The sequence below is a fragment of the Lissotriton helveticus genome, chromosome 10, assembly GCF_964261635.1.
Source record: "Lissotriton helveticus chromosome 10, aLisHel1.1, whole genome shotgun sequence".
Classification (NCBI taxonomy): domain Eukaryota; kingdom Metazoa; phylum Chordata; class Amphibia; order Caudata; family Salamandridae; genus Lissotriton; species Lissotriton helveticus.
In genome coordinates, this window is record NC_136071.1 from 857,473,250 (window position 1) to 858,364,690 (window position 891,441).

General features: G+C 46.0%; 1 protein-coding gene and 1 long non-coding RNA gene across 11 annotated transcripts; both read left to right on the forward strand.

Annotated features, from left to right (window-relative positions):
• Nucleotides 1-33,085: 33,085 nt before the first annotated feature.
• TAX1BP1 (Tax1 binding protein 1) lies at nt 33,086-735,122 on the forward strand. 10 transcript variants are annotated; one of them, XM_078663483.1, is made up of 19 exons: nt 33,113-33,247; nt 81,710-81,893; nt 221,517-221,619; nt 281,582-281,769; nt 300,662-300,820; nt 355,931-356,079; nt 356,168-356,258; nt 380,438-380,623; nt 413,718-413,972; nt 421,509-421,763; nt 425,866-426,015; nt 462,657-462,750; nt 486,121-486,239; nt 496,475-496,597; nt 583,399-583,585; nt 641,981-642,022; nt 642,563-642,711; nt 714,139-714,224; nt 733,535-735,122. In XM_078663483.1, the coding sequence occupies exons 2-19, from the start codon at nt 81,717-81,719 to the stop codon at nt 733,734-733,736; spliced, it is 2,715 nt and encodes a 904-aa protein (XP_078519609.1). In that variant the 5' UTR covers nt 33,113-33,247; nt 81,710-81,716; the 3' UTR covers nt 733,737-735,122. The 10 variants fall into 10 exon arrangements, with proteins under 10 accessions (XP_078519618.1, XP_078519609.1, XP_078519610.1 ...); XM_078663484.1 differs by having other exon boundaries at nt 583,402-583,585; XM_078663485.1 differs by lacking the exon at nt 641,981-642,022.
• Nucleotides 735,123-789,601: 54,479 nt separating this feature from the next.
• LOC144785523 (uncharacterized) lies at nt 789,602-813,024 on the forward strand. The gene is made up of 3 exons (XR_013601939.1): nt 789,602-789,717; nt 789,823-789,893; nt 812,885-813,024. It is a non-coding gene; the product is annotated as an uncharacterized LOC144785523 (long non-coding RNA).
• Nucleotides 813,025-891,441: the final 78,417 nt, after the last annotated feature.

Sequence of the window (891,441 nt, forward strand, 5' to 3'; positions counted from 1 at the left end):
CCCAACAACGAACAGGAAAAGACCAACGCATCAATGACACCGGGGACAACGAAGAAACTGAGAAGACGTCGTTGACATGTGAGAAAGGCAAAGATGGAAAATCTCAAGAGCAAACACAAAGAACAAGCACGTGGTTGCTGAACAACTTCTCGGATGAAACAATGCCAAAGACAAGTCGACGAAGGCGCCCGGAGAATCGTTTTAAAGACAACCCTGAGTCACCGAACAACGCATCACGGCCCACTTATTTCAGACATCCAGCACCCGATACTCCCTCAAAGGAACGCTTCAAAAGGAGTATGGCCAGGAACTCCTCTGATTCAGAGAGCGCGTCCGTTCGATCCTGGAAGTCGACAAAAGACTTCTCTGACCTAGAAAACACGTTTATGGCCAGGAACTCCTCTGGTTCAGAGAGCACGTCTGTCCGATCCTGGAAGTCGACAAGAGACTTCTCTGACCCAGAGGGTTCGTCTGTTCAATCCCGTGAGTTGACCGAGTCATGGTCCCGACAACAGTCATGGCGTCAACCACCCAAACGCACCATGGAACCAAAGGACATCCTTCACGTCAAGAGCAACACGTCACACACTAAGGACTCTGAATACTCTGTCATGTCACAAGACAATCTGTCATGTCAGTCACAAGTACATCTGGACATAGATCAGACACCGTCACCCTTGAAGGGGTCCGCGAGGCTGACCCAAAGGACCTACAAAAAGAAAACAGAGACACTGGACCTTAGTCACCAGATGGGAAGGGACCAGCCATCCACTCCGCAAAGAAAACCGGACATGTCGGCAGAGAGAGATCATCAGATGAGAGAGAAACATGCCTATGCACAGATAGCCCACGAGCTCGCCAGACAACCCGAGGCCGTGAACAAGTTATCGAGCCACACCGTACTGTCTGGTATGTATGACCCTGGATTGGAGAGCAGTGTTGCCCTCGACTGGACAAGACGAAAGGAAGTAAAAGTAGATGCTGGTGCTCAGAAGAGGACCCGAACATTATCCACTCATGAAAACGATCGAGCATCTGAACCAACCGTTACACCGCAGGAAGGAAACATGATGACTGCGGAGTGTGAGAGTAAACAGTTCAAACGCAACATGGTCAGGAATACCCTGATCCAGACAACAGAAAGACTGACCAAAGCCAAGCCCACCACTGATTCGACACTACTGAGGTTTGAAGAACCGACTGTCCGCCGACCAGTGTGGTGGATTGAAGAATTGCGAACACTGAAGACATTAAGCTCATTTTGTTAAGAAAGGGGGAGATGTAATATAGTTGACAGTCTAGTAGCCGGGGTGGGCGGAGCTAGGTGGGCTGAGGGGAAGAGGAGGAGTCAGTACAGGATGAGGGCAGTTAGAGTAGGGACAGGGCAGGAGCAAGAAGCAGTGAATAAAGCTCTGAGTTATATAACAAGAAGTGTCTGTATTTATTGTAGCAGGATGCTACAATGACGTGGCGGTAAAGTTGGCCCCGGGCGTTTTAAAAACAAGCCCGGTTTCGCCTAGCCTCCACGTCAATCAGGGGGTAGAGAGCATTGTCACCCCTCCCTAGCCTGTGACGAGTTGGAAAAGGTGTGGCCGGCGGGAAGACCAAAAATCGAGTCTGTGCAGACATGACTTGTTGTGTGCTTCCTGCACGAGCTTGTTCATTGTGGAGTTGGATGCCATTTTACCAGTAGTACAAGTGTGTCTGTAGTGTTCACACAGTCGGACACAAGAATGATTCACTGTAGTACTGGCAGCTTGTGAGCAAGACCCCGTATGTAAAGGAGTCGCAGGCAGTTCACCAGGTAAGGACCTGTAATTTTCCAGTGGGGCAGAGTGTATGTATGCTAAGTGCTTTGTGGAGCTCATGTGCGTCCAAGCTGCACAGGCTGAATGGATCGGGACCCCGTCTAGTACCGCCGAACTCCAGCTGGTGTCAGACTATCAATTACTGGCTCTGAGGTCCGGATGCACTTCCTTGTAGTTTTGGGACCGGGCTCATCTCAAGCACCGTTCGCCTCAGCAGGTTTTGACACAGGTACCAACCGGTTCTTGGCCTCCCCTTTGAGCACGTCTCATGCAGGCCTAGGAGTCCGGTAGGCAGCAATCCCCAGCAGGCCAGACCATTATTTGGACCAGGGCCAACTGCCCTTCGATTGCCACTGTGAGGTCACAGACCACGGGTGCACCCTTGTAGCAGTGTGCACTCGCTGCTCCGGGTTAATAAATCCAGGTGCAGCATTTCAAGCTCCTCACTTTAGGTCAAAGGGGAGGGTGTGACCCTGGAGATGCCTAAGGATAATGGAGGGATGATGTTTACTTTACAAGGTGCATCCGTTTGCCCGTTCCTTGTGGATACCTCAGCTGCACGTGACGGATCCTGCTGTAACCTTCACAACACAGCCTGGCTGCGGCTTTTGGCTTGTCCTTGTTACGTTACTTGCAATAATGAAAAGTCTTCATTTCGAGAGCTTGAATGTTTTCCGCTCTCTATAACGTCTGCAAGAATAAGTGTAGCAGGCCAATTGTACATTGCATTGGCATAACAGGTGCAGCTACTTATGGAGAAAATCTTAATCACTCCAAGTCCCTGTCCTCCTCGTTGCAGCCCTTAGAAGTGAGCCTGAGACAGAAAAGGCACAGACCTCTCCGAGCTCAAAACTGAAAGCTACCTGATCAACACCCCCAACATGGTACACTTTCTTTTCCTGTTCCATAAAGCTGGGGTTGATCCACATCACTACTAGTAAATACAAATATTAACATACTATCTTTTTTTCTGCTCTTCTCTGAACTTTGAGGCATAAGGCAGGGAAGGTAGACATACAACAAGGAAGACTATGACTCCGAGTGATGAAGATTATCGTTAAATAATTCTGGCTTTACCTCATCATCTGTCATACTCATCACAGCCCTTACAAAGGAGCATATACACAAGCAAAAAGTCACAAAAATAATGACACAGACTAAAAATGTAATTTTTGAAATGCTACACCACAGTGTGCTTCATTGATAACAAAAACTATAAAATTCGGTGAAATAAAAAAGAATTAGGAATTTTGAACTGAAGCTAAAACTATAGTCATAGCTTATAATGAGTAATAAAGGTAGTTGAAGAGGCCCAGGTTGCAGCTGCACAAATGTCCTCTAAAGGTAGCTTCTTTGAAAGCTGCCCAAGAAGTGGGCACGCTCCTAGTACAGTGGGCTTGAACCACAGAAGGAAGAGAAATACCGGCCTAAATAGAACCAATTATTGTATTATTTATGGTGTGTGTGCGTGTGTGTGTTTGCCTGTGTGTGTGTGTGTGTGAGAGAGAGAGAGTGTGGAGAGAGAAAAATTATATTTTTTCAGTGATATGTATGCTTCATCACGGTAGGGGTTCTAGTGTCAAAGTACACAAAGACTGCTTTTTGTATTTGTTATACTGCATGTTAATTTTAAGGTGTTTTAATAACTACGTGTTTTCCACAGAATAATGTTTATTGAAAACAGTATGTGAAACACTGGACAGTGGGGTTTTATTGCAATTAGTAACAATAGCAACGTGTTCAGTTAGGATAGTCACAAGGTGGATTTTTTCTGATTACTTTATGAGACACCCATCTGTAGTAGATGGAGCATTTCTGGCAGGCCTTTGTCACCTCAAATATGCTTGAAAAGGCACCATTTGTCACTCTTTTTTTTTTTTTTTTCTCTGGGGAGAACCCCGGTAGGTTGTTCGGGTTCGCTCGCTGCACTCGCTCACCCCAGTGCAGTATGGCAATTATTTTACGCCCCCATCACTTTCAAATGTCACCAGCCGCCACTGCCCATCAGTATGTGTCCCTCGAGAGGGTGAAATTCTGGCAAACCTTCTAGAGAGCGGATCAAGGGGGTCAGAGCATGACTTAGCTGAAGGTATTTATATAAGTGTGCACAGTGGAGATGATATTCTGTGTGCAACTGTTGGACCCGTGCATTATATCGCCTGAGGTTGAGACACCAATAAGATCCCATGCCCGGAAACCTGGGAGCGCAGTGACTGGTCGTAGATAGGTTCCATGCCTCAGAGGGGATGTCCATATCAGGCGCCCAGCCCAACCCATCTTCTTCACTTTGTGGCGCCAAAGTTGTATGATGACTCTACAAGCTGGGGGTAGATGTTCATAGTTGAGAAAACCCAGGATGGGGGTATTATCCATCGCGAGTCTTTCTACTGTGTACGCTGGGTCTGTGTGTGAGCCGTACCACCACTCATTTATATTCAGCAGATGGAATGCTGCATAATATGTATATATATATATATATATATATATATATATATATATATATATATATATATATATATATATATCGCTGCTGCTATCCCGCCACAGTATGTCGTTTGAGTGCAAGTTCGTAATGCGATGCAAACGGCACCTCCACCCCATAGTTGAGAAGTGGGTTTACCTGGGCAAACCAAGCCTGTGCAATGGTGTATGGCAAATTTTGGAGCCTGTAAAGAATACGTGGTAGAGAGACCATTTTAAAGATTACTGACCGCCCAAACAGAGACAGAGTTAGGGGCAACCATCTCCTTGTCTCTTCCAGGAGATGTGATAAAAGTAGGTTGATATTATGCAACTACGATATTGTTGGATTTGGTGAAATGTACACCCCAAGGTATTGGAAGCCCGCATTTGCCTGGGACAGTTGTGATGCCAATGTACCATGCCCCTGGTTGCCGCACACTGGGAACAACACCGATTTCGCTGGGTTCGTTCCGAGGCCAGAGGTTTCCCCAAATGCGTGGAGTATCTGGGGTATTCGTGGGCCAGAGAATCCGGGATCAGTTAGGAAGAACAGCAAATCATCTGCCTATAACGCAATCCTGTCAGACCTGTCTGCTGTCCAGTCGTATCCCCTAACCAAAGGGTCCCGCCTCACCACGCCACCAGTGGCTCTATTGCTAGCATAAATAATAGCGGGAAAGTAGGCATCCTTGTCTAGTACCCCGACGAATTGGAAATTGTCCCCGCTACCCGCACTGAAGCCGAGAGCTCTGTATATAATAACTGTTTATAGGACAGAAAGCGTGGGCTAAAGTTGAGGGCCCGGAGCAGCTGGAAATAGATAAGTCCAACTTAAGGCGGCACAATTTTGGGGCTTTCGCAATGGCGTTATGGACTCGCCGGATATTATGACAGGTGGAGCACTGTGGCATAAAGCCGGCCTGGTTGGGTGGACAAGCTCATGAATGCATGTGCGAAGGTGGTCAGCAAGAACTTTGCCCAGCAATTTAGATTTGAACCTCAAGAGGCACATTGGGCAATAGGATGACGGCTCTTCCAGCGGACGTCCTGGTTTAAGGAACACCACAATTTTGGCATGGCACCAGTTGTGGGGTAGAATATGTTGTTTTAAGGCTTCGTTGAGTGCTGCCAGGAGGTGTGAACCTAACTGGGACATATGAGAGTGGCAAAATTCACTTGGAAATCCAGGACCGGGTGCGCAGCAAGGGTGTATGTTCGACAAGGCTGTACCGAGCTCTTCTACCGAGCATCCAACTGCTCGCGTATAGGATCAGGTAGCTTTTGGGTGGTATACCTCTTAGGAATTCCCATATTAGCTTGCTTGATATGAGTTTCTTCTGGGCATATAGGGATGTATAATAGGAAGCAAACGCTTGAGCCACCATGCCAGGGGTAGTGCATAGGATTCCTTCTGCGTTTCGCAGCACAGACAACGGGGCTGGGGACAGCGTAGCTTGACTAAGGCGGTGTAGCATCTTACTCGACTTATCACCCCATTGATAAATTCTGTGTTGAGTCGCTAACCATAGCTCCCAGGCTTCGTTGGTAAGGTGTTGGTGTAGCTGCTGCTGTGCTTGGAGGAGGGAGCGCTGTGACGCTGGGCCTTTGTCCTCCATCACCTCATCTTCCAGAGCCCGCTGCTGATTTTCAAGGGCCACCACTTGGGCTAGGTGGCTGTGTTTTTCACCTGCACGATAACTGATATCTACGCCATGGACTATGGGCTTGAGGGCTTCCCACAATATTATACTGGAAGTGGCGGTTGCTATGTTGGGTGTCAGATAATCTGTGATTGCCTGCCGGAGGGCAGTTTGATAAACAGGGTCGCGTAAATGCCAGGGTGAAATTTGCTATCTGAACGGGGGTTTGTTTGGCCCAATAATTAATTTGAGGGTGACCGGTGAATAGTCTGAGAGACTTCTGGGGAGGATGGAAACTGACAAAGCCCTGTCAATGTACCTGCGTGGAAGAAAGAAGTAATCTAGCCTGATCGAGATCCATGTACTGCAGAGAGGAAGGTGAAGCCTAGCTCAGGTGGGTAGTATGTGCGCCATGCAGCAGCCCACCCCAGGGTAGCGACCAGGTGGTGTAGTTTTGACTCTCCCACTTGGGCGCTGTGGCCTGTCTCCTTCCAGCGATCTATGGGTTCCATGATGTTGACCAATTGCCACCCATAACCGTTAGACCGGAGTTCCCTCCAAAGTCGTTTAATTCTGTCTACAAAAGTATGGTCCAGTGGAGGGGAGTGTAGAAGCTACCTATTGTCAATGTTTCCCCATGCAGTGTGCCTGTCGCTATAGTGTAGCATCCACCTGGGTCTGACCATAGTTTGCACATAATGTAAGGGATCCTACGGTGTATAAGGATGGCCGTGACACGTGATCCACGAGCAAACCCTGAGTGGTACACTTTGTCGTAGCCGAAACGGGCCAGGCATGGGGCTTTGTTTCCCAGCAGGCGAGTTTCTTGTAGTAGGAGATTGTTGGCCTCAAGTCGCTTGGCCAGCCTAAGGACAGCACCTCTTTTAATTTTATCAAATCCACCCCCGGACACTCCAGGTTAAAATATTAAGCCCTCCAGGCAGGGAATTAATATTGTTCGTAGCCATCTATCCCTTAGAGAGGATCCCAGAGGGAGTGAGCGTGTGAAAATGCAATGAAGTCACTGTGTCCGTGCCTAAATTAAAATAGCTCTTGCACTAGAATGCCTAATGCCCCACCCCTCCTCCCCCCACCCCAATACTTCCACCAACAAGGAGTATCTGTCGCGGTCGGAGGGTACCCAAGGCCCCAACGGGGGACCTCAAGGTGCCTCCACCAATGGTACCCCAAATTCCTAAAGTACTTAACCATGATTGTTCAGGGTGTGCAGTGAGCATTGAGCCTAGAAGCACAAGCCAGCATTGCACCACAGATGAACCATGATCATCAACAACAGTGATTGCCTGTGTTCTGAGCCACGGATGGGGAAGCAGTGATGTCCCAACTGCTTTCACGACTCATTACCCTGCGTCTGGGAGCGCCAGTTAGACCTCGATCTGTGCCATCTTTTAGAGGTGACCTTTTTCGGGCAATTTCTGCAGATACTCTTTGAGGAATCAAATTCCAGAAGTGGCGTGGTATGTGGTCTGAGATGGACCGCCTCGTCAGCCCACTCGAAGATTGCCTCCGGTGTGTCAAAGAAGAGGGACTTAGAGTCATAAATGATTCTCATGCGGGCTGGATATAGCAGGATATATTGGATGTTAGGTTCTCTTAGTCTCCGCTTATCTGCGGTGAAGGATTGAAGTTGTTGTTGAACTAGACGGGTTTAGTCAGGAAAAATCGTGATAGAGTTCGAGTTGTAGAGCAACTTGTCCCTGTGGTTTCGCGCAAATTGAAGGATGGTGTCTCGGTCAATATAGTTAAACAGTTTAGCTTTGATAGGCCTGGGGCATTCCCCCAGAGGGGGCTTCCTTGTCAATGCCCGGTGGACTGTTTCCACAACGAAACAGGGGGACAATGAGTCCTCAGCAGGAGGGATTTCACCTCACTGATCTTCGTGTCCAGTGGGCCTGGGTGATCGCAGACAGCAGGCCTGCATTGTCAGGGATGGAGCATCCGCTGTCTGCATTACTGGTGCTGACAGGGACCATAATAAATTGGTCCAGCGTGCTTTGCTTTGTAGTGGGGCCTGATGGTTTGTCCTTCGTCATAGTGGCTGAGAGGGCCTGGGTCTACATGTACACTGCTCCCTCACTCTCTGTCTGCCTCCAACCCGTATGGTTATCTCGCAGGCTTTTTCTTGGGGTGTCCCACCTCCTCTGGTGTTTTTCTATAGGGGTATACACTTGAGCTACTGTGGGCTGGGCCTCACGGATCCAGACCATCTAGGCCGCAAGCTGCACCAGGCCTAGCCTGACCACTTCTGCATCAGGGGGAGCCTGCAAAGTAGGCCCCCTAATGGGACCAGACTCGCCGGACCCACAGCCCACAGCCGTCCCCGCGCGGTCACTGTCCTCTGAGGGCGCCTTGGCCACTGACCCTCAAAGATGCCAGGGGATGGGCCGGGGCTCACTGATCCCGCAAGAGACCGACGTGGGTCGAAGGGCCCCTAAGCATGAGACAGCCCCAAGGTCTGCACCAAGTGTCCGGGATCCCTCCGCACCCCGACGCCTCAGGAGAGGAGGGGAGTACCACACCGTGTGCCTACCTTGCAGTGCTGGCAAAATCCAGGAGGCAGGTCAGGCTCTGCCCGAGGCTCCGGGAAAACCAGCGGCCCGAACCACCAGCATGCCCAGCTAAGGATTGTAGCAAGATGGTGCAGCCAGCGGGAACAACCGCTCCCCCTGATCAGGACTCCAGGGGTCACCGCCAAGAGGCCACTGCAATTGGGCCGCCGAACTGTCTCCCGCAGCCCCCGGAGGCGTCGCTGGGGCCACGGAGAGAACCCAATTGTGTACCGTACTCCTGGCTGCATTGGGTGGTGATCTCACCAAGCCGCATCCCGGCCCCTACCCACGTCCTCCATCGTGCCCTCGGGAACACACGGGCAACGACTGCGTGCCGCGGACCCACCCCGGAGAGACAGGATACCGTGGCCCTCTCTGGGCCCAAGTCCTTGGGCTCCAGTGACCCGCTGTGGGGCGTAGCACTCCGGATAACCACGGGCCTCACCTACGGCCAAAGTGCCCGCTCCCGCTAGGCTCCGCTGGTTGGCCCGGGCCCTGACCTTGAGGCCACAGCTTCTTCTCCACAGGCCTGGGGTCGCATTGTCCTGGAGATGGGCGCCACACCGGAGTCGGATCCGCAGCCAGCGCTCAGCTGTACAGATCGTTGTGTCCTGGTTCATCTGGGAAGATTTACGGCGGATTACAAAGGATTTTGGGCTTGGGCTGTCGGAGCTCTGCTAAGCTGCGTCCGCCATGATGAGTGTCCAAGCAGCACCCCCTCCGCCCAGTCTGAGTTTTTAACAGGCCATATCCTTTAAGGCTGTCATCTTAGAGTGTATGAGGGTTATTTAAAGAAAAATAAGTTTTTCCTTACCCACTTCTAGGAAAGCAGTGCCATAGTGAGGAGTAGCATTGCCCAGCACATCTTATACAATACTTTAGGTGGGATACCTTTTTGTATATATATATCCTTTAAGGGCCTTGGGGTGGTATTGATGGAGCAAGGTCTCGAGGGAAAAGAGCCTTGCTCGGCGCAATCCACTTGTTTAACTCACTAACAAGTTATTAATAAAGTTTCATGAAAACTAATACGCATTACATGAACATGTGGGAAAGTGAAGCTTTCGTATGCATGCATTAACGCGAATAACACTGAAGTAGGACTAATACTGCTTTAAAACGGGAAATCTGTTTTGCGCATGCGTCAACTACATCTACATAGAATGACAATGTAATGCTTGGAGGGAAAAGCTTGCGCATGAGCAGAAGCTTCTATAATGTAGTCTTGGAGGCTGATGTGATTGGCACCTGCTTATCTGAAATAAAAACAAGCGGTTTTACTATTGCTAACGCGGGGAAAAGTAATAATAATAAAATGGGATAGAGCAGAGGTGGGTGGTATACAGCGCAAACAGTTTATTTGAGAAATTAGCATTTGTCTTCTGACTTTTATTATTAGTGTGTATTTGGGCCTTTCTCGTATAATAATAATAATACAGAGTTTTATAAAGCGCGTGCAGTTACCTCGGCGGAGGTGTCCCGGCGCTAGGTGAACAGGACAGGCAGGCGCCTGAATGTGGAGAATAACGAGCTTTCAGTTACTCAAAAGAGCCACGTTTTCAGTAACTTCCTAAATATATAACTGAACTGAACTGGGCGACGCGATGTCCGCGCATGCTCCTAGGAAGGGAACCATGAAATGATGATAGCATGTTTTAAATAAAAGCCAAGGACGAGAAGACATCTGTGAGAAACATGATCGTGCAGAGTTCAACTGTGAAGAGTTGTGTTCATGAATAAAGTTTATGTGTTGCAAAATAGATACAATTAGTATGTGAGAATAATATGTATGAATATAAAGTAAGGGGATGGGTTTATGTACAAAGACTGAACTGATTTTTGACATGTTAGCATGGTGTGATGAAGATCCCCCCCTTGCCTGGTCAAATCAAATCTCATACTTTCCCGATATTGACATTTTAGTGGGTGGGACATGGAAAAATTAAAGGTATAATTAGGTTAACTTTAGTTGTTAGTTAGTTAGAAGATGATGCTGGGAGATGCTGGAGTTGCTAATGGAGAGCTGGAGAGACTGAAGGAGGTCAGAGCAGGGTGGAAGGAGCTGAATGCAGAACCTGAAACAGAACTTTCTATCCTGATCCAATTGGGTTAGATTTAAAGATTTGCTGAAGAAACTCGAGGAGGCAGAGAGGGGTGCAGTGCAACCGTCTGTATTTTAGAGAGGTCAACTGTCCTGTCCCGATCCTGTCCTGAAGCCTTTGATCTATCCAAGGGGACCCTTACCAGCCATTTGGCCAGGGGGTTGGTCTTCCAAACCATCCTTGGTAATTATAATTTCCGTTATTTTGCTATTGTTCTTTACCTTGTCTTCCTATCCTCTCTCATTAAGCATTGATTATTGCATGAGTCCGAAGCAAAATGAATTGTGTCTGTTAAATTGAATTTTCTCTCCAATGAATGTTGGTGAATGCACTGTATTTGAGATTGTTCACATGCACCTGAAATTTTAGATAACATTTTTAAACTTTTCCCAGAGTCTGTGGTTATTTAATATCAGGTATATAAAGCTAGATTTATGGTATTTGTCACCATCAACTAGTTCAACTAATGGTCCATCGACCAGAGGAAAGAAATTTTTGATCTGTGAAGGGTTAGTTAAGGATGAAAATAGAGGAATCCTAACAGTTAGTGAAAATTATAAACTCGACCACCCCAGGGGTTTACGCACTGTGAGTTTATGGGCCCAGGTGAGTGTATGGTAGTGGAGTATCTGTTGTTGGTGAACCGCTGGATCAGTATTGTTTGCAACTTTTTACTATGCAAGTCTTTCACTCATTCATTCAACCATGCTCCCTTGCAACCTCACAGAAATCATAGATCTTTTCTTCTTCCAACCAATTGTTTGGAGTCAAATCACAGTCCCTCTGTCTGAGGAGTAAAACAGTGAGATGGACAGCAGTATGCCTATACTTTGGATGTCAAGATGAGCTGATGGCATATAAGCCACACAATTACATCTGGATTCTGAAGTTAAGTGCAGTTGTGGACAGAGTCTAATAAGGTGGTTTTATTCGAATTTCATTCCATTCTATTATTTTCTTAAACTTTACTATTAATATCCACTTTGTGTATTTTCGGATGCCATTATATTGTGTTAAAACAATTCCTTTACTTTTTCTTGACCACTTTAACACAAAGAGCGATTAGGTGTTTTATAACTGGGAAATGGGAATTAGTTGGTGATCAGGCGTAAGTTTAATTCAATTAAACATGGCATATATGATATGTATTTTAAAAGATTTGAAAGGGAATGTGGTGTACAGGCTCAAATGCCCACCACAAACAATAAGGACTACAGATTAAAGTGATTGGCCGTATAGTTTGTTATCTGATTTGGTCTAATTTACATGTTCCTCTTGAGCCCCATCACATCATATGGTCTCGACAGGAAGGCAGACATTCTGTGAACTGCAGGTTATGTTTGAAATGCTTCAGCTGTGATAAGTTTCTTGGTACTCTGTGCTCTTTGCACTATTTGGAAGTAGGTTTGGGATAGGCTAGGACAGCCCTGCGTTGTTGGCCAGGGAAGAAAAAGGTTAAGTACCTATTCACACACCAAAATAAATCCTTCTTTTTATTTTTTAAAACATCTTTTAATTGATTTTGCACAAGTTAGATACATCCGATATATACACAACTGAGCGCGCAGGGGAAACGTCTTTTGGATGAAGCCAGAATTACGCTGTGCCAACGTAGTGGCGGCAATAGTACGAACGCAATATTAGCTCGAATTTATGCAGCACGCAAGTCGTAACAAGGACTAGCTTTTAGGGGGGTGCATTGGTGAAATGGCGATGGATTTAAAGTCCAACACCTCCCTACTGTTGCGCAGACTGGAGTTGAAATAGCAAATTAAACAATTCCAACATCTGCCATGACCCTAAGGCAAGTTGTTAAAACAACTTGCGTGCTGATAAACTGCATCATAAAGATGCATTCGTACAAAAGACGACGTTCAGAACACATGCGTCCTAAACACATGCAGAATACCGTCATACATTTGTGTGCAAGACAGCAACTATCTGACTGACTGAGCCAGTGATGTAACCTTGCAGCATATTGGATGTGAACATAAAGTCCCCCCCCCCAACTCCCCCCCCCCCCGGATCCAAACCACACTTAACAATGCGTCCCTTATCAGTCAGGTCCCACCCTCTTGTTGCCACGGCTCAAAACTTGTCTGCGTGAGTTCAAATTTCATCATACATGGAAAGGCGAGGATTTTTGACTCTGTGGAGGATGATACCTTGATATTGACACCATCCAGCCCAGATTTTATCATTTTTAAGTGGGCAACCCATGGCTTTGTAGATAGGATTTTCCAGGCTCATGCAGCGTTCCAGCCCAGCCTTTCATTGCTCCAAGGATGGAGGGTCACCATACTTCCATGCCCTGGCAAATGTTCTTTTTCGCTATCACTAGATATCCCTGGGTAGCGGACATCAGTGATTTCAGGTACTGCATGTCACCCCGGGGCCAAGGGTGGTGAGGCCCCGCCGTGCAGGGCTCCATAGCCGGAAGGATGTGCTGTGTTCCTCAGCTCCCAGGACCTGTGAGAGGAGGGGTGAGAGGGGGAGAGATGCAGTATGTGCGGCCGCACCTGCAGCCCACGTGGCTCCAGGATCCCAGGCACACGCTGAACCCTAAGGGGCTTCCCAGGCGTGGGCTCCTGATTGGAGATAAGGGCCGATGCCCACCAGCGCCTAATGGCTTCAGGAGGGCCCCCCCTTGCTGTAGTGCTGCACCAGTGTACTCAGGCCACCCGGCTTGTGGGGAGACGCTGATGCCTCTTATTGGCCACCCTGGTCTTGCAGCCTCATGGGGAGAGCCGACCTGCACCCTCTGGCACACGTTGATCCGTACGGGCCTCCCAGGCAGATCCTCTCCAGTGGAGTTAAGGGCTGACGCACGCTAGTGCCAGATGGTGATGGGAGGCCCCATCCCGTCGTAGTGCTGCACCAGTGTCTTTGGGCCCCAGGCACGCTGGATAATGCAGATGCTTCCTACGGGCCCGCAGCCCCTCAGCATTAGCCACCCAGATCCCGCGACCACACGTGGGAGAGCCAACTCACCCATCCCAGCATTAACCACTACGCACTGCCAAGGCCTTGCAACAATGGCGTCCACCGGAACCGTGCCCGACAGGGAATCAAATCCACCCCCGTGTCTCTCCCTGCCAATGTGGGCATGTTGGCCCTTTGTGGGCTCTCCTGGACTGGGTTGTGACTGGATTTCGGCAGAGTAACGGCAGAGGTCCCAGATGACCATCCCCCATTCTCACCGTCCTGACCACACCTAAAAGTAATCGTTCTTGGAATTCGGCATGGTCAAACACAAATCAGCAGGTGTTCTGTCTCCTAGGTATCCCCCATAGCAGCATGGTTTGAAATGCATGACACATTCCAGCGTCTCCGGAAAACCCCTATACCATGAGATGTAAAGACCCAGATGTCACACTGACTTGAAATTGATTGAGATGGCTCATCAAGACTGCTGGAAACAATGGGAGAGGGATTTGAAAATCCCAGGAAAGTTCAGAAGGGAGACACCAGGACTATATATTTGCCCGTTGTCTCCTTGTTGCCTTTCCCAGCAAATTAATCTGCTTTAACTGAAATGCCCCTCATCAGCCAGAAATTCTTGGCAAATTCTGCCAACATCCTGGACCTTGTACCACCTAGATGGTTTACATAATGCATAGCGGACACATTTTCAAGAGGACAGAGCTGACAACCTGGTCTGTCGTTAAGGACCTTAATGCACAGGAACCCACCAACAGTTCCAAGCAGTTTGTGTGGAGGCCCAGCTCCCTGTCTGACTACTATCCACCTGTGGTAATACTACACAGTGGGCACCCACCTCAGCCCAAATGCCTGGTGTCTGACTTTACCACCATGGTTGATGACATGTGGAAACCACCAGAGAATAATTGGCCGAGCCTCTTCTGGGAGATGTGCCACCACCAAATAAGTAAGGCCTTTCCAAAGGTGAGAGGCTTTTAACCTCTGCAATGTTCTGTAGTGGAATGTTCCCAGAAATACTGCTTGAACTGACAATGCCAAACGGTCAACAATCCCCGGAAAGTTCCTGAGTGAGACTCTATCTATCCCCAGGAGTCTTCTAGGTAAACATTCATCTTCAATCTTCTGGAACTGAGAAAATAGCTGACTTCTCCAGCATGGTCAAGTGTAAAGGGGCTACTGAAAGTACAAAGGGCAGAGCCTTGGCCCTCCAAAAGAAACTGAAGAAACTTCCTGTGGGGTGGAAATATCCACACCATAAATCCAAACTGACAATCTTGTTATTTTCCAAAAGGATGGTTTACAAAGTTATATACCCTCCGTCTTGAAGTGATAGAGATTAACCACACATTGATTCCCTCAGGGTGATCAATGGTCACAACCCATTATCTTTCATTTCCATCACAAAAAGATTGTTGATAAACCACTAGGGGTGCATTCTCTTTCTGACTATAGCACCTTTGGGCTCCAGGTTGGTGACATCCTTGTCAACCAACCTCCTCCTCTGAAGAGAAAACTAAGGGCCAATGATTCCTACTTTGATTCAGAAACCGAAATAGCACTATGTGAAAAGTATGCACCATTTGGAGTATCAAGGAATCTCGATCTGAAGATCCACCATCTATGAAGAAACATTGCCAAACAACTTTTCAGTTTTAGATGGGGAAAATGGATAGTACTCACCTTGTAACATCCATTATTTCTAAAACCGCTGCTGCGCCCCTATCCGTGGAATGCACCTTGGACTGGAACATCCTTCAAATCAGTGAGGCTCCACCCACTGATTAATCTGCCTGGAGCCATGGGCTTCTGGGAGCCTCAGAAGCCTGCTGGGCATGATGAGTGCCCCTCTTTCTCTCCAAGCTCTGGCAAAAACCTAGGACAGTGTTCTTTCTTTAGGGATGATTCTTCCTGGTCAAGAGAGTTAAAAGTGGCCACAAACGTCACTTATTCTCGGTTTAACATGTTTTATTGAGATTCAAGTAGTATTCCAAACAGCGTTTGTATATCCAGTACCCCCAAGCTAGTTACACCAGTGAGACTAGCAGGTCAGGTCAAGCACTGTTTAATCGTGTTCTCTCCTTCCCCAACCCCATACTGCCCTATGATACAACTCCATCTCAGACCTCTCAATCTATCTTCAATTCCCCCTGTCTTAGTATCACACAGCCTATGAATCTACCTATCGTAAAAAAGATTAACATTCAATCTATAACCCTAACTGTAACCGAACAATACTGGCAGCTTTGGCTTGATGTCTCTTGAGTATTCCTGCCTGAAAAAAACCCATCCTGCCCATTTCCTCTATACTCACAGAGTGTAGCTCCCCACTGGAAGTTTCTGCCTAAATCTCTCCCCATTCAACGCTACATGCTTCCACTGCCCTGGTATCTCTTGTTTTATTTAAAAACGGAACTGATTGGTCAGTTGGCAAATAATGTTTTCATATACGCCATGTTCGACATTTATTGAATCCAGGTTTCAATCTTTGGGCATTTATTTGTCCTCAATGGCCTGTGTATGCATTTTTAGACAACTGCTATTGTAGTCACAATCCATCTTTTTCTTGGAAATGTGATCTTTGGATAGAATGAGGTGTCATGTAATGATCTTGCTTCTCTGTCATGGGACTTATGCTTTCTATTTTTTTTCATTTTTATCCACACTTCCACCCAAAAATGTTGTACTCTGTCACAATCATTTTGGGCACATCTCCAACATTCTACCATAAGGTAAAGTTCTGCCGCTTGAGAGACCAATATCATCTGTATGGAATTTTAAAGTATCTCAACTTCAATCAGGCTTACCTCAAGTACTTATCATGAGTCTGTTATAGGTCGAACCAGTCTTCCTCTGTAATTGACTAGTAGTCTCCATGACCAACCGTTTCTTAAATGTGAGTCCAATGAATCTGAGAAGAATCTGTGAGTTTGGTTACCCGTGATAAGAACCCCGTATCCGTACACTTCCATTTCCGCACAAAAGGGCTCTCACATGTACCCTACTATCAACCTTCAATTTCTAAAGTATGTGATACCATGCGTATGTCATTGTGTGAATAAGGGAGGATCTGGCTTGGCAGTTCGGGCTGGACTGTTCCTATGAAAAGCAGGGTCAAGACTGATTTGCATATGGGTGGGTCTAAACTGGGGTGGCATGGTGAGCACATGAATGATGGATTTAACCCAGATCTCTTGACTGGGGGTGAATGTTTAATTTGTTCTGCATTCTGTCCATCATTTGTGTGTCTTTTGATAGGGATATGTAGCAGCAAACTTGCAAATATGTTATTAAACCATGGAGCCACATTCATTTTAATTATCTGTACCCTTGCCAAAGTGGAATCCCCAGGACACCAGAGTCGCCTTCCCAAAGGCAACGTCACGCAACTTCGGGTAAACTTTGATGAGGTGAAAGTGCCTCCTTTTTGTATATTTTGCACAATTAGCCATCCCAAGGAATTACAAGGGTCATTGTGCACAGCCTGACTGGCACTCCTGTGAAATGGGCTGGCTTGATGACTTGGCCTCCTCGGCCACGTATAGAATGGTAGTACTACTGAATATCTACACCAACGCCATTGTGGTACAAGAATATAGAGGACTGAATATCGAGGGACAAAATATCAAATAGTAAGTACATATAGGGAAGTATAGATTTACAATTCTTTACTCTTTCAGCCGCATTGAAAAAATACCATGCTCTCTGTAAAGTAGCACGAGCCGATTACGTCTCCCATACTATTCTGGGGGCGAAGAATTGTTCTTGTACGCTATTTTCCATGGTGAAAAAGCTAGCAGGTTCAGGGACGCAAACTAGTTCGCCTGTTCTTGACGAATTACAATGTAATTTGCTTGCTAACTTTTTTATAACTAAAGTCGAACAAATCCATCATACTTTAGGAGGAACTAGTGTTATAAGGCTGGCTTTGCCCGATCTTGCTTTGGCACCTACTGTAGAACATCTTCGGTTAAAATTAGAGAAATGGGCTCCTTTAGACATTGGGTCTTTTACTAAAATCTTAGGGAGCATTAAATCAGGCTCTCCGTGTGACCCCATTCCAGCAGCAGCACTCTTACAAATGGAACAGCCTGCCATAAGAGTTGTCATGGAGCTATTGAATGCCTCTCTCAGCGAAGCAGAGGTGCCTGCTATCTGGAAGCATGCAATGGTTCTACCCCTGCTGAAGAAGCCAAATGCGGACCCTGCTATCCCGACCAATTTTATGCCGATATCCTTGCTCCCGGTGTTTTCCAAAGTTTTGGAAAAACATGTAAATGTCCAGTTGTCTATGTTTGTGGAGTCTTCTAACTTTCTGCACACTTCCCAATTGGGCTTTAGAGCAGGGTTCTCTACTGAGCCTACATTGTTGGGCGTCACAGAGATGCTACGCCATCGGTTGGACGCAGGTGATGCAGTGGCCCTTATACTATTAGACCTAAGCGCCCCGTTCGATACGGTTTCTCACACCATATTAATAAAGTCTTTACAGGCATTGGGTATTACTGGATTGGTGCTTAGCTGGCTGTCTTCCTTCTTATTGGAAGGATCATTCCAAGTTTTTTCCACTAAGGCAACCTCAAAGTCATACACTTCCCTGTTTGGGGTGCCACAGGGCTCAATTTTGAGCCCACTCTTTTTTAACATATATGTGCAACCCCTGGCAGTGATTGCTGAGGAAGCAGGGTTGGCACTTTTTTCATATGCCGATGATACTCAAATCATCTTTTCTTTATCGGCTGATAAGAGATTGAATCCCTCTGCTCTGCAATTGGGCTTGCGTAATATTGCAGAGCGGATGCAATTGAATTTGCTGAAGCTCAATGGAGATAAGACGGAGGTGATTATTTTTGAAAAAAATTCTGAACACTGGGCCCTCAAACATTGGCCAGCTGAAATGGGGCCTCTACCCACGCCCTCCTCTCAGGTCCGCAATCTAGGCTTTATCATTGACAGTAAATTGTCAATGAAACAACAGGCGGTCCAAACTGCAGCCACCTGTTTTACCATCTTAAAATGGTTAAAAAAATCATTTGGATGCTCCCTGTTGACACCCAGTTGACGGTAGTCCAGGCACTTGTAACATCTCGCCTGGACTATGGTAACGTCCTTTTTCTGGGCTCAAACAGGGATGTATTGCGCAAGCTTCAGGTGGTGCAGAATTCTGCTGCCAGATTGCTGCTTGGACTTCCTAGAATGTCCAGTACGGCTAATGCCCTGAGAGAGCTACATTTGCTTAAGGTGGAACAGCGAACCAAATTTAAAGCCCTGTGTTATATGTTCAGAATTAAGATTGGCTCAGCTCCGAAATACCTACAAGATCTGGTACGTCCTTACCTTCCTTCTCGCCTGCTTCGTTTTTTCTTAGGAGAGAATTTCGTTGTGCCCAGGAATAAATTAACAAGAATGGGAGGTCGTTCCTTTTTTTTTCTTGGGCCAACGTTGTGGAATTCTCTACCTGATGCGATGCGGAAGGAGAAGCTTTATCCCAATTTCCGCAAGCAATTAAAAACGTGGCTGTTCATTCAACAATTCTAAGTTCAGATCTCTAGAGTCTCTTTCTGGCCTTTGCTGGGAAACCCTTGGTTGGGTAGCTGTGCGCATTAGAAAAATACATTAAATTGAATTAAATTAAATTAAATCTACGTACTTTAAACATATATGTACCAAGTAGGTTCATATACATGTGGAATTAGGTATAGAAAATCTAGATTAATTTACCTGCTGATATTTTATTTTTGATATTCTCTCCATCAACACTGTTGTTTCGATATTCAGGGGGGCACATCATCTAGAATCCTTCTAAGGGGGTCTTAAATGTCTAGGAGCTTTTCCTGTGATGATTTCAAAGAATAACTGCATCTCTTTTTTTAAGTGTTAACAAATGTTTCAGGAAAGGTTAACATTTTCCGATAAATTTCTGTAGTGATAATAACCTTGTTATGCAATACCGGAAAAGGAGATTCTACCCTCAGCTGATCCCTAGCCTCCTTCTCCAGAAGCTTCCGTAGTATGTTGTGTAGACTACTAGCAACATTTGTTGCCAGGCCCCAGTCAGCGGAACAGGGTGGAAAATCAACTGTGGCTCAAACTAGCCCTTACCACCCAATGCCCTCAATTGGCCTCCTGGGATGTCTGCTCTTCTGCAGCATTATTGGCCCAGAGAAAGCTACCACAACCTATCCCGATCTCCTTCTGGGTAAGACTTCCATGTGGACACCGCCTTAATCCCCCCATTAATTTCCAGGGCGTCCTCCATATAAGGGGAATCGTTTGAGGCTACTCAGGAGTCTACTTCCAGCTGGATTACTGCTTAAAGGAGGAGAGGCGTTTGTCACTCAGTAGTCATCCCTGCCCCAACCAAAGAACTCTGTTGGGCTGAGAGCGACATATAGCACTATCACTTTATGGTGCAGTGGTTTAGCATACAAAATTTGCCTGTGCACCTATGTACAACCTAATACAAGCCCGTAACAAGTCACAAATCACATTTACAAACCGTTATGCATATACGCATGAATAGAATGCCATTAATCACAATGCTCTTTTCTGTTCTTTTCCTCTGAGCCTGATGTTAGTGGAGGCTGGCATGCCTCGTGGGTGGCGGGCCAGTTGCGGGGCGGTCTCAGGAGGCGGAGGGTCGCGCAAGAGAGTTAGGGGGGTCGCAATTGCGGGAGGGTGCGCACAATTTAAAAAAAACTACTTACCTTGCCGCTGGGTCCCGCGTTTCTGCTCCTCAACAAACAAAAGGCACAGCCAGGCCCCACTGAACAATCACAATGCTGCAATCCGGCATTGTGATGGGTAGACACCCAGGCTCCCCTGACCAATCACAACTCTGCAATGCAGCGCTGTGATTGGTTTTGAGCATCCTGGTTCGACGCTCAACCAGGGAATGGGCGTCTGGGCATGTTCTCCGTGCAGGCTGTAATGCAGCCAGCATGGAGAATGGGGAAAGTGAAAAGAAGGTAGAGGCTACGCACTCCGCAGTTGTATATGTGAATTAAGTTGTGGTGTGCACCAGGGATATCACTCCCCGACAAGGTGTGGTAATCAAGAAATAGTTAGCGGCACTTGAGATAAGTGCCGTCTCTCTGAGCACAACCAATGGACGTAAAAACGTTCAGAAGAATTGTAATCAAACTTCAAGAGGATATGATTTTCATCATAATTTATTCCATGTTCTTTTCTCAGGAAATGATTTGCATCGTATTGCTGATTGTTAATTTAACATCCTTCAATTTCCCAAAACTGTTCGAAAACATCATTGAGGATTCACCCAATGCATTTCGGACTATGAAAGTCCTTCGTCAGGGGTAATCTGAAAATAATGTAGAGAAAATATATGTAGGATCTTATCAAGTGTCTAATAGCACAAACATATTCCAAGATAACAAATAAGTTGATAGATATCGTGCTGCTTGGTGCTGCATATTGATAGTTGACATACGTCAAAGACACTACAGATTTTTTACAGCACATCAGCAACATCACTTTTGAAGAAGAAGATCTCATCTGGCTTTGCTCTATTGATGTTAAATCACTCTACACCAGCATACCGCATGACTTAGGTATGGAAGCCATTGAGAATATGTTACTGCACTCTGACTTGGACACTGACTTACAAATCTTCATAATGCAACTTATACATTTTACACTCTACCAAAGCTACTTCCAATGGGAGGGCCAGCACTATGTACAGTTGTCCGGCACCTCTATGGGCAACTGTGCCGCGCCGGTCTACGCTAATGCATTCATGAAATATTTCGAGGAAAACAACATCCTGAACCTCAACTCTTGGAAGACACATGCCAGGATGTTCCTAAGATACATTGATGACATCTTTGTCTTGTGGCATGGAGATTATGAATCTCTGAATAACGCATTACGATTATTGAACAACATTAATGATCGCATTCAATTCACCCATGAGTCAAGTCGAGATTCCATCACCTTCCTGGATGTCAAAATTACCCGTGTTAAAAATCATCTTGAAACTGACCTCTATAGGAAATCTACCGATAAGAACAACACTTTGCATTACAAATCTTTTCATCAGACAGTTTTGAAAAATCATTTACCGTTCTCTCAATTGCTTCGGGTGAAACGGATTGTATCTGATACCACTATGTATGAACAACAGGCCACCACTATGATCAGACGGTTTGAACAAAGGGGTTATCCTCAAAACATTCTAAAAAACGCCAAGGAACGTTGTGACAAACTGAGTCGTCAAGAGACACTGATCTGTAGAAACAGAGACACTAGTAAAAGACCGGTGGTCGTATCTAAATATTCAGTCAACTCTAAAGCATTCAAAACATCTATACTTAAACACTGGTCAATCATTGATACTGAACCTGATTTCAAGCATATCTTTCAAGGTCCACCTTTATTTGCCTACAGCAGAGGTCACAACCTTAAAGAAATCATCACCAAACCCTTATGAACAACTTCCACTATCTATAAGGGCAATCAACCTTGTTTAAATTGTAAAAACTGTAACAATCTCATTAGAGGGCCAGTTATGAAACACCCCATGAAAGGTACTGACATCAAACTCAAACTCAATGCCACATGTGATACTGAAAATGTGGTGTACATCATCAAATGTCCTTGTGGATTGATCTATACTGGAAAAACGTCACGCAAGTTGAAGACACAAATTAATGAACACAAAAGAAACATCAGGACACAAAATCTCAGATCTTCTGTGGCAGCTCACTTCAATGAACTAAGACATAATATCAGTCAATTACGTTTTGCTGCTGTTGAAGTGGTGCCTAAGCGCGATGGCAGGGACAATAACAACTTTCTTTTACAAAGGGAAAATCACTGGATAAAATTCTTGCAATCTTTCAAACCACTGGGTTTAAATGAACGGATGGAATTTTTATGTTATCTATGAAATGATGAATTGCCTGTATTTCTTTATACTTGCTGCTTATATATGCTGCTTATATTTGATTTACTGTTTTATATTAGTTCTCTTCCTTTTTATATGTGAAAATAGCTGTAATCACGTTCTAATCACTTTTCGTTTGCTTCACTTTCCTATACACACTGTTACAAGATGGCCACCACCAAACCTATCCTCTTTTCATATCTACTTCTCTAGTCTGTTCTCTTTTTTCACTATTTATCGAACACGAACACACACTTCGGTGTGAGGAGAGTCTAACGGCGTTTACATGCTGTTCGTCGTGAACCTAACAGTAAGTCTGTCTGATAGTGGTTAACTTTTCTATTCAACTAACAGCACTTCGTCGCATGGTATATCCCGCTCTTTCCAACTACAGTAACGTTTTTTTCCATGTTCGGTACAGCTTTCTAATTGGTATAACTTCCGGCACATTTTCCAACGTCTGACTATTTTCCCAGCAACCACGACTCCTGCATCTTTTTCATTCACGTTTCCCCCCCCCACTTTCTATTAACACTCACTGAACAAGAAAAATCTGTTCTACAAAAAGGCACTTCTTTTGTTTCCACCAGCCATACCAACGAACTTGAGTTGGAGATAAGTCTATTTAAATTTATGCGCAATTTACGACTCAGACATTACTTTGAAAACATTCTACCAGTGACAGAAAGTGATCAAGAAGATCAACTCAAAGGCTTACGAAGCAAGAGCACTTTGATTGCACCTATCAGCCATAAGTCATTCGACATCTTCGAAAATCTTATAAAGACCGAAATTGCAGGCTTTAACTACCAACGCAACTCCAGACACAATAACATGACAAATAAAGAGTTTTCCATACTGAATAATTTGGCTAAGAATACTGCAATCACCTATCAATGCGCTGACAAGGGAGGAGCGCTGGTCCTAATGGACACTGATTTCTACAGAAGTCAAGTGAATGAACATCTTTCTGATTACAACACATATCAAGCTATTCAGTATAATCCGACCAAACAATTTACTGAAATTTTAATCAACATTCTGTCTACAGCACATGAGAATGGCACCATTAATCAGAAGACTGTCAAGTTTTTGACCCCAAAGAATCCCAGAACTCTCAGCATGTATATGCTGCCCAAGATTCACAAATGTTTGACACATCCACCATTCAGGCCAATTGTTTCAACCCGCGGAAGCATTCATGAATCTACAGGAAAACTTATAGACGGGTACTTACAACCCTTTGTTCAACAATCACGCACATACGTCAAAGACACTACAGATTTTTTACAGCACATCAGCAACATCACTTTTGAAGAAGAAGATCTCATCTGGCTTTGCTCTATTGATGTTAAATCACTCTACACCAGCATACCGCATGACTTAGGTATGGAAGCCATTGAGAATATGTTACTGCACTCTGACTTGGACACTGACTTACAAATCTTCATAATGCAACTTATACATTTTACACTCTACCAAAGCTACTTCCAATGGGAGGGCCAGCACTATGTACAGTTGTCCGGCACCTCTATGGGCAACTGTGCCGCGCCGGTCTACGCTAATGCATTCATGAAGTATTTCGAGGAAAACAACATCCTGAACCTCAACTCTTGGAAGACACATGCCAGGATGTTCCTAAGATACATTGATGACATCTTTGTCTTGTGGCATGGAGATTATGAATCTCTGAATAACGCATTACGATTATTGAACAACATTAATGATCGCATTCAATTCACCCATGAGTCAAGTCGAGATTCCATCACCTTCCTAGATGTCAAAATTACCCGTGTTAAAAATCATCTTGAAACTGACCTCTATAGGAAATTTACCGATAAGAACAACACTTTGCATTACAAATCTTTTCATCAGACAGCCTTGAAAAATCATTTACCGTTCTCTCAATTGCTTCGGGTGAAATGGATTGTATCTGATACCACTAAGTATGAACAACAGGCCACAACTATGATCAGACGGTTTGAACAAAGGGGTTATCCTCAAAACATTCTAAAAAACGCCAAGGAACGTTGTGACAAACTGAGTCGTCAAGAGACACTGATCTGTAGAAACAGAGACACTAGTAAAAGACCGGTGGTCGTATCTAAATATTCAGTCAACTCTAAAGCATTCAAAACATCTATACTTACACTGGTCAATCATTGATACTGAACCTGATTTCAAGCATATCTTTCAAGGTCCACCTTTATTTGCCTACAGCAGAGGTCACAACCTTAAAGAAATCATCACCAAACCCTTATCAACAACTTCCACTATCTATAAGGGCAATCAACCTTGTTTAAATTGTAAAAACTGTAATAATCTCATTAGAGGACCAGTTATGAAACACCCCATGAAAGGTACTGACATCAAACTCAAACTCAATGCCACATGTGATACTGAAAATGTGGTGTACATCATCAAATGTCCGTGTGGATTGATCTATACTGAAAAAGCGTCACGCAAGTTGAAGACACAAATTAATGAACACAAAAGCAACACCAGGACACAAAATCTCAAATCTTCTGTGGCAGCTCACTTCAATGAACTAAGACATAATATCAGTCAATTACGTTTTGCTGCTGTTGAAGTGGTGCCTAAGTGCGATGACAGGGACAATAACAACTTTCTTTTACAAAGGGAAAATCACTGCATAAAATTCTTGCAATCTTTCAAACCACTGGGTTTAAATGATCGGATGGAATTGTTATGTTATCTATGAAATGATGAATTGCCTGTATTTCTTTATACTTGCTGCTTATATATGCTGCTTATATTTGATTTACTGTTTTATATTAGTTCTCTTCCTTTTTATATGTGAAAATAGCTGTAATCACGTTCTAATCACTTTTCGTTTGCTTCACTTTCCTATACACACTGTTACAAGATGGTCACCACCAAACCTATCCTCTTTTCATATCTACTTCTCTAGTCTGTTCTCTATTTTCACTATTTATCGAACATGAACACACACTTCGGTGTGAGGAGAGTCTAACGGCGTTTACATGCTGTTCGTCGTGAACCTAACAGTAAGTCTGTCTGATAGTGGTTAACTTTTCTATTCAACTAACCGCACTTCGTCGCATGGTATATCCCGCTCTTTCCAACTACAGTCACGTTTTTTTCCATGTTCGGTACAGCTTTCTAATCGGTATAACTTCCGGCACATTTTCCAACGTCTGACTATTTTCCCAGCAACCACGATTCCTGCATCTTTTTCATTCACGTTTCCCCCCCCTACTTTCTATTAACTAGAACCACTCGATATCTATTCTTGATTCACATGGTGAACTTCTGGTATATTTGGGTCGCGTTTTCATTGACTATCGTTTGCTTATCTGTTTTCCGTTTATTTTTGCCTTCACTTGGTTTGTTGTTCACCCATGAGGGGTAATCTCATTCACTTGATTACTGTGGTTGAATCAACTATCAATATGCAGCACCAAGCAGCACGATATCTATCAACTTATTTGTTATCTTGGAATATGTTTGTGCTATTAGACACTTGATAAGATCCTACAAATATTTTCTCTACATTATTTTCAGATTACCCCTGACGAAGGACTTTCATAGTCCGAAATGCATTGGGTGAATCCTCAATGATGTTTTCGAACAGTTTTGGGAAATTGAAGGATGTTAAATTAACAATCAGCAATACGATGCAAATCATTTCCTGAGAAAAGAACATGGAATAAATTATGATGAAAATCATATCCTCTTGAAGTTTGATTACAATTCTTCTGAACGTTTTAACGTCCATTGGTTGTGCTCAGAGAGACGGCACTTATCTCAAGTGGCGCTAACTATTTCTTGATTACCACACCTTGTCGGGGAGTGATATCCCTGGTGCACACCACAACTTAATTCACATCTACAACTGCGGAGTGCGTAGCCTCTACCTTCTTTTCACTTTCCCCATTCTCCATGCTGGCTGCATTACAGCCTGCACGGAGAACATGCCCAGACCCCCATTCCCTGGTTGAGCGTCGAACCAGGATGCTCAAAACCAATCACAGCGCTGCATTGCAGAGTTGTGATTGGTCAGGGGAGCCTGGGTGTCTACCCATCACAATGCCGGATTGCAGCATTGTGATTGTTCAGTGGGGCCTGGCTGTGCCTTTTGTTTGTTGAGGAGCAGAAACGCGGGACCCAGCGGCAAGGTAAGTAGTTTTTTTTAAATTGTGCGCACCCTCCCGCAATTGCGACCCACCTAACTCCCTTGCGCGACCCTCCGCCTCCTGAGACCGCCCCGCAACTGGCCCGCCACCCACGAGGCATGCCAGCCTCCACTAACATCAGGCTCAGAGGAAAAGAACAGAAAAGAGCATTGTGATTAATGGCATTCTATTCATGCGTATATGCATAACGGTTTGTAAATGTGATTTGTGACTTGTTACGGGCTTGTATTAGGTTGTACATAGGTGCACAGGCAAATTTTGTATGCTAAACCACTGCACCATAAAGTGATAGTGCTGTATGTCGCTCTCAGCCCAACAGAGTTCTTTGGTTGGGGCAGGGATGACTACTGAGTGACATTTTGGGAAATTGAAGGATGTTAAATTAACAATCAGCAATACGATGCAAATCATTTCCTGTGAAAGAACATGAAATAAATTATGATGAAAATCATATCCTCTTGAAGTTTGATTACAATTCTTCTGAACGTTTTTACGTCCATTGGTTGTGCTCAGAGAGACGAATGGGGAAAGTGCCCATGACTGGTTTTAGCGGCCCGAACGGGTCGACCAAACATTCATTGCGCACTTACGAGTGGGCAAACCACTCCTCCTATGCCCTGCTCCGAGAGAAGGGCAGCCCCGCCCACCCATCCGCCCTCAAAGTAGCAGCACAAACATAAAATGCTAATAACTGAAGGTTATTGTCATTTTATTTCTCTACTTCTTGCACTGCTTGAAAGCAGTGGGGCGACGCTCCTCTGCCATAGCGGAGGAGCCACCACTACTGATGTTCAATGCCGAGACAGTTGATCCCAGGTTGACAATGGAAAATCACACTTAGGCAGGCATCTAGAAATAAAGCCCCATTCCATTTGCACTTGGCATCAGAAAGTCTTTGCATCACAAAAAAAAATACACGAGAACACCTGATACTTACCTTGCTGCTGAGCAGTGAAGAAAGAGGAATCACTTCACAATTGTTCATGTGTTTTGGAGTGTGTTAGGCCTCTGATTCCTTCAAGCTCAGGTATGCTCCATTGGTGTTCATGGGAAATGTAGCTTTTTCATGTTATAAAAGGCTGCTGAGTAGTAAAAAAACAAATGCATAATCTGAGCTTCTGGATCCTAGCATAAAGTTCTCAAGAACAGGATGTTAAGGTACTTAACACAACAGCTCTGGAAGGCTTCACCAATGACAATACAGTGCATTACTAATCTGTGTTAACATTGCATCTCCTTCGAATAAAAAAGGGCAGAACAGGATGGGTCCTCACTCACAGCAGGCTAATTGTCACAACTAGTCAAAAGAATTAGCATCTGATCTGCATATGTGACTTGGTTTAGACCTCTGCCTTCCAGCAAGCAACTCATGGGAGGTGTAAACGTTTCAAGAAGCTATCTCGCCACAGTGGTAGCTATCATCCAGAGCTCTTAAGTTTACAAGACCCATGCATGAACAGCTCATCCAGAACAGGATTTGTTTCTTTATATTCTGGGAATTATAGTTCTTTTACTTGCCATTAAATTGGGGCTACAGGTCTCAGAATTCAAAGGAAAATTCTGATCTGGATGAGCTACTCAGACATGGACCTGGGAAGCTTGAAAGTCTCTGGTGTAGGAGTGAGCTAGAAAAGTAGAGGGAGGGAGATGTGGAAAATGAGTTGTCCAATGTCCTCAAACAGGGAAACCATAATACACCTCGCAAGTTTCCCTGGTCCATGTGTACATACGGTACATAAAAGGTGATAAGAGGAATGCTTGCAAATAGTTTAACCACTAGCAATTGCTCAGGATAGTATTCCAACCCTTTGTTTTTGCCCATTGTGCCACTCTAGGCAAAGAACTGCCTTATGCAAATCAATACTGACCCTGCTTCTCATTGGAAGAGGTGTGGCACAGCGGCAAGGGTGCCTGACTCCGGACCATGTGGTGCACGGTTTGATCCCCGGTGCCGGCGGCAGGTTAGCCCAGCACCATGTGACTCCGGCAATAGCTTGCTTAATCTTCCTGACGGCACCCAGCGCCGGGACACCTCTCCGGAGGTAGCTATGCGCTTTAGAAATGCTGGTATTGGAATAGCCCATTCACCAGAGCCCCTCTCCATAGGGGAACACATGCATCCCCAGACCGTTTTCAGCCTTATGAGGCTTGGGTTGAATGTGCTCCAGTTCGTAGGGGACTAGGATTCACAGTTCAGGCTGCACTGTTCCAAGTGAAGCAGGATAAAGGTAGATTTGCATATGCTGGGGCATCATTGGCAAACAACAATGGTTGGAATGCTATTCCAGCGATTGCCAGTGGTTACACTATTTGCAAGTATTACTCCCATCACTTTTTGTGTGTCTCATGTAATACTAATGGCCAAGGGTATGCCCAAATGTAGGTCGGGTGCCTACTTTGCCACTGAAACCAAGCTGCACCCGAATGAAGAAGTCCAACCAGGCACAAACCACCTTTGGTTGCTTGTGTTCCCGTTTGGAAAGACCAGGCTAGACAGTTCCCGTTGGAGTATGAATAAGTTTGATTTGTACACATTTGGGTCTCATCTGAGGTGGCATCGTGGGCAAAAAAAATAATTGGTTGAAATGCTGCCCCGAACAATTGCCAGTGTTTAGACTATTTGCAAGCATCCCTCACATTATTTTTTGTGTGCTTGATGTCACGCTCTATGTGGCCATGGGTATGCCCACACATGGATCTGTGCTCTCGTTGCAACTGAAACCTAGCTGAAGAGGTCCAACTATACCAAAACAGGTCTTGGGTTGCTTGTGTTCTGCTTTGGAGATAACCTGGTGTGTCAGTTAGGGATGGAATGTACGGACTGGAGCAGGTTTATGGCTGAGGGGTCTAATCTAAGGTGGCATGTGGGCAAGAAACTATGGGATGGAATTCTACCCAGAGCGATTGCCATTGGTTAGGCTATTTGCAGGCATTCCTTTCATCACTTTTTGTGTGTTTGATCCATGTGTACATAACTCATTTCGTCCAGCTTGTTTCTTTGTATTCCTGGGTTTGTCTCTCTGATTTTAGCTCTACTTATCGAGGCACTGATTTTAGCTCTACTTATCGAGGCACTTACCTGGATGGGTGTAGCGCTGCTTTCTGCCTTTGTTCTACTTTTGTGAGGTTCTTGAGTTGTTTCATTAATTTCACATTTATTTAGAATTCTTATTCTTACAATTATGTCACTTTCTGTGTTATGATTGCTGTAAAACGTTGTACAATCATTACCGAGGCACATCTTTGGCAGACAGTCATGTTTTGTTTCATTGTCTTTTCTGTGTAGTGCCACTATTCGTTTGAAGATCGTTTTTGTGGAAATATGTTGGTCTAAATGGTGTGACCACAGTGCAAAGGTATGGCTATGTAGCGTGGTTTGGCGGTTTTTCACTTTTGTATTTGTTTATTTCTTGTTTTCCCATTGAGCCACCTTGGGAATGTCCTAAATTTGTCGTTTGGGTTTTCCCTTTTAGAAAACGTTCTGGTCCTGATGAGAACTCCATAAAATGTAGGAGTTCGAAACGCGTCGACCGACCTGACTTGCCTTAAGTTGGACAGTACTCTCTTGTCAAATTCCATTTAATACCACTCTGAATTTGAGAATTAGTGAAGTTAATTCTCGTTGCATTGAATTCAAATAGCTGCATAATTCATGTAATTCATTCTATTCGTGTAGCAACTTGTAGATATTTTTTTGACAGGAGTTTATATTGTTTTTTGTGTACATAGGTATGTGAGATGTATGAATGTGTTTGGTAGGATGTGCTTTATATAAATATTGTATATATGTAAACCCATTGTGTTGTTTTTTTGAAAAATTTGTACATGCAAAAAAAAGTGTTCTAAAAATCAAAAATTGAATGCATACTAGTGTTAAAGAAATAAAATAACTAGTGACGTTAGTAAAATCACGGACCGGTATGTTTTATTCGTAGTGGGACTGTTATTAATTACGTTGAATAACAGGTTCAGTATTGGCCCTTCTTTTGTTTTTCTTGTAAAACGTTGTGTGACATCACTTCCTGTGATCAGTGGTTGAAGTGGGAGGGATCTGAGGGGCACAACATGCACATACTTTTTAATTTAAGAAATATAGATCCCCTGCTTTTTGTGCAAAGATGAGCATTCCAGGCAGTTAATATCAAGAGCTGAAATGCTTTAGATGAAGTTTAAGGCAGGGTGTCTGCTGTGTGGTGAAACGGAGGGAGGCGCAGACAGCCAAACAAACCTTTCTGCCTGGGTGCCTGCTTCTCTGACAGAAATGTAAATGTGCACAACTGGTCAGTCTGCAAATGTAAAGGGTGCTTAGAAGCCAGTATTGGTTTTAATTGATGGAATCACTTGAAGCTTCCTGATAACACTGATTTATTCTTTTTGAGCGTTATACAAAGGAAGGTACCAACTGAACTGTGAAGTGTGTACTTTTAAAAGACAAGTAAAAAAAAATGGTCCTACATACAGTGTTGGTATTACTAAAATCTATATGTTTGATGCACTTTTTAATCTTAAATCTTTTTGCACATTTTTAAGCCACCTATCTTATACTCTGTGTAATGCAAGTTTAAAATAATGACATATATTGACAATGCTTTCTATCACAGACTGGGACCTCGTAGCACTAGACATACATCAGTCATTATTCTCCACTGCGCCAACCAGGCTTCAACTCTGTGGCTCTCTGGCTACAGACACAGACCTCTGTAGTGCATTGACAAATAGAGTTTTCATGATGTACAATAGTCCATTTCCCGCTGATTAACTTAAGTTGCATTTATTTTTCAGTTAAGCTGTGCCTTGTTTTATATGTAGTTACCCGAAGATGAAAGACTGAAAACAAGTTACAGAATATTTTATTTTCTTAGTCACTCCTTGGACCCCGCCCTTACACTCACTCATCCCGCCCCTCTTTACGCACAGCATCAAAGTTCTCAGATACATATTTTTTTTAATGCACTTCGACCACTGCCTGTTGGCACGCCACTGTATTAACCCACTGACAGTGCAGCTCAGATCATCCATTAGGAACATTCTTAAACTATATTTCATTGCCCCACGATTGAGCGAGATCAGCAACTAAAACAAAACGATGTCGACATGTCCTTCCGTTCTGTTTCCTTCATCTGGATTGTGAAAGGGACAGGAAGGAGTCTGTACGTGACGCTGTTACTCTACGGAGGCAGGCCCGAGCACCACCGGGGGGACTCCTGTCGTTGGCATAATGGGGGTGCACTGGGAAGCGGATGGAAGCCCTCACCCACCCCAGGCCCCCAGAGTTCACTCCTCATCGGAGTGGCCTGTCCCGCCATGGATAGGGGGCGCAGACAATCCCCCGGAGGTGCCCCCACCCAGGAGTCTAAGCGCAAGTCCCCGCTTCCAGGACTGGAGGCGCGAGGACAGCTGAGCCCGGCCTTCTTTCAGCCCTTCTACCCCTGTGTGCCCCCTCTCCAACAACTTCTGTTGCAGTCAAACAAAGTGCTGCTGCAGCCGGGCAAGAGCGAGCATCCCAGAGAACTTTTCCCAGGTATGGGGCACGGGAACCACGACCGGCTGATTCTGATTGTCGTCGACGTTACTCCAGTGGACCCGAGCCTACACGCCTCCTCTCCCTTCCTGACTTTGATTTTTGAATCATGTACCCCCTGACTTCTTTTGGCACTCTAATTCATACTCACTGGGTCACTCTCATGGACTTTTGTCCTACCCGTCATTTTGCTGCTGTTCTCTGCCGCTTTTCTCTGGACCCTGACCCGCCATCTTGTCCATTCCCTTGTCCTTTACCCTTTTCCCTCATGTCCCACTTGACGATCCTGATTTGCCTTTTCTCCATACCCTTGTATCCCTACCACCCTCCCGTGGTGCTGTGACTGCATGCCCCCTCCGACCCCACTTAATGGAACTCTGCTCTCCTGGTTTTTTGGGTCTTGACCTGAGAAAATCTACTATTTGTATATATGTGTATATAGAGATAACTCTAACCACTAGTATATGTAGTAGACCTGTACTCTCTACCATTCCTATGTGACTCTTAGAGTATATCCATTTGTATCTCTTCCTTGTGTGACTTTACAACTTGTACATTTGCAATTGTTTCTGTTTGTATCTTTTATGTAACGCATGTAAACCTAAATCCTTATGTTTTGCAACTGGTTCTTATGTAAAGCTCTCTGACACCTTCTGGTAAAGTTTGCGCTATATAAAATCGCATTAAATAAAATAAAATAAAAAATAAATAAATTGTGCGTGAGCGAGAGCACATCCACTAACGGGAAAACTGACGTTTACATTCTTTCTTACGAGCTAAAAGTATTAATTAAAAAAATGCCAGTCCTCTCGTCCATGGACAGTTTGTTCCTCGATCATTGTAAACCGCATTACTGGAGAAGGATAACACGCTCTGCCACATTCACCCTTGAAGGTCCCGCCTACATCTGAAAAAAAGGTGCTCCTACGTCATAAGGGGGATTGCCGTGTTGTTTGATGCTGTAAACCTTGGTTTCCAAGCTGGACAGGAAGTGACGTTCTAGTCAGCTGGGTATGCGGAAGTGCGGGTGTTGTTGATCTGCGTCACTGTGTCCACGGCTGCACCGGACCTGTCGACCTTGCCGGAACTCTTAGCCTTCAGCCTGAGGTCCGGCCGAGGGGTGAGTGAGACGAACCGTTAACTCATGAAATATGGTGCTGTGCGAAGCTTGGGTGGGAGCATAATTTCTGTTTTAGCTGAGGGGGCGGGTCCTGGCAGGTGAGATTCCGCTGTCAGCTCCTGTCTTGCTGCTCTTTCTTGACAGCTGCATTGTGACCTCACTCACTACGCAATACACAGAAGAAATCGCTAACCAGACCCACATCCTCCCGGTTCTGGGATCTTCTGCCGGGCTTCAGATTGCTACGCTCCCCATCGAAGACCAGCTCGCCATTCGTCTTCGGTAAAGCTTGCCGACTACTGCGTAGAGCCAGCACTGCGGCGTGGTGTTTGAACCCTGCTCACGTGGCAATGTTTGGAGGTTTAATGGCCCACCCCTGCAAATATAGATTAATGTATAGAATCTAGCATAAAAAAGCAATTTAAGTGACGTAATGGTTACAAAACGTAACCCCCCCCCGAATCTGACAGTTATGTTTCCCTAAACAAATGTAACTCGAAACCCCTTTGCGTTGCTCATGCATGGTCGAACTCTTCATGTCACACATGACCTAATCAGTGACTTCATAACCACCCAATGTAACTAATGTGCTAAGCGAATATCACATTTCGTTCAAGACATCCGTGGGTGACAAGGTTATAAGCACATCCTAAATGCCTTTTTTTAACGGATGCTACAGCGATAACTAAACAGTCGACATTGCTGACTCTAATATATAGATACATATAAACACCCACCTTCCTTTGAGTGACTCAGCTGTGCTTCAACAGCCGCGCACTTAGCGCCTCCTCCAACACTCAGGACCGATCACAGCAGTCTGTACGTGTTCAACGCTTGGCTAACCGCCCCTCCATTACACCGCGAGCCAAAAATATTCAGTCCACTGTCGTATTACAGCTGATAACTGCATTGCTGTGTACATGTTTAGTTAAGCAACATATACTATGGTTTGCAATAATTGTGCCTTTAGCAGTAGGTAGTTTCGCTTTTGCTGAGAAGTTTTCCTACTTAAGCTGCAGCGCGCACTGTTGCGTTCACACAGCTCTATATTGATTGGCATACCAATCGTTTCTTGGTGCGCGATAGCCATATTAGGTTGGCGATATACGCATCCCCTTCAGATGTTTCTATCAAAGAATGGTTGTTTCATGTCTCAGCGCGCACTGTTGCATTCACACAGCTCTATATTGATTGGCATACCAATCGTTTCTTGGTGCGCGATAGCCATATTAGGTTGGCGATATAAGCATCCCCTTCAGATGTTTCTATCAAAGAATGGTTGTTTCATGTCTTCGAGTTGGCTAGCGAGTACTTGTGTAGAACGTGCTGCGTTGTTATGGTGGTCAATGAACATTTTGAGTCATTTCGAAAATGTCGGTGAGTGTTTATTTGTTTTCGGTTAAAGAGACCGGCAGTTTCACTATTGGAAGTACTCCAGGGACATTCCTGGATAGAATCACCAGTCTAAGACTGTTGAGATGGTCGGTCTTTTTACTCTTAACGACATTGGGTTGATTCAGCAATTTGTTTCTTTCGGTGCGCAGATATGTGATGTGATGGAGCTTTCAATATATATTTTTTCTGTTTTGTCATAAGTGTCATTGAAGCTCATGACATTTAGATCCAATATCGGGTCTTAGGCATACAGTGTCTTTCATTTATCTCTTTGTTCCAAATAGTATCATGCCTTACTGGAGAAAAATATGTAAGGGAGATGACGCCTGGGTGTTCTGATTTACCAATCCTAAACATGCCACGTATCTAGTTGTATGATTTTACACACCTCTCTGGATGTGAAAAGGACATCATAATCGACAATCTAACGTCCAAAGCACTTTCTTTTTAGGTCTCTCCTACTAGGTAGTGCAAGCCGTATAGCTGCGAAAGAGCTCTAACCGGCTTACCAAGAACTTCTAGTTGGGCTTACAACCTGCCTATTACTTACGACTTGACTTTTTAAAAATTGTTTTTATCATTTGCTTTCTTCGTATTCAATGGCTTGCCTGTCTTTTCTAGTATTTGCCCATCCACTTTACCATCCTTTTGAGTAGATTGCTTGTATCGTTCCAATGCTTTCCTTTAGGGCGCTAGCTACTTTTTTCCCTGTTTCTTTAGGCACTCCTTGAGTGTTTGTGTGTTTTTCTAGCTCTCTCCCCTATGTGCTTCTCTCCTACCAAATAGTTGCCTCACACTTTATACCTTTCTCTCTGTCGCATATGCTGTTTTTATTTTATTCCCCAGGGTTTGTTTTGTGGATAAGATTTCAATTATACTTGAACAAACAGGACAAACCCTTTACCTACCTCTTATTATTATTGGTGTCGTGCCCAGAGAAATCGAAGCTAGGTGATTTCGTTATTAACACCTATGCTTGGTTATAGCTAAACTTACTCTGTCCACTCGAAAGTAACAATACCACAAACTAAGTGAAAGAGTGCCTGCAACAGAAGATGGTGATTTCAAAGATAATGTAAACATTTACAAAACAAGTGTGTATGTCTCTGGGTTGAATGAAAGTTTGTTATATGAAGATAGATTAAGCAAAACGACTGGTGTCTGCAGTTCTAAGAGTCATGAGGCATTGACCCAAATTGTGCTTGTCTATTGGTTTTGTCTAGGGTTGTCCAAACGAACCTCTCTACTTTCAACAAGGAAATCCTGATTTTCAGAATGATGATTTCCATATAGAGGTCTGCTTACTCGTCTAGAGCAAACAATGCACATGGTGGACTTTTCCACTGCAGTAAAATTAGGATAGGGGTCGGGCTGCGGTTTGGGATGGTTACGCAAGGGTTCTGGAAACCCCTATAAAGTCATAACCTTTTGAGATTCACACAAATTGGGCAAGTTTCCCTCTCTGGGGACATTTGTAAATGTGCATAAGCCAAATATTAGTGTGTTTTTATAGATTAAAAAGCTGAATGTACCATTCAAAGTTATGAAAGTGATCTATCGAAAAAAAAACCTTTGTGCTATGTAATGCTTGGCAGATGTCATCCCATATCTTAATAATTGTTTTGTAAATATTTAATGCTTATTTAAATATTTAGGATTATAGTATTTGAAGAAACGTTTAATGCCAGTGAGGGACCCATTTGTGATTGGTTTCCTTGTACCTACCTGAAATTGATTTGAGGTTGGGCAGTGAATATCCTTCAACTGGTGTTAGCAGGCTCATGCACTTGCATTTGATTTCTAATATGGAGCTAACTGTAAAACACCTGCATTTGCAGAGGCACACTGGCGAGGATTGCTTCGAATAAATATAGAAATGTATGAGGAATTGTAATAAAAATTTGTAGGAAAGTGCCCTTTTTAGATGGTCACCCCCCCAACCACATTTTGCTCTAGATGCTGTGGTTTTACAACTGAAAGTGCCCTAGGACCTGCTAACCAGCTCCCAGTAGCAGTGCTCTTTTTCTCAAAACGTATTGTGAATTGGTACTCCCAGGTGGCAAAAGTCTTTAACCCCCTTTTGTAAGTCCCTAGTATATGTTACCAGTGGCGCATAGGGCAAGGGTGTTAAAGGGGTCACCAGGGCTGCAGCACTATTTGCACCACCCTGAGTGGCCAGAGGCAAAGTAAAGTCTGCAGGGTTGCTACCGCAGCCTGCACAAGCTGCTTCTCTGCTTGAGTTCGACTCTGCACGCACCATGTGTGACAGCCCCCTCACTGCCTTGATATATGTATGTCACCCCTAAAGTAGGCCTCCTAAAGTCCAGGAGGCGGGGTGCATTATATCTATGGTGAAGGCATATATGTTGAGACATATGCACCTCTACAGTAACCTTTAAGTTTACTGTAAGTGAACGGCAGTCCATAGGTTAACATGGACTGGCTACCTGACAAAACAGATAGCGAGCTCCACAATGGTATTACCAAATTTAGTCATGTTTGGTATCAGGTGGCGAATTAGGTATTCAGGAGGCGTACCCTCCTTCCCCCAAAGGCTGGCCACACCTTGAGGGTGGGCTAGTGGGTCTGTACAGCAGAGGATGGCTCGTGCCATCTTGAAAATTCCTACAATAGTGGGTTCTAGGTAGTTCAATGAAATAACCCCCCTTATATGGTCACCTTAGTGGCAGATTAGCTGCAGGACTAGTAGCCTATTAGCTACTAGCCTTCACAACCCCCAAACACCCCCTAAATCCAGGATGTAAGGGGCACCACTGACACTGGATCTCCAGATCTGCTCTGAAGAAGAAAAGGGTTAGAAATGGGGGTCTGTAGTTGGCCGGTTGTTACCCTGTTGAACTAGGGACCCTTCTTCCTAGTCAGGATAAGGGAGTTACACTTTTAAGATAACCCCTGCTCACCCCCTTGGTAGATTGGCATGAGCAGTCAGGCTTATATCAGAGGCGGTTTGTAAAGCATTTGCCCATAACTAGCAGTAATACAGTGAAAACACTACAAAAGGACACCACACCAGTTTTAGAAAAATAGCCAATATTTATTTGTGTAAAACAAAAACCAAAACAATAAAAAGCCAACATACAATTATTTAAAATACTCATAAAGCAAAAATAGACTTTAAAAACAGTTCCTTGAAGTCCATAGCACTGTCCAGGGCTATCATGGCTCTGTGTACCAACAAATCCAACAGTTCTGGCTTACTGCGGCGTCGCGGGCCAGCTACAGTGTCAGGAAGACCTGCAAAACAGAACCGTTAAAAATGTAGGGCGTCTGGGACATGGCGGTCAGATCAGATGAGCTTGTCGGTAGGCGTCTGTTCCGGGCCCTTGAAGTTGCACGTGTTGCAGGTCGAACTCCATTTGGTTGAAGTCGGGAGTGCTGGTGGGTGTCGGGGCTGTGGTTTGAAGTGCAGCGGTGTGGTGTGCGGTATCGAAATTTATATAAATAAGAGTTCTATTTTTATAAATTGGTGTCTGATTTCTTTCGAGTCGTGTCAATTGCTTATCGTCAATGTTGGTACTGTAAAATGCTTTACACATGTTACTCTAAGTAAGCCTGTCTGCTCTTTGCCACTCTACCAGTACAGGATTACTAGCATGAATCTGAGATCCACTTTTGGGTATTTTATCAATATTTCATGGTATGGCCTCCCAGCCATACCACACAACGTTAATACCTTGGGGTTTCAGCGGTAGGATATAAAGCTTGTGTTTTGCAGTACCAATTGACTTTAAGTATATATTTTTTTGTGCACAAAGAAATCCCCAAAATTGTCTTTAGAAAGCTTTTATTTTTTTTAGGTTTTTCTAAAAAAAGTTTTGTTTAAATTGTTAGGGCCCTGTGTAGACCCCCATTCCAATAGCACATGTTCAAGTTCCAGTATAAGATAAGTGTTTTAAAAGTTCCTCGTAATTTTTAATAAGATCTCAACTTCCTATATAAAGTAAGCACAATGGAGGGTGGACAGATTCTCGATATGCCCATCTTCACTTTCAAGATAAATGACTTAGGAGCACTATGCAAGTTAGAGGCATTAGTTTTAGATCTACTGCCAAAAAGGAGGACCTCAAGAAGGCACTCAGTGCCTACAAGGAAGAAAAGGACAAGGAGAGTCATACCTCTGAGGTCGAGATAGAGGAAGAGGTTGACCTCCTAGCCAAAATGGACAATAAGGAAGAAGGTGAAGACCAAATGTCTGCACCCTTCCCCAGACCCCCGCTTCACCAGTGGGAAGTGACCGAAGTCACTCTATTGCACCCTCTAATGGAGAGGTTATAGGACATCTCAAGGACAAGCTTGCCCAAATCTCCTTGGAGGAGAGAACGCTTGAACTAGAGGAAAGGAGACTAGCCCTTGAGATAAGAAGGTTTAAGTTGGTCCGATTTCCCAAAGATGGTGGCAGCAATTAAAATGGGGAAAAATGAGTCTTTTGAGCCCCCAAGATCCCCAAAGGGATTATCCCCAAGTGCAGTGATGGAGACAACATTGATAAATGGTTTGCAGCTTTTTGAAAGGGCTTACAAAATGAGAGGAGTAGGTTGTCAAAACTTTGAGCTCTCTACTTTGTGACGTATTCTCAGTGAAGGGCAGAGATAGACTTCTAACCCTTAATAAGGATATAGCTGAATCCTACCAGCTCATGAAATATACCCTCGTAGAAGAGTTTGGACTCACCACAGGAGTACAGTGTCAACTTTAGAGAGCCTCAGAAAGGCCAAATCAAACCTTTGGTAGACTTTGTTGACTCTTCAATCAAGGCACTAGAGGACTGGATAAAAGGTAATAAGGAGGACACTTATGAAGGGCTGCATAATATGTCGATGAAAGGCACACCCTAATTGAAGTAGAGGGTCTGAGGGATGCAGGTGCTAGTGTCGGTATGGTGGCAGCCAAACTGTATTCCCCAGACCAAATGATCCCTGGTATTAGTCACAAGGTTACCAATGCTGACAAACTAGGCTTCATCCAAATGGCTTTGGTGAACTTAGAGTGGGGAGGTGTTATTGGCCAGAAGAAGGTGGTTGTGTATCTTGCCATACCTGTAGAGTGTCTATTAACAATGATATGGAGACTTCTGCATAGGCAGAAGTAGAAAAGAGGGCTCATGCAAAAATGATGGGTTTCCTTGAATGGGTGTGTGACCACTAGGGCACAGGCTGTACGTCAAGGTAGTCCAGAAGAATTGGAGCTTGAAATTATGGCCCGAAACTTCAGAAACAAGAGGAAGGGCAAGAAGACTGGTGACACAGCTTCTAAGAGGTCACAGGATCAGGGAGAGAAATCTTCCCAGGGAGATGCCATGATGCCTCAGGAGGAAACTGCAGCTAGGATCTTGGGCCTAACCTGCCAGAGCTTCTTGGTGCAGGGGGACCCTTCAGAGAAGACCTGTGCCTAGAGCAAAATAGATTCCCTACTTTTGAGGGCCTAAGGCAGCAAGCTGCCAGGCAGAAGAGATGTTAGTGGCACTCACAGGGGTTATTGGGAGGATTGGCTCCTGTATACTGAGGCGAGGTACTCAAAACCAGGGCCATCCAGGAGAGTGGTGGTTCCTTATAGTATACAGAGAGTTGATCGTAACTTTAGCCATAACATCTCCATTATGAGACATCTGGGGCAAACCAGGACCTGGGACAAGTTGGTTGGCCATTTTTATTGGCCCCAGATGTCTGAGGCCAATAAAAATCGAGAAAGTAAACTAGTTTTGTTGCTCCTTTGCGACTTGCCATGCCAGTGGTAAGACAGACATAAAACCAAGGGCTCCCTTAATCCCACTACCAGTGATTGAGATTCTCTTTGAGAGGGAGGGATTAGCATGGTTGGTCCCCTTGACCCTCCCACTGCATCTGGAAACAGTTTTATTCTAGTGGTAGTGGACCATGCCACTAGTTGTCCCGAGGCAATTCCCCCTCAGGACTGCAACTGCTTCTGGTTGGCATCTTCACCAGGGTTGGGTTTCCTAAGGACACTGGTGCTAGAGGGACACACATTATGTCTGAATACCTAAAAGCTATGTGGGATGAATGTGGAGTGAGTTATACATTCACTTCCCCCTACTAGCCACATACTAATGGCTTTGTGGAGAGATTCTACAGGACCATTAAGGGCCTGATCATGGGACTCCTAGTGAAGCTCAGAAGGAGATTAGATGTTCTGGTACCATGCCTCCTATTCGTATACATAGAGGTGCCTCAGAAGGCGATTGACTTTAGCTCTAAGTCTAGTTAGGTAGGATGGGAGAAGCCTCTCAAACAACCCAAACAAGACATAGATTATGTGCTAGGGCCTACACTCACGCATGGCAGAGTACATGAAGAAAGCAAATAAGAATTTGCAAGCCAGCCAGGAACTTGTCAAGTACTGGTATGACCAGAAGTCAGCCATGGTTGAGTACCAACCAGGTCAGTTGGTGTGGGTGTTAGAGCCTGCAAGTGGACTGGTACTAACCCCATTTTGGGGACAAGGGGGGGGGGGGGGTCACCTCTCTGGGCACTCCCAGGCGTCCTCACAGAGTACTCCACGTGAACCGCCTAAACCCTCACCAAAACAGGGCTGACCATATTGATGGTCAGTGATACAGGACAGGAGGAGGAAAGTAAACCCCTCCCTGACCTGTTATAAACCACCTCACAAGATGGTACAGCAGTGGCTGTAGTCCTGTCTGACACTCTTGCTGTACATCAGCAGACTGACTGCTGGCAAGCCCTCAACCAGTTTACAGAGATCTTTTCCTTGTCCCCTAGACAGACAGTCTGGTGTACCTATGATGTGGACACTGGGGACTGCCTCACTGTCAAGAACAAGATTTATGGACCTCCGGACCACATTAAGGCTAGCATCAAAGCTGAAGTAAACTAGATGCTAGTGCTAGGGTTGGTGCAACCTTCTGACAGTCCCTGGGTCATCACAGTGGTACTGGTCCCCAAACCTCACTCAAATGGTGGGAAACATGAGATTACATTTTGTGTGGATTACAGAGGGTTCAATGCAGGAACCAAGACCGATACTCACGCCATACCAAAAGCAGACAAGCCTATTGATAAACTAGAGGCAGACAATTTTCTCATTTCCTTAGATTTGACATCGGGGTATTGGCAAATTGGTCTGACCCAGGGAGCCAAGGAGAGATCTGCATTCTCCACCTCAGGGAGACACTTTCAATTTAAAGTGATGCCTTTTGGATTAAAGAATGCACCTGCCCCTTTTCAAAGGTTGGTGAATCGAGTTCTGTCAGCCCTGAATGACCTTAGTGCAGCATATCTGGACGATATTGTTGTCTTTAGTTCCACCTTGGAGGATCAACTGGTCCACCTGAGAGAAGATTTGCTGGCCTTGCAGCAGGCAGGCCTCTCAATCAAGGCCATTAAGTGCCAAATTGGGCACGTTACTGTTGTCTACTTTGGCCAACTTGTAGGTGGAGGCCCATTTTTAGATAGTTAACCCAACTTTTCGGTCTAGATGCTGTGGTTATAGAACTGAAAGTGCACTAGGACCTGCTAGCCAGGCCCCTGTGCCAGTGCTCTTTCCCTCAAAAGGTAGTGTGAATTGATACACCCAACTGGCAAGATGCTTTAACCCCACCCCTTGTAAGTCCCTGGTGTATATAGTACCAGTGGTACCCAGGGCAAGGATGTTAAAGGGGTCACCAAGGCTGCAGGACTATGTGTGCTACCCTGAGTGGGCTGAGTAAAAGTAAAGACTGCAGGGTTGCTCCTGCAGCCTGCATGACCAACTTGCCTGCTCGATTCTGACACTGCACTCACCATGTGTGACAGTCCCTCACTGCCTTTTTATATATGTCACCCGTAAAGTAGGCCTCCTAAAGCCAGAAAGCAGATTGCATTATTTCAATGGTGAAGGCATATATGTTCAATCATATATACCTATACAGTAACCTTGCCATTTAAGTGTACTGTAAGTGAACGGTGGTCCATACGTTAACGTGGACTGACTACCGGACAAAACCAAGATAGCCAGCTCCATGACGGTACCACAGAATTTAGTTGTGTTTGATATGAAACACTGTGCTTTTTCACCCCTGACAGAATTCTTGAGTCGAGAGTGAGCTGGCATGCACCCAGGTGGCACCCTTAGAGGGTGCCCACCGAGATACTGAGTTCCCTTGTGCCTCGGTGAACTTTCAGAGCCATTTGCCGCCAAGGCAGAAGTCTGACCTCCTGCTGGTGAGTGCTATCACTCCCAGGGGACGTGAGACAAAAGGCCTGGGCAGGAAGGAGGTCACACTTCCGCCCATCCAAGATTGCTAGTAAAAGGCTCTTCAGGGTGGTGAGCCTCAAAGGCTTCACCACCTCCGATATGTAAGTGATTTGTCTTCCACGGGAAATACGCCCCTCCTGCCTCCAGGCACTCGTGCTTGTGAGCAGACGGGAAATTAGGTATTCATGAGGCATACACCCCCCTGCCCCCAAGGACTAGCCACACATTTAGGGTAGGCTAGTGGGTCTGTACAGCCAAGGATGGCCTGTGCCATCCTGGAAAACTCTTAAAATGGGTTCTGCGTAATTTCAAAATGACAGCCAGCAGTGGTGTTTCTGGACAGCACCGGTCAAATATCCCAGTCTTATCCTATAGTTCTCTTATGCCCACTCCTGGAGTTCTGACTGCCCACAAAACGTAATCATTGGTAAATGCTTTCACAATATTAGGAGGGCAAACTAATTTCCTTGTTCACATTGAACTTTCCAATTCAAATTGCATGTATCTCTAATCACGCTTTTGTTTTCAATTACTTTCCATATCTCATTTCTCAATTAATTTTCCTACGTTGGTGTCTTTATCCATAAAGTTCTTTTTTATTAAGTATCCAAATCAATCACACTTAAAACAGACCCAGCCAACACAGTTCATCCCTTAAAGGGACTTCATCAGGGCCTAAACAATTAAAACATTTTTTGAATACTTTTCACTTGTAAAAATAATAACCAGATTGTTGATTTTAATATTACATTTTCTACATTTTTCGTTTTTTTGTGTGTGATTTCTAATCTGACATAAAACCACTTCCATTTGAAGGAGGGTATTGATCAACCTTTCTGTACCACCTCTTGTCAGGTATACAGACTAATATTTACTCACCATCCACAACAATTAAATTGATCTGTGTATTTCTTAGACCAAAAGACACCACCTTTCTAAAGAGTGATTGCAGTTACCAAGTGCATATTACCAGACTAACACCTCTGGTACTCCTTAAATGCACATACAAGAAGATCACTACTTTACTTACAATTTGATTTATCTTCTTTCTCAAAATTCTTCTTTTCTATTTGTTCCCCGTTTAAATGTTTGGGCTCCTACTGTCAAGAAAACAGTGTCATGTGTCAAGCCTATAGCCTTTCCATCTCTTCCTCTTGTTTATTAAGTTAAGTTTCTCCTTCTCCTGATGCAGTGTTAGTGAACCATTCCCTGATTAATTTCCAACCCCTACAACAGAGTAAACCTATATTCCGGGCAGTGCTAGAATTCCCCTTTTCTCATATTCTGAATCCTTTCTCCAACATATCAGTACATTATACCAGTATCATCCTATACAGTGCCTTCAGACCCCCTTTCTCCCCTTCTGGTCTTTGTTTTCCCCAGATGGATTTTCCTCCGATTGTGTGCATGCTGACATATTGCTGAACCAAGTAGAAATGTCAGTATGTGCAATTCATAGTTGATTTTTTGTTGTTGAGAATTTCGCTGTGCCATCAGCGAATGCTGCCAGCGGACATTGTCGTCCATATGCTAAGAACAGAGAAATAAAGCGATTCTATTTCAACCTGAGTTTGACAGATTTTCTATAGAGAGAAGAAGAAACTTTGATGAAATGATCCCTGACAAATGCGTCAACTAATAGGATGAATCTCGTCAATGGTCAGGTCTAGTTTCAAGACAACTTATGGCATCTGGTATATGCGCATATTTTAAAGTGAATGGAAAAAAGCTCTTGGTGCATGAAAGATGCCAAGACTGAGATTCTAGCAGTAGGGGATACTGAGCCTGATGAACTACCATTTGACTGACCCTTAGGCATTGGTACCCCCACTTGACTTGGTAAAAATAGAAATCTGAGATTTCTTGCTGATGCTGCTCCTACTCTAGCACCCTAAGTCAACAGAGGGGCAAACGTTGTATCCATACAGCTATCTCTCCCTTATACATAACATTCTGTTCTGCACACTTTACATAGTCCCGCTGATGAAAGCCAGTGTCCTGGCATGCTTTGACCACGGTCATATCTTCTATCTTCGTCTTGTCAATAAACTAATTGCAAGGGTCCGAAGACATCAACACCAGGAAGCCAGAATGTACCTTAACCTCTGTAAGCATACCTCCATCAAACTTACCTTATAAAGTATTCCATTGGCTCCCAGTTGATGCCTGAATTGCATTTTTGCTTAGTGAACTAACCTTAACCGCATGCGTGCGGGCGGAATTCCGCCCGTACGCTGAGTTTTTTAAAATCGCATGTTACGTGACGAGCTGGGCTCGTCATGAGCGTGCGAGGAGGCTACCTCATGACGAGCCCAGCTCGTCATCAGCGTCGAAGGGGTTAAAGCATTCTGGAGCAAAGGTCCTCCATTCCTGCAGAAAGTGACACTTTAGTATATCTCAGCCAGAGTAATCCACTCATTGTCCGCCTATCTGGTTAACCAGCCGTTATTCAAAACAAGATGAAATGAATCACGGAGGCAGTTCTCTAGACTCTGGAAGCAATCTAGAACCACTTTCAGGAAACATTTGAAAATTAAACTGTTCAGACTGGCCTTTAACTGAACTCAACACTGAAGAGCAATCACAAGTGAAGCAAGATTCAGACCTAGTCTAGCTGCCCTGTTCGATTGGAATTAAAATTTCGTTCCTATCGATAAGCTGTATCAGCTCATGGGAGCAACTGAAAGGCGACAGACATGCAGTACTTTATGAAACCTTTTATTTATTTATTTAATTTATAATTTGGTTTATTGGTGTTAATACAAACAGTACAACCACACAATAGATTGACGAAGTAGATCTCTACCCAGTATATGAAGTGTGTTTTACAACCTGCATCAGTTAAGGACACTGATAAATATAGATACATTTCCACCAAAAACATATTTAGCACAGTTTCATTTTACTCGTTCCATTTGACCCAGCCACATGCCCCATACCCTTTCAGGTTTCCTTGGGCAGCTCCTCGTTTCATAAGCTGTTTTCTCTTGAATTGTACACCAATCCAAACCCTTGTGCCACTGTGGGGGTCGTGTTTCCATTTGGTAGCTATATCTCAATACCCTAAACTTGAAAACAAACATAGAATCCATGAAATATGGTGGACTGCAATTTGTGTCTCCAAACGGCTGGGCCTGGTTAGAGGTCTGGCCAGTAGTTAGTACGCGCTGCTCAAAGGCGGTTCCCTCTTTCCCCCGCTAAGCATTTAAAAGATTAGCAAGGGGTCCCATACTGCAGTTAAGTTCAATCCAATGTGATGTCTGGAGCATCAGTGTGGGCAGTCTGGGCTTGGGCGACTGTCCTCCTTAGTGAGTTCATCCTGGCCTGCCTGCTTTTCTTGTGCCATCGTGTGGGGGCAAAGGCCTTTCTGTGATCTTGGGACCTGCTGCCTTCAGTGGCTGTGCCGAGTAGTGGTATATAATTTTTTTTTTTAAGGACGTCCTCTGAAATGTCAAAAACTCAACAAGCCGAAACCAGAATTCTAATTTGATGCAGTTTGTCTTCCAAGCGAAATACGAGGTGGAATGTGGGTTTCCGCTATGTCTTTACTTCTGAAGTAGTCCGTGGCAGGCTTGAAGTCTCTATGCTTCTAGAGGGTCATCATGTTCCGGATTGTAGATTTTGCTTGGAACTATTGTTTCCTGTATATTTTGCCTGCTCTTTGTAAAGCGCTCTGATACCGCTGGGTCTAGCCAGTGCTATATAAAACCTTACAAATAAATAAATGGAGCGGTCCCGGAAGAGTGCTAATTTATGACCCTGGAATACAACGGGTTGAATGCACTGCCCTCCGAAGGATATATTCCTTGAGTTGAAAAATGGTGACACAAGCTAGGATGACTGCAGGTCTCTCCAGGACGACCCACTCTAAGAACCCCTGTCCAGTTGAATGCTGGTCTCCAAGCCTGGGCCAAAGACGTGACTGAAAAGGGCCTTCATGAAGCTGGCAATGTCCGTTCCCTTCTGCCGCCTGTTGCACTCCCCTTTATCCAGCTATTGTTCCTGCTTGAGTGGCTATTCAGGTCTTCTGTGTGCACCTGAAGGGCTGCCTGTTGTTCCTAGAGACGTAGTACTTCTTGGTGGAGTTGTTGTAGTTACTCGCCTTGTGTGATTTTTGTTGTCTTCTCGTGTGCACACTGTCGCCCAGCACCGTCCGGTCTTGCTTTACTTTTCGTAGATCATGGAAGAGCTTGTGTTTAACCTTTTGAAGGTTCTTGCGGTAAAAAAATCAAATAGTCACTCCATAAACAGTCAAATGAGGGGTGTGGTGTCGTCCCAGGGGTCTTTTACATGGAGGGACTCTGCCTGGTCGATCCCTCATTTGAGGTCGTTTTGCAGAGCGTGTGAGCATGTCTCGCAGGTTGTGGTCTTTCTTGCTTTTAGACACAGCCATCATGGACGTGGCAAGCAGCTGACCCAAACACATGTCTTCAAGACGAGAGGTATCCCCGTGTCCCACAGGATTCATGGCACAATGCTGTGCAAATATGCTGCTGCCCCAGAGATCAAAGGGGAGAGGGGGATCTTATCTCGGTTGTCTCTTCAGTGGCCGGTCATAGCCGCTGGCCAGTAGCTATATCAAGGGAGGTCACTCTGCACAAGCACATCCGTATGGCAGATTATAAAGGTAGCAGGCACAGGCCGTATGTAGTGCTCATAGATGCTGTCTGTCAGTAATGCTGTCCGTCCCTCATCGACCAGGCCGCACCACTGAATGCCACCGGCCCTCCTAATTGGGTCCCCTGGAGTCGCGCATTAGTAAGTTTGGTCTAGGAACAGGCAGCCGCTGAGTGAGAATGTAGAAGGTGTGTCGCACATCAGGTGCAGCTGGGTGGCACCGCTCATCGTTCTGGCCGTTCAATGCTGTCTGAAGGGCACTGAATCCACACTTAGTGGTGATGGGTCGGGTGGTCCCCCTCCCTACAGCTCAGCTAGGCTGAAAGACAGTCTTGTTGCCATGCAGGCTGTGTCTAGATTATTAACTGCAGTGCTACTTGCGTCTGCCATCTTGAATATCTCGCTGCCGAAGAGTGGCTATATTGGGGCCTACCTCTCCTGTCCGCGGCTGTCTCCGTCTTGTTGAGCCTGACGGTAAATTCTGGGCACCTTAACATGCCAGTTACTGTGTTTCTGGCCCCACTATTCCCTTCATGGGCAACAATCTCTGTGGTGGGCGGGCGGAGGACAGCAAGGAATCTCTCACAAGGCTGCCATCTTGGCCACACCTGAGTACTTTAGAGAATGTTACTGTTTCCTATTTTAATGGGCCTTAAGTGTTAATCTCAGAAGAACGGTTGTCTTTCTCAGCCTTGGCTTGCTTTAGACTTATTGCCTCTCCGTCGCTGCATGTTTCACCGAGCTACCCACTGTCAGAAAACACTCTTTTCTGACATTATCTTCGAGTTGACAGAAAAAGTGAAAAATTGCTACTTTATCCACTAATGTGCCACTAGAGAGGCAGAGCCCTAAGAATTTATTGTTGTTGTTCCACTTCTTAGTGTGCCCTCAAGGGTACGGACATCTAACGTTAAATGAATTTAAAGGGACATGGTGTATAGTACTCCAGTAAGCCGTGCTTTTACATGAGCAATTGGTGGAACCAAAGTAGGTTACAGCTACCCATTATATTGTCACATTTAGAGATGTCATCTGCAATATGTCATAAAAATATCAGGCCCATGGAGTAGCACACATTTTTAACATGCTGGAACAATGGAACCTGTTCATCTCAGACCTTTCTAGCATCTTTCTGTGTTTCTATTCAGGGACCCAAATAGGGTTTTATCAAAGGTAGAGATCCAGTACAATAGGGGGCAAAAAATGCACAGTGGTCAATCCCTTTTACACATAAATCACAAAAGTGGAAATGAAAGGAGAGAGGGGTACTAAGCACTTTAGATAGTGGTTCCATACTCACAACCACTAAAGTTTTGTCTCACAAAATGTTAGTGCTAGAGATGTGCAGTTGTACACTGTTCATGCAGCCGAGATGCTGCACGCCTTACATATCTTATTAAAGTTGCCCAAACCAATGGAGGCAGATGCTTCAACATTTCTATACCTCTGTCTGTTGAGACCATTCCCCGGTAGCTGAGACGCGGATCCCTGAATAGCCCAACTGTGTAGTTTGCTAAAGTTGGTATGTATTGAGAAACATACTGTTTTTTTATTGTTCCGTCAGTCCAACTACACAAATCTTACACTTGCAGAAATTAATGACACATTATTTCCATGCATTGTCTGCATAATGGAGCAGTGGCATTGATATACCACCTAGCATAGTAACATCTACTGAAAGTTTCCTTAAAACACAATCTAAAGTGTTAGTAAAAGCTATTCAAATGAACCGGCTCGGAGAGCACAACCCTGCTATAACCTCTTTAATATTATGAGGACATTAGTTACCTTCCAATCTGGACTGTAGTTTATATGTGCACCAATATAGTATTACCACTGTTTGCCTGAACCTTGGTAGATTCCAAGATGTAATAACCCTTTAATGAGTTTTCCACGGTAGACCTCATCAAAGGCACTGCTGTACAGAGAACATTTCTTAAGATGGAAATACTTCAGAGTAATTAACTTGCAGGCTAAATGTCTGATCAATTGCGCCGACCTTTGTGAGAAACCCCGCCTGAGCATTATTTAGTACTTTTGGTCGGTTAGTCGCAACTGGTGTCTGGTAAGGGTTAACTTGCTGAAAATTATCCCCAATGATTCTGAAGACAGATAGGGTGTGGTATTTTCCTGCATTTAACACCTGTTGAGTAGGGCTTTGGGACAACCAGAACAAGAGGTTTCCTGTGAACACGGTTGAAATTCCTACATTGGTTAGTTCAGACGTGTTGTATACATTTCATTTGGGATTTTTTTTATATGGGATGAATAGCGAATATATATTTTATTCTTAAATCTTTACAGTATGAGTGACTAACACTAGCAGGAGAGCAAGTTGGGTAGTGTCGGAAGGCATTTTCTAATTATACTGTAATTGTGCTCATATATTGCTGTTCATAACCTGACAAAATCCTGAAGAGAATTTGTGGACAGTTAGCACACTACTATGTGGGAGTGTTATGGATGGAAGAGTGTTCATTTATCAAGTAGCGTGTATAAGTGGTAATTCGATGTCGTGCCTGAGAAAAGGAGTGTGAGCCTGGACTCATTAGATGCTAGCTGGTGATGTGAATAGAGGTACTCTGAATTGGGGCCCTTAAAGATGATAAATATTCTGCCGAAGGACTGCCATTCTAGAGTTTGGATAGTTCTAAACTTAAGCGGGTTCCCTCGGAGTGTGGTGAGCCTTTGGAGCGTTCTGAGTACTGCTAACACTGTGCTGCGAGGGACTGCCAGCAGAGTGGGCTGGTGAGATGTGGGGTGCGATGTAGCACATGCAGCAAAAACAACACGCAGCTGACGTTGCAAAACTTCACTTGCCACAGCAACACGCAGAGCTCCATAAAAGGGTGAGCTTACTCGGCTACGAAGAGTATCCTGCATTGAAACATGCTGAAAGAGATCTATCATATTACCTTATAGTCAGGCTGCTTAGAACAGATGTTCAGTATATAGCCATTACTGCAATAAACCATCCTGAGGTATCTATCCTCCTTGTCCAATAAGTTAGTAATCCGTATTTAAGAGCTTGTTATAGACGGCATTTGGAGCTAGAACAAGTTGCCGACACTTTGCTGCACGATGCTTATGTACAATCGGCAATATTACCACAACTAACAATGAATCAAAAGACCGATCTAGACAACGCGTTTCAGATTGAGTGAGATCAACCTTGCTGTCGATCATTTAGCTACTGGTAAATCACTGGCCAGCGATGGCCTTCCTATAGAATACTATAAAAGCTTCTGAAACAAATTAACACAATGCCTATTAGATTTACATTTATCAACTGGAGATAAGGCTATGCTTCCTGCTATGACTAAAGTAGAGATCATTACAGTACTTCCAGAAGCAGGTCAGGGCACGTGGGATACGACGACCTCCAAACTACCCCTTTCAAAACAAAATTTGAACTAAAGGCTGCTCATTGTGATGCAGTTGGTGACATTTCGCCTAGAAAAAAGGTGGCCGCAGAACCACAGAGAAGGGCGTGGCCCCACCATGCCCTGGGCACCTCTCCTGTCAAGTCTCTTGAAGGCGGTAAAACCAGGGACATTACTCGGAAACCTAACTGCATCAGCCATGGGGTGACGACCCTCATGGAAGTCCAATGGGGCTTGGGGCCGGCCCCGTAAGTGCCCTGCATGCCACACTACAGCTGTCCATCCTCATCAGGTGCCACGGAGGCTGAGCGGGGGTCACATACCAGACGATGCATGGTGCCCCTTCGTAGCGGATGATCTGTGAATCAGAACTGGCCACATGTTTGCTTGGGCATCTGCTCCCCTCAGTCACCCTGCAGTAGAGACCCCCTTCTGACCCACGACCGCTGAGTTGCGGACCTTGCTTCCATGGTAAGTGCTGCATGCTCCACTCTTTAGACTCACTCGAATTGGCCCTGCTCTGTGCCCCTCCACCTATGAAGACTGTGAAGCAGCAGACCACCCTTACAGATTCCCACAAGGAGGAAGCACTACGGTGCAGCTGTCAGGTGACTCTCCGCATATTACCCATAAATGGGCGAACACGCCATACTCCCCAATTGCGGTCCGGAGGGAGAGGGTTGTGACTCATACTCTGACCACACTTAGTCTGCCATTCACCTAAGCCTGCCATTCACCACAGCCTCGCTAAACCTTGGCAGGCGGTGCATGTGGGGGTCAAGACAAGTGGGACCAGGTCCGCGTACCCACACCTCCACTAATATTTCGGACTGCTCTGGGCGAGGACCCCGATATGGAAGAGCAGAGGAGTTTGACTAGTCGGCAATAACCGAACAATTTTGATGCGACAGCACCCGATTCGTACAAGGGGGACCCCTATAAGCACAGACCATGGGACTTTCAGTCGTCCTGGGCCCTAGACACGGAAATACCTTTTTGCAGCCATGGTAACGCAGTGGTACCGAAGAACTCCACCTTTTAGGACATGCTTACCAAAGCCATGTCAAAAAACTCAGATCTGACCAGCGAAGATGCGCTGAATGATTGCACTCCCCACAAGGTGCTCGCCCTGAAGTCCAGCATGTGGGACGCCCCCATTACCATTATCCGAGTGTGCATGGAATCCCTGTTTGTCAAATAAGAGAAGATATCGTGGCTCTCCCTGACAAAATTACCTCTGATATCAAAGAAGTAAAAAACAGATGTTGCGGAGATGGGACAACTTGTGACCACCTTATAGAATAACAATGATGCCAAAGAGAAGGACCTCAACAATTACCAGGTGAGCCCCTGGAACTCCAGTACACAGAGTCACAAATACATCTAGAAGACCAGGTCAACCCCTCGCGTCGCTCAAATAGCAAGGGGTCCCACTACTGGCGGATTTAGGAGATTTAGAAGGTTATGTTAGCCGACTCTTTCTCCCTATCCTCCCACAACTGGAGGTGAAAGACCTAGTCCTTGACCTAACTCACAGAGAGGGAAGGCGACCTGCTGCAACAGATTCCACGCAGGACAGTGTCACCTGCATCCACCACTACAGAAAGGAAGAAGCCATCATGGGGGCAGCACGCAACCACTGTCCAAACCTAAAGCCAGGGCGGTCTTGGGCTTGACCAGCACTCTGGAGGAAGAGACCTGGCCCACTCTATCACGAGAATCACTGACACGACAGACCTCCCTTCCCCATCCAGTAGTTAGGTTCCCCTGCCCTCCTATGCCTGGACTATCCGATATCCTGAACGATATGCCACTAGACAGGGCTAGGGAACACAGCAGGCTGATGACCCCCCCTCCACACTCTCCATAGGCCAATCTCCACATGCCACAAGGGGTATGATTAGAATACTTAGCCTTAGTGTCGATGGCCTAACACATCCACTAAGTGCCTGGTGCTTTTATCCCTGCCCTGCACCTATGAATGTGATATTTTCCTCCAACAGGAGATGCACCTTCTGAAGAAGGATTGGGGCGGCAAAAATCCTGCAGGTTTGACAGACAATACTGCTCCTCAGGACCAGGCAAGAGAGTGGATGTGGGCGATCATGCTAGCTACTAAATACCAGGGAAACGTCACCCAAACACAGGCAGAGACGAGAGGAAGACTCCTCTCAGGACATATCTCCGTACATTTCTACACTCTAAGACTTGCCACACTATATGCTCTAATCGACCATCCACAGCAATTTTTACTCCATGCCATAGGCCTAGTTACCACATCCATTGATGCCGACCGTGTAATAGTGGCAGATTTTAAGCTTGTGCTCAATACCAAGCTGGTCAGATCGACCCAAAGAGTGGGACAAAGTGCAGCTTTTACACCAGAAGTGCTGCCCTGGCTAACTGAAACTAAACTAACTGACGTCTGGCAATCGCAGCACTCTGCTGATAGGACATGCACCTTTTTCTCTGTGGCACATCAGACATATGCCCATATCGACTACTTTCTGGCTTCACGCTATATTTTGGTGGCCAATGTGCAAACGGACACATGTTTCTATGATCTCTCCGGCCATTCCTCCATCATTGTCTCCTTTCAGATCCGAGGACTGACAACACCTTGCCGGACCTGGTGCCTTAACAATAAACTCCTAATATACAATGACACTGTAAATGAGATTAAGGAGGCGATCCAACACTTCCTCTGTGACCGCAGTATCCCAGGTCCCCCCATCTCCCTATTACGGGATACATTGAAAGCATCTCTTAGAGGCTCTTTCATAGCTATCTCGTCCTGTCTCATTAAATTGAGAAGGGAGAAACGTGCCTCCCTGGAAGACTGAATATGAGATCTTGAGAGAGTCCACAAGCAGCCTAGCGCCCATAGAGTGTGATGACAGCTGACCCTGGCCAGATATGCACTAACGTGAGCACAAGAAGGTTTGGGTCCTAACAACTGGCCAGCCTGGACCTCAATACTTGAAAAAACAGAACAGAAAGGCTTGCCAGGAAATTTTTGAATCCTATTTGTAACCCCCACAGCCCAAAAGTACTGCGTGGTCAAGCTGAATCTTTAGCAAAACATTTAATGGTTTTACCTTCAAATTACAAAATTCTAACATACATGACGTCCAAAAAGAAAACACTGTCGTGAAACAGCCAGGTCAAATGCAAAAACGAACATTTGTGTGCACAATAGGTCCAGAAATTACAGACATGATTATTACATCATCAACAAATTACATGACACCAAAAAACAGTTTAGAATACAATACAAACATATCACATAGATTAAAAATTGGAAAATATTCAACATATAAGACACAAGCCAGTCCTATAAACTGAAACACCAGTGGAGAGGCGGAATTAGAGGTGGAACAACTGCCTGCCTGTCTCACAAAACCTGTGACTGAGGAAGTGTATCTGGTTGCACGCAAGGGCCCACACATGTAGGATTATTCATTCCTTCTCCAGCCGGTTCCTTAACATACAGTGTGCAGCTACACAAGGAATGTGAACTTTGTCATCTCTCCTGGGCGCACCGCGCTGCGGGCGCTTTTCCGTTGGACAATTTACTACGTGATCCAGAACTACTGTTCCACAGTTTCATCTCTTTCCTGCCACCCCCAATGTTCGAGGTGCAGTGAAGATTGTATCCAGTCCCCGTCCTGAGGAGAACCGTCAATCATCTTGGTTCGAAACGCGTTGACCCCCAGCCTGTGCTAAAATAGAGAGGTACAGCTAGGGATTAAAATAATCCTACATGTGTGGGCCCTTGCGTGCAACCAGATACACTTCCTCAGTCACAGGTTTTGTGAGACAGGCAGGCAGTTGTTCCACCTCTAATTCCGCCTGTCCACTGGTGTTTCAGTTTATAGGACTGGCTTGTGTCTTATATGTTGAATATTTTCCAATTTTTAATCTATGTGATATGTTTGTATTGTATTCTAAACTGTTTTTTGGTGTCATGTAATTTGTTGATGATGTAATAATCATGTCTGTAATTTCTGGACCTATTGTGCACACAAATGTTCGTTTTTGCATTTGACTTGGCTGTTTCACGACAGTGTTTTCTTTTTGGACGTCATGTATGTTCGAATTTTGTAATTTGAAGGTAAAACCATTAAATGTTTTGCTAAAGATTCAGCTTGACCACGCAGTACTTTTGGGCTGTGGGGGTTACAAATAGGATTCAAAAATTTCCTGGCAAGCCTTTCTGTTCTGTTTTTTCAGATATGCACTAGGCGGAGTATGCCCTTCTCCGCATGAAACAAAAATATTACGCTGGGGGAGGAAAACAAAGCGGGGTGACTTATTGTCCACAAATTGCAGGTCATGACCCACAAGACTAGAATAACAGAAATGTACCCAGAAGAAGGAAGTAAGGTCTACACAAATAAGGACATTGCACACGCCTTTGAACGTTTCTATGCAGACCTCTACACCTCCAATCCCACCACCACTTCTGAGAGCACCGTTTATCTTGATGATACTTATATTTCACGTCTGCCATCCTCAAAGGCATTTTTATTGGCGGCTGATATCCCCCAAGATGAAATTCTCTCTACTATAAATCACCTACAGGCCGGTCAAGTGCCCGGTTTAGATTGATTTACGCCTAGTTTTTCAAAACCTTTGGCGCCCAGCTGCCCCCCCACCCCCCTTCTCACTCCCCTCTATAACCAAACCAGGGGAGGATCCCATGAAATGCTTGTCATTGTTTGTGTGGTTTGACACCCCTCCCATATCCTCCACACTCCCTACCCAAACCTCCTCCACTCTTCTCTCTTCCCCACCCTACCCTATTATTATTTTATTAAAGGAGTTTGTAAAGCGCCTGGTGACGCCTCCCGGCGTGTCCCCGCGCTGTGGAGAGAGAGTGTAGGAGGAGGGACAGAGATAGATACCACTAAAGAGTAAATAGATGGGTTTTCAGCAGTTTTCTAAAAGATTTCTCATTTGTTTCTAGTCTGATGTTCGTGGGGAGGATGTTCCACTTCTTGGCTGCCAAAGTGCGAAAGGACCTACCTCCCATTCTAGCTTTTTAGGGAGCAGTGTTTTGAGCAGGCCCATACCTTTCGATCTGAGAGATCTGTTGGGCTCATACAGTAATGCCAGATCGGATAGGTAGGAGGGGGCTTTTTGGTGAATGATCCTGTGGCATCAGAGGAGTGCTTTGAATAGTATCCTCTTGCTAATGGGCAGCCAGTGGAGGGTGGCCAGGGACGGTTTGGAGGGAGCTCTGCGGGGAAGTCTGAGCACTAGGCGAGCTGCTGAGTTCTGCAAGACTTGTAATCTTCTGATGTTTTTTGCGGACGCGCCCAGTAGCAGCACGTTTCCATAATCTATTTGGGAGGTGATAAGTGCCTGAGTCATGGTGCGCCTGGAGTTTAGTGGGAGCAAATCCAGGGTACGATTGAGGGTTTTCATGACTCCGAAGCACTTACCTACTGTTTTTTTGACATGGCTGTCAAAGGAGAGCTTGTTGTCTATCCAGACACCTAAATTTTTTGCTTCCTGGTTGAGAGTGGGTAAGGGACCCAGACATGTGGGCCACCACTCTTTAGTCCATTTTGTGTCATTTCCACCTATTATAAGTACCTCCGTTTTTGTGCCATTTAATTTAAGGCAATGTTCAGTCATCCATGCGGCAAGCTTGCACATGCAGGATTTAAAATTATCGGCCTCAACGGAGGGAGCTTGGGACAAGGAGATTAGAAGTTGAGTATCGTCTGCGTAAGAGACAAGCTCTACGCCGAACGATTGTACCACTTCTGCCAGAGGTGCCATGTATAAGTTAAACAGGGTGGGACTCAGGGCAGAGCCCTGAGGTACCCCCTGTTCTAGCGCCATACTGTCCGAGAGAAAAGTCCCTCTTTGGACCTGGAAGCTCCTGTTGGTAAGAAAGGCCTTCAGCCATCCCAGCGCCTCTTTGGTGACCCCCGCTCTGTTTAGACACTGTAGCAAGATGGAATGTGCTACAGTGTCAAACGCGGCACTGAGGTCCAGCATGATGAGAGCCATCATCCGCTCCTTCCCGTAAAGTTTCAGTTGCTCTCAGGAGGGCTGTCTCAGTAGAGAAGCTCGATCTGAAACCTGACTGCGATATATGAAAAGCGTTCTGGGCTTCAAGATGGGCCATAAGCTGGACATTGGCTACTTTCTCTGCTAATTTTGCTAGATAGGGTAGCAGGGAGATTGGGCGTAAGTTCTCCAGTATATCCTGACTCATATTAGGCTTTTTTTTTATTGGAAGCACTATGGCTTGTTTCCATTCAGTTGGTAAGCAGGCTGTTGAAAAGGATACTTGAAGCATGTGTCTAAAATGGGGCTCTAACACCGAGATGGTCTCAGATGGTCCCTACCCTACCCTTCCCTACCCAGGGGTATTTCGCTACTTCCAACTACAGCACTGTTTTATCAGGCAAGTGACAAAACATCTTTATCGTACAGTCCAAACCACTTTGAATACCTACATAAAAAATTGTTAGAGGTGAAGGTTGCTACTTTAGGGAAGTGCAGTCTTCCATAATTGTATTGTAAGTATAATGGGGTTTGGAATGAGCCAGAGAGTGGAGGTAGAAGGAGAGGTATAGGGTGAAATATAGGGCAGTGCATTGTAGATCACATGGCTAAAACACATTCGCAAAGACAATATCTCTTGCATAGGCAAGACCTATTGGATTTGCCAATGCTTGTTTTAATTTAACATATATATCAATCCAACAGTATTTATAGCGCTGTTAAAGACTCTGGCACTACGAATCCCATAACCCTATGCACAGTCTCAATGAAGCAGCCCAATCAGGGTGTGCAATCGAGGATAATAAGGAAGGATCCGTGACCAGACCGCGCCCTTTACCGCCGGAGCCTCTGAGGAAGAAGTCAAGCACTTCGAAACGCGTCGGGCATAGACGGCGGGATAGCTGTTCAAGGGACTGCTTTGCCGGTGTTGTCCATACCTAATAAAAGGCTTCAGCTCAGCATTGCTGTTTGAGTGCTTCTTTCCTGTGGGCACCTTTGGAGCGTGAATATATATTTATATATCAGTAGTGGATAGGTCTTTCAAATGAGGTGGACTGATAAACAGTAATGCGTTTATGAAGAAGTTGACACCTCTGCATAGGTCTTCAGTGGGCAAGGCAGAGGCTTTAAATCACCCTCTGGTGACGGAACAGCATTTCCTGGAGTGAAGGTGATAATCATACTCCCAAGTGAGAGAATATATGCTCTCCAGTCCAGACCGGTATGGCAGGAGATCAACACATTATGCAACTAGCTATAATATATGCTCAGAGGAGTCCACCCTTAACCTAAAGGGGCCAGGCTTAAGGAATGGGTGTTATGCAGCCGATCATGGGAAATGCTCTGAGGCAGCGGTTCTTAATCAGCAGGCCGCAGACCAACTCATTCCCATGGGGTCCACGCGGGCTAGAGTGCCTAGCGCTATCCCACACTGTCTCCAGCCACCGAAGGCATTCGGATTGTCTCATTAGTGCCCCTGCGGACATTTACGTCACACAAGGATTGTGAATGGCAGTGCAGGGTTGGCTGGAGTGAACAAATTAGGTCAAACATCATTAAGCCTTATGTATGCCAGGGTGATCAGTCTTGTTTTGCTGTCTGTGCACATTTCATTTACTTGTCCGCTCCGACTGTGCAGTCCGAGGCGAGTCGCGGGGCACTGTTCATTGGCTCGAAACTCGTGCTGCTGTCTCTTGATCAGCAACGAACAGACCCACTTGTTCTGCCTTCCAGTACTAGCCACGCCTCTCCCACACACAGGACAGCAGTGACTCCCTTGTTTTGTTTTGAGGCTGAGCTCAGGGCCTGGGCAAGCGGACACTTTTGTATTCCATATGGACTGTGTCCTGCAGTGTGACCCCTCATCCTCTGCAGCCTTGTGGTCTCATCAAGTAAGTTTTAATTGAGATCTGGCGAAACTGGGGCCAAAGGTCAGTAGTAACATTTAATCAATATGAAATCATTCCTGTCAGTGAGAAAGCTCTTTTTAGATTTCTCACGTTTTACTTCATTTACTTCCTTTTAAGATTATTTGATTTTTTCCAGCACGTTTTTTTCCTGTAATTTTTTTTCATACTGAATATTATATTGTGCTTGTTGTGGCCTGGGTCGTTCGTGAGTGTCTCTGTGTTCATGTAGTGGGTGGGTCTGTCTAACTGTAAGTAAGAGGTTTGGCGTTGAAGGCAGTGCAAGTTTCTCTAACTGCCTACTGCCTATCTGTGGGTCATTAAGGTTTTCCTAGTACTTCAATATTCAATCCTTGGCCTCCGCAGTATGCCCAGAGCTATGCTGGCATGTGCCAATTGTGATTTTATATGAAAGTGTGTGAAGGAGGTATATATCACTTGGGGGTGTAGGGAGCAACCAATAGGAATGAGAAATTAGGAATAGAACAAGCAATTTAGGAATGCGCATAGGAATTCAGCCAACTGTTAGCAGTCATATTGTCCTAGGAGCGACATGGAGCAACCAATATGAATGGATAATTGTAAAGTTAACCATTGGGTGTATCGAGAAGTGGCAGGAAGTGACCTATCGGAATGGTAAATGTGTTCACTAAATAGGTGGAGTGACCTACAGATGAGGCAGCGACGTGTAGAGGCAGCAATAAGAAGAGAAAACCGCAGGATGAATTTATAGAGATTGGAGGCAGAACGGTAAAGCAAGTCAAGGTACAAAGCATGGAAATGTAAACCGAACACCGGGGAAGGGTGGAGACAATAATCAGAACTGCAGACGAGAAGAACTCTTGCATGGCGAATAGTTTTGGGAGGTGCACCTCCTCGATGCACTTCCTCTTCTCTGCCTCCTCTAACTGTATGATGCCCGTATGAAAAGGCATTCTGCGTAATAATGCAGAGAGAAAGCTACTCCAGTCAGGGGTTTACCCCTTCTGCACTTATTTGCTCCACAGAAAGAACTTCTTTTAAAATAAGCTTTTGCAATGCAATAGGTCTCGCATTATGATTGAGCTATTGGTCTTGTAAATGACAATTTTTTTATTTATGTGTTGTTTTTGAAAATAGCTAAATGAATAGCTTTGTCATTTACAATGCCAATAGTTATAACTTTCGCAAATGTGACACCTATAGCATTTGTAATGCAACATGTTTTGTATTTACGTGACTTAGATGTATTGATATTACAAATAACAATGGCTTTTAGTTTTTTAAATAATTAATACTTAAATAAAAGTGATTGTAATTTATAATGGCAATCGCTTAAACTTTTGTAAATAACTTTTGTGAAGATTATGTTCAGTGTATTTTATTGTTTTGAAAATCCAAGAACAGAAGTAAAATATTAACATCTTTTTGTGACATTTGTAATAATGCTTGAAACATTGAGAGAACATATTTGAACCAGTTGTTGTTGAATGGTTACACAGATTGATGCTGTGATGGCGCGGAGTGATGTTGTGGTGGCGCTGAGTGATGTTGTGGTGGCGCTGAGTGATGTTGTGGTGGCGCTGAGTGATGTTGTGGTGGCGCTGAGTGGTGTTGTGGTGGCGCTGAGTGGTGGTGTGGTGGCGCTGAGTGGTGGTGTGGTGGCGCTGAGTGGTGGTGTGGTGGCGCTGAGAGATGCTGTGGTGGCGCTGAGAGATGCTGTGGTGGTGCTGAGTGGTGGTGCTGAGTGGTGGTGCTGAGTGGTGGTGCTGAGTGGTGGTGCAGAGTGGTGGTGCTGCTGTGGTGGTGCAGAGTGGGGCAGAGTGATGCTGTGGTGGTGCAGAGTGGGGCAGAGTGATGCTGTGGTGGTGCAGAGTGATGCTGTGGTGGTGCTGAGATGCTGTGGCGGTGCTGAGTGATGATGTGGTGGCTGTAAGTTACCCGAAGTTACTTAGTGGAAGAGGTTATCTCTAATCTGATTTATTGTTGCCCATTAGCCGGGTACTTGACAAGCAGAACAATTGACACTGTTTTTAAGATCTGGCCTAGAGACCGCTTTACCTCTCTTTTTATCCTCATATATAGGAAAACCTCATACATAAATCGTAAATACGTGTATACAACTAGGAACGTGAGGGTCAAGGGAGGAATGCAGGACAGAGGATGGGATGGTGTGGCAGTGGGTGTGAAAAAAAGCAAACCGAAACAGCTGGGAGGAAGGGAACCAACACAAGCGATGGAGCAGCAATGGCAGGAGCGAATTAAATTTAACATCGCTAATTAACAAATAAAGAAGTGCAGGTAAAGGAGAAAATCAAACCATTGTGACTTGTACAGGTCACTTCTACAACAACCATACTTCTCTCCCTATTGCCTTGTCAGAGCCCAAGCCACAAAAATAAAAGTTCAGAAGAAAGGCTACTTACATCATGTCTATCGTCAGCATCCAAGTGTCTCTCGGCTGCTCCTCCCGCACCCGTGTGCCGGACGGACCTCTCTGAACTAAGTAATTTGAAACATGACTTACTATTGTGAATCCATATGCCAGCATAAATGTTTGCTTATCCTGGGCCCAAGAATTCCATTTCCAGGTGGATCCCTCTTCACCAACTTAAAATTAGATACACAACCGAAGTTATGAACCTGTTACATTTTTTTTTTGTTTTTTTTTTTTTTAAGTTTCAAAAACCTTTATTGAGCATGTTGGCATGGTACATCAATGCAATAAAGTCAAGTTGGTATACGTTATATTATGTTACAGAATAGTGGCATCTTCCCATGCAGAGCAGTGCTGAGCAATGAACAAATAAACAAAGGAACATCTCATAAGTAACTTCACCCGCCCTTCCACTTCCCCTCCCCGACATAGTAATCTAATACAGTAATCGAAAGTCCGAAGTAGTCCTGGAGCATTGTAGATGAGTCCTAAAGCTACAGTTGAAAAGAAAGGGACCCTCACCATCTAAACAGAGCAATCATGCATGATATAACAGTGGGCACAACTTCCAAATGACTTCCTAGATAGCGGCCCAGGGGGTGACCCCAGTCATATATTCAGGCACAGCAGTGGCAATACAGTTAAATCATAATACGTCGGCGGGTAATTACGGAATGCATGCAAAGGAGGGCATTATCTATCCTGTATTGGAGGTGATGTTGCAGTGTCTGTGCTCTCCACAACTTGGTCAGTGTCCTCTCCTATTCTCAGCTGGAGGAGATATGCCGTGAAGGGAGCCCATATGTCTTTTGGCTGGGAATTAGGGGGTAGGAGTTCTGCATAGTCGTGTAAGCCCTCTTGCCAGGTAGACAGGGAGCGAATCCAACACTTAAATTTGGGGGCATGCCCTCTACCCCAGCGGCACGCTATTAATGGCTTAGCAAGTAATAGACTGAGGGCCAGGAATTGTTTGTGTTTGGTAATCACGGATTGCGTCAATCCCAACAGTGCTTGGAGCGGACATGGGGTAAGAGCTACGCCTAGCATTTGTGTGAGGCCAGCAAAGACTTGTTCCCAAAAACTGGCAATCCGGGGGCAGGACCAAGCTAGGTGTGCCATCAGTGCCAGCGGCGCCACAGCGTAGGCAGCAGTCTGTGTCACGCAAGTGAAGTCTTTTTAGCCTAGCAGGTGTGTGATATAATCTATGAAGAAATTTATAGTGTAGAAGTCGTAATCTATTATTGCTTGTAATCACCTGTGTTTGAATGCAGCTGCTGTCCCACTGTTCGTCTGTCAGTGTTGACTCAAGGTCTTTATCCCATTCTGCTCTGGCCCTAATGAGGGTGGTTCCAGATGCGGCCTGCACATGTTTGTAAAGCATGGATATTACGTGTTTTGGGGTGTCCGGCTGAACTATGGCGTGAAGCGGAGCAAACGTGTCCGGTTCAGTAGGGAAGGAAGGAGTAAGGGCCCGGACATTTTGCCTTAATCTAGTAAACAAAAAGGTATCCATGCAGGACGGGGACATTTCCCCCCAAAATTGGTCCATTGTGCGGAAGGTACCCTGCACGTACAGGTCGCCCCAGCAACAAATTTTAAGTTTCCGGAGCAGGTTGTGACAGATGACTTCGCAGGTGACCTGCAGTCTCGGGTCATTCAATAAAGGCAGATTGGGTGAATATACAAATGGGCTATCAAAAGCCCTCACAAGGCGATTCCAGGCCTGTACCGTGCAGTCTACAGTGGAGGGGTCCCGGCTTCTTTGGCTCACCGTGGTGTGTATATAGCCAGTTGGAACTAAGGGGGCCATATAGCCGTCCTCAACTGCCAAGTGTGCCATATAGGGGGGTGGGTGATACCAGTAGACGGCGAAGTGCGCCTGTGCAGTCATAATATAGTTCAAAGTTGGGCACATCGAATCTGCCTAGGTGAAAGGGAAGCATGAGGGTATCGAGGCTGATGCGCGCCTGTTTCCCACCCCAAATCAATTGCGAGATCTGAGGGAGCGGAAGAAAAAAGTGCCTGGGTTATACGGGATGTTTACAAAAAGATATAACAGTTTGGGCAGAATATTCATCTTAATTAAGGCAATGCGGCCTGCCATGGAGAGGGGGAGGTGCAGCCACTTAGTGACGTTGTCCGTTATTTTGTCAAGTGTAGTGCCATAGTTGGCAGGCATCAGTGCCTCCTTATCCCTATGGATGTGGATGCTGAGATACTTCAGGTCGTCTTGTTCCCACACTAATGGGTAGTCTAGCTGGAATGGGTGTGTTCTGTCTGTAAGCGGAAAAATCGCAGATTTGGCCCAGTTAATTTGTACTCCGGCAATCCCCCCGAATTTTGTTATTTCACGCAGGATTGGATTTAAATTATCACAGGGTTTTTCAATATAGAGTGTGAGGTCGTCTGCATAAAGCGAGACGAGGAGTGGTCGGGAGTTATAAGTGAGGGAGCGATGGTTATGTTTTTGCCGGAGCGTTGCGGCTAGGGGTTCGATCGCTATAGCAAATAGGATGGGGGACAGTGGGCAGCCCTGGCGGGTGCCTCTCTGGACAGTGAACGGGGTCGACCTGGCCCCATTGAGGAGCACAGTAGCTGTAGGTTGATAGATCAATTTCACGCAGTCCAGGAAACTGAAGGGCAGCCCTATGCGTTGTAACGTGCCAAGCAGGTAATCCCATTCTAAGGAATCGAACGCCTTGGTGGCGTCAAGCAACACCGCCACGGCGTCGCATTTAGGGTTAAGGTCTTGAAGCACAGCGTGAAGAGTACGGAGGTTATGGGATGTAGCACGATTAGGCACAAACCCAGCTTGATCAGGAAGAACCAGGTGCTCCATGAGTAAGTTGAGCCGCGTAGCTAACACTTTGGCAAGGATCTTGGTGTCGCAATTTAAAAGTGATAGTGGGCGATAGGAGTCGCAGTGTGAGGGGGGCTTACCTGGTTTGAGCAGGGAAGTGATAAGGGCCTCGCGCATGGTGTGGGGGAGACTACCTTCTTCCAGAGCGGCATAGTACACCTGTTTATGTATGGGGGCCAAAATGGGGGCAAAGAGTTTATGAAAATCGATGGGGAGGCCATCTGAGCCAGGGGCTTTACCCGAGCGCATGCTCATAATAGCCTCGGTAATTTCTTCTAGTTCTAATTCAGCGTGGAGAAATTTCTGCTGCGCATTACCCAACCATGCTAGCGCGACATCATCAAAGTATGTGGGGAGATCAAGGGGTTCTGTTCTATGCGAGGAATAACGTTTCTGGTAGTGGTCCCGGAAGGTATGAAGTATGTCGGGAAGATTCTTATAAGTACCGCCACAGTCATCTTGTATTTCAGTAACATAGTTAGTGAATCTAGGGGGCTTAACCGCGTTCGCCAAGGCTTTGCCTGGCCTGTCCCCTTCCCCATATATACAGGCCAAATGCGGGCGTCCTAACAATTTGCTCTCTCTGTCAGCTAGTTGCATGTACTCAGTTTACTACGCATGTGCATATGAGCCTCTAGGTCCATAGGGGTGCGATCGATGGACCTCTCCAAGTCTCGCAACTCTACCTCTAGTTTATGCAAGTCAGTGCGCAATGCCCGTAAAACACCACCTCCCTTAGCAATACACCAGCCTCTGACTGTTACCTTGAAGGCCTCCCAAACAGTGACAATACTATCTACAGACGAAATATTGCGCTCGAAAAAATCCCGGATGTCCTGTTCCAATTCGGCCTTAAAAGCAGGGTCCCGAAGATGTGCCGGATTGAGACGCCATGACAGAAAGGGAGAGCTATCCAGGGGGAGTTGTATTTCCAAAAGGACTGGCGAGTGGTCAGAAAAAGTGCGGGCAAGGTGTGTTGCGTGTCGCAGCCAACGGGCTAGGCCAGCCGAGACAAAAACATAATCTAAGCGCGCCCAGGTGGAGTATTAGGTAGAGTAGTGTGTGCCTTCTCGCAATGCAGGGTGTTTGTATCGCCATGCTTCCGTCAAGTGATTATCGACTACCATATCGTTAAGCGTGGTACGTGTGTTGGTATAGTGGGAGGGGAGTGGACGAGATCTGTCAAGCATCGGCTGCAGCGCCGTATTAAAATCTCCGCCCAAAATAATGTGTGTAATTCCCAATGTCTGTATCTTGCTCCAAAGTGTCAACAAACTGGAGGGGTTATCTACATTGGGGCCATAGAAGTTAGCAAAGAGAACGTCATGTGAGTACAGGCGCCCCCATACCAGACAAAACCTGCCTTCTCGCTCAGTTTCAAACCCCGTGGGCGTAAAGGCCACTCCCTTTTTTTATCAGAATTGCAACCCCTCTAGCATAATTAGAATAAGGCGAGAAGGTGCGGCTGGAAGCTCATCTGGATGCGAATTGTGGAGCGTGCCCAGGAGCCAGGTGTGTTTCCTGTAGAAGAGCCACATTTATGTCATGCCTGTCTAGATATCCCAAAATCTGTCTTCGTTTTCTAGGGTCATTGAGGCCACTAACATTCCAGGAAGCTAATCTAATGGTCTGGTTTGCCTCAGGTCGGGTCATAGTGGACATGTGGGTATGTAGTGTGAAACAATAGGCAGGGTAGTGGCAAACGGTAAAATGAATAAGCAGTTGAAGGAAAAGTGCCCCAAGGTATGTACTGCCAGTAGAAACATTGATACTTCGGACCAATTACCACAGTTCTTCCCCCCTCCCCCCACTCCCACATTGGCAGCCCCAACTTGCCAGGAAAAAGCACCCCCCCCTCAAACAATACTCTGAGTATTAGCACCCAGCCGTAACAGTTCCAAACAGTAACAATCATTAGTTCTCAGTGGGTAATGCCCTCAAATGTGGGGGGCCACTAGGGGCTCCCGCCCGTGTCACTCCATCTCCTTATTTTACCCATCCACAACCTCCTGTGTCACAGGGGTCGGAATGACGGGACGGAGGTGAGCGGCCGGGAAACAATAAGAGCCTTCAAGTCAATAGGAACGTTATACATCACCAGTCAGTTGGTCGTCTGCATGTCATCAGGAGAGAGACCCCAGAGTGAGGTTGATGTTGCATGGAAGCAGCGACTCAGGAAGGTTCAGACAAGGGTGAATGGGAGCGCGAGCGGCGCCGGGCAGCTGCATCACGCAGCAGATCATCCTCATGATCTGCTGTCGCGCTTTAAATATTCCTCGGCTTGTTGGGGCGTCAAAAAAATGTGTTGGCGGCCCCTGTGGTGAATCCGTGGCTTCGCGGGGTAGAGCATCGCGTACTGGATACTGCGAGTTTGGAGCTGTTTCTTTAACGTGAGGAATTTCCGCCGAGCATCTTGCACCGCTTGGGTGAAATCCGGATAAAATGACAACATTGTATTTCCGAAGCGCACTTCACCTTTCTCTCTCGCCAGGCGTAGCAGGGTATCCCGGTCGCGGTAATGAAGGAATTTCATGATGATCGGCCGTGGTGTCGCTCCCGGAGGAGGTTTGGGCGCCAGGGAGCGATGAGCACGCTCAATAACCAATTGTGCCGAGAAAGACTCGCGTCCGAAGAGATCACTTAATAGGCGTTCCATGTAGTCTTCCAATCGTCCGGTGTTGGTGGATTCCGCCAGGCCTAGCATACGGACGTTGTTTCTTCGAGAGCGCGCCTCCAACTCCTCGTTCTTTTCAGCTATGACCCTCAATAGTTTATCCATTTGTGCCATTTGTTTTTGATTAGAGGTAGCGCCATCCTCTAGATCAGAGACTCTTTGTTCAGCTTCTTTAAGGCGATTTTCGTGTCCATCCAATTTTGCCACTACATTATCTAGCCTATGGTTCATTGAGTCAATTTTGGAATCAATTGAGGTGAGGCTTTGTTGCATGGTGACAAGGAGGGTTTTCCAGCTGTCCTCCTTGTTTCGGGCGGATCGTCGTCGCTCTGGGTTTTAGAGTTGGCGCTCGTCGTCTTGCGTCCATCGAACAGTAGTTTGGACTGTCTGGGTTCCGTTTTGCCCATTGCGGCTGATCGGGCGGCGCAGGGGCGCGGCGAAGTAGGGGAGAGGGAGGCCCGCGCACCACCACCCAGTTGTTTGCGCAGTTCCAGTTCGAGAATGTAGTGGGTAGAGGTACTCCCAAGCTAGGTCCTTTGGGCGGCGACAGCGCAGCACTCTCCCAGCCTCCTTGCTAGTGAGGGGAACAGATGGGGAGGGGGGGCAGATCCCCGAACGGCCCCCCCACAACGTCCCCCTCCAATTAATGCGGTCAGTTCCAGCGCCACTCACGGCCCCCCGCCGACGCACCGCCGGCAGCGCGAGCGACCATGCGAGTATGTGCCACACAGGAGGATATCCAGGGACAGTGCAGAGCAGCGTATCTCAAGATCTAAATGATAGCGGCCAGGCAAGACCAGGCCCGCCCACGGCGCCCCACAGATCCAATACAGCAGGGGGTACTGCGCTGTCAGTTTAGGCTAGGCCCGCGAGTACGTTCATAGGCCGTCTCCAAAATAGGGGCTACAAGTATGTATGTATGTGGGGAAGGCGGCCCAACGGGATAGTGCCGTCCGCAGACAATGGGCTGGACAGGAGATGGTGTCCAAGACAGTCACAGGCAGGTACAGCGAGGAGAAGCGCAGGGACCTGGGTAATGCATGGGTATGGAGGGCGATGGTCAAATCTTCTTTCGCCTCAGCGCCCGCGGCGCCACACGTAGTTCAGTGTTCACCGCCCCCACACAGCTAGGCCCCCACCACTGCTAGGGCGACAATGGGCGTTGCCTCGGGCCTGCAGGTTCTTCCCACGTCGCCAGGAGAAGCCAGGAGCTGCCGACGGGGAGCGGGGGGGGCCCAGAGTCCTACCAGCAGGCGTCCAGCGCCTCAGGACCGGGGGGGGGGGTCCGCACATCCAGCGAGGAAGCGCCTCTACCGAGGCCGAGGGTCGCGAGCAGCGTCGGATCCGCTTTGTGCAGCGGCCTGCAGGGCCGTGCAGCACCGGTCTCACGTAGGTCCCCAGTCCGTTCGGCAGGTCCGCTAGCACAGCCACCTTCTACCGCGGCAATTTCGCCCGCCGATTGCGGGCACGCCATAACAGCTACCGGCTCAGGATTTTCACCCAGGAGCAGCTCGGTCTCACCAACACGTCGGTGGCGGTTGTGGACACAATTAGAAGGCAGGATGGGGTTCATGATGGTATTTTATCCCCGGCAGGGCGAGAGCTCTACACTAGAGCGGCCATGTCGGTCCAGCGCCACCTAGCGCCCCCCATGAACCTGTTACTACTGGCATTTTCTGTTACAGTTTGCTGGAAAAAGGCCACCTCAGTGCAATTGCTTCAATGGGAGCACACAGACTTCAACTCCTACAAGGCAAATAGGTTGTCAAATAGAAGGGGCTGGAACATGGTCTCCAACCAACACAGACCGAGGTGGTAACTCACCTTTGTACGGAGCTTTGAAGCATGGATTTGTACTATTTTTGTTTATTAGAATGGCAGAAGGGAGAAGTTCCGTGCTCCTATCCTGTCAACAAATGCTCCTGAAAAATAGCATAAAATTGACACTTATAATTCTCTTCTAAACGGTGCTTCATAGCGCATCACTCTCGGTTCTAATTTTATATTGCTTTTCTGGGTAACAGTACATGACAAATGTTGTGTTGGGACCCTCCTCACACTTAGCTGGACTCTGCCTTGATCCTAGCTTTTTAGTGATTTTCCATCTTGAGAAAGCGTTGTGAAGGAGCTGCAGGGAGCTATGTAGACCCCCACCAGTACACTAAAAATAAAAGACACTGTTTGCAGTAGTGCAAAAAGGGACACGAGTGGCTCGTAGGCACTTCAAAGAAACCGGTACTTCTGTTAACCCCTTCGACGCTGATGACGAGCTGGGCTCGTCATGGCGTAGCCTCCTCGCACGCTCATGACGAGCCTAGCTCGTCACGTAACATGCGATTAAAAAAATCTCAGCGTACGAGCGGAATTCCGCCCGCACGCATGCGGTTAAAAAATGACTCTACCGACCCCCTACCCCCCCAAAAAAAGAGCGAAAACACGAGAGGCTTCGAAGACTGGGAGCAGCAACATGAAGGAGATGCGGGGAAGTACGGTAGGAGAGAGGATCGTACAATTCATGCAGACACACATGGTTGGAGAGAGCATGTCAAGCCGATCCTTGAGCAGAGATAGCTTATCAACACAGCTGCCCTCAGTTCTGGTTTTCACATCCTTTTGAGAGCATTGCATTGTGTGCGAACCGCGACAAACAAAAGAAAGGCGGCCACCATCTAGACAAAGCGCTGTGAAGTAGCTATGTAGCACTGAGTAACCCCAGTCATAAGTAAAATAAAAATAAAAGTGACAGTGTGCGGTAGCGCAAAAAGGGAGGTGAGAGGCCCGTAGGCACTAGGTAGCAGCCGGCACTCCTGTTAAAAAAAAATTAAAAAGACCACTAACCCCTCAAAACAAGCATAGTTTCTGCTTATTTACCTCATGTAACTAACAGCGATTGACAAAGGCAATGGTCCTGGCTTGTTGTAGGTATGATTCTACTTTTTGTATCATATATGTGTATGCAGTGACCGAAACAGCAAAATATAAGTTGGGCGGCACACTATGCTAAGCACAGATTTTTAGTTTAAGTTTGTAAGCCACGCCACCAATTACATTAGCCACGCCCCCTTGAGTGACGACCCCCCCCCAGTTCTTTCATCCCCCTTAAAGCTCCACGTACAGGTGTGAATAGTAAGACTCCAACCAGCAAAATGAGTTGGTTGTGGGGGCACTTTCAGATGCGAAGCATTCTAAGGCCTGATGTCTAAGCTACGTGCACTTAATACCGCCATACAGCTGTTAGGCCAGGCGGTGAACACGCGTAAGTAAGCCAGTCAGTTTACATAGGGACGCAGGTAATGGGCGCAAGACCGAGTGAACAGATCGCGCCTCATCCTCGGATATCTTTTGCAGAGTTTTTAGTTTCAGCTCCATTGAATACCATTTGCGAGCTTGAGATAGTGGCAGAGAAATCCACCAGGAAGGGCAGGGCTGCGGTTTACGTCAGTACAACTACAGGGGGCCTGGACATGGTCAATTAAGGCCATGTCAGGGCTAGACCTGGCGTGCGTTTCCTCCACAGTGGTTCGCGCCTGTTCCCTCCATATTTAAACTGTCCATACACAGACTGAGACAATGATTTATGGACGTGCTAACAATAATTTGGAGGAAAGTAAACTTATGGGACGCTAACCTGGGCTTGCCTGCACCTGGAGCGTATGATAATGAGAGTCAAGTTTGGTCACCTCTAAACTGACTGACGTGTGAATTCAGCAGCAGGCAGCAGCGGATTGAGCCGTGCGGAGTCAGGCATGCCAATGATTGGGGAGCGGGGGGGAACATTCATCGCTGTTAAGCTCCGACAGGGAAAGGTTACCAGTCGGGCGAAGGAGTTTAGATTGAACTGCTAAATCATTACACCCGAAGGGCAGATAAATAAGCATTGGCGGCTGCAAAATAAAATAAACAAGCCCTCACCCAAAGGAAAACAAGCTCTTGGCATTGCTGTCGGGGGGGGGGGGGAGGAGAAATGCGAGACACGGCCTAGCGGCCGTGAAAAGTGTGAAGCAGGGGGCGGGGGAGCTGATCCCTTTGAAGTGAAGCTCTCGGAGGCAGGCGGCTCGGGGAGCAAATGGTAAGCGCATGCCCGAGCACATGCACTCTACGTAATCCGCCTGGTGGTTTCAGAGCTTGTTTTGCCCTCAATACTCTCGTCCTATTATCGCTTGCACGATTAATAGGACGAGACCTAAAAATGCTTCACTAGGAAACTGACTCAGACACAACTTCTTCCTTTAACTCAGTCATTACCACGTCTATTTGATTATCGCAAAAATGCTTTCTAGTGTGGATCGTTGCATTGTTTTCTATGTGGATAACTTCTGTCTGTTATTGACCATGACCTTAACGTGTTCGGAAGGTTGGCAGGATTTTGTCTAGATTATGGAGCAGAAACTGTGAGTTGGCAAAAGTCCTGCTTAGATCAACTTATAATAAAGTGGTCAATTTAATGTGAGGTATTTCATTGCAATGATATTTTAATAAATGGCAACATGTTTTTACTCTGAATCAATTGTCAAAATTGAATATTCGGCCATCTTTTATCTTTGCAGGTGGAAAGTCCCTAGTTTAGACCTTTCTGTAGCCGTCCTTGTGTCCATCCTGTAAGATCTGACAAACACATTTTGTTCAGCTTTAAATCTGGATCCTAGAAGGTTTTGGCGCTCTTTAAGAAGACTTATTAAGACTGTGATAATTTTACAGGTTAAATTATGTTCTTTTGAATTTGTATAGATTATTGATGAGAAGTTCTTATCAAAGTTATTGAAGTTTTACCTCATTTGTTTTTTCTTTATTTATCATAAAAACCCTTTTATTGCGTTTATAAACTTGTGGTGTGAGAAACTGCGCAAAATATTGAGTGACTTGAAATGGCGTGATAATACAAAGCCCTGCACCTCAAAGCTTCTTAAAATGCGAAGGGCATCATTACGATGTCAGGTGGACATTGTTGCGGTCTCAAAACCAAAAGACCTCTGGTCGGCGGTCCCGACACCGCAGTTACAATGCGACCGCAGCACAAACGCCCTTGGAGAAATGGGAGCTTCTGTTAATCCCTGCACTGTATGGCAGGCACCCACAAGGTGCAGGGATTGACAGGAGGGCACTCACCCCCCCCTCCGGTCCCCAACTGGAGACCACTGAGGGATAGAGGCCCCCAAAATCGCTTTCCGACAGGATTTTTATGTCGGAAAGCCCGACATGAAAAGCCTGTCGGCAAGCGATATCATAATCCTGATGGTAGAAACACTGTCCATAGGGGATTATGTAAGGTTTCCCACTGGCCTATGGGTTCCTTGAGCCCGTCGGAAGCCAGTCCATGTCGGTTGGTAAGCCCAGGCCCGGACTGGCCGTTGCAGGCACCGGGCAATCCCCCGGTCGGCTGCGAGGGTGGGGGCCGGTTTTGGGCCCCAGGGGGCCGGTTTTGTTACAGGGTCGTTTTTTGCAGCATAGCTGCAAAAACGGCACTGTAACAAAATCGGCCGAAAACCGGCCCCGGCAAAGAGCGCGGTCGCACCCCCCAACCCCCTGGGGAAGGGGGGGCCGGCCGAGCACTTTGCCAGGGCCGGTTTCGGTTCCCAGTCCGGCCCTGGGTAAGCCTCCGACGAGCAGTCGAAGGTTCACCAACCGACCTCGTAATCGGAACCAGTATGTATTGACGTTTGTTTAAAAAGATAAAAACCCTGAAACTTTTCTATTTTACTGGCGATTTTGAAGATTTAAATGTTTATCATTTCCCCTCAGGAGCTGCAAACTTGTCTAACGTGACCCAAATTTGCATACTGTATGTTGAAAGGTCTAAGCATCCTTGAACTAACTATCTTATGATATTTTAAATGGCAATAAAAATCTTTGGAACAGGAAGATTCAAATATCTAAATTAACATTTGCTCTCCTCTTGTGCGAAATCGAGAACTGGTAAAAGTACGACGCTTAAATGCTGTTTGCACCTAAGAAGGACTGATGAAGCTGTTTGTTGTGAGTGGAATTATTTATCTAGCCATACATTGGAACCACTTGGACTTATTGTTATTGACCATTAAAAGTGTGTTGCAGTTAACGTTCGGGAGGCACTTGCATCGTAATAAGTTGTTGGTGTTGAAGAACATGCAAGTATATATATTGACGATGTATGACGTAGGTTCTTATAATCGGCTGTTTCTGAAATATGTGCTTTTGGTGAAACTTTTTTTACGTCTTTGGGCCTCATGTCGAACGTGTTAAATGATAAGGGGATAAAACATCACAGGGAAATTTCTTTGATGCCTGCCCGTTAGTGTTACTTCCGGTGGTTTTACATTCATAATCAGGGTTTAGCACGTTGAATTCAGGAATAACATGTGGTTGTGCTTTTACAAAATGGTAAAACGGCTTGCAGTTAACATTTCTGACCTGTTTTCCGCATACAGATTCCTCTAAGTAGTACCTGGAGAGCTTTGCCTGGGGAAGAAACAACTATTTCATGCAGAATTTGCACGTGATTTTCAATTTGAAATCCGGATCGAACACAGATTGTACCCTATGCGGGATGAACTCTTTCTTTTCCTGCCTTCCACCCCAGTTGTTAGATCTCGCCGACACAGTGCATGTGCTGTGCTGCAAGGCTTACAACCTGCCCACAGTGGCTTACAGCAAGCCCACAGCATACCATTGGCTGTAGGCTTCCCTTCCTTTCTTGTGTTCGCTCCTTCCTGGAGCATGGACAAGTACATGTGTTCTTCCTCGTCTTAATTCTTTCTCATCTTTTTCCAGCACAAAATATATTTTTTTAATTTTAGAAGTGTTTTGGTTTATAAGTATTCCTGGAAAAGCAATGTGATTTACTACTTTTAACACTGGCATACAGCTTCTTATTTTTGTTGCTTTCACCCTATGTGCCATCTGTCAATGCTTTAGTGATATTGAAATACCACTCTGGCACATTAAATTATGCTCTCTAATTGAAAAACAAGGTTGACAAATGCTTTAAAAAAATGTGCTCTTATTTTGAAGAATGCTTTTAAAAGATGCACTTTTATTTTACATTGGGTTTCTTTGCTTTGAAAAATGCACTTATATTTTACATTGGATTTATTTATTTACAATTAATCAATTCATGTACACTGCACGTCTTTCCAGCAATTTCAAATTTTCAGATGTTTTATGCTTCTTATTTGTTTTTTTCACCCGATCTGCTGTCTCTATTCATGCTTTAGTTACCTACACCCACAACTGTACTACCGTACGCTACTCCACATCTCGCAACCCTACGATGCTACACAGCACTCTGTGCCGTGCCACTCCACGTCACTGTACTCTACGTCACTTGACGCCACTCCACTCCACTCCAGTGTACGCCTCTCTACTTTATGCCACTCTTGTGCACTCTACGCCACTGTATGCCACTCCGTCACTCCACTCTACATCACGCCACTCTCCTCTGCTACTCCACTAACTTTTAGCCATGCAGCACTAACTTTTAGCCATGCTGCAGGACAATATGGTTAAACGACCTTGACAAAGGCAATAGCTCTCTCCTATGTGAGACCTGTTGGCTTTGCCAATGCTTGTTAGTTATAGATGACTCAGGCAAACTGATGCAATGTATATTGTTCAAAGAGCAAGGTGTGGTTATTAAATAAAAATAAAGTCTATTTTTAGAAGAAGGAAGGTAGTATAGCAATTTTAAAACCATAAACAGACAGTGCAGAGATAATCGAAGCACGCAACAACGTTCGTTAGGCTGAAAAGATAAAAATATTCTGTCGAGGGAAGTAAGAAAACCCACAAATAAAGAAACCCATATCCGCAAAGCGTATAGTTGGAACACTGACTTGAGCATTGATTAGGATTACATTAGTATGCTTGTAATAGCAGTGGCTGTAGTTGATACGGAAACAACGGTTTACAGTGTTTTAGTGTATTATGCCTACTTTTGATGATTACCTTTTCCGATTGCTAGTAACAGGCATTCATAAACAGTGCTTCCTTTAGAAGGAGCAATCACTTTGTAGTGTCTTATCGGCAGACCTGTAAGGAGAGGACGCAGACAAGGGATTCTTAAGTGTATGTTACTGTGCGCTGCTGAAGTCTGACGGTGCACACCCTGTGCAACACATTCTTGTCCACCCTGTCAACTCTAACAGCAGAAGTGTCCATCCCGCTCCTTCCCTGAACTTTGCACTTCTGCTTGGGCGCACCCTTCTGTTAAACCCAAGATAATAAGGCTCGTCTAAGCTTAGTGTACGTGCATATGTTTTTATAGACGTTTCGCACGCATGATCTCCACACTCCTGTACCAGATCTATTGATCTGTATTTCTTTAGAAACATCTTACTCATTGAGGTATGATCGGCACGATGAGATGTCTGTGTACTTCACAACATTTATGGTAGAGAAATTTGTTGGAAACCGTCTTGATTACAAAGTCACCGTAGTCTGAATTTTAAATGTATTTATTATCTTGTAAATATATTTATTGGTCCAACAATGACAAAACAGGTTGCAGTATATTCACTGCAGTGGAAGAGTGGGTGAGTTTGGAGCACACAAATCGGGCCAGGTGACTGTGTAACATGTCGATTATTACACCTGGCAGAAACAATGTATCCTACAACATCGAAAGCACAGCCTCCGAAGTACTTCCAATAACAGTTTTAAAATAGCAAGATCATGGATCGGTATAATGAGGTGTGGGACAGTACACACCATTCATTCAAATTTTATTTATTTACTTATTTATATCGCGAGCACCTGGCCGCATGGACAGTGGGGTGCTTTATAGAATACCTGGTAACCATACATTGAACAAAGAAGGTAGATTAACGGGGAAAACATGGCCAGGATGGGTTTAGAGAGAAAAGAGTCCAAGAGCAAGAAAGTATAGATGATCTCTGTATAGGTGGTTTTCCAACTGAAGTGGAGAAGCTCCTCCGGTCTTCAAACAGGTTGTTCCAAATTCTAGGGGCCAACATGAGAGGGCCTGGTTTTTAGTCTTGGATTTTGGTTTTGTTTCAGAATTTCCACTATCATTTGAACTTGGTTCCTGGTATTTCTCCTACCTCTGGAGGCCTGTGTTTGTTATTCATGTAGGTGTGTGGCTTTTGGTGCAGGACCTTATGGGTGGTGCAGGCAAGCAGCGATGTATAGGATGTTCCAGAGAGGGGTGAGAATACCCTTTCAGGTGTCTGCAAGTAGATCACTGCCATTATCAAGATGAGATGATACTGGGGCATGAGCCATGGCTCTGAGCTATTCGGAGGGATGGAGTGTTTAATTTGCCCGAGGTGGTGAAGTTGGATTGGATATGTGTTTTGCAATGAAACTGCTATGGTTAAGGGTGAATCCTAAAGATTTAGCACAGAGTACTGGTGTTGGTCAGGGGCGTAACACAGGCCCCCGCAGCCCACGCAGTGCGGGGGGGTCCGAAGCTCCAGGGGCCCCCTCGGCACTGCACTCTGTCAGGAGAGCTCCTAATTGAGCCCGGAGGGGACCCCTCTACATACCTTGCAGGGAGGCCCCCTCAATTTTCGTTACGCCAGTGGTGTTGGTGTGAAGCCATCTCAGTTTGGTTCTGAAACCAGTGGTGGACTCGGGAAGGAGTGTTCCATGTGTAGCAGGAGGAATACAGTTGAAGAGGTGGTTAGGTATAAGTGACAAAGTGCTCATCCATTTTGTTAGGTTTTCCATGAGCAGTTTGAGAGTCGAGATGTCTGAAGGGTTCGATAATTTAGTTACTAAAGTATATTTGGGAGTTGTTGGTGTATTGAATAGAAATTCTCTGTGTGTGAAGCATAGTACCAAGGCTTTCCATGTAGAGGTCAAATAGAAGCGATCACAGGATATATCCTTGATGTACACAGGAAAAAACTGGAAGAGAACGGGATCTGAATGTCAGTTTTCACCAGCTATGATGCGGAAGTGATCAAGGATTGGATCTATTTCAGGACTGTGCCTTTTACTTCCGTTCTTGAAAGGAGTATTTGTAGGGGGTTCTGTGGTTTATTGCGTTGAATGCTGCTGACAAGTAGAGCAGCACTAACACATGGGCTATTCCTTCATCCATAGGACATCACCAACAAATCGAAAGATGGCAATTTCTGTGAAGCATTAGAGTGGAGCTCAGATTGGCAGGCATTTAAGAGGTTGTTGTTTGAGGTATGATTGAGCAGTTGACTGGCTACAGCTTTTTCTAAAACCTTTCTCACCATAGACAATGCGGATACTGGTCTCATGTTCTGAAAGGCAGTGGAGTCCTGATGAGGTCTTTTCAATAGTGGGTTGATCTAGCAAACTTTGAGGACAGATGTTTGCTTATACACCTTCCCTAAGAGATAAGTTGATGGTCTTCAGGAAGAGGAAGGTGCCATTTTCCCGCTCTCAAGGATGTTCTTGTGACAGGTCGGAAGGGTAAGGAGTACCTTCAAGGGAATTTTTTTTAACAAAATTGTATTATTTCGTAGAGATTGCGAGGATAATTGAATGAACCTCTAAAGGAATGAATCCCCAGTCTTATTCACTAGTAACCTAAGACAATGCACATTATTACAAAAACATGAAGCAAACATAAACAAATATACATAAACACAGGTGTATAGAAAAATATTAAATTTATCAGTCAATAAAAAAGGCAATCAATTATGCAATACAAATATAGATGAAAGAGGAGGCCTACAGGTACAAAGATTCTACATAAACATATAACTCTGTAGATCCTGGTTGAGCCTGTCCTAAAACACCATATAATCAACAGATGGAGAAGGACAAGGCGCTGGTCGATGTTTCGGTCTCTTAAGTACTAATCTGTGAGGCCATCTTCAGGACAGTTGGTATTTGTATTTGCCCTAATGTAATCTCTCTGGCAAAAGCTGTTATTTTGATGGTCAGATGTTGCAAAAATGATGTATCGATTGGTATACCGTAGCCTCAAGCGCAGTCTGTGATGGTTTCACCTACAGGGAATTTTAAGGAATATACCAGTCGTAAACGTGGTTTTGAGCGGCAGATCTTAAATTCGACACATCGGGGGTACCGACATGGGTCTTGGCTATATGGCACGAGGATCAGTCATCTTGTTTTGCAAACTTTATGTGGTGCGGCGGCCTGAAAACAGCTATACGGACGGATTGCACTCTTAAATTTTGTAGCAGTTATCAAAACCGTCGCAACACAGTTGGCTCCAGCAAATGATTAGCAGCGAGTGGTACACGGCAACTCACTGAAGTTTAAATCAAGGCACCTTATCATTTGTGTCCACGACAAGGTACTCCATTAACCACTTGGGAGCTAGTAAACAAACCTCCCCAGTGCTGCGCTGTCCATTATCCAGTGCTGAACTGGACGTCCAGCGGTCGCACGCAGCACTGGGGAGGTAGTGCCCGTGACGACCGTTGGCCGACGGCAGCACTTAAGGGGTTAACCAGCAGGCCATAGGAGTTGGCCACGCCCACTTGGGCGATAAAAACCTGAACTGATGCCGTCGCCGTGATTAGCATTCACGCAGATGCCCGTAGCCCATGAAGAAGTGCTTTTCAGCACGAAACGCATTGGGCAGGACTTTTAATTGATGCTGGGCACTTCCACTGTTTGAATACTGCATCTTTCCAATAAAGATTTGGCGATATCAACTCACCTGTGTGGGCTCTCTCGATCCAGGCAGGTGAGGAGATATATAATGTCAAATCAGAAAAAGCTAAATGTGGGTTAACAGTCTAGTCTATTTTTTTATGGAAACAAACAAGGGATCTTTGCACTCTGTTATTTTAAATAGACAGTTTAGACGGTGGGACTCTATGGTCCAGTTTAAGACATTCGCCGAAACGCGTCAACCGTCCTGTTGTTTTTTGCACATGGCGTTAGAGAAAAAATAAAAATAATTTAAAGAGACTTGCCGTGCTGTGGAATCCCTCTGTGCTGTGGATACTCTGGAGCGGACCTTGCTGAGCTGTTCTGAAGATATATATATATATATATTCCATGAACGGACCACCACGCAGCAGTGATAGATTCTTTTCAGTGCATGTTTATTCTTCCATCATCAGCATGACGCGTTTTGACCGGGTTGCCCTGGTCTTGATCACATGACATGTCAAGACCAAAACTGTGATTAAATACGGTTGCACTTAAAATAGGATCCTCCCATTACACTCATAGAATTGAACAACAGACTATTCTCGCAAAGAGATGTTTCTGGGTAGAACCTATTATAACAAACAATTTTACAATTCAAATTGTTCCTAATGGTAATCATTCAAATATTTCAAGGTTGTTAAAACTAGGTTATATCTCTTAAAAATGAAGAATTATGGTTAAATGCATAACCGCAATACTGGGCAAGTGCCTCAAAACGAAATGGTCTTACTATCACCATAATATTGAGATACCATGATAACATAATCACTGAAATTGCTAAGTCTGTTGAAAGAGCAAAAGTGCTTAGTGCATATTAATGTGTCACAAAAAATTAAAATGAAAAAAGTGCATACCAATAAAATAAATACAACTCTACTATTAAATACATAAGTAGCTTGCATATTCATAATAAGTAAATTAATGAAGCAGGTGACAAGGGCGTCAATAGTACATATATTCACTATAATATAGAGTGCTAAGTGCAATATTACTTCATGAAGCCAGAATCCATCAGATCATAAAGTGCAATCGCCGTATCGGGTCTGAAACACTAAATAAGTTAGACACACTCGATTTGAAATAAATATGTGCAAAAACACCTCAGTTAGACCATAAAATGATCAGAACGCACATAATTCAACATGTAGAACCATAAGTAAAAAGAATAAATAAATGCTAAAATCATGCACAACATTTACCAGAATCCCACACTCCACAGACACCAAATAAAAACCAGTAAAACCAGAAATCTAGTAAAACCAGTAAAAATCCGATAAAAGTAAAGCAAAAAATCCCGATAAAAGTAATTCATACATAAAAAAAGCATTTATCAAAAAATTCATAATACAGGAAATAGCAGCATAGAGTCTGAACCTAACTTTATAGAAAATTGTCCAAGTCTTCTCCAGTGTTCAAACCATTTGGCATTTTAGTATCTAGTTGTAAAATATACTGGCTCCCTAGTTATCGCAGCTTTTTCTCGCTATTGCCCCCTCTTATTGATCTGGGGACCGCGTCAATTACAAAATAACTTAGATCTTTTAAATTATTCTGATGAACTAATTTAAAATGACGTGCCACTGGATAACTAGAGTCGGAATTTACAATAGCACTTAAATGCTGTAAAATACGATTATAAACCTGGAGCTTGGTACTACCTATGTACTTTAATTGACACGTGCATTCTAATACACAGACGCATGGTCAGTCTTGCAGGTAAATAGTCCTTTGATTCTGCACGGGGTTGAGGAAAAAGCATCAAGGAATTCCTGTTTATTTATACCAAATTTACATGCCCTACCGGAACTACATTTGTAGAACGCTGTTCTGTTGGACAGCCAATTTCCTGTGTCATATACTTCTGGACTGGTTTTTACTAGGGCATCCCTCATTAAGGGTGCCCTTCTGAAAGTAATGGCTGGTTGAACATCCAATTCAGGGGCAAGCGTGATGTCAGACTTCAAAATTGGCCAGTTCTTATTTATAATTTTACTAACCTGCTTTTCAGGACAACTAAAAGTGGTTATAAGTCTGACCACTGACTTCTCGGTTTTAGAATTCCTTGTTTCACTAGATGTTGTACACTCCTCTTCATTGATTACTGTCAATTCGCTTTTCTTATTGTGTATTTTACACAGAGCTTTCTGTAGATCATCCATTTTATAGCCCCTTGCTAAAAACCTCTGCACAGAATCATTTAAACAATCAGTTAGGTCGTTCTCATTACTGTAAATCCTTTTTATCCTTACGAACTCCCCGTAGGGGATGCTCTTAGCAAGGTGTCTGGGATGGGTGATGCTAGCATGCAGCGTCAAATTCCCGGCAGTAGCCGTCCTGTGCAATTTAGTATGAACAATGTTATTACTAACATATATCTCAATATTGAGGAATTTGACTTTTTCTTTACTTATGGTAGCTGTGAATTCCAAATTCAAGTTGTTGTTATTGATCACATCAACAAAGTTTTGTGCGGACTCACTGGATCCCTGCCATATTACGTACACATAGTCTATAAACCGCCACCACCTGACAATGTTATCCATAAATAAGTCACCATGGGTCATGTCTCTCCCACCAGCCCTCATGCAAACACGCATAGCTGGGGAGAAACTTGCCCCCATAGTCACACCCCGGAGTTGTTGGTGCACCTCCTTGTTAAAGAAGAAGTAGTTATTTGTCAAACATATTTCGATCATTTTTAACAACATTTTGTTATGTTTGTTAAACCTCACATCTCTGTTGGAAACAACCCGTTGTACAGCCTTTAATCCATTATCATGATTGATGCTCGTATACAGGGAGCATATGTCCATAACTATGAAACAGTATTCTTCACTCCAGGTGACCTCTCTCTGCTTGCTCAAGAAATGGCCAGTATCTCTGATATACGAAGGGAGGCATTCCACATAATCTCTAAGAAAGAAATCCACATATTTTGACATGCACTCTAATAACCCACGCTGTGCAGAAATTATCGGTCGACCTGGCACAGGACTAGTTTGCTTATGTACTTTCAGAATAAAGTACAATGTTGGGGTGATCAGTCTTTAGGAAATTATATTCATCTTTATTAATAAGGCCTTCCCTCTTCCAATGCGCCAACTCCTTAAATACTTGATCTTTTACCAATTGTAGCTCATTGAATGAAGCTTTCATATAGTACAAGGGGTCACTTAGGTGTCTGATTAGCCTCCTTCAGATAAGCATATATAGCACGATATTGCCCCCTTTATTCACTATTACGTTGTTATATAATTAATGTAACTACAAGTGCCGTGCTTGCTGTATTTGTGCATGACTTGTTATGCAGTTGTATCAGAATTACATATATATATATTTTCTTATTACAGATCTGTTATGGCAGAGTTGCAAGACCTATCATCTCCAGATGACGCAATGCAGACCTCCAATTTCGCACATGTGATTTTTCAGAGCGTTGCAAAAAGTTATCTTCCTCACACTCAGCTTGAATGCCACTACACTTTGACTCCTAATATCCAGCCAAACCAAAAAGATTGGGTTGGTATTTTCAAGGTAAGGCGATTGTGTATTCATGTAATTTGTGATTTGAAGTCAAAGAAGTATTGCGTGATCACCGTTTTTGAGCGGTATGATTTTATACGAATGTTATGTTTGTAAAAATCATATTTCCAAATAATGATTTTTTGACATCTGTAAGAAAACTGTTCTGGTTTTCTTTTAAAGTGTATGTCGTAAAAAATGGCATGCATAAATAAACGAATGAAAAAACGCACATGACAGCTGAATGTTCGAGAGAGCAGAAAGGTGATAGAATCCTTGTGATGACGAAATTGCTCGGTGTTAAAGATACTGGAACAATAAGAGCAATCATTTTGTTCTTGAGAGGTGTTGGTGGTCGAATATCGTATTGAGTGAAAGCATAGGACAGACAAAGGAGCTGGCTATTGTTTAATATCAGACTGCTTCGCTGGGGGTCCCTGAAAATGTGAATGATTGATGTCACTTATACACTCCTGCACTGATCTTGTCGATCTTTAAATCTGCACTTTGTATAGAGCTTCAGTAACCTTGTGAGAACTATGCATTTCTTTCATGGTTCTTCACTCTGGGATGACCTTATTTGTTATATTTTGTCTTTGCACTTTTGTCTTAATATTTTTTTTTTTTAAATATATTTTTTATTAGACTTTGGATGACACACATTATACATTCTGCAGTTTGTTTACTCCACAAACTAAAGTTCATCATAGTATTACTGTACAAGCATTTACAGAAAGAATAAAAAGAGAAAGCAATTACGACCAGACCGTTGTACTTCGAATCTTCCAAGATCCCCCTCTTTTAAACCAAATTTAAAATTTGACTTTTTTTTTACCCTTTTTTTTTTTACTCCTCGAGCTCTCCCTACCCTTCCCTTCCTAGCATATATGGGTTTCTCCAAATTATATGCAGCTATTAAGTTTGCCAACCAGATTTGCATCAGCGGGGGCGTCTTGTCAAGCCAAGCCCTTGCTAAAGTTAATCTGTAGACTGCCATAACAAGAAACATAAACTCGGTCTGTGCAATATTACTTCCGTCTGGTCCAATTCCCAACAGAATCCAGATAGGGATTAAAGTTATCTGTATCCCTAATGACCTATCCAGGAACCCCTCTATATCTTTAATTAAAGTATGAAGTTGTGGACAGGTGGCGAACATGTGAACAATGTCTGCTTCAGGGGAATTACATCTGGGACAAGTCGTCCCCTCAGAGCCCCCCCAATTAGCAATCCTAGCTGGCGTGTGGTAGAGTGAATACAAGGTCTTATAGTGTTGGGATTGCAGGGGAGCTGAACACAAGATAGTACGGCCGAGATCCAATGACTCCTGGAAGGCTTTAGGTTCGGCCCCTAGTTTCTCTACCCACTTACTCCTATATTTATCCATGTCATCCGGTTTGCCCCTTGCTAAGAACGCATATGCTGAGCTTATCGTAGACTCTCCACCGGTAGTTATATTCTCCATGAAGTCGTTACAAGTGTACCCTACTGGGCCCCCCTGTTTGTTATTCAAGAAGCTACTTAAGTAGTACTTAAGTAGGTACTTAAAAAAATCTTTTCTGTCTATGCCATATCTAATTACAAGATCCCCAAACTGTACTATTCCCTCAGAATTCCTTAAATCTCCAATCTGCGTAATTCCTTTGACCTCCCAAGCAGGTCATTACTAAATCAGAGAAGATTTCTGGAGGAAAGGATTTATTGTTGTATAATTTAATATACCTGTTGTATCTACCCATGCCTGTCTTTTTCAAAAAGGCATTCCATATTTTACGGGCTGCACTAATAGTCTTTGACTGTTTCCTTCTAAAATAACCTAACTCAGTGTGATACAAAAAACAATTTTCTGCCTCCTGCCCTAAAACTACTGCATATATTTCCGTGGACAAAGTTGTTATTTTCTGTAGGATGCCCCCCCCCTCCAATCAATCCCTGCATGTATTGCAGTGCAGCCGATAAATAGTACAGCCTAAAATCTGGCGCGCCCCAACCACCTCTTTCTCTTGGTAAAGACATAAATCTATATGCCCTCCGAGTTCTTCCATGAGCCCATATAAACCTGTTTAAAATGCCTTCCAACGTATTAAACCATTTGGCTTAAAAAAAAAGTGGAATCGATCTAAATAAATAAAGAAATTTAGGTAAGATCACCATTTTCACAACATTGGTGCAGCCTACCAAAGAAAGATGCAAATTATTCATCCTCTCTAAGTCTTTTGTAACTTTAGCCAGTAACGGAGCAATATTGATCTCGACCACAGTATCCAAGTTCGCGGAAATTAAAATCCCCAAATATGTTGCTGAACTCACCACCCTGCTGTCAATACTCCTAGTGAAGTGATTCCTAACGATTTGATTCTTGGACTTGTTTAGACTATAGCCCGAGACTTGGCCAAACAGATGAGCCTCTGTTTCCACCCCCCTGATAGCTGTGTCTGGGTCCGGGGTTAGTACAGCCACATCGTCAGCGTAAGCTAAAAATTTAACTGAGTAGCCATTCAGATTCATTGGTGGAATCCCTTCATTTCGTTCGAGTCTTCGCAGTAGTGGCTCAAGGTATAATGCAAAAAGCAATGGGGATGATGGGCACCCTAGCCTCGTCCCCCGTAGAATTTTAACTGCCTCTGAGTGCCCCCTATTCACTCTGATCTTTGCAGTTGGATCCTTATACAAGGCTTGTATGGCTGTTATAAAGCCTTCACCTATGCCACTCCACCTCAGAACTGCCCAAAGGAATTCCCAGGCGACCCTATCAAAGGCCTTTTCGGCGTCTAAAAAGAGTGCCGCTATAGGATCGCCCAGGACCCCTGCAGCATTAAACATAGTAACTACCATTATGACATGCTGGGCCGTACCCTTACCAGGTATGAAGCCGTGTTGTGATGGGCATACCAGCTGTTCAATACACCCTGCAAGCCTTTTTGCTAACATTTTTGAATATAATTTGACGTCTGAATTAATCAGGGTAATAGGTCTGTATGAACAAGGAAGTGTTGGAGGCTTCCCTTTTTTTGCCATAACAATAATATCCGCACCACCCCAGGACTCTGGAGGTAAATCACCCCGTTGTGTGTGTTGCATAATATCAAACATGTCGGCCAACATTACATTTTGGAACAGTTTATAAAATTCAACCGGAATTTGGTCTGGCCCAGCTGCTTTCCCTGAGGGGAGGCTACCCAAAGCCCCAGTAAGCTCCTCCAATGACAATGGGGCATCTAAAATCTCCTTCTCCTCAAAGAGACAAAGAAGGGAGAAGAATATCGCTAAGATATCTATCTATCTCGCCCTGGCTCCTTACATCCCCTAGGGAATATAATTCATCATAAAATTTCCTGAAAACTTCTCTTATCTGGTCTGGATCTGTAACACAAACCCCCTGTGGATCGAGGATCTCCTTTATGTCAGTTGCAGCTGAACGCTGCCTGGTTCGCACTGCCAGGATATGACCAACTCTCTCACTCAGTTCGTACGCGTCCTGCTTTTTAACTAGATAGCTCTCAGCTGCTTTCCTACTGAAACCTTCTATAGCATCCCCTTTGACGGCTATGATTTTAAGCAAGAAGGACTCCAGTGAGATGTTCTGTCTTATAGCTGCGGCTAAGTTTCCTTCTTCTATGATTAACCTTTGCCGAATTTCTTTGATTTTAAATCTTTCCCTTTCTTGTCTTGCCAACACGTAGCTCCTCATTTCCCCTCTTATGCCTGCTTTGAAGCAGTCCCAAACCACCCCTGGAGGTGCCGAGCCTCTATTTGTATCCCCAAAAAACTTTATCCAAGCTTCCATATGTTTCTGGTAAACCCCATCTTTTAATAAGATACGTTCAAAAGTCCACTGCGTGTTCCTGCACTGAACCGTAGGGATATATTAAATGTTAACACCAGAGGGCTGTGGTCTGAGAGAATCCTAGGTTGTTTTTCGATTTGGACACCAGGAATTAAAGATTTAGAAATTAAAAAGTAATCTAATCTAACCAAAATTTTGTGGGGGGCGGAGAAAAAGGTACTACCATCCAAAAAAGGATGTAGCTTCACCCACGGGTCAGCTAAAGAATTGTGCTGAGCCATATTGGCTAGTGCGCTATATGTCTTTTTCTTTCTCCCTGCATATCTCCCCCCGGTTCAGTAAAAGAACTTTCTGGGTCATGAATGTTGAAGTCCCCACAACATACAGTGGGCTCTGGCCACTGAGCAAGTTCAGAATCAATAAACTGCCACACATCAGGGTCATCATCAGTGGAGGCATATATAGTAACCAAAGTAAAACTCACCCCTTTAAAGCATATTTCCTCTATAACCCACCTACCCCATTGGTCCTTCTTTTTCCTACGAACCACCAGATCCTTATTCCTCCCCAGGATTGCCACCCCTCTAGTCCTGGTTCCTTGTTTACTGGCTGCTAATACTGCAAACCCCATCTGATCCAAAAGGTATACCTGCGTTGCCTGAATGTGAGATTAATATTTTTTTCTACATTGCAACATAAAAGTGTGAAACTTTTTTGTGTTGTGCCTGAGTGACAACAATGGTGCTCTTGTCTGGGGCTGAGGGCCTATCAGTATATTTGAGTAGGTTGTGTGAGTGACAGGCATGTACATTAGAATTATGGTTGGGATGAAACTTTTACATAGCTATATAGTCCGATTGACAACAGAGTGTGTGTGTATATGCACCAAACAAGCACTGGCAAAGCCAATAGGTCTTGGCAATGCGAGAGCTATTGGCTTTTTTAATTGTCTTTCCGCCATGTTGTACAGCGGCGTCATAGCGCTTCTTTGCCTGACTTTCAGCCATGTTGAACAGCAGCCATGCTAACAGATATTGTCAAAGCCTATTGCCCTCGCATTGCACTTTTAAAATCTGTTTTAGCCACATTGCAAAGCATCTGCGCTGCTGTACAGCATAGCTACAAAACATTGCCAAAGCCAGTAGCTCTCATAAGTAAGGCCTATTGGCTTTGCCAATGTTAGTTGAGTACTGGGGCTTATTCTTCATCATCAGACATTGACCCAGAGCAGGAGCGACAAAGTCGGAACAGGAAAAAAGGAGAAAGAAAGATATAAAAACCGTGACTAAATGAGAAAGCGGAGATGAAAAAGAACCTAGAGAGTAAGATAAAGGGGTAGGAAATGTGGAGGTGTAAGAAAAAGATATAAAACGAGATTTAAAGGAGGCATTCTTGGTATCCGGTTCCCCAGAATTCTGCAGCGGTAGCATTGGCCTTCTGAAAAGAAAAACAATATTGGCCCCTCAAATTGTTATTTATTTCTGTATGTACTTATTTATATATTTACACGTTAACACCGTACTCGGATACATTTTTTATTTATGTCCATCGTCCTTCTTGCCCTTTCCTTTCTCTAGTAAAGCAGCATTCCCCGCATTTGGTTTGAAAGCCACGTACAGCCATTTGCTATGAATTTAACCTCTAGTACAGCCTGTTTGTTCCCAGCAGCCTGTTCATGATGGTTATCTCTGTAAACTGGGCTCTGCAACTGAAAGCGGATCCTTGGCAACACCTTATCTTAGAAGCACAAGAAAGAGTTGGGAAGCCTCATTTCGCCAAGGATTGAGATGCTTCGAAGATAATTCTTTGACCCAGATGTGTAAATATTGTTGTACAGTTTTCTGATCTATTGCCTAGGAGTTGCTTTGCACACATTACAATAGTCCCACATCGCAGAGTCCTACCAAGCTTCTGTCATTATTGAAATGTAGAAAGCAGCGTGTGCATAATTCTTGAAGCCTAGTGTGGTTTGAACTTCAAAGTTAATTGAGGCAGTATACTTACAAACAATGTACTTTACGTATTAACACAAACCTTTGAGACGATACTGACTTTTTTTTTCCCATTCTTTTTTATTGGTTGCCGGTTAAAACGTTCAATCATACGGTTACAGAGTAGTATATTGTTGTCGAAATTACTCTTCACATTACACTTGATTTTCCTTTTAAAGAAACATAGTTACTTCTGTGATAGTATGTTAAGTTAAGTGACATAGTTCCACACCCTTTGATTCAACTGGAGTCCGATTCTGGCTCACTCATCGGTGGAGTACAGATGTTCCCTCTATAGATTGCTGACTTTCGTTTACTTGTTTTGCAGCGTTACCACCTGTGTGAACATTGAAGCTTAAAGCAATTTTACTGTGCATTACAAAAAAATGCAGTAAAAGTGTCGGGATTAGGGAGTGAGGCTAAAAACAGACATGCATGAAAGATTTCTCAGGGTGGGAGAGTAGCTTGTGTGAAGAGGGCCCGGAGGTGACAAGTCAACTCTTGGTTTCAGTTATGTTAAGTTTGCGCTATATTAAAAAGAAAAAAATGCCAGAAACTGCAGTGTTCACAGATAAGTGGGTGGGGGAGTTAATGAAACGGGCATTGGGCAGTTGGGGGTTTAGAAATAATGGACTGGGGCAGAAGGGAAAACACAGGCACTCATATGGAGTGCTGAAACCCACCCAAAAAAGTAGCTCAAAAAAAGGGAGCAATTGAAGGACACAAGTACTTGGTCCATGCTCTAGTGAAGGGCCAAACACAATAACAGGACATGACACAGGCCTGCCATGACAAACCAGAACAAAGGAAATTAGAATGACGTTGAAGTATACCAATGATAAGCTATGGGCGGGCTGTAAGCCCACTGTTTGTAAACATGCTTTGTCTAGCTGAGACCTAAAAAGGGGGCAGGGGATAATCTGACAAAACCTAGTAATCTACATTACATATGCACAAGGCATAGAAGCCATGATGCCGATCAATCACACAATCAAACATTTGTAAAGCGCAGCAAATCACCCGTGAGAGTCTCAAGGCGCTGGAGATGTTGGCTGCTGCGAAGTGGGTTGTTCATTCAAACATCCAGATCTTGAGTTCTCTCCTGAATTGTTAGAGTGACCGTACAATCCTGAGGTGCAGGGAAATCTTTTTCCATGCCTTGGCTTCCAGGTGCGAGAAGGAGCTTCGTCCTCTGTTGGTTAAGCGGATCCATGGGGTGTCGGTGAGAGAGAGGAAACCAGATCAAAGGTGTCTAATAAGTTGGTGGAAGGTGAGGCATTTGTTTATGTATGCTGGTCCCTCATTGTTCAGGACCTTGTAAGTGTGGGTCAGCATATTGAACTGTTATCTCTTCTGGATTGGGAGCCAGTGTAGTTTCTTAATGCGCAGTGTGATATAGGTCCTTCTAGGGTGGTCGAGGATGAGTCTAGCTGCTGAGTTATATATTGTCTGGAGTCTATTCAGGAGGTGTGCTGTGATGCCCAATTAGAGTCCGTTTCCGCAATCCATCCTGCTGGTGATGAGGACCTGCGTGACGGTCCTTCTGGTGTTGACTGGGAGCTACCTGAAGATCTTGTGGAGCCTGCGAAGGGTTTGGAAGCAGGCAGATGAGACTGTTGATTTCATCCTTCATAGATAGCTTTCTGTCCAAGATCATGCTGAGGTTGCGGGCATGCTCTGTTTGGCAGGGCCCAGTTCTATGGGCCACCTCGCTTCGTTACATGGTGAGGTGTTTTTCCCCCAAGATGAGTACTTTTGTCTTGTCCTTGCTGAGTTTGAGGCAGTTGTCCTTCATCCAGTCAGCAATATTCATCATGCCAAATAGGCAAGAATGGGAGCTGGTGACATGAGCAGTAGCCATACATCTTTTATTTTTTTAAGTTGTGGGTGCTGTTGTACAAATATACCTCGTGAACAAGCACAGAAATGAAAGGGGGATCAAGCGTGGCACCTTGAATCAAACCACACATTGTTTAAAAGGCCCAGATTTCAGTTACTCCTTCTAAGCTGCAAGAGGTCAAACCTTTGAGCAAGGATTTGTGCCCCATGTTAGTCTCATGCTCCTAAAGGTAAACAAGCATCACCTGTTGGTACCTTGAGATGAACATCATCCAGTTAATACTACTAGTTCATTGCACCATTCTTGCAAAGCTCAAATATGGAGTTGCATGTAGGATAGGAGTTGTATGTGAGAGAAGTGGTAGAGTGAATTCATCCTGCTGAAGTGGAGCAGTGTTCCGTTAATGCGAAACCTTATGCTTTTTCTTTACCAACAGACTACAGCAGATTGCCTGTGGCAGCTGATGCAGATTGAGTTGGTCAGTGTTCTTTGCACAGAGGCCGAAATTCCAAGTTGTGTGCTATTTAAGGCCTTCTGTAATTACCAGGTGCATTAAATAACCCACCCTTCATTATTTGTTTGTGGGTTAAATCCAACAGAATTTAACAGGTGAAAACGTTCCGGTATTTACCTTAACCTTGTTTTTGCGTTTTACTGCTCCAGATTATCTTCTGAATCATAGGGAGTGGAATAAATAGCACCTGTTCCTTTGAATAACTCATAATCGGGACCATTGTGTGTAATTGTCAGTCTAAAGTACACTTTCAGTATTTCTATGTAAATAATGTTTTGTCTGGTTCTTGAGACATTTTTAGGTCTCGCGACCTGCGGTGCACTGCCTAGCAGTGCTCACGCAAGTCGCGTGAGCTTTAGTAGGTAAAAACGGGGAATGTGAGCTGACCCAGAATCGCACATGCTCGTGCATGTGCGTTTCCTTTTCAGCTCCCCCATTGGCCTTTGCCTGCGTCTTATTGTAAAAGACTGCACGCAATTGGCCCGAAGCACGCGCATAGTTCCTCCCATGGCCTATTGGTGTCTATTACGCGCACCAAGCGCGTAATAGACACCAGTAGGCTGTGGGAGGAGCTATGATTGTGCCCACACAGGCGTGACGTGTGCGTCACTTGTTTAAAGTGCCTCTCAGAAGGGGAGTACCCTCTAAGCTCCAGAAAAAGTAAGATGAGCCCTTTCAAGTTGGCACTTTCATACTGCTGCCGACTGCTTTCGTGTACTTCTCCACTGCGTGATTTCAACTTGGTATAGCTTCTTTTTAGGTATGCTTTACGGTGGCATTTGTTCGTTTATACATGATGCGGGGCACATTATAGTCACATAAATGCTCCAGGTGGCACATGCTTTACACTAACCTTCAATAGATCTGGTAACGCAGCATTTTCCGCTGGAGCCTTTCCTCCACACAACCAGGCGACCTTACCCGTTATTAGTTACTGTCAGACACCTTACGGCTGACACAGGCTGATGAAAGCAAAACCATATTTCTCTTTTTTTCGTTGTTTCCTTTCTTTTATCACATTGCTTGCTAGTTTTACGTTTTCTCTGTTAAAGGTGCTTATTCTCTTTGCATTTTCATTGCCTGGGTTCTGCATTTCAATTGGTGCGCCATGTTCACATATATAGCTACACATTTACAGCTCTCTACTTTGAATCTGTTACTGCAAACCAGTAAATGTTTGCAGTGATACGAGTCTATATTTAAAAAATATGTGCATCAATGAACATTTACTCATATCTTCCACCCCAAAAAAGCACTAATTAAGGACTGTGTTCAAAGTTATCTACTCCTATGCCATTGTTCTGTCTCAGCAAAATTCACAATAAAGTTGTTGTGTATCGAGTGAATCCCTTCAATTTTAACCTAATTTTTCCACACTGTGAGGTGTGACTTATTTCTGCACTTCACTTTTTGCCCCTTTATACCACTTACACTTTTCTTTGGACACCTTTCTGTTAGGGCGTAATGACCGCCAATGATGATAACAATGGGCTCATCTGGTGAGTACCTACCAGTGGCCCGCTCGGTGGTATGCCTGTGAGGGGTCATTTTGCCCTTTTCACTTTTTTACATTAAATAATTTATGAATGGGACTGAAACAGTTGAGAGTGTTAAGCCTATGAGTTCCCGATACCCTAAAAAACTGTCAACAAAGTGTGGGAAAGGGTTTTTATGGTATACATATATAAATACTACTGAACAGAGTACAATGAAGGTTATGTAGAAAACTACAAACCTTCAAGTGGACTACAATAAGGAGATACGATAGACTAGGTTCTCCGTAGTCCTAGGATCCTGGTCGTTTTGTGTATAACTCTTTGAGTGGAGGGCCACCAGGGTTCTTTTCCCTCTTTGCTCCATTTTGAATTTATGGATCTGGCCCAACCAGCTTTAGTGTCGTTTATCTCTCCCTCCTACTTTTAAAATGCAGGGCCTGAATTCATGGTCCCTGCCTTCCTATAACTGCTGCCAGCCTCTGTCTCATAGCTCAACATAGCATTTGCAATTCAAAAGGTCTTGCGTTTGCTAACGTTTGAGCTATTGGCATTGTAAATGACAATGTCTTTTATTTATGTGTTTTGAAAACGTGCAAGCGGTGATGAAAACATGCACTTTGTACTTATTGTCCTAGCTTACGAGTAGCAAAGCTTGCAGTAACTGTGCATCTTCTACTGCCATCCTTGCTTCTCGTAAGTAAGGACTATAAGTACCAAGTGCGTGTATATGCACCACTTGCAAGTTTTCAAAACACATAAATAAAAGGCATTGTAATTTACAACGCCAATAGCTCAAACTCTCACAAAATGCGAGACCTATTGCATTGCAAATGCTTGTTACTTTTTTTGCTGTATGCGTTGGCAAATGCGCCACTAGGGGCAAAGTATTGCCTTATAATATAAAGAAGGGTAGGTTGGAGAGGGGGCAGATGAGCCACATTCTTCTCATGCCAAGTCATCATTTCACAAAATAGATTGCTATAGAATGTTTTTGATTGTTGCCTATCGACCTGTATAAGGCGGATAGGGCATTATGGGGCCCGGTCCTGACCAAAGTTTTTGTGCGGCTGTTATGGAAAGCACCCCACCTACATGGAGGGAATCAGTAATCATCCAAATCTATAAAAAGGGAGATAGGTCCGAGGCGAAAAATTACCGACCTATTTCCCTTTTAGATTCATCCCTCAAGATAATGAGTCTGGTGCTGTTGGCCAGGTTAGAGGAATGGGCTGAGGATAGTGGAGTCCTCGCGTGTTCCCAATTTGGGTTCCGAAAGGGGCTCGGAACTATTGAACAATGCATAAATCTAGATCTCATAATAGGGAAGTATACACGTGCCAAGCAGGGTTCGGTCTACCTCTGCTTCGCAGATCTAAGCAGCGCGTTCGATTTGGTAGATCACTCCCTACTATGGTCGACCCTATTAGAACAAGGTGCCCCTGCTGAGATCATCTATTTCCTGGCGAGATTGTATTCCAAGTTATCTGCTTGTATAAGGTACGACCAAGGGGGTGAATGTACTGATAGTATTAGAGTTAATTTAGGCATAAGACAAGGTTGCGTACTTGCACCTCTTCTTATTTTTCTCTTTTTATTAACGCAATTGACGCAGAGCTTAAGTTGGTTAACTCTGATGCCCCTGAAATAGATGGTCAGCCCATTCCGATTTTGTTGTATGCTGACGATTCTGTACTTTTATCACGATCCCCCTGCGGCTTGCAGAGACTAATGGACAGGTTTGCGGGTTTTATTAAGGATAGGAAATTAAAGATTAATAATACTAAAACTTCTACTATGTCATGCAGAAACAAAATGAGGAAGTTGAGATCCTTTTTTTATTGAAGGCCAAAAGATAGAAAATAAAAAAAAATTCTGCTACTTAGGTATAACTTTTAGCAGTAACGGTATGTGGTCTCGAGAGATAACCAATGTCAAAAGCCAAGATGTCTAAAAGTGCTTATGGAATATCTAAATTTGCAATTAAGATGGGGGACCGTCGTTTATACGACATGTTGTGTATATATGTCGTCATAGATGTGTCTCAATCGCACTTTATGGTTCTGGTGTATGGGGGCATTGCCGTCATGTGGATTTTCAAGTTGAGGAAAATTGTTTTATAAAAAAATTGTTATGTCTGCCAGCATCAGCTTCCACTGAGATAACACACCAGGAGGTGGGGTTAGAGTATTTGTCAGATCTACTTAGTTTAAGACCACTGATGGCCTGGAGAGCAATTTGGCTGAAGGAAGAAACCAGCTTTACAAGAAGTATCATTGGTGACTGCCTTCGCTTAGATAAAAGCTCACAGATCCCGTGGATCAACTATGTTGTGTCAACTGCCAGGGATCTACTTAATATAAATATCTCGGATGATCCCGCCAGTTTATCTGACATCCCCAAGAGAGAGCTTAAGTGTATCTATCTGAGGAAGAAAGTTCAAGTACGTAGAGACGCTAACATGTTGATAACGATCCCTCAGTATTATTATTCCAACATGGTTACAATTGGTTTTCAGAATTACTTAAAGGTAGTTACTAGACCATCGCATCGGTTTGTCCTCACTAGACTAAGGCTTGGCATTGTACACCATCTGGTGGCATTCCCTCTTATGAAAAGCCATCCCTCTATACTTTGCCCATGTGATGGAATTACGAAACAGAGTATTGTTCATTTTCTATTTATTTGTGACCTCTTCCTACATCTCCGCATTGCTTATTTAAAACCTCTATTTAAAAAAAATGCAGTAACAACGGTGAAAGCGGCTATGAGGTTATTGTTTTCCTTAGAGGAACCAGATACACATAACATATTTGTTTTTTCACTGCAACCTACATCTTGAAATCAATAGCTACTAGAAAAAGCATGGTCTTTTAACCTTCCCGTAGCCCTATTGTTACATGAATTTGCACTGTATCCGCATTCTCGCAACCTCTACTGCTTTTTATTAGCGACATTATGTTAGAATCTATGGATGGATACTATATATATATATATATATATATATATATATAATCATGTGCTTTTATGATTGTTTTTTTTTTAATAATCGAATAAAGTTTTGAAACTGAACTGATTGTTGCAGTGCTGTCATGATCACGAGGCAGCATACAGCCCCCAACCCTCACCTTTCCAGGTTGCGCCTGGCACGTATGAATGTAGCAGGGACTACATCTCCCATAAGGCCAAGAGACATGTTGCAGGCCGACAGGAAGGAGCACACTCCTATTTAAGTCCCGCCTCCGGAGGAAACGGCGCTTGACAAACTGCCTGCGGAGCTAGTACCTGTTTGCCGTTGTTGTGCTTCGTTTCCCGGGGGACCGGCCATTAGCGTTTCTACCCGGAATTGAGGGACGCGTTACCTTGATGCGCAAAGGCGCTTTCTGAGCTTGCAAGCAGTTTTCCTTCGTTCGCGGTTATTTCCGCGGAACCAAGGGAGAGCCGCGTCTCTGTTCCCAGGAGCAGAACAGGGGACGCCGACACTTTCGCGCTGGTTGGGAGTGTGTTGTTTAACCTCCCGACGAGCGGACCCGTGTTTCCACGGAAGCACCTCCATCCCGTGTCCCGGTTCTGGAACCGAACCGAGGGACTTGTAACTGACTATCAATGGTTTTTTCCTTACTTTTATCCCGGATTTGCTGGTGAAACCCAGGACCTGGCAAGCCCCCCTTTCTGGTGAAGTCGCTCCGGAGACAGGAGCAACTGGAGAGGCGGAGACGGCGTATGTCAGTGTTCTTCTCACCCCACGCCCAGTCCAGCGCACTACGGCACCTTCCTCACAAGACTCTCAGCCGGGACCATTTACCGTAAGTGTAGACGGGGTGGGTTTTTCTGTGCAGGAGGGGTGAGTGATTGCGGTGCTATTCATTTCTGTTCTTGTTCTCCTATGCAGGGGTCCCAGAGGGAGGATAGAAAAGGTCTTCTCTTCCTGTGACGGAACAGGCTACTTTATTATTTTGTCCCATTCCCCTTTTCCCTCGAATACTCCACTACCCATAGTGCGTGGTTACATTGTGGTGTGTGTAGTGTTTAGGGGACATTGGGAACTACTCTTCACGGCGTCGTTCCTGCTGGCTGTTCTAGAGGTTAGTGGCTTAGTATTGTTGGTGCTACTGACACCTGACAGATTGTCAAGCCCAAGTTACTAGCCAGCCCGAGCGATGGATACTAATGCAGTACTCCCCTCGCTCTTAGAAAGTTTTAATGCCTTACAGCATGAGGTCCAATCCTCTAGACTAGAAAACCAAGAACTCAGGAAAGAGATGGGTACCATTAGGAGAGAGGTGGCGGGTATCTCTAGACAAGGAGGCAGATCCTATATCCGAGAGGCGACCCTACCCCCTCCTTCTCATGCCACCCAGCCCTCCAACGTCACTCCTCCAGACGGAGGTTTCTTTACTCCCAGTCCCCATGCCCAGATAGCTGCAGGACCCGTTCCTACGGTGCATGTTCTCCAGCACTCCGGAATACCATTGGCCCCTCCTGAGAGGTTCTACAGGGATCCAAAGAAATTTGAAACATTTCTGAATCAGTGCCGCCTACATTTCTTGTGCAAACCTTCCGTATTTCAAGATGAAGCAACCAAAACTGCGTTTATGATGTCGTATTTGGGTGGAAATGCGGCGAGTTGGTCCATTCCTCTAATGGAACGCAATGACCCTGTATTACAGAATTTTGCAGGATTTTGCCTTGAGATGAGAAAACTGTTTGATCGCAAGTCACACATGCTAACCTTAGACCGAGAGTTATTAACCCTTCATCAGGGGTCTCAAGACCTACTATCGTACATCACCACCTTCAACCGTCTAGTTGTAGAATCTGACTGGCCTCCAGCAAAAAGGACTTCCCTTTTTTATCAAGGGCTGCGGGGGGAACTAAAGGATGTGCTCTCACAGGTTGTGCAACTGCCACAGACTTGTGAAGAAATGATAGATCTCACGGTGCAACTGGATCACCGTTTACTCTAACGGAAGGGCAACCGATCTAAAGCTGACGTTCGTTTTTTGCCTTCTAGACCTAGAACAAATCAAGAAGAACCCACAAAACAGAGCGACAAATCTGAACCCATGCAGATCGGGGGAATCCGGGGCCCCCTGATGGCTGAAGAGCGAGACAAAAGAAGGAAAATGATGCTCTGTATGTATTGCGGAAAGGCAGGCCATTTTATCAAGGACTGTCGAGCTCGAGCCCAAGTACCTAACCAAAAACCGAAGCAACAAGGGCAGGCCGTTGTCAGAGGATTTGAGGGGTCTGGAAACGAACAGGCTTGAGCCAGGGGGAGGTCACTGGTTCAATAGGCGCCTGGACAACGATCTCTTCAGTGATAGCAAACACCCTCCAGAGCACAGCAGCCCATCTCACTGTGGAAGTGCGGTTCTATCCAGATGAGACTCATCAAATCATGGTAGCTGCCTTGATAGACTCCGGAGCAACCGGCAATTTCATTGACCAAGCATACTCTCGATTGATAGGTGTGGAATGGCAGAAGAAGAAAGCCCCCACTCAAGTCCACGCCGTAGATGGAAAAACCCTCACATCGGGACCTGTCTGGTATCACACGGTCCCTCTCCGTATGAAGTTGGGTGAACGGCATTATGAATCTATCCAATTCGATGTCATAGACGCCCCGCAGTTCCGGTTAATATTGGGCATGCCATGGCTCATAGTACATAATCCTACTATCAGATGGGCCTAGCGCTCAGTACAGATGGACTCTTTGTACTGTCTCGAACATTGTACACCTAAGAGGAAGGTAATGGAGAAACCACATGAAGTCAACAGGGCCGTCTGCCTAGCCACTGCTTGCCCCCCATTGGAATCCTGCAGCACGACCCTCTTGCCCGGAGAATACGAGGAATATCGATCGGTGTTCGATAAACAATTGGCTACGCAACTACCCCCTCATCGGGCATACGATTGCAGAATAGAGCTGACCCCTGGAGCAGAAATACCTTGTAGCAGGGTATATGCTTTAACGGAACCGGAAACGTGATATCTCCGTAATTATATTGATGAAAACCTTGCCTCCGGTTTCATCCGACATTCCTCCTCGCCGGCTTCTTCGCCCCTCTTTTTCATCTCGAAGAAGGACTGTGATGAACTTCGCACCTGCATCGACTATCGGGCCATTAATCGTATCACGATCAAAAATCGATACCCATTACCCTTGATTCCGGTTTTACTAGATCAACTGAAAGGGAGCAAGTACTTCACGAAACTGGACTTACGCGGAGCCTACCATTTAGTGAGAGTGAAACAAGGGGACGAATGGAAGACCGCCTTCAGAACCAAATTCGGACTCTATGAATACAGAGTGATGCCATTCGGACTCTGTAACGCCCCCGCGGCGTTTCAGTACTTCATGGATGAAGTGCTGAGAGGACTGCTTGAGACAATCTGCATTGTCTACATCGACGATATTCTAATCTACTCCACCACTCTTCTTGAACATGTACAGCATGTAAAGACCGTACTAGAACGTCTCCGACTCCATTCCCTATATGCCAAATTGGAAAAATGCTTGTTCCACGTCCGAGAAATAGCCTTCCTGGGGTACATCATAAACTAGGACGGATTCTAAATGGAAAAAGGCAAGGTGGAGGCGATAACCTGCTGGAAAACACCTTCCAATGTCAGAGCTGTCCAGTGTTTCTTGGGATTCGCGAATTATTACCGGCGCTTTATTAAAGACTTTTCACGAATCATCCAACCCATCTCAAGCCTTCTCAGAAAAAACACCCCTTATGTATGGGGAAAAGAAGCCGCGAGGGCCTTCGAGACACTCAAGGAACGATTCACACAAGCACCAATCCTACGACATCCAGACACTCAATTGCCTTTCATCTTAGCAACAGATGCTTCCCAGTACGCACTTGGAGGAGTGCTCTCCCAAAGACATCCATCCACGGGGCAACTCCACCCAGTAGCCTATTTTTCAAAAAAGCTGACTCCTAGCGAGATAAATTATTCCATATCCGACAAGGAGCTACTCGCAATAAAGAGGGCATGCGAAGAATGGAGACATTACCTTCTTGGGGCTCGTCACGTGGTTGAAATCTACACAGACCACAGAAACTTGCTATTCCTAAGGACAGCAAAGGCGTTGACACCTCGGCAATTGAGATGGACGTTATTCTTTGCCGACTACGATTTTGTAATCAAGCCAGACCGGGACCCCAAAACGGTAAGGCGGAAGCCTTGTCGCGGAACGAAAATGTTCACGAAACAGACCAGGGAGAAAGCACTGACATACCCTCTATATTGCCTGCATCATGTTTTCCTGGATTACAGCTAGCGTTGATCGAGTCCCATGAATTCTTGGACGACCTAAAGGTGGCGATCTCAGACCTAGACAGCGATGCCTGGATTCAAGAGGATCCTGAATCCCGCACTAAAAAGGAAGACCTGCTATACCAGGCGCATGCATTATATGTCCCACACTCCGCTCTCCAGAAAAAGGTGTTGGCATGGGCTCATGACTCTAACTTGGGAGGACACTTGGGACGGATTAAAACCATCGCCACCATAGAACGCTCATTCTGGTGGCCATCGCTGCGAAGGGATGTGGAGAAGTATTTACAGACCTGTGCAGTATGTGCACAAGGAAAGGCAAGCCATGCAAGACCAACAGGACTTTTGCACCCTCTCCCCATTCCTCCTAGGCCATGGCACACCGTTTCTATGGACTTTATTGTAGAGATGCCGCCATGTGAAGGGTTCACCACTATCTTAGTCGTTGTGGATCACTTATCTAAAATGGGCCATTTCATACCACTCAAAAGATTACCCACGTCCGCAGAGCTAGCGCTTGTATTTCTCCAGAGCATTGTACGATTACATGGAATACCAAACGTCATAATCACGGACAGAGGGTCGCAATTCATATCCCGTTTCTGGAAGGCAGTGTGCAAATCCATGTCCATTGAAGCTAAACTATCTAGCAGTTATCACCCCCAGACAGACGGAAAAACGGAACGCCTAAACCAAACCCTGGAGCAGTATCTTTGTTGCTTTTCCCTACAGAACGCCACCGATTGGTATCCGATGTTATGGGCTGCAGAATTCACATACAACAACTCTGAACACAGTACGTTAGGGTGCTCCCCTTTCTTTTGTGTCAACGGATTCCACCCTAACATACTCCCTTTTGAATGGTCTATACAGTCTCGTCTGCCAAGTGTCTGTGAACACCATGCTCACCTTAAGGCGGTATTGACGGATGCAAGGCGGCATTTGCTAACTGCCCAACGCTCTCAAAAGCAGCAAGCAGATAGGAAGAGGAATCCTGAACCCACCTACCAAGTAGGGGACAAAGTCTGGTTAAGCACATAAAATCTGCCTCTGAAAGGCGTGAACAAACTGAAACCCCGATATGTGGGCCCCTATGGAATTGAGGAAGTCATCAACCCTGTAGCAATGCGACTGTCCTTGCCCGTTTCCTGGCGCATCCATCCTGTTTTTCATGTCTCTCTTTCTCCCATGCCCTGTAAGCACTAGGTTACCTGTTCGTCCTACACCCATCGAGGTAGAGGGGTGGGATGAGTACGAAGTTCAGTCCCTCCTAGACTCCAGATTAGTGCGGGGAAGGGTCCAATACCTGGTGGACTGGAAAGGGTTCGGGGTGAAGGATAGAACCTGGGAACCTGTAGAGAACCTCCATTGTCCCGAACTGTTAGAGGAGTTCCATTCCACCCACCCGGGGAAGCCAGGTCGACCACCGAGTCGGCGGTCCTTGAGAGGGGGTTCTGTCATGATCACGAGGCAGCATACAGCCCCCAACCCTCACCTTTCCAGGTTGCGCCTGACAAGTATGAATGTAGCAGGGACTACATCTCCCATAAGGCCAAGAGACATGTTGCAGGCCGACAGGAAGGAGCACACTCCTATTTAAGTCCCGCCTCCGGAGGAAACGGCGCTTGACAAACTGCCTGCGGAGCTAGTACCTGTTTGCCGTTGTTGTGCTTCGTTTCCCGGGGGACCGGCCATTAGCGTTTCTACCCGGAATTGAGGGATACGTTACCTTGATGCGCAAAGGCGCTTTCTGAGCTTGCAAGCAGTTTTCCTTCGTTCGCGGTTATTTCCGCGGAACCAAGGGAGAGCCGCGACTCTGTTCCCAGGAGCAGAACAGGGGACGCCGACACTTTCGCGCTGGTTGGGAGCGTGTTGTTTAACCTCCCGACGAGCGGACCCGTGTTTCCACGGAAGCACCTCCATCCCTTGTCCCGGTTCTGGAACCGAACCGAGGGACTTGTAACTGACTATCAATGGTTTTTTCCTTACTTTTATCCCGGATTTGCTGGTGAAACCCAGGACCTGGCAAGCCCCCCTTTCTGGTGAAGTCGCTCCGGAGACAGGAGCAACTGGAGAGGCGGAGACGGCGTATGTCAGTGTTCTTCTCGCCCCACGCCCAGCCCAGCGCACTACGGCACCTTCCTCACAAGACTCTCAGCCGGGACCATTTACCGTAAGTGTAGACGGAGTGGGTTTTTCTCTGCAGGAGGGGTGAGTGATTGCGGTGCTATTCATTTCTGTTCTTGTTCTCCTATGCAGGGGTCCCAGAGGGAGGATAGAAAAGTTCTTCTCTTCCTGTGACGGAACAGGCTACTTTATTATTTTGTCCCATTCCCCTTTTCCCTCGAATACTCCACTACCCATAGTGCGTGGTTACATTGTGGTGTGTGTAGTGTTTAGGGGACTTTGGGAACTACTCTTCACGGCGTCGTTCCTGCTGGCTGTTCTAGAGGTTAGTGGCTTAGTATTGTTGGCGCTACTGACACCTGACAAGTGCTCTCTTCTGTAAGAGAAAGGCACTTGTTTTTTTTTTTTTTTGCTATTGTGAATGTAATTGCTATGTAATCACATTTTTTAGGTCTCGCCTGCAGACCGTGCATGCGCTGTCGCTTGGTGGCGGTATATTGTTCCTTTAAAAAAAACCAAAAAATAAAAAGTATCTTTTTGCCAGTACATTATTTACCATTGGTTGTCTTCTTATCACTCTCATTTACTTGATCCTCATTGGTCAGCACCTGCAGGCATTCCTTCCTCTTCATATGTCCGTCACTTTGATGGAGCATGGACTAAGTACAAATTAAAGTCTTTATTGGTGTCCTTCCGCTGCTCAAGCGCGTATTGAGTTACTTTTTTTTGTTCTTGCCCATTCGTCGATGCTGCTCGTCTTCGATGCTTCCTATTGTTGGCTTACTCCGTTGTTGCTAGTTCCCTATCCCCCTTTTTGTTTTTTCTTGCCTCTGTCCCGCGGGGTTTGTTGCCTGCCCCACCCCCTGCATTTTGTGCTGTTTGTTGGTTGTCCCCCACACGTTCGATTGCTTGCACCCCTATCCTGTGGTAATTCTTGCTTACCCAGGGCGTCCCATGTTCTTTGTTGTTGGCTATAAATCATTCACAAAGCCAATAGGTTTCACATATGTGAGACCTATTGGCTTTGCGTTCTCTTCACAACTCAATTGCTGTAGATGGCGTAATTAAAGTATAGTTCTGGTTTACAGCATTTCTTCTCTTCAAAAGGCCTAATACATTGAGCAGTTTCTATTTCTTGTTCCATCTTACTCCTCCCTTAAGTTGTGTGTGACTTTCTCCCAGTCTCAGTGGAAGAAATTTCGGAGGCCTAGGCATAATTTCAGTTTACTGTGCAGGTGTTCAACTTTCCCTTACGAACAAAGACAATTTTCTATTCCGGTGTTCATCTTTCCCCTACCAACAAATTCTTTTCAAAGCCATTTATTGAAGTTTGTCGCCCTCTTGTGGTTAATTATGGTGTAAGGCACCTGCCTGCAGTGGCCTCGGTGTAGCCTCAACTATGCATACTCGTGGATTTGCTGATGTAAGACGCGGAGAAAGAAAGGTTTGTGAATTGGTTCTAAAGTCTGCCAAAGAATGCATTTTGCGAGTGTGGACTAAGCCCTCTCAGCTTCCAGTTGCCAAAATGTTTCCATTGTGCTTGGTCCTTTCATTTGCCAAAATAAACTTAGATAAGATAGTATAAAACCTAAAAAAGAAAATGTCAAGCTGCAGATTATTTAATTTGCACTTTTCAGAAAGCAACTATCATCTGTGATCAAATATGGATCAAAGGTCCTCCAGTATGCACAGGGAGGGTTCGTGGTTCCGGATCCTCCATTGTATTTCCTGGTAATGCAGGCGCAATTTGCCCACCACTGGTTTCATCCTGACGGCAGAATACCTTACACGAAAACGGACAAAGAGCTAGCTGCCCGACACCTTTGGCATCCCTACTCCCAAGGGGAATCCCCCTTGATGCCCATGACATTCAGCCTTTGGCTACCGCGTGCTGGGCTAGGTGCAAACTGAATAGTTTGTATGGATCTGGTCCTCTTTATTCGCCCACTCTTCCGCTTGCCAATAACACCTACCTGCCGTTGACAACTGACAGAGGAGTGCTGGGCACTTTTGCCAAACTGGGGCTTGACACCTTAGGTTCCTTGTTCCCGGACGGTCGGGCACGTAAGCTGTTTGACTTAACACAACTTCCTGGGCTTACCAGTGTGGATACTCTTAATGTTGCTCGACTCCATGGGACACTTCGTGTCACATTCTTGACTTACCCTGCCCCTCATGACGACTTCCCCACACTCACCCTCCAGATATCACTGGATCGCATTTGATCACAAAACTATACAAAGCATGCATGGCACTTAGGACGGGGCGAGCCGGCGGGGCGCATCAACGGTGGGAATCTGATATTGGACGTCCCCTGTTGGATAAAGAAGGGGCCTACTGTTTGGAGCAAACACATAGGGTATCTCCTAACCATGGACACAAGTTACTCCTTTTTAAATTCATTCACAGAATTTATGTGACGCCGGTTCAACTGGCCAAATTTGACCCCTCTAAGACAACGAACTGCCCCAAAGTGCAACGCCCCGGACGCTGGCTTTGCTCACGTGTCCTGGTCCTGCCCCCAGGTCCTCCCTTACTTGCAGGAGATATTTGCAGTATTATCTCAAATATTAGAGACCCCATTGGTTCCCTCTCCTGAATTGGGTCTGCTGGGGATGGTTCATCGACTCAATCTATGCTATCGATGCTTTACAGTGATTGCCCTACTGCTTGCGAAACGCGAGATAGCACTCTCTGTGGGGTTATAGGGCTCGTCCAACTAAGGCGGCCTGGCTCAGGAGCATGGCGTATTGTAATTTCTCCAGTATTGGGGTGTCTTTCATAGATTCACATGCTTGAATATTCCCCGTCGTCGGAGTGGGAGTCCCACGGTACATAAAATAGCAATAAATACTAAAAAATGATATGCTTGTAAAACATAATACATGCATTAGACACTAAAAGTAGTTGCCAATACCAAATCCTAATTCCTATAAGGAATACATGGCAATAGAAAAAACTACATGTAACATATCCTTGTCATTATGTTAGTCCAAACTACAGCCAATCGGGCGCAAGCACCCCTCCAGAACCTTCTCCTCAGAGCTCAGTGCCTCAGATTTTCTACCGCACGTCGTGTGAAGGGAGTCTCCCTGAGCTCTGCTCAGGTTTTTTCCTCTACAACTTCAGTTTCCAGTGAATTCAGCTATGTCTTCAAGTAAGAAGTCTTTATTTAGACCTTGTTCTTCTTGTGGGAAGTTAAGACTTTATTCTGAAGACCCCCACAAGAAGTGTATTTACTGTCTCTACCCGGACAATGAGGCTAGCAAGTGTAAGATTTGTAGAACCTTCTCCACTAAGACTCTTAAGGATAGAGAAGGTCGCCTCCTCATCTGGTTGCAAAGGTTAAAAGACCAAGATACAGCTCTTTCCGACTCCGAAAGGCTGGTGTCAGGAACTTCAAAGGCTGCCTCCAAACGTAGCTGTGTACATGACCTGCCTTCCCCTGTTCTGAAGAAAAAGAAACTGTCACTTGAAAAGGCTCCTGTGGTGTCCTACTCCTGCTACGCCTACGAGATTCCACTCTCAGGCATCTGCAGCTTCTTCTTCCCATGTTTCTGTCAAAGAACATGTAAAATCATCGATGGGAGCGTCGAAGGTTTCTCCAACGACGAAATCTGCCGTCTCCAGCTCGTCGACTGTGACCCTGATGATGACTTCAGCTTCTGGCTCGTCGACGTCTTCTATGTCTACGAAGGTGGGCATTAACTTGAAGACTATCTCGTCGACGATACCTATTGCCTCGTCGTCGTAAGAAGATTCCTTCGTCGACGGCCAGATCTTTGTCGACGAAGATTGCTAAGAAAGCTTCACCATCAACAATCGCTTCGGGGACGGCAACCCCATCGACGACGACTCCGTCGACGGCAACCCAATCGACGACGACTCAGTCGACAGCAAGCCCATCGACCGCGGTCCCGTCGACGACGACCGCCCCGTCGATGACGGCCCCGTCGACGACATCTTTATTGAAGCCAGCTTCGTTGACGGCTATACCGTCACCAGTACCTACCCCGACGACGACCTCGTTGACGACGATGCCATCCTCATTTGTTTCAATGCCACTGGTGCCGCTTCCATCATCGGAGTCTTCTTCAAAAGCTGACCCGTTGCAACAGCGTCGACAGGTCTTTGTGAACCAGATTTCCGTTCCGAGTGCTATGCAACCTCCGTCACCCTTGTTTGCCATGGGTTCTGAACAAGACTCTGAGTCCGAGGAGGATGTCTATGATCATTTTCGGGGGCAAAAGAGAAGGCTTGGGTCCTGTCACTGGCTGGCCTGGGCCACTCAAATTTATTAAACAGAAACAATGACCAGACAGGTTTTGTTTCACTCTATACCATGCCTAGCCGAAAAATTCTAGGTGGGACGACTTCTTTGATTTAGTCATTTATACTTTATAAAAACTTTTTTTTTAGATCATTTGATATATCATAGAGAAAGAACAATTGTCACACAGTTATTAACACATAGACATTCAAAAAATGATACAAAATACGCAAAATCAATGTAATACATTCCTATACACACCAAATAGACAACTGTACAATGCCCCAAATTACTTCACTCTATGGCACCAGTCCTTAATATTGCATATATACAAAGACAAGCAGACATTAAATGCATTGCGAGAGCCTGCTTGTCTAACTGAGCCAGAGACTGTTCTTCACATTGGGGTCAAAATTCTAGGGGAAGTATGCATGGTATTTTTTTTTTGATGCCCTAGAAGCGCCCCTTCTTTTTTGCTCAAGCTCAGAGTCACTGGAAGTGGCCGTCACTGTGGAAGATAGTAATGGGATCGGTATCCTTACGGATATACTCTACTAGTATCTTCAATTACCTGTTATCAACTTCTCCGGCCATCAAAGTGGCCGAAGAAGTTGATAACAGGTAATTGAAGATACTAGTAGAGTAGTCTGAGAGTAAGAGATTATCAGTAAGGTTCTCAAATATTGACACCAATCCCATTACTATCTTCCACAGTGACGGCCACTTCCAGTCCGTGTCCTGAGGAGAACCCGTAAATAATAGAGTGGTTCGAAACGCGTTGACTCTGAGCTCAAGCAAAAAAGAAGGGGCGCTTCTAGGGCATCAAAAAATATACCACGCATACTTCCCTTAGAAGTTTGACCCCAATGTGAAGAACAGTCTATGGCTCAGTTAGACAAGCAGGCTCTCGCAATGTATTTAATGTCCGCATGTCTTTGTATATATGCAATATTAAGGACTGGTGCCTTAGAATGAAGTAATTTGGGGCATAGTACAGTTGTCTATTTGGTGTGTACAGGAATTTATTACATGTATTTTGTATCATTTTTTTAATGTCTTTATGTGTTAATAACTGTGTGACAATTGTTCTTTCTCTATGATATATCAAATGAGCTAAAAAAAAAAGTTTTTATAAAGTATAAATGACTAAATCAAAGAAGTCGTCCCACCTAGAATTATTTTGCTAGGCGTGGTATAGTATGATCATTTTCGGGCGGCACGTAGCCCGTCTGAGTTGGTCATTAAATGCCAGGGCTATGGCGAAGATCAATATTTTCAACAAGAACAGTGTTCCAACCAAGTCCAAGCAGCGACTTTACCTCTGTCACTCATCTCTAACCTCCAACACATGTTGGATGACTATAACAGGCGTTTCCCACCGTCTCCCCAGGTTTCATTGGGGTCACATGTGCCTACACCTGCTGTGACTCCTGCTACTGCTCCACTATCACAGCCAGTAGCGCCTTCGCCTCAAGTTCAGACTTCAGTGCGGATACACACTACAGTGTATCATGATGATGATGATGATGATGTCCATCAAGACAGAGAAGATGGTGAAGTTCGGGATGATGATGATGATGATGACGATGGTCATATGGCGGAGTGGGACAACTATCAAATTCAGACCTCATCCCCGCCTCCTGTAGTACCAGGGGATTCACCTCCCGTGGACATTGCTAGCTTCCATCAGCTCATGGATAGAGCGACTCAACGCTTCAAGTTGCCTAGAGTCCAAAGAGAGGAGGACTGTTTTCTATACGACTTCAAAAGTCAGCCGCTTAAGCAGATCCATACTGTCCCCATCATTGGTTTCATCTGGAGTGAGGGGGTCAAGTTGATGGTGACGCCGAATTCTATCCCGGCGCAACTACCTCACTTAGAGAAAAAGTACAAGGCACCACAGGGCTCTCCAGCTTGCCTGATTGCACAGCCCAAGCCTGATTCTGTGGTTACTCAGGCGGCTCAACGTCGCTCCAAGAACCCAGCTTCTACCACCACGGCTCCTCCTGATCGGGAAGGTCGCCGTCTGAACGCCATTGGGCGTAAGTTCTCTACAATGGCCTCTACTATGGTGAGAGCAGCAAATTCTTTGGCCATATTGGGGCGCTACGACCATCAGATGTGGTCTGACATGTCTGCTTTTGTAGCCCTCATCCCGGAATCCTCCAAGGCGGAGGCTTTAAAGATCCTTCAAGTGGGGAGAGAGAATGTCTGAGGAAATCATTGACTGTGCAGTAGACATCACTTGCACAGGTTTCCGTCAGCTCGCAGGAGCAGCTGTTTTGCAACGCCAGGGATGGTTTCGTTCGACCTCGTTTCGCCAGGAAGTTCAGGCGAAGATCCAGGATATGCCGTACGACGGCGAATCCCTTTTTGGAGCACATGTGGATGAGGCACTCCAAACAATAAAAAAGGACACTGACACTGCTCGTTCTTTGGGCAATTTACAATTCAGGAAGCAGCCCTCTCGGGGTTGCGTGAGGACGTGGCACCTCCTCCACTTTTCGCGGTGGTTCCTCTCAATATCGCTCCTACAACCAAGGATCTCAGCGTTACTCTTCCCAACCACAACAATCTTCCCGTCAGCAATCTTCAAAGTCCTATCGAGGAAAGTCCTCATATAGAGGCTCCGCCTCCAAAAAACAATGACTTGCTTTCACCAAAAAAAGGTTGGATGTCGAATCTCCATGTTCTCCTCTCAATGGTCCTTAATCACCTCAGACCGTTGGGTGCTGGACATTGTAGCAAAGGGCCATGCTCTGGAGTTCGTCAAATTACCTCCTCCCACAACTCCATCCGGCCCACCTCCAACCCACCTCAAAGAACTTTTCAAACAAATACGAATAATGATCCAAAAAGTTGCCATCGAGGTGGTTCCTAAGTCTCAAAGAGGAATGGGATTCTATTCCCGTTTTTTCCTAATCCTCAAGAAAACAGGAGATTGGCGCCCGATACTGGATTTGCGCGCACTAAACAAGTATGTCCAGTGCCAATCCTTCCGCATGCTGACGCTCTTGGAGATCTTGCGTCTTCTCTCCAAAGAAGACTACATGACAACAATCGACCTTCAGGACGCCTATTTTCACGTGCCGATTCTTCCAAGACATCGGAAGTATCTGCGATTCCGAGTGGGACGCAGAGATTTTCAGTTCCGGGTGTTGCCTTTCGGCCTACGCTCCGCCCCTCGGGTCTTCACAAAAGTTTTGGCTCCAGTAGTGGTTTATCTGCGCCTGCAGGGCGTCTAAATTTTTCCATACCTGGACGATTGCCTCATAAAGTCACAATCTCGCAGCCAGCTGTCTCGGGATACACAACTCTGTCAGGAGGTCTTTCGCTCCCTCGGTCTCTCCATCAATACCGAGAAGTCGCAGGTCTGCCCAGCTCTCTGCAGAGACTTTCTAGGCGCCACTCTCGATACATCTCTAGCCAATGCTTTCGTGTCTCAGGAGCGCCAATTGAAGATTCTTCGCCTCGTGGCTCTTATCTGTTCAAAACAGTCTGTTTCAGTCCGCATCTTAGTCATTTCTAGGGATGGCGTCATCATGCATCTCTCTGATCCCAAACTGCAGGCTAAAGACTCGCCCTGTCCAAGAGGAGTTGGACAGTCAATGGCGTCAGGTCACCGGCTCTTTCAACGACCTGATCTGGGTAACTACTCGTATGAAGGCAGCTCTCAAGTGGTGGGCGCAACAGTCCAACATTGCACAAAGGGCTTCATTCCTCTCCCGCGCTTCAGAATTCGTTCTGACCACGGACGCCTCCCTGGACGGCTGGGGCGCGCACCTTCTAGGTCTATAGGTAAAGGGCAAGTGGACACCGCCTCAGCGCTCTTGGCATATCATCAGGCTGGAGTTAATGGCCATTTTTCTGGCTCTCAAATCCTTCCATCGTCTGATTGAAGGAGAAACGGTACTGATTCAAACGGATAACACAACCAGCATGCACTATGTCAACAAACCGGGTGGAACCAAATCTCCTCTCCTGTCTCGGCTGGCTCAGACGATCTGGGATTGGGCACTCAATCACCAGATTACCCTGACTGCAGTCCACCTACCCGGCATCTTCAACATCCTAGCGGATTCCCTCAGCAGATCCACATCTTCAACCCACGAGTGGGAGTTACATCAGCCAACGCTCAAATCAGTTTTTCAGCGGTGGTGTTGACTGCCATTGGATCTCTTTGCAACTCCGGAGAACCGGAAATGCCCGTCTTACTCAAGTTGGTATCCCCACCTCGGATCGTGCGGGAATGCCCTTTTGAGGAACTGGTGCGGTCTATTCGCCTACGCTTTTCCTCTGATTCCATTAGTGCCTCGTGTGTTATGGAAAATGCGGAGGCAACCTTGCCACATTCTCCTGATCGCTCCCAGATGGCCTCGACAAGCGTGGTTCTCGGAGCTGCTCCTCCTCTCGCAGTGCAAGCCCATCCTGCTGCATCCTCGAACAGACCTTCTAACAATGGACAAGGGTCAGATTTGTCATCCGGACCCCTCCTCTCTGAAATTATCGGCATGGAACCTGAGCACCTTGAATTTGCCCTTTTGAGTATTTCACCAGAATTCAGAGACATTCTTGCTCAAGCTCCGTCTACAGTTAAAATTTACAAGCTCAAGTGGAAAAGATTCTGTCATTGGTGCGCTGTTAACAATATCCATCCGATCCATTCCACACCGGCTCAGCTGCTGCCGTTCTTCCTTCAACTGGCTCAGTCTGGTCTTTCCCATTCAACTTTAAAGGTTTTCTTGGCGGCACTTTCTCGTTTCCGCCAGGACGGCTCCACCTCGCTCTGCTCTTCCAGACTTATCCGCCAATTCTTCAAAGGATTGCTCAGAAAATTCCCCGCCTATTTGACGTCCTCCTCCTACTTGGCACCTCAATGTTGTTTTGGCACAATTAATGAAGGCACCATTCGAACCGATCCACAAAGCGGATTTAAAGTTTCTCACCTGGAAGGTAGCCCTTCTACTGGCTTTAACCTCCTCACGTCGAGTAAGTGATATCCATGCCTTCACCATTAAGCCTCCTTTCCTCCAATTCAAATCAGACTGTGTAATGCTTCGGACCAACCCAGCATTTCTGCCTAAAGTGCCCACTGATTTTCACATTAATGAACCTATTTTCTTAAAAACGTTCTTTCCTAATCCTCAATCCCCGGCAGAACAGCGTCTACATTCTTTGGACATTAAGAGATGCCTTAAATTTTATATCTCCAGGACGGCACCTTTTCGTAGGTCCGATCAACTGTTCATTGCCTACAGCCGCATGTGCAAGGGACGTCCTGTTACCAAGCCAACAATAGCTCGTTGGATTTCTTCAGCAATCGCCTTCTGCCATCAGAAAGCAGGCAGGCCTCTTCAAACCACAGCGAGGGCTCATTCCACCACGGCGATGTCCTCTTCTGCTGCCCTCTTCGCTGGTGTACCGCTCCATCAGATTTGCCGAGCAGCCACGTGGTCCAGCAGGCACACTTTCACAAAACACTACTGCCTGGAAGCCATCGATGACGCTGATACTGCAGTGGGACAGGCAGTGCTTCGCAATCTTTTTAACTAAGGTGAGCCTCTGTCTTACCTCCACCTTTCTTTATGGTTTTCATGTAGCCGTTGTGAATATTTCTATTGCTTGCTATGTCTCATGAGCATTACATGCATGGTGTCAGCTGCACTCCAGCTACTACTGCTCACTATTCTATTCAAGCATGTGAATCTATGAAAGACACCCCAATACTGGAGAAGAACAATTGTTACTTACCTGTAAACAGGTGGTTCTTCAGTATTGGTGTCTTTCATAGATTCACATGCGACCCACCCTCCTCCCCTCAGAGGCTCATTTCTCCTCATAGACTCTGTGGTCACTTCTGGCTACGAAAATCTGAGGCACTGAGCTCTGAGGAGAAGGTTCTGGAGGGGTGCTTGCGCCTGATTGGCTGTAGTTTGGACTAACATATTGACAAGGATATGTTACATGTAGTTTTTTCTATTGCCATGTATTCCTATGTAGGAATTAGGATTTGATATTGGCAACTACTTTTAGTGTCTAATTTATGTATTATGTTTTACAAGCATATACTTTTTAGGTCGAGCAGACGTACGCTCAATGCGTGAGCATTGAGAGAGTCTGCTTCAGACCTAATGTTGCCCGTTATTGGGAGAGTGGACACCAATCTGACACGAGCGTTTCCTTCGCGGATTTCACCGCGGGAGCGCGCGTCTCACCCGCGCATGCGCAGAGTAACTCAGCATTTTTTTTTTTTTTATTTCCCAGCCCCGAACCGAATCAGGTATCAGAGCGCTTCACATATAGGCAGCCCCCACCCCTCTGCATGCGCACACACAGGCGAGTGCATGCACACGCAGGCACACGGCAGACACTCGCTCACACACCCCCCTCCCCCACAGTCACACACACGCACTCCAGACACATACACACGCGCGTGACCCCCATCCCCACCACTTACCGGGCTCTTTCGGCGTGTTCAGTGTCTCATCGCTCCACTTCTTCCTCGGCGGCGGCGGCTGTGGCGGCGGGTGGGACTTCCTGCTGGATTGCAGGCCCCGCCCCCGTCTCAGGCAAAAGTGCCTGACTTCCGTTTTTTTTTGTAAAGCACTCCATGAAACTCCATATGTTTTTACTCTCAACCCTGTGCTGCTAACCCCACATCAAACACATACCTCCTTCATTACTTCCCCGTTATATGCCCTTCCATTTCATCTCTATCCCTTGTTTTCATTCCGTATTAATTTTATGTAACTTTTTTGAGGGCCCAGCTGTTGCCAATTGCTGTCAGACCCGAACAAGAAACTTCACGCATCTCTGTTGCCCCCTTGTTTCCTGTGGTGCCGACGCAGTGAGGGGAACGGCCAGCGCTCATTTGCGCCAGCAGCCCCTGTGCCTACAACGCCCAAGGGGCTTCGCGAGGCGCACTTTGCACACGTCAGAGGAGGGCGCCGGAGGCCTTTGAAGCCGGCGCCCCTCAGAGGCTGGAAGAGCTCGGGGTGCTGAAACCAAGGTACTGTCGATAACATTATTTTTTCTTTTCGCGTGCGTGTTCACTTTTAATGCACTATGCCCCCACCTCGCAGAGGAAGCATCCCATCGCCTCACAGGTCACACAGACACGATTCCACACGCACCTTCACTGTACTCGCGTCTTTTTTTTTCTCTTTGCGTGCTTCTACACTTTTAATGCACTATGCCCCCACCTCGCAGAGGAAGCATCCCATCACCTCACAGCTCACACAGGCACGATTCCACACGCAAATCTCGCATGCGCCCCTCCCTCCACCGCATATGCCTCAATACCTCCGTTCCTTTTAAACGCCACCCCCCTCCTCTCCCTGAGACACCAGAGCAGAGAGAATGGGCGTCTAAGACGCTCCAGGGTAAACAGCAAGTCGAGGAACAATAAAAGTGGGCCTGTGTGCAAGGGAAACTGGGTTATGTGGCAGGCTCTGCAGGTATATGTAATGACAAGGGGTGCATAAAAGGTTGCTGAAGAGATGAGGCTAACGTGGCACCTCCCGACCCTCCTCCCCCCTCCAATAGTAGAAGTTTCAGTGCCTGCGTCAGTTACCCAACCGTCATCACCAATAGAAAGAGGACAATGTTACGAGGCAATGGCTTGGCTTCCGAGTTTCTCATTTTTGTGCCTTCAAATGTGCTCAAGGGCAGCGCGGGCGCTAATTGGTTCTCATTACTGCTGCACCTATAACTACATGTGCTGCTGGCTTAGGCTTGTTCACATTTCTTCCTTCTTTTCACAATGCCTAAGTCTATTTCTTTTCACCTTTTTTCCCTCCCTGCTCTCTTGCTTCCACTTTTCCTTCCCACAATCTCCATTCCCTCGCACTCCTGCACTGTTATGTTTCAGCTGTACATTTCTCGGGTCCAAGTTTTTAGTTACAACTGTGATGCTAATTCTGTTTCAGATGCAAACTCCCAAACCCCTCCCCTCTTCCCTCTCAGCGGCGTGACTTCCATTCGTACAGCAGGTGCAGTGGCACGGGTACCTAGAGACCCGAGGGGCCCGTTGAGCCCTGATTATTGCTGTATTTTATAATTGAAACAGCAACCAGGGTGGCCCATTGCTTGCACTAGGCCCATGACACGCTGGCTACGCTACTGCCACTCACAATTTAGGGTGCAAATCACATCTTAAATATTTGCTCCCAGGATTTGCTGCTAGAAAACCGGCTACAAATCACGGGAGTAAACTGCACGAAATTTCATTTTTTTGCACCCTCCATTAGAAGAAATATTGCCTGACTGGTTTATATGTATGTTTATGTAATTGTTTTGACTGCCAACGTGTGGCACTTTATCCTCTGCAGAGGGTTTAAGACACTGTAAGCAGACGGAATTTCAGAAAATAAATGTCATAGACCAGACCAGCACCACCATCTCAGCTTGACTCCGCACCACCTCAGCATCACTGATCACGGCACCATTTTAACACCACAGCATCAACACAGCACAGCACCACCTTTGCATCAGTACAACACCTATCGCAGCACCTCCCCAGCATCTGCACAGCATCACTTCAGCACCAGTTAGCGTCACTCATCACCACTGCAGCAACACCACCTGAGCTTCACTCACCAGCACCTGGGCACGACCACAACAACAGCATCACTTCAGCATCACTCAGGCCCAGCGCAGCACCACCCCAGCACAGTACCACCTCAGTATCACTCAGCACCAGGACAGCACCACCTGAGCACCACCGCAACACCAATGCATCAGTGCAGCAATACCTCAGCACCGTTTCTGCATCTGCGCAGCACCACTTCAACACCAGTCACGGTCACTCAGGACCACTTCAGCAGCACCAACTAAACATCACTCAGCAGCAGCTGAGCACTACTACAACCATCAGCACAACACCACCTCAACATTATTCAGCCCCAGCGCAGCACCATCTTAGCACCAGCGCAGCACTACCTCAGCACTAGCACAACACCACCTCAGCACCAACACAACCTCAACATTAGTGCGGCACCAGCACAGCATCACTCAGCACCAGCATCTCCTTAGCATCACTCAACACCACCACCTCAGCATCACTCTGCACCACCTCAGCATCATTGAACAACACCTCAGTATCACTCCGCACCACATGAGCACCACCTCCGCACAAGCACACCACCACCTAAGCACTACTTCAATTTAACTCTGCATGATCTGAGCACCAGCACAGCACTACCTTGGCATTAGTGCAGCACTGCCACCTCTGCATCACCGTAGCACCAGCACAGCATCACTCAGCACCAGCGCAGAATCTCCTCAGCATCACTCACCACCACAGCACCACCTCTGTATCAGCACAGCACCACCTCTGCATCAGTGCACCACCAGCAAAGCACCAACTCAGTACCAGCGCAGCCCCATCACAGCATCAGCGTTGCACTACCTCAGCACAACTTCAGCATTAGCGCATCACTCAGCACCATGTCAGTTTAACTCAGCATCACCTGAGTATCAGCATAGCATTATCTCAGCAACAGGAAAGACATACTGGAAGACAGTGTATATATTAATTTTCTTTTAATAGGGTGGTTCCTTTTTACATAATGTTTACTTGTTTACTGTATGTATGTAAAGCGCTCTGATACCTACGGGTCAAGCTAGCGCTATATAAAACTTTTAAAATAAAAATAAATAAATAAAAATTGTAAATGACAAAGCTATTAATTTCGCTATTCTCAAAACCAACACATAAATTAAAAAATTGTCATTTACAATGCCAATAGCTCAAACTTTCCTAATGCGAGACCTATTGCATTGCAAATGCTTCTTTAGTATTTATTGCTATTTTATGTACCGTGGGACTCCCACTCCGACGACGGGGAATATTCAAGCATGTGAATCTATGAAAGACACCAATACTGGAGACCCACCTGTTTACAGGTAAGTAACAATTGTTCATCCAATCCGAGATTTACGCCTCGCTCCTGCCTCCATCCTCCAGACCTCGTGACATTTGGTGCATTTATCGCACATTCCTAAAATGGTCACTTTGCACTTCGCAGACCGGTTCTGCCTCGCCAACTCCTCCCACGGGCTGAGAGGGCGAGCGGTGGACTTCTGGTTGCGTCGATCTATGTTTTTTTTTTTTCTTTGGATGTGTTTATAGTTGTTTTGGGGTTTTCTTTCTGATGTCATCACCCTATATTCAACTCGCTTTCTGGACCTGATACTAAGAACTGTGTTTAGGGAAATTGCAAAGCTGTTTTATTCTGGGGAGATGCCAGAATTGCCGACCTTGGAACTGGGGATCCAGGTTCGAGTCTCTGCATTGGCTCAACATCATGTGATTCAGGGCAAATCACTTAATCTCCCCGTGCCTAAACAATTTGTGATCTTGTGAAAAGTACTCTAGCCCAGTTCCCACTATATAAAACTGCAAAAATATCTCCATGAAACAATTTACTATTCTCATGATTGATGGATTTCAGCCCTGTTGACTATTAATTGAGTTGCAGTTTAGAAAAAGTGTATCATTTTTGTTCATTTTGTGATTGTATAATTTCGAGGGTAGATTTGCACTTGACAAAGCCAGTGGCTCTCTTGTAGGCGGGTCTTATTGGTTTTCCCAATACTTCGTTTATTTAAAATAATGTGCATACCACTGGCGCTTTGTTCCCCTTTATGCAGTCCTGTCCTTTATTGCCGATATAGAATTTGTTTCCCTCACTCTGCACACTTGAAGGGTATCTGTGTGCATGCTTCTCCCTGTGTCTTCAGGGTCCATGGAGTATGTACTGGGCAGGGTCTGGACGAATCCGGTTAGATGCAGGCCACCGACATGCCTTTTTATATGCTGCTACACACCGCTTTAATTTTTGGAAAGACCTCCTGTCCGAAAAGTTCACAACACACACCTGATAATGAAGAAAGCCTCTAGGCAGGCGCCTTCAGCCATTGGCTTACCTGGGTAAGTCCCCTTCAGGCATAGGCTCGATGGGCTGTGCCCTCCCTTCGTGTTTTGGATTACCCATAGCACTGAAGGGACATGTACATTTTCTGTAGTTATTTATAGGTTAAATTGCTGAATAGTGTAAAAAGTACCTTAAGTTGTTAAAAGAGCGGTTTTGTAAAACGTTGTTGTCGTGCTGCTTTGGGTGCTGATTGCATGATGCGTTTTTGGAAGCACAAAAATATTTTTAGTGTTTGAAGCTGCAACTTTTTTTTGATAAGCAAATTTGATTGTTTTCAAACACATGAAACATGTCAGCAAATGGACGGAAATCCTCAAAACAATTACGATCATGTAGGCTATGCATCTCGCGGAAGCTGCAACTTCAAACTCCCAACATACCAAGACACAGTGGAAAAAATACCTTTCATGGTCATTCAGAACTCTCGTTGAATGAAAAAGGTTATGTCCCTGTTCTAAATTTGCTGCTTATCGAATATGATGACGTGGCAGTCTTGGATGACGAAGAGTATTTTCTGTTAATTTCCTATGTATTACTGATTGTGCTTGGCTCCTTAGTCATCCTCTCTTGCCATTCAGAGAATTCATAGTCTTCTCTGATACCTGCAGACTCTTCTCTGATACCTGCAGACTTGCTTATTTAAATGTAGAGCGTCCAGCACCTTTGGAGCTGGAATTGGGAGGCTTAGTGCTCACTTCGCTGCAGGGCCATCCTCTACTTCCATGGACAGTGGCCTGTGGCTTCTGTACTCCCTGGGCTGCTTCTTTGACATGCATAGCGCTTCAGATTCCTCCCCTGAGACAGCCCCTCCCTTTATTTCTAACCCCGAAAGTGGAAACCTCATCCTTCTTAGCAGTCACAAGTTTCAGGGACTGCAGGGAGCAGTTTGCCTTCTTTGCCTGAAAAGAGTTTGGTTTTATGCCCAGATGTGATAAGTTCTAGAAATCCGGTAAATGTGCCCAACCCTTTTTTTTTCTTTTTTTAACTACCAGCACATTTTTCCAAAGACCCACTGTTAGTGGAAATTCCACCCTCTCCTCACCTCACACCCAACCTGAGGTCCCCAGTTACTTTAATTTATTTACGTTTTTCATGTAGTGCTCCTGCACCAAAGGTATAATGCACTTTATATGTGAACAAAGGAACAACTGCTTGGAGATAGTGCTGTTGCCACTAGTGGCATTGCTTGGGCATGTGCATGACCTCCCTAAATCCAGACGACGTTTTGTTGCTATGGCGCTTTTACTTGCTAAACGCGACTGGCACTTAAATGGGCCATTAAAATAGCTCCTACTCTGAAGGCATGGCTCCTAAGTATGCCATTTTGCAATACCACTAGTGACACAGACACATATGCACAGCTACAGCCGCCAACATCTAGGCCAGTTGACATAAGGCAGCCATTCCAGATGTATCTGTTAAATGAGAAGGAGAGAGACACTATTTCAACACCGAACCCCCTACACTTATAGCCCGCCCACTGTTGGCCGGGTTCCTTCCGATCGTCACTGGGTCCTTGATATCATGTTAGTCAGGCAATGCGAATATGGGACACTGAGCCTCTTCTGCAATAGTACTTGGCATTAAACTGTTCAATGATGTACATTATGATTATTGTTAACTCTGTAACGAACTTTGCTACGCATAATTGCCTGTCTGCCACACCGACTTTGATCTGCATGATCTATACGATGTATATACTGGCTATGGTCACTCTATTTTACTTTTTATATGAAGAACTGCTATTGATGATTGTAATCCTAAATGCATTCTTTTAATTTGGAAAAATCAATACAATTTTTTTTTTTAAATCAATGGAACAACTGCTTAGAAATAGATGCGAAACAAAAATAAGTTACATTAACGGAGGTTGGTACGCAATGGGACCTAGAGTGAAGTGGTTCAGTTTGTGGGTTTTGCTGGATTTGGTATCTCAGTCTAGAGCTGGGACAATCCGAAGAATTGAGTTTTTAGTAGTCTCCGGAAATAGTGGTGTAGTTTGGAATTAGTGTACTCTCTCACCGTAATCCTATTGCCTATCCCCTTACTGCATGAAATAATTATGTTTTGGTATGTCCTCCCCAGAGATTACTCCGGTGTAGCATAGTGATGTTTCCCATTTTGCCATCTTTTGCTATTTAATTTCAACACCAAATGCATTGTGCCCTGGGCTAATGTCATAAAAATCTCAAAAACTGTCTTAGATCGAGTTGTGCCTGTATTAACTGAGGTTTGGAGAGAGCAGTTTAATTTTGTACTACCTCAGGTAGTCCACGCATTGGTCCTTGCCAAATTGTCTCCTGCGTAGGTTGAACTACTTGAACACCTATTATGAATCTGCTTTCCAGTGTCCTGCAATCAGTCTTTTTCTACTGGGTAACACTGCCCTTTCTTTCGCCACAGAGGATTCTGGGTAAAGTAATTCGGCGTCATTTGCACATAGAGAGGTAAGTAGTAAGTCCCCTCTTCGGTGCAAGGTGATACTTTGTGTCTAATACAATGTTAATAATACAGCAGTGTGCAATTTTGTGTGTACGTCATGTCACATAGGGCTCTCCCCACTAAGGCCTGTTCAGTTTAAGCCCCATTGTTTAACTGATCATCTCTGTGCCATATTCCCATACAGATATCTGGCAGGGTACCTTACAATATCTTGAGTACTAGTCTCGGCCCTTTTTCCCTGCCAGGCTACCTTAATCAAATCTGCCTTTAGGACCTTCAACACTATTGTATAAATTATAAGTTGGAGAACTTGGAAAGCATTGTGGAGTGCCATGTTCCTCTTTAGGATGACCATTGCCCCCAACCACAAGGCAAACTGATCGAGCTGCTCCCTTAAGTCTTACCTTATTTGCTTCAGAACTACGGGTATTTTCACATTTACAATTCTGTTGAAGCCCACTGTAGAAAATAATCCTAAATTATTTCACTAAGGAGGTGTCCTGTTAGCACTGAGACATTTAATTCAGATTAATTTATTTCTCACCCGTACTTTTGAGAGCAAAGGATTCAAACTTCATAATGTAGGCCCATCACCCTAGTGTGGTCTTTAGGTATGAATAGATCTTTCAGGATCTCTCATAATCACAATCATGTTTCACACAAACATTAATATAAGGGATTGAATAATACCACTAGAAATCATTTTTTTTAAAACTATGTAAGCTCTTAAAATGAACTTTCTTGTGGGATTTAGTCAGCCTTAAAACATCACTTATGATATATTCCCTTAAAATCAAGTTCATTAGGTCATTCTTATAATTTCCTGACAACTCAAATTTTGTATGAAATCTAAACATATATTGTGCAAAATAATATTCCCGCAGATTGGGAAGGGCTAGGCCAACTTCCTCCACATCTCTATATAAAGTTCTAAGTGGTAATCTGGCACTTTTAGTCTGCCAAATAAAAGACGAAAACATAGATTCAACAACTTTAAAAAAGGCAGTCATCAGAGCACACTTTATTGCAGAAAAGAGACCACTAAACAGAGGTAAAATCTTAATTTTTTATCAATGCCACCCATATTCCATTACACAAACAGCACTTTAGGTTTCAATAACAATGGAGAGAAATTTAACTCAAACAACTTTTTAGTTTTGGATGTATAGCTAATACCCAAATAGACCTCTGGTTGATTGGGCATGCAACTGGAAAAGTCTGGGAGCAAAATATCCGCCTCACTATTAGATAAAATGACTTCAGTTTTCATTTTATTAATTCTGTAACCTCCAAGCCCCTGAAACATATGAAAAATCTCAGTCTTTCCTGTCTAATCTTCCTAGTATGTAAGAACAGCATTATATCGCCCACATAGAGCTTTATTGTATCAATCTGCGCTATAGAGGGGCGTAGTGTAGTCACCAGTGGTTCGATGAAAAAGGCAAAGAGGACAGGACAACCCTGTCTAGTTCCACGTAATACTCGTACCATTCCTGACGCATTAATAATTATCTTTGCCTCTGCACTCTTATACATTTTCTGTATCAATCTTGTGATCGGGAAGGGTATCTTAAATGTCTCTTAGATGCTAAAAAGAGTCTCCCAGGTCATGAGATCGAAAGCCTTCTCGGCGTCCAATAGAAAAATTGCGGCAAGTATTTAATTTACAGATTAATAATCAAGCGCTTCAGCCAGATAGTGCGTGTTTGTCTTGTACTGTCACCCTATGATAGAGCCAATCTAATTGTAATGTACCAATTTAGAGGCTATGCCAATAAATCTGTTTGCAACCGGTACATAATTATTTTATAATCCAAATTCAATAATGTTGTCGGTCGATATGAATTTGGATCCTCCACATCCTTCCCTTTTTTTAAAAATCAGAAAGCTGACCACTTTACCTAAATTAAGAGTGTGGGATAGGGCCTCCCTCTAAAATAAAATTGGCTACTAGAAGCATATATTCTATTAAAATATCTAAAAATGTCTTTATAAAAATTTGGTGGAAAACCATTGGGGCCACAGACCTTATACTGTTTGGCAAACTGCGAACCACCTCTAGCAACTCTTCCTTAGAAAAGGTACTAATTTTAATTTACCGCCTCGCTTCTGAAAGTGTGGGCATATTTAGCCCCCCATGAATCCCTCCAATGTATCTTTAGCAACTACCTGAATATCACTGTAGATCCGATATAATGTTCAAGAAAGATTTAATTTATCTTTCCCAGTTCCTTACTGCGTAACCCTGTTACAGGACATTTTCAAGGAGTGTATAGCATTTTTAACTGATTTTTCTTGGGCTTGCCAAGCCATAAACTTCATGGCATAATTATTCTCTTCATAGATCTTCTACATATAAGCTGTGTTGTTTACATATCACTTGGCATAATAAGAATCGCTCAGCGCATGTTGCTTTCTCGAGCACCATTCTGTTCTCTTCCTTCTATTGCTGGGAAAGGTTATCATGTGCTTCTTTCACAAGTTTTTCCAAAGCCCATTTTTGCTCTATAGCTTTCCTACTGGCTACCACGTCTAGCTATCAACTGTCCCCGTAGATACACCTTTAATGCATCCCAAACTATATTTGATGGAGCCAACCCATGGTTTCTAATCAAGAACTCTTGAATACAATCCTTACATACTCTAACCCAGTTCTCCTCTTGCACATATAGCTTATTAAAATCCCAACTCTTAACTTGGGGCTTTTGCCTCTCATTAACAATAGCCAAATCGTCACAGTTTTATTCCCCATCTATGTTTATCCTGATTTTAATCACTAAACGTTCTATGGTCGGGATAGGAAGCATGAGCGAGAGCAGACAGTTCCCATTCACAAATGAATCTCCTCTGCTTAGTAGCCATTTATTGTTACCTTGCTGTTGGTGTTTTTTAACGTACATGAACCTGTCAATGAATTGAAAGCTTGGATTGCACCAATGCAGGTTTTTTTCCTAACATCCCGAGGCTTATCTTCTGAAATGCCTTATTGGAATCTTCAAGGCTTTTTGTTGATCTGTTGGACCAAATGTACCAGATTTTGTATGCTGTCTAATGTCATCCTTCATCTGTCAATTTAGCCTGATCATCAATCAGCATAGAAAGGAGCAGCTAAATACTGGAAACCAGATTCTTTATAAAGATGTTGGTATCCATATTGAGGAACACAGTGAGCTTTATTTAAAAGGCTAGCTTCTGGTCTGCCTCGTGTTTTGCATTTACCACTGCTTCAGCACTAAATTAAGATGGCTTAACCTCTTCCATGCTCATGACGAGCTCAGCTCGTCATGAGGCACGGTTGAGCTGCACTCATGACGAGCTGAGATCGTCACAGCCGTTGGAACGTTCGCACGCAGGGATAATTACCCCGCTGTGCTGAACGTCGGGAAAACGGGTGCGGTTGTAATGAGTGCAGCTGCACTGTGCCTCATGACGAGCCGAGCTCCTCCAAGCACAGCGGCGCCGCGCGCGGCCCCTCTCCCCCCGCAGCGAAGGGGTTAACAACGTTTGTATGGCTAAACAAATTAAATAAGGATATCAACAGGTCTACCACTATATTCACAAAGGTTTTGCAAAGCTGCTAGTGAAGCTGTCTGTTCTGGGGCCTTGCTCTACCAGTATATTCACAAAGGTTTTGCAAAGCTGCAAGTGAAGCTGTCTGTTCTGGGGCCTTGCTGGACTTAAGTGTCTGAATCGCCTCCACTTCCTTATCCAGGTCAGTCTCTCACCAGGGATGTCAGTTGTTTAGGGATAACTTAGGAATTCTAGCTTGTCCAAGTAACCACATTTCCGCTCCAGGATTTCTCCATCTGACGAGTAAGGATCCGCATAGAACCCCCTTCAAAAGTCTGCTTTACTTTTTTCTCCAGTGATTGGTGCACTGTTTTATCCCCCACTAATGATCTTCCTTGATTGAGCACCGTTGGTACCCTGTCTAACTGCACATTAGATTGTTTTTCATCTGGGAAACAGGGTTACTTTTCTAGTGCAGCCTGCATTGGCATTCTTGTTTTCCTTATTTTGGAGGCAATCAGTTTACCTCCTACCATTGCCTGGAGATTGTTCCACGTCATGGGACGTGTCATAAAAACAGATACTTGCCTGTATGATGTATGCCCTGTTGATAAAGTATTTAAGTACATAGTTATCTAACCTTCATGGTTTTCATTTCCAGCAGTGCTTGTAATATGCTGTCACTGTGACTTGATCTGAATACAACTATCAGTTCATTGTCGCAATGATGGGCAGTTCTCATCAAGCTATTCAGGAAATCTATTTTTTCTCTCCTCTTATATGATCCATAAACACAAAAAAAATTGTGAAGCTGTAATGGTTAGTATGGTATGTCTTCCAAACATCTACCAATCCATGGGCCTGACTTAGTTTGGCAGATGCGTACTCTGTCGCAAACGTGATGGGTATCTCATCCTACATATTACAAGTGCTTTGTATTCTAAAGCACTTTTAATAATTCAGACAGGATATCCATCCCCTTTTAGCCAGAATACCTGCCACCAAACATCAGGCCCCATTCTTTTGGAGTTTTTTTAAAGTCCTCTTTTTGAATTTCCTTAAATGCTACTTAAGTTCATGATCCACCTTGTTAGGTGCCTGGCACTTGACCAAAATGTCCAGTCAGAACTAACTGTTATTCAACATCTCCCAACAAAGTCCTTTTAATCTTCTAAACAAACTGATGTTGATTCTGATTAGGTGCATAAATGTTTTCCACCGTCACCTCCCCAAATCTCTCCTTCAGTGAGACGAACTTGCCCTCCCTATCCAGAACATTTGAAATTGAGTCCCTGTGTACCATCATGCCCACTCTGCTAGTGGGTGTTCTTGGCCTCTCATCTATTCCCAACAGATAGATTCTTGATTTCCTGTTGGAGAAGCTGTCTCCCCTTGCGTAACATCAGGTATCTTCTACCTTATTAAAGAAGATACATCCTGCTCTGTTATGCCCAGGAATTTACATTTTTGAAGTTCAGCTTTTTGTAACTGAATATTTGTTACTTCTAGAATTTAATATTGCCCAGTGTACTAGACGGTTAAGTGTATGTGCATTGTGAATGCTTTGCTTCCTGCCAAGAACAAAATGCATACAACACTAAAAATGGTAGCAAATAAGAGCTAAGGGCTATGAATTCTAACTTTCCCGCCTTTTATGGATCGCACCAACTCCTGATTTACAGTTTGGCAGAGAGTGTACTCTGACGCAACATTGACTTAGTACCATTGCTGATAGTACCCTTGTTAAAAAGGGTCAGGCAGATCAGGTCGATTACCCCTTTTCAAGATTTGCCCGGCGCTAGCCGCCTCTCGCCCAACTCACGGTTACCAAATAAAGAGGCAGGCGCTGGAGACAGAAGGCAGGAAACAGGAGTTTATTCCGATGGAGCAGAACACGTCAAATCAGACAACAGGGTATCTTCTCGAGGTGCTCTAACCGCATCTCTGAGGCCTGGCCTCTTATACACAAGTTTATGGCTTGATTACATTTATGACATCAGTGGTATTGCTTTGAAGTACAAAAAAGGCATCTCTGGAATCCCCGGTTCAGACCCGTTCTCACACATATCTACAGTAGGGGTCCCCACCCAAATCTCAGCATGATGGCTATCGCGCAGCTGGACATTCCTCTGGGAACAGGAATGCGGGCGATCGGTCGGATCTAAGGGTGTGGAGGCATTGATTAATCCCCGCTCCTTTGATGTGAGGCGAGGTCTTACTGGAGGGGGCAATAAACCGTATCTGTTGGGCTAGGTGATGGCCTGGGATCAGGCCGGACAATCGGGCAGGGAGGAAGAGGTTATCAAAAGGGCCTGTTCTATGAATGAGATGAAAGAGGGAGGGGGTTCAGCATGGGATGTGGCCCGGGGACAGGGTCGCGCAGGAGGTGCGTTTATGGCCCAAGCAGGAGAGGCCGGGGGCTGTCGGGGCGCGGGGGGGTGCTTGCGAGGCCGGGGAGTGAGGGGGAGAGAGAGGCGCAGGCTATTGGCAGTGGGCAGAGAGACCATGGCAATCAAAATGGCTGCTGCTTACGTGCACGTATGGATTTGAAAAGGACAAGATGGCGCCGATAATGTTTACGCCATAATCCAGATTCTAACAGTCCTCCCTTTTCAACATATCTAGCCAGCTTGTCAATTTATATCTATCCCCATTATATTACGTATTTCGATATCATACAAAGCTTTCATGCGTTCAGCTTCGAAGTTCGGAGTCCTAGGGCAAATACAGTTAGCAAACAGTGAGCACAGAGGCGGCAAGCATTGAATACCCAGGCAGAGTCCACAAATTACGACGATTGGTATCAGTACGATCATGAACAACCTCCATCCCCAGTCTTTTACAGCACTCCAGAACCAACTCCCAAGTGACCATCCGTCTTGTTCCTGATGAACTTCTGAGGAGAGTCTGTGGAGGTGTTCAATGGCTTTGTAGACTGATGGCGAATTGTCTGGTATGTAGGTACAACAGCTGGACCCGATGATACGGCATGCTCCTCCACGGTCCGCCAGAACCACATCTAGAACAAGGCGGTTTTGAAGAGCCACCAGACGGACCGCTTGAAGCTCGGCTGTTTGTGAGGATGCCAGCTGTAATGTTCATCGTTGTTTCGACTGCCTGGGACAAATGCCGAATGGCACAACTGTTCACCATCGGACCCCAAAGTGGAACAAGTCCCTTTATTGCATCCAAGAATTGTGCTCCAGTGGAGTCGGCCTGCTCAATGTCCTTTGCTCGTTTTTGTCGGTGATGGTTTGCCGGAGCCACATAGGTCGGAGGAAGGATGAAGGCAATGTAGCAGGTACCTCCCCAGCCCTTTGGGAGCCAGGTGTAGGCTTTTGTACCGCAGACGAAGTACATGTTTGGAGAGGTGACAAAAGAGGGTGGGTCGGTTGAGTCCAAAGTTCTGGTGATGCGGCAAGCGCTGTGGCCCACCAGTTGTGTCCCATTGCCTGTGATGCATACAAGGCCCGAGACACTGACGACAGATAGGGCCACAGTCAGGGTGGCAGCCGTTCGTTTCCGGAGGTAGGAGAAGGTGGGTGTGGCTGGATTGTTGAATACTTGCATCTCCACCTTTCTTTGGCGGGGATGTCCATGTGAACAGAAGCATTGGAGGATAGAGGGCAGAAGGGAGCAGCAGTCCTTCCGGTTTTGTTCAGCCAGACCCCATGATAAAAGTGCGACATAGTTCTGCTGGAAGTGGCATTGTCTCTGTAGCTCTCTTGCAAGAGGATCAGCCAAGCAAGGCAGGAACCATGAACAGAGAAAGGTGAAGGGATGAAGGGGATGGAATGTCCGGTGGCATGTGGTATCAACCCACAGATCCAGCAATTCGTGGCATTGGCAGCAAGGTTGTGTTGGTGCAGCAACTGTACGAAGGAGTTGTTCCATAACTCCTTACGCCTTTCTTGGATTTGAGGTGAAAGAGAGACCAGGTAGTGTTCTTTCATGGTGGTAGGCTGTGCAGTCGTTAGAAATGTCTTATGAGCCGGTGCTTTCTCTTTGACGATCCAGAAGGTAGTCATGAGGAGGAGGCAAAAGAGAAGAGCGATAAAAAGAGCAATAGTCTTTGAGCTGTGCAACCTGTCAGTTTTCGGGTTTCTGTAGTGGGTCTTCGGATGTCCGGTTGCTTCCATCATCTTCGTATCGGGCGCTTCCATCATCTTCAAGGTGCTCGGTAGTGGGCAGAACCACAAACTTCGTTTCGCTTCTCTCCTGGCGACCTTAGTAGCGTTAGGCCACGGCTCTGAGAATATAAACTTAGTCAGTGGTCTACTTAGCCGAAGCTCCCTCCTTTCGTCGCAGGTTGTACCCTTCTCTGGATGGCACAGTGGGGTCGGGAAATGTTGCCAGTTCGAGCGTGTCTGTTTCCGGGTAGCAGCTCAGGGATGGTCGATCTTTGTTCAGGAGCTCTTCTTGCGTGGTCACGTCTTCGGTTGTTGTCAGATTCGACGAGATCTTCTTGCAGTGGTGTGCGTGCAGCCAATTGCGCTTTCCCTCCACTCGAAGAGCTGTTCGGGTGGTGATCAAAACTTGCCAGGGGCCCGTCCAGCGGGGTTCCAGACTCTTCTCCCGCTGGAAGTTCCGAATTAGGACGAAATCTCCAGGCTGGATGGTATGTCCGGGGCCCCTGGAAGCATCGGGGATGGCTTGCAGCACCTGATGATGAATAACAGACAGCGTTTTAGTTAGGTTATACAGATAGTCAGACATGAATAGATGTCGGTTTGGGTGCAGACCAGATACTCATGGGTCGGCCAAAAACGACCTCGTAAGGGGTCAAGTGGTGTTTGGTGGGGGTGGAACGCATTGACAGCAATGCCAGGGGAAGAGCGTCTGGCCATTTTAGTCCTGTGGTAGCCACTATTTTCGCCAGTTTTAGTTTCAATGTGGCGTTGTGTCGCTCAACCAGTCCAGCAGATTGGGGGTGAAAAACTGCGTGGAATTTCTGTCGTACCCCCAGCCCCTTCAGGATAAGCTGGATAACCTCGGCTACGAAATGGGGGCCATTGTCACTCCATAAAATACGACAAAGGCCGTAGCGAGGGAAGAACTCTTTCAGTAGTACTTTTGCAGTGGCAATGGCAGTGTTGTCACGCGTCGGGTAGGCTTCCACCCACTTGCTAAAAGCGCATACAACAACAAGTACATACTTCAGTCCTTGACATCTCTCTAACTGGATATAGTCCATCTGTAGGACTTCAAATGGATGGTTGGGGACCCCAAACCCTCCCCGGGGTACGACAGTTCCTTTCCCAGGGTTGTGTTGCAGGCAGACTAGACATTGCTGGACTAATTGTTTGGCTGAGTCTGCAATTTTGTCGTTATGCCAAACTCGGGAGACAAGTTCGGTCATGGGGGCAGATCCTATGTGTGCAGGGGAGTGAGCCATAGTCAGTATGGGGATCAGGTACGAGTTGGGTAGCAACCATTCGTTAGTGTCCTTTGTCCGCCAGCAGCCTTCATCGTCTTTCAATCCCACCCGTGCCCATTCAGTCAATTCGTGTGGTGAGCTGGCCATCTGGATGTCCCTAATAGTCTCCCTAGCGACGTCCATTTTTAGGTTTTGCCTGTCAAACTGCGCAAGCAGCGTTTCGCCGAGGCAAAATCTAATGTTAGAACAGTATCGGGGACTTGAACACGCCCCTTCTTCCATTGGCTAGCCCCATAAATGGAGGCTAGCCATAGGAAGACATCGTTGTCAATCACTTTTTCCCAGTCAGAACGCGAATCGTGGGCGTTTCTGACTCTTTTTTTAAGTCCCGCCCTCCCTCCCGTTGTCCTGCCTTCTCCCTCCCGCCCGCCCACTGTCCGTGCCTCCTCCCTCCCGCCCGCCCACTGTCTGTGTTCGATCCCGTTGTCCTGCCTTCTCCCTCCCGCCCGCCCGCCCACTGTCCGTGCCTCCTTCCTCCCGCCCGCCCACTGTCTGTGTTCGATGCTGTGAGGAAGGCCCTGCCAAGCTGCCCAGGTACAGACTCGGCTGTCATAGCCGGGGGGGGGGGGGTCGGAGACAACTTGGGGCTCTTGGTGGGGGTGACGCAGTGGACAGGCAGGGTGGAGGGGATATCGAGAGAAAGGGAGGGCGGTCGTGATGAAGGCAAGGACGGCGAGGAGTTTATGGAGAGCGGTGTAGGGGGTTCGAGTGATACCGGGGCTGGAGGGAGAGCAACGGGGGCGAACACCGACGTGTTAGGTTTATTTAACTTTAATAAGCGCTGCGCACGCTAGGCACACTGTGCTAGTTTTCTTCTCTGTGTTTCTCTGACAGAGTCCTGCAGGCAGACTAATGTCTGCAGCCCTTTAGTGATCGCAGCACCGCACTGCCCAGACCGTTTTGCCTCTTTCAGCTCTCTACTTCCCCTGGGGGGAACATGCCCGCTGCAGCCCACCTTTGATCACTCCTCAGGACTCAGTGCGCTCCCCACCGCCCGTGAGCGCTGCCGCCGCCTCTCTGCGCAAGCCCAGCGATGACCAGCATCTTTCACACCCTAGTTTTGGACATGCCCTCCACACAGATGACCTCCAGCAACTACCACAGCCTTCACAAGCCGCAGGAGCTGCCCACGCTACTGGTGTCTACTGCCGTGGACAGCAGCTACTACATCAACCAGCAGCACTGTGAGGGCGGTGGCTCCCCCGTTTGGGCAGCTGGGCTCCTACCAGTACCACCCCGGCGGTCTGAGCTCCGTTCCCTACCCGGCCAAGCCCTACGAGATGGGCTACAGCAGAACTTACATCTCCTACGGACGCTACGGGACGAGCCCGCCCCCGCCAACAACGAGCCAGGTGAGTGCGCCAGGAAGTGCCCGGAGACCTCTGAACTCAAGCCTGAGGCTGGCCCACTCTCACAGGGCCACGGATACCCTGCATTTCTAGTTAAAGAAACTGTCCCAAGCCCCGTGCATACGCTGCACGTCGGGGTCTGACCCATGCGCTAGATTACGTGTCTGCACTGCACCGTGGCCCCCTTACCCCAGATCCCAAATGTACTCCCATGCCCCGGAACACCAGAGTACTCTGCGTGTCTGTGCTTCACCCACATTTCCAGACCCCACGCTGATTCAGGACCTCTGTCCGACCCACCCTCCTGTTCCTATGTTTTACTCTCCATCTGTCCGATTTAGCCACCCAGACGGCAGTTCAGTCTGCTTATTAAATTGGCCTACATTCCCCGAATCCTCTGTAATCGACCCGCCTCCGACATGGTCTGTCTCTGGGCCATTGAGCCGTCATGCTGTAAAGTATTAACTGCGTGCATGTGTTAAGAGCAATATATCATGCATGCACAAGTTACTGCATTCCAAGCCTGCACTGAATACCTGTAATACCCCTAATCCAGGGTATTCCACATGCCCTTTGTAACTCTGTTACTCCAGCCTTGCCTTTGTTAATCCACTGTCTATTCTGCATGCCTTTGTTAATTACTCTGTCGCCCGGTATATTTTGCATACCGGTGCTACGCCATCCATGCATATATTATTACCCACCCCCAGTCAAGCAGGCATGACCGTGTAATCCCTCCATGCCTGTTATCCCGACCAGAGTCTATCCCGCATGTCTGTGGGGCCCCAGCCATGTCTCCGTTTCACCTGCTAAAGTCCAAAGTTGTGGATTGAGCCTGTCTGTCTCCTAGGAGATTCTGAACAGGAGCAAGCAGCTGCCCAAACCCCACCCCCAGGCCAGCAGACCATTGGCTATTCAGCTACCAGGCAAGTCTGAGCCCTCCTCTCACACCTGCCCAGGCCCCTGAAGGCCTTGCTGGGTGCACCCCAAATCATTCTCCTCCATCTTGTGAGTTGCAGCCCACATGTGCCCCAGATTGCTTTGAGCAGAGTCCAGGAAGTGGTAAGAAGACAGACTAGTGCTGTCTCTTCCCAAGACAAAAAGTTGTTTAAAAAACGATTTTCACTTTCTGTGTTTACTGTCTATGCCTGTGGTTGTTACAGTTAAAAATTGTAGTTTTATCCTGCCTGTAATTGCATATTTTATCACCTGTGTTGTGTTTGAAATGTGTGGGTTTCACTGCCCATGATTGCCTTCATTTAGTGTGTTGAATTGTGGGATTTGCAGTCCAACCTCTGTAGTTTGTCCCTCTAATTCCTTGCTGACAAATCTGTTTTCCCTCCAAATTTCTCCTTTGCTCTGTGCTTAGGCCTGTGTGCTCAAACAGTGCACCCCCCACCACCATTTTGTGTTCACAAGCCAGTGAGGCCAGCCCCCCTGCCCCCCCCCCCCCCTAGCTACAGGGATTTTTTACATCAGAGGGTGCTTCTGTGAGCTGTATTTACTGGGGCCTGTGCACTTCGTTTTTTGGCCAGCAGGGGGAGTAAAGCTTTATTCAAACAGTATTGTTAGATTTCGAGTTAGTGAAGCCTTTACCTGCTAAAGTCCAAAGTTGTGGATTGAGCCTGTCTGTCTCCTAGGAGATTCTGAACAGGAGCAAGCAGCTTCCAACTCCCTGGCCAGCAAACCTTGTCTGAGGTTGCTGGGACCTTATATGGTGTGCTGGTGGTTGGCACATGTGTACACTGATTGGTGGTTGTATCTGGTGTTTCTATTGGGTTAGGGTTAATGTCCTCATTGTTTGGGTATTTGAGGGTTCTGACTGGTTTCTCGGTCTGTGATTCAATCATTGCAGGGTTGGGACTAGGGCTAGGGTTCGGATTTCTATAGGAAGTAGGGACTAGGGCTTCCTATGTTATTGGTTGTTGGGAGTAGGGTGGGACTAGGGCTAGGGTTAGACCTTCAATTGGAAGTAGCTATTTAGTGCTTGTGGTGTGATTGGTTGTTGGACCAGGTGTGGGACTAAGAGTAGGGTTAGGCTTGCTATTGGAAGTAGGGACTAGAGCTACCTGTACCATTGGCTGCTTGGACTTGGATTGGGACTAGTGGTAGGGCTAGGGCCTTTACTGGACGTAGAGATCAGGGTTTTTGAACTGATTGGGTGCTTGGACTAGGGTTAAGATTGGCTGCAAGGTCCTGGTCTCCTATTGGTTCTAGAAGTTAGGGCTAATGTTGTGATTGGATAATGTTTGGGCTAGGGTTCCCATTGGCTGAAGGGGTCACCTGATTACTAGGGCTACAAAAAAGGCGAGGCTTAGGGCGTCTCAGCCCGGGCGTCGAGGCTAAGGGTGGAGAGGACAAGGGTAGTTGCCTGTTCGAGACTGATCGGGACTAGGGACAGAAATGCTGCCCTTTTTCTCATAAAAAAAAAAAAAACCTTCACTCTTTTATCCCTCCACTATCCTTTTTTTCTATAAAAATTAACAGACTAACATGTTCACTTCTCAAATTCCATGTTCCATATTCAACTATACTAATATACTGCCCAAATAACTGAATAACATATCTACTACTCAAATTACTTCATATTTATACTATACTAATTTTCAACACTAATCCTTTATGGATTCCGGAGTGGCGTGCTACTCGCCAAAAAGCGCTTCAACACCCATCAGGGGTAACAAGTGCTATATGAATGCAAATCTTTCTTCTCCTTTTATCCATCCGCAATCCTTCTCACTCCAAGTAACAGACTAATATACACCACTGAAATTACCTCATATTTCATCTATCCTTCTGCTATAATTCCAAATCCAAATAACTGACTAACCTATCCACCACTTAAAATGTACTTGCATGTTTCACTATACTAATTCAACACTAATCCTCTGTGGGTCCCGGAGTAGCGTGCTACCCGCTGAAAAAGCGCTTCGACGCCTCGTCAGGGGTAGTAAGCGCTATATAAATGCAATTACAATACAATGCACAGTCTCACTTTCTGTGCTCACCTCCCCCCGCCCCCTCCAATCAGTCCGCAGGCTTCAGCACGGCCAGGCGGACAAGAGGGAGCCAGAGCTGTGCCGCAGCCTCCTTCAGAGCAGGGGCACTGCTGTCTGTGCCTGTCCTGCTCTTTGCAGCTTCCCTGGCCGTGGACTGGCTCTGGTCTCCGGGGAGAAGGGCAGCTCTGAGGTCTTTCCGTCACCTTTAAGTTTCTAGCAGCGAGGCGCCCTCACGCTTGTTTGTTTTCAGTCTCCTGTCTCCCTCTCCTGCTCCTTCACCTCACTCTCTCTGATGTCACTCCCCCCTCTCAATCAGTCAGTACTTTGCAAAACTAATACACGTTCTGTCATTGTTTTCTTGTGATGAACTTAACTGCTGCTGTCACAAGTAATCAGCTCCCTGTATTCCAACCCTTGCCACTGGTCTGCGGCCCCCACTGCTCTCAGAACAGACCTCACTAAAGATCTAGGATCAGCTCCTCCCCGGCCCTCCCTGCTTCAGTCTGTGGAGCGGAAAAGTTGAAATGGTAAAGGGGTGTGCTGGTTGTGCTGTCTCATGTCCCTCGGCTCTCTCTGCCATTGCCCGCCCTGGCTCTGAGAAGGAAAGCAGCTTTTTTCACCCTCTCTACTTGAGGTAAAGCAGCCAAACTGCATACTCGCAGCAGCTGTGAAATAAACCGTTCTTGCAGGGAAACATTACAAATGCAATAGGTTTCGCCTTTCATTAAGTTAAAGCCATTTGCTTTGCTATACAATGCCATCAGCAAAGCAAATGGCTTTAACTTTTATCAAAGGCGAGATCTATTGCATTTTCACTGCAATAGTATGTATTGTATATTTTACCACATGGTTCGCAGAAGGCGGAAGTGCGAGGCCCCGCCGCCTGCTCTCGTTAGGCTCTCACAGTCTTGGCTGTACACTGTAATCATTTTTTTTGTTGCAGTTTTATATAACGCGAACTCCACCTGAAAGTATCGGAGCGCTTTACACGAGCACCAGTTACATTACATAAGGACACGTTCCTTTTTAGTAGGGACGGGGAGATTAAGTGATTTGCCCAGAACACAGGATGTTGAGCGGACGCCAAGACTCGAGCCTGGTGGTAGAGGTGTGGCGCAGTGGCCAGGGTGCCAGGGTGCCTGACTCCAGACCATGGGGTTCAGGGTCCGCTACCCACGACAGGTTAGCCCAGTGAGACTCTGGGCAATAGCTCGCTCAATCTTCCCGTGGGCCCCCAGCGCCAGGGCACCTCTCCGGAGGTAGCTGTGCGCTTTACAAATGCTGGTATTTCATTTCTCCAGTTCAAAAGGCGGCAGCTCTTGCCCTTACGCCACCTCAGTGCTACTAGGAGCAGCTCCTCTACTGTGGGGAAAGCCAGCGGGCTGTTATTAAGTCTGTTAGAAGCTTCGTCTGGGAGGGAGTGTGAGAGCCACGGAAGGAGGCTGAGGTTGATCCGTGATCCTATGAGAGAGAGCGACAAAAGTGGCTGAGGTGGATTTAAGTGGTACCCGTGAATAGAGCTAGAGACCTCACTGCTAAAGTCCCGGCGAATTCACATAAAAGAAAACACCACTGTAAGAGGTGCCCTCAGCAGGGAAGGCTACCACTGAATGGGCATACCCTGTCCCTATACAAGCTGCAGGCACTGCGGGAAGCGCTTTAATTTCTGAAACACTCAGGTCAGCACATTCTTATGTGGTGCGAGTCTGGCTTCCAAAATTTCCTCCAGCGCCTAGAGGCGGCCCAGCTAACAACACTCGCTATATTCCTGTACCGTACCATTTACTTAAGCAGCGTGTCGCTTTCTGATGGTATGCTACTTGTAATACCATGAGTTGCCTCTTATAGCAACTTATTACAGCTGAACTCTGAGTCACAAATAAATGCCGGCCTCCGTAGCTGGCACAGGCTGCTAAAAGTGGACCCCTGGGAACAATAAGGCATGTAGATCACACATATAAAAGAAAGAGGAGAAGGAACAGAGAGATAGTTAAATGTCTAGACATATAGGCATCAGGACATCAATTGAAGTCATATATATCAAATGTATTACCCAGTCAGTAACCTGTTACTAACATAACATAATAACAGTTGGCTTATACCCTGCCAAACCAGATTTGACCTATCTTGTCAGAAATTTGCAAACAATTAAGCTATTGACATTGTAAATGACAATGCCATTTATTTATCTGTTTTCAAAAGCAACACATAAATACACAATTTGTCATTTACAATGCCAATAGCTCTAACTTTGTCAAAGGCGAAACCGTTGCATTGTAAATGCTTTGTTCAGCTTGTGACCTAGTCACGTACATGTGAGTCGTCGTCCTATTTTCGGCTGTGGTTCGAGCAGTGATGTCGGCCAGTGCGTTTCCCTGTCCTATGATGTCTGTCACCTTTCTTTGTGCTTGGCATTTGATTACGGCCAGTTGTTTGGGGAGGAGAACTGCTTCAGTCAGAGCGGAGACTAGATCTCTGTGTAGGATGGGTGTGCCATGAGATGTCAGAAATCCCCTCTCCTTCCATAGGAGCCCAAAATGATGAACCACCCCGAAGGCATACTGGCTGTCCGTGTAAATGTTTGCTGTCGTTCCTTTTGCTAGGATGCATGCTCGTGTGAGGGCAATCAGTTCTGCCGCCTGTGCGGATCGTTGCGTGATGCGGGCGGTTTCGACTACAGTTCGGGCTGTGGTAACTGCATAGGCAGCTGAGGTGGTGCCGTCGGGGAGCTTGATGCAGGAGCCGTCCACCCACAGCTCTCCATCGGGGTTTGGGAAGGCAGTGTCTCGGAGGTCGACTCTACTCCTAGTCTGTTCGTCCATGAGGGTCACACAGTCATGTATAGGGGGGACATCTGGATCGTTGTCGGGCAGTGGCAGCAAGGTGGCTGGGTTCAGTGTGGTGCATCTTTTTAGCGTGATGTGGGGTGCAAGCAGAGTCAGTTCGTACCCAGTCAATCGTGCGCTAGTCAGGTGTTGAGTCTTAGTCTGGTTCAGGAGGGTGTCAACAGCGTGGGGTACTAACACCGTGAGTGAATTCGAGAGTACGATCCCCTCACTTTGCCTGATAGAGACAGCAGCGGCAGCTACGGCTCGAAGGCAGGCAGGCAAGGCTCTCGCTACGGGGTCAAGGGTGGCAGAGAAATAGGCACATGGTCGTTGCTTGGGGCCAATGGCTTGAGTCAGGCCAGACAAAGCGCACCCCTCCCTTTCGTGAGTGTAGAGAGAGAAGGGCTTGGTGTAATCGGGGGTTCCTAGGACTGGTGCAGAACAAAGGGCGTCTCGAAGTTCTTTGAAGGAAGATTGGCATTCGGGGGTCCAAGGGAGTGGGAAGGGGACATCTTTGGCTAGTAGGGAAAGTAGTGGCTTTACAATGAGGCTGAAATTTGGCAACCACTGCCGGCAGAAGGAGGTGAGGCCTACCAGGGAGCGGACTTGTTTCTGGGTCTTTGGGACAGGGGTTTCTAGAATAGCCTGAATTCGATCGGGTGTGAGTTTTCTCCCTTCTTTGGACAAGAGGTGGCCTAGGTAAGTGACTTGAGGTTGGCAGAATTGCAACTTCTTCTTGGAGACCTTGTGGCCGTTTTCCGCGAGGAAGTGCAGGAGTTGGATGGTGGCTGTGACTGCGAGTGGAGTGGTGTCGGCCGCCAAAAGGATATCATCGACGTACTGTATCAATACCACTCCATCCGGCAACTGGACTGCATCCAGCTGTCTCTTGAGGGCCTGACTGTAGATGCTTGGACTTTCAGTGGAGCCCTGGGGTGCTCTACAAAATCTATATGAGCGGGATTTTAAAGTGAAGCCGAAAAGGTAGCGGCTGTCTGAGTGGATGGGGATGGAGAAAAATGCGTTCTTGAGATCGATTACCGTGAAGGTGGTGGCAGTGGAAGGAATCAGTCAGAATGGTGGTGATGTCTGAGACTACAGGGTACTGAGGTACGACTACTTTGTTGACTTCTCGTAGGTCGATGATGAAGCGGTACGCTTTTTCATCTCCCTCACCCTGCTTCTTTACAATGGGTAGGATAGGGCTGTTGCAAACATTGCTAACTACTTCTTCTACCACTCCTGCGTCTACCAGGGACTGGATGATTTTTACCAATGCCTTCTCGCCTTCGGGCGATATCCGATACTGTGGGAGTTTTGGGAGCACTGCGTCCTGTCGAACAGTTATGTGTACAGGGTCTATCATCATGCGTCCTACGTCCGAGTCAGTCTTTGCCCATAGGTACAGAGGTAGGGTGTCGAGTAAGGACAAGTCAGCGTCAGTGATGGAAAACATGCGTTGTGTGTGACAAGATCTGAGCAGCGTTGGGTTGTCGTACAGGATGACTCGAACTCCGTCTTGTGAACACCTAATAGTAGCTCGAAAATGTTTCAACAAGTCAAGTCCCATAATAGCGTCGGGGGTGTTGGAGGAGAGCAAAAACATCGTGTTAGTAGTGTTATTGTCCAAGTTAAAAGAGATCGGTGTGGACAAGGGATTAGTGGAGGGCGTTCCATCAAAACCTTTTGATGTCACATGTGAGCCAGACAAGGGTGCCCTGGGAATCAATCGTTTAGACAACGCGCTACGTGTTGCACCAGTATCTACCAGAAATGGAGACTTCGTACCTAGGACCTTAGCGGTGACATAAGGACCTTGCTGGTCAACATAGAGCTCGACTGGATCCCTTCCTTGCCCTTGGCAGTCCTATGCAAAGTCGTGGGCATTGTCGCAGTCAGACTGTTGGCACTGATTCTGTCGGGGACGGTCAAACATGTTCGGTCTGCCAGGTCTGTCATTGTTGGTGTCGTTTGTGTGCCCTCGTCCCTGTCCTCTATTCCTCGGCCCGCCCGCTACGTCTCTCGTGTCTTTATTTCTGAGTGCTTCTTGCAGCGCTGGACATTGAGATTTCCAATGACCAAATCCTTTGCAAAACGCACACTGGTTCTCATCGAGGTCTGTTCGTGGAGCGCCGGGTGCGGGTGTGCGGTCTCTAGGGGGTGGATTTCTAAGAGCATTCGACTGGTAGTTCCCTCTATACTGTTCCCTTCCTTTAGTCACCCCTTGCAACTGAGCAATCATTACCCTCTCTTTCAAGTCCTTTTTCTTTTTCTCAGTCGCTTGATCGTTCTCGTTCTTTTGTCGCTCATAGTATTGAGCCATCTGAAGGATAGCTGCGGGCTTGGAGGCCGCCCAACTACTCTCGCTAGTCTGTAGTTTCTGCGAGACTTCTGGTGTCAGGCCTTTCACATAGTTCTGGACAAACAAGTGATGTCCGGTTGCAGTGGTCATGTCCTGGCCGCTGTAATCGGAGAACACCGTTTCAAACCGGGAGAAGTATTCTGATACGTCTTCCTGGGGTTTCTGGCGACAGGCCGTTACTACCGACCAGTCCACCTTCCTTTCTGGGACTAAGGTTTTTAATTTCTGCACGATCTTATCTGGTAGGTCTAGAATGGCTTTCATAGGTTTCTGTCCCGGCTCTCGCTGTTTGTCTACATCACCGAGTTGTATCCAGGTATGTCCGAACAGCTCAAGGTGGTCGACTTTCCGGATTTGCTTCCACACATCAGCTGGCAGACATAACCCGAAAAACAAATCGATATCAGCTAGGGTCATAATCGTTGAACCCAAAGCGGTGGCTAATTCTGTATAGAAGGCTGTGGGGTTCTTTCGCAGATCAGGCAAGGACTTTCGGAAAGTCAGGATGTCTTGCCGATCCCATGGTTGGTAAACCCAGTTGTAAACTACCCTCCCTCTCGCATCTTGGTGGTTAATATCGTCGTGTGTTCCCTGTCCTCGTGTGGGGACCCAATAGGGAGCGGCCTCCTTTATGGGCATCATAGTGTCAATTTTTTCTACTCTGGCTTCAGTCGCTGCAGGAGTCGTGGTGTTAGTCTCTGGTTTCAGTTCCGTGAGGTGGCGGAAAACTTCAAGCGTACGCGTGAAGAGGTTCGCCACATCACACTCGCCTCCATCTCCGACATCAATTTTCCTATACAGAGTCGTTAGGTTTTCAGGGCCTTTTCCTTGGTATCGGTCCTCGTAGGCATTAAGGGTGTGATAACAAAGGCGTACGACAAAGTGTCGTCTGTGGCTATTGGCATATGTATTGTACATATCCGTTACATAATCTTCACTTTCCTTTCGCACCACCAGTGTCTTTACAATCTTATCGATCCCAGCTCGTTCGTCCTTACTTAATCTATTCGATCTCGCGGGGTCTTTCCTCCCCGCTTCGGGATCACCTGAAGTTGCTGCTTGTGCTGCGCTGAGTGCAAGGGGTTCGGTCGGCGCAGAGGCCGTGAGGACCGAGGCTCCGGCACTACTCTTGCCTGTCGTTGGGGGTTGCGGGTGCTGTGCTAAGGGTTGGGAAGGGGCATATGGAGGGGGCATGTAGATGATCGGGGGACCTAGTAGTAAATCATCGTTCGTTCGCTGTTTCGAAGGTAGCTCGGGGTAAAGTGGAGAGGGTGTCCTGACGGACATTGGCCCGATGATTCGGAATCTTGTTTTAGCTTGGTTTCCTCTCTTTCTTTTATTTCTTCCTTCAATTTGTTAGCGGCTAGGTGAGCTGCTTTGCGTAATTCCTTTTCTAATCTGACCTCATTTCTCTTTTTCCGTTGTTCTGTTTCTTTGCGCCACATGCCGAAGCTATCGAGCATAGTGGGTGTTGTCTTATTGTTATAAAGGGCTGTTCCCAGTGCGTTTATTTTATCGTTATCAAAGGATCCTATCAGTGGCCACTGATTTTCCCGATCCTTTCTCGTGTATTTATGCCACAGCTTACTATAAGCCACGGCGACTAGTCCATATTTAGTAAACATGTCCTTATTAGGGGTGCCCTCCAGTGGAGCCGGATGGTTCACCTCTAATAAGCGGTCCGGGCTGAACCAACTACCAACAAACTGGGCGAAGACAGGCATGACGGGTTACAAAGGGGACAAAAGTCTGCACTACCTATCCTTCACTATCCGCAAAGACTAAACAGAGTATTGCGACCCTGTGCTTATTTGTGAATAGAGAATAACCCAAAGAGAACCAATCCCGAACGATCAATGTTCGGATAAACAATCAATCAAATGAGGGATAAAAATAGGCACGACGGATTACAATGGGGGCAAAAGCCTGCGTTACCTATCCTTCACTATCTGCAAAGACTAAACAGAGTATTGCGACTCTGTGCTTGTTTGCAAATAGAGAATGATCCAAAGAGAACCAATTCCAAAACAGTAACTGCTTGGATAACAATCAATCAAATGGAGAGGGAAGCAGGCACGACGGATTACAACGGGGGCAAAGGCCTGCGTTACCTACCCTTCACTATCTGCAAAGAGAGAATACTCCTATTCTTCCCTGTTTGCAGACAGAGAATCTCTCAGAAACAATCAAATGAGTAATACTAGTATTTTCAAACAATCAAACAATCAATTCGCAATTCGTCGTGTTACACGACCTTACCCGGACCGCATGGACGGTTTCTCGTCTTCCGCTTCCAGCGCCCGATCGTCCTCTATTCTCCGTAATTGCTGTGGCACTCCTGATGGTTCCCAGTCAGGACCGTAGATCACTCGAGAGAGGTCTGCTCAGAACCGGTGAAGTTCGGATGATCGGCTGCCAGACGAGGGTCTATCGAGCAGGAGCTCTTCCCGATCGTTGCAGTTGTTCACACTGTCGTCGGGACCTCTCCCACTGGATCCACGTGTCGCTGATGGGCCCCACGTTTGGGACGCCAATTGTTAGGTGCGTTTATGGCCCAAGCAGGAGAGACCGGGGGCTGTCGGGGCGCGGGGGGGTGCTTGCGAGGCCGGGGAGTGAGGGGGAGAGAGAGGCGCAGGCTATTGGCAGTGGGCAGAGAGACCATGGCAATCAAAATGGCTGCTTACGTGCACGTATGGATTTGAAAAGGACAAGATGGCGCCGATAATGTTTACGCCATAATCCAGATTCTAACACCCTTACTGCCAAGCTGTTCGTCCGCTCATCTCATTTAGAAACAGGCAGACCAAAAGCATGTCGACCATGGAGCCTGCACCGGTTCTGTTAGCGACCTACTCCGACTTGAGGCCAATGGATTACATGCTGTCGGAGGTTAGCCATCACAACACCCACCCTATTTAAAGTAGGTGGACAGATGGCATTTTTTGTTCTGTCACCGTCGCCTCCAGGATCTAGCTCATCTCCACCAACCCCTCACATCCCAAATTCTAACAAGGTTACTCCCTGATCCGTTGCAAGTGTGCTTAAACTCCAGTTACGGCATCATTGATATATGGAATGATGGCATGTTGAAACACTAGGATCTACCCAAGCCACTTCCAAAGAAGAAACTGTTTTAATCCGTGTTCTTTATCTTACCTTCATTTCTTAACGCTGACCAGTCTAGAAGAAAAAATTCCTCAAATATCTCACTTAGTTGCATATTAGTTAACTTCCTGGTGAGATGCCAGAGACTAGTAGGTGACATCTCTCATCGATTCTAGGGTCCTTCCTTTCTTGGCTTCTTGCCCTACCTCCTTGGTGCCCATTGTCCAAGGGTGTTTCCGAAACAGGATTGAGTCTGTATCCTTTGTGTCTAGATGGAGCTTTCAGAGGCTGACCCTCAAGGTGGTCCCATGCAACTTCCTCTCTTCACCAGCAGTGCTGGAGTTTCCAGACTAAAATGTCTGTAATATGCTTCAGGGGTGTTCTTTTCGGTAATGTAATCTGAGCGAGGTCTTCTAGTGCACTGGCCATTCTATTCTGAAAGAACAGCTGTTACTCTTTCCTAGCCTATCTTGTCAGAAATTCTCTCTAATGGTACATGTTTTTTGTGCTTTTTTTAAATTACGACACACGTCGGTCACAGGTCCTTGTTTCTTTTGGGGCTGACAGTGGTTCCTCTATTCCCACGTCATCGACCTCCTTGATGGTTTGAATTTGGGCTGATAGTGCCGATAATTCATTAATATTAGTAGTTCTTCTGCCTCCATTAAATTCCTCATCGTTATGATGCGACACCTGGTCCTGTTTTACAAGTCCAAGTGCTTCAAATTTGTGTTCAGCATGCAGGCTTTTGCTTGGCCAGAATTCCGTTTGGAAAGAGCTTGCTTCCACTGTAGATTGTATTGTCTAGCTGCATTTTGCTTTTAGTTTGTTATTGCTTCCATGCTGTGTTTTTCACTACCTCTAGTTCTAACTTGAATGTTCTTTTCTATTTTGCCTGCACCTCCGGTATAGGATGCTTTCTGATTATCTCTATTGAGTGCAGAGTCGAGCTTCTTTGTTGTCATGTTCTTCAGCTTGGTGGTGCCTAGTGGAGCATTTTTTTGTTAATGATGTTGGTTACGTATAGGTATTTATTAATTTTGTTGTGGGTGTTCTGTTTGTCCCTCTGCTTCACTCACGCGGTGGTTGATCACCCACCAAGCCTGCAGCTTCATTCGAATGTTCTTCAAGGTGCGGCTTCCTTACTTAGGAGAGTTGTCTGTAGGCTTATGACCAATAGTCTCATCACAGTTCAACCACTCTAAGTCGAAATTTCATTTGGAGCACCCTCTGGTATGATTGTTTGCCATATCATTATGGATTCCAGCATGAACACACCTGAAGTTCTGTATCGACACCATGTGCTTTGGGTAACGGGGTGAGGGCACATCAACCATACTAGGGTCATACATTTTTTCAGGTCCGAGAGCTCCCCCTATAAATATTCATGAGGTGTTACATTCCTATTGATGATGATTGGGCCGGGATGGTGGCCCCTGGTGTGGAGGGCAATGAAAAGTTTTGCCCTTGGTGACAAGAGGGATCAAAGCTTGTGATCCCACATCTCAAATCATTTACTGGGCAGTACTATCACAATCCAGCATTCCACTAAGAGGGCACTCAGGCACTCTGCTGGAGCAATGTTGTATGCTTCATCTGGATAGGATTGAGCGGATGCTGGCCAAAAAACTCTAGGTCCATGTCTAATGTGAGTGAACATCCACATCCCTCACAAGCATCAACCGCTGAGATAGATTCATTCACCATTTAAACCACCTTTGTGTATTTTTGCACCATTCAGCCATCCTATAAGAGTTCATGGAGGCACTTCTTTTGACTTTGGCTGCATGACTGTACCCCTTCATTAAAGAGCTCTAATTTTTAATTTGCAAGGGTGAGATGGCCATTGGTCCATTACATTATTTTTTAAAAATGTTTTTCCATGTACCATTGCCATTGGTAAAAAGGACTTTTCTGTAATCTGTTGCCCTACTGATTCCTTCCTTCTGTACTGCTATAACATGAATTTGCAGTTGCAGCTTTCAGAAATGCTTTCAACACACAGGAAAACATATACAACCGTTTCAAGGGTGACTTAATGTTGGAAAATGTTTATAAATGCACACAAACTTGCACGGTTGTGGTTGTCCCCAAACATTGAAGGGCATCCTGACCCTGGAACAGCCACAAACGCCTCTGGAGCTGGAGATACGCATGTGCATTATTACACTATTGTGGAGTGACATTGTGCATGAGTGAATCGAACTGAGTGCAAGTTACTTTTGGTGAATGCCGTGCACTCAAGACATGTGTGTGTTAAAGTTCAGTTTATTCGTGCAGATAACTTTGAGTTTCGTCATCCAGATCTAAATAGACACATTTAAACTTGCCGGTGGTTATTCTGAGAATCTGGACCTTTGTTGGACAGGCCTTCCACTCTAGAGACCTCACTAAACAGTGACATTCAAAACTTTCTGGTGATGGCATAAAAGTAGTGTGTATTAAAACACTTGAAGGAATACATCCTAGCATTTTCTCTGGTGGCTGAAAATTTACAGAGGAACAAAACCTGGTCACTTCTGTGCCTTTTCTTGGCTGTTTGTTTGTCAGCTGCACAGATCAGTTGTATTATAAGCACTTTTTTTTACGTCATTGGGACTCTGAAAAAGATCCTTCCTTACATTCCATTGGAACTGCACCAGACAGTCAATATCGCCCTTGTTACTTCACGGTTGGACTACTGCAATGCACGTTACCCTAACATCAATAGATCCTCTCTAAACAAACTTCGGGTCATACAGAATGCTTCAGCTCACCTTATTCTGAACATCTCCAATCGGCACTAGGTTAGAAACTGGATTTGTTCCCTTCATTGGCTCCCTATCAGGAGGCGAATTTCTTTCAAGGCCCTATGCTTAGTTTTTAATGCTCTTCATCACAAGGGCCCCATTCAAAAGAGTGCTCTTTTTCATTGGTAGATCAGTTAGGTTATCATGGTGTAAAAAACTCCGGATCCCTAGATTTCAGAAGACTAGTTTGGGTGTGCGCTCCTTTTCTGTAGCCGCCGCTAAACGATGGAACACTCTGCCTATCTATATCTCAGAAGCAGATTCTCTTATGTCCTTTAAAAAACATCTGAAAATCTGCTCTTTTCATTTTTGAAACCTTTATTCTTAGTGCGTTGCTTTTGCTGAGTCATCTGTCCCGCTATAGTGCTTTTGCACCTTCCAGCTTTAGTACGTTCTATAAATTATATCCTATCCTAACTTGTCATGGAAATTCCACACTATCTTGTTACTATGCATGTGAAAGAAAACCTTGCACCTGCATAGTAAAAAGTCAACAAAACAAAAAAACTTGCTCACTGTTACCCTTTCTAGGGATGGGGGAACAAAAAAAAAAAGAAATATCTATTGCAGAAGAGGAAGCTACACTGAGCTTCTCCCCCCAGTGGAAACCGTGAGTGCTGCCTTATCCCAAGCTGTCAACACATACCTGATGGCCACCTGCTCTCTTCCCTCTCGGCGACTTTCCTGCTTGGCCTGACTATCCGCTTCCTCCTCCCCCCCCCCCCCCATCCCCATCTCATTCACCACTCCTGCTTGCTCTCAGCCGACACTTTGGTCTGCACTTCTCCCCATCTGCACTTCTCCCCATGACCACCAGAAGTGCTCCTGTCTACACCACCATCCTCTTGGAAGCACTGATGGTTAGCTAGAGCTAGCCATGTGAGGGTGGGGGATGGCAGTCTGGAGCAGCAGCAACGCAAGAATTAGGCTAGGCGAGTTAAACAAAAGGTAAATGTACTATTGGAAAAAAAGTTTATGCTGTGTGTGGGCGTGCACGCAAATGTTTGTGCACTCGGATTTGGACTGTGGTCGCATACAAGAGGGGTGTGTGAGTGTTTTACTCACTGCACACTATGCTAAAGTGCTAGCCCCAGTAAAATGGTGGTAACTTATTACAACTTGTGGGCACTCATGTGATGCTGTTCATTGACCACCCTGGTAAAATGGTGTCCCTGGCACGGTGGTAGTAATTCTTGGCACTTTGTAGACATCCTTTGCCCACCTCTTCTTTTAAAAAAAATAAAATAAACATTTGTCCATTGCATAATATAGTTGTATCATTTCTTTTTGGCAACGATACAACTATAATCACCTATATCTTGGTGTGTATTTTTCTTCCTTTATGAACATCCTATGACAGATGATATCTAGCTGTTCCAAGGAGCCGATGGCTCGGCTGGCCGTCTCGAGGTACCGATGGATAGAGCGGTGCCTCCCCCTATTCCTGAGCTGTTGCCAGGTGAGGTGAGGTAGCTTCCTTGTAACAGCTAGATATCATCTGTCATAGGATGTTCATAAAGGAAGAAAAATACTCACCAAGATATAGGTGATTATGGTTGTATTGTGGCCAACCATTTTTTTACATGATAATTGAAAGTATTGTTTTTTCACATCATTTACTTTTGACTCCGTTGCAGTAGCAAATCTTGGGTGGGTCCTGATGAAAGCACGGATAGACTATTGACCTCATGTGCTGAAACATGTTGACCACTACAATATTCTAGATAGTTATTTGTTGACACTATCTTTTTTGCACTGTTTTTAATTTGAATTATGGGATACATCAATAAAGTTTAGGTCTCTCATAACTCAATTTTAACTTCATGTTTCACCCAAGCACTGCAATTAGTTCCCACACAGAAAAATCACTCTCATCTGGTAGGATCTGAAAACAACCAAACTAAAACATCCTCTGGCTCCCTATCACTGTGATAAGGTTATAGCCCTTAGAGCCACCAGTGTGGTCTAAAAAGAGGACACCCAGATGATGAAGCATGTCACCAGGTTTGGTGAGTGATGGGAATCCGTAATTTTCTTCTAGATTTTTTCTTTCCCAGGTCTTGTGACGCTGGTCTCAGTGTGGTCTCTTACAGATTTTTGCAGGCTGTAGAATATTCAATCTAGACCCGTGGATACTTCAGGTGTGTGATGATTGATATTTCGGGGCAAGGTATCCATGCTGGTCTTTGAAAATGTTTTGTATTTTTTTTTCTACAATAGATCTACCCACGGCCGGAAGTTGCTCCTGAACCCGGTTTTTAAGAGCACGTGTCTCATGAAAGGCCAGTGGACCATATCAAATGCCTTTTCGGCATTGAGCGATAGGAGTGTCCAAGGCCTGTCTCCCCTTTTAGTCAAGTCCATCCAGTATTCCAGTCTACGCAGATTAAGGGAGGGGGAACGTTTGGGCATAAAGCCCGACTGGTCCTTGTGAATCAATGATGTGATAACAGTCAACAGTTGAGTGGCAAGTATAGAAGCTGCGACCTTCGTCTCAATGTTTAGAAACGAGATTGGATGGTAGGACTCAGTCTTCTGGGGCTTTACCGGGTTTTGGTATGACCACCACCGTGGCCTGACAAAGATCTGTGGATAGCGTTCCCTCCTCTTTGGCCGCCAGAAGCATTCGTAAGATGTATGGGGTCAGCAGACTATTATTCCATTTGAAAAACTCTCCAGGTAGCCCGTTGGGACCCAGGGTTTTTCCTGATTTTTGCTTGTCTATAGCTGCCTGTACCTCTTCAAGAGTGAACTCTGCTGCCAGGGCATTGGTGTCTTCTTGGCTCAGGGTGGGCATTTCAATTTTGCTAAGATAACTGCTTATATCACCCTCATCAGCTGTTGTCTTTGCCTGATATAAGTTGGTATAATATCGCTCGAGCGTTCCTGCTATGTCTGCTCCAGTGGTATGTTGTGTATCTGCGTCCACTATCTGGCCAACCCAGTTTGCCTCCCTTTCCGTCCGGCTCAGCCATGCTAGGAGTTTCCCTGCTCGGTCACCTGACTCAGAGTCTGTGCTGCGTTGCCTGTATTTGTGACTGGACCTCTCTGTCAACCAGCGCTCTAAGTTGCCTGCTGGTGACCTCCAACGGCCTAAGTGAGATCTCCTCGTTTTCAGGGGTAATATTGTGTTCTAGGTCGATAAGTTGGCTTTCCAAGGTTTCAATCTGAAAAACTTCTGCTCTACGTTTCCTCGCTATCGTATCCTGCAGCCTACCTTGAAGAACAACCTTGTTGGCCTCCCAAAGGGTGACCGCGAAGGAAACTGAGCTGTCATTCTCTTGGAAGAACAGTTCGGTTTCTCATTTAATAACCTCCATCACTGGCTCATCACGGAGCTCCCATGCACTTAGCCGCCATTTCGACGGTTCTTCACATGGAGTCCCTCCTACACGTAACGTTAGCGGTGAGTGATCAGAAATGCCTCTAGCCAGGTACTCTACTTCCTCTACTGTCCGTATTTCCCTCACTGGAGCGAATAAGTTATCAAGTCTAGAAAAGGTCTTATGTGCCCCCGAGAAATAGTAGTAGGTACGTTCTAGTGTATGATACCTACGCCATAAAACTATTAGCCCCATTGAGCTCACAAATTCAGCCAGCTGGGTAGGGACATGGGTCCCCGTCGTCATTTTGGACCGGTCTCTCCTCTGCCCTATGACATCATTAAAATCGTCACCAATGACGTGAGTTGGGGTATCCAAGTCCAACAATATAATAGCAACTGCGCCTAGCGTTTGGGATTGCAGTTTTGGCGGAGCATATATGCTAACTAGGGTGATCTCCCTCCTTCCCCACACACCCTGAACAGCGGCATATGTACTGTTGGGATCTATCTAGGATGTAGTTATATGAAATGGCAAGGTTTTCCTGATCAGGATAGCCACCCCATGAGCCCCCAGTGAGAATCCGGCATGCGCCAGTGTGAAATATGTCCCCCTACCTATGAACATACACTGTGTGCCATAGAGATGGGTTTCTTGTAGGAGGCCCACATCGGGCCTGATCTTCTTAAGATACTAATTAACTAAACCTCTCTTGATTTTGCTACCCAAACCGTTGACATTCCAAGTCATAACTGTATAAGGTAAGTCAGCCATTGTGTGTTTGGTGTTGACACCGTAGGAGTCTACCTCTCCCCCTCCCCCCCCCACCCCATCCCACCTTTCCTAGTCCCTTATTATGAGATGCCCTGCTGCTGTCTAACTTAAAAACAAATTGAATCTTTAAACTAACAATGTCCCTCGCCCCAATCCTGACCCCTACCCCACTTTCTCCCGCACTGTACGCTCATCCCCTGAAGTGTCAACGTGACAACTCTGCGTATGTGTCAATCGAGAAGTCTGTTGATCGCACCCCTCACCTCCCCCCTAACTCTTAATTGATATCAAACCACTGAAGGATATACGGTGACAGAGAGAAATGTGTTCAGTCTCTCTAAAACTAGGCCCGCCTGGGGGGCAGGCCTCCTTGCTGGCAGTCCTGTGGAATACTAGATTACGATATGAACACTATCGGCACCATCTTGTCCGAACCTAAGCCCGTATGAGCGCGTAAGCGGCAGCCATCTTAGACATCATGGCCACTTTGTACATAGCCGATCGCCTGCACGTCTCCCTGACCTCGCTATCATACCCCGCGCGCTGGCAGCCCTCAAGCACACATGCTAGAACCATAGAACATCCTCAGCGCGACCCTGCCTCCGGAGTCACTTCCCGTGCCGAACCCACACGCCCTTTCATCCCTCGCGCTCGAACAGACCCTTTTGATTACCTCTTCTCCTGCACCTGGTTGTGCGATCCGATCCCAGGCCATAACCAACCCCTGCGGATACAGTTTATTGCCCCCGTACAGTAGGATCTCGCCTCCCATCAAAGGAGCCGGAATTAATCAATGCCACAACCCAATGAGATCCGACCGATTGCTCGTATTTCAGCTCCTGCCGGAATGCCCAGCTGCGCGATAGCCATCACCTATTGAGATTGGGGTGGGGGACATTTACTGTGTGAATATGTGTGGGAAGAAGCCTAAAGCGGGGATTCAAGAAATGGTTAACGTACATCAAAGTAATGTCAGGAATGTGTTACACTGCAATAAAGAGTTAAGATTGTGTATAAAAGGCCAGGCCGCAAAGATGCAGATAGAGCACCTCGAGACGACACTCTGCTTGTCCGATCAGGCGTGTTTTCCTTCGAAGAAATAAACCAGTTTCCTGCTTTCCAGTGTCCAGCTCCCGCCTCTTTATTTGATAAATTACCAAATGAATCAGAGGTGACTAACGCCAAGCAGTGCTTGAGGATATCTGGGGAAAATCAGCTTATTCTACAATTGGCGTCCCTACGCGGGGCCCATCGGCGACACGTGGGTCCAGTGAGAGAGGTCCTAACGACGGAGTGAACGACTGCAACGATCGGGAAGAGCTCCTGCCCGAAAGACCCTCGCCCGGCAGCCGATCATCCGACCTTCACCGGTTCTGAACGGACCTCTCTCGAGTGATCTACGGTCCTGACTGGGATCCCACAGGAGTGTTACGGCAATAACGGAGAATAGAGGACGATCGGGCGCTGGAAGTGTAAGACGAGAAACAGTCCATACGGTCCGGGTAAGGTCGTGCAGCACGACTGTTTTTGATTCTTTGATTGATTGATTGTTTGGAAAATACTAGTATTACTCATTGATTGGTTCGTTTAGCCTCCGTTGCTAATCGATATATTGGTTCTTTTTTTAGATATTCTCTGTTTGCAAACAACGAAGAATAGAAATATTCTGTCTAGTCTTTGCAGGTAGTGAAGGATAGGTAGTGCGGACCTTTGTCCACCATTATTTGAGATCTTCACTTGTCCGATATACGTCATGCCTATCTTCTCCCCACTGATTGGTAATTGGTTTAACCCGGATCGTTTATTAGAGGTAGATCATTCAGCTCCACTGGAAGGCACCCCTAATAAGGACATGTATGTTAGATATGGACTAGTCGCCGTAGCTTACAGTAAACTATGGCCTAAAAATACTAAGAAAGATCGAGAAAGTCAGTGGTTACTGATGGGATCTTTTGACCTCCCCAAAATCGAAGCGCTAGAGATAGCCCTTTGCAAAAATAAAACCACGCCAACCATGCTTGATCATCTCGGCATGTGGCGAAAAGAAGCAACGCAACGTAAGAAGAGAGACGAAGCAAAGATCTATAAAGAGCTACGAAAAGCAGCTCACTTAGCTGGTAAAAAGTTAAGAAGAACGAGAATCTGAAACCTCAGGCCAATGCCCTGTCAGAACACCCTCAGCGCTTTACCCTGAGCTCCCATCGAAGCAAAGGACGGACTATGATTTACTCTTAGGTCCCCCAATCATCTATATGCCTCCTCCTTATGCCCCTACCCATCCCTTAGTACAGCACCTAGAACCCCAGAACTTAACTGAAGGTAGCGCCAGGGCCTCGGTACCCACGGCCTCCGCGCCGACCGAGCCTCTCGTGCTAAACACCTCGTCAGAAGGCACCGCAGAAAAGGTCGAAACCAAAGAGAAAGAGCCAGCGAGAATTCCCCGTTTGAGCAAAACTGAACGGGCCGGCATCGAGAAAATAGTTAAGACCTTAGTTGATAGGAAAGAAGCCGAAGAATATATAACAGACACGTGTAACTCTTATGCTGGCAATTACAAACGACATTTTGTTGTGCGTTTTTGTTACTTCACCCTCACAGCGTGCGAAGAAAAATACAACAATGTAGGGCCTGACCGACTCATGACTCTATATAGAAAGGTGGACACAGGGGACGAGAGTGAATGCGACGTAGCAGAACTCTTCTCCTAAACTTTAGAAGCCTTCCGCCACCTCATAGAAGAGGGACGAACAGTCAAAAGCGCCACCCCTGTAGTAGTCAAACCCCCGATAGAAAACTAGACAACATGATGCCCATAAATGATGCTGCCCCCTACTGGGTTCCCCCAAGAGGACAGGGAACTCATGACGACATAAATCATCAGGACGCCAAAGGAAGAGTAGTATACAACTGGTTGTATCAACCCTGGGATAGACAGGACATCCTGACGTCCCGCAAATCCTTGCCGGACTTGCGAAAGAATCCCACAGCGTTCTATACGGAAATGGGTACCGCTTTAGGATCGACAATCATGACCCTTGCCGATATTGATTTATTCTTTGGGCTATGCCTGTCAGCTGATGTGTGGAAGCAAATCCGGAAAGTCGACCACACTGATCTGCTTGGACATACCTGGGAACAACTCGACATCCTAGATAAGCAACGAAACCCTGGACAGAAACCCCTGAAAACCAAACTAGACCTCCCAGATAAGATCGTACAAAAAGTAAAGACCCTAATCCCCAAGAAAAAGGTAGACTGGTCTATAGTAACAGCTTGCCGCCAGAAACCCCAAGAAGACTTCTCCGAATACTTCTCCCGGTTCGAAACGGTGTTCTCCGATTACAGTGGACAGGACATGACCACTACAACCGGACATCACTTGTTTGTATAGAATTACGTTAAAGGTCTATTACCGGAAGTTTCGCAGAAATTGCAAACTAGTGAAAGCAGTTGGGTTGCCTCAAAGCCCGCGGCCATCCTCCAAATGGCCCAGTATTACGAACACCACAAGAATGAAAGCGATAGAGCTTCTGAAAGTAAAAAGAAAGATTTAAAGGAACGAGTTATGATAGCTCAATTACAAGGCGTGAATGTAGGGAAAGAGCAATACAAGGGAGGTTATCAACAGAATACTCCTAGAACTCCACCGCCCAGAAACAATGCACCCGCACCCTATGCTGGACGTAGAGACTTAAGCGAGAACCAATGTGCATTTTGTAAAGAGTACGGACATTGGAAGTCTCAATGCCCGGTCCTGTCAGACATGAATAGGAACAAAGAGACAAGGGAACTAGCGAATGGACCGAGAAATAGAGGACGTGGACGAGGGTATGCAAACGACGCTTGTGACGAAAGGCCAGGTAGAACGAATACATTTGACCGTCCCCGACAGAATCAGTACCAGCAATCTGACTGCGACAACGCATACGACTTTGCATAGGACTGCCAAGGGCAAAGGAGGGATCCAGTCGAGCTCTATGATGACCAGCAAAGCCCTTATGTTACCGCAAAGGTCCTAGGCATGAAGTCTCCATTTCTGGTAGACACGGGAGCAACACGTAGTGCATTATCCAAACGACTGATTCCAAGGGCACCCTTGTCTGGCTCACACGTGACATCAATAGGATTTGATGGTACGCCCTCCACCAACCCCTTGTCCAAACCGATCCCTTTTGACCTTGAAAACAATATCACTGATACGACATTCCTCCTCTCCTCCAATACCCCAGACGCCATTATGGGTCTTGACTTGCCGAAGCATTTTCAAGCAACTATCAGGTGTTCGCCCCAGATGGAGTCCGAGTCATCCTATATGACAACCCCAGCCTACTCAGATCTTGCCCTTCCCGACACATGTATCCCATTACTGACGCAGACATGTCCCTACTTGATACTTTACCCTCGCACTTATGGGCGAAAGCTGACTCAGATGTAGGACGAATGATGATAGACCCAGTGCATGTGACTGTATGACAGGACGCGACCCTACCCCAGTACAAGATATCACCAGAAGGCGAGAAAGCACTGATTGAAATAATACAGTCGCTAGTAGACGCAGGAGTAGTAGAAGAAGTAGTAAGCAATATCTGCAACAGCCCAATTCTGCCGATCATCAAAAGGCAAGGAGAGGGAGATGAGAAAGCGTACCGCTTCATTATCGACCTACGAGAGATCAACAAGATAGTCGTGCCACAATACTTGTAGTCTCTGACATCACCATCATCCTGACCCTGATCCCGTCCACCGCCACCCCTTTCACCGTCATTGACCTCAAAAATGCCTTCTTCTCCATACCCATTCACCCAGACCGATGCTACCTCTTCGGATCCCACTCGTATAGATTTTGTAGAGCACCCCAGGGGTACACCGAAAGCCCGAGTATCTATAGCCAGGCGCTCAAAAGACAGCTAGATGCAGTTCAGTTACCGGACGGAGCGGTGTTGATACAGTATGTCGATGATATCCTTTTATCAGCCGACACCACTCCACTTGCAGTCACAGCCACCATCCAGCTCCTACACTTTCTTGCAGAGAATGGTCACAAAGTTTCCCGAAAGAAGTTGCAGTTTTGTAAATCCCAAGTGACATATCTAGGACACCTCTTATCAAAGGAAGGGAGGAAACTCACGCCTGACAGAATCCAGACTATCCTAGACACTCCCATCCCTAAGAGCCAGAAGCAAGTCCGCTCTCTGGTAGGCCTCACCTCATTCTGCCGACAGTGGTTGCCGAACTTTAGTCTCATTGTTAAGCCCCTACTTTCCCTTCTAGCCAAAGATGTTCCCTTTCCCCTCCCTTGGACCCCTGAATGCCAGACCTCTTTCAAAGAATTGCGAGACGCCCTTTATTCGGCACCCGTTCTAGGAACCCCAGACTACTCCAAACCATTCTCCCTTTTCACACACGAAAGAGAGGGATGTGCATTATCTGTCCTGAACAATTGATTGGCCCCAAACAGCGCCCTTGCGCTTATTTCTCAGCCACTCTTGACCCCGTAGCCAGAGCATTACCAGCTTGCCTACGAGCTGTTGCAGCCGCAGCAGTTTCGATACGACAGAGTGAAGGAATTGTGCTTTCCAACCCCCTTACAGTATTAGTACCCCATGCTGTTGACACCCTCCTGAATCAGACCAGGACCCAGCACCTGACTAGTGCACGACTGACCGGATACGAGTTGACTCTATTGGCACTGCACATTACCCTGAAACGATGCACTACTCTGAACCCGGCTACATTGTTACCACTGCCTGAAAACGACCCTAATGTAACTCCCCTACATGACTGTGTGACCCTTACTGACGAACAGACCAAGAGTAGAATAGACCTCTGAGACACTGCCTTCCCAGAACCTTACGGAGAACTATGGGTAGATGATTCATGCATCAAACTCCCCGACGGCACCAGCTCAGCTGCATATGCCGTCACCACAGCCCGAACCATTATTGAAACCGCCCGCATTGCCCAGCGATCCGCACAGGCGGCAGAACTGATTGCCCTCACACGAGCATGTATTTTAGCAGCAGGGACAGCAGTAAACATTTACACGGACAGCCAGTATGCCTTCGCGGTAGTTCACTATTTTGGGCTCCTATGGAGAGAAAGGGAATTCCTGACCTCACACGGCACACCGATCTTACATGGAGATCTAGTCTCCGCCCTGACCGAAGCAGTCCTCCTCCCCAAACAGCTAGCAGTAATCAAATGCCAAGCACATAAGAAAGTAACGGACATTATAGGACAGGGAAATGCACTAGCTGACATCACTGCCCGAGCCACATCTGAAAACAGAACGACGACACGAATGTATGTGACCAGGTCACAAGCAGAGAAATGGACAGACGCTAGGACCACTATAAGAGATATCCAACTGACGAGTACACCACACGAACTGACTGAATGGTCTTGGGTGGGACTAAAAGACGATGAAGGCTGCTGGAGGACAAAAGACAAAGACAAGTGGCTGCTACCCAACGCGTATCTGATCCCTATATTGACCATGGCACACTTACCCGCACACATAGGATCCGCTCCCATGGCCGAACTGATTACTAGAGTATGGCATAATGACAGGATAGCAGATTCAGCAAAACGCCTAGTTCAACAATGCATGGTAGGCCTACAACACAATCCAGGGAAAGGGAAGGGTTTGGGGTCCCTGACCATCCCTTTGAAATCCTCCAAATGGATTACATTCAGTTAGAAAGGTGCCATGGTCTGAAATACGTCCTAGTTATTGTGTGCGCATTCAGAAAATGGGTGGAAGCTTACCCCACTCGCGACAATACCGCCACCGGTAGTGCAAAGGTGTTGTTGAAAGAGTTTTTCCCAAGCTATGGCCTTTGTAGAATTTTATGGAGCGACAATGGCCCCCACTTCATCGCCGAAGTTATCCAACTCATGTTGAAAGGGTTGGGAGTAAAACAAAAGTTCCACGCAGTTTTCCACCCCCAATCTGCGGGCCTGGTAGAAAGACACAACGCCCCACAGAAGCTAAAACTAGCAAAGATAGTTGCCACCACAGGACTGAGATGGCCCCCACTGGCATTGCTATCAATGCGCACCACCCCAACCAGACACCACTTGACTCCGTACGAGGTTGTCTTTGGCTGGCCAATGAACATTTGGGCCGCGCCGAAGCCAACCTCCATCCATGATGTCCCGGACATTCTAATGTCTGATTACCTGCATAATCTTACCAAAGAACTAACTGTTATCCACCAACAGGTGCAGCAAGCCATACCAGACGCAGCCAGGGGCCCCGGACATGACATCAAACCTGGAGAGTATGTCTTAATCTGGAATTTTCAGAGATCGAAGAGTCTGGAACCCAGGTGGACGGGCCCCTGGCAAGTCTTGATCACCACCCGAACTGCACTTTGAGTGGAAGGAAAGAAGAATTGGCTCCATGCGCACCACTGCAAAAGGATATCATAAACCCTGACAACAAACGAAAACGTGGGCACCCAAGAAGAGCTCCTGACCAAAGACCGACCAGCCCTGAGTTGTTACCCAGTATCAGAGACACTCGAATTGGCAGAATTTCCCGATCCCACTGTGCCATCCAGAAAAGGGTACAACTTGCGACGAAAGGAGAGTGCTTCGGCAAAGCAGACCACTAACTGAGTCAAAAATCTCAGAGCGGTAGCTAACACTACAAAGGCTACCAGGAGAGACGCCAGACAAAGTATGTGGTCCTGCCAGTCACCGAACCTCTTGAAGGTGATGTAAGATCCCGGACGACCGAAGACCCACCGCAAAGACCCCAAGACTGCCGAGCTGCATAGCACAAAGACAATTGTACTTTTCGTTTCATCCCTCCTCAACCTCTTGCTAATGTTCACAGTTTGGATCTTGGAAGAAAGTGCTCCCGCTCACAAGACAGTGATACCCACTATGCAGCCCACCACCAAGAAAGAACATTATCTGGTCTCACTGTCACCCCATCTCCGAGAACGAACAACTCCTTTGTACAACTGCTGCATCAACACAACCTTGCTGCCAATGCCACGAACTGTTGGATCTGTGGGCTGCTACCACATGCAACCGAACATTCTATTCCCTTCATCCCTTCACCTTTCTCCGTCCATGGATCCTGCCTTGCTGTTTAATGCTCCTGCAAGAGAGCTACAAAGACAATACTACATCTGATGGAACAATCACACAGTTCTACAATGAGTTCTGGCTGAACAAAACTGGAAAAACCTCTGCTCCCTTTTGCCCTCTGACCTCAAACACAACCTTTCAAATGAACATTCCGGAAAAAGAACAAATCGAAATGCAAGTGTTCAACAACCCAGCCAGACTCACCTTCTCATAACTGCGAAAACGGACTGCTGAAACTCTGACTGTGGCCCTATCTGTGGTGAACGTCTCAGGCATTGTTTGCATTGAGGGCCATGGGACGAAAATCGTGGGCCACAGCTCCTGCCCCATAAAAAGGACTCTGAACACTGCTGATCCCCCTTCATTTGTTGCATCACCAAATATGTACTTTGTCTGCGGTACAAAAGCTTACACGTGGCTCCCAAAAGACTGGGGGGGGCACCTGCTACATTGCCTTTGTCCCTCCTCCAACGTACGTAGCACCAGCAAGCCATCACAGACAGAAACGCTCAAAGGCCTCAGAGCAAGCAGACTCCACCGCATCACAGTTCCTCGATGCAGCATTAGGACTCATCCCTCTCTGGGGTCCGATGGCAAACAGTCGAGCCATCCGACATCTGACCCAAGCAATCGAAACAGCATTGAACATCACAGCCGGCATCCTCACAAACAACACAGCTGAGCTACAGGCGGCTCTACAGAACCGTCTTGTTTTAGACGTGGTACTAGCCGATCGTGGAGGAGCATGCCGCATCATCGGTGCCAGCTGCTGCACCTTCGTAACAGATAATTCACCTTCCGTTTATAAAGCTATCGAACACCTTCACCGACTGGCATCAGAGATCCACCAAGAGCAAGAAGGCTGGACACTTGGGAGCTGGTTTTGGAACACTTTGAAAGACTGGGGTTGGAAACTATTGATGATAATATTGGTGCCAGTTTTCATATGTGGTTGTTGCCTGGGGATACAATGCATACCGCCCATGTGCTCTCTTTTTATGAACTCTATTTGCCCTAAGACTTTGGACACTAAATTTGAAAATATGAAAACATTATATGACATAGAGATACGAAATATGATGGACATTGATGTAAATTGACAAGTTGGCTAGGATACGTTCAAAGGGAGGACTAGATTACGATATGAACACTACGACGCCATCTTGTCCGAACCTAAGTCCATACGAGCGCGTAAGCGGCAGCCATCTTAGACACCATGGCCACTTAGTACATAGCCGATCGCCTGCACGTCTCCCTGACCTCGCTATCATCCTCCGCGCGCTGGCAGCCGCCAAGTACACATGCTAGAACCATAAAGCATCCTCCGCGCGACCCTGCCCCGGAGTCACGTTCCGTGCCGAACCCACACGCCCTTTCATCCCTCGCGCTCGAACAGACCCCTTTGATAACCTCTTCCCCTGCACCTGGTTGTGCGATCCGATCCCATGCCATAACCAACCCCTGCGGATACAGTTTATTGCCCCCGTACAGTAGGATCTCGCCTCCCATCAAAGGAGCCGGAATTAATGAATGCCACAACCCCATGAGATCCGACCGATTGCGCGTATTTCAGCTCCTGCCGGAATGCCCAGCTGCGCGATAGCCATCACCTATTGAGATTGGGGTGGGGGACATTTACTGTGTGAATATGTGTGGGAAGAAGCCTAAAGCGGGGATTCCAGAAATGGTTAACGTACATCAAAGTAATGTCAGGAATGTGTTAAACTGCAATAAAGAGTTAAGATTGTGTATAAAAGGCCAGGCCGCAGAGATGCAGATAGAGCACCTCGATACGACACTCTGCTTGTCCGATCAGACGTGTTTTCCTTCGAAGAATTAAACCCGTTTCCTTCTTTCCAGTGTCCAGCCTAGCCTCTTTATTTGATAAATTACCGAATGAATTAGAGGCGACTAACACCAAGCAGTGCTTCAGGATATCTGGGGAAAATCTGCTTATTCTACAGTCCTTTGCCTGTCTACTCCTGTTGCACGCCTTTGGTTCAGTCCTTTTCACCATCCTCATCTTGTTGCAATTGAGGATCATTGTCTTTCCCCTGAATCTCGACTCCAGACTCCTCCGTGATGTTGATGACCTTGAGTAGGCGATGATCACTATCCGTGTCAACCAGAGAATCTTTGTCGGAGTGAACCGTCTGTGCACTGTCTCCCTGATTTGAATCTCCGTCCGTGTCTCTGGTTTGTCTAGTCCCATCTTCCGAGGTCACCCTCCTTCTCCTATACAGGGTATTCTGCAGCGTGTCTCCGCCCGGCTTCTTAAGTTTCCCTGTCCGTCACCTCTTCAATTTTATCCTCTGCGGTCTAGGTTCTCATCTGGGAAGTGTCTCTCTGAGCGTGCCTCTGCCTCGCCCGTGTCCAGTCTCAGCCTAGGCATTTCTTCAATCCATGCCCATGCTTCTTTGGGCATTTGAAAAAAGTAGGCGGAGCCCTGAAAGATTACCTTTAGTTTAGCCGGAAAAAGAAGCATGTATTGAAGTTTCATGGCTCGTAGTTGCTTTTCACCGAGTCGAAGGTTCTCCGTATTTTCTGCACCTCCCTTGAATAGTCGGGAAAAATCATAATATTGGCATTGGCCAGTTTGAGTTCACCTATTTTCCTCGCCTCTCTGAGGATTATATCACGATCTTGGTAATTCAAGAATTTTGCGATTAGTGGGCCCGGTGGGCCCCCAGAGGAGGCCTCACATTAGGCATCCTGTGTGCCTGTTCAATGATAAAGCAGGTGGAGAACTGTGCCCCTAGGAGAATTTCTCGCAACCACGTCGCCTGAAAGGTGATTGGGTCGGATACTTCCTGCCCTTCTGTTATCCCAATGAAGCGGAGGTTATTTCTTCAGGCTCTGTTTTCAGCGTTGTCCACCCTCCAAGCCATTTCGCGCATATCAGCTTGTAGTTCTTTAATGTCTTTTGGGAATTTATGCGCCGTATCCTCCACTTCTGAGATGCGTGTTTCCGCTTGTGTTACTTGGCCTGCAATATTGCGGACATCCTGCCTTAGGAGAGTCACTTCCGATCTAATCTCATCCATCTTGCCATCAATGGCCTCCCTAGAGGCGTGGATCACGTGAAGGATAGCCGTATTGTCTGGTGGGTCTACCGTCTCCTTGCCCTAGTCGGCCTGCGGCAGAGCGCCTTCGTGTACTTCTCCATTTTAAGTTGTTACTGTGTCCTGGGTTCTTTTTTCCTCGCCATCAGGAGAACCAGATATGGTGGGTCTTGCCCTCAGGGTGGGGGGGACGAGCCAGAACTACCCTAGTCCGCACTGAGTGGATGAACCACTGACCCACACAAAGCACCGGCGTTCCAATGTGGTCACTCCCGGGCTAAGCTGGTTGTGGGGGCCCAGGCTTGTTTCAGGTTGACACGGAATATTCCCCAACATGTCTTGCAGTTTCTAGCCGCTTGCTCATCACTCAAGCCATGCCTTTCTTGTCCATGGTATGCATCGCAGCACAGGCAGCGCAGGAGCCTACACCTCTTGCCTGTGACTACCGCATCCCGCTATGTCCTGTTCGCCACTTGGGCCCCACAGCCTTCCTCCTCCACGCCCTCATGCAGGGCCACAACTGTCCAGTCACCTCCGAGCGATCTGGCCGTGGGTCCTTTCTCTGTTAGCTTCGCTTGTTTTGAATTATGGAGCCCCCTCCTCCCCGGCCTCACCAATGTCGTGGGTTATCGTGTCAGATATCTTCGCCCCAGTCGTCGGGTAGGGGTCAATGACATGGGCACCCTCAGACCCTCTCTCATCTGTGGTAAGTAATTATGGCTGTTTGGCCATATCCCGTACCGGCCCTCCCACAGGGGCCAGCCAACAGCCTCCGTCACAAAGAGGTCTCCTTCAGTCCACTATGCAACTGTGGAGGCATCACAGAAATGTCGCTTTTGGTATGGGTGAGCAACGTTTCTGTAGTTTCACTAGCATTGGGGCTCTGTAACTTCAGGCGTGGGGCCCTTACTTCCCTCAGTCACTCCCCATCCGCCCACGCAGCCCTGGATCGAATTAGCGGGCTGCAGTCACATCTTCCATCACAACGGGGGGCATCGACCCTCTGGATCGCCTTGTCTCTGCGCTTGTAGCCCCTCAAGGACCCACTGCCACAGACTCCGCAACGGTCGCTCTTTGGATTGGGAGGCCCACCTCCAGTCCAGTGCATAAGGCATCAACGGCCCACTCTCAAACCAAGTGTGCCGATGATATCATCATTCCCCTCCATTCGCATTCCTCGTCAGGGTGTCCTCACGGAGTCGGGCCCCTACTGGCAGGTATTATGTATCAATTGTTTACTCCGGTGAGGGGGTGGGGGGAAGCGGGAAGACTCAACTCACCCAGCCCAACTACAGTGACGCAGTTCGCTTTGGCCTCCGGTGCGTCTCCATCACCGTCCCCCATGGTCTGTCCCTCCAATGCGTCAGCTTGGGAAGCAGCACCGGAGAATCCTTCAAATCGGGGTTTTCACCAGGCAGCAATCTCTTTCCTGCACACAGTTTTCTGCCGGTCCCCGCGTAGCACCTCCTGACTGGTGTTGTGCCACGAACAGGCGGCGTTGGCGGCGTCTGCTCGTTCGACAGCTGTGTAGTTTCAATCCTCCGTAAGCCTGGATCAGCAGTTGAGCATCCTCCACAGCAGAGCCAAGGCGGCAGGGATGATTAATGTATTAGACAATTTGTCGATGGTGCCTAATAAAGCAGGATAACACTCTGGATTAATGATGGGCGGCCTGTCCTCCGTGGAGGCGAGTGTGTCTATTCAGCCATGCTGCTGGCCGCGCCCTCCCCAATTGTTTCATTTCTTGGCAACTTGTGAGCATCCATGACTTGATACCCAACGCTGGTAAAATTCTTGTCCTGGCATATTGGTTGTTATTTTTGGTAACATTTAGGTATCCAGGGCCTGGCCCTAATTAACACCCTGTTAAAGTGCTGGCCCTTGTATATAGGTAGTATTGCCATATTGTGTGCAACCATTGTATGATGGTGCCCATCTTGGCTCAACGCCGGCCCTGACTGAACAGTAGTAATTGTTGACATATTGTGCGCATTACATGCACTGTAGCGCCCACCAGTATCGTAATGGAGATCCTGGCAGTATTGTGGTAGTTCTTGGCTTATTGTAGACATCCTTTGGAGATGCTGCCCAAGTGTGGCAAACAGTCAACATTGCACATTGGTGGTAATTCTCGACAGAGGGCATTCAGCACTGCCATAATATTGGGTCAACCACTATAGTGGTTGTGGGACTTGGCCCTTTCCCCAGAAATGTTTTGCTTTTTACCCCTTTTAATTTAGAATGCCCCTATTGAAACAACATTGTGTAGGCCTTGTGTAGTGGAGAAAGGCCTGTGTAGTGTAAAACTAGTGTTAAAGTACAGGTACTTCCTACCCCTAACATGGCCGCCACTGACCTCTGCTGCTGCAGCGAGGTCTACGTTGGCGCATTCTAGTAGCCAGGGGCTGGCTGGAACCCTCAGGCAATGTATCCATCTTAGCCTGCCAGCCTGCCCATAGGTAGAGTGGTGGAACCTCCTGGAAGCCTCTGGAACCTTCTGGAAGAGGTGAGGTGACACCAACTGCCACTACCAACTGTCAACTGGCACTATAAAAGGAGAGGGAGGGAAACTTTCCTGTCAGAGACTGAGGGGAGACCTGGGGAAGAGCCTACGCAGGAGGATAGGCAGTGAGGGTCAGGACAGGGTCTTATGATACTGGAAGAGACAGGGCCTAGGTGTTGCCTTTCAAGTGTTGAGGTATCCTGTACCCCCCCTCTGATCTAGCCCCGCAGAAGGGAACCCCCAGGGACCACTTGAGGGGATTGGCTGAGGAGATCTAACACCGGCCATCAACTTAACCCGCTTCAAGGAAACAAGGAACCAACTGCTATTCACAAGGGCGCCAGAACATAAAGCGCCAAGAAGAGACTGAATCACCACAGGACATTTGAAGAACCACCCAGGTATTGGCGCTGTGTTGCTCCCTGTGCCCCCTGACGCCATCTGGGATCCCTCTTTCTGGTTTGCCACGGACGTGTGGTCTGTCCTGTTGGTTCTACTGAACTACATGTTCTGCCTGAGCTGCGTTTAGCTCTCCCTGACTAAACTACCTGTACTGCCAGGCGCTGAACTGAATTATTATTGGGACTGCTGTCCTGCTGCATTCCTAGCTAGAACCCTTAGAAAGCGCTAAAGACTGCCTGTGCCTATAAAGCACTGTGATCTGTGCCTGGACTGCTGTGATCAGCCTCCTTGCGAAGCGCTGTGGTTCTGGAGACTTTTGTGTCTGCTCAGCGCTGTGGTGAATGCCTGCTGTGAACCGTGCTGGGAAAGCGCTTCGAAGTAAACTGCCAAGCGCCTCTGCTGCCCCTGGTGAAGCGCTGTATCCCCGACTGCCATCCTGTCAGGAACTACCGCTAATGCCCGGTGTGCTCCCAGGCGCTAGATCGCCCCACAGCTGTGCTACTGTGAAGCGCTGTCGAGCACCTTGCCGACTGTCCCCAGAGCGCTTACCTCAGGCGCCTTGGAATTTCCTCATGCCGGTACTGTAGCGCCGGCATCTTGACCCCCTCGCAGCGGCCCCCGGATGCCAGGAGAGGGCCGCCGAAATTACACGGGAGGAGTAGGCCACATTAAGCCTTGAGGCCTGGAACGCACACCATGTGACGAGGGTGCCGCATCAAGTACCGCGCCCCTGCCTAGCCCGCTCCTGATTGACTTCCTGCCCTGAGCCCTCCGTGCGAGGACCCGCACCCGGGAAGGAGGGGGAACCTAGAATCACCGCGGAGGAGAGGAGCCTCCTCCGACTTGCCCCCACGGGTTTCCTGCTGCCTCGCGACCGGCGCTGGTGCTAACAGCTCCTACCTGCACCTCGCCCGGTCGAGTGAGGCCCCCGAGGAATGCGCAAGGGCCCGGAAGGGCCGAACAATAAGGTAACTCCCTAGGGGAGGCGGGTGGAAGGCCGGAAGAGGCCCCGAGTTCACCCCTCCCCTGGGAAAGCTGTGACTGGGTCCCGTTGGCCCCCCTCCCAAGAGCCTCGAGGGTGGCGAGGCCTTACCGGAGCCTACACCACTGGGGGCCCGGATTTATAAAAGTTATCCCCCGACTAAGGGAGGAGATATTAATAAGAAGACCAGTTGGAATGAAATGTTGGTCATTGCCAAAGAATGTGTTGGTTACATATTTTAGGGAATGCTTGTGCTAGCCTAATGGAAGGTTCTGTTCTGGCATACTAAGATGGGGCCTGGGTTCTAATGACCTGTACATACCTAATTGAATGCCGGTTACTGTAGCCTTATACATGGTTTGTTTTTGACTAAATGAAATGATCAGTTTTAGCCTGGTGCATGGGTTATCCCAGCTAACTGAGGTGCTCACCTGTGCTAGTGGCCCCACTAATTAATGGCTAATGCAGGTGTAGGCCTACAGGTAATGTACATTGGCCCCATTCAATGTTTAGAAGCCCCCCCCTTTGGTGGAAGGGAGGGGAAAGAAAGTGCCTACAGGCCTACTGGGCCTTTGAACTGTGCCAGGAGTCTATTTTTAGCCCTGCTGAACTGCCTATCGAGACCCTTTATATTAGAAAGGCCATGGGGGGAGATATCATATACTCAGTAGCCCCAGGATATGTGTGAAGTGCTCAGGCCAAGTGCATACATTCAATGTAATGCAGATTTTCTACAAATGTATGGGTCTCCTTGCCTGCTGAGTACTGGAATGGGAGTAATCCTCTAATGAGAAATTGATTCCTAATTGAGGAACTGGTTATTGTTATCTAAAGGAAATGGGGGGCCCTACCTAGTGAATTGGGGTCCAAGTTCTAATGGGATGTTTACCCAGTGAGGTGTTTACCTAAAAAGATGCCCGTTCTTGCTATATAAAATGCCTATGCTTGATTTCTAGGGTAATGTTGATTCCTGATTAGGGAAGGGTTGCTCCTATTTCCCTGAAGTGTTTACTCCTGATTAAGGAGAGGTTTACCTTGGTTAACTAACTGTTCTACATAAGGAAATGTTTAGACTTGCATAGGAGGATGTTGGCTAAGTGCCTACAGGGGTATGATGCAATATTCTTCTTGATTGAGGAAAGGTTGACCCTGCAAAAGGGGATGGCTGAAGGGTTTACTTCAGTTACTGAGCTGTTTACTCCAGCCTCATGAAATGTTTTACTCTTGCTTCACAGAAGGTGGTATGTCAATCTAGGCTACGGCTAAGGGAATGTGTTACATTTACTGAAAGATTGTTTATGCCTAATCCAAGTCTTTTAAGCGCAGGCTTGCCTGTTAAAATGGTTAAACCTACCCACGAGGTTGTTTATTCCTAATGAAATGTTTACTTCCACGTAGTGCTATATTTATTAGAAGCCTACAGTGATTTATTTACATGTTGCTGTTCTGAAACGCTCCGCTTTGCTTGGGTAGTAATAAGTAGAAACCTACTGTTATTTATTGAAATGCTTTCTGTTGTAAAACGCTCACCCTTGCTTGGTGAGAGGTGGGTAAAAAGCCCACAGGGCTAATAGAATGACCTATCATTTTGGTTGTCTCTTTAAAGTATTTGATGCAGGTGCTGACCAGGGGCAAGGCATAGGTCAGGCCTGTGTTTTAAAAAAAAATTATTTATCCAATATTTATTCAACTGAAGTTTAATGCCAAGTGTTGACACACAGGTATCTGAAAAAAGAGCTATGAAGCTAATTTTATGATGAATTCCTAATACCCTGATCCTGCTCTGATCCTGCTCTATCTTAATAAAGTTGACTTGAGTTTTTACACAAGCTCACTGGAGTGGTGTCACTAATTGCGTGCCCATGTTTCTGTCTCAGTGGTTGCGTGTGCTGTATGGTCGCTTTACACATAAGCTTTCGGATGCCTACCCGCTCGTGCCATGCTACCCTTGGGAAGCTGGTGACCCCAGTTCCAACAGTGGTCATTCATGATATATTGTTAGCACGCATGGCTTGATAATGCCCACCATAGCATAACACTGGTCCTGGCTTACTAGTGCATATAATACCTGGCTAATTGTGACCAGCCAGGTTGTAAATACATCAAAGTTCAAGTGGTGTAACATTAGCCCCTGCAGCACCCTCTGTGCAGGGGCCCGAGATCCAGGGGACCCCTTCTAGCATGGGCGGCTGGCCCTTGGGTGTGGGGGGAGCAGAACCTCCATATACTAAGCGAAGGGGGCACCCTCAAGTTTCGTTGCACCATTGAGAAGACTCATAGAGGAAAGGAACCACTGCAAGTGAGTTTATGCAATTGACGCTTATGTACATGCTTAGCCATTCGCTCTCCAAAATCTTGGGCAGATACCTTTGCCAATATATGAATTTTGGGGAGAGGTTCGGACAAGGTAAAACCTATTGGGTTTGTAAACGCAGGTTTTGTCAATGGTAATGTTTTTTGGGTCCCCTGATAGCCATGGACATGCAGGGATTAATATTACGTAACTGCAATTCTAATTTTGTTGAACCAAAGTTCTTTCTAATATATTTGAAAATCTGTTTTCCAGACTCCTAAAAAGGACACCGCTGTTTCCATAGTTGAATTTCCAGTAAACGTTGTTGGAATAATTTTTGCTGTTAATTTTCGAGATACAAACTTTTAAAATATGCTACACCAGTATGATGTGAATTCACGACCTGTGGGTAACGTTACTGTAACGTGCGCTCCGGTCTGATGTATGGCATGATCATTGGTGTAAATGACTAACTTTATTCGCACCCCTGTAGTTCTTTATTCCAATTAAGAGCTTTTCTTCTGAGTGTTGTTAATAGAGGGGTGACAGACGTTTCTAAAGCTTAGTAGTGTTAACGTAAGATAAAAGGATGTAAGCGTTTGGTACTAAAAATAAGGCATTTTAATTGTGTTGACTCTCTTAATGATTTTGTAAAACACGTCATTAAACTTGTTTAAAAATGCCAGATGTGTTAGTGGGTGTTTGGTGACTATTTGGTGTTGCAGCAGAGTGGAGGCTGTAGGTGCTCCTAATAACAATTATATATTTGGAATTAAGTTTATTGTGCCACTGAGAGATTTTTTTATTACCTTTTTATAAAAAGTTTTGTATAATTTCTGAACTACTGCTCAGTTAATAAAGCCTCCATTGAAAGTATGCTTGGTATTAGAAACTAAAATAAACCATTTGTGGAGCCTACATTACGTCCCAAAAACATTTTTTTGTTTTCTGCTCTCATCCAATAACGAAAGTAGACACTCTTATATATTCACACATTTTGAAAGATCCTTTTCATAGGTAATTTCCACTTATACGGCCTTTGGAAAACTTACAGGACCTATTACCTGATCCAACAAAACATTTTATCTCGGTCCATTCTTACACTGTGAGATCACTTTTTAAAGGTGTTCTGATCACATGAAAGTTGCCATCAATTTTAAATAATGCTTATATATCAAAACAACGGTCCATGGAAGACATGGCTTGGCAGTTCGAACTGGACTGGTTCGGGCTGTACTGTTCCCATGAGGCACAGGGTCAGACTGATTTGTATATAGCCATGTCTGAAATGGGGTGGCTGAGTGGGCTAAAGAATGGTGATGGATTAAACCCAGATCAGTTGACTGGGGGTGAGTGTTTGATATGCTCAAACGCTCCGTCCATCATCCCCTTTTGTATCGCTATATATCAAAACAAGGCATTAAAACGGTTATTGTTCAGGGTGAGGAGTGCTTAATTTCAGCCGGTGGTTTCAGGATCTCCGCACCGGCACTTTTCATGAGACCAGTTAGGGACACCTTCATTTATGGGGAGATTAAATGGTCGGCCCAGAATCACAGGTTGTTGATCCGATGCCAAGACTCTAACTTGGTTCCATAGCTCGGAAGTCTGCAGCTCTGGCCATTACGCCACATCTTCTTTCATGGTTAGTAATTGGTTCTGTTTTAGGCAGTGCTAACAGGAGAAATGGTCTGGTGCAAGCTGCCTCCTGACGAGAGCCCTGGCGCTTATTTTTTTTTTACAAATAAACCACTGGTGATGAGGAACTCAAACGGTAACACAAATGTTAATTAACACCATTTTGCAAAAAGTGCTAATGCGAAATACAATGTTAATTAATGTCACCAGAAATAAAAGACTCTAACCACGTGCAACTGTTAGAAAATCTGAGTGCTCCCTGGTGAAACCGACTTAAATCACAAACAACTTAAGACACAATCTTAAAAAAAGAAAATTACAAATCCGGAATCAATAAGAGTAACTGATATGGATGGATGTGTGTGATTCATGTCTCATAACTCAAACAATAAAAGCTACGAGGAACAGTAAATGCTATAAGAAACAAGCCATCTCAAGTTTATCATTAGACCATTAGATAAAAGACTATCAAAGTTTTGTATCCAAAATGTTTCCATTTGGGACTAGACTGTGTGTTGGTTTCGGAGCTGGCTATAATGACTTACAGAATTGAAAAAAGTAGCTGTGCGATATTGTGATTATGATCCAAACAATGTGCAGCCACGCAAGAGTTCTTATTTTTGTTTCGGATCATGCTTTTGTGTTCTATAATTTCCACTTTTATTTTTCTTTATGTTTTCCCCACATACATCAAGTCACACAGGCATTTGATGGCATATGTTAGATTTTGTGTGTTGCAAGCAACCCGACGTGTCTCAATTTGATAAGTTGTCTTGTTTTAGTATGCAATGCAGTCCTGTCCACAATTACATTGCTACAGTGAATACAGCTTAGAAATGTTTTCATTTCTTTGTGAGACATGGAACTGACTGGTTTGGTGGAAGACCATATCTCTTTATGGTGTTTGGTATGCAAGTGTGCAAAAATAGGTTTATTGTGAAAAAGACATTTGAAATCTGTCTTTTACTGAAGGAATTCCTAGCGTTGATTGATGATACTTATTAATAATGTAGATTTTATGGAAACGTTTGATACAAAGTCTTTATGCAATGATTTGTCGTTGTTTTTGTGCTGCAATAAAATTGAACGATCCATAGTTTGTACTCGTAACAGTGAGTTCAATACATGATTACCTTGCTGACTGAAATGGATTTTGTATGCTGACATGGTCTGGGTGCAAGCTTCTTCATCTGGGGTGATTCTTTTAATACGTATAAACTGTGAAAACAGTACATGTTGTTTTAATAATGGAAAGTGGAAAGTGCTGAAAAGTAGAGTGCTATTCCGGTCTGTAGGTTTCCTGTATACGATCGTTGACAAGCCTTTTGACGTTAGATCAAGTAAGTTGAACATTCAAGTATGGTGATTATGTGCATAAATTGTATCCTGGAATTTTTCTGGTTTAGTTCCATGATTTGATGCACCATGTCAGAAAGATGTCATCAATGTATCTGAGGTAAATAACAGAATTCTCCTGTCAGGTTTTGGAAGCATAGATGTATTGATACACAAATATGGCCATAAAAATATTGGCACAATTTGGGCCCCGAGAAAAGCCCATCGAACTGCCATTCTTCTGTAAATAAAAAGTATTTAAAAAATGGTCCTTCCAAAGAAAATAACTGTGGAATGAGCCAATGTGAAAACGTTCCAAAATGAGAACCTTATTGGCAGGAATCTCGTCTTGTAGCAGGGCCCATTCTACAGACTCTATTCTATTCCCTCATCATGTATATAAAGTGTTGTGTTGTCAATGGTGCTTAACCACCAGGAATTAGGATCTGTAATCAAAAGATGTCAATTTTTAAGAATGCAGTTGTGTCTTGAATGTACAGGTTCCAATTTTGGACCACTGATTGTAAAAATGTGTCCAGATATTTGTCTAAGGGTTCATGTAGAGAACCATACCCAAACACGATTGGTCTGAATGGAGGACCCAAGGCATTTTTGTGCGTCTTATGTATCATGTTGTGCCTGGGTCTACGAGGGAATTCTGTAAATAAAAATCATTTTGTGTTGTTGATCTAACCATATTAAAGTGCTTTATCCAAAATTAATTTCACGGTTATGACAAATTCCGTGGCAGGAGTTTGGTCAAGAGGAACGCATGTATTGTCATCCGGCACATGTAATGTGACTTTCTCCTCATAGTATACCCGGCTCATTACAACCAGAGCTCCCCATTTGTTAGCCAGCTGAAATGCCAGATTCTTGTTACGAGCCAATGCCAACAAAATGCCTTGTTCTTTTTGGGTTATATTCTTTTTTTTTTTTTATCTGTTGATTCAAAGCACAGATATACAGCATAACGTGGACGACATATTACAATCTTTAAGATAAAAGATCCTACACAAAATCATTAATCATAGGTGCCCCTCACATCCTTCCTCATGTCTCCCCTGTCGACGCATCTCCATTTCCACCGTTGGCGACACGCAAAGGGTCTCCCCTGTACTTGTTCCACTTTGACCATTTCATGTCCCACTTCATGGGGCATCCCCGAGCCCTGTAAACCTCCGTCTCCGCCAGCATGCACCTGTCCATTTCTGCCATCCAAAGGGCAGTGCGGGGCAGGGTTACGCTCCCCCATCCCATGCGGGTTCTCTCTTTGCTAGCGTGTATCCCAACGTAGTGAACTGTTCAACTTCAGTCAGGTCAGAGGCCTCCCAGATATTCAAAAGTCCCAGTTGTGGGGTCAGATTAATAGTTTTCCCCAGGGCTGTGCACATACGGGTCGTGGCACCCTCCCACAAGGGCTGTACCATGGGGCAGGACCACAATGTGTGGTAGAATGTGGCTTGTTGATCACAACCCGCACACAGCGATCGTCGGGTCTAGACCCTATCCTTGCTAGGACGGTCCCTGTCATGTATGATCGGTGGAGTAGCCTAAGTTGAATTAGTTTAAATCTTTGGGTGATGGCCGCTGCGCATGGGGACATCAGCGCCGCCTGCCAGTCTTCGTCGTCTATGGGTCCTACCTCGCTTTGCCACCTCTCCCTAAGCTTCGGGAAGTCGTCCGGTAAATTGTTACTCAGTTTCTTATATGTCAAGGATATAGTCTTTGAGTCAAGCGGTCCATCGAGCAGGCGGTCCTCTAGGGGTGATGACTCTGGGATGTCTTTCGGAGAAGGGAACGCAGTCTGCTGCGCATGTCTAATTGCATGTATCTATACGCCGCCCCTTGTGTGAATTGATATTGGTGCTGGAGCTCGGTAAAGGTCTTTATCGCCCCCTTTTTAACCAAACCTTTGACTGTGGATATCCCAAGCAAATCGGACTTATCAAAACCAGGTTGGTAACCCAGCAGCCCCAGTTGTGGAGTAAACCATAGTGGTGTGGCCAGTGAAAGAGTGCCTGTCAAGGCCAATCGGGAGGTCACTATTTGCCAAATGTCTAATGTGTGTTTGGTCGGGCTGAAGAACTTCCCCTTTTTTTCTTGCCTGTGGCATACAGGGCACCAAGGTATCCAGATCGATCGGTTTGATATCTGTCGAGGGAATACGCCGGGTCATTTGGGGGACGGTAAATCCAGTGATTGACGGTCACCAATTGGGCCGCCCAATAATATTGCTGTATGTCAGGAAGGGTGATGCCACCATCGTACCAGCTTTTTGTCAGTTTCTGCCAAGCAATCCTAGGGGCCCTACCATCCCACAGCAACGTGCAAACCTCCCCGTTAATCGCTGTAAAATACGAGTCTGATACTCTGTAGGGACAGTTTTGTAGCACATAGAGAAAGCGAGGGAGGGCAAGCATCTTGAAGAGTGCCGCCCTTTCGACCAGTGTCACGGGCAAGGTCCGCCAGTGCTTCACGTCTGCTCGTGGCCTAGCTAAATGGGGGGGCCAAGTTGGAACTATAAAAACAGGCAGGGTCTGAGGTAATAAAAATCCCCAGGTAGCAGAAACCGTCCTCCGCGACTGTTATAGTACATTCCGTCGGAAGACTGGGCACATCACCACGCAGCGTGAACAATATTGACTTATGCCAATATTGACTTATGCCAATTAATTGCATACCCCGAGTATTTCCCAAAGTTCGTAAAGATATCTAGAACCACCCTGATCGATCTGTATGGGGATGCTAGATAGAGCTGGATGTCGTCCGCATATAATGATATGTGGTCTTCAACATCCGCTGCACAGCGCATTCTGCGCACCATCACGTCTCTACGTGCCCAGGCCGCCAGTGGCTCCAGCACAAGGGCAAAAATCAGCGGGGATAACAGGCACCCTTGCCTCGTTCCCCTGCGCAGTTCGAATGTCCTTTAAGTAAACCCGTTGACTCTCACCTGTCCCAGTACACCGGTGTACAGCAGCTTTACCCAGGCTACGTATTTAGGCCCTAATCCCACCCTGTTGAGCACTTCAAATAGGTAGGGCCATTCTATGGAATCAAACGCCATAGAGGCATCGAGGGATAGAACCGCTGCGTCTTCTTTAATGTATTGTCTGCCAGCCATTACATTGTGGAGACGGCGCAGATTAAGGGCTGTGTTGCGCCCCGGCATAAAGCCGGACTGGTCTGGGTGAACCAATGAAGAGATAACTGTCACCAATCTGTTAGCCAGGACTTTTTCCAATATCTTGGTCTCCACGTTAGTCAACGAGATTGGCCTGTAGGAGCTGCAATTCTCCAGAGGCTTTCTTTATTTGTGAATAACCACTATAGTGGCCATGCGCTGATCCAGCTGTAACATTCTCTCCTCCAGCCCCTCCTCATACATAGCCCTTAAATGTGGTATAGTTAGGGAGGCGGTGGCTTTCAAGAATTCTACTGGGATGCCGTTTGGCCACATCGCCTTTCCTGATTTCAGCTGACCCAGAGCCCTACGAATTTCTTCATTTGTTATCTCTTGCTCCAGGGCGTCTCTATCCGCCTCTTAGAGACTAGGCACATCACTGTCCTGGAGGAGTTGGCGAGAGTCTTCCGCTGTGTAGCTCGTAGAGGGGGAGTAGACCATTTCGTAATAGTCAGCAAATTCTCCCGCCACCTCCCCCGGGTGTACCACCGTGTTACCCGCCGGTGTCATCAGTTTGTGCACCCATCTGGAGCCCTGTTCCCGCCTCTCTAGCCACGCTAGCATCTTACCTGCCCTGCCCCCAAGCTCGTATACCCTATGTTGAGTTGAACGGGACTTAGCCACCATCCGTTCCCTGGTTTGTATCCTGTATTCGTCTTGTTTCAGGAGGATCCTATGGCTTAGGGCAGGCGAGGGGCCTTGTGAATGTTTCGCGTTCTAGTTCAAGAAGGTCGGATTCTAATTTAGTCAGGAGTTCATATTTTTTCGCGATATAGCCCGTCTTTAACGACAGGGCTTGACCCTTGAGCACCACCTTAAATGCCTCCCAGAGTGTTTGTGTGGAGGTGACTGAGCCCACGTTTTCAGTAATGTTCTGTTTGGGTGCGGAGTTCGCCCCTTATATCTGGGATGTGTAGGAGCCATGGGTTAATGACTATAGTGGGGCGAGGTTGCCGCTCCCAAAGTGTATACTCCATCAAAACCGGGGAATGATCCGAGATCCCCCTCGGTAAAACCCTATACTGGACGAAGTTACCAATCTCAGACATTTGTGTAAGAAAATAATCAAAGCGCGAGAGGCTCCGGTGGGCGCCGGAAAAGAAAGTAAACAATTTATCGGTTGGTTGAAGTATGTGACCTACGTCTGCCAGAGCGAACGCCTGCGCAAAGTCCGCCATGAGGTCATTGGCCGTGTCTTTTGACCTGGGGGGTGGCGAAACACGGTGTCGTCTAGAGTCATATTGTAATCTCCCCCATGATCAGAGTGCCCTCCTGAAGTCCCGTCAGTTTAACACCCTGGTCTTCAGTGCTGTTTTGCCCATAGCAGGCGGTCTTAACGCAGAGTTCAATACATGTTCAGGATAACCTCGCTGACTGAACAGTTTTTTTTTATGCCAACATGGTCTGGGTGCAAACTTCTTTATCTGCGGTGAATCTTTTAATACATATTCACTGTTAAAGTGGTAAATGTTGTTTTAATGATGGAGGGTAGAAACTGCTGAAAAGTAGTGTTATTGCAGTCCGAAGGTTTCCTGTATACTCTAGTTAGGGTTACTCATAGTTAATTCCAGATATATTTTTCAAAGAATGTCTGTTGAAAAATTGGTACAGAGAACAATTCCACATCCGCCCCCTCACTCTCCAATAATTTGAGCCTCCCTTTCTTGATTTCCTGGTCTAGGGGAAACACAGGGTTTCCTACCTTAGCTGCCCACATAAGGGCTTGCCTGATCATCTGTTTGTAGGTTATAGTGACCACTGCCTTGTGTTCTGTGAAAAGAAACTCAGTGGGACGGTAGGTGTGCCTTAGAGGCATTACAAGCCTGGGAAAAATTCGGTAACACAGATAAGGCCCTTTTATCCCCACCCTCCTAGCCTGGTCGGGACCAGAGGACATTCAAAACAAACTCCAGATTTTGCAAAGTCGTGGTGTATAAAACATAAGCATCCCATTTTTGCAGAGCAAATGTCAGATTGTCTTGGCCCATCGTATTTTGGTCTACCCTGGCCAAGGGTGGCTTTTTTCTTTGTTTTTTTTTTCTTCTTCACTTTATGAGCTTGCTTATGGACCAGTAGGGATGTTTGGTGCCCAACCTTGCTTTCTACCTACAGTGGCCACGGGCTATAGGGCAGAGGGGTTTGTACACTTACCCCTACGCTATTAACACCTTTGACGCTACTGACGGAACTGTTCCGTCACGCCCCTCGGGTGGGCTGGGCTCATGACAGAACGGTTCCGTCACGGCCCGGCGGGTTTCATTAAGCGGGCGGGGCCGTGACGGAACCGTTCCGTCATGAGCACAGCTCACCCGCGAGCCGTGACTGAACGGTTCTGTCACCAGCGCAGGTGAGCCGCGCTCGCGACCGTAGCGCTGCGGCGGAATAGCCGCCGCAGCGAAGGAGCCAAGCGGCTGGAGAGGGGTTTTGTTGCACCACTTCTCAACACATCATCAGATCCATTGGGGTTGGATTATGCTATGTTTCATGAATATAGTTCTAAACAGAGGCATTGAACAAAACCACAAACACACGGGGTTGAATTCATGCAGTGGGATAGAATAATAATAAATATACCTTGCAAGTATAGAGCCTGTGGCCTTCCTCTTAAAAGAGTACAAAACGATGGATTTAGGAGTGATTAAAGAGTAATTTATTTTCATGCTAGTTAAGGTAATAATATGAAGGTTGATTTGTGCACTATAATAAGTGTGTGATTATGTCGATTAACTTTTTTTTAAATAAACATGTTTTATTATGCTAGATATGTTTTCACTGGCGCAGCATACATGTATAGATTTGTTTTGGTTATTCCTGCTGTGCGGGTGCTGGATAGTCATACAAAGGAAGCAAGATAATTTGTTCGGGTCCATCACATTTCCTCCCATTTCATCGCTCGTTAACAAACCTGGTGTAACGTTCCGATTAGTGTGCTTAGCAAGCCACTAAGGTTTGGAACTGAGCTATATAGGAAAGATCAAGGTCTGTCTGGTTTCTTGTACATTACACCATTTATTATCTTTCACAGAGCGTCCAGGTGAAGTCACAAACCCTATTTGGCAGCTGCCAGTATGTTTAGAAATTGAGACAAAGCGCGTTTTACTTCAAACTTAAGTCAAGAATGATCATTTTGAGGTTTCCTCCACTTGTACATTCTAATACGAAAGACTAGTACTTTTTGCACTTTTAATATTGTGCTATCGCATTCTGGGTTACATGCTGCTTGAATCCGTATCATCTACCTGCAGCTAAACAGACGAAATGGAAGGCTGCATTTTGTGTTTGCACCAGCAAGGAAGATGCGCAAGCTGCAGTTTGATTTGTCTTATGAACCCTACGCTGGTAGTTTATCTTGGATGTTCTACGCGATTTTCTACGAACATGTAATTTGTCTTTTTTGCTTCTTTCAAAAACGAATTTCCCTTTGAGTACGTCTTCGATTTTTTTTTATTTGATCTGCCCTGCATCATCAGCCGCATGTACTGAATGAATTGAGCACCATTGCAGACAACCACCGGAGTCACTAGTGACGGAAATGAAAGGGTTCACTAATACATGCTTGCTAGCAATCCAATTCTGTCTGGGGGCTAGAACAATTGAAGTTTACCTGAAGTCAGGAGCAGCAGATGGGAACAGATAGGGAAAGGAGCATATATGGTAGAGGAAAATTCACAGAATACATTGACCAAACACACCAAACCTGAGAAAATGGATTTGAAACATTGCTACATATTGAATCCCTCTACTTGTCTTTTTAAACAAGTGCAGGGGTATGCATTAGCCATAAATGACACAAACACATGGTAGCCATGGTGCATTGGAATAACAGTCTATGAATATGACCAATATCTAGTTGTCTCAGCATATTCTAGTGTGCCAAACGTGGCCATGTGTCAGGCTCCCTGTTACATTGCTCACTGGGTTGGCTTCCATTTGTTGCTTGGTAGGTGGGATTCTGTACGCTAATGTTACTCAGCCCACTGTTTTCAGATCACTGATGGTTTTTCTGCAGTCTAGACATATATAGCATTGTTCATTTTTCAGCCGGCTGTTACATTGCAGTTCCTCTGCAAAGCAGTCATGTGGGCTGTTGGCTGTGCTTTTTATGCACTTAGGGCCAGATGTAGGTAAATCTTATTTTCCGATTCTTAAATACCGAGTCATACCGAATCGGTATTTCAGAATCGGAAAATGAGATGTAGATAAAAAATCGGTAACAATTACCGAATCGAATCAGTCGGTAATCGTAATCGGTATTTACCGAGTCGGAATATACCTACTCGGTAAAATCCGAATCGGTAAAACCCAAACTTACCAACGGTTCCATGGCCCATAGGAATGAATGTGTAGTCCCGACTCGGAAAATACCGAGTCGGAAAAAACCGACTCGGTATTTACCGAGTCGGTAATATCCGACTCAGATTTTTAAACTGACAAACATGTGAGCCTGTGAACCAATCAGGTACTCCAACCACACCCAAATCCAAAGCCACTGGGGAACTAACCAATCAGATCCAAGCACCACACTCCAGTACCTGGGACAGGCCACGCCCATGCAGGTGCAGAAACCAACAGTCAGGAGAGCAGGAGGACAGAGTGTGGAGCTGCCTTCCCTGAGTCAAACAACACAGCAAGATGGAGAGCCAGGAGGCACAGAGGGATGCTGCAGAGCGCAAAAGGAAGCAGAAGTTCAGCCAGGAAGAACTGCAGGTGCTAATTTCCGAGGTAGTAAGACATTGCAGCAAAATTTTCGGGAAGCAATCTCTGCATGTAGCAGAATCTATCAAACGCAGCACCTGGTTGGAAATACAAGGCAAGGTAAATGCCATTGGTGTCACCCACCGTGACCTTGAAGATCTGAAAAAACGGTGGTATGACATCCACATTATCACAAAGAAAAAACTTGCTGCCCACCGCAAGGAAAGTGCTGCAACAGGGGGAGGAAGGAACAGAGCCCCTAGACTCAGCGACATCGAGGAGATGGTGGCATCCACCCTTGAGAAGGAATGCATTCACGCATCGGAGACGCTGACAGCTCAGCAAGAGGCGCAAAGAAACAAGGTAAGATGCAAGTACATTGTCATTTACTCATTTACCTATTCCCCTCACAGGACAAATCAGACTCCACAACAGGTTTAACTAATGTCTTGCAATGCATCCTGGGAAATGTAGTCATGTGTAGATACCTCTGAGCAGTCAGCATGCATTGCAGCAAGGGGAGCAACAGACAACTAGCATAGGCAAATGAGAGACAGGCAAAAGTGCAATAAAAGTGTGTTTTATCATGAGACACAGGTGAACAACTCCACTGACACAATGACCATGTCTGTCCACAGGAGAGTCAATGCGCAGCACAGCAGAGGTTAGAGAGAAGAGGAGGGAAGGAGCCGGACCAAGCACATCACACGGAGGGAAGGACCAAGAGCAGGCAGCCCTGATACCTGAGGAGGCATCAGCACAAAATCCACAATCCCCTCTCCTATTTGGTAGTCAGGACACAGGAGCGGCTGAACAATCACCCACCCCCACAACACCATCCCCAGTGCTGGGAAGGGTAAGGTGCCATGATGTGCCCCTTCGCAGAATACTGGAAACATCGTCGGAGGAGGAGGTGGAGGGTGACACACAGGACAGAGGCAACACCGAGCAGCAGCCCACTCCCAGAGTAACACGGGCCAGTGTCCGAGGGCGACGGCCACGGGAGGCAGAGGATGTGCGTGAAGTTCAGGGTGTCTTCTGCGGACTGGAGGCCACCATGGTGAAAGTGCAGCGCCTGCAGGCAAAAGCGATGATGGGGGTTTAGAGGCAGGCACGCACAACAAATAACAAGCTGGATGCAGTAGGCAAGGGCATAGGGGAAATGGCAGAAAGCATGCAATCTATGGCGTCAGGAATATCTGATATTACACAGTGCATGACTGTCCTGTGTGACAAGTTGGACAGGGACCATTTAGAGAGACGCAAGGCCCGTGTGGATGTGCGTCAGCAAACAAAGGCCCTGAACAGGTTTGCCACTGCTACCACTGTGCTGTGCAGACGGTCAGTGACGATGCAGGATGCCATAGTGCGGTGCTGCAACAATTTATCAGAAGGTATGGCCAGGATGACCTCTGCTATGGAGCTTGTGCTCGCGCATCAGACTGGCACTGGAGGCGACACTTGTGCTTTGGAAAGCGAGGGGTCCACCAGCAGGAGTGGTGCAAGCACTCCTGTGCAAGACTTACGGAGGAGTGGCAGGCGTCGGGGAAGTGTTACAGGCCACAGTGAGAACATTGATTCACAGCCACAGCAGCCCCGCCCTGTGGTCCGTGGCCACAAGCAATGACTTTGCCCTCCACCCGAGGCTGTAGTCACGGTGGTGTTAACCGTGACAACACACTCATGGAGTGTTTGATATTGTGAGCCCAATGTGAGCTATCAATGCTGTGGCGTAGTGAAAATTAAACTACTTACACAAAGTTACATTCATGCCTGTGTCTCTTTACTCACTCAGAAATATTGTTGTGTAACCTCTTCCCGTCTCAGTCTCCCATCTGTAGCTGCTGCTGCCACCGTAGCATGGGGCTCTGCCTCCTCTGGGTCGTCATCAATGTCCTCATGATATGTGATCTCCACCTCTGTGCCTTTCTTGGTGGCGAGATTATGTAACATTGCACAGGTCGCTATGATCTTGCAGCAGATTAAAGGGGTGTACTGCCGTGCCCCTCCACTCTTGTGGAGGCAGCGAAACCTGCTCTTAAGGAGTCTAAATGTGCGCTCCACTACGTTTCGTGTAGATCTGTGAGCCACATTGTAGCGCCTTTCACTCCTGGTGGATGGGTTGAGGTAGGGAGTGAGCACAAAGACCGCAGGGCATATGCACTGTCGCCTAGGGGGGAGAAAGAATGACATTAATTGCATGTACATGAGACGTAGATCTGCTGTGAGTGTCATGGTGTGTCAATGTGAATTACCTAGCAGGTATCCATTTCCAAATTCTCCGGCAAGTAGGCGTGTGTATATTTCACTATTCTGGAATATATATGAATCATGGGTACTTCCGGGGAACTTGGGAACGATGTCTGTGATGAGATTCCCTGCGTTACATATGACCTGGACGTTGATGGAGTGCGTCGACTTGCGGTTTCGGTATATGTGCTCTGTGGCTGCAGGTGGACAGAGTGGGACGTGGGTACCATCGATGCAGCCTATCACTTGAGGGAAGTGTGCCAGGTGATCGAAGTCTGTCTTGGTTTTGGCTAAATCTGCTGGTGTTGCAGGGAATGAAATGTAATGCCCCATCCTCTGCATCATTGCGTCGAGAAACCTCCTGAAGAAGCGGGACAGGCAGCCCTGGGACACACCACCGACTGCAGCTATCACACTCTGGTAGCTCCCAGAGGCCAGCAGGTGTAGGCTACATAGCACCTGGACATGGGGTGGGATGGCGTGGACCCTGGGAGTTGGGTGCTCCAGGAGTGGTTGTAGGTCCCTGATCAAGTCCTTGATGGTTTGGGGATGTAGCCTGTACTTCTGGAGTATTTCAGGCTGTGTCAGTTGGAACAGTGTTATCCTCTGCCTGTACACTTGTTCCTCCCTTTGCCATTCTCTCTCTCCTGCTGCCTGTAGTCTTTGCCGTCTTGCTATGACGTAAAAAGCCGCCATTATGGTTCCAGAGGTGCATTTTGGGTCTCTTTTTATGGCCCTCCCCTGGTTACCACCTGCATTCAATCCATGGTAAATACCGACTCTTAAATACCGAATTTCTGCAAAATCGGTATTTTTGGGCTTTCCTACATCTCCATGGCCTGTTTTTACCGTTTCTTATTTACCGATTCGGAAAATAAGAATTCGGTATATTAGGATTCGGTAGATTCCGCCTCGGTAATTTACCGATTCATATTTACCGAGTCGGTATTATTCCGACTCATATTTTCCGATTCGGTAAATATTGGGCTCCTACATCTCATTTCATGGATTCCGGTCGGTAACGGCCGATTTTACCGATTTTCGGCCGTTACCGACCGGTAAATGCCTACCTACATCTGGCCCTTAGTGTTGGAATCTAATTCAGAGCGAATAGCCATTTTGGTCAAGCCATTCTTTGAATTCTATTTGGTGAAAACTTCAAACTGTTTTGTCGCTAGAATTCTCTTGCCCTTGTGTGTTGGGACGTTTGCAATATTTCCACTGTAATGGATAAAAGGAGGGTGTAGCCAATACATAGTAATAAGTATGAGTTGTATACTATCGTGACTATTGCACTCCTAGCTCTCAAGCCTCTCTTCCTTCAGATGGCCCACCCACAACTCCATTTCTTTCTTTTTACATTGGTTTAGATAAGGAGGAAATATAGTGCTTTTGTGAATAGCTGAGGGTCTCTCTCCCTCACATGGTGCTGTACATGCACTTGGGCTCCCAATGTGTTTAATGTATTCTGCCAAAAAGTGCTTCCGTCGTGTTGGGCAGAATGTCTGAGGAGACTCGAAGAGGCAGTAGGACACAGTAGAATAGTTACTACAATGAGTAATGTGTACTGCTTTGTGTTAGCTTAATTCATAACAAATTCTTATCTCTAACAACAGAAGTCTTACTTTCAAGAACCACGGTCCTTAGTAAAATAGGGATCTGCTTTCTGGATAGACAAAGGAATATAATGAATGTATAGCACCTTTTCCAGGTTCCTACTTGAGTTCCAAATACCTAACCAACTACCAGACAGTCCCAGATGTTCAGGGTCTCCCTCAGTGCTCCCTGAAGCCACCTGCGACCAATCACATAGTTCACATCTACAATCACCAAAAGGGTCACCACTGGCTTCATTTGACCTCTGGTTGCTATATTGACCCCCAGAAGTCTTTATTCTTGTTGGTTTACAGTGCTTTCAGGCATAGCAGTTCTCCCGGCACACCGCGACAGGCACCAGGTTCCGAAATAGCATGCCAAGAAAATGCTGCACCTGCCACACCATAGTGGCTGTTTATTGTTTCTTTTCTTGTGCCATGCAGCAAAGCGTTGGGAATGCGCTACCACTGGCTAAAAAAGCCAATAGATCCCAACAGCAAGACAATTCTTGATTTTGTTTGATCAGTGGTATGTGGCACATTTCCAGCTGCCTCAGAAAGAATGCATATGGGATTGTGAAGCCATCCTTCTATACAAAAGACTTTCTAAAGTAATTCTAAATGCATCCTGTCCAAGTCATTGTGCAGCGAAACGTGTCAGTTAGATGTGCATGGCTGTTTCGTTACTTCCTTTTCCTATATTTTCTGTGTGAGCCTCAGTTGAGGCTTTGTTGCTCATTATCAGGTTTAAAATACAATCGCTGTTATGCTCATGCCTATTCCATATCTGCTGTCAATGTGAGTATCCAGCGTGCTAATCTTGAAAATCCTATCATCTCAACAGATTTCTCTTTTGTAAAACACTTCAGTGTTTGCACAGTATTCCAAATCGCAATTATGCCCAATTGGAGAGGAAGGGGAAAGGCATGGTTTGGCTTGTTTTATACCATTGGTTTAGACTGTTCTACGAATAGGATACGCTGTGGTTATAGTTTTTGTGGAAAGGATTTTAGGAAGTATATCTATTTTTACATTCCACCAACTTCCTTTGTATGAAAATTGATTGGTGTGTGAACATTTTGCAACAGTTATGTGTTGTGACTAGGCCGGTTGAATTTTAATGACGTCTGCATAGTTGGTGTAATTTTGATAATTTCACATAAGCAAAATTATGGTGAGAAATGTTTACACAAGATGTACCGTTCAGGTAATTTTCGAATGTAAGTGACTTTTCGGGGAGATTCTTTTTTCCTTTGTGAGCCATTCAGATAAATTTAACCCCTTCTGTGCTGATGACGAGCTCAGCTCGTCATGAGGTTTACCTGTCGTGCGCTCATGACGAGCTGAGCTCGTCATGAACCGCAGGGTTTTAAAAACTTCAGCGCGCAGCGGGAAAACCCGCCGCGCGCATGTCGTTAAAGCACAAAACTACAAATCTGAATGCGAACAACAATGTTTTGAACGTGTACAGCAGTTCATTTAACGTGGGTGGTCAACAGACATTTCAGGTAGACCTTTTATCGGAGCTGATAGTTAAGGTAATTTTTTAATGCAAAACTACAATTTGTAACGCAAGTGGCAGTGTATTGAACGTGAGTAACCTTAAATCAACTTGAAATTACTTTTTTGAGTAAGATCTTTACCCGAACTGAATTTTTGTGTACTCATTTTGAGTGTGATATGCATTTTACGCAAGATTCATCATTTTATGTCATTGCTGTAATTTTGTGTAATTACGCTACAACAAATTACTCAGGTTTGCACACCTCTAGTTGTGACTGGAGTTTTTCCTAGCAAGGAATTGTGGGCTCTGCTACAGCTTGAAAAAGGTGTAATATCAGAAAAAATTGGATCAATTGCCCTGTTGGTTTGAGGGCATCCAGATAAAGTGGTAGTTATTTACCTGTGCAGCAGTGATCTACAAATAGATGTCAGTAAACAACCCAAGAAATCTGCTTACAAGTGATAACACTTTTTCAAAATTTCTAGTGTTTTTTGTTGTTGTCATTTTTATTAATTAAATTATGTAAATACGTGTCTTGTAAGAGGGGCAATGATGTTTAGTGGGTATATTACTTGCATGCTGCAGACCTTAGTTACATTGCCAAATGTATCACTTGACCAGATAATAGTTTTGCGCACCAGGACTGTCCAAATTGCACATCCCACCCTGGCTCCTCAACGCAACCTGTTTTCTGTTATCATTTTGTATCTGATAGAGACTTCTAGCCAGAGGTTTCTTAACTTAGAATTATCCCCAGACATCAGACCTGATCCAGAAATGTTTTCCTGAGCAGTACTCCTGCACACCGGTAGGTGGCTGCGTTCGCCTAAACTTTTTTGACTTTTGTCGAAGTCTTTTTGAGGTTTTCCTCATGGTGTACCAGGATGTCATCTAAGAAGACCGGCTACAAACCCTGTGGCGCCTTTCACAGATCGATGTCGGTGAATGAGCCACCTCTGGTACCTAGAGCGTGACCATGAACCAAAGGCCTGAGCCAATTGCAGCACCATGAACCCGAAAGCCGTGAGGGAGCGATCCCTCAAGCTCCTGGCGGTTCAACGTGCGACACTACAGCGATCGAGGTCCTAGTCGAGAAGAAGGTCCTGGGAGTGGTTGCATAGTCCAAGATCCTTGTTGCACTCAAACGTTATCGTGTCATTGTACCATTGTACATGAGTACCATTGAGTTGGGTAACAACAAACATCTCTTATTCAGCGCCAAGATCCCATAGTGGTGAACGTGCGCTTTACAAATACACATGTTATGTTATTCAAGTTGAGCCAGGGCCTGGGCCTGGGCTGTCCCTGCTCCCAGCTGTCTCTTTGGAGACCAGGCAAATTCAGTGCTGGAGCATTTTAAGGACAGCAGGGCTACCACCAGTTCCTTAGGTCTTTCCATGGCCCCTCAGCACCACAATCTGCCTTTTTCTGATTTCGTGGCCATGGAAGGGGTTTCCAGCCTCTTCTGTATCCCCACCAGCCACTTCACTGCCCAAACTACTCAGCCTCTGCAGGGCCATGGATGCAGTACATACAGGTCCAGTGGCTCAGGGAGCCAGATGTAGGGGCAGTCCCTACACCCCCTGGCAGTCAGTCTCCAAACCCTCCTAATCTGCCATCTTACCATCATGGGTATCCAGTGGGCAGCAGGATTCGCTATCACGTCCCACTGGCGGTCCATAACATTGGACATGAGGGTTTTGCAGATCGCCCAAAGGGGCTACTCCCTCCCCTTTGTGACTACACCTCCCCCATGCTACCAACTTGCGACAGGCTGACAAAGGATCACCTATCTCTTGTCTGCCAGGAAGTGACGGCCCTCTTGGCCAAGGACACCATAGAGAGGGTGCAGATGCCAGACGTAGGTTGTGGATGCTAGTCCCTCTACTTTCTGATGCCCCGAAAGGACTGAGCTCTTCTTCCTATCCTAGACCTGTGCCCTCTCAATTTCTACCGCAAGAAGGAGAAGTTCAAAATGTTCATGCTAGCTCAGGTCCTGTTTGCCTTCGACCTGGGAGACTGGATTAGGAGTGTTGGATTTGCAGGACACAATCTGTCATATCCCCATCCTGTCTGTCCACAGGCGTTACCTGCAGTTCACAGTAGGCCACACGCATTTTCAGTTCACCGTGCACACCTTTGCCCTCAATAGTGCCCTTCTGGTGTTCACCAAGGCGATGGCGGTGGTTGGGACCTCATTAGCTGTGATCAGCGTGCCAGTCTTTCCCTATCTCGTTGAAGGTGAGCTCAACCCCAGGCTGGGGTTCACTATCATCATACCAAAGTCACATCTGACTCCTTCTCAAACGCCCCCTTTGATCGCAGTCGCTCTGGACACTGTGCAGTTCTGTGCTTATCCTCCTGAATGGCGAGTCTAGGATATTCAGGCTGATACCTATGGTTCAGCCTCTATCCTGTTATGTTATGTTATGTTAAAAGAATTTGTTACCGCGCACGGACACCAATTGGTTTCATGGCGCTCACAGACAAAGCAGAGATGGAAGGCAGTGAGGTTTATTCATAGGCTAACTGGAAGAGGTGGGTTTTAAGAAGTTTACGAAAGGTGATGTAATCGGGACAAAGTCGAATAGTAAGGGGAAGGGAGTTCCAGGTTGAAGGGGCAAGAAAAGAGAAGCAGGAGCCGCCATGTTTTTTCTGTTGAAATCTGGGGACAATTAGGAGGTTGTGGGCGGAAGACCGAAGATTCCTAATAGGAATGTGACGCTTAAGGCTGAGGGAGGTGAAAGCAGGAGCCAGAGCAAGGAGTGACTTAAAGACAGTACAGCCCATCTTGAAAATGCAACGAGAGGCAACCGGGAGCCAATGCAATCTCCTCAGTAGGGGCGAGACATGTTGGTGTTTAGGCTGCTGGAAGACCAGTCTGGCCGCCTGGTTTTGCACCAGCTGGAGCCGATGAAGATGGTAAGCAGGAATACCCACATACAGGGAGTTGGCATAGTCAATACGAGAGGTGACAAGGGCCATGATGACAAGTGTAAGAGCCTCTGTAGTGAGGAACCTTCGAATTTTACAAATTCTGCGCAGGTGGTAGAAGCAGGCAGAAGTGACGGTGTTGATATGAGGTCTCATAGATAGGTCACTAGAGATAGTAACACCAAGGCTCCTCACAGAATTGACGGGACAGGGTGGGGGGCCAAGAGCTTGGGGCCAAAAACTGGAGCTCCAGGGGTTAGAGGACCCTCCTGTCAATACCAACTCCGTCTTGCTGGGGTTGAGCTTCAGCTGGCTGAAATGCATCCACTCAGAAATGGTAAGCGTAGTGGATTGAAAGTTGGTACAAGAAGAGAGAGATGAGTCAATAGGGAAAATTAACTGTAAGTCATCCGCGTAGTTGAAAATAGTGACAGGGGTGTGACGAAGAGAAGCTAGGATGGGTTGCATATAAAGATTGAACAAAAGAGGCGAAAGAGCAGAACCCTGGGGGACACCACAGGTTAGTGAAGAATGGGGAGCAGAGAAGGTGGATAGATGAACTGATTGGGAACGCTGGTGCAAGAAGGAACCGATCCAAGTTAAGGCCAAGCCCTGGATGCCCGCGTTTCCGACACGGTCGATCAAGATGGCGTGATCGACCGTGTCGAAAGCAGCCGACAGATCTAATAGGACCAGGGCTTGGGCCAGGTTCTTATCAGCCCCCTGTCTCAGCGCATCCATTACAGCCACGATGACAGCTTCCGTTGAGTGGGCCGGTCTAAAACCGGCCTGCTGGTCGTCAAGGAAGTGGGATGTTTCAATGAAAGCGCTGAGGCAGCGGGTGACATAGGTTTCCAACACCTTCCCCAAATAGGGGAGGAGGGAGATCGGCCGGTAGTTGCTTAGGACAGATGGATCAGCACCTGGCTTTTTGAGTATAGGAACAACAACTGCTTGTTTGAAAGCATCAGGGACAGAGCCGGTGGCGAGTGAGTGATTAAGAAGGGCTAGCGGGGGACCTGGACAGGCCAAGAAGGCGGCTTTCAAAATTTGAGGGGGACAACAGTCATTGGGAGAGCCAGAACTGACCACATGTAGTAAAGAGGTGAATTCACACTGAGAGATGGGGGGGGAATTCGTACAAACGGCAAGGGTTCGTGGAGGGTAGAGAACAGACATTGGCTGAGGAAGGGGAGGGAATGTTATTTTTGATGGTGATAATCTTATCGATAAAAAATGAATTACGGGAATCACAGAGAGCCTGTGAGGGTTGGGGTTGTGCAGTAATACGGTCAGGAAGGGAAAGTTCTTCTACGATTGAAAAAATGTCCTTAGTTTTAGAGGCTGAGCTGGGAGAAATAAAAAGATTTAGCCGATAAAATCGATTTTTTGTACAGTTTTAATAGATCAGTATAAGTCGTTTTTAGTAGAGGATCATAGTTACGTCTCCACCGGCGCTCAGCTTGTCTAAGGGCTAATTTGTCCAGTTTAAGTTGTTCAGTAAACCAGCGCTGAGCGTCATGCGGGCGTTTGGATTTGATGGTTCTCATCGGGGCGACCACATCGCTCGCTTGTATCAGCCATTGATCGGGGGTGGCTGTTTGCGTGTTAATCTCAGTAGTGTCACTGGGAATTGTAGTAAGCAGAATGGAATGAAAATGAGAGATATCGGCACGCTTCCAGTTACGTGCCATGAAATTGGTAACTGGTGAGGGACGGGTGGATGAAATGTATTTTAGTGAAAAAGAAATAAAAAAGTGATCCGACCAGGTACAAGGATAGACTAAGGGAGGGGAGATGTCGAGATTGGCCATCCAAACTTGGTCAAGAATGTGACCTTTGATGTGAGTAGCTACTGAAATGTGCTGCTGGCAATTCTGGCCATATAGTAGGTCTGTAAATTCAACCGACAGACTACTTTCCCGGGAGTCCAATGGCCAGTAGTTGAAATCGCCTATAATCGGGATTCTGGCAGAATTGATAACTAACCGGGAAATGAGGTCACCGAATTGTGAGGAGAAAAGAGGCATATTGTCAGGAGGACGATAAACAAGGACACAAATAAAAGAACATTTGGGAGAGATAAATTTCAACGTGAGGATGTCGGAGTTTGGAATGGAGGTAGTTACCAAATTTGTGAAACGGAATTGGGAGCGGATGATGGCAGCAACCCCCCCACCCATTCTCCCCGCCACCCTGTTGGACTGTAGGATATAATATCCCAAGGGGATAGCAGCGAGGATGTCGGGGGTGGAGTCCTCGTTTAGCCAGGTTTCAGAAAGGAGAAGGATATCAATATTGCTATTGTCTAACAGTTGAAAAACTTTGAGTTGATGCTTGGGGAGCGAGCGAGTGTTGAGATAGACAATAGAAATAAGATGGGATACTAGCGAACTATCCACAGGGGACGGGGTAACAGTGTTGTTACGAGGGATGGGAGTAGGCACATTTGCAAGGTTAGGGTGGGAACGGTGAGGTGTCCAGATGCCACAAGCTTGGGCTATACCAACAGTGTAGGGGTCGAGAGGCATAGGGTGTTGAAGGGAGTGTAATTCCTGGGAAGAGTACATGAGGCGGCGGACATTATGCGTGGCTGCTGGACGCGGCCGGCCGCGGACGGGCGCAGACGGGCTTAACTTTGGCGCAACTTCAGCGCGAAGTCGGCGCTCCCGCTGCGCTCGTCCGCAGCGCTTCCGCCAGGAAGTTATGTGAGCCACTAGATCGCTAACCTGCAAGGTGGAGAGGCAGGGCGGAAGTGGTGTAAGAGCAGGAAGTGGCGCTCGGTTGAACGACCCTCCGCACAAACGGCACAATGCCGGGGCGGAACGGGGTCAAGAGCGTGAGGAGGCAGGTAAGAGAGTTGCCAGCCCGGTGCCCAGTAACAAGTAACACAAAACACTTTGCGCAAATAATGTCAATTTCAATTTAAAAAATGCAGCTAGTAGCTAGTAGTCAGCTAAATGAATAAGTTAAAAACAGCAGTAGCGCAATCACACACCCGTAGCCTGAATCGCCACGTTTGTCTGAATGGGGAGGCCAGTTTTCGCGCTAAAATAGATGAAAGACTGCAGCCACTAGACCGCTAACCTGCAAGGTGGAGAGGCAGGGCGGAAGTGGTGTAAGAGCAGGAAGTGGCGCTCGGTTGAACGACCCTCCGCACAAACTGAATTTCGATGGGACTGACTCTGAGACTGCTGGCCTTCATGACCTCCTGCATCCTGCTAGTGATGCATGCCTGCTAGCATATGCAGGCTCTGCAGTGGGACCTGAAGTTCCAGTGGGAACTGCATCAAGGGAATCTCCTCTACATGGTATAGATCTCGGAGGGAACTGCAAAAGACCTGCATTGGTGGCTTTCAAACCGCGATTGGGTCAGGGGCAGACCCCTTTCCCAACCAGATCTGACTGTAGTGACAGATGCGTCACTCCAGGGATGGGATGGCCATCTGGGAGTTGTTGAGATCAGAGGAATCTGGTCTCTAGGGAAATCTGGACTCCACATCAACCTGTTGGAGCACCGAGTGATCTGATTGGCATTGAAATCCTTTCTACCCTCCAACAAGGGAAGGCTAGTGCTAGTGCTCATGGACAACACCGGCGCCATGTTGTACTGCAACAAACAGAGCGGAGGAGAGTCGTGGACACTTTGTCAAGAGGCTCTGCATCTCTAGACATGGCTGGAGCAGCAGGGCATATCCCTGGTGGTGCAACATCTGGTGGGATCTCCTTCATCTGCCCTAGCATTAATAGCTGAAGCAAACTAGTGGATCACGAATGGCATCTCCATCGGGAGGTGGTGAAAGGTCTCTTTCAGCAGTGGGGAGAGCCTTGGTTAGATCTGTTCGCCACTGCCGAGAACACACAATGTCTGCAGTTCTGCGCACTGGAGTTTCTTAGGCAGCTCTATCGCTCGGAGACTCATTTCATCTTGAGTGGAGCTTAGACCTCATATACACCTTTCCGCCCATACCACTCCTGCCCAGAGTTAAGAAGATCTGGAATGACCGGGCTCAAGTCATCCTTTTGGTTCCGTACTGGGCACAGAGAGTTTGGTATCTGAGCTGTTGAGCATGGCCATCAATCCTTTTACCAGGCTGCCCCTTCAGGAAGATCTTCTGTCACTGTAGCAGGGGAGGATCCTCCACCCGAACCTGCCAACTCTTCACCTTGTTGCGTGGAGAATGAGTGGAAATATCTGACAGCTTTTGACCTTCCTCCTGAAGTCTGTAACCTTATCTTGACATCCAGGCATCCTTCCACCAAGACAGTATTAGGGAAAATGTGAGGCATTGAGTACAGAAAGGCAGATCGATCCTCTTTCAGCCTCCTTTTCACAAGTCCTTCTCTTCATTCTATTTTTTGCCCGTTAGGGCTCTGGACACTTTCAAGGGCTATCTTTCTGATATTTCAGCTTTTCCGCAGTTGCCTGACCAGCCAGCCCTCTTCAAATATTGTAAATAGATTTTTGAAAGGTTTGCAACTTTCCCTCTTCATTTTGCCTCAGTGGCAGCTCAATCTTGTCCTCACTTTCCTTATGTGTGCTCCATTGGCGCCTTTGCACAATTTTCCTCTTAGGCACTCCAGCAAGATGGCCTTTTATGTGGCGATAACATCTGCATGGAGTGTCTGCATGCTTCAGGCTTTATCATCCAATTCTTGAACGTCTACCCAGACAAACTGGTGCTACGTACAAGAGCTTCCTTTCTACCGAAAGTGGTCACTTCCTTTCACATGGGCCAATCCATCACTATGCCTTCTTTTAATGCTCAGCCGCTTCTTTCCAAGGAAGAGGAGTGACTTAACAGGCTGGACCCAAAATGAGTGCTGTTGTTCTACCTTGCTCGCATACGAGAGTTCCGGGTGGATGACCAACTCTTCGTGGGGAATGTCCGAGCAAAGAAAGGGCAGGCTGCGCAGAAGTGGACCATCTCCAGATAGATCATGCTCTGTATCGAGATATGCTATGCAATGGCTATGAAACAACCCACTGATGGTTTGCGTGCTCACTCCACTAGAGCGAAAGCTGCAACCACTGCTTTAGCACGGGAGTTCCAGTCCTGGGCATCTGCCAGGCAGCAATGTGGGTCTCCTTGCACACGTTCACAAAGGACTGCTGCCTGGACATCCGGGCTGGCGAGATGGGCATTTTGCCTGTTCGGTTCTGCGGGATTTCCTCCTATGAAATTGATCCGCAGATCCACCTCTGGGGAGGGTATTTCGTGGGTATCTATTCTAAGGTAAAGAAACTGCGTCTAGAAGTCTATCAGATGAACAAGTTACCTACCTTCGCTTACGCCTTATCTGGTAGATAATCTGTCTAGCCTCAGATTCCTTACCGACCCACCTATCCTCCCAACTCTGCAAACTGATTTCGAGGAATAGGATAGGGTTGTTATCCTTTCAGGGCCCTAGTTTGTCCACACCACTGGTCAGTGTTCTTCGTGGCTCCGTGCTCCTGGCTTGGTAAAAGAAAGACGTCAGAGTGCTGGGGTGGTGCATATATAAATGGCACTGCGCATGTCGCTTCCAGCGCAGTCGATGCCACACAGAGCCGAACAATACCACCTACTGGCACACAGGGGTACTGCTCACGAGAAAAAAAACGGATCCAGTCTGACGCTTGGGGATACTTCTAAGTTAAAGGAGTCTGCAGCTAGATAGTCTCTACCAGCAGATAAGGCGTTACTGAAGGTGAGTGACTTATTCAATTGGCCCCACATACTGTGGTTTTGCGTAGGCTGCGCTTGCGCGGTCTCTTCGAGACATGCTGTATTCAGGAGAAGTGCAAAAACAACAATTGATGGACAGAAAGCAGGACAATGTCGTACATTCACCCCAGTACAGAGATCTGGGCCTAAATCCATTGTTTTTTTGCTCACCATGCCATTCCAGTTTGGACCCAGCCATATACAAATCAGTCTTGACCCTGCGCCCAATGGGAATAGTCCAGCCAGAACTGCCAGGCCTGGTCCTCCCTTTACTGGAAACCAGCTTCCTATGACCGGTTTCGGGCTTTCAGCCCTCATCTACCAGGATGAAGGAAGAAAGGAAGGGGTCCTAAGACTTAGAGCAACACAATTTACAAAAACATTCCATTATATTAAATCAATTCAAAGAAGCAAAGCTATTCAATGCAAAAGAAATTTAATTCAAAATTTGCATATATATCCTGTTCAATGGATTAGAACTTGTAAGCTTTGACAGAGAGGTACCGGAGAGTGATGGCACGTTAACAACTGCTTGGCGTTCGAAGTAAATATTTTTTTGAGGAATACACGACGGATTTGCGGGCGGATTCTAGACGTCCCAAGAAAGCAGTTAACAGTACAGAGGATCCAGTCTTTCTTCCTTGATAGCCCTCATCTATTGAAGGCTTTATCCTTTATTCCTCCCACCTGATAGAAGCCACCATGCCTTAAGGAGAAGCGGTAACTTCGAAGTTTCGCTCTCTCTTCATGCGTTAACGGTTTGGGTTACTCGATGCTGAACCCAATAGGACTGCCAAAATAAGCTGAAGGTTTTTTGGAATCTCGTCTTTAGGCTGCCCAACCTACTGTGAAAGAAAATTTATTGGAATCAACCAAGAGCAGACTCTGTAGAGGCTAATAGACGATAGCCATACGCTGTACAAACAACCTGACTATTTACGGCCACAAATCTCTTCCGGACCTGATAATCCATCTTGAAGTAGTTCCCACTTCCCTCGCCCTTGGCGATAGGCTGCCCAACCTACTGTGAAAGAAAATTTTATTGGAATCAGCTAAGAGCAGACTCTGTAGAGGCTAATAGACGACAGTCATACGCTGTACAAACAACCTGACCATCTACGGCCACAAATCTCTTCCGGACCTGGTAATCCATCTTGAAGTAGTTCCCACTTCTCTCGCCCCTGGCGATAGGAGGTTGCCCGCCCACAACTTCTTTGTCCTGATGAAGACCCATTTGTAAGGAAAAGACTAGTTTCGGGTCGAAACGTAGACGACTACGCACCAACGACCAACTCCTGTCCCAATATAGACACTGATCGCCTTAAGGGAGTTAGGCTCCTTCTACTTGAACAAATTTGGACTCTCCATGAGCCTTGTGATGTGGCCTTTATTCTAAGGGACCACCCATATGTACTTGTTTGAATAACAATAAGATTTGTCACTGAATGACTCAGATCACTTTTATCCTATTCCCGACACTCCCTTCACTGCACCCCTCCCTGTTGTGAATGTGGGCACAAATATATTCGAAAATGTGTTTATTGCCTTACAAGTTCTAATCCATTGAACAGGATATATATGCAAATTTTGAATTAAATTTCTTTTGCATTGAATAGCTTTGCTTCTTTGAATTGATTTAATATAATGGAATGTTTTTGTAAATTGTGTTGCTCTAAGTCTTAGGACCCCTTCCTTTCATTCTAATAGTTACCCAGGTCCTCAATGACTATTCTGGGTTTAACCCATTGTTTATAAACACTCATCTACCAGGATGGCTTGACTCCAGGATTCAGGATAAGAGCATGAAGCTCTGCCCACTTTCCGCCCGTCTTTTTAATTAGCTCCTGTCCCTGTCCTTGGTAAATGGTGGCTTTTCATTGGTCAATATGCTTAGCAGTCCCTCCTCAGTACCGCCTTTTCTCTCCTTGTAACCTCCCATGAGGACACACCCTGTCACATGTGTTGTTACTCAATAGCTTATAATTACAGCCTCCAAACAATATTTTCTTAAAGGGCTTTCTCCTACCTGGAAACGCTCTCCCTCAATGGTGTATTCTTTTTTTTATTTAACTAGCACGGCACTCCTCTGCACTAATAATGCCGGCTGCGCTCTCCTTTTGTTCCTTGTGATCGCTGAAAGCGGCTGCATGTCTTATTTAAAATGTATTAACTTTTTTTTTTTTTTACGATGGTAGCACCCTCGCCTTAGCTTTAAACATAGTAAGCTAAAACGTAGAAATAAAACGTGCATTTTGTTTTCTATTTCTTTACTTGTGAGGCAATTGCGGCACCCGCCTTTAGCTGACGATGCTTCAAGCCTAAGCCCGGGTACCACCATTGTAACAAAAGTAAACAAATAGAGAAAAAAAAGCGTGCAGCTGCCATTTTTTTCCCCGTGTTTGCTTACTTTTGTTACAATCGCGGCACCCACGCTTTAGCTTTAAACATCTTAAGCTAAAGCCCGGGTGCCGCAATTGCTTCAAAAGTAAAGAAAAAAAATGTTTTCTATTGCTTTACTTTTGAAGCAATCAGGGCACCCACGCTTTAGCTTATGATATTTACAGCTAAAGCGGGAGTGCCACAAAGGTCTTATTTTTGCAAAAGTCTGACCTATTGGCATTGTAAATGACAATGCCTTTTATGTGTTTAGAAAATCTGCAAGCGGAGTTTACGCACCACTTGCAGGATTTCAAAGCACATAAATAAAAGGCATTATCATTTACAATGCCAATAGCTCAAATTCTCGCAAATACGAGACCTATTGCATTGCAAATGCTTGTTTTTTTTTTGCAGTGTTCCGTAGTGTGAACTTGGCCCACTTTACATGAGTACCAGTTTATTTTTTTTATTTTTTTATTTTATTTTATGCGTTTTTATATAGCGCGGACTTTACCCTAAAGGTGTCAGAGCGCTTCACAATAGGAGCAGTAGTGAAATGAGGAACAATTACAAGAGCATGTTACAACAACAAATGTTACGTTACAAAAGGCAATAGTGACAATTGTGCATGTATCAAGAGCAAACAAAATACAAGAGGTAGCAAACGGTACGTTACAAGAGGAAAAATTGACATGTGTGCAAGTTACACAACTGTACAAAGTACAAGTAGAGGTACAATACTGCACTAAATGGCAGATACTCAAAACACAAGAACAAACGTTGCGTTACATGAGGCAATGGTGGCAAATGTGCATGTATCAAAAGCAAACAAAATACAAGAGGTCGCAAACAATACATTACAAGAGGGAAAGTGACGTGTGCATGTTACAAAGGAGTACAAAACACAGGTAGAAGTATAATACTGCAATAAATGGCAGACTCTCAAACCACAAGAGCACATTGAGAAGGCACTTCTATAGTCATGTGACCGCCAGAGGGCGACGCGACCCTACACCGCCCACCTACACATGGATGGTGAGGCCATGACGGGTCACCTTCACGCACTTTTATTTATTTATTTATTTTATTTATGCATTTTTATATAGCGCGGACTTTACCCGAAGGCGTCAGAGCGCTTCACATTAGGAACAGAGATGAAACATAATGAGAAACATTACAAAAGAACAGATTGCAAAAACATACGTTACTTACATAAGGTAATAGTGACAATTGTGAGCAAACAAAATACATGAGGTAATAAAAACTGTGAGCAACCAAAAATACATGAGGTAGTAAAGGTAATAGTGACAATCGTGAGCAAACAAAATACTTGAGTAAAAATTGTGAGCAACCAAAAATACATGAGGTAGTCAAAAGTGCACAAGAGGAGTTGAAAGTGACAAGTGTGCAGTTATAAGAGAAAACAGAGTATAATTTGAGATATAGTACTGCAATAAGTGCTAGACACTCAGGCACAGGAACAAGCGTTACGTGGGCAAGGTGGCACTTGTGCAAGTATCAAAGGTAAAAACATGTGAGAGGTAGCAGCCATGTGTTGCAAGGGCAGAGTGGTGTGTGCATGTTACAAAAGGGCACCGAACACCAGTACATGGAAAATACTGCAAAAAGGCAGACCCTCCAATCACAGGCATACACTGGGAAGGCACTTCCATGGTCATGAAAAGTAGAAATTTTCAGTAGTGGGAAGTCTTCCTCACAAATAGCAAGAGGACGTGAATTACTTTTGGAGGTGTCTCTGGAGGAGGAGAACTTTGAGGTCCCTTTTGAAGGCCTGGGAGGAGGCGGTGGTCCGGAGCTGAGGTGGAAAGGAGTTCCAGATTCTCACTGCGTTGCCTGAAAAGGATTGGGCCATTGTTCTTTCCTTCTTGAAAGTGGGAGGTTCAAGCAGTAGATTCTCCGCATTGCGTGAAAGTCTAGAGCCACCAGAGAGTTTCAGTTTATTCGCCAGGTAGCGGGGAGATGAGGAGTGCAAGGCTTTGTGGGTAATGCAGGAAGTCTTGTAGATAGCTCTAGCCTCGAAGGGAAGCCAGCGGAGGGTGGATAACATCGGTGTGATGTGATCGCTTCTTTTGGCCCCATAAATGAAACGAGCTGCTGAATGGAAGACAGACTTAAGTGGGGACAGGTGAGATTTGGGGAGGCCAGTAAGAAGAGAATTGCAGTAGTCTAGTCTAGAGAGGACCAGCGATTGCACCAGGGTTATAAGGTCCTGCTCCGGGAAGAAGCGACGGATTCCACAAAGAAGGCGCAGTTGGTAGCGAGCAGATTTTGCAATAGAGTTGATGTGGGGAGTTAGATTGAGTTTTTTGTCTAGAATGACACCAAGGGATTTTGCACTGTCGACAATGATGGGTTTATTGTTTAGTAGATTCATCTGATCCATCCATGATTGAACCGGGGGAGGAGAGAGTGAGGAGGAGAAGAGGAGGAATTCAGTTTTGGAGGGATTCAGAATCAATTGATGAGTTGACATCCAGTTTTGAATGGAGTCAAGAGTAGATCTTAGGATGGAGAGATCATGAGTGGAGGCAACCTTGAGGTAGAGTTGAGTGTCGTCTGCATAGAGATGATAGTGGATCCCAGATTTGCTTAGGAGGTTTCCCAGTGGTTCTAAGTAGAGATTGAACAATGTTGGTGCTAGTATCGAACCTTGGGGAACACCTTGACCCACCGCCACAGGAGAAGAGAGACTGTTCGCTATTTTGATCATTTGAGATCTGTCAGAGAGGAAGGATGCAAACCATTTAAGCACAGTGCCCTCCATGCCCATTCTCTGTTGAAGAATATTGAGGAGGGTGTTGTGATTAACAGTGTCGAAGGCTGCGGAAAGGTCGAGGAGAATTAGCAGACAGGACCCCCCTGAGTCGAGTATCCTCAGCGCATCATCAACCACTTGTAGAAGGGCTGTTTCAGTGCTGCAGTTTTGGATGAAACCGGACTGACAATTGTCAAGAAGATCATTGTCGTTGATATGACGAGAGAGTTGTTTTGCTACACATCTTTCTGTGATCTTCGCAAGAAAGGGAAGGTTAGTGATGGGGCGGAAGTTGTTGAGGTCATTCGCATCAGCAGTGGGCTTTTTAAGCAGAGGGGTGACCTGCCCAGTTTTGAAGGAGACAGGAAGGGAGCCTTGCCAGAGGGAGAGGTTGATCAGGGTAGTCCAATAGGAAAGGGAATGGGTATAGAAGTCAAAGGCAATGGCACTGGGGATAGGGTCAGGAGAATGGTTGGAGGGCTTTGTTTCGCGTATGCACTTGAGAAGGGCATCTTCGGATATGGGGTCAAAGCTCTGCCAGATGGCTAAGGATTTGCGCTCCTCTGGAGGTGTAGGATGAGCAACCTGATCCACAAGTGCTTTCACTTTTCCATCGAAGAAAACAGCGAAATCCGCTGCTCTCTTTGAAGAATCCTCCACCTTAGAGGTTGGGGGAGAGCAGCTCGGAGTCTTGATGAGATCGAATAGTTTTTTGGGTCTATTTTTGGCGTAGTCAAGGAGGGTTTTGAAGTGCGTCGCTTTCTCAAGGAAGATGTGTTTGTGGTACTTGGATCTTGCTGTGCGAAGCATGGCTAAATTGTCATTGGAGGGCAATTGCCTCCATTGCTTCTCCAGGAATCTTAGCTGCTTCCTTTCATCATAAAGGGATTTGTTGTACCAAGGTGCTGAGGGAGTGGGCCTTATCCTTTTGCTTTTGAGTGGAGCGACGTTAGTAATTTCAGCTGCAAGAACTGTGAGGCATTGGGAGGTGAGATCGTCAACAGCTATGTTCTGGTCTAGCCTTGGAAGAGATAGCAAGGCTGATTCACAGAGGGGACCGATATATCTGTTTTTGGCATCACGGAACCAGGAGATGGCCCTCTTGGGTTGGCCAAGAGTTATAGAGTGTGAAAGTTGAAGGGAGAAAGGGATGAGGTGGTGGTCAGACCAGTCTACATGAATTGGGGTAGTAGTAGAAAGCATGCCTGCTTTAGAAATAACAAGGTCCAGGATTGCGCCTTTGGAGTGGGTTGACTCAGTGCAGTGTTGGATAAGATCATTTGCAGAGAGGAAGGTGGCCAGTGAGTTCGCAGAGGAGTCTTGCGGTGCGCCCCAGTGGAGATTGAAGTCACCCACGATGGTCTGATTGTCACTTTGAGAGTATTGGTTGCTGATGAAGTCTTTGAGATCTTCTATAATGAAGAGCCACTACGAGGCGGGTGGTAAATGATATGGAATCTGAGCGGTGAACGGTGTTGCAATTGAAGTTCAAGAGAAAGGCATTCAAAGGTGTGGGGGGAGCTGATAGGAGACGCCTTAAGTTGGAGGGCGTTTCTGAAGATGACTGCAACACCTCCCCCCGTGTTTTCAGTTCTGTCATTCCTAAATATAGAGTAACCTGTGGGTATTAGGAGATCAAAAATAGCGTGAGAGGTAACTTTGAACCAGGTCTCTGTGAGGAAGAGCATGTCAAGATTGTGAAGGGTGATTGTGTCGGAGATTTCAAGTTTGTGTTTTACTGCAGATCTGCAGTTGTGAAGCATACAGCGCAGCTCTGTCAAGACTGTTTTGGTGACGGGGGCACTTGGGCTCTGAAGAGTGATCGGGATATTGTACATTTGCGGGGGTGCTCGGGAGGGTTTAGGTGGACGCTTTGTTCTGACAGAGGTGATGGTCGGAATGGTGTAGACAGTGGGGTTGCTAGGGTATGCCTGTTGAAGAAGGGTGGCGTTCAAGGGCTTGTGCGAGTTAACGACGTTTGCAGACGAAAGGTTGAGCTTGGCTGTGTTGGGGTGAGGGGGCGAGGTGCAACTCCGGGGAAGTTGGGAGGGAGTAGAGGTGCATGGAGGGGTGGAGATCTTAGAGCATAGAAGTGAAATGGCAGCTGTAAGCTGGGAGATGGAGGTGATCAGGGAGCCTAGCGTATTTTCCAGTGAGAAAGAGGCAGAACATGGAAGGTTGGGTGGCTCGATTGAAATAAGGGGGGGGGGGGAATTGGTGGTGGAAGGCAGGGAGAGGTGGGGGGACAGGAGGTGGGTCGGGGGGTGGGGTTCACAGGTGGGGAAAGGTGGAGGTTGGGAGCGGGAGTAGGTGAATTGGGGGTTAAGGGAGAGTTGTCATTGTTGGTGTTGCCAGAGGGAGAGGAATTAAGGATACATTTAGAGGGAGAAAGGTGCGAAACACGTCGGTAGGGAAGAAGGAGGGGGAGGCCTGTGTGGCATCATGGGAATGTAGGACGTTTGGGAGGAAAAGAGGAGCAGTGGTTGCGGAGGTTCTGTCCGTTAGGAGAGGTAGCAGTGAGGGAGCTGTCATCTGGCAGAGTGAGGGGGGTTGAGAGAGAGGGAAATTGAGGAGGGGAAGTGGTTCTGCTGGGCCCGAGGAAGGGAGATGGACGGGGTTACTAGGAGGGGAAAGGGGGTAGTGCGGCAGAACTGGAGGAGTAGGAGGGAGGAGAGAGATGCAGTGGGAATGTGGCAAAAACGGGGTGAGTGACGAGGGGATGAAGGGTTGTAGAGGAGGGATGGAAGGAGGGCTAAGGGGAGCATAGGGAAAGTTAATTGGGGGAGAGTGTTGGAGGAGAGGTGGACTAAAGAGGGGGGTGATAGGAAGAAGTATGGGGGAGGAGAAGAAGGGGGTGATGGGAAGAAGTATGGGGGAGGACAAGAGATTGGAGTACCATGATAGTGCAGATGGGACGAGGAGCGTGTTAGCTAGTGGTAAGGCTGAAGTAATGTGGGAGGGTACATACTGTGGGGGGGGGAGGAATAGGAGATGAGGTAATTTGGGGGGGGGAGGGAAGAGGGCCGACCTGCGCTTCTCGAGAGTGCAGCCAACTGGAGTGAGGTGGGGTCGGCGGAGGAGAAAGGGAGTAATGGGTGGAGCTGGAAGGAGAGTCAAAGGGAAGCCCGGTTGCAGGGAGGGGGAGTAAGGAGGGGAAGAGGTGGTCAAAGAGTGAGAGGCAGGAGTCTTTGCCTTGGATCATGACAGTACCGTTGTTATAGAGTGAGATAGTGAGGTAGCCATTGAAGCACCCAGAGGGGGAAATTCTTAGTTGTTTTCCATATGGGATAGAGGAGGAGGAGGTGACGTTAAGGGAATTGTAAAAACTGTTGGACAGTTACATTACACGGGGTCAGATACATTTAAAAAAAAAAATTTTTAAGGCACAGGAAAGTTAAGTGATTTGCTCAGAATCAAGGGTCGTTGAACCCGCGCCGGGACTCGAACCTGGATTTCCAGTTCCAGATACGGCAGCTCTGGCTGCAACGCCCCATCCTCTCCACATCCGTTTAATGTTTGCCCTTATTAAAAACAATCTGGGACGTTTACCGCTATTCCTTGTATTTAGGCCTGTACTATATCACATTCCTAAAATGTTTAAATTGTGTTACAGTTGGCTTTTAAAAGATTTAATAAGCGATACCAATGAGAGATTCTCGAGTGACTATGTTGTAATGTGGTCATTGGACGGTTGTGAACTATTTCCTTTCGGTAGCGTGGTTCTTTGCAGGCTTTTATGTGATGCTTTCGTTGGGGTATTTGAGCAGAGAAAGAAGCAGGGCGACATTGCAAAAGCTAACACCCACATTAAAGCTTCTTTTATTTTTGAATGGCTTAAGAGAAGATTAAAATAGTATGTATGTGTTCAGGTTGTCAAGTGTGTAAACCAGTAGAAAAGAAGTAAGTCTGCCTTTGATGTCGCGTAAAATTTATAAGAGTCGTGCGATTTTCACGTGAGAGGAATGTCAGTGTGGTCTTTGTGATTTAAAACAAGCATTCGAAAGTAGTCTTTTACTATTAAGCCATAAATGGTGGAAGTATTGTGAAGGGAAAAGGGATCAACACTTCTGCCCTCTGGGCAGTGTTAATGGGGAATCTTTCCTTTTTTTTGTCTCTGCCTGATAATTGGTAGGCAATAAGAAACATCTCTAATGAGTAGTGTTACAGTTTGAAACGTATTGTTTGCATGCACTAGTTTGGTTATGGTGTAAAAGAAAAGGGTTTCTTGAAAAAAATACGTCTTATTGTGCGTTTTGTAAGCACAAACAAAGATGGTATGAGTTACTCGTCCTGTTGCATGGTTTCATGTATTTAACAGAGCCTGTTCTTGTCTTAGCCCATTGTAAATAGAAGATATCTTTTGGCGCTTACTCGCTAGCGCTGGACACCAGCAGCGAACATCTTCATGGGTGGCATGTCTGCATCTGGACCCCCTACTTGTAGCGCGAGTATTTACAGGCACCCACTTCATTAAAACTGAAGGCTGCAGAAATTCCAACTAGCTACATCTCAACTCCTCAACGTTCCTTTATGTTTTGTTTTGACTGTGTACAAGTGTTACCAACACAGAATTGTTTTTCTTGTTAACAAAATTCAACGTACTTCACAATTAATGACAAAGAGTTTCCTACGATATTTTCTTGAACGCTTTTTTGGGATTGCAAACTTTTCCTAACTTGGTGCATCCTAAAAAAGTGTTTTGTTTGTATTTGCACCAGTTTTGTTTTTTTCCAAAAATATATATACATATATTTTTCTCAGAGTGGCTAATACTGTGGATAGTGAAAGCCACCGTGTGGCATTGTATTACGATGCATACATCATCAGTACAGTTATTTCCAATGCCTAATTTGTAAAAAATAAAAATCAGTGCCATGGCCCTCGCCGGGCCACTTCATCTTGCACCTCCCAATGCCCCTGGCAGGGTTGCCACTAACAGTACAAATACAACTACTAAGCATCACATTCCTCTAAGTGTGACAGTGTGGACTACGAAAAGTCCCCAAAGCTATGATAATGGTTTGGACTGAGGGTATCAGTCATTTTTAATGTATATTGATTTAATAAGGAATTGTTGTTGTGCACTTCAAACAGCGCCACCTTGTCGCAGACTGTCATAAGTGCTGGTATTGACAATTAAGCGCCGGGGCTGAGCACCGGAAACCACCGGCTCAAATTAAGCTTTAAGAGTGCTTAATTTGAGCCAGTGGCTGCAGTTGGGGCCGACAGGCACTCATTTTTGGGAACAGCACTTACTTTTTCTCATCAGATTTTGATCCGGATGAAGAGAGAGAAAGCTCACAAAAGGAGGAAAGGAGGAGAAAGAGAAAAAAACAGTGACGAAGGGAGAAAGCAGAGATTAAAAAGAACCTGCACGAGTGAAATAAAGAGAGTGAATGGTGGTGATAAAAAAGAGGCATGGAGTATAGAGTCTTTATATTCTGCAATCCAGATATGTCAGCGCCAGCTGCAGGCTTCTGAGAAAACGTGGGCACTACCACTTATTATTTTACAATTAAGAACAGGTCATATGCCTGAAAATGGACCTCCCGGTGCACGACACCACTAACATTCACCTTAGCATATTAATTGAAAGCTCAATCGGAGACTTGAGTTTAAAAGTTAAAACTGACTTGATTGGGTTATGCTGAACAGATGGGTAATAATGCTCCAGTGAGAACACCACATTGCAGTAAGAAGTGACTCATAGCTATGGCTCTCCTCCTTTGATTCAGCCCAATGTTAAGTCTATTTTAATATTCCCCTGGAGTTTCAGCAGTCCTACAGTATGCCTACCGTTATTGTGTGTGCTGTTTTGGGTAGTCTGTTTGCCACCTTAGTGTTGTATCTCAAGCTCGAGTTAGTTAAAGATTTCACAGCCCTCTATTGTCTTCTATAGCAGTGTGCTTTCACACTCCTCTAACTTCCTAGTTTCTGATTTTCAGTTAATTTGGCAAGGTTCCTTCTCTGCTTTCCAACTCATCGATGTTTTCCTTTTTACTAACATGGTGGCGAGGTCTCCAACCTTATTAGGAAATAGATTCAGTAAACAGGCTGCTGGTATTTGCCCCATTTGTCTACCTGTGGGTTTCTTTAGAGTCAGGAGCACTTCCCTCCATTATGGTTCCAAGCTAGGAAAATCCCAGATGTTGTGGAAAAGCCCTGCACTGTCATCCCTACATCTAGGACATGTTACTTACTGCAACTGCAGTGTCGTACTTGTGTAAATGTTGCTAGGCATGACGTATGCCTTTGCACAGTGTTGAACTGTTTGAAATGAGCATTCCTAAATACCGTGGGGGGCTGAGCATTTAAGATCCTACCTCAGTCTCTTCGTCTGCCATAGGATTTCCAGTGCCAGTTTCCCATTTGACTCCTAGGTCATGTAGTATACAGTTTGATTCCTCTTGGAGTACTCCGAACATTAGTGACACTGTTCGCCTCTCCTTCCATGTGCAAAGTAGCTGCTGCTCCGTATGTGGGAGCCTCTAATTTTGATTATCACTTCCACACTCTTCTCACTGTCGCATCTAGATAACTGTAACCGAAACTGTCCCCCACGAGTGTCCTACTTTTGTATAGATCGCCATCTAGAGCTATCACAAAGTTTTTGCACAGTCCTGTGTCTCGTGCCCTCCTTGGATTGGGGACACTGTCTCCCTATCTGTAGAATTTCAGGTGTATATGGTGTCAGTTTGTTGGTTCGTTGAAGCTCTCCCACCCAGCAATGCCGCAGGACCCCAACCTGTCAAGGCATGGCTTCCGTTCTACCCCAAGCCAAAGGAGGATTTGCATTGTTTTCCTCAACTTTGAGGTCCAGGTACCAAATTTAGCATCATTCCATTCTATTCTCCGACTGCCATGTGTTGGAGGTCTGCCTCCTAGAAATTAGTGCGATTTTTACTTGTACACTGTTGTTTCCTAAAGTTGCCTTCATTTTGTCACATCGACTTATAACACACATTTGCATTAGTGACACTTGGGTTTGTTTCTTGGAAACATTGACCCAGCTAATGAGAACTTCGTATGAACACCATCTCACTGTTATCTGTGGAATACAAACTATGGCAGCCTGATCACTATCTCGGCCCAAGGCAAGAATTCATTTTTCTATATTCAACCTTTTGTTTCCCAAATATTATCAAAGGAGACACTTGTGTGAAATTGAGGGCTTTCACCCAGCAGCTGACTGACATCTCCGTGAGGGCCGTCCAGTTCGTGATTAAGATAGGGTCCTACACTCATACCCATCAGGTAAAGGGGTTAGATCATCAAGAAGGCGGTTTCTTGACAGACCATACATTTACACCCTAGTCACGTAGGTTAGAGTTTGCATCATAGGAGCCGCTAGACTGGTATAATACTGTATCTGAATGCATATATAGCTTATCTCAACACGATTGTGGAACTCTTTGTTTTTTTCACTGTCTTGACACCTATTTTAACTTTTGTCTGCCTCTGTCTGTTGATCATGACAGCACATATTTTCTATACAATAATAACTGCGGTTCAATAAATATTGAAAAACTTCCCTTCGTGTATTCTTTGTATATTTCTCGGAGTGGAAGAGATCACATGTATTTGAGTGAAAGGTTCTAGATCTGTCACCACGGTTCCAGAGGGAACAGGCTTGTCATGTTCAGTAGTTGCCAGGACAGTTCCTTCCTTGTCTACGTGGGGGGGGGGGGGGGGCGCTAATGGTGGCACTGAGAGTTAGCGGGTACAAGGAAAGACATACCCTGCAGGGATGAATGGATTCAGTCTAGCACCATTCTAAGTTTATGACTTCGACAAACGTGCAATTCCTACTGATTAGTGATAACTACACAACACCACCTAACTGTCTAATGCAGCTACGCAATTGGATAGAACGACTTACAGTCCGGGAAAACGCCTCCTCCCTCAAATGGCAGCAGTCCAAGTTTACTCCATGCCACCCTTTGTTTTCCTGAGCCCCACATGAATGTCAACTAACACTAGATCCAGTTCCAGAGAGGACCCCCATGGGAACCTTAACTGTTAGGCCGAAAAGTAGTAGAATTTCCTCGGGAGCCTGACAATTTTGCATAAGGCAATCCTCCCTGTCACGGATAGAGGCATTGTCCTCCCGAAAGCTACACTTTCTCTTGAGGCTGCTATCTCCATTTTGATATTCCCATCAACTAAGTGGGACTCAGAATTAGATTTGCACTCCCAGGTAACAAAATGTGTTGGGTTTAAACTTCAGTCTTTGGTATACCATTCTGCTCATACCCCAGTTTATGAGGAATTTGTAAGATTTATTCCACTACAGTCAGTGCCCTGATGTCTCGCCAATGTCTGCTTGTGCCTTCATAGTATGGTCAAAGTCAGTGTGCACATCTTTAAAAGAAAACATTTTATCTGCATAAAGCGTGACGCTGCGTGTTTGCCCATGTGTCAGCTTGCCTGTTCTTCAGAGACTTGTTTAACATTATAAAAGCAAATCCCTCCACCAACCCCTTCCAGTTCTGAAAGGTAACAGCCTTCACTCTGGCTCAAAAGACATAATAGTCTTTGAGTCCAAACTTATCCCTTATTTATGCAATGTGTTTTGACAGTGGAGGGGTTAATTTTTAAGTTATTCTACACACTGGGTCTGCCGGTTGCACCCAAGCATCCAGGAAAGATTTAAGCCACCTCCATCTCCCGGTCACAGCCTCCGGTTGAATGAATGTTAGCATTTGTCATTATTAGCAGCCCAAGCTCAGGTTGTGGATCATCAGATTTGGTCATCTACCGATCTTACGGTCATTGTCATCAGTGCCCCTCCCTTTCTGTGAATATTGTTGAGTCCTGTTCTTTATTTGAGACATCTCCAGATGTCTATTGTGCCCTTCAATGCAGTTTTTTCTCATAGTCCTGTCGCAGGTGACACCACCGGTTCCCTTTCTTTTGTTCTTTTTGTTTCAATTGTTCCCTTGCCTGAGACCTTTTGATCCTGGGTCTGTTTGGTCATCATTGCCACTGATGACTAGCAGCATCAAACATTTCGGCCCAGGCGTCTTCTGGTTTAGCGAAAAAGTGTTTATCATGATCCACGATCACCTTGAATTAGGTAGGATCGATCCGTGCATATTTCACATTCAGTTCTCTGCACTTTACTGCCAGGAATTACACTGTTTTATGTTCCATGGTTGACATGGAATCCAGGAAAATCATGATCATGCTGTTTTCCAATATGTAATTGCCATTCTCTCTTGCTTTTTTGAGAATAAGAACACTATATTTCAATACTCTGGCCACTAGGTGCCTCGAAGGCGCTCTGGGTGTTTGGTGGTTTCAGTGGCACTCAGTTAATTCTTTCCAGTATATAAAATAGACATACCTATCGCGCCTTTGATTGTACCAGCCACGTCAGAGCCGTTTATGCTCTCCTGCATTTCTAGTTTTCTGATATTGTTCCATCAGTTTCTGTCTTCTGAGTCTTATGCTCTGTTTCCAAGTTTGAAGCTCTGTGAGGTCTGGCATCTGTTTTTACAGGTCTTCTATTACCCGTTTAATTTTCCCACGCCAAGAAGTTCCAAATGGCAATCTGGACCCCAGCTACATCTCCGCCTCCCCTCTACAAAGGAGCACACATTACACACTCATGGCAAAGACTAATATCCTTACATGGAATGTGAGGAGTATGCACACGCCCTCTCACAGATACTCTATATACTCGTACCTCCAACGTAGACACACAAAATAGCCTTTCTACAGGAAACACACCTCACCCAGATGGAAGCTGACCACCTCTGCAAACGCTGGAGGGGACAAGTGTATAGCACTAACTACTCCTCCCAGGCACAAGGGGCATTATTATGGATAAAGGTTCCGTACGTGGGAAAGGAAGTGAACATAGACCCTGAGGGTAGATATGTATTTTTAAAAGGCAAACTGAACGGGCAAACAATCCTCATGGGCTCCATATACGCTCCGAATGTGGAGCAAGCTTAATTCCTTAGAAAGCTCTCCGGAGTGCTGGTCAGATGGAGTGGGCTCCCATGACTTATAGGGATGGATTTCAACTCTGTATTAGTTGTAGACCTAGATGGGTCATACCCACCTCCAATGTGAACCACACAGCATCCAACACACAGGCCCTGTCAGTATGGCTGACACACTGATCCCCACATGAGAGCTTCAACCTGCAGCACTAGAAGATCAAGCGTTTTGCTCCTCCCTAGGGACTGCAATACTAGAACACTTCGAGACAAATGACCAATCCACAGGAGACACCCTTTTAAAATTGGATGCCTTTAAAGTGACCTTAAGAGGACAATGCCTGGGAGCTACATGGAGCATACGCAAAACTGAATGTTGTGCTTAGTAAAGTAGAGTGACAGCTTCTAAGCCAGGAGACGAATGAGTTGGCAGGTAGTAGAGACATGAGGCGCCTGGACGAATTACAGGCTGAACATGCGGATCTGCTAGAACGGCTCCGTTGTCACAACTATGCAGCACACTCTGCACGCGTACATGCAACTGCAGATCGGGCGGGCAACACGTTAGCGCGGCTCCTGCACCAAGAACAAACTTGCCAGCGCAGGTTATATACTCGCAACATGAAAAACACGCATCAGTGACCCGTCACTACACTACACTTTATCAATATGTGGGCAATGCAGAGGAAGGAACTCTAGCTATGTTCTTAGACACTGTGTACCTACCAGAAACAACGTTGGAGCAGATGGGAACTGCTAAGTGAACCTATAACACCGGAGGAAATCCGAAGTGCGATATCAGCACTAGCAAATGGGAAAACGCCTGGCCCAGACTGGTTCCCTGCAGAATTCTATAAGGCATATGCCACATCATTGATGCCTCAATTGCATGCCTTGTGCACCACAGCTCTGAGCGAGCAGAGGCTCCGCCTGTCCATACGAAAGGCGAACCTGGTGTTACTGCCCAAGCCCGACAAATATCCTATAGATATGGGATCATACAGGCCTCTAGCCCTTCTCAATGTTGACTACAATATATTGGCGAGGATTCTGGCTGACAGGCTTGCGCAGGTGGTCCCCACCCTGGGCCACTCAGACCAGAATGGATTTGTGCCCTCCTGGAGCACCTCACTAAGCCTGAGCCGTTTCTTCAAAGTTGCACTTACTCAGTAACTCATTGGCTACACTCAAGATGCTTAATATTAAATCTTGAGAAAGCGTTTGACTCTCTGAAGTGGCAATTTATATTTGCCTATTTGGCGAGATGTAACATGGGAGACAAATTAATACGCATGGTGCGATTACTATATACCGTGCTATTGGTTCGAGTAAAAACACATGCCCCTACATATCCGACCCAGTCCAGGTGAAGAGAGGTACCAGGCAGGGATGCCCACTATCTCCCATGTTCTTCTCACTGGCAATAGAACCGATGACGGAGGCAATACGCACCAGGGTGAGGGATAACCTCGCACTAGAGGATGGCACACACACAATATCCCTGTATGCAGATTATTTATTATTGTACATGAGAGACACCAGCCAAATCCCCCAACAGCTAGAGCGCACACTAGGAGACTTTGCCTCTATATCGTAGCTGAAGGTTAACACCTCCAAGTCCTGTCTCTACCCTTTTTAGTGAATAAATGCGGGGACCCGGGCTACGTCCTCAATGAGGTGCGTATGCTTTGGAGTGCAGATACATTCCTCTACCTAGGAATTCGGATATACAAGAGCCCAGTGCATATATTAGATAGCAACTTCGACAGAGCCCTGGCCGCTGTCTGCTCTCAGATGATATACTGGAGCACGCTCCCACTTTTGGTAACAGGCATGGCGACCCTCAAAAAATAGTGATCTTGCCTCGGTTCTTATATTGCTTCGCAAACCTGTTGCTATCCCTCCTTCCTTCTTCCGCCCACTGAAAAAACGATTAAAGACTGAATATGGGGAAACTCAGGCATCGCGTGGCAATGAACAAACTTTATCTACCCACAGATCAAGGAGGCCTGGCGGTCCCAAATTTAGAGCAATGCTACTTGGCTGCACAACTGCAGTGGGTTGCTAGATGGTTGGCTGACCACCATAAGGAGACACTGCGACCACACAACCGCCCCTATCCCTTTCAGAATTTACAGGATTATTTCACTCTTGTGCAAAAACGAATCCATCAGAGTCGCTGCTGCTTAGCGTAGGGTATAGATGCTACTGCAGAATGCTCTATATTACCCGTAAAATCTCTCCATACGCACCTGCTTTTTCACTGGAGGGAACACCCAGAGGCAGCGCAGCCACCACAGCTGCTGTATTACAGAGCTGGCGGGAAGCCGGAATACAGGATGTGGAGATCTGTACAGAGAGGGCGCACTGATCCCATACACATTAGTACAGTAAGAGAACTTGTCCCCAGGTCGGTTTCTGCTTCATCGCTCACTACTGGCTGCTCTCTCCGCCAGATGGGGCGATTTAGCCATTGAACCAGTAACCCACCTTACCATACAATATATAGTTGTTATGGGGCTGGGGGCACTTTATTAAATGGTTTGCTGCCTCGCTAAGGTACCACACAGCAATTAACCTAACTCTGCTACATCATCGCTGGGAAGGAGATATGGGCAACCAATTTACAAACTCTTAACGGTGCTCAGTCCTATCAAGCCTGGTATAAACCTCCAGGAATGCACACCTGCGTCAATTTCAATTTTATATCACACACAGAGCGTAGTTCACGCCTGCAAAGACCCATCAGTACTTTAAGAGCTGAGACGCCGCATGTCCCAGATGTTCACTTATTGACGTAGACCTGCTACATTTGCTATGGAGATGCCCTGTCCTGCTTGAATATTTGAAGGAGGTGTCAGACACACTGTCTCAATGTACAGATCGAGTCCTCCCAACTGAATGGCACACGTACATCCTGCACCGAAGCAACATAGTAACCTCCAGGTTCATAAACTTGGGGATGGCAGTGGTGAATAGGCTGATCACCAAGAAGTGGAATGCCCCTGACCTCCCTCGCATTAAAACTTGAAAACGCTCGCTGCTCACATGGGCCAGAGCGGAGAGTTTCGCACCCCACCGTGAAGACACTTTAGGTGTCTGCAAGGTCCCTCTCGCCACCAGCTGGGGCGCGATACTGGATGCACTACCACACATTCACATTATTAGTATGCCGTCCCTAAACCCAGTCAAGACTACACCCTAAAGGCACACACTAAAGGAGACAGGGAACACAGGGAAAGACATGGAGTCAAGATAGCAAACCATGTGTAAACCCACAACCCGATCCACAACATGTTCTGAACTAACGTCAAAATACTTGCCAGCCGCGCCAAAATAATGGATATATCATTTTAGGGAACCAAGCGCAAGCTCTGTTGTTAGGATACACAACCTGTTACAGTTTAATTTGTCCCTGTTTCGTTGGGAACAGCCGCCACAGATAGTAAGAAACTAGATACAACACGACATCTCTATTGACACATAGCGCACACCTGGACAATACTGAATACTTATTAGCCAACGACCAATTATATAATTTGTCGTTTGCAAGAGATGTTGTACTGCATCCATTATTGCTGAGAGCTCAGTTATCAATTATTTGTAATATTGGTAGCTGTTTAAATACTGTTGACACATTCATCAAATGCTCTCTGTAATATGCAACTACAAAATGCAAAAAGTCTGAATAATTGTACAACCCATGAAAATATGAAATATAATAAAACAGATTAAAAAAACAAAAAAGAGACAGGTTGATGGCCACCGTATTGATTTTGTGCTCTGGGGCGTCTCTTGTATTGATTACATTTTTGTGGGGTCTCACATTGTTTCTGGGTTTTTAAGTAGCTTTTAAGTTAGTAATTTCAGTAGTTAGCTGTATTGCTGAATCCTTGGTGTTCAGCGCTCTCCCCATTCAGGCTTCTTCTCACACTGCCTGCATTTATTCAGTGTGAAACAGGCTATTGGCTTGATGCTTAATTGATGAGTGTCTTGGGTGTTCTCCATCCACTCTTCTGTGCCTAACCGATCATAATCAATGTATTGGTGGAGGCTTATGACACATAATGCTCGCATCTTATCTGGCAGCAGCAGGTAGGTAGTGGCCTCTCAGTTCCTGAGGCACCATTGCTGCACCATCTCAATTTTGTGCCCTTCAGCACTCATTCACGACTCCTCTTATAGTGCCTCTTTCAGGAGGCTGTTAAAAGCAATGGAAGATGTGCTATATAACAGTTCTGCGACAAGACATGCCCATTTAATGAAATCTACATTACTGTCTGAATTAATAAACCTAAATATGATTCATTAGATATACCCATTCTTTCCGTTGCTCCATTTTTGCTTGCTTTGTCATTTTAGGTCTATTTTAGGGGAAGCGTTAAGATTTGTTGACTAGTCTCACGTATTTTTTTAATTTTAAAGCATGTTTGTATTGCCATTTTGTATTAAACAGTATCACATACAAAACTTTGGCTTTGTTTCAGTTACAGTTACCACTTTACAGGGTTACGGCAGAATGTACATCCTAGGGTTCTCAAAGTGTGTGTCTAACTCTTTGTTTATACATTAGTTTACACCAAAGTACATCTTGGTCTTGTGTCATGATCACAAATAAGCAACTATCTATTCCGCTATGTAATTTGCATTCTGTTCAGCCACTGTTTGGTAGGCAGCGGCCATCCCCACTTCGTCGTCTTATTATTCTTCATGCCTGTGGAAAGAAGAAAAAAACAATAACTTCAATGTAAAACTAAAACTTCTGCAGGAGGGTGGAACGTGCATGTAAGTGTATGTATCTTACTTGGGGAATCAAATTGCAGTGCCTTGTCATGGGCACCTTAGTGCGTTGGGAGGGCTATCAAATGATCTTAATGTCCTGACTAGACTCGCGTAATAAATCATAAATACCTGCATATATGCATTCGCAGAGGGGTCTGTGTTCACCTCTCTTCGTCCCTTGGTCTGTTCAGATCTTTCACGGTTTGCTTTTGCCCAATGTAGCATACAGCATGAGGCAGTTGGTCAGCCCACTATAGCTATTGGATCTTTTGCGCTGTGTGAGACTGCTGCTTACCTGATCACGTGCACTTCCACCTATAGTGAAAGGCACTTCAGTGGCATGCACTGAAGGAAGTGATCCAATTAGGGTCACCGGGTCACTTGCGACCACCTCTCAGCCTTCCATACAAATGAAGAGTCGGTCAGACAGTAGAGAGTACAAACCAAAGACCTTTATTGAAAGTACACTCGAGTGGAGGCTGGTCTGACCAACATGTTACATCCTGTATTATAGTTCTGTATTGCTCTTTTAATGTATGTTGCCCTTTTAATTGGAGTGTGTACATTCAATCTATGGCACATGCACTGCTGTTGTGATGACATCACTTGGATTGTGCTTGGGGCATTCTTGATCTGGACCTGAGCTGATACAGATGTACTGTGCTCCTTGGAATAAAGTGGATTTTCTACATTTCTACTTTTCCTGTATTTATTGCTGGAATTTTACATTGGCGACGAGGGAAACCTGTACCTGCTACACCATGGAGAATTTTGCACAACATCCTTTGATTGCTGCAGAGGGACTGACTTCGGTCAACATGACAATGCATAAAGTACATTTCCAATACCCCTAAAGACACGCCCAGACTGAAATTTTCCAGTTAGTAGCTAGTGAACAAAGGAGATACAGAAGGATGGGTTGCAATCCTGGGACCGGGCACACATTATCTTGCAGTCAAGGTTACTCTGCCTGCTCTTGCCGCTCTGAGCGGTGGGGGCAGGCCGATCAAGCCCGAAAGTTATGCGATAATAAGAACACAGGAAAACTCAACCTTGGAGAAACGCACGCACAGAGAATACATTGGCAGGTGTTTTTTGGTTAGGTAGACACAAAATGAGACAGAAGTTGGTTTCGATCATTGCTCATATTGGCGGCTAAATACAAAATGGCGCAGCAAATACTAACTTAAGTCATACATGGCTTAGAGAATTCGGCAAAAGCATTTTTCCAGTCCAACAGACCCTTCTTTTAGCATTAGCTAAGCATTTTGTTACTGCCTAGAACAAATAACATCATAGATGAAGGGATACATATCATCACCGCAAGCTAATAGGGGCATTATCAATACTCACAAATGCCTTTGTCTATTGACATGAGATCTTGTATATTCTGCATCAACATGGTAGTTGTCTTAGTGTCTGGTACTAGAACCTTCGGTTTGGTTGTTAGTCTTTACACAATGAGCACAGCAAGCAGAGAGACAATGTATGCATAGGCAACAGGTGAAAATTATACCAGCAACTACAGCCAGGGAAATAAGAACTTCCAACCCCAGGACGCGAACAGGCCCCAGAACTATCCAGAAATATTCCAAGTGCCATTCTCCTGATGTATGTCGGATGAGAGTCTATATAATTTCTATTTGTCAGCATGCACATTAGGTGGCAGGTCAGGTATGTATACGCAACAACTACTGCCAATGACGCGACAAGCCCCACCCCAATCAGCACGGATCCTGTTTTGTAAGACAACAAGCCTCCTAGCCTGGAGTTCAGCTGTAATATTTGTCAAAATTCCAGCTACTGTATTACTGACCCCTTCTACAACTCTTGTGAGCCGAAGAATGTTAAGGCTATTGGACATAATACCCTTCATGGCATCTGTAAGTTTCTGCAAAAAGGTTTAATACCCTTCATGGCATTTGTAAGTTGCTGCAAAGTGGTGTCTGTATCTTCTGTGTTAATAACCCTTCTGATTCGGGAGAGGTATGTACTCCTACGCTGCAATTGATGGTCCTTATGGTAATTGGACGGTGATATATACAATGGAGGAAGAAGGAAAGAGAGGTAACATGTACCTGATTATCCCCATGGAAGCCAAACATAAGCTTAAGACCCACAAACAAAATAAACACTATGTGATGGGAGCAAAGGCGGGCTACTAATCATACTCAATGTAGATGTGTAATTGCAATTGCTCTCTCCTACTTTTCACTTCTCTATTCCCTGGACACCAAAACCAGCTGTGGTGTTGACTACCAACACCTGCATCGCCTCTTCCTTAGTTATATTACGCATTTGAAATGATTGGAAATATTCAGTGGCATTGAGCCCTTGAAAGCCAACATTTCATTTTGAAGCCATGTTTTGTTTCGTACTTTACCTTCTCATACACATTCAAACAAGCCGATGGGGACAATGTAGCCGGTGTCCCTTGTCTTCCGGACCCAGTGGAATTAAATCCTTGGTGGAAACATATATATACTACCACTGTGCGAGAATCCGCTGATCTCATATTCATATTAGAAGTATGAAAGTGATAATGCGCCATAGTAAGCAGTTCAAACCACCCCTCACAACTTCCCAGATAGGATAATGGCTTTGATGACAGGATATCACTCTTATGTGTAACTGAGGGGAGTAAACCACAGATCCACCAATTAGTAGCATTAGACGTATCATGGGCCTGATGCAACAGTTGCAAAAATACGTTGTCTACATATGTTTTGCGATGTTCCCCTTTGTGAGGGGTCAAAGTAACAAACATGTGTTCGGGGGGGGGGAGGGGGGTAGGGAACAAGCGTTGTACCAACCAGGGAATGTACTGTGTATTTCTCCTCCAGGAACCATGCTACTCCAAGTACCGTTATTAAGAAAATCACTACGATCACTACAAAAACTATTTTGCTCTTTATGGACTAACTAGACTCATCCCGCTCTAAACACGGTGCTGCTAATGGCTGTTCCTCCAGAGTAATGGGTCGGCCAAATGGATACATTGTGGAACCAAGAAGGAAGAATGCAAGAAAACCAGGGGCAAAAGGCAAATGTTCCCAGAGTCCGTTAGAGCCTCGCTGGCAGACTCCTATTGTTCATCAACGTTGGCGCTGTTGAGCACCGGCAGTGGAGCTGTTGGACCAGCTCTTGAAGATAATCCCACATTGTACAGGATAAAGTACCCCCCTCCAGGGGAGCACATTTTAGCTACCCTGTCCAGTGTCCGAACAATGCACCAATATCGCCTCGCCCTATGCTACTGTTGCCTGACTTGTCGAGTCCATCCCTGCTACTCTGACTTTTCCTTTGGTGCACTGTTCCTCTTTGGGAGCGCAAATTCTACCTAACTGCTCCAGGCACAGAGGGGTCAGGGAAAAGGGGTCAGACACAGAGGGGCCAGCAGAAGATGACTCTGGGATTACCTTAATCTACGGGGGCACTGCTGCATTTAGGACCTCGTCATTCTCTGCCTCTGTTTGGGTCCACGTGAGTTGGGCATCCGAAAAGGGGGTGAACCGTGGGACTCTCTCCGAGTCCCCGATGCCCTCATTGACCCACTGATCGTAGAGTAAGGGCAGAGGCACTTTGCGGCAATTTTGCAATGAATCCAGTTCTTTCGGTCAGCGACCTTCACAGCGATGCAGGTAGAGAGGAGCAAAAGGGCTGGCCCCTTCCACCTCGGCTCCATACAGACCGGATGTCGTGGCCTGGTCCCTCAGGTACTGGTGAGAGATGTTCCTGGATCTGTTGGTGAATAGAACGCATACAAATAGTCTACCAACAGAGGATATTCAATTTCAGAAAATCGGCGAGGTCGAGGCATGCCCCAAACGTTTGCCAGGCTCCCAAACATGACCTTGTCGGGTGATAATCCTGTCCTAGAATGGGCTGTCGTTCTTGTAGATGAAAGGGTTAATGGTAAAACATCTGGCCACTGCAACCCTGTGCTCTCCAGAATCTTTGCCAATTTCAGTTTTGAGAGTACCATTGTACTTCTCAACCAAAACTGCTGACTGGGGGGGATTTGCAGCATGGAATTTCTGTTTGATATGTTGTCCCTCACACACCAACTGAATCACTTTAGCATTGAAGTGACTTCCATTGTCCCTTCAAATCAAACGGGGCAAGCCGAAGCGAGGAAAAACTCCTTCAGTAGTACCTTCGCAGTCGCTATGGCTGCGTTTTCTTTTGTGGGTAAGCCTCAACCCATTTACTGAATGCACAAACCACCACACTCACATATTTCAAACTGTTGACTCGATTCATCTCTATGTAATCTAATTGGAGGCCCTCAAAAGGGAAAGTAAGGGGTGCGAAATTGCCAGGTGGCTTAGGGGTACCCTTTCCAGGATTGTGCATCATACACACCATACAATATTTGACCAAATGGGCAGCTGTCTTCCGGATGTTATCATTTTGCCATACAGGGTCTAACCACTTACAAATACCTTTAGCACTGATATGAGCTGGCCAGTGCACCATGGTGACTAAGGGGAGAACATATGCATCTGGCAGCATCCATCTCTGTTTTCCTGACTTATCAGTCCAACTCCCATCCTCATCCACACGTGCTGTGCTTTCCTGCCATACCACTGACTCCTCAATAGTTGCCTCACTCTGTATCTCCATGACTCTTTCCAGTGTATCCTCAAACATGGTAACCTCGGGCACCCACCTAGCAGGACTTGCTACAAACATCTTTTTCATCTTCGTTCGGGCCGTCTCATTAGCTGTCTGATCTGCAAATGCATTCCCTTTACCCACATTCTCAGTAATTGCCTTTTGGGCGCTGCAATTCACTAGCCCTAATTTCTTGGGGAGTGTCAAAGCCGACAAAAGCCTATATATAAGGGGGCCATGTTGTATCTTCACCCCATGGGAGGTGAGAAATCCTCTCTCTGCCCAGAACCGTCCAAAATTATGGGCGACTCCAAATGCGTATTGACTGTCAGTATAGATATTGACAGCCAAACCCTCACTCAACTCACAGGCTCGTATAAGGGCTACGAGTTCTGCTGCTTGGGTTGACTGATAGGGAACTCGTGACATCTCCACTACCGTGTGCAGTGTTGTGATCGCATATGTAGCAGTTGTAGTGCCATCTGGTAACTTAAAACAAGAGCCATCAACATATAGTTCCCCTTGGGGGTCAGATAAGGGAACATCAGTCAGGTCTACCCGTCCTTTCGTTTCTTGATCTGTCCGGAAGATGCAATCATGTATGTCAATTTCCTCGCTCTCAGAAGGAAGGGATAATAACGTGGCTGGGTTCAATGTGACACATCTTTTGATCGTAACGTGGTGCAAAAAGAGTTAGCTTATAACGGGTCAGATGCGCGTTGGTGAGGTGCTGCGCCTTAGTCTTATTCAAAAGGGTCTCCACAGCCTGGGGCACCATAAGTGTAAGGTCAGTATCAAGTACAAGCCCTGCCAATTGTCTTATAGAGACCGCCACAGCCGCGACCGCTCTCAGACGGCACAGGAGGGCTCCTAGATAGCAGAAAAATAAGCAAACCTCCAAAGCCCTGTGTTAAGAAAGCGCCCAGCTAGCCGTTTTGTGTAGGTACAGCACTAACTGCTTCATATAATCAGGCATACCAAGCACAGGAGCAGAGCAAAGTGCAACTTTTAATTGCTCAAAAGACTACTGACATTCATGCGTCCAGGACCTTTAGTGGTTAGTGCTAGCAGAGGCTTTATTAATAACGAGTAGTTAGGGAGCCATTGACGACAATAGGAAGTAATACCAATGAAAGTGCGCACCTCCCTCTGAGTTTTGAGGATAAGCATTTTAACAATGGTACTGATGCGTTCTGGGGTCAATCGCCTACCCTCCTTGAACAGTAGGTGACCTGAGTAAGTGACCTCCTTTCGACAATATTGAAATTTGGAAAGGGACACTTTATGTCCATGTCAAGCCAAATTCAGCAATAATTTAACCGCACTGTCTTTGCAACCCTTTTCAGTGTTGGAAACAATGAGAAGGTACTCTACATATTGGAGTAATACATTACCTAAGGGAAGCGTAAGGGAGTCCACTTGGGCTTTTAAAGCCTGACTATATATACTTCGGCTCTCAGTATAGCCCTGAGGAGCTCGACAGAATGTAAAGCTCCTACCATCTAGTGTAAAACCGAACAAATACCTGCTGTCTGGGTCTTTGGAATGCTAAAGAATACGATTTTGAGATCAATGGCAGAAAAGTATTTGGCAGTAGAAGGAATCATCATCAAGAGAGCAGCAATGTCAGGAACCACTGGAAACTGGGGAACTGCTATCTTGTTAATCTTGCGCAAGGCAATAACAAAGCGATAAACATCAACATTATCATCGGAGGAACCCGAAGGTGCCCTCTTAAGAATAAGAAGAATAGGACTATTGCACACATTAGCTGTTGTCTCTTCAACCACTCCCGACTTAATCAAATCCTGTATTATTTCCAACAAGGCTCGCTCCCCTGCTTGCAGCATTTTATATTGGGGAATACGAGGCAAAATAGCATTGTCTTTAACTTTGATTGAGACAGGGAGTATCTGCAATAGTCCTACTTCCTTGTCACCTGTTTCCCACAACATGTGTGGCACCTTCTTAAATTCAACGGGAGGGGCGCATCTTTGGACAGGCACGGTTTAGCGCTTGCTACATTGGGTCCATTGTCATATAAACACCTTCCAGGGAACAATACATGGTAGCATGCAACTTCTTTAATAAATCCAAGTCCATCAAATTTTCTCTGCAAGTAGATGTCAACAAAAATGGTGAATCCACAGTGTAATGAACTATAGTCCGCGTAAGAGGCTTGGAGATGGGCCTTACAACCGGTACGCCAGAAAAGCCTACCGAAACATTATTATGGCCCAACAGAGCTGCCCCGGGGACCATTGAGTGGGAAATAGAGCTATTCATTGCACCTTTATCCACCAAAAATTCCTTAGCCGAGCCATGCAAATGTGCTGTAAGATAAGGATCGCGCTAATATACAGGTATCTGAACTGGTCCCTTGCTCCGTCCCCGGCTGTCCTAGCTGTGGGACATCGCTGTCACCTCGTCCATATCATAGTCATTGTGATAGTACTGACCGCTGTCATCGAAGTAGTTACTGTTTGGACGATTCTGTAAGGCTGCGCCAGGCTGGGCTTGGTCCTGTCCACTAGCTCCACATCCCCGTCCACGAGAACCTCGTCCTCTAGAGGCCGCGACTTTCTGCAACAACACTGGACACTTGCTAGGCCAGTGTCCCTCCTCCTTACAATACGCACACTGATTTTGCCCTACAGGCGTAGTGTTCCGGCTAGTACGAGGAAGCTGTCTGTCTGAATCACCGAGTCCTCTACCATTCCCCCTAGAAGCCTGCTGTAACAACACCTTCGTCTTCAAGTCTTTATGCTTTTTCTCCACCTTCTCCTCGTTCTCCCTGTGCTCATAATACTCAATATTACAGAATGGGAGGAAGTAGTCCAGGTACTCTCCGAAGCCTGTAACCTAGTCGCAATCTCAGGAAGCAAGTTCGTAACAAATCTACTGACAAACAATCGGACGCCTCCCTCCACGACAAATCCTGTCCGCTAAAATCCCCATATACCTGTCCAAAATGAGTGAAAAAGTCAGACACATTCCTCTTTCTTCTGATGACATGCCGTTAACTTGTCCCAATCTACCCTTCTTAGTGGAATGAGAGAGGTCATATAAGTAATAATTCGACCAGGCAAAGCTAGTATCTCAACCTTAGGCTTCTCACCAGGCTTCCATTCTTGGTCCCATGCTTTAATCTGATCTCAGGTACCACCCAACATCGTGGTCCTGTGTGTGCACCTGCCCCCAGATATCAACGGAAATCAGTAAACCAAAGAACATTTCAATATCTGCAAGCATCATCACAGTTGATGAAGCACCCTCAGTCAATTCTTTATAATGTGCAGTTGAATTTTTCCTAGGGTTGGGTAGCTGAGTCTTAAGGAACAAAACCTCACTCCTTTTCCATGGAGTATAAACCCATTGTTCTTGGAACCGGTCTTCCACCTGTGGTCTGGTAACATTATCATGCTGATCCCGCAGCTCAGGTATTTCAGGGTGATATATGGAATGCACTTCCCTCATCGGAAACTGTGATACTGTCTTTGGACTATTTCAAGCAGTCTATTTCGATACGCGACCAGTGTCGTGACATTACTAAAAACCTCAGCAGGTGCCATACCAGAAGCGCACACATGATCCCTAATATCGTAAATAATTTGGGATGCCACTTCATTGAAACACTGCTACCACAGTCCAATCAAAGTTGCTGACATGTGCTTGAGGGCATACTGCTACACAAACGGCTCATAATCTTTCATCACACTCCTCACATCCTCCACACTGTAAATGGGGTTTTGAGCCCACTGAGCTGCTTGATTAGCCACCAGCTTTTTCTTAGCTTCCCCCACATCAGATCGTATCAACATCCATCCTAACCGGTCCTTGAATTTTGTCCAGTCCCTATTCTCAGGGCCACGTACTGGTGTCTCAAGATTCTGTAACATCGGGAGGATAGGGAAAAACAGTGGGAGTAATAACGGAGATACTGGGCAATCACATCGCAACCTGCTGGGTCATGGGTGTAAGAGCTGGGGAAAGGGATACTGAAGCAACAGCCGTTGCCGAAGTGTTGACAGTCATGGTTGCCACAGACGGCGATGACACAGAAAGGACAGGAGGTGCTGTGGCCAAGGCAGATGGAGCAACAGTAGCAGAGACAGAGACAACCGAAGCAGAAGAACCGGGTAGCTGGGGCTGCAGTGGAAGTATGGGGTATACCCTCTGTGGGGCATACGGAGGCGGGGGTCAAACATCCAGCAATTTCTCCACAAAGGCATCATTCTCTTCTCGGGCAACATAAGACTTTTCACATTGCAATCTAAACTTCCTATCTGCACACTCTATTCCCTTTTCCATTTTCTCTCTATCATGCGCTAAAGCTTTCTGAGTCAATGTCTGCATTCTTCCCTTCCGGGCTTCTTTCTTTGCTTTCATTCATCTCTGTTTAGCTTCCTGTTGCCACGTTCTGAGGGAATCAAACATCGACTGCCTACTCCTGTTCGCATACAATTTATCCTGTAGAAAATACATTTTCTGTTCATCAGTAGTGCCCGTCAATGGCCTCTGCTACTCTGTATTGTCCCTCGTATATTTGTGCCTTAATGAACTAAACATAATAGAGCCAAGGCCATGTTTTACATACATGTCGAAATTCGGGGCTCCTTCCGGGTGTGCTGGCAAACTTCAGCAGAACAACAGCGACAGCCTAAGCACAGGAACCGCCTAAAACACAGCATTTTCAAAAGAAAATAAGCTCAGTATTCATACTAAGCAGATATTTGCAAATACCTTTATCAAAAACCGTTCTCAAATTTATCAAATACAAATCAAAAATGGTACCATGTTCATAAATAAATCAAACCAATTCAAGTGCTTGTCCAAAAACGGTCCTCCGACCGTGCCAAATACAAATCAAAATGCCACCATATCCACAAAGAACCAAGGCAAACTCAACTGGTGTTCACAGGTCAAACGAAGTTATTATTCACTGCCAACTCTACGGACCAAACGGTCCGATCCAAGGGTTTCGCCTTTCAGGACCCCAGTCGGGATGATCACTGGATGAGGCGCCGCCCGGTCAGACAGATGGGGCAGTTGCGAGTACAAGACTCTCTTCTGCAGAGATCCCCGGTCCGCACGTCTGACCCGACATGGTCCGACCTTTTCGCCCGTCCGCGGGCGAGGATGGGTCATCCAATGCAGTCCCTGTTTGGGCGCCAACTGAAGGAAGTGACCCGATTAGGGTCACCGGGTCACTCGTGACCACCTCTCAGACTTCCATACAAATGAAGAGTTGGTCAGACAGTGGAGTATACAAACCCAAGACATTTGTTGGAAGTACACTCAAGTGGAGCCCGGTCTGACCAGCCTCCTGAGATTGCTGCAGAGGGACTGACTTCGGTCAACATGACAATGCATAAAGTACATTTCCAATACCCCTAAAGACACGCCCATACTGGAATTTTCCAGTTAGTAGCTGGTGAACAAAGGAGATACAGAAGGATGGGTTGCAGTCCTGGGACCGGGCACACATTATCTTGGCTTATCTAGTCAGAAAGATATGCGATAATAAAAACGGTCTATTAATTAGCACAGGAAAACTCAACCTTGGAGAAATTCACGAACAAAGAATACATTGGCAGCTGTTTTGCGATGAGGCAGACACAAAGTGAGACAGAAGTTAGTTTCGATCATTGTTCAAAATGGCGCAGCAAATGCTAACTTAAGTCGTACATGGCTTAGAGAATTCGGCAAAAGCATTTTTACCAGTTCAACAGACTCTTCTTTTAGCATTAGCTAAGCATTTTCTTACTGCCTAGAACAAATAACATCATAGATGAAGGGATACATATCATCACTGCAAGCTAATAGGGGCAGTATCAATACTCACAAATGCCTTTGTCTATTGACATGAGATATTGTATATTCTGCATCATCATGGTAGTTGTCTTAGTGTCTGTCAGTGCATAGAGAATTCGGCAAACTTATTTTTTCCAGTCCAACACATGGCTGGTGGCCCAGTGCTTTTTATCAACGCATTTTTCTATATATTTTTTAACTTAAAAAAAATATATATTTTAAGCATACTTAATTGTTTAAATTACGCCTTCAGATTACAGTAATGCAAACCTAATGGTACTTTTTCTTTATACCAACAATTTCAAGTGTATGGTCTCTGTTTAGGCATCAGCATGTTTCTTTTTTTGCTATTATATTTGTGACATGCTTGCAGTAAAAAAAAGAAATCTCAAAAATAGCCACCCAAATACCCTTACTCGCCCTAAAAATACCCTTATGAACCAAAATACTCTTACCCACCCTAAAAATACCCTTACGACCCAATACATACATATATTCTTTATTTCTCTCTCTCTCTCTCTCTATATATATATATATATATATATATATATATATATATATATATATATATATATATATATCTCACAGCTACAAACATCCACGAACCGACTGTTCGTAAGGAAAGCAGCACACGCAGGGGGTGGTTCCACGAAGATTTTATTTGGGAACTTTACAGCATACGACGCGTTTCGCCAGAGGGCTTCGTCAAGATTACGGCTATTACGGCCTCCTTCTACGTAATAACTTTAGGATTGATATCCTCACTGTTGTATAAAACCTCACCTTACGTTCCCCTCCCTTGTTGTCACAGTCTCGTATGCTATGTGTGACTTTCAACTATGCTGAGTTGAACCTGAGCTGTCTCTCCACTGACCACTGTTTATCTCTACTGACTTGTTGCCCTCACGCACACATGCTACTCTGATTTTTAATAAAAGCGAACAGTGGCACAAGTTCAGACCAGACATCGCACTTGTTTCTTTATGTTTAGGGCTCCCAATTTTATGGTATTTCATTTTTCAACATTTTCGTCTGCATTTATCCATATTTATTTTTTGCTAATTTTATCGTTATCCATTTATTTTGGGTTTTGTGGAAAAATTAAGCTGAAATTAGTATATTTCCACATTTATTTAACCGATACATATGCACTAATGCTTGAATGTCTGCCAGGTTTCAGTGCTGTGAACACCAGAAGAAGATAAATCAGTGCACTTATATGAAAATATGCAAATTTCAGTATCAACCTTGTGCATATCTACTGCTGTTAAAGCTTCTTTACTAAAGTTCCTTTCTTTTTTAACCCCTTTATCTATCAATCCACACATCTATTGGCCTGGCAGTCATGGCAGACAGTATTTAGAATTACTCAAAAAGCAACCCACTTTCCGGTTTTATACACATTTAAAAACTAATACAGACAAGAAAATGCAGGCTTTTTGTCTGTATTTATCTGTAAAAATTAGTAAAAACGGAAAACAGCCGTATTTATGTTGTCTGACGTAGCAAGGCGACTGCTAATTTTTGAATGATGTTTGTTGCCAGTGCTATTATAAGTATTGGGGCCGAGTAGTGTTAATTATCAGCAATTTAAACGTGGGAACCTAACGATCAGGGAATGAGTCAGGGGTCGCAGTTGTTATTGACACATGCCATGCTTTGTGTACTTATAAAGGTTTGTCTGAGAAGAGACTTGGAAATCCCTTGTTATTGAGTGCGAAGTCCATGTCCGTGGCTGTACCCAATCACAGCTTGCTTGTCCTTCTCTAACAGAGGAAATGAAAGTAACAAAGTATGTGTCTTCCCATCTGGGCCTAAACGAAAGCTTGCGTTTTGTCGTTCACCCCTTTGACTCACAAAAAGCGATGCTGTCATTATGACCGTGGACGCAACTGCCTAAGTCTGCTTCTTAAAAGGTACATAGTTCTCGTCTGATAAACTAATGTTTTTTTTTTTTTACAGGTTGGGTGGAGTACTGCTCGGGATTACTACACTTTTTTATGGTCGCCTTTGCCTGAAAACTACGTAGCAGAGTCCACAGTGAACTGTGTGCTGTCTTTTCAAGGTAAGAACAGCAGATTTATGATTATGTGCATGATTATGTGCATAAAGTGTGAGGCTCAGCGGCTTTCGAGTGAGATTTATTTCTCACTCCACATTGACCCATGTGTGGTGAGTTCAAGGGACTGACAAATGGATAATTCGAGTACATTTGTACGAAGATCAGGTGGTAGGTGGCAGATTTATCAGTTGCCTGCCAACCAACCATTTAGCTAGCACCTGTTGTGAAAGATCGTCACCCTTACTTCTACCAAATGAGGGCCTACGTTAAAGTCGAAATACACGTTTTCTTGACAATATGATGACTTAGTTATAGTGACACACACATTTTTTATTTGCTTGTTTGCTTTTAAGACTCCCCAGTTGTTTTCCTCGATTCTGGCTTTTGAACAGAGACTTTGTGGTCCAGAATGTTGGAAACAAACCTGTGTGAAGCCCTAGTAAATTTGAGGCAAAAACCCCCCCAAAACAAAACGCACCTGACGTTTGCACATTTTTTGGAATGGGTTTATAGGGCATGTGAATATACGTTTACAGTACAAATGCTCGGTTTTCTGATTATTTAGTCTCAACAGTTTAGCACCTTCCATGCTCATGACGAGGTCAGCACGTCATGAGCCACGGTGCTCCGGTACGCATGACGAGCTGAGCTCGTCATGACCTTCAGAACGCTCGCATGCTGTGCGAATGCGAATTCCCCTGCTGTGCGAGCGTTCTAAAGAAACGGGTGTGGTCATGACGAGCTCAGCTCGTCATGAGGAGCACATGAGCACGGGGGCTGTGCGCACCCCCCCCCCCCCCCCCCCCCAGCACAGCGGGGGAATGTGCCCACCAGGGAAGGGGTTAAAAAAGGTATTATCATAAACTAGGCTTTCCTATACTTTGTAAATCATTGACATAAGTCTTAGGTTTTACCTCAATGCAAATAGGATGAATCTTTTTTCTGGAGTTGATCTTTCAGCCTAGTTTCTTTCTTTTCCCTAATTCGTAAGTGTTAATAGGACTAGTGCTATTAGTTCTATTTTGCGTTCACCTTTTAACCAGACCATTTATTGTGTCTGGCCTCTGAACTATAATGTCAAGTTGTTTTGCAGCATGAGTTTTTGTATACATTCACATACATTGTGCGGTTTGGTACATGGGTACCTCTTTTTCAGTTCTCCCCAAAAGCCAACAAAACTGTTGAATATAAACAATATATGCTAATGTAATGAGAATACTTAAGGGTTTCGGCTGTGTCATCCTTGATGCACATGCATCCACAGACTGAATTTTCTTTCATTAGGATTGATTTCAGGTAACTTAACTGGAATTTACATTGGAAGACCTTGAAGAGAGTTAAAGGTCAACATAATACAAACCTTATGTGACTTGGTTCTTAAAGAGCAGGTTGTATGAAATATTGCAGATATTGACTAATTTCAACTTTTATTTAACCTTTTCTTCATTGTTCCATAGATAACTAGCATCCTTTGTTCCTTAGCATTCAAAACAGCTTCACAAAGGTTACAAATGATCTTTTAGTCCAACACCTGGCCCTCTCTATGGTCTGTACATGAGGAAAGTAAGAGGCAAACTTTATTCATTCTTACCCAAGTTCTGAGCATCACCATCTCCCACCACCCTAACCCCGCTTTGAAAACATGAACACTTGTACATCAACAAGTTGAGAGTTATGAATTAATTTAAATAGCAAAACTTCACAGAGAAAAGGAAACGGCATAACAACGATTCCTAAATACAATTTGGTTGTATTCAACACATTAACAAATTACCTACCATTTTTTATAAAATCTAGTCCGGGATCCTGCTTGCCCAGATACTCATCCATCCGAAAACAATCACAATACTCTAGCACTCCTATATTCATTGTTCTCCCCCCATTTATTTTCACCGGGTGTACATAACATGTGTTATTCATACAGGGTATTAATTGGTGGATATTCTAAGAAACGTCTGCACCATTTTTTTTTTTAAAACCCATTTTTATTTGCCAATTCTCATATGTTACGCAGGGCTCTGCACACCAGAATCATCTGCCAAAGCAAACCAAATATAGCCATGACAGCAAACGACTTTTTGCAGGAACAACAACACAGTGCATATGGGTAATTAACGAATTTGCACCCCACTCCCAACTCCCTCCCACTTCCTCCCCCCAAAAGATACGTCTGCAGCATTTTAGTGAATCCAAGATTTTCAGTTTGCTCATGATATATGGGATAACAGATAATTATATCCTCTAAGAAGGAAGAGTAAGTGATTTACAATAACCCTGTAGGTATGAAATCATAGAAAGTATACCTTTCCTAGCATTTGTGAAGCGACATTTCAATTCTGTTTTGGACACAGAGGCTAGGATTACACATTAACCTTCCTTTTGTTACTCCGAAACATTTGAAAGCCAAAACAGAAAAAATGCTGACGAAAGAGTATAACTACCAGCAGATTCCATTGCCCACTTCTTACAGACAAATAAGTCTATCTCATAATGTGTTTGAGCCGAGCACTTCCTCTTCTTCATGCAAAGTCAGCCAAGCTTTCAAAGGAGCCAGAAATGTACTTCTACGTTTTAGGGCTTTCCTAGGCAGCACTTGCGCTGTCTCTTCGAGACATGCTGTATTTAGGATATGGGCATTAAGCTCCACCCACTTTCCGCCAATCTTTTTAATTGGATTGTGTCACTACCCTTTGGAAATGGTGACTTTTTAGGTCGAGCCTATCCCATTCCGCAGGAATTGATAGGGGAGAATTTTAGTGGGCAAAAAAGTTCTCAAACCATCGGGCGGATTTCAAACAGTTCACGTGAAATCACGTGAACACAACCACGCGCATTTCCCCACATCAAAGCCATCAGCCTCCCTCCCACAGGCTTCCCCAGCGTGCGCAGTGCGCGCTGGCCTCACTCTCCCCCCGCCCCTAAATGCTTGCACTTTCACGGCCGCCAGGCCGTGAGCTACATCAAAGGGTTCCGCTGCCCCGCCCCCTGCTTCACGGCTGCTTCTCATTTCTGCCCGTCATCACATCATCAGCCTCCCTCCCACAGGCAGCTTGTTTTTAAAGAAGACTTGTTATCCGAGCTTCCTTGTTGTGAACCATTTTTTCCTGATTGTCTGCTTCTTTCGATGTTCTCTTCATATGGTGTTATAGTGCGTTGTGCACAGATCTCCGCACTGGGAACTCCGGGATGTTTTTTGCAGATCTGTGTTCGGGACCGTGTTTTAAATATTGCTGCTATGTCCATTTAATGCCAGTTGCTTTAAAAAGTTCAGAAACCGAAATGTATCATTGCTTTTGGTGGCACTGCAAGAGCCTAAATGCTCGTTGCGGACCCCCCCACCTTTCCCCCTCCCACGGTGTAACCCCTATTTACTCCTCCCGCCCATAATCATAGCCCGAAGGGCTCCTCACACTATGGCCGCCGTGTACTGCTTCTCATCAGCGGGTCTCTTCAGAGAAGCTTAGGGCGCCATCGCTTCCCATGCAATCTATTTCTCTTGTACCCGCTAATTGTATTCTCTTCCCAGGACAGTCACCAATATGGTGTACCCAGTGTGTCATGGGCCCTACTGCAGGGAAGGACATGGCCCCCGGCTTCTGTTTGTAATATTAAATCCAGCAATAATCAGGGCTATCGTAATTAAAAGCAGAGGCCAGCTTGAGTACCCTCCCTGCCGGCTCTTTCCCGGCTCCCCCGAAACACGTAAAAGGCCAAACTCCAGATTTGCATTTGCAGCAGGCTGAGAAGGAGGGCCCTGCGTGAGTCTTTCTGACCCTGTCACCCCCTCTAGATCCAAGCAGCATACATTTAAATCAGACTTAATTACATCAGAAATCAGCTTCTCTCCCCTGAACATCGTAGGCAGTAACATTAACAGCCACCCCCTTCCTTATATGCAAAACCGGGATCACAGGCAGCTTTAGTCAATGGACCTCACCTTACTTAACTACATTTTGCTCCAGTTATATTAACTGTTCTCACAGGGCTCTGAGTCCACACCACAGAACTGAGCTCAGACTCCTAGCACACACCTCTTGGAATGCAACACACACCCCGAAGAAATCACTCACAAGCAGGAAACATCACTCGCGGACTGTACCATTCTGCACAGTCAGATCTCGTGACCAAATTAAACTCAATGTAACCGTTTAAACTACATGAAAACAAAGAGCTTAAAAAAATAGATTTTTCATCTTGCACTTATTAAACGAGTGTCAAAGAGAATCTAAGCGGAAGCAAAGTTCAACTGACTTGCGGGAACTGTTTTTTTCTTCTACTAGTTTGTTTGACTCGAAAGTTTCTTAAAACCGGGCACGATGTAGCGCCATCTGGTGGTCAAGTTGATGCTCCACGTGTTTTACTCGTACATGTTTTCTACAAGATTTTTGTTCCTCATAAATCCGATTTGCTTCTTCTACAATCAAATTCACCCGATTACTTTGGCAGCGTGTAGTTTAATAACGTATGCTCCCATTGCCATATTAGAAATACTTGCACTGGTGCAAAATATAGAGTAACGCCATTATTTTTTTCTTTGTAATATGATAGAAAACTGCACATACTCAAGACCATAATACAATAATATATTTTGTACCAGGTCAAAAGGAAGGCTATTGACAGAGTAGGTAGCCACCACATCCACCACCAACAAGTCCACGACAACCACCACCATGTCCACCACCACCACATCCACCACCACCACATCCACCACCACTACGTCCACCACCACTACGTCCACCAAGCCCACCACCACATCCACCACATCCACCATCACCACCACAAAGTCCACCACGACCACATCCCCCACCACCACCGCGTTCACCATCACCGCGTCCACCATGTCCACCACACCCACCACCACCACCACCTCCACCACCACCACCACGTCCACCACCACCACGTCCACCACCTCCACGTCCACAATCGCCACCTCCACCACCACCACCACATCCACCGTATCCACCACCACTACATCCACCACCACTACATTCACCACCACTACGTCCACCACCACCATGTCCACCACCAAAAAAAACAACACCCACCTCCACCACCACCCACCACCACCACCATGTCCACCACCATTACCACTACCACCACATCCACCACCACATCCACCACCACCACGTCCACCACGTCCACCACCACCACCACCACCACCACCACCTCCACGTCCACGTCCACCACCACCATGTCCACCACATCCACCACCAAGTCCACCACCACGGCCACCACGTCCACCACGAGGCCACCTCACTTATCATCCTCACTCTATCTATCTATCGCCCTCACTCTATCTATCTGTCGCACTCACTCTGTCTATCTGTTGCCCTCACTCTGTCTATATGTTGCCCTCACTCTATCCATCACCCTCACTCTATCTATCTATCTATCTATCTATCTATCCATCTATCGCCCTCACTCTATCTATCCATCTATCGCCCTCACTCTATCTATCCATCTATCGCCCTCACTAAATCTATCCATCTATCGCCCTCACTCTATCTATCTATTTATCTATCGCCCTCACTCTATTTATCTATCGCCCTCTATCTATCTATCTATCTATCTATCTATCTATCTGTCTATCTATCTATCTATCTATCTATCTATCTATCTCTCGCCCTCACTCTATCTAGCTATCGCCCTCACTCTATCTAGCTATCGCCCTCACTCTATCTAGCTATCGCCCTCACTCTATCTAGCTATCGCCCTCACTCTATCTAGCTATCGCCCTCACTCTATCTAGCTATCGCCCTCCCTCCCTCTATTTATCGCTCTCACTCTATCTATCTATCTTACTGACTCTATCGCACCACCACAGTATCACTCAACACCACCACAGCATCAATCAGGGGCACCACAACATCACTATGCGCTACCACCGCATCACTGAACGCCACAGCATCACTCGTGGCCACCACAACATCACTCAGCACCACCACAGCATCAATCTGTGCAACCATTCAACAACAACTGGTTCAAATATGTTCTCTCAATGTTTCAAGCTTTATTACTAATGTCACAAAAAGATGATAATATTTCACTTCTGTTCTTGGATTTTCGTCACAATAAAATACACTGAACATAATCTTCACAAAAGTTATTTACAAAAGTTTAACCTATTGCCATTATAAATTACAATAGCTTTTATTTAAGTATTAATTATTTTAAAAAATGTAAAGCCATTGTTATTTGTAATATCAATACATCGAAGTCACGTAAATACAACACATATTGCATTACAAATGCTATAGGTGTCACATTTACGAAAGTTAAAACTATTGGCATTGTAAATGACAAAGCTATTCATTTTTATGTTTTCAAAGCCAACACATATTAAAAAAAAAAAATGTCATTTACAATACCAATAGCTCACACTTTCCTAATGCGAGACCTATTGCATTACAAATGCTTGTTATTGGTTGATATGCTTAGTAGTACCTTCTTAGTACCGCCTTTTCTCTCATTGTGACCTCCAATAGGAACTGAAGGTAACCATGCTTGCTCCCTCTCCCGGGCTGCAGCTGGCTCCTCCTATTCCCGTTCGTTCCCTCTCTTAGGCTTTAGCTGCTTCTCCCTCAGCTTCAATAATGGCGGATCCGCAACTCACCAAAATCTTTTTTTTTTTTTTTAAATTACATTTTTTATGCAGCATGGCACGCCAAGCTTGATATTCATGGTGGCCGTGGCCTTTTTTTTTTTCATTTTACTTGCATTTGACTTTCAATAATGGCGGCCGCGCAACTTCCTTCTAGCACAGCTCGCCCAAATGCTTTTTGTTTAAAAAAAAAATTATATTGTTCATGCTTCAAATTGGCAGTCCGCCTTTGGTTGTGTAGTGTAGCTCCTATTTTCCCAATAGGCTCTGCGCATTGGAATAATACCTACAGCAGTAAAGGCCTAGACCAGACGTTAACTAGGTCTACTACTGTCGATACTAGACTTAATTTTTGGGTTTGCCAGCGTAGCTCAGAGTTCGCTAGAAACTTTCTCGAATGTTCAAGGAGGAATTAACTTCCCTGATTAGACAAGAAGGGATTTAGTTTCTGACAACCATAGAACATGACAACTTTGCTCTCCCCTAATCAAGAGTCAATCTCGAGAGTCGTGTGAGCACAAGGCAATTATTTTACTCAGTCAGTACGTGCATTCTTAGTCTCATCAGAATGTAGAGAAAAGGAAGAGACGGGCGTGTTCAATAAAAAGGTGTTATTTATTGATCAGTCTCTTTTCTCATACATGAGAAATGGATGGATATTATTGCAATACTTATATTTAAGTAAAGTGCATACATTAAAAGCAATAGTATAAAATAATACTGTAAAAACATTGATATGGTTTCTGAGCCATATGATGTTTAAAATGATTAAAATATATTTACATACACATATACATTTGACTAAACGTACTCAACTGGTGTTTCTAAATATGCCTACCCCGTGTACCTGACCTAAGTCTAATGCGTGGGCGGGAATAGAAAGTTACAGTTTAAGTTAAGTTTGTTTTTTTCCAAGTGAATAACTAAAGAATTCTCTGTGAGGGGTTATTCAGTTCTGTACCTGGAAGTTAGGATGAATGAGGAATGGTATCTCTTTCTCTGCTCTCGATATTCCAGGCTGCCTGCGAGGGCTGCCCAGAAGCGCCGGTGCTGGGTCTCTCGGCTTGAGATAGCAGCGCGTCTCTCAGCGCGTCAGGAAGGCGGGGCTGCTGCCAGCGGGGTCTGCTTCTGCTCTCGGCTTCGGCAAGTATGGCTGCTCCGTCTTGTCACCACGCGTGTGTTTGCATAGGGCAAGATCGGCAATATTTATACCTTAAAGGTGCCGAGATTGACGTAAGGATGGACATAGATACGTCAATAAAGATGTCATACGACTTGCTCGTTAGCACATTCTTTACTAAAGTTCTCTGCGAAATCAAAACAATGGCCGCACGGATTTTCCAGGTTGTCATAGGTTTGATTTGTTATGAGAACGTCGTATGCCTTATCAGGGGCTGGAGGAATGTCGCTTGTCTAATTAGATCTCAAGCGTTATGACCTAATCAGATAACACGTTCCTGTGCCGTAGTGTGACTGCGTCAGATAACGGTATCTGCATCATGGGGGCTGTTCTTGCCTCATGGGCTGACTGTTAGTTAACTTGATAGTTAGTTTAACCAGAATAGGGTCAGGAATAGGGGGATCGATTCAGAACCTATAGGAATACATGACACCCACTCCACGCTAACTATGGTCATATTTACTAATCTATGCATAGTATAACATAGTACAACATACTATAGAGAATAGTGTATACCTTACCACCCCAAAATACATAAATGCATTTTGAAATTTTCAAATATACTGAAAAATTGCAGTCATATATATTGTATGCACTTAAGCTATGAATTAAATGCAAAAGTAAACACGCATTTGTATGCATTATTGCTAATTTGGTATTTGAGAAATACACATGAAATGGCTCTTAATATAGCTATACAGAAAGGAAGTTCGAGACCATCTCATCACATAATAAAATATTTGTGAACATCCCAGCGGGCAACTAAAGTTTATAAAGTATCTAAAAATAGAAATCTTAGTTCTCTAGGAATAGTTTCTTACTTTAAGCAGAAGATAAGTGTCCCGAAAAATTTGTGAAAAATAATTTGGGGCTGCTAAAAAATTGTTGTCCGTGAACTGGTGGGAAGAATTGTTCATGTGACTTTATTTTTAAAGTTGAAGGCCGAATTCAGGGAACGCCGTGTGCGAGCTTGCTCAAAAGTCTCTATGTCTGTTCTGGAGAGAACATCATATCATTCAGGCTTTCGAAAAAACTGTCAACAGCTTCATGGGAAAGTTCCACTAAGTCGGAAATAGGGGTAACCATGCATTCGTGCGCATGATTATCTGCATTGACATTCTGATTCGCATTGCTGACAGAAGGTCGTACCTGTTCGATGCTGCTTTCATCTTGAACTTCACTACTCCTCAATCGCAGTGGTGAAGATTCCAGGAATGCCGTCATCAGGATTGGCAGCCTTTGAGGGCAGCACAAAGCGTGAACCTTGGTAGGAACCAACAGTGTATCTGCATCCACTGGCGCATCCGATTGTAGCGTCAGACAGGTGTCTAACACGCATTCTTCTCCGCATAGCAGACACCTTAGTACAGGTAAAACACACCTTTGCCACATTGGTCGAAATGATAGAAACCAAGTCATATTTAGGTCTCTAAGCCGGGAGAGTCCCAGGATTTTTGATATCCGGTCCCGGTATCCAATGGCTAGGATCGTATCTTCCATTGTCGCGAGAGTTTGATCTGTGACATGGGTTGCCATAACGGAAAATAAGGACTAAGAATAGGATTCCTGCAATTAGTCCCAGGATCAGGGGAAGTCCGCCAAAAATCGAATGGACGAAATCTGGAAAAATACCCAGTATGGCTTTGAATGGTGTTAATGCCATCGAAAATACTGTCTTAAATACCTTTGAGACCAGTGGTATCAGAAATATTTAAGATTTTGCTCAGGATTTCCGCGAAATGTACGGGGGAATTAGTTGATAATAATGTATGTATCTCTGCAGTCGTCCTTGCGACTTGTAGATCATACGTTTCTTTTGATGACGTGAGCCTTGTAGGCGTCTGAAGAAGCACTGTTTTCATTCTGCTTAAAGTATCTATTCGAATAGAAGTAATTTTCAAACTGGGCCATGCCCTTGCCTCCCTGTCTGGAAAGGAGCTGGGGAATAAAGAACGTCCACAGCACTTGACCTTCGCCGTCGTAGTGACTAGATAAGGAGTCCCGGGCATAAGACTACAACATCTGCGGTCTACAATAAGAATGTAACTCCCATTATAGAGTCTTTGAAAGAATGGTTCTATTTCAGTTGCAGGTGCGCCTTGCTGGTGACATGAAAGGTTGTATGAATTCCCTTCACAGGCTCCGTGCAAACTAATACCGTTACACAGAAGCGTGCCGCTTAGTGACATAGCACAATTGTTGCCACTAAGAAACACTTTCTGTCCTTTATTACTGACACATGCATGTGAATAGGGCAGGTTCCAAGTTGTTTTAAGGTACCCCTTTCCCAATTTCTCGTACATGCCAGCCTGTATATATTTTTGGCAGTATTGAAACCTGAAGGTTGAGATTGGAATATTTATGATTCCGTGGATTATCCATTCACTGACAGGTCGTTCTGACATTGTCATTGGTAATCTTTCTAGTTTTTCAATGCTCAAGATTGTATAATCAGCACCCTTTTGAGCCATACCGATTTGTCTATCAGTAAGGTTAAAGATTTGGAATAGTGACGTTGTGTTGATTAAACGCCAAGGCACGTAGCCTGAACGCAGATTTTGTAACGTCCAGCCAAGCTGTACAATAGAACGCAATTGTGACTGACCATGTTGTAATAACAGTAAGTCTTGCGATAATATATCGATTGCTGAAGACACAATGCTGTCCAATGAAAAAATTCTGGAGGACAGAGTCATTAACCCATTGTCCACTACAGAAAGTGATTTTTCCAAATTAATACGGTCAATTTCCCGTATTCTTTCTGCTGTCTCAATTTGAGTAACCTTCCAGGCCTCATTGTATGCTGCATATACAGAGGCTGCTATGAAACGCTTTTGACGCTGTTTGCGTGGTCCCAGAATGAAATCACGCAAGTCAGCACCATCAGTAAGTAAAGTTAGGTGTTGCTTAATTTCAGGCAGTGTGGAAGTTTGTAGCCACTGAAGGCATAATTTGCCCACACTGTAGGTTGTTATTATCCCTGGGTGATGTCTTTGGGGATATCTAGGGTCTGGCCTGGTCATTTTGAAACCCTGTGTTTTATTCAGGAATCTATCTTGACAGTTATTTGTATCTGTGGGCCAGATCAACCATTGTTTCCAATCAGGATGTGTTCTGTTTTGGTTTAGTATATGGTTTACGTCTATCTTTTCATCTGTATCAGAGCTATTGCTAAACATTGTTGGCTTTGGAATAGACGGTTTAATTAAATCTTTGATTTTGGCTAAGCCAAGACAGGTGGTTTGTTGAACAGTGTCATTTAAAAATATCATTTGTTCTGGGATCATGCAGGCTCTAAACAAAGCTTCTATACCCTGTACTTGCCATTCTTTTGTACCCCAAACACTTTTCAAATCAACATTTTTGTCCCAATAATCAAATCCAAATGTATTCATTTTTTCAAAGAATGAATCTGAATATATCAATTTTGTGTTGGTTATCATGGTTTTCATCCCTGTCTTGTTTGACAATTTATAATAAAATGTTTCAGCATTACTTGTGTTAAAACCTGAAAAATATGAATATTTGTCGTAAACAGTTCCTGAGCTCCCTTTTGGAGGTGTTGCACAATGTTCCCATTGATTATAACTTAAAACATTTCTAGGTTGTGCAGATTTATGTAAAAAATGGTTACCATAATGGTTATAGCAATACATACTATCATAATTTGTAGAACCTTGCAAATAATCATGTTTTGTAAATTTAGCAGACATTACTAAGTCAGACATCATGTTGTTAATACTTTCGAAGTCCCAATCATCAGCAAATGAGTTTGGTTTTGCAAAGTCACTCAAGGAGATCTTGATTTGGTGTGGATATTTCAGGATCTCGACCGGACCATAAATTTCATAGTCAGTGTTGTCCCAGGCTACCCCACCAGGTATAGGATTGGCTGTGAAGTTGGCTGAAGAAAGTTCTCTTTTCTCGACGTGTGAAGATGTGTGTGGTTTGAGGACCAAGTTGATGTTCTGACTTGCTGTGTCCATTTTAGCATATTTTCCCTCAATGAAGCGTCCCAAAGTAAATACCATGATGAGCCAAAGTATGAGGATAAATGCACCAAAACCCACCCAAAATTCAATCCATGGAGAAACCAGATATGTTTCTTTCAGATGTTTCAAAAGTTCCTTCGCTTTGTCTTTAAAGGATTTTGATGATGGCTGTGTCTTTGATTCACTGAAGCCGTCAGAGGAATCATCGAAGTTGATGAAGTAACCGGATGCAGTTCTGTCAATTGTTCCAATTGGTTCATGATTTCTGTTTTTTGCATTTTCACTTGGTACTTCAGTATAGATTGGTGTGTCTCTGCTAAATGTCTTTATTTGGGTTTTCAGAGGTCTGAGTTCTATTGCATTGTTGCATAGTCCTTCTTGTTCTTTTTTAGGCGTTTCGAATGTGATGAGCCTTTTTGTTAGGACCTCTGTGCTGGTAGCAAACTTTGGTGTTCTGCTACTTATTGGGAGTCCACTTGGCCTACTGTTTGTTATCGGCCACATGTTGTGGTTTTACCAGGTCGATGGATACAACTCGGTTCTCCTTTTTACCAGCAAGTGGCGGTAGTACAACTGATCTTGTCCCGTTGACAGACAAGACAGGAACTGCTTTTCTGTAAGAAGGCCCAAATTCCTTCTTTACCGCGATCTTTTCCCTGACTAGATCCCCGACTTTTGGAATCCAGACAGGTCTTGCTGGGACAGGTGGTGATTCTTCAGTGGTCGTTGGCTGTTGTTTCAACTGTATGTTGCTCAGGTCTTTTCTTGTTTTGTTTAAGTCCTGCAAAATAGCCAAACGGTCTTTGACATCAAAGCTTTTTTCTTTAACCACTGAAGTCTGACTATCAAGGTCAGAGATCAACATCCTAGTTCCAAATAATAATTCGTACGGACTGAATCCCTTCAGAGAATTTCTTGGCAAGTTATTTAGACTACGTTGGACACTTATTAGATGTTTGACCCACCCAGCTCCCGAACCTAATACCTTTGCCGTTATAGATTGCTTTATGTCACGGTTTTTTCTTTCAACAATTCCGTTCCCCTCAGGGTGAAATGGACAAGAGTACCGCAATTGCACGCCCATGCTGACCATGGCCTCCTTATAAGCCCGAGAGCTAAAAGCAGGACCATTGTCCGAATGCAGCATGCCAATTGCGTATGTGCCGATAAAGACTCGCAAATCTTTTATAACAGGTCTGGCGTCAGCCGTTCGCTGGGGCCACATCCATATGAATCTCGTGCATGAGTCCACTGCGACCAAGATATATTTATAGTTACCATCCCTTTGTAAGGGACCGCAGTGGTCTAGGTAAACACAGGCTAATGGTTTATCCGAGATTAGAAGGGGCGTCTGCGCTGGACGTCTCACCGTTGATACTTTCATTTTTTGACATATTTCACATGCTAGAACATAGTTCCTCGTTTGTCTTCCCATTTGTGGCCACCAGTATCTCTGTTTTAATAATGATACTGTGGCTGAGACGCCAGCATGGATAGAAGCAAGCCCTTCGTGTGCCGCTATTATTAGTCCTAACCTATGTTCCATGTTTGGAATTGCCCTATCCCCCACTCCAGGGATTTGAGCAAAAGGAACATTGTTTGCATCAGTTATGTATGAGTATTTTACTGGAAAGCCTTTAGGGAGTGGTTCTATCGAATCCTTTTCTGAAGCGCTGACAGCTTGTAATATTTCGCTGTCTATTTTTGTTTTTGACCTGGTGACGGCAGCTACGGAAGCCGTTTGCACAGCTGCCTTCGCGGCCTCATCAGCCAATGAATTCCCTGCAACGTGAACGCCATCACGTTGATGACTCAGTGTATGTATCACGTGAGTCTTTGGTAGTTCTTTTTGCAAAAGAGCTATTTGTTCCCAGAGCAGTTTCTGCTTTATTGGTGCATCTGTGTCATCTTTGTAACCGTTCTGAATCCATGTCTTCAAATCCTTGTTATATGCTTTGACGCAGTAATATGAATCTGACACTATAAGTGTCGGGAATTCGCGATCCGCATTATCTAGCGCCATTTTCAAAGCTATTATTTCAGTTTGTAGTTCTGAATTAGTTTCTACTGAGTGTGATTTTGTTAATAGAGGTCTTAGTTTACCTCCGCGCCACACTTCTTTTGTAATCTCACATGTGGGGTTGTATGCATGGTCTCCCCAAACGGAGGGTTGAGCATGTCCGTCTGTATAGATTACACAGGCGTAATGTCGTAGAGGCAGAATGTCGATTGGCAGAGGATACGTCTTTTCATATTTTAGATTTTTTAATTCTTCTAGTTCTTTAGAAAATTGTCAACCAGGCTATACTTGATAATTCATATCCTACGTATAAGACCGTTAAATGGGCAATTCTGGATTTTTTAAAGTTGAATTTGTAACCCTCTGCTGCGAACCCAAGTATTATGGTGTTCACTCTTTTCAAGTGAGTATCCAAGTCATCATCTGTTAAGTAAATGTCATCGACATAAGATAATGCTTCATCATCATATAGTTGTAGTAATTCTGTTACTCTCGCTGAGAATACCCCCGGGCTGTTCTTGTACCCCTGGGCTAACCGACAGAATTGCTTTTGAGTGCCATTTACTGAGAATGCAGTTAAAGATCTGCTCTCTGGTGCTATGTTTTGACAAAAGAATCCATTGGAGATGTCCAAGGTTGTTTTGTATTTTTTGCGCACTATGTTATTCATTAGTGCAGCACTGTGTGAGTTTTGCACTGCAAAGGTTTTGCAACATGTGTTAAGGTGTCGGTAATCCAAAACTAGACGATATGAATTGTCTGGTTTGGAGACCGGAAACAAAGGATTGTTCATTTGTGAGGTGCAAGTTTCAATCACCCCCTGGTATTCTAGCTGATCTAGTATTTCATTTACCTGTTTTTTAGCTTCTTGCTTAATTGGGTACTGCCTTTGTGCAGTAGGTTGTGATTTTAACTGGATTTTGTGAGGAGGGGAGTCCTCATCCCATCCTACATGATTTTTATATAAAGCAGGTGCTAAGGCCACTGCCCACTTTCTAGCAAGTGTGTATTTTTTATGAATCGGGATTTGATTCGAGAAGGCAGGCATAATTACTTCTTCGCCATGAGGGCACTCCCTGACAAACTCTGGTGGCCAGTCTTTTTCAGCTAGAAGGATGTCATAACCCTTTGAGAGGTTATCCCAAAATAGTCCCCTTATTTTCCTAGTCTTATCTCCCTCTATACGTAATGTTATCTCGTATATCTTGTGGGGCTTGCTAACTCTGGTGTCTGCAGTTTCCACTTGAAGGTATTCATTCGTGTCCACTGTCTCCAGATGATTCATAAGGACTTTGCGAGCTATGCTCACCTCTGCTGCGCTGTCTAGCATTGTCTGAGCCCACTCTCCGTTTTTCAGTTGTGTCCTCAGTATTCTCGGCATTTCTAACTACCTTGATACTGGCTACCTTCTTTTTTGGAAATTGTAATTTCTTTTTTAGCTGAGCAGGTTCCTTGTCTTTGGACTTGGCGTGCTCTTCTGATCGTCCTCTTCTTTCCGATTTCTGCGAGGAAGTCTGAAAAGATTGAGAGGGACGTGTATCAATGTCTTGATATCTATCAGGTTTTTTAATATTATCCCTATTTCTAAGGTTATATCTATTCCCAGAGGGGTCGCTCTGTGGTGACCTTTGTCTTTGGTTTGGAGATTTCTCTCTTCGCCTGGGAGACCTCCCTCGGGACTGGAATTTCTTTTCTTTAGGATTGGATTGTTTGTTTTCATCCCAGTTCTTTTTTGGTGAATTATTATTAAAAAATATTTTTTCTGGACTTGTAGTCAGTTGCGGTTTTACTGGTATTCCACCTAGACTATCTCTGCCTAGTTCTTCATAGGATTTTTCTATGATTCTGGCAATTTCAGCTGGTTGGTCTGCTATATCTGTCTCTTTTAACCTCTGGCGGATCGCCACGTTTGCTGCCTCACCTTTTATGTTGGCTAATAATATAGCCGAGACCTGCTTGAAGTCTTTTAGTAATTTCATACCAAGAGTTAAAGCAGGTTCTGGACCGTATTCATCTTGAATTTGTTTTAGCACATCTGGTATTACCGAAATGGATGGAACACCGTGCGTTTTTGTGTAGATGGAAGCAAAGACTGTACCCCAAGTGTCACAGTCCTCAATGTGTGGTGCGATTCCCATTGGGAGACATATAGTCAGAATCCTGTGTTTTTCTAATGGGGTGGTGTCAGGAAACACCGCCTCTATTTGGGTAATTTTCTGTGCCAACCAGAATGGTATCTGTTCCCGTTTAGCTGGAACTTTACCTAGGCAGGATTGGATGTTCTGTGGTGTAATTTTATTTGTGTTCCCCTGGTGAGGGGTCAGCTGTGGAAGTTTAATCGCTGGCTGAATTGTTGAAGTCCGCATTACATACTGAACTAATTGTCTATGAATTTTTAGTAGTTGTTTTAGCTGTATTAACAGCTCTGCTGCAGGCATTCTTTCGATGTCTGGATGTGGTGTGTATCCGGCTAAGACCGGCCACGTTGCTCCTGGTCTTCCTAAAGGACCGAGCCTTGTAATGTGATTGTTATGTTTTAGGGCGCCATCAAATAAGAGCAAATGCTCTTGGAATTTGAGTGGTACTTCCACCTCCTCGAAAGGAGTGTACGTTTCAGGAGGTTCCTCTACTTTGTAATAGTGGAAGTACTTTGTTACAGCATTTGCTGCTGGAAAATGTATCCATGAATAGTATACCTCTGTCTGCCGATATTCGTGTGCCTCTATTACGAATATGACTGTGCCACCTCTAGGTGTCAGTCCATTTTCTATAAGTTTTAAGGTTATAGATCTCCTTTTAATGACCGGAATGAGGGTTATATTCGGGTCTGCTGCTTGCATGGTAGCATCAGCATCTGCGAGTTCAGTTGCTAATCTAACTGCCTCTCTTTCATCATCACTCTCTGCCATTTTACAGACAGGATGGTATTATGTTTGTTTGCAGATCAGGTTTCTTTATGGAAACAGAGATTAGATGCACAATATTTTGGGAATGTTTTTATCCTTCAACGTTGACTATACCAAGAACCATACATAGGAGTTCCCTCCTGCGAGGTTTTGGAGTATATTACCTTTCACCCACTCCAGACGTCTTTGGAGTATTTGGGAAAAGGGGTCTGAGTGAGAAAGCACGACTGAGTTACTCTAAATGTCTTACGTTAGTTTTATCGCCCTTTCCAAACGCGTTGGGCGCCATGTAGTGTAGCTCCTATTTTCCCAATAGGCTCTGCGCATTGGAATAATACCTACAGCAGTAAAGGCCTAGACCAGACATTAACTAGGTCTACTACTGTCGATACTAGACTTAATTTTTGGGTTTGCCAGCGTAGCTCAGAGTTCGCTAGAAACTTTCTCGAATGTTCAAGGAGGAATTAACTTCCCTGATTAGACAAGAAGGGATTTAGTTTCTGACAACCATAGAACATGACAACTTTGCTCTCCCCTAATCAAGAGTCAATCTCGAGAGTCGTGTGAGCACAAGGCAATTATTTTACTCAGTCAGTACGTGCATTCTTAGTCTCATCAGAATGTAGAGAAAAGGAAGAGACGGGCGTGTTCAATAAAAAGGTGTTATTTATTGATCAGTCTCTTTTCTCATACATGAGAAATGGATGGATATTATTGCAATACTTATAGTTAAGTAAAGTGCATACATTAAAAGCAATAGTATAAAATAATACTGTAAAAACATTGATATGGTTTCTGAGCCATATGATGTTTAAAATGATTAAAATATATTTACATACACATATACATTTGACTAAACGTACTCAACTGGTGTTTCTAAATACGCCTACCCCGTGTACCTGACCTAAGTCTAATGCGTGGGCGGGAATAGAAAGTTACAGTTTAAGTTAAGTTTGTTTTTTACCAAGTGAATAACTAAAGAATTCTAGGATGAATGAGGAATGGTATCTCTTTCTCTGCTCTCGATATTCCAGGCTGCCTGCGAGGGCTGCCCAGAAGCGCCGGTGCTGGGTCTCTCGGCTTGAGATAGCAGCGCGTCTCTCAGCGCGTCAGGAAGGCGGGGCTGCTGCCAGCGGGGTCTGCTTCTGCTCTCGGCTTCGGCAAGTATGGCTGCTCCGTCTTGTCACCACGCGTGTGTTTGCATAGGGCAAGATCGGCAATATTTATACCTTAAAGGTGCCGAGATTGACGTAAGGATGGACATAGATACGTCAATAAAGATGTCATACGACTTGCTCGTTAGCACATTCTTTACTAAAGTTCTCTGCGAAATCAAAACAATGGCCGCACGGATTTTCCAGGTTGTCATAGGTTTGATTTGTTATGAGAACGTCGTATGCCTTATCAGGGGCTGGAGGAATGTCGCTTGTCTAATTAGATCTCAAGCGTTATGACCTAATCAGATAACACGTTCCTGTGCCGTAGTGTGACTGCGTCAGATAACGGTATCTGCATCATGGGGGCTGTTCTTGCCTCATGGGCAGACTGTTAGTTAACTTGATAGTTAGTTTAACCAGAATAGGGTCAGGAATAGGGGGATCGATTCAGAACCTATAGGAATACATGACAGTTGTGGGGTGGGCTTCGTGTGTCCTTAAGCTGCGTCCGAGGCAGACACACTTGTTTAAATATTTTGGCACAGCAAACTCTGTCTGATAGATTTTATCTATGTGATGTAATGAACAACTTTTTCCTCATTGGGCATTGATAGTAAATGTTGCATGCTGGGGACTAAACTACCTCCATTTTATCACTTTGCCTTCGCATCCATCTTTCATATACCCACTTGTGTTAAACAGCAGGAGCCAAGCACTGCCACTGACCAGGCTCACAAGATCAGCGTCACAGACTGCTTTGGGTGTCTTCCCATTGTCTTTTCTTTTCTGTCGGCCGAGGGGGTTAAATCCATGCAACCTACGTGTCTGCCCTTTGGCTTTTCTTTTCTGTGGGTGGAGGAGGTTAACTCCATGCAACCTACGTTAGTGGGGTTTGTTTATAGTCTCTGGTGCACAGCAGGTTATTTGCAGACTCGTTGCGCTTTATAAAATAGATATCATGAAACATTAAGCTAATCCAGAGGATAGATTTTTTTGTTGTTTAATTTGCTTTCACTTTAACTATGGCAGCCAAGTGCCTCTGTCTATGCGTGGCTTACCATTGTAAAACACACTAGTCACTTCACGGGCGCCATTCGCTCAACTTTTACATACATAGCACCCTCTTTCTAAACAATGGTTTTCAGTTGTTTCAGTTTTACTGCTGCCACATTTTGTGGGTCGGGGGCAGGAGGTGGGAGGTTGATCCTCCTTGCCCTTTACCTGCCCCTACCACATTGGTGCCGCCCGTGCCCCTCTCTCCCCTGGGTTTTCACTTGTTGCTGATAGGGTGCAGTCTCGTACTTGGACAACACTAATTGAGGCAGGTGGCTCTCACTGAATCTAGAATCAAAAAGAGGGGGACTAGGAGCCAGATTAAGGTCCAGTACCTGTGCTCCTCACTATAATTGACACACGTAATCAGTGTGCCTACTTGTTCCTATGTGGAGAGGGTATAGAAATAGTTAACGAAAAGGTGTGGTTGGACTATATGGTTCTTGGGGGATCTTCCATATTTGGAAGTATTGCCCTCACACACCCTTGTGGGTTTCATGCTTCATCATCGGGCATTTTGCTCCTTGTGGGTCCCACGCTACAATGCCCCACTGACCCCGCGAGAGGGCTCTTTGTCGGACATCTTTTCTTGTATCAGCCGTGACAGTGCATGCTGGTGTGTGGGGTATAATGTGTATGGTGGAGAGTGTGATCTTAAAATTACCTAAAGGAGATTACATTTTATTCAGAGACCCTTCTGTAAGGTAAAAAACTAAAATGCGGTAGTGTGCGCAAGGTTATGCTACGCCACTACTCATTGAGTGTGTTGTACTGAACTATTGTGGTTTCACTATTCAGGTCGACATGTTTCATACTATGTTGGTCCAGTACTGGATCCCTAGTGTTTCTTCAGGACCAAAAAATATGTTCCCTACCTCTGAATTAGGGTGGGTTTCTAGAGTCTTAATAAACTCAATCCCTGGTAGTTACAGTAAATCCTAGGTATCTATGTCATGCTTCCCCCATTATGAATCCATAAATCAACCCCAGGCAGGCAGGACGAGGGGTAGGGGATGGGTTGCTAACCGCGCATGGAACTTAACCGCAATAATCTCACGGTTGACCTAAGGCACATTATGGCCTATGAGTAGGGGTTGATTTATGGTATTTCTGCTGTACGTAGCTCAGGTTATTCCGTTTTAAGGTATGTATTTTGTTGTGTTGATGTAACTAAGAAGGGAGATTCAAAGCATTTACCATCAATGTGACAGAAATACAAGCCATGTGAGATGTCATAAACTTGTAGTGTGTGTATTAATGTATGGAATTGTTTCTTGGGTAACAATTTAATGGCGGTTTTCATTTAATGGAATTTGCTTATTCATGCATGTGGTATTTGTCTTTAAATTCGTTCAGTTTCCTATTTAATCTCGCCAACTTGTTCTTGAAAGCAAAGCACAGTCCCACACATCTTTAGTTTTCTTATTGTACGTTTGTCAGAGGACTCCAGCTTTACATGTGCTCTACTAGTTCATGACAAGTTATGAATCATACAGAATATAATTTTGCTTCCAAGTAGGTTCTGTAGGGTTGGTCGTTTGACGCCTGACTTGTTTAATAATACAGACCTCTGTATCCTGTGGATGCTTAGCACAGCGGTATCTCAAGGATTTCCATCATATTTTTTTGTTCTCTTTATATAGGTGTGTGCTTAGCCAGGATGAATGGTACAGGCTGTCTAAAAGAGTTGTGGTTGCCAGGGCTTCTAGGCAGAACATTGGTTTAATGGTGTCATGTGCTTCTTTTGCTTCCAAACGGATTGTTCCCAGTGGTAATTCCATATTATTGGTCATGTAGACAATGCTGCTAGTTGCTTCTCTGGTCCCAGTGGTAATTTTCAGTCTTAGTCCTCTACTCAGTACTGCTAGCTGCTTCTCTGGTCCTATTGATAATTCCTCATTCTAAGTCCTCTAGTCAGTGCTGCTAGCTGTTTCTCTGGTCCAGTCAGTAACTGCCCCATTCTAAGTCTTCTACGCAGTGCTGCAGCTGTGTCTCTGTTCCCAGGTGTAATTCCTCATTCTAAGTCCTTGAAACTGTGCTGTTTCTCTGGTCTCATCGGTAATTCCCCAATTCTAAGTCCTCTAGACAGTGTTACTAGTTGCTTCTTTTGTCTCAGTGGTAATTCCTTGTTCTAAGTCCCCCAGACAGTGCTGCAGCTGCGTCTCTGCTCCCAGCGGTAATTCCTCATTCTGAGTCCTCTAGCCAGTGCTGGTAGCTGCATCTTTGGTTCCGTCAGTAAGTCCCTCATTCTAAGTCCTCTAGGCAGTTCTGCAGCTGCTTCTCTGTTCCCAGTGGTAATTCCCCATTCTTAGTCCTCTACATAGTTGCGCATCTGTGTCTATGTTCATATATCCACTACATTCCAAACCAAAACAGATAAGTAAAAGACTGTCTTTTACAAGGCCAATAGCTCGAAGTCACAAAAATGTGAGACCTTTCGCATTGCAAATACTTGTTATCTGTTCCTGTCAAAACAAAACATCCATTACACTACTCTTCCTCAAGTTATGTGGCCTACGTTTAGTCTCCATTTTAGCTTTTCATTTTTAACTTCGCATTATTTTGTAGTGGCGGTTTGCACATGCTTTTCCGTCTTATGAAAATGTCCTTTGCATGCATTTCTTTTAGATAGGCACTGTCGCCCCGTAGTCTGCACATTTAGTTCCAGGATCATACATTTCAGAATATTTGATTTATTTTCTGTGCTCGTAGGAGATTACTTCTCTGCTGCAATCTAATTAACACATTGTACTGCACCTCTGGCACTGTGTGATAAGTTTGCCGCCTTATTATAAAAAAAATCATCCATGCTGTAGTCCGTGAGAGGTTCTCTTCATGCCAGGCTCGCCATGGAATCTTGTGGTGACCGGTAACGGGTATGCAATTCAACTATCCCCGAATTTCATCCTGAGAAGGAAGATAGCCATGCATAAGACGTGGGCAAGCTTGCATGCTTGAGACAGGATTCATTCCTTGATGTACTAAGGCTGGCTTCCTGATCTTCAAAACCAAGGTATGGGATTAGGTCATTCCAATAAGCTGGCAGGCGGAAAGAGTACTCCCGACATGCTATCTTTAGCATAGAAATGTTAGGACTAGACTGGAGTAATGTTAGCAACATTATGAACAATTAACATGGTTGAATTGTTTGTGTTTTTCACCATTATAATTATGCTTATTGCAATGATGTCTCATCTGTTTCATAATCGCTTTTCATGATATTTTTTTCAAAGATTAGAGCATTTCAATAAATATTTGAAAAATGCAATCCTATTTCTTTTCTTTGTGACACTTTGGGCATGCACGAGTGACAAATGAAAGGGTAAATTGTTTCCACGATTTCCTTGTGAATCTGAGAGCCATGTTCTAAGTTACTGACAACATCTACAACTCTGTAAATTTAAGAGTTTAGATGCAGTACTGTGAGATATCCAAACAGACCAACATTTACTGATTATATGGTAAGACTCAGTCGCTGTATTATGACGTTTTGTTGTTCTAATACACACTACCAATTTAATTTACAGTCATAAATATATCAATATCACATATATTTTACTTGATGCATCACACCCTATTTTAGAATAATGCTGAAGATAAACATTTAATGTTTATCCCCTGCGAATTACGACATCCATGGATGAGTGTTCAGTAAGGCCCGTTATTTGCAGGTGGACTAATTTTCATCTGTTAATTCTTAGGGGAATTGAAACTTTCTTTCCCAAATTTCAGGAAGGTTTATATTATATGACAGGACTTTCTATCCAGGGGTTTCCTTATTCTGGAAATTACATAAAAGGCCACTTTTCCTGCCAGGGCCCATCTGAAGATTGGGGAAGTAGATGTCTAAGGGCTCTAGCATACCTAACTCCCAAGCCTTTTCCTCGTTTCCCAGGTTGGGGATCATCCCTATATGGTGTTTTATGGTCCGACACTGGTCGACCAATACAGTGTATTTGAGACTCCACTCAACAGTCTAATCATCCATAGTGGCTATATAATCTGCTCTCTTGTTGGGGTGAATGACATCTGGAGAGATTAGCAGTGGGACTGCAGAGGGTTACTTCATATCAGTCTGAGAGGAGGGTGGAAAGTGCCCTATATGCAAGTTCTTTTGGAAGGCTTACTTGAGCCACCTGATAGAACAATTGCACCCTGGATCATCCTTCCTCTTATTTATTTCTAAGACTACCTGCCAAACATTGTAGCACTCTGATTCTGCAAGCCTTTTTGGGGACATTCTAAAAGTTTCCCTGGGAATGCATTCCACCCATTGCTTACCATTGGCTTTGTGGTTTGTAACTCACATTTGCTTGCTTCCTATTTGCTGGCTTTATTTGGTCGCAGCCTGCCAGACAGTTCATGTGTCTGGTTTGCTAAAGACATCTTGGGGACATTCAGAAAGTTGATCTAAGAATGCATTTTGCCCATTTCTTACCATTGGATTTGTGGTTTGTAACTCACATTTTCTGACTTTTTTTTTGTCCTCATCTCACCTTGTCAAGTCGTTGTGGATCTTATACAGCCTTATACTCTATCTGGGCACCACAAGGCTTCCCACATTCACTTGGGTCGCCTGACCTTCCCCTTTTAGTACGGCGACATGGTGTAATCATTGGACCAACTAGATAAGTCTTAGATTTCGTCCCCAACTCATTAGAGGATGCCAGATGTTAGTTAGCTTATCCTCTACAGCCTCATACTCCAGCCGGGCCATGGCGAAAGCTGCTTTGAGCCAGTCCTCTCTTTTCGGGGGAAGGGGGTCTTTCCATCTCCTGCAGATTTCTCTCCTTGCCAATAGGATCATATATAGCAGCAGACCTTTATCTTGCCGTGAAGCAGTCTGACAGAATAGGCCGTTGTCCTCAAATAGGATCAGGGGGAGATTTACCTCCACTCTGGTCTTGAAAATTCCCGACAGAGTTTCCCCAACCCCTTCCCAAAAGAGTTCCAGCACTGTAGATTCACAAAAGATATGAATGTCATTTGCTAATGGGGTATGACATCTTGGACATTTGGGTGGAGGTGTTGGAGCGAATTTTGCTATTTTATAGGGCGTATAGTAGAGTCTATTGATGACGAAAAGGTGGTTCTTTTTAAAAGCAGCAAAGATGGGTCAAAGAGGGTCTCGGCCTGCATTTCCATGGGGGATTGACTCCATACCGCTTCTGAGGGTGGGATGCCAAAATCTTCAGTTTTCAATACATGGTTATACCAGATCGATATTTCCTTCTTAACTGGTTGGGTGGATTGACACAACCTCTCAATTTCTCCACTTCCTTTTATCTCACCCTGCCCTGCTCTGCGGCTGACCAGGAAACTATCTGAAGGTATTTAAATCTTGATAGTCCGATCCCTACCTTTGCCCTTGAATATTCCCATGGATATATCTCATCATCGTGAATCAATTCTGACCACGTAGTGATCCCAGCCCTCTTTATTGGCACCGCTAGGGTATCTCTTAGACATTCCGGGGTTCCGGGCGAGTCTCAAATAGGAGCAAGATCTGAATAGTAGCCGATCCCCCAGCTAATCCTTACCCTATACCACACCTCCAGGGCTGCCCTTAGAACCTTCAGGCGTACCCGCTTGAAAAATCTCGGGGAGCCAAATTTGTACCGGAAGGCCTCTCCTCCGCCACCTCCTTCTGCTCTCACCATCACACCCAACACACTGCCCCAGGTTGACCCATCTGGTTTAATGTGTAGCATCCGAACACTCTTAAACTGAAATGCTACTACATACAGGTTGATGTCGGAAAGAGCCAGCCCTCCTTTAAGCAGTCTACGTCTAAGCTTTTTCCAGGTCAAACGAACCCCTTTGTCCCCCCATACAAAGCTTCCTATCCTGCTCTGCGCCTTACTTATGTTCTTTTTTGGGAAGGGTAGAGGTATGGTAGAAAATAGATAGGTAAGCTTGGGGAGAATGACCATTTTCACAAGGTTGATTTTACCATAGATGGTTAATGGAAGATTCCTCCATCTGCTGAATAGACGGTCAATTTCTCTGGTAACCCTATTTAGGTTTAGCTGGGGAATTCTGTCCAAATCCTTCACAATATAAATTCCTAAGCACCTGAAATCAGAGCTCACTATGCCCCTCCATTGATCCAAATTCCAGCACATGACCTCCGTTTTTGATCCGTTGACCTCATAGCCTGACATAGACCCGAATTCTACCAGCAACTCCGCAATCTGAGGTATCGCCGCAACTGGATCGCTTGTATATAGGATCAAGTCATCTGCATATAAGGCCAATTTAGAACTATAGGTCTCGGACTGGAATGGAACAATTGATTCTTTTAACCATATAGCTTGAGTTAAGGGTTCGATATATAGGTTAAATAATAGCGGGGAGATAGGGCACCCCTGTCTAGTTCCACGCTGTATGCTGAGGCTGGATGTTAATAAGCCATTGAAGAGGATCCGCGCAGAGGCACCTTTGTAGCAATTTTGTAAAGTCTGAATGAATACGGGGCCAAACCCCATTTTCTCCAAAACTGCCCAAAGATACACCCAGCAGACTCTATCGAGCGCCTTAGCTGCGTCCAATGTGACCACAGCCAAGGGATCCGATCTTTGTATAGCTAGATCTATGTTCCCAATCAGGAGGTGAGTCTGATCTTCAATATGCCTTCCTGCCACGAACCCCTTCTGGTCTGTATGAATCAGCCTAGGAGCCAGTTTGGCCAATCTCCCAGCTAGAACACCCATAAAGATCTTATAATCGGCATTCAGCAAGGAGATTGGCCGGTAAGAGTCTGCCCGTAAGGGGTCCATGCCTGGCTTCAGGATCAAAACTATTAATGCCTCTTTCCATGAGTTGGGCACTCTCCCTAGAGGGGAATAGACTGAATTAAAGATTGTTTCCAGCATAGGGGACAATTCTTCTGCTAGATGTTTATACACTTCACTCGGAAGTGAATCCGAACCTGCAGCTTTTTTATTTTTTGATTTCTTAATCTGCTCAGTTATCTCGTCCAGGGTGATGGGGGCATCTAGACTGATCCTGCCCTCCTCAGACAATGTTGGTAAAGTTTTGTCCCTCAGCCATATATGTATATTTTCAGGGGATGGAGCAGTGTTTTCTTTATATAAATCTGTGAAGAGTGAGAGGAGGCAGGTCTGCATATCCTCATCTTTGCTCGATATGTCTCCATTGCTATTTACGATTTAGTTCTTTATTATCGTTTTTAGTTCGATCTACTCTGGCTTTCCACGCCAGTAATGCTCCAGCCTTCTCCCCATACTCAAAATTTTCCATATTCCTGGAATCCCATTGGGCTTTACATTTTGCTTCTAGTTTTCCCCTATACTGCTGTCTTGCTTCATCCAATTCCTGCAGATTTTGCAAAAGTGATTGAGTCCTCACTATTCAGGCTAAATCTGTCTAGTTCTAACTGCCTAATTTTCCCCTCAATGTCCTTCAACATCTCAGCCTCTGCCCTGTTCTTGGAGCAGATGATACCGTGCAATCTTTCCCTTAAACAGGCCTTGTAGGCATCCCAGATAAAATCCCAAGTTGAAGACCCGATATTTTGTGGAAAGAATTCTAGAGAATGACTTAATGGATTCAATTACTTCTGTATCAAGAAGCATTGTTCTTTTCAACGTCCATCTGGACTGTACCTGCAAACTTCTGCTCAAGAGGACAAACTGCAGGGGAGCGTGGTCTGAAAGATGGCTAGGTTTGACAAGTATTTCCTTGATGTTAACAAGAGATTGCCTATCTATGAAGACATAATCTAACCCGGAAGAGTGCCCGAATTTCTTGATGTAAAATGTGAAACCCTGTCGGGAACCTTCTTTAGCTCTCCAGACATCCACTAAATCTAAATCATGAATCCGATTTAATAACGTTCGACGAATCTTAGGGGCCCCTATATAGTGGCTCACATTAGACCTATCGTTTATGGGGTTCAAGAATACATTAAAATCTCCCGCAAGGATGTACGGTGGAGACTCCAACGTCAACATTGATTGTAATTTAAGCAAATATGAGGCATCATAAATGTTGGGGCCATAGAATGAAGCACAAGTTATGTCTACTTTATTTAATGTCATTTTGACAACTAACCATCTCCCTGATATATCTGTTAGAATCCCCTTGATAGAACAAGAAATGCCTTGTTTCACCAGTAGTGCTACCCCTCTACTATGTGAAGTCTGATGAGACACAGTGAAGTATTTTATCCAATGTACTTTGGAGAAAATTAGCCGACTTTCTATCAGACTGAGATGGGTCTCCTGCAATAGACAAATTTGAGCACTCAACAGTTCCAGATACTTAAGGATTAATCTCTGTCTGCGAGGGCACCTCATACCATTAACGTTTCAGGAGATAAAGGTCATCTGTCTCCCCCTTAATGCTTGGTCCCCTGACATCTCTTCAGTTGCCTGCACTTCTTATATTTCTGGCTATGATGAGATGAGGTTATTTTTTCTTTTTTTCCCCCCTATGCCCCCCACCCGGGTGACCCCACCACCCCCCCCCCGAAGATCCCAGTGCCTATACCCCTTTACCCCATGAGGAACCCTCCCTTCCAATAGGCAAGCCTATTTGACTCTACCCCCCTCCTAGGATGCAGAAGGTTTTATAAATTATGTACCTGCGGCTATGCAAACTTAAATACTATATAGTCTACGAATGCGAAGTTCCTGGCCTCACTGTTTCGATCGCTTAGGTTAGAAGTACCACTCCACTACCTCTTCACTCCCTGTTCCTCCCTGATTTTCCGGATTTGATCAGATACATATGGTTGTTCCACATCACCCGGAGATGAGCAGGAAATTTTAGCTGAGACTTAGCCCCCAGTCCATTCAACTCTTCCATTCTTTTCCCTAACTCCCACTGTTTAGTCGCTGTTACATGGGAGATATCAGACCTGAATTTAAAGGTGAAAGGATTGGAGCTATTGAATACGATTGACTTTTCCTTCAGGGCCAAAGATAAGATCTGTTCCTTTACCGAGTAGGTCAAAAAATTGAGCAAAATCTTCCTTGGTTTCTGTCTAGCTGGATTTCGTCTAAAGGGGTCCCGATGTACCCTTTGAATTTCTCGGCTAAATCAATATCGTTGACTCATTTTAGGACGGTTCCCATCAACAGCGAAATCACATATCCCTTCAAGTCCGCTCCTTCAAGAGACTCAGGGACGTTTAGCAATTTTAGGTTATTCCGCCGAGAGTAGTTTTCCAGATGTTCGACATCTTCTTTTAGCTCTTTATTTTGTACACTTAGTCTCGCTACTTTATCTTCTGTAGTTCGAATAGAGTCCCGCATCTTCGGGATTTCCTTTTCCAGAGCTTCTGTTCTTAAAGTCACGTTGTCTAGTCTTTTAGCTAGCACTTCGCAGGAAGCCTGAATTGCCGCCTGATTTGCTTCAGAGGTTAAGAATCTACTTGTCATCTCTGCCTGATTGGATTCTGAGATGGTGAATCTGCTGGTTATTTCCTCCTTCATAGCCAGGAGGATGTCTGCTAAAGTGGATGATGTCAAGTCTAATTTACTGACATCCGATTTGCAAGAGCTTACCAGAGTTGTTGTTAATGGAGGCTCAGCAGAGATGTTATCTTCACTTTCTGCATCCACTGATGCTTCCTTTGATGCTCCTTGTTTTTCCTGCTCTTCTGTGGATGGTTGGGCTGTAGGGCGAGATTCAGTGACGCTAATTGTCAGAGCTGAATATTTATTTGATAGGTTTACGTCTGAGCGTATCATGAGGAGAACATCCACTGCTTCGGTTTCACTTGATGCTTTTATATCTGCTCCGCTCACTGATTTCATTTTATTACCGGGGCTACTCGTGTAAAAAATAGTGGATTTCCCCCTCTCCGCTTTTAGTTGTATGGGCTTTGTTGGGGCTGTAGGCGCTATTTGAGATGTTGAGGTACTGCTGGTAGCCATAACCTTATAATAGGTCTTATGTGAGGCTGTTACTTTTATCTGGGGTGACGTACACTTCTTGGCTTTCCCCTTCCTTCTATTGACACCAGCGTCACTCTTTTTTGCACTAACCTCAACTCCCTCGTTTGATTTACAGGCTTTAGATTTGCCCTTTCTGTTGCTGACTCTAACCTCGGAGATGGGGGGTGATGCACAAGGTGGATATAATGATTTATCCCGTAGGGGGTCTAAAACCAATGTAGCTCGGAGGGAGTATCGATTAAATTTGATGTTCTGTGCCTGAGCTGGAACCTTTTTTTTTTTAATGTCCCATCTGCTGCTAATTTTGCGACCTCCTGACCAGCTATATCAGCAAGTTTAGCACTGGCACCATCCATCCATCTGGCTATACCCCCGGGGTGGCTTTCTTCACTTTTTAAATCAATAAAACTCTCTGCATATAAGGGGCTTCGGGGTGTACTTTTCAATAAATATTTCTTTGTGTTTACTGCCTACCTTCCCTGCAGCGTTGGCCTCGAAATCTCCCTTTGAGCCCTCAGCTCTGTCTTTCCCCCGCTAGACTCACACCACCTCTTTCTCCCCCCTTGCTGATTCCTTCACTCACGGCCCGGAATAGGAACAGGATCACAGCCGAGTCGCGTATCCTCCGTGCCAGAGCCGCCTCCGCCCACCACGTACACAAGCCGCGTTCTCCGAAGCCGCTGCCGCCGCCGTGACTGTCCACCTCAATCTCTGCAGACCTCCCGATGCTCCCGACGCCCAGTAAGTTAACCAGGCTCATATCTTAATAGCGATATAGAGGAATCTCCGCAATCGTCCGTGTTTTAACAGCTATCCGCATGCAGACATTCGTTTTAGTCTTTTCACATTCTGCTTCTTAGGAGGCGGGGGACCGAGCCGCGGCCTCTCAGCTCACGGTCGCCATGTTCCTCCCAAAAACATCCTGACTCTGTTTATTGTCTTTATTTGAATTAGGCTGTCCAGCTTGATTTAGTTTTTTCTGTTGCCCCAACTTTTTTTTAATTGTATTCTTCTGCGAACTCGCTTTCTGTAAACAGGCCTTTAAATCTTGTTCTTATCTCGTCATATTTGCTGTGCATTCAAATACAGAGGTCCAATGTCTTCCAGGGAGCTTGGTGTTTATTTTTCTTTCACTGACTTCAAAGTGAGAGGATTTATGTGACAGTTGTTATCTGCGGTTCAGTGTCAGCCAAGAGCACTTTCAGTTTGCCGTGCTTCCATTCCGCCTTACCAGCGCTTCTCGGGTGTTCACAAAAGTGATGGCGGTGGTTGCATTTCATCTATGGAGTCAGGAATTCAAGGCTTTCCCTTCCACGACGATAGGCTGTTGAAGGAGGGCTCACCCCCAGACGGTCATCTCCCACCTTCCGACTACGGCAAACCTCCTGCACTAAATCAGGTTCACTATTTACGTCCCTAAATCACACCTGACTTCTTCTCAGATGCTCCCTTTCTTCTGAGCTGTTCTGGAGACAGTGCAGTTTAGGCCTATCCTCCAGAGCCACGAGTCCAGGATATTCAGGCTATGATACAGATGTTTTGGCCTTAATCCTGGATTTTGGGGAGACCAACTCTGAGGTTGCTGGGCCTCTTGACCTACTACATCCTTCTTATGTCGCACGGATTTTGGCATATGAGTGCTCTGGAGTGGGACCTAAAGTTTCAGTGTAGTAAGTTACAATGGGGTAACCCAGTATTCCTTAGAACCTGGGCAATTTTACAATAAAGCAACAATGGTCCTGTCTGGTTCGAAACTCTTAGCACATTCTACTTAATAGTTAATAGTTCATTTCTTTTCAACGACTATACGAGTAAATCATTGCCACAAATGCCAAAAATTAATTTAAATGAATAAACAAATCCAAACCATGTTGGGTATCTTCAGGTTATTTTATATGAATTTTCTTGCATTCATAAATACCCTTCTTTGCATTTTAAAGAACAGTTCAAATATTCCAAACGGCGCAACAGATTGTGAGAATAGTGAAGTTCAAGTGCTCAGTGATATATCGTGCAGTGATAGAATCGTGGCTTATATACAGTGTTTGAAAGTAGGGGAGGTTTTGGTCAAGCAAATTTTCATTCATTGGTATGGACTGTGGGCCACATCCGTTGGCTATTCCACAGAGTCTCTATTGCTGATCCAAATATTTTTGTCAACGTTTCAACCCAGTTACGGCCCTGTTTGTGGGTCACCGCGGGTCTACATCAGGACTGTGGGGCAGGGAAGGTAGAGTCTGGTGTGCCGCTTCTGGGTGGCCCCACGATTCTATCACTGCACGATATATCACTGAGCACTTGAACTTCACTATTCTCACAATCTGTTGCGCTGTTTGGAATATTTGAACTGTTCTTTAAAATGCAAAGAAGGGTATTTATGAATGCAAGAAAATTCATATAAAATAACCTGAAGATGCCCAACATGGTTTGGATTTGTTTATTCATTTAAATAAATTTTTGGCGTTTGTCGCAATGATTTACTCGTTTAGTCGTTGAAAAGAAATGAACTATTAATTATTAAGTAGAATGTGCTAAGAATCTTGTTTCAAACCCGACAGGACCATTGTTGCTTTACTCTAAAGTTTCAGTGGGCATAGCATTGGGAATCCCTCCAACATGGTCCAGGTCTAGCAGGGAACTTTAAAAGACCTGCAGTGGTGGCTAATAAACTGTAATTGGTTCAGTGGCAGGTCCCTCTCCCTTCGCCAACCAAAGCAGACTATATTGACAGATGTGTCTCTTCTGGGCTGGAAAGTCCACCAGGGAGACATGGAGATAAGAGGACTCTGGTCTAAAAGGGCTCCAACAGGTAGATCTGGAATCCACTGTTCGATTCAGTTGGCATTGAAGGCCTTTCTCAATGCCAACTGATGAACCGATGTTCACGGACAACACCACCACTATGTGGTATTGCAACAAACATGACTGGGTGGAGTTGTGGACTCTTTGTCAAGTGGCACGTTGCCTCTGGACATGGCTGGAACGTCGGGGCAGATCCCTTATGGTTCAATACCTGGCAGGCTTTCTGAAAACCAGGGTGGACAAACTCAGCTGTCGATGCCTAGCGGATCACAAATGGCGTCTCCATCCGGTGGTGGCATAAGGTCTCTTCCCAGAATGGGGAGATCCTATCTTAGATCTGTTCGCCTCGGTTGAGAATGCACATTGTCAGCAGTTTTGCGCGCTGGAGTTTCTAATGCTACTCTTGTTCCGAGACGCTTTTCGTCGCAAGCGGAGCTCAGACCTCCTGTATGCCTTTTTACCAATACCATCACATAAAGTACCTAAGGTTCGACTACATCTTATGTAGACCCTGACTCTATCTTAGTCCATGGAACTCAACATCTTCCTCAACTTAGACAATGGACACAGCCATTTTCTCTGATTAATGCAGAGTCCTTGTCATGTCTGCCTTTCTACACAGATGTTGCCAAACCGTATCTTTCTAAGAACTGTGATATTGCCAGGTTCTTTGATTAATGACCTAGATAAAACATTTATGGCAATATTTATATGGGTCATATGTCTCCTCCTAATTATGTCAAGTTTACTAAGATCACATAGACATATAACCAAAATAATGTTGTCTGAATTCACATCTGTTAGCCTTCTATGTCCATAAGGAGACGTCAGAAACGCATACTTTGATGCCCATAATCTGTCAAGCATTCCTAAATTTGTCAGAAATTAAAATCACTGATAAAATTTAGGATATAAGAACTGTCACTTGACCACTTGTCAGAAGAGGTCCTTCGCCCAGATGATCGCATGAGATTCTGCCATAGACTATCTCGTCTACTGCCAGTACACTTCACACTTTTTTGTTGATACATCTCACCTGAAGCTGATAAAGCCACATCCCAGAGGAAGACTGACTGACTGCTACAGCAGTGGCTGTTTGCCCTTCACGGGAAACACTGTCTTCACGCCTCCACCGATAAAGACAGCCTTTGCTTTCCACAAGGTATGCAGTGCGCCTTTTCCACTGAGAATCTGTAGACCACTAGTTTCACTGCTTTCATGCTCTCATAGTATGACGCTTAGAAGTAGGCATTAGGGTGTTCGGTTCTAGATAACATTTTAAATTACATTTTAACAGTGTTGGAAATGTCCCCCTTGTTCTAGTTATTTATAAGGTGCTAGTTGCTGTTTTTATAATACGCTGTGCAGTTGATTTAGATGTACTGAGAAACAGATTGTTCCTGGAGTAATAAATACTTTGAACATAAATGTGTTCATTCTTCTCAGTACAATGTGTGTGATACTGTGAATAACAAAACATGGGTTTTTGCTGTTTTCACGGTGCACCTGATCCCTTTATGGGATTGTTAATAACCCAAATGCAATCCCTCTTTATCAATTACACATTGAGTAGTGTTTGCGGGGCTTCAGTAGTTAGTCTTTCACATTTATTGTGGTGTAGTGAACCAAGTTCACCCTTGTCACCCATGTGTGGGAAAACACCCCTTGTTGAGTTATGCCAAAGTCGTAACTTGTGCAACAACCACTCCTGCCCAGAGTTCTCAGGAAGATCAGGAACGATAAGGCCCAAGTCATTCTTGTGGCTCCATAATGGTCATGGAGAGTCTGGTATTCCGAGCGGTTGAGCATGGATCCTCTGATAAGGATGCCTCTTCTGTTTCAGCAGCAGGGCAGGGTTCAGCACCCGAACCTGAAAACACTCCGTCTTTATGCATGGAGATTGAGCAGCTACAGTTGACTTCTTTCGACCTTCCGCCTGAAGTCTGAATGTTACCTTTGCAGCCATGCGTCCTTCCACAAAATGGTAAACCCCTCTGAATGGAGTCAATTTATGGCATGGTGTCCAGACATACACGTTGACCCTATTTCTGCACCCCTTTCCCTGGTTCTCTTCTTCATTCTTACATTAGCCCAACAGGGCTCTGCTTTGTGCATGTTGAAGGACTATCTTTCTGCCATCTCGGCATTTCTGCGGTTGCCAGATCAGCCATCCCTTTTCAAATCCCTATTGTACATACGTTTTTGAAAGGTTTTCAACACGTTCCCACCTGCACCCTTCATTGTGCCACAGTGGGACCCTAATTTAGTTCTCACGTTTCTGATGCTTGCTCCTTTCGAGCCTGTGCATAACTGGCCACTCCGGCTTCTTACAAAAAAAACAGCCTTCTTACTGGCAATAAAGTCTGTCCGGAGGGTAAATAAACTACAGGGAATTTCAGCACATCCTCCGTACCTTACCATCTGTCCAGAAAAACTGGTCCTTTGCACTAGAGCATCCTTCCTACTGCAGGTGGTCACCTCCTTTCATGTAGGCCAGTCCATCACTCTGCCTACCTTCTACGCTACGTCTCACCCCTCTAAAGATGAGGAGAGACTCCATTGGCTGGACCCAAAATGAGCATTGTCGTTCTACCTTTACCACACAAAAGAGTTCCGGGTGGATGATTAACTCTTAGTAGGATACTTCAAAGTCAAGAAAGGGAATGCAGTACAGAAGTGGACCATCTTACGATGGATAGTATTCTGCATCAAGATTTTCTATTTATTGACCAAGAAGCTACCTCCTGAAGGCTTGCGAGCTCATTTTACCAGAGCCAAGGCTGCGACCACTGCTTTATCTTGCGGAGTGCCTGCCCTGGATATTTGTCAGGCATCAACGTAGACTTAATTGCACACGTTTATGAAGCACTACTGCCTGGACAGTCAGGTCTGGCGTGACAGTCACTTTGCCCATTCGGTCCTACCGGACTTTGTAGTCTAATCTGTACCGCAGTCCCACCTCCTGGAAGTATTGCTTGTGTATCTATTCTTAAATAAGGAATCTGTGGCTAGAAGTCTCTATCAGATGAACAAGTTAGTTTCCGTAACACCTTATCTGGTAGAGATTCTGTCTAGCCGCAGATTTCTTACCGACACACCCATCCTCCCGCTCTGCGGACAGATTTCGAAGTTTAGGGTTGTTTTCCCTTTTAAGGGCCCTAATGAATACACAGTGGTCATTGTTCTTAGTGGCTCCGCACTTTTGGTGTTTAAAGTCACAAAAAGAAATTGACGTCCGCGCGCTTGAGTGACAGCTATATAATCACCGCGCACATCAGTTCCGGTGCGCACAACGACAATGATACCACGCGGAGGCAAACAATGCCACCTACCGGAGTGCACTGGTATTACTTGGGAAAGATTTCCCGATTCAGTTTGATGACGGGTTTATTCTAAGGTAAGAAATCTGCGGCTAGATAGTTTCTACCAGATGATGCGTTGCCAAAAGTGAGTAACTTGTTCTTTGGATCGTCAAGCTGTGGGGCAAGCTGGGTGTCATCTGCACAGGTCATAATTGTGAAGCCACATGATCCAAAGAGGTGGGCTAGGTGGTGAAAAATAGATATTAAATAACGTATGACTCATTGTGAATACTTGTGAAACCCCCTGCTGCACATCCTGAATGAGGACTGAAACTGAAACATTCACACAGCTTGGCAGCTGTCCTCTAGGTATGATCTTATCCAGGCCAGGGTACATCCTTAATACCTGCTTCATGCAGTCTCAACAACAGGATGTCACGGGAGATAGTATTGAAGGCTGCAGAGAGAGTCAGAAAAATCAGAGCTGCTCTGCTGCCTTTGTCCAGCATTCATCGTATATTTTTAGTCATAAAGAGTTGTGCTGTTTAAGTGTTAGAGCAGACTTCTTCAATCTGTGGGGCGCGCCCCCCTGGGGGGGCGCGCCGTCATCTCAGGGGGGGCGCCACTTCACTTGAAACCTCACCTTTGTTTTCGAATGTACCACATAGACTCGAAAGTATGTATGTTTACTTCCTGCATTTCTTCCCCATTTCAAATGGGGATTTTAGATTGGCTAACTCCTGCACCGCAGCCAATCAGCACTTAGTAACGCCATCACTGATCAAGTTACACAAATGAAGAGGACAGCATTTCAGATGGCAGGAAGTGCCGCGAGACCAGGAGCATAAATCTCATGAATTCTTTAACTTTTTGGGTAGTGTGGCGTTTCTTCACTCCTCCGTTTGCTGACTTTTACTTCCTTAGGTTGCTGTCCTGTCGAGGTTATCTTGGTCTGGAATTTGCATTTTGCTTCCTCGCGGTGAAGAATTCTTCTGCTGATGCAGTGGAGTTCTCCTGCTGGCGTTGGAAGATTTAAACCACCAGTTTATCTGCAGTGTGTGTGAAGATATTCTTTGGATGCAACCATTCTTTAAATGTTTTTTAAGTCAGGGCAGAGGTGGATGGTGAGGAGGCTGGGGTGGGGTTGGGGAAACAGGGAAATCGAAGACACACGATGTTAGTTTTAACTATTGCACCGGGACACGACGTGCTCATACTTTTGAAATGTAAAGAAACCTCCCTGGGGGTTTCAGCCAGGCCTGCCAGGAACAGAGGCGTGCTTCTAATCTGGGAGGCTTGCAAATGTCTTTTCGGTATCCCGTTTTTTTCAAGGTATTGTGAGCAGAAACTGCAATATGTGTCTGTTTCTGTACACATGTTATTTTTTTCTCGATGGAGTAGGATGCATCAAGTAAAATTGATGTGAGGAGAGGGAAGCTTGGAGCGAATGTCTGCCCACCTTAGTAAGGTTACCAGGAAACTCTAGTGCTCCTGTCTTCAGCATTTTTAAAAAAAATCAAATCTATTTAGGAAAGGCCTGTGGCACTCCAGACCTTCTTCTTCCTCGCTCTCACACACTTCTGCCTTGGACTTTTCTTTTACAAATCAGCAATGGAACAACTAATCCGGACCCAGTCTGCACTACAGCTCCCAGAATACATCATGCAGTTAATTAAAGTGAGCTGAGCAGCGCTGGTCACACCGAGTCACCTGGCAGGAAATATTGAAATGCTTCTTGTTAAGGCCTAACTATAGTAATTCGATTTATCCAGCCTCAGTGTATTGTGCTGTGCCCTTGCTACCAGAGTGTGTTTGTGTTAATTAGCAAATGCCTTCTTGGCAGCGCACGATTAGGCAACTGCCTACAGTCCGTGGGTGCCAGGTGTAAAGTGTGTCACATTACAGCACATTCAGTTACTCACTGTGCTAAGGTGACACAGATCAGACCTCCATTGCCCCGGTGCAGGAACAGAGTGTAAATCATGATCTACTGTTACACTGACTTGCTATGCTATGAAAATGTGCTTTTGCTGGCACAGTCATGTTGATCAAATGGGTGCAATTCCAGATATTTGTTTCCCTCATCTTCACTGCTTGAGTTTGCTCGTGAGAAAGTGTCACTCATAGTCATTGAAATGTCACTCCCAATTACACTGAAATTATAAAAATGTCACACATAGCAATCTGAAACCTTTGCACACCTATTGAGAGCAAGGTAATTTAAAGAAAATTGCAATGGGGCATGACGTGCCCATACTTCTGTAGTGTAAAGAAACATCTTTGGGGGTTTGGGCAAGGCCGATAGGAACTGAGCAAAGGAGAAAGAAACTTTGTGTGCCCAAATATAGATTAACAAAAACCTGGAGCACGGCGCCTTCTCCTGTTCAAAGAGATTTTCATTTTTACATTATTACAAAAACTCATATCCAAATGGGAATCACCAATTCACTCTTGGTCAGCCACATATTACCAGACAAAAGAACAACACAAGAGAGCAAAGACATTTTATTTTTAGGAAGTAAAGCAAGAGTGCCTCATCCTCACGGAATCTGTACGCACAGCACAATTGCTATCAAAACTCTCTTGCCTTTTAGCTCTTCCTATTTATGTGAGATTGGGTTCTCGGCGCTTGCGATATTAAAGACTAAGTACAGTTCAAGACTGGATGTGGAGCACAACCTGAGGATGGCTGTCGCGAAAATCCATCCACAGATTGACCGTCTCTGTGGCAAAAAAACAGGCACACCCGTCACATTAATGTTGATGGTGTTATAATCAATCTATGTCGTGTAAAACGAAGCATCCTAGTAAAAACAATTTGCGCACATTTTATCTTGGAAAATTGTGTTTTGAGCTATGTAATAAGCCTTTGTCATTTAACCACACCCACTAAACACTCTTATTGTGTTGAACATTATTTGCCGATATGGCCGGGATATGCGGGTGGCGGTCGAATATGTAGTGTACTAGATTCCCGAAATTTCTGTCAGGTGGTGGGGGGGCCCGACATTTAAAAAAATTCAGCTGGGGGGGCTCAACCTACAAAAGTTTGAAGTCCTCTGTGTTGGAGTGAGTTGGATCTAACAATTCTATTTGTTGATAAAGTCCGATAATTAACCATTCATATTTTTTTCAAGCACTTTGATGGGGATTGGGAACAGTAAAATTGGGCGATAATTATTCTATAACCCTGAACCTTGGATCTGCTATACAGGAGTAGCTATTACTTGCTTTCAGGACTGTGGAACTGTTGCATAAAGAACATTTAATGGTAGCCAGTTTATCTGGGGTTAGATCCATAATTCGTACCGAACAATTTTCCATAGGTACTCCAGATTTTACTGATGAAAGCAAAGATTTTGAGTTCTCAGGTGTCAACTGATAAAACATGGCTAGACGTAAGCCAGAGTGAGAGGACATGGTTCAGTTTGTGGAGTCCCAAGCTCTCGGGTATAAACTTAACCGCATCGCTGCGGCGGCTATTCCGCCGCAGCGCTAAGGGGGCGGGGGGGCCGCGCGGCGCGCCCATGCTGGTGACGGAACCGCTCCGTCACCAGCCGCGGTTGAGCTGTGCTCATGACGAAGCGGTTCCGTCATGGCCCCGCCCGCTTAATAGAACGCGCCGCGCAGGCGCGAAATCAGCGCTGCGCAGGCGCGTCGGGCGGGCCATGACGGGAACCGCTCCATCATCAGCACAGCGCCACCGCAGCTGATGACGGAGCGGTTCCGTCATCAGCACGGAAAGGGTTAAGGAGGTCTTGACTTTAAAAGACAGGCATATGGATGACATTTTATTCAGAAAGAAGTCTGCTATTCAGGCGCACTGCTCCTGCAAAGGCTGATGTGAAGACTTAACACAAGTTAGATTAATAATACTTGAAATGGAATGGTGCAGTGGGAAGGTCCTCCTATCCAAATAATCATTCAAACAGTCTTTATAAATATTCCTTTTTATTTCGTATTTAGATTTAATTCCTCATATGAAATCCATGCATATACATAAAACATCCAGCTAACGAGTTTCGTTCAAAGTATCCAACTTGAACTTCATCAGGGCTGTGAACAACGTATACAATATAAATGTACAGACAAGACCACAAATAAAACAGAAAAACTGTTCTTAATAAACAATAAAGCACAAAGCACATAACTGGCACAACTGAAATAATCCTAATATAATACCACATCAAAAACACCAGCAGAACGAGACACAGATTATGCCAGCAACAATAATACAGCATTGCAAATAGCACTATTGTTTTAAGGAGATCCCACTTTACCCCATGTATATAAAAACACAATATACATAATACAGAAAAGAAGGATCACATAAAATAACATAGCAATAGCAACAGGACACAGCTAAAACTATATGACAGTCCCAACTACACAGTAATGCTTGGTTTGCCCCAATAGGATACTTTGTACACCAATAATAACAAAAAGGTGGGGGGGGGGCCAAGGGAATTTAAAGACCAAGCAAAGACACGTTCCCTAACTTGAATATATAACACAAAAGTGTCAATGGGTCTTATAGGTGGAAGTCTACAAACATCATATTCAACCTAACTGTCCTGTGGCATCCTACCTATAAACCGTGAAAGCCAAGAAAAACTTTAAGGTACCCTGATCTTGATGTGATCTAAAAGGATACCCATCAGTCACCACACGGAACCGCCCTTCATCATTTGGGATTCCTTATAGACCAACCACTTGGAACTCTACCGGAAAATAGGGAAGCTCAGCTGTAATTACCTCCACTAAAACTGGTAGTTACCAGTAAGGTCTAAGTATGGATGGTACTAGCTTGTAAGTGGATGTGTGACTGACTTGCAGTGCATGTGAAAAGAAATAGTGAATAGTGCTGAAAGTAAAATTGGGTGAGGGAGCAATGTAAAATTGTTATTCTGTGTTCTGCTCACTCCTCCAATGTTAAAAAAAGCAGCAAAAGGCAGTCTTAACAAATGGCTACCTGGATGGAAAGGGTGGTCGACATGTTTCAGCAAGAGTATTGGACATCTGTGTCCATTGCCTTCATCAGAACCTAAATATAAATTGTGCTACTGCAATGTGAAAGTGCAAGAATAGATAAGGTAAAGTGACTGCATGGATGTCATGCTACGACAAGGAAAAAGATCACCTGATTTCCTAGGTGTTTTCTTAACCTGTTGCGGTTATGCCTGCATGTCACTGGTAGGAAGACAAAAAACAGACAAACAGTAGGTATAAACACAAAGCACAGTAGTACACATATCAATATGTAATTAGTAAACATACTCTCCTTAAACAAGAATGTTTGTTGCGAAAATAAATTTCGCTATCGGTTTCATACATGAAGGCACACAGTTGTTATTCCTACATGTGATACAAATACTCCATCTTACATTTGTAATTGCTTCCTATCAAATGAACAGTATACAAACCAGTGAAAATACCACATCCATATTAGTTAGTAAATCAATGTTTCAAGGCTATATCAAACATCTAGAGTGTGGTTAGCCCTCTGCCTATACTAACGCTTGTCCTTGTCGATTGTTTGATAGTAATGCATAATGACGAGGAGAGATACGCGTCTCGTCCAGAACTCCATTTGCGTGATAGTCAAGGTTGACCACTATCACATGTAGGTAAAGAATAGTTCTGTCATGTCTCACACCAACTGGTATGAGTAGTTAGATTCCAGTTTTGGTGAGACCGACGGAGGAAAAGAAGCCACCCAGCCGCACAGCGTAAAAACGCCATGCGTGTACTAAAGGTCACCCAGCCGAACATCGTGAAAACGCCATGCGTGTGCTAAAAGCTAGCGTGTAGCAAAAGGATATTACTGCCGGTAGCTAACAAACTTTGATCTCTGTAAGGGATAGGAACTATTCACAGCAGAGAAACGGACTCACCTCTCTGTCGGTAGGAGGGTGTGCCGGCTACCAGGGCTCGCGGCCACGTGCCTCCCTTACCGCCCCGGACGTCCTCTCCTCACCCGTGCGGCGCAGCCGGTCCCCGTGTCTGCCTCGGGCAGCTCCGCACCGGCCGTGTCGCAGGACCCCCAGGGGGCTGATGTGCCCCTCGATCTTCTCCTGCAGGGCCACTGCCATGGGAACTCACGGGGCAGATCTCCTTTCCTGGATATGTCGGCCAGCTACACCCACGGGGCTCGCTGAACTCCATGCCCCGGCTCCACTGTCCAGCATTAGGCCACCCTTCGCAGGGACCCCATCTCCGGTCTCCGGTCACACCAGGCAGCGGAAACTCCTGCGGATTGTCACTGCAGGCGCTCATACGTCTCCCCCAGGGCTTCAGGCATGCAGAGGGAGTCAGGATAAATTCAGGATAAACATCGGGCTGGACGGAGCACAGCTCACACACATCCGCCAGCATGGCTTGCCTAGCCACGCCCCGTGTCGTCCATTTTTACTCCCAGGTACTTTACAGTCCTGACTGCTGCCTGGGGAGGAGACATGTCTTGGTGCCACAATTGTTTCTAGGCGTCCAACGGGGTGGAGCTGAAAAAGCTGAATTCGTACTTGTCTGTATTAAATTTCCGATGATTATGTTTGAACCAGGCAAAAGTTTCTTTCAGACACTTGTTGATCTTCTCCCCTTTACTGGTGAACAGCAGTTTCGTGTCGTTGGCGCACGATATTATTGTGACCTAGTTCTCTTCAGCCCGGGTAGCCAGGGGGGCCATGTACAGATTAAAAAGTACAGAGCCCTGTGGCACACCCACACCTGTCACCGCAGGTATCCCTCACCTCTTGGTCCTTAGATATTGCCGGCCGGTTCCATCCGCTCTCCCTCTGGCAGATTCTCTGGGGCAGTCCGATCTTTCGTCCGTTAGCCAGGGGAATGTATCTTCCCCCCGATGTCAGGGAGGCTTCACCTCGCTACCGACCTCGTATGGAACCCAATAGTACGGGCACTCTGTTTGTCTCCACGATCGGCGGCAGCCGCCATCCTGGGTGCTTGTCCGCATTTTCACATCCACCTTATGATCCCTCGTAAACTTCTTTTTCAGCCGATATACCAGCAAGCCAGATCCCCTGTATTGTGTGGGACGCCGGGGGGGGGCAGGCAGAACCCCCGGGTCGGGTTAAATCCATAGGATGGCACTGAATGGAGATCAGCCGGCAGGAGCTACTAGAGGATGCGTCCTAGCCATCAGCTGTTGATCACGCCCCCAAGGCACGCCTCCCTCTTGCTAACGTTAGTTACTTTCTTTCCGCACCTCTAGATGTAGATTCATGTTTTTCAGAGACACTGTACCTCAACTTTTTTCAGTGTGCAAGGGGTTTCACCCCCAAAACCTATGGGTTTCAAGCCTGTAGGGACAGTTGCAAACAAATGTCTACAGATCCCCATCAGGTATGCTTGTGGTGCCGGGGTCGAGCCGCAACTCCAAGGCCTGCACCAATAGTGCATCGATTAACTGGAAGGCAATTAAGGAACACAAGGCGAAACTCTACATCGAAAAGCATAAAAAGACTCCACGTCGAGGCCGTTCCAAATCGTAGTCTGCTTCCAAGGTTCATTCCCAGTCTAGTTTCTGGCGTTGTCTGAGCCACTTGAGAGATCAGTCTTCCTCGCGCTCCAAATCTTCAGGTAAATCAAAATAAGAAACACAAGAATTTGATGAGGGATTCTGTTTCCTCATGCCACTTGCAGGAGTGTCAGCACTCTTCTTGATCTCGTTCCCGAATTGAGCTTCTGGGGCTGAATTTCACCTTCCCAGTTCCATGTACTGGCTCTTAAGATCCCTACAGACTCTCTCTGGTACCCCAAGAAGCCGCCAAGCCCTGCATCTGGTGTACCGCCAACAGGATGACCCTTGGAGCCATTTGGACCCTCCGAGCCCATCTTGCCTCTAGCCCCACTGTTGACCCGGCTTTTGGCCCACCAGAGACCTGTGCTCGCCCCCCGTTCCTCAATGTCTATGCAGACTATTCACCCTGGTGGAAGAGCTGCACCGATCCGAAGTCGCACCCGAATCATCTACCAGAGGTTCCTCTTCCTCCATTGTACAATTTTACATTCTAGACCCTCTGGTATGAAGTCCATTTTGCACTCCCTCTTTGGAACCGATTCTAGTCACTATGACTAGGGTGATGAGCTTGCTCAGTCTGACGATGATGACAGTCGGTGCAAGGATTTACAGGAAGCTAGTGGCCTCGATAACTCTCCAGAGCCTGTTCTTTTAATTTTTTTTATCCTCCTGGGCATGCCACAGAGGAATCTGCTTTCTACGCTTTGTTATGCATAGGGCAGCCGAAGTTCTCGACCTCCAGCTCCCCACCATGTAGGTAAAAACAAATATTCCTACTGAGATCCTGCAGCCAGCACATACTTCTGTTGAGCCTCTTCTCGTCTTTTATGAGGCACTGCTAACACTTTATTAGAGGTCCTGGCCAAACCTTGCTCTGGTCCCCCTGTTAATCAACAGATTGCCAGGTGCCATTGTCCTGTTCCTGGCGACTCTGCTTTCCTGTTGGAGCACCATTCACCCGACAGCCATGTGGTTATGTTATGTTAAAGTTTATAGAGCGATCAAATCACCCTGGGGCATCACGGCGCTATCTAGGCAGAGATACACCTTTGGGGAAGACGTACAAATAATCCAGCCGAATTACTAGAACAGTTATGCTTTCAGCTGTTTCCTGGAGACATTGTAGCTTGTAATTTTACGAAGCTCCTGCGGAAGTTGGTTCCAGTACCTTGGCGCTAGAAATGAAAAGGCTCTACCTCCCGTACGGGTCAGCCGAATTCGGGGAATCTGTAAAAGATCCTGGGCACTAGATCTGAGATTCCTACAAGGGGAGTATTTCTGTAGTTTTTTCCGCAAATACAGAGGGCCTCTTTCATTCAAAGCATTGTGCGTCCGGCAACAAATCTTAAAGAAAGACCTTTTCTTTACTGACAGCCAATGCAGTTCCTTCAACAGGGGAGCTGAAGGTGAACCTGCCGGTTGGTTTAAAATCATTCTGGCTGCCGTATTTTGAACTACTTGGAGTTTAGCCAGTAGTGTCTCTTCAACTTCCGCCAACAGGGTATTCCCGTAGTCCAGGCGGCTAGTTACCATTGCCTGTACTAGTGTTCTCCGATGGGGGACGGGTATATAGGGTAGAATTTTTCTCAGAAGACGAAGGGCGTAATAACACAAGCTTATCATGGCCGAAACATGATCTTTCATGTTCAGGACCCGGTCAAGCTTTAGCCCCAGGTTTTTTACTGTCAATTTAGGAGACTGAGCAGGTCCCAACTGAGTCGGCCAGCAGTCTTCTAACCAGACGTCTATGGCTTTCCCCATAAGCATCACCTCGGTTTTTTCCGGGTTCAAGTGGAGACCATTAGCTGTCATCCAGTCGGAGATGGCAAGCATACCGGTGGCAAAACGGGCTTTGTCGAGTGTTGGGTTCGGACCGATGGTAAATATAAGCTGCGTATCATCAGCGTAAGAGATGATCTCGAAACCCAGCTGCTCGACATCCTTGCCAATGGAGCCATATATAAATTAAAGAGAGTTGGGCTTGCTTAAGCAAGAGCCCTGCGGAACTCCCCTGTCAAGGTGTCTTTTTTCAGAGGTGTAAGGTCCCATTATCACCGTTTTGGTTCTCTCAGACAGAAAGTGGTTAAGCCACTTAAGTGCCACCCCCTTGATACCCGAGGCTACAAATCTCTCCGCCAGTCTAGAATACGAGATGGTATCAAAGGCTGCGGAGAGATCTAGGAGGATCAGAATTGCTGAGCCCCCCGTATCAATAGTCAGTCTGAGAGAATCAGTCACTGCCAGGATTGCAGTCTCTGTACTAAAGCCTGGCCTAAACCCTGACTGTGAAGGTTCCAAAAGATGATTGTCTTCCAAGTAGGTACTTAGTTATCGATTAATAATACCTTCCAAGATTTTGCTCAACAAAGGTAGCAGAGAGATGGGCCGGTAATTACCAAGAATTAAAGGGTCCGCCATGGGTTTTTTCAAAATGGGGCGCACAAATTCCTCCTTCCATATCACTGGAATAGTACCCGTATGGATTGAAAGATTAAAGATGCCTCTAACGATTGGGGCACAACAGGTTGCTAGAAGTGCCATTGTTTTCGGCGGACAAGGATCTCAGGATGACCCAGATTTGGCCGTTGCCAAACCTTTCATGACCTCCTCAGTAGTTATTGTTGTGAAGCTACTAAGGAAGCACACTACATTCTCATTCTGCTTCTCTGGTGTGCTGGAGGCTGACACATCAAATGGGGCTGATGGAGGGAAATTCTCGTAGTTTTTTTAGATTTTGTTATGAAAATAGTGTGCTAAAGAGTTTCATAGTTCCTGTGATTACATCAGGTCTGGACTACAATCTATCGGGGATACAAATTCGAGCACTATCTCAAACAGTGATTTTGAAGAGTTACTGGCATTTTCGATGTGGGTAATAATAAACTTGCCTCCATGAGTTGTTCCAATCGGAACGCGTTTGCTACCACTTTCCCTAATAGGGAATCTCAGCAAGTAGAAGCATTCTGCAAGAGGTTCTTTTCCTCCAACAGCCTACCAATCCACTCTGTCAACATCAGCTGCTTCTTGGGGCGCTACTCCCATGCCCTTTAGGATTCAATAGCGAGAATTCTACCTGATGTGCCCGATGACCTACGCCCTGTCCTCGTTCAAGCAATTTGGGATGGTTTGTTGTGTCTTGGACACCGCTGATTCCATCGGTTAACTATTTGCACCAGTGATGCCATTCGCTGCCATTCGTGGCTGCGATCAACTGAGCTCTCTGGCAAAGTCCAATCCTACCTGATGGACATACCCTTTGATGGGAAGTGGCAGTTCAAGGACAAGGCTAATAATGCTCATGAATGATTTAACACCTTCGATGCGGTGCATTTTCCCGCTGTGCGCTGGAAAATTCAAAAACCGCGGTTCATGACGAGCTCAGCTCGTCATGAGTGTACAAGAGGTGTACTTCATGACGAGCTGAGCTCGTCATGAGCGTCGAAGGTGTTAAAGAGAGTAGAGCTTCCACTCGCTCTCTGGGCCTCACCGCCCCTCCTCGTCAACAGCACCAGATTCATGCCCCTTTCATGGTTTTGGCCAAGGCACCCCTTCCTGCCAGACTGTCCAATCTCCCCCCAGGGGACCCAGCAATTTCACTGTTGTGACCAAGGTACCCATGCGGCCATGGTGAGCGTGGGTACCCACCCCTAAAACCCCATCTTTTATACCTCTTTATGGTGCCCTTGACAGAGCTCAACCACCCAGTGGGAGGCGAAATCCAGCGATTCTTTTAGAGTTGACAGGCAGTCACTTCGGACAAGTAGTTCCTGCAGATAGATCACAGGAGATATATATTCTCCTGTTCATTTCTTTCACGCCAAACGTTTCACCGTTCCCACCCCGCACTCCCCAGCGAGTGACGGTGAACCATCTCTCCATTTTGCGGGAGAAAGTGCAAGCTCTTTTGGCCAAAGAGACTGTAGAGAGGGTGACAATGCCAGTGTCATGTTGTCACATTTAGGCCAGGGCAGGAACACCACCATTTTACTTGCTCACATTTAAACTTCACATCTTTTATTGAATGTTGACACTTGACACACCTTTTGCTGGGCACCTGTATGGATAGTGCTCCCTGAAATAACTTTGCTTACATTTACACATCTTCGTAGGCACATTGTCAGAGCCTTGAAAATTCTGTACAAAAGCTAAAGTTCACTGCGCAAAATGATGTTGTTTATTATTTTTCACTCAATGACCGCTTTGTCAGGGTAGAATCTATAATGGCAGCCTAACTGGGACTTTGGCATGGCAGCATGGGTGATGTTTGTTATATAAACAACATTACTACTTTGTTTAGTTAGAGGAGCAGTGTGAAGTTGCCCCATGCTGGAATTCTAGCCCAGTTGATTCCTGTTTACCTCTTGCGAGGGCTGAAACCCAGCTTTCCTCCAAGAATGGCTCTCTGATGACACCCACAGGTAACGGGGAGTTAGATCATCCTACAGGGATTCACCCACCCTAGGCATACTAGGATAGGTTGCGCCAGATAGGAGTAAAAAATATACCAGTACTTGTATGCAGCATATATTATCGGTATCAGCACAATGATTTAAATTGTTTATCTTCCTCACCATTCTCATAATACTGATCACACTATTCTGTTTCCTTCTATTGATTATTGCAGTGCACTTATTTTACACAAGAATCATAATGCGTCAATAAATATTGAACCACCATGTTGTGTATTTCTTGTGTATCTCTTTGGGCATGCATGAGTTTCCCAACCAGAAGGTTCTAGATCTGTTACCACGATTTTCTTGGGGAGTCAGGGTTGTCATGTTCTGAGGTTGCACATTCCACCTGTTACCTTATTTGGTTAGGGGTACAGTTGATGCATTGTGAGCTAGCAGGACTAATGCCAACATATCCTTTTGATGTACGTAGAATCAGTCTTGCACAGTTTTGACACTTATGTTGTCCAACAAACACACAGTTTTACTGAGAAAGTATAATCCATATGACAGTGGTTGTTATTCCTGCTACTTTCTGGTGCCCAAGAAGGGTGAAGGCCTTCGGCCTATATTCGAACTGTGCCCTCTCAACACCTTTCTTTGAAAGGAGACATCCAAGATGCTTACACTGGCCCACGTCTTGGCTGCCCTTGGAGACTGGATGGTGGCGTTACATCCGCAGGACGCCTATTTCCATATTCCCATCTTGCCTTCTCATCGATGCTACCTGCATTTCGTGGTGGAACTGGTTCATTGCTAGTTCGCTGTGCTCCCCTTTCATCTCACCAGTGCCCCTTGTTTGTTCACGAAAGGGATGGAAGTGGTGGCACCTCATCTCCGTAGTTCTTGGCTACCAGTCTTCCACTACATGGACGACCCAGGCAGTCGTCATTTACCTCCAGACTATGGTGAACCTCCTTTTATCTCTGGGGTTCACTATCAAAGTGCCAAAGTTTCACCTGACTCGTTCTCAGATGCTTCTCTTCATCAGAGTCATTCTAGAGTCCAGGACAGTCAGACTATGATCACGATCCTCTGTCCTAATTTCAGTGAGGCTACTGGGACTGATGGCCTCCTGCATCCTGGCGGTCGAGCACCCCAGGTGGCATATGTGGACTCTACCATGGGATCTGATGTCCCTGTGGGCCTAACATTTAGAGGACCTCTCTGACCATTTTCAGATTTTGGGGGAGACTGCAAAAGATCAGCATTGGTGATTGCTAGACCGCGATTGTATAAGCAGCAGACCCCTCTCCCTTTCCCGCTGACAGTGGTAACTGATGTATCACTTTTGGGTTGGGGCGAACATCTGAGAGAGGTGGAGATCAGAGGCCTGTGGTGTCTGACGGAGGTCTGCATCCACATCGACCTTCTGGAGCGGAGGGAATTCCACTTGGCTTTGAAAGCCTTCCTGCTGTTCATCAAAGGGAGGCTGGTACAGATGCTCACTGACAACACCACTGCCATTTGGTATTGCAATAAATGGGGTGGGGTGGGGTGGGGTCGCGGACACTGTTCCAGGAAGCCATGTGCCTCTGAAAATGGCTGTACCACCGAGGAATTTTCCTGGTGGTGAATCACCTGACAGGATCTTTGAATGCCAGGGTGCACGAGCCAGCTGTCGGCACCTGGTGGATCACGAATGGCAGTTAAACCAGGCGGTGGCATAAGGTCCCTTCCACGAATTGCGAGAGCCTTGGCTCAATCTGTTTGTCACTGCCAAGAATGCTCAATGTCAGGATTTCGTCAGATTAACTTTCCAAGGAATCTCTCCCTCTGAGACACATTCTGCCTTGAAGGGAACTCTGGACTCCTGCAGGCATTCCTGCAAATACCACTCATGCACAGGTTTCAAAGAAGATCAAAAAAGACCAGGCCCAAGTCATCCTAGTGGTTACAGATTGGGCACGGAAAGAATGGTGTCCAGAACTCCTGAGCTTAAGCATATGTCCTCCAATCAGGCTGCCCAACCGAGAGGACCTACTGTCGCAGCAATAAGGCATGGTTGTGCACCTAGGCCTTGCAATCTCCACCTTCCTGCTTGGTGATTGAGGGGCGACACCTAAACACCTTGGACCTTCTTCCGGAGGTGATTGATGTCATCTTGGCAGCCAGGCGTCCCTCAACAAAATCTATGTTGTTGGACAGATTTGTGGCTTAGTTTGGCATACACCAGATTGACACCTACTCTCCTTTAGGCTAAGTTATCTGACATTCCGATGTTTGTTCTGTTTGTTGCATAGCAAAGCTTTGCTTTAGGAATGGTTAAGGGTTATCTTTTAGCCCTTTCGGCCTTCTTACGTTTGCCATATCAGCCCTCATTGTTTAAGTCCTCAGTTGTGATGCGATTTCTGTAAAGGCTTCAACATATCTTTCACCCTTTTCCCTTTGTCATGCCCCAGTGGGATCTGTGCATCAAGATATGCTATGCATTGACAAAGAAGCAGCCACTGTGAGGACTGCATGCTCATTTTACCAGGTCTAAAGCTGCTACCACTACATTAACATGCAGAGTCCCTGTCCTAGACATTTTTCAAGCAGTTACATGGGCGTCCCTCCATACGATCACGAAGTACTATTGCCTGACTATTCAGGTTCGTTGAGTTGAGTATTTTGCCCACTTGGTCCTGCAAGACTTTCTGGTTAGAGTCCATGCACAGACCCACCTCCCAAATAAGTACTGCTTTGGTATGTATTTATCAGTTGAGGAATCTGCGGCTAGAAGTCAGAAAAACAAGTTACTTATCTTTGGTAACGCTCTTTCTGATAGCGACTTTATCTATCTACCACTGACTCCTCACCGATCTTCCAATCCTCCCCGTTCTGTGGTTGACCTTTATCTATTAATGAGATCCCAATTCTAGGAATCTGCACACAGTCTACCTGTTTGCTTTTGGGACTCTGCCTCTGGGGCTGCGGTCAGTCTCGGAGGCAACTGACGTCTGCATGCGGGAGTGGGACCTGTATAGGCCCTGTATGTCATTTCCGGAGCGAAATAGCATCTGTGCAGAACCACAAGGTGCCATCTTCTGGTGCGGAGATACACTGCCGGAAATTTGTGTGATCTAGTTTGACGCCTAAGAATATTCAAAAGGTGAGGAATCTGCTGCTAGATCGTCTCAACCACAAAGAGCGTTACCAAAGGTAACTTACTTGTTCTACAATACTGTCTTTTCCAAATGCTTTTGTTTCTTTGGTTAATCTCTTTACTAGTCCCTCCTTCATACTGTCTTTTCTCCTGTTGTACCCTCCCATCAGGACTGCCCCTGTTACATGTGTTGTTACTCAGGATCTGTTATTTACAGTTTGTGAGCACTATTTTCCTGTATATCTGAGCAAAGCAGCGGGTCACACTCACTTCACCTTTAACAATGGCGGGCATACCTTTTTTTTCTTTTCTTATGTGTGGCTCGCCAAACTTTTTGAAGCAGACTGGCATGCCCTCTTGATCTGGAACAATGGTGGTTGTGCGCTTTTCGTATAGGGCGGCTCACCCAATTCCTTTTTTTTTTAAATTAGATTTTTTTTTATGCTCCGTGGCACGATGCACTTGATCTTTATGGCTGCTGTGCGCCTTACTTTCTTTTACTGTCTATCTCTGAGCAAAGCAGCGCATCACGCCAGTTTAACCTTTAAGTATGGCGGACATGCCTTTTTTTAGTATTGTTATGCGCGGCTCGCCAAACTTTTTCAAGCACACTTGCATGCCGCGTTTGAGCTGGAACAATGGTGGCCGCGCACCTTTCTTATAACGCGGCTTGCCAATCGTTTATTTTATAAATTATACTTTGTTATGCAGCGCGGCACACTGTGCTTGATCTTCATGGCGCCACACACAACGGATGCAACCGCATTTTCTCAAGATGGCGGCTCTTCTCGGCAGACCAGTAGTTCAACAAGGGCATTATGGATAATAAATGCCCAGAGGCATGAACATTACTCAACCAAAGTTATGCACATCAGGTAACTTGGACTGCGTTCTTTGGAGGCGCATGAAAACTGTGTTTGCTCAGACCCCAAGGATACCATTTTATTTTCCATGGGGGAGGGCATTACTCTGGGGATTAGCTAAACTAATGCCTTTTGCAGTGAAATGAAAGGGGCTCGTAATGGCGTTAAAGCAGACTGAGACTTCAAGCCCAACAATGTCCCCTGATGCATTGGAAGAAAACCCTAGTCTTCAGTTTCACTTTGGGGGAGGACAGACAAAAGGAACGTTTTGCGTATACAACTAAAGGCTAACCGGTTGGTTTAGCCATTCAAACAACATTTTAACAACCGTACCTTTTTATATATTTAACAACAAGGGGTGGTGATGGACAGAGTTTCTGAATTAAGCAGAATACTCTCACCCAGTCAAGAGATCAGGGCTAGATCCAACACCGTTTTTTAGCTCACTGCATCATCCCAGTTCAGAACCTGGCTATATGCAAATTAGTCTGTTCCTGTCCCAGTGCATGATGGGAACAGGGCAAACCAAACTATCAGTTCTGAACTGGGATGGTGCAGTGAGCTAAAAAACGGTGATGGATCAAGCCCTGATCTTTTGACTGGGTAGGAGTGTTCTGCTTAATTCAGATGCTCTGTCCATCACCACCCCCTTTTCTGAATCGTTTTGGCCACTATAGGAGTGGAAGGGTATGCTCAGACATGAGTCCCTTGCTCACTGCACCATCAGGATTCAAGCAAGCCGGGCCGAAGACGGCTGTAATGCCAGAAACCGGTCCCCGGAAGCTTGTTTCCTTTCCAGTAAAGAATTGGCTTGGTAGTTTGGTCTGCCCTGTTCCCATGATGCACTGGGCCAGGGACAGACTAATTTGCATGTAGCCAGGTTCTGAACTGGGATGGTGCAGTGAGCTAAAAAACGGTGATGGATCAAGCCCTGATCTTTTGACTGGGTAGGAGTGTTCTGCTTAATTCAGATGCTCTGTCCATCACCACCCCCTTTTCTGAATCGTTTTGGCCACTATAGGAGTGGAAGGGTATGCTCAGACATGAGTCCCTTGCTCACTGCACCATCAGGATTCAAGCAAGCCGGGCCGAAGACGGCTGTAATGCCAGAAACCGGTCCCCGGAAGCTTGTTTCCTTTCCAGTAAAGAATTGGCTTGGTAGTTTGGTCTGCCCTGTTCCCATGATGCACTGGGCCAGGGACAGACTAATTTGCATGTAGCCAGGTTCTGAACTGGGATGGTGCAGTGAGCTAAAAAACGGTGATGGATCAAGCCCTGATCTTTTGACTGGGTAGGAGTGTTCTGCTTAATTCAGATGCTCTGTCCATCACCACCCCCTTTTCTGAATCGTTTTGGCCACTATAGGAGTGGAAGGGTATGCTCAGACATGAGTCCCTTGCTCACTGCACCATCAGGATTCAAGCAAGCCGGGCCGAAGACGGCTGTAATGCCAGAAACCGGTCCCCGGAAGCTTGTTTCCTTGTCAGTAAAGAATTGGCTTGGTAGTTTGGTCTGCCCTGTTCCCATGATGCACTGGGCCAGGGACAGACTAATTTGCATGTAGCCAGGTTCTGAACTGGGATGGTGCAGTGAGCTAAAAAACGGTGATGGATCAAGCCCTGATCTTTTGACTGGGTAGGAGTGTTCTGCTTAATTCAGATGCTCTGTCCATCACCACCCCCTTTTCTGAATCGTTTTGGCCACTATAGGAGTGGAAGGGTATGCTCAGACATGAGTCCCTTGCTCACTGCACCATCAGGATTCAAGCAAGCCGGGCCGAAGACGGCTGTAATGCCAGAAACCGGTCCCCGGAAGCTTGTTTCCTTTCCAGTAAAGAATTGGCTTGGTAGTTTGGTCTGCCCTGTTCCCATGATGCACTGGGCCAGGGACAGACTAATTTGCATGTAGCCAGGTTCTGAACTGGGATGGTGCAGTGAGCTAAAAAACGGTGATGGATCAAGCCCTGATCTTTTGACTGGGTAGGAGTGTTCTGCTTAATTCAGATGCACTGTCCATCACCACCCCCTTTTCTGAATCATTACCTTTAATATATTCACCCACCCCTGAGGCTCTAAACCCCTCTACTCCTGTTATTTTATCCACCTCCACATAAACCAGCACGGCTGCTTCCGACCCAGGGCTGCCTCCTAACTCTTTCACAATGCACTCCTCCCCCTCCCAACTTGTCTGCTATGTTAGTTTGCTTGCTCTGAGTTTCTAATCTCCATTAGACATCCTCTCTGGAGTGTTCTTTCTGTCCGTCCTACTTCCCTACCAGCCCGCCCGTGCACCAGCTTCATCCCAGAAGCCATGCTAGCTCCACCGCGGGGTGTCTGTCTGCGCCAATGGCACTCTGGACTAACTCTGCTGCAACCTGTGCTGTCATGACTCCAGCACCAGCTTCTAAACTTTTGAACAAGAAAGGGACCTCCCAGTTTCTCAGCGCCATCTTCATTGTCCACCACACCGTCCAACAACTGTCTGTTGGCCGTCTGTGATCCAGGTGCTTTACCCCAACACTAGGTGCCCAATCCGTCCTGTGCACCTCCACAAAACCTTCCCCCTCCATGTGCTGCTCTGACTACTTCAGTTCCCCTGCCCATCTCTCCGGATATTTTGCTTTTTTCACCAATCTTCTGGGAGTGGGGAGTGTCCTTCAGCTTCCATCCTCTCTGCCCCTCATCAGTCAGTTCTCACTTCTCGCCCTAAGTGGGATGGGTACGCCCAGACGTGGGTCCCTTGTTCACTGTGCCACTGGATTCAAGCTAGCCTAGCTGAAGAAGGGTGACATACCGGGAAACCGGTCCCCGGGTGCTCGTTTCCGGTCCAGGAAGGACCTGGCCTGGCAGTTCGGTCTGGACTGTTTCCATAGGGCACGGGGTCAAGACTGATTTGCATATGGCTGGGTCCAAACTGGGGTGGCGTAGTGGGCAAAAGAACGATGGATTTAACCCAGATCTTTTGACTGGGGAGAATGTATGCATTGTTAGCATTCCGTCCATTTTGTTTGCTGTAACACTTTCTGCCCTAAGTGGGATGGGTATGCCCAGACATGGGTCACTTGCTCACTGTTCCACTGGATTCAAGCTAGCCTGGCTGGAGAAGGGTGACACACCCTGAAACCGGTCCCAGGATGCTTGTTTCCGGTCCAGGGAGGACCTGGCCTAGCAGTTCGGTCTGGACTGTTCGCATGGGAAACAGGGTCAAGACTGATTTGCATATGGCTGGGTCCAACTTGGGGTGGCGTAGTGGGCAAAAGAACGATGGATTTAACCCAGATCTTTTGACTGGGGGAGAATGTTAGCATTGTCAGCATTCCGTCCATCATTTGTTTGCCATAACACTCATCAGTCAGTGGCACCATGCCACCAGTCCTGCCCCAAAGTGGTGGGCCCCCCCCCTCCTGAGGTGCCCACACCCTCCCTTGCATCCTTCCTGCTCACAGCAATTCAATATGCAATTCTTCTATTTTACCAGGAATATGCAGTGTTTACCTGACATGGTAAATACTGCACTCTGTTGTTTTCTTTTTTAGTTCTCTCCTAGGCAGCGATTGTGCTATCTCTTCGACATGCTGTATTCAGGTATGGACTTTAAGCTCCGCCCACTTTCCACCCATCTTTTTAATTTGCTCCTGTTACTCTCCTTTTAAATGGTGGCTTTTAATTGGTTAATAGTGTTAGTAGTCCCTCCTTAGTACCGCCTTTCCTCTTGTTGAAACCTCCCATGAGGACTGACCCTGTTACCTATGTTGTTACTCCGTATGTTGCATCTACAGTTTCTGAGCACTATTTTAGTAATGAGTTTCTCCTAGCTGCTGTTGCAGGCAGGACACATCCTTGTACTTCTGGAACCCACCCTGCGGTTTTACTACACGGTAACGCTGCGCTCGACCCTTCATCTTTAACAATGCCGTCCGCACCTTTCTTTGTGTGTGAGCAGCTCGAAAACTCTATTTTTTTATAAAAATTTTAAGTAGCGCAGCACACCCTTCATTTTAAACAATGGCTGCTGCGCTGCTCGTGCCTCTATTTTTTCATTATTCATTTTTTAGGCAGCACGGCATGCCTTCTAATCACCAACACAGACAGCCAAGCATTGCTTTTCTTCTGGGCGGTTTGTCGAACTCTATTTTTTCAATAACCTACTTTTTTTTAAAATAGCGCAGCACATCTCCTTTAATATTAAACCATGGCGACTGCGTTGCTCAAACAACTCTATTTTCTCATCATTCTAATTTTTTTTGTAAGCAGCCTCCCAATCACCAACAATGGCCCCAGAGTGTGCTCAAGCGAATGACGGGACCCTTTTGTCACATTATACTTTTTGAAAACTTCTGAATCACGCAAAGGATCATTTAAAAAATGAACACGATTTGTAGCATACTCCAGAAGCTCACCGGCAAAAAGAAAAACTTTAACATTCGGAGAGAGGATGTGGCCTAACAGCTAGGGTGGTCAATCTCATATCTGGGGAACCGAGTTCGAGTCTCAGCAATGACGCTCAACATCCAGTGATTCTGGGCAAATCACTTGATCTACCCGTGCCAAAATGAACGTGTCCTTGTGTAACACAACTGGTGCTCATGTACAGCACTCTGATACCTGATACCTTCGGGCCAAGTTTGCGCTATGTAAAACTCCGGCAAGAAAAAATCTGTTTGCTGTTTCTATGGCTGGTCGTCTTTTCATCACAATGGACTCATCTGTTGGGGTTTATTAAAGGGGAAGAGTGGCATGCTTACTGTACAAGGAGACACTGCGTCCCCTCCCCGCAATAAACGATGCTCCTCGCCCTTAAAACTTCCCTCGTAGTCAGCAAGTTTACCACATGCAACCCTAGTTTCTAATACATCTCAAACACCAGACCCAGATATTTACTGCACTTAACACACACACCACTCATCAGATGCCCACGGAATTATTAAAAGTGATCTCCGACACATTTCTTGAAACACACCACTGTCATTCCTAAACTTCATGCTTATTTGCTTACCATCTTTAGCCTGCTTCAAAGGATTTTGTGTTCATTGGTGGATCCTTAAGGCTGTCGCACTGTTTGGTGCACCTTTAATTTGATGCACAGCATGTTTGTGAGAGATAATGGCGGTGAGCCAAATTGCTTCGTTTACCCAGTGTTAGTGACAGGCAGCAGTGAAAGCACTACTCGTACCACCTCTGCTTTCCACGGTTTCCTCTCCATCCCCTTTCCTTCCTATCTCTTTAGAAAGTTTAAATAATCAGTCTCCTGCAAACATAAAAACTTAACTAAAAAACATTATCTTTCTGCAACGCAGATAGTTTTCTAGCTTTCACTAATGCGAGACCTTTTACATTGTAAATGCTTGTTTCTCTCTATCTCCGGACTGCAGACTGCAATCTTGGTAACACAATCCACACAAATACACTCCACACCATGCCACATAATTCAAATCACCATCATTTCACTCCATGCCACACAATTCAGCTCTACACATTTCCGTTCCACACCACACAATTCAACAACAACCCACATAATTCAATTCAAGAACACATTTACACAACACACTACATACATCCAATCCTTATCATAAAATTCCACATCATGCCACAAAAGTCAACTGTACATCACATAAACTCCACTACATACCACTCCACAACACACAATACCATTCCACATAATTGCACTCCATGACACCCAATCCCACTCCACATAATTCCAGTACACCCAATACCACAAAATTACTACACATATAATTCCACTGCACACTATGCCAAATAATTCCACTACACAAATCCACTTCTCTCCAACCCACATAATTCCACTCCACATACATCCACTCCAAACCAAAACACGGGTAAAAGACATTGTCATTTACAATGTCTTTTACCCGTGGTTTGTTTTGGACTAGGGGCGGGGCTAAGCATGTAGAGGGAGGCGAGCCCCGGAGCTCCTCCGCGGTCGCCCTCCACAAACATCGATCCTGGCCAGCAATCCTGGAATCCAGCGCCACAGTCTGCGCATGAAGGTCCGGTGCCCCTTTTAAGAGGGTCGACGGAGCCTAGAAGGGCCTAGAAGGGCCGAAAATTGGGGTTCTTACCTCTCTCCCTGCTCGTGAGATCTGCAGGCGACAAGATGGCGCCCGCGACTGTCGAGGCTGGCGTCAGGCAGTAAGGGGACCCTTCGAGGCTGGCGGCAGCACTGGGGAAGCTGGAACCCAGCCGCTGGGACCGGAAGAAAGACGGCTGCTCCCGTTCACGATAGCGGTGAGGAGGTATCGCATGCCGGCGGGCGGAGGCCACCCAGCGACATCTGTTTCCCCCCAGCTGCCTGACCCTAAGATGGCGGCGCCCGGGACAGGACGGACTTTTGCCATTTAGCGCGAAATCTCCTGCTGAGGGCCCTACGAGATCCCCACTAAGGACGGCGGAGGCCCCCGCATCGCCCTGGACCCAGCACCAAGACCAGAACGAGGTCAGAAATGGGAAAAGCAGCCGAACCAACACGGACCCAGACGAACATCATTCTGCCTGACCCCCAAATGGCGCCCAAGTTGGGTCACCGCACGGAAAAAACATCTCTGTATTCCCTATCTGCCTTGGAGATAGAGGGGATTAAAGCACACATCCTCCCTCCACAGGACTTACAGGGTTAACCAATCCTGCTATTTCCACGCATTAGAATTAAGATGGAAAAATTGTGCTGGGGGAATTTATGGCCTTGAGAAAATCTTTCAAAACAACGAGGTTTCCTGAAGTTTGTCACGTGACATGACCAGTGCGAGCCACCTAAATCCATAATACTAGACTATCATCAAGCGCGGAGAGAAACTTGGAGACAGAGAGCTCACTTGGTTGCTGCTGGGATTGAGACCTCCGTCATGACTTCAAACAAAGTAGTTGTAAAGGGACAGCTGAAATTCCAGGAGCCTAGTCCCGACAGTTCGACGATTTCGAAGGGCTGGAAGAGGTCCCCCGCTACACGGCGGAGGAGGGCACTGGACATTCCAGGAGCCTAGTCCCGACAGCTCGACGACTTCGGAGGGCTGGAAGTGGTCCCCCGCTACACGGCGGAGGAGGGCACTGGACATCGAATGCTGTCTTATTTAAAGTGCTTTGATAACCTAATCGGTTCAAGTTACTGAAATGTGCAACGTAACTGATTCTATGTAAACTGCTGTGTTAACATGTAACGAAACTGGTGCTATGTAAAGCGCTCTGATAACCTAATCGGTTCAAGTTCGCGCTATAGAAAACTCTAAAAATAAATAAATAAATAAATAAACAATAGCTCTAACAAATACGAGACCTATTACATTGCAAATGCTTCTTTTTTATTGGAAGAAGTGTGCGGTCACAGAACAGTAGGACACTTGCTGTTGTCTACAATTTTGGCATATCACTATGAAGACGTTGTGATTAGCCTTAGTTTGACAGTAACTGGGTATTCTGTGTAATGGAAACTAGTAGTGTATCGATACAAAGCAAATCTCCCTGGGTCACCAGCTTTCGAAAATGTCTGGGGTTGGTCAGAATCCATGGGTACTTGCCGACATAGACCTAAATCCCGAAGCCATCTCCATAGTGATTTCCTCGGAATTTTTCACCTGACAAAGCCTTTCAATATTTGAATTATTGGGCCGATGCTTTGCCTGTAAATGTGGGCTTCATTTCTATTGGTAATCATGTGGCAATGTAGGATGGTAGGACGTCTGATATTATGTGAGTTTTGAAAATTATTAGACAATGCATTTTAAGTGAGTGGCCGCAAAAATACGATTTGCACGATTTCATGGTTCCTCAAAGTATTCCAGCATTTTCGTTGGTTCAGGGGACGCCTTTGCCTGTACTCATTATGATAGTTTTGTTTAATGAAACCTGGACTAATTCACATGAATGGCCACATGTCGAGTTTATAATTTAATATTTTTCACAAATGATTTGCTTTCGGGGTTTCTCTCCACCTATGAAAATGCAAAAATAATTTTGAAGAAATATATATTTTTTTCCCCCGCAACCCGTTTCTGAAAGCTGGCAAGAAGGTAGAACAGCAAACCTTTTGATTGCTGGTTTTGGAAAAGCAAACTTCATTCACTTGTTTGCACGCCTAAAATGAAATGTTGCCGTGTCTTGGCTGTTTTTTCAAACCCCTTCAGAGTAAATCACGAGTATCGTCATAATTACAAATATGTGGGGGGAAAAGGTCAGACATTTGGACTGGATATCATTTGTGGAAAAAAAACTTTATAAAGTCTTAATGGATGCTTGCCCTAAATTTGAAAAAAAAACTGGCATGCTCTGGAAAGAAAAGTCACACTTCAAGTTAATGAAAATGCCCATGATGAAGCAGGATTGCAAGTAACTTTTTCGTTGTTAATGTTCTTGCAATTCCTGTTATGTTAGTAAATAGTTGATCTTTCGGTAGCACACTGCTTGCAGTAAACTGATTGCTCTTTATTGTTGATAAATCACTTCGTACCAGAAACATTTTAAAAGCTTTGTGCTACTAACAACCTAAGTTTACTATTTTGATGTGCGTTGCAATATGGTGCAGCTACTATCTGTCACGAGGCCCTCACCACAATTATTCCAGAACTCCCGTAAGCATAGTAATTTGTCTAGTCATATAACGTTAAAGCCACCACCTTGCATTTGTGAGTAGAACCTTCAGAGTAAGCATAGTAATTTGTCTAGTGCAAGAATGGTTTGTTTGTATACAAGTGATGTTATCCAGATGTACTAAGAACTAGGAGTAGTCCGTTTTTGATAAAACTAGTTTCTGTCAGTAGTCATTTTTTCGATTTAAATTCACACAAAATAGCTATATAGATGATGTGACAGATTTGACCACAGGACCATGATGAATTGTCGTCCGTTTTGAAAAATCCTGGTATCTACCCTATACCAGTTTTTTACAGGGTAGTATTTTCTTGTTAAGGAAAGCTAAGATCATCTGATTCTATAACATTATTTTCGTAGCCTTCTGAATACAAGTAAAGATTGGTTTGATTTCTGAACACCAAATTTGCATAATTCAGTGTTACATGCATAATATAAAAATTCTACAAGTTGCTGTGTGATATTTAATATAATATATTTTGTTTGTAAGGCTATTACCTTCCAAATGACGATGGAGAATTTTACCAGTTCTGCTACGTTACTCATAAGGGTGAAATTCGTGGAGCAAGCACACCATTCCAGTTTCGTACATCCTCACCTATAGAAGAGCTGCTCACGATGGAAGATGAAGGGCAATCCGACATGTTGGTGGTGACTACAAAAACTGCATTACTTGAGGTTGGTGTGACATACTATATGGTATAGAGCTCAAATTAGTAAGTGGGTTGCACTGCAAGGTTAAAAAGCACCACTCTTCTTAATACGCAACTTTAGTAATATTGAAATAGGTTAACACAAGATTAAAAAAACTGAAACCAAGTTAGCAGGCTCCATTTTGAGGAACTTGTAATAAGATGCCATGTTTAGCTCCTTGAGTCAGTCAAATAGGATTTTTCTAGGCTTGCATTTTGATAAATAAATATGACTTACTTCCCCACCCCTTAGCTAAATCTTGTTTTCACTTTTAGAGGCAGTGAAAATAGGGAGTGAACTCAGGCTTCTGAACTGCTTCTTTACTGCCAGGACATCCACCTCCATCCATACTCTCATGCCGGCCTGGTGAACAGGGGAGCACGTCACACGATGCTGTCCTGAGAGTGGGGCATGGGCAAGTGGTAGAGTTGGGCTGGCAGGGAGTCTATGAGTTCTCTCAGATACAAACATCCCTTGTCTTTGACTGCATCACTATTAATCGTATTGTTGGAATTGGTTTTTATGAAATCACGGACAATCTTTGATATATGCTTTTATGATAAAATGTCGAATAAAGCTTTACAAAAAATAAACGACTGCATCACTTGATGCAGACCTGCCTGTGCCAAGGTGAATGAGGGTAACAAGACTGCCATGAGAAAGTCTTTGTTGCAGACTTGGGCATTATGTATCTTCAGAGGACCCCAAAAACCTAAGAAATCTTCTCAAATGAGATGCTGTGGTGGTTGAGCGCTGTTATTTTTTTTTAAATAGGAGTGTCCATTTTAAAGTGAGGAAAGACAACTTGTCCAAGGTTTTTTTCAATATTAGGGGTCCAGGTCAACCAAATGTGGAGTTCAAGCAACAGACAAAATTAGGTAAGTGTATTTGACAAAGTCATCCAGCCTGTCTAATTCCCAAATTAGCTAATTGTGTCATTTCTTTTTCAGACAAGCATATAGCATTGTTTCTTTTTCAAGGGATTATCGTATTGCCAGAGGCCTAAAGTCAGACGTTCCATGCACACCTCCAACACATAACTTTTAACATCCTTTGAACTACCTGCAAACATTCAGTTTCTTTTGCTATATCAGCACTGCCATGAAGTAAGTGATATCGTTTCCTCGGTCCCGGTATTTGCTTTGCTATTTAAGTACCTATAAAAGTCAGGACACTTAGAAGGATTTACAAATATAATAATTAACATTAGAGGAGTAACCGTGCGCATTACAAAAAAAAAATCAGTTGCATCACTTTAAAGCTTTTCTCATTCATAAACCAATCTGCATTTCATTGAAATAATGTGGTAGTGACTGGCTACTCTGTGAACTACTTGAATGCAGAATAAGGATGTAGCTTTAACAATAAAAGTTTATTTAAAACCACTCTCCTAATGTTTTGCTCCACTGAAGACTTGTTATTTTGTTTGATCCCCTTGTTGTGTGAGCTCTCTCTTTAAGTAAAAGGGCCTTTTTCCGATTTTGTTCTTTTTCCTGTTCTTTTGGATTCTTTAACCGTGACAGTTTCATAGCTTTTTTTTGTGTAAGGGTTTGTGTTTTCATATTTTTAACGTTTTGCATTTGTGATCTTGGTTTACTCTCCTGATCATTTTCTTGATACCTCTGTTTTCCCATTTAGTACTTCCTTCTTTGTGAGTGATAAATGTTACATTAAGAACTTTTTTTGCATCTGAATTGCCTGCCGTTTCTCATGTAATCGATTTGATGACTAGGCTAGTGAAGCGGTTACCCTCTGACTTTTAGACTCCTTGTAAAAAGCACACAAAAAACCCCCCAAAAAATCCAATATGTATTGTTTGACTCTTGGGCATTTTAAATGGTAGGGTATTGCAACCAACATAAGTTGAGTCACTGATAGCATTGGGACTGTTTAAATTCACAATAAAGTGCATACCAGCGATAGGTTTTGTAATGATGTAGACTCCGATGCAGCATAAGAGCAGGAACATACTGAGCTTAGAATGCTTGAGCCTTGCTCTAAATGTGATTTGGCCCGGTTCAGATGAGAGAATTGGAACTAAGTAGGTTTCAGTCTAGAACCTAAAGTTGCAAAGAGTTTACTTTTTGATACAAAGCTGCAAGCTTGGTACTACTAATTTATTTGTGCATTCTCAGCTGGCTCCCTCGCTAGTTATGTTTGAAGGGTTTTTAGCCGGCATTTGGTCTAGGAGTGGTGACTAACATACATCCATGTCGCATTCTATTGCCCTAGCCAGATAATTACCAATTGCCTGCACTGGCAGGCACCATTGCAAAATGCTTTTCCATCATTTTCTCTTTTTCATAGATTCACATCCTTGAATCTTCACCGCAGTCGAGCTAGAAGTCGTATGGTAACATTACCAAAACATTAATAATGTTCATCAGCCATTGCAATCCTTCACACTTGCACTATGAAAACTAAGAGATTGTGACATCTAGGGGATGTGATCCTTACTGTGCTCCCACCTCTTTGGTTGAAGTTTAGTATTTTGAAAATGGGGTGCGATGGGTACTTAGGTGACAATGTATAGACTAGGAATAGTTGGCTATCAACTTCGTTCTAGTTGGCTGTGAAACTGTTGATGAAGTTGTCTAGGTCCTTCTTTGTTGATCTTCTGTCTCTTCTGAAAATGGCAAGGCATCTTCTTTCTCATCATAATCCTGCCATTTTAACTTTAACTTCGTAGGACTGTAGGCTGGACCACATGGACTCTCAGTTCAAAAAATCTTTATTCATTGCAAGCAAGTTGGCCATAAAAAATGCAAAATTAATGATTTAAAAACCTTCAATAGAAAGATCAAAACAATTCAAGACAGATATAAAAAATGGGCTAAGCATTCTTTAAACAGTGGCTAGTAGAAAAGTCCCAGTCCTCGGTTCGTAGTAAGGGAGTATAATACATGACTTAGTCCTACCACAATCATAGGTAAATATAGCAATACAAAGATTTAGAAACACTCAGTTACATAAACAGCAGATTTAAGGGACAACCGTAAACTCTGCTTTGTGGTTTGTAGGAAAGATCGTTCTAGGTGGTATGCCTTCAGCTCATCATGTGCTTCTAAAATACAATAAAAGTGCATCAAATAGACATGGTCCATGTTAACTAAAAGATGATGCTTTTCCTAATACGAACTGCATCCCATATAAATGAGGCAATACTAAAACATAGAAAAGAGTCTGTCAGGGCGCACAGAAACTTTAGGGTAGCCTTGTGATCCCTGATATAATTTGGGATAAAAAGTGGTTTCAAGTAAAATCTCCAGAACCCATCATAAAAACTACAAAATAGAATAATGTGCTTAGTGCTCTGCTTTGAAGTGACATCCCTTGGGCATGGGATCATGCCACTAGGTTGTTGCTTCATAACTGGAAACCACAGGAACCCTGGTACCAACCACAGGGACAGTATCCTTTTTTAGAGGACACTCAGTGGAGACGGCCCAGAGGCAGGGGACGCAACTGGAACAGAGGACCCAGACGAGGACCGATTCCCCAACAACAAACATGGGATAACACCGAGGTCAGAACATGAAACAAGTCCGTTTCCAACCAGAGAACCACGGCGAGATCAGTACCAGACGAAAAACCTACAGATGGTAGGCCGAATAATTCCCATCATCAACCTCTCAAACCATACTTTAACAGAGGATGAAACAAAGAACCTATCAAAGGGTTTATTATTTGTACCAACTTCATTCCCGAATCGTTTCAATGTCAAAGCGGAGCTACATAGATTTTTCCGCAAAGTACGCCTGCGACATTTCTACAGAGACTCACCCTCACAGCTACCAACATCCACCACAGGACTAAGACCACCATCTACGTGCCACCAAGCTATAAGATGTCACACAAGATCCTGGCATTTGAGAGTGTAGTAGCTCGAGATATCCTCAAGGCTTGCATATCCAAGTCCTATGTCCAACAGAACATATCTAAAGGAGAACGTGCTGCCCTTAACAAACTCAAGGAGAACAAGACCATAGTTATAAAACCGGCGGACAAGGGTGGAGCCATTGTGATTCAGAATATCGAGGACTACAAAGATGAGATTAACTCACAACTCGGCGATGGCATCAGCTACAAAGGTGTTCCTAATGATCCAACCCAAGAAGTAAGAAGACTCATACATAACATAACCACAGAAGGCAAAGAAGGAGGCTTCATATCCGATCATGAGTACAACTATCTGAATAATGCTCAACCACGCACCCCTAACATCTACACACTCCCCAAGGTGCATTAAAATATGGAGAAACCGCCAGGAAGACTGATCATTTCTGGATGTGGCTCCCTCCTTGAACCTGTGTGTAAGTACGTGGACTTTTTCTTAAAGCCCTTGGCAGAAGGAAAGACAACTTACCTTCGTGACACAATGGAAGTCATCAACATGGTGGATGGTATGGACTTTAACCCACAAACACAAATATTGGCCACCCTTGATATCACGTCATTATACACCAGTATGCCACAGCAAGAAGCCTTGATGACTATCAAAAAAGCACTGGATACCAGACCTCAACCTACTGAGGTACCTACAGAGTTCATAGTGAAACTCATTGAGGTGGCAATGATGCATAATTTCTTCACCTTCCAGAATAAGTTCCATATCCAAACGAAAGGTGTAGCGATGGGGGCAGCCTTCGCTCCCCATCTAGCCATTCTCTATATGAGCGACTTTGAGGAACACCACATTCTGTCTGACAGGAACCCTTACAAGATGAACATCAACAAATGGCGGAGGTACATTGATGATATCCTCCTGATATGGACAGGGGATGATGCAGATCTGAGGTCTTTCTATGAATGGTTAAACACATGCTCTAAGGACATCAAATTCACGATCACTTCCAATAGAGACGCCATAGACTTCTTAGACATCTCAATGAAGGCATCTGAGAACCATCTGTACACCACTCTGTATAGGAAACCCGCAGAAAGGAACTCCCTATTGAGATACACTAGTCATCACAACAGGAGCCTCAGGGATAACCTTCCGCTTGGGCAGTTCCTGCGCATCCGCAGGACCTGCTCATGGCAAGAGGACTACTTTAGGGAGTCTGATGACCTAATCAATCGATTACTGGAGAGAGGGTATCCTAAGAGACTTGTCACTCGTGCGAGAAAAAGAGCTTGGTACCAGAACCGTGAGACGTTACTTACACCCAAACCAACCAAACAGAACACCAACAGAATGATCTGTGTTACAATGTACTGTACACAAAGTAACAAATTCAAAAAAATAAAGTAGGCATACCAGACCCACCGATGCACGCATTTAAAAAGGCAAAAAATGTACGAGACTATGTTGTGCGTTCCCTACTGGCTACTCCACCCAACCCCACGATCCAATCGATGTGGAATCTTCCAAATATAGTGGGCCATTTCAAGTGTTCCCATTGCAAGGCCTGTGAAATGACAATAGAAACAAAGAAGTTCACATACAGGAACCATGAGATCACAATGAAGTCACATAGCAACTGCAACTCTAAGGACGTCATATACGCAATTTTGTGTCCCTGCGCACTAGTACATGTGGGACAAACCCAACAGAAAGTTAAAAGTAAAATACTGCAACACTGCAGCCGCATTCGATGTGGTACTCCAGACGCACCCCTTGTATCAGTAGAACTGCCCTGCTGTACTGTCTGACTTCCATTGGCTGGTGGTATTTCATGCCACATTACGCCCGCAAGTATGGGGGCCAGATAACGTAGTTGTGGCCTCATTTACATACAAACGGCCTCATATTAAGAGCCCGTCCATGATGACTGTGTTTTGACTCTTTTTAGGATTTGTAGATGGTTATTTCTCGCTTTCAACTGTGGATTTCCACCTTCGATATTAGCTCAGTCTAGAATTAGACTTTGTTTTCATTTCAGCGAATTAGGGATTACTCCCAGGACCTGCGAGCACACCACGCCACAGGTTTTCCTACTTCCAGGAGAATTTCATCCTGTTGCACACTTACCAGCCACTTCAATTCATTTGGAGTAAGTATTGATTCTGTCCATTCACACAGTTTCTGAACCAATTATGATTTATATCCTACTCAAGGCCCATTTGTTTCCCTCCTTTTCGCTAGGAGCGACTTGATACAGCCCTACAGCAACTTCGAATACGGAGGATTGACACATTCCCCCCCCCATTTTTTAACCACACGTAGGTATTCATGCCTCATTGAGTTTTTGAAACACACGCCACTGTATATACATTCCCTCACACATCGTTTGTCTTTCACAGGTGCTCCCCCAGTCCTGATGGAGACCCCACCACAAGGACTACTACTTATCCTGTAATTAGGGGTCGAAACGTCGACTACTATCTGTATACAAACTCTAGCGACACCTAATAAGATAAACTCAGGGACCTGTAGAGTTATGTATTATAATGGGAACGTTTTGATCATATTGGAAAACGTATACAGCGAATCATGTTGATGCATATATGTCACCACTACTTTTCCTTGTCCCCTACTGGCACATGAACACCTTATCCCTATCTTTCCTTCCTTCCATGTCATCTCGAGCACTGTATATACTAAAGAATTTTCTGCATTCTTGTCCGAATGAGCATATGTAAGACTCATACTTTTAGATGCTTTGATTTGTACTACATCTGATATATTTCTGAACAATACACAGGATTCAGAAGTGGATCTAATGACCACATCTCTATGTGTTGTGTGTTTCTTGTAAATATATGTTTAGCTGCTCATACTGCCGCGACCACATTGTTTAATACTGTCATAACTGGAAAGGCAACTAAAAAGTGCAATATTCCCAACCGCAGCCTAGTTAAAACAAATTGCGATTCTCCTATTTACATGACCATAGAATCTGGATTTCATTAAAGACACAGAGGCTAGCATTATGCTTACATCTTTTAATGCAGACCAAGCAGCCGCATATGTCACAAAGTAAAAAGTTTATATTAGAACATTAGCAACCAAACAATAGCAGTAAGAACTAGGCAATCAGCCTCTTTTAAATGTGGAGAAAAGGCGAAAGGAAATGTCCAAAGAGTATCCATGAAGTATAACACAATTCCATAACTTGAATGAAGATAAAGGAACCAAACGAATTCAATATCTGAAGAACAGGAGTAAACTTCAAGATCTGTAGATCAGGAGCCATGAAAATGAACTCATGAGAGGTTATCTGAAAGAAAAAAAAGGGGGTGTAAATGAAACCAGAAATACAAGCAAGAAGGATACATTTTGCAATGGGACATAAGAGTAAAAGAGTATGCGCAATCAAATAAACATACCAAATAAACATATCATGAGATTAAAATAGAAGCACAATAAATCAAATACAACCACCCAAGGGATGGGTGGGAGGGATAATGCTAGCCTCTGTGTCTTTAATGAAATCCAGATTCTCTGGTCATGTAAATAGGAGAATCGCAATTTCATTACAAGACCGGAGGCTACCATTATGCTTGTTGGTAGTCATGTAGAACAACATCAGACATATGGGTAATACGTTTACAATAGTGATGAGCAAAGGTACTGGAATTAGACCAATCAGCAGCTTTAAGAATGTCTTCCAACTTACCACCGGACCAGAAAGACTTACTGGCCATAGCACGTCTGATGGAATGTGGTTTAAAGAGATCCAGATTGACACCTGCAAGCCCCATAACAGTTTTAACCCATCTTGCTATCGAGGTGGAAGAAATACCTTTGTGAGGCTTAACAAAGTCAAGTCAGAAAATTTATATAGCGCGCTACATACCCAGAGGGTCTCAAGGCGCTTGAAGAGGGGAGGGGAATTACTGGTCAAATATCCATGTTTTAAGTTCCTTTCTGAATGCTAGGTGGTTCTGAGTGAGGCGAAGGTGAGTGGGAAGTGAGTTCCATGTTTTAGCTGCCAGGTAGGAAAAGGATCTACCTCCCATGGTGGTTTTGTTGATGCGAGGTACAGTGGCCAGGGCTTGGTTGGATGATCGTAGCTGGCGTGAGGGGGTGTAGAAGGACAGTCTTGCGTTGAGGCATTCTGGTCCGGTTTCGTAGAGTGCCTTGTGTGCGTGGGTTAGGAGCCGGAAAGTGATTCTCTTATTGACGGGAAGCCAGTGGAGGTCTTTCAGGTGACCAGAGATGTGATTGTTGCGCGGGATGTCTAATATGAGCCTGGCTGAAGCGTTCTGGATTCGTTGGAGTTTTTTCTGGAGTTTAGCGGTAGTACCGGCGTAGAGGGTGTTTCCATAGTCCAGTCGGCTCGTGACCAGAGCGTGGGTGACCGTTTTCCTAGTTTCGGTGGGGATCCAACGAAATGTTTTTTTTGAGCATGCGAAGAATGTTGAAGCAGGATGAGGAGACGGCGTTGACTTGTCTGTTCATTGAAAGTGAGGAATCCAGGATGACGCCCAGGTTCCGTGCGTGGTCTGTCGGGATGGGTGCTTTTCCAAGGGCTACTGGCCACCAAGAGTCGTCCCATGCGGAGGGGGAGGTACCTAAGATGAGGACTTCTGTTTTATCTGAGTTCAGTTTCAGACGGCTGTGTTTCATCCATTCGGCTACTTCTTTCATACCTTCGTGTAGGTTAGTTTTGGCGGTTCTAGGGTCATTGGTGAGTGATAGGATCAGTTGAGTGTCATCCGCGTAGGAGATGATGTTAAGGTTGTGTTGGCGGGCGATGGCCGCGAGGGGGCTCATGTATACGTTGAAAAGGGTGGGGCTGAGTGAAGATCCTTGTGGTACGCCGCAAATGACTTCAGTGGCCTCTGACTTGAATGGTGGAAGGCGGACTCTCTGGGTTCTTCCGGTGAGGAACGAGGTGATCCATTCTAGTGCTTTTCCTTGGATTCCGATGTTTCTGAGGCGCTGTAGAAGGGTGCTATGGCAGACTGTGTCGAAGGCTGCGGAGAGGTCGAGGAGGATGAGGGCGACTGTGTCTCCATTGTCCAGTAGAGTTCGAATGTCGTCTGTTGCTGCGATGAGGGCGGTCTCAGTGCTGTGTTTTGCTCGGAAGCCGGACTGTGAGGAGTCGAGGGATTTGTTGGCTTCGAGGAAGGCGGCGAGCTGGTTGTTGACGGCTTTCTCGATGACTTTGGCCGGGAATGGAAGGAGCGAGATGGGGCGGTAATTTTTGAGTTCGGTGGGGTCCGCTGTGGGTTTTTTCAGAAGGGCGCTGAGTTCAGCGTGTTTCCAGCTTTCCGGGAAGATGGCGGAGTTGAAGGAGCAGTTGATGACGTCTCGGAGGTGCGGTGCTATGATGGAGTCTGCTTTGTTGAAGATGTAGTGAGGGCATGGGTCTGTGGGGGATCCTGAGTGGATGGAGTTCATCAGGCGGATGGTGTCCTCAGTGGAGATTGGGTTCCAGTCATTAAGGATGTTCGAGGGGGGTGAAGGTCCAGCAGATGGTTGGGTGGGTTGGTCTCCGGGTTGGTCGTCGAAGCTGTTGTGGATGTCTGCAATTTTGTTGTGGAAGAATGAAGCTAGGGAGTCGCAGAGGGCTTGAGAAGGGGTGATGTCGTTAGAGTTGGCCGAGGGATTGGTAAATTCCTTGACGATGTTGAAAAGTTCCTTGCTGTTGTGGGCGTTGTTATCTAGTCGGTCCTTGAAGGCGGTTTTCTTGGCCTTTCGGATCAGTTGGTGGTGTATGCGGGTGGCGTTTTTGAAGGCGTCCTTGGTATTGGTGGTTGGGTCTTTTTTCCAGGCCTTCTCAAGGGAGCGGCAGAGTTTCTTGGATTTCTTAAGATCTTCGTTGAACCATGAGGTCTTCTTGCTGCCAGATTTGCTTTGTCGTTTTTTCAGTGGTGCTAGGATGTCGGCGCTGTTGGATAACCATAGGGTGAGGTTGTTGGCGGCTTGGTCGGGGTTTGAGGAGTGGGCTGGGGGGTTTAGAAGAAGCGATGAGGAGATCTGGTCGATGGTGATTTTGTTCCAGTTTCTTTGCAGAGTTGGTTGGGGGTGGTTGTTGGGTTTGGGCTTGTTGTAGGTAAAGTGAACGCAGCTGTGGTCAGTCCAGAGGAGAGCCGTAGTGTGGCTGAAGGAGACATGGTTGCTGGAGGTGAAGATAGGGTCGAGAGTGTGACCTGCGATGTGGGTGGGGGAAGTGACCAGTTGTTTAAGTCCGAGGTTGGCGAGGTTGTCCAAAAGGGCGGTGGAGTTGCGGTCGTTGTTATTTTCAAGGTGAAAATTGAGGTCTCCCAGAAGGATGTAATCTTTGGAGGGGAGCGCGTGTGGAGTGATGAAGTCCGTGATGTCCTCACTAAATTGTGCGCGGGGTCCTGGTGGCCTGTAAAGGAGGGTGCCTCTGAGTGTGGTATTGGGGTCGGTGTGGATCTGGAAGTGAAGGTGTTCAGAGTTGGCGAGATTGACGTCAGAGCTGGTTGAGATGTGGATGGATTTCTTGTGGACGATAGCGATTCCTCCTCCTGTGTGGCCGGTACGGTCCTTGCGTATGATCTTATAATTTTCTGGGATGGCAATGGTTATGTCTGGGGCGGAGGAGGCGTTCATACATGTTTCTGTTAGGAAGGCGATGTCCGGAGAGATGGTGTCTAGTAGATTCCATAGGTCAATGGCGTGCCTGTGGACCGATCGGGTGTTGAGCAAGATGCATTGTAGGTGGTTGGGGTCGGGAATCTGTGGTGTGATCGTGGCGGAATTGTTGACGGTGCTGGTGAATTTGCAGGAGTAGCATGAGAAAGGTCCATGGGTGTGTCCAGGAGCGGCTTGGACGCAGTTGCGGTAGCGGCCGGGGTTAAAGGCTAGGAGGGTGGTGGCATCGTAGGTAACGCGGGAGGGCTGGGCAATGCGAGGGCCAGGGGGTCTGGCGCTGGGCGCGGTCCAGGCGTGGACGGGCGTAGACGGGCTTACCTTTGGCGCACCTTCGGCGCGGATGGGGCGCGAACGCTGCGCGTCAACGCTGCGCGCGGGAACAACTGTCATATATGGATGGGGGAGGGGCGAGGGCGGCTCAGCTGGGAGGCGGGGCGGGCTACCGAGGACAACAACAACAATCAAAATGGAGGCGGAGGGGGGAGAACAGACGAGCGCTTGGAGCAAATGCGCAAACAGAGTCAAAGCAACAGTTTAAAATTAGCAAAGTACAAATAAGGCAAAGCGGCAACCAGGCAGACAGCAGGCAATAATGATTAGGCACTTTAGGATCGCAAAGCAGCACAACGATACCGGATGTCTCGAGGGACACTGGGGAGCGACCACTCAGAGGAGATAAGTAATTGATTAACACCAGAAGGACGAAGAGAATTCATTCTCAGATCATATTCTTTCATGCAGTGGACACCACAAAGTTTATTACACATGTCAAATCGTGGGTAAGAAATAGTATTAGACATAGTTTTGGTTCTTTTATGTAAATCAAATCTGACCCCAAACATATCATAGGATCTATATGAAATATCCAGAGCTTTAACATCAGAAACTCTTCTACATGAAATTAAACAAAGAAGAGTTGCCAATTTCAACGAAAGGTTCTTTCTATTCAAAAGAGTTCTCAGGCCAGAAACAGAAAAGGTCAAGAACCAACTTAACACCCCAAACGCATTGATATCTAGGTTTTGGAGGTCTCCTAATTCTTACACTCTTTAGAATTCTACAAATAGGATTTTTACCTACCGTCTTATTGTTGACAAGGGAATGACCTGCAGAAATGGCAGACCTATAACAGTTGATAGATCTGTAACTCAGACCTCTATCAAATTGCTCTCCAAGAAAATTAACTGTATCAACGATAGGTGCCTCCACGGGATCCAGGTCCCTCTCCAAGCACCAACGTAACCATACCTTCCAAATGTTGTTGTACCGGTAATGTGTTCCGGGGGCCCATGACTCTCCGAGGAGAGCAGAAGCTGTTGACGAAAGTCTTGCGAGATGGTTAGATCTCCTGACACCTTCCAGGCAAGAAGGTTCAAACTCCCTGTCTGAACGAGAGGGTGAATTCGACCGTCTACGTCTGTAAGGAGGTCTAAGAGTGAAGGAATCAGGAACGGGAGATCGTAAGTTAGTTTCAAAGTAGTAGGGAACCATGCTTGGGACGGCCAAAATGGAGTTATCAAAACGATTGAAGAGCGCTGTTGTCTCACCTTCTGAAGTACTCTCTGGATCATTGCAAATGGAGGGAAGGCATAACCAACGATCCCTTCCCAAGATTGGAGAAAGGCGTTCACCGCTAGAGCACCCGGATCGGACATCCAGCTGTAATAATTTTCCAGTTGGAATGTCAGTCTGCTGGCAAAAAGGTCTATTTGGAAGGACCCCAGAAATGATTGAGGGAATTGAAGACAGAAGTGTTGAGTTTCCAATCGCTGTAGTCTATGAGGAACCTCGAATTCCAATCTGCACATAGGTTGGATTTTCCCGGAAGATATTCTGCTCTGAGAGAGATCTTGTGTTCCAGGCAGAATATCCAAAGTTTCTTGGCCAGGTTTGAGAGGTCCTCCGATTTGGTGCCACCCAAGCGTTTTATGTAGGCAACAGCGGACATGTTGTCCATTTTCAGAATGACTGACCTGCCTTGAAGAGAGTGCTTGAAACTCATTAGAGCATAGAGCCCTGCGGTCAACTCCAGATAATTGATGTGTTGAAAGGATTCTTCCTGAGACCAGATCCCACCAGTGTTTTGATCTTGGAGACGAGCACCCCAGCCATGAAGGCTCGCGTCTGATTCCAAAATAAAATCTGGTGCTGAACCGAAGATCGCCCTGCCATTCCATGCGTCCAAATTGTCTAACCACCAATTCAGTTCTGAGACGGCCTCCTGGTTTAGAGAAACGCGGTCTCTGTACCAGAGACCTGACCTGAGAGCTTTTGCTTTTATTCTTTGAAGGGCTCGATAATTTAAGGGGTCCGGAAAGATAGCCTGAATGGAAGAGGAGAGAAGGCCCAAGAGTCTGGCTAGTTCTCTCAAGGAGAGATTTTGTTGCTTCAGGACGTGTTTTATCTCTTTCCTGATTTTTGAAATTTTCTTTGGAGGGAGAAGGAGAAGGCAATTCCTTGTGTCTACGGTGAAACCGAGGAATTCCATCGTTTTTGAGGGGGAAAGTATGTATTTTTCCTTGTTTATGATAAAACCCAAGCTTTCTAGAAGGTCTACAACAGTCTTGAGATCTTGAATGATCTGATCGTAATCTTGAGACAGTATAAGGATGTCGTCTAGATAAATGATGAGACGAATATCTTTTTCTCTTCGAGATGAGGTGACTGCCCTCATCACCTTGGTGAAACACCAAGGGGCTGAGGAGAGGCCGAAAGGAAGGGCCTGGAATTGGTAAAGACGGTTCTTCCAAATAAACTGAAGAAAAGGTTGATGAACCTTGGCCATGGGGATGGTAAAGTAGGCATCTTTCAGATCCAATTTGACTAACCAGTCCCCTTCTAATAAGAGGTCTCTGAGAAGATGGATTCCCTCCATCTTGAAATGTCTGTAAACAAGGTATTTGTTGAGTTCCCTGAGGTTTATGACAGGTCTCCAACCTTTGTCCTTCTTTTCTACGAGAAAAAGAGTGCTTACAAACCTCAGAAATTCCATAGGGACCTCTATAATAGCACCTTTTTGGAGCATTGAGGAAATTTCTTCCTCTAATATTTTTTCCTGATCCAAAGTAAGTGGAATTGCCTTCGGAAGTGAGTTCTGAACTGGGGTTTGAGAGAAATCCACTTAAAAACCGACTACGGTATTTAGAACCCAAGGATCTTGAGTGATAAATTTCCAGTTATGTTATGTTATGGCCACACTTTTTGAGTGCACGGCTACCCCAAGGGGTGTCCCGGCGCTTTAGCAAAGAGGCCTGAAGAAAACCCAGAAAACCCAGAGGCAGATACACTATAGACGCACTGATTATACAGAGAAGAGGACGGTCTTCAGCTCCCTCCTAAAGGCCAGAAGGTTATTAGCCTTACGTAGGGAAAGAGGGAGCTCTTTCCAAAATCGAGCTGCCATATACTGAAACGACCGACCTCCCATCCGCACTCGTTTGACCACAGGCACCTCCACTTTAGCCAGATCAGCTGATCTTAATTTCCTCTGTGGAACATAGAAAGCAATACGCTTCCTGAGGTAATCGGGGCCAGTAAAGTGGAGGGCTTTAAACGCCAGCGTAAGAATTTTGAACCTGATTCTGCTGGGCATTGGTAGCCAATGCAGCCTGACCCGCAGCAAAGAGGCACTGACTCTTCTCGGTAGGCCAAAGATAGCTCTGGCCGCCGAGTTTTGGACAATTTGCAATCTGGACACAAGATATTTAGGCAGTCCTGCAAAAAGTGTGTTTGCATAGTCCAGACGCGATCCCACAAGCGCTTGAACAATGTTCTTGCGATATGGCAGGGAGAGGAGTGGGAGAAATTTCCTCAGCATCTTGAGGATGCCGAAGCATTTCCCAGCTAATCCCGTAATGTGTGGACGAAAAGAAAGATCGTCGTCAAACACAACTCCAAGATTTTTTACTTGGGAGGAAGATTTCTCAGGTGGAAACATGTCCAGGGGCCACCACGACTTCCAGCCAGGGTTAGGGGCACAGCCGAAAAAAAGCAACTCGGTTGTGGTAAAAGAACTTCAGTCTCCCTCCCACTCTTGGATTCGAAGAAAGGGGAGGGGGAGGAGTACTCACTTTGAGGGTTGGCGTCGGCAGAAGCTCCTCTCGCTCTGAATCCTCTCGAACGAAAGCCTCTTCCTCTCGGGGGATAGAATTGAGGTTGGCTGGGGGGTTGGTATCCTCTTCCGCCATAACCCCTGGATCTAGAATAGGGCCGTCGGTTGAAGCGGCCGAAAGATTGGCCCCTTCTTCCGGCCCTTCCAAAAAGGTTATTTGAATTGAACACCTTCCTCATGTTTTGATGGGCCTTATCCAAGGCGGTAAAGGTATTGACATATTTGCCAAGGCTTTTAATCAAATCCTCACCAAAGAGAAGACCTTTCGGGTTAAGAGAAGGTTCCTTGTCAGCCAAATCGCTTAGTTTAGGGCTAATTCTGGTTAAAACTACTCTTCTCCTCTCAGAGTTGAGCCCTGAATTAGCATTGCCCAACAAGACTAGAGCTCTCTGACTCCAACCACGAATTGAAAGGGTGTCAAGAGGGGAGTCGTTGAGGTAGCTTTCTTCTGCTGCGTCAATTATCTTAGTTAAGGGACCCAGGATGTCCAAAACTTTATCTTGGCATATTTTAAGGGATCTTTCCAGCCCTTTTTGAGGGTCCCTGCCGAGCTTAAAGAGATAGGTAATCAGCTCAGGGTCGAGATTTGGGGTCTGGCAAACTCTACCCTCTATAGAAGGTCTGGAGCATTCCTCTCTCAAAAGATTGTGAGTCTCCCTCTCCAATGGGTTTCTGAGCCACTTAGTGATAAACTTACAAACGTGGTCATGGGGGGTCCATTCAGAACTTCTAGGATGTTTAATATTAAGAGGGGAAAACAGTTCTTCACCCAAGGGGTCCATAATACTATCCTTTGAAGATGACGGAACGTCACCACCAAAGAGAAGGGAGTCAATGTCTTGATCATTTTCATCTAGATGAAGGATATACTCATCCTGAAATTCTGAGGTATCATCATTTACGGTGAGATCATCGTTAGTATCATTCGGAGCACTTTGATAATATGTGTCGTGGGGATACCCATAACTTTTGTGCCGCCAAGGACACCTTTAGATTTTGTGCCGCTAGGGACACCTGAGGCAAGCGAGGTGAAATTACCTCCAGTGAATCTCGAGGTGCTAGAACCTCCCGTGCTCTCTGGGGTGAAATCAATATTATTTGTCTTTTTATGCCTCTTACCCCTTATTTCAGCGTTCTCATCCTCGAGGTCAATGTCATAAAAGTAATCCCTTCCGGAGGGAATGACCTCTTAGAAGACATGACCTGGGAAAGTGTAGAGAACATGCAAGATCTCATTTCTTTATGTATAAGATTCCTGATAGACTCATCATTAAGATCAGAATCTGGTGCGTTAGACTGATCTGAGTCGGAATCAGACATGAGTAAAATAAATATTAAAATATGATGCCTTAAAGATCATAATTAAATTATTATAAATATATATATATTTTTTTATATATTACATTTTTTTTAAATAATTTTGTAAAATATTTTGATGCATTTTAATATATAAATAATACTCCCTTTTTTTTATTTTTTATAATTTATATAGTAAGGGTGGAGTGGGGAGGGTCCAGTAGGACAAAGAGGCTCTCAAATATTGTCAAAAATATATGTGCTAGCTTTAAAAGGTGTCACCTTGTAAATCGGGGGAAAAAAGCGAAGAGGCACACTAACTGTCAGCTGATCGGACGTGAGCAACTGAAAGATCGTGCTCGAGCGTCCGACCAGCTTAATTCTCCAAGTCAGGATGAGGAAAGTTCCTTGGCAACGTGCGTGACGCGGGCGTTGCCAAGGTGAATTCCTCAAATGGAGCACTGAAGGAAAACAGAGGAGTCGCGAGCGGTAAGGAAAAGCAAATTAAATTAAAATTGACAATGTCAAAGTGTACGGGGGAGAGGAGCCTGAGGTGGCGAACCTCTCCATCTCTCCCCCGGGCGTGACGTCAACACTGCGGTTAATTAACTCCGGTAGTAGGGAGGGGGGTGGGGAAAACGAGGACTACGCTACGCCGATCTCCGTAAATTGGAGATCGCTAGTGCAACGCGGATTGTAAAAGAGATCCCCGTAGTTCAAAAAGGCGAAGAAGTCTAGTAATGAAGAGCCAAACGTAATATTATTAGCATAAACGGTAAGGAAATACCGATAAAGCATCACAGAGCCAATAGCAGTGTACAATTTAAATCATAAATAACGAGCTAATAGCAATGTACAATATAAATCACAAATAACGGCTGTAAATAAAAAACATAGAATATCTAAAATAGTTAAGCAAGGAGTGAAAGGGATAATGAACTTATCAGCTTGGAGCTGCATTTAAAAGAGGCTGATTGCCTAGTTCTTACTGCTATTGTTTGGTTGCTAATGTTCTAATATGGAATTTTTTACTTTGTGACATATGCAGCTGCTTGGTCTGCATTAAAAGATGTAAGCATAATGGTAGCCTCCGGTCTTGTAATGAAATCAGTGCAGGGAATGTGAGACCGTAGACATATACGATTGGAGACGTCCCCAAATGATATCGACCTATATAAGGCTAGCTTAGTTTGGGAACCATAGTTTGCTCTGATTCCTAAGCAACTTGGGGATGGACAGAACAGGAAAGTGCCTGATTAGCTGAAATCCAGCTGAAATGTGAACACTCAGATACGTTTAGTTTATTTTCGACTTAATGGTATTACGGGGGATCTAGACACCCACGAAGCATGGTCTCCATTGGAAAGGGGATTCCTTACATATACCTACATATGCTAGACCTGTGGGGGCAGTACATCAGGCTCTCAGACCATTTTTTTAACATTCATGTTCAGTACTCCATATGTTCATGCTGCAAACGAACAACACAAACCCTGTGGTTCATCCGATAAAACAAGGAAAGGAGGGATTCAGACTTCACACCCAACAAGCTCAGGTAATGTTACTTTGTCTCCGGTGAGGAACACACCTCTTGGCTGTTTGTTACAAGTCTGTAGAATACAAAGGGAAATAAATTAGGCTTCCATATTGTAGATCAGAACAATTGGGTCTTTAAAATGACGCATTTTCAGTCCTTTTCTTCTGTTGGGGCAATCAGGGATCGATCCTTTCTTTACAAAAAGAATTGTCAACTGCCACAGTTACACTTCCAGGTTCACAGAACCTCGATGTTTGGTGAATGTGTTTCAGAACTGGATTGTGATGCTTCTTTTATATTTTCTGCCGATCCATCAGCATCCAGAATTGATGGCCAAGTACAAGCCAGCAATTTTAAGATTATTCTGATAGCCATAGACTTGACAGTAGTGGCACCTCAACCATTTTCAGATGCCCATTAAGCCACAAATGAGGCTTTTATACTGACCAGATACGCTGGCCAGGATGCTAGTAGTTCTCTTGCATTTAAGGCATTTTCTTTTGCTATTACTGCTTAATGTGAATCTCCTTTACAGGCACCTTTTTCATGATGCGTGTGATGAAAATGTTCTGGTAGACTTCAGGAAGCTATACCCTCCAGTTAGGAAACAATCTCCTTGTGAATTGAATATTGCCCCCTTACAGTGAATTGGTAATGCTAACTCTTAATATCTTATTTGTTTTTTTCCCTTGAATCCTACAACTCTGATGGAAAGGTGTTTACGTAACTTGATAATAATTAAGACTTCTTTGTTTTTATTATCTATCAATCACTAATCTTACTCCCAAAGATAACTAGTTTTTTGTTAATTATAAAGAGTAGAGAGGTAAAGCTTATTTCAAGCAGGCTGTAGCAAGATGGATAGTCTCTTGTATTGTCACATTATGAAAAAAGCTAATCGCTCTTTACAAGATAAGCTGAGACACAGGCCACTGACCAATCTGAAGCTGGGTAGGGCTTTCTATAATAAAAAAAAGTCTGGGCTCGAGGGCTGCCTTGGTTACAGATGACTGACGTAGACTAATGCTCAGTTGATTCTGTAGGAACAGAAAGGCATGGCTAAGCTTGTTTGGCTCAGATGGAGTAAAGATACGCCAGTAGCAGTTTTCTGAACCTTCAAGATTACTGATGCTGCTGAATTGTAGCTTTTATTGTGAGAACAATGCAGTTCTTGGTTGCTATAAATCACCTGACTAACAGAGGCACAGAAGAGTCTATCCTTTGCTCCAGAAGACTAACTGGGCAGTACTTCCGTCTGCTTGTGATGTCTAGCTTGGAGTGCTTAAAGTAGCCCAGAAAACATTGTACATTTTAACCAACCTTATTTTCTCCTGCAGAGTTTCTTCATATTGTGCTTGTTGCTGTACCTGTTAGAATTGTAGATTCGAAACACTCATTTTTACTTCCAAACTAACTCTAGATAAGAATGGAGAAGACCCTCAAAGAAAAAGAAGAGCTATTGAAGTTAACCGCTGTTCTGGAGAAAGAAACTGCACAACTAAGGCAGCAAGTTGAGAGACTGGAGAATGAACTTCTTCACGAGAAGGACAAATACAGCCAGCTACAAAATGAACACAAGGTGAGTTGTAATTATGATTGTCTCTTGTAATTTGTCACCCTGCAAATTATCATATAATCCTCGAAATTCTTTAAAGTATATTTGTGTCCTTTGCATTTTTTCTGCCTTATTGAACATTTCAGCTTTAATGTTTTCGTTGCATGCACAAAACATAGCCTATTCCTCCACATTGATAATTAAATTCAGTGTCGAAGATGTTCGTAGAATCAATGCCCCTTTTAGGCATTGCTTACAATTCGAGTGATTCTCAAGGTGATGGACCAACGAAGCTTAAGAAATGGAGAAAATGAAGCATGTTGATTTCATTGAAGTTGACAAGGGCATTGATTCATATAATCCCCTTAAAAATAAAGAAACATGCATACTTTTGCTCAAACCTTTCACCTCGGATGGGTGTGGCAGTCCACCTGGCCATGCTGGAAGTATGGCTGTGGAGCGAAATGTATGATTTTGCTGTTGCAGATATTTAGATGGAGACCAGCTCAGTTATTGTGCTTGTATCTCAGTGAAGGCCTTGGTGTTGTTGAATATCGGACCTTATGAGTGTTCTGCTACCCAAAGTCCCCGAACCCCTAACTCCCTTCCCAGGGCTGTAAATAGTGTGTCTTGTACTCTACCAGCAGGGGCTGTTTTAAGAAGGCATAAAATAACTGTGCCTCATGGCTCGGCAGTTAGAGGTAGAAAAGAGGGAAGATGTATAAGCCGGATATGTGATTTACACCCAGGGCCCCCCGCTCCCAGACCTGGAGAGAAGGTCCGGGGCTACCATTAATGAGCTGTCTTATAGACGTTCTGTATTGAGGAGGGAGACTGACATCATTCTAGGCCCACAATAGGAGGTAGGAGAGGAATCATTTGATGTATATTCTGCCTGCGTGCTCGTATGGAATGGATTCAGTAAAATGTGACTGTGCCCTGATATCAGCCTGACCATGTTATTTTTTGGAGAAGAACGTTCTATTATCGCCCAGGTAGGGAGTACACACAGGTATTGTTATGGCTACTTGTTTGTCCTCCAAGGCTATATTCATGGTGGATGGGATGTCCTCCTAAAGTATCTGGCTGTATAGAGGCACTATAAAGGGATGCCTCAAGTCCTCTCCTCCCCCTCTCCATTGTAGATGTTTCTAGTCGAAACGCTGACAAATATCATTAAATCAGATATACCAATGAGTCATTTGGTTTGTGAATGCTGAAAACAAAGTTTCGAAATTTGTACGCAATATGTTTTCTCATTAAGAACCTCATAACTTTTTCCCGGCCCTGATGAAGAGGTTTATTCATTACAACTCATTGGTAGGCTTTAAAATCAATGTTGGATAGGTCAATGTTGGATAGATCTAATGGACTGACCTCGCAACTTTTGACTCTTTCCAATTATTTAGACGTTTTTGAAGAAAATGCTGAACACATTAAAAAAAATTGGATAGTTCCCTGCTCTTGACAGCATAGGTTTAGTCCTAATGAGTCTGAAACTTGAGTCTATTGTAGAACTAGATAAGAACATGGAAATGTATTTGTCCACTTTTACTGACAGTGAAAATGGTCCTAGGCAGACTTAAGAATGCATGCCCTCTAGACTGGGGGCCTTGCCATTGTTTTAGCATGGGATTTAAGCAGGTACCCTGTCAGAACTGAAGTTCTCTGTGTATGGATTACGTAGGGTAACCACCAGTCAAAATGTTTTTTTTTAAATAATGTATTTAAGGGAAGGTTGTTGGCAGGTGAAGGTGTCAAAGGTAAAGGGGATGACCAAGGAAAGTTGGTTTGAGATTTTGACAGAACTGCAACCACTTTATGGTAATTTTACACATTTGGAACATTAACCCCTCAAAACGAGCCCCCTCTAGTCACAAGTTAGAAAATAAAATACTTATGTTGGTCTGCAGCATAGTTTAGGATCTCAGTTAAAGAAAATACCACGAGCTGCTCCCTTACTGAAACATGGAATTTACCTACAGTTTCAACAACTACAGCTTCAAAGTTTGTATATTTGACAGAAACTGAGGAATGATATTGCAATCCTAAATAATTCCACTTTATGCTAGAGCTATCCTTGCGTGGACTTAATACTGGTGTGTCTTTTACCCTTAATCAGGGTTCCTGTTAAACAGGCCACAACAGTAGATATGTTTTAACTTGCTCATAATGAATTGGAGCGACTGTTCACATATGAGCCACCCTTGCCCCAGCTCCAACTCCTCCTCCTCATACAGTGTGTGCTGGTTTCCAGATCCTCCACTAGTGTCCCCACATGGGTATGTGCTGACACATTCTTGTTCAGCTCTCGTGCACACCTGTACCTTTGTTCCCTCGTTGTGGCTTTCGATTTCAATGAAGGAACCTTCTAATTCTTCTTTCTAGGTAGAAAGTGAAGATTTCCACATAATCTCCAAGTCTCTATTGAGCTTTTTGCCTGTAACCAGTGCTAGTCCAAGGCCCTCTAGGCCTTTCTTGGGTTGTTTTTACCAACAGGGCGTGTAGACAGTTTCACTAGGTCCTTGGACCCAGTGTAACCTCCATGGTTTAAATACTGAGTTTCCCTACTGGTTCATCACAATTTGTGTTTTGCAAGCAATATCCTATTCAGATTTCATGCAGATGTGGATGTGCACACTATGAAGACAGATGCCTACACCTTTCATTTGCTAGGACATGAGATGAAGAAATAATATCCTCCACTACATCGTAATCAATGCGTTCATCATTCCTACGGACAGCAGACATTTCAGTAGCAGTAACCGAAGCCTGTGTTCTATGACAGGTCACCTTCAAGGGGGAGAGGAGACCCCCAGCTCTCAAAAGTAAAGCCTCCTCAACAATGAAAAAATACTTCTGTATCCTTACTGTCAACACCACAGGAGGGATCATTGCCAATTACATGGAGGATGCCAAAAGCATCAAAAGACCAATGGGTTATTTGTTGTGCAAATTCTCCAAGCGTTTCCACTTCGACCTTCTTCTACATGAAGCCTTCTAACTCCACTGTGCCACAAAAACCTAAAAAATGTTTGAGGCACATCCGATTGCGAATTAAATGCTAAACAAATTAGTTCAGTGCTACCTTGTGCTACCACAGAACAGTTCAGTGCTACCTTGTGCTACCAAAGAGCTGCGGCTCTGAAGTTCGCTCTGGATGTGTGCAATAGATCTACAAGACACACATTATCACATTTGAGTTGTTTACAAACAGACAATACAGACGAGTTACAGTGCAGAAACAGACAATACAGACGAGTTACAGTGCAGAAACTGAATTTCCTACTAAAGTTTTACCAATTCACCTAAAGTCAACCAATTAATCTTCTGCATGTATGTGGTAGTATTATCAATGCTTATCAGTATAAGAGTAATGTGTGCCTTACTTTAAGCAGACACCTGATTGCTTAAGACCCGACCATGAGAGAGGTCATGAATATCTTTAAATTAAATTTATATTAAGACGCCCATGGCTAATTTCATTGTGTCAAATCCAAAATAAGCATCACATTGCTTAATGAATGCACATGAAAAGAGATCAAATCATTTAGAAAGAATTTGTAAATGTATCTTCTCGGCTATAAAAAGGAATTGTTATTTGGGATGGTCAAGCATTAGGAATAGGGGCCAATGCAGTGATGATATTTCAATAATGGTCAACTTCCTTGACTTGACTTGCAGTTAATTCAGACAAGAAAGAGTCAAGGAGCTTCTCTGTTAAGTTTGACCTATGTTATCAGATCGAGCTCCGACTTATGTAATTGACTTGAGACTTATAGTGGCCACACTGATCTTCCATATATATGCATCTGCCTGGTGGGGTCCACATTTTCTTCAATAATGGGAATCAGAAGCATATCATCCCTTCTTAATCATGTTTCACTCACTGGATGGAGGAGAAACCTTTTTCTTTGATCTTTGTAGAGGGAACAGAAAGGAGAAATGTTGAACTTTCATCAGCCTCTGTTGGTGCAAGTATAAGTAATCTTGGAGGATGGCCAGTCATTTTTAGTTTTAGCTAACATGATAAAGGGAAACTTGCTATGGTGTTCTGATTTAAGATGCATGGTTGTGGGTGGATGTCTGTTGTGGAAATCATCTTCCAAGCTATTGCTTTTTCCATGGGGCCTTGGTTCATTTTTAGTGATTTTCCACCATTTAGCCCTTCTTTATTGGCCTTGATAGTTCTTGAGGGAGTCATCAGTTGAGGTGGCTGAAATGTTCTCCTTAATTATAAATAATATATAATACTAATAATGTTCTGAGCTGCTATGAAAGCATCTTCTGAGAAAGTATGTCAAGGTTTCAGACCTCAGTGAAAGCTTAGCTGAGTATGGAGCTGCACTTCTATTTCCACAAATCTGAAGTATCCAAGTTGCAAATGTTTCGCTACCCAGAAGCATGGTTTAAAACAAAAATAAAAAAGCAGCCTTTTTTTGAATAAGCGATTGTGTTCTCACCTGGAGTGACATATGTTTATGCACATCAAGTTTCATCCAACTGTAGATACGACCTAGTCTTTTTTTCTGTTCAAGGGATTCTTCCCTTTCATAGTGCCATTTTGAGGCTGCATGTGAGACCTTTGCAAACTACTCAAAGGAACAATGGATTTACCACTCAGATAGCGTGGATAAATCGTAATCTTTGAAATTATTCCTCTGGTGGATGAAGGATGACAACATGATGAGATTAATATCTTTGCAACATCCTCTCTGATCTGTGACTTGCATTCCCTACCATGGGTAAGAGTGCTATTTGGTAAACTGCAGATCTAGGGCGTTGTTCCTCAAAGTATTCCTAATATAAATAGACCAGAGCTCGGTGTTCAGCTCCTTGTCACTGGCTTAATTCCTGAGTAACTCCCCACAACAGTACACTTTCTCGGAGTACAAAACAAACAAACTTATACTTTAAACAGAGTCTCAGAAATGTAAGAGCTTGGTCCACCACAAATAACATTGTAGCCCTAAGCTTGTTCCTTTCCTTGAAACATTGGAAAGATTTATGCTTACCTGCCACAAAAGAAAATTCCCAAAACTGTGTCATGGTACTGTGGCCTGGATTTCTTTACTTTGTCATATTGTATTGTTGCATTTGTATAGCGCTTACTACCGCTATAGGTGGCGCTGAAGTGCTTACCCACATGGATAGCAATCTACACTGTGGGGGTGTGTGGTTGGGGGGTGTTTTTTGTTTTGATCCTATATGGAAAGTGTTTTCATGTTGTTCATGATGACCACCAAGGTGCTGTGAAACAGTGTCTGGTGGTGTGATGCTTGAGGGTATGTGAAAGGTAAAACACAGATTATAAATATATTAAGGACCAGCCAGCTTAGCCACAGGGATAGCAGAGAAGGTCCATTAATGCATACAGGGACATGCGCAAACTTTTTACTCGTGTGTACCCTCATTGTGGTGTGATTCTCCCCGTATTGTAGCGCCTCACCTGTTCATTGCTTGATTTAATAAGCTTTTAAACTTGTGTGCACCCTCACCCCCATTGTTGCGTGATTCTCCCCGCATTGTACCGCCTCACTTTGATCCTCTTCCCCGGTACCCCGGTGTCCCAGCTTGACTCGCTAAGCCTTGTCACCTTCGCCCCCACTTCCTTCGCTACCCGGGCCACCGTCAGCTGAGCATTGACGCTGAGTCGGCAGGTCCCCGGCAGGCGAAGCAACATAGCGGCCATATTGGACGGGGGAGGAAGCGTTCTGACACGGTCTAGTTGCCGCATAAAAAGGAACGGTCATGCCTACGCGCAGCGGACGCGCATGGCGGACGCGCCAGAACCGCGCTGGAGTCGTGCCAGAGTCCTGCCCGTCTGCGCCGGTCCGCGATCATGCCGCGGCTGTAACCAGAAACTCTGGTAGGACCCACAGCGGACCCTTAACTAACATCTTATACAGTAAGGAGACGCTGCTTAACCTACAACCGAGCCGCTGCACCCTTGAGGACTCACCACAACTAGACTTAATTACACCTCCCTATCCGTGTCTCCCACGTTCCTTGGGAAAAGATATAGGAAAGCTGGACACTTATGGCCCCCTCCTTAAGGCACCCGTCCAGCCCGCTTCAGCCCACAGAAATCTCAGGCTAAAAGCATGATTGATCAATTGCCGCTCCCTGGTCAAACACTCTCTTGACATTGCCCAGACTTTGATGGACAACAAGTGGGATCTTCTCTTCTTGACGGAAACCTGGCTCGGAGAGGAATCCAACCCTGCCTTGTGTTTGGCCATTCCTCTGGACTATAACATCCTCTGTGCCAATAGGCAGAGCCATAGCCATGGCGGAGGGGTAGCCGTCATTTACAGGACACAGTGGACTATCTCTTCCTTTCCCTACATTAAAATTGAATCCATAGAAGCTCTTCCATTCTTTATTAAACTGGCCCCTAACATTACATATTTCGGCCCGCTAGTATACCGTCCCCCAAAATCCAAGCCTTCCTTCCTCCCAGTTCTCCTGGACTTTGTGCTCCAAGCAAGCTCTCGTTATGCTAATTTCACCTTGCTTGGTGACTTTAATATTCACGCGGAGGACGCCTCTGATCCGATTAGTTCCAACTTTTTAGCCACCTTAAATGATGGCGGTTTAACCCAACTGGTCTTTCACCCCACTCATAAGGCCGGACATACACTTGATCTTATATGTTCCAATATCCCCGATACCCTCACTAGTGAACCCTACCCAGTAATTTGGTCTGACCAGTTTTTTTATCCCCTTTGCCATTTCCCTCCATCATCAGAACAGACCTATACTTCCGGCCAAGACGGTCGGCCGAAACTGGAGTAAGATCTCCCTGGACAAGATCGCTACCCAACTCTCTGCCTCCCCCCCCCATGGAAGGCCCCGATCTAGACACTAGGCTCTCCAATTTTAACAGTTGGATATCTACCGCCATTGACTGCATTGCCCCTATCAAACCTATAAAAACCTTCCGAGCAGCCCCCTCGGCACCATGGTACTTTTATGAACTACATCAGATTAAATCCTCCTGCAAACAGTTGGAGCGCCAATGGAGACTTTCTTACGCCCTAGATAGTAAAAACAAATATAAACAAGCTTTAAAAAACTACCGGAAGAAAATAATTGATCACAAAAGAAATTACTTGGAGGACAAAATAAATAAAGCACAAGGCTCTACAAGAGAAATCTTTATACGGTAAGAGCCTTTACTGATCCCATGGCCCTCAAACGCCAATCTCCGGTATCCCAATCCCTTTGCACCCGGCTTTCCAATTACTTCGAGGAGAAAATTGCCTCTATTTATAACACTTTCCTCAATAAGAATTATTCAGCCACCACTGACAATCTTGATGTCCCTTCTGATCCCCATCTGGTATTTTCTGATTTTGCAGAGATCAACCTTGATCGCTCCTTGATGGAACTCCTGAAATTCAGATCTGGTTCCCCAGACGACCCATGGCCCGCCAAGCAGTACAAAGCTTTGGCTCCACTCCTCAATCCCACACTAAACGGCATCTGGAACGATTCTCTAAAGACAGGCATCTATCCTGATGCTTGGAAACATGCCAAGTTGGTCCCTATTTTAAAAAAGGCCAACGCAGACCCGGAGGAACCAGCAAATTATAGACCCATCTCCTTACTGCCTGCCCCGGCTAAGGTCCTTGAAAAGCTGGTGCAGCAGCAGCTAGCATGCTTCCTTGAAACCCATGATCTTTTCCATGACTCTCAACATGGGTTCAGACCAGGCCACAGCACAGAGTCCGCCTTGATTGAGATGGCTGACTCTGTGCGGTGGAGGCTGGACGGGGGATCGAGGGCGGTGTTGGTGCTGCTGGACTTGTCGGCAGCATTCAACACCGTCTCTCACCCAGTCCTGCTTGATAGTCTCCTGTCTAAAGGTATCCAAGGCAAGGCACTGGACTGGTTGTCCTCATTCCTTTCAAATCGGACACAGGCAGTTTTCACCCCCCCCCCCCCCCCCCCCCTACACCTCTGACAGTCGCCCGCTCAAGTGGGGAGTCCCTCAAGGTTCCTCACTGAGCCCCTTATTATTTAATGTTTACTTTTCCCCTCTTGCTGAATTCATATCCCAGTCAGGAATAAAGCCACCTCTTACGCTGATGATATTCAGCTTTTATTTTCCTACGATACCCCCACTCACTCCACGTTCGACCCACTAAAAAACTGCCTAAGAAATATTGCCCGTTGGGTGGACGATAACTTCCTGCGCCTAAACGCTGGGAAAACAGAGGTCCTTTTCTTCCACCAACACTCCCCGCTAGACTCTAACCTCTGGTGGCCCCTCGATCTGAGCCTTCCCCCCTTCCCTAAGGAATCAGTGAAAAACCTAGGGGTGAGATGGGACTCCCACCTTTCATTCCACAATCAAGTGCAGACCGTGTCCGCCGCTTGTTTCTCAAAGATCCGGATGATAAAGAAATTCATTAACTTCCTTCCATGCAACACCAGGAAAACCATAGTGCAGGCATTAATAACTTCACACCTGGACTATGCTAATGGCCTGTACTTAGGGCTCGCCTCCGGATTGTGTCACCGACTGCAGACAGTCCAGAATGCGGCAGTCCGACTGGTCTGTGGTGTCTCTCTCCGAGAACACATTTCTCCTCACCGTCGTAGACTCCACTGGCTTCCCATACAAAAAAGGGCCGAGTTTAAGGCCCTCACCCTGGCTCATCGCGCTATCAAGGGGACAGGCTCTGCCTACCTTTCTTCTTGTCTCCGCCCCTATAGCAACGCCAGACACCTCCGGTCCAACTCAAATAATCTGATTGCTACCCCGAGGTTCAGAAAGGTACGCTCAGGAGGAAAAACATTCCAGGTATGCGCCTCCTCTCAATGGAATAAACTTCCTCTCTCCCTCCGGATGATTCAGGAAGAGATGCCCTTCCGGAAAGCACTGAAGACTTTCCTCTTTTGTTAAGAATCACTGTTGTTCGAGACAGCACACCAGCAGAAGCGCCGGGACACCCCGTTGGGGTAGCTGTGCGCTATATAAAACACACTCAATAAATAAATAAATGCGCAGGGCAGAGATGCTGTTGAATGACTAAAAGGCTACCGAAAGGGAAAGAATGGGAATTTGTGATGTAAGTGGTAGCAATGCAGCATTTTATTTATATATTTATTTTTAAAGGCAGGGACACTCTCTTCTCCAGGATTGCGGTGTCTTTCATAGATTCACATGCTTGAATATTATTAATGAATTTTGAATCGCGCGTGGTTACCCTTGGGCATCCCAGCGCTTATCCAGAGAGAGCAGACATAACCGAGACAACTCGTTAAGCAGGGAACAGGTGAGTCTTTAGGAGTTTGCGGAATCGTAGTGTGCCAGTTTCCGAACGCAAGGCAAGCGGAAGAGAATTCCACAAGACTGCCACGTTGACGGAGAATCTTCTACCGCCAGTCCTGGCCTTTCTTACTCTCGCAACTTGCAGGAGATGTTGATGGTCTGAGCGAAGGGCACGGGGGGCCTTGTAAGATTGAACCATACCCCGGAGGATGGGTGGCCCTTTCCCCTGCAAGATTTTGTGGGCCAGGCAGAGTGCCTTAAACTTCACCCTCTCTCTGACAGGGAGCCAGTGAAGCGCCTTCAGCGCCGGACGGGCTGATTGCCGCCTGGGGAGGTCTGTCAGAAGCCTGGCAGCAGCATTTTGTACTTGCTGCAATTTGCTCAGGGTTGATTCTGGCGCCCCCAGAAACAGCGCATTGCTGTAATCCAGCCGAGAGATGACAAGGCCCTGGATTAATAGCCTCCTGGAGGCCATCGGGAGGAGGGGTAGGATCTTCCGGGCAGACCGGAACAAGCCAAAGCACACGCCTGCGTTTTTTTTTGGCGTGTGACTTAAAAGAGAGGTCCTGCTCCAGCCACACCCCCAAGCTCTTAATCTCCTGTTTAGGGATAGGTGGCACTCCCAAACAGCTAGGCCAGCTACTTAAAGGCAGGGAAGGAGGGGAGTTCCCCAACATCATCAGTTCGGTTTTGGAACCGTTGAGTTTAAGTGCTGAATTGCACATCCAGGTAAAAATCTTAGCCAGGCATGCATGCAGCTGGTCGGGTTGATTCGCCGGCTGGGGGAGCCCTACCACCAGTTGGGTGTCATCAGCGTAGCTGATGATCTTAATACCCAGTGGAAGTACCACACTCTCCAGTGGGGCCATGTAAATGTTGAACAATGTAGGGCTCAACGATGAGCCCTGTGGCACACCACACTGGAGAGGGACTTCTCGTGACCTTCCCAAACCTCGAACGTGCGATCTTCTAAGAAGGACGCGAGCCATTTCAGGGCCGTCCCGGAGAACCCCACCCCCGACAGCCGCTGGAGTAGCACCTGATGGTTTACGGTGTCGAATGCCGCACTGAGGTCCAGGAGGATCACTGCCACCGATCCCCCTGAATCCAAAATGCTCCTGGCATTCTCCACGACTGCCAGCAGGGCGGTGTCCGTCCCCTGACCAGGGCGGAAACCCGTCTGAGAGTCACCCAGAAGAGAGTTGGATTCCAGAAAGCCCGATAGACGCCTATTCACGAGTTTTTCCGCCACCTTGCTAAGGCCGGGAAGTAAAGAAATAGGCCTGAAGTTCGCAAGGTCGGCGGGGTCTAGGCTGGGCTTCTTCAGGAGGGCCTTGACTACCGCTCCTTTCCAACTAAGGGGCACCACGCCTTGAGTGAAGGATAGATTTATAAGATCCGTCACTGGGCCACCGATAGTAGAAGCTACCTGCTTCAGATATTTCATCGGGCCGGGTCTCTCGGAGACCCGCTCTTCACAGAAGCCAGGGCCCCGAGAACTTCGTCCACCGTGATTGGTCCGAAGGAGACCAGCTCCACCGTCCTCATCCCGGGCCAAGACCCAAGGTTACCAGCGGCGGATGTCTCCTGGACCGACCAAGGAAGAGATGCCAAGATGTTCTCTATCTTCAATTTGAAAAAAGAGGCCAATTCTGAGCATTTCTCATGTGGGTTGTCGTGAGTAACTGGAGGTTCCGGGGTTTTCAGAAGTTCTCTGATGACCTTAAAAGACTCTTTCGAAGAGTTGGAAGAAAGACCTATTCTCTCCTCGAAGAACACCGCTTTCGCTGCCCGGATGGCAGATTTATAGGCTTTAAGAGCCACCCGATATTCCCTCCGGCTCACTTCGCCCCAGTCCTTCCTCCAGATCCGCTCCCGCCTCTTGCAGCCCTTCCTCAGTGTTCTAAGCTCTGGCGTGTACCAGGGGGCTGATCCCACTCTCCTGCCCCTAGTAAGTAATCTTTTCTTAGGGAGGATAGTGTCTAGCGAGTTTGTCAGTCAGGTATTTACATGCTCATCAGCTACTGACGGGTCAAGGCCGAGGATGGGACGGGACGCCTTCAAATGTACCGCCCAGGTATCCACTGAGAGCCTAGACCAGGCTCTTTCCACCGTGAATACCCTGGGTGCAAATGCCACTGGGACATCGTATTGCCACCGTGCCGGAATCATGAAATGGTCTGTTCAGGGCAGAGCCAGCGCGGGCATAACTTTGAGGCAGTCTGAGTTTGAGAAAATGGGATCGAGCAAGTGTCCCTTACCGTGCGTTGCACCCGAATTGACCAGGTTTATCCCAAATACTTTGAGATCGCGCTGCAGATCGACTCCCAAGGAGTTGTGAGGGTCGTCGAAATGGATGTTAAAGTCACCCAATGCCACGAAATAGGCAGTGGAAGAGGCAAGGAGCGCAACCGTTTCAAGAAAGGAATTAGGGAAGTTGCCCATAGTCCCAGGTGGACGGTAAACGAGGAGGCCAGTCAAGGACGCAGTGGGCGACAAGCGTAGAGAGAACTGACAGCTCTCGCAATCGCTCATCCCGCCATCCTGAACCTTACAGGTTAAGGTGTCCCTGTAAATGATAGCAATTCCGCCTCCCCGCCCCAGTGGTCTGTCTAGATGAAATATGAGAAAGCCCGGTGGAAGTGCCCTGACCATATCCGGGCCGGAGCAGGAGGAGATCCAAGTCTCTGTAAGGAACAGTACGTCCAACTCATGGTCGAGAATAAGGGAATTGATTTCAGTCGCATGACTAGGGAGGGACCGGCAATTCAGCAAGGCCATTGATAACGCACATTTATCCCTGGCCATTTCCTGACCCGAACTACAGGCCCCACAAGACAGAAACGGTTGTCCTCTATCGTGAGCAAATCTACATGAGGCAAAATGCGAAGACCGCCAAAACATGAGTTCCTCCTTCGTGTACCTTATACAGGCTGCGTATGGATCCAGTGAGTCGGACAAGGGGACCAGCCCTAAGCCCGTCTGGGCCCGGATGGGCACAGACGGGCTGAACTCTGGCGTAACTCCGGCGTCAGTCCGGCGTGGCCGCTGCGCGTGGCCGCTGCGCGTGGCCGCTACGCGTCAGCATGGCTGCCTATATGCTCGCCTAGCGAGTAGAAAGAGGACTTGAGCACACAATCAAACCCACTCACCCAATATGGCCGCCACGAATCAGGGGCAGAGGACCCGCAAAGAGCGGTGTATTACACGATTATAGTGCAAGTATGATGGTGGTATTGGGAGTGGACAAAGCCAAGCTGCTAAGAACAGGGGGTAAGTGCCAAAAATAATATTTAAAACAAGCGACAAAACGGGGAGTTAAAAGCAAGGAGCTGCCAAATACAAGTGCTCCAGGTATGGCGCTAACGCTGAGATGGAGCGCGCTGCCAAGTTTGCCTGCCTATATGCTCGCCTAGCGAGTAGAAAGAGGACTTGAGCACACAATCAAACCCACTCACACAATATGGCCGCCACGAATCAGGGGCAGAGGACCCGCAAAGAGCGGTGTATTACACGATTATAGTGCAAGTATGATGGTGGTATTGGGAGTGGACAAAGCCAAGCTGCTAAGAACAGGGGGTAAGTGCCAAAAATAATATTTAAAACAAGCGACAAAACGGGGAGTTAAAAGCAAGGAGCTGCCAAATACAAGTGCTCCAGGTATGGCGCCAACGCTGAGATGGAGCGCGCTGCCAAGTTTGCCTGCCTATATGCTCGCCTAGCGAGTAGAAAGAGGACTTGAGCACACAATCAAACCCACTCACACAATATGGCCGCCACGAATCAGGGGCAGAGGACCCGCAAAGAGCGGTGTATTACACGATTATAGTGCAAGTATGATGGTGGTATTGGGAGTGGACAAAGCCAAGCTGCTAAGAACAGGGGGTAAGTGCCAAAAATAATATTTAAAACAAGCGACAAAACGGGGAGTTAAAAGCAAGGAGCTGCCAAATACAAGTGCTCCAGGTATGGCGCTAACGCTGAGATGGAGCGCGCTGCCAAGTTTGCCTGCCTATATGCTCGCCTACCGAGTAGAAAGAGGACTTGAGCACACAATCAAACCCACTCACCCAATATGGCCGCCACGAATCAGGGGCAGAGGACCCGCAAAGAGCGGTGTATTACACGATTATAGTGCAAGTATGATGGTGGTATTGGGAGTGGACAAAGCCAAGCTGCTAAGAACAGGGGGTAAGTGCCAAAAATAATATTTAAAACCAGCGACAAAACGGGGAGTTAAAAGCAAGGAGCTGCCAAATACAAGTGCTCCAGGGAGTCCCACAGTACATAACATAGCAATGTAGCCATAACACAAGCATATATACATAAAGAAAGCACAAACCATAGAGTATTCTCTAGATAGACAACCTATCACTTCTATGATATATCATAGTCATTATGCTTCGGTCCAAATTCCGGCCAATCTGGCGTCAGCACCCTCTTAGAATGTTCTCCCCAGAGGCTCAGGCCCTCAGATTTTCTACCGCACGTCGTGTGAAGGGAGTTCCCTGAGCTCTGCTCAGTTTTCTTCTCATTTCTTCTCAGAAATACAATTTCATGATGTCTACCACCAAGAAGTCCCTCTCCAGACACTATGGAACCTGTGGAAAACAGAGACTTCATTCTGAAGATCCTCATAAAAAGTGCATATATTGCCTATATCCTGAACACCAAGTTAAGGATTATAAGATATGTAGAACCTTCTCTCAGTAGACTCTAAAAGACAGAGAAGGGCGTCTCCTTCTGTGACTACAGAAGTTGAAGACTTCAGAGAACCCTCTCTCAGATGTGGAGAGTGTGTCTTCCGTCAAGACTTCTTCATCTTTGAAGAGAACCAGTGAATATCAGTAGGTGTCTCCAAAACCTAAAGTGGTGAAGAAACATCAAATGGATAAACCTTCAACTTCAAGAGGGGTGAGTTCTCCCCCCCCTTAGAGTCTTACTGCACCTGTTACGCCCTCGAGATCTGACTCTCAGGCATCAAAGACTCCATCTACGCAGTTTTTACCTCAGAAACTGCTCATCTCGTCGACAAGCTCGTCGTCGCTTCCTCCATCGACGAGAGCTGCCGTCATTGCGTCTATGTTGACGACTTCAACATCTTCATCTATGAAGCCGGCTATGATCATGTTGTCGGCATCTTTACCGTCTACGTTAGTATCTGTTAAGGTGAGGCCTATTTCGTCTACGGTGCCTTTGACCTCGTCGATAGTGTCAAGCAAGCAGAAAAAGAAGAAGATTTAGTAAACGCATTCTTCGTCGTCGACGGTGGCTTTGTCGGCGGTGGCTTCGACGACTGTAACAACTGTTTCCAAGGATTTAGTACCATTGAAATCTTCAAGTTCTCTACTTCAGCGGCGACCCCCTTCTTTGGATACACTAATGCCAATTCAAACTCCTTCTCAACCTCCAGCTGAGTTATTTTCTTCAGATTCTGAAGATAATGATAGATTCCGGGCTGCTTGCAGTCCCTCTGAACTTCTTATAAAATGTCAGGACTCTGATGAGAATGAAGACGTAGAGGAAGAAGAAGGAGATTATTCAACTTGTGCCACGCAACCTGAGCCAGAACCTCTCATAGCACAGATGCCTTTAACACTCATTTCAAATCTACAACTCATGCTGGATGATTACTACCGCTGTTTTCCGAGTTCAGAACAGGCCTCCCCTGCACCTCAAACACCTATTCAGCCTCTTCCTACTAAAGACCCATTAATCACACCTTCTGCGTTGACGGCCAAGAATCAGCATCAAGATACTCCTCAGGTTATAGAGGAGGATAATGACGATGATAATGATGATGACTAAGACAGAAAAGAGGGTGAGCTGGACGACAGATCCATTCTTTCTGAATGGGACAACTACCGGATTCAAACGCCATCTCCTACTCCAGCTCCTCTGGATTCTCCACCAGTAGACGTAGGTAGTTTTCATTTACTCATGGAAAGAGCGGCACAAAGATTCCAACTTCCTATGACAACAACAGAAGAAGATTGTTTCTTATATGATTTTAAAGAACAGCCTCAAAAACAAGTGCGTTCTATTCCCATCTTCGATTTTATTTGGCAAGAAGGGCTCAAAATCATGCAAAACCCCAATTCAATCCCAGCTATTCTGCCGAGGCTGGATAAAAAGTACAAGACGCCTACAAATACACCTGCTTGTCTAATTTCTCAAACAAAGCCTGGTAACGCTCTTTTCGAGTGGTGGCCGCAAAGTTATGGAACTCCCTCTGTGGAAAAGTAAATTTTGCCATGTTATATGTGCCTACGTGTTCCCCATGTTATGTTATATGTGCATGATCGATATGCATGTATCCCCTTCTGATCGATTAAAGACGCAATTACAGTTGTGTCCATCTCCTGTATGTCAGTTTCCAGTCCTCGTGAATACAACGAATATCAGGCCTATGTAAAGCTACGTTGCCACGTTTCACAGTGTGCACGTTAATTCATTGAATTGTCCCCGTTTCTAGGCCTCAAAAGGGCCCGGACTCAGATTCAGCTCCTGTCTCCTGAACCCTCTCCGAGGAGCGATACAGCCCCCACCTGCATCCCTGACCTTTAGCTTACTTCTTGCCACGCAGTGCCCGGCTCGGCCTGGCTCTGCCTCCCAGTCTGCCAAGAATATGTTATGTTTCTAGTTATCAGTCCAACCCTCCTTCTCTGCATTCCTAAGCTACTGAATCGCATCAATAGTTTCCATCATGGTCTAGCCTTTATGTCTCCATGAAAGAGAAATACTGTATTAATGTTCATAGAATATTCCTCACACACGCACTACATGTAGAATAATGCATGCACCAGTCTTAAAGTCTATTAGCCTTTGCCCTGATAACTTTTGGATTCTATCAACATGTACTATAAACACCAGATACCAGATATGCCTGAGTACATGTCACTCTGACAGTCCAGACTTTAGTCTCCTCTTCTAGCGCAGAAGTCATAGCCCCCAGTTTTTCCTGGTAACACGTCATTGTCAGTTTGCGCGCACCACTAGGTTAGAGGTCCCAGCTGCTCAGGTAGCCCCCTCCATGTTTCCGCCCCATTTATGACATATTCTGTTACGTTTGCATCACATGTCTATGTATACGCCCTGTACACGCCTTCTTGTTACATCATGTTGCCCTTATCTTTCGCGACTGCTACAAACCCCGCCTACTGCTACGCCTACTATATTGAATGCAATGTATTCTGTTAAACTATAAATATTGTGCACTGTTATTAAAAGTTAGCCTATTCCTGCCCCCGGCAGCTGCCATCCTATTCCCGTACAGGCTGTCCTGTTCCTGTCCTTTATGCTTGATTAAAGCCTGTCAACTCCAGCTACCTCGAATCTTGACTCTTATTTATTGAGCTACCTGTTTATTGATTATAGTCAAAAATAGATCCGGTAATTAATTATTTATTTACCACATAATGGCGCCCGAATAGGGACTTGCCCTTTCCCCACGCGCCGGAGAAGCCACGCAGGCCCCCTGATCCTCTGCAGCCGTGACGGAACCATACCGGCCACGTGCAGATATTTCTGCTTCAAGTATCCCTCAGGCCCACGGAGGAGACGGAGGTTGCGGTCCAGCATCCAGACGAGGCGGTGGAGGAACGCGGCGAGTCCCGACCAGAGCCCAAGCCAAGAGTCCAAGGTCCGAGGTATCCGGAGGCCCACCTGTAATGTAACTGAAGTCCGAAGTTCGTCCGTCCGTCGTCGTAGCAGTCCAGTCCAGTCCGAGGCCTTCCGTTCTTGCTGCCCGGTGAGTACCGTTGCTGGGGTAGTATCTAGACAGGGTCAATTAATTTGTCTCTGGTCCGTGGGTTTGGGTACACAGATCCAACACGAAGTGTCCACCTAGGTGGATGCGGGTCCTGACGTGTCTCTTTATGGGACCGGTAAGTTTCGTACTGTTTTAGCAGTGCATCTAGTCATTCCAGTAAGTTCTGTTCTCGAGAAATTCATGTATTCTGTTTTCAGTATTCCAGGTAATATTCTGTCCGAACTGTTGTTTTAAATGTTATTTCATGTGTTTTCAATGTCGTGGTATGAGTGATTTGTTTTCTTAAGTTATTATTGTGTTTATCGTGTATTGTATTGTGTCCAGATTCCAGTCTAAGTTATGCCTCTGTTCACGAAGTTACGTCAGTTAAAAACCAGAAAAGGTCTGCTCGAGGAAGCAGTTCCTGTCCCGCCTAGGGACAGTCCAGGTCATTTTATGTATCATAAGCATGGCATAAGTGCCATATTATATCTAGACTTATGGGTAGAGTACACCAAAGAATTAGAGGAAAAATATAGATGGCCCGTATCAGGTACGTGGGATGCCGAGTGCATCATGCGAGTAGAAGAAGTATTATGGAAAAAGAAAGCCAGACAGTCCCAGAAAGATGCCATCGAGTTATGGCGCAAAGAATCTCATAAAAGAACCGAAAAAGAAATCAGAAAGTCAGAATTAAGTAGAGAATCCTCAGAAAGAGCCCAAGAAAGGGAATTAATCGAAATAGGTGAACGAGTTAAAGCCGAACAGTCAGACAGACAGAGAAATGCCCTCATTAAGGGTATGTATCCTCTTCTTGCCGAGGGCTTGCCAAAAGCAACCCAGGAAGCACCATGTAATTTTCCGCCGCCATTAGTTCCGATTAAGCTACGTCACAAACCGACCGCAGCTGATATTTTTCTCTCGTCCTATTTGGACGACACAGTCCCAGAATATGCAAATCCTGTTCCGCCAGCTCCTGTAAATAATGTAATTCCTGTTCCTCCAGCCACCGGGGCACCTGTTACAGCACCTGTTACGGTACCCCCGGTCCAGCCCGTAGTACAAGTACCCGCTACATCGGTCACTCTGCCAGCACGAAGAGTATCGGTCGACGATTCCAGTTTAGGGGCCGCGGGGGGAGGTCCTCCTGGTACCCCGCCGCCACACAAACGTGTAACATTAGTCGAGTTACATGAACGTGCATTACAGCGTACGCCCAAATATCAGTCCGTTGCAGATATCAAACGAGCTCTCACCGAATGCCGTTATGATCCAGTCCCAGGCGATGATAATATGGTTATATATTCATTGCGTGTAAGACGGGTGACCGAGTATTTGGACACCCTACCGAATATGAAAGAAGATCTAGACAGAATATATCGTTTCATCCGTACAGGAGAAGACCCAGAAAGTATTGGCGAAATCATGTCTCTAAGGAAAGCTGAGACTCAGCTCATGCTATTAAAATTTTTAATCAATTGTTTAATAAGGGAACAAGATTGTCCGACTAAAGATCCGATCGAAATGAGAGTTCTGACAAAGTGGAGTGATCATATAGCCGAGGGAAGACACAAGACACTCAGTAGTATAGACAGTATGTACAAGAAAATTCGTAAGGAAATAATAAGGTTACACGAGAAACGCAAAGCAGCACAAGTAAGCGAGAAAGAAGACAACACTGATACTGAAGAGGTAGACGACGAGAATCCCACCAGAAAAGCGTATGTAGGTAGAACTAGACTTCCCGACCGACATTCACACCTAGAACACAAGAAAGTTTTTCACCTTCCAGCACTAGAACAAGAGAATCTTGAGCAAGTATTTCAAGCTACCGATCACATTCTGAAATCACGAATCGGTTATAGTGAACTTAGTACCATGCATGAACAAGAACTAGCCCGATCAGCAGTCCGATGGGCTACTGATTCTACCACTTTTCCAGACGAAATAGTGGCACAAATGTTTCTGAAACTGCCCCCAGCCGAGCAGCGACTGGTGGGTATGTATATGATCCAGCACCTCATCACACTGTATGAGGGTCAGCATTCTGATCCAGGTCCGTTACATGATGTTCTGAACGAGTTACTCCAATATAGATGGAGAGGTTTAGGTACCGATTTAATTAGTATCATTCTAGAACAGCGCCACAAATATAGAACGTTTCTGAATCCACATTTTGTTCATGTCTCACCTCCAGAAAGTAAATCATTTTACATAGATAGACAGCATCCGTTACGAGAAGTACACCCAGTTAGGACAGCGGGTGGTGAAATGCAACGAGTATTTGTTTACACCCCTATCACAAAAATGGAACTCTTAGAGATGAAGAAATTAATTCCCTGTCACGACAAAGACCCAGCAGGGTTCCATCGAGAATTAAAAGACATGCTCCGTATGGGAGAATACACGTATCCAGATATCATTAAAATGTTAAAGGTCCTGTTGCCCGCAGGGGTATATGAAAAACTCAAGGAAAAAGAATGGGAGGTGGGAGAGAAAAAGATTGATTGGACAGCTTTAGAAGCTGAAGATAAAATACGAGTACCAGGTACCGGTCTTGGGGACAAATGTAAAGAATTGCCCGAGTTATTGATTCAAGTTTTGCCAAGGTTACTAGCCACGAAAAAGGAAGATTGGGATGCAATCTCAGCATGTAAACAGAAACAGGATGAAGACACTAGTGATTTTTATTCTAGATTTGAGAAATGTTTTATTATCAACAGTGGTTTGAAGACAAGTAGCGAGTCATACCCTCATCTTTTCGTTACTAAACTAGTCGAGAATTCAAGTCCACAAGTTAAAAATTGAGTTTTGAAAGTCGAAAGTAGTTGGCAAGCTAATACTCCGTCACAAATGCTTCAAATGCTCCAGTATCACCAGAATAGAATCAGGGAAGAGCAAGAACACGAAAGGAGACGTATGAAAGACACGAAAATGAAAGTACTAGTTGCACAATCTGTTCCACAAGACAGTCAGAAGAGGGGTCCGAATCAAGCCAGTCATCCTGCAGCTCCCGTTAAAGGGACATGCAATTATTGTAAACAGCCAGGTCATTTTATAAACGAGTGTGCAGTTCTGAAACACAACATAGCTACTGGTAAAACTAAAGAAAGACCACGTCCGCCTAGACAAGAACAAGTTTCACAGACTTCTCAGTCACCCCAGAATGCACAACAGACAGTTCCAGCACCGCAGCCTATCGCTGCAACACAGCATGTTACACAGCAGATGTACCAGTATGCCCAGACAGAGTATCCAGAGTATCAACAGTATTCATGAAACAGCCTAGAGAGGGAGGTAGGCTTGCCTCTCATCGAGATACCTGTAGATCAAGAGGGTCCCTATGTACACAGTCAAGTATTAGGGAAAGACAGAAAGTTTCTGATTGATACAGGGGCAAGTAGGACTACTATCAGTCATGACGAGGTTCCAGGAGCTCCGCTCTCAGGCTCTAAAAATGTTTCCCTTGGATTTTCAGGAAAACCGATTGTTAATGAGATTTCAAAACCAGTTTCCCTAGAAGTAGGTCCATTGTCCCGAATTACTGATTTGTTACTTACGAAGTCATGTCCAGAAAATTTGTTAGGAATTAAAACATTGAAAGAATTAGGTGCAGTTATTTGCTGCTCTCCAGAAGGAATCCGATTGTTTTTAAGAGACTTTAAAGGTCACTATGTATTACGTGATTTTGATCCAAGATTACTAAATGTACCGCAGCATTTATGGGCGCAAGGTCCAACTGATGTAGGTTTTATGCAAATCACACCCCATCGTGTGACCCTCAAGCAAGGTATAGTCTTGCCACGAATCAGACAGTACAGATTGCCACCTGAGGCTGTAGCAGCCTTATCCAAAATTATTGACGAGCTCATTGCTCAAGGAGTGGTTGTAGAAACTGACTCCAATGTATGTAATTCTCCTATCATTCCAGTCATGAAACGTACTGATCCAAATGCACCTCCAGTATATCGATTAGTGATTGACCTTCGAGAACTTAATAAATGTATCATACCCCAGTATCCAGTAGTCCCAGATATTTCTTCCCTATTGACAGCCATTGATTCTGAAGCTACATTTTTTACTGTTATCGACCTCAAGAATGCATTTTTCAGTGTCCCCATTCATCCAGACAGCCAGTACCTTTTTGGTTTTTGTTTAAATGGAAGGAGCTATAAATTCACACGAGCTCCTCAAGGTTTCACAGAAAGTCCTAGTATTTACAGTCAAGCACTTAAGAGACAACTAGACAATATTCACATGCCAACAGACACTGCCCTGCTCCAGTATGTCGATGATCTACTGATCACAGCCCGTTCTGAACGTGACTGCGAGCGAGCGTCACTTACAGTTCTGTATTTCTTAGCCGAGATGGGGCACAAGGTGTCCCCTTCCAAATTACAATTCTGTGTCCAGCAAGTGATCTACTTAGGCCACTTACTGTCCAAGTGGGGTAGGCAGTTGACACCAGACCGTATCCAGTTAATAGCGAGTCTTCCACAGCCCAAGACACAGAAGGAGGTATGTGCTTTTATTGGCCTCACTTCTTACTGCAGACAATGGATTCCTCAGTATGCATTTCTAGCCAAGCCATTGATACAGTTGACACAGGAGGCAGCCGTATCGACTGTCCTCCCTTGGACCCAGGAACATACACTTGTTTTTAATGAATTAAAGAAAGCCTTATGCCAAGCACCCGTTCTAGCTACACCGAACTACAGTAAGCCTTTTACACTTTTTGTCATAGAACGTGATGGTACTGCATTATCTGTTCTCACACAAGATCAAGCAGGACAGTACAAGCCCTGTGCTTATTTTTCTAGCACATTAGATCCAGTAGCCCAGGCTCTGCCTGCGTGCCTTAAGTCAGTTGCAGCCACAGCTCTAGCAATCAGACAAAGTGATTCCATAGTATTAGGACACTCCCTGACAGTACAAGTTCCACACTCCGTGGAAGTTCTTTTAAACCGAACACAGACTCAGCACTTGACAATTGCACGTTTAACAGGTTATGAACTGACACTGTTCCAGCCACATATAGAAATCAGACGCTGCAACGTTTTAAATCCTGCTACACTGTTACCGTCAGTTACTTCAAATCCTGCCACACATGACTGTGTGGAAGTTGTTAACACTATGACTAAGCCAAGACAAGACCTGACAGATATTGCATTACCTAATCCCGACCTGACACTTTATGTGGACGGTTCATGTATGAGAACTAGTACAGGAGAACTAGTAGCCGCGTATGCAGTGACCACTGAAACTGAAGTTATTGAAACACACCGTATTGACACCCTGTCTGCTCAAGCAGCAGAGCTAGTTGCTCTGACCCAAGCCTGCATACGTGCCAAGAACCTGAAAGTAAACATATACACAGATTCACGTTACGCATTCGGAGTTGTACACGACTTCGGAGTGCTCTGGCAGGAGAGAGGTTTCATGACTTCTCATGGAACCAAGATTCAGCATGGTCTCCTCATTCAAGCTCTGTTAGATGCAATACATTTACCGACAGCTATCGCTATCATGAAGTGCAAAGCACATACGAAAGTTACTGACATCATTTCCCAAGGTAACGATCTAGCAGATCGAACAGCCAAGCTTACAGCTCAGACTCCAGACATTCCAGTTAACAAGACACAGACATCCATTCCAGAACAGACTACTTGTATGACAGTTAAGGACCCTACACAAGATGTCATAGACATACAGTTACATGCTACTCCTGAAGAAATCAAGAAATGGTCCGAACAAGGAGGGGTCCAGACAGATCAGGGATGGTTGACGAAGGGAAAAGCCACATGGTTTCTCCCCGACTCTATGGTTCAAGTCATTATTAATACCGCACATAGTCCAGCACATCTAGGAGAAAAAGCTATGTTAGACAGTATTCAGAACCTTTGGTTCAACAAGCACTTACGAGCTGCAGCCAAGCAGAAAGTCCGTACTTGTATGATATGTTGCCAGTTCAATCCAGGTAAAAGTGTCCCGGTGGAACAAGGTGGATTCCAACCTCCTGACCACCCTTTTGAAGTCCTCCAGATGGATTATATTCAGATGGAGCGATGTCGAGGTTTCAAGTATGTCCTCGTAGTCGTATGCGCTTTGTCCAGGTGGACAGAAGCATATCCAGTTCCAGATTATACAGCCGCGACCACTGCCAAGCAGTTGGTTCGTGAATTCTTTCCCCGCTATGAACTCCCTAGGGTCGTGTATTCTGATAACGGCCAGCCATTCTCATCCGAGTTAATGAAACATGTTTCCCTCTTGTTAGGGTACCAGTGGAAGTTCCATTGTGTGCGCCATCCTGAAGCAGCCGGTCTCGTAGAGAGACATAATCAGACCCTGAAAATCCGTATTGCCAAGACATGTAAAGAGAAAGGTGTAGACTGGCTAGTTGCCCTGCCAGTTGCTTTATTCTTCATGAGGATGGTTGCACATTCCAGATCAGGTCTGTCCCCTTATGAGGTCGTATTCGGCCGCCCCCCAAATATGTGGGGTACACCTAGACCCCGCAGTATTACAGATGTTTCCAGTAATATGTTGACAGATTACCTAGCTTCCTTGATGTCTGCCCTACACTCTTGTCGTTCACAGGTTGCCGCCGCATTCCCAGACAATACCGAAGTGAAACCGCATGAGGTCATTCCAGGCGACCTCGTCCTTGTAAGGAACTTTGATCGTTCAAGTCCGCTGGAGCCTCGTTGGAAAGAGCCGCGACTTGTCCTCCTGACCACCCGCACGGCCGTGAAGTTGGAAGGCCGCAAGGGGTGGGTCCATCTGTCCCATATAAAGAAATTTCATGGACTACCAGACAAGACCTTTTCTAAGAACTGTTCCATTTCTAAAGACTGCCTGAAACCAGACTTTGATCTGAATCCTGAACTGAAAGTTCCTCTGTTAGAGAAAACTCCTCAACAGGAGTATAAGTTAAAGCTCCGGTCTAGTAAAATAAGTCAGCCAGTTTAATTGTCTAAGTCCCTCTCGGGTGAAACGGTTAGACAGGTATCTGACATGTATGAGATAGACCCCCATAGTGAGAGAGTTAGTCAAAACTCTATACGATGTATCGTTTTTCTAAGTTTCTTATTGTTTCTAAGTTTGATGGTTACCTGCACAAGTTATGCATTACATTTATGTTTTCCAAGTTCACATGTAAATAAGTTTTCTAATGCTACAGTAGAGCACACATTTAGTGATCTGCCTCCTCACGAGTTATCCTATCGTCTTGCTATGAGAAATAATACATTTATAAGAATGTTACACTATTCACACCAGACCAGCAATGCCACTAATTGTTGGGTGTGTGGTCGACTCCCCCCTTTCCAGACACCGAAGGGAGTTCTGCCACTATTTCCTTATCCGTTTTCATATAATGGTTCGTGTGGAGCATGGTCCACGTTAACGTCATCCTCCAATGATATGTCTCTTCTGAACAGAACATGTTTCCCAGACAAGCAAGGTCTCTCCCATAGAACAGGGTTAGATCTAGAGAATGAAGTTTATAATTTAGGTAATTATTCTTCGAATTTTATGGTCCTGAATGTTCAGTCTGATACTACTCCAGATTTACCTGCTATTTCAGTACTACCAGTTAAAGGCGAATTATGTGTCAGAAAGAATGGTTCCGCACATGTAGGACATAGTGATTGTACTACTACTGTCGAGTATAGTGACAGTGGGACATCTATTTTCAAAGCTTCACGTCATTCTTATTTTGTTTGTGGTCAGACCGCATATGTTCGTCTGCCCCTCGATTGGGATGGAACATGTTATATTGCCTTCTTACTGCCACCAGTTTTTCTAGCCCCATCTGATTATCACAGAAACACACATCTAGTACACGTCAGACATAGAAGGGAGATCGAGTCCCCAATTGTCGATCAAACTGAAACTACTCTAGAACAGTATCAAGACTTTAATAAAGGTTTCTTCTTCTTTATAGGACCTGTCCAGAATAGTAAGTTAATATGTAGGTTAACCAGAACCCTTGAAGCAGTAGTGAATGAGACTACTTCTGCTCTGAGATTTGTCGTGCTCCAAAATCGTCTCGTTCTTGACGTCATACTGTCCGATAGAGGAGGAGCATGTAGAGTCATCGGATCTAGTTGCTGCATTTTCATTCCTAATAACGCGCCGTCTGTTTATTCAGCTATAACCAGACTTCATAAAATTGCCCATCAGTTACACCAGAATCCAGGCACCTGGACATGGTCCGGTTGGCTCTGGAGTATCATATCTGCCTGGGGATGGAAAGTATTGTCATTCCTAGGTATTGCAGTAATGATCATATTCAGTTGCTGCCTCTGTATACAATGTGGCCCTGCGATTTGCGGCATGTGCGCTACCTCTTGTATTCCTAGTCCTAAATCCCGTTCCATGACAATTCGAGACGAGCAAATGATGCTATATGAAATGATAGATGGTATCATGAATATAGATGTTTCCTGATGGAAACGTAGGGCACAAGGAGGGAATGTGGAAAAGTAAATTTTGCCATGTTGTATGTGCCTACGTGTTCCCCATGTTATGTTATATGTGCATGATCGATATGCATGTATCCCCTTCTGATCGATTAAAGACGCAATTACAGTTGTGTCCATCTCCTGTATGTCAGTTTCCAGTCCTCGTGAATACAACGAATATCAGGCCTATGTAAAGCTACGTTGCCACGTTTCACAGTGTGCACGTTAATTCATTGAATTGTCCCCGTTTCTAGGCCTCAAAAGGGCCCGGACTCAGATTCAGCTCCTGTCTCCTGAACCCTCTCCGAGGAGCGATACAGCCCCCACCTGCATCCCTGACCTTTAGCTTACTTCTTGCCACGCAGTGCCCGGCTCGGCCTGGCTCTGCCTCCCAGTCTGCCAAGAATATGTTATGTTTCTAGTTATCAGTCCAACCCTCCTTCTCTGCATTCCTAAGCTACTGAATCGCATCAATAGTTTCCGTCATGGTCTAGCCTTTATGTCTCCATGAAAGAGAAATACTGTATTAATGTTCATAGAATATTCCTCACACACGCACTACATGTAGAATAATGCATGCACCAGTCTTAAAGTCTATTAGCCTTTGCCCTGATAACTTTTGGATTCTATCAACATGTACTATAAACACCAGATACCAGATATGCCTGAGTACATGCCACTCTGACACTCCAGACTTTAGTCTCCTCTTCTAGCGCAGAAGTCATAGCCCCCAGTTTTTCCTGGTAACACGTCATTGTCAGTTTGCGCGCACCACTAGGTTAGAGGTCCCAGCTGCTCAGGTAGCCCCCTCCATGTTTCCGCCCCATTTATGACATATTCTGTTACGTTTGCATCACATGTCTATGTATACGCCCTGTACACGCCTTCTTGTTACATCATGTTGCCCTTATCTTTCGCGACTGCTACAAACCCCGCCTACTGCTACGCCTACTATATTGAATGCAATGTATTCTGTTTAACTATAAATATTGTGCACTGTTATTAAAAGTTAGCCTATTCCTGCCCCCGGCAGCTGCCATCCTATTCCCGTACAGGCTGTCCTGTTCCTGTCCTTTATGCTTGATTAAAGCCTGTCAACTCCAGCTACCTCGAATCTTGACTCTTATTTATTGAGCTACCTGTTTATTGATTATAGTCAAAAATAGATCCGGTAATTAATTATTTATTTACCACACCTCCCTGCTGAGATCCAGGCAATTGACAACCTACTACAGTTCAGGCGGGCAATTAAAACCTTTCTGTTTGCCTAAATGTCTGAATGAGTCTGCTCTTTTTTTAGATGTTGTGTTGTGTTTACCTTCTCAGCGCGCCAGGACGCCCCTTTGCTGGGGCAGCTGTGCGCGATACAAAAAACAAATAACATAACATAACATTATTACAAAGGCAGCACAACGACTGTCTAGAAATCCTTCATCTCCGATATCTGCACCACCTCACCGAGAAGGTAGACGCCTTGATGCTATAGGCAAAAAGTTTTCTACTATGGCGGCAACTACAGTTCAAGAGGCCAATTCAATGGCTATCCTTGCTTGTTACGACCGGCAAATGTGGTCGGACATTTCCTCTCTAGTAGAAATAATACCAGAATCTTCTAAAGCAGAGGCGTAGAAAATTCTTCATGAAGGAGAGAAGGTTTCTTCTGAAATGATTGATTGTTCTATAGATGTGTCTTCCATTGGTTTCTGCCTTTTGGCTGGTGCTGCAGTTCTCAGGAGACAGGGTTGGCTAAAGGCCACGTCTTTTCGTCAAGCGGTGCAGACGAAAATATTAGACATGCCTTACGATGGCGAATCTTTGTTTGGCCAACATATCGACGATGCCCTTCAAACAATAAAGAAAGACACCGACACTGCCCGTGCTCTCGACACTCTCCAATTTAAAAAACAAACTTTCCGAGGTGCAAGAGGTCGTGGATCCTCATCTTTCTTTCGAGGAAATTTCAGTCAGTATAAACAAGGGCAACAACGTTACTCCTCCCAGGGTCAGCAATCGTACAGGCAACAGCACTTTTCGTCCTATAGGCAATACAGAGGTAAATCCTCTTACAGAGGAAAGACTCTTTAAAAAAACAATTACTTTCACCGCTCACCATCCCTAACTCCGCCCGATTGTTCAAGGGTTGGAGGCCGAATCTCCCACTTTTACTCAAAATGGTCAGTGATTACTACAGATCAATGTGTTCTGGATATTGTACGCAGAGGACATGCAATGGAGTTTCTAAAGATTCCTCCCAATTCTCCACCAAAAGGTCCACCTCCTGCCCACCTGAAAGAACTTTTAAACCAACTCACAATTCTACTAAGAAAAGGTGCGATCGAAGTGGTACCAAAACTACAAAGGGGCAGGGGTTTTTATTCAAGGTTCTTCCTCATACAGAAAAAGTCGGGAGAATGGCTCCCTATCCTGGACCTACGTGCCCTGAACAAATACATCAAAAAGCAAACGTTTCGCATGTTGTCCCTTCAGGAGGTACTTCCTTTGCTATCTCAACGAGAGTATATAGCAACTTTGGATCTCCAAGATGATATTTTCATCTTCCAATTCTGCGGAGACACAGAAGATTTCTCAGATTCAGAGTAGCCGGGAAGGACTTTCAATTCAAAGCTCTTCCATTCGGTTTCGTTCCGCCCGCCCCCCCGTGTGTTCACCAACACCAAAGTCCTCGCACCGGTGGCAGCTTACCTTCGCCTGAAAGGAGTGCAAATCTTCCCATATCTAGACGACTGCCTGCTGAAGGCACGGTCATTCGAACTGGCTTCCAAACGCACCAATCTGCAGGTCCCTCTTTCAGACCCTGGGCCTTACATTCAACATGGAAAAGTCTAATTTTCTCCCTGCTCAAAACAGACTGTTCTTGGAAGCCATTCTAGACAGCAAGGTAGCAAAAGCTTTTGTGTCGCACGAAAGACGTCTGCGTCTTAGCAACTTAGCAGCCTACCTCCTATTAGAAGAGTCCACTTCTGCCGGACAGTTGAAATCTTTCCTAGGGATGTGGTCCTCTTGCATCCCTATTGTCCCTCACTGCCGGCCTAAAATGAGACCTATTCAGGAGGAGTTGGACAAACAATGGGCTCAAGTTTCCAGAACCTTCAACGATATAGTCAGAGTCACATCTCGATTGAAAAAAGGTCTCTTGTGGTGGACTCTCGAGAAGAACGTCTCTTCAGTTTGTCTATTCCTAATGGATGCTCCAAGTTTCACTCACAACAGATGCATCCCTAGAAGGCTGGGGTGCACATCTTCAGGGGCTAACAGTAAGGAGAAAGTGGAACATTCAGCAAAAGACCTGGCGCATCAATCTACTAGAGTTGCTGGCCATTTTTCTTGCACTAAAATCTTTCCGTTCCATCATACAGCGAGCATCAGTGTTGGTTCGAACGGACAACACAACGTGCATGCACTACATAAACAAACAAGGAGGTACAAGGTCCATCCTACTGTCCCATCAGGCTCAGCAGATTTGGGATTGGGCGATTCAACATCAGGTCGTCCGTTCAGCAGTGCACGTTCCGGGAGTGTCAAACAATCTTGCGGATTCACTGAGCAGGTCATCCACAACCAATCACAAGTGGGAATTACATCAACCCACACTGGATCACATTTTTCAAGTATGGGGGCCTCCGAATCTGGATCTGTTCGCAACACACCAGAACCGCAAATGCCTGTTCTATGCAAGTTGGCTTCCCCAACCAGAGTCATGCGAAAATGCCTTTTTGATGAATTGGTCGAAAATATATGCCTACCCTTTTCCACCAATACCACCAATACCTCTAGTTCCCATAGTTCTTCGAAAAATGAGGAAGGAACCCTATCACATTATTCTAGTAGCTCCCAGATGGCCTCGACAAGTCTGGTTCACAGAACTCCTGCTTCTGTCACAGTGCGACCCGATCATTCTTCGCCCTCTTCCGAATCTTCTAACCATGGATCAGGGCCAAGTTTGTCATCCCGACCCAGCATCTCTGCGCTTAGCGGCTTGGAACCTGAGAACTATGAATTTCTGAATTTGGACATTCCTTCAGATTGTAGAGAGGTCCTGGCAAACATGAGAGCAGCTTCAACTGTGAAGACATACAAACTCAAATGGAAAAGATTTTATCTATGGTGCAATGATGCCCAAGTACATCCTATACATTCTGCTCCGGAGCAACTTTTGCCTTTCTTTTTACACTTTTTACACTTTGCAAAGTCGGGCCTCTAGTTTTCTATCTTAAAAGTCTTTCTAGCAGCAATCTCACGGTTCAGTCAAAATGGCTCTAACTCTCTTTACTCTTCCAGAGTCATTCATCAATTTTTTAGAGGTCTTTTTCGGATGTTTCCTCCAATTCGTCAACCACCTCCTCCTTGGCATTTGAACATTGTATTGGCACAACTAATGAACACCCGTTTGAGCCAATTCATATGGTCGATCTTAAATACATTACTTGGAAAACGTCTCTACTTTTGGCTCTCACTTCCTCATGTCGTGTCAGTAACATACAGACGTTTGCTGCTAAACCGCCTTTTCTTCAGTTTACCAAGGACTCTGTCTTGCTCCGCATCAATCCATCCTTTATCCCCAAGGTGCCATCGGACTTCCACCTCAATGAACCAGTTGTTTTAAGGTCATTTTTTCCTAATCCTCAAACACCACCTCATTCTTTAGATATTAAGAGGTGTCTAAAATTCTCCCTTCAAAGGACTGCTACTATCTGTAAGAGTGACCCGCTTTTTGTGGCCTGCAGGCGGATGCGAAAAGGACACCCAGTCACCAAACAAACAATAGCACGCTGGATATCTACTGCGATTGCTTTTTGCCATCAGCAAACAGGAAAATCACTTACTGCAACTGTTCGAACGCATTCTACTAGAAAGGTCTCCTCTTTTACAGCACTGTTTGCTGGTGTGCCTCTTCATCACATCTGCAGAGCTGCAACATGGTCCAGCAGGCACACCTTTATGAGACATTAGTGTCTGGATGCTGCTGACAACGCTAACTCAGCCGTGGGACAATTTTGTGCTACGAAATCTTTTTAAATAAGGCGAGCCTCTGTTGCTTCCCTCCTCCTGTATACAAGGTACTTGTTTTCTTTAATTATTATTATTAATTTAATTATTATATTAGTATTATTATGATTATTATTATGTTGTTGAATAATAAGTACCTTACTCCACTGCTGACTATTCTTATTCAAGCATGTGAATCTATGAAAGACACCCCAATACTGGAGAAGAACAAAAATTACTTACCTGTAAACTGTGGTTCTCCAGTATTGGTGTCTTTCATAGATTCACATGCGACCCACCCTCCTCCCCTCAGAGTCTCTCTCTCTCTTTATCTCTTGGCTCTATATTACTCTTTTGCTTAGAAAATCTGAGGGCCTGAGCCTCTGGTGAGAACATTCTAAGAGGGTGCTGACGCCTGATTGGCCGTAATTTGGACCAAAACATAATGACTATGATATATCATAGAAGTGATATGTTGTCTATCTAGGGAACACTCTATGGTTTTTGCTTTCTTTATTTATATATGCTTGTGTTATGGCTACATTGCTATGTTATGTACCGTGGGACTCCCACTTCGATGACGGGGAATATTCAAGCATGTGAATCTATGAAAGACAACAATACTGGAGAACCACAGTTTACAGGCAAGTAACTTTTTTCCTTCTGCTGAATAAATACATCCCATGGAGTCAGAAGTATGTTGAAGAACAATCCAGGCTGGCAAGATGAAGATAAATGTCATACATTTTAAAGACCTACATTACACCTTGGTCGAAGGAAGCCACATGTTTGAGCAGGGGTTGATGCCCCAAACTAATCTCTGGCACTCACAGGCGAATAATCACAAGTGGGATGAGCCCTAGTTGGGGGTCATACCTCAGACCGTAGCTAGGTAGGCATGCTGACCATGCGAGGGTAAGATCAATGCAGTTGACTAGGTTGCAGCTTTGACAGCTCAAAAGTGAATTGGCTTGCCTTGTTTTGCCCTCCTGTCTTCACCCCTCCATGCTCACCCAAAACTTTTCTTGGATCCCAGAGACCATTGTTCTTTCTGTTTTACACAATAAGGCACCCTCCCAACCTTCTCGAAATATCAGATCAGAGCAACTTTCACTGTTAAGAATCAGTGGCATTTAAGGATAAAAAGGCAATTTGCTGAAAACAGACTTAACCTGCTTCCAATATTTCGACTAGGACATCAGCATGCCAACAATTTGGTAGTTTTGAATCTTAGCCCAGCTGTTATCTGACCTGACTTATGAAAAACACTTTTTATAGATGCCTCAACAAGCTAACATCCCCAGAACTCCTTTGTCTAGCCCATTCCCACTCTAACCCTCTCCCCGCGCTTATTAACTCTGCTCTCACCTCGAGCCAGAACTAAAACAATAATAGCAAATGAGTGTAATTTCCTGTCTTGCACAACTCCAATTCAACACCTCTGAGTGCTGGTTCCAGCCTGCATGGTGTGTTGATTTGATTTTGCTGGGTACTGCAGCTTTGGTCTACTCTGGGAGTGCAGAGACTTTGGCTGCCTTGTTTGCCAAAATGTGATGGCTGTATTTTGGTCCTTCTTCACTAAACTTCCTTTAAACTTCCAAGGTCTTTCACTGTGATAGAAACATGAAGCACTATGAGGTCATAATAATGACAGAGTGTGCACTATATCTGTGGTAATTAACCTCATCTCCTGCTGTTGTGGAAGGAAATGTCTTACCTCATCAAGCAATTTGCTCTTCGCTCCCTAATTTGTAAAAGGTGCATTTTTGGAAAGAGTTATTTCTAAATGCACTGATCTATAGAAGACATTCTTGTAAGCAGTCACTAGTGGAATGTGTTTTCTAAACATGCCAATTTTAATCGTTTAGAGTTGTATTCCCCTACCTATGGAAAAAAGAATATTTTGGATCATCAGATTATATGCTACTACACTGTAGCAGTCTCCAGTCTTGATCGGCTCCATTGGTAAAACATGAGTCTCGTTTAAATGTATACTGGTTATAAAAACGATAACATTTGGCGTTTCCTGTTGCTCTTTTAAACAGGTCTGTTGATATTTAGCTGGTTATGCCGAAGTGAATGTAGCCATCATAACTAGTAATATTCCAGTAAGATGTTTCATACTCTCACATGCTTCAATCATTCTCAGTCATTGGTCATGGAATCTCCAGTAATTTAAAACAGCAGTGAACATTGTTAAGGTGGTCATTGGCCCAACAACAATGTCTGTTTAGTTGTCAATCAACTCAGACTTCAGGCTATGAGTTAGAAGTGCTTACTAATTTATTTACCATAAGGGCCCCCATAGTTAACATTTTTTACTGCATATTCTAAGCAGACAATGTCTATCTACTGTATGTGACATATATTGGACCCTAAATAATAGCTCTGCTCAAGTCATGCTCACATGGTGGGCAAATAGGATTTATCAATCAGTGCATTTATTGACTTCATCTGTCTCAAGTCATTCCCTTGTAACATCTGCAAGATTTGTCCCTCTAAAACACATATACAGAAGGAAAGTATGCTAGCTTTTTTTCTTCCAAAAAGGAGAATGTAAATGTAAATGTACAGGAATTTATATAGCGCAAATCACCAAGCGGTTTCTAAGCGCTTGCTTAGGGAACCCGTCCTGGTATTCCCCTGTGAGATAACCCCGGCAGGGTATCCGCAAGGTGAAAGCCAGGCATCCCGCCGCGAGGGGCCGTTGTGGAGATTGAGCAAGCTATTGCCCAAAGTCGCAGAGTGTGAACCCGTGAATCGAGTAGGCACCGGAGCGAGAATTGTCGAGTCCATGGACATTTTAGGACTCAAGACCCCACCGAGCCGGGAATTGAACCCTGGTCCTGGGCTGAGCTCTGCTTCCAGGTCTGCCTCCTCTAACCAGTGAGCCACACTTCTCCACTAAAAGAAAGAGAAAGTTCTTCTCTAAAACTAGATGCCCCTTGACTGGGGATAATTCTGTGGAAAGTGCGTCTCCAATTACTTCTGGGAAGGTGGTACAAAACCTGGAGCATATTGAGCTCCTTTAACTTCAACACTGATGTTCCTGCATCTGCCTCCACTAGAGGGAAAACTAAGCCTTCTCCGGAAAAGGAATTAAAGAGAAGGAGAAGAAAAGCCTGAACAGAATTTGTCATTAAAATCTAGCTCACTGCTTCACTGACCGCTCCACTGACATCCGGTTACCACTCCCAACTTAACAATTATCAAAGATCCATGCAGAGATGGCTATGAAACCATTGTCAATGACCTATGTACATCTGTCTCGCTTGCGAAGTCCTCCAGTCACTTTCCATTGTCTAAGAAGATTCCATTGATGACGGTACAGTATAGTCGCGAATATCATTTCCAACTAATTCACTGATGTGTCCAAGAACCCATTGGCAGCACACCTCTCCTCATCGTAGACAACAACCACATCATATACGGTAATAATACCATTGATGACCCAGTAACAACAACAGACTTGCCTCCTTTACTGTCCTTGCTACACCACCAACCTATTCCCAGTCACCAGTGAAGATCTCTGCTCATTTAACTTATCTTGGACAATGAGCATATGGCAGACATCCGCAAACAACATCAAGCATCAGATATGGCATATAGTGCTGTGCAATCCGATTCAAGCTACATCCCAGAATATGAAGAAGCTCTCCAAAAAGGAGGAAGGAGATACCAACTACCAGTAACGCTATGATTATTATGAGCCCCAAACTATTTCATCTAAAAGCTGCCCATGAGAGTAGGGCTCGACTTGCAAATTCAGGCATCACTACATTGAACCTACCATAATGCAGGTGCCACTTTATGACCACGGTGCAGTAAATGATGAAAGTATTCCAAAAAAGTATTTCTCTACAGCAACCTCTTTTCCCCTTCTCAGGGCCCTCTTGCTGGACTGATGCCCCCCAAAACCCTTAACTGCAAGGACCTTTACCACCAAGGATAATGGCCATGCCCACGGTGTGGAAGAACAGCGAGACTTCATCTTAACATAAGAATGAAGACCAACCCCACTTCATTCCACATCCTCCTCAAAATAACTAAACTCTTCATTGGACAACTTGGCCTACTTTAACATGCAGCAAAGTTTACCCTTCCCTTCCAATTCTTTGGTTGAGATGTAGTTTTTCTTGTACGACTTCAAGAAGCAACCAAGAAAGACTCAGAAGTCTATCCCTTTCCTAGATCATATCTGAAAATAAGGTTTCTTTCTCCTGCAGATGCCAGCTGTGGTACAAGAATTAGTGCTGCTCCCATAAAATATATACAGGGCTCCTGACTCCGCACATTTAATTGGCCATTGTAAGCAAGACTCTCTTATTGCAGCAGGTGCTCAGAGGTGCTCAGAAAATATAATGGTGTCCTCCACCCCTCTGGATGGAGATGGGAGGCATATTAATAGTTTAGGCTGCAGCGTTGAGTTTTATGGCTGTGACTTTTATAAAGGCAGAAAATTCACTCACCATCCTAGGCCAATATGACCGCAAAATGTGGCATTATATCTCACCTCTTATAGACTTAAATCCTCAAGGCAATAGACTAAGACCATAATGAGGAAAAAGGCTAACATTTCAGCTTTTTGTCATTGATGCAGCAATGGGTTATTGAATGCTGCTTTTCGTCAGCCTGCAGAAGCAGTGGTTCTTAGGAGATAGTGTTGGCTCAGGTCCACCTTTTTCCACCCTGAAGTGCAGGCAAAGGTCCTTGATATACCTTACGATGTAGACAACTTATTTGGAAAACATGTAGACGATGCCTTTCAAAGCAATAAAACTCATATGGAAGTCTTGCTAGGAGCCCAGAATTAGACATGCTCCTTCCATTTCCGTTCATGGCTCCAGGCGCACTTCCAAGCCTACAGTGGAGATTGCAACCAATGTGGGAGACTGTGTTGAAAGTTCCTCCCAGCCAGACAGTCTGGTAGCGATCAGGGTTACTCATCCAGCAGCGGCGAAGGGTGACAAGACTTTAACAAACCAGCATTAAAAAGAGAAGCGCCGCTTAACCCTGCTTCCAAGATGCAACAAAAAGAATGAGTTGCCAACAGTGCCACCCATGCGAACTGCCATATCCAAGATGCAACAAAGAGAATGAGTTGCCAACAGTGCCACCCATGCGAACTGCCATATAGTTGTAGGTGAAGAATTTCCTTTTTTTGCCTCCACATGGACACAAATTACCATGGATTGCTAGGTGCTCCAAGCTGTAGTCCACACGTTGGAATTCCTGGAAAGACTTCCCAATCATACAGCCAGGAAAGAGCTCCTTCTGCTCCTGCAGGTGTTCCTCCTTCTCAAAACACTGATACAAAATGTGCCTAATCTTAAAGAAATCTGGGCTTCTATTTCAGTTTTTCTTGCTCAAGAAGATCTATCCTTGGTCTCTGCAAACTAAACAAGTTTCCCCCCCAAAAAACAAAAAAAAATTCTGATGGTCTCCTTACAGGAATTCCTCCAGTTTGTTCAGAAAGGGGAGTACCTTACCTCTCTGGACTTGGAGGATATCTTCTTCCATGCCCCTTTAGAGACACATCTCAGGCAGTACCTCTTGTTCTCTGATATAGGGAGCACTTCCAATTTAGAGCCCTCTCATTTGGCGTACAATCCATCACCCAAATATTCACAAAGTGTTTCGCCTCCATAGCACCCTTTCTATGCAGCAAGGGTCACCTTGTACCCATGCTTGGTTGACTGGCTCGTCAAGGCTTCTTAGTAGGAAGAAGCTCTTGTTCCTACAAGTGCATGCGTCCTCCTTTTCCATTACCTGGGTCTGACACTAAATGTGCCAAGGATTTCCATCTGTTCAAAGACACGACATAAGTTTGTAGGAGCAACCCTTGACAAGCAACTTAGCAAAGCCTATTCCTCAATGGAAAAGGTTGAAATACTCTGGGCACTGGCGAGGAAAATCTGTCGCAGTCACTCAAATTCATTCAGGACCTACTTATCATTACTGGGCCTGATATTACCTTGCATGGGACTAGTACCTTTTATCCGGCTCCAAATGAGTCTGAATCAGCTGCAGCTTGTCCAACAATGACGACAGTCAACAAAATACTTTAAAGACACTTTAGTGAGTGATCTCAGTTACAGTTCTGCTATGGTGGATATTCCTAGATGCCCTGAAACTGGGCCTTCTGTTTCAACCCACCACGTCCATTAGGACTGCCAATGATCAGTCGAAGTCTTAGATGCTAATATGCATCAGCTGTCTACAAGAGGCCCCTGGTTGGACAGGGACAAATCGCTTCATATGAACATTTTGGAGCTAAGGGCCATCATGCTAGGACTACAAGCATTCATGCTGCGAATAGTGGTCCAAACCTTCCCGGTCAGAACAGAGTACGTGACCTTGAAGTACTACATTGTCAAGCAGAGAGAAATGAGGTCTTGCTTCCTGTCAGAGGAGTGGCAAATGCTGTGGGACAGTGCTGGTTTCTGGTCCAGGGAGGACCTGGCTTGGCAGTTCGGGCTGGACTGTTCCCATAAGGAACATGGTCAAGACTGATTTGCATATAGCAGGGCCCAAACTGGGGTGGTGTAGTGAGCTAAAGAATGATGGATTGAACCCAGATTCTTGTGAATGGGGGTGAATGTTTGCATTGTCCAGCATTTCGTCCATCAATTGTTTCTTTTGCATAGCAAACTGGGTGTACATTATCTTGGAACACTTTATAAGAGTTCAAAACTGTGCAAAAGATGTACTCAGTTATGCTGTTAGACTGCCACAAATGGGAACCTTACCAGCAGGGTTGGCTCCTCCACAGTGGCGAAGGAGCATCGCCCCAGTGGCTCCGAGCCAGCAGATGAAAAATAAAACGAGTACCTATGATCATTTTATTTTTAATTTGCTGTGCAGAGAGGGGCGGGACAAGGGCATGGGAGAAGTGCTAGGAGCACTTTTAAATGTGTATGTTTTTTTGGACGGCCTTGTCAGGCAGGCCAAACATACATGCACACTTAGGTGTCTTTGGTGTACTGAACAGCCGTGTTGGAGAAACAGCACAAACTACCTGGTCTGAGCAGAGGGTTGTCGGCCCGCTTAGGCCAATCCCTGCGCTGCTCTCATACTGCTGCTCTCATTAGAATCCCCCACGCTGAGAGCATCGTGGGAATTCGAATGCTGCCCCTATGCCAGCTGGGACCTGGAATACCGAGGCTCCATGCAGGAGGCGGCCGGCAGCTCCAGATAAGTGTTAAAAAAAGTTTGTATTATTAAACCCCCCTTTCCTCACACTCTCCAACCTCCCGCGCTCCGCGCACTCACTCCACCCGCTCACCACCCCTTCATTGTTTCGGCTGTCACTGCTCACCAGAAACCAGGTGCATTATGTCTTCCAAACATGGGGTCATCTAACTCCAGAACTATGTGTCGCCCTGCAGAATAAGAAATACCTGTACTACACCAGGAAGTACTGGCAAGTGGGGTCCTAGTGCAATGGGTTTTTGAGAACATGGTTAAACTTCTTTGCCTATACCTTTCTTTCTTTGAAGCTCTTTCCCAAAGTGCTGTGAATGGCGAAGACTGTACACTTTGCACTGATACGGTTTGCCCCAGTGTGGTTGTTTTGGTACAGCAACATTTTGAGACTGTCACAATACCCACCAATACAGTTCAAGAACCACTTCGAGCTTCTCTGCACACACAATCGAACAGGTCCTCCACCCTAACCTGAAATTACTACCTGACAGTTTGATTCCTGACGACGTAAGGTTCGGCCTCCTTGACATTCCTGTGGACTGCAGGGGAAATGCTCGCGCAAGAACAGGCTCCTGCTACAATGCTCACTTGTATATTAAGTGGAAGCGCTATTGTCAGGTGTGTGGATAAATGGCTTAACCCCATCTGATCCAGCCCCATCATTTATTGCTGTATGTACTGCCCCTTGCCTAAGAAGGTCTCCAATATTCTTTTGTCAGTGTTCACTTCCTGCAGTACTAAAATGTAATAAGAGAAACAGTGGTTCATCATTATATTCCCAGAGGATGATCAAATTCATGAAGGACCTTTTTGGGCTTTTCCACCGTTTGCACACCCTCCAGTACCAAGGGATTTGAATACGGTGATTAGTCAGCTGATGCAGACTCCGTTTGAACCGATCAGTAGAGAATATCTCAAACTCCTCTCATGGAAAACTGTGTTACTTCTAGCTCTCACTTCAGCAGTGAGTTGGAGCGCTTCAAGCTTTCACCACGGAAGAATATTTGCTTCGAAAAAGACAGTCACCTTGTGCACCATCCCTAGGTACATGCCGGAAGTCCTCTCAAAACTTTCACCTTAACAAACGTTTCATTCTCTTCTTTTTTTTTTTTTTTAGAGATACTTCCATGTCGGCAGAAAGATCTTACATCAATTGGATGTGCACAGATTAATGAGTGTCTAAAGGAAACATGACCAAAAACATTTGTATTTCTGGCTCGTTTGTTGTCTTTTTTGGACACCCCTTCAGGAGCCGCTCACAATCTAAGTAGGGATTTGGCTGTTGACTGTTAGCCAGCATCACTTTCTCGCACATTAATGCTGAGCACTGGCTTTAAAACTGAGCGAGGTTGCATTCCATGAGAAGCATGGTAACTACAATTGGTCTCTACTCAGGGATACCTCTCTTGAATATTTCCCACGCAGCTTTGAGGAAAAGCAGTAACACTTTGACCAAACACTACTGCGTGGTCCTGAATGCAGCAGCCAACACTTCAGTGGATCAAGCAGTCCTACACAGTCTGTTTCTATAAAGGTGAGCCTGCTTTCCACTTTAATCTATTTTAATGAAGTGCTTGGTCTTCTGATTCAAGCATATGAACCTTTGAAAGATTCAATGCTGGAGAAGAAATTTGTTTCCTGTTCTTCAGCATTGGCCAATTTCAAAGATTCACATGCGACCCTCCCTCCTGCCCAGTCCTACATTCACTCCCTGTTATGTATATTCTTCGTCCTTGTGCTATGAAGTCTGAACACAGGTGGCCTCTAGGGGGAGTAGAGAGCACAGCAGAGTGTCATCAGAAGTGTGGGTGTTTTCAAATGAGGAGGGTGTGCTACCAAACCGACACTGTTGTTGGGCCTATTGCCATTCATAGATCCTAGCGCTACTGCACTCAGTTTGTCAGACCTCTGAACACGCTAGTAGCATTTAGAAACTACAAGCGTGCAACTTTACTTTAATTTTAATCGTCGCTTTTAAAACTGTTGTTTTTCACATTGATTGCACTCAGCATACCTGGCATACTCTTGCACTCATTTTCGCCGTACTTAGACGGCCACAGCCGATCTCAGGGCTGATTGACCGAGCATTCAGGGACAACATCGGCGGCCATATTGAGTGAGGGGCTAGAGCGGTGAGAGCGCTCTAGTGGCCGGTACTTAAGGAAACCTCCGCCCTCCGCGCTAGCGGTCGCGTTTGCGGACGCGCCTCATCAGCGCCTGAGTCAGCCCGTCTGCGCCCGTCCGCGCCTCTGACGTGTATTAGGGCCATGGTTCCAGTGACCGACACAACACAGCTATTTCCCACAAGCAATACCATAGCCCCCATTTATATTAAGTACACATCTACCTTTATGAAGGCTTTACAACCGCCAAGATAACCCTCCTGCAGGATGCTTACACTGGGAGGGGAGTCAGACACTTTTCAAAATTGTCAACTACACATCAATCCAGTAGGAATAAAAGCCACCTTGCTAAATCCCTCCAAAAAACTTGCGTTACCAAAATTAAAGCCCTTTTTATTCCTTAGTCTTAACAGTCGCTCCCTACCGATGCACAAAACTGAAATATTCAATTTACTAATGGATGAAACACCGGATGCACTATTTTTAACAGAGACCTGGCTTAAGGAAAGCTCAGGGCCAGATATAGCCATGGCACTTCCAAACACATATGCCATTATAAGATGAGATCGCGATAAAAAACCTGGGGGTGGAATCGCCATTATCTTTAAAAAAACATACAGCTGCGAATTGATACCACTCAGTTGGGATGGCTGTGAAGCTGCAATTTTTAAACTCTCACTGGCCCCCAATTTTACTTTCTCAGGAGCCCTCCTTTATCGAACCCCAGGGTCAGCGTCCAAATGGCTGACTAACCTTCTAGACCTCATGGGACCACTTGTTATGAAAACTGCGAATTTCACAATCCTGGGGGACACTAATTTACATCTTGAGGATGAGGACTGTTCTCTGGCAAAAAACCTGATTGGTGACCTAGCATCTCTGAACCTGATTCTGAGAAACTCAGGACCAACACATCGTGCAGGCCACCTGTTAGATCCCATATTTTCTTCCCTTAATAACATCACTATATACCCTGCTCTGCCCCTGCCCTGGACAGACCATTACTTGGTTAAATGTACATTTCAAGGTGATATAACTAATAAAGATAACATGCATACACCTTTCGAGTACATAAGGAAATGGAAGCAATTAGACACGGACAGTCTCAATGCTCTCCTAGAAGAACACAGTCCATGCACCAAGTCTTCAGTTCAACAGCTTTCTTCTACAGTTCAGAAATGGCTCTTAGAAGCCATCGACCTTATCTTACCTAAAACAAAGTTAAAACAAAATTCACATCGTTGCCCTGCCCCCTGGTTTAATGAAACCTTAAAACAAGAAAAAACCAGATGTAAGAACCTAGAGAGACAATGGAGAAGGATCTACTCTCTTGAAGATAAGGATAAATATAAAACACAGCTAACAAAATATCAAAAGATGTGTAGCACAGCCAGAGCAGATTTCGTCAATACTAAAATCACGAATGCCTTGGATCAATCTAGAACACTTTTTAAATTGGTGAAGGAGTTGGCGGGCTCCAACACGTCACAACCCCCACCGGAACTCAATAAAACACAATGTGACCTTTTGGCCACCTTCTTTATTAATAAAGTTGACTTAATTCATCAAGACGTCAACCAAGATCCCAATAACCACTTTCCAGTCACTTCAGCCATAACTAATAATGCACTTTCCAAACCCATCAATGACATATATATGTCAGATTGCTCCACTTCATCAAATGCATCGATCGCTATTCTTGCAGAATGGCCTCTCTTGAACCCTGACATGGTTCAGAATTTGCTGAAGACAATTAAATCAGGCTCACCTAAAGACCCGCTGCCATGCACGGTTTTAAGGTTGCTCAGTGGCAATGTTTTTGAAACCATCACTGATCTTCTGAACTCATCGCTGACTGAAGCAACTGTACCCAGTGAATGGAAACACGCTATGATCCATCCTCTTTTAAAGAAAGCCGGAGCTGACCCTAATTTGCCATCCAATTTTCGCCCTATTTCATTGCTTTGCCTTTGACAAAATATTAGAAAAGCACGTCCACCGTTGCCTCACTGATTTTATCACCACTCACGACCTACTACCTTCCCATCAGTCGGGATTCCGTTCAGGATTCTCCACCGAGACCACCCTGTTGGGCGTCACCGAAAACATCCGCCGTTTGGTTGATCAGGGCGAAACAGTAGCATTTGTGCTGCTTGACCTCAGCGCGGCGTTCGACACCGTGTCGCACGTGGTCCTCGCCCAGACACTCCATTCCATAGGCATCAGGGGCGCGGCTCTCGAATGGATAAAATCATTACTGAAAGACCGCACATTTCAAATTTTTTCACAAACCGCCTGTTCTGATATCATGTCATTCAAACATGGAGTACCACAGGGCTCTACTCTTAGCCCGTTACTCTTTAATGTTTACATGAGCCCCTTAGCAAAAATAGTGGAGGAAACAGGACTGCTTATGTTTTCGTATGCAGACGACTCCCAGCTGCTTTTCTCTCTTACACTCCGAGGTTGGGTCTTCCTATTATGTTGATTTTCTCCTCCCCTTTTTCATTAGTTGTTTGTCATCTGGGACTACAGTTGGGTTGTGGGTTTCCTTTGGAACTATTGGATGCCTTTGGTTTGGGTGCTTTTGCTGCGGTTTTCTTTTATCTTTGCACCCCCGCGGGGCTCACTTGGGTCTCATTTGAGTATTATTTATTCCCTTGAGGAGTTATGTGGTTTTGAGCACTGTTCCTTTGGGCACGAGTGGCACTGCACTTCTACAGACGGGTGAGAGAATATACATGGCTTTGTTTCACGTAATTAATTGTGTTTTATTTAATGTTATTGTAGTACCCTTGTCCTGATGATGCCATAAAGACTCCAGTGGCTGAAACGCGACCGCGACAGCGTCGACACCCTTGTGATTTGGAGTCCCTATTTAGTTTATCTTTATTTGTATAGTCAGGCGCCTTATACAAAAAAGAGCGTTGAGAGAAGTTACATCTCAGGCGTAGTGGGATCTCCATTATAGAGTTATATCACTCGAATTTAGGAGTGTATATAGAGTGTGATAGGTCATTATTTGAGATCTATCTATGGGTACACGTTTTGTATATATTTGTAATGTATGGATTGTATTTGTGATTTGTATATAATGCATTGTTATGTGTGTATATAGTGAATTTGCTTTCTCTTTATACATATTTGTGTTGCGCCATTCCCCTTTTTGTACTCGTTTATATGTCCTCTGAATTTTGTAAAGTGATTGGTTATATATTTAGTTATATAGAACAGGATAATTAATTTTTTCATGTTCTAAAATTATAAATTGAATTTATCCCTCAATACTATTTTGTTCTACTTTTTCATCCTTTGATGCTCCTTGTCCAGGTATGGGAGGGTAATGTGGACATAACCCCTGTTTTTGCTCCACATTTCTCTCTTACATCAGCTGACTCGAACACTTCCTCCTCGCTACAGCTCGGACTCAGTAAAATCTCAGAATGGATGAACACATTTTTTTTTAAATTGAACAGCGGTAAAACGGAACTAATTTTGCTGGGAAAGAACAAAGGGCTATGGGGCCCTCAACATTGGCCATCTGATATGGGTACCCCCCCACCCCTGTTACACATGCTCGCAATTTGGGCGTCATCATTGATGACTCGCTCAATTTACACAAACAAGCGGTGAAAACTTCGGCTACCTGTTTCACCATACTTAAATGGTTAAAGAAGATCTGCTGGATGCTACCCGAAAACACCAAAAACACTGTTGTCAATGCTCTAGTAACATCAAGGCTTGACTACGGAAACGTTCTGTATCTGGGGGCAAATAAGATCACAGTCCGTAGATTACAGACAATTCAGAACGCAGCAGCAAGATTATTATGAAAAATTCCCTTTGCGAAGCCCACTACAAAATACATAAGAAAGCTCCACTGGTTAAAGGTCGAGAACCGAGTTAAATTTAAATCTCTATGCTTCATGCACCGAATTTTCACCAATAACGCCCCCAAATACTTGCAAAATCTAGTGCGTCCCTATCGTCCCACCAGATCTCTTCGATCCTCTATGGCTAATCTTTTCGAAATTCCAAAGTTTAGATTGTCACGCATGGGTGGCAGGTCCTTTTCATTCCTTGGACCATCACTTTGGAATTCAATGCCGCTGACATTACGATCGGAGCTGAGCTATGTCAAGTTTAGGAAAGCCTTAAAGACCTGGCTATTCGACATCTAGCAGGCTATAGCCCACTATTATTGGATCTGTTGCGCCGGGAAACCCTTTGTTGGGTAGCTGTGCGCCCTATAAATGTAATTCATAATAATAATAATAATAAATAATAACACTATACTGCTGTTTAAAGGTACTGAGTTTCCCCAAACTGATGATGGAGTATGTTTAAAACATGTGAATCTAAGAAAGTACCACGTCTGTAGAACTGGAGTTACAGGTAAGTAATACATTTCTTTTTTCAATTAAAAAACTACGTTTGGAGTAATATTGCTACTATTTCTTAGTGGACCTGTTGCACTAAATATTTACCCTTTTACTCCTTTCATTAGGGGCAGGGAGTATAGATGCAGTGTGGAAATTTGAATAAGTCATAGAGAGGCGTGGCTAGAGCACTTCCATCTCTTTCTCCCAGCTATTCACAGTGCTGTCCTGACGACTCTTAATCAGTTTTCTGCACCATTTGGTCAGCTTTTTTTATTTTAGCTTATTTAGTGTCTGTGACATTGACTTTGATTTTGCATTTATTGACTTCACACCTTTCAAGGATTCAATTAATAAAAAATGTAGGCCTTTGTGAAGTAGTTGTTCTTGTTGTAGTTTTTCATGTCTTTTCGGTCCTTTACCACCCTCTAGTGGTTAATGCAGCACTCGCATAACCTTGCAATAGAGTGAAAAAATAACTTGGCGGAACTTACTTTTTACCAGCCCAGCTTTGGAAAGTAAATCTTTTCTCCGCTTGTTTTATTATTATTCAAAGCTTTTTTTCTATCCGGTTTCGGTCATGTAAAACACCAGCATAAATAAAAGCACGGACAGATTTATTAAGTTAATAACGTTGTTCCTGTAACCGACCTGACAATTATTATGTTTTACAGTTAAGTGTGGAGTGCATTCATTCACAAAGATTTATCCTTGCTGCGTGTACAATTCTAAACTCGGTAGCATCGTCATAAATAGAACTGGTGTAATGACAAGCTACTGCACTAGTAGTTCTTAATCGGTGCCAGCCACATGTCAAGTATTCATTTAATTGTACTTCAGTGCTGCGGATTTGAGGAAGACGTTCTTATGGCGAACATATGGCAGAAAACGTATTTTTTTGTTGCTTTCACTCGTGTGGGTTAAACGACCAAACAATTAAAGTGAGTTAATCTTGCTCTGTCAACACCTATATTTTTTGGTATGTGTATAGGCAGGCAGGCAGGCAACATTCCTAATGAATTTGGCGTGAACAGCAGGAAACTACATTAATAACTTAAAGGTTATGTATACTATCCTCTAACTCCTCCACCTCTTGTTAATGCCTTACTCGATACATATCTCCGACCTCATTTCCGATCATTTGCCTCACCTGCCTGCTATCACTGTGGCTTGGTTTGACCATACCGCTATGCCTTATCGAACCGGTGACCCGACTCACCCTCCAACCGCTGCAACCCGCCAAAGAATGGGAAGCTTGGTAGAAGGGACGGTGTGGCCTTGATACACCATCATCCATTCTTTGGCCATTGGTCTGATCTATCGAGCACATCAAGCCCCTGTTATTCACGGTGGGCCCTAGTGGACCCGCATCTCCAATGTGTTCGGCGATTACAGTCCCCTTAACAAAAGTCTCTCTACTTTTCTTTCGAACGTCACTGGTGATCCCCATCATACATTTTTCCCTTACATTTAAGCCTGACTCCGAGTTCTCTGAGGAGGTTATTCAATTCAAAGTGAGAAACAAATTGGCAGGTGACAACTGTTGCAGGGCACCTTGGCAATACAGAGTGAGCCAGAAGTTTATCTATAGTCTGAGATATTAGGAAACACTGGCGAATGTTTCGTAAAGATGGGAATGATGCTATCATGCTTGGGATATGGAGGTATTGATTAATCTGGCGATAGGTGGCAGAAGTGAAGAACTCAAGCCAACAACTTTAGCCTTGCAAACATTCCAGGTTGAGCAGCATTTTTGAAGGGGACCATGATTTTCTTAATGTTACCCCTGCTGCTCGTGTAAAAGCAGGACCATGTTGGATAGGACGGTGCTGGTGCCGTCTTCATGTCCTGCTGGGGAGAAAGGCCTCCAATGAGAGCTGTGATTTTGTTGATAAGGAAGGATTAGAAATTGTCACAAAGGTTATTGAAACTCTCCAACATGCTTGCTGTTAGTTTGGCTGGGGTATGAAATCATTGTTTGGTCGAGTTGTCAGTCTGAGGAGTATGCTTTTTGGTTACTTGAGTGCACTTCATGTGCAGATTGATCAGATTGCATTTTATTGTAATTGCATTCTATAGCATGTAATACCCCCTGACGAGGCACCGATGCACATTATTGGATGGGCAGCACATAAACCAGAGCTGGGTTGGGGAGGTGTACGGGGATGGAGCTACAGTGCTTGTATGGAGGAATGTTCAACTCATTGGAGTGTGTATTCTGTGTGAATCATGCTGATTGATCATTGTGCTCTTATCTCCGCTCACAGAGCCGTAGCATATTCTGTCAGGAAGAGAAGTGTGGATGCTATTGGTACAGCTGTGTCAGATATCTATAACTCCTCTCTGGACAGTGTTGTGCTCCAGAATGCTCGGAAGCATGCCATTATAGGCCCTTTATTGTAAAAAGCAGTGTTACACCCAGAGCAGACGGTTAACTAGAGACACATTTCACTGCTTCCAGAGGTTAGTAAAGTTTTGAAGAAAGTGATGAATAGATATCTCTCTGAATTCCTGGAAGTAAACAACATTTTGCATCCTACTCAAACGGGTTCCCGGCAGAGCTGTAACAAGGAAACCACATTATTAAGGGCCACAGAGGACCTAAAACAGGTCTTGGATCAGGGTGGATCGGCTGCTGTTATTCTCCTAGATTTAAGCGCAACCTTTGACACAGTCTCACACCCTATTCTTCTTCGCAGACTGGAAAACTTTGGCATTATCAGCAGCACATTAAAGTGGCTATCATCCTTATCTAATAAAAAATTTCAAGTCAGCGAAGGGCCATTTCCCTCCAAGAAGCATTACTTGAAGTGTGGGGTTCCGCAGGCCTCCTTACTCAACCCCACACTTTTTAATGTATACGTCATCTATTATCAGATATTATATACCCTATTGCTTTACTATCATCTTGCTGACGATACCCAGATTATCGTCTCGCTTTCTCCCGATGGTGAGCTGACATCCCAGAAACTAAACAGTTGCTTAGAACAAGTCACCAATGGAATGGCAGCAAACTATCTTAAATTGAAGGGGGAGAAAACTGAAGTCCTGTTAGTTGGCAACAATTCACCACTAAGAGACCAACTTACCTGCCTCAACAAAATTCGGGCTTCTCGCAGTTCCAAGAATCAAGATGGCCAGAGGTGGCGACCTCTTTTTCATACCTAGCTTCGAAACTTTGAAACTCCCTGGCTACTAGTCTGAGACTGAATGATAATTTGTCAAACTTTAGAGAGCATCTGAAAACTTAGTTGTTGACTTAATTGGTTAGAGCTTCAGCAGGGTTGGCTAGCTCTAGGAAGCCTGTTTTTGTGTAGTCATGCAGTCAATAAATGCTGTAATAATAATAATAATAATAATAATAATAATGTATGCCCCATCAACAGCCCAACCCACAAAACAGTTCAATTTGCAGTGGCAGTGGTATCTGTGACCCCCCTGATCCATGCCACTTAAAGGCAATATCTCCTATTCCTTTGGTGCCCACTGCACTTTTTTGAACCGAGAATGCTCCTTTGTTCTTATCTGTGAAAATCTCCTGATCAAGACTGTTGAATATCTACGTAGGAGGATAGGCGATCATTCTCCAATTCAGCTTACAGTGAGTGGATGCTTTGGGTCTTAGGCAGGTGGAAGCCGAATGCTTAGAACTTTGACTGCTTCTCATTTCATTGAGGAAAATGAGCGCACAGTTAACTTGCACTCCCCTCAGTGGGAACCAGTACTTGTGAGGCCAGATGCTGTTTAGTGTCTCATCGGAAATACTGGATTTAAATCGGGAGATTTAAAAATCACAGAAAGGATTGAAACCACTGCATGTGTACAATGAATAAATGTTCGCTGTATTGTTCAAAGGACATACACAGGAATATCGCATGGGATGTCACCAAGAAACTAGTAGCTGTGAGAAAGAAATTATTCTAAGTATTGAGCAAGGCTGGAAGCTTTTCCCGTGGTTCCCAAGAGTGAAAAAGACTGCACAATGGAAAGGGACTGTGACTGACCTATGTAGTATGATTGGCTGTGCTCAAAGGAAAGCCAGAGTATCTGTCATACTATAGGGAACTGCACATGTTCATCCTGTTGGATGATGATACCCTCATGAATCTATTTTTGGGAACGTTTTGATCTTACAAGTTGCAAGAAACGACACATTGTGAGTTGATGAGATAATCAGTGGAGGGGTTTGCATCCTCCCTTACGTAGCTTGAATCATCAAGTACAGTTCCTGACCTGCCACTCGCATTGTTTAAATACCTCTAGTGCCTGCTCAGTTCTAAACTCCTACAGCTATTTAAAATGGCCCATTCTGAGATTATCCTTTTGCCTGATCTGTAATTGTGTTTCTGCACAAACCTGGTAAACCATTGACAGTTGTCAATTATATCAGTCATTATCCCCCTCTTAAATGTAGACTGCAAATGTCTTGTCAAAATACTTCAAAATAAAATCTTACCTACAGTCTCCTCCTTGATCCTCCCTGACCAATCTGCTGTTATATGCTGAAGATCAGCACACCTGAATATCTGCAGGCGGTACAACTGTTTAGTTGTTGCAGAAATACTTGAAGTTCCTGTGGCAATATTGTCACTTGACACCGAGATGTAGTTTGACTACATAGCATGGATCTTCCTCTTGGAATCTTACAAAAGATGGTCTTCGGCCTTATGTTGATCTCCTGGTTCACCCGCCTATATCGGGAGGACAAAAAGTATTGTATTAGAATGATTCTGGTTGAGGAGAGGTATGAGGCTGGGTAGTTTTCTCACCTCAATGATTTTTGTATTGGCAATGTAGCACCTGGGCTGCTGGTTTCAAATACATATACTAGTCAATGGAATTTGTTAGGGCAGCAGCAGAGAGGACCTAAAATCTTTGCATGCAGGTGATAGCTTTGTGTTTATCGCTGATCTTATGGGCCACACTACCATAGCAATTTACGATGTTTGTTGAATTATGATCTTTTATCATACTTAAACTGAACTAAATCTGGCTTGTTTCTCTGGCAACTCGCATCTACTGTTTTCCTGGTGAAATATCATGTCTATATTGCAGAGTTGGGCTTCCGATACTTTGGTGTAAGGTTCATCATGTAGTGTGACAGATTCAGAGTAAACTCATGGTGCCACTGAACAGATTTAATGGCTAGATGATATTACGTGGCAAACCCTGATTGGTCCTGGGCTGGACCACACTTTTTAGAATGAACTGCCCTTTACCTTTCCTGTACACCTTACAGTATAATAAGTTGGTCCCTATTGATTAACTTCCAACAGATCATTGCTGCACTAAGGGTTATGCTTCTGGGGCCATAGCAATCCACATGTTTTTTCACAACTTTACAGTGGTTGGTATTTCAAGGAGCCATTTTGATTCCTTACCTGCACTATGACTGATGGGCAGCTCATTTATTGTACATTAGTAATTTGGCATATTTGTCACCAAGGGAGCCCTTAATATGCCATGGAAATCCACACGTAACTTCCTTGGCTTTATGGGGGATGGTGCTAACATTTTGCACCAGCCCATAAAAAGAGTACTTAAGGCTTGTGCTGCAGCAACAAAACCAGTGGACTGAATAAATAAGGGAACCAAGCTGGCCTCCTTTTGAGCTTGATCTATGTGAGCGAGGTTAGGGAACATGGTGACCTGAATTACCCACTTGCGTGATATGAGGTAGAAAACCAGATTGAAAACATTCTTTGAAATGTTGACAGAACATGACCTGGCCAAGCATGGGCATTTTTGGTACTTCCAAAATACAGGTATGAAAGGAACAAAAAACACACCCATGCTCCAATAGAGGCTTTGGCCCCCATTAATTGAACACGTTGCATTTGTTCTGCACACCAGGAATCAATTGCTCATGAGACTTGACACAATGCACTTTTCCGTTCCAGGGAGGCAGCCATCAATTTCAGCTTTAAGCTCCTCTAAATTAATATTTTACTCAAAAGTATACTGCCACAAATTGAATCTTTGCAAGTAGACTTACTGATAACCGCTCATGTACACTCCACACCACAAATGCTTGCACTTTCAATCACATAACATGGGGCTTGGGTGATCTGATCTTTCTGAGAAGGGGTGCACATGGAACTGATTACCATTTTATAAGTTGATGTAGAATTCATTGTCCATGTGGAGGTACTAGAAATAATGGGTGATGTTTCTGGAAAAGTGTAAATCAAACCTGTTCACCTTTGACCGGATGCTGGCAAGAAGAGATATTCTCTGGTAATGTGGTCGTTCCAGGCCTTCTGGGGCTAAGAGATGGGATGGTGTATGGCATTGGGAAAATCTTGGTATCAGGTCAAGAAATTCTCCAAGAAGTCGGAAAGACTTTGGGGACCTATCTTTATAGGAGACAAATGTTGACAAATGGCATTGTTTTGCCAGAGAGGAGTTTGGGATCAGGAATGTATTATGAAATCTTTAGTTATGACTTCTTCAGTGATAATGATACAGAATAATTGTTATTAACTATCAGTTTTCTTTTAATTATGAATACATTTGTTGTTTTGATTACACTGCTAACATGCCTCACAGTAAAAAAAAGAATCCTTATGAGTTCTACCTGCATACATCTCGCCAAGGTGCTGCATCCTCCTTCCAGGGCAATGTAAAAGCCTGCTCTGCTGTTGTGGCCCCCTCACACCATGCTGTCTTTTTTTTTAAAACATTTTTTTTATTCCACAGTGAATTCTAACCTAATTTCTTATTCTTCTAAGGAGTTTTTGAAGAATGAACATTTAACCATACATCAGTACTCATGTAAATGTTTAATGTGTATACCGTGATTAAAGCGACATGGCATGACAATTAATTGAACGAAGGCTGATTTCATGTGATGCATCACAGGATGGAGGCCCTAAGGCTTGGAGAGATGCTCACATAAAGGGCTGTTTTGTTTAGTGATTTTTGTCTTTGCTGTTGTGGAGTGGTGTTCTGAAACAATTGTGAAGAATGGAGAATAATGACTAGAAGTGCCTGAAACACTGTGTAGGTAATTTTACATTCCCCCTTCGCAAGCATTTATTTTTTTTTATTTTGAAAGTTTTATATAGCGCGAACAAGATCTTTGCAGATATCAGAGCGCTTTACAAAGCCGGGAATACCAACAAGAGAGTGGAATTAAACATATTAAGTGGGAAGGGTAGGTACGTGAGGGATCAAAGTAGTACAACACATCAATAATACAAATATTACAGTTGAATGTGTACATAGATAGTCAGTAGCGACAATAATGCAGGTGAAATACATAGTCATAGAGTTCGGACAGAGTAATACAGGTCGGTGCAGAGTCTTTCCAGCTCCATGCTAATAGGTCAAGTGTATTTGGCCATAAGAATAGCTTTTACTTATTTCTTAAAAAGTGTGATGGAGGAGATGAGCCTAGTTTCAGGAGGGAGTGAGTTCCAGATCCTGGGTGCCATTCCTGAGAAAGAGCGTTTATACGTTTTTTCCTTCCGGAATCTTCGAGGTTTTAGCAGAAGATTGTTTGTGCCTCTAGTGTTTCTAGAGCCGCCAGAGATTGACAGCTTCTGAGTGAGGTATCCGGGAGAGCTCAGATGTAGGGCCTTGTGTGTCATGCAGGCGATTTTCAAATGTATTCTGGCTTCAAAAGGCAGCCAGTCCAGTGTTTTCAGGTCGGGGGTGATGTGCGAGTGTTTTTTTGATCCAGTGATGAGTCTGGCTGCAGCGTTTAGAGAGGCTCTTAGTGGTGCAGTGGTGGTTAACGGGAGACCGCAGAGGGCGGTGCTGCCGTATTCAATTCGTGGGATTACTAGTGCTTGTACTGCAGTTTGGAAGTCTTTGGCTGGTAGGAAGGGTTTCAATTTCCTCAGGGTATTGATTTGGAAGTTCGCTCCCTTAGTAGCCTTGCTGATATGATGCTGCATGTTGAGGTTGGAGTCGAGAGTTATGCCTAGGGATTTTGCTGAGTCCACTATGATGGGTTGGATATTGAGTGCAGTTAACTGTTTAAGCCAGGTTTGCGTGGTGGAGATCTACGCTGGAGGTGAGATCAGCAGGAATTCTGTTTTCAGAGCATTGAGTTTGAGATGATTATCAGCAAGCCAGGATTGGGTGCTTCTGATCGTTGAGTTCAGTAGTAAGATGTCATTGGGGGATTGTAAATTGAGATATAGTTGGGTGTCATCTGCGTACATGTGAAAAAGTACATTGGATGCTTGAAGCAAGGTGGTGAGAGGTTCCATAACTAGGTTGAACAAAGTTGGTGATAGTGAAGATCCTTGGGGGATGCCTAACGAAACAGGTATTGGAGAGGACATCAGGTTGTTACTCTTGAATTTCTGCAACCTGTTGTGTAAAAAGGAGGTGAACCACTTGAGAACAGTCCCAGAAAGACCCATTCTTGTGCTCAAAAGATCGAGTAACTTCTCATGTTTAACAGTGTCGAATGCTGAAGAGAGATCAAGAAGGATGAGGAGGCAGGTATCACCTCGATCTAGGATTTGAAGGGCGTCGTCAATTATGTGAGTCATAGCAGTTTCAGTGCTGTGTCCTGCTCGGAAGCCTGATTGATGAGGGTTGAGGGGATCAAACAGATCAATGTGTTTAGTCAGTTGTAGTTGTGCGCATTTTTCCAGTAATTTGGCGAGAGTTGGAATATTGGTAATGGGACGGTAGTTGTTTAGGTCAGATGGGTCGGCAGTAGGTTTCTTTAGCAAAGGTGCGACTTGTCCAACTTTGAGGGAGTCAGGGATGGTTCCTTCTTGGAGCGAGCTGTTGATGATTTTAGTCCAGAGAGGAAGGAGCAGTGGGGTGAAGTCTTTGACAGCGTTAGCCGGGAGGGGATCCGTGAGGTGATTGGAAGGTTTCAAAGTGCTGAGCAGTTTGCCTATTTCTTCTTCGGAGTAGGTTTCAAAGGTTGACTATGTTGCATTGTTTTTAGGTTCGTTGGGTGTTATGCAGTTGAGTGTGTTGTGGAGTCTTGCGTCAGCGCGGAGATCATTCTTTATGTTGTCAGTTTTTTGGGTAAAGAAAGCGGCGAAGTCTTCACAGGAGGGTGCTTCGTGCAAAGTACTGAGAGGTTGGGGTTGTTCCTTGGCTTGTGTTCTGATTAACTCAAACAGTTTTCTAGGACAATTTTTTGCTTGGTCGAGCTGGAGGCTGAAGAAGTTTGCTTTTGAGCGCTTTATTTTCCTGAAGTAGGCGTTTCTCTTTTTCTTCAGGGTTTTCAGGTGCAGTGCAGAGGGAGCTGCCCTCCAGGTGCGCTCTGCCATTCGCATGGCTCGTCTATCTTCATTGAGACTCCCGTCGTACCATGGATTGGAGCTTTTAGTGGAGACTCTTTTTAGCTGCATGGGCGCCGCCTCATTAATTATTGAGGTCACGGCGTTAAGATAGTGGTCAGTCAGGGATTGGACATCTGTAACGCCCGTAGGCGGGAGTAGGAGGTCGCGACTGTTCGGGGGTATGGAGGATGGGTTGAATTTTTTCAGGTCTCTTTTCCAGACTTTAGGTCTGGGGGGTTGAACCGAGTTGAGTTTGACTTTTTCATTGATGTGGAATGTGACAATATGGTGGTCTGACCAGTCACAGGGTTGAATAGACTCAAGTTGAGTAGCGTCCTCTTTGGCGATGATAAGGTCGAGGATAGAGCCTTTCTCGTGGGTCGGGCTGTTGCATAATTGTGTGAGGTCCAGGGCGCTGAGGATGCTTTTAAGACTATTTACCACCGCATCATTGAGATCGTTCCAATGGAGGTTGAAGTCACCCAGGTATATTTGGGTGAGCTGTCGTCCGGCGTTGGTTGAAATCAAGTCCATCATTGGTTGGGCGAAGATGAGGTGGTCTCTGGGAGGGTGGTAAATGCTATGAAGAGAGCATATCGGTTTGCCATCACTGATGATATCGAGGCAGATGTATTCGTAGGAAGTTGAAGAGGGTGGGGACAGCGCAGAGACTTTCAGAACAGAAAGGCTGTTCCTGTAAATGGATGCGATTCCGCCCCCTATCTTGCCAGACCTGTCAAGCCTAATGATGTGGTAGTTAGGGGGGACCAGAATGTCCATTATAGGTGTAGATGATTCGGTTAGCCAGGTTTCAGTCAGGATGATTAGGTCAAGGTCCAATTTTATGATGAGATCAGCGATGGCGGAGGAGTGTTTAGAAGCCGATCTGCAGTTTAGGAGAGTGCATTTGAGACGGGGTGTGTCGGGGGAGGAGGAGGGTACTAGAGAGAGGGGGACTTTTCTAAGGTTATTCGGGACAGATATTCTGTTGTTAAGAGTGGAGGGTCTACAGGGATTTGAGTGTATTGTGGGAATGGGGAGGTGCGGGGCGGTTGTGAGGTTTAGGGGAGCTGTGTCGTAGGAGCGGAGGAGGGAGAGAGTGTCGAGGTCCGAGAGAGGGTTGCATGTACGACGTGGGCGATCGTTGCGATTGTGGGCAGGGATCGCGGTCCAGTGAGTGCGGCGGTTGTGCTTGTTGCGATTGTGGGCATGGATCGCGGTCCAGTGTGAGGGACGTGGCTTAGGAGCGTCGATAGGACGGGAGGGGAGCAAGTTGAGAGGGGGGGTGGTGGTGAGTGAGGTGAGTCTAGGGGGTGTGGTGAGTAGCTCTTTGATGGTGTGCATGTCTTCTTTTATGGTGTGAATTTCTTCTTTGAGTTGTAGGAGGGAGGACATAATCTTGTCCAGCGTGGGGTAAGTATTAGTGCTGGGGGTGGAAGTCATGGGTGAGTGGCTGACCTGGGGCTTATCGTGCGGGTGGGGGGGAGGGTTGGTGTTCATGCAGGGCTCCGTGTTGTTGTCGTCGTAGCATGAAAACATAATTGGTTTGCTTTGTATTTGGGTTATGGTGAAAATGACATGTAGTTAGATAGTAAAATGTGGTTCAAGTGAATGGTTATGCATTGCTTCTTTCCAGGCTAACAATGTTGTTTCTGTTTAAGGTTTTGTTTCAAACATCAGAAACCTTTAAAAATGAGAACGAAGAACTGAAACTGAAGTTTGGGGAGACTAATTCCAAAGTCCTCCAACTTGAAGAGGATATTATGACTGTTACTCAGAAAGCGATCACAAAAGAAACTGAATTGGACAGGTATGTCTTTGCCTTTCACAACTTGTCTTTTAAAACAAAGACAGCTGTTTCCTTTTTCATCACTGAACACCATGTAATCTTTCTATAGCCTTAAAGACAAGCTGAAGAAAGCCTTACTTGAAAAGGAACAATTAGAATGTCAGTTGAAGATTGAGAAGGATGAAAAGGATCTTTATAAGGTAATCCCATCTCTTCACAGTGTTTTATCCTTGATCACCAAAACTAATAGTCTTGCAACCAATACTTAAATGAATTATTGAGGTTTTAAATTGTTGAGAATTCTTTCATTTAAAGTCATTTAATCTAAAGACCAGAGCCGGGGGGCGTGGCTTGCTAGGCTGCGGAATGGCCGCTCTGTGAGCGAGCTCCCCCGGCCGAGACATCATCCTACAGCAATCCGGTCATCCTGAGGGGCGAAACGCTGCAATTTTAATCGACCTGTGAGCATTGGTATAGCTGCAATCTCTGGGGGAAATCTCGGCCATCTCCACGGCCAGTCTGCGGAGCTGTCTGACCTGGGAGTCGGTGACCCGAGATCGGCGCTCGGCTGCGGAGCCTGTGTGTGACGAGCCCCTTCAATTGAGCCCGGGGGTCTGCAGCGGGCCTACAGGCGAGGCGTACTTGTGCGGCGAGATCGGGAGGTGACAACTGGAGTGCCAGCGCTCTGCCTTCACAGCGGCCTCTCGGTGAGAACTCTGCACCACTATACTGTGCTAGCTGTTTTGCGGGGCTGCTGCATCGGGGCTCCCTGGACGCGGCCGATCGGGCGGCTGTGGCATTTCGGCCCGGAATTGGAGGTGAGGAGGCTGCTCCGCGTCTCCGAGTGAAGAGCGGCGATAGTGCCCACGGAGAATTCGGGGCGGCGGCAGATTGTAGTCGGCCTTGCAATCGCCGCCCGGAGCTAGCCCTGTGCGGTCCCTTGGCGCCCTGGGCAGTGTAGGGCGCCATTTGGCTCCGCTGGGCACCATTTTGTTGAAGCCTGGTCGGCGCCGAAGAGGGTGTTGCGGTCTGCTCTGCACCTGGTCGGGGGGCATCAACGTGCTCACAGTGAGTATTGCTGGCCGCTGGATGCTTTGCTGGATCGGTGTGCGCAGCTGACGACCTGCGTTCTGACTACACTGGCCACCAAGTACTTTGCTCTGGGCTGCGCATCGTACCTCGAGGGCCTGGTAGGGCCTTGGTGATCTACTGCAGGCGGCTGCGGGGTGGCCTGCCCTCCCCTACATGGCGTTGCTACTGCAGCGGGGAGATAGTCTGCATTATAGAGGTTTGGGGGATTGGCCCGCATTCACCCAGAACTGCTGTCGCTTTTTCTCCAGTGGAGCCTATCGGGTCACTGGTTGCAGCATTGGCCGGTGACTTATCAACGCATAGGTGCGGCGCTGACACCTGCGCAGGGATAGAGGCCCGGGGTTGCTGGTCTGTTGAGGTGCGATCCTGCTGTGTCCTTTAGGTATCTGCAGGTGACGTTGCGCTATCCTGGTCATGGGTAAGCCAGACACCAAACAACCTAAATTAAACTTTGAGCAACGCTGTTCCACCAGACATGTGGATTCTGACTCTGAACAATTGGCAGGTGGTGCAACCGGGGGCCAACAGGGCGATCAAGGTGAGGACATTCGTTCCCTCATGCTAGAAATGCGCTCGAGTCTGCGCACTATCGATGCCAAGTTGGATAATCTAACATCTTAGATGGAGTCGGTGAAAACCCGAGTTGGAGTCCACGAACACAGGCTAGATATCATAGAGAATAAGCAGTCAGATTTTCATGACTTCCAAGTGGACACCAAGGACCAATTATCGCAAATGGATCGTCTCCTATCAGTGATCAGGGCCAAGAACAAGGATTTAGAGGCCAGATCGCGCCGGAACAATTTGCGCATTACGAGGATTCCAGAGATGACAGCGATTACGTAAATGGAGTCCTTTGTTACGGACTTACTGCGAGATCTTTGCTGCGCATCTATCGCCGGTGTTCGCGGTGGAAAGGGCTCACCGCACCCTAGGGGCGAAGCCATCAGTTGGAGCCTCTCCACGGCCTATTTTGGCCAGACTACTGAATTACCAGGACCGGGATGCGATTCTGCGTCAGGCACGTGCTATGGGGACAATAGCGCACCAGGGTAACCAGATCGCATTCTACCCAGACTTCACCCCTGCGGTCCAAGCGACTCAACGTGAATTTCTACCGGCCAAAAGGATCCTACTCCAGGCACAGATCCCCTATTCTTTCCTTTACCCTGCCAAACTTAAAGTATCGCATGATGGCTCATCGCATTTTTCACGGACGACAAATCTGCCCTGAAATTTGCCAGACGTGTGGGAGGAAGGCACGGCAAATCCAGCCCCAGACCTGACACAGCCGCCTCTCTGCAGCTAAGTGACAATGACTGATAGTTCAATATCAGGCTGGGTTTATCATTAATGCATGGCAAATTGTCCTCATTCTTCACAAACTGTATTGTAGCTCCTACTTTCTTGTAACTCAATCACAGGCTGGCCCTCTGTGCGTTGGTAAAGGTTATGTTATCTGGGAGATATGTCGTTTCTGAATTTCATTTACATTGGCCCATGTTTGATGCTCGGCTGTGTTAAATCGTTGCCGATACTGCACTTTATCATTTTTTGAGTTCTCCCTTTTACTCATTCCTTTTCAAATGTTGTAGAGCATGCTAGGCCAGTTGCTTGCTCTGTTGTTTTATAAATGGCTGACTAAGTGTGTTATTGTTTAAATGCCTCTTCAGGCTAAGTCCTATTGTACCTCACCCGAGATGTGTTTCTGCCTTATTGAATTGCAGGTTTTTTGTCCCTTGCAGTATCTCGGCCACCTTGCTACGGTAGGGAAGATGGCCAGCTCTCTTTCGTCTCCATGGGAAATTTCCCTCTAACATGTTGGGTGCTGTTCTTTGGGTGGGGGGGTCATGCTTCAACCTGTTTGGGGGGTTGAGGTGGGGGGGATCTGGGGTGGTAGTTTACTGTTGCTTTAGTGCATTGCCATGTGAAGTAATCCCGATTGCTGTAGAGATGGAGACGCGCATTCCATGGTCAGGGTGCAACATTGGTACATTTATGTTTCCACAGCCACACACGTGACACAAGTAAATTGCCTAACGTGGAACATTCAGGGCCTGAACGACAACAGGAAAGCTAGGCTGGTACATGCATACCTCACCAGACACAATATTGATCTCTGCTTATTGCAAGAGACACACCTTAGATCTCAATCCTCTAGAAAACTCCAACACAGACACTTGGGGCAGAGTCTATGAGTCAGTCTATTCTAACTACTCTAGGGGAGTGGCGGTGTTGATAAAGAGAGGCTTAGATTGGAGAGAAAAGGAGCTTCACACTGATCCAGAATGTGGCTCTGTTATATTGTTGGGACACCTAGGTGGCAATCTGGTATCCATTGTGGCGGTCTATGGTCCTAATACTGATTCCCCCGATTTTTTTCATGATCATTGGGCTAAAGTCAGAGCTACTGGCTGTACCAATGTGCTATGGGGGGGGGGTGACTTTAATGCCATCCTTAACGATGACCTTGACAGACAGGGTACAGCACGGTCGCATCACCCGGGGTTCCAGTAGGGCGTTAAATGCTTTCCTTGACGATGGATATATGGTAGACATCTGGCGTCTCCGCAATCCGCTGACCAAAGAGGGCACATGTTTCTCTGAACATCACCAAGCCTCGTCCTGTTTGGAATTTTGGTTACTGTCTAGAGACATGGCTAGCTGGGTGATTGACGCTAAACATCTGTCAAGGACCATCTCTGACCATTCACCCTGTTTGCTGACACTATCACTCCCTGGCACCATTCGAGGTCCGTTCTCCTGGAGACTCCCACGGCACGCGCTTTTAGACGAGGCATTTAAGGAGGAGATTTGCTCAGATATAGAAGACTATTTCATGAGCAACACGTGTTCTGTGACTTCTGAGGCTTCTCTGTGGGAAGCATTTAAGGTGGTTATAAGGGGACAATGTATATCCAGACAAGCGGGAGTGCTTAAGGCAATAAGAAATACTCTATCCACCTTAGAGTTACAAATTAAACACTTAGAAAGGAGAATTACCATGGAAGGCGATCTTGATCTCCTGGGTGAACTTAAGGTAAAACTGCTGGAATATGAGGAAGAGGCTCAGAGGGAAGTGAAATTCTTGGGGAAATATGCAGAGGCATGTCGATACGGTGAGGGGGATAGGCCCGGGCGCACCCTGGCTAGCATGCTTCTACCCCCTCGCTCTATGGCTTATGTCCCTGAATTGGTTGATAAAGAGGGACGCACGGTCAGAGGGCCCCTCTCTATACTGGAGGAGTTTTCTTCCTTTTATGCCCACCTATACACTTCTACACAAACTACCTGTCCAGAGGGACTACAGGAGTTCTTAGACTCCCTGGCCTTGGTCTAGTTCAATGACCTTCACAGAGAATACATGCACCTACCCTTCACTGTCGAGGATGTCACAGATGTCATCAATAGCCTACCCCTTGATAAAGCCCCTGGCCCTGACGGCCTGACGACTGCTTTCTATAAAGCGTACGTGGAGATACTGACTCCTAGCGGTCTACGGGGAAGAGCATGACACTGGTATACTTCCGCTCTCCATGCGCGAAGCAATTATTGTCACCTTGCTAAAGCCAGGGAAGCCAGACACCAATCTAGACTCTTATAGGCCACTGTCACTCATCAACGTCGATGTAACGATTCTGGCGAAACTGATAGCGAACAGGCTGCAGCCTTTGCTACCTATTATCGCCCTACCCGATCAATCGGGGTTTATCCCCGGGAGATCAACCTCACATAACCTTAGAACGATCTTCTCTGCCCTGCATTACTTACATCCTGATGTGCAAGCTGCTGCGGTATTCTTAGATGCGACAAAGGCCTTCGATTCGCTTGAATGGTCGTACTTTTTAAAAAAAAATCTTTTTATTAAACACAGAAAAATTATAATACACTTACAAAAAATACACTGGACTGCCACTCATGCACAATAAGCCTGTACATATCCATTTAAAAAGGCTCAACAGTGATTACTACACTCGGGTTCAGGGATCCTCCAGCACTTCAGGGTCTTCCAATGCTACTGGGGGGCGCATATATCACCCCTATAAACATTCCAGGGCCCCCAAATCTTGCCCCATTTCTTGGGCCTCCCCCTTGCCACATACACCGCCCGCTCTCTAAACATGCACCAATCCAAATCCTCCATCCATTTCCCGACTGTCGGAGGCTGAATCGCCCCCTACAACTGAGCTATATTCCATTTCGCAATACTACATGCCAACATGACCCACATCTTTCCACGGGACGGGAGATCGGTCGGGTCCCAAACATTCAGGAGGCAACGCCACGCCTCCAACTCAAAACCCACTCCCCACACCTCCCGCACCTTGGCATGAATAGCAGACCAGTACCCCCGGATGAGGGCACAGTCCCACAACACATGAAAAAACGTTCCAGACTCACCACACCCTCTCCTGCACTCCCCACTCACGGCCAAACCCATTCGCACCAACCGTGGGCCAGTCACATAACAGCGGTGGAGGATCTTTAATTGAACCAGTCGGATCCTCATCTGGATGGCAACGACCCTCGGAGAGGCCACGGCCTCCCTCCAGTCCTCATCATCTAGGATCAATCCATCCGCCATCCACTGGTCCCATAGTGCCACCAAGGGGTCCTCCGTGTGATTAACTAGTTTTTTATAAATCAGGGAGATCGTTTTCGTCGGGAGATGACCATCCAACACTCGATCCTCCAACGGGGAGGCCTCCGGGAGCGTCGCGTCTAAGAATGCTATAAGCGAAGTTCGAGGAGAGGACAAATACAACAAAATATCATCAGCATACAGCGATATCTTGTCTTCCCAGTCGGGTGTCCATCGGAGCCCCCTGATCGATCTGTCCCAATGGACCCAGGCCGCGAGCGGCTCGAGCACCAATGCAAAGAGCAGCGGGGAGGGAGGACAGCCCTGTCTGGTGCCTCTCCCCAGCGCAAAATCTGCCGACCTGTGATTATTAACAACTACTCGGGCCAGCGGACCAGAATATAGAAGGCGGACCCAAGAGACAAACTCCGAGCCTATGCCCATCTTGCCCAGGACGGCAAAAAGATAGGGCCATTCCACTCTATCAAAGGCCATAGTGGCGTCCAAAGATAACAAAATCGTCGGCTTGTGTATCTGCGAAGCCCCTCCGAGTAACCCATGCAACCTGCGCAAGTTAAGAGCTGTATTCCGGCGGGGCATAAAGCCTGACTGTTCTGGATGAATCCGCATCGTGATAACCTTTACCAGGCAGTTCGCCAACAGTTTCGCCAAGATTTTAGGTTCCGCATTTAACAAGGAGATTGGCCTATATGAGGAACACTCGGTCTTCAGCTTACCTTCCTTATGGAGGACTATGATATTTGAAACACGCTGATCATACGGAAGCCGACCTCTTTCCCTACTCTCCACAAACATGCCCTTGATGAAAGGAGCTAACCTATTCGCATTAACTTTGTAGAGCTCAACAGAGAGCCCATTGGGGCCTGGCGCTTTTTGCCCGAACGAACCCCTCTAATCGCCTGTGCCATCTCATCATTAGTAAGGGGAGAGTCAAGGAAGTCCTTGTCCTCGACCGAAAGAATGGGCATCGGGATATCCCTGATCATATCCGCATTCTCGGCCTCCGAGTAGTGACATTCAGCTGAGTAAACTTTCTCATAATATCTGATTCCACCCTGTCAACCTCAGCGCGCCCCTCCTTTTTCTTTCCCGAAATATACGAAAGGAGCTCCCCTCTGAGGACAGTTTTGTAAGCTTCCCATTGGGAGCACTCTGATTCCACAGAGTCTACGTTCTCCTGAAAATACCTATCGGCGACACGCACGATCTCCTTCTTTGCCACTGGATCCCGGAACCTCCAAGCACTTATTGGTGCAACCCGGACCACATCATGCCCACCAAGATCTAAACGGAGCCAAACAGGTGAGTGATCCGAGACCCCCCTGGCCAAGTGCCGCACCTCCCGGAGCCACGCCGCCTGGGCCGCTGGCACCAGGACGTAGTCTATTCTGGAAAGGGATTTGTGCGCTGACGAGACATGCATATATTGAGAATCACCGGGTTCTTAAGCCTCCATCCATCCACCAGACCTGTAGTGCCCACAAAATCGACCAACCACCTCTGGGAGGACAACAACTCACGAGCCGGGCATCTATCAACATTCCCATCCATGACTGCATTAAAATCCCCACCAACTACCAACAATCCAACAGGCAATGACAAAAAGATCTTGCACAAATCATGGAATGTGTCCGTCTGAAGGGCCGGAGGAACATAAACAGACACAAAAGTCACAGTTCTCCCCTCCCACAATCCAGAGACGCCAGCATACCTCCCCCTATTATCGATCCATGTGGCCTGTATGGCCTGTGGGAAGGCATTCTTGATCAAAATCCCGACCCCTCGTGACCCAGTCGTAAAACCAGCGTGTGCTACCAACTTATAGCCCCCTCTGTGGAGAGCCAGACACCGCCTTCCCATAAGGTGAGTTTCCTGCAGTAACATCATGTCCGGGGAATGCCTTCGAATCAATTGGCCAACCATACCCCTCTTGATCTTATCTCCCAATCTATTGATATTCCAATTTAGTGCGGAGATCCCCACCGCCCCTTTAACGGAGGACATTTGTAAAAACAAAAGCAAACAACGTAACTCAGTGGCTCCCAGTGTAACAAAAATTTACATACAAAAATACAATAACCAACCCCTAGTCCCCCCCCAACCCCCCTCCCTGCACCCCTGCATACAGCTTGCGCTCATCCCCAACTAGCAGTGTGCCTGTCACCCCCAACTAGCTACGAAAATCTAAAAGTAGAACACCAAGGAGGGCCTACAGACCGACCCGCCCACCACCCACCCACTGGATCCATAAATGTACTGGCACTTCATAATTACTCAACGAAATCTCTGACAGAAATTTTACCCAATTTCCAAGCACCAGTCACCCGGAAAACACACCCCTAGCAACTATCCACCGCCCCATGCTAAGCCCCACTCCACCACTTCATTGTTCCTCGGCCTCCTCTCGATCAGTAGACTCCTGGTCCGGGCGCTGGAATGTATCCAGCCAGTCTGCCGCCACCTCAGGATTTGGTCGTACTTATTTAAAATTTTGGAACGTATGGCGTTCGGTCCTTTGTTGCTTCAGTGGATTAAATTGTTCTACACAGCACCACTTGCCAGAGTGAGATTAAACAACATGGTGTCCGATCCCTTCCCGGTAACGCGGGGCACGAGACAGGGGTGTCCACTTTTGCCCTTGTTGTTCGTTATCGCTATGGAGCCCTTAGCTGCGCGCATTAGACAACACCACACAGATAAGGGTATAGGCTTTAGCGCGCGCAGCCTGCTGATTTCACTATATGCGGACAACGTCACATTGTATATTATCAACCCTGAACGGAACCTTGATATAGTGTTGCGAGAGTTATTAGGTTTGGCGGGCTCTCCGGAGTGTCCATAAATTGGGCAAAGTCTGTGATTTTTCCCTTGACCGATAACACCAAGGTAGTGGACTCGGACTTTCCATTAAAATGGGAACAGGAACAGGTGAAATACTTGGGAGTCTGGATTAGCAGGAACACTCAAGATATGTGGAATTTGAACTATGGCAGAACCATAGACTGACTGGAGGGTAAAGTTGCCTTATGGACCAAACTCTATTTATCACTTGCCAGTAAAATTGCATTGGTAAAAATTATCGTTTTGCCAAAATTTTTATATCTTTTTGTAAACTTACCGCTTATACTCACTGGTCAGTTCTTCAAAACACTACAATCTTTATTGATAGCTTTGGTTTGGGCGAATGGTCAAGCGAGGGTGTCGTGGGACATTTTATCGCTTCCAACTGCTCAGGGCGGGCGGGGCGCACCAGATATGAGATTGTATGCGTTAGGTGCGCAGGCACAATTCCTGCATTACTGGGTGCATCTGACGCCTTTCCAACCTCACGTGGCAGTGGAGGCGGATGCAGTGGCGCCTGTTCCTCTCAATGTGGCCATTTATCAGCCCTCTAGGAGTCCTAAGGAGGACATTGACACAACGGAGACCTTGAGGTGGGCCTGGGACGGATTGCGAAGAAGAGCGGGTGGAGAGGTTCTGTATGCCCCCTCTATTCCCCTTGCACAAAATCCCATGCAGCCCAATATGCTCAGGGCGGGCTGGGCGCACCAGATATGAGATTGTATGCATTAGGTGCGCAGGCACAATTCCTGCATTACTGGGTGCATCCGACGCCTTTCCAACCTCACGTGGCTGTGGAGGCGGATGCAGTGGCGCCTGTTCCTCTCAATGTGGCCATTTATCAGCCCTCTAGGAGTCCTAAGGAGGACATTGACACAACGGAGACCTTGAGGTGGGCCTGGGACGGATTGCGAAGAAGAGCGGGTGGAGAGGTTCTGTATGCCCCCTCTATTCCCCTTGCACAAAATCCCATGCAGCCCAATATTTAAGGAGCGTTGGGTGGCAAGGTAGCAAAACGGTTGTCTCTGTACACATTTGCAGACTTGACCCAGAGGGGTCGTTTAGAGGCCCTCCAGTTGCAGCAGAAGGTCAAACAGTGCCATTTAGTGAGACTTTCTTGTATCATAAACTTAAGTCTGCTTGTAAGACATTGCAGAGTGAATTCCCCTCTCAGCCTACTCCATTAAACGCTCTGGAAAGCCTTCTGCGTTCTACATCCTCACGCAAGCTCATCACCAGACTGTACACGACCATGCAACATGACACCCCAGTGGCTACCTCTCATGCTCGTCAGAAATGGGTAGCCGATATAGCGCACCCCTTTCAAATGACCAATTGGCGTATTGTTGTGCTCAGATGACCGAGTTATCGCCGAAATATAAGCTCAGACTTATTCATTTCAAGTTCTTACATCGCTATTATAGAACACCTGTTGGTTTACATAAGATGGGGCTAAGGGAGGAGGACTGTTGCTAGCGATGCGGGGCGGTTGCAGCCTCCTTTTTGCACATGGCATGGGACTGTCCGGTCATCTCTGACTATTGGGCTGGGATATTCGAGGCTATAAATCAGATCTTGGAGGCTGCACTGATCCCTACCCCTCTATTAGGATTGTTGGGATATGTTAAAGACACGCATGATAAAAAACGTAAACTACACGCACTGCTGCTTCTTTTTGCTTAACGGCAAATAGCTCTGCTATGGGGTAGCAAGAGGAAATAGACTATTAAGAATTGGATCAGGGAGGTTACATATGGGCAAACACAGCTAGCTACATTTTGGGAATTGATGCCGCCAGCCTCTAGGCCTAAAGACCTCTGGGGGCCATTTAAAGACTTGGTCCGAGGTCAGACGAGCAACACAGATGCGGTAGACAACTCTGACAATGGAGTTGGCTTAAATTAAAGGTATTATGATTACAAGGGCACATACAACAATTACTGTGATATATTCTGGTATTTGGTATCCATTGTGGGGGGGGGGGCGTGACTATTGTCGTGGCATTCGTGCTGCGGGAGGTACAACTACTTGTAAATGACCATGGTTTTTCTGTTTGTTGTTTTCTTATGAGATCTGGAAAAATTTCACTGTCTTCTGTAATTTTCTTTACTTTGGATGATTCGGCTTATTTGGCAAATGCACTGTTTTCTTGTTTTTCTAATTTTATGATTGTTTTTAATTTTTCTCCTTTATATGTACTGTAATTGTACTATTCTGAAACTAAATAAAATAAAAATAATTAAAAAAAAGACCAGAGCCCAACATAACTTTATATAAAGTTTGGCAAAGTAGTTATATTTAAAACTTTTTTTATCTTTTGGTGAACAAGCTAATATTTGGGAGTATGGTTGTTTCTCTTCTTTTGAAGAAGGCATTGTTGACAGTTTTGGCTGGAAAATGCATTTATGACTTTAGATTATTATTTCTGTAAAGGTAGACCTTTTGGTCTCAACCATAATATAGTTGTTTGCCATTAGACAATAAAAAAACCAACTTGACTGAGCACCTCTGGTGTTTACATTTTGCCTCATGTACCTCTATAGGGCACATCGACGTGTTTATTTACTTATTGATGTATTATAGTGCTTTTACCCAATGCTTTTGAAATACAGTAACCAAAACGATATAATGCGTAGTAATGAAGAATAATCTCAAAAGATAAACCGGAGTACCCTCACTCTGCTACAGTGAGCAAGTGTTCAGTTAAAAGTTTTCCAAAAGCATATAGTGTTGGAGCTGAGTTACTATCAATAGTAGGATTGTTACAGAGATGTGGTGCAAGGAGTGTGAAAAAATATAGGCATAAAGAGGCACAAAGAGGGAAATGTACATAAAGACCGAATTATATGCCAGTTAAGAAAGCAAGAAAATTAATATAACAAGATTATGTTGTGGCAAGTTGAGTGTAGAACTTTCATTAGTATGATAGTCAAGACAAATGAGAAGGCTGATACAAAAATCTTTAATAAACTGAAACAGAGTAAGAGGATATTTAGGAAGACTGTTGTGAAGTGAAGATGAGTAGTTGATGCGAGAAAAAACCTGGTATTGAAGGTGCAGTTTAAGAGAAGATATATAAAGAAAATATTTTATTTCGTGCATATTAGATGAATGATTGTGACCATTCTTAACCAGGATTAAGAAGAGTTTTGGAAAATTCAGTGGAGTCGAAGATGATTTCAAGATTTCTTGCTGAGGGAGGACACAGGATAGGAATCAAGGAAAAGTGAATAGAAGATAGTAGGTAGCTAAGCAGTTTCGGCAGCAAGTAAAAAAAGAATCTCAGTTTCCTTAAGGTTACATATTAGGAAATGCAGTGGCATTCAGTTTTCAACAGCAGACAGACGTTGATTTAATTACTAATAGAATCAGAAGAGGCACACAATGGGAAATGGCTCTGAGAATCATCAGGTGTGAAATAATTTAAAAGGAAGAGATAATAGAAGCTAAAGGAATATTAGCGATGGAAACAGTTTGACTTTATATTTAGTAAAAGAATATAGCATTTTCAGTCCCCAGGCCAATAATCTGTAAACTCCCCCAAGCATTTGAATGAGGGTGTATACTCTGCCTGGATATCTTGGTCACACCTTGAACTAGGATAGTTCTGGTAAGCATTATTTATCAGGGGAGATTAGTCTTTTTAATACAACATTGTAAGACTTGTGCAGAATTTGCTTCTGCTTTGTGTATTTTGACTCTTGTTTAATTTGTGGCAGTCCAGTGATGTGGATGATCACTCTGTGTCTTGCTCTCATATCTATTGGTTTTAGATGGTACTATTTTTTTAATCTCCCATTGTAATGCCTGCAGTTGCACTGTAATTGATTTAAACTAGTCCACATGGACTGCCCTCTTTTGTAGCAAATATATTGTCCGCCAGTGTAGCAAAAACTCACACAAATAATGGCTGCAGTGTACAGCAATCTCTTAATGTGACCGGATGTTAAACCTCCAAGATAATTTTGCTTCAGCTAGGTCTGAAAGCTTAAATGAACCAAAGTAAACAGAGGGAATGAGTTTCTGGAAAAATATATTCTGTATTTGTAAACCCAGCACAAGTACAAGACAAGCATGAGGGAAAATTGAATTAAGGAAGCATACATAGGAATAAAAATGCAAACTCAATTTGCAACCCAACCTCGCTGAGCACTTGTTGGATCCAAGACAGCGCAGGCCAGGGACTTCACGGAAGCACAGAATATATCCTCCCTGGTAAAAGACCAAGTAAGCCTCTCCACCCTGCAGAAGGGCCTGATTTTAAATTTGGGTCGATTTGGGACGTTGTATGTCTTTTCCACTCTATTAAGAATGTATATAAACCCGTACACTCCAAATAGATCAGGTTGGGCATTCTCCTCTATTAGGCATATGTCCCACCACCCTTTCACTCTATATTTGGTTCTAGGTTACACCCCCTGGTATGTCCACCATACTACCTTAGCAATGCCTCCCTAATGGAGTCCCCAGACCATGATTGTTGCATCGTAGAATCTTTATTGCTAGTCATAGACATTACAATAGTTCCCCCAGTGTGTGCAGGCCCCCCCCAAACACTTTTTGTGCAATATATGACTGAGAGGGTGAAGAGTCCATTGTGGCCAACTTCAGAGCATCACTCTCAAAGAGCCACTTCAATCAATCAATATTTTCCTCATTTTTTGTCTGTTTAGTAGGTAAATAAATAAACCTCTTCTCAAAAAGTGTCTCGTGACACCTAAAGCATAGCCTCACATCTAATATGTCTAAATAAATAGGAGGGGGCAATCTGGCACCCTAATCATTCGAGTCAATAGATCTCCATATCCTATGATCCCCTTGTACTGGCATTTACCTCACAGTCAGTTCTTTTTTGTTCTTATGTGAATGGAATCCTGGAATGCATTGTGTGTTTTTAACACTCATTTTCTAGAAATTGTCTCTCAGACTGCATATCTTTTTAATGCCACTAAATGCCTTTGATGCCTTGAAAGTGTGTGTTGTTTTTCCATCCATTTCCTGGGATTCTTCTTGTCATCGTGCCTTCACTATTCCTGCTGTTCACATCCTGTGGAAACAAGAAGGTTGCTACTGATCCACTCCATAAAGGAATGTGAATTTTGAAGAAGAAAAGTTGCAATGAGGCTTCCAGGGAACATCCTGTTGCCACGGGCACAGTGCTTGCATCTACGAAGATCTCCCACAGAGGGAGAACCCGGAAGAGAGGGCTTTGAAGGGAAGAAAAGCAAAAACATCACCACTGCTATTGATGTTGATGTCAACCACAGGGGCTGTTTATGACTTCAGCGTCTATGAAAGCTTCAGTTTCAACTTGCTTTATGTCAAGAACAGGCTTTCTTTCTACCTTGAAGGATCAATATCAACATGAAGCACTACTGTATGATGTCACCGTGGATCCACTCAGCATCACCTCATCATTTGATGTGGCTATAACGCTGTTGATCCATGAATCGCGCAACACAAATAGACATTGAGCTAACCACCTGAGACAGCTTTTACTCCCAAGACCTGGTTGAGGCATTCTTCCCCTGATCAATCTCCTCAGCCACTGTGACCTCCACATTTCCTCACCCCATTGGAGGATCTTGTTCAGCTACCGGTACAGCCTATAAATCTGCCAGCACTCTCTAGAATGAATTCTAGGCAGGCACCCTTAAACTCCTAGGAGATTTCAGCCTCCTCAAGCACCTCCTCCTCCATTGTGGTATGTTGATCTACCACATACTAGCTCTCCCTCTCATTATCCACCTACCTCTTTTACAAATAAGAGATTCATTGTCTTCCTACACACCTATTTCTTTGATGGGATCTCCTTCAGGGTTCTCCCCGGTGGACGACATAATTTTCCATGATGCTTTCTCAAGAGGTGTTCTGAAGCTGACCATCCTATGGAAACTCCATAGGCATCAGTCACTGTTAAAATGGAGAACTTGGAAAACCAGAGCTTCATCCCGTCCTCTTCTCAGTTTGGTGCCAGGCTTGATAGAAATGGTGGAAGACAAATCCTTATCCCTCCTATGGTGACAGCAGTTACTCTTTGCTCACCAAAGAAATATTACCTTGCACAGCATGATGCCGACTTTCTAAACACAGCTCCAAGCCAGGTTCTGTGATCTTTTGACAGTAAGAACAAGTTACACATATGCCCCAGTCATTGGCAGCTTCTTATATGGAAAGTCAGAGAATTGACACTGCAGGCAAGAAAATGTGCACAATTTCATCCCCCTGCTTCGCCCTACCTACCTGCCGTGAGGGCAACGGCTTGATCATCATCACAGTACAGTCCAGCGCCGTGAGGGGAACGCCAGCCACGCAAAGCAGCTCAGCTCCACCGGGGCAAAGAACTCCAACCCCCAGGTGCCCCGGCGGCCGAGTCGCGTCCCTGACGCTACCTTCGCGCCTGGAGGCGCCTGAAAAACAAGGAGCGCCGAGCGTTCAGGGTCCCCCTGCTTCGCCCTACCTACCTGCCGTGAGGGCAACGGCTCGATCATCATCACAGTACAGTCCAGCGCCGTGAGGGGAACGGCAGCCACGCAAAGCAGCTCAGCTCCACCGGGGCAAAGAACTCCAACCCCCAGGTGCCCCGGCGGCCGAGTCGCGTCCCTGACGCTACCTTCGCGCCTGGAGGCGCCTGAAAAACAAGGAGCGCCGAGCGCTCAGGGTCCCCCTGCTTCGCCCTACCTACCTGCCGTGAGGGCAACGGCTCGATCATCATCACAGTACAGTCCAGCGCCGTGAGGGGAACGGCAGCCACGCAAAGCAGCTCAGCTCCACCGGGGCAAAGAACTCCAACCCCCAGGAGCCCCGGCGGCCGAGTCGCGTCCCTGACGCTACCTTCGTGCCTGGAGGCGCCTGAAAAACAAGGAACACCTCTCGCAACGCGAGTCGCGCGCGGGAGCGCCCGGGGCGAAGCCCGGGCAAAGGGCGGGCCCTCAGAGGACCCGAGGAGGACGGGACGGGCCACCCCCCTTGTAACTTCAGTCAAAAGAGGTACAGTGCACACACTTTATTATAACTTTGTTTGCAACATCACTATTTCCACGGTGATTATGCCCTCTAAGAGGGGAACAAGCCCAGCTGCGCAGGGGTGCCATGTGGTACAAATGCACCAAACGCTTACTTCAAGCTCCCGGCCTACTGTGCATGTCACAGATATAATCTGTCCTTGCTACTCCCCATCCAGTACGCTATCTCCCCCACTAAATTCCCCAAGAATGCATAACCTGTCCCCATTGTATGAACTAAACACCCTATGCAAAACAAAGTATGTCAGTGTGGACCCACCCCCTGTCGCCAAAGGCACCCGCACTACAAATATTAAAGGCTCTACACAGGAAACCCCCTTTCCTATGAATAAAGTCAACACACAAGCCTCTGTACTTTCATGGTTGTTACCTGCCAATAGAGAGCACGATGAGGTCAATGCCGAAAGGACTCAATCCAATGCTTATACACCAAGTATAAGCCCCACTTTGCCTGTTCATAACCTCCCTACCACCATGGAGACTGATGTCAAACTGGATGATTCAATATCCCATTCCCAGATCTTTCTTTTGACTCAGATTGAACAACTTGTTAAAACCATCATTTCCCCACTAACAGAAAAAATAAACGCTATAGGGGAAAGGCTCTTGGGTCTCGAGAACAAAATCACGGCTATCCTGAAACCCATCAATAATTCTGTAACATCGAACCGATCCCAGCCAACCACCACTCTTCCAACAGCTAAACTAACTGCCATCCTCAAAAGAAAGCAAGGTACCCCACAATCCCCTACAATTCCTTTTTTAACTACTTCCAAAGCTTCTTTCAAACCTACTATATCAAGCCCCACAGAGGTCAAGACAGGACACAATGTACCATACATACACCTCCCGCCAGAAGCCGCGCCATACGTGTCCGTCCTCTCAGGAGTACCACCACTTGCCCTGGGAAAAGTTGAAAGACAGCAGGACCTAATGAACAAAGTAATATTCTGGATGGGAAGAAATAGACCCCTACCACCGGACAAAGACGGCGGAATCCTGAGTGTGAGAAGGGTGGGCTGGTTGGGCCCTCTACCAAAAAACATCTCAGGGGACTTGGTATTGGTCAGATTTTGGAACCGAAACATTGCACCATATTTAAGATCTTGTCCAGCCCGAGAAGGGGATGGCCCAATACAGATTTGGGACCTACATGATTTTTATCCCTGTATGCCAAATATTTCCCGGTTTGGAACAACAATAGCAAAGAATAGGAAATCCAAGTGAAGTAAAATATCCCTTTTTTGGTTTCATGACGCTCATGGTTACAGTTTGCAGATATTGCACCTTAAAATTGTAACAATTGAAATTGTTTTAATTTGGTCGACTTTCACACTTGTTTTTAATTGAATGTGCATAAGTAAGCATTTCTTGTATTAATTGTGATTATGATTTGATGTATTCGCTGTGCTTTTATGATTTTACGTGAAAATCGAATAAAGCTATATTTACTTACTTACTTACTCATCCATAGCGCTAAATATTAAGAGTTCTACTGAATTGGTTGGTCGATTGTCAGATTTGAGATGACATTGCGTTTTTTTCCAAAGGACCTGCTGAAACAGCACAGAGAAGGTGTGAAAGAGTTAGCTCGCTTCTGAAGGACGTCTGCCTTCACACCTATTTATTTGTGCTGCAGCAAATTCAGCTGAGTTGGGAAACAGTCTTTACAAACCGGGCTAAGCCACATGTGCCATTTCCATGCAAGCAGAACAACGCTTGCCTCAACCACGCATATGCCTCAACCACGCATATGCCTCAACCACGCATATGCCTCAACCACACATATGTCTTTATCATGCATATGCCTTTACCATGCAAATGCATGGTAAATAAAGGCAGTTAGCGGTCTAGCATTGCTGCGAGTGGGTGGGGGTATGGAAGACTTCATGCAGTCAGTGGATGGCTTGGTGACTACTTTTTTATGTTTTATTTAGGTTTCAGAGCAGGGAGAGGAGCCATGTTTAGGGCTGGGGAGGTTTTAAGACTCTGGCGAGGGACCTGGGTTTGGAGTAGTTAGGCCAGGGCCTGGATTTTAAGGTTCAGGGTGGGGGGAAAGGGGCAGTTCTTGGAGCTGGGTGCTGGTGTAGTTATTAGGGCTGGGTTTTAGGACTCGGAGCGGGGGAAGGGGCAGACTTCAGGGCTAAGGGCAGTTTTAGGGCTCAGGGTCAGGGGTCGGGTAGTTTTTAGGGCTGGGGCGGGTTGATTGCAGTGATGGGGCTGAGTTTTAGGCCTCGGGGAGGAGGGGGCTGGTATGTGACCTTTACTACGCATATACCTTTACCAATCAGGCCTACACCGAATATTTGTTGTAAAGGCATGCATGGTAAAGGCATTCTTGGTAAAGGAATGCATGGCTGAGAAGCATTCATTGTTGCGACTGTTTTTGAGGCACCCGTGGTTTAGCCATGCATGCTTCTGTCATACAACCAGCTGAGTTGGCAAGCAATTTACTGCCATTAAATCAACTTACGCTATAGGTCATGGTGACGTCGGACTTTGTTAAATCCAGATGCACTGTTAAAAATCTTAAATCTTCCTATTTCTGGCTCTTCCTTGTATGGTCCTCATTCAGAGGAAAAAATAAGGCCTGGAAGTGGTTTCAGATACTGGTGTTTGTTTACCTGGGAGGTTGGAACTGTAGTAGAAAAGTGTCAGACAAAAGAAAAGGTATTTGCAAAACTTTATTTTTTGTGAGGCGGATTAGGAGGAATGTAGTGAGGCAACCACAGCCCAGCAGGAAAGCATTGCTGCTATCTGGAGGGGACTAGGTCTGGAAAGAGAATGGAAATGCCTCCAGGTTAGTGACAAGTGCTGTATGTGCACTTTCAAACTTTCTATGTGCAGCACAAAGGCAGTGTCTGCCCGGGCGCCTGCGCGTGCACATTAGAGGGAACTTGGCTCCCAACATTTCTGAAAATTGGTTACCAGGGTCGAAATGAGGCACAAATTCACCAGTCTCAGCACAAAATTATCAAATGGTAGAGGCTCCCATTGAGTCAAGGAAGAAGAAATCCAGCACTAGTTTCAATAGGAAATATAGTAGAGATGATCGCCAGAGTGAAGGATAAAAAAGAGCCCATTCCTAACTTGCAAACAACAACTTTTTATACTGTCTGGTTCTAGATTATTTTTCATTAGCATACAGGGAAATACAAACTTTATTTTGCTATGTATGTTCTTCATACAGAATGTGCATGCTTCACTCATTATGAATTTAAAAGTAATTTCTTGAAAATATAATAATGTGTCTAAAGGTTAAAACAACAAAATATTGTCCTATTGTCACTACTGTGAAGGGCCTTGCTGCTAAAGCTAAACATTTTCATTAGTCACCAACATGTCTGGAAGCATTAGTATTTCTACACAACCTTCTTGCACTTAACATTCTAATCGATTGTAAAACAACTTTACCAGTCTGTGCACTTGTTTTACTTGTATCCCATCCTAAACACAATTTCATGGCCTCTTCACAAGTAGATACTTGGTGCATTTCAAGATAAGCCCAGAAAACCTTTTTTTAGATACATAAAGCTTTGAAAGCTGGTATTGATTCGAGCAATGTTTTGTCTAGTTGACAATCTGAATAAGTATTTTGCCTTGTCAAGTATACGCGTAACACAATAGATTAATTTGTTCAAGCGGAACCTTCAGTCTAACATTCAAGAACAAATACTCTTCAGGAGTCAAAGAACCATAACCTTCTCTTGGGCGTGAGCAGATTTTAAGTTTCAAAAATTTTTTTTGATCATAATTAAAGCTTTGTTGATATATTAATTTTGTTTTACTATCATTTAACTAATTTTATCACTGTAATCAGTATTCCAGTTTGATAGCAAACTATAGTTTGACAAACCTCTATTGTAATCAAGCCTTGTAGGAGTTGTAATTCCCTGAAACTCCTTGCAGATTAAAGCAGCTAAAGTGTTGGTAGTGCTAGACCCATATTTATTTTCGGACATAATGAAGACCCATCCTTTTGCTTAGAGAATGCGTGAATGCCCAATCCCAATTCAAGCCTCATAAAGCATTGAGGGATTAAAAGGATTGCTGAACAGTAATTTCTGTACTCTGTTGCACTACACATAATAAAATGTTTAGCAACATTTTGTGCAAAGGCAAATGAACAATATAGTAGCGATCTTTGCTTCAAAGACTTTCAAAAGTAGTCGTTTGTCATTATACTGACATCAAGTGTGTTGCAATCTCTGCAGTCAAATTGGTATCTGATGTAGTACATTTATGTAATCTACATATGCTAAAATACAGATGTGTGATTCTAAAATGTGAGTCTCTCCATCCATACATCTAAATCCAGATTTCTGAGTGAAACCGCATATTAATCCTAAGAATAACAAATCTAGGACCCGTTTTATTAATATCTATCACAGTATAGATGTGCCTACACAAGTGCCAGCCTCTCTGTAGTCAACAAAACAGTGCAGCTTCTGAAGGGCAGACATGAAATAGATTGACATAGAAAATAAAACTGTCTGTGGTTGACATGCCCTTGAGAAAACTGGTTTGAATCAATCCCTTTTTGCTTCAGTTAAATCTTCCTGCTCTAATAAAAGGGCTTTTGTAAAGTTTGTCGCCAAAAGCTGTTGCCTTCAAAAGATAGGATTTAGTTTCATTAATAAAACAGGAATCCCATTCGGATAGGGTAATTTGGAATTTCTTGCTTACTTTATTAGCGCTCCAAATCATCGACCATCCAGTACCATCCATACCTCAGGGCACAAAAGCATTACCATTACCATTTATGAAAATGGAAACATGCCTGTTCAAAGCTAAAACGTAACAAATGTTTGTTTGATGCAAAGGGCAAAATATGTACATAGACATTTACATAGATTTTTACAAAGATTTTCTGAAAAGATGCACAAAAGTAATTGGAGCCTCCATTTTGCAATGTTTCATACCAAAACTACTGTATACAATAACATCTAGAACAAAACTACTGTATACAGTAAAATCAAGAAAAATCTTAGTCAAAATTACTTTTCATCTTACAAAGTTCATCCAGGAATTCAGCCATTGAAGCAGGATATAGCACTCATGAACAGTTGATGTAGAAAGATAAGACAAAGACTGGTGTGAAACAAGGATGCCTTTCAGCGCTTCCCAGCATTTACCTGAGTGACCTGCAAGAAATACTGACTAGCGCTCCTTGGGATTTCTCAAAAATAAACTTGAAAATTGCAATGCTTGTACACGGAGATTAACCTGACATAACGAATAGATAGAGTTCCATGCAGCACCTTCTGACTCCCGCAGAAACAGAAATTGTAATAATAACTATATAACGTTCAAATAAGAAAAAAGTTAAGAAACTAGCATAGGGAATACTAATCAAAACTGCAAAAGTAAACAGTAAAATACTTCAAATACAAACCACTGAACAAAGTCAGCTCCTTCACATATGTGCAGGCTTAGCTTTATGTCCTCCAGCACCTGTTCACTTTCAATAGGCTAAGATTTGTAATGAAGGGAATTGGTTGAACGTTTGCCCTTTCTTTTTGTACAGGTAGATTCACTCATTTGGCAATAACAAGGAAGGCAAAAGTGGAATCTGTATTATCAAGCAGAGTTGAGGGCTTTTGAAAACTATCTAAAAATGCTGATTCTCCAGAAGCACAGTGTGAAGGAAACTGGCATATCTCCCCAAGTCAACTCCTACACTGACCCTGCTACAGTGAAACTCTATTAGCTTGTTTCCGGTCCAGGGAAGGCATGGCTTGGCAGTTCGGGCTGGACTGTTCCCATGAACAGGGTCAGACTGATTTGCATATGGCCATGTCTGAACTGGGGTGGCAGAGTGGGCTAAAGAATGGTGATGGATTAAACCCAGATCAGTTGACTGGGGGTGAGTGCTTGTATTGTCAACACTCCGTCCATCATTTCCTTTGGTTTTGCTTTGTTCGCCAGAAGTTGGCAGGGTATGCTCAGACATGAGTCCCTTGCTCACTTTGCCACTGGATTCAAGCAAGCCCGGCTGAAGACGGCTGCAATGCCAGAAACCGGTCCTGGGAAGATTGTTTCCGGTCCAGGGAAGGCATGGCTTGGCAGTTCGGACTGGACTGTTCCCATGAGGAACAGGGTCAGACTGATTTGCATATGGCCATGTCTGAACTGGGGTGGCAGAGTGGGCTAAAGAATGGTGATGGATTAAACCCAGATCAGTTGACTGGGGGTGAGTGCTTGTATTGTCAATGCTCCGTCCATCATTTCCTTTGGTTTTACTCTATTAGCTTAAGACATGCTTTTAAAAGAACTTGCTGTGAGAGTGGAAATTTTAATTGACAAGTGTACAATGGAGCAAGTTGCCTCCAAGGTGTTAAGCTTCTTTACAGCATATATAAAAGAGGAAGCCATGTGCATGAACCTGCAGATCAATTAGTTCATTTAAACAAACAATGAAACAATGGTAATTCATTCATTCAAACTAAGAAGATCTTAAATAAAACATTTGATACTTCAGGATGTTTGGACGGGCAAGAGCAAATTAAAAAGCCTCAAGGAGTATCACAGTGTGCAACCGGTGTGCTTCTGAAGGAACTTCAGCGATATCAATCTCTCACCTTTGAGTACCCCAAATACAGGAAAGGCTTTGCTCTAGCAGGATCCACCATTATCCAAACCTTAACATAAACCAAAACAAAATGTAATGATAGAAGAGAATGGACTGGTCATCAAGGGGAGAATTTGCAAAACGTTCTATACTTCTTGGTCAGTGGGTGGCTGCCTTTTTGTAGGACATCAGATGGTGAGAAATCAAACTTTCTTTGAAGTGGCTGTACACTACAACCAATATATTTTTAATAGAAATCCATAAGTAATTCAATAAGTATAATGATGCAGACAAAATTCCTCTGTAAACCAGGGCTGATTCACAAAGAGAACAGTGACCAAGATATTAGAGAAAAGTCTATAAAACACAATATGATTTGTCCATCAGTGAGTCCCAACAAAAACACAAAAACAAATGTCATGCCTTTTATGCCAAAAACATGTTTTGCACGAGTAGAGGTGTTACCTTAATGGAGCAGAAAAATATTTCCCTTTGTGGCTCATAGTCCATGCAGAATTTGTGTGCGCTATTTTCACGCCAATGTGCTAGTAAGTTAGATTATATAGAGTATGACTAACTCTGGTCATGATTGTATAAAGATAAAGATATCCCAAACTACAGCCATTCGAGATGCATTGTTTAAAGAGTATAGTGTTTATTCTGAGCTTCAGAAGCCCAAACAGAGGTCTACAACTATCTTCTTTAACTCAAGGCAAAACTGTATTATGTTATTTTATCTGATACCCCAGTCTCATTACCTTTGTTACAATCTTCAGATTTCACAGTATGCAAGGTTTTTTCCAATCCATTTTCTTCAATCATTTCTTTCCGTTGTAAAATGTTTTTAGCCAACTAAAGGTTAATTTATCTCTGTGTTACCCAAGAGCAATTTCTCACTTATGATTTGAGCATTCACCCTCCTGAATCAATACATTTACTTAACTCATAGCAAGGATTGTGGCATTTCTTGCTACCCGTTTAGTCAACCACTACATTTATTCAAATCCACTCTCTAAGAAGGCCCAAATAGAATTTTAAGTTAAATAGAGCACCCATTGATGTCCACTAAAGACTGATATGCACTTGATATATTTGGGAAGTTTTTCTTTCTTTTACTTAAATTTCCTTTTCCTTTGTATTAGAGTATGCTCCTTTACCTCTGTTTGGGAGGAAAGAGAGACTGAAAGTGTCTGTTTAGATAACAGTCCAAACAAACTTTGGAGCAAACCTAACTTTCCAAACAGTATAAACATACATCATTAATTGTACCAGCCTTGGTGTGTCATCCAAAGGCACGTAAGCAAACCCAAGTTTCTGTATTTGAGAGGGGAAACAGTGTTTCTGTTTCATTTGGAAATTACATCATAGCCCACGTGTGGCCCCCCGACCAATCTTGCATGTTGCATAAGTTCCAAAAGGGAGTGAAAAGCCAGGTATGTCTGAATGAGTTACTCATTACATGGGTCTACATTGGCAGCTATGAATCTGTACATGACAACTTTTCTAAGGTTTAAGTAAGGCTTGCAAGATGATTGACCTTTTGGATCCTACTTCTAGATTAGAGGCACTCATTGGGAAAAGTTATTTGACTTTGCCCTCATGCTTACATGACTTTTATTGCACCACCTAGTTTGAAGGATGCACTTGCTATTCAGTTCAGCATTTTTTGAATTTTAATGAAGGTCCCATGATGAAGAGAGAAAATAAACTACTTTACTACACTCCTATTTGCCAGTCATTTATATTTTTTCAATTGTCTGCTAAACTTGGAAAACCAGACTTTGTAGTGTGGTTGTGACAGGGTTTTGTGGAGTGGGAACTTGTGCTTTCTGGTAGTGTGGATGTGAGGTGGTATATTTGATTTGGTAATTGGTTGAGCAGGACAAGTAGTATGCATGTTTGGTGGCTGTAATATGGCAGTTTATTGGGTCTGTGGGAACAGGTGTTGACTGTGTAACTGTATATAGCACATGGGTGTTAGTCCTTTAAGTTAGGTAGTGTATGTTGGTGAATTGTTTTGTGTGGGCTGATGTAATGTGGCAGGGTTCACTTGTTATGTGAGTGTGTGTTTCATGTAGCATGTAATGCTTGCATCTGGCCTATATGCTTTTTTTAACCTTCCCCTGCATATTCTGGTTTTTCTCATGCATTTTACTCCTAAACCTAGAAGAGACCTGGTTATCCAGTATTATGTCCTTCTGTTTAATTATTCTGATTGTCTACTGACAATTTGAATTATTGTTGCAGGTTCATTTGAAAAATACAGAAATCGAAAATACAAAGTTGATCACAGAGGTTCAGACACTAAAGACTATGGATGCTAATAGAGAAAATATGATAACTCACTACAAAGAGGAGGTTGGCAGACTCCAAATGTGCATGGCTGACAAGGAAAAGCTTCAGAGAGACATAATACTGAATTCCTCAAACAAGGTAATGTAGGTATAACACCACCTGCTATCATCATGAGCTTTCTGGATACTTTACAGCATTTTTATACATGATTTGCAACATGGTTGGGTTCCAATATTGTGACATAGTTTATAACAACTGTTTTTACAACAATGCCAGCATTATCTAATGTGAAACGAGAGCAACGTGTGTATGTTGTACTGCAGTAGTATTCAACTCTGATTGTTTATTATCTTGGACACCCCACATTTGCTTAAGGGCTTTATTATTGAATCCAACATTCAGAGTTCAGTTCAATTGCTTATTGCTGGACACAAGATGGAGAAGAGGGCTTTGCTTCCCTTAGATTGAATATGTGTGCAGCAATATAAAGTGTTTTAATTTCAGAGTCTTCCAATCATCGTAGCCTCCTTATCAAAGAATTCAGGACCAGATTTTAGTGCTTCAGTTGGCTATGCTCAGCCTTTGAGACCCTTTTATTGAACTTGTAGCAGAATGGATTAGGAGACGCATTGTAAGTAAAAGTCATCCTTGTGGGTCCAGCTATTAGTCATGTCCGATAAAAAGCAAACCACCAAAGTGTGGTTCAATTAAGGCACCTAGGCCAGCAAGTCTCATTTTCCACCAACGTGCTTTTTAATTTATGAACTTGCAGGTGTGGTCTTTAAAACCGCACTAATGAGATTGTTCTCCTCTAATGTCTTCCTAACTCTAGTGCACACATCCCAGAATTCAGCTGAAAGAGGGCTCAGTTTTGACGTTATCCTGCAATAACGCCTCACAAACTTTTATTTAAAAAAAACATTTTGGGTTGCACCTAATACTCATACATTGATTATGTACCCTATTAAAAAAATCTTCAGTTAAAATTTTCAAAAGGAACACTATGAACTATTTAATTTTGGAGCCAATCTTCATTGTCTCCACAATTGAATACTTTGCAGTTTTCCTTTTGTGTTACATTTTCTTTTATTCATATTTTACATATCCAGTCAATGCATTTCTTTCCCAGCAACAGAACCTCTTCAGGGCTATTTAAAACTCCTGTATCAGCTATGATTCATATTTCTTCTTTAAAACATCAGATATCTATAGTGTTGTGTTTACCCACTTCCAGTCAGTATCAATATTTCAAAACTTTGCCAGTTACCAAATGTGTTATATACAGGCTATGGTTAGCCTTATTTACAGCTTGGATACACATGTAGGTGGTGTTCCACCACCATGGGATCGAACACCTACACACTTTTCTTTTTATGCAAGGAGTGTAGTCCAGCGAAGGCAGTCTACTCAACATTATTCTGCTGCTCAAGTAGATTTACTAGGCATCAAGGTATTTCTTTTGCATCAGCTAACACTTCAGGGTCCTTAGAAAATAAGCAAGGAATTGGCTTGTCGGTCCCGCTATTGTGGTTGGAACTAGATCTATGAAGCCCATTGCTAAGCTATCACATCTCCTTGGTCTTTGTCTGGTGGGACTCAAAACATAGGGATGAACAAACTTCCCAAATTTCCTCATGAACCTTGTGCGGGCCCCCACACCAGTGGTGTCAGATTGGATCATAAGCAAATTGGGACCATAACACATTAGATAATGCAGCACATAAGTATACTGCATGGGCAGACTTGATGGCTTTCTCACAGTTGCCATATTTCTGGAATGTTAAGGTGTATTTTTGTGTCCTTGTCCACTTCCCCTTATACTAAAAGGGATTCACAACCTCTAGCAAAGCATCCCATGCAAAGGGTGCAGAGTTGTAGATCAGACCTGGTTCTCCAATGTCTTGCGCTTGGCTGTGGTTCTGATCTTGCAACACAGTGGGTATGAATCTTTCTTTGCCAGTACAATCTACATGTTAAATGTTTCCTTTCTGATGCTGTACAATACACCCACCAAAACATTGTCGTTGACAACTTCGCAACCATGCAAACAGTATTAATCAGCTTTGCTTTACTTTTCATATTGTACATTGAGACAAAGTAACCAGTCCTTCCCCCGCCTCTGCTACAATTGCTCTCTAATATGAATTTGCCATTAATACTAAAGTTGATGTTTACCCATTTGTTTGTCCATGATTTCTGCTGAGCTTTGAAGTATTTGATGGAACATTTTGTTCGTTTATTTCACATTTCCCCTTTAAAGGGAAGAGCATGCATACAAGGTTAGACTGGCCTATGGGTCACTCTGCAGTGGTAGAATGGTGGGTCTGATAGGTCAATGTATCAACCACTTTTTAAACAATGTGTGGGCTTGTTTTATGTTCTGGTGGGCCGTTTGTTTCCTCTCATTTACACTAACACTGCCGGCAGTAATCACGAATGGCATTCAATCTCTCATACCTTGAAAAATACCTATAGAGTATGTCTTTACAAGTTCAAGACTTTTTAGTATGTCTTTGCGCCAACGCAGCCACTCTGTTGGTGGCAGGATTAAGCACCACCTGCCCCAATTGCACGCCATAACTTCAGATTAGTGGGCGATTCATATTGTCTGGTAGGGTTCACTTTTCCTTTTACGGGAACCCCGCCGTCCCAGCCACCGCCCTCAGATTGGCTGACGGAGGATCACATCTCCTTATTACGCCAAGTATAGGCAATTTTGCCCGAAGGAGCCATTGAGAGGGTGCCAGCCTAAGAAGTATTTTATTTTGATTTATTTATTTTTAAGGTTTTATTTAGCCCAGACATAACTATGGCGGGTATCAGAGCGCTTTACAAGCAGATATAGCAAATACAACTCAAATTATAGACAGAAACGAAAATTGATTATGATACGAACACATCATACAAAGAGTGACAGCATGTAAACATAGTTCATGTGAACTTGGACAGGAGAATAGCTTTCACTTCTTTTTTGAACAATAGAGTGGAGGGATTCCGTCTGGTTTCAGGGGGTAATGCATTTCAAATCTTATGGGCAATCCCCAAGAAGGCCCGGTTGTATGTCTTCTTCTCAGAAAATAGTTGTGGTTTTAATAGAAAGTTATTCACGCTTCTGGAGTATCTATTGCCACAAGATAGTACCAGTTTCTGTGCCAGGTAGCTCGGAGCATTGTGGTGAATAGCCTTGTGTGTCATGCTTGCGATTTTCAGTTGAACTCTAGCCAGAGGCGTAGCTGGAGCTTGTGGCGCCCGGGGCTATCCCTCAGATTGCTGCCCCTGGGGAGAGGGGTGAGGGGATTGGAGGGGTGCTGGGGGAAAAGGACCGAGAGACACGTAGTATCGCCGCTAATAGTTACCTCGATCATGCAAGTCACATGCACATACATGACACGGTCCAAGGCTACACAGTTTAATACACCAGTGACCGGCAGTACAAAGAAGAACACACAGACTGCCACCCTGCAGGATTTCAGGAAGGACCTAAAAACATGGTTATTCAATTAACATGCCTCAGCAGCACCGCCCCCATGCCCCAGTGCCTAGATACCCTCACAGGTGATAAGTAGTGTATGCAAATGATGTTTGTTTGATTGATTGACACCCGATTTCCACACATCGCTTGTGCGCTATATTAGTTTTATCTGTAAATCCGTATGTCTTTGCAAGTTAAGTGACCCCTTCAATGGAGATTGTGCTGTCTATAAATGACAATGCGCGAACACACCATGCTTTAATGATATATGCGCAACATTGTGAGTTCAGTGATGAAGCATTGATGGCAGTGACACCACTCTGAAAATTATTCGAGCACCACTGGGTGTTCCCAATCCTTGGTTATTTCTCTTGGTTATTACCGTCTCTGAAAATGCTCCGACGTCATCCTGAACATTTCTTTGTAAATATGTATGATTATTATTTGAAATCATTTCTCACATTTTTTTTGTAAAAAAAAAACTGTAGAGTACTTTGTCGTCTGCGTGTGGTATACAATTTTAAATAAAGAAATAAAAACTTAGTAATTACCAGCATTCACAGGGTTCTATACTTTATGGAATGTTCTCCAACACCCCACTGTACACCATGTCTACGTTTCTGCAGTTGCAGGGCAATGCCTGCAATGTTCAGCTCATGGTTTGTGCACGTGGAGGCGCAGCTGGCACCGGATGTACAGCTAACAGCAGGCCGGGCATAAAGGAAGGAAGAGTTAGTCACATCTGAACTAGGGAATGGTGGAGTGAAAAAGGTGGGAGTGGCGCACCCCCGCCCCCCACCTTCCCGCCAGTCTTGTGCCGCTGTTGGGAAGGCTTGGACTGCTTGATCTGCCATCTGTCCCTCTTCTCTCGCTGCTGTTCTCTCACAGAGGATGAAGAGCCCCCTAGTCTCCGTTATGCTACGATCCTCGACCTCATCCAGCAGCCGGCTTGCTCAGGCCTAGTCCAAGAATACTCCCCCCTTACCACCATAGCTGCCAAGGTTTCAGAATGCTATGTGTGACATTTTCATAATTTCAGTGTGATTATGAGTGGCATTTCCACAAATAGGAGTGACACTTTATAGCAAGCAAATCAAGCAATGAAGACAAGGGAAACATATAAATATTAGAAATTACACCCATTTAAGCACAGCTGCTAATGTTTCAAATTGCTTATGTGTGAAATTGTTATAGATTCAGTGGATTTATGAGAGACATTCAGTGAATAAATGTGTGATACTTAAAGTGACTCTTTCTTGCAACCAAAATTATGCAATGAAGTCCATGGAAACAGACAACAATTGGAAATCACACTCATTTGTGCAACAAGAAAGTCAAACTCTGCAGCAGGTGCTTTAAAAGCTATTATTTAATTTTGAAATAATCAGCACCCTACACCCCGACCTCCGCTCCAGGTGCGGGTGAACCACAAGTAAGAAAGGGATCTCTGTCACAAAAGCAGAAACCCACTGTGCTATCCACATACAATAAAGTTCTGTAATGGTGGCAGACTTTCTTTATATCAGGCATATTAACGCTCTGCACTAGTTATGGTGAGAGTGAAAACTGCCAGTAGAGAAAACTGTGACCTCTCTCCAATGGGAGCATTAATCACAGGACTTATCAGTGACTTCCACTTAGCAAGTCTCTTAGTGCTGCAAAATTAAAGCCTGCTGGTTCGTACTATCAAGCACGGATATTAAATCCTTTGAACTAATAAATCAGTGGGCAGCAGGGTTGGCCCGCCTAGTTTGATGCAGTTAGACATTTCTGATTGTCCATCTCTGCATTGATGTCGTAAATCAGCTGAATGCAGTGTCGGTAATGTACCTCCAGCCCTTCTGGGCTTGCTCAAACGAACAGAAACAGACACGCACACAAAGGATGTGACAGGATGGGGGTAAAATATGTTGCATTCCCTTTTAGTCTTGTGGTTTAGGATCAGAAATTTAAATCGATTAGTCAGTGTCAGCCCTGGCTCTTTCAAAGAGTTATTACATCTGGTAAAAGAAAAGATAACAGGCTCACCGGAATCTGAAGTTTTCTGCAGTACGTCGGTGTTCTGCAGAGGTAACACACGCTCCTCACATTTGCAGTTGGCTGTGACGGTCTTGCGCACCTCGGCCCGGTGACGTCAGGCGTAGCTGTAGTCAGTGAGTGACTGACCCGCCTACCTTGTTGTGTGAACAATTGCAAGCAGGTGAGCTTGCTTTCACTTCAAACGGGGGCGCGGGCACAGCACTGGTGGCCCATTGCGGCGGCCTTTATAATTTATTTGGGGACACTCACTGAGTGTCCCCAAATAAATTATAAAGGCCTCCTCAACAGGCCACCAGTGCCATGCGCGCGCCTCCCCCAAAACAGTGCCGCCTTGGGCGGTCCGCCCCCCTAGCTACGCCACTGACTCTAGCTTCAAAAGGTAACCATTTGAGGGCTCCTAAGTCTGGGGAGATATGGCAGTTTCTTTTGGAGCCAGTGATGAGTCTGGCAGCTGAGGTGATTGAGGCTTTTAGGGTGCTGCCTTCGATCTTGGTAGCCCACAAAGGGTAGCACTCCCATATTCAATTCTGGGGAGTACTAGAGTTTGAACAGCAAGTTTGAGGTCATTTGGGGGAGGAAGGGTTTGAGTTTTCTTAGGATGTTCATTTGACAAGTTGCTCCTTTTGTTGCGCTGCTAATGTGTTTCTGCATGTTAAAGTTTTTGTCGAGGGTAATTCCCAATGATTTAACAGAGTCCATGATAAGAGGTTGGCAGTTGAGTGCTGTGCGGTGCTTCAGCCAGACACTGATGATGGTCGATTGATTGGGGGGAGCTATAAGGAGGAATTCTGCTTTGAGGTCGTTTAGTTTCAGATGATTTTCAGCTAACCAGGTCTGGGTTTTTTGAAGCTTTATGTTGAGCAATTTGATGTCTTCTGGTGAGTGGATTTTTAGGTAGATTTGTGTATCGTCCGCGTACATGTGATATTGAACATTAGAGGAGTGGAAGATATCGGTGAGTGGTTCCATGAATCAATTGAAGACAGTAGGAGAGAGGCAAGATCCTTGCCGAAGTCCTAAAGTGACTAGGACGGGATTAGATAAGGATTGATTAGTCTTGAATCTTTGTGCTCTATTATGCAGGAATGAGGTGAACCATTTTAGGACTGACCCCGATAATCGATTCTGTGCTTCAGGAGGTTTAGAAGGTTGTCATGCTGGACTATATCGAAAGCTAACAATAGGTCGAGCAAGATTAACAGACAGGCTTCATTTTGATCCAGAATTTTTAGAGCGTCATCAATTATGTGGGTCATGGCTGTTTCAGTGCTGTGCCCAGTTCGAAAACCGGATTGGTATTGATCTAGCAGGTTGAAATGATCAATGTGTCTGCAGAGCTGTGTGTGAACACATTTTTCTAGTAGTTTGGCCAACGTAGGAATGTTCGATATTGGGCAATAGATATTTAGGTCCGCCGGATCGGACGTTGGCTTTTTTAGGATGGGGCACACCTGCCCAGATTTAAGGTTATCTAGTATGATTTCTTGCTGGAGAGAGGTGTTTATAATCTTAGTCCACATAGGCAGTGACAGAGGGATGAAGTCTTTTAAATGGCTAGCGGGGAGGGGGTCAGTGAAATGGTTGGATGGGTTCAGAGAAGTGAGCATTTTTGCTATTGCATCTTCACTGTATGAGGTGAAGGAGACCCAAGAAGCATTTTTTTTGAGGTAAACTTAGAAGCTCATATGAGTAGGGTTTCTGGGGGTTCCGGCAAAGAGTCACGAAGAAGGTCCACCACATATGAGCAAATCTCTTCCCCCTCCACCGCCTCGAGTACCCCTAAAATGCATAGGTTATTCCTACGCTGGCGATTTTCGAACTCCTCCAGTTTCCATCTGACATCTGCCAGCTCAGCTTCATGAGATTCAACCGGTTCTTGGTTCATAGTGATCTCTGATTCATTAGAAACAATTCTCCATTCCAGTTCAGTCAGTCGGTCCCCAAATGTACTACAGGTCCTGGTCAATTTACGCACCACCCCTTGTACCTTACGTAAGGCCGCTTGAGCTTTGAGTAGGGTTCCTGGGGGTGGGGGAAGGGGTTTCCATGTGAATGCCAGAATGGGTTGTTAAGTCATTGAGTTGGTCCGCTTTTATGTTTTCTGTCTTCAGCATGAAGAAGGCTGTAAATTCTTCGCAATTGGGTAGGGAATCTGAGCTGGATTGGGGGGTTGAGGTATGTCCTTCGATTGTGATTTGATTAGTTCAAATAATTTTTGGGGCCGTTTTTTGGCTTGGTCCAGTTGATTACTGGAGAATATTGTCTTTGATGATCTAATCTTTCTGTAGTAGGAGTTTCTTCTTGCTCTGAACCACTTGAGGTGACCTGAGGAAGTAGTTGACCTCCATCTTCGTTCGATTAATCGTCAGGGATCTTCTGTCCTTGTTAAGTCTATCATCGTCACCCATCCTGAGATGTTTCCTCGCGATGTGACGCGATGGCTTGGAGAATAGTGTCCAGGGTTGGAGCAGCTGGGTCTAGGTGTACCGGGTGATCAGGTTGTTGTACTGAGTTTGCCAAACAAGAGGAGTTAGTAAGCTGGTTAGTTGGGGTATAGTCCCAGGCCAAATCCATTGCCCCATTGTGGCTCTTCTTCCTTTGCAAAACAGTTTTTAGTGTGAGCCCAGGATCTTCTGTTTTTTTCCCCACTTCCACTCCCATCAGTCAAACAAGAAGCAGTATCATCGGACCATTCAGCTTCATCAGAGAAGGAAAAAAAGTCACTGGGGTCCTTCTCTAGCTCCAGGTCAATGTTATTTTTATTAATCTTATTAGCATGACCGGTGTTTATTACTGTATTGGGGTCATTCATTACTAATTGAGGTGTTTGTGAGCTGAACTACATAAAGCATGTGACTGAGCAGCCCCCCCAGATTTAGTCCCAATATCCATGTTTGCCCCCCTCCCCCCCGAATCTCCCCTGCCGGCGTCAATGTCTTTCATCAGGGGGGAAATTGTGGAAGCATACCTTAATTTGTCCTAGTATCAGCCTCCCAAAGGTCCCTCACACTCAAATCTGGCATTGGTAACGAGCTGTTGTCTTCTCCGACCCCCGCCGGGGTAAGCGCTCCAGGGACATGAGTGCCATCAGATAGCGTGCCCACAACACCAGGGCACTCGTCCACAGTCAGCACGGCCACAGCGGTAGTTACTCCATCGATGTCTCCAGTCTTGCTCTCCCCTTCCTGACCCGGAAGCAATCTCGCCAGGGTCTACCGCAATAGATCCGTCACTGAGGGGCCGGTCATACTCCCCTTCCGTGCAGCAGCGCCTCCACGTTTCGGCGTCTTGAAGACCGACGCGGCCCCCTCCGCAGCTCCTCCGCTTGTCTTGTTTCCCGGCTCGATGATCTCTCGCTGTGCCAGCCTCGCTGCTCTTGCCTTGGCAGCCGCCGATGCTGCAGCGATCTTAGGAGCCATGAATGCGTCAGCCCTAGCACAAACTGCAAAGTGAGTTTTAGTACCGGCTCCTTTTGCTTTGGGGTACTCCTTCCACAGGCAGCGAAGAACAGCGAGGCCAATTACGGTGCCTAATGTTAGTAATTGACTTCTAGCCAGTTTTGCTTCTTCCGGGCAGTGTACCGTTATCATTTCCACTCCTCTGCTCTGCTTTCTTCTTTCTTGATGTGGCTCAAGTTTGTTAACTGTTAGCCCAGCATAATCGGCACATTTGTGTTTTCCTTTGAGAGCTCTGGTCAGCGTGTGCATTGCGGTTTCACACAACCGCCATCTTGCCCCCTCGCCTGTCCTGCAGGAAGGCATAAAATGAAACTAGCCGAACAGTTGCGTAACATATTGGTGAACATTATGAGTGATGACCAAGTTAAACCGCCAAGACACATTAATGGAGATTTATACTTGTTTTATGCCGTCTGTTCTTTACCCTTATGTTTAACTGTCTCAGGAAAACTTTTTAATGAGTATTTAAAATTATTTGTATGTTCTTGAAACTGTTCTTATGCAAATTGCTCTATTGCGGTATTTAACAGTCCGTAACAGTTCATCTGTAATGCGCTGAGATGCCAATACGATCTTATGTTTGAAATATAAAACTGCAACAATAAAATAAATACATACATAAGTCAGTTAAAAGACCCAGATATTGATCTTCCACGTGTCGCCGGCTTCAATAAAGCATTTTATAAGTATAAACACTTTTGTTAGTAGAAAGATGATAGCGCACTTTCTTTTTTTTACTTTATTTATCATTATTTTGACATATGCAGTCAATGTTATCTTAATAGATGTTCCTGCTGAAATACATTAACAGTTCCATTCAGAAGACACTATCATCTATATTTGTACAGAGAAATAAAATAAGAAAAACACAAAGTTTCGATGTATGACCATCACATGTTAATCTTTGTTCTAGCCACTTTTTACAATAGAAATCACGTCTCCCACCACCTAATGAACATTATGCAATGAAAAATGTGCAGTTGATAACTCAAGTTGGTGTGAGCAGTGGGGCTGTAAATGATAGTTGAAGCCATGGCCGACCCACCACCAAGATTAATAAGACAAGTGAGCAACTTATTTGTTTTACTTGCGGTACCGTTAATTAAGAATAAGGAAACCAAGACAATGACTACAGTGATGAACAGTATAGACTAGCAAACGTATTCTGTAGGAATGCCTTTTCAAACTACTCGTCTGTCTTAGAATTGGTGTCCAAGAATTGCACATTATGATAAATATAGACAGTACGGACTTGCTTGATTTATATATATATATATATATATGTGTGTGTGTGTGTATGTATATATATATATATATATATATATATATATATATATATATATATATATATATATATATATATTACCTACTGGCAGTCGCCAGTGGGTATATATAGTTAGGATTTTTTTGAATAGGGATTTCTGAAAATTCTATGTTGAATAACTTTGGCGTTGATGAACGGAATTGGCTGAAATGTTCAGGAAAATGGCACATTTTGTTTCTGAGCGTCCCCTGAAAGTTTGGGGGGGGGGGGGGTTGCGTCAAGCGGGGGCCGAGAAAAAAGGGGGTCCCAAAACGTGTTTTTAACATTGAGTTTTCCATAGGGCGGTTGGACTCACTTTTAGCTCGAACGGCTGAATGGATTTCCACAAAACTTGGCAAAATTGTAGGGACTGGTAGCCCGATGTGCCTTTGCTATGTCTCAAGATATATGCTCCAGTGGTTTTTACGAAAATTAACTTTGAAAAATATATATTGGGCTACATTGGGCTATATATATGTTAGAGCCCAATGTAGCCCAATGTAGCCCAATGTAGCCCAAAGATGGCCACCAGAGACAAAAAAAAACAAATGTAGCCCAAATATCAGCCAGATGTAGCCCAACTATAGCCCAATGACAGAATGTCCCAGAGTGTTCTAAAGAACAACTAGAACGCTAACAGTCTTACTTATGACAAAAGTATGGCACACCTGAAGTCATCTTGATTGGAATAAAGTGGTAACACTTAATACATTTAATTTGAAAAGGAACAAAATGAGGGGTTTCATTTTGCCATAGAAATGTTATATATATATATATATATATATATATATATTACCTACTGGCGGTCGCCAGTAGGTATATATAGTTAGGATTTTTTTGAATAGGGATTTCTGAAAATTCTATGTTGAATAACTTTGGCGTTGATGGACGGAATTGGCTGAAATTTTCAGGAAAATTGCACATTCTGTTTCTGAGCGTCCCATGAAAGTTTGGGGGGGTTTCGTCAAGCGGGGGCCGAGAAAAAAGGGGGGTCCCAAAACGTGTTTTTAACATTGAGTTTTCCATAGAGCGGTTGGACTCACTTTTAGCTCGAACGGCTGAATGGATTTCTATGAAACCTGGCAAAATTGTAGAGACTGTTTGCCCGATGTGCCTTTGCTAGGTCTCAAGATATGTGCTCCAGTGGATTTTGCGAAATTAACGTTAAAAAAAATATATATATCTGTGACAGCGTCCCGGTTGTTGTGTTGTGTGGGTGATGTAAGTACCAACATGTAGGTACCAATGAAGAGTCTAAAATTCAATGTACACCGTCTCCTCTGTAGATATTTTGTATGTTCTAATATGGGTTATTTAAATGTAAATGTGTGGAAAAGCACTTCATGCTTTAAAGCAATTGTATTTTTGAACTGATTGTTCTTTCCTCTTAGTCCTCCTCTTTGGTTTTTTTTCCCCACACTCTTCTTCAGCATGATAGTTGATAAATTCGTTCCCTCAAAAAATTTAAATACATAAAAAAATTATATTAAATACATATAAAATATATTTTTCCTTTAAAAGAAGAATACATTTTACAGCTTTTGATATTTGCTATTAAAAAACCATTCAAATTCACTGAAAAAACCATAGGTTATAGACCATATATAGTTAGGAATTAGCATTTACAAAACCTTGAAAATTCACTGAAAAAAACATAGGTTATAGACCGTATATAGTTAGGAATTAGCATTTACAAAACCTTATTTTACTCACACAAAACCATTGAAATTCGCATATATAGTTAGTTGCACTAACTATATATCGCGCACCCGCAATCCACTGCTGATCATGTCACATATTACATCATTCATGACATGGTCAGTGACATCACTGATGACATCACTGATGACATCTCAAATGACATCGCTGATGACATCACTGATGACAACATCCAGTGACTGTATGTTTCTGTAAAGTTAAAATATGTCTTACATATTGAAGAATGAGTGGATGTATACGTGTCTGGATGAAGGATTTAGTAGGTGCATGACTGACTGTATGAGTGAGTGATTAAATGTGTCTCACTGAGTGCATGGGTTAGTGACTAAACTGTCTTAATGTGTGCATCATTATGTCTGTTCTGTAAACTGCTGCATGTGTTGATCAGTAGCTATATGAGTAACTATATGGGTTATTGATTGGTTGCCCAAGTATTTGTATGGGAGACTGAGTGTGTGTGTGGGTGGCTGGGAGGTGTATGACTCTGTGCATAGATGTGTGAGCAGTTGATTCACTAGATGTATGGGTTCAAAAGTGCATGTGGAAACAGCTGTATGGGCGGTTGACTGTGTGCATGAGTGTATTGGTGAGTGAATGGATATCTCAGTGCTACATGTCAAAGTAAGTACATATGTAAAACACAGTACATGTGAGAGTTGACATATATAAATAACTGTGCATAAGAGCCAGTGAATGTGTGAGTGGCTGTATGGATCATTGTGAACTTGTATCAGGGATTGTATAAGAGAGTAAATATGTGTTAGTATATGTTTGAATAAGTAAGGTGTCTATAACTGTATAGTTGAGGAAATGGAGGTGTGATTGATTCTTTGCATGACTGACTAGGTGTTTGAGTAACTCCATGGATGAGTGACAGTCTGTGAGTGTCTGTTTACACTGAGTGTATCTAAGGTTATATTAGAGTCTGAAGAGGTTCATCGTATTATCACATGAATGATGTCATCAGTGATGTGATCAGTAATGTCAAATGAGATGTCATCAGTGATGTCATCAGTGATGTCATCAGTGATGTCATCAGTGATGTCATCAGTGATGTCATCAGTGATGTCATCAGTGATGTCATCAGTGATGTCATTTGAGATGTCATCGGTGATGTCATCAGTGATGTCATTTGAGATGTCATCAGTGATGTCATTAGTGATGTCATTTGAGATGTCATCAGTGATGTCATCAGTGATGTCACTGACCATGTCATGAATGATGTAATATGTGACATGATCAGCAGTGGATTGCGGGTGCGCGATATATAGTTAGTGCAACTAACTATATATGCGAATTTCAATGGTTTTGTGTGAGTAAAATAAGGTTTTGTAAATGCTAATTCCTAACAATATATGGTCTATAACCTATGGTTTCTTCAGTGAATATATATATATATATATATATATATATATATATATATATATATATATATATATATATATATATATATATATATATATAAAATAATAATAATACTTCTCCCTATTTTTATTGTTGGCAGGAAATGATCTGAACCTACATTGAATTTGTTACACTGGACATGCACGACTTCGGAAATGGAAGTCCCAATGATGGAGTATTATTTGCTCATGCAAGAGACGTTGAAGACTATTTGCCAATGTATTCCTTCCCCAAATAAAGTTTGGAAGACATCCTACTTTATCCAAACAAAACCTCAAAACACTTCTGATGTCACAGCTATAAAAGTTGCTTTCTATTATATAGGGATGAAAGACACAACACCTGGTAGTTAATTAATTCAGCGAGTCGTTCCAATTTAGGGAGGAGTATTAATGAAGAACAAGTTACTTACATTTGGCAACACCTTAACTGGTAGAGACTATCTAGCCACAGATTCCTTACCTTATAATATTCCCTCAGGCGTCAAGACCGGATCTGGAAAATCTTGAACACTAACACTGCATGCCAGTAGGTGGCACCAAATAGTATCACATGTGTCACGCCAGATGTGATGTGCGCGGTGCCGATATAGGTGCAACCCCTGAGTGTTCACCTCAGTTTCTAAGTGACTGCTTCCACAGCAGAAGCACAGATATAAACTAAGGTGCTGTGATTAGAGTGCCAAAACTACGGGCTGACAGGACCTCTGTAGGTGGAGAAGTTCCGTTCTCAGATCAGGAAGGATTAATAAGGAATCTGCAGCTAGATAAGAGTCTACGGGATAAGTGTTTTACTGACAGTAACTTGCTCATCTGATAGAGACTAGCCGCAGATTCCTTACCTTAAAATAGATACCAAAACAATCCCTCCCCGGAGGTGGGCCTGCGAACTGACTCAAACCAAAAAGCCCTGGAGGGCCCAACGGGGCCCTGACTGTAGAAGCAGTACCATTTAGTAAATGTTTTCAGAGAAGCCCACATAGCAGCCTGACGGATGTCCAGGACAGAACTGGGTGAGCTAACACAGTGGTCACAGTTTTGGCTCTGCAAGAATGAGCCAGCAAGCCCTCAGGAGTTTACTTCTTGGCCAGTGCGTAGCCGATCTTAATGCAGAGTAAAATACATCTACACTGCTTTCCCTTTCTTTGTACAGGTGAACCCCATAAGGAGCTGATCGCCTACACGATGTTCTTTGGTGCAATTGAGTCAGAAGGGCAACACTCTTTTTGGGTCCAGACGGTGGAGTCCCGCTGCCTCTTTGGAGTGGGGTGGAGGAGCAAAAAAGGTTGGCAGTGTGATGCTTTGGCCAACATGGAAAGGTGTCCCCACCTTCAGTAAAAAAAAAAAAAAAGAGAACAGTGCAGAGAACCAGTTGATATGGGAAGAAGCTCGTGTATGGAGGCTGAACAGACAGAACCTGTTGGTCGTTGACCCAACTGGCAGATGGGATGGCCACCAAGAAAATGGCCGATGTGATGGCCACCAAGAAGATTGTTTTGAATGTCACAAGCTGGAGAGGATAACTATGCATGAGTTTGAAAGGGGAAGATGTCTTGGAGATCAAAACCAAATTAAGATCCAATTGAGGCATAATGAAGGCTTGGGAGAGAACACATGTTGAAGATCTTTCATGAAACGTGTCCGAACAGGTGACTGGAACGGGGAGTTGATCTGGCAACCACATCAAAGCCAATATTGGTGAAAGATGCCTCTTAACTGTGCCCAGAGCAAGTACTTGCCGGGCTAAGGACAAATTAAACAATAACACTGCAGACAAGGGTGCAGATAGTGGAGCAAGATGTTTGTCGGCACACCAAACCTGAAACCTGTCCCACCGGCAGACATATACGGTGTTTGTTGATGGACACTTGGCAGCCAATATGACATTACATACCTTGGGATAAAGGTCGAATACCCGCAACTGACGCCGCTCAGTCTCCAGGTATGAAGGTAGAGTGTGCCCAGATTTGAGTGCAGAACCCTACCCTGTTAATGTGACTGGGGATCCTCCCGAAAGGTCAGCCTGAATGAAGGACAAATTCTCATGCTAAGGAGTTCTGGATACCATACCCTCCTCGTCTAATCCGGAACCCCCACGATGAATTGGCCCGAATGGTTGCGATCTTCTAGATAATCCGATAGAAGAGAGGTATTGGCAGAAAGGCATATAGGAGTCCTGTATTCCAATCTAATCAGAATGAGTCTACAGGCGAGAGCAGATTTGGAAACTCTGATGTGCAGAAGTGCTGACATTGTGCGTTCTCATCGGTGGGGAATAGATAGTCATGTTCTCCCTAGTCCTAAAACAGACCATGAGTGAACTTCAGATGCTGCTACCATTGGTGGTCCACAAGGCATCGACTGCTGAGTTTGTCTACCCTGGCATTTAGAGATCCTGCCAGAGGCTGCACGGCCAGGAAAATGTACTGATATTCCAGCCGTGTCCAGAGACACAGTTTCCTGGCACAGGGGTCCACAACCCCCACCCCCTCCTTTTTGTTGCAGTACCATATGGCAGCGATTTTGTTCATTAACACCCGGACGAGCTTCCCTTTGAAGAAGTAGGAAAGCTTTCAATACCAAGCGAATCTATCTCAGTTCCAGAAGATAGATGTGGAGCGGAGTCTCTGCTAGAAATTAGAGGCCTCTGATCTCCACCTCTCTCAGATGGCCACCCCATCCTAAAAGCAATGTATTGGCCACCATTGTCAGTTCTGGGTGGGGAAGGGAGAGTGGTCTGCCACTGACTCAATTTCTGTTCAGTAGCCACCAATGCAGATCTTGTGCAGTCTCCTCAGATATCTGGACCAGGTCTGAGCGATTCCCCTGATGTTGCGCCCACTGAGATCCTCACATCCCACTGTAGAGCATGCATGTGCCACCTGGCATGTTTCACTAGCAAGAATGCAGAAGGCCATCAAGCCCAGCTGCCTTAGAGTCAGTCTGACTGAGATCCAAGATCAAGGCGGAAACATCGGGAATATAGCCCAAATGTCCAAGAGTCTCAAATACAGTGGAAAAGGACAGACCTGTACAGTGGCTAGCATGGCTCCAATGAAAGCCAGTGTCTGAGAAGGAGTAAGATGTGACTCTAGCACATTGATAGTGAACTTGAGTGAATTCAGGAGATCTACTGTACTCTGGAGGTGGGTGACTACTCCCTGTGGCGAGCCTGCCTGCAGCAGCAAGTTATCAAGGTAGGGGGAAGACTGGAACTCCCGACCTCAGAAGATATGTGTGCTGCAAACCACTGCCATCACTTTCATTAACCCCCGAGGGGCACTGATTCAGCCAAAGAGTAGCACAGCAAATACACTGAAAATGCTCCTGGCCTACTGTGAACCACAAGTAGCGCGCAGATGGACCTGTAGGATGGGGATATGAAAATAGGTGCCCTGCAGATCCAGCACTACCTATCAGTTTCCAGAGATAAGCGCAGACAGAACCTGACGGGGTGTAGGCATCTTGAATTTCTCCTTCTCCAGGAACCTACTGAGCAGGCGCAGGCGCGGGTCTAGGAGAGGGCTGAGGCATCCGTTTGTATTGGGCACCAGAAAATAGCAGGAGTAACTACCACAACCTACTTGCAGAAAGACATGCAGCTGACATAGTCAACCTCATCCTCACTCATGAACCTGAACTGCTAATTCGGACAGAAACATGGTTAAACGAATCATCCTCGCCCAGCCTCGACATATTGTTGCCCCCAAACTACAACATCATCTAACTAGACAGAATGGATAGGCCTGGAGGAGGAATCACTTGCATACATCGGTCCAACCTTTCAGTGAATTGCTCCCATTCACCGGTTCTATCTTCTTGTGAATACTTGTGCCTAGAAATCAAGAATAACAACAAACCAGTGTGTACATTGCACACTTTTTACCACACCCCAGGAATAACCTCACCTTTATTGAACATCTCATGGACATTGTTTCTACCAATATGGGACAACAAAATAAACAAATATTCCTTGAAGACCTCAACCTCCATTGGAATGACCTCAATGACTCAGCAGTCAATAGCCTCAAATCTTTCCTCTCAGACCTCGACCTCACCCAGATTTGTAGCACCCCCACACATGATAAAGATCAATTCTAGACTTAATCCTCTCCAAAGCGGAAGCCACCCAGCTGGTAACGATCCTTCCCTGTGATTGGTCTGACCATCAGAGCATCACTTTGCTAATCAATGAAGCAATAAAACCTTTCAGTACTCAACCCCAGAGACCCAAAATCTGGAAGAGAAATCTAAAAAATGTAGATGCAGAACTAATAACAAATTCCTGTCCCAACATCCTGTTGCCCCCTGAAGGTCTAACGGATGTACAAGATCTGACTGATCACTACTTCTGTTCCATAAACAAGGTCCTAGACAAAGTTGCTTCACTACAATGGAAAAGAACCTCTACAAAAGACTCCAAACCATGGTACGATGGTAGACTTAACAAGGACAGAAGATCCCTGACGATTAATCGAACGAAGATGGAGGTCAACTCCTTCCTCATGTCACCTCAAGTGGTTCAGAGCAAGGAGAAACTCCTACTACAGAAAGATTAGACAATCAAAGACAATATTTTCCAGTAATCAACTGGACCAAGCCAAAAAAACGGCAACAAAAATTATTTGAACAAATCAAATCACAATCGAAGGACGTACCTCAACCCCCCCAATCCAACTCCGATTCCCTACCTAATTGCGAAGAATTTACCTCCTTCTTCATGCTGAAGACAGAAAACATAAAAGCGGACCAACTCAATGACTTAACAACCCATTCTGGCATTCACATGGAAACCCCTTCCCCCACCCCCAGGAACCCTACTCAAAGCTCAAGCGGCCTTACGTAAGGTACAAGGGTGGTGCGTAAATTGACCAGGACCTGTAGTACATTTGGGGACCGACTGACTGAACTGTAATCGAGAATTGTTTCTAATGAATCAAAGATCACTATGAACCAAGACCGGTTGAATCTCATGAAGCTGAGCTGGCAGATGTCAGATGGAAACTGGAGGAGTTCGCAAATCGCCAGCGTAGGAATAACTTGCGCATTTTAGGGGTCCTCGAGGCGGTGGAGGGGGAAGACATTTGCTCATATGTGGTGTACCTTCTTCGTGACTCTTTGCAGGAACTTTCTAGCTGGAATTGGGCTGCTGAAGTTCAGCGTGTCCACCACGTGCCCTTCACTCTAAAACAACCAACGAAAACCGGGGCATATCCCTGTGGCATTCTTGTGTTTTTTGGCAATTTTCTGCTCCGCCAGGCGTTTTTTGAGAAAGCCAGACCTGAGGCTAAGCGCACCAGAAATGGGGTTTCTTATTTTGTGCGCCCAGATTTTTGCCACTCCACCGTCGAATGGCAGTGGAGGCTGCGCCAGCTAATTAAGTCATTTCAAGACAAAAAAGCGCACGTCTATCTTAACAACCCAGCTCGGCTTAAAGTGATTGATGGGGGTCAAACAAAATTCTTCCTCTCCGAAATAAAGGCCAAAGAATATCTCGATGGGTTAAATTAGATTAAGCTAGGACTAGCAAATATTGAAGGGAGAAAAGATGAAGAAAGAAAAGACATACAACAAAGCATGAGAAGCTATATAGGAAACTGTGTAGCCCGGTATTTGTATGTATATATATATATGAGTAGTTCGCCATTTGTATGTATATATATGTAAGATGTTTGACTGAGCTCTGGTCATGTGTTGCATGCTCATCACAAACAGACGCTAATGGATTCTGTATGCCTCACAATGGGTGCGGGGGGGGGGAGGTTGGGAAGGGTTGGGGAATTGTGGTGGGAGGGCAGGGGGTAAAAGCGGAAAGAAAAAAAAACAACTCCAATAATAATACTGATATAGTAACCGATACAATTAAATGGATAATTCTGCCAAAAGATACACAAAAGGCACGAGATGTCTGGAAAGCTTGTCAGGGTTTGGGATTAGGGTGGCAGGCTCTCTGAAACTAACTAATAAACTGTAATGGGGAAGATAACAATTTGCTTGTGGAACGTGGCAGGTCTTAATGATAGGAGTAAGAGAGACCGTCTATGTGAAATAATTAAACAAAACTCCGCGGATATAATTTGTCTCCATTTGCCCTGGGATAAAAACGATTTGTTAAAAGTTGGGGCTACAATTTGCTTGCCTGTACCACACAAACGTCGAATACTCGTGGGGTAGCTATTCTAGCCAAAATACCCTTAGGACAAGCTATACGTAAGGCAGTGGACACCCTTGGGAGGTGGGTTATCATAGAATTGGCATTGGGTATAACTATTTGTTCAGTTTACGGTTCAAACCAAGATGACCCATAAATATTTGAAGATCTTTAATTGGAGCTTGCCACTTGGTCAAGATCGCTGTTTTTTTGTGGTGATCTTAATATTTCCTTGGGATCTACATTTAGGAAACGGAGCCAGGAAATATATTCAGGCCGCAAACCAAGGGTATTTAGAGCTATCAGCCAACTTAGAGATAGTTACGATCTTGTGGATATTTGGGATGCTAAAAATCAATTCGATCCTGGGTACACGTACTTTTCACAGCCTCACAACAAATATGTCAGAATAGATTATATATTAGTGACAAGGGACCTGGCTAACCAAGCAGAAGTTATTAAATGTCCTAAAATAATCTCAGACCATAATTCCCTAATTCTTACAATTAACATAATCCGTTTTACAAGGCAACGCTCAAAATGGACATTCAATAGGAAGCTTTTGGTAAATAGAGATTATATAAACTTTATAACTGCTTGAGTCCAAGGCTATTTCGATATGAATCAATTTAGTTGTTTGGGACTGTTTTAAAGCTGCCCTTAGGGGGGAGACAATTAGCTATGTGGCTAGAATAAAAAAACAGCATGATAAGAAAAATTATCTATTGGTGCAAGATCTGGCTAGAGCAGAGGAAGAACATGTTGCATCAATAGCTCGGGGTGAAGATGGAATACATACTATGCGCCGAATACTGGTCCTAAAACAGACCTAAACAGCGGGGTGACCCAGAAAGCTGCGGAAACTTTTCAGTCCCACCAAAGTAGTATCTATGAAAATGGAGAGAGGGTGAGTAAGCAGTTGGCTTTGCGCACGCGACAGAAGATTTCTTATAACACGATTACTTCTATTAAAGCAAAAGCTCAGGAATATACAAAACCAGAGGATATTGTCGAAGTATTTCAACATTACTACCAAAAGCTCTACCAAAGTGATACTATAGCTGATTCAGATGAAATTAGACATTTTTTAAGGGAATTTGTAACTGACACTGGGTGGAGTAAGGTCATAGATACTATAACTGGACTAGGAAGGACTTGGAAAAAGAGATTAGTATTGCAGAGCTGCAATTAGGCCTATCTGGTCTGGCTTCTGGGAAAGCAGCTGGCCCCGACAAAATCCCCTTAGAACTTTATAAAATACTAGGAGAACAAATACTACCTTTCCTATTGGGTCTGTTTGTTGGGATACAATGGAGCAGCACTCCACCAGAATCGTAGAAAGAGACTAATATAATTATTTTTCCTAAAAAGGGCAAATCTGCCGAGCTTCCACCATCGTACCGTCCTATTTCGCTGATCAATTCTGACTCTAAGCTTTACGCAAAGATCTTGGCTCATCGGCTCGGGAGGGTCATCGAACATTTGGTCTCCCCCTGGCAGTATGGTTTCATCCCTGGTAAGGGTACAACGGATAATACCCGTAGCGTTATCTCGCTCTTCGATATCATGTCTGGGACAGGGGGCCAGATGTCGATGTTCCTCCTAGATGCTGAGAAAGCTTTTGATCGGGTGTCATGGGAACTTCTCTGGGGTGTGCTTGAGTCTATTCATTTTGAGACTGGACTTATTAAATCGATCAGAGCAATGTATCAAGAACCAAGAGCTAAGCTCCAAGTAATGGGTATTGAATCTCATCCAATTATTATATCGAGAGGAACAAGGCAGGGATGCCCCTGCTCCCCGATAACGCTTGCTCTGTACATCAACAATCTGATTATTAAACTATTACAGACCCAGGGGAAAAAAACAATCAGTGTCGGTGCGTATGAAACAAAAATACTCACTTATGCCGATGATGTGGCAGTATTAATACCAAACCCCGCTGAGGCAATTGCAGAAATAGAGATTATTACCTAGTCATTAGGTCATTACTCTGAATACTCTCTTAATAGAGATAAAATGATTGTTTTATGCACCGATAACATTTACTATGATGATCCTAGAAAAGCAGAACAAACCACGTATCTTGGGGTATGTCTAAGCCCAAGGGTCGAAAACATTAACATATTGAACTATGAACCCCTAATGAGGGACATAAGAAAATATCTTACAAGAGTTAATAGTTTGCATTTATCAATCATTGGTAGGGGAAAGTTTCTAAAAATGAATGTACTCCCTAGGGTACTATATTTGTTTCGAGCTATTCCCTGAATTATAGAAGATAATATTATTAAAACACTTGAATCACAAATGTCTAATTTTGTCTGGCAATACGGAAAAATTAGGAGGTCTTTGAAATATTTATATTTACCACAAAACAGGGCTGGCCTAGAGATCCCCAATATGATGTTATACTATTGGGCTGCTCTTCTCCATCAAATGGTACCACTTTTTAATACAACGGCTGCTACTGAGAATACAGAGGTCATGGAAATACCATCTATCTATGAATTATCAATTGGAAAGAAAGCCCAAGGGCTCCTGCTGAGACAACCAGAGCCAAGCTACTATAAAAAAGTTAAATTCAAAGTTATCAGTAGTGCTTGGAAAATTCGGAGGAGGGTTTCTAGATATATGGCAATCCCAAAATGTAATAGATATACCCCTTCGTGGCATTCTTATCTATTGCCTGTACAGGCTAACGACTTTGCTAAAAAATGGGAAAGCGTGGGGATTACAACAATATGGGACTTTTGGGGAGGGGAGTCAATTACCAGGTTTTTGAGTTTACAGAGAAATTTTGAAATTTCTAATAATGACTATTTTAAATGTATTCAGTTAATACTATTCTTATCTTAAAAACTCCGGAATTACATTGGAAAAGATCCCATTCTTTGATATTATAAGTAAAAATTCAACTAGAATTGGAACAATATATGGCTTGCTTCTTGAAAAGCTTCAAGATGACCTGGAACATACAGAGTCATCATGGGCTGGTAAACTTGCTAACCCCAATGTTGATATTGACATGAGCCTATTTTTAACATCACGGTTACTCTTAACTTCTAACTTAAAAGCCCAGCTGTATAAGACCATCTTTAATTTGTACTATACCCCTGCTAACCTGTATGCATGGGGTAAAAGAATAAACGATGAGTGCCCCAGGTGCGGAGCGGGCCCAGAAATTAACAACACTTAAAAAGATGCTGTCAGAATTTTGGGAGGAGGTGTTCGGGCATAAGGTGGCGGAATCGCCTACTTTTCTTATTCTTGGCTATGATAGCACTCTGGGGCTTAGTACAGAGGAGGAATCATGTCTTTTTGTGGGAACAGCAGTTTATAGAATAATACTTGCAGCTCGCTGGAAGGATGTTATGTTATGTTAAATGTATTTTTTGAGCGCACAGCTACCCCAGCAAAGGGGTGTCCTGGATCCACCAAGTTTTCAAATGTGGCTAGCACGATTTTTGTGGGTGTCTAATCAAGAAAAAGCCATAAACTCTACTAGAGGGAGACATCCTAGAATACGTGGCAGTAAGATCTGATCTCCAATTGCGGCCTGGAGTAGGGATGTAAGAAGGGTACAAGAAAAATCGCTCCCGCTATAATATGTATATTATTGACGTCTCGTAATGTAATGAATGAATGTAATGAATTGTGTACTCTTTGTTAATTGTCTTTGCTTTTCTCTATAATTGTAAAATCCTAGAATTAATGCCTTTTTGCTAGCTTTATTAATCATGAAGATATTTATATATTTATTTACTGACATATATCTCTATTTTTCTATATGTAATAATTGGAGTTGTTTAATAAAAAAAAGGGTAAAAAACAGACCGCATAAAACAAGTATTAACCTCCATTAATGTGCCTTGGTGGTTTTACATGGTCATCACTCATAATGTTCACCAATAGGTTACGCAACTGTTCGGCTAGTTTGATTTTATGCCTTCCTGCAGGACATCTTTTTCTAGCGGAGTTCAAGTTTGCCATCTCCAGTGGCAAAGCCCAGCATCATTCATTGTACCACTTGAATTCCCAGCACTATTTCCTTGTCTTGGACTGTCCACTCCTCAATGATCTCCTCGTTGTTGCAGATGGTGAACTGCAAGTGCCAGGGGATGATGAGTGCCTTTTTTTATCACCGTCTGTGTTGCTAAACCGCTCCAGAATGTCAGCAGTTGTGTACTCCAGGACTGTGGCCAGATAGACTGGAGCTCCAGTAGCTTCCCTTCTGGAACCACCTGTGTACATTGCCCACAAATAATCTCAGTCCAGCTCAGGAAGAGTCTTAGAGTGCACCTTCCCTCCTTGCTTATCATGTCTAAACATGGCAACCACTGCAAGAACTCTCATTGGGATAATGCAGATAATAATGATCAAATTACTTACATCTGCACATCTCAAATTACTTACATCTGTACTAGAGCCTACAGATTATTGTTCTTCAACAGGCTGTGCATGGAGGATACTTAGCATTTTTTTTTGTAGTGATACTGATTTAAAAATTATTATTTTCGAACAAAAACATGTTCAACATAGTGATTATAATGATCATACAATTACAGATATATATTCTGTACTTCAGCTATTTTCCAGAACCACCATTCCGTCTCCCTAAACCAGCTATTATTCTAATTAAAGTAAACCAGTTCAAGCATAATGCAATAATGAAGAGTCATGTTGTGATAAGGCTGGGCACAAACCATATATTTAACAGGATACAACATATTACATGATGTTGAATTCGGTTTGGTTTCATTTTATATTGTTTCTTTTCTGTTAACTCACTCGAGGTAAATTATGTCATGTCTTATGCCTTTCAAGAATGTTCATTAGTTCTTCTTTGGGATATCTTGTTAGATGACCAGAATTTGGCAATGTCTAGACCTGCTATGCGGTTCTTCACATGTCCGGATGTAGGGTGTGACTGATAGCTAGACAAGCCCCTCTGAGTCTGTTTATCTTTTTAAGTATTACATGGTTTTTTTTTAAAACAGATTTTTATTGAGTTTTGGTCAAACATCGTACAGCCATGCATCATAAACGGGTCTTCAGCACCGTAGCCCTTGCCAGGATAAAATCAACATTAGCCCGCATCCCCTGTACCTTAACAATTCTCCTTCCCCCCTCCCCCTCTATCCCCACCCCCCTTGTCAGTGTGCCCCCTACCGCCTTCCCCATAAAGTGGCATAAACCTTTGTGCAATAGCGCCCAACTCCTTCTAAGACACTCACAGTTGCAGCCCTCAGCCTGTTGAAGATCCAGTAAAAGTGCAAAATATAGCATGGTACCTTAGCGGTCTTTCGTTCCCTTTCAACAAGAGTGCGTAAACCCTCACATGCACCAGGGTGTGTGGACCTAGCTGGATGCGCCTCCCGTGTGTACCCCCGCAGTCGCCGCCCTAGACTCCATCGTCTGACTCGCCGGCGCATCCATCTTGTCTCCCCTACTAGTCTCCACCATTGATTGAAGGTCCCCCACCAGCGCACCCCACGCCCTGGCCGCATCTAGCGCTTTGTCATTAGAAGTGCGTCTGGCTAGCTGTATCCTAAGAGTCCCTTCACTACTCGCCCATTGTTGGAAACTCCCCCGCCACCTCAGGAAGCTGGGGCCCCCCTGGACTTCCAGTGCATTGTGAGCTCTCTCTTGGCCATAATCAACCCCAGGTCAAGGAATTTACTTGTAATTTTTGTGGCTGGTGTGTGCGGGAACCAGAGTAAGAGGCAAGCCCCCATACTCATGTCAACTTGACGTCCCGTAACCTCATTCAAGCAAGTCATGACATCAGTCCAGTATGTACCGAGCCCTGCGCAGGACCAAAACATATGGCCAAAGTCAGCTCCCTCTGCGTTACAACGAGGGCACACTGAATGTGCTCCCCCGAAGACCTGCTGAATTTTAACCGGCGTCAAATAAGCCCTGTGGAGCGTGAAGTACTGGACCAGCTGAAACCGAACATTGCGCGTGCCCTTCCAGGCCCGTCGCACGAGCTGAGGCCAGGTCGCCTCCAGTATCTGCCGGTCGAGGTCTCCCTCCCAGCGCTCCCGCAGCCTATCCAGGGGCGGCGGTCCATCCAATGCCATTCTCCTGTACAGGCAGGTGATAGCCTTGAAAGTGCCAGCGGCCATCATGATGTTTTGGCAACCCAATGACGTGGGGGGTTCCGCCAGACCCAACTTCCAGTGCTTCTGGATACCAAAGCCGCATGTAGCAAAAAGTCACCCCTCGGCAAATCAAAGGTGTCTTGCAGTTCGTGGAACTGCAACAGAGTACCATCTCTATACAAGTCCCCTATCATGTGGACCCCACGTTCCTCCCAGGTGGCCAGCGCTGACCAATCCCCGCCATGGGGGAGGGCAGTGCACATGCCCAAAGGGTTCTCCGGGGCATACGGGGTGGGAAATCCCGCCCGTTTCTGGCTACGCAGCCAGCATTGGCGAAGGGTACGCTCCTCGAGAGTGAGCTGGTCCAGCTGAAGCCTCTGCTGGAGCACTATGAAGGACAAGACACGGCGCTGAATAATTCTGCCCTGTGGGCCGTCTGGGCCACTAAACTCCCGCGCCACCACCTGCGTGAGCCATTGCAGCTGTGCCGCCAGATAGTACCATTCAAAATCCGGTACCTCCTTCCTCACGCGATCTGAACAGGGTGTTCAAAGCTACACGTCTCCTGCCGGAGCCCCAGATGAACCCTATCACCATCGACCGCAGCATCCTGAAGAAGGAAATCGGAATCCACACCGGCAGTGTGCGAAAAAAATAAAGCAGTCGTGGGAGGGCCACCATCTTCAACAGCGCTATTCTTCCGGCCACTGGCAATGGCGGCAATGGTGGCCGTCTGAAATGTGTCCTCCCGCACAGTCATCATTGGTTGCCAAAAATCTTGGTGTTAAACTGGACAATAAGCTTTCATTGAGAGCTCATGTCCTTGGTCTGGCCGGCACCTGTTTCGGCATTTTGAAGATGCTCCGCAAGTTCCTTCCACTGCTTTCTGCGGAGCATAGGCGGATTACCGTGCAGGCGCTTATTGGATCCAGGTTGGATTACGCCAACACCCTCTTTCTCGGCCTCCCTGACTATCTAGTCCAGCACCTGCAGGTGGCACAAAACTCTGCTGCCCGTGCCATCTTTGGCCTGCATAGGCGAGCACGAGCTTCTGGGCTGCTGCAAACGCTGCACTGGTTGCCCATCCGGAAGCGGATTATGTTTAAATCCCTGACGCTGATGCACAAAGCATTGTTTGGCTCAGGGGCCGGGTACCTACGGCGCAGGTTGGCCTTCTATCGCCCAGTCCGCTCACTGCGGTCTGAATCTCTTTTTACTGCCGTGGTTCCGCGTGTGAGGAAGGCCCGCACTGGGGGCCACTCCTTCAGCTGCAAGGCACCCCAGTTGTGGAATTCTCTTCCACTGGCGCTACACAGCACCCCCAATCTGCTTCAGTTGAGGAAGAGCTTGAAGACTTGGCTTTTTAATCTCTAGTTTCTTTCTGGTGGGTCTTTTCTGTTTCTTGTATCTGTTTTTCCCTGTTATGTTATTCTACATTGAGCTGCCTGTGGAAAGCGCCGGGACACTCTTTTAGAGTAGCCGTGCGCTATATAAACTTATTTTAACATAACATAACATAACATAACACTGACAGTGGGAGGGTACGCCAAAACCCCATACTGCCTCTAATGCCCCTCAACGCTCTGCCCACATTTCCCTCATATAGGAGCGAGTGGGTGTGGTAAATATAGACACCAAGGTACGGTAAGCACTCCGATTCCCAGCGCAGTCCCTCCAGCTCCGTGGGCTGGGCGCTACGTGATGTCAATGGGAATAAACAGGTCTTGGACCAGTTAACACGCAGCCCTGACAATTCGCCAAACTCCCGAAGGAGGGCCCGTACACCTCGCACCGAAGCCTCCATGTCGGCCAAGTATAGTAAGAGGTCGTCGGCAAACATGGAGATGTAATGCGGATCGCCGCGCAGCAGCACCCCCCATAACATCGCCCCTGCCGGGCTCGTGCTGCCAGAGGCTCGATCGCCAACGCGCAAAGAGGAGCGGGGACAAGGAGCAACCCTGTCGGGTGCCTCTTTCCACCAAGCATGCCGCAGATATTGAACGGCCCGTACGGACACTGGCAGTAGCGGAGTCATACAGCAGCTGCGTCCAGCGGACGAAATCACCCCCTAACCCGAACCGACGAAGCACACGAAACAGATACGACCACCCAACGCTATCGAATGCTTTTTCGATATCCATCGACAGCACGGCCGCGCCCGAGGGACCCTCCCCCTCTACTTCCATGACCCGTATCAGTCGCCGTATGCATGTCGAGGTGTTCCGCGTGGGAATGAAGCTCGACTGATCCGGGTGCACCAGAGTACACATATGCATGGTCAGCCGCGTGGCCAAGATCCTACTCAGCACCTTATAGTCCACAGTGAGCATCGAGAGCGGACGGTAAGCAGTCCTTGCGGTAGGCAGTCCACCCTTCTTCAGTAACGACACTATGATCACCTCTCTGGCCGACGGTGGCAGCCTGCCCAGCTCCCAGGCCTCGCCATACACCCAATGTAATTGAGGTGCTAGGAGGTCAATGTACGAGGCGTAGAACTCGACCGGCACCCCCCGGCGTCTTCTTTCTGGCCATGTGCTTAACCGCTGCTCTAATCTCCCCCAAGGATATAGCAGCGCCCAGTGCATTCCCCTGTTCTGAGTCTAACTGCGGTAACTGCGCCTCATCCAAGAAGGCATCCAGCCCAGCCGGAGGTACCTTCAGCCTGCTCCAGTAGAGCTCCGCGTAATAAGCCAGAAACTGATCGTTAATCTCTTTCTGCGAGTGAACCAGGTCCCCCGTGGGTGTAGCCAGTGATAGTATCGGCGTACCCCTAGTTTGTGGGTTGGCCAGCCATGCCAACAACGTGCCTACCCAGTCTCCCTCAGCGTGCGCCCGGACCATGTACTCTCTATAGTCAAGGCAGCGAAGCCTCTCAACTTGAGTGGCTACCCACTCCTGAGCCGCTAGCACTTCCTCCCTACTGCCCCCCTCTATATGACTAGCCTTCTCCACCTGCCGCAGTGAGGCCTCCTCCCGTCCTATATCACCTAGCAAATTCCGACGCGCCCCCGCTGTGGACGAGAGGCACACACCTCGCACCACCACTTTAAAGGCGTCCCACTCATGCTCCCTGGTGGTCGCGGAACCCGCGTTCTCCTGAAAGTAATGCTCTATGCCCTCCCGCACCTCCGCGTTAAACACCGGGTCCTCCAGTGCCAGCGGATTCAGTCTCCATGTGGGAACCGACTGCCGCTGTCTCGACCAGAGGACCGTGAGCAAGCAAGCGTTATGATCCGAGATAGTCCTCGCTAGGTATTCGCTGCTACGTGTGAGTTCCTGGGCCCCAGGTGTACAAAGCACAGTGTCAAGGCGCACGTGAAGGTCATGGGGTGCAGAGTAAAACGAATAATCCCTGTCAGCAGGGTGATGTGTCCGCCAGGTATCTAAGAGGTCCCATTTTTCCTGCCAATTCTTCCGTGCCCTGGCCACCCTGCGCACCACTGATTGCGCCAGTGGGGGATGGGAACGATCCATCTCCTCGTCTACCACCGAATTAAAGTCCCCCCTCCCCCCTCCCCCCCATAAACACTGTGCCCACCAACAGGGATGCCAGCCTCCCCGACAGCGCCGAGAAGAACGCAGCCTGATCAGAGTTTGGGACATAGACACTGCAAAGCGTAACGTCCCGGCCATCGAGACGCCCCAGCACAGCCACAAACCTCCCGTCTGAGTCCACCATCGTCGTCATGGGTTGAAAGGGGACACCTGCGCGCACCCATACCAGCGCCCCCCTAGCATAAGCGGAGTAGGTGGTATAGAAGAGTTGCCCCCTCCATCGCCGCTGCAGCGCCTGCCCTTCCACTTGAGTTAAATGTGTTTCCTGTAAAAAGGCCACCTGGATCCCCCTGCGGACCAAATATGCATGCACCTTATACCGCTTCCTCATGGAGTTGAGCCCCCGCACAATCCAGGTAATACATTTCAATTCGAGTCTAGCCGCCATCAGTAGGCCTATAGCGGAGTCCAATCCCACACAATCCTAGCGGCACACTGACAATCCCCTTTAACGTGTAACAGCCCCAACCAACTCCCAACCCACCCTCCCCCAGAACAGGTGCCAAACAGTTGTTACCCATCCAAACCCTGCCCCCGTCAACGAGGGAAACTCTGGTAACTACCAGAGACTCACAAGCTATGTGAGGTAGAGGGGGTGACTCCACACCAGCCAGGCAGGACAGCAAGAGACCCACCACACCGTGATAGGCCGATCCCGCCCATGATAGCCTCCTCCCCCCAGCAGCGCCTCGACCCATTTGAGTTCTCAGTCCGCCAGAGCCCTCTCACTCCCCAGCAATACCCCTTCAAGACAGAAGAAGGCGTTCCTCCCAGCGCCCCAAGAAGCGGTCCCCCAGTGTCCCCCACAATGTCAACACCACAGGCCGAGCATGCCCCCTTACTGTACTTCGCTCAGCATCCTGAGTATCATTCGTCCATCAGTCCATCGGCCGTCTGTGGTGTAACCTGAGGCAGCTCTGCAGGATCCTTCTCCGAACCCCCATCAGAGCCTCCAAAGTCCGCCTCATCAGAGCCCAGCCGGGAGCCCGAGTCCACCAATGGGGCCTCCGTCACCTCTCCAGAGATAACCGACACCGCCTGCAGGGCAGCCTGCCTCTCCAGCTCCGTCTGTGATTCCGACGGGGACCTCCTGTTCTGTACACGTCTCCGGTTGCGCCTACTCCTGCGCGGTTTCGGTCGCTCCTCTGTCGCCTCTGCCCAGTTGCCAGCGCCGTCTTTGCCCGCTCGGTACCGTTCCAGCCATTGCCAAGCGCCATCCGGCGTGTCACAAAACGTCGCCACTCCATCCACCAACACTTTCAAGCATGCCGGAAACAGTAAGGAGTACTGTACCCCTTCATCACGAAGGGCCCTCTTGACCGCCATGAAGGAGAAGCGGCTACGTTGGACCTCCTGGGAGTAATCGGGGAAGAGAGACACCGATGCGTTGTCCACCTTATACGGGCCAGCCGACCTAGCTTGTCGCAGGATGATGTCCCGGTCCCTGAAATGCAGCAGGCGCGCAACCACCGGCCGAGGGGGGCACCTTTCCAGGTGCTGCACTCTGCGCAGTAAGTCCTCCATCGTGGCATCCGCTGCTTTCTGGGCCAGCTCTAGCGTCTCCAGCACCAGCTCCGCAGACTTGACCCGATCAGCGAGCTTGTCGTGGTCCGCCTTCAGGAGGCCTAGGCCTGTTGATACCTGCGTAATGTCCTGCCGCAGCGCTTCTCTAGTGTCCCCTATGGCCTTAAGGATCTGGTCCATTTGCTGCTGTTGTAGCCCCGCATTCTGGCCCTCCGTCGAGCTCTGTCCTTGTACCTCCGGTAGGTCCTCAGTCTGGTCGGCTGGTGCCGCCCCTGCTCCCTTTCGCGGTTTCCCCATGGCGCAGCCCCGGGTTTCGTCAAGCATGCCGGGCGCCAAAAGCCAACCTCGCGATGCTCTCCGGAACTGCAATAGGAACCGTGCTCCCCGTAGTCCCGTCCAGTCAATTTCCCAGGACCGTGGCTTGGGGGGCCGCCCGCGTAAGAAGGTCCGGGCACCAGCCCACGCTCCAAATGACACCGCGGGCTTATTGGTACCTGCCGCTCCAATGGGGGCACCACTCGCCAGCCTCAGCGCTCTCCGACGAGGTCTACCAGGGGCATACAGCAATCATAGCTTCTCGTCGAGTGCAGGGAAATCCGGCCGGTGGACTCCGTATCCGGGGGGGGCTCAGTGCGGCCCCAAGTCACTCTCCCCTGTGTGCAGCCAGCCGTGGGGGCAACTCCGTGTCCGCGGGCCAGCACCGCTACCATGGGACGCCCAGAGTCCAGAGCCCCGTGGTGCAGGAACCAAGGCACTACCGTCGTTGCCAACACCAGGTAATGAATGGGGCACCCCTGGCCAGGTCCTGCTCAGCCCGCGGGCACACCAGCCGCCAATCCTGCAGCTCACCAGCGGTGACCCCAGCAGGCCGAGCACCACACACCGCTCCTTAGCAACTTCTCCCGAGCCGGGGCCTGTGTCACAGTCCCGGGCCGCGCCGCGCCTCCAGCAGCACAGCTAGCTGGCTGTCAGGCAGCGCCACTCCCCGTAGCAAGCGGCGCCTGTCGGATCCGCTCCAGGCGTCGCCCCCCTCCGGCAATCGGGCCGCGCCGCTGCCCGGGCGCGATGGTGTCGCAGCACAACTCACCGGACCCCTCCTCTCATGACCATCGACCACTATTCAGCTGCCACGGTGTTTCGCGGGCGCCAGTGCAGGGCGCCCGCGTCTACAATTGCCAGAGGGCCGTCTTCGGGCCGGCACCAGTTCCGCTAGTCTGCGGCGGGTCGGGTCTCCAGGCGGCTCCTCACAAATCGAGGCCGGGGATCAGGCAGCTGGGGTAGGCCTCCGGCAAGATGGTTGATCGCCTCAGGCGGGGCCTCCCTCTGGTCTCCGGGCTCGTTGCTCCCGAGGCGCTCTCCCCGCACACAACTGCCGCCGAGGTGCTCCACAACCCCTAGGCACCACGCTGGGTCGTCGGCGCCGCCGGGGAAGGCCTTAGACAGGATAAACGCCGAGATCGGCCCGGAGCTCAGGGCTCAGGCGTCCATGCTCGGCGGAGTTCAAGCCACGCCCCCTCTTTAAGTATTACATGTTATAGACCTTATGGGTCTCGGATGACTCTTTCCTTTACCAAAATGTGTGCAGCTGATCATGTAGTCTAGCCATTATTTATTTATAAGAGACGACTTTATACATTTCCCGCATCCAGGAGACCATTGTAGGGCTGCCTCCTGATCTTTACAGGTACTTAGAGCATTAACATCCGGAGATTAATCTATTCTTCATTGTGACTTTTAGACCAGATAAATGTGTGTGTTTACTTGAGAAATAAAGTGATGTAAAAGTTGAGGGTATCATGTTAAGTGAGCAATTTCATTCCTAGAATAATTGTGATGAAGGTTGGTTGATGTAGAGAATCAACCGTGGAATAGATCTGTTATAGTTACCAGACTGGTTAAGATATGTTCCATATGGGTATGAGTCGGGATCAGCTGTATTAGTATATGATTGGTTCATGCTTCTGGTGACCCTGTCAAACTAAAAGCTGTGGCTATTATGCTTCAAGCCATTCTTATTCGTTTTGATATGTACATTCAATTATTTTCTTATTTTACTAATTGGTATGTTCAATCAGTAGAAATGGTAACTATAATTTTTAGGTAGTCTTTGCAAATTTAGTTGGTGGTCTGAATCTTGCCCTTTAAAAAGAGGTGCCAGTTTAACAAAAGTCACCTCAGGTGTTCCAGATAGGCTCCACATTTGGCTATCTAACAACATGGAATGAGCTAACTTCACTCCCTTTCTGGATCACTTGGGCAAGGCAGGGTTGATGCTCATTGGTTTGGCAGTGTGGGACCATTCACTGCCCACTAGTACTATGCAATCAGTATGACATTTGTAGTACTTGGATTTGAGGGTAGTCACTCGAACGCTCTCTGTAAGTAAATAATTGTAATTTATTTGAAAGGTTAGCTTGTTTTTAAATCTCAAAGTATCAGAGTTATTTTGGATAGTAAATATAATCCTGTTATACCTTTTTCCAATTTGGCTATCTTTCAGGAGGAGGCCACATTTTTAAAGGAACAGCTTCGAAGAGCTGAGGAACAAATTCAAGCGAACAGACAGGAAGCAATATTAATGTCCAGGGAACTCAGTGATGTAGTAAATATGCGAGACAAAACAATGTCTAATCTCCATAGTGCTCGTTTGGAAAATGAAAAGACTAACAACCAGCTAGCTGAGGCTGTGGCTGCGCTCAAGTCACAGGAGCTGCAGTTTCACAAGAGTAAACTGGCCTTAGTAAAACAGGCACAGGTAAACCACATAATGAAATAAGTGTTTAAGATTTGCTAATGTCATAAATAGAAGTTAGCGTTCTGTTATTCTTGCATCGTACTCATACATTGGACCCTTGTTCCTAGGTAGTTTCATTTGAAGGTATGACTGAAAAGTTTGTTTTTCTGAACCTAAGCTCTTAGTTTGAGGTCAAAGATGTTCCAGGTCCTTGCATGCCCACATGTCTGTCACCATGTTTCATTATCTTGCAGGATCATTGGTTGATCCAATGGGAAGAAGTTGGGCTTAGCTCTAGTAGGAAAGTAGCAAGTGTTGGGTTCTGCAGGTATTCAGGACCTTTGTTACAGTTAGTTTTGTGGATGGTACATAAGAACTCACATTTAATCCTCGCCTCTTCAGGGAAAAACAGAGCGCTTTAAGAGCTTTGTGAGCTTTAGGAATCTTCTTGCTACTTTTTTCTGACGTTTTTGGAGTATGGCAGTGCGTTTCTTGAGCAGATTAGAGGAGCTAAAGCTGCAGTGGTGTAAGCATGTCAGGAAGAGGGCTCTGGTCAGTCTGATGTTGTTATCAGTGTGAAGGAGTGGAAGAATGATTTATGGAAGGGAAGTATAATTATACCCTTTACCACAGTGCACAACATTGATTATAGGGTGAGGACATACAAAGGTAAATTTTGTGTCAAATTTCCAACTTCTGATGAAGTCAATGGAGGGGTTTTAAGGTTTGTGGGAGCGGCAACAGTGATGTGTTAGACTTAGGATCCCTAATCAATATGATTGCTGTCTTGGGTTCATCGATGCACAGGAAGATCTCCTTTATCCAGTGGTACTAATGCTCCATACAGATGAATGTGTCAGTTGGATTCTGTTTTCCTTTCCAGAAGTTGAGCAAGATTAAAGTATGTGTTTCTCCTTCAGTGGCAGAATAGAACATTGGTTCAATGCTTCTTGCAACTGTTTCGTTCAGGAAATTCCCTGCCTTTTATGGGAGATCCCTCATCATTTTCATCCTCATCTTTCCTCCTTCTCGCATGCAAGCATCTTGATGAACAAAGTAGCTTCCCTCCTGGCTAAAGGGGCATTGGATATTGCTCCTGCTGTTCATAGGGGGTGATGGAGGGGGATGGGGGGACCATACCATGTCTTGGAGTTAATTCCTAAATAAGTTCTTCAAAGTGCTCACTCCTATGCAGGTTTTGGTTATGTTGAAATAACAGAGTTGGGTGGTCTCTTTGGGCATTCAGGACTCGTATTTCTAAGTTTCTGTTGAAAAGCCACAGAATCTGTTTCATGTTTACTGTGCGAGAGATGCAGTTCTGTGTTCACTTCCATTTTATTTGGCCTGACCATATTGCTAGAGTCTTTAGAAAGCTGATACAGGTTGGGTTTTAATGTGCACTGCAGCCACATACATATTTTTCTATATCTGATCAACTTGTTTTTAAAAGCCCCCTGCAATGAGATTTCGCGGATAAAAACTTTGTTGCTACAACAATTTATTTGTTCAATCTTGGGTTTTTAGCGAACAACAGAAGCTATTCCAAATGCTTACTAAGGAACTTCTTTACATAGGAGGTGAACTCAACTGTACTAAACACATGGCAGATCCCTTGATGGAGAGTCAGTACTCTGTTTATCTAATGGTCTCCAGATTTTCGTTTAAGTCCTAGCAGAAAGTATAAACTGCCTTAAAGTTGTTGGGGCTCATGGCTTCATATTCCAATGGGACTTGACATCTGAGTGGAAACAGTGTCACTGCAATCTGACGGACATCATTTATATTTATCATGCACTTGCTTATTGTCTACAGTGAAGACTCCTTTGCTTGAATCTTCTGGAAGGTGAACTATTTTGGGCTCCTATCCTTGGGTGACCCTGACAATGGACTCCACCCTAGAAGCTTGGGGTGTCCACCACAGACCTCTGTCAGTTAAGACACCATTGTCACTGAGTTATAATTCCAAATCATCCTTTTGGGATTTTGAGCTATAAGGTTGTCTTTACACGTGTTTCTGTCTCAAGTGCTTAGATGTCAAGTCCAGGTCTTCATATACAACAGCCCAATTTATTTCCTGAATGGTGGCTTTCCTTGTATCAGTAATTTAGCAAGGTTTGTCAGTAACCTCCAAGGTCTTTCTTCTCTTTTGTTCCTTTCACTACATTATCAAGGGACAAACTCTGAATTAAGCCATTTATTTCCCAGAAGGTAGCCTCTGAATTTCCTGTTCCCAATTAATTTCCCATAGCGCTTTCTTTGCTGCGTCTCATCCTTCGAGGTTGTGGAAACATTGCATAATTTAGACCCCAATAGGATATTAGACATTGTATTCACAAGACTCCATGTTTCATTATTAAAAGCAATCTTTTTGTAAGTTTTCTTGGTGCTAAACTAGAACATGGTCTCAGAAAACAGATGTTTGCTAGGTGGGTTTTGTTGTCAAGCAGGCAATGCTACAAGTAAGCAGACCTGAATCCCCCTGAGGGTTTTGAAGTCCACTCTTTCAAGAGGATTATGGCCACCTATATCCTTTTAAGGGTGGTTTTAGTTTATTCGAGTAGCTTACTAGCTCAGTATCTTCTTTCTGAAAGGATTATTGCCTTAATGCAAAGGGCTGTAATTTGGTAGGGTGATGTTCCAGTTCTTATGAGCATACCTGAAGACCTCAATCCTCCTGAGTTAGATTCTCTCATCGGTTGTGGCTGGACAGATTGAGGGGGATTGGGGTGAGGGGGTAAAGCTCTTGAGTGGATCCATAGCTTCCTATCGGGACGTACACAGAGCATCCAGTTGGGGTCATTTGTATCTGAGACAATAGGGGTAGATAGGGGTGTCCCGCAGGGCTCAGTATTGAGCCCGACCCTGTTCAGTGCCTATGTGACACCTTTGGCAGACATTATCAGAAGCCATGGATTCGAAACCATCTCCTATGCGGACGACACGCAGCTAATCGTCCCCATTGAGGAAGACATTATGTCGACCCAACGGAAATTTAGAAGCTGCATATCTAGTATCGCTGTCTGGATGAGGAGGAATTTTCTACAACTTAACTCCTCAAAAACAGTAATTTTGCTTTTCGGAAAGGTGGTGACAATTTGGTCCCCTGAGTGGTGGCCACCCAAACTAGGGGAGGCTCCTCCACCCACAAGATGGGCCAAGAATCTGGGTGTAAGGATAGATGATGAATTATCTATGGAGGAACAGGTCAAGATAGTATCCGGCATGTGTTTTGGCACAATGAGGATGCTCAGAATTATTTTTTCCTGGATCCCTCTGTCGGCGAGGAAAACCCTTGTCCAGTCACTCATTGTGAATCGGCTGGACTACGGCAACTCGCTGCTGGTGGGTGCCAGGGAGGATCTACTAATACGCCTACAGGTAGTGCAGAACACCGCAGACCGTCTTGCCTTAAACAAACCGGCACGGACTCCGTCTGCCCCTTTGTTGAACCAGTTACACTGGCTACCGGTGAGGAAATGAGCTATCTTTAAGATGCTCGTTGTTGCCTTTAAATCATTACAGGGGAAGGACCTGTGTACCTCGGTAATAAACTCAGATGGTATCAACCGGCACGACAATTAAGATCTAGTAATGCCAACCTCCTGTGCACTCAAAGGATACAGAGGGCAAGAAAGGGCGGTAGAGCCTTTTGTCATCTGGCCCCTAGGCACTGGAATAAACTGCCAACAAACATCAGGGCCTGCAGTGAGCTTCCCAGTATTAAAAAACTCCTAAAGGCATGGCTGTTTTAGATGGTCGTGTCCGCCATATCTTCTCCTACAGTGCCGAGAGATCCCCTCGAGGATGATTTGTCTGCGCTTAATAAGTTCACAAAGTAAAGTAAAGATTCTATGTTGGTGGTTAAAAAACAAGCTTCTGTTTTAGCTAGTATCCATTTAAAGGAAAAGTAACTTATCCTCGGTAACATTCTTTCTGATGGATGTGGCAGCTCCCACAGTTACTTGATATCCTCTTCCTTACCCTTTTGAGTATGTATGTGGTCTTTTCTGTATTCTTTTTGGCTACTTCACACCCTGTCCTGCCTTTGGGATATGAAAAATGGATGAAGAGTATGTCACCTGTATGTGTGGCCTTTTTTTATAAGGCTGTTGTATCACTTCTTGAGAGGTTAAAATGTGCCATCTATCAACCAGGATAGCCGCTGGTGACTTGGCATTTTTAAACTTTTCCCGGAACCTGTCTTGCACCTGAGAAAAAGGTTCAACGGTGTGGAATCTGCAGCAGCTGTTCCTTTTGAACAGAAAGAACGTTGCTAAATGTAAGGAGCATGCTTTCTCTCTGTTTTCCACCCCTTTTTGTTTAGCCATTTCTTCCCTGTCTCATAGCTTGCATCTCAAAGACCAGTTATCAAATGGATAGCATCCTTCCTCTCCGGAAGAACTCAATCAGTTAGGCTTACACCTTTCATATCCGAACCAAGTACCTATTGTCTAGAGTCCCACAGGGGTCATCACACAGCCCCACACTATTTCAACATGTACAAGACTCCTCTCACTAACACCATTAGATCCCACAGAATCAACAACTCCTACCTTGATGACAGCCAGCTCATTTTTCCCCTCTCAGATGACATGGTCTCCACCAAGCCAAACTTCAAGCAATGCATGACTAGTGTGGCCAATTGGATGAAAGAAAGCTATCTCAAGCTCAACACCAAGGAGACTGAAGTGCTGATCTTCAAATAAGAGCTCACCTGGGGACTCCACCTGGTGGCCCGCCGAAGTTGAACCCACCTAAACCGACCAAGCTAGGAACGCAGGTCTCATCATGGACACCAACCTCACCATGAAGTCCCAGGTCAACTGTGTTACCTCCTCATGCCTTCACATGCTCTGCATGTTATGTAAAATCTTCAACTGGCTCCCAATGGACACCAGACATACCATCACGCAGGCCCTATTCACAAGCAGATTGGACTACAGCAAAGCACTCTAAGCCAGCATCTCAATCCATCTTCTTCCCAGACTTCAAACCATCCAAAGCGCCGCCGCCAGACTTGTCCTCAATCTCCCAGGCTGAACTCACACCACACCACTCCTCAGGGAGATCTACCAACTCCCCATCCAGAAGCACTGCCACTTCAAACTTCTCACACACCCATTCAAGTTACTATACAACATGGGACCCACATTCCTCAATCACTGGACTACACTTCCACCAACCCACCAGACAACTTCGCTCAGCCTTACCCTCACTCACACACACATACACACCTCGTATCCACAGAATCAGAACGGGAGGTTGATCATTCTCCTATCAAACTGCCACATATTGGAACAAGCTCCCCTAACACACCAGGGGCGCCTTCTCACTTCTTGAATTCCACAACAAGCTAAAGGCATAGCTTTTCAATTAGTCATCTTGCAGTACTATCGAGGTTGCCTATACTCAGGCCCAACCTCTCCACACGCCTACATTCATGTACTTGGCACCTGAATACCCTCACGAGTGACAACCAGCACTCTACAAATCCTCCTTATATTACATTACACAAGTTTAACTATAGCAGCTGCGCTATAATTCTGCATCAGTAGAGTATCACCGTAGACTTTGGTACAAGAGCTACATAAGCACACAACATCAAAACAGTAAGACAGTAGTTCTGTTAACACTCCACATTCTTCCAGTGCTACCTTAATGTAGGTATTTGATGTGGCAAACTGCGTACACATAAGGTAAAGTATATCTGAATTAAGATAGGGATATCAACATGGATGCATTCCTTCAGTGAGTAACGCTGCCCATGGGCTCCAAGATTATTAAAATATTTCTGGCCAATAATGACTCATTGTCTTTGCTGTATCCTTGATTCTTCTGTTTATTGTCCGAAGCATGATACCACCAGAAATTAAACACGAGGGGGTTATACAGCTTCTCAAAATTCCCATTTTTGACAACTCTTGACCTATTTGGATATTTATTTATTTATTTATTTATTTATTTATGGCTCTTATAAAGCGCACAGCTACCTCCATCGGAGGTGTCCCGGCGCTAAAAAACTGTCAACAGAGATAAGAGGAGCATATCTAAGATGAGGAGAATAGCCAAGTTTTCAGGCGGCTACGAAATAGTACTTCAGATGAGGCAAATCTGAGGTCCAGGGGGAGCCCGTTCCAGTGTTTCGCAGCAAGGACAGCAAAAGCTCTGCCGCCCATTCGAGCGCGGCGGAAGCGTGGCACCACCATAAGGCGTAGACTGTTGGAACGTAGGTCTCTCACTGAATGAGATAATGTGAGTCTCCTTCTCAGGTAATCTGGGCCAGTACCGTTGAGAGCACGGAAAACAAGAGTGAGTATTTTAAACTTAATCCGAGAGGCTATGGGAAGCCAATGGAGCTTTTTGCGAAACGTAGAAATAGAATGTCGGAAAGGGATGTTGCCAATCAGTCTTGCTGCCGCGTTTTGAACTACTTGCAGGCGTTCAATTTGGTACAGAGGAGCCCCCGCATAGAGACTGTTGGCATAGTCCAAATGGGACGTTATTAGCGCCTGCGTGACTGTTCTGCGCGCATCCATTGGCAGGAATGGGAAAAAATTTTTCATCATTTTTAGCTTACCAAAACAGGCAGCCGTGACCTTATTAATTTGCGGGCCGCAGGAGAGCGTGTCATCAAACTGGAATCCCAAATTACGGTACAGAACACTGCTGTCTGTTTAACTTAAATTCAGAGAACAGCAGTCTTCTGGATGATCTTCTAGTAGGGTATTCTATCCATTACTGGCTGAGTTTCCATCCTTCCGGCATTGGACTATATTTGTCACACTATGTAGGCAGTGTAAGTGCCCAGATACTTCCGGATGTTCATTTCACTTGACATCATCAATTATACCATCCTGTTGTATGATTTACATACTGTAGGGAGTTGTGACTCTGCCTGCAACTGGTTTCTGTGTTGAGTGTTTAGCAGAATCCACTTTTTCATAGAGTTTGATAGGATTACTCAAATCTTTATGCATGAGACAACATCATTACAAGCTGCAAACCGATTTTGACAGGTAAATAACAGTTTGCTTCTTTGCATTCGCTACCTCTGGAGTCTAGGAATCATTTGAAATTAGTTAACAAGGTTATAGTGTTGATGCTGCCATTGCATTTCTCCTGTCAGATGGTGCTTTCTCCAGTTTCTTGCATAACAAGATGAAGTACCTTGGGCATCATCTGATTCCTAGAGTCTGTGAGGCAGTGACTATGCTGCATGCTTTCTCTGTGGTATCGATGTGTGTTTGGAGTGCCTCTTCTGTAATTTATGCTCTCCTCCCTTCCTATTAAGCTCCAGATAGGATCTAAAAGATATTCTAAATCGGCCTAGATGGCATACCGTCTAAATTTGTTTCTTGAATTTACTGTAGTAAGTGTATGTTTTTGAAACCTTCTCAGTGCTTTTATTTTATTCCATGTCATGTGACATTGTAGTCACTTTATTAAAATAACTTACAGCAAATAAATGCTTAAAATGGGTGATTTGTTTTTAAATGTGAAACATACATTTTTTTTTGTCTAGTAAATGTAATATGGGTGTGTCTTGATGTATTTCAGGAGGATGCTACTTTTTTAAAAGAGCAACTTCGGAGAGCTGAGGAGCAGATTCAAGGGAGCAGACAGGAGTCTGTTTTAATGGCCAGGGAGCTCAGTGACGTAGTAAATATGCGAGATAAAACAATGTCTGATCTTCATATTGCTCGTTTGGAAAATGACAAGGTGAAAAAGCAGCTAGCTGAGGCTGTGGCTGAGCTTAAGTCACGGGAGATCCAGGTTGCAAAAAGTAAACTAGCTGTATTGAAACAGGAAAAGGTAAATAACGTAACCAGATTGCTACTTTGTGGGAAGCAAATTTTCTGTGTCAGCGAGGGAAACGTGCCCCAGCTATTTTTTCATATAGCATTCACCCTCATAACAACCATTCCTGTTCACTTGAACCTCAGCATGTTAGTGTTCTACTATTTGATTCAGTCGGCTTCTGCCCCTAGACAAACCATATATTTTGGTACCAACCTAAGTGATTTTGATATAAATTGTGATGTGGTGTCTCCTCTTCTCTCCTTCCCTCCCCTACCCTCCCTCTGGCCCAATGTTATCCTATTGGGTAACACATGTATTGCATTCAGGCACTTCACAGTGACTTATGGGACCAATCTCCTAGACTTAAGGTGAGTATGGGGCAAGGTTCAAGGCCACACCAATTGGCCACCTCTGGAGGCTCTAGGGTGTCCAGGTGCATAAGTGTGTTACATGGTCAGGTGCCCAGTGTTAGTGAATGGGGATCGGTCCTGCAGGCTGCAGGTTTGGATTGGGTAACCAGTCATGCTGAACCAACAAGGGGGCTCAGGTGCTCTTGCTTCGGGACGTGGGGACACTTTCAGTCCACTTCCACTCAGACACGGGGCAACAGGTGCAGAGGTGTCTTGAGGAGTCTGGTTTTTCACAGCTGAGCCATTTGCGGTCAGGGGAGGCTGCACAAAGAGGCTGAAGGCCGCGTTAAGAAGTCCCCTCCAAGCAAACCCAAGGTGGGCTTCTTCTCCGGAGTGCTGGAGGACCATACTCGCACAGTTTGCCCACTTAAACTCTGACTTAGAGTGATGGGTGCAGTGATGCTAGTGGTGTTAGGTTTATGCGTTCCAAAGTACTCCTAGTTCTTTCTTTGGTACCTGCAGGGTGCAGCGAACCAGTTCCGCTGCTCCACAGGAGTTTCTGAGTCCAGGCAGAAATCTTTTGGAGGTACATCAGGTTACAGGGTGAGTCGACCTTGGCGCAATCGTCGGAAACAGCGAACAGCAGGGTTAGTGCCAAATCCGTGGGTCATTCCACAGTTCTTGCTTGTCAGTCCTTTTTCTTTTCGGTCGCCAGGGTCTGATTTCCTGGTACCAGGGACTCTTCTAAGTACTAGATTTAAGGGCATTAGGGGAGTTTAGGTAAGTAGCCATAGGGCTACTTACCCCTGAGGTCACTACACCCCTATATGCCTTGACTCACCTTTCGATATGATGGAGGTTGGAGATTACGCAGAATGCTGCTACTCAGCTTTTTATGAATTTCCCCAGACATCAATCTGCTAAAATTGTCCAAAAGGACCTACACTGGCTCCCATTCGAGCATAAAATCCAGTTGAAGACCGTTTGCATTTTGCACAAGTCACTCTACAAGAAAGTTCCTGTCCTATTAAGATCACTAGCCACTTCCAACATTCCTGGAAGGTGACTTAGATCTTCCTCAGCACACTTATTGTAGGACCCTAAATTTAGCAAATCTCGTTGGGGTGGCCTTTCATGTTCATATCACGCCCCCAAACTTTGGAACACTCTTAACCCATAATTACGTTTGCTTTCCAATGAGCTATCATTCCGTAAGGCCCTGCAAATGTGGCTTTATAGTAACTAGTCCTGTCTGAGAGCTTATTAATATGATGACTGTTCTAGCGCTGGGAGCCCTTCGTGTAGCTATGCGCTAGATTAGACTTAGAATCGAATAGAACTTCCTATGGGAAGTGGGCATCACCCTGTCTCAGAATTCTTAAGTTTGCCATCACAAAGATGGCATTCTGTTTTTCGTATTTATTTGCGGTAGCTCACCTTAGGGGTGGAACTAGCCTGAAGGTGAACACGCCTCTCTGACTACTAATTTTCTCACCTGTCCAGGCGCCAAATGGGCCCTGGATATCCTCTCCTGCGAGGGAAACCAGATTTCCATACCAAAGTTGCTGGGCTCTTTGAAGCTCCCTGCTTTGGAATGCTAATTTGCAGATTGTGCTGTGGGAGGGGGTGTAAATACCATCTGCCAGAGCCTACTCAGAGCAAAGGCCCTCATGCCTGGGGGTCAGAAACTTGTCTGTGGTGGCAGACTGGCTAGGACCACTCAGTCAGCATACTAGTAGTTGGTAGGTTTCAGAGGGCACCTCTAAGTTGCCCTCTGAGTGCATGTATTTATAAATCCATAACTGGAATCCGTGTGGGATTATTCATATCAGATGTTTCATACCAAACATCTCTAGTTTCAGTGAAGCCATCATGTACCTGGGGAACTCGTTTTTGACCAGGGTCCATCACATGTATTTAAAATGGCTTCCCTATTTACTTGTACTGGCAGTAATGAACTGGCCAGCACAGGGACATTTCTGCTCATGCAGATATGTCCACACGTGTAATTTGATGCACCCAGCCTTAGTGCTCTAAGGCCTGCCATAGGTGTGTAAATATTCCATGCAGTGCTAGGGGACATGGTATGGCCTCTTTAGTACCTGTGCCCTAGGTACTACTTACTAGGGACTTAGTGTTGCTAAAGGCCTGGACTCTTGGGTATCAAGTGACCAGTTGTTTTGGAAAAGGAACACTAGCACTGGGGACCTGATTAGTAGGAGCTCAGTGCTCTTCAGTCCGGGTTGCATCAAATACCAGGCATAATGTTGAGGCCCTGCCTTCAACACAAACTCAATTTCCTACAAATAGACCCATGCTTCAGTTATGATTGCCCGCTATGACTTTGAAATTGGGAGTGGCATCATAGAGTACCCCTATATGGACATAATAGATATGTTATTATGTCTGTTTGCATGTGGTAGAGATTTCTGCTGAGTGGAGGTTATTATGTTATGTCAAGTCATATAGGTTTGGGGAGTGCACGATCACCCAGGAGTGTATCCTGGCGCTGAGCAGGTGTGGACCTAGCCAAGCCTAGGGCCTAGTGGAAATTCTTGACTAGCTAGGTCTTCCGATCCATGTAGAAGTCAAGAAGGAGGAGGCTCTTATGTGCAGTGGCAGGTCGTTTCATGCTTTAGGAGTGATGTAAAAGGCTCACGCTCCGAATCTGTTTTTCTGTATGTGTGAGGTGTGTGCAAGCACACTGACAAGCTGAGGTGTCTCAAAGGTTTGTGAAAGTAAATGTGTTTAAGATATGCTGTGCCACTGTTATGTAGTGCCTTGAAAGTGTTGGTAAGGAGTATGGATTGTGTTAGTTTGTGTATGGGGAGCCAATGAAGCTCTTTCAGGTGTGGTGTGACGTGTTTTTGTTGATCTCGGCTTAAAGGGTGTTCCCATAGTCCTTCGTGCTGGTTACCAGGGCGTGCATGACAGTTTTCCTGGTGTTGATTGGGAATGATTAGAAAAGCTTCCTCCACATTTTCAGGGTATGGAAGCATGAGGGGGTGATGGTGTTGATTTGGGGGAGGGAGAGAGGGTCATTTGCGTTTGCTGTCGATGAGATGACCATTCCGAGGCTCTTGGCATTGTCAGTCCTAGCTCTGTTGACCACCTGGTGGAGTCCTAGGATGCAGTGCTTTTTCTGAGGATCACGATTTCAGTCTTTGGGTTTGTTTGATTGATTTCGCATGTATCCAGCAACATGGTTATTTTTTTGCTGGAGCCTCCTTACTGCCCAGTTCTCTCTAAATGCTGCATTACGGCTAATAAATGAAGCTGAGTATGTCGCACACATTTTCAGCTAAACATAAAATGTAATGGACCTACATGAAAAATGTAGCTGTGTCCTGATTACTCAAATGTTTCTTTGGGAACAAAGTAAAACCATTATAATTAAGTCATGTAATGTATGGTTCATCGATTGAAAGTGTCAATTAAGTTGGGTCCATGCTTTGTGAACTACTTTCATTTTCAGTCTTTCATTGCTGAAATACTGTACTGTATTGATTGCTTGACAGCTTCCTCTGGTTCACTGTACTGTTCTTTTAATCATTTGATTGCTGCAGAAGCATTCTAACTTACAGCATGCCCCTCATGTGCTATTTTGATCAGTTGCTGTGCTACTTTTGTCTGTTTTCAGTTTCTTACATGACCCCTGTTGTCTGTGAATAAAACCTCTGAGCCACACTTCAGTTATGTTGTAGATCCAAAACATTTTTTTTGTATAAATCTGAGTATACATAGAGTGCCTCTTTTTTTTCCAGGAAACCGTAAACTCCTTAGTGGAGCAGGAGTTGCGCAGGGAAGTTGAGGACCTGAAACTTCGGCTTCAGATGGCTGCAGACCATTACAAGGAAAAGTTTAAAGAGTGCCAAAAGCTCCAGAAGCAAGTTGTGAAACTCTCAGAGCAGTCGGTAATTATGATGTGAATTCCTTTCAAGGAGCAATATGCCCTATCTTTCCACTGACAATGTTCGAATGCTATCTCTGAGATGAATAAAGGTTAAAGAATAGCATAATTGTAATTTGTTTTGCTGAAACAAATGCTCTATAATGGATCTTCATTATTGTTTAGAATCACTCACTAGCATCACCGTGTACTAGATCCTGGAACACTCTTGATAACAAGCAGGCCAACAGGTCTGGTGGCCTTATCAATTCATTGCTTATTTTATTTTAGGAGGGGGGGTTGGGAGGGGTGTTGATTAGTGTGTGTGTGTGTGTGTGTGTGTGTGTGTGTGTACACACTCACTCACTCATTCGTTCATTCCATGGGAGTGAACAGAACAGAATTGCTGCATGTGCAGATTACCTTCTTGTTAAGGAGCAGAATGAAACCAGTGACATTAGCTAGTGGGCTGACCTATTTGCCCATCCTTTATACTGTAGTGGGCTGAAGAAAGTTGTGAATGACGTAAAAGACCATTGATTAAGAGGTCTGGCTGAAATCCCCAATGAGTGTATTGTGTGAATATAATTTTAGTAAAACCAAAACGTCTTGGCGCTAGACTTAAAGAGCGAAACACCTTCCCTCAAAAAAAAACCAAAAAACGAACACATCGGTTATGTAAAAGTAACATTTGCTTCAATTGTTAGGTCTGAAGTTTAAGATTTTTTCATTTTACTAACATTATATGTATGATATACTTATAGGAACTTTCAGCCATCTGTTGGTCTCTTATTGTGTCATTCACACTTTTATCCTCACACTACAACATACAGATAGGGACAGTGAGTTAGCCCACTACAGCCATTTGCTACCCCCATTGTCGGTGACTGCATTTTACCTTTTTACAAGGAGCACACTCACACCCAAAGTATTTACCTAAAGTGCCTGAGTGTAATATTGCAAAGTATGCTTTTTTTAAGCCAAAATATTTTTTTCTCGTAAGCAGTGTTTTTTTTAATTTTATTTTTTTAGATTGATTAGAGTGCAGCTGCGGGCCCAACAATATCTTTGCAAAAAACAATGCAAAACAAGCACTGACAAAGCAAAAATACCAGCGGCCACACCTATTGGCTTCCCCAGTGCTTGGTATCTTTGAATATACCTCTATAAGAACCCATTACAGATTTTACAAAAGGAGTTCAAAACCCATATAGAATTGTTGCTGCCCAAAACTCTGATTTGAAATTAAGTCTTCCCTAAGACCTTCTTGCTCATAGTGAACAGCACATTGAGAGACCCAGAATTATTTCATGTCCTTTTAATATGATCTCTTAATACAGGCCTAAATTCAATGATCTTTGGGAATTTACCTAGTATATTCTCCTGTTTTGCATGCTATTACATCTAAGATACCATAAAGAGGCTATTCCACTACTATTACCCAGACCCATCCGTCCCAATACTGTTTCTTTATACCCCTTGTCAGCAAAGGCCTTAACATCGGTAGAAGCCTATGTCAATGGTTATAGACTCACTGAAGCTCTTCGTGTCCACAATGGCAACTTGTCTGCAAGATTGTTTTAAGAGGTAGTTTTTGACCGGCAGAGATTAACATTATTCAGGAGGGTGCATTGAACTTTGCAGGCGATAGGAATATGCCTTTTAGGCAGGCCTTGATGAAGTTCCCATGATAGAATGCCTTGCTTCACTTGGGTAGTTTTCACATCTCACTACATTGCTCTAATCACTGAGGAGCATCACAGTTGAGTATAAATCCAAGAGTTCCCACCCAAAGGATTACACCATGGATTATGCAGCCTGAGTGCTTTGTTCAGGACATGCCACATTATAGTACCTTTGTACCTCCAAGGAACAGGACTATGGACTATGCAAATGCTGTCTATATGGGGGCCCCAGCAGGTCCTATAAAAATTCTGCAATCGGTGCAGAATTGTGCAGCTCGTCTGCTGATGAAAATCCCTAAGCGATGCTCGGCAAAGGCCTCTCTTCGGTCGCTTCATTGGTTACCAATCCAGGAGAGGATTATGTTTAAAACCTTGTGCTTGGCGCATAAGTCCATCCATAATGCCGGCCCTACCTTACTCGGCCCCCTGTTTCGTCGCCATCAATCGGTGAGACATCTAAGATCTAACCAGCGAAATCCGCTGGTAGTACCCAGGGTGAAGTTAGCCCGGATGGGCGGTCGCCAGCTTTCCTTCCTAGCGGCCAAGGGATGGAACAAACTCCCAGATAACATCAGGCATGAAACTAACCATCTTGCTTTCAGGAAGCGTCTAAAGACATTTTTGTTTCAATAATGTCTCTTCACGTCTCTTACAGCGCTGGGATGCACGAGGGTAGCCATGCGCTTTACAAGAAAGTATTCATTCATGTATTCATTCAACAGCTCAACTGGCAGATGACAAAGCTAAACACTTACTGGCTTACATAGTAACAAGGATGTCTGGTCCCATAGAGTTACACCATAGCTCAATGGCAATCTACACCAATTGACGCCTATGGATCTTCAGTAGACTTTTGCAGATGAAATACTCCATAAAAACATGTTTGATGTCCCATATTACATGCGCTATAGACTATAATGCACTTCTAATACAACGGACAGGATCTTCGCCGCACTTGTGATGCAGTATCCCATCTAGCAAACTCTAAATAATGCCTAATGTCTGCTGAGTGCAACTCATGTAGCCAACCATCTAACTAGATTGCATGCAGGGTACAGCTTTCTGATGACAGTGGTGCCAGAGAAGCATGCAGCAAAATTCCAGAGCCCCTGAGGATTCAAGTTCTCCCCGACAAATGAGTTTCAGGCAATATGTGACAACATACTGTAGCTGATTAATTCAAACTGTCAATATTCTATAAAGGTGCAATTAGTAAAAAAATCAAATTGTCCTTGGCTCAGGTAATCCTTTGGACTTCAAACATCCTTTTTTGACTAGTTCAAAAGCAATTGATTCATATGCATATGAAATTAAGACTTGAGAGACTTGCATTATTGTAGCCATGAAGCTTGTGTAGATCACCTAAGATTGAAAGAGGGCCATAGTTGGAAGAGTCCAAGAACAATAGGCAGTCAGGATTTTCTGGACCGGACTAATTCATGGCACCAGATTAATTGAGTTTCCTTATAATTTATCCTTAAAAAGAAATCCGTCATGAAATTTGAGATGCATTCTGTCCCAACATAAGGGACCTCACTGTCCTGTATTATTTAATGCCCCTTCTCCTTACACTGTCGGCTGTTTAGCTGAGTGAAGTGAAATGAGGGTTTGAGAGAACCTTATGCTTGTTATTCAACCTCTGCTTCGGCAAGAGTTTTGTTTCAGTAAGGTCTAAATTCCTGTTTACTAAGAGTTTACTTACATTTTCGAAAAATATGTTTGTAAATGTGCACAGCAGGGAAACTCCTTCAAACAGACTTCAATATCAAGAACACTTCCTATAATGGATTGTAATCTATCGGCTATCTATCATTGCTTTTCAAGTTATGCGTTCAGTGAAAGCTTCTGCATCCTTCAAGGACATTGCCATATAATTTGGTAGCTTCAGAGCATAATTTAATGTTGTCGCTGTGTCATTTAGAAATGCCACTCCCTGGAAGGGCTCTCTCTGTTAGATTTTTTAAAATGTTACCGCATGTTCATATTATCACCCCCAGGCTGGCTGCTGTTTCTGTTTAGTAATGAGTGAGGTATTGCAGATTACTATTAGCATTGTAAGAAACCTACTTGTTAATGGCAATTAACAGACATTGGAACCCCCCCTTCTTGTTTTTTTCTGTGATTCACACTGGGATGTGTACAGGACGAGTGTCGTCTTTCGTTTGTGTTTTCTTTTGTTATCTAAAACCCCAAAGTAGGTATTCAGAAGTAAAAGGAAATGAATGATGTGGAAGAAATTATGTATCTGATAGAGACTGTTAGTTGTAGATTCCTTACCTTAGAATTTCTCCCAGGTGTCAATCTAGATCCGGACGTTTTTTCTTCAGTAGTACCCCTGCGTGTCGTTAAATGGAGTCGGTCCGCTCCGCGTCTGTTGTCGACGTTGTGGGCTCCAGGAGGACATGGCTGGACCTACATAGCCCATGCATGCTGATGTCCGTTCTTTCTTTTGCCACGCCAGCGTAGCGCAGATCCAGAGAGACCTACTCCTAGCTACGTTTTGGCTAAATTGTTTTGTCTTTTTGTCAACATCATTTTCGAGTCAGTTCTCTCTTTTTCCATGCCACCCTTGCGATCTGGAGAGCTCGCCCCTCAGTCATTTTTTTACTAAACTTTTTTGACTTTTGTCGACTTCTTTTTGAGTCTTCTGACTCCCCGTGCACGAGGGATGTCACACCAACGGACCGGATTCAAGCCGTGCGTGGCCTGTAACTGCCTGATGTTTGTTGCAGACCCCCACCTCATGTGCCTCTGGTATCTGGAGCATGACCACGACCTGCAGTCATGCTCCGACTGCTGGGCCATGAACCCAAAATTTTTGTTGCGTGACTGGTCCCGAAAGCTATTGGAGGCCCAGCAGTCGGCTCCGCGTAATTCGAGGTTCCATTCGAGGGGAAGGTCACAGATCCACCATCACCACTCTTCTTTAAAGTCTTCAAGATCTTCGGGTAAGTCGAAGCACCAGAAGAAGGCGAAGAAGCAGCATCGATCTTCGCCTTCTCCCTGCCAGTCGGCTAACACGACACGAGACCCGGAGTGTCGTTGCTCTCCAGCTCTGTCTTCGGAGCCTGTTCCAGGGACGGCTCCACATTACCCTCCATTTTCCGGTGCTGGAGAGTCCCCTGCCCAGCTTTGAGCTTTTTACAAAGCGTTTCATGACATTTTTGGGCAGCCCGACTCCGCCGGCACTCCTTAGGGCCTCGCGGTCTCGGTTGAGGGTCCTGGGACTTCGAGGCCGACAGCTTCAGCCCCGGTGGGCCCCCAAGGATCCAGGCCTGGATCCAGATTGATGCCGGTCACCATCACAGTATCTTCCCCGGTGCCGATCCCTACAACGACGCCCCGGCGCCGGTCGTGCCACCGACCAGTGCCGACCCCAGCCTCACCCCTGACTTGGACCTGGTGCCGGACCGACGTCGCAACTGGCGCCGGACGGCACTTTTGTGCCACTGTTCATCTTTCATTCCCTGCAGGCCTGATTTGCTGCCAGGAGATTGTGAGGAGGACTGGGAGGGGTCTGTAGATCCTTTAGCTGACCAACTTGAGGAGCCGGACTGGCGGGAGGAACTGGGTGACACCAGTGGTCTGGATACCTCCCCAGACCTTGGCAAGCTTTCTCCCCCTACCGTGGCTACGGAGGAGGGAGCGTCTTATGCAGTGGTGTTGCGTAGAGCAGCTGAGGACTTGGGCCTGGAGCTTCCTACAGTGGCAGTCGGGACTAACCTTCCGACAGAGGAACTTCAACCTGCAGCAACTTCTTCCAAACCCCTGCTGCCTTTCAATGAAGCCTTCACGGATGTCCTTCTGGGCACTTGGTCCAAGCCCAGCACAGGGGCCCTTGTGGATAGAACGATTGCCCGGCGCCAATGCCCAGCCCCAGGTTACCCACTTTTCCTCTCCCAACACCCAACCCCTGAGAGCTTGGTGGTCCAAGCCTCGTCCTCTAAGGGCACATTCCTTACTGCTCCCCTAGATAGGGAATCCAAGAAGCTGGACCATCTTGGGAAGAAGTTTTCTTCTGCCAGCTTAGCGCTGCGGACAAAGAATACTGCATGCCTCTTGAGCCATTATTCCCATACGATGTGGGATACGGTGGCGCAATGCTGCCCCAAGAATACTGCATGCCTCTTGAGCCATTATTCCCATACGATGTGGGATACGGTGGCGCAATGCTGCCCCAGTCTCCGGAGGAGGCCCAGGCCGTTCTCTCCTGTGCAGTGGCTGAGGTTAGAGACTCAGCAAAATTCACAATCCATTGTGGGCCGGATACCGCCGATTCACTGGGCAGAACGGTTTCCACATCAGTAGCCCTGAGGCGCTACGCCTGGTTGAGGACGTCTGTTTTTTTCTGGGGATGTCTAATCCACACTGCTAGACATGCCCTTTGATGGGCGTCACCTTTTTGGTGATAAGGCAGACTCTGCACCTGAGTGCATGAAGCACTCTAGGGCTACGGCCTGATCCTTGGACCTCGCGGCGACCTCTTGCCCCATGCAGTCTGCTTTTCGCAGATCTGGAGACCAGTGGGCGGGCCAGTTAACCCATAACCTCCCTGCAGCAGCCTCCAAGCACTCCTAGTCCTACTCCTAGTCCAACCTTTCATGGCCACAGAGGCCAGTGGGCAGAAGGATTCGCCCACTGGCAAACCATCATGTCCGACAGGTGGGTTTTGCAAATAGTCCGAAGGGGCTACTACCTCCCCTTCAAGATTACCCCTCCTTACATGCCACCATCCTTTTGTCGCATGTCGGAGAATCACTTGTCCCTTCTCTGCCAGGAAGTTGCAGCTCTCTCTGCCCCAAGGGAGCTATCAAACTGGTCCCTGTGCCAGAAGTAGGTAGTGGTTGTTACTCCCACTACTTTCTGGTACCCAAGTAGGACAAAGGCCTGCGTCCTATCTTAGATCTCAGGGCCCTCAACCGCTTCCTCTGGAAGGAGAAGTTCAAGATGCTCACGTTGGCTCAGGTCTTGTCTGCCCTCAACCCAAAAGACGGGATGGTAGCATTGGACTTGCAGGACGCATATTTCTGTATCCCTGTTCTGCCAGCCTACAGGCGTTACCTACAGTTCACGGTAGGCCACGAGCATTTTCAGTTCACAGTGCTCGTTTTCGGCCTTACATTAACACCTCCAGACTACTGCGGACCTCCTGTATTCGCTGGGGTGCACTATCAACGTGTCACACCTGACTCCCTCTCAGAAGCTCCTTTTTATCGCAGCTGTCTGGATACGGCACAGTTTTGGAATGATCCACTCGAACAGCGAGTCCGGGATATTCGGGCTATGATACTGATGTTTCAGTCTCTAGCCCGGATTTCGGTGAGTATGACTCTGCAGCTGTTGGGCCTTATGACCTCCTGAATCCTGCTGGTGGATCATGCCAAGTGGCATATGCAGGCTCTGCAGTGGGATCTGAAGTTCCAGTGGGCACAGCAGCATCTGGGTAATCTCTGCGACCTTGTCTAGATCTCGTTCGGTACTGAACACCAATCGCAGTGGTGGTTGACGAACCAACAGTGGGTCAGGGGCAGATTTCTCTCCCTTCCCCAACCAGAGGTGACAGTGATGACTGATGCGTCACTCCTGGGAAGGGGTGGCCGCCTGGGAGAGGCGGAGATCAGAGGACTCTGGTCTCCGGTGAAGTCCGGACTCCACATCAACCTTTTGGAGCTCCGGGCGATTAGTCTGTCCGTCATCTTGGCAGCCAGGCATCCCTCCACTAAGACGGTATACGCCTGTAGATGGAACAAGTTTGTGGGATGGTGCACAGCAAAGGCTGTGGATCCCCTCTCTGCCCCTCTTTCTGAGGTTCTCTTGTTCATCCGTTCTTTAGTCCAGCAGGGCTCTGCATTGGGCACTCTTAAAGGCTACCTTTCGGCCATATATGCCTTTCTTCGCCTTCCTGATCAGCCTGCTCTTTTCAAGTCCCCTATTGTAAATAGATTTCTAAAGGGCATTACTCATCTCTTTCCTTCTTCTCCCTTCATAATGCCCCCATGGGACTTCAATCTTGTCCTCACTTACCGAATGTGTGCTCCCTATGAGCCACTACATACATGTCCTCTTCACTCCTTACTTTGAAGACTGCCTTCCTGCTCGCCGTCACCTCTGCTCGCTAGGTGAGTGAGCTTCAGGCTCTGTCCTCAAAGCCTCCTTTCCTTGCAGTTCATCCGGACAAAATGGACCTTCGCTCTAGGCCCTCTTTTCTACCCAAAGTGTTTACCTCTTTCCACATAGGCCAGACCATCACTTTGCCCACCTTTTTCCCACCCGCACACTTCCAAAGAGGAGGAGAGACTCCACCGTCTGGACCCAAAATGTGCACTGTCCTTCTACCTTGACTGCACTAAATATTTCCAGGTGGACGATCAACTCTTCGTTGGTTATGTGATGTGCCAAGAAGGGTGTGGCTGTACAAAAACGTACCATCTCTAGATGGGTTGTCCTATGCATTAAAATTTGCAACTCGTTAGAGAAAAAGGAACCTCCAATGTGACTACGCTCCCATTCTACCAAGGCGACTGCAGCCACTACTGCTTGGGGTGTGGAATCCCGCTCATTGGCATCTGCCAGGCAGCCACATGGGCATCTTTGCACACGTTCACCAAAAATTATTGCCTGGATAGCCAAGTTCGGAGAGGCTGCTATTTTGGCCGTTCTGTTCTCCAGGACGTTCTGGTGTGAACTTGGTTTGCAGACCCACCTCCGGGGTTGACATTGCTGGGGTATCAATTCTAAGGTAAGGAATCTATAACTAATAGTCTCTTTCACATGAACAAGTTACTTACCTTTTGAAAATGATATATCTGTAAGAGACATATGTTAGGTATAGATTCCTTACCGTCCCACCCATGCTCTTCGTTCTGCAAACTGACTTCTATTAAAAGGGACTCCTTTTCAGGGCCCTAGTTTTGTGTACCAGTGGTCAGTGTCTTGCATGGCTCTGTGCTTCTGGCATGTAAAGTTGTGTCAGAACTGACGTCAGCATGCAGGGGTGGCATCTAAATAGACACCGCAACGTCATCCCAACGATAATGACGCAGACAATGGGGGCTGAGTCGACCGACACCACCTAACGACACGCAGGGTTACTGCTAGAGAAAATATTCTCCAGACCCAGTCTGAAGCCTGGGGTCATTCTAAGGTAAGGAATCTATAACTAATATAGGTCTCTTACAGATATATTTTTACCGAAGGTAAGTAAATTGTTCGATTATACCTCTCTGATCGGCCTTGTATGCATCCCACACAATGATCTGATTACAACTGTTCAGATTATAGCTAAAGAATTCACTAGAATTTCCTTTCAGTATCTGGAGTATTTTTTTCTTTAGCTAATATTTGTATGTTGAGTGTCCATCTTCAACAAACAAATTGTATTTGAAATTTTAGTTGCATCTTTACTAAAGCATGGTCCGAGATAAGAGCAGTAATATGCATTACCTCTGCTAGTTTTATCTTTCAATTCTAATAAAAAGTGTTCTATCATGTAGAAGTGACTATACTTCTTACAGAAAAAAGTGTAACCTCTCTGCCCCTCCTCCTCTCTACATCAGATGACTTTGCATCTTTTGGGGAGTTTACAGGAGGACATTTGGTCTTCTTGACCAACCCTGTATTAAAGTCTCCTACCACTAAAATTGATGCTTTACAATTAGCTAATTCTATGAATAAGTATCTCAGTGAGCTTGGATCGTGTACTTTCAAACCATAAAACCCTGCAAACACAATGTCTATATTGGCCACCTTAATTTTTGCAATAACCCAACTACCCATCAAATCGACAAATGCATGCTCAACATCAATATTTAAGCCCCCTTTTGTTACATTGCCTTTGTTGAACATGTCTGCTCGATGCATATTACATGCTGAATCCACCTTTCATTACTCAACACAGCCTTGCTTTCTTGGTTAGTAAGGTGTGTCTCCTGAAGCTTTATTACACAAGCTTCACATTCTTAAATTTTCAAGTATTAACCTCTGCCTCCCCCTACCTTGTAACACTTTCACATTCCATGTTAAAAAACTGTATTTATTTGTGATTGGATATCGTCATTAGTTTTAATTCTTTGTTCATATCGGTTTTTGCAATCAGTGCGTGAGGTTTGATGACTAAACAAAATTGGAATATGGAGCCAGAATTGGATGCCGGTCCGCAGGTCCTCCACCTGGAAACTCACTAAAGTGCTAAACGGGAGGAAAATGATCTTAGCGAGCCATCAAAATACCTGTGGAAGGACAGGAAGATTGTATTCCACCTGTAAAACCCCAATGCTCAAGGGGGGAAGCATAATAAAGATGGTGGAGGTTGTGTGTGGCGAGTTGAAAGGTGTACGGCTCTTGCACCTGGAAACGGAAGCAACTTGCCGAATCCCTTGCTGGGGCTGAATTTGCACCGTCAGCATTACCTCATTCTTTCTAATGCAAGTAGAGAAATTGTAGGAAGTCGGGATGAACTCAAGACTGCACCTTATGTCTGGGAACCCTGAGGAATTGGAGATCGGGCAATTGCAGAAGGTAACTACTGAATTACAGAAAAAGGGACGCTGCAAAAATATAATAAAGTCCTATAAGGCGCAAGGTTTCACTGCAGAAGACAGAAACCTGGAAGAAGGTAAAAGCCAGATGTCCTTAAATATATATTCACGGTGTTCTGGGAAACTAAGCAGCCCCGTTGTGAAAGTAAACAAACAGAAAGCAATTTGCATTATGAAAACTATAAAGACAAAGACATCAGAAAATAAGCCCATACATAGAATTATGTCCTCAAATGCTGATTACAATTCAGAATTTTAAAAAACCCTAGACCTAAACCTCCCTTAGGTCCTTTTTCTAAAATTATCTCCAGTGATAAACTACATGGACAGACACTATTAGTGCAAGATGCATAGAAAGTAGAAGTTAGTGGTTTGAGTAAAACAAATAACAATAAAGAAAGTGAAGAAAAGAGACCCCTGTAGTTCACACCTTTCTCTGCAACAGGAATGAATGTGACAGATAAAAGAGCTAGACAAGAGGTTCAATTAGTATATGATGCCTTTTATGATCCGACAAGCACGTTGATTGCAGACAAAAAAGGAAGGTTTCTACAGGTACTATTAAATGTTATAAAAAACACAGTTTGATGGTCCTACAAACAGAGGTGGCTCCTGAAGGGATATACATTATAGATAAATCGACAGATAAAATAGTAGAAATTCACAGTGATTCCAGAAATAACCAGTTTTAAATAAGCCAGGAAGGGAATTAACATTGGACAGGGAATAGTAAGAGCAGAGCAGAAACGTTTTAAAGAATTGCTAGTTGACATAAACAAAGGCTTTGCTAACTCTGAGAGAAATCAAAAAAGCATACAAGAAACATGCTTAAAGTTGGAACATAAGATAGATGATTTGGTAATCAGAACTAAGGTTCTAGAAGATAGCATAGCAAATCTAATTGAAGAGGTTAAAAATTGAAAGAAATAACAATATTAAAGGCCCAAGATAAAATATTTTCCAAAGCCCTAGAAAGAATAGCATGAGGCACAAACAACTTAGTTTCTAAAAGAAGGGAGCTAATGGAGGATTTCAAGTTTTTTATTCTGAACCACTTAAAGGAAGAAGTGTTCAGGTTGGACTGGGTTTTCAGTGTACAAGAGTAGATTCAAAGAGTACACTGAGACCCATGCAAACAAAACCCAAATAAAAAAAGTCTTGCTACATCTCTACAGACTAAAGAAAGCACTAAAATAATTGTAAATAATGCGCTAGATCAAATACATTTAGTACAACAGGAGAAAGGCAATGGGCATTAGGAACTAGGAGAAACTACGAGCATTTGTAGCGAAGGTCCACATGAAATTTCCCTTAATTTTGCGCATTATGCGGATCACAACTATATACAGTATAAGAAATGTACCAAAAGTAGTGGACCTGATTAAGATTATAAAGGGAATTTAGGTCAATTGTGAGGTTGAATGCGCTTCCCAGCAATAGGATGTTTAAGCAGAATAAGGTGGAAGGAGATGGTCTACTAAAAGGCACAAATTTTGCCAAGTATGGAAGTAAGGTTCCTATTGGGTGGGTTATTGGGTGGGTTAAAAATGTGGGGAGCATAAGGGAGAAAAATCTATGTCCTCTTTGTGCCTCAGCCCTGGAATTGGAGTCTAGACTGTTATTGTGTGTACTGATTTTCAGGTTTGAATTTGCTGCAGTGTAAATGTTTCTGAGCAAGGCCACAATAGCTGTCTTTTCCTTCTGTGAAAGAGGCTTGCATCTCTCTTCCAATGTCCTGCTTGTTGAATTATTTAGGATATGTTGAACTACCTTGAAGTAACCATTGCCTGCATTGGGCTATAATTAATGAATAGGTGTTGCTTTCTCTAGGTAGTAGAATAATGCTCTCTTATTATATGATGCATTGAGGAACCTTTTGACTGGTGAAGTTGGATTAGGGAAGTAAGGGGACCTCAAGACTGTCCAATTGATATCACAATCTAGAACTACTGTTGGAAGAGAGAGGAGTTCTAGCTTTACTCTTATGAAAAACTGCACATGGTTTGTTGCAACAGTGTGTCTGTATCACCCTTAGAAGTATTAGTTTTTGTGAAAGTTCCCATGCTGTTTTCTTCAAATGAATCTGAGAATGGAAGTTTATTTCTATTCAGAATTACCCCACAAACAATTGCGACTCACCCTTTTCTGATGATACAGGCTCACATGGGAAAGCTTAAAACCCTCTGTAAGAAATTTGACCATTAATTGGGGTGTGTAAATCTCCACCTCACAGAATAATCCCAACCCTTGTCACGGTGAACCCTTGAAGTCACTAAATTAACTTAAGCGCCAACCCCTGGTAGTCCCGCAGAGAAGACCGGCTTAACTTAAAAGCGATAGGTAAACTATTTATGCATAACTAAAATACTAATAAAGTCGAAATGCAACACAATAAAAACACTAAAATGACAAAAATCCAATAAGGGGAACCAGGAAGCATAAAGTGCCAACTATGGTCAATGGTCACGGTAGACCAGGACCTAGGCGGAATTTGAGACTGCCCGTGAAGAAGAGCAGGTCATATACACCAAACAAGTATATCCTGGCCAAAGATTTTTACCTTCTGACTTTAACCTTCAAGTCCAAATCTGCAACAGGAGTGCACTTCTAAAGCTCCCAGGACCTCCGGAGAGGAACTTAGACTAAGAGGGTGTTAATCCGAAGCCAAACAGCAGGGCCTAGTCCATGTTCATTTGCCATTAGAATACGTTGCAGGAAAAAGCCTCTTGTAGCTTGTTGTGTACTAACACAAGGTCACGTTTATGACCCCTGAAGTTCACTTTTTTTTCCCCGGGTACAAGAGATAGCAGGTCTAGTTCTCTAGGGGGTCTTCTTAGCTCTCAGAGAGCAGGTTAAGTCCTTTTTTTATCTTCCTCAATACCAGGAGTGTTCTAAAGTGGGTGCCTGTAAATGCCACATTTATGACTGGCATGAGCTAGTGGATGGAAATGACTCCCGGGCAGGTCCTAACCAATGGAGTAGAAGTTCCCAGGGCCAACCCTTTCTGCGTTGGGCATTTTCAAGATGGCAAAAATCTTCGTCTGCATTAAACTTGGGCTCTGAGATCTGGGGATGTGTGTAGGTAGTGTACTATGGAATTCTTAGAGTCCTCCCATATTTAACACTAAAAATCAATTTGGGCGGTCACTGTACCCCAATAAACCCAAGGACATAAATCTGGCAGAACAAAACAGGGTTTGCCTGCAACCAGACAGAAGATACACAAGAATTGGCATTCTGTTTCATTGCCAATCACGTGCACCCTGCAATATATTTAAACCTCATCAGACATGTTAAAAAGCGGCCCACTGTGAATAAAATCTCTGTGGCTGGGGAAGACAAAGAAAGGTCCCTGCCCAGTTGTCTGTTCACATTTGCCTGTGACAGGGGAGCAGGGCTCCTTGAAGTTAACACCATGCGCGCTGCGGGTTTTCCCGCTGTGCGCTGACTTTTAAAAAAAACCCGCGGTTCATGACGAGCTCAGCTCGTCATGAGCGTACGAGAGGCGTAACTCATGACGAGCTGAGCTCGTCATGAGCGTCGAAGGGGTTAATCCAGTTCCTGGCCCAATCCCACTGGTCACCCTCTGAAGGAAAAAACAAAAATTCCCCACACCCACGGCTTTGTTTCCTGCTCTGGGAGCAATTTACGCACCTCTTCAAATGCTAATTACTGGCTAGCAAAAGTGGAAGATCAAATGCAAATTGGCCTCCTGAGGCTTTAGCGAGGAACATAGCTTAAAGTACTTTCTAAAAGTACATTTTCCTTAATATTTATCTCAACTCCAACTTAATAACTATTAAAATAGTCAAATTGTTTTCTAGCGGTTTCCTAACGGAAATTAACATTATTAAATGTAATATTTTAACTTTGTGTTTTCCACTACATCCCTTGCTATTAATTACTATGCACCCAGCCTTATGGGCAGCAAGGCATGCATAGTGGTGATTTAGAAATATTTAAAAGGAAAGTTTTGAAAATGGGCCTTTTTTAACAGGTAGAAGTTGGAGTTTTAAACTGCAACAGCCAGGCTGCAAATGGTAGGCCTGCAGTAAAGTTTGCATTGTTGCTGTATTCTGTGGCACAATGGGTGCTGCAGTCCAAGTGACATTACCATACAGACCCTGGGTACACTTTGTACCATATACTAGGGACTTTTAGGTAAGTTAAATATATCAATTAGGAGTATGCCAATTTCACCATGTTGAAAGGTGGAGCAAAGGCACTGGTTAGCAGGGGTAAAGCACACAGAACTCTACAGCCCCAGCTACAAATAAGGTTCAGCAAAAGGTGAAATAACTCAGACGACATTGCAGGAATGGCAAATTTCTTACACGATGATCCCGCTTTGCAAAAAAACCATTTATAGCAGCAGTCTCTTGAAACTTAGAGTTGTCCATCGTGTATGACTGTGCTATGCGAAGAAGTATAAGACTAAATTAACTAAAGCCCAAACCATCTGGCATTGGATGATCTTTCACCTACTTCAAGCACAGCCTTCATTGTGTGGAATACACGCATGCACTACAATAGTCCAAGAAATGCAAGTCGATTTCAAAATAAAGAATTCTGTGCTGTTGCAAAAGACGAAGAAGATGTATGCACTGCAATGTTCCAAGAAAAACACAAGTTGATTTCAAAATATACAATTCTGTGCTGTGCTCCTGCAAATTATTATCAGCAAATAGATCTATTTGCAAGTAATAGAAACTACCACATTTTCCATACACGCCCCCAAAACATGAGCTGAAGACCATACCCTCATCAATACATACCCTTATCCTTAGCAGACTTTGACAGTCAATCCAGGACAAGCATGTTTGCACCAAAGTAGTGCCACCCTTGGCGTTTTCCTAATTTCCACTGAATGTCCATAATACTGCAAATTAAGCTACTGTGCTGGCTAGGTGTCCATTCCACCCTAGAGACGGTGCTAGTGGAAAGCCTATGAAAGATACTTAAATCCAGCCTTCTAACTTTGTGTTAGGCTGCCTGACTTCTGAATTTACTAATGACATGTAATTAAATGTGCCACAAGACCATGTGGTATCTTAAGAAGGGTGATTCTGTGGTCCACCAGATCGTGGTGCACATTCAAGATGGAGGAATTTGAATCTCCACTGCCACACAATTGAACATAGCAAGGAATTGGAGTTTCTCAATCTCTTAAATAAGCATTGTTCCATTAGAGCTTTTACTTCCTGTGTTGCTGCATGTATTTGCTCTCTCTTCCTCCTTTAAATAAGAACTAAAAACGGCCAAATCGGCAATCTATTTTTACTTTAGTTTGATTACTAGTTCTAATTCCCTTATCTTCTACTACTTCTAATTAAAAACATTAATTCAGTTAATGTTGCTTAATATACTTACTGGGCAGATACTTTTTCAGGGCCCTTCTGAAAATCCTTACATTGAAACTTTTATATATTCACATGCTTGAATCATTCCCCTTCGCCAGAGTGGAAATCCCTGGTATATTACTATGGGAAACATAGTTTACAACGCGGGGATTACATCGCGATGCTATTACATCGCTGTTTTCACAACGCAAGTCATTTCAACGACTTGTGCTGGATGGTGCTCTAGGACAAGGAATAGTATAATTTACTATCCAACACCTTCCCTACTGTATGTAGACTGGAGTTGGAATAGTAAATTGTACTACTCCTAAGTCCAGCGCCCTCCAACGCGTTGTAAAAACGCGATGTAATGTACCGCGATGTAAATGTATGCGTTGTAATGTCATACATCCATTACTATAGCAGTAAACAGTGTAAAAATACATATCGTACAGTATACAATGCAAAAGGGCCATAGGCCTGAAGCAACATAGTATCTTTAGGAGCACATCCACCTCATTTGAAAGAACCCTAACTTCAACCGATGAAGTGGACGCTTAAACTCTCCTATTCCCCTGGAAGGCCAACATTGTGCTGATTTCTATAGCACATTGTATGTGATGAAGTCCCTTGACAAAGCTCTGCTCTGACCCTTCAGTGAACCTGAAATTACTATTTTAGTGTGAACTGGGTTTGAACCAGCCCTGTCTTCAGCACTAAGGTACTGTGTGTTGTTTTTAGGGAAGATAACAATTTTCTGGAACAGGGAGACCTTTTGTCCTGATAACCAACTGTCACATGGCTGATCGAGAAACCTTCCCTTTCTTTCCCATAAATGTGGGAGACTTTCCGTAAAGACCCCACTTTCTTTTAACCAAAGACCCTGTATATTAGTTATTGAAAGCAAACTGGTGACTAATTAACAGAAACCAAAGCACCACTGCATCCTCCAGATTGATCTCCTGTCTGCCCACCTCCGTATTCAGCTCAAGGTTCATAACTTTGATGAGCCTGATCGTTTGACTAGAGTGGAAATGTACGTGCTTTCTTTGTTCGTAACCTCATAATTTGCATTCAGACAACTACAGTAGCATAAAATAGAAACCAAAATTTAGATTCATCGCTCCTACGTTTTTCCAAACCAAAGCTGTGCTTCCCTCAGTTCTCTTTTCTGTCACCTCACTGAAATAATCTGTTGCCTTTCCCAGAAAGTTGCCAGCTGGTTACAGGTAGCTAGCATATACCTTAAGATTGCTTACAGATCTGCCTGTCTTAGTCAGAATTTAATTTGCCAAATTAATATGCAAATCCTGACTGAAGAGAGAGAGAGCTGTAAAAAGGAACAAACAAGCAAAATGTTTTTGTAATTTACTGGCTTCAAGATCTAATGTAAGCTTATTGCTTTAACCAATGTTTCACTTCCAAGGTGGGTCAAAAGTTGCCTTCCACATAATAGGATTTGTAAGTTTGACTACATCAGTTTTCAACAGGGCAGTATAGCAAAGCGAGAATGACTTCTCATAGCTCAAGTGTAGATTTCTTTTATTTAAGGACAGACCCTGACCAGCCCAATGAATCTTACAAAGTTCTCCTTCATTCACAATTTCATCTGATTCATCACAATCTTCTGATCGCATCTGAGAAAGATTTAACTGATTGTAAAGTCTTACTCAGATAAAGATCTTTCATCCGATGCAGTTCTGCCACTCTCAGAGAGATGTTGAGACCATCCTAAACCAGACAGACCAGTATCCAATAATGGTTTAAAGTGTAATTTAACATGAAAACCTAAACAACATACATATGTCCTTACAAATTCTGACCCAGACTTTTAGTACCCTAAATGTAACTTTCCTTAACATCTGCTTTTTAAAGAATTCTTAGAGGATTCTCTTTGCCCGAAACAGAGCAGTTGTAATCAATATCTAGATCACCATACAGAATTGACTGGTACTCCTTCTTTATTATTTGCGCAAATTAGTTATAACTCCATAAGGTGGGTATGGCCAGAAAACACTTTTTTTAAGGACTTGGGCAGCTTCTACCAAGCCCTGTATGGACAGGGAGATTGAGAAGCCCATTTAATATATGTGATGGCAAAGTGCTGCTTCTTGACTTATGCTTCTCCACATGAAGAGAAAGTACCTGAACTTAGGCAGATTAACCGTCGTTGCAGCAAATATATGCATCTGGAAGATCTGTTGAGCCTAACCAATCCTTTTGATACAAGTATGGATTACTCTTATATGGAATCAGAATACTAAATCAAGCTTTCTAAATTCATCTGCATCTGTTTATGGTTTTAAGTTTTTTTTTAAACAAACCTTTTGTATTCGTTTTAATGCATAAATAAATTACAGAAATAACTTGACATTCATATTATTTTTTTCAAATAGATATATTCTCATTTATTTCAATGTTGTCCATTCAAACTAGGGATACAAATCAAGTTTGGGTTACTTAGTCACTATTTTAAAGTGGGCCCACCAAGGTGCCGAAATGTTTTTTTTTTTTTCTTGTCCTCATCTCACCATTGGCACTTGCAAAAGAAAGACACCAGCGACCCTTTGTTCTCTCCTGTGCGCCCAGGGTTGGAGTCCTTGCTGCACCCGAAGCCGACCTGGCTACCCCTTTATCCCGGGGCCCGGTGTAATCATTGGACAAACTCGGAATCTGATACCAACCTCAGCTCGAGTGCCCATTCCCAGAGTGGGAGCCAGACTATGGTATTTCTATTATGTATAGCCCCCAACTCTAGCCGTACAGTTTTTAGAACAGACTGTAGCCATTTATCATTCAGTGGGGGGGCTGGATCTTTCCACAGCATACAGATTTCTCTACGAGCAATAATAATTAGAGTGAAAAATAAGGCGATCTGTTCCTCACTGAGCTCATTAGTAGTTTCTGAATCCAACCCAAACATTACACTCACCCCATTCAATCCAATGTTTACTTTTAAAACACTATCCAGTGTCTTTCCCACTTTTATCCAAAAGGGACCAATCACAGGGCAATCATATTACATGTGAATATTGTCCGCTTCTGCTAAATCACACCTTGGACATAAAGGAGAGGGACTCACAAACTTTGCTATTTTTTTGGCGTAAAATACAGCCTATTTAATACAAAATAGTGGTTCTTTTTCGATGAAGCCGACTTAACATACCTATATAAGAATTTGAGAGATCTTTCATTAAGCTCAGCAGCAGAGGCCTCAAAGACCGATGAACTCCATACCTGGTTTAAAGGCGTGGCTGTGGTCTCTTCCGAATTCAGCAATTCTCTATACCAGAGGGCTACCTCTTTCTTCCTAACACCCACAGACTGGAGTGCTACCTCAATATCCCAATTTCCACCGATGTTGTCTTTCTCTGTAACATACCAGGAGCGGAGTTGGATGTATTTAAATCGGGAAAAAGAATCCCCTATCTTAGCCCGCAGAACTTCCCACGAAAGAACACCTTCCGCTGTGACAAGGTCTGACCAGGTAGCTACACCTGCACTCCTGACAGCCTGAGAAAGACTGTCCTTAAGGCATATTGGCGTGCCAGGGGAGTCCCAGATGGGGGCCAGATCTGAATAATATTTTATACCCCAACATCGCTTCAGTTTGCACCACAGAGTCAAGGCAAGGTGCCGAAATGTTACTGCGTTTGAGGACATCCCCTGCCCCTTCTAGTCTCAAGCACCAATACATGTCCCTCAGCCACTCATGCGATGGAGCCATCCAGATCTTCAATGTTTGGCATTATTTATTTTGGCTAGAAACGCACTTGGGCCCAGCAGAGTCCACTCCTCTCTAAAACCCCCAGCCTCATTCATCACTCCCAGTACCATTATTTTGGGTGAAAGATCAATGGACCTTCAAAACCATAGACAGAATTTGCACAACCATGCACCAATATTCTTTAATTATTGGGTAGTTCCGTATAATGTGCAAACAAATCTCTAATCTCCCCATGGCATTTGGTGCAGTTTGGGATATGCGTCTTAATCTGTATGCTTTGGTTTTACTTGGGTGGAAGTAAATCTGTTTACCTTTTTGTGAATTGGGCAGCTCTACTACCATTTTGAGGAGAGATACTCGAACTGCTTATGCCAGTTTGGTTATGAGAAGACCATGATTTTCTGGTCCAGATGTTGGGAAGATCTGTTTTGAACCCTGTATCCTAATGATTCTATATGTTTGCTACACAGTTGTCATTTGTGATATTTTATCATGTACAATGTGGTTCATGTTTGGACTGTTCTTCATATTTGAGTGCAGTCATTCAAAGGCTATGTTACTCCTGTTGACAGTATAGTGCCTGTTTCACTGTCTGTTGCTTTCTTGAGCTACCTTTGTATCCAGGCATTATTGAATTTTTCTGTAGAACTAATGGATTGAGGATGTCTGAGACTTATCATTTTGTGGCTTCTGTAATAATATGCATGGACTACAATGAAGGGCTTGCCAAAAAAGAGCGGCACTTCAGCTCCTTCTGAGCTTCCACACTCAAACCTGATAGTTAAATGTAGAATTACGGATGCATGGAGATGTTAGTATAAATCACTCCTGCATCTGCTACAGTGCTTATTTTGTTTGACACAAGAAACCCCTTATTCACAACTTATACCATTTCAGGTGTTTTATACCTGGCAATATGATCTGCTGGATGGTTTTATCAAACCTTGCCTCATCACCTGCTTTTATTGTTTGTGGAGGCGGGACGCCTCGTTGCTGGGGCAGCTGTTTGCGCTTGATCAAAAAAATAACATAACATAACATGAGACGCTGGATTGTGCTGCTACATAGTGCTTAGATTACCACTGTGTTTGTTGGTGAATTATTCCTCCAGTCTAGAGGGTCTTGGTGCTGAGCACAGTTTTTTCGTTTGTCTCAATTTGTAGGCTTTTGCTAATGCTTGAGTGAAGAAAGCGTCCATTGCTGTTTCCTGCAGTCCTAGCACCAGTGTCATGAGTGTCAAATTACGATGTCTTAGGACTTCAAAACTGACTGACGACTGAGCTTGTGGATTGGTTATTATAATACTGAGTTTGGCAGCATCTCCTATCATGATGATGTTGAATGTAGTCCACTTATCGGTAGGAAGGGATTGAGAATGGGGTAATGTGCCAACATGTGCACCCAGCACAAGTCTTGATTAGTGCTGGAGTTTTCTTTTGGAGACTTTGGATCTTTTAGGGATGTTTGGCCTAGGAGAGCCTTTTTGAGTTATTGAAGTACAAATCAGGGTTGAGGAAATGCATCTCCTGCTAGACCAGAAACTAGCTCCAGATCCTGGTCTAGGGTGATTTTTCTTTGGCTCATCCAGACTATTGCTTGATTTCAATTGGGAGAACCAACTGGATGAGGAGGAGCTGTATGGGGCAATACCTGATTCCATTTGGATCAGCTGAAGTCATTACCATTTTTTGGAAGCCCTTGAGATGGACTCCTTCACTATCACCAGTAAATTCCTTGATCATAGCTCTGTGAATAAGGATTTGACAGCGACCATGTTATTGGAAACACCTTATGTTGAGCTTGGATGGTCTTTTTTTGAGTGACAGAGTTAGTTCTAACAATATCCAAGATGTGGCCAGACCTCCCCAAACACCCACATGATGCTCATTTCTGCGCTAAGACCCTGATCCAGAGAGAAGCATACGTTAGACTGAACAACTCCTATTGTTCGACTGCTGAATGCCAAGCTTGGCCTGCATGTGATTGTTCACCCCTGCACTCAGCTTCCTGTAAATCCCTTCTAACATGTTGGACACTTTCCTGTAGTGTGACTAGAGAAGACTCATTTTTTAAAAGACTGTTATCCTTCTTTAAGTTTTCCCACTACAGGAGTGTCATTTGTCTAAAAGAGCTGCGTTGGTGACTGACCGATTTGCTGAGAGGAAAATGTAAGATAGTGTCCTTTTAAAGTTAGAAAGCCTACCAGAGTGAAATGAAAGAATAAAACATTATCTGAATATAAAAAAAATTGCTACTAAACCTATAGAATGGATTCTTAAAGAATGTTTTTTATGACATTACTTTTTTCGCCCAAGATTGACAGATGATAATGTAAATTTACAGGAAATCAAAGTTGATCAGTACAATACTACATCCAAGTACTTACCTGATTTTGCTAATGCACCCAACTGGTAAACTAATCAGGAAGGAGAAATTGTGGTATAGAAAGCAACGTCTAAAAGGGGAAAGTGAAGTTCTTAGAAGCTTTTATAATTAATGGAGGTGATGTGAAACATTCATCAAGAACAGAAAAGACATAACATTCAAAAGATAATCTAAAGTAGTTTTCAAGTGATAATGAATATGAATATACACAACAGGGAAAGAACATTAATATACACTATAAGCGAAAGGGTATTCGAAGATGCTGTAATTTTCTAGAAGTGATGCAAAATCAACCACAATCTAGCTTACAATGGGTAAAAAGTTGAAAGAGCAAAAATGAACTTAATCAAATGTATTAACAGAGGAGCCACTTGGTGTTTCACCCTGACCACGAGATAGAATTGCGATATTATCCAAGAAAGGAGAAACTAGTGCATCCATAAAAAAAGAGGACATACAAACCTGCTTGGTTGGGCGAGCTCCGTGACAAACTCTTGCACATGGTCACTACAAACCCTAAAGGCCAACCATGCATCCAGCATCTGCAAAGTCACTAAAAAGATACAAGTCCTGCTGGACCATGTGGCCATAAGCGAGGAATGCATTGTCACCATAATCCTTGACACATAATATTTGTTTCAAATTACTTGTCTTGAGATGTAATTCAGAGTCTAATTCGTGAAGTTGGCTAATCGTCGTCTCGGTGGTGGAATTCTAGACAGCTTGCGATTCGGATGAGGACATCCCCACTGAGTTAATTCGTCCCAGAACGACAGTGAGTTTGCGGTTAAGTAGCCTTCTAGTGTACAGGAGGCAAATATTGAAAGTATGATGCTTTATTTGCCATCCCAGCCTGAGCTACCACTATTCAATCGGGTAGTAATTCTTTCCAGGGTGCCATGAGTTGTCGCTGAGCTCTCTTACCTATGTGGCTTTTAGGCTGGGTGAAGCCAGCTATGCACTGAGACTGGCGCTATGAAGTGTGTAGAAAGTAGTCCACCTGAACAAAGGCACCAGCAACCCATCTGCTGCCCAGTCTGAGAAATCATTGGTGTTTACGACCTGTTTCTTCTTGTCACTGGTTTCAGACTGGTGAGACCGGACCAGTGGAAGCAAAGCTAGCAAGTAGAATAAATTTCACATTATAAAAAATGGAGCCTAGAACTTCAGTCAAATTACTTTTTAGTTGCATGCCACTTCCGCACCCCTCTGCCACAACCCACTGCCTTGCACTCTGGAAGGTTTAGGTTTCCTTTTCAGTTTAAATTGTCCTCAAGGTTGCCACCTTGGCTTGGGTCTATTCATAAGCCAAACATTATGTGCGTATTAACAGTCTAACAGTGTCTAATACTTTACTCCCTACTTCTGCTTTGGGCAGCTTTTAGAATGTTTTCATAAATCTGCATATAAAAATAGTAATATGCTTTCTGTCTCCTTGACTTTTTCTGTACGGATTAGAGATTAACTCCTCACATTTCTTTGTTCCAGTTTCCAGTGGTATAGCCCCTTTATAAATGTAGTGCAGTCTGGGGCAGACTTCCTTGATTAGGGGATGGTTTAAAGAAGTTGTTGTGAAGTACTATTGTTACATTTTAGGTAATGTCACATTAAAGACAATGTTTACATGCACATTGGAAGTCTCTGAAATGTAGAAATGATTCCTCTCAACTTATGACACCTTTTCTCGCTGTTGTATTGTGAGGACCTTGAAAAAATGAATGTCCTGGAAAACATTTCGGAAAGAGAAAGACATTTTTTTTTTTTTATTAATTCTATTAGGTTTTTGCTTCACAATGTTTTTTTATTGGATGCAGGAAAAATCAAATAGAAATAATATGGAATGGTATGCTTAGTGCTTGTCTTAAAACTAAAATAATTTGTGCACATTTGGTAAGCTAGTTAATTGTCTACTTGAAAGCCATCTGCATCACAGCTTGTACCATGTACATACATATCATGGCTCTTATATTTAGATGAAACGTATTTAATTTGATGAATTGTAGAAATCTGAATAACCTTATTAACAGATATGAGAAACAATCAAATGTATTCATGGTCAATGCTGATTCGTCCCAATACATTGGAAATATTTTGCTGGGATAATTGTTACTAGACACGTAATGTGTTCATAGTCACAAATGTACTCTTGTCCTGTTGAATTGTTTTTTGTTGTTTCATAGCGTTCCAGAGCCTTCAGCAATAACTAGAGCCATCATGGTAGTGGGTCAAAGGGAGATTAATGCTTTAAAAATTGATAAAAGATCTAGAAAGTACTTAATTTTGGTGAAATACAGAAAAGATGTTTTTGTAAATTGTTCAGGTAAAAAAAGATTACATTGCAAACATGAGTATGCAGGTTTAGAGCATATTTCTCAATCATGTGCTGTATGTTGTCTTTCTATTCATTCTGTTCCCAGTTTATTTTAAGTATATTTTTCATTAGCATTATTATTTTTTTATTTTTTTATTTTATTGCTCCACAGTAACAAGCATAGACATAATCAGTTAAGTGCTTCACAAGTTCATATGATCACAAAATGCCCTCCAAATACACAAACCAATCTTGCGTTTCCTTGCCCCCTTTACTGAATACAAACTTTATTCTAAATTAAATAAATTAAACATTTTAGCTCCCCAATACTCAAATGCGGGGGCCTCAGATTGAAGCCAATCAGAGGCTATACACAGCCGGGCCACAGAGAACTATTACCCAATTTCTCAACAAACTGATTAATATATAAAGGAAACAAAAGTGGCAAGCAAGGGCAGCCTTACCTGGTGCCTCTTGTAATTCTAACTGAGTCTGATAATAAGCCCATTGCAGCAATCTTAGCGACCAGAGAAGTGTACAGTACCTGTAAGGCAGTCAAAACCCCTTTCCCAAAACCGACTCGAAGCATCAATTTCCACAGGTATTCCTACTCCACCCGGTCGAATGCTTTTCTCCTCATCCAATAAAATTAGCCCTAAATCCCGTTTCTCCGTCAAAAAGCATCACCACTTTATTCATATGAGTGACTGTCCCTTGCGATGGTATAAACCCATGTTGATTTTCCGAAACTAGTGAGCTAATAATCTTTGACAGTCGATTAGCCAGGTTCTTCGAGTATATTTTACCATCACAATTTAACAGAGAAATCGGACGGTATGATCCGACCAATTCAGGATCTTTGCCCTTTTTGCTAAAAACCACAATAGTGGCTTCTGCCCAAGACTTAGGGGCATATCCCGCCTGTGCAGCCCTAAAGGTAGTCAGCATTTCATTCTTCATTTGTTTAAAAACATCTTATAAATCTCCCCCAGGAGCTTATCAGGGCCAGCGGCCTTCCCTAATGCTAGACTATTAACCGCCATTTCTAACTCTTCCATTGTAATTGGACTGTCCAGTTGTTCCGACTCAACAGGCTCTAAATATGGTGTAACCCCCTCCAGAAATACATTGTTATCCAAGACCGCTACTTCCTGTTGTGTATACAGTTCAGTGTAAAACTGATGCAAAATTGATAAAATCCCTTGAGGGTCCTGACACAATGTCCCAAACTTGTCTTTCAATGCCGCGATACACCGAGAGGTCTCTTTCATACGCAGCCGTAGAGCCAGGCACCTGCCAACTGTTTCCCCATACACTTTTTTTGTTAAACATATTTTATTCCATTTATTCTTCTTTTGTCGCATAGTTCTTTACTGACAGTTCGTGTGTACATTGCAATTCCAAGTGTTATAAGGCACATTTTATGAATCGCCGATTAACAATCATGTTTACATTTCAGAGAGTATATTGTAACCTTCTTTCTTCATTATTCACACGGTTCTGTCCTGCTTTTTAATGGTATACATAAACAACCAACAGTTTCCCCCAACTTCTCCCCCCTCCCATATGTCCCAGTCTCCAATTGTTTGTCTATATATAAAGTTTAGCCAGTCTTGCCGATTTTCATATATAGTCATTGCATACTGGGATACAAATCTGTGTGTAATCTATAACATTCATGTGGCATGGGATTCAGTTCCGTGAGGTATATAACATTTAGCCTTCTGAGTCCGTGTCGTGTGCTCTCGGCACTTCTAACATAATTTCCCACTCAAGAGAAATTGGCGTTTTCCGCAGTCCTCTGATCACTTCTCTACGCAGCACAGCTCCCTCTGCCTCGCCCCATTGTAGCATTTCTGTATACCAGGCATGTATTTCAGCGAGTTTGCGTGATTTCCATCTCATGGTGATGGTCCTGATAGCGAATATCAGTGCAAGATCTATGAACCGGTATTGTACCTTGTTTTTGGATATCCGAATATGGAGACCTAAAATGCATTCCTCTACTGTGTCAGCAATGGCAAGGTGTGCAGCCGCACCAGTCATTCCTCTAACCGCGTCCCAGTATCCCCTTACCTTTGAGCATTCCCATAACATGTGCAGTAATGCTGCCCCTTCTAGCATACATCTCGGGCATGAGTGTTGTGTTTGGGGAAACATCTTATCTAGCCTGGTCGGCGTTTGGTACGCACGGTGTAAGACCATTGTCTGAATAAATTTGAACTTAGCGTTCCTTGAGATTTTCCGAGGGTGCTCAAGTATTATTGACCATTCTTTATCTGTTAGGTCTTTTCCTATGTCTACCTCCCAAATAGCCTTCAGCGCATGTAAGGGTGCTCTTGTATGGGAGCTAATACCAGCATATAGCCATCTGATCAGATGTCGTCCTCTACCCATGTAATATACCATTTTGACCAGTTCGTTATCAGGTGGCGCTCTCCTTTGCGGGGCCCAGTGTGTCCTTATATATCGGCACAATGCTGCGTGTGTTAGATATAGTTGTGCCGGGGCGCCGGTCTCATTTATAAAAGTATCAGGGTCCAGCAGCGTCTCCTCCCCAAATAGGTCCGCCACTGTACTAATACCCACCTCTAGCCAAGGTGTCAGTTTGCGTTTTGTAAGCCTACCGCTAGTCAATGGGATGCCTAACAATGGTATGTTACCTGCGTATGCATGGGGTGTATTTGTGTATTGTAGCGTCGCTTTCCAGCATCGTAATGCAGTCTGCAATAAGGGGGGGGGTCATTCGAGGTTCTATTGCCCGGCAAGAGCAAGGCGTGTAATGCTCCGCTGTCAATATCCGCGTTCGTGTAGTATATTTCCTGCAAATTGCGTCCCGCCGTCCAGTACGACCACCATTGTATTTGACAGGCGTAATAGTATGCTCGAAAGTCCGGTACCCCCAGGCCTCCCGTCCGGGTTCCCACTTGTAGTTTTTTTAGACGAATGCATCTCCTGCCCTTTCCCCAAATTAGGTCTGTGATCAGAGTATTCAGTAATTTAATGGTAGTCTGCGGTACTATTAACGTCAAATTCATAAAGTAATATAGTAGTCTTGGTAAGACAACCATTTTTGCTATCGCTGCTCTCCCTGTGATAGACAGCGGCAGTGCTGTCCAAAAAGAGACACTAGACCTCAAAGCTCTAATTGCTTTGTTTAAGTTACCTTCTAGCATATCGTCTTGTGTCCTGTATATTTGGATGCCCAAATACCTAAACGTGGACTGTGTTACTTGAATTCTAGCACCCCCAACTTCTACGTCAGTAGTGCCCTCCTGGTCCGTGAAGAAGAAAGCATGTGTTTTAGTAGTATTTAAGGCCAGGCCCGATAGGAGAGCAAAATGGAGTTAAGTCTCGAATAATGGGGACAGCGGTCTACGGAGATCATGTATGTACTTAAGAATGTCGTCAGTATATGCCGAAAATAAATGTGTCGTATTCCCAATCTGTATGCCCTAGTCCAGAAAGTCCTTTCTTAGCTTTATGGCTAGCAGCTCTAACGCCAGAATAAAAATGAGGGGCGAAAAGGGGCATCCATGTCTGGTCCCTTTGTGTATAGTGTATTCCTCCGAAATGTCTCCCCCCCCCCCCCGTTCTGGTGCGCGCTGTTGGAGCGTTATACAGTAATCTTGTGATGTACTTGCCCGGTATCCCGAATTTCGGTAGTGCCTGAAACATGTATCCCCAGTTAATTGAGTCGAATGCTTGCAGGAGGTTTGTTGAGTCTCGGACGGCGGACCGGTTGGACGAACGCTGAGTGCCTCTCCAGTTTAAAGGTGATCTGGGGAGCTGTAGTCATAGACGTGGCTCCCGCGACTCTATTGAGGTGGTGTGATACGGCCAGGTGGTTGTTTAAATACACACCCGTGAACTAAATACTTCTGTAGACCCAGAATGTATATTTTTGGAGTTTCATGGAGAGATCGAACTGTTTTGTCCCGTAGGAGGAGGTTGGCTGTATCCCTCAGGGTGGTGTCCCCTCTCGGGGGGGGGGGGGACCGCTTGATCATTTTAACTACCCATGTCCTGATGAAGCCACAAGATACTACTGGCGGAAACGCGACCGCGACTGCGTCGACAGATAATTAATTGTGTTTCCCCCCCCTTTTTTTTTTTTACTTTTGTTTAGGGTACACAGTTGTTTATATAATGTATATATTGCTATTATAAGTTTTGTTTATTGTATATATTCTGGCCACCTTTTTTGTGATTCTTAATATTGTCCGTCTTAAATCATATCATTTAATGATGACAAAAACATTGTAGAAAACAGGATAATAAACCGTATCCTGTTTTGAAGTAGCTTTTGCTTTATTTGTTCCTCAGTACCATTCTTTCTACTTTTTCATCCTTGTGATGCTCCTTGCCCAGGTATGGGAGGGTAATTCGGGCAGAACCCCTGTTCATTACGTAGGAGGTCCAACGAGAAGCAGCCCGCATGCGGGTAGGGTCCCGGCGCCTCTGTCATCAAATAGTGTAGTTTCCTGATGTTGAGTGAGGTACTGCGCGCTGGTAGAAATCCGGTTTGATCTATATTAATTAGGCTCGATAAGTGTGAAGTAGTCTGTTAGCCAACACTTTACTCAATATTTTATATTCAGTGGGTAACAGCGACAGTGGCCGGTAGTTCGCCATGTCGGTATGATCCCTGTCTGGTTTAGGCAGCGATATGACCAGGGCATGTGCTGTTGTGATGGGCAGAGATCCCTTATTGCTTTGTATAGCTCCACCAGTTGAGGCACTAGGGCCTCGGCATACGTGTCGTAAAATTCAATGGGGAGTGCATCCTTGCCAGGCGTTTGTTGCGCGGTAACCCCTTCATAGCAACCTTAATCTCGTGTGGTGTGATGTGTCCTATAAGGCCTTTCCGCACCGAAGCTGGTATTTCTGGGAATGTTAAGGTGGACAGGAAAGCTTCCGTTTGTTCCCTCCTGTCCGAATCAGACGCCCCATATAATGTGGCATAATATTCTCTGAATGCGGCATTGATCTCTCCTTGGCCAGTCACTATATCCCCATTACCTTTAAGAATCTGGGGGATAACCACTGATGGAGGGGTATCGAGTATTATACGAGAGAGCATTGCTCCCACTTTGTCTGCCTCACTATGCGCATGTTGTGTGTATGCCGTGTAGTCTATAACACTTTTTGATTCTAATAGCTCAGCGTGTCGGATTCTTACCTCTTGTAGAGGGCCCTTTTGCTCTGTATTATGTACCGCTTCTTTTTCAAGTCTACCCATCTTCTCTTCAACGTCCAATAGGGAGGTATGTAGCTCCTGCCGTGCCCCCACTGTCATGCTAATTGCTTTCCCCCTTAGCACTGCTTTAAAAGCATCCCATTCCACCAATCTGCATGTGGCCGTGTTGCTGTTTTTTATGAAATAGTGTACTATAGTGTAAGAGAGGGCCCCACGAAATACCTGGTCCTCAAGAAGCTGCGGCCAAAGGCGCCATGTCGGGACCGGCGTAGGCACTCTGCCCCATGTAATGATTAACTCTAAAGGGTTGTGGTCCGAGAAGGTCTTGGGCAGATAAGTGGTCTGGAGCACCTGCATGGCTATTCTGTCAGAGCAGAACACTCTGTCAAGTCTAGTGTGTAGATCAAGCACCGCTGAGTAGCAAGAGTATTCGCTATGCGTTGGGTGTCTTAGACGCTACACGTCACGCAGCCCCCATCCTCCAGCCCATCTTCTCAGTGCTTCGGCCTGTTTGTGTACACCGGCGCCATGTAAGGGTGGGTGTGATCTGTCCAAATGCACATCCATCACTACGTTGCAGTCTTCCCCCACTATCCATGGGTGTGCCTCCCAGCCTACCAGTGCCCCACTCACTACATTCCAGTATTTATCCTGATCATAATTTGGGGCATATATATTGCCCAGTACCACCAACTGGCCATCTAATGTCCCTTTTACGAGTACATATCTGCCCATTTTATCAATTCTCTGTTCCTGTGCCACGAAAGGTACTCCATGCCGTATCTATATTGTGGCCCCCCTCGCGTAGTTAGAGTATAAGGTGGAAAACACCTGATCCCTCCATTTCTTTCAGAGTTTTACTACTTCACTTTCCACCATGTGCGATTCCTGTAGATACACAATTTGTGCTTTACGGCGCTGTAGGTGTGCATATACCTGTGGCGTTTTTATATTGTGCCCATACCTCGTATGTTCCAGGTTATGATTGTGTATTTCCCCAGTGCATGCATCGCGATACTAATCGTGTTAAGACATGAAGCATTGTGTCACATGGCCTGGTCCTCTGAAATAGTCGACAATTTGAGACTGTCCCCCCTCCCAACCTTCCCAATACTCGGTCTGGTCGTTGAACTATACCGGACCACAAAAAACACTAACATAACCATTACAAACATAATAGTCTTAAATAGAGCCTTCGCCTTGCGGGGGGTCGCACTAGCTCTTTGCATGTAGGTGATACAAGTTACCTTCGTAACAGTAAGCTACAACGCAATCTGGGCCATAATACCATAATGCCTACCACTGTGCAGATATTAATGTCTACTATGGATCAAACATTAGTCACATATTACACTTGCAAGGAGGAAGACAGATACTTGCGCGAGTCCATCTAGCCAAATAAGTCCGTGATCAGTTGTGGGGTGGCCGAAGGGAACAGAGCCACACTGCTTCCAGAGTCCGATTCGCGTGGTGTGTCATCTTCCGATGAGGATTTAACGTCCAACCTGGGGCTGTTCATGAAGGTGGCCATAGCAATGATCGCTTGGGATTTGGTCTGTTGTATCTGTTGCGGCGTGACGGGCTTCCGCGCCGGTGTACGACGCAGCCTCCCACCCCCCGGTCCGCTGTTGCTCCGGTTGTAGATCGAAGTCTGGCTGCAGCCTGTGTTGGAGTCGCTGCAGCATTAGTCAGTTCCATCACCTCTAGCCAATCCTCGACGTCACCTGGGCTTTCGAAGAAGACGTTTTCTGCTCATACATTATTTTTAGACGTGCAGGAAAAAGCAAAGCATATTTCAGTTCCAAGTCCCGCAGTCGTCGTTTTACAGCCAGGAAGGAGGATCGCCGGCGCTGTACTAGCATTGTGTGATCCGGGTATAACGAGATTCGTGCATTCTCAAAGTTAATTGGAGCCAATTCCCTGGCCTTCTGTAGGAGAGTGTCTCTATCTCGATAGTTCAACAGTTTAAGGATAAGTGGTCTCGGCGGGGCCCCCGGTTTCGGGTGTCCCGTTGGTATCCAGTGCGCACGCTCTATACAGTATTGCTCAGAGAGGCCTTGCGCTGTGATGTGATCGCGAAGCCATTTCTCCATATATCGTGGTGCATCGGTACCTTCGCTTTTCTCTGGCATACCAATCACGCGTATGTTGTTCCTTCGCGCCCGGCCCTGCGCATCCTCTACACGATCAAGCAAAGTGGTCAGTTGCAGTTGTAATTGTTTCCCGTCACTCCCAATTTGTTTGTGCTTCGGCACCACCTCAGCCAGCGTCGTCGCATGGTCCTTCAGCCTGTCCAACGTCTTTGCATGGTCAGCCCGGAGCAGGTCCAGGCCAGTAGTAAGGGTTCCAATCCGGAGTTCTATCGCCTTCCTGGAATCCCGTACCTCCTGCAGGAAAAGGTCAAGTTTGTCCATTGTCGCCAAGATAGCCATAGGCGGGATGCAGCTAGGCTCCGGTGTACTGTCTGCACGGGCCACTTTTTCGGGCGTGGAGTGTGTGTCATTGTGGCTTTGCTGTTTCGCCCTGCGCCCCATTATCCGTGGCCTTGGAAATGTCAGGGAAGGAGGCACGGACAGCCCTGGCGCTCCAGGAGCCCAGTTCTAGGTATGGCGCGTTTAGCAGGTACCCTTGTTGTTCGTCCCTCTGCAGGTGCCGGGACTTGGTCTCAGGCAAAACCCACCATCCAGCACAGTGCTGCGCCACTGCACCAAAATGGCGCTGCCCGTCCCAGTGTGTGTCTAGCAGTAGCTTCCTGGGTGCAGAACGTTCCACTGCTTAGGACTTGTATTGGGTGGACTCCATGAATCCAGGTGGGGCATCGAGGTATCACGAGTCCCGGTTCTGAGTGTGTTCAGTACAGGGTACCGGACATGGGCGTGTCTGGATTGTACTATATTCACCTCCTTGGCTTTGGTCCCTTATAAACAGAGCGTGTGTTGCCCAGTATTCCTTATGGGTGTCCCTCACCTCTTGTGTAACAGTTAGAGGTGTCGCCACGTATGGGATCTGCCCCACAGAAGCACCATTTCACTGGCCCCGCACGAGGCAGGGGCGCCCGCACCGCCGCTCATATCCTCTCCCCTCTATGGCAATCAGGGGTGTCTGGTGGTATCTCGTCACTCCAGCCGGGGGGGGGGGGGGAAGGGGCCAGCAGATACGTGACCCGCAGGGCACACGCACCCAGCCGCACAGGGCCCCCACCGCCTCTCCGGGCCTCAGTGGATCCCGACGTGAGCAGCAGTAATGCAGTCCAAGGGCTGTACTGAGCCTCAACGTCTCAGGCGTCTCTCAGCCGCCCCCTCCGCTCGGCTCCGATATGTCGTCCAGGGGCAGATCGCCTCCGCAGAGAAGTCTCCGCGTCACAGGGGTTTGGCCCGCCACCACATAGGGGGAGAAAGGGAGAGGGCAGGGGAGCGGGATATGGAGGCCTCACCACTGCCCCAGGCTCACCTCCCTCATCGGACTACGCACAACCTCCCTCCTCCGCATCGGCAACATCCGTGGCCCAGCACCTCCTCCTCCGTCGCAGCACAGCGCCCGGGCTCCAGTCCGCACCTGGTCCGCAGCCTCACCACCTCCACTCTGCTTCACAGTGGGTAACGGCCTGACGCCACGCACTTCTGCGCGTCAGGAAAACGGCGCTTCTCAAGGGCGCCTGCTCCGGGTTCTCACTTCCCGACCCACGAACTTCGGCGGCATACTATATCTCTGGCGGTACTGCCGGGTCACCGCTACCTCCCTGGTATTGTGGGAGTCAAGTATGCTCGCATTTGTGTGGGTTTTTCAGGATTAAAAAAGGATGTTGGCGGCCCAGCTCCAGAGCTCTCAGATCAAGCTACCGCCATGTTCAGCGCGTAGCCACGCCCCCCCATTTCCCCATACTCATTCATTTGCTTTTTATAGACCAAGTATTTTCTCGCATTCTCTATGTACCACACCCCATGAATTTTAGCCCGTGCTCTGGCGACGGCATTTTCTTACTCCAAAAAATTACCTTGTTGTGATATCCCCTGAGTTAATTTACCCTCCGCCTCAGGGCAAAATATAGTTCCTGCATCTCTAATTTGATTTTTCTTTGTTGGTATAGACCAAAACGTAATACTTCGCCCCTAAAGCAAGCTTTAAATGTGTCCCAAACGGTTGCACTAAGGGCAGAGTGTCTGTTAATATAAAAAAAATTCTTGACCCATCAGGACATATGTTCTCTAAAATCATCATTTAAGCAAAGTTTCGGATCAAATGAAAAAACTTTGGGTTGCACATTACGGGCAGGTGCCTCTATTTCTAAAACAATTGGGGCATGGTCAGATGAAATCCTGGGGAATATTTGGACCGAGGCCCCTACTAAAGAAGCCATAGATGCGAAGAAATAATTCAGCCGCACCAACTTCATATGGGGAAAAGAATAAAAAGTGTACCCCGGATCCACAGCATTTAACTTGCCCCATGCATCGACCATTCCGTGATCGTTCAACAAGTAATATAAAGCATTACAAAAACGTGGTTTACGACCTTTATATCTTAGTGGTCCCTCCAGCAATTCCAGATTACTTAAATTGATATTTATAGCCCCACAATTTAGCAACGGTGTTCCTCAAGACGCTAACTCTAGATTTAGATCCTCTAAAATTACTGCCTCATCTAGATTAGACCCGTAAATAGGACACACTGTGTATTTACTGCCCTCAAACCCACACTCAGCCATCGCCCATCGGCCTAACTTACCTGCCAAACATCGGCCCGTAATCTGTACATTGGCTTTAGCTAAAATCGCAAATCCATGGATCATTGAGGACTGCTGAGAGGCCACTACATGTGAGAACCCAAGTTCTTTTAAAATGTGACGTTTACTCCCAAGATATATGCGTCTCTTGGAGACATACCAGATCTGGTTGAATAATTTGCAATTCAGCAGCTACCCTCTTCCTCTTCTTCCAGTTATTGAAGCCTGAGACATTTAACAAACACATTTTTATTCCTTTAGAGACCATTGTGGCACTGAGAAGAGACTCCAAATAAGTACCATAACCAATGTGTTACCATAACAAAACACACACACCCCCTTCGAGACCATAACAGTACCTTATTTTTATTCTTCCTATTTGTTACTGTGGATTCTTTCCCCTTTTTACCCCACCTAAGTGCCCCACCCATGCCCCCCCAGTGTCCCTCCCCCCCACTCCCCCTCCTGTAACAAGGCTTTAGGAGCCATGGTCCTGTAGATCCAAGCTTCCGTGCTTCCCCTGCCCTTGCTTACGAACCCCTCCACACAGGGGAAGGGAAGAAAAACTCCCCGAGTTAGAGGGGAATACAATCACAAATTACTATATAAAAGATAGAAGGAAAAGAAGGAGTATAACCTCTTATTGATAAAAAGAAAAAAGCAGACTGCAGGAAGAGTAAATCGCCAGTAACCTTGTGTAACAGATTAACTAGAGGGCAGTATCCCTAGATAGAATTTAGAAACTTCATTAGTAAAAAATCAAGTACGATCATGAAAAATCACTTTTAACTTTGCCAGGTTCATTAAATATGCTTGAGCCCCTTTGACTTGAAATTGAGTGATCAGCTGCCAAAGGAGCTCAACTGTATGACGGCAGAAATCCGGCCTCACAAAAAATTCAAAATCTTCCCCTGCTCTTTACTTATCGGGGCGTGCCAACTGAAAAACCTCCTCTCTGGCCAAAAAACTATTAAATTAAATTAAAAAAGCCCTAGGTTTAGCATGAGCCTGACCAGCTCGAAGACGGATATTAAAAGGAAACCTATGAGCACGCTCAATCTCTCTGTCCCAGTCCCACCAGGTCAGTTCAGGGAATGCTTTTTTAAACAGTTCTACTCTAAATCTACGCGGGTCCTGCCCTTCTTTCCCCTCCGGGATCTGGAGCACTCAAGTTATTCCTGCGTGCCTGATTCTCTAGGTCCGCCATCTTCCATTGAGTATCTTCCCTGGTGGACTGGATTGCGTCAGTCACTGCCTTTTGTTGTACCAGTTCGTCCTCTAAGGTAGAAATTTGTGTTTCTACCTAGTTAAATCTTGAGACAAAATCAGCATGAGATTTAGTCAATCGCCTAACCGAATTTTGCAATTTACGACAAAGATTTTGGACTCTCTGACTCTCCTCGCGAGTTTCATCCCGATGGGACATAATTGATTGATAAATTAACGAGAGAGAGATGTCTTGTCCAGCGTTTTGTACATGGTCAGCCGTTTGCTGTGCTTTTGCCATATCTCCCTTACTGGCATTCAACTCCAATTTTTTCTGAACAGTGTTGGGGCTACCTGTGTGAGTTCCCCAGACTCCTCCAGAAACAGGCTGCTAAGGTCACTACCGTCAACCACACTCCTCTGTACAGCATATTGGGAAACCAAATCCTCAAAGGATGACGTAGATTGCTCTGACAAGGAGAAAAAGTCCCCTTATTCCGCGTCACGTAAGTGTATTTGGTCATCTCCAAGAGAGTTTGCTGACGAATTAGGTGGTTGAATGCCGCTAACGGCCCGCACTCTATCCCTCCACTACCTCCCATGGCTCAGCTGAAATCCTCAGAGACAGTAGGGGTGCTTTGCGAACTCCCTACTACAGTATTTAACTGGGGTCCCGTGTTAGCAGGCATGACGTCCTCCCCATTGCTGGGTTCAAGGTTAAATGCGGCTTTTCAACATTAGGAGGACCCCCCCATCAATCATCTCAACAGAGTCAACAGAGTCAAAGCCCCCCTCCAAGGTATGCGCAACCTTTTTCCCCTTCCACTTATCCTTCGCTGCGGAGAAAATGGCCGATATCTTTTTTTTTTTTCTCATCACATCCCCCTTAGGTCTTGCTACAGCGACGTCAGTTTTACCAGGCTTGCCCAGGTTAGTCGGGTTGCCCTGAGTTTTCTCTCTCACCTGGGCGTCCGCCTCGGCACGTTCAGCGTTATCGTTTTCTTGTCCACGCGGTCTCCCTCGAGCTCCTTTCGGGGCATTTCCAGCGACGATTCCAGTCCTCCTTCACGTTCACTGGACGACTTCCAAGTGTGCCTTATCCTGCCTGCCTGAAACGCCCACCGGCTGCGTCGGCACCTGGTCAGCCCCGCTGCGAGTCCCAGTAATACTTCCAGCATCGACCGTCCGCGACCGTCCGCAGCAAACACCTCGTATTCTCGGACCAAATACATCTGGCGAGTGTCAAGATAACTCGGTCCACAAGCTTTTGAAAATTTATAGCACACTGCTAAGGCGCCAAAGCATATCTCCAACTCTTTCTCCCTTCCAGCATCAGTTTCGCAAGGTCAGGCAGGAGCGGTCAGCTTACACAGCCAATGCTGCGGACGCCATCTTGCCTCTCCAAGCTCCTTTCATTAGCATTATTTTGAAATGTTGCAAATATATTTTAAAAATTGTGTAACGGTTCTCCAATTCAATTCCGCGAAACCAAAAATTGTAAGTTACCTGTCTTTCTTGTACTTAGGATTTATTGATGTTGTTTCTTTCTTTAGAAAATTGCAGCTAGCCAGCAGTTGGCTGAGTCTTCAGCGAGTAAGGACCATACTCCAGTACTATTTGCTGAAATACAACAGCCTGTGCTTTCAGGTATATAAATTATGTATATTTTTATCATTAGATACAAATTGTCTGCTTGTTGTATCAATTTCTTTGTTCTTTTTTTGTATCAACTGTAGTTTTGCAGGGTGTAAGGGGGCAGTAAGGAAAATAAATAAGAAGTTTTTACCTCCTTTTTTATAGTATGTAGGCTGGCCTTCCTTCAAAATACCCTACAAATGTATAGCACTATTTTATTGCTCTAATTTAGTTTCTTTTGAACCTCTTACATTGTGCCTATTATCAGATATGCACTGGCTGTTATAATGGTGAAACAAGGAAAGATCCTTTGCTATAGCAGAAACGTATAAAATATGGTCTACTAAAAATGTGGGTAAATTAAGGAGACTGAATGATTGGTCCCTATCCTACTAACTTGCCCAAAGTTCACTTCACAAAGATGGCATCTACGGCTTATGAATGAGATGGGTATCAAAAGAATGGGTGAAATGTTGGTATTTTGTTGGAAGACCATTGCATAACTTAAACGTTGTCACAATAATAAGAGATTTTGAAGATTACAGACTACCTTTGTACTATTTCTTGTTCATTGTGCCTTAGGATGAAGGATGACTTGAAAGCTGATCCTGAAGGAGTCCAATTAAATAGGGAGGTTTATTCTGAAACCCCAACAAAGGTTATGGCTCTTGCATAGCAAAAGGCTAGATGTGAGATTGTGCTTGCTATAATCGCTGATCACTAGCCAAACTAGAAACCAGAGTAGGGTGTTAGCCCATCCTTTATAGGTTCTTCAACATTGTGGTGCACTCTCTTTTTAGCAATAGTAGGAAAGCTTAAAGTGTATATTTTGAACAGTAATTGTTGCCGAAATAGTCAATTAGAAAAAGTAAATTTACCAACCTCTTTCTTTGTAAAGTAATCTCTAAACTACACATTGTAGTCTTGTAAGAAAGTGGAATGTCCCTCAACACCTTTATTGAGTTGTTAACTTTCCCTTTTCCCATGATCTCTGAAAGTCTTGGGTAAGAGAATAGTTAACGCTAAATGGGCACTACATAGTGGTACATAATACTACATCCGCAGCACACATGCTTCAACGTAAACATTTCGGACAACCAGAGCTGAAGAAGAATGCTGTGTGTGTTTAGGAGTTCCCAGAGCTTCTCTGCAAACAATTTAAAATATGTAGAATTCATATAGAAACATTATTTTGGCTTATTTGAGCATATCCCCGACTGTACGTATTGTTATCAATATAATATTCTGTGGTTGGTAAAGAAATAGAAACAATGCCTAGATTAATTCCAGAGCAAGCTAAGTGTAGGTACATTTTTATATGTGCATGTTCATGTAGGTGTGTATGTTTGCATATGTATGCCAACAGTCTGGGCATGGGTGTTGTTCATCCTGCTCTTGGATACCAGATTTTGTTTTCTCTGTTGTGTGAAATATTTCTTCTTGGCATTCAAGACTTTGTTGTGATTTCTTGTAGTCAATAGCTATCACTTTATTATATGTCCTGTGCTACACAAGTTGGTGCATTTGGTCTTTCTTTGTCAAAATCTACCATTGTCGTGATTGTAGTAGACAAATTGGTGTAATTCTCTCACCTAAATTTCTTCAGGGTCTACACTCCTCAGAGTTCAATGTACTGACCTTTCCACACAATCATACTCTAGTAGTCTGCTTACTTAATAAAAATTTAACCATTATTTTAGTTGAATATAAAATTGTGAGTGCATTCCTCTGATATTTGCAGCATCCTAATGCAGTGATATTTTCTTGTGATGTTCTTGCTGAGAGTTGTGTATATGTAGAATCCTGAAAGTATCTTTTATTTCTGATAAATTCTGGTATCATCATATATTGGAAGCTGCTTAGTGTTACCAAGGTATCATGTTAAATGTCTGGAACAATCCTATTTTGAAAAAAGCATGAAATGACTCCAGATGTATATATTGCATTTGCCTTATTGTAAAAATAGCCCTGTGTGATCTTTGAGCTAAATATGTTTTTCTTTTAATTAGCAGAGTATTTTAAACTGGTTCGGTTTTCTTTTATTAATTACACGACATGCTTGTCTAGTGCTCTTCCTGTTTTATGTATTTTAGCTTTATATTTGACTTTTGTTGTAAATAAAAACCTTGTTCTCCTCCAGGATGATCTACATTCTAATCCTAATCACTGACAATTTTCACCCACATGCACATTTTCATTAAAAAAAGAAACTGGTGTTGAATGCGGAAATGGTGTAACTATAAATAAAAATATTTCAAGAAAATTAACTCAAATCTTTTCAAATGAAAGGTTAAAGGTAACCGGGAGAATATAGCCTAGCAGGGTGCAGCCTGATAGATTGGGCAAACTGATGCTTTTCCTGTAGAGTATAGTACACCACCAGTATCTCAGCATGCCCCTTTAGTGGCAGTTAAGCAAGTTCTGTTTTCTGGCTCCAGGTGAGAGGATCCTGAAGCACTTAACTGTATGATTTTACGTTTTTTTTTTCTTCTTCTTTTAAAAACTTTCCAAACCTTCACAAAACACTTTCACTCTGCGTCTTTAAGGACACAGTATATTTGTTCTGTTTTCTAACAAGAAAGAAATTCTTCACAACATGACTTCCCTTTTTGTGATGTGTCCTGCTTTTGGAAGAAGAAATACCCAAACAGATTGTCACAATACCCATATTGCGAGCCTTCACAGCTCCCATCATCTAGGCTCCTCAAAAGTTTGGCAAAAAATGTTCACCAAGATTTTGAAGGACAGGGTGAAGTTCAGACTGCATCTATTGCAGGACGAACTGCACAGGTATGAAGATTCAGTGTCTGGAAGATCTAGGTGATGTGAAGAGGGATATCCATCTACCACAGCTTCTTACACGAGTTCCAGGGGCTCCTTGTGAGGGATATGTAAAGATAGATCTCACAAGAAAAAATGTGGGAGCACACCACTTCAAGATCCATGATGTCAAAGGTAGGCTCAGTAACACACAGTCAAGACATCTCTCGATGTAAAAGGAAACAGACATGTTGGCATCAAAATCTAGGTAGACTATATTGAAGGCTTTTTTTACCCCAAAGATTGCACTGGCGACAAGAGAGACAACATCTAATTGATTTTCCATCTATTGATGCATATGATGGTTTCAGTCTACTCCAGGATATATTCTTCAGTTTCAAGCAGTCTCTCCACTGGTTGTGCGATCTTATACCTCTGCTTTTAGATCCCATTCCCCAGAGCAGATGAATGGTCCACTTCTACTACCTGATGTAATATTCTCACCTTTTCCTCTGGATGTTCCTCAAACTGGGATGGATCCTCAGCCAACTTTACCCCCTACACCAACCGAGGGCCCCGTATCTCCACTTATGTGTCAGAACCTGGTGCACTAAGAGGGAGATGTCAAACTTGGAGGACACTTTCCAGGCATCCTCACCAAAGGAGACATCGCCCTTCCAGTACTTGAAGGTGTACCATCTCTTTTCACCGGTGTTCAGGATCAAGATATTCAAGATTCTGCACAGTCAGAAATTTCACTGGTTTCCTCTCTGACTTGGCAAAAACGTACATAGAAAAAGACTCTGTATCCTGGGTCCATGAAGTTATTACCCGTTACTGGGAGAACATTTTTAATCCACTAGATTTGGTTTGAGGACTTCAGCCGGCTTCGCAGATTCTGGTCCTCGAGTACCCGATCACCAAATTCTGACATACTCGTTCTATGTGTCTCGGTGTTTATTGTTAGGAATAGGCTTGTTTGGCAGCTGCACTGTCAAACAAAGACCTAGACACCATTAACAAAGCAGTAGGTCTGGCTTATAAGTGAAAATTCTTTTTCTGTCTCTGATGATTTTAAGCATTTATTAAATCAACATAAATGCACTCTGTTATGAATTCTTGCACACATTCAACCACCCAATAAATCATTCTTCAATTCACCTACTTACCTATCTACAATAAAACAGACACACAAATGCAACAAGCAAATGCAAAATAAATTAAAAAAATAAACGTATTAAAAAGAAGACATGCCAGCACTTAAACTTAGTTTGCACACTTACAAATCAAAAATAAAATCAAACTATCCAGTAGTCAGCTGTCCTTCCAGTTGCATTGTATATAGTCAATCACTGTCTTAAAGTTCCAACATAGATTCTATGAAGAGCATAGTACACAAGCATGTGGCTGAGATTGTACACAAGCATGTGGCTGAGATTGTGCCATGGGTCTTTTCAATGCAATTAAGCTGTTCACTTGTTCTCTGGCTGGCTTTTTCTTGTCATTGAGCTGAATTGGGTGTGCAAGAGGCCACCTGGAAGACAAATCTAATGGCACTTTAAGCCTATCAGAACAGCTCTCTAGAGTCCTCCTCAACCAATGACACTTTCAAAATACTGGTCTAATGCCATTTGCTATGATCAGACATTGCAACCTTTTGTAACTTTAGCCTTTTCTTACTAGCTAGGGAGCGAAATATTTTAAACCATTAGCTCTTCAGTCCTGAGGGTAGGGTGCTTGGTTATGAGTGTGAGGGTGTCTCTGCATGAGCAGGACACCCCTAGAATCATGCAGGGACACCCCTAGAAACCCCCGAGCGGATTGTCCTGGCTTTGTAATTGCAGTCAGCCGTTTTAATACATATGGTGGACATCAGTTATTACAAGATGACTAACTATATAGGCACTGCACCGAATCCTGTCATGTTTGGTATCAAACATGTTGGAATTAAACCCCAACATCGATTCTAGTTTTGGAAATATGATCCCATGCACTGGGAGCCCTTGGGATACCTCCCTGTACTACCGGTAACAGCCTTTCAGGGTTCTGCCCTTCTGCTGCTGAGCCAAGCTTGATCAACAAAATAATAATGCCTCGGGATAGATAACCTCACTTAACAGTAAGATGAAGCGATACCTAAATTATCTCTTCCTGTGGACACAATTCCCTAGAGAACTCTATATATATATTTTAAACCATCAATAGTCAAAGGCAATTCAGTATAGACACACGTGCTCCTCATTAAAGCATACTTTGCTGTATTTATTCCATCAATTCTGTGAAAAGTCAAAAGAAAGTAATCTTTTCTTTTTATACATATATATTAACAAACAAACATATACATCACGTAAACATATACATATTCACATATTTACATTTAAACATACAAACACAAAGTATATATTTTCTTTTGCTCTCTTCGCCCATTTCATCAATAAGGATGCTCCTTAAATTATTCCATATTGAGCATTCACTTAAATAATAGATCACCCTGCTGGAGCAACTCAGAGGTTTATTACTCCAACCTCAGCGAGTAGCGAGTCCGCCACTGAATCATCAGGAGTGGTCGACCATTGGAGGTAGGAGATAAAAGGAACCCATATGTCAGGGGGCATACTGGCAGTCGGCATCAGAACCCAAAATTCGCCTAGGAGGCATGTCTGGGGGTCAGGAGAGATGTGTTCAAGTGTTATGTCCCTAATAGCTGCACACACCTGCCAGAATGATAAAACCCTGGGGCATGACCAGGCCTGGTGAGCAAAATCCGTGCCAGGAGTTGCGCAGCGCGCGCATCCATTGTTGTTGCTTAGGCTCATCTTGTGTAATGATGCAGGGGTGCAGTAGAGTCGAGGAAGATATTTAAAATGGATGAGCCTCAGACGATGGTTGGGGGAGAGGTGCCTGATTTGGTTGCAGCAGTAGAGCCAGTGCTCAGGATGGAGGCCTCTGCCTAAGTCTGTGCTCATCGCAGTGCAGGCGCGTTCTGTGTTGGTGGGGGAGGCTGTCAGCGTAAGAGCGTATAGTCTAGTGACCAACTTCTGCGGGGAGCTAGAGGAGTGGACTAGCTCAAGGGCGGCATTGGACTGTGGAGCGTGTGGGAACGCGGAGTTGTCTTCTCTGCATGTCACCCGAATTTGATAATAAAGCAACTTGTCAAGGGGGGCTGTGTAGTCACGGGGGGTAAAGAACTTGTTGTTGGTATAGATGTCCGCTATGTTGGTAATACCTAGGTGAACTGCACGGCAGGCCATGCCTGCTGTCTGTAGTGGGGGGAATGATGGGTTGTTAGCGAGTTGGATGGAAGGTGCATATAGCGAGCCAGCACCAGTGTATTTACGCAGCCTGTCCCAGGCCCAACGCAAGCATTCAACCGTGTCGATCTCACCACGGGGGGTTTGGGTGGGAGGAATAGTGCGGCCCTGGAACGGCGATGTCTGCCTCCACTGCCACGTGAGGCTGGAAAGGCGTGGGACGGAGCCACAGAGAGTCCGCCTACCACCGTACAAGTCAGAGGCCACCGAAGTCATCTGCGGCGTCCCTCAAGGATCCTCACTGAGCCCCACCCTCTTCAACGTCTACATGAGCCCCCTCGCGGCCATCGCACGCCAACACAACCTCAACATAATCTCCTACGCCGACGACACCCAGCTGATCCTCTCCCTGACCAACGACCCCGCCACCGCCAGAGCCAACCTGCACGAAGGGATGAGAGAGGTAGCCGAATGGATGACGACCAGCTGCCTGAAACTGAACTCGGACAAGACGGAGGTCCTCATCCTGGGCTCCTCGCCCTCCGCCTGGGACGACTCCTGGTGGCCCCCCGCCCTGGGCACCGCACCCAAACCGACGGACCACGCACGTAACCTGGGCTTCATCCTGGACTCCTCCCTCTCCATGACCAGACAAGTAAACGCCGTCTCCTCGTCCTGCTTCAACATCCTGCGCATGCTACGCAAGATCTTCCGGTGGATCCCCACCGAGACGAGGAAGACGGTCACCCAGGCCCTCGTCACCAGCCGACTGGACTACGGCAACGCCCTTTACGCCGGAACCACCGCCAAGCTCCAGAAGAGACTCCAGCGGATCCAGAACGCCTCGGCCAGACTCATCCTCGACATCCCCCGACGCAGCCACATCTCCGGACACCTGAGAGATCTGCATTGGCTCCCGGTCAACAAGAGAATCACCTTCCGTCTCCTCACCCACGCACACAAAGCCCTACACGACCAAGGCCCGAGCTACCTCAACAACCGGATCAACTTCTACACTCCCAAGCGCCTCCTCAGATCAACCAGCCACGCCCTCGCCGCCGTCCCCCGCATCCGAAGAGCGACAACAGGAGGAAGGTCCTTCTCCTACCTGGCCGCCAAGACCTGGAACTCACTCCCGACCGACCTACGCCTGACCCAAGACCACCTCTCCTTTAGGAAGAAGCTCAAGACCTGGCTGTTCGAGCAGTAACGGCACCCCCCCCCCAACCCAGCGCCTTGAGACCATACGGGTGAGTAGTGCGCTCTACAAATGACCTGATTGATTGATTGATTGATTGAAAGATGGAGAAAGCTGGCTTGAGCACACAGCGCATAAAGTTTGATGTCTGGGGCCCCCATGCCGCCTCGCGCCAGTGGTAGTGTTAGAATATCATAAGCGATTCTAGGTTGGCATCCGGCCCAGATCAAAGTGATAATATTAGAGCAAAGTTTTTGAAAAAATTGCGACATGAGGGATGGGAATGTTTAAAAAGAGGTGTAGGAATTTCAGGAGTACCACCATTTTAGCAATGGCAATGCGCCCAGCTAATGACCAGGGGAGTTTTTACCACACGCGGATCTTTGTTTCCAGCCCGTCCATGGTGCTGCCAAAAAAGGACTTCCAAAAAACGTTAACGTCCCTACTCAGCCAGATAACGAGGTATCCGTTAGGGCCAGACGCCCAAACAAAAGGGTTGTCCGGGGTGAAGGGCTTTGTAGCATCTGTGAGCGGAAAAAGGACCGACTTACTCCAGTTGACCTGGATTCCAGAAGGGCAACCAAAACGCACTACTTCTCTGCTCTGCTACGAGAGTGCGTGCCGAAGCGGATGCCCCGGTGGGTGTGATGTTGGAGCAAACGCGCCGCCAGGGGCTCCATTGCGATGGCAAAGAGCATAGGGGAGAGGGGACAGCCCTACCTAATACCCCTTGAGATAGCGTTGAGGGCAGCCTTTAATTGTACTAGCTACTGTTGGGACCTGACCAGAGATGGTCTAGTGTCCAGTAACCACTGAAGGACTTCTCTGCTCTCCATCTGGGGAATGTTTTTATACAGTGACTCAATGCTGAGTGTTACAAGGATGTTGTGTCCAGGGTTGAACTCCATATTCTGTATTAAGTTGATCAAGTATGTACTGTCTTGTACATAGTTATATATTTCTGGTACAAAGTCCTTAATAAAGAGGTTGATGTATTCCACCAGTGGTTCCAGTATAGAGCTGCAACCACAGACTATAGGTCTCCCTGGGAGATTTAGAGAGTCTTTGCGAGCCATTGGTATGGTATACAGGACTGGTGTTCTGGGGCTCATTTTGAAAATGATCGATGTCTTCCAGAGGGGCTGCCTCCCCGGCAGTGTGCTGCTGAGAGTAAAGGCAGATTCTGGCAGTGATTTCCGTAGCAGAGGTAAACTCTGTCCCCTCTGCTTACAGGTTCTCCTCTTTAAGAATCCACCCTTGGATTCCACCAGACTCTTGCACAGCCATCTCCAGCAGCATCTTCTGTGAAGTCCTTTATTGTGGTCTGCTGTGGTTTCCGACGTCACTTTCTACCCATGCACCCAGCTTCCCCGGTGAAGGTATCTTGGTTCCTGGGGTATTCACGGGTGGGGTAACTCTCAATCTTTTGTCTTGCAGGAGGTTTATTCAGGGTCCACTGGGAAGGGTCCTTCTTAAAAACTGCAACTGCGACTTCCCCTTTGACTTCTATTGTGCACACAGCTGTGTTTCCACTCTGCACTCAGCCTCCGTGGGGTTCCTGGGTACTTACCTTGGGTAGTTCCTTGTGTCCTCAGCTCCTCTGAGTCTCCTGGTCCAAGTTCCGACTCCGGTCACAGTTCGCATTCAACTTTTTGGACATATGATTTGATCTTCACCTGCAGACCACTGTATTGTGCGCTCTTTTCCTTATTGTAATGAAAGTATTGTTGTGTATCAGTGTTGATCAGTGTTGGAGATATATCAATATGTTAGTGAGTGTTGTGTAAGAAATAGACATTTTTATATATACACTGTGTGGTTCTTTTTTGTTTAATCTACACTACATGATAAAACTGGTAAAACAAGCTACTTAACACTCCTTCAAGATAAGCCCGAAGGCTGCGCTCCACACCTACCACTTTGAGCGCTTTCTATAGTTATCAAAGACCACTAAAATCAGGGTTGTCTGGATTAGTGGAAGGTGCATCACTTAAATAAGTGAGCAGCATATACTAAATCACCCTCCTACACCAACGTTTTGTGACATTTGAAGCCATTTATACAGTGTAAGTGGCTCCTAAGGCAACGTATGTAGAGGTTAAGAATATTGTGGAAAAAATATCGAAGATCAGAACATAAAGAGGAAAGTGCATATAGACGAAGTATACATTTAGTCTGCCTAACTTCGCTGTGTAGTCATTAATAGTAGGCATCCAGAAGTGGTGTACCGGCTGATTGGCTCTGGGTTTACATTAGGGCCCAGGACTAGTTGCGTGAAGTCATCCATTAGAATTGTTTCCCTGGACTACTGGTCGACTGGCAAGGAGGGAAGGAAGAAGTTCCTGTCTGCATCTCTTTGGTGCTTCATGCATTACTACTTCAAACAGATACTCCCCACTAACAGGTTTGGATACTTATGATTGACTTGCATGCACCCGTATGGCACAGCAGGAGTTCTTAACACTGACTAATGGAGAGGCTGAACCTGGCCCAGTGACTACCACAAATTCCCCGTAGGTAGAATCCAGTTTAAGCTTATTGGAAGTCATTAGCGAGGACGATTTGTGTCAACAAAATAAGTATAGTAATCAGGGACTGGTTATATCTGCTGCTCCTTGTACTTCCATTGGTCCCAACTCCATTGACTTGTTACCTCCTTCGACCAAGCTTGTTTCTTGTAACCTAGCTGGTATCAATAACAAATTGGTCTGCCCTGTGTGGTGTTGTTTTGTGGACTGGTGTTATATATTCCTGTTCCAGCAAACATGAGCTATCTTGCCACAATCTCTGCCTGGGTTTGTTTGTTATGATCGACCTGCTCAATCGTCTGGAAAGGGCAGGCCATTGTACTTCCGAGCTGATTGATCTTGGGTCCCCCAATATACTATTTATGCATTTGCAATTTTCAGACTTTTTTTTCATTATGATTGTATAATGTCTATTGTGTGGACACAAGGGCAGCATGTCTGTTATATCTGCTATTGCTGTTAACGAGCACCTTTTGTGTCTCCCTGTAGATGCCTATAGAATTGTGGCTAGGGATTTTTACTAACTTTGAGCCTCTTGGTATTACCAGTGAAGCTCTTAGTGTAGAAGGGGATGAAGCATGGGCAATTCCGAAGCTCACACGCCAACCGATTAAAACATGGTCAGCTGCAGTCCTGCAATTTAACTTTTTTACCCTAAATAATGGCCTTCTGTCTGTAATCGGAGGACACCATCAAACAAAGAAGGAAAGGTTACCTTTAACAGGCAAGGTGGGGCTAACCATATTGGCTATATTTTGATCGATGTAATGCTGTGATCATTGGTACTCGACATGGAGTTAGTATCTAGGCAGGATAGCGACCATATTGCCTTAACCCTCTCCCTAAGCCCATTGGGCCCAAGTAGTGCACCTCTTGACCAAGAACCCCTCGATAGGAGGCTTCTTCGATCTAGTAATAGACGTAGGCTGAGATGGTGTGTTATTGCTGCTAACCCTGCCTTACAGGATCAGTTGTACGAGGCCATTGCTATCGCTTTGGAAGCATTGTTGATACTAGGAGCGAATGTATACATAGCTTCAGCATGGGGTGCCCTTACTGATATTCACAGTACCCTGTTTCCTAGCATAAAGTATCTTTCAGTGGTAGAAGCTAAGGTTCTGCCCAAATGGGCTGACATGGTCAAATAGTTCAACAAAGCATGTCGACTAGCTAGGCGCGCCCTAATGGTTGCTATTGTGGGAGGGGTGGGACCAGAACAACTATACAGTAAGCCAGAGCTTTGTATAAAGCTGTAATGGGCAGTGCCAAAAGAGACCATGAAAAATGCTAAATGGGAGGCTTTATTTGCTGCAAACAAAGAGAAAAGACCATTGTTCCTTTTGGCAATTAGTGATTGATGCTTGGGTTGAACATTTTACAAGCCTCTATGCCCAGGATGGGAGAAGCAACGAGGGGGGCCTGTTCCCAATTGCTAGCCCGACATTGAATCCAACTAAAGAGGCAAATGAGGCACTGATTTTGGCCTCACACGCTAAAGGCCTGACCACCATGGGGGAGTGAGAAAAGAGTCCCAATCATCTAATGTATTCCCTCTTGTTGCCCCGTCCCTTCAGATTGATCATGTCGCTAGCCCATCACATTAAATAAAGTTTACGCAGCCATTCACTGGATGATACCAGGGAAAGCACCGGGGCTTGACAAGGTGCCTGGGGACCTGTTTAAAGCTGAGATTTGGTGCCCTTATATATGTTCGGTCCCGTCAAATTATCGCCCCATTAGTCTTATTGACAGCCCACAGAAGCTTTTTAGTCGAATTGTACTGAGTAGATTGCAAGCCTGGATTGAGGAAGTGGATATGTTGACACCCCTCCAAGGAGGCTTTAGGGCTGGGACAAGTACCACCGACCAAGTGCTACAACTACAGCTAGTCTATTGGAAATATGTTACTTTCGGGGGAGGGTGTCTTTACGTCATTTGTCAACTTTTTAGGGAAGGTCTGTGGGCAGTTTTAACCAGCATGGGGTACCAAAATACTTAATTGACATGTTCAGGAGACTACACCTGGACAACTATGCCCAAGTTAGGTACAGCCCCTCAGGAGAATTTGCCGTTCCCATGCCAGTCACTCGGGGTGAGACAAGGGTGTGTACAGGTCCCTACTTTGTTTCTGGTATAGATCAATGACTTGGTTAACATGCTAGAACATTGCAAGCATGACTCTCTATGTCTGGCCAACAGGAAAGTCGCGGCCCTCCTGTTTTTGGACAACAGGTTACCGGTCTTGAGATTCCCAGTGGGTATCCAAAATCTTCTGGATCTCTTCGGAGTCTTCTGCAGGCAGAGCGGGATGGAGATCAATACTAGCAAAACCAAGTACATCGTATTTAACCCTTGTAAGACGGCTAGATCGCACCCAGTTCTTAATGATACCCATTTGGAGAGGCTCCGCATCTTTGAATATCTGGGGCTAAGTCTCAACGAGCAACTTGGCTGGTCACCCCAGATCCAGAAGGCTAAACTCAGATTAGAACATTATACTGGTGGCCTTCTGAGAGCTTTAAAAGAATCCAGTTTTTGTTCGATGACAACGTATTGCCAATTTCCAACTTGTAACTTTTCGGGGGAGTAGGGGGTCCTTGTATGACGGGGAGCTCTGAGGGCATGCTAATGTCAACGATCTGGAGTTGACTGAAAATAGTTTCCCCCGGCTGCTCACCCTAGCACTCCACTGGTACCACTTCATTTAGATCTTGGCATTTGCTGCTGTACTGAAGGAGGATCTGGTCTTCAGTTGTTTTATTACAATATTGGGTAGGCGTGGAAGAGATTATGAAACTTTCCGGGGCCACCAGAATTCCTTGGTTGGGTTTTATTAACTACACACTTGAGGAGGAATTGGGTGCGGAGACGTGAGCTCATCTGGAAATGTCTAAGTCTACGCTGAAGGAGCAGTATTGGAGACATGTAGATGGCAGATTGCTCCAGAATGAGGGAGCAGATACTCTATTATCTTTTTGGAATTTAAAGACACATATCTTCTGGAGGGGGACATGGATATAACTGAGACTCCAGGAAGTTCCGAATTGGGATTTTGGCATTTCGATCGTTTACTGTAAAGTGGCTGTATACCCTTGTTAATGCTAAAGCTGACCTAAGCTGTCCGTTTTGCCAAGAGGTTAATGAAACCGTAGATCACGGTTTGTACATTTGCCAGCAGTATCATGCTCACAGGAGGAAATAGATCTTGCCGCAATGCCGTAACTTGGGCATCAGGGACTACAACATCGCAACTAGGGTACTCTGGGCAGTCACAGCTCAAGTAATTGTCTCTGCTGTCTCCCGGTTTCTGCTATACATGTGGAAACACAAGACAAAAAAAAAAAGACTGCCCTATTGCCGCCCATTACATAGCGCTAATATCCTTGTGTGTCCTAGTTTCATTTTGCTTTCATTTTGAGTTTTCTCTATAGACTGTGTAGTAGAAGATAACCGGTATAGGAGTTGTGGGATGACATTTGAAATCCAGTTTCTGCTTCTCAAATTTGCTGCTAGTCTTAATTGTATCTATCTAAGTATTATGTTTCCAGGTGGTTTTATTTCATGCACTTTTACAGTTTAAATTATTGTTTTCTTTTATGGAAATTGCCGAATATATATGTGTGTGTATGTATGTGTATGTATGTGTGTGTGTATATATATATATCAAACCAAAGTCCCAACTTCACCCAGGAAAAAAGGGAGCACCCACAGGAGGATGTATATATATATATATACTGCTGCTATTGCCATTGTCGGTCCGGGTATACCTGCCGTCGCCAAAATAGAAGGCTTATGGGACTATCTCGGCTGAAGTTTATTATTACTTCATCCGCATTGTGGGATCTCCGATAGCTACAATCTGTTGGAATTTCTCCATATATTACTTTTCTTCTGATCATTGAGGTCGGATCTCATTCGCTGTTTTTGGTTAATAGTATTCTTGTGCATTTGGAAACTGCTGTGCGTTTACAAATTCTCTTGGGCCGGGCTTTTTAGACCTTTTAACCACGTAAAAACGTCCAAGCACCATTGAGGGATCCTCTACATATTTTCCTCTTCAGTTGAAATATCGCTCTGATAGCACTTAGATCACTCCGGACTGAATTAAAAATAACGTTGCCCGCACCGTGGGACTGACTATTCCCTTGACGCACACAGTGGGACTTTGTCTGTACAGGATTTTTTTGCCCTGATGAAGTTCTTTTAAAAGGAACAAAATACCTTAGCTGTTGTCCTGTCATCTTTTATCTTAAAGAAGAATAAAGAATATTGAAAAGACCACATTGACTTAAGTGTGACTTCATCCCTCGTGCTGCCTCCATCTTTTCTTCAATTTATGTTTTTGGGATTTCCAGTGAGACCCAACTGTGGCAGGTCTCGGAGGTTGATTGCACAGGACCTTGTTACTATGTGGACATTATGATTTAGGTGCTAAATGTTTAGTCAGCTGCAGTATCTATATCTATTTGCAAAATATATATATATGTATATGTGGAGAAAAAAAAATGTGGAGATCTATATATATTTATTTATTTATTTATTTTGCTATTTGTAAAGCGCTCTGCAACCCTACGGGCATCCTGGCGCTGCGTACATATGGCTGAAAAATGCTGTGCAACAAGGAGGGATAATAGCCTTAGGTTCTAGTAGGTTACGTTTTCGGGAAGAGCCATGTTTTCACCTTTTTTCGAAAGGGCATCAGTTCACTAGTTTTTCTGATGTCAATAGGTAGACTGTTCCACAGTTGAGCTGCCGCTTTACTAAAGGCTCTGCCGCCAAGGGTGGTTTTCTTGATCCTAGGTACATTAACGAAGTTTGAAAAAGAGGATCGAAGAGACCGGGTAGGTTCATACCAGTTAAATTTATTTTGAAGTGGTCGGGGGCCTAGCCCATGCACTGCCCTGAAGACAATGCATAGGGATTTGAAGCGGATCCTCTGGTGTATGGGCAGCCAGTGTAGGTCAGCCAGGGCGAGAGTGGTAGAGGATCTTCGCTCTCGAGAAAGTGCCAGTTTTGCTGCAGCCGCCTGGATACTCTGAAGCCTGGAAATTAGGTAGATAGGGGATTCCAGTAAAAGGGCATTACAGTAGTCCAGGCGGCTGAGAATGGTGCTCTTGACTATAGTTGCTCTAACCTGTGAAGGTAAAAGGGGTAGCAGCTTGCGCAGTCCCGGCATTAGAGCAAGGCAGCTACTAACCTGCTTGTTGACATTAGTCTCTAGGCTCAGACTGTTATTAAAAGTGATTTCGAGATTCCTTACTGAGCTCACTGGGTTTGGAGAGTTCCCCAGCCCCGGAGGCCAGAAATCTGTGGGTATACTTTTGGGGATTCTTCCAACCGTGCAATGCATTATTTCCGTCTTGTCACTGTTGAATTCTAGTGAATTCTGATTTAGCCAGAGTGTCATATCCAACATACAGGTGTGAAAGGTCTCTAGGGAGTCAACGTGAGCACCATCAAGAGAAATCACCAGCTGCGTGTCGTCTGCGTAGTTAATCACGCTAATACCGTGAGTCTTGATGATGCTTATCAGGGGTTGCATATATATATTGAAAAGTATAGGACTAATAGCAGACCCCTGTGGGACCCCATATGGGACTTTGACAAACTCGGACTGATATGGAGGGATGGCTACTGCCTGCCATCTGTCCGTCAGGTAGGAGCGGAACCAGTCCAGCGCAGCTCCCCCGACTCCAATGTTCCTCAATCTTGTCAACAGGATGTCGTGACTCACCGTATCGAATGCGGCGGACAGGTCCAGCAAAATTAAGGTTGCTGAATTTTCCCTGTCCGTCCGCATTCGTAGGTCGTCCAGAACTGTCAGCAGAGCTGACTCAGTTCCGTGAGCTGGTCTGAATCCAAATTGCTCCTCTTCCAGGATGTTGTTAGTTTCCAGGAAGAGGGCTAGTGAACTGCTGACCCACCGCTCTATGATCTTTATGGGGTATGGCAAGAGCGATATAGGTCGGTAATTTTTTTGGCAATTTGGGTCTAGATTTGGTTTCTTTAATAGTGGAGTAACAATCGCCAATTTCCAGTCTTTTGGTACGGTGCCAGTGTCGAGAGACTGGTTGCACAGCTGATGCAATACTGGGAGTATTTCATCCCCGAACTCCTTTACTATTTTGTGGGGTAGAGGGTCCAGAGGGGATCCCGATGTCGTGTTAAGGGCTATTCTTAAGAATTCTTGCTCTGTGGGGGTCTCAAAATTTTTCAAGGAGGCCTTTGGTAATGGACACCTTACATTTTCCTCATTTTCCTTCCTGCTCTCCAGATTGCTGTTACTGTTGTCCAGCACCGGAGGATTAGAACCATCTTTCATTCCCTTTACAATTTTAAAGATTTTCTCCTCGAAGAATAATGCTATATCGTCACACAATTCTTGTGAGGGCTTGATTTGGCTATTCGCACAAGCAGGATGGGATAGCTCTCTAACTATCCTGAAGGTGTCACAGGATTGATTGGAGCTATTTAGTATTAGATCTGCAAAGTAACTTGCTTTGGCTAAGGAGATTTCTTTCTTGTATTGTACAATTGTAAGTCTCCATGTCAATTTCTCCTGTTCCGAATAATTTTTCCTCCAGAGCTTCTCTGCCTTTTTACAGGCGTTTTTCAATTCTTTCAGTTTGTCCGTATACCAGGGTGCGGAGGGTTTTCCTCTTTTCCTGATAATTTTCAGGGGTATAGTATCATCAAGCTTCTTAGTTATCTCTTTACACAATGAGAGATAATTTGTAGTATGTATGTATGTATATATATATATATATATATGTGTGTATATATATATATGTATATATATATATATATATATATATATATATATATATATATATAGCACCAAGGTACTTTCTTGGAAAGTTAGGTATACAAACACTATACTTAATTTTATGGCATGACACGGAGGCCAATATTATGCAAATCTCCTTTATTGCGTAGGTCACAGCAGCAACAATGAGAGATCTAGAACTTGAATAAACATTCCAATAGAGAGGATATAGTCCATGAACACACAGTAGACTTCCTTCTTTGTTGCTGCTGCTCACAAGATAAGTACCTTACATTTACTCTCTGCACTGTAATTGTCTGTGCCTTTCTATTTGTATTGGATTGGGCTGAGGGAGGCTGTATTGAGTGTGTTTTGTCACCCTCCTCCTCCCCTCCCTTTAATCAGCAGCCTATTTTGACTACTTTGTGCCTTTGCGCTTTTTCGTCTATTTATTTCCCCTTGGGCAATCCTGTGCCCTTCTACTTGTGTTTTCTCGTCGTTCTCACCGTGGTCTTTTGAGGCATTGCACTGATTCCTTCCGCTCTGAGACGGAGACGGTGGACGGAGGTTTTTTTCCCCCAACCCACTCCCTCTCCTTTTCTCTCCCTCTCGGCTCCTTAAGGCCGAGCGGTTCTTTCTTCCTTTATGGGGCCTGCGTCTTCAGGACACTGGCCCCTTGCCCTAAAATTCCCTTATAGCCGAGCGGTTCTTTCTCTCTCTGCAGGACCTGCGTCTTTTGAAACGCCGGCCTCGCGCTCACCGCTCCCATAACACGTCTTCCACACGCGTCTCCATGGCAGCGCTGCGCCTCTCTCCTACATGGAGCCGCGCTGCGTTGCCATGGGGACCGAAGCTCGCATGCCGAAAATGAAATGAAAACGAGTTGAACTTCGTTACACACGAAGCCCAGTTTACCGCGTCTCTTTGCACTGCCACTCCCACGCTGACTTACCAAGTTTCCTCTCGCTCCCCCTCTCACGCTGGCAGACCTCTGGCAATCCTCTTGCGTCGTCCTAAATAAAAAAAAAAAGGAAATCACAAACACTGAAGAAGGACTTTAAGGGGCATAACTCTTAACACAAAATACACCAATCAAAATAGAAAAAGGACTACTACAAGCCTAATACAAGACCTCCATGAATTAAAGGAAAGACCCTACCTAACACACCTGTTGTCATGACTACATAGCATCCATTTTGTCCCCAACATTCCTGCATTGTCAGTTTGTTGTCCATTACTAGGTATTCCTTTGAAGCTCACCCTTTCGCTATGTCTTCTGACCCTTCTCCTTCCTCCATGGAGGATAAATTGGAGGGCCTTATCAGCAAAACTATAGATAGGGTAATGGGATCCCTTGATGACACCATTAACAAAAAAATAGAAAGCCTGGCAAAGTCAGGCTGGCCACCTATGACCACCTGAGGGGATCCTACTGAGGCCTCAACGAGCCAGAGAAAAAGACAAACTACTCCAAATCCACCCGAAAATGCTAAAAAAAACAGAATCTCTAAACCCATGTTTTTGAAATCACGCTCTGGCAGTGACAATGCTGGTGCCTCGGGCACACTGGATGGGCAGTTCAGAGGCCCTAGCCTTCCTATCCCCATTGATCGCGACGATGGAGTCGAAGACGAAATTGACCTGTCTTGCTCCTCAGAGATTAACTCCGATGAAGAAGAAGGCGAAATTAGAAACTTATCTGGTGAGGCATCAGGGGTCTCGGGGTCAAAGATGGGAATACTTGACCCCTTTGGGGAACATATGTTTGATCCGCTCCTCATTAAACATCCACTCTCCCCAGAGTGGACCCTGTCCCAACATATTGGCGAATATCTGTCCTTTTGGCTCCACAAAGAAATGCCAAAGGAGGTCAGGGCCCGCCTCAGATCTGAATGCCCCCGCCCCTCCCTCCCCGACAAAATAGCCATGACCCCTGAACTAGACAGTAAAGTAGTGGCATTTATTGCCAAGACGGGGAAAGATCCTAGGAGGGGGCTTGACAAAGGACTCAAGTCCTGCCAAGACAGACTGCTGGATATTACAGGCCCGTTGACCAAGATGTTTGAAATGGCTGAAGGAGCCTATGTTTCTGATTCTCCCATCGACCCGAAGGAACTGCGACAATGGGCGCAAAGGGCTATATGCCTCCTGGGCAATGCAAACACTGCTCTTTCTAACGAAAGGCGTAAGAGCGTGCTTCTCAAGATTGACCCCAAACTAGTTGAGCTATCTAACAAAGAAGGCGGTGCTTCCTCCCAAGGTCTCCTTTTCGGAGAAGAATTCATTAGGGATATGGCCAAATATGTAGGACTCTTTAACTCCATCCAAAAATCTCAGAAGGATATAAAGAGGGTTTTCAATAACAGAGGTGTTTTTTTCCCGGGCCGGGAGGATGCGGGGTCGATTCCCCGGCCGTGGAAATGACTCAACAAGACCCTTTGGAGGACGAGGAGGAAGGTCCTTTCAGTCGGGTTATGGCTTCCAGCCATCCTTCTTTCCCCAAAGACAACGATCCAGAGGAAGAGGATTTAGAGGTGAAAGGAAGACGAGACCCTTCTCTACCGGTAAGATCTCCCAAAGACCCTTCAGATACCCCTATAAAGGTGGGCGGGAGACTAGCCCTTTTCTCTGGGAATTGGACCTTAGTGAGTCAGGATCCTTGGGTGCTTGACACCGTCAGGGGATACAAAATAGAGTTTGTAGACTTTCCTGTCCAGAAGAGACTCCCCCAAGAAATACGTTTCTCGCAAAGAGACTCTGCCTTAGTATCCCAAGAAGTAAAAGACCTTTTTTCAAAGGGAGCAATACGGGAGGGAGAAGAGATTGGCTTTATCAGCAACGTCTTCCTGGTAGAGAAAAAAGACAAAAAAATGAGACCTGTCATAAATCTCAAAGATTTGAACCAGTGGGTGGTCTTCAGACATTTCAAAATGGAGGGAATCCATCTTCTCAGAGATGTTTTGAGAAAAGGCGACTGGCTTACTCGCCTGGATCTCAAAGACGCATATTTGACTATCCCGATCTGGCCCCCTCACCAACAATTTCTTCAATTCTTCTGGGAGGGAAAACTTTGGCAGTTCTGCAGCCTTCCCTTCGGTCTTTCTTCGGCCCCTTGGTGTTTCACCAAGGTTCTTCGTCCCATAGCAGCTTGGCTAAGGAACAAAGGGGTCAGATTGATTCTTTATCTCGACGACATCCTGATAATGGCCGAATCCAAAAAGGTCGCTTCTCAACACACTACCCTTGCCATAAATCTTCTGGAACATTTAGGGTTCGTGATAAACACGAAGAAATCCTCTACGTCTCCAACCCAAGTCACTCAGTTCTTGGGCTTTTCAGTAAATACTCTCCAAGCGGAGCTGAAACTTCCTGGCGACAAACTCAGGAAACTCAGGAAAGAGCTGAGGAAAGTGCTAAAGATCTGCTCCTTTCCTCTAAGGACCCTAGCAAGGATACTGGGTCTACTGTCCTCAACTATCCAGGCAATTTATCCAGGTCCCCTTCATTATCGGGCGCTTCAGAGGCTCAAAACCAAAGCCCTCAGATTAAATCCATCTTATTCTCAAATGGTCTCCCTGGACACAGACTCCAAGAAAGAGATCATATGGTGGTTGAAGAATGCAGAAGCCTGGAACGGCAGAGCAATCTTCGGAGAAGAACCAGACCTAGTCATTCACTCGGATGCGAGCCTGGAGGGTTGGGGAGCGAACTGCGGCAACTCCTCGACCGGGGGACTTTGGACCGAACAGGAGAAAGATCTACATATCCACTGCCTGGAACTTCTGGCAGGATCCTTTGCTATCCAGAGTTTTAACAAGGATCTGATGAAATGCTCGGTCATGCTTCGCATGGACAACGTATCCGCTGTGAGATACGTGAACAAAATGGGCGACCCTCATTCCAAGGGCCTCTCGGACCTAGCCAAGAACTTTTGGGCCTACTGCCTCAACAAGGGCATTTCGGTCGTTGCCGAACATATTCCGGGGTTGAACAATGGGGTAGAAGACTGGTTCTCCAGGAATTATGTAGATTCGAGCAACTGGAGACTAGACAGGAACATTTTTCTTGCGATTCAATCTCAGTGGGGTCCCTTCGGAATAGACCTTTTTGCGGACCGCCTCAATACTCAGTTGCCCAAATTTTTCAGCTGGAGACCGGACCCTCTGGCTTTGGGAATAGACGCCTTTTTTCAGAACTGACTTGGTCTGAGACCCTATGCATTCCCACCTTTTGCCATGCTTCCTCGCCTCCTCATTCAAGTCCGGAGGAACAAAGAATCCATAGTAGTAATAACTCCTCTCTGGAGTTCCCAAGCGTGGTTCCCCATCCTACTGGAAATGAGTGTGGATTTTCCAATCCTCTTCCCCGTTTTCGAAGACCTACTGGTGGGACCTCACGGAGAATGCCATCCACTTCTTCTTCAGGGCATCCTGTGTCTGATGGCCTGGAAGATTTCAGGAGACAGTGGCAGATCCCTGGACTTTCGGAAGGCGCTTTCAGGCTCATGTCAGAATCATGGGCCCCCGGTACCAGAAAAGCATATAGATTGGCTTGGCGCAAATGGGTTTGCTGGTGCCTTCGACGGGGTTACGATCCCGTTTCAGCTGATATAGTTCAAGTACTTAACTTCTTAACTGAAATCTTCGCTTCGGGTCTGGCTTATCGGACCGTTAACGTTTATAGATCGGCTATTGCTGCAGGTCACTGCTTGCTAGATGGTTCTTCGGTAGGCCAGAATTTTCTGACCAAAAAACTTATGAGGAGTATGCGCGTTTTGAATCCTCCTCTACCAAAATACTCCGCTCTCTGGGACGTGAGAGACGTCCTCAGACTACTTTCCTCTTGGGGCGACAACTCCTCTCTCTCTTTAAAGAAATTGTCTTTTAAATTAACTGTTTTACTGTGCCTTGTCTCCTTCAGACGTACATCAGATGTTAAGGCCTTAGATGTCTCTAATAGAGCTTTTCAACCTGAGGGTGTTTGCTTTTTCATTAAAAGACGGACTAAAACCATGTCAACCTCTGTTTTCTATCCCTTTTTCCCTCAAAATGAGATCTTGTGTGTGGTACGATGCCTTTTGGAATACGAGAAAAGGACCTTAGGTCTAAGGGGTTCTGTAGATCAATTAATCATTTCCCACAGGTTCCCTCATAGAGCGGTTTCCTCTCCCACCTTGGCTAGATGGGTTAAAGATGTCATGAAAGAAGCTGGAATTGATATTTAAATTTTCGGAGCTCACTCCCTTAGAGGTGCTTCAGCTTCAAAACTCAGGCGCTGAGGTGCTCACAAGATCTTACCTCTTTTAAAAAGAACCTCAAAACCTTTCTGTTCCCTAAAACTTAGTGACAGTTCGCCAGCAGGATAGTTGCAGTCTCAGCGCCAGGATACCCTTGGGGTGGCAGCCGCGCTTAATAAGTAAATAAATAAATAAATATAAATAAATAAAACCTTTATTTTGGGTGGCGGCCTTCAGGATATCCTTAGGGCTGCAGATTGGTCGAATGAATGTATCTACAAAAGATGTTACTTTAAACCTGTTTCAAATGTCATTGATAATGTTTTTGAACACACTTTGAACTTGCATAATATTGACCTCCGGGTCATGCCATAAAATTTAGATTTTTCACAGCCTGCTGGGCAGAAAATCTGGATTTTATTAAGGACACGGAGGCTAAGATTATCCCACCTCTTTTATTCCCACCCTGGGAATGTTTATTACCTTTTTGCTCTTCTTCTTTTTCAGATTAATTTCTTCAAAAGAAGTCTCAGATGAATTCTCTATGGTTTTACGTTGGATTCAGAGTCTTCTAAGTTATTCCTGAAGTTATCTTGTTCGCTTACAAAGAAGGAAGTCTACTGTGTGTTCATGGACTATATCCTCTCTATTGGAATGTTTATTCAAGTTCTAGATCTCTCATTGTTGCTGCTGTGAGCTACGCAATAAAGGAGATTTGCATAATCTTAGCCTCCGTGTCCTTAATAAAATCCAGATTTTCTGCCCAGCAGGCTGTGAAAAATCTAAATTATCTTTTATATTTTGGATTCAACAGCTTGTCCTCAATATGTGCATCTCTCGATATTCTGGCTTTGATACTTAGGGTGCACACCACAGATTATGTCCTGGATCTCCACTACTACACTATATGAGGCTGAACGAACATTCATTGTTTAGGGAATCTCGAAGAAGTGTAAGAGAGCTTCCTAATATTCTCCACCAAGTATGAGCTAGGGACATATACTGGGAAACTACATCAGCTTCCCCACACACGTTTCTGACATGAACTGGAGTGATGCCAACTATGCCTAGATGTTATGCTCATTCTCTTTGCATAGCCCTAAACTACTTAAAGCTGCCATCTGTTCATCCCTTTCGTGTTTTGAATATCTATGGAATGTATTCACAATGTTGAGAGTGGGAACGAGCTAGGATATAACAGTTGGATAATGTTATGGTAAAAGTGAAATTGGTTCTTAGTTTTGTGTCTATTTGCTTTTATTAGGGCCTTCCCTCTGACCCCACTCAGCTTTTGCTAAGCACCCACTGATTGACTCCTCACTCACTTAATAGGTGGAAAGAGCGGCCTATGACGAATACCTAAGTACGTGGTACCATTTTGCAAATCTCTGATTTAACAGCTTCTTAAGCAGTGTTTGATGGCACCACTTGGAATTGAGCTATCCCACAACGGTGTTAATGGTATAAAACTTACAAGCTAAGGCTAAGAAAAAAATCTTCTTATTATTTCCTCATGTACTCAAGCTAGTAACTGGGTGGTTCGTAACTTATGCATTTGTGTACCATATGATAGTCATTAATCTGAAGTTATATTCAAGAGCACTCACATATCAATTAATATGCATTTTCTATTTTACTTTCAGCGACCATTTTCTCACCAGACTCAGTTTCTGAATGCATAGTAAAGGAGCAAGTACGTGAAATGAGTAAAGAAATTACAGAGAAAACCAAGAAGTACAAGGAATGCAAACAGATGTTGGCTGTAAGTAGATACATTTGTTGACTGTTATGAATAATTAGATGTGTTGCCATTTCTGCTTGGTCTTAAATATTTTAGCGAAGTTTTAAGTGTCTCCAGTTTGCCAATTTACCCACCATGGGGTGTTGCGTAAAGCCAAAGTTTAAGATATTCTCAGCTTTATTTAGGATTTCACAGAATAGGTCTTTAAGGTTTCAGTATTGCCTGATAACTTCAATAATCTCAATTCCGGCCTCCTTGGCAACCTTTTTTGACTCCACTATAAAGTATTCTGTAAACATCTGCTCTTTATTATGCATTTGCTGTCTTTTTTAATTCCTTTTATGTCCTATTCTTAGGGTTATTTATTATTTTATAAATGACTTTATTAACATTTTCAAAAATCCTAGCCACATAGATACAGCACATGGAAAATACAGAAAGGTAATCCAGTTAGAAAACAATTTGCCCACTCCTCATATCCTCATCTGTGGTAATCCATGTATCATCCAGTCACATCTGCTTTCAACCTTATTTGTTGCCCATGAATCATTCATTGTTCTCTTCTGAAATCTGCTCACTGAAGTCCCCATAAGTTTGGCAACTTTTAAGGGCATCCTTCCCCCTTATGCATAGCTCTTCATTCAATCAGTGATAGCTGCATTTTGCTGTAGGAAGTAAATGGGCTCCCCAGCCTCTTGCTATGTCTCATCTGGCAACTTCATCCTGAGGTGCCACCCAAAGTTTGGAATACCTATCCATATCCGTTTCCCTGATGATCCCCATAATTGCTAATTTGTTCTCTTATCTAACATTTGAATGCTCTGCCAACCCGCCCTCTCCCCTCCCCACCCCAACACACACTTTTTCTCTCTCGCTCTGTTGTTACTTAACTGCACCACTCTCAGGTTTTCCTGTGTCATCGCTTCTCCTAATACATCTGCATTTAGATCCTATTAGCCTTTTCTGCAGTTCCTACTACTAACCACCACCTCTTTCTTAGATTTATAGAGTTGAGCTTATTCAGAATAGGGGATCCATATATGCATGGCATTAGACGATAGATTATTTTCTCTGTCACAACTTATGCATCTAATATGGGAGTTTATAAAAATTGGGGGTACTTGTAGAATTCCTTATGTCTCATGTGATGTTTCCTCCCAAGACTGTCAGTTGACATGACTGTTTTATTCCGTTAAGTCTGCTTGGGAGGATACCCATCATGCCCAACCTTTGAAACCCCTCCAAACGTGTCACCTTGCGGAGTACCCAATCCCCGCCCCCACCAATTAGTCTGTTAATTCATGTTCACAGCAGCCTTGAGGGCTGCTTTGTCCTTTCTGAAAGAGGGTCCCCACCATCTGCCTATGATGGTGCAACATGTTCCCTCATTATTCATTTATTTTGAACCACTCCCTGTCATCACTACAACCTATGAAGTACAGTGATATCTGCGAACTTACAGTCCTAGCCCTCATCTTGTACTGTTCTGCATTGTACCTTCAATTGTATATGTTGTACCCCTATTTCTATAATGGCTTCCTCGGTTCACTGGCCACCATTCCAAAAAAACGCTCCCGGATTGGTCAGTTCTGGTCAATCTACAGGAATTTTTGAGTTAAGCACTCTAGCATGTATGGATGCAGATACATTCTCTATATACTACTGTCATCTAGTGTTGGGCTGGGACGTTTGCAACTTGTTTCTCTTCGAGGAAGTCTTTTGAGTCTCCTCCCTTAGTTGGTAAATGTGCATTGGCACCATCTCCATTGTTAGATTTATTTTTTCTGCTATTGGGTTCAGATGTACGGATCGGGCTGTGTGTTGTGCTTATCCTGTCGGGCCTCCTCGACTCCCGTTGTCATGGAATAATGTTAATGGATCCTGGATCCCATTTCATTGTCATTTGATGAAAACTGCACTCACTTCGTTGACTTACGCCTGGGCCAAGGCACTCTCCAGGGTCGCGCAGCCCCTCATCTATGGTGCCTCCTCAATAAGAATACCAGGCCAGTGATGGAAAGGTTGCCCTTCCAAAACTGCTCCCAGTGTCACCCCAAGTTCCCCTGGACTGACCACCATTAAGTCTGCAATCTCTGCCTCTCCTCTGAGCACTACAAGGCAGCTTGTCAAGCCTGCCTAACGTTTCGGTCAAAAACGACCCTTCAATACCAACACAAGTGAAAGTAGGCCCATCAGCAAATACAGAGGTGAGACAGAGATGACAACCCACTTGTATAAGGGGAAGCACAACGTCGAGGTGGTGGAAGAAGCCCCTCTTCCGAGGTCCATCTGGTGCAGTCCAGTTCAGAGGCAAACCCGTCCTCTGAATCTTAGGGGAGCATCATTAAGATCCCGAGGTTCAACAACTCCAAAGACTTCAACCTTGAGTATGGTCACTACTTGGTCATAACCCTTGGCTGTGCAGCAACCTGTGGACAGACAGACTCCATACCAGGGGGGCGGGGGGGGGTCATGCGCCAAGCCCAGACACTCAATAACAGCCTACTGGTCCATCACTGCCTTTGGGGCATGGTCCGCACCGACAGATGTCTCCAGAGCTGACTCTGCTACTTTCTACTGGCACAACAGCCCTGACTAAGCCACAGCCTTCCTCAAGCCGACTGGCTCATCGACTCCAGAATTGTACAGCAACATGTGGACAGACAGACTCCATACCAGTGGGGGGGGGGGGGGGGGGGGGGGTCCTCCTCCCTCACTGCCATCACGATATGCGCCATCCCCTCCAGCTTCATCAGAGGGGTCACAACACCTTTCCTATGGGCAGGGCAGCCCATTGTCTCCACTGGTACCTTACAATGCCCCCTAACATCCTGAACCCAGGAATGATACATGGGACGACTATGAAGTTAATCCCCAGCTGATATAAACACTTATCTATACTTGGTAAAACCTTCCCCACTTGCTGACACTACCTTGTACTAGAAGGATACATAGGATGACTACTTTTCATAAAGTATATATGCACATTATTCAGGAAGAAGAAGACCTCCTAGTCGAAACACTTTCAGAGACCCAGTGCACCCTCCCTCCAGATGCTGAAAGGGATGCTCAAGACAGCACCAGAGACCTTAAAAAAAAGCCAGGCAAGGTTTGGGTCATCAAACCTATGGTCAACAAAAAATACAAATCCTCACCCAATACCCCACCTTACTTCTGTGGCTACGTTCTCCCGGACTCGTCATGGTCCACATAGCGCGGAAAGTGCTAACGCGCAGGGTACAGGGGATGCTCCATCTCCTGAAAAGGAGTGTATAAAGATTGAACGCAAGCGGGTAAGAGGGTGGCAGTTTAATCACCCATGCAATGGGGATTGCTACTAGTTGGCCTGCTCTCCCGCTACGAGAGGGGTGTATTAGGATGAGATGAAGGAACTCCTACAAAAAAGTCCTGACCACTGTAGGGAGTGTGGGCAAGAGCCGGTTACGGAAGGTAAATCCATCTCAAAGGCCACCATCTGCTGAACTCTCGATGCAGCTGACACTGTGACCAAAAAGTAAATACCAGCAAACTGATCAGGCATCATGCCTAGTTCTGTGACTCTGGCTCTAAGCCAGAAGTACAGCATCAACCGCTGAACCTGCCATTTGATGATTAACACCAATCCGGACCACAGGTAGGTCAGATGCTAGAGAAACCACAAAAAAAGACGGATACAATCGAGGCAATGTATGCCCTTATGATGTCCAGCCCTCGAGGGTCCTTTCGCAGACCACAGTACAGGGGAGACAGTTGGACCACTTCCTATCAGAGGCAGCAACAACAGTACTACCAACTGTAAACACAAGAGTATTCTCGAGGAACTTGCAAGGGTAACACCACCAGAAGGAGGGCCCAAGGAGTTTTGTCCAAAAGAAGCCGCCTCATAGCAGTGATTCCCTTCCAATCTGCCCACTATCATACTACATCTGTCAGGGTTAGTCTACAGGAGTTTCTCCTGTGCTGAGAAGAGATCACCTCCAACCAATGTGTCCTCTCCATCATAAAACATGGTTACTGCCTGGAGCTCACAGCATCCCCACCAAACATCCTACCCTGCAGATATACCCTTCCCAAAGAACACCAGTGCCTTATTCAGGAAGGCGCTCTGGTGCTCATCCTCAAAGCAGCAATAGAACCAGTACCAGTGCAACATCACTGCAAGGGTGTGTACTCCCTGTACTTTCTCGTTGCCAAAGAGGACAGGTTTTGATCACCAATTTCAACCTGAAGACCGCAACTAGCTCATCCTCTCAGAACATTTCCACATGGTCATACTGCAAGATGTCATCCCTGTGATGCAGCAAGGCGACTTCCAACGTCTCGTGGTAAATGGTCAGCATTATCAATTCAAAGTGTTGACATTCGGGGTCACCAATGTCCCACAGTATTCCTAAAATGCCTTGATGTGGTAGCCACCCTCTTCAGAAGAAACAGCATTCACATATTCCCCTTCTTAGAATTGGCAGATCTGGATAGCAAGCGAACAACTGTCTCACACTCACTCACACTACTATGTCCCTCTTCCACAATTTAAGCTTCACTGTAAATACTTCTGCCCCTCAAGATTCAACCCTTAACTGGGAGCCATTCTGAAGACAGTCACCGGCAAGGCTTGCCCCAGTCAGGCAAGAGTGCAAGCATTACAGCAGTTACTACTTCTTTTTCTGCCAACTTGTCAGTTGACTGTCAGAACATTTATGCTTCTTCTTAGAATGATGGCCTCCTTCATAGCCATATTTCTCAACAATGCTTATCCACACAATGGGCACAAGTGAATGGTTATTAGGAAGATTTAGTCCTGATACCCACCTGCTGTCTGCAGTGGGAGTTACAGCAACAGTTTGTTGCAGTGCCGGGCCTTCATAGATGCGGCTACGCAGGTGACCATCAGCACAGGCACCCCGCTCTCAGGATGGAGAGAGCATCTTCAGCAACTGACCATTCAGGACATGCTATTGTCACAGCACAGGGGCCTCTACATCAATTACCTCGTGCTCCTGGCCATCCAGATAGCTGTCAAGGCTTTCTTTCACCAAGTTCAACACAAAGTAGTCTTGATAAAAACAAACAACATGACCTCCATGTATTATCTCCAAAAGCAAGGCGCACACACTCACCATAGCTGTCAGCAGTAGCACAAAGCATTTAATTTTGGGTGTTTGACCCCTCTGATACACCTGCTGGCAAAGTACCTTCAGGTAGTGGACAATGATTTTGCAGACCTACTTAGCAGGATGTTGCTTTAATTCCAAGAATAGGAACTCAAACCACAAGTTCTACACCCATAATTCCTCCGTTGGAGGTTTCCAGGGATTGACCTTTTAATTTTTTTAATTTTTTTGTCCTCATTAATCACTATTGAATCCAGATGTGGCCACCTACAAGAACACAACAGTCCGTCTCAGGTTAAAAACCAGGCTGGGTATAGGTTGTAACAACACAAGGTTGAACACTACCCTCAGAAAGATATGCCTTCAGGCGCCATCTAATGTGGAATCAAGATAGGAATTGACCTCTTAGCCACTGCCCAAAACACAAAATGCCAAATGTTTCACTCTGGGTTCCCACACCCACAGTCCATGGGCAATGCTCGATTGATGAATTTGTGAGGGATCTTTGCCTATACTTTTCCTCCCCTCCCACTCCTTCCGTACTTTGTCTGGAAGAAATTATTTTTCTAGGGTGGTATCCCCATTCAACCATAATCAAACCATTGACCTCTCAATCTTTATTCAGTAACCGTATTATGTGGCAGGGAGGGCCATTTACACCCTTAATGTCAAGCGTGCTGTCCTGTATTACATCAATAATGCAAAGCCCTTTTGCAAAACTCAGCAAGTTTTTGTTTCTTTCGTCAAACCACATAAAGTACATGCTCTTTCAAAGCGGGCATAGCTGTATGGGTTGTCAAATGTATCCAAGTCTACTACATTAAGGCTAAAAGTAATTTGCCGGTCACACCCAGGAATCATTTCACTCTCAAGAAGGAGACACTATGGCTTTCCATTGAACTATACTAATTGCTGATATTTTTAATACAACTACATGGTTGACACCACAAACATTCAACAAACTACTGTGGGGTGTTTTAGCAGGCCAACAAGCAAGAGTTAGCAAAGCTTTCCTAAGAACTCTGCTTCAATCTTTTGCATCATCCTCTGGCTAACCACCACTTAGGGAAGTATTGCTTAACAGTCTATGCAGAGCATGTGTATCTACAGCCACACAAGCTACAAAAGGAATATGTTACTTACCTTGTAAGCATCAGTTTGTAGAATGTGGTGCTGTAGATTCATATGCACCCAGTCTCCTCCCCTTAAGCCTTTAGTTGTTGCAGATAGGCTTTCTTTTACCTAAACTCTCTGTATTTAACTTTTTGCATGGCTACTACTTTTTTCCTTTGAAGACCTTGTAAAAGCTAGAGTAGTGACCTTGAGGGTTGATGAAAAGTACCCTCCGACCTACCCTACACCCAGGGACAACTTCCACCGCGGTTTCTGGTGATTCATACGGCGTGAATGCGCGCAAATGCACAGGTTATTGTTGATGCTCCTCCGGTATATAAAGAGAGCAGAAAATTGATGTGGAAGGCAAATGCATCACAGCGCTAAGGACGAACCAGTGCAGAATTGCAAACTCCATTGGGCTGCTTTCCCTATGACCGAGGCCACTGAGATGAGATGGAGAAGTTCCGCCTACATCTCCCAAATAAGCTCAAGAAGCAGAGACAAAGACTTGTCTCGGAAGGGAAGCTTCTTTCCACCACACCATCTGCTGTACCCTAGACACAGCTGTAACCGCAGCGCGGTCATTAACTCCAGTGTTCTGATTAGACGCCAGGCCTGGCTGTATGGTTCTGATTTTAAATCGGAGGTACAACAGCATCTCCTGAAATTGCCTTTTCGATGGGTAGCACCTCTTTGGACCGCAAATTGAATAGATGCTGGAACAGATCAAAAAGGACATGGACACCGGAGAAGCAATGAGAGCTCTCCCAACACCTTCTCCACAGGGCTTCTTTTGAAGGTCTAAATATAGAGGGGGGCTCCAGACAACCACCTCTGAGGCCTCTCCCTCCTTCTAGAGACAGCAGCACAAACAAACACCATTATGGGGCTGCTCCGTTGGAGTTTATAAGGGAAGTAACCCCTGAGTCACTGATAGAGGGGCCACGGCTAAAGCAGTCCCCCCCCGCATCCCCCCCCCCCGTCAAGCCGTGACTCTCCACCCCGATCACATTATAGCCGTCGGGGGAAGACAGAAGAGATTTCTCCCCCATTGGCGAAGGATCGCCTCTGATCAGTGGGTTCTTTCTATCATGAGGCATGGATACTGCTTAGAACTCAGTGCAGCTCCACCAAACATTCCTCCCTGCAGCCAGGCCCTTTCCCCAGAACATCAGCGCCTTCTTCAGGAGGAAGTATATTCACTCATTCGCAAAGGGGCCATAGAGCCTGTGCTGCTCCCCCACCGCAGCAAGGGAGTGTACTCTCTGTACTTTCTCATCCCCAAAGCGTACGGGTCTCTCAGATAGATACTGTACCTCAGGCCCTTCAACAAATGCTTCCTGTCATAGCACTTCCACTGGTGACACTCCAGGATGTCATCCCTTTAACGGAGAAAGACGACTTCATGACTGGATCTTGACTGAACTAGTAATGCTGGCCACTTAACACAGACCAAAGTACTGCCCTTTGGACTCACCACTACCCCCTGGGTGTTCATAACTTTTCTTATCCTGGTAGCTGCTCATCTCAGCAGACCTGCTCAGCAGGATGCAGCAACAAGTGGTAACTCCACCTTCAGGTCCTACATTCGTACTTTCATTGTTGGGGGTTCCCTGATGTAGACTTCTTTGCCACCACCAAGAATGTCCAAACTTTGCATCCAGGCATCCACACCCACAGTCCCATGGGCAAGGCACTATGAATGAACTGGTCAGGCATATTTGCTTATTATTTCCCACTTCTCTTACTATTTTTGTTTGTGGTTAGGAGGCTTCAGCAAACATCCCTCACTCTCATCCTGGGGGCACCTGCCTAGGCCAGACAGCTACTGCTGACCACTCTCATGCAGAGCTGGGTACTCTCAGACACCCGAACCCCAAGGAGCTAAACCTTGCAATTTGGTTTCTGAGGTGTTAGAATTTGGCTACCTCAACCTACCTTCACAGTGTATGACCATCCTTAATGAGGCCAGCAGGCCTTCAATGAGCACCTGCTATGCAGCTAAATGGAAGAGGTTTGTGCACTTCAATAGTCCCAGCCACACCAACCCTCTCAAAGCAGCAATCAAAGACATTGTCTGTTATCTGCTTCACTTGCTAACATCAGGCCTCGCTTATACATCCATTAGACTTCACTAAGCTGCCATTGCTTACCTTGCGGCTTACAGATGACACACTTCACTCGTCAAAGTTCTGATCATTAAGGTCTTCATGAAACAGACAAACAGATGCTTACAGGATAAGTACCATTTTCCTTTTTATGTTAAAAATTAATATAAATCAGTTTTCTATATATTTATTTTAAATGTACAACAAATGCTACAGCACTATTCACAATTTTGAAGTAAATCTTTACTTTAAATATTTTTTTAAAGCTTTTTTTTTAAAGTTTAAGTCAAAAAATAAATTTCCACCTAAATCAAAAAAATATTATGCATTTCATTATTAGTAATTGTTAAAAGTGATGTATAGAAATAATTAGAAGTAATTCAATTATATTTTAATAATAATCTTCCCTCGATTTATAAATGCAAAATAAGGCTGATACTATATTTAATTTTTTGATTTGTTTTTAACAGTGTTATATTTATTTATATTTATAACTGTATTAAATCATGTAATTTAACATTATTTCCCAGGGTGTTCACTTTAAGAGGCATATGTATCAAGAAAGCGTTTTGCGAGTCCTTATTAGCGAATTTTAGCGATTCGCTATTAAGGACTTGCAAAAGGCAATGTATGCAGGATTTGCAATATTAATTGCGATTCCTACGTATTCCTTAATTGCAAATCACACATTGCGATTCGCTATTCAGAAATACCTTCCCATTCATTCCTGGGGGCCGAATGGGGAGACATTCGGAATTTGCGAGTACCCATTAGGTACTCGCAAATTGCAGATGCAATTTCAAGGGTGAAAGGGTGTCAAAAGGACACCATGTTGCACCCCTGAAATAAGCATGTGTGGACTTGTGGCGCACATACATGCCCTAAGGGCATGTCTGTGCACCACATGGCACTTTGAAAAATGCAAAAAAAGTGCATTTTTCAAAGAAATCGCAAATTACCACCAACATGAAGTTGGTGGTAATTTGCAATTTCTAAAGGCAAAATCGCACCTCTTGGGTGCGTCTAGAATTTCATTTAAGGAATCGCAATTTGCGATTCCTTAAATGCATTAGCAGAATAGGAAGGCTTTTTCTCGTTCACAAACGTGTCGATTCTGAGAATCGGCCCGTTTGCGAATGGGAAAATGGCTTCGTATATATGCCCCCAAGTCCCTACCTCGATTATTTCCCATTGGTGTGTGTTGCAGTACCAGTGATGGCCATGTGTGGAGCTGGATTAGCAGCTATTTCCTTTTTGTCAGTAGTAACTTACACTGCTAGGTTTAGCTCCTTTTACTTTTTCACTGACTGGAGATGTGCAATTCTACACTTTTGAATAACTTTAAACCCAGGATTTTGTGAATAGCCAACAGTAGCAAAGTTACTCAAAGTATAAGAGTAAATTACACATGTAAATTTCTCACAAGTGTAAGTTACATTTGTTAATAGCCCCCAAGTGTTGTTCTGAACTGACTCCCAGCTGAGCCAGTGATTATGATGAGACTGTACAGGGTTGATGAAATGGCCAGGTGACGTTGGGACATCCCTGTGCGATAGGTAAATCCTCTTGGTCCTGCAGGTTCTTGTAAGAGAAACAACGTAGATGGGTTTCATTCTATAGTCAAAAAACACTTTTCTGAGCCTTCCCATTTCAGAATGAAATATTCCATTGTTCTTTATTGCTTTCTAAATTACATTTTCAGTGGCTCATCCGTGATATCGAAGGGCCAAAAAAAATTAGATGAATCTGATCATGTGAACAGACAACAAATGTATTTATTTTCAGTTAAATGTGTATCTGTTTTTTTAATGTTTCTGGAGCCCATCGGTAGCAAAGTGCTCCAGAAACATTGGGACTGTAAACTCTAGAGACTTGTGGCTTCTAGTAATTAACTCTGGACTTTAATACATACTTTTATTAGGAAGTGAAGACAAAATGCAGTGGGTATGCCGATGAGCTGGCTAACGTGGAGTTGAAATGGAAAGAACAAGTGAAAATTACTGAAACCTTAAAATTGCAGTTAGAGGTACTACAAGAACGTAAGGTATGTGGGTCAATTACTTTTATTAACTGGGTATGGAAAAGCTACATATTTTTTAATTTTTCTTTGTATTTATTAACTTTCTGCATAGCATGAGTAGCTTAAAATAACAGACATTCATCTAGTTTCTTGTGACTTCATAAAGCATTTCCTATGTTTGCTCTATCACATTTTACTATACTCCTAAATCACAATATTGGGGTCCGCTATTTATCAAAAAATATTTTTGACCAAACCTCTCTTTTTGAGTGTTGAAAATACTATAACATGTTGAACCGCTTTTGGCATAGCCAGTGGACCGTATGTGAAATTTTGTTATAAATTTTTTGTTTGGAAGGTACGACTTTGCCACATTAGATTTCGATTTCAAAAGTTTTTATTGGTTGTTACAATACATATCATACAGATGCAGGACAGTAAAACATATGTAAAATACAAAATCCATAATCAATGATATTAGCCATAGTAAAGACGGTTTGTTTGCATAGAAGGGGTAAAAAACAATGGGTGAAGTAAGGGTAAAACAACAGGAAAATAGGGTGAGAGTGATGGTTAATTTTTGCAGACCAATATAATGAATAGGCTTCATCCAGTAGTTAGTGTGATTGACAGTGAGCACATATTACAGCCGCAAACAATGCGTAGTAAATATGGGGTTCCATAGAAGTACAGTGGCCAGAACCTAGGGATGTGCATAGGAGTTGCTGAATTTGAGGGTGAGACAGCAAGGGGTAATACGATGGGTGAAGAGTTCAAGGAGGCTTATGTGCACTGAAATAGTTGTCGAGAGTGGCCCACATTTGTCTGTGGGGAGGGCGCCAGGGAGTTTTTTGAAGGGAGATATTATCAGCACCTCTCAAATTGGTAATCCAGTTCAACCAACATTTAAAAGATGCTTTCCTAGTGTCTTTCCAATTGCTTAGAACAGATTTCACGGCGGCCATGAGTAATAAGTGTAGGAGGGCCTTGTCGTTGTCTGTGAGGGTAGGGTCTCTGAGGAAACCAAATGTCAAGGTGGAGAGCTCTCTGGTGAGAGAGATGTGGAAGAGTTTGGAAAGGAAGGCGAATATTTGATCCCAGAAGGGTACGACACACTCTCAATGTAGTAGGAGGTGTTCTAGGTCTCCGGGTTTGTCTTTGCAGTTCCAGCATGTAGCGTTGCCCCTGATATTATGTGAGAAGAGGCGCGCCCAGGTCCAAAAGGCTTTGTGGAGAAGCCAAAACTTTGTCTGGGAGAGTGCAGGGCTTATTTTGTGTGTCGTGGTTGATTCCCAAGTCTTGGACCAGTCCAAGTCTGAAATAGGCACAGAGGAGCGAGAAACCCAAAATTGAATAATGTGTTTGTTAAGGGACTAGTGCTGTGGGCGAAGAGACTTGTAGAGCTTGGAAACCTGATGACCCAGTTTGTTCAGATTAGCTAGGTATTTCGGAAGGGATGGGGGTTAAGAGGATAACTTAGCCTTAGATACTGCTGCTTTGATACTTAGAAAGTTATAAAACTCCATTTGGTCAAGATTATATTTGTTTTGTAACTCCTTGAAAGTGAGGGGATACTGTTCACCAAGGAGCTGGTAGGGGAAGAAGATGCCTTTTTTGATCCAAGTTTCGTTAAAAAGTGGTTTCCCTTTGTATAGCAGCGTACTGTTATACCATAGCGATTCCCATTGTGAATGTCTTATTCGATGGTCTAGGGTCTTATCAATTTTAAGTAGTGCTGTTCTTGTGTTTTGAAAAATAGGTTTGGGGCAGGTGGCCGTATTAAGGTTAGCCGTTAGCGCGGCTGCATGAGTGAGATTATTGAAGAGAGCTTTCTCTATTGCTAGCCACACCGGAAAGTAATCAAGAGGGGGGGACAACCAGTATGAGCCTCGCTTAGCAAGGAAGGCCGTCTGATATGATTTAAAATCTGCTAAATTGATCCCACCCAGGGATCTATCGAGACAGAGCTTGTTCAGACTAATTCTAGCCCTCTTGCCTTTCCACAGGAATTTGTTCAGTAGGGCGTCTAATTTGTGATGAAAATCCTGGGAGAGGATGAGAGGGAGCATAGTAATAAGATAATTTACTAGGGGGGAGATCATCATTTTTATGCTCTCGATCTTTCCCCACCAGGTAGTAAAACGGGGGGGCCATCCGTCGAGCTGTGCTTTAATTTTTTCCAATGTGAGGGACCCGTTGCGTTGCAGTGTTTCTAGAAGGGTGGTTGCAAATTCGATGCCAAGGTACTTAATGAACCCGGTCTGCCATGATAGGCCCGAGTTACCTAGCATGTCCTTGGTGCCATAAATGTTTAGGGGTTTGACCTCCGATTAATCTCTATTTAATTTATAGCCAGAGTGTGTCGAATATTCCTCTATAGTGGACATGAGTGCCATGATTGATGTTTCAGGGTTTTCTGTGACCACCAGAATATCGTCCGCGTAAGCCGCCAGTTTCACCTGTGTGTCCCCGAAGAGCACTCCTGTAATGGCTTTGTTTCATTTAATATCAGTTATAAGTGGTTCGAGAGCCAGGAGAAATAATGCTGGCGAGAGGGGGCATCCCTGTCTTGTACCCTGTTCTAGCCTAAACGAGTCTGACAGTGCACCATTTATGGAGATCCTGGCGGATGGGGCGGAGTATAGGGCCATGACCATGTCAATATAAGAATCACCCAGATTGAAGGCTATCATGCAGTGTCTTAAAAAGGACCAAGACACCCCATTGAACGCCTCTTCCGCGTCTAGGGTTATGGCAACAGTAGGGTTGGGAGTAATTTTGGCTTTTTCTAGAATATGGCAGAGAAGTCTCGTATTGTCGTTGGACATACGGTGTTTGAGAAAGCCAACCTGACAGTTGCTGATCAGTTTGGGGAGGATGTTGGCCAAAATTTTCGCGTATATTTTACAGTCCAGATTTATAAGCGAAATGGGGCGGTAGTTTTTTGTGAGGAGGGGATCTTTACCGTCTTTCGGAATAACAATGATGGTGGCTTCGCCCATTGTGTCGGAGACGCTCCCAGTGGAGGCGAATGAGTTGAATAGTTTTAGTAGAATGGGGTTAAGTGCAGGGTCAAATGCTTTGTAGAAGCTTGCCGAGAAGCCGTCAGGGCCTGGGGCTTTGCCACACTTGAGGGATTTAACGGAGGTAGAAATTTCTTTGGCTGTAAAGGGCGAGCCTAGGGAAGTACATTCCTCCACAGAGAGTTTAGGGAGGTTTAGAGTGTCCAAATATTTAGTACAGGCTTTCGGATCCCATGTTAGCTTTTTTTTGTATAGGTCTTCATAGAAGGCCTGAAAGGAGGCCAGTATTTTTTCGTGTTTGGTGTGAATATTGTTAGCAGAATCCCTAATCGCAGGAATGGCGAATTGTTTTTGCTTATGCTTGAGATATGAAGCGAGCAGTTTCCCCGCATTATTACCCTCGTACAACTTTAGTGCTTTAAATGTGTTTATCCAAACACTAGCGCGCCTGCTCATAATCTTGTTGTATTCATATTTCTTATTAGTAAGTTGGTCTAGGAGATGGCTACTATTTAAGTTGGCTAAATGGGCGGTTTCTAGGGCCTTAATATCGCTTTTGAGTGTGACAAGTTCTGCGTTTAGTTTTTTGTTAGTGCGCGCCCTGATACCTATGATGACTCCTCTAATTGTGGCCTTGAGAGCGTCCCATACCACGGCCGTGTTTGTATCTGGGGTGTCGTTTAGTGTGATGTATTCCCTGATAGCTTCCTCAATCTGTTGTTTATTCTCAGGGTCGAATAAAATTTCATTGTTAAAACGCCAGCACTTTCCGGGGAAGTATGGAACGGGAGACAGCAAGTTTAGTGCTAATGCAGGAATGGTCAGAAACCAGTCTGGGTGCAATGTCTGTTTCGTTTATAAGGTGAATGAAGGGACTGGAAATTAGAATATAGTCGATTCTGGAATGTGAGTTGTGTGGCGCAGAGTAAAAAGTGTAGTCCCTCCCATCGGGGTTTTGGAGGCGCCAGGAATCTTTGAGGTTAAATTTGGCGCACAAGCGTTTAAGTGCCTCATGGGAACGGGATGGTTGATAGGTGCATTTGGACTGTCTGTCAATAAGGGGATCTAGCGGAAGGTTGAAGTCGCCCCCGACTATTAAGAGTTCATCTTGTGGTATGGACCCCATAGAGGTTGCAACAGAGTCCCAGAAATCTGGGTCATCTGAGTTAGGACCGTATATGTTCACGACATGTATGGGATCTTCCCCTCTCAGCAAATGTGTAATAACCAATCTGCCCTCTGGATCATGAGTATGAGAGGTGACTGAGATATTAGATTTTTTTGAGATTAGAGTGATCACCCCTCTCTTCTTGTGGATGGCCTGGGAACATAGAGTGTGTAAAGCCCAGTTGAGGTTTAAAAAGCTTAGATCTTCCTCCATATAGTTTGGTTTCTTGGAGTAAGATGACATCACCTTTGGATTTCAGGAGGTAGTCAAAGACCTTCTTTCGTTTCACTGGATGGTTGAGGCCCTTGACGTTGAGGGAAACAATATTGAGATTGTAAACTAAAGACCTATTCTGGGTCATCTAAACGTATTAGTTCGCCAGAAGGGAGGGCGACCGATAGCTACCTATGAACCTGACTAAGCATGTGTAGGTGAAGGGCCTCCCTGAGAGTTTTACCCCTTGTAAGGAGACCACTCTTACTATGTGAAGTCTGAGATAGAGCCTATACAACAAATGTGGTGCACGAGGAGCCAGATGGTGAATGGAGATGTCTGCAAAGAGTAAGGAGCCGCAGCAAAATAAAAGGGGGACAAAAAGTAAACAAAAGGGAAACAACCATTGAGTTAAGAACCCACAACACCCCCCTCACCCCACCTTTCCACAACCCTCCCCCTCCCCCTTCCAAAACATTGTACGTAAGAGCTGCGACTGCAGTACCGTCTAGGGCAGCCCAGAGGAGATGAATTGCAAAGCAAAACTTCAGGAGTAAGCTGTAAAAATGCAACAAATAATTACAGTGACTTTGAATTTGGAATAGGTCTTGTGACCCTACTTGAGGCAGTGATAGAGGCCTAAGCGATAAATTGGCAGTCATTTAAGAAACAGTACGATGGTTAAAACTGCATTGAAGGAGGAACATAAGTGAGGTGGTACAACCTCGATAGCTGCCAAACAATGAACATAAGCGGAATTTGGACCATGAGTTAGCATATGATGAGTCTTACTAGGACACAGAAGATAAAACACATACCAGGAGGTAAAAACGTTAGGCAAGGAAACCAGATGAGGGCCTATGGTTGGCCCCTGCAAAGGCAAATAAAACTGTAAACAGGTGTTAGCAATTAGCAAAACTGACAACATTATCAATAAACAGAGCATACAACGGATCAGGCGAAAGAGTAGAACTGGGTCGCCATTGCCAGTTACACAGAGAAACCAAGGCTATGACCAAGTGGTGTCATGAACAAGTATTAACTGTACCCAACACTGGCAACAGTACTAGTTAGAGATACACCAACCGGTCAGGCAACAGAGGAGTCCCGGATTTCAGTTTTTCTCTTGTTAGATGAGCCGCTGGAGAGGTCCATACTTTGTGAGGGAGAAATTTCTAGATGACTTGCGAGCTCTTGAGGGGAAGAGTAGATGCAAGGTCTGCCATTCTCGATGATTTTGAATTTCGAGGGCCTGCAAATGAGAATTGAATACCTTTTGCCTTCAGTTTGTGTCTCAGGAGAAGGAAGCCTTTCCTCATTTCGACCGTTTCCTTGAAGTAGTCTTGGGTGAAAATTATACGTTGGCCTTCCCATTTGACCTGGTGATTCTTCCTGGCAAATTGCAGAATTGCTTCCACATGTTGATATCGTAGGGGCTTGCAGATCAAGGGGCGAGGACCCGTAGTCCCTTGGCTAGTGAATGTAGGGATTCTATGAGCTCTATCGAGTTCTATACCATGTTGGAAGGTGATCCCCGTGATCATTGGAATCCACGCTTCGAGAAAGGCAACACATGAGCCCGCATCCTTCTCTGAGTTCTCTGGAACGCCCAAGATGCGTATATTCCCTCTCCTGTTGCGGTCCTCCAATTCGGCATTTTGTTTTATAAGGACACTAGTAGTTGTTTGGAGATGTTTTATGGTCTTGGCGGATTGGGATGTTCGATCTTCCACGTCACTTATACGCTGTTCTGCTTCGCTGATGCTCTTGTTCATAGAGCTCATATCTGCACGAATCGCCGTTAGTTCAAGCTGCATGGTGTCTGTGTTACTTTTGGTCGACTTAGCTAGGTCATGGACCTCCGCAAGCTTTTTCAATATCATGTCCATGGTGCTCGTTAGGTCCGATCTGCCCTTGATCGGGGACTCTGACTGAGAGGGCTCTGAACGCCATTTCTTGTTGTTTGTTCTGTTCTCTCTATCCGCCATGGTGGAGTAGGATGAGAAGTCACGCAGAGAGATTGAACTTATTTAAATTGAACAACGTAAGTAGCTGGGATGAAGCCAGTGACTAAATGGTTAGTGCCCAGCGCTGATAGAGTATCATAGGGTAGTCTTGGTAGGATTGTCTTGAAGGTTGGAAGGCACTGTGACCGCTGACGCACAGTTAAGATATGTTTATTGAATTTCCTTGCCGATTAGACGCAGATGTGATTGCCTTCAAATTCTTCCGTTGTGAAAGCTGATCAGTGACCTGGATAGTGAGCACGGGGCGCGCGCTCAGCTTGCTTCCAGTTTGCGCACCTTTACTAGGAGCCGGAAATCTTTCCATTCATAACTCACGATCTCCAAAAACTGTTGTTTCTGCTCTTATCCTCTCTAAGTTAGAGTATTGTAATGCTCTCTTTGTTAGTCTGCAGAAAGGTCTTCTTGGCAAGCTACAGGTTCTTCAGAATATGGCGGCCTGACCCCTGTTGGGGATTCCCAGATATCATTCTGCCAAAAAAGCCCTCATCTTCCTTCTTTGGCTCACTATGAAGAGAAGGATTGATTTTAAAGCCCTATGTATCGCCTTTAGGGCCCTACACGATTCTTGACCGGAATATTTAATACACCGGTTCCACTGGTATGTTCCACCAAGAAACCTGCGGTCTTCCACTCAAAATCTGGTTGAGGTCTCTAGATTCTGGCTATCAAACTGTGGTGGCGAAGGGTTTGTTACTACCACTTCTAAAGTGTGGAACAGTCTTCCCATCCATTAAAAAAATGAACCAGAACTGCTTTCATTCAGGAAGGCCCTTAAGACCTGGCTTTTCTCCCTGTAGTTTTCTCTCTCAACAGGCTTAAGACTTAGTTGCCTTCTCTTTCTACTTATCGCCTCCGGTTTGTGTGCCTAGACGCCTCCAGGCATTAGTCCACACTATCAATATAAAATTAAATCTAAATCATGTACTAATGCTCCAACTGGACAGATTAAAGTTCACATGCCACATATTACATCAAATTAGGAAAGTCCACATTAAGCCAGGGTTAGACACAGCATATTAGGGATGAACACCAGAAAATATCAGTGGCTCCTAAATGCTATGACAATCATTATTCCAAAAGATAGAAATCAGTAAATCTAAGACCGCTACAATCTATCATTATTACGATTATAGAAGTGGTGGGCTACCATTTTACTAAGGAGGTCCTCAATGTACAAGGAGACCATTTTTTAATGAGGTTCACTTTAAGTTATGCCCACAATTGCACCAGAGGTGAATTACTATAATGGCAAGTAGGCCCTTTGCCCCCATTATGTTACTTGGAGACATAGCATGCAGTACTTAACATTTATGCCATGGTGCTCACTCCATTCTTTTCCCCGATCAGGCAAACTAGCATAATTCCATATTCAAGCTCACTCAGGCATACTCAGACACACGTACGTTTGCACAGTGTATAGCTTCTGCTTCCTGACCCCACCCTGCCTAGCTGAAAACTCAGCAGCAGCTGTAATCCTAGCTTCCCATGGTTTCCTGCTCTTGGAGGTTCTTGTTCGTTCCAGTAGGGAGAGGGGGGTGGGGGGGGGGGAGTTAGCCATGTGCTGCTAGGGCTGCCCAGTGTTTAGGTCATTGGGAGTTGCTATGTTCCTCTTTCTTTTTACTGTGCCGTGGGAGACATAGCACCATTACCTAGGGTGAAAAGAGCCTTGCCTTCAACAGTAGCCACCTCGGCTGTATTAGTATTCAAGATTGCAGAGACCGTGTCGAAGGCTGCAGAGAAGTTCAGAAGCACCTAGGCTTAGGAACAACCCTGGTCAGCCAGAAACCCGAGATCAGTCAACATGGACACTAAAGCTGTCTCAGTCCCATAGCCAGGACGAAAGCCCAAATGGGCTTCATCACAAATCCTGATCTTTTCTAGCAACTGCCTTCTCCAAGATTTTTATAACCAAGGGCATAAGGGAAATAGATCGATACTTTACGATCACCAACAGATTAGCATTTGATTTCTATTTTAACAAAGACAAATGCTTGTTTCCAGGTTTTAGGTACTATTGCCGTCAATAGCGGTCTGTAGCAGAGCTTCAAGTGCACCAAGAGCACCTGATAAAGTAGTTTGAGTCCCTTCCAAACAATCTGAGAAGGGCAGGGACCTAAGTGGACCCCGAAAATATGGTCTTTAATAAATTACTCAGTTCAGCCATATCAATGTAGTTAAAGAAATAAAGTTTCAGAACCGGCTCCCCAATAGTCTCTAACAAATTGGAGCTCCTTCAGAAGGACAGGCTGCTTCCACATGAAAAGACTCACAGATCAACTTAATTTTACTCTCATAAGAGTAAGAGATTCTCACAAAGCATTTGGGACCGTTCAGGGAAAGAGTTTATCCACTCTGGGTCTTTAACCCTTTTGATGCTAGGCCTCCCCGTGCTAAGCCTTTTTTAGGCAACTTGGGGTAGTTTGTGCTTATGCCCCTGATCCAGCACCAATATCAATAATTGATCAGGGATCGATACTCATCAACATAATACCATGGCCCATACACATTCACCCAGTATCCCTGAGGTGCAAGTGTCAATTTGTTGCCTTTACATCAAATGTTCTTTCATTGATCCTTCCGGGATATCGGTCTTGTATCTAATCTTGATATCAACTCTTCCTCTATTTGGTCGATGGACCAATTAGTTGAATAGTTGATGGTGATGATAATACTAATTTACCAATCATTTAGTCAAATTAATAACAGAGTCTCAGTGAGGTTAACAAATAATTTTATCTCACTTAAAGGTTAAAGGCTCAGTTGCAATTTGGTCACAGCTAAAACATTGAAATCTCATGACGGGTAATATTTTCCAAAGGATAAAGACTCACAATACAATGACATTATGCAATGGAGTGGATAGAGTAAGAGACAGTCAGCAAAACAATTATGCCAAACAATATTATACCTAACGGAGGGATAGATAAAGAGACAGTAGGTTCATCTAAAATAATACATATTAATGATTTGTTGACAGAGTGGATAGATGGAGAGAAAAAAGAATTCAGAGATAAAATATCAAACTGATATCTGGTAACGTCATTAGCTAAATACAAACCTAACGATCTATGGGAAGACACACCCCTGGACCCAGGTCATGACGGGGGTTTCCAAGGATCTCTAACAGGAACAGGATAGGATAGGAACCAGCTAGGCCTCTCGGCAAACCGACGGACAGTGACGCATCTCCCCTCTTCTCTCCTGTCAGCCTAAGCTTAAAACCACACCCCTAATGGTACCCTAATTATAACCTAAAAACCTACATGTCCGTCCCACATTAGTTGCTAATTTAATGAAGCTTGACAAGGGATTGGTTGGGTTTGGGGGACGGGATGTCACACCACCGTGGCTTCACTTAAATTGTGACTATTCTATTGTTCCACTTCCTTTCCCATAGTCTAACTCTGTTATTTCACATGAAATTTACAAAAGTTACAATTAAACATTCTTTTATTCAAATTAGACCGCATCCACGGAAGTTGTCGCCTTTCACGCGGTCGATCACAGCCTTTGGCAGGCAGTCAGCATCAGGACCTTCAACTTTTAGGCATCTTCTGCTGTGCTCAGTGCTTCTGGCTGTTGTCATGACCATCTCGCTCCCATTCAGGGCCCTCCCTTTACAATGGACAAACTAAGAAAATGGTTCTTCATCCACTCCACTAAAACAAATGAAATATATACATTCATTCATTATTTGACACTGCATCCTTCACTGTTTACCACCCACCTGTGTATGATTCACCATTAATGTTACCTAGCATAAGCATTGAGCAAAAACAGCATTATTTATTTTTTCAAAGCGAGATGCAACAATGAACTACTGCTGCACATGCGGCCTATTCGTGCAGTATCTCTTGTTTCTTTTTAAAGCACACTGCAAATACAGGTTTAGTTCTTTCGTATATTAATTCCCATTAGTGCAGACATGCGCAAAGCAGATTCCCTCGTGTTTGTGTGTGGTACACATTAGTATACTACTTCTATTTATAGTTAGTACATATTAATGAGGTACTTTGTTCAAGCAGGTTTCATTTCCCTGCTCCATCACCCCTGTAACTTTTTTTTCCACATACGGTATCCACCCCAAATTTTTGTCATATTCTTCCAACATCCGGAGGATGTTAAAGGTACCCAGAGTTTGTGGATTTCCCTGGAGGGGACCCAGAAATTAGCCAAAGTAAAGCAACATTTTGTTTTTTGGGGGTAAAATGGGAAAAGATGCAGCAGAAGAAGGCGTCTATTTTTGTCCCTGCAAATGGTATCAAAAAAGGGTTTGTGGTGCTGAAATCACCATCTTCCGAGCTGTCAGGGACAGGCAGACCTTTGTCAGAAAACCAGGATTTTTTACACAGTTTTGGCATTTTACTGGTCCATAGCCTATTTTTGCTATTTTTTGTGTATTCAACCTCCTTCCAGTTAGTGGTAGATTTGGTTGTGAAAGCAATAATGGATCTCAGAAAGCAACACATTTCAGAAAAGTAAACATTTAGCAAAGGGGCATTTGTATAGGTTCTACAAGGTTTTCCTATAGAAACAATCAGTTGAAATAAAATATTGAAATCGAGTTGAAAAAATAGCAGTTTGTACTATCATTTTCACCTGTAGCAGCTTCTAACTGTGGCAGATGTTTTAAAGCAATATACCGTGATGTCTGCTGGACCCTTCTGGTTTTGGTGACATATATAGGACTTGTAGGTTTATCAAGATCCTGAGATACCCACAGCCAATAACTGAGCTTGCAATGGGTTTTAATTGTGTACTGGGTATATAGCAATTCATTTGGTAAAATATAAAGAGTGAGAAATCGGTATCAAGGACAGCTATGTATTTTCGAAATGGGAACAAAATATAGAATTTAGAAGAAGTAGTTATTTGCACATCTCCGACATTGTGGGTACCCATACTAGCATGTAAATTATAGGACATTTTTATAAGTGACTTCTTTTTTACACATTGTCTTACATTTGGAAGGCAGAAATGCATAGAAAGTTGTTTGCGGGGAATTCTGTGTGGGAAAACGTTAGAGGATCCATGCAAGCCACACATCCCTGGACTTCCCCGGGTGTCTAGTTTTCAGAAATGTCTGGGTTTGGTAGATTTCCCTAGATAGTCGTCGGCCCCGGGACCAAAAATGCAGGTGCATCCTTGCAAAACCATGTCGTTTTGTGATATGTAATTTTGATGTCTCCACAATATGTTTGGGCCCCTTGCCTGCCGCGGGCACTTAGCCCACCCACACAAGTGAGGTTCCATTTTTATCTGGAGACTTTGGAGAATGCTGGGTGGTAGGAAATGTGTATCACCCTGGTGATCCCACAACGTTCCTACACAGAAATGTGGAAAAAAAATATTTTTTCAGCTAAATGTGAGGTTTACAGGGGATTCTGGGTAGGAACATGTTGGGGGGGTTGACGCAGGCCATACCTCCATGTACTCTCCCGTTTTTTTTAAATGTCTGGTTTGATAGGTTTCCCTAGATGGCTGCTGAGCCCGGGACCAAAAACAAAGGTGACCCCCTTGAATAACCAGGTCGTTTTGTGATAGATAGATGGGCACTTGTGTTTTTGGTCCTGGGTTTGCAGACTTCTAGGAGAACCTAAAAACCCAGACATTTCTGAAAACTAGACACCTGTGGGAGTCCAGGGAGCTGTGGCTTGCATTGATCTCCCACATGTTCCTTCCCAGAATCCTCTACAAACCTCAAATGTAGATAAAAAGTAACATTTTCCTCAAATATCCGTGTGGGGAAAGTTGTGTAATCATTGCACAGCACAATGTTCCTACCACTCACTGTTCCCCTCAGTCTCCCGATAAAAATGATACCTTACTTGTGTGGATGGGCTAAGTGCCAATGACCTGTAAGGGCCAAAAACGTGTAGAGATTGAGGGGAGCCCAAAGTAGGTCCAAAAGAGCAGTTTGTTTATACGTTTTTAGGCTGACGTTACTTTGGGCACCCACACAAGTAAGATATCATTTTTCTCGGGAAACCAAACGGGAATTCTGGGTGGTAGGAAATGTGTGCCTGTGCAGTGATCCTACAGCTTATCCACACAGAAATGTGAGGAAAAAGTGACTTTGTAAGTAAATTTGATTTTTGCAAGGGAATCTTGGTAAGAAAACGCTGGGGGACCCATGCAAGACACACCGCCAGCCAAGACTCAGTACACGCACACCACAAATCCACGTACACCACCAGGCAAGCACCAATCTACACACGGCGTCCTCAAGTGCGAGTCCACCCACCCCATTAGCAAAGTGCAGGTCCACACACACCGCCAGCAAAATGCGAGCCAATGGTCAGTACACGCAGACCGTCAGCTAAACTTCAGTTTACACGCACACAAACTCTCCCTGGTTTCTATTGGTTTTCTGCTGCCGCTTGGGTTCAGATGTGACTAAAAATATCACTGAAACAGCCAAAATGTGTGCCTGAAGCAAAGGGAGTGACCCATGCCTACAGGGCTTTCTGCCCCCCTCCAACCCCCGGAAGGGGCAGAAAGACTTTTTGGGGTTGGAGGCATTTGCATACCCATTCACGACAGCCCCCGCCCATGTATATTAAAAAAAAAGAAGGAAAAAAACCCTGGTACCTAGTGGGCTTTCTGTCCCTTCGTGGGACACATCAGGGACTATTGCCCCCATCTGCCTCTCAGGAGAGGCAGAAAGACAGTAGCTAATTTTTATGGGGGCAATAGAATAAAAAACATAATCCCTGGTACCTAGTGGGTTTTCTGCCCCTCCCCATGGGGGAGGGGCTGATGAGGCGCTATTACCCCCATCAATCAATCAATCAATCAGGGGTTTGTTAAAGCGCGACTACTCACCCGTAAGGGTCTCAAGGCGCTAGGGGTGGGGGGGTGCAGGTTCCATTCCATCAAGGAGGGGGTCTGTCGAAGAGCCAGGTTTTGAGGTTTCTTGCGAAGATGGGGAGCGATGTTGTCTGTCTGAGGTGGAGCGGAAGGGCGTTCCATGCTTTGACAGCGAGGAAGGAGAAGGAGCGGCCTCCCAATCTGGTCTTTCTGGTGCGAGGGACCACGGCGTAGGAGAGCTGGGCTGATCGTAGGGTCCTTTGGGGTGCGTGGAATTTGAGTCGGCGGTTCAGGTATGCTGGTCCGGTGCCGTGGAGGGCCTTGTGTGCGTGGGTGAGCATCTTAAAGGTGATTCTCGCCTCGACGGGGAGCCAGTGGAGTGTGCGCAGGTGCTGGGAGATGTGGCAGTGTTTTGGCAGGTTGAGGACCAGTCTTGCGGCGGCGTTCTGGATGTTCTGTAGCTTGCGGATTAGGTTTTTGTTTATTCCGGCGTGGAGTGCGTTGCCGTAGTTGAGTCTGCTGGTGACCAGGGCGTGAGTGACTGTCTTTTGGTGTTCGAGGGGGATCCATTTGAAGGTCTTACGAAGGAGGCTGAGGGTGTGGAAGCAGGAAGATGAGACAGAGTTGATCTGGCGGTCCATTTTGAGCTCGGAGTCCAGGATGATTCCCAGGTTGCGTGCGTGGTCTGTGGGGGTTGGCGGGTTTCCGAGGGCGGTGGGCCACCAGGTGTCGCTCCAGGCGTCGGGGTTTGGGCCCATGATGAGTACTTCTGTTTTGTTGGTGTTTAGTTGTAGGCAGCTGTTTTTCATCCATTTGGCGACGGCTTCCATGCCTTCTCGAAAGTTGCGTCTGGCGGTGTTGGGCTCATTGGATAGGGAGAATATGAGCTGGGTGTCTGCGTATGACACGATGTTGAGTCCGTAGGTTCTGACGATGGGGGCAAGTGAAGCCATGTAGACGTTGAAGAGCATCGGGCTGAGGGAGGAGCCCTGGGGGACTCCGCAGGTGGTAGGTGTGGGGTCCGAGAGGAAAGGGGGGATTCTGACCCGCTGCGTCCTGCCGGAGAGGAAGGAGCAGATCCAGTCGAGGGCCTTGTCCTGGATTCCTGCGTCATAGAGTCTGCGTATTAGGGTGTGGTGGGAGACTGTGTCGAACGCCGCTGATAGGTCGAGGAGGATGAGGGCTACTGTTTCTCCTTTGTCCAGTAGGGTGCGTATGTCGTCTGTTGCGGCGAGGAGGGCGGTTTCCGTACTGTGGTTTTTTCTGAAGCCGGATTGGGAGGAGTCGAGGATGTTGTGTTCTTCAATGAATGTGGCGAGTTGGCTGTTGATGGCTTTCTCGAGGACTTTCGCTGGGAACGGGAGCAGGGAGATGGGTCTGTAGTTTTTGAGGTCGGTGGGGTCCGCTGAGGGTTTCTTTAGGAGGGGGTTCACCTTGGCGTGTTTCCAGTCGTCGGGGAACGAGGCAGTCGCCAGGGAGCGGTTGATGGTGTGGCGGAGCATGGGTGCGCTGGTGTCAGCGGCGCTGTTGAAGATGTGGTGGGGGCAGGGGTCCGTGGGGGCCCCTGAGTGGATTGACTTCATTGTCTTCAGTGTGTCTTCGGTGGTGAGGGCTGTCCAGTCATCAATCGCTGGTTTCCGGGTGTCGGGGGTGGTTGGTGAGGGTTCAGTGTGTTGGTTGTCTTCGTCGAAGTTGTCGTAGATGCTCTTGATTTTGTGGTGGAAAAAGATGCTGAGTTTGTCACAGAGGTCTTGTGAGGGAGGGATGTCGGTAGACTCGCTGGTGGGTTGGGCAAACTCCTTGATGTTTTTTTTTTTAAAAACACTTTATTCATGACTGTACCAGGCTTTACATTGCATAGGTGATCATCATACATTGTGTCAGTCTTTTCCATTTTCATTAACTAAACTGTGGCATATCAGTCCTGCTATTCATGTAATTATCAGGCCTCATAACAGTCCCAAAAACACTGTAATACAACTCGTATTCCGCATCCGTAAAATTGTGTTGCCTCAACAATTCCCCTCCCTCTCACCTCCCCCCTCCCTCTTCCCGTCTCCTGGCAGTCCCCGTGCCCAACGTCCATAAAGCAGACAGACTAGTTTTAAACCGTGTGTATGAACATAACAGTGGATAGGCGTGGCTACCGGTGTAAGCAGGCTAGGTATCCCCGTACATAGACATTCCACACCCCAAGCATGCCGTCAAACCATGTGTATCAGTCACAGTTCTGGGTCATCGCCCTCCAGTTCTAATAACATACGGTCCCAGTCCTGTGCAATGGGGTACTTACGGTGGCCCCTCTGTTCCTCCCTGCGTAGTTCCGCAGCCTCAGCCCTTCCCCATTTCAGCATGTCCGACCTCCATATCTCTACATCTGGGGGTCTAGGTGACTTCCATCTCATGGTGAGGGTACGGCGTGCCAACAAGAGAGCCAAGTCTATGAATTTCAATTGTGCCTTACAGGTCTTAGACCTCTTCCTGTGACCTATCAGGCAGGGCAAGGCACCCTCAGGGATCTGTAGAACAGTTATAGTGAACAGTGTATTCCTAATCGTCACCCAGTAATTACGTATTTTCGGGCACGTCCAAAGCATGTGAATAATATTAGCATCATCTTCCCGGCACCTAGGGCAGTTGTGAGGGGTGTTAGGAAACATCCTATGTAGTCTCTGGGGAGTGAGATATGCCCTGTGCAAAACCATGGCTTGTATAAATTTGAACTTGACGTTCCTGGACACTCGCCTAGGATGACCAAGGATGGTCCTCCAGTCGCTGTCTGTGATCTCCTCCCCTGTGTCTGTGGTCCAAGCCTCCCTAAGTGCAGTGAGGGGCAAAGCTGCGTGTTCCCTGATACCCACATAGAGCCACTTCACTAAGTGTCCGCCCGTCCCCATGTAATGGAGAAGGTGAACCAGTTCGTGCTGGTCCGGCTTGGTACGTTGTGGAGCCCAGGTGCGTCTAACATAGTGGGTCACCGAGGCGTGCAACAAGTAAAGTCTTTGCGGGGCCCCCGTAGATTGCGCGAAGGTAGCATGATCCAAGAGGGCGTCATCTCCAAATAAGTCTCCCACCCTGTCCACCCCAGCATCCGTCCAGGGTCGTAATCTATGTCTGGACAGAGTCCCCTGCGGAGTCGGGAGGCCGATTAAGGGGATGTTGTCCGCATAGGGAGGAGTTCCTGCCGTGTACCGCAGCGCTTGCCGCCAACATTTCAGTGCCACAAGTAATAGGGGGTGACATTCCCTGGGAATCCGGGCCGTGGGCAACAGGAGGGAGTGGAGGTCCCCACGCGCCAATTTGGATGCCGTGAATGCAATCTCATGGAGCTGTCTGCCCGCCACCCATCTTGACAGCCACTGAAGCTGGCTAGCATAGTAATAGCTTCGTAGGTCTGGTACCCCCAGGCCCCCCCGTCTGGTGGACAACTGTAGCTTCTTGAGGCTCACCCGTCGTCTACCCGGTCCCCAAATTAAGGTAATGAGCAGCGAGTTCAGTGTAGTGAATATGTGTTGTGGGAGGAGGACGGGCAAATTCACAAAGTAGTACAGTATGCGAGGTAGGAGGACCATCTTCGAAATTGCCACTCGGCCCATTACAGATAAGGGCAGGGACGTCCAGAAGGTCACGCTACCCCGGAGGCCGTTGATCGCTCTTCGCACATTGCCCTCAATCTGGTCCCCAGCGTCCCGGTACACATTAATACCCAGGTATTTAAATGTAGTTGGAGCCACCTGGATCTCGTGAGCGCCAAATTGTATGGGAGTGGGCTGTTGTCCGTCTCTAAAGAAGAAGCCCAGGGATTTTCGGGGGTTCACCGCCAAGCCAGAGATTCTTTCGAATTGAGTAAAGACCGTTGCTAAATGTGTGTGGTCGCCCCGTAGATCCCGGAGAAACAGTAGTATGTCGTCAGCGTATATGGAGAGCAGGTTATGAGTATCCCCAACCAGAATGCCCGCCTCCGCCGCTCCGGTCCGGAGTGCAATCGCCAGGGGTTCTAATGTGAGCACGAACAACAGCGGCGACAGGGGGCCTCCCTGTCGAGTGCCCCTGTGCACGTCATAACTGTCTGAAGTATGTCTGCCGGTACGCGCCCTGGCCGTTGGATGCGTGTACAATAGACGGATCCATTTGATCAGGGCATCCGGGAAGCCGAAACGGTGTAAGGTTTCGAACATAAAGTCCCATGCCAGTGAGTCAAACGCCTGACGTAGGTCAAGGGTTATGCAGCCAGCTCTTGGGAACTCCGGGGGGGTGGTGGACATCAGGGCGTGCAGTCGTCTCGTGTTCTGGGAAGTGCTTCTCTCCGGGAGGAAACCACATTGATCCGTGTGTACCAGGCCAGGGAGGTGGGCTTGGATTCTCATGGCTATAGCCTTGCTAAGGATTTTATACTCCGAAGGGAGCATAGACAGAGGTCTATAATTACCTACATCCAGAGCGTCTCTGCCAGGTTTCGGGATGGAGATGACCAAGGCCTGCATAGTCGAGGCTGGCAGGTGACCGACCTCATAAGCAGTGTTATATATCTTTTCCAGGACCGGCACCAGAATATCAGAATAAGTCTGATAAAACTCTCCGGGCAGACCGTCCATACCCGGAGTCTTGCCCCGATTTAAGGTGTGGATGGCAGTTTTAATTTCCTGTCGCGATAAGGGTTCAGCGAGGGCCGTCTGGATCTCCCGAGGGAGGGTTGGGAGTGCCAGCTCATTCAGGAAATCCATCATGGCCTCTCGATTATTATCAGGGGGTGGGGCATACAACTTCTCCAGATGACTTCTGAACACAGAGTTGATCTCCAACTGCGTGTGTACCTGTCTGCCCGTGTCGTCCCGGACACTCGTGATCACTGGGGTCTCGGGGGTATCTCTGATCAGACGAGCCAGTAGTGCCCCCGATCTGTCCGCCTCCGCCTGTTGTCGTCTCAAATATTCCCTGTAGTCGATAACCCGCAAGGTTTCTAGGAGTTCCGCATGTTCAACATTACACCGTTGTAGGTCATCCCTGCGACCTGGGTCCGTTCCCACCGCAGTCTCTAGTTCTTTCAGACGGCTCTCTACCGTACACAGTTTGTCATGGACCTCCTGTCTAGCGCCTACCAGTCGGCCTATCGCAGCCCCCCTCACCACAGCCTTCATAGCATCCCATACTACCAGGTTCGAGGACGCAGAGTCCCAGTTTTCCCTGAAGTAGTCAGTCAGTGTGTCCGCAAGGTGGGCACGGAACGGGCCGTCCTCAAGTAATGAGGGGTTGAGCCTCCAGGTGGGTACCGGTGAGGGTATCCTGCCCCACTGCAGATCCAGCATTAATGGTCTGTGGTCCGAGAACGTTTTGGCAAGGTACGCTGATGATACACATTGTGTCGTTAGGGAGTTGGTGCAGGCGAATCTGTCCAGTCGGGTGTGTAGGTTATGTAGTGGGGAGTAGTACGAATATTCTTTAAGTGTCGGGTACAGTGTGCGCCACACATCATTCAGTCCCCAGCCCTGAAGCCACGTGCTAAACAATTCCGACGTTCTATGAACTCCCGCCGCCTGTAGGGGAGGGTGTGATCTATCTAAGCCCGCATCCAGGACCATATTCCAGTCTCCTCCCAGAATCCACGGGGCGTCCACCCAGCCTGCCAGGGCCCTACCAACCGTCAGAAGGAATCCGTCCTGGTCGTAGTTTGGGGCATAAATACAGCCCAGGACTACCAGTATACCATCTAGCGTGCCCCTTATCAAGATGTAACGCCCTTGGTCATCCGTTTTCCTCTCCAGCTCCACAAAGGGGACCCCATAACGTATCCATATCGTGGCTCCCCTGGAAAAGGTATGTTGTGGAAAGCACAGCGCCCCTCCATTTTTTCCGTAAAGTGTGCACCTCAGGCTGTCAGGTGGGATTCCTGGAGGAATACAATATGCGCCCTCTGGCGAATCAAGAAGGCGTGTACTCTATGTCGTTTTTGTATCGCCCCCAGCCCCCTCACATTCCACGTAACCAGCCTATACTTCCCTCTCACTTCAGCCATATTCACATACAGGCGTCCAAGGGGATAACAGAATACAATACAATATGGCCGTCGGCCTAATCAGCCAGGAGACAGTTCCCTCCCTATCCCAAACCCCAACTCTGTAGGCGCAGCGCCGGAACTTCGCTGTGCCGAACATGAAAATGTAAACAAAAAGCAAACATTTAACAGTGCATACGCTCTTGGGGGGTGTACTAGGCCTGAGCCATAGCCGATGGACCATGCCAGTCTGTGACGCCTGCTCAACGGCGCCGCCGGGAGTGATATCTGTCTACCAAGCACCACCATTGCCCACCACTTATGGGTGGGGGGGGCCCTACAAACCCGCACAGACAGAGGCGCAGACCCGGACCGGGTAGGGTGTGGGTCGTACACAAGTCGCATGCCTGGGATCGCACACAGTGGACAAGGATATGGCCCTTCTGGAGCTAACAGGAAATGCATACACACATTCGCGCACTTTGTCCATAGATTCTGCTCCCTCCCCACCCCTTGATCGTACAGTCAGGTTACAATAAAGAAAAAGGATACCAATTTGACTTTACGATACGCAACTTAGCAGCAACAGTCCTCATTCCAGGGCAGTGTCCAGGAGTTCATCCGCCGCTCTGGGCGTCACAGTCGGAAACAGTACCATACTGTTTTCAGAGTCCGAATGTATAGTGCTATCTTCAGTGTCTGTATTCACTTGCCCTCGGTCTTCTCTGAAGGAGCCCGCCACTGCGACAGCGTCGTCCTGCCCCTTCTTCTGTTCGTGGACAGGAGGCCCACGTCTCTTCGGTTCCACCCTATGCGCCCTTGGTCCCCCCTTTGCACTCTTCGTTCCATCTGCGGTCCCGCTAGTCGCCGAGTCCTGAGTCGGGTCCAGGTCCTTCTCGAAGTCCATCACTTCCAGCCATTCTTCCGCATCCGTGGGGCTGTCGAAGAAGTGGGTTTTATTATCGTGGATCACCTTGAGGCGTGCAGGAAACAACAGAGCGTATCGAAGTTTGGCTTTTTGGAGCTTCTGTTTAACTTCATAATAGGAAGACCTTTGTTTCTGCACTAAATTAGTGTAGTCCGGATAGAGGGATATGCGCTTGTTCTCATATTCAATAACGGACTTCAGTCGGGCTTGTCTGAGCAGGGTGTCCCTGTCCCGATAGTTGAGGATCCGCACAATCAGGGGTCGTGGTGCTCTGCCCGGGCTCGGCTGACCTGTAGGGATCCTATGAGCTCTTTCCACACAGAAATACGGGGACAATCCTTCCGCAGCAACATGATCCCGAAACCAGTGCTCCATAAAGTCCGTGGCATGGGGCCCCTCACAGCGTTCCGGAAGGCCAATGACGCGTATGTTGTTGCGTCTATTGCGCCCTTCCGCATCCTCCACACGGTCCATAAGAGTTTGCACCTGATGTTGGATTTGTTGGATGGAGTCCGTATGTTCCGACACTGCAGGGGCAAGGTCCGTCAGTACCATTCCCTGGTCTTTGACTTTGTCCGATAGTTTGGCATGGTCGGCTTTAAGAAGGGAGAGGTTCGTGGTAAGGGTGCCCATTTGCGCTTCTATCGCAGCCCTAGAGTCTCTAATTTCTTTAAGGATCAGGTCCAGCTTGTCGCCCTGGTGGACCTCCGCAGGAGTAGAATTCAGCACCGGGGGTGCAGAGCCATCCATAGTCGCATCAGGGATAGGTCCCGTCGCAGTTCCGTCCTGGCCCTCCGTCGTCTTCGTGCCCCTGCGTCCCATGGTGAGTGCAGTTCCCAACCACCATGCAGGACCCGACTCTTCAGGTGTCTATCTCGTCCCTCAGCCCCTGCAGCGCACAGCAAACGGGCAGCCGCACCAGATTCTTCAGTATGGGGCCGCTGTGCGTGGAGACGCAGGCCGCAGTCGCGTTCGTCCTTCACTGTGCAGATGGCAGGGGGGTCAGCGGGCCTGTGGGCCAAAGAGGGTCTCGTCCCATCAGGGAAGTGGCAGGCCTCCGCACGACCGCAAAAAAATGGGGGGTGGGGGGGCCACCCCGCTTCTCCGCTCCTCCTGGTGCTAGTCGGCCGGCAACCCAGCCCCCGCCGGCGCAGGCCCGGGCCGGGCAGTCTCTCGCAGCTAGGCCTCCCCTCTCACTCGAGGAAATGGCGGCAAGGCTAGCAGTGCGCCCCCTGTCTCGGCGTCGCCAGCCGCAGATCTCCGATTTGGCCCCCCACCGATTGCGGCGGTCCCAGGGGAGGGGGGAGAGATCAGGGGGAGGGCAGGTAAGGTTGACGCAGTGCCGTTCCCAGCACCCCTGCGCCCGCTGTTCGTGGCAATAGTCCCTCCGGTCCCTCAGCGTCTCACAGGGCCGGCGCCTCGCAGTATAGACAGCTCTGCGCAGGATCCCCAAATCAGGTCGTCGGTGGCCGCCGCAGGGGGATGGGGGGGGAGGGCCGCAGAAGACACGCACTCACCCCCTACAGTAGCAACCAGGTCGTCCCACAGGCCGTCAAGGCCGCACAGTCCGGCAGCAGCTCGACTGGCAGCGGCCCCGCGTCTCGGGCTGACTGCACTCGAGCTCCCGGCTCCTAGCCCGGAACCAGGCCGCTCCTCCTCTCGTCGATCTGCTCGGCGCCGGCACCTCTCAGGCTCCGGGAAAATCCGTCGAGGCAAGCAGGGCCCCCAAGGAGTAGGGTCCAATCCTCGGTGGCACGGGGCTACTCCTGGAAAAGGCTCACAGGATCGTTTGGCTCCCGGCGGCACCGGAGCTTTATCAATCTCCGTCCGCCATGTCTGGCTCCTTAGCCACGCCCCCGCAAACTCCTTGATGATGCTGAAGAGCTCCTTACTGTTGTGTGCGTGGGTGGAGATTCTGTCTTCAATCGCTTTTTTCCTCGTTTCTCTGATGAGTTGATGGTGGGCGTTGGTGACGGCTCTGAAGTTGTTGTGGGCTTCTGTGGATTTGGTGTTTCTCCAGGCCTTTTCGAGGCGGCGGCATGTGCGCCTGGATTCTCGAAGTTCGGTGGTAAACCATCTGGCTTTCTTGGCACGGGCATTGTTGTTTTTCTTGAGGGGGGCTATGGTGTTGGTGCTGTCCGAGATCCATCTATGCAGGGTTCGGGCTGCGGTGTTGGGGTCGTCGTTTTCCGCGATGGTTGGGGTGGAGTTGTTGAGTGAGGAGGTGAGCTGGTCGTCTGTGATTTTGGTCCAGTTTCCTTGTGGAAGCAGGTGCTGGTGTCTGTGGATGGTGGGTGTTCTGAAGGTGAAGTGGACGCAACGATGGTCGGTCAATGGGAGTTCGGTGGTGTGGCTGAAGGTGATGGAGTTTCCTGTAGTGAAGAGGGGGTCGAGGGTGTGTCCTGCTGAGTGCGTGGGCTCGGTCACGGTCTGGCGGAGTCCAATGTTGTGGAGGTTGTCCAGGAGGCATGTGGTGTTGGGGTCCAGTTGATTGTCGAGGTGGAAGTTGAGGTCTCCCAGCAGGGTGTAGTTGGTGGATGCGATGGCCTGCGGGGAGATAATGTCCGTGATGGAGTTGGCGAAGGGTCCGCGGGGTCCAGGGGGTCGGTAGATGAGGGTTCCTCGGAGGGCGGCGGTGGGGCTGGCCAGTATCTTGAAGTGAAGGTGTTCCATCAGTTCTGTGGACTCGTCAGGGAGTGTGCTCAGGCGGAGGCTGGATTTGTGGATGATGGCGATTCCTCCTCCTGGGTGGGTGGGGCGGTCCTTCCTGGAGATCTTGTATCCTTGGGGGATGGCGATGGCGATGTCCGGTCCCGAGGTGGTGTTGGTCCAGGTTTCGGTGAAGAATGCTACGTCCGGGGTGGTGCTGTCAAGTAGGTCCCAGATTTCTGTGGCGTGTTTGTGGAGGGATCGGACGTTGAGGAGGATGCATTGCAGGGTCTTCGGTTCGGTTGTGTTCTTGTGGGCGGGTTGTGCTGGATCCGTGTTATTGGCGGTGCTGCAGGTGTGCCGGCAGCGGTGACAGCTGAAGGGTCCATGGGTGTCGGCTGGTGATGCTAGCTTGCAGTTGTTGTTGCAGCCTGGGTTGAGTGCGTGGAGTGCTGCTGGGTCGTAGCGTTGGCGGGGCGGAGGTCCATCTGCCTCCCGGGGGCAGAAAGCCTGCTGCAATTTTTTTGGGGGGGCGCATTGGCATGCCCATTCTGGGCAGCCCCACTCTTACATATTGAAAAAAGTAAAGTCACTGGTGCCTAGTGAGCTTTCTGCCTTCCCCCATGGGGACAAATAAGAGACTATTGCCCCCATCTGCCTTCCGGGGCCAGAAAAACTGTGGGCATTGGCATGCCTATTCTGGGCAGCCCCACACCTACATATAAAATAACTTAATCCCTGGTGTTTAGTGGGCTTTCTGTCCCCCTGGGGTAGGGGGGGCGGGCATATCAGGGGCTGTACACCCAACCGTCTCCCAGGGGAGGCAGAAAGACTCTGGCAATTTTGTGGGTGTGGGGCATGTGCCTGCCCATTTGGGGCAGCCCCAACCCCTACACAAAAAAAAAATCTGGTGCCTAGTAGGCTTTCTGCTCCCAGTAGGGGACAGATAAAGCGCTATTGCCCTCATCTGTCTCCCGTGGGGGCAGAAAGACCTGCAATTTTTTGGGGGAGTAGGGGCATTTGCATGCCCATTCTGTGCAGCCCCCATGCCTACATATAAAATAAAGTCCCTGGTGCCTAATGGGCTTTCTTCCCCCACGGGGGGAGATAAGGGACTATTGCCCCCATCGGCCTCCGATGGGGGGGCCAGAAAGACTCTGTTAAATTGTTTGGAGGTTGGAGGCATTGGCATACCCATTCTGGGCAGCCCCCACCCCTACATATAAAATAACATAATCCCTGGTGCCTAGTGGGCTTTCTGCCCCCCCCGGGGGGCATATCATGGGCTATTGCCCCATCTGTCTCCTGGGGAGGCAGAAAGACTCTGGTAATTTTTGTTTGGGGGTGGGGGCATTTGCATGCCCATTATCGGCAGCCCCCACCCCTATGCACAAAAAAAACAATCCCTGGTGCCTAGTGGGCTTTCTGCACCCCCTCAGGGACAAGCCAGGGGCTATTTCCCCCATCTGCCTCTTGGGGCGGAGAAAGGCTGGAATCTTTTGATGGGGGGAGGTGGAGGCATTGGCATGCCCATTGTGGGCAGCCCCACCCCTACGTATAAAGAAGAAAAAAACTCTGGTGGCCTTGGGAGGAGATCGGGGCTATTGCCGCCAACTGCTTTCTGGGAGGGACAGAAAGATGTAGAATTTTTTGGGGAGGGGGCATTGGCATGCCTATTTTGGGCAGTCCCCGCCTCTATATACATTTAAAAAAATCCCTGGTGCCTAGTGCGCTTTCTGCCCAGCCCGGGGCCAGATCGGGGGCTGTTGTCTTTGTGTCCCCCTGGGAGGGGTAGAAAGACTGGAATTTTGTAGGGGGTGGAGGCAGTGGCATGCTCATCTCGGGCATCCCCTACCCCAAATGTGCTAGAAAAACAAATCTGTGTTGCCTAGTGTGTTTTCTGCCCCCTGGGGGTTAGTTTGGTGACTAGTGCCCCTATCCGCCCCCCAGGGGGACACAAAGACTGATTATGCCACTAAACAATTGGGGGGAGCAAAGGCCCTTGCCCAAGGGGCAGCTCCCCTCTCCCTGCTGTCCAGTGGGTCGATTCCCTGCTTAGGGATCACCTTCCTGGGGCGTTCCCCTAAGCAGAGATCCACTAGGGAGGGGTACCATTGGAAAGGGGAGATTATCCCCTTTCCTAGGGTCGGACTGGTAAGTCCGGGCACTGGGCAATCCCCCGGTAGGCTGGATGGGGTGGGAGCCGGTTTTGGGACAGGGGGCCGGTTCTGTTTTCCGTGCTGGCAGCTGCCCCCTTCCCCCCCGCTCTATTCCTATTATTCCCTCTCTTTCTGTCTTGCTCCTCACTTACTGAAAACTGTGACTTGAAGAAAAGGTTCACAACCTCTGTTTCCTTCTTTCATTTAGTTGCTTCCATGTGAAATGGATCCCAAAAAGAAAAACACTTGCGGGAAATGCCCTTTTTCTGACATTTTTCTATTCCAAAGTGCAGCCTTGGGATGGAGAGAGATAAAAAGTTTTAAATATGAAAAATAAATACATAACTAAATAAAGCAAGACAGAGTGGTTGCAAAGGGGCCAGATTGGTTTTATTCACATCCAAACACATTAGGCTCACTTTACAGACTTTGCAGTGAAGCGCTACTTTTGTTTTCTCGTCTTTCTTTGAACAGCATTGTTGTCCCCAGGTGGGGAAGGGCACCATTCCTGGATGTATTGCAATACCTGGTTGATGGGTGGAGTGAAACACAAAATGTTTACCATGGCACTGTGTTTATGGATGTGGTCTTTTTAACCCCTTCCCTGCGCATGACGGAAACATGCTGTCATGAGCCACGGGCGGCGTGTGCTAATGACGTGGTTCCGACATGCTGCGGCCGCTCCACCCACGGGGCACTGATTCACAGCCTGTGCGGGCAAATTAGGGAGTGGGCGGGGTCGTGATGGAACCACGCCGTCATGAGCACAGCTCGCCCATGACTCATGACGGCGTGGTTCCGTCACGGGCATGGCGGCGCCGCGCTCACCCAAGTGTTTATAGTGCGGCACAATTAGGTTGTAGCTGAAGGCAGTGTGAGTTTCTCTCAATGAGGCAGAATGGTGTTCAGTGGGGGGAGAGGATGTGGCACTATGGCCAGAGCTGTCAAATTTGGAACTGGGGAACCGGGTTCAGCCTTCATGACCAGTCCACCAGACCACTCTGCTGAGGGAGCATATTCCCATGCTAGACCTTAGAAGGCCTGATGTCTTAGCAAGCACAAGCAAATATACCCCAGTGGTGTCAATCGTGGGTTAACCTTGACGGCCTGTCCACCACAATCCATACTGAAGTTAATCTCCAGTCTTGCGGGCAGGCCTACGAAGCAGCACACCCTAGAGCAACAGTGATCCAGTCACTGTGACTCTGTCATTGAGGTCACATGAACCTTGAGCAGGTTAGGGCGGCACGAACGGTGTAATCGCACTGGGTAACTGGTTCGGGTGGGTGCGTAGTGTTTGCAAGTATATTATGGTTTAAAAAAACTTCTCCCTCCTTCCTTGCTTCCAGCAATTTTCAGCAACAATAAAAATGTCATGATAACAACGGTGAATAATATTCTTCCTAGAGGGAGATCGAAGTTTTGTCTAGTGGAAGGGTTGACTCCTGGAAAGGTAGCACAGAGGGTTAATGTGCCTGCTGCAAAAAACATGCAGATCACAAAGTGCACATAATGTTAACTAGGTTAGTAGATTACTGCTTTTGTCAGAGAGATCCTTTTGTTACTTGCAGTTTATAAGTTAAAATCCTAACCTAGAACAGTGAGCTATTAAATTATACTGTCTACTAGTATGGTTGTCATGTGGCTTCTACACCTTGTAGTCCTTTGTCTTATGTAACATTTCCTATACAGTGATTTACACACATATAAATGATTGTCTCTATGTAGTGTGTGTGATGTAAAGTGCTCTGACACCGTACACTGGTATGAGTGGCGCTGTAAATCTAATTAAATGCATCTGAGAGAGAGTGGTTATGGAGACTTGAGGGCGACTGTTAACGGGTGGTCGTGAGGGAGTCCGAGGACACCAACAAATATTTTTGCACATGGCGCCAACCAGCACTAAAGCCGGCCCTGCCATCGAGGCCAGTCCGCCTCACCCATTGTTACCTCCATTGGCCTCATTTCAAGAGTAGTAGCTGCAACTCACCAAGGATCGGCAATGCAGGATTTGCACGCACACCAAACTAAGTTTGCAAACTTCACAGTCTCTTTGCTTCATGCACAAGCAGTTTTGACATGTGCTACCTGCTCTGGAGCCACTGGAATTATGCATTAATGGGGGACAAAATTATGCCGCAGTGTTGAATAAATTATGCAACAAAAAAAAGGCTGCAGCGTAATGCAATATATTTTCTTATACTTTATTATTTAGACATTTTACTCATGTTAAGTTTCTGCAAAGATTCTGCCGCATTAGTATCAGTATAACATACAAATGCAGCAGTGAGAAAGGTGATCAGTCAACCTTTGCAAAGGGCCATCCACTTTGCAGCAACTAAAGTCACATTTTTTAGTAACTTAATCCATTTGAGCTACAAAAATAATTAGTTAAAACTGTAAGATTATGCAGTGGATGATGTATTATGTGGCAAATATGGCAGAGCCATAATTATATAGAAAATAATTGCAAACTAGGATATTTTGCCATTCATGTTTTAACTGCTCTTGTGGAAGAAGGGAGGAGAAATGCTAATGAGAGAAACTTCATGGCTTGGAGACAAATGGCTTGTCATTCCATTTTAAGCGTATTTGGGACATTGTGTGATTGGAAATATATCCCACTTTGTGAATGTATTTAAATCCCAATAACTCCTATTAAACCTTAAATAATCAAGTGTATCCATTGGTTTAATTGAATAACACAATAAGCTGTAACTGGTCGGTGAAATGCCAAACAAATACTGAAAATTGGGATGTTTGGCACATTCTGGCCACACCTCTGACTCTGCCCACTAATCCAATCCTTGGGTTATCCCCGCCCTTGGAGTCTCCGCCCACAGTTCCCCTACTTTTTCCCCCCCACTTCGACCACTGATAAAAACCACCTGACCATGATAACGTTCGTATATTCGTAGACGCGCGCAGATGGCTCTGCGATCCGGGGTTATACAGTTCGTTTTACCTTAGGGTGGGGTCTCTGCTGCCTGGTGACGCTCATCATGACATGCGCATTTGGGCTTGCGCATTAAAAAGTACGCATGACTCTGAGGCAGGCATCTCAGAGGCCAGAGACAGGACTTGAAAAAAGAGGCCCGCAATTGAGTCCATTTAATTACCACTGGACGCCAGCCGTTTAAATTGCATGCAATGCAAATTCAATCCAGTATAGCGTTTATGGCGCCCCAAGCCATGCTGGAGGCGATGAGACCGGCACAGGCATCCGGTTGAGACAAACAGCATCATTGTTGTGGCTGGACGTGTTTTGTTATGCAGGCTTTGTAACAGGTCAGCATGGCCCTACCTTCAGAGCATAATGAAAGGACTGCTTGGCAAAGAGGTGTTCAGTTATAAAGGGATGTGCGTCACATCAGTATATTCAATGTATGCAAACTTTCACTCATGTTAATGAATTCAAGAAAAGCTTTTGTTTATGTTTTCATTTATTTTAATGATTTGCATAGCGCTGGCATGACTCCTTTATGTCTCTCTGCAGCCAGGGGCCCAGCGCAGGCCCCTGCGGTGGTGTCGTTCCAACTTTAAGGGCCCCCAGTTCAGCCTCCATACTGAGAATGTGTGTGAGGTATGAGAGTTTGAGTGGCCCCTCACACGGACCGGGTGCTGGCCATGATTGACTTGTATGTAGTCTGTGCAGATTAGGTGCTGGGGGGGTTATGTGCGTCTCAGTGGTTTAACATACTAGGCACCCTGCATGCGACATGCCCCACGATGGAGAGGGTGTCATTGGGTTTGTGCGCGCACACTGCCAGGCCAGCAAACCTTGTGACCGAAGATGCTTGGAGTGGGTACTACAAGAGGTGTACCCACATGTTAAGGAGTGCTCACACACGCAAGGGCAGTCTGATATGTGTACCACCATGGGATGCCGGCTGGTTCAGGGGCACACCGATGCTGGAGGGGGTTGGGAAAGAAAGTTGGTGGCACCAGGAAAAGCCACTTGGCAACTGGCATCATGTCCGCAGTACTCTGTAGACCCAAGTATGTGGGCACACATACAGAGACTAGGTGTAGTCAGTGGTAGCTAATGAGGAGGCCAAAACACTGTGTTAAAAACATTTGTCTTCATTTTCCTCTCCACTGGTTGATGAAATTGTGATTCGCTTTGAAAAACTGACTGTAAAATTACTCCTGACCAGCGTGTGATGCTTTCACCCCATCGTGATCTTTTAGCCTCAGCACTTTGCCTGAAAATCCAGACCCAGGCCCAAAGCTGGAAAAACAAAACTACATGTCCCAGAATGCAAGGTAATGTCTGGGAAACAAGAGTAGCGCCTATTGTCATGGCATGTAGTCTTCTGGCAGCACTGCACCCCTGCAGCGACCACAAACACCCAGCCCTGGAGAGACCATGGCACAAAAATGACGTCTTTAATTATTCTCTGGCTCAAGGACATTGTGATGGAATCATTCATTATACCAATGAACTGGCTCAGTTGTACATGGATGACGTGAACAAATATTGGAATTGCTTCATTCGTTGCAGACATGGTGATGTCATCAGTGTGGTTTAGGAGACAAAATGTGTTGAAAAATGCTTTCTTTTGGCCTTTCTGTCTCCATCTTTTCTTTGGGTCAATCCCCCCAAACTCCCCCTAGTAGTGGTTGCTCACTGCGCTTGCTCGCTACACACCATGTGGGGGCTGGTCTCACTTTTACTTTGTTCTCTCTGACTCACTACTTGCCTATTTTTGGAGCTCTCTGAAAGAATGTCTATGGGTACATATGACTGGGTGGGTAACCTGATGTTTCCATCATCATCTACTATTTACTGTGCTTTGAAAGTTGATACAATTGAATATGTAATGAAAAATGTGCTGTAAAATTCACCATTTTGGTCTGTCTTTTTCCAAAAATTTCAATCCCCCCTAGTACCGGATAGGCTCGCTCGCTGTGCACCGGACGGGGGCTGGTCTGGCAAAATTTGCTAGGGCTGCTTTCAGTTACCAGTCCGGCCCTGCCCTTTCCAATGATACCTCTCCTGTCTTTCTACGTTCTAGGGAGGCTGAGATAGCCCCACAAGCACGGTGAAAGTGAAACTGAAATGAGCTGATCTGCTCATTTTGGTTTTCGTTTCTTTGAAATGACGTCAGCGCGACGTGCACGCTGATAGTCATTTCAGAGAAACCAAGGATATAGCCTCCGGAGCTGGGGAAGTAACAAACAATTCATGTAATCTCAAGCTTATTATGGTATAATTGAGTGTTTTGATAATGGCGAGCGTTAACTTGTGAGCATTTGAAAGATCGCCCAAAATTGTTATAACTATAATCTTGCATAAATGTTAACAAAGCATTTGAATTCATATTGGAATGAGATAAGGTTTAGACCCCCCCCCCCCCACCAAAAAGAGAGCAGAAACTCACACACGTGGATCTGCCTATTGTCAGAATTCGACAAAGGCACCATCAAATTGGACGTAGTTCCTGCCACCTCAAAGGAAAAGAGGCAGCACAGCTGACTCTGGCTGCAAACTACTGTCGGTCCAGCCTTCAGGTCCAGCCTTCAGGTCCAGCCTTCAGGAAAAAGCAGTATGTAGAAGTGCGAGAGCTGGGATAAGAAAGTTACTGAGGGAAAAGGAACCAATGATTTGCGCAGCTAGATCACAACACAATTCGTGCCAAGTAAAAAAAAATAAAAAGGAATAAAGATTAAAATATTAAATAAAAAAGCAATTTCCATATTTTTCCTGGAATTTACAGACATCCTTCACTGGTTTGTATGCTTTTATATCCGGCCAACACGATTTTGTTCACATCATCTACGAAGCTATCTGTCCAGTATTTCTCAACATACTGCTTTTACATAGGGAGTTTCCTGTTCTATTATGCTTTCATGAATTCAGAAAACATTCATATAACCGGGAATTGCAAATATGTTCCCCCAAGAAATCATTGACCCTACTTGTTTGGACTTAATCTCATGTTTTCCTTTATGAAAGGGATCTCGCTTTAGAAATAGGACTTCAATTTTTGAATAGAGGTGCACTAACACCTCTCCAGTCTAAAGAATACGTTAATAGACAGTAATGTGTATTTCAAACTTGTGTTTACTGTTGTCTGAATGAAAGTGTGTGGCTTTGTACATAAAATGATTGCAATGTGTGTTATCCCTTTTTGATGCTTTACTAATGAGCTTTGCTGCCACAATCAAATGAGCCTGTAGAACATAAATCACAGAAAAAAAAGAGAGGAATACTACCCCATTAAAAAAACTGAGCTAAGTTAAAAGATAGTGAAGTTATGGGCATTCATTCTTTTGAAAAAACTATTGGCATTTTAATTTACTTATTTCATTTTCTCATACATACTTCTACTGCTACGTTACGCATATAAAACCAAAATTTGTCTTTCATTGTTCAGATTTTCATTAAACACCGTGGAGCATATCTGTCCAATTGGACACTGACTTCACGTAATCTAATAAGTTACGGGATCCTGAGAATCCTTTTTCAAATCAGTAATCGTTTCTTAAGCTGTGTTAGCAAAGTAAGTCCTTTCTTAATATGTATTTTAAAGCAATTACAAATTTCTGGTTGCTGCTCGGCCGAGGACTCCTATTTGTCACCAAAGGTGGTGCCTGTATAAGAGCGGTGCAGCTTGCACTACTCATTACTTAACCCAAGTTAGCTGTATTGTGGGAGGGAGGGAGTAAGGGGTTTTGTATTTTATTAGGTTTAATTCTGGCCCTACATCTGTTTTCTTAGAACATAAGAGTATTGTTGGTTGATGAATTTTTGTTGGCTGTTTTTAAATCTTTGTCATTTTGTCTGTTACTTTTTTTGACTTGGCAGGGGAGGCGTGTTTGATGAAGTAGTGACAAAGCAGAGATTTTTTTTAAGGTGTAAGAAGTCCGTGATTGCTACTATTGTCTGAGTGAAAACTCTCATGTTGACAATGTGTTTATTGGCTATTTGATTATGCCTAGGACGTCACACTACTTTGTTAGTCTTTTGACAGGTTAGTTTTCTGCAAATTGTATTTTGTTGTCAAGAAGACTGTGAGGTTATGACATTTGTAACATCTTTGAGCAAATGGTATTGGTACCGTAAGGTCTCTTAACATAATCATAACATCTTATATGTGATTGAATGGGTTGTGTGGCATCGGATGGAGAAAGTGTATCAATGCTAGAAAAATTTCATTTGTCTCTTTTGGAGGCTACTTTGGTGATTTGTTTGTGTTTTTAGCTATTTGTGCATAACTGCAAATCTCTAGTAGCATTTGTTTGGTATGTTAAGAATGTGTGTGTGGCATTGCCTTAGATGGTAGCTATGTTTAGGCTTTGTAGGCTTTCATTGCTTTGTGGAAATTTGTAAATGAAGTTGTAGCCTTGGTTGATATTGTCTAACCTGTGATCTTGCGGTCTGTCCCCATTTTAACATTCATTTTATATAGTTAGTCAGCCCTCCCGAATTAATCAAGTTTCTCCTCCATTTTGCTGGAAACCCTAGGGCACACTTCTATTTTTGCACTTTTAGCCCAACATGCTCCTCAAAATGGTTTCCCTTCATTTGTTCATGAAGATCCAACTCGGACTTTGTGTTCTTCTGAAAGCACTCTTCCTCCTTTACTGCCCATTCTCAATCGTTATGTCTAGTCACCCATTTTATTAGTTGGCTATTGTTTTTGTATGTCCATAATATTGGTTAGTGAATCACTTAGGCTCTGTACTGTGTATGTTCAATGAAAGATGTTAATCTGGTATTGGGATTACTTTGTAATGGTAGATTCGGTTTTGTTATAGGGCTATTTTAAAGTGGTGTACCTCTTTAGTCTTTTGGTGCAAAATATGTATATAGACAAGCCAAAATGAGCACATAGTTTATGAAAGCACATGCGCTGAAAATAATAGTAAATGTAATGATTGCAGATACTTTTCTTATAGGTTCAGTTGGCAGAAAGAGAACAGGAAATCCAGAAGCTGAGTTCAAATCTCCAAATTCTTAAAAGTGAAAATGACAAAATGGCTAACAAAATTAAAGTATAAAACAGCACTGTGATTAAAGGATCTTAATATATCGAAAGTTTGTCAAATTCAGATTATAAAAACTAGTGGCAAATGGCCCAAGAATGAAATGGCCTTGTGTGATACCTGCAGTTACATGCACAAGACAGAGTACTAAATTAAATGTAATAACTAGTTTTCCGAAAAGAGTGTGCATGTTTATCTGCCTGCATGTTTGCTTTACTCCTGCTTGTCAAATAATTTATGGACGGGTCGGAACAAGTGTTCCATCATGCATCCAGAGGTAAGTTGGAAACTCTCATGGTACTTTACCCCAAATGCACTTTTGACTTTCAAGTCTTTGTTTAGAGCATATGGTTGGAATCAAAACAAGTAATTGGTGTTTCACTGTTTTCTGTGTTGCATTTAACAGTCAAAATTCACTTCTGACCTTCTTACAAATGTTGATCAAATTCCTTTGATACAAAGCTCCTCTGTTGAGTATCTCTAAAGATGGGACATGGCCTGAGATGTATTGCATGTCAGTAAGGGCCCCTGGTTTTTTTTCTCATGAGAAAGGCTCCAGCAAAATTCCTTAACATTTTGTTGAATCAGATCCAAAAGTTCACTAAAAAATAGGCTAGTGTGAGGTTGCTGGGGAGTTGGAAAGGGGGAAAATAGCCTTATCACAAAGAAATAGTGTTCCCCTGATCACAGCTGTAAGAACAAGTGAGATGCTGTCTCTTCTATCCCTAATCACGCCTTGATGAAGATCCTAAAATTACTTCTCCCTTTTCCCGGAGACTGTTGAGGGCTTGTTAAGCTATCCTGGCTGATGACGGCTGATAGCCAGAAACAGGTCCTAGGATTCTTGATTCCGGTCCAGGGAAGACATGGCTTGGCAGTTCGGGCTGGACTGTTCCCATGAGGCACAGGGTCAAAGCTGATTTGCAAATGGCTATGTCTGAAGTGGGGTGGCGTGGCGTGGTGAGCAAAATAACGAAGGATTAAACCCATATCTGTGACTGGGGGTGAATGTTTTGCCAATGTGCAACATTCCATCCATCATCTTGAGAATTTTAAGATTGACATATGCAGGAAAGCAATCCTCATCCACAGTTAACTTCGCTTAAATGGTTGCAGGAGGAGCAATGTACTGATAGACCTATTAAATATTGTAGAGACACAATAAGATCTATTAAATGGAATTGTCGATTATCAGACAGACTGGAAGAGTTGTGGGAATGTCCTTTGATTAAATCTATTTTACTAAATATCACTGAGGATAGAGTCAACCTAAATGCAGTAGAATGGGAATGTATTTAACTTTCCTTCTATTAGGCTATCAAGTTTCTAATAAAAAGTAGTCCACCTGATAATTATTTGTTGAGGACTTCACTTTAAACAAAGCATTAAAGCAGATAATATTTTTATAAATAATGAGATGCAACAGTTAAAAAAAAGAACGAAGGGCTGACTTGCGAGAATTTAAATGTGAACCGCAACAATATCTATGAATGAAACTTCATGACTCTCATAAGTAAATATTTTCTTAAGTTCTGATCTCTAATAGGTTGTGGTCAAGATAAGAAGTTCAATTTGGGGGACTAGCATCTAAATTATAATAAATGGAACATTTACCATACTGAATTGTATGGTTTTTGTGATCATTCTGTAAAGAAGGCAGTTCTCTTCCGGGGGATCCTCATCAAAGTCATAAGCACTAGAATATTCCCGCCCATGCACGGGACCCCGGAAATACAATCCTATATGTGACCCACATATATGTATATATCTATCTATCTGTCTATCGATCTGTCTGTCTATCTATCTATCTATCTATCTATCTATCTATATCTATATCTAGATCTATATATATACACAATAAAAAAGCAAATGCAGCCTTACACATACTAGAGCAGAATAACGATGTAAGGACTCCCTATAATATCATAAAGAATACATTAGAAACAGTGGAAAAACAGCAGAGCATGTTTGAAAACTGTTTTAATACTTAGCACAAACTCTCAGATAGGACTGAAAGCATTAACAGCTCCCAGGCTGCTTTGCAGAAAAACATAGCCTAAAAAGGCTGAAAAGCTAACTCATAGCATCATAGAAATAAACTGGCACCGTGCCTTTAAGGTAGTCATGACCCCCAGCTTCCCATCATGCCTCAGGGGTGACAGTTAAGTCAGTTGTTCTTACCGGCTCCTTCAGGAAGGATCCTGGTTACACAGCTCCTCTTCTTTCTGATTTTAGTCAGAAATAATCTTCAGTTTTCTGGAAAATTTTGACTTCCTTCGACGTCTTTCATCTTTTGAAGTAAAGTTCTGTCTTTTTTTCACAGAAATTGGCACTTTTTCCTTTCCAAAATGCCATCTCTTTTTGACCCGTGCCCTTCTTGTGGAAAAAAGAAGGCCAGGTCAGACTCTATGCAGTCTGTATTCTTTGTTTGCCTAAGGACCATGTCCCCAAGACTTGCCTTCATTGCCAGTTCTTATCCAAAAGGACTCTAAAAGACACAGAAAGGATCCATCTTTATGGGCTGGCAGAAAAGGCATCTTCCAGAGGCAGGTCACCGGTGAGGAAAGGCTCTAAGAGGGCGAGATCTTCATCCAGAAGCAAAATCCCTTGCTCTTCTGCTTCAGCGTCGGGCTCGGCGCTGAAAAAACTACCACCGGTGGGTCATTTGTCCAAAAGAAGACCATCAACGGCGGGCTCGCCGTCTAGAGAACACCGTCATTCAGGTATGTCTCCTCGTTCACGGCCGACATCGAAGAATCGTGATCCTCCACCATCGTCAACCCGACGGCGATGGGCGTCGAGGAGCAGAAGTCCCCCGCCGTCGTCATCTCGACGTTCAGCTTCAAGGGCGGGTACCCCTCCGCCGTCGTCAGTCCAACGGCGATCGACGTCGAGGGGCAGGATTCCTCCGCCGTCGTCTTGCGACTATCTGCGTCGAGGATCATAAGCCCTCCCCGTCGTCTCGATGACGATCGGCGTCGAGGAAGAAGAGCCCTCCGCCGTCGTCAACACGGCGACGATCGGCGTGGAGGAGCAGAGGCCCTTCGTGTTCTTCAGCACTGCGATGTTCGGCATCTAGGAGCAGAAACCCTCCGCCGCCGTCTGCTCACCGACGTTCGACGTCGAGGCACAGAGATACTCCGGTGTCGTCTGCAAGGCACTCTGTCAGGGAACAGAGAGTCGACTTCGAGACCGGTTCCAACACCAGGCCGCAAATCAACGTCGAGAAGGAGGTCCAGGTCGACGTCGAGAAGGGCTCAGTCAGAGCAGGTCACACACGATGTCAAGGCTCACATCAGTGAGGTCTGGAGAAGGCTCTGTGGTCCTAGTTACAGAATCAGCGTCACGACACTCATTGTCTCACTCCTCGAGACACCCTTCAGTGGAGCATTCGCCATCTGCCTCGCCAGAAAGGCACTCGGACAGACCACGTCATAGATCCCCATTCACATCACAGGGAGGCTTCCCCTGCTGTTCATTTGTCCCCGAGATGGCTTCTTCCCCCTCCATCACTGGAGTAAAGATACAGGAGCATCCTAACGGGAGGAAGAATACACCAGTCCTCTTCACAGATCACCTCTGCAAAGATTGGTGCAGGAAGTGGATAGATCGCCCTCGCCCAGGCGTGGGGAACGTGTGGGCAGGTCACGGGAGCGCAGACCTAGTTCCCATCGCAAAAGGAGAAGGTCACCTACGTGGTCTTCCTCTTCCACACGATCCTCCAAGAGGGACTAATCACCCACTCTATTGGATAGCCCTTTGTCAAGTGTATCACCGATAGACTACATTAACATGTATCATGATGTGCTTCAGAATCGTGATGTGCTTCAGAGAGGGGCTCAGAAGCTGAACATCGAAATGTCTACTCCTCAGGTGGTAACAACAGTTATTTTTGAGACTCTACATCAGATAGCAGCATCTCGTCCGTTGCTTCCTCTGGTTCCCTGTCTTCTGGAACCGGTGATGGACATTTTCCTCACACCAGCTGCGATTAAAGCTGCACCGGCGAGGGTTCAAAAGAAATACAAACCTGCAGCAACAGACCCTGTATTATTAAAATCAGATCCGCCTGCCGACTCTGTTATTTTTTTTTTTTTATTTAATTTCAAAAGTTTTATATAGCGCCAACCATCGCTCAAGGTTCCTAGTGCAGCAGCCTTATTAGGTCGCTACGACAGAGCCTTATTGGACTCCTTGGACCGCATCAAGGAAAAATTTCCAAAAGAAGATCAAAGGGATTTTGAGGAGGTCATCAAGGAAAGGTCACTTGTAGCCAACCAAGTGATTAGCACAGCAGCGCATGGTGCCACACTGTCCGTGCACTCATATGCGCATGGGATTTGCGCCAGGAGGTCCTCCTGGTTGAGACTAACACCTCTCAAGCCAGATGTTCAACAGAGAATCCTAAACCTCCCTTTTTGCTGGCTCCTTCCTGTTTGGCACCCATACAGATGAGGAAATGGGTAGGATGAAAGCTGAGCTCGATACCCTCAAAGCGGTTGGATTGGAAAAGAAAAAATAGTTTAAACAACAATACAGACCCTACCAACGCAAGGGCTACCAACAGAGGGTTCAAACCCCTCAATGGTCCCAGAACAAAAACCAAGGCAAATCGCAGTTTCAAGGCCGTAAGTCCAACAGAGGTAGAGGAGGTAATCCGCAGCAGTCCTCTAACACGGCCAGATCAACAGGGAAGCAATGAGCAGGAGCTTCCTCTGGTGCAGTTGCCCACATCCACCACCACATCCACCATGTCCACCACCATGTCCACCACGAGGCCACTACCACGTCCACCACCACCACGTCTATCCCCCACCACCACATCCACCACCACATCCCACCACCACCACCACTACCACGTCCACCACCACGTCCACCACCACCCCATCCACCACCACCCCATCCACCACCACCACGTCTACTGCATCCACCGCATGCACCATGTCCACCACCACCGCGTCCACCACCAACACCACAACATCCACTACACCCACCACGTCCACCACCACCACGTCCACCACCACCACGTCCACCACCACCACCACCACGTCCACCACCACCATGTCCACCACCACCATGTCCACCACCACATCCACCGCCACCACCACGTCCACCACCACCATGTCTACTGCATCCACCACCACCGCATCTACCACGTCCACCCCCACGCGTCTACCATGTCCACCACCAACACCACAACATCCACTACACCCACCAAGTCCACCACCACCACGCCCACCACCTTGTCCACCACCACGTCCACCACCACCACCACGTCTACTGCATCCACCACCGCATCCACCACGTCCACCACCACAGCGTCCACCATGTCCACCACCAACACCACAACATCCACTACACCCAACACGTCCACCACCACCACCACCATGTCCACCACCGCGTCCACCATGTCCACCACCACCATGTCCGCCACCACAGCCACCACATCCACCACACCCACCACCTCCTCCACCACCACGTCCACCACCACCACGTCCACCACCACGTCCTCCACCACCACCACATCCACCACCACCACGTCTACTGCATCCACCGCATGCTCCATGTCCACCACCACCGCGTCCACCACCAACACCACAACATCCACTACACCCACCACGTCCACCACCACCACGTCCACCACCACCATGTCCACCACCACCATGTCCACCACCACATCCACCGCCACCACCACGTCCACCACCACCATGTCTACTGCCTCCACCACCACCGCATCTACCACGTCCACCCCCACGCGTCCACCATGTCCAACACCACAACATCCTCTACACCCACCAAGTCCACCACCACCACGCCCACCACCTTGTCCACCACCACGTCCACCACCACCACGTCCACCACCACCACGTCTACTGCATCCACCACCGCATCCACCACGTCCACCACCACAGCGTCCACCATGTCCACCACCAACACCACAACATCCACTACACCCAACACGTCCACCACCACCACCATGTCCACCACCGCGTCCACCACCACCATGTCCGCCACCACATCCACCACACCCACCACCTCCACCACCACCACGTCCACCACCACCACGTCCACCACCACCACCACGTCCACCACCACGTCCACCTCCACATCCACGTCCACCACCTCCACGTCCACCACCTCCACGTCCACCACCACCACGTCCACCACGTCCACCACCACCACGTCCACCACGTCCACCACCACCACGTCTACCGCATCCACCACCACCGCATCCACCACCACCGCATCCACCACTACCTCCACCTCCACGTCCACCACCTCCACGTCCACCACCACCACGTCCACCACCACCACGTCCACCACCACCACGTCCACCACCACCACGTCCACCACCACCACGTCCACCACCACCACGTCCACCACCATCACGTCTACTGCAATCCCCGCATCCACCACCACCACCGCGTCCACCATGTCCACCACCAACACCACAACATCCACTACACCCAACACGTCCACCACCACCACCACCATGTCCACCACACCCACCACCACCTCCACCACGTCCACCACCACCACGTCCACCACCACCACGTCCACCACCACCACGTCCACCACCACCACGTCTACTGCATCCACCACCACCGCATCCACCGCGTCCACCATGTCCACCACCAACACCACAACATCCACTACACCCAACACGTCCACCACCACCATGTCCACCACCACCATGTCCACCACCGCGTCCACCATGTCCACCACCACCATGTCCACCACCACATCCACCACCTCCACCACCACCTCCATCACCACCTCCACCACCACCACGTCCACCACCACCACGTCCACGTCCACCACCACGTCCACCACCACGTCCACCACCACCACCACGTCCACCACCACCACCACGTCCACCACCACCACGTCCACCACCACCACGTCCACCACCACCACGTCCACCACCACCACCACCTCCACCACCACCTCCACCACCACCTCCACGTCCACCACCACCTCCACGTCCACCACACCACGTCCACCACACCACGTCCACCACACCACGTCCACCACACCACGTCCACCACACCACGTCCACCACACCACGTCCACCACACCACGTCCACCACACCACGTCCACCACACCACGTCCACCACACCACGTCCACCACCACCACTACGTCCACCACCACCACTACGTCCACCACCACCACTACGTCCACCACCACCACTTCGTCCACCACCACCACTACGTCCACCACCACCACTATGTCCACGTCCACCACGTCCACCACCACGTCCACCACCACGTCCACCACCACGTCCACCACCACGTCCATCACCACACCCATCACCACTCCCACCACATCCACACCCACCACATCCACACCCACCACATCCACACCCACCACATCCACAACCACATCCACCACCACCACACCCACCACCACCACACCCACCACGTCCACACCCACCACGTCCCCCACCACCACATCCACCACCACTACATCTACCACCACGTCCACCACGAGGCCACCTCACTATCTATCTATCGCCCTCACTCTATTTATCGCCCACACTCTATTGCATCACCACAGCATCACTCGTCGCCACCACAACATTACTCGTCACCACCACAACATCACTCCGCGCCACCACAGCATCAATCTGTGCAACCATTCAGCAACAACTGGTTCAAATATGTTCTCTCAATGTTTCAAGCTTCATTACAAATGTCACAAAAAGATGTTAATATTTCACGTCTGTTCTTGGATTTTCGTCACAATAAAATACACTGAACATAATCTTCACAAAAGTTATTTACAAAAGTTTAAGCTATTGCCATTATAATTACAGTAACTTTTTATTGAAGTATTAATTATTAAAAAAAATAAAAGCCATTGTTATTTGTAATATCAATACATCTAAGTCATGTAAATACAACACATATTGCATTACAATTGCTATAGGTGTCACATTTGCGAAAGTTAAAACTATTGGCATTGTAAATGACAAAGCTATTAATTTAGCTAATTTCAAAACCAACACATAAATAAAAAAATTGTCATTTACAATACCAATAGCTCAAACTTTCCTAATGCGAGACCTATTGCATTGCAAATGCTGTGGTTAAGGATTTCCTACAGGGGTTGAAGAAAGTGTATCCTCCGGTTCGAACTCCTTCTCCTCCTTGGGAATTGAATCTGGTGCTGTCTAGATTGATGGGTCCTCCTTTTGAGCCCATTCATAAAGCCACGTTGCAGCACTTGACATGGAAAACCGCTTTCCTGGTGGCAATAACATCAGCGCGCAGAGTAAGTGAGATCCAAGCACTGTGTGCTAAAGAACTATATACTGTGATTTTACCACAACAGGGTAGTGTTACGGGCTCACCCTGCTTTTTTGCCAAAGGTTGTATCTGATTTTCATATTAACCAGTCAATCTCCCTACCGTCCTTTTTTTACAATCCCGCAACTCCTGCGGAGAGGTCTCTCCACTCCTTAGACCTTAAAAGAGTGCTCAAGTTCTATTTGGAGGGAATGAAGGGTATAAGGAAATCGGATCAATTGTTTTTGAATTATGGTGCCATGAGAACAAGCTTTCCAGCCTCCAAGAGATCCATTTCAAGATGGATAGTGTCCTATATAAAATTGGCCTACCAGTTGGCAAATAAAAACCTTTTGTTGTCTCCTAAAGCACACTCCACTAGGGGAAAGGGGGCTACAAAACCTTTCTTGCATGATGTTCCAATGGCAGAGATCTGCAAGGCAGCAACCTAGAGATCGGTTCACACTTTCACAAGGCATTATTGTCTAGAATCCGATTCCAGAGCGGATGCTCAAGTAGGCCAGGCTTCCTTGAGGAATCTATTCGGATAGTAAGATGTCTGTCCGAGCTTAGTTATCTGAGCTGGTTGGTTAATATGCCGTTCTTTTTCCTTTGCCCGCAGGGGAATGTGAGGCTCGCTATTCTATTGCTCATGACTATTGATGAGGATCCCCTGGAAGAGAAGGATTAGTTACTTAACTGTAATCCTAGTTCTCTTCCAGGGGTATCCTCATCAAAGTCATAAGCAACCTTCCCACCTCCCTGGGCAAAGGATCATTGTATTTTTAAAGGTAATGTCAACTCTTTGTGCTATGGCTTTTGAGTCACCGCAAAGAACAAACTGACCTAACTGTCACCCCTGAGGCATGATGGGAAGCTGGGGGTCATGACTGCCTTAAAGGCACGGTGCCAGTTTATTTCTATGTTGCTATGAGTTCGCTTTTCAGCCTTTTTAGGCTATGGTTTTCTGCAATGCAGCCTGGGATCTGTCAATGCTTTCAGTCCTATCTGAGAGTTTGTGCTAAGTGCTAAGCATTAAAACCGCTTTTAAACATGCTCTGCTGTTGTTTTTTTTCCTGTTTCTAATGTATTCTTTATGATATAACGGGGAGTCCTTACAGCCTTATTCAGCTCTAGTGTGTGTAAGGCTGCATTTGCTTTTTTATTTTATATATATATATATATATATATATATATATATATATTACACATGGCCCTGAAGAAGGCAATGATGCCGAAATGCATTCACCCTCTGTGGCAGTTGGTGATTAAAGAGTTTCCCGTTCGTCCCTGATGTGGCCTCCGCCTTTTCTTTGGTGAGGATTTTGCTGCACATTTTCACGCCTGCCAAAGGCGTGTTGGGAGGCCCCCCGCATTATCAAGTGGCCTTACTATTTCTGGCAAACGCTTCGGCTATTTGTTTTCGTCAAGTTATTGACTGTGTTTGGCCCACCACGACGTTTGAGATGGAGAGTAGCGGTGTCGAGGACATGGTGCCTCGCGATGGGCTAGCTGCATTGCCGCATGCCCCCGCTGACCGTAATCTTGGGCAGAGTGGTTTATGCGGTAGGGGACAGAAGGAGACTCTTGAGTCTACAACAGATGGGACAAGGGAAAGCGTTGCATGCCGTCCTGCATTCTGGCAAATCCTTGGGATAACATCGCCTGGGGATCCTGAATTGAATTATTGCATTCTGGGTCCCGTAGTTTTTGCACCGACTGCGCAATCTACATCAGGCGGAGCCCTTCGGGGGAGGAACAGCCGCAGCCTATCCAACAGCAGCGGGACATTTAAAGGTGTGGACATTTCCCTGCTCGTTATTACACATGGCTCTGATGAAGGCAATGACGCCGAAATGCATTCGCCCTCTGTGGCAGTTGGTGATTAAAGAGTTTCCCGTTTGTCCCCGATGTGGCCTCCGCCTTTTCTTTGGGAAGGATTTTGCTCATATGTGGCGGTTCAGAAGGAGGGACACGCAAACCAGACTGAGGTAAATGGGGTTTTATTTTAATAAAGGTTTTTTTCTTCCTCTGAGTAAGTCTTTCTCGTGCCAAAGTGGCAGGGTCCAAGGTGTCAGCAAGGGCGCGTGGTCTTCGTCCTGTCTCGGTCTCTGGGGACTCCCGTCCTTTCCCCCTTGTTGGGCTCCATCGCCACATGCGTGAAAAGAAAAATAGAGGGCTCTTAGTATGACTGTACTGGCTGTAATGTTCCCCAAGGGTACCAAGGGAGTGAGGACACCGGGGTGTGTGCGTTTGTTGTAGATAAAGCTACAAAGCTTCCTAGTATTTAGCCGGTGAAGGGGTAGGTCGTGAGGGTAGAAGGTGTGAAGGTGTGGGGGGGGTTTAAGGATAAAGAGGGCAAGGTAAGATGCGGCGGATTTACAAGCGCTGTTTCAATAGCAACACAGCGTTACCCCGCGATCCCACCCAGCCCGAAATGCGATTACGCACCTGGGTGAGCCACACTCTTCCTCCTTGAGTGTGGCTGGGCGGTGCTCGGAAACGTTGGCCTCCTGGCACTGCTACTCCCAGCTTCCGCTCCTCCGTAGTCTCCGTTTTCGGCTCCTCTCCGTCCTCCAAGCTCTCCGGTCACTCTCCTCTCCAGGTGTCTTGCACGCCGGCTCCTACTCCTTCCGGCTTCTTGTTCCCTCCTTGCTCTACGACGTCACCAGGGGGCAGGTCTTCTCTCCTCAATCCGCTGTCTTCACACAGCATTGCGTCACCAGGGGGTGTGTCGAGTCCGGCATATTCAACCTCCTTAAAGGTATAGTCCCCGCTTCGCTGCCACCACGCTTCGGACTCCGTTTCCCAGGTGTCCTGAAGCTGTAAGAAAGAGGAAGGAAGGAATGTCAGTTTCCCGGTCCACTTTACCAGCGTTCCCCGTCTCCCTGTTACAATATATATATATATATATATATATATATATATATAGATATATATATATATATATATATAGATATAGATATAGATATAGATATAGATAGATAAATATATGTGGGTCACATATATGATTGTGTTTCCGGGGTCCCGCGCATGGGCGGGAATATTCTGGTGCTTATGACTTTGATGAGGATACCCCTGGAAGAGAACTAGGATTACAGGTAAGTAACTAATCCTTACAGTGTCCACAAATGACATAGGTTAAGCGTCAAATGCAGAGGTTAGTTTGATTATTTCACAACTTAAAAAGTCACATGCCCTAATGGGATCTCAAATGCTATAACAATGAAACAGTTCCGTTACTATTTCTCCATCATGGATAGGCTCTACTTTACAACCCCTTTATAAACAGTGTCCTAAATCAGAACCCAATGCAAAAATAACCCAGCAGTTATCATGTGATTACCTTACTGGTTACAGACAATACATTTTTTAGTGAATTATTGTAGGAGGCTGACTATGGTGCACACTTATTTAAGTGAAGCACCCTGCACTAATCCAGACAACCTTTATGGTGTTTTTAGTGGTCTTAGATAACCATAGAAAGCTCTCTAAGTGTTAGCTGTGGAGATCAGCCTTCTGGCTTAGTCCAGAAGGAGTGGAAAGCAGATTGTTTCTGATAGATACATCTGCCGTGTGGATTCCTCACCTTGTGAATATCCCCCTGCGTCAGCAACATTCGGAAATTCTTTTTGTAGCTTCGCGCCGACGTGGACCCGGACGTCATAGAGGCACGGCATCGCTCGCGACTCCGCTGACGTCACCGACGCCTACAATAGGCCCACGCCGGCGTGATGACATCAGTTCCCTTATTTCCGCGTCGTCGACACTAACGGTTTTCTGGGATCGTCTCTAGCCTTTGCTGTAACTTTGTTACTTGCTATTCTTTCTAGTATCTTTGTCTTCTCTCTTTCGACATGACCTCGAAAAAGACCGGGTTTAAAGCCTGCAGAGAATGTAACAAGATAATGTCCATCACAGATCCACATGAATGTTGTTTGTGGTGTCTGAGCTCCGACGTCGAAGAATGCCAATCCTGCAGGAAGATGACACCAAAAGCCCTACGATAAAGAGAGGCAAAACTTCTTGTTGCCAAGTTTAAAGAAGGAAAAGAGAAGAAGAAATCAAGATCGCGAACTCGGCGCTCGAAGTCAAGGTCGCGATCGAGGTCGCGATCGGATTCGTCTTCGGCCCATGCTTCAAGATCTTCAAAGAGGAAGCATAAAAAGAGAACCCATGAATCCCGACATCGATCAAGGAAGGAATCGGGTTCCAAGCTGAAGTCGCAGGTGAAACTGGTCGAGAAGGTGATAGTATCTTCGGCTTCGGAGGAACAGGATGCCGAAGTTGAGGCGTCGCATGCGGATTCACCGAGTTCGCCGAAGCAGAAAGCTGTTCCATCTCCGGACCCATCCCATCCTTCAGGTCCGGAGGATGAAGGTGAGGAGGAGGTGGTTGGAGAGGGAGAGGCTCAGATGCCCGAAGGTCGTACGACTCCGGTGCACCAGCCCGAAGAGGAGGTCGACATTGTTTCGACTCCACGCCCTCAAGATCAGCCTGGGGGTTCATACCCTGCCTTCCCGGCTCCAGGTCAGGATCCTACGCATTTCCTGAATGCGATGTTCGTGATTTATTCAAGGGCTATGCACCCCTCTGGGGCTCCTACTGGTCCTATGGGTCCGTTGGCATATGGTCTAGGTGTTCCTCAATCCTATGCACCTGCGCCCTTTATGCCCTTTATGCCGGCTCCAGTGCCGCATTGGCATTATCCGACTCCGGCGAGGCCTTCGACTCCGAAGCCATCGACGCCGAGATCGATGACTCCGATTCCATCGACGCCAGTTCCGTCAACTTTGATGCCGAACCCTGAGCGACGTCGTGGATCTCTTCCTCGTCCGACGTAGAGTTCGACGCCGGCTCCATCGGAGTCGATGGTGGATCCAACGGCTTCGAATGTGAAGCAAAGATCAAGGCATGAAGCCCAGAGGTTGATGGAGGAGGAAAGATATCGAGAGGAGTATCTAGAGGAAGGTGAACTACAAGAGTCTGAGGATCCTTTTGAGGACCTGTCTGTAGCTAGTGGCCTAGAACTGTCACCTGAATGGGACCTTGTTTCAGTTTCTGATGAGCCTTCAAGGGACGTGACACCTTATCATGTAGTGATAAAAAAGGCTGCAAATTTATTGAATATTGCTCTACCAACTGCAGAATTTAAATCTAATCTGCTCACAGAGGTTCTTCACTCTCCCTCATCAGTAACTGAACCGTTGGTACCTTTTAATGATGCCTTAAAGGATCCAATTTTGGAGATTTGGAAAAATCCTGTATCAGCTCCTGCTGTATCTAGGGCTGTAGCTAGGAGGTATAGAGCGGCTCCTGAAGACCCGGAATTTTTAACCTCTCATCCTCTACCGGAGAGTTTGGAGGTGCAGGCGGCGTGTTCCAAAAGATCTACAGGTGCATTTCCACAGGTCCCAGCAGAAAAGGAGTCGAGAAAACAGGATCAGGCTGCTAAGAAAGTTTTCTCCTCTGCCAGTATGACTTTGAAGTCCACAAACGCAACCTGTTTGATGGGGCGTTATATCCACGCTCTTATGGACACTGTGAAACAGTTGGTACCCAAGATACCTGAGAATGATAGAAAAGACTTCCAAGAGGTAATCTCTGATACTCAAGCTGCAGCAAGACAGGTTATTCAGAGTGGATTGGATACAGCAGATTCTGTGGCGAGGGTCATGGGCTCTGCCATAGCGACAAGAATAGCTGCGTGGCTGAAGCCTAGTGAATTTTCCACAGATGTCCAGGCGGCATTAATGGATCTTCCATTTGATGGGTCTGGATTGTTTGGGAAAAAAAGCAGACACTGCTTTGGAACGCTTTAAAGACAGCAGAGCGACAGCAAAGTCGTTGGGTCTCCAATCCAGGGGCACTTTTGGAAGACGTTCAAGAGGGTTTAGCAGATCTTCTTTTCAAACCTATAAGTCAACCCAGCAGCAGCCACAGCAGCAGCAAAACACATTATATAGATCTTATAGAGGCAAGCAAAGGGCCAGAGCTCGGGCCGTAACGCTTCCTCCTCCTCTTCCTCCTCTTCCCCATCCCAGCCCCCAACCACCGCAGCAAAGCAGCCCTAGATCCGCCATTCCGGATCATGTGGGCTCAGTGGGGGGCCGACTTACCCATTTTTTACAAGATTGGGAATTGATAACATCGGATCTTTGGGTTCTCAATCTTGTAGAGAATGGGTATGCTCTTCCCTTTCGGGAATTTCCCCCAAATTACCCTCCTTGCCAGGGTTATTGTTCGGAGGACCACCTGCTTCTCTTGCAGGAAGAAGTCCTGGCGCTGTTTCGAAAAGGTGCGATAGAGGTGGTTCCAGAGCAGGAAAGGGGTCAGGGATGCTACTCCCGGTATTTCCTGATCCCCAAAAAGGATGGCAGGCTTCGGCCAATTCTGGATCTCAGGATCTTGAACCTTTACCTGAAACAGGAAAAGTTCAAGATGCTCACTCTTGCACAGGTTCTTCAAGCGCTGCTGGAAGAAGACTGGATGGTGTCGATCGACTTGCAGGATGCGTATTTTCATATTCCCATCTTTAAGTCGCACAGAAAGTATCTCCGTTTTACGGTTGGGTCGCAACACTACCAGTTTGCAGTCCTTCCGTTTGGCCTTACTACTGCGCCTCGAGTCTTCACCAAGGTGAATGGCAGTGGTGGCAGCTCATCTCAGGAGGTCGGGGATTCCTGTATTCCCGTATCTGGACGACTGGCTGATCAAAGCGGAGTCGCCGGAGAAGGTGCTCCGTCATCTGCAAGAGACAACTCAGTTGTTGCACAGGTTGGGTTTTTCGATAAATGTACCCAAGTCTCACCTGGTGCCCTCACAGTGCAACCTGTTCATAGGTGCGCGGTACTGGACACTACTGTGTGTTGTGCATTCCCTCCTCCTCAAAGGATTCGCGACATACAGGAAATGATTCCTTTGTTCTACAATGGAGCGGTCGTTCCAGTCCTGAAGGTTCTTCGCCTGCTCGGTCTGATGGCTTCTTGCATTCTGTTGGTCAATCATGCACGCTGGCACATGAGGGCACTCCAGTGGTGCCTCCGCAGGCAGTGGTATCAGCACAACGGAGATCTCAGGGAGTCAGTGAGGATCTCCAGAGAAGCTGCAGCGGATCTGTCTTGGTGGAGCGTGGAAGGCAATTTGTCACAAGGAAAGCCTTTTCAACTTCCTCCATCGGTGGCCACAGTAATAACGGATGCATCCACTCTCGGGTGGGGTGCTCATCTGGGAGACCTGGAGGTCAAGGGTCTTTGGTCTCCAGAGGAAAGGTTGCTTCACATCAACCTTCTGGAATTGCGGGCGATTCGTTTGGCACTCAAGGCCTTCCTCCCTTCCCTTCGCGGTGTATCAGTGCAGGTCCTGACGGACAACACGACCGCGATGTGGTACATCAACAAGCAGGGAGGAGTGGGGTCGCAGTGTCTCTGCAGAGAGGCTCTGCGTCTCTGGTCCTGGGTTCAGGACCATCAGATTTTTCTGATGGCAAATCATCTGGCCGGAGTTCAGAACGTTCGTGCAGACAGTCTCAGTCGGCAGTTCTCTGCCGACCACGAGTGGAGGCTTCACCCGGAGGTTGTTCACGACATCTTTCAGATGTGGGGGACTCCTCGGGTGGACCTGTTCGCCACTCGCGAGAATGCTCACTGCCTGTCATTCTGCAGTCTCCAGTATCCGATGCAAGGATCCTTGGGGGGACGCGTTTCAGTTGAGTTGGGACTCGCAACTCCTTTACGCGTTTTCTCCCATACTTTTGATTCCTCGGGTTCTGAGGAAGATTCGCCAAGACCGGGCCCAAGTTATATTGATCGCTCTAGATAGGCCAAGAAGGGTGTGGTACTCCACCTCACCTCTCCTCTCACCCGCCGCTCCGTCTCCCTCACAGGGCAGATCTCCTCTCCCAGATGGAGGGGCAGGTCCTACACCCCCACCTCCAGACATTACACCTTCATGCCTGGAGATTGAACGGGGCAACCCGAGTTCTTATTCTCTCCCGCTTGACGTGGTGGATGTCAGCCAGGCGTGACTCCACTAAGTCCATCTATTCTTATAGGTGATCAAAATTTGTCACTTGGTGTGGAGAGAAATTTATAGACCCTTTGAGAGCCCATTTGTCTGATGTTCTCCAGTTTGTCCTTTCTCTGGCGCAACAGGGTCTTGCTGTTGCCACAGTTAAGGGCTATCTTTCAGCGCTGTCGGCATTTCTCTGCTTGCCTGACCAGCCATCTCTTTTTAAATCTCCTGTGGTTTTAAGGTTTTTGAAGGACCTCATGAATAAGTTCCCTCCTACTCCTTTTATTGTGCCTCAGTGGGACTTAAATCTTGTTTTGACCTTTCTGATGGGCGCTCCCTTTGAGCCTCTTCACAAATGTCCTATGAGGCTTTTGACTCTTAAGACCGTTTTCCTCGTTGCAATAACCTCGGCAAGGAGGGTAAGTGAGCTTCAAGCTCTTAGTTCCAAGCCCCCTTTCTTGTCCATTCATGCTGGTCGAATGGTTCTTAGGACCAGGGCTGCTTTTCTGCCTAAGGTGGTGACTCCTTTCCACCTTGGTCAATCCGTTACCCTCCCTACCTTCTATCCTCCCCCACACCCTTCCAAGGAGGAGGAGAGGTTGCACCGTCTGGACCCCAAGAGGGCGGTGTCTTTTTACTTGGACAGGACTAAAGACTGTCGGTTGGATGACCAGCTATTCATTGGCTTTGCTGGCTGCAAGAAAGGAAGAGCAGTCCATAAAAGAACTTTATCAAGATGGATCGTCCTCTGTATAAAGATCTGCTACTCTTTGGCCGGTAAGGAACCTCCAAAGGGTATAAGGGCTCATTCTACAAGAGCTAAGTCGTCAACCTCTGCATTGGCTAGATGTGTTCCTGTAGAGGATATTTGTAGAGCGGCAACTTGGTCTTCCCTCCACACTTTCGCGAGGCATTACTGCTTGGATTCCGAGGTGAGGAGGGACGGTCACTTTGCACGCTCTGTCCTCCAGGATTTCCTGGTCTAGAAGAGTGGACACCTTCCTCCGGGAGTGGGGACTGCTGTGGGACTCTATTCACAAGGTGAGGAATCCACACAGCAGATGTATCTATCAGAAGAACAAGTTACTTCCCTTCGGTAGCGCTTTTTCTGGTAGATACAATATCTGCCCGTGGATTCCTCACTGACCCACCCGCCTCCCCGTTGTCCACTCTTCTATGCCAGTGTTTCTATTATGTATTTATTTTTATTGCGTATACTGTGTATATGTCTACTGTCATTGGTCCGTCCGTGTGCCTCGAAGGCATGGAAAAAAGGGCGGAACTGATGTCATCATGCCGGCGTGGGCCTATTGTAGGCGTCGGTGACGTCAGTGGAGTCGCGAGCGATGCCGTGCCTCTATGACGTCCGGGTCCACGTCAGCACGAAGCTACAAAAAGAATTTCCGAATGTTGCTTACGCAGGGGTATAGTCACAAGGTGAGGAATCCACAGGCAGATATTGTATCTACCAGAAGAAGCGTTACCGAAGGTAAGTAACTTGTTCTTTACCATTACTAATCGTATAGTGTAGGTTAAGTGAAAAAGAACCACACAGTGTAGTTATAAAAATATGTATTTATTATAAACACTCACTAACACATTGGGATATCTCTCACCCGGAGATGTAATCACAATACACACAATACCTCAACAGTAGAACAGGTAAGTAGCACAAATATACAGTTGTTTCCATGGGGATACCAAACCATATACTAAGAAAGTGTAATGCAAACCGCGGCCATGGTCGAAACTGGACCCTGAAGACTTCGAAGAGCTGGGGACTCAAGGACCACCCAAGGTAAGTACCCGGGAACCCCACGGAGGCCGTGTGCCAAGTGGAAACACGACCCTGTGCTCAATGCAAGTCAATGGGGAAGTCGCAGTTGTAGTTTTTAAGTAGGATCCTTCCCAGAGGACCCTGAAGAAACCTCATGGAAGATGGAAGGTTGGAGAGTCACCCCTCCGTTGAAAACCCCACAAACCAGGATACCTACACCAGGAAAGCCGTGTGCATAGGTGTGAAGTGGCGTCGGAAACCACCAGAGACCACAATTGAGGACTTCAGTGAAGATGCTGCTGGCGAAGAAGGTGAAAGTCCGGTAGAATCCAAGGGTGGATTCTTGATGAGGGGTACCTGCAAGCAGAGAACATAGTCTGTGCCACTCAGGAGTGACCAGGAGGAAGAGAAGACCAATAACCACCGATGAACGAACATGCAGGAGAGTTGACAGTGACCTTGTCGCTGCAGCTACGAGGACCAGGCGACACTGTGAAAGACAGGTTATTGTAGCCCAGCAGGACCCACCCAATACATAGTTGAAATAGTGTCAGTGCTTTTGGCTTACTAACAATCCCTTATCAAGGATTTAGGGACGTAGTGGTAGTTTGAGAAGCCCAATTTTGCCCTTTACAATATCTTACTCACAGACTGCACTAAGAAAAAGACACTAACTAAAAACACATTTACTTTAAATAGTCTTATCCTTTCACTTTGTACATCTATAATAACCACACAGAATATTATTAAAACAGCACAAATGTTTGTTGAGAACAACAAGAATAAAATGGATGTTTCTACCATAGATAAAATGCCCTAAAACCTGCTGATGTGCGATGCACTAGGAGATCATGAAGCAACGTAACATGCATCTAGACTTTCTTAGGGAGAATCCACGCACTGAATACCGGTTTACAACAAAATGCTGTCATTGCAGCAGTCTTTGAGAGAGTGTCTCGAAAGGAGAACACACATCTCATCAGCTTCTCTCCTCCTGGACTTGGCTCAGTATGAGCTCAGGATCAGGTGTCCTTATCAATGTCATTGTCTGAGAGACTTGACCCTTTCATGGGTTTTTAGAAAGATAAGGTCAGACAACATCTGCGTCAAAGGCAGACATGTCCATGATTCTGCAAAAATTGAGATTTTTCAGTCTGCTTAAGAAAGAGCCTGGTCTAATAGACTTTAGATCAGGACAGGGTCTTGGGTCCTGTGCTAGGAGGCACTTTATCTCTGAATACCTTGGTGAACTTAATGATGCCTTTCTGGTAATGACCAAACCTCTTCTTTAAAGGCTTTACCAGACACTCCACCAGACCTGACTACTTATCTGTTATAGAAAGTGAGAGAGTACCTGATCAAGGTCGTCCTAGCCGTTCCAGATGTAAGGGGCAGCTGTGGATGGAGAGCGTGTGAGGCTTTTTGGTTGTAATTCAGATCCTATTCAGGTGTCCATTTCTCCACTCCTCTCTCCCATTATCAGATAATGGTGACTAGCGCTGCAGAATGCCAATTGCTACGATACTTTTCCTAAAGTGGACTTGTGACCTTTGGGCAACCCCACAATGGAAGTTGCCTGTTTCATGGCATTTCTGTGCAAGGCAGTGGCGATCCTTTAATAACCATTAATGGTGGGGTAAAATCACGCTGGCCTGATAGAAAGTATGCAAACTGCAACCTCTGCAGTAGAGCCGCAGCTCTGCTTCTATGAAGCTCTAATGGAGACACTTTTAGTTCCTGCAGCCAAACCAGCTTCTGCTCTTGTTTTGAATCACTTCTGGGGACCTGAGGTTGTTGATGTCTCACCCCTCTCCTCAGAATCTTGTTGTTCGGGCTGCTTCTCCATAAAAAAACAGAACCCTGACTCTCAATACTACCTCTACAGATAGGGAGTTGAAAAGGATTGGGGTAATGGGGAAGGTCTCCTCATCAGGTAGCCTTGCCCATAGTTCTGGTAAGGTGATTTGCCTTCTGGCCTGTGGTTACTTCATGCCCAGTAGGGAATGATGCAAATGGTTATTTCAAACCTCATCAACCACCTTTGTAACCCTTTTGCAGAGGTCATCCGGATGGCCAAACCGATCCTCTGCTCAGGTCTGGGCAAAATGGATTTGGTGACATGATCCACATGTTCCTCTGTAGCCATCTGCTGCCATGCCTGGATGTTTTCCATTGTTTTTTTGGGTGATGTCCAAGCTAACCTCATAGACGTGGCTTTTGGTGATGCTCCCATATTTTATCAGTAGGGTGATTTGTTTGGTTATGACTCTATCCTTGGGAGTGGCTTCCCCTTCTGACCAGCAGCACCACAAGTTCAGGGGACACTTCAGACGCCTCCTCTTTCAGTGGTGCCAGTCCTTGCATTCAGTGCAACAGCTCAATTCTTTTTTTTAACAGCTTCATAAAGGTAATGTTGGTGGCAGTGGCACATCATTGCAGGTCCGAAACTTCAGTATTCCCATACTTTGATAACTGATCACCACATCTAGTGTTGGACCAGCTGCATGTAGTGATGTCCCTGCTGTTTGACCCGAGATTTTCAACCGCCCGTAGCAACAATTTCTGCCCTCCCAGTATGTTCTATTCTTTGGGGTACACCTGAATACTGTCTCCTCAAGTCCTTCCATGTGAATTTGGAATATTCAGGCTATGATCAAAATGTTTTGGAAGGGAACTCTGCTCCGGACTTGACAGTCCTCCGCCCAAACAGTGTTTCTGTTTTCAGTGCTCCAAGCTCTATTGAATCCTGATGGGCAGCATTGAGGTTGTGTCTGGTGATCAGACCCCCAATGCTTGGATGGTCTTATTGTTGTATAGCATTTTAGGACACTAGTGTAATTTTTCCGATTCATGCCCTTATATAGGTATAATTCACATTACCCTTATATAGGCATAGAAATCATATCTATATTTAGACATAGCCCATGCAGTCCTAATACAGGCATGGCTACTTCCACTAGTTCCAAAAAGCCACAACGATTTCTTGGAAAATTCTGCTTCAGCAGTCCGCGACATCCCCTTTCTTGAATATTGATTTGTCCTAGAAATCATGGCGTTTTCAAAGAACTAACGTTCTTTGGTGACGTCATTATGTTCAACTTTACGTCAAACAAGGTATAGATATGCCCACACTTGCCCTAGCAAACACACTGTGGTTTGGAGCAGTTTGACTATCTACTTGCTCAACGCATCTCGCTACAGCAAGTGCCGAAGGAAGCCGACCCTCCAGCTGACGCACTGACAGAGAGGCTGCCTTTCTCTCGCTGAGAATCCAGCTCCAGTGTTTCCGAGCTCCCCTCATGGGGTGTTGGGAAATCGAGTTCCGGAGACAGAGATACCAGACCTCCTTCATTCTAAACCAAGGTACGGAGCTGATTAGACCCTAAGAGAAATCTTGGATAGATTCTTGGCAATGAAACTAAACCTATGCTACACCTCCCTTACTTCTTCTCTCGTACTAGACTTAGGTTAGGTACATTGGGGTAGGCATATTTTAGAAGCACCAGTTGAGTACTTTTAGTCTTTGTTATTTATGTATGTCATTTATGGCTTAGAAACCATACCATGCTTTTACAGTATTATTTCATAATACTCTTCTTGCTGTACGCATTATACTTTACAGCCAGTATTACGATTGTAGCAGTTCATTTCTTCTGCATGAGAAAGAAGACTGTTCAATAAATACTTTCATTGAAAACGCCCGTCTCTCTAATTCTCTGCACCTCTGGTGAAACGAAGCATGCACGATTGACTGAGTGAAATATCTATCTATTGTTTCCATGACTCTGAAGATACATTTTTTTTTTTATTTCACAAAATTTTTTATTGAGAGAGTTTGGTAGTGATATGAACAGAACAAATAATAGCAGATAAAGTCCATGGTACAAGTACATAATAAATCGAGAAGCGGTGAAGTAACATAATATGGAGTAAACATAACATGCGGGGGGAAAAAAGTAAGCAGGTAAATAAAGAAAATGACAATTAAGCATCAAGTCCGTACAACACGAAGGGATATGTCAGCCGACAGATAGATCGGTCATGTAGCACAGCAGGGTGAATCACAACCATCAAATGACATATTGAGAAGTTGCTTGCCACAACAAAGTTTTAGGTGTCTCACGGAGGTTTGAAGAGATCAAAGTGAGCGTCAAGTGAGACCCATAATTTCCTGTGTTGTGGGCGCCATGGGTGAGAGGCAAGTGCAATGGTATCGGCACCCCTGAGGTTAGAAACCCAGTTGAGCCAATGGGGGAAGGAGGCTTTGGCTGTATTTTTCCAGTTGGACGTTATGACTTTAACCGCCGCCGTCAGTAATAGATCAAGTAGGGCTTTGTCATTTTCATTTAAAGTGACAGCTTTGGAAGAACCCATAACTAGAGTAGCAAATTCTCTCGGGAGAGAAACGTGCAGGGCTTTGTTAACAAAGTCAAATATCCTGTCCCAGTATGTGGCAACCCGGGGGCATTTAAATATTAGATGTTCAAGGTCTCCTCCCGCTTCCAAACAGTTCCAGCAGGAGTCATTGTCTTTGATGTTGTGCAGAAAAAGTCTCCTGGGGGTCCAAAAGGCTTTGTGTAGGAGCCAGAATTTAGTTTGGGATAGAGTTGGGCTAATTTTGTGTCTTGTGGTCGATTCCCAAATTCTGGCCCACTCGTTATCAGATGTGGGAGTGGAGGAAAAAGCTTCCCAATAGGATTGTAATGCAGAGACCAGGTTAGATGTCTGTGGTTTGATCATTTTGTACATTCTGGATACCTGGTGGCCAAGTCTATTAAGGGTGGATAAAAGGCCAGGGAGTGAGGGGGATGTGTTGCCCAAGTTTGCTTTGGTTAGGGCCACCTTAACTTGTAGAAAATAGTAGAAGTCCATGTTCTCGAGTTGAAATCTATCCTGTAATTCCTTGAATGTGAGTGGTGTTTGGCCCTCGTAGAGGTGGTGAGGGAAGTGTATTCCCTTCCTGATCCAAGAAGGATTATACAGCGGTTTACCTTTGTATGTTATAGCGTTATTCCGCCATAGAGATTCCCACTTTGAATTGCGAAATTGATGGGGTAGAGATTTACTTATATGGAGGAGGGAGTTCTTGGTGTTTTTAAATATGATATTAGAGTCGATATCGGGACGCACTTTGATGGTAAGGAGGGAGGAGGGGTCAAGGCCTTCCACTAGGGATTTTTCGATGTGTAACCACACAGGTGTGTAATCAGGCTGTGGTGTGAGCCAGATCGCACCTTGCCTGGCCAGGAAGGCGGTCTGGTATAGTCTAAAGTCGGCCAGATTGACGCCACCCAAGGATTTATCTAGTCGTAGCTTTTTCATGCTGATCCTGGCTTTTTTTCCCTGCCAGAGGAAGGAGGTAATTACCTTATCCAGTTTTGAGTGGAAATCGTTAGAGAGCGTTAGGGGAAGCATCGAGCTCAGGTAATTGACCAATGGGGAGATCATCATTTTTATCGTCTCTATCCGACCCCACCATGTAATGAATCGCGGCGACCAACCATCCAAGATTCTTTTAATTTTCGCTAGTGTGGTCGATTCATTGTGCTTGAGTGTACTTAGTATGTTGTCGGTGAATTCTATTCCTAAGTACTTAATGACATCCGGTTGCCAGGCTAGACCTGAATTTCCAAGGACCTCTTTGGTAGTATGTACATTAAGGGGTTTAACTTCGGATTTGTCCTTGTTTAACTTATAGCCGGACAATGCCGAGTACTTATTGATGGAGGACATAAGCCCCTTAATTGATAGGGTTGGGTGTTCTGTGGCTATTAAGATGTCGTCGGCATATGCCGCTAGTTTTATCTGAGTGTTTCCGAATGTGACACCTGCGATGTCCTCATTTTTCTTGATGTCGGTGAGTAGTGGCTCAAGAGCCAGCAGAAATAGAGCCGGTGAAAGTGGGCAACCCTGTCTAGTTCCTTGGAATAGGCGGAACGGGTCAGAGAGTGTTCCATTAATAGATATACGGGCAGAGGGGGCGGAGTATAAGGCCATCACCATTTTAATGAAAGAGTTACCCAAATTGAATGCGCCCATACAATGCTGAAGAAATGGCCATGAGACTTTGTCGAATGCTTTCTCAGCATCTAGGGTTATTGCAACCATCGGCATTTTGCAGTTTTTCGCTTTTTCAAGTATGTGGCATAGGAGTCTGGTGTTGTCATTCGACATCCTGTGTTTCAAAAATCCTACTTGTGACGGACTTATCAATTTGGGCAGTACGGCGTTTAGTCTAGTTGCTAAGATCTTGGCATAGATCTTGCAGTCAATATTTATGAGTGAAATGGGGCGGTAATTTTTTGTCTGGAGGGGATCTTTCCCTTCCTTGGGTATAACAATTATTGTGGCTTCACTCATCGAGGGAGAGATACTCCCACTGGTGGCGGTGGAGTTGAACACGGTTTGGAGTGTCGGGAGAGTTGGCTGTCAAAGGCTTTGTAGAAAGAGGCAGAGAAGCCATCAGGCCCCGGGGCTTTGTTGCTTTTGAGTGTTTTTATGGCCGTCGAGATTTCTGTGATGCTGATGGGGGACCCTAGATTTAATTCGTCTATCTCTGAGAGTCTGGGGAGGTCTAGGGCCTTTAGGTACTCTATACATGTCTGTGGGTCCAGGGGCTTATCATTCCTGTATAATTCTTCGTAAAATTGCTTAAAGGTATCAAGAATCTTGGACTGGTTGGTGTGCGTATTATTAGCGGGATCTCTTATAGAGGATATGGTTGTTAGTTTCTGCTTGTGTTTAAGGTAGGAGGCCAACAGCTTCCCGGCTCTGTTTCCCTCACACAGCTTCAAGGCTTTGAAGCGGTTGATCCACACGCCTGCTCTCTTGCTCACAATGGAATTATACTCGTATTTCTTTTTTATGAGTTGGTCAAGGGGTTTGGAGTCTTGAGGATTGGTTTTGTGTAAGGATTCTAGTGATCTGATCTCCTGCTCCAATTGCTCCAGTTCTTTGTTTATCGCTTTGTTGGCTCTGGTTCTTATGTTAATAATAACTCCACGGATCGTGGCTTTGAGCGCATCCCAGAGGATGTTTGGGTCTGTGTCAGGGACATTATTTAAGAGTAAGTACTCTTCAATGGCTTTAGTAATCTGTAGTTTGTCGTCAGGGTTGGTTAGCGTTTCATCGTTGAAACGCCATCTTCTGGGCGGTCTGATTGAGCGGGAGCCTGCAAGTTTGGTGTGGATACATGCATGATCGGAGACCAGTTTAGGGGCGATGTCGGTTTCCTCGATTAGGTGTGCAAATGTGGAGGATATTAGGATAAAGTCAATACGCGAGTAGGAGTTGTGGGGAGTGGAGTAAAAGGTGAAGTCTCTCCCATCAGGGTTTTGTAGACGCCATGAGTCTTTAAGGCAGTACCTTTCGCATAGCCGCAGGAGTGCCTCATGTGAGCGTGATGGGTGAAAAGCGCATTTGGACTGCCTGTCTAGTAAGGGGTCTAGAGGAAGATTAAAATCGCCTCCCACAATGAGAAGGTCGTCCTGAGGGATATGCTCCATCGAACGGGAAACGGAGTCCCAAAACCCGGGGTCGTCTGAGTTAGGGCCGCAAATGTTCACTACGTGTATTGGGTCATCTTCCCTGGGTAAACAAAGTTGTCATGTTTATGCGGTTGTCAGAAACTAATCCCTTCTTGTGTATTCGAGAAAGTTTCTAGTGACCTCTGAGCTAGCTGGCACTCACAATTAAGTCTAATATATTCGATAGAGACCTAGTCGACTTAAGTCCTACGTCACATCTATAGGATATATTATTCCAATGCGCAGAGCCTATTGGGAATATAGGAACTACACTACATTATGGACTCACTGAAAGTTCATGCCAGTGATGACCACCACTGCTAAACTAACTTGCAAATTACCCAGAGGTAGTTTATTCCTTTTAGATCTGAATCTTAACTTGGAGCTCACTTTCTTGATGTGTTTGTCTTTTGGACCTATGCTCAGTTGTCCTTTACAGCTGGCTAACCTTGAAGACTGTTTTCATGAATCATGTTACCATCGCACGTTAACTATCTGCAGGCTTTGTCTGTTCATCCTCCTTTTACCATATTTTTCCACGAAAAATTTGTTATTTGGACTAAGTCTCCCCTCCTGCTGAAAGTAATTTACATTGGTCATTTTATCACTCTAACAACATTCTACCCACCGCCTCATTCCACCAAAGAGGAGAGACTGAACTACCACTCCAGTGACACACATAAGGAGGTCCGGTCACAGCTATGGATTCACTAGTACAATACCATCCAACCACTGCTCTACATGTTACACCCATGACAAACAGTAGTCCACTGTCAGTAAATGAGGGCACGCTTGGTGCACCCCTCCAGAACACAGAACAGGTCCATGACCACGCTCATTTCAAGGAGCAGGCCTATTCCTGGGGGGTGGGGAGCCAACCACACACACATACCACCCACCCAGCCCCCCACCCCGGTTGTGCACTTGTGCATGGAAGCATGACTGAACAGCATGCAGTGGGTATTCCCATCACAACATCTAAAGCTTAACAAGAAGATAAAATATTAAGTGAAAGTATGATACACAACTAGTAAGGGCAGACTCACTTGACGTTACTATGTATAAGAACCAATTCGTATTTTAAGCCCCTGTTTTATTACTTCGACCTACACAAACTGAATCAGCTTCTCATAGGGACCCCTACTTTATCAATGCTATTGCTTACTCATACACAGCTGACCTATAGCCTGAGAGATTAAAAAAACTTTAATGCTTCTTCTGCAACTTTGAAAAAATCTCTGTTTCCTTGTATATCAATCCTTTAGCTTAGCAAGATCCCGCAGTGCGTACATGATATTCTTACCTTGGAATTTGTGTTTTACATCATCTTATGTTCTCCACCTTTTCTGTCTGTGCATGCTATAGTCAGGATAGATCCATGTTAATGGATTTCTTCCTGCTGATAGACCAATTTCAGAAGTTTCATTTTGTCCCTGTAGTGTTGCATACATATCATTGTCATAGTTGAAGGAACTCCAAGTTGCAGTCCCTGTGTTGGTGTTCTGTGTGTGCTCGTTGCCTGCAGTGTTTTGAAAGCCTCCTGGCCATGGAGTTGTCATGAGGGATGTAATATATGAAGTTATAATCAGTGCATTGCTGGGTCGTACGTTCTAGTTGGCGCAGGTAACTATACCTGCTGAATTTCTATGGATTTGTATGAGTGAAATCTGAGCCTAACTATAATGTCCCTGTAATCTTTGTTTGTTTCAGTGAATATACACACACATCTATATTTATGTATAAGTCTAACAGTGATTGGGATTGCTTAAAAGCGGTCTCTCTTGCCTCCCCTGTTACTCTGTTCTGGGACAATTAAGCCTGTTTTGCTATGCCTTTTACTCCGTTGCGTGCACATATTTGCTGCACTGTGTGCTTTTTATGCTTACCCGACTGCAGAAGAGCTTTGCAAATCTGTGTAGTCAACTTTATACTTATTTCAGCAGAGCCAGGGTCTGGTTCAGTGACTAGTCTCTTCAACACAAGTTGTGGAAGCAGTCAAATTCAGTGCAATTTATATCCTTCAATAAGCTATACCAAAGAGCGTTCAGCTTAATGAAAATCTCAAATATTTTGCCTTTCAATTTATTTCCCCATTGGTACAAATGTTCAGTTCAACTTCTTGTGTGTTTCCTCCTTTACAAAAGATGTATCTTGTGGGTTTTCTTCTGGTTAATCATATGTGGCTTTTATCTGCCTCCTACGTTTTTTCTTTATATTGATTGGTGAGTGTTGTTCCTTGGACACATATCTTCTCACAGCCCTGGTGCTAATTCCTGCCAAGATGCTCTCCCTTGTCTCCAGACACCTTAAGGGTTGAGGCTGTCATGCACCCTGACTTCACCTAGACCATCACACCCCAAGAGCAGCCCTCTGCATCTTCATTCCCCACTCAGGACCTGTAATCCTCCAAAAGCACCCTCTGCTCTTGGCTATGGGAATAAGTGATTTGTGTGTGATCAGCGGCAGCTGGCCCCACTCAGAGGGTACATGCAAGGCCCACCCCCAGTTTCCCGCATCGGAGGCGAGCCACCAAGCATTATGAGGGATTCACACTCCTCAGTTGCTTGTTTCAACGGATTTAAGAACTTATGTGTGGTGGTTTGGCAGAGTTTCTCCTCTGTAGGTTTGTTCAAGCTGCCATCATGATAACTCTCTTGTTTTGTGCACACAGTGGTCCAATTTACGAGAGAGTAAAAGGCTCGCCTCTTTAAAGAACGCGACCTCAGTGGCTTGACATGTCTGGCGATGGAGAAGCACACTGTTCTCCCAAGCTCCATATCCATGTGGGCCCTAAAGCATTGTACATCTGGACACGACCTCTTAATGTGGAAGGAGGTCGGTGCTGTCGATTGCCCGTGCTTCAGGCTGGAGGCTGCTTGGAAGAGACGAGTGAGCCGGTTTCGTCCCAGAGCCCGCAGCTTGAGACCAGCCGTCCTCTTGTGCGGGAGGGCCATGACTAACTGCCTGAGTGGTGAGCCCGATGGCCAGCAGTGTTATCCTGCTGGATGGGAGCATGGAGTCCACCCAGAACTGCCAGGTGACTCCAACTGCAGAAGGGAGCGAGCACTTCTGCCCATGATTCCAAGCGCCTGTGGACCGAGGGCTCAGAGAACGTGCAGTGCATGTTGCTACAGCGCAAACTTTGCATTGCGGCTGATTGTACTCTGGGGACCTCTGCTTAGACTGCTGTAGCATTGCCGACACCGAGGCAGGCCCCTCTTACTATAAGACTCTAACATCTCCGGAAGGCCCTTATGGGGCTTAGGCAGGCTCCTTGGAAGTGCCTTCAGGCTGGGTGATGCGAGTCCTCTGATATTGCGTTAGCCGGAGGTCTGTTGGCAATCAGTGCTCATCCCCTCAGAACGACTGTCAGCGATCAAACAGCACGGGGGGTTTCGTCCTACTTTGTCCCTAGCGGGGCGGTGCGCCATATGGAGGAATCGGGTCTAGCGTGGCTTCTCTGCTTCTGCCAAGTGGGGGTGACCCAAAGGCTAACAGTAGTAGCGCAGATTCCGGGGTGGGGGCTCCTGGATCTGACGCAGCACAGAGCTCTAGTGGACCCAGAGAGGATTGAGGAGTCCAAATACATTCCTGCTTCTCTTGCCAGACAATCCTCTTCCTGGTGACTGTTTCTGGCCTGAAGGGGGCCTCATTACTAGAGACTTCAAGCCTGCCCTGCGAACTGTCATCCCCCCTCTTAATGCAACAGCGACCTCCTGCGCACAGGGGCCTCCTCTGGCCCACCCGGTGGGGCAATTTGCGGACTGGGGAAGTGGGATGCCCTCTTCCTTTGTTGCAGGGGTGTTGCTGGCTTTGAGAGGGTTGTGACTGCCTCAGAGTGAACTGTGATCAGAGACCTAAAGAAGCCCTGCCCTGCCCTGCCCTGCACCTCAGCCGGGAACCCTGGTGTAGGCGCGTGAAACGACTGCCTGACTCTGCTACCCCTACTGACAGTGATTCTCTTGCACACACGCAACTGGAGCCTTTGGACCATTGACTGCCATTCTGTGTTTCCTGGGTGCCCATCACCCCTCATACCAGTACACCTGGCTGAGACCTGCGGTCCCTGTAGAACTATTGCCACTTAACAATTCCTGAGCGGCTCAAGAGAGATTTGTGGTGACCCACACATTCCCAGTGCTGAGGACTCTGCTGGCTTGGGAGCCCCCCTCTCAACTTGGTATGCCCAGTGGCAATGCCTCCAAGTATAAATTGGTTGCCTCCCTCTGGGCTAAAACCTCACACGTGGACATGAGTGGCAGGTGCGAATCCTCTTTGCAGCCCTCGGGGACCCCTGCAGCCCTCCCCATCACGCAAGACTATATGGAAAAACTTCTTTGTGACATCCGGATGGAAATAGGCTTCCTCAAATCTGACTTTAGGAGCTGTATCCAGTAGCTTCACACCAACATTACCTCTTTAGGCGCGAGAGCGGACGATCTGGAATGCACAATGGAATTGTGTGCGGAGGCCCAGGAGTTGCTCTGGCGGCATGTGGCCACTCTGGGAGAGCAATTGAATGGATTGCAGGCCAAACAGGAGGACCCTGAGAACCGCTGTCACCCTAACAATATTTGCATCCGAAGGGTCCCCTAGGGTACTGAAAGGGAGGAAATCATAACCTTTACCAGGTAGCTTCGTTGGCCGTCAGAGGGGTGGGGGTAGAAGGAACAGCCACTCCTCTTGAACAGGGCACATCGTATCACAACTCCAGCTGTCTGTTCAGATGGAACTCTCGACATCCTCCCCAGGGTCCTCTTCTTCCAGGACAAAGAACCCATCCTGCGGGTCGTGAGAGGAAAGGCTGAAATTGTCTTCCATGGCCACACTGTGCAGGTTTTCCAAGCCCTCTCCCTGCTGATGCTCAAAAAGAGGAGAGACTTCAAGCCTGTGACCGAGAAATTGCATGACCTCGGGCACAAGTAGCAATGGGCCCACTCCTGTGAACTCTCCTTTCAATGGAACAGCAAGCAATGGATGGTGAGATCACTGACCGAGACTAAATGTTTGCTGGGACTGCCTGATGTATCACCTACCTAGTCTGAGCCCCGCCCCCCCCTCGAGAGGCCAGATGGGTGGTGTCCAGCATGGTGGATAGTTCAAGTATTTTCTCGCAGCTGCAAAATATGAAGCAAGAACATTTGCAGGTATCCTCTGATGCTCCATGCTGATTGCCGAATTCTCCTGTTCAAACAATCACAGCACACATGGGTTGTTATATCCTGGTAACCTGATGTCTATTCACTTTGCGGGATCCACGGACACGGAGCCTGACACTTTTGAAAATGTTTTGCCTTGTCGGAAATATTGCCCATACTAGCCCTGGCCATATACTACTACACCCTTTCCCACAAGGTTTGGTCGTTGCGTTGCCAGTCACCACTTCCCCAGCCTTTATTTGGCCTTGCTCCGTTGAGGGTGACAACTCTTTAGCAACAGATGAGTGTTCTTGCCTGTCTGCCAATGAAGAAGTCCATTGCATTGCCCTCTTGATCTAAGACAGTGTCAGAATCACCTGAAATTCAGAAGGCTCCTGAAAACCACCCTGTTCTAAATCACCCTTCTACTGCTATGCTGCACTTCCAAGCGCTGAGATACCCCCCCGGGGGTGATTCAAGTGCTATACAAAAACTAAATCAAATCAAATTGGGCTCTGTTGGCCTGCTTGTTTCACCCTGGTGTAGTTCCTTTTTTCTCCTCCCACCTCCTAGCTGTGTTCCTCCTGTGATTTTGGGGGGAGGCAAATTCCTGGTCTTATATTTGATGAGGCATGTGGGGTACCTACCTTGACTTCTAGCAGTGCAGCCCACACTCTGTAGACCATGTGGTCCTTGGCCAACGTTTAACTTTTGACCTTAAATGTCAAAGGGCTCAATTCCCCCAGAAAGAGGAAGCAAATCTGACGCTATCTTCTCCAGCGGGACCCTGAAATCCTTTTTTTCCAGGAAACCCACCTGCTTAGGCAAGACTGCCACCATATGGACCATCCTCGTTATCCCTAACAACACTGGGTGTATGCTGACTCCAAAACAGCAAGGGTAGCTATTTTCTTTAACACCTTGAATGCTAAGGCTTTTCCCGCTGGGTGCTGATATTGTTGTTTTCCCATTGTTCATGACAAGGTCAACTCGTCATAAGCACAGCTCCAGTAAACTGCATGACGAGCTGACCTTGTCATTAGCATGGAAGAGGTTAAGAAAGGTTTCTATTCCAAGTTACTGAAGGTTTCCCGGGACCCTGGAGGGTTCCTATCCCTAACGGTTGAAAGTAGGATATCAACCTTGTCTCTACTCAACTTATATTCCCCGAATCACGCTCCAGAAGCATTTCTATGCGGGATACTTAAGAACCAACTGGAACGGACTTAATAGTGGGTGGTGTCTTAATCTAGTTTGGGGTCCCGACTTAGACAGTGCCTCAGCACACTTTCAGGGTCCAGGAGCCATTCCTGGACAGCTCCGATGGGAGCTTACGGATGCTGGCTTGGTTGATGCATGGGGCTACTTACATCCAGATGCAAGAGATTATTCTTTTTACTCTAATGTGCACCTGCCTTACTTAGGCATTTACTATATATTCCTCACACTCTCGCTCCTAAGGGGCCTTGAGTCAGCTCAAATCTCTGACATCTCTATCTCAGACCATGCTCATGTTGAACTGGTATGGACTCCATGTAAGACCCCAGCGTGAGGCTCCCCCGTTGGAACCTGCACTCTTGCTCCTCCATTAAAGATGCCATCACCGAATGCTTTGAACTCAACACTTTGCTGGACAATTCCAACATGTGCTCTGGAATGGTTTTAAGTCAGCCATCAGGGGTGTTCTTTCCTCCATATCTATAGCTAGAGCAAGTGAAGCGCACCTGTTTGAAGTAAGCCTCTCAGAGGAAATCCACAAGCTGGTGCTTGCAGATAAACGGAGCCCAAGGCGAGTGCCAAACGGCAGCTGGCAATGCTGAGAGGCCAACTGAGGGCTCACAGAGTTAACAAGGCGGAGAGATCCCTCCTGGCCCTTAAGAAACATACTACGAGTGGGGTGACAGGGTCGGCATCCTCTTGGCTCGCAAAGGGAATGCTGGCTATAGATCGATCTTATTTTATGCAGATAGCCAGGAGTTCTCTGAAGAGTGCCCCAGAGTGGGTACAACATGCCCTCTCCCATATCTCCAAACTGCGTGAACTCCCACTGGACCATCTGGGAACTGGATAAGCAAGAGGCCTTTCAAACTACTACCAGACTCTCTATTCCAGCGGCGAAGACAATCAGGCTGCCATTGATTCTTACGTGTGCGATTGCCCCTGTCCTCTTATGGATCTTCAGGTTCATCAGGATCTTGAAGGCCCTTTTACAGCGGCCGAACTGAGTTGTGCTCTTAAGCGCTTCCGTTGGGGAAGACTCTGGGCACTGACAGTCTACCAGTGTCCTTTTACAAGTTGTTTCCCCATTTGAAGCACCACCTGCTTGAACTCTACAACTCTTTTACATACGCCAGAGGCCTCATGCTTGTGATGTAGTCTGTTGAAATAACGCTCATCCTCAAACCAGGTAAGGACCTTAATCTTTGCACCTCTTATTAGCCAATTACTCTACTTAATACTGATGCCAAGCTCTAAACCAAATTGCTTGCTAATCACCTGGCGACCCTCCTACCGGGGCTGCTTCTCCCTGACCAGGTCAGCTTCATCAAACAAAGACAGGGCACTGTAACATCAGGCAACTCGCCCACCTAGAAAGTCCAGGCTCATGACATCCCAGCCTGTCTTCTCTCGCATGACGTGGAGAAGGCATTTGACAGAATCAGTTGGGCCTTTCTCCAGTCCTTTCTCCACAAGATCAGTCTGGGCCCCACACTTATAAGCAAAATCATGGCCACATTTGTCACAACCACAGCTGCCATTTGAGTGAATGGACAGGTCAACCACTCTTGGGCATTCGACAGGGATGTCCCTTATCCCACCCCCTACTTTTTGCCCTACTGGCGAAACCCCTGGCTATCCTCAGACAATAAGACTGATCTATTGCTGGCATTCCCTTTGGATGTCAACAGCACAATTCCCTGCTATTTGCCAATGATCTGTTGCTGGTAATAACTTAACCGGAGACTTCTCTACCCGCAGTTGTTCAGTGCCTTTGTGCTGTTGATATGGTATTCGAGATACAAAATCAGTATGACTAAATCCCACATACTTAGCCTGACCATCCGGCCGCTACACGCCCTGCGCCTACCGGAGCTTGTTCCCTTCCAGTGGGCTTTGAGATCCATACAGTACCTTGGCCACAATCTTCGCCTTTACAGACCTTGTTCCAAGCCAATTGGAAGCCGCTCTGCAGGGCTATACTGGAGGACTTGCGAAGATGGAAGTCTCTCCATATTTCCTGGTTTGAGACGTATAAAAGTGGTAAAGATCTTGCGCTTATTGTACTTATTTCAGTTCCTCCTCGCACCCATTCCAGTCAACAACATCAAATTCATGCAGAAGGATCTGCGATCCTTCATCTGGAAAGGAAAACAACCTCACACCTCAAACAATTTACTGATGCTGCCTTGTAACCGCGAGGCCATGCATGCCCTAACCTCTCAGACTATTACTCGGTTACACACCTGTACTTTATCTCTGAGTGAGTGGCCAGGAAAAGTGAGAAGCACTGACTGTATATGGACCGGGCAGCGAACTGTAGGCTGCTGTGGGACCTGGCCTGGCTACTGCAATACCAACGCCCCTGGAGTGCCTGTCTGACAACTCCACCCTGCACAGTCCTTGAGATCTGGGATAGATTGGCGATCGGGAGAGGCTCACCTCTTTTCCCTTCCCTAATTGACCGTAATCCGAACTCTGCATTAGCCCTTGCTCCCTACAGGACCTATTTCAGGGATTGACCATTAAGCTTTTATAGCAAGGTAAGATTGATTTCGCTGTCACTGCCAAATCCTGGCATCAGTACTTTCAGCTTCATCACTGAGCCTTTTTTCCCCCATAACGGGGCAGGTGCCACTCGGTCTCTCACCCCTTTCGAAATCCTACTGCATGTTTTTGAGAGATCTAAGAGTCTTGTTTCCAAAACTTTTAGTGTTTTACAACAGTCCCGCCTCCTACCACTTCACCCCTATCAAACTTAATGGAACTGGAAAGTGGCCTGGCCATCTTCCAGAAACAATGGGAGATCCGTTGACGTGAGATCCCTAAGATCCACAGCAGCATCTCCCAGCAAGAGCCAAAGTATAAACTAATTCTGCAAAAGATACTATACCTCTGTATGCTTACATACCATGTTCCCTGCAACCCCAGCTACTTGTTGAATGTGTAGCACACAGGTCGGGGACTCCCAGCATATCTGGTGGTTGTGCCTCTTCCTTACTCTATTCTGGAAAGAAATACTGGGGCAGATCAAGAACACACTGGATATTCCCATACCAGCGGATTACTGCACAATTATTCTGGAGGACAGACTGGTCACACTCGAGGCAGTGGCTCATGCAAAATGGTATCTTGTTTGCCACATGACTGGGGCAGAGAAGCGGCTTATAGCCTTGGCCTGGAAAACCACATCCACTCCCTTGGCAGTGGCATGGTTTACTTGGCTGTGGCATACCATGGCTATGGAGCAGATGCTACACAAGCTGGCGTTTTACTGAAAAACAATTCACACCTGTGGCAGCCTCTGATTGACTATTTGTCACACACGTAATAGCTATGCTTCTGCCCTTGAAAGCTACGCACCCTCCATCTGTTCAATCAAAGGCCTCCCCTGATAATATGGTGAAACTGTAGACGATGGGCATTTATAGGGATTTGGACACACCCTCTCCCCAAGCTGGTCCCCTCCCCTGCAGATTTTTTTTTAACACTTACTGACGTTGCCTGGCTGGAGGACTCCCTCCCCACTCGTTCTGGGTTTCACATTTTCTTTTATGGGGGCATGTTAGCCCTTTGGCCCCTAGTCTGATCACTGTTTGGTAGGGCCCGATTGACCCTCTTGTGGCACTACCTCACAGACACTGGTCACTGTTCTCCGAGGGGGAGTTAGTGTTTTCTAGTGGGTCGACACATCCCGATTAACACGGACACGGGCCCCCGTTATTTCCCTATCCGTCTACCACCCAGTGTCCCCTGGTCCCTTCCCTTGCAGAATCTTATTGCAAAACCCATATAAGCTTTAACCGCACACCCTTATATCTATTCTTCAGTCCAACATCGGTATGAGTTGATTCAAAAACACAGATCCAATTTTATTAGTACACACAATACTGAAAAGGTCAATTTGCTCAATGTTCCTCATATCCAACAGAGAATCCAATCCAAATTAAACCAGTTCGTAGATTCTTGTCTTTGTTGATTTTAAAAGAATTCCCAGCACACGATCTAGCCAAAACGTGTTTCGTCTGTACTCAGACTTTTTCAAGGCTGGAAAAGTAGATATGTATAATAAATATTCCATACAAAAATGCACAAATACAATGGTAATCCTATTACTGAAGATTAAAAACTAGGGTTATCCACAACCTAATTCTAATACAGCCATTGCACTGAATTCAGTCAACTATTTAAATAAATGCCTGAAAAAGAGGCCTCAATATTCATATCAGAAGAGTCACTTAAATTATCATACATTGTTGTGTGTTAGAAAAAGCATCAAAATGGAGGAAGAAAACAGATGAAAATGATGTCCCATGCAGGACAAGAAAATGAAGTACTGTTGGAATTAGTGCTCGGTTAACACAAGTGCTCAGAACACGAATACTCAAAAAGTAATAAGCACACCGATAAGGTGTTTTTCAAAGATGGAAATATATGAAAAAAACTGGAGGTGCCACCATCACCAAACACCACCGTGTGTTAGAATATTAGGAGAAGGCTCATGGACCAAGAATATAAAACGGACCATGAGTAAGGATAAATGGAGCTCACCAAATGGGAGTAACTTGCGTTGATGTTAACAATTCTCAAACGAAGTCAAAGAAGCATCAAACCACGTCAGGATCGTCCGTGGAGTTCCAGTCAGTCTAATGATGAGAAAGCCTTTTGTCAATTAATAAATACAGCCACAAATGGATTTGCAAGTTGCATCGACAGACGTTAAAAAGGGTCTTAAATGTATATCAGAAGGCCAGACTATAATACAAGCATACCCATAATAAACCTATCTTATCAAAAAAGCTGAGTGGGAAAAAAGTCCAATCCCATAGCCACCACCCCACAGGGTGGATATGCCCTAGCAGTATTAGAACGAGCCCTCTTGGAGACGTGTGTGCCCGTACATTGGCTCTCCTAGAAGGTACTGTCACCCCTATACCAATGAAGGAGTATGAGTAAGTGGAAGGAGCGTACTAAATATCACCCTTCAAGTAACATACACATCGGCCCTCTCTATACAGAGTCTAGGGGTTTGCACGCCATATCGCTACAAGTAGTTATAAATGCACGTTCTTACCTCAATATCTAGTGGCCACTGCCGAGAATATTAATTGCGTATGAGTCAATGATATCCCGAAACGACCATACAATATTGCACCGGTACTCTCCTGGTTGGTACTGTCACCCCTATGACAATGAAGGAATATGGGTAAAGGACGTGATACATATCACCCTTCAAGCAACAATAAACATAGTGCTCTCTATACAGAGTCTGGGGGTTTGCACGCCATATCGCTACAAGTAGTTGTATAGGTTTGTTCTCACCTCGATATCTGTAAACCACTGTGTGAGTACTGATAGTGTTTACGTCATGGATATTCAGATGCGACCATTCAATACTGCACCAGTAGAAGTCTGTGACAAAAGAATACGTGTCATGGTATAATCATAGCCATATAATGGCAGTGAAGAAAGTGATACGTGCCCATCATGAACGACATACATATTAATATTGGTGAGCCTTGGATTAAAGCATAATCAGTGGTCCGGCCAAAGTAAAAAGAACTTCCACGTGGGTGTTAACAATATCAGTACAAATCCATGATACGAATGTACCTAGTAAAAAACAAAGAGATCATATTCACTCAACTTCTAAATATTTGGTGCAATGTCGAGTAGCAATACCTAAAAAAATGACAGGGCATTCAACTCTTCTCCGGCAATTCTCCAAAGTGGCTATTCGCACGGCTGGCCGTCAGCAAAGTAAAAAGCAATGCGCGAGTGGCCATGTTGAAAATATATAATTCTGATACCACGTCACGTCATCTGTGTTCCTGCGGTGCTCACATGACCTGCGTCAAACTAAAACGGCGAAATACACGGAAAATAGCTGCCATCTTTAAAGGTTAGAATCTTGTATATACCCAATCCCTGGCTCGCTCAGTAAACAAAAAAATGTGGAAAATATTAGCAGCAAAATTATCGGGAATGTAGAGAGCCACCCGGCCTCTCACCTACATTGTTACAACACACACACATGCACGCCTTCACCCTCGGGACGGGCACGCCCCGAGGTATATATTAAAAGCGCGGAAGACCGCTCGGGGTCTTTTCCGGCATACCCTACTACTACTGTGTGTGTGTCCCATTCTTTAATCAGCGCTGCGCGCGAGGCCCTGACCTCGCCCACCACACTGGCGACGAGGCCGGTTCTACTCCTACGCGTGCCTGGCCGCCCTGCCGGAGCTGTCCGCTCCTCACCTGTCGTCTGCTGCCGGCCGCCCCTGCTCAGCTGTTTTCCCGGGCCGCGGAGCTCGTCCGCCGGCCTGCTGTGCCTGCTCGAAGTCGGCTCCCCGCCCACGCGCCTCCCTGGTTGGAGCGCGTTCAGCTGGCGGGAGCCGCCTGGTGAGTGCCTCGCCCCGCGGCCTTTGCCCGGCCCCCGCGCTGCTCATGCTGCCGTCTGCGGGTTTGCCCCGCTCTGCATCCAGCGCGAGTGCGCTTCCATAGCGTGCTGCCCCGGAGGGGGAGGGGTGAACTGGGGAGACGCTGCACGTCAGCCCCGAGGCAGGAACACGTGGTGCCTCCAACGCGTGTCTGGCCCTCTGCTGCATCCTGCCGTGTCCTGCGCGCCTGGGCTCACTGGGAGCAGGTGGGGGGATATAGAAGTCTGCAGCTACGCAAAGGAAGGAAAAAAATAAAAATAGAGGTGAAAGGCAAATACAATAACATCACGGTGGACCATTGCACGTCAATACACAGGGATCAACAGTGCCATCAAGCATTGGCAAGTGCAACTATTCCATCAATCTGCACGTCAATACACAGGGATCAACAGTGCCATCAAGCATTGGCAAGTGCAACTGTTCTATCATTACTCACCATCCTAACTCCGTTCCACGCCACGCGGCCCGCGCAGGTGGGGTGTGATCCAAAGGAAGGGTCAACATCATGAACGACGCCGCCACAGGGGGTGCGCCCACGTGGACGGCCGCACATACCGCTACGCCACGCCCACCTCCACGGCGCGGAGCAGACACTCACATAGTCAGCCATGCCCACACTGGAGTGGCCCCGCTTCCGCCCTTCAGCGAGACTGCGGACCCAGCAACCGCGGCGCCGCGATGGAAGGTGTGGCTGGGGCGTTTGAACCTCTACTTCAGAGGCACCAGAGAGACAGATACCACGGTGAAAAGATCACTTTTGATCCTGTATGGAGGCCCAGAAATCTATGACCTCTTCGAGTCTCTCCCGAACACCGGCGAGGACGATGACTATGACGCGGCGGTGGCCGCGCTGAATACCCACTTTGACCCCCAGGTCAACACCGACTATGAGAAGTTCAAGTTTAAGCGGGCGTGGCAAACTGAGGCCGAATCAGTGGACATGTATTATGCGAGGCTGCGCCGGCTGGCCAGCAGCTGCCCGTTTACAGAACCACGTGAGGAAATCAGGGACCAGATCATCGTAGGTTGCAAATCAAAACTTCTACGGAAGCTTATCCTCAGACAACCGGGCATCACGTTGGATGCCATTCTCGTCCTTGCCCGCTCCCATGAACTGTCGGATTCCAGAGCAGACGAAATGGAGCTGGCGCTCCGGTCCCCCATAGCCCCGCAAGCCGCGCCCAAAATGGCGCCCATCAAGGAGGAAACTGTTGACGCGATACAGAGGAGACCGGCGGGAGGTAGAGCTCGACAGTGGCAGACCCGGGACGCTCAGTGTGCCTACTGTGGGGGAGACCATGCAGCGACCGCTGTGTGCAACGCGAAAGGAAAGACGTGCTCGAAGTGCGGCAGACTCAACCATTTTGCCGCGGTGTGCCAAGGAGGACGATACAGGCCCAACGCCCAAAGGGCGCGAGGCGAATATGGATCTCGGTCGATGACATCCAGAGTGAGACAGCTGTCGCTGGAACAAGAACACCCGCCGCCCGACACGAAGGCCCAAGAACGGAAGCCGTATTATGAGGACGAGGAAGACGATGAGGTGTATGTAGTATCCTATGTTAGCAGGATATCCACCCGGAAGAGACTACCACCCATGTGCACGATCTCTGTGGAAGGATCGGAGATCAGAGCGCTGATTGACACCGGAGCCTCCGTGAATGTCATGGACTCTGACCAGTATGAACAGATGTCGCCTAAACCCACACTAGCCCCGACGAACGCTCGGATATACACATATGGAGGCACCGAACCCATGCCGCTACGCGGCGTCATCAGCACCACCATTCGTAATGGGGAGTACACAACGGAGGCCCGGTTCCATGTAACTGAGGGGAAGAAAGGGACACTACTCAGCTGCAACGCAGCGGAAGACCTCGGGCTGGTCTTCTTCGCCAACCAAGTCCACCAATCACACGCTGATACCATACTAGGAGAATTCCCTGCGCTCTTCAGCGGCCTCGGAAAGCTCAAAGACAAGAAAATCAAACTACACATAGACACCACCATCCGTCCCGTCGCCTTGCGTCACAGAAGAGTGCCGTTTAACCTCCGCGCCCAGGTCGAAGAGGAGCTGAAGAAGCTCGAAGACCTCGATGTCATCGAGAAGGTGTCGGGACCGACTCCGTGGGTGTCTCCACTGGTGGTTGCCCCGAAGCCCAAGCAGCCTGGTGCCATCAGGCTGTGCGTCGACATGAGGCTGCCAAACACTGCCGTGAAAAGGGAGCGCCACATCACGCCCACCATGGACGACATCGTCGCCGACCTCAACGGGGCGAAGTGGTTCTCTAAACTTGATCTCAACGCGGGTTACCACCAGTTGGAACTTGATCAGAACAGCCGATACATCACGACTTTCTCCACACATGTCGGGCTCCGGAGATACAAGAGGTTAAGTTTTGGAGTGTCATCGGCGGCCGAAGTGTTTCAGAATGCAATAAGGGAAGTTCTGTCCGGACTGAGTGGGGTCATCAACTTGAGCGACGACATTCTGATCTACTCGAACACGCTGGAGGAACACCATGCACATCTGAGGGCCACCTTACAGAGGTTACAGGAACATGGACTAACCCTCCACAGGGAAAAGTGTTCGTTCTACCAAGAAGCGGTGGACTTCTTTGGCTACCGATTCACGCGCGAAGGGCTCCGAGTTGACCCAAAGAAGGCGGAAGCTATCCAGAATGCCAGCACGCCCAGAAACCCCACCGAGGTGAGAAGCTTCCTCGGGATGGCCACGTACTGTGGCCAATTTATACCTAACTTGGCCGACCTGGCCGAGCCCCTCCGCGCACTCACTAGACAGGACCATGAATGGGAATGGACTGGCGTGGCAAATCAAGCCTTTCAGGAAATCAAGGCGAGCCTTCTGGACAAGGCCACGATGGCTTACTTCCAGCCACGCAGGAAGACCGAACTGGTCGTGGACGCCAGCCCCGTAGGTCTCGGCGCCGTTCTACTGCAGGAATATGGCCAGAACGACTGGAAACCTGTCGCCTATGCGAGCAAGGCTCTCACGGACACTGAAACGCGATATGCTCAAATCGAGCGAGAGGCGCTAGCCATCAAGTGGGCCTGCCAACATTTCCACTTGTATCTCTGTGGCCAACCCTTCACCATCGTGACCGACCACAAGCCACTCCTGCCCCTGTTCGCCGGGTCCTCCAGGCTTGCCCCACCGCGGATTGAACGATGGGCCGTACAGCTACAAGGCTACAATTTCACCCTAGTCTTCCGGCCCGGCGCCCACAATCCAGCGGACTATCTGTCCAGGCATCCGGATGTCACCAGAAAAGCAATCCCACTGGCGGATAGCCCGTTGGTGGAAGAATTCGTCCACATGGTGTCTGTGGCTGCCTGCCCGGGGACCCTTACCCTGCAGGAGATGGGAAGAGCCACCGCTGAAGATGAGACTCTGACCCGCGTCAAGACTGCCCTGGACACTGGAAGCTGGTCGAGGTTTCTGGAAGGAGCTCAAGGACTTCGTCCGGAGAGTAGCCATGCCCGACAACAGCTATGGCAAATCTGCCATGAATTGAGCGTCGGCGATGAAGGCGTTATACTGAGAGGGCACCTCATTGTGGTGCCAGCAAGCCTCCAACAACAGACCCTCGTGATCGCTCACACGGGCCACCAAGGAACCGCCAAAACAAAGGCCAGACTACGCAGCAAAGTATGGTTCCCGGCCATGGATCGCATGGTGGATGAGATGGTGCGCTCGTGCCATGCCTGCACCATCACGGGGTCAGACCCGGCCCCAGCCCCAGTCATCACTGAAGAAGCGGCGACAGCGCCCTGGACCCAGCTGAGCATAGACTTCGGGAGCTTCCCGGATGGCCGACACACGTTGGTCGTCGTGGATTCCTTTTCAAAATTCCCCGTTGTGGAACTGCTCTCCTCCACAGCATTTGGACCGGTCAAGAAAGCGTTGGACCACGTCTTTGCCACTATGGGACTTCCGGAGGAGGTGAAGTCGGACAACGGACCACCTTTTCAAGGGCGAGAGTTCCAAACATACCTGGAGAGCCTAGGGATAAAACACCGCAAGATCACACCGTTGTGGCCGCAAGCAAACGGCGAAGTGGAGAGGCTCATGCGGACTCTCAACAGGGCGCTCCGCATCGCCGTCAACGATGGCAGAGATCCGGAAGCTGCGTTAGACCAATTTCTGAGTGCATACCGACAGACCCCGCATAGCACCACTCACTGGGCACCGGCGCATGTCCTGTTCAAAAGAGCACCAAGAGGCAACATCCCTGCGTCCTCGACATGGACCCCGGAAGAGAGAGATGGTGATGCCATCCAGGCAAGGAGAACGATCACGAACCAGAAAGCAAGCGAAAAAAGACATGCCAGATACCCAGGGTTGCAAGAAGGAGACATCGTTGTGGTACAAGATCGGCACCCTGTGTCACGATTCGTATCCTCGGGATCAGGGTGATGCTGTAAGGGGTCCACCTCCAGACTGCCCTAAGCTCTGAATAGAAACCCACAGAGCTTAAAGGAAATCAGGCGAGGGAAAGGGTCAGGAAGGGACTGGAACGGGAAGGGAGGCTGAAACGAGAGAAAAAGCAGAACACACAGATGTTAATATGCACACAATGCTGGCTATTCTCGGTAATTCTCGCTAGAAACACCACCTACCACAGTTGCTAACTATAAGGCTTCTTCTCCCTCTTGGTAGGTAGTGAACGGAATCACTTCCTTCTACAAAATCATATCTGTAACACAGATAACAACAATTCAGTAAACCACAAGGCGGCTCCACACCTCTCTTGCACTCAACCAATTATACGCCCTCCATGCGTACCTTCCAGCCTTCCTGGGATCAACTAAAATTAAAGGTCCTTAGAGAAATCCCCTTGAACAGCAGAGGTATATCCAATAATATCAAAACAAAGTAAGCGTATTCAGAACCAAGTCTTGTAAGGCTTTCACAGAAATCCGGTATTCCAAAAAGAAGACAAAAAACGAATAGTGTTCACAGAACCCAAAATCCAATGTGAAAAGTACTTGAAAGCGCCTCACAGCGGACACTTTACTCACGGAGATCCTCGGTGTACACACACCAGCCGGTGTATGAACCGCGTGCAACAGCTGCTGCACGCCAGGTCAGGAAGTCTTTGCTCCCTGCAGTTGTATTCCCTCAGCCGAGGGAATAATAGTCTTTCCAGGCAGCCGCCTGGAACAGCCGCGTCACCCGCTCTGAAAGTGAAGGGCTTCTGAAACGCTGACTCCAGCCCCAGCCGGGACGGAGAGCGAAGGGGGATCACGAAAGACTGAATCAAACACACGGCGGAAGCCTCACGCCGCTTTCCTCGTTAGGGAACTCCGCTTGGCAAGACGACCAAACGCGGGCAAACACAGGTTCAATCACCAGCACACTGGAACCAAAATCACGTACACAGCGCCCCCTCTGGTGGTGTCCTATATAGATGAAAACGCTTCCTGCCCTTCACAGCATTCTGGTTACTGTAGTTCATAACACAGTGTAATGTAATGTTCACGTTGTCAGCGCTATTGGCGCTCAATTCATGACAGTATATTCCTCCTTACCAGCGCCTGTTTGCCCCAGGCTGATGACTGGCAAAGAAGCGGCGCACAGCAGCGGGAGCATGGACACCAGAACTCGGTTCCCAGGAATCGTCCTCAGCAGAATATCCTTTCCAGGACACAAGAAACCACAGTTTCCTCTGCCGGAACCGAGAATCCACAATCCTGCGCACCTCGTATTCCAGGTTCCCATCTCGCACCACAGGAGGGACAGCCCTTCTGTGAGCCGCAAAGGCAGGCTTCAATAAACTGCAGTGGAAAACCGGATGAATCCGTAAGGAAGCTGGAAGCTTAAGCTTATATGCAACAGGATTCACCCTTCTCACCACCACATAAGGCCCGATGTACCGGGGATGAAAAACACTCCGGAAGCGAAAACGTAGGTTTTTCGTGGAAAGCCACACTCTGTCCCCCGCTGTATATTCGGGTCCTACCCTCCGGTGTTTGTCTTCCCATTTCTTATAGGACACCTTCGCCTTCTCCAGAAAAGCCTGCACCTTCCTATGGATTTTCAACAGCGCTTTCACTTGACCGGCCACCGTCGGATGATTAGCCACATCACTGGGAACAGACACAGGTAGAATGTTTGCATGAAACCCAGAATTTGCTCGGAAAGGTGTCTCCCCAGTGGAACAGTGCCACGCATTATTGTACGACAGTTCCGCAAGCCATAACAAAAAAAACCCAAGAGTCTGCCGCCTCATCCGCATAACAGCGAAGATATTTTTTCAAAGTCTGATTTAGTCTCTCAGTTTGACCGTCTGTCTGCGGATGAAAACTTGTCGACAAGGCCGCAGAAATATGCAATGCTTTGCACCAGGTACGCCAGAACCTGGCTACGAACTGTGGCCCCCTGTCTGAAATGATGACTTGCGGAACCCCATGAAGCCGCACCACTTGGGATAGTAACAACTGGGCTGTTTGGGAGGCTGAGGGAAGGTTTCTGCAGGGGATAAAATGACCCATCTTGGTGAAACTATCCACCACGACCAAGATGGCATCATTCCCCTTATCCAGCGGTAGGCCCAGCACAAAGTCCAAACTGATCACCTGCCAAGCCCGCGAAGGGGTGGGCAACGGCATGAGCAACCCTGCAGGCTTGGCATGTGTATTCTTGGCTCTCGCACAGGTCTCACACTGAGCCACCCACAGCCGAATGTCCTTAGATAGTCCGTCCCACCAGAAATGACGCCGTACTTCATGCACAGTCTTTTGGTGGCCCTGATGTCCGGCCATTAGAGCATTGTGACACCAATTGAAAGCCATTAAACGAAGGGCATGGGTCGGAAGAAACAACCTGTTCTGCACCATTGGTAAGCCATGATTCAGGGACCGATGAGCGACCGCGTCTGCCCATTCTTTCCATTGCTGTGGCGAACGCTGTTTAGCCACTTCCTCCAAGAACTGTTCCACTCGAACGGTACACACCACCACCTCAGGGGAGAGTATAGATTTAGGAGCCATTCTCTCAGCGCAGTCCGTACTCAAACACCTAGACAGAGAGTCAGCTTTTCTATTCTCAACTCCAGGTCGGAACGTAATGGTGAAGTCATATTCCGCAAAGAATAACATCCAGCGCATCTGGCGCTGAGACAGATGTCGTGCCGTCTTCAAGTACACCAGATTGCGGTGATCAGAGTACACAGTCACCGGATGCCGGCCCCCCCACAGATAGTGCCTCCACTCCTCAAACGCCTTCTTTACTGCCAGCAGTTCTTTTTCGGCGATGGTGTAATTCGCCTCCGCCGGATTAAGTTTCTTTGAAAGAAACGCTACCGGATGCAGTTGACTAGTTGCTGGATCTCGCTGTGATAGAACTGCCCCAATTGCTACCTCCGAGGCATCCGCTTCAACCACAAACGGAAGATCCATCTGTGGATGCATCAGAACAGGAGCCGTGCTGAACGCCAATTTCAAGAGGTCGAAGGCCTCTGTAGCCTCACGTGTCCACACAAAAGGTATTCCCTTCTGCAATAAACGAGTTATAGGAGAGACCAGCTGTGAGAAATGGGCAATAAACCTCCTATAGTAGTTTGAAAACCCCAGGAAGCACTGGATGTCTCGCACATTCAAAGGAACCGGCCACTCCAGAACCGCCTTCACCTTTCTGTCAGCCATTCTGAACCCTCGAGGGCTAAGGATCACCCCCAGAAATTCAACCTCATCCACTCCGAACTCACACTTGCTCAGCTTACAAAACAAGTGATGTTCCTGCAGCTTTTGTAGTATCAAGAGAACATGGCTCACATGTTGAGCTGGAGACACCGAATAGATCAACAAGTCATCAATATAGATGATCACAAACCGGTCCAAGTATTCTTTCATGATGTCGTTAATGTAAAACTGGAATGCCGCCGGGGCATTACACAGCCCGAACGGCATTACCAGGTATTCATAAAGACCGAAACAGGTCTTAAAGGCCGTCTTCCACTCATCACCAGCCCTGATCCTAACCAGATGATACGCCCCTCTCAAGTCCAGGCGCGTATAGATATTAGCCTCCCGGACTTGATCCAAAAGGACCGTGATGAGTGGAAGAGGATACCTGTTGCGCACCGTCACCTTATTCAACTGTCTGTAGTCAATACATGCCCTTAATTCCTTATTCGCCTTTGCGATAAAAAAAGTGGCGAGGCAGCAGGGGAGCGTGATGGGCGAATAAAGCCTAGAGAACAGAAATGGTCTAGATATTTCCTCAGGTGCTCTGTTTCTGAGACTGAAAGGGCATATACCCTACAAGAGGGAACCACTGCCCCCTCTATCAGATCTATCTGGCAATCATAGTCCCTATGCGGGGGCAACGCCTCCGCTTTCGCCTCGCTAAACACATCCTGAAAACCAGCATAATCTGAAGGCAGTTCTACCTCCTTTTCCGCTGCTGTGGCAAGAGCAAACCCCCGAGCCAAAGAGGTTGCATGGGACACTGAAGATGCTAAACAACAACCTAGGCACTCCTCCGACTCGAAGGTCACCGTTCTTGCTCTCCAATCAATAGTAGGATTGTGTTGCCACAACCAGGGCATCCCAAGAATGACCTCATATTGGGGAGCCTCGATTATGTTCAACACAATACATTCACTATGACGACTATACTCCCCGGACATAACCAATTCCACATTCTCTGTGCGTGCTGTGACAGGTCCTGACTTCAACTGCTTGCCATCCACCGCCAACACTAATTCCGGGATACCCAAAGGGACCTTCACCAACCCCAATCTATCGACCAGGCCTTGATCTATAAAATTGCCTGTGGCTCCTGAATCTATCATGGATACAACCGGATGGCTTTCTTGGTCTGTATTCAAGAACATTGACAACACTATATGATTCTCCGACTGCTTGCACGTGGATATCTCTAGAGACGGAATTTTCCACTCAGGAGACGACTTGTGCTCCGCTATTACACCCTCTGCACTGGGTAAACCAACCCGACTAGCCCCTGTTGTAGTAACGGCTAGCTGTTTGGCTGGTGAATAGAAACTCGATTTCTTTGGTCTCATGGAGCATTCCCTGACAAAATGCCCCTTTTTTCCACAGTACATGCAGAGTCCCAGGGTTCTTCTGCTCTCCCTCTCGGCCTTAGTTAAAGGAGGTCGAATAGCCCCAATTTCCATAGGTTCTGGTCCTGACTCTTTCACACTAGAACGTCCCCCCACAGGCAGTCCTCCCACAGACCTCTCACCCCTCCTCCGTTCTCCACCCCATCAGACATACGGTGATCTAACCTTAGATTGAGGTTTATCAAGCCGATACAGGTTTTAGGCTGGGGATCGATCTGTGCCAGCACGTCTTTGAGTTCCTCACTCAAACCCTGATAATACAGTGCCATCCGTTTCTCCTCGGGCCAGGATGTTTCCACCACCAACCTATTAAAAGCAGTCATATAGGTTACAAGGTCTGATTTCCCTTGACGCAAGCCTAGCAACTCCCTATCTGCGCTCAATGTGGTAGCACGTCTGTCAAAGACTCTTTCAAACTCGGTACGGAATTCATCCCAGTCAGACAACAAGGCGTCATCCGTACGCACTAAAGGCACAGCCCAATTGGCCGCATCCCCCGTTAAGTAAGATATAGCAAACGCCACCCGTGATAGATGTGAAGGGAAAGAAGCGGGTCTACACGAGAAGTGCAAGGTAACCTGAGTCAGAAAAGTCTGGATTTTAGCCGGATCCCCAGAATACCTCTCAGGACTGGCCAACGGAATAGGGGGAGACACCGTAACCTGAATAGGCGAACCACCCGTAGTGGCATCAAAGGGGTTACGTGCCTGCCTCTCAAACCGTTCTTTCAGAGCTGCTGTTTCGGCTCTGGAAGCCTCTAGTTCACTCTGAACCAAACTAAGCGCACGCAGTACATCATCCAGGGTGGCCATCCCCACAGCACCCCCTGACCAGGAGAATAACAATACTTGGGTACGTGATTCTGTCACGATTCGTATCCTCGGGATCAGGGTGATGCTGTAAGGGGTCCACCTCCAGACTGCCCTAAGCTCTGAATAGAAACCCACAGAGCTTAAAGAAAATCAGGCGAGGGAAAGGGTCAGGAAGGGACTGGAACGGGAAGGGAGGCTGAAACGAGAGAAAAAGCAGAACACACAGATGTTAATATGCACACAATGCTGGCTACTCTCGGTAATTCTCGCTAGAAACACCACCTACCACAGTTGCTAACTATAAGGCTTCTTCTCCCTCTTGGTAGGTAGCGAACGGAATCACTTCCTTCTACAAAATCATATCTGTAACACAGATAACAACAATTCAGTAAACCACAAGGCGGCTCCACACCTCTCTTGCACTCAACCAATTATACGCCCTCCATGCGTACCTTCCAGCCTTCCTGGGATCAACTAAAATTAAAGGTCCTTAGAGAAATCCCCTTGAACAGCAGAGGTATATCCAATAATATCAAAACAAAGTAAGCGTATTCAGAACCAAGTCTTGTAAGGCTTTCACAGAAATCCGGTATTCCAAAAAGAAGACAAAAAACGAATAGTGTTCACAGAACCCAAAATCCAATGTGAAAAGTACTTGAAAGCGCCTCACAGCGGACACTTTACTCACGGAGATCCTCGGTGTACACACACCAGCCGGTGTATGAACCGCGTGCAACAGCTGCTGCACGCCAGGTCAGGAAGTCTTTGCTCCCTGCAGTTGTATTCCCTCAGCCGAGGGAATAATAGTCTTTCCATTCAGCCGCCTGGAACAGCCGCGTCACCCGCTCTGATAGTGAAGGGCTTCTGAAACGCTGACTCCAGCCCCAGCCGGGACGGAGAGCGAAGGGGGATCACGAAAGACTGAATCAAACACACGGCGGAAGCCTCACGCCGCTTTCCTCGTTAGGGAACTCCGCTTGGCAAGACGACCAAACGCGGGCAAACACAGGTTCAATCACCAGCACACTGGAACCAAAATCACGTACACAGCGCCCCCTCTGGTGGTGTCCTATATAGATGAAAACGCTTCCTGCCCTTCACAGCATTCTGGTTACTGTAGTTCATAACACAGTGTAATGTAATGTTCACGTTGTCAGCGCTATTGGCGCTCAATTCATGACACCCTGGGTGGAAATTTAGAACCCCGTTCGAACCAGAGAGATGGGTCGTGGAGAAGATTCAAGGAACAATGGTGACGGCCCGCCTCGGCCAACAGACTGTCACACGAAATGTATCTTGTTTCAAACGAATAGGAGTGCCGGATGGCACTCCCCAGGAAGCCGATGAAACCATCGATGTCGGCGCAGATGGTCCGGATGATGGAAGAACAGGGGCCCAAAACTCCGTGCCCCTCCCGAGCCGTGACCAGCCAGGAGAAGACAGGCGTCACCTTGGTGTGCCCCGAAGTGAAACAACTGGGGGCACTTCTTCTTCCCGAGATGAAACAACAACCCCGGCCGGGGCTGTTGAGTCTCCTGCCCGGACCAACCAGAGATACCACCTGCGGCCCAATCCTGGGCCAAGCCAAAGACTTCGAGACTTTATATGCACTTCCCCTTAGCCATTATGTGGGGAGAGTTTATATGTGAACTAAATTGAAGGAGGGATGTAGAGAGCCACCCGGCCTCTCACCTACATTGTTACAACACACACACATGCACGCCTTCACCCTCGGGACGGGCACGCCCCGAGGTATATATTAAAAGCGCGGAAGACCGCTCGGGGTCTTTTCCGGCATACCCTACTACTACTGTGTGTGTGTCCCATTCTTTAATCAGCGCTGCGCGCGAGGCCCTGACCTCGCCCACCACAGGGAATACCACAAATTGTCATAGACTAGCATACAATAATCGCCAACCGGTATATGTACAACAGCAAATGTTAATAATACATTAACCGGTGTGCATAACCTACGTCAAACTAAACGGCGAGATACACAGAGACTAGCCGTCATTTTGTAAAGTTGGGATCTAGTATAAACACCATCACTGGCTCACTCTGTAAGCAAAAAAATAAAAAATATTCACACCAAAAATATCGGGAATACCTCGTACTATCATGGGCAAGCATAAAATAATCGCCAACCCCTGTATACACGACAAATGTTGATCAAAATATGTGAAATCCGGTGTGCACAATTCCCTGAAGAGTAAGTAAAAATAATAACTAGTGAAACAATGGGGCCGAATGTACACAAAATCCCTTATGTATATCGGACGGAACAACAAATGGTCCATTTCCATGTAGTAAAAACGGGGCACAAGGACACTAACCATTTCCAACCTCATGAAGTTCTGAGAGAGGGGTGTGGTCATAGATACATCCCATCACCAGTGTACAGCTGCTGCATTTCCAGACTGCATGAATAAAACACAGCAGTGCCACAGTACTTCTCTCATAGGACCAGTGATGTCATGTCATTTAGGGCAACCCTAATGCATAGTATATACAATAAATACAGAACATACCTAGATTGTATTAGTGAGACGATAAAGTTATCTCATTGCACCTAGCCTCCCTGGTTGCTCTTTGCTTAGCTTGTTGCATTAGCGCCCTGGGAGGAGATTGATGCTATTATACTGCATATATATGTTTTAAGCTTGTTTATGTACTTACACCAAGATCAAACCTTTTACTCCTTTATTCTTGTACTGTACTGTTTGTTGAAAACCTAATAAACAGATTCTGAATAAAAGTAAAAAATTATCAACACTACTTCATAATACATTAACCTTCAGAACCCAGCTATATTTCTTATCACTTGTTGACTTTATGCGTCTTTGATCCTCTACAGTGTTCTGCTCCCTTTTTTAGGTCGAGCATAGAGCAGCGCATGTGCTGCTTGCTCGACTTTAGTAAGGGGCTTTTCAAAGTGCTACCCGCCAGCCACCAGCTTGCGATTACGTGCACAAGCACACGCGCCTCGCTCCGCCTCTCCAATCATTGCTACGCGCGCATCCCTCGCGTGCTTAGCACGTCATCGCAATCTCTTTCGTTTTCAGCGCGATCACGATGACGTGCTAAGCACGCGAGGAATGCGCGCGCAGCATTGTCCCGCGAAAAGTAACATTTTAACAAGTGAATGTGTACTTGCGTGATAAACATGTATCATGATCACCTGGAGTACTCCTAGATAGTGGCATCTTTTGCAGTTTTCAAGCCTAAACTCTTGTGAATTCCTTGTAGTCCTATATCTGGACTTAAACATGGTGATGATAGACCTGCGTTTGCACACGTTTTTTCTTTTTTTTTTTAAAGAATGCGAGCCCTGTTTGCATTTATATATTTTGACCAAAATCATTTAACACTAATTCTCCATTATTAACTTTTTTAAACACTGGCTTGCATAAAACAGAATGATGTGCACAGAGGAGGAAATTAAACTGCCAAGTGAGGTCTGTGGGGAAAGGAAAATTCTTCCGGGAGCAGCCCTCATTTCATTAAACGAGGCAAAATTCATTAGGCTATTTTCTTCTGTGCCCATTCTCCTTGTTCCTGTCTCAAGCACCATTATGGCCTTATGGGCCGTTTCCTGTGAGAATCCTTTTTTAGGTCGAGCGTAGAGCAGCCCATGCGCTGCTTGACAAACTTCCTTGCGAGCCAGAAAACGTGAATTTTATATTTAACAACTTTCATCACGAGCCCAGCCATATAACACCTAAACAAATTTCTTGATCCAAGTTAAATAATAATAACAGAAGAAAACAAACTTATCTAAAACAAAAAAACAAAATAAAACACAGAATATGAATTCAAGATGGATCATCTAAATATAGTCTTCAGCATTTTCTGCATTTCTAAGCAGTTTCATAATTGTCCAGTTGTTGACGTTGTATTTACAACTAATAGTACATTATATGTATACTACGCCCATTTCACCACAATATTTTGTGCCGGATACCCGGACAATTCCATTTTACGGTGGCAAAATGCAACTGCTGTTGAAAGCTGCTTAACAAATGATGCCATTGCAAATAATACATAATTTAATTACAGCCCAGTCAAGGTGAATGCCTTACATAATCAATTCAGAGCCAAACACGTTCGCGCTCAACACAGAGACCACATTCTTCAACACTTACCACACAGACTGTATGTTTGATCAAGATGCTGATGTCTTCAAAAGAATTCCAGAGGACAAAGATTTACAATATCAACACGCATTGGCAAAGCCAATAAGTCTCGCCTTTGGGATCTTATAAGTGTTTAACCCTGCAACAGTTAATGTTGTTGCCCCAAGGATATTGTGCTGCATAACTAAATACTTATAAGGTCCCAAAAGCGAGACCTCTTGGCTATGCCAATGCTTGTTGTATATACAAACCTACACATATAGACAAAGATGTAGCTTGTTCCCATGCATATATCACCAAACATGCTTATATGAACAATTTTTCATAACACATGGAAAAATTTCAATTTATTTATTTTTTTATCCCTTTTTATTTGATTTTGAGCAAACATTTGTCATTTATGATTTTTTTAGGATACAGAGTGATATAAAAACATTTTTATTTCCTTAAAAGAGATGTTTGAGGTTGGTAAGCTCTTGTTTGCATCCTTTAGATTGGTGTGTTTTTGTACTGAACTTCCATCAGAGGATTTAGTTAAAATGTTGTGAAAGATCATATGTCAAGTGGAAGAGGGAATGTGTTTTCCTGGTCATGGTTATGCCCGACAGGTTGTAAAGATCCTGAATAGGGGGACTTTCCTCATCAGATAGTGACTCACATGATACTGCCAATGCTTAGATTCATAGACTTCCCCCCCCTTGAATGTATTCTGCAGATAAGGACTATCTTCAGTTTTCTTCTCTTATTTGATCTGATGCCTCATTCATCGAAGACTGTACTTAATCTGGTATAGGACTTTGCATGGAATTTAATTTCTTTCTGTTTTGTTTGTTCTACTATGTACCAACCAGTGTTATGAAAAGACATAAATAATGCGTTTAAAAAAAAAAAGGAATTGTGAAAGACAATTTCCCTCGTTGCCAGGTATGAGGATGGAGACATTCAAATGTCTGCAGTGTCTTGATTGCTCACACATTCAACCAGAAGTCATAAGATTTAAAATATTATTAGTGTATTTAAAAAAAATATATAAATCATAATTACAGTGATACCATCCATCTCTAATCATGGTCTACATAGGTCATTGATGGCTTAAAGGTTCCTCCTTAAACCATGTATGTGGTACTGTACATATCTCCATTAGGATAATGTTACCCACATGTTAAAGATAAATTAATATATTTTGATTAAAGGGGCAAAAACTGGATCTTCACGGCACATGGAAGTTATTCCTGAATAACAAATAGAAATTAAATGTTCCATCTTTTTCTGTTATGACAACATTTTTCAGTATTTAAAGCAGCATTGTCTCCTGTTAATTTTTTAATTTTCACTGTTTGGTAATTGTATATGTTTTGCGTATTAATTTATTATCAATTTCCATACGATCTTGTGTTTTTTATTAAGCAGGAACTTGAACAGAGAATGGATAGTCAAGAGGAAAGGGTACCTGAAAGTTACAATTGTCAGGGACCTCCACATGGAATGCACTTTTTCAACCCCTACTCAGTTGAAGATGGGATGATTGCACCAGTTCCTAATGTACTACCTGAACTAAAATTTGGAAATCCATATGTGACAACTGAAACCAGAGGTGTGTACATAATTATCTTTATTCATTTTAACAAAGAGGCCATCAAAAATGGAGTGTATAACTGTTTACAAAAAGAATATATAATGTAAGATCCAGGGAGCTAAAACATTTCCTAAATGGATTATAACAAGAAAATCTTGCTGACTAGCTGGACAGACTGACACAAAAAGGTAGACAGAAAGCAAATGAAATGACAATAGGAGAAACAAATGTGTGAATTATTTAAAACTGGACTTTAAGCATACAGTTGACAGAAATAGTTCCATATTTCTTCTGCTTCATCCTCACTGTGGTACAGCAAAATCTGAGGGGTAAGGGGAAGGGAATGTTAATAACATTGAGGCTCAGTGTAAGGAACACTGAGCTGTGTAACGTGGGTCTAGATTTGCGGAGACAGCGCACCGAGGGAGGTTGCCCCTTCTGGCACGCAGGGTAGTCCGGCCGGCAACCGGATACATGTGTGGGTGGGCAGGTCTTTGGTGTGCTGGGCAGGTCTGTGGTGTGCTCGCTGATGGAAGTGAGTGAGGATAGATAGATGCTCCTCAGAAGGATCTTGGGGGTTGGGGGGATGCAGGTATGACCAAAGCTGGGATGCAGTTGATGTGCTAGGATACGAAGGTGCACTGTTCTTTCAGGAGATGGGGCCGCACGGTAGAGCATGGCCAAAGGGTGGGTCAGATCGGGGTGAACAGGGCACATGGCCGGTTCATAGTGGCAGGATTGTGGCAGTATGGGGGAGGCATCCCCGAAATGGGGGGGCATCCGGAGGGCAGGCCTGAATGGAGGGAGGGTGGGACTAGGGGTGCTCAGGGTCTGGACGAGCACATAGTTCCAGGAGCAAAGGTCTAGGGGACAGCAGCGCTCTCAGGAGTAAACAAAGCAACAGTGTGGACAAGAGCAAAGGAAGCAATGGCAGGCTTGCCAAGCATGTGGGGTGGTTGTAGACCCCAGGTCGCCGACTCACCACTGCAGCATGCGTAGAAGGTAAACATGATACTCGGAGGGAAAGCTGAGACTTAGTGGTGTACAGCACAGATAGAGTACATGCAGAATTAATCAACAGTTAATACATTTAGAAAGACATGGGAGCGTGCTGCCCTGTCGGGGTCCCGGCCCTGGTGTCTAGATCCATTGTCGGTCTGCTGTCGCCCACCCGGGTGGTCGGATAAGGATGCCTGTGCCGAGTGGTGGGTTCCAGTGGCTATGTATGAAGCAGTGTCCATGTCCTGTTGAGAGTCTGTCGAGGAATAGACGCAGATCCTCTAGGTCAAATAATTCCTCTGAAGGCCTGTCCTTGGCCAGAGGGAGAGGAAGGCGTTGCGGCGGTTATTGGTCTCTCTGGAGAAGTCCGCTGTAATGCCAACCTCTTGGCCTTTGTGGACATAAGGACCATGCGAGCGGGCAGCAGAAAGTAGCTGCCGGGCTTGTGTGTGCCACAGGAAGCAGGCACTGAGAGGTCAAGGGCGCGTATAGGAGTCCCTGCGTGGCAGGCCGATATGGTGGGCCAGCTGTATCTCCAGAGGGGAGTCGAAGACAAGACCAGTGAGCTTCGGGAGAGTGTCTCTGAGGAAGGACTTTGCATCAGGCCCCTCCGCGTTCTCCGGGAAGCAAAAAATACTGACATTGTTCCCAGGCTCCGATTCTCCAAGTTGATGAGTTTACTATGAAGGATAGTAATTCTTGGTCCAACTCCGGTAGGGTATTAAGGCGTTCTTCCACTACTGCAATACGCTGTTCCACCCGTCAGCTCATTCCTTGAAGCCCGCATTGTCCATGCAGATGGAGTTGGTCTTTATCGTTAATGCAGAGATGTTCACGTCCATGCCCTCCAAATGGCGTACCACTGCTGTGATTTCCTGGGGGATGCGTTCCATGATGGTATCCTGAGCACTGCTTGTGGGGGCTGAGGCTGGCCGGCCTCCGGAAGTGCATTTCCCCTTGGGTTAGCTATAGGGTGAGTGTGGAGGAGGGCTTCAGTGAGGAGGAGTTGTTGTGCTGGCTTGCCCTTTGACTAACCTGTCCACAGTCTGCGTGTACCTCCCGGCTCACTCGTGTACCAGATCCAGCCAGGCTAAAGGGCTTGTGGGCAGCGCGGTGCAGGCCCCGCGACGCTGTCCTCGCCGAGTCCCAGTTGGCAGACGCATGTTGGCTTGCAGAGACTGTATGACAGTAGGCCGGGAAGAGACAGGAGACCTTGCAGTAGAGGGGCTCATTAGCCGGGGTGTAAAAGTAGTGTGCGGCCCAAGGAACAAAGGACAGTCTGATCAGGCACAGTGTTGGTTCTGAAGGGTGGCCGGGTAGGGGCGCACTGTGACCCCGTCAGGTGGCGGTGTATAGGAGCGGGGTGTTTCCAGTGAGCCGTAACTCGTTGAGGCGAATTTGAGGCGGCTCTGCCTCACTCCGATGTGGGCAAGCATGTTCGGCAGATGACCAGGGGACTGAGCCACTGCTCTGTCGTGGAGGCAGGTGGTCAGGCTCAGGCGTAGGTGGTAGTACTTCGGCTGGGGTCCGTTATGGGCCAGGAGGGTACTGTCCTGGCCTCCAAAACCAGTCCGCTGCTGCGTAGGGGCCCCACACTGTTGGTCGCAGGTGTATGGGGGAGCGGAAGACTCGTGTAACGTCTTCAGCTCCCAGCTGTGAGGCGGGCATCCAGCCGGGCAGCAGACCCCATGCAGGGAGGAGGTCCTTTCGGGCTGACGCAGACCAGACCGAGGCAACTCTGTCACCAGGCCTGACCCTCTAGGCCCTCCTGTGGCAGTATCCAGAGAGGACGGTAGCGTCCGGGGGCATCAATGGGTGGCCATGGCGTAGAGTTAAGTGGTGCCCGCTTGGCAAAGCAAGTTGCAAGTGATGAGGTAGTTGTGTTGCGTGTGCAGGCCAGTGAAACCAGGCGCTAGGCCCGTCTCATCCAGAGACCCAGGATGTGTCGAGAGGCAGCTGCCTGGTGGTTCCTCACAAAGGCCCTTGGAGCCGGGTACTCTGCAGCTCCGTGAGCAGGGGGTTCACACAGGGCTCCAGGCCCAATGACCGTGCGCCGATTTTGCTGTGCTTTGTTTTCCAGGGACTTCGGCTTCCTCCGTAGCCAGAGTTAGGCCGGTCGGTAGCTAAGGAGGAGAAGTGGTTGGGGGTGCACCGTATGTGTGATAAAACCTTGTGTCAGAAGCGCTGTAAGTCTGTGGGCTGGGGCTGCACAGGTGGCTCTAGGTCCGACGGCCGTGCACCTGAATCGCTGCGTCACGGGTATGCAATCGCCCTTGTGGTTGGAGTAGGGCCAGCCGTTTGTCACTGCAGGGGGAGAAGCAAATCAGGAGCACTGCCATACCACAGATCGAGGCTCCTCGTCCGCCTCTAGGCCCAGCGGCAGCACACCACTGTGAGCCGTGTCAGGAGATACTGGTACTGCCACATGGGCATTAGCGGCTGTTGAGTGTCAAGGAACAGGATTCCCATGCTGCAGGTAAGGCGAGGAGGCAGGTCATCGAGCCCACACAATGCTATTGGTGCTGTTCCCGCCGTCAGGGACTCGTCTCGGCGCTGAGCTCTGGGATCAAGTGGCCATCTTCCTTCGTGGCCAGACCATGCCCCCAACGCTACGCCTTCTTGCATGGAGACTGAGTGGCGGCAGTTAACAGCATTTGATCTTCCTCCCAAAGTCTGTGATGTGATTTTACCAGCCAGGTGTCTCTCTACCTAGACTTGAACGTGTGCCTAGTGGCAGAAATGTGTAAAATATTGTACAGAACAGTCTATTGATCCTCTTTCTACTTCACTCTATCAAGTCCTTCTCTTTATTTTGACCCTTGCCCAGCAGAGATCTGCTCTGGGCACTCTGAAAGGGTACCTTTCGGCCTAGTCTGCTTTCTTGAGACTGCCATATCAACCCTCTTTATTTAAGTCCTCTATTGTAAACAGATGTTCGAGGCATGTGTGCTGTAGATACACATCTTTGCATAATCGTGCCATCTAGTGTTGGGTCTGGATCTTTGCAAGTTGTTTTTCTTCAAAGAAGATTTTTCAGTCACGAAGTAAGGTGACTCCTCCTTTCGGTGATAGTGCGCATGGGCATCGACTCCATTGTTAGATTGTTTTCGTTCCGCCATCTGATTCGTACGTGTTTTGCTGCGATCCGGTTTGAAACCGTGCTTTCTGGTACCCCTCGGTGCGTAATCCACTGTACCCTCGACGGTATTGTTATTGGATGCATTTCCCTAGTGTTCGCGTATCAAATCGATTGGGAAACTCCATCTTTGGTCGAAGATATTGTGGCCGGCCTTCAGGCCGAGCCGCGTCGTGCAGCCTTCTGCTGATGGAACAGACTGCTTTTCAATTTTACCCTCCCTGCCACTCCAAGTACCCTCACACCGATCTACATAAAGTCTGTAACTTGTGCCTTTCAGCGGAGAACAAGGAAGAAGATCGAGAGGCTTCTCGATCCTTCCAATCGAAAAAGACTCTTAAGGGATCTTCTGGCCCAATGAAAAGAAATGCAGCGACAAAGCATCCATCATACTATGGATAGCTTCAGAGAAGAATCCGAACATGAAGTGTCGGCAGCAGAAGAAGAAAAAGCCTTCTCTATCCCAGAGTTGGATTCCGAGCTGGAAATTGGGTTGGAGTCTGAAGACGTTTCACTGGGACAGGGTACAGTGAGTACTAAAGCCCCTTTACCCGACAAACTCTCCTTGGCCAAACATAAGGCTTCGGCACCACCTCTGCCTTCGGGCACTGGTCGGCACCGAGATGATGTTTCCAACACCCCTCCCTCGGGCCTGGCACCGAAACAACCAGTCAAGCCTTCTGGCTCGGGACCGAGTCAAGAAAAGCCGTTTTCGGAACCAAAACAGTCCACTCCGAAGGACAAAAAAGAAAATTCTGTTTCGGCCCCGAAACCATCGGCACCAAAATCGAAACAGGGCCTTCCAAACTTGTAGAATCGATCCTAGTACTTATGAAAGAGAAATTAGACCATAAGCAGAAGAAAATCTACATCAATCCATATACTGGACATATTTGAGCAAAAACACCTTCCAAAAGGAAAGTTAGTTCAGAGGAACCTAGTTATAAAATTCCTCTCAAGAAAAAGGCCATTGCTACCAGCCCTTTTCATCCTACTCCACAATCCCTTTACCATCTTCACACTACCACAATTGCAAGTTTCATATCCTCATAACACCTCAGGGGTCTCCTCATACACAGCCTGATATAGGGGATGATGATGATGGCAAAAGCCATTTACCAGTAGATCCATGGGATGACTATAATATTGATCCACCCATGGATAATGATCCTGATTTATACCCTCCAATGCCATCCCCTCCAGATGATAATGATGCTTATCAAGAGTAGGCCTGGGCGGTAAATTCCGTTCCGCTCGCGGAATTTGGGTAATTTCGCGTTCCACGGAGAACGTGAAATTGCTCTAAAGTCTGCATTCCGCTGTTTCGTGAGATTTTTTGATTGTTCGCGTTCTCAAAATGCGTGTTCGCAAGATATTTCCCCCCGAGCACGCAAACAGCAATTACGAACAGCAAAAGAGTATTGCGAACAAGCAATTCCGCGTGTTCGCGGAATTTCTGCCTGTTTGCGGAGATTTTTTACCATTTTGCGAAGATTTGCGTAACGCGATTCCGCAAATTCCACCCACCCCTAAATTCGAGAGCTGATTTCAAGACCAGCAGCTTATCATGAGTTACATCATACAAAGAGTCTTTGGAAGAAGCCTTACCCACCGTCGACGACGGGTAAGGCTTTATCGTCTACAATAGTAATCAAGAGATCATCGTTGAACGCCTAAGATCCCGTCAACGATAGTCTCGCCGACGACAGCGTCGATGACGAGATCAGCACCGTCGACATCGACACCGTCGACGAAGGCCCCGTCAACGAAGGCCTCGTCGTCGAAGACCCCGCCAACGAAGGCACCGTCGACGAAGGCAACGTCGAGGAAGACATCATCGACGAAGGCACCGTCGACGGCAGGAACATCTATACCGTCGACGACAGCTTCACCGGCTATGGCAACTGTCGACACTACTCCGTCGAGAATCTCACCGTCGACGGGCCCGTCGACGGTGATTGATTCTGGCTTCCAAACAGCTTCTGTGCGTCTAAAGATCACGAGAAAGACGCTGACGCCGGAGTTAACTTCTAGCCGTGTGCAACTTTTGCCACCAGCATGTCTCCTTCAAGATGAGGATTCTGATGACGGGGATATGTTCCAGTTGGCTACTAGCCCCTCAGAACTGCATGTCAAATGCCAGAGCTCAGATGAGGAGGATGCTCAGGAAGAGGTAGTTCATCCACCACCTACATGTATGGTCTGTCTTCCAGCATCCCTAGTTACAGGTCTGCGATACTTCATCCAAGATTACAAGCAAAGGTTCCCAGAATCTCGGGCTCCTCCAACTTCCACGGCAGCTCCATCACCTAGACCGCGAACCCCGCCCTTAACCATTCAAAAGCAATGGGTGGATTTGCCAGGTCCTCAATCTGGTGATGAAGAAGAAGAGGAGGAACAGCAAGAAGAAGGTAAATTGCAGGACGATCAATCTGTCCATGAGGACTGGGAGGATTCCGTCATACCTTCGCCAGCATCTCCAGTGCCCGCAACCTCAGATTCTCCATTGGTTGACATCGGCGGTTTCCATAATGTGGTGGAAAGGGCCGCTAAGCGCTTCCAAATTACTATGGATTCCCAGGAACAGGACTGTTTCCTTTAAGATTTCAAGGAACCTCTCAAAAAATCAACGAGGTCAATTCCTAGTAGTGAATATCTTTGGACACAGGGGGTTCAGGTTATGCAGAATCCCGCCTCTGTTTCGCCAGTGATCCCTCGATTGGACAAAAAGTACAAGGCTCCAAATATGGCACCGGCCTGTCTGACAAGTCATCCTAAACCGGATTCGGTGGTGACGCAGGCGGCCCAAAAGAGCTCCAGAAATCCTTCATCTCCTTTATTGGCTCCGCCTGATAAAGACGGAAGAAAGTTGGCCAACATTGGGAAACGGTTTTCCTCAATGTCGGCAATGACCGTCAAGGCAGCAAATGCCCTAGCGATTCTTGGGCGTTATAATAGACAATTGTGGGCAGATATAGCCCCATACCTGTCCGAATTACCTGACGCGTCCAAAGAGGATGTAAAGAAAATACTACTGGAGGGTGAAACATCAGCATCGGAGATTATAGACTGTGCAATGGACGTCGCTATGACAGGATTCCGGCAACTGGCTGGAGCACTGGTTTTGAGGCGCCAAGGTTGGCTAAAAGCAACCTCATTCCGTCCTGAGGTGCAGATAAAGATTTTGGACATGCCATATGACGGCCAACTATTATTTGGCCCCAAAATTGACGAGGCTCTACAATATATAAAAAGGACACAGACACTGCAAGAGCCTTGGGCACACTCCAATATAAAAATCAGTCCTTTCGGGGAAACAGAGGAAGAGGTCAATCTTCCTACAAAGGAGGTTTTCAATACAGGTCCTCTTAATCTTCCAACCAGAGTAGGCCACAGTACCAGCAACGCCAGCACCAACAAGGCCAAGAAAGTCGTCCTTTCGGTGTAGAGGACAAAGGAGAAACAACGGACGCAGACATTGACTTGTTTATTCAGCCAGTCCAGACCTCATCTCACTTATTACAAATTGGAGAAAAAATCACCCATTTTCTGCAAAATTTGAAGATAATTACTACAGACCGTTGGGTCCTTCAATTAATACAATTCGGCCATTCTATGGAATTCATACGCACCCCTCCACAAACTCCGCCTCGCCCAATGCATCACAAAAACCTACGGCTGCTTCTACGAGAAATCTCTGTTATGCTGCAGAAAGGAGCAATAGAGAGGGTACCACGATCCCAAAGGGGAAAAGGATTTTATTCCTGTTTCTTTTTGATCCAGAAAAAAGAAAGAAAATGGAGGCCAATCCTAGACCTCAGGGCCCTCAACTAATTCCTGAAGAAGCAGTCATTTCGCATGGTAACGATCCAGGAGGTCTTACATCTTCTGGAAGAGGGAATTTCATGGCATCACTAGACTTACAGGACGCTTACTTCCATATACCAATTCACAAGAATCACAAAAAGTACTTGAGATTTGCAGTAGCGGGCAGGCATTTCCAGTTCTGCGTCCTGCCCTTTGGACTCAAGTCTGCGCCCTGCATCTTCACGAAATGTCTTTCCCCAGTGGCGGCATATCTCAGACAGCGCCGTCATCAAGTCTTTCCATATCTGGACGACTGGCTGATCAAGGCACCATCCTTCAAAGACGCGTCCAGGTCTTCAAACGCATGTCTAAGTCTCTTCAATTCCCTGGTTCTCACGCTCAACCAGGAGAAGTCAACCCTACGACCTTCTCAAACCATCAACTTCCTAGGTGCAACCTTGGACACACGTTCTGCAAAACCGTTCCCATCTCAGGAGAGGAAAAACAAACTCCTAGCACTAGCGTCTGGAGTAGCCTCGAAAAGAGTGTTGACGGTCCGTCTCTTCAAATCCCTTTTGGGGATGATGTCATCGTGCATCCTTTTGATCCCTCACTGCCGTCTACGGATGCGTCCTCTGCAGGAGGCACTCTCGAGGCAGTAGGTCCAATGCACAGGGTCATTCGACGACCGCATAAAGGTGACTTCTCAGCTCGTCAAAGCTTTGCGATGGTGGATGTCATCACGAAACCTGTCTCAAGGATTGACATTCCTGCTTCCAGCGGCTCATCATGTCATCACAACAGACGCATCCTTAGAAGGTTGGGGAGCCTTCCTACAGGAGCTGCAGATAAGCGGAAAATGGTCAGCCTCGGAGAAGAAACTCCATATCAATCTGCTCGAGCTGAGAGCGGTCTTCCTGATCCTGCAGTCTTTCCTACCAAGGATCAAAAACTCCCTGGTGCTCATCAGGACAGACAACACTACGACGATGCACTACCTTGACAAACGGGGAAGGACGCGCTCGCTGACACTCTCTCGCGAGTCGCAGAAAATCTGGAACTGGCTAATAACGAACGATGTAGCCCTACGGGCGGAATATGTCCAGGCATGGACAATGTACTCGCCGACGTTGAGCAGGCAGAAAACATCATCTCACGAGTGGGAGCTAGATCAGAAGATCCTCAACCAAATCTTCTCCAGATGGGGCACGCCACAGATTGATCTCTTCGCTACAAGGAATCAACACCAAATGCCCACACTTCGCAAGTTGGCATCCTCAGTCAGGGTCTCTAGCGAATGCATTTTCCATTGCATGGTGCAACGTCTTTGCGTACGCCTTTCCGCCATTCCCGATGCGTCCCAGAGTCCTCAGGAAGATGAAAGTGGAGCCTTGTACTCTCATTCTAATAGCCCCAACTTGGCCAAGACAACATTGGTTCACAGAACTCCACCGTCTATCCCTGAAACCGCCGATCCGTCTGAAGCAGTGTCCGTCTCTGCTCACAATGAACAACCGGCAAGTTCAACATCAGGATCTGAAATCTCTCAAGTTAGCCGCCTGGCTCCTCAGTTCTGAGAGTTTCGAAATTTGAATATTCCGCAGGACTGTAGAGACATCCTAGCCAGAGCGCGAGCGGATAGCCCCACCAGAACGTATTACCTGAAATGGAAGAGGTTTTGTGTTTGGTGTACAGATCAAGGGATACACCCTTTCTCTTCCTCACCGGAACAAGTTTTACCTTACCTGTTACATCTGGCAAAGTCTGGCCTAGCCCACTCTTCCATTAAAGTCCACTTGGCCGCAATATCCCGTTATAAGAGAACTTCAGCGGGTCCATCCCTCTGGTCAAACAGGTTGATCAAACAATTGTGATGTTGCCACCTACCTGGCATCTGAATGTAGTTCTTAATCAGCTCACGAAGCATCCATTCGAGCCAGTGCACAGAGCTGACCTGAAATACACCTCTTGGAAGAGAGCGCTCCTTCTTGCGCTCTCCTCTGCAAGGAGGGTGAGTGAACTGCAGGCATTTTCAATTCAGGATCCTTTTCTGCAATTTAAAAATGACAGGGTGAACCTGAGGACCAATCCGAAGTTTATCCCAAAAGTTCAGTCGGATTTCCACCTTAATGAGCCTGTGGTTTTGCGTTCCTTCTTCCCAAATCCCAGTACAGCAGCAGAGAGATCATTGCATTCCTTGGCTCTCAAGCGATGCTTAAAATTTTACATCGACAAAACAAAAGCGTTCAGGAAGTCAAATCCGCTATTTGTAGCTTACAGCAGACCTAGGAAGGGTCTCCCACTTACTAAAAAGAGCATCTCACGCTCGAATTCTGCAGCCATATCTTTCTGTAATGAACAAGCAGGACAGCCACTGCGCTCTAAGGTGCGAGCCCACTTCACGAGAGCTATGTCCACTTCTGTGGCACTCTTTGCAGGGGTGCCGGTCATTGACATTTGCAGAGCGGCAACATGGAAGTCGCCACATACCTTCACTAGGCATTACTGCCTGGACAAGGAGCTTATGAAAGATGCAGCGGTGGGACAAGCAATACTATGCCATCTATTTCACTGAGGTGAGCCTTCTTTCATCCCTCCACCCTTCTCTTGTATGCAAATTTCTTTACTGATACTTGTTGTTGGCGTCTATGGGCTGTTACTAGTCACTTGATATGTTATTATCTAATGACTTGTATATACTGTACCATCCGAAATGTGCTCTCTGCATTGCTTGCTACTCTGATTCAGGCATGTGAATCTATGAAAGACACCCATAGTACTGGATAAGAAATGCGTTACTTACCTGTAACTGCAGTTATCCAGTATTGGTGTCTTTCATAGTTTCACATGCAACCCTCCCGCCTCCCCTGGAAGGACTCACCTAATTCTCTCAGTAACACGCCTACTTAGCTTAGTGCGTACGAAAATCTGAGGGACTGAGGCTCCTGCCAGGAGGGTTCTAGAGGGAGGTGACAGCTGATTTGGCTCTTTTCTAGCGTTTGGTCCTTTTTACAAAAGGACATGGATGTTACTAATGTGAGGCCTTTAGGCCTACTATTCTCTATATGTCTATAGGACATTACTTTATTTATGTACCGGGGACTCCCATCCCTACGACGGGGAATGATTCAGGCATGTGAATCTATGAAAGACACCAATACTGGATACCTGCAGTTACAGGTAAGTAACGCATTTCATGTCAACAGTCGGTACTGAGGTACCTAGGTCTTAGTGGACTTGGTCTGGCATGTTGTCGGTGCTAATGCTCCGTGTACGAATGAGATTATTATACTGTGAAACTATTTCTTGGTCTTTCTGAATGTTAATGATGGTTAGACATTTGTTTGCTGTTAAATGTAGTGCAAATGTGGTTCAGTGCATTTTACCTGATGATCGGATTGCATTACATGATTTTTTTTTATGCACTGGGAGATTAGACTGTATGCGCACGATGAGCCGGTGCCCTGACTCTCACCTGGTTCCTCAGGTCCACAGTTGGCAGCTCTGACCTTTAGGCCACATAACGAGTCCTAGTTGTCACTGAGCGTGAAACGCTAAACTAATACTGGAGACGGTGTCTGCGCGTAATGCAATTACTACTGATGCTGATGTCTTTGATACCATCAGTAGTGGGTTCTCGTTTACAGTGCTCTAGTACCGATACTGGCATGTTAGGTTAGATGCTGCGATAATACTGTCCAGTACTATTCTAGGGTACTGGGTTGCAGTTCTGAGGTATTAATGTGGCTTTTAGAGTATCGCCTATTGCACAGGAGGGTTGGTAGTGCGGTTAAAGATGCAGCAGTCAGCATGGGTGTTGAGTACTAGTAAAAAGACATGGTACTGTGTGTATATATTACTGCACTTAGCTTAAACACAGGAGTTAGAGCAGATTAACGCTTGCGCTGTAAGAAAACCGCTTGTCTCTAGGCACTGGCTACTGCTACATTTTTCTAGAAGCGTGTAGTGTAAGGCTGTTTCCTGTTATTATGGTGTGCCACAATGACTGACTGACAGCAGGTAGCATCGCAAGGGGGAGATAACAAAGTGCCCATTGATTATGACACTCTTGCTCGCAGCCACAGAGGTGCCTCGTTCTTGACCCATTTCAGTTGATAAAACAGATTGTTTACAAAGAGCTGCGGCCTAATGGAGGAGCGTCTCCAAGCCAGAGCTGCACATTCCAACCAGATTTCCAACAAGCAAATACCGGCGAGCCGCCCACCCTCCTACTGCCGACTGAGCGGGTTTTACACTTGATAAGTGCACAGGAGGCGGCTCACATCAACCACCCTTTCAGCTACTTGAATGAAGTGCAGGCGCACAGGGTCATGTTCCAGTCGGTGCCTCCTCTTTGGGTCTCTGCCTGCCAAGTGGAGGACAGATTAAATTCACAAACTAGGAAGGAGCGTACTGATCATACATGCACAAGAAATCTAACTGAAAATTTCACAATAATTCTTCTCCATAGAGACGTCTTCTCAATTTTTCATTAGTTTATTTTATTCTTTTTAGAGAGTTTTTCAAAGTTCACAATACAATTTCAACAGCCAACAGCCGACGCGTTTCGTCCCGTGATGGGACGTCCTCAGGGCTGTGAAAAAATATATACAAACAATCACAAAATTGTTCTTGTTCGTTCCACAAATATACAAAGATGTGTCTTTAAATAAACTGATTAATTACAACATGTGTCCTCTCTACTCAGAGCAACATGAGCAAACTGTCCGTTGTACTTTACAAAGTGGCTATAACCATCACTACCTGCCTAATGAACAATCTAAACTACCCTAATGGGTTATACACAAATTTTTATCCTGTAAGTCAAGTTAAGTTTCATTGTTCCAATTACTCTCTAAAAAGAATAAAAGAAACTAATGAAAAATTGAGAAGACGTCTCTATGGAGAAGAATTATTGTGACATTTTCAGTTATATTTCTTGTGCATGTATGATCAGTACGCTCCTTCCTAGTTTGTGAATTTAACTTGTTTGTGGGGAGGTTGGCGGTACCTCTGAAGGGAGTTGAGCGTAATCAACAGATAATTTGGTAGACTGCTTGTTTAGTGTGACCAATCAAGTAACCCCATTATCGCCAGATTCTTGTTAGGAGTCAAGTGGAGGACAGAGCCTGCCTGGTGACAGCAGAGCCGGGCCCGAAGACAGGAGAGTGCACCCTTTCGCGTGAGATCGGGACAAGCCCGGTGAGAGCCCGCGGAGACTAAAATAAACATTCAAACCGCGCTAATGATAATAAAAAAACAGATGGCCCATGCACGCCGCTCCATAAACATCGTGACTGCAGTGCACAGAGAATACTTACAAACACAGCCTGAAAGAGGGGGGAGAGACACTGCGTGGGAGACGAGCGCGCACACGTTAATAAAACCCAGATGGCCCCTGCGCGCATAGTAAGAATGCTGCCGTGAAAGTGAAAGCAACTTATAACCAAGCTTCGACCTTATTCTTTTTCGGAACACATGAGATCAAATCCAGAGTTAACAAGCATGCGAGTGCTGCGCGTGCGCCACAGTGAGACATCTGTTTTGAATTATCGAGCATGCGTCTGGGCAAGATAATTCAAAACAGATGGTGCCTGTGCGGGTAACCGCAAGCAATAGGCTGTGGGCGGAGCAAAGGCGGGACATGCACCCGCCTTTGCCCATTTGCGTGCTGTCTTTCTTAGAAAGACACACGCAAAGGCAAATAGCCTCTGACCAAAAACAAACCACACGCACGAGCGTGTGGTCAGATTTTGAAGCCCCTTACAAAAAGTCTCGCAGAGCAGCGCATGCGCACTGGCTCAGGCGAGACCTAAAAAGGACACAGACGTGGCTAAATCCATGGGAGCGCTTCAGTCCCCATCAAACAGAGGCTCCTTTTGCCGCTCATTTTATAGGGGAGGGTCCAAAAGTACTTCCTCAGACCCTAATGCTTCCTCCCATAAATCAAACACACAACCTCTCCCTCTAGAAGTTTCTATATAGGAGGGTACAGAGGAAACAATTTCAAGAGTAAGGGTAAGAGCACGCCAACAAGTAACTCCCATTCTCTCAATAAGCAGTGACTTGCCTACATTTCCCAGCGATCATTTAACACCTGTCGGGGGAAGACTTCACAAATTTCCCCCATTTGGCAATCCATAATATCAAATAAATGGGTACTAGACTTTATCCAGTATGGTTATTGGCTGGAGCTCACCAGCAATCCTCGCAATTGTCCACCTCACACTCACAAACTCTCAATAGAGCACCTACAGCTCCTCAAACAAGAGGTACACGCTCTTTTAAGAAAGGAAACCATAGAACCAGTTCCATACAGTACCAAGGTTCAGCGGTTTACTGTCTGTACTTTCAAATCTCCAAAAAGGACGGCTCCTTAAGACCAATTTTGGACCTAGGGATGTTAAATTTCTACACACTGTCATAACATTTCCATATGGTTACGCTTGAACAAGTGGGTCCTCTTGCACAACAAGGCGATTTTATGTCCACACTGAAATTAAAAGATTCATACGTTCCGGTCCGCCCAGCACATCGCAAATATCTCAGATTTGTAATAGCAGGAAAACACTATCAGTTAAAGGTCCTCCCGTTTGGAGTTACTACTGCTTCCAGACTGTTCAGAAAATATCCAGCAGTAGTGGCAGCTCATCTCAGAAGACAACAGATTCATGTCTTCCCATATCTAGACAATTGGCACGTCAAAGCCAGCACATACCAAAAGTGTTTACAATACACTCAGACTACATTAGACCTACTCCACCATTTGGGTTTTACAGTCAACATGCAAAAGTCTTATATTCATCCTCTGCAGATACAGTCCTATCTGTGAGGGACTCTAAACACTCACATAGCTCGAGCCTCACTTAATACAGCCAGAATATGAAATATTCAAATCTGTTAATACAGTTTCAGACCAACCAATTCTTGGCAGTCAGGACTTTCATGCAACTGTTGGGAACGATGGCATCATGCATTGCAATAGTGACTCATGCATGATTACGCATGTGTCCCCTACAAGAATGCTTAGTACATCAGTGTAGGCAGTCTCCGGCTCAATTAATAGATGTAGTCTTGTTAGGCAGCCGCACTCATCGCTCTCTGCAGTGGTGGAGCACACAAAACTTATCAAAAGAGCGGCCCTTCATCAACCCTGTTCCACAGATCGTGCTAGCAGCAGACGCAGCCCTCGCAGGTTGGGGTGCCCATCTCCATAATTTAACAATTCAAGGTCTATTGCAAAGCAAGCACAATCATCTTCACATCAACTATCTAGATGTTGTGTATCTAGCACTGAAAAGCTTTTCAGTCTCACCTCATAGAGAAAGTTGTCTTAGTCCGCAAAGACAATATGACAGATATGTACTATGTACAATAACGGGGGGCGGAGGGGAGACGCTCTAAACTGTCACGCCTCTCTCAGACCGTTTGGCGTTGGGCAATCCATCACAGAATTCATCTTCTGGCAAAGCACCTCCCAGGAGTGAATAATCAAATTGCCTACCTCCTCAGCAGGATGAGGCAGCAAATAAACGAGTGGGAACTTCATCCCAACGTTCTCCTTCCATACTTCCATGAATGGGAATTCCCACAAATAAATCTGTTCACCACAGTGGACAACTCAAAATGCCCAAACTTCGCCTCCAGGTTCCCACACTCTCTATCCAAAGGCAATACCCTGTGGATGAATTGGTCAGGGATATTTGCCTAAGCTTTTAGGCCGCTCCTTCTCCTTCCATCTCTGTTTCGGAAGCTCGGGCAAACATTGATCACACTAATCTTAGTGGCTCCAACATGGGCCCGGCAGCCGTGGTTGACCACACTCTTGGAACTATCACTGGTTCCACATTCAGTTCAGTTCAGTTAATAACTTTACTTATAAAAGTGTGTTATTACAATCCTGAAATGACAAAGAGAAGGAAAAAAAAGATAAATAAATAAATAACGGTAGACAGTACAATCGTATATCTACATTTGTTACAGTATAAAATAATGGCTGACTGTTATCCTAAAATCAAGTAAAAAAACATTTGTAAAATTCATTTAGGGCTAATGATTGGTGGGATAAGATGAATAGTAAAATTGAGAAGTAGTGCTAATGTCTCCATTAAGTAAACCTAGATAAATTTGTTAAAAAGAGGCATACATATAACTCTCCACACAGTCACTTCAAAAAGCCCCTGCGCTTATGCCACATACCATTCAGGAAGCGCGAAAAAGGAAAAACAATAGGGGGCTGGGTATCGTATTTTAATATCCTATAGGCCTCTTGACAGTGCCTGAACCCTAGGTTTCTACATATTGGGGCTAACCATCGTTTGCGTGATACAGAATATGTAGGGCAGATAAAAAAACACATGAATTTCAGACTCTACCCTGTATTTACACACCGGGCATTCTTCCTTATTTTCTATATCCCATTTACTGGTGAGCGTCAATAGTGGAAGGGTCCCCATTCTAAATTGGATGTAGTGTTTCCTAGCCAAAGGGGGGGTAGATCACATCCAGGCACTGTTCTTTACTGTATTCGGCCTTTACTTGAAGAAACTCTAGTGTCAGCCGACCACCGGTGGCCCTTTCTTGGAGGGTTATTAGATTGTCGTGTTTATAAAGCCGCACAAGATCTAACCTGGCTATTAGTAGGGCACGCTAACTCGGGCGTTTTCCAAAGTTTTTGCCTACCTATCTTAGTACAGAGATCCCTTATGTGGTTAAGACACAGTATTTTCTTATTAATTAGGCTAGATTGGACCTCCCCAAGTTCAGCTCTGTAGCAAGACAACTCTGGTGTCACCCAGAGCCTACGCCAGAATGTAATAGGCCTTATGGCGATCTCTTCATCAATGGGTTTGGAAACCCAGATCCATATGGAGGGGGACTAAGGGGGTGCTACGAGGGAGGCCCAATATTTGCCTCATGAAATTGTGTTCTATTTTCATGAGGTTGGAGGGCCTACAGTGCCCCCACAGTTCAGCCCCATATAAAGTAGCCCCCCTGGCCTGAACTTTATATATTTCAATAACAGGGGCAGCTGGCTTGAATGTAGCTGTTCTATGCATTTTCATGATTCCCCCCCCCACCGTCTGCGTTAACTTCAGACTTGCCTTGGCAAGTTGGGTTTCCCACTCGAGATGTTCTGATAATGTAATACCCAGGTACTCAAATGTCCTCACTCTCTCCAGCGGTGTGCCCTCTAGGGAGGGATTTGGAAGGGTGGTTTAAGGGGGCTTGAAGATCATAAATTTGGTCTTAGTTAGATTGATCTCCAAGCCCCTTAAGTTGCAAAATTCTGCAAAACCATCCAAAGTGCGTTGTATGCCCGTTGATGTTTTGGACAGCAACAAAGTGTTGTCCGTGAACATCAACGCAGGCACCCTCCCCGAAACTAGCCTTGGTGCATCGCTATCTTTGACACTATTTAGATGTTCAATGAGCCCGTTGATGTAAAGGCAAAGTAGGGTAGGGGCAAGCACGCACCCCTGTGGTACCCCCTTTTTGACAGGGAAGCGTGTAGAGAGTTCCCCATATTTTCCACATCTTACTGGGGCATAGGTCCCTGTGTGTAGCCTCACCAACACATCAAGGAGTTAAGGTGGAATCCCAAGTTCGCGTAATACTTTCCATAGTTTTTCCTTAGGAACTAAGTCAAAGGCAGACCTCAGGTCGACGAATATGAGATAGAGGCTGCCACCCTCTATACTCACCGTCTTCCAGTAGAGCAGCTGGAGTCTAAATCTCTGGTCGACGGTTGATGTACTCGACCTGAAACCTGCCTGATAAGGACTTAGTATCTCCATCTCCTCTATCCAACCCTGTATTCTATCCAAAATGACCCGTCCCATGAGTTTTTGGGTGGTATCTATTACGCTGATGGGCCTATAGTTTGATGGTAGGAGAGGGCAACCTTTTTTGTGTATGGGGACTATCTCAGCCCCATGCCAAGTGTCCGGGGGATCCATGCCCTTCAAGATGGCATTAAACAGGGCACATAAGGGGCCCAAATTTTTGGTTCCGTCCGAAAGAGATCCCAGAGTAAATTATCTAGGCCAGGTGCTTTATTGGGTTGCAATTTAGCAATGGCACACTCCACTTCGCCCAGGGTAATCTCCCACGCACCTTCCAATCGCTACTCATGGAAGGGCTTCGGAAAGGCAGTAGAAGCACCCACTTCACTCTGGTCAGCATACAGTGCCCCAAAGTGTGCTTCCCAAACTTCGGGCGCTATATTGGGTTCTAGGGCGGGTTGCCCTCCCCTGTCCCCAGAACTTATTATTGCCCAAAATATTTTCAAATCTTTATCATTCATGGCAATCCTAAGGGCTTCCCACTTCTCCGCTTCCCAATTTTTCTTTTCTGTTTGGGTAGTCCACTTATACCTCGCCCTACACTGCTTAATTGCTAGCCTATCCTTTGACTTCACTGTATTTAGCCGGTCCAGTTTAGCTTTGCGGCAACTTGCATTAAACCAAGGATACTTGGAGTCATTGTTTTCCCTTGGCGTTCCCACCAGGTAGAATGCATCGAGCAATTTTGCCTTTAGCTGCTCATGGATTTTTAGGGTCCTGTCATGTATCTCTATTTGAGAGTCGCCTCCTCCTACCTCCCCCTGCTGATATATACTGGCCAGTTTTGGTAGGGATTTCTGGATATGACACCATCTCACTCTCCGCCTATTATTTAATAATATAAGTGCATTTTGCTCTCTATTAGGCACTGGTAGAGGGTTAGACAGACCCATACTCCCTGCTTTTAAGGTCATTACTAGAGCATAATGGTCGCTATCTTGCCTCTGGTGGACATGGAAGTCAAGGACCCTATCCCAAGTTCTCGTTTCAATCAGAATGTAATCGAGCAACGAGTTCTGCCCCTCTCTATTAAACGTAAACTGGCCCGGTCTATCAGATTTGGTCCTCCCATTACATGCCCTCAATGAGAATGCCAGGGTAAGGGAGTTGAGTGGCAAGACCAATGGCGTCCAAGCTTTGAGCGGTGGAATGTGTGTATCGGGTATCGACCAATACTGGACCTCCTCAGTGGGCCCATCTAAAGTTGGATCAATAAGAGGCTCGAACGGGCAATTAAAATTGCCTCCTATAATCAATAGAGCTGCTGGATCCAAAGTTGGTATGAGATGTCCCAAGTCCTCTACAGTACCTGATTCTTGCCCATTATGCACAGGTCTAGAATAAACATTAATTAGGGCTATTTGTGCCTCGGAGACAAGTGTTAGGAGAACACATTGCACGTCGTCGGTATTAGTTGGAATCTGCTCGGCTTTAACGCCAAGGTGTGTGCCCACCCAAATAGTTAAACCACCTGACGGTCTCCCCCTCCCCTTCGTGGTAGCCATGATGTTAAAGGAAGCAAAACCTGCTCTCTGATATTCTTCCCTAGCCCACGTCTCCTGGAATAAGCAGGCATCACAATTGTCTACAAAACATCCCCAATCTGGACAAGGTAATTTGCTTTTAATTCCAGCCAGATTCCAGGAGAGGATTCGGATACTATTGCCCTGTACTCTGGCTCTCCACTGTACCTCAGTGCCCCTATCACACAGGGCCAGCAAATCACTGGGATGCAATCCACAAGGCTTGCCATCTGCCCCACCCAATTCTCCAGTAGAATCCCTCAGGACTACTAAGGATGGTGCATCCAGGGCTCCCCCTTCCTGTGTGTTCATTGATGGTAAACCAGAAAATGTAGCACCATCTGCACAACTCCCCCCAACTAAAAAGGGCCCCCAGAAGTCCACTGCTCCCCTCTGTGTCTGCCGCAAGATTGTGGGGTTTTCCCTATCCTGATACTCCCCTCCCAGTCAGTCTACCTCCTCCAGACCTTCATACCTGTTGTTCACCCTGATGTTGATTTGGGGGTACCTACTATACAGGTCCCATCTTCTCTCCTTTAAGAATCTCAGGGCCCGTTTTTTGCAATATCGGATTTACACTGTCTGTTAGTATTTTGTGTTGTTGGGGATAGAAGAAATCTAGGGATCGGAGACTAATATCTGTTGGGGCATTCTGTTGATTAGATGGAGTGTGGAGTAGATTTCTGACAGAATTAGGACTTTTAAAGTTAATGATGATACATGTAGGAGAGTAGGGTCTGCTATTCCATGGTCACCCCATTTATTTGCTTTTTGCTTCGCTGGTTTTCGACTTAATGTGGCTGTGGGCCTGCTAATCAGACCCACAGCCCTGCTGTTCTCTCTCTAAATTCACAACCATGTACTTTAGGTACATCACCAATTGGGATTGGGTCACCTTATGAGCCCCTGTACAGTGTACTATAGATACCCAGGGCATAGGTGCATCCAAGGCCTACCAGGGGCTGCAGCATATCTTTTGCCACCCCTGGCTGGCCATCCAAACTGACACAACTGGCTGATCACTCAGCTGGGGCAAGGTCGTGTAATCACCCCTTGCTTAGATATAGTATACCTATGTCTAACCTTATAATCTGGACACATATGCACCTATAAGTCACTCCTAAGGCAGGCCTTAACAAACCTGAAGGCAGAGTGCTTGGTTTTATGTGAGATGGTGCTCTAGCATGAGCTGAGCCTGTCTGCAGCTTTCGGAACCATGTCCTTGTAGCTGTTCTGGGATATTGCCATACCATATACTCTTAAGTGCATTATGAACCTCGCGGTCAAATGCTATCTCTGGTTTGGCTTTATCAAAACATGTCGTGTAAGGTGCCATATGCTTTGGAATACTACCCCCTCGCCAGTTCAGGCAACGGGGGTAGCATTCCACCCTTCTAGAGGGAGAAGACATGTTACTTTCCGTAATCCCGGTTAAAGTTAACCAGAGCCTCAGCATCACAAAATGGATGCTGCTGCCACAGACACAAGTCTGGCCTCCTGCTGCTGGACGAAACTCCGGCAGGGGAAGCCTGGACAATAGGTTTCCTGTCACAGGGAGGTGCTAGCACCACCCCAGACAGGAGATAGTGGATTGGGGCAGGGAGGGCTGAATGAAACTAGACACTGCCTGGGGCACACAAGGTGTCCCATTCATAGCCCGGTTCAAACCGGTGCTGGGGCACTCCAGCCCCAGCTCTGGCGCGAAACTGGACAAAGGGAAAGGGGTGTAACCACCCCCTTCCCTGGTCCCACCCATAGGAGGGACCTAGCAGGTGATCCAGCTCCTTGATATGGAATAAAGGTAGAAGCTGTGCCCTTAGACTTTAGATCATCCTGACTGAAACTTTGAAATGAAACTCTGGACCCTTCGACATCCTACTCGACGTAGAAGACTGAAGAATCTACCTTGTGGTCAAGGAGTGACCACCCTGTGCAAGCAGGCACCGTCAAGCGCTCAACGGTTTGCTTTGTTGTCGCTCCCGCCGGAGCTCCAACGACAGAGCCTGACAAGAACTGGATTTCCAGACATCCAACAGCCCGATCCACAGCCACAGCAAAGCTGAGACCCGTGGAGGCGACGAGAGATGTGGGACCGGCCATCTTGGAAAGCCAGCTCTGCTTCCGTGCAGCATCCGAGGCACCCTCGAAGCTGTGCATTGGGGATTGAGAAGCCCCAGGCCCGAGCATCCTTTGCACCGAAGATCACCTCGCCACACTCACCGAGTGCTGCTTGGGGTCCTTTTGCATTTTCCTGCTCAACGCGTCTGTCCGGTCACTTGCCCATTGGCTAGTGGCCACTGTGACGACGAAACCCGAAATCTACACTGCTGGTCTGGTTGCTCCAGACTGGCCCTTGCTTCCCTGCGAAGGAGAAGCCCCTCAGACCTTGCTGGCCTGAGTAAGAAGCCCTCCTCAGTTCCTGCGTGGGTTGCCTTTGCCAAGGCTTGTTGACTCCAATCCGGAAGCTGACACCGCCGACAGCGAGAGCCTTCGTGGGACAGTCCGTGCCCAGCTCCTGGTCATCGTCGATACCTCCTGGTCCACGTGGCAGCAGAGACAAGCTTCGCGACAACCACCTGATTGCGCCCGACATCGCCTGGTTCCTTCCTGGTTCCACTCTGGTCACTGGCTAGTGACCCAGACTCTGTCCCCTCTGCTTTCAGGTACTCTACTTCTTCGATCCGCCCTTGGATCCAACCGGACTCTTCTCTCCTGGTCGCCTGCAGCATCTTTTCTCCAAGGCTCCATAGAACTCCACGACAAAACCCGACACACTTTGACACCTATGCACCCGCTGCCTGTGGGTGAGGTAACGCGAGTACTGCGGTGCTCCTGTAGAGGTTTACATCCCTAGTGTCCTAGTTTTAAGTGGTTAAGTTCTAGTCCAGTCGGAAGACTTCCAAATCTTTAACTTTCTAACTTTTACGCACCCATTGACTTCTATTGGTCCACGCGTGTGCATTTAGACACTGCACCCGCATCCTGTGGGCTTCCTACGTCCTAACTACTGTTAGTCCAGCGTAGCCCCAGCGATTCTCAAGGCCCCAGGCCTTACCATTGTTCGTGACGTGGTTCTTATACCACTATTTTAGTATATGGTTTAGCGGTCCACCAGGGCCTATCCATATTGTGCAACTTATTGTATGTTATATTAGGTAATTTGTTATACGCTTGTGCTCCTGTGCTCATAAAGAGTTAAGGGGATTTATTTAGAAATAAATACATATATATTTTGAATATATAACCTGTGTGGTGTCCTTTCATTTGGTATTCCAGGATTGCATATGGTAAAACTGCTGGTTTCACATGCCCTTTTGAGTTTAGCCTAAGACTGCTTTTGTCCATGCTACCACTAGGATAGCTGGTCTATCAGGTTGACTTTACAACCATCACCATAAGGGTTGTTTGGACTGGTGCAAGGTGCTCACTAGAATAGTGAACATCATATACCAGGCCAACTTCTCACATTGGTGTGCAGCAGTTGGGATTTGAGCTTGCTATTGTTTTACCAGTTGTAATCTTTAATATCATTTGAAAGATCACATTAGGTACCATAGGTACATATAACAAAGCTTAAAATACTTAAGTTCTACTGAACTTAGTTGTTGTAGAGGAAAGGGCTTAGCACACCCTGACTACAACTCCTAGAGAGGTTCTAGTAGGTAAACACTTAGTGTAGGTAGGTGCACACACCACACCTCACTAGTCATGTCTGGCACAGGTGAACAAACCAGTTCTCTACCTGTGGAAAGTGACCCTCCCAGGGCACCCTCCAGCTATGAAAAACTCAGCTTCCGAGAATTGAGTGCCTCGTGTACCTCAGGGAAGTTGAAAAAGGGTCATAACCCTACCATCCCAATCCTGATACAAGTCCTAGAGACAGCTGATCTTGAGAAGGCTTCTGGAGCAGGCCCCTCAGGTAATACCTGAGGGGCCTGTTCCATCACCCCAGAAGTTGAGACTGAAGAGGTAGATGAAGATGATGATTCAGATGATCAGGGGGATAGCCGGTTCAGGTCAGGAGGCTTAGCCAGGCTAACCTAAGTTTGCTTGGGAATGGAGAAGGGTTGCACCTTCCCAGACCTAATAGTAGACTTAACCCAGGCAATAGAAGGGAGAGGTCTCATTCCAGATAATCTCTTCAATCTAATGCCTCAAGGGGTTCTCACAGGGGAATGACTTCCCCCTCAGAGAAGAGAACATGAGGCTAGGATGAGAGCTGTCCAACTTCAGATAGAGAAGGAGGAAACAGCCCTAGCCCAAGTTAAACTTGCTTTAGCAAGGGAGCAAGAGTTAAGTGGATTAGATTCCACTGGTGGCAGCAATATCCCTAAGGATAAAGACAGGTCCTATGATCATAGAAACCTGAGTAAGAGTGTGCCCCCCTACAAAGATGGGGATGACATCCACAAGTCGATAACTGCTTTGGAGAGGGCCTGCATGGTACAGCAGGTTCCCCATGGTCAGTGGGCAGCAATCTTATGGCTCTCCTTTTCAGAAAAGGGAAGAGACAAGCTCCTCACAGTTAGCCAGGAGGATTCTAAAAACTACACTGTCCTGAAGAGTGCTCTAATTGATGGGTTTGGCTTAACCACTGAGCAATACATGTTGTTGTTCAGAGATACCCAAAAAGCTCAGACTCAGGACTGATTTTGTTGATTGTGCCACTAAGGCTCTGGAAGGTTGGTTACTGGGAAGCAAGGTTAAGGACTATACAGGATTGTATAATTTGATCATGAGAGAGCAAATACTTAACAATTGTCAGAACCAGTTGTTGCACCAACACCTGATTGACTCAGATCTGACCTCTCCCCAAGAATTGGGAAAGAAGGCAGACAAATGGGTCAGAACCAGGGTTAAGCAGAGGCCCCAGAACCAAGGTGGTGATCAGAAGAAAGCAGACCAGAAGGGTGGAGATCAGAAACAAAAAGAACAGAAATCTTCAGGCACCCAAAGTACTTCTTATGAGGGGGGGTCCGAAAACTCTAAAAAGAAGAAGAAAGAAGGTCCAAAGAAACCTTGGTGTAATTACTGTAAAACTACCTCTCACTGGTTTAGTGAGTGCACCAAGAAAGGTACAGCCCCTTCCACTGCAGCCCCTAAGGCACCTGCACCCCCTAGTACAGTCAGCAGAGGTAGTTCCCAACCCAAGGCTATAGTGGGGTTAACCATGGGTACTGAGGTGGATCCTGGCCTAGTCAGGGTTCCAACTCAAGCTGTCCTGATCTGTGATGTGGACATGGCTATGTCCACTACTGTGAGTCCCAATACTTTGGGCAAGTACAGACAGACACCTTTAATAAAAGACAAAGTGGCTCAGGCCTACTGGGACACATGTGCCAGTGTCACTATGGTGACACCTAACTTTGTGGACTCTGGACAGATTGTACTGGGTGATAATTACCTGGTGACCAATGCTAGCAATGTCACTACTACACATAGTGTGGCAGTTGTTAATTTCTCCTGGGGAGGGGTAACTGGCCTCAAAAGAGTTGTGGTAAGTGCAGACCTCCCAGTTGAATGTCGTTTGGGCAATGATCTAGAAAACTCAGTATGGTCAGAAGTGGAGTACAGGACTCATGCAGAGATGCTAGTTATTTCAGCACATGTCCTTGCTGTGACCAGGTCACAGGCCAAACAGTGCTTACCTGAGCATGTGCTGGATCTTGAAACTATAGACCAGCCACAACCCAAGAGAAAGAGCAAGAGGGTTAAGGCAGTGCCTTTCCCCCTGCCTCAGGTTGAGGATCAGCCCTCTCAGGAGAATGATTCTGTGATCCAAGAGGGAACTGTCCTAGAAGACCTTGAGCCTGATCAGATTGAGTTTCTTGGGACAGGGGGACCCTCCAGGGCACATCTGAGGCAGGCTCAATTAGATTGTTCCTCTCTTGAACCCCTCAGACAGCAGGCTGCTGCTGAGGCTGCTGGGAATGCTCAAGGTACCCATAAAGTGTATTGGGATGATGGGCTCCTTTATTCAGAGGCTAGAGACCCCCAAGCCTGGTGCTTCCAGGAGGTTGGTTATACCTCTGCAATTTAGGGGTTTCCTTCTTACCTTGGCCGATATTATTCCCCTAGAAGGACACTTGGGCCAGAACAAGACTTGGGACAGGCTTGTCCCTCACTTTCACTGACCCCATATGTCAGAAGATACCAAGGAGTTTTGTTGCTCCTGTGTTACCTGCCAAGCCAGTGGCAAATCAGGTGGCACAACAAAGGCCCTCCTCATACCACTACCTGTGGTGGGGGTACCCTTTGAAAGAGTGGGGATAGACATTGTAGGACCAATGGACCCCCAAACAGCATCTGGGCACAGATTTATACTGGTGGTAGTGGATCATGCCACCAGGTATCCAGAGGCTATTCCCCTGAGGACCACGACAGCTCCTGTTGTGGCAAGGGCCCTACTTGGAGTTTTCTCCAGAGTGGGGTTTCCAAAGGAGGTTATTTCTGACAGAGGTGCAAACTTCATGTCAGGATATTTGACTGCTATGTGGAAGGAGTGTGGTGTTAATTATAAATTCACTACACCCTACCATCCACAGTGCAATGGGCTTGTTGAAAGGTTCAACAAGACCCTAAAAGGGATGATAAAAGGGTTACCTGAAAAGCTTAGGCGACGATGGGACATCCTTTTACCCTGCCTTCTGTTTGCTTACAGAGAGGTCCCGCAAAAGGGGGTTGGCTACAGCCCTTTTGAGCTTTTGTTTTTGGCATCCTGTAAGAGGACCCCATGTCTTGTGAAGGAAGGATGGGAGTTACCTCTCAAAAAGCCTAAACTTGACATAGTGGACTATGTACTTGGTCTCCGCTCCAGGATGGCTCAATATATGGAGAAGGCTTCTAAAAACCTGGAGGCTAGCCAAGAACTTCAAAAAGCTTGGCATGACCAAAAGGCTGTGCTGACTGAGTACCAGCCAGGACAGAAGGTGTGGGTGTTGGAGCCAGTGTCCCCAGCAGCCCTCCAAGACAAATGGTCTGGACCCCACACCATCATGGAGAAAAAGGGAGAGGTCACCTACTTGGTGGACCTTGGCACCCCTAGGAGCACCCACAGGGTGCTACATGTAAACAGACCGAAGGCATATGTGGACTGGGCAGACATGGGCTTGCTCATGGCTACAGGTGGGGAACAGGAGGAAGAGAGTGACCCTCTCCCAGACCTGTTGACTCAGAACCCTGATGATGATTCAGTTGATGGAGTAGCCTTGGCAGGCAGCCTCACTGACCAGCAGCAACAGGACTGCAGACAAGTTCTGCAGGCCTTTAGACATATGTTTTCATTGACACCTAGTGAAACTAACTGGTACACCCATGAGGTGGACACTGGTGACAGTCTGCCTGTGAAGAATAAAATCTACAGGCAACCTGACCATGTCAGGGACTGTATAAAGACTGAGGTGCAGAAAATGCTTGAGTTGGGAGTGATTGAGCCACCGGAGAGCCCCTTGGCCAGCCCAGTAGTCCTTGTACCAAAACCTCACACCCAAGATGGTAAGAGAGAGATGAGGTTCTGTGTGGACTATAGAGGTCTCAATGCTGTCACTAGGACAGATGCTCACCCAATTCCAAGGGCAGATGAGCTCATTGATAGATTGGCTTCTGCCAAATTTCTGAGCACATTTGATTTGACAGCTGGCTATTGGCAAATCAGGTTAGCTGAGGATGCCGAGGCCAAAACTGCTTTCTCAACCCCTGGAGGTCATTATCAATTTGTGGTAATGCCCATTGGCTTGAAGAATGCACCTGCCACTTTCCAAAGGTTGTTGAATCAAGTCCTTTACTGGGTTGGATGACTTTTGTGCAGCTTATCTTGATGATATTGCTGTCTTCAGCTCCACCTGGGAGGATCACCTGATCCACCTGAAGAAGGTTTTAGAGGCCCTGCAAAAAGCAGGCATAACTATCAAGGCCACAAAGTGCCAGATAGGGCAGAGTAAGGTTGTGTACCTGGGCCACCTTGTAGGTTGGGGTCAGGTTCAACCACTGGGGAGTAAGATCCAGACCATCAAGGACTGGGCTCCTCCAACCACCCAGACACAGGTCAGAGCTTTCTTGGGCCTGTCTGGGTACTACAGAAAATTTGTCAAGAATTATGGGTCCATTGTGATGCCACTCAATGATTTGACTTCTAAGAAGATGCCAAAAAGATTCAGTGGACAGTTAGCTGTCAAAATGCATTTGATGACCTGAAGAAGGCCATGTGGTCTGCACCTATCTTAAAGAGTCCTGACCACTCCAAAGAGTTTATTGTCCAAACAGATGCTTCTGAGTTGGGGGTGGGAGCTGTGCTTTCACAACTTAATGTAGATGGTTAAGACCAGCCCATTGCTTTTATTAGCAGAAGGCTGACCCCTAGAGAGAAACGTTGGTCAGCTATTGAGAGGGAGGCCTTTGCTGTGGTTTGGGCCCTGAAGAAGTTGAGACCATACTTGTTTGGCACTCACTTCAAGATTCAGACAGACCATAAGCCCCTCTTGTGGCTAAATCAGATGAAGGGTGAAAATCCCAAACTACTCAGGTGGTCCATTTCCCTACAGGGGATGGACTTTGCAGTGGAACACAGACCAGGGACTGACCATGGCAATGCAGATGGTCTCTCCAGGTATTTTCACTTAGAACATGAAGACTTATCTGTTCAAGGTTAAGTTTAATGTCCCTGCGTTTGGGGGGGGGAGGGGGTTATGTAGGAGAGTAGGGTCTGCTGTCCCATGGTCACCCCATTTTTTTGCTTTTTGCTTCACTGGTTTTCGACTTAATGTGGCTGTGGGCCTGCTGATCAGACCCACAGCCCTGCTGTTCTCTCTCTAAATTCACAACCATGTTCTTTAGGTACATCACCAATTGGGATTGGGTCACCTTATTTATTTTATTTTATTTTTATTTTGAAAGTTTTATATAGCGCGAACAAGATCTTTACAGATATCCGAGCGCTTTACAGACAAAAGGAAACAGCGTGTGACTAATAACAATTGGGGTGGGGAAGGTGCATGTGGGAACATAGTCAGCCAGATACATCACTAATGTAACAGGTACACATAATTGATAGCGTAAACAATCAGGCATGTCATAATACGAGTCATACAAAAAAAAAAAGGATAACAGAACAGTCTAACTGAATGGTGCACGTCTGTAAAATCATCCCCAATAATAATTCAAGTGTATTTAGCCATGAGGATAGCTTTTACTTCTTTCTTAAAAAGTATGGTAGAGGAGATGAGCCTGATTTCAGGGGGGAGTGAGTTCCAGATCCTGGGTGCCATTCCTGAGAAGGAGCGTTTATACGTTTTTTCCTTGCGGAATCTTTGGGGCTTTAGCAGGAGAATGTTTGTGCCTCTGGTCTTTCTAGAGCCTCCGGAGATCGTCAGCTTCTGGGCGAGATATACGGGTGAACTCAGGTGGACAGCCTTGTGTGTGATGCAGGCGATTTTCAGATGTATTCTGGCTTCAAAAGGCAGCCAGTTCAGGGCTCTCAGGTCAGGGAAAATGTGTGAGTGTTTTTTTGATCCGGTGATGAGTCTCGCTGCGGCGTTTAAAGAAGCTCTTATGGGTGCAGTGGTAGTTAGTGGGAGACCGCAGAGGGCGATGCTGCCGTAATCTAATCGGGGGATGACTAAAGCTTGTACCGCAGTTTGGAAGTCCTTGGCTGGAAGGAAGGGTTTGAGTTTCCTTAAGGTATTGATCTGGTAGTTCGCCCCCTTAGTAGCTTTGTTGATGTGTTCCTGCATGTTGAGGTTGGTGTCAAGTGTTATGCCTAGAGATTTTGCTGAGTCCACGATGGTGGGATAAACATTGAGTGCGGTTAGGTGTTTAAGCCAGATTTGAGTGGTAGTGGTCTTCGCAGGAGGTGAGATCAAGAGGAACTCTGTTTTAAGAGCATTCAGTTTGAGATGATTAGCGGCCAACCATGATTGAGTGCTTCTGATCGTCGCATTCAGGAGCATAATGTCTTTGGGTGATTGTACTTTGAGATAGAGTTGGGTGTCATCGGCGTACATGTGGAATTGAACATTGGATGCTTGTAGCAAGGTGGTGAGAGGTTCCATAACTAAGTTAAACAAAGTTGGGGATAGGGAGGATCCTTGTGGGACGCCTAGCGATACCGGTATAGGAGAAGACATCAAGTTGTTACTCTTGAATTTCCTAAAAACCTTATGAGCCCCTGTACAGTGTACTATGGGTACCCAAGGCATAGGTGCATCCAAGGCCTACCAGGGGCTGCAGCATATCTTTTGCCACCCCTGGCTGGCCATCCAAACTGACACAACTGGCTGATCACTCAGCTGGGGCAAGGTCGGTCGTGTAATCACCCCTTGCTTAGATATAGTATACCTATGTCTAACCTTATAATCTGGACACATATGCACATATAAGTCACTCCTAAGGCAGGCCTTAACAAACCTGAAGGCAGAGTGCTTGGTTTTATGTGAGATGGTGCTCTAGCATGAGCTGAGCCTGTCTGCAGCTTTCGGAACCATGTCCTTATAGCTGTTCTGGGATATTGCCATACCATATACTCTTAAGTGCATTATGAACCTCTCGGTTAAATGCTATCTCTGGTTTGGCTTTATCAAAACATGTCGTGTAAGGTGTCATACGCTTTGGAATACTACCCCCTCGCCAGTCCTGGTGACGGGGGTAGCATTCCACCCTCCTAGAGGGAGAAGACATTTTACTTTCCTTAATCCCGGTTAAAGTTAACCAGAGCCTCAGCATCACAAAATGGATGCTGCTGCCACAGACACAAGTCTGGCCTCCTGCTGCTGGACGAAACTCCGGCAGGGGAAGCCTGGACAATAGGTTTACTGTCACAGGGAGGTGCTAGCACCACCCCAGACAGGAGATAGTGGATTGGGGCAGGGAGGGCTGAATGAAACTAGACACTGCCTGGGGCACACAAGGTGTCCCATGCATAACCCGGTTCAAACCGGTGCTGGGGCACTCCAGCCCCAGCTCTGGCGCGAAACTGGACAAAGGGAAAGGGGTGTAACCACCCCCTTCCCTGGTCCCACCCATAGGAGGGACCTAGCAGGTGATCCAGCTCCTTGATTTGGAATAAAGATAGGAGCTGTGCCCTTAGACTTTAGATCATCCTGACTGAAACTTTGAAACGAAACTCTGGACCCTTCGACATCCTACTCGACGTAGAAGACTGAAGAATCTCCCTTGTGGTCAAGGAGTGACCACCCTGTGCAAGCAGGCACCATCAAGCGCTCAACGGTTTGCTTTGTTGTCGCTCCCGCCGGAGCTCCAACGACAGAGACTGACAAGAACCGGATTTCCAGACATCCAACAGCCCGATCCACAGCCACAGCAAAGCTGAGACCCGTGGAGGCGACGAGAGACGTGGGACCGGCCAACTTGGAAAGCCAGCGAAGTGCTTTCCGTGCAGCATCCGAGGCACCCTCGAAGCTGTGCATTGGGGTTTGAGAAGCCCCAGCCCCAAGCATCCTTTGCACTGAAGATCTCCTCTCCACACTCACCGAGTGCTGCGTGGGGCCCTTTTGCATTTTCCTGCTCGACGTGTCTGTCCGGTCACTTGCCCGTTGGCTAGTGGCCACTGTGACGATGAAACCTGAAATCTACACTGCTGGTCTGGTTGCTCCAGACTGGCCCTTGCTTCCCTGCGAAGGAGAAGCCCCTCAGTCCTTGCTGGCCTGAGTAAGAAGCCCTCTTCAGTTCCTGCGTGGGTTGCCTTTGCCAAGGCTTGTTGACTCCAATCCGGAAGCCAACACCGCCGAGAGCGAGAGCCTTCGTGGGACAGTCCGTGCCCAGCTCCTGGTCATCGTCGATACCTCCTGGTCCACGTGGCAGCAGAGACAAGCTTCGCGACAACCACCTGATTGCGCCCGACATCGCCTGGTTCCTTCCTAGTTCCACTCTGGTCACTGGCTAGTGACCCAGACTCTGTCCCCTCTGCTTTCAGGTACTCTACATCTTCGATCCAACCGGACTCTTCCCTCCTGGTCGCCTGCAGCATGTTTTCTCCAAGGCTCCATAGAACTCCACGACGAAACCCGACACACTTTGACACCTATGCACTCGCTTCCTGTGGGTGAGGTAACGCGAGTACTGCGGTGCTGCTATAGAGGTTTACATCCCTAGTGTCCTAGTTTTAAGTGGTTAAGTTCTAGTCCAGTCAGAAGACTTCCAAATCTTTAACTTTCTAACTTTTACGCAGCCATTGACTATTATTGGTGCACGCGTGTGCATTTAGACACTGCACCCGCATCCTGTGGGCCTCCTACGTCCTAACTACTGTTAGTCCAGCGTAGCCCCAGCGATTCTCAAGGCCCCAAGCCTTACCATTGTTCGTGACGTGGTTCTTATACCACTATTTTAGTATATGGTTTAGCGGGCCACCAGGGCCTATCCATATTGTGCAACTTATTGTATGTTATATTAAGTAATTTGTTATACGCTTGTGCTCCTGTGCTCATAAAGTTAAGGGGATTTATTTAGAAATAAATACATATATATTTTGAATATATAAACTGTGTGGTGTCCTTTCATTTGGTATTCCATGATTGCATATGGTAAAACAGCTAGCTTCACATGCCCTCTTCTAAGACTGCTTTTGTTCATGCTACCACTAGGATAGCTGGTCTATCAGGTTGACTTTACAACCATCACCATGAGGGTTGTTTGGACTGGTGCAAGGTGCTCACTAGAATAGTGAACATCATATACCAGGCCAACTTCTCACAATACACTCCCCTGGTTCTGATTCCCTGCGGGTTCCCACCCACCATACTCTTCGCACCATAATTATTTCACCTGCTCTGGCATGCTCGAAGCGTTTATATCTTGCAAGCCAAAACAGGCATTTGTTTCTAAGTTCAAGTGGGGTCTCTCTCGCGTTCGGTGCATTTGGTGGAGTTCCTAATAATACGACAGCATAGGGGGCACATGCCGGAGGGAGATTTAAGTGGGGTAAGTTGGATTCATCAGGTGTACTCCCAGCAACTTGGTGAGCATGCTCTGCCTGCCCCCTCTTATTGTTATCAGTACTCACTGTTGGTAGATTAGGACTGTTGCTGCATCTTGCGACGCGGGGCTGCGCTCTATTCTCAAGACCTCACTGGGGTTGCCATTATTCTTCACATCTCTACTTCTCCCTGCCCCACCATCGGATGTACTAGGTGGATCCTCCATAATACCTTCTCCCCCTACTGCATGTTTTGGTGGTAGAGTGACCCCATCACCGCCACTTTCCATCCCTCCCCTTATATTCCTTGTGGTAGAATTAGGCTGTGCGGCAGTTTCCACAAACCCCTTTGCCATAACTTTCTCAAGTTTATCTAATCTAGTGATTAGAGGAGCTAGTTCAGTTCGAAGTGTCCCCCTCACTTTGTCGTGTAAAGCGACCATTAGGTCGCGTGCCCATGGTGGATAGAGAGTATCTCCACTGGCAAGTTGGTGTGTAACCTCTTCAGGATCATGCCCTATACTCTTATCCTCCATGACCACATTCTCCCTACAGGGTTTTTTTTCCCTGGGGCCAGCCTCAACGCTTGACTGGCGTTTGCCATTCTTAGGGGCAGTTATACCTGATCTACCCTTGCGCAAGACCATTTTGGGGGGAATATCCTGGGTGGGCGTCTGATTGTATAACCTCTGTTGATTGGGGTGTGACTACTAGTGTAGGTGGGTCCGATCTTTGTATGAATATCCGGAGTGAGTGACCGCCTCCGCTCTGTTAGTACGATTTCTGTATTGACCACCCCAATAGCCCTCTGTAGCATTTTATCTATCGATGTTTGTGGCAATGTGAGGAACAGGACCAGTTTTGTTTCTGCTTGGGCCCCCCCTTTTCGCCATTTTTCCACTCCCTAGCTCTTGATTCATGAATCCAGCTTAAACCCGGAGGTAAATAAAATTAAAAAGTGCACTACCCAGTATAATTTATACCTCTTTTCCCTGCTACCCGTGATATAGCAGTCCACAGTTTTTAACGGGGCGCCCCGCAGTCCAAAGTTTTGTTTTATAGCCAGTATATAAGTGAGACAAAGCTGGTATAGTCTTATACCATCTTGACCATATAGCACTGTCAGGGCCCGATAGTTACTGCCTCTGAGTCTATACCTCTAAGTCTGTGTAGGGGGGGTAGAAAGCTTACCCACTCTTTTCTTCACCTTGCACACGCAGATAGCAACTGCCCAGGGGGGTGTCCCAGCCCAGCCTCTTCCGGGCTTTGACGGGCGCGGACAGGCCCGCCCTTGGCGGCAAAGCGTGGAGGAGGTTAGATAGTTTCAACCCCCCCCAGGACTGTTCACGCAGGATTTACCGTCCCCCTGGCGCTATTGGACAATTTCCGAAAGGAATCATTGAATCAACCATAGAGTTAGCTAGCAGGGTCTCAAATTTTATAGTACTAGGAGACCTGAATCTTCATTTTAATAATCCCTCAGACACCACTGCCACAGAATTAACTAAAGATCTTGCGGCATGTGAACTAAATCTGATAGTCTCACACCCTACCCACTCTAAAGGGAACCTTTTAGACCCCATATTCTCCAATATTGTGGACTTAACATCAGTAGAGCCATACCCCACCCCTTGGACAGATCATATGGTCATCCCCTTCATATGGAATATGCCCGCACCCGGTCCAACAGAACCGCCCAGTAAAATTCTGAGTAGGCGGTGGACGAAATTAAAAATGAATGAATGGGCAGAGGCACTGAATACAAGCGAACCTCAGGTCAATCAGGACATCGACAGGGCTAACCTAGACTTTAACCAATGGATTGAATCATCATTGGACAGGGTGCTTCCTAAAACAAACATCTCCAAAAAGAAAGCCTCCACTAAACAACCTTGGTTCACTTCTGAGCTAAGGTCCCTAAAACAAGAATGTAAACGGTCGGAGAGACAGTGGAGAAAACATTTTGTGGAAGAGAAAAAAACTAAATACAAACTCTCTCTAAAAAAATATAAATCTGCTCTTAACGTGGCTAAATCCATCTTTTATGCAGAAAAAATAGAGATTTCAGCCAACGCCCCAAGAGAGATGCTCAAGATAGCTAAATCCCTGTTGAAAGCCCCTGACCCGCCATCTTCACCACTCTGTACGGAGGAGGTTGATGCTCAATGCACCAATCTGGCGAATTTCTTCGCTGAAAAAATTCAAAAGATCCTCCTGTCCCTTCCTCCTCTACCTCCTGAAGAACCTATCCTCCCTTTGCCAGATGATACAGATATTACTCTGCCTTGCCTCCCTTCCTTTTCCCCCCTCAGTACGGAACTGCTGCCCATGCTTTTCAACTCTGTAAAAAGCGGTTCTCCGCTAGACCCTGCCCCTATGAATATTCTAAAGTTAGCCTTGCCCAACATCAGCACATACATTATCCATCTAGTTAACACCTCATTTGAATTAGGAAGGGTACCCCAAGACTGGAAATTGGCAATGGTCAAGGCCTTGTTAAAAAAAGCCTCATCTCGACCCTCAGGACTTTTCCAATTATCGTCCCATTTCCCTGCTCCCCGGCATTAGTAAACTTGCAGAGAAATGGGTAAATAAACAACTAGCATCCTTTCTGGAGACCCATAACCTGCTTCATTCAACCCAAACTGGGTTTCGGAAGGGACAGGGTACGGAGACGGCACTGCTGAGGGTGGTAGAGGATTCCAGGAGGATTCTGGACGCAGGTGGCAGCGCGGCCATTATCCTCCTGGACCTCAGTGCCGCTTTCGACACGGTGAACCACCGTGTCCTCCTGTCTCGTCTCAAAAAACTGGGCGTCAAAGACAGGGCACTCATGTGGCTGGAGTCCTTCCTTGGTGACAGATCCTTCAAGGTCTTTACAGAAAATAGCTGTTCTCCATCAATGCCATTACAGTGTGGGGTGCCACAGGGCTCCTCCCTTAGCCCCACACTGTTTAATGTTTATATGGCGCCCCTGGCAGAAGTAGTTGCCCCCTTTGGGATCCAACTGGTAAGCTATGCTGACGACACCCAGCTAGTTGTTTCTCTTAATCAGTTGGAATCCTCCCCCTCCAGGCTCTGTCATTGCCTGGAGGCAGTAGCAAACTGGATGGACCTGTCCCACCTGAAATTGAATGGAGGTAAAACGGAGCTGATGCTTCTAGGAAAACGAGCCACATTTGACAACTCGATACACTGGCCCTCCTGTATGGGTCCAGGACCCACTCCAAAGACCGAGATAAAGAGTCTCGGCTTTTGGTTGGACGCAGAGTTGTCATTTAAGACCCAGGCAAGGAAAACAGTAGCCACCTGCTTCGGACTGCTGAAAACAATCCGGAAAATCCTTCCTCAGTTACCCGAGGCAGCAAAGAAAACCATTGTCCAGTCCCTTGTTCTATCCAGGCTGGATTATGGAAATGCGCTCTATCTTGGAGCCCCCGTGTCGGTTATTCGGCAACTTCAGGTTGTCCAGAATTCCGCAGCACGGCTACTCACGGGCACGAGCCATCGTACATCAGCCAGGCCCGCACTCCGCACCTTGCATTGGCTCCCCATAAAGGAGCGAATCTATTTTAAGACCCTCTGCACGGTCCATAAAACACTCTATGGGAGTGGCCCCCCCATTCTAGAGGATATGATCAGACCTTACAACCCTACCAGGAATCTTCGCTCGAACCAACAAAACTTGCTGACAGTGCCTAGGATCAGGAGATCCCGCACAGGAGGTCGCCTGTTCTCGCACAACGCGGCTGGGCTGTGGAATGCTCTTCCTCCACCTCTTCGCCAAGAGCCTAACCTCCTTGTCTTTCGGAAAAAGTTAAAAACTCTTCTGTTTCCAAAAAACTAGTTATAATGGTTCTCTATTTTTAATTCATCTCCGCTTGGTTAGTCTTAAGCGCTGGGATGCTCCCGAGTGGCCATGCGCTATAGAAGAGCCTTTTAATAATAATAATAATAATAATAGGCAGGACAGGTGGCAGCAAAAGCTGCCCACAAGCGTTTTTAAAGCGCCTCCTGGCGCTTTCGCTGTGACACAGTGGCAGGCGTCAGTGAGGGACTATGGGAGGTGTAGTCCTTGTCGCTGAGATGGCGGCAAAGCGTGGAGGAGGTTAGATTGTTGCAGCCCCCCGGGACTGTTGACACAGGATAGGCAGGACAGGTGGTAGCAAAAGCTTCACGGGGGTCTTTCAATACTTTCAATACAGCAGAGCTATTGTAGCCAATGTCCTTAAAACTACCTCCTACGAGAGGGCAAGCAAACTATGCTGAGCACAATCCAGTGAGCAGGGATCTTGGTATCCATATTATCCGGCCAAGAGCCACAGTCTCTATGGTTGCCAAACCCCGGTGGATCCAACTGGTGATGTAAAAACGGGGCAGAGGTCACTATTGTAACCAACACTAATAAGGTGCCAGATCTTCCCCTTCAAGCACACACTTAACTAGTAGTTGCGGGCCTTATCCTCTTCAGGTCTCATGCTATTTCCCCACATAGCAATCGGTTCCTGCTTGATAGTGTCAATAGCCCATGCAGACGGTATGTAATGGAGGCCTCCACCTCCGGCAAGCGCAGACCGCACCGCTATCCTGCTGCTCCTCTCCACGATCCCAGTCAATTCCTATTAGATGTGCAGAGTCTGTGGGCACCCAAGTGCAGCCCAAAGCCGCCTCCTGTAGTCTATTCTCAGTTAGGCACACAGGCCCGGGTGTTCCCGGTCGATCACAACTAATGCCGGTAGCCGCGGATAGCTTCCCCGCACCGTATCTGGGGACTTACGGTCTTCCTTCAGTGCGTGTGTTGGTTGCCCTACCCCACCTCCAGCCTAATGTCGAATTGGACCACAACTTGCCGCGCAGCGCTCCAGTGCCGCAAGCGATCGGCCCAGAGCCCACAGCACAGCCCTCCGCAAATACCTCTCAGTTCCACTCGTAGTCAGGCTGCAGCACTGGACAGAGTGTCAGCCGAGCACAGGGACTGGCCCACTGCTATTTCAGAGAGAATCCGCCGGGTTCCAGTCAGTAGCAAAGCCGCCGGAGGCACGCCTCATCCGTGTCAGCCAGGCAGGACCGCCTCCTTTGGCTGTGACGCAGTCCGACGCTCCTCATGCCATCATTTTCCTGCACCTCTGCTGGTCCCGTCTCGTCTCCACAGCGACACACGGTTTTCCAAATTTTGGTTTACCCCATTAAAAGCGGCATCTCAATTCCAACCTTCTCACTCGGAACCATGAATAAATCAGGCACTCAAATCCCAAGGAACTCACTCTAGCAATTTGGCTCCTGCAATCATCGAGTTTGGATACTTAAATTTGTCACCAGAATGTATGACAATTCTTAAAGAATCAAGAAAGCCTACCACTAGAGCATGGTATGCAGCAAAATGGAAAAGATTTGTTGTATATTGTAACAACAACAATATTGATCCGATAGATGCCTCTATCCTAAATATTATTTGTTACCTGTTGCATCTACAGCTAGCTGGTCTAGCTTACACATCCATTCGATTGCACCTTGTGGCAGTAGCCGCATACTAGCAAAACAGACAACATATCTTTGTTCAAAGTTCCAGAAGTTAAAGCCTTTATGGACGGCCTTAAAAGACTAATACCACCCAGAGTACCTGCTGCACCAGTTTGGAATCTGAACATTGTGTTTACAAGACTCATGGGTCCATCTTTTGAGCCATTACACAATTTTCCATTACAGTTTCTTTCTTGGAAGGTTGCCTTCCTCATTGCTATCCCTTCATTAGGGAGAGTTGGTGGGGCGTGGCCACGGAACTGATGCAGGACGACGCGTGAGCCTATTGCTTCGCGCTGACCCCGGGAATTATCTCGTACCGGGGACAGCAACCGGACCCGTGAACTTCCGAGACTGTGTTGTAGGAAGCGGGGAGTGATCGCCGAAGGTGGGGCCGATGAACGGTGCCTGTACAGCCTGACAGCCCGGTGCGGAGTGGAGCAAGATTACGGAGCGGCCAAGATGGCGCCGCTGTGATCGTGAGAGCCTCGTTGGGGGAGGATAGCCCTGACCACTGTGGGAGAGGAGTCAAGTGCCGGAGAAACCGCAGGAAAGCGACCGCTCAGAGCCCCCGCAGAACGGGTGGACCGGGAATGCTTTGCGGCGGGACTGGCAGTACTACATTGAGTGCGGCGGGTTCTGGCAGCCCAGAGGACACCCGGAAATCGGAAGACGCGGGACCTGGACTGTATATTGAGGTGAGCGGTGGAAGCCCTACTACCTCCGTGCTCCCTCGAAAGCAATACCACAGCAGCTTTGCACTGGGAGAAGGCAGGGGCGGACCGCCATCGTGGGGCAGAGCCTGTTGTGTGCAGTGACTTAATTGCTGAGGACCCTGGGTGGAGGATCATCCCTGCGAGCGCAGCTGTACGTGAATGAGCGCTTGTGAACGCTGAGGGGGCGCTCTACAGGCTGCGGTGCACATTTCTGTGCGGGCTAGGGAGTGCATCAGTAAGGACTGGGAAGTAGTGTTGGCAAGTGGAGCCTGGTGGCGAAGTGCCCTACTACCTCGCAGGAGCTGGTAAGAAGGCGACCGGCCAATGATGTGGGCAGTGAGATGATCATGGGCGAATGCCAGCAGGAAGTTTTGCAGTGCCTTTTTTTTTCCTCTTCTTTCTTCCTGGAGGTGACCCTGGTACGGTGACTATTGGAGTGACTGTGCTTTGTGTATACTGACGCAATGGAGACACAGTGAAGGTGGACTACTGTTAGGGGAGCCAAGGGGTGCTAACAGTTGTGGGGGCACTAGGAACTGGGAACCATCCCTGGACATAGTGTCGTGGAACTGATGGTGGAGTAGGGGTGCGCTGGAAGCCATACGTGAGGCGGCTGCTGGTCGTAATAATTATATGGGATATCTGAACGTAGTTATAACCGCTATGTGCAGTTCCTTTTGGAGCTGACTGGTCTGAATTGGTGTGAGCAGGCGCTTTGACACTGGTGTTTAACATGGGCTGCGACAGAAGCTGATAATAGGAAGAGCGTCAACCAGCTGACTTACTGCCACTTGAGATACCCACGCGCGGTGGGGGTGGAACATGTGAGACGTGACTCCGGGGCTGGTGCCTCCAAGAAATCCAGTGATGGGGAAGCCGCGCGAGAAACAAGGGGCAGCGCACCCAGATCAGGAAGAAGATTCGGAAATGCAGGAAAAACAAGACACAGTGGCACCCCAGCAGGAGGGGATGATGCAACAACAGGTGGACCAAATCCTTAAGGCAATCACCGATACTAGGGATGCCCTCCACCAGGACATTGCGCATGTGGCGCAGGGGCTGGGCCTTCTCCGGGTAGATCATGCTAAGCTTGCTGACCGGGTAACGAAAGCAACCTTAGGTACTCTAGAACCTGCCCACAAGGCACTGGAAGATCAGATGGCGGATGTCACGCACCGACTGCATCTCCTGGAGCAAAGGGCTGAAGACGCGGAGGGGCGAAATCGAAGGAATAACATCCGCGTGGTGGGGCTGCCAGAAGGCGTGGAAGGGGCTAATATGGTGGACTACCTGGAGAATTGGCTATGGACTGAGGTTGCCCGTGAGGGCCTCATCTCCTTCTACACTTTGGAAAGAGCGCATAGGGAGCCAGCTAAACCACCAACGCCTGGCAGGCCACCTAGACCAGTGGTGGCGAGACAGCTCCATTATAAAGATAGGGACCTCCTATTGCACAATGCTCGCTCCTCATGACCCTACAAAGTGGACAACAGCAACGTGACATCATTTCCGGACTATGCGTTTGATGTACAGCGCCGCCGTGCCTCGTTCTTAGCGGTCAAGAAAGGGCTCCGGGACGAAGGCCTTCAATACTCCCTGATGTTTCCAGCACGTCTACGGATCATTGTGGACGGTAAAACGTTTTTTCATGACAGCCCTGATGCCGCTTGGAGCTGGCTGGAATCGCACAAGGTGGGCCCGGGCGAAGCGGGACGCAGCATGAATACCCTGGCAGAGGTACCGCACCCACGCAGATCGAGAAGCATCCGAAGGCGCCATACTGTGGCTCAAAAACCTTCGGTGACCCAAACTGAGAAGGAATGATCAGCCGCATTACTGGCAGTCACGACATTCTCTCAGGAGCAAACGGCGGCGACAGATTCGGAGAAGGGCTCCTCGGAATCCGAGTCTGAGGAGTTGGAAAACGGAAATGCCCACTTGCCTCACGTGACACCTGGGACTGCGGACGAGATTGTAGATGTCTAGTGTGGTAGATTTGGGTTACAAGATATTATGAGGGAGGGGGTGGGATTGTTTTATTGATGGCTGCTTTCTTGCTTTTCAGTGAGTGGCTAGCAAGTGCCAATTGGAAGGGACTTCAGGACTGGGTAGGTGCTTGATGTATGTGGCTCCCTATCCTTGTACGGACCACAGGGATGACAGGGCTACAATATTGTTAGGGGTATGGCGTGAGATGGAGGAGTCGCCGCTGGTCAGACCTCCACTGCCCCGGGCCGCCTTTCCCCCATTTTTTTTGTGTTGTTTAGAGTGTTACTTTGGATGGGTGCTAGATTTGTAGAGCCTGTTCTGGGGTGGGGTCGTTGGGGATATTCGCGATTTTGTTTCAGGGATGTTAGTACCACTGGTGTGTTTAGATGGTGCGTGCGGTTGTCTGTGAGAAAGGGATCTCGCCATGGGGACGTTACTTGATCTTAAATGTATAACCTGGAATGTACGGGTAGCCATACTATGTTTAGACGTCATAGGGTAAATGCTTATCTGGTACGTAGTGGAGTACACATAGCCTTCCTCCAGGAAACTCATCTTAATCAAACTGTAGGGTTGACGCTGAAGCGTTGGTGGAGGGGGCAAATCTTCTATACAACCTATTCCGCCTTCGCAAGGGGAGTCCTAATATGGGTTAGGGCAGGGGTCCCATTACAACCAACTAGTCATGTAGTGGACCCTGATGCAAGATATGTGGCATTAACTGGCCGCCTTGATGGTGCCGATGTAACACTGTGTAGTGTATATGCGCCTAACGTAGACCAGATTCCCTTTTTTGGTCATCTGTCTGGGAAGTTGGAACCCTGCCTGACTGGGCCGGTATTGATGGGAGGAGACTTCAATTCTATAGCGGATACAACTATGGATAGAGCCCGCCCCCCGTTGCCTGAAGCCCCTACACATAGACTCTCTAGGGCCAGGTGCCACTGGCAGGAGGAATGGGGACTGGTGGATACATGGCGTGCGCATCATTTGGAGGACCGAGATTACTCTTATTTCTCTGCACTGCATGAACTGCATGTGCGATTAGACACGATGCTGTGTACCCCTGACATTCATGCTAAAGTGACCCATAGTGAGTATCTTACGAGAACACTCTCTGACCATAGTCCACTAATGGTGACTATACACTGGGTCCGGGAGAGACCTGCAGTTCCTACCTGGAGGCTGAGGCCTGAAGCACTGGAAGACCCCGTTTTCCGTGAAGAACTTCAGACGGATATTACCCAGTATTTCAGTGAGAACGAGGGCACGGCGACATCACTGGCTATGGAATGGGACGCCTTTAAAATAGTAACTCTGTATTGCCAAAGTGGTGGGGGTGCGGAAGACACTTGTGAAAGATATTGAGACGGCAGAGCAGCGTTTGCGATCCACCGAGAGGAGCCGACCGGAGACTCCAGATGTGCAAGGGGAAGTGTTAGCAGCTAGAGAGGGAGATGCTGTGCAAGTGGAGCGACTGCGCTGCTTTGCTCATAAGTCCTATCAGGGACGAGTGCATGCGGAAGGGGATAAGCTAGGCGCTTTACTGGCTTGGCTAACTAATCCGAACCCCCAGGGCTCACCTATATTGGGATTGACAACTCCGACGGGAGGGCCGGTATACACACAACAGGGGATCAATGGGGTATTCCTGGAATACTACACCGACCTTTACCGAAGCAAATTTCACGATTCTGGGGACTGTATGGATGAGATCTTGTCAGACTTGGCATTGCCGCGGCTGGACGAGAAACAGGCAGAACTGTTGGGGCAGGAGATTACACTAGGAGAAATACGGTGCGCAGTCAAACACATGGCACGTAACTAAACACCAGGAGGAGATGGGTTACCTATAGAGTTCTACTCGTTATATGTTTATTGTTTAGCGCCACGGCTACTGGCAGTGTTCCAAGAGGCGCGGAAAACGGGAGTGTTGACGACTTCTACTAGGGAGGCTATTATTATTCCCTTGCTAAAGCCTGGGATGGACTCATCAGATAGAGCGGCGTATCGCCCACTCTCAATGTTAACCTCGGACTACAAAATCTTAAGTAGGGTTCTTGCAACTCGACTCCTTCCCTATATGGTGCAGTTGGTACATCATGATCAAGCAGGATTTATCCCCACACGGAATACATCCACTAACGTGCAACGTTTACTTCGCATCTTGCGCAGGGGGGGGGGGTCACAGCGGGGCACCTTCTGCGACAATCCTTTCTGTAGACATAGAGAAGGCGTTTGACAGTCTGGAGTGGCCCTATTTGTTTCGGGTTTTACGGGAGCTGGGTCTGGGGGAGGCCTTCGTAAGATGGACGGAGATCCTTTATAGTTCTGCCACGGCACGGGTGGGAACAGGAGCAACTGTTTCTTCTTCCTGTCTAATTGGGCGGGGCACGCTGCAGGGGTGCCCGCTCTCTCCCTTGTTGTTTGCATTGGCCATTGAACCATTGGCCGCACAGGCTAGTTCGGGGAGACACTATGTTGGCCTCGGACTACGCGGAGCCATGCAGTATATCTCGCTTTACGCTGATGATCTCCTCATGTTCCTGGCTGATACAGAGGAGGCTCTAGTTGGAGCGACGTCGCTGCTGCATATCTTTGGCTCGGCATCTGGATTGCGGTTGAATTGGGCGAAGACCTGTTTGTTTCCTGCTGATAGGGCGATGGCGAGCCCCCCCCACCCCCCCAAGTGGAGGACATCCGGTGGGAACCTTGCTGTCTGCCCTACCTTGGAACTAACATTTATCATACACCGGACGATCTGTTGGAAGGTAATATAGGTAGAGCCTTGAGAGGCGTTAAGAATAATCTAGCTTTCTGGAGTACTTTTCCGCTTTCGGTAGCGAGTCGGGTGGCGCTCCTTAAGATGGTGGCGCTTCCCCGGTTGTTCTACTATTTCAGGACGCTACCGATATGGATACCAAGCTCATTCTTCAAAACGCTTTGTTCCATGGTGGGTGGGTTCCTGTGGGGAAGGGATAGGCGCAGGTAGCAGTGGACACAATAATGCGTTCGCGAGGCGAGGGGGGATGGGCGGTACCGGACTTTGAGCTGTACTATTTAGCCGCTCAATTGCAGGAATTCAGGGGCCTGGATGGCCCGAAAGGTCGATGGATTCCACGTCATGTACTATCCTTTATCATACTTCAACCGAGATTGCCTCTTGGGATGTTGTCCCATGAGGAGCGGACATTGAGGCTGTGTTGGAACCGAACTCAGTGCAGGTGGGCAATTGCCCGCCCTTATGCCCCGGAGATACCACTGGTGGTGTGTACTGCGCTTCCGCATGGGGGAGACTGGGCCGCTCTGGCTGTATGGGAGGAGCTGGGGCTGCACATACTGGGAGACCTGTATGAAGATGGCGTTTTGCTTCCTTTCAAGACCTTATTGGATAGATACGGCCTCCCTAGGGGGATTTCTTATTGCATTCGGCCTTAGTGTCTGCAATTCAACGGCACTGGGAGGGGGATTATTTGAACCCCGCACAACTATGGCATGCCAATACATTGTGATGGCAGCAGGGACCTTCAAAGCTATCACATGCCTATATAGACGAATGTTGAATGAGGGAACAAAACCATTGAGCCACTTGCAGCGGATATGGGAGGTAGACCTTGGCAAAGAGATACCTGAGACAACATAGACTCAGCTGGTGGAGAGAGTGTGGAAGAGCACGCGCAACGCCAGGTTCCAGTTGGTTCATTTCTATATACTGGGAATATAACTTTTAAAGGAGGGTCTGGGGGACAATATTTACCGACCTGTCAAGCTCATACCCCTAATGAACTATACTGTAACAACAAGAAAACTTGAAGGTCTACAAAGTTGAGAAAAAGAAGTGGCCACAAGAAAAATCACACACCACTATCACGACTAACGGTGAAGGACCATCAGTTGTAAAGGAGTCCTATCAGCCCACCCATATGGCGGAAACTCGTCATCTAGGACCTTATCAGCAGGTTCTTATATGGGCAAGCCCATAGTTTATTGCTTGCTACCAGTAGATCCTGATCTGAAAGAAGATGTGTCCTCACTGAGGGTGGTACTGATAGGGTGCAGTGTAGAAAAATATGTTTATTAGTATCTCCCTGGACGTCCGATAAAAAAAGTGAAATGACAGTGTAAAAATATCACTGTACAGTAAGCATCTAAAATCTAGGCCAACATGTTTCTGCCGTTGTGGTATCAGTTTACCGGCATTCTTCAGGGCCAGGCTGGAATATCAGCTACTGCAACATCCACTATTATTAGTGTGAAAGTATAAAACAAAAATTATATGACATGGTTGAAGCAAGTAGAATTGTGTGGCTCGATGAACCACCCTACCGTTTCCTCGTTAATAACCATGTAACGAGCAATCCTTTCCTGCGATCAAGAAAAAGGAAAAGGAAAAAAAGAACAATTTTGTAACAACAACAAAAAAACTCTTTTTAAACACATGTGAACAAAAATTGTGGCATTCATTTGCTCAATGGGCCAGTTAATTATATAACGGACAAGTGGAAACCTGTGCAAAATTTAAAGTCACATCTAGATAATCTAAGTACAAAGAAGTGATAAATCTAACATGCACTTACCCAGCTTTGTGTGGGAAGTAAGCCTCCCCTCACCCGGCAACGGCTTCTACCCTGACCGTCATTTTAATCACTCACTTACCTGTTTGAGCACTGCACCCTATCAGTACCACTCTCAGTGAGGACACATCTTCTTTCAGATCAGGATCTACTGGTACCAAGCAATAAACTATGGGCTTGGCCATATAAGAACCTGCTGATAAGGTCCTAGATGACGAGTTTCCGCCATATGGATGGGCTGATAGGACTCCTTTACAACTGATGGTCCTTCACCGTTAGTCGTGATAGTGGTGTGTGATTTTTCCTTGTGGCCACTTCTTTTTCTCAACTTTGTAGACCTTCAAGTTTTCTTGTTGTTACAGTCATTTCTATATACTACATAGAGCATATCTAACCCCGGCGAAAATTAATAAGTATTTTAAAGTTGATACAGCTCACAGTCCGCGTTGCAACCTAGAGGGAGCAGACTTCCACCACATGATGTGGAGTTGTCCAAAACTGGGAACGTATTGAGAAGAAGTAGTTGACCTGTTATGTGGGGTTACGGACAGACCGGTAGAACCAGAAATGGGTGTGTGCCTACTACACTGGTTCCCGCATACCAATAAAACGAAAGTCACTAATAAGTTTCTAGACTTGGGTTTGTTGTTGTTGGCCAAGAGAGACCTCAGAATGCATTGGAAGACTTGGCAAGGGCCCAGTTGTGTCCGATGGAGGACAGAATTACTTAAATGGGCAACAAGTGAGAGCACAGTCCGTTTTCAGCAGGCTAGGAGGTCTAATAATTAAAGAGCACTAGAGACTGCGAAGGCATGGGAGGCTTTGGAGGCGCAATTACACGACCCTGAAGCAGACCTAAGTGGAGATGCAGAATTAGAAGTACGAATGGGGGCACATGAACCATTGACCGACAGGGGACCCACTGAGTTGCCCGGGCAGCACAACGACAGTCCCGACACAGTACCAGGATAAGTGGAAGTGCCCAAGGCTGAGGAGCTAATTACTTCTGAGCACCACAGAATGTTTAATCTTTTATGGTTGATGCATTTAGACTAGGCACACCAGTGGTCAGGATCGGGAGGGTTGGGGTGGGACTGGCATTTATATCCATTATGCTATTTTGGGGGGGAGGGGGTTTGTAAACCAACAGAGACTCATTTTGATTGTGAATACTTGTGACCCTGAAAATGAACATTGTTAGATTTGAGAATGAGACGCATTGAAACCTAGCCTAACAATGGGAAATGTATGCTTATATTGGTACAAGAGCAGGGGAACTGCGCACAGTATCCGGACGTATTATGGTTGTGATGTGTATGGATATATGCATATGCGAACTGCATTGCCAGATGTTTTGCTGTTTTAAAATTAATAAAAATATTTACAAAAAAATTCAGTCACCTGTCTTCTTCCCTCAACCTGATTCAGTAGCAGAAAGAGCTCATCACATACTTGATGTCAGAAGAGCGTTACTGTACTATATTGAAAGGACAAAATATTTTTGTAATACAAAGCAACTATTTGTTGCATTTGCTACACCTCACAACAGCAATCCTAGTTCTTAATCTGGTATTTCAAGATGGATTGTTGAATGCATTCAAACTTGCTATGCTAAAGCTAACAGAACTTTATCTATATCTTCTAGAGCACATTCCACTCGTACAATACGAGCATCTATGGCCTTTTTGGGTAACATTCCTACAGCTGACATTTGTGTGGATGTATTAGCACGTCAACAAACCAATGTAGGGCAAGCAGTGCTAAAGACACTTTTTCAAACAACTGCAACACCTACTTGTTAGCCACCACTTTGGGAGAATACTTCTATATAGTCTAGGCAAAGCATTTTTATCTAAAGCACACATGCCTTGAACGAATTATGTTACTTATCCAGTAAGCATCTGTTCTTGCCTTGTAGAGCTGTAGATACACATGCACCCTCCCTCCTCCCCGGGCACCTGTAGTTGTTGCAGTTCTCATTATTTACATTACATAAGCATGGACATCTTTATACTACACTTACTTACTCCATTCTCACACTCTTGTGGGAAAACAGTCAAACAAGTGAGTTTATGCCTATACATACTATCACCGAAAGAAGTCACCTTACCTCGTGACTGGAAAAGACTTCTTAGAAAGACAAACAACTTGCAAACATCGGGACCCAACACTAGATGGCAGGAGTATGCAAAGCATGTGAATCTACAACTCTACATTCCAAGAATAGATGTTCATAATCCTTCTTAGGGGGCTTGTACATATGCTCCTACCTGCCCTATTCATAATACCTCTGTGGGACCTTCCTTTGGTCTCACCTTCCTGATGTGCGCTCTGTTGGAACCTCTGCACAACTGCCCACTACGGCTGCTTTCCATCAAAAAAGCCTTTTTAGTGGCACTAACTTCTGCCAGGAGGGTGAGGTAATTGCAGGCTCTGTCATCCAAGCATCCTTACCTGACCATCTTCCCTGATAAGTTGGTACTTCGCGCTAGGGCCTCTTCTTTACCGAAAGTGGTAACACCATTCCACGTAAGGCAATCGTTCACCTTGCCCACTTTCTATCCTCTTCTGCACCTAAAAGAGTGTTGTTGTTCTACCTTGGCCGCATTAAAGAGTTCCACTTGGATAACCAGCTCTTCGTGGGGTACATTGGATCAGAGAAAGGTTGTGCGGTGCAGAAGAGGTCTGTCTCATGATGTGTCATCCTCTGCATCAATATTTGTTACACTCTTGCCAAGAAACAGCTTCCCGAAGGCTTAAGAGTTCATTCCAGCTGCGACCACAGCTTTGCAACGTGGTGTTCTAGTACTTGACATTTGTCAGGCAGCAACTTGGGCATCTTTGCACACTTTCACTAAGCAATAATCCCTGGACAGTCAAGTCCGCAGGGGCAGCCTTTTTTGGTTGCTCTATCCTGCAGGACTTCCTGGTCTAACTTGTCCATAGTCCCTCCTCTGTGGATTGTATTTCTGGGGTATTTTTTTCTAAGGTAAGGAATCTGCGGCTACATGTCTGAAACAGATGAACAAGCTACCTTCAGAAATGCCTTATCTGGTAGAGACATAATCTAGCCACTGATTTCCCACTGACCCACCCATCCTCCCCGCACTGCGGACAGGTTTTCAGGGTCAGAGCTGAACCCTTTAAGGGCCTAGCTGTTCTAAACGCACAACTGTCAGTGCACATCATGGCTTCCTGCTCCTGGTGTGAAAATTTGTGAAAAGTAAGTGACGTCAGCACGTCGAGGTGGCACCTATATAGGTGATGCGGACGTCACTTACGGCGAGGACAAGGCTGACAACGTCACGTAGAGCTGACCGATGCCACCTATTGGCCCGCATTGGTATTGCTCGAGCAATAGTCTTCCGGATCCAGCTTGACACCTGGGAAATTCTACGGTAAGGAACCTGCGACAAGATTATGTTTCTACCAGATAAGATGTTACCGAGGGTAAGTAACTTGTCTGTCAAAACTTCTGCGTGTTGCAGTTCCCAAGCAAATTCGCTGTGGGAAATGCATTCAGGCTTCTGTGTAACACAGAACTCCTGTATGCCTTTCTGCCCCTACCTCTCCAGCCCTGAGCTCTGAAGAAGATCAGGACCCACCGGACCCAAGTCCTCCTAGAAGCTCCCTTTAGGGCCCATTGAGTGTGATCCCGGAACTTCTGGGCATGAGCATCTGTCCTCCAATCAGTGTACCTCTTTGGGAAGATTTTCTGCCGCAGCAGCAGGGCGCACCCCTGCAACTGAACCTGCACAATCTACACCTGTATCCGTGGAGACTGAGTGCAGGCAGTTGATTACATTTGATCTACCACCTGAGGTTATGAATGCCATCCTCACAGCCAGGCATCCTTCTACAAAGTCCATTTATGCTGCACGCTGGGACAGATTTATGGCTGGTGTGGAGTTTGCAGCAAATAATAATAATAATAAAACCATTTATTAAGCGCCTGGTTACACTAATACATTGTGTCCCCGCGCTATGGATACAGTCCACTAAATGAGCGCACCTTCCCACAATCAGCACCATGAGGGAAAGACTCTACTGAAGGGAATTACGTTCTGGGGAAAAGGTAAGTTTTCAGTTTGAGGCGAAATCTGGCTTCCGCCGGCTCCATGCGGAGTTCAATGGGGAGCTCGTTCCATCGCTTACTAGCAAGATATCTAAATGAGCGGCCTCCCATTCTCGCTTTGTAGATACGTGGAACCTGAAACAGCATGCTACCTAATGATCTCAGGTTGCGCCTGGGGCAGTGAATAGTTAGTAGTTTTTGAAGCTAGATCGGACCTTTCCCTTGGGCAACACGGTGTGTAATACACAATGTTTTGAACCAAATTCGTTCCTGTATAGGGAGCCAGTGAAGAGTTGCCAAGGCCTGCTTCCCTGACGCTCTTCTGGACAGGTTCAAGACCAGTCGGGCCGCCGCATTCTGTACACATTGCAGCTGCTGTACCCCTTTCTTACTTAAACCTGCAAATAAGGAATTACTTTAGTCCAGGTGGGGGGTGACTAAGGCATGTATCAAGGATTTCCTGGTATTGATGGGCAAAAGATCAAGCACTTTGCGTATGGTTTTGAGGATGCCGTAGCATTTTCCCGCCAGCCTACCAATGTGCTGTCCAAAGGATAGGCTGGAGTCCAGAAGGACACCTAAATTCTTCACAGTCACTGAGGGGGAGGGTATAGGCCCCAACTCAGACGGCCACCACGCCGATGACCAGATCGAGGGTTTTTTCCCGATCACCAATAGTTCCGTTTTATTCCTGTTGAGGCACAGGCAGTTATTATTCATCCACCAGGCTACAGCCGTAAGACAGGTGGAGAAGTTGGCTGCTGCCTCACCCGGCTACAGCCGTAAGACAGGTGGAGAAGTTGGCTGCTGCCTCGGCCTGGCCTTGGGCTAGGGTGATCACCAATTGAGTATCATCGGCATACGTGACGATGTCAACTCCATAAGATACCACAATTCGTGCCAGGGGTACCATGTATCGATTGAATAACGTCGGGCTCAAACTTGAGCCCTGTGGAACACCGTGCCTAACCATTGGGGTGAGGATTTGAACTGGGTGCAGTGTACTTGGAAACTTATATCTTTTAGAAAGGAGCCTACCCACTCATGGGCCGAACCCTCAACTCCCATTTCCGTAAGGCGGGTTAGCAGCGTGGTATGTGACACGGTATCAAACGCCGCACTCAAGTCCAGTAATACCAGTGCCGCCGTCTGCCCCTCACCTACTTTCTGCCTGAGCATCTCCTTAGAAAAGAGGAGGGCTGTTTCAGTTGAGTACCTGGCCCTAAACCCAGACTGAGATGGATGAAGATGCTGACCTTCTTCCAAAAACTCCATGAGCGGAGTGTTGGCAATTTTTTCCACTGCCTTCATACAAAACGGGAGAAGCGAAATACGTCGTAGGTTCTCCAGCTGAGATATATGAAGGTTGACTTTCTTTTTAAGAGGAATAACCTGCGCCCTTTTCCATTCATCGAGAACATAGCATTCCTGAAAGGAAAGAGAAGCCATGTAACTGATATAATCAATTACCACTTCTAGCTGGTTCTTAAAACTCTTGGGCGGGACCGCATCATTAGGAGAGCCTGATTGAATATTATTCGCAATCCTCAGCATTTCCTGCCTAGCAGGTACTTTAAAACAATTTAAATGCAAGTCATTGGCATGTTTCGTACAATTCTTAGGCTGGCTTGTGGACATGCCTGCCCTATCCTGAAAAGAGGCATATATTTTCTCCACCTTATTCACGAAGTGGTCTGCTATCGACTCGCAGATCTCATCGGAAAAGATGTCTTGTGCCACAATCCTTGCCGGGGCCGTAAGCTCTTTGTATATAGTGAATAGTTCCTTGGACGTATTCTCCGCAGACTCTATTCTCTCCTTGAGGAAAGCTCCTTTCGCTGTTCTTATCAGTTTGTGATATTTCTTTAAGCTGTCCTTATATTGCTGTTTGCAACTAAAATCATAGTCTTTACGCCAGCTGCGTTCTAAGTTTTTACAAACCGATTTAGCTACTATTAGCTCTTTATTAAACCATGGAGCAGTTTTGGACCGCCTAACAGGGGCCTTAGTTGTCCATGGCGCTACTTCATCTAAGGCCTGCGCCATCCACTCTTCGTGTACCCTCCAAGCCTCGCTCAGAGTGTCACTCAACGGTGGCGGTTCCTTCTGCAGAGCCAGCTTGTAAGCTTCCTGGTTAATTTTTTCCAGTTCCTACGTTCGAGGAGTAGGGGTTTCCTCTCGTACATTTTTAATGAGCATGATTTCACACAGAATGGAATTAAACAGTGGTCAGACCATGGCACCCTGGTGGGGGGGGAACCTCCACTCCCTCCCAGTTTGCAAAAATGGGGTCTAGCAGGTGACCCAATTGATGCTTGGGTGTTAGTGACTGCAGTTCCAGCATAAGGGGTCTCATTGCGGACACGACCCCCTGCGCCTCCCTACAGTTTGCATCCTCAAAGTGAAGATTTAGGTCGCCCAAGATAAGGAGCTTGCTGTAACGTAGCGGAGGCTAGGTGGCGATCTCTGCCAGGCCTTCAACAAACTGTGAGGCTGAACCCGGGGGCCGATATATCAGAAAACCGTTAATAGTGTTTTTTGGGGAAAGTTTTATAGTGAAGAACCCTGCCTCACTGTTCACAATCTTAACTGCATCCAAAGTGCATGCCAATTTCCTTTTATAGATCAATGCAATACCCCCCCCCACCCCCCACCCCCGCTGGATCCCCCTATCCACTCTTAGTAAGCAATATTCTAGAGAAAGGGCTTCCATGATCTCCGGAGTGGATACCTCGTCCAACCAGGTCTCGGTTAGAAAAAGCACATCCGGCCGACTATCCATTAGGAGATCATGGATTTCCAATTTGTGCTTCTTCAAGGAGCGCCAGTTCAGCAATGTCATACTAATCATTTCCACCTCCTTCCCGGTACCCTTCGGTGTGAACGGATCATGAGTACATTCCATACATCGGAATGGCAGCGTTTCTGCATGTATCCTATGCCTACATCCCTCTTTGACCCTGGGGCACATGTTAAGTAATTGTTCTCTGGTGTAATGAAGCCTGCTTAATCCCATGATGTCATATCGGGCAGGGGTACTGGCCCAGGCCGCACCCGGCTGTGGACGGGTGCAGACGGGCTTGCCTTTGGCGCGGCCGCTGTCCTTCTCGCATTAAATAGGGTAGTTCAGGTCTGCGCAGGAGTAGGACAGCGTGACTAGAGCGCTACCCTGTTTCCTGTTGTGCCCGGAAGTGCTGGGCTGCCTCACCCTCCGCAATCAAACGCCCACAAGGATGCGGCGGAACGGGGCGGGCCACAATGCTAGCAACAGTGAATATTTGCAGTAAGTAAGACCAAAATGAATTTAAAAAGTAAGGCAGTTAAAACAATTTATGCAAGACAATTGCGCGAGTCAGCAAGGTCTCATGTGTCAATGCAGGCAGCTCTCACCGAGTGGATGTGTCTGTCTCTGCCACCGACAGATCTGCAAAGACCCTTTACAAGCCAAATTGTTGGATGTCTAACTATTTGTTTTGTCATTGTCATACGGTGGGCATCATTAAAGAATATTTGTCTGCCCTCTCTGCCTTTTTGCATTTGTTGAACCAGCCTTCCTTGTCATCGTAGTGAAACATTTTATTGATGGGTTAGGCATTGTAGAAAAGGACATTGTCAAAGTGGGTAATCCTCTGCATTAAGACCTACAGTGCACTGGCTGAGAAGCAGGCCTCAAAGCCAAGGTTTCTACCACTGCGCTAGCATTCATAGTGCCTGTTCTTGATATCTGTCAGATTGTTACATGGGCAGCAGTGCACACATTTGCAAAGCACAATTGTTTTGATAGCCAGTTCTGAAGTGAACGGCATTTTCCAGTTCAGTCCTGGAGCACTTCTTGTCTGAGCCCACTCTACACACACTACACCTTCTGAGGTACTGCTTTAGTAGCTATTCTAAAAGTGAGGCATCTGCATTTACAACTATCCATTAGAAGAACACTTTACTTACCTAGTGCTGTTTCTGGTGGATAAAACATCTATTATTCATCAAGAAGGAACCTTAGAGGGAGAAACAGGCTTCAAGGTGCCCTCCACTCAACAACAATATCCTATACAAAAAAAACCTTGTACGTCACACAAAGTCAGAGTTTTTAAGGGTTCCCCACTTCTTCTTAAGTGGGGGAGGTTCTAGTACCTACTTATAAACCCAACCATATATGTATTTGGAAATAGAAGCAGATCTTGTGTTAAAAGGTGATTCTTACAAGTGTAGAGAAAAATTATTAAAAATGTGTTTAGGAAGTGCCTCATGTAAGCAACCACCAAGGAGCGTTCAGCAGATTCTCACCAAATTGCTCACTCTCATCATCTTCATTTTCAAACAATGGAATGAAAACCAACCTCCAAAACTTGTGTGGGAAAACGAGTATGTATGTGACCTTAAAACTACTAACTGTGAATGGTACACACCTGAACATATGAGTGCCCTATAGATCTTCACATAATGTATGTTAAAGTTACCATGAGGCTAACAGGTGGGCGCCTACCAGCAGGCCACATGCAATAGCACAGGGAGCATTTTACACTCAGTTGCCGATAAAATTTGGACCATTTTTATCATTGGAAAGTAACTCAGTGAAAAGTAAAAGCGAATGTTTTTTTTTCTTGTGCACATTAACACACACCTGCCTACCAATCCATTATGTGCTTGCTGTCCGTACCTCGGGGCACAATGATGTGCCCTCCCTTTCGGGGCTAATCATGCCTCCGGGCAAACATTCCAACCATTTTGTGATTACCATCTGCATCTCGAGGCACATTAAAAATGCCTGTCTAATTCAAACCAGTGTCTAGACCTACAACTCACATACAAATTGGTCATTTTAGTCGACCCTGGTGCCCACTGACCTACTTTGTGTATAATCATATCAATATTCTTTATCGACAGGGTGCCTGCCCATCTGTACTATGCTTACTGTCCGCTCCTTGGGCACAGTGATGTGCCCACCCAATTGGTACATCATGCCTCCGGGGAAACATTCCAATACTTTTACAATTACCATCTGCATCTCAGGGCACATTGACTATGCCCTGATAATCAGACCGGTGTCTTGAACCACAACTCTCATACATAATGATCCTTTTAATTGACTGTGAGGCTCCACTGACATACTTTGTTAACGGACCTAGTTCAAAACATTCAGTTTCTGCGTCTTCCGCGTCTTCCGCGTCTAAGTAACCTGACGTCAGACTGTTGAGCCCGTCTATTTGAAATTACAGGTACGTGACGGGAAGCCGGGATAAGTCCGCTGACTTTGTCCATCAGGGTGGGCACCATATTAGAGTGCCAAACCAGGCATGGGACAAGATGCTAATGTTAATGATAGTGTAATTTCATAATTGAATCGCGTCATTCCTTTTGCCTTTCCTTTAAACCAACTGGATACATGTAATGTACAACCGTAGACAGAATTTCAATCGTTGGATATTGTTGGTTTATCAAACAGACCAATCATGTTCGGAAGCAGACACTTATATATGGGGCCCACCATAATCACACCAGAACTTAGTGGGAGATGCCATATGCTCATATGTATTTTTCCTATTGATAAACTTGGAACGAGTGGTATTATTCTGCACCCATTACATCTTCCTAAATTCTGCAGCATATGACAATAGCAAGAACAAGTTTTTTTTTATTAAATAAAAAAACACCTACCCACTGAAGTTATATCTTCATAATTTATGCTGTTCATTCAAACCATTAAGCCCCCCTTGATCTGTCTTTTCAGAAAAATTCCACCGTGCCTATTTTCTGAACAGAATATCATCAGCGGCACTTCGTCTGCTGTCATTGTTTCCAAAACTGTCCACCTAAAATCTCTGGGTCCATGTCCCATCTCTTGGAAGTGTCTGACCAATCTTGTGATTCTCCTTGCTTTTAAGTTAATAATAAATTCCTTGATTCCAATTTTAACTTTCCTAGAGGGTAGGCCAATGTAATGTATGCCACAACCACAGGTCAGCGATATAGAACGTAATTTGAATTACAATTGGTGTATCTGTTTTGGAACCATGCTCGACCATCATTCAAGACCACACCAATGGATGCTTGTGTTAGACAACAAACTGTGCATCCTCCAACTACGACCCCACTCCAGACCCCTACTTACGTCAGTGAATTACTCCATATGGCTAAATAACGCCTTCAACCTCCTAGTACCATTAAAAAATGTCTCAAAAAACAGAACATCCCCATCAGCTTCCTGGTTCTCTGAGGCTTTAAGCCTGGAAAAACAATGCTGTAGGAACCTCGAGAGACATTGGTGCAAAAACTATAATATCTCGAACAAAACCCGCTATAAGGAAGCTATCTCCAAATATAAGCACCTCATTATTCTGGAAAAAAGCAAATACTACCTCAATCAGATTGAATCAGCTAAAAATTCCACTAAGTGCTTTATCATGTGGTCACTAAACTATCAGGGTCTGCAACAAACCCCCCAATCGCTCCCACCCAAGAACTTTGCAATGCCCTGGCAAATTCCTTCCTAGAAAAAGTCAGCAATATATACTTCAACTTCGCAGCCCAACCTAAACCTGGGAATTCAACAGTCACCCCTCACAACGAAGAAAACACCCCTTCCTTCTCAACCTTTAGCCAAGTCTCACCACAACAAATCGAGAACCGTATCTCTACCATCAAGTTTGTTACCCCACGGACCCTTGCCCTGCTTCTCTTTAAAACTGATTCCTGCCATTCTGGCCCCTAACCTAACAGACATCTGCAATGCCATGTTTAATACTGGCACCTACCCCGCTATATGGAAAAGTGCTATCATCAAGCCACTACTGAAAAAGCAGTACCTCTACCCTCTAGAAACAAAAAAATCACAGACCTATCAGAAGCCTTCCATTACTAGCTAAAATATTTGAGAAACTAATGAACACACATCCTCTCCTTTGACCCTCCCATGTGGGGTGCCACAAGGCTCATGCTTGAGTCCGAAACTATTTAACTTCTATGTGTCGGACCTGGCCAGGGTCATCAAATCTCACGGGTTGGGTCTTCCCTCCTACGCCGACAACACACAACTGGTGCGTAGCAGTTGCCTCCAGATTCCAAAGTGGTATGCTTGCCATCAGTACCTGGATGGCCAATAACTGCCTAAAGTTAAACTCTTGATAAAACCGAAGTCCTGATATTCGGCAAGCTCTATACTGCCTGGTCCTCCATCTGGTGGCCCACCGACCTGGGTCCACCGCCTCTCCCAGTGTCAAAAGTCAATACCTGGATGTTATATTCGACTACAAACTGGCTTTTACTTCACACACCAATGCGTTGTCTCTTTGTCCTTTTATACTCTAAGCATGATAAAAAAAACTCTACCCTTTCTTCCATCCAATGCTAGAAAAACCCTTATTAACACTTTAGTCATGTTTAAAATTGACTCCTGCAATGGCCTTCTCATCAACACTCAGAAAAAGGTCAATAACAGACTGCAGATGGTGCAGAATTCAGCCGCAAGACTGATAACGGGCACCCCTAAGTATCATCCAATCTCTTCTGTAGTATGAAACCTTCATTGGCTACCAATGACAAACCGAATTAATGTCAAGGCTCTTTGTATTGCCTTCAAGGCCATACATAAAACTGGACCTGACTTCCTGAAGAAAGCCTTGTGTGGATATACCCCTAATAGAACTCTCTGCTCATCAACGGCCAACCTCTTGAATAGTCACAGCACAAACAAAGTAGCCTGGGGTGACAGAAGATTCACCGTCGCCACTGCCAAACTATGAAACACCCTTCCCTAGCATATCAAATCATGCCCAACGTTATTCACCTTCAGGAAGCTGATTAGGACTTGACTTTTTAATCAATAGGCACCTCATCTCTAGCTCCTTACTCTACACAGTCCGCAGCGCCGAGACACCCAAGGCTATTTGCGTGCTCTACAAATTGCTTAAATAAAATAAATAAACCACAGGTCAGCGATATATAACCTAATTTGAATTACAATTGATGTATCTGTTTTGGACCCATGTTCGACCATCATTCAAGACCACACCAATGGATGCTTGTGTTAGACTACAAACTGCATCCTTCACTAGGAAAATGGCCAGAGGGTCAGTAGTATCTGGTTTGGGTTGACTTCTCTGACTAATACTTCTTATAATGCACTGTAGCATCCCAGGCCCACCCTGATGGACGAAGTCAGATTACTTATTCCGTTTTCAACACGTGCATCTGTAATTTCAAATAGAAGGGCGCGGCAGTCCGACGTCTGGTTACTCAGACGCGTAAAATGCCGAACCCGGCGATGAGTTTTTTGAACTATTACTGTTAACAAAGTGGGTCAGTGGGGCCCCAGTGTCTACTAAAATGATCGTTATGTATGAGAGTTGTAGTTCAAGACACCGGTTTGAATGTAACGGGCATATTTAATGTCCCCTGAGATGTGGATGATGATTGTTAAAGTGTTTCCCCGGGGGCATGAGCACCGATTGGGAGGGCACGACACGTACGAACAGTAAGTACAGTACAGCTGGGCAGGCACCCTGTCGATAAAGAATATCGATATGATTGCGAATAAAGTAGTTCAGAGGGCCTAGGGCCTTTAAAACGACCAATTTATGTGTTGCTTGTGGTTCCAGACACTGGTTTGAATTTGACAGGCATTTTGTATGTGCCCCAAGAAGCGGAAGGTAATTGCAGATTGTTAGAATGTTTCCCAGGGGGCATGATGAGCCCCAGTGGGAGGGCACGTCATTGTGCCCCAAGGTGGAGACAGCAAGCAGAGAACAGATGGGCAAGCAGGTGTGGGTAAATGTGCACAAGAAAAAAAATACCCTTTCCCCTTTTACTGAGCAACTTCCCAATGATAAACATGGGCCCTTAAGCCTAAACTTTGCATTTCATTTTATAGGCACCTGAGTGTAGACTTCTCCTTGTGCTCATGCTTGTGGCCTGCTGGTAGGCACCCACGTAGTAGCCACATGGCTATTAATATTTTATTAATGAAAATATTGATTAATGAAATGTTTAAATCTAAAGCAGAGCAGTTATTGAGCGTGTATATTTTTAACAGAAACAGAACAATTCCCTATTTAAAGGAAAGCTATTCCTTTCACTTCATTAGGATTTTAACACCATTTCCTAATATTGCTATCAGGTGTTTTTTATCATGAATTGTTATGGTTTCTGTGCCTCTGTCTTGTTGTAAAATAAGTACTACACCTAACTAGGCTCAGAGAACTTGCATTTGATTTGACTTTTAAAAAAGTTGGTGTGGTTATATGCCAAATATTTTTTGAGAATGCCCATAGTGATACAAATTTTACATATTTCTTCTTTCCAATAGGTTTCCAGCCCCATATTGAGATCATGAATATTAAGCACACAGGTATTTTTGTCATGTAATATGTTTTACACATCAGCAGTCTCTCAATATCCACAAATTCTGTACGAGTAATATTTCTATAGCGACAGAAGCTAACTAAAGTGTCACCCCCACATCACCTAAATTGTAAACGTGTAGATTTGGAAATGAGGAATATGGCAAGTCTAATACTACAGGCGAATATCTTGTAGATATCTCTTTTTTCCCCGTCCCCATTGGTAGTAGGGTGGGGAACACATTTAAGATGGTGCAAATTAGTTTGGATACAAGTACATTAGGTAGGAATGTATTTATTTTTCAGTCCTTGGTCTTCATGTTCTACCCTGCTTACAGCACTCCCGACACATACACATCTGCTAGGTCAGCACAAAGGACTACTATGGAAACAGATAAACTACGTAACTAAACCATTGTTTCTGATTCGATACTGGTTTGTGGTGCCTCTGATGTCATCATCTGAGCTAGAAAAGATGTTCAGAATTATGTAACCCAACTGCTGCCGCGTGGAGCATCAAAAATCACCCTGTTTGCTTTTTTATCTAGATGGAGCAGATGGGGCATTTTACCCTGATGAGATTCAAAGGCCACCAGCAGGAACAAACGCATGGGGCTTGGAAGACAATGTAGTCTGCAGTCAGCCAGCCCGCAATCTCAGCCGACCTGATGGTTTGGAAGACCCTGAAGAGAGCCATGTAATCTGCATGTCCTTAATTTTACTTTACTTTCTACATGCATGCTGAATGTATTAATCAGTTGTGTAGCTCTGGCCAGATTTCTAGGTTGACGCCTACCAAACAGTGCAGCTGTCCGTTTGCAACGACATATTTAAGACATGGTGAAAACTTGCCTTGGAATGCATGACGTCCATTACTTAGCGTTTAATAACTCACATTTGCTTGCATTCTGTTTGCTGGCTTTATTTTTTTAGGCCGTCCAGCACATCTTTGTCTGTCCCGTGGAGCATTTAGCGTTTACCCAGGCTCTGACTGGCTGCTTGTATTCTTACACGAATGCTAGCTTTTCAGTGTGGCACTACTTGAAAATAATTATATTTTGAGCTATCTCCCTTGCATGCTAGTTATCGCAGTAGCAGCTGCAGCTCTGTCGGTTGTAACAAATGTACTATGTTTCCCTGAAAATATTTCCTTCAGCCTATGTGTGTTGCTACCCTTTTGGCTACACGGAGGATTTAATATCCAACCCACCACTCTTGGCATGGCACTTTAAGTTTCTGTCCACCGTCCATACTCATCTCGGCTGTGTTCAACCAGTTCTCTTTTCCTTCGAGAATTATCTTTCTGCATGACTGATTCCACTTAGCCCTGGCACTGCTGATTCATCAATCAGACATGCATGTGGCCATTCTGGAGTTCAGAAGGTGAATGAGCAGTAAAGAGCACTTTACATTTTGTTTTTATCTTGGCATATTTGCTGGGCGATGAAAGACAGAGGTCAAGTGCTTGGCGATGCCTTCTGGTTAACTGATTGTTATTCTTTTAAAAGGGAGGTTGTTGTTCACTTTTGTCTCTCTGACTGTAAAACGAGAGGATTTTGTAAAGTGAGCTACGCAATATTTTTGATGAGGTACAGGTAGTGTGAAAGGAAAGGCTGCAAGATGTAATTTTTTTCTAGAGCACAACAAAATGTAAATACCTGTAAATGACTAGTACAGATATTTCAGAATTTATTAGCAGTTCTGAAAGCATACATTTTTTAATAGGATCAAAACAAATCAAAATGCTTGGTGATGCGGAAATGAAATATTAGCTATAACCTGATTTCCACCCATTCTCATTGTGTGCGCTGCATAGTTTTATTAGTAAAACTTTGACTGTGCAAATTGAGTGGCTATTTCAGTGTAAAGTGTGTTTTCTGTAAATTACAATGTGCTACCTCACTTTCTTTAGTAATATATTTTCAACAGTGTGCCCAAAATGTACCACCAGCTATATACTACGCACTTCCCCACTCTCCTACTGTAAACATTTACCACACTTGTCCTTTGTATGAAAATTTGATTCTTCACAATCCCTATTGCTTCAGTGATGTTACATTAATGGCAACACCCCTACTCTGAAAATTATTCCAGCACCTCTGATGCAAGACACTTGCAAAATATAATTTGCACATGAGCCGTTGTTGGTACACTTCTTTTAAACAATCATGTTTCTATGCGGGTCTTGAAGAAGCAGTGTTCTGTAATTTAATTCTCATTTTTTCAAATCAGATGCACACTTCTCCGTTTTTGCTTCAGTATTAAGTGTTAGCTCGCAATTACTGAAAAAGACTAGTCTTCATTATTAAGCATATATACAAGTTACTGTATTATCATCGGTAATTACCATCTCAACAAAACATAACGGATGTTAATAGAACCACATGAAAACAGTAAAGTGGCATTTTCAGAGGACTTTTCACAAATACATACACAGTTCTATTCTAAAAAGCAATAAAGGAAGTGTGTTCACAGACATTACAAAGAAAAATTAGAAGAACCACCCAATATGCTCTTTTCTCCAGCAACTCTTAAAGTGCAAGTCTTGACAAAGGAGGGTCCTTGTCAAAGAGTTTTTAAAGCACGTGCTAGCTTAACTGGGCCTGTTTCTAAGCATTTCTAATATAAACAGATAAAAGACTAAAGGAATAAGGAGATTGCGAGGCCTAAGATTGTTACATTTCCATTCAATAATCAAGTTATTTCCTTTGCACACTTGACTTACTAAAGGTAGTGATAGCAAGCAGAGAAGGCTTACCCCAGGGTGCGTTGGTTGGATAGCAGCTAAGATACAGCATGACCAGGCGCAGCTGGTCTATTTGGGCGGAAGGGCCCGCCCCCTTTTTCCCTGTAGGAACAAGTGTCTGTCAGGCTGAACAAAAGTCAGCCTGACAGACACTGTTCACTTTCAGTTTAAGCAGCCAGGAGAAACACATGCGCATTTAGCGCAGGCTCCTGGCTGCCTGAACTTAACTTTGCTGGACTGAGAAAGTCACAGCTCCATTGGGCGTGACTTTCTCAGCTCAGCAAAGGTTGCTGAGGCCCTCCCGTCAGTGACGAGGGAGAGCGTCACTGATTGCCTCGCACCTGGGCGCTTCAGTTTTAAGCCCTGAAGCGCCCAGGGTCGACTGTCAATCAGTGACACTTCATCACAGAGTGGGGTGGGGTCAGTAGTCTCCCTGACCCCATCCCACTCTGTGATGAAGATAGGACTGCTGCAGGGAAGGCAGCAGGCCCAAGCCTCCTGGAACCCCCGAGGCAGAGCAGAGCTGGCTGAAGGTAAGTGTGATTTATTTTCTTTTTACATTGTTTGGTGCGTGCGTGCATGTATGAATGTTTGGGAAAGAGTGTTGTGAATGAATGTGTGTGTGTGTGTGCGCGCACGCCTGGTTGTGCGTGTCGTGTATGTGAGCGTGTGTCCCATCCGCCCCCCTCCCCCCAAAACTTACTGGCCGCCACTGAGCATGACACAGTGTTGTCAAATCTTTTTCTAGGTACATAGTTTAGAGGGCAGCATGGGATGAAACCCTTAAAATAAATCTAGAACTCAGTTCAAACCATGTACATGTCTCGCTCCAACTACGCCCATCGTACATCCACCTCTCCCTGACCCCCACTCTGTTGGATCAGTGCGGCTTTCAGCACACCGCAGACCATATTTTTGGCTCCTGGTAAATTACGAATGGCCACGGTGTACAGCAGTGCTTCTTAAGCTTTTGACTTCTGTTCCATTTAATCATTACTGGAATCTGAAGAGCCCCACTTAATCATTAATTGATTCAGAGGACCCCCACTGAGTCATTATTTGAGTCAGAGGACTCCCACTGAGTCATTAATGGAAGCCGTTGACCGCACCGCAAGCAATTTTAATGATTTGAATTTTTAAACAATATACAAATATTACATTTAAATTCCAAACAAAAATAAAAATAAATGTGACTGCAAGGTTGGAGGTTTTCTAAATTCAAATTTAGTCATCCATCGTCCATATTATCTTCTGTTTGATTGACTTGCACTGCTCCCACCAATCAAGCTGAGGATACTAAATTAATTTTTAGACTCTAATTTCAAATTCCCTCAAATTTACAGAACGTTGGGGGCGTGGGCTGCAGCCAAAGAAGATGGCCACACATTAAGAGAGCTGCTGTAGCAGAATCACAAACTACACCCACAATCCTGCATCATCCGACCATTTGAGCAACACCTACCGCCTGTTGAAACTGCGGTGAGGCGGCGGACAGCTTCTCAGCCCTGCAATTGCTTCGTTTTACGGCAATCCCAGGTGGCTGATCCGGGGTCCGGGCTGTGAATCCGGCCGTAAGAAAATGGCGCCCGCCACTACCGAGCTCTGTCACTGAAGCCTGGCGCTTGATGGGGACCTGACGAGGCTGCTGGCAGGTGGCTGCTGAGGGGCACTGTGCAGGTCTCAGAGGGTTGGTGCCGGCACCTTTAGGCCCACTGCGGGTGAAACGGCGGCGGCGACCGCGGCAAGGTGGAGTCTGGAGCGCCCACAAGTACTTAAGTCTAGTGGCAGGAGCAATTGGAGTGTGGGGGGGCGGCCCCTACCAGCACGGTATTGCAAGCACTTACAATCTGACTTTGGCGGCTTATGTGGTGGGGTTAACTGGAGGTCTTCCTGCTACGCACCAGTGTTTCCCCCAGCATCTCTGGGCCTGATCTGCGCCTGGGCCTGCGTGTATTGCGCTGGCCTGGGACGGGAAGCGAGCTGCCAGATTGTGGCCTTATTTAGTGGCCGGACGGACTGTGAGTGGACCAGAGACATTGTGGGCGGAGGCGGCACCACCCCCTTTTCTGAATCATTTTGTCCACCATAAGCGTGGAAGGGTATACTCAGATGTGAGTCCCTTGCTCATTGCACCATCAGGATTCAAGCAAGCCGGGCCGACGACGCCTGAAATGGCAGAAACCGGTCCCGGAAGCTTGTTTCCTTCCCAGTATAAGAATTGGCTTGGTAGTTTGGTTTGCCCTGTTCCCATCATGCACTGGGACAGGAACAGACTAATTTGCATATAGCCAAGTTCTGAGCTGGGATGGTGCAGTGAGCTAATAAACGGTGATGGATCAAGCCCTGATCTTTGGACTGGGTAAGAGTGGTCTGCTTAATTCAGGCACTCTGTTCATCACCACCCCCTTTTCTGAATCATTTTGTCCACCATAAGCGTGGAAGGGTATACTCAGATGAGAGTCCCTTGCTCATTGCACCATCAGGATTCAAGCAAGCCGGGCCGACGACGCCTGAAATGGCAGAAACCGGTCCCCGGAAGCTTGTTTCCTTCCCAGTATAAGAATTGGCTTGGTAGTTTGGTTTGCCCTGTTCCCATCATGCACTGGGACAGGAACAGACTAATTTGCATATAGCCAAGTTCTGAGCTGGGATGGTGCAGTGAGCTAAAAAACGGTGATGGATCAAGCCCTGATCTTTGGATTGGGTAAGGGTGGTCTGCTTAATTCAGGCACTCTGTTCATCACCACCCCCTTTTCTGGAACACCCAGCGGGCACCACATCGAATTCAAAGGTGCCGGTCGCATCCCAGTGAGTGTCCTGGAATAGGCCCAGGGCGTGGAACAGCAGGCTGCGTCTACTGCCGAGGTGGATCTCAGGACCATGGAGCGCAACAAACCACCAGCGCAGGACCAGACTAATCACATAGCTAAATATACGGTCAGCATAGGGAGGGAGGATGATCACTAAGGAGGGAGCCAGCGATGCGAGGTGACAGAGGATGGGCCAGACCCATCGCTAAAAGACATCATGTCGGCCATAATGGAGATGCGTGGCGCCATAAAAGAGATGTGCCATGGAGCCCAAGCTGGACTCCGTGACTGAAGAAGTCAATTTACTCCGCGCGGACTTTGGAAAGATGTCAGATAAAGTCGCCGAGGCTGAAAGTGGCATCGGCAGTTTGCAATCTAAAACAAAGAGGCTTGAGGAGCAGGTGGCCGCGCTTACGAAAAACCAAGCAGACATTGCCGTCCGCTTGGAGGATCAGGAAGGCCAGGTGCGGCGCAATAATATCCGTACCGTGGGTGTTCCGGAGGGCATGGAGGGCCCGTCTACAGACTGGTTGTGGAGGATCTTATACTCAAGCCTAAGCGTCTTTCTAACTCCGTCTCGGTGGAGAGAGCCCATCATGTGCTGGGAGGAAGGCCATATCCTGAACCATAAGAGACCGTGATGCCATCCTGCAGGCATCAAGGGTGTCCGGGGACCTGCATCTGGACAACGCCACAATATGATTTTTCACCAGATTTTACGTTCAATGTGCAGCACCAGTGCAGATTGTTTTAAGCGGTAAAGAGGGCCCTCAGAGATCAAGGAATAAAGTACATGATGCTGCACGTCTCAAGATCCTGGACGGTGAAAAGGCATTCTTTTTCGACTCGCCGACTGAGGCGAGTGACTTGATGGAAGGCTGGGGGACTGTGGGCCGCCAGAACGGGTTGTGACGCTTGACTCACAACTGTGCTTGTCGGGGGACCCAGAACAGCAACAGCCAACCACGAGAGCCCCAGCGGATCGGGCAGACACCTCTCGTGACTGTAGTGGTAATGTGGACATGGGGTAATGTGGTTAGGGGAGGTACGGGAGGTGGGTGCCTCATGGGTCCTGGCTTAGTGGAGGTGGTCGGGCGAGAGGGTCCGGGGCTGCGAACTCTTCTACAGCTGTATGTTTTGGGCTCACATTGGTTCATTGTGTTGGGGGTAGGGGGGAGGGAGTTGGGGGGGTATGGTCCGTGCAGCGTGAACCATCCATGGGGTGTGCACTCCGTCTCTAGAGTACGTCTTCTTCTGCGGATGCAGGTTTATGTTCCCTGTTGGTATGAGGTTAATGGGGCGACAGGCACTCTGCATGTTTAAGAGGTGGGTGGTTGGGGGCCCACTTGGCAGGGACAGGGGGTAAGGGTTGGGGGGCAGGGCTTTGTGGGGATGTTTGTTTGGCTCATGGCGTTTCAAATTCAAATGTATGTTTGTTAGCTTACAACAGCAAGCAGTGGCATGTGAGAGATCCGGGACAGTTTAAGTTGTTGTACTTCAATGGGTGACCAGTCAAGTGAAAGGATCTGGTCGTGGAATGTCAATGGTTTTGGCAATAAAATAAAGCGGATATTGTTCCTGCAGTATGTTAAACGCCACGCACCTGACGTAGTGCTCTTGCAAGAGACTCATTTTTTGCGGGGCAACACGTGCAGGGCATTGGATCGGTTTGGCCACAAGATGGTGGCCCATTCGGGGTTCACGTCTGGCTCCAGGGGGTGGGGATTCTTGTCCGTAAAGCCCTTCCATTGGTTGTCACAGGCACGTGGGTGGAGGACTCTGGATGTATGGTGGCGGTGGCGGCCAGATGGAAGGGTCGCATGTTAGTGTTTAGCTCCTGTTATATCCCACTCGAACTGCATGCCCTGACATATGTAAAACTAGGGACCCACTTGGCAGACCTTCCCTGGGGCACTCTGGTACTGGGAGGAGACACTAATGCAGTCATGGATGCAGACCTCGACCGCTCGGGGGAGAGGCAGGGCAATAGGGGGGAAGCCGGCTTGCATAGCTTCACCACAGCAATGGACCTCAGTGACATATGGCGCGTACATTACCCCACACAAAGGCATTACACTTTTTACTCTGCTAGACATGGGTCCTTCTCCAGAATAGACCACCTCTTGTCCCGGGGGGACCAATTGGGCGACTTCGCGGACTCCCGCATCATGGCCCGGGGAATCTCAAATCATTCACCTGTGGGTGTCACTCTCAAAGGGGCGGTAACAGCCTAGGGCGGCCTTCCCGAGGATAGACCCATGGCGCTTCAAAGACAACTCTATAGTTGACAAGTTGCGTGAGGGCTCCCAACTATACTTCGCCGAGAACCAGGGCTCGGTTGATTCCCAGTTAACCTTGTGGGAAGCATTTAAGACAGTCTTGAGGGGCCAGGTTCAGGCGCTTATTGGCGCTCAAAAGAAGGAAGAAGTACTCCAGATCACACAGTTGGAGCGGGAAATTGAGGCACAGTCACAAGCTTGTCCTCAAGCAAAAGGAACTTCGCTCACTGGCGGAGGGTGAGGCGCGAGCCTATTCCCTCGCCATGCAAAATCGGATATATGACGCCGGGTGATAAAAGCATAAAGCTATTAGCATGGCTCGAGCACAGGGACCGGGAGCGATCCCGGGTCACGGAAGTGAGGAACGAGTTGGGCTCCTTGGTATCTGCCGGGATTGACATAGCGGAGGCCTTTGCATCTTACTATGAGAGGGTTTACATCCCGGTGTGCACCAGATCGGAATCTGACTGTGAGGAGTTTCTTCGGGATTTTGCCCTTCCCATGTTATCCTGGGAGCAGACTGACAGCCTAGAGGCTGACCTTACGGTCTTGGAACTGGGTGAAGCCCTTAACGCACTTCAGGCCGGGAAAGCGCAGGGGCCCAATGGGCTCCCAGTTGAAATTTACAAGAGGCAAGCCAATATTGTGACTGAGCCCCTAAGACAAATGTTCCTTGAAGGGAGAAAAGTGGGGAGGCTCCCGCCTGATCAGCGGTAGGCCACGATTGTGGTCATCCACAAGGCTTGGAAACCGGCTGACCAATGCTCGTCTTATCGACCTATATTACTCCTCAATGTGGAGGCCAAGGTTTTGGCTAAAGCCTTGGTGACGCGACTGCTTTCAGTTCTGCCAGACCTGATACATGTGGATCAGTCGGGGTTCATGCCTCACATGAGCACTTGGCATAACTTACGACGGCTCTACGTGGTTCTGTACATGACCGAGGGCGCGGGCGACACCCAAACGGCGTTGATGGCGCTGGACGCCTCAATTGTCTTTGACAGCATCAAATGGCCGTACTTATTCATGGTTCTGCAGCGTTTGGGCTTCGGGCCGGTCTTCTGCTGCTGGGTGTGTCTGTTGCATGAACAGCCGGTAGCAAGGGTGAGGGTAAACTGAGCAATGTCCCTGCGGCGGGGTACCAGGCAGAGATGTCCTTTGTCCCCACTCCTCTTCGCCTTGGCCCTGGAGCTACTGGCCCACTGGATTCGAAGAGACCGGTCTTTCTGGGGCCTGGCACTTACGGATGAGTGGGAGGAGCATATATCTTTATACGCAGACGACATCGTCCTCTATATGGCCAGGCCCTACCACTCAATGGCGCAGGCGCCCCATCTCTTCGAACTATTTGGTAGTTACTCCGGCTACACAGGTGTATGTCACTAGGGACAGGAGGGAGTTCTTCACGAAAAACCTTGAGCCGCACCTGGCGCGGTTAGCATCGGATGTCGCCCATTGGAGGTCCTTTCCTATCTCCCTGATGGGACGTGCCGTGCTCTTCAAAATGTTGGCGTTGGCGCGTCTCCTCTATATCCTGCAGAATATACCTTATCTGGTCCCGTGGGGGTTGGTTCCGGCGCGTATCTCCGGCTCTGCGACTGCTGCTCTGGGATGGTGGGAACCCAAGAATAGCGTTGTGTAAGCTTACAAGGGGTCATCTAGTTGTATTATTGGGCGTCTCAGCTACAGGTAATTAATGACTGAATGTACGTGGCGGGGTTGGAACGGGCCTATAGGGTAGATAGATATGTCATGCCAGGGGGCAAAAGTGAACCTCTTCTGTACTCACGAAAGCAACGTAGGGATTTACCCTCGCGTACAGGGGTGGTGCTTCAGTGCTGGAGGGAGGCTCATAAATTCTTGGGGTGGGCAGGCACTATAACGGGTAGGACCCCGCTATGGTTTGGGGACCAGTTAACGGAGGTGAAAAGACTATCCGGCTTCAAGGGCTGGAAACTGATTGGGATTGACTACTTGGGCGATGTCTGGAATGGCGCTCCTAGATCCTTCGACTATCTTAAAAAAAGAGTATCAAATGCACGACTCCCAACACTATCACTACCTGCGTCTCATGCACGCCCTACGCACCCATATACACACAGACACTTCAGTCCCCGAATATTCGCCTATGGAGGACAGACTCCTGTTAGACCCCATGTCCACTATCTATCGCAAACTCATAAACAATATGCCTGACCCCCTAATGTCCCTGTGGGCGAGATGGGAGGAAGATATCGGTGGCCTGGAAGATGACGATTGGCAGGATGCCCTGCATAGCCCCCGCGAAATCGCGATTCAGATTAGGTTCAGTCTTGCCCAATTAAAAATCTTGCATTGGGTGTACTACCTGCAAACCGACCTGTTTTCGTGGGGCAGGAGCCTGTCTCCCTTGTGTGTGAGGGGTTGTCAAGGGAAGGGATCCTTTTTCCATATTCTCTGGGATTGCCCGTATGTGGTGCCTTTCTAGTCCAAGGTGGCCCATACTATGGCGACAGGAGTGGGGTCGCCAGTCCCGGTGGAACCCAGGTGGCTTCTACTAATGATTAAAGGGCCGACACACTGGTCAAGGTACGACTAGATCTGGTTGGCCATGGCAGCCGGGGTGGCTAAAAGAAATATAGTCAGTTGTTGGGGGGCGCAGAAGGCCCCACAATGGGACCAGTGGCAACGAGACTTGGATTGGTGCCAGACGGTGGAGGAAACGATCTACAAGGCCAGGGGTTGCGTGAAGAAATGGAGGAGGATCTGGGGTCCCTGGCGGAAGTACTGAGCCATATGGGGCGGGGGGTGCGGGATTAGAGTGATAATGGTTGTCGTTCTGTACTGTATGCCTTCGAATATACAATGAATTGTTATCATTTTACATGCCAATTGAACACCGCTTTGTAGTTTGAGTCATCGAGCAAAGTTAATAAAAGATTTTCCCCCCCAAAAAAATTCAGAATGTTTGCAAATTTTCAATTTTGCTTGTTTATTTATTTACACTTTATTAATCTGCTAATATTATTTAATTTTCTAAGCCTCCGCGGACCCCCTGAGTAAGTGTTGCAGACTCCCAGGGGTCCCTGGACCACAGGTTATGAACCACTGGTGTATAGTATCACTAAAAACCATTGGCGAAGTTCATAGGTCCCAAAGGTGAAAACTGTTAGCTTTGCCAATGATTGTTATAATCTGCTTGTAAAATTCTCTTGTATTCTGAAGCATTGCTTGAAAACTGGGAACTTGTTCTATTGGCATGCAATTTAATTGTCTATCCTTTTTTGCTAAGTAAATTTCTCACTGAAGCCAACCCTTAATCATGTAAGGAGAGCTAACTGTATTTAAGAAAAGTTTAATAACGTAGGAATATTAAATGTATTACTATTAAGCAATATATTCCAGCCCAGCATACATCTCTTAACATTGGCAGGAACTGTTGTTATAGCAGTTCCTGTCAATATATTAAAAGTTTGACCCATAACACAGTTCATCAAACTTCTACCATATTTTTGAATTTTCAAAAAAAAGTCTTAAAGTGGAATTTAGTTTTTTAAAGTACAAAAACTAAGATCGCTCATCATGATAGTTGTCTCCCATGGTATGGGTTCATTTTGCAGTTTTTACTGCCCCTTAGGTTTAACCTGTTAGGAAAGGGTGATGAAAACTGGCCATTCGACCACACACTTTAAATTGGGTGGACAGCCAACGCCAAACCTTTGATGACCATTACTCTGTAGGGCCATTGGAGGACTATATCACTGACTGGGACAGAGAATCCTCCGCTGCTGACATACTTAAGGTTCACCCAGCTGCGAACCAGTCAAGCAGACCTTCAGTTTGGTGCAGAGAGTACTTTATCGATGTTGCGGCGGAGTACTCTATTTGCCAAACTGTAAATCAGCCTTGAAGTGTTCATGGTATCCCATGATCATCTTAAGCAGTAACATTCTGTGGCAGATCTGCAAAGGATTAGAAGAATCATATGTACATTTCTGAAGAAAAATGCGTGACATTTTTAGGTCTGTCGTTAACCAATACCTTTTGATTTTACTAAAATTATATGTATAATATACTTAAAAGGGCTTTTAGCCACCTCTCTTAATCCATTGATCTATTTAGTGTCATTCACATTTTAATTCCACCATCTACTGCAGACAGCATGAGGCAATGGGTTAATCTACTTCAGAAACTCGTTAACTTCACTTTGAGTGACTACATTTTGCTCTCCCACAACCAGCACATCCGTACATAAGATAGTGCCCATGTTTTTGTTTTCATTTAATAATTACCTTAGTGTTGCCTTTGTGTTTAGAGCCTAAGGTGAAAGTGGGATGCTTTATACCAAAGAAAAACATACGGTCACATCAATACAGTTACATCTTAGTGCGGTCAGCGGTAGTGTATAAATACAGCAGTGGTGCAAAGTAATAAACAATATCCTATAAACAACAATTCAATTGTAATCCCGTAAGTTGGATCCGCACTTCCAATAGGGCGATGGCATAGCAGTTGTATACGTGCCTGGTGCTTGCAAGTCGGAGAGTGAAACTAGGAAAAAACTGTAAGAACTGAAGGGGGTGTACGTTAGGACCAGGTATGCAAGGTTGACGATTAGCGTTGGTGGGGTGACGAAGGCTGGGCTTTGGTGTGAGATGTCTCTAGGGTCCCAGGCACCAGGCAGGGGACGGTGGGAAATGCATCCTACTTGGGCACGATGGTGGAGGATTGGCAATGTGCCAATTATGTGCAATGTGGAACCCTTATGACATCAGAGTCCGGGCCAGGATAACACTGGCTGGGGCCCTCCAAGGGAGGGGCAAGGAGTCTATAGGGTGCCAGGGGGGGATCGGAAGAGGGACGCATGGGTGGGGCAAGCTGGCGAAATTGGTCAAGTAGGGTGTCCCAGGCATCAGCAATGGGAATTTTGCTTAGTCGATGAGCCTGCTCATTTTTTCTGCCGGCTGCTGTAGGACGGGACGGAGCTTTCGTATGAAGTAAATGAATTAATTTCATGAAACACTCTGATGTTGCCAAGATTGGCACTCCCTGTCTGAACATTGCTTGACTGGCTCCATTAGTTGACGCCTACTATTGAAGAGCTTTTTCATTTAGTGTGTAATTTCCACACTAACAGGACACTCTCCTTTTTACTACATCAACCATTTGTTTTGGATCTAAGGAGTAGTATCTTGCTGAACGTGCATTTAAGAAAACTTTATTAAGTGGTCGCTTATCACTCTTGAAGTTTCATTGTCCTGATGATGACCCACTAAACAGCCTTGGGTTGAAACGCTGTCGACGCTTCCAACATGGCCTACATTTCAGAGGACATTATTGTTTGATTGTGTACTGTGTTAATTGTTGTATGTATATTTTCCTCTGCCATTGTGTGTGTTTTTTGATTTTTCGGATGTTATGTGCTGTTTTTTGTATGTTAAGAGTGTAACTATTTGAGCGCCCGTTTTTCATTAAATATATTTATATTTTGTACATGGCTTTCGGTGATCTTCTGGGTATATTTGGCCTTTTCTTTTCTGCTTTTGGTATAGTTCAATGGGTGTTTAGTTGTATATAGTTTGTAAATACAGCTCAAGAGCCTTTGTTTGGAAAACAACTCCTCTTAGCGGAGGGCGTCCCCTTCAGCCCTCCCCACTTGCACACTGCCCGTGCCATGCCGCCGGCACCCTCCAGTGCATAGTCAAGGTTCTTTTCGCCAAGCTGGCGAAGTGGACATGCACCCTATGTCGTTTTCAGCAGATGGAAATGTTCAAGGCACTGGCCTCCCGTGTGGAAATGTCGGAACGCTCCGTAATATCGTGAAGAGTCACATGTACGAAAAGCTAATATGAGGAGAGGGAAGCATAGGACCAGAGCCTGTGTGTACAGATCAGCTGATGCCGATTGGCATTGGGGGCAGCACAGGCATGCATGAGGGAAATAGTGGTTAAGTTGGTCAGGTGCAAGGTAGGCCCAATGGAGGATGGAAAACTGAATGTTTTTAAACCATGCATTCTGGGAGACCATCTGGACCAATTCCTGAGCCTGCTCCCACTCCCTGTCATGTAGGCCCCTTCCAAAGTCATCCTCTCACTTGGTTCTTAGTGCTGTGAGTGAAGTCATAGCATGTTCCCTGATCACCTTGCATATTCAGGTGATGAGGTGCCTTCAGGCTCCCATTTGGAGCAATGCTTGTTCTGAAACGCATGTGTCGGGGGTGGGGGGGGGCTAATCGCCCACTATGGATTAAAGAGCTTGGCATGTGTTGCGGAGTTGTCTATACGCAAGGAATTGGCCTGGGGGCACACCGTACTCTGCTATGAGTTGATTAAAGACAAGCAGTCGCCCATCTGCAAAAAGGTCTCTTATCTTGTCTAAGAAGCTCTGGTGCCAGTGTCCTAGGTCTAGCATAGTGTATGTTCCAAGGGACGCGTAAGGACTTGTAGTGAAAGCAGTTGGGTGTACAGCACGATGTGACTCACAAGGAAGTGTTCCCTTGCCATGCAGTGTTGGGCTATCTTCGTTTGTGTGGACCATGGGGATGAGGGTAACTGTCTTGGAGACAAAACATCCTTAACTGCAGTGGTTGTGAGTATGCATCCCCTGACCTGTCTCGCCTAGGTTCAGTCCCGCAAGATAGTGAGACAGCCCCTAAGGTTGAGCTGCCAGGACGTAGGCCTCGTAGGAGAGGACACCTAGCCCACCCATGCCAGTGGGTAGCTGCAATTTCACCAGCGGAATGCGGTGACTTCATATTAGTTCTCTTTGGAGAATATATATGTCTCCAAAGAAGGATCGGGGAGGTACATGGGGGAGATGAGTAAAATAATACAGGAGTTACTGAAGGATGACCATCTTTGACAAGGTAATTCTCCCCTTTACAGCTAAGGGGAGCTGCTTCCAGAATAGCGCCAGTGTCCGCAGTGATGACAAGGCTCTCCCCAGGTTCCCGTCAAATATATCAGTGTTTGAATGGTAGAGGTGTACCCCAAGGTACCGGACAGTGTTGTCCTGAAAGTATGTCCCCAACCACTGATGATTCTCTAGGAGAGACACCTGGACATAGCTGGGTAACACTAGATTTGGCCCAGTTGATGTCGAGGCCCACCACGCAACCAAGCTCGTCCAGCGTGGCAGCAAGGGTAGTAAGATTTGAGCACACATGTGGAGGTAAATCAGCAGGTCGTGTGCGTAAAGGGACATCGCATGCAAGTCATCGGCCAGGGGAATTCCCCAGCCCTGTCCCTCTCCACGAAGGACAGCAAGTAGCTTCATCGCGAAGAGGAAGGGCGCCTGGGTGCATCTCTGCCTAGTCCCCCTGCTGACTGAAAAGGCTGGCGAGATGAGCCTCACCCGGAAGTGGATTTTCTGTAAAGAAATCTTGTGTACTGTTGGAGACGGCTGCCTACTACAGTGAGGGTCAATACCTGAAATAGGTAGTCCTACAATAGCGTATCAACCACTTTTTCATGGTCTAGACTTAAGCAGGCCACATGTGGGAAGCGGCTGGAGACTCTGTCCTGCACGTAGTAGAGACGCCTCATATTTTGCGAGGAGCTACGTCTAGGCACACAGCTGTTCTGGTTGGGGTAAGTGAGTGTAGGGAAGACTTGTGTGTATCTGTCTGCGAGGATTTTACCCAATATTTTGTAGTCCGCACCAAGGATAGCGATCGGCCAGTAAGAGAACAGTAGGGTGGGGTCCCTGTCAGACTTGGGCAGGGAGACCAGGTAGTATTCGCAGAGGTATGGCGGTTGCTTCCTCATGTTCAGGGCCTCATTATATATTTATGTTAAGGTAGGCGTAAGGCTTGAAGCAAAGGTGACCTAATATTAGACGGGCAGGCCATCGCAGACCGGGGTTTTGTTCCTGGCTCTGTCATGGATGGTTTAATTCACCTCAGTGGTTAAAATGGGGACATCGAAGGCTTTCGCTGGTCATTTCTGCGATATGGGGGTGCGGTAGACTAGACCGAAAAGCATCCATGGTGCAGGCGGGGAGGGTGTTTGGTACACTGCGGAGTAGTTGTCATGAAACGCTCCCAGGATGTCGAACTGTGTGTAAAAATGTGCCCCTGGCTGGGTCAGAAATTTCCAATATGGAAATAGGGAGGGTGTCGCAGCAGATTAGCCGGCTAGCAAGTGGCTGTACGTTTCATCCTTACAGTGAATCTTGGCAGCATAGGCGCTGAAGTTGGAGCACCGTAGGCACTCAAAGAGAGTAGCATGTTGCTTTTTGGATTTGGTCTGCGCAGGTCCCCGAGTTTTGTGGCTGAGGGAGCTTATAAGAAGAACATCGTCTTAGGCCTAGATAGCCCGCTGGCATTGGTTATGGAGGCTGGGACACTGCCTCGCCACAGGTGTAGGGGTACTGTCTGGCGATGTCCTGTCTTTCCCCGGCCCATATGGCAACATCAGTGCCAGAGGAGCAACTGGTGTTTTCCAAAAGGGGCTGGGAGGTCCTGCAGCTGGCATCGCTGTGTGCCAGACCAGGGCCACTGCTTTTCATGTCTACCCGCTGGGCCTCACAAGTCAGACAGGGTACCGCCAAGCGGGGGTGTCCTGTTTGTGGCCCTGATGCTGAATCCCCCGCTTCCACTGTTGGTCTCCGGGTCCCTCTATCAGCTTGACTGCGTGTCTCTATGCCGGGGTCCTCTTACCTCATTCCCCGGCGTCAGCTCAGACGAGGCAGTAGAGTGGGCGGGTCATCGACGGCCCTTGTCAGATGTGTGGGAGTCTTGCAGCCCAGTCGTGTTGCAGTCTTCACTGGACTCGGGGAGCTGGAAGGCCCAGTTGTTGGAGACGTGGGCCAGTTACTTCCTCTTATCACTGCTGTTTTAAATTCCTTTTGGAGGATCCTTTGTTTAACTGACTGCTGGTGTTTCACAGCATAACCATTTGAAACAGTTCAAAATGAAGTTATTTTCTTTTTACTAAGTATGCAGTAAACAAACTGAAAGCTTCATATTATATGTATGAATTCATGAATGTTCTTCGGAACAGATTTATTCTGGGCTCCATTCTCCAACGGTTCTGTAATAAACATTGCCCAGGAAAAAAACAGCTTTTAGACTGTTTAATTTGCAACAGTTGTAACACTTTTTTTAAATGTATTTCCTTCTTTCCTTCCTCCTTTGTTCCTTTCTTTGCTCATTTCATTCCCTCCTTGCTTGCTTCTTTATTCCCTTCCTTCCTTCTTCTTTCTTTGTTTCATTCCCTCTTAAAATGTGTGTGACTTTCCATCTTTCTTAGTTTGTTTCTTTGTATCTCCCTGGATTTCTTTCTTTCTTGCTTTCCATTTTTCTTTCATGCTTTCTATCTCTCTGGCTTTCTTTCCTTTTTCTCTGGATCTCTTTCTTTCTCAGAGGCAAGAGGCTATCAGTCAAAGGCAGAAAGATTGCCTTTTTTTTGGTCTGTTAGCCAAGAACCTTTGTTTTTACTAAAATGATGTATGGCATAATTTCTTATGGGGGGTTTCAGCCATGTTCATCTATTTGTCTGTTGTTGTGTCATTCACATTTTTCTCCAACCCACTTGAGCATTCATCAGGTTATGGCATGCTGCCCTTTCACAAAGGGTGACAACTTCAACAACAGCTAGATGATGGATGGGATGCTTGAATTAATCTCTGCCACTGGCAATCGCTCAGGCCATATCCCAATCCATCGTTTTTCACCCAGCATGCCACCTTAGTTTGGCCCTAGTCATATGCAAATCAGCATTAACCCTGCTGTAATGGGAACAGTCCTGCCTGAACTTCCAGGCCAGCACTTCTCTGACCCTCCATCATTTTTCGAGCACCATGCCACCTCAATTTGGACCCAGCCAAATACAAATAAGTCACTAGAACCAAGGTATACCTGGCTGAAGAGCCCATAACAAGGGCGAAACCAGTGATCCGGTGGAAGTGGTGTAGAAATTGTGAAACATAAATCAATAGCCAGTTCTCAACAATATAGAGTTTAAGCCCATTGAACCTCTATGAACACTTACAATTCATGAGGTGCTCCGATAGATCTTTGTAAGAACTAATAGGGACTCAAATAATTGGAGATGGAAGCCACTCAATGAGGACCTGTAATGAAGAAATGCCTGTCTAACAACAATAAACAATAACCAATAATCAGTAATATCATAAATAAAAAAAGACGAACTCGGAATACTTATCTAGGTACCTTTATCTAAACTTCAAGATGAAAAGGCCAAATGGGAAAATACATTAGAATTCATTTATTGCTTGGTTATTCAAATGCATATAAGTAAATCACAGTTTAAAATAGAAATACATCATAAATCAAATGTCTGGCGAGAGGGGAGAGAGAGATAGAAAAAACACATATTGCAAATACCGTATGCAATTCAAGTATCATTCAAACCAAAATCGCTTGTAGATTTATCAGGAGCGAGACGCAAGATAGTCTAGAGCACAGCATGCAATAGCCAGAGTAGTCAACCCTTCAGCCGAAAGGTTTAGCCTGCTCAACTTCACCAGCCAATGAAGTGCAGGAGAAATCAGGAGAGTTCTGTTCGAGGGAAATCAGAGTTCAGACCGACAACATGTCACACCCAGGAATTGGAAGGAAAATAGCGGCACACATCCTTTTCCTACGGGGCAATTATACCTCAAATGTTCTTAGTTCCTGCCCACAAAGTATCCTTTGCACAGTTTGTACGGATTCTATTGGTTACGTTTATGGTGTGATCGTGCAATTATCATTATTCAGCCCAAATCGTCTGGAACCCTCACGTAACATCATTGTGCTTTTGTCTATTTATTTTCTAAGAATATGGAAATATCTGTTCAGCTCGGAACTAGGAAGCACACTTGCAACTTAACACGTCCATGTGCACGCTTCTGAGTTGACTTGCAACAAGGTTGTCACTTTTTATACATAACAAGTGGACATGTAACTGTAGGATAGAAACGTCAGTGATAACATTCACTGCTAAGTAATCGAGTCAGTCTTTCTAGTACATTGAAAAAAATAATGACGGACAAAATACATTTCTGAGGCATGCAATGGAAAGTCAAAATACATTTTTGAGGCCTACATGGAAAACCACACAAAATCACTATTTTCTTTTAAGAAAAAAGCAAACTAACTTTAAGGCATTTTGGAGAAAAATATAAACGCATAAGAAAGTAATGCTCTTACAAGCACTGTCTAATTTCTTCACATATTTCATGAAATAAGCAAAACAACATTCTGCCGTTTCAGATTTTATTTGCTGAAAGAAAAACATTTTAGTAGAAAACATTAAGTTTTCTTCTCTGTCACGAGTGACTCAAGCTCAAACCCAATTTGCAACCCTTCTGCATGCTTTTACGATGCAGTTTTTAAACTCTGTGTTCAACAAATGCTAGTCAGGTTTCTTAAGTACAATTATTGAATTACCCACACAATGAGCAGGATTTGACCAAGCAGAATCATGCTCAAATAATCATCCTCCATCAACGGTCTTAGGTTACTTGTGTTCTGGTTCAGGGAACACCAGGCCTGATAGTTTGGGCTGGACTGTTCCAATGAGAAATAGGGTCAAGACTGATTTGCATATGGCTGGCTCCAAATTGAGGTTGCATGGGGGGTGAAAAATGGTGGATTGGGATGCGACCCGAGGGAATACCAGTCACTGAGATTAATTCAAGCATTCAATCCATCACCTTGTTTTTTTATCGGACTCCCTGAGTGCGTGGGGTATTCTGAGACTTGGGTACAGGGCTCACTGTGCCATTGGAACCAAGCTATACCCAGCTGAAGAACCCATCACCAGGCCGAAACCGGTCCTGGGTTGCTTGTGTTAGAGTTCAGGGAGAACCTCACCTGGCAGTTCGGGCTGGACTGTTAACATGAAGATCAGGTTCAAGACTGTATTGCATATGGCTGAGTCAAAACTGAGGTGTCATGGTGGGTGAATAATTATGTATTGGGTTGCCGCCCAGCCGATTGCCAGCGACAGAGATTTAATCAAGCTTTCAATCCATCACCTTGTTGTTTTTACCTGGAAAAAGGCGTCAAACTTGCCCCTTCTAAAAAACCTTCTTGTGATTCTTCTGAGGTGAATAATTACAGGCCAATCCCGCGCTTCCCTCTTTCTGCCAAGATCCTCGTAAAAGGCATGACTTTTCTTGAAACCACCAATCTCCTTGATCCGTCACAGCATGGGTTCATACCCAAACATTGCACAGAGTCTGCCCTAGTGGCGGTCACAGAAGAAATCAGAGCTGTTGTAGATGGAGGTGGCAAGGCGGGCTTGTTTTTGCTCGAGCTCTCGGCCACCTTTGACACGGTTGACCATTCTACTTTGGTTAACCGTCTTGAAATCATCCGCATTAAGGGTATGGCTCTAAAATTGATTCACTCCTTTCTCTCCAACGGGGAGCAAGTGGTGGCTCTGGGAGATATTACCTCTGCCCCTTTTTTCCTTCCTTGTGGGGTACCTCAGGGCTTCACTTTGAGCCCTATCCTTTTTAATGTATCTGTCACTTGACACCTTTGATCAAACTTATTCGATCAAAATTGATTGAAGTATTTTCCTATTCATACGACCCACACATAGTGGTGTTTGTCTCCTTTGAACTAGAGAATTTAGTCAAACAAGTAAATATCTGCATGAGTAGTATCACTGACTGGATGCAGAAAAACTGTTAAAACTAAACTCAGAAAAAATGAGGTGTTACTCTTTGCCAAGGACACCTTTTATTGGAACACCATGTGGTGGCTCTCTAATCTTGGGCCTCTCCCACTGCCTGTCCAGAAAGCTAGAAACCTGAGGGTCATTTTTGACACTAAATTAGTGTTCTATAACCAACCAATCAGGTAACGTCTTCCTGTTTTCTCTCTCTTGAGAATATTAAAAAAAATGTTTCCCTTTCTCCATATGGAGCTAAGAAAAACTGTTAAAATTGCCCTCGTTGTGTCCAAATTAGACTACAGCAATGCCTTGTATGTAGGCTTCCAAATTTGTGTACAATATAAACTGCAGACTTTTCAAACCTCTGCAGCCTGGTTACTGATGAAAATCCACAAATTCTGTTCAGTTCCGCAAGCCCTTAGGAAAGTGCACTGGCTACTATTTAGAGTTAGAATTCAGTTCAAAGCCTTATATTGGGCCCATAAAGCCCTTCACCAGGCTGGGCCCCTCTTTTTACAAAGCGTTTTTAAATTGTGTGTGCCTACTTGGTCTCTGCAGTCCAGCGCAGCAAGACAGGTAAACATTCCCAGAATCAAAAAAGCGCATTGGGCAGGTAGAATTTTCTCCCATTCCACCTGTAAGCGGTGGAACTTAATGCCTGACCATCTTAGAGCTCAGCCTGATTTTCAAAGGTTTAGGAAACAACTGAAAACTTGAATTTTTTGCTCCTCTGTTCCCTTCATTCGTTCTGTGTTATCACATTTGACTCAAGCACCAAGACGTCTATTGGTATTATAAAATTATTAACATTAACATTTTTGCATTTGACGCTCTAAGTGCGCCGGATATACCCGGACATGGGTCCCGGGCTCACTGTGCCACCGGACCCAAACTACACTTGGCCGAAGACCCCATAACACGGGAGAAACGGGTCCTGGGTTGCTTGTGTTCCAATTCAAGGAGGACATGTCCTGGCAGTTCGGGCTGGACCTTTCCTATGAGGAACAGAGTCAAGACTGATATGCATATGGCTGGATACAAACTGAGGTGGCATGGTGGGCGAAAAATGATGGTTTGGGATGTGGCCAGAGCGATTGCCTGTGACTGAGATTTATTCAAGCATTCTATCCATCACCCTGTTGCTTTTTTCCCTTTCACAAAGAGCACATCCATATACAAAGTAGTTCCTTCAGTGTCAGGAAGAGACCGAAAAGCATGTTTGTGTTTAGCCAGTGCTTTATTTTTTAAATTAAGGCAGCTTCCCAAATGATAACATTTTGCAAAAACCATGACAAAACAAGTATTGCCAAAAGGCTGGCAGATGACTCCAGACCTATTGACTTTGCGAGTGCTTGTTAACAAAAAAAAAATGTTTTGGAAAGTTTGATTTATTAATATTTTGCAGTAGATCGAATCTGTATGCTATTTTGATTGACAGTCATTGATTCAATGAGGGAGATAGAAAGGCCTTCCCCCATTCTTCTGGAATATGCCCAAATACACACCTCAAAAAACACAAACAAAACGGGAATTACTTCTGAGAATTTTTATCAGACCGTTGTTTGTTGTTCATGTATAGCAAATCTAATCACAGTTACATCAATGCTGTATGATTATTGCTTGACAACAAATTGTTTCCAACTACTAGAACCCACCAGTATGTTTTACATGATTTTGCATAGAATGCACATTCTGCTCCGTAGACCGAGACTGCAAACTATTACAGAGGGACTAATACTGTTGGGCTGAAGTCATGCATGATGATGACCCAGGCTTTGAGTACATTATTACTCTGTGATTTGCAATGATGACATATGTTTTCCATTTGTAAATATGGCTCCTGCCACTTTGCTAGAACATGGCCTTAGTTGTGCTATACAGCTGTTTGCATCCTGATGTCCGCAGGACTAAAGCACATGACATTCTTCTCCTTAACTTGCTAAATTAAATATTTAGCTCAAAGTTAGATGTAAAGAGTTGGTAGATTTATGAAGTCAGACTTCCAAGTTATGATGATCAAAAGCCAAAAGAGTAGAACTTTTAAACAATGGCAACATCTGTTTTTAGCTTTCGTATTGCTTACCCGTTGTTTAAATCTCAAAGAGTCTTGTGTGTCTCCATCCAGGATAGATTGAAATAAAAAAGTGTTATGCTTGTTAATTTCCTTATAGGGGTTTCGAATTATTTAAACATGACAGGAATCTGTAGCCCTCTGTTTAACAAAGGAGCGACAAATCCTATTTAGTTCTTGGCCTGCAGACAAAAAAGATAATGGTGTCTTGGCTTAGGCTGAACATTAAGTCATACCTTTATGTTGAATGAAAAGAATGACTTATTCAGCTACACTTTTAATGTTATAGGTAGTTTAGATGCTTCCTCGTGGTTTTCATGGTGTTCAAACCTTGGGGTTTGTGACTTTGAGACCCTTTTCATGAGAAACACTTATCTGTAAAGTATTGTGCTCTTTACAAGTGCAGTAGGATCATGACCTGCTTCTCATTTAACCTAGTTTGTTGCATTTAATTAATACTAACCTTTGAAAACTGAGCATTGCTCAGGCAGGCATGAATTAAGCTTTGGTGCTGAGAACCCTGTAATGGAGAACAAATGTATTTCTTTATCCTTTTCCATATGCTTATCATTTACACTAATTAGGAACAAAGTCAAAACGTTCTCATCCTACTAGGACTGGAAAATTCACTATTTGTCGCACTCCACCGTTACTTCATATTGTGCCATATCCAATTCAACACTCACAAACTTGTGATAAGTGTTTTTTCCCCTCTTCGATTATCAGTGTTTTTCTGTAGCATCTGTATAATCCTTCTGCCACCATCCTCTACATGCAAACTCAAGACAATATGCCTTATGCTAAATTGTCGATGCTGCTTGATTTTTTTTTAAGGAGAAATGTTTAGTATTCTGTCCTTTAAGAAGAAACCGAGCTTGAACATCTCTAGAGTATGTTTTATCGGGAGCAAAGGCCCTTTTTTAAAATCAGTTAAGAGGTTTGATTTCAGATATTGCTTGGTTTCTGATGAATACGTCGAACTGCAGATTCCTCTCCTTGTGAATACCCCAAAGTGTGGCTAACCTTCATCTCACCCTAGAAGTAACATTGGAGCTACATATGGGTGACACCCTTGTGTGCTGATGTGTGCCCTTTACTCTGTCCCTTTGGATGTGGATCTGTGGCTCGCATCCTCAATTGTTTTCTTGTCATATTGCCGAGTTTTTGTAAAAATGTTCGCTACAGTGTGCAAGGGACCATGTCGCTTTGAAGACTACAATGTTCAAACCTTGCAAGGTCTGTCAAAAGCAGATATTTTTTGACAGATCTCTCCCTCCACCCCACCCACAGGTATGTGTCTGGTGCCAAGGGTCTTCTCATACTATGAGACTTGCGGGCACTGTGCCATCCTAAGACAATCCGGGAGAGCAAAACTCCCTGAACTTTGTTAGACAGGGCATAAATGCCGGTCCCGGCTGAGGGTGCAGACCCCTTCCCATTCTCTAGGCTGTTTACACAAATTGTTCTCTTCCTATTCTATATCACCAGGTAAATCAAATCAAAAAAGAAAATTAAGTCATCAAAACGTAGCTCTTTTCCCGGCACTCTCATTCAGGAAAAGTCGTGTCAACGTTAAGGTACCTCTTGATCTCAGGCCTGGTTTCCTACCATGGAACTGATTCCACGGCTTGTACTGGTGCAAACCCGAATTGGTAGGTTAATCAACAATGCTGCAACAAGTTGAAGTCTTCAAGGACACCATGTTGCACATCTTTGGCTCTATTCTGGCTCACTCTAATATGCATTTGGGCCCCAGGTTCTGAGGAGGCCTCCAGTGAGATCTGTCTTCAATGTGGTCTGTGCATCTTGACCCTCTGCAGGGTCTTTCCCGAATCCAGGACTGATGCCCAACCTGACTTAAAACCTAGCGCCCTGATCTTTGCTGGTTTCCCACGTATCAGCGCTGGCACTTTTGAAGACTCTGAAGCGAATCTGACATGACCATGACCAAAGTTGCCTGCAACAATCTTCAACGCAACTGGTTCAATCTCATTCTGACTCAGATGGAACTCTTCCTTTGCCCAGAACACTCCACCTGCCTTCTAATTCCGAGCACTGTCACGATGATGATGATGATGATGATGATGATGATGAATTGTTCCACTATTACATAAATAGACATAAAAATCTCTTTATGTACCTTCAACATGCAAGTGGGTTGGACACCTGCCCAAACACTGGGTTGAACTCTCCCCCATGGCCCTTCCACAGAGGAATCCACTTCGGTTGCTGTGGTTATATGGAGGGTTGCTGAAGTTTCAGACCTCCAGCTTCTGTCTGTCAAGACTAATGTCCTGCAGCCTGGACAGACTTCCACAAAACAAGTTATTCCTTTTAATGAAGCCCTGACAGACAAGTTAACAGACAGATTATCATACAACAAAGATCTTCTGCTAGCATCCTGGCATTCTTTCTGCAACACCATACGCCATGAAACTTTGTGGTCCAAGAGTCGACAAGCAGACTCTACCCTAACTCATTGCGTTCAACATCTCTCGATAGGGGGTCCAAACGTATAGAGGCATTCGGAAAGAGAATGTTCTCCTCAGCTAGCCGCCGCTCAGTGAATGCCAATTGCATCTTAGACACTATTCACTTATGTTGTGGGATCTGATCAGCGAGATCTTACCCACAGTCCCCAAAAAATGTAATGCCAACATTGTGCTCATTACACAAGATAGATCAGACACAGCAAAATACATGATTTGCTCTATGCTGGACTGACTACTTGGGCACAGCAGTTGAAAACATTATGATGCTTCTTTGCCAGGCGTTGATGTGATCTATGGGCTTTTGAAGTGATGTTTAGGCTTCACTAATGGACATGTCATTTGATACCAACTGTGTCTTCGTAGAAGGCAGACTTGGCCCAGGAGCACCTAAAAAAAAGCATTATGCAACAAAATGATGTACGGAATACTTTAATAAATCTTAGCCACTGGTAATTGCGTGGGACGCATCTCAGTCCATTGTTATTTTGCACGCCATGTCACCTCAATTTGGACCCGGCCATATGCAAATCAGTCTTAACCCTGCTCCAATAGGAACAGTTCAGCCACAACTGCCAGGCCACGTCCTGCCTGAACCGGAATACAAGCAACCCAAGACCGGTTTCACCTTAGTTAGGACTCTAGGAAAGCAAGGCCACTGTTCGCCCCTTCTGCTGTTCTGCACCCATGCAGTAGTATCCCCAGCAGTTTTGCCTCTTTTGAGATTTCTGAAGAGGATTAGGACAAAGACGAGACCAAGATCCGCTTCCACAAAAACAAAACTCCCCAGTCCTTTTGAGACTGGTGTCTGGGATCTGGCTGACATTGTCCAAGTCTTCAGGGGCTAATTACTGCTCAGTCCCCTACCCCTCCGGAGACCACCACCAAACCACATTAGCTTGCCTTTTGTGTCATATGAAAACCCTATTTCTGCCTCCAAGAGGATATCTGAAGGAGACTGTAGTTATAGATTCCTTACCTTAGAATTACCCCCAGGCGTCAGACAGGATCCGGAGAAATGCTTATTGGTAGGTGGCGTCGGTCAACTCTCTGTCCTTTGTCGGTGTCGTGGTCGCTGCGATGACGTCACATTGTCTACTTGGACACCGCCCCTGCGTGCTGATGTCAGTTCTTTCTTTTTCCTCACCAGCCAGCGCAGATCCAGAGAGAGCGTGCCCCTTAGTCTTTTTTAACTAATCCCTTTTCTACTTTTTGGCAACGCCTTTTTCGAGTCTTAGACTCCTGGTGCACAAGGGATGTCCCATTGTCGGACCGGCTTCAAGCCCTGTAACTCCTGTCACAAGTTAATATTGGTCACCGATCCACACCTTGTGTACCTGTGTACCTTTGGTGCATGGAGCACGAACCCAAAGTCTTAGCGGGAGTGGTCCTGAAAGCTTTTGGAGCCCCAGCAGTCCGCTCCGTGCCGTTCGCTGGACCGGTTGTGGAGTCATCACCATTCCTCCTCGAAGTCCGCGCACTCCTCCGGTAAGTCAAAGCACAAGAAGAATGCGAAGAAACATAGTCGCTCTTCGCCTTGTCCCCATCCATCGGCCGGCGTGACGTGGGACCCGGAGTGTCATCACTCTTCGGAGCCTGCTGGGACGGCTCCATGTTTCCCTCCCTTTCCCCCGGAGTCAGAGCGTCCCCTGCCCAACTTCAATTCATTTCTGAAGCGCTCCATCGCATTTTTGGGCAGCCAAACTCCGCTGGCGCGCCTACGGGCCCCGCGGACTCGGTTGGGGGCCCTGGGCCTTCGATGACGGCGGCTCCGACCTCGGCGCCAGAGGGCACCCATGGATCCATGCCTGGATCTTAATCGGCACCGGTCGCCCTCACGGTACCTTCCCCAGCGCCGATTCCAGTGATGACTCACCCGATGCCAGTTGTACCCCAACCATCGTCGACCCCAACCACACCCCCGACTTGGACCCGGTGCCGAACCAACGTCGGTACCGGTGCCAGAGGGTACTTTTGTACCGCTGTTCATCCCTGGCGTTCCCTGTCGCCCTGAGTGGCAGCCAGAGGAGGTTGAGTGGGACTGGGGTGTTGACCCTCTAGCACACCAACTTGAGAAGCTGGAATGGCGAGAGGAGTTGGGTGATGCCAGTGGTCTGGATACCTCCCCAGACCTTGGTATGATTTCTTCCCCTACCATGGCTACGGAGGAGGGGGCTTCCTACGTTGTGGTGTTGCGTAGGGCGGCTGAGGCCTTGGGCCTTGGGCCTTGAGCTTCCTACGGTGGCTGTCGGGACTAACCTCCTGACTGAGGTGCTTCAGCCGGTAGCAGCCTCTTCGGAGCCCCTGCTGCCTTTTAATGAGGGTCTCACTGACATCCTTCTGAGCACTTGGTCCAAGCGCAGCACAGGGGCCCCACTGGACGGAATGATTGCCTGGCACCACCACCCGGACACGGGCGACCTACTTTTTCTCTCCCAACACTCTACCCCTGAGAGTTTGTTGGTCCAAGCCTCATCCTCAAAAGGCGCGTTCCCTACTGCTCCTCCAGATAGGGAATCCAATAAGGTGGACCATCTTGGAGAGATGATGTTGTCTTCTGCCAGTTTTGGACTGAGGTCGGTGAAGACTGCATGTCTCTTGGGCCGTTCTACACACAAGTGTTGCCACAGTGCCCGGAGAAGGCCAGGGCCGTGCTCACCCGTGCTGTTGCTGAGGGTCGAGATCCAGCTAAGTTCACCATCTGGTGTGGGCTGGATACTGCCGCCTCGCTGGGTAGGACGGTTTCCACGTCTGTAGCCCTGAGGCGCTATGTCTGGTTGAGAATTTCTGGCTTCTATGGAGATGTCCAATCCCCCTTTGATGGCTGTCAACTGTTTGATGACAGGGCGGGCAACGCGCTTGAGCACTTAAAGGACTCTAGGGTCACGGCCAGATCCTTGGGCCTTGCAGCAACTTCTCGGCCCATGCAGTCTGCCTTTCGTGGTTACAGAAGGGGTGACCCACCACGTTCTATCCAGAGCCACAGGGCCCCGCAGGCTACCCAGCCTATGCATAGCCGGGGACGTGAGACTCAGCGTCGCGGGTCTGGTGGCCAGCGGGCGAGCAGTCCACCAATGTCCCCCCTGCAGCATCCGCCAAACCTTCCTAGTCCGACTTTTCAGGGCCAGCAGTTGCCAGTGGGCTGCAGGATCCTCCATCACCTCCCCCACTGGCACAACATTACGTTGGACAGGTGGGTTTTGCAGATAGTCCGAAGGGGCTACTCCCTCCCCTTCGAGACTACCCATCCCTCCATGCCTACGCCTCCCTCCATGCCACCAACGCTCCATCGCATGATGGAGGATCACTTGGCCCTTCTCCGCTGACTCAAACGAGTCCCTGTGCCAGAAGCAGGTCATGGTTGCTACTCCCACTACTTCCTGATACCCAAGAAGAACAAAGGCCTGCTTCCTATCTTAGACCTCAGGGGACATCAACCACTTCCTCCGTAAGGAGAAGTTCAAAATGTTAACCTTGGCTCATGTCCTGTCTGCCCTCGACCCCGGAGACTGGATGGTAACGTTTGACTTGCAGGATGCTTACTTTTACATCCCTGTCTTGCCTGCCCACCGGCATTACCTACAGTTTATGGTAGGCTACAAGCATTTTCAGTATACCGTGCTCCCCTTTGGCTTTACCAGCGCCCCTCGTGTGTTCACGAAAGTGATGACGGTGGTCGCAGCTCATCTGCACAGATCAGGGGTTCCAGTCTTCCCCTATCTCGAGACTGGCTGTTGAAGGTGGGCTCGCCCCAGCCTGTCGTCTCCCACCTCCAGGCTACGGCAGACCTCCTGCATTCGCTGGGGTTCACTATCAACATGCCGAAGTCACACCTGCTTCCCTGTCAGAAGCTCCTTTTCATCGGAGCGGTTCCGGATGCAGCACAGTTTCAGGTTTATCCTCCCTAAGCAGCTAATCCAGAATATTCAGGCTATGATACCGATGTTTCAGCCTCTATCCTAGATTTCAGTTTGACTGACTCTGAGGCTGCTGGGCCTCATGGCCTCCTGCATCCTCTTGGTAGATCATGCCAGATGGTATATGCGGGCTCTACAGTGGGACCTTAAATTCCAGTGGGTGCAGCATCAGGGCAATCTTTCCGATGTTGTCCAGATTTCGTAGGGGACTGCGAGTCTGTTGCAGTGGTGGCTAATGAACCAAGATCGGGTCCGCGGCAGATCCCTCTACCTTCCCCAACCAGAGTTCACAGTGGTGACAGGTGCGTCACTCCTGGGATGGGGCGGCCACATGGGAGAGGTGGATATCTGAGGTCTCTGGTCTCCAGCAGAGTCCGGGCTCCACATCAGCCTTCTAGAGCTCCGGGCGATTCGTCTTGCACTGAAGGCATTCCTTCATTCTATCAAAGGAAGAGTAATGCAGGTGTTCATGGACAACGCCACGGCCATGTGGTACTGCAACAAATAGGGCAAGGTGGGATCATGGACCCTATGTCATGAGGCTCTTTGCCATTGGTCATGGCTGGAACATCAGGGCATATCCCTGGTTGTTCAACACCTGCCGAGTTCCCTGAACGGCAAGGCGGACAAACTCAGCCGCCGGTGCATGATTGATCACGAATTGCGTCTTCACCCAGAGGTGGTTTAAGGTCTCTTTCAGCAGTGGGGAGAGCCTTGGCTAGATCTATTCGCCACAGAAGAGAGCGTGCAATGTCAGCTGTTCTGTGCGTTTGAGTTTATAAGGTGGTATTCGCTCAGCAACGCCTTTTGGCGCGAGTGGAATTGCGGGCACGTGTATGCCTTTCCGCCTGTACCACTTCTACCCGGAGTGCTGAAGATCAAGCGCGACCGGGCCCAAGTAATTCTTGTAGCTCCGTACTGGGCATAAAGAGTCTGGTACCCCGAGCTCCTGAGCATGGCCATTGATCCTCCGATCAGACTGCCTCTTGGGGAGGATCTTCTGTCGTAGCAGCAGGGGAGGGTCCTTCACCCGAACCTGTCCAGCCGCACCTCCTTGCGTGGAGACTGAGCGGCGACCCTTGACAGTTTTCGACCTTCCTCCCAAAGACTGTAATGTCATCTTGGCAGCCAGGCATCCCTTGGTATAAATTTGTGGCATGGTGCACAGCAAAGGCTGTGGATCGCTTTTCTGCCCATCTTCCAGAGGTTCTCTTCATTCTTTCTGTGGCCTAGCAGGGCTCTGCTCTGGGCACTCTTAAAGGCTATCTTTCGGCAATTTGGGCCTTTCTTCGCCTGCCTGATCAGCCTTCTCTTTTGAAGTCCCCTATTGTTAACAGATATATGAAGGGCATACCTCATCTCTTTCCTCCTTCTCCTTTTATAATGCCCCAGTGGGACTTGAATATTTTCCTTACTTATCTTATGTGTGCTCCCTTTTAGCCACTACATAATTGCCCTCTACGTCTTCTTACTGTAAAGACTGCTTTCCTTCTTGCCATCACCTCTGCGCGCAGGGTGAGTGAGTTTCAGGCTCTGTCTTCCAAACCTCCCTTTCTTACTGTCCATCCGGACAAAGTGGTTCTTCGTACTAGGCCCTCTTTCTGCCCAAAGTAGTTACTTCTTTCCACATATGTCAGACCATCATATTGCCCACCTTCTTCCCGCCTCCACACTCCTCCCAGAAGGAGGAGAGACTCCACACCCTGGAACCAAAACATGCCTTTCTATCTTGATTGCACTAAAGAGTTCCGGGTGAACGATCAACTCTTCGTGGGTTATATGGGTGCCAAGAAAAGTCGGGTGATGAGTTGTCCTATGCATCAACATCTCCTATTCTTTGGTAAAGAAGGAACCCCTGGTAGGACTTGCCGCCCACTCTACCAGGGCTACGGCAGCCACTACTGCAGTAGGACTTGGAGTTCCGCTGGTTGACATTTGCCAGGCAACCACGTGGGCATCCCTGCACACGTTCACAAAACATTACTGCCTGGACAGCTAAGTCCGGAGAGACTACTTTTTCGGCCGCTCGGTTCTCCAGGACTTTCTGGTGGGAACTTACTTTGCAGACCCACCACCGGGGTTGGCATTGCTGGGGTACCTATTCTAAGGTGAGGAATCTATAACCACAGTCTCTTACAGATGAACAAGTTACTTACCTTTGGTAACGATGTATCTGTAAGAGACATATGTAGTTATAGATTCCTTACCGCCTCACCCATCCTCCCCGTTCTGCGAACTGACTTCTAGGGATAGGGACTCCCTTACAGGGCCCTAGTTATGTGCACCAGTGGTCAGTGTCTTGCATGGCTCTGCGCTTCTGGCGTGGAAAGTTGTGTCAGAACTGATGTCAGCGTGCAGGGGCGGCATCTAAGTAGACAACGCAACGTCATCCCGGCAACCACGCCGCTGACGACGGGCACAGAGTCGACCGACGCCACCTACCGACATGAAGGCGTATTGCGACTAAAAAATGTCTCTGTATCCAGTCTGACGCCTGGGGGTCATTTTAAGGTAAGGAATCTATAACTACATATATCTCTTACAGATACATCGTTACCGAAGGTAAGTAACTTGTTCATTAGCTCCATGGGTGGCATAGTATTACTTCCGACAGTTGTTTGTTTCAAATAGTGCAGCAAGGATATGCCCGATCATTCCTTTGCTGTTAATGAACTATTTGTTCATCTTACAGCAAGAAGCCTAGGCTCTTATGAACAAAGTAGCCATTGAAAGGGTCCCAACATCTGAAATAGGGACTGAATGTTACTCCTATTATTTTCTGTTTCCAAGGAAAGACAGAGGCCTTTGCTGTATTTTAGGCCGTTGCCCCCTCAGTTTCTTCCTGAAAAAAAGCAAATAAATGCTGTTCACATTACTCAAGTTCTGTCCGCCCTGGAACCAGGAGACTGGATGGTAGCACTGGTCCTGCAGAGTGCCTATTTCCACTTTCCTGTCCTGCAGTCCCACAGATGTTACATGCAGTTCAAGGTGGGCAAGAAGCTTTTTCAGTTTTCCATGCTCTCTTTCAGCCTTACCAGTGCCCCTCAGGTGATCACAAAAGTGATGGCAGTGGATGCAGCACATCTTTAGATGTTGAAGATCCCAGTTTCCCCCCTATTACGACGACTGAGTTTTGAAGGTAGACCACCTCCATATGACATCAAGCCTCCTGACATCTTTAGTATATTCGATTAGTGTGTTGCAGTCACACCTGACTCCTTCACAGAGGCATCTGACCTGTTCTGGATATAGTGCAAATTTGACCCTGTATATGTGCACACAATTACATATATGTGCATATGTGTTTTAGATATTACAGATATATATATATATATATATATATATATATATATATATATATATATATATATATATATATGTATAAAATCACCTTATTAACCCAGTACTCCATAACCTATACCCACCCTAAAATTCCCTTGGTACCCAAAAACCCCTACCCACCCAAAAAAAACACACCAAACCCTAAAAATACCCTTGCCACTCAAAAACCCATACCCGCCCTTAACCATGAAAATCCCCTTGCTATCCAAAAGCCCATACCCACCCTAAAGGTAAGTTGTGGTTGAGGCATCGTTCTAAAGATTGTTTCCTGGCACTTTACAATTCTACATAACACGTAAATCCTGACGGATTCTTAGCCGCTCCACTAGATCGGGAATCCAAGAGGCAGGATACCTTAGGAAAGAAGATGTTTTCTTCCACTGGCCTGGCAGCGGGTGTCTTTTAGGCCCACTATTCCCACGCTCTGTGGAATACAGTTGCACAATTGCTGCCAATGGTACCTGAGGATGCTTGGGCTGTATTCTCCCAGGCTGTTGCCGACAGGTGGGACAGAGCGAAGTTCACAATATTATGTAGACTAGACTCGGCCCACTCATTGGGCAGAGCAGTTTGACTGACATGGCTTTATGGCATCACGCTTAGAAGAGGACGACTGGCTTTTCTGGTGATGTCCAAGCATTGCTTATGGACATGCCCTCTGATCGCTCCTGTCTCTTCGGCGAAAAGGCGGATTCAGCAGGGGAGCACTTTAAAGATAGCAGGACTACATCTAGGTCTTTGGGCCTATCCATCAGAGACGTTTTGATGCATGGGCAAAGTGGGCTCTGGCCCAGGGCCACCAGCTTTTCAGGGGGCCCCTTGACAGTCAGCTCCATTCTCCAGAGTTTTGCCGAGATGACCTTGAATATTTCCTAAACAGTTCGTTTTAAATACTGTTTTCCTTTAATTTATTTTTTATGTACCTGATATGTGAGAGTCTAGTACAGCCATTTTGCAGAGAAATGTTGTGTTTGTTTCATGCAATATACATAACAAATAGTTTATTTTAGATCAAAACAAGGCCTCACATAATAGAAATGGGAGGGCGTCACAGAGATTATTTGCAGTAAAATTGGTGAGCTGCTGCAGTGTTACAATATTGAAAACACACATAACTATCCTTGAACATTAGATGTAAACACATTTAGGGCCTTATTTATGAGAAGTGATGCATTGCTATGTGAAGACAGGGATGCGTCACTCCTTAGTGCGCCCTCCTTGCGACATGATGGATGTGTCATATTTACTGTATGACGCATCATGTCGCAAGGACTTACAGATACGTCAGTATTTCTGACGTATCTGTAGGTGCAAAAGGGATGCATTGCTGGGGTGTGTCTTAAAATAGACACAACTCCAGCAATGTGTCTTTTCACATGGGGCAAGCCCCATGAGAAAGGGCCTGCATCAGTCTTACGCCTGCTGTAACATAACATAACATATCATGTGTATTTGTAAAGCGCACGTTCACCCCAACAATGGAGTATCTTGGAGCTGAAATAACAGATGTATATTGTAAGGCAGGTGTAAGATATTGACGCAATGGCGTCCTAGAAGTAGCGCACTGAGTACTCATAGATTTCAATGCGCCACTTCTACAAGGCTTTTGGCGGGGCAACACCCACCCTGCATACGTTATGCTGCAACCTGGCGTAAGTATAATGTGGTGCAGGGGTTTACAAAGTGACGCATCTGCTTAGATGCGTCACTATGTAAATAGGGCGCAACATGGCACATTTTTCTACGCTGCTGGTGCATCACAAAAAGACCACCAAGAGCTCCATCAGGCGTTTCTGGATTACCAAAGAAAACAACTTCAGTTTTGTCAGGCTTGCACTTCAGCTAATTGATCTTAAGCCATTTAAAAAACTTTGTGAGGCAAGACCTAATCATTGCCCTATCAAAGTCGGTTCCTTATTCACATTTAAACATTAGCTGAAAACATCAGCATAGGAAACAATTTTGGCACCCTCTTCCTCTACCAGAAATGCAAGGGCGGATAGATAGATATTAAAAAGGGTAGGACTGGGAATGGAGCCCTGAGGGACACCTACATTCATGGTCGGAACCAGGGATGAGAAAGAGGGGAGCCAGATGTCCTGAGATCTATTTACCCAGAAGGATGCCATCCATGTTAAGGCGGTCCCCCCAGGCCGATGTTAGCAAGTCTCTCCAGGAGTCTCTCAACGGGGACCATATCGAAGGCCGCCGACAGATTGAGCAGTATCAGAACAGCCTTTCCTCCCTGGTCCAGCTTACCCTTGAGAAATTCAGTCACTTCCAGCAGAGCGGACTCCGTACTGTAGTTAGCCCTAAAACCGGATTGGGACTCATGAAGGAGCTTCCCATCTTCAATGTGTTTTTGGATGACCTTGTTAACATGCTTCTCTAATACTCTGAAGAGGGCCGGAAGAAGGAAGATTGGCCTGTAGTTGGCAGGGTGCGTCGGTTTGGCCTTAGCCTTTTTTATCAGTGGAAGAGTCTTAGCATTCTTCCATAATTTCGGCATGTTGCCTGAGGAGAGACAAGCATTAAAGAGCTGGTTTACAGTGGGGTTTATGGTGGGAGCTAATAGGTTCAGGATGTTCGCTGGACATAGGTCGGTAGGATAGCCATACTTAAAGCTTTGGAGAAGGGTCAGTGACTCTTCATGCTGAAAGTCAAGGAAATCTAGTAAAGATGGAGGATCCAAGAGGTGAATTTTGCTATTAGGACTAAGGTAGAAGGTCAGTTTTTCCTCGGAGATGGTGGTGAAGGCTTGTTGGATCACGGAGATCTTTATGTGGAAGAATTGAGCTAATTGCTTAGACCATTCTTCCGTGCATGGCCCTTCCTTTGTGCCAGCTTTCGGGTAGTAAAGGATTTAACTATGCTAAATATTTCCTTACTCTTATTTTGGACATTTTCTATCTTGGTTTGAAAGAAGTTTTTCTTGGCTGCCTTCACTAGAATGTAATGAGCTTTTAAGGTGTCTTTATACACCTCATTGTTCTCAGGTAGATAGGATTTACCCCATTTCCGTTCTGTTTTTCTACAATTTCTTTTGCTAGATCTAAGGGAATCGTTAAACCATGGAGCTGGTGGGGCCGACCTCTTTGAGGAGCAGAAAATAACCAGTACCACTGCATCAATGTTGGTTCGGAGCCATGAATCTATTGAGAGGGCGCCCGAGTCAGGGCAGCCAGATAGCGCCAGTGAGGAACGACTGAGGGCATCTGCTAACATCGGGATGGATATTTTATGAAACATCCTGTAATTAGAGACCCTCTGCCCTGTGTTAGCCTGAGTGGCTGTGGTAGAGTTGGGAATGACAAATTTTAATAGGAGGCGGGCAGATGAGGTAATGGGAAGAGGTAGGCTTACTGATATGTCAAAGTTGTGAAAGATTTGGTCTGGGGTATGGCCTTTCTCATGGGTGACCTAAGAAATAGATGGAAACATGTTGCAGGCCTGCAGCGTCTTCAACATGGAAATTGTTTGAGCGTCTTTTCCATTGTCCATTTGTATATTGAACAAGGCAGTTGTTGTATTTTAAGGCCAGGAAGGTGGTGGCGGTATTAAACGTAGTAAAAGGACCTGAAACTCCTTCAAGTAAACCAACCTAGGCATCAATAACCTAATGGACTCCCCCCTCACTTTGAACTTCAAGGATGGTGGTTATCTGACTGTTTCAACCTCCTGCGTCTTTCTCCCCTCAATGTATACATAAGTATTATGTCTTTGCTTATATCTTTATGCATCCTCATGTCCTGCGAGGTTATGCAATTTTTCTTTTCCTTTGTGTATGTAAAGCGCTCTGCTACCCACGGGTCTAGCTAGCGCTATATAAAACTTTATAAATAAATAATAACATTTCCAATTGCACTAGGAGGTCTGTAAATCAGAAATCCAGCTATGCTATGATGGCGGGATAAGGTACAGCGAAAGCATAAGCAGTCTAGTTTTTGAATGTAAATTATTGCAACACCGTCCCCCTTCGCACTCGCAGTCCCTCCCAAGGATTTTATAACCCGTAGGGATGGCAGAGGTGATAGTAGGGTTGGAGGCTTCAGACAGCCAGGTCTCAGTGAGAAATAAAAGATCAGACTGTTCGTCTAAAAGTAGGGCATAAATGTGTGGTTCATGCTTTTGCATAGAGCGACAATTTAAAAGTGTGGCCTTGAACTCCTCTGTTTTATTTTTGTTTTTACACTTATTGTTGTGGGGAGGATCTTGGGTGCCAGTTTCCTGGGCTGGAGGAGAGACCAGTTGCACTTATTGCATCGAAAGTCTACTTTTAACCTCGGATCAGCTGCAGTTTTTCCCTATCACGATATAGTGGAAGAAACTCACTGGTGGGGAACTGGGCAGCATGGCTGGTGCCGGACGCAGACGGGCTTGCCTTCGGCGCGCCAGCGGCGCATCCGCTGCGCACGTCTGCTGCGTGCGTCCGTTTGCATCTGTAATACATAGGCTAATGTTTTGATGCAAACTGCATCGCTAACGCAACTGAGGAAGCGGAAACTGCGTAGGTGGAAGTGAGGAGCCCGATAGTAGCCCCAGCCGTATGCACAATCGGATTATCAGCCACGGCGGACCAGGACTGGAGGAAAAGCGAGATGCGAATCGAAGCAGCTAAGGAGGTGTAGGCAAGCAGAATCAAGTAAAATGCAAGTGCGCATAGGTAGGAGAAATTGTTAAAAAGCACAGATTAATTCAGCCAAATATATAAAATTTAAAAAGTATTAAAAACCTAGTAGCAGGGCAGAAAAAACTAAATCCGTCAGCTGCGCGCGTCCATTTACATTGGGAATATATAGGCTAATGCCTATGATGCAAACTGGATCGCTAACACAGCTGAGGAAGCGGAAACTGTGTGGGAAAGAGGGGCTCAAATTGGATCATAAATTCAAAAGGGTCCAGAACAGGGGCCCCCAAAATGTGTTTGGCCCAGGGCCCCCAAAATCCTTAAGATGTCCCTGCTATCCATGGCCCCTTGTCACCCTCGATCTGCCTTTTGCCCCTTTAGTGGCAAAAGTGGCTGCACCGCACACGCTTCTCAGCCTCTGCGTGGCAGTGGTACCTACAGGTCTGTGGATCGGGCAGCCAGTAGTCTGGTCAGTTCACCATTCCTCCCCCCCCCCCTTCCCCCCGGCAGCCTTCTAACCCTCCTAATCTTCCCTCTTACCATTATGGGCACACAGTTGGCAGCAGGATTTGCCATCATTTGTCCCACTAGTGGACCATAATATCAAACAGGTGGATTTTGCATATCGTTCGAAGGGGCCACTTCTTCCCCTTCATGACTACACCACCTCCCATGCCACCATCTTGCGACAGGCTGACAGAGGATCTCCTCTTTTCTCCACCAGGAAGTGACTGCCCTCTTGTTCATTGGAGCCATAAAGAGGGTGCTGATTTCAGAATTAAGTAGTGGTTGTTATTCCTGCCACTTTGTGGCGCTCAAAAAGGGTGGATGCCTTCGTCATTCCCTAGAGAGACACCCTCTCAATTTCTTCCTCAGAAGATGATCAGAATGCTCACAATTGCTCAGGTCCTGTCAGCTGCAAAGAAAAGGGGCCCACCGGTACTAATGTGAAGTTTCACAAGACAGGGAAATACATATTGTAAATAATCTAGGGCAACTTAAAAAAAAATGGAAATCTCAGAACATATCAAAAATAAAAATAGTGACACTAGTGTTTAGAAAAATACAAAAGCAATTTATTCAAGAATTCATAATTCTGTTTTGAGTTTTAAAAGGCATGATAAATCTAATCTTACAGAGATCATACTTAGTACAACATCCTAACTACACACATTCATACTACACTCTATTATTCATACCAATGTATATGGTCTGTTTGAGAATAGTGTAAATGACAATATAGTCATAATTAATATAGCAGAACATCTCATTGAACACATGATTTTATATGGTGATTTCCAGATTATCTCTACGCGCGTTTTGGCAAGACACTGCCTTCCTCAGGAGTTCCACCACCGAATGTTGTGCTCTGTAACGACAATATATACATCACAATAAGAATAAATAAACTAGTGTCACTATTATATACAGTGAAGTGTATACGCTTTGTTTCACCTATCGGTTATGTACAAATAGATAGATGAATGCTCAGATCTAATAGTTAGAAAAGCCTTACAAATTCACATATAATGAACAAAAATGACTAACATACATACAGACATATAATATGAAAGTGCATAAGTCTGACGTGTTGTAGGTTTTTAAGGAGGAATATAAAGTTGCATCAGTAACATTTAAGAGAATGCAAAAGTCTGGTTTACCAGAAAGGGACGTATTACAACAGCTTTAGAGCATTCTAAGTCTGTTCTGGTTATTGTGCTTCCCTTAGCAGGATCTGAACCTGGAATTTCACTCGTTATTTATTCCATATCTTCATTTGTTGCAATACGTCCCTTTCTGGTAAGCTGGACTTTTGCATTCTCTCTATTCTCTTCACAGACAGAATAGACCATTTCATTGGTTGCATAACTAATTGAAACTATTCTTTAAGATCTAAGTTGTACATAATCTAATGGACATCATCTACTAATTAATAGGAACAGTCGGCCAGGCTCATTCAGAAGGGCTTGGTGATGTTGCAACATTTTCTGGAGCCAAACTTACTGTCATCTTCAGTGCAAGTGCTATTCGTGAAACATAATAATAATTTGGTATCTGTTATTTCCTGAGCTTTGTAAAAGCCATGAAAATGGGGAGTGTCCTAGGCAGTGTCCTAGGCATGGGATAGTTTCCGACGTACTTAAAAAAGATTCACATTACTTTTTCCCATTGTGGTAGCAGGGACTTGGCTATGCGCTTTTGACCCTAAAGCTGCTCTAAGCTATGTTTGAATGTATGTATATATGTGCTATTTGTATAGTGCTAATATAGCTGAAAGGAAGCAATGCATTTTACAGGGTCAAAGAGTATTTTTAAGTATCAGAGTTGTTAGAGTGGGAGTGGACGGTGAGCACACTGTGAAGCAGTGTTCTTTAAAGAGGTGTTTCTAAGTTTGAGCAAGGAGGGCAGTCCTGGTGGATATGGTTTTGTCTTTCCAGATCCTGGGTGCATTGGTAAAGAAAGGGCTGTTGCATTTGTTTTTTTATATATTTTTTGGGTTATAAACTTTTTTTTGCATTTCTTTGTCTCCCTTCTAATGGTGTCCTGCTGGCTGCAGATTTGCAAAAAATGCATGCAAAAGAGGGTTGGTCCTTTGTAAGCAGGAGGGGCACCACCAATGTTTTGAGTCTATGGAAAGAAACTCTACCTGGTAATGATTTAAACCTACTTAGAAAGAACTGCTGTCAAAAAAATCAACAAAGCTGAGGCATTTAATGCAATGGTATTTGTTAAAAAATGCTTATCCCTGTGATTCTGAGGGAATTTATACTGTTCTCGCCCATATTTTTGAGTTCCTTCAACTTAAAAGGGTTGCACCTTCCCTGAGATTTGTATTGACGTGTCTATAACCCTTCTCAGATTTTTGGGTTCTCCTCAAGACTTAAACTTGGGAGTAGGTATTCATGACCCTTTGAGCACATATGTCTGTTGGAGTACATTGCAAGTAGTTTTGGAAAATTAGATTTTAATAAGAGGTTATGTTTTTACTGGCTTCTTGTCTCTTTTCGCCTTCATTGGTCCGCTGGAATGGGAGCATCTCTTGGTCCATGGAACAGGATTGGTCTAATCTGTTGCGTTGCAGGCTTTTCTTCTATGCATCAGCAATGTTCATGTGACCCTGCATCACTGTGAAATTTAACTGAGGCTTTGTTGTATACTTGTCGAAGAGTACCCATAGTACCTAACAAAGTGTCACCTAAATGGATCCTTGAAATATGCCTTAAACGAAAGCACAAGATGCCCCAGACAACCCAACCCTGCTCAAAGAAACTCTGGAAGTGAGTCCCCTCTCTGCATAGATGTGAGAGAACGAGGGCATTAAAAGTGGTTCCCTTTCATGGGATTTTCTCTGATATTGATAAACAAATGTAATATTCCCATACATGTGCAGGCTCCCTAGAACACAGTTGAAAATTCAATCCAAGTATACAAAGCATGCCTATAAGAGGCAACATTTCCTACTGCCTCTCCTTTGTTTGGTTTTAAAAAGTAGAGTCTCAGCTGACATGAAAGTATTTTATATTTGCCTGAATTACTCCTTTTTTTTAAAGCCCACAACTCTAGGGAAAATGTTGTCTCTATATACAGCACAAACTGTGTTAAACTAGGATACTGCACTTTTAAGACTTCCAGAGTGAGGGGAATTCCCATCATGCAGTGCAGTGACTGTGAGACTGTTCTTTTTTCTGGCTCACCAGAGAAGGATGCTTGAACACTGTTGCTTTTTTCAGACTTATTTTGGCTTAACATCTGCGCTTTTTATGGCACGGGTATGGCTTCACTCAACATCGTTTAACGTCTTCTTTACATTCTTATACTTTTTTTTATAGGAACTACCTTTTGCCCTCTTTACCTGCAGTGTTGATCTTTGCACCTCTTCGAGAGTGTCATGCCTCCTCTTTTTGATAGATGTCTTTTGCATGAGAGAAGTGCTGGAAGGATGAAGACTAGTTTTGTGTTGTCTACCTCCCAGATTCTCACTCATCGTGAAGTGTAGTATCTGTCTGGAGATGCCTTACAGGCACCTCAGGTTAAAGGTTGGAGTTTGCCTCAGGATGAAACAGGGAGTAATAGGCAGCTTTGCCTAGAACTGTCCCTCCTCCAGAGGGGGACAAGGGACCTATCCATCTCCTCTTCAGCCACTAATGTGATCATGTCTGATCCCCTCTCAGGACCGAAGACCACTCCTGGCGCTCCTGGTGGAGACTGTCGATGTTGAGATGCTAGTCACTGAAAAGGTCAATCTCTAGAAGGTCACCATTAAGGCACTCAAGATAAAGGATTTGATGGGTCTGCCTCTCAACATCTGGCGGTTCACCTTCAGTGATGTCTGTCCCCACATCTGGTTTCACTGGCATGATGATAGAGCCTCCTGTTACACCATTGGTGTCTTGAGGTCTTACACCAGCCTCCAGCAAGAGGATCAGAAGCTGACAACACATCCTCAATGTCCCAACTTAGCTGGAGCTGCAAAATTTCAGGTGAATACATTCTTCCTTGTCCTGCTGCAGAGCATGATTCCATGCCAATTTGAGTTCCAATTCCTGCGGCACAATATGATGAAGGGAATAACGCTCATATGCCACCAACTTCTGCTCCACATCGAATTCATTAGCAGAAAATAAATGGCCATTGCGTACATCCTCAGCTGGGACCTTCCAAGGAAAACAGGAAGGAAGACTGTGATTCCAGAATTTCAGGGGGCAGAAGCTCAGAAAGATCATCCAAGCATATATCCGTCAGACCTGCAAGAAGAAGCAGCAGCATCCCTTCATCATCTTCTGATATGAACTTTAGCGACCTCTATGCCAGGTCTTCACTATTCATCTCCTAGTATCTTCCCAGTGAATGATATGGTTGCTTTTGACAATATAATAACAAAGCAGCCTAGGAACCTAAGATAGAGACTGTGACTTCGGTTTATGAAACATCTATCATCTTTATAACATTAATTCCGAAGCCTCTTGCCAGACCTATGTTGGCACTGGCTCCATCTCTGACCGAACCACCAATGCACACTTTTCCGACACTGGCTTCTTTTGAACATGTCAACCTCTGACAGGAAAAAAGTATAGTGCTCCAAAGTAAGATCCTCTCTTTCTGGGAAAAAGTCCAGCGCCTGATTCTTTAGTGATGTTCACATCGAGAGCATGCTGCAAACCTCTTGATCTACCTCATTTACACCTCTACAATCAGAAAGCGAAGGAATTGAGACTTGTTTGGGAAAAAGTTTTGTTTGCTTCACCTACTCATCAGCTTTGAGGGTTGCTAGTCCCAGAGCTGTTTTTAGCTGATACAGCAGGAATTTATGTGCCTGATCTTGGGCAAACTTCCTGCAGAAGACAAAGCAAATTTCAAGATCAAACTTGAAGGGCTCACTGCTGTCTCCTCATGCTCAACAAAAAAGTTTGAACATGTCTTTTCCTGGAGAGTTTCTGTTCAGCTCATATGCTCCAACGAATAAGACGGGAGGCAGAGACCTGCAAATCAATTGGGTCAAAAAAGAAAAATGTCCCGAATGTCTTGCCTAAGAGTTATAGAAAAGGTCAATTGCATTCTGATATTCCTTTTTGAAGAGGCAGCAACAACTTCAGGCTCATAAACAACCACAAAAACAGTATTTTCAAAAGAACAGTAGTCCTCAAAAAGCTCTCCAAGCGGGGCTGGTTACACTCCACCTCATTTAGACCAGAGGTGCAAAGAAGGATTCTAGAAATGCCCTTTGACAATGAGTCCTTGTTTGGGTAACACTTCGGCAAAGCTCTCCAGTCTTAAATCAGACATGGACACAGCAAGATCTTGAAGAATTCTTCAACAAAGGTGAAATCAGCCCATTCTAGGTGCCCAGGGATGAGGCTAATACTGTTATGGAGGATTTTGTCAACCATATAGGTACCAACCATACCAGCCGCCTCAGCAGACCTACCGCCAAAGTTATGCACAACTGGGTTTGGCGTCACCACCAGCATCCTTTCACAAACAGGTTCCTCGTAGAAGAGCTGGAATTCAGTAATGGGGCCATTAGGGCTCAAAACAACAATGACACTACAAAGGCGACAGCCATGAGCAATTCAGACATCCCTGTAGGAGGGAAAATCTCATCTTGTTACAACAACGGATTGCTGGGTATTGCATCTCACACAGTTTGGTCATCCACTTGGGTTCATCCAGAAACCACCATCTAAACCACCACCGAACAAACACCCATCCATATCTTCATTGTTAACAGCTTAGATTTTCACCATGTGTAAGAATACCAGGATGGAAAAAATTCCACTGTCTACCCGAGACTGTCAACAGCTATTCAATAGGTTGGGCCTCGTTCTAAACTGGGACAAATCATCTCCAATTCCTCAAAGAGAATAAGATTTATAAGAGCTATACTAGACAATGATATAAACAAACCTTTTCCACTCAAGGAGAGAATAATTGATTTGACTATGTTGGCCAAACAGCTGAAAAAAAAATACTCACCATCCGGCTCTTCAAGACTTTTTTATGGATGATTTAATCCTGCATCCCTTTGATCCCACATTGCCATTTTCCCATGAGATCGCTTCAGGAAGGGCTCGACTAACAGTGGCTACAAACCTAAGGATGATTCGACAAACTTGTAATGGTCACAATCCTTACCTTGGTGGACACAAAACAAAAATATCAGCAGAGAATTGTCTTGTACCCAAAAGCTAGCAAGCATTGCCAAGTGGTCTCCCAATGAGGCAGAAGTTGATCTCAGTGTCTCAGAATGAAGAGCTAAATGACTGGGCCTGCCCTCCTTCCTTACAAGAATAAAAAAATCCTCAGTGTTGGTACGCACATACAACATTGTGTTTATACTACGTCAACAAGCAAGGAGGAACAGAGAACACGTTCTCGCCCACTCTCGAAGGAGGTGCATCACAATCGCGTCCTACCTTCGAAACAGAACTAATGTCATCCACACCCCACCTTTCTCGTCCAAACCGTACTCCACAAAAGCAGGGGTCCCTCAAGGTTCTATCATCTCGCCCATGCTTTTCAACATCTACATGAAGTCTTTACCAGTACTGATCAATAAATTTCACCTCACGTGCTACAACTATGCAGATGACACGCAAATACTCCTTCAACTGGAATGCCCCAAAGACATTGGAAAATCACCAATTTTCAGCTGTCTCAGAGCCGTGGATCAGTGGATGACTTGGAGCCATCTCAAATTGAATGCTTCAAAAACTGAAATACTCACGTGTGGCGATTGGAAAAATTACAACCCGCTTGCCACATGGCCTGATGAACTGGGATCACTGCCTAAAGTATCGAAGGAAGTAAGAAACCTCGGAATGACCATGGACTCCAAGCTGTCGATGAATGTCCAAGTAAATAAACTAGCAAGATCAAGCTTTGCTACTATAAAAACGCTGCAACAAATTTTCCCTCATTTGGGATTTCCACACAAGGTCCAAGCTACCATCTCCCTTGTTCTATCCAAACTCGATTACGCCAATAGCCTCTACCACGGATCACCTTTAACGACCATGAAAAGACTACAACGGATTCAGAACTCGGCTGCCAGACTACTCTTGCATATCAAACCACGAGACCACATCTCCCCTGCCTTGAAAGCCCTGCATTGGTTACCGGTTGCCAGAAGATCCACGTTCAAGCTGCTTTGTATTACCCACAAAGCAATACATGGAATAGGACCACTCTTCATCAGGAATAAAATCACCAAACACATTCAACAAAGGAACCTACGCTCTAAAGGAGCATCTCGCCTCAAAATCCCACCATACAAGAAAAAAACATTGGGTGGCACATCCTTCTCTGTTCAAGCAGCCAAACTATGGAACTCTTTACCCCCCAACATAAGATCCACCGACAACTACCTTATCTTCAGAAAACTACTCAAGATCTGGCTCTTCCATAAGCACCATACGGAAATAGAAATTTACAGCATATCCCTCTCTATATAAGCATTTGTTTTCACTATAGATATGTACCTATCTTTGTGTATTACTTTATAAAACATGTAAAACAATTATGTTGTTAAGAGAAGAAAAAAAAAAATAATCAATAAATGAAAATCATTTTTGGTCTACATGTACATACTTCCATTGTACATCTATGTACCTTCCATGTACTTGGATCTGTGTGTCTGTTACTTTTCTCCTGAAAAAGCATATCCAATGCACTACCCTATCTCTCATCCTGTGCCTCTATCAATATATTTAATCTAAATATACTTACTTTTTTATGTATCTATATACTTTTAATGTACTTATGGATATATATACTTATCTCTTTCTACTAATTTAGCATTTCCAATGCACTAGCCTATTTCTCAGCCTATACTTCACTCAATATATCTTCTAACCCAAACTTCTGACTCCTCTCAAACTTCTTTCTACTACTCCTTCTAATGCACTACCCTATCTCTCATCCTATAGATCTATCAATATATCCTCTACATCCACTCTCTCATTTATCCCAAACTCCATACCACTACTATGATTGCCAAAATAACCTTTTATAGACTCTCTCCTGCTCTACCCCGCCTTGCATCATCTGACACCTCTTTTTACTACACCGATCCCCTAAAACAAACATTTCTAAACTCTCCCCTCTGACTCCTTCCCTCCAAAACTCCTTTTTACTCATCCAAAAGCCTCTTCCTACTGCGGAGACAAAAAAAAAAATCCTTCACTCTTTTATCCCTCCACTATCCTTTTTCAAAACAAATTAACAGACTAATATGTTTCACTTATCAAATTCCATATTCAACTATACTAATATACTGCCCAAATAACTGAAACCCATATCTACTACTCAAATTACTTCATATTTATACTATACTAATTTTCAACACTAATCCTTTATGGGTTCCGGAGTGGCATGCTACTCGCCAGAAAAGCGCTTCAACGCCCATCAGGGGTAACAAGTGCTATATGAATGCAAATCTTTCTTCCCCTTTTATCCATTCGCTATCCTTCTCACTCCAAGTAACAGACTAATATCCACCACTGAAATTACCTCATATTTCACCATATTAATTCACCACTAATCCTCTATAGGCTCCCTGAATAGCATGCGTCAACAAGCGAGCGATAAATAAGTACAAACCTTTGTCCTACTCTATCCTTCTGCTATCATTCCAAATCCAAATAACTGATTAACCTATCCACCACTTAAAATGTACTTGCATGTTTCACTATACTAATTCAACACTAATCCTCTGTGGGTCCCGGAGTAGCGTGCTACCCACCGAAAAAAAACGCTTCGACGCCTCATCAGGGGTAGTAAGCGCTATATAAATGCAATTACAATACAATACAATACAATATCTAAAAGAGTGCCATAAATAGGAGCTGGTAATCAGAACCGGAAATGCCAATATCAAGTCAGCAGGCATGTCCATGCTGGTTCTTGGGAAATTTAATTTTTAATTAGTTGGTCAGAAACTTTTTCAAACATTTGTCCTCCTGCCATACTGAGGAACATGTAAACCCATCTCTCCTTCTTAGAGTAAATTTCATTGAGGAGTACGAACTGACACCAGTCTCTCCAGCAACACAGTTTGTCTCTCAGGCATCCAGTCCAGTTTCTGCAGCCCAGCTCAAGACAGTCCCCTGTAGCTGTCTCTCCCCCATAATTTGTGGGCTCCATGGTAGAAAAGTTAGATTAATGTGATCCTTCGGATCAGGATCAACTGTAAAAGAAGTCCCGTCCCTTCCAGACTTCAGGGTTTTTCAACATGTGTTGATCCTTTCCATAGACTTTCTTTTTTTATTTTTTTTATTTCTTTATTAATGTGAATGCTCAACATGTACATACAGTAACAGTCGAATCTCAATTCTGCATACATGTAGTCGTTCGCCTGATGGGCGGGATACCGGTCACATGGTTCTTTCATACTTTTTGTTTGGTATATCCCAAAACGTTCAGGGTCATAACTATTCGTATCTAAGGCTTTGCTGAACACAGTCTACAATTGCTTTCCGTCATGTACTTCACATCCCATTAACCTTCAGAACGTTGGAACTTTTAAACTTAAACAGTAGTCATCACAAATCACTCATCTTCACCTTTGGATATTGAATAACCCACCACCCCGACAACCCTCGTCTTGCCATTCAACATATCTAATGCAGAACAATATTCCCTCTGGTCCCGGAAATTCTGCAAGCCATCCCCCAGTTATCTATTCGTCTTCCTCTTCTGAGTCCTAATTCTCCTCCTCCGGAAGGGGTTCACAGATCTCCCCCCTATAGACGTTCCACGCTGCCCATACCTTGTTCCACTTGCGGGGGCAGGCTCTGAGTACATAGACCTCCCTTTCTGTGACCATCAGCATGTCCATGTTGTTAGCCCATCTGTGCGCTGTAGGCAGTTCTGGCGCACCCCACTTCTGCGCAATGTCCCGTTTAGCTACTGTAATGGCCAGCGTAGCCCAAATCTGCCCATATCTATTCAGATCGTTGGGATCCCATATGTTCAACAGGCATTTGCGAGGTTCTGGTAGAACAGAAATTTTAAGCGCTTGTGAGACTGTGCGCATGACCTGTTTCCAAAATTCTTGTATCAGTGGGCATTCCCATAGCGTATGGAACAGGGACCCTTCCTCCCCACACCCCCTAAGGCAAAATGGGTGGGGCGCTCTATGTATCTTATGGAGTAGCGTCCTTGTGTAGTAAATACGATGGCGTATTTTTAGTTGAACTAATCTGAATTTAGCCGAAATGCCCACTTCTCTCGGGGAGGCTAGTGCTTCGTTCCATTCTGCCTCATCCATCTCACCCACGTCCCCGACCCACTTCTCTTTTAGTTTCAATGTGGGATCTTCCAGGTTGTTGACTAGTTTTTTATACGTGAGGGAGGTCGCGCTTTGTTGCATAAAATCAGTAAGCAGCCTATCCTCTAATGGGGAGGACTCTGGTAGCTCAGTGCCCGCCGGGATCGCCTGTAGCAGTGCGTGGCGTATCTGCACATATCGAAATGTCTCTGTGGGGCTTAGGCCATAGTGTTGCTGAAGCTGTGGGAATGTGATCACCGTTCCCTTGTCCCATAGGTCCCCTACTGTGGAAATTCCAATGTGGTCCCATTGTGTAAAGCCTTTACAGAATCTGAGGTTTCCTAGTGATTTCGTGTCCCATAGCGGTGTTAGTTTGGTGATTTTCCCCTTCCACCCCAACCGTGTTTGCGCGATATGCCATAGGGCCACCGTGTGTTGCGTCGGTCCCAACAGGTTTTTGACACGCTGTTTGTTATACAACACAGAAAGCATGCCCTCTGTCCCCAGTTGTGACCAGTCTGCAGTGTAAGCCGGATCATTTCGCGGGGCGTGGATCCACTGGTTAATTATTTTAAGCTGGGCTGCCCAGTAATATAGTTGAATGTTAGGTAGAGCAATTCCCCCCTCGTACCAACTCTTTACCAACTTGTCGTACGCTATACGTGCCGGACCATTGTTCCAGAGTAGGTTTGAGATCAGTGCCGCCACCTGTTTGAAGTATCTCGGTGTGACAAGATATGGGGTGTTTTCCAGTACATAGAGGAACCGGGGGAGCGCCATCATTTTATATAGCGCCGCTCGTCCGAGGAGTGTCAGTGGTAGGGTCGCCCAGTGTTTAACGTCAGCGCGTAGGCGTTCCATAGGTGGCTTTAAGTTTTTGTCAAAAAATTCCGTGTCAGTCTTTGTAATGACAATGCCCAGGTATTTAAAGGAGTTTGCCGTCAACGCCAGGGGGCAGCCCTCCTGCAACACCGGTTCCGGACCCTTCAGTTTGTATATTACAGACTTGGACCAGTTCAGGGTATATCCTGACGATGTCCCATGCGTGTTACAGAGATGTAATAAGGCCGGGATCCCGTTTTCCGGGTCAATCATGTAAATGAGCATATCGTCCGCATACAGGGAGATTCTATCCTCCCATCCATCCTCCCATGTGATTCCCCTGAGTAATGGCGTTGTTCTAATCAGGATAGCTAGGGGTTCTAGCACTAAGGCAAAGAGTAAAGGCGATAGAGGGCACCCCTGTCTAGTACCCCGCCCCAGCGGGAATGTCTGCGAGATGTGGCCGTTCGCCACCACCTGCGCTACCGGTTTCGTGTAGAGTAGTCTTACCCACGCTATAAAGTTCGGTCCAAAGCCCATACGAGCCAGCACCGCAAAGAGGTATTCCCATTCCACTAGATCGAAAGCCATTCTGGCATCAAGGGAGAGAATTACCGCCTTTTCCGGGAGAAGGTGCGCACGTGCCATTACCCCGTGGACCCGTCTGAGGTTCAGTGCAGTACTCCTGTGAGGCATAAAGCCTGACTGATCAGGGTGGATCAGTGTCTGCAGATGCTGTATCAGACGGTTTGCCAGTAGTTTTGCCAGAACCTTGGCCTCTACGTTTAGCAGAGAAATTGGGCGGTATGAGGTGCATTCGGTCGGGGGCTTCCCGGGCTTCAGTATGGCCACAATCGTGGCTGTACGCTGATCCAGCGGCAACTCTGCCCTATCCCGGCTCTCCAGATACATCTCTAGCAGTGGTTTGCTAAGATCGGAAGCCATCGACTTATACCATTCCACCGGTAGTCCATTGGGACCCAGCGCTTTACCCGATTGCAGCGCCTGAATCGCCAATTGAACCTCATCCATTGTCGGTTCCGCCTCTAGTTCCTGCCTTGCCTCGAGTGTGAGCCCGAGGATAGTAATGTTCTCAAGCGAGAGTGACGCCGCTGATGCAGTGATGCTATGTTCTGGGGTATATATCTCTTGAAAATGGCGCGCCAGTGTGCGTACTATTTCTTCTGGGTGTGTCTGCAGCTGTCCGTTATGTGTGTGAAGCCTCTGTATCCCTCTATTGCTACCCCCTCGCCTGTCCAACCATGCCAAAATTTTCCCGGCCTTATCACCTACATCATATATTCTATGTGCTGTGCTTGTGATGGATCCCAGGACTTTTGTCTTCAGGTGGGCCTGATAGTGCTGCTGCCGCAACTGCAGGGAGTGTGCTGTGTCGGGGGTGGGATTCGCCATGTGTGAGTTGTTCGCGTTGTGGAGTGCCAGTTCGAGTTCCGCGAGTTCCTGTCGGGACTCTCGTTTGTGACCTGTTATGGCTGCAATTGCTTCCCCCCGCAGAACAGTTTTGTACGCCTCCCATAAATCCGCTGGCGAAGAAACCGTTGCTGTATTTTCCTCAAAATAGTGTGTGGTCGCCAATTTGAGTTTCTTCCTAACCTTAGGGATCTTTAAATAGTTGGGGTATAAAGGGTAGAGTCTAGCGCCTTTCTTTTCTTTGGTGGTGAGCGACAGCAATATGGGTGAGTGGTCAGATATACCTCTGGGCAGGATGTCCATTGTGCCAATTTTCCCCAGGCCAACCCCTAGGAACAGGAAGTAGTCTATTCGCGATAGGCTATTGTGCGCCGCAGAGTAGAATGTGTATTGTGTCGCTGCAGGGTGCCGCTGCCGCCATATGTCTGTAATGCCCATTGCTTCTAGAAAACCAGGGAGCGTTGCGGTCCCTCGGGGGCGGTCCCTGATGGGAAATGTATCTAACGCGGAGTCCATTATCGCATTGAGATCCCCCCCTATAATTGTGTCTCCCACCGGGAGGTCTAGGAGGAATTTACCTAGGGCGGGCAGCGCTATATTGTGGAGCGCCGGGGGGATGTAAACGGACACTACGTTAAGGGGCCTCCCCTCCCATTGGCTGTGTAATGCCGCAAATCGGCCCTGATCGTCCATTCGGCGTTGTTCCACCATAAAGGGCGACGTCTTTTTTATAAGTATCCCCACTCCCCTAGACCCTGTCGTGAATTCCGCATGTACTGCCATTACATATCCCCGTCTATCGAGGGCCTTACAGGTTGTCCCGGATAGGTGTGTTTCTTGGAGCATGACTAGATCAGGGTTCTGGCGCTTAACTGCCTGCAGGACCAACCCCCTTTTTATTTTATCCCCCAGTCCCCTGACGTTCCATGTGAGCAGGCGCAGGGGGGGCACTGCCATCGTCGTACTAGCGCCCTCCTCGGGTGCGGTGCTCAACCGTTGGGTCATTGGATCGTGTGGGTTGTATTGTGAAGGACAGGCTGCCGGGTCCAGTGTAAGCGTACTGCTCCGCAAAAGTGCAAAGGGGTGGTGTAAGATAACTCGCTGGCTTGTACCACGTGGTGTATGTGATGACTAGTAACATGAACATGAACCGAAAAACTCCCTCGCCATCCCCCCTCCCTGCTCCCCTGCTCCACGGACACATCCCCGCCCGCTTCCCCAACTTTGCAGAGTGCTTAAACCCATTCCCAACTATCTTACTTGCTCGTGGGGTCGGTGAGTCCCCTACAGGCACCGGCTCTGCCCACCCTACTCCGCTTCACTAGGTCCAGGGTCCGTCGCCCGCATCCGGGCCAACCCATCCTCAGTCTGACCTCTGCTTGGGCCCGGCTGTCCGGAGTCAGTTGGGCGTTGAGTCCCATTGTGGAACGCCCTCGGTACATCCTCTCGTTGCTCCTCCTGCTCGGTCCGCCTGTTCGCGTGGTCCCCGTTGCGATGGTGCGGTCGATCCCTGTGTGGACGGGGGGGGTCTTCCCACCTGTCTCCCGCCGTCCAGCCAGTCCTGTGCCACTTCCGGCTTGTCAAAGAACCATGTCTTCCCTTCGGCGATAATCCTCAATTTGGCCGGGAACAACATCGAGTATTGCAGTTCTCTGTCTCTTAGCGCCTTTTTGACCTCGGTAAATGATTTCCGGCGTCTGGCCACTTCCGCCGTGTAGTCCGGGAAGAATGCCAAGGTTGAGTTCTGAACTTTTACTGGTGGTGAGACTCTCGCCGCTTGCAAAATGGCATCTCTGTCTCTAAAATTGAACAGTCTAGCCAACACAGGCCGCGGCGCCGCCCCTGGTTTGGGCGTGCCACCAGGCACCCTATGTGCCCTTTCAACGGAGAAGAAGTGCGACAAGCCTTTAGGTTGCAACTGATTTTTGATGAGATCCTCGACGTAGAGGTCCATTGCCCTCTTACCCTCTGTCTCCGGAAGGCCTAGGATGCGTACATTATTTCTCCGAGAACGCCCTTCCTGGTCATCCAGTCTGTCCTGCAAGTGCCTGGTGACCTTCTCCATACGTTCCATAGCTATTTGTAGATCTGAAGTGTCTTCCACCAGGGATTTTGTAACCACCTCCACCTGTGACACCCTTTCAGTCATTTTTTGAAAGTCCGCGCGCAGCAGGGTAACTTCGGAGGATATGGAGCCCACTGTCGTCCGCACTTCAGAGAGGGTTTTCATAATGTCCTCTAGCGTCACCTTTTTGGTCCCTTCAGTTTCTTGAGTGGCGCCCGTGGAACTGCGTCCAGGCACCTGCGATTGTCCGTGCTGGCTATAGCCGAATTTATCCAGTCTGGCCTGGGTTGATCCACTCCTTGTTCCTTTCCCCGCCATGTCTCGAGGTGTGCGGAAACCTGTCCCAGCCCCTGCGAGCACTGCGGTCACCGCGCCGTGGGCTGCCAGTCGTTGTCGTCGCGGGAAGATCCGTCCAGTGTGTCCCCCGTCTTCCTGCGGATCAAGTAGAATACCTCACTCCGGCTAATCACGGCTCCCTCCAGCCGGGGTGTTCAGCACTGCGTGTTCGTTCCACACCCCGCTGAGCCCCCCACTGTGTAGACGTCTGCACGTCGCTTCCTCCTCACCAGTCGTGCACGTCGAGTCTAGCGCTTATCTTCTGTGGCTGCACTGGCCGTGAAGCGGTCAGCTGTTCAGGGTGGCGTGTCCTAAATATCGTCGTTCGTGTGCGTTCACCACACAGTGTAGGGGCAAGGTTCTGGTCGCGTTCTGGTGGTGGTTGTGCCTAATTTTATTCAGGTAGCAGGGCCGCCGCCGGCGTTGTCGTGGTTAGTGGCCTGGGAAGACTACTGCGGTATTGTTTATGCGGCCAGGGTAGCACTCGCTACTCCCCTCTCCAGCCGGGACTAGTGTTGCTCCTGTGACCTGCCTGGATTGCTGCTTGCTCCTATGAAGCTTCCCTCTCGCCGCCTATGCCCCCCACGGGGCCCCGGGGGCACCAGTGTGCACGTGGATGTTCAGCGCCACACCTGCCTGGTAGTGGCGCCGCTGAAGGCGAGAGAGGGCTCGAGTGCTTGGAACTGCTCGCACCGACGATTTCTCACCTCCTATGGGGGGGGGGTCCGCGCCCGCGCCAGGCGCCGCCAGCAGTTCGGACACAGGCGCTGCCTCGCGGGCGCCGTTGCACTCAGACGCCAACGCAGGATTCTGGTGAGCGCCTCAGCCGGCGCAGCCACCGGTGGAGCCCCCGAGGTGTGTCCTATCTCCGTTAGCACGGGGGGGCTTCGGCGACGTCTCAGTCTGGAGGTCGGCGGGCGTCGCCGGAATCAGGCCGGTCAGCCCGCACTTCCGCCGGGGTCGACCGGTCACTCGAGGCCGGTGATGCACCCCAGCCGCAGGCCCAAAGCTCGCAGTGTTCAAGGACGCAGCTCCCCGCATCCGATTCTCGCCTGGGTCGGACCAAACGGCGCCGCTTCCTCACCGGACCCGGTCACCGCTTCTTCAGGTGGGCGAAGTCTCGGATTAATATGTCGGATTTCACATTAGGCCGTACTGCCTTAGGGAGCTCTCGGTTTACGCTGCCGCCATGCTTGGCTGCAAGCCACGCCCCTCCATAGACTTTCTTGGATGTTCTGAACGCCCTCTACTTAAAGGCTAGGCTGCATTTTTCGTGTTCTGAAGGCATGTGCTTTTCAATGAGATACGCTGGACAGTTTTGTGGGCTGTGGGTGCTCCTTCGTGTTTTCTGACGGCATTAAACGTATATATATATTTTTTTTACCAACTGGCTCCAATTTATCTTTCAATATACGTTCTGAATTCTTCCTCCCAAATTACTGCTGCTAAATTTACCCATAAAGTGCTGTAAAACTTTTCTGCCTAGAACTACGTTGCATAATGCTACCTTGTTTTTCCTTTTTGCGTTTTCTTAATTTCAACTGCTTTGTAATCTGATGAAACTAGGAAAGTGCTTGCACATACGACTTAGAATGGTGGCTCAGTACCTTTAAGTCTGTAGGACTTTAAGTCTATACTCTCTTTCCCAGTATCAAAACCCTTACTCTGACCCTTCTGTAATCAATCAATGCACTCGCACTGATTAACCACTGTTTTCAAATTAAAGGTGTGAGAAAAACAAGCTTTTTGCAGGTTTCCCCCCACTTTTTGCCCCATTTTGGAGTACTATCTGCTGGTTTTCAACTTTGAGAGTGCACTGAGGCCTGCTGTCCAGACCTCAGTGACAGTGTTCATTCCTTTTCAAAATGATATGTTTATTTGGATGACCCCAATTGACATGTACTGACTTACTTATAAGTCCCTAATATATGGTACCCAGGGCATAGAAGGTTGGCTGTCCTCACAAGCGCTGCATCACTGGTTGTGCCTCTCTGTGTGTGACAAAGTGAAAACATGACTTTCAGCTGCCATTGCAGACTGAAGAGGCTGTGCATACACTGCACCCACGACTATGTCACTACCACTAGTGTCAAATTATACAAATTACTTCACTAAATATATATGTCTCCTCTAAGGTAGACTATGAAGCCCTAAGACAAAGAGCTGTGTATTGTTAAGATGCACATATATTTTTGATATGTCTGTACAACAAAACACTAATGTGTTGATTTTTTTTTTGCAGACAGTTAAATAGCCTTATAAGGTAATTGCAAGGATAACAGTTAGCACTCCAATGTATCTAACTACTGACAGAGGCTACCTAACCATGTCATGTGCAGTATCAAATTAAACGGAACATTAAGTGTGACTTCATAGGGCAGTCGACATTTATGTCAAATTTAATGCTGGCCACTTTTTCAAAAATTGCCATTCCTTTTCCCAACTAGTCCAGTGATTTGCAGAGGCACTGGGCCTGAAACAGGTTCTGCCCACCTTGGGAGATGTGTGAACAACTCCCAGTCCGGGAACAAAGGCTGTTGCCACATTGTAGGTATTCCCATCCCCACAGGATGGGCTGCAAAGGGTGTTAGGCCAAAAGGCAAGCATTAAACGTGATGCTGCCTTTGAAGGACCGCTGAGATAAAACTCCCACGCAGGAAGCCTTTTGTTTCCCCTAGACAAGGTATGGCCAGGGCCAAGGAAGGGAAAACCGGTTTCAGAGGCAGTTTTCCATGGGCGTTCAGCCCTTGGTAGCCACACCCCGCGAGTGGGCTGCCAAAGTCCTTAGACCTAAGGAAGACCTAAGCCATGTTGTTTGTGGCATGCAAGTTGAACTCTGGGGTAGCCAGATGCCACACATCACTTTAACTGTGTAACCAGACAGAAGGGGACCTACTAGCTCATTGGCTAGTGAACGCATTGTCCCGTCGGCGCACATTACTAGGATATAATGGGCACCCCTGGCACCCAAGAAGTTAGTACTTCCTGGATTTGGAATAAGGACGAGAAGAAGACCACTTTGCACCCATTGGAAGTGCACAAGAAGAGGCTGCAATGTGTGTGCAACTGCATCTGCTGCACTTTAGGCTTGCGGAGTTTGGACCCTGTTCTGCGTGCCTGGATCGGGGAAAAGTTGACTCCCAGACCCAATTCAAAGCAGAGACTCCAAAGATTAGTTGGCTGGCCCGCAGAATAGCACTGGGTACATTAAATCTGGAAGAGCCTAAACTGCATGTCTGGTAGTCACCGCATCTGTTATGCTGCTACTGGACGTCAGGCACTCTGACGGACAATTTGGAGATAGACAAAAGTTGCACCGGAGTCTGCTGGACCCGTTGGTGTTGGTTGTGACTGGATTCGTCCACAGTGGCCAAGGTCACCCCCACTCACCTGTGGACAGAGAACTTAACAGGACTACACCTCCGTGGACCGCAAACCCAACTGGAGCATTCCTCGAGCATCTTTAAGCCTGCATCCCTCAGCATCAGGGCCACTCTGTAGAAGTCAATGGCGGTTGTCCTGTAAAGTTTGGAACTCGCTCTAAAATGCTCTGGTGGCAAGGTAACTATCCAAAGATTTCTTTTAGGCCTCCTAGACCTCTATTCCGTCTGATTTGGTTGCCAAACCCAGGTCGGAGTCTCCGAACTGAGTGTTACAAACCCTCAGAAACTTTTTTAAAGTTTACAAATGTTTGCCTTGCCAATACTTGTTTTTGGATGATGTCAACGTTTTTAAATGCTTTAAAAATTCATATCGCTAGAACCCCCTCGTGGATTTTGGTCATCAAGGACTCTAAACGTTTATTAAAATGTGCTCAATTTGTATACATGGTTGTTATGTCTCTTTCTTGTTGTGTGACTTCCTTATGCTTTACACATTGTTCCTTTGCTAAGCATTGTTGCTCAGAGACGGAGCTACCCAGGTTTAGCTTAAAGTTTTCAAATGATCACTGGACCCAAGTCGGATTTTGTAAGTGTATTGCATGATAAGGCCTCACAGCCATATCATATAGTACAAGCAGATCTTCACAAAAGAGAACTAGTGAGGGTGCACATAGGCTCAGAGATGAGGCTGTGCTGCAAATAACATACCGATGTGTACATAGTACCAGTGCTCAAAAGCTCTATATTAAAGCACGGGGCAGTGATGCATATACATACATATTAGGCTTAATGTCTAAGAATAAAGGAATTCACATAAAGAGAACGTCTTTTCTATAGCACATTGCTATCTCTTCAGTGTCCTCTTAGTGCTCAATTCAACAGTTAGGAGAATTAGGTCTTAGAAATGCATAGAAAAATTGCTGCCCAAGAAAGTTAGGTGGTGGCAGGATTTGGCCAACCTTTTATATATTTCTCCAAGGAATGCACTTCTACAAAAATATGATTGGGAGCTTTGAAGTTGTCGTCAAATTATGGCATAAGCAAGAATTGCTTCGAGCTTAAGGAGGAGAAAGAAGAGGAAAGACCAACATGCATCGCTTGTTTATCAATAAACTCTGATTTCTCACTGTATAGGAGATGGAAAAGACAGGCCTAGGGCAGAATCATTCCGTGTCTCCAAAGATCCTTTGCAGAATTAGAGCCCCTAGTGGGGTTTTCTACTTTAAAATTTCTCTTTTTGGGTCATAACGCTGGATTGTACTAATGAGCACAAGTCCAATTGAGACAGAAAGATTTTGGCGCATAATACATATATTACTTTATATGAACCACATAGACTATTTTGAAAAACAAAGGGCAAACATATTTACTCATCATTATCCTGGCTCAGTTTCGATAGGCGAAAAATTGGGATACGGTTCCAAGTGATTAAAAGCATATTTGAAAATTCAGCTACAGTTGCTGGCAATTTGATTCCCATTAAATTCTTAGTGGTAACTTCATCGTGGTGAGTCATTAATTACACAAAATAGGATAACTTGTATGGTGTAGCAATTCTTTATTTATCCTGTTGGGGAATATTGATAAATAAACAGGAATATATGTTACAGATTTTTCTAAAATAAGCACCATGGATCCATACCAGAATTGGATGTTTACGAGGATGGTCTTGTTACATTAGATGTGCTTTGAGGTCACATTTGAAGATCTAGAACAAGTTTAAGAAAAGGTTTTCTAAGATGTGCATTCCAGTAACTCATATTGAATATCAATAGGGTGCACAAGGGATCATTTGGGACAGAGGGAAGGTTTCATTTAGAACAGTTTGCTGTAAGAGACCGGGTGCGGTACGTAATGAGCTGTGAAAGTAAGAAAGAGTATCTTTTTTTTAAATACCAGTGCGAGTAGTTTGTATTGCGGTCCTTATTTGTTTGAGAGGCAATTGCTTTGTTTCTGTAGAGGGAGGTGGGTCTGTGGTTGAAAAGGGTCATGTTTGCAAAATTGATTATACACTTTAAGGGCGAGAACTATTGGGCTAGGGGGCTGAATAGTAACAGTTACAAGTCTTTGAGTGTGTCAAAATTGGTTTTGGTGTGATTAAGGAAGGTGTTCACGACTAATGGGAGCAATTAATATCACCCCCAAGAATCCTTGGAGATGTTTTAAGTGTACTGGGGTGAAAGATAATCGGAAGAAAGATGCTTTGGGGTTTGGAGTTTGTGAAGTAGATTACCTTTTAATGTAGTGAAATAAGACGAGGGACCAAAAATTCAGGGTCGGATTGCTCTAAAGCAATTCGTTATTTTGACGGTGTTGTGTGAATGAGGCCTAACAGAGTAGAATCTGTATCATCTGCATACATAAGGAAGTAAAACCAAAACCAAAAGATTAGACCTCAATAAGGGTTGGAGGTGGTTGTGATTGTGGAGAGAGAGAAGAGAGGGCCCAATAGAGCTCCTTCAGAATTGCCTACGGGGCAAGGCATAGGTGAAGACCGGGATGAGCATCAGAAAGCTGACCGTGACAGCAAGAGAAAAGAGACAAACAATTTGAGAACAACCAAGAGAGGCAAGTGTGGTGAGTAGAATTTGGTGCCTTGTGTTCTTGAATGGTGCATGAAAACCATAAGGATGAGTACAGAGGACAGATGATTTTGATAAGCAAAATGTATACATTTTAAAACATGTCCATGGAGTGAGTGAAAGTGGCAAAACCAGAGTGTAATGGATTGGTAGGACTCTGGACGAAAGTTTACAAGGATGTTACAAGAATTGTAAAAAAATAAGGGGGGTAAAATATAGGGAATATATTGGCAACACTGAAATAAGATCATGACTGGTTGAGCTTATAAGGGTAGGCAGCCCAGTGTCACAGCTCAGAAGAACTGAGTGTCTGTAGTGTTTTGCTATCTGATAGACTTCTAGCTGTAGATTCCTTACCTTAGAATTATCCCCAGGCATCAACTACTGGATCTGGAAATTTCTTGTTAGCAGTACCCCTGCGTGTTGGTAGGCGGCGTCGATCAGCTCCGCGTGGCGTTGTCTGCACCACAAGTGACGTGTGGGGTGCCTATACAGGTGCCAACCCACCACGCTGATGTCAGTGCTTTTATTTCTACACCAGTCAGTGCAGATTTGGAGGGAGCTACCTGTCAGTCACTTTTTGACGGAGCTTTTTCCAACGCTTTGTCAACGTTTTTTGAGAGTTCTTTGCCTGGTTTGGCAAGGATGTCCACTAGGAAGACCAGCTTCAAGCCCTGCAGTGTCTTTCATAGGCAGATGTCGTTGATGGACCTGCATCTTGTTTGCCTCTGGTGCCTGGAATGCGACCTAGACACAAAGACCTATTGACGCGACATTCACCCCAAGGCGTTTAGGAAGCGGTCCCTCAAGCTCCTTGCTGCCCAACAAGCGCTGCCGCGACGGTCTCTATCCCGGTCGAGAGGAAGGTCCCAGGATTGAATGTGGAGTCCAAGATCTTCATCGCATTTCAAGTTTCCGTGCCACCGGGTAAGTCCCACAAGAAGAAAAAAGAGTAAAACGTCAAAATGGTCTTCGACTTTACCTCATCTGGCTAGACGAGGGAGTGTTTACATTCGATGCCTGGATTCAACCGGGTCGGCTCTGCACTTGCCAGAGCGACGCCCTGCTCCGCTCCAGGAGTTTTATGAGGCTTTGTGTGACATATTTGCAAAGCCCATCCCCCCACCTTGGGTCCCATGGGTTTGGTAGGGGCCCAAACTGGTTCCACGCCAGCAGTGCCTGTCCCGATGCCAATGCTCTGGGTGTTGTCCTCATTCTGATCCCTGACTCCAACACACAGCCTGAGGAACATTGTATGACACCGACTCTGGCACCAACTGAAGCCATGCCTTCCAGGCTGAGGACTGGGAGGAGTCGCTGGATCCTGACGAATATCAGCCCTTAGATCTACAAATGGACTGGTGTGAGGACTTGGCGGAGGCCAGTGGTCTGGACACTTCTCCAGATACTGGAATGCTTTCTATCCCTATCGTGGCTACACAGGAGAGAGCTCCCTTTGCAATGATGGTGAGGAGGGCGGCTGGAGTCTTTGACCTTAGCCTGCCCTCAGTGGCAGTCAAGACGAGCGTCTTGACGAAGGTTCTTCAGCCTGGATGGAACCCCTCAGAACTGCTTCTCCCATTGAATTAAGCATCTGAAAGAGACAAGTTAGTGATAGATTCCTTACCTTAGAATATCCCCAGGCGTCAGACTGGATCCGGAAAGTTTTTTGTCAGCAGTACCCCTGAGCGTCGGAAGGTGGTGTGCGGCTTCGTGTCCGTCTCTGGCGTTGTATGCGCTGAGATGACATCATGGAGACTACTTAGGAGCCACCCATGCGCGCTGACGTCAGTTCTTTCTTTTTCCACACCAGCAAGCGCAGATCCGGTTAGAACACGTACCCTAGTCAATTTTTTAATAACTTTTTTGAGACTTTTGTCTCTACTTCTTTGACTCCTGGTGCCACATAAGGATGCCTGGGTTTTAATCCTGCGGGGCCTGTCGCCGTACGATGTCGGTGGCTGACCCCCATGGCGTCTGTCTCTACTGTCTGGAACGCGACCATGACCTCCGGTCATGTTCCGACTGTCTGGCCATGGCACTGAAGGCTTTGCGGGAGCTGTCCCGAAAGCTGCTGGAGGCCCGGCAGTTGTCTCCGCGCTGTTCAAGGTCCAGGGGTCACTCGAGGGACCGACCGCGGAGCCATCACCATCGCTCCTCGGGGTTGAAGTCTGAATCGGGTAAGAGACGTCCTACGAAAAAGTCAAAGAAGCGTTTGCGCTCATAGAAGTCCCCCCGTCGGTCTCCGGATGCGGCCGAGGGGGCCAGGGGTACCTCCCCCGTGGCTCCGTTGGAGCCTGTGAGTCCCGCGGCCTACCCACCTTATCTGGGTCCGTCTGCGACTCCGGCCCAGGTGCAGGATTTTCTTGCTGCTTCGGACCGCCTTTTCAGGCCTCGGGCTCCCACCGGCTCGCCTTCGGGTCCCGCGATCCCAGCTGAGGGCCCTTCCTTGCCGCCCGCTCTGCTACCGGCGCCGGCCCCGATGCTGCAAGGTCCTCAGCCGGCGGCTCCGCCGCGGCTCTGTTACCAAAGCCGCAATGGGCTTTGTTCTTCCCAACTCCGCCCTTGCCCAAGGTTTCCGGACAATTTTGCTCCGGGTTGGGACCGTATTTGGGACATGGAGCCGGATCGGCGCCGACCGGCGCAGTTCCCGGCACCGCTGGACTATTTGTATTCCCCTGTCCCTCCCCCGCCACAACAGCCTGTACCACGGGCAGCGGAGGTGGGGGACGACTGGGAGGGGTCTGAGGACCCTCTTGCACGGCAGTGCGAGTCTGAACAGGAGTGGGTGGGGGAGTAGGAGGATGCAGGTGGCCTTGACCTCTCCTCTGAGCCTGGTATTCGGTCTCCTCCTGCTGTCCTAGACATATACTGTGGTGCTTCATAGAGCAGCTGAGGCCCTTGACCTTGATCTGCCTACTGTCACTCTCAAAACCAACCTCCTCACTGAAGTTCTTCTTCCGGCGGCAAGCTCTATGGAGCCTCTGCTTCCATTCAATGAGGCGTTAATGGATGTTTTGATGGGCACCTGATCTAGACCAGCCACAGGGGTTCCTGTGGATAAGAACGTAGCCAGGCATCATCGCCCTGCACCGGGTGACCCTGCTTTTTTAATGAACTACCCCACTCCGGAGAGCCTGGTCATCCAGGCCTCCACTTCCCAAAGCGCATTCCCTACCGCACCGCCGGATAAGGATTCAAAGAAGCTTGAGTAGTTTGGCAAGAAATTGTTTTCCTCTGCCAGCTTGGGGCTGCTGTCAGTGAACACTGCAAGTTTCTTGGGTTGCTACTCTCACGCTGTGTGGGACACTGTGGCGCAGACGCTGCCTCAGTGTCCGGAGGAGGTTCAGGCAGGACTTTCCCAAGCTGTTGCTGAGGGGAAAGACTCTGCAAAGTTCGCCATCTGGTGTGGGCTGGACACCGCGGATTCTCTGGGTAGGGAAATCTCCATGACAGTGGCCCCCCATCGCCACGCTTGGTTACGGGCCACTGGGTTTCCAGGGGATGTTCAGAGTTAACTCATGGACATGACCTTTGATGGTACTCACCTGTTTGGCGATAAGGCAGACATTGCGCTGGAGCGTTTTAAGGACTCTCGGGCTACGGCCAAGTTCTTGGGTCTCTCCACCACGCGCCCAGCCACGTCTGCTTGTCGTTCCTTTCATGGCCACGGAAGGGGCGCCTCAACACGTTCGGTCAGCCAGAAGCCTGCACAGAACCAACCTCAGCGCGGCCGTGGACGTATTGGTAACCGTGGTGGCACTGGAAGCCAGCGTGCGGGTCAGTCCACATCCGCTCCCACAGCATCCGCCTCAAAGCCTTCCTAGTCCGAGCTTTAGGGTGCACCCCACGCCGGTGGGCGGCAGGATTCAACATCACCTCCCCCACTGGAGTTCTGTCACCTCGGACATGTGGGTGCTGCAAATCGTCCGAAGGGGCTACTCCCTCCCCTTCGAGTCCTCCCCCCCAGCCCTGCCACCTCCGTTCCACCGCATGTCTGGGGATCACTTTGCGCTTCTCCAACAGGAAGTCATTGCCCTCTTGGCCAAGGGGGCCATGGAGCAGCGCGTTCCTGGGCCAGAAGTAGGACGTGGTTGTTATTCCCACTACTTTCTGGTCCCCAAAAAGGAGAAAGGGGGCCTGCGCCCCTTCTTGGACCTCAGGAACGCCAATCGCTTCCTCAGGAAGAAGAATGAGTTTGAGTTTGAGTTTTAAAATATTTATAAAGCGCACTTTCACCAGCGGTTTCATGGCGCTGCAACAGACAGATCCCCAGAGGAGGAGTAACAGAGAATAAGAAGAAGAGAACGAAAGCAGCAAGCGACCTAGTTGAAAGATTTAGCAAATAGATGGGCTTTGAGTTTTTTCCGGAATTGAGTTTAAAGAGTTAGAGATCTAAGCTCTAGAGGCAGGGAATTCCACAGGACTGGGGCAAGGGTCGCAAACTTCGATCCTCCCCATTTCTTCCTCCGGAAACGGGAGACTGACAGCAGGGATTGGGTGGATGATCGTAGTTCCCTAGTTGGAACATAGGGAACGATCTCAGATGTGATAAAGGCCGGAGCCGCGCCCAGTCGTGCTTGAAAGGTGATAGAAGCAAGCTTAAACTGGACGCGTTCACGGACAGGGAGCCAGTGTAAGGATTTAAGAAGGGGTGTTACGTGGTGGGATTTTGGAAGATTGAACACCAACCGTGCCGCCTGGTTCTGGATCAGCTGCAAGCGCTTTAAACAATATGCAGGAATACCTGCATATAAGGCGTTGCCATAATCCAGGCGGGAAATAACCATCGCCAAGATGATCAGTTTCAAGGCATCAAAGGAAAAAAAACGGGATACCTTGCGGATGGTGCGTAGTGACAAAAAAGAAGAGGACACCACAGAACTAACCTGGGAGTGAAGAGTGAGCTGGGAGTTCAGTTTGATACCTAAAGTTTTAACTGAGGTAGAAGGGACCGGGGGAGAACCTTGGGAAGGGGGCCAGAAAAGAGGAGACCAGGGACTGGAGCAACCACCTGTCAGCACCAACTCGGTCTTATCCGAGTTAAGTTTCAGGTGGTTGTAGTTCATCCAGTCCCGGATAAAAATCATAATGGACTGAAAGTTTGAAATGGAAGCAGAGGAAGAAGACAGATTGAAAACAAGTTGGAGGTCATCCGCATAATTGTACACGCTGACCTCCATTTGCTGCAACGAAAAAATGAGGGGGGCAATATAGAGGTTAAACAAAAGAGGTGAAAGGGAGGAACCTTGGGGGACCCCGCACTGGACTTTCCGGAAGTCCGCAGAAAAATCACCCAGGCAAACAGCCTGGGTGCGGTCCCTCAGGAAGGAGGATAACCATACCAGGGCGGTACCCCCGATCCCCGCCGCCCTGACACGGGAAAGTAAGATGGTATGGTCAACCGTGTCAAAGGCGGCTGAGAGATCGAGGAGGACCAAAGCCTGGGCCTGGTTGGTATCCATTCCCTCCCTGAGGTTGTCAAGGACCGAAAGTACTACGGACTCCGTAGAGTGTGCGGGGCGGAAGCCGGCCTGGCGGGGAGCCAGAACCCCATACTCCTCCACAAACGTGCTCAAAGACTTGGTAACATGGCGTTCGAGCACCTTAGCCAAGAATGGTAGGAGGGAGATGGGGCGATAATTGGCGGGGACCGAAACGTCTGCGCCGGGCTTCTTTAAGATGGGAACAATAACAGCTGTTTTCAGTGAATTGGCTACAACCCCCTGGGAAAGAGAACTGTTAAGGAAGTGAAGAGGGGATCTGGACAAGTTGTATAAATATGGCGAAGAATGTGCGCGGGGCAAGTATCCAGTGGGGAGCCAGATTTGACCAAGGGGATTATCGAGGTCAAGGATTCCTTAGTCAGGAGGGGAAGGGCATCGAGTTGTCCCTTGGGTGGAGGACACTGAGGGTCAACAAAAGTCGGGGAGGGTGAGGGAATGTTGGCTTTAATAATAGCAATCTTCTCAATAAAGAAATTATTTAAGGAGTGACAGAGGTCCTGGGAAGGGGAGGGCTTAAGAGATGTCCTATCGGAGAATGCCAAATTATGGACTATCGAGAAAATTTCCCTCGGCCGACTCTCAGCTGTAAGAATCTTAGAGGAGAAGTAGGCCATTTTTGCCACCAGAATGGCCTTCTTGTATTGAGCCAGAAGAGTGGTAAACTCAGATCTGAGTAAGGGACAATAATTCCTCCTCCAGGCACGCTCGGCTCGGCGTACCGCTAGTTTGATGGTCTTAAGATCCTCGCTAAACCACAAGTTCAAGATGTTGGCTCGGGTCTTGGCTGCTCTCGACCCTGGAGACTGGATGGTAGCGTTGGACTTGCAGGACGCATATTTTCATATCCCCGTCCTGCCGGCCCACCGGCATTACCTGAGGTTCACGGTAGGCCATGAGCATTTTCAGTTTGCCTTGCTCCCCTTCAGCCTTACCAGTGTTCCTCGGGTGTTCACGAAAGTGATGGCGGTGGTCGCAGCTCATCTACGTGGATCAGGTTTTTCAGTCTTCCCCAAACTCGACGACTGGCAGTTGAAGGCGGGCTCGCCCCAGGCACTCGTCTCCCACCTCAGACTACGGCCGACCTCCTGCTTTTGCTGGGGTTCTCCATCAACATGCCGAAGTCGCACCCGAGTCCCTCTCAGAAGCTCCCCTTCATCGGAGCGGTACTGGATTCGACGCTGTTTTGGGTTTATCCTCCCGAGCAGCGAGTCCGAGCTATTCAGGCTATGATTCCGATCTTTCAGACTCTATCCCAGGTTTCGGTCGACCCTCAGGCTCCTGTGCCTGATGGCCTCCTGCTAGTGCAACATGCCAGATAGCATATGCGGGCTCTGCAGTGGGACCTGAAGTTCCAGTGGGCACAGCATCAGGGCAACCTGTCCGATCATGTCTTGATCTCGGAGGGCACTGCATGACAATTGCAGTGGTGGCTTGCGAATCGCAATTGGGTCAATGGCAGATCCCTCTCCCTTCTCCAACCGGAGCACACAGTGGTGACGGATGTGTCCCTCCTGGAATGTGGCATCCACTTTGGAGAGGCGGAGATAAGAGGCCTCAGGTCTCCGGCAGAGTCCCGGCTCCATATCAACCTTTTGGAGCTTCGCATGATTCGACTTGCACTGAAAGCATTCTTTCCCTCTGTCTGGGGAAGTGTAATGCAGGTGTTCAAGGACAACACCACCGCCATGTGGTATTGCAACAAATAGGGCTGGGTGGGGTCGTAGACCCTATGTCAGGAGGCTCTGCGCCTCTGGACATGGCTAGAACATCAAGGCATTACCTTGGTGGTTCAACACCTGCAAGGTTCTCTGAACGCCAGGGCGGACGAACTGAGCCGCCGGTGCGTGATGGATCACGAATTGTGTCTGAACTCGGACGTGCTGCAAGGTCTCTTTCTGCAGTGGGGAGAGCCTTGGTTAGATCTATTCGCCACCGAAGAGAACAAACAATGTAATCAGTTCTGCGCGTTGGAATTTCCAAGGCGGCACTCGCTCGGCGACGCTTTTCGGCGTGAGTGGAGCTGCGGTCTATTGTACGCCTTTCCTTCCGTACCACTTCTGCCCAGAGTGCTGAAGAAGATTCGGCGTGACCGGGCCCAAGTCATCCTTGTGGCTCCGGATTGGGCATGAAGATACTGGTATCCCGAGCTACTCAGCACGGCGATCGATCCCCCGATCCGACTGCCTCTTCGCGAGGATCTTCTGTCGCAGCAGCAGGGGACGGTCCACCACCTGAACCTGTCCAGCCTCCAACTTTATGCGTGGAGATTGAGTGGCGACAGTTGACCGCTTTCGATCTTCCTCCCGAAGTCTATGATGTCATTCTGGCAGCCAGGCGTCCCTCCACTAAAAGGGTATCCACCTGTAGGTGGAACATATTTCTGGCATGGTGCACAGCAAATGCTGTGGATCCCCTTTCTGCCCTTTTTCCTCTTTCCTAGGTCCTTTCGTTCCTTCTCTCTTTGGCCCAGCAGGGCTCTGCTCTGGGCCCTATCAAAGGTTATCTTTTGGCAATCTCCGCCTTTCTACGGCTTCCAGATCAGCTTTCTCTTTTTAAGTCCCCGGTTGTTAATCGCCTCCTCAAAGGCATAACATACAGGCTTCCTCCTGTGCCTTTCATAATGCCTCAGTGGGACTTAAATCTTGTCTTGGCCTTTCTGATGTGGTGTCCCTGTGAGCCCCTTCATCACTGTCCATTACGTCTTCTCACTCTCAAAACGGCTTTCCTGGTAGCTATCACCGCTGCCAGAAAAGTGAGCGAGCTCCAGGCTCTTTCTTCTAAACCTATTTTCCTTTCTGTTCATCCGGACAAGGTGGTTTTAAGGACCCGTCCTTCTTTCCTGCCAAAGGTTGCCACGCCCTTCCACATCGGGCAGACCATCACTTTGCCTCCCTTCTTTCCGCCTACGCATCCTTCAAAAGAGGAAGAGAGGCTCCACCGCCTGGACCCTAAACGTGCGCTCTCATTGTATCTGAAACGCACACAACAGTTCCGGGTGGATAACCAGCTCTTTGTTGGCTACGTGGGCGCCAAAAAAGGTCGGGCCGTGCACAAAAGGACCATCTCTCGGTGGGTCGTTCTGTGCATCAAAGCATGTTACTCATTGGCTAAGAAGGAGCCTCCTGTGGGGCTGCGTGCCCATTCTACCAGGGCAACGGCAGCTACTACTGCCTTGGGACGCGGCGTTCCCTTGCGGGGCATTTGTCAGGCAGCTACGTGGGCCTCGCTGCACACGTTTACCAAGCATTATTGCCTTGACCGCCAAGTCCGGAGAGACGGCTTCTTTGGCCGTTCTGTTCTCCGTGACTTTCTGGTGTAATCTTGTTCGCATACCCACCACTGGGGTTGGTATTGCTGGTGTCTGTTTCAGATGCACAAGTTACTACTTGTGTAGCGATATATCTGTAAGAGACATTAGTTAGTGATAGATTCCTTACCGCCCCACCCATCCTCCCCGTTCTGCGAACTGATTTCTAGGGTTAAGGTAATCCCTTTCAGGGCCCTAGTTTCATGGTACCAGTGGTCAGGTTATTGCATGGCTCTGCGTTCCTGGTGCGGAAAGTCGTGTACAGAACTGACGTCAGCGTGCATGGGTGGCGCCTAAGTAGTCTCTGTGATGTCATCTCGGCGCAGAGCCGCACGACGCCACCTTCCAGCGCGCAGGGGTACTGCTGACGAAAAACTCTCCGGATCCACTCTGACGCCTGGGGATATTCTAAGGTAAGGAATCTATCACTAACTAATGTCTCTTACAGATATATCGCTACACAAGTAGTAACTTGCGGACGTCCTGCTTGGGCCCTGGTCCAAGCACAGCACAGGGGTTCCTGTGAACAGGAAGATTGCCCTCCACTGCCTTGACGCAGGGGACCCCAATTTCCTCACACAACACCCCACCCCAGAGAGCTTGGTTATCCAAGTAACTACCTCCCACGTAAATCTTGGCACATTCTCTGCTGCTCACACTTCCTGAGAAGGCTAGACACCTTAAGAAAGATGTTTTTTTCCACCAGCCTAGCACTGCGGTTCGTGAACACCTCATGCCTTATTGGCCTATGCTCTATGGGATTCGGTTGCACAGGTGCTGCCCATGGTCCCATAGAAGGCTCAGCCCATGGTCTGCCAGGCTGTTGCTGACAGAAGAGATGCAGTAAAGTTCACGTTCAGATGTGGACTGGACTACTGACTCACCTGGCAGAGTGGTTTCTTAGACAGTGGCCTTATGGTGTCACATCTGTCTGAGGACAACTGGCTTTTCAGGGGATGTCCAAGCATCATTTATTCGCATGCCTTTTGATTGCTTCCTTCTCTTTGGAGACAAAGCGGATTCATCGCTTGAGCACTTAACGGGCAGCAGGGCTGCGGTCAGGTTGTTGGGCCTCTCGCCACCCCCCCAATCAACATTTCACGGCCACAGACTGCCAGTTTCTTGAGATAGTATCATCCAGTGTTTTCTGATGATGTTTTTGAATGCTTTGCTTTAGGTTGAATATTTTGACACAATCACTACTCTTGTGTTTTTCTTTTTAGTGGTTTGTGTTAGCAAATCCTTCCTATTTTTCTGAGCACATCTTAGTTTGGCATCATCCAAACCCTGATGAAGGCTAACCATTAGCCGAAATGCATTGGAGGATTAACTATTGAGTATAAGGCTGGATGCCATTGATTTGTTTTTGAATCGATTGAAGATATGAAAATAAGACGAAGATAAAAAATAAAGAACTTTGGAACATGAAAGTTTTGGATTTGGTTTAGAATATTCACGTTTCCAAACAGTGAAGAACTTTACAACCCCTCTATTGGGATTTAGCTGTGACTGGGGGACGTCACCCAATCAAGGGTCACGCTATTCTTGCATATATCAGTACTCCTTGACGGAGAGTACACCCTAGAGCACGCAACAGCCGATTGAACTTAAGTTAATTTAGTGTGCAAGCGTGACACAAAACTATTGTTCACCAAGGTGATGGCAGAGGTTGCAGCAGAGATCAGGGATGCCAGTCTTCTCCTACCGTGATGACTGGCTGTTGAAGGCAGTCTGTTCCCAGGCTGTTGTTTCCCACTTCCAGACTATGGCGAGTCTCCTGCATTCACTGGAGTTTAGTATCAATGTGCCAAAGTCACACCTGACTCCCTCTCAGACGCTCCCCTTCATCGGAGCTGTAGGTGCAATTTTGGGCTTATCCTCCTGAACTGCGAGTCCATGCTATTCAGGCTATTATATTGATATTCAGCCTCTAACTTGGATTTTGGTGAGATTGACTCCAAGGCTGCTGTGCCTTATAATCTCCTGCTTGTGGCACATACCCACTGGCAGATGCAGGCTCTGCAGTGGAACCTGAAGATCTAGTGGGCGCAGCATCCGGGAAATCTCTCTGGCATGGTGGTCCAAATCTCAGAGAGCTGCACACGATCTGCAGTGGTGGTTAGCGAACTATGATTGGGGCAATCAGATCTGGCATTGGTGACGGATGCATCACTCTTTGGATGGGGCGGATATCTGGGAGAGGTGAAGATAAGAGGCCTCTGGTGAAATCTGGGCTCAATATCAGCCATCTGGAGCTCCAGTCGACTTGGCTGGAACTAAAAGCCTTTCTACCCTCCATCAAGGAAAGGCTCGTGAAGGTTGTCACGGACGACACCACCGCCACGTGGTACTGCAACAAGCAGGGTGGGTTGGGATCATGGACTCTTTGTCAAGAGGCCCTGTGTCTCTGGACAAAGCTGGAACATCAGGGCATTTCCCTGGTGGTTCAACACCTGGATGGCTCTCCGAACGCTATGGCGGACCAACTTAGCCAAATATGCCTAGTAGGTCACGAATGGCGTCTCCATCCGGAGGTGGTGCAAGGTCCCTTTTAGCAGTGGGGAGAGGCTTGGTTAGATCTGTTCGCCACCGCTGAGAATGTGCAATGTCAGCTGTTCTGCTCGCTGGAGTTTCCAAGGCGGCTCCTGCTTGGAGACTGTTTTCATCTCGAGTGACGCTCAGGCCGCCTGGACGCCTTCCCCCCCATACCACTCTTGCCCAGAGTTCTCAAGAAGATCAGGAACGACCAATCCTAAGTCATCCTTGTGGCTCCTGACTGGGCTTGGAGAGTTTGGTATCCCAAGCTGGCAAGAATGGCCATCGGTCCTCTGATCAGGCTGCCCCTTCGGGAGGATCTTCTGTCGCAGTTGAAAGGATGATTTTCCACCCGTACCTGTCAACACTTCACCTTCTTGTGTTGAGATTTAGCAGCGACAGTTGACCGCTTTTGACCTTCCGCCCGAAGTCTGCAATGTTATTCTGGCAGCCAGGCATTCTTCCACCAAAACTGTGTATGTTTGTTGTTCAACCGTGACCTTTTGAGAGAGTTCCGGGTAGATGACCAACTCTTTTTGGGGTATGTCAGAGCAAAGAAGGGAAGGGTCGTGCAGGAGCAGGCCAGCTCCCGACGAACGTGCTCTGCATTAAAATCTGCTACACGATGGCCAAGAAGCAGCCCACTGGGGATTGCATGCTCATTCCACTAGGGCCAAAGCTGCGACCACTGCGTTAGCACCCGGAGTACCGGTGCTGGACATCTGCCAGGAAGCAGCGTGGGCTTCTCTGTACACATTCACAAAACACTACTGCCTGGACAGTCAGTTCCTTCTGGACTGGCACTTTGCCTGTTCAGTCCTGCAAGTCATTTTGGTATGAAATTATTTTGCATACCCACCCCCGGGGAGGTATTGCTTAAGTATCTATTCTAGGGTAAGGAATCAGCGGCTAAAAGTCTCTCTCAGATGAACAAGTTACTTACCTTCGGTAATGCCTTATCTGGTAGAAACTCCATCTAGCTGCAGATTCCTTTCCGACTCACCCACACATCCTACCTGCTCTGCAAACAGATTTCTTGTAACAGGTTTGTCCTTTGCAGGGCCCTAGTTTTCCACACCAGTGGTCAGTGTTCTTCATGGGTCCACGCTTCTGGTGTGGAAAGTCGCTAAAAGAAACGGATGTTAGGTCTATGGGGTGGCGCCTATAATAGGCACCTTACACGTCACTTCTAGCACAGATGACTCAACGTGTAGCCGATTTACGCCACCTACCGGCGTGCAGGATAGTGCTCATTAATAATTTCCAGATCCAGTCTGACACCTGGGAATAATTCTAAGGTAACAAATCTGCAGCTAGATAGTCTCTACCAGATAAGGCGTTACCGAAGGTAAGTAACTTATTTGTTACGTTGTTTGCCAGATTGTAGACCCCTGCCTGAGCTGTTTATACAATTTGGATCTCAAAACAACACAGAAAATACAGAAACAAGTATAAATTAAACAAATGCATAAATTAAAAAATATTTTATTTAATTCACAAAAATGGCAGGCAAAAATCGGAATTAGTTTTAAAGGGGTGATTGCAGCTTTTCAAAATGTACTTTAATTTCTAAAAGATTAAGTGCTAGACTCTAGTTCCTAATGTGTTCTCTCTTTTTGTCAGCACACACCAGCGCTTCAATGTGGTTATATCACATGCAGCCTGCTCCTTCCAGCCCTCTTTAACCCGAAGTGTGAATTTCTCCTGTAGACAAAGCAGTGTTTTTTAAAGATAATGAAATCCAAATGTGCCTCATAAGAGAATGGTCTAGCAGTGATCCTCACATGGCTTCCTCTGCAATGGAGTGGACTTTTTCGTACCATTAAGGTGCTAGTCATTGGCAAAAATTGATTTTGTTTCCTAGCTGAGGCCAATTTTTTTTGTCCCCTGCAACTGCCCGTGCACTGTATAGCAGTATTTCCCCTTCTGTGTTCACTGCCTAGCCTTCTAGACAGCCCCAAAGAAAATTATTCTTCCTTCCCAAAGTACAATAGCTGCCACAAAGTGAGACCTCTCCTCCTTTCCTGTGTTAGTAGTTTCCGTTCACAAAAGTGAGATTGTAAGATTTTTGCGATTACATTCAGTGGGATATCAAATGAGTGCCTCAGTGACTCGGAGTGTTATTTTTGATGAGACTGAAATGATTTTTTCACATTTTTTTTATATTTAGAAACTGTTGGATTGACCGAACAAAATTTCATTTTGTCAATAGAATAGGTTTTACATAGGCAGAATAGGAACAGCGTTGGCCTGATTACAAGAGTGTGTCCCTTTGTGGACATGAGCAGGATCTCTTTACATGCTGATTCATCCTTTACTTTGTTTCCCACCACAGTGCAGTTCAGTGTGATTGGTTTAAGAGAGGCAGGTAATTGTACACTGGGACAGGAGTACATTTTTGGAAGTTGTACTGAATGACCTTGCTTTCAGAAATTGCTTTAGGGACATTCATTATCCTATAAAATGTTAAAAAATGTTTTATATCTATTTATCTAGGATGATGACGACAACATACCTGCAACTCAAAATCCTCCAAGTATACTCCTGCATGAGCATGGGACAGGGTTCTGCTTTGATTCTAGGTAATGTATTACCCAGTTTGCATAGTAAATGTATTGTTTGTATCATTATATTATAATTGAACACGAGACCAGAAAATTTGATTTAGATTAGTCTGGTGGTTTATTCCAGAGTGAATCATTACTCTTCCACTAAGGAGGACTGTTAGCACTGCACCTCATTCCAAACAACTCTACGGTATTTTAGGGAACTTTAAAAAGAAGAAACAATTTTTAATTTCCAAAGTTTTAGAGTGACACAACATTTGCCAATAATTATAAAGTTTGGAGAAGTTAGTGACCTCACAAGAAATTGCAAGAGCATTTAGTGTGTGTGCCTTGTGTGATGAATGTTAAATTCAGCATGCGTACGCTTGTGTGTGTGTCCCCACAACCCCAAGGAGTGAGGGACAGTCAGCTGCTCTCTTTCATCATATCCATAGTAATTTTGCCTTTGGAACGCATTGCTCGTCTGTTATAGATACCTTATATTTGCTCTGTTTCTGGTCTTGGCAGCACATTATAGTGATTTTCTTCTCCACTTTGAGATGCCAATCTTTTACCACTCTTGGAAAGGGATTCATAAGAAGACAGAATACTTTATTTTATATTTCACATAGGTCAAATGTAGCTCCAAAGAGCAGCAGAGCACTTTACAGAGAAATATTTTATTGCAGCAGGTGTGTCTCTGACATGATGTGCTGTGTAAAGAATGTTTGTATGCCATGCTGACATAAGTGAGGTGATGCATTATTCTCTTCTATAATCATGAATGCAAACAAATAAAAATTCAGTTCTGCATTGTTAGGTCGTATTCATCGAATCCCTCCAGAAGAGTGCACTATTTCACCCTATTTTACCCTCTATTTTGTGGGTGCATAAATATTATGGGGGACTTTTGCATATGTACCTCTCCTTATATTTTACTCCTCTCTTTCCGTGGCTGTCACAGAAAACGCTATACCCTCCCATGCCCGCCATCTCTCTTTTTTGTTTTCTTGTAGAAATTGGTTCCCTAAATGGGGAGGATTGTCCATGCACCCTTTTTTGTCTTCCGTCTTTGCTCTACCACCCCATACCACATAATCTTTCTCTTCATCCAGCACCCCCTCTTGCTCCCTTCTTTTGTCTGTTTTTTCCTTCCATTCCTTGCCCCCCTTATCACTTTTACTACACTACTATTTTTCACTTTTCAAACCTAAATCTCTTAACAACAATCCACTGTCATTACATCCCCTTTCCTATTCTGTTTCACCTCTTTTATCTTCTGTTCTTTCCTTATGTGCATAGTCTCTACCCCCCACTTCCTGTCTGGGTCACATCAGAAATAGAAGACACATTACCAAAAAAGCCCTTTTTTAATGTGTTAGTATTCTTTCTATTACTAATGATTTAAGAATTGTCAGAGCTCTTTGGTCAGTTTTTTTGTAATTAAAGTTTGAATAGTCGCCGACGTGACCATTTTCCTTGTTGCCCAACAATCCGCCGTCAAATTAATGTAATTGAGTAATTATTCTTAATATAATGAATGGCTTTATTCAAGATGTATATACCACCCTCTGTGCAGCCAAACAACTGGTCCAAAGCATGGGACATAGCTCCCTGAATTCAACTTGCTTTGATGGCACCTATCTACGGTCTCCTAAACAGTAGTTGAGGTGGAACTAATGCTGCAGGCCTAAATGGATTGTGGTAAAGATTTCCAGCTAGAGGCATTTTTTAATGCAATCATAAAGCGCTTTACAGTATCTTTGAGGCTTACGCTTCACATGGTGAGTGACCTTAAAAAATCTTTTTTATTTAGTCTTGCCTTGGTCCTCCATCAGTTTGGTTGGCAAAGCTTAACTGATTTCTTTGATGGGGCCAGTAAAGTAGTTTGTGGTGTCACGTGTATTCTTGCCACAACCAGTGGTTAAAATATACTGCCATGTTTTGTACCTTGTGCTGTCTATAGAGCTTTTTGGCTAAGAGTCCCAAGTAAAGTACATTTTTATGGACATAACTTGACAGAACAATGAACTTGATGAGAGTAGACCTTTTTAGTATGTCCAAAAAGTGAAATTGGTTCTGGTTAATCTGAATAAAAATGTACAGTATTATCTTTGGTAACATTGCTAGCTGCTGATTCAGATAAACCTATTAGGAGTGGGAATGCTCAATAGCAGTGCCTGCCTCGTTGCTTTTTTGACATAAAAGGATATGGTAGTGTGGTCTGTGTTCATGTTTACAAGCCTGGATATCGCTAACAGACGTAAAGCCATCCGCACTATGAAGGAAGGTATCCGCTCCAGTACATAGAACAAGACACTTTGGAGAAGTCAAAGAAGTGTACTCCCCAGCCACAGTCTTAAGAGTCAGATGTAACTTTGAGTTGTAGATGTGGGAAGCAGCAGTGGTCTTCCACCATAGGGTTAGGGATTAGATGGCCACCATTGCAATCCATGAGCCATGGCGGTGCTGCAAAGTTTGGCACCTTGTGTCAACCACTGACTTCGTAAACATTGATGCAGATGTTGGTGACACTGATGGATTCTTCAAAATCTCAGTGTGTGATCTCTTATAAATCTATTGAGAAGATAGCGTCAGCAGCAGCAGCATGATTGGCACCAGCCATCCCACTTAAAGTATTGACTGATAGTAATGGGAATGGCAATAAAGAGTGTCTGAATATTTGTTAGATAATGAAGGCCCAAAAGGAAAGATGCCCACTGTTGGTCTTTGCCCATTTTACACATCATTGTTCTTGTTTCATAGACCTTAAGATATCACAGCCTCACCCTGTAGTAGATGAGGATGATGAGAGTGAAGATTATTAATTGTTGCTGCCCGTGAGTTCAGATATAGGTCTGCATTTGGAGGTTTAGAATGTAATGTATGCATTGTTTGGAGCTTATTCGGAAGGGGTTTTTCTTTCTGTGCATGGTTCCTCCACCTAGGAAAATGCTTAATTTCCATCCTATTGAACTTACCTTTTTACTCCTAAATCCAACTGCATTACATTGATACGCTCAGAAACCTAACTAATAACCTCCTTTACATTTTATAAGGCCTTAATGACCATAAATATATCTTCCTTGAGGCAAGCTAAAGTTATCTCCTTTGGTTTACTGGCAAACAGCTGGAAAACATAGTCCTGCCCGCAAATGACCCAAACCTGTTGCTGGCTGTCCACCCTCCCTCCCCCAATAGTTGAATGTTCAAGGCTTGTTCCACAGTATCACTTGACAGTAAGGCAATGCAATTTGGGGTACAGGATATTTGCCATTGGTAACTTAGTCAGCAGAACCTGTAATGTATCTTAGCCGCCTGACGATGTGCCCAAAGCATCTTTGGAAATGGACAATAAACCGGCCTAGACATATCTGAGTTCTATTTTAAATGATGGAATACATGCCTCTAAATAAGAACGGTTTACTGCACTAGAAACAGTTGATTAGGTATATCTATGGGCAGTTGTGTTGTGTTATGGAGACATGCTTGAATATGTTTCACCAGGTTTTCTGGTGATGATCAAGATTGGTTTTTATACATGCTTTTCAATGGTGCAAAAAACACTCTGGAGAGGTTTTAACAAAGCAATGCCTCTGTGCTCTCGCAGGGTGTAGCTACTCAATCTTGCTGGTTTCATTACATACTACACATTTTGTATTTCTGGAAGGAAGGGCACCTAATAATAGTCTTATTAACTGCCACAACAGTGGTACTAGGACTGCTAGTAACCCTGTTTTCTGGTGCATTTATTGCCAATGCGCTCTCTGCTCAAATGGGAAACTGTACCTGTCCCTGCACACAGGCTCTGGCTGTGCTTAATGCCCTTCATAATACCATCAGGTTTTCTGTGTTTTGCACATAATGCAAATTGGGCTTGATTGTAAAAATAGCAGAAGTCAGAATGATAAAAAAGCAACTAGATTTTATAAAGTCAGTTAGATGTATCCTTAACCTAGCAGATCAATACTTCACTTTCAAAATTACTACCTCACTCTCTTCCGTCATCTACAATCCATAATCTTTGTCATGGGATCTCATTGGTTTTCATAAACAAGCATATTTGCATATTTTTTTCAAGGAGAAATATCTTCCCCCAAATGCATTTCAGAACTAATACATATGCAAAGACATTTCTGTATTTTCCTTGGCAACTTTTTACTATAGGGATATGAAAAATTAGGAAACTGAAAGCAATGAGTGTCTCATTATTGGACTAAGATGAGTCCGCTAGAAAGGTTCACATCAAGAAGATGCCCTGTTGAATGAGTTGCATTGTCTCAACTCAGTATTTGTTGACACCTACTCTGCTATATCCAAAGTCCTCTAAAGGATGGGGTGCCATCTCTGGTCTGATCGCTTCAGACCAGGTCTAGTTTTCTAGAGCTAAAGAGCTTGGACAGTGACATGCTCATTAACGATTCATCCTTCCTGGGTGAAGGCCTCACAACTGTGACCTACTAACCCATCAAGAAGTTCAACATTGAGATAATGCACAAAATTGATAGGCCGTGTTCTCTGGGCCTAGCTAGAGCCAAGGATAAGGTTCCTCATCCAAAGATGGAGTGGAGATACTGTTTATACTGAAACTATCTGACATGTTTAGGAACTTGGGCCTGATTTAGTTCTTGGTGAATGGGATACACCATCACAAACATGACGTATACCCCATCCACCAAATTACAAGTTACATAGGATATAGTGGACTAGTAATAAAGCCGACATGATGTCCATCATGTTTGTGACTGAGTATCCGATCCGCCAATATCTAAATCAGTCCCTTGCTAGCAAACCGAATGATCAGACTATGTAAACATGCTGGAGTGAGAGCTACAGACCTGGACCACAAATCAAATCAATGCTGCTACCCCCCTCACCATTTTAACAAAAGCAAGAACGAGAACCACTATCCTCTCGAGCAAAGCACAGACAATCTGCCTTTGTCTTCTAGCACAGAGCTTATACATAATAGCAATCCATCCCCAAGGTGTGAAAAATTTGCAAGTGGATTACTCATGAGGTTATAGTAAAAACGTGTGTAACTTTGGAAAAAACATCTGTTTGCCACATCAGAAAAAAGCGAATATGTTATTTATCCTGATATCCAGAACCCTTCCGTCAAACAGTAAGATACTTTTTTCTGTGCTTCCCGGCCCCCTACCCCCCCACCAGTAAGTGTCATCATTAAAATCAAACAATCCAACATCAGGATTTGTTTGTATAGCTCTATATGTTTCATGCCATGATAGTATTCAGGCCTACATCTCTTATTGGACAGACCTCACAAGAGATTGATATGCAAACCAAATCTTCTATTCAGAATGGCTGGCTGAATCCTTAATCCCAGCCTTATACCCTGTCTTGAGTGCCAGACTCCCGAATACCTCTAATACATTAGCCCTCAGACTGCATAAACATCCTAAAAGAATTGAAGAAATCAGTGTCAAGATCTCCCTCTAAATTCAGATCAATAATTTTCTATTTTAAGCATCTATAAAAAGAAATTGACTAAAAAATATTTGGAAGCAACAGTACTACGTTTGCTTCATTTATGCCTGAATCTGCTGTCCAAATTTCCTCCATAGTAGTTCTTCATATAGCTGCTATCACATGTTACAGATAATGTCCCTCTGAGATATCATATTTGATTAGCTTAGTAATAAAAGATATTCAGAGTGTGAAAGGAAAGTCTGCTTGACCCACTGAGAGCTTACTCTTATTTTCTTCAACAGGGTTTCGGAGTTTATCAGATCTTGCTCTTAATTACCGCTGAAAAGTAAAAGCTCCTGCAGAGTCGCACAATAATTCCTGTTATGTGAAGTCATTGTATCTTAGTAAGGGATAAACTGATACCTTCCTCATTCTTAAATATGTGAGTAGTCTAACTTTTTCAGCTTTGATCCAGCTGCTCATTAACATTGTAACTTGACACAATCTGATAAAGACTTCTAGCTGCAGATTCCTGACCTTTGAATTTTCTCAGGAGTCCGACTGGATCTGGGTCATTTCTCGAGTACCCCTGCGCACCTATAAGTGGTGGAGAGCAGCTCTGCATCCGTCGTCGTCTGCGCCAGAGTCACGTCGCTTTACCTATATAGGTGCCACCCAGGTGCTCTGACATCCGTTCTTTTCTTTCTGCGTCAGCCAGCGCTGATCCGGATCCCTCTGTTGTTTTTTGACAGGAATTTTGCTACTTTCTGGCACTGTTTTTTTGAGGTTTCCTTCTGGTGTGTCGAGGATGGATGTCCTCACATAGGACAGGTTTTAAGTCCTGTGGAGCCTGTCACCAGGTGATGTCTGTGGCAAGTGATGGCAGACACGGATCTGGGGTGGCGGGGCGGGGGGGAATGGGGTCAATAAAAAGAAAATTTCACTTACCTCCTCTCCGTGTCTCTCGTCCCTCTGCTTTGGCCAGAACAGGGAGCACCCAGGCTCCGATTAAGCAAATCACAACGATGCAATACAGCATTGTGATTGGTCTGAGCACCAAGGTTCGATGCTCAGACAGGGAATGGGAGCCTGAGCATGTTCTCCAGCCAGGATGTAATGCTGCCTGGGTGGAGAACATGCAAAGTGCGCATGACTATTTGGCCATCCCAAGACGGCCGCCCAAACATTCATGTGCACTTACAGAGTGCCCACCACTCCTCTCCCTGCTCATCTGTCAGCAGAGCACCTCCATAACCAAAGCTGCTGCAGCATGAAAAAAGAAAATGATAATAATATTGAGTTATGATTATTTTATTTTCCTTTATTTACACTGCTAAAAAGCAGTGGGGTGGCGCTCCTCTGCCTTAGCGGAGGAGCTGCCACTGTTGATGACAGATCTGCTCTGATTGGCAGGCCATGGCACCAAAGGCTTTGAGGGAACAGGTCCTGAAGTCACCAGCAGCCCGACATGCAAATCTGCAAAAGTCGAGGTCCCGGTTGAGAGCAAAGACCCGGGACGTTTAACAGAGTCCAAAGTCCTCTTCATCCCATTCCAAATGTCCGGACAGTCAGGTAAGAGGTACAAGAAGAAGAATAAGACGTGGATGCGCTTATAGACATCTCCTCCATCGGCCGATGTGACAAAGGAGGCTTGGGATCCGTGGATCGAAAATGGTCAACGAATGAAAGGAATAAAAAGGAAAAAAAACGGACTGAAAAGGTTTAAAATGATAAACAATGGTTTATATATTGCACATGCAGCAGCAATTGTGCGATGGTTGGGGGCACTACACAGTGTCCCTATGTTGCGAGTTATAGTTCTACGTGCCACAGGGGCTGGGCACGTGACCAGACAGCACGCTTTGCGAAATTTAAGGATGAACAAGATAAAATGAATTACTTGAAGGAGTGCATCCCACCTATGAATGATGTCTTCTGAGCCTGTGCCAGGGTCGGTTCATCGCCTGCCCGAATATCACAGAGCCAGAGCGACCCCTGTCCAACTTAAAGAGTTTTATAAGGCCCTGTGTCTCATATTTGAGTGGTCCAACCCAGTCAATGACCCTACAGGCCACACAGGGTCAGGTGAGGACACCCATCTGGTTCCGCACTGGCTGCTCTGGCTCTAGGGGGCGGCCCTGAACTGGATCAGTTCCTGAGCCCTATTCCTATGGGCTAGGCCTTGGGGAGAAGTGGTAGGGTCGTGTCTGATCCAACCAACTTCAGACCTGTTACTAACATCCCCATGCTTGCTAAAGTTCTGGAAAAATGTGTCCAACAACAACTGAGTCTTCACATCTCGGATTTCAATCTACTAAATGATTGCCAATCAGGATTCAGACCGAACCATAGTACAGAAACTGCAATCCTGCAAATAGTAGATGACGCTTTAAGGACTCTCGACCACAATGACACATGTCTCCTGTTGGACTTGTCCTCTGCTTTCGACACGGTAAACCATGCCAAAATTCTGGATAGGTTAAAAAACGGAATGGGGCTTGATGGTATAGTTCTTAAGTGGTTCAGCTCCTTCCTAGAGAATAGATCTCAAAAATTAATTGTCAACCAAACCCTGTCAGGTTCTACTATAAATACAATTGGAGTTCTACAAGGTTCTACGTTATCCCCGGTGATTTTCAATCTTTATGTAGAACCACTAACGGCTATACTACAAAACGCGAACATGGCATTCCATATGTACGCGGATGACACGCAGCTGTATATCAAGGTGACATCGACAGAAGATATAAAAACTATGAAACAAGACCTTACGAGTACCCTCCAATGGCTAACCCTGAATCACCTGAAGCTAAACCCGCAGAAAACTAATTCTTACTGATTACACCTCAGAAAAGTAAACTCAAGTTAGCAGATTGGTCCAACATTATCACAGCTTTAAAATGTACCCCGAAGATTGTCGACTCCACCAAATCTTTGGGAATTACTCTGAACAAAAATCTGAACATGATTGCACACATCAACACAATGGCAAAGAACGCCCGTTTCCATCTAAGCTACCTGCGGAAACTAAAACCATTCCTAAATAAGACGGATCTGAGAACAGCAGTCCAGGCAATTGCCATTTATTTGTGGTTTTTGTAGAGCGCAACACTCATCCCGAGGGATATCACGGCGCTTATACCAAGCGGACACTACTGAGGACTGAGGCGATAGGACCTAACAATGAATTTGAAAGAGGTGGGTTTTCAGCTTTTTCCGAAACAAGAGATAATTTGTGGTGTATCTGAGGTCATCTGGAAGCTCATTCCACCTCCTGGCAGCCAGATAAGAAAAGCAGCGGCCACCTGTTCTGGCTTTATAAATGCGTTTCATCCTAGCTGATGCTGATTGAGCTGATCGTAGGGACGTAAAATTCAATCTTCCCTGAGAGAATGGTGGGGCCCGTCCTATGCAGGACCCTATGGGCATGGCAAAGTAGTTTGAAAGCAGCCCTCTGACGCATTGGAAGCCAATGAAGGGTATTCAGACATTCCGATGCCGAGTCTAGCCTGCCCTTGTCGCAAATAAGTCTCGCAGCCGAGTTCTGCAGTACCTGTAGTCGAGAGAATAGATAAAAATTCATCCCCACAAATAGCGCATTGCCGTAGTCCAGGCGGCTAACCAATAGGGCCTGTGTTACCGAACGTCTACAGTCCAGGGGTATCCAGGGAAAAAGCCTGGCTAACAGTTTCAAAGTGGCAAAGCCCTTGCCACAAAGGGATCGCACATGATCTTTCATGGATAATTCGTCATCCATGATAATCCCCAAGTTCCTAGCATGTTGTTTAGGAATAGGGGCTGAACCCAACAAGGGCGGCCACCATGAGATGTCCCACACTCGCTTGGCACCACCAAATAAAAGGATCTCGGACTTCCCCGCATTCAGTTTTAAACAGTGGGCATGCATCCATTGGGCCATTTCTGAAAGACAGCCATGAAGTTTGGTCTTGATAACATCCGGCTTCTCATTCAGGGCCACCATCAACTGCGTGTCATCCGCATATGAGCAAATGCCGATGCCCCACTTCCTTCCAATGTCGGCTAAAGATGACATATATACATTGAAAAGAGTGGGGCTCAGCGAGGCGCCCTGGGGTACTCCGCAGTCGATGGAAGTGGGCCTAGATTGGAACTGACCCATATGGACCGCCTGGGTGCGATTACTCAAAAAAGAGTAAAGCCATTTCAAAGCGTTAGATTGGACTCCTTTCTGCCGAAGTATATCCAGCAGACAGTAGTGGGACACCGTGTCAAACGCCGCTGACAGGTCAAGCAGTATCAGTGCCACCGCTCCTCCTTGATCAGTGGAGGATCTGATACTGTCCGACACTGCCAGCAACGTTGCCTCGGTGCTATTGTTGGCTCTAAAGCCCGTCTGGGAGGGATCCAAGAGAAGATTATCTTCCAGGTATTTTGTCAGCTGGGCATTGACCAATTTCTCCAGGACCTTAGAAAGATAAGGGAGCTGAGAAATGGGTCTGTAGTTCTCTGGATTGAGAATATCGGATCCAGCTTTCTTCAAGAGAGGAGTCACAGCAGCATGCTTCCAGGCATCGGGGAAGGTAGCAGTACTGAGCGATTTGTTAAAAAGTTGTGTAATTAAAGGGCAGATTGTAGATGCAATCCTAGAAAACACAAAATGGGGGCAGGGGTCCAAAGGGGAGCCAGATTTAACTGATAGCATGGCTGTTCGAACATCTTCAACTGATAGTTCAAAGTCAGCTAGACTGGGTGCAATACCCTCAGCAGACATAACTGCTGAGGTTTCCGTGTCTGGCAGACTATCAAAGGGTTTGTCAGAATAACTATTAACAGGCTGAGGAGAAAAGGTTGAATAGATTTTCTTAATTTTCTCCAAAAAGAAGGTGCTGATGCGATTGCAAGCTTCAGTCGTGGGGGTAAGTGTTTGTGAAATACTGGTGGGTTTGCTCAGTTCCTTCACTATCTTAAACAGTTCTTTCGCGGAATTACTATTCTCTTGGATACGTTGAGTAAAATGATCCTTCTTAGCATGTTTGATGGCCAGGGTGTATTGTTTTCGGTTCTGGACATAGTTTAATTTAGCAACATGGTCCTTGGACTGTCTCCAAAGGTGTTCAAGCCTTTGGCATTCTCTTTTAAGATTTTTTAAATGAGGAGTATACCATTTCTCCGTTGGAGCCTTTATCCTGGATATGCGCATTGGGGCTAACTTATCTAGGATTTGCAGAATGCCTGCATCTAAAGATGCGACATCTGTACAGACAGAAGAGTCTGGCAGGAATTCAGGTTTGGCCTCCTTGAAGTGTTTGGCAAAGTTAGGTTCCTCAATTAGTCTCCAAGCTCGTTTAGATGTTCTGTGAGTGATACTTAGTTTCTTAGTTTTATGAGGGAGGTCAAATGAGAAAGAAATAAGGAAATGATCCGACCACGATAAGGGCTGGACCTCAGATATATGAGTTGACTCTATGTTGGTAAAAAGTAGGTCCAATGTGTGGCCCGCTATATGAGTAGGGCCTCCTACCCACTGTCTGAGATTTAATGTCTCCATGTCGAATGGCACTTGCCATTTCAAGGATAGAATATGGGTGCACTACTCTGGCAGGGCTTCCCAAGGTCACAACAGCCCCTTTGAAAGCATTTCTTAATGCAGCCGCAAGACTGATATCGGGATCAAAGAAATTCGACCACATCTCCCCCAATTTGAAAGTGCTCAACTGGCTACCCTTCGAGGCAAGAATTCACTTCAAGTTAGCATGCATCACCCACAATGCATTGCACCATAAAACTCCAGTTTACCTTGCACAGAAAATCACGCTGTCAGGAGTAAACCAAAGCACCAGGAGCAAAGACAATCTACTTCTGAAACCTGCTAGTTTTTGTAAGAAAAAAACCTATGACCGAGCGTTCTCTGGGGCAGCACCTCGAATTTGGAACGCTCTACCCCCTAGCATTAGAAGAATTCCATCCATCGCAGCATTAAAAAAAGAAGCAAACTTGTTCTATCTGAGGACATTTCTACAATAAGTCCTTGCAGCAGGACAGCAGCAGTACCTATGGATATAATCTTTCCATGTTTGCTTCCAGTCATCCGCCAGCATCTCACTTCACACACATGAGAGGGTATATATGTAACACATATGGTGGTGTGATTTTATGTGCTTTTGATATATTTGTTATACGCTCCCCTGAAGTGTACTGTTGGAAAGAGTTTGTATTCTGCAACTTATGGTTCTTAATGGTTCTAATGTTGAAACACATCTGTAAAGCGCTCTGATACCCCTCGCAGGGTCATGTTCGCGCTATGGAAAACACAATATAAATAAATAAATACCATCCAAATGAGCCCCAAATGGACTGTTGTGATGCCAGCGGACTGGATACCTCTCAAGATCTGGGCATGCTTTCTCCTCCTACTGTGGCTACGGAGGAGGCAGCTTCTTATGCTATGGTGGTGTGGAGAGCGGCTGAGTTCCTTGACCTTCAGCTGCCTCCTATTGCTGTCAAGACTAGTCTCTTGACTGAGGTGCTGCAACTGGGAGTCTCCTCCGCAGAACCCCTACTCCCATTCAAGGAGGCCCTCACCGACATCCTTCTGGGAACCTGGTCCAAGCCCAGCACAGGAGCTCCTATGAATCAGATGATTGCCCCTCGCCACTGCCCCGCTCTTGGGGACCCAAACTTCCTCACACAACACCCTACCCTGGAGAGCTTGGTGGTCCAAGCTTCCACATTCCAGAAGGGCATTCCCTATCGCATCCTCGGACATGGAATCCAACAGACAGGGGTCCTTGGGGAAGAAAATGCTTTCTTCCCCCAGCCCGGTGTTGCAGTCCATGAACACCCGATGGCTATTGGGCTGCTATTACCACATGCGGGGGGATACAGTTGTACAAGTGCTGCCACAGGTCCCAGAGGAGGCACAGGCCATCCACTCCCAAGTCGTTACAGATAGGAGAGACTCAGCAAAGTTCATGATCCGTTGTGGACACAACCAGCTTGCTGGACAGAGTGGTCTCCGTGTCAGTGGTCTTCAGGCACCCATGCCTGGCTGAGAACTACTGGCTTCTCGAGGGATGTCCAAGCTTCCCTTATGGACATGCCCTTCAATGGCACTGGTCTCTTCAGAGACGAGGCAGACTCGGTGCTGGAATGCTTTAAGGACTTGAGTGCTACAGCCAAGTCCTTGCAAGTCCTTGGGCCTGTCAGCTGCCCTGTGTCATCCCCAGTCAACCTTTCAAGGCTATGGAAGGGGTTTTCAGGCATGCCAACCCTATCCTAGCCACCGAGCCACTCATGGACGAGGGCTTGGTTCCTACTGGCCAGCTGTCTGGTCCAACCACCACCCCCGCCCATACCTCCCTTCTCACCGGCAGCTGCAACTTCCAAACCTTCCTAATCTTGCCCTTTTAGACCCTGGGTATCCAGTTGGTGGCAGGATCCGCCATCATCTCCACTACTAGAAGTCCATAATATCGGACTGGTGGGTTTTGCAGATCATCTTAAGGGGCTACTCTTTCTCCTTCGAGACCACCCCTCTCTCCATGCCTCCATCTTATGACCAACTGACGGAGGATCATTTGTCCTTACTCCACGAGGAAGGTATGGCTCTCTTGGCCAAAGGAGCCATTAAGAGGGTTCCAGGCTAGAAGTGGACGAGGATAAAATAGGGATAAAACAGAAGTTATGATTCTGGGCAAGAGACTGGATCTTTGGGGACCTCGTCTTTGGCCTGTGGAGTTAGGTGCTCCACCTACACCTTCAAACAAGGTTAAGAACCTGGTTTCATTGTGGACGAATCACTATCCATAAAACCACATATGGCTAAGGTGACAGCTACTATTTTGCGGAACTTAAGTGTCTAACAAAGATCCTTTGGCTGATCCCCTTCACAGCACACAGAACTGTGATTCAAGCTCTCATTTTCTCCAGATTGGATTTCGGCAATCTACTATCCATCAGCTGCAGCGTGTGAAGAATGCGGCTGCTAGGCTTCTCTAACATTTACCCAAATTTGCTTCAGTCTCTAATCTTCTCGGCTACCTGCACTGGCTTACTGTCTCTAACCGCATTAAGATCGAAGCTCTGTGCTACATGTTTAAGGCAAAATCCAGAGTTGCTCCCAAATATATTCTGGACTTGGTCCATCCATATCATCCATCTCGTCCTCTGAGATCTTCTCAACAGACTCTGTTTATTGTACCAAGATTCCACCTGTCCCGTATGAAAGGCCGTTCATTTGCCTATTCAGGCCCTCAACTCTGGAACTCCCTTGCAGTTCCTCTGAGGAACAATGCATCTCTTTGCTTTTTGGAGGGGTTTGAAAGACCTGGCTCTTTTAACTCGCTCACTTAGCTTTCATCATCCCCCCCAATTCTGCCTTGTGCCGTGAATCCCCTCGGGGTAGTTGAGCGCATTATAAGCCTCTCTTAATAATAATAGGCTGTGGTTGTTATTCTTGCTACTTTTTGGTCCCCAAAAAGGACAAGGTCTTCGTCCTATGCTAGACCTCCGAGCCCTCAACCTGGTCCTCAAAAAGGAGAAGTTCAAGATGCTCAAGCTAGCTCAGGCCTTGTCTGTCCTGGATCCAGAAGACTGGATGGTAGCTTTGGACTTGCAGGATGCTTATTTCCATATCCCCATCTTGACTGCCCATCAACATTATCTGCAGTTCACTGTAGGCCACGAGCCCTTTCAGTTCACTGTGCGCCCTTTTGGAATTACCAGCACCCCTCGGGTGTTCACAAAAGTGATGGAGCTGATTGCAGCTTACCTGTGGAGATCAGGGGTGTCAGTCTTCCCTCACCTCGATGACTGACTATTGACGGTGAGCTCATCCCAGACTGTTGTCTCACACCTCCAAGCTACGGCGGACCTCCTGCATTCACTGGGGCTCACTACCAACTTGCCGAAGTCACACCTGACTCCCTCTCAGACACTCCCTTTCATCATAGCTGGACACAGTGCAGTATCAGACTTATCCTCCAGGACGGCTAGTCCAGGATATTCAGTCTGATACTGATGTGTCAGCCTATATCATGGATTTCGGTGAGACTGACTGAGGCTGCTGGGCTTCTTGGCCTCCTGCTGGTCACACTGGGCTCTGCATGTGGGACCTGAAATTCCAGTGGGCGCTGCATCAGGGAATCTCTTCGACCTGGCCAAGATCTCGGTGGGTACTGCAAATGATTTGTAGTGGTGGTGAACAAACCATGATCGGGCCAGAGGCCGACCTCTCTCCATTACCCAACCAGATCTCACAGTAGTGAAATATGCGTCACTTCTGGGATGGGGCGGCCATCTGGGCGAGAGAGGGATCAAAGGATTCTGGTCTACGGCAGAATCTGGGTTCCACATCAACCTATTGGAGCTCCGAGTGATCCGGTTGGCATAGAAGGCACTTTTATCCTCCATCAAGGGAAGTCTGTTCACAGACACTACCTCCATGTGGTATTGTACCAAACAGGGTGGGGAGGTGGTGTGGACCCTTTTTCAAGAGGCCCTGCATCTCTGGACATGGCTGGAACAGCAGGAAATTTCTCTGTTGGTTTAACACCTGGCAGGTTCCCTGCACTACAGGGCGTACAAACTAAGCCATCCATGCCTAGCGAATCACAAATGATGTCTCCAACCAGAGGTGGTGCAAGGTCTCTTTCAGCAGTGGGAAGAACCTTGGTTAGATTTGTTTGCCACCGCCGAGAACGTACAATGTTTGCATGCTGGAGTTTCTAAGGCGGCACTCGCTCAGATGCTTTTTGTCTTAAGTGGAACTCAGTACTCATGTACGCCTTTCCGCCCATACTACTCTTGCAAGCAGTTCTCAAGAAGATCAGGAAAGACCAGGCCCATGTCATCCTTATGGCAAGGACTGGGCGCAAGGAGTCTGGTGTCCCAAGCAAGTGAGCATGGTCATCGATCCTCCAATCAAGCTGCTCCTTTAGGAGGATCTTCTGTCGCAGCAGCAGGGGAGGGTCATCCACCCGAACCTGTCCACTATAAGCCTTCTTTCGTGGATATTGAGCAGTGGCAGTTGATAGCTTTCGACTTTGCTCCCGAAGTCTGTAATGTTATCTGGCAGCCAGGCTTCCCTCCGCCAAGACGGTATATGCCTTTAGAAGCGATTTGTATCATATTGTACAGAAAAGTCCATTGATCCACTTTCTTCCTCCCTTTCTGATATTTTGCTTTTTATTCTTACCGTTGCCCAGCAGGGCTCTGCTTTGGGTACTCTGAAGGGTTAGCATTCTGCTGTGTCTGCCTTTCAAATCAACCCTCTTTATTTAGGTCTTCTATTGTAAATAGATTTCAGAAGGTCCTTGTACATATGTTCGCCCCGTCTCCTTTTATTATACCTCAGTGTGACCTTAATTTGGTCCTCACATTCTTGATGTGTGTTCCTTTCGAGCTTCTTCACTATTTTCCCCTTCGACTGGTCACAAAATAGCCTTTCTTGTAGCTATTAAATCTGCGTGGACGGTGAGCGACCTGCAGGCTTTGTCATCCAAGCCTCCCTTTTTCTCGTTTTACCCTGACAAACAGGTGCTGTACACTAGGGCCTCTTTCTTGCCAAAAGTGGTCATACCATTTCATGTGGGACAATCTGTCACCTTGTCCACCTTCTGAGCTCTTCCACATCCTTCCAAAGAAGAGGGAGTAGGCTGTCTGGACCCAAAACAGCGGTGTGGATAACCAACTCTTCGTGGGGTATGTGTCATGCCTCGAGGTCCGCAGACGGGCGGTCCCTTTAAGAAACCCCTACATAAGCAGTTAGAGCCCTTGGAGCGACGCTTTACGTCCTTGCGTCAAGCTCCCGTTTCTGCGTTTCCTGTCCTGTTTCCTGATTTCCGGTTATTCTTGTTGTGAACTGGCTCGCCTCGGTTCCTCAGCATTGAGGCGTTCTCCTTGTTCCTGCTGTGGTTCCGTATTCTGGAACTTATTCCTTGAGCCTCGTTTGTTTACAGACTGCTCCGCCCGACGGCCGGGTTTTCCTCCGTCGTCTGGCCGGGCAGAGTGTCAGTGTCCCCCTTGGTCTTGCTGGCTCCGCCCGACGGCCGGGTCTTGCTCCGTCGTCTGGCCGGGCAGTGTGCTGACCTCTCCTCTATTCCCTTGGCTCCGTCCAACGGCCGGGTTTATACTCCGCCGTCTGGCCGGGCTGCTGCTTCCCCTTCATTTCCATTACCTGCTCCGCATTACAGCCGGGCTTGTTTTCCCCGCTGCCTTGCAGTGGATGCTTTAGGTATTTAGCCGTATTAATTCATCCCTCCACCCGGCGGCCGGGCTTAGTCTCCGCCATCCGGTGGTTCCCTTTACCCGCCATTTGTTTTCTTCTTGGTCCTATCATCTTCCCTTACCTCCTGAGTTCCTGGCCATACTCTGTGTGTGGGTACTGCACTTGCGTGGACTCGCTAAAGATACATCTCCACATCTCTCAGAAGCACGGTAACAGCGCAGTGCGCTATTCTTATGTTATTATCTCTAAGGCCATTCTTGAACTTAATGTATGTTTGTTTTGCATCTCAGACAGTTAGTTCTACGTGAATGTTCTGATTCTGGGGTGCTCTACTGCGATACAGATGTTGGTTTAAGAGTCTTCTACATGTCATCAAGTAAGACTAACATAATCTTGAACAGTGTTATACAATTGCACAGTACACCTTGAGTAATCACTATTGTGTTTCTTGTTTGTACCTCCACCTTAGCTCAACCAAACCCCTGTCAAGTATCCACAGTTATATGCCAGCACAGTATAATTACTCTTGGTATGTAGTACACATAGCTTGTAGAGGTTACTGTTGTTATTTTGTGTATGATATTGAAGTTTAGTAATTCCTGTTTTGGTTTTAGCCCCTACACCCATCAGAGGTCCAGGCCAGGTGCATGTCCATCCACTCAGAAGTCTACAACCAAGAAGAATATTTTTTCCCCGCCTTTCCTTGTTTTGTCTCCCTGTTTTCCCCTGGCGAGCCTCTCGGTACTCTAGTGCTTGATAGAGTCGGAAGGCCGTAGGGGAAGGCTGTGGAATATTCATCGAATCCTTGGCGCTCCTGTGGAACCTGCCTGAGAACCATTACAGTATGTTGCCCAAAGAACGGTCAGGCAGTGGAGAAGTGCACAATCTCTTGATGGTTCATGCTCTGGACCAAGAATCATTACGCATTGGCAAAGAAGCAGCCTCCTGAAAGCGTACAAGGTCATTTCACCAGAGCTAAAGCTGCGACAACTGTGTTATCCTGCGGAGTTCGGGTCCTGGATATCTGTCAGGCAGCAATGTGGGCATCCCTACACATGTTTATTAAAAATGATTGTCTGGACAGTCAGGGTAACAGGGATGGGCTCTTTGCCTGTTCGGTCCTACAGGACTTCCTACTTTAAATTTCTCCTCAGACCCTCCTCTGGAGAGTGTTATCGCTTGGATATCTATTTAAATGTAAGGAATCTGCTGCTGGAAGTCTCTATCAGATGAACAAGGTACTTACCTTCAGTAACGCCTTATCTGGTAGAAACTATATCTAGCTGTAGATTCCTTACCGACCCACCCATCCTCCAGATGAACAAGGTACTTGCCTTCAGTAACGCCTTATCTGGTAGAAACTATATCTAGCTGTAGATTCCTTACCGACTCACCCATCCTCCCTGCTCTGCTGACACATTTCTAGGGTCAGGGCTGATCCCCTTGAGGGCCCTAGTCTGAACACACCAGTGTTGGTGCACTTCACGGCTCGTGCTTCTGGCGTGGAATGTTGTGAAAAAGTAATTTACTTCAGTGCTCCTAAGTGGCACCTATATAGGTACTGTGACATCACTCCGGCGCAGACACAATGGATGCTGAGACAATTGATGCTACCAACCGGCGCGCAAGGGTGCTGCTTGAAAAATCTTCCGAATCCAGTCTGACGCCTGGGAAATTCAAAGGTAAAGAATCTGTGCCTAGATATAGTCTCTAACAGATAAGGCATTACCGAAGGTAAGTAACTTGTGCTTTAAAATGTGCTGAGTGATGCAAAAAGCAAAATACACCTTCTTAAGATTTAGTGGTTTTACATACTACTGTTTATATCAGATATTCATGTAGTCCTCCTCTAGACCTCACCAGGTCCAAACGATGAATACATCAAATTTTTGTGCTAAATAACAAACCGCTTTCATTATATATAGTAGTGCAATATTTAATGAGTGTTCTTCAAATTTGTGTGGCGATTATGCCACAAAATTAACTATTTGACCTCATTTTTCAAAGATTTGCTGGGGGAGAGGTAGACCCACCAATTCTTCCCCCCTTTCTGCCTTGAGGAGGATGGGCTCACTCAAGGCCGTTTGTCCAGGGTTTTGTGCTAGTCTGTGTCAAAGAAAAAACAGGCGAGGTGTAAGAAATGGGCTTCTTTTAACTTGTCTGTCCTGGCTCCTTTTCTCAGTGACTGTGGTAAAGACTTAAGCTGAAAAAGGAGAAGGCAGTTCACAAGAGGTGCGAGCTGGGAAAAGTACCTGTTTAATCGCTGCCACTGTGATGTCTTCATTCCTAGCCCATTCTCATGGGGCCGAATCAAAAGAATGGCTTTGTGTCTTCTCTATTTGTATTTCTTGGCTGATAAATCTATCATCAGAATTCTGAATTATTGTGTAAAATGTTATTTGTTGAATTACCACTGAGATCCAGAAAAATGTAATTATATGGCGCTAACATCAAGTCCTGCTCTACTGGTGGCAGAAAACGTTTGTCAGTACACAACCCTCAGTTTTATTTTCTTCAACGTCCATGTTTCGTGAGCTCCCCAATACATAGTTTGAGAAAGCTAAGAAGCTGTGAGACAACCTAGAGCCTGACAAATCTGCATATTGCACTTTGGAGGACGGGTTGCTGTTATTTCTTATTTTGAGATGCTTGTTTTTTCTTTCTATTCATACGCTCTTAATTCTATCTTTGTCTGTTTGCTTTCTAGTTTTGATGTGCACAAGAAATGTCCTCTGTGTGATGTGATGTTCCCTCCCAACTATGATCAGATCAAGTTTGAAGAACATGTTGACAGCCACTGGAAGGTGTGCCCCATGTGCAGTGAACAGTTCCCGCCTGACACCAATCAAGAAGCATTTGAAAGACATGTTCAAACCCACTTTGACAGCAATGTGTTAAACTTTGAGTAGAAAAGTCATTTTAATGACCACTCCCAGGATGACACTTCTCTCCCTTCTGTTACCCCCCCCCCCCAACGCTCCCGCCTTTGCAGGAAAATTGTATTGTAACAAATCTACGAAATGCAGTTTAAATAAAGTCTTTCTGGAAATTTCAACTACAATGCTTTCTTTGGTATATATGTTGAAGGAAGCAATTAGGTTTTCTAATCTCGTATAATCAAACATAAGCATGTTAATAAATTATAAGCACATGAAAAGTGGGATTTCCTGCGCATGTATTTGTAGTTATTTTATTGAGAGTGTAAATTGTAAGAGAAAAAGAAGGATTATTTTTTGATATATAAACAGGAAAATGGATATAATGGAAATCGGGTTCGTAGTGCTTTGCAATTCCACAGGTTTTTTGGCTATTCTCTTGCTATCAACATATATGAGTATGACATGGAACAATTGACATTTTTGCAATCTCTTTTTAAAATATCTTACATAAAATGTTTTTGTTTAGCATAGTTTCAGACAAACTTATGTAAATTCTTGGAAAGTATTGTTTTAATCCATGTAAGGAATGTAAAGCATGTTATGTCAGACTACCTCCCACAAAAATACTATCAGAAATTCTCACATTTTAAGTAAATTGGATGAAGTTGAAAAGAAAGCTCAATATATACCTTAAATCTAAAATTGAGCGATTTTAAAGTAAAAGAAAAACATTTGGATCATTAGTAGCTTGTGTGAGATCACTCTGAAATCTTCTACCCAGAGGCGGCCTGTGTTTCAATGACACCATATTCATAGCACCCTAAATAGTGGAATGGTATATTGTCACTGTTAAGCTGTTTGTTGCCTGCTGCTGCAAAGTTTTCACAAGTTGCTGTCTCCTCTCTGACAGCCATATATGCAACCCTACAGAGGACGTGATTGAAATACAAAATATACACATAGATTCTGTTACTACTCCCCTCTATCCGCTTCTTCTAGTTATAATGTTGGAGCTGGACAGCTGTGTGGAACTGGGGAGTTGTTATTTCTAAAATACAAGAGTAGTACAGTAAGTCAGGTTTCCCAAGATACAGTATGTTATTAAACTTAATCTGAATAGATTTACAAGGAATCCAAATCAGAGAGTATATTCTGATCAATCATATAAATACTTTTAATTAAAGTGAACAGCTGCTAAAATATACCGAAAGTAACCCAAATGAAGTATATGAGACAGATTGATTGCTATGCTTTGCCGTTTGTTTCCAATAGTAGCAAACCGAATGCCATGCACCTTCATTTATGTCTAGACATTCAATTAAAATCTGTTAAATGTGGTTATATGTTATTCATTAGCTCAAAGTAATTTCCTGTCATTCTGTGTGTCCTATTAAATTAAAGGGAAGTAACATTCTATTTCTGTGCATATCTTTTTCTATCGTAAGAACTCTATTATGTGAATTTAATAGTTTGTCTGATTATCCGCCATGTATGAGTTCCGCAAATTAAAAAAATCGCACCAGAAAGTCTCAAGAATATTCACTGGAACAACTACTTTCCTATCATACTCGTGAAAATGATTTGTCTTCTCATGAAGATAGTGATGTCAGAGTCCTCTGCAAACCATTTATTTATTTATTTGTGTCTTTTATAACGCGCGCAGCTACCCCAACGAGGTGTCCCGGCGCTAATGATCAAAAAGCTATATGGAAGAAAAATGAAATGCTAACAAAAAAAGAAAGTTTTGAGGGATCTGCGGAATTCAGGTTCAGACTAGATCAGACGGAGGGCAGATGGAAGTTTATTCCAGAGATGGGTAGCACAAACTTGAAAAGTTTTGCCTCCTGATCGAGCTTTTTTAAATCTGGGCGTGGCAATAACTGTTTAGTATTGGTGCGAAGGGTTCTGGAATGACTGTATGGGCGGAGACTAGAGGTAAGGTAAGCTGGTCCTAAGCCTTTAGTGGCCCGAAAAGCCAAAATCATGGCTTTGAATGCGATTCTCTTGGGGATAGGCAGCCAGTGTAGTTTACGAAGGTAAGGAGAAATATGATGTCTAAGTGGAATGCCGCAAACCAAACGGGCCGCGGCATTCTGAACTATCTGGAGTCTGTGACATAGACCAGCTGTCAATCCCAGATAGTCCATTGGCGTAGTCCAGGTAAGATGTAATGAGGGCCTGGACTACAGTTTTTCTAATATTACTGGGCATATAGTTGATACATTTTTTTATCATTTTAATTTAGGCAAAGCAGGCAGCCAATTGGCAAAGGACAGGCGAGTATCCCATCTGACCCCCAGGTTTCTGACCGAGTCCTTGGTGGAAGGGGCCATACTCAGGTCTTCCGGCCACCAGAGGTTAGATACAAGAGGGGATGGTTGATTGAAAAACAAGACTTCGGTTTTACCATCATTTAGTCGTAGAAAATTAAGATCCATCCACTTCGCAATATTTCTCATGCAAGTTTTTAGAGGATCAAAAGTCAGAGGGGATGAATCATTATAAGAGAAAATAATCTGAATGTCATCCGCATAGGATGTCATTTTAATTCCAGACTGGGATAACATTTTAGCTAAGGGAGTGAAGTAGACGTTGAAAAGGAGAGGACTCAACGAGGAGCCCTGCGGGACACCCCACCTAAGAGGCCTAGCTGTGGAGGTGTAAGGGGGAGTGTACACTTGTTGTTTACGGCCCGACAGAAATGATGCGATCCAGTTAAGGACCATACCCTGAACTCCAATAGATATGAGCCGTTTCAAGAGGATCGTGTGAGAGACGGTGTCAAATGCTGCCGAAAGATCCAGCAGCACCAACACCGCCCTCGATCCCTGGTCTAGAGTCCACCGCACAGAGTCGGCCATTTCAATCAGGGCCGACTCTGTGCTATGGCCTGCACGAATTCCGAGTTGAGAATCGTGGAGAAGGCCCTCAGACTCTATAAAGCTGGCCAATTGGTGATGGGCAAGCCTTTCTAGGATCTTGGCCGGAGCAGGGAGATAGGCCTATCATTTCCCGGGATCCCTACATCCGCATTAGCCTTTTTCAGTATCGGAACCAAAAAAGCATGTTTCCACGACTCCGGATAAATACCGGAGCTTAGCGAAGCGTTCCATATGGAATCCATATGGAATGAACCATACATGATAGATTCTTGTGGTTCATATTTTCCATATAATTATGTTTTACACAAGGTTGATTGAACTTTCATCTTTGATACAGTTTTGAGGAGAATAATAAAATGTGGGGGTTTATATCTTTTGCTCCTAATAAATGTTACCAACAACTTTCACTGACCTTAATTAGCAATTTATTAGACTTCATTTCTTCCAACTATTTTAGTTATTGTAATAAGCAATTGTAAATGTAATACAAGTATGATCATAGAAAATATTTCAGTGTAAATCTCCCAAACTCTGCCTTTTCATATTTTATTAATCACTAAACGCTCCTATCTCCATCATCAGTACATCCTTTATCATACAACAGAACTCCAATTACCGCAGTTGATACCATATTTTGCCTAATTTATCTTTCGTGTTCAGTGTACTTTGCAAGCTTTCATTCTACATGTTGTGCTTTCTGCAGGTGATCAGCCGTGCAGATTCTATTCTTAGATCAGGTTCGCTCTCCTTAATCAGCACAGACCAGTTCTGCAATATGGAGACAAGTCAGGGGGTTAGTCAAGCAGCATGTGCTATCACAAGAGGTACACGCACAAAAAGTGGGTTTGCTCTAATGCCCACGTGCCCGGACGAAAAGCTCGAGATTTGGGCAGTGGACCAAAAGATACATGCAGCACCCAATCGTTAGTCACCTATGTCATTTAAGAACCAAAAAGGATGTCCCTGTGTGCAAAAATCCACATGCCCCATCTGCCCAGCGATGCCTCCCTTCAACAGGGAGTATAGAACAACAATACACAGTTGGAGCTGCACCACATGCAAACAAACAAATCAGCTGATTTGTTTGTTTGCATGTGGTGCAGCTCCAACTGTGTATTGTTGCCCGGACCAAAAGGTTGATCCTTCTGAATAGTCACAGATCGATGTCTCTGATCTGCAGCGAGTGCACAAATGAATCAGGTTGGTTCTACATCATGTGCATATATACATACAGTGAACAATGAGTCACCCTGATTTAATTTAGTCAAAATTGTTACTGAACAAAGAAAAGAATTCCATGCATGCGTTCAATATAAAAAAAATAGTAGCACCCTCAAATACTTGGGGTGTGTCCCCCTGGTCACAAGTCAATTCTTGGAAAAAGGATTCCCAATATTTTTTTCTTTCAAACAGCAAATGTAGTTCAATAGTGATTTGAACTTGTTTTATTCATCACAAGACGTGAAGTATTTTGAAGTCAACTCGTGGTCTCAATGCCAGGTGACTACAATATCCAGAATGCTTTGAAACATAATGTTCAGGGATTATAGTCTGATTGTCACATGCACACGGCATGTTCACACATGCATCGTTACCCTCGATAGATAAAATAAGAGTTTTTTATGACAATGGTTGAGAATTATCGTATTTTGTTTTGTTGAGGTTTCCTCACTGTATTATTTTGTTTGCTTCTTGTAGATTTGTCCCCTGGAGAAGGGCCTAATACCCGATCTACATTTGGACCTTTGAATTTGAATATATGTTGAATCTCATTTTCACTAAATGAACATTGTTACAAAGCATTCTGGAATCCTCAAAAACCCTCAAGATCGTGAGGGAAGACTTATCATTTGGCGCCAAAAGAGAAAATCTGTGAGAGATTCTGACTCGAGAGTGAGGAGAGGCCTCCTAGCTCCTCTAAGAAAAGTAAGAAAGAGGATCCTTCTTCTGTCCAAAGAGATCCAAAAAAGTCAAGATCTCAAAGCAAGGGCGAAAATGGAGCAACCTGGCTCGTCTCATGCCCAAAAAAGATTTGATCCTGTGCCACATTTTCCCTCACAGAAAATCCGCCCGTCGACGGGCTTGTCGACGAGGCATTCTCCGCCTACGACCGTCGGAACGAGGACTCTGTTGACGGTTTCCTCAGCGACATCAACAACGTTGACTGTCAGGACGACGAAGACTGATGTGGTGATGTCGTCGACGGCTTCTGTAAGGAGTTCGATGTCGTCGAGAGCTTCGCCATCTACGGGTCTAGCATCTACGCTCTGTCCACAGATACTTCAACACCATCGGCGTAGCCTCTGGTGACGATCCTGTCAACGAAGACAATGGACATGCCAGTCTCCAAAACAATTCCTTCATTGTTGCAGGACTTTTCCAAAATTTCTCCTCTGCCTCCTTCTCGCCTCCTGGATTTTCAGGAATCGGAGGATGATGGTCCTAATGGCCACGCTTGCAGCCCCTCTCTACTGAGGGTAAAGTGCCAAGAATCAGAGGAATAAGAGCAACCAGATGACCCTTCTGCATACTTGGAAGGTGAATATTCCTTTTCGGACAGACGCTCAGGTATGCAGTGTTTGGACACCTTTCAAGAACATTACCCCTATTATGAGGAGGAAGAGGAGGACCGTCCTCAGGAACGCTCTATTAACATTCTGATGTCACTGGTCACAGACTTGCGTATGATGCTCAGTGACTACTATAAACGTTTCCCGGACGCTAATGCAGCTCAGAAGCCAGTTTCTCGACAAGAGGAGCCTGTCGTTATTCCAGATCAGGAAACTCCACCTGCTCTGCTGAAACAAAAGTCCTTACCTCCCCTGCAGATTCCTGCTCGAGCATCGATAGTGGTGACCAACATTTGTAAGAAGGGGAAATACAAGTGGATTTCGATGTCCATGATGTATGAGTGGATTATGTTGCACATACACCGTCTTCTCCCATGCTGTCAGTGGCTGATTCTCATCCTGCAGACATCGGCGGCTTCCATGACCTTCTTGATAGGGCGTCAAAACGCTTTGACCTCCTCATGCCGGTCAAGCAAGCAGAATGCTTTTTGTACGATTTCAAGGCTGCCACGCAGCTGTCTGTAAGGGCAATCCCTATTGTCGACATTTTGTGGCAAGAAGGCATTAAGTTAATGAAAAATCCAGCTTCTGGGCCAGCAGTCATTCCAAAATTAGACAAAAAGTACCAGGCGCCGGCGGACTCTCGCCCTGCTTCACCATGTACCTGCCTGCCAGACAAGGAAGGGCGTAGGTTGGACAATATCGGGAAGAGATTTTCCACACTGGCGGCTACAGCCATCAGTATCCAATGCCATGGCCATCCTTGGGAGGTACGATAGGCAGATGTCGTCGGATATTGCTCCTTTTCTTGAATTTCTGCCTGAAGACAAGAAGAAGGAAGCAAAAGTGATACTTTCAAAGGGAGAAAGCCATCGATGTGGCGATGGACATTTCTTCTACTGCCTTTAGGCAGATGGCAGGCACTGCAGTGTTGCGCAGACAAGGTTGGCTGAAAGCGACAACTTTTCGCCTAGAAGTCCAAGCAAAGGTGCTTGACATGCCATTCGACGGAGAGAACCTGGTTGGTAAACATGTGGAGGAGGCACTTCAGGCTATCAAATCTGACACAGATTCAGCAAAATCTTTAGCCAATCTGCAACAGAAGAGGTTCTCCTCTTTTTGAGGAAGGGGAAGGGGCCAATTTATCTCAGCCCCAGCAGCGTTTTCAGCCCTACTACCAACAAGGTTTCCAATCTCAATATTCCGCTCAGTCCTTTCGGTAGATGTCTGCACCGACTTACATGAGGGCTCCAGCAGGAAGACGCCCCGCATCAGGAGGAAAATCCCATGATGCAGGCAGAAGTCAATGAGATTTATCAGGCACCTGTCACCCAAGTCCCACTACATTTGGATCGAAACTGCTCTAAATTCTTCGTTCAATGGAACTCCATTTTATCCGACAGATGGGTGTTAGATGTTTTCAACCATGGTCACACCCTGTAATTTCATCAACAACCTCTGGATTTCCCCCCAAGAAAGACTGCTCACCGTCATCTGGCGCTTCTCAAAAGGGAGATAAATATCCTTCTCGACAAACAGGCAATCGAGGTAGTGCCATGCAGTCAGCGCATTCTGTGCTTCTACTCCCACTTTTTTCTGATAAAGAAAAAGACTGGAAAATGGAGGCAGGATATGGAGCTCAGGTTGTTGAAGAAGTTCATCAAAAGTCAGCCATTCAGGATGTCGCTCCAGGAGATTCTCCTTCTCTTGGATTCAGGAGATTACATGACATCCCTGGATCTTCTGGATACGTATTTCTATATTCCCATTCACCCAAAGCACCGTTGTTTCCTCAGGTTCCAGGTGGCAGGGTGCCACTACCAGTTCAAGGTGCTATCTTTCGGCCTCATGTCTGCGCCCAGGGTTTTTACCAGATGTTTGGGGCCAGTAGCAGCCTATATCCGGCGTTCTGGTCACCAGGTGTTTCCCTACCTGGACGAATGGTTGGTCAAGGCCCCAACATTTCAAGGTTAAAATAAGTCCACAAACGCCTGTCTTCCCCTTTTTCACTCTCTGGGCCTCAATCTTAACAGAATAGACTTAATTCCTTCCCTCCAAATCTCTGGTGTTTCTGGGAGCGATGTTAGATACCAACCGCTCAAGGGCTTTTCCCACAGGATGGTTCAGTCCCTTTCCTCAAGAAGGTTTGTTTCTGTGAGGATTTACAAATCAATGTTGGGGATGATGTCATCTTGCATCCCGTTGATTCCTCACTGTCAATTACGGATGAGAACACTTCAGGAGCAGCTCGACGCCCAATGGATCCAACCTCGAGGCTCCTTAGATGACACTGTGTCAATCACGCCTCAGATGATCAGTGCAATGCTTTGGTGGACATTAAGAAGCAATCTCTCACAAGGCCTATCCTTCCTTCCACCAAAGCCTTTGTTGATAATGACAATGGATGCTTCCATGGAAGTAAAAGGAGCTCACCTCCAGAAACTTCATATCCTAGGGAGGTGGTCGGACCAGGAGTCTTAATGCCACATCAACCTATTGGAGCAGTTTTTCTAGGGCTCCGTTCCTTCCTACCAAGGATAAATGGTTAGTTGATTCTCGTCCGCACTGACAACACAACCACCATGTTCTATCTGCAGAAACAAGGAGGGATGAGATCTCCAGCTCTCTCAATATTGGCGCAGTGAAGTTGGAATTGGCTGATTCACCACAATATTTCCTTACAAGTCCAACACATTCCAGGGGTGCTCAACGAGTGGGCTGATTCGCTCAGCAGTGATACCAAGCAGTGTCACGAATGGGAGATGGATGCCATTCAGCTGGGAAACAAATTTCAGTGTTGAGGATCGACAACTCTGGATCTGTTTGCTACATTACGCAACAAAAAATGCAAATTCTACGCCAGCAGATTACCTCAGCCACGTTCTCTGGGGAACGCCTTCCATTTTTCCTGTGAAGGGGCGATTGCTTACACGTTCCCTCCGTTCCCACAAATACCAAAAGTTCTACAGAAGATGAAACAGGAGCCTTGCCACATCATTCTCATTGCCCAGGCGTGGGCAATGCAATACTGGTTCACAGAGCTGTTTCGCCTATCAGAGGCTTATCCAATACATCTTCATCCTTCTGAACATCTGCTTTCCATGGACCAAGGCCAAGTGGTTCATCCACAGATTCACTCTCTTCACTTCTCGGCCTGGCTCCTCACCACACAGCGTTTGGTGACTTAACTATCTGAGGAGTGCCGTTCCATACTCAACAAGGCCTGTGTTCCCGCCACTGTCAAGTTTTACTCAGCCAAATGCAAAACACTCCTGCCATCCACTCTTCTCCTCCGGAGAATGTTTTGCCATCTCTCTTATCTCTGGTCAAGGCTGGCATTTCTCGTTCATTGATTAAAGTTCATTTGGCTGCAATTTCGAGGTATAGGACACGTTAAAATCAGTCGTCCCTATTGTCCTGCAGACTAGTGAAGGAATTTATGAAAGGTCTTTTTAGAGCCTACCCACCAGTTCGACCTTCTCCAGTGCTCTGACAATTGAGCATTGTGTTGTCTCATCTCATGAAATCACCATTTGAACCGATTCATAAGTGTGATTTGAAATACCTCTCTTGGAAGGGGGCTTTTCTCTTAGCCATCACGTCTGCTAAACATATTAGTGAAATTCAAGCTTTCTCAGCAATGGAAACTTACCTTCAATTCCAACAGGACAGGGTGGTGCTCCACACGAATCCCCCGTTCATCTCCAAGGTACCTACCACGCTCCACCTGAATGAACCTATAGTCCTGCTTTCATTTTTTCATATTCCGTCAACACCAGCGGAGAGCGCTTTCTATTCCTTGGACATCAAACGATGTTTGAAGTTTTACCTGCAAAGCACAAGACCTTTTTGTAACTCTACCCAACTCCTCATCACCTTCTCTGGTCCTAGGAAGGGTCAGGCTTTGACTAGAGCTTTAATTGCACGTTGGGTTTCTTCTACTATACTTTACTGCCATGAAAGAGCGAGACGCCCGCCTACATCTAAAGTAACTGTCCATTCCACTAGGAAGATGGCAACGTCCTCGGCCCTGTTTGCCGGAGTGTCTCTACCCGACATCTGCATGGTGGTAACATGGATGAACGTCCATACCTTCACAAGGCACTACTGCCTGGATACCTTATGGTAGACGGATATTGCCTTTGGTCAAGCGGACCTTCGTCGTTTGTTCGCTTAAGGTAGGCCTCATTTTATTGAGGTTTATTCATAGTTTTTTAATATGATTATTATTATTACTTCTTGCTTATTTCACTATTCTGTGTTTGTTCTTCTATTGGGTTTTGGCAAATGTTATTTATATTTTATTAATGCAGAACTCCTGTTACTAGTTTAGAATTCTGGTTATAATACTATGTCGCATGGTGGGATGGTTCACCTGTTTTTCCTACGTCCATTAACTAGTATGTACTGCTTACTAGTCTGAGTCAAGCATGTGCATCTTTAAAAGATGCATAACTAGAGAAAAAACATGTTAGTTACTTGTACACTGTGGTTCTCCAGTATTGATATCTTATATGGATTTACATGAGGCCCTCCGCCCTCCCCTTACAGGTGCACCTTTCCATACCTCTGTTATTTTACTAACTACACTTGTGCTCGAAATCTGAGGTATGGTGGCCATGCGCAGGATGGATGCTCAAGGGTCTGTGATTGGCTGGAGTTTGGATGTTCTTTAATGAAGCTAACTGGTTATTAAACACTATTGATTTTCAAGGGAGATTGTCCTTTTAGCTTTTATACTGCTATTTTACTGTTATCGTGGGGCTCCCACCATAACGACTGGGAAGATTCAAGCATGAGAATCTATAAAAGATATAAATACTGGAGAACCACAGTGTACAGGTAAGTAACTTGTTTTTTCTCCCAAAGCTCTTCCTTCTCAGGAGGAGGCCTCATCCCACTCAGTTATAAGAAAGGAAGGTGATCTTCTGGATTTACAGTTGCCAACTGTAGAGGTCAGATCTAACATTCTGACTGAGGTTCTGCACGCCCCTTCATCAGCGGTAGACCCTTTGCTTCCGTTCAACAAAGCTTTGACAGAACCAATTTTGAACGTTTGGCAAAAGCCAATGTTTGCACCGGCAGTGTCCTGAATGGTGGAAAGGCGTTATAAGGTTTCACATGGAGATCCAGCATTTTTGTCATCACACCCTTCAATCAGGGATTTGTGAAGCGCACTACTCACCCGTGAGAGTCTCAAGGCACTGTGGGGAGGGGGGTTTCGAGCAGCTCCGTCTCATCTGAAGAGCCAGGTCTTGAAACTCTTCCTGAATGCTTGCAGTGTATGGGTTCGTCTGATGCTGAAGGGGAGTTTGTTCCAGGTTCTGGCCGCGATGTAGGACAAGGCTTCACCTGAAAGTTTGGTGGTTCAAGCTTCATGTTCCTCTAAGCAGTAGGCAGGTTTCTTCCCCTCTACTCTGGGGGATAGGGATTCTAAGAAGCTGGAACAGTCTGCCAAGAAGATGTTTTCATCAGGTAGCATGGCCTTTAAATCTACAAATGCCACTTGCCTGTTAGGACGGTATCCATGCTTTGATGGACACAGCTAAGGAGGTGGCTCCTAAGCCCCCAGAAGATGTTCAGGGTCACTTCATGGAGGTGCTGGCGGAAACCCAGGCAGCAGCCAGTCAAGTCTCGATACGGTGGACTCAGTTGCCAGGGTGATGGGCTGTTTCAGAGGATCAGGATTCTCTCTGGATGTTCAAGCCACGCTGCTGGATCTTCCCTTTGATGGTTCCAGGCTTTTTGGAGCAAAGGCGGACTCAGCTTTGCAATGTTTTAAGGATAGCAGGGCTACCGCTAGATCCTTAGGCTTATAGTCCCAGCCTAAGGGTTTTGGTTTCCAGAGATTTTGTGGCTATGGGAAGGTGGCACCATTTTGAGGCTATCTGCAGCAGCAACAACAGCAGCAACAGAACCTTCTGTATAAGTCATACAGAGGGAAGGGAAGAGGTTGTCTGCAAGGGGCCGCTTGCTAACAGATCTCTTCCTCCTCCTTCTCCCCTATCCCCCTCCATTGGTTCCGTGGGAAGCAGCTCTAGATCCTCCATCTTGGAGCATGTTTGACCCGTAGGAGGCCGGGTGTCCCATTTTGTTCAAAATTAGATATCTGTGACATCAGATCTTAGGGTTTTAAATCTTGTAGAAAATGGGTAGGCTCTTCCTTTACAGGAATTTCCCCCGCCTTACCCTCCTTCGATAGGGCTGGTGCTTGGAGGATCATCTGCTGCTTCTGCAACATGAGGTCCTGTCCTTGTTACAGAAAGGTGCGATAGAGATGGTTCCAGAGCAGGAAAGGGTTCAGGGATACTACTCCCGGTATTTCCTGATCCTCCAAAAAGGATGGGCGATTGAGGCAGATCCTCGACTTCAGGATTTTGAATTTTTACCTCAAGTAGGAGAAGTTCAAGATGTTGACTTAAGCTCAGGTTCTTCTGGCGCTGTATCAGGAAGACTGGATGGTGTCTATCGATTTACAGGATGTGTATTTTCATGTTCCCATCCTGAAGTCACATCAGAAGTATCTCCATTTTACGGTTGCAGTCCTTCCGTTCAGTCTTACATCCGCGACACTGGTCTTCAGGTACATGATGGATGTGGTGGCAGCGCATCTCAGAAGGTCGGGGATTCCTGTTTTTCCCTATCTGGACGACTGGCTGCTTAAAGCAAAGTCGCCAGAGATGGTGCTGCATCATCTGCAAGTAACAACTCAACTATTGTTCGAGTTGGGTTTTTCGATACATTTACCTAAATCTCACCTCGTGCCCTCTCAGCGCAACCTGTTCATAGGGGCAGTACTGGATACTACTCTGAGTATTGCTTTCCTGCCTCCTCAGAGGATTCTAGACATCCAAGCTATGGTCCCAATGTTTCAAGATGGAGCGGCTGTTCCAGTCCTGAAGGTTTTGCACCTGCTCGGTCTGTTCGCTTCCTGCATGCACGCTGGCACATGAGGGCACTCCAGTGTTCTCGGCAGGCAGTGGTTTCAACACAAAGGGTAACTTGGGTAGGTGGTCAGAATCTCCAGAGACACATCAGTGGATCTGTTATGGTGGAGTGTTTCAGGAAATCTGTCTCAAGGGAAACTGTTTCAACCTCCTTCACTGGTGGCCACAGTGATAATGGATGCCTCTATTATGGGGTGGGTTGTTCATCTGGGGGATCTGGAGATCAAGGGCCTTTGGTCTCCAGAGGAGAGATTGCTTCACATCAATCTTCTGGAGCTGCGGGCTATACGTTTGGCTCTTAAGGCTTGTCTTCCCTTCCTTTGTAGTCAGTCAGTTCAACACTACCACGATGTGGTACATCAACAAGCAGAGAGGTGTGTGGTCATATAGTCTGCAGAGAGGCTCTGCGACTCTGGTCCTGGACTCAGTACCTCCAGCTTTGCGTAATTGCAACTCGTCTGGCCGGGCTGCTGAATGTGAGTGCGGACAGTCTCAGTTGGCAATAATCGGCTGATCATGAGTGGTGTCTTCATCCGGAGGTGATTGCTGCATTTTCAGGATATGGGGAATTCCTCGGTTGGACTGTTTGCTACTCACGAGAACACGCACTGTCCGTCGTTCTGCAGTATCCGATGCGGCGAGTGTTGTAGGCAATGATTTTCAACTGGATTGGAGCTTTCAGCTTCTTAAGGCATTTCCTCCCATACCCTTGATTCCTCGGGTTCTGAGGAAGATTCACCAAGATGGGCCCAAGTCATATTGATCATCCCGGATTGGCCAAGAAGGGTGTGGTACACAAACCTTCTTCACCTCTCAACGCACTCTCTGCTCCGTCTCCCTCTCAGGGCATACCTCTTGCAATTGCAGTGGCAGGTTATACACCCCTACCTCCAGAGCCTGCACCTTCATGCCTTTAGATTGAACGGATCAACACTGAGTTCTTTATCACTCCCACCGGTTGTGGTGGATGTTATTTTATCTGCCAGAAGACACTCCATTAAACCTGTCTAGTCCAGTAGATTGGCCAGATTTGTTCAGTTGATCCTTTGAAGGCTCATTTGTCTGATGTACTTGGTTTTTCTCTCTCTTTGGCTCAGCAGGGTTGTGCTGAGGTGACTGTTAAGGGCTACTTGTCGGCCTTGTCAGCCTTACTTTGTTTGCCAGACCAGCCATCGTTGTTTGTCTCCTATAGTCATGAGATTTATTAAGGGTCTCGCTAATAGATTTCCTCCCACTCCTTTTATTGTGCCTCAGTGGGATTTAAATTCAGTCTTACATTTTCTAATGGGATCTCCTTTCGAGTATCTGCATAGTTGTCCTTTGAGGTTTCTCTCATTCAAAAACAATTCTGATTGTGATTACTTCTGCCAGGAGTGTTAGTGAGCTACAGGCTCTTAGTTCTAAGCCTCTTTTCACCACTATCCATGCAGATAAGTTAATTCTCAGGACCAGAGCTGCTTTCCTGCCTAAGATGGTTATTCCTTTTCATCTAGGGCAGTCCATCACTTTACCCACTTTCTATCCCCTCCTCACCCTCCCAAGGAGGAGAGACTTCACCGCCTGGACTCTAAGAGGGCAGTCAGCTTCTACCTGGCCAGAACCAAAGACTTAAGGCTGTACGACCAGTTTCTTATTGGTTACGTGGGAAAAATGAAGGGCAAGGCTGTCCACAAGCAAACCTGTCCAGGTGGATCCTTCTCTGCATCAAAATCTGCTAAGCCTTGGCTAAGAAGGAGCCGCCTGAAGATATTAGTGGGTATTCCACTAGAGCAAAGTCTTCTTCTTCGGCTTTGGTTAGAGGTGTCCCTGTTGTAGACATCTGTAAGGCAGCAACTTGGGCCTAAAATTTTGTGAAGTATTAGTGTTTGGAATCGGAGGTGAGGAGAGAGAGCCATTTTGCACAATCCGTGCTACAGGATTTTTGGGTATAGGTAGGAGTACAACCTCCGGTAGCGGGACTGCTTGGGGATTCAATTCAAAAGGGGAAGGATCCACAGGCAGATGTATCCATCAGAAGAACAAGTTAATTACCTTTGGTAACGCTTTTTCTGGTAGATACAGTATCTGCCTGTGGATTCCTCACTGACCCACTGCCTCCCCGTGGTCTACCTACTTATACCGAAAATAATTTAGGATATGACTTGTATTTTTTTTTCAATTGAAATATGATGCTTGTCGCTAGGAAATGTCTATATTTTGGAATTTTCAGTTTCCTTTTTTTGTTTGAATCATATACTGTGATATATTGTATACTGTGTGAAAATACGTGTGAAATCTTGTTGGTTCGCCTGTTTGTATTGAAGGGAGGGAAAAAATAGGTGCAACTGACGTCAGACCATCAACGAGGTCTTCCTATGGCTCCGATGACGTCACGCGGAGTCACGAGCGGAGCCATGCTTTTATGACGTCGACGTGGGAGAGCTAAGAAAAAAGTTTATGTGGAATGCTGCGGAAGAGGTAATTCAGAAGGTGGTCTACCTACTTATACCGAAAATAATTTAGGATATGACTTGTATTTCTTTTTCAATTGAAATATGATGCTTGTCGCTAGGAAATGTATATATTTTGGAATTTTCAGTTTCCTTTTTTTGTTTGAATCATATACTGTGATATATTCTATACTGCGTGAAAATACTTGTGAAATCTTGTCGGTTCGCCTGTTTGTATTGAAGGGAGGGAAAAAATAGGTGCAACTGACGTCAGACCATCAACGAGGTCTTCCTATGGCTCCGATGACGTCACGCGGAGTCACGAGCGGAGCCGTGCTTTTATGACGTCGACGTGGGAGAGCTAAGAAAAAAGTTTATGTGGAATGCTGCGCAAGAGGTAATTAAGAAGGTGAGGAATCCACAGGCAGATACTGTATCCACCAGAAAAGTGTTACCGAAAGTAAGTAACTTGTTCAAATAGAATACAGTTATTCAAAGGACACATATTTACATACATTGTGTACAATATTAAACAGACAAGACGACAGTTATATGCTGTGTCCCACTGTGAAAACACACAGTGTGCATGTGATAGTTGTATATACAGCAGAGACTTTCCAAATAGAGCCATCTAACTTTTTAATTCTCCCCAGGCATCAGACTGGATATGGAAATTTTTCAGCTGTTCCTCTGTATGCCAGGTGAAGGCGTTGTACTGCTCCTTGATGATGTTGACTCAGGTTGTGATGTTAGTGGAGCCATAGAAGTCCACTCCAGTGTGCAGATGTCAGTTTCTTTTTTTCTGTGATGTAATGTTGATCCTGAGAAGCGTATCTGGCCGTTTTATCGGCCTGCTGTGACGATTTTCCCTCTGAAATAGTGTGCTAGTAATCTATGCCTTCTGGGTTTAGATCCTGTGCTCAACAGATGTCTGGTACGGATCCTCGTTCCATATGCATGTGGTGCTTGGGTGAGCACTACAACACAAAGAGTGCAACACCTGCCAACAGCTGAAACCAAAGGTATTGCAGGAGCAACAAATGAAGCTCCTGATGGTGCAGTGGTCGAGGACTACCAGTTCTCCCAAATGTAAGTTGACTGTGGTTCGACAACAGTGCCGCTACAGGGGCGTTCTCGTGAACGGCAGAAGGGGTCCAAGTCCTCATGCTGAGGACTCCACGCAAGAGTCGCTCCTGTGCTCCCACGCCTTTCCATTGAGCTGGGCGACTCTGGCCTGCATGAAAGAGTATTATAATGCTATTCATATCATACTTGGGTATGGTGCAATGACTGCATCCTCGGCGATAGGCTCATCCTCGACTGCAGATAGGCCCTGAGACACAGTGACGCCGGTGAACCGCCCTTCAGGGTTTACACCTGGGGCGCTGACTGGCTCTGGAGTGACGTCAGTTCCTCTGGGACATGTTTCAATTGCGTCGGAAGGCTCCGAACTGGCGTCTGTGCACCACTCTGCTGAGTCTTAAGACATTGACATCCCCTCAACTTGTTTTGTCGGCATCATCGTCGGTGCCATCTGACACCCTTCCACTTTCTCATCCTGAGGTCAATACGGTGCTGTGTCTGCGTCAATCGATGTTTACGGAGTCGATAATCGTGGTTCTGTGGAGGCTTCACACAAGCAGTTTGTGGAAGGAAATGAAGTTCTTCTTATGCATCCAGTGCCTACAGATCCTCATATGATGGATAGCTGGATTTCTGACAGGCGAAGCAAGCAGGTTAGATTCATCCCTGGCTTCTAGCCTTCTATCTACTCTTGGCCTTGCCTCGGAAGCCAGCTCTTCCATGGCGCATATGGTAAACTTTACTGATGTTCTACATTTGACTGTGCCTTCGGTGGAGAAATTTACAGACCCCCTCATTGAGGTCAGTCAGGGATTGAGCCAGTGCTACCCTTTTGTGAGGCACTATACGATATTTTACTGGGGGCTTGGGCTAGACCTGATACTGGTGCACTTGTGGGCCGTACTATTGCCGTCAACCGACACACCACAGATAGTGGTTCAGGTTGCCACAGCTTCGCGCAATGTAGATAGTCTTGCTCATACTCCGATTGACAAAAATTCCCGAAAGCAAGACTCTTGTGGAAAACTTATATGTTCTCTTTCACCAATACGGAGTTACGTTCCATTAAAACAACTTGCGCCCTTGGACGTTTTTCTCATGCCTTATGGGATTCGTTACTGCCATTGTTTCCAGAGGCTAATAGGAACAAACTGAGTCAGTGGATTTCGGATGGGTAACAGGCGACGAGGTTAATCGTTAGGTGTGGAATGGACACCACTGATTTGATTGGTCGAGCCATGACGTCTTCTGTGGCGTTACGCCAACGAGCTTGGCTTCGTCCTACTGGATTTTCAGAGGCAGTCCAGTCAGCTTTTATTGAAATGCCATTTGATGACGTTCATTTGTTTGGTGCCCATGCAGATGGCGCTTTGTTTAAGTTTAAGGACAGCCGCGGTGAATCAGACCCTTAGCCCTGTTCTCTTCTTTCAACTGTTACTGTATTATAAGGGAGATGTTTCTGTGCAGAAGGCTCCTTTTGGTTTGTAATTTGGCACAAGACTGCATTATGGTATGCTTTTTGCAATGTAACGTCATCAGATGCGGTGTTCCTGCCTTTGCTGGCCTTGTTTCTTATGTTATTTTTGCTGTTGATGACTGGTTGTTTTTCTTAGAGGCCCTACATGGGTTTTTTCCTACCCGTAGGTAGGTTTCTTGGTTATCGCTGCTAAGGAGATTCTCACTAAAAAGGTTTGGATCTATGGTTTCTTTCTCATGTGAAATTGATTACCTGTGTTACATGCTTATGGAAGCATTTGCAGTAGGTTTATTGCCTTTTCATTTCACTAAGCGTGGGTCTCTGTTGGTACAGGGCCTGACCTGTTAGTTCTTTGGAACTTCGGTTTCTTGGATCACGGTTTTCTTTTGATAACTTCTCCCCTTTTTTCAGCAATTTGTATCCCTTAGATGTGATGGTACAGGTTTTAGTTCCCTTCTTTTTGAGTGTTTTTTCCTCCGCTTGTTTCAGGATTTGCAATCTTCAATCATTGTAGATTGTGATGTATTTATTTTTTATACCTTCCGGTGTATGACATCAAGGTATTTCTGTTCCTTCAGGTTTATCATGTTACCCCTGTAGGATAAAGGGTGTATCCATTTTTGTGGATTCTTTGTCTCTCTTACACCTAAGTTGTTTGTGTTTTATTTTGATGGTTTACTTTTACAAGAAACATCTTTTCTAGAGTTCTTCCTTTGAGAGCACGTTACACTTATCACTCTTAAGTTTAAAAGGTTAGGTTGGGAAGTGCTGCCAATTCTCGTTTTTTGAGGTGGCAGGTTTTCTTTTTCCCATTCTTCTTTGTGATCCTCATCTGATTTACTGATGGGTTATAGCCATTAGTCGGTTGAAGGAAGAACTCTTTTCGGTCCCTCTCTTCAGTGTTCTGTTATTATATCCTTGGCTATTTGGGGGTGCATATTTCTATGACGTACAGGTAGGTTTTCTGGCTGTACATGTTGGATATAATTCTGCTCTTTGTAAGGGTACAGATAATGCAGCAATGTTTTTTTTTTTTTTTACCATCTCTGGTTAGGAGACAGTGAGCATCTTCTTCACTGGTTCTTGTGTGTGGGGCCCGTATATTGATGTACACATTCAATGGCCAATGAATATGCAGATTTGTATAGGTATTTTGTATGTATGTGTATACACATATTTATGGCAGATTTATATCTCTATGATCGTTACCTTTCTGTTGGGAGACAGTTGGTATTGGATTTATTTTTTAGATTTTTTTTTTTTTAAATTTTATTGAAAATCAAACAACAAACAACATCATACACTTCACAAGGCAGATATTCAGTTCCGGGAAACATGAGGGGACGGGGATTAATTCCACAGCATATGCATACAATATTTCAAACATCAATTCCGGGTTGAGGGGGGGCAGCGAGGAAACCGTGCGATTATATTTAGTGAAGGTGGGAGGACCTGGAATGCCATCTAGGGAGACAAGGGGATGGTAAGAGTAAAGTCCTGAGGGGGAGTACATACATTCCCACGATAAGCATTCCATGGAGACCAAATTCTATTCCATTTCTTAGGTCTGCCCCGTGACAAGTACACCGTCTTTTCTCTGAACATGCACCAGTCCATGTTTTCCTTCCAAGCCGATATTGTGGGCAGTCCGTGGGAACCCCATAACTGCGCAATGTCCCTTTTCGCAATCGTGTTATAATCATTCGGTTCCCATACATTAAGGAGACAGCGTCTGGCCTCAGGCAGGAGTGTAACCCCCGTGACCCTTTCCATGGTGGTATGTACTCGGGACCAAAACGCAGCCACCTCGGGGCATTCCCACAGTATATGGAGGAAGGTACCAATCATACCGCACCCAACTTTACACAGACCATCCACAGAGTACCCCATTCGTACCAGACGCGGACCAGTAACATAGACGCGATAAAGGATCTTGAGCTGGACAAACCGAAGGCGGGCAGGGATGGCCACCTCCTTGGGAGAGGACACGGCCATTTGCCAGTCCTCATCGTCCAATTCCAACCCGTCCGCAGTCCATAAGGCCCTGAGGCGCACAAGCAAGTCGACTCTGTTATTGATGAGCTTTTTGTAGATCAGTGAAATCGTGCTATCAGGTACGTAGCCGTCAAGGATACGGTCCTCGAGAGGCGAGGATTCAGGGACCTACGTCGCCTTGGGGAAGACAGACAACAAGGCGTGCCGTACCTGAACATACCGAAAGAATTCCTTGTCGTCAAGCTCATATTCAATCTTAAGCGCCTCAAAAGTCTTAACATTCCCTTTAGACCAAAGATCGTCAACCTTGCTTATACCTATCATGTCCCATTTATCAAAACCTTTCGTCCTCCACAAATTGCCCAAACCATCTGATGGTATTGGATTTTAGATAATTCTTTTCTAGCTTGCAGTGTATTTCTATTTGTTCTATTTTTCCACCTCTGTTGGGTTACATGCTAGGTGATTCTCTAAGTTCACTCTGTTGGTTTTCCTTTTTATTCAAGGATAGGTCTTGAGTTTAGCAGTACTTGTTATTATGTTTAGTCTGTCAGTAATTTCCATGGATACTTCTTTATCCATGTCCCACTATAACCTGGTTTAGAAATCGCTTGTGTTGGGGCCTTTCAGCTCATGGTCCTTTTATTCTGTCAGTGATCGTTACCTATGACAAAATACTATTATCCTTCTTCAGCTGTGATTAAGAGGGTACTTAAATTATAATACATTTTTGTGGCAGACACCATTGTTTTTTGAAGAAAAAAAATGGTGACTAGGGCGTTATTCACTTTGTTCATTCTGTTCCTGCTGATTTCCCTTTAGATCAGCGGTCTGTTGTGATAACTTAGTTCTCACTGTCTTGCTATTAGGAACTTTACATTGGATTGGCATTCATTTCACCTTCTGCATTCCTAATTCATGGATTTACTTCATCCTTGGGGTCATGTACCTGTTGGTATGACTGATGCTTGTGTTTGGATGAAGTTTAATCTCCTTCTCGAGTCACATATTGCTGTACCTTCAGGAGGTTTCACTTTACTTTCCTTTGTTCCTTGCCACGGTTCATATAAATAGTCTTTTTTTATATGTCTGGTCTCTTTTTAGTTCAGACTGGCTGGACTTCTCTGAGACCTTTTGTAGCATTTGGTATCTTCTGGCCGGATTTTGTCCTGGTTCCCTTGAGGCATTGTTTTTTCTATGCCTGCATGGGTTGTTTTTTATTTAAATTGTCTGTGATCATTGCCACGATTTTTATTAGGATCCATGCTCCTTTTCATCTATTCCTATATATGTCTGGTCTGTGGCTAATTTTGACCAGTTAGTTCTCTTTCAGAACTTTTTTAGGATTAGGTCACATGCCTGGTTGGGTATAGCGATGGTGCTAAATTCAAAGGTTAAGAAATCTGCAGCTAGATGTCTATATCAGATGGAAAAGTTACTTACCTTCGGTAACGATATCTTGTAGAGACATAGTCTAGCCGCAGATTCCTTAACGCCTCCCCATTGTCCCCACTCTGCGAACAACATACGATGTAGGGGTTATTCTCTGTTTCAGTACTGGTTTTATACTCCAAGTGCTAACTGTTTCGTGTAGTGGTATGACTCCACAAACCACATAGTCTTGCTTCATAGGTATTGTTCTGTATTACTATACCATTCATTTCCATTTGTGTCCGGTAGAGTGAGAGGTGTTTTCTTCTGCAAGGCTGGTTTATGCACTACACTAGTGCGCAGGATTTCTTGTAGCTTGTGCTTCGGTGATTCATTTGGTCTTTTCCTTAAAGTCCTTGACATAACATTTATTGATACTTTCTAATTATTTGTTCAAAGATTTTTGATCTTTATGGCACACTGTTTCCACAGCCAGTTTCCATAGAGGCTGATTGTTCTGGCGTGGAAGAGTTCACAGAAGAAACTGATGTCCACACACCAGAGGGGACTTATATGGCTCCACTGACATCACAACCAACAAGTCAACGTAATTAGTTATTAAGTGATTAAGTCGACGTAATCAGGGAGCCATACAATGACGTCCCATGGCACGCAGAGGCACGGCTGATAAATTTCCGGATCCAGTCTGATGCCTGGGGAGAATTCAAACGTTAAGGAATCTGTGACTAGACTATGTCTCCACCAGATACATCGTTTCTGAAGAAGATAAGTTTCCTTTCCATTTAAGCTAGACAATTTTGTGTGTTGTGTCGTAATGTGATTGTTTTCAAACTCTTTTTCTAATATTGAGTTCTCTTCAGCATATGTATATGGCAGAGTCACCTACATGGGATAATAATAATACTCTAATTGAACAAGTTACTTACCTTCTGTAATGATATATCTGTAAGAAACATAGGTTAGTTAACGATTCCTTACCTTAGAATTACCCCCAGGAGTCCAGACTGGATCCGGAAAGTTTTTCGTCAGCAGTACCCCTGCGCATTGAAAGGTGACGTCGGTCGGCTTCGCGTTCGTCGTTGGCGTCGTAGTCGCTGGGATGATGTCACGGTAGCTACTTAGACGCCACCCTCACACGCTGACGTCAGTTCTGTTCATGACTTTCTACACCAGAAGCACAGAGCCATGCAAGACATTGATCACTGGTGCACAAAACTAGGGCCCTGAAAGGAAATCCTTAACCCTAGAAGTCAGTTTGCAGAACGGGGAGAATGGGTGGGGCGGTAAGGAAATCTATATCTAGCCTATGTTTCTTACAGATATACCGTCACCGAAGGTAAGTAACTTGTTCATCTGAAAGAAACAGTTAAGTTATAGATTCCTTAGCTTAGAATTCATACCCCAGCAATACCAACCCCAAAGTCCTGGAGAACAGAACGGCCAAAGAAGCCGTCTCTCCGGACTTGACTGTCCCGGCAGTAGTGTTTAGTAAACGTGTGCAGCGATGCCCACGTAGCTGCCTGACAAATGTTATTGAGGGGGGCTCCACGTCCCAAAGCAGTGGTAGCTGCTGTCGCCCTGGTGGAATGGGCGTGTAGCCCCACTGGAGGCTCCTTTTTTTGCAAAGGAATACCAATCCTTGATGCACAGAATGACTCATGTAGAGATGGTCCATTTGTGCACAGCCCGACTTTTTTTGGCGCCCACATAGTCAACAAAGAGCTGGTCATCCACCCGGAATTGCTATGTGCGATCCAAAAAAAATGAAAGCGCATGTTTTGGATCCAGATGGTGGAGCCTCTCTTCCTCTTTGGAAGGATGCGGAGGCAGAAAGAAGGTGGGCAAAGTAATGGTCTGTCCAATATGGAAAGGAGTTACCACTTTGGGAAGGAAGGATGGACTAGTTCTACGGACAACCTTGTCCGGATGGACAGTCAAAAAAGGAGGCTTTGAAGAAAGCGCTTGGAGCTCACTCACCCTGCGTGCAGAGGTAATGGCCACCAGAAAGGCAGTTTTTAAAGTCAGAAGCCAGAGAAGACAGTGATGTAGCAGCTCAAAGGGAGCGCACATAAGATACGTAAGAACCAAGTTCACGTCCCACTGGGGCATTACAAAGGGAACAGGAGGAAGAAGATGAATAATGCCCTTAAGGAAGCGATTTACGACAGGGTACTTGAAAAGAGAAGGCTGATCAGAAAGCCTAAGAAAGGCTGAAAGGACCGAGAGGTAGCCCTTTACAGTGCCCGAGCAGAGCCCTGCTGGGCCATAGAAAGGAGGAACAAGAACCTCAGAAAGGGGATCCACAACCTTTGCTGTGCACCATGCCACAAATGTGTTCCATCTACAGGCGTTTACCATCTACCGTCTTGGTGGAGGGTAGCCTTGCTGCCAAGATAACATCAGACTTCTGGAGGCAGGTCAAACGACATCAACTGCCGGGGTCGCTAGAGGGCGCCAGGAAAGATGGCCGCACTTTAGTGCAGCTCCGCCCGGCTGATCCCTAGTCCGGCTAATATTTCTGCATCAACGCCTGCAAACGGCTGCCCTGCATCGTGCTTGCACCCTGTAGCCGGTGGGTGCGTTACCCAGCCGCCTGTGTCGCCTTGAGAGTGGTGATGGAGGCGGCTCTCTCTCGCGCCATTTACAGCTGACCCGGAGTCTCCCGCGGGACGCAGCGGCCTGCCTAGGCCTGCCCCACACAGGAGCTGCTGTCACTGCTGCTGAATATTTCGACGGAGCCTTGGGTGGTGGCAGCACTCCCTGCGCTCACCTGGCGCCTTGAGCAGAGGGGTCCCTGCCTGCGGCTGCCAAGCTCTCGGGGGCCTGGGACACCACGGTCTGCCTCGCTGCATTCATCGGTGCAGACCCTGCCCGGCGCTCTGCTGGAGACGCGACTGACTCCTGCTGTGTTCAGGCCCGCGGATTGAGAGGTGGATGACGCCAACTGCAGGCGGTGGTGAGTGGGGTGCGAACGGGCTCCTGGCCTTCAGCTGCAGTGATGGGTGCCAGAGCATCCGTCCGTGCTCTGCGAGCTGCAGCCTGTGAATTTGGTGGGAGGTGATCAGCGACTGCGTAGTCCTGCGCAGCCCTGCACGGCTACTACACCTAGACTGAGGCCTGGTTGGCTTCCCTCTCATGGTGTGCTCTGACGGATACCTTTGTGGCCTCTCTACCCTCCACACCAGGTGCCTCCGGGTCGTCCGCGTTGCTGGCAGTGAGTTTGTATGTCTCATCGTAATTGTTGGACGTGTATCAGTTCTGGATCGCATTTCAGCTGCAGCCTGTCAGTGGCATTGTGGGGATGGGACAGCTCTGTTGAGGACACTAGTCTTTACCGCCTTGTAACTCTCATGCCTGGTGCTTGTTGGACCTTACCTGGAACTGGCCTGTTGCTGTTCCCTGCTATACCTGCTTTATCTTGTGGGTGGTCATGTTCTAGCGAGTTCCGTTTGGCGCTGTGATCTGCTGCGCAATAGGCCTGCGCCCGCTGGATGTGGTGCATGCGCCTCTGGGGCCCGGTTGCGGAGGAATGGGACCCTCATTCACCTTGTTATTGGCAGCCATGGGGAGAACTGACAAGACGCAGCCTCGCCTCGCCTCATGTTTTAGGCGCAAAAGTCCACAGCACAGGGCGGCCTCTGACTCTGAGGCAGACGCCCAGGGCCCCTCCACCCTGGAAGCAACTCTGCTTGCCATGCAGAAGAGTCTCCAACCAATCGAAGGGACTATGGCGGTGGTGCATCACAGACTGGACCATATGTCATTCCAACTAGAGAAGCAGAATGCGAGGATGGGGGAAATAGAGCAGCGCATCTCCACAAACGAAGATGCCCTTAGCGAGGTGACGGACAAGGCGCTCCACATGGAAAAGGATTTTGCGCTTATTCAAGCGAAGAATGAGTATTTGTAGGCCCGTTCACACTGCAATAACACCTGCATCACAGGCCTTCCGGTGTCCACCAACACCGTCAGGATGGAGACCTTCGGCCTGGTCGCCCCCACGCTCCTCGCTTCTCCTGCTTCTGAGCCCCCTGCTGCCTGTGCCTGAGCCTCCTGCTGCCTGTTCGCCGACACCGATCCCAGCGCCCCAGCCGCCGCAGGGCCGCCCGCCAAGCCCGCACAGATTTTCCCGCCGCTGCCTGCGGCCCCGCCCCCCCGCGAGCCGATTAGCTCACACGCTCCCGCCTCCCAGCGAACCCTCCCTCCCGGCTCCCTTCTTAAGGGGACCTTGATTCCTCCTCGGGAGCGACCACTGCGCCTTCGGCCTGGTCGCCCCCACGCTCCTCGCTTCTCCTGCTTCTGAGGCCCCTGCTGCCTGTGCCTGAGCCTCCTGCTGCCTGTTCGCCGACACCGATCCCGGAGCCGCAGCCGCGGCAGGGCCGCCCGCCAAGCCCGCACAGATTTTCCCGCCGCTGCCTGCCTGTGGCCCCGCCCCCCCCCGCGAGCCGATTGGCTCACACGCTCCCACCTCCCAGCGAACCCTCCCTCCCGGCTCCCTTCTTAAGGGGATCTTGATTCCTCCTCGGGAGCGAACACTGCGCCTTCGGCCTGGTCGCCCCCACGCTCCTCGCTTCTCCTGCTTCTGAGCCCCCTGCTGCCTGTGCCTGAGCCTCCTGCTGCCTGTTCGCCGACACCGATCCCGGCGCCCCAGCCGCCGCAGGGCCACCCGCCAAGCCCGCACAGATTTTCCCGCCGCTGCCTGCCTGCGGCCCTGCCCCCCCGCGAGCCGATTGGCTCACACGCTCCCGCCTCCCAGCGAACCCTCCCTCCCGGCTCCCTTCTTATGACGCCCCCAGAGCGACCGCGCAGCGGACGCGCGCAGCGGGAGCACCGAAGGTGCGCCAAAGGTAAGCCCGTCTGCGCCCGTCCGCGCCTGGACCGCGCCCAGTGCCAGGACCCCTGGCCTCCACCGACGGAAGCCGACCCGACGGACCTACGACGCCACCGAACTCAACGCACTCAACGCCGGTAGAATCCCGGGCTGCTATCGAGCAGCCCCGAGACGCACCCACGGACCCTTCTGCTGCCTCTCCTGCAAGTTCACCTGCACTCGGACCTGCACCACACCAGCACCAACCAAGCCGAACTCCAGCAGCAACCACCTCAAGTGCATCCTGCTCAAAACCCGCTCCGTCCACAGACACGCCGTCGAGCTCTGGAACCTGCTCGACACCACAGCCCCAGACGTCGCCTTCCTCACGGAAACCTGGATGAACGCCTCCTCAGCGCCCGACATCGCCATCGCCATACCGGACGGCTACAAGATCATCCGGAGGGACCGCGTCAACCAGACAGGAGGAGGCATCGCCATCATCCACAGGAACACCATCCGCATCACGATCAACACCGACGACACCCTCGCACCCGCCGAACACCTGCACTTCCAGATCCTCATCAACCCCAAGACCACCCTCAGAGGCACCCTCATCTACAGACCCCCAGGACCACGCACACAATTCAGCGAAGACATCGCCGACTTCATCAGCCCGCACGCCCTCCCCTCCGCTGACTACATCCTCCTCGGGGACCTCAACTTCCACCTGGAGAACAACATCGACCGCAACACCACCACCCTGCTGGACAACCTCGCCAACCTCGGTCTCAAGCAGCTGGTGACCACCCCCACCCACTACGCCGGACACACACTCGACGCCGTCTTCTCATCCAGCAAGGACGTCGCCTTCAGCCACGCCACCGGACTCCACTGGACAGACCACAGCTGCGTCCACTTCAGCTTCAGAAGGACCACGATCCACCACCACCAGCAACGGGTTGCTCGCAGAAGCTGGAACAAGATCACAGCCGACCAGCTCGCGACTTCCCTGAACATGAACCAGCGCACCGAACCCAAGCCAGGCGGCCACCAACCTCACGAAGTGGATCAGCCACTGCGCCGACTACCTCGCCCCCCTGAAGACCCCGCCTAGCAGACCCGGCAACAAGAAAGCCCCATGGTTCTCGGACGAACTCAAGAGCTCCAAGAAGAACTGCAGAGCCCTCGAGAAAGCCTGGCGCAGAGACCCTACACCGATCAACATGACTACCCTCAAGCTCGCCACCCGTAAACACCACCAACTGATCCACGCCACCAAGAAAACTGCTTTCAAGGAACGACTGGACAACAACGCCCACAACAGCAAGGAACTCTTCAACATCGTTAAAGAGCTCTCCAACCCCAACGCCGGAAACAACGACATCACCCCATCGCAAGACCTCTGCAACTCCCTCGCCTCCTACTTCCACAACAAGATCGTGGACATATACAACAGCTGCAGCCCTCAACCGACGCACGCCACGACTGAACCACCGACCCCCACCACCATCCTCCGCGCCTGGACACCGATCAGCACCGAAGACACCGTCCGCACGATGAACTCCATCCACTCCGGTTCCCCGATCGACCCCTGCCCTCACCACGTCTTCAACAAGGCCAACGCTGTCATCGCACCCCACCTGCGAGACATCATCAACACCTTCTTCGACACCGCCACCTTCCCGGAGAGCTGGAAGCACGCCGAACTCAGCGCTCTACTAAAGAAGCCATCAGCCGACCCCACCGACCTCAAGAACTACCGCCCCATCTCGCTGCTCCCGTTCCTGCAAAAGTCATCGAGAAGACCGTCAACAAGCAACTGGCTGCCTTCCTCGAGACGAACGGATCCCTCGACCTCTCGCAGTCTGGCTTCCGGGCCAACCACAGCACTGAGACCGCCCTGATCGCAGCCACCGATGACATCCGAGCCCTGCTCGACAACGGAGAGACAGCGGCCCTCATCCTCCTAGACCTCTCTGCGGCCTTCGACACGGTCTGCCACCGAACCCTAGTGCAGCGCCTCAGCAACGTCGGAATCCAGGAGAAGGCACTGGAATGGATCACCTCGTTCCTCGCCGGAAGGACACAGAGAGTCCGCCTTCCCCCGTTCAGATCAGAAGCCACCGAAGTCATCTGCGGCGTCCCTCAAGGCTCCTCGCTCAGCCCAACCCTCTTCAACATCTACATGAGCCCCCTCGCAGCCATCGCACACCAACACAACCTCAACATCATCTCCTACGCCGACGATACCCAGCTGATCCTCTCCCTCACCAACGACCCCGCCACCGCCAGAGCCAACCTTCACGAAGGGATGACAGACGTAGCCAAGTGGATGATGAGCAGCCGCCTGAAACTGAACGCGGACAAGACGGAAGTCCTCATCCTGGGATCTTCACCCTCCGCCTGGGACGACTCCTGGTGGCCCCCCGCCCTGGGCTGCGCACCCAAACCAACAGACCACGCACGCAACCTGGGCTTCATCCTGGACTCCTCCCTCTCCATGACCAAACAAGTCAACGCCGTCTCCTCGTCATGCTTCAACATCCTGCGCATGCTACGCAAGATCTTCCGGTGGATCCCCACCGAGACTAGGAAGACGGTCACCCAGGCCCTCGTCACCAGCCGTCTGGACTACGGCAACTCTCTCTACGCCGGAACCACCGCCAAACTCCAGAAGAGACTCCAGCGGATCCAGAACGCCTCAGCACGACTCATCCTGGACATCCCCCGTCGCAGCCACATCTCCGGACACCTGAGAGACCTGCACTGGCTCCCGGTCAACAAGAGAATCACCTTCCGTCTCCTCACCCACGCACACAAGGCCCTACACAACCAAGGCCCAGGATACCTCAACAGCCGCCTCAACTTCTACGCTCCCACACGCCAACTTCGATCGACCGACCACGCCCTCGCCGCCGTCCCCCGGATCCGAAGAGCCACCACAGGAGGAAGGTCCTTCTCCTACCTGGCCGCCAAGACGTGGAACTCCCTCCCGACCCACCTCCGCCTGACCCAGGACCACCTCGCCTTCAGGAAGCAGCTCAAGACCTGGCTGTTCGAGCAGTAGCAGACCCCTCTCCCCCAGCGCCTTGAGACCCTCCGGGTGAGTAGTGCGCTATATAAATGCTGTGATTGATTGATTGATTGAGTCTCTGTTCAAGGATATATTTGGCCCCGAAAACCTCTCTCCTATGTTTATAGTAGAGCGGGCACATCGCTCGCTGTCTGCGTGGCCGGTTCCAGGTGCCCCACCTACTGAACTATCAGGACCTGGATGTCATCTTGAGGCTCGCAAAAGAAAAGGGCACAGTTAACCACCAAGGGAACGCACTGTCTTTCTTTTCTCTGACTTTACGGTGGCAATTCAGTCAGCAAGACGGGTGTTTGGTGCAGTTAAAACTTTTTTGCAGATGGAAGGCATTCCAAATGCCATACTGTATCCCGCCCGTTTATGGGTGGGCCAGGATGGTGATTGTAAAATCTTCACGTCCCCCAAGAATGCAATGGATCATGTCAAGAAGTTGAAGCGGAGAAGATCTGAGACGCCCATGGATGAAGACGACGGTGAGCAGTGATTGTGTACCTGAGGCTACTCTATAGCTGTGATCACTGTTCGGCATATGTGACCTGTTTTGACTTTTCATGCTGTGCTCTTATGCTCATGATGTTGCCTGGTTGTACTTAAGTTGGCTATTACCTGTTGATTTTTGCTGCACTGTATGTGCTCTGCATACTTACCCTCCTCTATTGCAGGATTCGATTGTGCCGGGGGTAGCAGACCCCGCCCCTGACTCTAGCCCTCTTAGTGGGCCCGGTCCCAAATTAACTTACTGTGATGTGTCTTTCCCCTTGCTACTCTGGCACAGAGCACTGTAGGGCAGGTGGATGGCTGCTCCTGTCTTCCGTTGCCTCTCTTGTTGACTGTGCTCAAGTACTGGCTGCTTATACGGTGATGCATTGTATTACGAGCTCACTATCCCTCTGGGGAAGTTATGTTGCATACGTTCACTGTGGTCCTCGATCATCCAAGATCGCCGCCTTGTAGGGACAGCAACGAATGTCGGAATGAATGTATTCAATGCAGTGTCTATTGATATTGGTTCGTATATCCTCACACATGTCTTTGTCCTGATCAGCCACCTCCTACTATGTGGGAGGCTAGTGGCACTCTGGTGTTCCCCCCCATGGGTGTTCCCCAAAAAAAGTTATGCTCACTTTTTTCTCCATGTTGGGGATTGTTTATGTCGGGACAGGATGGCTTTGACAAGTTTGGGTCACTGAAGTGGGTGGGGGCCTGTGGGGGCTGGGCGGGGTGGGACAGTTGACCCTCTCATATTGTAATTTAATTGTACCTCTGCAGCTTGGTTTCCATACTTTATCTCATGCTACTGATTGCATCTGAGTCTGCGAGTCCATGGGCAGTAACATAAAGTTCCTTAGTTGGAACGTGCGCGGCTTAAATAGTCCCAAGAAAATACGATCTGGTCTCAGTTACTGTCCGGCAGCCGACCGTGTGAGATGCACACATGGAATTCTAGGTGAAGTTTAGAACCACCAGGGTAGTGCGACTTCCGGCGCACCCCCATGGCCATCGTTTGAACAAGACGACTCTGTCAATACAAGAAATAGCCACTGGAAAGCTACAACGACCCAGTCTACTCTCACACACAGGAACCTGTGATGGTCCTCACATAAGAGCCACTGGATGGCCTTACGTAAATCGCTCCTGTTCCTATCGTGTCCTGATGAAGACCCCAACATGAGGTTTCTATTAACCCTTACACCAGGGGTCGAAACGTAGACGACCAGACCACACCATTTCTCTAAACATAGGAGAAAGCTATGGAGTAATACGGATCCTATGTTAAAGAGTTTTTTTGAACTATTGATCTAAATCAGACTGTAAAGGTTGCACTGAATCTCACTGTGATTGTTCTATGGTCACAACACCTTTACCCAGTCCCCACCACATTCCATCACACCTATCCCTCCTAACTACTCCCTTTTTCTGTTCACTCTGAGCGCATTGTCAAATTTCTATGTAAATAATATAAGACGTCTCTTGATATTTTCAAGCTATCAGTATGAGGAATTATAAATGAATTGATTTCCATTTATGTTTATAGAATTACTTGATTCAATGAAATGAATTGATATGCTTGTTTATACGGCTGTGTAACTCAATAACCTTTGGTACCCATCGATTGATACTAAGTATCCAGTTAACCAGGTATGAAAATAAAATACGTACTGGAACTATGGACTGTTTATAATTTAAGGTATGTAATGTTTATCTGTGACATTTAATGTCTAAGTAAAGCAATAGACTCTGACCACTCTATACGTACCGGTACATTTAGACAGACTGGACGTCCAGGTGGCGTTCTTACAAGAAATGTATCTTACGCAGCGCTCCGAGAAGAATGTTGGCGCCTGATGGGCGGGGCTGAGGGATGCTTCCTCGTATTCCTCTTACGCTCGGGGAGTGATGATATTGGTGAAGAAAGGGGTCCCATTCACTGTGCTTCGCACAGAGATGCATACCCATGGCAGGGTAGCGCTGGTTCATGGTCACCTTGGTGGCGTGGGGTTCCTTCTGGTGAATGTCTGTGGCCCAAACGTCAACGACCCTTCCTTCTTCACAGATGTTTGGCGCCGCATCTCAAAATTCCCTCTGGCTGAATTGCTCTGGGGTGGTGACTTCAATGCTTGACTGGACGGGCAACTAGACGGACAGGGCAGCGGGGTGACGCGACACAGACAGGCAACTGAGGTACCCCGGTACCCGCAAAAGTACATTCATCTCCACGGTGCATGGCACATGGTCCCGCTTAGACTATTGGCTTCTTTCAGAGATTGCATGCACTTGGGTTATTAACGTTCACCACCTGGCCAAAACATTGTCAGACCACTCCCCCGTGCTGCTAGAGATGCAGGCCCCTGCATGCAAGCGGCACCCATTTTAATTGCGAATGCAGCCCTCCTCACTTACAGACCATGTGTTCAGGTGTACAGTAAGCACAGCCATTAGTAACTTTTTTAAATAAACGCCGGCTCAGTAGACAGTGCTGGGGTCTTGTGGGAGGCATTTAAAGTAACCATCAGAGGCGTCTGCATTGGGGCGCAGGCCGGGGTTTTGAAGGACCTGCGTCGTCCAATAAATTCACTGGCGGATGAAATCTTTGCACTGGAGCGCGAGTATGTCTGAAACCCAGCCTCAAACATACTAACTACTATACGGGAATTGGTAACAGAACATAATGATACAGTGAATCAGGAGCTGGGACATAGTTCACAGCTCTACACTGCTCGTTACTATGGGGAGGGAGGTTGCCCTAGTTGCTCGCTTGCTCAGAAACTGGCTGCACCTCGTAGCCAGGACTACATCACAGAAATGCTAAATCCTGGGGATGGCGCACTATACTTCCACTGAAATTAGTGAGGTGGTGCTGGACTTCTACTCCAATCTCTATTGGGATCTGGCACAGGTGCCAGCTGCCGATCTAAATGCATATTTAGGTGATGTCGCACTGGGGTGGCTTTCTCTCAACCAACGTGAATACCTCACACAGCTTTTTGATGTGGACGATGTAAAATTGGCTATTATGTCACTGCCCACGTGTAAGGCTGCGGGCCTGAACTGACTCCCGAGTGAGTTCTACAAGGCTTATGTGGATGACCTTGCGCCCAGACTCTTGGACATCTAGCGGAGGCGTACGACAGTGGTACTCCCCTCCCCCCCCCCCCCCCATGTTAAAAGAGGCCCTCCTGGTTATGCTTCTTAAGCCCGATAAGCCTGCTAATCGGTGCGATTTCTACTGCCCCCTCCATCATAAATATAGATGCCAAAATGTTGGCGAAAATGATCGCCAGTAAGCTGCAACCCCTCATCCCCAACCTGGTCCTCCCGGATCAGTGGAGGGTTTGTCCCTGCCAGGTCGACGGTGCACAATTTACGTAGGGCTTCTACTCCCTGCACTATTTCAAGACTTGTTTTTAAGCGGTTGCTGTGCTACTTGACGCAGAAGAAGCATTTGATTCCCTGTAGTGGGAGATTATCTTCACAGTCCTACTCAGAATGGGACTACCGCCCTTATTTCTGAAGTGGATACACCTACTATATGAGGCGCCTGCAGTGCATATGCGGGTCAATGGTTGGGTTTCTACTGCGTTTCCTATTCTGCGAGGCACGCAGCTGGGCTGCCCCTGTGGCCAATGCTTTTCGCGCTGGCATTGGAGCCACTGGCTTGTAAGCTCCACCAACGGCACGCTCAGACAGCGTTGCGATTTAGACAGCGTCCATTGGTGGTATCAATGTACGCAGATGATATGCTTCTGTATGTCCGAGAACCTGGAACGTCTCTCCCAGGATTGCTCCATGAATATATCAAATTCAAACGTTTTTCAGGGCTTGGCATAAACTGGGCAAAATCAACGGTATTCCCGCTGACGGCTGGTACACAGCGCGTGGAGCTAGACTTCCCATTAACATGGTCAACTGACCCAGTCAAATATTTAGGGATATGGCTACACAGGGATCCTGAGGTGGTTGTTTTTGAGAATTATGGCCACGCCCTGACCCAAATCACTGATCGAGCAGCGCGATGGGCCAAACTCCCGCTTTCTTTAGCAGACCGCATCGCCGTAGTCAAAATGACAATTTTGCCCAAACTACTTTATTTGTTTATTATTATTCCCATCTGCCTCAATCTAGCGGTGTTCAACTCACTTCAGTCAGCACTATCCTTTGTGTCGGGTGGCAAGAAGCCTCGATGTAGCTGGGAGGTGCTGGTGTTGCCGTTCGAGTGGGGAGGTTTTGTGGCCCCGGATATGCGCTTGTACTATCTCAGTGCACAGGCCCAGTTTGCACATTATTGGTTCTTCCCACAGCGATCCCAACCACATGTAACTATTGAGGCCGATGGTGTTCTTCCGTTGGGCCTTGTCGCAACCACCTTGTGTCTGGTGGTGGACCCAGGACTGAAATTAATCCCGCACTTTGCACTGCAAGGGCGTGGAAGATGCTTGCGGCGCGTTCACGATTGCAATATCTCTACCCCCCGACATTACTGCTCGCAGCGCACCTGCATATCTCTGCTGCACAAGAGCCAGCTGCTTGGTGCGGAGGGAATAACACACATAGGGGACATTTATAAAAACGGCCGGTTCAGATCGCTCTCTGACATACAGGGTGGCAGGGACCGGGTGTTGGATGCTCGGGTTCACTTATGTGCGCATGCGGCAGGCGATAAGACCCATCTATCCCGACTACCCAGAGGAACCCCATGCGCTGCAGGCGGTGCTAGCAGGGGCGGATCTCACTGGCCTGATCACGAAGTTGTATAATGCGTCTCCTAGGGATAGAGAATAGTTTCATTCCCCTTCCTATAACAAATGGGTGGCTATATTGGGTACTTCTTTGTCGCCGGATATGTGGAGCTTCTGCTGCGCCCTGACTGGCCGCCTAATGGCAAACTGTAACCTCCGCATCATCCATTTTAAATACCTGCACCAGTTATATTATACCCCGCTACAACTCATGCGCTTTGGTCTGCGGGAGAGCACCTGCTGTGTTTGTTGTGGGCCGGGGGATGCTGGCTTCTTGCATGGAATTGCAAAGGTATATATAGTTTTTGGAATAAGATTACGAATCTGCTCACGAAAGTGGTGTCTGAACCTGTGCTATGTACTCCGGAGGTTTGCCTATTGGCCTGAGTAAAGACTCTTAAAACCTATACTGCAGATTGGTGGCTGTTTCGACCTTACTGGCTAAGAGAGCGGTTGCACAATTCTGGGGCTCTAAACTTACCCCAACCCTGAAAAAGTGGGTCCGAGATTTACTGTATTTCAAGGAGCAACTTGAAATCTACGCCGAGGAATTGCCTGAAACTTCGGGCCCTAAAGACTTTTGGGCTCCGCTCTCTGTGTATCTTCTGGGTAACCCTGATTTACAATAGTCTATGTAATCTGATGCTCTTGATTTGTTTACTCTTGGGACTGCCATATGTTGCACTACTGCAGAATGTGATGAGATGTTTTCGTTGGGGTCACAGTATCTTTCTTTTAGTGCTGCGCGGACTAGGGGTTGAGGGTGGTGGGAAGTTCTGAGGGTTGTTACTTTGCACTATGGAAAAGGCTTGTACTGTTGGTGATCCTTGATGTCCGCTCTGGACCCTTATAGGGGACCTACTGTGTATAATAGAAGCTGTTCAATAAACAGATACAAGGTTTTAGTTTTTTTTAAATGGTGTCATCTGCCGCCACTCAGGCTCCATGCAAGGAGGTGGAGGCTGGAAAGGTTCGAGTGGAGGACCGTCCACTGCTGCTGCGACAGAAGATCCTCCTGAAGAGGCCGTCTGATCGGAGGATCGATGGCCATGTGTGGCAGCTCGGGATACCAGACTCTTCGTGCCCAATCCGGAACCACAAGAATGACTTGGGCCGGGTCCCGCTTGATCTTCCTCAGCACTCTGGGCAGAAGTGGTATAGGTGGAAAGGCGTATAGAAGACAACAACTCCACTCGCGTCGAAAAGCGTTGCTGAGCTAGTGCCGTCTTGGAAATTCCAACGCACAGAATTGCTGACATTGTGCGTTCTCTTAGGTGGCGAATAGATCTAACCAAGGCTCTCACCACTGTTGAAAGAGTCCTTGCCCTACTTCCGAGTGAAGACGCCATTTGTGTTCCATCATGCTCCTACGACTGAGTTTTCCCGCCCAGGCGTTCAGGTAACCTGCATGGTGTTGAACCACCAGGGATATGCCCTGATGTTCCAGCCATGTCCCAAGGCGGAGGGCCTCTTGACATAGGGTCCACAACCCCACCCCGCCTTGTTTGTTGCAGTACCACATGATGGTGGTGTTGTCCGTGAACACCTGCACTACATTTCCCCGGACAGAGGGAAGGAATGCTTTGAGTGCAGTCGTGGTTCGTAAGCCACCACTGCAATTGATGTGCAGTGCCCTCCGAGATCTGGATGCAATCGGACAGTTCCTCTGATGGTGTGCCCACTGGAACTTCAGGTCCCACAGCAGAGCCTTCAAATGCCATCTGGCATGGTCCCCCAGCAGGATGCAGGAGGCCATCAGGCCCAGAAGCTGGAGGGTCATCCTGACCGAACCCGGGAGAGAGGCTGAAAGATAGGAATCATACCCGAATATCCCAGACTCGCTGTTCGGGAGGATAGACCAGAAACTGCGTCGTGTCCAGAACCGCTCCGATGAAGAGGAGCTTCTGCGAGGGAGTCAGGTGTGACTTTGGCACGTTGATGGAGAACCCCAGCGAATGCAGGAGGTCGGCCGTGGTCTGGAGGTGGGAGGCGACAGCTTGGGGCGAGCCCGCCTTCAACAACCAGTTGTCGAGATAAGGGAAGACTGGAACCCCTGATCTGCGCAGATGAGCTGTGACCACCGCCATTACTTTAGTGAACACCTGAGGAAAGCTGGTAAGGCTAAAGGGGAGAACTGTAAACTGAAAGTGCTCGTGGCCTACGGTGAACCGTGGGTAACGTCTGCAGGACGGGGATGTGAAAGTAAGCGTCCTGCAAGTCCAACGCTACCATCCAGTCTCCAGTGTCGAGGGCTAGTGTCAACATTTTGAACTTCTCCTTCTGGAGAACGCAGTTGACCTCCCTGAGATCCAAGATAGGACGCAGGCCTTTTTCCTTCTTGGACACCAGAAAGTAGTGGGAATAACAACCACGACCTTTCAATTGGGGGTGGGGTCACACACTACTCACACACCAGCGGTATCGCCCCTAAGGACTGTGGTCAATGTAGTTACGTGTTCCGCGATGCATCTTCTTTCGATTATCTGCTATCTTCGCCATCCTTGGACACGTGTTTTGGGGTATCACCCCTAGTCAGCAGGGATAGGCCGTGTTCTGGGTTGCCGGTGGCTGCCAAATATCTACCAGGTTTAGTACCACTCAGGCGAGCAGGTGCGGGGTCCCAGGCTTGTCAGCCAACTGCTCGAGGGAGCTTTATCATTACAATTGGGGGTGGGGTCGCACACTACTCACACACCAGCGGTATCGCCCCTAAGGACTGTGGTCAATGTAGTTACGTGTTCCGCGATGCATCTTCTTTCGATTATATGCTATCTTTGCTATCTTCGCCATCCCTGGACACGTGTTTCGGGGTATCACCCCTCGTCAGCAGGGATAGGCCGTGTTCTGGGGTTGCCAGTGGCTGCCAAATATCTGCCAGGTTTAGTACCACTCAGGCGCGCAGGTGCGGGGTCCCAGGCTCGTCAGCCAACTGCTCGAGGGAGCTTTAACATTACAATTGGGGGTGGGGTCGCACACTTCTCGCACACCAGCGGTATCGCCCCTAAGGACTGTGGTCAATGTAGTTACGTGTTCCGCGATTCATCTTTCGATTATCTGCTATCTTTGCTATCTTCGCCATCCCTGGACACGTGTTTCGGGGTATCACCCCTCGTCAGCAGGGATAGACCGTGTTCTGGGGTTGCCGGTGGCTGCCAAATATCTGCCAGGTTTAGTACCACTCAGGCGCGCAGGTGCGGGGTCCCAGGCTCGTCAGCCAACTGCTTGTGTGTGTGCTGGTGTGTGAGTAGTGTGCGACCCCACCCCCAATTGTAACAACCACGACCTACTTCTGGGACCGCAAATCACTTGATGGCACCCTTGGCCTAGAGGGCCGAAACATCTTGCTGGAGAAGGGCCAGATGATTCTCCGACATGCGATGGTACTGAGGTGGCATGGATGGAGGGGTAGTCTCGAAGGAGGGGGGTGTAGCCCCTTCGGACTATTTGCCCAACCCACCTGTCCAACGTGATGGTGCGCCAATGGGGAGGTGATGGCGAATCCTGCCGCCCACTGGCGATTGGTAACCCAGACTTGGAGGGTTGGGAGGCTGTGGCAGAGGGGGCTGTGGTGGACTGGCCCCCAGAACCACGGTGGTGGTTCCCATGTGCCAGGCCGTGCAGGGGCTGAACAGCTTGCGCTGGCCTGCGGCTCTGGGCAGGACATGGCGGGCACCCCTTCTGTAGCCACGAAAGGGGCAAAAAGCAGACTTTGCAGGGCGGGTGGTGGAGAGGCCCAAGGACCTGGCCGTAGCCCGAGAGTCTTTAAAGCACTCTAGCGCGTTGTCTGCCTTGTCGCCGAAAAGGCGACGGCTATCAAAGGCCATGTCCATAAGAGTCCCCTGAAAAACCAGTCAACCTCAACCAGGCATAGCGTCGAAGGGCTACCGACGTGAAAATTGGCCTGCCTAGTGAGTCAGTGGTATCCAGCCCACAGCTGATGGTAAACTTCGCTGCTTCTCTCCCCTCGGCAACTGCAGGGGAGAGTACGGCCTGGGCCTCCTCCAGGCGCTGAGGCAGCACTTGCGCCACCGTACCCCATACAGAGTGGGTATAATGGCCCAACAGACCTGCAGTGTTTATTGACCGCAGTCCCAAGCTGTAGGAAGAAAACATCTTCTTCCCAAGATGGTCCAGTTTTAGGATTCCCTATCAGGTGGTGCATTAGGAACTGCGCCTTTGGAGGTAGAAGCTTGGATCACCAAGCTCTCAGGGGTGGGGTGTTGGGAGAGGAAAGATGGTTCGCCTGGAGCCGGGCAGTGGCGTCGGGTAATCATCCTATCCACAGGAGCCCCTTTATTGGGCCTGGACCAGGTGCCCAAAAGAATGTAGTGAGGGCTTCATTAAACGGTAGCAGGGGCTCCTAAAAGCTCGCTGCCGGTTGAAGCACTTCTGTCAGGAGGTTAGTCCTGACTGCCAGCGTAGGTTGCTTGAGGTGGAGAGCCTTGCCCGCCTACGCAACACCACGGCGTAAGACGCTCCCTCCTCCGTAGCCAAGGTAGGAGGAGACAACATGCCAAGGTCTGGTGAGGTATCCAGACCACTGGCTTTCCCAAGCTCCTCTCTCCAATCCAGTTCATAGCCTAACTGGTCAGTTAGAGGGTCTCCAACCCTTCCCAGTCCTCCTTTCCCTTTTCAGGCTGCCAATCTGGTCTAAAAGACCCAGGGTAGAACAAGGGCACAAAAGTACCCGTCGGCACCTGATTCTGCGTCGGTCGACGCCAGTCCAGCTCCGTGTCTACTTCGAGGTGGGTGCCAGCTGCGTACGTGGTGCCGGTGGAATCGGCGCCAGGGAGAGCGTCACAAGGTCAACTGGCGCCGATCCGGATCCAGGCCTGGATCCAAGGAGACACTGAGGCCGAAGCCACTGGCATTGAAGGCCCAGGGCCCCCAGCCGAGTCCGCGGGGGCCGAAGGCGTGCCGGCAGAGTCCGGCTGCCCAAAGAAGGCCTGCATCGCTTCGTAAAATTGACAAGGCTGGGCAGGGGTCGCTGCGGGTCCCAGGAAGGGAGGGAAAGCCAGAGTCGACCCTTCAGCCTCCGCACGAGGAGCTGCGACAGGGGCACCACCTGTATCCCTCGTCACGTTGGCCAACGTACCGGGAGAAGTCAAAGAGCGACGATGCTTCTACGACTTCTTCTTGTGCTTCGACTTACCTGGCCCTGAGTGTGAAGAATTGGAAGAAGAATGATGATGGTGGCTCTGCGACCGGTCCCTCGACCTCCCACGCGACCGGGACCTCGAAACGGCGTGGAGCCGACTGCCGGGCCTTGAGAAGCTTTCGGGACCTCTCCCGCAAAGACTTCGGGTTCATGGCCTGGCAGTCGGAGCACGACTTGGGGGTCATGGTCGCGCTCCAGGAAAAACAGGCACACGCGGTGCGGATCCGTTACTGACATCAGCCGGCTACAGGAACTGCAAGCCTTGAAGCTGGGCATCCCTGATGTGCACTAGGAGTCAAAGACCTGAAAACGGTGTCAACAAAAGTCTGCAAAAAAGTCAGTCAAAAAGTGACTGGAGGTACCGCTCTCTCTGGATCTGAGGTGGATGGCGCGTAAAAAGAAAGAACTGATGTCCGTGCGCGACGGCGGCATCTAAGTAGCTACTGCAGCCTCATCCCGGCGACTAGGACGCCAAAAACGCGGAGCCGACCGACGCCACCTTTCGACGCGCAGGCGTACTGCTAACGAAAAACTTTCCTAATCCAGTCTGATGCCTGGGGGTAATTCTAAGGTAAGGAATCTATTACTAACTGTTTCTTTCAGATAAAGTTGGATTAAGTAGTGCAGTAACATTAAGGGCTAGTTTTGCTGCTGGAGTATTACCTGGAGGGTAGGATGGCCTCATGGTTGGATAAGTGACTCAAATGATGCATTCTGGTGCCGTATTGGGGTAATTGGAGCCATTGCTGCAAATCGTTATTATTTGTATGACTTTAGAAGGTCAAACACTCACCTAAGTTTGTAAAAAACGTGACACCTAATGTGAATTAAGGAAATGTACTTACTCAGTAAAACCTGTAATAAGCTGAGCATTTAATGAAACTCTCGTGCCTGCAATCACATAGTGACAGCAGATTACTTGTTAATTCTGTATATCACCCACCAAACGAGCAGTGTCATGTATGGGAAGGGATGTCCCATGGGCTCCTCAGTTCTGCGCTTGCGATATAAATGTTGTTCTCCTGCGGAAGAGCAGTATCTCAAGGGCATAGTTTGTATTGAAAATCCAGATGGTACATTCACCTGGCTATGACAGTCCAAGTCGCGGTGCGAAGATCATCGCGCCATCACGCCTAGTGTAAGAATAATCGGCATCCCCCACGAGGAGGGTTAAAAAATGGTTGTATCCCAGAATGAGGCTTGACACATGAGATTATTTTGATAAAATTTAAACCCAGGCAACCATTTAAGGTGGATTCTACTTCATCTAAAGTGCATGTAGTTGCAATGTAATTAAAAAATGGGTAAGATTGGTGAAAACCAAGTCAACAGTAGATATGTAAAAAAGACAATTGGTAGGTATAGGGAGTTCACCATTCCAGTATTAGATTCAGTGATTCAGTTCATGCATTCCAAACAGTTATTTGGAAAATAAAATTGATTGGAGAATACAAATTACAATTGCATTGCATCACAATATGAAGATAATCACATCAGTAATCCAGTAATTATAATTTCCCATTCATTGTTATGGATCTGTGTATGCCCTTAGCCAATTATCTTTTTTTTTTTTTTAACATTTTTATTTGCATCAAAAGGGACAAGCACAATGCAGCGAAATAAAAATAACAAAAAACATTTCATACTAAAAAAATAATTGATACATTACAGTATTTCCAGCAAGGCAATGCATAGCTCAAACAGCATTATGTACATTTAATAAAAGAAAGAAGAATAAGCGGATATCATGACATAAATATTCCCCAAATCCTATCCACTTTCAATTTTGTTTGAATACCTCTTGTTGTTGCTAAGGCACGTTCCATAATATATATTTCCTTTACCAGACTCCACCATTCCTGAACCGTCGGTGGGTTATGTTGGATCCAGACCCTAGCTATTATCAGTCTAGCGCATGAAATTAGAATATTCAATAGATCACGTACGGAGTTATTCACTTTAGAAGTGCCGACAAGTACCTCAACAGATGTCAGTACTATTGGACATGATAGTTTTGTAGACATAACTTCAATTATTCCAATCCAAAAGTCGCTCAAATGCGGACACGTAAAAAACATGTGGATAATATCAGCTGATCTTAAGTTGCATTTTGGACACTTCGTACGGTCGCTAGTGCTGTTATTATTAGCCCATTTTAAAATCCTATCTGGCGTGTAGTAAAGTTGGCAAATGGTTGTAAATAACTGCAGCTTTAGACTAGAAGAATGAACAGAACGGTTTAAACTATTTAAGGATGAGGTAATCAGGTTAGGAGTCACATCAGTACCCAAATTCCTACTACATTTCTCAGATAATTTTATAGTCATCATTTCTAGAACCAGCGAAAATTTTATATCCCATGCTAATCCATGCTTTATCAACTTCTTTATAAATACAACTCCATAAATCAGAGTCCACAATATTAGTCAATCCTAGTTTCCGCACTAAATAATCTCTAATTTGATAATATTTAAATCTAGACACATCTGTAAGATTATAACATACCTTCAGCCTTTCAAATGTAAAAAAACCCTGATGGTCATATAAGTCTCCCAATTTTTTAATACCGGAATCTGACAACACTGATCCCGCTGTATCATGAAAAATTCCTGGTAGACCCGGATTAAGCCACAAGGGAGTACCAAAATGGAAGAGAGAGGTTTGACACTTAACAAGGATAGAGTGCCATATACTAACAGTATCTCGAATCGTCTTAAATTTCACGCGTTTGAAGTAATTAGGGTCATTTAATCTATAAAGGAACATATTTACATCCTCACCCAACGTAAATTTATGAAAATACAAACGTTTCTCAGGAATGATCAAGCTTAAGAAATCGAGTCAAAAATGTAGACCAATAGTAAAATTTGAAGTCCGGCAGAGACAATCCTCCTTGATTAAATGGGAGTTTAAGCAATGTAACAGCTCGACGAGCTTTCTTATACCCCCAAATAAAACTGCTGATAATACCATCTAATCTATTGAAATAGGAGTTATTAATCCGTAAAGGAATAGATCGGAAAATATATAAATATTTTGGCAGTATCTTCATTTTGACCAGATTTATTCGGCCAATAATACTTAAGGGTAACTTGTGCCATTTCTTAAATAAAACAACAGTTTCTTTTAATAGCGACTCATACTTAAGAGCAAGTATTGAGTTGATATTGGAGGAGATTTTAACCCCCAAATAAGTAGCTACGTCACAAACCCCTGTCACTGGTCTTGGTGACTTATAATTCATAACAATTTGGGTCTTGCCAGTATTAAGCCTGTATCCCAACACCAGACCAAATTCCCTTGCTTCTATTATTATACCCTTCAGTGCTTCAGATACATTAGAGGAATAAACCGCTACATCGTTTGCATAGACAGTAATTTTAAGAGAGTCTTTGCCATTTATAAATGGAGAAATCAGATCTTGGCTCTGCATCGCAATCAAAAAGAGTTCCATTATAAGGGCAAATAACAAAGGTGATAAAGGACACCCCTGTCTTGTCCCACGTTTGATCAAAAAAGTAGGAGAGCATTTGCCCATGTAACAGACTTTGCCAATAGGTTCGTCGTATAATGATTGAATCCACTTCAAAAATTGACCTTTTATACCAAAGGCAGATAATGTGGCCCATAGAAAGCCCCACCCCACTCGGTCAAATGCTTTTTCTGCATCTAATAGAATCATACCGAGTGGGGTTGACTCGATCCGTGCAACATCAAAAGCCATAATGGCCATATTAATATGCGCCGTAGTATCTCTCTTAGGGATAAACCCATGTTGCTGGGGTGAGACTAATTGTGACATCAATGGTGCCAGCCTAGTTGCTAGTATCTTTGCAAATATCTTTGCATCATTGTTTATAAGTGAAATAGGTCTATATGACCCTCTTTCATAGGCAGGTTTGCCCTTCTTTAGAAAAAAAATTATTTGAGTAGAGTTCCAAGACCTTGGCGCTTGATCCTCCTTACCAACAGCTTGAATCACCTTAGCTAATAGCAGTATCAATTCTTCTGTACAGGTTTTAAATAGTTCTAATGGGATTGAATCTTCGCCAGCAGCTTTGCCAGAAGCCAAAGAGTTAATAGCCATTCTGATTTCTGCCAATGTAATATCACACATTAATTGATCCAATTGTTCTTCCTCCATAGTGATGACTTTATTTAACCTTAGATATCTTTTAATATTATCTTCGCTAACCTTGGATTCCGGGGTGTATAGGTCTTGATAGTAATGAGCAAATTGCTGTAGTATTAATTTAGGCTCCTGGAATATTTGATTATTAGCCCCTTTGACTTCTTTAATAGCCATTTGAGCACGATCCTCAGCCACTATATATGCTTAAATTTTACCTATCCTATCAGCGCCTTCATACTGATCTAGTTGATATTTTTTAAGTTTAATAATACTTTTTTTCCTAAATACCTTTTTTACCGCTGATTTTAGCTCTATTAATTTAAATTGTAATTCTTCCACCCTGTCCGCTTTTAGCAGAACTTCAGATAATAGATTTTCAGTGTGAAGTATATCAGCTGCCATTTTCTCATTTTTACGCCTACGTTCTTTATTTTGTCGCCAGATGTATTGTTGTGTAAATCCGCGAATACTCGCCTTACATGCATCCCATACTATCATTGGTGATGCTGAATGAATATTTAAACCAATGAATTCTTTTTATATGTTCCTTTAATAAATTTAAAAAAACAGAATCCAAAAATAGATACCTAGGAAATGAAAAAGAACGAGGAGTTTGTATTTCAGCCGTTACGTCAAATGACAAAAGAATAGGGTTATGATCTGAAGTAACTCTTGGACATATTACCATAGTACTAGTTTCAAGAATGGTATCTGAGAGCCAGACCATATCAATGCGTGAGCATAATTTGTGCGCAGCAGCATAATAAGTGTAACCAGCTATGTTAGGGTACAAGTATCTCCAAGCATCTTTAATTAAATGTATTGCTGCAAGATCCCTAATTGCAGCCCTAGTCTTTCGCATTCTCTGAAATGAGCCCCTTCTAGTTGTATCTAAATTATAATCCATAATACAGTAAAAATCTCCCAGTACTAAACACTCCCCTTCGGGAAAGATGGCGGCCGGCTGCTGAAACCGGTCGGGAGCTCCGTGCCTGGGCTATGGATGACACTGTATGAGGAGGGCGCTTCTGCTATTGTAGGCTATTGAAGGCTAAGAACTAAAGATTATCAGCTAGCCAAGACGCGACAAAGTTCCTGAGGTACTCGAGTCTCTCTCACGGTATTGGGATATGCCTATTCTCCGGGTACATCACGCAAAACCTCCGAGTCTCTGAGAGGAGTAGCGGGCGCTATAGAAAACTCACCTCTCTCTCACTGTGTATGTTGTTGCTGAGAGGGGAGGTTTGCTTCCGCGGTGCTTCTTCGGTCTTTGGTCCCCCCATGTTGATTCTCCTCGGCATCCAAGCCCCCGCCCCCGCTGCTGAAGCAGAGACAGAGGCAGAGGCATTGAGCTCTCGTGCTCTGAAGCGGAGCCGTCCCATCGGTGAATCGGCGCTCTACACTGGCGCAGACGCCAGCCAGTGGGAGGCAGCAGTGCACGCTCGGCAAAACTGCAGGAGAGCAGTAAGCCGGTTTTCGATATTCATTAGAGGTAAGGCGAGGGGGGTTGAGGTGCTGAGAAGTCGGGCTCGACTCCTTGGGGATTACGATAGCTTTGAAGTCCGGGAAAATAATTGGTTCAAGTCACAATTGCCCTGCCTGGAGTCTTTAACTAAGCTATACTGGCCTCAGCATAATAACACAATACATTTAGCTGACACCCCTAGTTTGAGAATCCTGAGCAAACTAAGTGATCCCGACAAACTTATTCTGGTGGATTACCCTGCAGGAGTCTTGGAAGATAAAACATCACCACACCCCTCTCATTTTCACTGCCAATATACTATCAAAGAGAGGCTTGTTGGAGTAAAAGTGGAGGGGGAGAAAGAAAGCTTAGACAACGTTTCCCCATCTTCCGAACTGTTAGTGCAGACCTAGTTTCTATAGAGCAGGTAAAATTGATACCAAAGTAGATAAAGTACTTACACCGGAACCTGAACCTGAATCTGAGCAGCAGGAAAAGTCCTTTTATTGTCTAAGGAACAGGCAATTTCTTAAAAAAACAGCTCCTTCGGTCCTTAAACCGCCTGTAATCCCACGAGTTACAAAAAGAGTCTCCCGGAAGGCATTGAAAATAAAAAAAGGGAAACCACTAAATAAAAAGGGTCCGATAGAAGGGAAGCTGGAAATAGGTGAAAAAAACTCCAAAATAAAAATTACACCCTCTTTGAGGTCCTATTTCAAAGTACAGGAGAAGGCTCAATCTAAACCCGCTATGGAAAGCTCTGCCTCATCTGTACTAACAGATGTTTTATTGAATGACCCGAGCGACGCAAGTAGCCCCCCGGCAGAGGCCTCCAGGAGGGAGCAAGAAAATCAGGAGCATGAAGGGCCACTGAAGCCAGCTTTAGTTCAGGACTTAACTCCGAGGCTATCCCCCGGCCAGAGCTTGAGTCTAGCACTAAACACATCTCTGGGCTCTTCTGAAACCGTACCTGTATTTGCCCTTAGTTGTCCAGCTAGGTTCTCTTCTTCAATTTCGGAAAATACCGCAACTATCTCTGTTCCTAATACTGAACCTAGTACTAACTCTAAATCTGACAATTCTCAGAGTGAATCTAAAAACAGTATGGAGGTCTTAATGGAAAGGATGTTTGAGGAGATGACATCCAGATTTAAAATATCAGAGGAAAATCAAATCAAACTGCATGACAGATTTGAATCCTTGGACTCAAAACTATTAGCGTTAAATGAGAGAGTCTCCACAGTGGAGGCAGAAGCTGTGGGCCTGACTAAGAGTTGAATCAACAGAACGGAGTATTAGAGACTTGAAGGCAAAGGACAAAAACATAGAGGAAAAGCTTGAGTCACTAGAAAACCAGTCTAGAAGGTCCAATTTGAGATTTCTTAATGTCCCGGAAGGACGGGAAGGGCCGGATATAAAGAAATTTATATTATCGCTAATAGAAGAACATTTCCCATGGAGTAAAACCCTAGACCTGGAAAACGATATTCAGCGGGTACATCGTGACCCTTTTGGGAAACCTAAAGAAAGAAAGAATCCAAGAAAGATTCTGGTGAACTTTAGATCATACAATCTTAAAGAGAGGATCCTGAGCGAAGCTTTAAAAAGTGGGGCATATACCAGAGATGACTGATCTTTTAGGATTCGTTCAGATATTGCGAAAGTGACTCAAGATAGGCAATGGGAGCTGGGTCAAAAAATGCCCAAACTAAAATCTCTCGGGGCAGCAGTACAAATGAAGTTCCCAGCCTCACTCAGGATAATGTGGAGGAATAAGATGTACAACATCAAAGATCCTCTAGAAGTCGACTCTCTTTTAGTGCAGATGTGTGATCAAATTCAAATACAATCCCATTCCTAGTCTGAATACACCTATACACACTCTATATACTCAAAACTTAAGCTGTAGAATCTTGTAACAGCTATAGCAGTAGCAACCTCAAAATAGCTCTTTTTATGAATCAGGCACGGGGTTCAAAGTGGGCTATAATTAAGGCCCAAAGGAAAGGGAGGCTTTCCCAGGGAGGGAGTGTGTCTCCCCGTGCCTTCTTTTTTCTTTTTTTTCTGTTTATTTTATATAACCATAACCACAACCACAATTGGTTTTTTGTACACTTGAGAAGGGAGGAGGGGGGGGGGACACACGGGGGATGGGAGCAAAGTAGGGAAAAAATATAAAAAAAGTCCTCATCTTAAAGGAAAGGAGACAATCAGGACCCAGGGGTTAATAATGGAATTCAGCTACTTAACAGATAGAGATGGGAAGGAACCTAAAGAATATAAAAATAACTTCTTGGAATGTCAATGGAGCAGGAGACGGACAATCTTTGAATATCTAAAATCTATTGATAGCGAAATTTTAATCTTACAAGAAACACACTTACTTAAAAAAGAATGGGAGGAGATAATTAAAACTCTCCACTGGGTCGATGATTATGTATGCACTCACCAACAGTGCGTTATAAAAGGGGTTGTTATCCTCATAAAAAAATCTTTGAAAGCAAGAATTTTATTATCTGAAACAGACTCTAAGGGGAGATGGGCTCTAGCTAAGATTAGTATACTTAATAACACTTTTATTTTAGCCAGGTACTATGGACCTAACACAGACAATCCTACTCCACTTCAATCTTTATACTCACAATTGATTTCGGTAAATTTTCCTGTGATTTTGGACGGAGACTTCAATATCATTCTAGTTCCAAAAGCAGATCGAAACCCTAGAGGAAAACAGGATAGCCTGCCAAAAATGAGAGAATGGTTGGGAGTATACAAAAGAGACTTAAGCCTTACTGACGTATGGAAAGAGAAGGGTATCAAACAGGATAGGTATACCTTTAATAACAAAAAGCTTGGTATACAATCGAGAATCGATTATTTCTTAATAGACATGGGGTTAGTAGAAAAAATTGATAATGTGATTCACCTTCCCGCTCACCTCTCAGACCATTCGGCTGTCCAAATGACACTAAAAATAACTAGCGACATAACGATTCCGAGATGGACACTGGATCGCTCAGTTCTCCTAGACCCTATATTAATTGACCAACTTATACAGGAGACTGATCTATATTTCCAGGTCAATAACGGGAGTGCCTCACCCCAAACAGTCTGGAAGGCATATAAGGCAGTAATAAGGGGCAAGATCTGTGGCCTAACTATATATAAATCAAGGGAGGCAAAAAAAGAGATCCAGAGAATAGAAGAAAATATAAAAACATTGGATCGACAGATCTTGATAGATACATCATCCCCGAGATGCCAAGACATAATTAAGGAAAGGCTTAAACTGAAGGAAAACTTATCAACATTACTAGAAGGTAAAATCAAGGAAAGATGGGAAAGTGGTAAACTTGCCCACTATGAATATGGAGAGGGTTGCGGGAAAATGCTTGCGTGGAAGCTTAAAACAGATCAAGCTGGAAATAAAATAAATAGTATAGATCCAACAGACAGTTCTCAAAACGAGTCAGAAGAACAAGTAATAAAGGATGAATTGTCAGCCTTCTTTTCCAACCTTTCCAACCTTTACACGGAGGACTGTAATCCTAAAATCGAGGAAATAACCAAATTTCTAGACGCACAGAACATCCCATCTCTAACCCCTGAGGAGAAAGAAATTTTAAATAGCGAAATAAAAATAGAGGAGGTAGACCAAGCTATAAAAAAAACTAAAGAGAGGTAAAGCAGCAGGTCCTGATGCCCTCCCTAATGAATTCTACATACGGCTAAAAGACATTCTGGCTCCCCAATTAACAGCGCTATTTAATAAGATTTTTATAAATAATGATAGAATCCCTGAGTCATGGAATGATGCAACCATCTCTATCATCTTGAAACCAGGTAAAAACCCGAAAAGATGTGAATCTTACCGCCCAATATCCATCCTAAATTGCGATTATAAGATCTTTACCCAAATTTTGGCAAAAAGACTGGGGAAAATCGCGGGGTCATTAATAAACTCTAACCAGAAGGGCTTCGTGGCAGGAAGGCACCTTCAAGACCTCACACACGAGTTGATCGGGACAATTGACATCGCCATCGTAGAGAAAATACCATTGTCAATAATTACGATTGACGCTGCCAAAGCGTTTGATAGAGTTAACTGGTGCTACTTAAGTGAGGTATTAAAGAAGTTTAAGTTGGGGGATAACATCGTAAAAGTTGTAGAAAACATCTACAACTCTCCTAGAGCTAAAATACTAATTAATGGCAACCTAACAAATAATATTCTGATAGGTAGAGGAACACGCCAAGGGTGTCGCCTCTCCCCCTTGCTTTTTAACTTCTACATTGAGCCGATCGCAGAATGCCTTAGGAATCTCCCTTCAATCTCCCCATTTTGTTATCAAGGGTGACATAAGAAAGTAGCTCTTTATGCAGACGATCTCATGATTTTTACTTCAGACTTAGAAGAGGCTCTTAAAACAACAGAAGAGACCTTTACAACTTTTGGGAGGATATCTGGTTACCGGATAAATCAAACTAAAACCGAAATTATAAGCTGGAATGAAAATTTTGTATCCCCTTTCTGTAAAGAAAAAATAAGATACCTGGGTATCGACCATAGAATAACCAAAATAAACTTCCATAGGGTAGAGCTTGAGGTAAAAAAGCTCTTGAAAGTATGGAGGGGTCTGCCTTTAACATTCTTGGGTAAATCTAACATCATAAAAATGGCAATTTTGCCAAAATTTACCTTTATTTTTAACGCTATCCCGCTCGAGTTTAATAGAGAAAAGATAAAAAAGATGCAGGGAGATGTATCCAGTTTTATATGGTCTTCTAAAAAACCGAGAATCGCTTGGCACAAACTAAGGAGAACTAAAGAGCAGGGAGGTATAGCTAGTCCAGACCTCCTAGAATACTGTAGGGCCTTCCAATTTAAAAGTAGTAGAGTGTTGTTGGGCCCTTACGAAAACTATCCACTATTCCTACAAAATCTAACAAATAACACCAGCCACTTTTTGTATAAATTCGGTCATCCGAAGTTCTTCAAAAAAATTAAATTGAAGGTCCTGAAATCAGCCGCTAGACTGTGGTATTGTGTTAGATCTACAGTAGATATCCCCTTCTATAGCGATAAGGCCCCGATTTGGGATTCTCAGACTACACCAGACTGCCTTAGGGACAGTTTAGCGATCCCTCTAATATCCGCTGGAATAACAGAATGGGGTCAGCTCCTGTTTCAAAATAAACTTCTTGAATGGGAAATATTATCGCAATGTACAAACTCCACTCTCTCGAAATTCAAATATTACCAACTATTGAGTTGGAGTAAGACCCTCAAAGGAATTAGGAAAGGTAATATCTCCCTGGAAATAAAGATGCAGACGAGAATTCCATTTTTGAAAGAAATATCCTTTTGGTACCGGGCCCTAATTTCGGCTGGAGAGGACGACTTCCGAATTCCAGAGAGGATCTGGGGAAAAGACCTGCCGACGCTGGATACAAGCAACTTATGGCAAGTATCTATGAACAAATGCTGGTCGATTGTAACGTCTGCTGCTCTCAAAAGAAATCATCTGCTCACTATACACAGAGCCTACTGGACTCCGAAAAGGCTATCCAAAATGAACGGAGCCACAGTGAAGAGCTGCCCAAAATGTGGTTTACAGATGGCTGACGACCTACATATGTTTTGGCGATGTCCCAGTCTTGATAGTTTCTGCAAAGATGTGGGTACTACCTTAGAAGGGGTTTTGGGAAGACAACTTTCTGTAAGTATGAACTTAGTTATTTTTGGGGTCGCAAATATAAATGTAGTAACCCTCTTGTCTAAAGCTCAAGAGAACCTAATTTTCATTCTGATTCTTTTAGCAAGGAGGGAGATTTGTGTAAAATGGATAAACCCTGTTCCTCCGGCCCATAATGAATGGCTGGCGTCAATTTTGAAAGTGTATAACCTTGATAAAAATAAGAAGTTTGGCTCTAAAAAATATAAATTCTGGGACATTTGGGAAGAGTTTCAAAAGGGGTGATTTAAAATTGTGGTGTGTACATATAACGTATATATATTGTGATAGTAATATATTTGGATTCCTCAATATACTCCACTGCAATGTCCAATGATTACGCTACCGCAACAACATTAAGGAAGGCTTGCAAGAGTAGCCATAATGGCTAGCTCATCCCAAATCCGAAACAAGATTCCTTCTCCTTACAAGTATATGGATGTAAGGGGTTCCCTCTCTCAGAGATGCCCGAAGTTGAGAAGGGTCCCTGAAAACTTCCTTACTTTAAACTGTTGCGTAATGAGGACAAAAAAAAAAGAAAAAAAAAGTATATCAGCTGCCATTTTCTCATTTTTACGCCTACGTTCTTTATTTTGTCGCCAGATGTATTGTTGTGTAAATCCGCGAATACTCGCCTTACATGCATCCCATCCTATCATTGGTGATGCTGAATGAATATTTAAACCAATGAATTCTTTTATATGTTCCTTTAATAAATTTAAAAAACAGAATCCAAAAATAGATACCTAGGAAATGAAAAAGAACGAGGAGTTTGTATTTCAGCCGTTACGTCAAATGACAAAAGAATAGGGTTATGATCTGAAGTAACTCTTGGACATATTAACATAGTACTAGTTTCGAGAATGGTATCCGAGAGCCAGACCATATCAATGCGTGAGCATAATTTGTGCGCAGTAGCATAATAAGTGTAACCAGCTATGTTAGGGTACAAGTATTTCCAAGCATCTTTAATTAAATGTATTGCTGCAAGATCCCTAATTGCAGCCCTAGTCTTTCGCATTCTCTGAAATGAGCCCCTTCTAGTTGTATCTAAATTATAATCCATAATACAGTAAAAATCTCCCAGTACTAAACACTCCCCTTCCCAACAAAGCAGCTCCAAATTAATTTGATCAATAATTCTAGGCTCATCCGAGTTAGACGCGTAAATACCACAAATTATATATTTACGTCCTTCTATTGTTATCTGAGCAATCGCCCATCTACCGATCTTATCAGTTAATGTTTTGTTGGTTTCAACTTTAAACTACTTATGTTTAAGAATTGCTACCCCCCGAATTGAGGCATTATAATCAGTACAAACCAAAGTGTCATAACCCAACTGTTTAAATAATTTTCTATCTTTGAATGCTATATGAGTCTCAGTTATTACTGCTATCTGAGGATTATACATTTTCAATTCCTCGAACACAAGACCTCTTTTAACCCTACTATTCAAACCCGCAACATTCCAAACCATACACTTTAATTGATACATTTAATAAAATAAATGTTTGTCCTTAAACTCAAAATACCAAAACAAATCAGCCTTGCTATATCTTATTATTATCCAACTACTTGTCCCAGTGATGCCTTTTTTACCCTGACCCTCCTCACCCTCCCAACCCCTACCTTGCAGCTCTCTGCCCCACCCCCTCCCATTTCTATGCCTGCATACGGGTCCCCCCATTAACTCAGCTGCCGCTGTGTTGGCAGCAAAAAAGCGGAATCACGGCCCCCAAGGATCCGGCCATACAATACCACAAGCTCATAACCATATATCAGATTTTACAGTATCTTGTGTAAGAACATAAGAAAAAAGAGGAAGACAAGAAAAGAGAGAGACGGAGAAAAAGAAAAAAGAAAAAAAGAAATGAGCTACATTTAACTGCAGGTGTAGTTATGAAATGACTCAATCCATATAAAGAATAAGACATCATTGTTTGTCAATCAATACATATAATATAATTCATTGTCCACTTTTCTCCGTCTTCCATTTACAAATAAATTGCTCAACCTCCCTTTCTTCCGAAAAATAGTATGCACGACCATTCTTTAAGACCTTTAACTTGGCTGGTTCTTGCAAAAAAACTTGACCCCCCAGTCCCTTTATTGGGTCAATATACTGTCGAAATTTCCATCGGTGCTCCATTGTAAGTTTACTTAAATCCAATCTAACAAAAAAAGTAACTGAATCAATAGTAACAGGGGTATTTGGTCTTGCCTTCAATGAAATTGCTTGGCGAAGCAAAAAGTTACCAATACAAATCAGCATAGGACGCGGATATTGGCTACCCTTATTTCTTTGAATCAGAGGAAGTCGGTAGGCTCGTTGTAGTTGTGAGTCCCAATCCCAGTCCAATAATTCAGGAAATGCTTTCTGAAATAAGTGAACCATGTACGCCCTGGGATCGGCTCCTTCGGCCCCTTCCACTATACCAAACACTCGAAGATTCTGTCTTCGTTGTCGGTTTTCCAAATCTTCCAGTTTAGATTGCATTTGACAGATCTGAGACTCATGTTTATTCACTGCAATCTCAGAATTAGTTGATTTCTCTTCCGTTATGACAACCCTCTGTTGTAACTCTTCCATCTCCTGGGAGATAGCCCCTAGTTTGCGAGACATCTCCTGAAGCGTTGACTGGGTCTTGCTACTATCCTCCCGCATCTGTTGGTAGTGCGACTGAGCTTCATGTTTTTGCTCACTGAGTAGCTGCAGTATCATCTGGAATGATGAGGACACCTCCCCATGAACATTCCAATCATTTGGTGTATCATTTCGAGATGTATTTAAAGAGGGTGTAACAGTGATATTATCTGTCCCCATCAGAGTAGAGTCAGTATCTTTTGTTACTCCTACACCTGAGGTTTCAGATACTGAATTTAAAATAGGAGTCATCCGCTTTACCACCACCTGGGAGGTAGACGGAGAAGAGGAAGAGATCTCCGTTTCCGATACGGTAGTCGGAGTATCATCTCCATTTATCAGTACCACTGCAGGAGTTGTCTCATCTCCCAGGCAGTTTATCCCCCCTGGCATAGCACCTGCCTCAGCGAGGCTGTTCCCTGAGAGCCTTAATGCCATGGTTTTAACTCCACCTTTAGCTTGTACCCATTTCCTTATAGGGCTATTCTCTGCTATTATCTTAGCCGTAGTAAATTTTGATTTGCTTATAGTCTTCTTCCCCTTATCCTTGCCTTTGCCTCTTCCTTTCTTAATACTGTTGGTTTTATCCTTAGCAGAGCGCGAAGATGTATTATTGCCTAGATCAGGGGAGTCACTATAATCCTCATCAGTGTCTATCCCCTCCAAATGTTTAATCTCCATTGCCATTGCCCCATCGATTTCCCTGAATATCTTCTCTCTTATTATTGTCTGTCCAGCCTCCATTGCTAACGCCTCATTTTCAGTCAGCTCTTTATTGCAAAGATCCTCTGACATCTCTGTTAGCAGATCTGAAGCCTGTATAGGTGAGATCGGATCAACATTGGCATTGCTTCGATCAAAAGTCTCTGATTGAACCTCTGCCTGAGTCTGAATATCTACGCTGGCAGTACAGTCCTTTAATAGTGTGGCACTCACTGCCTCAGTATCTTTAGAAAAACCGGCATCCGTTTCTGATGTGGTAATTGCAGTATTATTCTCTTCATTTACTGAGATGGCAAAATTGTTGCACTGTGAACCCGAGAAGTCGGGAGTGTCTGACAACACTGCAGAATCACCAACAGCTGACTTCAAAGCGCTTTTCTCAGGAGCCAAATTAGATTTTACCAGGAGTGGCAGGAGTGGTTTACTAACATTCAGCCCAGTTTTCTCCGGGTTTCTCCCCCCATCTGGGATTTTCACTGCTGGCCCCTCCATATTAGCTGCTACCACCGCAACTGCAGATGTTATATCGTTATCCAAAGCTTTATTTGCTCCTGTCTGTTTCAAATTTCGCGCGTTTCTAGTCAAGGGTTTTGGTGCCATTATGAAACGCTCTTTTAACAGCCCAGAGCCAGAGTCAGACCCCCAATAGGTTTGAAAGTTCAGCCAGTTAAGAATCGTCCCCCCCCCCCTTGCAGCTACGGGGTAGATACGCGGGAGCCGGATTGACCGCAGCCGTTCTCTTACCCGGCTCTCAATCAGCCTCAGTCGCCGCATTCAGCACCCGCTCTGCTCCTACTCCACGTTCTACCACTGTCGTGCTTTCAATCAGCCGCTTTCAGTTAGCCGCCAGTTAGCCGCCTCCGACACAGCTTCGTGATTCCTTGCAGCCGCGGTATAGGCGGACCGCTCCCACCCTGCTGGTGCAGGTATCCTTGACTCCCACGTAATTCTCCACCGCTGCAGCTTCCCTCACTGCTTCAACTCCGCACTCCTCCGATGCCAGAAAGCCGGTAAGATCCTCAGTCGCTGCTCAACCGCAAATAGCTTTCTCCGCCACTACTCCGCATATCCCGAAGCAGTATTTCTGAAGGATGCATTCAATTCAATTTAGAAACGGGCCGCGTAAAGAACAGCGAGCCATAGCAAGCACGTCCGGACCCTCAGCAGTTGCTCTCCGCTCTGGCGGCGCCAGCCCGCTATCTTGGACCCCGGATTTCTCACTTCTTTGCCTTTAGCCAATTAACACATTTCAACTAGGATAGGCATAGTCCATCAATCACAAAAGTAAATGTAGCTTCTCCATTGAGTTCATACCTTTTGAGATAGTCACATTGTTCAATTTTTTGACATGCTAGTCATTGCCAGATCTCAAGATCCCTCCTCTCTTTGGTAAGCAAGCCAACCTGATCACTTGCCATCTTATTTCAGCACCATGGTTGTACTGAAAGCACAACACATTTGTAACCTTGCACTTCATTCTGCTCCTATGTTGTCCTATAAGCAGCTTAACTTGTTTGGCTGTTTTCCCTATATCGTTTAGGTCACAGGAACACCGAATACAATATACCACTTTCGAGTTACAGTTGGAAAAGGATCTTAACTCCGGGTGAATTGAACCACTTATAAAGGTATTGTGTTTGTAGTAAACCTTACAGGCAATGCAGTTTGAACATTGAAAATGACCCGCTGCTAGTCGCAGGCCCCAACTGTCTTATGAGTTTCTCTGCTGGATGTTTCTGCCTGCTGTGTGAACCAAAGGAACTTTTATGTTCCTACCCCTTATATGAAAATAAGGTAGGGGGCAAGAGCCAAAATTGTTAGTTTGTAGGATTGGTCAATGTTTTTTCTACAATTTTAACTGTCTGGTTATGTTGTGGGGCGCAAGTAGTTACATATACAATTGTTTCCTATGTCTCCCTGGGTTTCAGTTTTAAGAGTTGCTTCTTAGTGGAGAATCATTGTTGTCTTAATATGTTTCCAAGGATAACTTTTCTCCATTAATTGTTTTCACAGAATATTGGCCTCAAAAGTAATGTGTTTTTCGGCTGCAGTTACGAATTAATATGAGAAATTCTTCGAAAGGTAGACTGTCTTTTAGTGCCCTTAAATGAAAACGGATATTTTATTTAAATATTTCTTTCTGTGCACTTTTTATAGAGGCCGGTGATCAATTTAACCTCATCTTGTCTACCAATCAGGTCAAGAAAGGGTATTTTTCCAGTGTCACAGTTGCAGGTAAAATTACATTTTCTTGACTAATATTGATATTCAATGAAATTGCATAATATGGGAGCAGAACTTTCTCAAATCTTTAAAATATCATTGATCTATCTTTTCCAGCATTTCACAGGAGGTCTGAATGGATTACTGTCAAAGAATACAAAGGGTTATTCAAAGTGGTCAACATAGAGGTTAGTCAAATGTTGGCAAAAATTGCCACCATTGAAGTCTCTTTACACTACTGGTAGTGTTCACCTACAGACAAAAATTATTTCATGTTGAGGGCAGCCTTTAATTGTACTAGAGACTGTTGGGACCTGACCAGAGATGGTCTAGTGTCCAGTAACCACTGAAGGACTTCTCTGCTCTCCAGCTGGGGAATGTTTTTATACAGTGACTCAATGCTGAGTGTTACAAGGATGTTGTGTTCAGGGTTGAACTCCATATTCTGTATTAAGTTTATCATGTGTGTACTGTCTTGTACATAGTTAGATATTTCTGGTACAAAGACCTTAATAAAGAGGTTGATTTATTCCGCCTGTGGTTCCAGTATAGAGCCGCAACCACAGACTATAGGTCTCCCTGGGAGATTTAGATAGTCTTTGCGAGCCATTGGTAAGGTATACAGGACTGGTGTTCTGGGGCTCATTTTGAAAATGTAATCAATAAGAAATTAGAAAGCCCTCTTTGTTAGCTTGAGATGTGACAGTTAAAATAGCCTCTCCGATCTCCACGAGTAGATGGCGTGTTAGTATTTTGTATAATGTTCCCGGTTGCTTATTTGTCTGAGAACTTTGCTATTATAGTTCTCGACATATTTGATTACAATCCCACCCTCATTGTCGGTGGCTTTGATAATCTCTCTATTGACTTAAGACTGTTAAGCGGCTACCTTTGTTCGGGGCGGATGTTGTTAGTGGTCAAAAACGTAACCCCCATGAAAAAGAAAACATTTTTTAACTCTTACAGCATCAGCCTCCTAAAACCCTCAACAGTTCTACTTCCTCAGTGCATATCTGCACATGCCCACAAACTCATTTGCAGCACATAAAAATGTATCCTTTGATTCTCCAGTATTGAATCTTTCATAGGTTCACATGCTTCACTCGTTCCCTGTTGTTGAAATGGGATCCATAGCCCATAAGGGCTAAAAGAAACATTCACTTCATTAACATCTCTATTATTACAAAATAACCAAACTCCAGCCAGTTAGGCGACAGCACCCTCTAAAACACTCCCCACAGAGGTTCCTCTCCCTATGATTTTCTACCGCTCGTCATATGAAGGGAGTCTCCCTGAGCCCTGCTGAGCTAGTCAGAATTTTCTGTCAGAAAAGGGCTATATAAAGGTATTGCTCTGTATTTCTTCATAGGTTATTCAAAACTGATGAGCTGAAATGTCAGAGTCGAGCAAATGGTGTCTTTTCAGACCTTTTGCGACCTTGATAATAAGAGGCTGCAGTTGGAGGATCCTTACAAGGACTGCATTTACTGCCTCTACCCTTGTCATAAGGTTAAGGACTGTAAAATGTGCCATAAATGTTCTTCAAAAACTTCAAATGATAAAGAGGGGAGTCTGCTATTACTGCTTCAAAGGCTCAAGACCATAGATACATCTGAAAGGAGGGTGAGAATTATCCTATATCAAGGAAGTCTCAATAGAGAGGAAGAGAGAGGGCTGAGGGACCTATGTCTTGTGAGCCACCTAAGAAAGCTCATAAAAAGACTCATCATGAGTCATCTGAGGAACATTCTTCGTCTAGTGAACATTTGCATAAATATTCTAAAGAGGATATCTACTCAAAAATCTCAGTCAGAGTCTACAATACCTTGTACAAGACTCTCTTTACCGTTTAAAAAGGCCTCATCAGTGCCGTTGACGGAGAAATCCACTCTACAGAAGAAACCATTGACAAACCTGGTGACATTGATACTGTTGATGAAGGTGACTCAGTTGTCTCCGACTATACTGTCGTCAAAATTAGACCCAACAACAACATTGTCTACAACAACTGGGGTGACTTTGTTGATGGTAAGTATACCATTGTCGTCGGTCATGCCTAGAATCTCACCTACAGGGCTGCCGTCGATGATGAAACCATTAACCACTTCATCAGCAGTGAAAAAGAAAAAAAGCAGCATAGTTGACAATGAGGACACCCATAGTGCCGATAAGGCCATGTTGATGAGAGAATCACTTCTTTTGTCATTAATTCCACTAATGCCTGAATATACATCTCTGAGCGAGGTGTCACCTCTTCCACCAACTCACTTATTAAATGTGGAGGATTCAGAACATGATGGTCCTTTGGGCACAGCGCATAGTCCTTCCGAACTTCATGTCAGATATCAAAAGGAGAGTGAGGAATAGGGTGTGGAAGATTATTATTCCTCAGTAACACAATGTATGGACATGTCTACTTCATATATAGAGCATTGCCATCCCTATGAACATCATAAACCCCAAGAGGGGATGTGCAAGTAATAAGAAGTGTGGATCACAACTTGCAGAGCATGCTACAGGACCACTATAGAAGACTTCCTGAGCCTTCTTGGGCTACATCACCACTGCAAACAATTCAGTCTCATTGAATTCAACCTACTACTCCTCGCATGTGACAACATTTGCCAGCAGTGCTCACACCAAAGAGAATGCAGGCTTCAAGCATTGCAGTTCCGCCTGCCAATGATGTGCCATCCTCAGATAGCGATAGAGAAGAGGGTGAGGTACCGGATTACCCCAGTGTATCTAATGAATGGGATGATTGCCTTTTTACCAGCTCTTTCACTACAAGTTCCTCTTCCGGTGGATTCTCCTCATGATGATATTGGGAGTTTGCATACTCTGAGGGAGCATGCAGCAAAATGATTTGTTTTACCAAAGCCAGTGAAACAATCCGATTGCTTTCTTTATGATTTTGAAGAGCTGGCTATAAAATCTGTTAGAGCTATCCCTGTTGTAGGCTGTATCTGGGAAGAAGGTGTAAAGATCATGAAGAATCCAGCAGCAGTGTCTGCTGTCCTACCAAGGTTGGATAAAAAATATAAGGCACCAGAAAATGCACCAGCCTATTTGATAGGGCATCCTAAATATGACTCTGGTATATTGCAAGCTGCTCAGCGCCTTTCCAAGAACAACTCTATGCCCATATCAACGTCATTGGATAGATAGGGTATACATCTTGATGACATAGATGTAGGAAAGTAGGATCTGCTTTCATGGTTACCGTCACTTTTTGCTGGTGTCAGTAGTTTTTTTGACTAGTCTGACTGGGATCCTGCTAATCAGGACCCCAGTCACTGTGCTTCCTCCCTAAATTGACGATGGTAAGTACTGGTGTACATCCACAATTGGCTAATGGTGTACCCTTGTAAGTCCCTAGTATTGTTACTAAGGTACCCAGGGCACATGTACTCTAGGGGTCTTCCATGGCCTGCAGCATGTATTGTGCTACCCACTCAAATTGTGACTACAGGCCTGCCATTGCAACCCGTGTGAGTTGGTGCTAGCACCTCTCACGACAGATATGTTTCCTCATATCTGAGGTCACTACACTTAAAACCTATAAGTCACCCCCTCTGCAAACCTTTCAGTCTTGAAGGCAGGATGCTTGGTTATAGGTCTGAAGGTGTCCCTGCATGAGCAACAAACCCCAGAGTCAATTCTCCAGGCTTTGTAAGTGCAGTCAGCTATGTTAATACATATAGTAGGCATCAGTCATTACAAGATGTCTAACTATATAGTGGCTGCACCGGTCATGTTTGGTATCAAAGATGTTGGAGTCATACCCCCACACTGATGCCAGTGTTGGAAGTAAGATCCCATGTACTTGGGGCCTCCCTTGGGGTAGCCCTGTGTACTCTCGGTTTCTGCCTTTCAGGCTCTTGACAGCAAGCTAGTGCTGCTGCTGCCCACAGACACAATGACACAATTCTGCCTTCCAGCTGCTGAGCCAAGCTTGAGAAAGGGAAGGTAGAAAAATAGGTTTCCTGTCGCAGGGAGGTGGGACCACCTCCCAGAGAGGGCTTAATGTATTGGGCCAGGGTGGGGGTGCTTACCAGTGCAACCACACTGCTTTGAAGGGCACATTTAGTGATTCTTTTTTTCCTTGCATACTCCATTTGGAACCAGTACTGGGAGCCCTTGGCTCCCACTCAGGTGTGAAACTTGACAAAGGACATGAGAGTATCCTCCCGTCAGTCCAGCCCCATCTCTGGGAGGGACTCCTGAATCGTTCCAACCCTTTCTCTATGGTGCTTAAGGGCTTACCTGTGGGTGGCTCTTCAGATTCATCGTGGGACAAGACTCAAGACTGAAACCACATCACTCTTCGACTGTCTGGACAATTGGACTTCACCTGGAACCGAGACTGCATCAAAGAAGACTCCTGTTTTCTTCTTAGTCGTCTATGTCTATGCTTCTTCCAGGATCTTCAACAGACCTGTGGGCATGAAGAACATCGAAAGTAATCTCCTGTGGACTGAAGGAGTCACACCCCTGCATCTGCAGGCATCGCAACAAAGCTGACCGGACTGCTGCTCCTGACTTCCCACAAACTTCAAAAGGCTCCACAACACATGTGGTGGTTCTGCAACTCCCTCGAGGCCTGACCTGTCCTCTCTGCAGTTTTGAGGCCTGTATCCCACATTGAAACCGCAGAGACCAAACCCCTGTGCACCGTATCGACTTGCCGTTGCCAAGGCTTGTTGGCTCTTCTCTCCAGAGTTCTTTGGGCTACAAGAAGCTCCATCTTCCAGCATCTCTTCCTGTCAAGTACAGCGTCCTCACTGCCGCCTGCGCACTGTGGGCCTACCTTCTTGGTGAGCTGCTCGAGGTCCTCTTGTGACTCCTATACCTGTGGCCGGTGGGTCCTCTTAAGGGTCTTCTTCTGCTCCAGTGGACTCCTCTGCTTCCTCGAGGCCTGCTTTGACTCCCCTGCATGCGGTGAGTCCCATGGACCTTGCTGGTCCCAACATTGCTCTTCTTTGCTTTCCACGCCTGTTGCAGCTGCCAAGGTTTCTTGATTCTCCCACCAGACACCAATCCCCTGGTTCTCAACTTCCAACGTGGGACAGCTCGTGCATGACTCCTGGTTTTTCTCAGCATCGCCTGGTCCTCACGGCTGCAGCGACAAGGTCACCATCAACTCTCCTGAACCGTCCATCATCGGTGGGCATTGCTCTTCCCTGCCTCCTGCTCACCTCCGAGCGGCATAGACACTGTTCCCTCTGCCTACAGGTTCTTCACTTCAAGAATCCACCCTTAGATTCCACCGGACCACTGCACAGTCTTCTCCAGAGCCATCTTTCCTGAAGTCTTCCATTGTGGTCTACAGCGGAAACCGATGTGACTTCGCACCTGTGCACCCGGCTTCCCTGGTGTAGGTATCTTGGTTCCTGGGGTATCCACAGGTGGGGTGATGCTCCAACCTTCTGTCTCCCATGGGGTTTCTTCAGCGTCCACTAGGACAGGCCCTTCCTCTTCAAGACTACAACTGCAACTTCCCCATTGACTTCTATTGCAAACGCGGCTGTGTTTCCACTCTGCACACGTCCTCCGTGGGGATCCCGGGTCTTTACCTTGAGTGGTTCCTTGTGTCCCTAGCTCCTCTGAGGCTCCTGGTCCAAGTCCTGACTTCGGTCACAGTTTGCATTCCATCTGTTTAGTATATGGTTTGGTCTCCCCCTGGAGACCACTGTATTTTTTTCTACTTACCTTACTGCAGCTGAAGTATTGTGTATTTGTTTCAATATCTCCGGGTAAGAGGTATACCAATGAGTTAGTGAGTATTGTGTAATAAATAGACATATTGTTATATATAAATTGTGTTTTTCTTTTTCATTTAGCCCACATTACATGATTACACTGGTAAAACAAGCTGCTTAACACTCCTTCAAGATGAGCCTTTTTGAGAGCTTTAAAAGGTTATCAAAGACCACTAAATACACCATAAGGGTTGTCTGGATTAGTGCAAGGTGCTTCACTTAAATAAGTGTGCACCATATACTAAGCCAGCCACCTACAATGGAAAAGAGATTATCCTCAATATCCACTATAACGGTGAGAGCGGCAAATTCATTGGCAATGCATGGCAGATACAACTGGCAAAAGTGGTCTGATATCGCGCCTTAGAGAATGTTAGAACAGAGGCTAGAAAAATCCAACAAGAAGGCGAATGAGCCTCTTCAGATATTATCCACTGTGCAATGGGTATCGCCTTCACAGGTTTTCGGCAATTGGAAGGTGTTGCTGTTCTTTGCAGGCAGGGATGGCTTAAAGCTACGTCCTGCAGACCTGAACTTCAGAGTAACATTTTAGACATGCCTTTTGATGGGGATACATTGTTTGGAAGACAAATTGATGAGGCTATGCAATCCATAAAAATAGACACGGACACTGCTAAATCATTGGGTTCGCTACAAATGAGGCAAATTATTTTTCATGGTGCATGAGGCTGGGGTATGTTTTAATATAGAGGAGGATACCAACCTTATTGTTCACAACAATACCAGTATTTTCAGCAGCAATATGGGCAACAATAACCTCAACAGCAGTACAGGCAGCCACCATCAGCAGCTTACAGCAAGCAAACCAGTAAGAGGAAGCAACCTGCCCAGGAAAGAGACACAAGTATGAAACAGTGACTGGAAGAACATGCCGGTTACTCGAAAGTATGTACCAGAAATAATTGGGGGATGAATAACAAACTATCTGCCTCACTGAAAGTTAATCACAGCAGACACATGGGTTTTAGATCTAGTTTCCGATGGCCATACATTGGAATTTACAAGAAGGCCACCACATATGCCTCCAACAGGCTCATCTTCTTTCCTTCTTGCACAGCTACAGAAATAAATATTTAGAATGCTCAGAATAGGTGCAGTAGAAAGCATACCACACAACCATAGGTGAAAGGGGTTTTATTACTGCTTCTTAATCAACGAAAAGACAGGGGAAAGGACAACAATTTTAGACGTGCAGAGGTTAAGTGAGTATCTGAGAAAAAAAGTCATTTTGTATGGTCACTCTCAAAGACATCCTCCAGCTCCTGAACCAGAGATAATATGACAACCTCTCGACTTTCAGGATGCGCATTTTCACATTCCCATTCACCTAAAGCATTGAAAACTCTTAAGATTCAGAGTAGCCAGCTTTCATTATCAGTTCAAAGTCCTCCCATTTGAACTCAAATCAGCCCCCCACATTTTTGTAAAATGTCTAGCTCCATTGACAGCTCACTTAAGGCAGAAAGGGAATCCAATATTTCCATGCCTTGACGATTGGTTGATAAAAGCTCCTACATGCCAGGAAGTGATCAAAGGGACAACGGCCTGTCTAACTCTCAATAGCCCAGACTTAACTCTAAACCTGCAAAAACATGTGCTTCATCCATCAGGATCATAACGTTTTTAGGAGCCACTTGACACCATTCAGGACAAAGCATATCTTACAGAATACAGACAAACTAGGCTAATGGTATTAGCGAAAGGTTATTGCAAAAATAATCAGTTTTAGTTCGCCTATTAAAGTCCCTTCTAGGTATGATGTCATCATGCCTTATCCAGTATTTGGGTGTCTTTCATAGATTCACATGCCTGAATCATTCCCCGTCGTCGAGACGGGAGCCTCCGGTATATAAAAAGTAATGTCCTAAAGACATACATAGAAAAGAATAGGCCCAAAGGTCTCACCTTAGTAGCCTATCCACGTCCTTTTGTAGGAAGGACCAAACAGAGCAGGCCCCAAGGGTCCCACTTTGGTGGCCTATCTGTGTCCTTTTGTAAAAAAGGACCAAATAAAGTACAACAGCCAATCAGCTACCACCTCCTTCTAGAACCTTCCTGCCAGAAGCCCAAGTCTCTCAGATTTTCTACCGCACGTTGTGCTAGGGAGTCTCCACCTGAGTTCTCCTCAGGAATTTCTCTTTTTCTTCAAAAAACAACTTTTATTAGTCTCTAAAGTTATGTCTGATAGTCAGAAGAAAGGTCTTTTCCGGGCTTGTTCCTCCTGCAGCAAGAAAAGACTTCACATTGACGATAAACATGATAAATGTTTATATTGCCTTTACCCTCACCACCAGGCAAAGGACTGCAAAATATGTCGGACCTTCTCCAACAAGACCCTCAAGGACCGAGAAGGTCGACTTCTGTTGTGGCTCAACAGGCTCAAGACCAAGACTGATGACTTGGTATCCGAAGGTGAGAGTGTGTCTGGAGTGTCGCAATTTTCCTTGAAGAGGCCAAGGGTTTCTTCCCCTAGCCCCTCAGACACCCCTCCTATGAAGACTTCTAAAAAGTCCTCAGAGGGCAAGCCATCTGTGTCTGGCAAGGACCTGCCTGTCCCAGGGAAACAGTCACTGGTCCCGGCGACGACGACGACGGCGTCCATGGTGCATTCAGCACAGAAAACCGTCTCGACGTCGACGACGACAGTGTCGACGACGACGGCCTCATCGGCTTCCTCCTCGTCGACGAGGACTACGCCTTCATCGTCGGCGAGTAGACCTACGCCGTCGACCATCCCGGTCACTCCATCGACGACGAAGATCTCGTCGTCGACGACGAGACGACGACGACACCATCGACGAGGACAACGCCGTCGACGAAGTCTACCTCGTCAACGAGGATCATCCCGTCGACGGTGGGAAAGCTGTCGACGACGAGTACACCGTCGACGGTGGGGACTTTACCGTCGACGAAAATGACGTCGAAGAAGACGTCGTCGTCGCAGCCACCGTCGACGACGACTAAATTACCGTCGACGAGCATATCTACAATGGCACCGTCGCTTTCGACGTCGACAGGACCCTGGAAGGAGTCTGCACTCCTCTCCCACGCCATGGATGCTTTTCCACCGCAAGTGAGCCATGTCACTGTGAAAATTACTAAACGGCCTATTACGCCGCACCAGATCTCGCCCGGTAGGATACAACAACTTCCTCCGGCCTGTATACTACAAGGTCAAGAGTCGGACGAGGACTCCTTTACGCAGGCAACTAGTCCATCGGACCTAGTCCTGAAATGCCAAACCACGGACGAGGAACCTGAAGAGGAGGAAGACCTTCCACAACAACAGGACCAGCCTCCGCCCCAGGCACAGGTTACTCCTATGGTGTGTCTCCCCGCATCCATTGTCTCGGACCTACAATTCCTCATACAGGATTATAAGGAAAGGTTCCCGGAGAAACATTCTGCGTCAGCACCTCCAGCTGCACAGGCGCCAGCTCCTTCCTCTCGCCATAGACCAACTCCACTGGTCATTGAGAAGACACAGGTTCCGATTCAGGACGCTACCTCATCTGACGATGAGGAGAGGGAACAGGAGGAAGGTGAAGTCGATGACGACCAGTCGGACCCGGATGCAGATCAAGATTATGTGGCACATTCTCCAGCCTCTCCGGATCCGCAGACCTCGGAGTCTCCACCTGCAGACATCGGTGGATTCCACAACATCATTGAGCGGGCGGCTAAGAGGTTCCATATGTCCATGGAAACTCAGGAAACGGAATGCTTCCTTTATGACTTCAAGGAGCCCACTAGGAAGACTTCAAGATCAATCCCCATAATTGACTACATTTGGAAGCAGGGCAAACAAATCATGCAAGCGCCTGCCTCTATACAGGTGGTGGTGCCCAGGCTTGATAAGAAATACAAGGCCACCTCCACGGCACCGGCATGCCTGACAGGTCACCCCAAACCAGATTCCGTGGTGACTCAAGCGGCGCAGAAGAACTCTCGCAATCCATCCTCGCCTCTATCAACGCCACCTGATAAGGAGGGCAGGAAACTGGATGCCGTTGGCAAACGCTTTACTACCACTTCAGCCATGACGGTCAAAGTGGCTAATTCGATAGCCCTCCTGGGACGTTACAATCGCCAACTCTGGGCGGACATTGCACCCTATCTAGCAGATCTGCCGGAGGATGTCAGAGAGGAGGCACATTCACTTCTATTGGAAGGACAGACCTCAGCCTCAGAGCTCATCGATTGTGCCATTGATGCCGCCATCACTGGTTTCCGGCAATTGGCAGGAGCTGCAGTCCTGAGGCGACAGGGCTGGCTCAAGGCCACCACTTTCCGCCAGGAGGTGCAAACCAGGATATTAGATATGCCTTACGATGGCCAGCATCTGTTTGGGGAACAGATTGACGCAGCCCTTACCACCATAAAAAAGGATACGGATACTGCCAAGGCTCTGGGTACTTTACAATTCCGGACCCAGTCCTTTCGTGGCAACCGGGGAAGAGGTCAACCTGCATACAAAGGTTCCTATCAGAATAGGTCTTCGTACACATATTCACAGTCCAAGCCGCAGTTTCAGCAGCGACAACCTCAACAAGGCCGACAGTCTTCCTACGGCAAGTCCAATTACCGAGGAAGAGGCCAAAAACGACCTTCTGGCAATAGACAATGACTTGTCTCCCTCGCTAGCCCCTCCACCACTACATTCTTTAAAACTTGGAGGGAAACTGAAATACTTCCATCGCAATTGGCAAACTATAACAACGGATCGGTGGGTACTCCAACTCATTCGATTTGGACTTTCCCTAGAATTTACCTCTATCCCCCCAACTACGCCACCGTGCCAGCGATCACACAGGCACCTACGATTGCTTCTTCAGGAAATAGCTTCCATGCTGCAGAAGGGAGCGATAGAGAGAGTTCCACGGGCCCACAAGAATCAGGGTTTCTACTCTCACTTCTTCCTAATCCACCAAAAAGGAAAGAAATGGCGCCCAATCCTGGATCTCAGGGCACTCAACGTGTTCCTAAAGAAACAATCGTTTCGTATGGTGACTCTGCAAGAAATCCTTGGGCTGCTGGACAAAGGGGACTACATGACGTCCTTAGACCTCCAGGACGCCTACTATCATATCCCTATTCTCAAAGGGCACAGGAAGTTCCTCAGGTTTGCGGTGGCAGGACAGCACTACCAATTTCGGGTCCTTCCATTTGGCCTCAAATCGGCCCCGAGGATCTTTACCAAATGCCTCTCACCAGTAGCGGCATTTCTTCGTCAACAAGGCCACCAGGTGTTTCCATACCTGGACGACTGGCTGGTGAAGGCACCGACGGCAGCCGCCGCAGCCTCGTCCTCCAGCGCCTGTCTGGATATTTTCCACCGCCTAGGACTAACCCTCAACACTGCCAAGTCAACTCTGGAACCCACCAATGTCATCACATTCCTTGGAGCGACTCTGGACACGGACCGTGTCAAGGCTTTCCCCTCTCAGGAGAGAAAAATCAAGCTCATCTCCTTGGCCAAGGCAGTGGCTTCGCGGAAGACTCTTCCGGTCCGCACGTTCAAGTCTCTCCTAGGCATGATGTCCTCATGCATCCTGCTCGTTCCACACTGCCGCCTAAAAATGCGCCCACTACAGGAGGCACTGACAAAGCAATGGACTCAAGCCACAGGTTCTTTCGAGGACCGCATACGAGTCACTCGACCCATTATCAATCATTTGCAATGGTGGACATCTCTCCACCACCTCTCAAAGGGTCTGCCGTTCCTGCTCCCAGCGGAGCCACACGTAATAACTACGGATGCGTCCCTGGAAGGCTGGGGAGCTGTCCTCCAGGACCTCCAGATCAACGGCAAATGGACAACACAGGAAACCAAGCTCCATATCAATCTGTTGGAGTTACGGGTGGTTTTCCTGGCTCTACAGGCGTTTCTTCCACGCATTCGTCACTCCCCAGTGCTCGTCAGGACGGACAACACCACGACGATGCACTACCTGAACAAACAGGGGGGGACGCGTTCCATCTCGTTATCTCGAGAATCGCAGAGAATCTGGAACTGGCTTCTGACACATGGCATAGTGTTGAAAGCGGAGTACGTCCCGGGCAAGGACAACGTCTTGGCGGACGCACTGAGCAGGGAGAAGTCTCCTTCCCACGAATGGGAACTGGACAGGGAGGTGCTGGACCATATCTTCCAGAAGTGGGGCACCCCGAACATAGACCTCTTTGCCACCAGAGAGAACGCCAAATGCCCAAGCTTCGCAAGCAGGCATCACCACTCAGGAACCCTCGGGAATGCATTTTCCATCGCATGGCGCAACGTCTTTGCGTACGCCTTTCCGCCATTCCCACTGATTCCCAGGGTTCTCAGGAAGATGAAATCGGAACCCTGCACTCTGATCCTCATTGCTCCGTCCTGGCCGAGGCAGCACTGGTTCACAGAGCTTCATCGCCTCTCTGCCCGGCCCCCTCTTCGCCTGCAGCAGTTTCCGGCCCTGATCACGATGTCTCAAGGGCAGGTTCTCCACCCGAACCTGAGCTCTCTGAAGTTATCAGCCTGGCTCCTGAATACCGAGAATTCAGCCATCTGAACATCCCGCAGGATTGCAGAGATGTCCTTGCGAAAGCTAGAGCTGTCAGCACTAACAAAACCTACTCACTAAAATGGAAGCGATTCTGTTCCTGGTGTGTGGATCAAGGCTTGCACCCCTTCCAGGCCACTCCACAGCAGCTGCTACCATACCTGTTACACCTTGCGCAGTCTGGCCTTGCGCATACCTCCATCAAAGTGCATCTAGCGGCGATTTCAAGGTTCACAAGAAAGGCTACAGGCCCCTCTTTGTGGTCGGACAGACAATTCCTAAAAGGTCTATTCAGGTCCTTTCCACGACCACGGCCTATTCCTCCATCGTGGCACCTCAATGTGGTTCTTCATCAACTAATGAAGCATCCCTTCGAACCCATCCATAAGGCTGAGATCAAGTTCCTCTCATGGAAAACGGCCCTCCTCCTGGCACTAACCTCTGCCAGAAGGGTCAGTGAATTGCAGGCTCTATCCATCCAGGATCCTTTTCTTCAATTCAGAGAGGACAGAGTCATTCTGAGGACTAACCCTCGCTTCATTCCAAAAGTCCCTTCGGACTTCCATCTTAATGAACCGGTGGTGCTTAGATCGTTCTTTCCGAATCCTACAACGGCAGCTGAAAGAACTCTACATTCTCTCGATCTAAAGAGATGCCTTAAATTCTACATCGATAAGACACGACACTTTCGAAAGTCATCCCAGCTCTTCATTGCCTTTAGTAGACCAAGACTGGGCATGCCCCTGACAAAGCAGAGCATCTCCAGATGGATCTCTTCTGCGATCACCTTTTGTCACGACAAGGCCGGACGGCCTTTAGACTCACGAGTCAAAGCTCATTCGACTAGAGCCATGTCCACGTCTGCGGCGCTGTTCGCTGGAGTGCCGATATTGGACATCTGCAGAGCGGCGACATGGAAGTCCTCGCACACCTTCACCAGGCACTACTGCCTGGATACTGAGCTGATGAAGGATGCAGCAGTGGGCCGAGCAGTGCTTCGCCATCTATTCCAGTGAGGTGAGCCCTACTACATCCCTCCATCCTTTACGGGTATGCACATTCTCTTACTGTATTTATATGCCATTGCATTTGGTGATTTGTAGTCATGTGATATGTTTTATCTACATGTTCATACCTGCTCTTCATACAGAATGTGCATAATGTATTGCTCGCTACTCTGATTCAGGCATGTGAATCTATGAAAGACACCCAAATACTGGATAAGAAATGCGTTACTTACCTGTAACTGCAGTTATCCAGTATTAGTGTCTTTCATAGATTCACATGCACCCTCCCGCCTCCCCTGGCAGGGCTCACCTTTCTCTCTAATGAGTTTACGCCTAACTAGCTTGGTGCGTACGAAAATCTGAGAGACTTGGGCTTCTGGCAGGAAGGTTCTAGAAGGAGGTGGTAGCTGATTGGCTGTTGTACTTTATTTGGTCCTTTTTTACAAAAGGACACAGATAGGCCACCAAAGTGGGACCCTTGGGGCCTGCTCTGTTTGGTCCTTCCTACAAAAGGACGTGGATAGGCTACTAAGGTGAGACCTTTGGGCCTATTCTTTTCTATGTATGTCTTTAGGACATTACTTTTTATATACAGGAGGCTCCCGTCTTGACGACGGGGAATGATTCAGGCATGTGAATCTATGAAAGACACTAATACTGGATAACTGCAGTTACAGGTAAGTAACGCATTTCTTCCTCTAGTTCCATTTTTTCTACTCCAAATGCAACCTCCTCAAGAGGAATTAGACAAACAACGGGTCCAAACTCATTGCTTTTACGAGGACATCGTACAAATTATGCCAACCATGAAGGAGTCTCTCCCTTGGTGGTCTAGAAAGTACCATATTTCCATAGGAATGACCTTCCTGCCTCCAATAGCAGATTTTGTGGTGACAAACTATGCCTCACTAGAGGATTTACAAATCAAGGGACACCTTCAGGATTTACAAATCAAGGGAAAATGGGCTCCACATAACAACAATCTTCACTTAAATCTGTTGGAGCTCAAGCTGGTCGCATTGAGTTCACAGATCTTCCTTATCAGAATCAAGGGAGTGTCAGTATTAATACGCATGGACAATACCACCACGCATTACATCAATAAGTACAAGATCTCAACAGCTGTCTCAAAAGCTCAGAAGATTTGGAAGTGGACACTAAAGCATCAGGTCCAATTGAAAGCAGAGCTCGTCCCTGGAATAAAAAAAATTTACGTCCCTGGATAATGTTTTTTTATACTGGACACCTTAAGCAGAACCAGGAACAGCTACCACAAATGGGAGCTCAACCAAGTTGCCCTGGACAATATCTTCCATGTTTGGGGCAATCCAAATCTAGATCTGTTTGCAGCTCGTCAGATTAAAAAATGCGGACTTTACGCAAGCTGGGATCCACAACCGCGATCTTGGGTAAATGCATTTTCAATAAGATGGTCCAGGATCTTTGCTTATGCCTTTCCCCTTTTCCCATTAATTCCACTGATTCTCAGCAAGATTAATTGAGAACCAAGCAGGTTAATAGTAATTGCTCCAAAGTGGCCCAGGCTATATTGGTTCACCAAACTGAACCTGCTGTCAGAGAAACATCATATTCTACTGAAGCAAATGCCAACTTTATTGTCAATGCACATGTAGGAAGCTGGCTCTCTATATAGTGCACTAAAACAGAGTACACTGTGTAGAGAGTCCAGTAAGTCCCTAATTGGTTTACAGAGGCAAAAGTAGATAATATTAACACTATTGTGTTCGTGTGGGCGAGCAGTTAGACTTATCAGACGGTAGTGCTAAGCCTTTGTTGTACTCCGAGAGGCAATAAATGAGACACACACTCAAAGAATAAATCTAAGACCAGTTTAGAAAAATAACACTTATTTTTATATTTACTTTCAAACCAAGAACTTTAATGGTAAGTACTGTTTTTCTCATAAATTATCAAAGTTCGGAAAATAGTTCACAGTTGTGCCCAATTACGCACAATGTATCTCTATGGAAGGAAAAGGCATAAATACATTGGAAAAAAGCACAGAAGGTTCTAGGGGTTCACCTTCTAGATTTGGACTTGTAACCCACCAAAGTTCAAGAGGCCACCAGCGGTTCGTCAGGAGAGTCCCGGATTCGGCTGGTAGCAGGGTGCTGCAGGCGGTGTTAGCTGGTGTGCTACTAAGAAGGGGGGCCATCTAGAAACAGGCTGTAAAGGGGGACTTGTAGGCAAGTCTGAGATCTCCCAAACAGGGGCTCATGTCGCAAGGGCCTCTGGAGCACGGGAGCACAGCCGGCTCGTCGGTACCCAGACCAGGTGGGCTGGGTGCAGAGCAGGTTGATCAGCCGGGCTCTGTGCACAAAGAGTGTCTTCACGGACAGGGGTAAGCCGCTTGCAGGGATGATATCAGGACTGCAGGGTGACAAACTGAGTAGGTGTCAGGGGTCTTGGCGTCCCTTGATGGATGCTTGATTCCTGGGTAGTTGGAGTCCGGAAAGTACTCTGTCGGTCGGTGTAGGTTGCAGGGCTTCCAGTACCTTGCGGGTTGGCACAGCACAGCTCCGGTTGGTTTTGGGTCTTAACACTCGGTGGGGAAACAGAGTTGACCTTCCAAAGCACAAGTACCTCTTACTGGGCAGTTGCGGCATTGGACAGGCCGTGGAGCTGCAAGTCAGTAACCTGTACTATGCATGTTCAATTCCTGCAGTCTGCAGGGGAGTAGTTCCTCTCCTCCAAAGGAGTTATTGGGTGATTAGCAAAGGGCTCACAGTCGCAGGACGAGACAGTTCACCACGATAATCAAGTTTTGAAGCCGCAGGCAATCAGTTCTCAGGTTCAGCAGCTCTTCTTGGTCCATTTATTCTTTAGGTCTGTCGAATCTGAAGTTCTGAGTCAAGGGGTGCCACCTAATTACTCAGTTTTTAGGGATGTTAAGGGGAGTACCAAGTAGTAGCCAAAGGGATACCTACTGTAGGATGATTACACCCTCTATATGACCACTTCCTGTGTGAAGTGGGCATGCCATAACCAGCTAAATTTCTCCAACACAAGATGGAAGATTCTAAAAAGTGGCATCCACATTAGCTGTCCCACCTTAAGGGTGGTGCTGGCTAGGTGTGGGCTCACCTCTTAATCTAACTAATTTTCCCACCTGTCCTCCTGTCAAAGAGTGGTGTCAGGACAGTGAGGTTGGCATCTTCCACTACCTGGAGAGGCCAGGGTCACATTTCAAAGGAGGCATGGCCTTTCAATCTTCCCACCCTGGAAGGCGGTTCCTGCTTAGACTAGGAGTGACACCTTTACTCAGAGCAGGCTTTGTTTCTGGCCTTTTGAGAGCAAAGGCTTTCATCCCAGGAGGCCAGAAACACGTCTTGTGATGGCAGGCTGGCTTAGACCAGTTGGCAACCACACTAGTAGTCACTAGGTTTTCAGAGGGCACCTATAAGGTGCCCTCTATGTTCACTCATTAATAAATCTGACACTGGCATCAGCGCAGGTTTATTAAGATGAGATGTTTGGTACATTAAAGCCATTATAGAGCGGGCAACATGGTAATGATGAGAGTCCAGTCCATGTACTCGGTATAGCTTCCTTGTTCACTTACAATTTCTAAGAATGAACTTAGACGTTGTAGGGTTACATCTGCTCAGGTAGATATTTCCACACATGGGATATAGTGCACCCTGCCTTTGGGCTGTAAGGCCTGCCTTGGGGGTTTCTTACCTACATTTCATACAGTGTCTGCAGGTATGGCACACAGGGCTATGTGCCATGTCGACTCCTCAATTTTTTCTGCACCAGACACGCAGTCTGCAATGGCAGTTTGCATGATCTTGGTGAGGGGTCCTTAGGGTGACAAAGTTCGTGCTGTAACCCAAATGAACCCTCTTCAGTCCCAAGGCACCAGAGGTCCCATTTACTAGGGACTTACAGGAGGCTGAAGTCGTACCAAGTGTGGAACAGTTTAGGGAAACAACACTGGTGTTGGGGACCTGATCAGCAGGAACCCAGCACACCCTCAGTCGAATTTGCATACAATACCAGACATAAAGGGGGGTACAGCAACAAAACCCCAGTTTCCTAGAGAACCACAGCCAGATAATTAATTTGGACCGAGCGTCCTTACACTTGTCAGCATGACTCCTGGACACAATGAATTTGTGAGTCTATATATCCCGTAAGACTGTAAAGAAATTCTTGCTAGAGCCAGAGCTGATTCTACTAATAGGTCTTATAAACTCAAGTGGAAACGCTTTTGTTTGTGGTGCCAAAGATAACAAATTCATCATCATTCAGCTCCGCCAGAAAGTATTTTGCCATATTTACTCCATCTACCTAAATCGGGATTGGCTCATACTCAGGGGTGGCTGGTACCCTTTGAAAGTGGTGGGGTGCGGCAAGTACTCCACCACTTCCAAAAAAACAAAATTAAACAACCCGTCCCTCCAAAAGCCCAAATACAAACAACCCCTCTGTGAACTTGAGGACAAAAGGCTTGTGAGACAGGGTCTATGTAAAGCTGGCTTTATTTAAACAACGCCGTCTCCTAAGGGAAGCCAGAGTTAAAACACATCCAAAGTCCTTCTTGGCTGGTCCGGTTCACTGTAGCTTCCTTCTGGGCATCGAAGGGTCGGGTCGGGTCTTGATCCGACGGTCTCCGGTACATGAAAAGAGGAGGAGACGAGAATCAGCTTCCTGAATTTGACTACAATTGAGGGACGGGGAGTGAGGGAATCGCACGTGTGCGTTCTGTGCTAAACAGTGAGGTGCCCGTGCACAGGGAAACGGTAGTAGCGAAGAGGGGAGATAGAGTGCGGAGAAAACACCTCTCTAGGAATCCAGTTTCTCCTGTGATCCAACCCACCCCGCAACCTTCCGCCGTACCTTTGCTAGCCACACTTCTCCTGAAGCGTGGCAGGGTGTCGCGCGGGTACGGTAGCCTCCTGGCTGCTTCGGTTCGCTGGTTCCCTCCAGGGCTTCGGGTGATGGTCTTCTTCCCGCCAGCGTAGCTTCCTCGCTTCTCTCTTCCACGTTGGTCTGCTCCTCACATTCGGTCCTCCCGGAAGCGTGCTTCATCCCGGAATGGCTCTCCTCCTTCCTTATTGATGTTATAGTAACCGCTGCACTCCAAAGTAAACGCTGTGAGCCAAAAGTCAAATATTAACAATTTTATAGGTGCTCCGGGAGATCACCTTCTGGTTCAAAAGGTGCGAAATAGTATCAAAACATAGAAAGCCTTACAAGGGGTAAGGACTATCCCTGGGCACTCTTGATGCACAACAGTGCATAAATAAGTAAATGTTCAAGTGTACTTCATATATTGGCGAATGTAGTTTTTAATTGGTATAATCCAAATGGTAATCAAAACAGTCTCATATTTGAATATTTCATCATATGTTAATGGCGTTTTGATGTAGACGATATAATTGAAGAATTTAAATCAAATTTGGATGCTCATCTCAATAACCAAGACCTCTACATGGCACTGAATTTGGATCATACCAACGACTTTAAAGAAATCCTGGTTACCATAGTCAACAACGCTGTTCTTGCCAAAACCATCACAGAAAGGGACAAAAAATTCTTAATCAAGGAATACCCACAGATACCGTATATTTATCTAGTACCAAAAATCCACAAACATGCCACAAAACCCCCGTTCAGACCTATCGTCAGCACTTGTGATTCCATCCACGAACCCACCGGACTGTATATTGACAAACACCTACAAGCTAGTGTCAGAGCCATGTCTACATACATTCAAGACACCACAGACTTTCTCACTAAACTTGAAAAGATCGTGATTCCACTGGACCAACCCATCATCTTAAGCACCATTGACGTCAGTACACTTCAATCCCACACTACCTGGGCCTTGAAGCTTTGGAATCTGCTTTGGTACAAACTCAGAAACCCACCGACTTACAGATTTTCATTTTGGAACTTATGCAATTCACCCTCCATCACAGTTACTTTAAATCTTCAAACAATCAACACTACCTACAGTTATCTGGAGTAGCCATGGGCAACTGCGCTGCTCCAGCATACGCGAATTTGTTCATGTATTATTTTGAAAAACAACACATTTTGAAACATCAAGACTGGGAACCATTTCTTTGTTCGTACCATCGGTACATTGACGACATTTTCCTAGTATGGAAGGGCAATGAAATCCAGTTGACCAATGCCATCAAGACCCTCAATTCAATAAATGATCGCATCCAATTCACTTACACTGCCAGAAGATCCGAAATAGCCTTTTTGGATGTACAAATTAAACTGATTAACAACCAATTTGTCACATCTATACATACCAAACAAACAGACCGCAACAACTACCTTCATTACCAAAGTTTCCACCAACCAAGCCTGAAACGTCATTTACCGTATTCACAACTCTTGCGTGCTAAAAGGATTGCATCAACTGCTGAACTATATACTCAAGACAGTCAGAAAATCATTACCAAATTTCACCAACGGGGTTACCTCACAAATCTCACAGAAACTGCAGAACAACGAACATTGGCTCGAACTAGGGAAGACCTATTGAAACCTAAAAACACTCCCCAGGAGGAGGACAAACGCCCTGTATTTGTATCCAAATGTTCTACTCAATCAGCTAAAATAAAAAAGTCGATTCGCAAACACTGGCCAATGTTACAATTGGAAACTGACTTCAATAAGATTTTTGAGAAACCACCAATTTTTGCTTACCAACGTTCTAAAAATATACAATCTCTTTTAAAACAACCAACACTGTCTACAAAGACTGTTTTCAGAGGAACAATACCGTGTCTTAACTGTGGACATTGCAGCAGTATTATACCTGGTATCATTCTCTCTCACCCTACGAACGTTACTCCAATTCATCTTCAAGTGAACGCCACTTGCGATACAACCAATGTTGTATACATGTTAAAGTGCCCGTGTGGCCTCCCATACGTGGGAAAAACGGAACGTAAAATTAAAACGAGACTGACGGAACATCGTAGTAATATCCGCACGAAGAACCTGAAGTCCTGCATTGCCGCACACTTGGTTGCACAATCGCACAATCCCAGTCAAATTCGTTTTCCAATTTTGGAAGTGGTCAACAAATTACCTCACAAAGACAACAACAAACATCTACTACAACGTGAACTGCATTGGATACACCTTCTTGATGCGCTAAATCCGAAAGGACTTAATGACAGATTAGAATTCAGTTGTCATTTATGATTACTGTCTGAGTATTCTGTTTGTAAAGATTTACTTGATCTCTCTCTTGCCTGTCAATCTCTATTGACCCGGGGTTTTTTTTTTAAATGTATACCCTCTGCGCATTTTTAATTTATTGACTTATTATTCTTGTGTTCTTTTCTTAATTTTCTCTTCTTTTCCTCTTTTTCTCTTTTTTCTTTCTCTTGTTTACCTCGATCTTTTGCACCCTATGTATACACTTTGATCCTCATTTAACACACATATACAGGTTTGCATTCCTATCTACGCCTATCTTCGTTTCCTTTAATACGAATTTTCCTTGATTTACATTCGTTTTGAACACACATCACTTTTAGTTACCTTCCGATCTAAGTTTCACCGCGTAGTCCTATTTTTATGTTTACGTTTTTACTTTCGAATCAGGAGCATGTGCGCATGCTCGGCGTCTTCCGGTTTGCCTCTTTCCGGACCTATCCACCTTTTCTATCGTAACAGATCTACTCTCATGCTTGGTAAGCGGTATTACACCGTTGTTGTTTTTCTAATTTTCGGGCTGAGTATTACCGGCACCGAGTAAACTGCATGTACGGCACATTTCACTTTACCTTCTAACTTCTCATTAGATCCCGCACCCTTTCGGCACATAAATTGAGTCTTTCACCCCATCACCTCACTTTTATAACCACTTTCTCCACCGTTTTCATTCTACTATTTTTAAGTTCTGATACTTTTGGATGTTATAATCACAGCATGGCTTTGCATGCATCTTTACACGGTTTCATTTTAATTTTGCATACAGCTCTATATTCTTACTTTTTTCCCAAAACTACAGGTGTACATTATTTTTATTTTATCTTTATGAATATCCGTAAGTTCACGGGCACCTGCTAACATATTACTATGAGCACTCTACTCACCCAGTCTTGCGACTTAATGTAGCGCCCAGATATCAGCTTTCTATAGCGTTTCTTTTTCTTTTTCTCATTCCTAGACATATTCCCCCTGAAAAAGTGCTAACCAGCACGAAATGCATCGGGGCTTTATTCTATTATGGAATTGCACATTGGAGTAGTCATTGATTTAAATTCTTCAATTATATCGTCTACATCAAAACGCCATTAACATATGATGAAATATGCAAATATGAGACTGGTTTGATTACCATTTGGATTATACCAATTAAAAACCACATTCGCCAATATATGAAGTACACTTGAATATTTACTTATTTACGCACTGTTGTGCATCAAGAGTGCCCAGGGATACTCCTTCCTTATTGGCCAGGAAATACCGACGTCATGGCAAAGGGCGGTCAGTTCACGGCTCGGGGTTTGCTTAAAGGGCCCGATTCCCAAAGCCGAAGCTAGAATAGGTATTACATTCCTCCTGTGGAGAGATGAGAGGTTTTGTCACAGATGTCGCAGGCCACCATTCTGTATAAATCCCTGATTCTGAAGGCATCTTGTGACACCCTCCAAACACATGCATTTACACATTTAATAGAAATAAAAGTAAGTTATACTTAACCCACGGGCTATGACGCATCCTCCTGAGTGTTCTCCTACAGTCTGTGGCAGGAAGAGCCCCGGTAACCATGAGAGCAGCACCAGAATTGGATAGAGTGGGGTGCACTGATGCTCCTTCAGGCCCTGGAAGCCTATGCTTGCTTTCCACCCAGCTGTCTAAGGCAACTGAATAGAGAGCTACAAAATGCACATGTCAGGCCGGCCATCGTAAGTCAGCCGGACAAACTGACGTGTACTTTGCAGTGTCTGGCCAGTCCTCAATACTGCCAATTGGCAGCAGAGGACCCTCAGGACGCATCCATTTCTCCTGGCTTGGCGGCAGGCTGGTGACTGCCGCAAGCCGCACTAAGTGTTAAAAAGAAAATTGCCAATTAAATCATTCCATTGCCATTTTATTTTTAACTCTTAGCGTGGCTCGCACAGGGAAGGGGTGATGCTTCCCCACCCTCATAAAGAAATAGCCGCTGCTCATATTTCAATTAAAGTACACTTAGAACCTGTATCCAGATTTAGGAGATCATCTAGATATTCATCTCTCTAGTCAAATAGACTTATCAAACAGTTTCTTAACAGGCTTTTCTGTGTCTTTCCTCCAATAAAGCAAACTTCTCCATCTTGACAGCTTAATTTGGTCCTTTCACAGTTGATGAATGCTTCATTGAAGCCAATTCATAGAGCTGATCTAAAGTTTCTCTCATGGAAGTTGGCGTTATTACTTGCCTTAACGTCTGCAAGGAGAATAAGTGAAATTCAAGTGTTCACAAATAAAGAACCCTTAAACAATTTAAAGAGGACAGGGTAATATTATGAACCAACCCCAAATTGATCCCAATGGTCTTGACAGACTAATTTTAATGAGCCTATCGTATTCAAAATGTTCTTTCAAAATACGCAGACCATAGCATAATTGTTTTTTACACTTATTAGGTGTTATAAGATGTTTAAAATTGTATTTGCATCATATGAAGACCTCCACTTGCTCCCCATCAGAAGAAGAATAACCTTCAAACTGCTCAAACCCACGCCTACAAAGCCCTCCACAACACTGGACCCCAATACCTCAAGGACCAACTCTCCTTCCATTCCCCCAAGAGAAACCTCAGCTCAGCCAACCTCGCTTTAGCCCCCGTCTCTTGTTTCTACAGGACCAGAGCAGGTGGAAGATCCTTCTCCTACCTCGCAGCCAAAACCTGGAACGAACTCCTCCTTCACCTCCGACGTAGTCCGACACTGCACCGACCTGGCTCTTCGAATTACCCCAACGGAGCTGCTCACACCCCCTCCGTCAGCGCCTTGAGACCATCACAGGTGAGTAGTGCGCTTTACAAAACCCTGATCGATTGATTGATGAAGCAATTTAGATAATCTGACAAATTGCTAGTACTTTATGATAAGTCTCAGAAAGGATCATCTATTCAAACAAAGCATTGCTCATTGGATTGCTGCTGCTATCCAGTTTTGTCATTGCAAAGTTGGAAAACCTCTCTGTAGAGCAGCTTCATGGAAGAGCAGACACACGTTTACCTAGCACTACTGTCTGTATCCGGAAGTACAGTGGTATGCAGCCGTGGGACTGGTAGTCCTTTGTCATTTATTCCAATAATGTAGAAATGCCTTTATTTCTTTTAGTATCCCACCATCCTTTTTATATATATATGGAAGGGGAGTATGGGAGAAGCACTTGAGTTTATTGATGTACTCAACAATAATTCCTATAACATTGCCCTGACACATACAATTCGCAAAGAACAGATAGATTTTGTTAATGTCAAGGTTATAGCACAACAGAGTTCCATCGAGACCAGCCTATTCTACAAAGATACCACAGGAAACAGTCTTCTTCATGCCCTCAGTGGCCAACCAGATGCTCTCAAATGGAGCATTCTGTATGGGGAGCTACTGAGGGCAAGACAAAACTGTAGCAATGATGAATCTTACTACAAGGAGGAAAAGGTCATGATAGCGAGGTTTAAAGAATGTGGCTACACTTACGAAAAGATTGTTCCAGCACAGGCCATAAACTTCAAATACTAGTATACATCCTATTGTTAATCTGAACCAGGTGACAGATATATGACAGTCATATTTTATTTTATAATTTTTTTTATTTTCAATTTGTCCATCATTTTATATTGTTCATTATTTTTTAATTTGTAAAAAACATTTCATCACGAATTCAATTTTATAAACATTTTCAAAATTCATAGCAAAAACAGAAGAATATAATATAATAATAAATATATACAAGGAAATAACACAATATACTTCAAAGAAACAACCCCTGATCTCATGCACACAATCTCAAAATACTACCACATTCACACCCATACTTCATTCAGACCACAACATCAAAAGAAAAAGGAAGGACTGAGTCTTGATTGGCAGAATCGTCACGCCAATTGATAGGTCTCAAAAACCAGTATGAGACCCCGCACCAGGTCGACGCGCGTTTCGGCGGCTCAAGGCCACCTTCCTCAGGACCTCTTTCAAACAGTCTAATCCGAGATGTCAGGGGATCTAAAATATACATAACAAATACTGTCACTATACATTCTCTCAGAGAGGATGAGAGAAAAAAACTAAGTCTACAAGATAAGAAAACATTGCTCAGAGTAACATAGTAGCTCTTCACATGACCAAAGACTACAGAGAAAGTGCATGAGACAAAGTTATCAGACGAACATGAGAAATGTAATGAATTATAGTGAAGACACCTAATGTACTGCTAATCAGGAAGACAATATTTATGATAGTTCAACCTTTCTACAGACACTGCTGCAATACATATCTTTGAAATACGATATCCATTTCTATAAAATTCCAACAGAAGGTATGAAATATGACATATTCTGAGAGAACATAGGTCTACTTACGATTAAAAACAAATTGTTGTTCCTATTCCATGAATCATAATCTCATGTGAGACAACCAAGTTAAGTGATTAGTCGAAAAGATCGTGTTTGAGAAACCTAAGAGACAGAAAGAGATGCCCCACTCTAAGTAATCATTTAATCACATAAATTCATAGCATCCAAAGCCCGACCTTCTTTTTGGAGCCTATTCTTACCATATTTTTAAAGCAGCGAGGGGCCAAATCTTAACGTCGAATTGATTCCTTATGAAAATACATGTCTGATCTTCAACAAGGCAATACAGCTAGAACAGAAATACGCCGATGTTTAGGATTATGTAGCTTTATCGCAAATGTTTTCACTATCATATATATCCTAATGACGAATAATGGGGAACACACCTTTTAACCGAGCAGTGAATTCCGTTCTCTATTTTAAATTCAGAATAATGTTCCAAGATGTGTTAAGTTGATGAGGACAAAGATGACTTGCTCTGCCCGTCGGGAATCTAAAATGTAAAGACAAAATATCTAAATACATCTGTATCACGAAGGACGAGGAAACATGAAATCAAGAGCGAAGACTGCACTAATCGCTCAGAGACGTGTATAAATACGGCGGGAAAGCATAACCCTATATATCAAGTCTTATGATACGAATAAGTACTGCTTACCAAGATATTGTACGTAGTGCAGGTCGACGCTCCACTCTGCCTGATATTATTGATACAAACGGCACTCTAGACTGAGTCTCAAGTTTTTAAATCCTGGACGGAAGCGTGTCATAACGCGATACTACCCAGTTACCGGAAGCGATCTCGAGCGTGAGAAAGAACTAAAAATAAATGATGGACTACGATTCACCTCCTTGTCGCCGCGAAGGTATCGACAGATACGAAATGAGATGCAACCATTGAGGACAATGACGATTATTTTCAAAGAAATAACAAGATGATACACAAATGTCATAAATCACCCAATGACCAATTCTAAAGAACCATATCGACCATAAGTTGGTACAAGAAGAGTCTCAAATCAAATTGCCATTGATTATATAGGGCTATATATTCCAAGACTTACGAATCTCATGCAGACTCTAAAAGAGTTTTTTTTTTTTTATACACTCGCACGATCATTAATGTCCAGAGCAGCTACTGGACAAATGAACCAATCTAGCTATGAAGAGTGCACAACAGGAATAGAGGAGAGATCAAGCTGTCAATCATATTAACATAGCTCAAAAAAGCCAAAATAGCTCAAATAAGTTCGAATCACAGATATTCGCTATGTATCAATAGATGACATGTATTTTGTAACGTACCAGGATATCTCCTCATTAAGGCCACGTTTAACACAATCAAGATGATAGATCCAGAAGGTTTCGCGTTTCTTCCGGATACTTTCAGTTGATTGGCCTGTTCTTGGTAGCACCTTTTCCAAGATAGACCACTTAATTTCTTGCTCATTGTGGTTCATATCTAGACAATGTTGAACTAAGGGTGCCATCAGTTTCTTGGTTCGGATCGCAGACTTGTGTTCACTGAATCGGAGACGAAATTCGCGACCTGTTTCTCCCACATAGGCCAAACCACAGCTGCAGAACAGAATATAAATGATATTACTACTGCGACAATTTGTCAAATGGCGTAGTTTGATTTCTTTATCATTATATTTGATGACCTCAGATGTAATAGCTGAATCACAGGCGTGGCAGGAACCACATCTGTGGTTACCCAAGACAGCAGGAAGGCCCGAAATGGAACACAAGCCATATGAGGGAGAACTTTTTACCTGCCGGGTATGTACTAGCATATCCATGAGGTTCTTATTCCTTCTATAAGCTAGCAGGGGTAATGGCATAGGGGGAGCGTTTTCATCAGAGTTCAGGATTCTCCAGTTTTTATTAATGATATTCCTGATTTTGAAATTCAGAGTGGAATGGTTGATCACACATGTAATCCGATTCTGATTAGAGCGTCTCGACCCCTGGAGTAGCGCAGTTCTGTCATAGTATTTCGCTCTCTTATAGGCATGCCGTACAAGACGGTGGGGATAACCCTTCTTGAGAAGCCTATCTTTAAGTGCATCTCCATGTTTATGGAAGGCACTCATGTCCGTGCAGTTGCGACGGATTCACAAGAATTCCCCAAAGGGGATGGACTCCTTTTGGCAGTTAGGGTGGTAACTGTCAAACTTAAGGATAGTATTCTTAGCTGTGCTTTTCCTGAAGAGACTCACTTCCAAATGACCCTCAATACCTTCAATGCTGATATCCAGAAAATCAACCTTATAGTTGTTAAAATTCACTGTGAACCTTAGGTTGGTATCACTGGCATTAAGCCAGAGAACAAACGCCTGCAACAAATCAACCGGACCACTCCAAATAAAAAAAATGTCGTCTATAAAACGCTTCCAAATAGAGACATTTTCAAAAAATGGGGCCAGTTCATTGTAGATGTTCTGTAGCTCCCACTCTCCCATAAAGGTGTTTGCCACACTGGGAGCACAAGAGGCCCCCATTGAGGTACCCTTGATTTGTTTATAAAGGCGGCCATCACATTCAAAGAAGTTGTTCAATAGAACAACCTCCAAACATTGTAAAATAAAGGCATCTGGTCGGTCCTCTGGGTTTCTCTGTAATAGGGCTGAAACAGACTGTAACGCTCGACACTGAGGGATATTGGTGTATAACGCCTCAATGTCGAGCGTCACAAGGATGTCTGTATCTGGATTAAATGGCAAACCCTCTATCTTATTGATTATATCACCGGTGTCATGGATATAGGAGGCATATTTGTGTGTAAGGGGACACAAGAATTTATCAACATATTTTGATAGGGGCTCCGTACAAGAGCCAATGGTGGATATTATGGGTCGCATAGGTGGATTTGTTTCCGACTTATGTGTCTTTGGTAGCCCGTAAAGGGCGGAGATTGTTGGACAGGATTTGTTTAAAAAAACATATTCATCTTCACAGATGAGCCCATCTGTGAACGCCACTTGGGTTATTTCTTGAATGTGCTTATTCAATCTTTCCAATTCTCTCCGTTGTGCTGGTCTATAATGGTCTGTCACTGACAGCATCTCAGACATCTTTTCATCATAGATGTTCCTATCAAATAAAACAATCCCCCCACCTTTGTCACACGGTTATATTATATTCTTCTGTTTTTGCTATGAATTTTGAAAATGTTTATAAAATTGAATTTGTGATGAAATGTTTTTTACAAATTAAAAAATAATGAACAATATAAAATGATAGACAAATTGAAAATAAAAAAATTTATAAAATAAAATATGACTGTCATATATCTGTCACCTGGTTCAGATTAACAATAGGATGTATACTAGTATTTGAAGTTTATGGCCTGTGCTGGAACAATCTTTTCGTAAGTGTTGTCTTTCTTTTCCCCTCTGTTCCTTGGCCACATTTAACCTTTTGAGGGGGTCCCATCATACCTGCTATCAGCATTCGCGTTTTTTTAACCGTGGGATTTTTTCTGCTCATTTATTGTTGAGTTATACTTTTTCCCTTATTATGTGTTACCTTTCTAGATTAATCATATGTTGTTCTCACATGACCATTATTTTGTCTCTCTTATCTTTGGCTGCACAATTGGGGGATTTCTTTAATATTTGTTTTCTTTTCTTTTAATTTTCCCTTTCTTTTAGATTTTTTGTATATACATACTTCGGATACGTGAGTATTAATCATACAGTATATACATAGTTGATTTGGATATTCTCGAAAATGGACCACTTCCAAACCTTCGGGTTTTCTGATGATGATTTCAATTCCCTGATGGGTATAGTCACGGGAGATAGTGGTCCTCGTCCCACCCACCAATTAGATAATAGTGATTGGCAAAATCTATTAAATATGCGGAAAAAACTGAAACGCATAGAATCTCGTGCATATTATATGTTTGAGTATCTTAAGGCGGGTGTAATCCCCTCAGGACTAAGAGTTCGTAATGCTCCTGCACTATTTGTCAAAAAACAACAAGTGATGGACTGAATGTGGATCAATGTCACACACTCCCCCAGTCAAAAGATCTGGGCCCAAATCCATCGTTTTTTTGCACTCCACACCACCCTGGGTCAGATAATGGCTTTATGCAAATCAGCTCTGACCCTGTTGCCCCATGGGAACAGTCCAGTCCGAACTACAACAGCCATATCTTTCCCAGACCGCTGATTTGCATATCGCCATTGTCTAACCCAGGGTGGTGTGGAGTGGAAAAACGATGGATTTGGGCCCAGATCTTTTGACTGGGGTGAATGTGTGACATTGATCCACATTCTGTCCATCATTGTTGTGTTTGCACCTGCACTATTTGTCAACATCAGAAAGTTCCTGGAGCGGTGGTCACTCATTTCTAACCGCTGCTCCAGGGACTGGATGGTGTTGATTATAGAAACAGCCAAGGAAATAGCATCTACCCTTTTGCAGGAGATAAACGACTTAGAAGTTAAACTCAATACATCCACGGCTGTGGATGAAGCCAAGAGTAGTCTTGAAAAAATTCAAACAGAGATGAAAGACTTCGACACTTATCTCACAAATAAAAAGACAGAAAAGCTACGAAAAGATGTGAGATGGTTCACTAGAGAAAAGATCTACCCGTACCTTACTCCTAGTTATTATCAAGAGGGAACACAAGGGAATTACAATCCGAACTTCAATGGTTACTCAGGTAGGAAGTATACCAATTTCTCAGACTCTGGTTCCTCCGGATCGGATGGAGACAACTATCAGGACATGAGCAATGGCCAATACAACTCAAGACCATTCAGAGGTAGGTCCACTCAACGACCATTTCATGGAAGGGGTTTTTTACCCCGGGGCCAATACCGAGGAAGGAATGTACGGTGGCAGGACCAAGGAGCTCAAGCACAAATGAGCCCTCAACCTCCACAGCAATATGTGAGGACCCGCAACCACCAGTATTAGTGGTAGGAGGTACATCGGGATCTCCTTCTATTATTGAAGAAAACTTACCGATTTATAATCTTTCATCCATGTCGCTTGAACCTGAGGACATAGAGGTGTTGAGCAAGGGTTTATCATTTGTTCCAAGTGTACACTTGAATAAATTTAAGTTGCATGAGGACTTATTTGCCTTCTTTAGGAAGGTTAGATTGAATAAATTCTTTTTGGACCGACCCCTAAATGAGGAAGAGAATAATTTATCTAGGTGCGAACCTCCATCGACCTTTACTCCTACGCTGGATATGGTAGGCACCGATGTGCGTATTTTCGAACAGAGTGTTCTTCGTGATATTGCACGAGTCATTAAGAATCCTTATAAACCACAATCTAACCTCTCTAGATTAGAGATTGCATCTCTTAATAAACTGAAAACGGATCCCTCTGTTGTCATTAAACCGTGTGACAAAAATAAACCGTGTGACAAAGGTGGGGGGATTGTTTTATTTGATAGGAACATCTATGATGAAAAGATGTCTGAGATGCTGTCAGTGACAGACCATTATAGACCAGCACAACGGAGAGAATTGGAAAGATTGAATAAGCACATTCAAGAAATAACCCAAGTGGCGTTCACAGATGGGCTCATCTGTGAAGATGAATATGTTTTTTTAAACAAATCCTGTCCAACAATCTCCGCCCTTTACGGGCTACCAAAGACACATAAGTCGGAAACAAATCCACCTATGCGACCCATAATATCCACCATTGGCTCTTGTACGGAGCCCCTATCAAAATATGTTGATAAATTCTTGTGTCCCCTTACACACAAATATGCCTCCTATATCTGTGACACCGGTGATAATCAATAAGATAGAGGGTTTGCCATTTATTCCAGATACAGACATCCTTGTGACGCTCGACATTGAGGCGTTATACACCAATATCCCTCAGTGCCGAGCGTTACAGGCTGTTTCAGCCCTATTACAGAGATACCCAGAGGACCGACCAGATGCCTTTATTTTACAATGTTTGGAGGTTGTTCTATTGAACAACTTCTTTGAATGTGATGGCCGCCTTTATAAACAAATCAAGGGTACCTCAATGGGGGCCTCTTGTGCTCCCAGTGTGGCAAACACCTTTATGGGAGAGTGGGAGCTACAGAACATCTACAATGAACTGGCCCCATTTTTTGAAAATGTCTCTATTTGGAAGCGTTTTATAGACAAAATTTTTTTTATTTGGAGTGGTCCGGTTGATTTGTTGCAGGCGTTTGTTCTCTGGCTTAATGCCAGTGATACCGACCTAAGGTTCACAGTGAATTTTAACAAATATAAGGTTGATTTTCTGGATATTAGCATTGAAGGTATTGAGGGTCATTTGGAAGTGAGTCTCTTCAGGAAAAGCACAGCTAAGAATACTATCCTTAAGTTTGACAGTTACCACCCTAACTGCCAAAAGTAGTCCATCCCCTTTGGGGAATTCTTGCGAATCCGTCGCAACTGCACGGACATGAGTGCCTTCCATAAACATGGAGATGCACTTAAAGATAGGCTTCTCAAGAGGGGTTATCCCCACCGTCTTGTACGGCATGCCTATAAGAGAGCGAAATACTATGACAGAACTGCGCTACTCCAGGGGTCGAGACGCTCTAATCAGAATCGGATTACATGTGTGATCAACCATTCCACTCTGAATTTCAAAATCAGGAATATCATTAATAATAACTGGAGAATCCTGAACTCTGATGAAAACGCTCCCCCTATGCCATTACCCCTGCTAGCTTATAGAAGGAATAAGAACCTCAGGGATATGCTAGTACATACCCGGCAGGTAAAAAGTTCTCCCTCAGATGGCTTGCGTCCATTTCGGGCCTTCCTGCTGTCTTGGGTAACCACAGATGTGGTTCCTGCCACGCCTGTGATTCAGCTATTACAACTCAGGTCATCAAATATAATGATAAAGAAATCAAACTACGCCATTTGACAAATTGTCGCAGTAGTAATATCATTTATATTCTATTCTGCAGCTGTGGTTTGGCCTATGTGGGAGAAACGGGTCGCGAATTTCGTCTCCGATTCAGTGAACACAAGTCTGCCATCCGAACCAAGAAACTGATGGCACCCTTAGTTCAACATTGTCTAGATATGAACCACAATGAGCAAGAAATTAAGTGGTCTATCTTGGAAAAGGTGCTACCAAGAACAGGCCAATCAACTGCAAGTATCCGGAAGAAACGCAAAACCTTCTGGATCTATCATCTTGATTGTGTTAAACGTGGCCTTAATGAGGAGATATCCTGGTACGTTACAAAATAGATGTCATCTATTTATACATAGCGAATATCTGTGATTCGAACTTATTTGAGCTATTTTGGCTTTTTTGAGCTATGTTAATATGATTGACAGCTTGATCTCTCCTCTATTCCTGTTGTGCACTCTTCATAGCAATATTGGTTCATTTCTCCAGTAGCTGCTCTGGACATTAATGATCGTGCGAGTGTATCCCCCAAAAAAAACCTCTTTTAGAGTCTGTATGAGATTCGTAAGTCTTGGAATATATAGCCATATATAATCAATGGCAATTTGAGACTCTTCTTGTACCAACTTATGGTCGATATGGTTCCTTAGAATTGGTCATTGGGTGATTTATGACATCTGTATATCATCTTGTTATTTCTTTGAAAATAATCGACATTGTCCTCAATGGTTGCATCTCATTTCGTATCTGTTGATACCTTTGCGGCGACAAGGAGGTGAATCGTAGTCCATCATTTATTTTTAGTTCTTTCTCACGCTCGAGATCGCTTCCGGTAACTGGGTAGTATCGCGTTATGACACGCTTCCGTCCAGGATTTAAAAACTTGAGACTCAGTCTAGAGTGCCGTTTGTATTAATAATATCAGGCAGAGGAGAGCGTCGACCTGCACTAAGTACAATATCTTGGTAAGCAGTACTCATTCGTGTCATAAGACTTGATATATAGGTTTATGCTTTCCCGCCGTATTTATACACGTCTCTGAGCGATTAGTGCAGTCTTCACTCTTGATTTCATGTTTCCTCGTCCTTCGTGATACAGATGTATTTAGATATTTTGTCTTTACATTTTAGATTCCCGACGGGCAGAGCAAGTCATCTTTGTCCTCATCAACTTAACACATCTTGGAACATTATTCTGAATTTAAAATAGAGAACGGAATTCACTGCTCGGTTAAAAGGTGTGTTCCCCATTATTCGTCATTAGGATATATATGATAGTGAAAACATTTGCGATAAAGCTACATAATCCTAAACATCGGCGTATTTCTGTTCTAGCTGTATTGCCTTGTTGAAGATCAGACATGTATTTTCATAAGGAATCGATTCGACGTTAAGATTTGGCCCCTCGCTGCTTTAAAAATATGGTAAGAATAGGCTCCAAAAAGAAGTTCGGGCTTTGGATGCTATGAATTTATGTGATTAAATGATTACTTAGAGTGGGGCATCTCTTTCTGTCTCTTAGGTTTCTCAAACACGATCTTTGCGACTAATCACTTAACTTGGTTGTCTCACATGAGATTATGATTCATGGAATAGGAACAACAATTTGTTTTTAATCGTAAGTAGACCTATATTCTCTCAGAATATGTCATATTTCATACCTTCTGTTGGAATTTTATAGAAATGGATATCGTATTTTAAAGATATGTATTGCAGCAGTGTCTGTAGAAAGGTTGAACTATCATAAATATTGTCTTCCTGATTAGTAGTACATTAGGTGTCTTCACTATAATTCATTAAATTTCTCATGTTCGTCTGATAACTTTGTCTCATGCACTTTCTCTGTAGTCTTTGGTCATGTGAAGAGCTACTATGTTACTCTGAGCAATGTTTTCTTATCTTGTAGACTTAGTTTTTTTCTCTCATCCTCTATGAGAGAATGTATGGTGACAGTATTTTTTATGTATATTCTAGGTCCCCTGACATCTCGGATTAGACTGTTTGAAAGAGGTCCTGAGGAAGGTGGCCTTGAGCCGCCGAAACGCGCGTCGACCTGGTGCGGGGTCTCATACTGGTTTTTGAGGCCTATCAATTGGCGTGACGATTCTGCCAATCAAGACTCAGTCCTTCCTTTTTCTTTTGATGTTGTGGTTTGAATGAAGTATGGGTGTGAATGTGGTAGTATTTTGAGATTGTGTGCATGAGATCAGGGGTTGTTTCTTTGAAGTATATTGTGTTATTTCCTTGTATATATTTATTATTATATTATATTCTTCTGTTTTTGCTATGAATTTTGAAAATGTTTATAAAATTGAATTTGTGATTAAATGTTTTTTACAAATTAAAAAATAATGAACAATATAAAATGATGGACAAATTGAAAATAAAAAAATTATAAAATAAAATATGACTGTCATATATCTGTCACCTGGTTCAGATTAACAATAGGATGTATACTAGTATTTGAAGTTTATGGCCTGTGCTGGAACAATCTTTTCGTAAGTGTTGTCTTTCTTTTCCCCTCTGTTCCTTGGCCACATTTAACCTTTTGAGGGGGTCCCATCATACCTGCTATCAGCATTCGCGTTTTTTTAACCGTGGGATTTTTTCTGCTCATTTATTGTTGAGTTATACTTTTTCCCTTATTATGTGTTACCTTTCTAGATTAATCATATGTTGTTCTCACATGACCATTATTTTGTCTCTCTTATCTTTGGCTGCACAATTGGGGGATTTCTTTAATATTTGTTTTCTTTTCTTTTCATTTTCCCTTTCTTTTAGATTTTTTGTATATACATACTTCGGATACGTGAGTATTAATCATATAGTATATACATAGTTGATTTGGATATTCTCGAAAATGGACCACTTCCAAACCTTCGGGTTTTCTGATGATGATTTCAATTCCCTGATGGGTATAGTCACGGGAGATAGTGGTCCTCGTCCCACCCACCAATTAGATAATAGTGATTGGCAAAATCTATTAAATATGCGGAAAAAACTGAAACGCATAGAATCTCGTGCATATTATATGTTTGAGTATCTTAAGGCGGGTGTAATCCCCTCAGGACTAAGAGTTCGTAATGCTCCTGCACTATTTGTCAAAAAACAACAAGTGATGGACTGAATGTGGATCAATGTCACACACTCCCCCAGTCAAAAGATCTGGGCCCAAATCCATCGTTTTTTTGCACTCCACACCACCCTGGGTCAGATAATGGCTTTATGCAAATCAGCTCTGACCCTGTTGCCCCATGGGAACAGTCCAGTCCGAACTACAACAGCCATATCTTTCCCAGACCGCTGATTTGCATATCGCCATTGTCTAACCCAGGGTGGTGTGGAGTGGAAAAACGATGGATTTGGGCCCAGATCTTTTGACTGGGGTGAATGTGTGACATTGATCCACATTCTGTCCATCATTGTTGTGTTTGCACCTGCACTATTTGTCAACATCAGAAAGTTCCTGGAGCGGTGGTCACTCATTTCTAACCGCTGCTCCAGGGACTGGATGGTGTTGATTATAGAAACAGCCAAGGAAATAGCATCTACCCTTTTGCAGGAGATAAACGACTTAGAAGTTAAACTCAATACATCCACGGCTGTGGATGAAGCCAAGAGTAGTCTTGAAAAAATTCAAACAGAGATGAAAGACTTCGACACTTATCTCACAAAAAAAAAGACAGAAAAGCTACGAAAAGATGTGAGATGGTTCACTAGAGAAAAGATCTACCCGTACCTTACTCCTAGTTATTATCAAGAGGGAACACAAGGGAATTACAATCCGAACTTCAATGGTTACTCAGGTAGGAAGTATACCAATTTCTCAGACTCTGGTTCCTCCGGATCGGATGGAGACAACTATCAGGACATGAGCAATGGCCAATACAACTCAAGACCATTCAGAGGTAGGTCCACTCAACGACCATTTCATGGAAGGGGTTTTTTACCCCGGGGCCAATACCGAGGAAGGAATGTACGGTGGCAGGACCAAGGAGCTCAAGCACAAATGAGCCCTCAACCTCCACAGCAATATGTGAGGACCCGCAACCACCAGTATTAGTGGTAGGAGGTACATCGGGATCTCCTTCTATTATTGAAGAAAACTTACCGATTTATAATCTTTCATCCATGTCGCTTGAACCTGAGGACATAGAGGTGTTGAGCAAGGGTTTATCATTTGTTCCAAGTGTACACTTGAATAAATTTAAGTTGCATGAGGACTTATTTGCCTTCTTTAGGAAGGTTAGATTGAATAAATTCTTTTTGGACCGACCCCTAAATGAGGAAGAGAATAATTTATCTAGGTGCGAACCTCCATCGACCTTTACTCCTACGCTGGATATGGTAGGCACCGATGTGCGTATTTTCGAACAGAGTGTTCTTCGTGATATTGCACGAGTCATTAAGAATCCTTATAAACCACAATCTAACCTCTCTAGATTAGAGATTGCATCTCTTAATAAACTGAAAACGGATCCCTCTGTTGTCATTAAACCGTGTGACAAAAATAAACCGTGTGACAAAGGTGGGGGGATTGTTTTATTTGATAGGAACATCTATGATGAAAAGATGTCTGAGATGCTGTCAGTGACAGACCATTATAGACCAGCACAACGGAGAGAATTGGAAAGATTGAATAAGCACATTCAAGAAATAACCCAAGTGGCGTTCACAGATGGGCTCATCTGTGAAGATGAATATGTTTTTTTAAACAAATCCTGTCCAACAATCTCCGCCCTTTACGGGCTACCAAAGACACATAAGTCGGAAACAAATCCACCTATGCGACCCATAATATCCACCATTGGCTCTTGTACGGAGCCCCTATCAAAATATGTTGATAAATTCTTGTGTCCCCTTACACACAAATATGCCTCCTATATCTGTGACACCGGTGATAATCAATAAGATAGAGGGTTTGCCATTTATTCCAGATACAGACATCCTTGTGACGCTCGACATTGAGGCGTTATACACCAATATCCCTCAGTGCCGAGCGTTACAGGCTGTTTCAGCCCTATTACAGAGATACCCAGAGGACCGACCAGATGCCTTTATTTTACAATGTTTGGAGGTTGTTCTATTGAACAACTTCTTTGAATGTGATGGCCGCCTTTATAAACAAATCAAGGGTACCTCAATGGGGGCCTCTTGTGCTCCCAGTGTGGCAAACACCTTTATGGGAGAGTGGGAGCTACAGAACATCTACAATGAACTGGCCCCATTTTTTGAAAATGTCTCTATTTGGAAGCGTTTTATAGACAAAAATTTTTTTATTTGGAGTGGTCCGGTTGATTTGTTGCAGGCGTTTGTTCTCTGGCTTAATGCCAGTGATACCGACCTAAGGTTCACAGTGAATTTTAACAAATATAAGGTTGATTTTCTGGATATTAGCATTGAAGGTATTGAGGGTCATTTGGAAGTGAGTCTCTTCAGGAAAAGCACAGCTAAGAATACTATCCTTAAGTTTGACAGTTACCACCCTAACTGCCAAAAGTAGTCCATCCCCTTTGGGGAATTCTTGCGAATCCGTCGCAACTGCACGGACATGAGTGCCTTCCATAAACATGGAGATGCACTTAAAGATAGGCTTCTCAAGAGGGGTTATCCCCACCGTCTTGTACGGCATGCCTATAAGAGAGCGAAATACTATGACAGAACTGCGCTACTCCAGGGGTCGAGACGCTCTAATCAGAATCGGATTACATGTGTGATCAACCATTCCACTCTGAATTTCAAAATCAGGAATATCATTAATAATAACTGGAGAATCCTGAACTCTGATGAAAACGCTCCCCCTATGCCATTACCCCTGCTAGCTTATAGAAGGAATAAGAACCTCAGGGATATGCTAGTACATACCCGGCAGGTAAAAAGTTCTCCCTCAGATGGCTTGCGTCCATTTCGGGCCTTCCTGCTGTCTTGGGTAACCACAGATGTGGTTCCTGCCACGCCTGTGATTCAGCTATTACAACTCAGGTCATCAAATATAATGATAAAGAAATCAAACTACGCCATTTGACAAATTGTCGCAGTAGTAATATCATTTATATTCTATTCTGCAGCTGTGGTTTGGCCTATGTGGGAGAAACGGGTCGCGAATTTCGTCTCCGATTCAGTGAACACAAGTCTGCCATCCGAACCAAGAAACTGATGGCACCCTTAGTTCAACATTGTCTAGATATGAACCACAATGAGCAAGAAATTAAGTGGTCTATCTTGGAAAAGGTGCTACCAAGAACAGGCCAATCAACTGCAAGTATCCGGAAGAAACGCAAAACCTTCTGGATCTATCATCTTGATTGTGTTAAACGTGGCCTTAATGAGGAGATATCCTGGTACGTTACAAAATAGATGTCATCTATTTATACATAGCGAATATCTGTGATTCGAACTTATTTGAGCTATTTTGGCTTTTTTGAGCTATGTTAATATGATTGACAGCTTGATCTCTCCTCTATTCCTGTTGTGCACTCTTCATAGCAATATTGGTTCATTTCTCCAGTAGCTGCTCTGGACATTAATGATCGTGCGAGTGTATCCCCCAAAAAAAACCTCTTTTAGAGTCTGTATGAGATTCGTAAGTCTTGGAATATATAGCCATATATAATCAATGGCAATTTGAGACTCTTCTTGTACCAACTTATGGTCGATATGGTTCCTTAGAATTGGTCATTGGGTGATTTATGACATCTGTATATCATCTTGTTATTTCTTTGAAAATAATCGACATTGTCCTCAATGGTTGCATCTCATTTCGTATCTGTTGATACCTTTGCGGCGACAAGGAGGTGAATCGTAGTCCATCATTTATTTTTAGTTCTTTCTCACGCTCGAGATCGCTTCCGGTAACTGGGTAGTATCGCGTTATGACACGCTTCCGTCCAGGATTTAAAAACTTGAGACTCAGTCTAGAGTGCCGTTTGTATTAATAATATCAGGCAGAGGAGAGCGTCGACCTGCACTAAGTACAATATCTTGGTAAGCAGTACTCATTCGTGTCATAAGACTTGATATATAGGTTTATGCTTTCCCGCCGTATTTATACACGTCTCTGAGCGATTAGTGCAGTCTTCACTCTTGATTTCATGTTTCCTCGTCCTTCGTGATACAGATGTATTTAGATATTTTGTCTTTACATTTTAGATTCCCGACGGGCAGAGCAAGTCATCTTTGTCCTCATCAACTTAACACATCTTGGAACATTATTCTGAATTTAAAATAGAGAACGGAATTCACTGCTCGGTTAAAAGGTGTGTTCCCCATTATTCGTCATTAGGATATATATGATAGTGAAAACATTTGCGATAAAGCTACATAATCCTAAACATCGGCGTATTTCTGTTCTAGCTGTATTGCCTTGTTGAAGATCAGACATGTATTTTCATAAGGAATCGATTCGACGTTAAGATTTGGCCCCTCGCTGCTTTAAAAATATGGTAAGAATAGGCTCCAAAAAGAAGTTCGGGCTTTGGATGCTATGAATTTATGTGATTAAATGATTACTTAGAGTGGGGCATCTCTTTCTGTCTCTTAGGTTTCTCAAACACGATCTTTGCGACTAATCACTTAACTTGGTTGTCTCACATGAGATTATGATTCATGGAATAGGAACAACAATTTGTTTTTAATCGTAAGTAGACCTATATTCTCTCAGAATATGTCATATTTCATACCTTCTGTTGGAATTTTATAGAAATGGATATCGTATTTTAAAGATATGTATTGCAGCAGTGTCTGTAGAAAGGTTGAACTATCATAAATATTGTCTTCCTGATTAGTAGTACATTAGGTGTCTTCACTATAATTCATTAAATTTCTCATGTTCGTCTGATAACTTTGTCTCATGCACTTTCTCTGTAGTCTTTGGTCATGTGAAGAGCTACTATGTTACTCTGAGCAATGTTTTCTTATCTTGTAGACTTAGTTTTTTTCTCTCATTCTCTATGAGAGAATGTATGGTGACAGTATTTTTTATGTATATTCTAGGTCCCCTGACATCTCGGATTAGACTGTTTGAAAGAGGTCCTGAGGAAGGTGGCCTTGAGCCGCCGAAACGCGCGTCGACCTGGTGCGGGGTCTCATACTGGTTTTTGAGGCCTATCAATTGGCGTGACGATTCTGCCAATCAAGACTCAGTCCTTCCTTTTTCTTTTGATGTTGTGGTTTGAATGAAGTATGGGTGTGAATGTGGTAGTATTTTGAGATTGTGTGCATGAGATCAGGGGTTGTTTCTTTGAAGTATATTGTGTTATTTCCTTGTATATATTTATTATTATATTATATTCTTCTGTTTTTGCTATGAATTTTAAAAATGTTTATAAAATTGAATTTGTGATTAAATGTTTTTTACAAATTAAAAAATAATGAACAATATAAAATGATGGACAAATTGAAAATAAAAAAAATTATAAAATAAAATATGACTGTCATATATCTGTTTTTTTTTATCTGTCACCTGGTTCAGATTAACAATAGGATGTATACTAGTATTTGAAGTTTATGGCCTGTGCTGGAACAATCTTTTCGTAAGTGATGTCTTTCTCTTCCACTCTGTTCCTTGGCCACATTTAACCTTTTGAGGGGGTCCCATCATACCTGCTATCATTAAAGAATTTGGCTATCCAGATTGGGTTTTGGTTCGGGCTCAGTCCAAAATCAGAAATTCAAACAGAAATGAACTCCTTAAACCTAAGGAAGTAACTCAGAAGTCCCCGGAAACCAGAGTGATCTTAACCTACAATAGGGACTCTCAGAAAGTACAAAATGTCCTTGCAGACAATTGAGCATTCTTAAAAGTGACACAACGGTGGGCCGAACAATCAGTGACCGACCTAAAATAACATATAGAATGAGCCGCAGTCTTAGGGACATGCTAGTACACGGGGATATCACTGAAACCCGTAGAACCAACATACATAATCTGAAAGGATTTTATCCTTGTGGGCATTGCTAGGCGTGCAAGTCCAGTCACATGGTTCAGGAATTCAGTAGACCTGATCCCCATAGGAATTTTGTAATTAATCAATTCCTTACATGCAGTTCCTCTTATGTCACTTACATCTTGGAATGCCCCTGTATGAAGAGATATGTAGGCAGTACCACCCTTATGGCAAAAATACGTGTTCTAGAACATCTTAGGGGCCATAAACAACAAAGACCCACATTATCCCGTGGCCAGACACTTTCAAGAGTACCATCTGTTCAACAGTTCACTCCTGCACTACTACATAATAGAACAGGTAGGGATATGACCAAGGAGTGGAAACCGAGAACTGAAGCTGAGGAAGGAGTCTAGATGGATGCTTGAGTTAGAAACCCTGTACCCTGCAGGGCATAATAACCTTGATGAAGAATTGTCAACTCACTTAATTGAGGAATGAAACTTGTGGTTAGGAATCAATGGAGTGTTGAAACAGAAGGTTTTCTGACATAATCTATGAAATTGTGGATCTTCTAAACATGATACCTGTCACTGTATATTTTGTGCACGGAGAACTTCAAATGTTCATAACTGAGATTTTAATCGATTTTTCTTTCTCTATTCTATTTTCACAGGAGGAAAGGAAGGGACCCACCGTACGATGACGGTCACTTCACGGGTTCCCCACCCATTTCTTCCCCACTCCAGGGAGAGCATATTCGATTAGATAAGAATTTCTACACTTGCTCCACTTCGTTTTTAATATCACTGTTATTTTGTGGTCTTCACACATATTTACCCAGCCACTTGGCGCGAGTATAGTCTTATATTTTCACTATATTTACACATTATATTTTCACAATATAGTTTTCTCCACAGAACTACTCCCCTTTTGTAGCCACTATGGTCATTACCACGGATCTTAAGTGTGAAGAAAATTGATATTTACCACATTGTATCCCTCCGTACCTGATTAAGCCACTATGGCGCATGCATGGTACTTGGTGTAAGGGAACTATATAGGGTATTTTTCTCCGCCTTCTCAGCCTGTCAACCCTTTTTGAAACTTGGCACCTGGCTTCTTGTATATTCATTCATGGGGATATTGCTACTAAGATGTTAAACTCAATGTGCATAGGGCAGTCTGACGCAGGAGCGGAAAATGAGATTCGCCTAAATATGTGCATAATATTTAATGCTGTAATCCGTTTGCGACCTATTATGGTTTTATGCATATTATGTCATAAATTAGACATAGTAATCTCTTTTTGGGGAACAAACACTAGGATTGATAGTGTGAGCTACATGTTTGATTGAGGAATGTATAGCTCTAAGTTGGCCGCGCTTTTAGGAGAGGCGAATATCTATGGTGTTTGGACAGGAAGTACATACTATGGTATACTAGTCCTTTGTTTGTGTTTATGGCCACACATTGCACTATGTAAAGCACTTTTTGTTCGATACTCAGTGTGTGATCAAGACTTTTGTCGAAACGTGTAACCACTGAGGATTAAACGCTACACTGCTCCATATCTCTGAGAGCTCTTCATTATTTGAATTGGTTTAAGTATATATATATATATATATATATATATATATATATATATATATATATATAGCTATATATATATATATAGCTATTTTGCTTACTGCTAACTATTCTGATTCATTTATTGAAAAACACACACACAGGAGTCAAAAACCATCAATGACCCTTTATGGAAGTATTGCACCATTCAAATATACAATAATTTCTGCTAAGGTGCTCCGTAATAAGTGCAAAAAGTTCTTGTGCAGTGCAAAAATAGGTGTATAAAATAGATAGAATAGAAAAAGACAAAACAAAATTCAATTTATTTCAGTCTGAAGGCTGGGTTCAAATCATCTCGTATATAAAGTCTCTATAGTTGGGACGTTACTGATAAATTTCCAAACATGGTATTCGTCCAAATTAAGTCTTTAGATACAGGCCAAGTATATGGACACATTGAAGTTTCGACTCTCTGAAGAAGTGTGTAATGGTGCATTGCAGTGGGGTTTTCTTCAGAACAATAAAAAAAGAACACCCTGCTTGGCGTATGAACAGCAATGAATCTTTGGTGTGGGTGTTAACAAAATAGCTCAGTAAAGGGGAAATATTGGAGGTTCACCAAATAATCTGAAAATATATCTCATTCAAGATTCAAATCTTTGTATTGGAACAGCCAGTGCTGTCACATTTGGGCAATTCCTAAAGATGAAAGGATGGGCTTAAAACTCTAATGGTAGTTACAACAATAACACATAGCTGATTGGAAATTTATCAATAATGTCCCAACTATAGAGACTGTATATACAAGAATACAAGAAGATTTGGACTAGCCCTTCATATTGAAAGATATTGTATGTTGTTTTCTTTTTCAATTGTATATATTTCATACAACTATTTTTGCACTTCACAAGCACTTTTTGCACTTATCACGGAGCACCTCAGCAGGAATTATTGTACCTTTGAACAGTGCTATACTTCCATAAACGGTCATTGACGGATGTGGGGGAAGATGGCGGCCGAGTAGGACGCTCGGTCGATGAGCTCCTGACACCAGACTCCTCTGACATGAGGAAGTGAGATAAACAACGCCGAGAAAAGCACCAAAAAAACAGAAGAGAAAATGCAGCGATACTCCGTGACATTATATATTCTATACATAGAATAAGGTACGAAATAAGGCACTCCTCGATTGGACCCGACCGTTGTAAGCGGTTGAGTTAACGGAGGTCAATTGAGGAATGGTAGCTTACCTCCCGACAGTGTGCGATTTCCCGGAGGAGACGGACCCTGCTTCCCGAGCCTCCCGCCGTGCGTGGAGTGTTGGATCCGGTGAAGCTAGCGAGCCCGAGTGTGACACTGGGATTTGGGCCACGGCCGCAAAAGCGAAGGCAATCGCCGGAAAGGCTTCCGGGAGAGTGTGGTTTCTGTTCCGGGGGCGCGAGCGGCAGAGCCTTGCCAGACGACGCGAGTCCTGGGTTTCGTTTCCGGAGCAAGAGCAGCAGAGCCCCGCCAGACCGTGCAGGATCAGCGGTGGAGCTGCGGAGGGGCGGCTGGAGTGAAAAATGTGCCTGTGGCAGAGAAAGCGGACCGGATCACATTGTTAAAAGAGGCAAGTGGGCTGATTCTCTCGGGAGTGTGCATACATTTGAAATTCAAGGATTACCAAAGGAAAGGAGCGCTGCAAAATTAGGAAAGGACAGGATACTGAGGCATATGAGCGCTAGACTTAAAGTTACAGAGGAGGGAGGTGAGGGTGGGTGCAGTGAATGTAAGGAAGTCCCCAAACAAACTGAACCAGCAGTAGGCTTGGAAATTATCACAGGAAATAAACTGGTGGGTGCACCGGGCAAACAAGACAGGCAGGTTATATCGAATTACAGCCTGCGAAACAGGAACTTTCTCAAACAGGAACAATACCCAAAAGGGATTTCTCCCAGAGAGATCAAAAAAAGAGTCAAGAAGCCACCCAAAGAGAGCATAAAAACAAATTTTGAAAGCGAAAAAGCTCCAACCAGAAGCAAAACTGATACATCACATAAAAGAAAAATTAAGATAACACCATCACTAAGAACTTACTTTAAAGTTCAGCTAAAACAGAACTCATGCACCGAGGAGCAGGGACAGCTACCGATACAATCAACACCAGAACGCCCTCTTCTAACAGAGAAAAAAATCGTGCCTTCTCCAGTATTACCTGATCCACAACAAAATTCACAAGCAAATTTAGACCACGAAAAAATACCTCCAGTTAGCAGTAAGAACAAGGCGGCACAAATTAAACTGGCTTTTTCGACAACCAGAGAAGCAAACAGGGAAGAAGAAGCGAATATCGCCCTCCCAGAGAGCATCATGGCAACCGGGGGCGCTAAAGACACTGGAACCGCAGAGATAAGGGAGGAAACAACAGACGACGAGAATGGGATGCTTGAGCCTGAGCTACAAAACATAGGAGATGGTATTCCGAAAAGCCACACAGATCAATTCCTTGAGTAAATATGGAGAGAAATTCACCATATCAGAAGCCAAGCAAGATAAAATCCAAGAAGCATGTGAGAAACTAGACAACAAGCTCAATGCATTGGGAGACAGAGTGACTGCTATAGAGAGCGAAGTTGGCACCCTGAATAAGAAGGTGGAAAAAAACCAGAAGGAGATAAACTCCCTGAAGCAGGAGAGTAAAACCATGCATGAGAAGATGGAATCGCTTGAGAACCAAGCTAGAAAAAACAACGTAAGGATATTAAATGTGCCAGAAAACCAAGAAGGTTCTGACATTAAAAAATATGTGGTGGAACTACTATCAGAGCATTTCCCATGGGCGGATAGAGCGTTGCTCGATGAAGACATACAAAGAGCACACAGGGATCCATTCAGTAAGAACAAAGAGAGGAAAACACCAAGAAAAATACTTGTGAACTTCAAAACCTATGTTTTAAAAGAAAAAATCCTAGGAGAGGCGTTGAAAAAGGGTAACTTTAACAAAGATAACTGGTCCTTCAAAATTAGATCGAACATGTCTAAAGCCTCTCAAAATAGACAATGGGAGCTAGGGAACCTAATGCCAGAATTACAACAACTTGGCGCAACCGTTCAGATGAAGTTCCCTCCTTCGTTAAGGATAATGTGGCGAAACAAAATGAGAAACATAAGGGACCCAGAAGAAGTAAAATCTCTCATAGATTTAATGCGAGAAAAAATCATGTCGGAAGAGCTGATAAGATAAAGAAGAAATCCTTTCTACCATATATTAGAGTTTTAGCTGCAGTACAAAAAAAAGTTGATTAATGGTGTACGCCGTTGTAGAAATAACTTTTAAACACATATATGTCAAGAGCCAGGGGTAAAGGGGCCGCAAAGGGTTAGGAAGATAACCCTAAGAAAATAAGAAGGAGGCTTCCCCAGGGAGGGTAAAAACAAACCACTAAAAAGAAAACACAAAAAATGCACAAATCAGAACGAGGGTGGGGAGCAAAATAGGGAAAAAATAGAGAAAAAAATCCTCAAATGTCAGAAAAAATGGAAAAATGAAAAGGAGCTGCCTATCATACACAATAAAATAAACAGTAAACGGGATCGGGACGTGCTAGGGAGAAATAGAGTAGATGGGGAGCATGAGTAAAATTTACGTTAAAATTCTCTCCTGGAATGTAAATGGTATGAGGACAAAAAGCAGGAGGAACAGGATTCTTGAGTACCTTAGAACATCAGAATGTGAAATAATTATATTACAGGAGACACATCTACTAAAAGAAGAGTGGGCCCAAATAATAAAGAATCTGAGATGGGTAGACAGATACATATGTACCACACAAGAATGTAATATTAAAGGGATAGTGATAATAATTAAAAAGTCACTTAAAGCTACCCTAGATTCAGAAGAAGTAGACGGTAAGGGGAGATGGGCAATAGCGAAACTAAGGATAAGCAGGATATTACGGACCCAACTTAGACGATGCAGACCCCTTACGGAAACTCTACTCTCATCTATTACTGGCCACCACCCCAATAATCCTGGGAGGTGATTTTAACCTCATAATGGATCCCAAAATCGATAGGTTTCCCCCGGGCAGGCAGGCAAACTTACCAAAAATGAGGGAGTGGATTAGTATATACAAAAGAGACTTAGAACTGATAGATATTTGGAGAGAGAAAGGGGAAAAAATCAGCCTTTTACATTGCACAACAAAAAACTAGGACATAGGTCGAGAATTGACTACTTCCTTATTGACAGAGACTTGTCAGTGAGAGTAAAAAACTTAGTTCACCTACCGGCTCATTTATCAGACCACTCTGCGGTTCAACTAACACTCCAAGTAGAGACAACAAAAACTCAAAAAAGATTTACGGTACAACGATCCATACTACTAGATCAGCAAATTGTAAAGGAACTTAAAATAGAAACAGAAAATTTCTTTGAAAATAATAAAATCGGTACGACTAAACAGATCACTTGGGATACTTACAAAGCAGTACTAAGGGGAAAATTACTACGTTTGGGTGCATATAAAAATTAAAAAATGAAGCGAGAGATAAAAGATCTGGAAAATAATATCAACTCCTTAGACGCCGAATTAAAAGTAGAACAAGACATAACCAGGAAAAAGGAACTGGAAAGAAAGAGACAAAGTCAGAAAGAAAAACTTGAGGATACACTAGAAGACAGAGTGCGTACAAAATGGGAATCAAGCAAATTAAGAAATCATGAATACGGAGAAGGTTGCGGAAAGTGGCTTGCGTGGAAACTAAGAACAGATCAAACCAGGAATAAAGTAAGGAGTATACATCAAGACGGCCAGGCGAACCAAAGTACTGACGAGAATAGAATCAGACAAGAGTTCAAGAAATTCTTCACAGAACTATACACGGAAGATACTAATCCTCTAGAAGGTCAGATTGATGAATACCTTGATGCTATACCATCTTTAGCCTTAACAGAAGAGGAAAAGGAAGAACTGAATAAAGAGATTCAAATAAGTGAGGTAGAGGAGGCAATTAAAAACTTTAAAAAAGGTAAGGCAGCAGGCCCAGACGCTCTACCAAATGAACTCTATATGATATTAAGCGACACTCTGTCACCATACATCACAGAGCTGGCAAATCTGACTCTCAAACAACAAAATAAAATCCCCGACTCCTGGAATGACGCCGTAATAACCGTCATCCTAAAACCAGGCAAGGACCCTAATAGATGTGAGTCTTATCGGCCTATATCGCTGCTTAATGCAGATTATAAAATCTTCACAAAAATTATGGCAGCCCGGTTAGGAAGAGTAATGTCCCAACTCATAAATACGGACCAAAAAGGATTTATTAAAGGAAGACAACTGCATGAAATTATTCACGAACTCCTGAGCACCATCGACATTGCCACACAAGAGAAAATCCCGTTCACAATACTTACCGTTGATGCCGCTAATTTATTTATTTATTTATCTAAACTTATATTGCGCGCAGCTACCCTCAATGGGTTTCCTGGCGCCAGGGATAGACAAGAGAGAGAAAGCAAGCAAAAGCCCAAACAGAACAGACAGTGCAGAAGGATCAATTAAACAAAAGAGTCTTCAGTTTTTTTCGGAAATGGAGGAGATCAGTCTCGGCTTTCAGGGCCGGCGGAAGAGCATTCCACATCTTTGGACCAAGATAGGAAAACGAGCGGCCGCCCATTTTGGCCAGTTTAATTCTGGGGACCAAGAAATTGCCACTAGTGAAAGATCTTAAAGTACGACCAGGCTTATAGACTTGAACCAGGTTCTGCAGGTATTTAGGGGCAGAACCCTGCCGGATTTTGAAAAGAAGGCATAAGGTTTTAAATTGTACACGGTTCGGGACCTTAAGCCAATGAAGGTCACGCAGAGCCTTAGGAGGCTTTCGATAGAGTTAACTGGCTCTTTCTTGAAAAAGTTATGGCTAAAAACAACATAGGCCAACCGTTCACGCACGTCATGAAAGAAATCTACAAAACACCAAGGTCAAAAATTCTAGTTAATGGCAGTCTCACAGAGGATGTGATCATAGAAAGGGGAACCAGACAGGGATGCCCTCTCTCGCCTCTGCTCTTTAACTTATATATTGAGCCGTTGGCAAATAAACAAAGAAATACTAAAGAAATAACCCCGTTTACGCATCATGCTTGGGAAAAAAAGATCGCATTGTACGCAGACGACTTGATGATCTTTACGAATGATTATGTTAGCTCTAAATCGACCATAGAAGAGATCATAAGTACGTTTGGAAAGATCTTAGGATACCTAGTAAATCACTCTAAAACTGAAATAATGACCTGGAATACACACTTCAAGAACTCAAACATCAAGAAGGAAATAAAATATCTAGGAATCTTAGTTAATCACGATCTAGAGAAGATTCCACAGCGTAACCTAAATAAAGTGGCAGGAGAGGTGAGAAAATTACTTAAAGTGTGGTCGAGTCTCCCACTTAGTATTATTGGAAGATCAAATATTATCAAAATGTCGATTCTGCCCAAGTATACATATCTTTTCAATACTATTCCCTTGGAATTTGGAAAAGCCCTTCTAAAAAAACCACAGGGGGAAATTGCCAGTTTTATATGGGCCTCGTAGGGAACGAGGATATCTTAGAAAAAACTCAGAAGAGGAAAACAAGATGGAGGATTAGCAAGCCCAGACCTGACGGAATATTACAAGGCGTTTCAGTTTAAAAACATGCGGACATTGTTCAAAACTCATCATTATTATCCAAAATATTTGCAAGTACTGACAGAGTCAGTGGACCACTTTCTATTCAAATTTGGGCATCCAAAATACTTTAAAAAAATAAAATTGAAGACTCTAAGAGAGGCAGCTAAGCTGTGGACACAAATTAGATTATCTCTGAACATCCAATATTACAGTACAATGGCCCCCATATGGGAATCACCAGGAACCCCAGAATGTCTAAAAGACTCAATGGCAAACCCCCTGAAACTAGCCAATATTAACCATTGGGGTCAGTTACTAAAAGGATCCTCTCTGGTTACTTGGGAAGAACTACAAAGTATTACCAATGACTCAATTTCCAAATTTAAATATTATCAAATGTCAAGCTGGGCCAGAACCATCCCTACAAATAAACAAGACAACGGTAATCTGGAAAAAGAAATGGTAAAAAACTCACTAATCAACAAAGAGGTTGCAAAGTGGTACTGGGCCCTTATAGAAGCAGGAAATGGAGATACACAGATTGAGGACGAAATCTGGGGGAGAGATTTACAATTAGCCAACCTGGATAACATATGGGAAAAATCTGTAGGAAAATGCTGGTCAACCCTAGAGTCAGCGGCTCTGAAAAGAAACCACTTATATACAATACACCGGGCATATTGGACTCCGAAAAAGCTTTCCAAATTTAAAAATGCTGGCGTAAAAAAATGTCCGAAATGCGGGGAAGAAAAGGCAGATGATGTCCACATGTTTAAAAACTGCCCATCTCTGGAGGATTACTGGGAAGAAGTTGGTAAGACCGTGAGCATGATCATGCATAAACAACTAACTGTAAGTACAACCCTAACTCTTTTTGGGATAGAAGATACAAAAGATGGAGGGAGATTAACTAAATGTCAAGAGAACCTTCTTTTTGTGCTAATTGTACTGGCAAGGAGGGAGATCTGTATCAACTGGGTTAGTGCATCACCTCCAACACATGGAGCATGGATGAATTCTGTCTTAAGGGTTAACAAATTAGACAGAAAGGGAACTACCTCTAAAAGATTTAAATTTTGGGAAATCTTGGAGAACCATCTAGTCTCCAATACAGGGTTGGTAGAAACGGTCCAATGATTAATGCGAAACGACATCTGGCGGACGAGTAAAATACTTGTCGAGTAGTCAAGGTGGCTAGCTCTTACCCCTATCCCAAACCAGATCTGTTACTATGTAATGGTTTAAGGATACTTCTCTGAGAAATCCGAAAAATTTGGCAACTTCCCAGACACGGAAGACCAAGGGGCCACTCCGGTAAATACAATCAGAGGCAGAAACCTAAAACTCCATACATATAAAAATTCGCAATATGAGGATTAATAAAAAAAAATAACAATAAATAAATAAACGGTCATTGACGTTTTTTGACTCCTGTGTGTGTGTTTTAAAATATTTCCATAAAGTATTTTTTGCATATATATTGAGTGAATCTGACAGAACCATGTTTTGTGTGATAATATAATTAGAACCCAGGTACTGAGGAACACCGGGTAACTTCATTATAAATAGCAGCTATTCTGATTCAAGCATGAGAATCTATGAACAATCCAATACTGGAGAAGAAAATGGAGTTACTTACCTGTAACTGTGGTTCTTCAGTATTGGCATCTTTCATAGATTCACATGTGATTCACCCTCCTTCCCTAGGAGGCCCACCTTCTCCTTGTATATTCAGATCTGATAGAGACATCTAGCTGCAGATTCCTTACCTGTGAACTTCCCAGACAGACTGGATTCAGAAGATTTTTATTGAGCAGTACCCCTATGTGCCGATGGGTGGCGTCGGCCGACTCCAAGTGACGTCGTTGACGTCGTCTTGACATCCGGGTTGTCTATATAGGTGCCACTACGGCGAGCTAACGTCAGTTCTTTTCTTTCTGCGCCAGCCAGAGCAGGTCTGTTGAAGAGAGCTAACCCCTGTCATTTTTTGACAGACCTTTTTTTAAAACTTTTTGTCGAAATTTTTTCATTGGTGTGTTGATTTTAGCATCATGTCCAAAAAGTCCTCAGGATTCAAACCGTGTGGTGCCTGTCACCGCACCATGTCGATCACGGATCCCCACCTTTTGTGTCTTTGGTGCCTGAAGGCAACCACAACACGAAGTCGCACTCAACTGCTAGGCCATGGCTCCTAAAGCTTTGAGGGAGCAGTCCCTAAGCGGCTTGCGGCCTGGCGTCGGGTGCCTCGGAGGTCTCGTTCCCGCTTTCGGTCAAGAGGAAGGACTGCGCACCTTTGCGGAGACTCCAAGCCTTCATCCTCTTATTCGAAGTCCTCGTAGGGGTCAGGTAAGAAGCACCACCAAAAATACAAGAAGTCGAAGCATGCTTCGACTTCACCCCACCCGATGCGACAGATGAGTTTTGACGTTCGAGGCCTCGTTCTGCAGAATGTGTGCCTGGGTCGGCTCTGCGTTTACTTCTCTTTCCAGGACTGGGAGCGACCCCCACCCACTTAACAGAATTTTATGACACCATGAGTGCCATGGTTGGGCAGCCGGGCCCCGCTGACGTGACTTCGGGCCCTGCGGGCTCAGCGGAAGGAGTTACATTGGGTTCCGTGCCGGTGGCTCTGGCCCAGGCGCCCATGGCTCCTCATGAATCCGGATCCGGACCGGTGCTGGTCATACCTCCTCGACCTTCCCCAGCGCCACATCAAATGCTGAAACTACTGGCGCTGGCTGAGCCCGTAGAGTCTGTTACATCCTCAGCCTTATTTGGAGGGGCTAGGATTAGAGGAAGACTGGGAGAGGATGCAGGACCCCTTAGAAGTCTTGCCTTATTCTGAAGAGATGAACTGGTATGAGGAACTGGTTGATTCCAGTGGATTCGATATCTCTCCAGAGTCTGGCATGCTCCCCCCCCAAACCTGGCTGCGGAGAAGGGAACTTCATTTGCCATGGTGGTACATAGGGCTGCGGAGATCTTAGACCTGCAGCTTCCTACTGTGGTAGTCAAGACCAATGTCTTGACTCAGGTCTTGCAGTCTGGTGTCTCCACCTCGGAACTCTTGCTGCCATTTAATGATGCCTTAACTGATGTTCTCCTGGGCACCTGGTTCAAGCCCAGCACAGGAGCTCCTGTGAATAGAACAATTGGCCACTGCCATCGCCCTGCACCATATGACCCAGCTTCCCTCACATTCACCCGACCCCCTAGAGCTTAGTGGTCAATGCCTCTACTTCTTGTGGCATGTTCCCTTCCGCAGCCCCAGATAGGTAATCCAAAAGTCTGGATAGCTTTGGCAAGAAAGTATTTTCTTCTACCTGCCTAGCATTGCTAGACGCTACATGCCTCTTGGGTCGTGACTCCCATTCATTATGGGAGATGGTTGCGCATGTGCTGCCACAAGTCCCGGAGGAGGACTGGTCTGTCCTCTCCCAAGCTGTTGCAGATGGGAGAGATGCAGCAAAGTTTACCATAAGCTGTGGCTTTGACATGACAGACTCACTGGGCAGATCGATTTCCTCGACAGTAGCCATTAGGCGCCACGCCTGGCTGAGAACATCTGGCTTCGCTGGGGATGTCCAAGCCAACCATATGGACATGCCCTTTGGTGTCTCTCATCTCTTCAGAGACAGTGCAGAGTGGTGCTAGAGCATTTCAAGGAGTAACAGCATACGGCCAAGTCCTTGGGCCGCTCTGTGTCATCTCATCCTGCGTTCGCCTTTCGTGGCTACGGAAGTGGCTTCCAGTTGCGCCAGCCCTACCCTAGCCAGAGGTCCGTGCAAGCTTTGCAAACTTTGTGCAGCTGTGGGCGTGGCTCGCCCAGACCCAATGGGTCGGGCAGCCAGAGGTCAGATCAGGCTACAAACCCTCCTCCCTCCTCTGCCTGAAAATTCTCCTAGTCTTATCCTCCCAGATACTGGGCATCCAGTTGGTGGCAGGATACGCCATCACGTTCACCTCTTGCGGGACATCACCTCGGAAAGGTGGGTTCTACAGATAGACTGAATGGACTACTCCCTCCCCTTCGAGACTACCACTCCCTCCATACCTCCTACATACGATCAGCTGAAGGAAGTTTACCTTGCCTTACTTCTAGGTTTACCTTTCGGCCCTTTCTGCTTTTCTACAGTTGCCAGACCAACTGTCACTTTTCAGGTCTCCTATTGTAAATAGATTTCTGAAGAGACTTACACATTTGTTTCCCCTCTCACCTTTTGTCATGCCCCAATGGAACCTTAACCTGGTCCTCATTTATCTAATGTGTGCAACTTTTGAGCCACTGCGCAATTGCCCCCTCCAGCTGCTCACCGTCAAGACAGTATTTGTGGTGGCAATAACTTCTGCCAGGAGGGTGTGCGAGTTGCAGGCATTGTCTTCTCAGCCTCCTTACCTGACCATCACTAGGGCTTCTTTTTCGCCTAAACTGGTGACAACTTTCCACTTGGGCACCTTGCCAACCTTCTGTGCTACTACGCATCCTTCTAAGGAAGAAGAACGTCCCCACCGTCTGGACCCCAAAAAAGCTTTCTTGTTCTACCTTAACCGCACTAAAGAGTTTCAGATGGACAACCAACTCTTCGTGGGGTAAGTTGGAGCAAAGAAGGGACATGCTGTGCAAACGAGTACCATCTCCCGATGGGTTATCCTCTGCATTAAGATCTGTTACGCTTTGGCAAAGAAACAGCTACCTGAAGGCCCCAAAGCTCATTCTACCTGAACTAAGGCAGCCACCACAGCTCTCCAGCGTGGTGTCCCGGTCCTTGACATCTGCAAGGCGGCTATGTGGGCATCCCAGCGCATGTTTGCCAGGCATTATTGCATGGACAATCGGGTCCGTACGGAAGGCCTCTTTGGTCGTTCGGTCCTACAGAACTTATTGGTTTAAACTTTTCCGCAGTCCCTCCTCTAGGGGTGGTATTGCTTGGGTATATGTTCATAGGTAAGGAATCTGCGGCTAGCTGTCTCTATCAGATGGACAAGTTACTTAACTTCGGCAATGCCTTATCTGGTAGAGAGATGATCTAGCCGCAGATTACTCACCAACCCACGATCCTCCCCGTGCATCAGTTCTTCATGTCGGGGCTTTTGCCTTCAGGGCCCTAGTTGTCTAAACATACCATTGTCAGTGAGCATCATGGCTCTGCACTTCTGGTGTGGAAAGTCGTGAAAAGTACTTATGTCAGCATGCTGAGGTGGCGTCTACATAGACAACACAGACGTCACTATGACAGAGACGACCGACGAAAGCTATTGGCGCGCAGGCTACTGCTTACGGAAAATCTTCCAGATCCGTTCTGACCCTTGGGAAGTTCACAGGTAAAGAATCTGAGGGTAAATCATGTCTCTACGAGTTAAGGCATTAGAAAAGGTAAGTCACTTGCCTTTTATCACTAATGCTTGAAAATCTAAGGTAGTGGAGCCTCAGTGGGGAGTGTTCTAGAGGGTGCTATTGGCTGAAGTTTGGTTCTTTTGCAATGATAGAGATAAGTTAATGAAGTTAATGTTTCTTTTAGCCCCAATGAACTATACTGCTTTTAAATGTATCGTGGGACTCCCACTTCAACGACGGGCAATGATTCAAGCATGTTGATCAATGATAGATGTTAATACTGTGGAACACAGAGGTAAGTATCTTATTTTCCTTCTAGACAACACTACCCATGTTATACCATTTCAATAAGCCATATACTGAATACTTGGAAATCTTCTTTGGCTATTTAGCCTCCTTTGTAAACTGCCCAAAGTCCATTTTTGCACACACAGGAATCTTCCGCTAACCCTCTGTGTCTTTTCCCAGGCAGGAATAGCTATGCTTGCTCTCTGCTCCCAGTGCACTGCAACTGATAATTAACCTTACACATTGTCCTTCTAGAAGTATGATATCATGATAGTGGAAGTCTGCCAACAACCTCCTCGGACTCTCATCCCTGCTTTCTACTAGTTATCATGAGAGTAGCCATGTCTCTACTCAAATGTATTAGCTTTGTCTAGTACACATTTATTTCTCCACTGTTCCCTACAATCAATTTACCTCTATGTTGTTGCTGCTACGATATTTGTAGGTGCTTCATGAGCTGGACACAGGTCCACTGAACGCAGGACCAGGAGAACATCGCCTCTGGGTGGGGTAGAGGGTGATAGAGACACTCAGAAAAAGACTGAGGGGGAGCTTGTCCGTAGGATTGAGAGCTTGCTGCCGCTACAGATTCTTCTGCCTAGCAACCTCCACCATGTGCCCAAGAAGTCACCAACGGAGCCCATAATCCTGGTTAGATCAAGAAAAGTGGGACCCCCTCCCGCCCCTCTATAGCAGACTCACCAACAACCTAGGGTCAGGCTTAGAATACCAACAGATTAGGCAAGGCTTTCCTATTATAGAGTTCTTCAGTACAATTGGGAAGGCTTCTTCAAACTGATTTCCCCTACCACAAGGCATAAGGCTTGAACTCTCAGCTGAGGGAGAGTGCTTAGGTAGTATCTTGACAACCTTCCCTCCAACTCTTTCTTCACTGACGGGCTCTCGAGGTAAATGTAATTATGAGGGATAAAAGCCAGGAAGACCTGTCCCTGTTAAGTGTTCGTGCTGGAAACAAACCCATACTGGAAGGGGAACTAAAGAGAGACATAACGCACGTCTCACACGTTCCACCAATTGTGAGGCAGAAAAGGCATACCCCTCACTCACAGGAAACCATCTTCACTGACAGTAGGAAAGGAAATTAAAAGAAGTTAAAAAAAGATATATTAAATACGATACTGCCTGTGACAGAAAACGTATCCCTCACACAATGGCAACCTACCTACACTCACACAAAGAAATAAGAAACATGTCTCTAGCATTAAAATGACACGAAACAGAAGATGCACTTTCGCGCTTTAAACATCAACACTGTCATCAAAGGTACCAGACTTACACTGAGAGTAACAGAGGGAGATATGCAAGTTGCCTATCTGTACATCTTAATTGATGGTGATAAATAATTAATTATCCCACCCATGTGTGGGGTTCCAGATCACTTTCAAAGAGATGAAGACAAATCTGAACAGTGTTACATTTGAATTTTTTATATCTGGCTATTTACAGGCTTCATAACTGAAATCCATTTCCCTTAAGAAAACGAGCAAGTGCCCAGATGAGCTGAAGAGAAATAGATGGCGTACATGAGTCACAAAATTAGACAGTTTCAGTTCAGCGATCTGGTTTGAACGTTTGCATCTTACGTGCAACGACGCAGCGTGTCTAAGGCCCAGAGAAGGGCACAGGTAAGGTAAGTCCACAGTGGCAGCTCCCCACTGCTTTTCAGCTGTGTAAATAAAGGAAAAATAAAATAATAACTCAATATTATTATCATTTTATTTTTTCCAACTGTGGCAGCTTTGCATGCTGGGGCTGCTCTGTTCACAGAGCAGAGGGAGGAGTGGTGGGCACTCTGTAAGTGCGCATGAATGTTCGGCCGGCCGTCTTGGGCCGGCCAAACGGTCATGCACACTTTGCATGTTCTGCAGTACAGCCTGGGTGGAGAACATGCCCAGGCTTCCAGTCCCCATCTGAGCGCCTCACCACGGCTCTCAGACCAATCAAAATGCTGCATTGTAGCGTTGTGATTGGCTTAGGGGAGCCAGGGTGCTTCCTGTTCCAGCCCGATGCGGAGGAGCGACGCGGCAATACGGTAGGTTTATTTTTTCATTTTTTACACTCCCCTAACTCCCTCTGCCACTTATCCCCTATCCATGCCAGCCGCCACTGTAAGTCCACATGAGTAAAAACATGTCAGTAGCAAGTTAGTTACTCTAAGACTGGCAGACATGTTTAAATGGTTTCTCACACTTCTTTTCCTCTTCTTTTTTTCATTTCACCCTCTTCCTTCTTTAACCCCGTTATCCCTCATCCGCCTCCCTCTCCTAATGCTTCCCTTCTTGTTTCCTTTCACTCTATGCATGACCAGCCTATTTCTGTACTCAACCCTTCTTGCTGTTCTCTTACTTCCTAGTAGGACACTAAGATATGACAGGCACTTACACCACGCAATATTCTTTAAACATGAAAAAAAGATAACCTCCAGTTTTAAGCAAATACAAAACCATCAACGGCTGCTAGTCCGAGGCTTAGTGTAAAGGCTATCCCTGAGCAAGTCAAAACAATCCTCATATGCCACATGCACACCTTTCTATGTTACCTGCTTTCTGATCCACAACAAGCACAGAGCCAGATTTTCAAAAAAGGCATGCATTGCAGTTCCCATAGAGGCTGCGCTGTGTTGTGTGACAGGGATGGAGCAGGAGATCGACATATCTACAGAGATATGGCTCTTTCCTTCCCTTTCCCTAGTGGTGGTGCGGATTTCAGCTACTGTGTGCCAGGCACACACCTTAGCGCTATAGCATTAAAGTGCGTGCCTGAGTCTAGCATAGGTTTTGCACAAGAAAGGTACCCTTCTGTACAAACTACTATGCCTAGACAAGTTCAAACACATTTTTCACTTTGTAGGCATGCATAGTAGGAAAAGAAAGGAGAAATGAAAACATTTCTCCTCATAACGCCTCCTTTCATATGGCATTAACATTTGGTGCTTACCCTATCTATAATTGTTTGTAGATAGGGTTTTGCGTCAAAAGGCATGGGTGGTTGCTTGGGTATGCCCCCATATCACCCATGTAATGCCCCCTTGGCGCTAAGCAACACAAAATAGTGATTCACGCTGCTTTGCGTTACTTGTAGGGCGCTTTCTAACGCAAAACAAGTTTTAGGGCGGAAAGTCAATTGGTTAAAAAAAACATTTTGTGCTGTTTTGGGCTAACCCCTCGCAAAATGTTTGAAAATGTACCCTCTCTTTTTGTATGATCCTAGGGCTCTATGCGGAGGAGATAGTACGCTTACACCATGCCTTTCTTGGTTCTGCATCTATAGGTCTGCACATGTGTAGGAAAATAGGATCTACTTTCATGGTTACCCCCTTTTTTTGCTTGGTGTCAGTACGTTTTTGACTAGTCTGACTGGGATCCTGCTAATCAAGACCCCAGTCACTGTGCTGTCTCCCTAAATTGACCATGGTAAGTACATGTTGGAATCATACACCAACACAAATTCCAATGTTGTAAGTAAGATCCCATGTACTGGGGGGCTCCCTTGGGGAACCTCCCTATACTACCGGTAACACGGATTCCTTTGTTGGAAGTCAGATCCCATGTATTGGGAGGCTCCCTTGAGGTACCTCCCTGTACTACAGGTAACAGCTTTTCCGGGTCAGACAGCAAGCTAGTGCTAATGCTGACCACAGGAACAATTCTTCTCTCCTGCTGCTGAGCCAAGCCAGAGCAGGGGAAGGTAGAACAATAGGTTTCCTGTCACAGGGAGATGTGACCACCTCCCAGACAGGAGTTAGTGTATTGGGCTGGGGTGGTGGTGCCTTCCAGCACCACCAGACTGCTTTGAAGGGCACATTTGGTACCCTCCTTGCATACTCCAGTTTGAGCCAGTTCAGGGAGTCCTTGGCTCCCACTCTGGTGCAAAACTTGACAAAGTACATGGGAGTATCCTCCCCTCTGTCCAGCCCCTCCTCTGGGAGGGACTCTTGCGTCATTCCAACCCTGTCCCAAGGGGACTTAAGGGTTTACCAGTGGGTGGTTCCTTAGATTCATTGTGGGACAAGACTCAATCCTGAGTCACTCCCCTGCATCTGTAGGCACTGCAACGAAGCTGACTAGTCTACTGCTCCTGACGTCCAACAGACTTCAAAAGGCTCAGCAACACAAATGATGGTTCTGCAACTCTCTCGAGGCCTTACCCGTCCACTCTGCAATTTTGAGGCCAGTATCCCTTTTCTTAACCGCTGGGACCAAACCCCTTTGCACCACGTTGACTTGCCGGTGCCTAGGCTTGTTGGCTCTGCACTCCAGAGATCTTTGGGCTACATGAAGCTCCAATCTCCAGCATCTCTCCCTGTAAGGTACAGCATCCTCACCACATCCTCAGCACCGTAGGCCTTCCTTCTCGGTGAGCTGCTTGAGGTCCTCTTGTGACTCCTGTGCCTTTGGCCTACTTCTGTGGGCTTCCCTGCGTGCTCGGGTGCTGCTCTGACTCTCCTGCTTGAGGGGAGCCTCTTGGACCTTGCTGGTCCCAATGTTGCTCCTTCTTTGTTCTCCACGCCAGGGGCAGGTCCCAAAGCTTGTTGATGCTCCCCCCAGACACCGACCCCCGGTCACTGACATCCAACAGGGAAAATCTTGTGCATGGCTCCTGGTCTTCCTCAATGTCGACTGGTCCTCACAGCTGCAGTGACAAGGTCACAGTCAACTCGTCTGAACCGTCTGACATTGGTGGGCATTGCCCTTCCTTGACTCCTGGTCACTCCTGAGTGGCATAGATTCTGTCCCCTCTGCATACAGGTCTTCTCTTCAAGAATCCACCCTTGGATTCCACCGGACTCTTGCAAATTCTTCTCCGGTGACATCTTCTTCGAAAGTCCTCCATTATGTTGTACAGTGGTTTCTGACGTCACTTCCCACCTATGCACCTGGCTTCCCTGGTATCCTGGTTCCTGGGGTATCCATGGGTGGGGTGACTCTCCAAACTTCTGTCTTCCACAGGGTTTTTTCGGGGGCCACTGGGAAGTGTCCTTCTTAAAAACTGCAACTGTGACTTTCGAGTTGACTTCTATTGGGCATGCGGCTGTGTTTCCACTCTGCACACAGCCTCCCTGGTGTTCCTGGATAATTTGGGTTGTTCCTTGTGTCCCCAGCTCGTCTGAGTCTCCTGGTCCAAGTCCTGACTTCGGTCGCAGTTCTCATTCCACTTTCTTAGTATAGGGTTTGGTCTCCCCCTGGAGACCACTGTATTTTGTGCTACTTACCTTATTGCAATTGAAGTATTATTGTGTATTTGTGTTGATATCTCTGGGTAGGAGATATACCAATGTGTTAGTGAGTGTTGTGTAATAACTAGACATATTTTTATATAAACATTGTGTTTTTTTTCATTTAACACACAGTACATGATTAAACTGGTAAAATAAGCTGCTTAACACTCCTTCAAGATAAGCCTGAAGGCTGCTCTCCACAGCTACCACTGAGCTTTTTATGGTTATCAAAGACCACTAAAATCACCATAAGAGTTGCTTTGATTAGTGCAAGGTGCATTACTTACATAAGTATGCACCATATACTAAGCCAGCCTACTACATGTTTTGAACGGGGAAGGGGCTTCACTTTCTGCACCATGCTTGTGTTTGAACCGATCCAGCGTCTTAAATGGTGCTTTGGCCATGCCCCACACCATCTTCATCCTTCCTCCAAGCTCTGCCCATCTTTGCTGTAACATTAATATGGTTAGCCACTGGTTGCTCCTTTTCGCTTGCTCAACCAATTGTGATTACAGTGTGGAAGACAGTGTGGCTAGAGTCCTGAACTATCTCTTTGTTCCATATATAGAAAGCGAGCTAAACCTTTATATTTGCCTGCCACTTCTTGCTTAGTTTGAGTTCTTTGAAATTTTTGAACTTCCTGCATATTAAACGCTGGTTATTAATGCTCCCTTTTACTTCCACCCTCGATCTGTGATATTTCATTCTTCTGATAGAGGCTTCTAACTGCAGGTTCCTCACTTTTTGAATATTCCCCACACGTCAGACTGGATCAAGAAACTTTTGAGGAGTACCTCTGCGCACCGGTAGGTGGCGCCATGCAGCACTACACTGATACCCCTCCATCAGAAATGACATGGGGTGTATATAGGTGCCACTCCTGCACACTGACGCCAGTTCCTTTCTTTCCGTGCCACCAGATGCGGTTCCGGAGCTACCTCTAGTCTCAAAGATATGTTAACCTCATGAAATTTTAGGTTTAAATCTTTTTATTGGAAGCAGCACATAGAAAAAAAACATACATTACATATGCTATACGAACCGACATTGGTATGGGACGTTCGAGAGGCAAATAAAGCCCAAAAAAGGGGCGGGCATAGCATTCAAGAACCAACCCGGTCAAAAAAGGCAGAAATATACAGGAAGTACTGCAAAAAAAAACTCCAAAAGGAAATCCCGTCCACTGCCCCCCAAACCCCTGTTTCCCTCTCCCCCCCTCACCCCCCCATCCAGTACTCAAATCCACCCTCCATTGCCCCCCCCTCTAGCCCGCAAGGGACTCTCCATTCGCAACCTCCTTAGGAGTCCGCATCTTTGGGCCCCGTGAGCCGCAACGGCCGGAGGTATCTCGGACAGGTGAGTTCCCTAAATTCGGTGACCAGCAATGAGCGAAATGGCTGCCAGAGGTCTTCATATTGATCTACATCACCGGCTAAGGTAAGTGACAGCTTTTCCATCCCTAGTACATACCACATCCTATGTAACCAGCCTGTAGTGGAGGGAACCGTAGTAGTGCGCCAGTGAGTGTGGATGTTCTGTACTGCGGAACCTAGAGCAATGGCCATATGGCGCCCCCTGCGCGAGCGTAAGGGGTATGTCAATGGATTAGGGAGCCCCAGCAAGATATAGGCAGGGAATCGGGGTAGTTCTGTTTGAAAATGGGTGTCTATTTCGTCTATTATCTGTGTCAAGTATGAATGGAGAATAGGACAGTCCCATAAGAGGTGTAGCAAGGTGCCTGTGTGACCACAACCCCGCCAACAATTTTTGTCTTTACTGCGATCCATCTCATGTATCCGTTCAGGGGTGTAATACCAATATGTGGATATTTTAGTTAGTGTCTCCATAAGCCCAGTGTGGTACGCAGAGTGGCACACGCTATAAGATATCTGGTCCCATTCCTTATGGCTGAGGGCCCTGCCTAGTTCGCGTTCCCAGCGTTCCCTGCCTGGGTTATATAGATGTGTTGGTGGGGTTTGTAATAATTTGTAGAGATCGGATATTAATTTGGTGTCAGAGGTGCGGGATAGAAGCCACCTTTCATACGGCTGGAGTTTCCTATCAGCCGTCTCCCTTACTTGTGGCTGGAGTGCCCAGTGTCGGTCCTGCATGTAGCACATCCGTTCCGTCTCAGGAAAATTATATTCCTGTTTAAAGAGTGTGAAGGGAAGTACTCTGTCGGGGCCGTAGATGTGGTATAGGAAACGGCACTCCGCTGGCCGCCAGTGTGTGAAGGCTCCTTTATCTAAGCCTGGTGTGAAGTCGGGATTATCGACCAGTGACGTAAATGGAGAGGGGTAAGTGGTAAGTTCGTGAGTAACGTTGGTGGCGTCCCAGACCTTTAGAGGGACCCGTGTGACAAACTAGGCATGAAGGTTAGTGGGCCGGTGGGCCTTTCGAAGAAAGGGGATTTACTGTAGCGGGCGTCCTGCTACTGCCTGGTCCTGAAAGAGCCAGTGCTTCTCTGACTCCCACCTACTCCATTCCACCAAGTAGCGCAATTGCGCCGCCTGGTAGTATTTGCGCAAATGCGGTATCCCCAAGCGCCCCCCCCGATTCTGGGGCCAACATGGCCAGTGCCTTTTTCATTCTCGGATTCCGGCCTTGCCAAATAAAGTGGGCAAGGTCCGCTTGTGCTTGCCGGATCCATCCTGCAGGCGGCTGCAGCGGTAATGCCCTGAAGAGGTAGAGGATTTGGGGCAATAAGGTCATTTTGACCGCTGCGATCCTGCCCAAACAAGAAAGGGGGAAATGTTTCCAGCGGCCTAACACCTCACGAATCCTCCCTTGAAGTGCCGTATATTTTGCCGCCGTCATGGTTGTGAGTGTGGGGGCCAGCTGGATCCCCAGATACGGCACTGTGCCGGATGTCCATCGGATGGGGAAGAGATTCTATAGATAGGCTTTTGTGGAGGGGGACAAAGACAAGTCTAGAGCTATTGACTTGTCCGCGTTCATTTTGAACCCGGCCACCTCAGCAAAGGTATCTAACTCTGCTATGCAGGCCGACAGGGCCGCACGCGGATTGTCTAGCGAGATCAGGACATCGTCCACATAGAGACTGATGGTGTGCGTTAAACTGCCAAACACTATCCCTGTTGCTGCTCGGTTTTGGCGAATTCTCTGAGCAAATGGCTCCATATATAGGGCAAATAATAGAGGTGATAGCGGGCACCCCTGCCTCGTGCCCCTCTCGATATCAAAACTCTCCGAGCTATAACCATTCACTCGCACTACTGCTGTGGGGAATTTGTAACAATTAAAAATGAGAGTGCGGAACTTTTCCCCAATTCCGACCTTCGCCATGACTCGTTCTAGGTACGGCCAGTGAACCCGGTCGAACGCCTTTTCGGCGTCCACCGCTAGCATCATTCTTTCCCCTGGAATTCGGGAGGCTTTTTCTATGAGGTGGACGACCCGTTTGGTGTTATCCACCGTCTGACGTTCTGGGATGAAGCCCGCTTGGTCCGGGTCTATAAGGCCTGGTAAGTGGGGGGCCAACCGGGCCGCCAGGATTCCTGTGTATAATTTAAGGTCCACGTTTAGTAACGATATCGGCCTGTAGGAGCCGCATTTAGTCCTGTCTTACCCCGGCTTGGGAATGACTGTAAGGGACGCACGCAGGAGGTCAGGCGGGATGACACCGGGTTCAGAAAAGGTGTTGAAAAGGCGGGTGAGAATCGGTGCTAGCGAAGTGCAAAACGTTTTTATAAAAGATGGCTGTAAAGCCATCCGGCCCCGGAGCTTTCCCCAGCTTAAGTTTAGCAATGGCGGAAATCACTTCTTCAATGCAGATATCCCTTTCAAGATATTCCAATTGGGAGAGTGCTAGAGAGGGGAGTGTGACTGAGTCCAAGTATTCGGACGCCGCTGAGTCGGCCAGCGGGCTGCTTGTATAAAGAGTAGCGTAAAAATTGCGTAAAGTGTCCGCGATCTGGGCGTCGTCTGTGACTGTGGACCCATCAAGGCGGGAGAGCTCTTTGACCTTCTGTTGTTGGCGCGCAACTCGGAGTCTATTCACCAGTAGGCGGCCACATCTATCCCCTCCAGTGTAATAGGCATGTCGCAGCCTCAGGGCTGAAAACTCCGCACGGTCCATATCCAGAGCTGCTAGGAGTTGTCGTGCGACTTTGAGTTGCTTCCAAATTCTGGGTGCCCCAGTTCGTTGGTGCATTTGCTCAAGTTCATGGACCCGCTGCGTGAGCTCGTCACGCTTGTGTTGCCTATCTCTATTCTCAGCAGAGGAAAGAGCCAAAAATTCCCCCCGGATGACCGCATTCATGGCCGCCCATTGTGTCGCCAGGGTCGTGTCAGAGTTAGCGTTGTGGGACAGGTAGTCTTGGATAGTGTCCTGAATGTGTTCCACCATATCTTTCCTATGTAGTAACGCGTCTCTAAGACGCCACAACCTGGGAGGATATGATGCCGGTGGTAGGGTGAGTGTGGTAGTGACTGGTGCATGGTCTGAAAGAGAGATTACCCCTATCTCTGTCGAGGTGGACAAAGTGCAAACTGGGCTGGAGACTAAGAGGTGGTCCAGCCTGGCGTAGGTTTTGTGTGCATTGGAATAATAAGAGTATTCCCTATCGTGCGGATGTGTTCGACTCCAAAGATCATGAAGGTCCAACTCTGTCATCCGGTCAGTGCAACTGGAAGAAAGCGCTCCAGTCTGGTGAGTGCGTTGGGCAGACCTATCCAGAACCGTGTCAAAGACCATGTTGAAATCCCCCCCCAGTATAATATGCCTGTCCGGTGTGTCTGTGATGTCTGTAAGGGCTGAGTGGAAAAATTGTTCCTGGCCCTCGTTAGGGCCGTAGAGGGATCCAATCGTAAATGTGAGGCCCCACAGAGTAAAGCGGTATGCTAGTAATCTCCCTCTCTGCTCTGTACTCTTATGTAGGACTTCTCCCTTAAAATGTCGTGCCACCAGGATCGCCACCCCTGCAGACTTAGTGGGGCCAGATGAGAAGAATTGAGTCGGGAATTTGCGTGAGCGAAGCCTATGGCAGTCGCGGGCCAGCAAGTGGGTCTCCTGTAGTAAGTAGATGTCTGCCTGTGCATTTTCTAAGTGGGACAAAATCGCCCATCGCTTAACAGGATTATTTAGACCCCGTACGTTAAGGGTCAGGATCTTAAGGGTTGTAGGCGGCATGTGTTACATAGGAGTCAGACACGCTAGTCACCAAGCCTGGTGGGGTGCGAGATATGTGTGTGGGTGGGTAATGATAGGCCGGCCATGCCGGTGGTCTTGAGAGGCTAAGCTGGGCATCGCAATCAGGTACAGAGCACTGGACGTCCCCCCTCTCTCCTTCCCCCCCCTCCCAGTCCCCCAGAAGTCCTCCCCCAGCACCCCCCTCCTCTCCGTCCCCCCCGAACTCCACCAACCCTCCTCCCCCCTCCCCAACCCCAACTAGAAAAACCCCAAATGTAAACCATAGTCCCAGGCCTGTCAGAACTCAGTCCAGGCCCATAGAGTCTTAATGTGGAGGAGAGTGTGGCAGTGGCAGCCCCAGTGGCCCCCCCGCCCACCCCCCCTCAGCCCTTTTGGATACAATGCGAAGAAAGCATATCCCTTGTTAACGTTGCCTCAGTGTGGGGCCGCCGTGTCTTTGGCCACCTCCGTTATGGCTGCTGCCTGTTCCTCGGCCATGGTCGTCAGGTCTGGTTTAAGGTCCGCCTTAGGAGGCCGTCGTCTTCTCACTCGCTGCCAACCGCCTCTCGACTGTTGTGCAAATCCCTCCTGCGACTGTCGCGGTAATGCATCTCCAGCTCGCTCGTCCTCCGCGAGATCGATGCCCAGCGGGGCACATGTGTCTCGGAGAGAGCGGAGCTGGTGTTGGGCTGGGCCCCTTTCCATTTGAAGATTAATCAAAATGGGTGACCCCAAGAATAGGGTATCCCATTGTCTCGCAAAAATGCCGTGGCCACCCGGAAGGTTCTCCTCTTCTGTAGAGTAATGGCTGAGAGGTCCTGAAATAGGGCCACAGGATAGCCCTGGAATTGGAGAGGTTGTTTCTGATGGGCTTCCTTCAGGATCCTTTCCTTCAAGGTGAAGTCAGGGAGAAAGGCCAAGATGTCCGGTGGAGGGGCAGGCACGCGCCGCGCTAGGCTGACTCTGTGCGCCCTGTCTATACGAATGTCAAAGTCGGCGGGTTCGGCAAGGATCTCCCTGAACCATTCCTGCAGATAGCAAGTGATGCTGTTCCCCTCCCCTTTCGATGGCACGCCCCGGACCCGAATGTTATTCCTCCGGAACCGGTTCTCGAGGTCCTCCGGGTGCGCTTGGAGGTCCACCTGTTGTTCCTGGCGGCGGAGGACCTCTTGCTGCAAAAGTTCCACTTCTTCGCTTTGGGACTGGTCCGCCTCCTCAACTGTCGCTACCCTCTCCCCCAAGCTGTCCACATCCCGACGAAGTTCGCGTTGTTCCCCGGCCAGCTCCTGCTTCAGGGTCTGGAAATCTCCCCCCAGGGAATTGAAGAGCGTCTCCAGGAAGGCCTTAGTGATGGGGGCCTCTCCGTCCTCCCACCCCGGATTGCTGACTGGTGCCATCGGGGAAGGGGGCATCTGGTTTTTCTCCCCTTTTGGGGTGTTTTCGATTAACATGTCTGTTATAGTGCGACCTCCCCTACGCCCTGTATTAGCCATTTCGCCGTGGTTGCACTGTCTCGGGGGGGTAGGGCGGGCTGGCTTCCCCAACCAGGTGTGTTATGATGAGTAGGCACTCCCAAGGTGGCTGGGCAGTTCCGTGGCGGCCAGGCCGTTCTCGCAAGGCTTGTGTGTCCTGAAGGGGCCACTCCTCAAGGGGACTGCCTCCCCGCTTGCTCCCGGGCTTCCCCCACTGCGCCTGACCGGCCCAATGTGCGGCCTGTAGCTGGGCACCTCCTCTCCCACCGTGCCCCTCCTCACCTGGCGGACTTCAACTCTTCTTCCTGGCAGTATGGGCTGTGGGACAGTCTGTGCCCCCAGTGCCTCTTGGTGAAGTCCCTCCGGAGTGCTCGGCAGGCCGTCTCTCCCCTGCAGGTAGCTGGACCCACTCAGGCCCAAAGCCTGGACCTCGGTTTCGGCGGCTGCCCGCCTCACCCGCACCGGCTTCACCTCACCGTGATCGGACTCCCTGCAGACAGATGGGCAGCGGGGGTCCACCTTTCCGCCTCAAGTTGGGTTCGTGCTGTGGGGCCCGTTGTGCAAAGCCCCTGTGCAAAGCCCCTGCCGATGTCAGGGCTGCGGCAAGACCTCGCTCCTCCGCCCGTCACAGGCCCAAAGCCGGGGCCTCGATTTTCGCGGCAGCCCGCCTGGCGTTCGCGGGCCGCCGCCACCTTCTGCTGGTGCTTTCACCATGCCGGGACCCACCGTCTCACACTGGATCCAGGTCTTTCCGGCAATCTGTCGGTGTCCCGTCGCCGGCACCCAACAGTTGACCCGCCACCCGTGAGCGACACGCAGAGGCACTGCTACGCAAAAGTTTCCGGATCCAGACTGACGCATGGGGATATTCTAAGGTAAGGAAAACTAATACTAACTACTGTTTCTTACAGTAACTTGTGCACCTGGTAATACGGCAAGGCAACAGCAGCGGAGTGGCTGTAAGATGAAGCGTCTTCATATCGCCTCGCGGTTATTTGGCATCCCTGTGCTGAGGGCGAGACGGCTGGAAGTGAAAGTAGCAGAAGGTGGGCCTCAGGCGGTGTTAATGTCTGGCTCTGGCGGGACCTCGGGCCGGGGCTCCATGGAGGGAGCCCCGTGCTCCTCTGCACCAGATGCGCCGGCCACAAGGCTCTCATGGCGGCAGCCGCGATCGCCGATCCCCGTCCGAGACTGCGCCTTCATGGCCCCGTAGTGGTTGCTGCTGCGGTTGTCGCTGCTTGGTGTGCGCAGACTTAGCTTCACTGGAAGCAGCGAGGCATTCCCCAGGCTTCCCGATCCCCTCACAGGCAACCGAGGATCCTCGCCACTCATGGGGTGGGGGGGCGCCATCTTGGCGAGCGCCGGGGTCCGTCCGCAACTCTGCCGATCGCAGGGACAGTTCAGCAGCCGCTGAAAAACGCCCAGTTTGTACCCCGCATGTTCAGCCCGCCGATGTGCTTCACGGCAGTCGAAACGTGGGTCGGCCACAGCTGGAGGCTTAGGAGAGCAGCGCGGACCGGGAGCCGAGACGAGCCACGTTCATCCGGCTCCCGGCAAGAAAGCAACCATGTGAAGGCCTGTGGGCTCGTTCCACCAGGGCGAAGGCTGCTATGATAATGTTGGAGTGAGGGGGTACCAGTTTTTGACATCTGTCAGGCTGCAATGTGCCGATCAGTACACAAAATCAGGAAACACAACTACTTTGACAGGTCCAGTGGGAAGAGTCAATTTGCCCGCTCGTTCCTGCAGGACTATCTGGTCTGAGCCCACTACCGGACTCTCCACCTTTGAGAGATACTGCTAGAACATATATTCTAAATATAAGAAATCTGAAATATGTGTCAGAAGAAATAGTTCCTTACCTTCAGTAACTTTGTTGCTTGTGAATTTGAATTTAAAAAGTTTTGTTAAGCGCACGACTACCGGGCGGTTTCTTGGCGCTGAGGGATGCAAACCCTGGGAACAGAAGTATAGGTGCTTAAAGCGGAAAGGCCTGTGAAAAGAGAAAGGTTTTGAGCGCCCTTCGGAACTCAGGATAGGTAGCGGTGGATCTGATGGTGAAAGGAAGAGAGTTCCAGAAAGTGGGAGCAAGGACAGAAAACTTCATTCCCCCCAATTTGATCTTCCTAAACCGAGGTACAGACAGAAGAGATTGGGTGGAAGAGCGCAGCTCTCTGCTGGGGGCGTATACTTTGATTTCAGAATTGATGAAAGCTGGGGTGGTCCCGGCACGGGCCTGGAAGGTCGTACAGCCCATCTTGAAGAGGGCACGTTCTCTAATGGGAAGCCAGTGCCAGTGCAGGGCCCTAAGTAGGGGGGTGACATGATGGGATTTGGGAAGGCCATAGATAAGACTTGCAGCTTGGTTTTTAACCAATTGGAGACGCCGGAGGGCATAGGCAGGAACGCCATTGTACAGGATGTTGCCATAGTCCAGGCGTGATAAGACCATAGCCATGAGGATAAGTTTCAAAGCAGAGAAAGAGAAAAACTGTGAGATCTTCCGGATAGTGCGGAGGGTAAAGAAACTGGAGGGGACCACCGTGCTAATCTGGGAGTATAAGGTGAGGTGTTGGTTAAGTGTTATCCCTAATGTTTCAACTGAGGGTGATGGTGATGGAGGGGAACCCAGGGAGGGAGGCCAAAAGGAGGGGGTCCGGGGACTGGAGCTGCCACCGGTAAGAACCAGCTCGGTTTTATCGGGGTTCAGCTTGAGGTGGTTCCAATCCATCCAGTCCCTGATGAAGATCATGATTGATTGGAAATTATGAATAGAGCAAGGTGAATCAGAAAGGGTAAATATAAGCTGGAGGTCATCGGCATAGTTGAATACCGTGACCTCCATCTTCTGTAAAGCAAAAATAAGGGGGAAAATATATAAGTTGAACAGGAGGGGGGAAAGGGAGGAGCCTTGAGGAACGCCACACTGCACCTTGCATGAGGGAGCCGAGAAGTCGGGTTTGTGGGTACTCTAACCATAGGGTTTCCACTGGTTTGCAATCTGGCCATTTATATTGTTTTTAGCTTGGATCTTGTGATCCAGGTTACAAATACATGCAAGATCTGTTTAGATCTGTTTAGTTTGTTTTTTAACTTGAAAATGCTACAAAGCATTTTACCTTTATTTGATCTTAGTGTTCCTGTGGTCAACACACTTAATTGTATACACCATTGATTATGGAAATTCTATATTCCTCGCTGCTCCTCAGAACTTATCTGCAACTCACTACAATTTTATGGCAAATGCGTTCCCATATTGCAGGCTGTCCAGAAACCTAAGATCCGAACAATTGTACTATCTTCAAATACTGAAAGTATGTACCAGAGCATTCAGCGAGAGATTTTTTGATGGTGTCTGCTTCTCCTTCCTCTCTGTAGGCAGTACTCTTTATCTCGTTTTACAAAGCCCAGAAAACATTTATATTTATTTATTTACAATGAATTATAATTCATTAATATAAAGCTATCTAATAGTGACTTATCAACACAGATTCCTTGCCTTAGAATATTCCCCAGGTGTCAGACTGGCGCTGGAGCTGGCAAAATCTTCAGCAGTACCTCTGCGCGCCGGTAAGGGGCATCCATCGGCTTCTTATCGGTGTTGTCTGCACCGGAAGTGACGTATGCGGTGTCCATATAGGCACCACCTATAGGTGATCTAGTTCTAGGACACCCCCGCGCCGCACGGCCACCAGCTGCTGCGTGTGCCCCCTCTGCCTGATTACCTCGCTGCCGCCGCGTGACCACGCCCCCTGCCCTCGAGCGGCGTGGTCCGTGCTCGCCTGTCCTGCCCCTGGCGTTTTTTGCTGTTTTGCTGTTTAAATTGTGTAATCTTAGCCCTTCTGTATTGCCTGTGTAATAGTTTTGTATTTAGGTTTGTCTTTTCCTTCCTGTTTGGCCGTTTTCGCTGCCCTTCGTCCCCCCTCCCCGCTTCCCGCCACCGCCGCTAACCCCGCCCTTTTTTCCTTCTGTTCCCTCCCCGCTCCCAGCTGCTCCGCCCCCCCGCGCACTTGGCCATATATGGCGACCGTGCGACGCAGGTGAGTGTGACCTAGTACTAGGACACCCCCGCGCCGCACGGCCACCAGCTGCTGCGTGTGCCCCCTCTGCCTGATTACCTCGCTGCCGCCGCGTGACCACGCCCCCTGCCCTCGAGCGGCGTGGTCCGTGCTCGCCTGTCCTGCCCCTGGCGTTTTTTGCTGTTTTGCTGTTTAAATTGTGTAATCTTAGCCCTTCTGTATTGCCTGTGTAATAGTTTTGTATTTAGGTTTGTCCTTTCCTTCCTGTTTGGCCGTTTTCGCTGCCCTTCGTCCCCCCTCCCCGCTTCCCACCACTGCCGCTAACCCCGCCCTTTTTTCCTTCTGTTCCCTCCCCGCTCCCGCCTCCCAGCTGCTCCGCCCCCCGCGCACTTGGCCATATATGGCTACCGTGCGAACGCGCAGCGTTGATGCGCAGCGGGCGCGCCGATTGTGCGCCGAAGGCGCGCCAAATGTAAGCCCGTCTGCGCCCGTCCGCGCCTGGACCGCGCCCAGTGCCAGGACCCCTGGCCCCCACCGACGGAAGCCGACCCGACGAACCTACAACACCGCCGACCTCATCGCACTCAACACCGGCGGCATCCCGGGATGTCACCGAGCCACCCCGAAGCACACCCACGGACCCTTCAGCTGCCACGCATGCAAGTTCACCTGCATCCGGACCCACCCTGCACCAGCACCCGCCAAGCCGAACACCAACAGCAACCACCTCAAGTGCATCCTGCTCAACACCCGCTCCGTCCACAGACACGCCGTCGAACTCTGGAACCTCCTCGACACCACAGCCCCGGACATCGCCTTCCTCACGGAGACCTGGGTGAACGCCTCCTCAGCACCCGACATCGCCATCGCCGTCCCAGAGGGCTACAAGATCACCCGGAGGGACCGCACCGCCAACCAGACGGGAGGAGGCATCGCCATCATCCACAGGGACACCATCCGCATCACGACCAACACCGACGACACCCTAACCACCGCCGAACACCTACACTTCCAGATCCACACCGACCCGAAGACCACCCTCAGAGGCACTCTCATCTACCGACCCCCGGGACCACGCACACGATTCAGCGAGGACATCGCCGACTTCATCAGCCCGCATGCCCTCCCCTCCACCGACTACATCCTCCTGGGGGACCTCAACTTCCACCTGGAGAACAACAGCGACCGTAACACCACCACCCTGCTTGACAACCTCGCCAACCTCGGACTCAAGCAGCTGGTGTCCTCCCCCACCCACCTCGCCGGACACACACTCGACGCCGTCTTCTCATCCAGCAAAGACATCGCCTTCACCCACGCAACAGGACTCCACTGGACGGACCACAGCTGCGTCCACTTCACCTTCAAAAGAACGACGATCCACCACCACCAGCAACAGGTTGCCCGAAGAAGCTGGAACAAGATCACAGCGGACCAGCTCACCGCCTCCCTGAGCCAGCACCCTCCGGCCGGCTCAGCGAACCCAAGCCAGGCCGCCGACAACCTCACGAAGTGGATCAGCAACTGCGCGGACGAACTCGCCCCGCTGAGGACCCCGCCCAGCAGACCCGGCAGCAGAAAAGCCCCATGGTTCACCGACGAACTCAAGAGCTCCAAGAAGAAATGCCGAGCCCTTGAAAAAGTATGGAGAAGGGAACCAACTATGGACAACATGACCACCCTCAAGCTCGCCACCCGGGAACACCACCAACTGATCCGCGCCACCAAGAAAAATGCATACAAGGACCGGCTGGACAACAACGCACACAACTGCAAGGAACTCTTCAACATCGTGAAAGAGCTCTCCAATCCCAACGCCGGAAACAACGACATCACCCCATCGCAAGACCTCTGCAACTCCCTCGCCTCCTACTTCCACAACAAGATCGCGGACATTCACAACAGCTTCATCATCCAACCGACGCACGCCACAGCCGCAGCAACGCCACCCACCGCCACCCTCCGCGCCTGGACTCCAATCAGCACCGAAGACACCGTCCGCACAATGAACTCCGTCCACTCCGGATCGCCGACCGACCCCTGCCCTCACCACGTCTTCAACAAGGCCGACGCTGTCATCGCACCCCACCTGCGGGACATTATCAACACCTCCTTCGACACCGCCACCTTCCCTGAGAGCTGGAAGCATGCCGAACTCAGCGCTCTACTCAAGAAACCTACAGCAGACCCCACCGAACTCAAGAATTACCGTCCCATCTCACTCCTCCCGTTCCCAGGCCAAAGTCATCGAAAAGACCGTCAACAAACAGCTGGCCGCCTTCCTCGAGACGAATGGATCCCTCGACCCCTCACAGTCTGGCTTCCGAGCCAACCACAGCACCGAGACCGCCCTCATCGCCGCCACCGATGACATCCGAACCCTGATGGACAACGGAGAAACAGCGGCCCTCATCCTCCTGGACCTCTCCGCGGCATTCGACACTGTCTGCCACTGCACCCTAATGCAACGCCTCAGCAACGTCGGAATCCAGGAGAAGGCACTGGAATGGATCACCTCCTTCCTCGACGGAAGAACACAGAGAGTCCGCCTACCACCGTACAAGTCAGAGGCCAACGAAGTCATCTGCGGCGTCCCTCAAGGATCCTCGTTGAGTCCCACCCTCCAACGTCTACATGAGCCCCCTCGCGGCCATCGCACGCCAACACAACCTCAACATAATCTCCTACGCCGACGACACCCAGCTGATCCTCTCCCTGACCAACGACCCCGCCGCCGCCAGAGCCAACCTGCTCGAAGGGATGAGAGATGTAGCCGAGTGGATGACGACCAGCCGCCTGAAACTGAACTCAGACAAGACGGAGGTCCTCATCCTGGGCTCCTCGCCCTCCGCCTGGGACGACTCCTGGTGGCCCCCCGCCCTGGGCACCGCACCCAAACCAACGGACCACGCACGCAACCTGGGCTTCATCCTGGACTCCTCCCTCTCCATGACCAGACAAGTCAACGCCGTCTCCTCGTCGTGCTTCAACATCCTGCGCATGCTACGGAAGATCTTCTGGTGGATCCCCACCGAGACCAGGAAGACTGTCACCCAGGCCCTCGTCACCAGCCGACTGGACTACGGCAACGCCCTCTACGCCGGAACCACCGCCAAGCTCCAGAAGAGACTCCAGCGGATCCAGAACGCCTCAGCCAGACTCATCCTCGACATCCCACGAAACAGCCACATCTCCGGACATCTGAGAGACCTGCACTGGCTCCCCGTCAACAAAAGGATCACCTTCCGTCTCCTCACCCACGCACACAAGGCCCTACACGACCAAGGCCCGACCTACCTCAACAACCGAATCAACTTCTACGCTCCCAGGCGCCACCTCAGATCGACCAGCCACGCCCTCGCCGCCATCCCCCGCATCCGGAGAGCGACAACAGGAGGAAGGTCCTTCTCCTACCTGGCCGCCAAGACCTGGAACTCCCTCCCGACCGACCTGCGCCTGACCCAAGACCACCTCTCCTTCAGGAAGAAGCTCAAGACCTGGCTGTTCGAGCAGTAACGGCACCCTCCCACCTAGCGCCTTGAGACCCTACGGGTGAGTAGTGCGCTCTATAAATGTCTTGATTGATTGATTGACCACCTCAGTGAGCAGACATTAGTTCTTTTCTTCCACGCCATCAGCACAGATCCGTAGAGAGAGCTACCACAATCGTTATTTGGACTACCTAGTTCGACTTTTTGTCTCACTTTTATTAAGCTACGCTCCCAGGGTGCGTTAGGGATGTCACCTAAAAACCTGTGGGGTTTAAACCCTGTGGATCCTGTTGCAGACAGATGTCTGTGACAGACCCCTCCTGGTTTGCTTGTGGTGCCTGGAGCTGGGCTATGTTTCCATGACCGGCCCGGGCTGTCGAGCGATGAACCCCTAGGTAGTCCGGGCACGTGCCCTGAAGCTCCTGGTCGTCAGCCCAGTCCACAGCGTTCCATGTTCTGGTTGCAGGGAAGGTCCTGGACCCTCTCTCGGAGTCAGTTCTGCCTGCTCGTCGTTCTCAAAATCATCATCATCGGGTAAGTTCTACAAGAAAAAGAAATCCAAGAAGTCGAAGCTCTCTTTGCCGCGCCGGTCCAAGTCATAAGACGTGGTGCAGAAATGATGCCACAAATCTAGGCATAGCTCCCACACCTCAGCCGCAGAGTTTGGGTCAGCTCTGTACCTGTCAGAATTTCCTGAAGGGTCCCCCGTGCAGCTGAAAGAATTTTATGAAGAAATGCACCTCATTTTTTGGCAGGCCGACCCCTCTGGAGCACACTCAGCACTCTTCGGCTTTAAGGACAAGCAGGGCCACAGAGACTCTGTGGCCCTGCTTGTCCTTAAAGCCGATGAGTGCTGAGTGTGCCTTATCGCCAAACAGGCCAAGTCCTTACGTGGCTGCGGCTCCCACAAGCCTCTTGGGACATAAGGCCAGAGAACTCCCCCAGTATGTCATCCCCTTGGCAGGCACAGCCTCCAAACCTCCTTAATATACCTTCTTTCTATCATGGACAACCAGTCAGCTGCAGGATCCAGAACCACCTACCCGATGGCAGTATTTAACCTCGGGCTATTGGGTGCTCCAGATTGTTCAGCAGGGTTACACCCTTTCTTATGCAGGAACCCAGCCACCCATGCGACCATCTTCAGATCAGCAGTTGGGTCAGGAAGTTCAGGCTTTCCTGGCGGCAAAGGGAGCTATCAAGAGGGTGCCAACATCAGAAGTAGGTTGTGATTCCTATTCCTGCTGCTTTCTGGTGCCAAAAAAGGCCACAGGCCTCCGCCGTATACTAAATCTATGCCCTCTCAACAACTTCCTGAAAGAGGAGAAATTAAAAAGTTCATGTTGTTCAGGTCCTGTGTGCCCTGGAGACTGGATGAGGGGCTGGACAGTGGCGGCTGGTGAGGTGTGTAAGTGGTGAGGCTGAGCTTGGTCTGGGGGGTTGAGGAGTGGGCTGTGCAGGGGCCAGGTCATTTTTCAAGAGGTTAGTTGCCATGTCCACTGCAAATCTTGTTTAACAAAAAACAGATAAATAGGTGCACAAAAAGGAATAGATTTCCCGGAAATGAATATATCTCATACATGTTTCTCATAATAGCATGAGAACATACATGTAAACGGCTGTATTTACTGCTGAGATGGTTCAGTGAATTTTAGGGTACTGCTGAAATCTGCTTGCAGCTTCCTTGCAGGTTACAGGTTAAATTCCAGCAGATTCACACAGCCATTCATACTTCTGAAGCAGGCCAACGAGATGTGCCTTTAGCTCGGCAGAACAAAGATCCTGTTATTTACACTGCCTCACATCTGTCAATAATTGGAAGCAAGTACTGTCCAAAATATATGCTATGTTTTCAAGATACATATACATGGTATGTTCACTTTTCAGCAATATTTACATAAGGTAAAATCATTTTATACATTTTAAGCCATATTATGATTCAGAATTACAATTCGAATGATTTTTGGGTTAGCTGTATACAAATGCTTGGTCTCATATGCATTTTAGGCATTTCACTTTATTTTCATTCATGCTCCTTGTTACTAGCATTTGTAGTGTTTCGTTGATAGAGGTTTCTTCTTTAATTTAACATCACACTTTCCTTATAGTATCTTCAGCAGGATCCCTTTCTGGAATTAAGAAATAATTCTCTGGAATTGCACAAACACAAAGGGACCGATGTGCAAGCCTTTTCGCACCCTAAATGGCTACATTTACTGCTCTTTGATATCTACAAAGGTTGTCTAGTGCCAGAAGTGACAGCATTTACTCCTCCATAATTGCAGAACTCTCAAATTACAGAAGTCCACGAGCAACCACATAACTCAACCTTTTGTAGCAGCTTGGTAATGCTAGAGGATATCCCCCGACTATTTTTTAACAAAGTATGACCCTCTTTTACCTATCGGCACTCTTTTCACCCTCATATTTAGAACCTTAGTGGCTATACACGAATTACAAGACATGTCTGGTGTTTAATTTGTAAATGCACACATGCCTGGGCCATAGCTCTGCTCTGCAGTCCACGGACGCCGCTACTGAATGCCAGGGTGTCAATCAAACACGAAGGCCGTTTAGTGACGATTCCACCTCTTGACACTTTGACCAACCACCAGCCACTCTCTGCCCACTAGCTCACTCTTGCAGGCTCCCGATTTCCCCTTTGCCACTATTTTGGCCTTTTTAGGTCTTGGCTAGCGTACGACTGCGCACATGCGCAGTCTCGCTGGCGAGACTTAATTTCCTAGAATGACTTTCACTAGCGAGGTTAAGCCCCGCCCCTCCTTTCCATTGGCTGGCGTCACCGTTCATGCTAAACAGTGGCCAGCCATTGGAAAGAGGTCCCAGTGATGCAATTATAAAAAAATGAAGGTAATATAAAAAACATCTATTTCTTTCATTTTGGTATATTTGCGGCATTCGCGCATTGCTTTTAAAATGTTACAAGTAAAGAACGGGTGCCGCGATTATACCACAATGAAAGAAATGGAAAAAACATCTATTTCTTTCATTTTAGTATAATCGCGGCACCCGCGCTTTACTTAATAAAATTTTAAAAGAAAACAGAGTCTGCGGTGTGCCTTTGGCCTGCCCTCTGTATGGGGCCTGTGTGTGGCGTCATCACTGGGAGGTCTAGTCCAGCACCCCCTGTAGCCTTCCTTTTCCCAGACCCCCGTCCCGCCCTCCCATGGGGACGCCCGCCCCGTGCAGGCTCTCGGCTCACCTCAGACTCCTTCATCAGAGTCCTAAAGAGCTTGTGGCTCCTGAACTGACCCTTCAGTTTGCTGCCATTGCCCGACTCGTCCATGCCTGCTCCATAGAGTTAGTGTCTGTTAGTCTGAGCACCAGACAACTGCTGCAGCGCTGTTGCCAGTGCGGGCCCGGCCCACCCAGTCTGCGGGGGTGGGTCAGTGACCGGAACACTGCCCGCAACACTTGCAGCAGACAGGACCTGCCCATGGAGTGCCCTGCGGGTGGGGTCACGGCCCAGACGACTGCCCCTCCCCCCTCAGAAGCACAGGTCCTGCTACGGCCTGTTCTAGGTATGATGGTCACTGTCCCCGGAGCAGGACTGACAGCAGTACAAATCCTGCCACAGGCATGCCATAGAGGGTAGCGTCACTCTTACGTCCGCTCCCCCTCCAAGCTGACAGGCCTCACTTATTGAAAACTCATGGTATGGGGTCACCGACAGATCACAGACTCTCTGGTCCAGCATCGCAACCGAGAACTGCGAATCACGTGTCAGCTGAGTTTAGAAACACCAGAGGACAGGTCGCTGCTGACCCTAGCGCCCTGAAGCTGAAGGCCAAAGGAGTGATGGGAGCGAGGCACCGAAACTGTACAACAAACAGGGGTAGCACGAGTGCTTTAAATGGGCAGGTACTGTCCAGTACGGAGTACCTGCACTTCTTAGCACTACTGCAATACATTCAGTGGGAGAGTACCAGCACTTCTCAGGAGCAAATGTACTCCAACTAGTGAGTAGCTACACTTCTAAATTTCAATTCAAATAACTGGGTGGTACTCAGGGCAATTTCATATGCTCATCCATTCCCCTACCTACTATATTTTCTTTTTATGGTGCTTTCCTGCCCCTCACGCTTTCAGGGTGCTCGAGTAAACAGCAATGTTGGTTACGCATCGTTGGTAGAGTGTAGATTTGTTTTTTAGAGTGTCAGGGGCCTAGCCCCTCCCCTACTTACCTGCACGCACTGGCCGTCACTGAGAGTGGTGTATGTGCCCTGTCTGTGTATTAACATGGAAGCCCCGGCTCACACCGAGTCACGCTCAGATTGGCAATTTGTTAAATTGTGAAGCTGCAGCAACTGCATCAAAGTGATCAGGATGTCCAATTTAACCCCTTTCCCGCAGGGCTAATTCCCCCGCTGTGCTGGGGGGAGGCGGGTGCGCGCAGCACCGCGGTGCTCATGACGAGCTCGGCTCGTCATGCAGCACGGTGGGGCTGTGCTCATGATGAGCTGAGCTCGTCACTACCACGCCAGTTCCAATGGAACACCCAGCACAGCAGGGGAATTATCCCCGCGTGGGCGCGGTGCAACGGTCATGACGAGCTCAGCTCATCATGAGAACAGCGCGACCGAGCCTCATGGCGAGCTGAGCTCGTCATGAGCACGGAATGGGCTAATTTGACTGCAGTAATAGAGATAACCTAGTAAGAAAGGTTATTGTGTGCCATCTGCACAGATATTCACGTGTAACCTGGGTAAGATCCCGTCAGTCAACACTGATACTATCCTTCTACTACTGAGGAAACGAGAAAGATTGCGTTGGGAGAGACAACGTTGGGTTTAAGATGTTGGGGTGTTTTAGCCTGAAAAGCCTCTTATTTTCAGCATTTAATTTTGTACCATTCAATAGATTCCAAACCACTGTTTCTTGGCATTGAGTTAAGGAGCCTGCAGCATTTCAAAAGCCCTCGGGTACATAAAGCTTAAGTGGCAGTGACCCGCAGCCGGGTGTCACCACCTTCACATTAAAATACAGCACTCCTTTTACTTGCATGTCCTTTCATTTATTACACTTAAAACATCAAGGTCATTTGCAAATTAAAAGACAAAAGGGTTTTTTTTGCACTTGAAAACACCGTATTCCTTTACATGCATGTGTTGTAATTTAGGAGTATGCCATGAAAACACATCAATAGGGACAGCAGTGTGAGAGAGACAGCAGTGTGGGAGACATTTTATTTATGTTTTTGTTTTTGAAACATAAATAAAACGCATTGTTATTTGCAATGTCAATAGCTCAAACTCGCATAAATACGCGACCTATTGCATTGCAAATGCAATAGGTCTCGCATTTGTGAGAGATTAAGCTATTGGCATTGTAAATGACAATGCCATTTATTTATCTGTTTTCAAAACCAACACATAAATAAAAATGTTGTCATTTACAATGCCAATAGCTCTAACTTTTGCAAAGGCAAGACCGTTGCATTGTAAATGCTTGTTTTCCTTTCTTGTGTTTGCTTCTCTCTTCCTTGGGGTCAAAGTCTGATGAGGAAAACTATGTGCTGGTCCCCGTAAATAAGTGGTAGCAGGCCCCACCTGCATCCACCGGCTCAAATTAAGCTCTGACTGTCAAATGTAAAAGAGCACTGTTAGTGTTATTTGTGGATGTTCGCTGCCCCCTTCTACCAGCTGTGAAACTGCTGTCTTCCTGAGTGGCTAAATGAGATGACGTTTTGCAAAGCGCTCCCATGTCCTCCCTAAAGTCGCAATACATCTGTTTTAATTCTTGTAAAATGCTATTTCGAGGACAAGTATTGGAGTTAGTGGCATTCATCAGCAAGGCAGATGAGGAGAGGAGACTGGTGGGTGCAAGGACCCAGGGTAGGTAGGCTGAGAGGCAAGTGTGAGTAAGTCATCCAGTGCACGCCTTTTGCTTTGCGTTCTGTGACTCGTATCCGGAATGATGAGAGCCCAAGGTTGTGGCAATGGTCCCTCTCCACTCCCTGATTGACGTGGAGGATTTGCTCTACAGGGCTGCTGTCTGAAACGCCTGGGGCAAACTTTACCCTCACATCATTAGGGAGTAGAGACTAGGCCAGGACACTCTGTCTTTTCCGGGCTGATGACCTCACAGACCTCAGGGCTGTGAGATTGTCAGCCCGGCAAAATAATTAGACTTTGAGCCCGCCCGGGGTATCAACCTGCCTGAAAGTGCATGAGTCAGAGGCACATGTTATACTTTCACCAAAACGTTCCATGCAACAACGCGGATAGTGCCCCAATGGAAATGTGTATAAAAACATATTTTAGCATCTCTATAGTTGCAATATTTTTACACTAAATGTAAAGGGAGCGGAGCCCCGATGCCCTTGAACAGGAACCGCCGATGGTGCTGGACTTGCGGAATGCATATTTCCATATACTGTCCTGCCAGCTCACAGGCGTAACATGTGGTTCACGGTAGACCAAGAGCATGTTCAGTTTGCTGTACTCCTTTTTGTCCTTACTAGTACCCCACGGGTGGTCAAGAAGGTGATGGTGGTGGTTGCACCCCATCTGAGGAGGTCAGAGGTCCCAGTCTGCCCCTATCTCAATGACTGGCTGTTGAAAGAGGGGCGCCCCAAGCAGTTGTCTCCCACTTCCAAACTACGTCAGACTTGCTGCATTCGCTGGGGTTTGCTATAAACGTCCAGAAATCACATCTAATTCTCTCTCAGATACTCCCTTTCATCAGAGCCATACTTGACACAGTGTAATTCTTCACCTACCCTCCACAGTGGCAAATCCAAGGATATTCAAGCCATGTTTCTGGTGTTTCAGCCTCTAACCTGGATCTCGGTGAAACGTACTCTATGGCTGCTGAGCCTCATGGCCTCCTGTATCCTGCTGGTAAAGCATGCCTGCTGGCATACGTGGGCTCTGCAGTGGGACCTGACATCTCAGTGGGCGAAGCTTCAGAGGAATTTCTCTGCCCTTGTTCAGATATTTGAGGGAACTGCAAAAGACCTGTAGTGGTGGACGCCTCTCTCTCCTCCATCCAGACCTCACAGTTGTGATAGATACAGATACTTTTCTTCTGGTTTGGGGTGGCCATCTACCAGTAGTGAACATTAGAAGATTCTGGTGTCCGGCAGAGTCCCAGCTTCACATCAAAACGTTGGAGAGTGATCTGCCTGGCATTGAAAACCATCAAGAGGAGGCTGGTTCAGGTATTAACGGACAACACCACTGCAAAGTGGTACTGCAAAAAACAGGGCAAAGTGAGGTCATCAACCCTGTATCAAGAGGCCCTGCACCTCAAGACATGTCTGGAACTTCAGGATATTTTCCTGGTACTACAGTACCTGGTGGGCTCTCTGAACGCCAGGATGGGTGAACTCGACTGTTGATACCTGGTGGATCACAAATGGTGTCTCCATCTGGAGGTGGTGCAAGGTATCTTCCGCGACTGGGGAGAACCTGGGTTAGCTCTTTTTGCCACTGTTGAGAAAGTGAAATGTCAGCACTAATGCACGTTGGAGTTTCCAAGGTGGCTCATGCTCGGAGATGTATTTCATCGCTAGTGTGGCTCTGGCCTTCTGTATGCCTTCCAGCAGATACCTCTCCTGCCTAGAGTTCTCAAGATCAGGACGGAACCGGTCCAAGTCATCCTTGTGGCTCCAGATTGGGCACAGAGAGTATATTATCCCAAACTCCTGAGCATGAGCATCGGTCCTCTGACCAAGCTGTTCCTTTAGGAGGATCTCCTTTGCAGCAACTGTACAGGGTTCTACACCCGAAACTGCTCACACTCTGCCTCAATGATGGCGATTGAGCGACTGCAGTTGACAGTTTTTGATCTCCCCTCAGAAGTCTGTGAAGTTATACTGGCAGCCAGGCATCCATCAACAAAGACAGTATACGCCTGTCGTTGGAACAAGTTTGTGGCTTGGTGTGCTGAAAAGCGTGTTGATCCTCTTTCTGTACCTTTGTCTGACATATTTTGTTTGTTTTAGCACTGGGTGGATGATTAACTCTTTGTTGGGTTTGCAGGCGTGACAAAATTAAAGCAATGCAGAAATGGACCATCTCCAGATGGATTGTGCTTTGCATTAAGTTGTGCTGCACACTGGCCAAGAAGCAACCCCCTGAGGTCCTGCTGGCTCATTCCGCCAAGGCTGCAACCACTGGGTTATCTCATGGAGTCCTTGTACTGGACATGTATCAGGCTGCTATGCAGGTTTTTTTACACATGTTTAAAAAACACTACTGCCTTGACAGTCAGGTCCATCGTGACAGGCATTTTGCCTTTCAATCCTCAAGGACTTTGTGGTCTGAATCAGTTGGCAGACCCACCTCAGGTAGGTATTGCTTTTGTATCTTTTCTAAAGTAAGGATTCTGTAGCTACAAGTCTCTATCAGATGAACAAGTTACTTACCTTTGATAATGCCTTATCTGGAGGAGGTTGTCTCCCAGGTTCTGCAACAGTTTTTTCTGGCTGGAAGGGCCTTGTTGGTCCTTAGTCTTTGTACACTGGTCCGTCAGTCTTCTGATGTGGCTCTATGCTTCTGGCACGTAAATCAATCAATCAATCAATCAATCAATCAAAGCATTTATATAGCGCACTACTCACCCGGAGGGTCTCAAGGCGCTGGGGGGAGGGGGTCCGCTACTGCTCGAACAGCCAGGTCTTGAGCTGCTTCCTGAAGGCGAGGTGGTCTTGGGTCAGGCGGAGGTGGGTCGGAAGGGAGTTCCAAGTCTTGGCGGCCAGGTAGGAGAAGGACCTTCCTCTTGTGGTGGCTCTTCGGATGCGGGGGACGGCGGCGAGGGCGTGGCTGGTCGATCGAAGCTGGCGTTTGGGGGCGTAGAAGTTGAGGCGGCTGTTGAGGTATCCTGGGCCTTGGTTGTGTAGGGCTTTGTGTGCGTGGGTGAGGAGCCGGAAGGTGATTCTCTTGTTGACCGGGAGCCAGTGCAGGTCTCTCAGGTGTCCGGAGATGTGGCTGCGGCGGGGGATGTCCAGGATGAGTCGTGCTGAGGTGTTCTGGATCCGCTGGAGTCTCTTCTGGAGTTTGGCGGTGGTTCCGGCGTAGAGGGAGTTGCCGTAGTCCAGACGGCTGGTGACGAGGGCCTGGGTGACCGTCTTCCTGGTCTCGGAGGGGATCCATCGGAAGATCTTGCGTAGCATGTGCAGGATGTTGAAGCATGACGAGGAGACGGCGTTGACTTGTCTGGTCATGGAGAGGGAGGAGTCCAGGATGAAGCCCAGGTTGCGTGTGTGGTCTGTTGGTTTGGGTGCGCTGCCCAGGGCGGGGGGCCACCAGGAGTCGTCCCAGGCGGAGGGTGAGGATCCTAGGATGAGGACTTCCGTCTTGTCCGAGTTCAGTTTCAGGCGGCTGTTCGACATCCATTTGGCTACGTCTGTCATCCCTTCGTGCAGGTTGGCTCTGGCGGTGGTGGGGTCGTTGGTGAGGGAGAGGATCAGCTGGGTGTCATCGGCGTAGGAGATGATGTTGAGGTTGTGCTGGCGTGCGATGGCTGCGAGGGGGCTCATGTAGACGTTGAAGAGTGTTGGGCTGAGCGAGGAGCCTTGAGGAACGCCGCAGATGACTTCGGTGGCCTCCGATCTGAACGGGGGGAGGCAGACTCTCTGTGTCCTTCCGGCGAGGAAGGAGATGATCCGCTCCAGTGCCTTCTCCTGGATTCCGACGTTGCTGAGGCGCTGTACTAGGGTACAGTGGCAGACAGTGTCGAAGGCCACGGAGAGGTCCAGGAGGATGAGGGCCGCTGTTTCTCCGTTGTCGAGCAGGGCTCGGATGTCATCGGTAGCTGCGATCAGGGCGGTCTCGGTGCTGTGGTTGGGCCGGAAGCCAGAGTGCGAGAGGTCGAGGGAACCGTTCGTCTCGAGGAAGGCGGCCAGTTGCTTGTTGACGGTCTTCTCGATGACTTTTGCCGGAAACGGGAGCAGCGAGATGGGGCGGTAGTTCTTGAGGTCGGTGGGGTTGGCTGATGGTTTCTTGAGTAGAGCGCTGAGTTCGGCGTGCTTCCAGCTCTCCGGGAAGGTGGCGATGTCGAAGGAGGTGTTGATGATGTCCCGCAGGTGGGGTGCGATGACAGTGTCGGCCTTGTTGAAGACGTGGTGAGGGCAGGGGTCTGTCGGAGATCCGGAGTGGATGGAGTTCATCGTGCGGATGGTGTCTTCGGTGCTGATCGGGGTCCAGGCGCGGAGGGTGGTGGTGGGGGGCGGTGGTTCGGTCGTGGCGTGCGTCGGTTGAGTGCTGAAGCTGTTGTGGATGTCCGCGATCTTGTTGTGGAAGTAGGAGGCGAGGGAGTTGCAGAGGTCTTGCGAAGGGGTGATGTTGTTGTTTCCGGCGTTGGGGTTGGAGAGCTCTTTCACGATGTTGAAGAGTTCCTTGCTGTTGTGTGCGTTGTTGTCCAGTCGTTCCTTGAATGCGGTTTTCTTGGTGGCGTGGATCAGTTGGTGGTGTTTTCGGGTGGCGAGCTTGAGGGCAGTCATGTTGTCCGGTGTTGGGTCTCTGCGCCAGGTTTTCTCGAGTGCTCTGCAGTTCTTCTTGGAGCTCTTGAGTTCGTCGTTAAACCATGGGGCTTTCTTGCTGCCGGGTCTGCTCGGCGGGGTCTTCAGAGGGGCGAGGTCGTCTGCGCAGTCGCTGATCCATTTCGTGAGGTTGGTGGCCGCTTGGCTGGGGTTCGTTGTGCTGGTGGGAGGGTTCTTGCTCAGGGAAGTGGCGAGCTGGTCTGCAGTGATCTTGTTCCAGCTTCTGCGGGGAACCTGTTGCTGGTGATGGTGGAGCGTGGTCCTTCTGAAGCTGAAGTGGACGCAGCTGTGGTCCGTCCAGTGGAGTCCCGTGGCGTGGCTGAAGGCGATGTCCTTGCTGGAAGAGAAGACCGGGTCGAGTGTGTGTCCGGTGTAGTGGGTGGGGGAGGTCACCAGTTGCTTGAGTCCGAGGTTGGCGAGGTTGTCCAGCAGGGTGGTGGTGTTGCGGTCGTTGTTGTTCTCCAGGTGGAAGTTGAGGTCCCCGAGGAGGATGTAGTCAGCGGAGAGGAGGGCGTGCGGGCTGATGAACTCGGCGATGTCCTCGCTGAATTGTGTGCGTGGTCCCGGGGGTCTGTAGATGAGGGTGCCTCTGAGGGTGGTCTTGGGGTTGATGTGGATCTGGAAGTGCAGGTGTTCGGCGGGTGCGAGGGTGTCGTCGGCGTTGGTCGTGATGCGGATGGTGTTCCTGTGGATGATGGCGATGCCTCCTCCTGTCTGGTTGACGCGGTCCCTCCGGATGATCTTGTAGCCGTCCGGAATGGCGATGGCGATGTCGGGCGCTGAGGAGGCGTTCATCCAGGTTTCCGTGAGGAAGGCGACGTCTGGGGCTGTGGTGTCGAGCAGGTTCCAGAGCTCGACGGCGTGTCTGTGGACGGAGCGGGTGTTGAGCAGGATGCACTTCAAGTGGGTGCTGTTGGTGTTCGGCTTGGTGGGTGCTGGTGTGGCGTGGGTCCGGTTGCAGGTGAACTTGCAGGTGTGGCAGCTGAAGGGTCCGTGGGTGCGTCTCGGTGTGGCTCGGTAGCAACCCGGGGTTCGGCCAGTGTTGAGTGCGTTGAGTTCGGCGGCGTCGTAGGTCCGTCGGGACGGCTTTCGTCGGTGGGGGCCAGGGGTCCTGGCACTGGGCGCGGGCGGCCGTAGACGGGCTTACCTTTGGCGCACCTTCGGCGCTCAATCGGTGCTCCCGCTGCGCGGTCGCTCTGGGGGCGTCATAAGAAGGGAGCCGGGAGGGAGGGTCCGCTGGGAGGCGGGGAGCGCGTGGGCCAATCGGCAGGCGGGGGGCGGGGTCGCGGCAGGAAAAACCTATGCGGGCTTGGTGGGCGGCCCTGCGGCGGCTGGGGCGCCGGGGATCCGAGGTCGGGCGGCCCTGCGGCGGCTGGGGCTCCGGATCGGCGTCTGGCAGGCAGCAGGTAATGAGGCAGGCAGAGCAGGCGGGGAGCGTGGGGGCGACCAGGCCGTGGAGGGCGCAGTCCTCTTCGCAAAAGAAACTGATGTCAGCGTGTTGATGTGGAACTTATAGAGGCAACCCGCATATTGCGTCCGATGCGGAAGCTGCTGACATCAAGCAGATCAACGCCACCAGCTGGCACGTAGTGGTACTTTTCAAGATTTTCCGGATTTGGTCTAATGCCTGAGGAATATTCTAAGGTAAGGAATCTGCTGCTAGATAGTCTCAACCAGCTACGGTGTTACTGGAGGTAAGTAACTTGTTCACTTGATAGAGACTTCCAGCTGCAGATTCCTTACCTTTGAATTTCCCAGGTGTCAGACTTGATCCAGAAACTTTATGTGAGCAGTACCCTTGTGTGCCGTTGGCTGGCTCAGTTCGGTACCGTGTGGCATCGTTGGTGCTGGATGTGACGTCACGGTAACCTATATAGGCCAGGCGCGTGGACATCAGTTCTTTTCCTTCCATGCCAGTTAGCTCTGATCTGGAGGAGAGCTACTCCTCTGTCTCTTTTTGACAGACTTTTTTCGACATTTTGTCGAAGATTTTTTTCATTGTGTCGAGGGATTGCCTCTAGAAAGGTAGTGGTTGAACCGTGTGGCGCCTATTACAGCGCCATGTCAGTTACCGACCTGCACCATGTGTGCTTATGGTGTCTCGAGCGTGACCATGACTCAAAGTCATGCTCGGGCTGCCGCGCCATTGCACCGAAGGCTTTGAGGGAGGCTGCTTGCGACCTGGCCGTCTAACCATTGAGCGCAATTCCTGAGTTCCCAGTCCCGATCGAGGAAGAAGTCGTGGGACCACTCCAGGAACCCAAGTCTTCTTTGTCACACTCTAGATCCTTCGAACACTCGGGAAGAGGCACTGGAAGACAAAGAAGTCTAAGTGGACTTTGCTTGTCTATGGAGAATTGACAAGACGAGTGAGGAGCATCGACATTCCAGGCACGGTTCTGTGGAGCCGGAGCCAGGTTTGACTCCACGTCTCCCACGTTTTCATGCGACGGAGCGACCCATACCCATACCCCGAGTATTTGAGCTGACCGACCACTCTGGTGCACCTTAGACCCTGCGGGGTCCGAAGAGGCCCCATCAGGTTCCGTGCTACTACTCCGGCCTCAGCCTTGGTGGCGTCTCATGGATCCGGATTGGTACTGGTCGTGCCAACACCACCTTTTTTTCCCGGTGCCAGTCCCGAAGTCAGTGCTCTCGGTGCACTGGTACCCACCAGCGGTGCCAGCACCATACTGATTGCCAACGACTCGGAGTTGAATCAGCGGTTTGAGGCAGACTCCGGCGCCAACGGGGCCTGAGGTTCCGTGGTTTTCGGGACCGGACTCCATTTTGTTTGCGTTGTTCATAACGCCATTTTGTGTTGCCCTCACGTAAGCCGTGGAGATAACCGAACGAACAAAGTTGCATGGGCCTCATTGTTCATGTATACATTAAACAGGCCCTTTTATGACTTGTGAGTGAACTGCAGGACTCTGACCTCCTCACCTGAAACTGACCCTTCACGAAGCCAATTTCTCTGGCTGATCGTTGTCTGAGATTGCCAATCAATGTTCAGGACCTCGTTAACCTTTAGTTTCCTTGCACATGTTTTATCTTGTCCAGCATCTATTACTGTTTCCTTTATGTCCTGACATTACATGGGTTGTGCTTTTCAATTATAAATTTGTCCGGCTTGCAAAGATTGAATTTGGGACAGTCCTAATAATTAACTTTTGGGTTGGGTTACTGTAAATTGGGTTTTTGTTAATGTGATACTCAGTTAGAAAATGTGTCCTATTGGTCAGAATTTTGCGCAGTGGGTGTACATTTATAATGAGAATATTGTGTATAAAAGGTGATGTCTTGCTCTTTGAAATTTGAGCAGTTTCCTGAGTTGTACACCGTGTTGTATTGCTTGGTTTACTGTTACTAGCTGCAGCTAATAAATTTGATCTCTGACGCCATCCAGAAGTATTCCGTGCCTCTGTTTGCCAAGACATGAGAACCCGAAGACTATGGGCGTGTCCCTGGCGCCGCTGGGTTCTAAGAAAACCCGGTTCTTCAGTTGGCGCCCAACGTGGGGCGACTTCACCGGTACCGGTCCAAGCCCGAGGATCGTGAGGAGCCACGTGAGGAAATTCTGGAGGAAGGCCGCCACTTCATTGACACCTGCATGTCGACGTGGACCGAAGGTCTTTTCTGCGAGGCTTCCCGCTTTCCAACGGCTACGAAGGACTGCTGCCCTGACTTTCGCCCTGTCTTGGACCCTCGATAGATGCTTTGTAGAGCGAGACGATAGACGGTCTTCTGGTGACGTGACAGATATTTTGGTTAAGTATAAGTGGGTCTCTCCCACGACTTTGATTTGGTTCTTGGTTTTGATTTGATTTTTGCAAAAATCGAAGCCGCGGGGCTCGTATATTTACGAGTGTATCGATAGTTGATAACCCCTTGAAGTTTGAAGCTAGATTAGTGAGCTATAAGATGCCTGGTCTTAGCAGAATTAGGAAATGGTTTAGTTGTGGTTGCAACAGGGATTCCCGATTGGAGGATTCGTGTCCGATACCTCCGGTTGGAACTCCGACTTATGAGCTCTATTCAAAACACGGAGTGGGTCCTATCACTTATAATGAAGTGTGGGTCCGCTGTACAAGGAAAGGTGGTGTTTTACGATGGCCCCAACATGGTAGTTTTGAAGTAAATGTTTTAGATAATCTGGAAGTTGCGCTATTTAAGAAGAAAGCACGGCCGGCAATGTTTGACTCTTTCCGCCTTTGGCGAAAGGAAGCCAAACAGCGAGAAATTAAGCAAGCAAAGAGAGATAGGAAAGATAAGAATATGTCAGTACTACAAGCTGCTAGGCAGTTTAAGTCGGATGAGGAAGATTTAGATAGACAGCGTTGCATGGCCATAGATAAATGTTATCCGGCCTTGCCGTCTTCTCCTCCGAAAGTGACGGAAGACCCTGAAAAAGATCCTTTGATGTCTCATTTACTGAGATTGCCACCCCTTTATGTGCAGGGTGCTACTGCGCCTCCATTACCCCCGGTTGTTCCACCCTTTGTTGTTCAACATCCTGCTGTTGTTCAGCCACCCGGTGCTCCACAGATGGTTTTGCCTCCTACTGCGCAACCCACTCTAGGGTCGCAAGCTTTGCTTCCAGCTTTGCCTCAAACTCCTTTGCCTTCTGCTTCTGCATCTCAGACTCCTACTGCTCTTGTTCCTACTTTGTCTCAAGATTTTAACTTTCCTGTTTTTACGCCTACTTCTTCCCCTTCTGCTCGAAAACGAATGACAGAAACTGTTGTTAATCTGTTGTCTCCATTGTTTGGGCCACTGAGTATGACCCCTGTTTCAGAACGTAAACAGAGTCGTAGTCAGCTTCCTAGTTCCTTAGAGCGAGCAGTGTTGGCTCGTAGATGGATTTTAAATGCTTCCAGGTATAATTTGCCAGCAGTTATGGATGTTTTCTTTCAGTGGGAGCCGCCTAAGCAAAGGTATGTTTTCGATGTAATGTGTGCTTTTCTGATGCAGGAATGGGAAGATAATGAGTTGGGTCCGATTCCGCAGGAAGTGCTTGATGTTCAGTCAGAGTTTGCTAAAGGGACGATAGTGGAATCTGATGTTACTGATGCTGTAGAGACGATACTTGCCTTCAGAACTAGACTTCCGTCTCAGCCATTGTACGAACCTGATCCTTCTGTTAGGAGGAAAGTGAAGCAGTATCCTATGAGAGAAGTTCTCCCTGTATGGAGAGAGGCAGTTGCTGCTAATGTTAATCAGGGTATTCAGGCTGTAGAGGCCCATTTTCAGCGAGTGTGGGTACATGTCCCTTGGAAGAGAGCAGAGGTCTTGGCTCTTAAGCAGACCTTACCTGACCCTCGTAAGGATCCTGCTGGTTATTACAAGGAGTTGTCCCAGACAGTTGAAGCGTGTATTATGAATTTAGCTGATATAGATATGTTAATGGGTAATGTAGTTCCTCAACCTTTGTGGGCGAAGATTCGTCATGAGAATCATGCGGCAGAATTAGGAGATACGTTGGCTAATATTGTTGCTTCAGATGGTCGACAGGTTGGAGGTGCCAAACCTGAGCCTTTAGTTGCAGAATTACCTGGTAGGATTATTAATCTAATGAAAACTATGATGCCTGCTTTACGAGTGAATTGGGACAAGTTAGCAGCTTGCAAACAAAAGAAAGACGAGAGTGTGTCTGATTTCTTCACGAGGTTTGAAGAAACGTTTATCGATCATAGTGGTCAGGACATGAGTACGGAAGGTGGTCAAAGGTTGTTCGTGGACAAATTTGTCTTTAATTTGCTTCCCGAACTTTCCAATAAGTTAAAGGACTCTGAGAGTTCATGGGCTGTTTCTTCGTCGGCCCAGATATTTGCTACTGCACTATATTATGAAAATAGGGATAAAGATGAGAAGGATAAAGCAGAGAAGAAAACGAAAGATTTAAAGACGAAGGTTCTTTTGCAGCAAGCTTATCCGCCTCGTCAGAATCAGCCTCAGTTTCAGCAACCTCCACAGTTTGAGATTGTTACAGAAACCTGAGCCTTATGCTCCGGGATTCTTTCCTGGTCCTAATCAGTGTGCTTATTGCAGAGAGGAAGGTCATTTTAAGATTAGTTGCCCGGCTTTGTTACAGCGTGCGAATGGCTTATCTGGTCAGAGAGGTCGCAGTGGTTTCCAGCAAGCTCCTAGGGGTAGGGGACGTGGTGTGTTACCCCAGAATGAGCGTTCCTCTTCCCTTCAGAATTCTGCGAATTATTTTGACAGACAGAATATTCCGAGTGGTCAGTCTGCACAGTACTATGTTGATGATTATTATGTCGGGAGTGAGAGTGCTGTTTATAATGATAGTTAGGACAGCCAATGGCAAAGAGAGGGAGTAGTGTCAGTTCCAGTAGACCAGAGTGAACCTTATGTTGAAGTGACTACATCAGGTGTGAGAGAACCTTTTCTTTTGGATACTGGTGCGACAAAGAGTTCTATTATGCACTCTAAACTTCCTGGCGCACCTTTGTCTGGCTTGACCAATGTTTCTGTAGGATTTTCAGGCGCCCCAGTTTGTAACCCGATTTCTAATCCTTTGGCCCTTGTGAATTGGAAGCTCCTCTTAGTTTGACGACTGGTTGTAATGAGAATCTGTTGGGTTTGGACTTGCTGAAAAGATTGTATGAGACATTACATTGTTCTCCTTCGGGAGTACATCTTACCCTAGGTAAGAAGGTGATTTCTCCGATGTATGTGTCTAAAAATTGTCTTCCACTGGAATTGCGTTCTCTTCCTGATACACTTTGGGCTACATGTCCTAATGATGTTGGTCTTTTGCAGATTCCACCTTATGTTGTCACCCTCAAATCGAATGCTAGGCTACCTCGTATCCCACAGTATAAAATATCTAGTGATGGCGAGAGAGCTCTATTAGCGATTGTCTATGATCTGGTTGAGAAGGGTGTAGTTGAGGAAACGAGAGGTAATGTGTGTAACAGTCCGGTTTTGCCTGTCCTTAAGCGTACTGATGCTTCTCAGCCACCTGTGTACCGGTTTGTGATTGACCTTCGAGAAGGTAAACAAGATTGTGGTGCCACAGTTTCCTGTTGTCCCTGATATCACTGCTTTGTTGACTCTGATTCCTGCTTCGGCAGCCTGGTTTTCTGTTATTGACCTGAAGAATGCTTTCTTTAGCATTCCGATTGCTGAGGACAGTAGGGATATTTTTGGCTTCTCTTTAGGAGGACGAAGCTTCCGGTTTAAGAGAGCTCCCCAAGGTTATTGTGAAAGTCCCTCCATCTATAGTCAGGCGTTGAAAACTCAGCTTGATAGCTTTGTGTTGCCTACTGGTGCTACTCTTATCCAGTACGTTGATGATCTGTTGGTTGCCGCTGATGACGAAGAGATTTGTAAAGAGGCTACTCTTTCTTTGTTACGACATTTGTCTGACCTTCATCATAAAGTGTCACCTCCCAAGTTACAGTATTGCCGACAAGAAGTAACATACTTAGGTCATCTCTTGTCGAAGGAGGGAAGAAGGTTGACCCCAGAACGAATTCAAACGATTGCGCAAATGAGTGTACCATCCACACAGAGAGAAGTGAGTGCTTTCTTAGGTATCACCTCGTATTGTAGACAATGGATCCCCAACTTTTCCTTGCTAGCGAAACCTCTGTTGGCGTTGACTCTTAAAGATACTCCGCATCCTCTCCCTTGGTCTGATGAGTGTCAGAAAAGTTTTTCTGAATTACGTGATGCATTGTGATCGGCTCCGGTATTGGGTACTCCTGACTACAGTAAACCTTTCACGTTGTACGTTCACGAGAGAGAAGGTTGTGCATTGTCAGTGTTGACTCAACAGTTTGGAGAAAAGCAACGCCCATGTGCGTATTTTTCAGTGACGTTAGATCCGGTAGCTAAAGCGTTGCCGAGCTGTTTGAGAGCTGCAGCGGCTGTTTCTATCCGACAGTCTGCTGGTTTGGTATTGGATAATACGTTGATTGTGATGGTCCCACATGCAGTGGATACCTTATTGAACAGGACCAAGACACAGCACCTTACTAGTGCACGTCTGTCAGGTTATGAGTTGACTCTTTTGGCTAGCCATGTTCACATTAAAATATGTAATGTATTGAATCCAGCTACGTTGTTGCCGATTTCTGTAGAGTAATGGTATGTTATGTTATGGGAGTGTCTTGTAGAGCACGCGGCTACTCAGGCAGAGTGTCCCGGCGCTATATAGATCTGCAGAGGAAACCGAAAACACAGGCAAACTAAAGGCCGTAAAGCCAAGTCTTCAAACCCTTCCTAAAGGCCAACAGATTGTCTACTTTCCTAAGAGAAAGGGGAAGCTTATTCCAAAGCTGAGGTGCCAATAATCTATTGGAGCGGCCCCCGATACGGGCACGCTTGGTAGCTGGAACGATGGCCAGGGCTTGAGTGGCTGAACGTAGAGATCTGGAAGGGAAGTAAAATTGGACACGTTTCCTAAGATAGACAGCACCAATACCATGCAAGGATTTAAAAGTCATGGTTAGAATCTTAAAAAGTATACGCTTTCTCACTGGAAGCCAGTGGAGCGAATCAAGAAGGGCTGAAGTGTGAGTCCTACGACTAAGGCCAAAAATGGCCCTGGTAGCAGAATTCTGAACAGTTTGCAGGCGAGCTAGAAGGTACTCTGGGAGCCCTAGATAAAGAACATTGGCATAGTCAAACCTATAGCCGATCAATGCCTGGACTGTAATTTTCCTGTGAGAAAAAGAAAGGAAAGGGAGAAATGTCCTGAGCATACGCAGCAGGGCGAAACATTGGCCAACCAGACTGAGAATCTGTGGCTTAAAAGTTAATCCGTTGTCAATTTTGACACCCAGATTCTTAGCAACCAGGGTGGGTGAAGACGGGGGATGCATATCCACAGGCCACCAAGATTTCCAATGAGTGTCAGGGGCACCGCCGAAAAAGATAATTTCAGATTTATCTGAATTACATTTTAGCTGGTTCTGCTGAAACCAGGAGAAAACGGCCTCAAGGCAGCTCTTGATGGAATCGCCATCGAACTCAGTATTCTTATGACAAGTGAAAAGAAGCTGTGCATCGTCAGCGTAGGTCACAATCCGGGCACCATAGGGCTCCACAAGTTCAGCCAGGGGGGATAGAAAAATATTAAAAAGGGTAGGACTCCGTACCGACCCCTGTGGCACACCTACTGCCAGTGGAGGAACAACCGCTGAGAAGGGAGGGACCCAGATCAGTTGTTGGCGCTCGGACAGGAAGGACTCAAGCTAGTTTAATACCGTCCCTCTAAGTCCAATCTCCTGGAGTCTTAAAAGAAGACGGTTATGAGGGATGGTAACAAAGGCCGCGGAAAGATCCAATAATACCAGCATCGCCTTCCCTCCACGATCTGTCACCTCCTTGATAGACTCTGTTATCTCCAGCAGTGCTGTCTCGGTACTCAGATTGGAACGAAACCCTGACTGGGTTGAATGCAGGATGTTATGTGTTTCTAAGAAATCAGACAGAGTGGAATGCACATGTTTTTCCACTAGTTTAGCCAGGGCAGGGAGCAGTGAAATCGGTCTGTAGTTTGAATGCACCAAAGGGTCCAGATTTGTTTTTTTTATCAGTGGAACAGTATGTGCCTTTTTCCACGCCTTGGGGACGACACCCGATTCAAGAGAGGCATTAAGAAGAGTCAGATGCTCAAGAACAGCATGATTGTTTTCTTTGTACAGAGGAAGAAACGAAAGCTAGAGTTGACCTAAAAGATACTCCTCTTGAGAATGTTGATGGTACTTTATGGGTAGATGGTTCGTGTTTTAAGCTTCCGAATGGTAAAACGACTGCAGCATATGCCGTCACAACTTTACATACAGTTGTTGAGACAGCACGCATAGCACAGAATTCTGCGCAAGCAGCAGAGTTGATTGCATTGACACAAGCATGTGTATTGTCAGAGGGAAAGCGAGTGAATGTTTATACTGATAGCCAGTACGCATTTGGTGTTGCCCATAGTTTTGGACGTTTGTAGAGAGAAAGAGGATTCCTTACTTCCCATGGCACAAAAATTCAGCATGGGCAGTTAGTGAATGAGCTTTTGGAATCACTTACTCGCCCAAAGCAGATTGCAATTGTGAAGTGTAGTGTGCATAAGAAAGTTGTGGACGATGTAGGTCGAGGGAATGCGTTTGCGGATGAAGTTACGAAGGAAACGGCGAGAGACGTGATGAGCCGTATGTATGTGGCAGGTCCTGCAAGATGGGTTGTGGAAACTGGAATGTGTGAAGACACAATAGAAAGTGTGAAGATGATTCAGGCTGAAGCTACGGAAAAAGAAGTGAGTACGTGGAGAGAGAGTACGGGTATGTTGGATTCGACGGGTTGTTGGGTTGAGTTGTCAGAACACCAGCGATGGTTGTTGCCTGATGCGTATGTGCTCCCAGTGGTTACTATGGCTCATGGAATGGCTCACATTAGTTCGAAGGGAATATGCAAGTTGTTGGCTCCAGTATGGCAGAATGCTGGAATTCCGAAATGTGCTGAGAATGTTGTGAAGCATTGCATGATTTGTCTGAAGTATAATCCTGGCAAGGGAACTCCAACTCCAGCTGGTCATTTTACTCCTCCGACGTATCCATTTGAAGTGATACAGCTAGATTACATTCACATGGAGAGATGCAACAATCTGAAGTATGTCCTTGTGGTTGTTTGCGCCTTTTCCAGATGGATAGAGGCCTACCCCCTAAAGGATAATACTGTCTTGTCTACAGCTAAGGTTTTGCTCAAAGAGTATTTCCCTAGATTTGGTTTGCCGAGAATTGTATGGTCGGACAATGGAGTGAATTTGTGGGTCGAGTCATGAAGAAAGTGTGTATTGGATTAGGGATAAATCAGAAGTTCCACGCTGCGAATCATCCCCCGTCAGCAGGTCTTGTCGAATGCTATAACGGCACATTAAAGCTGAAACCTCGCTAAGATTCAAGCGAGCACTGGTCTTACATGGCCAGATGCCTTGCCGTTGGCTCTTTTGTCAACAAGGACGACAGTGCATTCTCGTGTGGGACTTAGCCCATACAAAATAGTTTTTGGTCGTCCAGCGAATGTTTGGGGTGTGCCTCGTCCTAAGAAGTATAGTGACCTTGAGTACCCTATGTTGGTGGATTACTTACATAACTACACTGCTAAATTACGTGTTCTCCACCAACAGGTCTATGACAGTTTGCCGACAGCTACTGCAGATCCAGGGCACACGATCCAACCCGGTGATTTTATCTTGACGAAGAATTTTCAGCGATCCAAGAATTTGGAGCCGAGATGGACTGGTCCCTATTTGGTATTGCTGGTCACTAGAACTGCTGTTAGAGTAGCTGGTAAAAAGAACTGGGTGCATGCCACCCATACGAAAAAAGTTCAGTTGCCCTTACCGTATGATAAGTGGGTGAGGGATGGAATAGCTGACTCAGAGTGTGAAAGGGTTCCTAGATTCGTACCTTTTAGTGATGCACATTTGACATGAGACTCGACACGACGAATCCGGAACTCCTCTTTAAGGATCAGACTGTGCCTGGCAAAGAGCGCTACAATCTGAGATCGAAAAAGGACGTTTGAAATGGACAAATAAATCTGAATTTTTTTATGTAGTGAATTACACCTTGTCAGATCAAGAGACTTTTTTTTTAACTTTTTCTTTTTCGAGTCACCATCTGGACTCAGCTGCAGGGTCACGGTATAAGTTCTTAAGGGGTGAGCCGCGTATTGACACAAGGTCTGTGGTTTAGGGTTGTTAGTACGATCTTGACGCACACTTAAGTGAAGAAGGAAAATTGCCGTGAGCAGCACGTTAGAGGATGGAGTCTTTTGAGTCCGACAAGGGTGTTAAAAGAGTTGATTTCAGAGTGCAAATGTGTATATTGGTTCGTAGCAAATGTTTTTTAATAATGTGTTTTCTTATGCTTTTGAACATTACGTTGGTTTATGTGGGTTGGATTTTCTATGCAACACAACAGACACTTGCATCTACCTCCCAACCTACTCTTTCTTTTCCTACTGTTTCCCCACATGAGTTTCATACGTTGCCTGAACATGTACAGACACGAAGATTAGAATTTGTGAACAATTTGTTTATACAGATGTTACATCAGCATCAGCTAGTTGTAAATACCACAAATTGTTGGGTGTGTGGTCTTATGCCACATACGACTGATAAGGGAATGCCATATTTGGTTTTGCCTTTTTCGCCTAAAGGGTCAGTATGGGCACTCCAGTCAATGTTTATCTATGCGAATGACGCATCTCCTGTACGTTCTGTAAAAGATATTGCGAATAATAATGCCTTGATACAGGGAATAGTAGATATGGTCAGAGATATTGATGCATATAATGCTATCCCTAAAGATGAGGTAAGAGCATATGTTGGTTGGAACAAGACGAGATATAGTATTAGTCTGACAGAGAAAGAGAGACAGAAAAGGTCTCCTCCTATTTGGATTGTACCCCACCGAGGTCATTTTTGTCTGCAAGGTAATGGTCAGAATCCGAGAGCTCAGCTTGGTAAGAGTGTGTGTGTTCACACCTATGTCTATACATCCCAGAAATCTCCACCGTTCGTGCCAGCTAAAGGCACGTATTTTGTTTGTTATGATAGAGCATATACATGGTTGCCTTCTGACTTTTCAGGCACATGTTATGTGGCATTTTTGCTTCCCCCTACATACACAGCTGCTTTCAACTACCATAAGACAAGATATGGTAGAGGTGTTATCGATGCAAAAGACACTGCCGCACAAGAAGTTGAAGACTTCTTTAAGGGTTTCCTGCCCTTTTGGGGTCCTATGGCTAATGGTAGGACAATTCGTCAGCTTATGAGAGTGGTCGAGGCCACTATAAATGAGACTGCAGGTGCCCTTAGCAATATTACAGCCGAGCTTCAAGCGGATCGCCTTATGACATTACAGAACCGCTTTGCTTTAGATATTATACTTGCAGATGGAGGTGGAGTATGTAAATTGATCGGGTCTAGTTGCTGCGTTTTCATACCAGATAACGCCCCGACAGTGTACCAAGCCATCTTGAGGTTACATAAGTCCCCTGAGTCTATACATGTAGACGAAGGGAACTGGTCATTGATAGGATGGTTTTGGGAACTGCTGTCCAAATGGGGAAGGAAGATTCTGATGTTCCTTGGTATGACTTTAGCGATCCTTTTCTCGTGTTGCTTATGCATCCAGTGTGGTCCAGCCATTTGTAGTCTTTGTGCTACAATCTGTGTGAGAAGACCAGTCCCGAGAGAAACAAAGGATAATAAGATGATGTTACAGCAACACCTTGATGATCTGATGAGAATAGATATAGACCTGGATTCAGATTGACGTGAGTTTAGGTCATTGCCTACGTAATGGCAAAAGGAGGGTCTCAGGTTCCGTGGTTTTCGGGACCGGACTCCATTTTGTTTGTGTTGTTCATAACGCCATTTTGTGTTGCCCTGACGTAGGCCGTGGAGGTAACCGAACGAACAAAGTTGCATGTGCCGCATTGTTCATGTATACATTAAACAGGCCCTTTTCTGATTTGTGAGTGAACTGCAGGACGCTGACCTCTTCACCTGAAACTGACCCTTCACAAAGCCAATTTCTCTGGCTGATCGTTGTCTGAGATTGCCAATCAATGTTCAGGACCTCGTTAACCTTTAGTTTCCTTGCACATGTTTTATCTTTTCCAGCATCTATTACTGTTTCCTTTATGTTCTGACATTACATGGGTTGTGCTTTTCAATTATAAATTTGTCCGGCTTGCAAAGATTGAATTTGGGACAGTCCTAACAATTAACTTTTGGGTTGGGTTACTGTAAATTGGGTTTTTGTTAATGTGATACTCAGTTAGAAAATGTGTCCTATTGGTCAGAATTTTGCGCAGTGGGTGTACATTTATAATGAGAATATTGTGTTTAAAGGTGATGTCTTGCTCTATGAAATTTGAGCAGTTTCCTGAGTTGTACACTGTGTTGTATTGCTTGGTTTACTGTTAGTAGCTGCAGCTAATAAATTTGATCTCTGACGCCATCCAGAAGTATTCCGTGTCTCTGTTTGCCAAGACAGGAGAACCCGAAGACTTTGGGCGTGTCCCTGGCGCCGCTGGGTTCTAAGAAAACCCGGTTCTTCAGGCCCAGAAGCTCTAGGTCTTTGCTTTACATTTTGAAGAGGTTTCACGCATGGGAGAAGAGTGGGAGGGGGCTCTGGACCCTTTAGAACAACAATTAGACACTCCTGGTGAGGATTTGGCACTGGTATGAGGAGCTTGTGGTGGCCAGTGGACTGGACACTTCTCCAGATGCTGGCATGCTCTCTCCACCTACTGTTGCTACGGAGGAAGGAGCTTATGCTATGGAGGTAAAGAGGGCTGCAGAGGTCCTTGGCCTGGAGCTGCCCTCTGTGCAGGTCAAGATAAATCTCTTGACTGAAGTGCTTCAGCCTGGGGCTTCCTCATCTAAACCCCTTTTGACCTTTAATGAGGCACTAATAGATGTTCTTCTAGGTTTGTGGTCCAAGCCTAGCATAGGGGCTCCTTTGAACAGGACTATAGCACACCGCCATCTCCCTGCCCCGGGTGATCAAAGCTTCCTTAGCCAACAACCTAACCCTGAGAGCTTGGTCGTCCAAGCCTCAACGTCTCACAGCAATTTCCCGTCTGCTCTCCCGGACAAGGAATCCAAGAGGCTGAAGGCACTTGGGAAGATGTTGTCTTCTGCCAGCCTGGCATTGCAGTTGGTGAACACTGCATGCCTATTGGGGTTGTTTCTCACATATCCTTTGGAAAACTATTATGCAAGTGCTGCCACAGGTCCTGAAGGAGGCCCGGGCTGTGCGCTTCCAGGCAAGGAAAGATGGGAGAGATGCAGCAAAGTTCACCATTAGGTTTGGGCCAGATATGACTGACTTACTGGGTAGAGCTGTATCGTTGACGGTGAACTTGCGGCACCATGCCTGGCTAAGAATATCTAGCTTCTTGGGGGATGTCCAGGCCAACCTCATGGAGAGGAGGCAGACTCTGCGCTGGAGCGCTTCAAGGATTCACGGGCTACGGCCAGGTCCTTGGGCCTCTCCATGAAACCTCATCCCCAGTCTGCCTTTTGCCCCTTTTGTGGCAATGGAAGGGGCTTTCAACTGCGTGAGCCATACCACCACCAACACCTGTACGGACTTCCCAAGTTGTGAAAGGATGTGGACACGGTGCATTACGGTGTCATGGGAATGGTAGCCAGAAGTCATCTGTAATCCACACCCTGGCAGCTGCAGACTCTAGGCCTTCCTAGTTTGGTTCTGAAAGACCATGGGTGTCCATTTGGAGGGAGAATCCAACATCATCTCCTCCACTGGCAGTCCATAACATCGGACAAATGGGTTTTGCAGATCATTTGGGATGGTTACTCCCTCCCTTTTCTATCCTTTCCTCCTCCATTACCATCAACTCATGAACAGCTGGCGGAGGATCACCTTGTTTTGTTCAGAGAGGAAGTTCCACCTCTCCTGGCTAAGGGGGCTATAGAGAGTGTTCTGATTTCAGAAGTAGGCAGATGTTGTTGCTATTCCTCCTAATTTCTGATACCCAAAAAGAACAAAGGTCTTCCTCCTATTCTAGACCTTCGGAATGTCAATCTCTTCCTCAAAAAGGAGAAATTCAAGACGCTCAGTTTTTCGCTGCGCTAAACCAAGGAGACTGGCTGGTAGCGTTGGACTTGCACGATGCATATTTTCACATCCCCATCCTGCCGGCCCACAGGCTTTATCTGTAGTTCAAGGTAGACCTGAGCACTTTCCATTAACTGTGCTACCCTTTAGCCTTACCAGTGCCCCTTGGGTGATGGCGGTGGTCACAGCTCATCTGCACAGGTTAGGGGTTTCAGTCTTCCCCCTACCTTGAAGACGGGCTGTAGAAGGCTTCCTCACCCCCAAACTGTTGTTTCCTACCTCCAGACTACGGCGGACCTCCTGCATTCGCTGGGGGTGACTATAAATGTGCCGAAGTCACGCCTGACTTCTTCTCAGACGCTCCCTTTCATCTAAGCTTTTCTGGACACAGTGCAGTTTCGAGCTTATCCTCTTGGACAGGGAGTCCAGGATATTCAGGTTATGATACTGATGTGTCAGAATCTATCTTGGATTTCGGTGAGCTTGACTCTGAGGCTGGTGGGACTCATGGCCTCCTGCTTCCTGTTGATAAATCATGCCAGATGGCTTGTGCGGGCTCTGCAGTAGCACATGGTGGCGCCTATATGGGTGACTACAGCATCACATCCAGTGGCAGCGACGCCACGCAGAACCGAATGGAGCCACCTGATGAAGCGCAGGGGTACTGCTCATGCAACACGTTTCCGAAACCATTCTGCCACCTGGGAAATTCAAAAGTAAGGAATTTGCAGCTAGATGTTGTCTCAACCCAATATTACGTTACTGAAGGTAAGTAATTTGTTTATTAATGTGCTCACAGCAGCACTGCTATTCAAGATAAAATATTATAGAACCGTTCATAAAGGTTTATCAGGACAAAATCTTAATCATAGCACCGTGGTGTGCATAGTACGCACACCTACCCAGAGGCGCTCTGGCAAAGATACTAGTAAGGACACTGATTCCTGCCTAGTTGCACCACTATCTCTATTCTGATAACTAATAATAAGCTAACTGCAGAAAGTAAAATAAAGGCGCTCCCTGTGGCAAACCCAGACTCATCACACCTACTGTAAAATAATCCCCCAGGCAGTGAGGACACCTCTTAGAGTAAGCCCCACCCTCCATAGCCCTTTCAGTCTGATAACTCTCAATTAAATGCCACAAATAGAGTATAAATCTTGGAGCGACGCCAACCCAATTGTGGTCCCTTGACTCACATTGCAAACAGAATTCAATTCTCAAAAAACGACCCACCGCACACGTTCGCATACTGAAGGAATGGTATATTACTATGGGGTCAGATGTGTTAAATCCGCAATGGCGTTATGTATTAAATAAGATGACATGAGTGTGGTCACCTCCGTAGCGTCATATTTATGGGTTACGTGGCCCTGCCTGAGAGAATTGCCCTCCACTCTAGGATTATTTTTAAGTAGGTAGACTCTATGAACTTGGTTGTTTCCCATAATGGAACACACTATTATGTTATGCACAAGTTGCAGAATGTTGCACTATTTTTATGCTCTGCACTTTTGCTCCCTAGGTGGGTTAGCAGATTGTTAACAAATGAAAAGAAGATAATTACCAACTGTTCCCTATGGTCTTTTTAAAATTGATAGCGATGCATATGTTCATCTCTTATTTAGAATGTTGCCTCTGATGGTAATGTGCACCTGATCCACTGCACTCGCACTTAACTATATTTGAAGAAT

Excerpts from the sequence above, each read along its gene's own strand:
- TAX1BP1 (XM_078663483.1), top strand. The coding sequence starts at position 81,717 with ATGGCAGAGTTGCAAGACCTATCATCTCCAGATGACGCAATGCAGACC. Across the intron at positions 300,821-355,930 it reads AGCTACAAAATGAACACAAG|GTTTTGTTTCAAACATCAGA; the intron begins GTGAGTTGTAAT and ends TTTCTGTTTAAG. Across the intron at positions 583,586-641,980 it reads TGTGACAACTGAAACCAGAG|GTTTCCAGCCCCATATTGAG; the intron begins GTGTGTACATAA and ends TCTTTCCAATAG.